The sequence below is a fragment of the Chelonia mydas genome, chromosome 6 (genome assembly GCF_015237465.2).
Source record: "Chelonia mydas isolate rCheMyd1 chromosome 6, rCheMyd1.pri.v2, whole genome shotgun sequence".
NCBI lineage: Eukaryota > Metazoa > Chordata > Testudines > Cheloniidae > Chelonia > Chelonia mydas.
The window spans coordinates 56,149,516-57,302,948 of record NC_051246.2 but is presented as its reverse complement, the minus strand read 5'-3'; the positions used below and the strand labels follow the sequence as shown (position 1 = coordinate 57,302,948).

General features: G+C 41.0%; 1 protein-coding gene and 2 long non-coding RNA genes across 12 annotated transcripts; 2 read left to right on the top strand and 1 right to left on the bottom strand.

The window, feature by feature from the left end:
- Window positions 1-94,089: 94,089 nt before the first annotated feature.
- Window positions 94,090-104,412, top strand: LOC122466411. 2 transcript variants are annotated; one of them, XR_006291858.1, is made up of 3 exons: window positions 94,090-94,232; window positions 100,048-100,303; window positions 102,463-104,412. It is a non-coding gene; the product is annotated as an uncharacterized LOC122466411 (long non-coding RNA). The 2 variants fall into 2 exon arrangements; XR_006291857.1 differs by lacking the exon at window positions 94,090-94,232 and adding an exon at window positions 97,559-98,722 and having other exon boundaries at window positions 102,463-104,087.
- Window positions 104,413-191,395: 86,983 nt separating this feature from the next.
- On the top strand, window positions 191,396-1,113,128 carry LRRC4C (leucine rich repeat containing 4C). Of its 9 annotated transcripts, XM_043548653.1 has the most exons (8): window positions 191,396-191,975; window positions 279,423-281,049; window positions 640,225-640,314; window positions 666,847-666,938; window positions 751,099-751,295; window positions 766,383-766,516; window positions 957,161-957,248; window positions 1,110,465-1,113,128. In XM_043548653.1, the coding sequence occupies exon 8, from the start codon at window positions 1,110,507-1,110,509 to the stop codon at window positions 1,112,418-1,112,420; it is 1,914 nt and encodes a 637-aa protein (XP_043404588.1). In that variant the 5' UTR covers window positions 191,396-191,975; window positions 279,423-281,049; window positions 640,225-640,314; window positions 666,847-666,938; window positions 751,099-751,295; window positions 766,383-766,516; window positions 957,161-957,248; window positions 1,110,465-1,110,506; the 3' UTR covers window positions 1,112,421-1,113,128. The 9 variants fall into 9 exon arrangements, 8 of the variants coding, with proteins under 8 accessions (XP_043404588.1, XP_043404591.1, XP_043404590.1 ...); XM_043548656.1 differs by lacking the exons at window positions 191,396-191,975; window positions 279,423-281,049; window positions 666,847-666,938; window positions 751,099-751,295 and adding an exon at window positions 589,638-589,658; XM_043548655.1 differs by lacking the exons at window positions 191,396-191,975; window positions 279,423-281,049; window positions 666,847-666,938; window positions 751,099-751,295 and adding an exon at window positions 596,429-596,538.
- On the bottom strand, window positions 441,359-442,147 carry LOC122466193. Its single transcript, XR_006291534.1, has 2 exons — window positions 442,075-442,147; window positions 441,359-441,538 (listed from the first exon to the last, which is right to left on the bottom strand). It is a non-coding gene; the product is annotated as an uncharacterized LOC122466193 (long non-coding RNA).
- Window positions 1,113,129-1,153,433: the final 40,305 nt, after the last annotated feature.

Sequence of the window (1,153,433 nt, the reverse complement as noted above, 5' to 3'; positions counted from 1 at the left end):
AAAATAAAATCCCAGTGGAAGTGTACGAGACACTCCAATAGTCTAAGGCTCATTAACCTTCTACACAGTTGTGTTCATAGGCATAGGGATGCTTATGTGAATTAGAAACATTGTGTCTTTAATCAATGGATTATTGATGTGGTCAAGTCAATGAGATTGTATGTATTTAGAAAGTAATGATGTATAATGTACTTATTCAGCTGCATAGGTGCACTAGGTGCTTTGCAGACTAGGAGACTCAATATTTATGTTTTTATAATAAGAATGTTATTTTACATTTACTTGACCGCAACCAAAAAACCTAGATCCAGAGCCCCTCTCAATTTTGGAGAAATTCTGATCTAACTTCAGATTCATGTTTGCAGTTTAGCCCATTTTTAATTCATATAGAGTCTTTCAACCTGAAATACAATTCTGGGACTGGAGAGTAGCAGCTAACCAGTTCACAGCATGTTGCACATGAGTGGGGGAAAGATAATTATTTTGGTAAAGTCACTAGGATAAACTGCTACTCATATGAAAAGTGTGATGAGATCTTTAATGAACAGAAAAGTCCTTGGAGTTTAATGTCTCGTCTGGAAGAGGCCTGTTTCAAAAGGATAATTGTGTGGAGTTTACCAGCTGGTAGCCAGATTCTCAACCCTCTCAATCAAGTTTCATTACCAAGATACAAAGGAGAGAAGGTCAGATAAAGGAAAACCAGACTGAGCCTTTGATCTGCTGTAACTGTACCAACTGTTTGTGAACTTGTAGGTGAGGAAGTGGTACCTAGGAAAGTCTATTCTCTTGCAAACTTTTCAAACTTTTCAGTCCTCCCTGTGATAAATCTTACTTCCTCCCTGGGGAAGGGAAAATGAGGTGGGAGGCTCTTCAAAGATCCAACATCTTTTTAGAATCCTGTACCTTTGCTGGCCTGCAGCTCCTGTTTGGAGATGACTGTGACACAAATTCCACTTTGGGGCTACTCAGAAAGAAGAATCTCAAGTTGGGAGAACTGCAGAAACTTTTTCCTCTATCCCTACTTCCCCAGCATGTCCATTTCTTTTTAGTAGGCTAAAGACTACCTGAATGCAATCTTCACCTGAACTGGACTAGGGAAAATGTCCCTGTGTTTAGCTTTTTTACCTCTTTCATGTACAGTATTAGACATGACATTTTCAGCGAGTGTCAGTCCTAAGTCTCCACGAAGTGGGTAGGAAAGGGGAAAGTGGATAGAATATTTGAGAGACTTAAGCACAAAAGTAGGTAGCTTCACTGAGCATCCAGTTTGGAATGTCTTTCTGCATTTGTGCTCTAGCAGTTTAGTTCAGCAAGGTGATAGCTGACAGGAGTTCAATATCTCACTGTAATAGACAGTCTGTCCTATATTGAATGGATCGATGCTTTGATTAAATGCTGCAGATGCAAGCCAGTTGGGGTGATCAAACCTTTTTGGTACTATTGATGTTCTCCTGAAACCCACTGAACCGTATGGTCCACAAAACAGAGTGGCGTATTATAGAATGATAATTAAAGGCAGGGCATTTGGTAATGGATTCACCCTCTCTTATGCATCCGCAGAAGCTGGCTATGCCATTTTCAAACAGCACAATTGGAATGCTCCACTTCAGTGGCTTCACAAAATCATTTAGGGAGTTCAGGACAATTTGGCTTAACATTTAACACAACAGACCTATTAAAGTGCAGCCACTTGTCTGGCATGGAAACCACTTAGCTGGAGAGATGGTAACCTTTTTGGACAGTGAATTTCTACAGATGTGCAAATGAGGGATAGAGGGACAGTCTCTCTTGCTGCAAACATGTAGGGATTGAAGGTGAAATTGAATTCTCAGGTCAGAGAGGGATGTTAGTGTTGCTTCTACTCCTGAATGTTTGTTAAAGAAAACACTCCAAGATTAAGGGACAACACTCTCCAGAAATAGAAGTAACTTACTAATAATTTGCACATTTCAAAGATCTCTAGTTGCTTTACAGACATTAAGTAAATCTTCCAACACTGCTGTGCATTAGTTATCTGCCATACAGATAGGACATCTGAGGAACAGAAAGGCAAAGTTGCTTGCCCAGGGGCACACTGTGAGTCAAAGGGAGAGCTGGTAATAGAACCTAGGTGCTCTGGCTCCTAGTCCTGTTCTCTAATCAACAGATCATACCCCCTGTCATTTTAACAGCTGTATTCACAAATCAGGGAACTGATAAACACCAGTAAAACTACTTGGCCTTTGGCAACCAGCCTGGCAGTCTAGCAGGAATCCTGTCTATCATTTCAGGAGACAGGAGAGACAAATGTGGGCATAGTAACCAGAGCTGGAAAAGTCTGGGAGTGCCATGGAAGTGCTCAGTGGGGAAAGGATAGGGAAGTAGGAATAATTCTCACAGCTCTGGCCATTTTCAGAGTAGCATTGACAGGATGAAGAGGGGACCATACATACTTCCCCCTTGCAGTATGGACCGTAATAGTGTTTATGTTGGGGAGAACCAGTAAACCATTCTTCTCATAGCCACCGTGCACCAATCAGTCTAGATTTACTTCCATATTCTCAACACTGATTATTTTATAAAGGATTTATGTGGCATTTCAGGAAAGTAATTGGGTTTGGGAATTAATTAACTTCTGTAGCTTCTTTCCATTACCAGAAATATACTTTGATCATGCTTTTGTTTAGTGGAGCTGTCTATGCAGAGATTGTGAGAAACTGAAACAAACCTCCTTCCTACCTATTTAGGACAGCAATGTGGTTTACAGTGACATGGAACTGATAGTCCTATGTGTATGTGTTTATAAGAGCTATTAAATAAATGCCTTGGTTTTTCAAGGCATTAGATTGACAGCTGTGAGGATTTAAACCCTCTATCCACATCATAGAGTGTAGTAAAGGCATGTGGCAGTGCCAGCGCCAGCTTCCCCTCTACTTTACCTTCATTCCTGTCCTGTTTTGGAATGTTCGCATGTAGCGATGAGGTGAAACTAGTGAACAATTAGTCCACTTCACGAATAGTAAGCTACCCACCAAGCATCTATTCCCCTTCCCCCCCATCTCCAATGGCAACATGGATCTGAGAAACAAAAAGGGCTGGTCAAAAATTTTCCGTTAAAACTTTTCTATGGAAATCTGAGTTTTTGGCGACACAGATTTTTAGATTCTAATGTCATAAGGAGCCATTGTGGTGACCTAGTCTGATATCATACAGGCCTTAGAACTTCTCAAAAAGAATTATATGCCCTTTATTTATCATCTAGCCAAGTGAAACATATTTAGTTCTTTCACCCTTTCCTCACCAAAGGTCCTGTATTGCCAATCTGAAGCATTCAAATAACACGTCAGACCTCACAGATCATAACTTGCGTAAATTTCTTTTTTTTTTTTTTACAGATAACTTTTAGGGTTTTTTTTTCTCTGCTTTCTGGTTTTTGAGCTTTTAGGGTGCACTCGCTTCACGTTTGAATTTTTTTTCTCCACAACCCTGAGAGCTAGGAACTGACCTTTTTCTTTAAATGAAAGATACGATTCTCATGCAATCTTCTGATTCCAGCCGCTGTGGCCTGAAGAAAAACATCAAATATCATGAGACACATGATAAAAAAATGTGAGAGCTGGTCATTCTCTGCAGCCCTCTTATCACTTCTCCTGCTGTTTTTGGAATTCTCTTCAACATGTTATCTTCCTGGTATTCCTGTGTTCAAAACTGAACACAGTGTCCTACGTGTGGGCTTACAGAGCCACACTGAGATGGGCAATTGTGAAGAAGTAGGAATTTTCTATAATATTTTTATGAATGATATGCATGGCAGTGACTCACTTGACTGGGGATTTCTACCCAGTATGTGCAAAGGGGTTAAAAAGCTGCTTTTTTTTAGGAAAGACTGTGTGGGGTGGCATGTGCATTGAGAGGAGACAGGAGGCTAGGATAAGAGCTGGCCTTTCCAGCTACACAAAGCTGGCTCCTGGTACGGAGAGACAAAGACACAAGTATGGGGCGAGAAAGTGAAAATGGATTCCACAGCATCTTGGCTGGCTAATCAGCACTGGCTTGGCCACTATGGACTATGTGTTAATCTTTGCTTCTCTGTGCCAACCTAAGGGCTTCCTGTTGCTGTGTTCTAGTTGACTAATAAGCTGTGTTTTGAAATGGGTGCCTTGTCCCTGAACAGTGTAAAAGTCTCTGACCAGGAGTCTATCTCAGTAGGACTCATTGAGCAAAGCTCGTGGTATGAAGCAGGAATGCTGGAGCCCAGAGGTTCAGTCTTGGAGGCACTGAGACCCCGAGACCTACCCTTAAGGAACTGTGGGACCCCTTGGGGGTCTTGTATACTCAAGGGGGACCTCCAAGAGTCTGTTTAAAATCTGGGAAATAGCACAAATCCTGTGGATCCATGACTGCAATCTTGTCCTTACTGTCCTTATTCTGCTCCTTGAAGTCTTTAAACTACGGTTTGAGGACTTCAATAGCACAGATATAGGTGTGAGGTTTTTTTTTTTTTGTAGGAGTGGTGGGTGAAATTCTGTGGCCTGCGTTGTGCAGGAGGTCAGACTAGATGATCATAACGGTCCCTTCTGACTTAAATATCTATGTATCTGTGTATGGCAGAAGGCCCACTGGCTTAAAAGCAATGAAAAATCAGTGATGGGGGAGGCTACTGGTATGGAGGAACTAGTATGCTAAAACATTTGGCAGGAATAAATACCGTGGTATGGTGGTCGATGAATTAGCCTAAAACTAGAGATGAAGGATGCTAACCTGGGACTTGGGGAGCTCAGATTTAATTCCTTGTTCCATCACAGACTTTGAGCAAATCACTTAGTCTCTCTCTCTTCCCCCCCATGCCTCAGTTTCCCATCTGTACAGTGGGGCTAATAGCACTTCCCCATTTCATAAGGGTATTGTGTGAGGGTAAATACATTTAAGAGTGTGAGGTGCTCAGATACTATAGTAATGGGGGCCATATCTAAGAAAAACAAAAAACTTTTGGACAACTTCTGTAGGGACTGCTGGATAGTACGACTTGTTTATTTCCCCAGGATTGTGGTATGTTGGGATTACACTCAGATCTTTTGTTTAAAATAGGTCTTGAATTTTGTTGCTATGTATTTTCAGTTTTTAAGAACCATTTTTCTAGTTAAAAATATAGATTTCTAGAGACAAAACTTGTTTGCATGTAGGAATTTTCCACTTCAAGTGCAAACAACTTAGGTATTAAAGGAGGCCTTTAAATGAATAATAATGCTTTTTCAATTTTTTAACTGTCCATAAAATGCAAGATCTGGCTTTTCTTTCTCCCCTGCTTCCCCTCAGCTGATTGTAGTTCTAACTGACAGAAAGCTGAAACACTATAGGATCCTTCATTTCTTCTGGCCAAATGGTATAATCACGGTGTGGGGCCACAGGTCCAAAGGAGCAGAGTCAACACATTTCATATAATGACAGGTTTCAGAGTAACAGCCGTGTTAGTCTGTATTCACAAAAAGAAAAGGAGTACTTGTGGCACCTTAGAGACTAACCAATTTATTTGAGCATAAGCTTTTGTGAGCTATAGCTCACTTCATCGGATGCATACTGTGGAAAGTATAGAAGATCTTTTTATACACACAAAACATGAAAAAATGGGTGTTTACCACTACAAAAGGTTTTCTCTCCCCCCACCCCACTCTCCTGCTGGTAATAGCTTATCTAAAGTGATCACTCTCCTTACAATGTGTATGATAATCAAGTTGGGCCATTTCCAGCACAAATCCAGGTTTTCGCCCCACCCCCCACCCCCGACACAGACCCACTCTCCTGTTGGTAATAGCTTATCTAAAGTGATCACTCTCCTTACAATGTGTATGATAATCAAGGTGGGCCATTTCCAGCACAAATCCAGGGTTTAACAAGAACGTCTGAGGGGCGGGGGGGGGGGGGGGGGGTAGGAGAAAAAAAGGGGAAATAGGTTACCTTGCATAATGACTTAGCCACTCCCAGTCTCTATTCAAGCCTAAGTTAATTGTATCCAATTTGCAAATGAATTCCAATTCAACAGTCTCTCGCTGGAGTCTGGTTTTGAAGTTTTTTTGTTGCAATATCGCAACTTTCATGTCTGTAATCGCGTGACCAGAGAGATTGAAGTGTTCTCCGACTGGTTTATGAATGTTATAATTCTTGACATCTGATTTGTGTCCATTTATTCTTTTACGTAGAGACTGTCCAGTATGACCAATGTACATGGCAGAGGGGCATTGCTGGCACATGATGGCATATATCACATTGGTAGATGTGCAGGTGAACGAGCCTCTGATAGTGTGGCTGATGTTATTAGGCCCTGTGATGGTGTCCCCTGAATAGATATGTGGGCACAGTTGGCAACAGGCTTTGTTGCAAGGATAGGTTCCTGGGTTAGTGGTTCTGTTGTGTGGTATGTGATTGTTGGTGAGTATTTGCTTCAGGTTGGGGGGCTGTCTGTAGGCAAGGACTGGCCTGTCTCCCAAGATTTGTGAGAGTGTTGGGTCATCCTTCAGGATAGGTTGTAGATCCTTAATAATGCATTGGAGGGGTTTTAGTTGGGGGGTGAAGGTGACAGCTAATGGCATTCTGTTATTTTCTTTGTTACGCCTGTCCTGTAGTGGGTGACTTCTGGGAACTCTTCTGGCCTATCAATCTGTTTCTTCACTTCTGCAGGTGGGTATTGTAGTTGTAAGAATGCTTGATAGAGATCTTGTATTGTAAGGAGAGTGATCACTTTAGATAAGCTATTACCAGCAGGAGAGTGGGGTGGGGGGAGAGAAAACCTTTTGTAGTGGTAAACACCCATTTTTTCATGCTTCGTGTGTATAAAAAGATCTTCTATACTTTCCACAGTATGCATCCGATGAAGTGAGCTGTAGCTCACGAAAGCTTATGCTCAAATAAATTGGTTAGTCTCTAAGGTGCCACAAGTACTTCTTTTCTTTTTACATTTCATATAGTGCTTGTATAACTCTCTGGCTGTAGGCAACAAACAATGCTGAAGGAGCAGGTCAAGTCTATGAATCTTGTGAAAGCAGCCCTCTGGGATCACGAAGCAAAAATAGAGAAGTCATTTATTTGACACAGAGTTATTTTTACAGAGCCCCACAAATTCCCATAATGTAAGACTAGTTAACTCTGTCAACAGATAAAAGGAACTAGAGAGAGAAAGAAACACACAGAAAGAGAGAGAGACCTTTCACCCTCCTAGATGTCTAAAAATGACTCTGTGTGCCACAAAAGACTAACGAAGGATTCAGCTACTTCAGTTTAAAAAGACCAGCCCTGTTTAATATATGGTCTTGTGTCAAGCACTTCCCTGAAGTGGTTGGAACTGGCTGGTTAATTAGGAAGCGGAAGACACTGCACATTCTCATTATAGAAATCTATACTTTGTTAAAACGGAGACTGGGGCGGTGGGGAGCGGGGAGTTTCTGGTTCCTATGGGCTGCTTAGAGAATGGAACCCAGCAGAGAAAGCACTAATTGCTTGAGCTTTTTCCCATTCTTCTGTGATGAGTACAGTCTACAATTTATAGTCATTTTTAAACTGAGCTAGGATGTGTGTAAGGACTTCCATGCCACCAGGGACACAACTAACATGTCAGCCTTTCCAAGTGTATTTCCCTATGTTTAGGAATAGGAAACAACTCTGGTACCCGTGTGATTGACAATTTTGGGGCTAGATCCCACTTCCACTTTAGTCAACATAAAACAAAATCCCATTGGCTTCAGTAGGAGCAGGATTGGGCACTTAGTCTTTTTTCAATGGATGCTAATGTAGATATTTCTGTGATACATTGATTTGTAAGTAATGTAGACTTGACACAGTGTCTGCAGCCTGTATCTCCAGATGTAAAATATATTTCACTGTAGTTTCTGGTAAAAAAAAACATTTGTATCTGTTGATGGGGAAATTTAAAAAGGTTCAGGCAAGATAAGCACCCAAAAGTTTTGGATGTTTTTCCAATTCTCTTGGATCTTCAGCATTTGGCTGAACATCTGACATGCAGCAAGGTTTTTTCATGAGATTTTTGGATATTTCCTGCTTCCGACTAAGGAAGTCATGGGTGAAAATAAGGAAAAAATAAGGAAAAAAGTGAATGGAAAGTTTCTGAATTGTTAAAAAGCTTTATTTTGGGATTAGAAATGGAAATGTATAAAAGGTTCAGAGGGCAGATTTTTCTTAACAAGTTCATCTTCCCTGAGATAAATCAATGGCCATATAAAGCCTAGATCCATGTCAATCCAGGTCACAGGGTAGCTGGTCTCTATGTCTTGAATATGCCCAGTTCCCCTGGAGTGGAGCAGGAGAGCCTAATCCAGCTAATTAAAGAGGGCTGGGCTACACCAGGGTCTATGAAGGGCTGCTAGCAGGCAGCTGAGAGGGAGGACTGTGGCAGGCTGAGTCCTGGGAGGCAGGACTGAGACATGCTGAGCCACGAGTAGCAAAAGTTACAGAAAATGGGAGCTAACTCCTGTGGTGAGTCCCTGGAGCCAGGGGAGCAACTTCCTGTGGCTGCTGCCTCAGGAAGGGGAGCAGAGCTGGCTGAGGCTAGAAAGCTTCCAGAGTTGGAATGTGAGAGTCCCCTGGGAGGGGTGGCCCTGAAACCTGGGGGCCAGGTACTGCCTTAAGACTGCATTCTAGCTGTTTGTTTAACCTTTGTCATAAAAGAAGAACCCTCCTTAACTGGGGCTGGGCATGATCGTGCATCTCTTGGAGCTGGGTTGCAGTGGCAGCCATCTTGGTGACAAACGGAAATGCTGAAGAGCTATCCTAGAGGAGCATTCTTATAGCACCCAGTGTACTATGTGCGTCACAGTATAAATAGAGATGTGGTTCCTACCTCAAAGAGTGTACAATCTTATTAGAGATGTGACATAATTAGTGTGGGTAATATCCAGTATGGCGTGAATAGGGTCAGAAGCTTTGTTATAAAATTCTGGCCACTGTAACAAAATCTATACCTTGGAGATTTTGTCAATATTTCATTCTTGGATGATCTAACTAGACTGTTTCAGGTATTTAAATTCTCCAAGATTGATCAGATTTTTGAGAAATGTAGAGATATTTTTCACTTTCTAGACCAAATCAGGCAAGAAAGATGGAAAAAAACTGTTTCCAAATTGAATTTCACACATTCTAGTTTCAAAGCCTGACAAACTATTAAGGGACTGGGTGAAAATACTAGTCTGAGCAAGAGAGACTACCCAATCATACCCACTCCATTGAATCCCAGCTGGTGACCAGTGTAAAAGCTTCTAATCCAGACAAAGCTTTTAGCCATGCAATTAAAATGGTGGTTGCTGACAGATGGTAACTTCTGAGTGAGGATATGAACTTGATGGCTCCTTTTACTGACTGGCCATACATAAATTGCAGCCTAACAAGGCTCCTAGTCTATCTGCAACAACTTTGTCTCTCACTTTGGGACAATCACCAAAAGCTGGCTGCTTTGATTTTTGGATTGTTATACCAGGACTGCAGCATTCCAAAAGTCTTTTGCAGAGCAAAGTTCGTAGCTGTTCCCAAGCCAGGGAAGTGACTGACCGATCCAAAGAGCTACCAACATTTCTTTGCTGTGTTAGCTACAAACTGATGGACAAACTAATCCTAATGCAGATTAATGAGATGGTCTATCCTCAGATGCCTTGCATTCAGGCTAGATTCAGGAGCCAAAATCAGGTACTCCATCCAGCTCAGGATACCAAAACCACACTTGGGTCAGGAAAGAAAGTTGGTGCAGTCCTTATTGATCTGGCTGCAACCTATGACTGTGTGACAAGCTGGACTGACTGCCCAGCTGCTGCAAGTTATTTCTTGTAGTCCGATAATGTGGTTCATTCAAGAAATGATTAGAAATGGAAGTTTTATCCTGCAAGTAAGGGAGAAAATCAGTCTCCTTAAATGTCTCTGCAATGGCCTTTCACAAGAGTCAAGCTGAGCTCCCATTTTGTTCAATATATGCACATATATCCAGAAATGCAGGCCAAGAAGTATGTGCATGCTGATATCTATATTGCTGACACTGGAAACAATTTCCACAGAATTGAAGGGAATCTCAGTGAGGGAATCTCACTAGGTCAGACCACCCATGTCCCAGCTAACACCTGTCCTCTTTGAGTTCTCAAATAATGGTTCTGAGATTGTTTCAGCTAGGATTGTTTCATACTTAGGAATGCTAGGGTGAATTTCATCAGGCCCTGATGACTTGAATACACCTAATATCTATGTGATATATCTAAATAATCTTTTACCTGTTCTTTCCCTATTTTGGCTTGTGTGCTTTACCCCTTGTTGTTAATATTAACTGTCTTGAATATCTGGTCACCATTAACCTTTTTAATGAAGCCTGAAGCAAAATAGGCATTATACACCTCAGCTTTCTTATTGCCATCAGGTTATTCTCCTTCCCCACTAAGTAGAGGAATTACGCTTTCCTTTGTCTTTCTCTTGCTCCTAATGCATTTATTCCCTTTCATGTCCCTTCATAGGTGTAACTCATTTTGTGCCTTAGCCTTTCTGATTTAGTCCCTACATACTTGTGCTATTATTTTGTACTCCCCCTTAGCAATTCATCCATGTTTCCACTTTTTGTAGGAATCCTTTTTGACTTGCAGGCCGTTAAAGAGGTCTTGATGGAGCCATATTGGCCTCTTACTATTCTTTCTGGGTTTTCTTTTTCACAGTGGGAGAGCTTGCAGTTGTGCCTTTATAATTGTCTCCTTTAGAAAATGCCAGATTTCCTTTAAACTCCTTTTTCCCTTATTTTCCCCCACCATGGGACCTTACCTATCAGTTTTCAGTCCTAGTCTGCTTTTTTGACATCCATTGTCCTTATATCTCCTTCCTTTCCTTAGAATCATGACATCTATCATTTCATGATTACTTTCACCTTAATTGCCTTTCACCTTCAGATTTGCTACCAATTCCTCCCTGTTGGTCAAAATCAAGTCTAAAATGGATGCCCCCCTGTTTACTTCTTCCACTTTTGGAAACAAAAAGTTGTCTCCAATTCTCTTTCATGTGCTCCCTAATTACTTGGTCTTCCACTCTCCCGGACACCTCTCTTTCACTGGTGGCTCTAGTTTCATTGGAGTCTCCTGCAGCTAGTTTGTTCCTGAGGACAGCTCTTTTCCTCTTCCTCTCCTGCTCTTATGTACATTGATCATTATATGAAACAGGCTGGATCATTGTCCTTTTCCCACTATTTCTACAGCCCTCCAACCTTTTCTATGTAATGATAAGCCTGTACATTTTTAGATGAAGCTGGAAACAAGGAGAAATAATCAGTATCAGGTGTTTTCCAGCAGGTGCTCCATTGACCACAGTTTGAGATTTACTGGCAGAAGAGTTTGGGGCAGGTTGTGGAGAGAAATCTTTGCAGTTTAGGGCCCAGCTGAAGAGTTTTTAGGGAGATCTAAATTAATTTACTTAAAACAATGCTAGGAATTGTGAACATACATCCTGTTTCACCAATGTAATGTGCTATTCATTAGTGTCCCCTAAAACACTAACATTTCATTCTTATATTGACTTTCGATATTCATGCCATGTTTACGAACATTTGCTGATTTTATGGTGTTTTTCCCCCCTCCTTAGCTTGTTACATGATTATAAATTATTTTGAAAAGTTAAATCACAAAGACTTCCAACCCTTCCCTCCCCAAAAAAGAGAGATTACATGTTTTACTTCACCTCAGTACAGCACCAATAAGCAAGAGGCAGGAACAAGATTCTGCTTAATGTCTATTACTGTGATAAATCCAAATGGGGAACTGTCTTAAAATATAGGTAGATGCCAGTGAAAGTACACAACAGGTCAGGCAATCAATGGCAATATTGATCACATTGTGTCTTTAAAGAACTTGAATCAGAAAGGCTTTTCTATTGACTCATTCATGCTGAGTTAAGTAAGGTTTAAAACAGTGCAGGATTATGAACTGTCTACCTCTAACCTTTCTTTGCTACCTTCTAAAATACTTTAACTCCAAGCTTATATGTGCTGACCCTGGATGATATTTTATTGTATTCTAATAATAGTATTCATTGTGTATGATTGTCTTAGACCTATTGGAAACAATAAGAAGACCAAGACTAGGAATGACAGTGTCTGTGTGAAATGAACTAATTCCAGTCTGCCTATCATAATCTTCTTGTAATTTTAATGGATACCACTGTTGTCTTCACTTCTTCTTCCACTAAACTGTAATATAATATTGTGCTTCAGTAAGCATGTGCATTCCACCACAGAGGTGGCTCCATTCACTGATGGCCTTATCTAAAGCACAGGAGAAAGTGCCATAGTCACTAGGCAACCTCATAGTGTGTCTATCACAAGAGCAGTTCCCTCAGGGCGCTTGCTAGTTCACAGCTGTTATAAAGCATAAATAAAACCAAGTTCTCCTCTTGAATAGAGACTGATAAAGGACCAGTTTTGCAGCTATAAATCCGGATCTGTTTAGTCTTCAGCAAGGGCCTTTGTTTGACAGTGCACAGCAAAACGGAGTTGCCTGAACATGTTGGTCAATGGTTTCTCACTAAGAAGGGCTCATCTTTCCCTTTTGCCTGCGCACTAATCCAGCGGTTCTCAAACTTTTCAGCAACTTGAGGACCCCCATTTTGATTTAAAAATGTCCATGGACCCGTTAGCCTACTGCTGTTCATTTACATTTGAAAAAAAATGCTCATGTTCATGAAAAGCTCTATTATTACTAAAATTACCACTACTACTATTATTTTGTTGTTGTTTATTATTCGACAGAGATCCATAAATATATCTCGGTAAAGAACTATTCTTTATTTAATATAAACAGCTAGAAAACTTCATAAAAAAATCCCCAAGCTGACAAAACATTAATGCAAAGGATGATGTTGTTTTGCTGAAACAAGATCACAAATGTTTGGCTCAAAGGTGGAAAGCTGTATTCTGAGATCTGGTTCCACATTCAGTCAGTTTCTGTATTTTGATTTCACATATAAAAGTGCAGAGAATGCCTGTTCACATGCGTTGTGGGAAACGGCATTAAAAACTTCAACGCTTTGCTTGACAGTTTGGCATAATCAGGTCTCAGACTTAACCAAAAAGTCTGCCAGACTGCACGGATTGCTCCACAAGGCTATTTTCTTCAGATGAAGTTCAATTTTTGGGGGGTGTTGACATCTACATTGAATGGATCCCTGATCCAATTGTTACCAGAATAGGGAAGAGGAAAATAATCCCTGAAGTTGTTCTTCAAAGCCTGCAAATGTTCAATGAGAACGTTTTGTATTTCATCAGAGAGCTCTTCATCAGACATTTCAAGAAAATCATTCAGCGTTGGAAATGATTCATACACACAGTTCTGAAGATGATTTGACCATAAGTCCAACTTTTTTAATCAGCACTTCCACTTCAACTTTTAAATATAGTTACAGGTACTCTTGTAGGCTCAAATTTAGTCCGTTCAAACAGATGAAAATATCGGCTAAGTAGGCTACCATAGCTAACCATGAAAAAGCATTGTAATGCTCGCTCAGTGGAAATGTCGTACCTATGAAAAATATTTGAATTTCATCACGCAACTCAAACAAGCAGTTGAGTACTTTACCACAAGACAACCAGCAACTTCTGAATATAAAAGAAGCTGTTTATGACTGCTAGTTATGTCATCGCAAATGGCATTAAAGATGTGGGAATTTAGTGGACGAGCATTAATAAAGTTGACTGCTTTTACCACCTCATCCAGCATTATCTTTGGTTTTCTTGCCATTTTTCTGGCAGCTAATGATTCTCGGTGTATACAGCAATGATTCCGCGTAACTGTAGTTACGAGATCCTTAACATGAGCATGAGTCCTCTGTACTTTCCTGACACTGCACGAGCCCCATCAGTACTGACTCCTACACATTTTGACCACTTGATTTCATTTGTTATTATGAAATCATTCTGATTATTAAACACAGCTTCAGCAGTAGTATGTGTTGGTAATGCATGGCTAAATAGGAAATCTTTGTTAATTTGACTATCTAATTCATATTGAATGAGTGCCAGCAAATTAGTGTTGCCAGAAACATCTGTACTTTCATCCAGTTGCAGTGATTAATATTGGCTTTTGCGTACCCTTGTAATTAACTGCTCTTTTATATTCACAGACATATCTTCAATTCTACAGGTGACAGTGTCGTTGGATAGTGAGATAAAATTTTCAAATCTTTTGCAGCTTTATCCCCCAGCACTGCATTGGTTATTGCTTTTGCAGCAGGTAGAATTAGTTCCTATGCGATACTGTGAGGTTTCCTTGACTTTGCTATTAGTAGGGATACTTGATAAGAAGCAAACACAGCCTTTTCGTTTTGCAGCCCGTTGAGTTTTTTTCAATCGATTTCTGGCTTGCATGTAGTTCTCACTGTTTGTTTTGGAAAAATTCTACAGATTTCTTCACGTGCTGCTTATGTTTCATTTCTAGATGCCAGCAAAGTTTGATTGGTTTCATGCATTTGTTGGATAATAACTCATAACAGAGAACACATTGTACTTTCTGGCCATCTTCATAGTCAGCACCTGTAAATCCAAACAATATGTATTTGTCACAGTAGTTACATATTTCGTGTTTTAGTTCCTGTGTTTTGAGTAGTTTCGCCTGAGCATGATGCACCTGCACTTGATTCAACATCATCATTTTACATTTTAATCAGCGATCCATAATGCAATACCACAAGGTTAAGAACACAACCTTCAACGCACAAGCACCAGCTTTTAATTTTGAGTACCAGAGAGTGCTCAACCCACGCTCAGACCTAGGACCCACCCCCCACTCCACAGCTGTTCCAGGGCCTGCAGGCAGTGGGAGGAAGGGGGAGGAGTTGATCAGTTATGGCAGCCCCAGCCGTAACTCGCAGACCACCTGAAGCCAGACATGACTTGCAGACCCACTGGCGTACCTTCACGGACCCCAGTTTGAGACCCACTGCACTAATGCATAATGTCACGAATATGTTGGACAATAATTAGGCCCTACCAAATTCACGTCTATGAAAAACGCATCACGGACCGTGAAATCTCGTCTCCCCCCGTGAAATCTGGTCTTCTGTGTGCTTTTACCTTATATACAGATTTCACGGGGGGAGACCAGCGTTTCTGAAATTGGGGGCCCTAACCCAAAAGGGAGTTGCAAGGGGGGTTGCAAGGTTATTTCAGAGGGGTCTCAGTGTTGCCACACTTACTTCTGTACTGCCTTTGGAGCTGGGTGGCTGGAGAGCGGCGGCTGTTGGCGGGGTGGACAGCTCTGAAGGCAATGTCCTGCCAGCAGAAGCGGAGAAGTTAGGGTGGCAATACCATACCATGCCACCCATTACTTCTGCGCTGCTGCTGCTGGCGGTGGCTCTTCCTTCAGAGCTGGACTCCTGGCCAGTAGCCACTGCTCTGCAGCTGCCTAACTCTGAAGGCAGCGCCACTGCCAGCAGCAGCACGGAAGTAGGGGTAGCAGTATTGCAACCCTCTCTACAATAACCTTGCGACCACATCCCCGCACAACTCCTTTTGGGGTCAGGACCCCTCCAATTACAACACCATGACATTTCAGATTGAAATAGCTGAAATCATGACATTTACAACTTTTAAAATCCTATGACTATGACACTGACCAAAATGGACTGTGAATTTGGTAGAGGCCCTAACAATAATATTCACTGGGACTGAGGAGAGAAATACATGTTAGATCATATCTTGCACTGATCTCCGATGGTGAATTATTTCTCTTTTCCTGATGCTTGTTGGGAAAATTGATAAGAAAGTAATGAGCAGAAAACATAACCCTTACCTGTAGTCTGTTGAGAAGCATAGCTTTGCACAAATGGATGCCTAAGTCCACTGCAGAAGTGACTGCACTTCAGTGTCTGGGAGCAGTAGTATGAAGTGAGCTGTAGCTCACGAAAGCTCATGCTCAAATAAATTGGGTAGTCTCTAAGGTGCCACAAGTACTCCTTTTCTTTTTGCGAATACAGACTAACACGGCTGTTACTCTGAAACCTGTAGTATGAAGGATCTATTAGGAAAGTATTACACCACCACTTAAGTCCAAAACTCATGTGGATACAACCTTTATAATATACTATACCATCCTTTATATATCATCTTAAGAGCTAGCACTAAACCAGAATGCAATACCAATTAGCTTCTTTAATACTTAACTTTGGTATACTCTTAGTGCAGGTGAACAGCTCCCAACTTATCCCTCATATTTTTCAAGCTGCAAATTAAGGGCCAGTCCTGACCCAAGGGAGACAATGGAAAAGCTCCCATTGATTTCAATGATCGAATTATAAATACTGAGTTTGAGTAGAGATTGGTGGTACACATTTACCAGATGAGCACCAGAATATTTATTCTTTAGACTTTCCTAGAGGATCAAAAACATGTTGCTGTAATTTGAAAGTCCATCAAGGCAAGAGTTTGAAGAAATAACATAATATTAAATCTTGGTTCTTAAGGGCCGGGATGGGGTTTGTGGCACAATAAACAACAATGATCATGTTGTGCTGTCTTGTCAGAATGTTCTTTTCAAACACATTACTTTGAATTATATTTTAACAACCAAGGCGCAGTGCATAATCTTGTTGACGTCAACCAGGGCTCTATGAATTGAAATTAATATTAGAGTGGGATCATTTCCTAATGGTTTCTCATACAGCAAAACCCTGTTTTTGCTACAGTACAAGTTGTCTTCAGTTCCAATTACTCAGAACATGCTTCCCTGCAGTTCTCATGATGCATTTTGTTAGGAAATACATTTCTCTGGGGGGAAAAATACAGATCTGTCTTTTGGTGATTCCAGATGGCAATTTATCTGAAGGAGGGAAGAAAAAATAAGAGTCTGTTTTCCTACAGTATTCACTATATGAAATTCACTGCTGCGCAGATGGCCAGCACAAGGTCTAGGTAACTACATGTGGGCTCAGGTAGTCTGAGTTCAATTAGTAGCATTGCCACTAACTTTGGGCTAGTCATTTTATTTCACTACGCTTTTGTTCTGTGTCCTCAAAATGGGGATAATATGCTGACTAAAGCTGCTTGAAAATTTTGTGTTGACACTAGTTTTAAATGAAAAATGCCCTGTTGTCCAAAATGAAAAATGTTCATGCAAAAATCAATTTTTCATGGAAAATTTTCCATTTTAGATGAAAATCCAAAAACTGGAGGGGCGGGAGTTCTTAAAAACAGAATGTGTATTTAAAACAAAAGAATTATAATTATTGGATTTCAGCTTTTTTCTTGGGAAAAAAATGGAAAAAAATCACTTTTTTTCCCTGGAAAATACTTACTGTTTTCCTCTCAGCTGTAATACTGACCCATTCTCATAGATCCATTATGAGGATAAATTAATTTATATTTGTGAGGTGCTTGAATGCTGCAGTGGTAGGAGCCTATACACACCTAGATAAATCTGGACTCTGATTTTCAGGGTGTCATTGCTTTTAGACAAACTAGAGAATAGCTGCTCTTCAATCCCCGCAGTCACACAGAGAGCTAAGCAATTTGTCACATGAACTCTCTGTGTATTCTGTCCATGTGGCAGATCCATTCTGTCTTAAAGGAAAGCAGTGTGGTCCAGTGGATATGGTACTAAACTGGAAGGCAGTAAGCCTGGCTCTACAGTCAATTCCTGACTGTGCCATAGACCTAGGGCTATCACCTGGCTGGTATTTGACTGCTCTGGCCAGTTTTTTGGTGGATTCGCCAGTTTCCAGAAAAAATAATTTAATCTGCTCGGGGGGTAGGGGTGGTTATATGGGTCTATATATTTGCACTATTATTACAATACACTGGGATAGCTAATGTTTAAAAGTTTTTGTGTCCAGCTAAAGATGCTATGGCACTGTCATTAAACATAAGAAATTGCTGGAAATGGAAAATACAAATTCAAGAAATAGACTCAATGGATTTTCTTTATGTATAAAGTTCCAAAACATTCACATCCTACTACATATTTAAAATGTAGAATCAATGAAGTGTGAGGGAGGAAAAAATAGAGACAGACACAAACAAGGCAGCTTGGAGAAACACAACCAAGGTAACAAAATTATGTTATCAATCTTATCTATATATGTTAATTCTCTATATACTATAAATGGCTGTTGAAAGGGGTAGGGGTTACAGAGTTGCCTTGTGGTTGGGAGTTGGGGTTGGAGTGGAGTTGCCTTCTGTGTAGGGTAACCCTACACTGACCTACTGACTGATTTTGGGCAAGTTCTTCTCCACTTCTCCATGTCACATGATTTCCACCTCAAAAGCCTGTAATAATGAGACCAGTTAGAGAAAGAAGAGAGGATACATGGTTTAAATATTGTCTGGTCACTCAAGGGTTAAATGGTGGCCCACTGTTGTTACATGGCGGTGGTCAAAAGCTGATTTCCCATCACATGTTTTCCTGATCAGTCTGAACCACTTTTCTGGCAGAAGCAAGCTGTTCTGAGGACTGGCTTGATGTGCTGAGAGCTGCCTTTTTGCAAGCTAATAACGCTTGTTGAGATTACACTGAGCTATAAATCATGTCTCTTTCAGAGAGGAAAGTGGTGTTGAGAAAACTAATGTTAATGTCAGTTTTATGTGACTATTTATATAAACAAGTCTGCTAGAGTCGTTTACATATGTAATGCATTGGTTTAGAATCTTGGCATGTGCACATCCATACAGAGCTGACTGACTAATAACGTAGGCACCAAGCATGTATGTATCACCAGTTTACATGTGCTATGTAATGCATATTCTAAGAACTTTGTGACTGTCCTGGACTTCCTGGTTGTCGTGCTGCACAGCACATCTCACAACTTCACGGAAATAAGATGAAACTCAGACAGCCATTCTTCATAAGAACAGGCCCCTTGTTCTGTCTGATCTGAAGGTGAATCTTCATTAATGGTTAACAACACAGAGCCTATGGCACAGAGAGGAGCAGTCCTGATCTCATCCAATAGAGGGAAGTTGTGCACACTAGGTAATGCCTGACAATATTGGTTTATTTTTCCTGGGTTTCCTGGGTGGTATTGAGCATAACATATTTAAAGCAAACCAATATGAGATAACACAAACCCTTGTGAGTTTCTGAACTAGAAAAGACCGTCATCAGCTAGATGCTTATGCTGGACCCAAGTCCTCTGGTCCCTTCTATATGTGCATTAATTTACAGCTGAAATGAGAAATTGGGATGCTTGATGCTTGGTATTAGTAGAACAGATTCTTCTGAATTTTTAGTACTCTCCAGTTTCCATTTTTGTCATGTTTCCCTCATGTCTTCTCACTCAAATTTGTGACTTGACAGCTTCAGCAGCCCAGCCTGCCCTATGAATCCAAAATCTTGATGGAACGTCCCAGCAGTTCCCTAAAAATCCCATCATGCTCAGGGAAAGTACCTGGCAGTGGTTTGTCACATCACAGGGAAATTTCTTGGAAGCCAGTCCATGAAAAAATGGGAAAGTTTGGTTTCAAAATAAATTTAAAAATAGGGTTAAACACAAATGAAAAGATAGAGAGAGCTACCAGTGACACCTGATTGGATTTCCTCCTTTGTAAATGGAAGTACAGCTGTTTGGAGAGGAGAGACAATTCTGGGTTCTTCTTGCAGTAATTAGGAAGGCAGGGCTGCCAAAAACTGTTTTCCCATCTGCTGCTCAGTTTGCAGGATATTTCTGGAGCCCCTCTCAGATGGCTAGGCATCCAGAGATCCCATTCAGCTGTGAAATTGGACTTGCAAAAACAAACATTGCATCAAGAGAGCCATCCTTAATCTGAAGTTATTGCAATTTTTTTATCTTCTATTTTGAGAAGGGAAAGCTAACTGATACAAAAAAATGAGCCAAAATATCTCAGCCTTGGTAGTTCCCAAGAGTAGTGCACAAATTTATCCTCTCTTATCCAAAGTCACTGGTCATTTGGAAGGCCCTGCTGTAACTTGACCATCTATGCACCTTTCCCTCTCCTCTATTCTGCTCTAGAGCAGAACTGAAGGAACAGAATTTGGGTTTTGTGTTTGGGGAAAGCTCTTCAGTCATTTTTTGATTTTGCAGATCCAGTCTTACTTTCTGCCCCTCCCCAGCGCAATTGTAAGTGCTCATGGCTTTGGATGAAAGGTTCTAATTTTGTCCCATTTCTATGGTGGAGAAAATGGATTGGGTTTGGTTCTGAATAAAGGCAAGTATTCATAAGCAAGAGTCCCTGCCCCAGAGTTCACTCACTCTCAGAAGCGGTATAGGGAGAAGACTTGAACAATGCAAGGGGCCAGACTGCAGCACAGAAGTGGAAAAGATCTCTTGGGTAACCTGATCCATTTTCCTCTGCCAGTACAGGATCGTTGCCTATGGTGTAGCCCCCATTGTTCTGTCCAGTCTGATTTTAAATATCTTCAAAAATGGAGTTTCCCTTGGGAGACCCAAATGGTCTTTCTATATTAGTAGTCATATTGCTATCTATATTTTTCAAGCACATTATGACCATTTAAACGAAAATCCAAGATGAGGGACTTAAACTGCTTCCCTTTAGCATGTGTATAGTACATAGAATGTCCCTGAAGCTGACATGAATTCTTAGCTTTCACAGGCAAATACTAGCAATTAATGTCAGTACTGGAAAAATTGAAACACCGCCTACACAAAATAAATACTTACATATATATTATTACTCATTTTTCCTCATGTTATTTAGGAACATTAGCATTCAATACTGAATTATGTCCTCTACTGGTGAAAGGTTTAGTGGGATGGATGTACAAATATAACAGAATAAGCAAAGTGAATAGGGAGGCATTGTGATCAAGTAGTTATATCAGGTGACTGGGCATCAGGATTTCCAGATTTTGTTCGTGCATTTACCATTGACTCACTATGAGACCTTGGCCATGTCAATTAATCTCTCTGGGCTTTCGTTTCCCTATCTGTAAAATGTGGCTAACAATGCTTTACCCAACAGCGTGTTTTGAGAATTAATCAGAGTTTGTAAAACACTTTTAAATCTTTGAACTGAAGATGCTACATACAGACAAAGTATCGCTGTCCATCGGTGATCATTCTTACAGATATTATATGTTTTTACAAACTTTTTTGGAGCCTATAGAGTGGTACAGTGTTAGAGTATTGTGTGTATAGTAAAAATGAAACTAAGCATAGCTGAATAAATGAGATACACTCTATAGTAAAATGGTTATAACACTTGTCATAATGGATCTATCATAAAAAAATAAAAGTTTACAAAACATTGAAGAAGTAAAATGTTTGCTAAACCTGCAATAACATCATTCCAAAATAAATTTCCACTTGCATAGGAAAAAAATGCAACATAAATATTTGTAGCAGAAAGCAAGTAGCAAGTCAAGATTGGAGTGGAATCTGATTTATGACACAAATAAATGTAAAGGGTATTAGTAAGATTAGTGCATGGGAATGTTAACACAAATCAAAATATACAGCACCAAATTGGATTGCTTGCTGCACAACAAAAGAACAGCAAATCTAATAGACTGGATATAGGATGTCATTAAAAAAAGAACAGAGCAAGGTAGAATCCAAGTATTGAGCAAATATATTCATGTTGTTAATAATGGGGTACCACAGGGTATTAGGCCTGGTCTTATTATATAGTTTCATTAATAATCTGAAAGAGAGGAGTTAAGTGCGTATTAGTGAAATTCACTTATGATGATAAATTGTGAGCAGTTGTGAACATCAGTGAGGAAAAAGAAATAATATAAAGAAACCTGGATAGATTGGTTTTAACTAAGGAAAATACAGCTAGTAGATTCTTAGTCCCTAGGTAGTATGGGTTAGGGGACTTATCTGTACATGTCTAAGGTACTTCTATGTACAAACAGCCGCCGCCTCCTCCTCCAACATCGTGGCAAATCGAAAGTGACATAGGACCCTTTCAGATCGAACACAATTTAGATCTGTCTCTGGCAAGGAGTTACAGGCAGTCTGGCTGCATAGTCAGTTTATGTCTATCACTGGCAATCGTATTGCACCACCGAAGCTTTTGGAGACCACACGATCACCACCAGTAGCATTTGTTGGTACATATGCTCTGGAATTCATTGGTCTTCCATTCTAATTATATGTCCATAACAAGAAAGCTGAGTAATGCAAAACATATACTTCAGTAGGAAGGAAATAAACTGAGAAGCAGGAAAAACTGAAAGCGAGACCAAGGTATGATAATGGAGATAATCGAACATGGATTTGCAAAGCAATGTGGCTGCAGAAAATGTCAATGCAATGCAATTTGAGCCCAGGTATGCAGAGCCATCATGTCACAGAGCAATAAGGTCTCTCTCTGTGGCTCTGGTGGTAGAACCACAGCTGAGGATCAGATCCTCATCAGGCACAGACACCGGTTTCCAATTATCCTAGGGGTGCTCAACCCCTGCTCAGCCCCAGACCCTGCCCCCATTTCACCCCCTCCCCCAATGCCCCACCTCTGCCCTGCCTCTTCCCATCCCTGCTCTGCCCCTGCCCTGCCTCTTTGCCACCTCTTTCCGCCCCTTACCCCAAGTGTACACTGTCTCCACTCCTCCCTCCCCCACCGTCCCAGCACTTCCTGCATGCCGCAGAACAGCTGATCCATGGCGGGTGGGAGGAACTTGGAGGGAGAGTTGATCGGCAGGGCTGCCGGAGGTGGTGGGAGGGAGGGGAAGGCGTTGATGGGCAGGGCCCCCGGTGGGCGGGAGACATGGTGGGGGGGAGCTTGGCTGCTGGTGAGTGCTAAGCACCCACTAATTGTTTTCCGTGGGTGCTCCAGCCCTGGAACCCCTGTGATAGCTTTGTTGAAATCAATGACTTACATCAGCTTATGGTCTGTCCCTTACAATGCTGAGTTAAATTCTGAGTACATAATTACAAGTATGCAAGGTAATTAGTTATAAAGAATTTACAGAACTGCAAAAGAGAATGTGCTGAAGGGAGCAGTCCTGAAAGTTGTGTAAGGACAAAGAGTGGATGCTGTAATGGAATGAGATAGACTCAAATGTTTCCAACTTCTATGATTCTATGAATTATACTTGTGGCTAATGTTTCTTCGTGTGATGGTCACACTGAAAATAAATTAGTGGATTTTTAAGAGTTTCTTTTAATAAACCACACAAACAGTTAGACCTTTAACCTTCATAAAATTAATCAGATGATTAAAACCAAAAATAGCTCATCACAAATATCAGTATAACTGTGTCGATGTTTCTGCCAGAGACAAACAAGGAAAAATCACTGTTAACATTCTATCAGATCCCACTGATTTACTGTTTCTTGAGAACAGTGTTGTTCCCTAGGGTACAAGTTTGTACAAAGTGTATGGTCTCTTCATGGTATATACCCATGCCACCAATAGTTGGTTATGTATATGTATTGGCAAGAATGGACCCCCATGTTCCTGAAAATGATAATAGGTGAGTATAGAATCCCTTGAGAAACACAGGCTGAACTCTTCAAAACAATCTAGTTTGTTGTAATTGCGTTTGTCTAAATCCCCTTCACTGCTTTGAATATTTCAACCATAGCTGATAACAGAGGTGTAAACTGATGAGTCTGGAAGGGCAGTTATGATTACAGAAGTGATTACGTAAAAATAGCCTCCTTTTATGTCACAAAACTGCTCTTCATGTATCTCCAAGTTATATCAACTAATTGGTTGATTAAAAACAAGTTTTGACTCCTGTTAGTTTTGTTTGCTCTTCCTTGTTCATCATCAGGAAGGTAGTCTGCTATTTGTCAGATCTTATTGCAGTGTAGAGCTGGGCAACTTTTCAGAGTGAACAGTTTCTGTTCTTTGTCCTGTTCAGGAATCAGTGATGCAGAGCCTTCCATTTTTATTCATATTTTAATGGTCTGAACATTTTATACAAACCTCCTTTAGCCTATGTGATTTATGTTTGCTGCAACTATGCCACTGATGAACTTCTATTCATGGTGTGTAACTAGCTGCCTGTGGCACATTGTATGGGTTTGGTTCCTGAGTGGAGGAGTGAAACATTTTTGAGAAGAGAGTGAGCACTTCTGGCATTAGTAGTGCAATCTAGTGTTCATGCATGAATGTCAATCCTTGTTAGCATGCAAATAAGTACTCAAATGATTAAACTCAACATTTGGGCAAAACATTTGAACCACTATTAACAGAAAAGTTGACCAGGGGGAGGGGGAGAACTTGGCCAAACCAAAGTGATTCAGAGCTTGTGAAAGTGTTTTTGAATTATTTTCCCAATTATAACCCCAATTCCGTTGCAGAAACTTTGTTGATAGTGAGGATATCTATTGAAGAGTCCAACTGATGTTCCATGGTGCTATGTTCAGAGTTCAACTGCTCTTCAACCACCACAGTCTGGTGCTCACACTAACAGCACCTGCCATAATATTTCAGGTGTGTAAAGTTATAAGAGATACCATGCCTTTGGGTTCAGAGACCTGCAAGTGGCTGGCTGTATCATTAGCCCTGCCTGCTGCACCTGGGAAAAAGAGCTGAAACTCAGTTGGCTGATCCTCATAAAAGAAGGCAGCAGGAAATGGATCTGGAGCCAGCAATATCCTCCAGAAAGCTGAGGGCCCAGTGGCTGTGCACACAAAGGAGTGCTGCAGGAGCAACTGTATTGCTAAGGTTTTGAGGTTAAAGCCAGGAAGTTTGGGTTGATGAGCATACTGGTGTGAGGCACAGACTTGGGAAAGGGACTACTCAGCCTGCACAGACTCTAAGAGAAGAGTCTGAGGTTTTAGATTTGTTTGTTAAAAACATAAAAACGGCCATACTGGGTGAGACCAAAGGTCCATCCAGCCCAGTATCCTGTCTACTGACAGTGGCCAATGCCAGGTGCCCCAGAGGGAATGAATTTAACAGGTAATGATCAAGTGATCTCTCCTGCCATCCATCTCCACCCTCTGACAAACAGAGGCTAGGGACACCATTCCTCGCCCATCCTAGCTAATAGCCATTAATGGACTTAACCTCCATGAATTTATCCAGTTCTCTTTTAAACCCTGTTATAGTCCTAGCCTTCACAACCTCCTCAGGCAAGGAGTTCCACAGGTTGACTGTGCGCTGAGTGAAGAAGAACTTCCTTTTATTATTATTATTCCTGTTTTAAACCTGCTACCCATTAAGTTCATTTGGTGGCCCCTAGTTCTTATATTATGGGAACAAGTAAATAACTTTTCCTTATTCACTTTATCCACACTACTCATGATTTTATATACCTCTATCATATCCCCCTTAGTCTCCTCTTTTCCAAGCTGAAAAGTCCTAGCCTCTTTAATCTCTCCTCATATGGGACCTGTTCCAAATCCCTAATCATTTTAGTTGCCCTTTTCTGAACCTTTTCTAATGCCAGTATATCTTTTTTGAGATGAGGGGACATATCTGTACACAGTATTCAAGATGTGGGCGTACCATGGATTTATATAAGGGCAATAAGATATTCTCCATCTTATTCTCTATCCCTTTTTAAGTGATTCCTAACATCCCATTTGCTTTTTTTGACTGCCACTTTTTTTTTTTTTTTTGACACTGCATGGATGTCTTCAGAGAACTACCACAATGACTCCAAGATCTTTCTCCTGATTAGTTGTAGCTAAATTAGCCCCCATCTTATTGTATGTATAGTTGGGGTTATTTTTTCCAATGTGCATTACTTTACATTTATCCACATTAAATTTCATTTGCCATTTTGTTGCCCAATCACTTAGTTTTGTGAGATTTTTTCGAAGTTCTTCACAGTCTGCTTAATTATCTTGAGCAGTTTAGTATCATCTGCAAACTTTGCCTCCTCACTGTTTACCCCTTTCTTCAGATCATTTATGAATGAGTTGAATATGATTGGTCCTAGAACTGACCCTTGGGGAACACCACTCGTTACCCCTCTCCATTCTGAAAATTTACCATTTATTCCTACCCTTTGTTCCCTTTCTTTTCACCAGTTCTCAGTCCATGAAAGGATCTTCCCTCTTATCCCATGACAACTTAATTTACCTATGAGCCTTTGGTGAGGGACCTTGTCAAAGGCTTTCTTTAAATCTAAGCACACTATGTCCACTGGATCCCCCTTGTCCACGTTGGTTGACCCCCTCAAAGAACTCTAATAGATTAGTAAGATATGATCTCCCTTTACAGAAACCATGTTGACTTTTGCCCAACAATTTATGTTCTTCTATGTGTCTGACAATTTTATTCTTTACTATTGTTTCAACTAATTTGCCTGGTACTGAAGTTACTGACCGATCTGTAATTGCCAGGATCACCTCTAGAGTCCTTTTTAAATATTGGCGTTACATTAGCTATCTTCCAGCCATTGGGTACAGAAGCTGATTTAAAGAACAGGTTACAAACCATAGTTAATAGTTCCGCAATTTCACATTTGAGTTATTTCAGAACTCTTGGGTGAATGCCATCTTGTCCCGGTGACTTGTTACTGTTAAGTTTCTCAATTAATTCCAAAACCACCTCTAGTGACACTTCAATCTGTGACAATTCCTCAGATTTGTCACCTACAAAAGATGGCTCAGGTTTGGGAATCTCCTTAACATCCTCTGCAGTGAAGACTGAAGCAAAGAATTCATTTAGTTTCTCTGCAATGACTTTATCATCTTTAAATGCTTCTTTTGTATCTCGATCATCCTTTGTTATAAAGGAGTAAAATAAAAACAATAATAATAATAAAAAACAATTAACCCTTCTGGAAGCTGCTTGCCTGGATTCCATGAGAAACCCAAGAGGATTATAGACCCAAGAAGGAACGTAAGGTTTGCAAATCTGTTGGAGGAGGAGCACTTGAAATTGCCAGGATATGATCTGGATCAGGTTTTAGTCCAGCCTGTGAAATTGTATGCCCCAGAAAGGAGAGTTCAGTTGGTCTAAATTTGCATTTGGACCTATTGAGCTTGAGGCCTCCTTTGCTGATGCAGTTTAGTACATGATAGGTTATTGTCATGCTCCTCAGAAGTATTTCCAAACTCAATAATATCATCGAGATAGCACTGAACTCCATGTTGATTCTTCAGAATCAATTACATCATTTTTTGGAAGACACTTGGGGCAGATGCGAGACCGTATGGAACACGTTTAAAACAAAATAGTCCCTCGTTAATAAATGCTGTGAGGTCTTTGCTATCTTCATGCAACATAGCCTGATAGTATGAGGTCTGCAAATCAAGAGTAGAAAACATCTTTGCTCCACGGAGTTCTGCAAATACTTCTTGTATGTGAGGAAGAGGATTGCTGTCAATCACAATAGCTTTATGTCATAAATATAAAGGGAAGGGTAAACACCTTTAAAATCCCTCCTGGCCAGAGGAAAAAACCCTTTCACCTATAAGGGGTTAAGAAGCTAGGATAACCTCGCTGGCACCTGACCAAAATGACCAATGACGAGACAAGATACTTTCAAAAGCTGGAGTGGGGAGAAACAAAGGCTCTCTCTGTCTGTGTGATGCTTCTGCTGGGGACAGAACAGGAATGGAGTCTTAGAACTTAGTAAGTAATCTAGCTAGATATGCATTAGATTCTGTTTTCTTTAAATGGCTGAGAAAATAAGCTGTGCTGAATGGAATGTAGATTCCTGTTTTTGTGTCTTTTTGTAACTTAAGGTTTTGCCTAGAGGGATTCTCTATGTTTTGAATCTGATTACCCTGTGAGGTATTTACCATCCTGATTTTACAGAGGTGATTCTTTTTACTTTTTCTTCTATTAAAATTCTTCTTTTAAGAATCTGATTGTTTTTTCATTCTTCTTAAGATTCAAGGGTTTGGGTCTGTGTTCACCTATGCAAATTGGTGAGGATTTTTTATCAAATCTTCCCCAGGAAAGGGCGTGTAGGATTTTGGGAGGATTTTTGCGGGAAAGACATTTCCAAATGGGCTCTTTCCCCTCGTTATATACCTGTTAGACGTTTGGTGGTGGCAGCGATAAAGTACAAGGGCAAAAGGTAAAATAGTTTGTACCTTGGGGAAGTTTTAACCTATGCTGGTAAAAGTAAGCTTAGGAGGTTTTCATGCAGGTCCCCATATCTGTACCCTAAAGTTCAGAGTGGGGAAGGAACCTTGACACTTTATTTGGCTCTTTTAAGTCCACACAAAGGCGAATGCCTCCACCCTTCTTCTGCATCGCTACTATAGGTGAAACCCATTCCAAGGAGTCAATCTCCTCAATAATGTCCTTTTGAACAAGTTTTCTAAGTTCCTCTGAAACAGCTTCCTTGAAAAGGGTAAGCACCATAACTTCTGTCACCATAACTTCTGTCAGGCATCACATTATTCTGCATTTTAACTTTATGTAGAAACCCATAAGCACAGCCGAGTTTCTCCTCAACCTGGTGTTGGGTCCCAGCTGAAACTGGTGTGTGTACCACAAGAGTGCTTTGCTGAGGAAGATCAATTCATCCATTAAATACCCTGAGACTTAAAGCAGCCAATAAATCTCTGCCAAGGATAGGAGTGCCTTTGTGGACAATGTAGAACTCTGCAGTTACACAGCAGTCACCAAAAGTAACTGTTGCTGGCAGGCAGCCATGTACTGGAATATGGTTTTTCAAATAGCACACCAAGTGAAGTTTGGGTTCAGTAAGAGGCACATCTTTAAAGTAATGCAAATAGATGGAATCAGGTAGTATAGATACTGCTGAGCCAGTGTCCAACATTAGCTGAATAGAGTGTGATTTGCCTGAGGGTCTGGCAGAAATGTTTACAGTGCACTTTATTTGTTCTGGAATATGTGCAGTAGTGATTTTGTCCACGCTCAGCACAGTAACATCTGGTATTGTAACTGCTTGTACCTGTTGATTGAACTGGCTGCTGCGACATATTTTAGCAAAATGTCAAATCTTTTTGCAATGATTGCACTTAGCTACTTTTGCCGGACATGCTGCGTAGCTTGCAAGGTGTTGTGGGGATCCACAGCGAAAGTATGCTTTTACTGTATTTTGAATTTGCTGATTCAGTGATTTTTCATTAGTTTTCCTCTTGGAGTCGTTTGTCTGCAGCGATAGTGAACTTTTCTGCAAAGGAGTCACAGCCTGGACTGTGCCTCCTGTATCCATGCTCATTATTTTGGCTTCAGCTATAACTGACTCAATCTGAGTAGCAATGGTTATTGCTTTTTCTAGTGTAAGTTGTGGTTCTAGAAGTAAGCATTCTCTTACATGAAGCATGGTTGTTCTCTCAATGAGCTGGGCTCTAATCATCTCATCTGCCATATTCCCAAAGTCACAAGTTACAATCAGACTCCTCAGGGAAGCAATATACTGCATTATAGTCTCCCCTGTTTTCTGCTCACGCTGGCGAAATCTGTAGCAATTAGCTACTACATTCACTTTTGGCACAAAACAGTTCTTTAGTGCAGTGAGTGCAGTCTCATATTTATCATCTGCAAGGGGAAAAGTGTAAAATATATGCTGCCCTTCTGCTCCAAGGCAGTGGATTAGCAGAGCATGCTTTCTTACTTCAGAAATCTCTGTAGCAGCGATTGCAAGCAGATAAGTTGTAAACATATGGATCCAGGCAGTAAAAGCAATTGGAGGCTCACCTGGGCTTTGCAGAAAGGGTGCAGGTGGGTTCAGAGGCAGAAGATCCATCCTCATTGCCAAAATGTTGTAACAACCAGGCCCGGTACTAACAAACTTCAACAGGACTTTATTTTTAAAGTGGAAACCTCTTTACCAAGCTGCTGCACCATCGGTAGCTCTCACTCCGCCTCCTCAACTTCCTCCCCCTCCTTCCTGTTTCCTGTCATTTCAGACTCCCAACATCCAGTGCTCCCAGTTCTAATAATTACAGAATTACCCCAGGGCATGGCTTGGCAAAAAAAAATCTAGCAGGTAGGAGGAGTGTGTGATAATATAGACCCCAATCCTTTACAAGGGGAAAGAGCGTGTGTCTCTAAGGTGTGATGCACCCAATCAATTAGGGATTGGTAGCAGGTCCTCAAACAATTTTCTGCTCTTTCGCCCCACACCAGACAATTTGGGAACTGTTGGTAGTATAAATGGAGAATAGTAGTAATACTGTCTAGCACTAATTATAACAAATGGTTTTTACTGTGTTAGTAAGGACTGCGTTCTTTAATGATAATGACTAACCTTTGATTAGTGCCTTTCATTTCAAAGTATCCCAAAGAGTTCTTCAAATTTTAAACCTGACCTTTCAGAGCACATGCAAGTCCTTTATCAAGGATGTCTAATAATGACTCGCTCTATTATGCAAAACTATTGATCTATTTTATCTTTATAATATTTAGCTCTTTTGTAGTACTTATCATCCAGAGATCTCACAGCAATTTACAAAGGCAGGTGCTATTATCTGCATTTTACACATGGCAAAATTGAGGCAAAGAGAATAAATGACTCACCAAGGTCATACAAATCTGTGGCAGAGCTGGGACTAGAACCCAGGTATCTAGACTCACTCCAGTGCCCAATATACTTATTTATATATCAAATAAAACTACTGCGGTGTGTAGTATGCATACTAACCTACCTTATTCTTTCCTCTGATCCTGCAATCCTCCAACTTCATACAAACTCTCCTCCATCATATCACATATATCCTAGGTTTTAAACTCCTTGGGGCAGAGACTTTGCCTACTTTCTTTACATAAGTGCCATGCACACATGATATTGTGTACCAGTATTAAATCATAACAATACTCATTGATTTGTCTGAGTCAGGACTTCAGAATTGGGCCCTAAATAATTCAGAAGCACTTCATCCATCACTGAAATGCAGTAATTCCTGAACAGATAACAGCACAAGAGTTCAGGAAAGGAAGTAAAGATGAACATCTTATTCTGCTGAAACCATAGGGGAAGTTTAGGCAGGCAGAATGGAATTAACCAAATTAAAATCTGGCCAGGACATCAGGAAAAAAGTGCCTGGAGGTTTAATGACTTCTAATGGCCAGCACCTCTACTTTCTGCCTCCGCCAAGTTATAGTATTTCCAGAACATCAGTGGGATATTGGCTCACTATGGAATCAGGGAGAAGAATGCCAATTAAGTAAGAGCTATCCTCTCTGCAATGACTGAAGTTTCCTTAGAGGTCTCCATTCCAAGTATGGATGCTCCACATGTCAGAGCAGCAAAACTAAAGCTTGGCTTTGAATAGCTGCATGCTTCTTTGGAACAAGATCTTCCCTGAACTAAGAAATGTGGGAAATTCTAACTACTCTGTGGACTTTATGCCTGCTGTTCCATCAATTTGATATTCTCTGAACATATTTTATGAGTCACAGCTTTGAAATATGGCACAAGGGAGCCTGACTACTGTCTAAACCATTGACTTCAATGGGGTTTAAGCATATGCTTAAAGTTAACTGCTCAAGTGCTTTGCTGAATCTGAGCTTTTGTTGCTCAAGCCCCTCTTTAGTCTTATTGCTTTTCTGGGAGAACCTTTCTGCCTTTCTCAGCGGCAAGCATCAATAAAGAGGCCTGATTACATTCCAAAAATGTCTACCAAATACCACTGAATGCAGACTTTTCAGGTCATCACTGGTGGGAATAGCAAAATGGATTTTACTTTGCAAGGTAAGATTAATTTCTAAATAAATGAGGCTGAAAAATACCCTACACAGCATCTGTGGGCTGCGCTGCTTCCGCGACTGGAGAGAAAAAAAAAACAGAACAGAGCATTTTAAAAGCTTTCAGTTTGAAATATGTTGCAATATCTTTTGTTTATTTTCCCTCATTAAAAAAAAATCCCAACCAGAAAGATTGTACGCAAAAACCATGGGTAATAATTTCTCCTAGTTGCTCTACTTTAAAATAAGAGATTGACATTTCCTCTGACTATAGTCTTATAATGCTCCAACATTGAAGTAAATGAAATATATATAAGAAGGCTGATCAGCCCATTAGAGAGCCAGCTTCCAGTGTTCAATAAGCACCTTTACTTTTAGGAGTGCTGTAACAATACTGAGCAAAGCTTCTGAGACATATTCCAACTAGGGGGAGAAATGCTAGGGATTCACGAGCCATACCTGGCTACCGTCTGTGTGAACAATAACATTTACCTTGTGTATGTTCCACACTGACTTGGTGTGTGTCAGTAATTGCTATTCAATAATAACTATACCATATATCATGCTTTGGTGGATTAGTGTATCACTTCAGCAGCCTGCCACTGATGCCGATTCTATAAAGCATTCTATTACACTAGCCATAAAGTAAAACTGGTCTGCCTCAGGCTAGTAGAACACTTAGAATGGTGGTGACTTAGGCAGTGGACAGGGACTCAAAAAAATCTGGTCCAGTTCCTAACTTTTGCTTGACATTTTGGCAAGTCACTGTGTGCCTCATCTGTAAAATTGGTATAATGCTTCTTCCCTAATTCATAGTGGTGTTGTGAGGCTAAATCCATAAATACCTAGGAGATGCTCAACAACCATGGAGATGGGGGCCAGATGAATACCCCACTAGCTAGCCAGAACACTGCCTGGCCTCCATTGGGAAGAATGCACCCTGGAGCAGAGGGGGCCTAGCTAGCACAAGAAAGTGCATTTATACCCTTTTCCCATCTACAGGCCAGCACCAGTTTCTTTGCGCCATTAACAAATTACTAATCTTCGCACCCCCTCAGTGAGGCATGTAACTACTGTGATCCCCATTTTACAGATGAGCAACTGAAGCCCAGAGAGTTTAAGGGACTTGCCTAAGGTTAGTGTCAAAATTAGGATTAAAACTGCGGTGTCTGTGGCTTCAGTATTGTGCTGACTCTCCACTCAGCATTGCCAACTCTTGTGATTTTTATCACGAGCCTCGCAATATTTAGTATTTTTCATAAAGCCCCAGCTCCTGAAGTTACATGAATATGTGAAACTCTCAGCTTTCATTTAAGGAAAGGATAAGTTTCTAGCCATTGCGGTTGCAGAAAAAAGCTTGACAATGTGACCCAATTGCACCCTAAAACATCAGGAACTAGAAGGCAAAGAAAAAGAAGTCCAATTATACATATATATAAATGATTTTTAAGACAATCTGGTGATATTTTGGGTGCCTGAAATATGAGTTTTGCACTATTGGAATTGGCAGCACTCCTCACTAGCCTCTACTGTGACAGCATGTGTAACCCAAAATCTGTGAAGAGGAGGAGGACAAAACCAGGAGGCAAAGAAATGTGATTCTCCAACTTCCAAAATGTTAGACCCCAGGACCAGTTAATACATTACAATCTACATACGAGGCCACCATCCTTCCAGTTGATCTTGTTTCATTATTCTTTATATATAGGGTTGGAAGGATTAGATTGTTATGGGTAAATGTTGGTATCTCTTATTAGAGTCAATTTCACCGTACACACACAAACTGATGAAAAAGTATTACCATTGATAATAATAAAAATTTACATATAGGCAAAGTTAGAAAAATGCTACTTGAAAACTTATTAGAGTTTGATTTAAGGATATTTACTTTATTTGGACATGACTTTGATCATTTGTGTTTCAGAAAATTAAAGCTTTATAACCGTGTCTCAATGTCTGTCATTAAATAATTATTGTCTGCCCCCACATAATTTCCCATACTTGTGACATTAAAATGGATGAAAACTGGAAAAAAAGCTTAAACATAAATATCACTATTATCTTGATCTTGTCAAAATTATTTAAAAAAAGGAATTGTGCCAAGTCTGTTTATATACTGTATCTCATTTAAATGGTCCTTCATGTTAACAGGGTAAACTTGCTAAATATCAGATAGAAAAATGTAAATACAAACCCTGTTGGGTTTTATTTTTTGCTCCCTGGCAGCATGCAACTCCTACCTAGTCTTAATTGACCGTCTTTTCTATTTTTACACATCTTGATATACTAGGGGGTGTCAGTATTTTCCCAATGATATTAGTGTAATCTGAAATCAACTTGTATTAGCTGGCTGGCTGGCTGGCTTGCAACAAGGGGTTAAATATTTTTGTTCTGTTCAGTAGATATTTTAATGGATTCAGTTACATGCTTTATTGAGCCACTTACACCCATTTAATGACAGAGATGAGCAGGAATAGGAAAGAGCTACCTTTGCTGTTCTCCCCTTCAGAGCCAGAGGAGTGTTCTACCCATTAATCACAGGTGTATACTTTCTAGCATGTCATTACCTGCAGTGATTTGGGCAACAAACAGTTATCTTAACTGCATCTTTGTGTAACTAGATGGAAAATTGGTGAGGAGAAGGATAGTTTTTATTAGGAGAGAGACTGGATGCTAGGGTCCTGAACATGTGATTGGATTTGTGAGGATGGATGTCTGTGCCATACTGCACAGGCATCCATCCATGCATATTCAAGCACAGAATCAGAGCCTAAAAGGAGATCATTTGTTGAAATGAGAATTATTCACTTTCCTGGTGTCCTGTTGCTTTCTTTGTGATGTCAGAACGGAAACCTCCTATTAAGGCTAAATCCATGGGAGTGCAATGTAAAAGCAAGAAAGTTAAACAAAATAAAGTATTTGTGCATATTGTTTCTTGTAAGATGCATGAAAATGGCCTTATGATATTCATTTGGAAAAAGGTCTGCTTTCTGGTTTTTTAACCCTAGGAATGTCACATTCCGGATATCACCCTTATATTTAGGAGAACTTCAGCAAGTTTCTGAAGGACCATACAAAGGAGATTGAAACCTCAGCAACAGCTTGTCCATCTTGGGGGGGCGGGCATGCTGACTAGTAGGGAATGCTATAAAAAAAATTCTTACAGATCCTAACACTGGTGTTGCAGTGGCAGTAGAATGCCACTATAGTAGAATGCTCTGACAGCCATTTTCAGCGCCGCTTTGGTTAACCCTGCTCAGGGCATGCCTAAGTCACATGATGCTGAAAATGGCTGCAAGTGCTGCAGAGCCATCTATAGTGTGGCTCCCAATGTTGTTAATGCTGGTGGGAATGCTTTTGCTAAAAAATTTCTACTGTAAGCAGCATCTTAAGCTGTGTGAGATGTATGATTACTATCAAAGGTATTTGTAATGTAGCAGATACTATCCAGTCAGGTGTTCCGCCTCTAACAGTAGAAAATATTCATTGCTTCAGAGGAAGGAAAATAAATTATATATGCCTGGCCTATTGTGCATGAAACATTCCTCCCTGACCTCTCCTAATCACCCCACAGTCAATGAGCTAATCCCTTCCCTGAAGCATGAGATTTGGCTACTCTTACCACTATTTTACAAATGTTGTTAGCACTCATAAAATTGTTCAGTTCATTTAAAAACCCAACAACAGCAAGTACTCATTTGCAGAACTTTTGATTCTCTAGTGTCTTTCAATCTTTCAAAGTGCTTTATTCTTGTGGTTGAAATGAGTTGGCAAGCTGCAGCCTGGGGTACCAGTACTTTTATGGAGACTTCCTTCTTCTACTCCAGAATCTAGTTTTAAGTTGTTTTGTTTTTAAACAAAATCAAATCTCTAGCTCATGTGATTACATAGAAAATCTTCGGTTTGTGAACCAAGTGTAACCAAGTGCAGCTGTATCTGCCTGTGCCTGCAAATGGCCCGAGACAATAGCTCTGAGAACGAGGAAGTGCCCATACTTGTCTCAGTGGACTGTTAACTTTGAAGCCTAATAAATGATCATTAAAAATTTCTAGATTGTTAATTCTGTAACTGAAACTCAGTTTGTTTTATCATTACCTCAGCCTCCCAACCCACGCTTACCCATGTTGTTTCATCCACCTGGTGTACTCTGTCAGATTGTGAGCTCTCTGGGGCAAGAACTCTCTCTTCTTTGCTAAATGTCTGCAGAGCATCTTGCACAATGGGTCCCTGATCCTTGACTGCGGGGTCCTGGGTACTAAAGTAATATGAATAATAATAATAATGATAAAAAAAGAAAACAATGATCAGCTGATGTCACTAAAAGTAGGCACATAAGGAAAAAAGGGCCATCATGTTAGGAATAACTGCAGTCTAAGGTGAGTGGCATCTCATTTGGGTGTATGAAATGGGTGGGGCCCAGTTCATGGGCAGAGCTTGACAGAACACTACCATTATTTGTCCACCTAAACTCTTGTTTGTCTATCATTTCATTCACCAATGAGCTGTAGCTGCCTCTGAGGTAACACAGTAGTTCTTGACCAATGCAGAGCAACTTTGACAGGGTAAGGTATAGAAGAGAAGAAGATCTCTTTGTCCAATTAACGCTACAGGGAGAAACATCATTCTTGAACTGTGGATATCAGAACTGGATAGAGTATTCCAGAAGCAGTTTCACCAGTGACAAATACAGAGGTAACAGACCGTCTCTACTTCGACTTGGAATTCCCTTGTTTATGGATCCCAGGACTGCATTAGCCCTTTCGGCCACAGGATCACACTGAGAGCTCATGTTCAGCTGATTATCCACCACCACCCCACAAATCTTTTTTCAGAGTCAGTGTTTCCCAGGATAAAGTCCCCAATCTTGATACTTCTTGATTTGCTTTGCTGATAGACACAAACTTTAAAGCTATCACAGTGTAATTTTCTGTCCACCCACCCCGTGTTCTTTTCAAGTTTTTTGTAATTTTTGAGCTTTTTTTCTTCCTATTTCATTCTATCAAAACACCACCTTTTCCCACCTTCTTCCTTCCCCAGCAGGAGATGCACCATAAACCCCTCATTCCTATTTAAAAAGTGCCAGAGGCAGGCATGAGATCTTTTCCCTGCTGACTCATTGGGGTGTGACTTACTCTATGCACCAAAGGTTAACATAAAAACACTAGTTCACCTTGAACAACTGTAGTGGACAGGATTTTGCTATGTTATATAAATCCTTTCACAATTTATATTCATTAAATATTCGGTCAAAATTTATATTCAGGTTATATTGTAAACCTTCCAGGACAGGGACCATGTCTTTCTATTTGCATCACAAAATGCTTAGCACACTTTTGGACTCTGTACAATAATAAAAAATAATTTGGCTTAGAGCTGCCACATTCTATTCAGAGAATAGTCTGGTCTGGACTATTGTCATTTATCTACTTCAGAAAGATGATGGCCTGGACTCATGGTCTATGTGTTAGATGGCTGGTTATTGTCACAAATGCACATACACAGCCATTCAACGCAGGTGATGAGGTTTGCTGCATCTGCTCAGAAGTTGGGAATGAATGACGGGATGGATCACTTGATGATTACCTGTTCCGTTCATTCCTTCTGGGGCACATGGCACTGGCCACTGTCGGTAGACAGGATACTGGACTGGATGGACCTTTGGTCTGACCCAGTATGGCCAATCTTATGTTCTTAAGTGCTCATTTCAAATCCTATGTCTCCCCATTGTGTTTGTCCTCTGCAACATGTGGAGGAGCAGGGCTGAGAACTAAAGACACATTTTTTCTTTCCAGGAATATGCATTCTGGCTCGTTTGCCCTGACCGCAATAAAAATTTATATTATGGCATTCAGCTAGGGGAAGTTTACGTGTTTGTTTTGCTTCAGGTTTAAACAGCTAGGTTTACAATATAAATTGCATACGAGAACAACCAAATTACATTTTAATCCTCCTACCACTTTAAACTTCAGGTACTGGAGACAATAGGAACATTACATATTGCAAACCCTGACTTCCCTCCCCAACGCCCCAAGAGCTGTAAATACAACCCAAGAGTTATGATTCCCCTCTGATTTTCCTCCTAGCCAACAAACTTACCATCCTTTCGTGTGAGTGAGACAAACTTCTTAACACATTTCATTCCTTGTGGAAATAACTAGCAGAACTCACGATTACTGAAGGAGGGGATAGGAAGGGTGGAAAAATGGAACTTTCAGAGAGCTCTCCCAATCGCATTCTCTCCATTCAAATATGCATGAGGTGATGAGGCAGATAAATTGTTCTGCTATTTTACGTCTGTCCCTGCTCCCTCCTCCACGTGTGCATGCAGCAAGCACTTGCTGTCACATTGTGACCTTGTGAAAGTTATTCATTTCCCACTCGAACCAGCTGTAACAAACAATTTGTGCATGTTGCATTTACCGAAGGAAAATTATACCTTTTTTTCCTTTGTATTACTGAGTGATTTTTATTTTGAAAACATTTTTCTATTCCTTGGGTTTTCCTTGCTCTAGATTACAGCTGGGATTTTTTCAAGCAGGAATATGAATAGTGCCTGGAACTGTCACATTCAGGTGTGATGAGACCATCATAGAATCACAGAGGATTAGGGTTGGAAGAGATCTCAGGAGGTCATCTAGTCCAACTCGCTGCTCAAAGCAGGACCAACCCCAATTAAGTCATCGCCGACAGGGCTTTGTCAAGCTGGGCCTTAAAAACCTCTAAGGATAGAGATTCCACCACCTCCCTGGTAACCCATTCCAGTGCTTCACCATCCTCCTAGTGAAATAGTTTTTGCTAATATCCAACCTAGACCTCCCTCACTGCAACTTGAGATCATTGCTCCTTGTTCTGTCATCTGCCACCACTGAGAACAGCATAGCTGCATCCTCTTTGGAACCCCCCTCAGGTAGTTGAAAGCTGCTATCAAATCCCCCCTCACTCTTCTCTTCTGCAAACTAAATAAGCCCAGTTCCCTCAGCCTCTCCTCATAAGTCATGTGCCCTGGCCCCCTAATAATTTTCATTGCCCTCCACTGTGTTCTCTCCAATTTGTCCATATCCTTCTTGTAGTGGGGACCCCAAATCTGGATGCAGCACTCCAGATGTGGCCTCACCAGTGCCGAATAGAGGGGAATAATCACTTCCCTCGATATGCTGGCAAGGCTCCTACTAATGCAGCCCAATATGCTGTTAGCCTTCTTGGCAACAAGGACCCACTGCTGACTCATATCCAGTTTCCCATCCATTGTAATCCCCGGGTCCTTTTCTGAAGAACTGCTGCTTAGCCAGTTGGTCCCCTGCCTGTAGTAGTGCATGGGATTCTTCCGTCCTAAGTGCAGAACTCTGCACTTGTCCTTGTTGAACCTCATCAGATTTCTTTTAGCCCAGTCCTCCAATTTGTGGTTCCAATTCAGCATGTGCTGTTTAGATAGGAGATATTTGTCATGATGCTTGGACACCATGCTGATCTGACACAAAGTGAGCCAGCTATATCCTATACAGCTGGCTTAGAAGAGCACTTTCCTCTAATGAAGAAACATCACTGCAACATAGTGAAGAAGCTGTTTCCCCAAAGGACTGACCCAGAAGAATCACTTGCTCTAGGTATCCATGCTTGGAGCATGGTGAGAAAAGGGCTAGTTGATTTTCCATGCAGCCAATCCAGAAGATGCCAGCTCTTACACAGGGCCATGAGTCTGTGGCACTGGAATTTTCTATGTAATCCATCTCCACATCGTAGTAGAATCTGAGCTTTCTTTTCTTTTTAAATTAAGAATCTGGCCCTTTTGACTGCAAAGAAAAGCTTCCATATGTGAACTAATGCAACATCATATGTCCAAATCTGTAGATGGCATGAACCAGTAGCTCAGCATGGCATATACGTTTTCCGTTCATCTCAATGAAGTGTTAACTCTGATGCCTAAGGACTATAATTTAAATGTTGGCATTGTTAATTCTTTCAAGGTAATCATGTGACCTTTTGTCTTGGGTAAAATGGTTGTAGTCTGAAAGTTTACTCCCTAGCTGTCTTATTTCAAAGCAGAAACCACACAGGCAGCTTCTCAAATTGGCTGCAGTTACCTGGAAATGGAAACACTTGCTGTAAAGTGCTATGTAGTCCCACTAATGATGTTGTGGGATTCCAAGGTCCCATTGCAATCATCTAGTCTGATCTCCAGTGTAACACAGGCCAGAGAACTTCCCCAAAGTAATTCCTAGAGCAGAGCTTTTAGAAAAAAAAACAAACCAATTTTGATTTCAAAATTGACAGTGATGGAGAATCTATCATGACTCTTAGTAAACTGTTCCGATGGTTAATTACTCTCACTGTTAGGAATGTACACCTTATTTCCAGTCTGAATTTGTCTAGCTTCAACTTCCAGCCATTGAATCATGTTGTACCTTTCTCTGCTAGACTGAAGAGCCCATTATTAAATATTTGTTCCCCATGTAGATACTTATAGATGTAACCAAGTCACCCCTTCACCTTCGTTTTGTTAAATGAAATGGATTGAGCTCTTTGAGTCTGTCACTATAAGCCATATTTTCTAATCCTTTAATCATTCTTGTGGCTCTTCTCTGAACCCTCTCCAATTTGTCAACATTCTTCTTGAATTGTGGGCACCAGAACAGGACAACCGCACCAGTGTCAAATACCTACTCCTACTCGAGATTCCCCTGTTTTATGCATCTCAGGATTGCATTAGCTCTTCTGGCCATAATGGAGGGATTAAAGGGATATAGTGAAGTGCAGTCTCTCTTTGAGACTAGAGTGGAGAGACCAGGAGTGTTGAGGAGGAAGCCCAGGGGGAGAGTTGGCCCTGGGATCCTCTCCTGAGTAGGAAAAGACTGGCAAGAGGCCAAGAGAGATTCAGAGCTGTCACTGTTGGTGAGCCCTCATTACAGAACAGGATGTGGAGGACTCCAGAGAGAGAGAGAGAGGCCTTCAAGGTGTTCAACTGGGGAATAGAGGAGGAAGAATGTCAAGTCTAAGGAGGGCAGAAAGGGATTTACATTTGTACTTATGGTTTGGGATTTTATTGGGAGATTCCAGGGGAAAACCCTATGAATCCTGGTCCTCAGAGAAGGGTGAACCTAGAACTGTTGTGGGGAAAAGGCCTGAAAAAGAGGCTACAATAGGAAGAAGTCCAGGGAGTCTGAGCAATAAGTTTGACATAACAGACCTTGACTGCTGCTTATAGGGTCCCTGGACTGGAACCCAGTGTAGAAGGTGAGCCAGGGTTCCCCTACCAACCATTGATAAGGTGGCATGAGGCCCCTGAGAAAGAAGACAAGGATGACTTAAAGCCTTGAGAGAAGGGTGGTCCACAAGGACCAGAGTCAGACTTAAACCCCTTTATAAGGACGTTAGATGGTTATTTGTTGGACTTTGCTACCCCAGCAAAAGTGTGATGAAATGTGACCTGGCCAGAGGGGCAAGTCATGAGAAGAGGTGGAGTGCTACAGGGCTTGAGTGGCCACTGGCAGGTGGCATTAAGCAGAAAAGAGCTGCAACACTAGGCCTTGCCCAGGGTGTGTGTGCCCCTACCAGTAGGTCCACGCTTTTACTGGAAGCCAGCATTTAACTACCTTAATAGGCTGTCCAGAAGTCAATACATATATAATGTTCTATGTGCTGATCTGAACTTACAGATGCACACATGCTTGAAAACCAAACCATAAATATGGTGTCAGTGGGAGTTATGCCCGAGCAAGCATGAAGTAAAGACAGGGCTTAATTTGGATAGAGGTCCTGGGGCTCAAGCAATTAGGTGCTGGTGTTCAAGCAACTTTTTTACATTCATAACTGGTGCATCAAGCCAAGAGGTAGCAGGGATGAGCCCTGGTAAGCTTCGGCACAAATTAAGCACTGAGTCAAGACTATAAATTCCATGGGAGTTTTACATGAGTAAGGCTTGAAACTCAAGAGGAGTAATAGTACAGGGCAAATCCAACTTTATTCCCATTCATTCTGTTTCTGAGAATGCCAGTTGCAGGGCATTTCTTTTGATGGACACCTAACCATAAGGGAATAGACTGAGAGCCACTCAAATCATTTACACAGGACAAGAAGATGGTAACAACTTGCAGTCCCCACTAACCTAGCCCTTAATCTAGCAAAACACCTAAGTACCTGCTTAACTGTAAGCATGTTGGCAGCTCCATTTAATACTTATACATGGATTTGTGCCAGTGACCTACAAGTGAAAGGTTCTATAGTTCATTTTCAAGCCATCAAGTTATCCATTTGACTGCAAGAGTTGGTGGTTGTTCTTATTATTGCTAAAAAAATAAAAATAAAAAAGCCCAGGTTAATCTACCAGGTATGGAGAGATTTTAAATTCCATGTCTGCAAAATGTCAGCTTTAAGTAAGTCATGCAAAAACTCTATTTAAATGAATGAGCCTATCACTGACTATGAGAAACCAAATGGGAAATACTATTTGGTAGTTAGAATAAAATGGTCTGTATGGTGGGGATTAGATTAGGTTGCCTCACAGTCACTGAGCAGAGATAATAGGAGATGATATGAATGTGGAAATAGTAATTTGCGATGGGCCTCATAACACTCGCAGCATGTGTGAACAGGAAGAGCACGGAGGTCTGGTTCTTTCTTTCCTTATTTAATGAAAGCTGAGGCCCAGGCATTTGCCAGGGAGAGCTATGTGCAGCTGACTTCTCCACCCTGATGTGACATGTAGGGAATATTCTTTAAGCATCCGGGCATTGCATTAACTGTAGCAATATCTGGGTTACTGCAGTCAGAGAGCAGGAGTATGTACCCAAAATTCACAAAGTGGCCACTGTTATTGTGGGACCTCTGTTTTGGGGTTTCCTAGTCCTACCTCTATTTTGACGCCCAAAAATGGAGGCCTGCAAAATCAGTGTCCTCCATGGAAACATTCATGTAACATCTAAAGTCATGCAGAGACAGATACATCCTGGAGGTGAATGCCTGGCTGCGAGGATTTTGTCGCCAGGAGGACTTCAGCTTCCTTGACCATGGGATGCTGTTCCAGGAAGAGAGACTGCTAAACAGAGATGGGGTCTACCTATCGAGGAAGGGGAAGAGCATATTTGGCTACAGACTGGCTAACCTAGTGAGGAGGGCTTTAAACTATGTTCAACAGGGGCAGATGACCAAAGCCCTCAGGTAAGTCAAAAATATGGAGACCTGGGAGGAGGATCAGAATCTGGGGGGAGCATGGGCTGTTATAGTAGAAATAAGGGAGAGACAAGACACAGCTGGGGGGTGGGAATCAAATCAGTATCTTAGATGTCTGTATACTAACGCAAGAAGTATGGAGAATAAGCAGGAAGAACTTGAAATGCTAGTAAATAAACACAATTATGACATAGTTGGCATCACGGAGACTTGGTGGGATAATACACATGACTGGAATATTGGTATAGAAGGATACAGCTTGCTCAGGAAGGACCAGAAGGGGAAAAAGTGTGGAGGTGTTGCCTTATATATTAAAAATGTATACGCTTGAACTGAGGTTGAGCTAAAAATAAGAGACAGACTTGTTGAAAGTATCTGGGTAAGGATAAAAAGGGTAAAAAACAAGGGTGATGTCATGATAGGGGTGTACTACAGACCACCAAACCAGGTAGAAGAGATGGATGAGGCTTTTTTTAAACAACTATCAAAATCATCCAAAGCACAGGACTTGGTGGTGATGGGGGACTTCAACCCAGACATCTGTTGGGAAAATAACACAGCAAGTCACAGATTATCCAACAAGTTCTTGGAATGTATTGGAGACAATTTTTTATGTCAGAAGGTGGAGAAAGCGGCTAGGGGGGAGGCTTTTCTAGATTTGATTTTGACAAATAGGGAAGTACTGGTTGAGAATTTGAAAGTGGAAGGCAACTTAGGTGAAGGTAATCAAGAAATGGTAGAGTTCATGATTCTAAGGAATGGTAGCAGTGAGAATAGCACAATAAAGACAATGGATTTCAAGAAGGCAGACTTTAGCAAACTCAGGGAGTTGGTAGGTAAAATCCCATGAGAAGCAAGTCTAAGGGGAAAAACAATTGAAGACAGTTGGCAGTTTTTCAAAGAGACATTATTAAGGGCACAAGAGCAAACTATCCCACTGCGTAGGAAAGATAGGAAGTATGGCAAGAGACCACTCTGGCTTAACCAGGACATCTTCAATGATCTAAAACTCAAAAAAGACTCCTTCAAAAAGTGGAAACTCAGTCAAATTACAAAGGATGAATATAAACAAATAACACAAGTATGTAGGGACAAAATTAGAAAAGCCAAGGCACAAAATACGATCAAACTAGCTAGGGACATAAAAAGAAACAAGAAAACATTCTAAAAATACATTAGAAGCAAGAGGAAGACCAAGGATAGGGTAGGCCCGGTACTCAATGAAGAGGGAAAGACAATAATAGAAAATGTGGAAATGGCAGAAGTGCACTTCTTTGTTTTGGTTTTCACCAAAAAGGTTGGTGGCGATTGGAAGTCTAACATAGTGAATGCCAGTGAAAATGAGGTAGGACCAGAGACTAAAATAGGGAAAGAAGAAGTCAAAAATTACTTAGGCAAGTTAGATGTCTTCAAATCACCAGGGACTGATGAAATGCATCCTAGAATACTCAAGGAGCTGACTAAGGAGATATCTGAGCCATTTGCAATTATCTTTGAAAAGTCATGGAAGATGGGAAACATTTCAGAAGTCTGGAAAAGGGCAAATATAGTGCCCATCTATAAAAGGGAAATAAGGACAATCCAGGGAATTACAGACCAGTCAGCTTAACCTCTGTACCCGGAAAGATAATGGAGCACATAATTAAGCAATCAATTTGTAAACACCGAGAAAATAATAAGGTTATAAATAACAGTCAGCATGGATTTGTTAAGAACAAATCATGTCAAACGAACCTGATAGCTTTCTTTGACAGGGTAAAAAGCCTTGTGGATAGGGGGAAAGCAGTAGATGCGGTATATCTTGACTTTAGTAAGGCTTTTGATACTGTCTTGCATGACCTTCTCATAAACAAACTAGGGAAATACAACCTAGATGGAGCTACTATAAGGTGGGTGCATAACTGGCTGGAAAATTGTTCCCAGAGAGTAGTTATCAGTGGTTCACAGTCATGCTGGAAGGGCATAATGAGTGGGGTCCCGCAGGGATTGGTTCTGGGTCTGGTTCTATTCAATATCTTCATCAATGATTTAGATAATGGCATAAAGAGTACACTTATAAATTTTGCGGACAATACCAAGCTGGGAGGGGTTGCAAGTGCTTTGGAGAATAGGATTAAAATTCAAAATGATCTGGACAAAGTGGAGAAATGGTCTGAATAGGATGAAATTCAGTAAGGACAAATGCAAAGTACTCCACATAGAAAGGAACAATCGGTTGCACACATACGAAATGGGAAATGACTGCCTAGGAAGGAGTTCTGTGGAAAGGGATCTGGGGAATCATAGTGGATCACAAGCTAAATATGAGTCAACAGTGTAATGCTATTGCAAAAAAAGCAAACATCATTCTGGGATGCATTAGCAGGAGTATTGTAAGCAAGACACGAGAAATAATTCTTCCACTCTATTCTGTGCTGATTAGGCCTCCACTGGAGTATTGTGTCCAGATCTGGGTGCCACATTTCAGGAAAGATGTGTACAAACTGGAGAAAGTCCAGAGAAGAGCAACAAAAATGATTAAATGTCTAGAAAACATGACCTATGAGGTAAGATTGAAAAAACTGGGTTTGTTTAGTCTGGAGAAGAGAAGACTGAGAGGGTCCACGATAACAGTTTTCAAGTACATAAAAGGTTGTTACAAGGAGGAGGGAGAAAAATTGTTCTTAACCTCTGAGGATAGGACAAGAAGGAATGGGCTTAAATTGTAGCCAGGGCAGTTTAGGTTGGACATCGGGAAAAACTTCCTGTCAGAGTGGTTAAGCACTGTAAAAAATTGCCTAGGGAGGTTGTTGGAATCTCCATCATTGGGGATTTTTAAGAGCAGGTTGGACAAACACCTGTCAGGGATGGTCTAGATAATACTTAGACCTGCCTTGAGTGCAGGGGACTGGACTAGATGACCTCTCGAGGTCCCTTCCAGTTCTGATTCTATGATTCTATGTGTCCCTGTGGCTGGAAGGTTAAAGTGTAAGGTGACAAGTCAGCTATGTAAATTATATAAGTCAGCAGTGAGAGAAACCCTGACATGTCTGTTTGTTTAGGATAGGGAAGCTGGGTAAAGATGCAGTTTATTCAGTTTATTGCCAGGAGCATGACAAAGAAAGTCAACATGACTGCCAGAACTCAGAGTCCAGATTTTTTTCAATAGACAGTGGCCTAAGCAGCTGTGTTTGGATTCAGGTCCAGATCCAGAGTTTTGGTTTGGCACATTATAGAGATGGGTCAAATTGTAAAGTTTAGCTCCAGATAGAGAACCAAACCTCTCCAGAGATCAGGTCAGAGGGTTGGTTCAGTTTTATATCGAATGCTGAAGTGGCAAAAAAGTTGTCAGTGTCAGAAAATAGTACCATGGCTATTGTGGAGCTGCCACAAAACCCCCTCACTTTTTCAATGGGAGGAGGTTTCGTGCCAATGGTGGCACCCTATAATGATTCTCTGATCAATCATCAGTGCATACAGAGGTGGGTAAGAGAAATGTTATGGCACTGAATTCTCAATGACATCTTGGAAAGGAGTCCTCAGATAGTATTTTGGTCCTTTGTAGTTTAGTATCAACTTTATAAATGTTATCTGTATCTATGTGAACCAGGGATTTTTATTCTGGCTTATCGGGGGAGGGGAAGTTACCGAGCTCACCCCAGGAACCTGTCAGCATGTTGCATTTACTCTGAATGCCTTGATTTGCCACTGCCTAGCAGTTGGATAGGTCATGTACCCTTGTGTAAAGGACACCAAGATGCTATCGGAGGAGAAGGGTAATGTTTCTTACACATTTTGCACTGGTGGGCTGGGCTATCGTGAATCAGGCCCAATTTCTTTTTTAATTTCCTTGCCATTTTTAAGGAACAAACTGTGTTCAAAGTTGCATTAACCCTGGACCTCCTCTCCTTATCATACCGTTTCGGATTTGTTGTTAATTAATATCTGTGCAGTGCTCTGAAAATGTAAAATGTTGTGTAAGTGCCAAGTATTATTACAGTTTCTCGATTTAAAAAGAAAACAAAACAGACAAAAACCATGACCGCTTTATCTGTAAAAGTTAATTAATGACTGACCCATTAAACTAATAAATAATACTAGCAATGAAATACTACGGTTATATGTTACTAAGGCATCCAATTATCCACTTGCCATTCATTAAAATGGAATTTCTCTAGGCCTCACAAATACGAAAGCCTAGCAGCTTCAGTTCCTTTGTGCAGCAGAAGGCCTAGGTTGTGTGTGTTTGTGTACTGAAAGGGAAATATGCCCTGTCAATCTTGCCCACCTGCTCTCCACATTCTGGATCCCCTAATCCCACAAAACAGCCTTCTGTGACGCCAGGTGGAAGCAGGGGACCACTGTTGCATGAGCAACTGAGCCCCATTTTCATGCAGAACACAGAAATCCATGCATAGAATATCCCCTCTGCACATGAATGTCTTTGGTATATTCAGCACCTGTATTATTATGACCATTTTACAGATGTGTAAATTAAGGTACTGTGCTGTTAGTGGCCAAGACTATCAAAAGTGGCTTCAGAATCAAATCAGTGGGAGCTGTGAGTGATGAACACCTCTGATAACCAAGCCCAAGGCATCTCATGTTGGGCACCGAAAATCAGTGGCCACTTTTGAAAACTTGGGTTCAAGGGACTCAACCTAAGTTTAGGAGTGAGTCATATGTAGAGTTGGGAATAGCATTTGACCCCGAGTTCCCTGCTCTAACCATCAGCCCACACTCCCTCATTAGATAGGCAGGCTGTGTATATGTAACACTACTTTGGGCAGCCTTTTAAAAAAAAATGACACCATTTTACTATTAGCAAGCATCACCAAGCTTTCTTCAATGGGATTATGTGTTACAGTACATGAGGAGTGTCAAAAGAACTTTCATCATGATTAATGGGGTGACAGTAAATAACAAAGGAAAAAATAATAGTTTGCCACTTGTTATCAGGTAATTGCTGCTTTCTTTGTACAGAATGCTAATTTGTCAGGAAAAATCCTAGGCAACACTTCTATGGAGATCCGAAAAACATATTCACTCACATGTGAGTGCCAGGCACCATGAGCTTTTCCCCTAGGCCAGACTGTGGCCTGGGCTGTGTACCTGTGCAGAGCATAAAGTGGAGGAAGAAAAGCCCCTTGCTCAAATCTTGTGTCTAGCCACCCACATGTAAGTGGATGTTGCATGCCGGCTCCCCTCCTACTCACACACTAGGGAGTGGGCATTGCCTGTATTGGGGTGAGAGGATTACTACTTTGCTACTGGAATAGGTCAGCAGCAAACTATTGCACCCTCTACCTCCCTGGAGCAATGTGGAGCAGAGAGGGCTTATTAAAGGCTGGATTGTAATTTCCTTGGTACAGGGACAGACTTTTTGGTCAGTTTGCGCAGAATCTAGCACAATACAGACCTGGCCTAGGAATAGGGCTCTGAGGCACTACAGAAGTGCAAATAATAAATAATTGTGCCTTTAGGAACTGCCCTTCCCCCGCCCCCGGAGGAGCCTCAGGGCTTGGAGAATCAAACTTCCTTCTCTGAAGCAAAGGGAGAAATATGGGAGGGGGTAATTTTTTTTATCAGGTGAAGCATAGTCCCCCTGATCACTGTCTGAGTCCCATGGTTTGGTATCTGAGGGGGTGTGGCAGTGGGGCTGCTCTTTAAAAGCCCATGCAACAAAGCAAACCATGCCAGGCATACACAAGGTCTTGGCTTCCTGCTTTGAGCAGGGTGACCAATGCCATAAGCTTGGCATCAGTCTCTTAAACAGTTAAGTAACAAAATAACTCAGAAAGGTGGCTGTCTGCACCTTATAAACAGAGAAACAAAAAGCCTCAAATGCAAGCAAGTTTTTAGTTGCAGCACATCATTTGGGGTAGCTCTAAGGCATACCTGCCCCACCACACTCTCCCCCAGGTCTGCCAGTGAGAAGCAGCAGCCAAAACTTCTTCACTGGCCTGCTGGTTCCAACTGACCAGTGTTTCTCCGGGCCCCTCTAGGCCTTGGGAGGATTGCCTTGTTGGTAGTCTGGTCTGAGTCGGTTTCTTTGAGTGGGGCTGCCAGGGTGCAGATGGCTCCAGTGGAAGGCAGAGAAGATCTGATGGAATCTTGGCTCTGGCCAGCTGTGACAGAGTCTAACAGGTGGACCTGGTGCATGCCCCTGGATCCAAACTGTGCCAAGGACCATGGTGGCGTCCTTTTTCCCCTGACAAGCCAGTTCAACTGCATAAGGGCCAAAAAACATCTGGTCCTAACTAATCAGAATTAAATATTGGAACTATAAGCCTTTTTCCTCTGTGGCATAGATTTAGGAATCTGTGACATACTTCATTTTCACCTACAGATACTGAGTCCTTATATAAGTTTGTTTGATAAAGTTCAGATAAGCTCACTTGATACTAACAAGTTTTGATTCTCTCAGTGGAAGAAATTAGATTTGGGATTTGTTTGCTTCCAAAACGCTCTCTCACCCTTCCTCTCATTGCAGGAAGCAGAATCTTTGTGACAGACACTGTACTTACTTTTTCCTTTGTGAATTTCACAGACTAGCTAAGGAAACTCCTGGCAAATGCAAAGCTCTGACAGTTCTTTCGTGCATAGGAACGCATAGGTCATTAGCATCTTCAGTCTCATTTAATAATACCCTATCCTTTATAAACTTCTAACAATCTCTTACAAGCCTTTCGGCACCATCTTATAACTCTATGGAGAGTCACGCTTGCAGTTTTCATAGAAAAGACCCAACAATAATTTTAGACAAATTTCCAAGAAATCATTTATTGATGCTGTCTTGGCATGACCACAGTCTATAGGAGGGAACCTCCTGGAAACAACCCACAGCTTGTTCAGCCATTTCAAACCCACTGCTGCAGGCAACATAATGAAAGAATGAGCTTATTTGTAAGGAGCAAAAGGGATCCTGTTTAATCATGTATAGTTACACAAAAGATACCTACTTGCACAGCTTACTAGGCTGGTTGCAGATGCCCCACACTGAATTTGTGAGCCCTATCCTAAATGACCCACAGTGAACCCTGGGCCCTCTACTCTGAGGGCTTGGTTTGCTCCCAGGTTTCCACTGTCACAAAGCAATGGAACAAAGATTGTGAGTTCCCAGAGCTGGGAAGTCCACCTGGAGGGGAGGAAAGGGCAGCAGTTCTAGGCACCCACAACACCCATGTTACTTTGTCAGGTGCTTGGAATAAGTCAGCTCCAACCCAATGCTATGCAGTGCAGGTCGAAGAGAGGTCATGGTCAGGGAACTCTGAAGATGCTCTTATTCAGGAAGCCTGTGCTGGCAAAGTTCCTAAGGGGAGCTCTGGATATGTTTGAAAGTTGGCTTCCCCTAGAAAGCTCAATGAGGGAAGGTAATAGTGAATGCAGAGTCAAGGCTTGATTCATCCTTCTGTTATAATCTATCCCTTCTTAGAGTTTCCTGCTTCGGATAAGTAAATTCAATGATGGTGCTTAGTTCTAACTTTTTTTTATTCTCCCTATAATGTTACATGCATGGCTCACTGATTGCATCTATCTGAGAGTTTTACCAACACAGGACCCTAGCTGTTCTAATTGGTACAAGCTCAGTAAGTACCCTTCATCGCACCAAGTAGTGCACTTCATTCCTTTGATATCAGCTACAACTCTGTGCATGTCAGGTAGAATTTTACAGACTTAGATCTGCTAGTGCAGATATCACAGCAATTACTAGAGTATAATTATATCGGGGAACATATGCAAGCATTTATTACAAGTGCAACCAGTGTATGTCTCTGTACTTTTATACTATTCAATGTGTACTCTATGCCAGTTACAATAAAGCATTATTGAAATGCACTCTGTTCTCCAAAGGTGCAGCTAAGTTGTATTCCTATCTGTATGAAAATCTTAGCCTAACCTGCCTGCTCTAGAAATTGCAGTGAACAGGTTGCTCAGGCACTGTCTTCTGACTCTCTGGTTTCACCAAGGTAATAAGGAACATGAAACTGATGTTTCTCAGTGTGTCTCTATCCTTCTGTTTACGGCAATAGCCAAGACCAAGAAATATAAAAAAAGTTAAAATAAATACAAATACATAAAAGGCTGAAGATCTAAGTTGTATTCCCATCTTTCCCCAAGAGTGACTATGTGATGTTAAGTAAGTCACTAAGGCCAACATTTTCATAAGTAGTGGCTGATTTTGGCTTCTCAATTGTTGGGGGGGTTGGGGATCAAGATTAAGGCCTCTGGTGCCTGATTTTCAGGGCTGCTGAGCACTCTCAAACCCAGCTGAAGGCAATGGGAGCTGAAGATGATTATCACTTCTCAAAATCAGATCCTGGGTGTCTCCGATGGGGTACTTTTTGGCTGTCTCAGTTTAAATAAGTGGGTGTGTTTCTTTTTTTAATATTTGGCTGTAAGGGTCTTATCCTACTACCTATTAAATCAATGGGAAGACTGTAAGTAGTCATTGGAAGTTATAGGATGGGAGGTGCCAGAGAGCACCAAAGCATTACCCTGAAATCTAGCCTCTGATATATAGACTACCCTATATTGGTAATAATTCATTGGCTCATGTCAATCGTTCTCCAGCTGTTTTCATGGGAGAGCTGGTGAGCCTCTTCATAATTCAGTCAATCAAAAAAGCATAGCATAAACTGCCATTTCTGAGAAGATATGTCAGTCAAAACAGCTTTCCAGTTGGTTGATATTCCATTGCTTTGGAACACAAAATCCACTAATGAAGGAGCCTAGGGTAGAAGGAATGGGAAGGAAAATAGGAAGGGTCAATTTCCTGTATAACATCTATTCCATTAAGCACTACTATATAACATTTATAGAGGGGCTGGGTTTATAAATCAGGATGCTAGAGGCCTGGTTTATGATTTTTCACTAGCAACGAGTTGAGATGTTGTCAGTTGGTTGTATTATCACACGGTGCCTCCAATTCTCAAGAGGCACTTGAATGCTACTATGAGAACACATTCAATGTAGAGTACAACTCATACAGTGCTCTAAAGGGCCAATGAACCAGTCTGGCTACAGAGCTCTTAAAGCACAATTCTGGGAAGGCTGGAGAGGGGTGGGAGGGTGGAGAGGTTTACTGAGAAAAGGACAAGTAATAAATACTTTAAGCAAACAGGAAATTAGTCAGTTTTTCCCATCAATACTTCCCTCGTTGCCTGACAGCCATGCCCCCAGACTCCTAATTCCTTAAAATGTGCCCCTAGTGGTGTGGTTAGAACTTGCATACACATGTAAGCGGGGGAATAGTCCCACTATTGTGGGGAACTTTCCTGGCTTCTGCACTACCCTGGTGATGTGGGCTAGCGAAAGGATCCGAGTCCTCGCTCCTACTTCCTTTACCCAATGGCCTCCCTACCCTTGAGAACTCCCCTTCCACTCTCCTGTCTGGCAGAGTCCTTGTAACCCCAACAAGGCTGGGCCTAGGATTCCTGGGGAGCTCGACCCTCAACCCTGCTGTGGTCACCTAGGACAGGGGCTAGGGTGTCCCCACGCTGCACTGGGCACTTCTCTGACCCACTGATCATTACATACAATTTAAAGCAAATGCAAATTATTTAATCAACAATTAATTTTAAAAAGAAAAAGGGAAAATGGGAAAGGTTGAAGGAAACACATCACCCCACTCTGTGGCAGGGAACATCACAAACAGTGTCTCTGGAATGTCAGGGCAGTTCACAGTCTGTTCCTTGTAAGTCCCAGGCCTTCTTCTCAGGCCCTGGCTGTGCTGCAGGGATGCTGTGGGTTGGACACTCGTTCCGGTTGCGACCACACGCTCTCAGGCTCTAGGTGGCAGGGCCCTTCTTCCCAGTGTCGCCCCCCACCCTGTCAGGGTTACCAATCCCCCTCCGAGTCTGGCCTGCAGAGACTCCTGGCTGACGCATCTCCCTGTGCTGGGCCCACTGCCCAGGGTCCCCCCTCACTCTCCCCAGCTGCTCACAACACCCGGCTCCAGACTGCTCCAGCCCCAGCTCCACCACTCTGTCTCAGCACGGCTGCTGCTGTGCCTTCAGCTCCCTGGGCTGCTTTTCTGGCCCCTCTGGCCCTGGTTGCTGCAGCTCTGCTCCCAGGGCAAGTCTGCTCTCTCTGGGCTTTGCCTCTAGTTTTGGGGCTGCAGCTCTGCTCCCAGGACAGGGTCTGCTCTCTCTGGGCTGCTTTTCTGGCCCCTCTGGATCTGGTACAGCTCTGCTCCCCAGCTCAGCTCAGGCCCCTGCTTTCTCTTTAGCTCAGCCCCACTCTGTCTGACCCAGGCAATTCCAGCTCACATGGAGGATGGGCCCTCCCTGGCCTCCTGACTCCCTGATTAGCCTGTTCACCCTGTCATTCAGGCTGACCTGGAGCATTGGCCTTTCCCCATTGTTCCTGGGGGCTGTCAATCTCAGGGTCCTGATTCCCCATCGACCCTTCCCCTTTTAGTACTGGGAGCTCGCAATTAAAACACCCCCACTGAATGTTTGTAAGGGGGCAACAGTCCCCTTAGAGACAGCAGTACTGAGGACTCTACTTTTCTTTGAGCCCTGTTCTTCCAGAGGGATGTGGCTGGTAAGTGCAGTGGTAGCTGGGGAACAGTCTTAACCAATAGCAGGAATCCAAGCACAATGGTAACAGCAAATTGAACCCTTCTTATGTAAACACACAGGGCAGTCAGAGATTCTATGCAGAAATGCAGGGCATGTGAGTCCTGTATAAACCAAAGTCCATCACCCTGTGTGTCCTTCCCCTGAGGTTTCCCTGACTAACTAACCAGACAAGGGAGAGGCGTCTTTGCAGATAAGTGGCCTCTAAATGTTTCAGGAATAGGAGACAATTAATTAGTCCACAGCAGACAGTTCTCACTTCAACTCTTCAGAGGAACTAATAATGCTCACTGTCTAAGCAGTGAATTGTCCTGTCAGCATCACTGGGAAAGCTTCCATGAACTGGAACAGTGGATCAGATCTTCGTTGCTTTGATTATAGGACAGGATGGAGGAACAAACTGCAATTGCAACTGTTTCCTCTATCAGTGAACACTTTTGTACTAGTGCAGCAAACTTCCAGCCCTTACTTAAGATCTGACTGTGCAATGCTTGTGGGAGGGGCTGAATATGTTATCTCAGGAACACTCCAAACACCTTGCAGCTTTGTGGGGTGGGAGAGAGGGAAAGAGAGTGGACCTAAGACTAAAACACCACTACGATACAAATCATGCACAGTTCCCAATGCAAAGCTCCATACAAAGAACACTACTGATCTGACTTTGGTGTTAGCAATCACTCCTTCTCTTTGTCTCTGACCCTAACATTTCCTCTCTTGTATGTAGCACTCAGCTGACTAACAATCTTGGAGAAGCAGAAGGTCATACCATGCCAATTTTGTCTAACTAATACAACTAAAGCTTTATTAATAGTCTTACAGTCTAGTGAAATGGCAAGAGCCTGGATGGGAACAGAAGGTGAAAATTGCCATGCCAGTAAAGCCTGCGTGAAATGACACACACGTTCATCCATGAGGTGGTGTCAGTATATCCTAGGTCAGTGTTTCTCAACTGCTGGAGTTGACCTTCTGGGGAAAGGGGGAATTGTGAAGAGTTGACAATTTTATTACAATCTAAACCAAATAAAATCTCAATTTCCCCACTCGCTGAACATCCTTACCCTTCAAAGTCAAGTATGGATTGCCAAAGTACACACACACAAACTATAAAGGTTTATCATTATCACAGATACATTTTTAGGGTTACAGTAAATCTAAGGGGCCTGTGAAATATTTTTACTTTAGATAAGGGGTTGCCAACCTAAAAAGGTTGAGAAATACTGACCTAGGATCATACCTATCTCTATCTATTGGCCCTGATCATAAAGGGTCAATATGCAACACCCAAGAAGCGCAGGGAGCCTCTCTCAGCATATGTAAAATCCTGGCACATTTAGACTTTTCTGGTCTTGCCAGATGAGTATAATTGTATAACACTGAATGCCTGTAAAACAAACAAATAAACAAACAAGCAAAATCGCTGCTTTCCTGTAAGATTTAGTTGACACGGAGCTCAACCCGGTGTGTATGGACTAACAGCACCTGGGAATAAAATAAGGTCCTAAGGCCAAGTGCACAGGCAATAGATGAGCCGAGATCTTCCTTGATTATATTTTGGCTCCGTCATAACATAGCAGGTTAACTTTATAACTGTTGATGTTGCAAATAAATTCAGGGTTGGGGTCAGGTGAGTACATGCTGACAAATCTCTTCTTGCTTGTCCGAACCAAAGCATCTCAATATAAATTTATTCCTCCAATTTGCTCACTAGTGTAATTAACTCTGCTTAGCTCTAGATCCAGGAATAGCTGTTTTACAACTGCTGCAAATCAAACTGCTGTGCCAGTGAGGTAATCACTTGCCAGGAGACTGTGACACTTCATTCATTAAATGGTTGATGTTTGAAAACAGCCCCCTTTTCTTTGTCCCTATGAGAGTGTCGCACTAAATGGACATCCTCTATATAGTTGTACTGAGGATGGGAGTTGAATCAGCAACATTCTTATAATGCTTAACCTCTATTATTCTACATCCAGGAGCACTAACATTTGCATGGCTTAGCAAGTTGCAAGCTGTAACAACAGCATTTAGAATGGGCAGCAGCAGGACTGAGATCCAATGAATGTAGAAGGTATAGCCCAATTTCAGAATTCACCTTACAGAGATATGCAGAGCTGTTCAGCACATGGCTAATGGTCCCTAATTCATTTGGTATTCATTGTAAGAGACTATTATTCATGCTACAGCTATTTGCTTTTAACATGGATGTAATGTACAATGCTATCAAAAATTCCAAGTAATCCAGCTATTACATTTTCAATAGCTTCTACTTCTCTGCTGTGCTTTGTCCACTTTGAAGGTAAGAGAAAAATGTACTGCTGACTGTGTAACTACATATGGAACAAAAGCATTTATTTCCCCTGCAATTTCATTCTACACGTAGTATATGCCAAATATATATATACACACAAAAATGTCTATCTCTAGTTAAATATCTTTAAATCACTCTCCAGTTAAATATCACTATCATATGGATAAACATAAATGGTGAAATACATAATATGTAACTTATGTAAAATACACATGGGATGAGATACAATGATGCTGAAATAAGGCTGTCTTGGATCTGTCTCAGATTTTTACAAGCTGTGAGCTACATATTTGATGCTAATGTTTTGTACTGATATACTTGTAGCACCTTTCATCCTAGAATCTCAAGTCACGTAACATAGTTTATCCACATCTTTGAGATGGGTAAGTATTGATATGCTTGTTTTACAGATGGCTAAATTACATTCAAGAGCTTAATCCTGCAAACCCTTACTTGCATCAGTAGTCCCACTGAATTCAAGGACTATTGATAAGGTAAGAATTTGCAGTACCAGATGTATCAGATGTCTTATTTGGAGCCGCACAATAAGTCAGTGTCACAATGAGGAAAGAAGGAAATAATTGAGGAAATAAAATCTGAATGGGGCAGTGCCATGAAAACCAAAATCCAGAGTGATGTATGTCATAGTTCATGGCAATTGCACCTGTATTTTCCCCCTCATGATCCAGCAATGGAATCCACTCCAGGCTCTTGGCTTCTCAGGTGTCACCTCTCTTGGGTGGAAACCCACATCTCTTTCCCTCCTAACCAGGGTTTTTGTAGTCTGCATTATTCCCTGCCTCTACTGTGAGTTTCCTAGCAATACAAATTGCCTAAGCCTGTGTGTTTTGCTTTCTCTTCAGAGGACACATACAGTGTAATTATTTACAGTTGTAAGTTACCACACCACCCTTTCTAAGCAAACACATTTATTTTTAAAGTGAAAGCATTGTAGAAAAAACATTAAAAACAACAAAGGACATACATGCATGCTAATAAGCTTAGCAGAGATCACCAACTCCAACAAGAGTTATGGCAGATGATCAGAACCCCACCAAGGTTTTTTCTTCTGTGATTACAAGGCCAAAACAGCTATTATGTCAGAACAGTCACACCCACAAATCGTTCAGTCTTTCCTATATATGGTTTGGGCCTTTGAGCTTGTCCTCACATAGCAGGTGATCAGCAGACAAAGGTCCACTCCTCAGGATGAAGCTTCAAAAGTTCAAGTTCTTGCATAACCAAAGGCAGTATGTTTGCTTTATATATAGCTTATAAATAGTCCTTTGAAGTTCATAACACTACTCAGGGTTTACATTGGTCACATCTCCCCCGATAGAAGTTACATACACATTCACAATAATACATCAACTTTGCATTTTTAAAACAATGGATTCCAAAGCTACTTAAAGTTTAATTCAGTAAGGTTTTTTCAAGGATATAGTAGGAAACTGTCATATCTTAAGTATGCATGGACGAAGAGGGGAGTTAAACCACTTCCACATGCCTGGACTTCAGGTCTCAGAGTGTAAGGGGAAAGCCTGCACTGCGCATCTGGTACCTGCCTCCTGCCATGGCCCAGTTGAGCAGAGAATGGATAGAACATTAGCTCTGCTGACCATCACAACTTAGTTAGCACAGTGTGGTATGGGTCACTAGCAGATTATTACCCGCCAGGCACAAGGAGGAGGAGGAAGGAATTGTGCCTATGCGGGGTTGCATTGCTTTGCTCTGCCTCTTATACAGTCAAGATTGCATAGCCACAAACTTGCCGCAAGGGAGGACAAGATTTTGAGAAACAGGGCATTGTCAGAAGTGTGAAAGACAGAAGTGGGGGTCTAGAGGGATGAGGACTAAATAAAGACCATGAGATCTGGCCGTGAGGAGGACAGTGGATACCTTGGTGAGAGCAATTTCAGTGGAGGTGGGAGAGAGTGGACGCCAAACTGGTGACTTTATGGGAGAGTTCCTTTTTTCTAATTAATTTTTTATATCTTTAGCAGCAAAAGCAATAAGAGGACATAAAGAAAAATATGATTCCATTGTAACTGGTGGCTTTCTTAATACCTTTCACTCTGTTAAATTGTCCAGCAGATAGTTAAGATTCTTTTCCCCAGATCTTTACAGGAGAAAGGTCAATTAATTACCAGTTAGATAGCATGCACAGTCTGGCAAAAATAAACCAGTGCCCTAGTTAATAAAATGAAATGCTGCTTTGTTAATATAAATTGTGTCCTCCAGCGGAAGAAAGCAAATAATTTCAGTTTATCAGCATCTGGAATGCACCCAAATGTTGTTCTCTGGCTAAAGCATTTATCACATTGAAAGGACAATTCAAAACAAGAACTCTAAACATTCCCAGGTTGGGTTTGCATTGACCTGACCATTGTTTATTATTAGGAATTGTAATAAATTCTTATACATTAGATTATATATACACAATAAGAAAAAAAACCTTATAAATGGATTAGGAAACAATCTGGGTGACTGAAAAAAACTTATAATAAATAATTAATAATAAAAAGTACTGTTTCTGTGTAATAAATTACAGGAAGTTGATGTGTAATTGTACAGCTTTATAGCTATTGGGTTGAATTTAAAATTATATGTACTGGAAATTTAGTGACTGTTGACATTTGAACAGGGTTACACTAATTAATAAATTGGCAGTTGCAGTTCTGATTACCAGTTGTGATTGTGATTAATAGCAGGTATTGATTAATCCCCCAATAATTCTGACACAGTTTATGTCCAGAATAAGATGCATATCACGGGATGCAGGAAGCATGATTAACAAAACCAATAATAAAATCACTTCATTCTCATTACAGAACTGTCTTTGGGGACAAGATTTGTGAAGCTGGGAAACATGGATAGACTCTCTGTAGGTGGAAGCCAAGGTAAAACATTTTGCCAAAAAATGCCTCAATAAAAGAGATTTATCGGAAGACTGGGTATATTTATATAATGATAAAGCTGCATCATGTTTACATTCATTACACCCCCCTACTACACAAGTCTGTTTCCACTTCAGTGGTGTTTTCATTTCACATTGTTCCTGACTGCTGCCTTTTTAGTTCTATGGAAAAATATATGTGTTCTTTCCAAAATGCCACATGAGGTGGTTCATTCTCAACTCCTTTTGCAAAGAATCACGAACTGAAGGTCACAAGGTGATGAAATATATTCATGCTAACTAGAGCTGACTGGAGGATGAAACTGAAAAACAAGAAGGCAGATTAAAAGAAACCAAACTTAATTGTTTTATTGTTGTTGTTTTTAATCTCATGATTTTTAAGTCCATCTCATGATTTCTGAGAGCCTGACTCATGATCTCTGAACACTTGTGGCTGATACTACAGTTCAGTTAACTATTTTACTGGACTAAGGCACTGATCCTTAAATCCAATGTGTATGGAAAGTCCCTTAATTATGTGTGGAGCCCCTCTGACTTCAATGTAATGCATGCACAAGGATCCCACTCACGTGGCCCCAAACGATGGACCAAGACTAGTCAGGCTGGTTCCCTGTCCTGAAGCTTTCCTAGATAATTCAGTGCCAGCATTCTCAAAACAATTTCAGACTGTGAAGTCTGACTGACTATCAGTGTAGGTTAAAAAAAAAAAAAAAAGATGGGCCTAACCGTCAAAGTTCTCCTCTGCATCTGAGCTTCCCTGAAGTTCAGTGGGTTTTGGTCCAAAGTCTGGGTTTGGGCCTGCTTCTCTTAAAGAAAATGCACTAAGATTAAAAAAAGCAATTAAAAAACAAACAAGGAAAACCAATGACTATAAATATGAAGGGAATCTGATCAGATGTATCAAAATGTTCGTAACAGCGCATCCAAATCACAAGCCTTCTAAAGCTTTGATATACTTTATGTGTCTCTGGTGAGAAAGAAAGCCACAGGGTAAGAATTAAGATACTTAAGGATACATTTTTAGAGTGATGTCATGTTTACATGAAAGGAATTCGGAGGCTAGGACCAAATTCCGAAAAAAATATGATTCTAAAAATCTAAACAATAGGAAGAATGTTGACTTTTCTTTTTCCCTGACACAAAGAAATATTTTAAATATCACATTTAAATGAAACATGAGTGAAAGATTTCACTGTGTAGAAGCTATCACAGTTTAAGGTAGCTGCATGTGTATTTCCCATCCCTGCACGCTAGCTGAGGTCCACTCCAGGAGTGCACAGTCCGGTCTCTGGCCTCCAGCCATCATCTGTCTCTGGGCAGGTATCCCTGTCCCACTCTTTTCTGACCAGGTGGTTTTAAGGCATACATACATTACCAGTGATTCAAGGGATAGATTAAAAAGGAGGGGTAGGAGGGGGCAGCCCTTTTGTATCTCTCTTTCTAGCTGAAATGTGAGGGAAATAATTCCATTAGTTAATACTGAAGTGAGGGGAGAGTTGTAGAATACGCTGACCCAATTCAGGAATATTGATCCAAATCCAATTTTTTTTTTAGGACAGCCATTGAATAAGGCCATTCAACCCTATCAAAGGCCCTTTCTGCATCTGAGCTTGCTAGATCAAGTGAGTGATTTTTCTGGTGTTATCAGCAACCAATCATCCTATAATAAAACAAACCTGATCTGTGTGTATAACTGATTGCATGATGGTGTTCCGTCATATCGCTAAAATGTTTGCAATTATTTTGCAATCTATGTTCAATAGAGATATGGGGTAGAAGCCACCACATTTGTGATCATCTTTGTTCTTCTTTAATATTAAAGTAATTAAAACAGTTCTCACGTAATCAGAAATGGTCCCTTTTTAAAATGTTTCAGCAAATACCTTTGAAAGAATAGAAGATAGCTGATTACAAAATGTTTTGTACATATCTACTGGAAAGCCGTCCGTCTGAGGGCCCTTGCCAGAACTCATACTTTTTATAGCCTGTTCAATCTCTTTGTTGAGAAGCTTTGTCCATAAACAACACTCCTTTTGAAAAGTTAGGGTATTAAAAGACAGGCCTTCAATGAAATGATTGAATTTATTAGAGTCAAATTGGTTGTCTGATTTATGTAAAGCTTGATAAAATTGCTTAAATTGATTATTCATCTTTATTAGTTTAAAGATGGCACTCCCAATTTCTTGTTATAAGAAAGAAATATTGTTTGTTGACTAGCTCCATCCTAAGTCTTGTGGCAAGAGGCTTACCCGCTTTATGTCGCCATTCATAATATTCGTATTTGACACTGTTCAGTGTAAATGCAGCTTGGCTGGATAAGCATTCATTATATTTATATTTGTCATTGATTAGAGAGTGCAGGAGGTTTTCATTTTTTTGGGTCACTCTTGTGTGTTCTTGCCAAAGCATCTATTTCCTTGGCCAGAGAGTCTAGTATCTCTCTCTCCTTTCAGAAGGCGTACTTTATTCATTCACCCCTTACAGTCGCTTTCAGAGCTTCCCAAAAGATGGGATCTATGCTGAGTGCTTATTTTCTCATAAGAAATTAGAGATGATTGAATCACCTGTGCAATGAAAGTTTGCATCTTTTAGTAGCAGAGTGTTAAGCCACTGCCTAGAAGACTTTAATAAGTTGTAATCAGAGTCTATGGTAAGTATAATTGCAGCATGATCTGAAATGAATATATTATCAATAGTTGCTTCCAGATATGCTGGAATCAGGTCTGAAGACACAAGAAAAAAAATCAATTCCCAAATAAGATGAATGTACTGTAGAGAAATATGTATAGTCATGCACCTTGGGGTGTCTCTGTCTCCATATATCTTTTAATTGAAGTTCATTCATTAATGAGGGTTGCCTCTTATGCTTTGAGAGCTGGGTCTCATGTAATTGGATTTGCCCAGGTGTCTATCTGGTGTAGTATTCCAATTGCCTCCCAGTATTACCAGAATGTCTTTTTTTATTAGAAAGAATGTCTACAATGTCTTTGAAAAATTCAGAATTATCTTGACTTGGATTGTAAATGATTCTTAGAACAGAATAAACTTTTTGAGTTGAAACAGCCTTCAAGAAGGATGTATCTTCCTTCAGGATCAGACCAGGACTGTAGACGTTGAAAAATTATACTTTTATGAATTAAGATGGATGTGCCTCTCCTTTTAGAATTCAGTGATGAATGATACTCAACACCTACCCACATCTTCTTGATTCTATTGCATCTATTTCTGCTAGATGAGTTTCCTGCAGTAAAGCTACTTGGCTCTTTTTTGATCTCAGGGTTTTAATTTTTTTTAAGGTTGATTAAGTCCCTCACATTCCAGGAGCATAGTCTAAAAAAAAATTCATGTCAGAGTCTTAAAAAGATATATTCAGAAATATAACCTTATTCTAAAGATACATATTTCCCCATTTATATTGTCTGTATTTATACATATTAGATACTGTTTAGTTTTGAATGAATTTGTCTTCAGTTGATCTTCTAAGGGTGTCAGATACAAATATACATTATATTTAACTATAGAGCCTTTTGTGTAACAGAAAACAAACAATTAACAGCTTTAAAACAAGCCATTGTGGGCATGTTCAGATCCCTGTGGGTTTATGCTCCTCCCTTCCCTACATTATCTAATAATATTCTAAACATCTCTAAAGGCAAATTTATTTAAGTCAAATATTACCCTGTAAGTGCCAGTAGGTTTTCTAAGAACATGTATAATATATTCAGATGTACAGAAGTTGATATGTATGCAAACATACACATATGTATGTACGTACATATTTAGACTCATCACATGTAAATTTACAATTGCTTTGGCAAATCAACACAAATCAGGACCCTCTAAATATGAAAAATACTATATATATATTTATATATTAAATATATATTAAAATTATATTCATAATCTGTCCAATGCCCTGATGAAATTGAGTAACTAGTGCTATTTAAAGTTTAGATGATAGTCTAGTTTACATGCCAGAAGTATTAATTGCTCCAAGGGTCTTGTGGTTACCATAACATGGTCCATCAGAGGCAGAATTAGATGAGATTCTGAATATCTGTGCAAGTTATGATTAGTGTGGCTAATGCTTCACTCAGTAGATGGTGCTCTATCCACCAGCTTAGTGCTAAACTGTTTCTCTACACATTGCAGTCATATTCAGTTGTTGTTATTGCTCTGTACAAAAGAAAATCAATAGAAGAGTTCAGCCTAGCTGGTTATCTGCTAGGAGCCGGAAGATTATATAAGAGAATATTACCATATCTATAAGGACACATATTAAAACAAACCAATTTTTAAACTTCTTGAGATATGGGTGGAAATAAACATTATGCTATTTTTGCTCAAATCTGTTCTCAGTCTTTGAAATGTCTGTTAAGTGTCAGAGGGGTTTTGCAAGATCTTGTGGAGCCTGCTAAATCCATAGTGAAGGTGAATGGGTACCTGATGTTGTATCTGATGTTAGTTTCCCACAGGATCTGCTTTATGCCATTGAATACAGCCCTCTTTTTGTTAAGCTCAGCTGAGAATTCAGGAAAAGAAATCTTGTGGCATTTGTACATAAGGGATCTAGTTTTTCTGGCAGCATTCATTAACATTACAGCATCATTGACCTTCAGCAGCTTGAAGATGCTGGGTCTGGGCTTCTCAGACTCTTACCTTCCAGTATCAGGAATTTGATGAGCCCTTTCAATATCTAACAGGGGTACTTGGGAGTCCAATTTAATAGTCAGGGAGCAGCTTCTGAAGAAATATGATATTATCCTTCTCTAAACATTCACCAATGCCCAAGAGATTAAGGTTGTTTCTTCAAGATCTGTTTTCTAAGTCATCCTGTTTTTCCTCCAGTTGATCTAGTTTAAGCTTTAGGAAGGCAGTTTCTTCTTTAATTTCATTGGTTTCAATGGCAGCCTTTTGTAGCTTGTTTTCCAAGTGAGGCATTCAGGATTTTACATCACATACACCTTTAGAGAGGCCAGGGATACCTCTGGAGATTGACTCCAATCTTTCAGTGAAGAATTCTTTCAATACCGCCCTATCCTGGGCTAGGTTCGGCTGTGGCCTTGCGGTCTCCCACTTTAGCTACGTAGGTGATTCAGGCCTAGGTCTTTTGCTACCTCTCATTTTTTCATTTGAATCCATATTCAACAGTTTGGTATTTATTCAGGAGATTAAACTTTTATGACAAACTTATTGCCAATTTGCTAAGAAAGTAAATTATTAGAGACTAATTAATATGTGAGGAGAGACGAAGTCTGGGACTAGACAGTCATATTTCTCCTGGGTACCACATGACCCCACAGTTCTGTCTGTTTGCTGGATCAGAAAGAAGGCCCCAAGTCAGTTTAAACACAGTGTTTGGTTGTTGTTTTTTTAATCAAAAGCCCTTTTTTTTTATATTCATCTCCAGAAAACTCAGTTGGAAGCAGTACATGCAAGCCTCCCTAGGGGGTCATGCCTCTCTGGTATTTATAACCTAAATGATCTTAATTGCCCCTCACTGTTTTTGGTTCATGGAGGAGCTGTGGTAACTCTCCCCCCCTTCAAGTTGCTTACGATCCCTGGTCCACCGTGATATCTAAACTATTCATAAACTTAATATAATGTGATCCCCAAAGATATTTCATGGGGAATAGAAGCCATCATTCTATCCCTGTAACCCAGTAATTTGATGAAACTGCTGCCTTTTTGGTCTATGGGGCCAGTCATGTCCTCATCCCTGCTCCTCTTGATTAGTGAGTAATTTTTAAAATGTATTAAGGAGTCTTTTGAGCTTTAAAAAGCATTGTTTTTAAGTTGGATGCCATTGTTTGGCTGCAAGCCAGAGACAGCAAATAAGAGTAATGATGACCTGAATAACTTCGTTCTGCAAATGTAAGTAGCTTTTCCTAATCTTCTTGGGAGCACAGAAACACTAATGGGCATGTCTATGGAAAGTCATTAGAATTAGCAGCTAATGGGAAGTGATTGTCCTCAACTGAGGGGTCTTGTACACCGCTGGGATCTCCAGAATCAAAATACTGAAGCAGGTGGCCTCCTATCAAAAAGGTGAGAGAAATGCAGGGGCGGGAGAACAGGAGTCGGGTCAGCTAGTTCAATAATAATTAGGTAGAATTAGCTTTTAAAGATGATATAGAAAAGAAGGGCTGTTAAGGCACTTTGCAAAATGCTGAGTTAGATACCCACAATGCAGTGACTAATCCAGGCAAAAATAAAAAGGAGGACTTGTGGCACCTTAGAGACTAACCAATTTATTTGAGCATGAGCTTTCCTGAGCTACAGCTCACTTCATCGGATGCATACTGTGGAAATCGCAGAAGACATTATATACACAGACACCATGAAACAATACCTCCTCCCACCCCACTCTCCTGCTGGTAATAGCTTATCTAAAGTGATCATCAAGTTGGGCCATTTCCAGCACAAATCCAGGTTTTCTCACCCTCCGCCCTCCCACAAACAAACTCACTCTCTTGCTGGTAATAGCCCATCCAAAGTGACCACTGTCTTCACAATGCGTATGATAATCAAGGTGGGCCATTTCCTGCAGAAATCCAGGTTCTCTCACCCCCTCACCCCCCTCCAAAAACCACACACCCAAACTCACTCTCCTGCTGGTAATGTCAAAAATGTCACTCTATGTCCTGGGCAGTAGCTCACATGGAGCCTTGGACCGGTTTTGTTCACTCCCCCACATGCTAGTCTTGTCTTCACTGGAGAGTTAACTCAATTCATAACTCATTTGTCCCCTAACTTGAGTCCTGTCCACACACAAAACATCTTTACTCAAGTGCAGTGGTGCTTTGAGCTTGTGTTGGCTGGCCAGTTGGGGAATAGGCTAAAGTCTAAGTGAGCACGACTCATCAGCTGCTAACACAACCACTCTGCATAGCTTTAGTGATATTCCAGTGTGGCACACTCACCACAGCTAGGCTACCTCTGCAGTGAATTCAAGCACTCAGTGCAAGGTAGGCCCTGTACAGCCATTATTCCAGTCACTGGGTCACAATAGTTGCTGTAAACTGTGCTCTGCCTTCCTTTGTGTAGATGATTGTGGCACCTGCTGCCAAATAAGTGCTATGCTGGGAGTTTTCTGGGGCTCCAGAATCCTCTGACTGAATTGTACCTATTCTAGGTTGTTTGAGTTCTTCTTGTGACTCACTGTGACATACCAGGGTACAATCCAGACTAATGCACCTTTTCCTGTAATCTGGGGTGCCCTTTATAATGCCTTGCTGTTGCAGCCTCCAACCTGGACTGCTCACAAAAGGCCTAGCATGTAAGTCACTCCCAGTTATGTCTGTGTGCTGCAGCCAGCCAGCCATACACTGGCTCTTACCAGTCTTGGTTATGCTGCAGGGTGACCCCCAATATTGCTAGTCCCAGATTCCCCCCCCCCACCCCAGAATTGTGTCCTGTACTGCCCAGCCCTCTCCTGGACAGTACAAATACCTTAAGTCCGTTATTCCTTTAAGAGAATAATGCACACACAACTTGTTACACCAAATGGAGTTACCCAGACACTTCAACTTGAACACACTGGATTAGATAAAACAATAAAACCAGTTTATTATTGACTAAAAGCTAGACTTTAAGCGAGTGCAAATAATGATGCATAAAAGTCAGAAATGATTACAAGAAAAATAAGATACAACACTTACTGTTGCCAAACTTAACAAACTACATCAGATTCAAAGCAAAGCTTTCTCACCATGTGCTTTCAGTAGTCTTACTGACCAAACTGTTTAGGTCAGAACCCCTCCCCAGAGTCCAGTGGCTGCTTCCTTGACTCTTTAGATGCAGTGAATTCAATGGTTGAATGGGGGTGCCTTGGGGTGTTTGTCCCTCTTTTTAATAGTTTTAGTCCCCCTCTTGAAAAACATTTCCAGCTGAGATCCAGGAGACAGAAAATCTATGTGGAAGGCTATTCCCTGCTGGTTTTCTCCCCCGGTGTGAACTTCCTTTGTTTTCCCTCCCTGCTTGATGACTATGTTTACTACTTAAATGCAATTAAGGCAAGCATACATGCTTTCCTTTGTTTAGGACAAACCTGAATTCTGCCTGTGCAGGGCTGTGGGGTTTGGAACATGTATTAAGAACTTCATAAAGGGGAGTCTGATAACTTCACACACAATTTTGCAACACATATTTTATCAGGACAATACTGACCAGCAAATTATGAGTTCTCAAATGATACCTTACAAGGCATACTTTGTACAAAGATTATTACAATAGTATGTAGTATAGTGTGTAACGGTATTATTACAATAATATGTGACTAGAGGGGTGTTTTCCGTCAAACTCACCCAAAAAGATGGTATAGGAACCCTGCAACAATTGAACTCTGCTGACTCACTGTAACAGGTGCAGCCCATCCTTAGTATAAGGAAGGTGGGAGTGGTTCTTCTGATCATAGTGCTCTTAAGAGAGGAACTGTAGTCCCAGCCAAGCCTGCGGAGAACACTTGTACTGGAGTTTATGCTGCATGTTTTGTATTAATTTGTTAATAAAACTAAACCCAAAGAAGAGTGTGAGCTTTGGAACCTAAGCAGTGCTTTGATTGTTGGAATAGAGTGGAAATATCACCCATTTAATATACTCATATCAAGAAACATTGTTGGAGTGAGTAAAGGCACACTGGTGACTGATACAGTTTAGGTATCACCACAAATAATCATAGACCTGGAGGGCTAAGAGGGATCTCAACATGTCAATTCTGTGCTGAGGCAAGATTTAGACTATCCTTGAGAGGTGTTTGCCTAACCTATTCTTTAAAACCTCCAATGACGTGAATTTCAGAACCTCCCTTGTTAACTTGTTCCAGTGTTTAACTATCTATATAGTTAGAAAGCTTTTCCTAATATCTAAGCTGAATCCCCCTTGCTGCAAACTAAGCCAGTTACTTCTTGGACTACCCTCGCTGGACATGCAGAACAATTGATCATCATCCTTTTCATAATGACCTATTATATATTTGAAGACTGCTATCATGTCCCCCTACAGCCTTCTCTAAACTAAACATGGCCAGTTCTTCCAACCTTACATCACAGGTCATGTTTTCCAAACCTCTTACCATTTTTGTTGCTCTTATCTGGACTCCCTCCAGTTTGTTCATGTCTTTCTCAAAGTGTGGCACCCAGAGCTGGACACAACTGAGGCCTCACCAGTTAATATATCCCAGAATTCCAGTTACCTTTTTTGCCATTGCACTGTTGACTCATATTCAATTTATGATCCACTATAACCCCAAGATTTGTTTTTGCAGTACTGTTGCCTAGTTATTCCCTATGTGCTACATAAGCTGATAGGAGAGTGGGAAATCAAGAAATCCAGCTAAGTTCATCTCTAGGTTTATTTACTTACTAATACTTTTCCTTCAGATAGTTAACTATTTCTTATTGGAGCCTTTCGTGGCTTGCTGTACTCATTTTATGTTCTGTAGCATTGTTTGTACTACCAACATGAATTACCTTATGCAAGAATGAGTTATCAACTATGTAGAGCCAAAATATGGGCCCCAGGCACAGTGGGAGTACCCACAAAAATGACCAGACTCTGTACATCCCTGCATTTGAAACATAAATTAGATAATTGGCCACATACCCATTCTCAGGCGGTTTCCAGTCGGAGAACACTTCAATCTCTCTGGTCACGTGATTACAGACATGAAAGTTGCGATATTACAATAAAAAAACTTCAAAACCAGACTCCAGCGAGAGACTGTTGAATTGGAATTCATTTGCAAATTGGATACAATTAACTTAGGCTTGAATAGAGACTGGGAGTGGCTAAGTCATTATGCAAGGTAACCTATTTCCCCTTGTTTTTTCCTACCCCCCCTCCTCCTCAGACGTTCTTGTTTAACCCTGGATTTGTGCTGGAAATGGCCCACCTTGATTATCATACACATTGTAAGGAGAGTGATCACTTTAGATAAGCTATTACCAACAGGAGAGTGGATTTGTGGGGGGGTGGGGGGGGAGAAAACCTGGATTTGTGCTGGAAATGGCCCAACTTGATTATCATACACATTGTAAGGAGAGTGATCACTTTAGATAAGCTATTACCAGCAGGAGAGTGGGGTGGGGGGAGAGAAAACCTTTTGTAGTGGTAAACACCTATTTTTTCATGCTTTGTGTGTATAAAAAGATTTTCTATACTTTCCACAGTATGCATCCGATGAAGTGAGCTGTAGCTCACGAAAGCTTATGCTCAAATAAATTGGTTAGTCTCTAAGGTGCCACAAGTACTCCTTTTCTTATTACCAGCTCTGACTCTGGTCTGCTGCGTAAACTTGAACAAGTCACTTCACCTGTCTGTGCCTCAATGTCCCTATCTGTAAAATGGGATTATAATACTTATGCTTCCTTGTAAAGCTTTTCAAGACCTATGTCTAAACAATGCTATAGAAGAGCTAAGTATTGTCATGACATGCACAAAATTATGGGGATTATCACTGCAACACACTTTTTGGAAGGGAATCCAGGATAGTAGTTTGGTCCAGTAATGTAAATTAGTGTCAAGGGTACAGATCGTTGAGAGTATTCATGAGAATGAACATGCTCGCATTTTCTGTGTTTAGGCCACGTATAGAGGAAAGGTTGTGTTTAATAGTATCATTTGCTTTAAGTTTGTCAGAGAAGTACATTCCAAAAGTACACAGGATCTTGAGGCCACATAGCTTCTGGAAGAGGTATTAAAGTGTGCATATCTTCAAGCCAGAGTCACTAATGATCATTGCAACCAGTAGGTTTCCTTTAAATTTAATCTAAATCACCTTGAGTAACTTCTGCTGCTCTTGGAAAGGATAAGTAAGAGGATGAATTTCCATAGGAGCAAATTTCCATTCTGAAGGTCCTCTGGAATCATTTCCCTTTTATCTGAGAGATTTTCATATCTGTTTCCATATTGGTTCCATACATCTTGCACTGAAGCAAGAGGGAAAAGGATGTTCGCTTCTGTATCAGATAAATGCCACAAAGCAGCTAAACTTGGCCAAAATTGTAAATGCCTTCCCTCAGCAGAACAATTTTCACTCCCCTGTAACAGGTGGAATCAATCACTATGCCCGTTCATATGCTAATATCTGTAGCTTCTCCACTTCTCCAGTGGAGACTTGGGCACAAGACTCTTACACACAGCAAAGGGGAGAACAGAACAGATTAGGAGGAATTACTAGATCTGAAAAACGTATTGTTTAATGAATAATTATACAGTTACCCAGTGGCTGCCAATAAGCATTCTAGGCTGTGCTGTGGTTTACCAGGCCTCCGAGACCTTGCTGTCTAATTAGTATGGCATCCAGAAAAAAATCGATCAGCATGTTTCCTAGCAAGTCTGTTTCCCCTGTCGTCAGCTGGTGGTAGTTTTATTAGTCAAATGGGCTGAGTCATACTGTGTGGGGTTTATTTATCCAAATGAGGCTGTAGGAGACATACCAAGCTGAAATGTCTTTTGGTTTTGTGCTGAGAGAGCTGGCTGTGGACAAATACATGATAGTTCCTCGGCAGGCAATTGTAAGGAGGCAGGCACCATGTATACCAGGGATGGCAGTTAATTCAGAAGTAGCCCTGCTGGACTTGATGGAGTGATATTAATTTAAAATGAATGTAATAGGAATCATGCACACAATTACTTATGGCAACAGCCAAGTTTTTTGTTTTTCATTCAGCCTGTTTCTAACAGGTGGCTAGACCTCTGTCTGATGGCACCTGCTGAATTAATTGTGTAGTGAAGAATCAGAAAGCACCCACTTTGAGTTTCTTAGCAAAATGCCAGTAATACACAGCCTCCAAAGAATGAGAAAGGAAAACATCAGTTTAACTAGCACCCTTTTCTACACAACTCCATTTCCTGGGTGAGTAAATACGGATGCAACGTAGAACATTAATTGCAGCAGTACATCATCTTTTGTCTTTTCCACTGTAGCCAACAGGAATGCATTAACTCACAGTGACTACAGTATAGGGCATGTGTATGCACAATGAGATAGTTAATTTAGTTACCCAAGTAAAATATTGTATAAAACATGTATCTTATACTAGTGAACATGCTGTATGTAATCACTTGTGGGAAATTGCAGGCATGTGGATGATGATGGATTCATTAGGATATGCATACATTTCAAGTTGCCATTTATAACCCAGGATCAAGTGACTTGTGGCAATATTTTGTCTCCATTAAGAACACATGTGGTTTGGAGATAGAAGCAAAACTTCTTATTTTAAACACTGATTTGAAGCAAAATGAACCTCCAAACCTTCTGAGCTTTTTCCAGCCCTTGTGCTCATTAGCTCGGAAAAGATCAAGAACAGACCAAAACTTGAACACAGGTTCTGGAGGCAGCTATAGAGAATAGCACTGCCAGGAAGCTAGGGTGAGGGCAGGGAACCTGCACAAACACAGGGTCTCCATCCATATAGCTTTGGCCTCATGGGAACCATGAGTTTTGGGGATGGCTCTGCTTCATGGTCATTTCCTTGGGGAAGGGCAAATCATGCTCCTCTGACGGATGACAGGGGGAGACATTCATAAAGAGTTCTTTGTGCAGATTTCCTGTCTAGGAATCTTTTACATGGGTTCCCCTCCCCCGCCCCCATACATGGGATGATCTAGGTCTCTGGCCATCACTTTTGCCATCTCTACAATGTAGATAACAATGCTTCTGTGTCCCGCAGGAGGTGGTTGGAGGATAAAGTTACTACTGCATTTGAGGTGTTCAGATACAATAGGGATGCATGCCATAAAGAAGCTTATATATGCAGTATATATAAAGAATGGTTTGGATTCTATTGCTCGCTCCACCATGTCTTACTGACTGGGCCTGCGAGTCACTTATCCTCTTTGCCTTGTTCTTCAGGTAAACAGATGCAATATTTAACAATGTGAACTGATAAGTATTTATAAAGCACTCTGAAATGCTAGTATGAAAGGTGCAGTAGAAGCAACAAAGCATTTTTATTATTTGATATTTTACATGTATAATGACCCCAGTGCTGCCCACTGAAAAGCAACAGAAGTTTGCAGACATCCAACAGGATTCTCATTCATTGTCCACAGGAAACCAACAGAACCTGAGAGACTCATGAACATTTCCTCACAAGATCCTGCTGTCTTTCAGCAGATGACACTGTAGGTAAAAGTGTAATAAGAATACAATTTATTTTTATGGTCCTATCCAGTGAAACCTTCTAGATGCCTCACAAAAATCCACCATGCAGTTAAAATATTACATTAAAAGTATCTAAATCACTTAAAGTAATATGTGACCAAAAAGAAGACCGGCACATACAAAAAAGAAAAAAAAAAGAGGACTTCAGCCTTTTTTCAGAAGAAAATGATTATGTGACACTTCTACACGGTATTTTAATTACTATGATTATGACTTACATTACATTTATATGGTGCCTTTTATCTCCAGGGATGTGAAAGTGCTTTACAAACTTTCCATAGACAAGAATCACTTCCTCTGCTGAAAATCAACCACCCTCTATGATGGAACATGGCAGCTGCTTAAATACCATTTAGAACAAGAAATGCAAAATGATTCTTTGATGTGCAGTCCCTTTAAATCTTTGAGCACTCTCCCATCTCCACCTCACTTTCATGTTGGTTTTGATTTTGCTGCCAGAACAATAAAGCTACCACCACAGCAGACAGCTGTGTTTCTCTCAGCTCCCTCTGTGCCCATCTCCTCTGCGGGAGACAAATATAACTGATCCTGATTCCAACTGAAATGGTACAGAGGGAAATTTGGGATGCAGATTGGAATGATCCATCTTGGAATTTGGGCTGGGCACTGGTTTTAAAACATAGGTCCTAAAGCTATTGCAAAAATCTCACCCTCCACCCCACCCCCCGGGAAAAATCACAAGAGGCCCTCGGTTCTGTTCTTTCTTCCTATGCCAATCACTGTAACACCTCCAGAACCAGGTTGCCCTGAATGTCATGCCAAAATTTTGTCTGAGTGCTTGCAATGAAGAGTGATACCTGCTGAATCATTAACATCCCATCCTTCATCCTAGATTTACCAAACATAACATCCATGGAAACTGTGGGGAAAAAAAGGAACTGCCCTATCTTTACTCCTGTCATAAATTCAAGCCTTACTTAAGTTACATCCAAGTACATGTCATATCCATTTAATATCTTCCAATCTACTGTCTAATTAGAGGCTTCTTTCTTGAGTGAGGCAGTCAGACAAAGATATGTGTCAATGTTTAACTCTCCATGACATTGAATGAGCTTGATGTATTGTATCTTGCCAGGGTACTGAAGTGTGTCACAGTGTATAAAAAAACCCAAATGATGGTCCACAGATGGTAATTAAAATCCTGCTTTTCCTGGAATCTAATTCTTGACATTTTCCCCTCTCCTCCAAAAAATAAAAGCTACTGAGAAATGGTGTTTTTCTTTGGAAACTTTTGTTTCTTGTTTGTTTCGCACTTGCAAAGTCCTTAGTGTCACCAATTAGGTTCCCTAGTCCAGGCCCATTCCAACACGATTTCCCCAATCACTGTAGGATGTTTCCAGAGCTTTCCCCAGTACAATTTTAAGTCACTCAAGCAATGGGGCTTCAGTCCTTTCCCTTGGAACATTATTCATTTTTCTAATACCTCCCACAGTTAGGAGGATTTTCTAGTTATCAGTCGTGAAGTTTCCTTTATTCAAATTCATCCCCTGGGAACATCTTAAATAATCACTCTCCCATCTTTGTGTGACCTTTGAAATATGTGTAAAATGTTACCATATTTACTACCCCAACATACCCCAATTTTAAGTTAGGTGAACTCTATGGGGAGAAAAGGGAGACATTAGGGATACGGTTACAGCTCCCTGATTCTCAAGCCCCAAGCCTATGGGACCATACATTATCTGAGAACTGGAATAGTGGAGTGCAGTTCTGCTGTGTGCTACTCTCAACACTCCCCTGTGGTACTTGGCATAAGAGCCAGATATGTTGCTTTATACTATCTCTGACAAAGGAATTCCCAACAGGCCAGTTGCAGCCAGATTACATCCCCTTTGTCCCATTCCAATGTCAACTAGGGCTGAGAATTTGGTTCAATATATTTAGTTCTTTTAATAATCTTTCCTCAGAAATTTGATCCTCCTGCTCCTTAAAGTCATTGCTCTTCTTTATTGCTCCTAACTCTCCAGTTGGCCATGTATTTCTAATCTTGAGAAAACCACATTGAAACAGTATTCCAACTTTCTCACTAGTGATATATATAGTAGATCCTGTAGTGCCAAAATAAAACCTAAATTCAGCAGGATATCAGGGAAAGCATTTCCACTAATGCAATAATTTACTTCAGAAGATAATCGTAGAAATCTAAGGCTAACAGGAACCTTAAGAGGTCATTTGGACCAGTGGTTCTCAGACTTATTTGATCACACATCCCTTCTTTGTGCCTGTAGTATACGCTCCTCCTGCCCACCACCCCAATACATATACTGATTAAAAAAACAACACACAACTCTCACTAAATATAAAAAAACAGTAAGGCATTGATTCAAACAGAGCTATTTAATTATATAGTATATAGCTCTCCAGCTGCCCAGATCTGAAGGCAGCGCCACCACCACCAGCAGCAGAAAAATAAGGGTGGCAATACCATATCATGTCACCATGACTTCTGTGCTGCTGCTGGTGGCCTTCAGAGCTGGGTGCCTGGCCAGCAGCCACTACTCTCCGCTTTGCCTTCTCACCCCCCCACCACCCCAGAATACATTCTGCACTCTGCTGGAGAGTGCACCCCCCCAATTTGAGAACCTCTGATCTAGACCATCTCTCACACTGATGCAGGATTAAGTATACCTAGACTATCACTGACAGATCTTTTTCTAACCTATTCTTAAAATCTTCCAGTGATGGGGATTCCACAACCCCTTTTTGTAACCTGTCCCAGTGCTTAATTATCCTTATAGTTAGAAATGTTTTCCTAATATTTAACTTAAATCTGCTATTACTTCTTGTCCTACCCTCGGAGGAGATGGAGAACAATTGATCACCATCTTCTTCATAACAATCTTTCACATATTTGGAAACTGTCATCATAATTCTGTCTCAAGCTTCAGCGATGTTGACAAAAAAGCTATGTAATAATATGTAATAGCGCTAAGCCAACAATGCAAATAATTTTCTACAAATATTCTTTCAAGTTTTTAATTAATTCAAATTTTTTATGTGCTACCCCTTTTGAGCTCATTTTCCACACATATTGATGTGATTGAGCTGTAGTGGCAAAATGTGAATTTCAAAGTCATGTAAATGAGAATTTGCAGACAGAACATTGCATTCACATTGTGCGTATTAGCTGCAGAGATACTTATAAACTGATCCAGTCAGGGAACAGAAACAGTGCCATGTGACAAAGATCTACAAGAATACCCATGTTTTGCACATGAATGAGTGTTTGCATTAAGTACATCCATTATCTTATCTAATCTAATCTTCTTTTATTGACATCCTTGTTCATGGGAAATTGAATTTGCATGACTTATTTGCATGAAGGAAAGCCATTGCTCAGCTCTCTCTTCTTGTGTTTTGACAAATATTCACAAAAAAGTGATCAAGAAGAGATGCAGCTATGGATGGATAGGAAAGTGAGCTGATATCTTCAAAGATGTTTACAAATAATTTCTCTAACAGTTGACCCATCTCTGGTCTGTACAGAAGAGATCAAACAAAGACCCCTGAAGGAGTCATGTTTGAGGGATTGTCTACATGGGAAACCTTGCCGGTATACTTATACCGATATAATTAAACCACTATCGTTATACCGATATAATTCTCTGTGTGAACACTGTTTTTCTGGGATAAAAGTTGCTTGTTCTGGTTTAGATTAAACCTCTTCCAAAGTGACAAACTAAATTGGAAAAAGGCACTTATACTGGAATAAGTGTCCCCACAGTTATAGTGGTTATGACTGAATGCACCCCTATATTCATACCCTACACATTCTTGTAATAATATTTGTACAAAATATGCCTTGTGAGTTACCATTTAAAAACTAGTAACTTTCTGGTCAATGATATCGTCATAAAATACTTGTATATATATAAAAATGTGAACATAAACTGAAATTAGATCTGAAATGTGTTTACCTGACAAGTCTGGTCAAAGACAAAGGACAAGCTGACATCACTAGCCAAGTGTCATCAAAGTTGAGGGGCAATCACCTGTCAAATGGCCATTCTGTGGCAAGGATGGGGGACAGGAACAAGGTCCTCATTTTAACAAACAACAGCATTGAACTTCTTTCACCATAAAACTTTGTCTCTGTCTAAGGGTAAACTTTAAGAAAATACATTTCAGAGGGTGACTGAGTTATAAAAGTGAGGAGCAAACAAGGTATCTTTCCCTATCCATCTCTCTCTCCTTCACCTAAGAAGGCAAAAGAAACAGCCTTTGTACTGTGGGAGCAGATCATGGCCTGAGAATTTGGTCAACAATGTTACTGGAAACGTGGTAAGGGACTTCACCTAAAGCCAAGTCTAGTTTATTGAGTTTTAATACTAGGGAACATTTTATCTTTATTTCTCTTGTAACCATTGCTGACTTTAATGCCTTATACTTGTATTCACTTAAAATCTCTCTCTTTGTAGTTAAATAAACTTGTTTTGTTCTTTAATTGTTGGGTAACTCCATTTAGGGTAGCAAACTGTTGTATATTGATCCCCTTAGAGGAATAACAGTCCTAATATATCTGAACTGTCCAGGAGAGGGCTGGGCAGTGCCTAACACATGTTTGGGAGGAAATCCAGGACTGGGCGTGTTTTGGGATCACCCTGCAAGTAGTAAGCAAGGCTGGTGGAAGCTGGAATGTGACTAATGTGTGGCGGGCAGGCTACAGCTATGCACAGACACTCAGGGTGTTACCTGCATGCTGATAGGCAACATCAGCAAAGTATTGTGAGGTACCTGAGTTTATAGGGCAGGGGTGACAGAGCCTCTCACTGGTCTGGATTGCACCCTAGAATATCACAGTTCTAAAACTATAGTACTTTAAATTGACACCCAACCTTATACTGGTATAATTTCCCATGTAGACAAGCCTTGGCTCCTGAAGATGACAAAGAGGTTTCCTCTGCAAGGATTTATTGCCATGCAGAACACTATTGCTTGGCTTGTCATTAACATCACAGAAAAGGATCCCAGTAAACACACATGGAGCTTCCTGTGGGGCTTTTTACATTTTTATATGAACAATTTATTTAATGATGTCACACAGCAATGTTAAGTAATTTCATTTTTAAATTAGTTTCTGGAATTAAAAGGGTTATATTTAGAACTTATTTAATTAAAAATGGATAAACTATATTTCCCGTGCATAATACAAATATTCTCAGAACTTTCTACCATTTGCTATTTCACAGATATAATTAACAGGAAGGGTTTTAGTGCATTTCCAAGAACAAAGGGCAAAAATTTCTTTTTTCTTTCTAATGATAACAAGCAGCCCCAATCCTCTGGACTCTGTAAGTGGATAGGAAGGGAATGTTTATTATTCAATGCAATCTGCTATGCTGACATTTCTTATCATTTTAGCATAACAGGGCCAGAGGGTCTGTAAATAGTATTTGCCTCCTGGCAATTTTACACAATGATAATATCTTTTGATGTCAGGGCTTTGCCCAATGGACATGGACCCTGAGGCTATCTCTGTACTTCCCAAAGTTGATAAACCTTTTTCTGCAGCTTAAAAAATCAAAACAAAAAAGCAACAATGTCAGGGTTCCCTCCCCACTCTGAACTCTGGGGTACAGATGTGGGGACCCACATGAAAGACCCTCTAAGCTTATTTCTACCAGCTTAGGTTAAAAACTTCCCCAAGGCACAAATCCTTTCTTCTCCTTGGATGGTACTGCTGCCACCACCAAGTGAGTTAGACAAAGATTCAAGAAAAGGACCACTTGAAGTTCCTGTTTCCACAAAATATCCCCCCAAGCCCCTTCACCCCCTTTCCTGGGGAGGCTTGAGAATAATATACCAACCAAGTAGGTAAATAAGGTGAGCACAGACCAGACCCTTGCGTTTTTAGGATATTTAAAACCAATGCGGTTCTTAAAAGCAGAACTTTATAATAAAGAAAAAAGTAAAAGAAGCACCTCTGTAAAATCAGGATTGAAGGTAATTTTACATGGTAATAAGATTTAAAACACAGAGGATTCCCCTCTAGGCAAAACTTCAAAGTTACAAAAAACAGGAAATAACCTCCCTCTTAGCATAGGGAAAATTCACAAGCTAAAACAAAAGATAATCTAACTCACATCCTTGCTATTACCTACAATATCTATCATATTAGATGTATCATTTCAGTAGAAGCTGGATTACTTGCTTGGTCTCTCTCTTTGTCTCGAGAGGGAACACACAGAGAGCACAAAACAAAACCTCCCGCTCCTCCCCCGATTTGAAAGTATCTTCTTTCCCCATTGGTCCTTCTGGTCAGGTGCCAACTAGGTTAATGGAACTGATTAACCCCTTACAAGTAAGTGATTCTGTACCTCTGGCCAGGAGGGATTTGATGTTACTGCATATATAAAGGTTGTTACCCTTCCCTTTATATTTATGACAAACAACAGAAAAATTGCATTCAATAATTACTGAATTTATTTTTCCACAACAGAGGCAGGAACAACAAGCTTGACGGTTACTGGACAAATTCTAAATGGAGAAGAGGGTCCCTCAGAAATTTGTTCTGAGCATGCATTGTTCCACGTACATACAGAGTATTTACCATTCTGTAACATAAATGGAGAGCTTTTTAAAATTTAGGAATCGTTAACACCATATAGAGCCTGAGTTTCACAACTGTTGAATCCCCACAGCTCTCTCTAAAGTAATTTGGAGTTATGGGTGCTCAACACCTCTATGAATCAGTCTAGATCTCTTGTCATGTACAGGAGGGTTAGCAGGAATCTTTTCAAAAGTCTATTGTAGGTGACTCCAGCAGCATTATTATTATTTTTTTATTTATCATCAGTTTCTGGGAATGCTGTATTAGGTGCTTTTCAAATACAAAAGTAGGCATGATAACAGCCCCAGGGCATTTCAATCTAAAGGCCTGATCCAATGTCTATTGAAGTCAATTGAAAGACTTCAGTAGAGTTTGGATTAGTCACTAAGGATGAAATCCTGACCCCACTGAAGTTAATTGAAAAACTCCATTGATTTCAAAAGGGCCAGGATTTCACCTGTTTGTATAATAACAATCTCTCGTTATAGACACTGATATATTTCTGTGGTAGGTGATGTGATTCCTGGAAATATATCAATATCTATAACAAGAGAGATTATTATTATACAAATACGATTTGTACTGAAATGGAATGGGAATTCAAAATACAATACACAGAGAAAGGGTGAATTTCACCCAGGAGCGCTTACATGGGACTTGCATGGTACATAGACCTTGTGAGGGGTGAATTGCCCTGTAGCGAATGTGATGCTGATGTGTCTTATATGGAGGAGTTTGGAATGGTGAAGTGACAAGTGAGTTTTGCTGGTCATCCCAAATGAATGGAATTGGTATTACAGGGAAATTGACACTAATTGTAATGCTGCATGTGACAGATATGACAATATCCTGGACAAACTTTATGGAATTAAGTTAAACACTGTTGAATTGGGGTTAGGTGCTTAAGAACTCATTGTATTAAAAATACAATGTTTATGTGTTATTGTGGGATTGTATATAAGCTTTAAAAGTACTTTAGGGGACAAAACCTGTGAAGTGGATTTCCTAGGAAACGCTTTGGATGCGGGAAATGCAAACGGCCCCCCCTCCAAATCCACCCTTTTGAAGCTGTGACTTGAGCAGAAAATCTGTCTGGCTGAGTAGGTAATCAAAGTCTCTTCCAAGGCCCAAACTGGATAACTGAGTGACTCTCAGGCTGTGGCTACACTATAAGGCTTTTAGCAACACGGCTGTGCCGCTACAGCTGTGTCACTAAAAGGCACGCAGTGTAGCTGCTGTTTGTCGGCAGAAGAGAGCTCTCCTGCCGACAAAAAACTTCCACTTCCCGTGAGCGGCAGCAGCTTTGTCAGCAGGAGAACGCTCCTGTTCGCACCAGTGCTTTTCGTCGGCAAAACTTTTGTCGTTGGGGGGTATGTGTTTTTTTTTAACACCCCTGAATGACAAAAGTTTTGCCAACTAAGTGCCAGTGTAGACAAAGCCACAGCATCATGAGAGTTCTTGTTCTGGGCAAAGGGTGTTATGAAGTTTAAAACACAGGGAACACCCTGTGTGAGTGTGCAAAGGACTGCTTACATGGTGATCTCTGGTAATCTTGTAAGCATGTAAATAGATTCTTCTATTGTTTTTACTATGTTTTTCTTTGTAATACTTTATATCTGGGAGGGAAAAGTGCTTGCTTAGAAAAAATGGTTTGGTAACTTAAAACTGATGGCAATTGCTCTGCTAGTTTCTGAAGAGATACCTAAGGACTGATGCTGGACTTTTAGATAGTCTGCATTTCTGGGGAATATCACAGTATAGTCAGGGAACTGTTCAACCTGGAAATACCTCAGTCAGAAGAGAAAGAGATGCATATCTCCACCCAAAAGAGGGAACACCTGGGGAATCAGAAGACGAGGGTGGGTGCCTGCCTTTGCTGGACCACAGATGGGGGATACACAGTGCAGCTGTCCTGAAATGTGACACTTCAGTTACCATATTTAATGTTAGAAACATTTTCAGTATTTTAAAAAATAATTTACATTTCCCCCCAATTGGCTTGTGCTCTGCCCTTTTGGATCACTTTTCCATTAACAGACTTGGCATTTTAACCCTCCTTCCCTCCCCTCCCGCCCCCCATACATGTACTGACAAGTGGCTGCTCTTCAGACAAATATCCATAGTCACATATAAGCCAGGGTGTTCCTGTGGATCATTTAAAATTAAAATATGCAATTTTGTAGAACATGGAATTCTCTGCATGTTTTCCCTGTGCTTCCACCCCAATGAATATTAAACCGTCTCTTCTCTTTAAACAGAGGATCAAATCAATGTCATGTCTTCATTTTTTGTCTTTGCATTTGTGGCTATGGCAGGCCTAAAAGTGCCTTTTGGGGCAGCCTCAAGATTATTTTTCACTCAGAGAAAAAGTGTGCAAGACAAAAAAATGCCTTTGAGATTTAGAGTAACAACCGTGTTAGTCTGTATTCGCAAAAAGAAAAGGAGTACTTGTGGCACCTTAGAGACTAACCAATTTATTTGAGCATGAGCTTTCATGAGCTACAGCTCACTTCATCGGATGCATACTGTGGAAACTGCAGAAGACATTATATACACAGAGACCATGAAACAATACCTCCTCCCACCCCACTCTCCTGCTGGTAATAGCTTATCTAAAGTGATCATCAAGTTGGGCCATTTCCAGCACAAATCCAGGTTTTCTCACCCTCCGCCCTCCCCCACACAAACTCACTCTCCTGCTGGTAATAGCCCATCTAAAGTGACCACTCTCTTCACAATGTGTATGATAATCAAGGTGGGCCATTTCCAGCACAAATCCAGGTTCTCTCACCCCCCTCCAAAAACCACACACACAAACTCACTCTCCTGCTGGTAATAGCCTATCCAAAGTGACCACTCTCCTTACAACGTGCATGAAAATCAAGGTGGGCCATTTCCAGCACAAATCCAGGTTTTCTCACCCCCCCACCCCCATACACACACAAACTCACTCTCCTGCTGGTAATAGCAGCAGGAGAGTGAGTTTGTGTGTGTATGGGGTTGGGGAGGTGAGAAAACCTGGATTTGTGCTGGAAATGGCCCACCTTGATTATCATACACATTGTGAAGAGAGTGGTCACTTTGGATGTGCTATTACCAGCGGGAGAGTGAGTTTGGGGGGGGGAGTGGGGGGGGGGGCGGAGGGTGAGAAAACCTGGATTTTTGCTGGAAATGGCCCAACTTGATGATCACTTTAGATAAGCTATTACCAGCAGGAGAGTGGGGTGGGAGGAGGTATTGTTTCATGGTCTCTGTGTATATAATGTCTTCTGCAGTTTCCACAGTATGCATCCGATGAAGTGAGCTGTAGCTCACGAAAGCTCATGCTCAAATAAATTGGTTAGTCTCTAAGGTGCCACAAGTACTCCTTTTCTTTTTTCTTTGAGATTTAATTATCTTTCTTTAGATAATGCACTAGAAGTATGCACAGATTTCTGTACTAGCTGCTCTTTTTGTTGTCAGTGGCAATATCTTTTAAAATGAATGACACCACCTTCCTTTCTTTTCCCCTTCCTATTTTTCTCTTGCTCTCACTGTTTCTTTTGTGTGCATAGATGGGCATAGGAAGTGGTGGAAATAGGGAAAAAATACTATTGGAACTCACCATATTTGCGTGGCAAGAGTTGGTGAGTTTACTGCTGACCCATAGCTATTTCGCCTACAGGATCTGGGGTGGGTTGTGGAAGATCTTCCCATGTCTCTTGATCAATACTGCTCCCTTCACTGAGGAAGAGAAACCTCTTCCTTCTCACTCTGCCAGCTTATTTCCACTTCGAATTCAGCAAAAAAAAAACAAACAAACAAAAAAAAAACCACAGGGACTTTTTTTTATTGTCTGAAATGTCAGCCCAGCTTTGCTTAGGACAAGCAAGCAGGAAAAAAAGTCCTTTCATTTTCTGGTTTCATTTTCTGTGTACTTGCCTGAGCCTCCTCACGAAGAGATCTGTCAGAGGAACTGTTTAGAATAAGCTATATCCTAAATCTATAGACGACACTATTGAGTGGTTTCTAGCCTGAAGTCAAACGCCTCCCCCCACCATATCCTGGTGCTTTTTTTTTTCTTTTAACTAAACTGGCATGTCTAGATTACCCACAATTCCTGAAGGGTGAATTCCTGGGTGTTCAGGCTTTATATAAGCAGAATGTGGAGCAGTTGGGTGAAATCTACCCTCAGCCCATCATCAAGGTATGAGGCCCTTGTGCAGCCGCCTTCAATCCCCCTCCTGTTGCTATGCCATTCAGCAAAAGACGAGCTCTGTGGAAGATCAAAAGTTTACCTCTCACGAACAGAAGTTGGCCCAATAAAAGATATTGCCTCCCCCACTTTGTCTCTCTATAGTTTTTTCTCTGTCAGCTGAGGCCTTTGAGGCGTCTGGATCTGCAGCTTCTCTCAGGCCCCAACCCTGACTGTACCTTTCTAAACTATATTATACACGACCAGTGCAGAGACCCTATTCATGGGGAGTGCACAGGTACCCCATGTGATCATTACACCAGCAGTTCATCAATGCAACTCCTATACAAGGGTTAAGTGATGCAGAGCGGCTTGCCCTGACCCTCCACATGATCATCATCATGACTCACCTGTCACAAGGACATTATCAGGTTATCACAACTCTTCTCTCCAACACTTTTACAAATAGAATACTTGTTTTTTCCCACTGGTTTGTGGAGACAGTAGCTGACTTTAGATACATATGTGGTCTCTTTAAAATATTTCACCGTTGTTTAGGGCTAGCACAGGTAATCTCATACAACTTATTAAAGTCATAGGCAACTCTGTCCATTGTGAAAACTAAGCAACTACCAGCACAATTCTTCTACATCACTGATTTCATCACTTAGCACTATGTTTCTGACCAGGACTTTGGCCCAACCAAAGTAGAGACAACATCTAAATTAGTGCTGTGCATTTTTTCTTGCTTACTTTTGGCACCTACATTTTTTCCATGCTTGCTTTATTGGACCTATGATTTTATATGTACAAAAAACAAGATGAGGGGCCTTGGTACAGCATCTTCATGTGATCATGTCATAACCCTGAAAGGTGTGTGACTAAGAGGAGTGAAAACCAAGGATGCATGTTATAGGCATTTCTTGACTATTGCCTCTAACCATCCCAAGGCACTTTTCCTAAGAGATCTTGTCCTTGAGGCAATTTATATACCCCTAGTTGTTGTATAGCTTTGCTATTTGTTGGATGATTTCTGCATTTCTCCAAGAAGTAGCTGAATAATACTGGTCTGTAAAGTGAATTGAATCCTTTGGAGAATATAACATTATTAGTATTATGATATATCTAGACTTCACTTTCAAGAAAGGAATTTTGCCCTAACATTTATTAGGGTTTTGCACTTCAGTGCTGAGTTTTCATTAATTAATGACAGGATCCCAGTGATGTGGAACACAATAATAAGATTTACTGAGCTATTTTTATCTATAGATTTGAAAGCTGCTTAAATATACTTTCCCTTTGTACCAAACAGGGAAATCGAGGCATGGAACAGTTAAGAGGCTTCCAGAAGTTAATTCAGGAAGACTGCTGGAAAGCAGGTGTAGATCCAGGTCTTCTGAATTCAACTTCTATCCTCTAGCCAGTGGGCCACACTGCTGCCTCAAGCATATACCTTGGTTATATGCATTTTACAATGTAACATGTTTTAAACCATGTTGTGTTATGACTGAGGTTAGCACAAGGGTGATCATGTCAGATTGTTCTACCATTGCTTGATCCAGTGCAAAATCCTTGATGACATCTACTGTCAAGGGGAAAAGAATCCATTCCCACTAACAGTTGGTTTTGAGTGATTTTATTTTTTAAGACAAAAAAACCCCTATTTTTTCAGCCATAATACTTTTCAAGGTTCACAATACAACCTTGTGTAACTTGCTGATTTTTTTAAAAGCCTATTTAAGCAATACATAAAGATAAATGATCCATTTGCAGCTCAGGTACTTTTACCTTTATCCATATAGACGCTTACTGTATAATGTCAGACTTACTGTATAATGTCAGATTTTGTCCTCCTGAGGCAAGTTAACTTTGCCTCAGGAGGACGAAATCTGACATTATACAGTAAGTCTGACATTATACAGTAAGCATCAATTTGCAAAATGTGCCGTCTGCCTTTCTCCAGGAGGAATGAAGAAAAGAGCGGATGCTAAAAGAGAGGCGTAATGTCCTAGCGTTTGCCTTAGACGTAAAGCTAAACAAACAATGGGCCAATTGATTGAATTGTAAATGAAGCAAGGAAGGAAAAAGCAACTCACAAAGAACTACATTTCTACTGCATCCTACTCCCTCCACATTTTCCCCAGAGAAGAAAAGCAGACAGCTGACATTGATTTAAAAACTCTTGCCACAGGGAATGGCATTTGGTGACAGAACAGAGGAGCTGCACGTGTTTAACAGGGAGACTGTGGGCCTGATCTAAATCCGATTCCACTCAATGGGAATCTATCAACTTCTGTTGCCTTTTGGGTCAGGTCCCATACGTAATGTGAAGGGAGAACAACTTGATGCTGGGAGGAATTGATTCATGAGGAAAGATAAAAGAAGGATTGAGAAAGAAATGGGTTGGCTAAAAAAAATGATGGGGGGCTATCTATCTACAAGTGAATGAAAGGAGTTGGCTAATGTGGGCTACTGAGGTTTAGCCAGAAGCAATGGAGGGAAATTGAGGGTAAAAATCTAGGCTGGATATCAAGAAAACTTCCCAAAGCACAAGGGCTTTTTAGCCTGTGGAAAAGTCTTCCAAAGGATCTATCACTGGTATCATTTAAATTAGATAGCTCTAAAATGATACCTCAGGATACAATTCTGCACTGGCCGGGGGATGGACCAGATGGTCTCATGAGACTTTTTCATTATGATTTCTAGGATAATAAATCTCAGCACTTTGTTTTCAACTGGGTCATCAACAAGGTGTATTTTTTTTTATGTTTTATTACTTGTTTCCTTCAACTGCATTATGCTTTAGATTGCTCTTTTCTGCTGATAGCTCCCTTAATATCAAACCAGAACAGATGTGCTTTACGAATGTATAGTTACACATCTTGATTGCTTTTCAGTGTTGAGAATAAAAAGAGGGTTTGATGCTGAGAGAGCAAGAGAGTTTGAGGGGGAAGGTATAAAATTTGAGTTCTCTAGGTGTGATGAACTGCACATTACATTCAAAGCTGCTGGTTTGAAAGAAGAGTCATGTTTGGGTATGTGGGGAAGAGGTGGAAATGTTTTTCTTTCATTGGGGTGCATGTTGACTGTTGCTCTTCTTGAAGCCATCCATGCCATTTGCATAGAATTGATGTCACAGGATCACATTACCCTTGTAATTCCATGATAGGATTGTGAAATAATCTCTTTCTATTTAAGGCACACTTCCTGATTCATATATTTGGGAGATTCTAGTCAAACAAATTACTGCCTAGAATTACTCCTTTCTTGAAAGGCCATAACAAAGTTTATTTCCTGTTAGGCACAATCAAATGTCCATTCTCTTGTTTGCTAGTGGTGATCATTTATTCTGAATCTTTGTTTTTATATCTGACCTTCTGAGAGTGTACTCAGAGAGAAAGTTACTCAGATGACTTGCTCAAAGTCTAGAAGTACCTACATGGATAGAAGATTTTTGCTAGTAGAGGGAAGGCTTTTCAATCTGACAACTACACAGAAAGATCAAATGCTGGAAGCTGAAGCTACACACATTCAAATTCGAAATAAGGTGCACATTTTTTACAATAACCAACAGAACAACATATCTAGGGATGCAGTGGATCGTCTATCACTTGAAGTCTTAAATTCCAACTGGATATTTTTCTAAAAGATCTGCTCTAGCGTAACCAGAAATTATGGGCTTGCTGCAGGAACCACTTAGTGAAACTCTAGGTCCTATATTATGCAGAAAATTAGACTGGAAAATCATAATAGTCCCTTCTTACCTTAAAACCTATAATCTATTAAACCTTCTACTTCAAGTTTCATTTGGTTACTGAACTGTGAGAATCAAATATTTACTCCAGAGCTATGGGAGAGTCAGCTGGATTGTTTTCTCTTACATCATTAGCAAAATTGTCCACTCAGTTTTGCTGCTCTTGCTTTATTATGGGTGATTTGGTAAGAGGCAGAAAGAACCAAGAGACCAGGTGGAATTTGCAGGTCTGTCAGTTACAACAGCAACAACATCATCTTTTGACTTCTAAACTCAATCAAATTAACAGGAAATCAGTGAGAGGGAATGAACACAGAACCTCGGGATGTTATTTTTACTGACTCACTTTTCTGACTAGAATCATACTTTGAAGTATACAGAGTATATAGTACATAAGATACTTGAAAGCACTAACTTTTTCAGGAACTGCCTGCCCCAAGTTAAACCTAATTTAAACAATTCTGGCTTTAGCATCACATCATTTTAAATTGACATAATTAAGCACTCTTCAAAGGAAAATAGACACTGATGCCTCCAATATTATTAAATATTTAAATCACACATCATTGCTGTAAATTTCTTGATGGAGAATAATTTTACCGAAGTAGATCAAATGAGAACATCACATCCCCTTGTAGTAAGTGTATCCAGCTCCTTGAATTATTCACCACCATATAGCTATATACATAAAATATACATGCAGTAACTGTACAAAATAAAGTCTGGGTTAGTCCATGAAAGCATGTCTAGAATATGTTTTGCAATACCCTAAATCTCAGTTTAAGCAGAAAGCACATTTAGCTCTGTGTGCTCCACAGGAAGTATTTCCCCCAAAGTGACTGATTGCTCCAAGTTGTGGTTGGGGAGAATTATAATTATATTGTGTATATCAGTGGTTCTCAACTAGGAGTACGTGTACCCCTGGGCTCTTCCAGGAGGTCTTCCAGGAGGTATACCAACTCATCTAGATATTTGCCTAGTTTTACAACAGGCTACATTAAAAAGCACCAGTAAAGTCAGTACAAACTAAATTTTCATGCAATGACTTGTTTGTACTGCTCTATATAGTATACACTGAAATATAAGTACAATATTTATATTCCAATTGATTTATTTTATAATTATATGATACAATTCAGAAAGTAAGCAATATTTCAGTAATAGTGTGGCTGTGCCACTTTTGTATTTTTATGTCTGATTTTGTAAGTAAGTAGCTTTTAAGTGAGGTGAAACTTGGGGGTACACAAGACAAATCAGACTCCTGAAAGGAGTACAGTAGTCTGGAAAGGTTGAGAGCCACTGGTGTATATGATTGTGTTTCTTGGGGAGTTGTTCTCCATTTCACCTAATCAGGAAAGAGCTTGGGAATATTGTTCATTGCTAAACTACTTTAATGTGATGCCAAAATTTTGCCATGGAAGAAATGGAACTCAATTAAAATGGTTAAACAATCAGTTAGTGGAACCAGCATACTTTGTGGCACTGGAAGGCGGGTAGCATCATTGATAGTAACAGGCAAGCTGGATGAACTGAAATAATAAACTTCTTACACTTTCACCTCAAACATTAATTTTTATTTGTCTCATGTGTCGGCCTATGCAACATGAGTGCAGTGTGTCATTTTCTTGACCCCTCCCCCTTTCATCAAAGACCATCATTGCCCTTTTCCCTCTTGCTTGATTACTGCATCTTCCTTCCTATGGCTTTTCAAGTAACTGCTCTTAAAACTCCAACACGTGCCAAACGTTGTTGCATGCTAGCTTCACTTATGACAAAAAAGCCTGACTCCTTCTGCCTCCTCTCTCCACAAGTAGAGTGGTGAGACTATTTCCACCAGCGTTTCCCTACAGAGAAGGGAAAGAGGAGGAGAAAGAAAAGAACCATACCCAAACAAAACAATGTGAACATGGAGCAAAAGAGTGCAGTGCCTTTATGGAAAAATGTTATTGTGATCTCAGACTTGTATTTAACACCTAGATAATACAGTGTAGAGCTCTAAATCTCCTCTGAGGATAGGAAGGATAACTTTGTGGGGGGATCAGTTTCCTGTGTGATCTTGAGCAAGCATCTCATCTATCTATCTGTCTCAGTTCCCCAGCTACAAAATGGGGAGAATCAGCATTGTGTGTCTTCACCAGATGTGCTGCAGTGGTGCAGCTTAATTGGTACATCTGCGCTGCTGCAGCACTGTATGTGTGGACGTGGCCTAATTCAAACTCAAACTACAGGATTCGTTTGTATGGAATATTATTGTTCTTGCCTTTGCAGACTTAACAAATCCAATGCCTAAAAAGAGGACAGATAGTTTATATAAAATTTTGTAAACAGGTCTGAGTTACACAGATGTTAAATGCTTTTTGAAAGCTACATAACTCTTGGATGTATGGAATTCCAGGCAGATAGGTACAATAGCATGCTCCAGCAACTGTGTCAACAGAACTAGCGATGCTGCCGTCAAGAAGCAATAAAACCAGAATAAGAAGCTTGCTGGGGGAAAGAAGCATGAGCGAGTCAGTTCATTAGTGAGTCTTCCATGATGTTATGAAGCTACAAAGTACTGTATTAGCCTTCTTTTAATTTCTTGACTTTTGAGTTTGCATTTGTGAAAAGAAAGTATTTAGGTCATACGGTGAACTTACATATTATGGAAGGTAGAAAGGAAAGGGTATGTGGAGGCATTTTCTCAAGCAGAGAGGAAGGGGCTTTGTGTATGGAGTGACGGAGTGGGAAATGTAGGCCAAGGAACCAAAATATGGAGCTGAGTCTAACTGTGGTAGCACCTGTGTGCAAATCCAGAACTGACTTCAGTGGGGTTAGTCTGGGTTTGCACTGGTGCTACTGAAATCAGAATCAGATCCAATTAAAAAGCAATCTGCTGCAGTCCCAGACACCTGAGACCTACAAAGATAAGACCATTTAATCACATGGCTGCCTGGGTGGATGAACATCCTACTTTGTATCATCAGTGTATAGGGAACACTGGTAGGAATCTGGTAATTGCCAAAATCTTATTACTTCCAGAACTGAATATTGGTTATCTGCAGGCTTACTCATGATGTTGGGAGCCCAGAGTGTGGGAATTCCAAAGAAAAATCAGTACAGGCTCATAGCCTTCTAAATCTAGTCTATTAATTCTGATGCAGCAGGCTTAGGGTCTAGCTGTGTCTGTTTGCCTGCAGAATCTATCACACTGGGTTATCTGCAGGGCTTCCTAGTGTCTCCATTGTGGATAATTCAGACTAACCTACATCTTAGGTAACATATATTCATTGACAACATGACAATTTGTGAAAGGTAATGTTATAACTTGGCAGCTATTAGCGTTGTCGCTGATAACAGTTAAGCCAAATTGGATAGGCTGTGCATTGTAGTCATCAGTCCCTGCCCAAGATTGCTTCATCTGAGAGAGGGAATCTGTAGTTCAGGCCTTATTTATTTGTTTGATTATTTAATGAACCCAGTCTCCCCTTTTTAGTGGGGATCAGAGGATGGGAACTCAAATTTTCCCATAACTAGCCTGTCCTAACCCCCTACTATAAACAAACAAGAGGCTAGAGAGAAGAAAATTGATTCATGAAGGCTCACTGTCACTGATACCTATTTCTCCCTCTATCATACATCGGACCAGGGTCCTAGCTAAGGTAGGTGTGGGACAACTAAATGCAGATGACATCTCACACCATCCCACTCAAGATAGGCAGGTACTGTATGTCACCTTCACTTTCCCTAACACAAGGAGACAATATCATGGGAAGTGTCAGTGAAGATTTATAGCCCTTTGAGATCTTTCCCCCCTTTCCCAAGAACTAATGTGAGCAATAAAGTACACAAGCACATGAAACCGCATAACTCTTTCTGTCAGCCATGTCACTTGGATTCAATATATCCTGGTACAAGATGACAACAGTATCTGCTATTGTGTAGTGAATGTCCTAAAAAAATGTAATTCTCCCCCTTCCTTTACCCACACAACAAAAACCGGAATCAAAATCCTTGCACATGAGCAGGTCTGTCTAGCATTAATCTATTTGTCTCATTTATCCCCTGATTTTGGAGCGCCTTTCTTTTTTTTGTAGCTTCTGTCACTTTTTCTTTCATTCAATCTTTTTTCTTTCATTTTTGTTTTTCATTCTTTGGATACAGAAGTAGCAGAATGCTATCAAATCATCAATAATTCTTGACAACTTACTCCTGTTAGGTCAAAACTGTAGCCATCTAAGCATTGTTAAGGCAAGGAGTATTTTTTCTCCTCCCCAGATAGCAGAGATAAAGGTCCAAAAGAGATTTGTCACCTTCCAGAAATGAAAACTTGCAGTGAGTGATTATGTAACTTTAGGTTGAACTTCTCAGCATTTTTAAAATTTGTATTTTGTCAGCACTATTGCTAGTTGAAACAACCTTTTAAGAATCTGCAAATGGATGGCAGGGCTGTGCATGTGACACCACTGGGGACATGTAAATGTAAGCTGGACAAAGCACAGCAAAATATATTGGAAGGAACTGACAAATGTATATGTGTATCAGTGCTCTGTCTTGGCTGGAACTGGAACTGCTCTGCTGTGTGTTTATAGGCCTTTTATTACTAATAACTGAAAGGGATTCTCCTTTTGTTGAGGGACAGTTTTAGAGGAGGAGAAGCATGTTATAGGAGGCAATGTGGGCAGCTATTAGCAGAGGCAGATTATGATTTTGTGGGGCCCTGGCCAAAGCAAGTGGGGACTCCTCCACACCCCTTCCGCCTGCAGTCAGAAGGGCTGCCCCGCGTCTCGGGCAGCGCAGCTTCGTGGCCTTAGTCTTTAATACAACTCTTGCTCTCAGAGTAGTGTGGTCTACTGGCCAGAGTCAGTACTACAGCCCTTGCTGTCGGGGCAGTGAGGTCCAGTGGCCAGAGTCCGTAATACTGGTGAGTGGGGCCACCATCCCAGGGTGGGTGGTGGCCAGGATAGGGGGACCCAGGCCCATCCTCTCCACAGGGTCCCAACCCAGGGCCCTATCAGTTGCCTGCCACCAGCTCGTCGGGGCTCCAACCAAAACACGCCGAGCCTCGGTCCGGTTCTGTAACCGTTTCCCTGCAAAGCTTCCCTGGGTTACTTCCTACCCAAGTCTCTAAGGTTCTCCATCTCTGGGATTCTCCAATCTCTCCCCTCTCCGCGATGTCTTATGCCAGCGTGTCGGGGTCCGTCTCCAACTGGCAGGCCACTGCATCTTGGAATACAGGAGCTGCCATCAGGAGCTGGCAACACACCTCCTTCCCCACCAGCAGTCAGCCCTGACTGAGCTGCTCTGTTGGCTTTTATATTCTGTTTCCAGCTGGAGCATGCCTAGCAGAGCCGGGGGTGTGTGGCCTCCTCAGCTAAGAGAGAAAGGTTAACCCCTGCTGTGCAGGGCTGATACACCCCATCACAGCCCCCCAGTTGGCCTGGGCCCCAGGGCACGGGCCCCATTGGCCCAATGGCTAATCTACCACTGGCTCTTAGCATTGCCACTGATAACAGGGGAGCCAAACTGGATAGGCTCCCTGACTGCTACAGTGAAGTGTAAAAAAAAATGGTGTCCTCTGCACAGCCTGACCTCGCATGCATGGTGTGTGGGAGGTCACATTGTGCAGAGGACACCATTTTGCAAACAAAATGGCTTTCTCTGTGTGGCAAAAGTGTCAGAATATTGTTCAAGTGTGGCTCAAGAATGTATCCATCCAGAACCCATAGCAGACCCCAGGTGGTTTAGAGGAAATAAAGAAGTTTTCCTTTGTCTCATTAGTATCAGTAAGAGCCATTGTGAAATATGAAATGTTTGAAAAATTAGTTAAAATAGTTTGCATTTATACAGAAAATATTAGATGATTTTTTTCTTGAGGGAGCTCATTCACTAAATTGAAGAGTGGTTATATCGCAGCACCAGTGAGCCATTTTAGTAGATTCCACACTTACTAACACTGTCCTGCTGTTTTGGCTTAAGTGTTGAGTCCTCTGCTATATCACACTGGAATAACTGGAAGCATCTTATCTTGTGGTCAGTCCATATGGTGTCTAATGCTGAACTATAGGCAGAACAAGTACCATCTCAGGGCTGTGTGAGATTAAAGAAATACACTGTTCTTCTCAAGGTGGTCCCTTTAAATTTAACTCTGGGCTCACTACTCTCCATTCACTTTTTTCCTCTGAATGTAGCTTGGGTGAAATATCCAGTTTAACAGAAAAAGAAAATGAAGTCTTTTTTTAAATCTGGGCAAGGTGCTGTGCCATCGTCTCTCTGAATGTCCTGCCAATGTGCCTCAGTCCCAAATTGGAGGGACCATTTCTTGGCGTAAGAGGAGAGCGTAGTCTCTGTGGTCCATTAAATCATTGGCACTTCTGCTGAGGTGTGTGTGTGTGTGTGTGTGTGTGTGTGTGTGTGTGTGTGTGTGTGTGTGTGTGTGTGTGTGTGTGTGTGTTTTTAAGGTATTTGGATTGAAACCAACAAGTCATTTCATGTAGCCCACCAAAAAGCTTCCAGGTGATATTTACTTTTGCTCAGATGTACTACCATCAGTCTGGAGAGTGTTCAAACTGGTAATCTACAGGTGAAATGTTTCATATCCCAATCCATTACCAGTGCTAGGAACCATCCACTTGAATGCATGGATCACTCAAGGGCAAAGTTCTTATCTGTTGTATATAGATCATTTATGGACTTCTCCCCATTGTGAAGACATCAAAATAAATGGAATCCTAAAACAAGGCCCAGATTCACACTATAGTGTACCTGGCAGAGGTACCATTTGTATGTCACTGGCAGGCCCTCAGGAAGAAAGCATGGCACAAAAAGTAGATGGGCCTGACTATCAACAGTGGATGGGCAAGGAGGCCAATGGGATGTGCTATGGCACCAAGGCTTCTGTGAAATCCTGACCCCTAACTTAAAACGGTTTCCTGGTGAAGGAAACCCTGAAGGAAAGGGAGGCAGTGGTAAAATCATTTGCTATCCCTTTAGTAACTCCCCCCTGTAAAAGTGAGGGGTATCTGCTGGCACAGGGCAGAATTTGCTTGTCCTTGCACCAAATTAGATTTTCTTAGCTTCAGGAGTTTGATAAGAAGGATGATGAGACACCTCCAGGCTGTCTTCTCCCTAACTCCAGTCTTCAGAAGACTGGAGAGCACATTCAAGAAGGCACGTCTGCTGCACAGGTCCAGTGAGCCGCTCCCAACTAACAGAAGCTCTTCTAAAGTACATTCAGATGGCAACAGCTATTGCATACACCCTTACACTCTAGCACATTTCCAGGCTCTTAGCTGCGGCTCATTACCTTCCTGGCCCTGAGGCAAGATTGGCATTTTAGCAAGGGCAGAAATGTGGGATTTTGAGATAATGAAATCTGTGTCCAAAAAAATTTAAACAACTTTAAAGGGTTTAAATTAGAAAAATTAATGTACTGTGTGCTTAGCTAATTATGTCTAGGGGTTTTTCTACTTTTTTGTGTAGCCAGAGTAAAGGGTGGAAAGCTGCAAGCTGTTTCTTATTTTGCTGTCTCCATTTAGCAGTTAGAGGGAAGGAAATTACAGTTATAATTTTGCTTTAATTTTATTGTTTTTGTGCTTTGTACTCATAATTAATATCGTGTTCTGCACTACAGAAGGATGAAATTATATGATCATTATGGAATTAATTAAAGTCAGATTAAGTCAATTGATTCCCCTACTCTGTCTAGACTTTTTGCCTTGTGTGGCCTTTTGGCAGTAACTAGGATAGCATCTCTCCTCTCTGATTCCTTTGCAACTCTGGTGGATTCTTCTGCTTCCAACAAAAGTCAGAAGAAATAGAATTGCTCTTCTGTTCTTTGGGTTTTGTTATATGCCCTGTAGAGGGGTGGCTGCCCCACTCCTGGAGAACAGGGGTTAAAAGCAGCCAAGCTAGGCTGATTGGGGAAGCAGCCACAGCTGGGGCCACACCCAATCAGGCCCAGCTGGCCCTGATAAGAGGGCTTGGGGCCAGGAGCTGGGGGAGTCTCACTCTAGCCCTGGAGTGAAAAAGGCCTAGCTGCCTGGGAGCAAGGTACCTGAGGCAAAGCAGTGCTGGGGAAGGGCAAAAGGAGCTCCAGCCCGGTAAACCCCCAGGCTGCAGGTCTTGTTGGAGGCCTATAAAAGGTACTGGGGCTGCAGAGGGACAGCCTGGGGATTGGCAAAGGTCCTACCACCTTGCTAATGATGAGTGGTTTACAGACTGCACTCTGCCCCAGTGAAAGAGGGCTAGATGATGACTGGCAGTAGCCACTGAGGAAGGTGGGTTTAGAGGGTTGGGGGTTCCCCTGGGAGGGGAGATCCAGAGCATAGACCCAGAGTAAGGGGGTACTGCTGGGGGCAGAACCCAGAGGTAAAGAGGCACCAGGGTCCAGGAGGGACATGGGGCCTGAGGCAGGTTAGACACGGGCCAGCAGAGGGGGCTCTGGAGCTGAGCTAATTCCCAAGAGGACCAGCAGGAGGTGCTGCACTGGTGCATCTTGATCTCAGTACAAGCCCTCATTATGCTCATCCTATACATGTCCAAGTACGTTGTGTGTCAACCTGAGAACAAATCTCATTCTTCTTTGTCCTTTCACTTCACAAAATTCCTTTGTCTCCTCCATGAATTTAAAGTAGCTGGAGTAACCTCTGGACAGTGGTTCCACAATTGTTCCCCATGAAGCATAAAGGCCTTAAAAGCCTAAACATTCCCCATGGGTATGCTAAAAGAATTGTCAAGGAAGACTCCCAAAAAGCTTTGTAAGTAATGCTAAGAGAAAGGTAATAGGAGTTTATTAACAGATATCATTTAAACTGTTTTCAAGAGTAAAAGATCATAATATAATTTTGCAATCCATTTTAAGACACTTTCTGCTATACTAACCTGTAGCTGAAATTGCAAGAAATGGTACGCTGGTTAAGACAGTTAAGAAAATGTAGCTCACCATGCAGGTATATGGAAAACTTGTTTTTGCTTGTGCTAAAGTTATATAGAAGCTATTAAAAATAGAGATGTTACAGCTCAGAGGAATTACATTGGTATTTCTGCTCTGTGGCCCAGCAAGGGCACCCACTCTAGGCTCCATGCTCACCAGCTGTCACTGCTTTTTGGTGGAGACAAACAGGGTGTTTCCACGCTGCACAGTTCACGAACTATGATATGATATCCCCACCAAAAGAAAAACTGAGTAAGCAGGCCTGTACTGCTTTCTTACACAGTATAATTGCCACAAGTATAAGTTACCACACAGCTCTTTATAAGTATGGCGGGGTAGGTACACCCCCTCATGGGGTGTCAGGTCACATAGGGATAAATGGAAGGGCGGAGGCGATTCTGCAGCTGGTTAGGTCCTATGCTGATGACCCTTACTGTAACATGGGGTAGTGTTCCTTAGTGACTAGAGTCACTAAGCAGCCCTTCCTATCAGGGTAGTGTGGTCCAATGGCCAGAGTCAGTGAAGAAACCCACCTCTGTGAAATTGCATGGCTGGTTGGCCCATTGAGGGAGTGGGGTGCCACTCGGGGGGTGTGGCACACCAGGTAAGGGGGCTCGGGCCCTCCTTGCTCCTCTGAGCCTCAGCCCAGGTCCCTGATGGTGGTGGGGGTGCTCACCACCGAGTCAGCAGAGATCTTCCTGAAACACGCTGACCGGCGAAGAGTTCAAGTCCCTTGGGCTGCTTCTTACCCTTTCCCTCTCATTGAAACCCCTAGGGTCTCTAGGCCACGCTCCCCTGGTGTCATCCTTTCTCTGGACTCGTCATGCAGCCTGGAGTTTGCAGTCAGAAGAGCCATAGTCGGGGTTTGTAGCAACTCCCTACAGGGCACTTGCAGTCTGCATCCTTGCGCATCAGCAGCCTTCTGAGTTGGGCTGCTACCTTTTATATGCTTCCTCCATGCTGCACATACCTAGCAGGGTCGGAGAGATGGGGCTTCCTTAGCCTGCCAAGCAGAGTTAACCCTTTCAGGGCTGGTGCAGGGTAGGTACACCCCATCACAATAAGCAATCACATTTATTTGTAAGGTAAAAGCAATACAGAGAAAAACATAGGAATGGCCATCCTGGGTAAGAACAATGGTCCATCTAGCCCGGTATCCTGTTTTTCAACAGTGGCCAGTGCCAGATGCCTCCAATTGGATGGACAGAATAGGGCAATTTTCAAGAGATCTGTCCCCTGTTGTCCAGTCCTAGCTTCTAGCAGTCAGTTATTCGGGAGTTGCTGAAGATTCTGGCTAACACCCATTGATAGATACATTCATGGAGGATAGGTCCAATTCTTTTTTGAACCCAGTTATACTTTTGGCCTTCACAACATCTCCTGGCAAAGAGTTCCACAGGCTGATGACTGCATTTTGTGAAGAAGTAACTCCTTATGTTTAATTTAAACATGCTGCCTATTAATTTCATTGGGTTCCCTGGTTCTTATGCTATTTAAAGGGGTATATCATAATTCCCTATTTACTTTCTCCACACCATTCATAATTTTATAGACCTCTATCATATCCCCCCTCAGTTGTCTCTTTTCTGAGAAGAAAAGTCTTTTCACCTCTCTTCATATGGAAGCTCCATACCCCTAATCGTTTTTGTTGTCCTTCTCTGTATTTTTTCCAATTCTAATATATCTTTTTTGAGATGGAGCAACCAGAACAGCATGTAGTTTTGAAGTTATGTGGCCTACTATGGAGTTATAGTGGCAAGAAATATATTTTCTATCTTATCTACCCTTTTCTTAATGGTTCCTAACATTGGTAGCTTTTTTAACTTCCACAACACATTGGGCAGATGTTTTCAGAGGACTATCCACAATGACTCCAAGATCTTTCTTGAGTGATAACGGCTAATTTAGACCCCATCATTTTGTATGTGTATTGTTACGAATTACACCTGGTAGGACACGCACACAAATGCTACGAATTACACCTGGTAGGACACGCACAGTTCGAATCTAGGCTGAGGCACATAAACAAAGTCCACAACTGCAGAGCTCCCAAAAGACACTAAGTTTATTACGCTCAAGCGTGGTGCCCCCCTGCTAGCCAGGAGGGGACTCTCAATACAGATTATACAAAGGTTATATACTTTTTAACAAAGCATGTTGCCCTCGTGCATCGGAAACCTTAGCCAATAAACAAACCCGTGTCTTATCTACCACCTATCCCTGCTTGGTGCATTCCTCGTGCTATACCAGTATGTTAATTACACAGCATGGTCCTAAAGCCATGCATCAGTAACCTTTATTATCAGGATGGGAGGCCTCATATCAAGGCCAAGAGGCAGGGAGTTAGAGATTGACAAAAACCAGATACTGGGAGTCAAGGCAGGCTGGAGACAAGGAGGAGGATTTTCACAGGGATTCAGTATCTAAGGATCATTCCTCCTGGTGTATGATGTGCTGGCATTTAAACAATGGTGGGCCCCAAACCAAAATGGAGTCACATGTGCTAACTTTTCCTTAACAGTATCTGGGATTATATTTTCCAATGTGCATTACTTTGCATTTATTAACAGTAAATTTCATCTGCCATTTTTTTGCCCAGTCACCCTTTAAGCCCAGAGGGGGCCAGATTTCCACATCCCCAAAATGTGGTTATAAAAAAGGCCTAAAGTGGCTGAAACTGGAACAGAAGAAAGAAGGTGCTCCCACAGGATTAATGGTTAGGGCAAAACCTTATCTCTTTAAGGACCTGGGACCAAGAGCCCTTTAGTGTAGAGAGACAGGAGTCCTGTCTCTAAGTCAACTGGGATGAGGAAAATATATATATGCTTCCTTCTCCTTCTTAACAGGTGTTAGCAGAAGGAGGAAGCCTACTAGGAAAAGGGATTGAGTAGAAAATAGGGACCAACGGGAGAGAAGTGGCCAGTTGGCAGGAATTGCAACCCAGTTTTGGGAGGAGGCCTGTGGATTCCTGATCTCAAGAAGGAAAGACTTCCTGTATTTTATCCAGCCCTGGGAGGTGGGCTATAAACTCCTTATCCAAGGAGGTGTGGAGGAAGAGAAACTGCTTTACTCTAACCCAGCCCTAGGACAAGTGCTGTAGATTACTGATCCAAAGAGGGAAACTGCGTCTATCTTAACCCTGCTCTGAGAGGGGACTGTGGACTCCTGATGCAAGAGGAAAGAGGCTGATTGAATTGTGACTCTTCCTCAAGAGGAAGGCTGTGGACCCCTGACCCTAAAAGAGGGAATTATTGGAATTGGTACCCACCCCACCCCCTGGAAGGAAGGCTTTAGACTCTTGGTTCCCAAAGAGTGAGACGAGAGTTACAACCCATCAAGGAAGCCTACCCAAACCTTCACACCAACCCCAGAGGGCATTGGACCAAAACAAAGCTGAAGAAGATGGAAATTGAGACAGGGTGCCTGCTGAACTACCTCGGGACACAAGAAGATGTACTGGAGGTGGTAACCCTACAATACCCACCCTAATAGCCTGATTTTCAGAGGTGCTGTGAATCTACAGCTCCTGTTGACTTTGGTGGCAGTTAAGAATGTTCAGATGCTATGAAAATAAGGCCACTGATGACTTGCACAACATCACATAGCAAATCAGTATCCGAGGCAAGAACAAGAAACCAGTTCTTCAGTGATTACCAGTGAGACTAAATGCATCCCTGCATTCACATCCTACACACTATTGTAAGAATCTTTGTACAAAGTATGCCTTGTCAAGTATCATTTGAAAACTAATAACTTGCTGGTCAATAATATGATGTGTGCAGCAATATTCTATGTAAAGCTATAAACATAAACTGAAATTAGGTCTGAAATGTGTTTACCAGACAAGTCTGAGGTCGCTAGCAGGTGTCCTTAAAGTTGATGGGCAATCACCTGTCAAGTGGCCACTCTTTGGCAAGGAACGGGGACAGGAACAAAGTGATCTGAATTTTAACAAACAACAGCATTGAACTTCTTTCATTGCAAAACTTTGTCTCTGTCCTGAGAGTGGAAATTACCTTTATCTAGGAGTAGACCTTAGGAAAATACATTTCAGAGGGTGACTGAATTATAAAAGGGAGGGGCAAAAACACCCAAGGTAACTGTCCCTATCCATCTCTAGCTTTCACCTAAGAACATAATGCCTTTGGACTTCGGGAGCAGAATTTGGTCAGCAATGTTACTGGAAACATGTGGTAAGGGACTTCACCTTGAACCAAGTCTAGTTTGTTGAGTTTTAGTAGTAGAAAGAATTGTATTTTAATTTCTCTTGTAGCCATTTCTGACTTCATTGCTCTATACTTGTACTCAAAATCTATCTTCATAGTTAAATAAACTTGTTTTTTCTTTAATCAAAATTAATCCAGTATTGTGAATTGTTGGAGTAACTCCATTTAGGGTAGTAAACTGTTGAATATTGTTCCCTTAGATGGACAATTGACCTAAAATACCTGAACTGTCCAGGAGAGGGCTGGGCAGTGCAGAACAAACGTTTTTGGGGAGGGAAATCTGGGACTGTGTTGGGGTCATCCTGCAAGTAGTAACCAAGGCTGCTGAAAGCTAGAGTGTGGCTGGTATGGTGTGGACTAGCTAATGGGGTCAGAGTTGCTGGACCAGGGCTGTGACGTGCATGCTGGCAAGATGATTGTGAGTGACCCAAGTTGGAAGTTACAACAGCAAAGCAACGTGAGGCACCTAAGGTTGCAGGGCAGGAGTGACATGGCCCCTCAGTGGTTTGGATTGCACCCCAGAATGTCATTATAATTCTCTTGCTATAACCACTAGACAGTTGCTCCCTGAATCAATACAACACAATGAAAATTCAGTATCACAGCGGAAAGTCAGTGTACCACAGTGGGGAAAAAATCAGTACAACACAGTGAACACGTATGTAAAATAAAGAGCAGAAGTAAATTTCCATATTAAAGTATGGAGTTGAATAGAAGTATCAAACAAAGTGCTGCTGATGTATTTCAGTGTGGGCACATTTTCTTTAATTAGTAGGTGTCTATTTGCTACTCTAACAGAAAAGAAACCTCAACAAAATAGGAAGAGCCACATGACTCCCTTGGCAAATGCAAAGGAAAATTACATTCCCATTAAAAAGAATAGAAAGATCAGCACAAAGAAAGGAAAGGAGAGACAAGAAGCATAAGAAATGCATCCTCAACAAAGTCTGGAGACAAGCTACAAGATGGATGTTGCACACACAAAATCATTTGAAAATGAAGGGACCTCTTGTGGATAATTCACTCCAACAGCGTTCCAAATGTCAAGTGTTAGGTAAGTTTCAAGTCAGGTGGTGCTTCCTTTGTTAAATAATACTTGCCCATATTTTTGTGTTTAGTACCTGGATTTCTTTTTAAGGAAAAAGAATTCTTTGAAATGATTGGAAGGGAAAACACTTTGCTTGCTGTACGAAGGAGGGATTAGCTTGGATCAAGTGATTAGGAGTCCGAAGTCTTGGTTTATTATCCCTGCTCTCACTAACTTGGTATGTGACTTAGAGTACTATTACCTAAGATGGAGATCTAAAATTAGACAAGTAAATCCATATTTATGCACTTAAATAAATGTTCTGAATTTCAAAGACACACAGCTCCCATAGACTACATCTCAATATGAATGTAGCTCCCTAACCTTAGGCATCCAAGTTTGAAAATTTTGGCCTCGCTATCTCTGTGTGTCGGTTTGCCAGTACTTACTAATTGTTTGTGGAGTGATTTGATATCCTTGGAAGAAGGCAGCAACATAAGTTCAAAGCAACATTATACTTAAAAACACCTTCTAAGGCCAGATCCTCAACCCCTGCCATGATCTTTCCCCACAGTGCTATACTGGCTGTACACTACCTGCATATAGAGGGGAATCCTCAACTTCTCCTTTAGGGCAGCTTTCTGGCTGCTTTGCCTGCTGAGGAAGCACAAAATAATTTGGGCCAAGGATCTGCTTCTTTATTCTCTTTAAAAAGAAAAGGAGTACTTGTGGCACCTTAGAGACTAACAAATAGTTTCTAAGGTGCCACAAGTGTTCCTTTCCTTTTTGTGGATACAGACTAACACAGCTGCTACTCTGAAACCTGTCTTTATTCTCTTTATGGCTCAAATATATTTTTCTGAGAATCAGAGAAGTGGCTCAGTAACCGAGGGAAACCGAAAATTTCCCCACAGAGCATTAACGGAGACTGCAATTGTAGGCAGTCCCTGTGGCAGAAAAGTTCTTATCAGAGCTGGGTGGGAACTAGATTTTTCTATTTCATTATTTCAAACTTTTTTCCATTACAAAACTAAAAATCAAGTAATTTTGAAATTACCCATGAAACAAAATTCCATAAACATATTTTTGGGTTGATAGTGATTTCATTTTGCTAAAAATCAAAACAGTTTGTTCTAATTTTGACATTTAAAAATTGATGCTTTTTTCAAAAATCACTTGAAAACAAAACAAAAAAATCAGTTCCAGAAATGCCAAAATGGGACATTATGAGATTACAGAAATATTTTATTCATGTTTTTTTTCAAAATGAGATTTCGGTAAAATCAGCACAGTTTTCTAAATGTTTTGATTTAGATGAAAATGGCATTTTTCCTTTTTTTTTTAAATCCAACTAGCTCTACTCTGATCGTAGAAAGGATATGATCCAATTATTTTCACTTGTCTATCTTAGATACTTATGACTCCCGTTATCATACGGGGTGAAAACCTCAGTCTTTAATGTATTTATCCTCACAACAGCCCTGAGAGGTAGGAAAGTTATCACCATTTTACAGATGTGAAACTAAGGCACAGAGTGACAAAGTGACTTGGCTAAGGTCATACAAAAGTCAGAGCTGGTCTCCCAAATCCTAGGATAGTGCCCTGATCTCCTTCCTCACTTCACTGTCTTCCACCCATATACATGGATTGCAGTCAGAATTTCTATTAACACTAACTGGATTGCCAAGTAATTTTATCCCATCTCACTACAGCACATTTTATGAATGTGCATCATGCTCCAGACCCAACAAATCGACAAGTTACATGCTGAGCAATTCTTCTTTTACTGACCAGTCTAAATCTAGTTGGTAACATTCCCTTTGCAGTAGGGGGGCAGTGTGCATCTTCCCCCCGGCTAGATAAGCAATACATTTCACTGTGAATATTACAGCATCCTACTGTTACTAGGCCAAAAAACCCTGACTCTGCAAACAACGATCTGGCAAGACTGTGCAAGTGAAAGAAATAACCCCATGTCAGCAACCCTTTGCACTGTAGAAAGAAAGCAAAATATAGCACTGACAAGGCACAAAAGTCTGTTACCTAGTCTTCTGAAGTTACGAATTAAGAGAGATTTATATTCTCCTCTGATGTTGGTAGAAACGACTCTGACAGTGCTGCTCCCTATTTGTTCAGGTGATTTTGATGAATGTAACTAATTGTTTTATTGCTGTTATCTGTTGCAGGTTGCTTAATAAGTCTTCATAAAATGCCTTAGGGAGGCCATTACCCTTCTAGTCTTTGAAAGGACACTATAAAATGGAACTATTAGACTATTCCTTTGAGGTTCCACACTGAAGACTGATAACTGGCAAGTCAAGAGTCTAGGCCAAATATATTTTATTAGGTGAAAGTAGTAATAGAGCTTCTACCAGGAATGGCACAGACCCTCAAGGGGGGAAGAAAGAGGCACTGTTGTGGATCTTTTATTTTTCTCCTTGAATAAAAGAATGAGCTCCCTAGAACGAGGAGAGAAAAATCTTGCTAGCACCAACCAATATTCCTGGACAAATTTTCTAATCCCAGAACACTGAGAGAGCCAGCCAGGTGCTTTGGGGCAGGAAGTGTCACTTATATTTGCACAGTGCCCAGCACAATGGAGCCCCCAATCTTGATTGGGGTCTTTGGAAGCTACCGTAATATAAATCTTCTGTGACATGGAAGATCTACAACAGAGAAGGTGGTCTGAAGTTTAATACTGTAACCCATTCTCTCTGCCATGGGTGGCCTCTGGGTGCTTGGCAGAAGTACCCCAGGTTAGAGTATGGCATTGGCCTCACTCCACAGCAAGATCTCGGGATGGATCAGGAGAAGTGCAGATGTGCACTAAGAAGACTTCCATTCCATCCACCTCCATGGAAGGAAGGATGTTCGCTTCAGTGTGGGGTGTTGACGAAAGAAAGAATAAGGAGACTCTCCCTTCAGAAAATCTGCTGTCCCTGCTCCCTAAGAGACTTATAATATTGCTTTGCACATCTATAGCCTCTGTCCTTCAAGGATCTCAAAGCAAGTAGGAATCAAGCCACTCACACACTTGTGAGATGGGTTAATATTATCCTCATTTTATAGATGAGGAAATTGAGGCACAAACAATCAAGTGACTTCCCCAAGGCCTCCGAGTCCATGGCAGAATTCAAAAGACTGAGTCCCTGACCGAGTGCCTATTCAACCATTAGATCTCACTCCTTTGAGAAGGCAACTGAGGATGACATGCAGATGTTATCAAATTCATTTCAATAAGAAGGGGATATAAGAGTGTAAGGCTTGCCATTTATGGCTCCAACTGTCAGGTAGCTCAATCAATACTTCCATTATCTAAAAGGGAAAATAAAACCAGGACTGAACCATTTTCCATCATTCCGAGTTACTCTTTTGTGCTATTGACCCTGGAGCACCTGCTTTGGAGGTTCAGTATTTGGGAAAAGGAACAAACAACTTTTGTAAAGCTGTAGCTGTAGTTGTTCAAAACTTCAAATTATTATATGAAGTTCTACGTGGGACCCCTCAATGGTCTCTGCAATAAAGTACTGACCTGTACTTTTTTCAAATCTGAATTTGCTCTTTGTATATCATTACTTCCAGGAGGTATAAGTGAAAAGAAATGCAGTGGAATAACATGCACTGAATTAATTGCCTTCTTTCTGGCAGTCTTAGGAGATAGACGGAGACAGAGGTCGTCTGTCAGGGTTAGGTCACGTTGTCAGGGAGTCATGCATGTGTGAAGCTTGACCTACTGCTATCCAAGCTGTAACACTCACTGGGTAAATAAAGAACATCAAACCTAATTTGGAGCTATCACTCTATCACTTTTCAACAGCACTAAAATTTACTTTAAACAAACATGCCCATTAAGCAAAGGTCATTTAAGTTTGTCAGACATTTGACAAATGGCCAATAACTCATAGTCCTTTTTCTATGTGATATTTAATGGCAAAAAGCATTAATTAAGCTAATGACCTTATCAGATCTTTGGCAGTTTTGAATTAAATTCAAGTATTAGGTCTGTAGAAAACTTGTTCCAGGGCAGTGCCTGCTGCTTTCTGATGATCCCCAGACATGAAGACAGTCATTTTCAAAAAGTGGTCACAGATTTTGGGTGCTTCAGTTTTTGCATGCTTAAGTTTGGCCTGACTTTCAACTCCTGAAAGCATCAGCTGGAGTTGTGGTGTTCAGTTCTTATATATTCCAGACTCAGGCTCAGACTTTAAAGAGTGCAAACACTTAGACTTGGTCTACATTACACCACAGGTCAATGTATGCTGACTTATGTCGACCAAGCTGTGGAAGTGTCTTTACTTAAATTTGGCTGACATAAGTGCCTCTCTACGTCGACTTAATAACACCACCTCCTTGAGTGGCGTAGAGTCAGGGTCAATGTAATTAGGTCAGTGCAATGTCAGTGTAGATAGTGCATGGCTTACACTGACTTTTATTGGCTTTCAAGAGCCCTCCCACAATAACCCATACTGACAATACAATCAACACAGGTGCGTGAGGACATGCACCGCTGATACAAGGGGCCAAGTGTTCACACACACAAGTGATTTAATAACTGTGGTGGCTGTATGCTGACGTAAATTCAGCTGACATAATTTTATAGAGTAGACATGGCATGACTCTCTAGAATCAGCAGGATTTGACTTCAAGTGTCACTACTCACCTGTGTAAGGTTCTGCATGTGTATAGGTGACTGCAGTTTGTTGCCCATCAATGCTCTTCATGCTTATGGAAGTTGAGAGGAGTAAAAGAGCTTCTCTTAGAGTGCAGTAAACTAAGCCAGAAAGCCCACCTTTTCACTGCTCTGATCCTGCTGCTGCTCTGTGCTGGTCAGTCTCCCTGTACTTTGTTAGAGTGGTCTGAGGGTGGCCATGGTCATAGACTAGTGAAAGTGCAGTCAAGGTTTGGTGTACAGCAGGAACATCTATTCCATGCACTCATTCTCCTGCCACATCCTCTTTGCCCTACTACGCAGGCTGCAGGGTGTGGAGTAGCTTATAAGTCCCTGTGACCTCTACACAACCAGAAGTTCACTTTTACATGGGGATGGTCCTCTACAGGCTGGTGCAGATAGCTTCACAGATACCTTATGCCAACAATGTGGCACAAAGTGGCTGAATTGTGCTGGAGGATCTGGCCCTATGTCAACAATAAGGTGACAACAGCAAATTCCAGTATACGGTAACCAAATGTAATACAACTCAGGTCACACCTACAGTATTTTTCTTTCATTAAAATGAGCATCTTGCTGAAGTTACTTTGCTACTGTCTGTGTTTTGTCAGAATTAATCATTGACTTGCTGTCAATGTGGCCAGCTTGCCATGCTAATGAAATCTCTGCATACTTTTAAGGGATCAGGTTCATTTTTATATTCCTATGAAAGAGTTTGAGAATTCAGCTGCCAGAACTAAGGGTCTATACTGTGTTTGAGCTGATCTCCTATCAGCACAGGCTTGCACAAGGGTAATGGCAATTTGCTAGGAGACTGAGGCCACACTAACTATGTATATATTTACATAAAATTTGTTACAAAAAATGAATGCACACAGCAGTCCCATTTACCCGCACTTACGTCTTCCTTGGTACATAAATAAATATGTTCTGAGATTTGTCTACCTATACCACACTCATCCTCATGATTCCTGATGTAAATGTAGTCCTTGCCCAGAAGTTACAGGAAGAGCGTAGCTAGAATTTAGAACTTCCTGGCTCCAATATGGTCATCAGTTTATCCTCTCATAATGTAAAAAAGCTTCATGAATATCAGGTATCCTTCAATCAAAGCAACAGTATGCCTAGTATGTGGTAAATTTTAAAAGCACGATGTGGACTGTTAGGCCTAGGTCTATTTATGAAGATCCCAAATTAAACCCTTCGGATCTTCCTTTTCTACATATATTTTGTAAAATTTCTTTCCTAAGGCAGAAGTATTGCAAGTCACCATAAGGAGGCCAAGGCCTTGTTACAGACATTGTGGGAAGACTTTGATATATCACAAATATTATCAATATATAATCTAGACACACAAGAAATAGAGAGAAACTGTAACACATCAGTGCAATTCAATCTAAGCTGAGATAGAACAGAAAGGCCGATGTAACAAATGCAGATACTGGCACTGTTAAGAAGCAAAAAGGCTCCAAGTGCCACCTGCTGGTCAAATGTCTCAACATGCCCATATGTCATTGGAGCTCCCTAGCAGAGACATTTTTCATCCCTGGAAAAAATAGATACTACTCTATTCCAGGCTGTAACTTTAATTCTCTTGCCAGGAAGAGCAATGGAGCCATCAAGAGACAAAATGACATTTCCCCCACCCAAGGTTTTGAACAAGCTGGCTAACTGCAATCCCAGAGTTTATGTTCCATCATACAATACCAGTCATTAAAGGTTTAGGCAGGTTAATTGGCATGGTAAATCTGCAGCCAGGGAAATCTAAATGCAACAACAAATACTACTCCCTAAAGCTGCTGTACTTGACTGAGATAAAAACCAATTGGTAATTGTTAGTTTCTTGCCTTTTCGCTCTCCCTTGGTGGAATGGGAGAGGGGTATCCTAGGCATTTAGATAAGTCTCTTTCTTCTAACCTCTTTTATCCTCATCACTCAGAGCCTTCTGTGGGTGTGTGACCATCTCTAGTAGCTTCAACATATTGGAGAATAACCATTTTATAACTGTCCCATGCATCCCAACAAGCTCTCTGAGGGCCAGAGCAGAGACAATGAGACAAGACAGGCCCCTTCTCAGCAGAGTTCAGCCAGTGGGAGGTTTTGCTAAGGTTTTCTCTACACTGAAAGCTTACACCAGCATAGCTACCATCTCTCAGGTCTGTGAAAAATCCAGACCCCTGAGAGACATAACTATACCAACCTAATCCCCAGTATAGACAGTGCTAGGTCGATCGAACAATTCTTCTGTTGACCTTTCAGGAAGGTGGATTAGCTACAGTGACTGGAAAACCCTTCCTGTCACTATAGTGAACCCTGGTCCACACTAAGAAATTAGGTCAGTATAACGATGTTGCTCAGGGGTATGAAAAATGCACACACGCACACAGACCCCGGAGCAACACAGTTAAGATGACCTAACCCTCCCTAAAATGGGAGAATTCTCCTGTCAACCTAGCTACTGCCTTTCAGGGAGGTGAAGTACCGATGCTGATGGGAAAACCCCTCCCGGTGGCATAAGTAGTGTCTTCACTGAAGTGCTACAGCAGCACATCTTCATTGCTGCAGCTGTGCCACTGTGCATTTTAAGTGTAGCCGTAGCTTAAGACAAATCCACACAGACATCAGCACTATTGTCTGCCTCGTGGCCCATGTTTTGCTTGAACCAGACATCACCTTCATGACAGAGGCAGAATAGAGTGCAGCTAATCAATCTTCTCTAATCCATAATTTAATAATCCTAACAGCCCCATGTGAAGCAAATAAGTATTGCTCTCCTGATTATTCAAATGGACACACCAAAATACAGAGATTAGGAACAGGCAGATTAAGAGTGGCCCATGTTTGGGGGGTGGTGAGGGGGCAGTCAGTGCATGAGGAACCAAATGTCATATCATGATGTTACTGCTGCATGGCACTGATTTCTGCACTGCAGTGACCAGACATTAACATGATGCCAACACCATGCTCCCTGCTGCCCAAGCAGGTGGGATTTTCTGTTTATTCTCAGTGGGTGAAAAACTGTGCCAACTCCTGCCCTATAAGGACCTGGTCAACAGTTGTACTGCAGGTCCAAGCTCAATGTTGAGTTCTGGCATTATGTGAAGAGAAACTTGGTCTATGCTATATTATTAATTACTATTCTGAGTTTTATTTTATTTTATTTTATTTTTTTTCTTGCTGGAATTTGAAGACTTATCTCTTAACTATGCCGAGCGCAGCTCTATTGCCCAGGGCTTGCAGTTTCTTCCCAGAGTATGGGGCCAGCACAGATAACACTAACTCACAATGGCCAAGCAAGCAAAGCATAATAACCACTATTCAGCCAGGCAATGCAGCCACATTCTTCGCTCAATTAATGGTTTCCTCCTTTTGTGACCTTTGTTCAACTGCTGACAACTTCTCGGCTTTCTCATTAATTTCTCAATTCTATAGTGTGGGCTGAAATCCCATTTCTGGGATGAGTAGGCTCTTCCTTGCATGACGCTTCGAGCTTTGGAGCCTCTATCACCTCATTTAGTGTTTGCAAGAGCACGCTTCACTCCCATTCACTGCACTTTAAAAAAGCCTCCCTTCTTCTCCCCAGCTCAGTATAACAAGTTCCCATCCTGACTATAGCGCATTAAGATTTTCAACTAATGCCTTAAATTTGCATTGCTCTTGAGTTCACAAAGACAATTGCTAAATAGTAGTTACATATGAAATGATGATTAAACACTTTGTCATGGTGCTGCTTACACCCTTTTTTCATTCCCCTGAATAGAGCCTTTTCGAGCATCAGGCCCAAGCCCCCTTCCTCTTTGGGATGGGGCCCCAAAGCACAGCCACTCCTGGACTGGGTCTCTGGATTGCACTCTCCTGGTAACCAGGTGTAATACCTACCACTTCTAATGGATTTAGCACTTGTCAGACTTTTCCTTTTGGAGCCTAGGGACAGGGTTAGTATGCAGTGACAGACAAGCAGCTCTCCAAAACAAAGTAAGATTTATTTGCCTATAAAATAGACAGTGCTTAGAGAAGTGGATTTAAAATAACAGAGGCATATTGTCTTACCTACACTCAGCATTCATTTTGAGCCCTTAGGTGGACATGATTTAGCCTTGGCATCCCCCGTTCTCTGGGGGACTGAGTTGTAGCCTGCTTGCTGCAGACCCTGGATCTCAATCAATCTGGGTCGGTCTGAACCATGCATTCTCTGCATCAAGTTCCAACAGAGCTGATCACTTCCCTCCTCCTTTTTGAACAGGGACATCTTTTAACAGCTCGGTGTCTTCTGACTCTCTCTTCTCAACCTTGACAAACAAAGATGTTACTGTGGTCGCATCTGAGGAGTTCCTGTTCACGGCTGAAAACCTGGCTATTGTGTTTGAGAAGAGCTCATTGTTTTACCTTTCCTGCCTGGTTACTTCTAAGGATCCTTTTTGCTCTAGCTGTGCCTTCAAGCAGTGTAATATCACACAGATACACTGAAGGGTATATGATAGTTATAAAAAATAATCAAAATATTTCCCAGGTTTCCACACAGTAACACAACCATTTTGTCTGTATATATCCAAGGAAAAGTTAATCTTCAATATTTTGCCTCAATGAGATGATTTAATTGGGCCAAAATCTTCAGTCATTCATCAAACAAACTCCCATTGATCTCAAAGGGAGTTTTTCTCAAGTCAGAAATGCAAGACTTGGTTGAGTGGCCAAAAAGAGTCAAAAATAAGTCATAAATCCCTATTTATGCATCTAAATTTGGGATTTAGGAGTTAAGTCTCATTACTGTATTGGTAATTAACAACTGGAACAATCTACCAAGGGTTGTGGTGGATTCTTCATCACTGATAATTTTAAAATCAAGATTGGACATTTTTCTAAAAGATATGCTCTGGGAATTATTTTGGAGGTCTATGGCCTATTCTGGAGGTCAGACTATGATCCTTTCTGGCCTTGGACTTCATAAATTTTCAATCCCTTCCTTAAGATGCTTAACGAGTGGCCTAATTTTCAAAAGCACTGAGCTCCCAGCCGTTTCCACTGAAGTCAGGGAGGGTGTTGACCACTTTTGGAAATGAGGCCAGTTATTTAGGAGCCTAAATATGGTTTTAGGCACTTATCTTTACACCCCTATTTTTCAAAATCTTGGCCTAAGTGACTTCCGCAAGGTCACATGGGGGTGTCAGGGCTGCTCAGGTTTGGCACCATGGCCCCTCTATCATGACCCTTGTGCACCAGGTCTCAATGCCACTCACTCAGTTTTGGTCCCACTATCCCCTCCCTCCTATCATGACAGAGGGGCTGTTGGGCCAAACCTATGGTGTGCTGATACCCCCATGTGCAGGTCACAATGCACAATGCACCACTCATTCAGTCTGAGAGGTCCGTGGGTCCAAACTTGAGTGTACAGTGTAGTTGCCAGTGCTGCTACTCCTTGTCAGTGCCGTGAGACCAGCTCCTGCACCAGTACTCCTCCCCAGAGGCCTACCCAGTGTCACCCTGCTGCCAGAAGCTCATGTCCCCTCTGCTCTGCCTGCAGGACTCACTCAGCAACAGCCTCAGGACCTGCAACAAGTACAGGAATTTGTGGCAAGTGCCTGCACAGAGAAGTCATCCAGGAGAGCGGCAGAGGTGAGCCCTGGGGAGGAGGGTGCTGACACGCGGGGGGTTTGCCTCGTGTAAGATAAAATAATATATGTGTACATGTTACATTACGATAAAGTGTGAGTGGCTCAGTTATGTGTACCATGTGAAAGATTTCGGGAGTAACCTGGTTGTACTTTGAATTAACAAGCCTTGATTTGTGTGCCTAGTAGCTTAGGGGTGAATTTTAGAAGGGCCCTTCTTCCCCATCAGCACTTACTAGCCAGGAAGATCCAAGGTTCTGTAAATGTTTACATTCTTTGGTGACATGGTATTGGGCTATGTCCTGCAGATAATAGTAAAATCTATAAAGCCTGATCCGAAGCCCAGTGAAATCAATGGGATTCTTTCCATTGACTTTAATGGGCTTTGGATGAAGCTTTGTATGTACACAGCCCCTTTCATCCCAAGGGATGCCAAACTGCCTTACAGACTGCAATTCCTTCATTCGCCACTGAAGTTTAGCCTCCTCTGATGTGGAATGTAGCTGCTATCTAACAGCGCCCAAAAATCCTACATAACAGTTTTGCAAAAAGTGAAGAATACCTTATTCAGTTAAAACCCACAGGTATTTGGATTAGATAGATGGATTGTAACTCCCCAAAATGGATTCTGGCTTGGAGCCTGAGGGTAGCACTTCTGACTCCTACTCTTGTCAAAAACTCCATGGGATCTTTAAAAAAGGAGTACTAGTGGCACCTTAGAGACTAACCAATTTATTTGAGCATAAGCTTTCGTGAGCTACAGCTCACTTCATCGGATCACTAAAGCTTATGCTCAAATACATTGGTTAGTCTCTAAGGTGCCACAAGTACTCCTTTTCTTTTTGCGAATACAGACTAACACGGCTGCTACTCTGAAACATGGGATCTTTAGTGATCACAAATGATTAGGACTTTTGTTTTATGTTTAAAAAACGAAAAGAGCACCTCTAGGAGCCAGTATCAGCACTGTACTAGGACATTAGTTCAGTACAAAGAAAGAAGGCTTTTCTATGCTAACTCATTTTGATGCTGTGATCCCCAGCGTGCATGTATTCTCACATACATACCTAGTACTTCTTCCAGCTCATTGGCATCGAGGCTCTCTTTTTGTTCTGTGTTTGTACAGCATCTAGCTAAATTGAGTCCTGATCCAAGACTGGAGTTCCTAGGCACTACTGCAATAGAGAAGGGCAACAAAGGTGTGACAAGATTATGACTATCAACAGATGGCTTAGGCAGTGGTGCTATAAGGAGGGCTTTGGGATGTATGGCCACTGGGAGGCATTCATGGACAGAGGACAGTTCTCTCAGGATGGACTTCATCTGAGTAGGGAAGGAAATAGACTTCTAGGATGGAGGCTGGCACAACTGATTAAGAGAGCTTTAAACTAGGAATTTGGGGGAGATGGTTGGGAGATGTCCAGGTAATCTCCACGCCGGATTTTAGCATTGAGAGGGAAGAAAACAAAGTAAGAAAGGATACAGCCGTGGGTAGGAGAATGGATATAAAAGGAGGAAGGGCAGTGTGGATACCAGTCTGATATGTTATACTGATTGTAGAATGACCGTGCCTCATTGGGTACAGAATGTGAGCAAGGCCAAACAGCAAAAATTAAGATTTTTGTACACCAATGCGAGGAGCATAGGTAACAAAATGGAGGAACTAGAGCTACTGGTGCAGGAAGTGAAACCAGATATTATAGGGACAACAGAAACATGGTGGAATAGTAGTCATGACTGGACTACAGGTATGTGCTGTTTAGGAAAGACCGAAATAAAGGTAAAGGTGATGGAGTAGCATTGTATATCAATGATGAGGTAGAATGTAAAGAAATAAGAAGCGATGGAATGGATAAGACAGAGTCCGTCTAGGCAAAAATTACATTGGGGAAGAAAACTATTAGAGCCTCCCCTGGGATAGTGCTTGGGGTGTGCTATAGACCTCCGGGATCTAATTTGGATATGGATAGAGCCCTGTTTAATGTTTTTAATGAAGTAAATACTAATGGAAACTGTGTGATCATGGGAGACTTTAACTTCCCAGATATAGACTGGAGGACGAGTGCTAGTAATAATAATAGGGCTCAGATTTTCCTAGATGCGATAGCTGATGGATTCCTTCATCAAGTAGTTGCTGAACCGACTAGAGGGGATGCCATTTTAGATTTGGGTTTGGTGAGTAGTGAGGACCTCATAGAAGAAATGGTTGTAGGGGATAATCTTGGTTCGAGTGATCATGAGCTAATTCAGTTCAAACTGAACAGAAGGATTAACAAAAATAAATCTGCAACTAGGGTTTTTGATTTCAAAAGGGCTGACTTTCAAAAATTAAGGAAATTAGTTAGGGAAGTGGATTGGAGTGAAGAATGTATGGATCTAAAGGCAGAGGAGGCCTGGGATTACTTTAAATCAAAGCTGCAGAAGCTATCAGAAGCCTGCATCCCAAGAAAGGGGAAAAAATTCATAGGCAGGAGTTGTAGACCAAGCGGGATGAGCAAGCATCTCAGAGAGGTGATTAAGAAAGAGCAGAAAGCATACAGGGAGTGGAAGATGGGAGGGATCAGCAAGGAAAGCTACCTTATTGAGGTCAGAACAGGTGGGATAAAGTGAGACAGGCTAAAAGTAAAGTAGCGTTGGACCTTGCAAAGGGAATTAAAACCAATAGTAAAAGGTTCTATAGCCATATAAATAAGAAGAAAACAAAGAAAGAAAAGTGGGACCACTGAACACTGAGGATGGAGTGGAGGTTAAGGATAATCTAGGCAGGGCCCAATATCTAAACAAATACTTTGCCTCAGTCTTTAATAAGGCTAAAGAGGATCTTAGGGATAATGGTAGCATGACAAATGAGAATGAGGATATGGAGGTAGATATTACCATATCCGAGGTAGAAGCGAAACTCGAACAGCTTAATGGGACTAAATCGGGTGGCCCAGTAATCTTCATCCAAGACCATTAAAGGAATTGGCACACGAAATTGCAAGCCCATTAGCAAGAATTTTTAATGAATCTGTAAACTCAGGGGTTGTACCGTATGATTGGAGAATTGCTAACATAGTTCCTATTTTTAAGAAAGGGAAAAAAAGTGATCCGGGTAACTACAGGCCTGTTAGTTTGACATCTGTAGTATGCAAGGTCTTGGAAAAAATTTTGAAGGAGAAAGTAGTTAAGGACACTGAAGTCAATGGTAAATGGGACAAAATACAACATGGTTTTACAAAAGGTAGATCATGCCAAACCAACCTGATCGCCTTCTTTGAGAAAGGAACAGATTTTTTAGACAAAGGAAACGCAGTGGATCTAATTTACCTAGATTTCAGTAAGGCGTTTGATACCATGCCATATGGGGAATTATTAGTTAAATTGGAAAAGATGGGCATCAATATGAAAATTGAAAGGTGGATAAGGAATTCGTTAAAGGGGAGACTACAACGGGTCCTACTGAAAGGTGAACTGTCAGGCTGGAGGGAGGTTACCAGTGGAGTTCCTCAAGGATCAGTTTTGGGACCAATCTTATTTAATCTTTTTCTTACTGATCTCGGCACAAAAAGTGGGAGTGTGCTAATAAAGTTTGCGGATGATACAAAGCTGGGAGGTATTGCCAATTTAGAGAAGGACCGGGATATCATACAGGAGGATTTGGATGGCCTTGTAAACTGGAGTAATAGTAATAGGATGAAATTTAATAGTGAGAAGTGTAAGGTCATGCATTTAGGGATTAATAACAAGAATTTTAGTTATAAGCTGGGGACGCATCAATTAGAAGTAATGGAGGAGGAGAAGGACCTTGGAGTATTGGTTGATCATAGGATGACTATGAGCTGTCAATGTGATATGGTAGTGAAAAAAGCTAATGCGGTCTTGGGATGCATCAGGAGAGGTATTTCCAGTAGAGATAAGGAGGTTTTAGTACCGTTATACAAGGCACTGGTGAGACCTCACCTGGAATACTGTGTGCAGTTCTGGTCTCCCATGTTTAAGAAGGATGAATTCAAACTGGAACAGATACAGAGAAGGGCTACTAGGATGATCCGAGGAATAGAAAATTTGTCTTATGAAAGGAGACTCAAGGAGCTTGGCTTGTTTAGCCTAACTAAAAGAAGGTTGAGGGGAGATATGATTGCTCTCTATAAATATATCAGAGGGATAAATACCGGAGAGGGAGAGGAATTATTGAAGCTCAGTACCAATGTGGACATAAGAACAAATGGATATAAACTGGTCATTGGGAAGTTTAGACTTGAAATTAGATGAAGGTTTCTAACCATCAGAGGAGTGAAGTTTTGGAATAGCCTTCCAAGGGAAGCAGAAAGACCTATCTGGCTTTAAGATTAAACTCGATAAGTTTATGGAGGAGATGGTATGATGGGATAACATGATTTTGGTAATTAATTGATCTTTAAATATTCATGGTAAATAGGCCTAATGGCCTGTGATGGGATGTTAGATGGGGTGGGATCTGAGTTACTTGCCTCAGAGAATTCTTTCCTGGGCATCTGGTTGGTGAATCTGGCCCATATGCTCAGGGTTTAGCTGATCGCCATATTTGGGGTTGGGAAGGAATTTTCTTCCAGGGCAGATTGGAAGAGGCCCTGGAGGTTTTTCGCCTTCCTCTGTAGCATGGGGCACGGGTCACTTGCTGGAGGATTCTCTGCTCCTTGAAGTCTTTAAACCACGATTTGAGGACTTCAATAGCTCAGACATATGTGAGAGGTTTTTCACAGGAGTGAGTGGGTGAGATTCTGTGGCCTGCGTTGTGCAGGAGGTCGGACTAGATGATCATAATGGTCCCTTCTGACCTTAGTATCTATGAATCTATGAATACAGATAAGTAAATAATATTAATATTCAGGATTTCACCATCATGATTGCACTTGCTCAGAAGAAAACTTAGCACCATTGCTAAATCCTGGTCCTTATGCACCATTGTAGGACCATCAGCTACAAGTACTGAACCTGCAACAGTACAAATGGTGCTCCCTGTGCTATCCCTCCGTGCTGCTTCTCCATGTTTACTGACAGGCAACAGAGACGCTGCTTTTGTTCTTTCTTGATGGTTTACCTTAATCTAAGATAGTCACTTTTGTGTGTGGAAATATATTACTATTAATTATCTTTTAAAATCTTGGCCATTAAAAATGCTCTCATCAGTACTGGATGTGCTATGAGGAAGTAAAATTTCATCTGCTTTCTATTCAAACCCAGGCTTTATTAAACCATGTGTTTTCCACAGTCAAAGAAGCCATGTGTAGAATGCTCAAGACACACAATTCCACCCAGTGGCATAACACCTTTTTCAGAGTAGTTTGCTCTTTTCTTGGCTTAATTAGTCTTTGACAGGGACTGAAGCTTTTCTGTGTTATGTAGCAATGCAGTAAGTGATGTGGAGAATCTCTTGAGCTCTCGTCATGAAAAGCCTGTGCCATGAGCTCTCAACATGATCTCCTCAGTAATGAGCTGTTTCTAACTTTATCCACAACATCACAGACTGTCAGTACATTATGGATTTGAACACTTCCACCCAATAGCTGGCATCCCAGAGCAAGTCAGGATGCCAAAAGACTATTATGTGTAATCCTTGATTTCCTCTAAAATGTACTTCAGGATTATCAAGCTAGCAAAGAGACAAACTTTGGTTTGTTTTCCTTCAGCATAACTCCAGATGATCTGACATCTGACAGAACTTGCACAGCATTTGTGCATTTTAATCAGGAAGGGAAAAAAATCCCCCAAACAACCCCAAATTAGCTGTAGAACAGAAGAAAAAACTCCATGAATTATTCACAAAGTAACATATGCTCCCACCCATCTTGTCTCCACATGGGACTTGTCAAACCTCTGTTGGGATACTTAGAAGCCTGAAAGCAAAGAGTGATGGTGTGTGCGTGTGCATGCATGTTTCTATCACAATATTGGTGTTGTATAGTAAAACTCAGGTAAGGCATTTATCAGCAAGACAAGGTCCCAGCTGCCATAACTCAGTTGGGACCGATTAAAAAACACTTTGCAAATCCTCAATCCTACAACTGGATCTATGTGAGTGGATACCATCTGAGCTAAGTGCATTGTGAAGGGGTTGATTTACCGGTGGCTTATCCTTGTGGCAGGCAGTGCATAGCAGCTCTCCCCCCGCAGGATGTCTCCTGCCAACAGCTACTCTGCCTCTGTGGTGACCTGTTTCTTTCAATGACTCAGCCGTCTGGGCAGGTCACTTTGAAGTCTCTCCCCTTCTGGGTTTGTCCATGAACAAAAAGCAAGAGAATCAATACAAATAACTGAGTTAATAAGAAATAGAGGGGACTGGTTCCCTATCAGGGTGTGTCAGGATCTGGCCCTCCCTTCCCTCAGGCCTGGTCTACACTACGAGTTTATGTCGGATTTAGCAGCATTAAATCTGAATTAACCCTGCACCCATCCACACAGCGAAGCCCTTTTTTCTATATAAAGGGCTCTTAAAACCGATTTCTGTACTCCTCCCCAATGAGAGGATTAGCGCTAACATTGACGTCGCCGTTTCGAATTAGGGTTAGTGTGGAAGCAATTCGAAGGTATTGGCCTCCAGGAGCTATCCCACAGTGCACCATTGTGACCGCTCTGGACAGCACTCTGAACTCGGATGCACTGGCTAGGTGTACAGGAAAAGCCCTGGGAACTTTTGAATCTCATTTCCTGATTGGCCAGGCGAGCTCATCAGCATAGGTAACTATGCAGTCCCTGAATCGAAAAAGAGCTCCAGCATGGACCGAACGGGAGGTACTGGATCTGATCTCTGTATGGGGAGAGGAATCCGTGCTATCAGAACTACGTTCCAAAGACGAAATGCGAAAACATTTCAAAAAATCACAGAGGCCATGAGGGACAGAGGCTACATCAGGGATGCAACACAGTGCCGCTTGAAACTAAAGGATCTCAGATAAGCATACCAGAAAACCAAAGAATCAAACGGACGCTCCGGGACAGAGCCCCAGACATGCCGCTTGTACGCTGAGCTGCATGCAATTCCGGGGGGGGGGGGGCACCAGCACTACCCCACCCCTGTCTGTGGACTCCGATGATGGGGTACTCTCCGCCATGCCTGAGGATTTTGCAGATGGGGAAGATGAGGAGGAGGAGAATGAGCTTGGGAAGAGCACACAGTACACCATTCTCCGTGACAGCCAGGGTCTTTTTATCACCCTGACTGAAATAACCTCCCAACTCAACGAAGCCAGAGAAGGGACCTCTGATGAGTGTACCTTTTAAAATATAATACATGTTATAAAAGCAAGCATTTTTTAATGATTAAGTAGCCCTAAGGACTTGGGATGCATTCGTGGCCAGTACTGCTACTGGAAAAGTCTGCTAACATGTCTGGGGATGGAGCGGAAATCCTCCAGGGACATCTCCATGAAGCTCTCCTGGAGGTACTCTAAAAGCCTTTGCAGAAGAGGGAGAGCAGCCTTATTCCGTCCTCCATGGTAGGACACTTTACCACACCATGCTAGTAGCAAGTATCTGGTATCATTGCATGACAAAGCCTGGCAGCGTATGGTCCCGGTGTTTGCTGGCATTCAAGCAACATCCATTCTTTATCTCTCTGTTATCATCCTCAGGAGAGTGATATCGTTCATGGTAACCTGGTTGAAATAGGGGAATTTAATTAAGGGGACATTCAGAGGTGCCCGTTCCTACTGGGCTGTTTGCCTGTGACTGAAAAGAAATCCTCCCCGCAGTTAACCACGTGGTGGTGGTGGGGGGGGGCATTGGTGCTGAGCTGTTCGCATTTGGCTAGCAGGGATCTTCCCTGATACCAGCCAGGCTGTGGAGGGAGGGGAAAAGCGATCAACCCAGAGAATTGGATGCGGGGAGGGGATTAGTTTGTTTTCTGGTGATGCACGTTAACAGGAAAACCAGAGCACTAAATGGCCAACTCAACAGGCGTTGCTTGGTATGGGAAAGGAGGGTGCTGCTGTTATGAAGGTTGAAGAAGCCGAAAGACTATGGCTTACCATGGCTGCTTGCAAGCCGAATTCGTTTGCCCGGCACTGCGTGTGTGATCTCTAACACCAAAGCCACAGGCACTCAATATAAGATGCAAAATGCGACCTTGTACCAAAATCTCATGTGCTATGTAATGTAAATAGTGTCGTTCACCGTGAAAGAGTATAGCCATTGTTCTGTAAAATGTATCTTTTTAAATACTTCACTCCCTTTTTTCCTCCAGCAGCTGCAAATGTTTCAAGCCTCCCTCCTCCGTTCCAAAGGCTCTCTCAGATAAGGTGGTGAAAAAAAACGCATGCACGATGACATGTTCTCTGAGCTCATTCAGTCATCCGGCACTGACAGAGCTGTGTGGAGGGACACAATAACAGAGTACAGGACAGTGGCCCATGAACGTGCAGAGAGGTGGTGGCAGGAAGATCAGAGGAGGCATGAGGCAACGCTGGAGCTACTGCGGGATCAAATGGACATGCTCCGGCGTCTGGTGGAGGTTCATGAACGGCAGAAGGATCACAGACTGCTGCTGCAGCCCCTGCTTAACCGCCCTCCCTCCTCACCAAGTTCCATAGCCTCCTCACCCAGACGCCCAAGAATGCGGGGGGCGGGGGAGGCTCCGGGCACCCAACCACTCCACCCCAGTGGACAGCCCAAGCAACAGAAGGCTGTCATTCAAGAAGTTTTAAAGTGACCTTTTCCTTCCCTCCTACCCTCCTCCCACACCTCACCCAGGCTACCTTGTGAGTTATCTCCCTATTTTTATAATCAATTAATAAAGAATACATGTTTTTTAAATGATAGTGATTTTATTTCCTTTGCAAGCAAGCTGTGATCGAAGGGGGAAGGCGGGTGGCTTGCAGGGAATATAGAGGCAACCAAAGGGGCGGGTTTTCATCAAGGAGAAACAAACAGAAGTATCACACCATAGCCTGGCCAGTCATGAAATTGGTTTTCAAAGCTTCTCTGATGCACAGCACTTCCTGCTGTGCTCTTCTAACTGCCCTGGTGTCTGGCTGCATGTATTCAACTGCTGGTAGGACTGAATCGCCATGAGACGAAACTTAAAAGGGAAATGACCTGGCTGAGTCACTCCCATGTTTGCCCAGGCGCCCCGACCTCATCGAGGTCAGTTAAAAGAGCACCCAGGACTGCGTCGATGACGGCTACCAGTCATACTGCACTGTCTGCTGCCAAAAGACAATAAACTGCTGCTGTGTAGTAATGCCGTACCGTGTCTGCTAGCACCCAGGAGACATACGGTGACGGTTACCTGAGCGGGATCCATGCTTGCCGTGGTATGGCGTCTGCACAGGTAACTCAAGAAAAAAGGGGCAAAATGATTGTCTGCCCTTGCTTTCATGGGGAAAGGGGGGCCTGACGATATGTACCCAGAATCACCCGCGACAATGTTTTAGCCCCATCAGGCACTGGGATTTCTACCCAGAATTCAAATGGGTGGCGGAGACTGCAGGAACTGTGGGATAGCTACCCACAGTGCAATGCTCCGGAAGTCGACTGTTGCCTCGGTACTGTGGACACACTCCGCTGACTACATGCACTTAGAGTATTCGTGTGGGGACACACACAATCAACTGTATAAAAACGCTTTCTACAAAACCGACTTCTATAAATTCAACCTAATTTCATAGTGTAGACATACCCTAAGCAATCTAACTCTCATTGCTTTCCAGTGAGATTTAGGGGGAGATTTTTGAAGCAAAAAGGGGAAGTTCGGCCTCCTTGTGCCTTTGAAAATCTCCATAAATTACCTTTGAAATGGGACTTTAATCTCCTAAGCCATTTAGGTGCTTTTGAAAAAAATTATCTTAATCACTTGTACTTTAGCTTCTCCATCTGTAAAACAGAAATGTGAGTAATAATACAGTCCAGTATGTACTTTGGTTAACTCCTCTTTGATATATACGTTCAAACTGTTGTAACAATGGGAAGTATTATTAAGAGAGAGAGAGAGACTATGTTGCCAGACTTTCCTCTAGCAGGTTTTTCCATAGCTGCCAGTGACATTTTAATATCTTTCCAATAGTCCTGTTATGTGTTGCCTCTCCAGTTTTTTCTTCTTTTTTCCCTGTAGGCTTTGGTCTGTGCCAGTAACTATAGTTATGCTCACTAGCAGTGGCAGCCTTGTGCATGTCACCCCAGAGTTTTCTGAAGTTGCACTCTGCCAATAGCTATTGCAGCACAAGTGGCATGTGTTGGCTTTCCCTAGTGAAATGTCATTCAATATTCTTCCCTGTTATTTACCATTCACCTCCTCCTCATATACCCCGAAACTTGGAATTGACGTGACCAACCCTGTTAGTTGCCTGAGCTTGATTTTAGCTGAAGGGTACCACAACAGGTATCAATTTGAGTTTCAAATTCTCTCTTTCCTTGGTGACCACCTAGCCCACCTGTTCATTGTAGTCTGCAAGTGGCTTGGGAAAGGCTGGTTATGGTTGGTTTTGGTTTTCAGTCACTGCCATTCATCCTGATGCTTGCATCTGACTACTGAGACTTGAAGATCCCTGTCCACTCCATTGGTAACCATTTGATGTGATAAAAGTTTTGACATATTGCAATATGAGGCAAATTGCAGTGTCAAATTAAAGACAAAATCCCTGAGCCAAATGTGTTTGTGGGAGGTAGTCAAGTGGGGAAAACACTTTGTGACATCTTAGTAGTTTCCATCCCATTTTGAAGTAGGCCTAAGGTTTTGTTGCAGGGCATACCTTTCCTATAACCATCTGTAATCATTTGGCAATTTAGTAGAATTTATTTCCAAATACCATGGGGCAACATACATTGCATTTATATGCTTCTGTGGATCACTGCATAGTTACACATAGCAGATCAAAAAGCAATTACCATGCAACCAGCACTGCAGTTTAGCAGACAGAAACTTACAAGAAGATTGTAATGACTATGTAATTACTGCATGATAATTAATTACTATGTAATTCAAGGGTAAGCGGTTACCATATAAAATAAGAAAACATACTTATTTCAATGTAAAGTGTGGTCTTTCATTTTATAAAGCTGTATTTTTCTAAACTGATTTACACAGTACATCTTGTGCACGTGTATGCACAGAGTTATGATACCTCATTGTACTGGTACAACTGACAATGTCAATACTTTAATGACTGTACTTAATGCAAGTTTAAAATTGTTAACCATTGAAAAACGAACCCATGAATAATACCTTCTAGTTCTATAGTGTCTTCTATCTGAAGAGCTCATAGAATTTTACATAAAGTCATGAAATGAGCCCCACAGTATCCCTTTGTCCATATTATTATCCTTGTTTTACAGCTGGGGAATCTGAGAAGCAGAATGATACAGGAAAATTTTCTCAAAACTAGCCATTGATTTTGGCTGCTTCTATTTTAGGTTGCCCAACTTTGGGCATGATTTTCAGAAGTGCTGAGCACTGGCCACTTCAACAGACTTCACTTGGGATTGTGGGAACTCAACACTTCGGAAAATCCAGCTCTAAGTGTTCCAAGGTACCAGAAACCAGAGGCCCCCCCACATCACTGAGCATTTACAAAAAAAAAAAAAAAATTGGATCAAGTGATTTGGTCAAAGAAGCTTGTCTCAGAGCTGGGAATGGAACCCCAGTCTCCTGACTCCTAGCCCTATACTTTATATCTATCCTTCCTCCGTCTGTCTCCCTAAATGTTTTCAGCAATCTGTAAGTCAAGAAACAACTGAAGACCAAGGTCCATCATGGGCTGCACCTTCCAAGTGCACGGAATTGATTGTGTGGACATGAATCAGGTGTATGTTTCCCTATCAGCAATCCACATAATTGTAAACATTGTTCCCAAATCCCTTTTAATATGCACTATGCAAAACTCCTTCCTGGGCCCAAATTTGGTGAATGCTTCTGTTTCCCATACATAAAGAGCAACTGTGTACTTTCAGTCTAAATTGTGTTTACTTTAGATCAAGGAGAACCAACAAAACAAGCAAGGTAAAAAGTAATGCCACCATGAGACAGAACAGTGCATGTGTTGTCTCTGTAACAGTCTACAACATAACTGAACACAAAATGGCAGATGTCTTCAGGATAGAGCACATGGCTGGGGATTTAAATGTGCAATATCCACAGAAATAAAATCATAATGGTTACGTAGCTTACGTGCATGTACAGTTCATGTGATGGAGAAAGCCCCATGAGTATATTAAGGATCTGGTAAATAGAAAGTTTGATTCCAAGAACATGTGGATTTGGTACAGCCTGCAAGATGGCTGAAAAATCTCACCATGCTTGCAACACTGAGCAGAAAACTGATAGCAGAATTCAGCCCATCCAACAGAATTTAGTTTAAATTCTTCCAGTAATAAAGACATGCATTGGATGGCTCCAATCCAGCCTGCTGTGACCATGTGCATTTCTTCTGGGCAGAACCTTAAAGGGAATTTAGCAATATTTGATGTCAGATAAATCTTCAAATGTTGCGGAACACAGTTTTATGTCAGTCAGCAATCCAGAAATGGATTAGATTTGTCTGTCTAAACAAGGGGCTTAAAATGAAAGTGCTAATCATGCATCTTGTTGGGTAAGCACCTCTCTCCACTGTTTGCTTTGTGAACAGTGAGAGACAACTGCAACAAGCATAACTAAAAAACTCTCAATTATATTAGTGCAACTGAAATTACCTCTAGATGTGTCTCCTTTCTCTGCCCCAAGGGCTCATTCCGAGCATCTCAAACTGACACATGAAAACAAGGCAGTGGAGGTGGGCAGCACAAGTGGAAGATGCTCTCTTTGGAAAGGACAGTGGGGAGCTGATGCAGTGGGTGGAATTATTGGTGTGAGGGCAGATGTGAGGTATCCACTAAAGACTGGATCCTGGGTGCTAAATTAACACTTACTTCATTCTGATACCCTTCCACTTTTTCTGGGGTAAAGAGCAACCGGACTCTGGATCTCCAACAACAGACACTGCCACTTCATAAATATAGGTCTCTCTTTTAGCTTCATACCCATTTGCTTAACAGCTCTGTTGACTTGATTCACATTTCTCTTTTCACCACCAATTCTTCTGGCTGGACAGCCTTGCGTTATATTACTAAGGATTATATCTGTTCTCATTTGAGTTAGAGTTACTTTCTCTGTCTGCCACATAATTGTGTATGAATGCAGCCAGTGAAGTCTGGAGAATAGCTATTCATCCTCATTCCTCTTATACCTCACCCTTATGTTTATCATCTGTATTGGTGTTTCTCACTCAAGGAGAAAAGAGCAACCCAAGTGAGACTCATGCCCAGCCAGCCTCTGGTTGCTGAAGTTGGGATGTTTCATGGAGGTGATACGTGGGGCTCTAGCAATAAGCGTTGTAATGGTGCTATGTTCTCGGAGTTTTCTGTTGTCTTATTTGTGGTAGGATTGATGGCAGCCATCTTGAAAGGGAAGAGAGGTAGCGTACCTTTCCCATGGTGCACACCGAACCTGGGGGTAGAAGGAGTCTCCTGGTGAAACCACAGAATGAGCAAGGTGATAGAAAACTGAGAACCATGTCCATGTCAGTCATCTGTTTGACTGACTGAACTGAGTCACAGAGTGATACAGGGGCAATTCAAAAATAAAAATAATGATAGTGTCCATAGTAGGAATTTGGACAAATAAAGAGTGGAAACAGGAGAGAATTCCAGGATTCTATAGCAATGTATGAATCCTTTTAAAAATCATTGTGAACTCATATATTGGGCCATTGGCAAGCTGGCTTTCCTTCCAGAGATAGATAGTCATTTTTCTTATGGATTGTTCCAACTATATGGGAAAATTTAAGTGTACAACAGAAGAAATACCATGGAGATTAGTAAAATTAACTTGCAATGCATGTGTTTTATTGCAAAGACATCTCTGACAAGAGGCCTGTGCTTTGACTGTAGTCTTGAGGAATAGGTTGCCCTGGTACTGTTCTTCTGTACTGTTCAGTTGACTCATTTATTATTTATTAATTATTATTATTATTCAATATGTGTATAACAGTGGTGCCCAGATGTTTCAATTAATATCAGGGCCTCCCATTGTATTAGGTGCTGTACAAACACACAGGCATGGCCCCTGCCCAGAAGAGCTTATGATCTTTTCAGAAAATAAAAATGATAGGATTCCAACCTAGCTAACAGAAACCAGAGCATTTCTAGTGAGAAATGAAGCTCTGTCCCTTCCCTCAGGCCATTGCATTGCATTCTGCCCACATCCAACACACACACACACACACACACACACACACAAATTGTGCGAGTTTGGGGTGGACTTCAGCCTGAGAGATGCACTTCCTAGTTTAAGTGCACACTAGTCTGAGGTGACACATTTGTATGTGGATGGACAATAGGTTGGCTGGTTCACGCTATAGTCTCACGCTTGCTATTATCTATGTATTTCATAATGGAAACAGAAGGGATTTCTTCAACACAAATCCTGTGCCTCAGTCCCTTCTGCTCACTTGCCATGCACCAAAGAACAGTTAGGGAATGAATGGAGTGTAAGGAAAACCAGACAAGGTATCCTGTCATCAGCAGGTGTTACTGTGAGTAGAACATCATGCTAGAAAGAGTCTGTGTCTGAGGCAATAAGCACCAATTTTGATTCTATAAAATGCACTTCCATGTCCTTTAGAAGAGATTGAAGTAATGCTGAGGAGGCTGCTCTGACAGATATGGCTGGTGCCACAATAGTGTTTGACAGCTTGTTATGAAGGAGTCAGATTGAGCCTGATAGTCTAGTATATGGGAGCCAAATGTTGCAAACCATGGGGAAAGCACTGACATATTTGGTTTCTTCTCCTTCCTTGATAGTAGTTTACAAACAGCTACTTAATGTATAATGCACATTACTCTTCAACATTGTTACCGAAATCAATCCATGACTCTCAGAAGGAGGATAAGATAGACCTATATAACTGTTGATAAGCAAAAAAATCAAGATTCAGATATTGTATCTGGTGAAAAAGTTAAGTAAGCTGCAGTTTCTTACCATACAGCTGATTGTACAACTGTTTAGGAGTGTTATTTCTAGTATCTGTGCAATGATAAGAAATGTACAATGCTGTGGTTGTTAAGAATACTACCCAACAGGTAGGCAAGAAGGACAAAAACTTGAATCCAGCAGTTAGGGAACAAGAAAGTAGAATTATGCACAGAACAGAAGCTCAATTTCACAAAGGATTTTGAAATTGTTTTGTTCCAATAAGGAATGAAACACAAACCAAAAAAAATTAAATTCTCCATAAAGGAGAAGTCTGAACAAATACAGTTTTTGGAGGAAGGGGGTTCATTCAAAATGTTTCATTTTGACAAAAGCAATTCATTTTGTTTCAATTTTGACTTTTTTATTTTGTATTATATAATGCATGATATTGAAACATATAACACAAAGAAGTTTAAAACAAACAAGTAATTTCCAGTAGAAAAATCAAAATGTTTTGTTCCAAAAATGCTGAAATAGAATGTCTCAACATTGCTGGAACTTGTTTCCCCAATGTTTCTCCAGAACGTAATTCTGGCAAAATCAACCTGATTTCATGAGTTGTTTACATTTTGACAGAACTACATATTCCAATGGAATATAGTTACATCACAATTTCTCTGATCAGCTCTGCAAGAAACTATCGAAGCTCAGACAGTACAGCAAAGAAAACCGTATAAGTATCTAGACAGACACTGCAAAAAATCAGAGAAAACCATCTTTCTACTGACTTTGGTGCACAATACATATGTGACGCATTTGGCTGGACAATGGAGTTGGTGGATGTGGTGTGGACAATGGAGGAATTCCTACTTTGTCCAGTTGGATGAATGTTCCAGAGAAGGCCTAACTGATGGAGAAAGCTTTGTTTAGTTGTCAGAAAAGATGAGCTCAAGATACATAATTTGGATTCAGATAGAGATTTAGAGTCCCAAAGTTCTCAGGTGTTTGGGTTAAAAAAAAAAGTTTCATCCACACCTCAGGCTTCCTGAAAAAATTGGTCAGTTTTCTGCAACAGGCAGGAAGGGAATTTTTATTTTTCTGGCCTACTTTCTAAATAGGTCTGGCCAGCATTTGAACACGAAACCAGGATTTTGTGTGCACAGTCCTTTGAGTTTTCAGCAAATTTGAATAGATTAACTGACATGAAAAAAGTGGGGTTTTGGAAACATGAACTATTCTGTAATTTTTGAAATAGTGTTTGAAAGTCTGGCTCTAGATCTGACCTTGAGACCAATAGCATTAGCTGGATTCAGTTAAAAGGAGGGGGGAAAAAAGCTAATAATCTCTGGCCAATTTCTGATCTCACATGAGTATAAAATGAAAAGTCAATGGTGTAAAATTGGTGTAAGAGACACCAGAATCAGGCTCTGGGTCTGCTAACCATACCCATTTTGTCTTACACTAATATATATATAAGGTATTTTCTTTCTGATCTTTAATTTAATACAATGATTTCCCTTTGCAAACCCAGGGTATGAGAAGAAAAAAAAAGTCCATCACAATCTGTCCCTCCAAAATAAATATTAAATATACTGGAGTGCGAATAAACTTTAAAATTAACATAAAATTGATGGATTGTTTCAGATTTAATTTAAAAAAAACCTGAAAGAATCTTTGCCTTTATTTAATTTCTTTCACCTTCATTGAAGTTGGATACTTTTAGTTGTTTTTGCAATTTTAATTTTTATTTACTTTCAGGGCAAATGCTAACATGAATTCTTAGGTCTGCCAGCTCAGAATGCAACTTTGATGGAGATTATAAAATTCAGTTCACTTACCAAAGGCAGCTCTTTTCTTCAGCACATCCAATTAAGTTTTCATCCTAAAGCAAAGTCTTTACAGTTGATGCTGGAAACAAACATATAAGGGGGCTGGCTTTGACTGTTAATCATGACTTCTCTCAATCTACCCCACGTACTGTGGGTTTAACTGTGACATTCAAAATACTATAAAAGAACTGCAAGCTGCATTTTTAAAATAGTATTGTTTTAAAAGTATGTGATGAAGCCTGCATTCATCTGGTACAATGTAAATACAGCTTTCTGAATTCCTAAGTTCAGAAGGTTTCTCTATAAAGAAACAAGTGTCAGGGAGCATTATGTACATGCACTTATTTATAGAGAGAAGTATTATGTAATGGTTTAAACAAAGTTTTGTTTCTTGTAAAGAAATCTATCATGTTTTAACAAAGCAGTGGAAGAGCAATGGGATAATTCTGTGACTTCCCACCATCTTTCAAGCAACCCTGCAAATATGGAAGGAAGCTTTAACCTGTTACTACAGTTCAGAACACCTATGCTTTACTCATAAGCCAGGGTGACTGAATGGTAATAAATGCCTGTGTTATGACAATTCACATGGGTCATGAGAAGAGTTTGATGTTCTGATCACGAGCACTACAGCACAGATCTCTCCCATTTCAATCAATGTGTATTTGATTCTAGCAGGTGTGACAATGTGTAGTAGGCATTTGCTGCCCCCTACCCAGAGGCCCCACCGCCTTGGAATACCTCTCTCTAAGAGCATGTCTATGCTATGAAATTAGGTCGAATTTATTTAAGTCGACACTTAGCATCCGATTTTACAAAGTCGATACTGCATGTCCCCACTATGCACATTCTGTCAGCGGAGTGCATCCTCACTACCATAGCTAGCATCGACTCACGTAGCGATGCACTGTGGGCAGCTATCCCACCGTTCCTGCTTCCGACTGGAATTCTGGGTTAGGCTCCCAATGCCTGATGGGACAAAAACATTTTTGTGAGTTGTTTTGGGTACATATCATCAGCCTCCCATGATGCACTTGCCTCCTCCCTCCCTTCCTGAAAGCAACGACAAACAATAATTTCCGTGCCTAAGCCTGGGTTACTCGTGCAGACACTATAGCATGGACCCCGCTCAGCTGTACACTGTTGTTGTGAGCATCGCAAATACCTTGCATATTGTCCTGCAGTATTTGGAGAGCCTAGCCAGGAGCCACCACATGGAAGAATGTGATGCCACGCAAATAGCCACGCTGAAAACCATAGAATGGAGCAATTTGCACATGCTGGTGGCGGCAGCCGGGCTTGTTGACATGATGGAACATCGCTTCTGGGCCTGGGAATCAAGCACAGACTGATGGGACTGCATAGTTATGCAGGTATGGGATGAGGAGCAGTGGCTGCATAACTTTCAAATGCATAAGGCCACTTTCATGGAACTTTGTGAATTGCTTTCCCCAGGCTTGAAGCGCATAAATACCAAAATGAGACCTGCTTTGACAGTTGAGAAGCGAGTGGCGATAGCCCTGTGGAAGCTTGCAATGCTAGATTGCTACTGGTCAGTCGGGACTCAGTTTGGAGTGGGTAAATCTACAGTGGGGGCTGCTGTGATCCAAGTAGCCAGGGCAATCTGCTAAGAAGGGTAGTGACTCTGGGCAATGTTCAGGATATAGTGGATGGCTTTGCCGCGATGGGGTTCCCTAACTGTGGTGGGGCGATAGACAGAATACACCTCCCTATCTTGGCACCAGACCACCTTGCCAACCAGTACATAAACCGAAAGGGGTACTTCTCAATGGTGTTGCAAGCACTAGTAGATCACAAGGGCTGTTTCACTGATATCAACGTCAGATGGTTGGGAAAGGTACATGATGCGTGCATCTTTAGGAACTCCGGTCTCTTCAGAAAGAAGAAACTTTCTTCCCAGACTGGAAAATTACCATTGGGGATGTTGAAATGCCGATAGTTATCCTTGGAGATCCAGCCTACCCCTTGCTCCCATGCCTCATGAAGCTGTACACAGGCAGCCTGGACAGCAGTAAGGAGCAGTTCAGCCGTAGGCTGAGCAAGTTCAGAATGGTGGTAGAATGTGCCTTTGGACATCTAAAGCAGAGCGCTGAGCAGCAGATTTTGGTTTGCAGGCAGGCATGGTAAGCACACAAGAAAGGATAGGTGGTGTCAGGACACACCCAGGGACATTTTTTGATGGGGAATTCTTGGCACATAAACAGGCTTTTCCAGGGAGCACCCTTTGCATAGCTGGACTGGCTGCCACTGAATCTCGTTTACTTCAGATTAAACATTAATCACAATTGCATTTAACCCCTGTAGTGTGATTGCAAGTGTGCACTCACCAGAGGTGCCTTCGCCGCCATCACAGTCCCGCACTGGTGGGTCCTGGGCGGGGATTGGCTCCAGAGTTAGAAAAAGGTCCTGGCTGTTGGGGAGAATGGATCCTCCGCTTACCTGCTGCACATTCTGCTCCTCCTCTTCTTCCTCAACAACAATGTCCTCCCCATTGTTGCCTGTGGCCACCTGGGGCCCCTGGGAGGTATCCACGGAAAGTGTTGGGGTAATCGTGGGGTTCCCGCCTAGAATCACATGCAGCCACTCACAGAAGCAGCATGTCTGTGTCTCAGAACCAGAGCAACTGTTTTCCTCCCTTGTCTTCTGGTACGCTTGCCTGAGCTCCTTTATTTTCACACGGCACTGCTGTGTGTCCCTGGTGTAGCCTTTGTCCCCCATGCCCTGTGCGATTTTGGCATAGATGTCAGCATTTCCTCTGCTGGTTTGGAGCTCTGCCTGCACAGACTCTTTTCTGCACACAGAAATGAGATCCGGTGTCTCCTGTATGCTCCATGCTGGAGTGTGTTTGTGGCCCTTGGCAGGCACGGTCAGCTGTGGTGGTGAGCTCTCCATACTGATCAAAAGGAAATGAAATTCCAAAGTTCCCGGGGCTTTTCCTGTTTACCTGGCTGAAGTGCAGTGGAATTGAAAGTGCTGTCCAGAGCAGTTACATTGGAGGACTCTGGGACACCTCCCAGAGGCCAAACCTGTCAAATTACACAATGTTGTGTCTACACCATCCCTAATTCGACCTGGGAAGGTCAACTCTAACACTACTCCCCTCGCCGAGGTGGAGTACAGGCACTGATTTTACAAGCCCTTTAGGTCAGTGGAAAGGGCTCGGTAGTGTAGACAGGCACATTATAAATTTGACCTAACATGGCATATGTCAATCTAACGCCGTAGTGTAGACCAGGCCTAAGAAAGTGTAATTCTGAAAGGGAAGAACAATGAGTTCAGACCTCCAGGGATGCCTAGAAAGGCTTCCCATGATCAGCTGCATGCAGAACAGAACCAGTGAGTGTTGATTCTCAGACACATAGAAGGGCCAGAAGCAGGCAGAGGTCAATCAGAGCTCAAGGCAGGCAAGATAAAAAGGGCTGGCAGCTTCTACTACAGGCCAGTTCTGGGAAGGAAGGATCTCCCTGCCTTAACCCAAATAACCTGGCCCAGTCAGGGGTTAACCTTGACAATCTTAGCCTTGGACCTTTATGAAAAACTAGTCTTTATATTATGGACTTTAATGCCCAGGAGATTATTCTGAGTTCATATTTAATTATTTTTCAGTTAACCCTGGAAGGGGAGTGGACTGAGAGCTGACCTGCCTGGAAGGCAAAGCCACGAGGCAGCACACCATTGTGTATCCAGGACACAAGTGAGACGGCGAAGGTGCTAGAGAGGAATGCTATGTCCTCCTGTGTGGGGGTGCTCTGGCAGTGAATGCATGCTATTACAATAGATACCAGAAGTGGGCTGTTATCCTCATGGACATGCCACTAGAGAAGAATGCAATGCATACTTTACTAGCTAATTAGGAAGCTTTCCTCTTTCCTCTTGTATGAAGAGTTGACCAGGGGGTCCGAGTCAGGTGTTCCTTGCAAAGCTGAATTTTTGTAACTCACTATACCTGCAGTTGACGTTGGTAGCCACTTATTGTCCAGCTTATGTAGAAGGTGGCAGCATGTCTCCTCAACACATGTAGCTTCCAAAAGCACAGTTCCCCTCTGTTCTGCACCCTCCACTGATTCTCAGTTCACATCTGAGGCTAATTTAAAGCCTTAGTCCTGATGTTTAAAAACAACAACAGATCAGGACTCAGCAATATCAGACACCATGACTTATCCATACAACTGTGATTTCTTGGGATGTACTGGGGAGACCTGGAGATAAAATGTCCTTGATCGAAGACACAGTGGTAGGTGAGCAGAAGGAGAAAGGAGAGAGAAATGCAAGGGAGTAGGTTATTAATATTGTTTATTTTTGGTAGCATAGTTTGTTCTCAAATATAAAAGAAGGTACAATACATGCTTTTAGATCCTCAAGTCCAGTCCAGTTCTGCACTAAACCACCTTTATAGCTCCAAAATCTGAACACAGGATAGGCACTGATTTGGCTTCTCGTACAATTTACAACTAATTTGTGCCTGGCTGGAAGATCACCAAGGCCGCCGGGGATCACTGGAACACAACAGCAGTTCAGTCATGTCTCTTCTTGTAGCCATGTCCCAGCCATACCATATATGGTAGGGATAGCACAATGGATGGTATATGGTCAGATATATTGTGTCTATCTTGCCTGAGGTTCTCTTTACATGAGATGTCCTGAGCTGCCCATTACATCCGCCTTTTAAGTCTGTCCTGTGCCAATGGAGCAGCATAAATCAGTCTAAGTGGGGCTGAGAAATTGTGTCTCACCGGAGGAGTGTCTATAACCATTGGCAAAAGGCACACCTTGCCATCTATACAACAAAATTAAACTAAGGATGAAATTTCTAAAGAAACCTCAGCACATCTGGTAAATATGTCCATCTGATGCATGCAAATGACATACGCAGGCACAGATCTGAGTTTCAAGGTGTACAATTTAGAGGTCACTTTGAGAAATGGGAACATTGTTTTATTTCAGTGGACAATAATGATTCAAACCATATGCAAAATTGTAGGTTTACTTCAGCAGAAGCTGGTGACCTCTGAAATTGGATAGCCAAACTTGGTGTATAAAAGTACAGGTTCAGAGCCACTCACAGCAAAAGGTAGATGATATGATGTATCTGATTCACAGCAGCGCAGGTACTGCTCAAACTGCCTAGGGTAAGAAGTTTCACATACAAACTTTTAAAATTCTTGTACATTTTTCTGTCATAATGTCCCCACATGGCAATACATACCCAATACGAATATATATAAATGTTATGTTGTTGCAAAACCCAGGCATGATAGCACAATGTTTACAATTCACTAATAACCTGGAATAATGAACATACTCTGCTAGAGTTTGGTTTTTCAAGGTAATTACATAGGTAAACTTTATTCAGATTCTGCAAGGAGAAGAGTCCACATTCTTAAGCAAATTATCAAACTTTAATGTACACAGAGGATCTTCAGGATACTTCTAGCATGGGTACAAATGACTAGCCAGGTTTTTCATGAAGCTAATAACTGGCTGATGTCATTTCTAAATTCACAAAAGGGCAAAATCTGACTGTTTTAAGGTTGCCCATTGTCTTTTTTTTTTTGGTGGGAGGGGAGGTTGTTGTTTAAGCAAAAACAAGCCTCTCTCTCTCTCTCTCTCTCTCTCTCTCTCTCTCTCTCGTCATTTCTGCCAAAATGCAGGAATGCTGCTGTTTTCATTTTCTTGGAAACATGTTTTATTCATCTCTTTCACAATTGATTTCACATCTACTTGCCTAAAATGCTCTGTATGGTAGTACAGCATGTCTTGTGTGTATTTACCATAACATTTCTCCCTGTATGTCAGCTAACTTTTGCCCTCCAATCTGCCACAGGCAGTATTTTGATAGCATCTGAATTTAACCCATGTGTGCTTGGTACTTTTTTTAAGGTGGGTGGAGGGGAATCAAATTGTATAAAGTACACTAGCCATGGTGACTGGCTTTTGTGTTCTTGTCAGACCTACTGGGGAACTGTGCATTTTTGAACAAGGTGCTTGACTGATCATTTGTTTTGTTACTTGCTGATGCTAATTATCTAATGTGCTCAATGGCTTCTTAACAATGGGTGTTGTTGGATTTCACAGTGCCCCATTTGGTGTATTACAATTAAAAATCATTTGCTGCTGGTCAGGTAAATCACTTTTAATTATATTGTTTCTAGCAAGGAGCAGTGTAGCTTGATATATAACCAGGCATATAAAACATGCAGAAACATGAAACTGTCCTTTTCTCATTTGTCTTTGGCACTGGGCTGCAGGCTGGAGTCATCAGCTACCATCCTAACATTCGATTATTAATAGAACCCACTCTTGGAACATTTCAATTTATTTTTTAAAGTGCATTTAATGCTGCAGAACAGTGCCAAAATGACAGATCTAAAAACTGACAACAGATACACTGCAAATAGCAGTTGTGTAGGATTCCACCCCTCCACCCACCATGTGTGCCTCAGCCTGGATGTGGAGGGACCACTTCTTGGATGAGAGGGGAAGTTAATAGCCCTACATCACTCACTGAGTCCTTTAGCCTATCTGCTCAGACTGATAAATAAGGGTGCCAACTACGGTCATTCAGGAAGGTATCTTTTCTTCAACAAACACCCTTCCATTTGGAACAGGTCCAAAACCCAGCGACAGTTTTTTTTTCAGCTAGGTAGTCAATGATAACACACTTTTGACAGGAGTATGTTCCACACAAATATTTAGAAAATTTGTTTATTTTATTTTATTTATTTTTTGGGTAGAAAATCAGCAAAATATCTGGGTTTTTTTAAATCATTTTTTCCCTTTCTACATCCAAGCTATTTCAATGTTCAACTTTCAATGTTATTTCAATGTTCAATGTTCAGGTTCAACTTTTCACAGCCTGGCTCAACCAAAACTGAAATAAAAAGTTTTTTTAAAATTATTTTGTCAGCTCTATTAATTTAACTTAAATAAACAAATAAAAGAGGTCTCTGTGTCTGTAGGTAATGTCTTCTGTTTGAAGGTGTGCTAAATGAGGAGACAGGTCCTATCTACACAATCAAAAAGTAAGCAAAACATGTAGGTGGTTAAAACAAACCTAAACCATCATTCAAACCCTGTAAAAGTGAAAACTGAGTCTGCAACTTGCAGCCAGAGGAACTGCAAACTAAAGATGCAAAAGACAAAAAAAATATATTTTTTAAAAAAATTCAGAAACATGAACAGCCCCAAATGAATGAATTGCTGCATTGTCATTTCCATTGTTATTTATGTCTGGAAACCACTTGGTGGCAGAAAAGAATGCAATAATTTATAAGGTAAGTACTGTCAAATGCTTTTGGGTCTACACTGGTGAAACTCGTCCCCGTTTTGTTCTGGAACCTGATGACAACAAGAAAATCCCATTATGGCCCATCAGTCATAATAAGATGCATTATACTGACATGATGTAAAAGCATGACTGAAAATACAATAGCTACAGAAAATTGAGATATCATCTGCCTGCATAGAAACCCTTATTCTGCCTCACCAACACCCATGTTAATGAAAATAGATTTCAGAGGTGAGACATTTATTATGGCAGCAAGTTAACAAAAAAGACTTGTCAGTTTGATGGAAGAGGTTATTTGTGCAACAAAACCAGAGCATGATGAAATTTTCAGAAAAAAAACTATGCCTCAAGAAAGGCCAACCCCCTTTCCTTCAGGCTTGTACATGGGACATTGCATCTTGCCGACAGATGATAGCATGAACTGGGACTGGATAATTCAGGAAATTGGGCTGTGGAGCATTTGCGTTCTAAAGCACAGTTTCAAATACATCCTAATATGTTGAGAAATAGAGCTGGTCAAAGAGTTTCAGAAGAAAATACTTTTGGATGAAAAAGTGACTTGTTCCTAAATGTCATTTTTGCGTGGAATATGTTATAGTTTTCCAGTTTTTAAAACAACAACAACATTGTTTAGATTTTGCCGGAATGTTTTGGTAGGCATCCTGAATGCATCTTTAGTGTATGGGAGTGAAAGAGATCTGGTCGTCTAACAGCACCCCCTTGGGGTTTAAAGGGGTTGTGTACTCAATCCAGCACTGCTAACTCACATGAGGATGCTCAGTAGGAGTGTGATGGGGACAGAGTTTCAGCCCTTTGGCTAAGTCCTTCTGGGTGTTTACTTCTTTCAGGTTTCCAGGAGAACAAACAAATAGGTGTAGTAGGAAGAGAGCCTGAGATGTAAGCCTCTGTATCAGAGGCCTGGTATGAGGTAGGACCTGCTCACAGAATTTGGCAAGAACAGGGCTGATATTACAGAAATACACATTCCTAAGAAGTGCTAGTCACAGAGTGCTCATGCAAACACATCCCAATATCAAGTGGTACCAGACCATCCCGATATCAAGGATGGTACAAAAACATTACCCAAGGATAGCAGGAATCCACTGGCCCCTCCTAAAAGATAAGGTCACGATGACAGTATGTAATAGAGATGTTTTGATAAAAACCAACATGTACAAGATGATGGGTGATAACCAGTGATGTCAGGGGGCAGTAACCAATTATGTCAAAGGGGCAGTACTAGCTTGTTTGTATCAGGGTATAAAGATGTATCTCAGAGGGATTATCTTTGTCTGGCCTTGGGAGGAATGGAAAGTCCCACCGTTCAGTGAGCTGGTCCGTTGTTATGGGCATACGTGTATTAGTGGTTCGGTAGAGTCTGCGGGATACTAGTACCATGCTTCGTCGACAATAAACCTGGCTGGGTGTCTTCAGCCCTTAATGGATCTTGTGATCATTGGGCAGTTCGCAAAAGGTCTGCCGTGCCAGCTGTCTGTGCAGGGCTGGGGTGGCACACAGAGGGAACACACATATGCAGCCAAACATCTATCAACATCTAACCACAATAGGAACAGGAAAATAAACAAAGGGAACCAAAGTAGTCACTCTGAGCTGAGCTGTCAACCTCTCTTCCATCAGAGGGGCCTTGGCCAGACCTGAGTTTGGCTCAGAGTCTGGTAAGCTGGGAATGGATGACTGGGGGAGTGGGGGATTACTCAAAGATTGCCTGTTGTGTTCATTCCCTCTGAAGCACCTGGCATTGGCCACTGTCGGGAGACAGGATTCTGGGCTAGATGGACCATTAGTCTGACTCAGTATGGCCATTCTTATGGTTTTTCATCAGAAGAAATAGGTCCAGCCACCTTTTGTCTCAGGGAGTTTATTCTTTCATTAAGTGAGGTAGCAGGTTCTGCCCTCTCTTGGGTCTTTTTCTGTGAGCTGGGGGAACCAGCAGTATACTCTCCTCCCAAAGCTGCCTGCTACTGAATGTACTACCCCCTCCTGCCCAGTGTCCATTTCTGACAGGACTTGCGGGTGGGATGGGGCAGGGCCACTCTATTGTTGGTCCTTCACTGAGTACATCTATAGCCTAGAACAGGGCTACTCCCAAATAATGTTCTTGATTTAATGGTTTAAGGGAGCTAGTCAAAGTATTTTGCCCCTATAAAATATTAATGTGTGTGTGATGGTGATGGTGGGGGTGTGGGGGGCAGGAGGTAATCAATTCAATTTCTACTGATTTCCATAGAGCTGGGGATCTGATTACCTTCAGCAGGAGGGCCCTATATTAATGAAGAGACAAGCTGAGATGGAACATGGTACAAAGGATTAAGTGTTATAAAGAGAACTCCTGTATCTGTGCTATATTTTTTCCTAAGTCAATCAGAAGAGTTATAAGTTGGATTCAAAATTTTAATACAGTCATAAAAGTTTAATATCTAACTTGCCAGGCACCTTCAATCACTGAAAAGAGGAAAATCTCTCCATTCCTATGCAGGAAATGGTATCTAACTCTAACACAGAACTTGTTCTGTAAGTAACTAGTAATAAGTATCAATCAGCATAACTTCCATGACTACAGAACCATTGGGCTGAGATATATTGTCCAGTGAATTTTGAATTCTCTGCCAACTTGTAGCTGCAAGTTTAGCTTTGACATGTCCTTTCACTGCTGCTTTTCAAAAGGCAATAAAAACCTCAAGTGTGGAGGAAAAATTAACATCTCTTTCTAAATTATATACTCTCTGTGACTGTATCCTATTCTCATTCCACATAGGAGGTCTTTCAATAACTGTGCAGCTAGGGAAGTTAGAGCCAGAAGACAGAAGAGACCTCAAGAGGCTAACAAGTCCTGCCTCCCTGAACTTAATGCAGGTTCCTCCATCTATACTACATTGATTGTGCTGTCTAATGAAGGAAGCAGTGCTACATTATCACTCCTGCCCCCGCACTCCACCACCTTCTCCCCACAACCATCCAATAAAAATGGTCATGACAGATGGCATAGAAGTCAAGGCCCAAAGGAATGTCGATAAAAAACCATGAAGTTGCTCTCAGGCAATTTCTTCCTTCATTCTCTTGGTCCTAGCAAAATGCACAACTAGAGGCAGAATATGAAATCAAGGCTAATTGTGTGATGTCCCTTGGGAACCTGGAATAATCTCACAACTTGCTCCAAAGCCCATAGAAAATAATGTAAAGACTCAGGCCTTAAGACTCAGTATTCATGTAAGGAGCTATCAGCCTTCTCAATCATACCCACTCTGGTTGGACATCTACATTATGCTAACTAAAACTCTGAGGATCTGATTCTCATTTAAGATGCCCTAATTTCAAGGTAATTGCCCCTGTATTCCCCCTCCATGGTCCATCAAGGGCACTCACTTAAGGTAGAGACTCACTTCTCTCTCCTGTTTCACTGGGGATTTTAACGCTGCACAACCCACGCCCATCCCCAGCAAGCCAAAGGCCAGCTTCTGGGCATTGTTTTTTCTCAGAGGACAAAAGCCTTACAGAGTAAACATACACAAAACAATAAACAACCAGAAATCATTCATCTGCCACAAAGGAAGTCTGATAGGCCAATGTCCTTTCCAACCCATCAGTAAGGGTTGGGGCCTCTGCTTGGACAGAGTGTCATGTCGATTTGCTGTATCAAAATGAAGGCCACAAGTGATTTCAAGCTCATCCTTTTATACCAAAAGCTCTTTCTTTGTTTCCCCGTCTGAACTAGTATATGCAAACTATCCCAGAGCGTGGAACATAGCAAGTGGAACTTCTCTAGAGTTGTTTAGTCTCGGTGACTCTCCTGAATCACACCCCACCATTTTTTAGTTCCTGTAGGAACAGTGGTAACCCTTCCTCATGGAGTATAACACAACCATTCATAAACCATTCATAAATTAAATACAATGGTCCCCAAAGTTACTGCACGGGGTTGCAATATTTGTCACACCCTGAGGCTACTTTTTGCTGGTCCCACAGTGTAACAGAGACTTAAAATTTGTGTGAATGTAATTCATGTCCATACGGTAAATGGAAATCAGGCCCTGAAAGTCCTGTCCCACAAGGCGGTATATAAAAACATGGTATAGGTTTTATAAATGCAGCTTCATCTTCCATCATTACAAAGTTTTGGTGGGACAGTAACATGGACAGTAGAATAAAATCAGGCTCAGGATATTAGCTATTGAATGATACTGAGACACCATGAAATGAGTCCAAGTAATTTGTGATTTGGATAAAAAATAATTTCTCTTCTAGAAAAAACTGATGGGCGGCAACTGGTGGGAAGGTAGACACCGTGTGGCTAAAAAAACAACAACAACCCGCATCTACTATGTACCCCATCTGTAGGAAAACAACTTGACAGAAAGGAAAAAAACATCTTAGCAAAATTTCCATAATGTTCTTGAAATTTCACTTAGTTTTTGTCGTCAGTGGTGCCCCAGACCTCACCCCAGCCTTGTACCTCACTCTGGCACACATGATGATTTATATAAATCTGATCATGGTTATCAGCATCTGAAAAGCCCATATGTACAAACTTCTGGTTTATTTTGCATCGGGGGGAGGGGAGGATAGTAAGCTACAGGAAGCCTCTTCCACCACTGGAACACTCATACATGAGCAAGGCAGCTTGCAGACCTAAATTGTCCCAAGGGACTGGTAATTAGGCAACAGTCTCTCACCTCTAGATTGTTGTGTCACACCTGATGCGGGACAGTAGTGATGGAAAGTGGCCTCAGTATGTAAAATTAATTGGTGGCCACAGTTACTGTCAAGTGCCTAGTTGATAGGAGTCCTCACTATAAAAACAACCATAACAATAGGAGAAGGGTGAAAGCTGAACCCAACTCTCTCCCCCTAGTTTTGGAATTTGAGATAAAATGGCAACCTCCCAACAGCAATCTTGTGCAAAAGCAAAACCACCTTGATTTTTGCCCATCTCTAATCGTGACTGGTGGTCTCAGCCAAAAAGTCTAGCAATGAATGTACATGAAGACTGAACTCCCCATCTTGTCTTTAGTACCTCCCTAGAGCAGAGAGGTAATGGACGAGAAGTTGGTCTCGCCTGTTCTATGGCTAGAAACAGAGGATGTCAATCTCTGGGGCAGTCAACCTAGCTCTTTTCACCAGCACAAAATTTACTACAAACATAAAGGTATGAAGTGGTGTACAAGAGAAATCAAATACATGCTCTCTGAATACCCATCTCATGCAAGCAGTGAAGATATGTTAAATATAAAATGAAGATAAATTCATGAAGGGGTAGGAAGTTACATGAACATTTCTGGTAAAAGAACGATAACAGCTGTAACAGATTATGGCTAAGACACATGGGAAAGGCAACTGACTTTTTGATAAAACATCAATAGAATTATTACTGAGCAGGAAAGGGTTGCTGATATAAATATGCCTGTGCCACTTTACTTGAGCATGTCACACTGAGAAGGGTTGGTGTGTTCTGTGAGCTGTATCTAAAGATACTTAAAAGCTTTTCACTGCTCTATGTTAAAGGAAAGGGTAATAAATAATTTAAGAGAACAAAATTTTAGCCCTTTTTTCCCCTCTGTGTCCCCCCCGCCTCCCTTAACTTGCCTCCTAAACTAGGTGAAAAGTGAAATAAATAAATAAAACAATGACGACGGCAACAACAAACAATCATGTGAAATCAGGACAAGTTCACCGAGATCAAGAAAAAAAAGTTTTCACTGTCTATTCTGTCATAGCCACCAAAACCAAAGCCATATCAATGAGTTGGGAAAACTTCTGTCTGTCTCTTAGAAAACCAATAACCATGAGCACCCAAGAATACAAAGATTGCGTTGGCCCTTGGATGTGAGATTTCTAAGGAGGGGAAAAACAAAAACAAAATCAAACAGTAACTACAGGCAGTGTTGCTGGAACTAGGTTGGGTTTCACTAAGAGTATGTCTACACTATGAAATTAGGTCAATTTTATAGAAGTCGATTTTTAGAAATCGATTTTATACAGTCGATTGCGTATGTCCCCACTAAGCGCATTAAGTTGGTGGAGTGCATCCTCACTACTGTGGCTAGCATCAATTTACGGAGCGGTGCACTGTGGGTAGCTATCCCACAGTTCCCGCAATCTCCGCCACCAATTGGAATTCTAGGTTAAGCTCCCAATGCCCGATGGGACAAAAACATTGTCGAGGATGGTTTTGGATACATGTCATCAGTCATCCCTCCCTTCGTAAAAGCAATGGCAGACAATCGTTTTGTGCCTTTTTTCCGTGCAGACGCCATACCACGGCTGGAATGGAGCCCGCTCAGCTCAGCTCACCATCACTGCTGCTGTTGTGTCCTGGGTGCTGCTGTCAGCAGGTGGTACAGTAGGACTGCTAACCGTCATCATCCACCGTTTCCACTGCAACTCTGCTCTCCTGGTGCCATGAATCCACCTCGCAGGTCCTCTCATCGTTCTCTATAAATATCTATTCTCGTGGCAGCTGTCGTCATCAACTACTTCTGCTGCAACTCTGCTCTCCTGCAAACGCCATACCATGGCAAGCATGGAGCCCACTCAGCTCACCGCTGCTGTTGTGAGCATTGTAAACACCTCATGCATTATCCTGCAGTATGTGCAGAACCTGCAAAAGCAGGCGAGGAGGCAACGACAGCGCAATCGTGATAGTGATGAGGACATGGACACAGACTTCTCTCAAAGCATGGATCCTGGCAATTTGGACACCATGGTGGTAATGGGGCAGGTTCCTGTCGTGGAACACTGATTCCGGGCCCAGGAAACAAGCACAGACTGGTGGGACTGCATAGTGTTGCAGGTCTGGGATGATTCCCAGTGGCTGCGAAACTTTTGCATGTGTAAGAGCATGCAACTTCATGGAACTTTGACTTGCTTTCCCCTGCCCTGAAGCGCAAGAATACCAAGATGAGAGCAGCCCTCACAGTTGAGAAGCGAGTGGCGATAGCCCTATGGAAGCTTGCAATGCCAGACAGCTACCGTTCAGTCGGTAATCAATTTGGAGTGGGTAAATCTACTGTGGGGGCTGCTGTGATCCAAGTAGCCAACGCAATCATTGAGCTGCTGCAATCAAAGGTAGTGACTCTGGGAAATGTGCAGGTCATAGTGGATGGCTTTGCTGCAATGGGGTTCCCTAACTGTGGTGGGACGATAGATGGAATACATATCCCTATCCTGGGACCAGACCACCTTGGCAGCTGGTACATAAACCACAAGGGGTAATTTTCAATGGTGCTGCAAGCACTGGTGGAACACAAGGGATGTTTCACCAACATCAACGTGGGATGGCCGGGAAAGGTGCATGATGCTCGCATCTTCAGGAACTGTGGTCTGTTTGAACAGCTGCATGAAGGAACTTACTTCCCAGACCAGAAAATTACTGTTGGGGATGTTGAAATGCCTCGTTATCCTTGGGGACCCAGCCTACCCCTTACTGCCATGGCTCATGAAGCCATACACAGGCACCTGGAGAGTAGTATGGAGCAGTTCAACTATAGGCTGAGCAAGTGCAGAATGGTGGTAGAATGTGCATTTGGATGTTTAAAAGCTTGCTGGCATGGTTTACTGACTAGGTAAAACAGGAAACGCTGGCCAAACAGGAAATGAAATTGGAAAGTTCCCGGGGCTTTTCCTGTCTACCTGGCCAGTGTATCTGAGTTGAGAGTGCTGTCCAGAGCGGTCACAATGGAGCACTCCGGGATAGCTCCTGGAGGCCAATACTGTCGAATTACATCTGCACTACCCCAAATTCGACCCAACGACGTAGATTTTAGCACTAAACCCCTCGCCTGGGAGGAGTACAGAAATCAATTTTAAGAGCCCTTTAAGTCAACAAAACAGGCTTGGTCATGTGAACGAGTGCAGGGTTAAATCAACCTAACACTGCTAAATTCGACCTAAACTCATAGTCTAGACCAGGGCTAAGTTGTGACCTTCCCTCAAAGTCAGTGCTGTACCCTTGCCCAAGTGTGACTTCAGATGGACTGAACTTCAGATGAAATGTTAAACAGAAACTTTGATTACTCGTGGTTATTAATGATTCCTTACCACTTTTCACAAGTTTAAGGAAGTGGTGTTAGCATGAGGATCTCAGGTCAAATTCCAAATTTGGGCACCTACATCCTACCTCCAAAAAATTCTGGTATCTCCATTCCATGCACCAGAGCTCAAAACCTTGATTCCAATTCTTTTCAAATCCATGAAATTGTCCTGTTTTAAATTTCGAACAAAAACAAAGTATAAAGCAAAGAAAACAACTTGACAGCAAAGAAATTTTGCTTCTCTCTCTTAATCACTGAGAGTTCTCCCTTTTATTCCACACAACAGTTTGATATGAGCAGGATGGAGATACCACATGTAGTGGTGCAAAGACCGATGGATTGTCCTCAGCAGATGAGTGGAAATCAATCATCATCCCTAAATATTATAGATCAACTTGCTTCAGGCACACATACCAGGTTTGTTATAAATGGGTTCTCCTCTAAATGGATTTGACAGCATGTGTTTTATAACACTGCACAGTGGATGCTTTACACTGTGTTTGAATTCTGTGAATGCTGGGTTGGAGAAACGCACTTACTGTGCTTACTGACAAGTTAATGTCAAGCCAGTATTAAGCTTTGGAGCCTGTAGTCAGCATTCTAGTCTACGACTGCTTAGTTCAGGTTAGGATTTACTGGAGACACTAGATATCAAAGCTATTCGTCAATCAAGAGCTATAGGACCAGAGAGAACTGTGGGGTTTATCTGAACTCAACAGCCTCAGTCAAATCTTTTAAATTATATTAATCTGGGATGAGGTGCCTGCCCCCACACTACCAGGAAAAAGGTTAACCAGAGCTAGAAAGCTCAGCTAATGTGTCTGGCCACATCTGGACAGCCACAATTACAAATGAATTTTATCTGGGGAAGGAGCTGGAGGTTAGTATACAGAGAGGAAATTTATAGCAGAAATGGGACTGCAGGGAGAGAGGTAGGAACATGGCAGTCACTGTCTGGCCTCAGAGAATGGAAAGAGCCCTGGGAGGTGTTCAACTGAGGACCAAGAGAGAGTCAAGCCCAAGGAAGGCAAAAGGGATTTTAAGTTTATACCTTTATCTGAGGATTTATTGGGGATTCCAGGGTAGAGCCCTGTGAATCCTAGCCCTGCAAGAAGAATAAGCTTAGAGAGGCTGTGCAGAAGCCTACTGGCAGGCTCAGGTAGGAAGAAGTCAATGAGGTAGCAGGATTGGGTCGGAATATAAACAGACCTTGCATGTTAACTACAGGGTCCCTGGGCTGGGAACCAGAAGAGTGGGGGGTTGGGGGCGGTGAGGGTCTGTAGTCTCCTACTAGCTGCTGGGAACTCCCCCTGAGAGAGGGGGATAAGGCTGACTGAGTCATGAGAGAAGGATGAGAGGATCACAGGGCCCAGAGCCAAGGCTAGAAAACATGATGTAAGGACTTACTTTCTGTTACCCTGTAAGATGTGGACTTAAATGTGAACTGACCAGAGGGATGAATCAGAAGAGCTGGAGCACCATAGGACTGGAGCGATGGTTCGCCAGCGTTGGTAGACAGAAATGAGGTGCTATGCTATGCGCATCCATGCCGAGGTGCACCGGCGGTGAGTCCACTCTTTTACATAATCTCAGTGAAGTCTTCTGTTGCAATTACAAATGATACAGATGGGTGTCAATAGATGCAATCAGAAAACAAGCTTTTTCTAACCATATCCATCTCCTGTCAAGTACTATGATTTAAGCCAAATAAGCCAAAAAATTACATTTAAACAGTGGCACCCAATATACAACATAGTAGACTCTAATTACGTGACATTCCACTGTCTGAACTTCTCAGCACGGCTGACTATTGTAATGTATTTGGACTCATAACTATCTGATCTCTCAATTAAACATGTGTAGGCATCCCTGGAGTAATTTGGTTTCCTATTTTCTAATGGAAAAACTTATGTTTTGGAAAATGGAAAACCACTTATTGTTCTTTGCCCATCTTTAAGGAATGGCCCTCATAGGTATGTGTGCATGGGAGGGGAGGGCATTAGTGAGAAGAGGTAATACTGTAGTCGGAGATCTGGATGAATTCTAGCTGTGTCAGCTACATTTTCTCCTGGGACTCAGGGGAAGCACAAGTTATATAGAGAGCTCTGCCATACATAGAAAGGGTCCAGAATGTCATTCCCATGCATTGGCTTAACTGACTGACATAATGGCATTTGGTAAGGAGGTGCTAACAGCCATGGCCCCAGCCTCACAGCATACCCTATAAAGTGGCTAGTGTCTCCACTTGCCTGAAACAGACCTTGCACCCAGTGTGTGCAGGGGCGGTAACATGGACTGGGTGGAAAAAGGTAGATTACCATCCCACACACAGCCATGCAGGGCAAGCTACAGTCTGGCCCTTTGTCTTTCAAAACAGTGAGGTTAACTTCCTCTCCTCTGCACTTTCAGGCTCCAACTTGGAGTGGACAATAGAAGGGCCCAAGTAGATGGCTTTCTTGCAAGGACTCTGAAACATTCACTTCTGGCTACTGGTGGAGATATAACATGAGGCTGCCTTTTTTGTTGCATTCTGACACTTCCAGTTGTAATTCCAGTGGGACAGGGAACGTGGTGCAGTGAGAGGGAGAAGCTCATCACTTCCAGACCTTGAGAATGTTCTGGACGTGAACCTGGCAAAGCTCTGTTGGTTCTTCTATCAGAACTGGTTAAACCATCCCTGATGCAGTCTAGGCCACGATTCTAAGTGCTCTGGCATATGCAAGTGAATCCCAGCTATACTTCTACAAATTCTGGCTGGGCAACTAATGTAAAAATTGAGTTCCAGTCATAAAATTTGGTGGCGGATTTGGAATAGCCCAAAAGTGAAGAGGTGTTTAACTCCACAGTTTTGGTTTACATTTAACTTTACTATGCCAGGGGAGAGATGGTGATCTAAAGCTACATTACAGTTACATCTTAACATACCTCAGAGAGGATAGAGAGCAATGATGTTAGTGGAAATTACAGAATAACGTGCACCAGAGCACGTTTAAAATTAAACTCTCAACTTGTCATGTTATGTAAAGGGGGGGAAGGGGAGAGGCAGGGGGAGCAAGGAGGAGGATCAAAAATAGTCACTGTTAGAAAAACAGATGTGTCCTAGGAGGTCTTTCATACATCAAGGTCTGTAGTTGAGCTGCTTTCTGGATCCAAAAGATGCCTTGTGTTTTCTTACTGGCAAGTTCTGTACACACTGCCTCAGGTGTTACTGTTTACCCTATGCAGAGAAGCTAGCAGCTGACTGCTGCAGCATTAGGAAGTCAGAGATTTACCCACACTGCCACCTACAGCATGTTAAGCAGATCAGCAAGTAAGCGGAGGCGATTAAGCCAAACAGATGCTCCAGTTCCTTTTTTTGTTAGAATATGTAGCACTTGTCCAATCACTCACATTCTTCATAGCTTCATTATGGTACATTGCAATGCCGCACTCACTTACATTCTTCCCAGGTTCACTGGAGAGCAGCACTGCAGCTCACTGCATCTTTTCCAGGTTCACTGTACAGCTACATTTTGCTCACTGCATGTTTCTATTGCTGCTCACCTGGTAGAGAAACTATCTGTGGATCATAAGGACCCCTGTTTGAGTCTTGGCTATGGTAACATAGTACCAACATATGTGGTCAATCCATCCACCATATGTAGAACTCTAATATCTGGTTAAGTGCCACTCTAGTGTCAAGTCACCAGCTGGCAGACTTAGCTCGACTGCCACTCTGTTCATGACCAAGTCAGCATTTAGAGAAGAAGGAAAAGCCCCAGGCTGTTTCTTTTTCACTCATAAGACTCCACAGGGGAAGTAATAGCAACAGGTGCAGTCTCATCAGCAATCCTTGGCAGTTACAAAGGGATAAAGAAGGCTGAAGAGTCTCATCAGTGTTCAAGAAGTCTCTAAATATACTAGAAAAATACTCTACTTGTCATTCTTAATGACTCTCTGCTGCCACTTATGGTGATTGGCGCTCCATTTACAGTTTTTTCAATTGAAACCATCTCAATCTTAGAGCAAATTGAACAGATCAGAGAGTCCACATTTCAAAGTGCTGAATGGAAACTTCGCCACTCTGGATATACACACATTTAAAAAACCAAACCAAACCCTCCTTTTCTCTGCCAAGCTCCTTCTAACCCATATAAAACTCAATATAGTTTGTATAGAAATCATTTCTTTCTAGTGAATGAATGGGTGTCAGCTGTGTAAGAGCTGCTGTATTCTCATCTGAATGCTCCATGCTTATCCAACAACAGGAAATAACATCATAATGTAGAAAGTCTCACAAAGCCAGTCAGTTCTGGGGGCAGAATACTGGGAGGGAATTTTGACCCTTGGCATTCATAACATTGAAATATAATGGGATTTCATATGAACTGAATATGTTTGTTAAACCTTCAGGATTTGGTGGAGGAGTGTAAAGAAGACAAAAGGTTATCAGGGGAGAGAAAGATGAAAATAAACATTTTAAATAATTCTTCTAGAAAGCTTTTACTTTTGAGAATTTAAAATCCATCCTCCCTAGAATAGTTCAGATGCCACTTTACAAATATGGGAAGTTTTAACTCAATTTGGTTCTATCAATCTAGCCTGATCTTTTGAAAAGCAGCAAGATTTATTTATTTTTCCCCTCAAGAAGAAATAACAGGAATAGAAATAAAATCCTTCCTGACTTTCTGTCTCTTTCTTTTGAGGCATTAAGCAGCAGTCATGTTTTGATGCATGGTTTATTGTTGACTTATTTTGGAGGCAGAGGAGGTTGTTCCCCTGATAATATTAATAGCCACATTTGCAACAAATACAACTCCCTCACATTCAGAGTCTAACAAACTAACTTCTCAGAGGGGGCCTGCTCCAAAGCTCATTGACATCTATGGCCCATTAACTTCAGTGGGCTTTAGATGAGGATCAAGAAGGGTGATGAACCTCCTTGGACTTGGCAAAGTATCTTGGATAATAAGAACTGGCCTGAAAATAACACCAAAACTCAATTTTTTAAAATTACATTTGAGAAGGTTTCATTTTTCTTTTTCCACATTTTCCTGTTGCCTTTGTACCTTCCTGGTTTCTTTTCAAAGCCCTGGGATAAACTACGAGAAGAAGCCATTCCTGTGATGTTTCCAACACCTGAAACATTTGAACCTCCCTAATGGATTGCCTATTAGAACACAAGAAGCATTTCTTTCTCATAGGCATCCTGACCAGGGCTCTTAGAGTTTGAGGTCTGGTGAGCCATTTAGGATATATCTACAGAGCAAAAATAACCCTATGGCAATGAGTCTCTAAGTCCAGGTCAACTGACTTGGGTTTGTGCTGTGGGGCTAAACCAAAAAGCAGCATAGACATTTGGGCTTGGGCTGGATCCTGGGCTCCAAGACCTGCCCCCAATGCTGTGTTCAGAGCCCAGGCTCCAGCTCACACCCAAATATCTACACGGCTATTTTGAGCCCTACAGCAAGAGCCCTATAAACCTAATCACTTGACCCAAGCTCAGAGACTCTGCCACAGGGCTTTTTTGTGCTAGACATACCCTTAGGATCACAAGGCAGATCCTCAGCTCCTGTAAATCAGCCTAGCTCCTTTAAATAAAATAAAGATAAGTTGATTGACATCAGCTGAAGATCTAGCCCCATGTTTCAGGGAACAGCATACAAATATGTCTCCATATACTCACAGGTCTGAAACAGAGCTGCCTTAGAGCGTTCCTATCAAGTTTTTCACCAGGGATTAGATCTCTGCAAACAAGATCACTAATGTTCTAGGGCCAAATTCAGGCCTGGTGTAAGTGCAGTTGCACCTGCCTAAGTTATAGTACCTAAGTTTGCCCCCCACCCAGATTTTAGAAACTTTAGGACTGCTTCTTGAAAACTCTTTGCAGTGCTGTTCTCCAGTTCTGAAGTGCCAAGTCTTACAGTGTTTGGCTTGGAAAATGGTAATGCTTCTTTGTGTTTAGATAGCAACTTGTGTTTGGGACTCTCAAAATACTTCATAATACAAACAGTAATGAATTAATAGGCAGTCATGCTTATCATTTATCAGATGTATAAACCCAGATACAAAAACTTGCTCAAGGCATCATTTATGGATCTGGGTATTAAAAAAAAACTTTTGCTTCTCTGTCACCTGCTCTAATTACTACACTACACTTCCCTGTTGGATTGCCATGCTAAGAAAGTACAGTTTTTTCATGCCATTTATATGTCATCCAACATCAACGAAGCATCACATCAGCTAGTTACACTGAAAGATGCTAGATAGCATTCTGAATTCATTTATTCCTTCCTTGAGGGTATTCATTGACTTAAATACCCTTTTGTGGTTTCTTAGGGTCCAGATATGCAGTGCATCTCCTTAAGAAACAAACTATAAATGAACAAGACTGGTCTTTTTAGAAAACTGTAAAACTGGGTTTTTAATTCCTAGTTTTGCTGTTCCACCCATCACTAGAAGCTTAAATGTCTACTAAGGACCATTATGCTTCTCTCATAACTTAAGGAAGGAGCTGTCTCTTACAGAAAGTAATCCCAGATGACACTGGAGTAAAACTACACACCTGCCTGATGGACTCACTCACCAGGCTGGGGAAATAATTGGCTACACCCCAATCAGTTCTGTAGGGCCTCCCATCTGTTTACGGTCCTCTACAGAACCACCTCAGCCTTGACTGTAGTTACAGGAGTGTTCCCCTACCTCTCTCCTGGTCACAGGCACTCTAATTGAGCTGGGGCCCTCATCTGTATCTCCTAACCAGTAATCATCAAACCCAGTCACCTGATGCTGTCCAGATGGATCTAATGATTCCCAGCACAGACTTGATGGTCTCTTCCCTGGAATAGGGCTGGCCAGTCCACAGGCCCACTGCTCCTTAAAGGGATAGACTTCCCTGTTGTGTGATGGTTTAGTAGTAAAGAGAATGTGTAGGTAGGAGTATAGGAATTAAGAGCTTCACTGCCCAATTCAATAAACTGCTCTTTCTCAAGGTAAAGAATCAAATGGTTTTATTTGTAAGGATTTGCAGTCCTAGCCCTATATCAGTACTTCCCAAGATAAACCAAAGGGATTAGAGCTATTTTGAAAAAAACTCACTCCTCTAGCAAACATGGAAGAAAGAAGATTTTTTTTTTCTTAAATGGCATCTTAAATTTTCCCACATAGCTGAAATGCAGGTTTTCAATGGTAAGAAAAAAGATAAATTTCTCTGCTGACCAAAAACTGTTTGCTGAGAAAATTGTGAATTTCTACCCTGGACAAACTCAGTGGCGCCGGTGGTTTCTTTTATCCAAAAAAGTGACACATGAAACCGATGGTCACTAGGAAAACAAGCACCATTTTCCACTAGGTCCAGTTTGCAAGTGCTTGTGAAAGTTTTAGCAGTACTGTACACCATGAATAGCTCTGATGATTTCAGCTGGATAGTTTGTGGACTTTCGATGATGACCCTCTGTGCTGGGGTCTGGTGCACCAACACTGCTGTTTGTCTCCAGTGCAGTCTGATGATTCTTGGGCTGCTCTAAACCCCAGCATCACTTACAAAAATCAATTATGCATTCGAGCATCACAAATGAATGGGAGGCAGCAGGCACTGATTGCTACAGCTGGCAAACCAGTACAGGTTCCCAAAAAGTTGGGAACCAAAGTACAACTTGCCTTCAGTCTCTTATCCATCCTCTCTTCCTGGATAGACTACAGGATACAAATGTCAGGCAGGAAGAGTTTCATCTTCATTAGCTTGTCCAGGTTCTTTGTTTTACCCAGTCTCTTTAAGACCAGATGCTGAGAGAAGCTTTATTAAAAGTGCGGGGAGATTTTTTTCTTACTTTTCTTCTGACCTTAATAAGCCACTGAGAAACTTAGATGAGATAGAGAAATCTTTTAAAAAGCCATTTTAAGTATATTTTCCTCCTCCTCCTTTCCCTTGATGATTCAGACCTATGCTGTCTCTTCAGAACCAGCCTTCTTGTGAAGGAAAAGGAAGCAAACCTAGAGCATACCAGTGGCACTTTGATAAGAGCATGCAAAATGGAAATATTGGCTTGTCCCTGATACTTCTTTTAAATGCTTTTCTCTTTTCTGCAGTGGAGCAGATACAGTTCACAGATATTACTGTAAAGCAATAAGGGATGGCACTTTATTGGCTGAACATTCCACAGCTCAGAGAAACTGTTTGGAAAGAGAGGGTAGAATGCACTCAAACATGGAAGGGCTTCTTGTAGGGGAGTCATCTTTAATCTAGTACTCTATGGTACCTTCAGGAGCCTTACAAATTATAACAGAGAATCGCAAAACACAGCCGCTGCTACTCTAAAGATGGTCACTCTTTCCCTGAAACTGCAGTGCACAAGCACATCTTCATTACTGTTTAACTCAGTAAGAGCTGCTGGACTATGTCCTTAAGAAGTCCTGAGTAAAAGGTGGTGCAGAAGTTACACTACCCCAGGAGAATCCTGAGGAGGCATTGTGCTCAGGGACATTCCTAGGAAACACAATTCCCTCCCTACTTCCCCTGTGCCCAGGGTTGAGGAAGGGGCAGTATTAATTTGGTGTGGGAAATTATGAGATACCCTGCACTAGCTCAGTGAAAGTGGCTAGTGCATTGTGGGAATGATTGTGGTTGGTTCCCTCCTGGTCCAGGAGTAAAGAATGAGCAGGCACACAGAACCCACTTACTCCTGTGTGTCCAGTCTCAAGGCATAGATAACCTCCTTACATTCTTGTGTGAGATATTACTGCCCCTTGCTTCCTTCTATGGACTGGTAGTCCAGATCACAATCTAGCCCTAAAAAGCAAACTCTCTCCCTATAGCAGGGAATATACAATTACAAGCCAGTATTTTTGTGTGGGCATTCACTATTTCATCTTTCTAGTTGACTGCAAGCCAGATGTGGGCCTTGCGCTCCTGGCAAATTTCCAGTACAGTCATTGGTGTCACAGAGCCCAGATACTCTTGTATGAGATGACTAGTTATAAATGTCATAGAGAGCATGGCGATAGGGGGAATTCCAATCTATGCAAAAAGAAAAGGAGTACTTGTGGCACCTTAGAGACTAACCAGTTTATTTGAGCATGAGCTTTCGTGAGCTACAGCTCACTTCATCGGATGCATAGCATATCGTGGAAACTGCAGAAGACATTATATACACACAGAGACCATGAAACAAAACTTCCTCCCACCCCACTCTCCTGCTGGTAACAGCTTATCTAAAGTGATCATCAAGTAGAGCCATTTCCAGCACAAATCCAGGTTTTTTCACCCTTCCCCCCCCTCAAACTCACTCTCCTGCTGGCAATAGCTCATCTTACAATGTGCACAGCAATAATCCAACTATTGCTGTGCACATTGTAAGATGAGCTATTGCCAGCAGGAGAGTGAGTTTGTGTGTGTGGTTTTTGGAGGGGTGTGTGTGGGGGGGGGGTGAGAAAACCTGGATTAGTGCTGGAAATGACCCACCTTGATTATCATGCGCATTATAAAGAGAGGTTTCAAAGAGGGATGGGCTATTACCAGCAGGAGAGTGAGTTTGTGTGTGTGTGGCGGGGGGGGGAAGGGTGAGAAAACCTGGATTTGTGCTGGAAATGGCTCTACTTGATGATCACTTTAGATAAGCTGTTACCAGCAGGAGAGTGGGGTGGGAGGAAGTTTTGTTTCATGGTCTCTGTGTGTATATAATGTCTTCTGCAGTTTCCACGATATGCTATGCATCCGATGAAGTGAGCTGTAGCTCACGAAAGCTCATGCTCAAATAAACTGGTTAGTCTCTAAGGTGCCACAAGTACTCCTTTTCTTTTTACGAATACAGACTAACATGGCTGTTACTCTGAAATCTATGCAAAGTGAGCTTTCTTTGGTTTCAGTAACCAGCAGTTATCAGTAATCAGCACTTTATATCAAGTGTCCTCCTTCACTCTGCACTTCATTTAGACCTAATAAGATAGTGATTGAATGTTAAGTAAATATCAAACAAGTATTAAGAACATCAATTTTTTAAAGTATCACAATTATGCAGCACAGAGATGAGTCATTTTTGTCTAATTTGAAAAGTGCTGCAAAAAACCAAAATAAACAAAAAAACAAACAAAACCCCACATATGTTTGCTCATTGCTAATCTGTTGAACTTTTTCACATGCTCTCCCAGTGTTAGAGAATTGTTCACATCACATAAGGGGTGCAAAAAACTGCCTTGCAGCTGTGAGCCGCTCAGCTAGGGAGAGGATCATTTTTGGCTCACATTACAAAGCTACTGGCTATGGAAAGTGAAGGTTCTAGTAAGGATGTCAGTTTAGTGAGATCAGACTCAGTTCCCACTGGGCCAGATACCAGTTCCCATTAAGTCCTCTTGGTGCCACCCCAGCTTCTCTTCTGGGGAATGTGGCAATGACAGGTGTGAGGAGTTGAAAGGGATTAAACCCAGGGTTGTGAGTTCAATCCTTGAGGGAGCCATTTAGGGATCTGGGGCAAAAAAAATTGGGGATTGGTCCTGCTTTGAGCAGGGGGTTGGACTAGATGATCTCCTGAAGTCCCTTCCAACCCTGATATTCTATGATAAGTGCTGCAGAGATACAGAGGGGATATCAGAAGTCCCATTCATGCTCCATTTACTTCAGTGGTTGCACCTAGCCTGTCTCATCTGTAGCTGTTAATCACCTGCTGGTGTTAAACAACAATCAGCTGCTCCCTTTACAGCAGTCCCCTTCCCATTTTTCTTTCCAAAACAATATGCCCATATTATTGAATCCTTTGCCTGTGGACTTACTGGTTAATAGCAGATACATGTCAAGCTGTGCAGTGTTTTGAACTGGGGCTTTGGTTTCTCTATATGCAGTTCTATCTATAAGACCATTACTGCAGTACCTGAGTACCACAAGCACATTAATGCATTGTCTCACAATACCTCTGTGAGGTAGGAAAATAAGATCCCCAATTTGCAGATGGGGAAACTGTGAGACAGAAAGTTGAAGTGATGGTCACACAGAAAGTTTGCAGCAGAAACAGGAACGAAAGCCAGTTCCTCAGATTCCCAGTCCTGTAGCATACCCACAAAACCATCTTTCCTCCCATCAGCCTTTTATAAACAGAATGTATGTCTGCAAAACATTTCAAACACTCCCATAGGCAGGCTATTTGGAACCTGGGTTTTAGCTCAGGGCCACCTATTGTTAATACAACCCTTCTGATACACTTTGTTAGGGATGCTAAGTATTGAACAAGACCAATAGCATTGATTACCATTAATCCTATGATTGTGTTAACAGGTTTTTCACTCAGAAATCAGCATATATTTAATCTATCATTTTAAACACACACTGTTGACAATGTGTTGTCTTCATTTGGAAAATTAATCTGTCTCTTATTACCTTTTCATAAAATCCTGCAGCCTCAGATAAGGCAATACCCTCTTGACTTCTCTCTTTGAATTCTCTGAAAATCACAGGGAGTCAGATGCACAGGACTGGCTGATGCAGAGGCCTAGCTAAGTAGGAGCTCACACACAGCTGCACACAAGGCCAGTCAGGGTGTTTGCTCTAGTTCATTGAGGGGAGAGGGGTAGGAATGATTGGTGTTCCAGAGAATTCTTTGAAGCTCTGTGGAGTGTTAGTGCCAACGTCTTTTGAATGAAACATGATTTCTCATGGCTGTTAAATATTGTTATTATTTATGTAAGGCTAACAGTCTGCTAGGTGCTTTAACCATTATTCCCATTTTACAGATGCACAAACTAACTTTCAGATAAATTAATTATTTTTACATCTTTTCACTCAGCAAAGCAGTGTAAGAACCAGGATTAAACTCTGGGGGCTTCATTCTGTGCTGTGCCTCTCAGGAAGTGCAGGCCAGGAGGAAGATTTAAGTTATATGTTTGTCTCTTGAATGCTTTCAGGGCCATATGACAACCAGTTTGAGTTAGGACTGTTCCGTAGTCTGCTCTAATTTATGTCCACCTTCATTCCAGAATGACTGAGCACCCTCTACCAGGGACTGCAAGGGTTGGGAGACGTGCAGAACTCTGTAAACTAGTTCTACACACCTTCTGTGTCACGGAAATCTCAGTAGCTCAGGAACTATCAGGTCTAAAGCTAGGTTCTCTGTATCTCATCTGAAAGCTGGAAATCTCCCCTCAAAGAGTACAAAGTTCCTATTTCTAGCCCTGCAAAGTCATAGGCGAGCAGACTGTAAACCTTTTTCTGGTCTTTCTCTCTCATGGGCCTCTCACAATTTTAATCTGTGTGCTGCAAATCTTTTTTTTTTTTTTTTTTGAGATTGGTGGTGGAGAGAAGCAAACATTTCTCTGGAAGGTCTTTTGGCTTTTTTAAAGCTTCTCAGGAGGTTTGGAATGTCAGTAGTAGACCTAACAGAGACGAATTAGTGAGCAGAGTTCAGGTGAGGTGTGAATGGTAGATGGTGAATGCAATTTATCACAGGGCTATCACCATCACATTTGTGGTATGGTGATAGCTGGCAGAGAGATATGTAACCCAGATAAGGAAGCCTTATATAATAAAGAGTAAAATAAGAACTGATACAAACAGCAATTACAGAAACGTGTAACCCTTCTGCCAGGTGCTAAGGCAGCAATAAGGGCATGTGTCAATGTGTCTAGGAGTCCTTATCTAAAAGAAATAAAACTATGGCTCAAGTACCCATCCAAAGTCATACTCTTTGTAATGCTGCCTATAGTGACTCAAGAGTGTGAATACCAACCTCAGGGCAGACTGTTAAGAACCAGGGCACAAATGACAGATTGGTTGTGAATTCTATCAGTTATCAAGTGTGAACTCCTTAAGCACTATAACAACCTTAACATGGAGTCACAGACACTGCCCTTGAGTTATCTGATCTATCTTGCTACCCAGGTCACCTTACCTTTGTGATTAATGGTCCCTTACACCAAGAATCACTGAAATATCCAGGTTACTCCAAGGCCCAAAGGGCCAGTCACTTACCCCTGGTCAATTGTACCTTAGATTTCACACTAAGGACAATGCTTGTAACCAATCCTATAATAAATGGTATAAAGGTTTATTAAATAGGAAAAGGAAACAAGAGAGTTATTTACAAGGTTAAAGCAGGTTGAACATATATACACAAATGAGTTATAATCTTAAATTTCAAAAAGTAATAGAAGTTTCTATAATAAGCAAGCTCTACATGTCATTTAGGGTTAAGCACCTGGGGATCTTTTGCTTATGCCTAGAAAACCTTGCCCCAAGAGTCCAAGCAACAGAGAGATCCATTTCCTTCTTGTTAGGGGTTTTTAACCCCCTCCTCCCTTGTGCCCTGAGCTGCAAGTTCAGATGATGGAGGAATCCACTGCCATGACTCATCTTCACAGGGAGGGGGGAAAAACAAATGTATTGTGTCCTTTTTAATTTCCCACAATAGTCGGTCTGGTGTTGATGGACCTTACCTGTTGGGCAGGATGTAGCGTCTTCTGTAGGAGATCAGCACTTCACACTAGTTAATCTCTCTCTCCTGTCTGGTAATTTGCACAGTCACAGAGACTCACAATACAATGGGTGAAATATTACATTGCAATGCGGGATACAGAGGTTAGAGGTGAGATAAATGCATGCAGCACTCACAGGTATTCAATAAAGTCTAAACACGAAGCACATTCTTATTATTTTAATACCTACTTTAACAATTCTAAGCCATACGTGAGCCACACTGACTCCAGCTATGTATTTGTTAGTATTCAATTGAGATGTGAGCTGGCACTTAGTCTGCCAGCATCACAACCCTATTTCTAAATCTGGGAAATAAAAATATAATCTCCCTTGTCACCTTTCTAGTAGGTTCTTCTTTACTCACAAGCACTCAGAGTCTTTGGGAGCATGGCTCTACAAGTATATTTTATTTGGGGAGCAAAGGAAAAACCAAACAAAAGAAACATATTAATCACATATATATTTACATACAGCTAGTAGCTGAAAGCCTGTGCCGTTGCATGAATGTAAAGTCACATGTGTAAAAAAGCTTAAAATGGCAGAGAACTTAATAGTGGATGGTAATTGTGACACTGCACCCCATATTCTTCATAGTGGTCTGATTATGATATGATTATGACATAATTATGTTGCGTCTTGTACAAGATATGTCTTGTCAGGCGTCTACGAAAAAGTTAAGATTTGCTGAATATGATTATCCTAGTTGTATGTATGTATCATTTTTTGTATTTGAAGTTATGAATATTCATTAGGTATCTGTATTTCATAGAATCATAGAATATCAGGGTTGGAAGGGACCCAGGAGGTCATCTAGTCCAACCCCCTGCTCAAAGCAGGACCGATCCCCAATTAAATCATCCCAGCCAGGGCTTTGTCAAGCCTAACCTTAAAAACTTCTAAGGAAGGAGATTCCACCACCTCCCTAGGTAACGCATTCCAGTGTTTCACCACCCTCCTAGTGAAAAAGTTTTTCCTAATATCCAACCTAAATCTCCCCCACTGCAACTTGAGACCATGACTCCTTGTCCTGTCATCCGCTACCACTGAGAATAGTCTAGATCCATCCTCTTTGGAACCACCTTTCAGGTAGTTGAAAGCAGCTATCAAATCTCCCCTCATTCTTCTCTTCTGTAGACTAAACAATCCCAGTTCCCTCAGCCTCTCCTCGTAAGTCATGTGTTCCAGTCTCTTAATCATTTTTGTTGCCCTCCGCTGGACTCTCTCCAATTTTTCCACATCCTTCTTGTAGTGGACACAGTACTCCAGATGAGGCCTCACCAATGTCGAATAGAGGGGAATGATCACATCCCTCGATCTGCTGGCAATGCCCCTACTTATACATCCCAAAATGCCATTGGCCTTCTTGGCTACAAGGGCACACTGTTGACTCATATCCAGCTTCTTATCCACTGTAACCCCTAGGTCCTTTTCTGTAGAACTGCTGCCTAGCCATTCGGTCCCTTGTCTGTACTTACCCACAGCTAGCCTTTCAGGTACGACAATGAGGAAGCTAAACAGTGCTGATGGCCCATCAGCAAAGACAGTAGACTACGGAAGAGTTTTGCCTTCCTGTAAACATTTCAGCTGGCCTGTAAGTAATGGCTGCTATGTGCTATGTGACCAGACCACATGATACTGAACTTTCCACAAACTGGGCTTGGAACTGAGTTTGGAACAAAGGGTTCGTGCCATATGTTAAAGCTATATAAGGTGGGGTGTGACATCATCTAAGGGCCTCCCTGGCCACACAAGAGAACTCCTGGAAACACTTGAGGAACAAAGACTGAACTGGAGGTAGTACTGGTCCTAGACTAAAGGGATTTCTGTCCTGTGTATGGAAACTTGGTGGACTGCTTGTAACATCAGTAACAGTGAGAAATTACTAATTCAAATTCTATCTAGTATGTTAGGCTTGGTTCACTTTTTTGTTTATTTACTAGGTAATCTGCTTTGATCGGTTTGCTATAACTTATTATCACTTAAAATCTATCTTTTTGTAGTTAATAAACTTGTTTTGTGTGTCATCTAAACCAGTCTGCCTTTGAGGGAAGTGATTGGGGAAAAATCTCAGCTTGGTTAACATAAGCTAGTTGTGCATATCTTTCCCACATTGAGGGGAAACAAAACATACTAATGAGCTTACTTTTTACAGATCCCTGTGCAGTGTAAGACAGTATAATTCTGGATTTACACTCCAGCAAGGGTGCAAGGCGGAGGAGCTGGTAAATTGGCTGTTGTCTCCTGGCTGTCTTTGAATGGCTGAGGTAAAGCACTCAGGCAGCTCAGTTGGGTGTGTGGAGCTACCTGCCTTCGTATTGGGTGATACAGCCAGCTTCACCAGACCCTGTTATCTCCAGCAAAGCAGTGTGAGCAGAGCCCGCCTAGCTGGGTGGTTAGAGGAGCGCAGCTGTTCCCATGGTTCCCAAAATGCACCACGAAGGTGGAAACCGTCACAGTAATAAACTGTGAATCCTTACGGTGGTTGAACCTGCTGATATTCTAAACAAAAGGAGCTCTCAACAATGCTTGTAGCTGTTTCCATTGCTTCACGCTCACTCAACAGACATCCTAGACTACAGAATGACAATCCTGGAATCTTGTTCTATAAATAAATAAATAAAAAAACAATTAGTCTATCAGAAGTGTGGCCAACACCACAGTTATAATATATTAACTCTCCATTTTGTTGAAGTCCAGAAGTCAGTCAGACAATATTCCTCACTCACCTAAAACCCTACTCACAGGTAGGGTCCAATTAGACTCTGTGATGGGGTATTCAGGGTGTCTATCCTCTGTCTATCTGCTCCAGTCCAGAGAAGTATGCATCAGCACATTCTGCTCCAATATACAGCTAACTGATCCAGTTCTGTGTTGTCCACTCTGCCACTACTAATCTTGTAAGGCCCTGTCCTGAAGTTCATCTCTGTGCTGCTGTGTAGTCAGCTCTATGCTGCTACTGCTGGTCTGGTCAAGACTCACTGCAAAGTCAGCTCTATGCTGTCTCTGCCATGTCCAATCCCAAAATATCACTTCACACAAGTTCCAGAATCTCGAAGTGGGGAACACAGAGAAAAATTCTCCTGGTCTCTGACAGCTTTCTGTTCTCTTATGGAACTTCAATCCTGTTCCCAAACCAAAGTCCACACTACCTGTGAGTTCAGGGTGATTCACACATTCCAGGACATGTCTTGCACAGTGTCAATGCTCTTTCATGTGTACAGTTACAGTATCAATCTATTATTTATACAATCAGAAAACAAGAAAATTTCAGCTAAAGCAACAAAATACAGTATGTGGAACTGTGGGTAAGCAACATTATAATTCACCTAAAAGAGACTGGCCAGAGTTGGCTTTTCCGATATAGAAGCAGCTTACAAATATACATATCTAGCTAATAAATGTCTGTAGTTGGATGTGGGATTCTTCACTTCCTGTCATAAATTGCTCCTATGTAATGCAGTGTTGTGCTGTGTTCTGTTAAAAAACTGCTGCCTTTCACCCCAAAGAAAGCTGCATTCACTTGGGGGAGTGAAATAATCCCTGCACACAGCTTGGTCAGAGGTCTGGGACCCATCAGGATAAAAGGCAAGCAAGTCAAGAGACAAAGCACTTTAAGAGCTGCTAAGTCTCTGGCTGCCATCAGTTAGTGACAAATTTGGCCATGTACCTATGAACAGCCTTAGGCTGCAACTCCAGACCACTAAAGCTTTTCACACACAATACTGGAGGCATGAGTTCATGAACAGCATTTCTAATGGACCTTTGAGTGCACTGCTTTCGGGCCGAAAAGTGCTGAAACAAAGGAAAACTAATGCCTAGGCAGCACTACTGATTCCCTGTGGCATGGCACTCACTAATAGACCAGAATGGGTGGGTTGAGTGGAGTAAGGAGGTTGTGGAGAGGCACACTGCTTTATTAAAGATGACTGCTTCTGCTAGAAGAGAAGAGAGAGCAGGGAGAGATTAGCAGAGCTGCTGACTGTGCACAGGGAGAACAGATGTTCATGGTTAATGGAGCATTAGGAAAAGAAAAAAAAATCAAAGTCTCCTAATACCTGGCATGGTTATTGGAGTCACAAGATTCTTTTCAGAGATACACAAGGTTTATTCTCAGTTGGGAGTTTAGAGTAAGGCACTGCATGGTATTGTTTAGCATAATGGCTTTTCATAGATATATATTGAGCTCTGACGTTGCCCTACATGAGTTTGTTGCATCAGAAGCATTATCTGTTATCAGGCTTTCCCAAGTGTAATAGTGGCACCACCCCAAGCAAAAAGAAAAAAAAATGTTTGGGAACCTCCCCTATGCAGTGATTTTATGTAATAAGATGACAAAGCACAGGATCAGAGATAGACATACACATTTGAGATATTTATGTATTGTTATTCTTCATTGACCAGGAGTTCTGACAACAAAAATTTTGGTGCCCTCAGAGTGCAGCCACCAACTCTTGCTGGTGACTGCTCTGACAAATTTTCCTAAAATACTTAATTAACTTAGGAAAAACAACTAAATATGCACATATACATGTCCAAATCATTGTAATGTATTTTTGTAGGTTTTTTTTTTACAAACTCGATAATAAAAATAATGTACAGTTATATTTTGGTGACTCTGCTGCCTCCCCTTCCCCTGCATCCATTCCCTCCCCCATCATCCTCCCGGGCCCTGATGCTTCCCCCCTCCCATTGCCCTCAGCTCCCTTCCGCAGTCTTGCACCACAGGCTCACCCCGTTCCTTGCCTCTTGACCATAGCACCTCATAAGGCCAGCCCTACTGAATCTCTGTAGCTCTGGGATGAACCAGGGGGGAAGGGGGCTTGAGCTTGTCCCTGGAGTTCCATGGCTGAAGCTTCAGGCAGTGTGGCTGAAGGCTGAAGTCTGCCTCTGTCTGAACCAGGGGAAGGGGTAGAAGCCCACTGCTGGAGCCTCTGGCTGAATCAGGGGTGGGGGACTGAAGCCCACCCCTGCAGTCCCATGGCTGAAGCCAGGCGGGGGAAGCTGATGTCCGCTCCTGGAGTACAGCAGCTAAAGGTGGGGAAGAGGAGGGGGGCTTAAGCTCTCCTCTGGAGCCCCTGGGCACTGCAGGGAGGGGCTGCTATTTTTCCCCCTCCCTCATCTCTGTCCAGGAGGCTGTCAGGGCTGTAGGAAAACCCCCTGATGACCACATTTGAAAAATGCTGCTTTGGAGTACAGAAAGAAAGTAGTTCATTTACAAACCATATAGATTAAAAGATGTTTACCATTTTAGCACAGATAAACTACAGTGCTGGGAGCTTTCAAAATGCAGAATTTGTACAAATATTTTTTATAATAATAAGGAACCTCTTATGCCATAAAAATATAACTTCAAACCATACGGTTTTCTCTTCACTTGGTACAGACAGCAACTATCCTAAGCCATTAGACTAGGCAAGCATATTTCAAGAAAACCACCATGTGGATTTCATTGCCGGTTAAAGAATTGCTGTACTGACAGATTTGGAGACGAAACCATCTGCTTATCAAAAGAAGCACAGCACAGGCTGTAGCAATGTAAGTTTCCCTCAGACTGCCTGTCAAGGTGTGGGATGCAGTCCAGACCAGTGAGGTATTGTGTCATCACCTGCCTTGTAATCCTGCTGTTATTGCTCCCTTGTCTGGACGCTCCCAGAGAGCATACGGGCATGCAGTGAGTGTCTGTGTGATAAACAACTCTGGATCAGCAACTCTGGCTCCAGCAGCCTTCTGGTTAAACCACAGCCACATTCTGGTCTCCATCAGCCATGTGTACATCTGGCAAGCTGACCCCAACACCCCCGAATTGTCCCAAAACCATCTGCTCTGCAATGTCCACCCTTTCCTGGCCCATTCAGACGAATAATAAGGTTTGTTTACTCATCTGAGGAGACAACACACAGAGCTTATCTCTTTAATTGGAGTTAATAATCACTTTAGTGAAAGTGTGACCCTGGGTTGGTTTAGATTAAAAGAAAGACAATTTTTTTAACGAAAGGAAATAGGATTTTAAGTGAGTTTGAGTATAAAGGATAGTGTTAGAAATGGTTACAACAAATAAAAGTGAAAAATATGTTACAGAGACTAAGACTTAACAAAACTAGTCTTAGTTCAAGACTACACTACTTTCCACCAAGACGACTGACAACCCCCTTGGTCAGGATCTCCCACAAAGTCCAAAGTGCTTGGTTCCTTTGTCTTCTTAGATGAAAGATAACTTTCAGTTTTTTGCCCCTCTCTTTATAGTCCAGTGAACCTTTGAAATGGATTGTTCTGAAGATTATCCACCAAAGTAAAATTCATTCAAGCTGTGAGGAAGGCAACATGGAACCTGGTGATGAAGAAAGTCACATTCTGGTTTCTTTTCCCACTGGTGTTTGCTAAAATGCAAATTGATCTGCTCTTGCAATCTCCGCTCCTGCCGTGGTGTAGAGTGGTCATCTCCTCCCCTTGTTAGCTTTATGGTTTTGTTTACATTTTATGTAAATAGAATACCAGTATCTCTTAATGTATCCTGGAAGTATTTTCAAGGTGGAGGAACCACATTCCTTTGTCTAGGGTGGGTAAGTTCAGCCCTGCCTGGCAGACATACTTTAAGAACATATTTTCCAATATATTTGTAATTTTGCATTTTTCCTCCACACATACATCACACAGTAATATTAATGATCAGTTTCTGTTAGCTTTCTATTGATACCTTTTAGATACAGGTTATGGCATTATGAGTTGGGGTACAACTAACTGGTCAAGCCAGTTGAAACTCACTACCAAATGCCAGTGTGCCCCCAGACCTCTTGCACTGGGGTGCTGTTTGGGTCACACTGCCCCTAAGCAATGTGCCTCAAGTCCAACGTAGAGGGACCATCTCTAAGGAAAATGGCCATGTCTCCTGGTTTTTCATATGATGCCCACTTGTCCCAGGAACTGCTGGCATATGCTAGTTTCCACTTCACTAATCAAGATGTTTTGTTTTATAACTACAAAATGTCTGTTCAAGGTGTATTGCTGTATCTAATACAATTTCCTCTGTGTTGACCAGGAACAAGCAGTCCATTGGAATAACTATCTAATGTGGAGAAGAGTGTTTGGGGTGAAGAGAAAGTCAAACAAGCATAGACACTTTATAAGCTGTTGTTTTGCTCCAGGCACTTAAATTACTGGTGAAAATCCTGCACTCAGAGAAACATGCATCTGTCACTGTTGAGTGAGAAGCTGGCAGTAGTCACACTGGTTCATTTTTTTTTAAAGGTTACTTTTGTATGAGTATTGTATGACCATGAAAATGGCAGCACAAAAATGATTTTTGATATTGAAAATATGGTCATTCTATCTGCACAGAAAAATTCAGTCTCTGTGGCTGATCAGATACTACTGTTGTGGACTCTGTGGAGAACGTTAAGATATGTATTGTGTTGATATTATTTTAGGTATGAGGGTTGTGGGAGATAAAACATGAGGATGGAAGTAAGAGAGTTGTTTGAAACCCAAGGGGTCTGTGAGGACCCATTGCGTTGCTAGGAGTCACCCCGGAGTATTGTTCCAAAGTCATCAGTAGGAGGAGGACTATTGAAGCAGTGAGTGTGGAAACTAGCCAGCTGGAGGTGGTTTTGTCCAGGCTTGTTGAGGTTGCCAAGAAAGGTCTCTCCAGACTCCAGAGACTGGTTCATCATAGATGACAGAAGTCTGGACTACCGAGAGGATAACAGTGAGACCACATTGAGAGAACATCAGATCCTAGGGCTTATGAAAAGGAAGCCTTAGGTGAGGTATGAAATAAGACTTTCTGGGGGCTTGAAATGGAAAGTGGGCTCTGCCAGATTATCAGTATTAGAATTCATGCAGAGTTCATAAATGATAAATTATAAGTTGCTAAATCAGTCGGAGTGGAGCTGCGGTGAATGGGGATTTTTGGAGTGGCCTTTCAAAGAACACCTGCCACAACTATCACAGGACTCCCCCACACTCCTGGGAACAGGATACTTGTAAAAAAGGAGCAGAGGGAGGGGATATCCGAGTTAAAATGTCCATGTGAGAAGCATCGTGGTGGAAGCAGGTAACCAAGATGGTTGCGATGAGCTCAGTTTAAAATAGATAGATTCAGTCCTTTGTCTCTCTCCTGAGACTATAAAGATACCAGTCGTGTTGGTGGTTTTGTGATGTAGATACCTGCCCTATTCACTGGGATAGAAACCAAGACCATCAGATTAATTCCACAGAGGACACTGACAGAATGTTTACTCTTCTTCTCTGGCAGAGAAACCTGCTGCACATTTTTGGGGAGATTGGCTCATCTAATTTTACATCCAGTTCATTTGGATTGAAGCTCTGTGGGAAAAGGGACAGAGTGAAATAAGTTTGGGCTTCCATTCAGAATCACCTCTCATGGATGTGCTCCAGCCTATATCACAATTCATGTCTGTCTCTCTAGCCACTAGCCCCTCCCTTTGCACCCACTTGTAATCAATCCCCGACCTTCTCCCTTGTCACCCCCCACAATCTTGCTGCTGATGGTGAAAGAACCTGTTCTATTCTTTCTTCTGTGGTGTTCACTACTGTGCTACCAGATGTTTTCTGATGTCTGGATCAGTGTTCCTGCATCTCTGCATCTCACTGGCTCACCAGTTCTTTTTTAAATCTCAGCTGAAAACAAATAGGGACAGATCCTCAGTTGGTGACTTCAGTGAAGCTCTGCTGATTTATACCCACTTAGGATCTCTTTCCTATCTTTTAATTTATTATTCCCTCTGCCATTATTATTTAAGTTTCTCGCTATATTATTTAACTGTATCAAGCATGTGGGGGATACAGTCTGCAAGAAAAAGGCTATAAACGATGAAGCTGACATGTATAGCACTGTAATCACCTCATCTGCCTATATATAACAAGGCTAAAAATCTGAACATCAATCTAAACATCCTATATTGCTAGTGAATTTGTCTCATCATTGGAGAAGCTCCCAGATGTTGTCCCTTTTTTACTTCTGACATTCTTCTTCTGTTTCTTCCAAACAGCAGTTTTCCAACTTGCTGGCTCAGGTATGTCTGCGTAAGCATGTTCACCCCCTAACTAATGTTAAATCAAGCCCTTTAAAAAAATGGAAGAGAATTTTTTTTTGTTTACAAATTATTTTTTGAACTGAACCCATTCCCTTCCCATTATTCAGCGGACACATTTGTATCATTCCTTTAAATTCACACCCTGATGCAATGCATCGGAAAAATTACTTACTTGCAATATAAACCCTCAACTAAATAGTGATGTGTTGTAGCATAATAGTCTCCACGTATTTCAAGGGTATACACACCAAGGAAGAAGATGAGCTATGAGTGATCTGAATGGGTGTAAGTACCGTTAATAAGACGAAGCTGAGCAAAGGAAAATCTAAGATGAATAGCTGCAGAAATTTCTCAAAAGAGAGGTGTTCTAGACTGTGAAGAGAAGTGGTGGAAATCTTACATCATGGGGCATTAAAATTTGCGGATAACACAAAGTTCGGATGTGTTGCCAAAATGGAGGAGGAGTGGAATATCATACAAGAAGATCTAGATGACTTTGTAAACTGGATTAATAACAATGGGATGAAATGTAATAGTGCAAAGTGCAAGGTCATGCATGTAGGGACTAACAAAAATAATTTTTGCTATAATCTGGGGATTTATCAGTTGGAAGCGACAGAGGAGGAGAAAGACCTGGGTGTATTGGTTGATCAGAAGATGACTATGAGCTGTCAATGTGATGTGGCTATGAAAAAGGCCAATGCAATCCTAGGATGCATCAGGAGAGGTATTTCCAGTGGAGACAGGGAAGTGTTAGTACAATATTCAAGGCACTGATGAGACCTCACCTGGAATATCGTGTGCAATTCTGGTCTCCCATATTTAAAAAAGATTAATTCAAACTGGAACAGGTGCAGAGAAGGGCTACTAGGATGATCCAAGGAATCAAAAACCTACCTTATGAGAGGAGACTCAACGAGCTTGGCTTGATTAGCCTCACCAAAAGAAGACTGAGGGGAGATATGATTGCTCTCTTTAAATACATCAGCAGAATAAATACAAGGGAGGGAGAGGAGTTATTTAAGTTAAGCGCCAATGTGGCCACAAGAACAAATGGCTATAAACTGACCATCAACAAGTTTAGGCTCAAAATTACATGAAGGTTTCTAACCAACTGAGGAGTGAAGTTCTGAAACAGCCTTCCAAAGGGAGCAGTGGGGGCAAAAAACCTAACTGGCTTCAAGACTGAGCTTGATAAGCTTATGGAGGGGCTGGTATGATGGGACTGCCTACGATGGTATGTGGTCCATTGGTGACTGCCAGAAGCAAAAATCCCCAACTGCTGAAGACGGGAAGGACTCTGAGTTACTACAGAGAATTGTTTTCCGGGTATCTGCCTCATGGGTCTTGCCTCCATGCTTAGGGTCTAACTGATTGCCATATTTGGGGTCAGGAAGGAATTTTTCCCCAAGTCATATTGGCTGAGACTCTGGGGGGTTTCCACCTTCCTCTTCAGCATGGGTCATGGGTCACTAGCAGGTTTAAACTAGTGTAAACGGTGAATTCTCTGTAACTTGAAAATCTTTAAACCATGATTTGAGGACTTCAGTAACTCATCTACAGGTTAGGGGTCTATTTCAGAAACGGATGAGGTTCTGTGCTCTGTAGTGTGCAGGAGGGCAGACTAAATTATCATGATGGTCCCTTCTGAACTTAAAGTCTATGAGTCTATTAAAAATGGACTAGATAAACCATTCAAAAATCTACTCTTGTAAACAAAATGTATCTCATAAGGTTATCATAATGAGGAAACACTTTAGAGAATAAACTTGTAGTAGCCAGGATGATAAATAAGATGATCTATGGATCTTTTTCAATTCTATTTTTGGCAGTCTTTTACTGACAGGCAGTACACCAGTCTGAATGTTACCCAGTCCTTTATGTAAAAGCAATTTTCATGTTTTGCTGCCATGTCCTCTATGCTAAGAATATAGGAATTGTCAAACAGACTAATGGTCTACTCGTCCAGTCTCTCCAGTGGCCCGTGCTGGATCCTTCGGCAGCACATGTAATGCCCCGTAACATCCCCACAGTAACTGCGCAGTACTGTACTATGTAGAGTAATCTTTTTTTGCCTCCAGCTGGGCATGAAGTTCGAGGATTGATAAAGCTTGTGATTTTCATTCTGTTAATTGTAACTGCTTATGTTATTCATCTAAATCAGTGCTGAGTCGAAAATTTTGGGCAGTTCAGAACTAAAAATCAAATTTTGTGTACTGCTCTAATAGAATAGTTAACCTTTTGCTAAATCTTATCCACTTCATTTGCCCCAATAGTACCGTGCACCTATGCGTTTCCAAAGGTCAGTGATACGTTGCGGGAAAGGATGTCCTTTGGTCCATTTTATAAATGTTCACTTTTTGTTTCTTTTATGATGGGGTAAATTAATGATCAATTAATATATTTCCACAAAGGGATAAGAACCCAGTACTTCAGAACTACCACAATTGCTTTAATTGATCTAAAAATTCTTTAACTATTAGGGGGTTGAGAAACTATTTTTTTTCTGTTTTCAAACCCAAATAACAGCCTCCAGCACAAGCCAGAAGTAAGCAGTGAAGGTAAAAAACTAACGAGGAAAGGATATAAATTATAGAGTCTCTGTTTTATTCCTACAAAATGTCATTTGAATGCAGACTCTGTGTTCCCAGTTTTCATCAGCTATAGAAATGCTGAGCAGCTCACAGTCTGCATATAAAAAATATCACTGACTGGTCAGACAAGTTGATCCCGGTTGTATAAAATTCCCTAAGGCATAGAATCTCTCTCTCTCTGTGTTTTATAACATTTCTTCGACAACAAAGTGAGAAGACGGTTTGCAAACTAAACTGTATCCCCTAGTGTTGTGGTAACCATGCAGAGGTATTGTATCTGAAATACTGCAGTATTTCACTATATTTGTAAAGGGAATAACCTAAATCATCTTCCTATTTATCTAAGCATTTACACCACATTCATCACGGTAGCCATAATGATGGTATCTGAATAGTACCAATATCTGTAGGTAAATACTGCCATTTTTATGAGCACTGTGCTTTATTAATTTCAGAAAGGATCAAAGTTTCTTTGTAAATGGATCCCACAGAGTCATCACCTACGCAGCCGTTTTCATTTCTATTATTCTACAGGAGAAATAAAACTAAGCTCCTGACTACATGGGACCTTTAAGGACAATAGGGCATTTTCTGCAGAATTACTTTGTAATTAGAATTGCATCAGGGATGATAGGGATAACTACATTCTGCTTACATAATTTTTTCCCTACATTTCAGTGGAATATGGTATTCTTCTTCACTTCCAGTCCTAAATTGTTATGCAGTGAGCTATTGAACAGCACCTGTTTTCTACCTAATAGGTGGCTGAATTTCAGTAGTGGAGGAAGTGATTCATGTGTGAAAGAGAGGGAGAGAGATAGATGTGTAATTTTCAGAAGCGCCAAACCTTCACAGCTCCAAACTGAAATCTATATAGTCTTCTTTAGTGCATTTGGGCTTTCCAGCAGGATGAAAAACGTTATATAAATGAGAGAGAGATTAATTTATTATCACATTCCTTCAAGAAGCAAAAGAGAATTATCAGCTGGCTTGGGGCACAGAACTGGCTGGCTTGGGGCACAGAACTGCACAGAAGGAGGCACTGCAACATAAGGAGGAGTTCTCCATCTCCCTCTTGATTTGAAATGACTTCTTAGGTAAAACCTGCAGATTCAGGAAAAAAGTTTAAACTGTTTGTTAGTTTTCTCCTATGAGCATATACATCAACTCTGATGGAACGGAGCTGACCTGGTGGAGTGTATCATTGGAAGTGCCTTTCTCATATACCTTACTCCTCCTGTATGCGTAGCTGATTTCCCACCTTGCACTGGAAAATCTCCAGGATAGGAACGATTACTGAGAAAAAGCTGCTCATGGTGGGGAAAAGGAAGATACAGTGCTGTGCTAGTCCCAGATTTGCTATGCAATTTTGTTTTTTGATGGGGCAATAGAAAATGACAACAGAAGATAGTTAAATACCAAGATACATAAGATACATAAAAGACAAAAAGTGACTTCAAAGAGTGGGGTGGGTTGAGAAAGTGCTGTAAGGCTAATATTGATCTCAAACTGCCTATGTATCTTATTTGCACATCCTTGTCACAAAAGTTTTTGAGAGAACATCGCTACATGTGGAATGGGCATGTCTATTTCTAATTAAGACCAAATTCTACTCAGTTACTTTGTTGTAGCTGCACTTTAGTCACTGGGATAATACTGGTGAGAGCACATTTGGACCAATTTTTTTACATACTTATATACCCATTTTTTTCCTCTCAATTATACTGATACAAGGCCATTGAGTTCCGTGCAATTGGATGTAATAAGAGCCGAATTTGTCTGAATGAAAAACAAACACAAACCTGTTGTATCAACAAAATAGACAGCCGACACTGACTCTTCACACTAATTACCACTTAAGTCCAGAATACTAGGAGGGGGGTGATAAGGCACTCACCTAGGATATGGGTGACCCATGGTTCAAGTCCCTACTCTTCCTTATTCAGAGACTCACTCTTTCTTGTGGTTTTTCATGAACAATTTCTAAAGATCTCAGTTTTGTGCCGATGTGGAACAAAACCAAATTTCAAAACCTTGACATTTTTCATGGAATCAAAATTGTTTTTCAGCCAATCCTAAAAACATTATGATACAGCTGACCTGTTGTGATATGCTCAGCACAATTTAGCTCGTATGGATCTTAGAAACACTAATCCAAGTTCACAGAAAACATGCTAGAAGTGTCACCCAGCCCTCCTATGGCAAGATGTTACTAAATATACTAAATGCCTTTAGGAAAAGTAGTACAATAAAGGGAGCTGGAGAGGTCATCTCAGTTCACATAGACAAAGTGAATCGCACAAAGGCCATTTTAACAGGATCCAGTCCCTTCAGATCAGAGCTGTATAAATTATTACCCAGTCCAACTACGTTTTTCAATTCTGCTCGTCTCACCACGCAGTCATCGGTGTCTGTATGAGTGTCACTTAAGGAGTGTGTGTGTGTGGTGGCCTTACACAGTGTGCTATCCATTTCAGCAGTGCACAAACTATAGAGCAGTCAATAAAGAGGTGCTGCTTGAGAGCCTTAACCTGGCCTTGACCTTTAGCCAGGTCTCTGACGTGACTAACTTTGGAGTAGCACATGAGCACTCTTTGCCCTTTCTGCAAATACTGTTTGGGGACTGTGATACAGGAGGGCCAGGAAGCAGTGGGAGAGTGCTAGATATATAAGATCAAGGCTAATTAAGGCGTGTTTCCCTGTAGACTAGGGAAGGTGGCTGCAGATTAATTGGAGCACCTGCAGTCAATTAAGGCCCTGTTAGGAACCTGATAAAACCCCCTGCGTCAGGCAGATAGAGGAGGAGGAGAAAGGACTAGAGCTTGGAGGTGTGTTGGGAGAGTTGGAAGACCTGAGAATTGGAATAAGGGAGACTGCCTTCTCCCTAGCAACTAAGGACTGAGGTTAACCCCACCTAAGGGGGATGAGGGTAAGAAACCTACAGGGGTTGAGAGGGTCTGGGACTCAGAGTGAGGAGCAGACCCCTCCCCTGCTTCCTTCCTCTAGCACCTTCCTGGGCCAGTAGTGGGGCCCATGGCACCCAAGAGCAGGGGCAAAGGGTGGCATCTTAGCTCCCTACCAAGAAAAACACAGTACCCACTAAACTAAAATCTGGTTTCAGAGTAGCAGCTGTGTTAGTCTATATCCACCAAAAGAAAAGGAGGACTTGTGGCACCTTAGAGACTAACCAATTTATTTGAGCATAAGCTTTCGTGAGCTACAGCTCACTTCATTGGATGCATTTAGTGGAAAATACAGTGGGGAGATTTATAGACACAGAGAACATGAAACAATGTGTTACCATACACACTGTAAGGAGAGTGATCAGGTAAGGTGAGCTATTACCAGCGGGGGGGAACCTTTTGTAGTGACAATCAAGGTGGGCCATTTCCAGCAGTTGACAAGAATGTCTGAGGAACAAAATGGGGGGGGGGGTTTGGAAATCTGCTGTCTTGCCACAGGACCCACAGCCTCTCCTCAGATATTGTGCTTGCTGGGCCAAGCTTTTGTGTGTTTTGGCTTTGATGACTACTGCTGACTGATACAGTGTGAGTAAAAGCTCTGAATGCATGAGAACACTAGAAGATGCTCAGGGGCAGAGTCAGAAGAGGAGAATAAGATGGAGCTGTCCATAATATCAAAAATGGATTCTTTATTCAAGCAAACTCTCAAAACTGTGCAATGATACAAGTTTGTTTGTTCTCCCTTTCCCATTCCACCTGTCTTCTCTAAGCTCCTGCTAGGGCTGGCCAGTATGAACTGAAGCTACTCACTTCTGCATGAGCAATTAGCAATATATACAGTGACATAATTTGCTGGCTGCCTCACTGTGTTATACTCTTCTTTTGTAAGATGAAACCAGGGAAGCTTTATAGGTCACATCACTTTATTTTTTAAATATAACCTAAGCAACATACTAGTTTGTACATCAAAACACAGCTCTAATGGCATTAAACCAAAATAAGGCTTTTGGGGAGAATGGAGATAATCAGGGGTAGAAAACAAAAGATGGTCTCTACAGCTCTGCCTTTAATTATGAAACACTAATATAAAATCATTCATAACAGGTGCAATAAGGAAGCCCACAAGGGGCAGCAAGTGTCAGTGTCCGTTTAAAAGCTGCAACATCCACACACTAAACTGTTTGGTTTTGGGGAGGGAAATTAAAATCCCTGTTCTCAATTGGATTCCCAAGTGGGGAAATTAACAAGTAACACACACACTCATGCACAGCACCAACACTTTACAATGAAGAAGGCTAACAGCTCTCTCACTGAGCTGGCCATCTTAAATTTACAGGTAACACAGGCTAATAATTCCGCTGTTGCTGCTATCCAGTTAAATTAAAATCCCAGGATAAGAAAGGGGGAAATAATCTCACATACATAGCAGTGAAATGGAATGTAAGTTAATTCTCATTTTTAATGAATGTTTTCAGTAGCTTGTTCCCTAGCAAAAGTAATATGTGAATGATTTTATACAAACAGAAAAATTGCTTCTCTCGTGTGTTGTGACGTGCAAGCAGAAGGGCCTTGGACATAATAGCAGCAAGCTTGGCTTGAGAAATGTTATAATGGAAATGCTGTGTTGTAACTTTAATTACTGTAAAAAGTGGCATTTGGGATCCCCTAGAATGCCCACCTGATCTTTGTCCTCTCTTTTATATGATGGTTTATCAGCAGTTTGGACCAATCAGGAGCTGGATATTGCTCAATCCTCCACCTGCAAAGAGGTAATTTACGGAGAGTGTGTGGGCTACAGCTCTCTTGACTTTCTAGAGAGGAGGCTGCTCACAGCCTTTGTCACTTCAGAGACTGAGTGAGCAACATTAGGGTCATTCTAGTTCCTTTTTCCTGTCAAACTATTCCAGGAGTGGCAGTTGGGACAGGCAAAGTAACTCACCCCTACTCTGGAGCAGGGACTATGGAGGCAACTTGCATCTCCCCAGTTCTAGGGCTACAAAGGCTAGTTTGTCCCTGATGTAGATGGGTACATCCCAGCTGACAAGCCCTCTACGTGTCTATCAGTAGATGGGGAATAGCCAGGGTGCAGGACTGCTCTGGCTATGCCTTTTACTGACTCTGACATGACTCCTCCTGGCCCCCATGCTGCTCGGGGAACAAACCCTGTGACAGTGGCTCCTGTGCCTGCTGGTTGTTCTTTGGGGTGGGGATGGGGATTGGGGCATGGGATGCCGTGTGTGGCTTAAACTGTCACAACCACAAAACTGCAGTAAAATGGCAGTGAGGAATTCATTCTGGGGTGTTCAGGAGGGATCAAGCATTTCCCTCCAGAGTTTAGAAGCTCTGTTTGCTGGGACTTACTGAAACTTTTCTACTTCTGTAATGACGTTGGGCAATCTTTGGCATTGGCTAGTAAACATAAAATAGCCTGGCTTTTGAAGCTTGAAGGGTAAGGAAGGCTGAGTTGATCCACTCCCAGCTGCTAGTCCTCTGTTCCAGGCTATGGCTTCATTACCGCTTATGTCACTCATGTAACATGCCACTCAGGGGTGTGAATAAGCCATCCCCTGAGCAACATAAGTTACACTGACCTAAGCGCTGATGTGGAGAGCTCCTGCCGCCATTGCTGCCACCACTTGTTGCAGGTGGATTAATTAAGTCCAACGGGCAAGCTCTCTCCCACCAGCTTAGAGCACTTTACATTAGAAAGTTTACAGTGGCACCGCGGTACCAATGCAGCTACACCACTATAAGTTCTCTAATGTAGCTATAGCCCCACATGCTGATTCCCAGTGATGTGAAGGGTCATTTATCCAGTGGTGTCTGAATGCTCCCAATTCTTTTTATGACCTCAACAGACACTGAAAACTTTTCTGAACAAGTAGACGTGAAAAGAGAGGAGGGAATGGAAGTTATTCTGCTTAGTCTGGCTCCTTCCCAAATGTGTCTGTTACAAGGAGTTTTACTTTGTATTTCACATACGCATGCTAAGAGATTCTCAGAAGCATTTTCAAATGTAATCAAGTGCAAGTGGGCTGGTATTCTTATTTTACAGATGGTGAAACTGAGGCACAGAATGGCAACACTGTTGCAATGCCAAGAACAGAACCTTTGGAGACCTGACTCTCATTCTCCTGACTCTAACCACTAGAACATGCCACCATAAGGAAAATTATTTTCTGGGAAAGCAAGTCACTTTTCCATAAATATCCTCCCATTTTTAATTATCTCCTGAGGTTAGAGTTTCTCAACCAGAAATATTGTGAATTTAGCTGTACTACAATGGGGTAGCACAGAGTATAAATTACAGTGGAAAATGGCCTCTAGAGAGCAACATAAATTATACTAAAGTCTAATAAATAGACCCAGGGTAGAGAAAATAAAACAGTAAACAGACACTGAATCGTGTCATGGGAGGGAACTAGCTTCTATAGATGGGCCGAGAGAGTTCTCTTCTATATCTACCTTCTGTGAAAAATGCAGATGGTGACAAGGTGACATTTTTTCAGTTGCTTTCCTGACCCAGACATGACCTAAACATTCAGCAGCTATTCATAGAGCTTGTGCTTCTCTTCAGGCTCCCAGCTGTCTCCCTTAATGTTTGTCCCCTTTCTCCTTCCTTTGCTCTCACTTCCTATAGGCAAAGCTGATGTCCTGTTCATCCTCAGATGCTCCTCTCTTACATATCAGGCTCAGAAAGATGAAGCTTGGCTATTTCTTCCATCTCTCTCTCTCTCTCTCTCTCGGTGGCATCTGGCTTCTTGGCAGAGGTCTTCGGGCAGCTGTGTGACAGCTCCAGACAACACTCAGGGCATTTGGTTAGGGCCACTGACTGGGCCATCTGAGGTGCTTTGACCTCTCCAAATGACATTTTCTTTAACTCACCTTTTGGTTCAGTCACGTTTTTACACAGCTTTTTTATTTTAATCTCAGTGTCTGAAACAGCCTCAGATGTGGACAAATGAGAGGAACGAAAGAACAGCCTAGAGATCTCTTCAGTTCCTAAATAGGAAAAGCCTTTTATGTAAGAAACCTTTATTTTGGAACAATGGGGCATTTTGTTCCCAGCCTGGATGACAAACAAGTCAGCAGCTATTCAAACAGCTTCTGCACCTGGAAAGAGGAGGTTGTGCACCAAATGACCTTACTGAAGTTGATAGCAAAGAGTATTTTCAGTTAGATTTGCAAATGGAGCAATTCCAGGAGAACATAACAGCTATATTGGGTCAGACCAAAGGTCCATCTAGCCCAGTGTCCTGTCTTCCAACAGTGGCCAATGCCAGGTTCCACAGAGGGAATGAGCAGAACAGGTAATCAAGTGATCCATCCCCTCTTGCTCATTCCCAGCTTCTGGAAACGGAGGCTAGGGACATTATCTCTTCCCATCCTGGCTAACAGCCATTGAGAAGCTAGATTTAATACCCAGATGATGCTGAAAACTTTAGAGCGGGGAATGTTTAACAAATGAAAGCTTCTGTTACTAAGGGTAAGTAACATTCACTTGTTCACTGTACCTGACTATTGACATAGCCTCATCTGCTAGTCTCCATGACACTCATGTCACCTTCTCCATTCCATACATAGTGCAACTACCAAGATCTTTCTTACCAGCCCCCTCTCTGTATCTTCCATCCCTATCTGTATTTTGCTTTGCACCTTTGGCACTTGCCATGGAGCCAAGCAATCTTCTTAACTCCACTCCAATTTTTTTTATAAGCATCCCACAGCAAGGCTGGTATCTCTGCAACCCTAACATAGCAAAAGGGGGTGGGGTGTACTCTCCGGTGTGGACGTACAGACCACTACTCAAGGAGGTTGTGATTTACAAAGCTGCCTAAGGGATTTGAACACCCAACTCCCATTAAACATAATGGCATTTGAATGCCTAAATCCCTTATACTCCTTTGAAAATCCCAACCTGAGATACTGGCCCATTAGTGCATTGTTTAATTGCTAAAAGCCCAGCGTCACACATACAGTGCATCCAAAGGGTTAGTAGTGAATGTAATTGTGGGGAAAAACATGCTGATCTGCTCATCCATTCAACCATAGATATTCAGGGGACTGACAAAAATACAATTCCAAAGAAGCTAAAATGCCCCTGAGCTTCTGATGTTATCTTGTCAGCGATAAGGAAACCTCTCCAAAGAAAATATTGGAGTCTTTGCAAAGCCCAGGTGGTGCAGAAACAGAACGATAACAAAGGCAGCAAAATGTTACTTGAAGATTGAAGCAGAGGCACGGATTAAAACTAGAAAGAAAGAGCCCTCCTATAATAAACCTTAGTAGTAACTTTACTAAACAGTGGAAGCTGCTGCTCTCCCACTGTTACTTTAAGGACAATGAAAACTCAGGGCTCCTAATTATATACAGGGAGGAGAATGTTGCTATACAGGCAGCCCTCCACATTTTTGTGCATTCTTCCATGTGCACTCACACAGAGCAGAGCCAAGAATTTACATTAAACACAGGGCAACCAAAAAGGCCCCTTGCAGAAAGAACTTCATGGAGTCGCCAGTCTGAGAGTAATTGTTTTTTTTACACTGAAAATAATCTTCCTAAACTCATGCCGGAATAAAATCTCTCCACTTCTGATGGCAAATGCAGCTTTTTAGTAGCAAATGGGGCAAAATTATTTCCCATCAACCCTGGGAAAACCATGCTTTAAAAAATGTGGTTGGTGCTTCTCCGTACAGATAAAATGGCAAGCTTCTTATCCTGAAGAGTTTATAATCTTAACCCCTGATCCTGCACCATGTTGGGGGCGGGGCGGTGTGCATGGGTCTGCTAGTACATGGGTGTGCATGGGTCTCCGAGTGGCCGTGGTTCGCTGTGATCGGCCGAACCTGCGGACGTGGCAGGTAAACAAACCGTCCTGGCCTGCCAGGGGCTTTCCCCGCACAAGCGGCGGAACAAGTTTGGGAACCACTGCCTTAGGGACAGGTTTTGTATTTCCTTTTATTTCAAGCACTCTGCACACTTGAATTACTCTAGAAATTATGGTTATCCCACTGGCAGCTACTGATTTACCAACTAAAAAAACTCCTTTTTTAGGGAGTCAGTATTGTTCCATTTCACAAAATGGGCTTTTTTTCTTCCCTCACCTCATTGGTAAGTGAGGCCAGAGTATTTTTTGCTGCCTGCTCAAGTAACCTGTAGTTAGGACCAAACAGATAATTTGCAGTAAATACTTACCGGACATACATAGCCTCCTTCTTCTGCATGCAGAATATCTGCAAAGAGATCACCAGCTCATTGCATTTGAATTTGCTCAGGTTATTTTTTGCTAGTTTTTGTACTCTTAACAGTTGATCTCAAACCATTAGTTATAAGTAGTCAATACACTTTCTGAAATTCAAGCAGCTTATTTGCACCGGCTCACATATGGTATGTTCCTTCTGCTCTCCAAGTGGATGAGTTTCCTGAGAACTCTGGTTCCAGGACAGTCTGCCTGGTTGTCCACCCTTGTTTAACTCGCCCACTTAGAGAATCAAAAGGTTCATATTATAGTCTAATCTACTGAGGCTGTAAATCTTTCAGGGAAAGAGTGTAGATAAACCAGATTTTATACATTTTTTTCCCTTCTGAGTGGATCTTGCAACAGGCATTGCCCCTAGTAAAACCAGGGGACTGTAAACTTAATTTATTGGCATGTTGCAGAGCGTAATATAACCTCCATTAACCACACACACAGTAACTGTGTGGGCAGGAAAGTTCTGAGCTGCGTAGGTTGTGGTCAAATCCTCATCTGGCCAATTTAATTACTTCTGTGCAAGGCCTCTGGTGAGGGGTTTTGAGGAACCCCGCTATCAAGCGATGACCCACAACATGTGAGTTTAGACTTTTGCAATTCAAGGTGTGCAAGCTTAAAACATGCTTTCTGTGAACAGCAATTACTTAGCCATATATGGATTGTGCACACAGAAGAGGTTGTGAGTACCACTAGAGGGAATTCATTTTTGTTCTGCAACATTGTTACAGCTTTGTCTGTTATGATACCTAACTACACAGAGGCAGTGCTACACCCCATAATCATTAGTGGACCAGACACATATAACATGGGAGACAGAACACTAGACTTTGTGCTCCAGAAACTCAGGCCTCTACTGTCTGAGCTAAAGAAGAACTTCCATCCACTGTCAACAATATTAGTTTGCATCCTCTTTGCCAGCCTCAAGCCACTAGACAGACAGTCACATGCACTTGAACACAACTGATTTCACGCCGTAGATGCCAGAGCTGGATTTAAAACAAACAAACAAAAACAAAAACCCAGAAGCCAGCACCATTGAAACTTACCTCTAGGTAGGCATCCTCTAGCATATAAACTCAGCTTTTCTTAGATGGTACTGGTGCTGCTGCATTTTAGACAAGAATGTCTGACTTTCCTTCAAAATGCTGCTAAACATCAGCAGTATTCACAATGTCAAAGCTGGCATGATGGAGTTGAAGAAGAACTAGTTAACCCAGGGCAAAGCTATGGTAGCTAATGCAACAGACTTTTCTCTTAAAGATCTGGAGACAGACTATTGTCTCTATCATCTTCCTGTGGATGCTCTCAGGAATTATTTTACACAGAAATGTTTAGGAATCATTGCTGGGGGCGGGGGGGGGGGAAGGTGTTTATTGACTGAAAAATAAAGAGAACATTTAAAATTCAGGTTCCAGAGCTATCTAAGGACCACATCAGGCTGGGAGAAATCACTTCTTAGGAGGTTGGGGGGGTCGGGGGGAGAGTTCATTCACCTTAATCATTTAATTCTTGGTTACAGTGCTGAGACTGCTAATAAAGGAACCCAGTAGTGCCAATTGTGAAGGTGATTTGTATGACGTGGTACTTACCTAGTCCCTCTTACTGTTATCTATTTCTGAGAAATGAAAACCATGATCCTAATTGTAAGTTGCCACTGAAGTCAATGGATACTGAGCCTGTCCTATGTGAGACATATTCACATTTGTAACTCTGACCCAATTCAGGAAACCAAGGCCAGGTGAAATTCTGTCTCTGACCACCACTCCTGTGTGTCATGCTTTTATGGTGTGGCAGCAGGAAAAAAACTTCCTCTCTGCAGAGGAGGAAATAAAGCTGTCTAGATCCCTCAATCTGGAACAGAAACTGGCACAGAAGTGGAGGCAATTTAAAATTTTTCTGGGAGCAACTGGTATTACAGAAAAATCAGACAGTGAAATCTTCTGCAATGATGTATGTACCAGGCCCAGAGGCATTACTGGTTTACAATACATTCCAGAAGGGACAGACGGATGCTGCAAAATGCCAGGCAATAACTTTCAAAAATAAGAAGAATATTGTGCTCCAGGGAAGAATGTCATTGTGAAAGACACATTTCCTTTAGAAAAAGCAAGCTGCCCAGGTAAGACAATTGATTAGAGCTGGGGGGGGGGAAATCCATGAAATATTTTTTCATCTGAATTTGCCAGTTGGTCAAAATCAAAATGTTCCTTGAGACACTGGATTTTGATGAACAACTGTCAGAAACTATACAGGATTTTGATAGAAACCCTGCCTGGTTTCCAGCCAGGTGACCTGCGTGGCTCCTTGGAAGCCCTTGTGGTGGGCTAACATGGAGCTGAAAGACTTGAAGCAGTGGGAGCCCTATCTCCTAAGCTCCTGAACGGCCCAGGCTCTTAGAGCTTCCAGGCACTCTGGCTCAAGGGTAGCCCAACAGGCAGACTGTCCTGGAGCCAGAGCTCTCAGGAAACTAAACCTAATCAGAATGGAACCAAATTTTGAAATTTCAAAATCCTCCGCAAAACAGAATTCTCCACCCAGCTCTACAATTGATCCTTGTGTAACAGACTTCAATAATAAAGCTAAGTTACGTGAATTGGAACAGTTAGTAGATGGAATTAATTAGAAAAGAAATTGTTTGTAGTATGTCTGATATCATTTCAAAGCAAGGTCACATCAACAAATTGATATAACAATGAAAACACTGGGGGTATTTGTAGGATTAATGAAAACTGTCCTTCCCAAATGAAAGCATTAGCAGGCAGTGAAATAACAACAATGCATCTAATTAAAAGTGCATACCTAGGTGTAAATATAGAAGCTCAGAGCCTCAAAGGTATTTTTAGACATCTAACTCCCATTGATTCTGAGCCAGAATGCTCAAATTGCAGATTCCAGATTTGTTTGCATTACACAAGGAGGCAATCAGAATATAATGCAAAATGTCCAGCATAAAGAGTGTAGTGTCATACATGTAATAAAAGCAACCAGGGATGGGTTGCTCTCAGTACAAATTACAAAAGAGATTTAAAGGCAAAGTTCATTCCAGAACAGAGAGCTGGATGATAAAGCTGTGATGCTGATAGAGTTTGGTCTTCTAATAAATTTAGAAAGCAAGATTTTACAGCAAATTTGGCTTGTGATATTGAAATTAAGTGAGATGCACCTGATTATAGCAGGTATATTTTTAGCACCTTTTTTTAAAAATTTTTTTAAGAAATTAAAATTTTTAAGCCAAAGGAGAAGCCTACTTGCTTTTCCAGAAAGGTCACATTACCAACAAGCAAAATGTTTTAAAAGTGATGCTTATTCCTTGATGTGACCATTGCTGAAGGGTTTTGCTTTTTTGTCTGGGCTGCTGTTTTTAGTGCTTGGTGTTTATGTGCAGGCAATTTAGATTCCCCCCCCCCCCCATTTACATCCAAGTACTGTATCAGGATGCTTCATCAATATGAAAACCCAGTTGGAGGAAGCTTAATCAAACAGTCAGTCAATTTTTAAATTAAAAACCCCCACCTCTAGCTTTAAAAATTACTTCCATTAATCAGCACAAGCAAGGGCAGCAAGTAATAAATGAACTAGTATCACCTCTTGCAAACTAAGACATTCATGGCTCAGTACAGAGAAGATCTGGTGTGGAACAGACCTGGACTGGACCTACATGCAGAATATTAGGGGCAAGAATTACCATCATCAGTATTTTCCTACCCATATCAAAAACAAAATGAGTTTCAAAAGCTAGTACCTTCTAAGTGGAAAATTGCAGACCAGTTGGAGTTAATTAATTTGCAATTAAAGATTGCCACAAACCAAACAAATATAATTAACTCCTTTGCAAGATTATGCTTAGGTACAAAACTGACCTGCCAGTTCTAAGGTGTTCCTAAAGCACATAATAGTTATGGAAACTGGTGGAGGTTTGAAGAATCAGATAAGTGCCTTTAAATTCAGATGTTATAGCACACTATCTCAATTTCCTTAATCTACAAATCTAGGCTGGACACTTTTTGTAACAGATAGAAACTTCTGGTGTTTTGGCACCTCTATCCCTGCTGTCAGCTGCAGTTTAGATATGAAGAAGATGAAGGGGGGAAAAAACAGGCTAACCATTGAAAAGCTACAACATGGTTACATGATTGCAGAATCAGGTAAAGGCTTCACTGGGATTATTTGTTTTCCAGCTGCACTTCTAACAGACTACTGTATTTTAGGCTGGGAATACTGGGAGTTTATGCTCTCACATGAGATTCTTGCTGGTCTTGATTTGACTCTGAATTACCTCAAAACAATCTTTCTTACTGTATTGGTGCATAGACTGTTGTCTATTGATTAGCGAATGGGACTCAAAGTCAGGACTCCTGGGCTCTGCTATTGAATATGCCACGGTTTTGAGCTCTTAATTGTGTGTGAGCCCACTGACATTCCAGTGCTATGTTTGAATGCAGCCTTCAATAAGGCTACCACCGTGAATAAGGGCTATGAAGACCTGAACAAGACTCTTCCCCTAATTTTGCCTCAGTTAGTAATGGGGATAATGATTCACAGGGGTGTTGTGAGGAATTCATGTTTGTAAAGCACTTTATGATCTTGACACTGAAAGTGTTATAAGCAATATACCTCCTAAAGACGAACTCTGGAAATGTGTCTCTAGGAGCTAGCCCAGGGGTCGTCAACCTTTCAGAAGTGGTGTGCCGAGTCTTCATTTATTCACTTTAAGGTTTTGCGTGCCAGTAATACATTTTAACATTTTTTAGAAGGTCTCTCTCTATAAGTCTATACATTGTATAACTAAACTATTGTCGTATGTAAAGTAAAGATTATCAAAATGTTTAAGAAGCTTCATTTTAAATTAAATTAAAATGCTGATCTTCTGCCGCAGGCCTGCTGCCAGCCTGGGGTTCTGTTCACCTAGGCTTGCAGCAGGCTGAGCGGGGCCTGCAGCCGGGACCCTGGCTGGCAAGGGGCCAGCAGCCAGAACCCCAGACTGGCAGCAGACTGACCGGGGCGAGTGGTCAGGACCCCAGACTGGCAGTGGGTTGAGCGGCTCAGCCTGCTGCTACTCAACCAGCTGCTGGTCTGGGGTTCAGTCCGCCGGCTCCTGCCAGCCAGGGTTCTGGCTGCAGGCCCCACTCAGCCCGCTGCCAGTCTGGGATCCTGGCCCTGCCCACATAGAGTGGGTACCTACCTTCTCCCTGGTTCTAGCCCATTCTCTTCCTCTCTCTCTCTGCACTGAGCGGAGGGTGGGAGTGCACTGAGCACAGGTCTGGGGGTGAAGGAGCAGGCTGGGGGTTGGGGTGCAGGGTCTGGCCAGGAGCTAGAATGAGGGTTGGGGCAAGAGGTTTGGTTGTGGAGTGCTTACCTGGGCATCTCCCATTTGGTGTGAGGGGGGGCAGGTGGGAATGTGGGGGGGGGGGTGTGAGGGTGCTGGGGTTGTGGGGGCATGCTGAGGTTAGGGCAGAGGGCTGGGGTCGTGGGGGTGCTCCCAACCCCCTGCCCAGATCGGCTCATGGCAGGGGACTGCAGGGGATATGCCCTGATTCCATCCCCCTTCCCCAAGGCCCTGTCCCCACGTCTTCTCCGCCTCCTCCCCGGAGCAGCGAGCCCGCTGCAGCTCTGCTTCTCCCCCTCCCTCGCAAGGGCCATCAGCTGGTCGGCGGCAGGGAGGGAGAGAAGGAGGGGCAGGAACCCAGCATGCTGGGGGAAGAGGTGGGGGAGGGGGACCTTGTCTGCTCTGTAGCAGCAGCTGGCAGGACCAAGCTTCTTCATCCTTCTGGCTGGGGGGGGGGGACGCAGAGAAGAGCAGGCCAGGCAGGATTTTTAATGGCATGCTGCAGCCTGCCGGTGTCCCAGCCTGGGTTCGGCAACAGGCTGAGCGGGGCCGGCGGCTAGGACCCGGCAGGCAGCAGTGTGCCATTAAAAAATCGGCTCGTGTGCCATCTTTGGCACGCGTGCCATCAGTTGCTGACCCCTGAGCTAGCAAAAAGCAGGGCTTAGTCTGTTCCTCCTTCGAGGGAAGGAGCTCCAGGAACTTCCTCTCCCCCACAGCCCATGCTTTGGCCACCACTGTCATCACTTCCACAACTGATGTTAGCTTGCTTACTTACACTCCCACCCAGAGAAAGTGTAACCTATACCTGCTTGGTCTGGTGCTCTGTCCCCATCTAATGGCAACTAACCCAGCTAGAAATTGATGAGTCTGCTATAGAACTAAGAGCTATGTGGCTTGTAGCTCATGTAGTGGAGGCTCATGTGCTAACCTTCAGAGTTCCCAGGATTGATCTGGTCTGTCGGCATGATGGGAGACTGTCAGCATTACAGGAGCAATGGTAAGGTAGCCCCTCGCACTTGCAGATGGGCATTCCTGTAAAGGTGTATATGCTAAAAAATGTCCACTGTCTCATGTCTACCAGTCCAGAATCCCAGTACAAACCACCCTGCTGGCTCTCTGCGCAATGAGAGAGGCCCTGCTGTGCTTTTAAAATCTGGGGACTCCTAGAAAATTGGGAAGCAAAAAGACCCTGAAGAGAACTGGTCATCAGATACCTGCCATCCCAGCTTCAAGTCCCAAGGATAAGTGGAAAAGGAGGACATCACAGACAAAGGTCTTGTAATGTGCATTCTTGACATTTCTTGCATCACAAAATCACCAAGAATTCCTGGTCCACCACTTCTTGGAAAGAAGATCCTGACCCTAAGATATTGACTAATCATTTGAGTAGAAATGCATATACTTAGTCAATACAGCCCTGCACTATATCTAACATTGTTCTTTAAGAGCAATAGATAGGTAAGGCCCTTTTGCCTTAACCATTAATTTTTTGCCATCTTCTAATAAGCCCATCCCGACCCCTAATATATTGAATATAAGCTGTCAAGGCAGCAGTGCAAGACTTACTGATGAAGAATCATCAAACATTTTTTGAGTGAGGGTAAAACCACCTGGAAATTGGAATTCCCTATATAAAAACTGTTTTTGTAAGACTTCCCCCAGGAGAGGTATACAAAAAACCAACAATTGTTGAGCACTTGAATTCACACAACCCTATTCACAGAGAACTAGAAAAAAATAACCCAGAGGGGACTGATGTTATTAGGAGTTGCAGGTCCTTAGCATCTCACAGAAATCCAGCACAAGCTGTCTCAAGTGAAGCATCCCAAACTGAGGTGCACAAACTTAGTGACTGTTTTGGGAAATGCATATCTTACCTCTATTTTAATATTAGGGGATCTCAGGTTTAACTTCTCTGCCTATCTCACAGTGATGTATACATATACTAGAATGCAGAGCACAGTTTAAATGACTGGATGGGAATCAGTTACCATTTGAAGATAAAAAACTCTGTATTATTTGCTAAGTATTCTTTATTATACCGATATCTAGCAGCATTTGAGAAAGCACTGTCTTAGGATTTCAGATAGAACATACTGTAAGAAGCAGGCACAAAACTTTGGATAGCTCCTTCTACATGATGTTCTCAAAGCACTTCACAGCATTTATTAATTAATCTTCATCTTACCCTTATGAAATGGGTACAGTAGGTATATATATCCCCATTTTACAAGGGGGAAAACTGAGGCAGAGACATGACATGCATTTTCCAGAGTTATATCACAAGTCAGTGGCAGGCAGTTATAGAAGCCAAGGTGAAATCAAAGCCCCAGTTGAAGTCAATAGGAGATCCCCAGTTCAAGAGCCCCCGCTGACTGATGAAGAGAAGGGATTTGCACAGTGATCTGCCACCTCTGAGGAGAATGTTCTAACCATCAAACTATGCACTATTCTGATGTGGGGCTCCCTCAACCTCTCCTGTTGAAGTTGTTCCACTTTAATTAAACATTGATTGGACAAGAGTGAGAATTACTCTGTTGCACCGCCTCTCACCTGGTTACCTTCTCTAATGCCAATCTGCTTACAGGTTTTGATGGACACGTTTGGGTTCTTCTGGATCCTGCCACCCACTCAGCAGGGTGTATCTTCTTTATTTTGTGGTGCCTCCACCCCCCTCGCTCCTTCCTGGCAGGGTCACCAGAGCAGCTTGGGAGGAAAACTCTAACCACAGGGTAATCCCCACTTACTTGCCAGATAGTTGGAGACTTCTAAGAAACAACACAAAACACACAAAATATATTCAACATAATTATATTAAACAGGAGAAAAATATAACATAACAGGGTAAAACACTATTTTTAGGGTCACGGCTGCCCATACTGATAATACCCATGACTTTCCCCAGTCATGGGACCTGATGTAGCAAATGTAAGATTAGTGTCCCATTGGTACGTGTACTTTGTTGGGGCCCTTGATCATCTATGAACACAAAATTCTTCTCTGCAGTAGTTTAGCAGTGTGCCTGACTGGGTTCAGTACAGCCCAAAGGACTCACAAGTGGGAGAAAGTGGTAAATCCCTCCACAGGTTTAATATGCAGCAGGTTATAAAATCCCCAAAACCTTACTCCCTGGCTTGAGGACACCGTTTAGAGAGTAGGGGTCCCCAAAACAAATTCACTGACTAACTAAAAGATGATGCACTCACAAACTCCATGAATGATCCTCAGGTTCAGAGATGACTTTGGACTCCTCAGTCACTGCAGAAGGCAGGGATCCTGTTCAGGCAGGAATCAGACTGCTTCAGTCCCAGGATTTCCCCTCACCACAAAGGGGAGGAGAGCTCAAGGTATAGATTACACAACTGTACTAAAATCTAAACTGTAGTCTCCTAGCCCAGCTTCCACACACACACACACAGCAGGCAGCATCCCTGGACTAGCAGACAGAGCAGAGCTGACCATGTGGTGACTGGTCTCAGCTAGGGAGCCGGAGGGCGAACTCATCCTGGCTGGGGAAGTTTCCCAGCAAAACTCTACAAACTGGGAATCATCAGTGGAGAAGGAAAAGCCCAGCTGGAGGATCTTGCTTTCCCTAGATGCCTGTTTTCAGAGGGAACCCTGCATGCGGGCCTGGGACTTACCAGCTCCCCACACAGCCATTCCTGCCCTTGCCCTAGCTGGCTCCAGACTGACTCAGAAATGGCTTCTCCCCTTTCCTGAACTTCCTGGGAAGGGCATCTCACTCCTTATTTGTTGTCGGGCAGACTCTGAGCCTGCCTTGGCTCCCCCTCCCTACCAGGAACAATGTGCCTCTCCCTGAGCTGCCAGCAGACAGAGCCCCAGGAATCCAGGTAATCTCCTTGGGGGTTACAATTCTATAGCCCAGTAGTTAGGGCACACACCTGGGCTAAAGGGTATACGAGAGCGGCTTCTCCTTCTTCTCATCCCCCTACCTCATTTTATGTACAACTAGGTGGCCTCTAAGCGCACATACTGGATCATGCCCCACACTCAAGATAGTCATTCACCCACCTGCATTATCCTGCTTTGTGGATTGCAAGTGGAGATACCCAGTCCCTCCAGCCAGGATTTAGGCACCTTCTCCATAAGAGGTGTGGGACTTAGAACTCACCCCTTTTGTCAGCATCTCATATTGGCTATCTTAGGCAGCTCCCTGCTTAGTGTGTTGTTGTTTGTGGATTGCATTTTATCAGCGCCAAAGCATCTAACCCAGTCTCTGTGCATCACATTGTTCCTGTGATTTTATGGCACTTAAAAGTCAGGCAACATCTACGTCCCTGACAGTTCATGATCTACTGACTTCTTCTGGGGTGACCTTTAAACAATCATGCCATCAGACTGGTTAAAAGCCATCATTGAAGTGAGAGGGGAGGGGAGCAAACGCTTTCTGAACTATGTCTATCTTCATACTACTGTTAGAGTACAGAACACGTGCTTATCCCTGCTCCCTGAAGGCTTGGGGAAATATTTGGCCAATATGAACCCTTTAACAATGGCAGGGGAGCTTTGCTTCTATCAAGCCTTAATCGGTTCTCCAAGCTGTTTGTTTGAGCTGATTAAAATGCAGAATCTCATCAAGTTCAGTTCCCTCATTTCCTCTTGCAGTCTCATATCTAGCTTCTTGCCAATGCTCTCTGCCTGGCAGCCAGTCATGAAATGATGATCAGTGTACAGTGAAACAAGCCGTTCCTTTTAGTCCTATTCCTGAGCTTTCCTTGTTTAAACTCCCTGAAGAGGAATGGGAGGACTTGGGTGATTCTGTTAAGAAATTACAGGCTGGTGAAGGAATATGTTTGCACCCAGAGAAATGCAATGTTCTGCTGTTTTTTCTCATGAGCTTTTTTTTTTTTGCTGCTCTTAAAGAGGATTGAGCTAATTATTTTCTGTTCTAAATAAAGCACAAATCAGGCTCAGATCTACCTTGTGTCAGGCATCTCATGTGGCACTCGTTAATTTTGTAGCTCTGCCACACCTGCCCACTTCTCAGGTAAAATGTCCTGAGGGGTAGGGTAGGATGTGGAGGTTGGTACTATTCAGCCTTCCTTCAAATCCCTTCTAAACCCCACTTTTTACATGATGGCTATATAGACTGTCACTGGGTTTTTTTGTTTTTTTGTTTTTCCCCCCATACAAAAAGAAACCTCTTTTGCAATGCCCCAGATTTCAGCTGCTGCTCAGCCAAAAGTGCAACATTATTTGCTGTTACTAGCAGGAGAGTGGGGTGGGGGGAGAGAAAACCTTTTGTAGTGATAAACACCCATTTTTTCATGATTTGTGTTTATAAAAACAAACATCTTCTGTATTTTCCACAGTATGCATCCGATGAAGTGAGCTGTAGCTCACGAAAGCTTATGCTCAAATAAATTGGTTAGTCTTTAAGGTGCCACAAGTACTCCTTTTCTTTTTGCAAATACAGACTAACACGGCTGTTACTCTGAAACCTGTCATTATTTGTTTTGTTGTAGAGCTCTGGAGATCCCAGTCAAGGATTAGGACCCCATTGTGCTAGCACTGTACACAAATATAGTGAAAAGATGGCTCTTTCCTAAAGAGCTTGCAACCGTATACGGGAGACAATGGATGGAAACAACAATTGAATGGGAAGAGGAGAAGGCAGGAATGAGTACGGCTGCAATTCTTTCCTGGAGATCGTGGAAGTCATGGATTCTGTAACTACCCGAGACCTCTGTGACTTCCGCAATGGCTGGTGCAGCTAACTTCAGGGCCGCCTGAGTGGCTGGCCCCAAGGCCAGCTGCTTGGGAACCCCATGGCCAGCTGCACCACACACTGCTGGAGCAACCCCGGGCCAGCTACTCCAGAGGTCTCCAGGGCCAGCCACACCAGCTGTTTCTTGGGAGGAGCAGTGGCAGTTCAGCTGGTCCTGGGGACTGCCCAAGCACCCGTCCTGGGGGCAGGCCCCAGGGAGCATCTGAGCAGCGGTCCTGGGGTCTGCCCCTGGGACCAGCCGCACTGGCTGCTGCTTGGGTGACCCCAGGCAGCTAGTTCTGGGGACTGCTGAAACAGCGGCAGGGGTGGCTGGCTGCAGGAAGCACCTGAGCAGCAGCCCTGGGGGTGACCTGGGGACCACCCAAGCAGCAGCGGTCCAGGGGCGAAGTGGCTGTGGGGTAGTCAGCCTCCAGCACTGGAGCGGGGTCCCAGAAATAGAGATTTAGTCACAAGTATTTTTGTTAGAAGTCATGGACAGGTCACCAAAAATACCCATGACTAAAACTTAGCCTTAAGAATGAGACAGTTAGTTCATTAGTGTAATAAACATTGGTCCCAGCTGTACACCATTTTACCTTTGCTCTGGAAATTAAGAGTTTATTCAGTTCAGTTCCATGCCCAACTACAGTGTGAAAATAATGTTTATATATGGCCCAACGTTTTGTTTTTCATAATATCTATTTCAGTGTTAGCCCCAGTTCTGGTAAACCATCTGTGAGCTGATTCTGATCTACAAATGATGAAAACATTCAAAGAGTGTCATGCACTGAATAGTTTCAGTAAATAATTTTGAGTCAATGGTTCGTTCTGACCAAACATTTCAGCTGGTTTTTTGTGTTCTGTGACTCGTCATCTAAATGACATAGTATTGTATCTACTCCTTGACTGGATGATTCCAATTTTTGAACAGGTGAAAAACAGATAATAAATAACCAACTTCCAGAACTAAATTTTGGATAACTAAACATTCTTGCTAAAATTAATGAAGAGTTCAGATTCCATGTCCATTTTCACAAATACTTGTAAATAATGGATAACGTGACCCCATAATTCATAGTGACCTGTTCTTATCGCTTTAATTTGTGAAGATACGTGTAATCTGGATTTAAACAAAAAACACTTTTTTGATCAGCTCTACTGAGATTGGAAACTGAAGCCAGTCTTCTCCTGAATTAATAAGTCACTGATTTGATAGGCAAAAGCTCCCATGAAGCAAAAAACACCTGTTCACCAAATAACCATGTTGAACCAGACTGTTGATTGTAGAGAGAGAAAGAGATGACACACAGATAATGTGACTAGGGGCCAGGAACTCTAGCGTAGCTTAAATCACTGGCTTGGTCTTCTATTGAAGTTAGTGGGATTTGTACGTACGTAGGGTTTTCAGGTTTTGGCATCCTTACCTGAGCTTTCTTAATTACAAATGTTAATAAGCATAGAATGACTCAGCCTATAAACTCAGCCCCAATCTATGACTCAGCACCTTCCTGTGACAGTGCATTCTAGGGGCTACAAGAAGCAGTACCGGTATATTTTTCCTAGCATTAAAAATTCTGCTGATCCTTTAATTTTATCAAGTGATTGTTTTGTTTTCACTTCATAGGACTATTCCTAGTATGGTTCCAGTTTAGCAGGTACCTAAAGTTAAACATATACTTAAATGCTTTGTTGTACAGTGGTGGATTGCTGCATTGGCACCTGTACCCTTCATAATTTGAAACCTTCCACTTCAAGTATATTTCGCAAGTTTGCCTTCTGCAGCACTATGAAGAAAAGGAGACTTTGATGTCAATGAATATATCTTACTTTCTACGTGCACTAAATAATTTTTAACTGGGGGTATAATATAACGAGTATTATGGGGAAAATGAACAGCTACTCCAGTTTATCTCCTTAAGGAAATAAGAGAAAAATAACAATTAAGTAGATCTAGTCAGGAAACGCCTTTCCAATCCTGTGAGAATTTTCAAAATTTCTAGGTTTTTTTCCCCCATCCCATATCATGACAAAAATTTGAAATCTGTTTTTTTTCACAAACTGAAAATCTAAAAAAATTCAAATCAATCAAAACATGTTTCGATTTTGACCATTTTAATTTTTAAACTTTTTTTTTTACTATAATTTCTCTCTTTGTTTCAAAAATAAATTCAACCCCAGAACTGAACATGTTCACTTAAAAAAATCTTGAAATCTGACATTTTGACAATTAAAAAACAAAACAAAAACCCAACAACCTTGAAACAGAAGTGCTTGTATTTGCCTCTTGCAGAGATTTCATTGATGTTTAAAGGAAGAGGGAGGGATGCCTAATAGTGTTTTCAGAAGAGATGATGGAGTATGTGGAACTGCAGCTATGCCACCCTCTGTAATACAAACTGTAAGCTACAGATAACAGTAGTCCATGCTGAGCTCAGTCAGTCAGCTTTGTTTTTTTTCCCCATCAGTCATTTGGATTTTTCATGTTACCCATCAGGAACAAACTCAGACATGGTAAATCCTTGTTGCTCAGAGCACAAGCTGGGGGTACTCACTCATTTTGGTGCTTCAGTTTTCAGTTTCAAATGAAAAAAAAATTTAGTTTTGCTCCCTTTTGCCTCAGACTGAACAATTCACATACATATAAATATATATTTGTTCCTGGCAGATTGCAGCTGGGTCATTTCTAGAATATCATTCAAGTGATGCACAACAACAAAAAAATGATTGAATCCGTAAGTTTTGTATTGCTATTATGCTTGCTGAACTGGCCCTGAGTATGGTTAGAACTGAGTTAAAGGCACTCAAGCATCTCAGGTTACGCTTATTACAAATGTTTCATCATTAGATATTTCTGTGTAAGTTAAAAATGTGGGTTTGTTTCGTCAACTGAGGGACTAGGTGAATCAGGTTGGAATTTCATAAATCAACAAGAAGTTTGGTCAGAAAGAGAGCGTTGTGTAGAGGTGAACACAGGACTGGGACTTGAGTTCTGCGTTCTTTCTCTTGCTTCGACATTGACTTTCTGTGTGATCTTTGGCAACTCAATTAATCATTATTCTCTAGGTGTATCCCAGCAATGACATGGCTGATTGTCCACTTTTTCTCCGTAACAGTTTAGCACATCCACACAAAGCATGCTTTAAAACTGAACCTGTGTCCCAGTGCTGGCAACACTTCCTGCAACACTTATCCATAGTATCCAGCACAGTTCCTGAGGCCAGGGCTTTTACCAAACACAGGCTAACAATCTTCTTCCATGTGTTAAGGTGTACTGTGATTATGTGTTCACCCCCACACCAGCATGGAAGGGGTTAAGGTGGCCTAATTAACCGTCACAGATGCACCAGGAGGGAGGATCAGGAATTTATAAATCACTAATTGCTGATGAAGTTTAGCTGGGGGAGGAGCTCAGAGAGGCATAAACAGAAGCGATGGGGGATGAAAAAAGGCTGTAGTGAGGAAACCTGTAGTTATTCTCTGGGAACCAGATAGAAAGGAGGAAATCTAGTGGGAGAGTAGAAACCCTGGGGATCCAGTTCCTGTAGGAAGGGTTTATCCAGAAGGGTGGTGGAGCAGAAGCCTGAGAGAGGCAGAGTAGGAAAAGGCTCAGGGAAATAGCAGCAAGGTAGGACATTGCAGACCTTGACTGCTGATTAGAGGGTCTCTGAGTTGGAACCTAGAATAGAAGGTGGGCCTGGTTTCTCCTACTAGCTATGGAGGCGAAGTCTGGGCAGTGAATTGGAAAACTGCCTGATCAAGTTCAGATGAAGATCCTTTGACGCTCGGAAAGGAGGAAAACACATAGTGACCTGGCCAGAGGACTAAGCCCTGAAGAGGGAGCAACCAACTCATGAAATGGAAGTGTACAGAGTCCCAAAGAACACAAGGAGAGAATGGAGTGATGGAAGGGGGAATCATCCCTTGAAGGATCGCAGAGCAGTCAGATGGAGGTGTCCCAGTAGTGAGTGAACCCTGTTACAGGTACACAGACAATGTTGGTTTAACCGCTGGGATGGCTGTTGCATGTAAACATCCAACATAATATGGATGTTGCAATTTCAAAGTGTTCTAATCAACTCTTTGTGGCTGTAATTTTTTGCTTCTTGTAGACAAAGCCTCATTGCCTCAGTTTCCCTAAGTCTGAAGTGAGGATCACAGTTCCTGCCTCACAGGAATTCATTAATATTTGCAAAGTGTTTTAAGATCCTTAGGCAGAAGGTGTTATAGAAGTACAAAGTACTGTATTAGAGTAGCTGGATTAAATGAGAAACTCAAGTGGCCACTTTTGTTGTGAGTATTTAGATGGTATATTCTGGTTGTAATAGCGAATCAGAGATTTGTGTTTTCCAGAATTACTACAAGCAATTGAGTCAAGGACTGTACAGTTCACCTTTGCTCTAATTGGATAAAATCAAGAGCATTTGCCATGTTATATTCTCTATAGCGGAATACATCTAATAGCAAACACATGAACTACTTTCATTTGAGTTTCTTATGAATAAAAACTAAAGAAAACGTCAAACGAATGAAAAAAGTGCTTTTGTTTAAAAAAACAAAAAACCCCCTCACATTTATCTGGTAGATAACTTATGCTGTCTGTATAATTTGTGATGGAAAAATCATAAGAGCATGCCTGGAGTTGGCAATCCTGGGTTCTATTCACAGCACAGCAACTGGCTTGCTGTGTGATCACGAGCAAGTCACTTGACCTATGTACTGCTTAGATTTCCCAGCTATAAAATGAGTGATCCATTCCAACCTGTAAAGCTGTCTGGAGTGGCTCAGGAATGTGAGTGCCAATCTCAAGGCAGACTGTCAAGAAGCAAACTGGTTGTGTGTTCGGTACTTAGATTTCACCACCCTAGCAATACATGTTAACTCCTAAAGCACTATAACAGCGTCACACGCTAGCCTCTGAGGTATTCCAGTCTATCTTGCCCCCGGCAAGCTGGGCTTTGTGGTAGATGGTCATGTTAACCTAAATATTATTTTATAATTTTTCATGTATTCCCAGTCCTAAAGGACCACCACCTTACCCCAGCTCAATTGTACTGAGATCTCAAATCAAAGAATACTTGTAGCCAGTCCTGTAATAAACTAACTAAAGACTTATTAATTAAGAAAAAGAAATGAGTTTTTTACAAGCTTAAATAGGTAAGCATATACACAAATGAGTTACAGTCAGGTTTCAAAACATAATAGAAGCTACTATTGTAAGCAAACTGAATATCCCTTAGGGCTAACCTAGGTAAAACAGCTGGGGACTCCTTGCTTATACTTAGAAACCTCACCCCTCAGAGTTCAAGCAGCATAAGCATAATGATTTCTCCTTAACAGGCATTTTTATTTCCTTCCCCCAGCACTGAAGCTGGGATGGGACCAGAGCTTGTGCATATACAAGGAATAAGTGTACCCCATGGGTACACAGAGGTCTTCTGGGGCGTACATCAACTCATCTGAATATTTGCCTAGTTTTAGAACAGGCTAATGAAATCAGTAGAAACTAAAATTTCATACAGACAATGACTTCCTTATACTGCTCTCTCTATATACCATACATTAAATGTAAGTACAATATTTATATTCCAGTTAACTTCATTTATAATGTAAAAATGAGAAAGTAAGCAATTTTTCAGTAATACTGTTCTGTGACACTTTTGGGTGGGTATTTTTATGCCTGATTTTGTTAGCAAGTAGTTTTTTAGTGAGGTAAAACTTGTGGGGTATGCAAGAAGAATCAGATTCCTGAAAGGGGCACAGGAGTCTGGAAAGGTTGAGAGCCACTGATATAAACAAATGTGTGGAGAATTTGTCTTTAATTACTGTAGGAATTAAATGTTTTGAAGCATAATTTAATAAGATGGATTGCTTTGAGTGAGATGACTTTTGAATTGTAGTTTGAAGGATTTTTTGTTTTTTGTTTTTTTTCCCTCAGCCCGCAGAAGCCAGTATATTTACAGTACTACAGAGATGCTGCATAAAGCAGCATGGTTTTTATTCTCTATTCTATTTAGAAGTGGAAGTAAATTTTTGTGTGCTTTCACACAAATTTTTGTGTTCTATATGTTGCCCTTCAGAGTAGACCTGATCGGGATTGCCCTGGGAATCGGCTTCATCCCAATCAGTACTCCATACTAGTCATGGAGAAATGGTAGCAAATGTAATCTAGGGGATTTGGGACTATGTGCACAGAGGTATCACAAATGAGATGGTTCTCTGTATGGGATCAGTCTAATTCCTATTAGAGTCAATGGAAAGACACCATTGAGTTCATTGTGGTTGGATCAACCCTATAAGCCTTTGGTGAAAACACACCTGGAATACAGTACATTCCAATTCCATAGGAAGTCCAATAACTCTAAATAGTTTGTGATTAGTACTTTGTGTGTTTTATAGACTTTATTTTTGTCTCACTGGGTCCTCTAAAGTTCTGAAACAATAATACTTTGCACTTGCCATCCTAAGATCTCAAAGGGCTGAGAAGACCAAACTGAAGACACTAGGTGCTGCAGGTACTGTGCATCTTTTGAAAAATCAGCTGATGGATTTAGATGCCTAAATATGGATTTATGTCTAAACATTGGTACCTGATGTTCATATCTGGGGCGTAAATAGCTTTAGCTTAGTTCAATGGTAAGTAATGGGACACATAAGAATCTACTGATCCTTGAACAGTGTAAACACACTGAGATCACTGTTTTAGTGTGGTATATGCAGGTCTAAATAGAGATAGTAGGATGAAGTTATGAAAACCTAGCATTTAAACGGAGTATCAGGAAAGGTTTCTTAATGGTGAAAACAGTCAGGGGAAATAGTGAAACTCCCATTACTCAAGACATTTAAACAGATAATATGCCCCAGTAAAGCTGGTAGAAAATTATTCATCTTATTTTTTATGACAGAAAAGAGCTCTTCAGTGAAACTAATGCACTAAATCACCTAGTAAGTTCTTTACCATTTCTAACCAGTACACTTCCATCACTGTAGTATCTGAGCACCTCAGGACATACTGCAAAGGCCATGTAGATGGGGCATGCTGAGGCTGCTGAAGGAGGGGGCTGAGGTGCTAAGTGTGGGGTCACTGTTGAGAACTGGAGGGTTGGGAAGTTTAGGTTTGCTGGCTATATGGTGGGTAGGATTTGCTGCTGGTCTTGTTCTTTGGCTATGGACTGTATTTTTAACTGATGGTGAGAGACCTAGATAGGCATCTTTAGGGGAGGAGGGTTTGTCTTTTGATCAGCTGATGAGAAGTGCTACATAATAAGATAATAGATACCTACCTCTTACATATCAATTTTCATTAGTAGAACTCACAGCATTTTTCAAAGGAGCTAATATAAGAGCTAGGAAATATTATAATATAGTGTGTCTCATCAGCAGATCAGAAGATAAATCTTCCTCCCCCAAAGATGCCTATCCCAATCTTAATCAAAAGGGTTGGAAAAAATCTCAGCCTTCTTGTTTAAGAAGCAAAACATAATGAATTGGACCTGACTTTATTTTGTAGAGGTGGATATAAATTAGGTAACTGTACAGAGTGTGATTTCTGGAGCCTTCATATAATATATTGAAATAGCTTTTCTTTTTTTGTCAGTCTCACAAGGAAATGTTTGTTCTTATCCTTCTATTCTGTATCTCTCCGAGAAATAGAAAAGATTGCATCTCCTTTATTGCTGGAATAGATCATCTTTAATGCTCCTGGAATTTCTCCTAGGTGTCTCAAATCAGCAGAATTTAGGAGCCATAATGAGAAATAGCATGGTGAGATTTAAAGGGAAATGCTTCAGAAACAGACATATGTAAGACTGCCAAAAGCTTTCCATTTCCTGAACAGCAGTGCCACACTGACAGTGAACATGTAACTGCACTGCCTGGAAAATGAACCCTAGAAAGTTTTGAGTAGGACTATAGAACCTTTTCAGAAAATGAGACCAGGGTAAAAATAGAAAAGGCGGGGGCGGGGGGTGAGAAATGAGTTGCCTGTGCCACACAGGTAGGTATGAGAAATAAGGCCATGTGAGACTAACTGAGAAGCAGGAGAAAAGAGATGTTCATTTGTTGCATCTCCGTCTTTTGAAGGAATGAATAGTATAACAGATATAAGTGAGCTGCGTTGAGCTCTTCTTCCATTTTCAGATGGGATGTCAATGCTGTGCATTTCTATTGTATTTATAATAGACCTGGGCTCTGCACTCAGTTTGACATATAAACTAATTGAATAATTGGTGCTACTCCACTGAAGATTCAGTGAGGACTGGTGGAGGAAGTGGAAGATATGGATTCCAATCAAGTGTGGGTGGAGGGTTCACTAGATTCCTCTTTAAGTGTGATAAAGGTATTGGGCCATGTCAGGGTTCCTTCCCCACTCTGGGGTATAGATGTGGGGACCCGCATGCAAGACCCCCTACGCTTATTTTTCCCAGCTTAGGTTTAAAACTTTCCCAAGGCACAAATTCCAACTTGTCCTTGAACAGTATGCTGCCACCACCAAGTGATTTAGACAAAGAATCAGGGAAGGGAACACTTGGAGTTCCTGTTCCCGCAAAATATCCACCCAAGCCCTTACACCCCCTTTCCTGGGGAGGCTCGAGAATAATATCCTAACCAATTAGTTACAAAGTGAACACAGATCCAAATCCCTGGATCTTTGGACACTGGAAAAAAAAATCAATCGGTTCTTAAAAGAAGAATTTTATTTTTAAAAAAAGAAAAGGTAAAAATCCCCTCTGTAAAATCAGGTTGGAAGATAACTTTACAGGGTAACAAAAGATGCACAAAACACAGAGGAACCCCCGCTAGCCTTAGTTTCAAAGTTACAACAAAACAGGGATAAACCTCCCTCCAGCAAAGGAAAAATTCACAGGTTGAGAAAACAAAGATAAACTAATACACCTTGCCTGGCTGTACTTAAAATTTCTGTAATATGAGAGACTGGTTCAGGTTTGGAGGACATGGATTGATGTCCCAAGAGTGAACGAACACAGAAACAAAGAACCCAAACAAAGCCTCTCTCCCCTCCCCCAGATTTGAAAGTATCTTTTGTCCCCATTGGTTCCTTTGGTCAGGTGCCAACCAGGTTATTTGAGCTTCTTAACCCCTTACAGGTGAGGAGGAATTTAGGCTACCCTTATGGTTATGACAGGCCAGATGCTGCCCTAAGGCAGGGGAGTATTGCACCATTCTGTTCGCACAAAATTGTCAAAAAGCTGGCCCAGCTGGCCTGGAAGGTGTACCTCGATGCAGGGAAGAACCGCTAGTGGTGGAGAGCTGTTGTAGTGGCTCCTACGCTGCCACCACCTTTAGGGCTGGTTCAGAGACAGTACCAACATCCTGAGTCCCAGGGATCACCAACTGCTGTATCAATAACTTAAGGCAGGGATAATCACTTATTTTTGTCAGGGTTCAAATTTCTCTGTCAAGGGAAAAAACCCTGAGAAAATAATCACCAATAAATAAGTAAAGAGATTTGGGGGTCTGAGTTTGGCCCACAGTCTGCCTACTGATTACCACTGACTTAGGGCCATTGACAGCCAGCACGACTTGGGGCACTTTGAAGGGTGCCCCAACTCGCACTGGAAGTCCACATAGGCTTGAGTAGCCCTCAGGTTCCGGGAGTACAGAAGTAGCTTAAACCAAAACACCATTAGTATTGCCAATCCTAATCTCAAGAAAGAATATGTCCACATACTGTTGCATGCTATTTAAATTATCTCCTTGGGTGGGAAGTAAGGTGTCATGACTGCAAGGCTAGGAGTGTGATACTTCGACTCTAGGAAAGCACTGGGGGGGGGGGGGAGGGACTGGAAGATGGGTGAGATTGATTAGAGAGCAATAGGGGGAAAGTGCATGCTTAATTTCCCCAGTGTGAGATGTGTATTATTGTTGAAGGATTACAAATATATATGGTCCTTTCCTGTTGCTGGTTGGCTATCGAGTGTAAGATACCCATTGTATTGTCTAGATTCAGTCCTCAGCCTGGACAGCCAACAATCCAGCACAGACAAAAAATCAGGATGCCAGTTCAGGTAAAGGGAGGATGTGTAATGATTATCAATGAAGAGACCAATGTAGGAAGATTAATTAGGAATAATGGATTGAAATTGAGAGAAAGGGAAATTTAGTTCTATGTCAGCAAAAAAAACTTTTAGTGACGTTTTATTAGACTGTGGATTAGCTTTGTAAGGAAAGTAGCAGTAGAAGAAATATTACTAGGGACATCTCCAATGCTTTGTCCAGCCTACTTGTAAAACAGACTGTGGGGAGCAATTCTCCATTGTCAGGGAGATGAGCAAGATGACCTGATATCTTTCCCCATCTCTCACTTCTGTGATTGCCTTTAGTAGTTCCCTGGAGCTAGGGGCTTACACAAAGTCCCACATTATCCATTCTATTCTGTATGTACAGAGGAGTAGATGGCTTCAGTATTTTATATTAATGTTGACGCTAGCAGCCCCTTTGTATCCCATTGTTCCTGAATTGTTGGCTCATTGTTTTTAACTGCTGGCCATTTGCCATTACAATTGGTCCTCTAAACTGCTGATCTCAGCAGGCAGCAAGCATTTCTGAGGGGCTAATCATGCTTCCCACCTAGCCCAGCTCAGTAGGTGTCAGGCTAGCACCTTTCCGGCTGCCTGCACAGAATATGGAAGAAACATGGACCTCTTGATTTTATGTTGCCTTTTTTTCTTTACACTTGTTTTGACACACCATCTTTGTCCACATGTCAGATGCAAATACATGAAAACAAAAGTGACTTATGTTTAATTAAAATGTTTTCTAAAGTGTTACTGAGCATAAAAGCTTTTGTAAAAGTACAGGCCTTGAGTAAGGACTCTAGAGAACCATCTATAGAAAGGGATTAAAAAACCCCCACAATACAATTACTTAGCAACCCGAAGTCCCAATTTAATAATTCATGCCATTTCTACTTGCTGTTACGCAAAGGAATGACAGGGAGAGGTCTGCAGAAACATATTACAAGGCACATTCTGAGTTTCCATCACATTACAACTTTGCACGTGGCCAACAGAATTGGTGACTACGGCCACATCCCAGAAATATATCTTCCGACCTTAAACTGTTCAGGATAACTCTTTGGCGCACGCACACACAGTCAAAGAAAAGGCCGCCTTTTTTTCTGTAACAGTTTGTGTGTGTTGGGGGGGGGGGTGGAGGGGGTAAGTAGCACTCTTCATCTCAGTTTATGTACATGCTGCACACACAATACTTACGCTTCACAATCCCTCACTGAGGAAAAGATCTATTATCCCCTTATGGGTGGGTGAAATGAGCTATTGAAAGTCTGTCATTTGCCCAAGTTCAGAGAGCAAGTCTAGCTGATCTGGGAATGTAGGCCAGGAATCCTGACTCCAGTTTCCATGCTTTGACTTCAAAACAATACCACTTCCCTTCTAGTACGAAAACACAATGCCATGCTGTGTTGCCAACTCTGGTGATTTTTCTTTTTTAAATCACAAGCATCATGGTATCTTAAAGTCCCAGTTTTTGAATCTGTGTTATTAGAGAAGAATTTTCTTAAAACTTAATTTTGTTACTAGACCACATAGCTGCAGAGAAAAGTTTTAAAATGTGAGATAAGTGTGACCTAAAAGCTCAGAAACCAGAAAGTGCGGGGGAGGGAAACTGCACCAAAATGTTAGATTTTTAAATCCAGGGTTTGGAGGGCCTGATTCATGATTTTTGAATGCTAGGGGATAGCAGTACTGTGCTCCTGACTGTAAATTTACCAGCATTTATTTAGGAGCTCAGAAACGTGTTTGCCTCAAGTGAGTAAGACCACTGGTCTTTCAAATCTGATATCTTGCTACTGGAGACAGGATGCATCAGTTAAGACTGACTGACTCCCTTGCTTCTCATAATGCATATGGTCAATTGTGTGCTGCCATGGAAGGGGGCAAAGGAGAAGAGTGGGTTCTTTCTTCCTCTTTGTCCTGTACTGTGACACTTCTCCTTGAAACCATCCTTTGAAACAGACCTCGATAGAGACGTTTGGAGGACAGGGTGGGAAAACAGTTAAAACTGGTTATAAATATATGCGGGATGTGGCCCTCCCACACAGGAATAATGGCCTTATAAAATAAGAATATAATAGTTAGCAGTATAGTGTCCATCTCCTCTGCCCACAAAGAGAATTCACAAGAAGAGGGGAAAATCTAATTGTTTGGGTATTGTAAATTGCTTTCAAATTAAACTGCACTTGGATTATAGACATTGAACATACTATGGAAGTATTTTAAACTATCCGGACTTTTTATTTTTAAACGGTCACTTTAATTTGGATTCTATGAAGTTATGAAAGGACACAAAGACAGAAGCATGTACCCAATTTTACTTTGCAAAGTCTGCCTATACTATGAGCTAAGGGTGTGATTTCCACTGTTTACTTACACACGCTAGCTTGATGCAGCAGTGGAGGCATGGTTTAGCCATGCTGACTATAAACACACCGGAAACTAGTGGGTATGTATGTGGCACAGCTGAGCTATGCCTCAGTTGCCCTTACCTGTTCTACCATGGCTACACTGCTATTTATACTCACTTACACTGTGAGTATGTATCCCTGAGCAGGGGAAATCGCAATCCTAGCTCTCCGTGTAGACGTAGCCAAAGGCGGATGTACTGTGGGTCATTGGTTAGCACAGCGATGCTAGGTATTTAAGTCAAAAACAGGAATCCTTACTAAATACATCCTCTAGCTGGATGCCTGCATTTATCATCTTGAGACTTATTGAAAATGTGCTCATTCATGAAATGATGATAAAAATCCATACTAACTGGACCACTATTAGCAAATAGCTGTCAAAGCTATTGTGTCCCACTCTTCCCTATCCTCCAAACTAGAGGCCAGCAAAAACCAAGTTGTCAGATTTCTGCTTTGGTGAACCAAGATGTATTCCAGAAGTGAGGTTCCTTTACTGAGCTTGCTCTGCCAACAGTCCCTTCCCATTTAATACAGGAGGTTGTTATCAGGAGCTAACATGCCTCAGTTGATTGTAGTTGTTGTGAATGTCTAATGGTGAGAGAAACTTTTGCAGTAGCCAGAACTTAGACAGTGATCATGTCCCAGCATAGATTATGTGTATGTCCCAGAATAGAATCAGTGGTAGTTGTTCCAAAATCAGGAATGCAGAGGGGATCTAATAGTTACCAAGTACTTCCTCGTGTAATCGCCTCCCACACTCTGGCCCTGAGTCTCTTCTTCCATATACTTTTCATGAGACAACATAAAAGTCCATGTTCTTAAGAGAAAGCTGGTTGCTCTTCCAGGTGTTCAGCCTTCTCCTACCTTCCATCATCTAAGGAGTAGGCTCTGTGACCTACACATCAGTTTCAAGATTTGCCTCACTTTGTGGCTGAACACCAAACTCACTTTACTTTTTTCTAGATTTGTCCAAAAGCCTGACTGGGATCTTAAATGCCCTTTATATTAAAAGTTTTTTACATTCATCTTTATTTTTTCAAACTTCATTTGCAGTAACTGATTTTACCATATTCATTTAAAAGAGAATTTGCTTTAGCGGGAAAGAGAAAATTAAATATATTCTGGCACATATTGCATTTATTCTTAACAATTTTATTTAGAAGACATTTTGTCTAAATGGGCTTCAATGTATTATTGATTCTCTATCACACTGCATTTCCTAAAATATAGAATTTTTTTCAATTTTGTCTCATCACCTCCTCTTGTGTTATAGCTCTCTCATAAATTAAAATTACATTATATTGTATATTTTCATACTCTCATATTGCTGTCCTAGCATATTGCTTTCCATCTACAGAAGAGGTCTCCAACCTTTTGGCTATTACTGAGCCACATAAATATATATCTGTTCCAGGACTCAAAAGAGCCAAGCATCAGGATGCAAATGAATCACATGGCAGAGAGGTGCGGGGAAGAGATAAAAAAAGGGGAAAATTGTAGGGAACAAGACTCAGTAAACAAAGGGTTAAACAAAGTAAAGGGACAGCATGGTTTAGTGGTTAGAGCCAGGAACTGGAATCATGTCTTTGGGGTTCTATTTCCTACGCTACTACTGATTTACTGGGTGAACTTCCTAAAACTTAGAGGTAGGGAAAAGAAGACTTGTTCTGTACTGCAACTCCCTTCCAGAGCACGGCTGTCATCAAATGATGAGGCTTTTATTTCATCTGCGAAATTATTTTTTTAAACATATATAAAAATAAAATGTTTTCCCCTGTATCTGGCCTAAATTTCTCCTTTCTAAGTTCATTTATCAACCTCTAATCTATTTATAAAGGCACCTATTGCCTTTCAGGGTATGTTTACACAGTGACTAGACATCTGCGACTGGCCCATGACAGCAAACTTGGGCTCTGGGACCCTGCAAGGCCTAAGGCCTTCTCAACACGATGAAAATGACCTATATCTGATAATAGGTGTCAACACTGGTAGTAGATCTGGTGTATAACCTAGCTTAACAAAAATAACTGCATTTGGTACTAAAGCAAGTTTCTGAAACACTGCCGAACACAGTTTGTCCTTGTCTGTGTTTGGGTGCTGAATAGGATTAAACAGTAATCGGCTGCACTCGTTGGCAACACTAGTCAGCAAGATGAACTTTTTTTAAAGTGTAGATAAGGCTTAAGTAATTTTCATTTGCAACTATTAAACACTTATTGATGAATTTTGTATCCCTGTAGCTATTGTGTGGCCAAGCTGCACATACTTAGTTCTTGACATTTTTTTTCCCCTTGTGCTGTATGTCAATTCCTCCAGACTCTTAATCATTTTTGTTTGTTTTTTTTTCTCTGAGTTGCCTCCAAACTAAAACATATCAACATTACCCAATCCAGTTAAAAGAAAATAGATGACAAAGTCTTATCCAGAAGTGTACAGGAACGTGGGGAATGAAGGATGAGTTCCCGTTCTTCCAAACAGCTTATGTAAGGATAGGCATCTTCATTAATTCTGCTTTGTGTGCAAAAGCTTTCGTGCTGCTTCAGGGCACAGCACCACCTGTAGGGCTCCAGCAGAAGCAGATCCAACAACTAGGTGAAAAACCAAAGCCGGGGATGGCACCTGGCTATAATTTAATTTGCCTTGATATTTGAAATTCTGCAATTCTTGGCTCAAGTCTCTTCCACTAAACATTCTGGGTGATGTAGTGTTCCCCTCAGCACTGCAGTATCAGCATTATCTGCAAGCCTATGAATACTGTTGACTTTGACTGGTATGGACATTCTCTGCCCAAAATCTAAGCTGGCAAAAAGCAAACCAATGATGTAGATAAATATTTTATAATCCAGCTCTTCTCTTTGACATTGCCAGCTGCTGAGAGAATGTGTAATATTTAATTTACATAGGGAAAGAACTGTCTTTAAGAAACAAATTTACAAACTGTATCTAAAAGATTCAAAGATACTGGTTCTTGTAATGTGTCAATGGTCTAGTGAAATAGGGTAGCTGACCCTGTGCTTTCTTTTTGAGTGCTTTTTCTGAACGATGTCATTGTGGTATTCAGTATTTATGCTGGATCTGCCTGTTGGGCCTGCAATAATAGGTTTTAACAACTGGAAGAGTTGGTAATTAATCAGAATCACTTAAATGGAAACTGCATAACTTGAGTAGCAATAACAATTGTCTGAAGCCTGGAGGTCTTCGGGACAAGTACAGTCATTATTACCAGCCATACAAGATCTCCCTATATGCACGGTGAGCCAAATTCTCATCTCACATTTGCTAGTGTGATTCTAGGGTAATTTCATTGGGCCAGATTCTGCTCTGTGCACAAAGATTAAAGAAGAAAGGAAAAGGAACAAAGGGTTTTTTGTTTGTGTTTGTTTTTTAAAAAAAGCATCTAATGGACAAGTGACAATAATCAACCATCACTTATAAGCTTCTTGCTGGAGCCATGGCTGTATTCCGTTGAGTAGGCAGATTGCCTGGTTCATCTGAGATCAGGTTGCAGAAGATATTGTCCTATTGCTACATTGTTTCCCCTCCTCTCCCAGTGACAGGAGCCAGTATCAAATGAGCAGGTAAAACTAAATATAGCAGTGTCCATGGTATTTTGATATAATCCAAAACCTATGTTCTGAGATTTCATACACATACTTTGGAGGGGGGGTATAAAGAAAAGAGCCAGGCACAAAGCAACATGAAGATCTACTTGTCCCCTCCATTTTCTAAGTGATTCTGGAAAATTACAAGTTTGCTCGTAAGTCTTCCCAGGGTGTTCCAATAGTCCTTCTAGCCCAAACAACCTTTATTTAGAAAACAGGAGATTTTGGGGCCATTTAAAAACATATCAGCAAGAGTCTTTGGTTCTCAAAATAAAGTTAAAAGAAGGCTCCAGCATGCAACAGAGGGTTTTTATTAAATGTTTAGAAGACCTTCTCTCAAATTTCTAAGGTGGTAATTTGCAGGCTTTAATTCCATAAAACACTCTCCTGGAGTAGGTCGTGGTGGCTGGTATATCACCATGACAAAGCTTCCATTGAACCTGGACCTACTTACATCAAGGTTGCATTTGACTCGGTTCACTTAAAGGCTTTTCTTTAATAATTTGGATCATACATATGAATGAAAGTGATTTTAAAAAAAGTCTGTTTTTTTCCATTGTTAATCCCATGCATATCCCTCATCCACAGATGTAAAAGCTGCTGTTAAGGCTCTTTAGGGTTTGTAAAACCCATTTCTATGGTGGGAGTCATTCCTGAAGTTAGATATACTAATTTTTGTTGTGGTGGTGGTGGCTTTTTTTTTTTTAAAAGCCGGTATCCCCCTATTATAGTTGCTTTGCTGATTCATACTACTACTCCCAGCTTTCTAGAGAACAACTTGGGAGAAGCTTATAAAATGTGCGTTGATTTGTGAAATAAGTTTAGTGTTCAGGGCATTCCCTTTCTCTATCAATGTCAGTGATTTATTAGCCCAAGATGTATTGCAGTGTTTACTCCCCCACCCTCCTGCTTCACTACTGAAAACCATCACAGGTGTCTCTGTTTACATGAGCAATGCCAGCTCCTCTGTTGGTAACTCACATAATGCACAGTTCTGGATAAGCTTTGTTATGGCATTTTAGCCACTGTTCCAAAGAAAATGTTCTCATTTTTTTGCCAGACTATTAATTTTGGCCTCTTTCAGCTCTCCCAAAATAAGCAGATGTGTTAAGCATGATGCAAAAATATGTTTAGTGCCTTAACTTGTACATATTAGCAGTGCCAAACCCTGCAGTCATTAAAGCCTCTCACTGTGATGCTGGGGTAATAAAGGCTAATGTGATCCTTGGGTATATAAATAGGGCCCTACCAAATTCATGGCCATGAAAAATGCATCACGGCCTGTGTGAATTCTGGTCTCTCTGATGAAATCTGATCCGTGTGTGTGTGTGAGAGAGTGTGGTGGTACAGAATTGCCACACTTCAGCACTGCTGCTGTTGGCAGTACTGCCTTCAGAGCTGGGCGGATGGCGAGCGATGTCTGCTGGCGGGGAGCCCAGCTATGAAGGCAGCGCGGCCGCCACCAGCAGCAGCACAGAAGTGAGTGTGGCATGGTATGGTACTGCCACCCTTGCTTCTGCACCACTGCCACCAGCAGCTTCATGCAGCCAGGGGAGGTTCCTGGGGTGGGAGCCTGGAACTGGGCACACAGTATAAGCCCTTGGCTGGGGTGCTTCCAGCACTGCCCCATCCTGGCTCCAGGTCCACAGCTTAGGTGGTAAAGGGGCCTTGGGCTGGTTGTGTGTGTGTGTGAGAATGTGGGCCTAAGCATGTTGCTAAATCTGTAATACCAGAAGGACCACTGAAGGGCTGCTTTTTAACCAAGTATCACCTAGTAAATTAAAATACAAGTGGCCTTGCAATAGCTGCAATAACCTCAGTAAAAACACTAATTTTTATGCTAACCTTTATAAAGGCAGCTATGCCCAATTACTCAAACTGTCAAGGCCAAAATGTACCCAGTGTATAACAACTGATTTCCATCTTCTAAAACCTTAAGCAACTTCTTTGGTTACCTTTGTATTATTCAACCTGCTTTTCCCTATTAGTACCACAAAGGACTCTCAATCTCAGATTATCGGAAACCAAAATTTAACAGTTTTACTTTAGTTTAACAGGCTTATCTTAAAACAGCCTAAAACTAAATACAAGGCAATGACTTGGTCCTGCTTTCTCTGAAGTCAATAGCAAAACTTTGACTACAAAGAAGGAATGTTTAGATTGCAAATACCAGTAGTCCTTTCCCCCAGAGAATAGTTGGTTACAGCAGGACTGAATGTGCAAATATGTTATAAGGGGTCTCATCTAATGAGAAACCTGCTACTGTATTTTATATTGCTATTGAATTCTGAAGAGAATAAAAATGGGATCAGTTTCTATAAGAGAGGACCATATTGCAAGTTCTTGGGTATGTTAGTGCTAAAAAGTCTTTGAGTTCTCCTGTCCTCCTGCTTCTCTCTTTAGTCAAGCACAGCCATACCATCACTGGTGATTATTATTATTATTATTTTTTTGCAACACTTTCTACCATCTACCACTTCTTCTTCTTCTTATTTTTTTTACCAATTGGCCTTATTATGTAGCTATTGTAATTTGCAATTAGAGACTGTAAAAGTTTCTGTATCACTCTGGCTGAATTTCCAAATGAACATATATACATTAATACTGGTTTTGGTTACAGCTGTATGTCTACACTGGATTCTTTCCTTCTCAAATGTTATCAGCAAATCATAGTACAATGAAAATTCATTGTAAACTATTGGTTTTTTAAGTCATGATCCTGATTTTAATTAAGAGTTTGTGTGTGTGTGTGACATCTTGGCTTTGTTGGTTGCAGCACAAGCCTTTGTTCCGGCTGTTGTGTTGCTGATTGCACGCACAACAAGAACAGGGCAAGGACTGCCTTGTCAGTGACTTAATTATTTTCTCATCTATACTTGTTTTTGAAGCTTATCAGAGCAAAGTCTTGTAGGCAGCCCAGCTGTCACTGTTATCATTGTAGTTCTGAATGTTGTAGTGCTGATTTTCATTGTAATGCAATTAATCTTCTGCTGTGCACTAATGGATGAACAAGCATATTTACTATAGCATAAAATCCTAATTATTTTTGAACAGATGCATAAAGGGAATTTAAATTGATGGCAAGTGACAAATATGATAAATGTGGACTATATCTTTAAATACTAACATGGTTGCAATACAGACTCTTTTTACTCATGGTGGCCAAGTGCTCCTTTACAGCAAGCACTTATCCTTCTAATGAGATGTGAATATCTGTGTGAAGTACTTTCCCAGGCCGAAGTTACAGGTGCACTGTAGCTCAACAAGCATGGTGAGGAATATCAGAACCTTTGGGATTGCAGACACCCATTAGCTCCATGCAAGTTTGCCAGGAACCTATCACAATCCACAACAAATGCTCAGGTACTTCTACCAGTGCTGGGGCACCAACATCAACCTTTCAAAAGTCAAGATTCAGCCCCTCTGCTCCCCAACCTAATGAGACTGGCTTAAAATCATGGAATGAGTCTTTCAGAAAATAACTGAGGCAGTCTCTTCTATTTGCTTTTCTGGGTTTTGAGCCTTTAGGGTTATTCTGGGTTGCATTTTCAAGCTTTTCTCTGCCCCACAAGAGCCCATAGCTAGATAGCTTCAAAAATGAAAGCTGAGATTCTTAAATTAATTACATTGCTCCAAGTTCTGGGAGCATCAAGAAAAACACTGAGCCTCACAATAAAATCATGAGCAGTGGTAACACTGCAGCAGCACTTCCTTAGCTAGAAGAAACTTACAAAATGCAGTGTAGCCTTTCCCCTGTGGGGCAGAGGTTTAAGGGAAAAAGTTGGCCTGGTTATGAATAAACTTGTATTCTAAATGCAGGGAAAATAAGTTAGTTTAAAAGAGAAATATGTTTGAAAAATTAGATGTTATACTTTTAGCAAAGATGCTTACATGTACTTTCACTCTTGCATGGCTAGGATTTGTCGCATCCATGTGGAATCTCGCGTACTATGTTAATGGTGGACATATAAGAACCTAAGATCAACGGGCAAATAGCGGGGTGTATGCGCGCGTGCGTCTCTAAATCTTTCAAGGGTCAGATTTCAAATACTGTGTTGTAGCCTCCCATTCCTGGCCTGCCTGATAAAACACCCTCCATTTTATGTATCCCTATTGTCTGTTGTTCTTTTTAAGTGACAGAGAGCTTGTATTTGACCATTACACCACTTTACTACAACAGGCTGCAGTCAACATTAGGCCTTGAAGTCCTGAATGCTGCCTTACAAAATGGAGGATGAGCTTTGATCCTTGCGTCTACACCTGCACTCTTAGAAAACAATAGCTGCTGCTCCACACTGTATTTGCTCTGCATTTACTCATATCTCCTCCATTCAGTTTCTTCCCTTCATTCACACAAACCATACCTCATTTGACCCAAACCAATCCTTGGGATGAGTGCGGCCTCATGGCACCATACAATTCTCCCAGCAAAGAAAAAGTGCAGAAATGCAGGGAAAAAACAAAGCAAGATGCCTGTAAAAATAAGTAGGATAAAACACTAATTGATAAAACATTCAGCTGACAAAAAGCCCATTTTATCACTTCCAAACCATTTATGCTTTTACCCATTAGTGATTGGCTTCTTCCCTTAAGTATGAAGGCTCACATCCTTGTATGTTTATATCCTATGTAATATAACTGGGATGTTCTCATAACTCATGTAAGTACCTGATGATTTTTTCAAATGCTACTTAATCTCTTGGCAATGAGTTCCACAGGTTAGTTATGCAGTGTGTTTTTTTTAAAAAAGCATTTCCTTGTTATCTTTACATTTGAAGTCTAGACAATCCTTCATTATAACCTATTAGAATTCATGTATTTTTCCTATAACCCGTCTGGCTGGTTCTCCAAAACTGGATATTTTTTGTTTGTTTGTTTCATGAGGAGATAAGTTTGACAGGTCATCCATTTTGAGTGTAGAAAGCTGTTCTATTTTAAACTCATTCCATGACCTCAGTGTCACCTGACAGAATGCTTCCAAGTGCATTCTACTTGAGGAACAGAATTTATTTATCCTACTGTAATGTTGTGACTTCTTGGCCCCTTGCGCGCGCATGTGTGTCTGTGTGTGTGAATGAATTCAGTCAAATTATTGTGCTTATTGACAATGTTCATCTTGTGCAAATCCATCCTACATAGGCTGGACTTTCAAAGCACAGGTAGAATGACAGAAATACAGGGCCCCAGAAAACATTATTGACATTCCCACCAAGCTTAGTTGCTACAAATACAGTCACTCTGTGCAAATGTATTGTTCTGGCTCGATTTGAAAGCCTTACAAAAATCCACTGATAGTCCATTTATGAGGCAGAGACCAACAAAGGCTTTTCTGGCATTAACACTGGAATGTGTGGTTATTTCTTTTATCGAGTCACTAACTGACACCTAATGTACAGGAAATAAATTTTCTAGGCATGGGAACTTAATCTACCAAAATTGACTCACTTTCTAGTCATCTGCTTATGTATCTGTCTGCCTTCCTCCTCCCTATTGTTTAGGACATATTGGAAGAAACCCCCTGAGAAGACGGTGTAGGGAACTGCTTTGGCAGGACAAGCTGATTTAGTAGCTCTTCACCCATTGCCATGATGCTGTGGACTTTTTCCACAGATAATCTATCCATGTCCCTTTATATTACCGTACCTTGTGCTCTTGAAACACAGGTGTGGTCAGAAAAATGGCACCTTATTCCTTAACAGATGTGTACTCAGAGTAGAGACTAAGGTAAAGCGGCGTGTGTGTGTGTGTGGTTTTTGTTTTGTTTTGTTTAAGTATTGTTAGCTATACAGAGCCCACACTGCTATGGAAGAGTGTGACAGATTCTCTTCGGGCTTGTTCATCCTCAATAAAAATATCCTTTACTACAAGTTCAAATTTCAGGGCCAGGCTAAATTCAGTTAGACTCGTGTAATCCAATGAAGAATCTAGGTCTGCACTGTGTGGCATCTTTATCACTGATGATACAGGAAGCAGAAGGAACACAGTCTGACTCTTACCTAAGGCACTTGTAGCACACCCACTACTGTGGTATATAGGCAACTTTCTGTAACAGCCAACACTGAGTTTGCTGGACTGTCAGTTAGAAAAATGTTTCTTTGGGTTTGATTTGTGCCTTGTTAGCCCAACCCATTGTAAGGGGTGGCATAGAGCTGTACTATCCCAAAAGGAGCAATGAGAAGAATGAGTCCCCAGCCACACACATGCTCCACTGCATGCCTTTTAATGTGCGTCATACTAACCCCCTCACTCCCCCAGCCCCATAGCTAATGACTAAAAGGATCCTCCTCTCCATGAAGCCCCATCTCTTTTTGGGACACTGTGTACCCTCAGAGCAGTTCATAGCATAAGGCCAACACCCCCCGAGGTAGGTTGTTGGCATTAGGGATCAAACCTGGGATGTCTGGTTCTTAATGCATGAATCTCTACTGCAGAAGCTAAAAGACACATCTCTTTGCCAAGTCTGTAGCAGGCCCAGCAGTCCCTAGGTGGCCTCTGTCCTCCTCTGGTGGGGGTGAGTCATATACCAAGTGGACATGGCTTACAAGAGGGAACAGTAAGGAGAATAAGTTCTTGTGCCCGTCCCCACCATTCTGCACACTCTAAGGAGCAGATAGACTCCCTCCTTTACTTGCAAATTGAACCCATTTGAGCTGGAGCCATAAAGACAGCAAGTATGGAGCCACACAAGGCTGTTTATCAGTCACATTTTAGAGCAGAATTGCATTTCAGTTCTCCAGACCTGTCATTCTCTTCTCTGCGTTTTGTTGATTTTTAGGGCTGGTGAAATGTGCAAGAATTTAGAAAAACTGTAAAACTGAGCTGACAAAATGCACAAATCCATTGTTCTGACATCCGTTCAATGGACTGTGTTTTATTCTATCCCAGTGATGGATTTGTGGGTATATTTTAAAAACATGTCTTGCTGTGCAACCATTCCCATAGACTGTGAGTAAAGTTATCCAAGCAAAAATACAATAAAGATTAGAAAAAATCTTCTGAGACACTGAAAATAGGTGACCTTCTCCCTTATCCCCCTAATCTGTATATTTATAGCATGAATTGGGATGGGAATTGGCTGTGATCAGCAGGCTGTGAAATGTCATCAGCAACAGCTAAATGACTAATGGGAAGAACCTTCATAAGTAGTTATTTGAGCTGAAATCCTGGAAAAATAAGGATTATGCCCCCTAATTTCTTTTTGATAGCTCTTAATAGTAAATGCTTTAGTAAATCCCCTCTAGTAAACTAATAATGAATTTAGCACATTTATGTTTATCTCTAGAACTCAAAGTACTTTACAAAAGTGGCTACACACTTATCCTTATTTTACATTTGGGGAAACTTAGGCACAGGGAAGTCAACTGTCTTGCCAAAAGTCACCTGGTGAGTAAATGGCAGAGCTAGGAAGAGGGCCCAGTTCGCTGGACTGCTATCCTGGTATCTTTTCTACTGAACCTTGTGGTGTCCTGAAGGTCCTGCTCCTCCATTTCTTGCACACTTAGGATTTCCTGTTCTCAGTTGGGAGTTTTGGATGAGCAAGAAATACGTCAAAGGGTCAGAAAAGTAACTCCATAAAATATGAGGTCATTAAATCAAAGTCTGAGGCATTGGGGATGTTCCAGTTGGAATAAGAAAAGGAGTACTAGTGGCACCTTAGAGACTAACCAATTTATTTATGCATAAGCGTAAGCATCCGATGAAGTGAGCTGTAGCTCACGAAAGCTTATGCTCAAATTGGTTAGTCTCTAAGGTGCCACTAGTACTCCTTTTTTCTTTTTGCGAATGCAGACTAACACGGCTGCTACTCTGAAACCAGTTGGAATAGAAATTGATGGAGTCTGGTATTTTCTTTAATGTAAACTTGTTTATTTACAAAGAATGTACAAAGTCATTTCTGTCTGAATACAGAAGAAACCAAAACAAAAAGGAACTGTTTTTAGCCAAACCTCTTTAGCCAAGAGACAGAAAAGCTTTTTCCAGGGTGATACTTGTGTAGGTCTTGACATGAGTACCTTAATGTGGGAGAAGCCTTAGTTTTTGGAAGGCTGGATTAGGGAGGTAATAGATCAGCAGGCTGAAAACAAAATGTATGTGCTAAGATAAGCAAATGGGGCAATAAAGTAACAAAAATGTCTGAGCTAGCTAAAATATGAGGAGCAACACCCAGGAAACCATTTACTAAGAACCAAACAAGGGATAAGAAAAGTCAGGAATATAAAGATGAGGTAAACAAAAAGTTGCACATGAACAGTGCTTGGCCAGAGCAAGCTGTAAGGGATTGGTTCCTACAAAGTAACCAAGCCAATCCCAAAATGTGTAATGCAATGTCATGTAAAAAGAGTATCTAAAGGAAGAGGTTTACCATGTAACACTGAATGTGTTGTACATCCTATATCTACTCTTATGTTTTAGGCTGATAAAGTCAGCATAACTTTGCTACATGCCTGTCACATTGTGGGGCTCAATCTAGACCACTGAGGGGTTGTCACTGTGATGGTCTATAGTGTTGTGGTCACTACTTTTATAAGACTGATAAATTCTGTACAAAGTATGCTTTGTGAGCTATCATTTGAAAAGTCACAATCTGCTGAATATCATTGTCTCGGTAAAATATGTGTATCGACATTGTATATAAAGTTATAAGTTTCTCCTGTATGATTGTTACTGAAATATGTTGTAATTCTGGGTAACGCCCACAAACCAGTTTCTTAGAGACAGACATCATAGCACCCCAGACAGGTGATAAAGGGCCATCTCCTACTAAAGCTTGGGGAAATACAAATACAACTTTTACTTAACCCAGAAGACAGAAAGGCACTTTTAATTCTCAGAGGGGTAACCGTGTTAGTCTGTATCCACAAAAACAATGAGGAGTCCAGTGGCACTTTGAAGACAGACAGATTTATTTGGGCATAAGCTTTTTCTGGGGGCAGGAAATGGGGCACATCTGTTTTTTACCCAGGAAAGCTTATGCCCAAATAAATCTTAGTCTTTAAGGTGCCACCAGACTCCTCATTACTTTTAACTCTGTTTAACTAAAGTCAGAGTCACTGCACTGTAATAGGCACAACACATCATCAGACAAAGATTAGAACTCTTCAGGAACCAGGATTTCCATTTTGCAGGATAGCCCATGATTTTGAAGTTTTTGTTTGTTTCAGTTTCAAACTGGAGCAAAACTGAATTTCTAAATTTCTTGTAAAACAGTTTCTGAAAAAAAAATTCATTTTGAGGTCAGTGTTTTGTTTTAGATTTGGACCTTTTTTCTAGTTTAACAAATTTCAACTATAGGAACGTGAGCTAGATTCTATTTTGCTTCACGTATTTTCAAAATGAAAAATCAAAACATCCTGTTCTGAAATTGTCAGAATGTTTGTTTCAAAAGCGGTGAAATCCTTCCCCTTCTCTCCCCATTTCCCCCCCTTCCCCCCCCCCCCCACTTTCCGGGGGAAATCTTTGGTTTTTACAAAATGTACTTTTCTGACAACTTTCAGCCAGTTCTAATACGGAGTCTATGTTGGGACTTGGATGAGAATTTTGATAATACGTGAAGCAAAATAGAATCTAGCTCACGTTCCTATAGTTGTTCTGGCTCTGCAGGGCTAATGAGTGGAAACTTGTTCTGTCATTAAATGGAGGGAGGGGGTCACATGAAGAGTATTCTGGAGTGTGGGTAAGGGTGGGAGGGATCCTCTATGCCATAGCAGAAATTAGAGAAGACCCCTGACTTTTCTCTAATTTCCTTTGGGGCTGGACAGCTGAGCATCAGGGCTGCTAGCTCTTTATGGCTGCCACTCCACTATGTCCAACTGCAGCTAAGACATAGTGGAGAATCAGAGCCTAAGACTCAGTGACATTGAGTGATTCAGTTTAAAGATCTCCAACACATTCTACAGTACTTTTTTTTTTTTTTCTTTCTGGCTTCAGAGACTGGGATGATGGAAACTATGTACTGACTGTTCAATATTAGCCCTAATTGTCATTTGAATTCACCTGCTCTATGATGATACAAAAGAAAATAAGTCATTCATGTCAAAAGATGATTGCACTTGACAAGCAAACTTCATAGCTTATTAATATTTCAAAATGATTTCAGTGTTCTGTTACTGATGGAATATTTAATTGCTTGTTCGGTCAATACCAATGTGCCATTTATTATTCATTAAAGGTAAATACTGTGTAATGCCTCTGGACTGAAATGTGTTACACAGAGATTATTAAGAGCACCCAGAGTTGATTTATTATTTAGAAATCGATTAAACTTTTGTACGGACTTTAATGACTTAAATAACCCCTCACCTCTTTAAAGTTAAAGTTTTTTTGTTTGTTTTTGTTTAAAGAATGGGTGTGAGCATACATATAAGACAAAGGAGATTTACAACCTTGAGGTCAGAAAGAAGTTCTAAGCTTAACAATTATATTGAGGTCTTAGGCCTGATACTGTGTTTCTTTCTTGTTCACACATCCACACACATGATTTCTTCACTTTCTAATGTGAGTGTGTCAGCCGCCTGCTTTTAGCACATGCTGTGCTCGGTCATAACTCTGCCACACTTCATTCCAGTGCTCCATGGAATCAGAATATCCGCCCCCCCCCCCCGCTTCCAAGTTGAGTTAGTTGAAGGGCCTCATGTATAATTCATAAAGACTACTCTCCTCTAATTCTTCTTCGGTTTCCCTAAGTGAGGCCAAAGCTCAGAAATGGAGAAATCCATTTCCTTTGACTTCTGTCCCTAGTCTCTCACTGTATCTGAAAAGCAAAGAGAGAAATGATGCTTTCTTCTCTATCCCAACTGGTCAGTCAGTCTAGCAGTGAAAGGCCTACTGAGTTCCTACTAATGAGGCTTGCCATATATATTGGTAATGTCCTGAACATGCAGGTGGGTGGGGGTATGCACACAGCTCTCCTCTAACTGAGTGAAATCCAGAAATGCTCAAGAATGTGATTTTTACTGCTGTTTACTCAGGGGACGCTCACTTAGAGAAAAACAGTTAATGAAAATTCTACTTTAGCATACTGGGGGCAGATCATAGGTTCTTGACCCCATGTGGCATCTTAGCGGTGTGACTGTAACATCTGTCTTATGGAGTGAATACTGAAGCTAAGATTTCCCCTAAAAACTAAGATTTCCCCCTCATCTTCCTTCCTGTATCTGGACCATACTACCTCAAATCTTCAAGGGAAAGTTGGGTACATGTGTTTTTATAGAGTGAACAACAAATCAAGGTGAAGTACTAGCAACCCCCCCCCCCCCCCCACACACACACACACTCTATCCCCTTTGAGACTATTAAGGCCCTGAGTGTGCTGTATCTTTCTCCTAGGTTAGAAAGAAACTGCTGTTTTCATTGTGTGGAGTTTTTCCTACTTATTCTTCCCTTTTGAATATGGGAGCTTGTTGTCCCCCTGCCCCTAAAGGAGAAGCTTGCAGTCCTGATACCCTGAATCATGGATCCTAGAGAGTTACAGGGGTCAAGGACCATTCACAGATGCCCCCTGACTCGTTCTGTCTGGAAAGCATACCTTCTGTGGGAACTATACCTCCTGGGTAGCTATGCATGCTAGACTCAGATACTACTGTGATAGGCATAATCTAGGGAAAAAACCTAGGTGGACGAAAGCATCCCCAACTCACCCATCCCACCTCCCAAAACACAATAGGTGCTAGCTTCCTGTGTTAGTGCAATGTGGGGAAGGTCTGCACCTGGCTCTTCTGCTGTCACTACACCCTGGGGGCCAGCTGGCAGAGGGATGTGGTGATAGAGCAGCTGGAGTGGGAGGTCTTGGAGCTGGAGAGGCACCTGGCCACTAGCCCTGGGGATCCCTCTCTACAGAGAGTGCCAGGAAAAGTTGGAGGAGCTTCAGACCTTCAAAGGATTCAGGGCACCTTTGTTCAATCCTGCATCTACCTCCTTCGGGAGATGGGTTGCAGCTCCCACTTCTATGCCCCGGAGAAAAAGAATGTGGGAGGGGAAGAGGTGGGAGCAGGAAGCACCTCACCTGCCTTCTGGCTGGAGACGGCACTCCCCATCATGGATCCAGTGGAGATGTGTGGGAGGGCCAGGGCCTCTTCTCCCCAGATTCAACTGACACCTATGCCTGGTGGGTGCTCTGGGATGGACTCTGAATAGTCAGCGTAGGGGACCAGAACCGGCTGGAGTTACCTCTCACTCTGGCTGAGTTCTTGGAAGTCCTCCATCTGATTCCCTCTAATAAATCTCCAGGCATGGATGGGCTGACCATGGAGTTCAACCATGCATTCTGGGATGTCCTCGACCTGGAACTTGTCATCGTATGGGCTGAGTCCTTAGGGAGCAGAGTGCTCCCCTGTCATGCAAGCGAGCCTTGCTACTTAACAAGGAGGACCTCTGTGACCTTCTATCTGGCATCCCATCTCAGTCCTCAGCATGGACTGCAAGATCGTAGCAAAGGCCATCTCACTGTGACTGGAGTCTGCTGGTCGACATGGTCCACCTCGACCAGACTTACACTGTCGCAGGCTGTACCGTCTTTTTGATTGTTTATTTGGTCCGGGTCCTCCTTGGGTGTAGGGATGGTCTGTCATTCACCATCCTGTCCCTGGACAAGGAGACTGGACCACTGGTATCTGCTGGGCACTCTGTGGGCATTTGGGCACCAGTTTATGGGCTTTTTCTGGGTGTTATTCCCTGGAGGCAGGGAATATTTGGTCAAGCTCAACTGGCCGCTGAAAGTTGGCTTTATCTGAGAGGTGCATCAAGGCTGTCTGCTGTCAGTCCAGCTGTACACTCTGGCCATTGAGCCCTTCCTCGGTCTTCTCCACAGGAGGTTGATGGATTGGTGCTATGTGAGCCACAGTTGCAGGTGGTCCTGTCAGCGTATGCCAATGATGTGCTCCTCTTGGTAGGACCAAGGTGATCTGGCACACATGGATGACTCATGGGAGGGACAGAAAGGGACGCACCAGCTAGCAAGGGAGCATGTGACCTCCCTACATGATTCACCACATGACCCCCCCCCCACGTGACTCCTCCCCACCCCATCTCCAGCCTGGGCCCCTGTGCTGTCCCTGTCCCCTCCCCGTTCCACATTAGCTGTGGGGGGCGGGGGGGGCTCTGTCCTCCCGCTGCACCGGATACCAATTTCAGTCAAACAGAGTGGCCCCATGCCAGCAGCTCCTCTGACATGGCTGTACTGCTCCCTGCGCTTCCACACAACTGCATCTGCTGGGGCCTGTACAGCCCCATTGCAGGACAGGGCTGGGGGTGGTACCAGTATAGCCGCACTGGAGGAGCTACTGGTATGGGGCACTGGGTCCTGGGAGTGGCGGCCCCACGTTCTGCTCCTTTTGCCCCTGTGGTTCACCTGGGAACCCTTGTTACATAATCCCCAGCTCAGTGTGCAGATGGTGGAGTCCCCATTGTGCCAGAGGTTGGTCCTGGCAGGTGCCACTAGGATCAAAGACATCCTGGACTATGACTGGGGGGACTGGTTGGATCCCCTGGCACTCTCATCCCCTCCTAAGACCCGGTGCATAGTGCGGGCTGCCTGCCTCTAGGGTCTTTCTTGAGCAGGATGGTGCTCTCCGCCTGCCCTTCACCTCCTTCCCTCCAGACCTTGTTATCAGGCCCCTGTTCCATGAGCGCCCCCCCTCCCCCCCCCCGGCCGCCACCTCTGTGTATCCCTAACCAGCTGCGTGATCTGCAGCCAGTTCATTTCTGAACCACACCTTGGACACAGCTGTACATGCTTGTGCTCCACACATTTCATTGCCTCACCCTTGTGTCCCACCCCGACACCAAGTGATGGGACTTCCTACCACTCATGGAGGATGAGGAGCCCTGGTAGGCCAGTCTGTATTCTACCTTGGTCCCCACCAGAGATATCAGTTGTCTCTGTGAAGGCGCTGCCATGAGCACAGGCATGTACTTGGCACAGTTCACCCCTGCTCCCTTTCTGATACTTGTCCCTTCTGCACCCTAAGGGAGACTGCAGCCTGGCCCACTTAAGATAAATGTGCGCTATCTTAAGTGGGCCAGGCTGCAGTCCCTTTTCCAGCTCCTTCAGAACCTTCTCCTTAGGTTCTGGCTGCACTCTTCCCCACACCACCTGATTTACACACAACCCATCTGTGGCCACCCACAGTCTTGAGACCTCTTCATCAACTTCCTCCTGGTGCTGGCCAACATGGCCACCCACCATACGAGGTGGAGGTTGTTGGACAGGGAGGCATTCTGTGACTGTGGGGCCTATTTCTGCTCCTCCCGTCAATTACACATCCTGGCGTAGTTCCTCTGTGCTGTGTCCTTTGGCTCCCTGGGTGCCTGTGAGGAGCAGTGGACACTGTCTAGAGTTCTCTGCTTGGTGTTCCCTTCTGCCTCCCTGTAACCCTCAAACCCATTCATGTTTTATCATTTGTTGTCCACCAACTTTATTTGAACCCTGGGTTTAGTGGTTTTTTGCATTAGGTTGGGGGAGGAGCCTTCAGATGTGGGCAGGCATGCACCCACCCACCTCCCAGTACTTCAACAGGGGCTAGCTTCCAGCACTCTATCACAAGTTGGTTTAACAGTTCAGAAGGAGAAACTGTTAAACTTGTGCTGGTTTCTACCATATTTCTGGGATGGAAAGAAACAAGAGGCATTGAGCCAGCTCCTACCCTCCCCTCTCCTGATACTGGCCAGGGCCTCTGGTTCATCAAGGTTGCAGGGAACAAGCAACACATCACATGGGTAGACTTTCCCCCTTTCTGCAGCACGTGCTCTCCTCCTTACATGGCCATGACGGGAGGGGGGAAGGGGAGCCTGGTGCCTCTTGTCTTTTCTGTGCATATACTTGGTACAGGTCTGTGTTTCACTTCATATTTGTACCACACTAGCATTAGGACTCTCCATGAATAATCTTCATCACAGGAAGTTGGTCTAGAAGCAGGTTTTTAGAGTAATCTTTGTGCGCGCGCGCACACACACACACTCACACCAGGTTAGTTTGTGCATGCAAACAAACTACCACACTCCCTAAATCCCATGCACAGGCAGACATCTTAGACATGAAGAAATTTACTTAGCACAGTGTCAATCACAGCCAGAATTGCACATAACTCTAGAGCTGTCAGGAGTGATGGGGTAGCTTCATTACAGGAAGACTAGGTAAGGGGGTAGGGGAATAAGAAGGAATTTCAGTGCTGAAGAAAATGTAGCCTTTGGCTGCATTCTAACAAATTGGATAATTTACAGTGGGTGGCCTGCCACTGGAGAGAGAGAGAGTACCGCCTTCTAAGCTGTCATATGAGTCTGGAGATGTCCACAGAGAATTGTCACAAACTTTACCCTCAAATCATCTTGTCATTAAAAGTAAAGGGAGAAAGGAGTGTAAATATCACCACCTTTGTGTAGCTTCACCTGATGTTGGCACTACTGAATCACAGCTCTGCTTTTCTTTCGATTCAGTCTCCCATAGAATGGAGGGTTGTGAGCTAGGTGATTCTGCCTTGCTTAGCTAAGAGGGATTTGTAACCAGGACTGAAGACCATATGGTGGCTCTGAATAGGAAATGTGATTGGTGGTGGATGGAGAGTGAATCTGCTGAAATAAACAGGTGTTTATTGGAAACAACTTGCTAATTTTTATAAATCTAAAATATGTATTGGCATATTTTTAAACCCATTAAAATCAACTTGATATTATACATGCCACATTCTTACAATTAACCTATGCAATAATTATATAAACTAAAAGAATGAAATTGAGTGATTGAATTCTCGTAAACATAAGCAATCATATTAAAAAGACGTTGTTGGTTAATTCAGGACCAAACCTCAGTTTTGAGTAAAGTAAAGGGGTTTAATAGAACCCAACATTAACTCCTTATTGACAAAATTATTTCAGAAAGCACAAAAAACATTTAAGCAGTTTCTGATGTGGTGGATCAGAAGTAAAGGGACTTACTGAAAAATTACTGAACTTTGTAACTTTTAAGCTTGGCATCCAACTAGTTTTCACTGAAGAATATATGTCAGGATAAGCTTAAAGAAAAGAGGGTTTAAAATAAAGCTATGAATATCTAAACCTGTGGAATGTATGTGCAGTAATAACTCTTAGTAGAGTGCAAGCTACATGTTTAAAGGGACCAAACTTAACTTAACGTGCTTTTGTCTTAAAATGATTTCAGTGTCGCTCCATATGAGCAGACTTACAGGAACTAGGATCGGGGCCTCTGATTGCAGAGCCAAAAAAAAAAAAAAATTGCCATGGGACTCACTTTCATGACTACACCTGATTTTAATTTCCTTTAAAAAATACAATAAAATATTGGCACATTTAAATTTAAATGTGTTCCTTTAAAGATAGATGTGATGTGCATGTGTGTGCAGCTAGTAGGTTAAAAGATGTTACCAGCTCCACTGGAAAGACCAGGAGAGCATTTAAACTTGACAAGCTGCATAGTTTAGATTTTTTTTTTTTCAAAAATGAGGAGGGGTATATGTGAAATTATCATAATAGAACAGAGAAAATAAAGACAATGGTGTGTGTGTGTGTGTGTGTGTAATATATATTGAGAAATGCAACTGGAAACAAAATCCTTGTATTAACAATGGCAAAGACATGGAAATTTTTAAGGTTCTAGCAACAGCCCTGATTCCAGCTGCTTCACCAAAATACTCTGTTTTCAACTCGTTTTTGTTTTTCTTGTTAAATCTGTAGCCTGACAAATTATGATTTATCAATGTGTGTTTAAAAATTCAGAACGTGTAATATGAGCTGATTAAATATTGCTTGATTTTAGGCCTGTGCACAAGTGTGATACAGTCCATATAATGTACTTGGACTTTCAGAAAGCCTTTGACAAATTCCCAAACCAAAGGCTCTTAAGCAAAGTAAGCAGTCATGGTGGGATAAGAAGGAAGTTTCTCTCGTGGATGAGTAAATGATAGGAAACAAAGGGGGAAATAAATGGTGAGTTTCCACAATGAAAAGTGGTAAAAAATCTCCCAATGATCTGTACTGGCACCTGTGTTCAATATATTCATAAATGATCTGGAGAAAGAGCTAAACACTGAGGTGGCAAAGTTTGCATATAATACAAAATTTCTCAGAATAGCTAAGTCCAAAGCTGGCAGAAAATAACTACAAATGGGTCTCACTAAACTGGGTGACTGGGTAACAGCATGGCAAATGAAATTCAATGCTGAAAAGTGCACAAAGTAATGCATATGGGAAAACATCATCCCAACTATACATACAAAATGAGGGTTCTAAATTAGCTGTTATCACTCAAGACAGAGATCTTGTAGTCATCGTAGATAGTTCTCTGAAAACATCTGCTCAATGTGCAGCACCAGTCAAGGAAGCTGAAGATCCTAGGAACCTTTAGGAAAAAAGATAATACAGAAAATATAATAATGCTGCTATATAAATCCCTGATACACCCTTACAGTTGCGGTTGCAGGTCCACAGGGCTTCAGCACAGTGCTTCAGGCAGACTCCATTCTGAGTGACAACAGTGCCCAGCAAGCCAGCACTGTCTCTGGTACTGCATTAGTTCATCCCTCTGTGGTGCCTGTGAGCACACCTAGGGCTGCTGCCAGGGAGGGAGGTAGGGAATAAGTGAGGGAGGAGGGGGAAGGGGTACAGAGGAGGGAGCCAGCCATTGGACACGGAGCAGCCTGCACACCCAGCTGTCCCACTCCTCCAATAACTGATTTGTCAATTCTCAGGGTGCCCAGGACTGAGAGTCATCTTGTTACCGCCTTGCCTCCAGTGAGAGATTAGTTTGTGCTTAGCTGAATGTCTCTTGACCTCTCCAGTCTGTTAGCCCAGAGGAGAGTGCTTGGATGGCTATGCAGCCTTTAATTTGCCTTGCAGGATAATGATAGGTGTAAGCCAGTCCCTGAGCCCCTTTGAAGCATTCCCTTGTAGTGTCCAGTCCTTAACCCCTGAGCACTCACCAGGTCTGCTGTCCCCAAGGGAACAGAGCACACATCTGCTTGAATGATTCAGCTCAGGATTAGCTACTGGTATAATATCACAGTATTGAGCTATAATCCTAGTGAAAACAATCATAAATTTATTATCAAATACAAAGATTTAAGACCTAGTATCAGAGGGGTAGCCGTGTTAGTCTGTGTCCACAAAAACAATGAGGAGTCCAGTGGCACTTTAAAGACTAACAGATTTATTTGGGCATAAGCTTTCATGGGTAAAACTCCCCACTTCTTCAGATGCATGGAGTGAAAATTACAGATACAGGCAAGGCACAGTGAGTAAGGATGATGGAAACGGAATGATTACAAATAAAATCATAACATGATTCCTAGAGACTAAACTTGATGGGCTAACCTCCACTCTAAATAAGTTTCTCACCTCAAATGTCTTCTGCACCATTTTCAAGCAAGCCTGGTTGTAATCCTGTTTTTTGTTTTTGGGTTTTTTTTGTGAATGTAATTGTACTGCCCGATTACTTCCTATGTGCAGGATAAAGGGTTGTCTTCTTTGCCTTTTACTTACATTGGGAACAGCAACCCTGGCCACTGGGAGCTGCGGAGAGCCATGCCTGTGGACTATCAATGTTCACAAAATGTCTTGCGGCCTGCAATCGGAGTACCCTGATGGGCCGCAGGTTGCCCACCACTGTCCGAATGCCTTGACAGTGCACTTCTCTCCCTAGTCACTAGCAATTAGGTTCTTCTAAAGTACTCACTAATTTTATTTAAACTTGAATGTCCGAGGCTGGGAGCTGGTGGTAGAGCACTGTGAGTGCAGATTCCTCCCAGCAGATCCAGTGGGTCTTAATCTCCATAGTGCTGTGCAAAGCCCCTCTACCCATGCAGGCTTTTGACTCTCCCATAGTAGCAGTGGTGGGATTTTTGTTTATAGTATTGCTAAAGTAGTGGGTTGGATTTTAACCTTGTTTCTATGTTGTTATAGCAGGGGGTAGCTGTAAATTTAAGGGCCTTTCTTTTGCAGTCTGCTGTTAACAGTGTGATGTTAAATGGTGTTTAATTTGTAATATAAATTCACCCAGAGTCTGAAGCAGTGAGAGTATTTGCTTGTTTTTTGTTTCTGTAACTCAAAATCCCACCTTTTTTGGCAAAGAATAATTAGAACAGAGAACAGTCTCTTCCTGCAATTGTAACTTGCACCAAAAAAAGGTTTTTTGAACCGAGAGCATTCCACAGTACTGTAATTGATCTAATTTTGGATCAGCAAAATACTTCTGCTCTTGCAAGATATTTATTCTATTGACCTATATTTAGCTTCCTTTATATAGGGCCCAATTCTACACTGCCACCAGTTTTATACTGGTGTTACCAGCTTCCCTGGTGCTGCTTTTAAACCTTTCTTCTCCCTCTGTGGGGCAACAACCCCACCACAGGCTCTGTAAGGTGAGCCAGGCTGAGCCTTGCTTGTAAACAGACAGCTATCCCCCTTCCCCTGAATGTGATATGGAGACAATTATAATGATGGACCACAGCTGTTGGGGATGGAATCCGAGAGGGCTACATAAACAAAGTGCAGAAATACCCAGGAGAAAGGAGGTAGGAAATTCTTTTTTTCTGGGAAGTACCTGTGGAAGGCAAACTGAAGAAGGTCACAGGGACAGAATTAATTCCTTGGGTGGGCCCTAGAAAGGAGGCAAGGCACAGAGACAGTCCTAGCAGGTTAGTGTTCCAACAGAGAAAGAAGGTGTGAGGACCTAGGGAGAAGCTAGAGGCCTGAGAAGCTGAGGAGAGTGAGTTAAGCACAGGCTCCAGGGGAATAGCATGAGGTGCTCAGTAGCAAGAACTGGGGCAGGGAAGCAGCTGAGTGTCTGAAGAAGCAGCCCTAGCTGCTCAACAAGTGTCCCTGTGCTGGAATCCAGAGCAGAGGATGGACCTGGGTCCCCCTACAATCCCTGAGGAAGAGGGGTACAAGCCTGACTGGGGCTAAAGGATGGGCTGGAGAATAACCCAAGAGAGGGCAGAAGGCTCTTTTGCATTGGTTTGGTTTGGGATGTACTTCTGCCACCTAATAAGGGGTCCAGACTAGACAAGATTTAGTCTGAGCGCTGAGTCACAACAGAATCAGACCATCACCAGGCCAGAAAGGTGACCAAGAGGGGGTGCTAGTGACAAAGACCCCCTATTGCTCCCTGACCTGATGCCATGAGACACTACAGTGGTAAGTGCAGCTGCTTACACACAGGCACCCCGGATGTTTGGTATTGCTATTAAACACACCTACTGACGACAGCACCATTACTGTGTATTTAAGATGCTGAAATGGTTCCCATTCAAATCAATGTTTTTTACTATTGCTATTAACTTCAATGAGAGTATGAGTCAATGAGATCTCGGAGGGCAAGGTCTGACAAGTATTCAATTCTTTGGAACATAAAAGAAATATGGCAGGGGTTTTTTGTTGTGGTTTTTTTTTTTAAAAAAAAAATGCCAGAAGTCAGGCTTTCTGGTTACTGGAGGAAACCTGTATTAGACAGAGCAACCAAACCATATAATCATAGTCAGATTCCTGTCTGTTCAATACAGGGCTTTATTCTCCACTGTCCGGCACCTTATGTAGTCACTTACACCTGTGTAGACTGAGAGCAAAAGACTGCCATTCTAATTTGGTGGCATTTAAAACCCACTGTGCACAGATGTAAATGACTATAGAAAAGGGAAGGAAGCAGAGAATCTGGCCCAAATACCTTACCATGCTCACTCTGAGAATGAGAGAGATGGTGGACATTCTTGTAAACAGCCGGATATACATTTGGGTTTTCCTAAACAAATTCCCAAGAATTATAGGAAGGGTTTATGGGATTCTAATGAGGTGCAGAATAGGGTGGTTGTCAGTCTCCCACTTTGCTGACTATTAACTCTAATTATAGTTTGGTAGAGATGTTTCATCCTCTCAAAACCAAAATGTCTCCAAGGTTCAATCCAGAAACAGCTTAAAGCTGCTGGGTGAATCTACTCAATATTAGAGCTAGGTTATTTGGTTTGCTCTGTTATGAACTTGATTCAATCATAAACAGGATAACTATCATGCTGGAATTCACTGCCTGTGACAATTACAGGAGCTCAGTCTGTCTCCAGTTATGATTACAATAGTTCATAAGTAATTGTAAGGGCTGATCATTCAGTTATAGCTAATTATACAGCATCCTGAGATGCTATCCTGAAGGATGTTTGGCACATGAAGACAAGTTGTTGCCAATGTCAGGCAACCACTCAAATAGTTCCACTATATCCACTGCTTCTGAGAGGCTAAAATGATGAAATAAATGAATTTGACGTATTAAGGGGAAGAAAGAGAACCTCAAAGGGTTACTACTTCTTGGTTGTCTACTGCATTCTGTCTTTCACCATCTGTCTTCTAGATTGTAAACGGAGGCAGAGGTTGTATTCGTATCTGGTCCTGTACAGTTATGAGTTCACCATCACTTAATCAACAAATAATAATAAAGTCATAGAGTTTAGAGCCGGAAGGGCTCATTAGATCATCTAGTCTGACTTAATGTATATTACAGGCAATTCAGTTTCACTCTTGAACCCAATAACTTGTGTTTGGCCAAAGTGTATCTTTCAGAAAGGCATCCAGTCTTGATCTGAAGACATAAAGACATGGAGAATCCACATTTCCTTTGGTAGTTTAGTTCAGTGGTTAACCATCACAGTTAGACACAATCTTTTTTAACTTATATTTTGAGTTTGTCTGGTTTCAGTTTCCAGCCATTGGCTCTTAATTAAAGAGCTCTTTAGTACCTGGTATTCACCACCAGGACAATACATGTACACTGTAATCAAATCACTTCTCAGTAGTCTTTTTTGATAAATTAGACTGAGCTTTAAGTTACTCACTGCAAGGCATTTTCTCTAGCACTTGTGGGTCTTTTCTGCAGCCTCTTCAATTTTTCAATATTTTTAAAATGTGAACACCACAACTGTGTGCAGTTTTTCAGGATTTGTCTCTCCAATGTCATATACAGAGGTAAAATCACCTCCCTAGTCCTACTTGGTACTCCCCTCTTTATGCATCCAATGTTCCAAATAGCCTTTTTTGCCACAGTCTTGCGCTGGGAGCTCATGTTAAATTGCTTGTCCTCCAGGACACTGTCCCCCATTATGTAGGTATTGCCTACTTTCCTTGTTCTTAGATGTATACCTTTTTGCATTTGACTGCATTAAAATGCATTTTGTTTGAATAGATACAGCTTATCAAGTGAAGTACATAGCTCTGTGTGATTGGGTTGTCCTCTTCATCATTAATTACCATGCCACCAACCTGTGTCATCTGGAAGTTTTATGAACAGTGGGTTTATATTTACTTCAAGATAATCTGATGAAAATGTTGAATAGCATTGGGTTTAGTATCAAGCCTTCGAGAAAGTTCCCTAAAGGCACCCCTATTTGATGATGATTCCTCATTGTGTCAATTCTTAATCAGTTTCACCTGTGCTTCATTAATATTGCATAGTGCTAACTTTTTAATCAGGAAGTTGTGGGGTATTCAGTCCAAAGCCTTACAAAAGTATAGGTATTACATTATCATGGATCTTATGTGGCATACTCATCGGGCTCTCTGTCCTATACTATGGAGTGTCCTCATAATGTGACAGAACCGCCTCCTGACTCCACTTTGTGAAGCACAATCCATTCCCTGTAAGTCATGTGGCTCTTGTAAGGTTATGCTATGAGGCAGATGCTGGAGATGTTGAAGACAGTCCTGGGATTCCTTGCATAAGACAACATATTTCTCTTCACCTCTGCTAGCTGTGAGTTCTTCCTTTCCAGCGCTGCTGATATATGCTCTCCTCCTTAACAAGTGCCTATCTACGAGAAATGGGGAACATTGTTCAGTATTTAGCGATGGACTATAGAATGATAATATGTGACTTAAGTGACCAATTACATGGCTCAAATTGCTAATATTCATGACTCATGGTGAACTGCTTGTGGACAAGCTGAAGACCAAGAGTTATTTTTCAGAAATTCTGCCTAATAATTTTGAGTAATAAATAATAATCATCTGCTTGGGGGCAATTTGCAAAGAGGAAAAAATGTGAAACTTGTCAAATTATCCATTTGCTCAGCTCAACATATTGTCTTGGAGACAAGCTGGTGATGTTCAATAGGTCATAATTAATCTTGCAACTGAACTGTATAAAAGCCACTTATAACTTTCCATCAAATAACCTCCTTGGCATAGAGTATATTATTCAGTTTCAGTGAATAAGAGAAGAAAGAGGAATTCAAGCACATGAAATTGACATTTCATAAGACTTCCCCTCCCCCCCATCCATTATAATTGAAACCAAGTTTGAACAAAGCCCGCTTCATCAAGGAACAAAGCCTTTAAAGCTCATTGTCTACAGTGTACAACTGCATTTTTTAATAAGTTAAAATGTTTGTGTGTACTATAACCAAGAAATCCGACCACCTCTCAGTAAGGGGAAGCAAAGAGAAAAGAAAAGGGGAGCAAGGCTTTGTCTACACTAGGCTTTGTCTACCCTAGCACTTTTGTTGACAAAACTTGTTAGTCAGGAGTGTGAAAAAACACACCTCTGATTGACATAAATTTCACTGCTAAAAATGCCAGTGTGGACAGCGAGAGCATCTCCCACTGACATAGCTTCTGCCACTTGTTGGGGCTGGTTTAATTATTCCAACAGGAGAGCTCTCTCACGCCAGCATCAAGGTGCTACACAGCTGCACCAGTACAGATGCACTGCTGTGAGGGCCGTAGTGTAGACATAGCCTGAGTCACAGATCTGGAGTACGCTTCCATAAACACTGGAGGGAAAGGGGAAAAAAATCTAAAATATTTGTTTATATATGCAGTGTGGGCCAGTCTCCACCCCTGATCTGGCCCATACGTGTCCTCTGAGAGGTTGGAATCTGCCTGCAGCTGTCAAGTTGAGAATTCTCTTAGCAGACATGAATTTTAAACTGACATAAAGCTAATGGAGCTGGATCCTGCACCAGCTGCCACCCATTCTCTGGTGTAAGGAGCATGTTGGGAATGGAGAGGTGGGGAGAGTATGGGACAGAGATTAGTCTCTCTGGAGCCACAGCTAACTAAGTCAGAACAGCCCCTAGATTGCTGTACCTCATGCGAGGGCTGGGAAAACTTGAGAATAAAAGAGCCATAAACAGCTCCCTGGTAGGCTTCTCTCTCTCGCCCTCTCTCCTTCATTTAATTTACATATTTAAGGCCTAACCACACAAATGGTGAATAATGAACAGGCAAAGAAAATAACTTGCCAACAACCCAAAGGTAGAAAATATTGCATAAAGAGTGCATGGAATTACAAATGTGGAGGGGAATTAAAAATCAAGGTGCATTGATCAATGACTTGTAAACAGAAAAAAGGGCAAAATTCACTGAATACATTTGCAATGAATTCTTCAGTTCCTTCTAATCCTGAGTCCTGTTCCAGACTTTGCTGGTGAAATGCAAATTTCACTCTCTTGAGGCTGACTGACTTGCCAGAGGTTACTTAGTGAGTCCGTGGCAGAGCCAGGAATAGACGGAATGAATACTGACCCAGCCTCCAGTTCTAATCAACGTGTTCTAGTCATGGGCTCCTAACACACCTGCCAAGGAACCATTTTTATGTCTTGTTGGAAATATGTTTTATAACCCTGAGTTGCTTTCTCACCAGAACCTGGCCTGGTATTTAAACAGAGGATTCTGGACATCTCTCATATAATTCCAGCTTTCCCACTTACTCACATATCCATGACCAAGTCACTTAAATGCTTTTTTACATATTTTATGTCATTTAGCACCCACTGAAAAGTTGGCAACTATATAAGATAATACGGAATTGGTGGAGATTTGGAAGGAAATGGACACAACAAACTTGGTAAGGAGCTACATATGGTAATTTGGGTTAGAAAAGGAAACAGTGTTTCATTTCAGTCCCATGTATCAGAATTTAAATGAAAAGGAGTACTTGTGGCACCTTAGAGACTAACCAGTTTATTTGAGCATGAGCTTTCGTGAGCTACAGCTCACTTCATCGGATGCATAGCATATCGTGGAAACTGCAGAAGACATTATATACACACAGAGACCATGAAACAAAACTTCCTCCCACCCCACTCCCCCGCTGGCAACAGCTTATCTAAAGTGATCATCAAGTAGAGCCATTTCCAGCACAAATCCAGGTTTTCTCACCCTTCCCCCCCCCCCCCCACACACATACAAACTCACTCTCCTGCTGGCAACAGCCCATCCCCCTTTGAAACCCCTCTTTATAATGCGCATGATAATCAAGGTGGGTCACCTCCAGCACTAATCCAGGTTTTCACACCCCCCCCCCCTCCAAAAACCACACACACAAACTCATTCTCCTGCTGGCAACAGCTCATCTTACAATGTGCACAGCAATAATCCAAGTTTAACCAGAACGTCTTGGGGGGGGGGGGGGGGGTTTGCAGGAAAAAAACAAGGGGAGACAGGCTACCTTGCATAATGACTTAGCCACTCCCAGTCTCTATTCAAGCCCAAATTAATAGTATCCAATTTGCAAATGAATTCCAATTCAGCAGTTTCTCGCTGGAGTCTGGATTTGAAGTTTTTTTGCTTTAAGATAGCGACCCTCATGTCTGTGATTGCGTGACCAGAGAGATTGAAGTGTTCTCCGACTGGTTTATGAATGTTATAATTCTTGAGATCTGATTTGTGTCCATTTATTCTTTTACGTAGAGACTGTCCAGTTTGGCCAATGTACATGGCAGAGGGTTATTGCTGGCACATGATGGCATATATCACATTGGTGGATGTGCAGGTGAACGAGCCTCTGATAGTGTGGCTGATGTTGTTAGGCCCTGTGATGGTGTCCCCTGAATAGATATGTGGGCACAGTTGGCAAAGGGCTTTGTTGCAAGGATAGGTTCCTGGGCTAGTGGTTCTGTTGTGTGGTATGTGGTTGTTGGTGAGTATTCGCTTCAGGTTGGGGGGCTGTCTGTAGGCAAGGACTGGCCTTTCTCCCAAGATTTGTGAGAGTGTTGGGTCATCCTTCAGGATAGGTTGTAGATCCTTAATAATGCGTTGGAGGGGTTTTAGTTGGGGGCTGAAGGTGACGGCTAGTGGCGTTCTGTTATTTTCTTTGTTAGGCCTGTCCTGTAGTAGGTGACTTCTGGGAACTCTTCTGGCTCTATCAATCTGTTTCTTCACTTCCGCAGGTGGGTATTGTAGTTGTAAGAATGCTTGATAGAGATCTTGTAGGTGTTTGTCTCTGTCTGAGGGGTTGGAGCAAATGCGGTTGTATCGCAGAGCTTGGCTGTAGACGATGGATCGTGTGGTTTGGTCAGGGTGAAAGCTGGAGGCATGTAGGTAGGAATAGCGGTCAGTAGGTTTCCGGTATAGGGTGGTGTTGATGTGACCATCGTTTATTAGCACTGTAGTGTCCAGGAAGTGGATCTCTTGTGTGGACTGGACCAGGCTGAGGTTGATGGTGGGATGGAAATTGTTGAAATCATGGTGGAATTCCTCAAGGGCTTCTTTTCCATGGGTCCAGATGATGAAGATGTCATCAATATAGCGCAAGTAAAGTAGGGGCGTTAGGGGACGAGAGCTGAGGAAGCGTTGTTCTAAATCAGCCATAAAAATGTTGGCATACTGTGGGGCCATGCGGGTACCCATAGCAGTGCCGCTGATCTGAAGGTATACATTGTCCCCAAATGTAAAATAGTTATGGGTAAGGACAAAGTCACAAAGTTCAGCCACCAGGTTAGCCGTGACATTATCGGGGATAGTGTTCTTGATGGCTTGTAGTCCATCTTTGTGTGGAATGTTGGTGTAGAGGGCTTCTACATCCATAGTGGCCAGGATGGTGTTATCAGGAAGATCACCAATGGATTGTAGTTTCCTCAGGAAGTCAGTGGTGTCTCGAAGGTAGCTGGGAATGCTGGTAGCGTAGGGCCTGAGGAGTGAGTCTACATAGCCGGACAATCCTGCTGTCAGGGTGCCAATGCCTGAGATGATGGGGCGCCCAGGATTTCCAGGTTTATGGATCTTGGGTAGTAGATAGAATATCCCAGGTCGGGGTTCCAGGGGTGTGTCTGTGCGGATTTGATCTTGTGCTTTTTCAGGAAGTTTCTTGAGCAAATGCTGTAGATGCTTTTGGTAACTCTCAGTGGGATCAGAGGGTAATGGCTTGTAGAAAGTGGTGTTGGAGAGCTGCCGAGCAGCCTCTTGTTCATATTCCGACCTATTCATGATGACAACAGCACCTCCTTTGTCAGCCTTTTTGATTATGATGTCAGAGTTGTTTCTGAGGCTTTGGATGGCATTGTGTTCTGCACGGCTGAGGTTATGGGGCAAGTGATGCTGCTTTTCCACAATTTCAGCCCGTGCACGTCGGCGGAAGCACTCTATGTAGAAGTCCAGTCTGCTGTTTCGACCTTCAGGAGGAGTCCACCTAGAATCCTTCTTTTTGTAATGTTGGTAGGCAGGCCTCTGTGGATCATTATGTTGTTCAGAGGTATTTTGGAAATATTCCTGGAGTCGGAGACGTCGAAAATAGGATTCTAGGTCACCACAGAACTGTATCATGTTCGAGGGGGTGGAGGGGCAGAAGGAGAGACCCCGAGATAGGACAGCTGCTTCTGCTGGGCTGAGAGTATAGTTGGATAGATTAACAATATTGCTGGGTGGGTTGAGGGAACCATTGCTGTGGCCCCTTGTAGCCTGTAGTAGTTTAGAAAGTTTAGTGTCCTTTTTCTTTTGTAGAGAAGTAAAGTGTGCGTTGTAAATGGCTTGTCTAGTTTTAGTAAAATCCAGCCATGAGGAAGTTTGTGTGGAAGGTTGGTTTTTTATGAGCTCATTCTTAATCTTCCCCTGTTTGCTGTAGAGGATGTTGATCAGGTGATTCCGCAGTTTCTTTGAGAGCGTGTGGCACAAGCTGTCAGCATAGTCTGTGTGGTATGTAGATTGTAATGGATTTTTTACCTTCAGTCCTTTTGGTACGATGTCCATCTGTTTGCATTTGGAAAGGAAGATGATGTCTGTCTGTATCTGTACAAGTTTTTTCATGCAGTTGATAGTTTTCCACTCCATGCGGCTAAATGCAGTGCCTTGCATAATGACAGGTTTCAGAGTAACAGCCGTGTTAGTCTGTATTCGTAAAAAGAAAAGGAGTACTTGTGGCACCTTAGAGACTAACCAGTTTATTTGAGCATGAGCTTTCGTGAGCTACAGCTCACTTCATCGGATGCATAGCATATCGTGGAAACTGCAGAAGACATTATATACACACAGAGACCATGAAACAAAACTTCCTCCCACCCCACTCCCCCGCTGGCAACAGCTTATCTAAAGTGATCATCAAGTAGAGCCATTTCCAGCACAAATCCAGGTTTTCTCACCCTTCCCCCCCCCGCCACACACATACAAACTCACTCTCCTGCTGGCAACAGCCCATCCCCCTTTGAAACCCCTCTTTATAATGCGCATGATAATCAAGGTGGGTCACCTCCAGCACTAATCCAGGTTTTCTCACCCCCCCACCCCCCCCCTTTTTTTTTCCAAAAACCACACACACAAACTCATTCTCCTGCTGGCAACAGCTCATCTTACAATGTGCACAGCAATAATCCAAGTTTAACCAGAACGTCTTGGGGGGGGGTTTTGCAGGAAAAAAACAAGGGGAGACAGGCTACCTTGCATAATGACTTAGCCACTCCCAGTCTCTATTCAAGCCCAAATTAATAGTATCCAATTTGCAAATGAATTCCAATTCAGCAGTTTCTCGCTGGAGTCTGGATTTGAAGTTTTTTTGCTTTAAGATAGCGACCCTCATGTCTGTGATTGCGTGACCAGAGAGATTGAAGTGTTCTCCGACTGGTTTATGAATGTTATAAATCTTGACATCTGATTTGTGTCCATTTATTCTTTTACGTAGAGACTGTCCAGTTTGGGGATGTAGAAGCCCTCTACACCAACATTCCACACAAAGATGGACTACAAGCCATCAAGAACACTATCCCCGATAATGTCACGGCTAACCTGGTGGCTGAACTTTGTGACTTTGTCCTTACCCATAACTATTTTACATTTGGGGACAATGTATACCTTCAGATCAGCGGCACTGCTATGGGTACCCGCATGGCCCCACAGTATGCCAACATTTTTATGGCTGATTTAGAACAACACTTCCTCAGCTCTCGTCCCCTAACGCCCCTACTTTACTTGCGCTATATTGATGACATCTTCATCATCTGGACCCATGGAAAAGAAGCCCTTGAGGAATTCCACCATGATTTCAACAATTTCCATCCCACCATCAACCTCAGCCTGGTCCAGTCCACACAAGAGATCCACTTCCTGGACACTACAGTGCTAATAAACGATGGTCACATCAACACCACCCTATACCGGAAACCTACTGCCCGCTATTCCTACCTACATGCCTCCAGCTTTCACCCTGACCACACCACACGATCCATCGTCTACAGCCAAGCTCTGCGATACAACCGCATTTGCTCCAACCCCTCAGACAGAGACAAACACCTACAAGATCTCTATCAAGCATTCTTACAACTACAATACCCACCTGCGGAAGTGAAGAAACAGATTGATAGAGCCAGAAGAGTTCCCAGAAGTCACCTACTACAGGACAGGCCTAACAAAGAAAATAACAGAACGCCACTAGCCGTCACCTTCAGCCCCCAACTAAAACCCCTCCAACGCATTATTAAGGATCTACAACCTATCCTGAAGGATGACCCAACACTCTCACAAATCTTGGGAGAAAGGCCAGTCCTTGCCTACAGACAGCCCCCCAACCTGAAGCGAATACTCACCAACAACCACATACCACACAACAGAACCACTAGCCCAGGAACCTATCCTTGCAACAAAGCCCGTTGCCAACTGTGCCCACATATCTATTCAGGGGACACCATCACAGGGCCTAACAACATCAGCCACACTATCAGAGGCTCGTTCACCTGCACATCCACCAATGTGATATATGCCATCATGTGCCAGCAATGCCCCTCTGCCATGTACATTGGCCAAACTGGACAGTCTCTACGTAAAAGAATAAATGGACACAAATCAGATCTCAAGAATTATAACATTCATAAACCAGTCGGAGAACACTTCAATCTCTCTGGTCACACAATCACAGACATGAGGGTCGCTATCTTAAAGCAAAAAAACTTCAAATCCAGACTCCAGCGAGAAACTGCTGAATTGGAATTCATTTGCAAATTGGATACTATTAATTTGGGCTTGAATAGAGACTGGGAGTGGCTAAGTCATTATGCAAGGTAGCCTGTCTCCCCTTGTTTTTTTCCTGCAAACCCCCCCCCCCCCCAAGACGTTCTGGTTAAACTTGGATTATTGCTGTGCACATTGTAAGATGAGCTGTTGCCAGCAGGAGAATGAGTTTGTGTGTGTGGTTTTTGGAGGGGGGGGTGTGTGGGGGGGGGTGAGAAAACCTGGATTAGTGCTGGAGGTGACCCACCTTGATTATCATGCGCATTATAAAGAGGGGTTTCAAAGGGGGATGGGCTGTTGCCAGCAGGAGAGTGAGTTTGTGTGTGTGTGGGGGGGGGGGGGGGGAAGGGTGAGAAAACCTGGATTTGTGCTGGAAATGGCTCTACTTGATGATCACTTTAGATAAGCTGTTGCCAGCGGGGGAGTGGGGTGGGAGGAAGTTTTGTTTCATGGTCTCTGTGTGTATATAATGTCTTCTGCAGTTTCCACGATATGCTATGCATCCGATGAAGTGAGCTGTAGCTCACGAAAGCTCATGCTCAGATAAACTGGTTAGTCTCTAAGGTGCCACAAGTACTCCTTTTCTTTTTACGAATACAGACTAACACGGCTGTTACTCTGAAACCAGAATTTAAATGAAAAGTCTTCCCATTAATTTTCTCACCTGTCGTTCACTTTGTAAACAATAGCTTTTGAGGGCATATTTTAGGTATAAGATTGTGATCTTCTGTAATATCATGTAAAGTGCTGGACAGAGTAGTATTTATCAGATTATAATGGTGTTGGCCTAAAAAAAAGAAAACAAAAGGAACCTAAAAGCTCTCTTGCTATAGAAAGCTAATGGGATATTTCTTTAGGTCTAGTCAGTGGCCTTTGTACAGGAGGTTATGACCTGAATTCTACACCTATTGTATATAGAATAAGACTAACGACCATTGTGGTTGGTTATATTTGGGGCATGAATTTGGGCAGCTGTTCTCCCCCCCACCCCCCCCACCCCTTTTTTTTTTTTTTTTTTCAGGACATGTAAACTGAGCTGACATTCTTTAACAGAACGTGCTGTTGTCTTCACTTTCATTGAGGCTCCAGGCGTGCGCATGTTTGCCTGCGTGCGCGTTCTCTCCCTCTAAAAATAAATAAAACAATTTGGAACACACTGTACTTTTTCCCCCTTGCAAATTAGTACCATATGCAATAGCTTGACATCAGCCTTCATGTTGCTGAAGAAAACGGTTTTCTAAAGGTGCTTATAAACCCATCAGTATGTGCAGTGGTGAAGATGACAGTTTAATTTAAATACCACATCTGACAGGTTTGGATCTAAAAGGACACATTCCCTGGCTGAACACGTGTTTTGATACTGTCAGCTTGCCTTTGCCATCTCTCCAAGGAGATCTGCTTCTGTGCCTTGTGTTTTCCTAGCCACTGCTCCAAGAAAGAGCTGGGAGACAATCAATGGTAACTAATGCAGTGTTGGCTGTGATGTGGAGCTGAAAGTTATACATGATTGAGCCACATTCTAACAGACAGCCTCATTATGAGGAGCCCATTCCTCATCTAACTCAATCAAGCTTTCCTTTCACGGATTGTGGAAAGATAAAATGTTGCCTTAGCTCCTGGTTACAAAATCACATCCTCACTTGGTGCCCCTGGCTAAAGATCTGGCAAGACTCAAAATGGGGGAGACATTAGGTTTGTAGAAACACATTTCCGACTTTGGTAGTGTATGTGATGGCCTTGCCTGAGCAATAAGCCACCAATTGCAGTGATGGCACACCACAGGGAACTTGGCAATTGATTTTAAGAATTCTCTCATTCCAAAAAGCTGCAAGGGATGCTAACAAAAAGTTGAGGAACTGACTTGCTAAGGGCCTTTCTTGATGGTAGGAACAAGAGATCTTGGTTTAGTTCCTCAGCTGCTGAAAATCAGCATAGCTCTGTTCAAGTCAGTAGAACTACATCAGTTTATGCCAATTGTGGGTCTGGCCTGGCATATCTGAAGCAAAGCTGGAGACAACTTATGTGTTTTTTATGGGTTTTATATGAGGAAAAAAAAAAAGGCAGTCTGAAGGCCATAAGAAAGCAAAATAAGAACTAGATAGCAAGGATCCCCCTTCTTCCCCGTTTGAGCCCATGCACGGAGCCCAGACATAAACCTAGTCCTTGAATTCAAGGAACCCAAGGACTGCATGTGTGCCTCAAAAGGGGGATGTGGAGGAATAGAAGTAGTCCTAAACAGGGGCAGAGTGTGATGCATCTGTAGAAGTGTATCACAGAGTTCTTGCAGACCTACAAGTCCCCTGGAGAATTGTGTCCTGGGAATTAAAATGATTAAAAGAGGCTGGAGGATTTAAGGAGTGGAACTAAGTAATTTTATGTGCATGAATCCCGAAACTCAAGTCTCATTGAAACTAGTGGGGCCTCTGCCACTAAGTTTAATTAGGGGCCTTTGAAAATCCCATCCTAGATTGTCATTGATTTATTGTATTTTCATAGTAAAGAAAACAAAACTACAGGAGTGGATGAGAGTTGGGTACTGATCAGTGTCAGAAAGAGCTTGGCTGTAGGCTTATCCTGCCTTTTGAAAAGGATTGATTTATAAGAAGAGAGATATCAGACTAGCTTGGCTGAATAATTACTATGAGCATACAGGACAAATATCTACAAAGGTTTGAAGAATATGAAAACCAAGGAGGGAGATGAATTGTTTAGAGTATAATTAGGACTAATAGGAAGAAATTGTGCCTATGAAAATGTAGTGGGAATAGCAAGGAACCGTTCTTACAGGGAACAGGCCTAATCCTGTTCCCATTTACTTCAACTGGAGCAGAATCTGGTCTGAAACTTATTACTGTGAATAGTTTCCTAAAGGAATTGGGTGCTTGGACTGTACCTGATCTGTGGATAAACAGTAATCTTTACCCTCCAAGAGCTGTCAATTTGGGCCCTTTCACCTTTGACTTTAAGAAATCCAGCATTTCACCCCAAGAGTCATGGTTGAAGCTGGGCAAAACATTTTCACCAAAAAAATCAGATTCAGGCTGACTGAAACATTTTGTGAATTTGTCAAATTCACTAAATTGTTTTGCCCCCCCTCCCCCCTAAATGAAACCAAACCAAAACAAAAAAAGCCTAAAAAAAATCAAAATGGTTGGTGTGACACTTCCAAATTAAACATTTTGATATTTTTTTCCAATTCAAAGTGACTTTTCACTTCAAATTTAACTACCCTTTAAAAAATGGGGCGGGGGGGGGGACATAAACAAAATGCTTTCTTGAGCCTGGAATTAAAGTGACGTGGGTGGGGGGTTATTTTTTGTGGGGTTTTTTTCACTAAAACACTCACTTTTTTGTGTGAGGGTGTGGGGGGAGGGGGAAGGGAAGTCAACAAAAACCACCAATTTATTTCAGTTCAACCACCGAACCAAAACCTCAGTTATTTCCACAGCTCTTGTCATAATTCTTATCCCTTGATCAAAGAACAAGAAAATGCTCTCTCCCGATCATTGTGGGCCCATTGATCCCTGAAGTTTGTGAATCTGTGGGATGGAGTTATAACAGGGGTGAACTAATTCCAACATGTTTAAATCTAAGGCTATGTCTATTTTACAGACCTTACAGCAGCACAGCGGTACTGCTGCAGCTGTGCCACTATAAGGTCTCCTTGTAGCTGCTCTATGCTGGTGGGAGACAGCTCTCCCACCAGCATAATTAAACCACACCTAACAAGCAGCGGTAGCTATGTTGGTGGGAGATGCTCTCCCACTGACATAGCGCTGTCCACACTGGCGCTTTTGTCCGTCAGGGCAGTGTCCATCTTCTTGCTACTCTGGTGGTTGAATCAGTTTCCATCCGAAGCACATTGCCAATCCAGTGCCTCCTGGCAATGATGGTGCTCGTATTCTCTGGGCTGCACTGTGTCATTAGATATTGGTTTGAGATTGTTCTGGGCCAAAAGATATGGAGAATTTTTCTAAGGCAGGTTGTATGGAATGAAGACAGTTTGGATATGCCATACTTTCTCATTCCCCAGCATTCTGCTCTATAAAGTAGTGTTGAAAGTATGCAGCTCTGATAAAGCTTGAGTTTGGTTTTGGTGTTGTGTTTTGATGATGTCCAGACTGTATTTAAGCTCCTGAAGGTGTTCCTAGCTTTACAGATTTTGTTCCAGGTGTCCTGGCTTGTTCTACCATCCTGGCTGATGGTGCTGCCTAAGTATGTGAATGTTCTACATTGGTGAGAACATAATCCTCTATCTGTATTCGTGGTGATAAGGCAATATTAAAGGTCATGGTATGTATCTTATTGTGGTTGATTTTTCAGTCCAATTTGCTGGCTGAATGCTTTGAGTCGAGTTTTTTCTTGTATATGGTGTTGGATATGTGATAGGAGAGTGAGATCATCTGCGAAGTCCAGGTCTTCAAGAGATGAGAAGCGTGTCCATTTAATGCCGTTTGGCATGTCTTCTGTTGTACACTGCATTACCCAGTCGATAGCAATATTGAAGAGGATTGCAGACCTGACACACCCTTGACATACTCCTGTTTTGACTTCAAAACTGAGCTCACTGTAATCAACGCTTCATGTAAAGTTGAAGTAGCTTTTGATGTTGATTATATGGAGAGGGATTCCATATGCCTGCAGAATGCACCATCGGCTGGTCCTGTAACTACTATCAAAAGCCTTCTCAAATTCTATGAAGTTTATGTAGAGTTGCCGTTGCCATTCTAAGAATTGTTCTATTATGTTTCATACAGTGAAGATCTAGTCTGTACATCCACACCCTTTCCGAAAACTGGCTTTCTCTTTTCTAGGAACACTATCAACTGTCTCTGATACACACTGGACTATGATCTTGCACAATGCTTTGCTTGGCACAGATAAAAGTGTGATACCAAACCAGTTATTACAATCACTGAGAGTTTCCTTTCTTTGGTATCTTCACTAACCCCATTAGTCCGTTCACCTGGCACTTTTTCCCTTTCCCAGAATGATGTAAATAGAGGGGTCAGGATAGATGCTGCTAACTCAGGATTTACCTTGAACAATTCTGCATTCAAGTTGTCCTTACCAGGAGCTTTCCTATTTTTAAGGATTGATGGCTTGAATGATTTCTTCCTTAGTTGGGGTGTCTGTGTTGACATCACAATCATCTTCTGCCTCCTGGATGTTTGCTTCCTCTTTAGGTGACTCCCTGTTCAGCAATTCTTTGAAATGCTCTGTCCAGTGCATTTCTAGTTATTTTTCTGTTAGTAGGTGGTCTTGTTTGTCCCTGATGAAAGTTTGTTGTGGGGAGGGGCCAGACAAAACAGACACCCTGGTCCTCCAGGTTAGGCACAGGGCTAACAGCCTTGTCCCATAAAAAACAAAATATGTTACGGAAACAGCGATGGAGAAATCGACCATTACTGTGTGCGATGGCCTTCAGAAGTCAGTGACCTGTATCAATAGTCCATCTGGCTTATATACAGAACTGTAGATGGTGGTGTTTGCACGTGGAAAAAAGACAGTCAGTTTCTAAGGATATAAGTGCCTGACTAACAACAAAATTCCTTTCCAGTTTTCAAGCTCTGATTCATAATCAAGGTAATGTTCCTTGTGTATATATTAGACCAAAATGAGCTCTCATTTCCTATGGTGGTTAGCTGCCTGAAAACAAGCCTGTCTAGATTAATGTAAAAAAATCCTCTACATATAACATAATAGGCATAATTTAATTATGAACACTGTGCCTTTTAAGCTGCAAGTGGAAAAACAGCTATTAAAATAGTCACAGTGACAGAACTATCCTAGATGCTTTGAGTGCCAAACTGTGCATACAAGCACAAGAATAGATGAGTTGGAGAGTGGGTAGGCCTGAATCAGGTAGCAAGAAGAGAGGGGTGATGGTAAAATAGCAGTCTAACGTATGTAAACTCCAAGGTGGGAAAGGGAGTACTTATGATTTTCCAAGCCATAAATTAGGATCAATAAGAAAATGAAAACTGAGGCTGAATGTTACAGATTACCTCCTAATTTTGAAATCTAGTAATAAACTATGGAATGGTCTTGCAAGGGAAGTCTTGTTGTAGTTGAGTGGGAAGAGATGGGCAGGAAGATATAGGTGAGAGAAATGGGAAAGACCTAGAATATGATGCCATGGAAAGCCAAACTATCCTGATGTAAAATTGAATCTAAGAGGAGAAGGCAATGGAAAAACAAGTGGGATTACTGGAATACCACACTCTGAAGTCAGTGGAGTTGAAGTAGTGTAACTGGCTAGAGACTTTGGCCCTAACATTTAATACAGAGGCTCTTAGTTCCACTTAATGAAAGAAGAAATGACGTGAGGAATACATGGGTTACATGTGTACAGTAATGCTGAGTAAAATAATTTGCTGGGGTTTGTACAAACACTTCGTTAGGAGGGGGGACTCTTCTTCTTGATGAAGTCCAGCTAGCATTTGTCAGACCCAATGGACCACAGTTACTACATGGAGGGATGCAAAATGATCATAACACTCTTCAGATCATGACAGAGCAAAAGCCTTTTCAGAGAAACCTGTGCTAAAAGCTTTGACTATCTGCTCGCTGTTTGTCTGAGGAATGGAGGGCTGGTCAGGGTGTGATACTGTTATCCAAGATGACTTCTTGTTTCCATTGGCCATGTTATCATGGCTGAACTTATTGGCCCCACCATAATCCTGCAAAGATGTTCGATTGGACTGTGTAACATCTGTCCACCCTCTCCTTCACCATCCTGCTTACTAGGATATACATGAAGTAAAGGTTGTCTGAGAGACACAGACCCTAGCTGGACTGGAGTTCCCTTTCCACTCCTCTGGAGGTCTCAACGTGGTATGTATGGTGTGGCATAAGGTTGAATGAAGATGATATTCCCCCAGTAAGGGAAATTCTGACAACTTGATCAGGTGGCAAAATGCAGTTCTCCTAAAAGTGTTGCCTTGGGTAAAATACAGTAAGTCAGAGATCAATGTACAGAAGGCTGTCTAAACTAGAATATCTGTGTGTGCCTTAATTTCTGTAGGTTTCAGAGTAGCAGCCGTGTTAGTCTGTATCCGCAAAAAGAAAAGGAGGACTTGTGGCACCTTAGACTAACAAATTTATTTGAGCATAAGCACAGCTCACTTCATCCGATGCAATTTCTGTACTCCTTGATTGGACTAACAGAGAAAGGAGTCTGACAAAAGCTTCCACTTAAGGTTTTTTTGTTTTTTTGTTTTTGTAATGGGAAATGTCTGCACTGGGGCACAAATGTATTTCTCTTCAGTGGGGGCTATTTCCTTTTCATATTTCATCTTTATACTCCCTGCTGCACCAACACTAGAGCTGTTCAGAATATCATTGGAAGAATTTTTCATAATTGGTAAATTGCGCTTATTTTTCACACTCCTACTCAAACAGCTGAACTGTTCCTTCTCAGACTTTCTAAATGTATCTGACTATAATCACAATGAAGCAGATGCTAAGCCAGGAAAATTTCAGCCGCAAATGAGAATAAATTGGAAAGCTGTGAGTGGCTCAAAATATGGAGTTAGAATAGAAACATTCTGTGACCTTAATTGTGGCTGTCATTACTGCTCCTGTTATAATATATTTATATATCAATCATACAGAAATTTCTTTAGAGTACAAATCTGATTTATAGGTCTGAGACATCTTAATAAATGTACCTGTCACTTTCTCAGAATGAATAGCCTGTTTGGGACCATTCCTTGTAGTGCCAGTCTAATGATGGCTCACAGCTCTGTCTGTGTGCAAACCCAACCACCTTAACATTAAATTTTAATCATGATCAAATTACTTTTTTTGTGCCTGGGACTCCCATCATATATGTCCTGGAATTGAACAGAAAGATAAGTTAGGACTGAATGTGGGGGTCTGGATCATCAGTGGAAGAGACGCAAAACCAAGGTCACATCTGCATCTAGAACTGGGGCTGGATTAAATAAGTGAGAAGGATTTCAATTTCATCCTCATTTGGCGTGCTTTATATTATTTTTTCTATTACTGAAAGAGGACCGAGCCTTTGAGTAAAAAAATAAAATAAAAGCTCTCTATACTTGCATGTACATTCATAATTAAGTTTAAATAATTTAGCAACAGCCTAATCCTTTTCATTTTTAAATACATCACGTTAATCAATTCGTAAGATATCATTATTTCTAGTTCTTCTCTGAGACAGAATAGATGAGCTGAATCTTGCAGGGTCTTCATAAACAGAAAGGTGACTTTTTTTTTTTATGAACCACTAGAAGTGTGATGCCTGATTTCTCTAAGGCTCCTGGGAGCTGAGATTGTTTTCCGTAAGATCAGGCCTTCACTTTCTATTTTCAAGCAGGGGGGAATAACCAAGAGCAGGAATCCCCCTGATACAAAGTTTGATCCAGCTCCCATCGAAGTCAATGGGAATTTTGCTATCCACTTCAGTGGATGCAAGAATGAGCCCTCAACTGAGTAGTATGTTTGGGAATTGTCCGTGTTCACTGGTGCTGTCTGTCATATGCTATCATTATTGTCTGAGAGGAGAAGTTGGCACAGGGATGAGGAAGATCCTAGCTCTGTAGGAACAAGAGATGCTTGTGATCTATAAGGAAGGAGATGGGATTATAATGGTATATATATTGGATGTATAAATGAGGATATTGAAAATGAATTGAACCCCGTTAATAACAAAAGGACTGCAATTGACCTATGCTCACTTAACCCTATAACATTTGCCTCTAGGCTGCAGTTCCACTACCAAAAAAATGGATTATTTTTCTTTTCTTTTGTCAATTACCAAATTTTACCAAAGTTTGCAAACAATAGAAAATTACTCCAGGTAGTTAAATCTGAATCAGACTGCAAAGAGTTACGAAGGGATTTCACAAAACTGGGTGACTGGGCAACGAAATGTCAGGTGCCATTCAGTGTTGATAAATGCAAAGTAATGCATACTGGAAAACTTAATCCCAACTATACATACAAAATGATGAGGTCTAAATTAGCTGTTACCACTCAAGAAAGAGATCTTGAGTCATTGTGGATAGTTCTCTGAAAACATCCACTCAAATGTGCAGTGGCAGTCAAAAAAGCTAACAAACGTTAGGAAGGATTAGCAAAGAGATTGAGAATAAAACAGAAAATATCATAATGCCTCTATATAAATCTGTGGCACACCTACATCTTGAATACTATGTGCAGATCTGGTCACCCCATCTCAAAAAAAAGATGTACTGGAATTGGAAAAGGAACAGAGAAGGGGAACAAAAATGATTCTGTATGAGGAAAGATTAAAAAGACAGACTCTTCAGCTTGGAAAAGAGATGACGAAGATATGTAACAGATATCTAAAATTTTGAATGGTGTAGAGAAAGTGAATAAGGAAATATTATTAACTCCTTCACATAACACACAAGCTAGGGTTCACCCCTAATGAAATTAATAAGCAGAAGGTTTAAAACAAACAAAAGGAAGCACTTCTTCACACAACGCACAGTCAACCTGTGGAACTCATTGCCTGGGATGTTGTGAAGGCCAAAACTATAACAGGGTTTAAAAAAAGAACTAGATAGGTTAATGGAAGATAGATCCATCAATGGCTATGAGCCAGAATGGGCAGGGATACAAGCCCATGCTCTTAGTGTCCCTAACCTCTGTTTGCCAGAAGTTGGGAGTGGACAGTGGGGTGGATCACTTGATGGATCACTGTTCCGTTCATTCCGTATGAAGTACCTGACATTGGCCACTGTTGGAAGACCGGATACTGGGATAGATGGACCATTGATCTGACCTAGTATGGCCATTCTTAAATTCTTATGTATCTAAAGAGAAAAAGGTTGGTGACTGTTAAAATCTCTGATATTTATACCTTTCTGCCATCGTTTTAACAGGTAGGAAAGGGAGTATGAGTGGGATATGGGAAAACATTCACTAGTTGCAATATCTGCCCCATGATGATGGAATAATTTGCATTTAGAGTCACTTTTTACATCAACTTACATTCTATAGCTCCTTTCACCCAAAGGTGTTTGTCTCAAGTGTCATTGAGATTTACCAGATGGATATATAAACTCAAGGGTGAACTGCAACAGCTGGTGTTTTTTCAATAGCGCAGAGCAACACACTACACAACTCACTTGTGGCTGATAATTAGGTAGTGCCTACAATGTGTCCATCATGCTGTCTGGAGTGGTTCACAACCATGAGTGTTTTTTGACCATCTGCCCTGAGGTTGGCAGGGCAGGCATCCCAACTGGTCATATAATCTATAATTAGATTTCACCAATCTAGTTAAAAATGTGAACTTCTGAAGCACTATAACAGTCTTACCAAGGAGTCACAGAGACTGGAGTACCCAAGGAGCTATCTTGCCACCCGGAAAAGTTGGACGAAGTGATAAATGGTCACTTACATCAAAGATCACACAAGATTCAGGTTGCTTCCAGTCTCAAGAGACCAGTCACTTATCCCAGGTCAATTTGTACCTCAGATGGCATACCAAAGACAATGTTTGTAGCCAATCCTATAGTAAACTAACTAAGGATTTCTTAACTAGGAAAAAGAAATTAGTTATTTACAGGTTAAAGCAGGCAACATATATACAGAAATGAGTTACAATCAATGGTTCCAAAAGATGTTATAGTAACGTGTCATCTCTGAATGTCTTTTAGGACTAACCTAGGTTGACCCTGGGTATCTCTGCTTTTGTTTCCTAGCTCTAGCCCTGTTGAGAGTCCAAACAGAAAAGAGACAAAGAATTTTCATGTCAGCTATCTTTATTTCTTTCTTCCAGAATTCAAACTGATGGGATAATCAGTTCCTTGCATGTGACACCTTCATGGGTGTAAGAGGGCCATCAACACTCACATACAGCCCTACAGTGGCACAGCTGCACCAGTGTAGCTGCACAGCTGAAACCCTTTAGTGAAGATGCTACTATGCCAACAGGAGAGCTTCTCCCACTGGTGTAGTTAACCCACCCCTGAGTGATATAGTTATACCAGTATAGGTCTGTAGTGTAGACCTGGCCCCAGTCTTTGTATCAGAATAGCCCATTTAGTTCTGATGATCTTTCTTGATGCATAGGAGAACCACTCCTGCCTGGGCTCGCTAGTTCAGAGTAGGCATTTGTACTGGCGCAGCTGCTGTGCTGCTGCAGCGCCGCGATTGTGAGGCATAACCAAATGGCAGATGATGTTGGATTTGGCTTAGCCAGGGGCGACTGGAAGCCAGCATTCTGTGCTATTTGCAACCTCAGCAGTCAAGAGGTAGTCACTACAAATGGCATCCTGAATGACGTCCAAGGCCATCCATATAAATCGGATTATGCCATCTGTCACGCTCGGTGGAACATGGATCCTGAACCATCCCCCAGGTGCCACTTGTTCAGAGCTGGATGATACGGCAGTCACTGCTGCGCTTCCAGATCCAGACATTTATACTGATGCACCAACATTGGATGAAGTGAAGTGTGCCATCTCTAAACTGAAAAATGGACATGCAGCCAGTGCTGATGGCATCCCCTCAGAGTGGCTAAAATGTGCTATTGATCCTGTAGCAGAATCACTTCTGGCCATCTTTCATCTGTTGTGGAGAACTGAAACCCTGCCAGTCACCTGGAAGGACGGTATTGTGATCTCACCCTATGAGAGTAAGGGACCGTGCAGTGAATGTAAGAGCTACAGACCCATCACCTTGCTGTCTATTCCAGGGAAGGTATTTGCGCATGTTTTTCTGGCACGTCTGGAGACTTTGTTACATCAGAAGCGTGGTCCCCAACAGTCAGGCTTTACGAGAAACAGGTCCACATTTGATGCCATTTTGGCCCTTTGCTTGTTGTCGGAGATACATCGTGAGTTCAGGAAGCCCCTGCACATAACATATGTTGATCTTAAGGCTGCATTTGATTCAGTAGACCATGTCACGTTATGGAAGGCCTTAAAGGGCGTAGGTGTCCCTACCACTCTGCTGGACATGATTAGAGAGCTGCATAATGGAACCACTGCTCATGTTTGTCTGGGGAACCAGATGTCAGCCCTTTTTAAAACAATATCTGGTGTTGGGCAGGGTTGTGTTCTGGCCCCTGCACTTTTTTGTCGGGCAATGGATTTCATCATGCAGCATTCCATCAGGTCCATAGTCACTGAGATTGGTGATCTCTCGCTCACAGACCTTGCCTACGCTGATGACATTGTTCTTTTAGTACAGAGCCCTGACAGGTTTTGTGAGGCACGCCAGCTTATGGAAGAGGAGTCAGCTAAGATTGGTCTCCATGTTCATAGTCAAAGACAAAACTGCAAAATCTAGGACCACATCCACCTGCGACTCCAATCTCTTTGAACAACTAAACTGTTGAATCAGTTTCCAGCTTTTGCTATCTGGGTTCCATACTTATCAGCTCCTCCAATTCTCACACGGAGGTTCTCCATTGGATTGGCATCCCAGCATCTGCCATGGGATGCCAGCGGATATGGAATCATCATCATCTTAGTATGACAATCAAGTTCAGGATTTATTCAAGCTATATTCTTCCCATACCATTCTACGGCTGCAAAACATGAACACTACACCGCGCAGATTGGAAAAAGCTGGAAGCTTTCCACACAAAATGTCAATGTCGTATATTGGGCATAAAGTGGAATGACTTCATCTGTAATGCAAATGTTTATGGTCGCTCGAATCTACAGACTACTGGGGCCATTGTCCATAGGTGACGCCTTACGCTTTTTGGACATGTAGCAAGGATACCACAAGACATTCCAGTGAACGCCATTCTCTGGGTGGCTTGTAACATCTGAGATAAAACTCCACCAACCGAAGAGTGGAGGCAGCCCAGAGGCAGACCCCCTATTACATGGGTTCATCAAGGCTGTTCTGATGTTGGACTTGCAGGCCGTCAAGCCTTTGCAGTTGAGCAGGAATGGACGAAATGCTGAACGATCGCTGTGGCCGACTGTCTGGCTAAGCACTGAAGAAGAGAAGCTGTGCTGCTGTAGCACTGTATGTGAAGGCGCTACTACGCTGATGGGAGCGTTTCTCCCCTCCACATAGTTAATCTGCTGCCCCAAGAGGCAGTAGTTATGTCAATAGGAGAAGCTCTCCCACCAACATAGCACTGTCCACACTGGTGGGGTTAGGTCAGTATAACTACATGGCTCAGGGGTGTGGATTTTTCACACCCCGAGCCATGTAGTTATATCAGTATAAGTCAGCAGTGTAGACCTGGCCTTACATATTACTTTATCGCATGGGATAGAGACATTACAAGTCAGATTAATGCATGGAGCAATTTACAAGCATTTTATAGCACAAAAGTACTAAAACACAAGTCTACAAGTCTAACACCACTTGAACAATAGAAACATACAGGTGAACTGCTCTGGTTTCTAGCTATGAATTTTAGTGCTCAGAGGATACCTATAGCCTGGGCAAGAGCTGGCATCTGGCCTACCAGCATCACAGTGCCTGGTGCTGTTTACACACACACAGGAAGATACACTGTGGGCCAAGTTCTTTGCTGATAAAACTTAATTGACCTCAGCGGAGTGCAAGAATGTCAATGGATTGACACCAATAGAGAATTTCACCTGCAGTCCCCAGAGCAACACAGAAGACGGGCTGATGAGGGAGTAGAGTTGTTATTGAGACAAAAATAAGCAATGATTTGATCAGATGTTCAAATGAAAAAGTGACTTAATGACAAAGGCCGTCTGTCTGTGTGTTCTGGTGCATTAAATGGCCATCAAATAGGTCAGCAAGGAATTGTACATGCTATGTTGCAGACTGCATGCTTCCTCTGTTGCATTTTCTCCCACCTTCCTCTGAAGCATCCAGTATATGCTAGGATGCCAGACAAGGTGGTCCAATTGTCTATTCCATTACAACAATGCCTTGCAGAACTTAGTTATTGTATTTACTTTGGATGTTCTCAGACCTAGAGCGCTGAGGGTTATCAATACTGTATCTGCAACCCATTTTGTTTTCTACATGTATACGGCATTATTGAAAAAATGTGAATATATAACCTGTAATTCTCCTCAGCAGTTAGTTATACAGTGTGTTTTATTGCATAATGGTTGAATCCATCACAGAATATACTTTTACCCATTTATAAATGTAACTGTAGCATGGCAACTGGATTACTTGGAGGACTGAGCATGGGATGTAGTTCAGAGCTGCACCAGCCACAGGAGGGTTCAGGGAGACCTCAAGGGCAGAAATCCTTTGGAGAACTATTCTTTCTCCACCACACCCCCACAAAAAAAAATTATTCTTTCTTTAATGTTTTGAGTGAAAAATACGGAGAGGGGAGAAACTCAGCTTTTTGGATGTTGTTTCAGCCTTTCTATTCCCAACGAGAAATGTCAGAAATCATCTCAAAAGTTACCTGCATTTTGTAAAATCTCAGAGGCTCAGGCTGGTTATTATCTTAACTACATCAGTTCTCTATACCCAAGGGCCATATTCTGCCACTTTTCTGTACTTTTCTCCAAGAACAGTCACATATAAAGGAGGGAAATGGGATGAGATTTAAAGAGAAATAGAATTGGATGAAAAGACTGCTTCTTTGGGAAGCACAGGAGGGCAAGAGAACAGGACAGCTGAATGTAAGTAGTTTTGAATAACCAAGAGTTCCCATTTATCTTTTCAAATTAAGATATATTTATTCCTTGATGAGCTCTGCACTACAGAGCAATATATACAGAAACTGTGGCTAATTTAGTTTTCAGATGTACGCTAAGGGCTCTAAATAAAGTCAATGGGATGTACATATTCACTTGTCCTTTCACTTATTTATGTTTTTACATCTACACATAATCTATTTGGGTAAGATTAAGATGCTGTCTTTCATGTGCTTTAGTTGCCTCCATCCCTTTCATAGATAGCAGATTCATTGCTGTCACAGACATAATGTAATAATGTTATGAATACTGAAATGTAACAATTGTCTGAACATTGTATGTGTTGTGCCAGGGAAGTATGCAGTGTAGTTATAGCTGTGTTGGTCCCAAATTATTTGAGAGACAAGGTGGGTGAGGTAATATCTTTCTCTAGCCAAAAGCATTTGGTTTGAGACAAATTTTTGAGCCACGTAAGTTTTTATTCAGGTCTGGGAAAGCCTGAGGTACTCTGAATGTCACACCTATCAGCTTCAAGGACCTTGCATCCTGTTGCCTTGGAAGATGTAAGCTTGTCTTGCCATGTTGGGAACTTGGAGATCAAAAGGATACTGAACAGTTTTAAAGTCTTCTGAGAAGAGGAAGGGTATCACTTGTCAGAAACTCTCTAGGGAGACAGAGATCCACTCTGCAGATGGAGTTTAAAGAAATTGGACCTTCCCAGATCGAGGGAATGATAAGCTCTGGGGAAAAGCTAGCTATGTATATTGTTGGTTTTTAAAATATTTTCTTTGAAATGTTTTTCTTCTAGAGAAGTGATACTCTGCTTTAAGGAGGCTGCTTGGTTACTGATTATCACTGTAATTGCCCCAGAGGGAATAGAATAGCAGTGTTTGGATATGAGTCAGACCTGCAGAGGTAAATCTGCAGAAGACTGAAATCTGAGGCCTAGTCCAAGAGTGGGAGAATCGTGTGATTCCACCCCAAGAGACATGTGACCGCTAGAGACTTGAGACCTTGAAGGGGTGCACTCAGAGATACCAAAAGGGATCAGATGAGCAGTTTGGCCCGTAACTTTCAGAAAGAATTACTTCTGACCCATTGCAGCTTTGTTCTCTATTAAGTTATAGAAGTCCCCCCGGCTCCCCCGACCTTTCCTTCTGTTTTAGACACTTATTTCACCTTGTAAAAAGCCAGTCAGTTTTATCTGGATGTTTGGGAAAATCATACATGTTACTGTACGTGACAATTGCCGTTTACTGGCATGGGGTCCTGAACTTGCTAGAAGAATGACAGGTGTGCTGGAAAGAAATGGCTAGCCAATTTTCCTGTGAAAATCCCTGGAGAGAGCCCTGCTGAAAGCATTAAGCTAGTCTGGGTTTTCAGACTTTGGAGTTTTTTGTGTGTATTTAGTTTTTTCTAGGAGAGCATCCAAAGAAACAGGAGTTTCTTTAAACCTCTGGATGAGTATTTCTTAGCTACCAAAGATGAAACATTTTCTTTAAAGAAAACAGTGGAGGTTTGTTTACATCAAAATGGTGCCTGGGTGCTTATGCAGCATTGAGAGTTATTGAGCTGTTTTTTCCTCTAGACATCGATGTTCAAATCCTGTTAAAGTCACAACTAAATGTGACTGTGTTAAGCTTGCAACTGGTCAAGATTTGGGGGCATTAGAAGATCTTGTCACAGTTCAGGGCAACTGAACCTGTATTCCCCCCTCTGTGGTCCACCAAGGGCAACCACTCTAGGCTCCTGGCTCCTCAACAGTCCTCTCTTTTTTCACAAGAGACCCATGTCTGTGTGTCTCTCTTGAGCAGGGGTTTTCCAGGCTTTACAGTTCCTGGCCTATGCTGTAATTTTTCTAGCAAGCCAGACTGCCTAAATAGGCCAACATCTTCACTTTGCTTTCTCTTTGAAGGCTGTAATTATGATACAGAATTTGCTTGCTGAGAAAGAGCTATCTTAGGATGGAAGCATTACAGAGAAAACATTTAAAAAAACAAAACAAAACAAAAATCCTACACACATCCTGATAAGTTTATCAGAGATCACTCCCCCCATCCCAGAAAGGGCTCTGGTAGGAGTCAGTCCTTCAGACCCCACAAAGGGGTTTGAAGTGTTCACAAGTTCATAACTGCCTTGGCTCAGATATGAATAGTTCAGTCTTTCCTTTCCTTGGGCCTTTCATCTTGAGACTTTGGGAACAGGTAATCAGTGGACAATGGTCCTCTCCTCAAGGTGTAGCTTTAGAAGGCTGGGTTTTTGCAATTAAAGTTCACCTCCTCATAGGTATTTTCCCAGGAAATCTGCTTCACATGTGTTATCCCAGAAGTCCATTCTTGTTTGGCATGCTGTTCAATATAAATCTTTGATCAGTCACACCTCACATCAAATCTCCCCGCTAGACAGGCTATATACAACCCTGGCCGCACAATAATCCATAAATTTTTACATTTAGTACAACAGATCCACAAAGATATTTAAATGTAAGTTTTTTTTTTTTTTTCCAAAAGGATTGCAGTAAATCACCAATCTGTCACAGAGCTATGTTGGGGAAGGCTTGCACATACAGCACCTACCTACATGATTTGTGGCTGTAAATCAATGTTCTCAAACTCTGACCACTAAAACTCATGCCAAAGTGCTTCAGCACTTATCACCACATTTGCATTTAGGATAAAGGGAAAATTGTGTGTGTAGAAACTGCTGTGAGTATTTGTGTGTGTGAATTTAAACCCCATTTCCTTTCTCTATCTTAAATAATCTACATTGACAGAGACCCCTATAGGAACTCATGCCATTGTATTTATATCCAACATTATAATTCTCATATGGAAAAGTATAGCATTCAATAGCAGTTGAGTGAAAAGAAAGAGATGAGAATACGGCAGCTCCTCTCATACAATAGTCGGAGCAATTGATTTCTTTTTAGCAGTAAGAACAGGTGGTCTCCACAGACCCGCAACTTCCATTTTCATATTCCTGACCAAAACTTTGGAAAAGCACAAGGCGAATATCCATAGAGAATAGTCTCCAGGATTTTACATTGGGCCCATTGTACACAGAGACAAAACTTTTGGAATTTAAGGCTTGATCCAAAATAAAGGAAAGACTCCAAAGGCATTCAGTGGGTTTTGGATCAAGACTTTAAGTGCTGTGTGAACAATCAACCAGTCCAGACATGATCAGTAAAATGTGGGGCACAGCATGGATTCTCTTTCTCAATATGCTTTGCCATAGTAAAAACATGTCAACTTTTTTCTGAGGATGATTGATCTCAGGCCTCTCTCCTTTCCCCTCAGAATATAACAAACTACTCAAGATATGATATTGTCCAACATGATCCATTGCGTCATAGCTGTTAAAAGGGACAGACTAAGTCTCTGGGAAAAACATCTATGTTCATAAAAAGTATTCCGTAGCAATGGTCCAAAATGCTACAAGTCATGCTAGTATGGCAGAATTCTGGGCTATTACTAGACCTGGTCAAGAAACTTTTTGCTTTTGTTTTTTGTTAATTTGCAAAAAATGTTGACAATTATATTCCATGGGCTCTTGAACTCGATCAACTTTGAGATTTTTTTGTTGATTTGTATATTTTTTTCAAAACCCTAAATATTCCAAAATGCATTTTCTTTTGAAAATGTTCAATTTTTGAAAAAAACCCAATCGTGACTAAATTGACCAATTAAAAATGGCAAAACAACTGAAAATGTTCAATGATACTGAAAACCACACACAAAAACAAACTGCCAACAATTCTGGAGAAATTGAAAAATGAGAATCAAAACAGGTTTGCAAAATATTTCTTTTAAAAATGACAATTTTTTTTAAAAGAGACAAATTAAAAATTCCAGCTACCTGTAAGTAACTAAAAATCTTTATTTTTGAGTTATAAAATGTCTCCTAATGACTAATTTAGTGGAGATTCTACCGTTGGAGAAATAGAACAACATCTTCACCCTGCTTCCTTTAGAAAATATAAGCCTTAATCTAATACCTTAGATTTTAAAATGAAGGTCTTTAGCAGGCTGGGCAGATCTGCCCATTTTCAGAAGGGATCTACTTCCCACTTAGCCAAACACTGCACAATCGGAGACAGCAGGACAACATAACCTGCTACCAATACTACTGCTGCTGTGAGGAGCCACCTACTTGGAGCCCTAGTGAGGATGGGGGAAGGGAAAGAAAGCATACTGCAAAAAGAACGTTAGTGAGCCTGGAGGAGGAGAAGGAGGTGTGGGCAAGTTCCTTAACAGACTAATAGATTTAGGGGTGGGAAGAGTGTGAAATTAATGGGCATGGTATTTTTGGGGGGGGAAGGGGGAAGAGTATGGAATTGATGGCTTTGTCTGTTTTTGGTGTTTGGGGGAACAGTATTTTGCCCAAGTAATGGTACATGCTAATATTTTGGTAGCACAACACTGAGAATAAAATGGTTTTGTGATTAAAGGGCTTGTCTAGCACTTGAGATCTGGGTTCTCCTGATTCTGTGATAGATGGCAGGTGAGCGAGAGACACACACACAATAACCAAGTAACTTAGGTGGCTTGAGCTCAGTGCCCATAAATTAAGGTGCCTCAGGTTCATAGCCAATTGTGAAAATTCAGACCCTAAATGTCAAGTTAAGTGTCCAAATTAGTGTATGCTTTTTAGAATGTAGGTGAATGAACATCTCTGGACCTGAATTCTTCCATGTGTAAAATGGGGCTAATATGATTTCTCTACTTCAGAGGGAGTTGGGAGGATACATTCATTAACACCCATGCAGTGCACAGACACTATAATGATGAGTGCTATAGAAAGGTCTGTAAATTAAATACCCTTCCCGCCTGACCTTGGCTAGAGCTATCTGTGAGAGAAGGAGAGTGCCAAATAACTATGAGAAGTGGGTAATGTATTCAGTACTCTGAGATTCATTTTTGCTCCTGGCTTTAACATTCTCTTCAAGCTCCCAACATACACACGGCATGTCCTGAGGCTAGACCATGAATACCAGTGCAATCCTATTCTCTTTCAGCCAAGCCACTTATCTACCTAACTAAACACATGAGCAGCAATTCTAATGTTTCTGACATATGCTTTTCTTCATAGCCAGAGACTTTGCTTCCCATTCACAACTTAAAGCACTGGATTTTATATTCAAATAACTTCTGCTGCTGCAGCTTCTCTCCCCCTCTGCTGGGAATCTGTAGAATTGCAGGTGTTTGCATAATATTTTTCCAGCAGCAATTTTTCCATCTTTATCCTGAAAACCACACATTTTTGCCCATCCTGTTTCATGTTTCACACACTCTACTCTATGCTAGCTATGCTTCCTTTCTAGTCATGCTGCTCTAAAAGTAGCTTTGAAAACTAAAAATTATTAGAGTATTTTTATTTTTAGTAAATTAAACCAGGTAGAAAAGCTCAATGTAATGTAACCAAAATGGAACTAATACTGATAATTAGGTTATATAAAGTTATTCTAAAACCCGATAGAAGATAATAGAGAATGATTTGTCTTTTTTCAGAAAAGCTATTTTATAGAGGTCTATAACAGATCTATAGAGAAGGTAAATGGCGTGTCCAAAGTCACATAGCAAGTTAGTGACAGAATCAAGCATAGAGCTCCCATGTCCTGGTTTTCTGCTCTTGCCACTGGTCAACAGTGCTTCCTTTTGAGATCAATTAGTACTCTGATACATGGGTATTAAATTTAAAGCAGAAAGCATAACTGTGTCAGAATAAAGTACAGACTTCACTCTCCTCAGGGTAAGAAACAAATGTTTGTCAAACTAACAGCTTTCAAACAATGGCCTTAACTAAGAGAGAAGGTCAGTGACTGGTCCTCCTCTGAGGCTTTTCTCTCCCACCTTAAAGGCACTCCCAATCCTGAAGTCCCTGCTTTCAACTGCTGGGAATGGGCAGGTGTTCTCCTTTCCCTTGCTGTTCTGTAATGCTCCCTCAGCTGTCAATCTCTGCAAAACAGAATGGAAAAGCAGTTTGAAAGGAGTAAAGTGCCTGCTATAGTGAAGTTCTACTGTACGATTCTGTGATCAAAATGCAGTGCATTAGATATCTCTGATAATAGTATTTATACTTCCACATAGGTGCTGGAACTAGGAGTGTTGGGGGTGCTGCAGCACCCCCTGGTTTGAAGTGGTTTTCTTTACATACAGGGTTTACAGTTTGGTTCAATGGCTCTCAGTATTCCCTTTATCCAAATTGTTCCAGCACCCCTGTATTCCCATGCATTAACTGTATCTAAGCTATCAGGTTGTCTAAAGTGTCTGTTGTTGTAGGACCACATTTTAAGCTCATGTAAATCATCCCACGTAAACTTGCTGAGTATCTGGCCTGTAATATCTAGACACTGATTCAACATTCCTGCACGTGGATTTTCAATAACTAGAATTCCCCTTGATACACTGTCATTGCAACACTATGGGCCTGATCCAGCCCCATTAAACTCAACGGGACTCTGCCACGGACTTCAGAGTGTAGAATTAAATCTTCAAGGGAAAAACAAAAGTATTTGTAGTACATAGAAAATAATAACTTAGGACTTGTGTAACATAACACTTTGCATGGTAGCTAAACAAACTCTGCTGGAAAGCAGCACTCTGATGATATGCATTCAGTGGACTGGATTTCAAACAGTGGCTGATATAAAGAAAATGCTTTGAAGCTGAATTCCAAAATGCTATGTGTTAAATAATTTGCTTCTGTGATTCTCATTATTCCCATGCAAATACACAATTTGCATGTGTGGTTGCAGCAAGTGTGGATTAAAATAACATTTGGGGGGAGGGAAAGAGCTGGAGGCAGATGTAGAATCTTTTAACTTCTTCAACTTTCTCAAATAAGGAAGCAGTGATGAATTCCACTTAGGGGCAGCAAATAATGGAAGAGATCCCATAAGGAATCAGGTAGGAATCTGTTGCCAGAGAGATTGGGTTTAAACTGAACATCAGAAAGGATTTATTCAGCTGGAAATTATATGAAATAATATGACAGCTATACAACTTTGTTTCGTATAGTATCTTGCACAAAAACAGTATCCCTAAATTCTTTGTCATGTTAAGCAATCAAGTTTATTTGCAAAGTGAAACTGCAATTACCATATTATAGACAAAACCCAGGGTTAAATTCCGTGAAAAAATCCTTTTTAAGCCAGAGTGCATGTAATTGTGTAGTAAACTGGATTTATAGCCTGTGGAACGGCCTCTGGTGTTTGTGGAGCTTTGATGTGTCCTAGAAAAATCTCTGCAGCACCTTCATTTAATTGTTAGAAATTATTTTAATGAGTTAAATGTGAGAGTCAGTATGGCCAGAACAGTGGCCTCTGATAAGTATGTTGATATTTAATTCAGTTGACTTTTCAATGTGACTCTGAGTTATGTTTTATGACAACACAGATCTGCACTGTAGAAGTGGTTAGAGAAAACAGGAGACTTTGGCAGCTGGGGGCAAGTGGGGCTTCTGGAACTTCGGGAAGTGGGAGGCCAATTAGAATTGTGAGAAAAGAACAGTGGATGGATATTTCTGCTTAAATGATCAGTGGAGAAATAATTAGTCATCTTTTGTGCTATCGGCACATCTCTCAGAGCCGTAGTGTTTGGTTCTCTGCAGATTCAGAAAGCCTACATTCTGCAGCATGATTCTATGGTGAGGGGAAAAACAATTGTAAAATATACATAGCCCTGATTATAACATCTTGCATGCAGTTACTATAACTTTCTCAACTAAAAATTGGCTAAAACTTTTCAGGGTTGGTCTCTTCTTGGAAAGCTTGAATAATAATGATTCATCTCTCTTAGAGTGAAAGGAATAAAATAGTGTTAGGCTGGGTGGCTTGAGGATGTGTGTCTTTGATTTATAGGCAGGCACAAAACTTATTAAAACTGGTGGGTATGATAGCCTCTTTCCATTCAGGTTCAATGAGGGAACACTTAAGTGCCTCTCCATTTAGCTATAGCTGAAACAATAGAACCCACTGTCCACGTCGGAGATCAGCATGACAAGGCTGGAGGAGGGTTGAACCACGCAGTCTGAGGGCTTTTACCTGGGGTCTAAATGCAAATGCCGTGGTTGGGTATTGTTTTAGTGGAGCTAAGTATAGAAATAAAAGTGTGGCTCAGAGAGCTTTTTGGTCAGTGCTGGCTGGAAAGAGGCTTGGAATTGTCAGCAAAGAAACTTCCCTGAGTTGTTTGATTCTACCTGTGTTCAGGAAAACAGGACTTTGTGTACATTCTTTGTAAATAAATGGGATTGCATCAAAGAAATACCTGACATAGTCAATTTCTCCCAATGGAAACAATCTGCAAGACCCCAAATATTGATTAACCTTTAAAAGGGGGTAACAATAGTTTTCCCATTGTAGAATAATTCTAGTGGCCTTTCTTTTTCTTTTTAAAAAAAAAAAAGACTCTATTGCCTAGAATAAACCTAACTGAAGTTATTACTTGTTTTTTTTGTGGCACCAAGTGTTCTAGATACTTTCCAAATAAAAAAGTAAGTAAAATCTACACCAGCCAAAGGAGTGGCAGAGATTACTTTCCCACTTTTGAGCAGGAGGAAACCAGACATTAGTATGACTGAGTCAAGATCTGGCTCCTGCCCTGCTCCTGGGGCAATGCAACTGTGTACTGTCTTTTACTTGTTTTAGATTTTAAATTTATAATCCACCCCTATATAAGAAGAGTGTATTACGAGGAATGTGACTATGTAGCTAATACTTGGTAGGCTTTTTTAAAAAAAAATAGATATATATTTATTCCCAGTTACTCTTCACACTTCTCAATATGTCAGTTTCACCATAGGCAACATGTATATTGTGAGGTTTCAGAGTAGCAGCCGTGTTAGTCTGTATTCGCAAAAAGAAAAGGAGTACTTGTGGCACCTTAGAGACTAGCCAATTTATTTGAGCATAAGCTTTCGTGAGCTGTAGCTCACTTCATCGGATGCATGTGAACTGCTTCTGTTGGTCTGTCTGAGTTATGAGATTTAGAAAAGTAACTCTTCCCAAATGTAATGGATGTGTTCTCCAGCATTTTTTATCCTATAGTGTTTCTTAAAATCATGAGATGATAAAACCTTATTTTGAGGTGAATAAATATTTACCCAGTATTTATATCAATATTAGAGTAGCTTTTGGATAATGCAAAGTAAATTGTCAAGATATCAAAATGTTTGGTGAGTAGCAGACAGTATTTATCATCTACTAACATAACTGCTATATTTCCTGTGTTGGTCAATGCTGACATACATAGAAAAGGCAATAGATTCTAGTCCTTGTGTGTGCTTTTATTCTCTTTCGTGGTGATGCAAACTCATTCTTTGATATGTAATATGAAACGTCAGTAACAAACTACGAGAAACAAATCATTTCGTAACATTTTTGTACTTGAAGAGCTTTAAAAACTAGTAGGCCCGGATCCAAAGTTAATAGGAGCCTTTCCATATAATGAATTAAGTCTCACAGTATCACTGTGGAGTAAAATGTCCACCATGTTACAGGTGGGAAAACTCAAGGCACAGGGGAAAAAAAATCTCCTGAAATCACATATGATGGATGAATAAAAGAGCTTGGAACAGAACCCAGGAGGAGTTCTGTCAGTCATCTGATCATTAGCATATGACTCAGTCACATATTGGCAGTCATTAATGATAATCATGCTAAATCGATGACATACATGTATCTAGACATCAATAACTATTCCTGGATATATCCGAAGAGAAGATGTGCCTGGTGCTGGGAGGTAGTGGGTGGGTGGGTTTGTGTGTGTGAGAGAGAGAGACATTCCAAGAGAAATAGCAAAAGCCCCAACACTTAAACAAAATGAGTCCTGTCAGTTTTTATTGACTAACGTGCAGAAGAAAAATCACTACTCATCTTAGAGAAATTACATTCAATAATTTAAAAAATATACTTAGAGATATCCATGAAACATTAAGGGTAGTCTGAAATAAGAGCTTTCATGTTCATCATCCACATGGACTTTATCTGGTCCAGCTGTCATAAATTTAAAATAATGACTTAAAAAAACCCATATTTTGTTCAATTTATAATTTCCTCTTTTCTAACTGCTTAAACATAATTTATTGCTAATAGTTTAGTATCCTGCATCACAAAAAGTTCCTAAGCTCCTATAAAATGTAACTGATTACAAACCATGGTCCTCATCTTACAAATCTTTACACATGTAAATAACTATGCATGTGAGTTGTTTGAAAACCACTGCCCTGGAGTACAATTGACCAAGGGTCCGGGGCTCATTGGGGGCCCATGAGCAGGAGGTCCACCAAGCAGGGCTAGCATTAGACTTGCTGGGGCCCAGGGCAGAAAGCTGAAGCCCACCTTCTGGATCTGAAGTCAGGGGCTCCAAGCTCTGCCACCCAGGTGTGAGGCCCTGGGCAATTGCCCTGCTTGCTACCCCCTAACACTGGCCCTGGCTTTTATATGGAGAAAAACAGTTGTTGTGGCACAGATGGGCTGTGGAGTTTTTATAGCATGTTGGGGTTCCTCAGAAAGAAAAAGGTTGAGAACCCCTGCTCCAAGGGACTACTTATGTACAGGAAATTACTATGTACTTAGCCTCTGGAAGAACTGGGCTGTACATATATTATATACAGGACATTTCATGAACAACTGTAATGCAGTCTATTCTAGGGTGGTGGACTGTACAAAGCAGCGGTGTAAGTGTACAGTGGTGATGTAGCGTTAGTAAGTGAAGAATACTCTCTACACTTTATTGGGTGAGGCGGTTAGCACAAGAGAGCTAGGCAAGTGGATTAATAACTACTCAAACTGGAATTTGAACTGGTAATATCTGTAGTCTGAGATGTGCTGTAGGATGTTTTTGGAGTGCCAGTGGTCAGAATCTAAGTTTTAGGGCACTGATTAATTTCTGCAGCATTGATTTAGAGGCTTACTAGGGCACTGATTGGGAGGAGATGGTTACGTGAGTGCTGGAAGGTATCTGGGATGTTGGGGAGATGGTGCTAGAGGGAATCTGGAATTCCTGATGGTGTCTGGGGGTTCTGGAATGGGTGGGTATGGGGTGTAGCTGGGTGGGAATCTGGAGAGTGGGTAGAGGGATAGTGGGAGTAAAGCTGAATGCCCCTGAGAAAGCTGGGGAAGCTGGTGGCCCGTTAGCAGGGGGCTGGGTGTTTAGCAGGGGATCGATTTCCAGTATTTAACTTAGGGGTTGAGGAAGGCTGTCTGGTGTGAGCTGGATGTTGTTTAGGTGCCTGGTGCATACACTGGGGGTTGTGGGTGCTTTCTAGGTGTCTGGAAGGGAGGGAAATCTGCAGCACGAGGAAGAAAGCAAGAGGGTAAACAAATGCTGCTTGACTACAGCAGGTATTACATCAACCCTTAACCCTTAATAGCCAACAGCAGCAAGTGCCACTTATTATGGAAGCCCAGGGGGATGCTGGATGTAGTCCAGCCAGATTACTACATCTAAGCTGGGCTGTGATCATGCAAAAGGGCCTGTCAGGCAACTCAGCAGTCCTATTTAAGCCACATTTACACCATTCTGATTCCAGCTTCCTTCAGGGGCCAAAACAGCCCCAGGTATAATTGGAGCTCCTGGGGGATGTTCCAAGTTATAGAAGCCTGTGATTTCTAATGCAAACCATTGCCTGTGATTTCTAATGCAAACTAAAATTGCTGCCGTGGTGTGGCCTACGGCTCCACCCCGGCACACCGACTGTCCTTACAGGTGTGGCCTCCTACAGCGGTCTACTGCAGCAGCTGCATTGGCAGAATTCTCACTGGCACGTAGATGCTTCTCCAGCAGCGTACAGGGCCTCTGCACCTCAAAGTCTTTAAACCACAATTTGAGGACTTCAATAGCTCTGACATAGATTAGAGCTTTGTTACAGGAGTTGGGTGGGTGAGATTCTGTGGCCTGTGTTGTGCAGGAGGTCAGACTAGATGATCATAATGGTCCCTTCTGACCTTAAAGTCGATTATTCTGTGATTCTATGGAGCAGGGACAGAATCCCATCCAGAGCAAAGCGTCGTGCTGAAACGGAAACACAATGTCCATTGACTTGGATGGGAGCAGAGCTAGATCCCTAAAGAATGGTGTGTAGGTGATGTCCTTTATTTTATCTTTACATTGCCACAGAAGCAGCATCCCATCCATTTAATGCACATGTATTTTTCCTGAAAACAAAGTGTCATGTTTTGCTCCTCTAACAAAGAGCCTCACAGATACTATGGCCTGAAGAAGAGTTTGAAAGCATATCTTTTTCACCAATGGAAATTGGTCCAATGAAAGATATTACCTCCCCATCCTTGTCTCTCTAATATCTTGGGATCACCGCGGCTACACCAACACTCTATCACAACAAGTTGTTCTCAGCTTATCACCCCAGTCTCAGTAGCATGTTCTTGGTGCATGCTCCAGTCAGAAAGGCAGGGCTTCCCCGGATCCTGGCTCATAGGAGGGGGGAGGGGCTCAGACCCCACTAGAAAGGCAAGCCCTTTCCAGAACCCAGATCACATGAAAGTGAGGAGGGGCAGGTGGTTCAGACCCCATAGATGGACAGGGACCTCTTAGATCCTGGCACAAACACAGGGGTGAGGTAGGGAATGGGGTTCAGGTACCCCTATGTGGGCAGGGACCCCTGGATTACAAGGGGAGTAGGGAGTGGGACACAGACGGCTCAGAACATGGCTCACATGAGGGGATCAGGGAGGAGGGTAAGACCCCCCCCATAAATGGGCAGGAGCCTCCAGATACTAGAATGGACATACAGTGGGGCAGAGAACCGGGGTTCAGAACCCCCTAGAGATGCTCAGACCTCCTGATCTTGGTGCAAATGCACATAGAAGGGGAGCGTATGGGACTGACAAGAGCCCCGCCCCTATTTTGCCCCAGTAACTTTGCCACTCAACCCATGTCCCCTTCCCAACGTCAGTCCCCATAATCCCCCTTCCCCTTGATGCAGCCCTCAACCCCTCCACCCCCTAAAAAGCCCTTCCCCTGCCAGAAAGCATTTGCGTGTCTAATTTTTGGTTTTGTTACAAAAAATACTTAGAAAACATTTCTCTAAACTAAACCCCACCCCATAGAAACCGATTTTAGCTGGGGGATCAGGTTCAAAGGACTACAGCTTATCCTGATATTTAAATCAAGTGGTATGAATGGGAAAAGTTTAAACTTGTCAAAAACAATTGCTTGAAATTGTTTTAAATGTTGTACACCAATTTCCTTGGATTTATAAAGAAGGGCATCCTGATAATAGCCGATAACTTCTAAAATATGGATACTTGAGATGTCCCTAAAGAATATAGACTCAGGGCTGGCCTACACTTAGGACGACATAGCTGTGTCAATCAAAGTGTGGAAAATACACACCCCGAGTGCTGTACCCATGACAACCCCAATCTACCGGTACAGATGCAGCCATGTCAAAGGAAGAATGCTACCATCACGCAGGGAGGAGGTGTTTCTACACCAATGGCAGGAGAAAATAAACCCTTCTGTCAGTGTAGGCTTATCATTGCTATGGGGTTAGGCCAACAAAACTAGAGACCTAGCTATGCCGGTATAGGCTCCACAGCATAGCCATTACCTCAATAAAGTAACCTTCAGTTATCTATATTAAAGAACAGGGGAAATACAATCTTTGAAATGAAATTTCAGCACTTTTTCTTATCTCAGTAACATTGGACTGGGGAACAGTACTTTCCACACAGCTGGTCTGGGAGTTGGTTACACGGTGGGATTCTGCAGTCAACTCCCACAAGATTTCAGAAGTTTATATATCCAGTGGCAGCTCTGCCTAGCTGAGGAGGGAACAGAAATTGCTGGAAACCCAAGAGAAACTAGAAATGTCAGCCAGGCTGAGGAGACCACTGTGCCTACCGCTCTTGTATGAAGCCTATTGCCACCCTTCAACCTCAAGGATTCTATGAGGGAAGAGGAGCCAATATGACTAATATGCATATGCATATTATGTGTATGAATATAAAGAATGTATATTTGCCTTATTTGAGGGGCTTCACCTATTTATCATAAATTCATGCACTTGTGGTGCTTGTACTTGTCATTTGCCTTTCAACTAACACTATTAATCTTTTTATATTTGGATTGAAATCCTGTAGGGCAGGAACTTTGTCCTCCTAGCCATCTATACAGCACCTAGTACCCGACTGACACTATATGAATAGAGAGGAGGGATAATCTTGAGGATAAGAAATTGGATTGGGATTTAGGAAATCTGGGTACTATTCTTGGCTCCCATACAAATGTCCTCTGTGACCTGGGCAAGTCACTTAACCTCTCGGTCTCAGTTTCTCATCTGTAAAATAAGGCTAATAATACTTACTTCTCAGATACTGAGAAGATAAATTCCTCAATGTTTGTGAGCCTTCAATTTGATTGAGATAAGGGCCAGAAAAATACACAGATATATAATTAATTAACAATGTATATTTTCTTCAGCTATTTCATGCAATTGCCTGTCTAGTTTATTTGCATTTAGTATCTGTTTTCCCCCCTGAATAGGCAGAGAAACAGCTAAAGCATTTAGTTGGGGTAATGTACAATTTCTTGGGGTAGTGTAAAATAAAGATCCTTTTTCATGGTTATCTGAGTGTCTTTGTCCCTATAATAGAAATAGAAATCCCTCTACACAACCCCCTCATTTTCCACAACCACAGCTCCAAATCAAAAGTAAATCTCTTTGGAATTTCCTTTTTTTTTAACTGTCATTTCTATTTCATAATAGCAGGGGGAGAGCACATTTTCATGGAATATCACTGCTCTTTTGGGGTGATTAAAGGCACGAGTCTGCTTAAAATCTCACTTGAGCTAAACAATAATCCCCCAGGAAAACACTGGTTCTCTTGAGCTTTATTGCTTAAAGTGAAGTTTTAGTCAGTAAAAATGACCTTGTGAGCTCCCCTATTTCATTCTCTCCCAATGACTCCAGAGCACATTGCTCAGAAGATGATTTTTGTAACAAACTCCACTTGGGATCTAAAAATCTCAGGTCCGGCTGGCATCATCACAAAACTAATCAAGATGCTGCAACTAGGAATTTTTAGCAGGCAATTTTTTCAGATAATGATGTGTGAGGCAGAATAGAATCTAGCTCAGTCTCTCCTAACTGGATTGGCTTTGCAAGGCTGTGAAAAGTAAACATGTTTCTGTCAGAAAAGCCAATAGTTATGACTCAGACATGCACAGGGATGAGTTTGTTGAGTAAGAAGGCACATATATATTAAATAAGATAGATGATTATTTTTAAAAAAGCAACACAATATATTCCGAAAAGAGCTGTCCTAATCAATCCTGTTTCAAAGAATATATTACCTGGAACAGTGGAGTCACCACATTGTCCGGGTGAGGAATGGTGTAAGAGAGTCTACTCTATTTGTATGAAATACATACAAACAGTAACAAAAACAAGGAGCCTGACTGGCTCATGAATTGATAATGGAATATGGAACCTGTCACATCTCTCTATAGACTTTGATAGACAGTGATACCCTTTCTACAGAGACTTGAACCATCTTCTAGAATTTTAGAGAATTTCATTACAGAATCATATTCCTGCTATAGAATTCAATAGGGTGCTTCAAAATACAGTTGAGAGATCATTCTCTAGTATGAGCTAAATCTTCATTGGCATAGATCAGAGAAGATGAGGAAGGTAGCTGTAAGCAGTATATTGCTGATTCTGAATTTGTATGGGGACCTTTTAAGACACATCTAGCTGCTGCAGGAAGTGGCACTGGTGACTTGTGAATGGATGCACTTCTCTGAATCAGTACTAAACCAATTCTTAGAATGCTGTTTGTGGGAAGTATGTTGTTGGAGGTGCCATCTCTTGGGTGAAAGGTAAATCTTGAGTCCGGGACCTCTTGTGAGTTTTAAAGACTCCTTTTAATTTTTTTGAAAGAGAAGAACGTTAGTTCTGTGAACAAGGCCACATTACAGTTCAGGCAATTATATTCTTCCTCCCAAGATTTTCTCTTTAGTTTAATATTCTTCTTCATTCGCTTTCCTAAATTGCTGTATAGGCTGTCTTCACTGCAGAAATAGGTGTTTGTTTACATGGAAATAACTCTGAGTACAGCCCTGGTGGAGTGCAGTAGTTTTGTTCCTCAATGTAGTTCGTCTAAGTAAATCCCAGGTGGGAAGTACAGGATTGACTGTGACTAGCTACACTGAGGTAAAAATTACCTGTGCCTGGCCTCTGCTGGGACTTAACATCAACATAGCTATCTTGATGTAAAAATACACCTATTTTTTGCAGGATAGACATAGCTATAGTGTTGCTGGGGGCTGTTAATCAGCTGTAACATTCCTTTCTAGAGGTGGCTGCCCTTTAGTGTTAGGTAAAGTGAACCTTAACCTACCTCACACAGGTGCTGTTCATGCTCACTGGTTAAAGTTCTTCGAGATCTAAGGATGAAGGGCAACGTGCTATTATGTATGTGTGAGGCAACAGCTTGTTGAAATGCCTGTTAGAAGCCTGAGGTAAAATACTTATAACCTGTATTTTTGTTCTATGAAATGACAAGCGTATTTCTTTTATTAATGAGAAGAGCAATCTTTCTGAAGTTGAACACTATCATCCAGCTGTGCAGTTTATTCCATTGTTCAGTTATTCCACTTATTCAACAGCACTAGGGACTCTTTTCCCCACCCCCTTCAGAACATGTAACAATTAGTAAACATTATTGCTTTGGCTGCTGACTGTCAAAAGTAATGTTGGTCAGGGTCATTCTTCAGTAATGTCCATTGGTCTGTGAAGTTAGAAATGTGTTCCTCTGTAATAACAATAGAAACCCCTAACTACTGCAGATCTTCCAAATTGCAGTGATTTCTATGCCTACATTTTGTTAAGGACACCGTCTTTGCAAGGGGACTAATGCAACCTAAGGACTGATGTGGTGCCCTGTGGCTAAAGCTCTCACTATTGCACAGGAAACTGAGACTTCATGTCTTATTTCTCTGAGCTGGCTGACTTTGGGGGCACAGTGTTAAAAGCCTCTTGAGCATTAACTGGGAGGAATGATGGGTGGAGCACCTAATGTTGCTCTGCAGTCATGGCAAAGGCTGATCTGGAGAATTCCACACAGAATTCCACTGCTTTAATTTAAGGAATTATTTTAAACTGATTGAGGTGTGGTCTATACTAGGAATTGACATCTCTCAGGGGTGTGAAAAATCCACATATCCTGAGCATAGGCGCCGACTCCATGGGTGCTCCAGGGCTGGAGCACACCGGGGGAAAAAAACTGGTGGGTGCTGAGCACCCACTGGCAGCCTCCTTATCAAAGCCTCTCCCTCCCCCCAGCGCCTCCTGCCCACCAGTGGGCCCCACAGATCAGCCCCTCCCTCGCCCTACCCATGTCTCCTGCCCACCATGAATCAGCTGTTTTGAGGCATCAGAAGGCGCTGGGGGAAAAGGAGGATGAGCAAGGGCACAGTACGCTCAGGGGAGGGAGCATAACTGGGCAGGGAAGAGGAAGGGCAGGGCAGGAAGAGGCGGAATGGGGATACCGGAGAAAGGGGTAGAGTGTGGCCGGGGCCTGGGGGTAGCCAGGGGGAGGAGCATCCTCTGGCAGATTAGAAACTCAGCACCTATGCTCCTGAGAGATGTAGCCATACTGATGTAGCCCCCATCACTACATTGATGGAAGAATTCTTCCACTGACCTAGCTACCACTTCTCGGGGAGGTTGATTACTTATGCTTATGGAAGAATCCCTCCATCAGTGTCAATAGTCTCTACACTGAAGCGCTACAGTAATGCAGCTACAACAGCCCAACTGTGTACCACTGTTGCATTTTAGGTGTAGACAAGTCCTTATGTAAATAGGTGTAGAAGATTGTGTGGATGCTCTTGTTTCAATTTAGTTTAAACAAATTGGGGAACAGATTTAAAACTAATCCAAAATCAGACATGAATGGAATGGGAGTCTCTACACAGGGGTTTGAACTTTCTTAATTCAATTAGTTAAAGGGCTTGTCTACACACCGTTTTTGTTCTGCTGTAAATATAATGAGTTAGAATCTGATATAGTTCAGTGGTGCAATAGAGTAGTGTGGACCAAGTTATACTGGAATAAAAGTGTTTATATCATTATAGTTTTATAGGAATAATCAATAAAAGTACCTTTTTAGTAATATAACTTCATTCACACTAGGGGGGTTGTACTACTTTAAGTATATTGGCATCTACAAAGTTATAGCAATATAGAAACTGTCTATAACAGCCCTAAATAAACCTGTGTGTGTTTGTTTGTAGACAAGGTTGAGGGACTACTCAGAGATTCTTTTTAAGGGAGTCTTTTGTTGTCAAAGAAATGTCATGGGACAAAGGATATACAAAGAAGGATGGGGAGGTGCCTGTCTTTATTCATGGAAGACTGGCCACTTACATTGGAGGATCACAAAGTGTTTTAGAAATACAAATAAACAAATCCTCACAATACCTTCAGAAAGTAGGCAGGTAAGATTAGCTCTATTATACCTATAGGGAAACTTCTGGACAGAGAGGTTTAACTAGCTTCCCAAGGTCACACAGGAGGTCTGTGGCAGAGCTGTGAATAGAAATCATAACTTTCCAGACTCTGGGCTGCTCTGGGTGCTGGTGTGACACCTGATGTGGATTAGAGCAGCTCTGTGAACTGCTCTAACTTGTAGCAGCCTTACCCAGCTGTCTATAAGTTGTGCTCCAGCAACTCCCACTCCGACCCTGAAACACCTCCTTCTGGTCTTGCCAATGGCATTCCTTTACATTGGGGGGTTCCAGGGAGCATAGGGCTGTTTGTTTGTTTATATATATATATATATATATATAATTTTTTTTTCCATAGGAAAACTCAATGATGATCAATGCTCACTAAACGGGAAGCTATAAATGGCTTGTTTTATCCTCTTGTTCAAAGTATAGCTCTAGGCCTTATTTACTGCACACTATTCAAAGACTGCAGTAAAGAGAGAATTATTAATTTTTTTTTTCACAGGCTTTTCTATGGTGCTCATCACTGGAGTAGGAGTGTTTCACAAACATTAATGTATTTATTTACACAACAGCCCTAGCATGGGAAAAGATTGTCTCCTTAGTCCAGGGCCAGTGTTGGGCACCACAGCAGCCCAGAGCAGCAATTGCAAAAGAAAGTCCTACTTAGTCCCTGGACTACAACATGGTTATTGTCAACAAAATCTTCAGACTGTGCTTGCCAAACTCTAGCACGTCTCTACTGAGCCTATGTGAACTGAGATTTTCAGGGTCTCATTACAGGTCTGAATCTGGGTGATTTTTCACAGAAGCATCAAAAGGAACACCCCTGATTCTCCCTCCCTCTGCCACATTTCAAGTCCCTGCTCTAAAGCATGGAGGCACTAGAACTTCTTAAGAAAGCAGTTGTAAGATTTTATTTTTTGTAACTTGGGGAAAACCATGTATTTTCCCTGATCCCATTCTCAGAAATGCCTGAACTATTTTTGCTGAAACTTTCCAAAAACTTGAGGAAGACACAGAATGGAAAATTTCAGCCCAATAGTTGATGTTTACCAAAGTTAGAAGCAATTGGGAACAGCCTTAGTAAGAGAAGTGTCAGGCAATCTTAGCTCAAGTTGGTGCTACTAGCTCTGTCTAGAATAGTTTGTCATAGAATGTTATCATTTACAAAGGAGAGCAGAGCTGAACACATTTTTCCTGTTCATGTATTCCCAGTGTTTCACACAGTAATGAAATCCTGATATCTGTATTCTGTATCTTCATGTTGTGTTCCACTTTCCTTTTTGTTTTTCCCTGCAGGATTATAAATGCTAGAGATGGAAAACACCTGCTGCATTAGGTCACCTACCACCTCTCCCTGCCAATAGCAAGATTGTTCCCTATTGTGCATTTACTACTGTGTAACCCTTCTGCCCATCAGAGTTGGCAGCAACAAGGGCCGGGTTCAATATCTAGGGGATCCATTCCAATAACACAATGCAAACCGGCTCGAGCCCCCACCCAGTGACCTGGGACAAATATATACCACCCCCGCTGGGCGCCTCCAAGAGGCAATACTTCCCCTCTCGCAAGCACATAGTCTGAGTGTAGCAAAAAGCCTTTTAATAACAGAGAGAAACAATGTGGCATTATGTTGGGGAAACACCACCAACAGGATTCATAACACAACCCATGAGCAAAAAAACCCACCCCAAGCAAATTGGGGCATGCCCCTTTCCCTCGGGTTCTTGAGTCCCAGCACCCAAACGTCTCTTGAGTCCAGCAATCCACAAATCACCCAAAGTCCAAAAAGTCCAGCCCCAGAGTTCAAAAGTTCATCTGCATAGTGTTACTCCCCCAGTCTGGCTAAAATGTGCCTGTGTGTGGGGGAAAGGGGTAAGGGGCACCTTACGTGTCCTGAAGCTGACTGCCCCACAGGGCTCTGCTCTGCTACGCTGTCTCACGAACGGCTCCGCTCCACCACGACCGGCTCCGCTCTGCGCAGCTCGCCGTCTCACGAACAGCTCTGCTCAGCTCGCCGTCTCACGAACACACCGCTGTCTCACGGACGGCTCCGCTCCACCACGACCGGCTCCACTCCGCACAGCTCGCCGTCTCACGAACACGCCGCTGTCTCACGAACGGCTCCGCTCCACCACGACCGGCTCTGCTCTGCACAGCTTGCCGTCTCACGAACAGCTCTGCTCAGCTCGCTGTCTCACGAACGGCTCCGCTCTGCACAGCTTGCCGTCTCACGAACAGCTCTGCTCAGCTCGCCGTCTCCCAAACACACCGCTGTCTCATGGACGGCTCCGCTCCACCACGACCGGCTCTGCTCGGCACAGCTCGCTGTCTCACAAACAGCTCTGCTCAGCTCGCTGTCTCACGAACAGCACCACTGCACTCTAGATCTTCCGGCTCCCCACTACTTGACACAGTGCTCAGTGATTTCAGCTCATAGTAGTGGGGGCCTTAGTGCTGGTGCACCATAAGGCCAAAGTGAATGCAGCACAGTACCTGTAGCAAGACTCTTAATAGACCCAAAATTATCTCTGACATTCCACAGTGGAGAGAGACAGAGGTGCAATTGGTGCTTCAGGCCCTCACAAAGGGGCCCACACCACCAGGTACTAATACCTGTCTCAAGTCTCTCTCCATTCACACAGTTTTGGAACCCATGACCCTTGCCTAGCGAGTGCTACTTAGTTGATGGTGAGTCCCTCCATCATAGCAAAAGGCCAAGTACAGTTCCAAGCACAGTTCCCATAATCAGGGTAATAACAATTTATTCTTCCTGCCCCAATAACAGAGACACTGGGGATCCCACAGCAGCCGAAGTGACCATTTGGGCAGCTATGGCCTCAGTCTAGGCGGGGTGGGTGTGCCTATGCAAATGAGATCGGCCCCTGAAGTTTTTTTTTCCACAACTTGCCACACCTCACCACCAGATGTCAGGGTGGAGCTCATCCTGACACTGCTTACAACTGTTTTGTCCAGTCTCATTTTAAATAGTTTAAGTCAATGGGCTTTCACCATTTCTTTAATTACTATTCTACAGCCTAGTACATTGCATCACACAGGTTGTCTGATATCCAAGCTAAATATTTACTTACCTTAATTTCTTCTCACTATTACTAACCTCTTTATGACACAAAATTATTCCTATTCCTCCTTAAAGAAGACCCCAGTTGAAAGTTAACCTATTGTTCTCTTGTCCCTATACTGGATACATTTAATTTTTAGGGCAGAATTTTTGTCTGGTGTAGTAAATTGGTTCAGCTTCATTGAAGTTATCTGGTTTACACTAGCTGAGGTTCTGGCCCTTTCTTCCTAAATCACTTTATAGCCATAAACAAGGCTTTCAGGGTGTTTTTTTGGTTTTATTTTGGTTTTGTACAATGACTCCCTAAATCCCTCATTGTACTTCATTTCCTTGCTTAATCTCCCTTACCTCTGTACTTTCCTTGTTAATACAAAACCTGGTTGGATTTTAGTTAGTCTCGCAAACTCTTTCTACCTTTTTTCTGCAGCAGATTTTCTGCACATTTTCTCACTCCAATCAATATTCCTAGGGGCATTTCACGTTCCCTCAAAGTCAGCTTTTCTGCTCCCGACATTCGTAGAGGAGATACTTAACTTTTTCTCTCCAGGTGTTTCCTTAGCTTTTCTATCTCTCTGATCTCCTATTGAGCTCACCAGGAGATAGGATACACCCATCACTTTAGGATCTACTGGAGACAGTTTACCTTCTGCATTCTTTTTAACCTTCATTCCATCTCCAAAATATGCCTGAGGAAATCTCTGTAGTGTTTCATTGCAGTGCACAGCATCATAGTTCTGAGTGCACTTGCTGAAAGTATGAAGTTTATTAAGGTGGGAATGATGCTATGGTTTGTAGCCAATTAGTTTTATTTTTATTATTTAATTGTGTTAGCTACTGTCATGGTTAACTCATTATTTCATATTTAATCAATGTGTGATGAATAGATTTAAGTATATAAGGTAAAGATATAAGTAGGACAGGGTCATAGGAGTATAAGATCAACGGTTATTTATGAGTGATGAGAATGTGGGTGGTATATAAGTAAAGTAAAATTTCAGCTTAGTCATACTAAGCCTCGGCCCTGACATAAGTAGGTAACCCAGGAATAATTCAGTACCAGTAAAATTGCAAGATTATCGTAAAGAATGTGCCAGTAGGTGGTGATCATGAAAATATGCCACAATGTACCTGTTTAGACACATCATTGTAACATCATGGAAAATTTTGCTCTCACCACAGGTTACCATGGGAAAAACGTTTACATAGCTACAAATAAGATGCTAGTGAGACTAAGGGGAACTAAGAGAACACCTCTGAGAAGAAGGATATGGCAAAATGTATGGGGTGTGGAAGTTCAGATTAAAAAAAAGGCTGTTGGAACCCTCATGCATATGAATAAGGTGGTAGATGTGGTCAGAACACAGGACAAAAAAGGGTTCCCTGGTATGGGAAGGGTGGTTCCTCATCAGGACCCACCTCTCTGTTGACCACCTGTTGCAAGATCCACCCAACTTGATGATATGGCAGTATGAATACAGTATTAGCTATTGTATGGGCTCCCTCAGGTTTTGTATGCATGCTTGTGATTGTAACCTTGATTATCTGCTTAGTTAAATTTATATTACAGACATAGTCATAATACTTGTGACTTTTTGCGATCGCTGTATTTGTTCTATGTTTACTCCTAATGATTCTCCTAGGTTGGGAGACTCTAAGGGTGATTCTCACCCTATTGATCTTAAAACCAGTGCAACACAGGTCCTGGACTCTCTCATTCATGAGGGACACTGTGGTTTAACACACAACTATTGATTATTTTATCCATTAAGTTTAATTAGAGGGTAGAGGCTCAGTGTGTTAGTAATACTACACAGAAACTTTTCCCTCTGGATCATCCAGCCCAGATAGATACTGACCAGAAAGTGCTGGCAAACAATGGTTGCTCACTGGTGTCAGTTGGGATTATCAAAGGAGCTTCAAGGAAATAGGCTGCACGCCCAGATCTCACTGAATTTGAAATGTATTTGATCATCTAACTCCCATGGATGCTTTTGAAAATCCTTAACCCAGTATCCAGATTCAGCCTCACAAGAACATTCCCCTTTAGTGGCACTTGTAGCAGAGTAACCAAGGAAGGAGTGGACGATGGTCCTCTCTCACCTTCAGAGGAGGTTTGTCTGAATGAGGGTTGAGGCCCAGTCCTGCAAGCTGACCCATGCAGCCAGACCATTGTTGAGACCCACTAACCTCACCCCCACCCTTGAAGGATTGTCAGTAATTGATAGTGTCGCTAATACCATTTGTAGTAACTGCTCAATAACTAATGAGGCATACGCATCTGTGCATAGTTTCATGTAGTGGAGCAATGTCGTGGGTATTTTTATATTTGTACTAGGAATAGCTGAACTGGTTCGGACAAAATAAAAACCAGCCTGCATTTGAGGTCAGAACTGAACTGATGGGCTCTAACTTTTCTTTTTCCTTTTAAAGATTTAAAAAAGTTTAGCACCAGGAAAACTGCTGACCATGGTGATGTGCAGGTGTTGTTAGCAAGGGTCAAGAAAAGACAGGTTGAGAAATTCCTTGTTTTATATCATGGACAAGGCTGTAGCAAATTGGGAAAAAATATTAAACAGCTGTTTATACCCATAATAGCCTAGCCTCATTATGTATGAGGCCCCCCAGCCCTGCTCCATCAACAGATCTATTTCTGAGATAATACAGCCTAGTACATATACTTACAGTAGCTCTTTACAAACATTAACTGTATTTGAGGTCTATTAGGCAGTAGAACAGTCTCCTAAGGAAAGTGCATGGGAAAACTTAAAATTAGACTGGACAAAGGCCTGGTAAATGCACATTAGGGAGCAATCCTGTGCTGACTGGGAGATGGACTCGATGTAATAAGTCTTTTCCGTCTCTAACTTTTATGAAATAATTATGGGGATTGCAGTCGAATGCAGTTACTTCATCAACCTAGGCATATAACTAGATTCTCTCCTTTAGAATCCCTCTCATAATCATGGCTACTGCTGCTTTAGCAAGAATACTGCCCCTTTTAAAAAACTTGCAAGTGCAGCTGTAATGTGTAAAAATTCTGATTTGCCTCTATTTCAACAGGGAGTCTTGGGCAGTCAATTTGCCTAGTTTAAGGAAAACATGCAAATTAGTTTCTCTTATATAGTTTCTGCTTGATAGAAAAACATCTGAATAGTCCAGATGAAAAAGAGACTGGGTTGGTCCCATAGAGAAAAGGATTCATGTGTTCTTCGTCTTTCCACATTCACCCAACTGATCATACAAGTGAAACCTCAGAAGTTTTAGTGGTCCCACAGACAAATGACATGTTTATTTCAGACCCAGCCTGGAGTAAGGTTAGAAGACCCATTCAGCTTTTGTTCAAAATGTCTTTAGTATGGTAAGAAGCAGAATCTCCCTATCTCAAAACCCTTCCTCCCAGGAACACAATTACCAGCTAGAACCCTTTTACCTTCCTGTTGAATATGGGAAAAGGGAATCTTAGCCCAGTACAGTCCTTTACACACCCCACTCCCTAGCCTATCCACTTGCAATTTATGTATAATAATAAAAACCCTTAGTACTTCTGCATTTTCAAAACATAATACAAACACGTTTGAGAAATAACTTTCTCTGAGAGGTCATTACTGTCTTTCAGATTCTCTAGGCTGCATAAGGAATAGAATCACTAAAGAGGCTGTGTTCTGTTCAGATAAGCATCTGAACTACACTGAATTTCTGAACTCTTTTGGAGAGTCTCTCTTAGCCACACCTGCAGTGTAAAGATGAGTACAAAGCTTGCTTGCTGAATTCCTTTTCACGCAAGTGGGACTCAGAAGGAAAGTCAGACACAGCTGCTGAGAAAATGAAAATGTCTGAAGGGTTGAAATGTTGATGAAACTATCCCATTCACCCTATCTTTATTGACAGTCAATAAAACTGGAACCAGTGTAAATATCAGAATCATGTTCATAGACAAAGAAAGGACAAAGTTGAGGTGCAGTTGAACAACTAAAGGTTCCAGGGAGTTTAACAAATGTACTGAATCTTCAGTGATCCAAGAGACACATGTAATAGTTATGGTTTATAGCTTTAAAATATTTTTCCTGTGTCTAGTTAAAGATCATTAAATGGGACTGTGACCTTCTAAAAAGTAAATTAAAAATAATCTGTTACTAATAATCTCTTAGAGAGCTAAAATACAACAGATTGTAAAACTCTGATTTGACCATCGATGCTTTTACTCGCTGACTGTGGTGAACCTACACTGGTCGGTCTTGTTTTAGATTAGTAAATTTTGCTCTGTTTCTCAAACAATAGCACAACATAGCGAAGGTGCCCTGTATGTCTTATCAACCAAGTTGTTTTCACTACAAAGACAAATGCCTGAAAGAAAGATGCAGACCTGTGGTTTGAAGAAGTCAAATTTTGATAATTGACCCGTCCACTCCCCTCCCCCTAACAAAAGAAAGAAAAGGCATAACATCAAAGATGACTGCAAGAGCCTATGTCAAATCAATCTTTCAACAGGGGGAAAAGTATCAATTTTATTGATGTTGATAGGAGTCAGATATCACCTCTATAATTATGTTGGTTTTTTAGGAGGGCGCAAGAGGAGTTTGGGTTTTTTTCTTCAAAAACACACTTTCCATCACTCCCTTTTTCTTAAAAGAAAAAAAATCTAACATTTTAGATCTTAAATTACTGGACTAGGCCTTTAAGAATGTTTTAACCGTGAAATGAACTGTTTGTTTATTTCAAAATTATTTTGTTTTTGAAACACTTCCTCCCTCTAATCTTTGTGTGTGTGTGTGTGTCACAGATAGGTGTTAGTCATCCAACTCTCACTGTTTTTTTTTTTTATTAAAATTGGGTGCCTAACTCTCCTAGGTCCCTTTTAAATACCCCAGCCTTAAAAAATAACAGCAAAAGAGCACAAATCAAAACCAGAGCAAGAGCATGCTGGAATACAAAACATAATCAACCAGAAATTATGGGCTTGATTTAGGAATTACTGAGTGAAATTCTATAACCTGTGCTATGCAGGAAGTCAGACTAGATTATCAGAATGGACCCTTCTGGGTTTAACATTTGCAGATGAATAATATTTAGTATTCCAAAAGAAAATGGAAAAAAAAATACTCAGACATTCACAAAGTCTCTATGAAGGGTAGATGGCCATACTTTGGGGGTGTTTAATGTTTTAGTGCAGTACCGGGATGCACTCATTGCATGGCACAGTGAAGAACTCTGTGTGAGGCTGCACTTTTTTTTTTTTTTTTTTTTTCCGGGCAAAGGGCTTATGGACAAGCCAAGTCATTGGGATTGGGAGTTCCCATTTGTGGAGAGTTGACAGGATCAAGCCCATTGTGGATAGCTTCCTTTCTTTTGTAGAGGAGAGGTTTAGAGAAGACATTTATTATGATAAACTTGTACCATATTGGTAGGTTGTGGTCACATTGTACTAAGCACTGTACTATCTATCTATCTATCTATGTTCATCACAAGTGTATACAATGCACATTTCTATTTGTTTTGGGCTTTCAGTTACTAATGCTGTGATTCTCTTTTTTGGGCAATAGATCCTCCTGTGGGTTCACCTTCCCTTCCAGGCCCACAATCTCCCACTTCTGTCTTCCGAACATCTATATGTAGTGTTTATTCAGCATTCAGAAGACAGGTTGATTGAAGAGCAATAAAAACACTTCTGCTAACCACATAGCTGAGTCTGCATAGCCTTCTAGGAACAGCTGCTTCACACTGGGCATGCTCACAGGCTTCAACACAGTTATTAGCATGTCATTGCTTATACCACATATGCGGTGTTGTTGTAGCCATGTCCATCCCAGGACATTAAAAAGACCAGAGGGGAGAAGTAATATTGTTTATTGGACTAACTTCTGTTGATGAGAGAGACAAGCTTTGGAGCTACACAGAGCTCTTCTTCAAGTCTGGGAAAGGTACTCATACCATTATTTAGTCTCATTTACAGAATAAGTTATATAGATAGTTCAGTACCTGTGTTGAGGCCATACAGCCATGATGCTTCCTGACTCAGTGATACTCCTTGTGAAGGCCCTGCCAAACCAGAGTGGCATGTGTTTATTTGTAGCTAAATCCCAGCAGGTGTTTTCAAAGAGACACTCCCTGTTGATAAGTGACTGGTCCAAGTGAGCTTAGGTAAGAGTTAGAACCTAAGAGGAAGATCAGCTATATTCAGGGAGAGGAAGGTGTAGGCTAGAAATTAAGAGAAGGAGCTCTAGAGACACCACATCTGTCTGAGCGGCAAAGAGTCCTGTGGTACCTTATAGACTAACAGACGTATTGGAGCATAAGCTTTCTTGGGCGAATGTATTCATCCAACGAAGTGGATATTCACCCACAAAAGTTTATGCTCCAATACATCTGTTAGTCTATAAGGTGCCACAGGACTCTTTGCCACTTTTACAGATCCAGACTAACACGGCTACCCTTCTGATACGTGACACATCTGTCTGGTTTGTATTTTTTGTAGATGGCTCTAGTTTTTGTCATTTGGTTGTCTAAACTGCATAAACTGAATGTGATCAGAGGCTCTGATGGGATCTTAGTGGTGGTTTTGATTGCATAGGAATCCTGTAAAAGTAACTTGAGACTCCAGAAGATATTTTGTCCCAATTGCAAATTAGCATGGCATGATCACTTGTGGCAGGGGGCAAAACTGACATAGAATCATAGGACTGGAAGAGATCTTGAGAGGTGTTCTAGTCCAGTCCCCTGCATTTGAGGTGGTACTAAGTATTATTTAGACCATCCCTGACAGGTGTTTTTCTAACCTGCTCTTAAAAATCCCCAATAATGGAGATTTCATAGCCTCCCTAGGCAATTTATTCCAGTGCTTGACCAACCTGACACAATGTTTTTCCTAATGTCCAACCTAAATTGCCCTGGGTGCAATTTAAGTCCATTGCTTCTTATCTTATCTGCAGAGACATCTATTCTTATAATGTGGACCTCTTCAGAGACTGAATGAGACTGGTGGCCAAGTGGCTATAGTTTGAGAATTGCTGCTAACTATCATTTATTGTAGAGCATCCTTTATTAAAGTCCATTCTTTCATATGCAGTTAATTTGAGGCAGAAATAATAAATTATAATGGAAAGTCTCTTTCATATAGAACCTCTTATTCAGAAGGATCCCAGAATTTTTAAGTATGAGGTGTGAATTCATCAAACCATCTTGGTGGTTACAGTTGTTTGATAACACACACCACAACAATGCTTGGGACAGGAAGTATACAATGCTTTAGTCAGCTGTAACTAGACCAGAGGTGGGCAAACTACAGCCCACAGGCCATATCCGGCCTGCGGGACCATCCAACCCAGCCCCTGAGCTCCTGGCCCCTGCCCCCTCTCCCGCTGTTCCCCCTCCCCCGCAGCATTGCCACCACGCAGGCAGCGGGGATGCAAGCTCCTGCCGCTCTGAGCAGCATGGTAAGTGCGGGGTGGTGGCGCGCGCGTGGCAGTTGGGGGGTTGGATAGTGGGTCCTGGGGAGCAGTCAGGGGATGGGGAGCAGGGCCGGTTAGGGGTGAAGGATCCTGGGGGGCAGACAGAGGACGGGGCGGTTGGATGGGGCGGAGGTTCTGGGGCGGTCAGGGGTCCGGGAACAGGGGGGTTGGATAGGGCGTGGGAGTCCTGGGGAGCCTGTCAGGGGGTATGGCTAGGTCGGGGCAGTCAGGGTACAAAGAGCAGGGGGGGTTGGATAGGGGATGAGATCCTGGGGGGACAGTTTGGGATGGGGGGTCCCAGAAGGGAGCAGTCGGGGGGGCGGGAAGTGGGAGGGGGCGAATAGGGGATGAGGGCCAGGCTGTTTGGGGACGCACAGCCTTCCCTACCCGGCCCTCCATACAGTTTTGCACCCTGATGTGGCCCTCGGGCCAAAAAGTTTGCCCATCCCTGAACTAAACAGATAACTTTAGTGTGGCAGATTGTGATTGTCCACACTGGAACTTGACCAGGACACTGGTGCTTCCTTACAAGAAATTCTATGGGATATTTAATGACCACAAGTGGCAAACCTAGCTTCTTGAGAATCATTGAGCCTACTAATACCATGGTGGAGTATTGGTTTGGTCCTTATTTGAAAAGAAGAGCATCTGTGGTTCCCATTGTTTGGTTAGTGTCATTGATGTTTGTGGCTTAGGAAAATTATCTTCCTTAAGGAGTTTACAGACCGTGATGGTAGTAATTGTGGGTGGTGTGGAGGGGAAAGAATTGAAACATAAAAACAAAGGGAGTTGGAACAGTTATGCTAAACACATCTTATTCTGAGATTTTTTTTATATAAATCATTTTATGTTAAAATTGGAGCGTGAGCTAAATTAGGGTTGGTTGGTCAGTGGTAGAAGGCTATCTTTTCAATCTTCTGAATCAGTTCCTTATAGCATCTTCTGTTTTCCCATCCAAATGCAAAACAGATCCAGCCCCATTTAAGTTGAATGATCTGGTGAGCCCACAGTCTACAGTTTCATGGTTGTAGGGTTCAGTTACCAACAGTGCATCTTTATTCAGTACTTACTGTATTCCCACTGATTATATGGGTTTCTGATAGGTGTGGAATTCTTTGCCCTGAACATTATTCTGATCAGTAATAGCAGTGCCAGAGGCAGTTTCCCCATGCTGCCCAACCAAAAAGGTCTGAACCCTGTCCAGGAAGGACCAGTTAAAACAGTGGGAAGATAATTCCATCTCTGTGCCCATTCAGTCACCATTTATTTTTCAGTCCTTGACCCAATGCTACCAATAAAGGGTTTGACTAAAGCTAATTGTGAAGGTTCTATTTGTGATATGGGCAAGTGTATGCTGAGATTACAAAACTCATTTCACATGTATCATTGACCAGCTATCGCTATCTCTATCTGGTATTGATAGCATTTACTGCTGGTCCATGTTGGATTCAAACCCTTAATTTGGAAGGCTCGATATCTCATTACCACTCCTCTGAGCCATCCAGTCTAAACACAGTCATAACATTAAAAAATATACACCTCTCTTTAAAAGTTTTTTTTTCTTTTGTTTGTAGGTTTCCCTTCCTCTGGTTCCTGAATTGAGTAATATATAGTGTAATCTGCTGGAAAAGACTGGGATTATAAATAATAAGAGATTACCTGCAGAACATCGCTCGAATGCTGAACCTAAACAGAAGAACCCAGTAAAACATCACTGACTGAGCAGAGTCTTCCAAGAGAGCGACCATAATGTGGATGGTGCTCCGCAGCTAGGATTTGTACACCCCGGATGCTCAAAGGCTAATGCACCGATGAAGGGCCACTACTTAACCAATATACTACAATTCCATTCTGTTGGCTGCATAGCATCATATTATTGAAGTACACTGTGCTGATAACTCCTAACTCATTTCACATCACTGAAATATTTCTGTAGAAGAATAGATCTCATTGAGAAACAGAGAATTATAAAGCACTGCTGGAACCATAATGTCTTATGTCTATCAATTCAAACCCTGCTTGACTCACTAATGTTTTTTCACCTAATCAAAAATCTGTCTCTTTTTATACCAGTAATCACTCATCTTTGAATATTTGTTTGCCATCTCAAGATTGATAGGAAGGGGCTGCTTTTAAAAATCTTGTATATGTAGTGTAGCGGTGGATTTAAAATATTGCCTAGGTCCCTTTGAGCCTTTTTACTAACCTAATGCATCTCTCTCTGAACATTGTTTCTCTCACAACTGCCAGGCCATGGCCCCAGGCTTCTAAAGCATTTAGCACCCTCCTTTTATCCTAAATAAAATAAGATCTCTGGCTCTGATATTCCTTGAAAGTAATAATCCAGATTAATTCAGGCTTCTGTAGCAGTGTGGAAACAGTTTCCCATTCGACCTGCAACTAAATCTAGAGACTTCCCCACAGAAAATACACACACACATACACACCACACACACAGAGTACATAGAATGCCTTGAAGAAACTGTAGCTAACCACCTTATTAGTATTCCTCCCTCCTCTGTGTTTCACTTGCAGCAACAGAGGGCTGAGCAAAATGCAGTAGAACAGGGACAGAGACAGAGCTGGCAATCATCTCAATGCAGGCTGCTGAATGTAGGGGGTGGGGGGATGCAGCAAAGCAAGATTAATAACCTTGCCATAATCCTGTGCACTCTGGAAGGAGATACCTCTGGTGACGGAGCCATTCTTGTCTGATTAATTGGACTGAGTGAGTGACTGACTGGCAATCCACCTGGTTTGGAGGGGACCCCGGGTTTTGCTGTTCTTTGAATCCTCTACCCATCTGAGAAGGTAACAGTGAGACCTACCATCTGCAGCACACACAGCAGCTATTGGAGGCTACTACTGACAGTTTGCACTACAGTTTTTGGTGAGCAAGAAGCCAGGTATAGTGTACAGTGGAGATTAATATACCCAGGCCACTCAATTTCACAGTCTGGTCCCCCAGCCACCTCCCCCACCAAACACCCCTTCCCAATTGCCTTTGAGTTCCGGGCTCACTTTTGACATAGTCTTTTGGACACATTTTGCTGGGGATGGAAGATCAGTAAATGGAACCTTTGAAAACTAATCATTTTGCTCCTATGTGACTTGAAAAAATAAACAGAAAAGAAGAATCCAAGTTCATCTGGAGGAATTTTTAATTTCCTTTGGAGAAGTTTTAGGAGGGACATCCAAAAGGTAAGTCCAGGGGCTTGCCTGCCCCTTCTTCCTCCTTCTGTTGTTTATGCTTGATTTGTTTAATCTAGAAAGAAGCTAAAAGATGAGTACGGAGCACCTATAGTGCATGGTGACACTGTGTCGGTGTGTTGTGGACTCTGTGCTTGTCATTTGCACCCCCCCACCTCTATTTGCTTACCTTTTTGATTTACCTAGTATTTGCAAAGCTAAAGTACCTGTAAAATAATGATCCAGAGTGTTGAGAAATGTTGGTAAAATAGCATTTGAAAGCTTTTTTTGGTCTGAGTCCAAAGGAGTTCTCTCTCACACACTCGCAAAAAGCCCACGCAATAACTTCAGTGGGAGTCTCTGTATTTTCACAAATCATGTTTTTTTTCCCCCCTCTATGCATTTCAGTCTGCTCTGAAGTGATGAATATGCGAGTACAGAAAGCTGCTCCTGCTGCTGTTAGCTGGAGCAGATGACAGAATGGAAATTGTTGAGGATTTGTGGACCACTCTGTTACGTGGAGTTTCTCTGCTGTTGCTTCTCATTAACCTATTGAATGCATCTTGCACTGTTTTAAGGCTACAGCATTTGTGAAATATTTGGGGCCATAGCTCTAATCCTTCCAAATCAGACTGAAGTGCCAATCGCAAATGGTTTCTTATTGCCTCTCGTTTATTTGGATGGGAGGGGGGACATAAGAGGGAGGTTTAAGGTAGCATCAAGCATACAGGTGTTCTAAGTAACTGCCTTGTCCAGCATGTTTTATTGTAGGTTAATGTTTCCCAGGATCTATTAAATCACATGTCTTTTGAAATATTCAAGGTCTGAACCTAGATCTTCCCACAGGTGCTTTTCTTCAGAAATGCTGAGACTCTTGTAGCCATTCCCATCTTCCAATTATTTAATGAAAGTAAAATACTATTGTATCGCAATAACATCAGGGATCCTGCACTTGAAGACGTTTTATTGCTGCATTGACAGCACTTAGCTTTCCCAAAGAGGTGAGAGATCCATTTGTAAATACATTTCTGAGATGCCTGGTTCCCCAAGTGGAATTGCTAGGGACTTATTCCTTCTCAATTATATGAATATGAAGGACTAATATTGAAAGACGTGGTATCTATTTGATAGAATTATGTACAGCTGGTCTAGAAGGGCACAGGTATAAATGTGACAATACTGAATAGGCAGAAATAGAGGGGTGTTGAAGTGTGTGTATAATGTATGTTACAATGCATCAGACCTCTGAAGGCACATCCTATTTGATGTGGCCTTTTTATTTGCTCCATTATGTATGAATAAATGTAATGAGGCTTTTTTTGATTGGGTGTTGCATTGTAAAACTAAACACTTAATGAACAGGCCTCTGCTACAAAGTAATTGAATAATCTCATATTATTACATCTTTCCTGTCAGTCAGTCTCTCTGGCTGTGTTTGTGGCTGTTCTCTTATACCAGCTTGACAGAGGGATTAAACAAGGAAAGCTGGTTATAGCTGTGTTTCCCCTTGTTTTCTGCAAGTGATATTCCATCCCACAACAATGTTACTGTATAGGAATATGACAGGCAAATCTGTCTCCGGTCAAGGTATAATTTACCTTTTTTTTTTTTTTTTTTTTTTTTTTTTTTTTGTTCCACTATGCTTCTCTTCGACCCTCCTCATCTTCTCATGAGGCATATGTATTGTGATTGCTTTTACATTTACATTGTCTCAGGGGGAGGATTTTAAATAAAATCTTATGGGCATCTCCAGGACTCTTTTTTCTTTTGAAGAGATAACTAAGCTAAAAAAGACTTCAGATAAAAAGAAAGTTAGGGGGTGGATAACATACAAACTGGAAATGAAAAACTTTCATATTCTGGGAGGATGGAGGACACACAAGATCCCCTGGCCCAATCCGGTCAGGTGCAAATTATCCTCAACTCAGTGGGACAACAGTGGGAATTGAAGGATTGTCATTACTTCAGTTGATTGGACTGTAATGATGCAGCCTAACCATAGCTAAATCCATAGAGAAAAGGCCACACTTCTCTTTGGTTTGGATGATCTCTGTGTTTGTGTGCATGAGGCCAATGTTTTCTGTTTTTTGTTTGTTTGTTTGTTTTTTGTTGGATGATTAAGCAGCAAAGATCATCTGTAGCCAACAAACTAATTTAAAAGTTATTCTTGAAGTGGGTAGATTAGCAAAGTTATTTAGGGAGAATGACAGGTTTCAGAGTAGCAGCCGTGTTAGTCTGTCTTCACAAAAAGAAAAGGAGTACTTGTGGCACCTTAGAGACTAACAAATTTATTTGAGCATAAGCTTTCGTGAGCTACAGCTCGCTTCATCAGGAATGCATCTCTAAGGTGCCACAAGTACTCCTTTTCTTTTTAGGGAGAATGCTTCATTTTACTTCTTGACCAACTGTTTCTCAATTTAGATTCCTACATGGTTCCCTGAAACTAACCTTTCGTGGACTTGATTACTAATTTCCTAAATGTAATGTTCCATAGGCATTTTCTTCTGTGTTGTAAGTCTGATAACTCTATAGGATGGATGTTAAAGTTACTGAAACAGTATTAATTATCCTTATGGCATGGAGGAAGCAGATAAAATTCAGTATTGCCAGATTTCATGACAAGCTAGTTTATCTAGGAACCGATTTAAGCATCAGCTTGGAGTGTGTGGGAAATTGGAATATAAAAATGTACAATTAAAACAACTGTTTAAATGAAAATATTAAATGTCTCACTTGTATGAGGTTCCTATTTTATCCCAATTCATGGCTGGGTTTGGAGATACAATTTTTTGCATTGCAGAAATATAGAGAATTCTGTAGTTAATACTGTTTTCCATGTATTGTTTGAGGGATTATAAAAGCTCACCGTTCTGCATACTGTATGTATCAGCATGTTGCTATAGGAAGGTCCGTAAGAGTCCTTAAACCAAATGAATGTAGTGCCTCAGTAGAAGCTTCCCAGCAGAAATGTAGGTACAGTGAGATTATCAAAGACTGAATTGCCTAAATATTATTTTAAGAATATGTGGAAGATAAAAGGAACATTCAAATTTCTTCCCTATTTAGTTCCAGTCAGTTGAGCAGTTCCTCTCTCTCTTTCTCTCTCATTGCTGAAGTCAGCCAACCAGGCACAATGATCCTCCAGCACATGTTTCTATGTTTTTAAGACCCTGGGTGCTTTACACATGAATTCTTCCCTTCCTCAGAAACAAGCTGAGCTGACAACTGGCAAGTGAGCTTAGGCACTCTGTACAGGCCAAAAAGGAAGAAAAAAGAAAAGAAACAAAATCCTTCCAGCAATGCAGGACTTGAACCAAAAGTAAAAGCTCTGCAGGTTGACAATGCATAGTTTTGATTGTTGAGTCACCGTATTAGTCTGGAATATTATGTTGCATTAAAGTGCTAACATTGGGACCAGTTTTGAAATAAATGGGTACAGTAGTTTAGTATAGAGTAGAGTAGTTTAGCAGTAAACATGTACCCTGGATTGAAGAAAATGCACTTTCCTAGTGGCAGATGATTTTGCAGGTACCCTGTGACTGTTTACCGCTTTAGAAATAACCCTATGCCTAGAGCCAAAGGTGGACTGTAAAATTAGAATGAGGAGGAGGGTAAGAGGGGATATGGGGTTACTTGGTCTTGACTGGAGCACCTAGTAATAAAAGACCAACCAGGAGTTTCAACTGCTGTAACAAGTTAGCCATCTGAAACTTTTTGTTTAATATAAATATTACTCATAAATTAAATGTACCATGCACTCAACACTGCTTAAAAACAAAAAACATAGAGGAAACTGCAAGCTCTGCTCTACAGCCTGCAGTTTCAGTGCGGTCACATTACCAGTCTCTCTCTTCCCTTCAGCAGATGCCCAAACTAAAGTTTATTAGGGAGGCTGAACAATCTGTTCGTCCCTAGAGAGGACAGTTCTTTCAGGCCGCCATCCAGGTTACCTGGGAGGCAGCCGATGTGCAATGTCTTATATGTCTCCTGGAAGAAGGCTTTATTTCTTGACATTATGAACTATCTTAGGTTCATTTTTAGTCAAGGTGAAATAAAAACACACTGACATAATCCATTTAAAAAAATGCTACTGTGGCCCAGAATCACTGCTGTACCAGTACACAGGATAGAATTTGCTGCATCTGTGACTGCATGTGGCCTGCTCAACAGTGTCATCTATTGGCATGTGACATTTTTATTTTCTGGAGACAGCTTTCATTGTTCTGCATTACTAACACAATTTTCTTATATTTGTAGTTTCACCAGCTATGTCATTGATCATATTTTGTGTGAGAGCACATCTACCTTGCCAGTTGGGAGGAATGGAACATCTGGTGTCTGTGACAAATCATGACCTGTTCCTTTAGCTTGTTCAGTTTGTATCTAAAAAGTTTTCATGTTAGTAGCACAGCCTCTTGGTGAGTTGTTGTTGTTTGTGAGGATTGGATCTGGAACATTTGATCTGAGCTAAAAGATGCAGCTCTGTTACCTTAAGGCTATATAGTCTCAACTTCTGAATGGGTCAGCCTCTAGAGAAGGACAGAAAGCCACACTGTAAGCATGGTTTACACTTACATATTTACCCACTAATGTCTTTAGATCTTAGTTAAGAGATAATTTAGAGAACTGCTGCAGGGGAAGTTACAAGATATAGCACTGGGGCTTCATGTTTGTTATTTCACTGTAGCATTTCCCTTTATATATACCCACTGCAGTTTAAAATATAATCAAGGTTGTGAAAGTGAGATTAGATAACTCCTGGAGATTAGTGACACAAGACAAGATGAAACAACCTTACAAAGGGATTTGAAGGAATGGAAAGCTTGCCCGGTGAACAGGAGAAAGGAGCCTGTTCCAGACATAGCAGTCAGCTTGCTAAAGCTGCAGAGATGTGAGGACGGAAGACATGGGGGAGCACTTAGAGAAAGGTGAGGAAAGTGCAGAGGATGAATATTGTGGAAGACAGTGGGTTGGAGAAGGTGTGGGGATTACTCCAATTAGAGGGGTTGGGACATGAGAGAAGGAAGATATGATAGGGAGTAAGGCAGTGAGGAGGTCAGTCTAGTAAGCAAAGGCAGAGCCCTGCAGGACTGTGAAGGTAAGAAGTCTGAATTTAAGTTAGGAGGATTGGGAGGAAGATAGAGTTATGGGTGTCAGAACAGCAGCTAGAGACAATGGAATATGGATACAGTGGAGCTTGGAGAAGCAGTCCCCAGGATGGCACTAACGTAGGTGGAATAGATGGAACCTTTCACATTTAAGTGTTGACCTGAGTGTCCAAACGCTATATCTGGAAGTCCTGTTCGGACTGACACTTTGAAATCTGCCTCACAGAAGAAATATGGAGACCCTTCTATAAAAGCAAGGAACTCATGTCAGTGGGTATTTTAGTTCATTTTTAAAAACCCAGCCATTGTGATACTCTAATCTCTCAAGCAGTTTGTGTGACTGAAGTAACCCCCAGGGCATTTGGGTTCTACAATGGCTTTTATGCAATCACACACCCATCTCTGAGCGAAGACTGAAGCCAAAGCTAAAAGCTGTAAGGGCTTCTTTGAGTGCTGGTAGCGAAAGGCACCCATAAATGTGCCATGTATTATCTTTCCCGATATATATAAAGAAACCTTGCTATTTGTCAGTTGGACTAATTAATACAGACTTTGGAAGCCAAACAGAAAATACTGTGTGTTCTTTTCCAATTCTGCATGGTTTATATTGAGCTGATCTGAAGGCATGTTTTTTTCTTTTTTCTTTTTTTTTTTTATGCTACTGAAATTTCAAGACTGTTCTACTTTTTCTGCAGAAGCCTTTGGCCAGAATTGCCTAATCTTCGCAGTGCTTTTCAGATGCAGCTCTTGTTCTTGTGTATCATACAGAAGATATAGTGTCTGTCAGTGGAGTTTAATGGAGAACAAAAGGGTCTCAGCATAGCAGGAATTGCCTTAGTCCTACCATACTCGGTCCTGTTATATAACCACCACATGTCTTGGCACTAAGACAAGTGCCAAGCACTAAGTGAGAGGGGGGACAGAGTGTTTATCTTGCCAGGCTTTTCCTTTCCTCTTTTGTCATAGATATTTTGTGGATCGCTGCGGTAACCTGGTGCCCTTATTCTGCAGGAGGTCACAGCCTTTCCAAACTGTAAAAAGATCTCTAAAAATCGGAATTCCCTGACAATCAGCTTTGTAGTATAAGCAGCTTTACCCAATCCTGAGAACAGTGACAGGGCAGAGAGGTAAATGAGAAGCTTCTCATAATAAAAATACTTGGCTTGGCAATGCCTCCTTAAGAGTCTTAGACTGTCTAAAAGAGTCTCTTAATCTGTGCTTTAATTCTTACATCCTTGTTCCTGAGGTGGGCAAGGAGGTAGGATCTCTCTCTTTGTCCGTTTAACTTAACACAGAGGTTCCACACTTACCTTCAAACCTCTGGAGTCTTTTGAGATGCCTCTGTTTTCCATGAAGTTCATCTGGGATAAGTTTTTCCTTTCATTGAATCATTGGAAGTCTTGGATCTTTCCATAACCTTGGAGACCAACTATCTTTCCTTTTCTACATAGAGAGAAACATTTTGGCTCCTAAGTGGGTCTACATAGTTTCTGTAAAGGAGATTGAAGACCAAGCAAGTAAACATTCCCTGTGTTGAAGTCTGCATGTGAGATACTCATTTAATGCAGGAGATCTCTATGTCCCTATAGAATATAGGTGATAGAACTAGGGGTGCTGGGGGTGCTGCCGCACCTCCTGGCTTGACATAGTTTGCATCGCATACAGGGTTTACAGTTTGGTTCAATGGCTTTCAGCACCCTTACTATAAAGTTGTTGCAGCACCACTGCTGTAGAGAACTCATTGTACAGAGAAGAACTTGAGGAATAGAAAGCAGACACCTTATTTCCACATGGAATTTAGTCAAACTCACCCTGTAGTACTTCTCCAGCTCCACAGTTTTTGTTCTTTACAGTTCTACCTCCCAACACAAATACTAGCTACAATGTGAACCTCATAAGGTTCAGAGATTGTTCAGAATTTTAATTGAATCTTTTGGTCAGCAAACTTGGACTGGACTTCTCCACTGCCAGACTTGTGTGACTATCCTGCACATGTCCATAGGCACGATTTGAAATAGCCCTTATTGTCCATGGGCAACGGCTCCACCAGGTGAGCCAGGCAGAGGTTGCTGCTGGTTATCCCCAGAAAATGTGGTGAAACTGTCTTGCCAGGATGTCACTCTTTGTTCCTTGTTACAGTGGGAGATAGAGGGCGGAAGATTTAGGAATAGAATTTTATAATCAAAATGATAGCTTTGAGAATCCAGAGCTATTGGAAACAGGTAAGAATACTATTCTGTGATGGGCACTGATGTAGTTCCCATTGCGGGGAATTATTTCTGTGTCTTGTAGTGAGGGAGAGAAGAGACTGGCTCATCATAGATAGAAAGTCAGGATTGCTGCAAAGCCAGTGATATTAATTAGCAAAATGCCATGTCATCTTGGATGGATTTTAAGCAGTAATTCCTCTTCCAGGGATTTTGTCTGGATGGAATTCATATGTTTAAAAATAAGAATATCCTTCCTTTTATCACAAATTACACCTTACATTACTAAGACTGAAATACTTTTGAAAATCTAATTTGCTTCCGAACACTAATGCCGTTTTGTTTTTCCTTTTTGGTTTCATTCACCTCAGACACTGAGACTACACTGGCGACTCCCTGGGCTGGATCCTCAGGTAATGTAAATAGGCATGTAGTTCCATTGGAGCCATGGCAGTTTGCACTAGCTGAGGATCTGCCTCCCAGTGTGTAGCCAGTTTTAATTATGATCTTATTTGTATTGCAAAGCACTGTCTGGAACAGTGAATTGACACAGCACTCGACAAATATAGGGGCAATCTTGCAAACTCTTACTATCTGACTTGGGCCCATTGATGTTAATGAATTAAGCCTGGTAGTTAGCAGTACAACCAGTAGTAAAGACAAGGTCTTTGGGGCAAAGAACATTTTAAATCTAAGGCTCTGATTTTACATTTGACTTAAATGGGACTGCACAGATGCCCAGACCCATAAGGAACTGTTTAGGATAATAGTCCTAAAGGTCAGAATTTACTGCCGCTGAAATCATGAGCTTTTTCTTTTTTTTTCTTTTTTCTTTCGTTCTTTTTTTGCCATTGATGACAATGGAATTGGGACTTGTGTAGCGCAATGCTCTTACGTTTGAATTTCTAAGACTACAGGGGAAGCTTTAAAATAGGGGGATGGTGGAATACTTTCACTGGTTTATTTTCTTAAAGCAAAATTGAGAACTTGTCTATTCGTACATTAGGGTATGTGTCCAAGCTTTTTTTTAAGGATAGATATCTTATGTTTTGGGACCTAAGCTCTGATTTTCTGCATTGTCCTTTTAATGTTCCCATTTTCTTTCTATGGTCTGGGATAGCTGGTGAATGTGGAGCTCAAAGGGAAGAGTGAAGTGATATATGTAGGGACGAATATATGAAGCCACACCTCCCTCCCATGCCCCAGATTGGAGGTCTGTTAAAATTCATTGTCTCTTTATGCTCCTGTGACTCTTCTTGTCTTCCCCAAAAGCCTCTGTGAAAGTAACTCTCATCAGTCTTTTGTCCCTCTCCTTCACATCGGCAAACCTTTCCCTACCCCACTCGTGTCCTGAGAAACAAGATCTATACTGCTTCCAATAAATATGAATCTCCTTTAATTCTAGTATGAGGGGCCTGTGCTTTTGAAGTAGGAGGATCTATTTTTTGTCTCTGCTGCTCCCATGAAGATGCAAGTAGCCATGTTGTGAAGCCACAGCTAGCCATGGATTTAATACAGTATGATTATGCACATACCCTGTAGTTCCCTCATCTGTTTCATGTGTTGTATAGTGTAGTATAGTAAGGAACTTATTGATATGTCCAGGATGCAGACTACTTAGTCAAGATATTATATAGCTTCCCTCCCCCCACCCCACCCCAAAGCAAGTCAATGGCTCCTGCTACACACAGCTAGCTAGTCCAGGACATAAGTGGCAAAAATTTGCTTTTTTTTTTTTTTAATTTCCCCACTCTTAAAAGTCATGCTAGTTCTGATTAATTTATTTTCTCTTCATTATTGGAACAAACGGCTTTAATGACATTTCATTATGCATATAATGCTTTGAGTACTTTATACAATGAAAAACTGTTTTTCTTGCTAGGGCTTTGAATTTCTACTTGCAGGAGTTCTGCAAGCTGTAATCATTTTTGAATTTGTTCTTGAATAGCTTTTAACATTTATTCTTTTGTGAAACAAAACAGTACTTCTGGCCTGAGATCATGCTGTCAACCTGGCAGAGTCAAAACAGGGGAAGGAGCACCATAAGGCCAACACATTTCTCTCTTTGCTGGCAGGAAAGGGTCAGGGATTCAGGCAGTATCTCAATCTAAGGTTTATTAAATGGCTTATGCTTAAACCATTCTCTTCTTTTCAGTCCCATTCCCCACAACCTTCTCCCAAGACCCCCTTTTCCCCTTGATAAGAACTCTGCTCTTTTCACCAGGTCTCAGCTCCCTCTCTTCTTCTGGATGCTTAGCTCAGTTTGCTTCTCAGCTTTCTCACATCCCCTCCCCATCCATCCTGTTCACATCTGCCCCTCTTACCCTGCCCACTCAAATATGCATGTTCAAATATGCTTTGTTATGGGTAGTCGCCCCTTTAATATCTGAGGCCTGGTGCCACCATTTCAGTTCTTGGATGATAGCATAATGGCCAGCTCCAGGAGCGCGAGGACTGAAATTGCAAAGGGCGCTATTGAGGCGTAACATCAAAGTGCATTGGCATAACTGGTTGGGATTCCAGCTCCGCAGTAGTTATTTCAGGTCAGGAACAAGGTGTGGTGGCAGAGCTATGTGTGTAATACAGTACTGTATAGGACAGTAGCAGCTAGTGCTGATGCCTCTCATTCCTGATGCATGGTACTTTGCCAGAGCAATGAGGGGGAAGCTCCTCTGCACCTGCCCTGCATAATTCAAGCCTGATCTATTAATCTCTCTTCACTTTATTTAATTCCAAATAATTAAATTAAACTATCATTAAATGTTTATCCTGGGCTCTAGGCATCCTTGTGATCAGTGACCAATACTAAGACCATTACAGAACAAAACAGTGTCTTATTCCTCTGCCGCACAGCCATCACAGCATACAGCTGCAAGTCAACAAGAAACCCCTTCTATACCAAAAGGGGTCCCATCTCCAACTGCCTCAGCTGCCCCAGTGCCTGTTCATAGGGGTGAGCTTTGCAGTGTTCCCAGAAGGTCGCCAAATCTGGATTATTTCAGACTAAAGGTGAGAGGGGAGTGAATTACACAGCTGAGGGACCCTTGAGGAAAATACCTTACTGGCAACTCCATTTCTTGTATATCAAGGGTGATCCAGCTCAGGTGCCTCTACTGACCTCCGCTAGGGCAGTACAGCCTGGGGAAAAAGGGGGTGGTCATTCAGGTAGGCCCCAGACTACTTTTGCCTCTATAAGTGAAAGGCAACATACTAAACTCCACCTAGACACCTATAGGCAGCCAGTGCAGATTATAGAGCATGGACATTGTGTTCCTACTGAGATATTCCCACTAATCGACAAATTGATACGTTACACACTAGCTTCACTTGTGAATGGATTTAAGAGAGCACCCATAAGTGCGCATGCTTTGTGGAAAAGTGCTACCAAATTTAATTTCACAAAGCCATAATTTTCTATTTTTAGACTACCCTACAGAACTTAATAGATAATTATATTGCTCTTATATAAGATTCTATTGGATGGCTCATCAAACCCTATAGAAAGATAATGTTCCATTACATTCCAACAGCTTTAAGAGCCCTATTACATATTCCAAATTTCATCCATATTAAATGCTATAGGATTCTTATTAAGGGACATACATCCCTCTAAATCTGAGAGCAAAGAATCAAATACTGGAGCTGCATTTTCTTCAAAGTTCTTGCCAGAGGGCTTACTTCACTGACAACTGCAAATTCAGTTCTGCTGAGGATAGTTGGCCGAAATTCTGTAGGATCTGCGAGCCCTAGTGCTCATCTGACCTGAACTCCAAACCTTTCAACCTTTGCCTGCCACTGCTCTCAAAATGCTGTCAGTCTCCAGTTTCCACTGTACAGCTGCACAAAGATTCAGACAGCAGAGCACCTGCCTGGACTCCATAATATTCATCTGAGTTTCTCAAACTGATAACACAGTTCTGTTTTGTTGTTGCTTCTTCCCTACAATGAAACACTATCAACCCTGTGACCCCAGAAGACAGAGTATTGTAATGTGATGTATTAATGCAGACTACAGCACAGATTATGGCAGGAGCTCCACACCCACTAGTAACAAAAGGCTAAGTAAAAGCGACATTTTAAGTGAGCTGTAGTCACCAGCCATGTGAGTCGAAGCTTCACAATGGGTTCGGTGACTCAGCTCCTGCTTAATGCTCCTCAAAGTATTCTTAGATTAGCTGGTGTGGAAAAACAAAATTAGAAGTCACTTGTGTATTTATCTCCATCTGTCCTGATATAGGATGAACAAGCACATGAGTGAAATAAAAGGAATTGTTACAAGATGGCAGCAACATTAAAAAAAGACCTTGCTAATATTTCCCCACCGCTACCACCCACTTCCAAACAACTTGTATGTGGTTGTAGTGTCCACTACTTTGACATGCTGACTTTATCCAGTTTTGTCAGTATTTCATTTAGAAGACACAGTCGAGGGGCTACTGAGGATGGATCAGAGTGAGTCATCTGGAAGTGGATCATGCAATCATGATCTATTGCTTTATCACGTCTACACTGGACTAACACAGTTCTCTTGGGTGGAGGAGTATGCACATCTCTAATGACTGTGTCAACACACTAACCCAATATCTAACACATCCTTCATTCTGGTACAGTGCTCACCATTTGCCAGTATAGACATTACTGTTGTATCTGGGATATCTGCCATACTGGGTAGAGGGATTACCACAGTAACACTAATCGGTAGAAAAAGGAAGATTGTAAAGATTTTATTGATGACCGCTGTATCTGGAACAAATGATTTGAACTTTTGCTAATGTTGGTAAACTCATTAGAACCGGAGTACAGCTTGTACTCAAGTGGATTGTGTGTCCAATATGATCAGTTGCATCTCTAATGCACATGCAGAAGCTGGAACGCTCCTTTAGACCTCTCAGGTTGATCAGACTGGACTGGAGAGCTTTGGAATAGGCTTTCTCAGGAGAGGTTATGGGTGTTTCCTCTCTCTCTCTAAGGCAGATGTTCTCTCACACTATCCAAACCCTTCTGGGAAAACCGGAAAGCAAAGAGTCACAGGGAAGTGAACATAATAATGGGGAATGGGGCAGGGGGAGGCACGGGAGGGGGCAAAGGAATTTGAGTTTTGGGAAAAAGTTCAGATGTGTTGCTGGTTTTCTAAAGTGGTTTACCCATCCCTATTTTACACCTCTATCCACCTCACACAGGTAGATGCTAAACCCTCTGAACACTGCCTACATTCAGTGAAATATGAATGTAGAATTGGTCAGAAAACTTGGGTGGAATCACTTTCTGTCAATAAATGCAGTTCCACCAAAGTCTAAATGCTTTGTAAGATCATATCATTTTCTCCAAAATAAAATTTTGGCATAAAAAAGCATTATGACAATGTCAGAATGTCCTGTTTTGATGTTTTTTGGATGAAGTGTTCTGATTTTTTGTGTTGAAATGATTGTTTAGAAATTTAACAATTTGTATTATATAAAATAGATGAAATTTGAAACAATTTTTCCACCATTTTCTTTCATAGATAATTTCAAAATGCATGATTTCATCCCAAATTGGAATGAAGGTAACTGTTGAAATCTCAAATTCCTTCACAAACCAACTTCTGTCCTCTGCACAGTTCTAACTATAACTTTAATTTTACATTATTTATGTATTTAATATTATATGTTGTTTTGACGCCATCAAAATGAAATATTGTAGTAAGGTTGTTTTGATGTATCTGACTTGAAATATTTCAGAATATGTTGTTCTGCAGAAGATTTTTGTCCTGATTTGGGACAAAAACAAATTTTGAAATGTAGGTATTCCTTGGAACAGAAATTCAATTTTCTGATCTGCTGTATGTGAACGTATATGGCTCTCTTCCCATCTTGCAGAACAATAAGTTTTCCAGACTCAAGTCAGGAATGGAACAGACTGTCTGGAATCTTGCACCTCTTTCCAGTGCCTGTGAATAAGGAGGATATGGATGAATAGATATTTAATATGTAGTGCAGGTTCTTTCTTCACACTCTCTCACTTCTGCTGGAATCAATAGCAGATCTATTATACAAAGAGGAAGACTCCTGTATTTCTGACCATAACAAGTACCAGAATTCTTTTTTAAAAAAATGTAATCTAATTAGCTTTGCAAAACAAAAAGGAGGAACAAATTTCATAACTTCCAACCAGCTTCTGCATGTGCATTAGAGATGCAACTGATTACATTGGGCACACAATCCACTGGAGAGCAAGCTGTACTCTGGTTCTAATGAGTTTACCAACATTAGCAAAAGTTCAAATCATTTGTCCCAGATACCAGATGTTCCAATCTCAGCATACACATGCCAGGCATGTTGAATTTCATGCTTCTCTGATTTGTCATTCCATTGCGGGCACAAAACGCCCATCTATCTTTTTTTTTTTTTTTTTTTTTTTTTTTTTTTTTTTTTAAAGTTCAAGTCCATATCCAGACTTTTCAAATATCTGTTTTGGTGATGTGTGGATCCAGATCCCAACTCTGCCATTACTTCTTTAAATCTTCTGAGGCTTCCCCCGCTCACAACTTTGTCTGGACTCTTTACTGAACTTTCTCATGTGGCCCTAATCTATTAAATGTTTTTAAATCCCCCACTTTTTTGTCTTATTTTTTTTCATGCCTTCGAACCCAACCATACATAGCTTTAATTTAGCATGATCTTTCAATCCAATTTATCATGGTGCACTATAAGCCTTGGGAGCACTAAGTTACCAGCAGTGCTCATGAAGCACCAGTTCAGCATGATTTCTCTCACCTAATTACAACTTCAAAAAGCACACAGCCAGTAAGAGGCCCTGGGGGTAATTACAAGTGGAATTTCTAAGGACTACAGTCTTGCCATGTGTCCTAACGAGCACTAGGTGTTGCTGTGGATCTGTGTTATATCAGGTCCAGAAGCATCCCCACAGGAGAAGCAATTTTTGCTTCTTAAAGATGGTCCACCTAACTCAGAATGTTTTACCTTATTAAAACAGATTTCCTCTAAGCAAACATAAGGTAGTTGTTCAAACAGCTAATTATTTAAATAGCTGCATGTGCTAATGTGTCTTAATATACTTAAAGGTGAGTACATCAATCCAATAAAGATCAAGGGAAAACTTGTCACTTACCTCATATACCTTTTTCTGCTCTACTCACAATGATGATCATAGAAAACTCAACTTTAAAATTATTTCCTTTAAAAAAATCATTGTTGTTCCCAAATTGTGGAACTCATTATTAATCTTTCCTATGCTGAAGTGCAGCTGCAAATGTAGCACAGCTGCTTGGCTTTTTATTTTCTTGGTTTGCTTTGCTCAGCATGGCTTGTTCCAAGACAGGCCACATTTGTCTGACATGGATTCTTCGCAGGGAACAGCTGGGCCAGAGTGTCAGAAAGTATATCTCAAATCCATACAGTGTTTATCATCCTGGAGATCCCAAAGTGGCTTCTGAACTGTAGGAGCATAGAATTTGCAGTAAAGAATTGGACCATTGGTTCATTAAATTTGGTCTCCTGCATCCAGCAGGGCCAATACCCAATGCTTCAGAGAAAGGTGAACATGTCCCATATTGCATCTAGTGAGTTGTTCAGCATAATTATCATAGCATCAGGCTAAGAATGCCTTCTTGACCATAATATTGGGAGAATGTTGAAATCAGATGGGAAAGCAGTTCAAACTATTTTACTATTCTGCATATCTTAAAAAGCTATACGTAATATGTATTAATTTACAAATTATATTATTTTACATTTAACTCTTGATTTTGAAACTTTATAAACCACTTTATGATGAATGTGGAGCTATCACTGAAAGGAAGACACTTTTGGGGATGACTGTGGCAGTTGTTTTGTATCTCACTGCAGCAATACATGGATGTTTTAGGATAGGAAGTGAAAAAGAATATAAAAACTCAAAGCCCTAAGTGTACACCATACCAACTTGGACCTAAATTCTGGAGCAGACTCTCCAGATTCTCTTACATTCTGGAAATTTTATGATACTTTCAGCTAAATTTTTTTAAATTGAGGATTTTATTGAACACAGTGAATATTGCAATTGGTATAATAACTGCTGCACAATTTATTTGGATATTTATTTTGTGCTGTCTCGGCATTTCACTTTCCAATATGCAGTAGACTTTTGCACTGATATTACCTAACTGCATCCTAGAAATTGAGAGAGGAGAAATAGAAGACTGGTAGCAGGAGAGGGATGGGAAATGACTTGGGATTTTGGGATAAGTATACTAGCTGAGAGTTTTTTGCTAAAATAATCAACAGTGAAGTAGCTAACAATATTAGTCTGTGTTTGTCATCTTTTGGTTTCAGAGCCAACGGTCCATTGGTATGGATATGACAACATCTCACCTCTGGGTTATTTCAAGATGTATGGAGACTCAAAAGTACATTGCATTGGGTTACACGCAGGTCATGTTTTCAAAGTTACATTGAAACTGAGGCCTAGAAACAGAGTTGCTATTTAGAAAGAAAGCTTAGATCCTGGAGCACCGTTCTGCTGCAAGGAGTGAATTCACTGGCAAATTCCACAAAACGATGGAATAAATGAACATTTAATTATACCCAGATGAAATTGGCTAGGTCTAAAAGTAAATTATATTTTCACAGTGGATCAGAACATTAGTCTATCAAGCCTGTATCTCATTTTCATTAATACCCAGTTCCTTACGGATCTGAAGAAGATGACACACCCTTATACTGCACCTTGCAAATTGTGTAACAATGTATGTGACTGTGTAAGGGAAGAATGTTGTCCCCACTTCTGTGGTAGTCAACCTAATCCATGAAGCATGATGAGTGACTATCCTTATCCTAGCATGTAGAACTATTCTTACAATAGGGGATTCCCTAGGGTGACTTAGAGATGGATTAGATGATCTAAATCAGTGATAGTCAGACCTTAGTGGTTCAGGAGCCAAATTAGCAATCAGCATTACCCAAAAGACCTATAGTAGTGTGAATTCATTGTTTCATTTTCTCTTTCTCATTTTATATAATAAAAATATGTATATATAAATTCTCACAGCAAAATAACTGAGCAAGTACTCTACAATTGGTTAATAACATAGTAAAAGCGTCCTGATTGGTTAATAATTAAATCACACGGTGTTTTAATATCATGTGCTGCAGAGAGCTGCAGGAGACGCATTAAAGAGCCACTTGCAGCTCCTGAGCCTCAGTCTGAGTACTACTGATCTAAACAGTCTCTAATGTCTATGATTCAGGCAGTGTGAAGGAGCATTGCCTTTTACTTGTTTTAACCTGAGCACCATTAATTTTAGACTTACAGTGGAAATATCACCTGTCACACTCCTCTTGTTTCCCTTGTTGAAAAACAAAGCATGTGAAAAAATTTTCATGGAGGTTTCCATGGAGCTTTTACCACTTGTAGAAAAGTGCTGGGTAAAACCTAGAAGAGCTGGAGAAGCATCTTGAAAGCTCAGATTCTTCTCTCAGGTTCTATTTAACTTCTCAGAGCCTCTGTGGCTTGGAGCTGATACACAATCAGTCTTTGTTCTTCTGGAGGGAGCAGAAAGCTGTATTATTCCCTGTGCTGCCTGTTTAAGTTTCAACTGATGCCTGTGCTTTCTGGATAGTTAAGAGGCTGAGGTGTAAATCAATACCATATACACAAAGGAACATAACATATCTGTTTTTCCCCCCAGTAATTAGATGCATTAAAATGAAACCATCACATTTCTAATACATTCAGGGAAATAGGGGCAAGTCAGGTACTCACAATAAGAATTTTTTGGCACATATGTATTGTAGCAATTTACATATTTAAAGCTCTTTACAAGTATTAGAAAAAAATCTCCTGGTCACCTTGTGACGTAGATAAGTACAGTGCATCTTTATTTTAGAGACCTAGAAATTGAAGTTGAGAGTTTGGCATTCATGTGGGTGATGGGATTAGCACTCAGCTCCTTGGTACCAACCCAGTGCTAAATCCATAACATTCTCATTAGAGAATGGAGTTCAGAGGTACATGATCACCTGCTGAGAGGTGATACGGGCTAGAAACCCAGCATAAATAAGTATATCATACACTGCAATAGAACCAGGTATTGTAAATTCAATTTAGGAAAAATCCTGCTGCATATTTATATTGTATACATAGTGGATCTGTAACAAAATGTCCCATAATTTGCCTATGTGCAACTATGTAAAATACATTCCTTGTTTTATTTTTGCTAACAAGACTCTTAAAGACCAGTTTACAGCTAGTCCTGAGGATAGAGTCCAGTTCTGAATAGCTCTTTGTTGAAGTAGTAGAGCAAAGCAACACACCATTTTATGGCACAGAAACCATCAACACTCTCTCTCTCTCTCTCTCTCTCTGAATTTTTGTGTTTTAATTTTAAAAAGAGTAATTTCAGCATCAGTGTAAATCAGTGTCCCACAGATGCAGATTCAACATCTATAATTGATCTCTCCACCGTTTAAAACAAGGCCCAGTTGATGATTAGTAATTCATGTTGATGTTTTACAGACAGCTGAAACTGCAAGTAACCCTTTTTTCCTCTTTTTTTCATCTGCATAAACTTTGTATTTTGTATTTTCCTTTCCCTTAAGAAATCTCACATGACATTTAACAAGGGACATTTGTAAGAATGTCAGATTGATAAGAGCTGTTAGCTGAAGTCTTACTATATTTATTCAGCTGAACAATATCCATTGTTAAGAGCCATAATTACCATGAAAGTGTTTAAAGGACAAGCTTATTGCTGTACTTTGGCAACATGCTTTTGAGCTGCTGGTTACACAATAGTAATAGTTGGCACATATATTGCTTTTCACTTCAAAGTACTTTACAAATAGTGTATAATGCAATTAATTAGTCAATATCTGTTGGCCCCTTGTTTTGTGGGAGGGCAGTTAATAATTGTGCTTATTCATTTATATAGCACAGTTCCTGAACATCCTAGTTTTTAACAAAATGCAATGGACAGGCAAAATAACATACACAATGAAAGATAAAGTACAACTACTAGGAAATGGAAAGGAAGTTTTAATGATACTTTTTAAGAAGTGAAACTGAATTGTTTGCTTCTCTGCTTTAATGATTTTGATTGCCATGGTCTGACCCATCGAATCCATGTACTTATAGCACACCTAGCCCTCTGGTTTCTGGGTTCTGTCCACATTATTACCGTTCAAATTCAGTTCCAATGGCTCTCTCCTCTACCTCTCTATCATATTGTGTTTGAGTGAACATGGAATTGGGGTGGGTGTTCGGTTTTTTTGTTGTTTCATTTCAGTTTCTTATGTCCAAGGAAACGTACACAGGGCTGAGGTTCTAATATTGTTGGCAGAAAGATTGTACTAAGTGATGAGACTTACATTTTGCTTTAAGGTCGCCATACCGCATCTCATTCTAACTTCCGACAGAATGGAATTCTGTAGCTGAGAAAGCCCTTCAGACTGCATGTTACTAGCATGGGCATGGTGTGACTATGCAAATGAGCTGACATAATGTTAGTAGCGAGGTGGCTTGCCAAAGCCTCTCGGAACATGCTCTCAATGAACTAAATTTCCCAGAAGCCTCAGCAAATTCAGACAGAAATTGAGTGTTTGATTAGTTAATAAAAATGCAGAGTATTCTCTCCAAGCAGCCTGACCCTGGAGATTTTACTGAACCTTTTACTCTTGAGACCTCTGCCCTGGACCTCTGTCAATAATAGAGTTCCAGATGATGGCAGTTGTGGAGGGAAAAGTGGTAGTAAAGGCTCATCCTAGTGAGCTCTAAATAGAATCACAGAAATGTTGGACAGAAAGGCACCTTGATGGGTCATCTAGTCTAGTCCCCTGCACTGAGGCAGGACTAAGTATTACCTAGACCATCCCTGACAGGTGTTTGTCTAACCTGTTTTTAAAAACCTCCAATGAGGGAGATTAACTTTTGTTGTGTTTAGCAATTTTCAAAGGATCAGGGGCAGGACTGGGAATGGGGAATACTGAGTGGTAAACTCTCTAAGGGAATTAAGAAAATTTTGAGAAGGGAGTTGAATGAGAATTGAATGACAAGAATGAGACATCAGGCGTATAAGAGAGGGCACCTATCCTGTGAAAGAAGGTGATGTACTGAATGTGTGGCATGACCACCATCTACTTGGAGAGGTTTGTAAACTAGGACAAGAGAAATTGATAGGGAACAAGGCCAAGGTTCCAGAAATGTATGGTAGTTGGTTGATCTGGGCTGACAGTCGATGAGTGATGAACTGACTAGCCTTCACTGCTTTATTACACTGAGATGGCATGGCTGTATATTGTTAGCCAAACAAAAATGGGCCTTTGGGCAAGAAATAAGTTCACACCTAATAAAAATTAGCAATAGCATTGTTCCACCTAGCTGTTCAATTTAGCTAAAGTATTCTACACTTCTTGTGCTGTGTTGCTGTCAACTGTGAGATGGGTTGTCTTGTTTTACTTCAGAGGTAGCCACATTTCACTGTTGGGTTGCAGTTATTCCTGCAGTTTGTAAAGCGCACTGGAACAGAAATTGCTTTGTAAATACAATACCATTATAGTGAGCTCTGTTCCTGTGAGCAGCCCTGAATCCATACACTTCTATGATCTTCACCCCTTTGTCACCAGTTGGACTTAATTATCTGATACAACGACAGCTGGTTCCTAGTTTTCATGAAGCAGATCAAATTCAGAGTAGGGACTGCTTTCCAACCTCTATCACTGGAGAGTGCTTCCCTTCATTTTGTGGACAGCACTTAGCACATGAGTAATCAAATGATGAACCTGACTCTGGGCTCTAATAAGCAATTTGTGCAGTTTGATAAAATGATTTGCTGAATGGCAGCACGGGAACCTAAATACATAATTGGGTCACATCTTGGAAGAGGTGCACATCTGGCCCATTGACTTGCTATTTCAAACGTGTCTCTTTTCTTTTTAAGACAAATGTGGAAAGGTCTTGATTTCATTCCACGTTAGAATGGAAATCAGTGTTGAAACCTCAGTTTTTCTTGAAACCAGGTTCTTGTTTTCCAATCAGTTCTAGTGCACACGACCCGCAGTGGGAGCCATATTCTTACAAGAACTCAGATCTCATTTGGGCATCTAAAGAAGGCCATACTGTAACAATTATGATTGCATTTTGAAAGGGGTTTGACACATGGTGAGCTCTCCCAAAAATCTGGCCTTTATTTTAGTACCGAAATGGGAGCTGAGCTCTTGGACATTTGGGCAGGCAAGTCTGAAGAACCTCAAAGATGACAACACAAGTGTGTAATTACACTTAGATTACAAGTAAGAGGTAAGTGTGGTGCAGAGTTCAGAACAGATTATTAGGAGTCAGGTTCCTGGGTTCTATTCCTGACTCTGCCATTGACTCATTGAAGTGGCTGGGAACTACAGTTAATCAGCAAGGGTCAGGCTTAGGCCTTCAGTACAGAGTATCTTTTCCTCCATATTCAGCAGCACTGGAACATAAGCAATAAACACTTCATTCATAGCCCTGAAGACCTATACCCTGTGATCCCAGAGTAAGGAGTTCCCTCTGAAGATGTAGGTTTGGCAGGATTATCTGAACTGGCCCTGGCTCCTGTGGTTACCTTTACTCTGAGTCAACAACTTCAGGGAGGTGTATTCCCTAAGCATTAAAGGAAGACTGTAAACATAAATATATAAATCAAGCTTTCTGCTGCTCTTGCCATTATTTTTTCCAGTTATCTTTTTGGTGTCACTTTATCACTCAGAGAACAGAGTACAAGGCACAGTTCAGATTTTTTTTTTCATTCACTTGATATGAAATGGAGCATGAGTAAGTTGGATCCCAGTCTCTGAGGACCTAGGAAGCAGTTGCAATGACTCAGCCACATCAGAAAATCTCCATCAGTTGTTCTCCTTCACATGAACGAAACAAGCTGTCATTGAGAAATCCACTGTGGTGGTGAGCATTGCAAATACTAGTGATAATATTGATGTTGTGCGCACACACACCCCAACCCAGTATGCACCTGGTGATTTCACAGATGATTATACTTCCTTAATTAGTGTGGGAAATTCTAGGAGAGAGTCATTAAGACTGTTCTGGGTCTGGGGAATATCAGTGTGCATATTAAAGGGGTGACAGGGCCTCTTGAGAAACGTCATTGGGATGTTTCCTTCAGCAATATTGCTGCAGAGGCAGCAGATGTTTTCTGTGTGTGGGGTTTGGAGGTGCGGGAAACAGTTTAATAAGGATGTTCACATAAAAAAACTTGTCTTTTGGTTTAGTATTTTGACTGCTCCTTCTGCTTATTTTCCATCTGAAGTCAATACATCATCATCTCTAGCAACTGAGTGTGATTTAATACATGGAACATAATAGGCTTGATGCATTCCCATGTGAGAGGGAATGGGGTAGTATGCCCAGATGGGGTAGGGGTGGGGAGAAGATATATATATATATACAAGTGGCACCATCCTTGTCAAGGGAAGGCAATTTTAAATTCCAGGGAAGCTGCCTGGGAGGTGCACTGAATCAGCACATATCTTGGGAGACTTTGTCCTCAGCCAACCCCTTTGGTCAGCTCTGCCCATTTTTGGGGCTGCATCACTTTATGGAGCAGGAGGTTTGTGGGTGGAGGAGAAGATTGTGAGTGTTTTGTGCAGCTATGCCTGCCTTCCAGGTAGATTTTCTGGCTCTCAGAGCCTGCTGCCTAGGTTTGCTCTCACATCCAGTGCCGTGAATCTAGCCTGGTCATTTCTGGAGGGAGAATAAACAGGAAGAGTGTAGGAATTCCTAAGGAGAGCTGGGCAAGAAACAGTTTCCCCATCTTGTGAGAAAAAAAATCAGATTTTCAAACTTTTCCCCATCCTGAATCAGGACCAAAAGGTCAAAATCCCAGATTTTTTCATGACACCTCATCCCATCCCCTCCCAACCTCCCAAAAAATTCAGATCCTGTCTATCAAAACATTTCAGTCATTTAAAAATGTATCATTTTTTATTTCAACCTTTTAAACTTTAAAATATTTTTGCTATAAATTAACTTAATTTTGAGTTGAAAAAGGTTTCAAAATGAAAAATAAACATTTCAAAAAAATTGACTATTTCAAAACTTTTTTTCAAAATGGGAAGTTTGTCAAAAACTTTGAAAAGTTTTGATTTCAACAAATCAGCATTTTCCAATGAAAAAAACATCTTGTCAAAAATATTCCCAACCACCTCAACTTTTTAGGCAATCAAAGGGAACCTTACCCGTGCACCAAAACTTCCTTGGAGGCATTGGTGGCTCTTTAAATGGACACTGACATCCCTGGCCCAGAATAATTTTCATAAACACCAGCTTTTCCTCCAGTGCAAATGAGCTGCAATGGGGCCATGAACCTTTTCCAGTGAATACCTCTATAGCAAGAAGCCAGTTCTATGCTCAGCTGTGCAAGACAGCTGGATTCTAAATTGGGGCAGTTGTCAGGTTTTCCCTAGCCTGTGCTGGGGGTCAGACCAGCCTGTGGAGTCCGAAGATGGGCTGCAGTTCCTTTTTTTTCAGGCTTCTGACCTGTGTAAATCTTGCTCTTTGTTTGCTTCCCCCTTTGTCTATTCAGTCAGACTTGGGCAGCCTTCCTCTTTTCTCTCTTACACATTTTATATTTATAATCTCTCCCTAATGTAGCTGTACTTTTTTAATCTATTTTTTCCTAAACTTCCTGTTTCTTCATGCTGCGCCTTTTTCAGGAACTTACACTCAGCAACTGTGTACCTGAGTTGTCCATACCTCTTGACAGTGAAGGAAGAAGTGCAGTCTAATGGTCAGAGCATGGCGTTGGCAGCCAGGACTCCTGGGTTTTAATACTTGACCAGCGACTAGCCCTGTGTCAATGATCTGTGCATCAGTTTCTACATAAAACAGAGTTTACATTATTTACCAACCTCCTAGGGGTGTTTTGAGAATTAGTGACTTTAGATATCCTGGAACAGAGGGGCAAAACATTTTGCCATTGTATATGTGTCTTCATGTGTGCTTTGTGGCTGATTTCCTGCTCATCCGTATTTCTGATTGATACCCCACTGTGGGACTCCTTCCCATCTGGTTCCCAGCTGATAGGCCTCCTTCCTGCATGATTTCTGTAGGAAATTTTAAAAATAAAGCTTTAAATGTTTCCTTATTTCCCCGTGCTTTTAGTCTTATTGTTGATTATGCCATGCAGCTCTTTGATACAATGCCTGTGAAAGGTGCCTATTAAATTAATCATGCAGTAGGGAAAAATCTATTTTATAGGAGTCAAAATGTCTCTAAGTAGTGTCCTGTGCCCCTTTCCAAGAGGCATATTTAAGCTGCATCACCTGAACTGATCTCACACTCAGATTGTTGAAGAGTTTGTTTTGAAAGTAAGTGCATAGTGAGTTTACAGAAGATGAAAGAGGAAGGTCTTAAGTTGCTACTTATTGTCTTAATTAACTACGCAAACCCTCTTCACCTTGATGTTCTGCTTTTCAAAGCCGAATTACTGTTGTGGACTTTGCACAACTTTCAAATCTCGCTTGTAGCTTTCTCCCCAATGCTGGCCTGATTGGCTGCCTTGCTGTTGCTATTCGGCTTGCTCTGCGGCAGTCCTCTTTAAGAGGCGCTCTCTTCGGTAAGCCTGTCAATTGTCAAGATGCTGAAGGGAGTCTGAAAAGAGCTCTGGAGTCCCTAGTGGTGACAGAGGGGAAACAAGCGGCTCTTTCTTCCCCGTTCATTCCAAGCAATGAGTGAGAAAGAGAAGACCGCAGCAGCACCGCAGTGAATGCTAACAAGTGGTTGGTAGGGCACTGAGAGCTTTTTGATGCTGTTTACTGATTTTTGACATGGTGGTTTTGCCACTTAAGACTTCTGGCTGCTGCTTTGTGTCACATTTGGAATAAGTCTCCTTAGCCGGACCTTGTTTTCCTCAGGTTTCTTCATTTTAAAGGAAACAGCTTGACTTAGGAACAATATGGATAAAAAGGTTACTTTCCAGAGCTTGCTTGTTTTCTTTGCCCTGAGGTCAAATTCTTCATAGTGCAAAGCCGGAATAATTGTTTCCCCCAGCAGAATCTGTTTGTGTGTGTGAGATAACCCACTTTTTCTGCTAGTGTGTTTAGTGTTTGTATAATCCAAGGAAAAAGCTGTGTTAATCTATTTAGAGTGATAACGTTCTCCTTGACATTTATTTTTCCTTGTGAAATGTTGTGGTTGTAGTTGAACGTTCATGATGATAGTGAGGGACTTTGACTCAGTACAGTATATTGTGGGCAGAAGATACATAAACTTCCAACATTCAACTACGGTATCTCTAGATATTCTAGTTTAGACCCCCTCTGCTGAAGCACCTCAATCCTCACCTGCAGTACTCTCTGCTCATCCATTCTTGAGCTCCCCCCACTTAATATAGGTTTGCTGGTGCCCAGTGCATCTGACCTACAACAGTTTGCTATGCCATGTCTGGATCTTCCTAGAGACTCTCATTTGTTATACATGGTGCAATGTTTTTATGATATGGAATTGGATAATGATAATGATTTATTATTTGGGTTACTGAGTGCTATGACAATACAAGTCAATATTGGAGCTCCATTATACTGGGCATTTAGCAAACACACAGTAAAAATATACCCTGAACTGTTTACAGTCTAAATAAAGAGAGGACTTAACAGATGGGCATAACACACAATAGAGGAGGAGTAGTGTGATTTACATGGGACTTCTGCCCAGGTCTCCTGATCCTCTCCATTCTTGACACTGGGAAAGTCCCACAATCCATAGACCCCTTTGTCCCATTCCTGTCTCCTTGTTGGTACCATAAATACAGTGTGACTAACACTTGGGATTTATATGGCATATACAGTATTTTAACTATTTTCTTCTCCTTAATGGAAGAAAACTGGAGTGACCACTATCCTTGAGCTTTAAATAAGATTTCACCTGTGCTGCCGGGATGGAGGGCCATTGTTGTTAGTTGTTGCTGCAGGAAGCCTGGATTGTTCCAGCAGGACTCATCATTCAGGGGCATGGCATTTCCTTGCAGTTTGAAGGCTCCAGGAATGTACTGGGAGGACAAAAAAAAAGGCTGGGATGTGAGCGGGTGGGTTTGTTTTTTGACGTTCCACTTTTTCTTGCAGTTTCTCTCTAACTAGGAAGCAGCTGAATTGGTGCCAGTGGAATTTTGCAGGCTTTAAAGAAAAGTGACGTGACCCATAAAATTTGTTTTTAAGTTGAAAAAGTGTTTTCTGAGCTGCCACCATGCGAGGCGATGACCCATCTGCGTTCTCTTGTGAACTGAGATGGCAGCAAAGCTGAGCTATTGACTGGCATCTTGTACAAACAGGCCACCTGCCAATGTCCAATAGAGTTCACTCTGCCTGTACTGAGGCAAGAGGCTGTGTGTCTGTTCATGCACGTGCTAGGGAGAATATGATGAACTGGCAGGTAGATACAGTGTCTCTGTTGGCATGGATAACTGCATGTGCTGGGGCAAGTATGTATCTAGTAGGTGTGGTTATGATGGAGTGGGTATGGCACGTGTTGGGGCAGCCATGACTAGCTTAATTGTGGGTTGCAATAGGCATATATAATATATGTGAGGGTCAGTTCTGTACATAAAAAGTGCCTACACCATTTTCTTACTTCACAAATCAACATACAAACATATTTCTGAGCCCCAGCTGTATTCCCTTCCTAGGGAAATAACTGAAGTCACCTTCCAACAAACCTAGTTTAAGATGGAACACAGCTAGTAGAAGGTGCTAAATTACGACCAGTAGAAAACATTTAGTAGGTAGATATTTCAGATTCAGTCTCTCTCATGGGCTTGATGCACCTTCAATGAACACAGTGAAATGAACAAAAATAGGGTGACTTTGAAACCCTGAAAGAGAACATGGCTAGAGCACAGTTTTCTCTTATTGACCAATTATCTTCTTTTACTGTCCCCAAGACCTGCTGCAGTGTCACATGAAAAGGTACACTCTGTCTCTCTGATACCATCCCTTCAGTGCCTGGACTGCCCTCTTGGTAGTTCCATCAATATTGCCTTGCAGTGCCACAGAATACAGGATGGAGTCTGTGCTGAGTTAGAATACAGTTCATCACAATATCAATAATGTTATTGATGCTATCTGCACTGCTGCTTGACAGAATTGCGCAAACCCAAACAACACGGTAATCAATTGTAGCTGAAAAGGTACTTAGCTGGGAGAGAGGGCTTGTAAAAAAGCCAATATGATCTTTCAAAATCATCACTCTATTTAGTACAATTAATGAGAAGGCTCCCATCTTGGGCTGACTTACCAAGGAATCCTCCGTTTTGGGGATTGTCTTTTAGGAGCCCAGAGTGAGCAAGGCTTGTGATGGGGAAATGGAATATAATGAAACAGGCAGCCCTGGCGAGTGTCTCAGGTATGCTCTGTTTTGCTAACACCCTGTCAGATTATTGAAATTAATGTTGGTGTCACTGTTTACGTCACCACAACATGTCTTCTGACACCTTTGGCAATTTACCTCTCAACTGTGTATCATTTTTCATCTTCACTATGCGCCAGGAATCTTTTATCACCACCGCAGAGCTGCTGCGTGCGCGTGCATAGCTCTGCTTGGAAGGAAACATTTTTACAATGGGTTAGGAACTCAGACAACCATAATTTCCTTTTCAGCAATGCTCCATTTGATCCATTTTTACAGATCAAATAAATGCACCCAGGGTCAAGGAAAGGGCACTAAATCGAACAGCTTAAAAACCCACCATGCCAGTTAACTCCTGTATTTTATATAAACACTGGCACTCGATCCCCCTTTATTTAAAAAAAAAATCCAAGTCCTTGCCAAAATCCAAAGCCTGCCCAGTTTGTATTTCATCACTTGTTTGTCACTGTCTGGCATATCTTGCGTGAATGGTTATTATACATTAATTCTTCTTTGTTGCTTTCTGTTGTTTTGCTGAAGCAAGAATGTCACTGAAACATTGCCTCTCACAAAAGGGGATCTTAGTGAATCATTTCAAACCTGTTTTTTTGGCTCTGTCACAATGATTTTGTGTATGTGTAGGAAGTACAATAGAGCCGGTCAACTGTTGTATCCATCTCTCTCATTGTCTTCAAGGACTAGTTACAACCTCGGTTTCTTCAGAGAAACACACACAGCTGCATGGTATTTATTCAGTCCTCTCCTAGTAGCTATTTCCTGGCAGGAACAGAGTGGAGTGAATTTAGAAATCATTTAGCGAAAGACTAAAACAGCTCATATGTCGGAGAATGGCCTGATACTATTGTTTAGGTGGTTTTTAAGAGTTTATTGAATTTAAAGTTTCAGAATGATAGATTGGGTTGGGGAGAGGGAAGAAATACTTACTGCAATGAAATATGTGTGCAGACTCCGTGATCATCTGTTAAGACCAGATAGTGTATATTGTACCATCCATTTCCTGTAAGTGTGTAGCGCAGCGGTTCTCAAACTTTAGCAACCTGTGGACCCCCATTTTTTTATTAACATTTTTTGCGGACCCCCTAAGCCGGTTTCTAATTTTCCCTGGGGTGCTCAACCTCTGCTCAGCCCCACGCCCCGCCACCACTCCCCCCCTCCTCCCACAAGGCCCCGCCCACCTTTCCCCGCCCCTGCTCTACCCCTGCCCCTCCTCTTCCCCATCGCTTTCCAACACCTCCCTTGAGTGTGCCTCATCCCCTCTCCTCCCCCTCCCTCCCAGCACCTCCTGAACACTGCTGAACAGCTGTTCCTTGGCATACAGGAGGGACTGTTAGGGAGGGAGAGGAGTTGATCAGTGGGGCCGGACATGACACATGGACCCCCTGGAATACCTTGGTGGACCCCCAGGGGGCCGCAGACCCCAGTGTGAGAACCACTGGAGTGGAGTATACAGGCATGGGGAAAACTCAAGCTGCCTTCTGCAATTTCTGTGCGTATGTCTACACAGAAAAAGTTGTGCATGAACTAGCTTGAATCCAGCTAATGCAGGTAGCAATAGCAGTGATGACCGTGCAGCTTGGTCTTCAGCACATGTAGTACAAGCCTGGCTGGCATGGCCCTGTGTACATACTTGATTCACTAGCCCACTCTGAAGCACATGCTATGCTACCTTTGCTGCTATTGTTACCCACGCTAGCTGGATTCAAGCTAGCTTTGGTAGGCTAGCCCGTGCACAGGTTTTGCTTTGTAGACATACTGGATGATACAATGGTGACCAGTATTAACATGATGACTAGCCTGTGCAATTTTTAAGATTTCTCATAAGATCTCCCTCTAAAGAGAGACAGGACAGAAATAACTTTCCGGGATCAGAGTCACCGGTCACAAACCATACATATTTACTGTTTAATTTTCGGTTTATTTAAAAAGTGCCCATTTAGGACTTTGGGAACTGTAAAATCACTATGAACCAGGAAACTCAGCAGGTCAGAATCACCATAAAATAAAACTTCTCCACTCACCAAACCAACCTGCTCTCTTTCCATCCATCCTAAATTCCTAGTCAATGTGTATTTGGCCTCGCTCTACAGATTCCTTTATGGAGACTGGAAATGCTTTCCAGAGTTGAGTGCCAATCAAGAAGGTTGTCTGGGAGGTTCTTGCAGTGGCTGTCTTTAAAATCTTTTCAGTTGCCTTTGTAACAAATTACAGTGTTACTGAAGTACTCACGGTATTCCTTATTCCAGGGGTTCTCAAACTTCATTGCACTGCGGCCCCCTTCTGACAACAAAAATTACTACACAACCCCAGCAAAGTCTGAGTCCGCCTGATTCCCACTGCCCCAGGTAGGGGGGCCAAAGCCAGAGCCCCACTGCCCTGGGCAGGAAAGGGGTCAAAGCCAAAGCCCAAGGGCTTCAGCCTCAGCCAGAGGGCCTATAACCTGAGCCCTGCCGCCCAGGACTGAAGCCCTCAGGCTTCAGCTTTGGCCACAGGAGGTGGGGCTCAGGCTTCAGCCCTGAGCCCAGCAAATCTAAGCCAGCCCTGGTGACCCCATTAAAATGGGGTCATGACCCACTCAGGGGTCCAGACTCACAGTTTGAGAACTGCTGCCCTATTCTACAAATGGAGAAAATTGGAAAGTGTTCAAGAGCAACCACTGTAGCTTCATCACTCCTGGATGAACATACTAATCATAGCTGCCTCGGTATGAGGAGGAAGGTCTGAACTAAAGCTGGGTGAATTTTTTTTTCTGTGAATAATTTGTGCCAAAAAATCCAGTTTCAGTCAACCTGAAACTATTCATGAATTCATGTCTAGTTCACTGAATAGTTTTGACAAAGCCAGTAATGGTAAAACAAAATGTTTTGGTTTTGACCTGATCTAAATTCTTCATTTCAATTTCTGGCATTTTCAGAAAAGCGAAAACTAGATTCACAAAATGTTGAAGGGAGGTGTCCCTTATAACCGCTACCTCATTGGTTAGCGTACTCACTTGGGATGTGGAAGACTGGGGAGAAGGGATTTGAACTTGGGTCAGAAAATATCCTGATGCCACTATATAAAGCCATGGTGTGCTCATACCTTGAATATTGTGTCCAGTTCTGGTTGTCCCATCTCAAAAAGATTATAGTGGAACTGGAAAAGGTTCAGAGACGAGCAACAAAGATGAACAAGGGTATGGAATTGGTTACATATGAGGAAATAGTAAAAAGATTAGGGCTGTTCAGCTTAGAAAAGAGATAATTAAGGGGGGATATGATGGAGATCTATGCAATCATGAATGATGTGGAAAAAGTGAATAGAGAAGTGTTATTTTCCCTTTCCCACAATTCAAAAACCAGGGGTCATCCAATGAAATTAATGTAGGCATCAAGTTTAATACAAAGAAAAGAAAGCACTTTTTCACAAGATGCACAATTAATATGTGGAACTCATTGCCTTGGGATGTGTGGTGATGGCCAAAACTATAACTGGGTTCAAAAACAAACTGGATAAGTTAATGGAATATAGGTCTATCAATGGCAGTTAGCCAAGACGGTCAGGGATGTAACCCCATGCTTGGGGCAACCCTAAACCGCTGACTACCAGAAGACAGGAAGGGAAAATGAGGGGTGGGATCCCACAAATTGCCCTGTTCTGGACACTCTCACTGAAGCTCTGATATTGGCCAATGACAGAGAGAGGATAGTGGTCTAGAAGGACCATTGGTCTCTTCCAGCATGGTGATTGTTATATCTCTTATATTGCAAGTGAGTGTCCTAGCCACTGGGCTGTGGGATTTTCTGGTATGGGGATCTCTGTTTATCTAGTTGGAACTGTTCCTGAATGAATACATAATTAGCCATTGGGGCAAGGACTTTAACTTGGGTCTCCCACATCTTAGGTGAGTGCCCTAACCACTACTCTACAATCCTTCTTGCTACTTTCTTGGCCCAATACCTATTTATTGCCATTCGTAATGGCAATTCACAGTCATTCATAATAACAATTGGGCCAGGGAAAGAGCGATAGATAGAGTTGTTATAATAATTTTGATGGGAAATGGATTAGATTCTTATCTAATACATACCAGTTTAAGATATGCTATTGAGCTCCCAGGACTCCCGATCTCTAGGTGAGTTTCCCGCGGCATGGAAGCTGAGTAAATAGAATGTGAAGGCTTGCAGTACCTTGGGTATAGCCTACACATTGCTTCTTGAACACCCACAAGCCCACCACTACCTGTCCAATCAGGTTCTGTTAGCTGATGGTTAGTAATAGAACCAGGGACGGGGATTCCTAAATTTGAGGGCTGAGGCTCTGTGGTTTAGCATCATTTGACCTTTGCCTCTGTCCACCCACAAGGATACTGAAAACCTACCTGAAAAATTAGGTAGTATATGAGTTTTCCTAGGGAGATTAAATATAGCAAGGAGCCTCTGTACAGACTGGTATGCTCCCCTCTGTTTCTCCTCACCTGCAAATATTATCCTGGATTGTCTCACTCAGATTTCTCTCTACTTGGTCATATTTGGCACTGCATGTGTCCTCATTGCCTTTAATCAAGCCCAACATTTGTGACAGGTAGTGGAGTATATGTAACAGCTCTCCCTGTTTTCCCATGCTGTCTTGGACTCTAAAGAGTCCCCATTTGTTTAATTGTGTCTTTGTTGCTTTTCAGTTCCCCCTGACCAGTGGAATGTAAAAAAGGGGGCCATTTCCCCCCATACAGCTTGTATCAAACAGCAATGCTTTGGCTGATGCAAAAATTAGTCATTCAGCATCAGCCATCTGTTCCTCTAATCTAAATGCCATATCAGATTGGCAGGGACCCTTAGATTTTAAGGGAAAAAAAGCCCTTCGAGTGAGAAAATGACATTAAAGTTTTATGTCTTCTCGTGGCCTAATAAACAATATTAATGACAAAGCACACAAAGGATTAATATATCCTTCCTTCAGGGCCCCAGTTATATAATCTGGAAGAATTCTGCCTGCTAAAATATGAGTCCTACAGTATCTCTGCGGGCATAAATTATTTGGCTTCTCTTCTCCTTGAAGGATAACCTGTCACTCTGAAGGCAATTTTTCTTTCTGATTTCTATGTACTGTAATTTTCATGCACTCATTCCAGTGCATACACCCCCACACAGCATGTTGCTTCCACATCTACATTAATGTGGGTGCTTTAACAAAGAAATAAGTTTCTAAGATCCTATGTGGATGGCTGCTTGCTGGTAGCAAGTCAATTACTCTGGCTAACGTGAAATAGGACAGCAGCAGAACCACGGGGTTGTTGGGCAGTGAGTTCTCAGAACCAGACTCCAGAGAGCCACATGTATACCTGGTGTCTATGGGCAAACCCCATAAGGATGGATTTGGATGAAGAGCTGATTGGGGAATTGTCTGACAAAATGCTTTTTGCTGCAAAATACTGATTAGTCAAAACTGACTTTTTTTTTTGTGGAAATGTGTATCTTAATGATGCTTTCATTGGGCAGCTTCCTGAAGTGCAGATGGAATCTCTGGGGGAGGGAGGTGAGAGGAGAGGAAGAAAGAGAGAGACCCATGCCAGAATAGCCAATCAGCTGCTGGCTAGATCACCCACCTTGATCTCCCTCAGCCTAGGTGAATGCCCTAATCCCTGGGCTATAGATCAGCTGCTCTTTCTTTATGTCCCAATGAATATTTAATTTATATAAAGTGGAACAGCTTCAAGAGGAGAAACACACTGGCTCTGTACCTCAATAGTAAGGGCACTTGCCTGGGATATAGAAAACCCAGGTACAAGTTCCTGCTCTCAATCAGACTGACTCGAACCTAGGTCTTCTACATCCCAGGTGAGTGTTCTAACCACCAGGTGATTGGCTATTCTTGGGTGAACATGCTCTGTATCTCTGCCATTTTCATGAAAATGTAAAGAGGTCATGGTTTTGCTCTGATCCAGAATGAAGTACTTCGATGATTGCCTGCCTAAAGCACACTCCTTCAATGTGGATTTGATGACCAGACAAAAGGCTGTGGACCTATTCCTTGACTGGGACTACAATTAAATGTCCAAAAGTCCACATTAACTCCAGTCCAACATCTGGAGTTCAAAGGAGCCTACCTAAATGCAGTAGCAGCCAGAGAATTCCTTCCCTCACACAGGATTAACACTCTAGTCAATTTAGTCTCTACAGTACAACTCAGCCTTCAAACATTGGCCAGAAACTGTCTCCAGCTACTGGGACACATGGTAGCAGGCATATTTGTAATAAATCACGTCAGATTTCACATGCACTGCCTTCAAGAACAGTTTATTTACCAAACAAACACAGCTTAAACAAACTTCTCTTGAAGCTCTTGATAGTCAAAAAAATCCCTCAAATATTGGAAAAACCCTCACAATGTCTGCACACCCCCAACCAGGCCCTCTCAGAGGTCCAGAGTGGCCCGGGCCGTAATAAAAATTAAAAAATGATGATGCATGAAAACAAAATAAGACACCAAAAAAAGAGTAAGACATAACTTTATTTTTTTATTTAACAAATGCCTTTCTAGCCTTTTTCTGTGCAAATGCACTAATTATCGAGGAAAAATCTAGCTTTCATGCTATGTCACAGTTAATATTAAGCATGGCGAGCCCATTCAAATGGTCTTGTCCCTTAGTTGAATGGTGATAGTTCTTTACCTGCTTTAACACATTGAAGGTGTGTTCACCTGAAGCCACTGATGCTGGCAAACTCACAAAAATATGCAATGCAAGTGTCTAAATTTGAGGACCCCGTTGAGCTTGAGGCCCAGGGCAAATGTCCCTCCTGACCCCACCTCTAACTGGCCTTTACCACAACATTAATATTAACTATGGATGTATCCCTGTTGGGATGGGGAGCCCACTTGAACACCCAAGCTGTTCAAGGCAGGTGGTCTCCACTCAAGTACACTCCATATATCAACTTGCTGGAACTCAGAGCAGTCAGAAATTCCTGTACACATTGCCTCTCGCTGATCGGGGCAAGCACATAATAATCATGATGGACAACATCTCATGTATATTTTACATAAACCATCAGGGAGGAGTGATATCACCTTCCCTTTGTGCTGAAGCAGTGAACTCTGGAATTGATGCATTCACCATCACGTCAACATCTCAGCTGCTTATCTCCTGGATATACAAAACACTATGGTGGATGCTCTCAATGGACAATTTCAGCAGACACTTCTCCCCAGGACCACGAATGGGAAATGGACCCCTCCATTCTTGACTGCATATTTCTATGCTGGGGAGTCCCAAAGACTTATTCACCACAGTCAAAAACAAGAAATGCTCCCAGTTCTGCTCCAGGGCCAGTCAGGGTCATCACTCTCTTGAAGATGCCTTTCTCCTACAATGGAACAGAGATCTCTTGTATGCCTGTTCATCTATTCCTGTAATATAATCTCCTGTTCGTAACAAAGAAAGAGCGAGCCAGGGTTATACATGTAATTCCCACATGGCCAAGACAAACATGGCTTCCCTACCTTATTCACTTCACAGTTTACCAACCAATCCAGACCTCCCTTTGAACCCTTGGCCACCTGTTCCCTTCTACACCTGTCTATGAAGATCACATTCCTAGTGGCTATCACTTGCTCAAAGAATGGGAGAGATAGGGGCTTTAATGGCCTACCCCCAGCTTTACAATATTTTTTGTAGTCAAGGTCACCCTACGACTGCATCCAAAGTTCCTCTCAAGAATATCTTTGAACTTCCACATAAACCAACTTTCAACTTCCCAGTTTTCTTTCCACAAATGCACCAGGACAAAAGGAATGTGACATTGCACCCTCTTGATGTCAGGAGAGCACTAGCCTTTTATTTAGATAGGATTAAGCCCTTCAGGAAATCTCCCAGACTTTCTCTCCATTGCGGACAGATCTAAGGGATCCTCAATCTCTAAACAAAGACTCTATAGGTGGATATTGACTTGCATTTCCTACTGCTATTGGTCGTATGATCTTCAGCTTCTTTCTAGAGTACAAACTCACTCCATGAGATGTCTCTCCACTTCCATATCCTTCCTCAAAAATGTTCTGGTCACCGAAATATGTAGACCTGCGACTTGGACTTTTGCTCATACATTTGCTGAACATTTGCAATCACCCACAACTCATCATCTGATACCATGTCTTATCCTCAGTTCTAGACTTGACTCTGATGCTCCACCCTCCCTTAGGGATACTGTTGCAGAATCATCTAGAAAGGAGCAACCATAGGGATACTTCTACTCGAAGAAGAGAAGATTACTTGTCATGTGCAGTAACTATGGTTCTTCAAGATGCATGTCTTTATGGGTGTTCCACTACCTACCCTCCTCTCCTCTGCTTCAGAGTTCTTTCCAATGAGCTCTGAGGTAGAGAAGGAACTGAGGGTGTCCATTAAGCCCCAGCAGCACTATATAGCGCAGTGCAGGGCACCAGACAGGGAGAGTGCATGCATGTGCCTAATGTATACTGCTACCTAAAATCTCCAATCTGAGATGCTGGGGGTGCAAGTGCACCCAGAATAGAACACCCATGGGGATACATATCTCGAAGAATTATAGTTACTGCACAGGCTGAGGAACCTTCTCATCACAGGTTGAGGTTTAAAGTTCTGCCATGAATTAGAAAATTAGAAACTGGTTGAGAGAGCGAGAGAGAGAAGTTTAGGAATAAATGGTCACTTTTTTCCATATGAAAGGAGGTTAACAGCATGGTGCCCCAAGGATCTTTATGGCAGTGCAGGACAGATGTGGGTTTTTGATTGTTGTAAATGATTTTTTTTTGTGATTTTTTTTTTTTTAAATTGAGTTTTCATAGAAATAACAAAAAAACAAACAAAAAAAAAACCTGGTATTGTTGCCAAAAACTGAAAGATACTTTTGTTTTTTAATGAACCCCCTCTCCCTCCCTCATCTCTGCGGAAAATAAATAAAAAGTATTGAAAAAAATTCAACACTTTTTCAGAGGAAAACAAATCATTTCCTGCTCTGCTCTATTCAATAATGATCTGAAAGAAGGGATGAAGAGTGAGGTGGAAACAATTTGGAGGATGAAATACCATTGTTAGGTTTGTCAGTTCTAAAGTAGTTTATGGAGAGTTTTAAAAGGATCTTACAAAGTTAATCCAATGCAGAAAAGTGCAAAGTAATGGAGATTACAAAGAAGAGTTTGAAATGTTCAGACACATTGATGGGTTATAAATTAACTGCAGCTACTCAAAAAAAAAATCCAGGGTATCATTATGAACAGCTCACTGTAAACATCTACTCAATATGCAGCAGTAGTCATAAAAAAAAGAAAAGAAAATATTAGCCTATAGTAAGAATGGATAGAAAATAAGATACAAAATATTGCCAAATACAAGGTTTGTTTTGGTCTTTCCATCTCTGAATAGAAAGAGTAGAAAATATCCAGAAAAAAGCAGCAAAAATAGGGCTTGATCTTACACTAATTGAAATCAATATTAAGCTCACTTTGACTTTAATGGTGCAGGATCTGGACTGTTTTAGGTTATAAATTGGGTAAAACTTCCATATGGAGAGGAATTATTTACTCAACAGTCCTAATTTTCAAAGGAAACTAATAAGACCTGACAAGATAGACAAACAAAATGATGAATAGCATGCAGAAATAAATTGGGAGCTTTCAGATAATTAGAGCTGGTTTACACTTTTTGAATGAAAAAAGTCAAAAATGGCCATTTAAAAAAAAATCTGAGAGAAATCATTTTTGTACTTTAAAAAAAAGTCTTTGAAACCTGATAATGAAGTAAATTGGGGGTTTCCAGTTTCTCTTCTCCTTCATCCAATCCCTTTCTACTCATTCCCTCCACTCCTACTCGTCTTTTTTAGCCCCCCCCAAAAAAGGTGGGAGGGGGGATCTGAACATCTTCAATATGTTCTTTGCCATAATAATAATAAATAATAAAAATATGAAATAAATAAATTGTTCCTTTTCAAAAAATGACATTGAAACTTTTTGCAGAACAGCTTTACAAATAATACCAGAATAAGAGAGAATATTAGATTAAAACACAACAAATTTAGAACAAATGGATATTTTTTATAAGATGCTGCAAATTAGCCTGTGGAACTTGCTGCCACAAGGTATTACTAAAGGGAAGAGCTTAGTAACTTTCAGAAAAGACTCGTCAGCTTATAAGGAAAATAAGAATATGAATGCTTACACTATCCAAGAAAAATATTTATATTTCATGGCATATCAATCCTCATGCTTTAGCATAAACAAACCAGTAACTGTGTGGGATTGGGAAGAAATTTCCCTCATAGGCATGTTACTGCTTTATTTTCTATTATTGGGGATTAGAAGAGGAAATTTTACATTTTCTTATAAAGCACTTAGTATCTCCATGGTTGTAGAGAAAATACCAAATGGAGCTGTGCAAATAACTGATTTGTCATTTTGCTGGCAGTTCTGAAAAATAAATAATAAAAAAATCATTTGGGGTCAACCCAAAACTGAATTATTTTAGAATTTTCTCTCCCCTCTCTAGTGAATGCCCTAACCACCAGGCCATAGAGTGTGTTTGGGGGGGAGGGGGGAAGAGGTGTCCTCTCATTCTCCTCTGTTAAAGCTGTCCCTTTTTGTGTGAAATACTTATTCATTGGTTTAACAAGAAAGTAACAATGACTCTATGTCCTGCTGGTTAGGGCCCTTACCTGGGAGATGGGGAAACTTGAGTTCAAAGTGGGGATTTGAAACTAGGACTCCTACAGCCGAAGTGAGTACCCTGGGCTATTGGGTGTAAGAGGCCATCACTGCCACCATTTCTTTGATTTTGTGAAGGTACCCAAGTCCTCTTGTGCATCTAGTTCAAAAAACCAGATATGCCTCATGTCAAAGTGAATTGTTTTGACATTTTAGGGGGAGAAAAATGGAAACAATTTGAAACACACATGAATTCACTAACTGTTTCAGTCAAGCTAAATCTACATTTTTTTCTTGAAAAAAGGTTACAGACAAAAGTACATCCATCTTTAATACTGAACTCAGTAGCCCATCATGAGTCTGATTTGGTATGGTAATTCCTCTATTTCTACTTTTCAGTGCGGTTTGGGTCCTATGTACCTTAAAGTGCATCTTTCCCTCCATGCATTACACTATCATTGCTATCATCTCGAATGCTTTGAGCCAAAGTCTCCTAGGTGTGGTCATCTGTGTCTGGGGGCAAGGCCTAATTGGTGACAGGCCTGTGGCTCTGCAATCCACTCCCCCTTTGGTTTGAAAAGAGCAAGAGTGTATTGACTGTCAGAGCATATGTTGGAGGCCTTCTGTTTACTCAGGCCTGGTGCAAGAGTGAGCTGGTGTGAAGTTGCAGTGTACTTTTGTAATCTAATATTGTTTGGCTTGTGTATTGCTTTTATTGTAAATGTGGCTAGAGCTTGACAAAAGGTCCATCTTACAAATGGAACTGTTTAAATAAACAAAACAAAAACACCTGCAAGGGAAGGAACATAGCAAAACATGTGGCCAGCTCAGAATTACCATGGGCAGATGGGAGTTAGACTATAAAGTGGGATGAAATGTTTTCTTTAAATGTGTTAATGTAACATACTGTGGTGTTTAGATGCTGCTTAGTAATTATTAGAACTGGGAGCACTGGCTGTTGGGAGTCTGAAAGGCCGGGGGGGTGGGGCCTGAGGAGGCTGAGTGAGAGCTACCGACAGTGCAGCAGTAGCTTGGTAAAGAGGTTTTCCACTTTAAGAACAAAGGCCTGTTGAAGTTTGTTAGTACCATGCCTGGTAGTTACAACATTTTGGCGACGAGGGTGGATCTTCTGCCTCTGAACCCACCTGCACCCTTTCTGCAAAGCCCAGGTGAGCCTCCAGTTGCTTTTATTGCCTGGATCCATATGTTTGAGACTTATCTGCTTGCAATCACTGCTACAGAGATTTCTGAAGTAAGAAAGCGTGCTCTGCTAATGCACTGCCTTGGAGCAGAAGGGCAGCGTATATTTTACACTTTTCCCCTTGCAGATGATAAATATGAGACTGCACTCACTGCATTAAAGAACTTTTTTGTGCCAAAAGTGAATGTAGTAGCTAATCACTACAGATTTCGCCAGCGTGAGCAATATAATGCAGTATATTTCTTCCCTGAGGAGTCTGATTGTAACTTGTGACTTTGGGAATATGGCAGATGAGATGATTAGAGACCAGCTCATTGAGAAAACAACCATGCTTCATGTAAGAGAACGCTTACTTCTAGAAGCACAACTTACACTAGAAAAAGCAATAACCATTGCTACTCAGATTGAGTCAGCTACAGCTGAAGCCATACTAATGAGCATGGATACAGGAGGCACAGTCCAGGCTGTGACTCCTTTGCAGAAAAGTTCACTATCGCTGCAGACAAACGACTCCAAGAGGAAAACTAATGAAAAACCACTGAATCAGCAAATTCAAAATACAGTAAAAGCATGCTTTCGCTGTGGATCCCCACAACACCTTGCAAGCTACACAAGATGTCTGGCAAAAGTAGCTCAGTGCAATCATTGCAAAAAGATTTGACATTTTGCTAAAATATGTCACAGCAGTCAGTTCAATCAATAGGTGCATGTAGTTACAATACCAGATGTTACTGTGCTCAGCATGGACAAAATCACTACTGCACATATTCCAGAACAAATAAAGTACACTGTAAACATTTCTGCCAGACCCTCAGGCAAATCACACTCTATTCAGCTAATGTTGGACACTGGCTCAGCAGTATCTATACTACCTGATTCCATCTGTTTGCATTACTTTAAAGATGTGCCTCTTACTGAACCCAAACTTCACTTGGTGTGCTACTTGAAAAACCATATTCCAGTACATGGCTGCCTGCCAGCAACAGTTACTTTTGGTGATTGCTGTGTAACTGCAGAGTTCTACATTGTCCACAAAGGCACTCCTATCCTTGGCAGAGATTTATTGACTGCTTTAAGTCTCAGGGTAGTTAATGGATGAATTGATCTTCCTCAGCAAAGCACTCTTGCGGTACACACACCAGTTTCAGCTGGGATCCAACACCAGAAACTCGAGGAGAAACTCGGCTGTGCTGATGGGTTTCTGCATAAAGTTAAAATGCGAAATAATGTAATGCCTGTATGACAGAAGTTATGGCGCTTACCCTTTTCATTCAAAGAAGCTGTTTCAGAGGAACTTAGAAAACTTGTTCAAAAGGACATTATTGAGGAGATTGACTCCTTGGAATGGTTTTCACCTATAGTAGTGACGCAGAAGAAGGGTGGAGGCATTCGTCTTTGTGTGGACTTAAGGGAGCCAAATAAAGCTATTGTGATTGACAGCCATCTTCTTCCTCACCTAGGAGAAGTATTTGAAGAACTCCATGGAGCAAAGATGTTTTCTGCTCTTGATTTGCAGACCTCATACTACCAGGTTAAGTTGCATGAAGATAGCAGAGACCTCACGGCATTTATTACACACAAGAGACTATTTTGTTTTAAATGTGTTCCATACGGTCTTGCATCTGCCCCAAGTGCCTTCCAAAACATGATGTCATTGATTCTGAAGAATCAACATGGAGTTTAGTGCTATTTAGAGGATATTTTCGTGTTTGGAAATACTTCTGAGGAGCATGACAATAACCTGAAGTCTGTACTAAACTGCATCAGCAAAGCAGGTCTCAAGCTCAGTAGGTCCAAATGCAAATTTAGACCAACTGAACTCTCCTTCCTGGGGCATACAATTTCGCAGGCTGGACTAAAATCTGATCCAGATCATATCCTGGCACTTTCAAATGCTTCTCCTCCAACAGATTTGTAAACCTTACTTTCCTTCTTGGGTCTTACCTCCTGGTATGCAAAATTCATTCCCAATTATGCTTCTGTCATTGAACTGTTACGACAATTACTAGGGGGAAGTTCAACCTTAATGTGGACAACGGATGCACAAGCTAGTTTTGAAACGGTGAAATACTTAATTGTACATAGTCTAGTACTGGCACTATTCAGTCCTGCATTGCCCACAATTGTAACTACTGGTGCTTCTGAGTATGGACTTGAGGCTGTCTTCACATAGCTTCATGAGGACAACACAGACAGGTCTGTTGCATTTGCTTCAAGGACACTAAGTAATGCTGAGAGAAAATATTTTACAGTCGAAAAAGAAGCACTTGCTTGTGTCTGGGCTATTGAAAAATGGAGAACTTACCTGTGGGGCTGCATGTTCAAGTTGCACACAGACCACAGCCCTTTGACGTTGCTCACCACGAAAGGACTGGGAAGAGCAGGATATCATATTGCTAGATGGTCTGCAAGACTACTCTCTTTCAATTATGAACTGCAATATAAGCCTGGAAACAAAAATATGGTAGCTGATTGCCTTTCTCAACTGCCTTTGCCTTCACCAGATGCTCCACCGGAGGATGAGGATGTAGTAGTTGCGCTTATTGCAAGCATTCTTACTGCAGTTACAAGAGAACAATTTCAAGCTCCTTGTTCAGCGTGTCCAATTCAACAAAAACTACGGGAATTTCTGACAAAGAGATGGCCCAGTCACCCTAAAAACCTTGACCGAGTTTTGCTACCTTATTTTGGAGTTCGGGATGAACTTTCTTTGCTTGATGGCTGTGTGCTACGAGGTACACACCGGCTGCTTGTGCCAGAAGAATTACAGTCAAAACTCATACACCTGGCACACGATACTCATCAAGGAATTGTCAGAACGAAACAATGACTACAGGATCTGTATTGGTTGCCAGGGATGGACTCTCAAACTGAAGCACTTATAAAATCATGTGTCACTTGCCAAATGCATGATAAGACAGCAGTGACATGTACCCCTCCATTACACCCTGTTCCTCTTCCTGAATCTGCATGGGAAAAAGTGGTGATTGACATTGTAGGACCCTTTGATACTGCTCCAAGTGACTGCCGTTATGCCATCTCTTTAATAGACTATTTCAGTAAATGGCCTGAGGTAGCATTTACATCACAAATCTCTTCTGCTACAGTAATTAAGTTCCTTTCTTCAGTTTTTAGCAGGGAAGGTAATCCCAAAGAACTGGTTTCAGATAATGGTAGTCAATTTACTTCCCTGGAGTTGGAAACTTTTCTAGCAGAGAGGAACATTTTACACAGAAGGTCATCCCTATAGACCCTCAAGCCAATGGGGAAATCAAACGGTTTAACAGACGTTTGAAAGAGTTTGCAAACGGCTAAATTGGAAGGGCATTTGCAAACAGCTAAACTGGAAGGGCAATTGTGGATAACCTTCACTACTGATTTCTTGCAAGCATACTGGGCTACATGCCATGCCACAACGCAAAGATCACCCGCAGAGTTACTGCATGGGAAATAGATGAATACTAAACTGAACATTGTTGGATTGTTACAGGCACAACCTGATGCCCCAGCCAAGGATGATGTGAGAAAAACAGTTGAACAGAACCAAGCAAAGTATAAGGCTTTCAGAGACAAGGGGCGGGGTGGTAATGAACCAAAGTTTGAGTGTGGTTCCTATGTTAGAATACGAAAACCTAGAATTTTACGAAAAGGGGATGATAAATTCACAGCTCCTTTTAAAATCATAGAGAAGAAGGGACCTTACACCTATCGACTTTCTGATGGGCAGGTATGGAATGCTGCTTATATTGCACTTGCCTATGCACCAAGAGGAGATTATGCCAACACACGGTCTGCACTGGATGACTTCACCGTAGTATCAACACAACAAGACATTGCACTGGAACCGGGTGCAATATATTGAGAGAGGGCCTGTCAGACCCAGACGACCACCTGTCTGGACTAGACTGTTATGTAGTATCTACAATGTTTTCAGTGTCATATTTCTTCCAACAGTATAGTGTCTTGTTTCATATTTGTTCCTGTGGTTAGAACAACAATGTTTATTTTAATAGGGAGAGTTTCTTAAGAGAGAAAGTGGTGTTTAGATGCTGCTTGTAATTAGGAGAACTGGGAGCACTGGCTGTTGGGAGTCTGAAAGAACAGGAAACAGGAACGGAGGGGACTTGAGGAGGCTGAGTGACAGCTACTGAGGGTGCAGCAACAGCTTGGTAAAGAGGTTTCCACTTTAAGAATAAAGGCCTGTTGAAGTTTGGTAGTACCTTGCCTGGTTGTTACAACACATACTCTTAAAATATGCATAAATTATGGCTTCAGTTACATTTCAGGGCATTGGTGACACAACTCCTGTGGTTTATGATATGAACTGCCTAGGGTGATGGAATTAGAACTGTATTGTGCCCCATTGTGGGTATGTTATTCCTTATAATAAATTAGCACACAACAGGAATGAGTGCTTTTTATTTGCTAAGCCTGCAGTCTTCTTGGTACCAAATTGATACATGCAAAGAGAGGGAATTTCAGTTTCATACTTTATGCACACTAGCATTACTGAAAGCATGCTGTGTCCCTGATATAAATGTGTGATACAGTATTTCATAAATATAAAATGAGAGAGTATTTAATGTTTTGGGTCTGCAACATATTGGCATGTTTTCAATGACTTCATATTGTGACAGGGTTGGGCCAGATGGCTACAGGAGAGTGATAGAAGGCAGATATATTAGCACCAGGTTAAGCAGGTCCCTTTTCCCTGGGTAAGGTAACAGGGGCAGTTCCAGAACAATCAGGAACTTGCTGGAACCAATTAAGGCAGACAGGCTAATTAGGACACCTGGAGCCAAATAAGAAGCTGCTAGAATCAATTAAGGCAGGCTAATCAGGGCACCTGGTTTAAAAAGGACCTCACTTCAGTCAGTGAGGGGCGCGCAAGGAGCTGAGAGTGAGAGGGTGTGCTGCTGGAAGACTGAGGAGTACAAACGCTATCTGGCATCAAGAGGGAAGGTCCTGTGGTGAGGATACAGAAGGTGTTGGGAGGAGGCCATGGGGAACTAGCCCAGGGAGTTGTAGCTATCACACAGTTGTTACACGAAACACTATAGACAGCTGTGATCCACAGGGCCCTGGGCTGGATCCCAGAGTAGAGGGTGGGTCCGGGTTCCCCCCAACTCCCCATTGGATACAGGAGTTGTTGACTTGGACTGTGGGTCCCACCAAAGGGGAAGGTCCCTGGCCTGTCCCCCGACCCACTAGGTGGACCAGCAGAGACTGTGGGGATTGTTCTCCTTCCTTTTCTCCATGCTGGCCAGTGATGAGGTTAGTTGAGTGAAAAGCAGGTTTGAGCCACAAGCAAAAGTGGCCAAACTGAGGGCTGCGGTGAATCTCTGAGGCAAGCAAATCCACCAGTAAGCACAGGACCCACCAAGGCAGAGGAGGAACTTTGTCACAATATACGTTCATTACTTCACAAAGCAGTCTTGGGCCAGCAGCATGCATCCTGTCTCCTTAATTGACTAATCTTGCTACTATGTCCAATAATGCACATTTCAGACCCTTGACCCTTGCACATTTAATTTTTCTCTGAGAAAGTATTCGGGTTTTTTTTAAGTTAGTGCTGGTGAAAAGTGCTACGTTGACAGCCCTTGAGCCTGAGGTCCTGCTTTTGTTTACAGAACATGTTCTACTAAAACAGCAGCAGATCAAACATCGAAATTCACATTGTATTGTCCAAGTGCCTTAAAATTGCCCTGGAGGAACTCCCTATAGGACTGAAGTGGGAACTTCATTCTTCACACTCATACAGTGCTTGGCCTTTCTCTTGAGATTTCCAGGTGTGATGGTAGTTCTCCTTCTATGGACACTCTTTTCTTCATCACTAGATTGAGACCACTAACTAATAAGCGTTGAAAGAGTCATCAGCTAGTAATGATTTTTGACCAACATCAACCTACACTCTTTTGTCAGGAAATGGATTTCATAATGCAGCATTCCATCAGATCCACAGGCATTAAGATCGGTGATCTTTCGCTCTCAGACCTTGACTATCTGGATGATGATGTTCTTCTAGTACAGAGCCCTAACAGATATTGCAAGGCACGCCAGCAAGTGGAGGAAGAGTTGGCAAAGGTTCGCCGCCATGTTTCATGGACAAAGACAAAGCTGCAATATCTAGTATGAGGTCCACCCGAAGCACCAATTTCTTTCAATAATGAAACTGGCGAAGCAGTCTCCATCTTCTGCTGTTTGGGTTTTATACTCACCAGTTCCTCCAGCTCTCACATTGAGGATCTCCACTGGCTTGGAGCATTTTCCCTGGGTCATTTACAGTGAACATGGAATCAGCATCATCTTGGAATTACAACCAAGTTCAGGGTCTATTCGAGCTGTATCCTCTCCATAGTACTGTACAGTTGCAAAACATGGGCACTATGCCACTCATACTGGACAAAGCTGGAAGCTTTCTACACAAAATGCCAATGTTGTATATTGGACATAAAGTGGAATGACTTCATTTGTAATACAGATATTTATGGTCACTCTGGTCTACAGATTGCTGGGGCCATTGTCCTCAGATGGCATCTTATGCTTTCTGGACATGTTGTGAGAATGCCACAAGAAGTTCCAGTGAATGTCATTCTCCAGGTGCCTTCTAACATCTAGGATAAAATTCCACCAACTGAGGGGTGGAGGTGGCCCAGAAGCAGACCCCCTATTACATGAGTGCATCAAGTCTGTTCCGACGTTGGACTCTCGGCATAGGCGATCAAATGGTGATCGATGGCTACTTAGCCATTTGGCTAAGCATTGAAGAAGAACCTCCACTGAATTCACATCAGTGACTTAATGGGGAATTCTATCATCCATCCTTCCTGAAAGTATCTTATGTATTCTATTACCCTAACAGTTTTTGTTCAAAGATCCTAATTCTCCAAGGAAATAAAATGGTTATTGCCCAAAGAACACCATGTAGAGAATCTGATATTACCAGCAGGATCGTGTTAACAAGAAACACTTCTTCTTTTCAAACAATTTGGGTAATATCTGATGTTTTCAGCTTTCAGAGGATACTGGATTATTATTTATATACCCAACAAAATACTAATGGTAAATTACAGACATGCTGACCTAAGATTTTTTTTATGCCCATTGGTATTACATTTTGGATCCTCATCTCACATTATTAAAATTAAACTTATGGTAAAGAATTATGGACCAAGGGACAAGGGTTAGCAGATTTATTTTTGTGCTTCAAAGAAGGATATCTAGATGTCTCCAGCCTCATGAGTTTAGATACCCATGGCACAATGGGCATAAAAATTTACGTGGGGTAGGAATAATGCTAATACTTCCACATTAACTTTGAGATTTACAGTAGAACCTCAGAGTTATGGACACCAGTGTTATGAACTGCCAGTTAACCACAGACCTTATCTGGAACCAGAAGTATGCAATCAGACAATAGCAGAGACGAATTTTTTTTTAAAAGCAAATACAGTATAGTGCTATGTTAAACTTAAACTACTAAAATAAAGGGAAAGTTTTTTTTTTTTAAAGATTTGACAAGGTAAGGGAACTGTTTCTGTGCTTGTTTCATTTAAATTAAGATGGTTAAAACCAGCATTTTTCTTCTGCATAGTAAAGTTTCAAATCTGTATTAAGTCAATGTTCAATTGTAAACTTTTGAAAGAACAACCATGTTTTGTTCAGATTTTAGAGTTACAAACAGCCTCCATTCCTGAGGTTCTACTGTATTTCAGATATTACTCTGGAAAAGATTTGGGGGTGATGGTGGATAATCAGGTGAACGTGAGTTTCCAGTGTGATGCTGTGGCCAAAAAAGCTAATGCAATCGAGGTGGATAGAAATCAATGATTTTTAAAAATAAAATTAAAAAAATCTGATTTTTTTATTTAAATAGATTTTTTCCTCAGAAAGCATTTTATCAAAAAAATCCAATCTAAAGATAGTTTCAATTAAGATACACTATAGCTCAAAGATGTCTCATCATGGATTATAAATTCTCATTCTATAGTATGAAACAATATATTTATGTAATGTTTAAGAAAAGTTTTGTAAATGAGTTCCAATAGTTCATGGATTAGGGACCCAGTCTTATGGGGTTCCAGGGGCTTCTGTATAGACTATTTAGGTTAATCTTTCTATCTACCCAATGGGACTCAGTCTAGAAGATACCATCAGAGATGCTTAGTTCTGCAGTTCTCAAACTGTGGATTTGTGTCTCCAGAGATGATAAGCTTGTTAACAGCAAAAATGTTTTAAAATAAATAAATAATATATAGAGGTGAGAAATAACAGACCTCAACCCTATTGTCCCTCTGCAAATTTGTGTACACAGAGTCAATCCCTTTCCTCTCTCTAAAAGTGCAAAGTTTAAAAAAGTTCCATGAATAGAAGATCGTTGGGGGCAGAATAGATCTGGACAAAGAGAAGAAGTCTGGAGATAAATGTGAGAAGGGAGGGACAGGCAGTAGAAACAAAAGTAAAACTGTTTGAGCAGCATATTCCAGAAGTCTTGAGGTCTTTCTGAGTGTAGCCTTCATTGATTTGAGACCTACCATATCATTCTCTCACTAGAAGGGAAAACCTATAATGGCAGCATGCCATAAAAGAGACCCAGGTTGTGAATATTTTAATGAAGTTCCTCTACCTGTGGGTGAGACCAGCATGCATGCAAAATGCAAACAGTGCAACAAAGAAATGCAAGGCCTGGTTGCCCGAATGAAACAACATCATGAGAAATGTTCCTTCTCAGGAGGAAGCTGCATTGAAGATGATGAAAGGAAGATGTCTGAAGATGCAGGATCTTCAGGGTGGTAAACTTTATTTCATACTTCTTTCTTAAGAACTGCCTGTCTTCCTTTTGGACTATTCTTGAATTCTCATGTTTGAGCACAAAATATAGTTGTTACTCTATGGTACAATCATTTTAGATGCAGTTGTGATAAAAAAAAAATAGCTGAAATAGGCAGAGCTTCCTTTTACAATTTCTCCTTTAAAGTAGTATTGAGTGTAAGTGAATGCAATAAGTAATACTAAATAAGCAGTATGGTAATAATAATTAAGTAACTGCATTGACTTATTTTGTTTAGGAGAATCCATCCTCAACATACAGGATTCTGAAGAGTATCCACCTTCAAGATCACCATCATTTTCTATAGTTTCAGAGTTATCTGCCAATGATAGTGTTTCAGTCACATCATGTAGGTCACATAGCCACAGTATATCACCAGTAGCAAAAAGAAAAAACAATTTCCGTCATCCAGAAACAACCATAGATAAGTTTGTGATAAGAACCAGCAGATTACAAAAAGAGATAATTGATGAAAAAATTGCCCTGTTGGTTTATGCAACAAACTCTCCTTTCTGTATGATTTGAGAACCCACACTTCATTAACATGGTCCAGTCATTAAGACCAGGACACAATCCACCCAACAGAGCAGATGTCGCAGGCAAATTGCTAGATGAAGTGTAGGAAAGTGAAATTGAACAGTGTGCAAAAGGTCTAGAGGGTGAAATTGTTAACTTGAGTCTTGATGGGTGGAGTAATGTCCACAATGATCCTGTTTTATGTGCTTGTGTGACAACAGAAGAAGGGAATGTCTTCCTTACAGAAACAATTGATACATCAGGAAATGCATACACAGCAGAATACTTCCAAGAAGTAGCAGTAAAAGCTATAACAAACTGTGGAAAAAAATTCAAATGTCTAGTACACAGCTTGGTCACAGACAATGCTGCAAATGTATCCAAGATGAGAAGAAATTCTTTAGAAGAGAGTGAAGAGAGTCCCAAGCTAATAACATACGGTTGCAGTGCTCATTTGATGCACCTCCTAGCCAAAGACTTCAGTGTTCCAGAAATAAAGGCTAATGTTGAAATTGCAAAATACTTCCATAACAACCACTTTGTGGCAGCTGCTCTGAAAAAAGTGGGAAGAATCAAGCAAAGTCTCCCACAAGACATGCAATGGAACTCAGCAGTGGACTGTTTTGAGCACTATATCATAAACTGGCCTAATCTGATGACAGTTTGTGAACAAAATCGTGAAAAAATAGATGGCACTGTCACAGCCAAAGTTTTCAACATTGGGCTTAAGAGAAATGCTGAACACATGCTGAGTTCCCTGAAGCCTATTTCCGTAGCCTTGAACAAAATTCAGAGAAATAACTGTTTTATTGCTGATGCTGTTGAAATTTGGAAGGAACTGAGTGAGATCTTAAAAAGAGAAATATGCAATGACAGAGTTAAATTAGAAGTATTTTAAAAAAACAAATGGGACAAGCACTATCTCTAGCTCATTTTCTTGCAAATATTCTCAATACTTGGTACTAGAGTCAAACCTTAACTGCTGAAGGAGTTGGCTATGACATGGACATCCAGCAATCATCCCTCCATAATCCCAACTATAATAAACTTCAGCGCTAAGGGTGAACCATTCAAGAAATATATGTTTGCTGACGATGTTTTAAAGAAAGTCACATCAGTGAACTGGTGCAAGTCATGTAAGCACTTGGATTCAGAGACTGTTGAAGTGATGATCTCACTTTTAACAGCAGTAGCTTCTTCTGCCAGGCTAGAAGTAATATTTTCTTCCTTTGGACTAATTCATTCCAAATTGAGAAATCGTTTGGGACCTGAAAAAGCAGGAAAACTTGTTTTTCTTTTCCAGATTATGAACACACAGGAAAATGAACATGAAGACGACTGAGTTAGCTGCAGAAGCCAATATTTTAAGTTTTTTCATGTTGACCTGACTGATCTAGTCAATTTAATTTTTGTTTTTTTTAAATATTTCATTTAACTTTTTAGTTAAAAACAATTTTAACAAAAACAAACCTGATTTTAAAAAACTTGAATGTTTAACTAAATTCAAAAATTCATATGCTTGTTTTGTTGAAATGTTATATGTTTGCTGTTGAAGAAAAAGATCCAGAATACATAACATTGTTTTAGTTAAATAAAACAATTTAAATGTCTATCTGGTGGTGATCTCCTCCTAATACAGCATGGCAAGAAAATCCTCCAAATGTTAATGATTAACCTGTTGAATTGAAGATAGTTCACCTCCCAGTGACTTCATAAATATCCGCTTCAATTACCTTTGGTAAATGAAATAACCAAACAATCATTCATTTTCTGATATAGCTGTAAAACTAGTCTGAAAAGTTTTCAAAATAAATCACTTAAAAATGTACAGTGTGTACTTCTAAAAATGAGACCTACATCTATCTCTGAGTTGTGAAGAATATGTATTAAGATTATAACCACCAACAAGAATGCACTTTTATGTAGAAATCCATGATTAAATCAAGTCTTCCTGACTAGTGATTTAAATCAAATTGACCCTGAATGCATAAACAGGGGAATTTCAAATATGAGCATAAAGGTTATTCTGCCTCTGCGTTTAGTACTGGTGTGTCTGCTGCTTGGAACACTGTTGAGGTCTGGTGCCCACAATTTGAGAAGGATGTTAATAAACTGAAGAGGTTTTAGCTTAATAAAGAAAAGGTTAAGGGATGTGATCACAGTATATGTATCTACATGGGGAATAAATATTTAATAATGGGCTCTTCAATCTGGCAGAGAAGTGTAACACGACCCAGTGGCTGAAAATTAAAGATAGACAAATTCGGTCTGGAAATAAGGCATAATTTTTTTCAGGTGAGGATAATTGACCATTAGAACAATTTACCAATGGTCGTGGTGGACTCTCCGTCACTGATATACTGTATTTTAAATAGAAATTGGAAGTTTTTGTAAACGCTCTGCACTAGGAATTATTTTGGGGAAGTTCTATGGCCTCTTACTCTGGAGGTCAGACTAAATGATCAGAGTGGTTCCTTCTGGCCTTGGAATCTATGAATCTATAGGCCTTTTTTCTCTACTTCGGGTCACTCATCTGGCACTTGCGTCTTCTCTGTCCAGCTATACAGTCACTCATACTGTCAGTTTAAGTGTCTTCTCCTCTTCATCTACAGCTGTCTACAACAGACTTACCGTGTATCTCCACCACTATTGGGAAATGTTGTGAAACTCTGAAACAAGAACAGAGAATACTGAAGGATGCCCAATAGCATAGGATGATAGTCACATAGCATGGAGCATCTCTAAACACTCGGGATCCTTTATAGATCTATTATTGCATATTTACAAAAATGATTGATGCACTTACAAAATAAATAAACTCTTGTGCATGTGGAGGAAAAAAAGAGAGCTGCTTTGTTTGTTATGCCTGCATGTATCCAGAAACTCAGTAGTACACAGACATACCTTCAAGTGCTCTTTCTTATTAACATAATGCAACCCATTACAATTCCTTAAGCATTTTAATTTTTTGAATACATGCCAGTTGACTAAAATATTCATGTCTACGGTTCGCACAATTAGGGATGTTTACAACATCATTCAATGTTAATTGTAGTAGTGTGGTAAACTAGTGCTCCAATTAGCCAGGCCTCTGCATACATGGTTATAGCACGTCTGATCAAGGTCCAATATCCTGATCCCGATATTACTTCAACATCAGTAATTGTTGGGGAAAATGGGAATATATGTTACATTGATTTTCCACAGTATGTTTGTGTTTGTGTTGACTGCTTCACAGCTGGGCTTCTACTCCAGTTCTTCTGATGCTGCAATTCTATTGATTTTTTTTCCCCCATTGAAGCTAGTGAAATGTTGATCCTACATGTAGATGCACTTTGCTTTATGATTAGTGTGTGTGTGTGTGTGTGTGTGATTGCACATATGCATATGGGGGAGAGAAAATATGTATTTAATATACATAGAGACCATGTATGATATTGATAAAGTCTGTGTACCCATGGGTTTCATTAACAGCCTCAGGAAGGATCTGCTAGTGCTATGGCTTGAAAGGGGAAGACTCTCAATGAAACCACTTCAACAAAGCCTGTTGCCTTGGGGTTCACCTGCAACTGTAATTGGGTATGATACAGTATAAGGCAGAAGAGACACAGAAAGGTTTAAGGCCATAATGGATGGAATTGCCATTGTTTTTCCATAATTTACATCCTATCATGTGCTGAGCCCAAAAAAGCAGAAGACTAGCAAATATATTTTTCCCAAATATTTCATGAATATGGAATGAGTCTATCTATCCCAATAGCTCTCAATAGTCTTTTGTTTGATCTTTGCTCTAGCATCACAATTACAGAATTCTTTGTGGAGGCTTCTCTATTTTAGATCACACAAGCTTATCTCAGCCAACATTTTTTCCCCACAAAAAAGCTACTGATCTCCAGGGAATGCTGTATAGTATAAAGGTGCTTTAGAGTCATGTGGCTTTGTCTGAACTAAATCAGGTTTTTGGCAATCCAGTGATGACTTAGGGCATGGCTACACTTGCAGATGTAGAGCGCTTTGAGTTAAACCTGCCTTCGGAAAGCGCAGTAGCGAAAGCACTGCAGTCTGTCCACACTGACAGGAACAAGCGCACTGGCATGGCCACATTTGCAGCACTTGCAGTGGCATTGGGAGAAGTGCATTATGGGCAGTTATCCCACAGAGCACCTCTTCCCATTCTGGCACTGTGGCTTGTGGAAAGGGGGCAGGGAGTGCGGGGCATTCTGGGTCCTGTCCCAACGCCCCGTGATGCATCGGTTCGCATCCCAGCAATCCCTGTGCTTCTGTCCACATTTGGCACCATCTTTCAACGTTTTTTGTACTGCACGCTCTGTCTTCCCTTTTGGTCTGCGAGAATGGAGCCTGAACTGCTGAGGAGTATGCTGACGAGTCTCGCCAGCACGTCACGTTTGGCAGTCGACTTATTCCTTATGATCCAAAGTGACAGTGAGAGCTCCGATGATGATATAGACTCAATTAACGTATATGACATGAGTTTGCTTGTGGCATTCATGAACATGTTCACCACCGTGGAACGCCATATTTGGGCTCAGGAAACAAGCACTGTGTGGTGGGATCACATCGTCATGCAAGTCTGGGATGATGAGCAGTGGCTCCAGAACTTTTGGATGAGAAAAGCCACTTTCATGGGACTTTGTGAGGAGCTAGCCCCACCCTGCGGTGCAAGGACACGATATTGAGAGCTGCCCTGACAGTGGAAGCTGACAACTCCAGACAGCTATTGATCGGTTGCTAACCAGTTTGGAGTGGGGAAGTCGACCGTTGGAATTGTGTTGATACAAGTTTGCAGGGCCATTAATCACATCCTATTCAGAAGAACTGTGACTCCGGGCAACACGCATGACATTGTGGATGGCTTTGCACAAATGGGTTTCCCTAACTGCAGAGGGACGATAGATGGCGCACATATTCCAATTCTGGCACCAGCCCACCGAGCCTCTGAGTATGTTAATCAGATGGGGTATTTCTCTATGGTTCTCCAGGCGGTTGTGGATCACATTGGGCTTTTCCTTGACATTACTGCAGGCTGGTCCGCACGCATCTTTCAGAACACTGGCCTGTTCAGGAAGCTGCAAGCCAGGACTTTTTTCCCAGACCAGAAGATCACCATAGGGGAAGTCGATATGCCCATTGTGATCTTGGAGACCCTGCTTACCATTTAATGCCATGGCTCATGAAACCCTACACAGGGAACCTTGACAGCAGCAAGGAGCCATTCAACAACAGGCTGAGCTGGTGCAAAATGCCTGTGGAGTGTGCTTTTGGCAGTTTAAAGGGCCGCTGGTGCTCTCTGTATGGGAAGCTGGACCTGGCCGATGACAGCATCCCCATGGTTATATCCACGTGCTGTACCCTCCATAACATTTGTGAAGGGAAGGGTGAACAATTCACTCAAGCGTGGAACTTGGAGGTTCAACACCTGGAGGCTGAATTTGAACAGCCAGAGAGCAGGGCTATTAGAGGGGCCCAGCGTGGGGCTGCAAGGATTAGGGATGCCTTGAGGGAGCAATCTGAGGCTGAAAGCCACCAGTAATGTCTGGTGCCCTGCATGGGAGTGAAGTGCAGTGGTACCAATATAGGAATCTGTATTTGCTACGCTGACTTGCAGTGCCTGTTTCTTTCCTGAGCTAAGGTATCTTTTACTTCTTGCAATAATAAAGAATGTTTTCAAAGCCAAAAAATCAATTTGTTGAAAAGAAACAAAACTGCTTGAAAAACAGAAATGGCAAGGGGCTGGTGTGGGGAATGGTACAATCTTGATATTTGCCCGAAGGTATCGTAATTCCTACGGCTGGAGCGCAGCTGAGACTGGACAGCTTCCTCCTCCCAAACACTGATGAGGTCCAGCACCTCGCCATTGCTCCATATTGGGGATCGCATGGAGGCCTGGTCACCCGGAAAGATTTGCTGAGAGTACTCCACACCTGGCTGAGCAAACAGGAAGAGGATTTTCAAAATTCCCAGAGAATTTAAAGGTCTGACGGCTGGTCACCTGAGGGCAGGGCAGTAGAGTTCAAAGTGATGAACAGAGTTGCTAGCACTGGCATTGTGGGACACTTCTGGAAGCCGATCAGAGAGCACTATAGGACCAGGGCATCCATGCTGGCGCCGCGGTGCTCCAGCAGTGGCGCAGCAAATGTTATTCCACTTACCGAGGTGGAGTACCAGCACCGCTGTAGCCGTGGAGTCAAAGCGCTCTATGTGCTTTGCCAGTGTGGACGGGTAGTGAGCTAGTGCGCCCTGGGCTCCTTTATCACGCTGTAACTCACAAGTGTAGCCAAGCCCTTACCTATATCTTTCGTAGATGTTTCATAAGAAACTCTATTTTAGCATAAAGAAAGGAGACTGGCACATATAGTAAAATATATTTTTATTGGTGCATCATAACATTTGCTCAGTTAGGAATCTGACACAAAAATGTGCCATGCCAGAGTTGTCCCAGAAAATGATTGAGACTCACAATGTAAAGTAAAATACATGAATGCAATTTTTTTTCTTTCTTTCATAGAGTTGGTGCTGGGGAGATATGGTTATTGTCCTCAGCTATTATCCAGTTATCCAAGTGCAGTGTGGGTCAGAACATTTTCTTCTTTATACAACTATACCTAACCTTATTTGACTTGACTCTGAATAAAGCTTTACAAGTAAAATCAAACTGTCAGATGGCAAGGAACTAATTCCTTTACTTCCAGAGCTACACTACACCTGCCATGCTGTCATTTTCCTCTACTGACTTTGTATTTAAATCATACTTGGCTGTCTAAGCTTATCTAAGGTTTGATTCTACCTTGCTGGGCATAACTGGTACATACAACACAACAGCAGGAGCCTTTCCTGTGGTACATTTTGTAGTACAGCATTGGCTCTCTACCTCAGTTATACTTTGTTCAGCAGCAGTCAAGAAGACTTTTCATGCTAAGTGAAGTCTGTAAAATGTGTGGGTAAGTGCTGGATAAAACTAAAATTCCTCCAAAATTTTGGTAAATTAAAAAGAGAATTTCAGTGGAATCTGGTTAAAATATTTGTGACTTATTATTTCCCCCAACTGTTACAACTACCCAGAGGTGAACTCCTTTTCAGATATCCCAATTATTTTCTCTATTTATGGAGGTGGAAAAAAACCCCAAACAAACTGCTAAGATTGTACCACATATCAAATTGTCAGTTTGAAGCTGAGGCAGATTAAAGAACAAATCAGAGTTGTGTTGTACAGAGTCCTCTATCTGTAAAGTGTCGAAAAGAACAGCAAAACTGTGTGAAGTCCCTTCCCCACTGCCGATTTTAGGTAAAGACATTTAAATGATCTGTCATTTTTCATGTTTTACTAATGTATAGGAGAAATGATAATGAATTGAACCTCATAAAAAACAACCCTAGGAAATCAATGCAAAAATAATATGAACCAATATGCTTTTTGTCAATTATTTCCTTGGAGCCAAAATGCTGCGGCAAGAACTAACCATGTAGAGTGTGTGTGTGTGTGTGTGTGTGTGTGTGTGGAGGGAGGGGGAGGCTAAGCTGAAATGAAAGTAAATTAGTTTGCTGTATGTTTTCATACAACCTTCCAGGAGACAAAATTGAGTCACTGCCTTTTAGGGGGAGAGAGTAGTTTGTTGGAGTAGAAGCCAGAGTTAAGATTCCTGATTTCTGTTCCTGGTTCAGCCGCAGCCTTGCAGTGGGATTTCAAAGAAGTGACTTGAACCTTGTGTGCCTCAGTTTCCCATCTGTACAAGGAGGATGATAATAGTAATCTACCTGAAATAGATTGTGGTCTAATTAGTGTTTGTAAAACATGCCCCCATGAACTATGCTATGCAAATGCAAAATATCAAGTCCTGGGGAAAAACACACCCCTATTCACTCATTAGTAGAGGTCAGTGGCAAAAATATTATCTACTGTGTTCCCATGCACAAAGAACATTCTTACCCACCAGGGAAAAGGGATATAGACTACAGAATAGTTGTACTGAGCTTTACTGTGAGAGTAAGAGAAAGATCTATGGGCAATCAACTGGGAACAGCTCATGCCAGAAGAGCTGCAATTACTTACTAAATGTGTCCTGCTTATCCTAAAGAGATGGATTAGCTATCTAGCCATTTGAAATGCCATCACTACTCCATGGTAGATAGGAATTAAAAGTGCCTGCTCATTTATTTAAAGGTGCCTAAGAAGATAAGCACCTGTGTGTCTGTGCAATAGTCTAGGAAGCTGGACAGATTGGACTCTTGGCATGCTATATTGAAGTCACTTAAAAATAATTGTATCAAATTGAAGTGTTATGGGAAATGAATATATATTGCTGTAACAGTTAATATTATTGTCCTGAATAAATAGTTACACTCAACAATTATACTGTATATTCACATGAGGTTCCATCATATTTTACACTTACCTATACATAATAGTATATAAATTAATGCATATCTATTTTCTGTGTGTGCTCTACTGCATAAAGGAAGAGAGACACTTCCAAATTCTCTTCTGGCCTAACTCTGTTAAAATCCATGGAGCTATGTCAGCAGAGAATTTGGTCCACAATGTATGTCGGGAGGGGATACGGGATTTGGATACAGATGTATTTCAGGCATAAGATTGGTATTAATGTAGCATTACAACTCAGAAAAATCAAAGCACTACGAAAGCTAGGAAATACATAGGTAAGGTTGAAAGCTCATCCTTATCTTTATCCACTGGTGCTGACTTTCATTTTTCTGGGTAGATGCTCCACCCTGGCTTTGCCCTGATGCCTGGCCCCTACTCTGCCCCTTCCCCTGCCGCCCCGCCCTCGCTGTACCTCTTCCGTTATGGTGCTTCATTGCTGTATCTGTGTTCCCTGCAAAGCAAATATTGCATGAGAAAGTTGACTTGTTGCACATTGGTTTATTGCGACAAACTCTTTTCAGATACGTGCTTTAGACCCTTACATAATTCATGGCAGCTCACCTCTTTTGTCGCTGCATAAAGGTATCCTTCCGTTCGGTGAACCACTGAATGAGGGAGAGAGACATGGAAGGGTGACTGCTGCCTTCATGTTTTTCTCTGCTTGAATGAAGGAAGCCCAGCTGCTTTTAGACAGCAAGACTAAGAGAACCAGATTACATACTGAGAATAATTAGGAGGCAATGGCTCTCATTTAATTATTTCAGGGCATTATTCAAACTATTGCACAGGAACTGCTGTGCCCTACTGCCTTCTGGTTCCCATGAATGCAAAATGGCCTAATTTAAAAATCACCAGGGTCAGGAAAACGAGAGGGAAAAATGTTAGCACCCCCGCCCCCCAATCTTTCTGGTTGATCCAAATAACTTCCCATTTGGAACATGAAACACCCTGAGATCATCTATAAAATAAGTCATGTGCCTCATCTCCTTTCTCCCCAGGTGGCTTTGGGAGCCTCCCCTTTATCCTTCTTCCCTAATACTTGAAGTTCAGTGCTCTTTTAGAACGTGCAGCACCATCTCTTCTGGGTGGGGAGGGGAGAGAGCAATAGAGAGAAGGGACACTTGGATTTTGCAACTGTGAGTGTGAGGGGGAAGATGAGTACGCATGTGCGCGCACTCACAAACAGAAATAATCCAAAGGAAGAGCTGGTAACCATGGCAACACTGAGGGCATGTTCTGCATAAATGTAAAATCCCAGCTGCTTAGGACCATATGCAGGCTATATTTAACCACTGCTCAGTGGTAAGTGAGTTTGGAGTTAACTCTTCCCAAAGGCAGTGAGCCCTGCACTTTTAATATTTGCTAATGTTCCCCTTGCCTTAGTGCCTTGTAGTTTATCACTTCAGCAACACAGTGGATGTGAATATGTGCAGGGAAAAAGCACTGATGTACCTGATCACAAAATTGATTCAAGTGCTCAGATGTCCTGCTTTTTACCTAATGCTTCAACAAATGGAGTGGTAATTTTGAAAAATTAAAGTGCAAAATAGAGCTGATTAGGTGGTATAATTAATGGCATACAGTTCTCTTCCTCCTATTCCCACTTCTGTTTCTCATAAAACAATAATAAAAATTTTCACTTTCAGTCTGAGTGACTTTCCTTCCAAATTAAGGAAATCAATCAAGAAAAAAACTGATAAATTTCCAGGTGGGGGAGAGACCAGATGTAAGTTACTCTGTAACAGGTTCCTTGACTGACTTGTAACACTCCCTTGCCACCTCATAGTTTAAGGTGCAATACACACAAAACAGGTGTGTATATATATGAAAAGCCTTATGATTGGATCTGTGTATACATCAAGCTCCCATCTTCCTGACAGGCTTCCTTTAAGATTTTCTGCAGTAGGGCTAGATTCATGCTGGCCATTGAGCTCTATTCAGCCCCATAGATGCCTCACCTGCAGGAAATAGAAGCCCTTGGATACACTCTCCCTGAGACTGGAGAGCAATATTACCCTATTAGGATCATGCTGCAGCTTATATCTGCTGCCATATACCAGTGCTCTACAAATCCATCAAAGGCGTGCAGGTCACGATCCTGATAGAAAAGATTCCTATTGTAAGGCCCTGTTTTCAGTTACTTATAACTTTGCCTAATTTTAACCACTGGAGCTGAAATGGTCCATGCCAGGTGTTAGCTTTGGGCTGATTTTATTTCAGTCAAAATTATTCATCTGTTTGTCAGAATGAGGCTAGCGGGAAATCTGTTATTTTGCCCTTGATAAAAAGTCCTTGCCATTGTTTCACTGAGAAGCTTTAGTGACCCCAGGCTTTGGAGCAGGTATTTGAAATTTGGCAGTAGGGTCACCGTATTGTCAGGGATATGACTCTTTACCATGAGTGATGATCCACCCAAATTTGGCCAAGTTACGAGCCTCTGAAATTCTGTTTACAAATGCTCAGTAGAGACTTGTTAGAGTTTGACAACTAAATTCTCTAATTTCACCTTCACTAAATGAGCTCCATCCCCACTCTCCTCCACCATGCTCTCTGATCTGTATTTGCACCATCACCTCTGAACAAATGAGCGTGCTCCATCTTGGAGCTGGAGAGGCAGAAGAGGACTTTCTCTGCAATTGTTCCACCTGTTAGTTGGAGGCTACAGTGGCTCTGGGTGCCAAAACTGAGAGCAGGGAGACTCACTCTCTCCTGTGGTTTCAATGTCTTCTGTTCTGACCAGGAGCAAGGAAGAAGGAACCACATGTGAGCAGGCTGGAGCAAGTAAGCCTGGGGTGCTAGTGAGGGATGTAACATGGAGAAGGGGGCAGGGATGAGGAGCCCCAGGAGGCTGGGACTAGAAGTGGGATGAGGTCCAGATGGAAGTACTAGGCATAGAAGGGGTCATACTTGAAAGAAGGAGGCAAAAGGATCTGTGACCACTGACCTCTGCCACTTGAGCTAATAGCATAACTGACAGTAGCAGGATGCTATGCTCTGTGAGTCATCCACTACAGGCAGATAAGGACCCATTTTCTGTGGATTTTTCACAGTATTATCAGTATTCCCCCCACGTGCTGCAAATACCTTTAACACACTGGAAATACTTACGATGCCACCATAATGTCAATTACATTCTAATGGCAAATGTCAACATTTTAATGGTATCTGCTGTAGGCTGAACAGTTTCCATTTGTTCAGCAAAGTACACTTGCAGCTACATCTGTATCGCAAAAAGGACGCATGTTGTGTTTCTACAGGTTAGATACAGAAATATGGTTCCAGGTTTAAAATAAGCCCAGGTGCACATTGCAGCCTGTCGGTATCAGGCCCCTCAGTCTGGTGAACTGGTACTACCCACTTGGTATTAATCTGCAAGCTACATCCCTCAGAGTGCTCAAGGCTCTAATGTGAAGTAGTAGCCACACAGTGTTTTCCTATTTAAGTGCACCCTGCCCACTCTCAGTGCGTTAGAAAGTATGCCAGCAGACAATTGCTATCTTGAACTCTTGTATTAAATTAAAACTGGGCTAATATTAAGGTTCCCTGTTAACGTTTAATTGCACATTAGCTTTGCAAAAAAAGAATCAAACACATTTCAAGGAAGGGAAAACAATTGCTTAACTTTGCTCCCTCTCTGAGCTACAGGCATGCATCTAATTAAACGGAAGCAATTTGGGTTAAAATGAGACTAAGGAGACTAGCAAAAACAACAAGGAAATAGTAGGGCAATAGGGGAGATGCACAGAGGTACCATTAATCCAAATGGTACAGATGCAGCCCACTACACTGAGCACAAGAGAAATCTCTCTGATTGTACTTCAGCATTCATGATTCTTCAATAGAAGCACTGAGAGACAATAGGAACAGTAAAATCTGATAGCCCTCCTGAGGGAGGCCAAACCTGAGTGGTGTTGTGACCCCCCTAGGCATCAGGTCACTAACAATATTGCTCACTCAGTTTTGGCCCAACTGCCCTCTTGTCACAACTAAGAGCTGGCAGGGCAAACCTGAGCAGGCAGCAGGGTGGTCAACACTGCTCCTCCGCACCACTGTCAATGGTACGTAATACATAGGAACTCTGGCAGAGGCAGGGCTAGAATCCAATTGTCCGGAGCAGTATTCATCTGTCTTGACCATAAGTCCCCCACCTCATTCATTATACACATTCCAATGTCTTTTAACAAATGAGGTCTGTAGAAACCGCACAACACCCTCATTGACCATACAACCCCAATAACTCCCCAAGTACCTTCTTTTCTGTGCACTGAATGAGGCGGGTCTTGTGGAAAGAATAGTAGTTGATCATGTAATTAAAGATTGTATCATAATGCATATACACAAGGAGGCCAAATCAAGGTTTCAAAGGCAACTGAAATTCTCCCATTTTCTAATCTTGGAGTACCTGTATTTGCAACCTTACCATTACTTTAATGTAGTTTGTGTGTAATTTTCTAGTTTTTTTTTAAAAAAGGCAAACTGAAAAAACAAATTCCACCCTGTGGCATCATCCTGACACTCATATGGTTCATCATCAAAGACAGCCCGAGAGCTGACTGAAAAGCAGAATTTCTATCCCACAGAAAATGTCAAGGTTTCAAAAGAAAAAAATCATCCCACTTTGGGGCAAAAAGTAAAAATCTTGAAATTTTTCACGGGACAGATATTTAAAAAAAATATCAATTTTGGGACAAACAAAAGTGACTTTTCCCCCCCCAGCTTGCAGGCAAAAAGAAAATTGTTCCTTCCAGGTGGGCTAATGGAAGCTGAATGCCCCAGTTCTCATCCTCCTGGCCTCTCCGGCAGCATAGCTGCCAGAGAGGCAGCTAACTATGGGGCAGGCAGAAAGCTGGGAAGCTGAGCCTTTTCACCTCCTCACAAGCCTTGTGGTGGGAGAGGCAGCCAGAGAGGGGCAGAGAGGAGGAGGACAGCCAGGGCACTCAGCCTCCAGTAGCCAGCCTGGAGTACTCCTGTCAATTTCCTGATGAAAATTTTGATTTTGTGAAAACAGCTTTTGACATTAGAGAATCATTCTCAACCAGAGAAAATTCCCAATCAGCTCTGGTTAGAAGTTGAACCTCTGGATCTATCTCACAGACCTCTGCTCATTTGACATTTCTGATGGGAAGTGCCAACATTTTAAGGGTAAATCCTATAGCTCTAAACTAGCAACATATACATTTCTTTTCCAGTTTGCATTTTCTTCAATGATTCCATTATTCATAAAGGAATGACTGCCTCCTCTTATAGAAAAGCTCAATAGAATTTAGTAAGGTGTAAAATGATAGGGTTCTGCAGAAATTGCTGTTTAATGAAAAAGGAGGGGTGGGGAGAGAATATAGAGAATTTAATGAAGAATTTTGTAGTTCTATGATTTATAATGCTCTGTTAAATTATATAATCCTTGCCATTGAGTTTTATAAACTAGTTTACAAATTATATAAAAAAGTTATTATCTATTAAATTCTGTATGACTTTTCCCATAAGGTTTATTAGTATTTAAGCTTTTAAAAAGTATATAGATGTAAATATTACTCTAAAAGACTTAACTCCCTGGTTAGGTAATTTAGACTGCTGCAGATATCATACATTTCTTTCAGGTGTCATTCCAAGTGGTTATTCCTTTAAGAGTAGGCTTGAATCAAAACCTTAGACCCAAACTTTGGGTTATTTGAGGAATGGATCTGAGTTACGCACTTGAACCCGTTAAAGTCCTACCCCAAATCTGATTGTTGCTCAAAGAGCTATACAACTCTTCCATTAGTTTGCAACCCTCATCTTTGGTGGAAAGAACTCAGCATGAATCCTGGTATCATGAGTCATGTTGGAGCTCCTTGCATCAGTGTGTCCCTTTTGAAGGACTCAGGCCAGGTCAGAAATCCACCCCCCTGAGAGTTGTAGTTATACTGACCTAGCCTCGCCATGTAGACAGGTGCTATGTCAGTGGGCGAGCTTCTCCCATCAACATAGCTACTGCCTTTCGGGGAGGTGAATTAACTCTCCTGACGGTGTAGGAGGATCTTCACTAAAGCACTACAGCAGTGCAGCTGCACTGATGCAGTTGCACCACTGTAGCGCTGTACATGAAGACAAGCCTTCAGGGCCCCTTCAGTGGTAGTTCTCAACTGGCTGAATGCTTCTAACTCCTAGCCCACAGGTGAAGCAAGGTGCTTTGTATTATGGTGTAAGACAAAGGGACTGGTGTGAGCTGCAGAGTATGGAAGCGCCCACATCTATGGGGTTAAGTCCAGCTCATCTCTAAAGAAAAACAAATGCTAACTCTTTCAGTCATTTTTATGAGTGAAATTAATATTTTTACTTGTCAGAAGATATAAATTTAAATAAAATGAATTCCCTGATCTTTTATCAAAGTTTTATTCATTTGTCCAAGTCGCTTTATTCAAACTTGTTACATCAGAATATATCCCTCGGCTTTGTGTCACAGGTCTGCAGCCAGACATCTGATCTGTTTACAAGGCCAGATTTAACTCCTGTAGAGACAATCTCAGAGGAGCATAGACGCTTACATTATAAATCTTTCATTTTGTAAGGCTTATTAACTTGTCGTAAAAAACACTTATTGCCAAACTGAATTTATTATTACAAGACCCTATTAATTTTCACTGATATAAGCCTCTCCATTTTTGTTTTTGGAGAAAGACAAATTGTGTGTAGTGCTTTTTTGTGTATGTCAATTTCAGACACTTTTAACCTCTGAGTAAAAAAGTTAGTTTTAGAAAATATAACTTTTCAGGAGGGTGTCCTTATGAACACTACGCCACATTATGTATGTCAAATCCAGTATAAAAATGGAATGGAAAGGGCTGTGCTAGCGAGGTTAAGAAAGCAGCTACTTTTCACATAGGGATTCTGTGGAAGTGAGCCTGCCTGGGACTTGAAAACAGGTAAGTAAAAATCAGATGGAATATATTTGTTCCTCTAAAATTAGTTTTGACTTGACTAGCCTGCAGCCACATCGCTGTGCTGTTGCCAGAAACCCTCACACACTAAGCAAAATCTGGTAAATACCGTGCAAAATGTTGTGTATTTGTAACCATGCCTCAGTGGGTCACAACTGAGGATGCCAAATTAAGGACAAACTGCTGAGAAATAGGGCAAACACAATCCCAAACTGGTGGTTATTCTTTCATAAGATATACCAAACCATCCACAAAAGTAAACTCCTGTTCCACCACACTGTGAAGTCATAAAAGCAATTTCCACACTGTGAAGTCATAAAAGCAATTTCCTTTGGCATTCCAGTCTTTGTATCACCACCAAAAACACTGGATTCAGAGATGAGTGGTTCTTTACAACCAGTCTCATCAAATGAAAGGTTCTTCTGATCCCAAAGGACCAGCCACACACCCAGGTCAATATATAACTTAGATCTTCCCCCAAAATCACGCTGATGTCAAACCTTTAGTATCTAAAATCTAAAGGTTTATTCATAGAAAGAAAGAAAGAAAGATAGAAAGGTGAGAGTTAAAATTGGTTAAAGGAATCAAATACATACAATAATTGAGAAGTTCTTGGTTCAGGCTTGTAGCAGTGACGGAATAAACTGCTGGCTTAAGCCTCTGCTTGCGTCCAAATTATTGAAAGGACCTCAGTCCATTGTTAGAATGCTCTCATTAGTATAGTCCAGTGGTTTGGGCAAGAAAGAGGCTGGAGCAGGATAGAGGCAAAATGAAGGGGTTTCCAGAGCCATTTATATCCTCTGCCATGTGGAGGGAAACCCATTGTTTCAAACAAAAACCCCAGCACAGCTAGTGGAGAATCACAGGTGATCAGACAGCATTTGGAGTCACATGGGCAAATCACATGTCCGTGCCCAGTTTCGCTCAGTCATTGCAGGAAGCCATTACCTATATTCCAGACAGCACGTTTATCGGACAGTCCACTCAGTATAGATGGGAGTCTCCCATGGTCCACTGTGACTTAAGTGTCCTTTTGATGGACCACTCAATTTCAATAGTCCCTCCAAAATGTGCTGGCTAACTACTTCGTGGGCATTACCCAAGGAGCAAACATTTGAAATACAGGTATAGAGTCAATATTCATAACTTCAAATATAAAAATGATACATGCATACAGATAGCATAATCATAACCAGCAAATCATAACCTTTTCATAAATATTTTACATGCCACATTTTGTACAAGATTCATTGTAAATATATAATAATGGTTCAACAATTATCTATATTGTCATATTTTAATCAGATAATGCCACAGATTTGTACAGTTTTTTTCATACTAATCATAGCCCCAGCATGTTTTTCAGGGTTAAGAAATGTGATTGCAGAGTTAAAATGTAGAGAGAGATTAAAGCAGCTAATGAAAGTAAAAGGTATTATTGGCTAGGGAGATGTTCTCAGTTAACATTTGTAAGGAGGCAGGAAGTTGATGAATCAGACTGATACAGGGAAGCTGCTGTAGGGGGAAGGGGCTGCAGATGAGAAGACACTTACATAAGGACCAGCAAGACTGAATCGAAGGGCAAGGAGAAGAGTGAAGTTGAAGGACTGTAAAAAGGAGGGCTGTTGTGAATTAGAACCTGGAATGGGTGGTATTGATGGGAGGGGAGGGTCATTGCTTGGCGGGGGTGGTGGTGGGGTAACTGACAGGAAACGCTTATTGTGTTGAAGGAAGTGGTATTGATAATCCAAGAGAGGTGATCCTTTTCCCTCTGAGTCCCACTGAAGCTGGGTTCTGGCATGGTTTAAAACTTATCACTCCTGTTTATTGGCGTGAAAGGCATAATCAACAGAACAAGATGTTGCTATTAAAAATCCCATGGCACTTTGGTATAGAGAGAGTTAACCTCAGTGTTCTAGCCCAAATCCAACTTGGGTAACTTAATTTTGCCACCCTAAATTTCCCCATGTAGTTTCAGTTGTATATGGCATTCTTTATCATTCCTTACAAACGTGTGTATTATTGCTGTGTGCTAGATATTTGCCATATTTCTCCCAAGAAGTGGCTGCATTTCAGAGCTTGGTGAAGTGATCACTTTCTTTAGTTGGGTTTATCAGTTTAAATTTGTAAATAACTTTGGGAACTTTAGGTTGAAATGACTATTAATGTAATATGATGGTATTGTGTTTGAAACTGAGACCTTTGTCTAGATGTCAGAGGGATGTAAGGAAACAGATGTAATAGACACCTACAATGTTTTTGGTTGGATTGATTTATAGTTCAATTCTATGTACTGATTTATACATACAACATTTTTCTTCAGGAGGCAGAATGATCCAGTGGATAATGGGCTAGACTCAGAGTCAGGACATGTGGCTTTTACTCCTGGCTCATCTTCTGTGTGACCTTGAGCAAGTTATTTCAACTCTGTGCTTCAATTTCCCCAACTGCAAATGGGACTAATGATACTTTTCTGGGTAATGCTAAATATTAATTATTAGGGCTGTCAAGAATTAAAAAAATAATTGTGATTAATTGCACAATTAAAAAAATTAATTGTGATTAATCATGCGATTAATCACACTGTTAAACTACAATAGAATACCATTTATTTAAATATTTTTGATGTTTTCTACATTTTCAAATATATTGTGTTCAGTTACAACACAGAATACAAAGTGCACAGTGCTCACTTTATTTTTTATTACCAATATTTGTGCTGTAAAAAACCAAAAGAAATAGTTTTTTTAATTCACCTTATACAAGTACTGTAATTCAACCTCTTTATCATGAAAGTTGAACTTACAAATGTACAAAATTAACTGCATTCAAAAATAAAACAATGTAAAACTTTAGAGCCTTCTCGTTTACAATGTCACCTGAAAGTGAGAACAGACGTTTGCATGGCACTGTTGTAGCTGGCGTTGCAAGATATTTATGTGCCAGATGTGCTAAAGATTCATATGTCCCTTCATCTTCAACCATCATTCCAGAGGACATGCATCCATGCTGATGACGGGTTCTGCTCGATAATGATCTAAAGCAGTGCAGACCAAATGCATGTTCACTTTCATCTTTTGAGTCAGATGCCACCAGCAGAAGGTTGATTTTCTTTTTTGATGGTTCGGGTGCTGTAGTTTCCGCATTGGAGTGTTGCTTTTTTAAGACTTCTGAAAGCACGTTCCACACCTCTTCCTTCTCAGATTTTGGAAGGCACTTCAGATTCTTAAACCTTGGGTTGAGTGTTGTAGCTATCTTTAGAAATCTCACATTGATACCTTTTTTGCGTTTTGTCAAATCTGCAGTGAAAGTGTTCTTAAAATGAACAACATGTGCTGGGTCATCATCTGAGACTGCTATAACATGAAATACGTGGCAGAATGCAGGTAAAACAGAGCGGGAGACATACTATTTTCCCCCAAGGAGTTCAGGCAAAATTTAATTAACACATTATTTTTTTAACTAGCGTCGTGAGCATGGAAGCATCTCCTCTGAAATGGTGGCCGAAGCATGAAGGGGCATACAAATACCTTGCAATGCCGGCTACAAAAGTGCCATTTGAACGCCTGTTCTCACTTTCAGGTGACGTAAATAAGAAGCCGGCAGCATTAGCTCCCGTAAATGTAAACAGACTTGTTTCTCTTAGCAATTGTCTGAATAAGAAGCAGGACTGATGGACTTTTAGGTGCTAAAGTTTTACATTGTTTTGCTTTTGAGTGCAGTTATATAATTAAAAAATCTAAATTTGTAATTGCACTTTCACGATAAAGAGATTGCACTACAGTACTTGTATGAGGTGAATTGAAAAATACTATTTCTTTTGTTTATCATATTTATAGTGCAAATATTTGTAATAAAATAATAATATAAAGTGAGCACTGTACAGTTGTTATTCTGTGCTGCAATAGAAATCAATATATTTGAAAATGTAGAAAAACATCCAAAAATATTTAATACATTTTAATTGGTATTCTATTGTTTAACAGTGTGATTAGAACTGTGATGAATCGTGATTAATTTTTTTAATCACAATTAATTTTTGAGTTAATCTTATGAGTTAACTGCAATTAATTGACAGCCCTATTAATTATTAATCATAATAGTTAATTTCTACAAAGTTTCCCCCACCAGGTTGTTCAGGGCATTGTGCCTATAAATAATCATTTCTAAAAATACAGGAAAACATCATTTATCACTTCTGGAACATTTTTGCATCTTGTTACAGGTATTAATGGGCATATATACATATATTGTTGATGGCGAAAAACTGCGTTAAGGTTGCTTGGTGGTATGTCGTGCCCTTGTGGAACGTTGAATTGAGCAAAACTCAAACCGCTGAAAACCAGGAAATAAACTGTTAAGGTGGCCTAAGCAACCTTAACTCTGCCTTCTTTTGCAATGCCCCAGCACTCCTCATTAACATGAATTCACCTTTACTCTGCCAACCCCACAGTTGCTGGAATGTACAAGCTCTTTACATCCTTTCACTACCTATTCACTTTCACTCATAAGATTCCTTTTAATACTATTAAGGAGGGGACAGGGAGGGAAGGTTGTCCATGCCACCTTCCCTCTACTCTTTTTGAGGAATGCCTCAATATGCACATACTCACACTGGTCCCTGATACTATAAGATTTGGGCAGTTCCATATCCTGGCATACACTCAAGCACTCTGCCAAGTCCCCAGAAAGAATAGCACACATGTACGCCTGAAGAATCAGTTTACAGCTTTTTACAACTCCCTTACTCTTTCACTTAACTGTCATAAAAACCTCTCAGATTCTGCCTCCCTGCTGACAATATCCCATGTCATAAAATTCTTATGTCCAGCTACAGACACAACTTATGCACTTCTGCAGAGAAACAATGCATACTGCATTGTGAAGGTACACACGCATCTTTTCCCTTTCCTCGCACAAATCAGGGTGTAAAGCACAGATCTCTTCCTATCACAATCAAGCTCTGCCAACTACCTCAAAGTAGTCTTCAGATTTCACAAATATACTTCCATAAGCAGAGGTAATTACTGCCTCCACCGTTCAGTATAGCTTTCCCTTCAGTATAGCTAATCACAGTTTACCTGGAGTGCAATCAGATCATAAATGCTTAGACTGCTCACATATCCCTACTTGCTACTGACAATACCCTTTGTAATAAACCCCTGTGCTCTGCTAATTGTATAACATACAGAATTCTGCACTGAAGTGATGCATACTGGATCTTGAAGCTACACACATGTTTCTTCCCTTCGCTCACACACTTTGGAGGGTGCAAAACATAGATTTGCTCGTATCATCATCATAGCTGTGTCACACATCTCAAAGTAATCCACATGTCTTTATAACCCAAACACACCTTTACCAGGCCCAACTACTGCCTCCACTATTTAGTGTAGGTACACCTAACAGACTAACTGCACCTGGAGTATATCTAAATAATTCCCATTAATAGTGATAGGTGGAATCCTGTGTGAGAGTGAATAGGTTGTAAAAGGAGGTGAAGTGCTTGTGCATTTCAGCAACTGTGGGGTTGGCAGAATAAAGGTGTGTGTGTTAATGGGGCTTATTGGAGCATTGCTAAAAGAGGACAGAGTTCAGGTTGCATGGGCAACCTTAACTCAGCATATCCAGATTTTCAGACGTTTGAGTGTGGCTCCTCAATCTACTTCAAAGGGATGACATACCACCAAGCAACCATAACTCAACACTACATTAACAATTTTTTGCCATTGAATTTCCTAGGCTTTTTTGGCTTGGAAACGATAAGTTGTTGGTAGGAGTTAGTAGTCATTTAGGCAGTTGCACATTGTTGTCCCAAAATTTGCATACCAACCGAGCCCTCCCCCTGCCATCCATCACCTAGGACCCTCCAAAAACGGCTCTGGCACACTTCCCCAGCTATGCTACTGTCCCATTTGCTGTGTTCCCCCTCCAACCTGGCCCCCTCCCTCCTACTGTACCCAGGCCCCTCCACTGCAAGCGGGAAACATATATCCTTAAGTCCTCACTCCCTGGTTCATGTCTATTGCCATTATGCCACACACCCCAGCCCAACTCACGTGCAATGCCTGGACTAATGGACAATGATGGTACAGAGGAATGGTGTTTCTGATTGTGTTTCAGAATGGTCGGAAGGTGGAGTATGTGGCAGGGACAGCAAGAGAAATCACAGACAGGTTTTCTGTTCCAAAATACAGATCATTTTACATTTTTTACTGTGGTGTTGTGTCTGTGTTGGTCCCTGGCTATTAGAGAGACAAGGTGGGGAGGTAACATCTGTTATTTGATCAACTTCTGCTGGTGAGAGAGACAAGCTTTTGAGCTACACCAAACCCCTCTTCAGGTCTGGGAAAGGTACTCAGGGTGTCACAGCTAAATACAAGGTGGAACAGATTGCTTAGCATAAGTAGTTGACACATGTTGTAAGAGCCCATTCAAGGTGAAGTGGTCTGTTACCACCTCTCTGGTCATCAGACAAAAAGGAATTTTAGTGGGTTCAGATTGTTGGAATAGGCTATAAATCCAGTGTTTGACAGAGAGATCCTCTGATCCCTGTCCAGTAGATGTACCCCATCTCTGACAACTTGTCTTTGCCTACAGTGCGACTGTCGTGATTTAGTGAAGATGCTACTACACCGATGGGAAAGCTTCTCCAGTCAGCATGGTGTAATTCACCTCCCGGAGAAGGGGTACCTATGTTGACGGGAGAAGCTCTCCTGTTGACATAGTACTGTCTACATGAGGGGTTAGATTGGTATTACTATATCTCTAGTTATACTGATATAGGTCTGTAGTGTAGACACCTCCAAAGAAATCCTCTACAGTTTTTTCCCCTTTGTTGGTGAAAACACATGGTAATCCTTCCTGACTGCATGTTTACACAAGCAAAGAAGTTGACATGTTCTTAAATGACATTCACATGTTGAGTCCCCCAAAGACTTAGTGGATACCATGTACTACTAATTGACTGATAGGCTATTTTGACCCACATCACCACAATAATTTAATCTCTAGATCTGTTCAGGAAATAAATAAAACAACAAACAACCCTACCAACCGAGATTTTTTTTTACCTACTTTTTTTCTGGGGACTTATGTCTTCAGACCCCTGGCTCAAATAGCTCCAACTTTGGGTCACAAATTGACTTAGCACTCCCATGGGGCACAGCAAATTTCAAGAAAATGTGTGCAAATGTGAATTTTTTAGCACTTTTAAGAATCTTCCATTAAACAGGAAGACTATAGTGAGACAAATGGAGGAAAAAGGCTCCTCTACACATTCATCTACACCTGCTACTGTAAGTAACAGTAAAAAGTACTGCCTGTGACTGTTGACCAGAGTTGACAGCTACAGCTGGCTCCCTCTGGAACGTCTTCTCTGGTGGACCCAGTGGTCAAGAAGATATGATTATCTCCCTGGCTGTAAGGGTGGATGGTAAGAACTGTGTGGACAGCCTAGGACATTAGCACTTAGGAGGGTGCTGAGGGAGTTGACTGATGTGATTGCAGAGCCATTGGCCATTATCTTTGAAAACTTGTGGTAATCCGGGAGGTCCCAAATGCTTGGAAAAAGGCAAATACAGTGCCCATCTTTTAAAAAGGGAAGAAGGAGAATCCGGGGAACTACAGACTGGTCAGCCCCACCTCAGTCCCTGAAAAAATCATGGATCAGGTCCTCAAAGAATCAATTTTGAAACATTTGGAGGAGAGGAATGTAATCAGAAACAGTCAACATGGATTCACCAAGGGCAAGTCATCCCTGACCAAAATGGTTGCCTTCTATGATGAGATAACTGACTCTGTGGATATGGGGAAAGCGGTGGACATGATATATCTTGACTTTAGCAAAACTTTTGATATGGTCTCCCACAATATTCTTGCCAGCAAGATAAAAATGTATGGATTGGAGGAAAGGACAATAATGTGGATAGAAAGCTGGCTAGATTGTCTGGCTCAATGGGTAGTGATCTACGTCTCAATGTCTAGTTGGCATCGGTATCAAGCAGAGTGCCCCAGAGGTCAGTCCAGAGGCCGGTTTTGTTCAACATCTTCATTACTGATCTGGATGATGGGATGGATTGCACCTTCAGCAAGTTTGCAGATGACACTAAGTTGTGGGGAGAGGTAGATATGCTGGAGGGTAGGAATAGGGTCCAGAGTGACTGAGACAAATTGGAGGATTGGGCCAAAAGAAATCTGATGAGGTTCAGCAGGGACAAGTGCGGCCCTTAGTGAAACTCGCCTAACTGAAAAAGGACAACTTACTGTAAAAGGCTAGCTATACCTTCTTCTGGAGTGGCCATAGTAAAGAAGAGCAACATGTAGCTGGTGTTGGGTTTGCCATCAAAACACTGCTAGTTAACAAGCTTATGAATTTCTCAAAGGGTATGAATGATAGACTCAGGCTAATGGGACTCCCACTGTTTGGTAAAAGATAAGCAGCTATAATCAGCACCTATGCATCCATCATGACCAACTCATATGTGATCAAGGACAAATTTTATGAAGACCTGTGGTCTAGGGTGACCAGATGTCCTGATTTTATAGGGACAGTCCTGATTTTGGGGGATTTTTTCTTATATAGGCACCTATTACCCCACCACCACCACCCCAATTTTTTATACTTGCAGAAGTGCCAAAGGCAGGCAAGATCATCATCCTTGGTGACTTCAGTGGTAGAATTGGTGCAGCTTGACAGGCCTTGGGAAAGGAAACAGAAACAAGCTCCTCCTCCTGAGGAAATGCACCTAACACTACACCTCATCAACAACACAGTCTTCCACCTGTGATGCTGCAACAAGATGTCTTGAATGCATCCACGCTCCAAGCACTGGCATTTCATTGACTATGTCATCATCAGTAGAAGAGACAAACAGGATGTTAGAATGACAAAGACTATGAGAAATGCAGAATGCTGGATTGATCACAAGCGTATAGTCTGCAAACTGAATATCTAGATAAATCCTAGTAAATGACCACAAGGTAAAAAAACACCCCCAAAAGCTTAATGTCTCTAAATTGAAACAGGAGAGTGTGAAACAGGCTTTGTTGAAGAACTGCACAGCCAGACTTGTAACAATTGATACAAACTCTAATAACATAGAGGAAAGTTAGGCATCCTTTAGAGATTCTGTGTACTTGGCTGCATCTAATACAGTTGCCTCACACGTAAACATCAAGATTGGTTTGATGAAAAGTATATTGACATAGGAAGACTATTGAATGAGAAACATCAGCTCCATAAGGCCTATTTAGAAGACAGCACTTCAACATGTAGGAAGGCAGCTTTCAAAAACATCAAGAGGACTGTCCAGCACAAACTTAGAGAAATGCCAAACTACTGGCTGAGAAACAAGGCAGATGAGATTCAGTCCCATGCAAACAGGAATGATATGAAGAACTTCTGTGATGCTCTGAGGACAATCTATGGGTGAGGGGTATCAGGAACATCTCCAATACTGAGTGCTGATGGCACCACACTACTTTCTGACAAAGAAAAGATACTGCAAAGGTGGGCAGAACACATTAACAACATCCTCAATCAACAATCATCTATTAGTGAGGAGACAACTGGTCGACTGCTCAAGACTGTTGATCCCCCAATGCTGACTGAAAGTGCGAAAGTGATTGACCTGCTGTCAAAGGGCAAAGTACCTAGACTTCTGCTGGTATAACAGCTACTTCACAAGGTCAGAGTCTCGCACATGGATCTGAAACTGACTGACTGTCTGACATTTTCTAGTCAATATGGACTCAAGGAACTATACCCCAGGAGTATAAGAATGCATCTATTGTCCGTCTATACAAGCAGAAAGTAACAGACAACCCCGCAACAGCTATTGAGGCATCTCCTTGTTGTTAATAGCCAGCAAAATTCTCACCAAAATTCTGCTGAATCACCTTGTGCAACACATTGAACAAGGACTCCTGCCTGAGAGTCACTATGGCTACAGGAAGGACGCAGGACCATAATGTTTGCAGCTCATCAACTTCAGGAAAAATGCCAGGAACAGAACTCCAACCTGAATATGACTTTCTTTGACCTGACAAAAAGCATTTGATACAGTCAGTCAGAAGAGCCTTTGGAAGATCATGACAAAATTCAGTTGCTCAGAGAAATTCATTGCAATGGTTTGGCAATTCCGTGATGGCATGCTCTCTTGCCTTATGGATGGTGGTGAGTCATCTGAACCATTCCCAATCACCAATGGAATCAAACAGGGCTGTGTGTTGGCCCCAACTCTTTTCAGTCTTGTGTTTTCTGCCATGCTTACAGATGCTTTTCATGACACTGACACTGAGATTGGCATCAGATACCAGACTGATGGCAAGATTTTCAGTCTGAGGAGACTACAAGCAAAGACAAAGGTACAGGAAGTGACTATTTGTGATCTTCTGTCTGTGGATGGCTGTACCCTGAATGCCAGATCTGAGTCTGACATGCGGTGGAGTATGGACTATTTCTCCTCAGCTTGTGCCAGCTTTGGTCTCACAACATCAAGACGACAGAAGTGATGTACCAGCCTGCATCAGGAAAGCCTTATGTAAAGTCTATTATCAAACTGTATGGCCAAACCCACGAGGCAGTGGACAAGTTCACCTACCTTGGCAGTACACCGCCACATTCAGTTCACATTGATGATGAAATCAATGCCAAAATTGCCAAAGCAAGTGTGGCTTTTGGCAGACTATGTGCCAATGCATGGGAGCATAGAGGCATTAGTCAACAAACAAAACTGAAGGTCTACAAAGCCATTGTGTTGCCAACTGTGATGTGTACATGCAAAACATGGATGGTGTACAGATCCCATGCTCTGAAGCTGAATCACTTTTACATGGGCTGTCTGAGGAAACTGATGAGGATAAGATGGCAAGACAAGGTTCCAGACACTGAGGTTCTCATACAGGCAGGCAATCTGAGCATCCACACTCTGTTGATGAAATCACAGATGAGAACTACAGGCCACGTCACCAGAATGTCAGATGAGCAACTGCCAAAGAAGATGTTTTACACAGAGCTAAAGGAGGAAAAGCGCTCTCAGGGAGGCAAGAAGAAATGGTTCAAGGACTCTCTCAAGTTATCCTTGAGGAATTTCAACATTGATCCAGAGTTTTGGGAAGATCTCACTCATGATTGTTCTACCTGGAGAAGCCTCATCCATACTAAAGCTACAGCCTATGAACACTGGAGAACTGCCGAGGAAGAGCAGAAGCACCAGCAGTGTAAATCTTGCAACAGAAGCATGTTCACTGTTAGTCAAGTAAACCATCGCAGAATTTCCTGTTCAGTGTGCCACAGACAGTTCAAAGCTCAAAGTGGCCTGATCAGTCACTCACGTGTTCACAGAAACCAAACCAACCTGTGATGCCAGGGTCATTTTTTAACTTGAAGGACCAACAACATTCTTCTGTAGCTGAGGAGGCTCTGAAAGATGTGAATAATCCCATTCATCTCAATGTGTTGTTCTCAGCTGAACAAGACAATTCAATGGAGGTGAAGACCAACTGAAATGACTCCAAATGGAGGAGAAGACTTGAATGACTCCAAATTTGATTCACTAACCCTACCCTGTACCTTCTAAAGCAAGGTAGTCAATTTTTTTTTCAAGGTCCAAATTTCTTGGTCAAGATATAGTCAAGGTCCAGACTCCAGTGAAAATAATTTTTAAAAAGCAGCAATAATAAGTAAATAAAGAGATTTTAGGGTCTGTGCAAAAGAATCTGGCAGTCCGGATTTGGCTTGCGGTCCTCCCACCTTGCTCCACCTACCACATTTCAAAGAAATCTAAGGACATAGAAAAGTTCACCTTTAGACAGATGATGTGATGCAACCTTATTGATAGCGGTGCTGCCGTGCCACTATAATTAATAAGGTGAACACCAAGGTAACTGCAGAATTGGTTAGTCTCTAAGGTGCCACAAATACTCCTTTTCTTTTTGCAGAATGGACACTTAATCCTAGTAAAACTGGTGGCTTTCTTAGGCATCTTGTTCTTTTCCATTGGATGTATGAACTTGAAGAGCCTATGTGGATACGCTTATCTGAGTAATGTTGTTTTCCCATGCCATTTTTTTCTTTGTGCAAGAATAAAAATATTCCCAGTGTTTTAGCCACGCACCCATTCTCTAACTAGAGTGGAGTGCTGAGTTTGTATTTCAGGGAGCAACGTGGCATAACTTTTCTTATGTTAATATGTTGTAAACAGCCAGCCTTGGGCTTGTCTAAAAGGGTCTTTGAAAAGCTGTACGTGTTCACCAGCTCTGTTAAGGCTTGATATGCTTATCCAGTTTATTTTCTCTCATAAATATTTTATAGCTATTCATGCTTGAGTGGTTTTGAAAAGTCCTTCCATACTAGATTCTTTGCCTTAATGATGCAAACTGAAGGAAATTCTCTGCTGCAATATTAAAGGGGAGCACAGGACTTCAGGAATGGGACCCACAGAGGACAGATCCCTGACTGAGTGCTAACAGCAGGCCTGCCCTTGCATTCTCATGCAATTCTCAAGGCTTCAATGTTCAATTAAATTAGAAATGGACTTAATTCCCACTGTATGACGATGCCGTCTGATCTCTGTGCTCTGACTTTCTGGGTCCTTTTGGTTCTCCTTATAGCTAAAAACATCAGCTGTGTAGATTGTTAGGTTTTCTTTGCATTAACCTATATTTCCTGCTCTTCATTCTTTCTCTTCTTCCCTCCTTTATCTTCTAGCTCAGAAATGTCCTATGTGCCAACTATTGAGCCTGATTGACTGTGGTGGTAGGAACTAATTAGCTCAGATCGGTAATCCACCTGTCTCCTTTCCACACCCCAATCTTTCTATTTAGGGGGTCACAAGAGGAATTTTTGCTGATTTGTTTTACTCATCTCACCCACTAATACCCAGTTTGGATTATATGGACACCCAACCAGCCAGTTAGCTATAATATCCCTGTTAGTAGCTGTTCTCTACTTGCTTTACCTGTAAGGGATTTTAAAAAGCCCATATGTAAAAGGAAGGGAGTGGGCACCTGACCAAAAGAGCCAATCGGAGGGCTAGACGTTTTTAAAGTTGGGAAAAAACTTTCCCTTTGTTTTTCTGTTGTTGTTCTCTGGAGAGAGGAGACACAGAGCAGGAACAGGGCTGAACTATGCTGTAGGAAGTTTTAAGCCAGGTATGAAAAACCATCTGATCATACCTAGAGACTGTTTATTTGAAAACCCCAGATATGTAAGTAGATCAGGGAATGTCTAGGAAGACGTGATTAGGTTTATCTCTTTTTTTCCCCCTTACTGGCTTGTGGACTCCTCTGTGCTAACCATCAAATGCTTTTGTTTTGCTTGTAACCATTAAGCTGGACCTCAGAAAGAACATTCTTGATGCTTAATTATTATATTTGCTCCTTTCAAATCTAGTAAGAACGTAAGTTCCAGATGTATTTTCTTTCTTTTTGTTTTTAATAAAATCTACCTTTTTAAAGAACAGGATTAGGGTTTTTTGTGTCCTAAGAGGTTTGTACATATGTTGTTTAATTAGCTGGTGGCAACAGCTGATTTCCTTTGTTTTTTCTTTCTCAGCTCTTCCCTGGAGGGGGTGAAAGGGCTTGAGGGTACCCCACAGGGAGAAATTCCCAAGTGTGCCTACTTGGGTGGTGGCAGCATAGACCCATCCAAGGTCAGATAGAAGCTGATCCAGATTTGTCTTCCAACCCCACCTCAATGTTCAGGGTTGTTTGGATCCAGGGGTTTGGTTCAGGCCCAGCTCTGCTTGGATAAATAATGATCTCTGAGCTGTATTCCCCCTAAAATCTGTTTCCTCTCGTACTGCTCATAAGTGCAATTGCATAAGAGCAGAAAGTGCTCTAAATTCTCCCTCAGAAGAGCAGGTATTTAAGCAGAATGTTGCTTAAACTTAGTGATACAGTCTGTCTAAATGAGGAGGAGAGTTCATTCCAGATACTGCTTCAAAATTTGCAACACTAGTACTCATAGTCCAGCTGATTTAAGTCCTAGGTTTTTTGACAAGTCTTCCTCAGCTAATGGGAGTACTGTACACTGTCACGTGACAGGTCTTGGTTGAATACCTGATTCGTCTCTCTCGCTCATTGGGATGGGAATGCTAACTAAGCAGTGGCTGGAACATGGTCATATGCTACAGTGATGAGCATGGTATCAAAACTTATATAGAATAGAGCTGCCTTGCTGGATTGGAAGATGCACCTACTTACCTCTAGGAAGTCCTGGCAGCTGAAGGAGGTCATGACTCTGTGCTGGACAGTGTGATGATAGTTAAAGATGGGTGAACTGGTAGAGATGGGGAAAAATCTGGAGCATCTGATTGAATCCCAAACTATGACTCCTGCTGGACATCCTTTATTTAATGATATCAGCAGGCTTTCTACTGTTACTTTGCAGAAATCCTTCTTAGCATCTCAGCAGGTCTTGCAAGAACTTTTGGTCATCCTCGTGATCTCTTTAAATCTTGTAAATTCTGGGTGCAGGAGAATCAGAAACTTCAGATACATTTTGGAGGCTCATCAGAACCCCCAAACTTTGGGAGATTCACAGAATATCAGGGTTGGAAGGGACCTCAGGAGGTCATCTAGCCAATCAGCCATCTCTAACGATTCAGTGTGATATTTATGAAAGGCAGGGTGCTGTTACTCTTACATTTTGAACCACTGAGCAACCTGGGTTGGGAGAAGAAGATGAATTCCCTCCCCTCATTAGGACCGCCTCAGGATTGTATGTGTCCTTCTCAACACTTTGTTTAGTTAGGAGCATAGATGGACCCATCCCACACAGCCTTCCTCTAATGAAATAGAATGAATTGGTAAAAGAAACTCCCCAGCTTACCCTTTCCCCTGCTTTGTGAGCCATGGAGATAGGGTCAAGAACCACATACCATTGTTTTCATTTAAACCATTGCCTGGAAACACAGTAACACTGTGCTGTGACTGCATAGTCCAGAATTAGGGCGTCTATCCTGCTATATAAAGGTATCACCACAATGCTCCTTTTACAAACTGAATTTTTCAGCAACTGTCACTGGCATGCTAGGATATTAGATACCATTAACACAAACATCAAAAATAAATTGCCCAGGGAGGTTGTGGAATCTCCATCTTTGGAGATTTTTAAGAGCCAGTTAGACAAAAACCTGTCAGGGATGATCTAGATAATACTTGAGTGCAGGGGACTGGACTAGAAGACCTCTTGAAGTCCCTTCCAGTGCTACGATCCTGTGATTAGTGTGCACCTGTAAGCTGGGACTTAATAATCATTAATAATATCTAAATTATATCACCATGTATGTATATGGCCCTTTACAGGTAAATACTTTTCCACTGGGTTTACAGTCTAAAGCTAGACTGAAACCAAGAACAAGGACAGCAGATCGTATAAGATGGGGATGACTGAGAGAGATACCAAAGTATAAAGGGTGTACCCTTTGAGAGCAGAATTTCTCAGAAAATATGGGACTAGTCACTTAAATTTCATATTTCTCGTTTGTTATTTTTTTTACACAAATATAGAGAGAGTTGGACTCCAGTTGGTGTAAACTGGCATAACTTTTTTGAAGTCAATGGAGCTATGTCAAGTTGCACCAAATGAGCATCTGACCCATTTTTTAAAATGTATTTATTTTGTAAAAAAAGACAAAATGAATGATTTTCTGATGGTGGATTTCCTTGATGGACCTTTCTCTGTATTGGGACTTCAGGAAATACAAGGCTAACAGCTAACCAGTCACCCCATATAATGAATGAAGGGGGGAGGGATCCTACTCTGGTAGACTGAAAGCAGCCAAGGACACTTGACATCACTGAGCAAGAAACTTTAGCAGCTGAGCATTAATTGGAGAGCTGCGTTCCTTGTTCTCATATGACTGAGCGGAGTACAGCCATGGCCATTTGTTTGTAAGAGAATGATTTTGAGAGAGAAATGCCAGGGCTTTTGTGTAAAGCATTCTCCTTTCACATCCTTCTCCTTTCTTTCTTAGGGTAGGTCTATACTTGACATGATGCATCAGTGCAGCTGCGCCACGGTTGTGCTTCAGTGAAGACTCTGCTGTGCTGATGGGAGAGCTTCTCCTGTTGGCATAGTTAATCCACCTCCGTGAGAGGCAGTAGCTACGTTGATGGGAGAAGTCCACATAAGGCTGTATACACTGGGGGCTTAGGTCGGTATAACTATGTCGCTCAAGGCTGTGGATTTTTCGCATCCCTGAGCAATGTAGTTACAGCAGTGTAACCTGGCCTTACACTTTTTTTACAGTCTCTTGTTCTCCTGGAGGGACTTCTTTTTGGATGACACAATTTTCACAGGTACATACAAAAACTAATGGCTTTTCAGACTTGAAGTGACATCTGGCATTTTGGCTGACTCTTTCCAAATGAAACCAGTATTTACTATATAGCTTTATATCTCTAGGGCTGAGATAGCATTTGCATAGCACCTGCATGTTACAAATAGCAACACACGTCTTCCCAGCAGCAGGTCTGCAAGAACAAATATTTAAAGGGACACTGTCAAATTATTTCAACTCAAACAAATGCCGAAACATAACACAGAACATTCATCGTTGAAAGTAAAATAGATTTCTAAACCTTTCATGTTTAATGCTAAGTGTATATAGTTTATAGACTTATATATATATATCCATCCAATTATATATATATGTGTGCATGTGTGTTATATATATATATATATATATATATATATATATATATATATATATATATATATATATATATATAAATGTGTCTGTGTACAGGGAGGAGAAGATATTCCACAGTAAAACCTTTATAACATTACAAAACAAGTATTATTGCTTGTTGAAAATATATGCTTAGAAATAAAATTCAATGACTATGCTTGGAGCTACAAAGGGAGATGAAGGAGAGACCTTCCAAAAAATCCTTTAAATACTCTGGAACATCAGGGCCCGAGTGAGAATACAACCAAAAGAGATTTTTAATATCGACTCCCCTCTCCTTTCTTGGACTCTTTGAGTCTGGAAGAATTTTGGCAATCCTGTGATGTCACAGATTATTTGGGCACAAGATCTTCTCTTGTGCCCATATATTTGTGTGACTCTTTGAACCAAGGGTTCTCTGGCCCAGAGATGAGATAGCAGCCATGTGTTTGCTACTCTGCATTAGAAATATTGATTGATTGTACTCTTTAATCTGACTACTAATACTGCTCCAATAACATTTTCAACCCCAAAGACGTCAAAACATTCAACAACCTGAGTGAAACCTCATAACATGTCCTATGAATCAATCTAATTTATTGCCTTGTTTTGCATATGACTAAACTGAGGCACAGAGTGATCTGAAACCTGACCAAGGTCACACACAGTCAGTGGCAAAGCTGAGAATAGAACTCAGCTCTCCTGACTTCCAGTTCTGTGTACTAACTACCAGACCATGCTGTTTTTCTAATTTCCCTTCTGCCCTCTAATATGAGTGACCAATAAATGACCCATGTTGGTTAATGTTGGAAACATATTTGTCTGATTTAACTTGATTTAATCTTCTCTGTTTAAGCATTTAGTTTCACCTTCGATTGGATAACATTACAGCAGTGCTGTGTGGGAGCCTGAGCAACAGAGAGGGAAGTACAGCTCAAGACAGTTGGAAACTATTGGGCTCGCTCCGGGTTCTACAGGTGCAGGGGAAGATATTGCATGTGAGTGAGTGAGTGAGTGAGCAAGCAATCAAACAAACATCCTTCCCTTCCTTGGCACTTTGTCAGAACCTATTTGGCAAGCTTACTTTGGCTTCAGGTTGTCTTCTGATACAAAGAAGGCTGCCTCAGAAGACCCTTGCTTAGACAGGTACTTACGCACTTAGACTGATTTAGGTTCTGGGCCTGACTATCCTGAGAAGAGAGATCCCTGCCAGAAGCCGATCAGACACTATCTTGAATAGTGGTTCCTGCTCACTCCAGTGGAGTTCCATTATAACTACATCATGAGCGCCTGAGCTTTATTCAGGATGACCACTATTACATCAGCGGGCAAATTAGTTTCTAAAGCACATGTGCTGGTGCGTAATCTCTGGCTGCCTTCTGCCTGCTTTTATTAATGTTGATATTTAAACTTAATTTTCACATCTATGAAGGAGACACCATTGCAAAACTGAGTGCAGCATCCTGGTTGTTTGAATTTCTGTTGAATCAGTTTCAAACATTAGGATGTCTTCATCTGGATTCAGGGAAAGATAATAACTAGTGCAAAGCATCAATATTGCCTGGGATATGCATCCACAATACTGAGTTGAGAAAATCTTTTTTGGGGGGTGATATTCACCGAGAAAGATAATAAAATGAAACAAACTAATTACAAGGAATGAACTAGTGAATTATGAAAATGTTTTAGATTAATGGAAGATGGGATTTAAGAGATTTGTTACTCGGAGATGGTGACCTTAAATCTAACGTAGGTTGGTAGTGATTGAACGTCATTATTGCCTGAAGGCTGAAGGCTGGTTTATGTGAAATCAGCTGGTGATCTTCGTCCGGCATCCACATGGCATGAAAACTAGAGCTGGCTGGAGAACAACTATTCTGTTTGTGACAATTTTTACAGTTTCAAAGAGTTTTGCAAAATGGAATTGTCAAAGGTCAGGTTTTCAATTCAGCTCTCTCGCTTTCTCTCTGTAAGCAAGCAGATAGTCTGGCTGCACCTCAGAAGCCTTCCTGTCAAAAATGTCATTGAAATCGATACGTCATCACAGAACATTTCAGCTTCCACAAAACAACATTTATGGACTAAGACCCTCCCTGCACAAACAAACAAACAAAAAGTCTCACCAACATTTATTTGAAAATGTTCCCACCAGCTCTGATGAGAATCTCAGGCACAATATTAGCTGTTTGTGCAGAGAGACCCAGGACTGAATGGGCACATAGACAAAACTCTCCTTTCACCTTCAGGCTTCCTCCAGCTCATGGTGAAAGTACACAGGGCGAAGGAACCTTGAACCTGCCATGTCCCTGCTGTGCCATTCTACAAAAAGAGAAGAATCTCCAGCTAGGCCAATCTTTCCCATTGTGTATAGTCAATTGCAAGTCAAGCAGTAGAGGTTTCTTGTCACACAGACCCTTTTAAAAGGGATGCCCAGTAACTGAGGTTAAATAAGAGAATATAATCTCAGTTTTAGCTGGACAGTGTACACTGTTTATAAGGAAAAGCCACTCTTTGCTGGAAGACTCATTTCTGTGTACTTGCTGTGCTGTTTTAGTTCAAAGTTCTATGCGTTGGTAGGGCTCCCCTTGGCTGTTAATGGCTGGAGTCAGAATTCAGAACAGCCTAGCATGCTCTCTGGCTTTGTGCTTTAAAAGGAGTAGTCTGGAGATCGACTGATGGCGGACTGATAGTTCTGGGATCTAGACGAATACATGGGGCAGATATCAAAAGAGGGAACTTGGAGGCCCCCATATGAAAGAAGGAATGACCCATCCTAAGGGAGCCCACCACAAAATAAAAAGGCATTATGGTCTCTGAAGAAAAGAGGGCTGTGTTAGGGATTTAGGGAGCCTTAAACAGGAAAGAATGTGATGGGGAAACTTCAAAAGTTTGTTTTCAGATAAACCCTAATGCTTATATATGGCACACAAGGGCTGCCACTTTCACATGTGCAGGCTTTCTCATAGAATCTCAGCACATCTGCTACCTGGACCCAATTAAAAAAAAAATAGCTGAACTGGTTTGAGAAACTTCCAAAATATTCCCTTAGGCAAAAGTTTGCTTCAGTGTTCACTGTAACTGAATCTGTTTGCCCATATTTAGTGGTAAGCAGACCTTCATGTGATAGTGTAGTGAATGTCTCCTGGATATGGTTGATTACTCTGAGCTTTTTTAAAAAAAATCTTATTTAGTGTTTGGAGCAATCTAAAGACAAACAAAATGATAAATTCTTCTTCAGACCCTTCTTGACACTGGTAACTAACTTATATCATAAAGTTTTATTTCACTTGAATTCTCTTACTGCTCTTAGTCAATCACCATCTTAAATGGATTTCTGTCCTCGCTGAGCTTTGTTTTTGTTGTTATCGCTGTTGTAAAACTACTTGTTCGTTTATTTTATTGTACATATTTTAAAGAGAATTTAGAGCTTAAGAGAGGTGCTCAATTTCAGAGCTTTGGGGAGTGAAGTTCTGTTTTTATTTTTTAAAAAAAAAGCAAAAAAACCCAAAAAAAACCTACAGCCAGAGGAAGTGGAAACTTCTCCTTGGCTGCCCCTTTCTAGTTTAGTTCAATCATGAGTTAGAGGAGCACCTTCTAAGAATACGGAAAGGAGTCAGTGTCTGTGGCCTTTCTGTCTTTAGTCTCTCTTCCGTGGCTGCCAATGACAGTGCTGCAAATTTATGATGGTGGTGTGGTTTGTATGCTACTGACCCATATTCATTAGGAACAAGATTGAGACCCACAAAATCCATTTCAAGCAGGTTAGTAGGCAGTTTAATTCCCCCTCCATGGTCTACCAAGGGAACCCCCTCTAGCTTCCCAGTTCCTTAGCCATCATCATTGTTGGGCAGAAACCCATGTCTCTCTCCCTCCTCACCGTGTTTTTCCCCCCAGGTTGTGATATTCCCAGGAAGACAGACTGTCTAGACAAGCCAGCATTTAGGCTTTGCTTTCTCTTGAGAGGCTACGAACAACATAATTGTCCACAACTGCAAGTTACCATACAGTCCTTTTCAAACAAGCAAATTTATTCTTAAGGTAAAAGCCTTACATAGAAAACATAGTAAGAATAAGAGAACCTACACACATGCTAAAAAGCTTATCAGAGATCACCCCAACCTCAGGCTCCAGTGGGTCTCAGATTCAGACCCAGAACTGAGACTGAGCAGATTAGCCAGTTTCTTTATACAGCTCGGGCACTTAATCATGGCTTCTGGTAACAAAGACGCTCTCCTCAGAGCAGAGCTTCATCAGGCTGGTGTCACATGACTGGAACATGGACTGTTGTGCCTGCTGGTCAGAGCAAGAGTCAGTAGCTTGGAACTGGCATCCAGACTTTGAACAGGAGTCATAGGCCAGAGATGAGGGTCAGAGTCAAAATGAGGAATTGGAGCTGAGGGTCAGAGCCAGGTTACCTGGAGTGAGGCAAGGCTGGGAACAAGGCAGGAGCTATTGTAGCCATGGACAAATGCTTCAGGAAGCCACTAAACTAGTGTGCCTACTGCTGCTGGGCTTAAGAACTGTTCTGCTGACTCTTCCAACCTATCAGGAAGACTGTTACAGGCCAGCTGCACTTGTTAGGTTGCCTGGAGCCTGGCTCTGCTGCATGCCCTGATTCCTGATAGCGTTTTGGTTTTGCATATCCGGAGTTGGGTAATTTGCATTAAACTCTCCCTAGGGAATCCCCAGGAAATCCACTTAATACTTATTGTCCCAAAAGTCCATTCTTATCTGGCACATTTTCAATATAGTACTATGAACTCCGAGACCTCACATTACATCCCTTCTCTAGGGATGTTATGTACGACCCAAGCCGACAATAGTACATAAACTTCACATTTAATACAATGGATCCCAAATATACTTAGATTAATTCAGTAAGGTCTCCCAAAGATATGCAGGAAATATGTATATTGCAATATATGTCACTAACAGCTTTCAGTCATTGCCAGCCTGGAATGGATTAGAACCAGCAACATAGAGGTAAAAGGCTTTATAGCTTATTAATAACCCCTTGAGCCATGCCATTCGTGACATAGAAACTTGTAGAACAGATCACTCACCTAGATGCTTAGTTAACATGCTAACAGCTAGTCTTTGCCAGAACTGCATACCAATGAGCATTAGGGTTGCCAATTTTGATTGGCCGTATTCCTGGATGTTTCATCACATGATATCTTTAATTAAAGATTAATCTTTAATTCCTGGAAACTCCAGGACAATCCTGGAGGGTTGGCAACTCTAGTGCATCACGTTTGATTCTCTTGTACTGGCATAGGGGAATACAGTTTGCAATCCTTGTACCAATGGAGTTAGCTGTGCCTGAGGGCATAGGAGCAGACTTCCCCCTAACCAGGGGGTGCCCTGCTCCACCCCAGGCCCTGCCCCTCCTCCGCCCCTTCCTCCAAGTCCCCACCCCCCTCTTCCAGCGCCCACTCAGCCACGTCCCACCTCTTGCATGCCTCCTCCCACAAGCGTGGCCCGTCCCCACTCCTCCCTCTCCCTCCCAGACCTTCCTACATGCCGCAAAACAGCTGTTTTTGGTGGGTGGGAGGCGCTGGGAGGGAGGAGGAGGAATTGGTCAGTGGGGCCACCGGCAGGTGAGAGGTGCTGGGGAGCAGGGGGAGCTTGGCTGCCAGTGATGCTGCTGAACAACACCAGCCATTTTTTCTCTGTGGGTTCTCCAGTTCTGGAACTCCCACGGAGTCGGTGCCTATGCCTGAGGGGGCTATCGTTGAGGCCACCTGAGGGTAATTCTGCCACAGGACGACTGTTTTAAGTATGGCTTAGCCTTCTTAGGAGGCCAAGAATGGAGGCAGCCCTGGGGCTCTGCCAAATCAGCATGTTTATTGGGCATCCAGGCCACAACCCTTCCATATCCAGTGCTACTTATTTGTTCTCCCCGGGCTTTCAGTTACACCCCCACCCCTCATCAATGCACTTCACAGTCCAGATTCTACTGGTAAAAGCTATGACACTTTGAGCTGTGATATTGTATTACAGAAGATTGAGCCTGGTCAGTACTTTTGTGACAAACCTCCCAAGAGAACACTGGCAGAAATGCCTGAATAGCACAAAAGTGTCTGCTCTCATATTCAAAGATGCAGGTGGTTCACATCAGCTACAGAAAAACACTCAGATATATGGATGTTTATCTAAACCTTACCCTTTTAAGGTTCACATTTTTTAAAAAAAATATCCAGCCTGGTTAAATGCCTTATACAGCCTAAGAAAGCATTTTTGATATAATATGATGTTTTATTAATTAGTGTAAAAGATCAAAGAACCTGGAGAGACATCTGGGAATTCCTGGGGTTAGCAAGATAACAGCAGCACATCATATACATCCTGATTTTTATCCCTGACACAGCCACCAGTGAAAAGGCCCTAGTTCAGTTATTTCTCAACACTCCCTTGCATTTTTAATATAGACTTAGGTGTCTTTGTTCTTTCATAGCCCCATCTCAAACAGCCAAGATGACTGCATTATTGTGGAAGGGATTTCACCAAGGAAGGGAACATGGAAAATTAAAGCAAAGGAAAGATCAGAAATAAACTGGATTCTAATTGGATATTGGAACAGCTGCCCAGTTGAATTAAATCTTGCAATGGACAGCGTCCAAGAGCCTGTGCTATTTGACCCTGGAGAATTAAATAGATTCCATCCAAAGTTTCAGATTGGGATGAAAGCCAAAACACCTTGTAACCTGAGCCAGCAAGGCAGTTTATCTCTGAACGTGAAACTCCTGTACTGATTGCATTTGGCTGCCTACTGCTCACAAAGTCAAATCTGATGGGCTAAAGGATCTCGGGCTCCCTCAGTGAAAGGGGTGCTTCTCTTCATGCAGATGGTATTAAATCCCTTCCAAATCGATACCATTTGCTCTAACTCCTTGATCACAAAGCTGGGTTATCCTAGTCCTTGGAGATTAACTCTCAAGAAATATCTCTCCAAAGCTTCTACTTCCTCTAATGAGACGGTTTTGTAAGTGTAGCATGGTTGGTCTGTTAGGAGGGACTGAGGAAGAGAGAAAGTACCAGTGAGAATCCAAAGTAGATATGACGTTGACATTTTCTGTCTCTCTATTAGTAAATCAGTGTTACTTGGATTATTTAACCCATTTTCTGAGCTAATACATTTCTAGTGTTTTAAAAGATGCTAACACAAGTGACTATCTGCCATTTGCATTTGCTCATATTCTGTCAAGCATTTGTGATTAACTTTCCTATTCTGCTCTGAAATACATCAACTGCTAAGCATGGGTCTATTACAGTAAAACAATTTGCAGCCATGTTATCCCAGGCTATAATCCCATCTGAGTTTTCAAGATAATCAACGTCAGGCTTGGTTGGTATTCGCATGCTTGGTTATAAGGAAATTCTAGTAGGTGCCATTCTTCCCTCTGAGAAAGCATTGAACCAAACCCTCAGCATGATGTTAGGAGGCAGTGTTGTGTTGGAGGGTTTATCTTTTAGAAAAACCAAGGTGCTCACTTCTTGTCATTGTAAATTCCCCCTGGGATTTTCTTGCAAGAGTTAGGGGTGTTATCTCCTGCGTCCTGACAAGTTCTATTTTGGGTAATTAGATTTTTCTTATTTAAAATCCCCCCTGTTGTTGAGTTCTTTATTTTGTAAAGTAGACTGTGGTATTGCGGTGCACATTTCCACACCAGAGGTGTCTGCATTACAGTCACAGGTGAAGTAACTCCAGAAGATAGAATTATGGCCTTGATTGGGATGAAAGGAAAATTCAGCAGCAAGGAAGCATGGTTCAGTGGTTAGAATGCTGACTTGGGGGACTTGGATTCAAATTCTTGCTCCCCCTTGCATATTTCACTTAGGAAAGCGAGGTACTGACAGGATATGTGTAAAACAGGGATAATAGCACTTCCATACCTTACAGGGGTATTGTGAGGATAAAATACAATAAAGATTTTAAAGTGTTCAAATTTTATAATTATATGGAGCCATATAAGTAAGTACATTAGATGGAAATATATCCTTTATCATTCACCTACAGACAGAAAGTAAGACAGATGGGATATACCACCTTCTGGGCTGAAATAAGAACAAACAGTAAGGAAAAAGAAATCTCTCTGTGCTGGATAGTATTATTCAATAAGATTTATCTCCATGGAGAGGTCCTTCTGTGTATGACATTTTCAGTGGTCTTGCGAGTGAGAAACACATGCAGTAATTTCAGAGGACTCACTGAAGCCCCCTGCAAGTGCAGCCTCCTCTCGTATTTTGGTAATGACAAGTGCTTTGTGCAGAACTGTTCGAAAGTGCTACCTTTCCACTCTTTGGAGTTGGTTCCTGAGCAGCTAACCTAGGCATGTCAGAGGATAGGAGGAGGGCAGATGAGGGTCTGAGGCAGGGAGAATGGAGATGCTAAATGAGTGTTGCTGCTGATTTACACAAGAGTCTCGTAGCTGTGCAACTGCTGGGGCAATGATAGCTGCATCACCCCCGGAGGTCTGCAGGCTTCTAAGCCCAAATCAGGGTAGTCACTTTAATGGTTTGTATCTGCCATGTTTGCAAAGAAGCCTCAAAACATGGGCATGAGGAAGGCTTCCATAAACACAGCTCCACTGCACTGTGTGATGAGGCCCATCTTTGTTTGAGGTTTGAGCACTGTATCTTATTGCCTTGTGTAGTGTTGTTATGTCCTGATCCTGCAAGCTGCTGTGAATGGGCAAACCCTTGCATCCATATAGAGCTCTATTAAAATCAATGGCGCTTTCTGAGGATTGAGCTCAAGGAACAGCTTGTAGGATCAGGACCTTTGGACATTATAAAATTTGGAAACATTTTCTTTTTTCCTCGCTTTTGCTTTATTTTTCTCTCTTTGGGAACCCCTTTTAACCAATCTGTAAAGCCTTATTTTACCATTGTTTTATTGCTGCTCACAGTCCTCATTGGATTCAAAATGCTCGCAAAGTTAATGATCAAAAAGGTGGGTATGGGTGACGCTTATGCAAACCTTATGAAGACTTGCAAATCCTTGAGCATCTGCAAAATTTCTCTTGAAATATCATGGGGACAAAATATATTACTGTATTTTGGCACTTCCTTTTCCGGTCCCAGCCAGAACACAAACATAGTCTAAGCAAAAATGAAAAATAATAATGAAAAATATAATTTGACAGTTTCTGAGGGGTGGCTTCTAAAAAGGTCAGTTAACATTTTGGGTTAGTTCATGCATTATCCAATCTTAATTTCAATTGGCCATTCCTGATTTTGGCTTATCTATGTGAAGAAACCTTCAAAGAAAGACAGTGTGAGGAAATGTTTTTACCAAAATAATCTTTTGAGTCATTTAAAGATTTTCTCTATCTGCAGGAGTAGGACTCAGATTATACCTCTTTAGATAGCTTCCATGATTGTTAGTATTAGTTTTCCAAATGACATTGGAAGCTTGTTTCACCAATAATTTCCACTTAAGTGCTATTTCCATAAATAGCGTTACATTTATACTTCTTTGTATAGTGACCAACAGACTTTAAATTCTGTGCCAAAATTTAGACACCTAAATCCATGTGGGTGCTCAGCACCTTTGAAAAATCAGGTCATTTTGATTAAGGTGCCTAAAATGGATTTAGGTGCCTAGCTCTTGTTTGAAAACATTGGTGGCTGTAAGTTAAGACACCCCCTTATATATATTTATTACAGCATCCCTGGTATAGCATCAGATGGTTGAGGTCCGAGGTGTTATATCAGGGCTGAGCATGGCCATAGATGTCTATTTCAATGAGGATACAGTTATCTTAAATTAAATTAGTATTTCATTCAAATTAGAGCTGAGTAAATAATTGAGGTTTGTGGTTCAGTAGCTAACTGTGGGGGCGGGGACAGAGGGGATGGATCATTTTGAGCAAAACTGATTCCCCACCCTCCCATTTTCTTGCTGACATAAAAAACCAAAAAAAAAAAAAAAAATGTTGAGGTTGATTCAAATTGTCCTTTTGGAAATGGTTCATTTGAAAAGGGCCGAACTGAACCATTTTGACTTTTTTGAAAAAACAAAACAATTGTTCCTCTTTTTTTCTTTTAATTCAGCAGAAAGGCCAAATTGTTTCATTTTTCCTGAAACTGCATTGTTCACCAAAATGTACTATTCATCGGGGCGGGGGGGGGGGGGGAGGGGTGAATGTTACCCAGCTCTAATTCCAGTACGTCTGCTTCTGTTATACAGAATGAATTATGTGGATTTCATAATTTGGCCTGATACATCCAAATGCTGTCAAAATAGGGTTGGTTCAATGCACACCGTAGGGTGGCCATGATCAAGCAGGAGCATGTGTGACACAATAGTGAAATGATCTGGCTTTCGTTTGCACCATTGCCACATACTGAATAGAGTCACAATCACTGAGCTGTGTGGTTTTGGCACTACACTGCTAATTGAGGCTCTCCACTAGCTCAAGTATTAGACGCCAGGAACTTTTGTACAGGAGGACCTGAGTTCTCTTCCTGCTGTGGTGAAGTTCCAGATGGCCAGAGTATGTACTGCAGTGACAAATGTGAGGTTTCCAGGGTGTCCCAGATTTGTTATATGGGGGCTATATAGAATACAGGAATAGACTTTTAGTTGGTGGCATGGGAGATTTATATTCATATTAAATGAAGTGCACCAACCTGAATGAAGTAGGGGTTGCTCTGCTGGGGGTTGCTCTGCTGCACCAGAGAATTTCAAGTTATGTTTCTGTGCTATGCTGTGTACCGCCGGGTCTGTCATTGTTGGAGTCAAGGGTAACAACATGTATGAATCACAGTTCTTTCCACAGTCCTCCTCAGTTGGGGTTGAATACTGCTTGGCCTTCTATGTGGTCTTTTCCATGCTTTCTGTGTCAGAGATACTGAATACAGTTTGCTCCCATCTACATCAAAAGCCAGACTATATTTAATCCCAGCTGAAGGAGGAGACAGGGAGGCTGTGATTGATACCCATTCTCACCTAGGTTTCCAGATCGTAGTTCTGGTACAGCTTTTTACCTGCTGTCAAGGGAAGATTCTGATCATCCAAGGACACTTTTCTAGGAAGCATCCATCAGAGTTTCCATATTTAGCTAAAGGAGATGACAAATTGAAACATCACTTTGAAGAGTAAATACGCCATGGTATTACCCCTGTGCTGACCAGCTAAAGTCTGACAGCTTAAAGAACAGACTTGTTGGTGAGCTCAGCAAACTGAAAACCAGCTTATTTTGACAAACCTGGTTCTTTAAAATGATGTTACCTTTATGAATGGCTGTATTTTTGACACCTCCCCCCAGTGCAATGCATACACCACAGCTCTGCACACACAGCCACAGAGATTGTTCACTGGGATTTTAGGTGGACTTAACTGTGCCTCAGTACATGGCTGTCTGAGGGGAAGGGTGCATTTATATGCTGGCTCCCTTCTTTCCCCTCAAATTATTAGTGTCAAAAAGAGAGAGAATTAAAAGGTTGAAGATGAATGGCCTAATCCTCTGCCTTGAATTCTTTCATTTTTCTGCATTATTCATATTTCTTGGCTGGGTTCAGGGAGCTTAGGCTGAATACTAATGCTTGTGCCACTTGCTGGCTGCTCGCTGCCACCATATTTCTTTCCAGGAGGATCTCTCCAGTGAGTAGCTATTCTTAAATTCATGATTTTTGGAAGTGTCACAGCGTTGAGTGTCTGGCATTCTTTTAATCCTATCCTATCCCCCTGCTTTATTCATACAACATAAGAGTTTTCTAACTAGGAAGGAACACAGGCAGTGCCTGGAGAATGTAAGCATCCAGGAAGGAGATAATTTTGTGTGTCTGTCTGTGTCTTTCTCTGGTAGGTGGTTACCCTATGGCATGTTTTCTTTTTCTCCGGCTGTTCTGTTTTCCCCTCTTCTTGCCTTCTGAAACTGTGCCTGTTCCCTTGTATGAGATGGAGTTCCCACCTATCTTATGTTACTGAACAAAGCCCCATATTTTCACCCCTGCCCCACTACTTCCCGGCATAGGACCAGCTGATGCATTGTTTTGAAATGTTGCTGTCTGTGCAATAAGCAAGGCCCAGCTTCCAGCTTGCATAAGTATAAATCCATCTGAGATACAGCTCCAGGAGGAGGACCTTTATAGCTGTCCTTGTAAATCTGATATCTATGAGGGTCTGAATTCAACTTCTAGCGGAAGCTGTGTGCAAATCACACAGTCAGCAAGATGGGATTGTGGATGATGTCAACTCTGTTCATAGATTAAAGGTGAAAATCAGTGGGAGTTGTGCTCCTAACTCACTTAGCGTGGAATTTTAATCACTTCAGGTAACTGGCCTTCACCTGAGAGGCTATTCCTGTTAAACCCTTGTGGATGTGAGGTAGAGTATCCACAGGTAGATGCATGGGAGAAGAATTTCATTTGCCCATTTTCTCTCTCTCTTTATTTTTTTTTTTTATTTTTAATGTGAATGGGTGGAAAGGTATCTGGGGAGCTATCCTAGTGTAATGACATAGTGGAATTCACATAACCACAGAGATTGTTTTGGACGCTCTACTACTTAAACTTCTGTGGCTAGGTTTTCACCGGCACAGATGAATGACAACTAAAAGTTATCACAGCTGTTCAATGAAGTGAGTTTGTGCTATCAGTCCACTTCTATTGAAAAGACATTCAATCTACATCCCCAAAATCATCACACTTTGAAATACTTGGCACCTTTGCTGGCACACAGCAAGGGAGGCCAAAAACTGAATGAACCACAGACACTAAACTATAGAGGTTGGCAGGAGATAGATTTTCTGTTTTGTGGGAGAGCTTGTAATTTTTATTTTTATTTTCCATTCTGAAATGGGATAAAAACAAATTTGAAATTTCCCACAAAATGAAATCCTGGAAAAAATTGCTTCAGGTGGACTGAAATGTTTCATTCTGATTTCAACTTTATAAATTGGGGCGGGGGGAGGAATGAAATGCAAAGTCATTTAGAAATGGAAAATTGAAACTTCCTGTTCCAAAAAAGTCACACTGGGATGTTTCAACCTTATTATAATGCTCTATTGCAAGCTTTTTCTAAATAAAATTTCACTGAAATCAGAGTTTATCTGCAGAAAATTTTCGGATTGGAAAAATGTTAGCAGGAAAATTTCTGGCCTGCTCTACTGGATTATCAATTCGTGCTGGGGTGAGCCCCTCCAGGTCAGGCTGGAAGCACATTTGTGGGATAAAAAGTTATAGGATCCTTTAATGATCAAGTCTCATCCTGGAAGGACACCTCCGGGACAGCATGCTGTAATGCCACAGGGGGACATTCGGTTCAGTACTGGGGCAGCACCTCCAAGTGAAGTAACTCTTCCTGCAGCACCTGGATTTGTCTTAGAGACCTTCTATCCAAGTACTTACAAGGACCAACACTGTTCAGCTTGCAGTGCTCTATGTGCATTCATTTTGTGGTCTCACGGCAAAAACGAACACAGATGGCTATTGTACCAGCTGTTATGGTTTTATAGTAATGTGGGTGACTATCTGTGAGAGAGTATGCTCAAGTTTCCAGCTCATGTCAAGACACTTGAAAGACATATAAAACTGAATTCTAACTAGGACTCTGTTGAAAGGTTTTCTGCTATGCTATAATCTTTCTCCATGCATCCCCACTTCACCTCTCTGAGAGTCTCTCTGTGGGCTTGGTTCCAAGTGGGGAAAGATCAATGGCAGATATTGCTATGACCAGCTTCATTGCAGGCTGAGATACTAGACCCATCCAGCAAATGTATGATTCTGGAGCCACCAACAGCACCAGCCCTTCCAATTAGAGCTGTTTCTGGGCACAGAGCTATTGCAGCAGCAGTCAAGGGGTTAATAAGTGAAACCCAGGAGTGGTAACTCACAGCTCACCTAGGATGACCTCAACTCTGTGAGACAACAAATTAGCATCTTACTGCCTGGAAAGCTGAATCCTGATTGTACGTCTGCTTATCTGAGCCATGTGTCAGTCTGACCAGAGTCAGTGTGAACAGAATGCCAATTAATGCTCAAGTAATACCAGTGCATGCATAGCCAAACAATGCCTGAGGCACAAGGTATTCCCTAGGAACAGTGACTGGCTAGGAGGAGCTGCATCTCATCCCTGGGCAATGCTCTGAGCTAAGGCTCTACATGCAATTAGAATCTGAATCTAAAAATACGTCAGCAGGTATGTGGGAGGACTTTAGTGCAGTCAGGCGTCTGGATCCTCACTCCCTTCTTCCCAGTGGAAATAGGAATAAAAAGAGAAAATATCCCCTTTTCTATGGAGCAGTGATTGAGAAAACAGGCATTTGTTTGAGGACCGAAAGCAGACCTGCCTGAGGAGCCCTGGTGCTGCTTGAGAAATGATAGTTGAGGGCTCCTTCACTGATAATGACATGAGTGAAGAGTGGCCACACCATGGGTAGGGCAAGGTAGTGTAGAATTTGCCCTTGAAACTTGAAATACTGGTCTAGATTGATTCAAGCATCCTTGTTTTTTACTCTGTCTCTAGGCATTTTGCTTACTCCTTCTTGCTGTGATATTTGGGCTCCTAGAAAGACTCCAGTAACTCATGCTATTTGCCCGGGGTGCTGTAAATATTTTGCCTGAGCATGAGAAGCTTTGCTTTCCCTTGTGTGTTGGTCTCCTCCCCTTGCACTGGCAGTTTCAGGTCACCCCATGGACTGGTTCTTCCTGATTCCATGGCAGTTTTGGGTTCCCCCCACGTGTTGGTCCCCCTTCCCTTACACTGGAAATTGCAGATATGCCCACTGTGCTGGGTTTTTTCCCAAGTGCTGGATCATCTCCTCATGCACTAGCAGGTTCAAGTATCCCCCATGTGCTGATTCCTCCCAAGAAATGGCAATGTCAGGAATCCCCCAGGCCCTGGTTCCCCTCTATATGCACTAGAAATTTCAAAAAAAATGCCCACACACTCCTTCATTTCCACATTGTGGCAGGTTCAGGTTTTCCCCACACACTTATTCTGCACCATGTACTGTCAGTTGCTCCATGTGTTTAGATTATCAAATTTCTGCCTGGCACTCTTAAGAACTTGCTGTTGTGGGACTCTTTGCAGGCAGCTTTCTGGAATATTTCCCCCTGTTTTTTTATTATCATTATTCCATTTACTGAATGAATAGAATGTGGTGGAGCCGGAGATTAGGTGGGTCTTTCCCTCCTCCTCCCCGCTTCACTTTTTTGTGATAAGGAGCATTGCTGTCTCCAGCACATAAAATATTAATGACCCTCATTGCAATTTCTCTCTTTAATGTGCTTATTTTGGTACCAGTCCGAGCTGTGGAGATGAACCCCACTCTCCCTCCCTCGGGACCTGATGTAGAATATAATTTGCTCTGCAGTTTTGGCTGTAAACATGATAATAAATTAGAGGATGCGATGAATATTCATTGAAGCATGCAAGGTTCCTTCTCTTCCCCCCCCACCCCCACTCCATCTCTACCCGTCAATTCCCCCCGCCACCTCAACCCTGATAAAAGAGCCTTTCATGGATGCTGGCAGCCAGTGACTTGATGTGTTCACTGCATTATAGACAAGATATCTGCCTTGGGAAAAATATTTACGATAAAAAAGGTCAGAGGTGTCTTGTTCTTACAAAACCCACTGCAGAATCCCCAGGTCCCCGAACTTCTGTTTAATGTAGGTTAGCAAATTGCAGGCCATAACAAGCATTTCTTGATGTGGGTACAGCACCATTAACTTAAATGGGGCTATGCCTGCTTATACCGTAGTTGAATTTGGCTCCTTGACTGCAGTGAGATCCATGTCTGCAGCCCATGGCTTTTCAGGTGTACTTCTATCAGGTCTTGCTTCTCAGCACGGTCACCCCAGGTCAGTTCACAGTGAACTTGGTTACAGTAAAATTCAGTTTATAGAATAGGGAAAGAAATGTCCCAGGTTGCTACAGTAACATTACATTGCATTTTCAGCCCATTATAGTAAAATTTTACTCCGCTCATAGTGACATTTCACTGTACTACAATAGTACCCTTGAGATTATAACTTGGAAACTGTCACTACCTTATGGGGAGAGGGGAGGAGGAATCCTTGGCTTCTGAATTATTTATTCTGTGGAATTGCTGCCATCAGATATGATTGAATCATCAAATACTGTGGCTGGATTTTCAAAAAGGGCTGAATCAACTGATGACCAGTGATATTTGTATTCTGCAGACTTGAAATAACGGCAGTGAAATACTGGGCTTCAGAGAAGAAGCTGATCACTTAAAGGGTTGGGAAATATTTTTTTCCTATGCATAGCATTGAATTGGTAAAACATATTATAGTAAGTTTTCACTTTCCACAGGAAGGAGATTAGACTTGTGGTCCCCTTTAGAACTGGTTGGTGTAAAGATATCTTTATGAAAGATTGTGATTTGGATATACTCCCTCACAAAGGACACTGCTGTGAGTGTGAGAATTTGGAAATGTGTCCTGGAGACAAGGGTTGGGAACAGTGCATGGCTGTGTGCAGCAGTTCACCAGAGATGCTCTCCAGTATTTTTAATTAAAGTTTTATTCCTTTCTCATTCACTGGGTTGTTATTTAATGAACTCGAAGATAGTTACAGTTGGAACATTTCTGAATATAAGAATGGTATGACACAATATGCCAATGATTTATCTAGCCCAGAATCCTGTCATCAGGCAGTGGCCAGTGCCAGATGCTTCAGAGGGAATGAACAGAACAGGGCAATGTATTTAGTGATCTATACCTTGTCGTCCAGTCCCTTAATATGGCAGTCAGAGGCTTCGGGACACCTGAGCATGGGATTGCATCCCTGACCATCTTGGCTAATAGTCATTGATGGACCTATTCTCCACGAACTTGTCTAATTATTTTTTTAATCCGGTTTAACTTTTGGCCTTCACATCCCCTGGCAACGAGTTCCAGAGGTTGACTCTGTGTTGTGTGGAAAAAGTACTTCCTTTTGTTGGTTTTAAATCTGCTGCTGTTAATTTTCATTGGGTGACCACTGGTTTTTGTGTTACAGGGAAGGGTAAATAACACTTCCTTATTCACTTTCTCTGCACCATTCATAACTTTATAGATCTTTGTCATACCCCCCCCCCCCTTACTTGTCTCTTTTTCAAGCTGAACAGTCTATCTTTTTAATCTCTCCTCATTTGGAAACAGTTCCATAAGCCTAATCATTTTTGTTGCCTTTCTCTGTACTTTTCCAAATTCTAATGTCTTTTTGAGATGGGGCGTATGGTCACAACATGGATTTATACAGTGGATATATATAATGGATATATATGATATTTACGTTCTTATTAGATATCTCTTTCTTAATGGTTCCTTACAATCTGTTAGGTTTTTTTGATTGCCACTGCACATTGAGCAGATGTTTTCAGAGAACTATCCACAATGACTCCAAGATCTCCTTTTTGAGTGGTAACAGCTAATTTAAACCCCATTCTTTTGTATGGATAGTTAGGATTATATTTTCCAATGTTCATTACTTTGCATTTATCAATGATATATTTAGTCTGCCATTTTGTTACCCAATCACCCGGTTTTGTGAGATCCCCCTGTACTGCTCTTCACAGTCTGCTTTGGATTTTACTATCTTGAGTAATTTTGTATCATCTGCAAACTTTGCCACCTCAAGGTTTACCCCCTTTTCCAGATCATTTATGAATATGTTGAATTACACCAATTCCAGTACAGATCCACTATTTACCTCTCTTGATTCTGAAATTTGACAATGTATTCTTACCCTTTATTTCCTGTCTTTTAATCAGTTACTGATCCATGAGAGAAAGCTCCTTTTTATCCCATGACTTCTTACTTTGCTTAAGAGCCTTTGTTCAAAACCTTTCTGAAAGTCTAAGTACACTAGGTCCACTGGATCACATGTTTGTCGACCCCCTCAAAGGATTCTCCTAGATTGGTGAGGCATGATTTCCCTTTACAAAAGCCATGTTTACTCTTCCCCAATAAATTCTATTCCTCTTTGTGTCTGATAATTCTGTTTCTTTATTGTAGTTTCAACCAATTTGCCTGGTATGGAAGTTAGGATTACTGGCCTCTAATTGTTAGGATTTCCTCTGGACCTTTTTTTAAAAAAAAAATGGCATTACATTAGCTAACCTGCAGTCATCTGGTATAGAGTCTGATTTAGGTGATAGGTTACATACAACAGTTACTAGCTCTGCAGTTTCATATTTGAGTTCCTGCAGAACACTTGGGTGAATACCACCTGGTCCTGGAGACTTATCACTGTTTAGTTTATCAGTTTGTTTTAAAATGTCCTCTATTGACAGCTCAATCTGGGACAGTTCCTCAGATATATCACCTAAAAAGAATGGCTCAAATGTGGGAATCTCCCTCACATCATCTGTAATGAAGACCAATGCAAAGAATGCATTTAGTTTCTCCACAATGGCCTGATCATCCTTTAGTGCCCCTTTAATAATTTGATTATCCAATGGCCCCACTGTTTGTTTTTCAGGCTTCCTACTTCTGAGTACTTAAAAATATTGTTAGTTTTTGAGTCTTTTGCTAGTTGCTCTTCACATTGTTTTTTGGCCTGCCAAAATACACTTTTACACTTGACTTGCCAGAATTTATGCTCCTTTCTATTTTCCTCAAAAGGATTTGACTTCCAATTTTTAAAGGATGCCTTTTTGTCTTTAATCAGCTCTTTTACTCTTATGTTTAATCATAGTAGCATTTTTTTTTTGGTCCTCTTACTTTTTGTTTTTTTCTGGTGCAACTTAATTTTGCTGAAGCTGAAACATTTTGAATAGGCATATTGACCTATTGGTTTTCATTGAGAACACTTTTAGGGAGACAGAGACTGACTCTCTTAAACTATAATCAGCTGATTAGGGCACTAGTTAGGGATGTAGGAAACTGCAGTTAAAATCCCTGTTCAAATTGGAGTGACCTTAGATGAAAAATGTGCTCTTATTCAGGCAGAGAAAGGACTAGAACTTGGCTACATCCCATGCCAATGCCGTAAACCACTAGGATATAGAGTGAGAGTCAGTTTCTCTTGACAGAAGTGACCAGAGTGCCCTGGACGAAGAATCCTTCCTGAATCAAAAATTTCTGAAAACAGACATTTCCATACAATTTTATTTTCACCAAATAGCTTTGAAATATTTCATTTTTGTTCCTCAGTGGAACAAAAACAAAATACGAAGCCCCCAAATGGCCAGGAAATGGAATCATGATCCTCGAGACAGCTGTAGTCTCATTCACTGTAGCAAAATCTGCATTCCTGATTTTTGCAGTTGCTTCTTAAGATACTTCACAAAGAGAAGACTCAGATGCAATGAAATACTGTTTTACATACATATAATTACCTTGTGAAACTTGCCACAAGAACAGGATGTTCTGAGTTTGGAAAATGGATTAGACATACATAAATAGGAATATTAGCTGTAGTGACAATAGTGTAAGGGACCAGAGCATAGGTTGTCTGACTTGAGTGAAGTAGTGACCCCACCAGGGATGGTAGTCATCAGGTAGGAGTTGGAGGAATAGCAAAAACTAGGTTCCATAAGCAAGAGTCATGGTCAGAGTGAGGCCAAGGTTGGAGACCAGAGATCAGAGGTAGTACCAGGCTGGAATCAGGAGGCAAGAGGGTCAGGGCCAGGGTCAGAGTCAGGCTGGAGTCAGAGACAGGAGATGAAGCAAAGTCTGGCATTGCAGCAGGCTGAAGTCTGTACAGTTGCCCAAACAACTTCCTGGGGCAACCCTTCAGGTTTAATAGGATGCTTGGCCAATCAGAGGGCCACAGGGTACTATCACTCTGGGTCTCTTGGGCAGTACTTCCTGTGTCACTTACTCTCCACAGTGCTCTTTGGCTGTGCTTCTGCATGGCCTTCTGGTTGTACTGTGGGAATATCTACTGTCCTGAGTGCTGTACACCTGGGTTTAAGTCCTTATAAATAGCTATGACAAAAATGTTAATAGTTATCAATGTTTGAGCTTTGTAGTATATCCTGAAGGCCAGTTAAAGTTGGGAAGAAATTTCCTCCAATAATAAAATAATGAACAGTTAGACACATCATGAAGATTTTATGCCTTCCTGTATGGCATCTGGCATTGATTTTATGTGTGAATCACACAAAATACCAGATTTAGAATGACCATACATCTATCATGACTTGGCATTTCATAAGAAATCTGGCTCCCATTAGTCTAAGGAATCAAAGTGGTTTATTCGCTCATCAATATGTCATTAATGTAGTGTAACTCCACTGTCGGGTTTTGTAGTCCCCCAAAATACCCCCTTGCTGTAACACTGGGTAAAGTATACACCTCCTGCCTCAGTATTGTTAGTTCATGACCTGCTTGTAATCTCAGAGATTTGGATTGGCCTTGACTTCAATACATCTTGCTTTATACATACTTTGTGTGTCAAACAATTAACTACGTAACTGCTGGTCCCTAAAGGGCATGGTGGGGAGAACTCATGTTAAGAAAAAGACTTATTTATTTATATTTTAAACATACAAACCTTAGAGAGCCTATGTCAGGCTCTGCATGCCATAGACAAATAATAAAAAAATGAAACCCTACAAAGACACAGGCAGCAGCGGCAAACTAACAATCTTCCTTTGCACAAAGTCACGAAACTGAAATTTTCCAACCTTCAGCTCCTAGTAATCTGATTTCCCCTCTAGTAAGTCCTAAAGGTCTAAACATGTGACCTACTTCAGACCAAGGTGTGCATGGAGGGGGAGGGATGAAATTCAAAGTGAAAGGTCCCTTCACGGACAATGCCCTGACAGAAGCAACCCCTTTTATTTACCAAGATAATTTCAGCTTGAGTACCTCTGCATTCAGTTGGGACATTACGGCACAGAGAAAGAAGAGGTCCCTTGTGTAGACAGTTGTGATGCTTCTCAGGGGCACCAAGGGTTGTGAGGCACTCACCACCACCTGCCCTTATCTTGAGGAAGCCATGTTTGTGTCTGCTGTGGATCAGCTCCCTGAAACCAGTAGCCTCTGGTAGCACACACACTAACTTCCAGGCCTTGCTTGCTCTGTACAGGTAGCAACAGACACACATCAATCCCCGAGTCCTCAGAGTGTTCCCTATAGGGTCCAGCCCCTTATCCACCGGACACGCACAGAATTACCAGGCCTGCTGTTCCCAAAGTACACACCAGTTTGACAGCTTAAATTTAGGATCACTACTTTGCTTAATACCACAGCACCATAGGCACCGATTCTGTGGGTGCTCCGGGGCTGCGCGAGGGCGGTGCAGGGGCGGAGCTGGTCGAGCACCCACCGGGAACAGTGGAAATCAGTGCCTATGCACAGCACTTAGAGATATTTATAGTGAAGATCAGAATAAATGTATTATCTGAGATCCGAGATTCAAGTGAGTAAGCATATTGGAAACTAATAGTTACATAGAAAATTTATAACGTGCTTTCTAGAGACTAAACTTAACTAACAGGTTAACCTCCTGTCTAAAAAAGCTTATCTCACCCAAATTGCTCTCTGTTGTTTTCAATCAAGGCTGGTTGAGACCCTTCTTTCATGAAGAAAAGGTACTGTCCATTTGCTTTCTAGGTGAAGGATGATACGGTGTCTTCTTTGCAGGGGCAATGCTAGAATAATTAGTTCAGGGGAAAGAAGGGGTTGCAAAGATTGGGGGAGCAAGGATTTTGCTACACATACTTTATAGAATGGGGATAAGTAATGTTGGTAACATTTTATTTACCTTATTGAAGCTGGCTACACCTATTGTGAGCAGTAGAAAAGCTGTCAACAAATCTCTTCAGATCAAGAGACATTGACAACTTTTTTTAATAGCCATGACAGCAAAGTCCCATAATTGGTCACGTGTCATGCAGTTCCTCAGGTAATCTTTCACCCGCTGAAGGCACGAAAATGTTCTTTCACATGCAGCACTTGATGGAGGAATATTAACACCAATCATACATAATTTATGCAGTTTGTGGAAGTCAAGTTTATATTTATCCAAGAAAATTAGCAGCTGCAGCAAACTGTCAATCCTGGACTTCTGTTATTCTTCATAACATTCAGTTACTATTGGTGAGAGTTTTACCTTGGTCTTCACAATGTTAATATCATATTCATAATGTTCGTCAAGTGGCTTACATTTTAGAAAGTCAAAAAAGTTCTCATACTTTGAGTTAAGGTAATAGACACCATCAAGAACAGATTTTCAGAAAATCTTCTTTGAGGTTCTCTTGTTATTTGATCAGGCACTTGCAAAAAGGTGCATTTCCTGAAGTCTCCTTTATCTCAAAGGGGCTGTTCTGCACTTGACACTTCTTCAGTCAAAATGTTTTCCTGAAATTTTAAGGCACTTTCATACACGGCTGTGTATTCCCCAAACTTCACAGGGCTTCAAATAATTTTCTGAAGCTATGTTAACAGCTTACATAAGCATATCCATATTAGGTCAGACAATGGTTCATCTTGCCCAGAATCCCATCTTCTGATAGTGGAAAGTATCAGATACTTCAGAGGGAATGAACAGAACAAAGCAATTTATCAAGTGATCCATCCCCTGTCATCCAGTCCTAGCATCTGGGAGTCAGACGTTTAGGGACGCCCAGAGCATGGGGTTGCATTGCAGGCCATCTTGGCTAATAGCCATTGATGGACCCATCCCCCACAAACTTATATAATTATTTTTTGAAGCCAGTTATACTTTTGCCTTCACAACATCCCCTGGCAACCAGTTCCAGAGTTTGACCCTGTGTTGTGGGAAGAAGTACTTTCTTACATTTTTTTAAACCTGCTGCCGATTAATTTCATTGGGTGACCCCTGCGTCTTGTGTTATGTGAAGGGGTAAATAACACTTCCTTTTTCCCTTTCACATTGATGAGTTTATAGATCTCTATCATATCTCCCCTTAGTCATCTCTTTTCTAAGCTGAACAGTTCCAGTCTTTGTAATCTCTCATCATATGGAATCTTTTCCATATCCTGAATCATTTTGTTGCCCTGTTCTGTACTTCACTCCATATTTTATCAAATGTCCCTTCCAAATCTCTCATTTTCAGAAATTCACTGATTAATATGTCAAGAGATATGTATGCCTGAGACAGGTCACACTCAACTGCTTGCAAGTAGTCATGTATAACTTTAAGCAGTCAAAGAATTTTTGTGAACATGCAAAGGAGGATAATTAATTTAGTCCTGAACTAAAACCTCTTGCACCCAGTTCCCTGTCTCTTCTTGACATATCTTGAGGTAGTACGGTGAGTGTCACAAGCATGGATGAAATTGTCTTTTTTACAACATTACAAGCAGAAACTTCAATTCCAAGACTTTATTTTTGGGTTGTACTTTTTTTTGGAATGGCTATGAATTTTGCATGTATAGCTGATCTGGAGAGAAACATGTACAATTTCTCCAGGATAGTGGAAAAAATCATTTCCTGTTTGTTGCCTTTGCATACATCAACAATACCTAAATTGAGCCTGTGACAGAAACAGTGAACATGCTATGATTGCGGTACTTCTTCCCATAAGAGAGCTTGCACACCATTAAAATTTTTCATTGAACACTGGCATCTGAGCAATACAGTTCTGTACATCAATACCACACCATGTCAGTGTGTTCTTCATGTGCTGAAGGAAAGAAATCAAGTGACTTGGCAGGATAGAAACCAAAAAATCTTCCCCATGCAATGCCATGCAAATAATATCTCAACATGACTGACACTTGTTCTACACTGTAATGTCTTTAGTTTCATCAACCATTATATAGAAACATTACCTGCTTTCATTTCTTGGCTTAGGCATTCAAGTACCATTTCTGACATAACGGGAATGATTTCATTTTGTATTCATGAATGGGTGTATTTTGATTGCATGTTCCACTTTAAATTTTCTTTCTTACCATATCATGGCATTTGGCTATTAGAGTCAGGTGCTCTAGGAAGTTGCCTTCCTGGTCGAGTCCATTCAGAGGGAAAGAACGGAGTCCTGCTTGCTGGGGTGGGGGACAGAGAGGGAGGGTGTGTGTGTGTGTGTCACTGTGACAGTTCATTGCAGTCACATAACCTTTGAGGATATTCCCCAAAGAAGCAAAGACAAAGGATGGTCATGAGTGTGAATCTCACTTCCGCGGGTGTGTGTCCTGTAGGCTGTGCATTGCAGCAGAAATCTCCCTGCTCCTTGAGGTAAGGAACTACTTGCTTGTATTTCACTAATCACTTCTACAGTCACAGCTCACACACCATAGTAAGGGAACAAACGGCCTCTGCTGCTTATTCAAGTGGAGTAGCGGAGAGGATAGTAGGATGTATTTTGGGTGGGGGAGGAGCGGAGGAGAGACCAGCATTTCTCAAATTGGGGGTCCTGACCCAAAAGGGGGCCACAAGGTTATTTTAGTGAGGGTCGCGGTATTGCCACCTTTACTTTTGTGCTGCCTTTAGGGTTGGGTTGATGGAGAGCAGCAGCTGTTGGCCGGGTGCCCAGGTCTGAAGGCAGCTAGCAGCAGGGCAGAAGTAAGGGTGGCAATACCATACCATGCTATCCTTAGTTCTGCACTGCTGCTGATGGCAGATCTGCATTCAAAGTTGGGCTCCCGGCCAGCAGCAGCTGCTTTGCCAGCTGCCCAGCTCTGAAGGCAGTACCACCGCCAGAAGCAGCACAGAAGTAGGCCTAGCAACCTTCCCTACAACAATCTTGCAACACCCTCACAACTCCTTTACGGGTCAGGACCCCTACAATTACAACACAGTTAAATAGCTGAGGTAATGAAATTTACAATTTTAAAAATCCTCTGACCATAAAATTGACCAAAATGGACCATGAATTTGGTAGGACCCTATACATAACTCCTTTCACAACAATCACATATGAGTTTCACGATGATATTGATTACTTCTGTGACACCCAGCTTTTATTTCAGATTTCCCATGACACTCTTTGCTGAACTAGAATGTATTTGCCAGACCCAAGAGATACCCATAATCTCTCCGGTTGGCAATCAGAGGTTCTTGGGTCACAACAATACCCAAGTCATTTATGGCTTTATAGATTAGAACAAACCTGAGTCATGCTCACATGCTACTTGAGGAGAGAGCTAACCCTTTCTGTGTCAGCTTTAGTTTTCAAATTGATTTTAACATGGAGCTCCATGTGTAGCATATTGCAAGGGTCTAATCTTGAAGTGACAAAGGCATGGATGACAGTTGCAAGGTCCTTACTGAAGAAAAATGTCATAAATTAAATAAATTTACATCTTGATCACTTTTATCTCAGCAACCATCAATTTTTAGTTCAGTGATCAATTCATATTAATTAATCAGAATAAATCCTAATATAGCATTACCCTCCAGTTGGCTGCAAGACGTTTTGTGTTACAAAGTTATAATCTATAATTTTTAGAAGCACCAAGGATGATTTCCTAGTGGAAGCATGAGACCCCCAGCATGTGCCCCCAGATAGAAGTTCCCCAGGATAATGTAGTTTCTCTTTCTACACATTATAGATATTTAAGGAGCTGCTCATTCTGTTCCCTTGTCTGATTTGGTGGGTTGTAAGAGACCCCCACATGTTCCTTATTTTGGGGGTTATCAGTTAGAACATTGATCCTTAAACATCCCAGCCTTCTACATCCTGTCCTTTTGAATTGTTAGTAACTCTAAAGTAGGTAATGGTATCTTTCATATAGGTCCTCCTCAACGCACCACCTCCTCCCATTCTATCTTTCCTATATAGGCTGTATTCAGTGATTTTTACCATTTGAGTCATGTAACTCATCCTATCATTCCCGTTCTGATCACTGGACAATGCAGCCAATAACCTCAACTAGTGTATGGGAATCTGACCTTCTGCCTTCCAAACTGCTTTCAAATAAGAACTGGCTCACCCCATAGGCCTTGAGGTCAGGGATTTCTTGACAGCCACAGCTAATGAAGATCACATTAGCAGTCATTTTCTGTAAACCTTGACTCTCAACCCCACCGGATTACAACTTTAACAACTCACTTCATTATTAACAACATGAAGTAAGAGAGCTGCTTTTCCCTGCCTCTTGAAATGTACTTATCAATAGTAATGCAATGCATCAGGCTATTAAGCGAGAGGAGATAGCATGACCTTTGAGGAAATATGGGATTTACTGCAACCTCATGAATTGTGTCAGCTGCCTTGCTCACATGGCCTGAGTGAGTGGAAATAAGATTGATGTTTCAATGGAGGCATTACTGTGGGCAGACTCCAAGGGTCCAGAGGCATCTCACCACAGTGCTAGGTGAGAGAGAGGAGTTTCAAGTCCATGCCAAGGCTGTAGCTGCAAACAGTGCCAGGCTTCTGAGGGTTCTATTATGGCAGCACTCCCTCGCAAGTGGGACCCCAGCCCATTCTTGCCCTGATGAAAGGTGCCTTGATCCCTCATGCAAGTGCTGGAACCCCCCCGCCCACACACACACCCTGCTAACAAACACCCAATCCCCCTCCCAGCTAACAAAACCTTCCAGACCTATGACTGTCAAAGACTGTAGCACAGCACATGGCATATTATGAACAACAGTCCTCGTGCATTCCTTCCTATACCCCCCTGCACATCCTAGGGTCAGCACTGGCTATTCAGCCTCTGGGAGCTAGAAAACCTTTTTTTTTTTTTGCTCTCTGTCTCTCCCTACTCAGATGAATCAAAATCAACATTAGCAGGCTCCTGGGGGGATGATGGTTGCAACATTTCTTTGATGAGAATGGGTCAGTCTTAAGTGGAGCCCTGGATAGGGAAAGGAGAGAAATAAAGGGAAAACATGAGCAGATCCTGAAGTGCCCTTCTCCCACTCAAAAACAAAAACTCTGTGAGATCTAGAGACAGAACTGAGCTATGAGGTTCCTCTCCTGAGGGTATTCCATTCTAAGGCTGTACGCTGGGTGACTCTCTAGTGAAAGCCAGGTTCTGAGAGCTGTTCTGCACTATTCTTGAAGGTGGGAATTCTATTTTAGAAACTATTTCTCAATGTTTAAAATGCATCAAGTGATGTATATTAAATTATCTTCAAAGTAGCTGTGTCATTAAAAATAGATCTTCACAGTCACTATCTGCTGTTAGATCTTCCTTCTTCTTTCATTTCTCTAGCTAATCCATTATAAGGCCACACGTGTGCCTCTCACCTAAAAGCCTTTCATTATCAGGGCAAGGATGTAGGCAGCCAGGCCTAGAGATCAGCGTCGGGCAAAGGACTGGATCCCATTGCTAGGGTTCAGAACCAGGAGATCAGAAACCAAGAGTCAGATACCAGGAATCAGGTCAAGTCAAGACTCAGGATGTTAGGACAGTCCAAAGCAGGGTGGAGCCCAGTTCTACAGATAGCTTCTGTTCCTCAGTTTCTCTAAGATAAGGGGAATGAGCCAATTAGGAGCTCTGGTGTTCTCCCAGTCAGAGCCCAGGGGTTGACTCATCTATCTATGATGAGCTTCAAGAAATTCTGGTTCTAGCTGATGCCAGTGAGCCATTGGATGGAGGATTGGAGCATAATGACCCCCAAGAAAGCTGTGGACTTGGGTTTAAGACCCAGGGTTCATGATGCTCATACAGGGTACATCATCTTACACAACACAGAGCCTTATGCCCACTCTGATAATATACAACATGGTCCCAAAAGAAAAGACAATTTTTAGTTCAGGAGACAAAATCATGTTGTTTTCACTAAAGAAAGTCATAAAATGAAATACATGGCCCTTCCCTTTGATCTTAAAGCATTTTGCAAATGCCACTACGAGGTAAAGAAGTTGCACCATTTAAAAACATATTAGCAGAGGGATCCAGTGGCAGTGATTTACTTAAGGACACAAAGCGAGTAATAGAAGAGCTGGAGGCAGAACTGTACCATTAAGATCCTCTTCTTCAAGTATTAGACCGTGCTCCCCATTTGAAACGAGAGTGGGTAACCTAGTGGTGGTAGTCTGCATTATTAGGATGAAAGTCTACTATGAATTCTAAAAAGAGACATGGAGTACACCCAGGGAATTTTGTGTGGTGGAGAAAAAATAATTAAGACAATGCCCAGGAAGAAGCTTAAATTGTAAATGACTGCACTTCTGATTGAGTTCACCTCTTCTACACAGAGATGCAGCATGTCATGACTTCTTCTGTCATATGATGATAATAGAACAATGAAAGCAATGGCATGATTACAGTTGGAACTTAAGGTCTATTATCCAGCCCAGCAGAAGGAGTAGCCATGTGAATGGCTGCAACATGTCCAGGACGAGCATAGATTGGGCAACTGTCTGTGACGTATCCAAAAGTGTGCACCATGTCACAGTCGCAGTTCGGCAATTCCCACACTTTCCATTTATGGAGTAAGAATGCGTATCTTCCATGTCAGCAGATATAGTTTAGAGCTGTCCATATGCACCGTGGGGAGAAGTCCAGAACTTGCACAGTGAGGTCATTGATTAGATTTTTTTTGGAATGTCGGCAGCCGCCCAGGCTTCAGACCATCTTCTGTGAACATCCTTATCTTCCACAAAGAGGGCTGTGGCACAATGCCATGACTAACCTGAAAGAACAAAGAACTATATAAAATCATAGATGAATTACTCTGTAACATTCTGGCTCAGATATCCCACTTGCCTTTATAGGATAGAATCTATATTAGATCTTCTCTTATCTTAGTTCCTATTGATCTGGTCCTCTGATGACTGGAGAAGTGGAAACGAGGCAATAAACTGTTACAGCTACCAACAGGTAATGGAATGAATTTCAGCTCAGTGTTAGATGCATGTGGGGTCATTTTCAGATAACTATGATCTCTTTGTACTGTGAGTGTGCAATAATTAGTTTGCTAATAGCATATGGTTTTCAGACATCAGATACTTTACTAGTATACACAATATTTGACTTGAACTTAATATTGTGGGAGATACAGGCAAATGAAAGTGAACTTAATGTCAGTACCCAAATAATCTCAAATATCAGTATCATGACTTTTTTTTTTTACCAAATATTTAGACTTAGGAGGGGAGAACTGGTATAGTGAGCTCCATCTATCATAACATTTTCATTTAAAATATCACATCTATAAATTATGACGATGATAAATAAACATCTCCAAAGTGCTTTACAGAAATGGATTAACTAAACCTCACAACACTCAGTTGTGTGTATGTAACCTCCTCCTTTTACAGACAAGAACACAGAGGTGCAGAGTGGCAAAGTGACTTGCCTAAAGTCACACACAACATCGGGGCACAGCTAATAGTGGAACCCAGGATTGACTCCCCACAAGTCTGTTCCAACCAGTAGCCAGCACTAGCTAGTGTGTATAATACATCCATCCACAGCTCACATATGAAACGGCTTTGATTGAAGTTACATTTAGCTAGCAACTCTCGGAGGACACAGATTTATCAGAATGATTCAGCTGAGCTGAAATTTCTGGTAAGCTTTAAAATCCCTAGTATGTTCAATTAAAAGTGGGGAGGGGGGAAAGGAAGAAAAGAAAAGAGAGCTGTTTTTCTGGTTTGTGTTTTATATACGCTCCACCCAAAAAAGTAATGAGGGAACTCCAGGGTGTGTGTGGTTATCACGAGATAAAGTCAGCTCGGAAGGATTAGGTATACTTGACTGATCCTCATTCCTTATCACCTTCTTTTTAGGGGTATAATAGTCTTCTGATAACTGCACCTCTTTTTTTGTGTCATTAGCGTTGCAGCAATTTTCTGTCAAATCCTGTGGTTAGGAAACTCAGGAATGGGAGTTGTGTAGGCAGGAATAGAATGCTTGATATAACGATAAATAATATTCCAGGAGAATTACAGATGAAATTAATAAAGGGAAAAAAACCAAGACAAAAATTCAAAACCACAAAAATGTTCATGGGAAGGGATTAAAAAAAATCTGTCTCAGAAGAATTGAAACAGAATTTTGCAGCTTCCCAGCCACTTGCCCAGAAGGTTCTTATCAATTTCAATTTCTGCCTGCAGGAGTGCTCTGCCTCTCCACCCACAGTCCTGCAGGGGTCAGGAGGCTGAGTGGCCAGGCTCTCTGCCTTGCATACCCCAGAGCTGGGAGGGAGGCCGAGTGTACTGACTCTCTGCCTGTTTGGTCCCAGAGTTGGGGGGGAAGTGGGAAGGCAGGTGGGGGTATAGACACTGACTTCTGCTGGCGCCGGTGGGTGCTCGACCCCCTCCTACGCCAGGTCCCACCCTGACCCCGCTCCCTCTCGCCCCTGCCCTGCCCTCATTCCAACCCCTTCCCCAAAGGCCTGCCCCAACTCTGCTCCCTCCCTTCCCCTATTCCAACCCGTTCCCCAAATCCCCTCCCCGGCCCCGCCTCTTCCCCGCCTCCTCCCCTGAGGGCGCCACATTCCTGCTCCTTCCCCCTCCCTCCCAGAGCTTGTTACACTGCAAAACAGCTGGTTTGTTGCAGCAAGCCCTGGGAGGAGGCGGAGGTGGAGGTGAGGTGAGGTGGGGCAGGGAGCTTGGCTTGCTGCCGGTGAGTGCAGAGCATCCACCAATTTTTCCCCGTGGGTGCTCCAGCCCCAGAGCACCCACAGAGTCAGTGCCTATAGCGGGTGGAAGAGAACTGGGTTCTCAGTCCAGCCATTCTGGAAGATTTTTGTCATTTTTAGTTTCGGCCTGCAGAATTGCAAGAGCCGTCCAGGTGGGCAGCTGTCATTTCAGTCTTTTGCCTCAGAATTAATGGGGGGAGGAAATTATTTTTTTTCAGCAGTGAATGTTGATTTTGCAAAAAGGGTATTTTCTGTCAGCATATTCCAAATGAGCTTTAATGACAATATTGATGGGCTTTTTCACTGGATATATTTTCCAGTTTGCTCATTGCCACAGATTGACAAATGAAACAGACATTTCCAATTAGCATTTGCAAACTATTGTGTAACACCAGCCAAAGGAAAGTAGATTAATGTTGATCTGTAAAAACAAATTATGCTGCAAAGTACAAAATGTAAATTGCTGCCTTTTTATTTCTGATGCAGTGAGGGCCAGGGTCAATTCATCGTTTGAAATGCCATGAAAAATCCTTTTCTCTCTTTCATTAACTGATTCACTGCTGCTGAATTTGTTAGGCACGTGTCTTCAATGCTGCTGAAAAGAAGCTGTTGGAGAGGGAATGGATGCAAAGACTTTCTGCCATTAAAACCTAGCCAACTCTGGTCACTCAGCCACCACTGAATCGGTAGTTCCTTCACTGATGAATTGTTCAGCATGGAGAAAATATTGCAGCCAAGGAAACAAATGCTGTGAAGGCTGGTCAGGGCTCCCATAGATTCTCCACAGCGGTGGTTTGAAGGGGAGCCAACCTCTTGATGAGGTTGGCTCTGCTGAGAGGTAGGTGCATGGAGATGGTCATAGGAGAGAACAGAAGAATAGGCATAAAGTGGGGGAGAGTTGCGGAGAGGCCCAGGAGAGACAGACATTTTTTGCATTATTTAAATGTGTGACCTTAACTTTATACTAGCATACGTGGATTTTTTTGGTTTTTTTTCATGTACATTATAATTTGACCCAAGCACACAGTTTCAGTATGAATGTCCCCAAAGTTCAGGGCTGACTGTTGTGTTATATGTTGCTGTATACTTACAGCAAAAAAGAGGTCATTCTGTTTTCTTTGTACTGCTTCATTAAAAGTAGTAAAGTAAAAGTCTCCCTTTCTGCTGTGGCTGGTTCCCATTTGCTGCATTCAAATCAGATGTAGATTTGCTTTCTCTGGGCTTGCTTGCTTTCTCTCATGGAGATTTCATATTATTCTTTTTTTTTTCTTTGTATTTTCCATAATCTGAAACAGTTAATATAGACTGAAAATAAGGAGCTTGGATCCAAAGTTTAAATGCTGAGTTTGGATTTGGATCAGACTCTATTTATATTAAATGTCCTTTCCTATTTTAATATAATACTTTAGTTTATTTAAACTGACTAATTATTATTAATAGTTACTTATATTAAGATGTTGTGCATACACACTAGTCAGGATCAGGTACAATTTTGCTGGGTGCTGAAAAAACCTTAGAGACGTATAGATTTTAAGGCAAGAAGGGGCATCGTAATCATCTAATCTGAGCTCCTGCATATCTCAGGCCACAGAATCTCACCCAGCCAATCTTAGAATACAGCCCACCCATAACCTGTTGCTGAAGTCCTCAAATAATGATTTAAAGACTTCAGCATAGGAAGAGATGGTCCCAAAATTCTTATAGTCCAGCTCAAATGTGTATTTTGTTCACTTTGTACTTCTCCCAGTGAAACTGAGGTTGGTCAGTTTCACTTCCTGATTACTGTGCACTAGTGAATACTATTGTGTTTGGGTTGCCAAAAATGCAAAGGAATATTTACATTTTGAAAGAGGAACAGAAGGCTAAACCCTGTTTTCCATGTAACTTTTAAAATTCATAAGAACACTTTTGATTTGTTTTGGTGAAAAGAATTATTTTCTCTCAAACCCTACACTTTTAGCCTAAGTTAATTGGTATATTCTGCTATACACATAGTCTCATTTTCTCATCCTACCCCGTCCTCTACTGCAGAATGAATGGAGACATGAGCAAAGGAAATCCATTTATGATTGTTATGATTAAAAATTGCATTGGTATTTTGAACCAACTTTTCCTAGTCAGGAATGATCTTTTCAGGGGAGCAATCTGTTTGTCAATTATATGAAAATAATAATAATGAAAAAATAGCCATGAAACAACTGTGAAAGAGAAATTCCACACTGAGAAAAGTCAATGTAGAATTACCTTGTGATTACAGACACGTAAACTCATCCTGGTATCTGACAGTGCTGTTGTTTTTTTTTTTTTTTCCTGGCTCATGCCTCTCCATGAATAAAGATTATGCAAGTCTGATTCTATCTTCAGTTAGCCTTTTGCAACTCCCATTGCCTTCTGTGGGGTTATAATTGAGGGCAGAACTTGAACGTGCAAACTGAACTTCATTAACTATCTCCTTTGAAGATGCAGGAGCCAGAATAGAATCCAGCTCACTTGCCTGGCTCTGCAGAGCTAACAGTGAAAAGCAGGAAAAGCTATAATTGCTCAAGTCATCAGAAAGAAAAGCAGATCATGCTGAGTAAGACTGTCATTTTTTTTTTACATTAAAAACAAATCTTGGCATTTTGAATTAATGGAAAGATTGGGTCAAAAAATAATAGTTAGCACTTACAGTACCTTTCCCATTACAAACATTATCTAACACCTATGAGGAGCTGAGGGACCTCTTGTCTTTGTGCTTTGCCGGAGAGGATAGTGAGATGCTTTCCATGTTGCTTGTTCTGTCAATTCCTTTTTTTTACTAATAGGGTTGGGGGGGGGGAGTTTAGCCTCCAACATCCCCCTCTTCTCCAACTCACCACTTGATCTTCCTCTTCCCTCTCCCTTGGCAGTGAGATCAATAGGCCATTTGAGTCTTGGCTTTCCTATTTTGGCTGTGGGAGGAAAGGGGGTGCCTTTTCTTTTTTTGCGGGGGTGGGGAGGGTATGAAAACTTTTTTTATATATACACAGTTCCTCCTTCTGGAAGCCTGGACTTAGGGATAGGCTCTTGGCTTTTGGCATCCGCACAATAGCTTTGCCATTCAGTGCTCTCTGAATAGTAAGGCCATCCCTGATTTAAAGAGACAGTACCTCTGTCTTGTTTGTTGGAATTACAGATCCAACGGAGATTATTGTGCAATTAATCTCAATTAGCAGATTAGTTTATGTAAAAACAATTTGTCTCCTTCCTATTCGCTTCCCTATTCCTCATGCTGTCCCTCTCCTTATTTGTTTCCAGTGTTGGCTGGTTAGTGCAGCAGTTCTTCGGGAGGTAACTTTAAATTACTATAGCTGGTCATTAAAAATGTATTGTGTTTTTCAGTTAACACACACAAAAGAAATAACACCCTCCCCCCACTGCTTCCTCAGTTGTTCAATTGGAGACAATAAAACTGAAGTGGCCTAATTGCCAACGTGAGTGTTTGAGAGAGGGGTGGGAGGAAATTTGCCTGTAGAGGAGAAAATATTCAACAGCAGCTTTAATATGGCATGAATATTTCACAAGAAACAAGACATAAAATCTTCTGTTTACAGCAAAAGTAAACAAACAAACAAACAAATAAAAGCCTATTCCTGTGAAGTGCTGAGTGCATTGTGAAAGTGTTGTGTAGTATGCCCTCAGCTCCTTCTGAAATCAATGAGAACTGAAGACTCTTCCAGGATTTGGCCTTAAGCATCTTCAAGTGACCTATACACTTTTTTCAGGACAGAACTGGGATGCTGGACGTAGAGTTGAACTAAATGTGGGATCATATTATTGCTACCGTCACCCTTCCTCTCTCTCACTCTCTCTCTCTCTCTCTCTCCCCCACTTTTCTTGCCCGTCTGTTATTTCTGTTTGTTCTGTTGGATATGAATTCAGATTTTAAGCTCTTTAGGGAAGGAATGATTTCTATTCTTGTTTGTATGAAACATCTAGTACTGTTTGAGGTGCTCACACATGACATATAACAAGGACAGTAAAGAATATGACTTATCTCAGAACATGTCTACACTACAAAATTACGTCGCCGTAACTTACATCAGCATACAGCCACCACCGTTGTTAAATCACTTGTGTGTGCACACTTGGCTCTTTGTGTCCGTGCTGCATGTCCTCACCAAGAGTGCTTGTATCGATTGTATTGGCATTGTGGGATGGCTCCTGAAAGCCATTAACAGTCAATGTAAGCAATGCAGTGTCTACAGTGACACAGCATTGACCTAATTACATTGACTGTGGCTCTACACCACTCAGAGAGATGGCATTATTTAAGCTATATCTACACTGCATATCTTAAAATGGCACAGCTGTGCAACCGCAGCATTATAAGGTAAGCAGAGGAGCCTCTCTTTGTCAGTAGGAGAGAGCTCGCCAGACAAAAAAAATTAAACCACCCCCAGTGAGGGGCAGTAGCTTTGTCGCTGGGAGAGCGTCTTCCGCCGACAAAGCGCTGTCCACACCGGTGCTTTTCATCGTTAAAACTTTTGTAGTTCAGGGGGGTGTTTTTTGACAAAACGTTAACAACAAAAGTGCATAGCCTAATTACATAGCCTAAATCAGTATAGAGAGGCATTTAGGTTTGTTGGAGCCAAATTTAAGTGAAGACACTTCCACAGCTATGTCAATGCAACTAACACTGCAGGGTAGACCAGCCCTCAGACTCTTAGATACGGTAGTGATCACAGTGTAAAATGGTTGGATAGTCTGGCAGAAGAACGCAATGTAAATTCAGAAAACATTGTACTAGTGCACTAGGAACCTAAAGTAGAATAGATTAGAAACAAGAGCTGATTGAAAAATCTGTTTTTAAAAAAACAAACTCCAAAAATTTGGTGTTTTCTTTCCCCAGTTGTTTTTTTTTAATTAAATTTCGAAGTTTTGCTGAAATTTTCACGCTGAAAATTTTCAACCAGCTCTACTAGAAACACTCTTGAGATTGCCCTCTCTAGTTTCTCTGTCCAACATTGGTAGGAAATTGTAGATGCTTATGTAACTCGTACAAAATAATGACACTGTTTTTCTCTTGTACTATTATTTTACATTTGCATTTCACCCACCTTGGACAGAGAACCTAGAGGGGTCAGGTTTACTTTGGCACTAGTCAGTTTCATTTTCATTTTCTATTTCTAATTTTCTATCATCAATCCAGTCATCCACACTGAATGGATCTTAGTCTAATTCTACAAGACTATTGTGTTTAGTGTCCCATGTTAATGTAGATGATTATCCAGAAAAATGACAATGGAGAGGCTGAAAATTTTGAATAATAAACATGTAATTGACATCAAAATTGATGGCATTGGTAAAACTAGGGGGCTGACAGGGGAATTGCAGAACAGGACTGAGGTGCATTGGCACTGCTATGTATGTTGGCAGGACCAGGACCTGAATAGTGGAGGGAAAAGCTGGAAGGGTGGAAGAGGGGACAGCACATCAAGACTGAGCTGCACTAGTAAAACTGTGCAGTTGTCCAAGATTGGGATCACAGAGGGTCTGCAGCTCAGCATTAAAATACATTAAGATACATTAAGCTGTGAGGGTATACAGAGTGTATTGCACAGTCTTTGCCTGCATATGGTTATCTCTTGAGAGTAACTGCATCCAGGCTCTCACTTTTATAAGTATTACATTCACTCACGGAAGAATAAAAGTTAGTTAATTGATATTTCAGCTGTAAGGAAAAGAGGAATAGCTGGTCTTTATTTCAGTGTGAATAAAACCAGGATGAACAGATCCAGCTTCCTTTCCTTTACTGTACAGATGACAAGGGGCTTAACTTCCCATTATTGAATTTCATATTACCCGCGTACCATATAGCAATGAAACATCTGTCCATCATTTCTGCTGAAGTCAGGTACCATTCTTCCAGGGAACAGTGAATAGGAACTATCTGTCAGACAAGCAGCCAGGCAGGCATCTAAACAACAGGTGCATTGTGTACTTGGAAAGCGAAGAAAGATTAGCCCTAACGTTTTAAATTAAAATAGTTATGATGCATGGACCATGAAGGAGGCAGATCTCATTCTCCCCAAACACTCTTTCATAAAGAAAAGAGAAGAGAGTGAGAGGATTTAATGAGGTCTGTTGCTTTTGACCAGATAAAGTACTCAGTCTACTTCATCTCTTTCTGCTCTTGGCCTCTGCTGCTCGTAAATAGTCCTTGGGATCTGCACACTGACAAGGCCACTGTAGGCAATAGGTTTCTTGCCCTTGCTAGGTATTATGATTGACAGTGTAATCTGTGAAAATGTTGTGGTGCCATGCCTGTAGTGATATATATGAAATTTCTATATTGGCTACTGGGCTTTTTCTTAATTGTGATGGAGCACAGAGCTGGATTTATTGATATGCAAAATATGGGCAGGCTAACCAGATTTCCAGTTTAACCTTCACAGATCTTCAGTCTTATTTCTCCGAGTGCCTAGGCACAGCAAGATCTTGCAAATAACTTCAATGCAAAAGCGTGCACCTTTCAAATGGATATTTTTTGTGTTAATTTTATATAGCTTATAAGCATTCTAGTAACAAATCCAAGTGCTTAGACAGACACAAGTGCTAAATAAATCATACTCACACACGATTTAGGGAGCTGGGACTAAATTCCTGGTCCTTCACCTTAAGAAAACACAGGCTTTCATCACTTGAACTAAAGGAGAACTTGATTATACTAGAAGTAGGTACCATATCCCCTCGATGGGCTAACTTCCAGAGGACAAAATCACTCATTCACCCATAAGCATAGTATTAGTATAGTATATACTATATACTATATATATATAGAGAGAGAGAACTCTTTGTAGATCCAGCCATTGAAATGAAGGCAAATGCTCTCTCGACCTGAACCTATGCTGTGCTTTTTTGTTTTTGCACAAGTTTGACACAGAGCTTTTGTACTCCAACCACTCACATGTGTATTGACTGGTAAACACACTATGAGATACAAGTAAGACTCTCCCTTTTTAATATTTCAGTTGCCCTGAGGTTGCTGATAAAATACAACAGAGAACAGAAAACTAGCTCAAGTCTGCCCAGTAATTTCTTCCCACAGCTTTAAGGAGGCTGTAGGGTCAAACGGTGTGTCAAAGCTTCTTTTCAATTCCTAGTTCAGCCAAAATGGAACATGAATGGAATACACTTGATAATAATCCCAGGAAGGCACAAATTCCACATTTAATAGTCTAAACATTCTGAGGCACCTTCAGTTTCATTTTGACTCACCTTAGAATGCTGGCCACAGTACTGGTTCCAGATCTTGCCCATCTACGCAGGTGACAAACTGATTAAAGTAGATAATACTAGTTGCAATAGTCCATAATGAAAATACAGTGCATCTGATTTAATTGCAAGGGAATTGTATGGTCATAGTGGTTAGCCTCCAGGTTGCCGAATTGCTGGTTTTTATTCATGGCTCTGCTACTGTGTGACTTTGGGGAAATCACTTAACCTTGCTGTGCTTTGGTTTCCCCATCGGTGCCAAGATACAAACTAGTAAAACTGAGGTTTACTCATTTATAATCTGTGAATGAAGGGTCATATTCTCAGGTGGTGTAAATTGTCCTTGTTCAATGGAGCTATGACAGTTTCACCAGCTGAACATCTGCCCCAAACAGTTTCAAAGTCAGATTATATGTAATATAGTAAATTGCACTGGACCAAAGCTAGTACTGGATTCTCCTTTGTCTCCAGAACTAAGCAAACAGCTTGTTGGCATGTGTTTATTTTATGAGATCTATTCTGCCCTCATTGTGCACACACATACCGCCCCTGAATCTTAATGGGAGTCACACCTTTGAAGGCATTTAGTAGAGAATATGTCCCTTTAAGTATATGCTTTTGCTTCCAGCCAAATTGTGCCTTCAGATATGAGCCACTGTGGGGTGGGAGGGTCCGAGAGCCAGGGCTCCAGCCTGAGCCCAGAAGTCTATCCAGAAATGAAACAGCTCTGTGAGCCCAAGTTGGCCATGGGTTTTTCTTTTCCGTGTAAACATACTCTGTCACAGTAGCATGGATGGTGTCTCAGGCTAGCCACTGGAACACAAACCTGACCAGATGCCCTGGACATGCATCCATATGGCTGGCCCAAGCCACCATCCATGCTACTGTGAGCTACACTGACATTTTTAGCTCACTAGCTAAAGCAGAATTAACCCCATCTGTCTACCCATACTGGAAGCATTGTCCTGGCTGCAGTGTAAATGTACCCACAGAGAAGGAACTTACTCTAGCAATAGGAATTTTACCAGGGAAGGGACCCAATTTACTGTAAACATTTACACACATGCTTAACTACTGCAAGTAGTCCCTTTGATTTAAAAGGTACTGCTCATGGTAATAAAGTTAAGTATATGTTGAGGTATCTGCAGGATCAATTCTGCTGGGTGCTATAGAAATTTATCAGTAAATATACAAGTGAGATTCAAAGTCATATGGGAGCAGATACTTCAAATAAGAAGGGCCAATTCTTTCAGTCATTGACAGTAGCCACCTTTTCAAAGGCCTCAGGTGACCCCTGTGGTGCTAAGAGATACTACAGTGTATTGGCCTATGAACTCAGATCTTTGTTTCAGAAGAAAAGGAATAGAAAATAAAACAATGATTTCTTTGCAAAAATCCAGCTTTGTAAAGTCCAGCTTTGTAAATGATGCGAAGTGTCTGGCAGAACCTAACCTGTCTGACGTACTTAGCACAAGTTGCTAATGGCTGACTTTATTTCTACCCTGTGAAGTCACTTGCTATTTCGGCTGGAATGATCCTTATGGTCTCTCTTCACAGCCCGACAAGGACAAATTCTGGAATATGATTTCAAACACATACAAAAAATGTGGTGGAGAATTTTGATATACAGTGGTTGCTACTTTTCAATGATTAAAGTAACCTCCTGTTATCTCTCCTGAATAACAATAGCCTTTACTGTAAGCAACAATGACAGGCCCATTATGGTGGGAACACAACCAAGGTTAATTATGGTGGGTCATGGGAAATATAAAGAATTATGGAGTTACAACATTAAACAAATACTCCTCTCCCAAAAGATTAATATAGTTGGTTGCACTGTAATTCACATGTAACTGGGAAAAATAAGTCAGAAGAATGGATTCTTATAGTGTATTTCTACCTTGCAGCTGTGAATGTGGCAATGCTGATGTAACAGTTCCTCACGTGGGTCATGGGCAGGGTTTGATCCTAGGCTTTCAGTACCACAGCACACATCTCTGCTACCTGTCAGTTGGGAGCACTCGTAGGATGTCATTCTCTGTGTGTATTAGCGAGAGAGAACCAGCACATGCTTTGTCAGTCTTACGTAGATCCCCTTGTTTGTCATAGTTCACCTATATGTTATAATGGTAGGGCATATTCTAAATATCTGATAGGGAAGGCTAAAGCTGGCCTTTGAAGCAAACTCATTAGAGAGGGCCGGTGACTGAATGGTCAAAGAGATTGAATTCCCTGTTCACACACCTAGAGATTGTCCCATCAGACAGGGCTAGATACATTGATGCAGGGAGGAGGGGAAATAACTGTGTGCTGGAAACTTGCACTATTTCTGTTCCATGTTGTCTCCTTTCTTTAGCTGAAAGGGGACATAATTCTCCTGGGCATGTCACTATGGGCATGTCACTACTTTTCACCCACAGTTTTTCTATCTTTAAAACAACATGTAGTTTCTAAGGTGATGATGGCTGAGGGCTGGGAGCGGGTTGAATTGATGCTTTGGTCTCATCTCCTGTCTGTAGATGAGATCTCAAACCACTTTATAAACATTAATTAAGTCTCACGGTTCCCCTGTTTGACACAGCAGTGTCAATAGTCCATATAACAGACAAGAAGACTTAAGAGACAAAGACCAGTAAAAATCACACACACACACACACACACACACACACAAGGTCTGTTTTACATCATTGAACAAAAACAGTGTTGAAATTTTGATTTTTTTCTTGAAAATCTGTTTTAATTTTCTGACCAGCTGTACTAGTGATTTGGGAGCTGACATTTTAAAGACGCCTGACTTCTGGAAAGTGCTAAGGCACTCCAAATGACTAGTCAGTTTTTAAAATTTGGGTCACAGCTTTAAGGCCATGTCTGTACTGCCACTTATGTTGGCAAAACGTATGTTGCTCAGGGGTACGAAAAAACATACCTCAAGCAACATAAGTTTCGCAGGCCTAAGAGCTCGTGTGCACAGCGCTATGTCGGAGCCAGAGTTTCTCCCGCCAACATAACTACCACGACTCATTGAGAAGGTTTTATTATGCCGATGGGAGAGCTCTCTCCCGTTGGTGTAGAGCGGCTACATGATCAATCTTACAGTGGCACAGCTGCATTGGTACAGCTGTGCTGCTGTAAGTTCGCTAGTTTAGACATGGCCTAAGTTTATACCTGGGTTTAGGGTCTCTTTGTTGGATGCAGCTTGCTTTTCCCTGTGCAGCCAGCCAGCTATGCTCACTGATGAGTGTGTGTGTATGTATGTAACACTAAGACTCTGCCTACTGCCCCTCTCCCCGCCTCCACTTTGTATGCGAGGTATCCCCTGGGAAGTAGGCACTGAGCCTCTGCACTCATCAGACAGTAGGGGCTGTAGTTCTGCCAGGTACATACATGGCTTGTGCAAGTGAAGGGAAAGTCTTGAGGGCGCTGTTTTACAAGATAAAGACGAGACAGAATTAGGCCTTTTCTTTGTAAACAGTATCCCAGGGTTACATAATATGTGACAGCAGGTTGTAGATGGTCCAATCTATAGCAAATGGTGGCGTAAGAGCATTGCCTAGTAAATTAATCAGAGCATTCAGTCATAAGGCCCAAAGTAGAAGGAAAGAGAAAACAAGAGGGTTAGGTAAGGGAGACATTTTCCGTTGAAATTTGAAAACAGATACATTATCAGTGAGGCAGAGAGATGCAGGAAGGCTGCCCCAGACAACAGGAGAATGCTCATGCAGCCACAGTAAGCCACTTGCTAACAGAAGAATAGCTTCTAAAATAAAAATATTTTCCCAGCAGTGTCACCGAGGCAGTGGCAGCTTTTCTACTGTCTGCTTTTCTATTACTTTTTGGTTTCAGGATGCATTGGTGCTATACTCCACTGCAGAAGGCAAAAGTCAGTATTGTCTAAGGATTACTACAGAGGACCAAGAGTCACAATGCATGGGTTTTGATCCAGCTTTTGCAGCTAACTTGCTGTGTGATCTCTTTTCCTGCCTCAGTTTCTTCATCTGTAAATATACTCCCATGGCGGGGGGGGGGGGTTATGAGTGTTAATTAACTTCTGTAAAGTGATTTTAGATCCTCAGAAGAAGGGCCAGTGTAGATCCACAGTGGTAATATGATGGTGAAAGAGGAGCAAATTCAGCAAGGGCAGTAAAATCTCAATTCTCTGAGATGTTTCTCCATTACACATTCTATCCAACTTAATCATTTTTTTAAATAAAAGGATGAGGGAAAAATCCATCTTTTATTGGGTCCTGCTGTCCTCCTAAACTTCATTAAAGAGACACACACAGTCTATCAATAATGAGATTCTCCATCTCAGCCAGCTTCATTGTCTATTCATTTTTCTTTCCCACCTGCACTCACAATAGTGGCTGTTTGCTCCCACATACATTCAACAAGGCATCATTTGTAAGCTGGCCCTCATTCATTTCATTCCTGTTTGAAAGGCCTGACAGAAAGCCCTGTTTAAAAGCCTTTCAATGCAAATGCCACTTTAATGACTTGGTTCATTCAGCAGAGGCGAATCTGCAATAACTTGACTTCTTCCCGCCGCAAATACAAGAAAATGTTTTCATAAAGCCCTTAACGTGTCCCGATTTTTAATGAAATGCCTCTAGTTTAAAAACAGAAACCTGCAACTGGAGTTTTCAGTTAATAAAATCTCAGAGTCCTGCTAATATCTCACCCCAAATATGTGGGTATGTGTCCATCTGTCTATCTCTCTGTCCATCCCCTGCTTTGGAAAAATCGGGAGCTTTCTAAGGCTTTAATTTGATTCATTTCCTTAGCAGAATGGCATTTCCCCTTGGGGATTAAACCCTTGTTTGATTGGTTCTTTCTGAGCATGCTTAAATATCAAATTATTGGAGAATTACATGTGTAGTTACCCTTGTTAAAGCCAAAGGACAAACAGACTTAGTCTGTTTCAACAGCTTGGTTTGGAGTTTGGTTTCAGGACAAATATTATTTTTCTTAAATTAATTTCCTTTTATTTTTTAAATCTTTTGTTTACTTACTACACAGAGAAAAAGGAAAATCAATCCTATGGTAATGTAACAGTGAGACCCTCTCATCAGCTTGTGCATGTATGGTAGAGACTTGAGTATATGATTATGGCAGTAGTATCGTAAAAAGAAATAAACACAATATCTGAGTTGTGTTTAAATTTAGAAGGGACAAATTAGTTTGATTTATGGGGAAGTTCTATGAAACTGAATGAGGATGAAACCATCAGAACTTATATAGAAATATAAAAAATACTATAGAAATGAATCTTGCAGAATTTAACGGAGAATGATCTCCTTTCTGAGCCAGTTTTTTAATGCAAGGGATGCCACTGAATTCAACAGGATGATTTGAATAGGATAACAGAGTGTGAAGCAATAGCACAAGTTTCCCATAACTGCTCAACCAAGACACCTAAACTTTAACTCAAGAGAACCATCTCTAATGCATTGTTCACTTTCCAGGTCCATTCAAGCCTTGATCTTTCTAAAGCAACACTGAAAACAGGTGGCAGTTTGGATGGTGGCTTTTGAGATATGGATCCCTATCTTATGTTTGGAACTGACAGAGAAGCTTTCAAATAAATAATAGAGCACAACATACCAGCTGCAGGTCAGCAGCTCTTACCTTGTTTTTCGACAAAGAAACAGACTGAAGATGGCTTTTGTTGTCCCATAGCTTTAAAGTGATACTGTTAATGTGGACCCATTTTCCTGTGCAAAGTCGTGCAGTGCATTTGTTTCATTTTCAAAGACTGAAGCTGAACTCTGGTTAAGCTGAACAAGTGAAACTTCATTAAATTCTGTGCACTGCTCCATCCATGTGGCTGAGTTATTTCCTGCCTAACTGCCTGCCTGTTTCATTAGTGCCCCCCCCACCCCCCACCCCCCGTAACAGTCCTTCAGGAGAAAAGGGCTCCTCTGACTCCAGTTCCACTGATCATGATGCATCTTTCCTATTTTACAAATAGTTTAATATAAACATTAAAACAAATAATTGATGCCCAGACTCCACCCCATGTCCTTTCAGCAAGCGGTTGCTTGCACATAGCGAAGTTTGAGTCTTGTCTTTACCACAGACTCAGCTGGTTTCATAGTCTTTGAGACAGTTTGGTGTTAGCAGGTGCCAACACTGGGAGTGACCCATCTTTGTCTCCTTGTGACCTGTCTCCAAGTCTAACAAACTATTTCTCTGTGGATGATCCCTCTTCCCTGTGAGATTGGCCTCTGGCTGGCCCTCTGTCTCTCTGTTCTGTGATGTTCTCAGTCGGCTCGCTCAGGCTGTTGTCTACTAGCTCATTAGTGCCTCCTGTTCCCTCAGGTCACTTTTCCTTCTTGTGTGGTCACCTCAAATAACTAACAGTATCTCCAGGAACATGGGCCCTCTGACTCTAGTTCCCCTGGTCGTGGTACATCCCTAGTATAAGACCAAGAGCACATTAGGAATCAAAAGCAAAAAATGGTTTAAATTAGGCCATGGAACTGCTAATAGATAGCAGTAACATTTTGTCACTACTGATCTAAGCCAGGTGCAAAGCAATGCCCCTTGTGGAAGCTCCTTTGCTTGTGTATTTTGAAACTGGACTGGACAAATATAATGTAAGGAAACATTCTGCGCTGAGAGTGGGAAGGAAAATGAGGGGGAATGTAGTGGTACGTAATACACTGTTGCTACATCTGTCTTCTTAAAAGATGAAAGGTTTCACTTCTTATTACCAATCCCCTGAGCAATCCACTTCCCGAACACAATTTTAAATGCAATAAAAACCAAACTACTTTTGGCAGTATATAGTGAGACACATTTTCCAGATATCGTAATACTTAGCAATTATGCAAAGCTTTTCATCTTCAAAGAGCTTCACAAATATTTGTTAGTTAATTAATCCTCACAACAGCTGGTGATGTTGGGAAGTCTCATCCCCATTTTACAGACAGGGAAAGTGAAGCAGAGAGGTTAAGCCATTTGAATAAGGCCACAGCGAGAGTCAGCATAAGAGCCAGGATTAGAATTCTGCTGTTCCTGCTCCTATATCTAGAACTGTTGGACGTGTTAGGTTGTTTTTTGTTTTTTTTAAATCCTCAGTGAGTTTTTGCCATTTTATTTCCTTCTCTTTGTGCGCAGAATTTCTAAGTGTAGAAACTCTTTTAAAAAGCCACAACAGCATACATGATTAAAAACACTTTTTCACCTCATACACAGCATGTATTGCAGCTCAATTACCCTCACCCTTGTTAATTCGCTTTTGTGCTGCAATAATTTTATTAGGCTGCATTATGAAACATGTACCAACATAAATAGCCATGGATCATGTCATGTTTTTGTGTAGTGTTGGTTGCTCCTGAAACATAAAAGCAAATGAAAAACAAAACATTATGCAGTCTTTACCATTAGAGAAGACGGAGGAGAAGATGTTACACAGTAATTCATTTTATTAAAATAATAACGAAAGCATTTTGCAGGGTGTGATTCAGATAAATGAAAAAAAACTGATCCGAAGAAGCAGCAGAGTATATTAATTGTATTGTTAGTATCTAAATAATTCAATTAATCCATTATCTATACATCTATAAACCTCTCTGCCTTGTCACATTTATGCACACACTCCCACACAGTTTATCCCACTTAGGCAAAAGATTCTGTCTCTCCATACACCTAGGTCTTATATGTCCCCTACCACTGTAATATCTGTTTTTTGTTGCACATTTTTGGATCAGATTTTCATTATTCTTCTTTATTTGTATTGTGGTAGCAGCTAGAGGCTCCAACAAAGATCACAGTAAAATATAGTCCCTACCCTGAAGCATGTACAGTTTATGGGTGGGAGGGGAAAGAGAGGCCCCCGTGACTTGCCCAAGGTCACATAGTCAGTCAGTTGAATAATCACAAATAGAAACCAGGTATCCTGACTCCCAGTCAGGTGCCATCTGCTAGCCCCAGCTGTCTTCATTGATCTCAATGTATGCAGAGTATCTTTAGGTAGTCATGGAAGTGAATGACATATATTTAAAACTAAATGCATCATTTAGAGTTCCTGGAATCTGTACGCTGGTTTGGATTGCCCATGCTTTTGTTTTATCCTCCATTCATGTGGAATCTTCTCCATTCACTCTCCTTGATGTTTTCAATTTCCAGAGGGGTCCCAGGATTATCCCATGGGATCTCTGATTTTTCTATGGAACTGCACTATCTGATGGAAAATACTCCATCAAAGATTTTCCATCCAAGGCCAGTCTTTATCCTCCCTGATGTCCATGCTGCCCTGTGCATCACTACAAAGAGCACTTAAGAGTTATGTTTGGATCTGTTAGCTGAATGACAGTTGTGAGTCTGACCCTTTCGTGACTTTTTTCTTTATTAACTTTTTTTTCTTTGTGATTGAAGCTCTCTGGAATACTTTCTTGACACCTCTGCTACTCTGTGTAGAAAAGAGATCACAATGACTGACCCACTGGTTTCCTTATACTACATTATGACACAGCAACACAAGATATGAGAGGGAGCTGGGATCGTAACTGGTACCTGCCTCATCCACTTGCAAGCAAGCTATCCAGAAATCATGGCAGAGAGGGCGGGAGATTGAAAGAGTGTGTGTGACCTTATACTCCCGTAGAAAAGATGGGCACATCGCCCTATATACCCGCTTAATGAATTTAAAGCCAAAATAAGTTTCTGAGAATTTCCTTTCAGCATATTCTTTTTAGCAATAAAAGTACTGTAACCCACGGGAAAAATTAGTTTCAGTGTCTGTATGATATTTTTCATTAAATGGGAATTGTAAAGTTATCTACCTTTCCGGACTAATTTCGGAGATTCTCCTGCTACAGCTCAGCAGGTGACATTAACTGACACTCAAAGAATTGGAGGCAGCTGAATTCTATGTGTCTTTAAGTGTTTCCAGTATAACTCTCTGGGGATCGCTGTGATGATAATTATTGAAAGAAAGACAGAAAACCCTGAAATGTATTAATTACTTCCAGAAAGTTTGAGATAATATTATGCACTTACCACACACAGCATTTTTTCCATTTCAACCTCTAAAAGCACTAGACAAATCTATCTATCATCTGCTGTATACCACTGCAGTTATAGAGGAAGTCTGGGGCACGAGCCGGGAACTGAACCCAGCACTTCTAAGGTTCAGTCTAGTGTCTTGGCCACCGAAACTTATGTACTCAGGTAGTCCAGGGTGGTGGTTTCTTTACTTCCCCCCCGCCCGTATAGTCAGTTTCACTTTCTCATTCTCAGTTGCTGATATGAACATAAGACTCTTAGTTTTTGAGTTTTCAGTGTGAGGAAGGATATTTAAATATCAATCATTTTAATTGATTTTGCTTTTAAAAATCACAATGCTATTGTTATTCATGTATGATTTTGTAAAACACTTTCCCATCTCCTCCAACCCTCCTCCCCAATTACTACTTTTTTTTTCCCCAACAAACCTTTCTTTATGGGTTTAAGTCCTGGAGTGTAGTTGAAAGTAAACACATATAAACAGGGTGTACCCACTTCTCACTTGAGGACCGTGGAATTTAGTTAGGTTACCTGCTCCTTTTTTTACCACTACTCCACAGCATCTAACCCCACTTTATACTGCCCGTTAAATATATTAAAATAACCCCATTGCATTTAGTACCTTTATGTTTGTTTGTATTTTTAAAGCAATGGTGCTATGAAATTTATCAGTCTCCCATTAGTGAATTGTTTTACTTACAAGGCTTATGCTTGTTTCTTAAGCCACATAGCCTAAAGACTTGGATCATCCCTCAGAGAGAAGTGGTTTGAAAATCATGTACATGAAGTGAGCCAGGGAATGAATGGCAGTCTGTTGAGCAGTGAAACTCTTGGGATGGAGCAGGGGAAGGGAGGTGCTGGGTTTCAATAGACCAAAGAAAAGAAAAAGGGAAAACAAATTCCTATAGCCAATCAAAAGAAGAGTGAAGTTTGACTACTACAGATGTAGCCCTGCCACCTGCTTTCAGGCATGGCTGCATTGATTTATGCATTTCAGGTTATTTTATCATTTATTTAAAAAATAGAGAGAGTTAAATTTTTGTGTGTGTGGATATACTGCTTATGAAAGATGCCAGATTGGCTGCTGTGTCTGCTCTTTTTCCACAGAGTATATACTTTGCAGGCAACAACAAAGCAAACTTCCCCTCTGCCCCCTGTGAGGTAGCTCACCCTGACCTGGTAGTACCTCCAGGTACCTCCACACCAGTTGAGTCTGTGGCCTTTCAGCTGAGACTGCCAGCGAGAATTCTAACTGTGCTGGTGGCTGTGTGCAATGTCCACGTGTCCCCTAGGAAATGCACTGAGACCACTAAAGGAAGCCATTGATTGGTAACTATGTTAAATCCCTTCTGTCTTGAGTCAAATTTGAACCAGCATTCTAGAGATTTGATCTCGTTCCCATTCCCTGTCCCTTGGACTATCTAGTCCCCAAATGTGTCTCACTTACATACACAAACATATAATATGCTGCTTCAAGAAACAGGCTATAATGCCATGGTGGGGAGATATTTCAGACTATCCTTACAGGTTTGCTTCTCAAGGTGTGCATTGTCTGTGTCTGAGAGGGAAAAATTGAGAACATTTGACTATGCCCCGTATGTGGATTGTGGACAAGGCTACTTTCTGGAGTGGCCTTAGTGCCATTTTTAAATCTCAGTGATGACATCTCTCATTATTTTGTAGTCTCATTATTTTTTATGTTTTCTTGTTTGAGCCCCAACTCCTGTATTCAGCTGATTAGGTGAGAATCTCCACTTTTCAATGTATTTACGTATTTAATTACTGAGCAAGTTTTAGCCCTTATAGTTGCAGAGAAAAGCTTTAAAATGTGACCTGAGTTCACCCTAAAGGCTCAGAAACGGAAATTGAATAAAATGGCCCCCAAATTATTATTATTTTTAAAAACTGTAATGATTTTAAGCCATGCTCACATTTGTTTGGGCCTCACTGATCATTCTGGAACATTTTGGGTCAGCAATACTGAAATCTGCCGAGGATAGTAACCTCTAGAGACCCATTGACTTTTTAGATCTCTTCTAAAACACTTAGGAACCTAGGTCTCTTAATGTTGTTTCCTTGTTATATAGAGATTTTTGTGTAAAGAAAAGCAAAGTGATATGCTTACAGCTGCAGAGAATAGCTCTGGATGAAGAAAACCAAGAGCCTGACATGAACACTGCTGGAACAAGTGATCAAGATAGGTATGAAAAATGATGGTTTCAGTGTGTAACAACCAGTCCCTGCTCCATTTCACTGCCAAAATGTGAGACTGCTCTAGCTTTAACAAAATGGCTTCTATGGGCTCAAAGATTTTTGACAACTGTCACTGTTCAAATGTCTAGGAAAACATTCAGGTTTCAGACCAACAGTCATGACCTGGAGACCCAAAACCTGCAGGCCCAGAAGGGAAAAGGATTATCCCAAACATTACTGGGGAGGACAGATGTGGAAGTATGGCCCTGCAAGGAGAGTTGGTTCTTAGGATAATGGGTTTTCTTCAGGCCTACTGTAGATTGGATTTTTGTCAATAGTTTCTTGCACAAGGAAGGGTAAGAGAGAATGAGAGGTGTGATTTAGGTCTCAGAAATAAAGTAAAAAAAATCTCCTTTTCTTACCAGCCCAATGCACATATTTTTTTTACGTTTCAGTTGTATTCTGGCCTCCAAATCATTCCACGTATTTGCTTCTGTTCTCTCAGAAAAGAAAATGCTGTGCATATCAGATGTGTCTAGAGATATATAGCTGAGCAGTCCCACAGGCTTCTACAAGAGTTTTAAATTTTACCCTATGTTGTGCCAGCAGTCTCTTTCTATTTCTGTCGGTGTTGAAATTATGCCAATTGAAAGGGAGAGAATATGTGCCCAAGAATAAAAAATGGTGCAGAGGAGATAGTCTATGCGGGGAGCAAACCAAAATCTGCAACAACAACAAAAACAATTCCCAAGGTATCTGTTCTTTTCTTCTTTCCTATGCTGACCAAAGAAAATAAGGAACATTGACTATTATTTCCTGTAATCACACCTAAGTTTCCTGCAAGGTCATAGTTGGAAAACTCTGTATATCCAGTAGGCACAGTCCTTATTATGACAAACAGAGGATGTGGAAGGTAGAGATTTCCGGGCAGAACTACAGCAGGATATAACTTTTTAATATTAAAGAATTTTGGTGTAAAGGGTCTGATCCTGTATCCACTGACTTCAGTGGGCACAGAATCAGGCCTCAACTGCTTCACAGTAATGATGATACCAGTATCTGCCATTATGTCATCTACCAGGCACAGATCCTAAGCTGCTGCAAAACTTTATAAAATTAACTTTATATAGGGAGTCCTCTACCTGCTACTGAAATTCAGCCACATCTGGGATAGGGTGTGGCCACATTTAAACTACATTCAGCACTATTACAAAAAACATTCGAGATGTACAGTCTTCTTTACTTGAAAATGGAGAAAAAATGTGGGCGGAATGCAATTACCCAACTGGAATTTGGCCAGGACACCTTATTCTTTCAAAAAGTACCCAAAGGTGTGCAATGACCACAAGTGTTTAAATCTAACTTTTTACATTTCATCCAGAAGTCCAGTACGTACTAATTCTGTGCTAGGGCATTGGTTCAGTGATGACGCAGAAGGAAGAACACACCTTATTGAAGCACCAACACCTCTTTACACCTCCACCAGCATCTTCCCGAGGGGTCCCTTATGGAAATGCCAGCTGGCTCACTTATGGAAGGAACCTGGCTTAATTTATGAGGCTGTTGAGATTATAGTGTGAGGTGTGGAATGCCTGATTTGACTTTTAAGGGCTGGGTTTATAGCCAGTCTCCTTCCCTAATCCTGCAAAGAAAGTTTAATGTCAGCTCCATCGCTGCCATTGAGTAGAACCACGGATCTATCCACAGGTCAGTTGCTGGTATGCTGTATGAGAAATTAACAGGGGAAGTTAATCTGTCTAGGGAGAGGACAGTGGAAGACAAGTGCCTCAGTGGAATTTGTGGTTTGGTAACATCTTTGGGTTGCAGCTGTGGCAGTTAGTGATATGGTGTCAGCAGAGGCTAGTGACATTTAACAGGCCTGATGATTATATCGTTTTTTTCAGGTATTTACATCCACTAAGGTTTCCCGATGACCAAAGACATCAATTTCAGTGATTGCTTCCTCTCAATATCTTGTTTTCAGTAGCATAGGGAATTTTCTGTCCAAAATGCTGCTGAAAAACTATTTCCTGTTCCTTCATCCCTATGACAATGGACCTTAATGTTCTCAGCAATGGGACTCTCTATACCTAGGCCCCATGAGTTCACACTTTGCAGCCATCCCTCGACTAGGCCTGGATCTGAGGATCCATAGATAAACCCTAGGTGTCAGGAACCAATGTCTGATTAATGGCCAATAGTATTTAACTGTCATTTTCTCTTTCCATCAAGAAAAGGCTTACTTGACAAGGTAATAAATTCACCACTGTCACTAACTGACATGGATAATATCTCTTCAATTGTGATGCATTGCAATGTCATTTATTGCCTCCAAAGCACCCTTTTCATGAAGGATCACAAAAGGCTTTCCTGTTGGTGGCTGAATGGAGAGTCCTGGGCTGTGTAATGGCTTCTAAATGAGCTACCAGAATGGAGGTATCTCTGGACTGAGACTGGAGTTTGGTATCCTTTGTAAGCTAAATAGGAAAAGAACTCAGAAGGAAGTACAGATGCAGGTAGATGGGACAGTATTAGTGGATGAATCATTCCCAGCTGTGGAGTGGGGAGAGCTGTATGAGGAAGAGTCAGAGAAATAAGACTGAGTAAATCCATCAGAATGCAGGAGTTTTCAGGAAAGACCAGGAATTTTATGCATATAATTTTTTTATTAGATCTTACTCAGCAATTTGCCATATTACTACCCAGTGGCAGTGAGTTCCATAGGCCAAATGTTTTTGTATAGCATTTGCTGTCTTTGAATGTCAAGGATGCCTCCTTCTTCTTGCTTTAGCAAAAAGGATAACTAGGAGGGCCTGATATGGTAGAGACAAGGTCATACTCCTCTAATTCTCCTTTGCATGCTAATTACATCTGTTTAAAAAAAGCTTTTTACGTCCATTGCCTTTTCATCAAGACATTCCCTATTTCTGTCTATACTGAATGTAGTATTCAATACAAAAGCAGCTGGCTGCATTTCAATAATGACACAATTATCTATCCCTTCTTATTACTCCCTCAAATCTTTTTTATCCTATGGCTGGCACTGAACACTAAGCAGATATCTTCCCTGAGTTGTCAAATGAGCAATCTCAGTCTGATAGGTTACAGCTAGAGCATGGAGGGAATCAGCTTTCTCCTCCAATGAAACTTCTTGAGATTTAATTTTTTGTTCTCATTTTAAATTGGGACAAAACCTAGACCTTTCAGGTTTTTTCATGAAAAACCAGAGGAAGAGATCTCTGCTCCAGAATAGCCAATAGCCCTGTGGTTAATCACAGTCATCTAGAGGCATGAGCGACTCAGGTTCCACTCCCTGGTCTGAATCAGACAGACCTGGCACTTGAATTAGGGGCTCCCCAATGAGTGCCCTAACCACTGGGCTAGAGATTCAGTTCTGGCCTAATGAATATTTACTTATTTATACAAAGTGCAACAGCTCAAACAGGCGGAATTGAGAGAGATCCAGCCCAGAGTCATGGATCCTGTGACTTTTCATGCTCTCTGTGACTTCTGCAGTGGCTGATCCCAGGGCTGCCCAAGCAGCTGGCTCTGGGGCCAGCTGCTCAGGTGGCTCCGGGGACAGCCACACCAGCCACTGCTGGAGCAGCTTTGCAGCCAGCCACTTGGGTGATCCCCAGGGCCACACTAGCTGCTGCTCAGGCAACCCCGGGGTCCACCTGAGCAGCAGCCAACTCGACGGCCCGTGGCAGCGGTCCCTGGACAGCCAGAGCAGCCGCTGTTGGTGACCTCCGGTAGCAGTCCCTGGGCAGCCAGAGCAGCCATGGTTGGCGGCCCCTGGCAGCAGGCTCGGGGTGGCTGGAGCAGCCGCAGTCGGCGACCTTTGGCAGCTGGTGCCACTGGCCCCACCCCCACCCCCAAGTAGCACACATCCAGACACCATCCACAGCAGTCCCCCCCCTCAGATGCCTTCCCCAGAAGTGTCCCCCAGCAGTGACGCCCACAAGATTTAGTCAGGGGTATTTATAGTAAAAGTCATGAACAGGTCACGGGCCATGAATTTTTGTTTATTGCCCTTGACCTGTCCATGACTTTTACTAAAAATACCCCTGACTAAACCGTAGCCTTATTTATAACTAAATCAAGATACAGCCTCATAGGGACAAACTGTTAAAATCTTTCCTCCTAATGTTCATTATCTTCCTCTTGAAATTCAAACTAGAGTCATCTACCACGTCTGTTGCCCAGTTACAAGGTTTTTTTAGGCCTTTCTGTGTTCTTCACAATCTTCTCACATCTTGATAGACCTAATTTATTCTGTGCCTTCAGCAAATTTTGCCACTTTGTTCTTTCCCCCCCACTTCCATGTGCCTAATGAACATGGGATCAAGACATGTTCAAGAGCTCAGGAAAGCGTATATTCTTCCCTTCTCATAGGTTTGATTTGCTGCACAGCATAAAGACAACTGTACAATAGATATTAGTAATATCCGTATGTTTGATGGTTTATCCAACCACTAACTGTCTGGGGTTAGGAAGAAATATCCTCCATAGGCATGTTATTGAATAGCAGTCTATTATGAGCAGTATACCCTCACTTTGAAACATCTGCTATTGATCCCAGAGATGGAATATCATGCGATAACATTTCCCAATCTTTTGACATCTAAGTCTCACTTCAGGAAAATAAAACTAAGGCTACGTCTACACTGGCAAATGAACAACAAAACTTTTGTCTTTCAGAGGTGTTAACCCTCCCCCCGCCCTAAAAGACAAAAGTTTTGCCGCGACAAATGCCAGTGCGAACAGCACGTTGTCGGCAGGAGCGCTCCGCTGCTGACAACGCAAACACCGCTCTTTGGGGCTGGACGTTTTTGTTGGCAGGAGAGCCAACAAACAGCGGTTACACTGCACAACATTTAGCAGCATGGCTGTAGTAGCACAGCCATGTTGCTAAAAGCTGTGTAGTGTAGACACGGCCTTAGTACATCACCCCCACAACCCAGCATGTGCTGGCAAAAGGTCTGCACTTCTTAATAGACATACATCTTCCATACCCCCAGATATTACCTTTGTAATCTGATACTCCCTCTCCTTTACAGGCCTTGCTGATGAGTGAAAGAGTCAACAATGCTGACATTTAAAGTATCTCCATTGGCATCTAAGTTAGCCCCCATTCAAATAAATCAGGCCGTTCACCCCTCATAAAGATTGTTTGAGGCGTTCTGCAAACTCAGGCAGATGTCTCTGTATCGGTCACACCTGCTTCATGCTTTGAAGTTTTTCTTTGCAGCCATAACAGCCACGAAGCTTTTAATTGTTTTTAAAGTGAGTCTCTGATGAAACACTGTCCCTCTCCCCCACATGTTAAGCATTTATGTTTCCGATAGTGGGTGCACCCACACTCTGGGAAACTGCTGTACTGGCAAACCATTGGCAAGCTGTTAAGCACCTTAGCTATACTGGGTGAGCTGGATCTAAGCTATTAGCATCTATGCTGAGCGGCTGGTCATACTTCAAGTCACCGTTTGCCTAGTTTACCACAGCCCTAGACTTTGTTTTCAGGACTCAATCACCCCATTTTTTTCGTGTCTTCACTGACATGTCAAGTGTATCATTTTCAAGACGTGCCTGTAGCTCTATGTCATGTTCTGCCCGTTCCTAGCAAAAAGATGGGGAAGCTGTATGGTCTATTTCCAGATCTGCCATGAATATTTATATATTGTCTGCATCTTTACAAATTAGAAAGCAGCAAGATGAATGAGAGTAGTGAATCAGAGAAGACACACAGTGTAATGCTGGCAGAAATTTACTATCTCATTTTTATTTAAAACCTGATGACTCAGAAGGAGGCAGTCCACGTCCATTTCAGTACATTCTTTAATGCTCTCAGACATGGAGGTTTGAATTTCATTGCTTGGTGGGGGCTATTTGATTTATTCCCAGAAAGAACCAATAGATTTAAAAAAACCCAACATTTTAAAGACAGCCCCAATAATTCTAGTTTAGCTAATCTCTAACTTGTCTCCTTTTTCAACACTCAGAAGCCATAGCCTCTGGCAGTAAACTGTGCACACATCACTCTTCACAGGTTGTTTGTGCACATATGATATGTGGCCTTGTTTTGCAAGTAAAATCTGAATTGGCACGTAGATACCCTGGTGACTCTGTTACCTCATTGGCCTGTGCTTGTGCTATGCAACAAATTCAAACTTTGTGTCCTTGTTCTCAAGGATTTATCTAACTCAGCAACATTTGCATCTTTGGTCTGGCTTCTCTTTGCATCCCTCTTATGTGCTCTGTGCTCCACCAATTATGCCAGCCCAAATACGTCTCTTCCATCCTCCTTTCACAGCTGTGTCCTCAGCCCCTTCTTTGTTGGCTCTTATGCTTGGAACCTCTTTGTCAAGTCACCACCTTTGCCATATTCAGACACCTCCGAGAAAATAGTTTCTGCCATTAAGCCCATAAAAAAGCTAGAGGGAGGTAAAGAAGATAACAACAAAGTAAAAGAACCTTCAAGATGTGTCCATGCCTTACTGAGTAGCCCTCTTGCTAGTGTCCTACTCATCATCCTCTTCCCTTCCCACCATCCTGTCTTTTTATGACCCTCCCTCATTGTGTCATGTAAAATCAGGGTTATGTGTTCATTTTATGAGCTGTCTGGAATGTCACTGATTGCTAGAGAAATACTAATGCGTAAAGTCAATAATATAAATAAATGAAAATATTGTGTTATCTCAGAGGTCAGAGAGCAATAACTGGGAAAAATAAAAGCTAATGTGATGGTGGTATAAAATTAATATCTGCGATAAAAATTAACAGAGAGTCCTAAGCAGCATGTAGTAAAATTGAATTGTAATACTAGATACTAACCAAAACATTTTGTTCTTGGTAGTAGTGTTGCTTGCAAAATGAAAATATGACTTTTATTATAGAATTCTTCACCAACAGTGAAACAGTGGGCTGAAAATATCCAGCACATTCTATAACTGGAAGAAGCCTGCTACCAAAAAGAGGTCAAGGTATTGACTTAGGTCACATTTGACTCCCTTTTATTGGTCTCATGAATGAAAACTACCAATCCTCGAACTGAAGTCAGCCATGACCTACCATTATCAGTGCAAACATGGGAATACTGACTACATAAACAGCTCAGTGGACATTAATGATGATAATTATTCCAGAGAAACATGGGGCCAACTCTTCAGCTGCTGTAAATCTTCATAGCTCCAGTGAAGTCCGTGGCATGACATTTATTTACACCAATAGAGGATCTCGACTAGGTAGTGCAAAATGCTCACGACATACACGCCAAATTTGCTGTTTGATTATTTTTATTATAATGGTTGATTTTAATTGTGTTATGTTTAAATTCACAGAAGTAAGACATGAAATTTCCCTTTGAATACTTTTTGCTGGGAGGTGAAATGTCTGTTTTGGAAGTACAGTGAGAAATGTACAATGTTTTCACTCTTTGACTCTTGCTTGACATCACCCGTCTACATCATTGTCAGTTGTATTGGTCAAAAAAGGTGTTGAAAAGTTGATATAATGTGAATCTGAATATTTTCTGGCACAAAGGCAGTATTTGAGAGCTTCTCATGTACTTGTGGGTTCACTTTTAGAAGATGGGAAGGTGGATGTTGAGAAGGGGAAATTATATCTGCTTATTTGTTGTTTGATGAGCTCAGGTGGAGGATATTGCATACTAGCAAAGGACCATAGTGAGCCTGAATGATTTGTTGTTTCCAACCACTCAGTGGGAGCTGGATAAGTGGTTCCTGCAGCCAGCTGATAGCACTTTATTTCATACCAGCCTCTTCCTTCAAGGCCAGATATTTCATCTTAATGCATTCCATGGTATAAATCCATTGGCCCCTGCTTTGTTCTCTTTAGGGGAGGTAAGACCCAGGTAATAGTAATATACTGTATTTGATAAAAAAGGGTAATCTTTATTTTTCACACGGAGGAAGGAATGTAGCAGCTGTTCTTATTTTGCAGGGGAGGAAGAGTCTTCATTTGTAAACCAAGTAACCGTAGTGTCATTATTTTCCAATGGTGCCTTCAAAAATGCTCTCATCTCAATGTATATCAATGGAGTTAGCAGGTGTACCTTGCCCCCCGCCCCTCCTCACATTGTCCCTATTTGTAGCTTTCAGATGTTGGCAGGTACGTATGTGTTAGTAAACTGCCAAAAATGAAATCTGCAAGGGAATGTTAATCAGCTCTATGGAAAATATGCTATGTTGACACTTACTGGCTGGATCTTTATAGAGAAGCCAGGTTTATTTATTTATAGGCATTTCTGGTGTTCTCATAACTATAGTATCCGGTGACCTCACTACATTAATATATTGCAGTAGGAAAGCAATAGTCCCCGCAAGTTATAGATATGAATCTGAGGCCAGGGAGATTAAGGGAGTGATTTTCAAAAACACAAAGGGTGATGTGTGCCTTTGAAAATCTCCCATGTGACTTAACTAAGGTCACAGAGGAAGTCTGTGGCAAAGGCAGGATTTGAACCAACATCTCTTGAGTACTGGTCCTGTGCTTTAACCACAAGGTCATCCTATCCTTCCTTGTTGCTAATAATCAAATATTTGTAAAGAACAGATTTCTTTACCTTTGTTATGAATAACCCTGAAAAATATAAATCCAAAAGAATTGTTACATTGCAATGCACTTTTCTCCTCCATTTATTATGTTACTGGGAGTTATTTTTTGCAACCCACTTTGCTTGAGCGCAGGTGGAGGATATTACTTGGTAAGTGAAAAAAATGGACTCATCAAACTCCTGTCTCTAGTCAATTTCACTTTCTGGCTTTCATATGCTAGTGCAATGCTGCAATGCTTCAGTGGCAAACGGTGCATGGGAATGTTCATATTCCCCTTCTAGCCCCCATCCCCCCAAAAAAGTAGTTTAATCCTTTTTTAAAAATGGTGTACATTTTCAAAAGTGACTCGTGATTTGGGAGTGCCCCAATTTCTACTTGAGACTTGACACCTGAAAAGCACCTGATTTTCAGGGGTGGGGTGCTTACTACCTGAAATTGGGTGTCCCAAAACTGAAGCAACTTAAAATGCTAGTAGCTCCTAAAAATGTAGGCCTATGAAATTAGGTTAATATTTGATTTGGTGAAGCATTTTTTTTTTTTACCAAACTAAAATATTGGTCCTAAGCTACCTCCCAGAATATGCTTAATGGTAGCTTCCACATTTTATTATCTTGCAATTGATATTATCCTTGATACTTCTGGCTACGATTGAACTCATTAACTCATGGAGTATAAATGGAATATACCTGATAAAAACTTAGTAAGGTTGACAATATAATCAGGGCTGGCCATTAGGTACAATTTAAGCAAACATCTAGGCCATACATTTCTGGGAATCCTGCTATCTAACCATACTTTGCAACTCCTGGGTTAACAGTCTGGGAGGGTGACCAAAGAAGGGAAAATTCCTGACAGTGAGCTGTTACTCATTCATTTCCCTACTAGTATCTTTCTGTCTAAATTCCCATGGAGCTTTTTTTTTTTTTTTTTTGCTTATATGTTATATGCTCCTTGACTTGCCAAGGATTCTTCTCAGGGGGATTGTAAGCACTGGCCCCACTTCCCACTTAACTTTATTTTTTCTAATGTAAGAGTCATTATTTTAAGGTGCTCTGCTGCTGCTGAATATTAATACAGCAATTGCTCAAACTTAGAGGGTCGTCCCTTTCCATGTTTTCTCTTGGAAAGAGATTGCAGCTTCCTGAGCAAGTTGCGGGGTATGGTCACACATCATGAATGACCAATGATAATTTGGGGGGCAATGCAAATATACCTTTAGAAAGGCCCATGCACACGGGCTAGTTCTGCAGTCTATTCCCCTGCTATTGAAGATATGGGTCAAGTTTAGACCCAGTTTTAATCAGGTCAGGAATTTGCAAGCAATTATATAGAGCATGGAATTTCACATGAACAAAGCTCCATAACCTCTTTGTCAGGCCGTGTAGCTACACTTATGGTCAACAGGAATGTAACCTAGATAGAGAGGGTATGTTAAAATGTATGAGCAAGGTTGTGATTTTCCCTTATTTGGGTGCATGGCAGGGGTGAAAAGTGCCCCACAAGGAGCCTATGGGAGGCGTACAGGTGCCACACAAGAGCAAATCACAATAGCAGTCACTGTAATGCTTGGGTCTTGCTCCATCTAGGGAGTAAATCATCCAGAAAGAGGCAAAGAGGAGGCAAGGCCATGGCTTCACTTCCTCTGGCTCTACATGCTGATATGGAGGGAGAAGTTAATGTTTACAAAACAGAGTAACAGAATCCCCCATAAATGCCCTGTGGTTTCAGGAACACATTTCTAATGTGACATAAAATAGCAACAAGCAGTGCATTCACAGGACAGCTGGTGGATGCTCTTGTCAGCTTCAGCTTTCATTCCAGAGGAAGTATCCTATAAAACTTTCCCTTAATTCAATTGACTGTCCTTCACTGAGTCCACATGTTCCCAGAGTGAACACTTTGGATCATACTTTTACTTCATTCTGAAAAGGTTTAAAGAGATGTTGCATATTGCTGTTAGATAACTTTCCATAACATTAAGAAGGAGGGTAGTGCTGGATCCCTTCTGCCCAGAGCATTAATGAAATTTACCCATGTGAAACACAAACATCTGCACAAGCTATTTTGGGTTAATATGTCTCTATTATATTTCATTTGTTGCTTTCAGTAGAATGATGGGAGATGAATAAATTTAAAGGTTTTGAGGATGTTTGGTTCAGATGAGCAAAGTGGAACCTTATCTAAACTGTCATCACCTCCCAAGATTGGAAAATCTGGGCTGGAAATCTCATAAAGAACAATAGTCGATTGTGAGATTTCTGGTGCTTGTCATCTGCCTGGCTGCTCAAGACCATTTAATTTCAATTCACTTCCTGGGAAGCTGTGCTTATTTGAAAATATTTTCAGCATATCAGATCGTTTTGTCTAAACACAATAAAATTTTCCCATTTACTATCTATTAACAAGAAATGATTTTCCTTCCAATGTCAATTGGAAAACCATTTTCCTGATCTAAACATTGTCAGTAGAAGAACGAAATGTGATCAGTGTCACAAAATTCAAAGGGGTAACATGGCTACAGTTTTTTCTAGACTTGTGAAATTGCTTTGTATTTAATCAGAAATCTCAAAACCCAATCAGGTACAGCAAATGAGCACCACTGAAATGTATGTTTTGGACAAGTTATGAGAGTACAGCTTTTCATCTGTCTATAAATCTTAAAACAGAACTAACTGAATGGGCTTGTGCACTAATTGTATTGTATGAGGATTTTTACTATATTCCTGTGACAGGGTTCATTAAAATGTATTAGGTTATATTCAGTTTAAAGGGCCAAATTCCTGTGGTCCTTGCTTGGTGTTTATAGGCAAACTTCTATTGAAATCAGTCAGAGTTTCTTTGAATGACTGAGTTGGGTGTTCCGCATGGTATATTTAACACAGCTGGTAAATGAGAACAAGAAGTGCTTAGATACAGTGGTAATTGGCCGTTATAGAAACCCCATGATAGAGCGAGATAAGGTCTGACCTAGATGTATATCATGGCCTTTTCCTGTCCTTATTTCTCTCCAGTTCTTTACGTGCATTATTTCTCTTGTATTGCATGCAGATTCTGCTGCCAGAGCAAATTGATTGACTCTTTTGAATGATAATTTACCAGAGACATGTTTGTGCTTTCATTTCTATATAAATTCCACTTTTAAGAACCTTTTTCACTTGCCTTCCTTTGCCTTGACCCCTAAAACAAAGTCACTGACTTTTTGGTCTTGACTGCTTTGGACTTGTGTGCCCATGTGTGTGTTCAGCCCATGGGTAAGATAGTTTAGAGCAAGGATTGAAAGAGCCACAGCGCTTGTGGAAAAGAATACACCTCTTCCAAATATACTTGCTATGCTGTCCTTACAGTGGTCATCTGTTTCTATCTGAGCATTTAATCTCTCCCATTTCTATTTTTCTTGTTAGGAGATTGTAATGTGGACTCTGGGTACAATGAATTTGCAAAATTACTTTTGTCTGAATCTCTTTTAATATTGTTTTCTCTCTTGCCTTTAAGTTATTATTACACTTCAGACACTGTGGGTACAGATTACTATCAAGCTGCCTTGCTAATATTTAGATAATTGCTTTTGCTTTAGGAAAGAACAGGATAGGATTTATAATCCTGACCCGGTCCTTGTATTGTGGTTATACCATGTCAGATAATGGTTGCCTCAGGAAGAGGTATTTGGTGCACATTCTCCTAGTTTTTATTACATTTCTTTAAGTACATTCATTCATTGGACAGATGCACCAAGGAAAGTAAAATGCTATTGAATGAGCAATAGACTGAGGGATGAATTCACCTAATAAATCTAATGTAAACCATAAGAGGTTACAGTACATGTATGCTTTAAATAATAATAATAATTAATAATAAATAGATAAATAACTCACCCACCACTCAATCTGCCTTCCGAAAGTTAATCAAGTCATGCTAGAAAATACTGAGTATTTTCTGTTTTTAGAGCGTTGCATCTTTAAACAACTTTATAAACATAAATGAATGCCTCCCAACGCTCCTTAGAAGTGGGTAAATACATTCATCCCCATCTGAGACATCAAGAAGTTCTGATTTGCCCAAGCCTCCAGAGGGCTCCAGTGGCAGAACCAAGATTAGAACACATGATTTCCTGACTCCCCATAAGTTGATACTTGTTTTATTTACAGAAGATCACTGTGTGATGTTACGCTGTATAATAGTTAATTAACATCACAAATTGTGTAATTTCCAATTTAATCATTGTATTCATCTCTGAGAGATAATCTAGTGTGATGTGTGTTGTAGATATGCTTATAAAGCAATGTTTGTAGTTTTGTTTTATTGATGTTTTTGCTTCTAAAGCTCTGCTGGAATAGCTTTGAGAGTATTTTAACATTTTAAATGAGAAATGTGTCTTGCTTGTCTAACTTTGATATCCAAAATAAGTTTGGCACTTATATCATGCATCCTCCAAACACAAACCAGTGGATTCCTCAAGTCCCTCGTCTCCATGGCTCATTCCCTTGAGGATGGTAGTTCATCACCACTAATGGAATTGACACTGATTGTTTATATGCTCCCATAGAACTCTCAACCATTACTGCATTTATCCTCACAATACCCCTGTGAGGTGAAGAAGTATCATCCCCATTTTACAAACAGGGAAACAGTGGCTCAGGGAGTTTATGATTTACCCAAAACCAGACAGGGTGCATATGGCAGAACTGGGAACTGAACCCAGGTCTCTTGAGTCTGATCCATGGTTTTAAACACAAGGTCAGCCTTCCTACATGTTTCAGAGTAGCAGCCGTGTTAGTCTCTATCCGCAAAAAGAACAGGAGTACTTGTGGCACCTTAGAGACTAACAAATTTATTTGAGCATAAGCTTTCGTGCGCTACAGCCCACATAATCAGATGCATGCAGTGGAAAATACAGTGGGGAGATTTTATATACACAGAGAACATGAAACAATGGGTGTTACCATACACACTATAACGAGAGTTGTCATAAATATAAAGGGAAGGCTAACCACCTTTAAATCCCTCCTGGCCAGAGGAAAAAACCCTTTCACCTGTAAAGGGTTAAGAAGCTAAGATAACTGCGCTGGCACCTGACCAAAATGACCAATGAGGAGACAAGATACTTTCAAAGCTGGTGAGGGAGGGGGGGAAACAAAGGGTTCTCTCTGTCTGTGTGTTGCTTTTGCTGGGACCAGAGCAGGAATGCAGGTCAGAACTCCTGTAAAGGGCTAATAAGCAATCTAGTTAGATATGAGTTAGATTCTGTTTTGTTTAAATGGCTGATAAAATAAGTTGTGCTGAATGGAATGTATATTCCTGTTTTTGTGTCTTTTTGTAACTTAAGGTTTTGCCTAGAGGGATTCTCTATGTTTTGAATCTGATTACCCTGTAAGGTATTTACCATCCTGATTTTACAGAGGTGATTCGTTTACTTTTTCTTCAATGAAAATTCTTCTTTTAAGAACCTGATTGCTTTTTCCTTGTTCTTAAGATCCAAGGGTTTGGGTCTGTGTTCACCTGTGCAAATTGGTGAGGATTTTTATCAAGCCTTCCCCAGGAAAGGGGGTGTAGGGTTTGGGAGGATTTTGTGGGGAAAGACGTTTCCAAGTGGGCTCTTTCCCTGTTATATATTTGTTAGACGCTTGGTGGTGGCAGCAATAAAGTCCAGGGGCAAAAGGTAAAATACTGTGTACCTTGGGGAAGTTTTAACCTAAGCTGGTAAAAATAAGCTTAGAGGGGTTTTCATGCAGGTCCCCACATCTTTACCCTAGAGTTCAGAGTGGGGAAGGAAACTTGAAAAGAGTGATCAGGTAAGATGAGCTATTACCAGCAGGAGAGGGGGGGGGGAAACACCTTTTGTGGTGATAATCAAGATAGGCCATTTCCAGCAATTGACAAGAACGAGTGAGGAACAGTAGGGGGAAAAAATAAACATGGGGAAATAGTTTTACTTTGTGTAATGACACATCCACTGCCAGTCTTTATTCAAGCCTAAGTTAATGGTGTCCAGTTCGCAAAATTAATTCCAATTCAGCAGTCTCTCGTTGGAGTCTGTTTTTGAAGTTTTTGTTGTTGTAATATTGCGACTTTTAGGTCTGTAATGGAGTGACCAGAGAGATTGAAGTGTTCTCCATCTGGTTTTTGAATGTTATAATTCTTGACGTGTGATTTGTTTCCATTTATTCTTTTGCGTAGAGACTGTCTGGTTTGGCCAATGCACATGGCAGAGGGGCATTGCTGGCACATGATGGCATATATCACAACGAGCCTCGTGTGGCTGATGTGATGAGGTCCTATGATGGTGTCCCCTGAATAGATATGTGGACACAATTGGCATCGGGCTTTGTTGTTCCTGGGTTAGTGTTTTTGTTGTGTGGTGTGTGGTTGCTGGAGAGTATTTGCTTCAGTTTGGGGGGCTGTCTGTAAGCAAGGACTGGCCTGTCTCCCAATATCTGTGAGAGTGATGGGTCGTCCTTCAGGGTAGGTTGTGGATCCTTGATGATGCGCTGGCGAGGTTTTAGTTGGGGTCTGAAGGTGACGGCTAGTGGCATTCTGTTAATTTCTTTGTTGGGCCTGTCCTGTAGTAGGTGACTTCTGGGTACTCTTCTGGCTCTGTCAATCTATTTCTTCACTTCAGCAGGTGGGTATTGTAGTTGTAAGAATGGTTGATAGAGATCTTGTAGGAGTTTATCTCTGTCTGAGGGGTTGGAGCAAATGCAATTGTATTGTAGAGCTTAGCTACTGAGGAATGAACTGAGACTACCAGTTCACATCAGACAGGCAGTAAAATAATCACTAATGGCAATGGCAAGATTTGACCCTGTGAGCTAGGAAATGAAAAGCTCTATATTTGTTTTCCAATTGTCTGAGCTCTCCAGATACCCCCTATTTTTTTCTTGTTTTGTTTTGCTTTGGTGTCTCCCACCCATCTCTGTCTTTTGTTAGAGCTCTCAAAGCCTGCACTTACTGTGAATGTGTTTATTAAAAAAAAATCTTTAATCATGCATTCTAACTAGATCAAAATTAAAATGACCTGACCCTTGAAGAGGTGAGTCAGGTTCTATTGCGGCAGATTGGTGGGTTAATAACAAAAGACAGCTCCACACTCAGTATGTCTAATGTGGTTTCAAGCAGTGTTAATTTATAAGTAGTGGTTACTATTAGACATTGGTACAAAATAGCAGAGGTTAGAGACTGACTCTAATTGCGTAAATATTTGATACAGTATAGGGAATATGATCAGGAGATTTATACTGGGATATATAGAGCCTTTCACTCCTATACCAATTGTTTAACTCCAGCCCATAGGGCAGAGAATGAGTTGCTGGTCCTACCCATATTTAAAATAAAACACAATAATATTTCAGGTTATACAGTCCTGAATTTACGAGTGCATATTTATTTGTATTACAGTTTGGTGCAAAGACTCAGTTGAGACTTGAGATTCTATTGTGCTGGGTGCTGTACAAACCCAAAGGAAGACATTGTCCCTGCCCTGCAGAGCTTAAAATTGAAATAGACGAACAAAGAATGAGAGAAAAAGGAGAAGTGAAATAATTTGCCTGAAGTCTCCTGACTCCCAGTTCAGTGCTGGGATTAGAATCTAGGTCTCCTGACTCCCAGTCTAATGCTGCATGCACTGTGATGTAGAGTTACTCTGTAGTAACTCTGTTTGTAAACTATGACCATTACTGTAGATAATTCATTTTCTTCTAAAGGGTGGTCTCTCCACGTCAAGGTAGAGGCATATAGTTGAATGTGGTCAATTGGGTTGTCTTTCGCTGCTACTGGCCACGTTGCACTTGCTGTATGAATAACTAGGGCTTTAGTCTTTGGCATGTCAGTCTGGCACCTTTCCCTAGTCCCCAAATTTACTCTAGGAAAACATGACAAAATATAGATTTTCATATCATGTAGCAGTGAGATATCACTGCAAAAGATTCACCTGTCAAGTTGTGTATTAATATAAGGGAGATGGCAAATACAGAGAAACAGACAGATTTGTAATATATTCTGCCTGATTGCTATGGGGATATATGTGTTAAAAAGCAAAGGATTTACTTTTCTTTTTTTTGCTATGCATGTGTCAGACAGGGAGAGATTGAAATTACCTGATGCTTATTTTTAAATGAGGATGGAAGTTCTCTGCTGTCCTTCTGTCAGTGTAGCTGATGAAATGCCAGAAGGAAAAGAAGGTGATGCCCAATCAGTTTTCATCCTGATGAATTCCAACCCTTTTTTTAAAATTTATTCTGCCACTTTTCTATTTCATGAAGAATATGAGACAATTCAAGTTTGGATATTTTTCATAACTTTGTTTTGCCAAATTTATCAGGTCTGACAAATTAATCTATATATTTCTGAAATGTAGAAGTTTCATAAAAAGATGTTTCTTTAAGCTTATGACAGTAGCAACCATCAGAGCATGAGAAACATTGGATAGTATATGAAATACTGAAGACAAAATCGGATAATGTTACGCTTCTAACTTGAAGTTGATAAAGGCCAGGCACGTAGAGATGAGACAAAACTAAGCCTCTGATCTGTTCTGCTGTGATCTGGAAAAACAGGGCTGTCTGAATGTGGTTAAACTGTCACAGATGCTGCAAGGCCTGGGCACCAGGAGTGGACTAGGGATTGACAATGGTGTTTGTTAGCCTCTGCATCTCTTAGCGTTAAGTTGACACAATTGACAACACAACTTGGTGTTAATTGACAACACAATTGCAATATGAACTTTTTTTTGGACACTGGAATTTGTTTTATGAGGAGTGGAATTGTGGGGAAGCTTGGGCCAGAACAGCTTGTGATAGGATCTTTTAATTTAAATTTGTGTAGCCACCAGAAGCCTTTGTGAAAACCTTTTCTGAAAGACTGTGTCTCCAGCAGTGCAGCCTGTTCCTACCACCTCAGGAAGATGCCTCCAGTGTTAGTACTGGGTATAAAGTCAAAGGCTGGTATAGGACTCTGAGCCATAACCTGCTGGTTCAGAGGTAAGTACTGATAACTGAGCCACACTGAGACAGTATCCTTGCAGTATGATGTTTTGGAAAGCTTCTGGTACCCAGGAAACAAATATGTGTCCTAACAAAATGTCTGCCATTCTAAGAGGATTTCAAGCAAAAATTACTCTGGGAGATGACATTGGATAAATTGTATTGTTCACTGTGATATGCCTGCTTTGGAGACCTAATTAGTATAGGGGACTAGTATGTCCTCCAGGGCAAGTTTTCACTGTGCAAAATCCAACATGACTATCAACACTAATATCCTTCTGAACAATCTCAGTGGAGAATGAGACCTTCCTTACCCTCTTTCAGTTGTATGGATGGCTCCTCTGTGGAACTGTTTAGACACACAGAGACTGCACTTGAATGTTGCTTATGAAGAACCCATTCTGTAAATAACTAGAGATCATCTCTTTCCAGGGCTATTAGTCTACTACTTTCCATGAACAATATTTTTTTCTTAAATCTCCCTAAACTCTATGGCAGTCAAACATCAAAAGTCAGTTGAACAGGAGAGGAGTTGTGTTAGGGGCTTCGCCCTCACCCCTTCCCCTGCTTCTTGTCACGTAGAGAGAAAGCAGAAGACCAGAAGTCCGAAGTGCAGGCAAAGTGATGTTTATTGGGGTTAGTTTCAGGCAAGCATATCCATAGCTGTACACGCCGACAGAGACTGTTTCCCAGTGGTCCCTTCCAAGCTCTGACGCTGCAGAGCATTTGCCCTGTGTCCCCCTTCCCAGATCTGATGGTGCAGAGCCTTGCCTGTGTCTCCGTTCCCTACTCCGCCCTCCTCCTTCTTAGCAGGCCGAAATATACCTGCCATGCATGCCCCTAGTCCCACCCCTTACAATTTATGGTCATGTTCCGTTTTGGAGGGTTGTGAGCGTGGGGTCTTTGTCCCACCTCTTTTGTATCCTATGGGAGGAGTAAGGAGTGAGGTTGTGTACTGGCCAAGGCCAGGCTTTTCTTCGGCTTTTGTGTGTCGTATGCCTCCCTTCCAACCCCCCTTTCACTCCTAACTGGTTGCCTGACCTTGGCTTGAGAGAGGAGCAAGGCAGTCTTCCAATGTATGCTCATATATTACACTCCCACCATACCCTGTAACACTTTTAGCGCTATCCCTGGTCTTTTCTCATTGTACTTAAAACTCCATCTGGTTGTGGGAAATGTAGCACACAGTGTCTTTGTTCATTGTTCTTCACATAGATTAGTAAGGATACAAGAGTATCAAAAGTCAAATCCAAAATTCTATCTCAGGCTGACAAACAAACCTATGTACTAACAAGTTGTAGTGGGGGAGTTGCAAAGCTAAACAAAAACAGCATTGTCATTTTATTCCAAAGCATTCCAATTTTTTTGAGGAATCTTAAACTGTTGCTGGTTCTCTGTATATTATTTTCCTTTTCTTTTTTTCTTTTCCCCAGTCAATGAAAGCTAGTTGTTCTTATCACCAGTTTAGCAACCTGGGACATGTGAGTGCCGTAATTTATGGATATTTTATTAACTCCATGGACTAGACTCAATAGAACAGTGATATATTTGAAGCTCAGGAACACCAAATTTCACATTTCCCATGCAAGTGTTTGCATATTTCCGACACAAGGCCTTTGAAGATGTTATCTCTTCTGTCCCTGGTTTCAGGCAATATTCACCCAGTGTTAGTCATTGCTCTTCCGCTACATTAAGAAGTAATTTGTTTGAGTTTGGCTTCTGTCTGTATCTATATGTAACCAGTATCCCTAACTCTTAATTTTCACAAATGAACAGTTCACTACACTTAATTTCAAGGACAGAGTACCTGGGCTCCTGCTTAGCAATTTGCTACTTGGTTAATCAGTCCAAGGGTATCTAAAGGGCAACTCAGCTTACACACAAAACCATTACATTAAAAAAGCCAGACTCTCTCCCTCTTTCTTCTTCTTCTTGAAATAACAATATCTGCTGGGCAAATTCTTGCTGAGAGGAGCTGCAGACAAAAATAGCATCCACAAATAGGAATCACTGGTATTAAATTAGACAAGCAGCATACAAGGAAATGAACTTTATTTTCTAAAGTGTCTTTACACAGGGAATGTGGTCCAGTGTTACAGCTGGTGGCTAAGACCTCAGACTAGAGAGTTGCCGTCCTTGCTCTGGTACTGACTTATTGTGTGACTTTAGGCAAAGACTTACTAACTTTTATGGATGGGATTTTCAAAATCATCCAAGCAAGTTAGCAGCACATACGATTGACTTTCAATGGGACGGATGCACTTAACTTTCTTAGGTGCTTTTGTGGGATCCACCTGCAGTGGGTCCCTTTATTGACCTGTCAAATGGGGTAATACTTTATGGGATAAAACTTCTTAGAGAGTGAGAGCTGCCATACCATGTCTGGTGATGAGAAGGCGTCAGGTGGTGAGCTGACCTTTCACAGTACTGTAAGTGCATTGGAAGCATATTCTGTGAATGGAAAATAATTCCAAAAGGATTTTATGTATGCACATGTAACTACCGGGAACTGTCAGGACTCAGACCCTGCATCTGTATTGTCTCGGTAGTCCTGACACCCTCACAAGTCAGCAAGGCTGCCTGACATACCACCCTGCCTGCTTGGCTGAAGAAACCAGCAGATTGGCTTTTAAGCCCAGCAGCAGCAGTAGCTCGCTGGCTGCTCAGTGCACACGACCATGGACTCTCTGCCTCCCTGTGCTCATCTCTTGCCAAGCCCTGCTCCTGATTTACTCCTCCATGGCTCCAGTCTAGCTCCTGCCCTGCACTCAGTCTTGTTCTAGTCCTGCCCCAGCCTTGCTCCTGCCTCAGAACCAACCCTGTTCCTGCCTTCCCCGGCTCCTAGTAATCTGGTTCTGACCCTTTGTTATGATTCCTGACTCCAACTCTGTCTCGACCCTTAGCTGTAACATTCAAGCAGTGACTTCAGCTCTGACTTTTGGTTCTGGTTCTTGGTTTTGACCCTGTCTCGACTCTTGGCTCTGGCGTTTGGACTCCAGGCACTAGGCCAGACTCTTGCTCTGACCACTAGGCCTCACTCCTTCTTCAACCTGGTCCCCTGACAGGAATACTATCGTGGCAAGAATCTGTTTTAAATGAGGGGAGATCAAAGTGCTGTTGTCCAGAGTTGAAGTATGTATTTTAAATACTGCAGGGTATCTAGATTGTACATCATGGAGTATTAAAGAAATGCCTAAAGTAAATTATCAAAGCCCTTGTTTTTAGCCTTTTGAAAGACCTTTCCGGTTGCTTTAAAATATTTTCTGTATCTCCCTCATTCAGCTGGCTTCAGGTGCCTCATAGAACAACTCTCTAAAGAAGGGTTGCATTGACAATAGTATTTATGCATATACAATGCTTACTGTAACATGTCTCCAGAACATCTGCTCATTATGATTTAGGTCTGTTAGAAGCCCTTGTTGAATATAAATTCACACAATTTTGACTTTCTAGCTGAAGGAACCTAATCCAATGGTAGAATTTTAATTCTTGGTCACGCTGGCTATAAAACTGTAGAAAGACTAAAATTCAAACCACATCTGGTGTGGCCAAAACAGGTTCTTGGTTGTGAAGCCAAGAAAGGTTTAGTGTCTGCAGCATCTAATTGGTTTGCCCATACCTGGGTGGAAAAAGAAATGTTTGTCTAAAATAACCAAGTCAAAATGATTTATCAAAATACCCACTGGATAGCCTTTCCATCTTAACAAAAGAGTTAGTACACTTTGTGTGTGCATTTGCAGATGTTGTTTCAGGAATGAGAGGTGAAAAATAGCACAAAAAGAGGCTGATTAAGTGTCATTTTTGTTTTGTTCTGTCCTATTTCCCCTGTAGTAGTCAGTCTTCTAAGATAACCTGTTCTTGGGAGATTTCAGCTGAAATTTTGAAAGCCGTCTTTCATAGTTTTACAGAGTTTAGAGCCATAAGGGACTATTACTTCATCTAGTCAGACCTCCCATATATCACAGGCTTTTAAATTTCACCCCTGAGTTGAGTCTTATTTCCATTCAGTTTTATTTTGGATGTCTAAAATGGCAAAGGGGTGTCTGAATTCTTTAGGTGGCTTTGAAATTCTCAAACTTCCAGCACAGCTTTTGTAGACTTAAAAAAATGTGGTTTGAAGAAACATCAGAATGTTAAAACCAAGATTATGTACCTCATGGTGTACATAACTTGACTCAACTCCTGCTTGGAATCCTTTGCTCTGTCACTCCCATGTTCCAGCCATGTAGAGCTCATTATCACTGGGGCAAGGACCACGGAACCTCTGGCTAGTTTAAATCCAAGCCAGTCATATATTTGGAAGAGCTAGGCCCCCAGTTTCAAAGTTTAGAGACATGTCTCTAAGCTTTAGTGGAGCAGATTATCCCATATCTGCCTCCTTTGGGGTTTTAACACCTTCCTCCTAAAGCATTTAGTTCTGGTCACTGCAAGAGACGATGGATGCTGGATCTGCTTCAGTATGGCAGTTCCTATGTGACTTTACCCAAAAAATCAGTGGTGTTAGGAATCAGATTTTTGGCTTGGACCTGTCACTAATATTAAGAGATGTTACTAATTTTATTTATTCATTTTTGTAATCCATTTAGTTGTGTCACTGTGAAGCTCTCTGTTTTATTTCGTACAAGGACTTCCTCTACCTAGAGAGACTGCCCGTATCACAATCTATTTGATAGATGGGCTTCCACAAATATTGCCCATCCAGCACTTGTTTGGGGGCTTCATGGCCCCTTGAAGGGCATTTAGCTGATGTAGCTGAATGTTAAGAGCAAACCTCAAAAGCTTATTTGCTGCTGGCTATTGGAACACTAATGACAGAGGTGCAGGGGGGGTGTTTCCTGGGTTTTAATGGGATGAGTAGATGGCTTATGGCAAAGTTTTGGGCCATTAACTATGCACAATGACTCATTAAACCCCATGAAATGTACTGTTAGGATCATTATTGCTATTATAACCTAAATATCTTTTGAAATCAGTTTACACTGGTACCTTTTTAGGTGTATTTTTCCTTGAATTTCCCATTCTTTGTGCACGACTCCATTGATGATGTTGATGCTGTTAAGCAGCAATAACGTGTTCAGCTTTGATTCATCTCATACTTTATGGAGTGTTGATCCCTATTTATCACCAGTCCTTCCTCCAATCTCCTTTCAAAGACCTGCTTTCAGGTGGAATTTGACACCAAAGTCAGTTATTGTATAAATAAGCTTTCACAACCATAACACTAATAGAATTTTTTTTTAAATAGCTGTTTTGTTTTTTTAAAATAAACCTTCCAACACTACTCCTGGAATAAGCTGCTATTCAACATACATACATAAAGTTAGAATGCTGGACATTATGGTTTTCATGATTTATATAGCACTATAAAGGAACATGACCGTCACAATTAGAGCGGGCTGAAACTCAGGATTTCTGGTTTGCAAGAACTTTTGGAATCTTGAAATTTGGTTTCATTCTGATTTGGAACAAAACCAGTTTTTTTCAAAAATTCGCACGCACCAGAAATCTCTGCGCCCCCCACCCCCCCCCAAAAATGGTTTTAGAAACACTGACACGTGGTCCCTGGTACCAGCAGCTGCTGTATGAAATTGACATTTCCCAAGAGGAAGGATGGCCCAGCAGTTTGGGGCACTAGCACAGGACTTGGGAGACTAACATTCAATCCCCTGCTCTGCCAGTATGTATGACCATGGGCAATTCCTGTATGACCATGGGCAATTCATTTAGCCTCTTTGTGCCTCAGTTGCCTATCAGCAAAATGGGGATGATATTTACCTCCTAGGGTACTGTGAGGAAAAAGACAGTGAATAGCTTTGAGATCTACTGCCTGAAAAATGTTGTATATGAGTTACATATTATTGTTATTTCCAGGATCCCTGCTGTGGAATTGAGAGCCTAGACTCAGCATTCTAGTGAGAGTTGTTCTCCCAGGGTTGCCCCAGAGCCATGGACCCTAGAAGCATGGGGTCACTGACCTTAGGCTATGCTGGAGCTGTCAACCCTAGAAACCCAGGATCCCGGGCTCCAGGGCAGGCCATATGGCAGGGCTCCCCAACAGCCCACTAGTCAAGCTAGCAGGGAATCAGGAAGATTTCTAACAGAAAACACTGCCCATGGTTCAGTGAAAGTGTTTCAAGCCTAACTCACTTTCATGTGAAATTTCAGGTTCAATGGACTACCATTTTCTGATGCCACAGAGGAAATTTCCAACCAGCTCTACTTGCAACCTGCAAAACCAAAGCATCCCAAACATTTCCTACCTGAAGTTGTCGCAGTTGTCTTAATCTGATGAACTGAGATATCTTACTGCTTTTAAAACTAGATCTTATATCCCTAGGCTTTTTCATTGGATGCCATCTCCTGCTGTCCAACCTTCTCTGATCTAATAGACATCTGTAAAGTTCATGTTTGTTTTCCACGGCTCTGACCATGTCCAATTTTTCCTTCTGTCTTTACTCTAATTCCCTGTCTTTTCCCCCCATGCCCATGACATTCAAATTTCCCACTGAGTTCTGTCCTTATTCCCCTCCTATACCTTCCTTTGCTCCCTGCATTTCATCCATGTCTCCCCTTTGTCCTGACTGCTCCCTTTGGGCCTGTCTGCTGTACAAATACATCAAAGCGAGGGGTATTGTATTACAATGTGGCATCATTGAAACATATTTGTAATGTATAATGTAGATGAGTCCTTTATTGTGTTCCATAACTAGGCTAACACCTCTTTCCCTTTGATAGCACAATGCTATACCTTTTGGTTTTGTACCTTTCACTCTGTTCATGATGGGGAAACATGCAAGGGTGTTTGCAGGCTTGTGGTTTCTGTTTTTAGTGAGTGTCTGTTGATAGTTTAAAAGAACATAATTTGCTACTGGTGAGTCATTCTGCTACAGAATTCAAGATGAACATGAAAGAAACACTTGATTTTTTTGTTTGTGTGTACACTCTCCCTTTAGAAATGTCATAAAATCTCTCACAATTCAGGATATTGCACCTAGGGTTTCAAACTTCCATACGGCAAGGATCCCCAGAACTTCATGTTTTGAATTTATTTTACATGAAACAAAATTTCCCCTCTTAGGACCAGAGCCTCCACTGGTATAAACTGACATAGCTTCCTTGACTTCAGTGGAGCTAAGCCAATTTACATCAGCTGAGGATCTGATCCTCAGTGTTGTCATGTATAATACAGCTGGCCAGAAACAAACAATTCCATTTTGTGAAAAATATAGAGATTTGAATTTTTTTTTGTTGTGATCCAGCACAAAATCAAGACTTTTGATTATTATTATTTTCCTTTTGCCAAAAATACATGAGAGACAGACACCTCTTTTCCAGAATAGCCAATAGCCTGGTGGGAAGGGCACTTGTCTGGAAAGTGGGAGGCTCTAATTCAAGTTTGTGCTCTGTGTGATTCAGAGAAGGATCTTGAACCCAGACCTCCTAGGTGAGTACCCTGATCACCAGACTATTAGCTCTTTTCATGTGGCAGTTGGTCTCTAAATTCCATTCTGGACCTGAGAAAACTGATACAATTTTCATCATGACAAATATACTTGCACAAAACATTTCAGTGTTGATAAAACTGCATTTTTAGCTGTAAAAAAGTTCATCAAAAAAGTTTTGATCATCTCTCATTATACCATACAGAACATAAGAATGGCTATACTGGGTCAGACCAATGGTCCATCTAGTCCAGTATCCTGCCTTCCAACAGTGGCCTCTGCCAGATGCTTCACTGGGAGCGAGCAGGGTATTATGTTGAGTGATCCATCCTCTGTCATCCACTCCCAGCTTCTCGCAATCAGAGGCTTAGAGACACCCAGAGCCTGGAGTTGCATACCAGACCATCTTGGCTATTAGTCATTGATGAGCCAAGCATTGATGAGCCTTCATGCATTTATCTGATTCTTTTTTTAACCCAGTTATACTTTTGGCCTTGACAACATCCACTGGCCACAAGTTCCACAGATTGACTGTGTGTTGTGTTAAGAAATACTTCCTTATATTTGTTTTAAAACTGCTGCCTATTAATTTCATTGGGTAACCCCTAGTTCTTGTGTTACATGAAGGAGTAAATACCAGTTTCTTATTCACTTCACACTATTCATGATTTTATAGATCTCTATCATATCACCCCTTAACTGTTTCTTTTCTAACCTGAACAGCCCTAATCTTTTTAATCTCTCCTCATATGGAAGGTGTTCCATGCCCCTAATAATTTTTGTTGCCCTTCTCTGTACGTTTTTCTGATTCTAATATATCTTTTTTTGAGATGGGAAGACCAGAACTGCACATGATATTCAAGCATGGGTGTACCATGGATTTATATAGTGTCATTATGATATTTTGTCTTTTTATCTATCCCTTTTCTAATGGCTCCTAACATTAGCTTTTTTGACTGTTGCTGCACATTGAGCAGGCGTTTTCTCCCTCCAATGACTCCAAGATCTTTCTTGAGTGGTAGCAGTTAACTTAGACCCCATCATTTTGTATGTATATATTTAGGAATGTATTCCAGTATGCATTATTTTGCATTAATCAACATTGAATTTTATCTGCCATGTTGTTGCTCAGTCACCTAGTTTTGTGTTACACTTTGTAACTCTTTATAGTCTGCTTTGGACTTAACTATCTTGAGTAACTTTGTATAATCTGAAAACTCTGCCACCTCACTGTTTACTTATTTTTCCACATCATTTACGAATATGTTGAATAGCACTGGTCCCAGTGCAGATCTTTGGGTGACACTGCTATTTACCTCTTTCCATTCTGAAAACTGACCACTTAGTCCTACACTTTGTTTGTGATCTTTAACAAGTTACGGATCTATGAGAGGACCCTTCCCTTTTATTCCATGACTGCTTAGTTTGCTTAAGAACCTTTGGTGAGGAACCATGGCAAAGGCTTTCTGAAGGAGAAAGTAGTTAAGGACATTGAGGTCAATGGTAAATGGGACAAAATACAACATGGTTTTACAAAAGGTAGATCGTGTCAAACCAACCTGATCTCTTTCTTTGAGAAGGTAACAGATTTTTTAGACAAAGGAAATGCAGTGGCTCTAATTTACCTCGATTTCAGTAAGGCATTTGATATGGTTCCACATGGGAAATTATTAGCTAAATTGGAAAAGATGGGGATCAACATGAAAATTGAAAGGTGGATAAGGAACTGGTTAAAGGGGAGACTACAACAGGTCACACTGAAAGGTGAACTGTCAGGCTGGAAGGAGGTTACTTGTGGAGTTCCTCAGGGATCAGTTTTTAAATCTTTTTATTACTGACCTTGACACAGAAAGCGGGAATGTGCTAATAAAGTTTGCGGATGACACAAAACTGGGAGGTATTGCCAATACAGAGAAGGACTGGGATATCCTACAGGAAGATCTGGATGACCTTCTAAACTGGAGTAACAGTAATAGGATGACAGGTTTCAGAGTGGTAGCCGTGTTAGTCTGTATCAGCAAAAAGAACGAGGAGTACTTGTGGCACATTAGGGACTAAGCAATTTATTTGAGCATAAGCTTTCCTGGGCTAATACCCACTTCATCGGATGTATTCAGTGGAAAATACAATAGGAAGATACATATATACACAGAGAACATGAAAAATATGGGTGTTGCCATACCAAGAGTAATCAGTTAAGGTGAGCTATTATCAGCAGAAAAAAAAAAACTTTTGTAGTGATAATCAGGATGGCCCATTTCCAACAGTTGACATACAAACACATCATACATAGGTGTTTGAGTAATAGTAGAGGGAAAAAATAAGCATGGAGAAATAGTTTTACTTTGTGTAATGACCCATCCACTCCCAGTCTTTATTCAAGCCTAATTTAATGGTGTCTAGTTTGCAAATTAATTCCAATTCAGCAGTTTCTCGTTGGAGTCTGTTTTTGAAGTTTTTTTGTTGTAGTATTGCGTCTTTTAGGTCTGTAATCGAGTGACCAGGGAGATTGAAGTGTTCTCCAACTGGTTTTTGAATGTTGTAATTCTTGACGTGTGATTTGTGTCCATTTATTCTTTTACGTAGAGACTGTCCGGTTTGGCCAATGTACATGGCAGAGGGGCATTCCTGGCACATGATGGCATATATCACAACGAGCCTCTGATAGTGTGGCTGATGTGATGAGGTCCTATGATGGTGTCCCCTGAATAGGTATGTGGACAGAGTTACCAACGGGCTTTGTTGCAAGGATAGGTTCCTGGGTTAGTGTTTAACCCCCTCAAAGAATTCTCATAGATTGATGAGGCATGAATTTCCTTTACAAAAGCCATGTTGACTCTTCCCCCAACAAATCATGTTCCTCTATGTGTCTGATAATTCTGTTCTTTTCTATAGCTTCAACCAGTTTGCCTCGTACTGAAATTAGGAATACTGGCCTTTAATTGTCAGGATCAACTCTGGAGCCTTTTTTTTTTTTAAAACAAATCAGCATTACATTACCTATCCACCAGTCATCTGCTACAGAGGCTGATAGTGGTGACTATTTGACTGCTACTGTCCTACAACAACAGTGCTACTTTTGTTTGGTTGATCATGAACCTTTCTGGGAGACATGAACTTTGTCTCAAAGTAACACCTTCTCGTGTTCCTTTTGCCTTCCCCATGCTGCATTCTATCACCACAAAATGACACAGTGGTACATTGTCATGTGAGCTTCCCGTCAGATACTTCTACCAGTGATGATATAACTCTATATCTGGTGCCTGCTAGCTCTGTGCACAATTTATATTACTATATGTAAAATACTTTAGTACTTGTGAAGCATATTACTGAAGAGGAAGAAACAATAACAAGAAGTGGTCAGATTATAATGCTTATGAGTTGCAACAGTCTGGGTTTTGTCTGCACTGAAAACGTTTTCAAACTCAATAGTAGTAATTAGCAATCTTCTTTTCTGGCCAAATTCATTGTTAGTATACTAGGTAGTGGCATAATGGAATCTGACCGACCTCAGAGTCTCCCACTTCCTGTTGTCTAGAAAGGCAGCACAGTTCATTAGTGAGCGTATCTAAAAAGTGACACTAAAGAGCTGTGCAGTATATTAAGATAATGGGATGGAAAAGCAATCAAAGAAGAAAGCTGCTGATGGAATTCACACAGTGGCCTGGTCCCAGAGGAATACATGATAAATTCTGCAGAATCGCAATGTGGTTTTCTATGTAAACCCTGACTGAATTTTTTTGCAGTGACTACTAGACCTAAATGGTTGTTATAGGGGTAAAATCTGTAGCAGGAGTATGGTAAGCATAGAGAGCTATGCCATATTTATCCATCTCTATAAACTTTGCCACTTCAGTCCCATTCTATTCTAGTCATATTTGATTCTGCTTTGGTGTAGAATTTAATCATTACTGTTTGTAGGAAGGCACTTGACAATAACCTTTAGGGAAACTTTTTGTTTCCCTTGTTGTTTCACTATATTTTGTTAAGTAAATCTTAGTGCAGAGAAGATGTTTAATTGGCCAGTAGTTGTGGAGGTCATTTGCCTTCCTGATTCAGAAAAGGGACTTTAACCTAGGTTTCCCACCTCCAGATAACTGCTCTGATCACTAGCCTAAAGAGTCAGTCTTCTCTCTCTCTCTCTCTGAATTAATATGTATTTATACAAAATAGAACAGTTCCAACAGGAAAGCTTGAACCTGCTCAAAATTTGGCAGAGCTTCAAATTGAACCTGGTTTCCTGCATCCTACCTGAGTGCCCTGACGACTAGGCTATTCTGTGGCAGGTCAGTCTGTCTGTCTCAATCTTAAATATTATCCTAGAAGTAAGAAAATTTCATAGAAACAGATATGTTTCTATGAATTGGCATTTTCTGACAAAACATTTGGTCAAAAAATTCCTGACCAGCTCTAGTATGTACTTTTTGTAGATGCTTGGACAAATGTTTGTATTTCTGGATAGTATTTATTACAGTAAATTCAATTGCTTTCTGACCCTCAGGTTAGGATTAAATTGTGTTTGTATGATAATTCTGAGTTGTAGACATATAGCAGGGCTTTATCGGTTGCAAATTAATTTGTTGGAGACTACATTTCTCTTTTGTGCTTCTGTATCTATACACATGCCCCAATTCAGCAAAGTATTTAAGCATACTCTTAAATGTAATCATGTGAGTAGTTTGACTGAAATGAATAGGACTACTCATGCTGAAGTTAAGCAGAGTCTTAAGTACTTTCAAGAATCAGGGCCAAAGTGAACACCCTTAAAACACTTGCCAGTTTCCATTTTTACTACGATTTGCACTGTTCCATATATTTAGGAGAGGATCACAAATGTCATTGTATCTGTATGATCAGATAAATGTGATATAAACAAAGCTTTTTAAGGGCACCTTCTTAAGCAGTGATTTGATTGGCAGGCTGGAAATTGCCAATTTTCTAACTGCCAGGGTTTTAACTCATAAATGTAATTGTCTGTTTTAGGTGATCTGAATATAGCTGGGAATATGGGGGCTGTCATATGTAAAACCAACAGTAATGTAGCCCTGCCTAATAGTTTTCTGATGCAGGATGACTATTAGAAACACAAAAAGCAACCATTTAAAAAAAATCCCTGATCTTTATTCATTACCCAAATTTATTTAACATATTTTCCATTCTGTTATTTCTAGCCGAGTAGCACAGATGGAATGTTTGGGGTAACGATAAGCCCTGTTGCTGCTAGATAGTTGTGATGGTTGAGTAAACACAGCAATCCTCATTTAGTCACTGGATGGGTTCACCTACTTGGAAAGGCTTGGGAAACTAAAAGCTATGGCTTGAAGATTTCTCAAGGATGGAGATGTGTTGGAGGCAGCTTGCTCAAAGTTGCAAAAATGTGGATCATTCAACTGTATATTAGGTCTCTGGAACCTGCTGTTTCCAAGACATGCAAGAACAGTGGCATTGGCCCACTTTCTGTGGAAGATGGAAACACTTTATCTAAAGACTGTACCAGTCAATGTCAAACTGTTCAAATCAAGCTACTTTTTCCTAAACTGTCATTCACTATGAACATGCACTCATATAATAATTAATTGCCGCTTAAGTGGGTTAAGATTCTATCTTTGCTCCAGTTGGTTCAATAGATTCATAGAGTTTAAGATCAGATGGATGACTGGATCATCTAGTCTGACCTCTTGCATATCACAAGCCATTACATTATACCTTGTTACCCTTGAGCCCAATAACTTATGTTTAGCTAAAGCATATCTTCCAGAAAGGCATATAGTCTTGATTTGAAGACTTCAAGTGATAGAAGAGACATCGCTTCACTTGGTAGTTTGTTTCAATGGGTAATCACGCTTACTGTTTTTAAAAAAATGTGCCTTATTTCTAGAAGCTGTGATTTCCTTTATAAATAAGAGATTCAGACACAGTCCACTAACATATCTGTGTGCCGTGACTGAGGTAGTCACCCTGGTAGGGGGAGATGAGTAAAATGCTGTGGCTAATTTAGATTCATACTGTACATTTACCATATGGTTCAGTGGATATGATTCTTCCCTTTTGAACAACAAAACTAATTAACTTCCTACCAGGACTTGGACAGATACCTTAGTGTGGCTGATACCACGATCCAGAAAAAGAACACTGCACAGTTGGGGAGGTGTGTTCCTTCACAGGAAACAGTATGCTGAGTTTCCATCTGTCTATTTTCAGCAGTTAACCAGTGTATAAAAAATCTCACAAGAGGAAAGTAAAAGGGGCAATAACTTCAGCATCCCAGCTAATGATCCATCAGTGAATCTACCCCTCATGCTGAAATCTGCCGCCCTCTCCTTTTGGATGTACAATATTGTTCAATGCAGTAAAACAAATGAAGAGAAGAGACCAGGAGACTAAAAGGCCAATGGATTATCTGTTAAGCAGCCCAATCTCAATATGCCTCAATTTGTCTAATGCTTGATTTATTGCCTTCTGTGCAAAGGTCAGAATCTGCCATACTTTCCCTTGTGGTCCACCTCTCTTTTTACCAGCTCCATCTGGTTTGGGTAGATCCAAGCCATGACCACTGTGGACCACTTTATCAATTGACGGTTACTCTTTGGAAATGACTTTTAATCAGCAGAGAGCTTTGACAATGGAGACAAGGAGAGGAATGTTTTGAAGGTTAAAGGCAAATGACTTGGGAAAAGCTAATCTGGTTAGCAGAGGACTAAGAGCCATCTGTAGTGTGCTCAATACATGGGGCAGATAGCCAAGTTTTCTCTCCAGCCGTAGCCTGTTAGGAGGGGGAGGAAGAAAAAAAAAAAGCAAAGGCTGTAGAGTTTCTGTGGAGCCTCTATTCCACCCCCCCCCCCCAACATTTGGAAAGTCTGCTCAGTTCCAATGGGTTAAGGCAAATATAGCACTATACATTAATAAAAAGCTGTTAAAAGCAAGTCTGTAACACCAACATGACTCTGTCCCTCCTCCTCCTCATTAAACATTATGATTCAAGTGGATCCTTATGCAAGTGATGCCTTTTATTTTTCATTAAAATAATGTAATTACTAGTAATAAAAGTGACTATGAAATAATATGCATTGCCTGCTAATTTGTTCTATAATTCTTGGCTTTTGATAGGCTTATAAAAGGCAGACCACCAGCCTCCTGGTTGTATCTTAACAAGGGTTCCTTAAATACAGTCAAGACAGTCCAAAGAAAATTAAAACATTCCCCATCTGCAGTTTATTCACTCTTCATGCATACATTGGCCCCCCAGTCCCCAACCCAGTACAATGTTTCTGTCCCTTTAGTTGGGGGTTTCCTACTGACCTTTGCCAAAGCTGGGCACAGTTCAAAGTCTCTTCAAGGACTTGTCTTTCACACCCTCTGTTTTCTGAGCATCCCCAGTGTACTGCACTCACCTGCTGCTCTTTATAGGGAATCGGCTTGTCTCCCACAGGTGTGCATCCTTTAGTAATGAGTGTTGGCTAGCCCCAGGCCTTCTAGCCATTAATGGGCAAACAACCCACTGATGTAGGAATATAGGCCTTTTTTAGCCAAGAGTTTCAGTGGGCTTTATTGTGTACTCCATTTGTAGACTACATTGGAAAACCTACACTGTAATATTAGAAAAAGATCTATAAAATATGTGGTTTCTGCAAAATTTTTGCAGAAATGAATTCATTTTTCCACCAGGGAAAATCAAAATGAATTTTTAGTTTGGGATAGCGTCAATGTGAATTGAAACTTCTGGGTTTGTATAACTGAATCAAAATGTTTTAATTCAGGGTCAGTTAGATGTTCCCCAACTGAAGAAAGAATCCGAACCTCCCTGCCCCATAATTCCTCCTTTCTGGAAGGAGGTCTTGTGATCTCACTTCTCATATCCAATTGTCATGGGGTCATCAACGCCCTTGCCAGCCAAGCAGTGGCACTCATTGCTTTATTTTCCTTTGGGGGTGGATCTTCAGACATTGGTCTGTTCTGCTGATGTGGTTTAGCCCTATGGCCAAGTCTCAAACTTACTTAACGCCTTCTGGGGTATCAAAAGCCCAACTAAAGGATCCCAGCAACCAAAAGTTTCCTTTGCATTTTGGAACTTCTCTCTGCCTATCCTCGGGACCTTGTTCCCAGCTCCTTTCTGGGCTATCTTTGAGAATCTTTCTAGCTCTGGGATAGAGCACCCAGACTACTTCCCTGGAATACTGTTCTCAGTCTCTGCTGGTCTCTGTTCCTTTTGTCTTTCCCCACTCATTATGGGGCATTGGGTACTGAGCATCCTGCAAATACAAGCCCAGGGCCTTTCACAGGAGCCTGCTCACTCATTGTGGTTCTGCTCCAGACTATGCACTCTCAACGTTTTTATAAGGCCTGTGTGTCCATTAAACGGTTTGCTGATCCCCTTAGCCCTACCCCCTGAGGCTGGGAGGAAACTAATTAAATCTGTCACAGGTGGGTCTGGCCCCAACTCTCCTGAAAGGTAGAGGGTGCCTCATGTCTGCTTTTTCTTCTTTGACTGGGCTCACTGGTTGGATGCGTATTTCCCAGTTCAACTGCTGTGGTACATTAGGGGAGATGTGATTGCAGAGCCTGACCCATAGAAGAGAATGGAAGCATGGGGGCACCTGAGCTAAAATTTCTCTGTAGCACCACAGTGCCTCTGAAGTTCTGGTAGTTCCAGGTATGGGTGAAATGAAACTTATGTTCAGAAGTCTCTAGAGAGTACTTGGTTTGGAGGCCCTTTTCAATCTCTTAGAGATCTAACTGAACCCTAATATGTTCTCCAATACATTTACTTATTTATATTCTTAATGGAAATGTAAAATTGCACTTTTCCCCTTTTTTTGCATTAGCTAGTCATATTGAACCAGCTGGGATGACACAAAGGTGGCAGCAAATGCCATGAGAGAAACTAAAAAAAACACCTCCTAAATATCTTCAGCCTCCGTTTGTGCACAAAAACATGATAGGAGAATACACAGAGCAAGAACGATAAGAGCAGAGGAAAGAGCTGGAGAGGAGCAGGAGGTTATTTACTGTGTCTTGGGTAACAGGTAGAAAATGCATATAACAGGCAGTTGACTGTACAATAAATTAGACGCTGTTAAGATCTAGGCATGAGTTGTGCCAGATCTGTATGTGGCCCTGTTTGTTATGTCTGGCAGAATGAAATCTGCATGAGGGCCATGTCGCACATCTCTCAAGTTCTGAATATGAAAATGGCAAGACGTCAAGCCCCACCCACCATAAAAGATAATTCTGAAACAAACGTGCAGAATCGCAGATAGCATATTCTAATCTGCAAGGTAGTGGGTTTTGGTGAGGACCCTGCCTTATATTAAAAAACTTGGCCACCTAATGAAAAAATCAATTAAAAGGATCTATCGCTGTCAGACAAGGTAAGCTAGGCGAGTCGTATAACATTTAAAAGAACTCACTGAACTGTGAAGACTGACGTTTGAGTCATAAAACCAGACTTTGTTTAACAAAGTTAATACATTTTAAGCTTGTTCTGTCTTAAGATTTAATAAAACTGGAGCAATGAGTGATTGCAGAATTGAAAACAGATTGGCTTGCATTTCAGACCACATCAGGTTTAATTTAACAGAGATATTAATTTTGATTTTTTACATTAATAGTTATGGAAGGCGATTGTGAACAATCTGTCAGTTTTACCATTCATATGCACTGCACAGAAGGTCTTTAAACTACCTTGAGATGCCAAGTAATTAGTTTCATATGCTTCTTGGTACCTGTAGTTGACGCTTGTTGCAGAAAAAATGTTGGAAGCCTGAACTTTTCCCTCCTCTCTCCACAAAAACAATTAATTACAAAAATATGTTGTTGCTACTAAGAAACTCAGAGCAGGATTTGTACCTGAAATGCCAGGTGCACTGGAAACATTGGCAATGTTGGGATGTCACATTCTAACTACTTTCCTCCCACTAGTCCATCCAGCTTAGCAAGAACACGTCCCATACCTTGACTGTACTTCATCCTCTTCTGCAGTGATCCGTAAAATTTCACATGCCAACCAAGCGTAAGTGGGTTCTGTGCTTGGACAGAAGATTTCAGAATAACTATTTAGAGGCTGCAGGAGGTTGTGCCGGTGATTCAGTAGTTGCCATTCTTTGTTGGGACTGTTGAACTGATACCTCAGCATGGTGCTAGAGGGTGCTGTACTGCTTGAGTGATACCACCTTTCAGAGGAGAAGTAAATCATTAGGGCCAAAATGCTCAAAAGTGACCACTGATTTTGGTTGTCCTATTTCTTGGATGCTCGGTCTGAGAAACCTAGGAACTGATCTTTTGTAAGGGCTCAGCAACCATAACTCTATTTGAAGTCATTGGGAGCTGCAGGTGTGGAGCTTGTCTGAAAATCAGACTCAAAGTTTGACAGCTGGGGCACCCAAAGTCAGTGGCCACATCTAAAAATATGGACCAAAATATCACCAGTTTGGCTTCTTTTGGGGGGAAGGAGGTTTGATGAGGATGAAGGGTGTTAGCCCATGAATTAGACACAATCTACCTGGGTAATTCTAGAGTTGGTTAAATAATGGAGACAATATGTTAATTTATTTGCAGGTTGATGACAAATATCAAATAATGTATATGAGGAATATTAATCTGAATAATAAACCAATTTATTCATAAATAATTTATTCATCGGTTGATCGGGAAAATGTATTGTATGAAATAGTCTTGACTTCCATGGCTGAGTGAAATATTCTTGACTGCTGTTCAACCAAATTACATTCTGCATGGTGTCTGTATTGCCTCTGTAGTTTCAATGGGATACAGTGCTACTTAAAAAGGTGAATTGCAAAACACTTTCCAACAAATATTCAGACAGTTTTTTAATGAAGTTGTTTTGACTCTTTTTTTTTAATGCTCTTTTTAAAATTTTCTTTCTATGGACATTATAAAAACATTATTGCTTGTAACTCAATATTAACTCCAGTTCAGGAAAACAGCCCTGTTTCAGAAGAGGGCTTAATCACATGCTTAAGACCTGCATCAATCAATGGAACTTGAGTACATACTTCAGTGTTTCCAGATTTGGGTCCTTTTAACTTAATATTGGAGTAGAATTGTGGAATGTGAATTTTGAGCTTGTACTCAAAATATTAACACTGGAAACCTAATTCTAATATTTACACTTATCCAGTTGGGAAGTGAAATAATACCATGTGACCTCTGTGTCCAATCAGACTAATAAAATTTATCTTTTGGTTACTACTTGCAAAAGATTTATTTTGAACAAACTACAGAACAAGAACTGTTTACCAACGTTATTCATCAAATGAGTAGTTGGTGTTTTCATCTTGCTCCAAATAAAGTCTACATGTGTTGTAGAAGGTTAAACTTTTCCCCTCCGTACAGTTTGTCTTTTTATTATTTCAGAAATTAATAACATAAACTTAACCCTAAACTTTTTCTGTGGTGCTGGTTGTTGTAGGATATCTCTGACCTTAGTTTCCTCTTTCTAGATCCACCTTTCTCATTTCCTGGTGGAGTTCAGGAGCTGCACTAGCCACAATGAGTAAGCAAAATTTAATCACCAAGTTGATGATGCAGGGTTCTAACTCTGGCCAACAGGTGGAGTACGAGAAAAGACCTGCATTCCTGTGTGGTTGTATATCGTATTTAATGGGATGTTGTTGCTATTCCTGTTAGGAAAAGTTATGGTAATCTATGTGTATACAATATAGATTGCAATGTCCTGGCTCCAGTGTTTGCCACTGCCCTCTGCTGGATATAATCAGAACAGATTAACTGTGTACCTCAAGTGCTATAGTGCCAACAGCTAGAAGAAAATTTCCTTTATCTTAAGTGGCAGGCATTAAGAATCCAGCTGTTGTCATGAGTGGCTGTGTTCTGCTTACTGTCAATTCCTTCGATGTTTATGGATATGTTAGCTTTTAAAAGAATCGTGTGTCTGTTCCAGCAATCTTGCAAGATGACTAATATCAGGACTAGGAATCTCTTTAAATAATTCCTCAGAGGTGTTCCTGAGCACTGGCTTGATCATTTGGATTCTGTCTACACTAATCTACATTAGCTGCTATGGTACTGATGACAACAAGCGGTGTGAGCCTCAGAAAAATAAGAATCATTCAGAAACTTCAGTCCGGTAGCTGGAAGAATATTTAGAAATACAGAATACAACCCACCACTGGAGTGACATTTTATCTCCTGCCTAAAATAAACATAGAGTGACTGTTCACCTTGGGGATCCAATATTTGTTCTTCCTAATACCAGGTTTGGGTCCAGTGCATCGGAAAAATGCAGATTGTGTCTAACATGACCTTAGAACAAGCATGTCATATAATTTATGCTAAGAATTAAATTCTTTAGCTAACTTATTCTCAATCACTTTTCTTTATGCAGTGTCCTCTAGTGGCTGTGTCACATTCTGGGGTGCAATCCACACCAGTGAGGGGTTGTGTCATCACCTTCCCTGTAACACTGGGTGCCTTAATTGCTCTGTTGCTGTGACTCGCAGCTCAGACACCAACAACCAGCAGACAAGCATGCAGTATCCCAAGTGTTTGAGTGCTGTGCAGCCCTGGTTCAATGCTTTGACTCCAGAAACCTTCCTATAATACGACAGCCCCACTCTGGTTTCCACCAGCTTTGGTTACACCTGACAAGATCACCCCAACACTCCCCAATCCCAAATTTTCCCCAAATTGTGTGCTCTGCAAGGTCCATTTCCTGGACCATTCAGAGGAATGATCAGGTTTGTTTGCTCCTTTAAAGACACAACATACAGCAGTTTGCCACATTATCTGGAGTTAACACTTACTTCCATTCAAATACAGCACTGGTTTGGTTTAGATTAAAAATAAAACCAGTTTATTAACAAAATAATATAGGTTAAGTGATGGCAAGTGGAAGGAATAAAGTTAGAAAGGGTTACAAATAAACAAGAATAAAAATATACTTTTTAGTGGGTAAAACTTAACTCAACAAGCTAAGGCCTTGGCTCGAGGTACATTTCTACCCAATCTTTGGTTCCCAGCACCTTCAGCTCCCTTAATTCAAGCCCCCTTAATTGCTCCGCTTGCAAGAGCTCTAGCCCCTTTATGTCTGTCCAGTGATGGATGCCAAGATGGCTTCTGCTTCTCCTTATATTGTCTTTCCAAACTCACTGTGTTATCCCCAGACTTAGGATGACCTCACACTGTTCTTCCTTTCCTGAAGACTTTCTGTCCACTTGCTGATTTGTATGTAAATAGAGCTTCCATTGTTTTTGGTCACACCTTGCTTAAATTCATTGGAGACAGGTAGATATCTGTGAGAGAATCAGTTTCTTGGTATGTTTTGGTCACAGACTTTAAAACAAAATATCATTAAGTATCCATATTTTTATATAGTGTTAATACATACATATCACAATGATATTAATCACTAGGTTGCCATTAGCTTTCAGAAAAGACCTGACCTGACACACTTCTATTATACAATAATATTGTATATAATCAGTTGATTCAATTAATTTCATTTGATGGTCAGATTTCCCCTCAAGAGGCAACCTCCCCCCTAATAAGTGTGATGTCTTTGTTTACCTTTTATGTAAATGTGCTTTCATTGTCGCTGCTTGATGACAAGCAAATACACATTCCTTTGTCTAAAGCAGATTGGGTTTATGCACTGCTTGCCAAACACATTTTAAGAATATAATTTCAGCACATACTCATAAGTCTCTATACACACCCTGTAAATACACCATGCAAGAATAGTAATGATCAGCAAATTTGTAGTTTTCCAGTGATATCATACATGACACGGAGTAATGCACCACCAATGGGCCTGTGTGTCATAGGCTGAACAAATACAATGAAGACATGCTCCATGCTCTGTGGAGCTCACTATCCTCTGCGCTTAAGTTCTGAACTCCTACAGTAGTTAATATTCTAAACGCCATTTGAAAACTGGGATTACAAGCACACTGAAGCTGTACAGCATATTGTCTAGCTCTCGTAAGTCTTGACTAACACACTGAAATGCGGTAGATTTCTCTTGTTGCAACAGGATATAAAATTTAACTGATCCTTTTGTTTCATGAGAAATGGGGCCTCAAAATGGTCACCGGTCCCTCTGACCGAAGTGCCATTTGGGCATTGCTCCAAAAATTAATTCAGTAAGCTCTGCTCCTTGGACCAGTGACATTTTCAGTCTCTAGTTTTGTATTATTTTCTTTATTTAATTAAATGTAGTTATATCATGCTTGCTGCAAAGAAAGTGAGAAGTAGACTGAGAATAAGTAAAGCAAAGATATCAGAGCTGTTGAAACCTAACAATTATTTATTGATTCACGTAGCATCTTTCCTAGGGCTCATGTACACTGACATAATTGTTGCTTGCTGTATGCTATAGATACATAGTCCATTTCACCCAACACCAAAATTGAGAGGCAAGCTGCAACCATTATAATGGCACTTGAATGCTACCTAACAATTTAGGGGCTACAGGGGGGAAAAAAAGATACTTACAATTAAATCAGTAGGGAATTTTAGGCAGAGAGAGTGTAATTTCCATACTGTAATTCAGCTAGGACTTTGGGGCACAAATCTTCCAAAAACTGCATGGGATCTTTAAAGACTAGGAATATAGTCAGGACCTTGGTTTTATATTTCATCCAAAAGACAGCACCAGCAATAGCATGATGTCCTCTAGCATGATCTTGACAGAGAAGAGCACTCAATTGCCAACATCATTTCCTGTAGTATCTTGCTTTTTCTTCTCATGCAGCTACCAACCTGGCTCAACCCTGCTTAGTTTGTAAACTGTAACAAGAGGGCAGCCTGAGATGGCATGGCTGCAGTTACTCAACTCTCTCAGGCTAAACTTTCCTGCCACCTCACCACTTTAAGACAAGAACATTGTTTAGGTCCCTACCTTGCAGTGAGCTGGGACAGAATCTCGGTGTTCTTCTTTCCATTTCAGACCAATGACCGGTTTTTCAGTAACTTCCTTTTCTTCATAGCAGATGCCAACTTGGCACGATGCAAGCTTCCTCTGAACTAGATGCCACTACTGTTTCCTAGACTGGTAAACAGGGAGTTCTTATGTGAGTAAATGCAGCTGGAATCCTCTTCTCCCCCCACCCTCTCTGGGTCTAGAGAATATTACCTCTTTGACACACCGCAGGCTGCTGAACCGTGGAGCAAGAACACAGAATCTCCTGCCAAAAGTGAGCCTTGTGCACAGCAGTGCAATCTTCCACAACTAAAATCCTGAGCTAACTTGGAACTACCACTTGATTCAATTAGATTAGTATCTGATGCTCAATTCTGCATAGTAGCTATGCATGTAATTTGGTTGAAATGATGCATGACATACAGCACTGCCACCCGTCTCTCTTCCAGTTTGATTTCCTTTTGTAGTTGATTGAAATGACTTCCCTGATCTAAAAAAAGAACATTACGATTTCTCCTCTCCCTCCTCCCCCTTTTTTAAACTTTTACTGTTGCTTCTGAGACAATTAAGATAATTCAGCCATTTAGGAAGCAACAGTCACAGTGGTCTTAGAACCATTTACATTTTTAGTGTTAAAATGCAATAAAAAGCCACTATTGCCTACTGGAGTGTTAATGTTCTCTTATTGTGTTTGGTCTGTAAAGAATGGCTGTGTTACGTCTCTGTGTGTATAAGGAAACTTGTTGCTAAGACCAAAGAGGAATGAAAAAAATTGTGTGTCATTTGCCCCAAAATGGTTAAATTTTTTAGGTTTCCAAAGAGTCATTTTCTTGAGAAGGAAGTTTAGTTGTGCATTAATAATAACATTTAAATAGTGTATTTCAACAGTAGATCCTCAGCTGCTTTACAGGTGTGGGCAAGCATTAATATCCCTATTTTACAGATGGAGAAACTAAGGCACAGAGAGATGAAATAACTTGCCCAAGTCAGTTGCAGAGCCTTGAACAGAACCCAGGTTTCCCTGACTCTGACTCTAGTCCCTATGCACCTGCTCATCTTGGCTAAACATGATGTTGAACTTTCTGTCACCTTTTCCTAGTTATCCTTTCCTTTATTCTCTGAATCCCCTTATTCTTTTCTTTTCCTTCCCATGCCCTCAGTCATTGAAGAAATATTTAGTTTCATTAAAGCCTTCTTCTGCACCCACTGAGGCCAATGTGAATTTTGCACTGACTTCAGTAAAAGCAGGTTCAGACTCTACAATAGAAATATTCTGCAATATCTTAAAAGAAACCCAACTAAATAAATGTAATTCACATGTTATAAATATATATTTCTAATCCAATATTTAAATCACTGTGAAGCTTTTTATAATGTTTTACAGTAATGGTTCAGTGCTCTACTCATGTGAATAACATAAAATATGAAAGAAACCTATGGTTAAGAACATAAGAATGGCCATACTGGGTCAGACTAAAGGTCCATCTAGCCCAGCATCCTGTCTTCCAACAGTGGCCAATGCCAGGTGCCCCAGAGGAATGAACAGAACAGGTAATCATCAAGCAATCCATCCCGTCACCCATTCCCAGCTTCTGGTTATTTTTGACTAATTCTTTGCCAGAGATTGCTTTTGTACAGGTGTCTGATAACTCTTATTATGCATCTCCCCCACTGTCCACCTCCTCATCACCCCAACCCAACTGCAGTGTGGGGAGAGGGAAGTGATTAGCATTTGGGAGAAGTCTGGGTTGGTTGTTAGGAATGAATTAGGGTCTGCAGAACCAGAAGAGATAGCACAGCTAATCTAAAACCCAGGTACTGCCTTGTAAATGTGACTGTACTAAAGGAATTTTGATTAAATTCATAACCTACTGGAAACAGAGACGGACTGATCCTTGCATTTGCATTATGGCACAAATGTGGGCATGTCTATATAGCAAATTAAGGTGTGATGATTGTGTGCATAGGCATACCATCGCTAACTTTAATTTGTCTAGCACACATAACAAACCCGTGAAGACATGGGGGCATCGGCTTCAGCACTGGCTAGCCACCCCAGAACAAGCCAGCTGGGAACCCTATGCACATTGTGCTGCTAGCCTTTGCTGATGCCCATGCCGCTACATCTTCACTGCTATTGTTACCTGTCCTAGCTACATTAAAGCCAGTTTGTGTACGACTACCTGCACTACAATTATCCTTTGCGGTGTAGACATACCCCCCTAAGTAGCCTTATATCCTCAAAGAGCAAGCAACATACTGGAAAAAAACTACTGCACCCTGCTTGTCAATTAGAGCATACTGCATCGGACTTGTTCACTCTGTCCTCCATCTCACTGGGGACTGACTTACTTGTAATGTTCTAAGTGTCTGGAATTTAACTGAAAGATCATACTTAGGGCAGGCTTTTCTACACACACAAGTTGTAGTTACAGTGGTACACAATATAGTTAAAGACTATAGAGTGTAGACACAGCTATATTGCTATAAAAGTGCTTGTGTGTAGAGCTTATTCCGGCACCGGAAGGGGACTACGCTATATTGATAAAAAAAATAACGAGGAGTCCAGTGGCACCTTGAAGGCTAACAGATTTATTTGGACATAAGCTTTCGTGGGTAAAAAACCCCACTTCTTCAGATGCATGGAGTGAAAATTACAGATGCAGGCATAAACATACTGGCACATGAAGAGAAGGGAGTTACCTTACAAGTGGAGAACCAGTGCTGACAAGGCCAATTCAGTCAGGGTGGAAGTGATCCACTCCCAATAATTGATGAGGATACAAAGCACTTTTAGCTGGGTACAACAGCATTTACACTAGGGCTTCTACTGGTATAACTATTTCTATAAAACAAATTACACCCTTAACTGAAATAGTTATGCTAGTATAAAAACTGATCTCAATAATGGCCATCATCGACTTGAAGAATTAACTGGATTTGCTAGCCTTCTCAGGGCCTGTTAGAGATGCTGCTAAAGGGATTCCTAATGGACAGGTTCTGACAAACAAGCAGAGTTCTAGCTCATCTGATTGTTCCTGTGTTGTTTTCTTTTTCTCCTGTGTGTTGGTCTCTCATCCTTCCAGAATCCATTGTTGTTATGGGTTTGGAAGAAGGGAAGGTTCACTTTAATTATTTTTTTTAAAAAACAAATGCATATTTGTGTTTTTAATTTCACTTACCAAACCAGTTCCCCCACCCCCATCAAAATGATCAGTGTTCAGAGTAAATTGAAACACCACAATGACAGCCAAACTTGTTTCCCAGTAAAAATCTAGCCTATTCGCTCGACAAACATTATAGAAGTGGAAAGTATTATTATTATTATTAGATGTTCTGTGTCTCAGAGACAGGAGTGTGAGGTGGCAGTTGCTACGGAAACTAGTACAAAATTGTTATTAACAGCAAATCTCCTTGTAAGACAGCTGTCACTTCTGACACATAGATTAGGTCTATCCTCATTTGTGAGGCTCTTTTAGAATAAATACAAAGTTCTTGTGTTTTCCATATTTATGATGGGAATTTTCCTTTGTCAGTGTAACTTTGTCACCCATAGGAGCTGTGTAGCCTTAATGGAGTTTATATAGTTTGACATAAGTTCCTTCCTGTACTGGAGTGATGTTTTCTCTCCCAAGCTGGTGCTGCAGAAAAAGATTTTCAGTTTCACAAGTACTGGAGATAATGACACCACATCATAGAACGCTGAAGGCTTTTGTTGCCACAGTGGCAGAATTCTAGGTCCCTAGTCTCCAAGGTTTGATGGATTCCCGTCAGCAGAGGTGAATATCTCAGCCTCATAGATTATGGGTATTTCATAGTTATGCTAGGACTGCTGCCTTAGACTTGTGGATCTTTTTGCTATTCCAGTAGCTCCTGAAACATGTAATATATGGAGTTGCCATTGTAATTATCTTCTGTTAGATGATGTCCTCAGCCATTTGTAATTTAGCATGACCAGACTTGAGGCTGTCTAGGTCCTTCAAATATCAGACAGAATGTCCACCGTTTTTCCATTGTCTCCCTGTCATATTTTCACTTCTCATATAGAAATTTCTTTACATTTCATTAATGCTGAGCCCATGCTTTGGGTCTGTCTAGTGTCACATTCCTTTGCTTCTCAAAGCCCTTCTTCCTGAGCCTCATGACCTGGAAGATGAGAGAAGCAGATACAGAGAAGAAAGCTTTCACCGTCAAGGTTGTGAACATATTGACCAAATAGCCTCAATCAAGAAACTTAATCATGGGTGTAAATAACTTTTTATAACTGGTGCCGTAAAGGTGTATCACACCCTCGAGTTGTTCCTTACAAGAAGTCTGTTTGTTTTAGCCAGGTCTGATAGGGTACAGAAGATTTCTTCACTTCATTCTCTCTCCCATCAGAAATCCAGTGGCCCATCACTTCCTGAGCTCATCCCTCCCTATTTTTTAAAGCCCTCTCCTTAAGGAGAGCAGTTTTCGGAACCATACCCCCTTGATGTGATCTGTGGTGGATATACATGAAAATTTTCCTTACACCCATTAACTGTGGGGATTAAGTTTTCTGATTTAACTCCCATTCTTAGTTTTTGGCAACAAACTTTTTTCCATCTGCCTCGGGAAATTTCTCCTTATGTAGTTTTGGGCTTCCATGTGAATGAGCATTTGTGCCCACTGATTCTCTATCCAAATACCTTATTTCCCTCTCCCTCCTCTCTATTTTTACCCTGGTAAAATATGCCATAACATTGATTGTCTGGAATTTTCCTCAGGATGGGAGAAAAGGAATCTGAATTACAGTGATTACAGTGTATAAGTATCTTCATGGGGAGAAAATGTGGGGTACTAAAGGACTCTTAAATCTAGCAGAGAAAGGCATAACAAGAAACAATGGATGGAACCTGAAGCCAGACACATTCAAATTAGAAATAAGCACCATTTTTATTATAGTGATTAACCATAAAAAGCATGAAGGGAAGTGTGAGTTCTGATCTCTTGATGTTGTCAGATTAATACTGGATGTCTTTCCGGAAGATAACCTTGCATTTGGCTAAAATATTTGGGCTCAGTACAGGGGTAACTGAGTGAAATGTAATGGCTTGTCATATAGAAGAGGTCAGCCTCCAGGCTAGTCAATTATTTCTTGTCAAGGTCCAAATTTCTTGATAAAAGTCCAGACTCCAGAGAAACATTTTTCACACCACAATAACAATAATGATAATAAGTACATCAAATATTTTGTGATCCGTTCAAAAGCATCTGGTGGTCTGGATTTGACCCGCTGTCTGCTTGTTGACTAGCCCGGTCTAGACACTTGTGCAGAAGGAAAACACTAATTAATCAGTTAATGGTAGAGATTATGTAATAGGATGAAATCAGTTCAGCAGCACAGATGCCCATTAGAGGTTTGCATTTAATGACTAGATAAACATGAAAACAATCATTTAATTATATTCAGAGGTGAAAGACAGTATTTTGTTTTGATTTAAGGCAGAACTTTTCATATGACTGACAAGGCAGTCAGCTCAGATTCTTCTGTTTCTGATACCGGTGACTGGCATAAACATTGATAATTAATATCATTTGCATTATTAGAAGTTTATTTCAGTGACATTATGGTTCTATCTTGAAGTGGAAAAGAGAGGTTTGGGATTTGAGAGGCAGCTGCCAGTTGCATGCACTGCATTTTGTTTTCTGCTTGGTGTGCTTGGTTGGTTGTTTTTTTTTAAACTATTCAAATTTGAGACCAGAAGATGTCAAATATCTTGCTCCCAGGAGGTGTGTGGTGCCAGGGTTAGAAATCTGTGCGTGATTGCAACACATCTCTGACTTTAGCTTTAGCAGAGTGTGCACAACTAGGGAGAACAGCACTGAGGGAATTTAGTGAGAAAACAGTGTGACACTTTGGAGTTCAACCCAGACCAGTAAGGGGTTGTGTCACCACCTGCCCTGCAGCTCTGGTTCCTTAAATGCTATCCTCTGACACCAACATCCAGCATACAAGGTCACTTCCTGAAGGTCATTTCCTGGCATCTACCAGCCACTTACTTTTTGCAGGGTGACACAGTAAAAACAAATTCCCAATGTTCATGGCAGAGGGGCCAAACTGGACAGTCTCTACGCAAAAAAATAAATGGACACAAATCTGACATCAGGAACCATAACATTCAAAAACCGGTAGGAGAACACTTCAACCTCTCTGGTCACTCAGTAACAGACTTAAAAGTGGCAATTTTGCAACAGAAAAGCTTCAAAAACAGACTCCAACGAGAAACTGCTGAGCTTGAATTAATATGCAAACTAGGTACCATTAACTTGTGTTTGAATAGAGACTGGGAGTGGCTGGGTCATTACACATATTGAATCTATTTCCTTATGTTAAGTATCCTGACACCTTCTTGTCAACTGTCTAAATGGCCAACTTGATTATCACTACAAAATTTTTTTTTCTCCTGCTGATAATAGCTCATCTTAATTAATTAGCCTCTTACAGTTGGTATGGCTACTTCCACTTTTTCATGTTCTGTGTATGTGTGTGTGTATATATGTGTGTGTGTATGTATATATATATATATATATATATATATATATATATATATATATATATATATATATATCCTTACTATATGTTCCATTCTATGCATCTGATGAAGTGGGCTGTAGCCCACGAAAGCTTATGCTCAAATAAATTTGTTAGTCTCTAAGGTGCCACAAGTACTCCTGTTCTTATTCCTAGTAAATAATATATTTGAATATAGCCCTTGTTCTATTCAGGAATTATCCACAGACATTGATTTTACTGATTTATTTACTTGCATGTGTATTTGTGGGACTTTCACTTTCTGTGAACAGTCTTGTGAACAAAAGAGTCACTCATACTAACATTCGCTGAAAATAAATAAAAAGGATTATGAATGCAGGCAAAGTGAATTCCCTGCTTTCATTGAAACGAATGCTCATGAATATTTCTTGCAGTATTTTCTCAGCTGTTGTGAAGACAGATTTCACTGTAATAGATTTAACCATTGATTGATGAACCTGAATATGTTCTGAGATTCAGTTCCAAATGATTGTAACTTCTTGGATCTGCAAAATTGGGCTAGAAATCTTGTGAGAACAGCCTTTTGTCTACCCCATGCTTCCAATGAGTCCCATAAAGTGTTTAGAAGAGACTATATTGAAGTATCAGAGGAAGGCTGGTCTTGTGAATTAGGCATTGGTCTGTGGTTTGGGAGATTTACATTTGGTTCCTACTCTGCTACAGATGCCCTATGGGAAGTCACTTACGCTGGGATTTTCAAAGAAGCCTAACGGAGGTAAGTACCCAAATCCCATTGGAATTCTGTAGAAGCTGGGTCCCTAACTCTCTTAGTGTATGTCTACACTACCCGCCGGATCGGTGGGCAGCGATCAATCCAGCGGGGATCGATTTATTGCGTCTAGTCTAGATGAGATAAATCAACCCCCGAGCGCTCTCCCGTCGACTCCTGTACTCCACCGCCACGAGAGGTGCAGGTGGAATCAACGGGGGCGTGGCAGCAGTCGACTCACCGCAGTGAAGACACCATGGTAAGTGGATCTAAGTACGTCGACTTCAGCTACATTATTCACGTAGCTGAAGTGCGTAACTTAGATCAATCTCACCCTCCCCCCCACCCCCAGTGTAGACCAGGGCTTAGACTCGCTTGAAAATCCTAGTCATGGTTTCTCTGTGCTTGATGTATTGTCACTTCCTCTTCCACTCCTGGTAAGAATCCAGGCATACAGGCAAATAAAAAATAGGGAAAATCAGTTAAGGTAAATATGTATTTTATCTGAACTGGCTTGGCCAGCCTACATTTTTAATCCTTTAAACACCTTAGAATATGGCCAAGAATGGGATTGCTGTGAGCCCTTGTGACCTGGTATCTTTCCCCATAGTCTGGAGAAGCTGGGACTAAGCAAACCTGATTACAAAATGAGCACCACATGAGGGGAATCAGGCAGTTCCCCATAAAGAGCAGAAAGGGGCTGCAATAAAGAGGGAAAGCAGGTTTTAGTGGTGACAAAGGGTAGCTGGAGAAAGAGCTAGAATGAGATCCAGGAGGGAAGCTCAGAGCCAGAATAAAAGCCCTCCATGCAGGGAGGCCTGGGAGAGACCCTGGCAAAACAGAGAAGAGAAGGAAAATCTCCCTAGCAGGGAGGCATAAGAGAGAACCTGATTAAGCAGGGAAGAGACTGGGGGTCCCAGAGGGGAACTTAAGAAGCTGGGTAGAAAGTGACCCAAGGAAAATTGTAGCTTGATTGAAGGAGCAGACCTAGTCTGTGGGCCCTGTGCCTACTCAGGCACTGTGCTGAGTAGAGGGTGGGACTGGATTTCCCTAGTGGCCCCTGGAATGGAGGCATACAAACTCATTGTGGGGATTATTGAGCCCAGCACAGGGGCTGAAGGCTAAGCGCTAAAGACAGGCTGAGGAATAGCCATGGAGAGGGTAGAAGGATTTTGGTTGTGTTACAGGCTTTTGAGGACTTTTGTTTGGACATTTGTGACCCCAGAAAGGGTGGACTTAAGATGGTGACCTGGCCAGAGGGCCAAATCATTGGAAAAGAAGTCACCACAGAACTGGAGCAGCTGTTGGCAGAGGGTGCCAGAGAAGTGAGAGCTGCTACAGCATGTATTGCCATGAGGGGGCACTTGCTGGTGAGTGAACTCATTTATAACCCTAGAGATTTCCATTATACACTGGGTATTTTGTGTTATTTTTAAAGACAGTCTGTCTAGACATAGAAGGAGGCATGATTCAGGAAGGTTTAAATAAAATTGCAGCCGGGCAAACCCCTTCATAGCATAGCACTTAGTTATCTTGCCTCAGTTTCCCTCCTGGGTTTTCCAATAGCTGACAGCCAAGAGTAATTAAAATGGTATTTCCTGTCTCAGGGTTTAATGTGTAAAGTCCTTTATAAACTCAGTTCTTGTGGCCCTTTCAATTTCCAAATCTTTTCATTTCTGGGGCTTTAAACCTTGGATCTCTTGGCTCCCAATTCCCTCCAAGCAACAGAACTCAGCTGGTCCCACTCATTCCCCTGGCTTCTCTGGAGAGTCTCTTTCCTCAGGTCTATTCTCAGCCCCAATACTGGGTTTAAATTTCTTCTCCTTTGGGACAGGATAAACCCCATCGCTCTCTCTGGGGATTTCCTGTACTCCTAGGAGATCCCAGTTTCCAGGTTCTCCTTATGGTGAATTCTGGGCCTCTGAGAGTTCTTTCTCCAAGGTCTTATCCTTGCCTCAATCCAGGACTCAAACCTCTTCTCTGCTGGGACAAGGTAACTGCAGTCGTCGTCCTTGAAACAGTGCTTCACTTCTGGTAGGCTTCCTCATCCCACGAGGATTCAGTTTTGCTCAATCCCTGGGATATCCCTTCAAGTAGGTAATTCTAGGCTCCCACTTAACTGAGCTCAGGGCAGGGCTTTATAATGCTCAGGAGATAGTCACCTGATTCTAGAATCAGATGACTATCACTAGAAAATGGGCCAGAATAGCTGTCATGTCTCTCTCTAGAGGTAGCCGTGTTTCACTGGTGGAAGGGTGGTGTGTATACTGAAAAGAACAAAAACATTCTGGCTTCCCATTCAACATTCTTCTGTTCTTTTCAGGTTCTACACTCATCACCAGAGTATCTGAGCACCTTCCAGTAGCGTATTAAGCAAAATGACTACATGTCTGTTCCACATCTTTCCATGTAAACTGATGTTTTCAGTGTGTGACACTGGTTACTCTGGAAACACATTGACTTGAGGTTTTGTGGGTTAGGGAGGGCTGAATGAGTGGAAGGGCAGAAGGAGAGAGAATTGTATATTACATGGGCTACATTTGGGGGCATTGGACCCATTTTATATTGTTCATACTGTGAAATATTAATACTTTTTTCTGATTCAGATTACATCAAGGGAAGGGTTCTACCCAAAATTTGGGTTTTGATTTTAACTTCAGGTTTTGGTAGTACTGGGGTCCAAGACTTTTGTTAGTCCCTATTTTTTATGATGGACCAATCTTCAAATTTCAGACTCAAAAAATCCCAAAGTTCAGCCCCAATTCTAACTCTGTCTGAGTAGATTCTTAGGCCACTTCCCATGTTTGTGGTATCTGAGCACCTCAACAGTTCTATTGATAAATTGAGAGCCCATCTTGGTAAGTATATCTTGCACATCCAGGACCAGCTCAGAATATGTCTGGAATTACCCAGGGAGATAATTCACCACTTGCATGATTTAATTTGTATCTGGATTACTTCAAGCAAGACAAATAGTACTGCCACAGAGAGAATAATGAACAAAGGCAGCTCATTATTGTAACCACTGTCTATTAATAACCAATGTACAGTATGGATAAGATGTCTGCATTTAAAATGTTTATATCTTATGATTTACAATTGCTTTCATGAAACTTCGCTCTATAACTCAAATGCTTTTTAATGCCTCGTCTGAATCATGGAAAGGCTTGAGAGAGGATGTGCTTGCACAATAGTTTAGCTGTGATCACCTATAAATACAAACCTGATCAATCCAGCTCTCATCCTAGTGAGATTTGCCTATCATAGGGATTATTGGTGATGGGTTGCTTTTTTGTGGTTGTGGTGTGTGTTTGTGGATGGTTTTTTTTGTTTGTTTTTTTAATTTTTGCTGTAGAATAAATTATGCATGACTTCAATAAATTCCCTAACTTTTTTGTACAGCTGAAAAAGTGCGGATTGAATCCCTCTATATGGGCTTGATCATGCCAGATGCTGAAAAACCTCTGAAGTGCAGAGCCTCCTCAAGTTGCACTGAATGATGAACCCTCTATCTTGAAACTAGCATGTTGGGCTCTAGCCGTTCAATCTTCCCTTCCACTGCACTATCCCCCTGAGAGCGTCCTTCAGCTGTGGTCTGGAGTGGGTATGCTTGCATGTGAAAGATTATTTCAATTTGCTGAAGCTGCAACTAAGGTAGCAATAGTGATTTTGTGACTCTGAACATCACTTAATGGCTGACATGCCCTGAAGAATAGAGATTTATATCCCATGTATTAACTCCTTCTAGCCGTAGATGTTGAAATTAGCCATGTAAATGATTTTTTAAAAATCCTTCTTAAACCTCTTGGCTCAAATGACCTCTAGAGACAATGGATTCAGGTGGATAAATATACATGTTAAAATGTTGTCTTCTTTGTCCCAGTTTAGGAATGACAAGCTCTGTACTTTTGGTATTTCAGGTAAAATTTCCAAAATTTTCCAAGTGACTTAGGAGCCTAAGTATCTTTTGAAAATGGCACTTAGGCTTTTAACTTGTTTAGGCATTCTTGAAGATATGACCTTCAGTCTCTTCCATACTTCCTTTTCCCCCAGCCAACCCCTCCATATGCTGGCACCATCAAGTATGTTGTTGTAGGAAGTAATAGGTGGAGCTCAAGTTAAAATATTAACTCTCTTATCATGTCTGTGGATGAAGACAGAGGGAAAAGATGGTCTCATGGTTAATATAAAAATATAAGGGGTACTGTGACCTGTTGGATTAAATGGAAACTTAGTGTCAATACAGTTTGGTTCAAATCCTAGCTCTATACAGACTTCTTTGTACATGGGATCATCGTTCTGTGTCTTTGTCTCTATTTTCCCCTCCCCTACTTCTTTATCACTCCATGTGATGATACCCATAGTGTTTACAACAATACCAATCAGGTATGTTGGTGGTGTTGGCCCATTTAACACTGAGAAGTAGATAGAAGTTCAGGTGGGAAAACCACTTGGCAGTAAATGCAGTTGGCCTGCCTAAGTCGTTCTCTGCCAGTATACTATTGTCTGCTAAACTTATCATTAAAAATGTAGCCAATTATGGAAATTATTAAATGAGTTTGTTAGACAGTCAACCAGCTCAAATCATTAACTAAAAAAGTCTTAAATGGTGGTAATGGCCAATTTCTTGGGGATTATTGCTTCATTAATTATCCCATCTTGGCACTTCTATCTTATTAGAATTAAAATGTGGAAGTGTTTTTCTGCAGGCAGGCACTGATTATGTTAGTGTATGCAATGAGCTCTTTGCATGGCCTTGTTTTTAAAGCATGGGGCTGGGAATCAGAAGATCTGCATTCTGTTCCTAGCTTTGCCACTGTCTTGCTGAGTGAACTTGAGCAAACTATTCTCCTTGCAATGCCTCTGTTTCTTTTCTCTAAAATGAGAATATGAATACATGTCTACTATCTACATAAATAATTGGAACTAACATGCAGTTACCCATTGCTCTGTTTCATTCCTTTCCCTTGCCTTTCCTCCGTCTTGTCTATTTAGACTACATGCTTTTAAAACAGGGTGGTTTTTTCATATTACGTTTGTGTTAAGTGCTGTACAATAGGGCTTTCACTGCTGACTTCAGCAGTGTCAGTTGCTGCAGCTTACACAATAATGACGACAATAAATGCAATCTTTCTTTCGAATGGCAGCCATGTTATAATTACAGAATTTCAGGACAAGATTAATAGGCTCTAAGGCCTGACCTCCTGCTTAGCCCAAACTGTAGAATTTCACACAGGGATTCCTGCCTCTAGATCTGCACCTTAGGGCTGAGGCAGAGCATATATTTTTGAAATTTTGATTTAAAAATTTAGTGATGGAGAACATACTGCTTCCCTTGGTCATCTGCCTCAATGGCTAATTACACTCATTGTTAACAATTTGAATCTTTTCTACCATTTAAACGTTGCTGACTTCATCTCCCAGCCATTGGCTCTTGTCATAGCTTTATTTACTAGATTAAAAAGCCCTGTGGTATCAGGTACCAGATATCTTCTGCTTTTTTAAATCACTACAGACTAATCAAGTTGCCTGATCTTCCTCTCCCTCCCCCACCTCCCGAAAAAAAGAAAAGGCTCTTTGAAGATGGTCATGGACCTGGCCCCAGGAGGTGCTCTGAGTTGGGAACCTTTCCACTCCTTCTATTCTGAGGAAGAAACCGAACCACATGCCCTCCAGACCACTACCAGCCTAAGAAGTCTCAATGCCTCTCTGAACCTGGTACAACTGCACAGAAGGGGCATTAAGCCATCAGAAATGAGCCTGAGGCTGGCCATTACATGGCTGAACAGATATAATCTTAAAACTACTATGCTCTAAACAGGAGACCCAAGCACTGGTATGTGCATGTTCTATTTGTGATATGCATTGATTAGTGCTGAGATCAATGGTGACACTCTTCTCCCTTCTCCCCCCTCCACCCCCCCGGAATAGTATTACTTTTGTGGTCAGTCCATCTGGTGTGTGTGCATGTGTATGTACTCCTACATCAGCAGTAAGGACGAGTGTCCGATATAAGATGAGAATGTAGCACAACAGAGATCATAGGAGTTGAGAGACAATGAGTATGCATCCACTGTATGCATTCCAGTTCTAGAGATATGGTTCCAGCAATGTTTCCCATTTTTAGGTATAGATAATATTGCTGGAATCAGTAATGCACTTTTTATGTAGGTTCACTGTATTTTAGACTATTTCAGTCATTTTGCTTTTTTAAAGCAGTATTTCCCGCTTGCTCACTCTGTCCTCAGAGTTCAATTCTTAACCTAATACATGCAGTAAATGGGGTAGTGGGGGAGTTGTTTTTTCGTATCCACGTTTCCATAGTGAGTATTTGTTGTTTTGCAACAATATTGATGGTGTATAGTGAAATGCATTGATTAGCTGCAGTCATCAGGATGCTAAAGCTCAGGACACTGGGATGCATGACAAGTTTAACTGCAAAATTCTGCAAACAAAGGAGCTCAGGTGGTGTAATTTCTCTGCAAACACTCAACAGATTCATCGCGTTTGTGTTTAGGCCCTGGTAAGACGTAGTCTATGCTATTTGGGGGAAAAAATCTTTAAAAAGCGTAAAGCCAGCACTTGAATAAAATTTTCATACATTGGGATGTTAGAAAAAGAAAAGTAGCCTATACCTTCATCAAAAACTGAAGCAAGTACTACTTCCGAGCAAGGAGTTTGTCTCCTTTCCCTTGTTCCATTAGTTTTCATTATTATTGACTCAAACCTCAGATCTACCTTGGACCAGAAGTGAAAGACAAACTTGGGGCTTGTCTACATAGTGTGTCCGTACTCATTAGAGGAGTGTAAACTGTAGCGCATTCTAAAGTATTGCACTCTAACTGCCTTGTGTAGACCCTGCTGGGTGCATTGATGTAGTCTTGTTTGAAACATTACTGTACGCTAGGAACCTTTTAGAACATATCAGCTGGAGCTACACAGGGCAGTTAGACCACACCATCTTCAGAGCTCTGTAGTGTGCATTGTCACACTTTGTAGACAAAACCTTGGACAGTATGCTCCCACGGTTGTAAAGAGAACTGGAGATATGACACATAGCATATATGGCTATAAGATTCTCCTCAAATGGATATCTTATGGCTGGTTGAAATATAAATTGCAGATTTAGCCCTTTATTTTTCTGTTTGAAGAATTTTGTGAACCAGTCCTAGTTGCTGTGATTTTTCTCAAGTTCTTTGTGAGTGTTCGGATAATTCATGCAAATAAATTCCAGCGAACAGGTTATCAATAACTGTTAACTTTGAATATTAGCAAATTCATTATGATCTGTGACAGAACACCTAACTCACCTGCTGTTTCTGATCCCTGACTGAATGTTGGAAAAAGGAGGCAAACAAATGGGTAATGATATAATTTCCGGTACAAACTTTCAGGTGAATAAATATTTGTGCTAAAAAATCATGAAACTTTTGGAATTGGGGTGCTCATAATTACCAGGAAGCCATCCAGATACTTGCAAACTACAAATAGTATGATCCTGAAGTAATGATGAACTGAATTTCCTTCTTTTAGTCACATAATAGTCATAGATCACTTTTTTGTGTCTTTTGACTAGTTCCAGATTATCATTAGCTGTATTAAAGTTGTGTTCCAAATGTGCGAGTCTCTACATGGAGATATAGTGAAGACATAGGGTAAAAATTTCAAAGGCACCTTTGTAATCTAGGAGCGTGCAACCCATTTTCCAAAAGGCTGTAATATTTTGGTCTCCTTTCATTTGTCTGGTTTTGTTAGTGGGTGATGGTGCTGGGTGAGGGTGGTGTTGGGCTTGACATACAAGAGATCAGCTCAGATGATCTAGTGGTCACTTCTGGCCTTAAGCTATATGAATAGGGGTCAGATTTACATAGGTGTTTAAGCATCAAAAGTGCTTAGTGGAATTTACAACATTTAATGGGTAAGTCAGTTAATTGTAAGGGAAAGTCAATGGAAGTTAGGTATCTACGAGTATTTACAAAGGCACCTAGTTGAGTTAAGTGCCTAAAGATGTAGATAAATACCTTTGTAAATCTGGTCCTTGTATTCAGGAGCCTAAATCTCATTAGAAATAAATTAGTTAGGTTTTTCCATAACTTGGGCATCTTTACCCACAGCCCCAACCCAAAGAGTCTATATATGTAGAGGGGGTGGGAAAGCACTTTGTACCAAACAATCATAGTAGTACAAGTATCAAGTTCAAATGAGGCATAGTGTGTAGAAAGTCCAGAAAACTACTCTGAACTTGAGAATGTGCAAGAAAGATTTTTATCTCAGGCAATTCAACTGTTCTCATTTCGGTTCATGCGGGATATTTGTCACACAGCTGCAATGGATTTAAAAATATGAGTGAAGCTCTTGGAAAGAAACCATATTCTTTCTAATAGCCACTTAAAGGGTTAAAAGAACAAGTACTTGTGGCACCTTAGAGACTAACAAATTAGGTTAGTGTGCAGCTACCACTAGGTGTCATGATGGGATCATCTATTGAAGCAGGACTGACTGGGGAAAGTGCTGAATGAGGGGATGGGACCTCTGTGCTGATAGGTTAGTTTCTGTCACTATTTATCTTCATTCCCACTGAAGCTGTTCCAAACAGGCTAATTTTGCAGGCTGTAATCACAGTGGTCATGTCCAGTGTGTCAGGTATATTTGTGAGAAGCCATAATCATTCATACATGTATCGCTGAATTAGAAATGATCAGAGAAGAAATTCCATACACCAAGCAACACACTCACTGTCTTCTAGGAGCTGTATTTATTCTCTTGCCTTTTGAAAGGTGCGGGGGGGGAGGAGAGGAGTTCTGAGACATCCACAAGCCAGAATGGCCTTTTCCTAAAACAAAAAATGTGCTTCAACTCCCTGGAGAGAGAGTTGTGATATATTTTTAAAAATAAACTTGTCCTTGCCTGATGACGCAAACTTGCAAGGATTTTTTTAAAACTCCTAATTTACTCTTCTTAACTTATACGATACTTGGGAGAGGAATTATCTCTTATACAGCCCGGAGCACATTGTCAAATAACTATTACTGTTCTATCCATCTAAGTATTTTAATTGCCAATCACTACTGGATTTAGGTCTCCAGAGCCAGTAGGTGGGCATAAATCTTGGACTTATCTCTGCTTATGCCATGTCCTGCTTGCACTTCAGTCTTCCTGGATAATGAAACTCCTCAGTTTCAGTGGGTTTGTAATGTTTGTTACAACACTTTACATCTTAAAAACACACTGAAGTGCCAAGCATTATAATGAGTTAAACTTTGTGATTCTCATAATAGAACAATGATCTTCTGTTTTGCAGGGAAATGTTTTGATTTTAAAAAGAAGAAAGTCATGCTATATTGAATTAAACAAAAAACCCTATCGTATTATCGTATTATTATTGAAATGTTTGTATCTATGTTAAACTAATGTTTTGGCTCAAACTTTAATCCATCTTAAAGTATTCAAACACAGTGGATTGTCCTTCCTTATTTTTAAACTTTGTTACTAACCCTTCATGCCCTGACATTTTCCATGTTGCAAATCAAATAATTACTATGGATTATCTAAAATGGCCCTTTCATGGTACTTTCTTTGGGGTCAAGCTTGTGAACAGCAAGCACAGAGATGCAACAATAGTTTAAACAGGCAAGCAAGCAAAAAGTCTACTCCATTCCCCTAAACTGCAGGAAATGTTCAAATTTGGTTTTGTTGTGGCTAAGCCCTTACTTTTTACCTGAACTGGTTCACCCTTTCAACAGCCACCTAGCAAAGACAAGTAAATTGGACATCCTTTTACTATTGGTTGTAAGTAATTATATTTGTACAGTGTATAGTACATTTCCTGTTCTTGAACCCAAAGTAGTTTACAGAATGAAGAAAATAGGGATCATTCCACTTACCACCGATAGGCATTTATTTCTGAGGTGGAACATGGCAACTGTTGAACAGTGTGCCTCCACATTACCCAGGAGTTTAGGACAGGAAGTAAAGACCTTATGTATTTGAAAATGCAGGGAATATTTCTGATAGTGAAAGGTAATTACACAAATTGGAATCCAAACAGGACATCAGGGTACGTGTATCCATTCCTGAGGGAAGTGTCATGGGATCTGCATTGACTGCAAGTGGGCTAATCTCAATCTTCTGTTCCATCTGAAAGATAGATCATTAGCATTTTGGGTTTATGTGGTTAATCCAACTACTACATTAATGAAGAACTGCTGCAAACATATATAATAATTGTGTGACAAAGATTTTGAAAAATAAAAGCATTAGGTTCACTTCTAACTCAATGTTTAGGCACCTAAATAATTGGTCTGGCTTTCAAAAGAACTCCCAACAGCTCCTTTTAGTTGATGGATATTGCTGCGTACGTGGTACTTTTGAAAAGCCAGCCATTTATTCATGTGCCTTGAATATAGATTTAGGAGCAAGCTCTATTTATTTACACAGCACCTCCACCCCTACCACTTCAGAGTAAAATTAGAAAAGAACTAGTGACCTTCAGGGCGGGAGAGGGGAATCTAGTTCTAATCCTGTTGATCACCATGCAGAGAGAATGAGTTGAACAGAACAGGTCTGATGTAGAGTTAAATATTGTACCACAGATCTATGATTGAATGGGAGAAAAATAAGCTGAGCAATATGTTCTGCCTAGCTTAATGAAGGCATAGACAGACTGAGGAATGGTTCACTTGGCCAATTTTCTAGCCAGCAGTCATTGCAAAGTCTCCATTTGATCACACTTGAGTTTCTTGTGCTTTACCTTAGCACACTAGAAACAAGCTCTTGAGACCAAGGCAAGTCATCTCTCAGTGAAGGGAGGGACAGAGTTTCAGAAACTCTTTTTAAAACTTTTAGGCAAGAATGGCAGGACTTAGTTTCTGCCCTCCAGTTTGCTACATATTCTTTGTCATGATGCTAATGAAAAGAATCCGGCTGTTTCCATGATTGTGGTCAATCTTCTGTTTCGTAGAGCATAAGCAGGGCAATCCATTCTTTTCCAGCCCTGCCCTTCCAGTATGTCTCAACCCTGAGCTGGAGGGACCACTTCTGTGGGGGACTTATTAAAACTGCTTTGCAAAAGAAAAATAGATGGGGAAAGGTGCACAGGAAATGTAATATTTAGCACTTCTGTGGAACCTCCCACCTAAGCAGCTCAGAGTGCTTTATGCTTCAACAAACTCCCCCCTAGACAAAACACTCCTGTGACAGATGCAAGAGTTATCCCTTTTTAATGGAAACTGAGGCACAGAAGTTAAATAACCTCAGATCACACAGCAAATCGCTGTTAGTCTCAGTCCTGTGCTCTAGCTATTAGACAATACTCCCTCCCCTGCCTTTAAAGAGCTATTTGGGATGCTATAGGAAGAGATGAGCAGTGTCTTGGTATGATATGAGGGATATTCCCTGTTGCTTAATAGTTGGTTCCAGCCCTGCTCTTACTTTACTCTTTGCCTAATCATAAATGTCTGATAACTGCAATTTTAGTCAATTTCATTATTTCAGCTCCCACCATCCTGCTAAAAGTATTCCATTTTAATTTCATTTTTTAGCCTCACTGAAGTTCCTTTCCTATTAGCAGCATAGCAGAGCTTCTCAGCTTCACCTGAGAACAGCAGCGAAAGCCTGCAGCCATACCTTGAAGGAATTGACTTCATTGCAAAAGTATGCCCTAATCCTGTAAGAAGTTCTACACATGCTTACATTTACTGTTAATTGATTTCAACATGTAAGTCTTTGCAGGATCAAGGCCTGAGTTACTTGTCATACATTCAGTGAGAAACATAATAGAAATGGGAGGGAGGGAGAGGTAAAAGCCACTTGGGTGCCTTAGTAGAACACAAGAACAAGGAAGTACTTGATCAAATAGTAGGCAATAGATTTGAAACTGAAACATGTATATTCTAGTAATGTTAGGTGCTTTCAATCTTCACATCACAGGGAGTAAATTAATTGTTTGCATATGTCAGGAAAAAATTCCTACCACTGATTATTACTCCCACTACCATAGCTATTTGGACACTTATCGGAAAGAGCTTATCTTCATGCAAAAATTGTGTTGCTTTAACTATGCTAGTAAAGCTAATGTGGTATAACTCCCCTAGTCTGGATGCTGTTACACTGATAGTCATAAAAATTTAAGGCTAGAAGGGACCAGCAGATTGTCTAGTCTGACCTCCTGTATAACACGGGCCCTCAACACCACGCAGCATCCACTGATCCCATTTCACTTGTTGGGTTTAAAGTATTATGCCCCTTAGAAAATTATGATATGCTACAGACAGACAATAGGAAAATCCGAGGTGGAGCAGTGCCTAACACCTCCCACAATGGCAGGGAACAGATTAAGTGAGATGTACCCAGATAATCCTGGCAAATGACCAGGAAAAACCCTCAACCTCGCTGCCAATATGATCTGGGGGAACATTCCTTCCAAACTCCACACATGAAGATCACTTAGACAATGAGTATGTGAGTGACAATCAGCCAGCAAGGCACCTGAGCGAAAGACTGCTTGGTGCCACCTCAGAGCCCTGGCCCTCCCTATTTGCTATCCCAATGGTTGCCATCTCTGAAGCTTCAGAAGGAGGAGACCCAACCCCTCTCTCCCCTGCCTCCCAAAAATGGTGTGTGTAGAGGGAGGGGAAATCTCTTCCAGACCCTTGCAAGGGATGGGTTAAAACCCTGAAGCAGGAACCTTTAGGAACGTAAGACATACACTGAAAGTGAGCCCCAGGGCTGCTGAGCCCTGCCCCCTTCCATCACAAGTACCCCTGTAATACAATCACACTTATGAATTGGTCCAGCTCTCTCTCAGAACTAAATAAGTTGTTTTCCCCCACAACTCCTATTGAGAGGCTGTTCCAGAACTGCGTTCTTCTGATGGTTGGAGACCTTCTAATTTCCAGCCTGAACTTGTTCATGGCCACTTTATATCCATTTGTTCTTTTGAGAACATTGTCCTTTTGCTTAAATAGCTCTTTACCCTCCCAGGTGTTTACTTTTTTGAGGTATTTATAGAGAGGGGCTTATATTTGCACAGCTAATTCCTGTAAAGGAAAGGGAATAACCTGTGGTGCTATAAGCACCTTTATACCATTATAATTGCATCCACACTAGCTGTTGTAATGGTATAATTTCTGTAAACAAACAATACTGCATGCTTAAAGGAATTAGTTATGCCAATAGAAAAACTGCACGTAGACGTGAATTTGCTGTGGAGAGGTATTTGTCAACTTCCCTCTCTCTGAATTTCTTTTTTTTTTTTTAAACAAACATACATACATGCAACACCATTATGGGTCAACTCCCGGCCTTATTGATGATGATAGGAGTTTTGCTATTGACTTGAGTGGGGCCAGGATTTCACCCCAGATGTTTATTTTCACCATCATACCTTTTCCCCACTCCCCATGAAAGATGAAACAGGTTTACTACAATGGATGACTCCCCTATTGTTGGGGAATGCTGTGGTGCTTTATGTGGAGGGTGTTGTATGAGAGAGGTTGTGGGACCATACAACTGCTTGTCTGATGTATTCCTTCTTTCCTTTATGCTTTGTCTTTTTAGACTACACGCCTTCAGGCCAGAGGCTCTGTTACTCTGTGTTTTGAAAGAGCCCAGCACATCTTGAGAGCTATTAAAATATAATTAATAGTAATTCAAGAAAATGGAGGCCATTGTGTTCCTATTATGCCTTGCTAAAGCATAAGAATTCCTGCTATTCAGGCAACAAATTGTAGAACGGAGTGATCCATTTAAACAGGAGAGACCCTCCTCCCAAGAGGTCCAGAATATAGTTTTGAATAAGCCTTTGGGAAACATTGAACTTTTGTATACTTCGCTGAACCTAATTTGAACCTTCACACCTTTAGAAATTTACTTTTTTGCTAGTTATTTAATCAGCCAAAAGGGTCAAAAGTCAAATGTTTGTCTTTCCTTAAGAGATTTGTATGGAATCTTTGTGTATATGTTACAGTGAGCCTCTACTCTTCCCTCTGCTGAATGGAATCCTAACTGATAAATTGTGTCATAGGCTATATACTGTTAAAACTTGCTGGGGATTCTCTAATAGCAATTGGTGTGTGTGAGGGGAAATACCTTATTTCAGCCCCCTTATGAGTATGCATTATGATATACTCTTTAATTACATGACAACATACTGTATTTTCCACAGGAACCCTGCTTCATTCAGTACACGGAATGGATGATGCTTATTACTCAGTAGCTATTCAATATGTTGTTTTCTCCTTTTTTGTTCAATGTGTGGCCAAATGCCTTATTTACTGCACACAATTCAAACCCTGCTATGAATACAGATTTATTTATTTCTTAATGGGCTTTTTTATGTGATCACATAATTAAAGACTGTGTCATAATTAAAGCTAGTCAGGGATTTTCTAGTAGAATAATTTTCCAAAAATATACCTTTGTAAAATTGAAATTGTCCAGTTCAAGACTGATCTTTTTTCCTAAAAATTTTTTTTTAATGGGAATGAATTTCCATTTTCTGGCCAGCTATAATCATAATGCATATGTACAAGGAGGCCGAATTAAGGTTGCACAGGAAACCTTAACTAACATGTCCTGAGTAATTGCCTTCACAACTTTAATGTTCTCTTAACATAAGTTTTTTGTGTGTGATTGCCTAGGTTTTTTTTCTTAAATGGAAACTGGTAAAAGAGAAATTCTATCATGGTATCCTGTTAACTCAGTCAATCAGCAACATTGGCTCGCAAATTCACCACATAGAGCATTGACATTTGAGCAAATGGAATAACTGATAGCAATAGTGGGCTGTTATCCCCTATGTGGACCAGCACTAGAAGGGGATGAGACACACTTTGGCAGAGGGGTTATAGATATTTGCTGACAGCAGAGGAATAGTGAGACTCAGATCTTTTTGGTTCTATTCCAGATGCTGGAGGAAAGTATGTTCGAGGGAGCACAGACTTTTCTTCTGCCCATCTACCCCCCCCCCCCAACTTTATCACCTTCTGCCCCATCTCTGACTCTCCTTACCTACCTTGACCCTATCTCAACTCCTGGGGGTTCTCATTTCAGTCTTAGTCTCCTTACCCACCTAGTCTCAGTTCCTTCATCTCAGCTCACTGTCCAAGCTGTCTCTTCCCTCCCCACCCCAGGGGCTACAAGTACCAGTCTCCCTTCCCAGGCTTCTCATTCAATCTCAGCCTTCCTCCAACCCTCTATCTTGGGGTTTTTGTCCCAATCTCTTTCTAATGTTTTGTTTGACCTGAACCATTTCCCCCCCCCCCGCCCCCGCAAACCACCAGTGATCCAAAAAAAGCAGTACCTGCACAGCTCTCGTGGTGTCAGAAGAGATTGCCCCTAGGCTGTTTGAGGTTGTGGTCCAGAAAGAAACATACTATGGAGGAGTAGGTGACACTTCCAAATTCCAGAAGGGAGGTGATAAGGGGCACTGAGTTGGCTGTCTTGCCTGAGAAGGTCTCAGAAAGACAACCACAACAGGTTGAGACAGCTAAGCAGAACCAGAACTAATGGACTTACTACTGCCTGACAACAATGGTGCTGATGTCTCAGGGGAGACCCACATGTCCCCACAATAGTGATGGGCAACTCAGAACCTGATTGAACATAATTTGTTTAGGTAGTAAATTGGCTATAGTGTTTGAAATTCTGTGTTCTATTGATGTTGATTGACAATGGTTTGGCTGCGGAAGGATGATGTGGGGAACTGTATCTTTAAGTGGCTCTAGCAAGGGCCAGTTGGTATGTTATGCATGCTTATCAGTTAGAACTTGAACACTGAATGATGCAGAGCTCAGTGAGACTTCTTGGTTCTGAGTGATCATTGAACACCACACTGGCCTGGAGCAGCCATTACAAGTAAAGCATGGCTTCACTCCTGTAGCTCTGGGCTGGAGGGACCATGTTCAGATGCTTTGTGGGGATGGTGCCTGGGCAGTCCTGTCATGTAGGAACTAAGAAGGGATGGAATGTGCTCAATTGCTCTGTAGGGATGGCACATACAGAATCTGGCCACAGGTAGGAACTGTGAGGGGACAGAGCATATTCAGTGAGGATGGAGTCTTCAGAGATTTTAGCTGCTAAGTCTAAGACGTCTCTACTGAGTAGATGTGAACTGTGATAGCAAAAGGCACCTCTCAGAAACAATGGTCACTCCCTTTACCAAACTTCAAGTCCCTGCTCCAAAGCGGCTACAGCTTACTACAGCTGTTCAAAACCAAAAAGTCACCATATTTTTTAACATGGGGAAAACAACTTATTTTCCCTAAAGCTTGTTCTTGGAAATGGCTGAAGTAACTTTGCTGAAATTTTCCGTAATAATTCAGCCTGAAGCAGACATCCAGCATGGCATGGAGAAATTCAATGCAAATTATTAAAATTTGGCAACATTATACGTTTCTGATATCTAGGGTCTTATAATAGGAAGCACTGGGCTACCTTAATAATAGTCAGTGCTACCAGCCCTGCCTATAATAATATTTCAAGTGAAGACTTGAATTGGAATGATAGGTTTTCAGCTATATGCCTGCCTGACTCTGACACACAGTGGGATAGTACAGTAGAGTCTCAGGTATGAACATCATGGGAATGGCGGTTGTTCGTAACTCTCAACAAAACATTATTCTTTCAAAGGTTTACAGCTGAACATTGACTTAATACAGCTTTGAAACTTTACTATGGAGAAGAAAAATTCTGCGTTTATCCATCTTAATTTAAACGAAACAAGCACAGAAACAGTTTCCTTACCTTGTTGAATCTTTTTTTTTAAACTTTCCCTTTATTTTTAGTCGTTTACATTTAACACAGTACTGTACAGTATTTGCTTCTTTGTTTTATCTCTGCTGCTGCCTGATTGCATACTTCTGGTTCCAAATGAGGTGTGTGGTTGCCTGGTCAGTTCATAACTCTGAAGTTCTACTGTATGTTCATTGTTGATTGAACCTTAACAGTAGGTTCAGCACTGTAAAGAACAAGATGTCTAAATAACATTTACTACCTTGTGTCATTCCTCTAGGAACAATTTTATTTTTATTTTATATTGGCATGACATAATTATCTCAAACTAAGCAGTCTGTCTCATCAATAACAGCTCAGTTTTCTCTTGCATCCTGAGCATTGAGGCCTACAGAGAGGAAATGGCCCCGGCTAATTATAATATGAAAGAGGGAAGATGAGAAATTCTCACTTCTGTGTCCTGTTTCCTTTTACAGAACACACAAACTGCCCACATAGCACCAAAAGTTTGGTTTGGCATTATGAAATGCCACATACTATTAAGGAGAATGATGACAATTCTGCTGGTGGTCCTTCTCATGCTGCCACTAAGCAAATGACATACTCGGTGTCTTGTGCTATGGTGGAAGACAGAGAATGGGCAAATCATCGCTTACCTCCAAGCACATGCTTAACTCCAACAGTACCCGTCATTTGGTTTGCACTCATCAAAAAAAAGTGCTCATTATCGGACTGTGGTTTTGTGTACATGTTAAAGTTTCAAAACACTTAGCTCATTGCATAAATCAAGGTCTTGGACAGCAGAATGTTGAGCGGCAGCAGGTGCAATTCTCTCTAGCTTTTATACGTGCTGTGGATGGAGGGTAACCCACATGACCCCAGTGTACTGTCAGGACAAGTGTTTCTGTTACGGATAAAGCCCCGCAGCAGCTGTAGTAGCATGATATGCACCAAACTCCTGGTTGCTGCTCTTTACTTGTTTTCTTCTACTATCTTGTAATCACTGATGATATGGGTGGTGCTGGTTGACAGCACTGGCTGCATAGTGAAGGATGTCAGCACCTTACCAAAGAATACGCTCATGCACACACAGGATTTTGAGCTTGTAGGAATGAGCAGTATTCTTTCAATTTGCAGCTCATGATTTGTACATGGCCTGTGCTGTCAGGGACAGGCTGTAAGAAATCGGATTGAAAGTTTTCGCTTAGTTACAGTTTTAGGTACGTAGGACTGGAAGGGATCTCCTGGGCCACAGAGTCCAGTCCTCCGCTATCATAAGAACTTAGTCATCTAACCCTGTTCATAAATGTAAGTTTAACTTGTTTGGTTGCTTGCTCACACTGCTCCTTTTGGGAGACTATTTTAGAACCTCACCTCGCTGGTGATTAGACAACCTGTCTATCATTTCCAGCCTAAATGTATTCATGTCCAGTTTATACCCCTTTGTTCTTGTGCCAACATTGTCCACTAGTTTAAATAGTTCTTCTCCCTCCCTGCTGTTTACCCTGATGTATTTATAGAGGTGTTCATATTGCCCCTCAGCCATCAATATTTTGGAATTTAAGCCTGTGTAGGCTTATAAGAAAATAGACGATATAATAACAGTCCATACAGAATTAATGCATTATCACCTGCATGAATATTGCATGCCTGTTTTGACACCCCTAACCCAATTCCAACACAATTAAAGGTATGTCAACACTGCAGTCAGAGGTGTGACTGAAGCATGCGCCAACATACAGGAGCTACCTTTGCTCTAGCTAGCTCAGATAAGAGCAGCATGGAAACCTTGGCAGCATGAGCCTGTGTGGGACCTTGGGTATGTACTTGAAGAGGCAGCCTATGCTGTGCTGCTGCAGTTGTACTGCTATTGTAATCTGAGCTAGCCAAATCAAAGCTTGTGGGTAGGTCCACACGTGCTGCAGTCACACACCTCTGACTGCAGTGTATACATAACGTACAAGTACACAACACTACAATGCATCTGCCTCTCCTGCAGCAAACTCCAAAAAGAGAGGACATAAAGACTGAAACCAAGCTGGGCTTGTCAGACGCCTGTGTTGAGGAATATAGGCTCATAGGAAGGAAATAAGGACATATAGTAAATGTACAGAGTGGATGGCAGAAATAAAAATGAAGGGATCGCTGTAAAGGTGCCCGGAGAGGATATGCTGCTGTTAACGGCAACCCTTCATTGTTTTATTGGAAGACCATATCCCCCACAAGGGAGTGACTCTCTCTTTTGCAGCTATATACATGGAGAACACTACACATGGAAGCATCTGTAACTTCTGTATGTTTTAGAGTGTGGAAGAATGTTATGGATTATTTATATAGCACTGAATGTGTTTGGTGCTTTACAGACAAGCAAGAAGATGAGGTCTGTCTGGAAAAGCTTAAGTTCTGAACAGATAAAATACTGATGAAGGGGAAAGGAAAAGGGATGAGACAAAATTACAGACAAGATGTGGTGGTGATGGCACATGTCTTGTTCCCTTCAATTTTTGTGCTTGAGATTCAGATTTAAGACAATGAAGTCTGATTCTCATTTGAGGCAGCATCACTTGTGCCTTCTGTATTTGGATTATCCAATACTTTACCAGTTCCTGAGTGCTTCCAAGGGATGCACTGTAATGGGAAGTGGTGATATTTGTTGAAAGTATTTTTCTGTAGCCTTGATTGTTCAGGGAACAGCGGGGGAAGGCAATTCGAAATCGATATGCGTGCACAAGAAATGTTACAATGCAGGTGTATTCCTACTCCATTCTGAGCGGTAGTACTCTAAAGCTTCCTGTATGTCGCTATCTTACGCTGTGCCCCTTTGCGCATATAAGTGTGCAAGAAGACATGGGCTAAAGCATTTTCCTCATCTTACTAATGGGGCACTTAGCTATGTTCTCACCTTGTACACCTCCCTCTTCCTACTAGACAAGAGCAAGTTGGCACCATTCATTTATGCTCTTATTTCATGCAGGATTGGGTTGCCCTGCTCATGTCTCAAAGTATTTCTTGTAAGCACAACATTTCACACCTGCATTGGGCAGCATCAAGACTTCCAAATCTATTTGTATGTGATAATTTCATCATAATAGAATAATTCTATTTTTAAAGCATGCTTCAATTTTTGTTGGGGGGTTTTCAGTTCAGAAGATGGGAAGCAACCATGACCTTTATATTATCATTGTGTTATAAAACAAAAATAATGTAACATTTTTCATGAAGACCTTTTATTGCCACTTTTTTAAATTAAAAAACAAATATTCAGGTTTTTTTTCTTGCTGTCCAACATCTTGAACTCAAGAAGAACGGGTGGTGGTGGTGGGGGGAATTAATCAAAGCCACCAAATTAAGCACCAGTTGGTTGGCTCTCTTTAAAGTCTTGCTTAATGCACTTGACCGAAATTCAACCTCTTTCCCTTACATTTTGATGCTATTTCTTGCTATTATACGCTATCCAGAATTCAATGCTTAACCTAAAAACATAGTTCCTTGTACATAATAAATGATGGATGGCTGTGTAAATGTTGGACTGTTCAACAGCAGATGCACGGTGAGTTGTTCACTGAAGCAGCACAGAAAATGGTCCACGTTAGAGATATTTGAGCAAAAGCTTCTTCCCCCACACCCTCCTTCTTTATTTTTCCACATAATGGAAAAGGATTTGGCTGCATTCAAGAACTTCTGCTTGTGTCTTCTCCTTGCATCCTGTCTCTCTTCTCTGACCCCAAATCCTTTTAAAAAGAATGAGCCAGACACTGGAAGGTGAAGAGCTGCCACATCTCCCATTGGAATAGGTGGTATTTGCAGGCTCTGGGACCAAGATGGTGGTAATAATAAATAGTAAAAGTACTTTCTAAGGTCCAGATCCTGTTATACTCACTGACATGTTCGTTCTCCAAGCATGGTGGTCATCATTAAAATATCTCAACTCTGCACCATAGATACCTAACAATGCCCTACCACCATTATTTCCTGTGCTGAGGAAATGGAATACAGTGGCATACTAGGAACTGCTTGGTGATAAATGTGGGTATACACTGGATTTTTAATGTTTTTGATCCACTTGAAAGTAGGAGAAATGCTGAAATCTTTAAGTCTATTCTTGAGGAATTGCTTGTCCAACTTTGCAGATGCAGGAGGTCAGGATGATTTGAAGGTATGTATCATCTATCTACAGATGCTTTCAACTGGGCTGCGTAAATTGTGCTAACCTGTAAATACTGAGAGAAGTGTGTGTGTTTCTGGGGGTCTGAGGAAAAAATGTAACCTGATGGAGCTTATTGTAAAATGAGTCTTAACGTTAATACTTCAAGAAACCCTTAGCTGTGATAGCACATAGCAGAGACAGCTTAGCTTTTCATTGCTAAAGTATGCAACATTCTATTATTAAAGTAGAGTAAAATATAGGACTGCAGACTATATTAATTTGCATAACCTTATGATAAAGTATCTATGTGAGAAAAATCTCTATTCCAAAAGTAAGTAATTACTAGAGCTGGTTGAAAAATTTTGTTCAAAAAGATTGGTCAAAAAAGTCAGTGAAGATTCAGGAGTGGAGAAAGGGATGTTGATTACTTAATCTGAAATGATTCACCTATCCTAATTCTCATTCTGTTAGTTAGTTTGACAGAGTCTTGTCCAGACTTGGGGGGAAAAAACTCTTTTTCCTGGATATTTTCACCCTTCCCCCTAACTGGAAAGAAATGTTCTGCTGTCATTGGCTGAAGACAGTGGCCTTTGGAAGAGTTATCTATGTATTTGATATTGAGAGCTGAACTATCACTTTTCCAAAAGAGAGATCTAAATGTTGGAGGAGGAGAGATCCTCTTTTATAATTGCTTGTCACATTGAGGAATGGAGGGACTGCTGAATGGTAAGCCTTTGCTTTTCTTTTTTTTTTTTTTTTTTTTTTTTTTTTTTACCAGAAAGCCTTTGCCTTTTTTTATGATCCAACCTATTCTTATCCTGTCAGTGCTCCTCTGGAATTTTCCATTGGGACTTAATTGGCAGGAAATCCCACTTTATGCATCATGGAACCTTCAGCTGAGCCATCCTGAGTAAAGTGAGTGTGTGTCTGTGTGAGAGAGAGAGTGCATGTGTAAGTGAGAGTAAGTGATGTTTGTTTGTAAGTACTAAGGTTTGCATATCTTGTTCCATAGTTACCACTTAACTGCTGGTATTTTTCATGCTGCCTGTGCCTGTGTTAATCATAAGAATACTCTAAATGGAAGTTATTTATTGAGAAGTGTTCCTAAATTTTAGGGATCTCCCCATCTGGATGGCTGGTTTCGAATGTCCTAAGTGCAGATTCAATCTAGCAGCGTTATCCCAACTCTGTTTCTGACATCCAAACTTTCTGACAACCGTGAAAGAATATAAACTTTAAAATACATATATGTGCTGAATCCCAAAGAGAAAAGGGGATAACCCTGTTGAAGGCTAAATGGGTCTGAGCATTAACTGTTTTACTGGCGATCATTGTTGACTTGAGCACTCATTCTGAAAAGTAGCATTACTGCTGTTATTTTAGTTGCACTGGTAACTACTACAGCAGTGCTAGACTTTGAAACAACTGTCCTGATCCTTGGACCCTTAAAGAAGAAAGAGGAAAAGATGGGCAACTCTCAGAAAAATAAAATGTGGGATTTTCCTGGTCCGGATCACTGGTGGTCAGAAATTTTCCATCAACTTTTTTCAATGAAAAATGGCGCTACACCTTTGAGAAATTTGGATTGTGCAATAAGAACATAAGAATGGCCACACTGGGTCAGACCAATAATCCATCTATCCTAGTATCCTGTCTTTTGACAGTGGAAAGTGCCCGGTGCTTCAGAAGGCCTGAACAGAAAAGGGCTATTATTAATCCCTCCATCCCTGTCATCCAGTCCCAGTTTCTGGCAATCAGAGGCTTATGGACACCCAGAGCATGGGGTTGCATAAAGTCCTCTTTAGGCATTCCAGTTCTTGGCTTACATCCAGAAAACCAAGTCTGATAAAGTGAGAGATTACTGAAAACCCATTTCACCATATGTGAGGTTCTTACTAATCCCAAAGGATCAGACCCCTAGTCCAGGTCAATATGTATTTCAGATCGTACCCAAATATCACACTGTCAGCCAATCCTTAGTAAACTAACTAAGGATTTATGAATAAAAGTAAAGAATAGTGTTATAAATGATTAATGGATCATACACATACAAATAATTGTGAAGTCCTTAGATCTGGTTTGTAGCAGTGATGGAATAGACGGCTAGCTTGCAAAAGTCTCTCTGGTAACTTCCAAAAGTTTGAAAGTGCATAATGCAAGATGCTCCTTTTAGTTGTAAATCCACAGTCCAGAGAATTAGGGCAGGAAAGCGGCAAAATAGAGGTGTCTCAGAGGTCTTTTATATCCTTTGTTGTATGCATGAAAGTTTACTGTCCCAAACAAAGCCCACAGCCCAGGTGTATGGAAAGTTACTGGCCCAACATGGAGTCCAGGGTCACATGTCCTTATCACATGTGCTTGCATGCTTTGCTGACTCAGAGGGTCGGCCATTGCCCATATTATTTCTGAGGTGTCCACAAGAAAGGCTTACTGGGCAGGATGAATTTATTCAGTGACTCATTTTGAGCCGAGTGTCCTTAATGGGCCATCAACACATAGATTTACATCAGAGCTAGACTGCTATCTGGGGTGTGTCATCCAGGAATACAAAACATGTTTAAGATACAAGTACACAGGCAATATTCTTAACTTCAGATACAAAGATACATGCATATAACCAAGATAATCATACTTAGCAAATCATAACTTTTCTATTGTTACCTTATATGACACAATTTGTATAAGACTTATGGAAAATGTGTAATAGTGGTAACAACAGTGATATAAATGGTCACCTTTCTTATATACAGCATCACAGTTACGTGCCACAGTGAATACTTCTGCAATTTCATATGAGTTCCTTCCAAACTCTTGGGTGAATAACATCTGGTCCTGGTGACTTAGGCCTGGTCTACAGTATGCGGTTATTTCGGAATTAGCTGAGTTAATTCAAAATAAAACTGATTCCATCCATACAACCAAAATGTTTTTTTTCAATTTAAAGGGCTCTTTAATCCAATTTCTATACTCCACCTCGGCAAGTGGAGTAGCGCTAAAATCGAGATCGCAGTTCCCGGTTACAGGTACTGTGGACGTTATTCGACATTATTGGCCTCCGGAGCTATCCCAGAATGCTCCCTTGTGCCTGCTCTGGACAACACTCTCAACTCCAATGCACTAGCCAGGTAGGCAGAAAAAGCCCTGGGAACTTTTGAATTTCATTTTCTGTTTGGTCACCATCAGCACAGTCCACCATCACAGGCGACCATGCAGAGTCCACCATCACAAGAGACCACACAGTCCCGGATTCACAGATGAGCTCCAGCATGGTCCAAACAGAAGGTACTGGATCTCATCGCATGTTGAGGAGATGAATCTGTTATGGCAGAACTACATTCCAAAACAAGAAATGCAAATACGTACGCTAACGTCTCCAGGGCCATGATGGAAAGAGGCTACTCCAGGGACACAGAGCACAAAATGATTTTCATCGTACAAAAATCAAGGAGCTCAGGCAAATGTACCAAAAAGCCAGGGAGGCGAACGGGTGCTCTGGGTCACAACCCCATACATGCCGCTTCTACTGTGAGCTGCATGCAATTATGGGGATTGTTGCCACCACTACCCCACCACTGTCTGTGGACACCTGCGAGTGGGGAGTTGCACAGAGGGAGGAGGATGAGTTATTGGAGGATGAAGAGGAGGAGGAGGAGGAGGACAGTGCACAGGTGGCAAGTGGGGAATCTGTTTTCCCCCCTAACCAGGAACTATTCTTAATACTGGACCCAATAGCCTCCCCCCACTCCCAGTGCGGGTTCCCAGCCCGTGACCCTGGAGAAGGCACTTCTGGTGAGTGAGAGCCTTATCGGAGCCATGTGGTCGGGGGTGGGGGAAAACCCAGCCGCGCTGGGCTGTTCGCGTTTAGATTAAAGGGCTCGTCCCTGCTCAGAGCCTCATCGAAGCCACAAGGTGTGTGTGTGTGGGGGGGGGGGGGGCGGTGTTGTGTGAAGTGATCATCCCAGAGAGCACGCAGGCCCTCCTTTTTATATGGCAAACCCACCAGGCATTGCTTGCTATGGGAAAGGGGGCCTGGCAGTTTGAAGGCACTGAAATTAATGCGGAAGAAGCAGAACGCTGCATGTCCCTAGGGCTTACCATGGCTGCTGCAAGCTGAATTCTGTTGTCCGGCTGCGTGTGATGGCTTACTCACACCCAAGTGGCAGGCGCTTTCAGTATAAGAGGCAAAATGTGACCTTGTACAAAAAGAACATATGCTGTGTACTATGAATTGCCTGTTTCACTGAGAAAGAGTGTTCCCTTGGTTTTCTAAAATGTATCTTTTAAAATACTACCCTCCCTTTTTCTCCTCCCGCAGGTGCAAACGCAGCCCCTATCTACTCCGTCCCAGGGGCTGGTTCAGATTAGAAGGTGGAAAAAACGAACTCTGGACGACATGTTTGCCGAGCTGATGCAGTCCTCCCACACTGATAGGGCCCAGCTGAATGCATGGAGGCAAACAATTGCGGAGTTGCGTAAAGCGTTGCATGAATACGAAGAGAGGAGGGACGCAAGCAATGAGAGCAGGCTCAATGCTATGGTCAAGCTCATGGGGGAGCAAACTGACATGGTCCGCTGGATGGTGGATCTAATGCAGGAAAGGCAGCAAGACCACAGACTGCTGCTGCAGCCCCTTTGTAACCGCCCTCCCTCCTCCTCAAGTTCCATAGCCTCCTCAACCAGATGCCCAAGAACACGGGGCGGGGGTGGGGAAGGCTACGGGGACCCACACACTCAACCCCAGAGGATTGCACAAGCAGCAGAAACCTGGCATATCCAAAATTTTGATTTGGTTTCTGGACTTGTCCTTCCCTCCTCCTCCATCCTCATCCCCCTGTACCCCCCCATCTACCTTCTGATTTCTCTCAATGTGCTCTGCAACAAATAATAAAGAACATTTTTTAAACAATTGTGACTTTATTTCCTTTCTCGTGTGTGTGTGTGTGTGTATGTATGCATATATATATATATATATATATATATATATATATATATATATATATATATATATATATATATATATATAATGTGTATATATATAGGGGCCGGGTAACTTCAAGAGAAACAAACACAACTGCGACACCGTACCCTGGCCAGTCATGAAACTGGCTTTCAGAGCTTCTCTGATGCGCAGCGCACCCTGCTGCGCTCTTCTAATCGCCCTGTTGTCTGGCTGTGCGAAACTGGCCATCAGGCGAGTTGCCTCAACCTCCCACCCCCCCATAAATGTCTTCCCTCTTACTTTCACAGATATTGTGGAGCACACAACAAGCAGCAATTACAATTGGAATATTGGTTGTGCTGAGATCTAACCGAGTCAGTAAACTGCACCAGCGCGCTTTCAAACATCCAAAGCACATTCTACCACCATTCTGCACTTGCTCAGCCTATAGCTGAACTGCTCCTTACTACTGTCCAGGGTGCCTGTGTATGGCTTATAAGCCGTGGCATTAAGGGGTAGGTTGGGTCTCCGAGGATAACTATAAGCATTTCAACATCTCCCAACAGTAATTTTCTAGTCTGGGAAGTAAGCCCCTTCCTGCAGCTGTTCAAACAGAGCAGAGTTCCTGAAGATGTGAGCGTCATGCACCTTTCCCGGCCACCCCATGTTGATGTCAGTGAAATGTCCATTGTGATCCACCAGTGCTTGCAGCACCAGGGAAAAGTACCCCTTGCGGTTTACGTACTGGCCCGCCCGGTGTTCCAGGGCCAAGATAGGGATATGCGTTCCGTCTATCACTCTGCTGCAGCTAGGGAACCCCAGCGATTAAAGCCATCCACAATGGTCTGCACATTTCCCAAAGTTACTACCCTTGATAGCAGCTGGTCAATGATTGAGTTGGCTATCACAGTAGATTTGCCCACTCCAAACTGACTCCCGACTGACCGGTAGCTGTTGGGCATTACAAGCTTCCACAGGTCTATGGCCACTCGCTTCTCAACTGTGAGGGCTCCTCTCATTTTGGTGTCTTTGTGCTTCAGGGAAGGGGACAGCAAGTCATAAAGTTCCATGAAAGTGGCCCTATGCACATAAAAGTTTTGCAGTCACTGGGAATCATCCCATACTCGCAACATTATGTGTTCCCACCAGTCTGTGCTTGTTTCCTGGGCCCAGAATCGGCATTCCATGGCATGAACCTGGCCCAACGCCACCATGATCTCCCAATCGCCACAGGCTGTGCTTCTAGGAATGTCTGTGTCCATGTCCTCATCACTATCATAATCGCGCTGTCGTCATTTCCTCATAGTAGTGCACATACTGCTGGATAATGCGTGAGGTATTTACAACGGTCAAAACTGCAGAGGAGATCTGAGCGGGCTCTATGCTTGCCGTGCTATGGCGCCTGCATGGGTAATCCTGGAAAAAGGGCGTGAAACATAGGAGAGCAGAGTGGCAGTGGAAGAGGTGCTGTTCGGTTCATGATAGTCGAAAAAAGGCCGGGAAATGGTTGTCTTCTGAAGCTTTCACGGAGATGGGAGCCCAGGACAGACAACATGGAGAAGCTCGGTAGCGTGGCAAGAGTGGGAGAGCAGAGTTGGCTGTGGAAGCTGTGCTGCTCGGTTCACGATGGCTGAGCAGATTTGGCAGCGGAAGCGGTCGATGAGGAAGAGAAAGAGTAGATACTTATAGAGATTACATAGAAAGACGAGAGGAAATGTGAATTGGATTCGTAGTACCAGGAGAGAAGCAGTGCACTGTACTGCACCGTCTGCTGAAAGCAGTATGGTGTCTGCATGCTAAAAAGGCACAAAATGATTGTCTGCTGTATCTTTCACGGCGGGAGGAGCGACTGACGACACACACCCAGAAACACTCGCAAGAATGTTTTTGCCCCATTGTGCACTGGGAGCTTAACCCAGAATTCCAATGAGCAGTGGGGACTGCAGGAACTGTGGGATAGCTACCCACAGTGCACTGCTCCGACATTCGATGCTAGCCTCAGTACTGTGGATGCACGCCGCCAAATTCACATGCTTTAGCGGGGACATGCAAGACCGAATGTGTAAAATCACTTCCAAAAATTTGAATAGAATAATTTCGAAATAATTTCATACTATAGATGTACCCTTATTATTGTTTCTTTAATCAGTTTGTTCCCAAACCTCCTCTTTTGACACCTCAATTTGGGTCAGTTCCTCAGATTTGTCACCTAAAAAGAATGGTTCAAGTGTGGGAATCTCCTTCCCATCCTCATAGTTCCCACTAAGATAAATAGGTACTTGGAGTGCTCAGCACTACTGAAAAATCAGGCCATCTACATAGTGCCCAGGCTACCCAGTACAAGGCTACCTGGTACCCAGCCAGTGAGGATTGGACAGAAGAGACTGCCAATTGTTACAGGCAAAGCTGAGCCTGATCCCCTTAAAGGGCTAGCCCATCTGTGACAGGCACAGCTTTACCTGTTACAATTGGCAGTCTCTCCTGTCCAATCCTCATTGGCTGGGTACCAGGTAGCCTTGGATAATGATTGGACCCAGCTGAGAGTGTGAAGGTTTGCACAAACAGCTGAAAGAGCCCAATTACGGCCTGGTTGCAGCTGGAGGGAGTGACAGGCCCAATTAAAGGTGAGCCCTACTGGGAGTGGAGTTAGGCAGTTACTGTGGGCTTCATCTCTTCATAGTAGAAAGAGGCTTGTGGGGAGAGAGGGGAAAGAACTTTGTAGTGCCTCTCTTGGCAGTAGAGAATGTGGCTCTGAGAGATACAGAGAAGCCACCAGGGAAGCTCTGGCGGTGAGTCCTGATAAAAGGGCAGGATTCAGACCTCCAGGGAAGAAGCCCAAAGAGTTGTTCAACTGCAGAACGGCATGCAGAGTGAACTTAAGTGGTATGAAAGTTCAAGCCAGTGGAGGGCAGGAGTATTTTAATTTGGGATTTGTTGAAGGACTCCAGGCAGGAGCCCTGTGAGCCTCTGCACTGAAAGAGGGGCAAACCTAGGGATGCTATGCAACCAGGAAACACAGTAGTCATGAAGCCCCGAAGTAAAGTGTGTCAGAACCACTGGGCTTGAAGTCAGGCAGAAGAACTGATGCAAAGTCTTTGAATTATTCATTGGACTCTGTTAGCGCAGAAGGGAGTGGAGGGAGAGATCTATAAGTGGTCTGGCTGAAGGGCCAAGTTATAAGAAGCAGACCATGTTAATGCCAAAGAGGCTATTTACAGGAGGCACTGGATTGGAAAAGCCTGTTAAGTACCACTGTGACATGAGAGGGCATGCTACCAGAGAATCCACACAGCTGCACTGCCCCTCTGAATAAGGAGGTTTTCCTGAGCCTATGTTTATGTCATGCTGTTTGCCTTTATCCACAGTCTTAGACTTTTTTTCATTTCTAATTCCTCTCCTTCAGGAACTTCCCAAATCACCATGGGGGGGAAAAATCAATTATCTTACTCACAGTGAGTGATGAATGGGGCTACTTGAGTGAGATACCATGCAACACCAGTAAGAGTGTCAGAATCTGGTCCTTGTTTTGGCAGGGAGGAAAAGTAAAGTTAATATACCATACAGCATCTTATACAATGCAACTTAGGGGGGGGGAAATGCAGTGGGTATGGGATGGAAACAGCAGATTTAATAACAAGTGAATTATGTTAATGATATTTCTCAGTGTTTGATAAACCCCCACTTACTATCTGACTTTTAGCTTCTTTCTCTTTTCCTATGAAACGATAGTTATTGAATTTATTTATAACCAAAGGTTCCTAACTGTTGCCTTTTCAAGGTTATTGTCTAGCTCAGGAGTTTACAGAAGATGGATGGCTGCAAATAGATCTTCACACTACAATAGAAGTGGTTCCCCCCCTTTAAAAATAGTTTAGCAGACAGTCCTTTGGATCATTGTTGGAGCTGTTTCCCAAATAGCCTTACAGATAGAATAATGTAAAACATTAAAGGAAAGAATTAGAGAGAACCAGAGCCAGACGTTACACCCGAGCATTTAAGTAGAGGAAAACCAAAGTCTAAAATGACCCCTGACACACTTCATTTTTTGTAATTCTAAATTGTGGGACCTGAGCGTTCATTATGATGATCTAATCTGACCTCCTGGAAAAATACAGACCAAAGAACCTTACCTAGTAACTTCTGCATCATGCCTATAACTTGTCTTTGAGCTACAGCATGTCTCTTAACACTTCAAAATGTTTATTTTTAAATTAAACACGCACTTGTTTGTACTACTAAACATGGAATCTCTGTTTGTTCCTATATAGATAGCTATCATCACTATATCTGTTAATCTCTGACTACCAAAGAATTTTCAAACTCAGTGGGTTGATATTGGTGAAGTGAATCTTTCATGACAAGATTATAAATTGAAGTCTACCCCTAAGGATATAATTCCATTCTCAGATTTTAGCAGTTCTCAACTCTGCTGTTCTGATCTGGAAGGATTTAATTTATCTATATGGATAAATCATATGTGATCACCAAAAACTAAAGGTCAACAATGATTGCTCTCTCCCACTCCATTTGTTATTATTTATTTACTATATCATTGTAGTGCCTAGGAACCCTTGTCATAGACCAGGACCACATTGTGCTAGGCACTGTACAAACAGAAACAAAGACAGCCCCTGCCCCAAAGAACTTATAGTCTAAGAATCAAACAAGATAACAAATGGATACAGGCAGACAGACATGGGAGTAGAAGGAAGCAAGGAGAATATTGGTGAGCATGATCAGCAGTAGTATCAGCATATCAGTGGCCTAACTATTGTCAATATTTTTTTTGTAGGCATCATGGCAAAGAAGATTCTTAAGGAGGATAATGGATAGTTTTTGGATACAGGAAGCTCCTCCCAAGTGTGAAGGGCAGCATGGGAGAAAGGAAGAATGTGCTTCTAAGGAAATTTAATAAGTGGGGTTATATTTAGACTGACATTTGCAGGTGGGAGTTGACATCTTAATAATGAAAGAGAGATAAGTAGGGTAGGGTTAGGCTGTGAAGGGCCTTCAAAGTAAAGACAAGCCCCTTATGTTAGAGATGCTAGGAAAGGGAAAGACAATGTAGAGATTAAAAGAGAAGGGTGACGTGATCAAAGCAATATGGAGAAGAATTATCTTTTGCAACACCATGTTAAGTGAACATGTGTGGGACAAGATTGTATTTGTCAAGTCTGGAGAAAAAGATGATGACGTAGTACTAAGGATGAGAGACAAGTTTTAGCTACGAAAGGCTGTATCTTAGGGATCTTGTACAGAAAGAATTTGCAAGACATGGATATAGCCTGGATGTGAGCAAAGTAGCAACATTGTGGTCTGAGGAAATTGATTTGAGTCAACAGTCATGATAGAAGTGGGATCTTTGCTTTGGCTGTCAGTACAGAACCTAATTTTGGTGGTGTTTTTTGTTTGTTACTAACTGGACCAACACCCACTTCTTTCACAGAAGCAAACAAACTTTCTCAGTAACCTCAACCACTATAAAAGCAAGGATAAATCCTGAATGGCCCCTGCCAGAGGATAGGTTTAACTTTAAATGTATTTCAGAATATAAATTAGACAGACTTGAGAAGAAAACGTAAGGTTTAGTATACCCAGAAGCAAATGTTGTCTTTAATCTTGTGAGATATCTAGATATCTGCTGTGAGTGTGGGCATTGCAAAAATAAATGCCAATTTTAGATAAACAATTTCATGCATTATTCCTTACACTGTTTTTCTTTACACTGTTTTTTTTTAAATAAATGTTTGCTGGGAGAATGGAGGGAAGAAGTGCATTGCACAGAGTATGTGTAAAGGAATAAAGAATATTTTATAGCAACTTTACCAGTTTGAATTCAGCACCAAGATGAAGTAGTGACTAAATGTCATTACCTTCTGATGGCTGTTGTTGGGTGGCCTCTGTGAAGTGATTTAGGGTCCCATACAAACCACTAAAGACACCTTCATAATTCTTATTCTTCTTCATAGTCTTGAAAGAATGTCCAAGAAATGGGCTGTCAATAGTGCTTCAGGCTCATGGGCAAGACAGACAGGACTAGTGTTGGGAGCTTGAAAGTCAGGAACTGAAGCCATGAGAAAGAGCCAGTATCAGGGTCAAGTGCAGAAATAAGTGAGAGTCAGGAATCAGGCAGAGGGTCAATGCTAGGTATCAGAGTCTGTGTTGGGGTTCCAGAGGTTGATGGGGAGTCAGAATCCAAGTCAATAGTGGGAGTTCAGAAATGGTGCTACTTCTCTATCATGATAGCTAGCTAGGGATCCACATTGTTGCTTGGACGCTTCCGATTCGCCCTATGGGCTTGTATGGGATCAAGGATCCAATAAGGCATTGCTAAGACAACTGTCAATCAGATCACTCAAGACAGAACTTCCCATGGTGTGCAACCTTTGCAGATTGTGGATGTCAAGGAGCAGCCAGGCTACTGCTGCAGCCAGGCGGCAATGTGGGGATGTTGTCCTGCTGGGCAACCTAGATTCAGGTACCACTGATCCTTACATAGTGGCCTACCATCTCACATCATGGTGGGCCCTTTCTAGGTCAGCATTGAGACACGTTGGTGGAGCAGCACATGGGGAAGCTTGCCCTGAGGTTGCCCATGCTGTACTTGTTCAGAGGCTTTCAGTCCTGGGCTTTCAGTCTGGCATCTCTTCACCAGGAGCAAGATCACTCTAGGACATTCTTAGGACACTCTAGGCCATTCCCCCAAAACTCTAATGTAGAACTGGATTTCTATTTTCTAATGCTTAACCTTATTTTATATTTTTACTTAAATTTGACAGAATAAAATCCACAGGTGTAGTCACACACTGTTTATTCAGATTATCCTAGCACTTATCCTGTTATCACTAACAGCAGTAACCTTCCAATGAAGAGCAGTGTGTCTGCCCATCCGATCCACTAACCTGGATTGATTGGGTTTCTTTTGCAGGGGGCGATGACTGGTAGCATTTGTATTATTCTTTCTTACATATATGAAGGCCCCAGGCCAGTTTGTACAGCCCAATGAGAAACTCCTAATCTGTTTCCTGGGATAGGTGGCAAATGGGATAATAGGCCACAGAGCGAATTAAAGCTAAGCTGTAACAAGTTTTGACATTCACATTCTGGTGAATGAGACCATCCAAGCTGGTGAGCTCTGGAAGTTCTTCACCCCCTGTTCATTCAGGCTTTCATCCATCAGCATTAATATCTGATCTTGGTATACCTGCATGTAACATCACAGTTAGTCATAACTGCATACAACCTTGCTATGCAATGAACTTCTGCTGTGGGGACCCAGCTGCTGTGCACCAAAAAGTTGTGTAGTGTGCTTTGACATTTCAAATGGCAGTACGTAAAGTGCACTACAAAACTTTGGGCAAGGGAGTTGACTTCCTACATGTTTGTAAAACACTTTCAGTAAGTGGTGCTATATAAATTACAAATGATTCATTGTCATGTTGCTGAAGAGCAGAAAAATTTCATTCTTAAGCTTTCCCATGAACAGCCCTAAATATAGCCCTGTCCAGCTAATGGAGGGGAATGGAAGGGGTGAACCATAAAAACAGAGAGATAGGACAGCTATGTTTTCCATGTGAGGGTTTCTTTATTTGATTTTCCTTTTTATGTGTTGAAGTTGCAAGGTCAGGTTCATGAAAGGATTACAAGGTATTGTGCAAGATTATCAGGAACTCTTCAGAGTGCCTCCAATTTGGGAATGGGGCTTATTGATTGAGGGTGGGGAGAAAAGATGAGGAGAATGGTGGATCAAGACATGTGGATGAGGAAGAGCTTCATGGAAGAGAAAAGACAGGGAACATCCATATCAGCCACAGGAGAAAAGGCAGATACAATATCTTAGTAAAGAGGAGAAGGGGATGCCTGACTCGGTGTGTTTGGTGGTTGGGGGGAGGGGGGGAGGAAGAGGGAGGGGTGAGAAATTGAGTTTCTGCTGTCTCCTGTCATTTTTCCCGTTAAAGGAATCTGTAATATTCTGGCCACAGGGGGAGGATTATTTTTTGGGAGAGAGGGGGGTTAGAGACATTAAGGACTGGATCTTCAACTGTTGTAAGTCAGTGTAGTTCCATTTATTTCAGTGTAGTTCCTGTGACGCTATGTTGATTTACTCCATTTGAGAACGTGGTTCTAAGGCATTCATGGCAATGTTTTTATGAGGAGGTTATCCTCAATACAGTAGTGAAGGAAAAGGGAATTTCACCAGCTGGATGGTATCATTCGCAGCAGAGATGTCTGCATTTTCACTGTGTATGTAGTTTATGAAGCATATTGGGATCCTTTGGGATGAAATGTGGTACCTGAAGGTAGAATACCATTGTTGTTGTTCCCAGTTCTAACTTTTGACTGCTCCAAATGAAAATCCACAGCAGTGAATGTTCTTGCCTTAATTAAAATAAATTAAAAGTTTAATTTAACAGTACCACAGCACTAAAATAATCCAGTTGTGTTTTATCTGACCCCTCCAAATACTTCAGGCAAAGGAGTGTGATATAAATGTCTGGGTAAAGAAATAGCATTATTGTCTGGCTGCTTTGCATTTCATAACTGAATCCAAAATGCTAAGCGTGTTCATCCCTAACTCCCCAAAGGATGAGGCTGGGTAGTTAGTCAACAGGAATAACACACTCCTTTGATCATTACAGACTCACGGGTATTTGAACTGAGGTCGGACCATCATTATTTCTTCCAGCCATTCTGTTTATCAAGCTGGAAACAGATTATTGCTTCATTTTGCATCACTTTGCAATTTATAGCAGTAAATGTTTTCTAATGGCAGCCATAGATGTCAGGCCATAATAATAAAGCAGCAATATAATGAATCCCAGCCTGCTCTGCAGAGCTCATAAGGTAAGGCAAAAATAGATAGATTTAGATGCCCTGCCAATAAGGTCTCTCTCTCCTCCCTCTCAGACCCTATAATAAAGCAGTTTGGACCCACCAGCAGACATTTCCTTGATTGCAATTTAACAGTGCTAGACAGCTATTTATTTTTAAACAAAAACATGAACCTTCATTTATCTCTGATTATTATGATCAGAATTTTGTCTGCATGAAACTGCCAAATCTAAAGCCAACTTAATTTTGACATTCAGATCAGGATCTAAATCTGTATCTGGTCCCTGTCCTGTTTCAGAACAACCTGTAAGAATGAGTCTCATTAACTAATTCAATTATTAATTCATGTGTTTAAACTGCCAACATGAGTGCCAGTCGTGGGGTGGACAGCTGTCCAAAAGGAGCTAGTCTTAACACCAACAACTTAATTCATACAAGTCACTAAGCGGGACAGTTAGTCCTCCTGTCTTTCAGCTACTCAGCCTGTGCCGCTTCTAGCAGCTCCCATTGGCCTGGAGCAGCGAACCGCGGCCACTGGGAGCCACGATCGGCCGAACCTGCGGACGTGGCAGGTAAACAAACTGGCCCGGCCCGACAAGGGCTTTCCCTGCACAAGCAGTGGAACAAGTTTGGGAACCACTGCTCTAAATGATAATTACCATACCCATTTAAAAATGAAAATTCCCGAAATAAACCTTGTTGACAACTCCACTAAATTTCTTGGCCACCAAGGCTCGCAAACACGTGGTCATGTTTGACTCCTCTCTCTCTTCCTTATCTATCTCATAGGTGGTTCTTCTGCTGTCTAACCATATTGGCATTGGTCATTGTCGGAAAACTGGATACTGGCTAGATGGAACATTGGTCGACCCAGTATGGCCATTCTTATGTTCTCGTGTACGCTCAAGCCTTTGTTAATGGCTTAGCCCGATTTCACTTTTCTCGGCAAATTTTGAGACAGCATGCATTGCAGTAGCTTCAGTGGAATTATGCAGATTTATACAACTGCAGATCTGGTCCTTGGTCTGTGAATGCTCTGCACTTCACCTCACCCTCCTTCAGTCCACTCAGTAAACTGCTGCTGCAATCCTCTTTCTATCTTTTCTCTTCCTTTTTTGGTTTTCCCTCTTACAATCACCATCATTTTCAAACTTCTAGTCCTCACCTTCAAGGGCCTTCCAAAACAATCTCCTCCTTCTTGGTGTGTTTGCACTCATTTCCTTCTAAGCCCCCTCTCACAAGCTCCATTCTGAAGCATCTTTCATAACCACAAAATTTTTCTTTTCCACACTTGCCCCTCATGCTTGGAATTGTCTTTTTGTGCACCAACCTCCACCTTGTGCTTTAGATCATTCCTCAAACTAAAATCCTTCTGCAAAGCCATTGAGAAATGACCTCCCCAAGATTCAACCTTAAACTCTCATTGACAATTCAGTTTGTGCTATTTAGTCTATACTGGAGTGTAAGCTTCCTGGCACAAAGACCTTGCTTCACTGTAAGTTGGGAGAGTATAGTGAACACTGTCGGCACCCAGTAAATAGCTATTTACAATCACTCTGTTTATTATTTTTGTCTGTCTGTTAATCTAGGTTCTCCTAGGATCATCAAACACCCTGTTTTGGGTGTTTGCTTGTTTAAAGACATTCCTCGTGAGATCTGATCAACTGACAAAAAAGGTAATTCCAAAGTAATAGTGCATGAAACCAACTTAAGCCGCCTTCACAGGCCTGACTACTCCTAGGGTTCCCTTTCTGAGGGTTTCTCTTCCAAACTCTAGTTCTGAGTTCTATTCCTATCTCTCTCATCTCTGGGTGAGGTTATGATCCAACTGCTCCCATAAGTCAGTAAAACCTTTTAACCTTTTCCCATTTAGACCAATATTTACTAACTGGGGTGTTTCAAGCAAATGCTGCTAGCCTATTACACTCCACCCATTGCTATGGTATCTGTGAACCTCTATGGTATGTGAAAGGGAGACACCATGTATTATAACATCTCTGTCTGAATTGACACTGAATTGGCATTATCCAGTGCCCTGATTCAGAATGTCAGGTATTCTTTTGCTTTTATCCTCACAGTGTCCAATCAGCCAGAAAAATGTTTCTTTAGTTAATGGAGCAGGAACAAAGGAAATAGGAATAACAAATAGCTGAACAATTGTTCAAATAAAATATCTTCATTTTTCCCCTTCGTGTGTAAGTCTCTCTAGTTTAAGAGAAATAAAGTAGCCTTCTCATGCAGGTAACAACAATAAAAACAAAATGGTTGCCAGATGAAGGTGTAAAAAGAAATGTGTAAGTGGATGAGTGAAGCTCTGAAAAACATACTTCAAGGATCAGTCTCCTATAGAACATGTGTAGGGAGGGGAGTGAATGACATACTAGAACTCTAAATCTCCAGCTAATTTGAACATGTGTTTATCCTTCCTCAAAAATATGTTTTCAAGATCATATTTGATGTCCAGTATTGCTTGGATGCTGCAGACCTCTATTGACCACTCACAGCTCCAGCTCATGTCAATGGGAGTTGCAGATGTTCACTATCCGTGAAATCAGGTCCTGAGCTTTAGAACATGAGTTTGAAATTCTACATGGAGATCAAAACCCCCTATATTGTTCAGATGATAACAAAATGAGTAAGGGGTGTAGCCAAATCATCTTAATCCTTTAGGGGGAAACTACCTGTAAAATTCAGATCACAAAATTGTTAATTCAGATTAGTTGGTGGTGCATGCTTTGAAGTTGTCCATGAATGAACACATGGCATGTGATCTAAAACCTTCTGTTAGTGGAAAGCAGTCGTTTCAGATTAAGGCTGTAGTTCATCAGTACAGGAAGACAATCTGTTCTCTCAATAATGGGACATCTCAGCAATAGGCTTGATCAGAAAGATTAATTAAACAAGAGAAGGTACAAAAAGAGTGTTCTGTTGGTGCTAATTATATACTGGTGTGTATGGTCTAGTAATTTCAGAAGGGGAGTAGAAATCCAATCTCTTTAGTGTTCTATTCATGAGTCTGCCTTTGGAAAGTTATTTGTGTTTCACTGTGTCTTTATCTCTGATACTTCTTAAGGATGTCATGAGACTTCATTAATACTTCTGAAACACTTTTTTTAGATATTTAGGTACAAAGCACTGTGTAAATGCTGTATATTGTTGCTAGAGAAAGTAAACAACAATAAAGTTAAAAATTAAGTGTATCGTAGAAAACAGAAATTTGATAGCAGCATTATAAGCAATCTGAGTACTCTGTCTTTGTAATGGATTAAGATGACACAATTATGCCAGGAAAACAAAATCTTTCACTTTTTGTACGGGGAAGATATAATCAAGCAAAAATACAACTAGATGACCCATTTCTGCAAGACCGTACTCAAGGGTGTAGCCAAGGCTCATAGGAGCAGTACCTGTCCCATCAAAGACGATGTAAATATGCAAGTGAGTAAGGATTAGGACAGTGGGACCCTCATTATATCGAGCATTTCTCATACCAACTCTATCCCCAAAGACTTCAAGGTGCTACCTAATAATAGGGTGAGTGAAGAGTTAAGTAGGATAGCCATAATGCGGGGAGTGAGGAAGAAGCAATGAGAGGGATAGAGGATTCTGATGAAATTTGAAAAGAGATGAGTGATAGAGAAATACAGGGGAAAGGGCTACAAATGGCAGGAAGCACATCATGGGCAATGGAATTACAACTGCCTCAGTACTGCCCTTTCATTGTTCCTTCACCATGCCCTGAGGGGGATGAGTGTAGGAACGGGAGAGAATAGGTCATTCTCCAGTTCCCATTCAGTCCTTATTGTCCGTGGTGAAATTGTAAAGGAGAGAATCCATTATGAGGTGGTAGCTTTTGTGAGGACCGCTGTCCACTAAGAACTGGACGGAAATCATCTCTGAGATTTTTTTTTAATGAATTGTAAAAGTGCCATGCAGTAACTGACAATCTTTGGCTATCAACAAGCTTTGATTATTCTTCCTCTGGGGGAGAGAACTCCATATCAATTATGTATAAGTACCAAGAAGCAGAGAGAGAGGGAAAAGAACTTTTGATCTTTTACACATTTCTGCTGAACTTACTTGCACTCAGTGTAGTGTTCAGTTCCAGGGCTCTTCTCCTTTAACCATCAAGAAGAAATCCACAGTCTGCTGCTAGTTTTAATTCAGAGGTGAGGCTGGGGAGCAGCCACTGCTAAGAACTTTTGGTGGGTGAGAAAACACACAGAGAGAGGCTGTGAGGCAAATCCTCAGATGGTATAAATCAGCATAGTGTATTAGCTAAGATAACATGATGAGCATTTTCAGTTCCTATGCCCTGTACATAAAAATCACTATCTGGAATCCGGAAAAAAAATCACCATTCTGTGGCATATTAGCACTTGGTTTGGTGCATTAGTAGGGTTTAAAATTCCTTTGAGCATCTGGTGTTGGCCAGATATTCTGACATAAGATGTTGAAATTAGATGGATCTTTGTTCTGTTTTGGAATGACAAGGGCTGACAAAAGGAGAAACTATCAGAGCACCACTTCATATCCTTCATATGATTGTGAGAACTAATTCATTTTCAGTCCTGTATGTATGAAGAGGCCCCTGAGAACTGGAACTCCCTCTTGGTTAGGTGGTAGTCTTCAGAGACCAAGGGCTGGTCCTGGATAGGACAATGTTTTTGTTCCCATTAAGTGTACATTCTATTCACAGCTGCTTGAATAATCCTGTCACATACCCCAAAGCCTCATGTGGAGTGAAATTATTCAGTGACATTTTAAATATATGTCCTTGTCTCTCTATTTGTGTTTCCTAAGTCTAGTGGATATATTAGTAGTGAGGGAAGTTTCACTTTTTTTTTTTTAAAGCCTGCTGGAAAGTTGTTAGATCAGCTTAAAAGTTGCATTGATTTGAAACAAATAATTAAAGTTAATTTCATAACAAATTGATTTGAGCTGAACAGCCGTCGAACTTCTAGGAATTCAATAAACAAAGTGAGGACTCAAATGAGTTCAGCTATCAAGCCTTTGTCATCCATCAACAAGCTAATCGGAGTCATCCTCGCTTACAAAGTAATAATTGCTCTTGTTCATCCTTTGTGCTACCGTTATTGTTTTGCTGTTTGCTTTTTTGGTAAATCAATTTCATCAAGAAAGATGGCCAATTTGTGTGTGTTTAAAATTTGCCTTAGAGCAACTCGGAGGCAATGCTATGGCATAGCAAATAATGTCATCCTTGATTAGCAGGGTGTTCCGTGTAAGACTGTGCTAGAGTTGGAATGAACTACTTGTCCATTCCAGCATGCACACTATTATCAAAGTACTGCTTGGTCCAAAGCTTGAGAACTGGTTTCTTTGCTCTGCTGGGGATAGAGAATGGCTCACCTAAAGTTTTGTTCATAGTACATTCTGTTTCTTTGAGGCATGAAGTACAAAAGAACATAGTAATTGCTATTGTGGGCCAGACCTGTGGCCCATCTAGTTCAGTGTCCTGTCTCTCACAGCAGCCAGCACCGCTCGCTTCAAGTGAAATTGCAAAAATTTCATATAATGTAAAAATATAATGTATCTATAGAGGATGTTTCTTCCTTCCCCCAGTCAATTAGTGGTTTTTGACCTGAACCAAGAAGGTTTATATTCTTATTTAGGTTTATTTTTCTAATCCTGTCCAACATAACTGTAGATTTTCTCATATTAAACCTATTTATTTTTTGTCTCAATTATATCTCGAGGTAATGAGTTCCCTGGGTTAAATACACATTTAAAAAAAAAAATCATTCCACAATTATCAGCTTTTCATTTGTGGGCTGATACAGTGCTTGCTTGATAGAAAGCCTCCCACTGATGTCAGTGGGCTTTGGGTGAGGTCCTTGTTTTTGTACTGAGGGGTATATAGCACCTTGTGTACTTGTTTTGTACTTCTGGATTCCTTACATCTCCTCTTAAGCCTTGTCTGCATTCTCTTTTCTTTCCTAAAAATTCCCACAATTGTTACTATTGGTGCAGCACCATCCGTCATAGCAACAATGGGATCTGTAGTGTATACAAGTTGCCAGTAATCAATCTACATGAGTGCTACCCACGAATGCCATGGTGGAAACATTTTCGGGGAGCGGGGGAAATGCTCGTGGTAATGCACCTTATTCATCTTCCTTCTAAATGAAAGAATGTTAATCTTTTCATTCTCCATTCATGTACAAGTATTTCCATGTCTCAAATCACTTTTGAGACATGGACTCTTGACTCCTTCTATTGAATTTATGTTGATTTTTGCTTTGACACTTTAAATTACAGTGCACAACCATCATGTAGCTATTCTTTAATTACATGGTACTTAACTCCTTTTATTGTTGTTTTCTGCTGCATCTTTGGCATTACAGTGAATTAAGATGGCATTTCTTTAAGTGACAACAATCAGTGGAATGTTGGCCCTTGAGTGGAGATATACTTGATACCATAGTGTAGACCTAGAAACTTTCTCCTGTATACTGGTGCCTAGAGGTAGCTCTGAGGTGGCTAAGAGGTTTTGCCCCCAAACGTCAAATAATGAAACAGTATTTATGGGCTTTAGTGGATAGCAGTGTAATTATGCTTAATGGAGCAAAAATTAACTAGTATGAAATCTGCGCTTGTTTAAAAACAGTAGGTAACTTGCCACGTTCCCACTGATGTGGCATTTATCATGCCATCCTCAGTCACTGTATGTCAGTTACTGTGTTTGCAGTTAACATGTTAATAATGAGTAGGATATGAGAAGTGGCATTAGTAATTCAGTACTGTCGGGTGTACTTTCTCTTCTGTCAGCAGAACTGAACTGATTTCCCATCATGGTACAAGGCAGCACCATGCTGTAGGAAGTACCCCTTCTCTGAGATGTACAACCAACAACCTCTGACTTCTGGCCATTAAAAGTCCCATGGCACTTTTTTCAAGTGTCTTTTTTTCATGGTGTCCTGTTTAACATCCAGTCTGGATAACTATATTCTTCCTCCCTACATTCTCCCTAAATTTTCTGTGTAGGTATTTTGTATTGTCCCATCAAAGTAATACGTGAGCACCTCTGAAACATTTATGGACTTATCTTTGTGATAACCCTGTGAGAGAAGGAAGTATCCTTATCCCCATTTTGCAGGTAGGGGACTAAGGCACAGAGAGATTAAGTGTATTGAAATTATCACACAGACCATCCCATGACACAGCTGGGAAATTAACCCTTGCGACCCAGTCCATTATCTTAACTAGAACTGGTTGGAAAATTTATGTTGAAACAGTTTTCCTTCAGGAAAGGTCTTTGTTGAAACTAAAATTTTTCATGAAATCATATGAATTTTGACAATTTCATTTAAAAATGAGAATAAAACAGGACACTGCAACATGTTTAGAACTAGAAGTTTGATTTTTAAAAGGATCAATATTGAAATGATTTATTTATCAAATTTATCAAAATGTAACATGTTGATTGACCCAAAACATTTTTTTAATGTTACTTTGCCAAAAAAATTGAAAATTTTGGCTTTGTCACAATTCAGGACAAAAAAAATCTATTTTTTTCCCCCACAGGACAGAAAATCCATTTTCTAACTAGCTATAATTTTCACCACAAGACTATCCTTCCTTTTAGCTATAGTATTTCCCCCCCCGGCTTGTCCTAAACTGTTGTGTAGTGTTGCTGTATTGTGTGCTATTGGAGAGCTGCTATGTTCCATCCCGTCGGTGACTTCCTTTTGGTGATGACTCCTGTATATGTAAAATGCCAGATTCCACACTAAAAAATTAAGATTTGATATATGATGTTGTGTAAAATTACAGGGTGTTCTAAGTGCAGTATATTCTAAAATGTGCCCCAATCCAAAATGGTAAGTCACTGTTTCTCTAAATCTTTTGCCTTAGTTCAGAGGATTCCTTTTCTTAGTCAGTTATGTTTCAGCTGCTGTGATGTAAAATGAAATGGTTGCCACAGTCCTATCCCAACATCTCATGTTAACACTAGCATGCAAACAAACAAGCCTTGTTTTCCCAAAGCCACCAGTACAGCAGCTGCCAATGACTTGTAAGATTCTGTGCTTCTGATTTAGCCTTCTGTTTGCTTCCTTTACATTCATGCTATATAATGAAGGGGTCAGGGTAGTACCACATCTTTTTAAAGCAAACAGTTTTTTCCTTGATCACTTGAGATATGCCTCATTAATAGCATGTTGTATTCAGCTATGTAAATGCCTTTTGGTTTTTAGCCACTGCAGCTCTTAATCTTTGTGAAACCTTTTGTCTACAGAGACAGGTAGTCATTTTGAGAGGCAGAGCTGCTGCAGCCAGTTAACAGAGGAGAGAGACATTGTTTTCTTTTATGCAGCCTTCACCTTTTTTGTCTTGGTTTATTTTATTTAATCTAAAATAAAAATATTCTTACTGGTGTTTTCATATACCATGTGCTTGGTAATACCCTGAAAGGACTCCATATTTCTAAAACTAAATTGGCTCTTTATTAAGAGAACTATTTACAGAGGTGCTGCACTAGCAGCTAGCATTCCAGTCATGTGCATACAGACTGACTTTCTGGTGTCTCCTCCAACCTCTTCCCTTTTGTAATCTGTGCTCCACGTTCCACGCAGATTGCTACAGCTGGAAGTGTCTGCTCTTTCTGTATAGAGAAACATAAGATAGTCCTGGAAAGTGATGCCCCTCTCCCCCGCCGCATGATAAAACTGATTTACCAAGTGCAGCAACTACACATGTTTTCCACACACTACCCTGAAAAAAGAGTTTGAATTGTGACCGAGAGGGACCCTCTCTAGAAAGGATGCTCTGACTTCATGTCTAGTCGTACCTTTCCTGACTCCATTGTTGGGACAAGTGCATCAGCTGTGATGTTGGTTTTTGTGATATGGATTCCTTTTGACTGAAGTCACCCATTTTGCACTTAGATATTTCTAGGGTGACTAGTAGTACCATGAACTGATGGGAGAGGGTGTACAAAAGTATAATTGTGGCCCACTGAACAGCAATCTGATCATGTTTGATCATTGTCAATTTGAACACAGCGATGACTACAGGACTCTATTGCCATTCAGCTGTGCACCCTTGTTACATACTTAGCATGTCTTACATTGTGTGCTGGTGTAAGGGTTTTCAATGGTACCTAAAAGTTGAACTTCAGTGAGAGTTGGGTGCCTACTTCATTAGGTTCCTTTGCTAATCCCAGCCATTCACAGTAAGGATGAAGGCATAGGGCATTTGTAAGGGATTCCAGATACAGGAGGCATTGCTGGCTAGAGGTTCAGCACTTGAGTGTCATTAATTCCCAGGGAATGTCCTGCACTGGATTATTGCTATTATAAATTGAATTTAATCACCAAAGTTTTTTTTGTTATGGAAGCTGCAGTTTCAGCCTTCACACAGGCAGTATTACGTGACAAAACTGACCATTCAAATTCTGTGAATGTCTCTGAATTCCATTCATCTTCTAATTGGCATTTATTTTTTTATTGCATTAGGCAAACGTGCTGCAGGATAGCAACAACTCCATAGCCATATTGATTGAATATGCTTTTAGTATTGTTAAGTAAAGATTGTGATTTGAACGAGAACTCTACCAAAGTTGAGAGCTATTTGAGTTCTTGCCAAAACAGAATCCCCTCCTCCCCCTCACCACTTTCTTCTGATGATGATGATTAAGCTCGAAATACTTGAGGGGAGAAATGATCTTTTAGAACAATATAAAGCTGTCCAAAGGCACCTTTCTTTCAGACTCCAGGACTGAGTGGGCCCATAACTCCAGTGCACCACAATCAGTGACTCATATCAGACACCTTGGGAAATTGTAGTGATCCCATCTTGAATGGCTATGTAAAAATCCTAGCCTGAACTTTAAAAATAACCTCCAATAAAAAGAAATGCAGGGAAGGGTCAGCCTGGGTTGCGAGGGTATTAGCTGTTTGCACACATAACAGAAGCTCCTGTCCTTACACATGCTGAAAAATGTGTGACTTCTGACTGCAGATACAGTTCACAGAAACTGCTGTTGTAAATATGCTTTGCATCAAGCATCACAAAGCACTTTACAGAGAGGGACTCAGTCAGAAGTTAGAGGCACTGCCTGGTCAAGAATGTTGTTATAAAAGTTTTTCTTTCTTGTCGTGTAGCTAATAACATTGTGTACTCTGGAAACTGAACACATTAAAATCCTATATTTTTTTCCAAGCATTCAATGATGATTATTTTAATTTCAGTTAGCTTAGATAATTAAATTAGACTGGTCAATTTCAAATTCAGTGTAGTGCCTTTTGTGTTCACTTCTGTTTATCTCAGAACTTAGTTGTCCTCCACTGTGGTATCTTAGGACAAAGTTTAAAGCAAACAAGTTTACTGGAAAGAATCAAAGAAACAGAAATTTTTAAGTAAATATTGAGGAATTGCAGAAAGTGTTTGAGCATTAGTGTGTATACTAGGTTTCTATACCCTTAGAAACCTGCTAAGGGTTCCAGGAACAATTCCACGTAGCCTTTGTGCACAATCAAAACAAACTATGACAGCTTAAATATAATACACGTAATACTCACAGTGAACTGTTCCTGTCTGATTTGTAGGCCAAGAATTTATTCAGAAATGTTATGTACAGATAAAGGCCTGAAAAATATACAATCTAAAAGATACATACAAACAATGGGATGCCATGAAGACTGAGGGAGATGGTTTTTGTTCATATAAAGTCCTTGTGAGCCTTGCAGAAAGCAGAGAGTTGAAGAGAGACTAGAATATAAGAAGGAGATGGCTTTTGAAATTGTTTCAAATAACAAATGTAAGAAAAGCCTGTTGTAAACAGACAATGAGGCAAAAATAATCAAATAAAAAAATTGCTGACTTATTTTCCCAGCTCGAGTATTTCGTTCCTAGTGCAAATGTTTTTGGTAGATCTGATTGTAATTTTTTGCATCTAAAAGGGGTTTTTTGTGAAAAAACAATCTCTTTATAGAAAACTTCCAACATTTTCAAAATATTTTTCTCACAAAATAATCCATTATTTAATCAATATTTTAGTCAACTGAAAACACAATTTTATTAAAAATGTTCAATAAAAACATCATTTAAAATGTTACTGATTTTTTCACAAAAAATATGGAATGGGTCCATTTCAAGCCCTGTAAAATAAAAACAATTTCAAAATTTAGCACAAAACTGTTCCTCCCACCACAAGCTCTACCTGCTGGGGAGTATTTAGGGACCAAACACAAAAACTATTTCACTGGATGTTTTATTTAATGTACAAATATTTATATCAATGTTCATTTTATAAAGTTTGAGCCTTCCATATCCAAAAGTTGAACCTAAATCAAACTGGCAGTGCACCTCTTAAGGGGAAGAGGACACTTTAGAGATAAGACTTGTAGAGAGGAAGTGAGAGAATTCAAGACACCTGGGGTATCACAGATGAAAGATTCATCTACCCAGATGCCAACTCCATGTGGAGTGTCACCAGGTCAAGGCTGGAGAAACAAAAGTAGGTGTCATGGGACTAGTTCCCTGGGGAGTTGTGCAGTCTACACAGGTTTTTTTATTATTATTTATTATTATTTTAAATGGATTCTGACCTGGGCTATGTTTGTTTACTTCATTATCGGTTGTTTTGGTAGAAATGGCTATAATGACATGAATTCAGCATGGTCTCATGCAGCAGGGTCAGGAAGGATGAGAGAACAGAGTGGAGCAGAACAAAGCGTTACTTATTTTTAAATAACAATGAATAACAAACACATTAGGAAAATGAACTGGAATTTGTTTAAAGTAGAATATGCTTTGAAACTTTCCCTAGTGTATGAGTTATCCTTTTACCACATAAATAATACTAGTTAGCATTCATGTAGTAATTTTTTTTTCACAGCCAGAGATCTTCACACAGCTAATTATTCCTCACACTAACTCTGTGTTCACAAGGATGGGGAAGCAGAGGCAGACCTGTTACCCAATCACTGTGCAGTAACATTTACCAAAGGCAGAATTAGAATTCGGGCATTTCTGATTTCTACTTGATTGATAGCCTACCTAAACTACTAGCCCAGGCCACTTTCTCTGAGAACATCCTAAGTTTGGCCTGGAAATATCTAAGCACCTTTGTGATTCATAGACTGACTGACTTATACCAGCTGATGACCCAATTTTGAATTAAATGGAACTAAACAAGAAAAGAAGTTGTCCCAGAGTTTCACTTCTAAACTGGGAAAGTTGGCATAGGAAGAAAATTCATGGGCCAGAAAAGTGCCCAAGTAGCTCCATTGATGTCAGTGAAGTTAGTTTCCCCCCCATTTTTTATCATAGCTTTTTATCAGTACTGAAATTCCCTCTTCCCACCCTCCAAAAAGGTCCAAAGGATAACAAAGAGATCATAAGTTCCTTGTTATACACATGGAAAATTGTGATACTGAATTCATTTTTAAAGCAAAAGTTATTTTGCTTTCACACAGTCATATCCCTTCTCGTCCCGTGTATCTTCATGGAGTTAGAATGCACTGCTGTGTGTTTTCTCTCTAAATATCCCTGTTTGTAGATTTTGGACCATCAGGTTGATTGTCAGTTAGAACGTAGGCAACACATGCCTGAATACACTGAATCCACCATATACCTACTATGATCACCTTTTGACTGATGTGGTTTGTTTTTTAAAGATATTTGAGTTAATTTCATTAAACCAGGGCTCATTCAATCAGTCCCACACAATTCTAGTTAATAAAACAGAAAATCTTCCTGCACAGTGCTGAAATTCTCCCTCTGACTCGGAGATCTCCTTTCCTTCCCCCATCTTGGTGAGTCATCCTGCAGATTGTTTTTTTTTTATTATTATTATTATTTTAATAGCAAATTAGTTTGGATTCCCTTAAATGTGTATAGTGAGGAAGTACAGATTGTGTGGATGGGTGAGACTTGCCTATAGAAGATCTGATTATGAAGGCTAATATTCTCTTCACATATATAAAGTTACACATTAAATATATTTGAGCAAATATAGGGTCTGATCCTGCATAAGCTTACTCACATAAGCAATCTCATTGACTCCAATGGGACTAGCCATGAGAGAAAATACTACTCACAAGAGTAATGACTGTATTTGTTCCATATTCCCTTAATCCTGCCCCAGACACAACTGTAATTTGTATCTGATTTCAAGGAATTTTATACATAAATTTGCTTCCATACCACACAGACCTGGCATTATCTCACTGTTTCGTACAGTGAATCTTTGGTGTCAGAAGTGTTCTATCATGAAACCCAGGTTCTAGAAAAATGGAGACTGGTTAAAGAAGTGAATCTGCACTACTTCTCAGATTTCTTCTTCCCTTTCTTTCCCCCTTTCCCTTTTTGCACTTCCAGTCAGATTTTTAAAAAAAGAGAGAGCGAGAGAGAAGGAAAATGAGCAGGAAAAGGTGAGAGAAGAGTCAGAAAACAAAATAAAATATGGGGTATTTGGTTTTTTTTAATGGAAAAAAATCAACTATGTTTAGTCAAAAAGCCATTTTCCATCATTACCATAAAAGATACAACTTTTCAACCAGCTCTACATCATAGTTAGTGTCTCTTCAAATAGCATTATTCTCAATAAAGTTCTGAAAAGAATCGGCTTCCATAAATATGGCATCTGTAGGAATGGAGTTTTGTCATATAATGGGGCAATCTTTGTCCTCCCTGGTGACAGTAATGTTGGCTTGAGCACATCCCACTGCGGGGTCTTCTGGTCAATACCATGAGCTCAGCTAATCCCCGTGTCTTGCATGCTGTCTTCATGCTGAATGTTGTGATATTCTGAATACCCCAGAAGTCACTAGATATCACTGTAACAGGCTGAGATTCATTATTTAAGTAACACCCGCAATTCTTAGAGTTACATTGTTCTGTAAGGCCCAAAACAAGCTGTATGGGCCGTTTGTGTAGGTAACAATGTGAGAATGACAGGTGCCATTTAAATGTCCAGTTTCTGTTCAAAATGAATTGAAAACACTTAAACTACATAAATTGGCTGACATCCCAAATCATTAATTGATGCAAGGCAGATTAAAAGATTACAAATGAAAGTGAACAAAGAGCAGTGTCAATCTTTGTTCTAATTTTCCTCCACCCACACCCTCAGCAGTCTTGTCTAGACGAAGGATTTAAAGTGTGATACTAGCATGTGTTAACCAACACATGAAAACTAGCACATTTTAAAAGTTAGTGTGGCCATTTCCTTCAACATCTGCTAAACTGGTCAAGTTACGCTTAGAGGGAGCCTAGGCTATAACCGGAAAGTAACACCTGAACTTTAGGTCAGTTAAGATTCTGATTCAGATCTGAGTATCATGGGGAAGCCCTTAACATGGGTAAATTGAAACTACAGTTCCTGGCAATTTGGGGTCCTAGGCGCACTCTGCATTGCCCCATCCTCATGCCATGGACCCACTCTGCTTGGTTTGATAGTGACCTGGTGGGGGTTTCTTCCTACAAAGGCAGGGACAGTAGCATGAAGTCCCCTTTGTCCTCCCAGGAGTAGAAGCAGGATCTCTTCCTCCAGGAGTATCAGGAATGGTAGCAGGGGTCCTATCTCCCATCACCAGAGATGCAGAGAGTGGCAGCCTGGTGAGCCCCCCAGTACTTTCCCCAGCTGCTGGGGCATCTGGTGTACCTGAGGGATAGGCTGGTCCTGCCGTACTCTTCTTTTCTTGCCACATACACACGGAGGTAGGGTTGGGTTGTAGGGTTGCCAAATTTCTAATTGCACAAAACCAAACACCCCTGCCCTACCCCTTCCCGAGGCCTCACCACTTCTCTGACAAGGAGACTGTCTAGAGGTAGGAGGCAGTCCTGGCTGAGCAGAGCCTGGCACAAGTTAATGACCCGGCACCTCTTCAAACCCTGCAGTAATCAGGCTTGTGGTGTCTGGTGGATCAAGCGGATTTTCCAGTTGAAAACTGGGCACCTGGCAACCCTAAATGTCACCCAGAAACAGAAGCCAAAAAACATACTATCTGGTTAAACCCTGGACAGGCAGCAACCCTACCTGATGATGGTGGCAGGAGCCCCCAGAGGCATGCTTCTTGACATTAATGTGGCAGGGTACACATACCAGAGCTGCAATTTTAGGCTCTTGGTAGATCAGTTCACAATTTTAAGCTTTTTCTTTGTACTCATGAGGACTAGAAACATTTTCCCCCCTAAGTGAAAGCGTAGATTCTGCTTTAATCACATGATTTCAGGAGCTGGGACCCCAGGCAAGGACCTTTAGGGTATGCAATCTGATGCCCTTGGTTGGCCCATGCCATCTCAGTGGAGCTTGCAATGCTCAGGCTGTGGGGCTGTTTAACTGCAGTGTAGATTTCTGGGCTTGGGCTGGGACCCCTCCCATCTCACAGGTCCTAGAGGTCAGGCCCCAGCCCAAACTTCGAAGTCTACATTGCAGTTAAACAGCCCCACAGACTGAGGCCCACGAATCCTACTCAGTTGACACTGGCCAGCCATAGGTGTCTGATTGCAGTGTAGACATACCCTTAGTGCTTATGCTTTAATTTGAGCCTTCTGACTCCTCAAACTTGGGAGATGCTTGCATCTGACTCCGGAGCCAAAATCCATGGATTGGGCACGGTTAATAACTGATGTAAATGTACCCATTTTAAGCATTAACTCTGGAATTTGTGGCGGGTGTTTGTTGGTCCATAGAAGAAATGGCTGTGGCTATGACAGGCTCTTGAGGCCTGCATAATTTTCAGTCTCCAAAATCACATTTTTGTGATTGTTTTCAAGCAGCTGTTTCTTTACTTCTTTCCCCTTTTCTTTTTTCAACCAGAAGAATAGTGAGTGGGACAGATTGGAATTGCTGGGTTGTCTGAGTGCTTCTACAATCTGTGTGGGAAGATTTTGTTTTATTTGTAATTGCCTCTGCTAAGAAAGGAAGAGCCTTGGATGAGCAAAACACTTTGTGTGTGTGTGTGTGTGTTTCCTTCTCTCTTTTAAACCTACCATTCTTCCTATTTGGTTTTCCATTTTCATTCATTTCTTCTGATTCAGGAGACTTTTGTCTCTTACAAGTTTGCCTGTTTATTTAATCTACAAGCAATTGCAAACAGGGTTCCAAATCACTCCTCTGCTCCCTCTTCCATTTGCACTCTGGCCCCTATAGGTTGAACTTTGTCTCCCTAAGTATTTTCCCCATGTGAGATAATCTTTTTTTCATCTCAAGAAAATCTTATGCTGCAGTAACGGCATCCTTGGAAACTGGTAATACAGTGCCCTAGCTAACAGTAATTTTATTCCCAACTGAAAACTGTGGAAGTAGCTATTATGTTGTTAAGTTGCAAGCAGTGCAGTTTACCTTCAAGAAACTCTGCAACCTGCTTGAAACAAAATTTAGGATGAGAAATTATTATTGGTAGCCAGTATTCTTTAGTGTATTAAGCTTAGTTTGCGTCTTTTATTTGCTCAGTAATCTGCTTTGTTCTGTTTGCTATCTCTTATAGTCACTTAAAATGTACCTTTTTGTAGTTAATAACCTTGTTCTTTGTTTATTCCAAAACCCAGTTTGTGTAATTCATAACTGTGTGTGTGTGTGTGTGCAAAAAGCTGTTCATATCGTCCTCCACATTGAGGGAGGAGGCGTATTTCATGAGCTTACACTGTATAAATTTCTATATAGTGCAAGACAATATAATTTTGGGTTTACACTCTAGAGGGGGTGTGCACCAAAGTGCTGGGCAATTCCCTGAGCTGAGTCCTCCCACACACAGCTGGTTGCAGACTCTGTGTGATTCTACAGCTGGGCATGTCCCTACCTGTGTGTGTGCTGAAGAGCCTGACACAGCAACACAGAGTGCAGGGGGTGGATGGGAACCAAGGCTGGTGGGACAGGTGGGCTCAGTAGGACCCCAGCACAGATGGCACCCCAGAACGGGGATCCAACCCGTCACAAAGTCCGTGCAGTATGATGAACAGCACTCACTGGGAGACAAGTCAGGGGCAAATCTAGCAATTTCTGAAAAGCATGGATATGTCATAATTCTACTGTTCACATGGGCATGCCACAGAGGTGGTCTCCATGTCTCCTGTGTGCCACCATGCATTGCACTGTGGAAGTGATCTCAGCAGTATGTAGATGGCATAGGAGAGGTTGTGGCTGGAGGTTAGAAGAAGGGTAAGTATAAAGCCAGTGGATTCAAAAAGCTGAGCATACACCCTCAGCATAATGGTTTAATTGAGGGTCACAGCTACTCTTACATTAGCAAGGTCAGATGCTCCTTGCTCCAAGTGGGATTTATTTGTAGCTCCCTGTGAAAGAGAGTAAACAGGTTAGCCTGCACTCTGATCACGCAGATGCTAATTAGCTGCCCAGAGGAACTGATTGGAGTAATAATCTGGTCAGGCTGTCTGGCTGGGATAAGAACCCAATTAGCCCATCAGCCCAAGTCTGATAAAGAGGCCCAGGAAGGAAATGCTCAGAGAGAACTACCTGAGCTCAGTAACACAAAAGCCTCAGGAGAACAGGACCTCTCTTTCCCTCAGGTGTTGAGGAGAGAAATTTAAAATGAAAAGGTGCTGTGAGTGCCCAACCACTTCATTCTGTGTAGTTTCTGCTGGGATGAAGCAAAATAACACCACATTATGCTCCCATGTAGTGTGGTGTCTTGTTTTTTGTTTTTTGTTTTTTTTGCATTAGGCTTGTTTGCTCCAGCAGCATAGGCAAGGCTTGCTCCAGGATAAGCTTGTTGATTGTTTGGTATTACATTATTGGCCGGTAGGTGACTGTGCTGAAATATCTTTTTTGCATTGTGCTTTTGCATTTGTCCAATGAAGTGAGCTGCAGCTCACGAAAGCTTATGCTCAAATAAATTGGTTAGTCTCTAAGGTGCCACAAGTACTCCTTTTCTTTTTGTGAATATAGACTAACATGGTTGCTACTCTGAAACCTTTTGAAAAGAGTCACTTTTCTCATTGGTTTTTCCTCTTCTCAAGATTCTGATATTCATGACTGACAATACTGTTTATTTGGTGTTTCTTCTACTAGGAAACTATTGCTTTTCTCTTAACTGCTGTTCCTTTCTACTTCCCAGAGTTGTGGTTGTGTGAATAAGTAAATTTCTCCTTTTCTGGGGGATCTTGATGGAATATTATTCAGTTATATGGTGCTCAGTGAAAACTTTTTGGGCTCCTCTTTTATTTTGTTCCATTGATGTTTCTGGGCAACTTTTCTGGTAGATTGGTTGTTCTTAAACTTTCCAAACCACAAACCCATGCTGCAACAGAAAAAAGGTTTCAGAACACATCTCCTGTCTAGCCAAATGGAAAAGGAAGGTGGCGGTAACCCCCTGAAGCTCTTTATGACCCAAGCAAAGGTTATGACCCCAGGTACATAAACCTTGTTACTAGATCATTCTTTCTCTGCTGTCTGGTTGGTGGATCTTGCCCACATGCTCAGTGTCTAATTTATCACCATATTTGGGATTGGAAAGGAATTTTCCCTGGGTTAGATTGGCAGAGATGCTGGGGTTGGTTTCTTTTGCCTTCCTCTGCAACATGGGGCATGGGTCACTTGCAGCTTTAAACTAGCGTAAATGGTGGATTCTATGTAACTTCAAGTCTTTAAATCATGATTTGAGGACTTCAGTAACTCCTCTAGAGGATAGAGGTCTATTACAGGAGTGGGAGAGTAAGGGACCCCACCTTGATTATCACTACAAAAGGTCTCTCTTCTCTCCCTCCCCCTCCCCCCCCAGCTCTCCTGCTGGAAATAACTCACCTTTCCTGATCACTCTTGTTACAGCCTATATGGTAACACTCATTGTTTCATGTTCTCTGTGTATATAAAATCTCCCCACTATATTTTCCACTGAATGCATGTGATGAAGTGAGCTGTAGCTCACGAAAGCTTATGCTGTAATAAATTGGTTAGTCTCTAAGGTGCCACAAGTACTCCTTTTCTTTTTATGGATACAGACTAACATGGCTGCTACTCTGAAATGTGAAATCCACTGTGCAGAATAAAATGGTCTTGTATTTTAAATGCCTTCTCTCTCTCTCCTGCTACCAACTGCTCAGACGCATCCAAAGATCGAATGTGTTCCTTTGTTAGGAAGCTCTGTGTAGTCCAGGAGAGTAAAGTAGCTAGGATGGTTATGTGATTGTGAAAAGAGGTGGAGCAAAGCCAGTTATAGCTTTTAAGATCGCTAGTACTTTCATGGCTTATTTAGAAATTACATTAAAAGATTATGTGTGAGAGAGGGGGACTTTCTGTAGGCTTTGAAATAATCTCTTTGGTGCATTAGGACAAGAAAAAGTCTGAGGCTTTAAGCAAGCTCTTTTCTGGGGGCGGAGAGACTCCAACTTAGTTCTTTGTTCAAAAGGAAAGTCAGAAGTCAAAAGTGTTTGCTAAACCTTCCACAGCTATTAGGAGAGAGAAGTGTTCTCAGAGCTTTAAAAGGCTCTCTTAAAAGTCCTTTGTTTCAGTTTCAAAGGAAGTTTAATTACAAAGGAAAGCTTGAATTCTCCCTTGAGGGGATAGTATTTTTTATAGCTATAATAATCTTTTTAATGTATCAATCCTCTTGAAAATAAGAAAGCTTCCTGGTTTTGGAGCACATGGATACTTATTGAAATGTGCACCCACTCCCACTGGGCTATTCATGAATGAAGATTGATATATTCATGAGGCCTGACATCTGTTACAATTGTATATTGAGTTTTGGCTTTCAATACTTGTCCTCGTGATACTGGAGAATACTGACATAGTCTTTATACCAGTAGTGGATGGATGGAGAATTTTTTTCTTCTTCTAGGCAATTACCTGTTACATCCATCAGAAACCCAAGAGCAAAATGATAGTTGTTCTAAGAGTGAAATGGTTCATCCTGAATACTTTGCTTCAGCTATTTCTCTCACTGTACTACCTAATGCTCATCACACATTGAACTGTATCCAACACTTCTCTGGAAATGCTCGGACTATCTGATTATGATGTGGGAATGACTGATTCTACTGAATGCTTCAAATTATGGTGTTACCGTTTTCAGAACCAAGTGGAAATGTTAATCATCCTTCCAAGGCCAAATCTCATGTGAGTTAACATCAGGAGCAATGTATAGTCACTAGTTGCTTATCTCATATGCAATAGGATTTAGCAATTATTTTTTTGCCTAATTGCCACCTTTTACATGATATCTAGCTTATCAATTCTGGCATGTCAGTTTCAGAACTTGGGACAAGCATCCGGAATTCAGACACTTCTCTGAACATCTGTGCTCTAGAAAACAGAATTGAAATTTCTCAAAACCTGTCAGTCTTGTAAGATTCTTTAGTCTCAGCTGGGTTGAAAGTACATCTCCCTTGAAGACAATGGGGGGGGGGGGAGCTTTTGCTCTGCTGTACAACCCCTTCTGTAGTCACGTACGGTGAGTGCAATGTAGAAGTAAAATGATGCCATTCTGAAATGGTAGCACATCACACTCTGCACAGATTAAAATGACGACTACCAAAGTACAAGTTAGTGGAGAATTTAGCCCTGGGAGTTAAGGGAGCTAAACATCACACAAGATCAGACCACATTATGGTGTTGTCTGGACTAGGTGTTAGATGTGGTTTTCATTGAGTTAAACTAATTTGACTGAGAGAACTTGACTGGAAAAAAAGCAGCTTTTAATAAGACCTTATGAGAACATACCCAGTGTACCATGGAGAAAGTAGAGTATTCCCATTTCCTAGCCGGTCCTGAAAAATGTCACAAAAGGGTATACGATCCACAACAAATGTTCAGATTTTAGGAAGAGGCCTTCAATGATTGGGGAAAAGATGTGGCCTTATTTTTATAACAAACAGCTTCAGCCTTCTCTCATTTCATGGCCTCCCCCTTAAATCCATTTTAATCTTTAAAGCTGAAGCTATGCAGCTACCTTGACGACAACAAAAAAGGGAAAATGTAATTAAAAAATGAAAGTGCTGGGATTGCTCTAGCAATAAAGTTCCTGGCTGCAAGCCTTGTTCTTCTGTGCACACTTGTAAATTTGTAACTTTTTATTAAATTTTGTGCATGGGTGCCATGCCTTTATGCCAAGCACTCTCAGAAGTTTATAACTTTTTTTTTTCATCAGCTTCTCAATTGTGGAATTTATCTTCAAAGGAGCTTCCAAAACTGTCTCCACAAAGTGTGTGTGTTAGCTCTTCATTAGTACATGTAAACAGATACTTATGAATATAACTGTTATATTGTACTCAATGGTTTTGCACACATTAGGCATTTCACTTTAAAAGGTTAAACTTCTCTGAACCTTCTAATCATCCATAGAACTAATAGAATATGGGCAGCAGCACTGATTGGTTCTTCAAGACCTGATTAGAGCAGGTTGGATCATTTCTGGAGAAATTTCATTTAGCCAAAATATGCTGGTTTGTCAAAGCCAAATTGTTTCTCCCCCACCCCTGCCCAATGAAAGAGATAGGCTTCCAGGAAACGGAGAGAAAGCTGTGTCACCATTTGTAGCTTGATGGTTAGGGTATGGGCCTAGAAAGTGGGAGATCCAGATTCAAGTCCCTGCTCTGCCTGATCCTGAGCAAACCTGGGTCTCCCACATCCTGGCTAGGCTCTAAAACCTCATTTCTCCTCCCCACCCCCACTTCCTGAATTGAAAGGCTGAGGTTTCACTCTGAAAAAGGAAATCTTCACTAAAATAGAATTGTCAGTGTTTAAAAGGTTTTATTTTAATTCCAGTGCATAATGAAAACAAATTTTGAAGCATCAAAAATTGACAGAAAACAGAATTGTCATCCACCAGTTAGCTCTAGACATGTCTCAAGGCTGAATGACTTTAGGGTTATGAGATGGTAGTCTTGTCTCTGGGCCCAATGCTAAGTCTGACATTTAGAGTAAATTATAAAACTGGCTTTTGTGATATGGTCACCTGTCTACTAAGAACTAGGATTTGGAGACATCAACTCATTTCACATACACTGCTAAACAGCCACCAATGAGTTTAAAACAGACTCAGTGAGATTTAGATTTTGGAGACTTTTAATGTATGGTGGTGGTAAGTCATCATCCCATATGATATTTGCTTTCATCCATAACTAAAGCTGCCAATTCTTCAGGAAGGGTGTTTTAACCACCTTTTCATCTCTGATCTATGAATAACAAATGCACCTGTTATTTTGTGACATGGAGTGTAAGCCCATTGAGACCCAGGGTGCCCTCAGTGCCAACACCACACCATGAGTCCTATCAGGTCTAGCACCATTGCCCCAACATACTGTTGTCATAACTTGTCCAAAAGGTGTCATGTAAGAGATTATATGCAAACTGGTAACCTGCTGGCCATTAATATTATTGCGTGTGTATGGATGGTGCATAAAGAATTAAAGATGTGTGATGGAAATATGTGCTTAAAAAGTGTTATGCACTGCTTGCAAAAGCTGAACCTTTCCTAGACAAAGGGATGCTGTTTAGCCTGTTTTCCTATGTCTCCAATGTAAATTGAGCCAGATATACTTTGCATTGTCCTCTGAGGTTATTTACGTACAAGATAAACTAAGTAATCATGCTATACGAGCAGGAGGTGGGGATTGGACTGCTTATTGATCATGGCAGGATCTGACAGACAATAGACTTTGGGATATACAAGCAAAGGCAGAAAACCATTTTCGCATCCATCACCGAGGGGAGGATAGGGTACAGCAGCCTTTGAAAGCTGGGTCCTCTTATTCTGGAAGGCAAAATTTGCTGGAGACTTAGGACTTGTCTACACTTACCAGGGGATCAATGCATCAGCGGCCGATTTTAGTGGGTCTAATGGTGGAAGCCAGGGTAAGGCTACTGTGCTTTGAGCAGGCTGCTGGTGTCAGGGCTCTAAGCCAAAGCTGCACAGCACAGAAGCACCCAGAGTTATGGGCCAGGAGGTGACATAACCCATTAGTGATCTGAGTGAACCCCCAAAGCTTCACACCCATATGGTGAATAAATGCATTTCCTTTTGTTCACCCCTCCTTAATCAAAGAGGGCCTTTGATTTTCAGTTTAAAGCTGGATGAGAAAGCAAATAGTGTAGATGAATTTATCCTTTGTATATACTGAAAGCTGATGAATAGGACAATACTTTGATAATAGTGAACAAGGAATGGCCTCGGGTTGCAATGTGTAGTGTATGTTAAACCAGATTTTCAGGCTGCTTTTCCACAAGTGTCTTAATATTTCTAAGGATTTTTAGATGTTTTTTCAAGCTTATTTTCTGGAAGTTAGTATTGTTTATCTGTACTTATCCACTGTATAGTACATGGTAATTATGATGGCTAAGTTTTTAATGTAGATGTCTTAAATTTGATTTCCAAAGTAGCTTTTTTTGGCAGAAAGTTTTCACTAGTCAGCAAGACATTTAGCATTGTATTTAGTGCATAACATGTGCAGATGTGAGACTGGTACAGAAATTGTGCACCCTGTCTCCTGGGGAATAGAAATGTAAATGAAATGCTAAATGAACAGAAGGGGTGAAGGAAGGGTGGGTGTCCATAGGAGAAAGAGTAAGAGCAGAAAGGCATTTTTAGATAAAAAGAACAGGGGAAGGAGAGGGCATGAGAAGAGAGGCAACTACTGTAGTTGTGGAAGGGCAGACAGAGAAATGAGGCTGGCGGAAGTGTGGCAGAGATAAGTAGGCAGCTTAGAAGTGAAGTAAAAGTTGGAGCAGGAGTGCAGCTCTATGAAGAATGGGGGAGTGGGCACAACAATGTGAAACCCCAGCTAACTGAAATGTTCTTAGCACACAGCCAAAAACAAACCGAAGTCCTCATCTGCTATTAAGTTAAAACCGGACCCAAGAATTAGGGGCAAGTCAGCTGTTAATGGAAACCAAGCACATGGCCTTTTCAGTCTACAGCAATGCAGACGTCTGAATTTGGCAGCAGTAGAGATTTGTGACCCCAGAAAATTGGGGCCAGTGACCTGCCAGGCACCCTGAAAGTGAAGGTGTGCGCTCCTTTTTCACTCCATATCTCTACATCATCTCCCTTTAGTTGCTCCCTCATGCTACCAATTTAGGCCATGTCTCACACTCCATGTTCATTTAGGCGGTCTCCCTGGATGCTAAATTACACCAGTGTATTTCAAAAAAAGCTGTGTTTCCAGTAATTCTAATGGGGGGGGGGGGGAAGCATGTTTCAGGAATTCATTACCATACTGAATTCTTTTCACAAAAGACAGTGAAAATCAATTACCACAGAGGGGTATGATAAGGGAAAGAACCTTAAGCCTGGATGAAAACCTAATGCTTTAAAGGTGAACATTATGAATCAAACTCCAAAATAATGGAGTTCTCCAAATCCCTGTACAAAGGGAGACATTGTTCAACTGACAGTGTTGCTGATCTGGCATCGTATGTGCAGTGGAATAAGGTTTGCTTTTTCTTGTGGCTCACCAGTAAAATGTAGCACTGGAGGGAAGTTTAGGCCCTATCCAAAGTCCTCTGAAGTCAATGGTAAAAAAAATTCTGCTGACTTCAGGGGCTTTGGATCAGGGCCTAATTTTGCTCAGGTATAAAATATTACTTTTTTCCTTCACTAATAAAATAAAATATGCCTAAAATACACTGTTTTCACAAATGTTCTCGACAGTAAGCTCATTTAACGGAATATAGAATGGAAACAAAACCAAAGGGGATGTGAACAAAAAATGTGTGGTGTTTTTTTTTTTTTTTTTTTTTTATTTAATTTGCTTTGATTGCCCAGCTCTACTGATGACTAGCTCTGGTGATACACCCGTCAGTGTTGCTAGAATATTTAGTTGAATTGCATGAGCATATAGAAACCCCATGAACAGAAGTCCTACTGTGGTATGCATAGTGGAAACCTAGATTAGAAGCTCTTTGAGGCAGAGACCTTTTAATAAGTATAAGACAACAGTACATTTGGATAAAACAAACAGATGGGGTGCATAGTATGTTAGGCAATGACTTCAGTATAATAGCACAACATAATGTTTCTGGAACCTCTAAAACTAATAGGATCATAATGTCATTTTAGATTTTTCACTTTTCTTGAGCCTGATGTTGTTCTCCTACCCACACTCGCTGATAAAGTAAGAGGAAGCAGTAAGGGGAGTTTACCTACATTAGCGTGATGACATCTTATGGGACACTTTGCAGTTTTTTTTTTTAAACTTTCTAAATCCTAGAGGGGAAACTATAGAGCATTCTAGAAATGTGTGTAATAGCTGCTGCTAAGTAGAGAGAAGTTGTTTGTGTGCAAACTCTAAAGTTATCCTCCCAGTAGGGCTCTTGTGGGAAAGAGGTTCCATCCTGAGACTATGATCAGTGTTGGTTGTTTTGGGACTATATTATTCTTCTGTTTTTTTCCTAGATATTAGCTCTAGGGTTTTTTCCTCAGCTGATATTTTTTCAGTAGGCAAATCCCAGTGTTGTCCTTTCCAACAGAACAAACAGTGTTTCTGGCAGGGCTGCCAAGTTGGACAATGAAGCCTGTGCTCCTTTTACTGGAACTAGTGCAATGCCATCCAACAAGAGGACATCTGTCTAGGTAGTGACCCAGTTATCAGCTCTCACACTCACTTCATTCTCTGTCATGTTACTTTCTCGCATTCCTGTGGGTAACTGTGATGGAGTGTATAGACCTTGTGCTGCAAGAGTCGCAATGGGGTTAATGGACAAAACAGTCACTTACCCACCTGCAGCTAATTATTTAACCCGCAACAGCTGGAGCCAACGGCTGCAGCTCAGGCAGAGAGGAGCTACTGCCAGTCAGCCTGAGGAGCACTTAGCAGTGACTGCAAACTGTGAGAAAGCCGTGCAAGAAGTCAAACCTCTAAGGAAAAAACACTAGAATCAGCTGCTCTTTGAGGCAGATAAAGGTTGGAAATATCCCAAGGAAGCAGCTGTGAGTCTGAGGGAGAAGACCTTAGTTGCTTACTACAGGGTCACTTGAGCTGGGATTCAAAGCAGGAGGAGGGTCTGGCTTTCCACAATTTACCATCAAGGAAGGGAATGAAAAACTCTCCTGGTGCAAGGCCTGTTTGAGCTCACAGTGTGGCTGAAAACCTGGCAAAAGGTCACTGGACTATTTGATTCTGTTACTGCAGAAGGAGTAAGTGACATGGCTGTAGGGATGAGTTGGGACAAGGGGTAAACCAGTTGCGCTTTACAATGGGTTCTTCAATCTAAAAGACTGATATAACACACCTGGCTGGTGAGTGAACCTTCTACAGTAACATACCATCAGCTTAATTAGCTGTTCAGCTTTCCAAGGAAGACAGGTTGCTATGTAAATGTTTTTTGGGGTTTTTTTTGTTTTTGTTTTTCCAAAGGAGACTTCACATTTGTTATGTATCAATATTAAACATCCACTGATGCTTTCTATAAAAGTTGGAATTTTTTGACTGGAATTTTGTACTTTCAGCACTGCTGTGTAAAATCATTATGTTGTAGCTGGTTGCAGCCCTCAATCCCAGAGGTGACTCTGTTTTTTTGAGTTTTTGTTTATTTGTGTAGTATTATGCATAAATAAAATGCATTATTGGGAACATACAATTTCATACAGTAACATAGGGTGAGACCCCCCACCCTGCTAAGCTAAAGAACTGAGGAAGAATGAGAGGTTTCTTGGTATATGGGAGGGCAGTATTGTTCCTTGAGTCTCACTGGAGGGCATGATCTCCAGTCCTCAAATCGTTCTTGTGGTTCTTCTCTGAACCCTCTCCAATTTCTCATCAGACTTTCAAAAAGGAGATAGGAAAAATTTAGGGAAGGTTCAGAGAAGAGCCATAAGAACGATTTGAGGACTGGAAAACCTGCCTTAAAGTCAGGTCAATCTGTTTAGCTTATCAAAGAGAAGGTTAAAAGGTGACTTGATCATGGTCTAAATGTACCTACAGAAGGAGAAGACTTCCAGATTAAGGCGCAACAATATTCAGTGCCTGAAAGCTGAAACTAGACAAACTCAGACTAAAAATAACTCTTATTTTTTTTATAGTGAGGGTAATTAACCATTGTAACAATTTACCAAAGGATATTGGAGCTTCTCCATCACTTGAAATCTTTAAATTGAGATACGCTGCTGTAGCTCAATCAGAAATTGTCAGGCTTGATGCAAGAATCACTGGGTGAAATTCTATGTCTCTGTTGTGTAGACTGGATAATGACAGTGGTCTCTTTGGACTTAATGCCTACGAAGCTGAAAAGCAAAGCTGTTGACGTAAGTAAGGGGAAAAAAGTAAATGGAAGGAGGAGACAAAGCATTAAGGAGGGAGGATTACATAAATGTTATGTTTCTCTTCCATGAATGTTCTCTCTCGCTCCTACTAATATGCAGTACACACCTTACATATCCTATTATTCATACACAGCGATTCATCATATCTCATACACATAGATTTCCGGCTAAGATTTAGAAGCTTTATGATTCTTCTTGACAAGGTTGTTTGAGGGGAGCTTAAATCCCAAAGCCACTAGGCCCTGAATATTTGTCTGCATTCTCTAGCAGAATGTCTGTAGTTATTGCTTCTTTCTGAAGTTACATATATTTTTCTTCTCCTTAAATTGCATGATCAATGCTGCTCATTATTCTGACATTGGGCTTTTGTGTTGTCATTCCCTTAATCTGGGACAGAGCAACAATGACTTCTTTTTTTTGGTTTGAAGAAAGCATTAACTTTATTTCAATCAGACGCAATCAATTAAACATAATTTCCAGGAAGTGGCTTGTAATCTGCATAAAATCTAGAGTTAAACTGGATGTTATCAGATAAATGCAAGACACTGTTTAAGGTTTCCAGTGGCACCTTAAAAAATAACAGATTTATTTGGGCATAAGCTTTCGTGGGTACAAAATCTGAAGTTTTTTTTTACCCACAAAAGCTTATGCCCAAATAAATCTGTTAGTCTTTAAGGTGCCACCAGACTCCTTGTTGTTTTTGTGAATACAGACTAACACGGCTACCCCCTGATACTTGTTTAAGGTTTGCTAATAGTGTCCATTTCATAAAGGGAAACTAGTGATGTGTGCTTCTAATGCCATAAAGATGTATCATTTTGGGAGATAAAGAAAATGTTGATTGTCACTATCATCTTTACACTTTTAAGGAAACCATTTAAATGAAGCGTTTAAACAAACATTTTATGATCCTAGGATTGGGGTTTTGATGACCTGCAGTATCAAATATAACAGACTTTCAAAACCCTTATGCTTTTAGGGTAACATTTATCCTTGTGCAGTGGGCTACCACGGGGCATATGAAACATTTTAGTTCTATTTATGTTCTATTCTGAAGATTTAAGTGGGATTTAATTAATGCTATACAGACCTTTTTACTGGCCTTCTGCAACATGGTGAATTTAATCTTACTCCTCAGGGCACTGAGCAGTTTCTAGGGTGGATGACATCTGAATTCTAGATTTCCCTCCCCCCCCCCCCCGGGGGGGGGCGGGGCTAGGGTTGCTGGTCAAGCAAAATGTGCTAACCCTGGAGTCAGGGACGATTTACAGCATCTTGGAGGCAGGCTTAGTCAGGGATCTTTCCTCCTTGCTAAACACTCAGGTGCTTGGTACTGTACATGCATTGTACAGCATATGATTCTATTCAGAGGAGCTTATCGCCTCAAAGCTATAAATAGATGAGACTAGTCCCATTAAAAAGTCTGAGGAACATGACAACTTCTGTTTTTTTTTTTTTTTGTTTGTTTGTTTTTAAATCTTAAAAATGTTGGGATGGAGAGGGCAATTGGCCAAGGTTAGTGTCTTTAGATGGAATCAAATAAGTGGGTCGCTTCAGGAAGGAATTGAATGAGGAGGAGGCTGGTGCTTTACAGCCTGGGCTTGGGGCGGTGTTTTCTACAGGAGGGCGGCATGGAAGAAGGAACAAAGGCATGTGGGGGATGGGGATGGAGGGTTATCATTACTGTGAGAGTGAATGGGAGAGGAAGGGCAAACCTGTTAGGAGTAGAGATCTGAGATGTAGGCCAAGGTGGGGATAAGAAGTTTGAACTTGATATGGATGAGGATGAACCAGTGCATGGACTCAAGGAGGGAAGAGTAACATGGTCTGACTGGCAGACAAGGAAGTTTTGGAAAAAGGGAGTCCCAACTTGCTTTGTCTCCCTACTGTTAGAAACCATCCTTGATCTCTTGGTTATTCAATCCCAGCTGTTTGGTAAGATAAAGTGAATATCTGGGGAGACAGTGGCACTGCAGGAAGAGTCAGGCTGGTATAAAATTACTCTCAGGAAATTACAGAAGAGCAAAGTAGCTAGGAGGGAGTTTGAGCTCTTGTCAGGCCTGATCAGTGGTTTGGAATGGTATGGGTGGCTTCAATTTCCTATATTCTAGTCTGCGTAGTTTCAGAGTGGTAGCTGTGTTAGTCTGTATCAGCAAAAATAACGAGGAGTCCTTTTGGCACCTTAGAGACTAACACATTTATTTGGGCATAAACTTTCATGGGTTAGAACCATTTTCATCAGATGCATGGACTGAAAATACAGGAGCAGATATAAATACATAAAAGGATGGGCGTTGCTTTACCAAGTGTCAGGTCAGTCTAACAAGATAAATCAATTAACAGCAGGATACCAAGGGAGGAAAAATAACTTTTGAAGTGGTAAGAGCATGGCCCATTACAGACAGTTGACAAGAAGGTGTGAGTAACAGTAGGGAGAAATTTAGTATTGGGGAAATTAAGTTTAGGTTTTGTAATGACCCAACTACTCCCAGTCTCTATTCAGGCCTAATCTAATGGTTTCCAGTTCTGCAGCTTCATGCTGGAGTCTGTTTTTGAAGTTTTTGTTGTTGTTGAAGAATTGCCACTTTTAGGTCTGTTACTGAGTGACCAGAGAGATTGAAGTATTCTCCTATGGGTTTTTGAATGTTATGATTCCTGATGTCAGTGCAATGTAGGTTTAACCACTACAGTGGATTGGGTTTTAATTGGTGAATGTACCTAGAAGCACTAATGTATTTCATGCAAATGGCTGGGTGCTAGCCCCCCCAACTCCACCTTCACTTGCATTTTGATTTGAGACAATGTTAAAAGGAAAAAAGCAGAACAAAAAAGAACTTGTGAGCAACACGGAAGAAGCTCCTTATTTTATAAGCTTGAGATACAACAATACTGTAAAAGAGGCATGCACAATGTATTTTCAAGACACTTTGTTGGATGATGAATTGCCCTGGCCATAATAAGATGGCAGACTTCTTTTGAACTGAGTCTTTGGTGTGACTTGAAAATTAATAGTGTGTGTGGGGGAGAGTAAATAGTTTGTAATTTTGTAGAATTATATTAAGTATTTTCCTGCCCCCTTTAGAATATTAGTTTTTACAGTGGGAGGAAAAAATATAGACATTGAACGCTCATAGTTTCTATTGAACTCCCCAGCTGCTCTAAACTGTCAGCAGCCCACAGAGCTTTACAAACTGTTTCCCCTTCATCTCATTTGGCATGAACCAGTGCTAACTGTACTTCAAAAGTTGGAAGTACGGAAGGCCTTGTTCCACCCCTCTCCCATCCCCCTCAAATAAATAAATAGAAGTTATTTTATGGGACAGTCATTTAGGATATCAGTCCATAATTATGGACTAAGAGGCACGACTTGTTTTCCAGTTGCTGTAATGATGCTAAAAGCAAGACGGGGGGGCATTTCTTAGGGACTGTGAGAGGAGTGTGGGGAGGTGGGCTCCTGTGAACCTAGGCACCCCTATTTTCACATCCCACACAGTACTGCAATAATATTTGTACACAATATGCCTTATCATATGAAAGCTAACGTGCTGGTTATTAATATATTATAAATGCATGTGTTGTAGAAAGCACCAGCATGGAAGAAACTCTATAAGATTGCATGGTGCCTTTTCTTACAGCAAGGGCACTGGGCCTTGAGAAGTATACATTCCAAAGGTTCACTGGACTATAAAAGAGGGGCAAGGAACTCCAAGTTTTCACCTAAAAACACAAAGGAATCAAGTAGTTTGTACTTCATGGGAGATCCTGACAAATGGAGTGGTCAGCCATCATAAATAAACTCTCTTACTTTTATTCTAAATCAACCTAGTGCTGTGTTTGATGTGAAGTGATTGATTCCAGTTAAAGCAACAAGCTGCTGTGCTTTTGCTCCTTTAAGGGACCAACAGACCTTATTAGTCCTCTGAATGTCCCAGAAGAGGGCTGAACATTTCAGGGCAGAAGGTCTTGGAGAAATTCAGGACTGAGGGTGTGCTGGGGTCACTTGGATAGCAGAAACCGAGGCAGGTGGAGACTGGGGTATGAATGTGTGGTGTAACAAGCAGGCTGCTAGAGTCAGTTGCTGAACCAGGGCTGCTGCACATGCGCACAACCCCTACCTCTTGAGCTACTGCACCAGAGCAGTTTGAGGAATTCAAGGTTAAGGACAAGAGGGACCCAGCCTCTCACTGGTCTGAATTCCACCACCAGAGCATGAAATCTCCTTAAGGGCCATCTCCCCTTTCCAAAGACAAATGAACATATGACCCTTTACATTTGGTACTTTATCCTCCAAATGGAGCCTAGCCTTATGCTGACTGATCCAGTCGGCATGTGAGAACTAATTTTACACAGTCCTCCAGGCCCAACGCTGGGAAGCTACACTAGGGGGCCTGAGGAGGGATCTCTAACACAGCTGTTAATAGGGAGCATGGGCTGTAACTGTACTTGTGAATTTTCCTTAACTTTTAATGCCTTCTGAAAGCACTGACGTGCTATATTCAAGCAGCTTGCTGTACTGATCTGTTACCAACTGCTCCTGGATCGGAATGGTGCTAAACAGCAATGGCAGGGAAATGTGCAAGTTACAATTTCTCCCCTGAATAATAATCATGTTGAGTTATACGTGCTGTAAATAATAAAAAATGTAGATTAATCTTCTGTTATGCTGATTCATAAGTGCCTCTCAGAAGCAGCTCTTCCTGGGGCACAGTGTAGTCAAAGCCATTATCCTACCATACAGTGCAATAATGACAGAACACACGCAGTGTAATGTAAACTTACAACCCAGTTCTAGGCAGACATGATTAGTCTGTCATCTTTTCCAGCAGCAGCAATGAAATAAATATAAATAACCTTATTCATATTTATTAGATAGCTTTGCATTAGCTGAAGAAAGGGAAGCCTTGTGCAGACTTTTTTTGGTTTGGTCTGATTTTTCTTGTCTCGCTAGCTGGGGTTCAGATAAACCCAATTCACACAATCTTGAGAATGTGATCTTCAGGAGGATTTTTTCCTCCTACTTCTGAGCATGCATGAGAGAGTTTTTCTGTTGAAACATTTTCTTTTTTTGGTGGGGAGGGACAAGGAGAAAGACCTGGAGAAACAATTTTTTAGCGAATGAAGTTTCCCACAGTAAAGATTGGTCCACTCATAAAGGCTACATAAGCCCTTTGTGTGGGTTCAAATCCAGGTCCTGTCAAAGACTGTCTATTTTAGATACTTACATGCCCTTCATTACCACAGTAACTGAGGACTTCCCAATCTTCAGTGTATTTAATCTCTCAACTCCCCTCTGAGGAAGGGAAGACTTTACATATCACAGCATTACTTGCTTATGGTTACACTGGAAACCTGTAGCAGAACAGGGAATTGATCCACTGGGTCATCTTATTCTTCAGTTTCCCTGCTCCCATTGACTTCCTGGAGACCAGGTTATGGTGCTAAAAACTGAAATGATGGGCAGGCCTTTGTCTAGGCCTTTATCTCTGGTGTGAATTTCTCCTGTAGAGCTTCACATTCCCTTTGCCTGAAAATTTGTTGTTTAATTATATAATCACATTGCCACTCTGTCTGTTTCTGTGTGTTCATTGAGTTTGTGTGTGTACTATCTAAATTGACAGCTATGGAAAGTGAAGCTCTCTGCTCACAGGATACAGACAAGAGGACAAAACACTTCCCAAATTATGGCAAAGAGTCCTGTGGCACCTTATAGACTAACACGGCTACTCCTCCGATACTTCCCAAATTATATGCCTTAACCAGGGGGAGGTGGGAAAGGAGAGAGGGAAGACTCCTTTAGGCATGAGAAGTGAGTTCAGTCTCCAGGGGTTGGTACAGTACTAGGTCTGTCTGCTGAGACTGCCAATCCATATGCCTAAGAAATGCTGTTTGCCAGGGTTCCCCCCCCTGCCCCACCAGGTGGTGGAGAACTTCTCTCACTAAGAACTGGGTCAGACAAGTAAGTCACTCCACCCAAGCCCCAGAACATATGATGGTTTGATACATGGATCCATTGTCATCACATTTTCTCTTATCCCACATCATGACACCATGGATTATTCATACCACCTTCCTTGCCTGAAGCAGCCTGCTTCCTCCCCTACACCATGAAACGTTTTATTTTTTTTCCTTCAAATCCTTTCTCGAAACTCCCATTGTTTGGCTGGCTTCCCATTACCAATCTCTACTTCAGGGCACTCTACTGCTTCTTTTAGACTTGACCATGCAAACAAAAAATACATAAAAAATCAATATGTGAAACAGACACTTGTATGATTTGCTTTCCTGTTAAAATAGAGCTGCCCTATACGTGAGTTTCCTTCCTTTTGGTTGCTGTGTTCTTTTCCTCTTCCCTATACTCCTATGTGTGTGTTTCTCCTGGAATTTCTGTATAGGCAAACTCCTGAGCATAGGGACTTGCCTTATTAGATGTATATAAAGCACCAAACACAGCACTGTAAACAAATAATCCAGCCATGGCCCTGGATTATGATATCCATAAAATGTCTTTCTGCCTAGGTTCCCAAGATGCACAGAGAATAGAGCGCACGGGAGATATCCCCATCAAATTATTGCAGAGGTGGACATGCTTATAGTCACCTGTGCACAGTTATTCACTGTTTCTTACATACCAATTAGATATGTACAAGTCCAAATTTAAAAAGAACTTTCTGTGTGTAGTCCTACTCTTTGGAAGGCAGTTTTGTGTAGGTCCTATAGAAGCTACAAAATCTGCCATTTCGTGCCCTAGAAATGTCTTCCTCTTCAAGTAGAAGCATGTTACTTAGAGAGATTGTCTTAAGATGACCTATCACATGGTGCTAATGTACTGACGTATCTTTGTATTTGGCCTTTATTTTGAACATTTATATTAGAGTTTGGCCTCAATTATGATTATTAGTTCTTTAAATTGCCCACAATTATTAGTTCTTTAAATTGCCCACAAGGACTTCCCAGATCCTTATGAATATGCAATCCCGGTAGAGCAAGGAATACAGTCTAAAAATCAGATCAAAATTTCCTCTGTTCATGAAGTGTTTAGATCTGTGAGTTTGGTTTGACTTGGCTCATCATATGGATAAGAGCCAGCCCCAAAGTTCAGATGAGGAGCTTTGGGTCAGGCCTTTCTCTAGTTTACAGTAAAGTTCTTTTACTTATGTGTGCAATCAGTTAGCAAGGAAAGTGAAGCCCCTTAAATAAAATCTCCTCAACTAACAGGTAAAATGGAATGATTTGTCGTTGCTTCGCTGCTTGAGGTTATATTCCTTTGTGGGAAAGAACTGTTAGAATGTTCAGCCAACTGAGTGATCCGATGGGCTGAACGGTTTTAGGTGCTTTACAATATGCATTAATCAGGTACTAAGTCTTCCAAATTGAAGACAAACACATGGGGGGGGGGAGGAGGGGCACAAACAAATTAGCATTGCCAAGAAAGGATTGTGAAGCCCTCAGGATTTATCTCCAGCCATGAACAGTTTTCCCAGTAGAGGGGAGGAAGCAGAACATTTTTAAAAAAGAAGAAAAGGAGTACTTGTGGCACCTTAGAGACTAACAAATTTATTTGAGCATAAGCTTTCATGAGCTTTCTTTTTCCGAATACAGGCTAACACGGCTGCTACTCTGAAACCATTTTTAAACAAGGAAATTCTCAATTTGGCAAAGAGACAGGAAGAAGTTCCAAGATTTTATCCAGAAACACTGCTGGAGAAAAGGGAAATGTTTTGTTATAAAACACTCACTGCCAAATGACTGTTCGATATTGCCCATGTTCAGAAGAGATGGGCCAGGATAAGAACTTCCCATCTGAGCCCCCTTTGAATTTCAGGCGGAGTTTCTCAAATCTTTGGGACAGAAGCCATCCTTTACAGTTTTTGTGCCAAAATGGGGGTGATATTCTGATTCTAATTTGGACACTTCTGAAATTTTGCCAGATTTTACAAGGTTTTTGCTATTTGAGAGTGGTTGGCCTTGTTCAATTTCCACCACTTTGTATCAAAATCTGATGAAAATTATGGTGGTTGTGAGATTACCTGCTATCAGATCCATACCCAAACTTTCACCTTTACTCCAAATCCTTGTCTAAATCTAATATGGCGGTACGTCCAAAACTTGTCTCCTTTCCTCCGCCTTTGTGGTGTATGTAGCTGTGATTCTGTGTTTTTACTTCATTTTTAAATGTAGGATTCCTGCCTGCTGTTCATGGGAGAAAAGGAGAAAGAGGAGGGATCTGTGAGACATGTTGAGATTAGAGGCTCTTACACAGTGAGAGACTCACTCAGCTTTCCCTGTCATGGGGAGTTTATTTTTGTTGTTTTCCTTAATCTGAAACAGTCTGGATGGAAAGTATGTATTTAGCTCTGCATTCCCGTGAAATGACACAGTAACTACTTCTGAGTTACTTGAGTATGCCAGAAGCATGGTTTGGAATCATAGGAGCATAACACAACACCTAGTTGATCAACCAGCCCATCTCCTGGCCAGGGCAGATTATGACTTTTCAATAAAAGAAATAGAAGCTGCTGCTTCTATTTCCTCCTGTCATTGTGCCTGGATAAAACAGAATAATTCTACTGTCATGTCCCTGAGGGCTGAACTATTTTTGTGATGCCAATAGATGTGTGGCTGTTATGACTCCTGAACCTTTAACTCTAAAGATTCTGCTGTCTGCAGCAAAAGGCAGCCATTTTGTGTTAGGTCCAGTTCAGATTGTTAAATAGGGGTTGTGTATTGTCTGCTGTCTCCTGTGGACAAAACAAATATGAACAAAGTAAAGTCTAACTCCCACTGAATTTCTGTGAGTAAAAACATCTGTTTATTCTTTGACTTGGTAGAAACATAAGTCTGACTAGTAACATTAGTAGTTCTGCAGGTTAAGTTGGGACATCCAAATGATCTCTTCTTATCAACTCCACCTCCTTTTAAATACATCCAATGCATCTACCAGTATGTTGTCTGCCTTGTAGACCATACCTGTGCATGCACTATATCTTCGTGTCCACAGCTGAGCACACTGTAAGCATTTAAGTAATGAATAAAAATTATAGAAATTTTGACAAGAATTCATAAGTTTAGTCGTGGTGTAAAATGTTGCACAGGCCTACCTGAGTGCTCATGATGAAAAATGGTAAATCCCCCACTGAAATAAATGATTGTTTCTGTAACATAACTACAGTTTGTGCTCTTGTCTCCCTTTTGTGGCTAGTCTGTATCAGAAAAGTGTTTACTGCAGCTGCTATCTAGAGACATTACTCTGTAGGCTCAAGTAGAAGTTTCTACTTTTAGTGCTAAAAGTCCCAGGCTCAAACCCCACTGATGGTTAGGGGAGTGTTTAAAAGTATAAATTTGCTGCATAATAGGGAGAATAAATACAATGCTGCATAACGGAAAACGGAGAGTAAGAAATAAGATGGGGGAAAAAAACACACAGTGCCAAGTCATTTGAGATCATTTCACATCATTGCTGCTACCAATAAAGAGTTTGTCTACAAAATGTCTGCTATAATAATATGTGGCCTTTCATAGAGGATCCAAAAGTGCTTTAAAAATGTGATATCATTAAGCCCCATAATGTTGCTGTGTGTCAGGTTTGCCCCCATTCATCACAAGGATACATAAGTCCCTATTTAACTCAGGCAAAAAACAACAAATAATATACACTAACCACTAGAAAATAGTGTTTTATAGCATTTCTGGCACATCTGTTTTTCTTTCTTTGGAGGAAGATAGTAATAATTTCTCTCCTCTCTCTCTCTTTCTCTCTCTCTCTCTGGTCGAACAGGGAAAGCTAAAGATAAACAAGGCTGAGAAATGGCTCAATTGTCTGTAATGAAACAAATGCCCTCAGTGGACACTTTCATTTTACAGCTATTACCCTTAGGACCCTCCTTATTCTCTGAACTAGCTTTTGCTGATGATTAAAGTCTTGACTGATGATTATTCTCTGGGTTGCTGTGGCAGGATTTATGGCTTTGAAGTGGCCACCTTATTTGCTGCTAAACTATTTCGCTCCTCTTTTCCCACCCCACCACCTCCTCCAACCAAAAGGGGCAGGCTGGGCTGGAGCTTTATTGAAATTTGAATCATAGCAGCTTTGCCAGTGTAAATGTCCTGAGACCCAATTTAGTACAAAGACAAGCTGGAAAAAACAGGTTTGCCATGTTTTAGATGATGATTATTCCTGGGGAAGGTTTAATGATGTAATTTGTGAAAGTCTTTTTCTATGTTTTACATTATTATTGAAGTGAATAGGAGATTTGAACAGATTTACAATGGAAGTTATATTTGTTTTATGTGGACACAACATAAGTAAAGATTTATTTTTTTTCAGTAGGCTTCTGGCTCTTTTCTTCTTAGTATTAATAAAGAGTGAAATTGAGCATGCTACTTAGAGCATATTAAATAACTTTAATGACTTGAGTTGCAATGAACACCAAAGAAAGTTCTAGGATGCTGATAGTGAGGATCTTCTTTTTGATATATTAGTGGGAAATGACACAACTCGGTTAAACCCAAAGGACTCAGAAGTGAACTCTCATAAGTCAGAGCCAAAAGGAGGGGAAACTAAGTCAGTTCTAACTGTCGATAACCAAAATACCTGATGGATATGGGGAAACTGAGGCACAGATAAACGGTGATGTGATTCCAGCTCCCACTGGGAGAAGGGAAAATTAATGTTGGTAAAAGTACTGCCAATGTTATGATATGTGCTGGAGACTCAGATAAGTGTAGCAACTGCTTGGGGAACACAAGGAAAATGGAGATGGAAAATTTTCCCTCAGTCTACAACTTCAGGTTGGTTAGTAAAGGTGTAACTGAACCTGAGAGGGGTGAGGGAGCATGCAACAGCCCACGTCTCCTCAGCAGATAGAAAGGAGAAGAGGATTTGGCTTAAAGGGAAGTGGGGAGATTCTAGCTCACCAAGGGTCAGGGACCTCTTAGCTGCCCAAAGTAGAGTGCTAAGACCCATTCTGAAAGGGGTCAACCCTAGTGTGGCTTCTCTTCCCAATTACAAGTACTAGGGTCATAAGAGTATGTGGGGACCCATGAACTCTGCCCCTATTTACTCCTTCCCAGGGGGTAATGAGGGAGAAGATTTGCATGATGTAGATGGGAAACCTATAATGATTTTCAAGAAACTGTATATTGGTCTAATCATTAGACTCTTGCTGTATGAATGTATAATGTTTCACTCAATAACAGTAATGGCAGATGTTCCCTCTCAAAGAGGGGTCTAAGAACTTTCCCCTAAGAGCAGAGTCTACCTGCACCAACAAAAGCTTAAGAACGCATGGGTACAATGGGTGAGTATCCAAAGGGGGGCTCTGACACTAGGCAATGGGACTGGGATTGGCTTGGCAAGGAGCCAGGGTCTGGGAGATGAGTACAGAAATGGGGGAGAGGGAAGTGAGAGCAGTATGTAGAAGGGAGGCTGAGATGTGATGTAGAACCAGGGAGGAGACTGGAACTGCCTGGACAAGGAGACGGGGCAAGGATCCCCACTGAGAAGGAGGAAGGACAGACACTGATATTAGACGATGTATCTGGGAAGGTTATTGGGACAGGGGAAATGAGAGGGAGGGGTACTGGAGGCCAGGCTGCAGAAGAATGACAGACTGGATGATGACCCAGGAAGGAATGTACTGGGACTGGCTGGACAAGGAGACTGGGGACAAGGAGCTTGCAGGGTTATGGGGAACTGGAAACAGCTGGGGAAGGAGACTGACGCTGCAAGGGGACACTGGGATAAGGAGTTTGAAGGAGTGAGACTAGGACATTTTAGACAAGGAGTCTGGAACTGGAATTAAAAGCCTGAAGAGTGGACATTGGCTAAGTGGGGAGACTAGGACAAAGTCAGGGATAAGGAAGAAACAAACCTGGGACAGGGGAAAGTTTTAGAGGATGGGTTAAAAGGAGTCATACTCAGGGGGAATGGACATAAGAGTCTGTTTTCACTAGAGTCCACTGGAATGGAATCAATATTCCTGAGTGATACCATTCCTCTGCTCTTGGCAAATCTGTCTGGTTCTGGTCCACACAATCTACTATTGCTATCAGTTCATTAGTTCAAGTGGCAGAGGTCTTAGTGGTGGATCTAAGGATTCCAACCCTGCTGATGACCTATGTGGGCATCTATATGATGTCACATGATAGAATTTCTGATTTTTTGTTTGTTTGTTTTTTCTAAAAACCTAGGTTTTTGTGTGTAATTTTTTCCTATGCTAAAACAAACTTATTAGGGTTGCAAAGTCAAGCGTTCAAAAGATAGGAAATTGAGAATTAAAGTTTCCTATACAATCATACAAAAGAGATACAGCGGGGCACCGGCAAGTTTCTTCTACCCAGCAGTTACCACCCACATCCCCCTCCACGTGACAAATCTACAGGGGGTCCTCTGGGTAGGTCAGTTAATCTTCATGTGCATCCAGTTCTCTTCATCCCCACTGAAACTGCCAGTGAGGGTACGTTTTTTGACAGGTGTGGTGGCCAGAGCTGGTCAAGAATTTTTTAATGAGACATGTAACATCAGAAAATGTCCATTTGTCAAACCAAACACTGTGGGAAAGGGTTGCTTTTGACAAATTTCCCTTTTGGAAAAAAAGAAGGCAAATGACTTGTTCTGACACATTTAAAAGGAAAAGGTTCTGTTTTGTGAAGATCAAAATGGTTTTTGTTTGAAATTTAAGGTAATTCACAAGTTGTTTTGTTTTGTTTTTAAGTTAAAACTCATAGATTCTATGGCCAGAAGGGACCATTATGATCTTCTAGTCTGACCTCCTCCTGTAAAACACAGGCCATACAACTTCCCCCAAATAATTCCTTGAAAATATATTTTTAGAAAAACATTAAAATATTAAAAAAAAAAACCCAACAATTTTTTTGACCCAGTCCATAATTTTGGAGGGGATTTTTTATTTGCAAAACTTTTGATATTTAAACTTTATTCTCATTTGGGATTGGAATTTTTTTTTTAAACCCATTCCCTGCTCAGTTTCTTTGCTGTCATTTTCTGTGAGCAGGATTACCTGTTTCACTAGCAAATGTTCTGAGGTTCCCAGTTCATTTCCCTTAGGCCACAGCAACTTGTCAGATGAACAGTATTTCCCTCATGCTATTCACCTGGGCTAGGACTGCTTGATGAAAAGCTCTGTTTTACCCACATTCCCTTGAGGTATTCAGCCCACACCTCTAAAGCTTCCAGTTTATGTGAGGATTCTTGCAACTCAGCAGAACTGCTGCCTCTGGTGCTCCTCATTATTTGCTTTTGTCAAGCATTTAAATATGTAACAAAATTCCATTAGAGGAACTTAAATTGAAAAAGAAAATCACTGCTGACTCTCCCACCTCTCTAAACCTATTAGTTTCTGTGATCCAGAGTGGATGATGAAAGCTCCAGATCAGTACCCTGCCCTGGCATGAAGGTCTGAGCGCCACTGATTAGCCTTGTTATGTGCTTTCCTCTGGATATGATGTCCGCGGTTAACATTTTTACCATTAAGTGGCAGGGTTCAAGGACAGAGGAGCTGCAGTGAATGCAGGCTGTGAATTTCAATCCTGTGTGTTTACTCTGTGCCCTTGGAGAGATTACTTTTCGGCTATTGTCTGACACCCGCTGTGCATAGGGACATTCCTGAACCGTAATGCCAGATTCTCATTCTCCCTCAGTTAACAACCCTGCATACCTTCTCTCCCCCCTCCCTTTAAAAATAATTGCACAGATATTTTCCTTTCTTTCTCCCACATACCTCACCAAGCATCCCTGGAAAAACTGGCTGAGATGCTGTTGCAGTATTGACAAGAAATGTATGAAGGAATGAAAGACGAAATGCACATGTGAAAGGTAGCTAATTGACGCCAGCACAGAGCATGGTCCCTCCAGGTGCAAGATGAGACAAAAGGGAGGTGAATTTGGTGGCACTATAGAAAGACCTTTTCATAGTACAAATGTACTAGAGTTTGTATTACAGATACAGCTAACAGCATTACACACATCTTATGACAGAAGATTACTACAGCAGTGAGCCTCTAAAATATGGCTGTTACATTACTTGGAATTAATGGCTGGATTGTAAATTAATGTCCCAGGGCAAAGCAGAGAGTCATTTGTGTTCTAACTAACCAGTCATTAACCATGGTAATAGCCATTTTTGGGAGAGGATTATTGCTGTTATAACCATAACCAACATCACACAATAGCAATGCCTGCTACTTTATTTCATCTGTTTGTTTGCTTTTCTGGACTGTTGCTAACCAATGTGTCTGCTTTGGAAAATTCCTCATTTCTCGCAAGATAATTATCAATTTTTCAACAAATCGATAAAAATAATACAAATTACAAATACAAATTATTTTGCTGTAAAGAATCATCCATTGTCTTGACATGTACTGCAATGTGTGAGGAAGAATTTTGTGATGGGGTCTGGCTGTCTCGGAAATATTAATATACCTTTCATCACATCCCTCTAGAAACTTGATTTCAAATGAGTTTTGGTGGTGTGGCAAGGCACCTCTTTTTCTCTCGCCAGCCTTAGCGTTTCTCCCCTCTGGCGATGGTGGGCCTGGGGTAATCGGTCCCACTCAGGCAGGGTTTGCCTTCCCCCTTCGGTGCTCCCTTGATTGTGTCTTCAGGGTGGGCCTGAGGTGTGGGTGTGGAGCTGCTGCTGACAGGCCCAGGGCTCCTTTGCTTCAGCTTCTTGTTTGGGCCAGACTGGTCCCGCCCCCGATGTTGCCGGCCGGTGGACTCCCTGGTTGCTGCTTCCCCTTGGGGGTGGGGTGGAGTGCTGCTGGCCTGCTCCCCGGAGGCGGAATGAGGGACTGTGCCCCTGCTGTTGCCGCTGCCACCACCTGAGGGGTCTCTTCCGCCTGGTTGCCAGACTGCCTGCTGGTGCTGCTGCCTCTGCTGCTGGGGGAGCATGCAGGAACCCTGCAGGACACTGTGGAGGAGGCCTCCTGAAGGACTGAGTAACTTTCCAACTTGGCTCTTGTGGTGGGGGTCTTGACTGTTGTTGAGGAAAGATGGGGTGAGGTGTAGCATGAAGCCTGTCCCCTGGTCCATCTGTCCTCCTTACCCCCACCTCCACCGTTGCCCCCTCCACCACCCTCACTTACCATCTTCCCCCGCTCCTTCGTCCAGGACTCAACTACTTGCCTTGCCCCTTTTCCACCTCTTGAGCCTGTAGCAGCAGCAAACATGGACTGGGCTTTTGCAAGCGCACGTGGGCACATGTGCCTATTTCCTCCCCTTAAACTGGCCCTCACCAGTCCTGCTGCTTTTGGCTGGTGGGCTTTCCCATCCTCTGTCTTGCCCACCAGTCTCTCTGCAGCAGTTTGCCCCCCTTTCACCTTGCTACCTATTTCTCCCTCCCCCCCCAGCTTTTTTTTCCCCCTGGCCTCCAGTAGCTTCAGTTTGCCTGCCTCGCCCCAGCCCCTGAAGCTAGTCCTTTCCGTTTGCCTGTGCTGCCCACAGCCTACTTCCGGCCTGTCTGTTTCTCCCCTCCCCACCCGCTCTGGTTTGCCCCCTTGCTCCGTGCACCCACATCTCTCCCCCCCCCCCGCCTCTCCCCCTTTTACATTGAATCTTAGTATTCACTGCACTCCCCAATGACTTTATAGTGCTTCTCCCTCCCCTAGTGCAGCCCGAGGACCCAGTAATCCCTTCTTGTGTCGGTGACCGTGTAATACCGACAGACCCTGGTCACCAGCAGGTGGGATCGAACTTGGGACCTCTGGCGTTTAGTGCATGAGCCTCTACAGCATGAGCTAAAAGCCAACTAGCTGTTAGCTAACACTGTAGATCAGACTCATTTTAGCTCTATCTCTAAGTGGTCTCGGTGCAACTTGATGGGTCTGAACACCACACGCAGGAGGTGTGAGTTACAACTGCACCCCTTCTTCCCTGCCTTGATAGGTGCCCCATACTCCCTCCTCTTCTAGCACCCTCCTCCTTCGCCTGCAGCCTAGTGGGGATGAGTGGTCAACCTTCAACTCTGGCTTCTCTCCCACACCCCCCGGTGTTAGTCTCACGTCCCTGCTGACTATGGCGGGGGATAATGCGGATGGGCTCCCTCAGGCGGAACCTGCTATCCCCCTGTTCCATCTGTGGCTACCACCTCAACCGCCGCTGCCAAACTGCCTATCATTACCCCCGCAGGGGCACCGGTGGCGGTGGGAACTGGGGCGGACTGCATTGCTGCCATGCCCCTTGTCCCCCCCCGACTCTGGGGGAGTCCCCCCCCCCAGTCAGCAGGAAGCGCCAGTGGAATAAGAAGGGCCATTGGCCACGACATCCCTTCCCCCTCTCCCTGTTATCCCCACCCCCCAGCTCTGGGGCTGTCATTCTGCCGGCCACCACGGCATACGCCCAGGTGGTGGTAGCCCCCTTGCCCGCTGCCATGTCATCTCTCCTGGCCACCATCTCCGGTTCCAACTCTGGCGGCCACAGCCCCTTCCCCACCTTGGCCAGGAAGTATGGTGTCCGCTGCCTCCTGGTGCTCACCTTGCCCCACATGGAGACCTACGTGTGAGCATTGGCAAGAGTGGTGGGGCCTATGGCTATGGTGGCGGCCTGCAAGATGTATGGGAAAGTGGTCTTCTTCCTGACATCAGAGGCTGCCACCCAGGAGGTGGTGGACAAGGGCCTGGCGGTGGGGGGCGTGTATGTCTCTCTCCAGCCACTGGATGACCTGGGTGTACAGGTGGTTCTGACCTCTGTCCTGCCCTTCCTCCCTAATGCCGCCCTCTTGCCTTCCCTTTCCACCTTGGGGAAACGGCTCTCTGTCATTAGCCCTCTCCCACTGGGCTGTAAGGACCCCGCCTCCGTCACATCCTCTCATTCTGCCTGCAGGTGCAGCTTCAAGTGTCGCTGCAGGACGTGATGGAGAGGCGCTCGAGGGGTCCTTTTTGGTCCCCAACAGGGGACCCAATACCGAGCGCATTATTCCTTGGGGGTGGCCCAGTGCTACCTCTGCTGGATGATGGGGCATTTCTGGAGGGACTTCCGCCTGGCCCACCATGGAGTAGTGTCCGGGACACCTGAGCCCCGGCAGGGCACTGGCCTTGTCACTGCTGGTGATCCTGGTTGCCCGGCATCCATAGTTGCCCCTCCTCTTTCCCAGCCTACCACCGCTCCACTTGGGCCTTGGGTGTAGCCTCCCCAGCACACCCATATGAATGGGCAGGCCCTGCCTCCACTATGTGCAGTATGGTGGGGTCTGTGGAGGAGGGTGCGGCGGGGTTACCATTGGGTGTGGTTGGGGGCTGCCCATGGGGGAGATTTCCCTTCCCCATGCTGCCCACCTACTACCCCCCCCCCAAAACCCCACACCATCTCCCTTGTCCCCTGGCCCCACCCCTGCTAGCCAGCCCCCTGATAGCACCTCAGGGCTGGGCCCTTGTTGGGGGAAGCGGGCTAAGCGGAAGGTGCAGTCTCAGCTCCTCCCCGCCGATGCGGAGGGACCAGAGGCCCCCTGTAAGACCAGGAAGGGGGTCGCTGGGGCTGAGCCTTCTGCCTTGCCCCCAGATAAGCTCCAACCACTGGAGCTATCTGGGGAAGTCATGGCAGCAACGAGGGACAGTACGGCCCCTCTTCTGGAGTCCCTTCTCATGGGGGCCTCTGATGGAGCCCCCCCTCACGCCCTTGCCATCCGCGTACCCCGTCGGCACTGAGGCGAGTGTTGCCTTGGATGCCGGCGGGGAAGCCCCCAGGGTAGTGGGTGGAGACTTCTCCATTTTTGAGGAGACTGAGGCCCTGAGTCTGACCCCAGTCACCCAGCGGGAGGACGACCCTCCATCAGCAGGCCTTGATCTGGGCAGCTTCACACCTCCCCCTCTTCCCTTCCCCCAGCCGCTGCTCCCACGCTCACTCCCGGGGAGCTCTTGGAATTATCCACCTGCTCGGCTGTGGCCGGCATGCCACTAGTGGCCGCCAAGCCCACTGCGGCGATGGCCAGTGCCATGTGGGCGGGCCCTGAGCACTCTCCATTGGAGTGGGGTGACCATTTTCCATCCCAGATGGGGGCCCCACTGTTGAACTTCCATCTCCTGATGCCATAGCTGCGGGCATGAAATCTGCTCTGGTGCCCGAGCCCGGCATCACCGAGGGGCCCCCTTCTGCTCCTGTTCCCCTCACCCCTGGGCCCGTCCAAGAGATGCCACAACCCAGTAGCTTGGCTGCTGGGACCCGCAATCCCGGGTTTGAACCCCTCCCCGATCCTGCCCCTGATCCCAGTCCCATTCCTGTTCCCGATGCTGCTCCCATCTCCCCCCGATCACTTCCTGTGCTGATGCTGCCCCTGGAGTCATCTCATTCCCTTTCCCATCAGAGGACCCTCGGGGTGGCCTTTGTGTTCCCCTGTCCCAACCCCTTAGGGGTTGCTGTTTTCCCTCCGCTGCCCCCTCCTGAGATGGGGTGTGAGACAGCCTGTGCGGCGCAAGTACAATGGGTGCCGCTCTGAGGGTCTGCCCCTGGCCTGTCTTAGTAGGCCATGGGGCTGTCATGGGGACCCCACTGGAAGACAGCCAGGGGCCAGTGACCCCATCCCCTGAAACACTGAAAGATGAGCTGTGCATTTTTCTCTGGGATATCTGTGGGTTCCAGAATAAGGTGCAGCTCGCTCTCCAGCACTGGGGGGATTTCCGTCCAGTCCTCCGGGCCATGAGGGCCAGTTTGGGGGAGTTCCAAGCAGCCATTAGGGACAGCAAAGTCACAATTACAGAATCCTGTGTGGTAAAAGTTTTGCTATAATTTTGGCAAAATATTATAGGTAAAAAACAACATTGGATTAAGTTAAACTAGAACTGGTAGAAATGATTAACAGGTCTCCAATTTTCTTAAAATGATATGATCTCTGCAGCCCATGTGTGAGTTTGTTGGTCTTCCTCTACCTAAGTATTTGTATGGCCCCCATCATTGTAATTTTAGAGCAACTCACATAATAATGAATTTATCACCACAATATGCCATGGATGTATTTATATACATTAACGTACAGATGGCATTTCCCTTACAGCTGTGTTTGTTTATTGTCCAAATTGTCCTAAATGTTAAACTTAATGACCACATTACTGAAAGAGTTGCTGCACTGCCTCACTAATGCAGGGAGAGATCTGAGATGGTTGCAAGATAAAATCCCATTATACTTTTAAAATGGTCATTAGAATGGATTAGGTGTTGTAACATTTGCTGCTCACATTTATGGTTATGATCACAGAGATGGATTTAAGTTGTACAGTTTCCTGTTCTTGTGGAATGTAAAATTGGAATTTGAACGGTCTTCAAAAGAGGGTTGTAAATTATACAGCTCTGTGATCCTTTTAATGTGATGATTTGGATATTCTGACTTCCTTGCATGGTTTGGTAGGACCAGTAGAAGACTAGCATTCTCCCCCCATTGACAACATCCATCATCTGTAAAGAAAAGGGAACATGTGGTCAACCAGTACAGATGCAAAATATTTAAGTATTAGTATTATGTTATAGTGTAAAAAAAAAAAAAAAAAAAAGCTAGATTCCTCCCAGTACAAGTAAGCCATGGTCTCTGTCTCGAAGTCTGTTATAAAAGAGTGGATTTAGGAGGTTGCATACATCTGACATTTCTGTTAACACATTGTATAGTATGGCGGAGTACGATACAAACTGGTAGAACTCTGGTGATTATATAGATCACCAAATTGGCTAGCACATGTTTAATGATGTTTCTGTAGCACTTTTCATTCAAATATCTCAAAGGGCCTGATTCATTCCAGTTGTCATTAATGGAAACTGCAGATGCTCAGCAACTTTTGAAAATAGGCCCTACATAACCATACAAACAAGAATCACTTCCTCTCTGATAACCTCCACCTACTCTAGCCTCTTTTCACACAAGCACTCACAGCTAGAGCCAAACTGTGCACACATTTGCCCGAATGTAAATCTGGAATAACTGAGTTGAAGTCACTATGAGTCTGGTTTTACACCATGTAAATGAACTCTAATTTGGCTCCTGCTGAGTGTGCTTGTGAGGAGAGTTCAGGAATGGAGTTTTCTTGCTAAACCAAAAGGGAGGGTTGAGAGCCCTGCCAAATTCACGGTCCATTTTGGTCAATTTCACGGTCATAGGATTTTAAAAATCATGAATATCATGATTTCAGCTATTTCAATCTGAAATTTCACAGTGTTTTAATTGTAGGGGTCCTTACCCAAAAAGACATTGGGTGGGGGTCACAGTACTGCTACCCTTACTCGTGCGGTGGCGCTGCTTTCAGAGCTGGGCAGCTGGAGAGCGGTGGCTGCTGGCCGGGAGCCCAGCTCTGATGGCAGATCAGCCGCCAGCAGTAGCGCAGAAGTAACGATGACATGGTGTGACTTTACCACCCTTACTTCTGTGCTGCTGCTGGCAGGGCGCTGCCTTCAGAGCTGGGTGCCCGGCCAACAGCCGCTGCTCTCTGGCACCCCATCTCTGAAGGAAGCACAGAAGTATGGGTGGCAATATCGCGACCCCCCCCCCCCCAAAAAAAAAACAAAACAATTTTGCAACACCCCTGCAAGTCCCTTTTGGGACAAGACCCCCCAATTTGAAAAATGCTGGTCTCCCCTGTGAAATCTGTATAGTATAGAGTAAAAGCACACAAAAGACCGGATTTCAAGTGCAGAGACCAGATTTCACAGTCATGACATGTTTTTCATGGGTGTGAATTTGGTAAGGTCCTACACTTGTGTGTTGGTGTGGCACTTTGTGGTTGCGGGTTTGGCAGCATTATCTGAACTGTCTGTGAAGCCCTATTGGCAATGAGATCCTCATCGAGGATTTCAAATCTGCTCCTCTGCCAACATTTCAAAGCTGCTTATTTTGTAGTGGAATTTTATGACAGCAGGACTAATAATTATAAAGAGAGACCTCCCTCGCTCCCCTTAGTATCACAGGTCACTCAATTTTCAAGTCATTAAAACAATTTCTACTATTGGCATGCAAATATATTAAAAAACGCTCTCTCATCACAGCCTTTTAGTCTTCACTGGCTAAAACAGAAAAATCTTCTGAAAGGAGCTCCCAAGTAACCGCAGATTTGTTCACAATAAGCCTGGCAGGACCTATTTTGCCACCTCTTCAGGTATGGCCTAGAGCACTAGCGGAGTGGAACATGTGCGCTTCAGCAGTTCACAAACCCAGCCTGATGGTGAAAGCCACACTGAGCTAGGGAGATGACACCACAGCTGGTAGCTAGAGTGCAAGGAAACACTCAAGTGAAAGAAAGCATCTGGGCACTCCGCCCCCAGCACTGATTATATGGGAATAACTTTTCAAATAGCCAGTAGGCAAACCCCAATCTGCGCACACCCTCTCTCTCTCTCTCTCTCAGATGCAGATGTGGGGAAAAAAATAAACATGACGAGAGACAGTGATAACTGCATGAAAACCAGGAAGCTGCTCTGTGATACTAAATTGGCTGGAGTGCTGTGGTAAAGAAAAAGCAGGCAGTGCTTCCTGCACAGTGCTGTCTCTATTAGCTTTTAGACAGGCTGCTCATTAACTTTGCCAAGAGCAGCATGTTGGCTCAGGCCCCTGAGTTTTGTTTTGAGCCTGTTCTTAGAAGGAACCTTGAAATGGGCGAGTTTCCCATTGTTTTGCATTTATTCCAGAGGTCTCTTATGAACTTTCCACCGCCTGAAGTGCTGTAAAGGATCTTGACTATCCTGCTGATCCTCTACCGCTTGTTGTTGTATTTACAGGTGGAGCTGAGTCACAGATCTCAGTATCTGGATTGGGGATTTGAGTTCATATACATTTTTTTGTGTTCCTGGCCAGTTTTAACACGTTAATCAGCAGGTTATTTGGTTCCCTGGAGTGTGTCGTTGTGTGTGTGTGTGTACACATAAGTACAAATAAGTGATTTTTTTTTCTATTTTCTGTCAATTAAACAAAGTTTTGGGTCAACTTGAAAACAAAACTTTTTTCAATATTTTGGAGAATATAAAAGTAAAGAAAAAAACAAACCAATTTTAGGAAGAACTGTTTTGTTTGACCACACACTATAGGTCTGTCTACACAGCAAAGAAAATCCCGCAGCTGGCCCGTACCAGCAGGCTCAGGCTCGGGCTGCGGGACTGTTTCATTGCAGTATAGACTTCCAGATTTGTCCTGGAGCCTGGGCTCTGGGACCCTCCCACCTCGCAGGAACATCAAACCAGGTGAAATCATCTCATGAAACATTGTGACCAGGTGAGAAGGGGTTTTTGTGGCAAACATTTCACACAGATTTGTTTTTAGTAAGGTGTCTGAGATGAGTTTAATTAACATGTTTCAACATGGGCTTCAGCCGCACTAATTTTCCACTGCTCCTATGTCTTGTGCTGGCCTCTTAGCTAGAGACTGCACATCAGCTGCACCTATAATAGCCAGCATTTAGGTCAGAGCATAAGATCAAGTGATCATTTATATTCAACACACTGGAAGCAACTCACTAATGTGTTAGCTCCCAAATGAGATCTGGGCATTGTTTGTTTTTGTTTTTGTGTTTTGTTTTGTGTATTTCCTCTAAATTATAAAGCGCACGCAAAGCAGCCTTCTGTCAAGGAAGCCTGAATATACAGTATAAATAACTAAAATATTGCCCCAAATAGTCATAAATAACACTTTGCTTTTAATGTATAATTAACACTGAGTAGTAGCTACTAACACAGTTGAATAATAATGCCACATTTTAAGGCTATTTTTTTGCCTACTTCAGCCACACAGTCAAGCCGTTAAAATATGTCCAAATCTTCCGAGTCTGGCACAGTAATTTTGAGTTACAAATTCCCAGTGAGCTCTTTAAAAATCTAATTAGTAACAACCATTAGTGTTGGCTTATTCCTCTGCATTAGACAGTAAATTAGCAGCATGTGTTTGCAAAGTAAACTCCTCTTAATGCATTCTGAATACTAACCACAGTGGTTCCTGCCCCCCTAACCCCCTCAAGTCCCTCTGGTTTATCTGCTGGACTGAACAGTTCAGTAGGTTGGAATTTCACACACAATCCCTTTCAGTACACAAGCGCACACACAGTTCCTTCTCTTGCTACCTTTCATTTTGATTTCGGCTCCCACCAGCAGCCCTTTTCTGTGTGCACACACAGGGGAGCGTCTTCACTCACAGAACTGCTGCATGGCAGCTCTTCAGTCTTTTACCATGTTTGTACAGTAGCTAACGTAATGGTGTCCTGATCCTGATTGGAGCCTATGGGTGTTACCTGAAAGCCAATAATAAAACTGCATGCTGGAAGTTAGCTTATTATTTTTAGGCAGTCAGGGACAGGAGGAGAGCTGCTTCATCCCCACTCCCCTCTCTCTTTTCTTGGTTAGAGGGTATCAAAGCAGATGGATATTATGTTTAACTTTGTTTCAATAACTGCAATTGCTGAGATGTGGAAGACAGCCCCATGCATGATAATCCTAAATAATCTACATTTCTAAAGCAATCACCACTTTGGCTTACATGTGCTATACTTATGTTAGAGAACACAGTCTAGCAACTTCCTCTCTGGTTCTTTGGCTCAATCATTGGCCTCTGCCTCGGTGCTTTATTTAACACTCCTCCACATTCAGGGGGTAACGTTGCACCCCATGAGCATATCTGTTGTGATAATTCATGAACGAGTGGCCCTCCAACTGTGCTGGTTTTGGGCATTGTCTCTTAGGCACATGCACATAATTCAGCAGGGAAAAAAATAGCAAGACACAACATTTTTCTGTATCAAAAAATATGTGGGGTACAAACGTACCCCAAACATGCTGCATCAAGTATTTGTAGCAGTTCTATGTCCATGTTTGCTTCTAGTGAGAGTATCTTGTATTGTAATAGGTAGCATATGCTAACTGATAATGAATTGCAGTGACAGTGGTTGTGGCCTACAATCATCCGAAGGTAGAAGGTATTCCAGGAAGGCTTGTTCCTTCCAATCCGGGCTTGTTAGGTATCCTTAACAGAGTAGGCGGATGCTGGCTCTCTTTGCCTAACACTTTTTGAGGGGATTTTCTGTGGAGGTATTGTGCTCCAAACACTGCCAACTCAGGAGACTCTCTTGAGGGGATTTTCTGTGTTGCGGAATTCAGGATGGTGAACAAACAGGCACAATATTCTGCTTCTGACCTTATACAAATGATTTGAAACTCTGAAAGTGAGTTGTCATCAGATGTCAACGTATTAGATTATACTGACTTCGTGCCAGATCATGTTAAGAGCTGCTCTGAGAAGGAAGACCATGTTTCCCTTGATGGTTCATCTTTAGACAGTGGGGAGCTCGTGTTTAGCCCTGGTATAAGACAGGAAGATATGTAGGTGGAGATAGCTTCTTCATTAGTATTCACTTACTTAGGATTTACTCAATGAAAATTTTACCTATGTTGGAACAATGTATTGAAACAAATTAGATATAGCCAGTGAGATACATTCACATCACAGCAGAGAGAAATTATAATCAGGGGTTGCTAAGTCACTCTCACCTTGGTTTCCATTGTTCCAAAGAAAGCATTATTACTGACTTGCCAATCGATGTATCACAATGAGGTTGTAGAAGGAGACAAAAAGAAACTTCAGATAATTCTCCACTATAATGACACTAAAAATGGACCATTTTGCAAGAATGAACTCCTGCAGGTGCAAAATAAAAAGGTGGCCAATAATTCTTTTCTTCAATGTGCTTGATGTTTCTGGCATTGCAAGTTTCATCACTGCAACAATCCTGTTTGGCACCACACCCTGACAAAACAAATTCCTCTTCTGTCTCGGAGAATGAGCCCTATATACACATATAAAGAGATGAATCCTAGATACCCATCATCTGACCATGCCCTTCAAAGCAGCACTCTCGTCACTGGGCTCCCATTGAAAACCAGTCACCATGTTGGGTAGTCAAGTAGTAGAGCTCTTTCTCCAAAACAGGTGGTTTAGAGTGCACATGGGCAACTGCTGTAGCTCTTGGAAGTGTCAGATCAACATCCTTCCTCAAGGCTCAGTTCTTTCACCAGTACTGTTCAATGTGTACTTCAGCAACCTCTCGCAGAAGTTTATCTATGCTGACAACATCTGACCTTGGTAGCTGCAGCAGTCCTCAGAAACTGACAAGCTCTTGAATGGCAGACTATTGTAGTCGATGGAGCCTGCAGCTGAGCTTTTCCAAAAACATTTCTAGTGCGTTTCATCTCCATAATGCAGGTGCAAACCATGCCTGTGGCATGATCCAAACGCAGTTTACTTTCTACCTTCCTTTGGGAACTTACAGTGGCATCATCCATGCAGATCAGACAAGCGTATATACTACATGATAGATTACCTACAGTTGTATGGTGTGGACAGGTATTTGCTTCTTTTTAAACAGAGAACAGCAACAAAGCTCCTCTCTTGGGAGATCTTGATGCCTCTGTCAGAAAGAGGAAAAGTTCAGTTGGAGGAGTTGTTTGTGAACATTGAATTGCCCTGCCCAGTTTCTAATCTGAGTCAAGGAATTTGTGCTAGTAACCTGTACAAAATCTTATCTGATTCCTCCATACAAATGACTTCTAGTCTCTGAGGTAGGTATGACATAACTGGCAGAGAACATGCTGGGTCAGAGAGAGAGAGAGAGAGAGCCTTTAAAGCTATTTTATATTGTTAATGTACTGAATTCCCTATTACCCTGGTTACATGGGGAATTCAGCACGTATATCTAGAGCTCTTTAATTTACACTAAAATAGCTTCGCAGGTCACCTTTAAGGAGCTCAGCTGGCAGTTGCTATGGAACACACACACACTTCTCCCTAATAGGGGCCATACTATATTATAGACGGCACATTTTCCACACTCTTCCGCAGACCATGCTTAGAACTCCCGTGAACATTACAGAGGCACGTTGCAGAATTTTTGCTACTTTAAAGTATGTCTACACTGAAATTAAACACCTCCAGGTGGCCTGTCAGCTGATTTGGGCTCGGGCTGTAGGGCTGTAAAATTTGCAGTGAAGATGTTTGGGCTTTACACCACTAGCATATGGTTGTCCCTCAGGGACCTTACACCAGTGGAAGATTCATTGCTGTTCCATTCCCCCATGCCTCCTCCCGTTCCCCTCCCTGTCCTGACCACACAACCTGCCCCCTCCTTGCCTTTATGCTGGGGTTCCTGGAACAGCTGGCATAAAAGGAGGCACAACTGCCTCCTCTACTCTACATGTATGCCAGTGGAGAGCTCTGTTGTGCCAGGAAATGTTCTTCTGTCCTCTCCAACCATTTTAAGGTCCCTTTGCAGTGAAAAGTGGCCTTAGCAGACTGGAAAATCTGGCTTGTGCTGCTACTACCATCGTTGCTAGTGAAATACTTTCACAACACCAGAGAAAAGACTGTCTAGAGATTGCATTGTTGTAGGGGACACAAGAGCCTTACACTTTGTTCTTTTCAAATGTGTAATTTGGTACAGATGTGTCAGTAGATCAGTAATTATTATTGTAGAGCTGTGAGCCTTGTGGTCTTGACATGCCAAAAAAAAAGAAAGTTGCCTTGAGGCATAGAAACGCTATGTTCCAATGGGATTTGATTACTTTGCACAGCAGAAGAAGGGAGTTAACTGGAAACCAGCCAGTTGCCAAAGTGGGAAATAATAATTCTGCTATCTATCTGAAGATCTAAAAAGTCCTTTATAAATGTAAATTAATTAAGCCTCCGAACACCCTGTGATATAGATGGGAAGAAACCAAGATATGATTAACCAAAGTGGGCAATAGGACCTACACCCCCTATCTCCCAGTCTTGTGCCTTCACGACTACACCATCCTTCCTGCAAAGGGAAATTATTTGAAGTGCTCTGGCTCTGTTGAACCTGCACTACATGTTAGAACATGTGGTGGCTGGTGGGTTAGGTGAGAGCTCAAAACATCTTCTCCACTATTGCTCTGCTTATAGAACCTTTGAACAGTCCCTACATTAGATTTATTTGTCATGGGTGAAATTCAAAATTCCTGCATAGAGGGCTAAAACAAGGACTATACACAACTTAGTGCTCAGAGGGTAAGTATCACCTAGGACACATCAAAAGGTAGGTTAACCTTGCATCCGATGAAGTGAGCTGTAGCTCACGAAAGCTCATGCTCAAATAAATTGGTTAGTCTCTAAGGTGCCACAAGTACTCCTTTTCTTTTTATCAAAAGGTAGTTATGTTGGGAAACCAATAAATGAGAACACAAATAGTACTGCACTGCAAGAATGTATTAACATCTTACAGTCATTCTCAATATCTGCTGTTTGCAGAGTACTTTCAGAAATCCTCTTGTTGGCCCCCTAATGTCTCCGTCTTTGACAGTCCTCACAATTTTTTCTATCATTTTGTTTGTCCGATGGACTCAGGATTCTTGCATCATAGTTTGGTGTATGCATTATTCATAAGGATACAGCAGTGAAGATCCCAGAAATTACTTTTTTAAGTATAGGGGAGTGATTGCTGTGGGAAAAGACATTGGGTGCCATCTCCTACAGCTGTCACTATTGGCTTCATATCCTATTTTAATTGTACCAGAGAGAAGAAGGTCAGAGAACAGAGAGAGGAAAGCCTGAGGCAAATAAAACTTATTGTAGCTAAAACTATGACACCCTTTTGAAATGATCTCCTCCTCCTCCTCCTTCTCAACAATATCTACATGAGATTTGATTTTTAAGTCTTTCTATTATAAAAGGAGATCTTAGATTTTGAAATATTCAAAGTCTCTTACCTTACCTAGAACTGGGCAAACTATTCATAAAAAATTTTAGTGAGAGAATTTAGCCCCCCTCCCCAAAATAACTGTGAGCAGACTCTGATTTTTTCTTATATAATATATTACTAATCCACGCATTGTTCAAAATGCTTCAACAAAGACTTTTACAGACTTTATTTAAACCTCTGGGAGGTTCAACCTATTTATTCTGAAGATATCTTCAATTGGTTGCTGTTTGAGCCACCTAAATCACATGGTGGTGTTTCTACTTCCTAATTGAACGACTGACATTTGTTATGAAGAGGAGGGAAAACAAAGATCTTACAAGGTGGTGGCATGCAAATGGTCCCACAAATGTTTATTAATGTAAATATTTGTGAGACTTTTTTTTCCCTCTCCTCAAGCATTTTTTGGGGGGAAAATAGTACACAAATGCCAACTGACAATGAATAAAAGGGTTGTAAGTATCATTGAAGTGAATCCAGTGGTATTTTGCAATGGATTTTTTCTTCTTTTTTTCCACTGACCCAGCTCTATTTTTCACCAAGAATGGACTAATTGTTTGAGTTCCACTTCTTAAATAACAATCTGTCCCATCTTTCTGTTCACTTATAAACTTTTTTTTATTTTATCTAACACAAACTCTATCTGACAGATATGTCTGTCCCATCCACATTTTCTAATGAGGGCTGTGTTTTAGGGACAAGCCTGAGGTTTGTAGTGAAATCTAAGAGTTTTGAAGGACTTAAGATGAACTTCAATTGTAATCATAAACTGCCATCACAAATTTCAGAGTAGCAGCCGTGTTAGTCTGTATCCGCAAAAAGAAAAGGAGTACTTGTGGCACCTCAGAGACTAACAAATTTATTTGAGCATAAGCTTTCGCGGGCTACAGCTCACTTCATCGGATCATCAGATGAAGTGAGCTGTAGCTCACGAAAGCTTATGCTCAAATGAATTTGTTAGTCGCTAAGGTGCCACAAGTACTCCTTTTCTTTTTGCCATCACAAAGTATGCCAGAGATGTCCGTCACCCCACCCCTGGTCTATGTCCATAACTCTTATAGGCCATTTGCTGTAAGGGCTGATTATTTTGTCAAGTCATCTGAACTTGAAGAAAGACACTCTATTGTGCCTGTATAATATCTATCCTACATAGCCAAAGGCCTGGAGTTAAGCACAGGGAAATGCAAAGTGAAATATCTTGTTTACTTCAAAAACAAAGAGCAGCCAATTTAAGACACTTGACTTCAGAACATAATGCTATGTAGAGTTAACGTTGACTGGATGTTAATTGTCAGTAAGAATTAATCCTGTGCAATATAACTAATGACTATATCAGTCAATAGATTGTCATGGTTAACAGGACTAATTGCACCTATGTCTCCTTTCTGGTCTCTGAGTGCACTCATTGAGATTTCAGGCCTTATGTCTTTACTAGTCCTGGGGTGCAATTCCACAGTTAGTCCACACTTAGATCAGGCCCTGGGCTACAGCACTTTGTGTCTCAACCATGCATACCCAGCAGGACTGAGTTCTGCAACCTGTGTTTCTTCCCATCAGAATTGCGACCACTGATATACAGTGATCGGATAGCCTTCCTAAGACCAAAATATTGTTCGTTTTTAACAGCAGAAACAAACATTTATAGAGAAAAGGATTTTTAAACCATCTACGCTCATGTCTATCTTACTTAAAGGCTTACCAGCCCCTGACGGGAAGCTAGACGGGAAGCCTAACTTCTTCACATACCCCACCAAGTGCCTGTCTCAGTCTTGTTCCCCCAAACTACTCCCCTGAAAAAATACACCTCTCCCATGAGAGAGTCCCTTTTTAAACTGCTGTTGGCCTTTTGATGTCTGGTGTGTGCAGGCCTTTTCATTTAGTAGCGTTGCTTAGCAACCCTCAAATGTTTGCAGAAACATGGCCTTTTCTTGAGCTGTTCTGTTTCTTTCCTGCTTGTTTTTCCTTACATCCTGCTATTTAACTAAACGGATACATATTCATACAATAAACCTTGAATAACCAGGTCAACATATGGTATTCATAAATAACTACAAAGCACCTCCAACTCCATTACACGCATTAGAGTATATATGTGCATAGATATGACTGAAACTGCCAGTCAGTGGGCTGTTGAGTATAAAATAGTGTGAAACGTTCATTGAACTCCCAAATACTGACATGACTGACTTATTTTGATTTGGGGATAAGAAGGAGGTTATGGATTTTTAGGAAAGCTGTGAGGTGTGTATTTCAGTATTTAGATGGGTATATTTAAGGGTATAGAGATAATTGTGTATGTATTGCACGTGCGCATGCTCATAGCTCTACTTTCTACCAGACTGAAGCAGAAGTACCCATGTGCCCGATGTTGGTAATAGCTAGTGGATATATTTCTTTAGCTCCCAAAAGGTCAGAGGCCTGTGCTGTTGAAGCAGAGGGTCTGAGTTCTATCCTTGCTGTTGGCGTTGCATTTCAGAATAACTGTGGTGTGCAGCATAACAGTATTTTGGTTACGAGTAGATCTGGTCATCTACTCGTAACCAAAATACTGTTATGCTGCACACCACAGCTATTTTTAAATGCAGCTGAGGTAGATCTATCAAAATGCTCTTGCCAAAAAATATGGTCTCTGCAAAACTGCTAGTTTTTTAATTCAGTTTTCACCAGGAAAAATTGAAATGAAATATTTTATTTTGGGTCAGGGTGACCCAAATTGAAACATTTTGGTTTGTCAACCCCCTTTTTTTTTTAATAGGACTTAAAATTCAACATTGATTACATATTTGGAGATAATCACTGCCGTTTTTGATCCATTTACTTGACATTTAAAAGTCAGACGATAAGATTCATATTTGTATTTCTCTTTTTGAATTTTTTGTCAGTATTACCAGTTCTATTTGGTTGCTAAGATGATTTGCTGTGTATAAAGATCCAAACCCTTTGCCAAAAGGAGTTATAGTTTTCTGATTTATGTTAGGGCAACAGTTCTGAAGAAATAATGGGCTATTCTGATGGCTAACAATGGCTAATCATGGACTGTTTGTCAAATGGAATATAGCCCAGAATGAAGTTAAGCCAGGGAGAAAGCATTGTGTTGTGGTTACAAGGCCAGGTCTTGACATAATAGTCTGAAGCCAGAAGGGACTAGTAGATCATTTAATCTGACCTCCTGTGGAACACAGGCCGTGAAATGTCATCTAGTTACTGTTGTGTTGAGCCAAGTAACTTGTGTATGACTAAAACGTACCTTCCAAAATGGCATCCAATTTTGATTTGAAGACTTCAAGAGAGGGAAAATCCACCACTTCCCTCAGTTGTTGTTTCAAGGATTAATCACTTCTATTGGTTCATGTTTGCCTTTCTCGACTAGGTTAAAGAGCCCTTTCGTGCCTGGTATTTTTACCCCATTAAGGTACTTATACAGTGCAATCAAGTCCCAATCTTCTTTTTGATGAACTAAACAGATTGAGCTCTTAAAGTCTCCTAGTGCAGGATATTTTGTAGAGTCCTTGATTTTTTTTTCTGAACCCTTTCCAATAGAGTGGACACCAGAACTAGATTTAGTATTCCAGTACTGGTCTCAACAATGCCGTATACAGAGGTATAATCCTCTCCCTACTTCTACTCATTATTCCCCTCTTTATACATCCAAGGATCACATTAGGCCTTTTCCCCCACAGCATCTCGTTCTCAGTTAAGGAGAACTGGATTTTATTTTTTAGCTCTGTCTTTCCCTGGGCAAATCAATGAGTTTAAAATGTTCAACCTGGGCTGCCTACACCTAGGCACCCACGTGCGTATTTAGGCACCTAAAGGTGGCCTGATTTTCAGAGATGCTAAACGCTTAGGGGATGTCAACACTGCAATTAAACACCCATGGCTGGCTTGTGTCAGCTGCATACTGAACTGTCTAAAATGGGGTTTATGTTTAATATTTGCATTTTGCCACTAGATTATGAAGTAGCTGGTTATTATGTTGGTACTATACATACTTGTTTGTTATTAGCTTACTCCACATTGAGCTTGCAAATTGCCTAGCCACAGAATGCAGTACAGGGCTACAGATAATGACTGACATTGCAGTTCTGGAAAATAGGAGGTATTTCATATGCTTGTTCATTTTATTTACAAATGAAATTATTTGGCACAGCCAAAAAGTGGAGTATAAAAACAGCTATCAGTACTAATCAAAAGTGATGCACTCTCAAGGATACTTGGAAGGTCTTCTCCCCTACCCCACCCTCACTTTCCTGTTCAGATTATCTCTGATCCTTAACTGATCAGCTGTTTGCCACAATAGTTTGATGAATCTTTTCAATAAAGTAGAATAATTGTAAGGTTTTGCTGCCACTGAGTTAACGTTATTTTAAATATTTAATTTTCAAGACTTTAGTATGTCTCCGTTGATCCCCCTTTTCATACTAGTGTACATGATTCAAAAGTGGTTCCCTTGGACTCTATTTCCCCCCTTCTGTATATTACAATCATTATTTTATGTTGCCCCACAAGATCCAAAGTTAAAAAGTACTTACAGAGTCTTAGACTAGCAATGGGCTATTTAACTGATATACACAACCAGAGAACAAAAACTGAATTAGTCCTCAAAGAAGAACAGCAGCTAGAAAACTGCTGAGCTCATTGGAACATAACTTTGAAAACAAAATGTCAATGAAAAATGAAAACACAACAAAACAAACAAAATCCTGCTTTCCAGTTATCTCTGACTTTTATGTTGATTTGAATTTACATTTATGTTCATACCATGTCCTTGTCTATGGTCATAAATTGTGTCTCTTGTCCCTTGTCTAAGTCTTGAGAATGAGGGTTGCTTTTCCTTTATAGATTCAGCTCATAGGCTACCTGCTAGTCAGTCTGTGGGAAGTTCTTTGTATTAAAAAATCAGATCTATCCTCCATTCATCAGATGAACCTGGGACTTCATTTCCTGTCAAAGCACAGCCTCCACTCAGCCCATTTTAAATGAATTCCCTTTTCCCTCAGGAAAAATATTAAAATGTGCATTTCATGTGTTTTCTTGCCAGCCACCTCCTCTCCGTTCTTGGCATTTACTCCTTTCAGTCACTTGCAGTCAGTTAGCATGGCTTACCCCTAGACTGGCCAATCTTACAAATATGTAGTTCTTTAAATCTTTGCTTATTGGACAGTCCCTTGCACCTTCTAATCCTGTCTACTCTGCAATATGAGCTGAATTGCTTTGTGATTCAAGAAGGGGAAAGCTGGGAAGGGACAGCAATTGCTGTCAGTTTAATCTCTGAGCATAGATTTTGACCTTTCGCTCCAAGCCCAGTAACCCCTCAACCCTCAGAAACCCTCCTCCTAAAATGAACTGGCAAAATACAGTATTCTGAATGCCAGTAAACATGATTTGCTGACACTGCTGGTGCTTGCTCCTGTGGGGTTCCTCCTGCTCAGATGTGGAATTCAACATTCCTTTCTTTTGGAAGAGCAATTTCTGAGGCAGAAATTGAGAAGTCAAGGTTTCATGCCCCTGTTTTTAAAACTATGCTCCCCTTTCCCCATGTCACCCTTCCCTCTTGGCATGTAAGATGCATCTGAATGTTACCCTTGCTTTCCCTTGATTGAGCCAGCAAGTAAGCTTGTCACTGCATGCTAACACAGCTAAAGCAAAGGACAACATGTTTGCCTGAATTATTGTCTGATCTGCTGGTTCTCAGATTGTCTAGCTGGGAGTTCTCATTTTTTTCCCTGTGTCTCTTAATTCCATCTCTTAATCTCTTTATAGTACACTTTGTCCTTTCCCTGGCTTTGTTTATCCAGGCAGGTGATGGGAGTCACTCCAGCAGGGACACTGCAGACATAATGGTTCATTGCAGAGAGAGCTGAAGGCAATGGCCTTGAAAGGCATCCACCTCACTTCTATTCCCTACTACGGTCAGAATAATTTTTCCTGTAGTAAGAGTCTGTTTGCTGATACAGTCCAGTGACTAAGATTTCTGGCCTGCATGTATCCCTTGTGTAAATCACTTATTTGTCTGCAGTGGAGTTATATCAGGGATGAATTTAGTTCTCTCTCTCTTTAAATAAAATTCTTTCCTATTCCTTGGTTTTCTGATTTTCCCACAATATGAAGTACTGAAGCACTGCCTTGGATCAGCTTTTTATTTTCAGTGTGATATCTGCAAAGAATTGTTTCCAAATGTTGAGATAAACTGCAGGTAGCAATAGGATGAACTGCATTAAAATGTGTATTGAGGTTGTGAGTTCCTCTGGTACTTTGTGGAAGGAGCTGAACATGAGAGCTGCCTGCAGTGCAAATCAAGGCTTTTGAACAGTTGCTGAAGGGAAAGCCTCAGGTAGAAGAGGTGGGAGGAATCCAGTTTTGTCCATCCAGCTTCATCTTTTTGACTGTGTGAGGGGAAACAGAAATCCCAAAAGTCAGCAGGGACATACAAGCCAGTTGCATGGTCATTATTCATTACCCAGATGACTTTGGAAGGACCTGAATGTGAGAAACAATAAATGATGTAGCTAGTCCTGGTACCATCAGTATCTAAACCCACACAAAATGGCCAGTGGGGGAAGGTGGGTTGAGGACTCTTATGACCGTTAGCCCACTGGGTAGGGCACTCAGTGGTGATGTGGAAGACCTGGGTTCAGTTCCTCTCTCTGCCTGAGGTGGAGGTAGGGACTTGAACTTGCATTATCCACCTCTCAAGTGAGTGCCCTAACCACTAAAACAGCTTATTCTCCTGGAGAGGGTTCCAAGCTGTGAATCCCAAGTAGAGATATGTGCCTTCTTCTGGTCCAGACTTCAGTGCCTAAGTCAATGAGAGGAACCAGGGTTAGGTCACATACCTCTCTTCAGGATTTCCTATTGGCTACAGTAGGTGGCTCTCTGATCAGAGTGCTTGTTGTGAATCCCAGTGTTAGGCACCTAACTCTCCCCATGTATTGTAAAGGGAGTCTAAGGGCATGGCTGCACTTGCAGATGTAGAGCGCTTTGAGTTAAACCAGTCTTTGTAGAGCACAGTATGGAAAGCACTGCACTCTGATAGCTTCAAGCGCACTGCTGTGGCCACATTTGCAGCACTTGCAGCGGCATTGGGCGTGGTGCATTATGGGCAGCTATCCCAGCATGCAGGTGACTGCAACATGCTTTTCAAATTGGGGTGGAGTGTGACAGGGAGTGTGTTGTGTGTATGTGGGGGGAGAGAGAGTGGGTTTTTTGGGGGCTGAGATCATGTCAGCATGCTGTCCTGTAAGTTCAGACAGCAGCAGACCCCCCCACCTCCCCTCCCCGCCTCTCTCTCTCTCTCACACACACACAGCATTCCACACTAATGGTTGCTTTGTCTCGGAGCAGATAAGCAGCCGGCTGTCAGAAACAGAGCTTTCAAAGGGCATAGCTGCATTCCTACAGCGATTCAAAAACAATGACAAGAGTGGCCACTTGACTTATGGGGATTATGGGACATTTCAGGAGGCTGATCAGAGCACAGTAATGCAACACCCAATCCACACTGGCGCCATGGTGTTCCAGCGAGGGTGCAGCAAACGTTATTCCACTCACCGAGGTGGAGTACCAGCAGCGCTGTAGCTGCGGAGTCAGAGCGCTCTATCTGCCTTGCCAGTGTGGACGGGCAGTGAACTACTGCACCCGGGGCTCCTATATTGCGCTGTAACTCACAAGTATAGCCAAGCCCTAGGTGCCTAACTTGGGCTGTGGATTCCATTGTATGGGAAAGTTCATAAAGTTAAGCCTTGTGATATCGAAGTCCCTTTGAGGATCTAGTCCTAACTAACTGTATTGGTATCCAAGATATATTCTATAATGAAAATTAATCAGTCTGCAAAGTTTTAAGCTATAAAAGTATGTCTCAGACTAAGTGATTAATTTGCATTTGTTTGACTGAAATAGATGGTTCAAAGAACAGAGAAGATACAGAGCCCTTAGCCTCAGGTTGGTAGTCACTAAAAATCATTATCTGATGGCTGGTGTCATATGGAAATTTAGCCAAAGATTGAATGGACCATGGAGTCTACACTACCTTCATACTACGAGAGGAAGGTCTGTCCAAGCCATTACTGAAGCACACTGGTCGGATGGGGACATGAGCTGGGGTTGGCGTGTGTTACTGGTCCTGTGAATAAACTTCATTTTGGGCTCCAGGGCTTTAAATCCATCGTCTGTCACCAGGACCAAATTAATTTAGTAAATAAAACAATCTAAAATATGTTCTCCTGGGGACACATTGATGTTTCTTTGACCTGATATTAGGGGAGGAAGGCTGAATACTGGGGATGTGAACTCAATAAAGGCTTGGGAACTTGGGTGTGGAGGCGAAACATATTTTGGAGAGTGTTGATTTGGCCTGTTGAAGACACACACAGACTGTGCCATTCTGATGGCCATCATTGCTAACTATTCTGTTCCCATATGCACTGAAGAATAATTTTTTTTCTTTCTTTTGCTTTGGCTAAACGCTAGGCATTACAGTGAGTGGCTTCAAGGTATATGGAGAATTTAAGGGTTCAGCAAGAAATTATACATATGGAGGGAGTCAGGAATAAAATGAAGCTATAGAGCTAGATTCAGTAAGGAGATCTGCCATTATACATTCTTATTAAGGGGATGAATCGCAGAGTTCAGCTCCAGACTTTCCCAAGCTTCAGGAATGTTAGATTTTAAGATCTTTTTCGGGGGGGGGGGGGGGGTGAGGCTTCTACAGCACAGTATTAGGATCTGGAGATCACGATTCTTCTCCTTACTCTATTACAGTTATGAAGCACGACCCTAGGCACTTGACTTCTACCCATAAACTGGGGATAAAAATACTTCATAGATGTGTTGGAAGGCTTGATTCCTTGTCCGTAAAGCTATGATGCTCTGATGGAGGATGTTACATACATGCAAACTATAATGCACAGGAGACAGCACTTGCAGTTTGTATTGCTATATGTCCCATTTCACAGAAGCGGAAACTGAATCACAGAGTTAAGTAGCTTGCCCAAGGTCACTCATAGTTGTGATTAAAACTGAGAAGCACCTATCTTCCTGTCTCAAGCTTGTTCAATTAAACTCTCTGCCTCTTTCAATCATGTGTAGCCTTTCTTTGGGCCAGATTCTGACCAGCTTGCTCATGCTGAGTAACCACATTAAAACTAATGACGCTATTCACAGAGTAAGGTATGATTCAGTATGAATAAGGATGGCAGGATCTAGCCCTTTCTTACCTTTGGCAATTTTCCTGTGTAAAAGAGGCTAGGCACCTATAACAATTTGTTCTATATTAAACTGATTTCACAAGGCCTTCTTAGAAATTGCAGTATTTTAACCCAATGTGCCAGTGTACCATCTGCACTGGGTAACTGGATCTATATATTCTTTCTTTTACACCTTGTTCTTGTTCACCCCCTAGGTCTCCCCATCATGCTGTGAGACAACTTCTTTGAAGTGCTCAGCACCATGGGAAGTAGGGCAAGGGATGAACAGGATACAATCTTTAGCAGGCAACCACTAAGTTCTGCCCATCTAGGAAGGAGGAGCAGTGACAAAACAGCTAAGCTTTTCCCACCACGGGGGTTTGATTCAACACTCAGTTAATTTTCCTCAGGGTTAAGGACAACAACCTGCTGTGCTGAATGAACACTGGGGGGAGAGAGTGCTCTCTTTGATAGCTAAAGCATGTGCCTGAACTAAGGAATGGATGAATCAATCTGAATAAAACAAAAAAACAATGTGGATTTTAGCAGAACCTTTCCGTGTTCTGTCGATCCCCTCTATAGATAGAATTCCCCCTTCTCTGATGAAATCTGTACCCTTTCCTCCTTAAAACACACTGATTCTGAGATGTCTGTAAACCCTAGACAAACAACTATTCTTGCTTCCTCCTTGCCCCTTCCTGGTTGGAAATTAAGCACTGGATTAAGAATTCTTCTATTGCTTTCATCTAGTTTTTCAGGCCCAGGAAGTCCAGATGCTTGGGATAAAGTTAATTATAGTCCCACCCGGTCAAATTATTCATTGCAAATAACGTGCATTGTGAATGTCACCCCATTTTCTGTAAGTCAATCTTTTTGCTACAAGATCCCAATTTCTGTGAATTTGTCTGTCATTTGTAAATGCTTGCCGAATACTTCTAACAAATAATTCCCAGCCTGTGGACTTGAAACAAACTGTTGAATGTGAACAAGCTGTTTGTTTCAGTTTCTCTCTGTGCATTACTTGTGGTATTGTTTGTCATCCTGGCACGGCACAGAAACTCTTTAAGCATAAGAATCCTCTCCAGCTGCTAAACCACATTCAATACTTTCTTAATTTTAATTCTCCCCATACGCAATTGTTATAGTCATGGTAGGGACATTGTTTAGTGGGTGGGTAAGTGATCTGTATAGTCACAAAGAGGGGAGGAGGCAGTGCGGAGGTTCGGGAATGGAAGAAAGTATGTATGACTGTGTGATAATCTTCCTATTGAGATATAATGCAAACCATGAAAAGATGTGAAAAACTCTGTCTGATGGTTCTCAGGGCACACAGGACTATGAGTCCCCTAGTTGCTCACTCTCTGTAGCAAGAGTGAGACTTGCCATGGGGCTGGATGTCAGCTCCCTATCACCACCAGCCTTTCAGTCACTCAAGTACTCTCCTCCAAGTTATGCCAGCCCTTTCTTGGCCTTTCAGGCTAATCAGAGTTACACACAGTCCTTGAGCCCTCTTGAAGCATTACCCTGCGATACCCATTCCCTGGTACTGGCTACTCACAGAAATCCCACATCCTCTGCTCCTAAGGAAACATTGGATCCCAGCTTACCAGTTTTACCTTAAATAACAGCTCCTGTATAGACCCACAGCACTTGTGAGTACTGATAATAAAACAAAAGTAGGTTTATTTAAGAAAGAATAGTGATTCAACTAGAAACTAGAGTGTGTGATAGAAGCAAATTGTTATAATACAAAACAAAATAATAAAACACAAACTAGGGCCTACACTTACGAATAGTTACCTTTCCTATCTCATAATCTAGGTTCCTCTCCCCGTCATTTCAATCTGTTGTAGAGGTGGTTAGTTTCACAGAATACAGGATCCAAATGTTCTGTTCCACAAGGGGTTTCCTCAGCACTAGGATTTAGAGAACCTCTCCCACCTCTGTGTTATACTGAAACAATATTTTGTCTTTATTCATACACAGGGCCATCCCCTGTCTGTTATAGTGATCCTTTTTACCTCTAAGGGGTTTTGATTATAGTTTCTTTGAGGGTTTTCCATTGACTTCTCTGTGTGTTATAATAGTGGACAATTGAGCAGCACATTACATATTCAGCTAGTTAGGGAGGGGGACAACTCCCTCTCGCTTGAATGGGTCATCACCAAGTCCTATAATTTCCTGATGGCTCACTTTCGCTCCAAGATAATAAGGGCATAATTTGAATATAGGTACATTATTTCTTAAATATCACCCATGCATACATCTCACAATGACTGTGAGAATTGATAAGTGACAAGCTTTTGGTAGAAACCTCACATGCTACCCTTTATGCATAAATCCCATGAAGGTGGTATATTTGATGTAGTGAGTTTGTCAGATCTGAGATGAGTTATATGCAAAGAATGGAGCCCTTTTACCAATGGGCCATTGTGTCACACCCTGTTTACACTATGGGCAGTTGAATAACTGGCTTTGTAATCCAAAAGTAGTAGAAGTTCTTAAACTATCAGGTAAGTCATAGAGAGCATCTTTTTTTTTTTATTTTCCCTTTATTTCTTCCTCATTTCCTTTTTCCCTTCTGCTCCCCCTTCCTCTCAAGCTCCTTTTTAACAGATATCCACCATGAGGGAAAGAGTTAGATTTATTCAATATGTCAGTTCTACATGACTCATGCTCTGTCTATGTGTTATTTATATGTGACATACTGTCACAGTGCAGGGCAACTGTACCCATACAGTATTTCCTCTCAGTGGTCCAGCAAGGGCATGCACACTTAGGCTTCCACCTCTCCAGCTGTGGCCTGTTTTGGATGGAGACCTGTGTCTCTCTCCCTTCTGACTCAGTTATTTCTGGGCTGGACAGTTCCCTGCCTTCACTGTGTAATTCCCAGCAATGACAGTCTACTTAAACAGACCTACTTGCATTCTCTTCAGAGACTGGTAACAGTGTAATTGATACAGATATAAGTTACCACACAATTCTTTCTAAGTAAACCTACTTCCTTCTTAAGGTAAAATTCTCTGCATTGCAGAGAAAACACATTAAAAACCACGAAAGAACCTACACTCAAGCTAATAAATTTACCAGAGTTTGTCCAAAGCCTCACATGGGTAATGGTAAGATCAGTCTTTCAACACCCGATCCTAGGGGGCTTCCTTGTGGTTACGAGTTCATCAGATCTTTCAGCTCAGAACAAGCATGCAGTCTTATGAGGGCGGACTGATCTGCAGCTGTTAATTTGTATCTATCTATTTATCTATTTTAGGTACTTATGTGGCCCCCATTACTGCAGTATCTGAGTGTCTCACAATCTTTAATGTTTTTAACCTCACAACACCCCAATGAGGGAGGAAAGAATTACTTGTCCCATTTTACAGATGGGGAGACTCAGGCACAGAAAGACAAAGTGACAAAGTAACTTGCCATTTCAAACAGCAGTTGATCAAAGCACACTACAAAACTGTTAGTGCGCAGCAGCAGGGTCCATGCAGCTTCTTAGTTTGTGGCAGGATAGTGTGCTGTAACTTTACACCACAGAGGTCATTAACTATGTGGCTGATTAGACAAGCCCTAAGAAACATCCATTGTTAAAATAAGAATAATAAATAATAGTGCACTTCATCCAGAAAGAGAAGTTGTAATTAGAGCTTACATTCCTGTATGGAGGTTCTGTGTGGACTCAGATTCAGATGTTTGGCTTCAGAAGAGGAAAACTGTATTAATAGATGTGATATGAGATTTGCCACTTACTCTGTTGAGCCATTCCCTGCAGAAACCATGAGCCTGAGGCTAGTCCAGAAGTGAATTTCCACATATCTATCCAAGAGAAGACCCAGAGTTCCCTCGCCTCCTGGTAGATCTAAGGGCAGATGTTAGCTCACAATAGTAGCTGTGAGCCTTCGATCGCTTGTTCAGCCAGACATTTTCATGCTACCCACAGTCAGAAAACGAGAGGGAAGAAAACCACTGGATCAAACAGAAAACTTGATGTTAAAAGGAAGGATTATTCCCCTGCCATGCTTTTCTCTTCCTACTGCAGCCTTTGTGCTGTGCTTCCTCATCCATTGTGCAATGAGAACTCAGAAAGCATTGGCAAGAGATTATTGGAATACAAAGGTGCAAACCTTGCTTGGTGTTTTGTTTTTTGTTTTTAATTTTCATTAAGAAATTGTATCATATCTCAGAGACAGGCAAGCCAATTAACACTAGATTATTTTTTTAAAATGGGTAAGATCTAAAAGACAGCTGTTAAATTTATTACTGTGTGTGTGCACGCATGCACAATTGTATGCCACATATTTTCTCTGCTTCGTCTTTTCTCCACGGTAAAAACACACACACAGAAATAATGAAGGTGCAGAGTGACACACATTAAAATATGAAATATGGATCAGCATGCAATTACTGGTATTATTGTATTGTCCATTAGCAAACGGCAGGCTTCATTTATACACTGAAAAACACAAAGACAAACGATGTGAATAAGTTGCACAGAAATATTAGAGTGAAGTGATGGAAGGGTACGTCTGGGGAGAGGTGCGGTGAGGAAATATGCATTAGACAATAAATGATGCCTCAATTTTCATCTTTCCACCTACACTCCTTATGGCCCCGCCATGTGGTTCTTTTTATCTTTTTTTCTTGTCTGTCTTTGTAGTTGAACAGCTTCAAAAACTTTTGAAAGGATGAATAACTTTGAGATATAAATATCTGAAGAAAAACAACTTTGTCAGGCTCTGCCCAACAAGCTGCATTTGTGGTTCTGGCAAACGCTGAGGACATAAGGATCATTATCAGTTGTTCCTCCATTGTGAGCTTTTGCATGTTCATTTTAAAGACATATTTGGAGTTACGAGTAGGCTAGCCTCTTGTGCTCCTTCCCGGGTGCGCTTGAACACAAACTGCGGCAAAGGAGCAAAAAGCATGTGGAAATGGAATGTAAGTAAAGCGGGGAATCCGTTTTTACCAGACATCTCCCCAGCATAAAGATTCTGAGTGAATTCTTGGTAAATTGAAGTCAGTGGCACCAGGATTTCACCCTTTCTTTTCCTTGTATGAATGCACAAGTAGGTATCCCTTCACCACATCCTTGTGCACCTGTTCAGGAGTCAGATGGCATCCTGGTGCTTACAGTGCAGCACTATGCATCCCAAGTGGTATGGCTGGGTGGGGTTGTAGCCAGGTCCCTGTCTCCCCCAAACAAATGCCAGCACTGGTGGAATACTTATGATTCTGCTGTTAGTCTATAATCCCATCCCCAACACAGTGTGTCTTTAAAAGCCCCAGTGTGGACATCTGTGTTCAGCACAAGCACATGGGGGGTGGGGAGAGAACAAAGAGGAAAAGGCAGAGAGAGGTAGAAGAAAAATTAGCAACCTCATAGAAAGAAAGGAATGCAGTGAAAGGAAAATGAGAGCAGGAGTGAGGGAGGGGAAAGGAGTCTTGAGAGAGAAGGAAGACCCAGGAATGGGACAGATGAGAGTTACAGAAAAGAAAACAATACTCTTGACTGATTAGAACCCCTGCTGAAATAGGTAGGTATGTTTTATTTTCTAGACTTATTTTTCTCTACCAAGAAAAGGGGAGATGTGATTTGGAGAGGCTATGCTGGCATGCCTCCTTTCTTCTTTTTAATCTCCAGCTGCTGATTCCTTCTCTCCCCATCTTCCCTCAGAGGTGAATGGACTGTGACTTCTGAGGGTACATCTACACAGCAATTAAAAATCCGCGGTTGGTCTGGGTCAGCTGACTTAGGCTTGCAGAATTTGGGCAGTAGGGCTGTAAAATTGCAGTGTAGCCGTTCAGTCTCGGGCTGCAATCCCATGAGAGAGGAGGGTCCCAGAGCTTGGGATTCAGCCCAAGTCCGAACATCTGACTCTACACTTCTTCCCTGTGTGTGTGTATATATATGTGTGTGTATGTATATATCTATACACACACATCTTCCTACTGTGATTTCCACTCCATGCGTCTGACGAAGTGGGTTTTAGTCCATGAAAGCTTATGCCCAGATAAATTTGTTATTCTGTAAGGTGCCACAAGTACTCCTTGTTCTTTTTGCTGATACAGACTAACATTCTGAAACCTGACTCTACATGGGAATTTTCATCCCTGCAGCCCGAGCACCTGGAGCCCAAGTCACTTGACCCAGTCAGCAAGCTCTCAGTGTTTTTGCTCAGCTCTATGCCATAAAAAGGCATGTTACTTATGTTTTGGTGAAGCTTTTGAGACACTGCTTTAAGGTGGTGATGGTACAGCTGCAGAACTCACATCTAGATTTCAAACCTCGAAGTCAGACCTATTCACACCTGGATTACAGAGGCTAAGGGAAAGCCAGATATGAAGTTTAGATATGGATTTGGATGTGGATGCTGAATCATCCCCAAATTCAGAGATCAGGGCTCTGGTTTGGGCCCATCTTTACTAGAAACCAATGACAGAGATGAACATTTAACAGTGGCAGGAAAAGTTGACCACTTCTCATCACCCTGGCTTGATTGACTTTCTCCCTTTCCTGTAGAAGCCTCACTGTACTTTCAAATTGGCTTTGAAGGGAGTTAAAAGGCACTCAGCAACTTGCATCATGGAGCCCAAAATACACAGTCAAGTGGGAGTTTTAAGGCATTTTTTTTTCTGTTTCTTAGAATACTGATCTCTTTTAGGTAAGGTGCCCTGAAGGTTTTGGGCATGTGCACTGTGATGCTCATTATAGCTCCTATACATTAACATTTATATTAACTGTTATTATTTTGACAGCTAAAAGAACTAATTCTTGACCTGCATTAATACAAACAAAACCTGATAATTAGAGAAGGAAAACAATTTCATTTAAAACATTACCAGAATCAATGTTTCCTGTATTAAATCATGTTATTCCCATCTACAGATTTTTTTTAAAGTAATATTTTTTCATACTGAATAAATTGTAGTGAATCCAGCTGTGTGTGTCTATACTACTGCCCTCTACAGGATGAAAGCATAACTTGTTCCGCAGTGTTTCATAGGCCTTATACTCCTAACAAGTACTGTACAGCAAGTATCTCTTTTAATTCAAGTTGAAGGGAGCAGTGGTTTTGGAGCAGGAGGATTTGAGTTCTATTCCAGCTGTGGTCATAAGGTTTGCTTTCAATATAGTGGTAAGTACCTACCTTGCCATTCTCTTGTTATGTGTACTGAGTACATAGATAAAAATATGAACGTCAGTTCCTTCAGTGGCTTGCTTTCTTGCTCTTCATTGCATAAGGGCAGCAGTAGTAATGAGACATGCTCCATCAGTGTCAATGTCACCATTCGTTTCCTTAAATACTTTAATAATATAATCAATTCTCCTTGATTCTGTTGCATTAAGACAAAACTGCTTTCACCTTGTCAACTAGACAATGCAATCTAACTCACTAGCCGACACCACAGTATTTTCTAGCTAGAATTACAGGGACATAGGGAGGAAAAATGAAGTGGAAATGAGCTGAAACTCTAAGGGAAATACCTTACCTAGAAGAGCCAGAATCTGCTGGGAAATTAACATACAGAAGGTAAATCAATCTAGAAACATGAAGCAGGACTAGCAGTTGAGGTTTAGAAATAAAGGGGAAGGTAGCTAACAAGGGATTTTTTTAAAAAGACATTGGCAGTCATTTCTTCATTTTGGTGATACCACTCATTCAAAAATCTCAGTGCTCACACACATTTTATTCATTCCCCTTTTGTCCTAAACAGTATAAAAATTAATTTAATGGCATTGTTATACCAAATTTTATATGAAGTGTTAATTTGATCTTTATTGTGTCATTTTCAGTGTTAATGTTCATAATGTCTGGCTAAACTCCAATCTAGGTAATTACATTCTGCTATTCTAAACTCTCCTGGGAGTTTCAGGCAGAGTATTCTTCTTCCCTTTCTTCTGTGCAGCATGACTGACCACTGTTAACACTGTTATACCCCAGAAGCGACTTCATTATAATGGTATGGAGGCACATGGTTCAAGGTACAGTGTAATGCAGTGGTTCTCAAACTTCTGTACAGGTGACCCCTTTCACAAGCCTCTGAGTGCGACCCCCCCCCCCGCCCTTATAAATTAAAAACACTTTTTAAAATATATTTATGCCATTATAAATGCTGGAGGCAAAGCAAGGTCTGGGGTGGAGGCTGCCAGCTCGCGACCCCCCCGTAATAACCTTGTGACCCCCTAAGGGGTCCCGACCCCCAGTTTGAGAACCACTGGTATAATGCGTTGTTGTGGAGACCGAGCATCTCTTTCAGCCTCAATTCTGAAATAACCTAATTGATGGACAAAACATCAACCACATTCAACAGTAACTTGCTCTAAGTTTCACTTGTCGAGTCTGGGAATTCCTGCTGCTCAGCTAACAAGCGGTTCAGGCCCGTAATTAATCAGCTGGGCCCTGATCCTGCAAACATGTACATGGGTGCTTAATTTACTACCATCAGAAGGCCCGCTGTTTTCAGTGGTGCTACTCACAGTAGTAAAATTAAACATATGCATAAATGTTTGCAGGATTAGGGATTTTAGTTAGTGAGAGGGAAATCTCTTTAAGCCTTTAAAATTAGAAAATCTCATTTCACAGTATAGAAACTGCAGATTACTTGTTTAGCATCATCCAGCTACCAAAGATCTTTAAACCCCAAAGGAAGTATAAGGCATATGTTGTTGTGTTTGTGTGTATAGGATAGGGAGGAGAGTATTTTTATATCATTGTATTTTTATTGCTAAACACATTTATGCAACGTGTCAGGCCAAACGAAATAAAGGTCCATATTTTTGGAGTTTTCCAGAAGTAAACCTTCAAGTTTTCCCCTAAAAGGGTTTTCCTTATTCAGTCTATGCCACAAAGTCTTTCAAACCAAAAGTCCAATGTTTCTCTGGTCCTGCTTAAGATGGAAGTTCAGTCCACTTCCCTATGTTCTGACTTCTAGTTTTGGTTTGCCCTTTTATGAAAGCCTTCCCTGCCAGCTTTCTTAGTGGTTGCTCCTTTAAATTTGCAAATGACATAGCTGTGTTCAAGTTTCCTCTAGCTGCTTCAGGCCGCAACTTCTTCCTTTTTGGCTAAATAATTATTATGCTTCAGGGAAAGTTGGAAACACTCCATAATGGAGAGTTATACATTTCCCTCACCAATCCCAGGCAGTTAGTGCATGGTTTACATCCGATAGCAAGAGGGTTTATCCATTTTGTCAATTTTATATTACTCTCTATATTATCTCCATTTTACAGATGCATAACTGAGGAATGTAATACATGGATAATTTATTCTGAACAGCACCATTTTTGTGATCATATAATACATGCCTACCAGATGAGTACAGCCTAGGCATAAGAGTAAATATAATTAATATTATTTATTTGCAGAGCACTTGCATTATTGTGCTCAGTAGCGCAAAGAGGTCCTTGCCCTGAGGAATTTATGTTTTAAGACCAATCTAAACCACTCACAAAACATATAAGTGCTGGTGGTCACTGTGACAGACTGACAATATCCTATAGTATCCTGAACAAACCTTATGGAGTTAAAATAAATGTTATTGAATTAAGCTAAACCTTTTTGAATGTTGTTGAATTGGGGTTAATACCTTAGGGATACATGGTATTTAAATACAACTGTGTATGTGTTATTGTGACATTGTATGTATCTTGGTAGTGAAGGGGGATGCTAACGGACTCCCTCAGTTACCAGCCTTTGAAGCCACCCCCATACTAGTTCAAATTGGATACTTCGGACACCAACAGACAAAGAAAAGACTTTTGGATAAAAGCCTGGCTTTTAAACTGACTCAGGGTTTTAAATCTTCCTGATCCAGCAAACTGAAGTGAACCCTGGTCCATGGAGGACCCCAGGCCTTAGGAGAGGATTGGAGAGATTTGGTCTACTGAGGCCCCCATAGGACTATGTGCTTGTTCTGAGCTGAAGCTCTGATGAACTTGCAACCACAATGAAATCTCTAGCATGGGGTGATGCCTGGTAAGCATACTGCATGTAAGTAGGTTCTTTTATTGTTTTTAATATGATTTCTCTGTAATGATTTTTACCTTAAGAATAAAGTTGGTTTGCTTAGAAAGAACTGTATGGAAACGTATAGCTGTAGCGATTACACTGTTGTCTTCTCTTCTCTGAAGAGAAAGTAAGCAGTTATGTTTAGGCAAAGACTGTCTTTGATGGGAAATGTACAGTGAAGGCAAGGAACTGTGCAGCCTGGGAATATTCTGGTCAGAAGGGAGAGAGACAGGTCTCTTCCCAGAAAGGGAGCAGCTGCGGAGCTGGAAGTGTGGGTACCCTTGCTGGGCCACTGAGAGGAAACACAGTTGCAGTTATCCTGCAAGAACCATGGTGAGAACTCTGTGTTTTTTAAAAGAACTTTTTTTGTTTTGTTAATGAATCATAGCTCTTCTGGGGGGAGGAAGTGGGTGTGGGGAGGGGAGATTTACACTGCTAGTCTTCTAGTAAATTTGCTGCAGTATGTGAGTTTCTCTTTAATGCCTTAACATTGGGGGTGGGGGGAATCATCAAGGTTGCTTAAACAAATTCTGTAGTACCTTTGATGAAGTCAATGCATTGTAATGGAGATTTCAGTCTCCTGTGTTGCATTAACTGCAGCATGACAGCTGTTTTAAGCAGCCTTAGTCAGCTCTAAGTACTGATAAGGGAGAAGGAAGGCAAGTGGATAATTTATTAAATAAACAAGATTTGGATAAACAGTGTTGAGGGAGGGAATCATATTCACATCAAACTGTGAACTACATGTGAACATGAATTCACTCCTGTCTCATTACTTAAGGTATAATGTAAGGGGATTTTAGATTTTCCAATAGGGTCTTCATAGCAACAGCGATGAAATGTAGTTTTTGTTTTTGATTTTTTTGGACAGCATGCTGTAATATGGGCTATAGAGAATGTAATCCAGGATTCCCCTGAGCATGCATAACAGTAGGAAAAGTGATAGAAAGATATGGGCTATTTATACAATTCAACTGACAACGAGTTAAATTCTCTTAAGATTAAATTCACCTGTGTACAGGACTAGCAACAATGCATCACATAAGCCTTCAAAATAGGATTTAAGTGGTTCATAGTACAGTGTTCCTACCTCTCATGATTTTTATTGCGTCATCATATTTGGTGTTTTTCCTAAAGCACCAGCTCCTGGATTTATGTGATTACATAAGAATCTCAGCTTTAATTTAAAAATAAAAAGGGACGTTTGTAGCTGTGATGGTTGCAGAGATTGGCTTGAAAACATGAAGTGAGTGCACCCTATGAGCTAAATTTAAAAAAAAAAAACCCTCAAAAATTACCCCAAAATTACTATTTTAAAAATATCATGATTTTTAAGCCAATCTCATAATTTTTGGGAGCCTGATTCAAAATTTTTGTACCCTTGGTGTTTACAGTACTGTGAAAGTCGTCTTCTGGCTTGTGCAGGCCTGCTGCACAGGGATGAATTTTACCCCATAAAAGAGCATACTTTTGACTACCTTTCAGTTGAAACATTTCAGAACTCGAAGGGAAACCCTCCTGTATCTTGAGGCCTTGTGCAAATACAAGCAGCAAAAAGAGAGGTTGAATCTAGCCACTAATTCCAAGGTGGTGATGGTGACGGTACAAGAGACATCATGCCAGATGTGTTCATTTAAAAAAAATTACAAACAAAGCAACCTCAAGAAATTATCAGCATAATATTTATGGAGGCACAGCTGCTCTCCTTAACACCTTTCTGCTCCATCTGTATTATGACCTTCTTATAGCTTCCAATTGCTGTGAGTGTACAAGAGCTTATTATTTCACAACCTTCCAAGTACAGAATTTTGGATTGTTTTTTTAATTAGCATTTTAATTGCTCATCAAAGTAATTGAAGACAGTGTTGGAAAAATGGAACATTTGCTAATCCCTTTGGTAACAGTCAACACTAAGCTTTTCCCAAGGTCAAGTGTTGTTCAGTTGTGATAGAGGGAGCTGTCTTTGCTGCTCCCTTACTGGCTCATAGCATCCTAACCTGATTCCAGTGACTTGGTAGGGGGATATGTATTGATTATGCCCTGCAGACTGCCTATAGGGTACTTGTGAAGGGATAAAGGAAGAGGAGTCACCCCGTGCATAGCCACCTAGACAAAATTTGCTTTGAGAAGACATATTACTCTTAAGAACATAAGAACGGCCATATTGTTTGTACCAATGGTCCATCTAGCCCTGTATCCTGTCTTCTGATAGTGGCCAAGGCTGGATGCTTCAGAGGGAATGAACAGAATAGGGCAATTTATTGAGTGATCCATGTCGTCGAATCACAGATTCTGGTAGTCAAAGGTTTAGAGAGACCCAGAGTACAGGGTTGTGTCCCTGACCAGCATGGCTAACAGCCACTGATGGACCTATCCTCCGTGAATTTATCTAATTCATTTTTGGACCCAGTTATACTTTTGACCTTCACAACATTCCTTGGCAATGAGTTCCACAGGTTGACTGTGCATTATGTGAAGAAATATTTCCTTGTGTTTGTTTTGAACCTGCTGCCTATAAATTTAATAGGATGACCCCTAGTTTTTGTGTAATATGAAAGGTTAAATAACACTTCCCTATTCACTTTCTCTATAGCATTCATGATTTTGTAGGCCTCTATCATATCCCCCCTTAGTTGTCTCTGTGATGGGTTGGGTCACAGAGACCCCCTTGGGACTGCCACCTGATGTGCTGAAACTACCTCTGAGTCCATTTTTCCTGGCAGCTTTGGGACTTCAGTACCCTGTCTTGTTGAGCCAGATATGCTAGCCTGCTACAAACACAGACCCAGGTCTGAACCACATCCCTGACAACTGCAGACATAACTGAAAACAGCTTAAGAAATGCTCCTGTCTCCAGCAGCCAGATACCTATGTCCCAGTGGGGTCCAAACACCAAATAAATCTGTTTTACTCTGTATAAAGCTTATACAGGATAAACTCATAAATTGTTCACCCTCTATAACACTGATCGAGAGATATGCATGGCTGTTTGCTCCCCAGGTATTAATTACTTGCTCTGGGTTACTTAATAAGTAAAAAGTGATTTTATTAAATATAAAAAGTAGGATTTAAGTGGTTCCAAGTAATAACAGACAGAACAAAGTAAATTACTAAGCAAAATAAAACCAAAACACTCAAGTCTAAGCCTAATACAATAGGAAGCTAAATGCAGGTAAATCTCACTCTCAGAGATGTTCCAATGAGCTTCTTTCAAAGTGACTATCCTTCAACAAAAAAAAATTCGAAAACAGACCCAACAAGAGACTGCTGAATTGGAATTAATTTGCAAATTGGATACAATTAATTTAGGCTTGAATAGAGACTGGGTATGGTTGAGTCATTATAAAAAATAACCTATTTCCCCTTGCTTATTCCTTTCCCCCCCCCCCCCCCCCCCACTGTTCCTCAGACGTTCTTGTTAAACCCTGGATTTGTGCTGGAAATGGCCCACCTTGATTATCATACACATTGTAAGGAGAGTGATCACTTTAGATAAGCTATTACCAACAGGAGAGTGTGTTTGTTGCAGGGGGGCGAAAACCTGGATTTGTGCTGGAAATGGCCCACCTTGATTATCATACACATTGTAAGGAGAGTGATCACTTTAGATAAGCTATTACCAGCGGGGGGGGGGGGGGGGAGGAGAGAAAACCTTTTGTAGTGATAAACACCCATTTTTTCATGGTTTGTGTGTATAAAAACATCTTCTGTATTTTCCACAGTATGCATCCGATGAAATGAGCTGTAGCTCACGAAAGCTTATGCTCAAATAAATTGGTTAGGTGCCACAAGTACTCCTTTTCTTTTTGCGAATACAGACTAACATGGCTGTTACTCTGAAACCTTTCACAGACTAGACTCCTTCCCAGCAATCACTCACACCTCCGTAGTTACTGTCCTTTGTTCCAGTTTCTTTCAGGCATCTCTTTGGGGTGGAGAGGCTATCTTCTGAACCAGCTGAAGACAAAATGGAGGGGTTTCCAGGGCCTTTTTATATTCTCTCTCTTGTGGATGGAAACCCCTTTGTTCTCCTGTGCAAAATCACAGCAACAAGATGGAGTCTGTAACCACCTGGGCAAGTCATATGTCTATGAATGATTCAGCTTTTTGCAGGCCGACGGCATTGTTTACTAGTTAGTTTGAATGTTCCCAGGAAAGCTCAGATGTGGATTGGCATCTCCCAAAGTCCATTGTCAGTTAAGTGTTTCTTGATTAGGCACTTACTGAGAATAGTCCTTTCTCAAGAAGCTGACCAAATGCTTCACTGAGGCGACGTAGAATCAAACAAATACATAGCCAATATTCATAACTTCACATACAAAAATGATACACGCATACAGACAGCATAATCATAACCAGCAAACTACTACCTTTCCATAGACTTCCCACTTGGCCTCCTCTGTACAAGAACTGGTGCAACAATGATCTATACAGTCACAGTTTATGTCAATAACATCACAATCTCTTTTCTAAGCTAAACTTTCCCCATCTTTTTAATCTCTCCTTGTATGGAACCTGTTATATACTCTTAAACATTTTGTTGCCTTTCTCTGATTCCATTTCTAATACATCTTTTTTTGGGATGGGGTGACCAGAACTGCACTCAGTATTAAAGGTGTGGATGTACCATGGATTTATGTCTTATGTTATGATATTTTGTGTCTTCTTACTAGCGCTTTCTTAATGGTTCCTAACATTGTTAGTTTTTTTGACTGCCACTGCACACTGAGCAGATGTTTTCAGAGAACTATCCACAATGACTCCAAGATCTCTCTCTTGAGAGGTAACAATTAATTTAGACCCCATAATTTTGTATGTATACTTTGGATTATGTTTTCCAATGTGCATTATTTTGTACTTAACAATATTGAATTTCATCTGCCATTTTGTTGCCCAGTCACCCAGTTTTGTGAAATCCCTTTCTAACTCTTCACAGTCAGCTTTGGACTGAATTAGTTTGAGTAATTTTGTATCACCTGCAAATTTTGCAATCTCACTGTTTATCCCCTTTTCCAGATCATTTACGAATATGTTGAACAGCACTGGTCCCAGTACAGATCCTTGTGGTGGTGGTGGTGGTGGTGGTGGGGCTCTCTGCTATTTATCTGTCTCCATTGTGAAAACTATTTATTCCTACCTTTTGTTTCTTATCCTTTAACCAGTTACTGATCCATCAGAGGATCTTCCCTCTTATCCAATGACTGCTTAATTTGCTTAATAGCCTTTGGTGAGGATCCTTTTCAAAGGCTTTCTGAAACTTCAGGTACACTGTATCAACTGGATCACCCTTGTTCACAAGGTCTATGTCTGTCATAGCCAGAGCTCCCTTATTGCAAATGTGGGAGATAAATGTTAGGAGGCTAAGACTGGTTGGGCAGTTGCTTTAATTTATGCACTACTCTTGGACAGTGAGTGAGCTCCAATGGAGCGATTCCCAGGACTACCATTTAACTTTATATATCAGTAGAAACTAAACGAAGGCTCAATACTGTCCTGTCTAGGAAGAGTGACTAGAGGGCATTGAATAGGCAAATATTCAAATAGGCTGGGTCACATGGAGCTGCAAACTTTGGGGGAAGGGGAAAGGAGGAAAGGCCTATGAGGCTAGTGGTTGGGGCATTATAAATATACGTTAAAAGAAAAGCAGTACTTGTGGCACCTTAGAGACTAACACATTTATTAGAGCATAAGCTTTCGTGAGTAGTCTCTAAGGTGCCTTTTCTTTTTATGGATACAGACTAACACGGCTGCTACTCTGAAACCTATACATATACGTTAACAAGCTCACTGAGCCTTCAGAATTTTCTATGAAACTCCATCACTATATAGTGAAAGATCTCAATCTCCTTTGAGGCCACTTTCTAAATTCTTGTTAACAGTTCTTCTCCATCTCTAATTTTTATGATTCATCTCGTGATTAACTTCTTAACCACACTTGTGCTATAAGATCGACTTTGGAAAAAGTTAAGCTGCCTCTCAAGAGAGATCACTGACCTCTAAGAGCACTGAAATATTACTTTCTCCCTTTCCATTTTAAATGTACAATCCTCTGTAACTGAAGCAGCCAAGGGATTTCTTTTCCTACTGCAGTGGAAGTAACTTCCGCTCATACCAATGCGAGGTGAAATCAACATGAAATGGTGGGGGGAGGAAATTGGGCCCTGAAAATGTGGACAATTTATACACAAACCCATTTTAAAATTGCTCTTTTCCAGAGCACTAAATAAATTTATTTTTAAGACTAAGGGTATGCCCTTGTTCTCATTAATGCCAGTGGCAAAATGTCCAGTGACTTCAACGGGAACAGGATTGGGCCCTCCCCAAGTTAGATATTATACTAACCATATTCATGCAGCATTGTGGAATGGAAGTCACAGCCTTCTGCTTCAAAAAATGTAGGCCTCTAGCTGTGTGAACTAAAGAATCCCTATTACCTGTTATTACTGGTACAGCTTTTTCGGCCCATTGTTTCTAAAATTGGCCATGGTTTTTGGGTATTTCAAATTTTGAATGCCTATTTTGAGAGTCCTTGGGCCTCATTTTCAAAAGTGCTGAGCCTCCACGGCTGCCATTGAAGTCAGTGAGAATTGCAGGTGACCTCTGAAAATGGGGTCCAAGGTGCTTCATGTTATGTACCCCATAAAACAGTGTCCATTTTTTTAAATGTAGGCCTCAGAGTCTTTAGTTACCCATTTGCCAGACGGAAATTGATCAATACAAGGCAATTCATTGCACTAGCTCTGGTGAACCCTAAACAGCCATACCAGCTGTAATAATGGTCACAGATTCTCAGAGGGTTAAGGAAAAACATATTGCTTGAAGACGCTTTACATTTTTCTTCTGATCGTTCCTTGGTAAAGGAGGGTTAATATCTCGCTGAGCTTTTTATTCCCATGAAATGAAATTTTGCCAGCCATCACTGAGTAGACTTAAGAGACAAAGCTGCCTGGCTAGTTGATTTGAAAGTTACAAATGCAGTCTGCCATGTTTGAAATAATAAAAACAGCCAGAGTCTGACCCACTAAAATACCTCATACTTTTCACTGCCAATGGGGGATCCTCAGTGAGGCAGAGGAAATTTAATTATTGACAGAGCACAAAGAAAACATGTTTGTTTGCCCTGTTGTAATGGGGACAGCTCAGCAGGCTTGGACCTTTGTGTGCTAGATCCTGAATGAGACGCAGGCTGATATGCTGCAGAGTTGGCAGGGGGTCTGAACCATTTAATTTTAGGGATTTATTTTACTTGTGTTAACATCAGATTTTTTTATTAAAGTTCAGAGACTAGAATATTTAACCAGCACTTTATATCTTCAAAGCACTTTACACCCATTAAACAGTTAGCTGATACCCCTGACAGGGCAGCTTGAGTTTAAAACACAACCATACTTGAGTGAGCTTTCGGGAATAGGGTTGGGGGCAACACTTGCATAAGAACCTAAGTTAACTTTGTAGTGAAGACATGCTTTTGTGACTTTCCCAGTGTCACACAGGGAATATTTAGCACAGTCTCTTTGGGGTTTCAGTACTGCACCCTAACCACTGGACCATCCTTCCTCTCTAGTACTTGGCATTCCTGGTAAATTCTGCCTTGTAAGTGATCCTCTCAATACCTATGTATGCTGTTTATTTAAATTAAGCTGATATTAATTTATACACAAAGGAACCTGGCTTCTCTTCCTCTTGCATTCACCTGGAATAATAACGGAAACCTAGAAGACCCATAGATTTTAACAGTCACAGACTGTGCATCTGCGAAATGCAAATACCAGTAATGTCAGTTGGAGAAAATACTTTTAGAACTGTTCTGTTTTTAAAAGCCTGAAACAAGACAGGGTGATGTGTTCTGTTTCTAGCTTTGATTTTTAAAAAAAAATAAATAAATAAATTGGGGTCTTTTTAAAGTGTTATTCAGCCTGTAAAAAAGTGTGTGTTCGATTATTAGGGTGTCATTTGTTAACCTACATTTCAAAGTATTTAAAATCCATAAACCATTTCCAAATGGGTACAAAGCATGTAAGATCATTTTCCTTATTTACCTACAAAATGTTATTGAGTCTTATTATCACTATGTCCAAATTTGGATTTGGAGCAGAAGAGTAGTGGGCTCTCCATTGAAAAATGAACTTTGAATCCCTGAATTTAAACAGCCGTTTTGGGGTTTTTTTTGCATGTGATATAAACCAGACTGCAAAATGTAACCCTTGATCTAAGGAATTTTTGAATGGAATTATTTCTTAAACAACTTCTGAATTAAGTAGAAATGTTTATTTTATCATTTCTTCTTGCAGGAATAACAATTATTGAACTATTTATCTGAAACAATCCACCTCGCTAGTGGAGAAAGTATTAAGTGGGTTTTGCTGAATGAGGCCAATGACTTTTTACCCCACTGCATATAATGAAAGTGAGAGTTATTCTCTAGGAGAGAGATGCTCTAGGACGTGTCTTTGCAGTTGACCTTTGTTACCTTATTGTTAATATCTTTACTAATACAGCTAAACTTCAGCACAGGGGATGAGTTTGGAGTTTGCATTGTGTGTCGACTGTGGATGTAGAGCAGGTTGGGGAAAAAATACCTGCTCAGATACACCATGTGTTCTGCATGCATTTATTAGAATTTAGGAGAGCAGAGACTCTAAAACATCTTGGAAAAGACTTTTTTTTCTTATGGCTGATATCTTAGAATCTAGGGAGTTCTGATGACTCATGAAAAATCATGGAGCAGGTCCTCAAGGAATCAATTCTGAAGCACTTAGATGAGAGGAAAGTGATCAGGAACAGTCAGCATGGATTCACCAAGGGCAAGTCATGTCTGACTAATCTAATTGCTTTCTATGACAAGATAACTAGTTCTGTGGATGAAGGGAAAGCAGTGGACGTGGTGTTCCTTGACTTTAGCAAAGCTTTTGACACTGTCTCCCACAGTATTCTTGTCAGCAAGTTAAAGAAGTATGGGCTGGATGAATGCACTATAAGGTGGGTAGAAATTTGGCTAGATTGTTGGGCTCAACAGGTAGTGATCAATGGCTCCATGTCTAGTTGGCAGCCAGTATCAAGTGGAGTGTCCTAAGGGTCGGTCCTGGGGCCAGTTTTGTTCGATATCTTCATTAATGATCTGGAGGATGGTGTGGATTGTACCCTCAGCAAGTTTGCAGACAACACTAAACTGGGAGGAGTGGTAGATACGCTGGAGGGTAGGGATAGGATACAAAGGGACCTAGACAAATTGGAGGATTGGGCCAAAAGAAATCTGATGAGGTTCAACAAGGACAAGTGCAGAGTCCTGCACTTAGGATGGAAGAATCCAATGCACTGCTACAGAATAGGGACCGAATGGCTAGGCAGCAGTTCTGCAGAAAAGGACCCAGGGGTTACAGTGGACGAGAAGCTGGATATGAGTCAACAGTGTGCCCTTGTAGCCAAGAAGGCCAATGTCATTTTGGGATATATAAGTAGGGGCGTTGCCAGCAGATCGAGGGACGTGATTGTTCCCCTCTATTCGACATTGGTGAAGCCTCATCTGGAGTACTGTGTCCAGTTTTGGGCCCCACACTACAAGAAGGATGTGGAAAAATTGGAGAGAGTCCAGCGGAGGGCAACAAAAATGATTAGGGGACTGGAACACATGACTTACGAGGAGAGGCTGAGGGAACTGGGATTGTTTAGTCTACAGAAGAGAAGAATGAGGGGAGATTTGATAGCTGCTTTCAACTACCTGAAAGGGGGTTCCAAAGGGGATGAATCTAGATTATTCTCAGTGGTAGCGGATGACAGGACAAGGAGTCATGGTCTCAAGTTGCAGTGGGGGAGATTTAGGTTGGATATTAGGAAAAACTTTTTCACTAGGAGGTTGGTGAAACACTGGAATGCGTTACCTAGGGAGGTGGTGGAATCTCCTTCCTTAGAAGTTTTTAAGGTCAGGCTTGACAAAGCCCTGGCTGGGATGATTTAATTGGGGATCGGTCCTGCTTTGAGCAGGGGGTTGGACTAGATGTCCTCCTGAGGTCCCTTCCAACCCTGATGTTCTATGATTCTATGATATATGAATTTTAAATAGAATAAGAGAAGGGACCACATGTCCCAAGAGGGTGGTAGTCTGTTGAAACCCACTCAGTTAGGTAACGTAAAGATTGATGATTTGAGTCAATCTACTAATTGCTGTCTCTCTCACCATGATATATATTTGAGTCCCCACACTGTAAATGAAAGGAGACTTGTGGCCAGGCATTCTCCCTGAGGATGCCTCAGCTTTGAAACTTGCTGTCCCTCAGCTGCTGAACCCTGGATTTGTTAACTTCCCTGGCATACTCTGAAGAACATGTTTTCTTTCTCTTTTCCCTCAGGTTATTGAGGAGGAACTATATTGTGGGTAGGAGCAGTTATATTAATGGACAGGCCTTTTGTATTAGTTTGTGTGTTTTCACCTATGATTGGCGTCCAAAGCATAGGGTGGGTGCTTACTGCCACATTAAAAATAAAAAGGCATAACAAAATCAACTATCCAAGGATGAACTAACTTGTAAAGAATCTAGGGAGTTCTGATGATTCATGGCAGATTTGCCATGACCTTTCACCACGAGGGTACCTGTTTGGACTTGTCCCAGTCATTATCATCACTCATCTGTTTGAACTATGTGGAATGACCTGGTCATCTCAGCCTAAGGGACAGATGTCCACATCACAAAAATGACGGTCATAAATGACATTATGTAGTGTTGTTGTAGCAGTGTTTGTCCTAGGATATTAAAGAGACAAGGTCGGGGAAGTCATATCTTTTACTGGAACATCTTTTGTTGGCGAAAGAGACAAGCTTTCGAGGTACACAGAGCTCTGTTGAAAGCTTGTCTCTGTCACAATAAAAGATATTATCTCACCCACCTTATCTGTCATAAATGACATTGTTGGCAAACTTAGCAGAGAGGCAAAGTATTGACTGTGGGCCATGTAGACTCAGAGTTGTTTCGTTCAGGTCAGACACATGGCTCATTAGGAGGAACAATACTGGGGGAAGTGTCAATTGCTGCTGCCCGTGCTACACCTGCTCATCACATAGATGACTTAAGTCTACATTACTTGTATCATTAGTACTTAAACTCATTCTCTCCACCACTACCCCCAGCCCAGACCCCCCCCCCCCAAAAAAAAAAAAAAAAAAAAAAAAGGATTAATTCTCTGTATTCCCTTTTGCTGCTTTTGGACCGGTGTTTTGTTTTTGTTTGTTCGGAGACTCTCTTGTATTCCTTCTAGTAAATTATAGTTTTAAGGATAAGCATTGAAATGATTATTTAAAAAAATCAATTAACACTTCTTTTCATAAGCAACATCTTGTGATCTGATGAGTGCACAAAATGTTTTTAACTATAAGGAAATGACTAATTCCCCTTCCCCATCCATGTTTTAGTGTAACGATGCCCTGGTCAGGTTGTGGCAAGGACTGAATCCAGAACCTCTTCAAAAAGAATGAGTGACTTGAGCTGAAGGACCAGGTCAGTTGTTTCAGAGCTAGTAGTGGACTCATAAACCTCTATATGGACACTAGAAGGACACTGAAAACTAGAAGGAAACAAAGAGCCGCTGTGTTAAATGTACACTTGATCAGGAATTTCCCAGCAAACATGTTTTTATTTGAAAGTGTCGAAACCACAAGGTTTCACAGAAACATTTTGGTTTTGACAAACTTCCACAAAACATAGGTGCAGGGTTCACCTGGAGGGTTGCAGCAGACCCCAGCGCTTCCAAGGTCTGCTGCTCTGGGGCAGCTCTGCCATGGCAACTCTTCCATGAAGTTGAGGACCTCAAGGCTTCCAGGTTCCCTGCTGCAGAGCTGGGGGGAGCCTTGAATCTGAGCTTGAGATGGGGCTCTCAGGGTTTCTAGGCTCCTCATTGTGCATTGGAGGACTCTCCTGACCCCAAGGGACTCCCCATGTAGCCCTACCTCATGAAGTCAGGCCACCTGGGAAGTCATGCGGAGTTGGGGCAGTGAGAGGAGTTCTCTGGGAGTCAGGGCAGCTGGCTGCTGTTTTGCTTCAAAAAACCAGCTCAGACTGAAACATTTTGATTTTTTCCCAAGTGATTTTTGGGGGATCTCTGTTGCATTGGAAATTATGTATGCAGCGTAATTCTAGCTGCATCAGTCCCAGGATATTAGACTCGCTTTATTATTGGAAATTTTGAATGTCTTGTTTTTTCTTGTCTGATTCAGAACAAAATCTTTTTGGAAATATCAGAATTTCCTGTGGAATAGAAATGCCTAGTTTCAGCCCTATCTAGTTAAATATGGGTTGCATCAGTAAAAGTATTGGCTAAGGTAACATGTTCCTCAGTCTGTTTGATTCAAGTCAAGCATAATGATTCTGTAGAAATGTATGGAAAAACATTACATCTTCAGCAAATTCAATTTAAAAAAAAATCTTTGTTCTTGTGTTGGGTGTACAACAGGAGGTTCTTTGAGGTAAAAAATGGTTTTAACTCCTCTATATCCAGAAACAATTGAAATTTTTTGGTGTTCCTTTTTATTTGTTTTTTTTCTTGGAAGAAATTTAATGATTTGGACTTGTGCGAAATTGGTGAATGTTGTTTTGCCAAACATCAGGAATTTTGCCGAACATCAGGAACATGCCAATTTGTTTTGCATGTTTCTGCACGCCTCGATTGGTTGCTCTCTTATGATTCCCCCCCCACACACACACACCCATCCATACCAAAAGCTACTGCAGCTTGAAATATTACAGGTGTTTTCTGTCTGAAGTAAAAGGGGGATCTAGGGAAATGGATGTATATTTGTGCACTTAAGGAGGATTCATTCCTGAATATCTCAGTACTGATTGAATGTTTACGTGGCCAAAACTGATTTCCTTCCAAACTGTCTCTACTCTCTCTATTCTCTGTTACTGTTGACAATATCATCCTCCCTGTGACACATACCTGTAACCTGGGAGTCATCTTCCACTCCTCCATTTCCCTTGCTCCTTATATTAGGCCAGGTTCAAATCTTGCCCCTTCTTTGCAAAACATCTTAAAGATCTGAGCTTTTTTTCTGTCCAGGCAGCTAAAACTCTTCTCCATGCCCTTATCAGCTTGAAGCTTGATAATAGTAACCTCTCCTCACTGACTTCCTTAATATACACTGTAGCCCACTATAGTTCATATGAAGTGCAGCCGCTAAGATCAGTTTGCTGGACTGTCGTTGTAACCATATCAGCCTACCCCCATCTCCTTGAATTCCTCCACTATCAGGGCCAAACGTAACTATCCTCTCTACTTACTGTCCTTGTCCTTTAGCACATTTTCCCATTTCTTACGCTCTGCTTCACCAGTGTGGTCAGCCTCAATGCTTTATTTGTCCATTTTTTCACAACCATCTCCTTGGTGAGTAACTATGTTTTCTTGATGTTACCTTTGTCTGTTACCCTCCTCATCACGTACTATCTAATACTGATTTGTAGCTCCTTGTCCAGGGACCTTGTATTTTTTTCTGTACTGCTGAGTGCTCAAATACACTGTAAAGAATAATAAGTAATAATATAAGCAGTATGCCTCGGTGGATTAAGACCAGAGCTATAATCTGGGAGATCTGTGTTCTTCTGACACTACCTTAGGCAAGCCTCTGAACTTGTGCCTCAGTTTCCCTGTTTGTAAAATAGGAATACTATTAACCTACATTAGAAAAGACTTTCTGAGGCTTTGCTACACCATATTGGTAAAATGCCAGATAAGTGTAAGAAGAAGCAGGACTAGGACCTGGGTCTGTGGATTGCCCTGGAGGCAACCACTCCATGCCACCACCTAACAGCTGTGGCAGCAGAAACACTTGGCAAGTCATGAGCCTCAGGGGCCCAACCACCACAGGATGTGCCAAATGACAGGATATTTGTGACTGGCCCAGACATACTATTTTAGTTGGGGGAGGATACAGGAAATTTATCTGTGCAATTTATCCAAGCAGATCCCCAGCTATCTGCTGCTACAGTCCCTGCTTTCTTGCACTGCTCTTGATCCCTGGGTCTTGATCTTTGCCTTACCTTCTGGCTCCAGTACCCAGTTTCTGACTTGGCCTTGTCTCCTGTGTATGACTTCTCGTTTCTAATCTCAGCCTTACCTCCGAGCACCAACTCTCCTGACTTAACCTTGATGCCTGACTCTGGCCCCAGGTTTCTGACCCCCTGATCAATCCATGACTCCAATTCCTGACAGCTGACTCTGACTCTAGCCCCTATGCTGATTGCCCATGACCCAGTCTTCACAGTATGTGCTAAGTATTGTTAAAGTTAGTCAGTTGTAGAGCCTGGCTTCAAATTTAGCCCTGTGTTCAATCTAATATACAGGTACACATGGAAAAAAATTCTGATGTGTCATGGAGGTTTCATGAGCTTTAGATAGGTCAATTTTGTCAACAATACCACAAACCTTTTGCAATTAACATTTATCTTTTCCTGGGGTTAATCTGAACCTCCCATTTCCTCTTTGCCTGCTGCTACTTACTGCTCCATGGACGGACATTTGGCACTCATCCAGCAAAGTGGCACTGCAGTGGTCTGATACCTGCTTTAAAAAAAAAGAAGAAGAAAAGAATCATCCTCATTAAATTAGATGACCTAGCATTTGCCATGGACAAATCTTTTTGGCCCTGGTGTGAACGCTGCATGCGACCCTCAAAGTTCATTGGATTAGATGTGCCCGTGAAAGGATCTGTGTCCGGTTAACCACTGCCCTCTGCTGGATAGGATCTGACCTATTTAAGTGTTTATTATGTCACCCTCTAGTTCTGGGAGGCAGGCCAGATACCACGATACCACCACAATAAGCACGATACCACCGCTACCAAATAATGGCAATTTGAGTGAGATAGTAGATGCCTGAATTGTTATACCAATGGGCTCTGAACTCTCTAATACCTTCTAGATATGCCTGGTTTAAGTAGTAGAAATCATGCTATCTGTATGTTTGTGTGTGTGTTGGTTATAGATTGGTGTCTGAACAGACATCTTAAACTTAGTTCAGACCATGTGAAATGTAATCTGAAAGGAACAGTTCAGGCGAAGATGCTCTGTTACCGACTCTTCTGAATTTATCATAAGTCTCGCAATATTTGGTGTTATTTTTAAGACCCCAGCTCTTGGAAACATATTATGTGAGAATTCCAGCCTTCATTTTAAAAGAAAAAGTTTCTCGATATCCTGGTTGCAGAGAAAAGTTTGAAAACATGAATCAGAAAGCAATTAAATAAATAAATAAATAAACCCTCAAAGGTCATTTTTATTTATTTATTTTTTGAAAATCTCATTATTTTTAATCCAATATCATGATATTTTGGAGCCTGACTCATGACTTCCAGATACATGTGATTGGCAATAATGCAATATCTTTTCCTCCTCCACATGAAGCCCTTTGCATGTGAGGAACCAATCATAAGTTATACATCTCAGCTATGTCAAGGGAAATAGAAATACCCCCCGACCAGGGTCAGTCAGCAGGCTTAAAACATGATCCAGGCCTTCTTGGAGTGTAGGCCACCCCCATACTGAGTCATCATCTCCAATATTATTCTAGTGAGCTAAGAGCATATTGCAGTGTTTGTGAAACAGAACAGTAGCTTACATCCTTGGCAAGGAAAAATAGGGGGCCACTGAAGCAAACAAACCTCTTGTTTGTTGTTTCAGAAGTGCAACAGCAAAGGAGGAATATCTATTTATAGCCAGATGAGAAAAGGGAGAGGGCTAGAGGAGAAACAGTAAGCAGACACTATTTATTAGTGTTACAGGAGAAGTGTCGTCAGCCCCACTTTTCTCCTTTTCTGGAGGGATTTTCAGTTACAAATTGTCTGATATATATATATATTTCTTTCATATAATTTATTTTTCCTTTTAAAACTTTTTTTGCAAACGAGTTTCAAAGGAGCTTTGATTTCCACCCTTCCACCTCCATTCCAGAGATTGTGTCTGTACCTGAGTGACTGATTGGGAAGGTAAAAAGAAAATTCCATTTCCAAAGTTAAAGTTGGCTGGAACTACACGTCAGCTGTCTTCACAAAGTTTTGACCTGAAGAGGGGGATAATTGATTATTATTTTTAGCTAGAGGCCTTTACCTGTTGGGATCATGTAAAGACAATAAAAAGTAAAATGAAGGATATGCTTAGAGACATTACCAACTGTTAGTTTATTTTCGGAGCTCATTTCCCCAAGGCTTCCCCTTGCCTCCCAATATACAAAGAATAAGAAAACATCCTTGTGTATTTAGGCATTCAGTAAATATTTGATACATACAATGTGTGATGGTCAGCCAAATGTTCCTTATCCGTTATCAATAGTAATACTCCACAACAATGAGGAATAAGTGTTGCTGCAATGTCCTTGGATTCTCTGACACTCTAATGGATATTGTGAAGTGATGCATTAAATAAATTGAGATTTTTATTGAACAACTCTGTAGCAGAGAGTTATCCAATCGGCTGTGGGCTTGTCTGCTGCCTCAGTTTCTCCTTCTTCCCCAGATAATCACAGAGGGCTTAGTCCCAATAATCTTCACTTCTGGGGAGTCTGCTTTATTAACTTAAAGATCAAACCAGCACTGATTTCCCACCTAAGCAAGATCACTACCCTTAGTGCAGGGTTCTAACATCCTGTACCTACTGAGACTTTCCTCTAGCATGATCAACTTCCCTGCAGATCTTTCTCCCAAGCCTTCTTCAAAGGAGATCTACTCAAGTTAGGCCTCTTCACTAGCCCTTTTTTCCCCAATAGTCTTTAACAAAACACTCACTCTCAGAGCTGCTGTACCTGGAGTCTCCCTCATTGAATGCGGGCTGTTCTTCATATCTCCCAGCAGGCCTGGTTCTGAGTCACATGCTTCCATCATGTGATCCCTGGACTCCATTCTCTTTACTTAGGAGTTGGGCCACACCTGATACAAGTGAGGCTGAGTTCCAACCTCCTTGAAGAGCCAGTTCACCATGTGACAAACACAATCAATATGCTAAGTGCTGTGTAATGAATTTTTATATTAAATTCAGTTTATTGTATGTCATTCCCACATTTTTTGCTTTCAGGATGATGTGAATTTTTGTAATGGCACTACCAAACTGCATCGTAGAAATTGTCAGAGGAAAGCTAGAGGCTTTGGCAGCGAAGTAGGGCAGTTGGTACCAGAGAGGCACTGGAGGCCATTTGGAATTGTGGTATAATCATATTAGCTGAATATTGCTTCCAAAATGATCAGCAGTTAAATAATTAATAATGTTGTTATTTCAGAAAACATATTTAGATCTCAAAGTTAACAGATCATTGTGATGAATGGGGCTGTTCACACTTCTCAATATTGTTCCACACTGTTTGGAGACTCAGGAAGTCAACAGTACATCAGTTTACATTTTAGTCTTGTTTTCACGATTATTTTTTTCAATCATGAGGTCTGGAAACCCATGGCTAGACTCTTAAAGATGCTCAGCACCCACAACTAGGGTCAGAGTTTCAAAAGTACTTAGCTCTCATTTAAGAGGCATAAATGAAGTCGTCAGATTTTCAGAAATTTTAGCAATCAGAAACAAGAAGAAGAATAGGAGCTGCTCAGAACTACTGAGATTTTTCTGAAAAAAAATGGAAGCTGTGGCTCCGCAGCTCTTTTAAAAACATGACCATTTAAATTCAACATTGTTAAATATTTCTCTGCAGATCATTTTAGCACCAAGATTATTTTTTTTAAATGGTAGCTCAGATCCTGGAGGTGAATTCTGCAGCAATGGAAATTCATGGGTATAGAATGGCAGAACACATGGTGCCTTGTTAGAGGGTATACATACTTATGAGAGCTACCTTCTTCCTACCCTATTCCTTTCCTATCTCACCATGGCTTCCAGGCTTCAGCGAGAGAAAGACTGTGGTAAACCCAAATCTGCATGTCTGTTGTATGTGTTACAATATTAAATGGTACTGTTTAAACTACAAACAGCTTGAATCTTAAGCACCAGGATTTTCTTTGGCTCTTTTCTCTCTCTAACACGTTGCAGTATCTTGTCAATTCAGCTCCAAGGTTCTGATTGCTTAGGAACAAATTTCTTCCTGAAAATTTATAAACACTCAAAAATTGAATGTAAATATGTGCATAGTATGTTTTTCTAAATAATAATTTACAAATAATTCATTGTTTAAATTGAAATGTGAATTCCAGTAATACATGGATAAAGCAAGCAAATAAACAAACAAAACACGACCTTTTTAATAACCTTTTTTTCCCCAACAGCCTTGCATAATATGTTATATAAGGCCTGTCTTCATACTCTGATTTTTTTCTGTGGGGGGGTGATTTGAGCTGGCCTCTCTCCACACACACACACACACCACTTCTCCCCCTGCCTTTGGTGGGTCTCTTTCATTTCCTTTGTCTTTTTATTTTTCTTATGTGTGTATCCATAGCATCTAGGAGCCCTAGCTCTGGACCAGAACCCCATTGTGCTAGGCACTATACAAAAACAGAACAAAACAAACATATCTTCCCCAAAGAGCTTTACCTTGGAATAAACTCACAGCTGTTGTAAGAGGATGCCATTCCATTGACTTCAGAGCATTTCCATACATGTATTCTGGAGACTGAATTTGGTCCATAGGGTTAGTTTGGTTATAATCTGTCCACTTTATAATTTATTAGAGACAAAGCCAGTATGATTCTATAGGAGTTATTTTCAGAAAATGTATAGAATTTACTCCTTTCTGTGAGTTTATTGAACCATTCAACATTGGACGACCACCATTTCTTTTTTCAATACTACTAAATGGTTCATAAATCCTTGAAATTATATGATTTTCTATTGAATTCTGCATGACTTTTTTCATGAGAGAGAGAGAAAAAAACAAAGTAAGTAGCTGATACAAGCACTACAAGGTAGTTATACAATGAGCAAAATTTAGCAAATAGTCAGTAGACGGCATTCAGGAAACCACTTAGTACTGCAGCTTTAAATTTCCTTTTTCACTGTTGGCAGAGTGACTGCTATTGAATATCACTGAGTTCCTGTTTAAGAAAAATATCTATGTGGTTAGATTGGATTATTATATGTTAGGGTTTTTGTTTTGGTACCTTAGAATTTAATAGAGATGAAAGTAATAGGATTCTGTAGGCATTATTTTAAAAACCTTACATAATGTACTTCTTTTTCTGAGTTTTTTGAACCATCCTGTGGAATTTTATAACACAGATATAATTCTTTAATTTTATCACAAATTCCTGGGACCTTAAAATTCAATCTGACACACAGAATACTCCCTTTCAGCAGGTCAAGTTGAATTTTAAGGCTTCCAAACTGTACCTGTTGCACAAGGTAAGCATCCCATCTCTGAGGTTCATCTGCAGTCAAACATTCAGAGTTTGGGAGAGGGGGAGGGAATTAGAGAGAAGAGTCTCAAGAAGAGCAGTTATAAGGAGCTTGCTCTAAACTCCATCAGTTTGGGACCTGCAGCAACCCTCTGTTGTTTGGGTGGTGGAAAGCCTCACTCCACTTCTTCCTGGGCCGTACCTTCTGCACTGCAACTCCTAAGAGCTGCCACACACGATCTTGTGCAGTAACAATTTGTTGTGGAAAACACATAAGACAAATACGTTAAATAGGTAGAAAGGTGGTTGGTGTCAAGTACAGGAAAAGTGAAGCACAATTTAGGATCACTGTTTGGTAGCAATGAAGCGAGCTCCCTCAGAGATATGGGTCCCGTTGCCTATAGCAACAGATAACTGCATTAAGTGCTTTACCAGTAAACAACCACACTGTGTACACAGTTACTGTAGGAACTGTGGGTAACAATAGTTCTCCCAGAAGTGCATTTTAAAATAGCAATGTAATTAAATTTAATAACAATAACTGAACATTCCCTTTCCTCCTCCCCTTGCCCAAAAAGAGGAAGATACAGAGTAGTTTAACAGGAATATAGCCTATTTAATTCATTTATGTTCTGTGGTAGGGGATTATACTGTAATGACTTTATTAATCACTTACAAATGAAGGGTTACAAAACAACAGATTGTCTTTTCTACATTGAAGTCACTGGAAAGACTCCCATTGACTTTAGTGGACCTTGGATCAGAGCCTTAGTGATTATGAAAGGTAACAGATTGACAGCCCTGGAAATTTAAATTTTTTATCCACAGAACAGGTATTATACAGGCATAAGCAGTGCAAGCATCACCATACAGACCAACTCTAATGCACCTCAACCATGATTTGAAAGAGAACCCAGTCAAGAGAGTTTATATTGTCACTGCATAATTCTAAGGATATATTTCCCCGCACACAGCTGTAATTATGGCATAGATTTTAAATTTATCTTCACTCAATTTTAGCCAACTGTGTAACCCACACGGAGTATACATATGATATATTTCTGTTTTTATGGGATACATTCAAGAGTGGCCCCTTTCATTGGACAATGTGCTATGCTAGTGATAAAGGAAATTTAGGACTCATGTTTAGGTTTCTTTGTTAGCATTACAGATGCGGTTAGGATTGATTTTGCTTTTATTCATATGTCTTACATATAGATATTAAATCTGATGTAGTTCCATTATTCTATGAGAAAAGCAGAAAAAATGTGAGTTAGAATAGTTGATTGACTTCTCAAATAATTAACATTAATATGGGAGTTCAGTTATGTCACTTAAAATATGTATAAGGTGAATAAGCAGCCTAGGGTAGGGACAAATGGAAAAATATCATACACTTCTTTCCCAGGCAAAAGCAGTCAGACATTCAATTAATTTCAGTTAGTGAGAACACTGTATACTGAAGTGCAATTATACTCCAAATAGCAACCTGTAAAAATTATTCTTATTCACTGTTTGTGGCTACTATGTTTCTTTACAAGCCAAAAGAGATTTTCTAACTTTCCAGTACTTCAAAGCCCACCAGGGATCTCAAGCTTCTTATTTCTTTCTGCCTCTTACAGTGTAGCATGCGCTATGTTTCTGGTTTTATGGGATAAATTCCCTTCCTCTTGGAAAATGTGCTATACTCATTTTTAAAAGATGTAGGAAAAGTACAGTACTTTAGTTTTCCTTGCTTTTCACGCTGAAAGCATGATTGCTTTCAGCGTCATGCTTACTTTTATACTTTCATTGTGTGTACAGATATTAAATGTAATGAAATGGAGTAATTCTACCTGGAAAGGTGAGACAGCATTGTTTAGTGCTTAGAGCAGGGGAACCCTTAATCATGATAGTGGTAATTGATATCAGGAGAACTAAATGATCATTGACTTTGTTCCTGACTTCTAAACTGTTGGGCAAGTTTGTTTTCTCATTTGTTAAATTAAGACAATAATACTTTCTCCCTTTTTTCTAATATTGTCTGAGATCTCAAGATTGCTCCTGCTATATGTTGCAGATGTATAATAGTTATTTTAAGTTGTTATCATTAATAAACTTTCTGCAATGAAATCTCCAGTCATATTTTCTTTTTAAGGCAGAACAAGCATCCAGCTCTGTCCTTAGTGGCATTGGTTCTGCATGGCTAATACTAGGAAACACTTGACATTATTAATAATGTGATCAAAAGTGACTTAGGCACATTTACTTCAATGAGGCTCTGCCCAAGTGCAGTAGTGGGCCTGCACATAGTGAATTGGTGGAGGAGGGCCTTAATGGATATGTCTACACAGCAGCTGGGAGTGTGGTTCCCAGTGCGTGTAGACAGACCTTCACTAGCTCTGCATGAGTAGCACACTAAAAATAGCAGTGTGGCTGTTGCAGCACTGCCCCAGTCCTAGCCTGCCTGATCCCCTGCGTCTAGCTTGGGTAGCTAGCCAGAGCCATTGCCAGTGCCGCGATTTCCATAGTGCTCTTTTTAGCTTTGTTCCTCAAGCTGAGATAATGCAAGTTTGCCTACCCGCATTGGGAATCCTAGCTGCAGTGTAGATATACCCAATGATGCACAAGGGAGCAGAAATGTGTTAATACACTGGCAGAGCGTAGGTCATGTTATCCTTTAGGATCTCATCCACTAGAGCAGAGGTGGGCAGACTACAGCCTGCAGGCCACATCTGGCCCACGGGACCGTCCTGCCTGGTCCCTGAGCTCCAAGCCAGGGAGGCTAGTCCCCGGTCCCTCCCCCGCTGTTCCCCCTCCCTCGCGGCCTCAGCGCACTGCGCCGCCAGCCCTCTGGCCCGCCACTCCTACCGGACAGCACGGCAACATGGCTGGATCCGGCATGATAAGGGTGCGGGGAGCAGGAGAACCCGGGGGGCAGTCAGGGGACAGGGAACAGGGGGCGGTTGGATGGGGCGAGGTTCTGGGGGCGGGGCAGTCAGGGAATGGGGATGGGAAGGAGGGCTGGATAGGTGTGGGAGACCCGGGAGGCCTGTCAGGGGTAGGGAGCGGGGGGTGGTTGGATGGAGCAGATGTTTGGGGGGGCCATCGGGGAACAGGGGGGTTGGATAGGAGTGGGAGTCCCAGGGGGCCTGTCAGGGGGTGGGGCAGTTGGAGAGGGGGTGGGGTCCAATGGGGGCGGTCAGGGGACAAGGAGCAGGGTGGGTTGGATGGGTCGGAGGTTCTGAGGGGGGCAGTCAGAGGGCGGGAAATGGGAAGGAGCAGATAGGGGGTGGGGACCAGGCTGGTTGGGGAGAAACAGCCTTCCCTATCCAGCCCTCCATATAGTTTTGCAACCCCGATGTGGCCCTCAGGCTGAAAAGTTTGCCCACCCCTGCTCTAGAGGATGATAACCTCTCGATTCTATGCAGAGGAAGGATGGGCCAGTGGTTAGCTTGCTGGCCTGGGGACTCAGGATTCCTGTGCTGAATTTCCCGTTCTGCCACAGACTTGGTCACTTAGTCTCTGAAGTGAATGGGAGCCTTACTGTAGATTGCAGAGGGCACAGGATCAAGGTCTTAGTCTCTGTGGGTCTACATCTCCACTGCAATACCACACTTGTGACTCAGGATTGCGGGGCTCGGGCTGCAGGGCTATACAGTTGCAGTGTAGATATTCAGGCTCACTCTGTAGCATGGCCCCTGGGACCCTGTGGAGGAGGGAAGGCATCTCAGAGTGCAGGCTCCAGCTCAGGTCAACACTACAGTTTTATAGTCCCACAGCCTGAGCCCCAGAAGCTGACCCAGTGGCGGGTGTTTTATTGCAGTGTAGTCGTGAACCCTCTGTGTCTCAGTTCCCATATGTACAATAGCGATAATAGTACTTTCCTACCTCACAGTGATAGTGTGAGGATTCAGACATGTATTAATGCTTGTGAGACACTACAATAATGAAGACCATATAAGTATCTTAGATGGACAAGATAGTTAAAAGCTAATGGAGAATGTCTTTAGCTCTAGTGGTCTGTGGTGCAGAGCTGAAAGTCTTGGTTTCAAATGCTGCAGATTATTCATGCAGGGAAACATTACATTACAAAAGGAGCCCTATTTCCTTAGCTTCTTATTTAGTGAGGGTTCAAGGTCAAAAGTTTTGGTGAAGCTTCGTAAGTTACCTTAGATGCACAAGCACTTGTGAAAGTGCACTGCTGTAGCTGCCAGGTTATTCAGTGTAGTCCTGCTTTTGAGCTGCCTTCTGGAACATGCACTATACTCCATAGGCACTTGTCCGCAGATCCTTCATATGGCAGAGCTGTGAATGGCGCATAGAATTGGGACCAATCATTTTACTCTGGCTTTGCTTTCTTATTTTTATGAATGTACCAGAGCTTTATCTGCCTCACTGACAGAACCACCACCAGATAGATTATTTATTATATCACCCTTTGTGACGTGTTTCATAGCAACTGAAAAATGATCTCTTGAATGAGTCCCTGAATTTAATATGCACATCTAATGAAAGATTTTGGAACAGCTTCTTCTATGATCATTGATTAAGAACTTATTATTAAATGTCTTTTAACTGAAAGTTTCATAAAGATCTATTAAATGATGTAGCTGAATGCTGTTTTCTGAAGGCATAAACTTCAGTTTGGCTTTCTTGCAGGGTCTCTGAGCGTTTCATTATATGCTGAGGCCTCTTGTAGTGACAAGGTAAGTATACAAAAAGTAGTATGTAATTACAAAATAACTGCATGTTGTGTCTTCCAAAACACTGAGCAGGCTACATTATAATTACTTTTGGAGCGACTAAATGAAAATACACAGCAGTATCCAGAAACATGTAATTACTCATAGGATTTGCTTATTAAATCTCTAGCTTTTGTGAAAATATTAGTTCTTTTCACTTGTACAGTACCTTCTACTGGATGACTTCAAAGCCCTTTACAAATTTTGCTAAATGTATCCCCCCCATATAACTCCATTCACCTTAATGTTATAACACTAGAGGTTAAGCCTGGCCCATTAATTAAGCCTCACCACAGTCCTATGCAGTATTATACTAATTTTTCAGATGGGGATATTGAAGCACAGAGAAGTTAAGCAATTTGGACACAGCAAATCAGTGGTAGAGATGAAGTCCTCACTCTAAGCCCCTTGCCTTAATCACCAGTCAACATTCACTTCTAATATGTAAATGATAGATAGCAGTAGTAAGTTATTTATGCATTGCAAAATATGGCAATATTAAACACCCACTCAAACAATTTACAAGTGGAACTTGCACTGTACAGTGTGATGTCCCTTTTCTATTTATCAAGGCTTATATCCATTTCTCACATGCCTTCGTGTAATACAGCTGTTCATTAAGGGTCCACAATTCTGCGCACTTTCTTTTTGAAGAAAGAAAATCACAGCCTCAAAGTAGGCCATTTTCTCGCTGAAGGACAAATACATCTGTAGGGATTTCAGATGCTGTGCAGCACGTCTTCTAGGAGGAATTCAGTCATTTAGACATTTTCAACATGTAGACAGTAGTGAGCTGTACAAATACCAATATACAACCAAGTAATTCATTTGCATATTAAGACTTAGTTTCAATAGTGGCAGGTCCCATCTCATTCACTTTTTTCTTTTTTGGTAAGATTTATGTTACAAAATACAGTTCAATCACCTGTAGAAGCTACAAGGATGAAAATGAACTGAAAGTACTGGATGTGCCTAATAATTTATAGTGGTCAGGGAAGAGCATACATTATTGACACAAGTCACAAAACACTGAGACAATTACATTTTACACTTTGTGTTGTAATGTTTCAAAAGATTGGTTTAATAGTTGATCTGCTCTGATGTCTTAAAAGAGAGAGGATCTACTATGCCGAATAGTTAACTGAGACATTAGGCTGGCAAATTTTAAAGGCACTCGTGCAATGGGGGGGTTTGTTGAGAGGGCAACTGTACCTAAGGATGTGAGGTTTAAAAGTAGCCTAAATCAATGTCCCAGATTTAGCAGATGGAAAAGTAGCTGGAGCTCACATCACACAGGATTGCATTTTCAGTAGGTGATGCCCTGGGCACTCAGTACTCCAAAGAGCATGGTCAGCTGTGCATATTCAGCACTAAAAGAAATTCACTGAAACTTGTTCGCACAACTAGCTCTTCAGCACAAACCTCCATGAAATTATCTGTATGTGGGAACTGTCCTCACGCCTTTCTACAAATTTGTTCCATGTACAATATGTTGTCGTTCCAGGCACCTTTGCCAGGTGTTGGCAGAGAAAAATGGTGGGTTTGAAGTAGAAGTGGGGGAAATGCCAATGCACCCAGATGAAAATCAGGTACTCAAAAGAGGGGAGACTTGAAATGTGAATGGCTTTAAATGAGACCATTTTAACCAGGCATCCTCTGAAGATGCCTACTACTAGTAAAGTAGCAGACACTGCCTGAGTCAGTGGCAATGTCTGAATGAGTGGCAATTGGATTAAGAATGACAAATTGTGGTAAAGTGAGTGGGAAGATTGATTAGTGAGCTAATGCCACACCTCTGTTCACTTGCAGTGGGCACCCCAGGGGCAATTGCTTTCATACACTTCAGTGGTGTCTATATGCTTCAGCAATGTTGCTGAGCAGGTCTTTACCACTGTACCATACAGCGGGCCTGAGAATGTGGATACGGAATATGTATATTAGTCCACATTATGTCCTTTATTTCAATTTTGGATAAGACCTCAGACTGAATAATAATGGCAGACTGTTTAAGGGGAAAAAATTGTGATACATATTCATCATGGAAGGGGAAAGTCCAAGGCCTTAAACTGATTCCAGGCTCCAGGAATAGGGACTTGTGAACTGTTTCCAGTGAGAACTTCATGTCTACAAAAAGCAGGGGTTCTCCCTTTACTTGCCATTGCCTTCAGATTGCTACACTGCTGGAAGGCAAGTAAATAGGACACAGGAGGTACACACCTCTTCTTGAGAGTTGATAAATACTTTTGTAAAAGTAACTGGACTTATAGTCAAAGAAACAAGATTCTTTTCATTGGCCCCTGGATGTTATTTTTTGAGCATTAACAGTATGGTTGGTGGTGTATAATATGTAGGGGCAGATGCCATCTCTGCCCCAATCTGGCAGGTGAATATAATTCTATTCACTAGGGCAACAGTACATAACTCATGGGCCAATGGCAGATGGTCTGGATAATCTAACAGGTATTTTCCATCTCCAGCATTTGGTATCAGAAATTGCATGAGACCTTGCAGGTGATGTACTAACTGGGGTTCAAGTTTTATAGCAAGGTTCATGACTTTGTTTGTTCCCTTGGCTGGCAGTATTACACTGCATGCTGAAGAAGAAAATTTGAGATGCTTTGCCACTCAGGGAGGATGGGATATTGCTGCAATTCTTAGTATACTTCAGCTGTTCCGTAAGTGCCTTTTTAATTCCTTGAGCAACTAGGTAAGCAATGTGTAATTTCATTGAGAGGCAGGGATCTTTGTTCACCAGGAAATCTCTATTGTTCTGTGCACCGTATTCTTGACAGACTTGGGGCCATGCATGAATGTACAGTGAGTTAGGATCTCCTAAATTTGGATGTGGCTTAAATTCTGGTGGAGAAGAAAATTTCCAAGAGACAGGCTGTAGCAACGCAAAGAAACTTCCAGGCAGCAGTGAGGGCTAAAGCAGCCCTAAATGTGAATGGCACTGGCTGTGTTGGGGGCATAGTTCTGGCATTAGGGAGGAGGTATTTATCTGAGCTGGAAGTAGGCCAGGACACTATGTTTAACCCTTCCGTTTCTTATTCAAAGTGCCACTTCAATGACTCCCCTTTTTACATTTCACCCTGTGCATAGAATGGTGGAAAGGTGAGTAAATCATCAAGAAACCTGTCCTTAATGTGCTGACTTAGCTATAATTCTTGCAGCTCACTGTATGGTGACAGGTGCTTGATAGAGCAGGCAGCACAGAGGTAGATGAAAGCCGCACTACATCTAGCACTGTCTGCTAACTGTCTTCTATTTATGAAACTGACCTCCTATGAGGCTTTTCCTAATTTTAGCAGGAGCTGCTCAGTTGAAGCTTACAAACTTCAGGCAGAGATACAATAGCAAGATGGATAATGTGTAATCAAAGAGTAGCACTTAGGGGGAACCTCATGCCAGCATAATCACCTTGTGTTTATTAAAATAAATATCCCCAAGCAAGGCACTGCCAAGAAGTTTAACAACAGAAATATTTTCCCCATCTTCCTGCTGGTGAGTGAGCTTAGTCTAAAGGTGTCATCTTCAATTGAGAGCAGCCTATGTGCTCATAACGGTTAAAGTTAATTTAGTTGTATATGATAAATAACTGCAGGTTGGAAAGTGGTGGTTTAAAGCAAAATTGAGAAATTCTCCAGCTGTCTGAGAAAAGGTAGCAAAGTCCCCTGCATTATTACAACCAGTGATGATGATAAAAATGTTATAATGTAAAAATGAGCCAAGGCAGTTGCAAGCCTTACCCTGGTTTATGGGTGCATAGGTTATTCCAGTGATGCACTTATATCGCAGTCTAAAATGTCTCTAGGTCCAGTAGGAATATGAACCATGCAAAAATGCCAGACTGATTATGTGAGAACTGATGTCACTAAACCAGGAGTAATCTAAGCACCTGAGGGTCAGAATCCATTTACCTACTCTTAATACTAGAGCTGGTGGGAAATGTTTAATCACAATGATTTTACTGACAGGGGAAAAAAGGCCCTTTTCACAAAACTACAGTTTCCTATAGTAAAATTTCAGTTTTGCCAAACATTTTCAGGACTGTTGAAATGATGATGGCTCCCTGACTGCCCGCTTGGATGCTTTTTTGTCAATTTAACTTTGGCCTGCAGCCAGGACATGAAATTGGCAAAAGCTTTCCCTCAGGGCTGCCCAGGCTGAGTGCCCTGATGCTCTACCTTTCAGTATCCCCTGCCTCTCGGCAGCTCTGAGGCTGGAGAGGCAGAGATCCCACTCTCCTCCCCAGCTCTTTGCCCCTCTGAGTCCCAGAACTGGACAGGGAAGGCTAAGTACTGAGGCTCTATGCCTCTCCAGCCACAGAGCTATTGAGGAGGCTGACTGATCAGACGCTGTGCCTCTACAGTGTCTGAGATCTGGTCTATACTAGGAATTTACTTCAGTATAGCTACGTGTCTTAGGGTTGTGAAAAATCCGCACTCTGAGCAACACAGTTAAACTGACCTAACCCTCAGTGCTAGGTCAACAGAAGAATTCTTCCATCAACCTAGCTTCTTCCTCTTGGGGAGGTGGATTACCTATGCCAATGGGAGAAGTCATCCTTTTGGCATAGGTAGTATCTATACTGAAGCACTACATTTTAAGTGTAGACATACCCTGAGTGCCTCACAGTCATTAACAAACATATCCTTACAACACCCCTGCAAGGGAAGGGAGTATTATCCTCTCTTCATAGTGGGGAACTGGAAGTTTAGAGAGGTGTAGTGACTTGCCCAAGTTCACAAAGGAATTCTGTTGGCAGAGGTTGGAAATAAATCCAGATCTTCTGAGTTCCAATCCAGTCCTTTAATCTCAAGGCTTTCTTTCCCTGACCATAAAGGATCCATGTTCTATATAGAAGCCAGCCAAGTTAAGAATTGGTTAAATTATCCGATCAATAAGCAAAGTCTTTCCAGGAAACCAATTTCATTTGATTAATATGGCAGGTCAGGTAAGGGCTTTATTGAAATTCAACACATATTTGTATTGCAAAAGCATTTTTTAATTGCAAACAGTCCTTAGTATGTAACTCAGTCAGTGAAAGACTTTATAGAAGAACAGGTGCTAGACAGAGCTCAATTGCAATCTGACAGTGACCCTGATTGCCTTGTGATCTATTACAGCAACCTGCCAAGGATGCAAAGACTTAGCTGATTAGCACCATATGCATTCAGATTTCCATATGACATTAAAAGGTTAATTAAGCCAGAGAGTGAAAGAAAGGAATGTGATGAATGGGCCTTGAAGTGGAACTTTGGATATGGAGCATAAATCCTGTTTCTTCCAAAGACAAATCAGAGAGGAAAGTGAGCATTGTGAGATGGGTTTTACTAAAATGGGAAGAAAACAAAGCTGACTGTTAATGTGCAATGATTGCCATAAAAATGTCAGCATTTACTCAGAGCTGGCTGTTAGGTGGCTTATAAATTTAAATCAGAGATTTAAAGAATATCATTTGCTTGATAAAAAATCAAAAGTGGGAGAGAAACCAGCATTGCATCAATACCAGACAGCATGGTTTCTATACCCAGCAGGGGAAACGAAATTTTATCTGGGGATACACATCAGAAGAATACATTTTGAAGGTTTACAGAACTATAAAGAGAGGAGAAGAGAACCTCTAAGTTATTCTTCACCTGAGGAGAAAAAGAAACCCAGCTTTTGGGCTCTGTGTTGGATCCTGGTGAAGAACCATCCAGCCATGCTGGAAGAATCACTATGGTGAAGAAACTTTGAACTAAAGACACTGATTTGTAAAGCTGAGTTTTGGTTTTGGTAGCATGTTTTCATTTTTGTTTGTTTGTAACCATTTCCTACCCCTATTACTTCTACGTGGTATTACTGAAATCTATGTCCTTCTGTCAATAAACTTGTTTTACTTTTACTGTAAACCAACTCAGTGCTGTGATTGAAGAGAATGATGTGTTATTTCAGTTAAGTTAATGAGTTGCTGGACATTGACTCTTTAAATGAGCAGCAAACTTCATACAGTTTTGGGGGTGTTACAGCAAGAGGGGCTGGGCACTGCAAAAAAATGTTTGTAGGGCCGGAAGGATTGTTGAGGTCCCCCTGCAAGCAGTTCCCCTGGGAGCCACAGCTGCAGACCATTTAAAACACCCAGAGTTGCAATACAGGTGGTGACTGAATACCTTACTGGCCTGGATGAACTTCAAAGTGTCTCAATGACATCCAGTAATTGAAATCTGAAGCCAGACAAAGTCAGAGTAGAAATAAGGCTCAATTGTTAAGTGAGGGTAATTGACCACCGGAACAACTTACTGAGGGGTTTTATGGATTCTCCATCAATTGAAGGTTTAAATTAAGGCTGGCTGTCTTTCAGAAAGATATGCTGTTGCTCAACCAGAGATTATGGGCTTAAGAACACATGGGCTTGATGCAGAAATGAGTGGGTGAGGTTCTTTACTCTGTGTTATGCAGGAGGTCAAACTATATTAACAAAAGGGTCCCTTCAGACCTTAAAATCTATGACTGCATGATCATGCACAAATGTGGGGTGGATGGTTTCCCCCTAAAATATCACAACAAATCTGCATTTATTTAGTTAAAATCTCAGTTTTATGATCCCATTTGGAACCTGACTCCCCAAGAGCTTTGGACACCTGAGTTTGTCAGTACTGTCCTTAGCTGCATAAAAAGTAGGAAATAAACCCTGAAAGACAGCTTGAGCTGCCAAACTTAGAAGAGAAGAGCTGACAGCTGCGGCTTATTGAGCTGCTGGGAGGCAGAACTGACAGCTGTGCCTCCTAAGCAAAATAAACTGAGAAGAGAGAGAAGTTGCTCTTTGCCCAACCTAGGAGTCTCCAAAGCCAGACCACAGGTAAGGGAAAGGAGTAGTTGGGAATTCTTTGCTTTGTTTCTTCTGAGGACGACTATATTGGTGTGCAAAGAGTAATATTTACTTTTGTTTTCTCAACCTAGAACATTGGCTTAATGAAACAGCCTTGTGTGGTTTGCAGACAGTGGGAGTAAATAGAAAGAAAACACCATGCTTAGCTTGTTTCACTTGTACCGGTCTGTGATTATTTTATTTTCTCTGGCGGTGGGACCTGACTTATAGGGGACTCTGTGGAAAGCTAGAGATCCTACTCCATGATCCCTTCTTAAATATCTTTTTAGATAGTGCCTTTCCCACAGGATCCCTAATTACCTGTCCCTATCCTTGTGCCCACACATGTACAAGCATTGTCTTATAAAACACTGAAATTGAGCAATCCCTTGGGTGAATCATGGTAGCTCTTTAACAGTGTACAGCAACACTACGCAGAAGTCTAGGATAGGAAAATAAAAGTAATATATATCTGATTGCAGATTCCTCTGCAGCATTGAGAACAGAATACAACTGAGAATGTGGACAAGTGCAATTAAGTACTAAAATTAAAAATTCTAACATTACCCATAAAAGACATTACCCATAAAATGACAGTCCTTTTTGAGAGTTACGGAGTGACCAGAAAACTCCACTACAGTGTATTCTCCATATGGAATATCTTCCAAAGGGGGATGGTTTGGGAGCAAGAGCAAGATGGAAGCATTCTAGTCTTCTAAATCTAGTGGATCATTGAGGAAGGACATATCATCATCCATGGACACAGGATCCGTCCTTCACAAACTGCTCCTTCTCCGTGTTGCTTCAGGGATCAGAGTCCTGGATATGCCTCCTTTGGTTTTGTGCTGTGGTTGCTTTTTCCTGTGGCTGCTTATATACCACAGGAGTCAAGGGTGTTTCAAGAAGGATTGCCGGTATTACAGCTAAGCTGCCATTTGGTCAGCAACAGACTGCTGTGTTGGACTCAACCTTTGGATCCCTTATGTTTTTAAGCCTAGTGGGTCTCAGCAGCATCCAGGCACTGTCTCTACAGCTATACTTACACTACAGCCTAGGGGTGTGGCTTCATCTGCTTGCATAAACATAGTCGTGAATATAAACAGTACTGTAGCTATGATATCATGGATAGCAGCAGTGGAGGTGTGGCTTAGCCATGCATCATATGTGCCCATCAGTTTCAGATGGGTTGTTAGACCCTCTGCTAGGTGTAAGGATTCTTCCCAATACCACCTGAGTGTCCTGACCAAGAGGAAGGCTATGATGCAAAAGTGATGGGTGCAAAACAGTTTACAATCAAAATAGCATTCACCACACAGAACAGAGTTTGCAGATTGGTTATAGGCTTTTTACAGATGTACTAAATACTCACACAGGGAATATAGAATGGCACCATGGAAGTGGCTCTTCTGTCCCCACCGTTATATGCCAATGAAAAGTTCATCCTCATTAGGTTGCTTTTTCTTATGGAAGTCAAGGGGACCATCTGAGCCCAGGTCATGCCAGTCTCCTATCTGTGGTATGTTAGTGCCAAATTTACTAATTTTAGATTGCTACTTTCAAAGACAGTGAAAACATTGTAATCTCTTTGAGCATGTGACTTTTAGTCCTTGCTGCCCATCTACCTCTTCAGCTGCTATGCAGCTGTTTGAAATGCAGACCATTTAATCAGGACAAAATCTTTTTGTGAACACTAAGTTGGAATGACTGATAATACTGGGGATTTTATTCTGTAACAACAGCCAAGTGCCTAGACACTTTTATTGATGTGTTATCATGATGTGGAGTGAACAAACCTCAGCAGGAGAGGCAAGGACATGTTCCTTGTGTTTTATTGATCTGCAGTCTCCTATGTAAAATACCACATTTCTGAATTTCTTGAGTGGTGTTATTGATGTAACTTCTGCCAGCATAAGATCTGAACAGCAGCAACAAAATTGATTTGTCTTGTCAGATTTGAAACTCCAATCTCCTCCACAAAAATAAATAAGCATATAAAATAAAAGTAAATAAAATAAATAAAATTGAAAGGTTTGTGCAATATCTCAATGCCCCATTCAGGTCTTGCTACTACTGTGAAGAGCTGAAAGAAAACAAATATCCAGGCAGCCAGCCAGTTGGCCCTGAATGCACTTAGAAAGCGTGGCGCATATACTCAGTACAACATATGATTATGTTGTATAATGGAATCCTACATGGGAGCTCAGAAGATGGTTGTTTATCATCATTACCTGGCCATCCTGCCAAGGGTAGAGCTGTCATCCAAAATGATCACCAAACTGCCACAGGAACTTCACAAAGGGCCAAAGTAATGTCATTCCCCAAAACATAAGGAGGTAACTCTCTTTAGACAGGTTTCAGAGGGGTAGCCGTGTTAGTCTGTATCAGTAAAAACAACGAGGAGTCCTTGTGGCACCTTAGAGACTAACAAATGTATTTGGGCATAAGCTTTCGTGGGATATAACCCACTTCATCTGCATCTGATGAAGTGGGTTATATCCCATGAAAGCTTATGCCCAAAGAAATTTGTTACTCTAAAGTGCTACAAGGATTCCTCGTTGTTTCTCTTTAGACAGTGTGAATGACTGATTCAACCAAACAGGCCAACAATGGTTTCTTTCTGGAGTTATCCCAGGTACCTTTTTGTTTTTGAGGGTGTTGTTTTGTCTTATTGTAACAAAGAGTCTGTATTAGTGCCCTTTTGTTTGCTTTACATGGACATGCTCAGAAATGCATCTTGAAAGGAGCATGTACAGTTACAGTGAATTTTAAGCAAATATTAAAAAATATTCACAGAAAGCTTTTAACTTATAAATATGAGTATTGTACCCAACACTTGAGTGGGAAGCTATAACTTCTAATCAGGGATTTGAAACAGTCATGTTTTCTATGTGTGCATTCCAATGTATTGAGTGTGCTAACACTTGAATGTTTCACCCACAACATCCTTTTAGCCCCAGTGGCGTTTGTGGGTATAAATTCTAGCACTTGCATGCCTTTGGGAGTTAGATGTCTCAAAGAGCTCTCAGGTAACTGTTAGCAGGAATTTGCACTTGCGAAGTGTAGGCACAAGCTATGGCAAACACAAGTAGAAGCTGAAGGCTGGAAATATCTCCCCTTTTGCCATATAGTAGCTGTTAAATCAATGGAAATATGAAAAATGTTTCTCTTGCTGTTTCTTTGGAACAAAATTGTGCTTAGCTCTTTGGTTCATGGAAGAATAACCTCATTCCAATACTTGTGAGATTTCTATAACATTTGCTGGATGGTTACCAAACGGATGTGTTCTTAGCTGCTAATTTGCAATGCAGATCAAAGAGCACTTCAGCAGCAAGACTTCAGTGTTTTGCCAATAGCTTAAATGTTAATTTAAAACAATGTTTAAGAAGTGTTCAGAAGAGAAGAGAACATAACAGAACTCATTAAGGGGGAACATCAGTGTAATATACAAGATATTCTAATCACCGCAACTAATTACAAAGAAGAATAAATATGTAAAAAATGTTTTCAGAAGTGTCTTAAATATATTGAAGTAGGATTAACAATAAAACAAGATGACGACTATTTGATAGATGTAAAAAATGTCTCAGTGAATGGCGTCACCACTAGAAAGCATTTGAAATGGAAAAACTTTACAACAAATTTTGAATTTCTCCATTCCAATCTCTCCTCAGACTGTAAGGTTGGAGACCCCACTTAAAGATATGAGTCCTATAGACTAATGGAAATACTGAAACAGTGATAATCATTTCTTAAGATTCACTATTTTAATGCATATTTTTATTATAAAAGAATATTTTTGCCACTACATTGTCTATGATCCCTGCAGTCTCCCATTATAATCCCACAAAGGAATTTACAAATTCTTATGATTGTCACTGTCTCTTTCCAACATCACTTGTTCCTATTCATTTTCCTGCCTGCTGTATTGTTAGTACAAGTAAAGATGGACTCAAATCTAAATTGTCAAAATCTGGACTTAAGTTTTCAAATCCAGGTCCAGAGCCAAACACTCCCAAATTTCCCTATGCTCAGTCTGTTTTAGAAAGATTTCAGTTAGAAACTACCATCTGAATCTGTTATCATGAACCAACCTGAGGTCCAAGCCCATCTCTGAATAAAATAGTTTTGCCAACTCTTCAAATATTTTGTGTAGAGGAATATTCATAATATTTTTTAAATTATTCTAGTCCTTGTGGTTTCAGATAAAACTTGTAAATGTGACCCAGGTGTGACTGAAAAGCTCAAAAAACAGAAGAAAAAGAACACAACATTAAAAAAAAATCTAATTTTTGATGTTTTGGTTTGGCAATGTTGGTAAGAGCTTCCCCCTCCCCCTTAATTCATGGCTTGATCCTACAACCATTTGCTACTTAGTTTAGTGCTTATTAACATGAGTAATTGTGTTAGTCTACTCACAATAATAAGCCCCACTGGTGGTAATAAGCATTTGCTTCTTTGGACTCCTTGTCCCAAAAGGAGTCATCTTTAGTGAAACATAGTGTAAAACGGTTACTCTTTAAATTAAATTTCATGCTGACCAGAATAATTTTTGCTTTCTTTATTAAATGCATTTAAATAAAAATATTCAGTAAATAACAATGTACTTGGAAGGGGTTGAAATACTCTTCCTACTCCAGCCAAACAAACCGATTTGAAAATGGAAACAAAATAGCGAGGAGACAGCAATGAAACCATAACATTGTTATGTCAGGAAATCTTTGCCTGTGCAGACAGGCCCTTTGCATACAGTGTTAGGGGCTTGTCCATCATTCCACACCAATGATTTTCAGAAGCATTAAACATACTCAAGTGGATGCTTTTCTTCAAGCAGTTTCACTTCAACCTGATACCTAATTTGATGATTTTGACATAAAAAGATTGTTAAAGATGAACTGGAAAGCTTTATTTTATGTAAATAAATTGTTTAAGGTCCCAAATCAATACCAAATACATGAGTAGGTCTGAAAAAGTAACAAGGGATTACGTTTTAAAACAAGAGGGTTGAAAATCCTGCCACAGCAGCAGTTGATGGTACAGCATTGTAATGGCTCCAGTTGTTCCTCTTCTGCAGAACTTGTTCATGTTGGGTAAAAGTTCCTGCTCTATGAAGGCCCTCAACTGCAGGGTCCCAACCATCAACACTTCTCCTCAAGATCTACATGAGAACACTGGGAGAGACAGTGAGATGCCATTGGCTTGGCTGCCAACACATAGTACGCCAGTGACACGAACTATATGATTCATTCTCAACTGACGCAACCATTGCCACTACTAAAATATCAAACTGTGTCTAGGAAATGAACTCTTGGATGGAGAGCAGCTGGCTCAAGCTGAACCCAGGCAAGACTGAAGTGATGATGGTGGAAAAGGGGAAACATTTCAAAGAACTGGACATGAGGCTGTTTTTGCCTCCCATCAGATGTATACAGTTCCCATTCATCACAGGGGAGCAAAGCCTCAGAGTCCTCTTGGTAGCTCATATTTCCAAAAATGTCATCTTTCACCTCCAGCTGGTTAGGAAACGTCATCCCTTCCTCCTGGAGCAGGACCTAGCCACGATAACCTATGGATTTGTTACCTCCAGGCTGGATCACTGAAGCTGAATGTGGAGATGACACAAAGGCTCCAACTGCTACAGAATACAGCTGCCCACCATCTACATGGCTCAAAAGTAAATGGATCAATCCATAGCTACATCAAAGACCAAATTTTGTTGTATGAACCATGACAACAGATACAGACTTCTGAGACAATCAGACCACTGGAGGAAACTTGAGAGCTGAGGACAAACCTTTATCTGTCAAGGGGATCTAGATATGTTAACAATCTTCCAGAGAACTTCAGGCAAATCCAGAATCTGACTATCTTTAAGAAATGCTGTAAAGCCCTTCCCTTTGAGAAAACCTTTCCACCATAAGTGATGCTCACTATTCCAACATCCCTTTTTATTACTGACTCTCTCCCAATGCCTTCACACACCCCTCCCAAGAAAAAACCTATCTGAAACAGAATTGATCCAAGAAGGAGAAGACTTCATGAAATCCACAAGGGGCTTCATTATTGCTATTGATTTTACAGGGAAAGCACTCAGATATTACGATGATGGATGGGCCATACAAAATTCTGAAGGAAGTTAATAAAGAGAGAAAACTCGTTTGTACTTTAGTTGATTGATTGACTTTTTGCCTTGGTTTTGCATGAGAAATACAGAATTCTGAACATAAATTTTGGGACTTTAAAAACATAAATTCTACAGAAATTGGCCAGATTATTGTCGTGATACTATATTTATATGACACCTTTATACCCTGCTGCAGGCAGAATCCAGGGAAGTCAACTATGACATTGAGTCACTGAGAGAAAATACATGTAGATTCTTACAATGTGGATTCTTTATATTTTTGGGGGACTGTCTCCTTACTGGAGTGTGGTGTGAATAGTGACACTCTGAAAGTGGCCTACCAGGGTTCTGATGTTCTCTCTCCATGATTCAAAATCAAATTTGTCAATTTTTAAAATATATCTCCTATTGATTTTTTTTTTTTTCAGAGCTGCAAAACTCCTACTTTGGTTTGGAGAATTGGGATTAATTCTTTGCTTCTCGTGGATCATCGCCACCAATAATACAGAGGATATAGGCAAAATCATGCTTATTACATTCTTCTATTATGCCCTCATTTACAAGTGTGCAACTCCATTATGCTTCATTGGTGTGGCACAGGATATAAATGAGAGACTAACTTGCACTTCATAGGAAGAGGAAATAATCCACCTTGACTTTCAGATTCTCAGTAGAATTTGCAGGGCTGGAAGTTAGAAAAACATCTTCAACTTTTAAATGGTGAGAACACGGTATTAGTGAGGACACTGTAAACCCCATGATGCCATTTTTACGTAAGCACCAGTCTCTCTAAAATGAATTCTTCCTTATTAACCTGAAGTCTGCTCATGCAGAGGCACGAAGAAGGGTCTTAAGACATATCAGAGATTTAGCTCTTTTGGAGCTAAATGCCTGGGGAAGGGCTAGAATTGAAATAATACTGAAAATCACATGAGGAAATGTGAAGTTTTGCTGGGAAAGGAGATACCTGGCTAATTTAAATGAATAAGAATTAATAATCTCTGGTTTGCTTATGAAATTCCTCTTCTAACTCTACTTGGAGAGACTTTGATTCAATCTCCAGTTCTTATGGGACCCATTGTTCCTCATTAAAGTAATAAGAATTACTGGAGTAAGGAACTGACTTGGCAGCTTGCCTCTTCCCAGCAGTCTTGATGGGAGTTCTCAGAATGGGAGAATGCAATAAAGGATAACAGAAAAGATCCATAGTCCTCTCTACTGGAAATATGACCATGTGGTACAATCTTTTTTAAGGGTTAAGACTTTTAGTGCAAGGTAAATTGGATCAAAATCTTTATTTACTCAAAGACTCCTCAGCAAACATGCATTTTACCATGATCCAACCAGTTACTGTAATTTCATCCATAAAAGCTGCAAGTCTAATTAAACATAATCCAGCAAATTGACTTTTATGCTGTTCCAGGTTCTCTTCTTTTTATGACAAGTTGTTGACATCTAGGAGAGGAAGCCTAGTCCATGTTGAAAGTTAAGAGTCTGCCAAATGCAGGCTATGAGAAAAGAGAGCAGAAAACACATCTTTGTTACCACAGCAACAATAAGGAACTTCCCGCACTCCTATTAACTTAAAAAAACACACTCTCTCTCCCTTCTTCTCTTGCCACCATTTCTGCAATAAATTAGATATAAAACATTAGCCTTAAAAAATTCTCCCGTCTTGACTGAACTGACTAGTGCCTTTATGAAAGTAGAACAACAACAAAAAGTGTGTTAACCCAAGGGTATCATAATGATGTTTTTAATGATCCTCAACCCCATTTTAATTTAAATCTAAATTATCAGGATTTTATTGGAAAAAAAAAAAATCAAAACTCCAATAATTTTAACTTTTTTTTTTCTTTTTCTTAACCTCATTCTTTTTTTAAAAGGAACTAAACCTAAATCCTGCACAGCTGGAGCAGTGTTAATGAGTGTCAGGTCCAGATCAGAGGCACATTTCATTGCCATCTGAGGAACATCAGTTGTCATGGCGATTCTTTATTGCAGTCATTGCCTTTAAATACAACAGCCTTTCTTGATTCTGCTTTTCCGCAATGATCTCTTTCTGGCAAGGAGAGAGCCAGTGGCTTGCTGACTGCACTGAAGTTTACCACAGGTTATGTGAAGGACCCCATACTACCCTTTATTTGCATGCAATCTGTACTACTCTTTATCTGCATGCAAAGCTTCTTTTAGTTTGTGTAGGAGTAGCATGCACAGACTGAGGGACTGTCTAGGGTTGTAGACTGTTTTCTTGTTTTAACTGGTATTAAAAATGAAGAGGCTTGCAACCATATTAAAATACATGAAAATTGCAAGCCTTCAAGTGCAAACAGAGTGAAACTCATTCCAGTGCAAATGGCTGATCCAAGATCTATGCAAAGCTTAAGACTCTCTGGTTTCTGTGTGAGCTAAATTGCATCCATCTTTACTGATCCTCTGCGCAGGGCTGAAACTCACCTGGAAGGACTATGAATAGGGCACATTAGACCATACATTGCATGTCTCCAGATCATTTTGAATCAATCACTGCAAATATAATCCATATTAATACTGTACAGACAATCTAGCAAAACTATTTTGATTAAATCTGTAGCTAGATCACTAGAGTGTACAATATATCCAAGATTAATAATGTTTCACCTAAAGACTCTATTTTTTAAAAGAAATCCCTTAGCTGCCTCACTTAATTTGTCTGCCAGCTGTGTTTTTGTTTCTAACATATGTCTAAAAAATATCAGATTTAGTGGACACAATTGAATTTGTAAAATCATCTCTGTTCCCCCCGATTGTTTCCTCCCTCTAATTTTTATGGTATACGTGAATTGCTTAGTGTACCAGTTAAAACAAGATAAAATATCTATTGGCCCTGGCAGCACAGTCCATCATCTAGAAATCCAGTCGTGTTCTTTCTGCTTTTAGATATTATCACCAGTCATCACTGAACAATAAAATCTTGGAATGGAACTAAATTGGCCAAATGGAATGCAGTTCTGCTTTGCCCTGGTTACATTGGCTTGGTAGTGCTGATTGCAATAAAAAGGTATTTTTGTCAGTAAACTAAGCAGCTATTATGCAGAAGGGAGGTGGGGCCATCCACTACAGTTGATATGTAATAAAGTGCTATTTTTTTTTTTTTTTTACAGATTCAGTTTTCTAGCCATAAGTGTTTTATGTACCGCATGATGGGTAATAACATGAAGAGGATTCTATGCTTGTAAAACTCTCTTTATTAAGAGAACTATTTACAGAGATACTGCAGCTAGCATTCCAGACATTTGAATACACACTGATGCCTGATGCCTCCTACAGACTCCTCCCTCCATCTTCCATGCAGGCTGCTATCTTAATCGTATTTGATTTGTGTGTTTTTTTTCCCCTCATACCACATAGACTTTACAGTTATGAACATTTGACTTGCCACACCAGAACAGACTAAAGCTCCGTTTAGTGTGATAATAACTCCAGCAGTGTCATGACAATTACACAGGGCCAGTTTTCCAATGGTGCCTATGAGAAAAGAAAAATTGTGGAATAGTGTAACGTACCGGATGTATGTGCACCACTGAACTTCACTAGATGGAATATCAGAGGTGTACATGACTTCTGATCCAGTGACTACAGTCTAGAGAAGATGTAAGATATACTACTACTACATAACAAATGTTATTCTTTAGCTCAAATGATAAACAAGTGGTCTCTTGAACAAAAGGGCCTCCTGAATTAGAACAGAAGAATGGCCATACTGGGTCAGACCAAAGGTCAATCAAGTTAGTATCCTATCCTCTGACAGTGGCCAATGGCAGGTGCCCCAAAGGGAATGAACAGATAGGTTATCATCAAGTGATCCATGCCCTGTCACCCAAACCTAGCTTCTGGCAAACAGAGGCTAGGGACACCATTCCTGACCTAGTTAATCCTGGCTAATAGCCATTGATGGACCTATCTAGCTCCCTTTTGAACCCCGTTATAGTATTGGCCTTCACAACACCCTCTGGCAAGGAGTTCCAGAGGTTGACAGTGTGTTGCATGAAAAATACTTTCTTGTGTTTTGTTTTAAGCCTGCTGCCTATTAATTTCATTTGGTGGCCCCTTGTTCTTGTATTATGAGAAGGAGTAAATAACACTTCCTTATTTACTTTCTCTATACCACTCATGATTTTATAAACCTCTGTCATATCCCCCCTTAGTCGCCTCTTTTCCAAGCCAAAAAGTCCCAGTCTTATTAATCTCTCCTCATATGGAATCCGTTCTATACCCCTAATCATTTTTATTGCCCTTTTCTGAACCTTTTCCAATTCCAATATATCTTTTTTTGAGATGGGGCGACCACATCTGCACGCAGTATTCAAGGTGTGGGTGTACCATGGATTTACATAGAGGCAATATGATATTTTCTGTCTTAAATTCTATCCTTGTTGGTACCTGATTGGTATGCAGTCATGGTATGCAGAATAGCTGATGTCCATGACGTGCTGTTTAGGCATGGTGCCACTACAGTAACTAGATTGGTTATACATTTTCTTAGCCATTTCCTACACCCTCAGTTTGATAAGCTGCGTCTGTTTGAATACTGGTGCTGAGAGGAACAATGTTTTTTTGGTTAAGGGTCTGGACTTGATCTTAAGAGAGCTGGGTTCAGGTTCTGGATCTGCCACAACTTTCTAGGTGATCACATAATCTCTCTGTACCTCCAATTGCTATCTGTAAAATGGAGAATATAAAACTTTGTGTTTATATTGCAAGTTGTTTGGGGAGGTACCTCAGTTTATTATGTCTTTTGTACAATTCATAGCACCACAGATCCCTGATTTCAGCTGGGGAGCTTTGAGCACTGTCAGAACCCATATAATGGTCTTAAACAAGAAATCTTGGGGTGGGGAGAGGGGCACCAAGTCAGTGGGAAGTTCCCAACTAATGGGACATTCATTTAAATAACATTGTTAAGACTCAAAGTCCAGTGACACCTTGTGCTAGCATACAGCTTTGTGCTGACTGACAGCAGTGTGGAAAAGTAACTAGATTCTCCTGAGGGTAAAAGAGAACACACCAGCTCAGCACACACTCCCTACCAGCCTCCTACTCCGCATCAGGCATTTGTGGTACAGGGAGGAGGTCAGATAGAAAGACATGCACTGAATCTTGGTCTTCCTTGCCAGGGTCTCAAATGAAAAGCCTCACAGAATTCCCCAGATCTGCCGGAACAGGCACTATTGAGAAGTTGATTTTTTAATGAATTCCCAGGTTACCCTTAGCACACATTTATCTCCTCCCCCAAAAATAGTGGAAGGGGGCTTTTCTTCCCTCTGGACAGAAATAGGGCTGGTCAGGAAAGTTCACATTGCATTTTGACTTTGACCAACTTTTGCAAAAACAGGCAAGTTTCCATCAGAAGCTTGGTGGGCTGCTGGGGAGACTGGGTTTCCATAGTTCCTGGCTCAGGGGCAGTCCCACTATGCAGGCTGTCCCAAAGCTGGGGACCCTGGGTTCAATGACTGTTCCACATGACGGTTTCAGTTCTATATATTTTTTCCAAATGAAACTGACTCCTTGGGCTCCTCCTGTCTCTGGCGGACTTCCTGGGCTATTCCTGGTGAGGTAGTGGTAGCCTATGAAATCCTCCAGAGTGAGGGGAGTCCCACACCAGTAGGGACCCTAGAAGCCTTAAGTGTTCTGACTCCAGCTGGGGCTCTTGGTGCTTCTAGGCTCCCTTCTGGGGAGCTAGGTCCTAGACCCTGAAGCCCCAGATTGACTCATGGCTTTCAAGTTTCCTGCCACAGAACTGGGCAGCCAAACAAATTGGAAACTGAAACTGTTAGATTTTGCTGATTTTTTTTTTTTTTTTTTGGTAATTTTATATTTTGTGGGAAATCTTGAAATCTCTAGTTTTTGTTCTGAGTAGCGTTGTGGATTTTTTTTTTTCCTTAGTAGTGTTAGAACTTCCTAGGGATAATTCTGAGTTGCAACCAGCTCTACTCTCAGACACAACTCTTACAACACATTATGTTTATCTAGGGCAGAATGGATTCTCATATGTTAGGAACAAAGTATCACACTGGCACTGAAAACTTCATAAAAGTAGCACTTGGAGCTCAATAGTTTGGTGAGGTAACAGGATATATAGAACTAAATGTAAAAATAAATGCATCCTAATGTATTTCGAAGCTAAAGGGGAGATGACACTGTCTGGTTCTACTATATCTCTGTGTCAGGGGGCTCGGAGGGCTAGGCAGCCTAGGAGTCAGCACACCTTCTTGCCCTTCTCAGGGCAGCAGCAAAATCTGTTCTTGACCTTAAGCCAGGAATCTTCCACCTGCTTCTGGGCATCAGCGCTTGAGAGGGTGCAGTAGTGGGGGCCAGGGCACACTCCTTCCACCAGGTCCCCACCCAGGGCCCTGTAGGAAGCAACATCGGCAGGCTCCCACCTGAAGTAAGGCCAAGTTTGTCTCCCTGGGTTACTTCCTACCAAGAGGTCTCTTCAGTCTGGGGCATGGTATCTGTAGTCCGGTCAGTCAGTCTCTCAAGAAAAAAAGAGTCCAAAGAAGCAGTGCTCTGCAAGTTCTCAAAGGGGATGGTAGTTAGAGAATGCCCTGCCTGTAGTCCACTCTCAGGCTCAATCTTCTATCTAACTTCCTAGAGAAGGTTTCCTCTCTACTGCAGCTTATTTACCACCCTTTGCTTGGGCTTCTGAGCTCCTTTTAATGCATTCCCCCAGCTGAAGCACGCTTGGCAGTCCTGGAGTGGTGGGCTACTTGGGCCCTGTATGGTCTCTTAATCCCTCTGACCCTGTGCAACATTTGTATACTCCACCACAATCTCTTTATATCTAAGCTTTACAGTATCTAGATTTTGCTAATGAAGAGGGATACAAATGATGTACTGAATATAAAAAAAAAAAATCCTCACTTTTTTTTATTCTTATAGCACCATTTTGTGACTTAAATTGCAAAAGTTTTAAAAATGGAATGTACTTTGGCTTAAATGCGCCTTTTCTTCACTTTTTTTCCTATCACGTATCTTGGATAATAAAATTAGATGGGACAATGTCACTTTCTGAGTTTGAGTCTCCACTGTCTATGCCAGGTTTATAGTGGGGTGAATCCATTAACTACAATGGATTTACCCTACCATAAAATCAGAGTAATGCACCGTTCAATATGTCCTCATTTCTAGTCAATTTCACTTTCTGGTTCTAATGTACAAGCCTGATGATGATGATTGAGTTCACAACACCGTGGGAAATAGATAATTACAGAAAGGAAAATTTAAAACAACAACCCATCAAAAAATATTTCTGTTCACATAGGGTTTAGTTAATATTGGATCTTTGTTCATATTCATTGGAATTATTTCCCCCCTTGATAGTTATTAAAAGTGGAAGGAAAATATCCTTCAACCAACCTATATTTGGCAGTTGCAGCCAAAGAAAGAAACCTTCTTTCAGTATTACCCGTTCTAATAAAAAGAATATTTCAATTCAATGAGCACATAGTTCTGAAAGACATAAGAATACATTTGTCTTTTACTTGAACTTGTTTCGATGGATTTTTTTTGTTGGAGGAGTTTGTTTCAGTTAAACCGGAGGGCTGCAGATACTAGGGTTTTAGAAGAATATACTGTACCCAGATGTTTCCTTTCTGTGTACCATCATCAAACTTCTGCTGCTGCTTCTTTCTCTGTCTCCTGAACCAGATTGCCTTACGTGGATATGATGTCTTTACAGTCACTGGGAAACAGCTTGACTTTTGCAGTTTGTTTTCCTAAGTCCATTTCATATCTCTTGGGAAATGGTTTATAAATGTGAAACACCGTTAAATATTACACATGAGCAAAATGTACATACAGTTAGAATATTCACTCTGTAGAATGACTAAAAATGAAAATAGTTCTTGTAGCCTCAGAGGTGGGGGATGTGGTTTTTTGTTGTTTCTCTTAATAATAGTAATAATAATAATAATAATAATAAAAAAGTGAAGGAAACAGGAAGGCAAATCGCCAGTCAAGCTGTGATTTAATCACGTCTCAGTTTCAGAAGCTAGCTGTGGTTCCTCAGCTGGGGTATTTTAGGTAGTCAGAATAAAAATACTCTGCCTCAGTGCCCTAGAGTAATTTTTAGTTTAACATTCCTTCTCTTACACAAAATTCACCCATCACTAAGGTCTTCCTATTGACTCAAATTGAGGCCATCTAATTTGAGCATCTGACAAAGGTGGATGTTCCACAGCTTCCGGAGATTCATCTCCTATTGCCTTCATAGATGTCTAGGATAGAACTTGTTAGAACAACTTTGATGGACCAGTTTTCTTTTTAAAATGCTGTTCTGTCAAAATCTAAACACTTTGCAAAATTATGTCTTTCACTGCAATTTCATTTTGTGTTTAAAAAAAGTGTTTGAAAACATTCTATTTCAACATTTTCAAAATGAAATATTTCAATTTCCCACCTCACACCTTTTTCCTAACATTTTGGAAAATGCATAAGTAACTTAGGAGTCTCTCATTGAAAACTAATGAGACTTAGGATCCTCAGTCACTTAGGACATATTGTCCATTACTCACACTAATATCCCTCTTAAGATTCCTAAATTTAACTCTATGTTTCAGGGGTAATCTGAAAACTTTGCAAAACAGTATCTTTAAATTTACAATAGTCTAAAGCATCTTCAATAGGCATTCCACTGAATACATTTTGAGCTTTACCAGTAATTTCACAATCAGGGTAGGAATTCTCTTATCATCTGGGATTTCATGTATTACAGCGCAGCCTTTCAAAGGTAGTCAGATATTCAGCAATATCATCGTCCTCACTGTATGCGGGACATAAGTGTTCCCACTTGTGGATTTTTTGGAGTGATGGGAGTCATTGGGGTCAGTGGGTTCTGGATCTGCTACTCTAAGCGGTCCAGTTGGTATTTTCACTCTCTCTTTCAATTGCAATAATCTCTGGTGCTCCCGCTCCTTTTCTGTAACCTGCAGCCTAAAAAGCTCCAACTTCACAATCACTCACTGCTTCCACTCATTTTCCTACTTTTCTGTCCCTATTTCCCTTTCCCCAAATAAGCAAACAGAAAATAAACACGTCTGTGACCTCCTGACTATTCTTAGGCACTGCATTTAAAACTCACTTAAAATCACAAATATCAGTGCTTAAAGTGTGAACTTCACTAGGAGTAACAAGCCATACATACATATACAACTGTAGAACTAAATGGACACATGTGACTGGTTGGATGGAAAAAGCACAGATTGGGTGAGTCTTTCAGCAGATGAACTCAGATGTATTATGGGAGACTAGATAACTAGCCATCCTTTCCATAGAAATGATCCCTTCCATCTCTAGCTCCAATGTGTCGTATTCATTGTATCTTAATTATTTCTGTAGCACTTGTCACCTATGTATCTAAAAACCCCCAAACATTACAGGTGACTGATGGATGATGTGGACTTCCCAGATACTGCTGTGAAGTGAGTGGTCAAATTTACTGTCCTAATTTTGGTATGCCCCCAAATTAGAAATACTGGGAGAACCACATATAACATGGAGTAATACAGCTCATGGACCCGATTCTCCTGTCACAGGATATTAGTATTTCCCACTGGGAAATATAAAACCATGGAATAGGGCCTCAAGATTTTTAAAGATATCCACTGCAGGTAAATTGTATTACCTCATTTCACATCTGAAGAAACAAAGGGAGCAAAAGATAGAGATTTGCACAAGACGGAAAGAGTGTGCAGCTCTTCTGATCCCCAGATTTGTGTCTTAGTCACTTTTCTAACTAATACTTTAATATATATAATAAAGATAACCCTGTGGTTCTCTTTAAAACTGAGTTCATAAATCTATTCTGTAGTTCATCTCCCTTAATTATTCCATAACAATTTACCCAAGTTACAAGTCAAGAGAAGATTTGCTTTTTGTTGCTTTTTTCAAATGATCAGTTCTGTGAACTCCGCCTAGAATTTACACATGCTGTTTGTTTCATTCATGAAGAGTGATGCTGAATGCAGGTTAAACTGACCCAGGTGGAATTTTATTAAACTCTGTGCACTGCTCTACCCACAGGCTGGAAGCAGCTTAGCCACAACTCCCTGTGTTCTCTGTTCCATGGGTGTCCCAGGAATAACAGTCACTCTAAGGAACATGGACCCTCTGACTCCAGGATATTTTCCCTGTTTTATAATCATTTAATCATAAACATTACAAACAGATAAGTGATGCCCAGGCCTCTGCCTCCATTCCTTCAGCCAGAGGTTGCTAACACAAAGCTGAGTTGGAGTCTCATCTTTACAACAGACACCGTAAATAGTTTGCTCTCCTCAGCAAGCGACCACACTGGGAGTGACCTGTCTCTTTCTCCTTGTCATCTGTCTCTAGCAAACTATTCCTCTATGGAGTCACCTCCTCCCTGTGGGATTGGCGTCCAAATGGTTGTCTGTCGGCTTTCTCTGGGTGTTGTCTGCTGGCTCATTAAGTGCCTCCAGATCACTTCTCTCTCTTGTGTAATCAACTCGGATGACTCCTTTAGTTCACTCCTTCTGGTGTCTCTCTAACAGATAGGCAGTCCTGTAAGGATCTATCTCCAGGGTAGGTAGGTCCTTGGCTGACCTGTCATACTCCTGTGCCTGCTTTGTCTGATTGTTGGTGGTGATGTCCTCTCCATGGTGTCCCCATTCTTCTGGATGTAATACGTCTTCTCTCATTGGTAACAGGGTTTTGGTCCTTCATCCCATCAGCACCTGAGCTGAACTATTTTGGCACCCCATGATGGGATATTCCCATCTGCTGAAAATGCTAATAAGGGGTCTGATCCAGAAGAAACAGCCTTGTGTGAATTTCTTAGCTGTTTTCACAGCTGATTTCACCTTACCATTACTCTGTGGATATACTGGGGAGGAGGTGTAATGGTCAAGTTCCCGTTTATCTGCAAATTCCTTGAATTCTTCTGAGGCAAATTGGGAGATGTAGTTGGTGAATGCAGTGTCTGGAATACCATCTCTCACAAGATGGGCCTTCAATTTGCCAATCACTAATTGCTTCTTTTATCAGACAGGGTACGGACCTCCCAGAATTTGAATATTAGTCCACTGTAGTAAAGTACTGTTTTTCACTGAAAGTAAAAAAGTCGTCTCCCACCTTTTTCCTATGGTTGAAGGGGAAGCTCACGCGTTAAATCTCTTTTTGCTGCCAGTGATGGAAAATCCACTAAGACCCTTGGTAAATTGTCCCAGTGGTTAATTAGTCTAATTTAATTTCAGAAATAATTTTCTGCCCCTACTGGTACTTGACTTTTGTCTTCTGGCCACCATGCTAATATCCCTTTCTTGATTCTCTGCCACTGGATGTACTTTTTCCATAGCCTCTTTGATTTCTATCAGCCTTGCTGTTGAAACTGGAAGACAGTGGAGCATGTAAATGGATTCAGTGTCCTGATCCCCTTCCCCATACTCGTTGATGCAGGATATATATGCCCTGCTCAGGGTCCTGGATAATACCTGATCTCTAACTGGTCTCACTGGAGGCACATGAAATGCGCCAATGTCTGTAGAGCACTAAGAAAGGCTTTGTTATGACTGTGTCTAGGTTTGAAGTGTGATTGAATTATTACTGGGTGGCAAATACTATAGCCAGAAGCTCTCTCCCTCACCCCTGGCATTTGGGCATATCCCTTATCAGTCTCTGACAAGGCTCAGCTGGCATAAGCAACCAGCTGCTCCTGCAAAAGGGTGACTTCCAGTCCTTCTTCCAGTGCATCTCACTGGAGTGTCAGTGGCTCTTCTGGCTGGTCGTACTTCAGGACAGGGGCATCTATTTGTTTAAGCATATCAAATTCTTGCTGTTGGGCACCTGCCCGGTCCCACTTAGCATTCTGCCTCATGAACTGGTTCTCCTGCTTCAGCCAGGTGTGGGCACAGCTTGGACAGAAATTTTGTCATTCCTATGAAGTGCTGTCCCCCTTTCACATCCAATAGAATGGACACATGTGAGTGCCTTGATCCTGTTGAGATTCTGCTTTCAGTCCCTGTGCTATGAGCAGATGTTCAATGTATGCCATCTCACATCGTTTAAGTCACATTTTTCTGGGTCGAGATTTATGTTCTTGTTCCTGCATCACTATAGAGAAGCTTGTAGTTTTCTGCCATGCTCTTGTAGTATTCTCCCTTCACCTATAACAAGGATATCTTCTGCAATTATTTTCACCTAGGGTGAATCTTTTCTGGAACGCCTCTAGTGCTGGGCTTATGGCCATTGATGTGTAGATCCATCTTTAGTGACCAAATGGTGTTGCAAAGGTTACCAGCATTCTGGATTCATTTTCCATGTTTATGTGCCAATACCCATTTTTCAAATCACAGACCATAAAGATTCTGGCTTTGGAAAGTCCTGGCAAGATGTTATCAATTGTGGACAGTGTATAGTGGCGTTTTTCCAATACCCACTTCAGTGGCTTTAGGTTTATGCAGACATGTAATTTGCCTGATGGCTTCTCTACCACCACAATGCTGCTTACCCAGGCTGTACTGGCGTCTACAGGTGCTATGATAACACTGTTCTGCAGACTTTCAAGCTTCTTGAGTGCTGGATTATATAGTGCCACTGGAATTTTCCTTTGCGGTAAGCGCACAGTTCCATTGTTGTTGTTCTGCATGGCTAGGTCTATGTACAACTAAAATTCCTCCTTCTATTGGGTCCATTGCTGAGCTGGGTTTATTTCTGCAAAATGTGCAGCTCTGTGGGCTTCAGACCAAGTTCCCTGGCTTATGTTGACACCTTCTGAACTTCAGACACCTCACAGCTCAGATGCTGCTGTGATGGGTTCAGTCACAGAGGCCACCTTGGGACTGTCACCTGACGTGCTGGAATTACTTCTGAGCCCGTTTTCCACTGCCGGCGTGGGACTCCAGAACTCTGCCTTGTTGAGCCAGACACGCTAGTCTGCTGCAACACAGACCCAGGCCTGGTCCATGCCGCCAAAGCTGTAGTTTTTAACCAAAAACTTCTCAGCAAGTCACCTATCTCCAGCACCCAGACACCCAGTTCCCACTGGGATCCAAACCCCAAATAAATCCATTTTACTCTGTATAAAGCTTATACAGGGTAACCTCATAAATTGTCTGTCCTCTATAACACTGATAGAGAGATATGCACAGCTGTTTGCTCCCCCAGGTATTAATCACTTACTCTGGGTTAATTAATAAACAAAAGTGATTTTATTAAGTATAAGTATAAAAAGTAGGATTTAAGTGGTTTCAAGTAATAACACAAAGTCCTGGAGACATTTCCTCTCTGTTTCATTACACCATTTTCTCGCTCTACACTTCAAGGAGGGCCTTCATATTCCCTTGCTTGAAATTTTCTTGGAAGACACTCTTAAAGCTGTAGTATGTCACTATGTCACTCTGCTACTAACATAGACATTTGGCGTTATGTTGTGTTCATTGTAAGGTGTATATTTTCATTGGGATTAGTTTCCAGTTTTTTACCTTTGTAATGTTGACAAGCACCTGAATGGGATAGTGAAAGCTGTTTCTGCTTCAATTAATCTTTGCATTCTGAGGTAAAATAAAACCAGTTACTGTTTTTTTTTTTTTTTTTTTTTTAAACTTCAAAGTGAGATTACAGGAACACTTGTCAATTTACAGTATCGCTGTATCTTGATAAGATATTGCTGCTAGGATCATCTGATTCATGTGTAATTAAGCCATCAGAATCTTCTCTCTTGTGTCAAAATGTTTAGGGCAGCTAGAGGACATAATGTACTGTACTTTCTTCTTTCAGAATGTATGTGATACATTTTTATAGAAAGAAAAAAACAAATGGTCAATTGCAGATCCCAGAAAAATATTTACAATAGGTAGAGTTATTAAACTGCTGAATAGTGGAGGAGCATTGGATACTATACTGTAGGGGACAGTCTTACACTGGGGAGATGGGAGGATAGACGGCTTCACAGAAGATGAACGAATACGTCTTTCTGGTGTACAAATTCTGATCATAATATGGTGACAGCTGCATTATAAGGCCACCTGAGTTGGCTGATAGCAGGCACAGTATGGTTTTTTGCATACAAGAAAAGTTTTTCAAATCAGTTTTCAATATCCTTGTGTTAATCTAGAATCATTTCCCCAAGATATTGAAAACAGCTGCTCCTCTAATTAGTACTAATTATACTGACGTATATCTTTGCTATATAAAATTATCAAACTGTCAGACTGTTTCATTAAAACACAAATATGACATACATTGATCAAGAAAAAAATATAGGATGTTTCAATCACTACTAAGGAGCACCGGTCCCTAATGATTCTTAAAACAATATTAATTGAGAATTTTGATGATGTCATAGTATGACAAGTCAGATGTAGTACTGCATGATATGACATATTGCACTACTACTGACATGTAATGAAACAATGTAAAAAGAATAAGAGTAATATAAAAGAAAAAAAAAATTTTTGAAACAAAAAAAATCATTTTGAAAATTTAAAAAAATGTTCTGAAATGATTTTTTCCCCAGATTTTTGTTTCAGAATTTCCATGTCACAGGAAATTATGAAAATATATATTTTTGTTACAATTTGGAATTAAAGTAAATTGATAAATTTCCCAGAAAATGGAAATTCTGAGTTTCAGCCAATTCTAGAAGTAAGCCCCTTTTATTGAAAAGTAGGAGCTTTCTCTGTCTCTTTTGTCTTCTTCCCAAGCATGTACAGGGAACATTCATTGTACTACTGAGCCTGTATCCTTCTCATATGTGTTGGGTATCCTCTTGCTGGGCTGAAGAAAGTGAGTGCCTGCTGTAAGTAGGTAAGAGGACTGCTCTGCCCTTATGATCACTTTGAGGTTTTTAATGCTTGCTCAGCAGACCATCTTTGGCAGCCTGGGACTGAACTGACATTTCCTTGACTAGAGGCAGTGCATGCGAAGAGACACTTGGCAAATAATATTCAAAAGCAAGTGAGTCCTCAAACAGCACAGATATGCCCTTTTTATTAACCACAAACTCTGTGCTTGGAGCGTTCATCAATTTTCCATACAGTTGTCTGGGATTTCAAATAACATCTCCATCTTAAAAGAGATTCTTTTTAAAACACTACAATGTAAGATGCTCTGGATATGTGGATTAAAAAAAATACATTCTGAGTCTTTGTAATGGGAGATAAGATACTGAACTCTTAAGTTTCATGGACTGGAATGGGGGGTAGACACAAATGTCACAAAAGCGTGACATTTCTATGTTTAGAAAAAGCTGGCACTTCACTTGGAGTGAATCTTAACCATCCTAAGCTTTGGACAGAGGCAAATCCAATATTTGAATGCAGAGGGGAGAAACATTTCCCTTGATGGTGGATTAAAACAAAAATGGTGAAGATCCTCAGGATTTGGGAATGTTAAGTCCCAAAGAGGGAATATGTGATGTGGTCAGTAGTATGTGTTAAATACTTCTATCACATGGATATTGTCTTTCTTGTATGATATAAATGCTAAAAAGGATCTTGGGTACACTTGAGAATTGCTATAGCCATTCCTTGTAAGAGATTTGGAAAAGGAGTCCCATATTTTTCATTCTCCTGTTAAACAAATGGTTATGTGTATAACCCACTCTAGATAAAAAAAAAAAGAGCTATTTTGAGAACTATTGAGATTTGAGAGCTCTGAATTTCCACAGAAGATCTGTAGCAAGTTTCCAATCCCAGGTGTTTCAGTAATTATGGTACACTTGAAATTTCACATTGTTCAATGGCTCTTGGCTCAAGGGTCCTCAGACTCTCATTCACCTGTAATATAGTCTGTCAGTAAACTGCACTGTAAAGAAAGAAATAAGATTATCAGCTGTCTTGAGAGATCCAACACAGATTTCCCCTCTACACTCTGTCTTTATCATCTAGTGTTTTTCTGCTTTGTATGCAAAAAAAGGAACCTTAAAGGGGGAGCAAGATATATGTTATGAGACTAGTTTTGAAACTGGGAGTCCCCTGGTTTTTCAGGTGTATTGACACATAAACTGATGAAAATTTATTACAATCACCTCAAACTGCTTTTCCACTATCAGTCTCAGGTGAACAAACCATTCAAAATGCCATATACTCTTTTAGCCTAGATTAATGCATTGAAGTTTCATTAATATTTGTGTTAGTTCTACTGCAAGATACAAAACTATGGTCCTTGCAAACTTTTTACTGTTAAACTTAGGCTTGCTGTTTACTGGAAGCTATCACGATTCATAATACCAAATTATAATCTCAGTTACACTAGTGTGTATTCATAGATTTCAAGGCCAAAAGGGATGACTGTTCTCATCTAGTCAGACCTCCTGGACTTCTTTGAAATAATCCCTACAACATATGTTTTTGGGGAAAAAAAATCTTGATTTGAAAATGGTCAGTGATGGAGAATCCACCATCACCCTTTGTAAATTGTCCCAGTGGCTAATTACCATCACTAATAACGCATAATTTTTTATTGCCAGTCAAAATTTGTAAAGTTTCAACTTGGATCTTGTTATATCTTTGTCTGCTAGACTGAAGAACTCATTATCAAACATTAGTATCATTATCATACTAAGAAAGCAGGACAAACAGCAAGTTATCTCAAGCGCCTATACACAAATGCAAGAAGCCTGGGAAACAAGCAGGGAGAACTGGAAGTCCTGGCACGGTTAGGAATTATGATGTGATTGGAATAACAGAGACTTGGTGGGATAACTCACATGTCTGGAGTACTGCCATGGATGGATATAAATTGTTCTGGAAGGACAGGCAGGGCAGAAAAGGTGGGGGAGTTGCATTGTATGTAAGAGAGCAGTATGACTGCTCAGAACTCCGGTATGAAACTGCAGAAAAACCTGAGTGTCTCTGGATTAAGTTTAGAAGCGTGAGCAACAAGGGTGATGTCATGGTGGGAGTCTGCTATAGACCACCAGATCAGGGTGATGAGGTGGACGAGGCTTTCTTCTGGCAACTAACGGAAGTTACTAGATCGCAGGCCCTGGTTCTCATGGGAGACTTCAATCACCCTGATATCTGCGGGGAGAGCAATACAGTGATGCACAGACAATCCAGGAAGTTTTTGGAAAGTGTAGGGGACAATTTCCTGGTGCAAGTGCTGGAGGAACCAACGAGGGGCAGAGCTGTTTTTGACCTGCTGCTCACAAACTGGGAAGAATTAGTAGAGGAAGCAAAAGTGATGGGAACCTGGGAGGCAGTGATCATGGGATGGTCGAGTTCAGGATCCTGACACAGGGAAGAAAGGAAAGCAGCAGAATATGGACCCTGGACTTCAGAAAAGCAGACTTTAACTCCCTCAGGGAACTGATGGGCAGGATCCCCTGGGAGAATAACTTGAGGGGGAAAGGAGTCCAGGAGAGCTGGCTGTATTTTAAAGAATCCTTATTGAGGTTACAGGGACAAACCATCCCGATGTATAGAAAGAATAGTAAATATGGCAGGCGACCAGCTTGGCTTAACAGTGAAATCCTTGCTGATTTTAAACACAAAAAAGAAGCTTACAAGAAGTGGAAGATTAGACAAATGACAGGGAAGAGTATAAAAATATTGTTCGGGCATGCAGGAGTGAAATCAGGAAGGCCAAATCACACCTGGAGTTGCAGCTATCAAGAGATGTTAAGAGTAACAAGAAGGGTTTCTTCAGGTATGTTAGCAACAAGAAGAAAGTTAAGGAAAGTGTGGGCCCCTTACTGAATGAGGAAGGCAACCGAGTGACAGAGGATGTGGAAAAAGCTAATGTATTCAAAGCTTTTTTTTGCCTCTGTCTTCACGAACAAGGTCAGCTCCCAGACTGCTGCACTGGGCCACACAGCATAGGGAGGAGGTGACCAGTCCTCTGAGGAGAAAGAAGTGGTTTGGGACCATTTAGAAAAGCTGGACGAGCACAAGTCCATGGGGCCGGATGCGCTGCATCCGAGAGAGCTAAAGGAGTTGGCGGATGTGATTGCAGAGCCATTGGCCATTATCTTTGAAAACTCATGGCTATCGGGGGAAGTCCCGGAAGACTGGGAAAAGGTTAATGTGGTGCCCATCTTTAAAAAAGGGAAGGAGGATGATCCTGGGAACTACAGGCCAGTCAGCCTCACCGCAGTCCCTGGAAAAATCATGGAGTAGGTCCTCAAGGAATCAATTCTGAAGAATTTAGAGGAGAGGAAAGTGACCAGGAACAGTCAGCATGGATTCATCAAGGGCAAGTCATGCCTGACTAATCTAATTGCCTTCTATGACGAGATAACTGGCTCTATGGATGAGGGGAAAGCAGTGGACATGTTGTTCCTTGATTTTAGCAAAGCTTTGACATGGTCTCCCACAGTATTCTTGCCAGTAAGTTAAAGAAATATGGGCTGGATGAATGGACGATAAGGTGGATAGAAAGCTGGCTAGATTGTCGGGCTCAATGGCTCCATGTCTAGTTGGCAGCCGGTATCAAGTCGAGTGCCTCAAGGGTCGGTCCTGGGGCCAGTTTTGTTCAATATCTTCCTTAGTGATCTGGAAGATGGTGTGGATTGCACCCTCAGCAAGTTTGAAGATGACACTAAACTGGGAGGAGAGGTAGATATGCTGGAGGGTAGGGATAGGATACAGAGGGACCTAGACAAATTGGAGGATTGGACCAAAAGAAATCTGATGAGGTTCAACAAGGACAAGTGCAGAGTGCTGCACTTAGGACGGAAGAATCCCATGCACCGCTACAGGCTGGGGACCGAATGGCTCAGCAGCAGTTCGGCAGAAAAGGACCTGGGGTTACAGTGGACGAGAAGCTGGATATGAGTCAACAGTATGCCCTTGTTACCAAGAGGGCCAATGGCACATTGGGATGTATAAGTAGAGGCATTGCCAGCAGATCGAGGGATGTGATCTTCCCCTCTATTCGACATTGGTAAGGCCTCATCTGGAGTACTGTGTCCAGTTTTGGGACCCACACTAAAAGAAGGATGTGGAAACATTGGAAAACATCCATCAGAGGGCAACAAAAATGATTAGGAGACTGGAACACATGACTTATGAGGAGAGGCTGAGGGAACTGGGATTGTTTAGTCTGCGGAAGAGAAGAATGAGGGGGTATTTGATAGCTGCTTTCAACTACATGAAAGGGGGTTCCAAAGAGGATGGCTCTAGACTGTTCTCAGTGGTTTCAAGTTGCAGTGGGGGAGGTTTAGGTTGAATATTAGGAAAAACTTTTTCACTAGGAGGGTGGTGAAACACTGGAATCCGTTACCTAGGGAGGTGGTGGAATCTTCTTCCTTAGAAGTTTTTAAGGTCAGGCTTGACAAAGCCCTGGCTGGGATGATTTGCTTGGGGATTGGTCCTGCTTTGAGCAGGGGGTTGGACTAGATGACCTCCTGAGGTCCCTTCCAACCCTGATATTCTATGATTTGTTCCTCCTGTAGTTAGTTACTGCCAATGATCAAATCATTCCTTAACATTCTCTTTAAACTAAATAAAGTAAGCTCCTTGAGTCTATCAGTATAAGACAGGTTGGTTGATCCTTTTAAAGCATTTTCATGGCTCTTCTCTGAACCGTCTCCAGTTTATCAATATTCTTGTTGAATTGTGGAGACCAGAACTGGATAAAGTATTCCAGCAGTGGTTGCACCAATGCCACATATAGAGGTAATATAACCTCTCTTCTACTACTTGAGATTCCCTTGTTTTTGCATCCAAGGATCACATTAGCCCTTTTGGCAACAGCATCACACTGGAAACTCATGTGCAGCTGATCATCCACTGTGACCCCCAAGTCACCACTTCCTAAGATTGAGTCTCCCATCCTGTAAATGTGGTCTACATTCCTTGTTCCTAGATATATACACCTACATTTAGCTGTATTAAAAACCATATTATCTGCTTGTACTCAACTTACCAAGCGATTCAGGTTGCTCTCTATTGGTGATCTGTGATCTTCATTATTTACCATTCCCCAATCTCTGTCATTTGCAGTCTTCAGTGATTATTTTGTTTTCTTGTAGGTCATAGATAAAAATGTTATAGTGTAGGGCCAACAATTCTGTAGGACCCCACTAGAAACACACTTGCTCAATGATGATTCCCTGTTTACAATTACATCAGTTAGCCAGTTTTAATCCATTTAATGTGTGCCAGGCTAATTTTCTATCATTCTAGGTTTTTAAAATCAAAATGTCATGTGATACCAAATAAAACGCCATACAGAAGTCTAAGTATATTACGTTACAAGTTTCATAAATGTGTTAATATCATTTTTTTTAAAAAAAAGACACCAGGATCTATTGACAGGATCTATTTTCCACAAACCTATGTTAATTGGTATTAATTATATTAGTCTCCTTTAATTCTTTATTAATAGCTTCCCACATGAGCCACTCCATTATTTTGCCAAGGATCAATGTCAGACTGACAGGCCCATAGCTACACTGGTCATCCCATTTACCTTTTTAAAATATTGACACAACATTAGCTTTCCTCTAGTCTTGTGGAACTTCCCCAGTGTTCCAACACTTATTGAAAATCAATATTAATGGTCCAGTAAGCAACTCAGCCAGTTCTTTTAAAACACCTGGATGTAATTTACAGGGCCCTGCACATTTAAAAATGTTTAACTTCATTAACTGCTCTTTAACATCCTCATGAGTTACCACAGGAATGAAAAGTATCATCTGTTTTTTTTCCAAAGTATAGAATGGAAATATATATAGAATGCTTCTGCCTTTTCCACATTATCATTTATAATTCTACCCTTTCCTTCTTGTAATGGATCAATAACATTGTTAGGATTCTTTTTGTTCATCATATCTATTTTAACTATATCTCCTTGTGTCCCTTTACTTCCCTTATCAGTTTTCTGCAGTTCCATGCTTCTGATTTATAATCATTACTATTGACTTTCCCTTTTGTCTGTTTTTTATATATGTGTATAAAAATAGCTGCCTTCACTTCCCCTCTAATCCAGGTCATTTTTTTAAAATAAATATGGTCTTCTTCCTTGATTCTGTTTTTTGGGTCATCTGGTCAAGTATTCTTTAAAGAATTCCAAGTTATCCTTTTCCTTTTTTGATTAAATTCTTCCTCATAGTTAACATGGCTTACAATTATTTTCAGCTTTATGAAAGAGGCCCTTTGAGAGCACCATATATGTATCCCTGGTTTGGACTTTATTCTGTTTTGCACATGACAAATGTGACCAAGTCATGATCACTTGTAGACTAAACTACCACTAATTTTTTATTTCTCTTATCAATTTTGTGTGTGTCAAGACAAGGTCTAATGTAGAATTTCTTCATGTTGGAAACAACAGTTTTTGAGATTGGAATTTCTAAATATTATAGATGAAAGTTTCCTATGACGTTTTATTACTGGCAGTGTGAGATCTCCTGTATATGTCACTCAGATTGAAGTCCCCCGTGATTACACAGATCTTTTCCCCTTTCGTTATAGATAGGTGTGTAACAAGCCAGTCATCCTGTTCTCTAGTGTAATTAGACGGTCTGTAGCAGACACCAACTAATACCCCATATTGTGCTTTTCTGTTAGGACATTGAACCATAACGATTTAAGATTGTTTTCTTCCGAGTTGTCAGTGACTCAAACAGGTAATGACATTTCTGACACAGAGTTCTGCTCCCTCTCCCCTCTTGCCCACTCAATCTTTTCTAAATAGGTTATAATAATTGATTTTAACATTCAAGTCATGTGAATCATCCCACCAGGTTTCAGTAATACCAATTAGACTGAATTTATGCTCATAAATGAACTATTCCAATTCCTTTGTTTTGTTACTCAAGCTCCTAACATTGGTATATAGGCAATTAAAGAATTTCTTCTCTTCACCTCTTTTGTTTACTTGATTAATTTTGTTCTAAATGTCTCAATTTTGTGTTACATAAGGGCTCATTTCTTCCCTCTTTTCACTCTTCCCTTTTGTCATTAATGTAATGCCCTCCTGACTACTCTAGCCCACTTGTCCCAGAGAAGCATGGTTTCCCTTCTACTTAAATGGGGGCCATCTGAAGTATACAGCCCCCTTTGTCCTCGTAGAAGGTGGAACAATGTTCCACAAAACTAAAATCCTTTACTCTACACCACTTACCCAGTCACCAGTTCACTTCCAGAATCATCTGCATTCTTTCATCCTTCGCTCAAGGGAGAGAAAGTATCTCTGAGAAGATTACTTGGATGTTCCTCTTCAGTACTTTTCTGAGTTCCCTGAAATCATTATGCAGTGTCATTAGTATCTCTATGAACCATCATCAACCAACACTTGGCCACTGACTTCAGAAGCCTATCTTATTGTAGAGTGATGTTTGTGTACTGGCTCTGAAAAGACAGCACACCATCCTGTTTTCTGCCTTTCTCTTGCAGAATGTTCCTTCAGTTCTTTTTAGTGTAGAATCACCAACAAGGATCATCTGTCTCTCTTTCTTTTTTTAACTGGTTAGAGATCTTTGCAGGCAAGCTTGATTTTCTTACAGCCTGGGCCAAGCAGCCATCTTCAGGTGTTTCCTGTGCATCTCTCCATTCCCCTAGACCACCTGGATCTTCAGAGAGCTCTTCCACAGTTTCCAGACTGAGGATGCAGTATGGATCGGAAACTTCTAGCTTTGTGAAATTCTTCTTGGTCCTCTTCTCTCTCTCTGGTGGCCACGCACAGCCTGCTCATCCTCATCTGTCTCTAGTCGAATAGAATGCTGCCTTGATCTCTTGCCTCTAGTGTATATGAACTTCCAAACCTCTTCTCTAAGTTCCTCTCTCTCCAAATCCTTTGTGGCCAGTTCTGTTCTTCCTTGAACCTGGGGTACTCATGTTTCCTGAAGCTGGTTGTCTAGGAAAGTCTCAGATTCTTTCATTCTCCATAGATTCTCTCTTGCCTTTCCAGTCCAAGAATCTTTTCTTCCAGCACAGTCACCAGCTTGCTGTCCATTAACAGGAAGTATCTTCTGGCTTCAAGCAAGAAAGCAAACATGGCACTTCCATTGCAGATCACCATTACGCTTCCATCATTGGCCAGCCTAGAATTAAACATAGACCTTGAAGGAAAGCCTCTCACTCCCTCTCCAAACTCTTTCTGAAACTCTCCTGTTAGCTGTTCATGGTTCCTGACTTTTTATACCAAGTATCTCTACTAAGCTCAGTTCAGCTCTGCTCCTCACCATCAGGGAATGATTAACCACTCAGAGACTTTGGCCAGTGGAGTTACTCCTGATTTACATAGGTGTAACAGAGCTCAAAATTTACAGGTAGAAAAGTTGCATTACATTGTTTAGTCAACCTCTTTAGCAAAATAGGATTGGTCCCTGTTAAACATGGCCTTTGTCCATATCCAACACCAATCTCTATGGTACCACAATTGATGACTCCTGCCAACTCAAATTGTCATTTATCATTTTATTTGTTTTTAAATGCAGGCCAAGTTAATGTAGATTACTTTAGAGAATAAGATTTCATGAGACAGTGTACCAAATTATTTTCTAATATCTTGTTATTTTACAGCCACTGCTTTCTCTCCAGTCGCTAATTTAGTACTTCTATTAAAGAAGAAATCAATCAAGTTTTTTCTAGTAAAATCTATTCTGTAATAAACCTCAGTGCTGCCTATTGTTTGTTTCTGTTATGCTCTAGAAATTGTGATTTGTTTTCTCTTACTATTTGTTCCAATATTTTTTCTAAAGATAGATGTTAGATTTATGAGGTGGTGTTGGCTGTCATAATGCAGCCACTAGCCTTACAAGAAAGAGAGCCTGCAGAAACTATTTACATTTGCATTGCTTAGTCAGCAATATTTTTTGCAAAGGCTGAAGCCAAATAAACAACTGGGGATACAGATGGGGGAAAAAAAAATAGGTATGTTCAGAATGAGGTCAAGATGCAGGAAAGGTAACAAAGCCACATTAACTATTGTGCTACAGCATGTGAGATGGGGGGGCTGTGACTGAGCGTTAAAATTGCATTTTTTAACACGTCTGAATTGCGTAAAGGGTGTCTAATGGAATGACAAATGAGTGTTGATTGAAACTCAGAACAGCGCCTTTCCATGCTCTTCTGGCTCCCAGTAAACTGTTGCCCAGCCAGAACATGCACAAATAAATAGTCGACTTTCAGAAAGACCTTGGATGGTGGTAGCACGTTGGAAGACCGTGGAGGCAGTCTCTCAGGAATACATCAGTGGAGCTATTAAGCCTGCTGCTAAAGTTGTCTCCCTTTACTAAAGTTCTGATCACATCACCCCAAACCTACCGACTCAAATCTCTTCTGACATCCTACCTTTTTATCATATTAAGTTCAAGCTGTTTTCCCTCACCTTCAGAGCTCTTCACAATTCCTCTAATGCCCTTTTCATCTCACAAACTATTTCTTCTTAGTCTGAGGACATGGCTACACTTGCAGATATAGAGCTTTGAGTTAAACCAGCCGTTGTAGAGCACAGTAGGGAAAGTGCTGCAATCTGTCCCCACTGACAGGTACAAGCGCACTGGTGTGGCCACATTAGCAGCTCTTGCAATGGCCACAGAGAGCAATGCATTGTGGTAGCTATCCCAGCATGCAAGTGGCTACCACATGCTTTTCAAATGGGAGGGGTTGTGGAGTGTGACAGGGAGTGTGTTTGTGTGTATGTGGGGGGAGAGAGAGTGGGTTTTGGGGGGGGCTGAGAACATGTCAGCATGCTATCTTGTAAGTTCAGACAGCAACAGACTCCCCTTTCCCCCGCCTCACCCCCCCCCCCAGCATTCCACACTAATGGTTGCTTTATCTCGGAGCAGATAAGCAGCCGGCTGTCAGAAACAAAGCTTTCAAAGGGCATATCCATATTCCTGTAGTGATTCCAAAACAATGAGAAGAGTGGCCATTTGACTTAAGGGGATTATGGGACATTTCAGGAGGCTGATCAGAGAACAGTAATGCAACACCTCGTTCACACTGATGCCGTGACGTTTCAGTGAAGGTGCAACAAGTGTTAATCTTCTCACCTGGGTGGAGTACCAGGAGTGCTCTAGCCGTGGAGTCAGAGCACTCTAAGTGCATTGCCAGTGTGGACGGGTAGTGAGCTAAGGCACCCGGGGCTGCTTTAGTGCGCTCTAACTCGCAAATGTAGCCAAGCCCTTACTCTTTACAGTCCTCTATCTATTGTTTCCATTCACTTTAAGCTTTGCAACTTCTTTCATGCCTCCCCTGATGCTTGGAGTGAACTCCCACTTGTTGTGTTCAAAGTGTCCTTCCTCTCTCTGACCTTTCAAATTCTTCTTTAAGCACAGGGGTTGTTGTTGGTTTTTTTTTTTGCAAAGACTTTCATCATTTTTTGCCCTCTAACCAAATTGTTTAACAAGGAAAAAAGTGTCTATCCTGAACTTTTTAGATACTTTTGACACAATATTAAAAGGGTACAATGACATAAATACACCAGTAGGTTTCCACAAATGATAATATGTCTGGAATTCACAAAAAGAAAAGGAGTACTTGTGGCACCTTGGAGAATAACAAATGTATTTGAGCATAAGCTTTCGTGAGCTTTGTAGCTCACGAAAGCTTATGCTCAAATAAATTTGTTATTCTGTAAGGTGCCACAAGTACTCCTTTTCTTTTTGTGAATACAGACTAACACGGCTGCTACTTTGAAACATGTCTGGAATTGTTACTGTCTTTACTATTTATCAGTCTTGATTAGATTATAAATTTCTTGGGGCACAGCACATGCCTTTTTATATTGTCATGCTTTTTCATAGTGCTCAGTAATTAATATAATGATAATATACTGTGGCTCCTAAAAGATGGAGCGAATAACTTTGGGGGAACAACTTGGTTAAAAAATTTAGCTGGATGAACAAATTGTGAAACCCTCAAATGTATCTGATGTTTGAAATTTTAGTGAATTTCATTAATCCATAACTGCTTGTCTATAGATCAAGAAAAGGAGTACTTGTGGCACCTTAGAGACTAATCAATTTATTTGAGCATAAGCTTTCGTGAGCTACAGCTCAGAAGTGAGCTGTAGCTCACGAAAGCTTATGCTCAAATAAATTGGTTAGTCTCTAAGGTGCCACAAGTACTCCTTTTCTTTTTGCGAATACAGACTAACACGGCTGTTACTCTGAAACCTGTCTATAGATCATTCATTAAAAAAAATCTTGGTTCATAGTTATATTTAATTTAGCGTTGGTCAATTATATCAGCGACATGGCATTGTTTTTCTTTGTTGAATGACTCTTGACTAACCAATACTAGTGCAAATTTTGAATTGAATATTTGAATATATTTTGCACTTTACATAGTTGGCTTACTGTGCAATTTGAAATTTGCTGTTTGTGAACATTCGGTGTCTAATATTTGCCTTTTTGTGCATGCTTGTAAGGCTCATTCACTAGAATACTCACGTAAAGCAAACTGCAAAAGGATAGCAACGTGGTCAGAGCAAATCTGTTTAAAAATTCAAATGACTATTTGCAGAAAGTGATTGTTAGTATATTCCCAGCTCTACTTGATCCCATGCTTTGGTTGTTATCTTCCATAAATGCTGGCATACAGCAAAGGGTTACCTCAAGTCAGATGAGCACCACCATTCAAAATACTACTGTGAATCTGTTTTCTTTCTACCTATGGTCATGATTCATGAAAGCACTTAAACACATGTTCTTAAGTTGAGGAATGTGTTTAAGTCACATTGACTTCAGTGGGATTTAGTCACATATTTAACGCTAAGTGTGTGCTTAAATGCTGTCCTGAATAAGTGTACTTTCTTGAATTGAGGTGTAAGTATTTGGCACTCATCATCATAGTGCCTGAGAACCCCAGCTAATATGCAAGGTTGTTTATATAGCCGAACCAAATGATTGCAAGTATATTTGTTCAGCAGACTTCCAGGAAATGTGAACAATCAATCACATGAGTATTGCAAATCACTAGGTGTAATTTCAGAAAGCATCTGTCTCAGGCACTGGCAGGGACTTTTGAAAACAATCTGTACTTTATCTTGGTGTTTAACAAAAATCACACAGCAACCAATACACCATCAAAGCCACAAGAAGAAATGAATGAGTGGCCTACTGTTGCCTAGTTTTTTGATAATTGGCAATAGAGCTAATATAGTTACATGCAATTCATAGTTATTTCATTGTAATTATCATATGGATGTTCCTTATCCTAGACAAACCCCATCACTCATATCAAATGCTGAGTGACACAGAGTCCCTCTGACATCTCTTGATGTTGCTAAGTGGTCTACTCTTTACTAATTGTAGTCACAATTTGCTCTCAAGTCATTATTTCCCCTCATTTTAAAGAAATAATAATTTTGAGAATGCAGGGAGAATAAAGCAAACATTATAGAAGCCTCACAGTACCTCTGTGAAGTACGCAAATATTAGATTACCCACTTGTAAATCGGAAATAAAATGAAAAGAGGTGGGAGATATGAGAAGTTGCTTAAGGTTAAACAGTGACTCAGTGGCAGAACTAGAAATATAAACCAGGGTTTTGTCTCCCATTCTCTTCTAACCACTCCATGGAGTTTGTCATCCTTGGTCTGCTTTTGAAAGCCTGAAATTGGGGGAGGTTTCAAATAACGCTCAATTTGGTGGAATTTTGCCCTATTCTCAGAACAGAATTTCAGAAGCAGGGTTTGAAGAATGGCATCAATCAAAGTCCAGAACCTATTCTTCTGAAGATAGACCTGCATATACTGTCTGTTTTTATATATTTCACTCATTTATATGTACAACTCTATCTTTCCTCAATGACAAATGGGAAAATTAGATGACATGACAAGGTTGATAAGAGAGATCAAAAATAAGAGGTCCTATCTTGGGAGTTGCTGAGTGCTGCTTTTGTGGTGCTGAGCATCCCCTACTCCCTTTGACTTCAGGTGGCACTCAATTGCTTGAAGGATTAGGTCCTAAATGCACCGTTTTGTTATCCTTGTTTATTTCCAATGGCACGCACAGACTCATCCTGTGTTTTTTTTTTTTTAAATAGATTAACATTCAGAAGGGCCCAGTAAATTATGTGAATAAAATGGAAAAAAGACTAAATAGCATATATATTAGAAAAGAGTACTCTGTGTATAGCTAGAATGTACCACATTGAAACAAACACCACACAGCAGTTCTTGTTTTGTACTCTCCGAAGAGCTTCTGAAGTCTTTTCAGTCCATGGTGATAAATTTTGGAAGTAGGCACGATAAACTAGAAATTCTGTCTCGTCAGGGAAGTGTCTCACATTGTTGAATGCATTTTGGCGGGGGGAAGAGGGCAAAGGAGAGAGTGAAAGGATAGTGATTTGACAAAAGAACCAACTCATGAACTTTTGTATCTCACTTGTGAGAGAGATTACTGGCTATAAACCCAAATCAGTGCTTCCCAACATCATTACTATACCCGTCTGCATAGAACTTTGTACATTAAGTTAAGTCAACTCTCACAACCTCCTCTACTCACGTAGAAGCTTAAAGTGGTCCATTGTTCAGCTGGAGGATTGGGCCACAAGAAATGTAATGAAGTTCAACAAGGACAAGGGCAGAGTTCTGCACTTAGGAAGGAAGAATCCCATGCAGCGCTACAAGCTGTGGACCGACTGGCTAAGCAGCAGTTCTGCAGACAAAGACCTGGGGATTACAGTGGATGAGAAGCTGGATATGAGTCAGCCATGTGCCCTTGTTGCCAAGAAGGCCAATGGCACATTGGGCTGTGTTAGTAGGAATATTGTCAGCAGCTTGAGGGAAGTGATTATTCCCCTCTATCCGGCACTGGTTAGGCCACATCTGGAGTACTGCGTCCAGTTTTGGGTCCCCTACTACAGAAAGGATGTGGACAAATTGGAGAGAGTCCACCAGCGGGCAATAAAAATGATTAGGGGGCTGGTGAACGTAACTTATGAGGCAACTGACCTTATTTAGTCTGCAGAAGAGAAGAGTGAGGGGATTTGATAGCAGCCTTCAACTATCTGAAGGGGGTTTCTCAAAGAGGATGGAGCTAGGTGTTCTCAGTGGTGGCAGATGACAGCAATGGTCTCAAGTTGCAGGGGGGGAGGTCTAGGTTGGATATTAGGAAACACTATTTCACTAGGAGGGTGGTGAAGCACGGGAATGGGTTACCTAGTGAGGTGGTGGAATCTCCATCCTTAGAGGTTTTTAAGGTCAGGCTTAACAAAACCTTGCCTGGGATGGTTTAGTTGGTGCTGGTCCTGCTTTGAGCAGGGGATTGGACTAGATGACCTCCTGAGGTCTCTTCCAACCCTCATATTCTATGATTCTGCTTAGCCGTACTCTGCTTAGTATTCACTGACTGTTCCTTAAGCTGGTGTTGTAAGATGGGAGAAAGATATAAAACAAATTGTGTTGGTGAATCATTAAGTCCTACTGTTCCTTTGTAATGCAGTGGTGAACCAGTGCCTTAGAAAGGTGCAGTCTTGTTTTTTGGATGATATATAAAACCAAGTTCCTGACTATTTATAGTAATTAAACATTTATTAGACTCCTTCTGTAGGAGTAGAGGTCTCAACCAAAATATCAGTTCCAGCAGTTACATTCTGCCTTGGACAACATCTGAAATTGCAATTGGGAAAAAAAAAGTATTCTTTGCTTCCTATCCTAAACCATTGTATCACATTGCTGTGTGAATTTAAACTGCTGCCTTTTATTCCAGAAGTATTTGAACAGTGGGCGAAGTGACTAGAGGTGGCCAGGAAACCAAAGTGTTGTTGCATGAAAGCAAGTTTTCAGAAATATTTTTCTTCCTGAGTTGGGATGAAAAGCTAAAACAACATTTTCGAGGAACAAAAATCATATAATTTAGTTTGGAAACAAGTTCCCAAGTTAACAAGAGTCTGGTCAATTTCACCGCTGCTATTCAGGGCTGGGCAGCAGTGAAACTGATGTTAGTTTCAGTCAGCAGCTGCTAGGGCTTCTAGGGTCTATGGCTCCATGACAACCAGCCTGGTACGCTGCTGGGGACCCAGGGAGCCTGGAAGCCCTGGCTCCCAAGCCTTCAGGCTCCCAGATCAGCCAATGCTACCATTGTGCCTGTTTTGCAAAACTGTCTGATTTCAACAACTCTGCAATCTCCATTCACAAAGTGTTTAATCTGAATTCTTCTGACCAGATCTAAAGGGGACTCCTCTGTGTAGTTTGTATGGCACTTTGTAATATAGTTTAATACAGTATAAATGTGTAGGGGACTTGATTTAGATAGCTCAGTTGATGTTTATTAGTCAAAGATGGATCAGTACAAACAGAAAGGTAAATACATACCAAACCCTGGGAAACAGCCCTGCAGTTCAAATCTGTTCAAAGTTGGTCACAGATCTGTGGGCTTTTATAGCCTCCGTGTTTATTTCTCTCTACATTCTGTGATTAGTTGTATAGCATTTATTCTTTCCCTGCAGTCAATACATCCTGTACAGGTACTATGATTAATTTCTCAATACATTTTGTTCCATATGTAATAAAGTTCATCTGCTAGTAATTCTCCATTATTTTCGTATAACTATGCAAAGCTTTGTGGGAGACTGGTTCAGGTTTAGTACCAAACTCAGTGCCTCCAGTTTTTAATATGTGATTATGCAGTTAAACCATCCAACACAGCTGCAAAAATAGGTTGTGGAAATGGATCGCGCCCTAGATATATTCTCCTTCCTTTCAGGGCACATCCTATGTAAGTTCAGTATGCTCATAGTCAAGTATACCTTTAGTTCCCCTTGACATAACCATGAGGGATGCTGGGAGCTCTAGGCCTATATGGGAACACATGTAAGATCAATATCCTATGAAATCCAAGCAGATTAGTCCATTTTTAGATGGACCTTGAATATACTACTGAGTGTGTCACAAATTCTTAGTTGGCCCTTCTCTCTTTCTGGAACGGTTTAGGTCAAGGGCTAATCCATGGTGTTAATAGAGGAATCTCTGGAGAAGAAATGTTGTCACAGCTTTTTTTCTTAACATTGTCCCATCCTGTCATAAATATAAAGAGAAGGGTAACCACCTTTCTGTATACAGTGCTATAAAATCCCTCCTGGCCAGAGGCAAAACCCTTTCACCTGTAAACGGTTAAGAAGCTACGGTAACCTAGCTGGCACCTGACCCAAAATGACCAATGAGAGGACAAGATACTTTCAGATCTGGATGGGGGGGAACAAAGGGTCTGTCTGTGTGATGCTTTCGCTGGGAACAGATCAGGAATGTAGCCTCAACTCTATTAGTAAGTAATCTAGCTAGAAATGCGTTAGATTTCCTTTTGTTTAATGGCTGGTTAAAAAAAAAAGTTGTGCTGAATGGAACGTATATTCCTGCTTTTGTGTCTTTTTGTAACTTAAGGGTTTGTCTAGAGGGATTCTCTATGTTTTGAATCTGATTATGCTGTAAGGTATTTACCATCCTGATTTTACAGAGCTGATTCTTTTACCTTTTCTTTAATTAAAATTCTTCTTTTAAGAACCTGATTGATTTTTCATAGTTCTTAAGATCCAAGGGTTTGGGTCTGTGTTCACCTGTACAAATTGGTGAGGATTCTTATCAAGCCATCTCCAGGAAAGGGGGTGTAGGGCTTGGGGGGATATTTTGGGGGAAGATGTCTCCAAGTGGGCTCATTTCCTGGTCTTTGTGTAAGACGTTTGGTGGTGGCAGCATAGGGTTCAAGGACAAGACAAAGTTTGTACCGTGGGGAAGTTTTTAACCTAAGCTGGTAAGAATAAGCTTAGGGGGTCTTTCATGCAGGTCCCCACATCTGTACCCTAGAGTTCAGAGTGGGGAAGGAATCTTGATACACCCCTCTCTACACACACATTCCCTCTTTGTCTATAGCTTCATTTGTTATTATTTAAAACTGTTTGAAGCCTGGATTCCTGTTGTATTACAGACTACAGTGCATTCTCATGGGTACAGGATTATAGATAGTTACACTTGAACCCTACCACAAAGGGTCACAGAACTCACAGAAATCAGTTAAAACAAACAAAAAAAACCTCTGTCTTTAGCAGAGGAAAAAAATGCTCAGACATGCCACAGAATTCCAGATGCTCCAATGTCAGCTTAGAGATACCAAAACAGAACTAGTTAGGATCACAGACAAACTGATTTGAGCCTTTGCCAAAAGTTCACTTTGAATCCAAATTTTTGAAGTTCAAAAAAAAAAGTGTTTTGTTCACTTGTTTCTTAGGGGGACGGGTGTGCACAAACAAGGAATTTACTGCTTAACTCTGGGAACTGGAAGTTGGGGATTTCAAGTTCTATTCCCAGCTCCGTCACAGACATGCTGTCTGACTTTGGGAGAGTCACTTGACTCCTTTTGGGCCTCAGTTTCCCCTTTCATCAAATGAAGAAATTGACTTTACTCACAAGGGAGTGTTATTAGGATTAATTGTAAAATGCCTTCATATTCTCAAATGGAAAAGTCTTCCTAGCAAAGCCCTGGATTTTTAAAATATCGCTTCTCCTTCAGGAACTGCTTTATTTACAGGAACTCATCGCTGTTCAATAGACTACAGCCTACAGGATAATAGGTACTTTAAGAGGGAAAGGAATGAGTAATACTATTCCCATGATATTTCTCATGAACTCAATATATCTTACAGATCTTACTAGATTTCCAAACTATTTGCTTTCTCAACAAAAATGCCAAACTCTTTTCTGTTTCACACATCACTAAGTACTTCAGCCTTCATTAATCTATGTTGGGATTTCATGATATTTTGTAAAATGTGCTAAACTCAGTGCAACAGTTAAAAAGAACTATAGAAAACTATTCTTTTGCTGTGATGGTTATTTTTAGATTCTCACTTTGTGTTTTTTTAATTAATGTAGCTGAATGTTTACTAGCACTAAATCCATCAGATACTGTTTTTCACCATGAGGAATACTTCCCGAGGCAAATCCTCAGCCTCACATTCTCCTCAAGGGTTGATAACAATACTAATATGTCATGCAATTTTCCATCCCTTTCTGAAGTCTCCCTCTTCCCTGCCCCCTTTCAGTTCTCATAAAACCTACCCCCTTCTTAATTTCTTACCAGGGCGTCTTAACTTTTTGTTTCCCTGTCTGCAAGGCTTTTGGATAAACTGTGCATTTGGGAGAAGGGAAGGTAGTGGGATTGTACCAGTGACAATGACCCCTCCACTGGCTGGTGACATCACTTGACATGACCCATCTCCAGTGACCAAGCTAGATATCCCCACCAGCTTCCTCAGTCCCTTCTCCCAAGAAACCCCAGTTCTCTTATCCTCTTTTCCATCTCCCTCCTGCAGGCCTACCACTCCCTCCACATTTCCAGCCCCTTCCCCAATATCCATCAACTGACTCCAGAGCCTCTATTGCTGTGACAAGGGTGCTCCAGAGCTCTACATCTCCACCTAACTCCTGAGCCTCCATCTCCTCTGCACAGACGAGACAATTTATTGCCCAACTCTGTACATGAGGGGACGGGTCATGGAAGAAAAAAGGGGGAAACAATCTGGGGTCCCCAGCTCCAGGGAATCCCCTTTACTTGAGCTAGTACCCTCTCCTCCCCTGATAGCTCACCTTCTCCCCCTTCAAAGCTCCTCTTTATGATAGGGGCTGTGGGGGAAGCCACTCATCAAGAGCAGGAGATGCAGCTGCCTGGTCCTGTGATAGATGGGGAAAACAACACTGGGGGAATAACCACTAGCTAAAGGCTCAAAGAGAGCAACCGGGAGGAGATGAAGCTCCTCCCTACCCACCAGGCATCTGGTGCCACTATTGGGGGTCTACTGGGATAGCTCACCCAACTCCCACCCTTCTTGTTACTTATTTAGCATCAAATCATCCTCATCTCTCCCTCCAGCAATCTTTCCCTCTCAGGGTCACTGGAGTTTTGCTCCTCTACTTCCCTTCTCAGCTGCCTCCTCCCCAGTCCTACAGGAGGCTCTTTATTCCCGCACAATACTGCTGTCCTCTACCCACCTTCGGTCTCTCCTGATATGCATGTACCAAGTTCCCATGTTTTCCCTCCCTTTGCAACTATTGTCTCCTGCCTTAACCAGGCCTCAACTGATTGGAACTGTATTGTTTCTAAAGAGAATTGTGACTTTATTTATGACTGGTACAGTTAAAGAAGCATGCTGCTAAGCCTTTTTACCACAAACCTTCCCATAGTGCTTCCAAAAGCTCTCCCTCAGATTATTATTGTGAAAACCGAGGTCCATCTCTCACCGCTGGCTGCTGAATTGCCTTTACAAAGTCCAAAGACACAAACCTCTGCCTTTTAAAATAACAATCTCTGTTAAAACATCTCTCTGGCATTGGTGGTATTAGGGAAATATATAGCAAACAAAATACGTCCCTCTTCACCCATCTCCAGCTATCTGACCCTGTACTCTCACCCCAGTTCCATTCCTCCCTCCTTCCCTGACTGCTGACCACTATTCCTGTCACTCATTTGCATCAATATCTTTACACAAGGTGCCTCCGGCCCCACATCATCCCCTTAGTAATGGGAAACCTGGTGTCTGAGTGCACCCCAATGGTGGTTAGTGTCCTCTTCCACACTAATGGCCTCAACTCCTGAGAAGACCCAGGCAGTTCCTTGTGCTGCTGTTGAGTCTGTACTACATTGACATCTGAAGCTGTCCCAGAGAGCCCAAGCAGTAAAATTCCACTTCTCATATTTGTCTCCTCAGGTTTATTTAATTTTATTTTTTTAATGATTCTTTCCCTGCTACTTGGGAAATGCTTGTTCCCTAATCAAGGAGATTAGCCTCTATTTGATCATCTCCAACCCCCCCCCCTTCCTCCTCCACTTCTATTTGTACTCTAGTTCATCCCAACCCCCACACTTTCCTCTGCCCCATGTGCACCTCTATTGGGCACAGCCCTCAAACCAAGCTCTGTTTGAGTAATAATTTCCTTCACCACTAGCCTCATTCCTCTGGCACTGTGAGCCAGTCTCCTCCACCCACTACTTCTTCTGTCCTCTGCATCAGCTGCTATTGCCAGATCTCATGACTCAATTCCCACCACTGGGGGGGGGGGAAGGTGAGCAAGGGGCTTAACTTGTGCCCCTGTCCTCTTTCAACACCCCCTGCTTTTGTTGCTGCTCCTGTTCTACTATGAAATTTGCTGCAACCACCCTGCCTAATGATGCCTGTTCTTCTACCCCAAGTCCTGTAGCCGTTACTGCAGTACAGCCCTTCACCTTCTCCTGGGTCTCCTTCCCCAACCTCTCCAAACTACTAGTCCTCCTGCACCCCCTGTGACCTGGTCACAGGAGCCTTCTGGTTTACTGGTTGCAAGAACTAACCCTGATGGAGTAGGCTTACCAGGGAAGCCCTTCTTCCACTCCCAGACTTGCAATACAAGCCCCTTCTCCACTGCCCTAAACTGTTCTCCAATACCTCTTTCTACCCTCCAACTCTCTTTTCTTCTACATCCTTCTTTTTCCCCTCTCCTTGAATGAAAGCCTTATAAAAGACAATTGGACCTTCCCTCAGGTGTCTCTCCTGTAGAGCTGAAGGGCAGCCACAGGCCCTCCTGACTTAGTAACCATCTCGTACTTTTCATCTAAAACTGATGGGATAAGGCACCCAGTCTACCTGTGATAGATTCTGCTAAGGAGAATGAGCTGCTCCTTTGAGTAGTTAATTACCTAGGTAACTGAAGAGCAGTCAATTAGCTAAGGGCAACATGGGCCTCATAGAGGGTTATGAGGGCTCAGTCAGCAAATTCTTAGACACAGGAAGCTCCTAAGGAGATGTATTTCTTATGGGAGCTGGGTAGGGAGCTTGTAAGAAAAGGAAATCTATGAAGGGCACTTCTGAAGGGAAGAGGTTCTGAAAGGGGAGAAAGCTGAGAATGCTAAGCACCTAGGAGAGACCTGACTTGAGCAGAAAGACTTTTTAGCAGGTGGATCAGATTGCAGAGGCAATACATGCTGCTCTGTAAACAAGTTGCAGTAGTTTGACCTAAGTGGGGATCCTGTGTTCAGCAAAGGAGCCCTTCATCTGGTGATGGCAAGAGACTTGACTCCGGAAAGGGGTCTCTGGTCAAAAGGACTTTACTAATAAGGAGCTTGGAAGGAGCAGACAAATGGACTCAGGTGTGGTAGACAGACTAAAGATTTACTTGCCCCCCTTTTTCCACACTCTTTTCCCACCAGCTAGATACTGGGGTTAAGTCTTGCTTGTGTACCAGGTCTGGCCTTTGGCTAAATAAAGTAGATTCATAGAGGGGGCACTATTCACTACAGAAAAAGTTCATTGAACTTACTGAAAGCTCTTTAGGGGAAACTGAAGTTGTTCCATAGTGGGTTGGCAGAAGGTGTGAAGGATAACAGGCTAGCCTTCACACAATGGGTCCCTCCAGGGCTGAGTGCCCTCTGTAACACCAATATCATTAGCTCACTTCAGTTGGAGCGCAGGTTCATATATCTGAATTGTTAATATTGTAACAGGGCCAAGTTTTGCTCTCAAACTGCTTAAAGCCAGTCTGCATCTCTTAATAATTACACAGATCTAATATGTCATAATCATAGCTCCATGGAGGGCTGACAAAATTGTAGAGCTGTATCACACTACCTGCTTCCACTCCATGAGTATCCAATGGCAACACTGATCTCTTTGTATTTCAATCGTAGACTTTAGAGATGACAGGCCTATTTGATTATCCAGTGCATTGTCTTCAACAGTGTATTCTTTCTATGATATTGTTCAGTTTGAAGTTACTAAAGTCTTCTAAGCAGTGAAGCCTATACCACATTATATTTGGAAAGCTATCCGATTTTGCCAGTGGAGTGACCAAAAAGGAACTCTGCCTAAAACTGAGAACTGTCACTTCCACTGCAGGGTTATTTTCTATGGGTGGGATTTTTCAAAAGCTCTTAACACTGCTCTAACTTTACTCCCATTCAAGTTAATGGTAAAGCTACCTTTGCCTTCAGTCGGAGCAGTTAGGCCAATGCTGATCCCTCTAGAAAATCCTATTGCACATACATACTTACTAGTGCCTTGTCCAGTATAGTTGAAGTGGTCAGGCTTACACCATTTCCCCAGGGAGACCATTCCAAAGTGAATTAGATTTCACTGGTAGAAGTTTGGCTTGCTACTCCACTCAAATTTCCCTCTTCTTCGTTTGTTCCTATTGGTAGCCATTACAAAAGTGTAGAAACAGGTGTTATTCTGGAGTACCACTCAAACAAATTGCTCCAAATCCTTCTGTCCATATTGACCAAGGTGAAATGTCCTCATTTTCATCGGGAAACAACCTTTTAGTGACAATAATGGCACAGATTCATGGCCCTCAGCAAACCTGTAAAATGGAGGTGTTTTGCCACAATAGAAAATACACTCGTTTTTTCTAGTAAAGCATAATCTTTTTCTCATGGGAGAAAAAAAAAACCAACCAAACAAAAACTGCTCACAGTCAAAATTCCTTGTTTTCTACATATGAAAAAAAAATGGTGTCAATTTTGAGGTACAAGTGCTGCAATAATAAAACCCTACTCTCTTTGTTACATTGTGATTTCCTCCCTACTCCCCCATAGATGTGTCAATTGGGAAGGTTTTGTTTTTCAGTGCTTGTCACTTATGTGCAATCTTCAATAGTCTAACTTAATGTCTTTTTTTTTTATTTGTCTTCTCCAGAAATGAATTTCTCTCTTGCAAGAATTCAAGATAGTTTAGTGATGTGGGAGCCAAACAAGCTGACATTCGATTGGATAGTCTGAACATCATGTAAGTTCAATGGGTTTATGTTAGTGATGATAGCATATGAGTTTAGGCTAACGGGTGTGACTGGTTTCACCCAAAGAGCTAATGGTTAGAGATTTCAAAAAAAAAGCATTTGGGTAATAGCAGCACCCAAAATAATATGAGAAATTCTGTCAGATGTCAGGCCTTTCTGTTTCCTTTAGTGTAATTTTGCCTTATACCTTATGGTACACAGTCTCTTCTAGGTGAGATAAGCAAGTGAAAGCCCCAATTTTCCTTTAAAAGGAATTAAATTTAAAAGGTCTATCTGCAAGATAAACTCGCTTTGGAATCCTCCTTAATTATTCATTTTCTGTCTTCAGACTTAATTGACGTCAATGGGAATTGTTTTTCCTCAAGAATCAGCCCCGTAGGTAAGCTGTATTAGGGAACACATGGAGGCAGCAAGCCATGAAACTAGCCCTCCTCTTCTGGACCTCTGTCAGTGCTGCTGACTTGTGTGTCAACTGAAACATGAATGTAAGGCCATAACATACTAGATTCATGGTGATCAGTGGGAATTCTGTCTCTGCTGAGGATGCTGTCTCTTAGCCTCACTCATAAACATTAGTCTTCATCACATGCTACTATGCAATAGATAACCTCAGCTCAGGGAGAATCCATGACAACACAGGCCAGGATTTATGATAATTCATAAAACTAAGCACTAGAGAAAATTATACAGAGCCTGCCTGGTCAAAGTCTAGATAGACCTCGCTATTAATTCTCTTGCCCAAAAATAGCATCATCTTGACCTTTATGTAGCAGGAATGCTACAAACTAAGCTACAGAGCGGCAGCCAGTGATGTAAACTTTGATTAAACTTTTCAGCTCTGAGAAGATCCTAAGTAATATTAATGACCTTCTCAGGTTTAATGTACTAATACACCAGGGAAGGACAAAAGGCCATTTATTCCAAGTCTCATTGCAATATGCACTAAGCACGGTCAGTCTGGAATAGCCAAATCATCTCTGATATTGCTGTTGGTGGGATTGTAATTCTTGATTTTTTTTTTTCCCTATATTTGTTGGACGTCCCTGCCTAGAGCCCTTTTGGTCTGATATAGGTCCAGTGTAAGATTCCGGTGCAAAAAGATTCTGCAAAAAGTTTGTCTGTGAAATTTCATTTGAATTTTGAATAGTGGCTTGGTTCTACTATGTTCATACTCTTGTTTACCTCCCTCCTGCCCCCGTTCCCATCAACAGTATTCATAAACATTTGTGAGAACAGGTTTTGCTCACCCAAATACTTGGGAACTGGATGTTTGTCCTGTTTATAATACCCAAATTATCATGACTGCAAAGCATTTTGTGCATAATCAAAAAGATTCACTGTTGTTTGATAGTTGCTGTTCACTGCTTATAATTCTTTTAGTTATTCTTGTGCTTTAAAAGCTCCAGTGAGAGAGTAGAAATGATACTATGTGACTTAAATGACCAGTTACTATTCCAGAATAGTGAGTAGCCAAATTGTAAAGTTTGTAAACAACCAATATGCTAAAATTTGTTCACAAACACATTTCAAACAATTATGAGTAGTAAATTAATTAGTACAAGTTGGTCTGTTCACAGATGACTTATGAAAAGAAATAAGGGCTAAATTCATTGAAGTTCTTTTGCAACCAGTCATTCAACTATCTGTCTGTGGTATCCAGATTCGTCCCTTTAAGTAGAATATTGACGATATTTATAGTTTCATTCATGATAAATGCAAGATTAGATTGCAGAGGAAAACAAATATTTTCATGAGTCTGATCTGTACATCAAAATGTTTCTGTTCAAAAATGTGTTTAAAAGATCAGTGGTAATGTGGTTTAAGTTCAAAATGTTAATTGTTTTGGAGAGAAAATAGATTTTCAAAACTTAGTTTGTTCACTAAAAATGTCCTTACCATTTATTTTAAAAGTTAATGTTTTAAAAACTGACTACAGTGCTGATGTCTCAAACCCAATACACTCTTGTTCTAGAATGAGTAAAACTGACCATAGAGCAATTTAAAAATAAAAATGAAACTACTGACTACAGGATCTTGGGGTGGAGGGTTGAACAAGAAGCGTCGCAATCCCCTTGCATAGCTGCATGCAGTAGCAGTCCATTCATCCTCTGCCCTCTGGGCTGCAGAGGGATTACTTGCTCCTGCTCCCCTTTGAGGAACAGAAGAACAAGAGGGATGCAGAGATAAAGAGGGGCATGCCCCACTTCTGTATCAGAATACACAGCAGAGCCAGGGCACCAGTGGAAGCAAGTGTAATGGGTGGAGCACATTGTTCACACCCTATACGCAAAATTTCTGCCTCTGGCGGCACATGTGCATGTACTTGTGGTAGCTGTAATCTAGCTAGTTCAACAAAAATAGATGTGAGGATGCAGAGGCATGGGTTTCAGCACAGGCTGACCAGCATGTGTGTATCCAGAGGGGTCAGGCAGGATCGTGCAGTCTAGGCTGAAGCCTGTGTCACTGTGTCCTCGTGTCTTTTTTTTTCGTGAGCTACCTAGAGTACAGCTAATGTGGATATGTCTATACAAACTGCAATGTAGACAAACTGTAAGTGAAGTCCCCAAAAAATGAACAAGATAATTAAACATACCCCAGTGTTGGGATTTTCAAAATCTTTATTCCCAGCTAAATAAATGTTAAAACTTCCACTGACTTTCGGCAATGGCCTAACCCTGCTGCCATTGAGCATTTTAAAAATACTTTCAGTTTCAACAATTTGGGTGGTGCTAGTGGGAACCCATATAAGGAATATCTTCAAATGGGTTTTTATATTGACAGTGCCATTTTAAATTGAATGCATTGAGAAGTGATGGCAGGAGGCTGTAAGAGAAATGGCTTCTAATTAAAAACATCACATTCTGTATCGGTACATGAATCACTACTGTTTTCAATTTTAATATAAAATGGGCACAACACAAAGCACAGAAATGAGCAACAATATGTTTAAGGGGACCCATGCAAAAATAATCTCTGTTTACTGAGGCTCCAGCTTGCATGCGGAAATACAATTTAGCTGTGATAATAGAAATTACACTTCAATCAATAGGCTCTTTGCTATTAGTCCATTTTTTCCCCTTTTCCTCTGAAGAGCCCTTAATAATATGTTAGACAAATCATACTATTTAAAAAGTCATTTGAAACAGAAGTGCCTTTGAATTCTTGCGATTCAGGCACATGTTTTGCAGGAATAATAATATGGTCTCTTGCTGTTAATATATGGATTCATACTCCTATATGTGCATTAGCATCCTTTTTTTTTTTTTTTGGTCTGGTTATTATTGTAAGCAATTGTTGCTGAAGATACAGCATGAAACACTTCATCCACTTGCCCCCTCCACAATCACACTTCCTAAATATCAGAGATATAGCCAAGAAGCAAAGGCTCTGGAGTTGAACTTCCCCTCTGATTGTTTGGACAGAATGCTTTTGGTTAGAGTGAGAGGATAATCAAGGAGTTTGATACAACTTTTAAATTATCCCAAAATTCCAGAGTGCTCAGATCCCAGGAACTTAGTTTGTCTTCGTCTAAATACAAACAACCAAAGAATCCTACCTCTCTTGTACATTCCTTACTGAGGAAGGAAAGAGGCCATAATTTATATCTTTCCTGTTGTGTATGTATCTCTTGTGACTTGTTTTCTGTCTACTATACTTTTTACTATAGTAAATGGAGAGAAGCAGCTGATATTTTGTGTTCTGATACATCCAGCTACACCAGAAACACACACCAGCTCCCACAGAGAGTTTGCTTTTCCTCTCTTTTCTTTCTTATTTTCTTTAATTCTCACTTAGACTGAGGTTATATTGGCAGCTGTTACCATATTACCACTGAGTTACAGTTTGCATCCAGCCATCTCAAAGTACTATGTAAACAATTACTCTCCTCGCCCTCCTGAGGTAGATATTATTATTATTTGAGATACTTCCATATCCCTTTGCCTGTAAAGTCAGATGTCTTGTCAACCTCAAATCCAACTGTAAAGATCTCACCGTGTGTGTGTGATTGCAGGGAGTAAACAAGCTGGATTTGGAATGCTAGAGTAAATCCTGGGGAGATGGAGTAGTGATTAGGTGATGTAGTCATAAATATACGATAAAGAGCATTGGCATTTGATAAATAAATTGAAGCATGCAACTGATTGCACAGGCATGTAGTAAATATATTACAAGTTTCTTCAGTTAATCTAATTGAAACCACCTCCATAAACAGGGTGGATGGGCTTGTATATACACATAGCTGTATCTATATCTATAGAGAGTGAGTGTTCTGAATGGAAGCAGGAACTATGTGAAATGTCATGAGATCTCCAACCAAATATTGCAGAATTAAGTGATTGGGGTAGTTCAGATAAACACTGCAGTTTCAGACACTTAGCAGAATGCTCACTCTGCATGAGATTTGCCAATGTTTGCAATAATGAACTCCGTATCTGTAGTGTTTGTGCTTCTGAATTCCTGGCCGGGCTTGCCATTAGCTTTGACTTATGCTGTAACTTCTATCAAACACTGTAAAGACGAATGTAGCTGTTGTCACACTAAAGACATTTGAGATTAATCAAACCAGCTATGTGGCTTCAGATGTTCTCACTGTTGCACAAAAAGAACCTGACAATGGATCACTTCCATTTGCTGAAATGTGTCTAAACCAATTTGGACAAGAGAATCATAGAGCTGCCACAAGCTGTCTCAGGGCAATAGTCGTAAAATACTTCAAATATCTCCTTGGCTAAGACTGGAAGTAGCTGATCTCAACATACCAGTAGTTTCTATTTAATCTGCAGCAAACTGTTTCAGTCAGGACACTGAGCTTCAGTTTGAGTGAACCAAGTATCAAAGTAGTCACAAAAGGCATTTTTACGTTGCCTTTACATTCAGAGTTTTTAAGCATGTGGGGCTGAATGAACCATGAAGAAAGAAAGTAGGCCTGGCCAGAAAACAAGAATTCCAATCTCTGGAAAACGTTGTGGTTTGATTATTTGTTTTCATTCCAGTGAGGAATGAAACTCAGACCATTTAAATGGTTGGGGGGAGGGGAAAAACATAAGGGGACGGGAGGAAGAAAAAGATATGGGGTGGGGGCAGAAAGAGAGACCCACCTATTTCAGAATAGCCAATAGCTCCATGGGTAGGCCCTCATCTGGCAAGTGGAAGACCCAGGTTCAGGCAGAGCCTGGGAGTCTCTCATTTCAGGTGAACACCTACCACATAGCTATTATGTGAGGGGGTCTCTCCCTTCTGGACCTGAGAAATTTTTATCAGAAGTGACACATTTCCACAAAAAGTTTCAGTTTTGACAAATTGATATTTTCTGACCCCAGCAAGCTCTGTTCAAAAATTCCCTACTGGCTTTGGAAAAAACAAGGCAGGGGAGGTAGTTTCTGAAGTCTTAAGATTCTAAACAATCAGACTTCATTTAAAAGTTTGGGTACCTATGTGTCGCCTGTTTTATACCCCTCATTCCACTTTAGATACCTGTTCTGGGGTGTGTACCCCACACAGGCCCTAAAGGAGTTAAAGTGGGCCTGAGGCCAATTAACATACCTGGCAGTACCTGCGAGACAGAGAGAGCCAGGTGTAATGGATAACTAAGTCCAGCTGTGGAGGGGCTAGGTAGTGGTTATAAAGCCACAAAGTCTGTAGCAGAAAGGGGGCTGCACAGAGAAAAAGAGATTGTGTGTGCACACGTTAGAGTAAGTCAGTCGGTCTGCAGTCATTATCGGGGGGCAGAGTAGTGCACCTGAGAGACATCAAAGAGTCTGAGGGAGCAAATCTTTGATGCCGGCTACAGGGTCCCTGGGCTGGAACCTACAGTAGAGGGTGGGCCTGGGTTCCCCTACCAGCCACCAAGGAAGGGGAGAGGAAACCGTCTGAAAAGATATAAAGATAATGGAGCCCAGAGGCTGATAGAAGACTTCCTGTAAGGTCATTGAACTATAGCTGGGTTGGACTCTGTTACGCCAGAAGGGGTGGATTAACGTGTGACCTGGCTGAAGGGTCAAGCTGTGGGAAGAGAGATCACAGCAGTGACGGAACAGCCATCAGTAGGGGAAGCTATATGAGGATACAGCTGCTATGCTATGCCTGGCCATGAGGAGGCTCTCCTGCAGTGAGTGGACCCCTCTACGCTACCAAAATGGTAGTGTGACTATATCAGGTAGGTCAATGCCAAATATAGGAACTAAACCTAGGAATCCTGTTTTGGTGCTCTGCAGGATTGATGCTCTCCAAATGCCTGATTTTCACACAGGCGTCAGAAGCTCTCCAAGACCTTTTAAAAAAAAATACAACACTTGTACAGTTGAAAATATGGTATAGATCATACAGGCTGGCCACAGCAAAATACACATTTTGTCCAATAGAGAGTGCAGGTAGTCTTTTCTGCTTGTTTTGAGGGTGATTTTTGTGCCTGTCTTTCATTGTAGGAAGTTCAGTCACAAACTGAAATGAATCTTAGATTAATAAAGCAACTTGCCTAGGACCAGATGTTCATCTTGTGTAAACCAGCGTAGTTGCAATCACTTCCATGGAACTATGGCAGTTTACATCAGTTGAGGATCTGGTCCTAAACATTGCTACTTTTTTGTGGGGAATCTTGCTGGGAACTATGAGAAGAACTCTCTGCTTGGTTTACGATATGCAGATGTCTTCAAGTGGTGTATCATCTTAATGCTATGAGGCATAGTACTAGCTTTGTTGTCTGTGGTATAAGTTAGGTCCTGCTAAGGTTCATCACAATGAACTTGTGTGAAAAGCACTGTCCAAATCTGGGTGCTCGCTTCAGCTGTGTGAATGGAAGCAAAGGGATAGCTGAATAAAGAAGTTACTGTCTAAGAACAGTCCTGCACTGCTGGAGGCCAGCCCTGAGCGCAGAAGAAAGAGAAGGCTGTTCCTCATTGGTCTGCCATTCACTGCTGCACTCCCTGGGTAATGTGCTCGAGGGCTGTGGGTGGTGTAGTGGATTCATGTTTGATGTAAGTTTGTGGTTGGTTCCAGAGTCTGCATATCTTATGTTCCCCTATCCAGTGCTTGTTCCTCAGTATTACACGGTTGTTACGACACTGACTGGACTGAGTCAGTGGCTCCGGGTTCTACTCTCAAATCTTTCACTGACTCATTGTGTGACCTTGGATAAATCAGTGTGTCTTAGTTTCCAGGTCCATAAAAGGTGGGTAATAACCAGTATGAGACCTACAAATGAGAGAAGTGATATGTAAGTGCTAACGATTATAATTTACTTTATGATTATTGGACAGAATGGTAAGGAGGGGAAAATGTCTTGTTTAAAAACAAAACACAAACTCTTTCCGCTTCCCCACTCACTATAATATATTCAAAGTTATCTATCACCTTATCATGTTTGCACTTTCATGTCTAAAATTAAAGCATTCAGCTAGTGTATGCTAGAAGGAGTCAAAAATATAAACAGCAGGTCTGGATTTCCTACACAAACAGATGCCCTTATTAGCTGCCAAGCCAGGAGAGCTGTGCCTTTGCAAGTGTGTCCACATAGTGTTGTGAACGGGAAGCGACATGGAGGGCAGACATAGACAAACTTCTTTCTGGCTATACCATATTTATTATTAACTCATTTAATTCCCAGTGTCCACATAACTCCCCAGGCATCTAAAAACACAGTGCAAGATAGCTTTGGGTGATATACTTGATTGCTCCTGACATGAGGTCTTCCTCCTCTACAAACTGCCACAGAGTTTGGACATGATTCTTCTGTTTTGCTTTACAGTCTTGTCACCTGATATCTGAATCATTCGCAATGCGCAATGTCCTTTAATTTCAATAGACATAACCAAGAGGCTCATAAACATACATACATAAAGCACCTGAGAGAGTTCATCTAGTCAAGTTTATGTGGTGGGTTGACCACTGTGTAGTTTAAGATGCTAGTTGGTACAACCCCAGCTGGAGGGTGCTGCATTTGCACTGTTTAGATGAGGAAGACAGTTTGGTGTTCCAACTGTGATGTTTTGTTTTACTTAAAAAAATAAATACATGAAAAATAGAATCTTGAAAATTATTATGGATTTTTTAAAAATCCATAACTATGTTTTTTAGTGTCTTAGCCCCTGAGCCTGATGGCATTTTCTTTGTTACGGGGAGCATGTGCTCACAGCTGACATGAAACATTTCATATTATAATGTATTCATCAAACAGCAGTGGGCTTGGCACTTTTCAGACAATTGAAACCTTATGGTTCCTACCCAAGGGTCTTACAGTCTTATGTCATGGTCTGTTTGATTCTGTCCAAATTGCCCAAGTGGCTGTTATCAACATTGGAGCAGAAGAAGTAACTGCTGTCAGGTGGAGTAAGCAATGTTCTGTGTCCGTTCATATATCCTCTCAGACCACAGGATATAGTGTTTGGGGTCTGATTCCTCTAGCATCTGCTTGAGATCACATATCAGTTCATAGTATAAAGTGCTGCCATTAAGTCAAATGGGGTCATTACAGAACAGTGTTCTGCTTAAAGGTCCAAGGTTGGGGAAGGCTGCTTCCTGAACCTTCTGACTGCTGCAGACAGCCAATGCATCAGCCCATCCTCATGCTCAGTTCTCTGGGCAAAAGAGAGCTGTGTAGCTGCCCTGAGCATTTGCTCGTGTGCAGTGTTTGAGGAACAACCTCAAATCTAATAATGTTCATGTTTGGCTCATCTGTAAAGTGCCTTATCATGCAAACAACATTCTAAGGCGCTGAACACTTTGAAAAGGATTATACATGAGCTCAGCTAAATGCAATCTTAAAAAGAGAGAGTCTTCATCTTACCTTTTAAAAACATGGTAGCAAGTGAACATCACTGACTGTGAGGAGTTCAGGCTGCTTTGCAGATAAAAAGAGCAACCTGTGCAAAAAGCCTCATTTACCGGTTGAACAACAAAAGTAGAGCTCTGGAATAGCAAGTGACTGAGAACCCAAGGGAACTGTAACCATCATAAGTTTAGGGTAGGAAGCCTGTGAAATAGGACAATGCAAGATCAATGGAGATATTTCTGGGTAAGAATTAAGATTATACGATCAATATTTTGGCAAACTATCACTGTAGCTCATTCAAAAAACACATACACCAGAAAAATGATATGACCAGATGATGGATTAATGGACAGGAGCATGCCTGGCATGATTGTCCCCTATGTTGGAGGTACAGAACTAGAACCATTTAAAGGGGGCTTCTAAACATACTCTGAGCTGACAAATAAGACAGTGAGGAAGTGGAGAATAATTTGCATGGAAATACAGCACAAACAACATTGTAAGAGTCGGGCTCTGGGCTCTCAGAGTGAGGCTTGTAGAGTGGGGCTCTTTTACCCAGGAGACAGGAGATTGCTTTTCAAAATTAGAAGTTGATGGGGTAGGGCATGACTGGCATGTTTCTTCCCATGCTCAGGTTTGTTGGTACAAGACTTTTTCACAGGAGGAAGAGTCTTGGTTTTTTGGGTTTTGTTTTTTTTGTTTTGTTTTGAAAGTAGTGGCCTGATCTTCATAGGGCAGAAGCCAGGCCTGGCTTCATAGGAGACAAGAAAGGCAAGTGCAGTTATTCTGGCTTTCTTGAGTGTCCCACCACCCCGCCCCCGGGGGTTTCATTCCTAGGATTTTATATGGTTTCTGAATGAAATAGAGTGGACATTTTTAGTGGAGAAGATAAACATTCCAGGAAACTTTCCTGGCATTTTTTTGTCATGAATAATGTCAATTCCAAGAGAGGTTACTGAAAACTAGAAAACCTGACCTAAAAAGTAGGAAACTGGGGTCCGGATAGAATTTTACACATAATTGTTTTACTTTTGAAAAATATAAATACAAGAAAAGAGAGAGGGATTCAAAGGCATGCTGTTTTAATTGAATTTTTTTTAGTGTTTATTTTTAGGAAATATTTGGTTAATTTCTATTCATTTTTTTTTATTTTGGAAAGAAGAAAGTGGGTTTTTTTTTTGTTTGTTTGTTTTATTTAAATCTATGGTTATGATTTTCCTCCTTGAATTATATAATAAAAATTGGCCTTCCAAAGGCTTGCACTCCCAGATTTCTTCAAGCATTTTTTAACATTGCAAACAAAATATAAGATATTACGGGTGTATGTTTTCTTAAAAAACAAACAAACAAAAAAAACCCCAACAACCCTCACATGTTTGCTTTACCTGGGATTTCAAGGAAAAGGTTGGATCAGTTCAAACTGAATTTCTGAAATGAACAAGGAATGAATGGAAGGTAAATGGTTACTGAAGTTTTAAAAATTATCAATGAGCTTAAGAATTGGAAGAGTTTCTAAACTGATAATCACAGGGAAGGAAACCAGCCAATTGAAATAACTTTAGGAAAGCAGGAGACTTGCTGGGGCCACAGTCATTCTCTGGTTTTACAAAGTTCTCATTGTTGTCCATGACACTTGACCATGATGCTGGGTTTCACTTTCTCTCCATTGATTAGGCTATTGGTATAAATGCAATAGGGAGGGCAGTATATTTAGTGGTTAGAACAGGAGCCGAGAGTTAGAATTTTTTTCCTATACTTGTTGTACTACTGACTTGCTGTGTGACCATTTAACCTCTACTGTTCCTTGTTTTATCCTTTTATAACATGGAAATAGTCATATAAATGTTGCAGAGCTGTTGTGAGAAAGGTTTGTAAAATGCTTAGATTTCCTTAGATGAAAGGTGCTATAGCAGGGATCGGCAACCTTTGGCACGTGGCCTGTCAGGGAAATCCACTGGCGGGCCGGGACGGTTTGTTTACCTGCTGCCTCCGCAAGTTCGGCCGATCGTAGTTCCCACTAGCCGCGGTTCGCTTTTCCAGGCCAATGGGGGCTGCGGGAAGCGGCATAGGCCGAGGGATTTGCTGGCCAGAGAAGCATTTTATAGTGGTCCTTTTGGACTTTGTAACCCCTGAACGGGTGGACTAGATGGAGCTCTGATCAGAGGGCCAAGTTACTAGGAGAGACTATTGTAGAGCGAGCAGAAGGGGGCAATCAATGCCATGAGGCACCTTTCCAAATCTAAACACAAGGAGGTGCAGTAGCAGTGAATGAGAACCCTGTAACAGGGCCCCATAAGACTGATCGGTGACTTCTTGTAAGGTTTTAGCCTGCATACAGGAACTTTTATTATATTTTTTTTCTGAAATGCTTTTACCTTAAGAATAAATTTGCTTACTTAGAAAGAGCTGCGTGGTAACTGATAACTGCTGGCAATACACTGGTCATGTGCTCTTGGTGAGAAAATAAACTACAGGCAGAGTGGCTTGCTGGGGATATTGCAATGTAAGGCAGGGAACTGTACAGCCTTAAAACCCTTGGTCAAGAAGTAGAGAGGTACAGGTCTCTACTCAAGAGAGGTGACAGATCGGAGCTGGAAACCTTCAGTTGTTCCTTTGAGGGACCATGAAGCAGGAATACAGGTGCAGTTATCCTGAAACTGTGACAACTAGAGCATGCAACCTAGTTACAATATTCATGAATTAAGACACATTCCCTGCAGTGAATATTAGCCAACATTTTAGACCTGGAATGGTGCCAGCAATGATGAGACATATATGTATGGTATGTTACAGTAACTCATTAGCAAATGGTGTTAATAACAAGCCTATTACCTTTGCAAGTACTCAGTCACCTTTACAGCATGTCAACCAGTGACACGATTTTAAAATAAACTGTTTCTAACAGTGGAAAAACTGCTTGACATGCTGTCAATATGCTGTGCACAAAACATTCTGAAACAAGAAGGGAAAGGAGCATGTTCCATTCTAGAGATGGGTTAATACAGCAAAAAGTATTCACAGGAACAGCAGCTGATGGCAGGACTCAGGAGAATATTTTGTCAGTTTGCTAATTGTGTGCTTGTTTGCTTTTTTTGGTACTTAAAGGTTTAGTATTTGTGAGGAAAATATTGGCAATTATTTTTTGCATCTAGTCTCCAGTTAGCATTTAATACCTCAGTGTGAATAGTTGCTCACAAATTCTGTATTTGCTGATTTTTATATTTATAGCTATTTATCATATGATTAATCTAGTGAGCAGGAGATTTAAGATACTTGAAAACAAACAACTCTTCTGTAGTTCAGTTCCCCGAGTGGTACAAAATGGTTTCAGATATAAACATCACAAGCTTATTGTACCAGCAGCTCAGAGACTGTATCCAGCATTGTTCTATGGGATACATAACTGGACCCACAGAAAGGCCTTTATTTATTTTGTGCATGAAGAAATGTGTAAAAGGATAATTAGGGATCTAATTAAATGGACATTTGTACATGCATATCTGTTATGCATGCAAAGGCTAGACTATGCATGACCGAGTACTAGGATTCAGATATAAATTATTTCTTGGCCCTGCCATAGATTTCATAATGGCCTTGTGAAAATCCCTTAACCACGTCATTACTCAGTTTCCTCAAATGTAAAATGGGGATGATATTTACCTCAAAGTGGGGCTGTTGGGACACATTCATGAATGTTTTTCGATGCTTGGGGAGCATCAGAAGGAAAGTGCTATGGAAGCACAAAATGGTGTGGTGGTGTTAGTGAAGTGTTATAGATACTACTACAAGTAGCTGTCATTTTAGGGGTGTGCATGCCCCTGCTGGCTCTTGTTTGGATATTTTTGGTAGCAGTGCCCACAGAGTCTTGCATCCTAATCTTCCTCATGCTCTAATACAAGGACATATAGGGGAAAGCTGACCACTGCTCCAGTTCCTTCTCAACTACCTGCAGCTAGAGGTGGAGTTTTCCAACCGCCATTAGCGTCAAGCATAGCTAGCTTACTTATTTTTATCTTTTTTATTTTATTTCAATTTAATTTTATTTATTGTTTTATTAATTCTTTGCACATAGTATGTGTGCTTTGGGGGCTTGAGAGACAAAGGCATCCTTGAGCAAAGGTTCCCCATTCTTTGCAAACAACTCTTATCTCAAACCTGAGAAATTCACTATATTAAATAAATTGCTTATAGGGTATTTGTCCATAAAGAGTAACATGTAAGGTCTCTATTGAAAGCTTGCAGCTTACTGATGTTCATAATCATGGCATGCTGTGTGTATGGGTAGTATTTAACTATATGTTAATGTAACTATATTGAAATGTATGCCCTTGTCATCTAAATGTTAAAAGGAGTCACCTAGGAGTGATATTACTTGATGATGGCCTATTCATACAGGGGAGAGTTGCCACTCATCCCTCGTTAGCTGGTAATGTAACGCAAGACTCAATTGTCTACCTTTGCCCCATCACAGAACAGTCAATGGAAAATCATAAAAGACAACTGCAAACAACTGAAACCACTTGGAGGTAAAAAAAAAAAAAAAGAAACATAATCCATAGTCTGTTATAAAGGCAAGAGACTGATTCAGAATATCATAGTGGAGAAAGACACTCTTTATCCATTCAATGAGGAGACATGTTGTGGAACGGTGGTGTGTTTTCCTAAACATTTGGATCCTGGCTCCTGTGAAGTCAGCCAGCTCTGCAACAAACTGAACTCTTGACTGAAAACTATTTTAAGGAAAGGTAACTTGATAAATGTAGGCCCTAGTTTGTATCTTGTGATTTTTGTTTTATGTTATAGCTATTTGTTCACATCACTCTCTGTTTCTAGTGGAGTTTTTCATAATCATTTTTTTTTTTGTTTTATTGTAAGTGCTCTCAAGTGCTGTGTATTATACAGGAGTGGTGACTTCAGGTTAAACCAGGATACGCTGTTCCTCTGGGAGCAGGGAATCCATAATTTCTATGAGTAGCCTCTGTCAGAGCTAGATATCAGAGAGGAGTACTTCAAAGAAACTTGGGAACTGGGGTGCACCTTGGGTTAACTTGTAAAGCAAAAATCAGGGCTGACATCGCCAGTGGCAGAATGATTGATCGAGTGGCTGTCAGGCTGGTGATATTAACACAAACTAGACTCCATCTAAATGGAAGCAGGAAATAATAAGGTGACTCTCACTCCAGTGTACCCTGAGAACTGTCAAAGGGGACAGCGGTCCCTCCCACTTTTTTGTTTTTGTGTTTGTGACTCCCTCACATCTGACCTGGGCTGCTTCTCTTTGCCTGTGGCCTTCTGTCTTAGGGGGTATGCCCCAAACTACAGACTTCAAGCCCTGCCAAATCTGAAGTAGTTCTTTTTCCCACAGATTTGGACATTCCAGCTGCTTCTGCTCTCTTGGAGAGTACCACATTCTATCTAAGTGCAAAGACTGCATTGGCTTTAAGAGCAGATCCAGGAAGCTGAGGAAAGGCTCAAATTCCTCCTTATGGAATGTTGTTGTTTTGAAACCTGCTACCACTTTGTGGCCCAATTTCTTCCCCTATTTCCTCCACCCTGGTACGTCACCCTCCATCCACCTGTGTGCCTGGGCAACTTCCATTTCTCCAGCTTCATTGAGGAGAAACCTGGGGCCACCTTCAGACATTCTGAAATCTTCTAAGAAGAACAGAACTAGATCCCACAATAGAGGGACTAAGAAGAGGTAGAAGTTGCCCCCCAACCAAAGAAGCAGAGACCTGGCATCTGGTACAAGTACTGGCAAGGCTTCTGCCTCTTCTGATACTGAGATCTCTGTACTGGCAAAGGCAGCCTCCAGTGTGCTGCACACTGAGGTTTCTCAACAAAAGCCCCCTTCTGCACCAACTTTGGTACCCGTCTCGGAGTCCTCCAAATGCAGGAATTCCTCAGAGAAACCACATGCAACCCTGACCCCGGCACCTACTTCTTCAGGTTATGGTGGAAGGAGCCCCACTATGTTTGCCGGGGAATTCTGTGCCCCCCGCCCCCCGGCAAAGATCACCACCACAGATGTCTCCTTAGCAGGCAGGGTAGCTCACCTTCGGAACCTCACAGTACAAGGCACATGGGGTCTCAGTAGTTTCCTCTTTAAATCAATCTACTTGAGCTCAGAACAGTTCACTAAATATGCAGCCACTTTTTCTACCCAAGATCAAGGGTAACACAGGCAGAGTCCCATTAGACAACAAAGCAACTGCCAAGGAGGAGCAAGATTCAAATCCTTGTGTGCAAAGGCAATAAAACTTTGGAACTGGAGCATAACCTACTGAATCAACATCTTGGCAGTATGTCTACCAGGTCTGTAAACCACCGTAGCAGACACAGTGAGCAAACATTTCTGTCTGGATCATGAATTAGAGCTGAATGATCCTATTCTATGGAAGATTTTTCTCACTTTGGGCTTCCCTGGGATAGACCTTTTTGTGACATCGTCCAACACAAAATATTGTTGATTTAAGTGTGAGGAGAAGACATGGTTGCAACTCTTCAGGAGATGCCTTCCTTGTTTCCTTGGCCTCAAACTCTGGTATATGCATATTCAGTGGGGTCCTGCAGGGATCAGTTCTGGGTCTGGTTCTCCAATATCTTCATCAATGATTTAGATAATGGCATAGAGAGTACACTTATAAAGTTTGTGGATGATACTAAGCTGGGAGGGGTTGCAAGTTCTTTGGAGGATAGGATTAAAATTGAAAACGATCTGGACAAAGTGGAGAAATGGTCAGAAGGAAATAGGATGAAATTCAGTAAGGACAAATGCAAAGTACTCCACTTAGGAAGGAACAATCAGTTGCACACATACAAAATGGTAAATGACTGCATAGGAAGGAGTACTGCAGAAAGGGATCTGGGGGTTATAGTGGATCACAAGCTAAATATGAGTCAACAGTGTAATGCGGTTGCAAAAAAAGCAAACATTCTGGGATGTATTAGCAGGAGTATTGTAAGCAAGACACGAGAAGTAATTGTTCTGTTCTACTCCGCACTGATTAGGCCTCAGCTGGAGTATTGTGTCCAGTTTTGAGTACCACATTTCAGGAAAGATGTGGACAAATTGGAGAAAGTCCAGAGAAGAGCAACAAAAATCATTAAATGTCTAGAAAACATGACCTATGAAGGAAGATTGAAAAAATTGGGTTTGTTTAGTCTGGAAAAGAGAAGACTGAATGGGGACATAAGTTTTCAAATACATAAAAGGCTGTTACAAGGAGGAGGGATAAGAATTGTTCTTAACCTCTGAGGATAGGACAAGAAGCAATGGACTTACATTTCAGCAAAGGAGGTTTAGGTTGGACATTATGAAAAATTTCTGTCAGGGTGGTTAAGCACTGGAATAAATGGCCTAGGGAGATTGTAGAATCTCCATCGTTGGAGATTTTTAAGAGTAGGTTAGACAATCACTTATCAGAAATGGTCTAGATAATAGTCCTGCCATGAGTGCAGGGGACTGGCCTAGATCAGTGGTTCTCAAGGCTGGTCCGCTGCTTGTTCAGGGAAAGCCCGTGGTGCGCCGGACCAGTTTGTTTACCTGCCGTGGTTCACTGCTCCAGGCAAATAGGGGCTGCGGGAAGCGGCGCGGGCCAAGGGACGTGGTGGCCACCCTTCCCGCAGCCCCCATTGGGCTAGAGCGGTGAACCACGGACAGTGGGAGCCGCGATTGGACGAACCTGTGGATGCGGCAGGTAAACAAACCGATCCGGCGTGCCAGGGGCTTTCCCTAAACAAGCGGCGGACCGGCTTTGAGAACCACTGGACTATATGACCTCTTGATGTGCCTTCCAGTCCTATGATTATATAATAGAACATGAAATATAAGTCAAAAGGGGAACAAAATAATTTGATCAACCTGAAATGTTTTTAATTTTGTTTCCTGGGAGATTGTTGGAAAAAAAAAATCTTTGTTCTGTGGGGAAATCAAAATGGTGGAGTTTCCTGCAAAACAGAAAATCAAGTATTCTCCAGTTACTAATCTTGTGATTTGCTAATCTTAAATCTAAAGATTTAAAAATAAATGTGTGTGATGTCCTAAAACAGCAGCTGAATAGACTTCTAAATCTCAGTTGACTTCAGTGCTTGCTGCTAGGAACTCATCACTTGAGTTACCTACTTTTGAAAGTCTTGGGCTGGGTGACTAAATATTTCTTCCTTGAACCGTTGCCTTCTCGCTTTGCCTACTTTTGATGTTCACTTTGACTCCATTACACAGGACATGATCAATCATAATTTTAATGGGATGTTTTTATATTGTTCTCCCCAGTCTCCCCTCACAATCCTGCTGCCTTGAGTTTGACAGCTGCTCCCTTGATACCTCCCCAAACTGGTCAGACCTTATGAGTAAATGATGACAGGCAAACTGAGACACAGTGCGGGATTTGCCTCTTCACCCAGCTATCTTTCATGCTGACAATCATTTTTCATTCCCAGAAGAGACTGTCAGTTTCTTGGCTGACCGCTCAGGCTTGCTGCATTGCAGCTGCATTTGTTTTTATTTTTGAGAAGTTCAGGAGATAGAAATGTGAAATGAATGACCCTCTTCATTCTTCACTTTGAAGAAGAATGAAATTGACAAACTTATGTCACTTTCAGAGTTAGTTCAGCATTTTTTGTTTTTCCTCCTTTGATCTAGAAAAAATTTTTTTCATTGTGCCATATTCGAAATGGGAAAGTGCAGCACAAAAAGTATTCGTGATATTCTAGCAAATACAGGCTGTCAGTTTGCTACACTCGCATTCTTAATCTTGTCAATTAAGAACTCTTGCAAAAATGAGGAAAAAATATATATAAAAAACAAAAATTAACATCCTGTTAATGAATATTTATATACTGAAATATCCTGTTAACGAATAATTTATATACTGAAAACTGAATTATTCCTGTTTTTTGATTGGATGACTTACGAGCAATACCATGCGAATTATGTGACCAATTACATGCAAGAATAAAAAAAAAAAACCTCAATCTTTAATATCAAATATTAAGTAAGTTAGCCATAAGTTAAATCATATTTTTCCAGTAATTATCAGTAATGGACAAATCAGTAAAAAAAAAAAATCATGATCTCTGAATATTTTGGAAAAAGGGAAAAATACCACCACCACTAGAATCAGGAAATTCCTTACATGAGCTTGGAGCCTGCTCTCATAAGGAACACATCCCACTTTTTGCAGACCCAAAAGTTAAGGATATTCAGAATCCAGATATTAGGCTTATCTGAAAGAAGAAATTCACATTGAGGGATTTCCTATTGCTACTTTGATGGCACATTTATGGTATATATGTGACAGCTTCTAGTCCACAGACATACATAGCAATCTGTTTCAATGGTGAGATATTGACGGTGTCATTTTGGTCATCCTACTGGAAGCATGATAGAATTTCAACTTTCTCACAAAGGAAGGTGGCCCCAACATCCCTCACAAAAGGCCTATACCTCAGAAACCAGAATGTGCTGTGGTGCAAATGAATGTCCACTGAAAAGAGGCGGGGGAGATTGGAGCCAAATGGGTGGAGCTGGCAGAAGAGAAAAAAACTGGTAGCAGTTGGGGCAAATATCAGAAGGGGCAACCCAAAACAAAACCCTATCACCAGGGGCAACCCAAGGCCCCACCTATATCCCAAGGAAAACCCCAGACACCTTATCGTCCCACCACACCATTCTCCAGCAACCCACCTCACCCCAGTGACCAGTCAACTGGGCGATGTTTTAAATGTAAAAAGCTGGGGCATGTGAAGGCCAACTGCCCCAAGAACCCCAATAGATTACAGTTCATTGCACTGGGGTCACACCAAAGGTCCTCAGGCCTAGATGCCTCCCAGATACCCTTAGAGCAAAGGGAACCTGTGAGTGTGGGCAGGAAGAAGGTTACAGTATGGAGGGACACTGGAGCACAGGTGACAGCTATCCATCAATCCTTAGTGGAGCCCAACTTAATCAACCCAGAGGCCCAAGTGATGATTCAACTCTTCAAGTCCAACTCTTAGATTTTCTTACAGCCAAGTTGCCTGTCCAGTACAAGGGCTGGTCAGGAATGTGGACTTATGATGATTATCCCATTCCCATGCTGCTGGGGGAAGACTTGGTCAACCAGGTAAAGCTGGCCAAGAGGGTGGGAATGGTCACCCGCAGCCAGACTAAGCAAGCTTCCACACCTATCCCTGTTCCTGAGCCTTCCACCTGGGCCCCATCTGTGTTACCAGAGACCCAGATGGAGGTGGTGGAACAGGATCCCCTGCCAACAACTGCAACAGCCGTAGTAGATCCAGTCCCAGAGACCCAGCCAAAGCCAGTCCCCGAACTGAAACTGGTGAAGCAACCAGCACCAGAACCATTGCCAGCACTGAGTCCAGCGCTTGCAACACCGTCTACAGCTCCAACACCAGAGGGCATCACCAAGCCTGAACTGGCAGCAGCAGCAGATGACCCTACACCAGAGGCTCAGCCAGAGCCTGAAATAACCCATAGCACACCAGTGGAGAGTGGTTCACCATCAACGGAAACAGCCCCATCACCTGTATCGCTTCCAGAGGGACCAAGCTCAGGTCCACAATCCATTGAGGAACTGATGTCTCCAGCATCAAAGGAACAATTCCAGGCCAAACAGGAAGCAGATGAAAGCCTCCAGAAAGCTTGGACGGAGGCATGGAGCAACCCACCACCTCTCAACTCCTCTAATCGATCCCGGTTTGTTGTAGAAAGAGGACTTTTATACAAGGAAACTCTTTCTGGTGACACCAGGAAGACTGGCATCCTCAAAGACAGTTGGTAGTTCCAACTAAGTACGAGGAAAAGCTCTTGAGCTTAGCCCACAATCATCCTAGTGGCCATGCTGGGGTGAACAGGACCAAAGACCTTTTGGAGAGGTCATTCCACTGGGAGAGAATGGGCAAGGATGTTTCTGCCTATGTCCCATCTTGTGAGGTATACCAAAGAGTGGGAAAATCCCAGGACCAGGTCAAAGCTCCTCTCCAGCCACTCCCCCATCATTGAGGTTCCATTTCAGTGAGCGGCTGTGGATATTCTGGGTCCTTTTCCGAAAAAGACACCCAGAGGGAAGCAGTACATACTGACTTTCATGGATTTGGCCACCCGATGGCCGGAAGCAGTAGCTCTAAGCAACACCAGGGCTAAAAGTGTGTGTCAGGCACTAATAGACATTTTTACCAGGGTAGGTTGGCCCTCCAATATCCTTACAGATGCAGGAACTAATTTCCTGGCAGGAACTATGGAAAGCCTTTGGGAAGCTCATGGGGTGAATCACTTGGTTGCCACCCCTTACCATCATCAAACAAATGGCCTGGTGGAGAAGTTTAATGGAACTTTGGGGGCCATGATAAGTAAATTCGTAAATGAGCACTTCAGTGATTGGGACCTAGTGTTGCAGCAGTTGCTCTTTGCCTACAGAGCTGTACCACATCCCAGTTTAGGGTTTTCACCATTTGAACTTGTATATGGCCACGAGGTTAAGAGGCCATTACAGTTGGTGAAGCAGCAATGGGAGGGGTTTACAATGGGAGGGGTTTCCTTCTCCAGGAACTAACATTCTGGACTTTGTAACCAAAACACCCTCTGAACCTCTTTAGTCCTTGCTAAAGAAAACCTACAGGATGCTCAAAAAGAGCAAAAAGCCTGGTATGATAAACATGCCAGAGAGCGTTCCTTCAAAGTAGGGGACCAGGTCATGGTCTTAAAGGCGCTCCAGGCCCATAAAATGGAAGCGTCGTGGGAAGGGCCATTCACGGTCCAGGAGCGCCTGGGAGCTGTTAATTATCTCATAGCATTCCCCACCTCAAACCAAAAGCCTAAGGTGTACCATATTAATTCTCTAAAGCCCTTTTATTCCAGAGAATTAAAGGTTTGTCAGTTTACAGCCCAAGGAGGAGATGACGCTGAGTGTCCTGAAGGTGTCTACTACGAAGGGTGAAGTGATGGTGGCATGAAAGAGGTGAACCTCTCCATGACCCTTGGGCGTATGCAGCAATAGCCAATCAAGGAGCTGTACACTAGCTATGCACTGACGTTCTCAGCCACCCCAGGACTGACTGAACGGGTATACCACTCCATTGACACAGGTAACGCTCACCCAATTAGAGCCCAAACTTACCCGATGTCTCCTCAAGCTAAAACTGCTATAGAACGGGAGATCCAGGATATACTAGAGGTGGGTATAATCCACCCCTCCAGCAGTGCCTGGGCATCTCCAGTGGTTCTAGTTCCCAAACGAGATGGGGAGATACGTTTTTGCATGGACTATAGTAAGCTAAATACTGTAACTCGTCCAGACAATTATTCAATGCCATGCACAGATGAACTATTGGAGAAACTGGGACGGGCCCAATTCATCTCTACCTTGGACTTAACCAAGGGGTACTGGCAGGTACTGCTAGATGAATCCTCCAAGGAAAGGTCAGCCTTCATCACACACGTCGGGCTGTATATATTTAGTGTGCTCCCTTTCGGGCTGCAGAATGCACACGCCACCTTCCCAAAACTTGTAGATGGTCTTTTAGTAGGATTGGGAGAATATGCAGTCGCCTGCCTTGACGATGTGGCCATATTTTCAGATTCCTGGGCAGAACACCTGGAACATCTACAAAAAGTCTTTGAGCGCATAAGGGAGGCAGGACTAACTGTTAAGGCTAAGAAGTGTCAAATAGGCCTAAACAGAGTGACTTACCTTGGACACCAGTTGGGTCAAGGAACTATCAACCCCCTACAGGCCAAAGTGGATGCTATCCAAAAGTGGCCTGTCCCAAAGTCAAAGAAACAGGTTCAATCCTTCTTAGGTTTGGCCGGATATTACAGGTGATTTGTACCGCGATACAGCCAAATTGCCGCCCCACTGACAGACCTAACCAGAAAGAAACAGCCAAATGCAGTTCAGTGGACTGAAGAGTGTCAGAAGGTCTTTAACCAGCTTAAAATGACACTCATGTCAGACCCTTGCTAAGGACTCCAGACTTTGACAAACCATTCCTAGTAACCACAGATGCGTCGGAGCATGGTGTGGGAGCAGTGTTAATGCAGGAAGAACCGAATCAAGAGTTCCATCCTGTCGTGTTTCTCAGCAAGAAGCTGTCTGAGAGGGAAAGCCACTCATCAATCAGTGAAAAGGAATCTTCCACCATTGTCTACGCTCTGGAAAAGCTACGCCCATACATTTGGGGACGGCATTTCCACCTGCAAACCGACCATGCTGCGCTACAGTGGCTTCATAACGCCAAGAGAAATAACAAAAAACTTATTCGGTGGAGTTTAGCTCTCCAAGATTTTGATTTCAACATCCATCACATCTCAGGAGCTTCTAACAAAGTGGCTGATGCACTCTCCCGTGAAAGTTTCCCAGAATCAACTGGTCCAAATCGTCCTTAAGATGTGGGAAATATTGTTAGACTACCAACTGTATGACGACTATTTAGAGATGCATGTCTCTAATTAACTCTGTTTTCTCCTAGAGCTCCAGGAAGAAATCACAGCCAGTGTTTCACCCTATCTGTGATTTGGGCGGGAGGGCGTGTCATAAATATAAAGGGAAGGCTAACCACCTTTCTGTATACAGTGCTATAAAATCCCTCCTGGCCAGAGGCAACATCCTGTTACCTGTAAAGAGTTAAGAAGCTCAGCTAACCTGGCTGGCACCTGACCCAAAGGACCAATAAGGAGACAAGATACTTTCACATCTTGGTGGGGGGAAAGGGGGGAAGGCTTTTGTTTGTGCTCTTTTTTTTTTTAAGTGGTTGTTCTCTCTTGGGACTGAGAGAGGCTAGACAGAAATCCATCTTCTCCAACCCATCCTAATCCAAGTCTCCAATATTGCAAACAGTACAGGTAAGCCAGGCAAGGCAGATTAGTTTATCTTTTGTTTTATGTGAATTTTCCTTGTGTTAAGAGGGAGGTTTATTCCTGTTTTCTGTAACTTTAAGATTTTGCCCAGAGGGGGATCCTCTGTGTTTTGAATCTGAATACCCTGTAAAGTATTTTCCATCCTAATTTTACAGAGATGATTTTTACCTTTCTTTTTTTTTTTTTAATAAAATCCTTCTTTTAAAAAACCTGACTGATTTTTCCATTGTTCCAAGATCCAGGGGCTTGGGTCTTTGATGATTTTGTAACCAATTGATTAGGATATTATTCTCAATCCTCCCCAGGAAGGGGTGTGTGTAGGGCTTGGCAGGGATATTGTGGGGGGGGGGGGAGACGTCTCCAAGTGGTCTCTTTCCCTGTTCTTTGTTTAAAACACTTGGTGGTGGCAGCATACTGTTCAAGGACAAGGCAAAGTTTGTACCTTGGGGAAGTTTTTAACCTAAGCTGGTAAAAATAAGCTTAGGGGGTCTTTCATGTGGGTTCCCACATTTTTACCCTAGAGTTCAGAGTAGGGAAGGAACCTTGACAGTGCATCTGTGTGATCATAAGATAATATTGAAGGTAAGGCTTCAGAAAATGATTACGCATTTGTAGGGGTAATGAGCACATACACAATTATATTAAATACAAAAAAAGTGTAAGGAATGTGAGACCTTGTACTTCAGAGTATAAACCAACCCCTAGCAGCCTAGATGATGGGAAGAAACTTTCCATCAGCAAGTTATTCAGTAACTGTGCACTTTCCACTGAAATCCAGGAGTGTACACTGTGGGGACAGAATAATGGATCACCTCTGATCTGATATGGCATTCCCAATATAGTGCAGTTACACAGGCACTGTCTAATGCTGAGAATAGGAGGTGGGAGAGGACATAAATGGAAGGAGAGGAAAGAGAAAGCTAGAAAGAGAAATAGCATTCAACAGTGTGAACTGTGAAGGTGTTCAGTTGATGGATATCTTTTTGTCTTTGCATCACTGAGACTCATTCTGCATTCAGATAGTCACAATACAATTTTTATAGCTTACAATTATCTTTTTATTGTAGGGATAAGCAACCATTCATTAAGCTAAATGGAAGATAGTGGTTATGCACAGTAAAACAACCTGTCAATTCATACATACCCTGTACAGTTTCAGCAAAATATTAAATGCTTGTTTCTAGATGTTTCTTCTGTCCCTTTTAGGTGTAACTGCATAATATTTGAGTCTGTTCTCATTCAACAGGTCTAAAGAGCTAAGAGAAGTATTTTGGGGTGCAGAGAATCTGTATTTAATTGGCAAATAAGTTAAAACTCTACAACTGGCATTTTTCCTTGCTGCAGCATTGCAAAAATAAATAAATAATCCCCAAAGCTTAGTGGGAATGAGGCTGTGCTCCATTGGGGCAATTACTTTATTGAGGAGGAAAACTGAGAAATACTGACATTATTTATCTGTATTGCACTATCTCTGTATTCAGAAATAAAGTTAGATACTTGGAGTGTTGGGATGTCAGCAGAACGGAATATCTCTGTCTCATAGTCTTGCAAGTGTTACTAGGTGCACATCAAACAAATACTGTCTCTTCAGTCAAGCTGGCTCCTAAATATAGTTATTAATCAATTTTTCCTAGCAAGCACATATGCAATTAAAACCAACCACATGCAGCTATAACAAAAGGTCATGGTTTTAAATGTATTTCAATTTCAAAAGCAGTTTAGTTCTTATTCACTAATAATTCTACACAATCTCTTTTTAGCATTACTTTTTGGCAGAACTTTATGGGTGCTCTTTAGCATAGCCATAATAAATGCTTAGGATTTAGGCCTTCATATGCCAACAGTTGGAATTGGGGAAAACTTGTACAGAGAGCTGTACAAAGACATGTAAAGAGAACCTCAACTCCAGAAAGCTGACACCCTTAACAGATAAAGGGTTGGAGACATGGAAATCCTTCTTAATCTTTCCCTGTTTGCTGTATAGGATGTTAATCAGGTGGTTTCGCAATTTCTTTGAGAGTGTGTGGCACAATCTCTCAGCATAGTCTGTGTGATATGTAGATTGTAATGGGTTTGTTACCTTTGGTCATTTTGGTATGATGTCCATCTGTTTGCATTTGGAAAGGAAGATAATGTTTGTCTGTATCTGTACGAGTTTTTTCATGAAGTTGATGGATTTCCATTCCATATGGCTAAATTTCATGCAAGACCTGGAAATGGCATATAAGCAAATTAACACAGAGGTGAGCTGCACAGTTACATGTTAATTATGTTTTACTGTTTTGTTTCTAAATTGGAGGAAGAAGTAGGGAAAAAGACAGAGATGTGACATCTTAGATAACCCTTACATTAGATAATGTAAAAGGAATATCTAAAGCCTCACCAGCTTAAAATATATGTTCTTCACCATGTGGAAAAAGAATCCCTTCTGGTCAATTATTGTTTGTTTCACACTAGCTTCCAGAAGCCCCAGTTAAGATAAAAGTCCATTTGTGTCGGGCAGAAGAGTTAAAATCTTTCTGGATGGAACAGTTTTCAGTTTAAAAAAAAAAGTTTCATCAATTTTTGTGTGAACATGTTGACTTTTGTCAACATTTTTGTGTGAACGTGTTGATGTGTGTCAAAATATTTAATAGTATGAAAGTTAAAACAAAGTGCTGACTTCCTTACCTTTTTTAATAAGGTCAAAACATCTCTAATTTCAGACAGTGGTGTTTTCACTCTACTGTTTTGATTGATTTTATTCTGACATATTAAAATATTATTTCAATAATATACATTTCTATCAAAATAAAATGATTAGACATTTTGTTTCAATAACGTGTCAATAGACCCGAAAGAAGAAATTTCATAATTATTGTTCCTTGGGAAATTTTGGCATTTTTGCTCTGATTAATAACATTGTGTAGAAGGGAAGTCTTCAAATGGACTTTTTGTTGACCGTGTCCTTTAAGTTGATTTGTGCGTGTCTTTGTCTGCATGTATGTAAATATACATGTATAAAAGTTGGAATTTCCTGAGTAATAGAGATTCATGTTCCCAGCAAGCTCTTGTGCTGCATAATGAGAAAATGCATATTAAAGGACAGCTTCTGTACCAAAGATGTAACAGGTGAATTTAGCAGATGACTGTATGTGTTGGTAAAGGTTGGTGATGGGCAATGGCAGTGACACTGAGTAGGCTTGGATGGTGGTTAAAGCACTGCTGACTGACCCTGATGGTTTTATCACCAATAAGAAGCAAATTCATTTCAGTAAGAAATCATGTCTCTTTTTCTGTTTCTCTTTCTAAGATGTCATTGGATGTTAAATGTAGAGATGGAATAAAAATTCCATTAAAAATATAACCAAGCTTAACTGAAAATATACCTCTCCAGTCAAGAGATTCAACTGTCAATGAGATAAACAAAATATTAAAATATCATCTCAATGTGAGGCATTTGTACGTCTCTGTGTATCTACTCTGTAGCTGTTGTTTGTAGTTGGCTCAACTACATTACTTTTTTTTTTTTTTTTTTTTTGCTCTGCACAGTATGTGAATCCCTTTAGCCAGTTGTTAAGCAGATACCTTAGGGTTTTAGCTGCTCCTAATGATAATGTTTAAAACTGATAAAATGTATTCTAAGCACACTGGCCTGTGTTGTAACTGGGGATGAATCTCAAAAGGATCAGAGTCCAAAAATGTGAATACTGATCAAAACTCCTTTAGAGCTCAATCCTGTTCCCATCCAAATAATTAGCAAATGAATAATTGTCCTTGATGCAAATGAAAACAAATTATATAAAGTAAAAAATAATATTTTGGGTTTTTTTAAGAAAAGTTTTCCATGAGGCATCAGTAACTTTTTAAATGGTGTCACTGATTCTCTGTCCTATGTCATTTGAATGCTGTTGAAAGGATGCCTATTAATATTTCTGGAGACCCTACAACCATCCCAGAAAAAGGAAACTTGCCTTCAGCAGTGGATTTGACTATAGAAGCATGAAAAGGTATTGTGACTTCTGTTTTATTTATGTGCATCTCATTTTTCAGTTGTAGATTAGTTAACACTAATCGCCTTTGAAAGGGTCAGCAAATATTTGTCTCATCTGGTGGTGCAAAAAATATAAATACTAAAAGCGGGGAGGGGAATGGAGTGGGGAAACAAATGAAGCTGGAGTGCTAATGGAAATCCGATGAGGCAAAGCTGTTTAATTATCCTCCAGGTGGAAAGGACTGACTATTTTTGTTTGACTAATCTTAGTCGCCATGAATTCGATGTGACAAAAATGTGCAAAGTAAGATTTTAAGCCTACTGGGGAAAACTGTCCTAATTCTACTAAGCCAGGGAATAATCTCCCAATGGAAGATGATTCTCTCAAGGAATCTAGTGGAACTGCTTCTGTTTGGCTCTTGTAAATTTAAACTGGACAAAGTACTCGAGAATATACCATAGGGACCTGAGGATAGACTAAGGACCTGGTTCTCCAGTGCCCTTCATCTAGTGTAATAATTTACATATATGCAAATTGGTAATAAAAGGCTGACACCAAAAGTAAGTCGGTGGAAACTTCATGATTGGGTAGCATTGTATGTCTGCTTTGCTCAGGCTGTGGAGAATCTGGCGCCAGGTGACCTGATAAGCTGCTGTTCTTGAGGAACTAGTTCATCATAACAACAGGAAAAAAAAATCTGTAAAATGAAACAATCCTGGGTTAAGATTGTGGAAGACAGTGAAGAAACTTTTCCTTCTCACAGTCCATTCCGAGTGACAAATAATTATCTAGATGTGGTTCTTGTATGAGGGCAGCGATTTGTGTTCACTTGGTTAAGTAGACTGACTGCCTGGTATGGGGATTTTTTTTTAAAGTAAGTACAAAGTGAAGGGGAAGAGAGAATACATTCACAAAGTCATAAGTTTAATTAAGAAACCGTCTTATACTTCTATGGTAGTTCCAGGCCCTTTAATACTGGTCAAAGTAGATATATTACCTTTTTTTAGTAAAGCAAAGCTAGCCAGTAAAGAGAACGATCTTTGGGGACTGAATTTATGTCCTGTAGAGTCCTAAATTGTCTTGCTCTTCTGTCAAAGTCTGATGGTGAATTTCTTGTTCTTCGGGCCTTGCGACCAGAGGACAATAAGTTGCTGAATCATTGCAAGATCCTGAGGCTCCATGAATTGCTTGTAGAGACTAGAAACTATCAATAAGGTTTTTACATTAAACACATGAATAGCATGTCTGAACAAACGTGTTTTTGAGTAGCTGAAAGTATTGGATTAATCAAAATGGTAATAGATAGATATTTGGTTTATTGTTACTAAATACACAGTATTTCTGATGCCACGGACTTCTGATTTTCAGTATCTTATTTTTAAATCCATTTTCAAAGTAAAGCTTGCAATTATAATACAGTTTAAATAGCACATCCAAACATGAGACATCACAAATTAATAAGGAGTACTCCTGTAAGTAAATTAAAAGTATTGGACCCAAGAATACCCAATCAAAAAATGTGGTGGGTTAAACTTTTAAATCTCATCACTTAGTTCTATATAGAATGCTCAGTTCAACACACAGGTCCTCAAAAACTCAGTTTAGGTGACTAAGTGCCACCCACAATTGCTTGATACTATAATCTAGGATCTGAAGAGCCAAAATCATTCTGAAAAGGAACAGATTAATTCTGAATTGCCAAATTCTAGACACTGCTTATTTACTTCCTTGCCCACATACCTTACTTTCCACTTCATGGGAAAGGGAGGAAATATTCAGCGTGTAAAACTGTTACTTTATTTGCAGTGAAGAAGAAACACTGTTAGTAGTACCCACTGCTGTATTCCACGTCATAGACAGTTCATTCCACTGGGCTTTGTCAACCCGGGCCTTAAAAACCTCTAAGGATGGAGGTTCCACCACCTCCCTAGGTAACCCATTCCAGTGCTTCACAACCCTCCTAGTGAAATAGTTTTTCCTAATATCCAACCTAGACATCTCCCACAGCAACTTGAAAGCATTGATCCTTGTTCTCTCATCTGTCACCACTGAGAACAACCTAGCTCCATCCTCTTTGGAATCCCCATTCAGGTATTTGAAGGCTGCTGTCAAATCCCCCCTCAATCTTCTCTTCTGCAGACTAAATAAGCCCAGTTCCCCCAGCCTCTTCTCATAAGTCATGTGCCCCAGCCCCCTGATCATTTTTGTTGCCCTCCGATGGACTCAGCTCCTTCCTACTTTCTCCTGGGTCTCTGCAGGTCACATCATCCCTGTCTGGGTGGCTCTTTAGTAGCTTGCTGGCAGGAGCTCCTTTCTCCAGCATTCTCACTTCCCTAGTAGCCACCCCACCCCTCTGCTTCCCAGCCCTTTTATTCTGCCAGCTGCTGAGAGGCTTCCAGTCTTCAGTAGCTGGTCATGCCTTTAACTCTTTGGTTGCTGGGCCACCGTGAGGTATGTAAACCCCATGACAGCTTGTCACACAAGCTGGCTCTGTGCTATACAATTAAATATTTCCTTTTGTTTGTTTTAGAGTTTCTGCTATATTTTTAGACCCTTAGACCCGTTGTTGTATTATGGGGCAGCATGAAAAGGAATTATTCACTTTCCACCATAGAACCTTCATTATTTTAAATACAGGGTAACTCCGATCAACCAAACGCTCAAGAAGACTGAATAATCAGGGCACTTTTCAAGCACAAACTTTTGTGAATAAGCACATTGTTCTGCTGGCAGACTAGGTGCCAGCTCATGCCAAGGCCTCCAGGATTCACTGAACGCTGACAAATGTACAGCTGGAACCAGTCCGGCTCACCTGTGTATTAGCATTGTTAAAATAGAGGTTAAATTGATAAAAAATGTGTTTAGCATTTAGACTTCATGAAATGCTTGTAGGATTCTGTATATGTTAATCTGATTTATAACATCTATAGCTATAGGAGCCGACTCCGAGGGTGCTCTGGGGCTGGAGCACCCCTGGGGAAAATTGGTGGGTGTTCTGCACCCACCGACAGCTCCCCGCCCCAGCTCACCTCCACTCCACCTCCACCTCCTCCCATGAGCGTGCCGTATCCCCACTTCTCCCCCTAGCTCCCAGCGCTCGCTGCCACGAAACAGCTGTTTCACAGCAGCAAGCACTGGGAGGGATGGGGGAAGAAGGGGAATGCGGCGTGCTTGAGGAAGAGGTGGGGCCGAGGCGGGGATTTGGGGAAGGAGTCCAATAGGGGCAGGGAAGGGGTGGAGTTGGGGCAGGGACTTTGAGGAAGGGGTTAGAATGGGGGCGGGGCAGGGGCAGGAGAGGGCAGGGCAGGGGTGGAGTCAGGGTGGGGCTGGGAGGGCGAGCACCCACTGGCACCAGGAAAAGATGGCGCCTATGTCTGTAGCCCATGGTGTAAAGCATTGAGTGTTTGCGTGGAAAACTTCTGTAATTGGGTAGCTCACCAAACAGGAAAGAAGCATTAATTAGTGTAAAATGCTGGCTTCTTACACAAGGTATTAAGTCTTGAGCACAAGAAGGCCCATTGAAACCAAATGAGTCGCTATGAAACATTGAAGGGAAAAGATTTTGTTGATTGCTCCCACCCACACTCATGAAGAGGGGACCTGTGTGTAAATTCATCCCATCAGCTTGAACTCTGTTATTCTCTTCCCACAATGTCCAACCAGAAGGAACTATATCACTATTTTACTTGGAATTTGGAGAGGGTAAGATTTCTAAGTCTGAACAAGGGATCCCCAAGCTTCTTAGTTTGGGTTAGCCCTAAAGGACATATATAGCAGCTACTATCACCTTTTGGAACCTAAGACTGTAATTCAGTTGTGTGTGTATGTTTACTTTTATGCTTTAACCTTGTAGATAACTATCTTTTTGCTAGTTAACAAACCTTTTAGTTAATTTATTATAGGATTGGCTCCAAGCATTGTCTTTGTTTTGAGATCTTAGGTGCAATTGGCCTGGGGTAAGTGACTGGCCCTTTTGGACTGGGAGTAACCTGAATATTGGTGTGATTTTTGGTGTAAGGGACCATCTGTCACAGAGGCAAGCTTACCACGGTGGAAAGATAGACCAGAATACTCAATGGGACAGTTGTGACTCCATGTTAAGGCTGTTGTAGTGCTTGGAGTGTTCACACTTGATACTTGGGTGCTGAAATCGAAGTATAAAACACACAACCAATTTGGGGTTTCTTCTGTGTTTCTTCAGCCTGCCCTGATGTTAGTGTAACGCACACACCTCCTCGGTGTGGTGTGCTGTCCCATCTAGTGGCACCGAGACCACTTAGAGAGAAAAGAGATTGAGTTTGTTCTACAGTCTTAGCTAAAAGTCATATGGCGTTTAGCTCATGCAGTAGCGGCTCATGTACTAAGCTCCAGAGGTCCCAGGTTTGATCCCACCCACCGACAACCAGGGTCTGTTGGTATTACATTAGTACCCATGGTCATGAGCCACTCTAGACAGCTTGAGACACACACACGCGTGCACGCGCACACACACACACACACATATCTTCCCAGTTATAGAAATTCATCTAAATTCCCCAAGACTCTCCAGCTTTTTAGCTTCACTCCTGCTTAGGAACTTGGTAGAAATGTCATTTTAGTCACATATTGCACGGAGGGGGAAGGATAGATTTTTATTTTTATTTATTTATTTTTAAGATCAATATTGTATTTATTAGGTACCCATCATGATGGTATCTGGTTGCCTCACAAGGCTCATGTTGGTACATTGAGTTAGGCATGTTTAATCCTATTTGTTCAGGAAGCAATTTCCAGAAGCACAGACCCTGCTACCTGGAAAGCTTGAATAACAAAGAGGGGTTTTTGTTTCATTTTCTCTTCTTTTGTTTTCTGATTTGGATGATACTTTCATCAAATCCACTTTATAGCATGAGACATATATTTTACTATTTTAGTCAAATCCTTCCCAAGCTAAATAATCTTAGTTTTATCACCACAGATAACAACATAAATACCTATGACATGTAACCTACATTGATGAAGGTTAACACAGTATTAAGTTTTAGAAATTAATCTGATCACCTGTGTAATGCTTCACAGTTGGCATTTTTGCTTTTCTCTGAATTATGTATAATATTGGCTCCAGAAGCAGAATATTGGATGAGACAGACCAATAGTATCTTTCGCTTGAAAGCCAAACATTCTCTATGCTGCTTTAAAATACTGCTGAGGTTATATCAAAAGAAGCAGTAGTGACCTCAGGAGACCAAAAAAAAAAATACCCTTATTTTATAACTACTGATTCAGCTATGGATGAAAACCGTTTAGAGCTTTAAAAATATGAAGGTGTGGATGCTCATCAGAGTTGGAGAAGATTGGATTAGGCAATTAAAGGAAGAGAGGGATTTTAAAAAAAAAGAGACTTTGTTTTCTTTAAGTGACAGTCTCATTTTTATTTTTGGTTGCAAAGGAAAGGTCAATTTCAGCCCATGTTTAACTCCTCTTCAGTTCGTGGACTTATGCATCGATTGCATTTGACCTTGAAGTTTCGTCCACTCTTTGTAGTGTAAAAGTGCATCCCATATCACAAGTACAACTCCAGAGCCATAGCTTTGCTAACATAGTGGACTCATCAAAGATTGCTCGATCCTGCACCATGGCAGCAGCGGACCCCCAGCACTGCAGCTGTGGGCTGTCATTTTAATTTTCAGATTTCTGATGAGTAACACTCCATGCAACATCTGTGGCTTTTAAAGTGACTGCCACCTTTGGGAGGGTGTGTGAGTGGATGAAGGGGATAGGTGCTGCATGAATGGCAATTCAGCCACATTAAGGATTATGCTTGGGGGAGCACATGGAGGCGTAATCACTATACTTTTTACAAGAGTAAAGAATATTCTTCTATGCTAGCAGGGCATAGTGACAGGGAAGGAAGATGCTCTTTGGGCTCTCTAGCATGAGGATGCTGCAGAAGCTCTTGTCTTCACAAATTGCAAACTGTGCACAAGGCATTATATGGACTCCCTGCACCCTTTTCTCCTACCCAACCTAGGGGACCCAATTGTAGCTTTGTTTTTATGTTCACAGCTTACAAACAGAAGTTAGAATTAAAAAAAATAAACCACATAAATACTCTTGATGGAAGGTTCCAACATAACACTACTTTATTTCTGAGAATTCAGAATGTTTTTGGATTCTCTTGTGTTATCAAAGGGAGAGAAGAATGAGACACAGTTCACCCGCAACTCGCTTTAAACGGGATCTCCCCAGACTGCACCTGCTTGTACATTTTGCTGCAGAGCCCTGTAGTCTGCAAGCAGGACTAGGGAACCCCCTGCCCACCCTACTGTACTCTTAAAGCCATAGCTTGCAATTGCAAGACAGTCCTCAATACACCACACTTTTTCATTTGAAAAACCTGGGCAGTATCTGTGCCATATCACACGTGCTCTAATAAGCTTTTTCAGGAAAAAAATTGAAATGTTTAGAACAATTGAAAGCATCTGCATTTATTTTCTCCTGTGAGGAACAGATCCCACATGGTGGCTGGGATTTGGCAGTTAACTTAGGACCCTTCAGACCCCCATATCTTGTTCTATTGGGTCTGTGTAAATTTCAAGGGATGGCCACTGTACCGTTTACATTACATAATACACAATATGCATGTGGGGCATAGATACGCATCAGGCGCTGAATCTTGGCAGGCCTCTGAAAGATTACATTTAGATTCTAGCTTGCAAATTGGGCATGCCTGTCAAATCTAAATCTGGTTTCCATTTCAGCTGTTGCCATTCCCGCTGTAGTACTGTATGAAGCCTGACTTGAAGCTGTTAACAAAATGATGAAATTATGAATTATGAAATTATGAAGCTGAGGGATCCAGAAAAACCTATTAACAAATTTGAGAATGGGATTTCTATGGCATTTGATAAGCTTTATTCTTCTTTCATCACAACGGCAATATCTGTTGGAGAATAGATCTGCTTGTTCTCTTAATGGGTGTAGTGTTTGTGAGAGGTGTACCATTAACAGCCCTGGAGTCAGGCATGGCATCCACAGTGCAAGCTTTCCTGTGCTGTTGCCTGCTACAATAATGTAATGATTGTAATGATACCTTTACTTTAATTCAAAAACAGATACCTCTAACTCAGAGTTAAAGTTCACTCATGTGTCTATTCAGGTCTTGGCCTCTGTGCTTAGAGTTGGGGGGGAAGTGGAAATGTATACTACTTTTTTCCCCATATGGATACCTGTCTGCCCTGAATTTGGCTATGACTATGAAATGCATTCCACTCAGGCATCTGAAAAGCCATAATAATTTTTGCTTGTTGTTAACCTGGGCTGAAAGGTTTCAGAGCAGCAGCTCAGACAGTTGAGCCTTCATATTGCATGACACTTTGAATTATCCAGTCTGTTTGTGCTTAGGTTGTAACCTGCTTGAGTGTAAGATTCAGTTTTCGGCCAACTTTCACATTTTTGGTAGGTAAAGCTTTTACTTTATAACTGTGATGAAGTTTGGTTACAGAGACCCCCTTGAGATGGTCACCTGTTGTGCTGAAACTGCCTCTGAGCCCATTTTCCATCAGCTTGGGACTCCAGAACCCAGTCTTGCTGAGCCAGACACGCAAGCCTGCTGCAACACAGACCCAGGGTCTAAACCACATCCTCAAAGCTGGAGGCTTTAACCGAAAACCACTCAGCAGGTACTCCTGTCTCCAGCACCCAGACACCCCGCTCCCAATTGGATCCAAACCCCAAATAAATCCGTTTTATTCTTATAAAATGTATACAGGTTAAACTCATAAATTGTCCACTCTCTATAACACTGATAGAGATGTACAGCTGTTTGCTTCCCCAGGTATTAATCACTCACTCTGGGTTTAATAATAAACAAAAGTGATTTTATTAAGAATAAAAAGTAGGATTTAAGTGGTTTCAAGTAATAACAGACAGAACAAAGTAAGTTACCAAGAAAAATAAAACAAAACATGCAAGTCTAAGCCTAATACATTAAAGAAACTGAATACAGGTAAATCTCACCCTCAGAGATGTTCCAATAAGATTCTTTCACAGACTAGACTCCTTCTTAGTCTGGGCCCAGTCCTTTCCCCTTGTATAGTCCTTGTTCCAGCTCAAGTGGTAACACGGGGATTTCTCGTGACTGGCAACCCCCTTTGTTCTGTTCTACCCCCTTTTATAGCTTTGGCACAAGGTGGGAATATTTTGTCTCTCTGGGTCCCCACCCCTCCTTCTAAATGGAAAAGCACCAGGTTTAAGATGGATTCCAGTACCAAGTGACATGATCACATGTCACTGTAAGACCTCATTCTCCATTCTTCCATGGCCTGCATGGACCCAGGAAGGTATGCGAGTAAACGGAGCTATGCACACCAGTTGTCCTAGTTAATGGGAGCCATCAAGATTCCGAGCCACCATTAATGGCCCACATTTTGCATAATTACAATAGCACTTCAGAGTAATACGTCATATTTCTAGCTTCAGATACAAGAATGATACATTCATAAAAATAGGATGAATGCCCTCAGTAGATTATAAACTTTGTAATGATACCTTACGAGAGACCTTTTGCATAAAGTATATTCCAGTAACATTATATTTACCCTCATAAGCATATTTCCATAAACATATGGAGTGCAACGTCACAATAACATCATACAGTTGTCAAGGGTTATTTCAAAAAGTAGCCAGGTTTTGTAAATATTGGCAAAACTAGTGTGCTCTGCTGATTTTTCTGTTTCACCATATTTAATCCTCTTTCATTTTACAATAAACTCACTGTCCCAATAGTGAATTTTGATGTAAGAAAACAAGATATAAAACTATGGGGTGAATTTTTTTAAAGAGATACTGCCAACCTGAAGATTATTTGTAACTAGTAAGTACAACGTTTTCAGGTGGAAATGTAAACTCTAAAAATGTTGACTGAAATATTAAATATTAAAAATCTTTTTGGTTTACATTTTACAGTTGATAGCACTTTATAGGTAATCAGTTTGTTTTGTTGATGAGCTGTACTCTTCCCCAGGACCTGTGAGAGTCTTTCCCAATAGCAGCAGCAGCAAATCTGAAACTGAAGAGGCAGCAGTCAGAAGTGTGCATAGAGAGAGGAGTGGGGAGAAGGATTTATATCTAAGTACCATGCAGTGTTGCTCATGGGTCTGCTGAAAAGGTTCTGCTAAACATCAACAGGGAACAGAACCCTCCCTCCCCCCCTTTTATAGCAACTTTAAAGAGTAATTACAAACCATCAATATATGCTATCTAAAGGTTCTATATCATAAAACTTGTTTATTTCTTCAGACAGTTAAATAAAATAAAGTTGACAGTATTCCTTTAAACTCATCAGCCTGGAAAAAAAATACATCTTAAAAAATCCCAGCCAAATTTTGTATTAGCTTTAAGGACACAACCCAACTCCTTTGAAGTAATTGGAGTCTTTTTAAAGATTTTAATGGTTGTTGAATTGTGTTCTTGGTGCAAATCTTTTCCTACAATTCTAACACAGATCTGCTCCAATGAATCTGGCTTAGATAATAGCAGATAACGTATCTAACCTAATAATGACACGTATATTCATTAACTGTCATGTCATCGTTCGTCACTTGCTGATAAGTTATGCAAAAGTGATGTTACTGAATGAATAATGAAAGAGCAATTTAATATATGCACAAGTACACCATCCTGACCAAGAATACAGGCTGTTAAAAATGCATGATCTCTGGATAGTTCATGTGAAGCATTTAAGCATCTACAACTTAGATTTTTGTTAATGATATCTTGTTTTATTTTTTATTCATCATTTGGTGTGAATCTACTGAACAATCTAATTGCTGCCCTCCATTCCCTTCCCTCTCATCCGCTTATAAATTTCCATGTGATGTCTTAAGTTAGGTCCTGATTCTGCAGACTCTTACTCAGTAGTTCTTACTCACATGGTTAATGCAGTGGAAATCCCATGAAAACATTTGTTGCTATGTAATAATGGTAGTTATTTTATCTGTGGTGTCTCCATGCATTTTCCTTTATAAGCTCCCTCCAAGATTCTTTTCTTTTAACTCCCATTATGTTTTTTGTTCAAATTCTACAAACCGCTCCTTGCCTTATCCATTTCGCTTTCCTTTCCCCAGTCCCAAAAATCCTAATAGGAAATTATCCCTTGTCTCTACTAAATTCTTTGTATTTTGAGTGAAAGATGCTCTTCTCTTTCAATTTTTCCTATTTTTTTTTCTTGCACTAGCCAAATTTTTTAAAAACCAGTGGAAAGGAAATGCTACAAAAACGAATAAAAGCAGCTTCTTTCCAAGGATTGCTTATACTGAAAATATCAAAAACACAATAGGGACCAACTATGAAAGTGTTTATCCTGATCATACGAAAAGATCATGTAAAGTTCCTAGTAGACAGACAATGGCCAAAGCTAAATAGGCGTACAACGTTCTGTGCTTCAGCTAATGAGCCTTAATTTGAAAAGAGAATGTGATGAAGCCAATGGAACAGAACAAGATGTATTGGATTATCTCTCTCTATTTTTTATTTGGTTGAGGCTGCATCCTGAAATTCACTTCATTTGCTGGTTTGTGCTCTTAATACCAAGGATATTTACACTTGAGTTTAGTATTAGAGAGACAAATGATAAAGGTTGTTATAATGAGTTAATACTAGTAAATTGTCTTTCATCTCAGAGGCTCTCAAAGAATTTTATAAACTATGCCAATGGATGTATGTTTGTTTGTTTGTTTTTTTTAAAATCAACATGCAGCAATTGCTTTTTCTATTATTACATTTCCTTAAGGAAATATGGCAACTTTTCAGTAGTGCGTATGAACTCTGTCATGGTTCCAGGGCAAGCTGCACTTTAGACCCTGTTTATCAACTATGTTAAACAAGCAGGCCCAACTGTGTTTGGCACAACTTAGCCTTTTTTCTTCAAGAGTCTGTGACAATGGCTGATTATGGTGACTTGAAAACAGTTTATTCAAAGCCAAGCATTATTTATCCATTCACTGACAGGTACACAGCAGGCAGAGCAAAGGGTTTTAAAAAAAGTCTACATAAACATTTCTCCTCAACCTAAACCTTAATTTTTCCTTGCAAACTTTAGTAAATTCCATTCAGCCCATTTATGTCCTTCTCCAGGTTGGCAGACAGCCTCCTTTCTCTGTATGTCTTTCTCTCTGTCAGTGTCTCCTCTGTGGGAAGCTGCTGATAACCCAATCAACACCCTTTCTTCCCTAAACTAACGTATTTAAAGTTTGAGTGTCTTTTTTTTATTCTAAGCTCACACATGGGAAGAATAAATTTTTGCCAGCCTGGCTAGAATCAGGAAGAATATTCCCCAATTAATAGCTTCCCCATTGTTTCCTCAAGGAGCCTTGATATTCTCTAGATTACACCATATTTCTGTAATTGTTTTGTTTCACTCCATCAGCTTCCTTTAATTTAACTCTTTGTAGCCAGAAAGGGTAATATCACACCAGTGCTAATATCAAACTGAGGTGCATGTGATATTTATTTAAAAAAATACATACCTCTCTCATTGTCTACAAATACTATACAACAGGAAAGGAATAATAGGACATGAAATGAATAATATTGTCACCAAATGGGAATATATAATGGGAAAATAATTTAATAGCAATGCTTTCATTTCTGATGCCTTCCATCCATGGCAGCTTTTGATAAGTACTAACAAATGACCACTCACAACATCCTCCTTAGATAAAATTGCATTATCCATATTTTATATTTGGGGAAATGGAGATACAGGAAATCAGTGGCAAAGTAAGGAACTAAAAAACAGATCCTCTTCATCCTGTTCTTTAGTCACAAGAGTATCCTTCTTTCTGCACAAGGTACTAGTGTCAAGCTTTCTGGAGTGGCTCAAGCATGTGAATACCAACATCAGTGCAGACTATTACACAGCAAGGCACCAATCCCAAACTGTTCTATACTTAGATTTCACCAACCAAGCATGAAGTGTGAACCCCTCAGGCACTACAACAGCCTTAACATGGAGTCACAGACAGTCTCCTTGAGAACTAGGTCTATCTTGCCAGCTAATCACATCAATATTCAGGTCACTGCCAGTTGGAAAAGACCAGTCACTTACCCCAGGTCAGTTGCACCTTAGATCCTACACCAAAGACAATGCTTGTAGCCAATCCTATAATAAATTAACTAAAGATCTATTAAGTAAGAAAAAAGAAATGAGTTTTTACAAGGTTGAAGCAAGTAATCATACAGTTGCAAGCTCTATATATCATCTCAGGCTAACCTAGTCTAAGCAGCTGGGGATCCCTTGCTTGTGCTTAGCAATCTTGCCCTCTCCAAGTCCAAGGACCTTAGAGATGCAGTTTCTTCCTGTCAGGGATTTTTATTCCCTTTTCTCAGAGTACAAGCTGATCCGACAAGCCCCATGCATATCATCTCTTCATGGATGTGAGGGGAGCAATTAACAAAGACTTTTGTCCTCTCATGTTCCACAATGGTTTGTCTGCTGTTTCTGGGCTTCTTTTGTTGGGCAGGAAACAACAACACCTGTGGTAAACCAGTATTTCACATTTGGTAATGCATCTCTACTGACGGCAGGGTTTAGAGTTTCAGATTAAACACTTTTTTATACAATTACTATGCAAACATTTAAATATTACCTTACAACATGAGATACAGATATTATAAGTGAGATTTTCATAAACATAATACCTTTTTTAACAATTCTAACACATAGGTGAGCCAGACTGGTTTCCAGCTATTTGTCAGTGTTCACTTAAAGCTTTGGGGCTTTGGCATGAGCTGGCACCTGGTCTGCCAGCATAACAACTAGCATTCAACCTGCTAAAGTAATGTCACCTGAATCATACCTCAAATTCCTAGTGTACTCCTCAGGACAGAATTGTGATGATGACTCATACTATGAATTCTCAGGTTTATTAGGAACCATACTGGATCAGTCCAATGGACAATTGAGACTGATATCCTGTGACTAACGCTGCCTAACACCAGAAGCTTCAGAACAAGAAATCCTGAAGTGTGCAACTATGGAATAACCTGCCCGTAAGAAAGTATGTCATTTGTGAGCAGTAAAATGGCAGCTTTACTTTGTTATGGGCTGATTTTGGTTCAGCATTTGTAAAAGACATGAATGTTTATCGGAAGGCAGATGTAACATTTTGAAGTACTATCTCAGTTTCCCTTATCTACAATGGCTGCCATTTAGAAAGTGGTTACTTAGCCTGGGAAATAATTAAGTTATCACAGATAACCCTACACAAATTATAACCTTTTAATGGTGACTTTTAGTTCCCTACTTCCAGTGTAGCTGTCTCAGGATTAGTAGTAATAATGGTGTGGTCAATTTTGTATAATACTACTTCAGGTCTATATACTTCTGATATTGAACATGAGGATCAGGGTTTTTCCATCCCAACTGGACATCAAAACAAATTTCAAGGGTAGAGTGTAGTCCCATCCAGGCTGCTAAAATTGACTAAAATTAGTTAAAAAGAAATAAAAGCTCAACTTGTTGCAGGAATTTCATATAGTATTAAAGAACTGAATTAAGGAAAAGCCTGTATAAGCCCTTTTCCTTGCAGTATGGAAGTTGCAGCTAGGGTGACCAGACACCCAAGTACAAAAAATTGGGACTGGGGGGAATAGCCGCCTATATAAGAAAAAGCCCCAAATATTGGGACTGTCCCTATAAAATTAGGATATCTGGTCACCCTAGTTGCTGCTGTAGATAATATTAGTTAAGAGTCCCAGCTTCCAGAGCACATCAACTACCTGACATTTTAAATGTTTAGGTGGATGAAGTGGTTAGGAGAAAAGATACCTAATTCTTTGCCCACAATTCAAATACTATCTTTCCTTCAGGTTCAAAGCAGTCTGGTTGACTTACTTTTAACAAACCTCTGGAGTTCTGGGCTACAGTCCAATACAAAATTGCTGAAATAGTTTGAGATTGGCCCTACATGTGAAATTTAGATCTGGTTCCAAGTGCCGTCTAGATTTAGATCCAGTGTTTTGGTTTAGCCTATCTCAGAGATGGCAAAATTGAGACTGGCTCCAAACTCAATCAAATTTAATATCCTGGACTTTCATCTCTAGAGAGAATCTGCTGTGGTAGTTCAAGCCCAACTGGAAATACCAGAGCTATCAGGAGGGAACCCCTTTTCCTGACCTTTTCAGCTCAGTTGTAAAGACCAGAGAACATTAGCTGCTCATGTGAATCATCTTGACATATGGGTACATCTGTGAACACAACATAGGAATCTTTGACATTCCCTTGTTAATTATTCACCTCATAATGTTTTGCTCTCTTTCTTTCACACTATATTGGGTCTTTTATGTTCAGCAGGTCTTCCACTGAAAAACATTTGAATTCTTGCCAAAAATAAACAATCCCCCTCTTCCCCCTCCCCCCGCAAAAAAACATTGCCTTCTTCAACGATGAGAGAATTTTAAAGGGCCAAAATTGTATATACCAAAAGATTTAAACTCTTCCCTCCCCCACCCCACCCACCCACCCACCCCCCCCCCCCGCAAAAAAAAAGGGAGGTTCTGCCTTATTCATGATTCGTATACTTCAGCTGATCATGAAATCTGCAGAAAGTGCACTGGGAAAGAATTGAAGTATCTTCAAAACAATACTGTTACACTCTTTAAAAACTATTCTCCTTCTTCACTAGGGAAAGACTGAAACCCAGAGAGTCCTTTTGTGTTCTATAGGTGTTTCAGATGAAAAGGTTTTCTTAGTAAATATATAATTCATAAGGGGAAGGGTGAAAAAGCTCTATTTTTGAAATTCCACCAAATTGTATCCTGCTGCAGATACTGGAATTTGCAGAATGTAATAACGTATATGGGAACAAATGGCCTCGTTTGTGAATAGACCTGAAAGGGACACCCCTTGGTGCCTCTCCTCACCATATACATCATTCTATTTTCTCCTTTACCCTGTGTTAAGTACTTAATTTATTTTCTCTCTCATTCTCTTAAACATCTGTGCTGGTGAAAGTTTATTCACTGACAGCCCTAGAGACTAACAGCTTTTAATTATCTACAGAGCAAGTACGGCATAGGCAACTATTGTGCACGTTTCCTACAGATTGCCAGCATGTCTCAAACCTGACCTGGAGAAATTTCCTCTGGATGGCAAAGACGTTTCAGTCTCTATGGCCACTTTGCTAGATGGCTCATGATGAGGACATTTGCTAGGAAGTATACTAAGTAGAGCTAGTCAGAAACCAGATTTTTCTGTCCTGTGAAAATTTTGTGTGTTGTTTTAGTGGCGGCGGGGGAGAGGAGGAATCTTGAATCAGGATGAATAATGAAAATGTTTATTTGTATTTATTTTTTTTTTTTTGCCAAACAAAATTCGGGCGGGGGGACAGGATATCAGATCAATCAAAATGTTTAGTTTCTATACAGTCAAAGCATTTTTGTTTCAATTTCAACTATTCTTTTTATTTTTTACATGAAATACATTTTGAAATAAAAAATTGAAACTTTCCATTCCAAAAGTACCAAAACTGGGTACTCTGACATTTACAAAACTCTTCCCCCCCCCCTATTTTTTAAACTAAAATTTCATTGAAATCAATATAGTTTCATAACACAAAATCTGTTTAGGAGAAAGAGCATTTTTTGAGAAAAATCTGGTGTTACTAAATTTTTTTGACCAGCTATAATACTGACACCAACCGCCGCGTTTCACTGAAGAGGAACCTTCAGAAACTCATTGGATACTAAAAACTTGCTTGGTCACTACAGGGAACTTAGAGGTAAAAAGCCCAGCATCTGACTGAGAGTCCCTAGAACGAGGCAGGCCTTTTATGTGCTTTTTATTTCTACTGTGTTAGATTATTTACATCTGGTCTTTTCGGGGGCTGGATTTGAGCTGACACTTACTTTTAAAGTTGGAATAATTATAAAGTAGAATTTATTTAATAGGAAAATCTCATCTGCATTTCCAGTATGGTACATACATTAAAAATTACATATGGTTTCTGCCGTGAGTAATCTGCCCTGGGAGTTCTGGATTTGATTCAAATTACATGTACAATATTTGGAGCTCTTCTTGGATTTTTTTTTAACGAGGCATTAGATTCTAAGCCTAAGAAGTTAAAACTTGCCAAACAGAACTTGTAAAAAAAAAATAGTAGCTTCATTTTTAAAAAAAGGACACATTTTTTCTTTTTCTTTAACTTTCCGTAACTTTTGCCATTTTTTAATATTCAGTACAAATATTGAAAACAGCAAATTTTCTGAAATTTTTCCTTTACCTAAAACTAGGATTTTCTGTGAATAAAAAATTCCAGTAACAATTTTCTAATAATTTTGATAGCAATGCTGGGAAAGAAAATATTGAGAGATGGCACTTTGTTTGCCAGTCACCATCAATGCTGACTTTTGAAGGCAGTATTTCAACAAAAACTGTTGACCAGCAGCATTGCTCTGTAATCCTGTTGGTCCACCATGACAGTAAGGGATACTGTTACCCACTTTGCCCATTACTTTGGGGTATGCTCATTTATTAGGGTTACTTTTCTGGGGAGGGGTCTGTACTTCTATCGACGTTCTGCTTGTGTCACTTGTGTTCTCATATGGAGCTCTTCTTCTCCCTGTTGCACGTTCCCTCCCAATGGAGCTATCTTCCAGCCCCAGAATCAGATGAACAGACACACTAGCAGAGCGTGACTGAAAGGACCAGGTTAATCAGCACTCCCAAGCTGACCCTTTATATGTCCCTGGACTCAGCAGGGCTGGGTCGAACAGCACCCCCAAGCTGCCACCCTCATATGCCAGGGATACCGCACCAGAAGAGAGCACTCCTGAGCAGGCTGGGTCAATCAGCACTTTCAATTTGCCACCCTCCTATGCCTCTGGACTCAGCTGACTGGGTCGAGCAGCACTTCCAAGCTGCCACCCTCATGCGTCCCAGGTTCAGCATGTCTTTATCGCTACTTTCACATTACAATTGTTCTGGTAGTAACCTGCTAGATGAGCAAACCCCACAGGATTTTTGGGCGCTGCAGGGATCTTTTAGCTTAGGTATGAGGAGCGTTGCTGAAGAGCAAATGGGGAAACCAAAAAACACCCATGAGGGGAAGGGGGGGGGGAGAGAGAGAGAGAGAGAAGCATCCAGATTAATCATGAAAATTATTTATTGCCAGGTAATAGCCATAGGGCAACCAAACAAACAAAACAGTTATGACATTAAATCTAACTTAAACTTGATTATAAAAGTCATGTTTAGAAAACTATAACCGATCAGACAAGTCAGGGTCGGAAGTTTATGCTTATAAAGAGAGAGGGCTGGGTTTTCTCCACTCCATGAAGCTTGAATCGATTGGGGGTCCCAGGTAGTGGTGGTTGCTGGGTATCCGGAGTGCTGGAGACAGGCAGATACCACACCATGATCAGTCAAGAGGAGATGAAGTCCCAATGGAACTGATGCAGATTTTGGTTCTAGGCATCAGAACACTTAATTGAGCATAGGTAGAGCATAGGTTTTTGTAGAGAAACAACAACGGTTCAAAGGAGAACACTGGCTTTGTTTATGTATTAACAAGGGAGTATACCAAAGTTGTTTTGTTCAGGCTAGACAACAGGAGCTGATCATTCCTGAATATGGGCAGTGTTCCTTGGAGGGAGCTCACAATGCAATTCGGGAGCTTCACTATTTTGGATACTAACAAAGGATTTATGAATAGAATTCGACTGATAACTACTGAGCTGGGTGTGTGCAGGCGTGGGTTCATTAACATCTGAGGCAGAGATCCCCCATCATGCAGTTCTTCTCTGCTTTTCTTGTCCCAGAGTTCCAAGCGGTTCTTGCCTTGGAATCTCTGTTCTCCATTCTGTATGCTAATGGAGATGCCTCCTTGTCCCATCTCCAATGCAAATGAGGCTAGGGGAGTTTCCTTAATCGTGTCACCTTTGTCCCAGGGGTTTAGGTGTGTCTCTCCCTGCCTTTTCATTGCTTTTTGTAAGTCTTTCTTCTAATTGGTTTTGATTCAAGCAGCGGCTTGGGGTGGGGATTGGGAGGAAAAGTCTTTCATGAGTCAGACAGGCTGGGTACTGTGTCCTGGTTCCCAAGAACACAAAGCTGCTAAGTAATATTGCTATACAGTTAGAATATGACCTTTCTCAGGGGAAGTAACACAAAGGCCAAGACTCCTTGGTTGGGAGCCAGTCCTATGCTTATTTACAAGTATCTCCATTGATATCAGTATAACTACCCATGTGAGCCAGGACTGCTCATATGGATAAAGGTTTGCAAAATGGAGCTCACAGTTTTAATTATTATAGCACTTCTAGGCTTGTGAAAGAATTTATTCAGAAAGTAGCATTTTGTTTATTTCCTGGAATTAGCATATTGAAAGTTGGGGGGCAAGGAGAGAAAATCATGAAGGTTAATCCGTGTAAGGCATTAAACTGTCTTTAAAAGAAATAAAACGTTGGAAAGAGTCCACAGATTAACTATTACAAAAGGCCAAATGGTGATATTTCTAGACAAAAAAAATTAGGCAAAAATAATTTCTGTTGTAGGAGTAATTTTAATGGGATTTTATTGGAACCAATGGGAAAAAATATGAAATGGTTACTATGACTAAAAGACAAAACAAAACATATTTCCATTAGGATCTATTTAGTTCTTGGATAAATTCCTTTTAGTACTGAGTCAGAGTAAGTAATTGGAACAAGTATATTTTATCCTCTAGTTCTAGCATACTTCTTCAATGTTTCTTTCTTGGGGGTTGGGTGTGTATGAGAGAGAGACTTTTAAGGTGGTGGTGGCGGCGGCGGGGGTGTGTGTGTATAATACACTTCTAAGCCGTTTGAGACAGGAACTGTCATTTTGTTCTGTGTTTGTATAGTGCTTAGCACAAATGGGTCCTGGTCCAGGGATGGACCTCCTTCATGGTACTACAATACACATTGTTTTTGAGTGGTGTGTGGTTTTGCTCTCTTGTATCACCTGCTCCACTTCAAACTTAACCTGAATTGGATAGTAGAGGGCATAGAATGTTTATCATTCACTGGAGGGAAAAATCACTGTTTTGAATCTAAGTTACATGTTGGCTCATTTCTCCCTGAAGCCAACCTGCTACAAATACCAGCCCCAAAACTCTCGTCGCTTGGTACTGTTTAGTATTGTCGGAGGCAAGGACCGAGGGTGGCATACATTTAATCACGATGCTACTGAAGCACACGTACCTGATGCACAGATGAAGGCTATGTTTATTGTACAACCTATATGAGAATTAATAATTTTTTGCACATAAAGGGGCCTGTCTAAAGATCTCAATGTTGTTTATAAAGGTGGCTAAGCATTATTAACGGCGTCTCATTTTCAGATCAGGAAACCAAGACATAGAAGTTCACTGACTTGACAAATGTCACACAGTGGGTCAGCAGAGTTAGAGCACTGGACTAACAACCTGACATCAAATAAAACCCTGTGCTGACTCATTCATGTACTAGATAAGTCTGTGCAAAGCCTTTGTCATTTGGGTATAGATAAAATGTATTTGAAAACCAGCCTGAAAATGCCTTCACTTTTTTTAATTTAAATATGTAAAATCAAATCCATCCATTCGTTTAGAAGTGGAACACACTATATTCTCAGACATTTTAAAAAAATCTATAATTTTAAACAGTTTTCTTTTCAACAATTGTTTTAATAAAATTGATTTAAAATTTTTAATTTCAACACAAATTTTAGCCCATGGCAAATTTTTTAAGGCTCATCTATAAATCATTCAAAATTGGGTTAGAAAGATAGTAGGTTGAATAAACTCCTGAATGTATACAAACCTTGTGACACTTTTTGAATAAAATTTTCACCATTTTTTTATTATTATTCATCCAGTTCTAGGCTATAAAGAATGTGCAAACGTGACTGTCAAATGCAGCAGTATGACTGAAACCACTGAATTACATCATTTATTATATATGTAGAATGGCTTCTTTGTTGCCTGTTTCTCTCTGATATTACAAAGCTTACAGGAAGATAAGTCTTGGGGAGATTGTATCTTCCTCTGTGTTTGCACAAAGGCCCTTCTGATGTGGGCGTTGGTCACTTTCTCAATACAAGAGATGTTAAAATAATAGACTCTTGATCTAGTTGGTGAATACCAAATGCTAGGAGCACTCAAACAGCTATTCAAAGGTAAATGCTTTCTATACCCCCAAGGGGATATAAGTAGAGAAGTTCTTCATATGTTGTAAAACACTAGCAAAAAATTGATGTATAAACACATGCTTGAAGCTTTCTTCAATAAAGCTATTCATTGGGTATTTTGCTCCATTAAATGACACATATTTTTGTTTTAAAGCAGTTATCAGAGGATTCGGTAGAGTAGAAGAATCACATCTAGGATTTAGAAGGCAGTTTAGCCTTCTTGCTGATATTTCATTTAACGTTTATATTATGATAACACATAATGCCCACAACCAGCTTGGATGCCATTGTGCTTGGTACTATACAAACATCATAGGCAGCACTCATGTCCTATTCATTTTTGGGTCTGTCCACTGAGGAAGCTGACAGGAGCCCAAATAAAGCCAACTTTGCTTGCGCTTTTTGTGCCGTAGATTTGTGAAGTGTTACCATTTGCCCTGTTTCGTATAGGAAAAGCCATAAGAAGGTAACAACCAGAAATGGGCCTGAGTCACAAAACCTAGATCAAGAATCAAATTTTAATCGTAATGTATCTAAAGTTTGCAATGTATATGAAGGTAGTGGTTTGAAATAGTAAACCTCCGGTTCTGAATCCCTTGAACTGTGATGAAATTCATATCCCAATCTGGATTTGGGAGTTTGGGCCTGCCTCCACCAGATAGAAACCCCCCACATCGCCTTTGGCATTCCTAGTTTTGTTCCCCAATATTAGGTCTGTTTTGTTAGAAAATATACACTGATCACATGTTTCAAAAGTGACTTGTGAATTTTGACGCCTCAATTTTTGGGTGACTATCTAGACACATTTTAATGAAGGCTGATTTTCAAAACTTTTTAAGTCATCTTAAGTAATATATGCAACAATGGAGGTAACAAAAATCACTAGTAACATGACCCAGTAACCATAGCAGGAGTCTAGGAAAAGCTAGAAGATAAATCTGAATAACACAGTTGGAGGACACAGGAAATGATGATGATCTCAAGACACTGTAGAATATGAATTTGATTCAGATCATAACTTGGAACAGGAAAATAAAAGTGTAAGCTATTAAAAAAGAATTAACTCGGAAATGGTACTCACAACATTAACTTCGGACATCTTTTTCCTTTCACTGACATAAGTAAAGTTAGGCTCTGTCTTTTGAGAACATAGCCCAATCTGACTTCAGGGGTATGTAATTCTGACACACAAGATGGATAAAAGTCATTTTGCTAGTGCTAGGAATTCTAACCAGTCAATCTAATTTAAACAATGAAGTGCTTCCCTAAGCAAATTTGTTCTGCCTCATTAGTTAAATGAACTTGATATTTGATAAAGTAAATAACATTTTGTTCTTCTATAATGCCTTTTATCCAAGTGTCTCAAAGCATTTTGCAAACGTTGTGTTACAGTACCCCTACAGCAGAGGTTCTGAAACTGTGGTCCGTGAGCACCATTTAAGTGGTCCGCAGATAGTTCCCTCTAAGGTGCGTGCCTGGGCAGCCGCACACAAGAGAATGAAGGGCCACCCACCAAATTAGTGGAGCCGTGCAGGCATGGTGGAAGCGGGGAGTGGGGTGAGAAGAGGGGGTGGGGGGGATTTGGGATGTACAGGATTGCAGCAGCCGGAGAAAGAGGTGGTTTTTCCCAGCTCCAGGGCTGCGGCTGCATAGGAGAGACGGCCCTCCTTCCCAGCCCCAGCTCTGTGGCTCCTGTGGCAGAGGAGAAACTCTTCTCCTTCCCAGCCACAGCTCAGGGGCTGCCGTGGCAGGGGAGAGAGGGCACATCCATCGCATTAGAAAGGTAAGACTACTGATATTAAAATATGAGTTGTGTGCTATGTTAATTATTTTAAAGTTTTATTTATATATATAGCACTTTGATCTAAAGCCCTGTATAATAGTTAGCTACCAGTACAAACATTTGGAAAGTTCATTAAGTGGTCTGCCGAGACCCTCAGCAATTTTCAAGTGGTCTGTGGAAAAAAAAAACATCTGAGAACCACTGCCTACAGGATGGATATTAGCTCTAATTAACAGATGGGGAAACTGAGGCATGGGTAAGAGACCTGAACAGCAGCTGCATCTGTAATGGAACACAGCTGTATAGGAGTTACACAAACAAGGGGGTTCCCAGTGTCTTTGGCAGCTCTCTAGAATGTTACATACTTACTGTTTCTCAACTGGTTTAGTCTGGAGGCCGCAGTTGTTTTCTGGTGATCCTTCTTACCAAGATTCAAGAATTACAAGCAACCAGCTTCCCTGCCTCTTTCACAGCAACTTACTCATTTATCACTACATAATTGTTCCTTTCTTACAAGCAGGCGAGCTCTGGACTTGGCTCCCAGAGTTCTAGAGCTTTGCCCTTTAAAAGCAATTCTTGTACTATAATAACTCATCTTGGTGGTTTGACAGTGCTTCCAGCTGCAGTTAAGGGGGTAAAAAAGGTCACCATTGGATTCTACTGCAGCTTTCTTCAATGTCCAATATATTTTAATTGAGGTTATTTATTTATTTAGACTTACACAAAGTAAGAAGTGTCTATCCTTTGTGCCGGGAGTTCCTTGACAATGCTTAAATATACAGCTGTAAAAAACTATTCCCTTGTTTTATGGGAGTCTCTTCAATGGTAAAACTTCATATTACTAAATCCATCTCTCCTGTCCCTCTGAATATGTATCTTATCACATACTTTATTCTAATACACAACAATCAAAGTGTGCAGCTGTTACATTACTTACCGAGACCAATATAAAATTGCTGTTTCCTGAATTTAATGTGCCTAAGGCAAAAGCTGGTTGAATTCATCTGGTATAAAGTAGACTGCTTCCCCTCCTTCCCCCACAGGCAATCTCGTGTTTATAATCGGCTAGCACTGTTGCTAGATTCTTTTTTACTGAGGTGACCATCCACTTGAATTATCACTATGGCTGAGATTGGTGCTGAGATGGCTGAGATTTTATGTTTGGCAGAGAAACTGTACTTTGTCATTGGTTCTCTTGACATTGCTGACAGTGGGATAGGACACAGGCAAACAGACCTGCTGAAATTAGACAGGGGAGCAGGAGTGACTGAGAAAGCAAAATAAAATACAACACTGCTTCATTTGGCATAGTTTCTTTCATAAAAACTTAATTCCAATATTATCTACCAAGTTTAAAAGTGGCAGAAATTAAGAGGCTTAGGCGAGCCTTTTTCAGACATATTTCAAAAAAAGAGATGGAGAAACTTGCTGCTGCAAAATCGGCAGGAGCTGCAGCAGAGAAGGTTGTTGTACCAACCGCAGCTCAATTATTATTATTAATTTTATTTGTATTGATTTTGGAGACACAGATGAGGGCTGATTTTTAACAGAGTTGGGACAGTGTTTTAAAAAGAACAGAGACAGTAGGTCTGCAGGAGAAAATGCAGCCTAGTATATAGTCAGATCTAAAAAGGAGATCAGTATTGAAAAGGGATTTTAAACAAAATATAAATCCTGTGGAGATTGTTGAACATGTATGCATTTTGGTAGAACTCCTTTTCCTATGCAACGGACGCAGAGAAGAAGGGCTAGATAGTTTAAAAAGCAAATTCCACCATCAGCTTTTCCAGGATATTAAAAATAAAATTCTGGGTAAATAGAAACTACTAATATATATTTTCTCCATCCCCCACTCGAAGATAGACTGCATGGCTGCACAATGGGACTCCAGTGCCTCTCTAACATTTGTCATCTTCAGATTAGCAATGTTTAGCTCTTAAACTATCACAAAATGGCAAAATATTAATTGTGTTTCCTGTAATAGCTACAATCCATTTTAGACTGTCTTTGAAGAATGATTAAATTCAAATGTTAGTCCTTGTGGCTATATTTAAATATATCTTCACTCTGGATCTGCTCAGTTTTGACCGATGATGCCAGTTTACAAGCTAATGCTTGTAACATCTGTCATCCAGCGACAAATACCTGTACAATAGTAATCTGTTCCGACTAATATGACACTGTACCTGGCTAATTATAATGCAAAAGAGGATGCTGATGACTTGATTTGTCAAGGACACTTTTTTTAAACAGATTGCCAATGGAATTCTTGATTTATAATCGAGACAAGTATACTTTAAAATGTACTTAGAAATACAGAGTGCTTAAGCTTCAGATTGGATAAACCCACTTGGAAAGTGATTCCTAGGTAACATTAAAAAAAATCTATAAGAAGTAACATTGGCTTTGGGATCTTATGAAGTTCAATGGGTTAGGCGAGCCTGGGTCAGTACCTGAATGGGAGACCTCTGTGGAAGGACCCAGATGCTACATATGTTGACTTAATATGTGGTGGTCTATGTTGCTAAACCAGTATTCAATCCAGTTTCCCACATGGTGATGTGCTTCTGCAGATACCATATTTCTAGTGAGTTAAAATGATGATCCTGAACACTTGTTATCATAAAGATTCCACTGTACTTTTTTTTTGTAAGAATAGGGAATGGTTAGTTTTGATCTCTTAGTAAAACTGCAATTTTACTAATACTAGTCGAACTGTCTAAATGCACCCTGTAACTTTACATGAATAAGGGTTCTGTTCTAAAGGGCTGGCAGAGTTCCTGAGTGCTGTTAAACAATTGCTGTGCTCCAGAGTTGGTTGCATTCTCGTAGTGAATGAAATGGCTCAATTTATTATCTAGTTTGTTAAATTCTTAAGGTGGCTGTCAGAGTGTATGATGCCTTACCTCAACATCATCTGCCCCTAAAACAAAGAAAGAAATTAAAATAATTGGCATACATGTTGTTAATGGGTTGACACTTCCATGAGCATTATTATTTATTTACATTATCATATTAGAGAAACACACGTTCTGAGAAAGAACTGATATATGCAGGATCCTCTTGCCAATTTCTTAGGAGCACACTGTAGAGGTCTGAACTCAGGAAAAACAAACTCATATTATATGGCATGATCTTGTTCCCTCTCTAAATGTTGGGCAGGTGGAGAATTTACATGGCATTGTATGCATTTGCACTGAAATTCCCATTTCTAGAGCACACCGATTGTAAGAGGAATTTCAGAAATGCTCTCTCCTTTTCTTTACAGATAAGTAGAGGTGTTTTCAGCAATATATTCCCCACGCAACACCAGAAAGCAAAAAATAACTCTTAGTGTCCAGCATGTAGTGCTTGAATGCAAAACCTTAACAGTGATCTCAGCACTGTTAAGGCAGAATAACTTCCCAACTGTGTGGACTATGTGATTGTCAGATGTCCTGATCCATTACAACTGATCTTAAAGCTTAAGGGGTCACTATTAAGGTTTTGCATTAGAGTGAAAGTAGGGTATGTATTACTTCTTTCTCTAACAGAGACAAAAAAGTAACAGCCTTATGTGGAGCACTGGAGTGTGTTCCTGATAGCATTGTAGCCAATGTGGAGCGGGAAAGGCGTACACAAGTGTTTCTCCTTAACTACTTATTTCTGTGTTTTTAAAGTTTTAGGTAGATGGAGTGCATCCTGCCACAATCTTAACTGCCACTAAACCTAGTTTTTGTTTGTAAATAGATATAGCAATAAAGGAATAAAATAAAGCTACCAACATTTTAGGCTGATAATCAGGACAATTTTCCAGGAAGTGACCTTGAAACAATTTCCCAGGGGATTTCGTGGAAGCCCCATCAATTCAGTTATTCAAAGGGGACTGGATAAAAGGCTGGAGAATATCCTGTATTGGCAGCAGGATGGAGTAAACAGTGAAGTCCTAATAGAACTTCACTGTCTTTAATTTCTGTAGTTCTGTGAACACTGTCAAGAGGGGACAGAGGGTAAAATGGTGAAGATCTTAAATTTCAAACTGCAGGCAAAGAGACAACATCCAAAACCGAAATAACTAAAACAAAATGATTCAAGAAATAGATGTAAAAGGACACTTAGGGAGCAACAGTCAGGTCTTCCCCACCCCACCCAGCCTTTCACTGTTATTTTATATTAAACAGTTGGCACCTTTGAAACTGAAAACTACTTCAATACTGAAACAATCCAAAAGCATTTGCTAGGCAAACCTGGGCAGCCAGAGATGTTGGAATATGGTCTTGACTACAAAAAAGTGCTGGAAAAGGATTGCATTGTTTCCTGTTGTAGAAAAACCAAGGGCAGAGATAAACCACCAGATGGTAAACAGATTAACGTTGCTTCTAATGATGTTTGTTATAGTCAACTCTATGTTGTTTGCAATTTTATGGCATTTGGCTTTCAAACAACTATTTCATTCATGTGAAGAATCCATTATGAGCCTATATAAAATACTTCTTTTGATGTTAAGTCATAGCAGTGAGAATTTACAGGAGTTGCAAAAAGAAGGCTTGCATTTAAGGTACAAAGAGTTTGAAGGACCTTCTGTGATGTATTTATAGGAGAACTTGTTCTATGGCTGCTAGTGATTTATGCTACAGGTGAATTGATGGGGCAGAATTTGGGGAAGATCAGAGTGTAGTTGTTTTTTGGATGGAGGACTTTAATTTCCAGGATTGTAGATGTCTATCACTTTTCACCAGTACTAACATTTGTAAAACAAACAAAGTAATAATAATAATAATTAATAAAAGAATGTGCTGTTTTAAGTAGGTTAAGAAACTCCAGCAGAGTTGCAGTCAGATGGCATATGTTGTATTTCCAAACATCCAGTCTCTTTCTGCATTACATCGCTCCAATATGCAGCATGTTGGGAAAGAAACGCATCGGCTTTTCTGAACAGCAGATCTAGAAATTATGATTCATGTTGGTGGCACGGCTAAGTTGCATCAGGGACTAAGAGGAGAAGCAACATCAGTTGTGTTTGAATAAATAGAATCCAGGTGGTATCATCTCCAAATATTGGCTGCTACAGGGAACGTACATTTTTCATGATCCCAGTGGAGGACAGTCTAAGAGATGAAACATTTGCGTCAAGGTTGCAAATATTGAAAAGTTAAATGCAATGCCAAGTAAATTTTCAGCAGTTGTTTCAATTAGCAAAAGCCATCTGAAAAATCTCTTAACAAATGCAGAAAGAAAAGCACATGCACACCCTTCCCCCTGCCTCTGTCTGAAATGTTCCCTTTTCTGTCTATGCCATTGTAAGTCCTGAGGGATCCTGATTATGAAGGGATTTGAATGCCATATAAAAGTAAAAGTCACAGTTCAATTGCAACACTGAGAATAGTACAGAAAAACAAGGACCCTTCTGGCTATAAAGCCCTAAAGTATCCATACTGATTTGTGATTTTTTTGATTTTTAAAAATTTGTTGGTACACAGTGTCTCTTCAGAACAACAAAGGGCAATTGAGCGAATAGCCTGGGTGTTCTGGGAGCCTGTTTCCTTGACACCTGGGTCAAGAATCTGATCTTAATGTAAATTGGGAGTAACCCCACTGAACAGATTTACATGCGTGTAAGTAAGATCAGAATCTGAACTCTGTAGTCTGCCTGGATTTGGGGATCCTTGATATTCTCAAAAGTCGTCTCAGCCATTATTTTGGCTTTACTTGAGGAAACCTGTTCCTCACTTGTCCTTCACAAGAACAAACCTCCAGAAAAAACCCCATAGCTACTCACAGGCTAAAAACTAGCTTACATTGTACTGACGCAAACATATACTCAATTTAACGGCAAATCTTTAATGCAGAGCTGCTGAGTGGGCTTGGGCAGGTTCACCCCTTAACACTGCTAGTGTCTCCCACTAACCCTAGTATGTACTATGCATTGAAAGGAGCAAAGAGGCCATTATTTGTTAGGAAGTGATAGGAAAATTATGTGGGATAATTCATAGAATCATAGGACTGGAACTCCCTGGCAGGCAGGACTAATGTATGGCAGGACTAAGTATTATCTAGAACATCCCTGACAGGTGTTTGTCTAACCTGCTCTTAAAAATCTCCAATAATGGAGATTCCACAACCTCCCTAGACAATTTATTCCAGTGCTTAATCACCCTGACAGGAACTTTTTCCTAATGTCCAACCTAAACCGCCCTTGCTGCAGTTTAAGCCCATTGTTTCTTGTCCTATCCTCAGAGGTTAATGAGAACAATTTACTTCCCTCCTCCTTGTAACAACCTTTTATGAACTTGAAAACTGTTATCGTGTCCCCCCTCAGTCTTCTCTTCTCCAGACTAAACAAACCCATTTTTTTTCAACCTTCACTCATAGGTCATGTTTTCTAGACCTTTAATCGAGACTTTATTGTGATTATTAAAATCTGAGCTACCAAAAAGAAGAGCAGATTTTTTTAAATTAAATCTCCTAACAGTACATTTGATATACCTGTAATGGATTAAATTCACCAGTGGCATAAATGCAGCCAGAACGTCTTATGTCACTTTATGCTGACATAAACAACAGCAGAGGGGAGTAGACTTCACTGTCAGAAAGTGGCCATGTTGGCTTTATAGAGTGTGGAGCCATAAACAGTCAGTTCAACAGCAAACTTAGGTGGAGTTTTGTGATGAAAGGGAGATCAGCCAGAATGTCCATGATGCAGTGACCCTGGCTGGCACACTGACAATGGAGTGCCTAGTGCAAGTCAAAGCTGCCTATCTATAAACCCAGGTAGGACACAGATCAGAATTATGGTCTGCTAGAAATATAGGAATTCTAGGATAATCATTTGATTGGGGAAATAAGATGCTGAAGTTCTCAACAAATCACATTGACAAAAAACTCTTTAATCAGCTTTACTGCCCATCTCCTACAAAGATTATCTGGACCCTGCTACCATGGGCTTTGCTCAAGTGGGATGAACAAGAGGTTAGCTATACCAGTAGCTCTCAACCTTTCCACGCTACTGTACCCCTTTCAGGAGCCTGATTTGTTTTGTGTACCCCCAATTTTCACCTCACGTAAAAAACTACTGGCTTACAAAATCATACGTTCACACTACTGAACAATTACTTTCTCATTTTTGCCATATAATTATAAAATACATCAATTGGAATATAAATATTGTACTAACATTTCAGTGTATAGTATATAGAGCAGAATAAAAAAGTCATTGTCTGTATAAAATTTTAGTTTGTACTGACCTCACTAGTACTTTTTATGGAGCTTGTTGTTAAACTAGGCAAATGAGTTGGTATACTTCTGGGAAGACCTCCGCCTACCCCCAGCAGTACACATACTCCTGGTTGAGAACCACTGAGCTATACAACTCCCTGCACCAGTATTGCTGAATTTGGTCCATCAGACATTTTATTTGAAAAGAATTAGCCATGTTCAAAAGCATATTTCTACAGAGACATTTCTGTGATTATATGTGGATCTGCTGCATTTTATATTTTACACTTTGGCATATTTCAACAAAGGTACATTTTTTAAACCTGTAGGCTGCCTTTATGTGTTTGACATTTATTGACTCACGTCCCAACCCTGCAAACACTTACCCCTAGTTTAATTTTACAGGTCAGTCACCTCGTTGATTTAAATGGAGCTGCACAAATTATTAAAGTGTGTGTGTGTGTGTTTGTGTTTTTTCAAGCTTGGGGTCTTAGTTGTTTTCTTGGCTGAGTTTGGTAATCAGTAAATCACTTGAGTAGCTCCACCCTATATAGATGGACATGGACAGAGGTCTCCAAGTTCAAGTAAAAAGGAAAGGCCCTCCAGTGTGCAGATGATCTTAAATGTTCATATTCTTCCTTAATTTGAGCAAGGATCTGCAAACTCATGCCCACCAGGAGTTGTAGAAATTGGATCATTTTTTTCCTCCTCAGCAATGCCCTTTCTAAGGAAGTGGCCTTTGAATATAAAGCTTAAAATTTATCAAGATTTGGAATCCAAATATCAAAGTATCCGTTTACAGCATGCATCTGTCATGAAGCTTCTTTAGCAATAAATAATTATTTGCTTTCTTTTATTTCCTCATTTAACTCCCTCCCCTCATTAATTGTTACTTGTTTAATTGGTATCACAGTGTCCCTTCTCCCCCCACAAAAAAAGCCTAGTAAAGAGAAGTTCATAACCATAACTACGTGTGTATGTGTTGAGCTATTTAGGATCACATATTAAGACTTCTGTTGAGAGTTGTCTCATACTTGGGTCGATCTAGTCAGGTGAGTACAGTAACAAAATTACTGCAAAGGGACCAAGAGAGACTGGTCACTTAATAATTCTGGACCTAATTTTCTTCCGGCATAGCTCTAAGGAGCTCCAGGGGTTTCAGTAGAAGAGAACTTGACCCTCTGAATCTAACACTTAAAACTGGGGCAGGACCTATGTCTTCTTATGTATTTGTAGAATACCTAACACAGTCAAGGAACTGTTACAAATGGGGAGTTTGGGCACTACTACATTATAAATAATATTTTATTTTGACATTTATTAATTGTAAAGTCAACTTAATGCTGAGGGGAGGGAGCTGCTTATATATGTCAGAAGTGATGAGGATACGATAAATATCCAGTACAGATTTTGGTTTTTGATTCCTCCAAAAGACACAGATTTAGTGGATCAATTTGTATGCAACTCAGCTTCTATACAAGTACAGCATGTATGATGTGCAGAGAGAGAATATATCATCTAAGTAATCTACAGTGTATCTTAGATTAAATTCCACAATTTTTTGTCCTGTGCAGGTATAAAACAAAAGAATGTTCAGGTCATCTGGCAGACAGCACTAAAAACAAAACTAACAAAAAAAGCAATCCATAATTATTACAAATCATATATTTTTCTATAGTTTTTAGAAATACCTTTTACTGTTTCACTGTCTCTATAGATGTGAATGTTCTCTCAGGAGCGGCTATTGCTGTTCTGAATCTTCCCAACTGGGACCGTAGTCTGACTATGTAGAATGCAGGGATGCTGCTCCCATTTTGAATGCATACTGTTGCAGAGGTAGAAGTCACTCAAATTATAAATTCTCTTAAATATTCCACATTGTTAAAGCAATAATCCTGTATTGGAAGGCAGAGGGACTAGGTGACACAAATAGCCTTTTCCTTTTCTAGCTTGTATGATTCTATGATGATTAATTGAGCAGTTATTAACAATTTATTACAGATGTATAGATCTTACAGTACATTTGAAAGGCCTTTGGCATTTGTAGTGAATTAAAATACAAGATCCGTTCCTGTACGTCTTTCTGAGAACTATCAGATTATCAGAATGATAGCATCATATCTGATTACTGTTCCATCTTTATTATATGGACCAGATCTAGAGCTGTGCTGATTTATACCAGTGGATAGTTATTTTTTTCAAATCCAGGTTTATAAATGTAGTATTGGTTAAGTTATAAGAATGGAGAATGAAGTAATCTTTTTAGCCACAGGTGAGATATGTACAGGTAACAGCAGTAGAAGCTGCTTCACAATGCCACCTGCCCAAAGAGGCTGTATATGTGGGTACCACTGCCTTTGACTAGGTACAGTCAGAACTGTGCATCTGTGTGTCATATGCTCTGTACTGTTGATAACTAATGGGAGATTGTTCTTGAGAGGCTTGTATATTTGAAGCAGCAGAATCTGTATTCTGTCTGGACTGACACCATGAAAGTCCTAGATGACCATAGTTTTTCTACTATTTTTACTACCTGAGAATTCTCCTTTTATGGAAGAAATGGCAGTGTTGCTGGTGAAATGGAAAAGATGTGCAGTCAAAATGTGGTGATTCCCGGCTCATAGCACATATTGTACTTGCTTGACATAGATGGGTTCAGTGACCCAACTGAAACTTGTAGCAGGTGTTTGAAAAGTAATGTTGTGTGATTTCCTACTGTTATACTGTTGTCTTTACTGTCAAAACTACAAGATAGACCAATCACCTGAATGACATTAAGAGAATCTGTTCTTTTTGTTGCTCTGCCTGATGGTTTAGCAGATGAATTGTGGCAAACATTATTGCATTGACTGGAATGAGTTTTAGGGTCATTGAAAGGGTCAAGTTTTTCTTTGACTGAATGTGCAACATTGCTTTCAGATCACTCCAGATAGCCCAACACCTCTCTTCCTTATTACTTGCAGTAAAGCATCTTTGACTGGGAATGCAATCTGATCTGCATTTGCAAAGGACGCACTAAAGATGTGCCCTTCTGTTGGATCTCTATATTTGTGAAGAAGCTGCTGATGTCCCTAAGTAGCCTGAATAATGCACCTCTCTGCACTCTTCCAGGCAAAACTGTTACCTGATTAATTTGCTTGGTGCTTTACCATACCATGAATTAGTGGTAGGTGCACCTCAAAGTGAGCAGTAGCTCACGAAAGCTTATGCTCAAATAAATTTGTTAGTCTCTAAGGTGCCACAAGTACTCCTTTTCTTTTTGCGAATACAGAATAACACGGCTGCTACTCTGAAACCACTCAAAAACTTTTGGTTTAGATTGCCTAAATAGCTTATAAACATGCACAGGAAGAAGCCTGATTGCTTATTAACTTACTGAGTTCCTTGGATCTGTGACTTGGAAATCTCAAGAGAACGGTAGCTCTCACGAGTTACTTGAGTACTTCATACCTCTAGTCTATCTAGTATTTTGGCACTTGCGTTTTCAGTCTTGGATGGATCCCCAGAAGGACATGAAAATAAAGAATAATGTGGGAGAGGTTGTAGGAGAAGGAGTCAAGTTAACGATCACTAAAGTTTTTATAATATACAATGAAAAATATGGATCATTGGAGATTTTCAGTGAACTTAGTCCATGGCATTGGGGTGGGTGTTTTGAGACCATGGATTTGGACTTCATTTCTTTGTGAGAATAGACTCTCAAAAGCTTTAATTGAATCTTTAACATCATATCAATCAAAGATTATATGTACTCTTTTGCAGCTCACATAGCTCCCTAAAGCCAGTGTACTATTCTGAAAACAAGTCCAGCAAGTTCTGCAAATTTAGTTGCATCTCTTTGCCTAACTATTTGCATAACAGCTATGCCATTCACTATCCAAGCTGTGGGCATGTTGGATGCTGACAGTTGATACACTGATTTTGTGTTTTTTTTCTAATTTAGGCAATAGCTTACTTTCGCAGTTTTGTTCCGGATAGCATCGGAGTAGAGCATATGGAACTGTGGGAAGCTCATATGTGAAAACTTCCTTCAGACCAATCTCTTGTTTTTGCAGCTACTACAAGATTGCCAAACAACTCCATGTCTGCTCATATAGTCAGTATCTTATCAATATTACCTTTAGGTTTAATCATCTTGCTTAGAGATGCAAATGTCGTGATCTTGAACTTGTGCTGTTGATCAAAGAATCTAGTGGTATTTTGAATGTATGTATTTATGTCTGTGATGCTGACAGTTGATACATTGACTCTGTGTCTTTTTCTAATTTAGGCAATAGCTTACTCTTTGCAGTTTTGTTCTGGGTAGCATCAGAGTGTGCCAGACCACTTGCCAGCTTAAGCTAAAGCCTCCAGGCCTCAAATGAACACTGACAAATGCATAGCTGGAACCAGTCTGGCTCACCAGTGTGTCAGTATGGTTAAATTAGGTATTAGAGTGATAAAAATGTGCTTAGTGTTTAGACTTTATGGAGTGCTATTAAGTCGCTGCAGGCATTAATCTCACTTGTTATATCTGGGTCCCATGTTATGAGGCAATATTTAAGTGTTTGCTCTGTAACTGTAAATCACCAGACAGGAGAGGAACATTAACAAGTGTAAAATATTAGGTTTCAGAGTAGCAGCCGTTTTAGTCTGTATTCGCAAAAAGAAAAGGAGTACTTGTGGCGCCTTAGAGACTAACAAATTTATTTGATCATAAGCTTTCATGAGCTACAGCTCACTTAGCTCAAATAAATTTGTTAGTCTCTAAGGTGCCACAAGTACTCCTTTTCTTTTTGTAAAATATTAGTTTGGTAGAGGAGGTGGTATCTCCTGCCTAATAAAAAAAAAAAGGCCCATCAACACCAGACGAATCATTGTGGAACATCAGAGGACAAAGACTTTGTTCACCCTCCCTGATCCTCCCCTCTACATGAAGAGGAGACTTGCAACTGAATTTCTCCCAACAGCTGAACTTGCAACTCAGAGTAGAAAGAGGGAAGGAATAAAAATCCCTAACAATAAGCATCTTTTATGGTGCTTGGAACTGAGGGGCAAGATTTGCTTCGCATAAGCAAAGATCCCCAGTGCTTGGCCTGGGTTAGCCAGAAAGGAGACAGAGAGCTTGCTTATTATAGAAGCTTCGATTAATATTTGAAATTTAAGAGTGGAACTCATTTGTGAGTATATGTGTTTATCTGCTTTAACCTTGTAAAAAGCTCTTATTTCCTTTTATAGTTAGTTTATTATAGGACTGGCTATCAGTGTTTTCTTTAGTATGAGATCTAAGGTCAAATTGACCTGGGGTGAGTGACTGGTCCTTTGGGACTGGGAGTAACGAGAACATTGTTGTGATTTTTGGTGTAAGGGACCATATATCTGTGACACTACACCCCCTATTCTTCATAGAAATATTGTTATAGTAGGAGTATGGCATAATTATGATGTATTTTGTGCAAGATAAGGCATTGAGATATAATTGAAAAGGTTATGATTTACTGAATATGATTATCATATTTGTATGCATGCATCATTTTTGTATCCAAAGTTAGGAATATTGTCTATTCACCTATTACAAATAGGTTTACAACTGGGGAACACCCATTAGACAGAATGGAAACAGTCTAGATTGCTTGCTGGAAAGAGCCATTAGGAAGAACAATAGGTCTTAGAAGGTGCTAATCTTTCATCTGGAAAGTCTTCCTGGGGATGGTGCAAACAGACTCTGAGTTATGGCTGCAGGGTCATGTAATCAAGTCACTTTAAACTGGACACCATGATAATATTTTTATTTTTCCACTGGCCGGGGTGGGAATCACACTGGAAGACAAAGGATTCCTGACATACATAAAACCTATTTAAAGCAGGGGAGTTACATAATCAGGGTTCTTCTCTGCATCCCTGACCAAGGTGACTGCTGTAAACATATAAGAAACAAAGACTGAACGAGGGGAGAAAGTTCTCTCGCCTTGAATGAAATATCTGATGGTTTAAGCTTGTGGCAAGTGCAGCTGGTTTTCAAGAATCTCTGAAATCTTCCTGAAACATTTAGGGTAATAAATTACTACTTGTAACCAGTTTCTTTAATATCTTAAGCTTAGATTGTGTTTTTGTTTTATTTGCTGGGTAATCTGCTTTGATCTGTTTACTATCCCTTATAATCACTTAAAATGTATCTTTTTATTTAATAAATTTGTTTTTGTTTTATCTAAAACCCAGTGTGTGGAATTCATAACCGGGGGGAAAAAACACTGTTGCATGTCTCTCTCCACATTGAGGGAGGGTGCAAATTTCATGAGCTTACGCTGTAAGTTCTCTGTGAAGTTCTCTGTGCAGCACAAGATGGTACAATTTTGGGTCTACCCTCTAGAGGGGGACGTGCACTTGAGTACTGATCTGAGTCTTCCCGTGCAGAACTGATCTCAGTATCTGTGTGTGTAAAGCTGCAGCTGGGTATGTCTCTACCTGTATGTGAGCTGGTAAAGTGCAGTCTGAAGCCTGAGGGAGGGCTTGGCTGGCTTGCCTCAGCAATACAATGTGAAGAGAGCCCAGGCTGGTGGGTCAGGCAGGTTCAGTGGTAACCCAGTTCCAACTGGCACCCGGAGGTGGGGGAACCCATCACACTATCTCAAAGGCAAACTTGTCAAGATGACCAGATAGATTGGAGCACCCAAGGGACAGTCTGTGATTTCCTGTTTAGGTTGATATAGTGCCTGAGGAGTTCACACTTGATAGTTGGTTGGTGAAATCTAAGTATAGAACTCACAACCAATTTGGGATTCATGGCCTACTTCTTAACAGTCTCCCTGAGGTTGGCACTCATGATCATGAGCCACTGCAGGACAGCTTGGCAGTGTCTTCCACAAACTGTTTCATTGTTTTGATTCCTGTATTATTTTCAGTAACAAGCTTGGTAGAAACCTCTGGGGGTGAAACAATACCAGTTGCAATGTTGAGTGAGTGCTATCAAGTCAGCATTCAAATCAAATGGTTTTGTCATAGGGTTTGTAGTGGCATAAACAAACTCATTTACATTTCCTTCATCAAGTTCCTTCATCAAGTGATGTGATGCATCTCCTTGTGTTTTCCTTGTGAAACAGCTGAGTCTACCTTATCACACGTTGCCTTAATGGAAGTGATGAGACATCTAGCCAAGGCTTCTGGTTTCAAAGTGAAACCCACTAGTACTCATTTTTACTTTACTGTCACAGTGTACTATTTGGTCAAGTGCCATGTCTCCACAGACTTTGCTGAAGTTTTAACTCGACTGAGCCACAGCATGGTTTCCTTGCACAAACTGCTCATGAATTTCAGGGGCATAATTTGGCAGAAGCTTCATATCGCTCGTGTGCACAGATATCCAGCAGGCATAACTGATGCAGAGAAAGGCAAAAAATAGCAGTAGTATCTGTGCAAACACTGCAAGATGCAGGTTCTAGTTGCTTTCATGTTCTGCTCTAATGAAACGCATTAGGATGCTAACCATTTCTATGTAAGTAACCCAGGAGGCAAAGGTTTGGGAAGTTGCTGTTCCAGTGCGGAATCTATGTGATACATCCTGTACTTTCTGGAAGGAATCACTGAGCTGGGAAAGTGTTGCCATTAGACTTGTTGTATCATTGTTAGAAACTGCATTTTGACATTCCTGGAGCTTTCTGTTGGTGAGGTCTACAGCACAGTCAACCTCATTTTCTTGTACCCATTTACAAAATGCTTGCCACTGCAGCCTGGCCAGTGTCTCCATTACCAGCCTGTGGGCTCTCATTCCATGGCTGGATTATTTGCCTTGAAGTAGAGTGCTTTCTGTGTTTCTACCAAACATCTGTGATTCTATGAGGCTGTCTTCCAGACCACTGTCTTCACAGTGCTTTCCAATTACTGCCAGAAATGTCTGTACTATTTTGAAACCACCCATTCTGTAGATTCCCCCTCACCCCCCTGAAATTCCTCTGTTCACCTCCACTGAATCTCTTTAACCTTAAAATAGATAGCCTCATCAAATATCAAGACACTGTGATCTCGTCCAAGTGTCCTAGACATCTTGCTGACGTTCTTCATTACAGGGAAAACTGTACTCCTTTCAGTGGGTGATGCAGCAGCACTAGGTAGTAGACATTACTGTTGGTACGGCAGATGAAATCATCACATTAAAAGCTGGCCATCCTACTACCTGCTGAGCATTCACCTTTTCAAACTCAACCTCAAGGAAAGTGGTTGGGCAGCATCTTAGAATTATCGATTGCAGACGAAGGTTGGCAGTTTGTTGGCAAGCCTCAATATTAGTATACAAGTTACTTTTTACTTTTCTCACAAAGTTAGGTATAGGGTGTGTCTCTAGCTAGTATGAAGACACCCTTGTCCACGTTCTATTGCTATTAAAATATGCTGAAAATAAGCTGTTATTTTCTTAGAAATTACATTTGTAAGTAGATCATAAATTACATATATAGACAAAACAACAAGCAGAGAACATATTTAAAGTTGCATTTGCCATCATGAAATCAATATAGTATGAAATCAATGTATAATTGCACACACATTAAAAAAGAGTAATTACTTTGACTTTTTCAAGAAATTCATGAAGGCAACTTGACATGCTTTACAAAAGTACCCATAATTCTCAAAGTTAACACTGCATAATGCCACATAATGGCAAAGCCCTCGCTGGGATGATTTAGTTGGGGATTGGTCCTGCTTTGAGCAGGGGGTTGGACTAGATGACCTCCTGAGGTCCCTTCCAACCCTGATATTCTATGATTCTATCCCTCCATAAAATCAATCTTGGGGGTTACTCCCTTCATAAAAAAGTCTTAAAGCTTTTCTGAAAGGGAGGTGCTATGAATTTCAAATTTAGGCCTGGTTATCCATTTGGGCCCCCAGACATAGTTTCTAGGCTCCAGGTCTTCTCCCAGTCCAGCACCTCTCATGTAGAGCTTTTAAATCCTGCAAATTGCTCCCTGAATAATGGTCCTGCCAACTATGTCGGGTTTCTGATCTCCCCAGAGGTCCCCCATTCTGGCTTGTTTTACAGCCGTGTGGAATTTCTGTGGTTCATTTCCTTCCCTTTTCCCAGTATCTCTGTGCTTAGGAATGCTGACCCCACCCAAGAAAATAATCTTACCCAATTATCTTTGTAATTGGATACTTGAATGGCAAAAATACTGGGATACAGAAATAACAGTTCAATGGAATGTTGGAAGAATTGCTTCTACACTGGATTTGTTTTGAGGCTTCAGTAGCTCTTTAATAATTTGAGCATGAGAAAATTAAGCTCTGTAGAAATCCCAATACTAAACTCCTTCAACCTGATTGTTTTGCTGCTTTAAAGAGGCTCTTCCTCACTTCCCAGAATAATACCACAGGATGTTAGTGAAGTAGCAGCAGGGTTCCGCTTCAGAACAAATCCACATTTGCAAGGCTCTTTGGTGTTCATGTGAATTTACATGCTGAAATCTGAATGCCCAGCTGATGAAGTCTGGGAGTTCAGTGACAAATCCAAATGGTTAGCTTGTTCCATTTACCGCCACAACACATAGGCAGCATCTTTAGTTTCTTCTGAGGTTTCAAACCAGGAAACTCTGTGGGTTTTCATCTCCCCACATGTTTAAAGCAGGAGCCATATTCTCAAAAGAGGCACTGCCTGCTAATTTCATAGCATCAGCTGAGAAGGGGTGCTGTACAGCTAGTCTGTAGAGAACCAGCTGGTCCCATGCTGTCTCCTATTCCTTGTTTCCAGCTACTGAATCACACATTAAAAGGACAGTTTTACACAACATTATTTCTTAATCTTTACTTTTCCACGTAAGGAAATGTTGTAGGTGCTACAGAGATTGAATGCAATCACAAATAGGAGAAGAGGTGGGGCATACATGATTATGTAGAGGAGAGGAGGTGTCCGTAACACCATTTGCCTATTAAGGTGTGGTCATACCATCAAACAGTTTAAGAATCTCTGATTTAAGCTACCTTATTATTATTTTCCCCTAAGAAAACTTCAGAATGTGTCCTTTCCTAATGCTAAAGCCCTCCCACTTTAACTACTGTGGCATCCTTATTCCTTTTCTCCCTCAGTCTCTTATCACTCCCAGCAAATCTTTCCAACATGCTGCAGCTAAATAGCCCTCTATGTACCTCCCACCCTTTTGAATCCTTTTAGTAGTTCCTGATCTTCTCCTTTAGCGTTATATTGAAACTACTCATCTTTATACTTCTAGTCCTGATTATGTCTTGTTTCTCATCAACCTATTAGTATTGTAACTTGTAAAGAATGCAAAACCACTATACCAGGCTGTCTTCTTCTAGTGGCAATGCCTGTTCTATGGAGACCATAACTCAGAGATGGAAGAGAATTACTCAAGGTTCTGTTGTTGTTGTTCTTAATCTTTTTTCTGCTTAGAAGCATGACAGCAGGAGGTTAAGCAGCTGATGCTTCGTAATGTGCTGAGATGTTGCCTGTAATGGCCCCCTGAAATGAATGTATTATTGTAACCTGCCAAAATAAAATAAATAGTAACGTTCAAAGTAAAAAAGAAAAGAGAAGAAGGGGGACATAAAGGAACAGCAATAAAAAAGTACATAAATTGAAAAGGTCACAAAATTCATTTTGCTCATGTAAAAAAGCAGCTACGTCTTGTCAATTTTCAAACACATTGTAGAAAGTATTAGTAGGTAGAAAAATTGTGCGTTCTTTCCATGAGCAGTCTTGCCTATGAGCAAGAAATCCTCGTGTGAGAGATTTAAATCCTAAGGCTACAAAGTCTGAAGTGCAGGACACCGCAAGGATGTTGGAATAAAGTTCTCACCAGGGCTTTTTTTTTTTTTTTTTTTTTGATAGTTGCTCTGGTGAAGGTGAAAGAGCCTCATGGGACTTCACAAATGAATAAACAGGATGTTGCCAGCATGCTGACCAACATTTCCTCTGACACTATAAAGAGGCACGAATTACCAAAGTTGCATTAAATAATGGGTGTGTAGATGCTCCACCAATTCATCCTAACTCCTCATACTACAGGAAACCTTGAGTGTGAAAGATGGCTTCTGACAGAAATTCGTAGTTTAGAAACCAAGACGCTGGACTGTTCTTTTGGTAAAGCCATTAACCCCTTTCAGCAGCAAGAGGGTTGAGATTCTCCAACTGGCCTGAGCTTGATGATCAAATGTTTGAATGGAATGATGAATGAAAGAAAAAGAATTGTTTGAAAGAAATTTGACATTTTCATTTATTTTAATACCTTAAATTTCAGTGGCTAAGGGCCAGGTCATGGCTGACCCACATAGGTGGAAGCCATGGAGAGGAATGCAAGCCTCACCCTTCAGAGAGGTGGCAGTGACCAGGGTTCTGCGTTGCCTGTGCCTGATGTATACACTGACCCCAAACTGATCAATCTGTGCATTTTACTATAGGAAGGAGCTGCACAAAACCCTGGGTGAGGCCATCCCAGAACTTTGGGGAAGTTTGGATTTTGATCCAGATCGCAATCTGAACTTTACAACCAGTCCTTCTCTCTGCACTGTAACTCCAGATCCAAACCTTACCACCCCAACCCCCCTTGAAATTTGGTAAAGTTCACATCCAGATTTTAATTGTAGCATGTAACTTCCCCAAACCCTGACCTCACGATGTTGTAGAGGTTGGTCTGTCTGTGGACACTACAGGAGACACTTTGGTCTCTTTTGTGCTGTCTTCTGACACATGTTTTGCTTCTTCTGTGTATAGCTGAGGCCGCCCTTAGTTTGTTGACTGCTTTGGGATGCTTTTGCTATTGGTTTAATTCACCTCTGTGCAGAGGACCAACATAAGGCATTTAGGGCTTAAGTGGAACTAAAAGCTTCACGGGCCTTGAGCTGACCCCCTATTAGGGATGAATGTCACTGTTTATAAATGTAAGATACATTTATTTATTTATTTATTTATTTAATGTTATAATTTTATTAATTCTTAAAAATCTGGTTTTGTTTTTTGTTTTTACTCCTGTGATACAGAAATCAAACACTGACTCAGGGTATTATTGTACCTCCTTTGAAATCATCAGTGGAGCAGCGAGAGCTCTCTTCCCTGACAAGTGGGGAATGGCAGGACCAGCAGGGAACGATACAGCCAGTCACATCTCATACCCGTCTCATCTGATGGCTGTGTGCAAGGACTAATTTTAATGCTCATGTCAGCTTGACATAAATGTGGATTACTGCATAGCTCTGTGCAAGTGCAAGTAAAAACTGGAGCCCTGCTAAAACTGCAGAATCCCAAACCCCATTCTCCTACACTACATCACAGAGTTGTATGCGGTGGAAAAGTTAATGGCATTATTTTCTACCTTATTTTATTTATGGAGAGGCTTAATGGGGTAGGGGGGAGGGAAGGGGAGAGAAAACAACTTGGAAAAAGGGAAGTAGAAGAAGCAAGTAGGTATCTCCCCCGCAGTCTGCTTAACAGCTCAAGAATCCCTTTTCTATCTATCACTAAGACTTCTCCTCATCCAGATAAATATTGTGTCATCTTGCCACAGCTACAGACATACTAGCAGGTATGTTTGCCAAACAAGACAAGAAGATTATCAGGTTTGTAGTTAACTATCACCTGACTGATACCCTTTCAAACGTACACATGGTTCTGCCAAAAATGAGAGCTGAGGAGGATATAGTGTGAGAGGCCCTGTTTAACAATCTAGCACAATAGGAGAAAGATAAGTTTTTCTATCTATCTGTATATATATAGCAGAATCTCTCTAACTTACACTTACTATTTGAGAGATGAGTTGTAAATTGCTGAATTTTACAAATTAGCAGGCTTAATAGGATGTACAGCACTTACACAGTGCCTTACATGTCAAAAAGACTTTCCAACCAATAACTAATTAATCCCCTCAACACTGATAAGAGCTATGTAAGTAAGCACTGTTATTCCCATTTAACAGATGGTGAAACAGAGAGGCTACGTGATAGCACTGGAGCCAGGACTATAAATCTCAGGTCGCCTGGATCCCAGTCCTGTGCATACACTTCTAGGCCATGCTGCCTCTTGAACAATTCACTAAAATAAGAGAGGCTACTGCATCAGAAAGTTTGCCTTGATCATTTATTTGAAGAAGTGTAGTTCAGTTTTAATTTACCATAGGGTTGCCATGTGTCGGGTTTTCGACCGGAATGCCCATCGAACAGGGACCCTGGTGGCTTTGGACAGCACGGCCGACCGGGCCGTTAAAAGTCCAGATGGTGGTCCTGCAGGTCTAAGGCAGGCTAGTCCCTACCTGTCACGGCACTTGGCTCGGGGTTTCCTCGCGCGGCTCCCAGTCAGCGGCTCAGCGGGGCTAAGATAAGCTCCCTGCCTGTCCTGGCACCACCTCGGAAGCAACCACTGGCTCCTAGGTAGGGAGACCACTGGGCTCTGTGTGCTGTCCCCACCCCAAGCACCAGTTCTGCACTCCCATTGGCTGGGATGTTTAGTCCTGGCCCCACCACCTAGGAGCCGGACCTGCTGGCTGCTTCTGGGGTGCAGCGCGATGCCAGGACAGGCAGCGATCTTGCCTTAGCCCCGCTGCACCACTGACCGGGAGCTGCCCGAGGTAACCCTGAGCAGCAACCCCTTGCCCCAGCCCTGAGCCCCTCCAAACTGGGAGCCTTCTCCTGCACCCCAACCCCTTGGAGGGAGAATGTAGTGAGCAGGACGGGGCCTCGGGGAAGAGGTGGGGCAGGGATCGGGCCTTCAGGAAGGGGTACGGCTAGGCTATTGTGTTCAGTTTTGTGCAATTAGTAAATTGGCCACCCTAATTTACCATCCTACTTCATCGCATAATAGTAAATATTCGGTAGTGTATCTTGAGTATTACTGATATGAGGTTTCACTACAGCACTGTCTTAGCTATTTAATTTATGCTGAGAAGTGAGGAAAAAATGCCTTGGTGTTCTTGTGTGGGAGAGCTATGGACTGTGTGAATAAGCAATGTTCTATTATATCTCCTTTCATGTATATAGAATTATATTGGTAATAACAAAGGCACAGCAGCTGACTGTGTAGACTCTGTTTTCTAATCTGATTCTTTCAGAGATGATCTGCTAAAACACTCTTGCATCCCATCAGTTAAAATAATTTCACACAATTCACTTTGATATGCAAGTGTTTCCTGGAATCTGCTGCAAGTATTTGACAGGGCAGCTGTTTATAGTTTGCCTATCTTCCTGTGGGCATATTGTAAGACGTTCTTGTCTTTTGCAGTTGGCTTGATACCATCAATGCCATCCATGCGTTCATTTGTTACATGAACTCTCAATTTGGAATCCCACTGACCTTTTGGTCTCCTTGAGCAGCACTACCATAAGAATGAAACTATTTGCTTGCTGGAAAGAAAACTGCCATCTCTCAGACTGGGAGATTTAAGGTGAAATGTGTGCCAGAGACATCAATTGATTTTTTGCTTTCAGTTATTTCTCAAGTAGTTTATGTAATAAAGAGATACAAATAAGCACACGGAACTACCAATATATGTGTAAGTTTTTTATCTGATCACTAGGAGTATAAAAAACTGTGTATTCCTTCCTCCCCTCCACACATCTGAGGTTTAGTGTTTTGTTTCTTGGTTTGGTTGCTTCAGATTTTGTTTACTTTCAGGCTGTAAGCTCCTTGGGGCATAGACTGATTTTTTTTCTGTGTTTGGAAATTCCTTGGCACTCTATGGACAATAAATACGACAATATCAAGAATAAATAATCACCCAAATTTTCAAATTTAGGACAAGATTTTTAAAGTGGGTACCTAAATTTACATTCTGAAAATCTTTATTTAAATGTCTAGGGTTTGTGTTTTTTTTTTTAAGTACTAAGCATTAACATAATTAGGAAATTTTTGAAAATCCAGACACTTTTGAAAATTTGGGCCGGAAGTGCCGAAAGGTAGACTCTTAGATCCATATTTAGACACCTAAAGATCCATAGCTACAAAAGGATCTCACAATACTGGGTAGCTGAGCAACAAAATGGCAGATGAAATTCAATGTTGGTAAATGCAAAGTAATGCACATTGGAAAACATAATCCCAACTAAACATATAAAATGATAGAGTCTTAAATTAGCTGTTACCATTCAAGAATGAGATCTTGCAGACATTGTGGATAGTTCTCTGAAAACATCCACTCAATGTGCAGTGGCAGTCAAAAAAGTGAACAGAATGTTGGAAATCATTCAGAAAGGGATAGATAATAAGACATAAAATAACATATTGCCTTTTTATAAATCCATGGTATGCCCACATATTGAGTTATGCGTGCAGACATGGTCACACTATCTCAAAAAAGATATATTGGAATTGGAAAAGGTTCGGAAAAGGGCAACAAAAACTATTACGTGTATGGAACGGCTTCCATATGAGGAGACTTTTCAGCTTGGAAAAGAGAAGACTACATATTATAGAGGTCTATAAAATCATAACTGGGTGGAGAAAGTAAATAAGGCAGTTTTATTTATTCCTTCTGATGATTTCATTTGGTGACTCCTAGTTCTTGTGTTAATAGGCAGCAGGTTTAAAACAAACAAAGGGAAGTATTTTTTCACACAACACATGGTCAACCTGTGGAACTCTTTGCCAGTGTATATTGTGAAGGCCAAAACTATAACGGGTTTCAAAAAAGAACTAGATAAGTTCATGGAGGATAGGTCCATCAATGGCTATTAGCCAGGATGGGCAGGGATGGCGTCCCTAGACTCTGTTTGCCAGAAGCTGGGAATGGCAATAGGGGATGAATCACTTGATGGTTACCTGTTCTGTTCATTCCCTCTGGGGCACCTAGCATTGGCCACTGTCAGAAGACAGGATACTGGGCTAAATGGATCTTTGGTCTGACCCAGTATGACCGTTCTTATGTTATGCTCTTATTTAGACACCTAAATAAAAGTGACCTGATTCTCAGATGTGCTGAGCACCTGTGGCTCCTATTGACACGAATGGAAGCTGAAAATTCCCAGCACTTCTGAAAATATATCTTGATCATAGTAAGGGTTTTAACACAGTCCCACATTACATTCTCAAAAGCAAACTAGAGAAATGCGGTCTAGAGAAAATTACTATAAGGTGGGTGCACAACTGGTTAAAAGGTCATACTGAAAGGGTAATTATCAATAATTTTCTGTCAAACTTGTAGGGTGTGTCTAGTGGTGTCCCACAGGAGTCATTCCTGTGTCCAATACTAGACAATAATTTTATTAATGACTTGGATAATGGAGTGGAGAGTGTGTTTTTATAAAATTTGCAGAAGATGCCAACCTGGGAGGGGTTGCGAGGACATTAGAGGATAGTATTAGAATTCAAAATGATCTTGGTAAATTGAAGAATTGGTCTGAATTCAACGAGATGAAATTCAATAAAAACAAGAACAAAGTACTTCACTTAGGAAGGAAAAATTAAATGTGCAACAATAAAATAACTGGGTAGGTGGTAGTACTGCTGAAAAGGATCTGAGGATTATAGTGGATCACAAATTGAATACGAGTCAACAAAGTGATGCAGTTCTGAAAAAGGGTAATAATATCATCCTGGGGTGTATTAGCAGGAGTTTTGTATGTAAGATGCAGGAGGTAATTGTCCTGCTCCACTCGGCACTGGTGAGACCTCAGCTGGAGTATTGTGTTCAATTCTTGGAGCCACACTGCAGGAAAAAATGTGAACAAATTGGAGAGAGTCCAAAGGAAACCACCAAAAATTATAACAGGTTTAGAAAACCTGACTTGTGAGGAAAGGTTAAAAAAACTGGGAATGATTAGTCTTCAGCAAAGGAGACTGAGATGGGGACCTGATAATCTTTAAATATGTTAAGAGCAAGAAGAGGATGGTGATCAATTGTTCTCCATGTCCATTGAAGGTGGAATGAGAAGTACTGTACTTAACCTGCAGCAAAGAAGATTTAGGTTACATAATAGGAAAAACTTTTTGACTATAAGGGTACTTAAGCGCTGAAAGAGGCTTCCAAGAGAGGTTGTGGCATTTCCCACATTGGCAGTTTTTAAAAACAGGTTGCACAAACACTTGTCGGGGATGGTCTAGGTTAACTTGGTTCTGCCTCAGCTCAGGGGCTGGGCTAGATGACCTCTCTAGGGCACTTCCAGTCCTTACATGTCTGTGATTCTGTAAACATCAGGCCAATTTTATTAAGGTGACAAAGTATAGATTTTAAGGGCCTAAATGTAGGCACCCGGGTTTGAAAAGGTTACCTTTTAATAATAAGTAGTTAGCATCTAAATACTTCCATTTTCCAGCCCTTAAAATCTCTGCAGAATTTCATTCAATAATTATGACTAGTTGGGGGGTGGGGAGCAGCTTGTTCTATTAGGCAGGCTATTTAATTAATATGTTCACAGCTGGGATGTGAGAATGTAGGTCATGTCTCTGTTAGAACATACCTAATCAAATAGTTCAGATAAAAGTGTTCCTTTTTATAACATGCTCACTTTCTTGATGTTAATCTGACAGTTTGTTGGGCTAGAGTTAAAGAATAAGGTGCAGGTCAACCAGTGCACTGGGGTGATGCTTTTCCCATTGAAGCCAGGCACAGTCGAAGCAACAGGAGTCAGTTTTAATGAGACTGATGCTGCCTGGGACAGACATGGACCATAAATTAACAGCACGGGAAAGAAGAGACATAAAGGGGTCCAGAGAGGAAATAAAGCACGCTTGGTTGACCAAATAAGGTGGCCTCTTACTGAGGGCAATCACAGGCCTTCCAAATGAAAAGATTGTGGCAGTGGAGCTATTGTCACCAAGATAGGGTTTTTTGACATGAATTATAGTATATTTGTAGGGGCGTGTGTGATGGGGAGGCAGAGTGAGGGGATTTTCTGGGTTCTTGGTGTACTGTCTCCCAGCCCACCCAAATAGCTTGGATTGTATCGAGGTTTGAGTCACCTCATTGTGTTGTTGTCACCACACAGCATAAAGGAATGCTTGCCTTGAAAGTGCCCGGCTTTTGAATCTTCACTGAAAAGCTTTAATGTGGACTCATGGAGGTTAGTAATTAAAATTGAGCATTTTGAACGCAGCTCCACTCAAGAGAAATAGGCTCCCCTCTCATGGTGGCCTGGCACTCCCTTTCACCTTTCATGTGCTCTCTTTCGTCATGAACATTTGTAAAGAACAGGATCTGCAGACGTGTTGCAAAACAAATAGATAATTAAAAGCTCCCTGTGCCCTTTGGTGCCTTAATCTTTGATTATTCTAATGTTGGTAATCATAGGTTTTCATTATCCACAGAAGCTGCTTTTATGATGAGAGAAAATTAAATTGTGTGCTGGGATGCTTGCCATTGGAGCCTTAGCCACGAGTTTCTATAACCTACATGTATTTGTCCTTTCTCAGGAGAACAGTGGTGATATTTATTTTAGGGACATATTTTTGGTAAAAGAAAAATAGACATCAGCTGGCATCTCTCTTTTCTTTCCTTGTTTAAGCGTAACACTGGGCCTGATTAGAACAATATCAACAACCCAGACTTAAACCAAAATCTATTCTCATTCATTAGTTTTCCTGGTAGCCTGATTTTGAAAAGGTTTGGTAGGCTAGTAGGTATCAACATAGCATTTGCTTGCCTCAAAAACATTAATGAACTTATCCTCGCAGCAACCCTATGAGTCAGGGAAATGTTATTACCCACATTTTATTGCTGAATAACTGAAGCACAGTGAGACTAAGGGCCAGATTTCAAATGTGATTAGCATCCACAATGGGGGCCTGATATGGAAAAGGGCTCAGCACTCACCATCTCCCTTTGTTCTAGCTGCTGTGCGTTTAGCTCATTTGCCAATCTGATCACTTGCTTAGGTGCTGAACTGTTGTGAAATTAAAACAGACAGACGGAATAATAAAATCCTGGTCCTATGGAAATCAGTTGTAGTTTTGCCATTTGCTTAACGGAGCTACATTTCATCCGAGGCTCCGTGAGACTAAGTGTCTTGTCCAAAGTCACACATTAAGTCTGCAGAAGAACTGAAAATTGAACATGCCAGTGTCTCAACCATGATACCATGCTTCTTCCTAATGCAGTTTGACTTCTTCTTCAGAAGGAATTATTTCATTATTCAGAGATATCTAGTTGCTGGTTTGGTTTTTTTTAGTATCACTCTTGCTCAGAAGAGAACTCGCTTGTTCATATAGTATAAAAATGACACATCATTTTCATATAGTCTTCAAATTGTGTTGAAACAGTCTGAAGTTGGCAGCCATCTGTGGTATAGTTTGGTTATTTTTTAGCAGTGGTGCTGATCCCAAATTGGCCAAAATCATGAGTCAGATCCCCAAAATCATGAGATTGGCTTAAAAATTATGATAATTGTAAATAATACATTTTAAGTTATTTGTCTTTGTTTCTGTTTACTGAAACTTTAGAGTATATTTCGGTCATTTTCAAGTTTTCACCGCAACCATGGGGCTAGAAACTTCCTTTTCTTTTTTAAAATGAAAGCTTAGACAATCCTGAAATAAAATGACTCCAGGACCTGGGGCTTTAAGAAAAACGAACACAGATCTTGAGACTTGTGATAATAAAATGAGCGTTGGCATTACTTATTAGTGATTTGAGACTGATGATTTATTCAAAAAATCTACTTTCTACAAGAAAGGTCTGTAAATACCAGAATCTTATACATCATTGATACTGTGACATTGCACTACCTATGATTTTATGAAAATATGGTAATGAGTGTGAATATAATGTAACTGGAATATGCTTCATGCAAAAGGTCTCCTGTAAGATATCATTACAAAGTTTATAATCTACTGAGGGTTTTCATCCAATTTATAAGAATGTATCGTTCTTGTATCTGCAACTAGGAATATAAAATATAACTCTGAGGTCCTATTATAGTTATGCAAAGTGTGGACCATTAATGGTAGTTTAGAATCTTGATGGCTCCCATCAGCTAGGACAATTGACTCTAGATGGCTCTGTTTACTTGCAAGCCTTCCTGTGATTCAGGCTGGGAAGAATGAAGGCTTGGGGTCTCACAGTACATGTCGCCATGTCACCTGGTACTGGAATCCATCTTAAACCTAGGGCTTTTCCATTTAGAAGGAGGGGTGGGGACCCAGAGACACAAAAGATTCCTGCCTCATGCCAAAGCTATATAAGGGTGTGGAACAGAACAAAGGGGGCTGCAGTCATGAGAAATCCCCTAGCTACCACCTGAGCTGGAATAAGAACTGTACCAGGGGAAAGGACTGGGCCCAGACTAGAAAGGAGTCTAGTCTGTGAAAGAAGATTATTGGAACATCTCTGAGGGTGAGATTTTATCTGTATTCAGTTTCCTACTATATTAGGCTTAGACTTGTGTGTTTTTGTTTTATTTTGCTTGGTAACTTACTTTGTTCTGTCTGTTATTACTTGGAACCACTTAAATCCTACTTTTTATATTTAATAAAATCTCTTTTTACTTATTAATTAATCCACAGCAAGTAATTAATACCTGAGGGATCAAACAGCCATGCATATCTCTCTATCAGTGTTATAGTGGGCAGACAATCTATGAGTTTACCTTATTTTAGCTTTAGACAGAGTAAAACGGATTTATTTGGGGTTTGGATCCCATTGTGAACTGGGTATCTGTGTGCTAGAGACAGGAGCACTTCTTAAGCTGTTTTCGGTTAAGTCTGCAGCTTGTGGGGGACGTGGTTCAAACCTGGGTCTGTGTTTGCAGCAGGCTAGCATGTCTGGCTCAACAAGACAGGGTACTGAAGTCCCAAGCTGCCAGGGAAAACAGGCTTAGAGGTAGTCTCAGCATATCAGGTGGCAGTCCCAAGGGGGTTTCTGTGACCCAACTCGTCACAGATACTATGATTGAAATAAATCAGATGTTTATTTTATACATTGTAAAGTGTGCGTGTGTGTGTGTGTGCACGCGTGCATGCTCAAAATTTTTTCTTAAACTGTTGGACAGCATGACAGCATATCAATAACAGCATGAGACAATTTCTCAGAGTTTGGTGGCAAAGATGACAGGGGTGGCAAAGACAATCAAACATTTCAGTTTCATTCTCCTGTTCTGTGACACTTATGTGACAGTATATGAAACCCTGCCTTGGCCCCTCCTGGTTATCACCACAGATACAGAATGCGATCAACAATCTTTTTAAGAATGCACCCCCCCCCCCCGACACACACACACAAAATCCCTAGTACTCTTTAATTTATTTATTCCATTCTCTCACTCACTGAGTTGATAGGGGTCTAAGGGGAGATAACTCCAGCCTGGACCTTGTTGTGCTATGAACAAATAAATTGTATATTTCCAAGATCTCCTTTGACAAGGCAAGAGTCTTGAGCATTTCTCCCCACACCCCCCAGTCTGCTGAATAATTAAACTTTCATGCTCTAAAAAGAAACAGAGCTGTCTTCCTGAAGAAGTAAATATCGCCAAACTGCTTAAAACATTTTAGGGTAGGTAATTTCCCTTATATTTTGTTTTAATCCCTAGTTACCTGATACTGCCTTATATACACATTAATTTAACCCTGAAATCCCAGTTTTAAGAGACTATGAGAGCAGGGTCTAAGAGACTGTGGTAATCCAAAGCTCACAATGGCACTGTGCCATCCGTAAGCAAACACAGCTCTATATGTCTTCTTGGCGTTGCAGATCCATAAATGTCTCTGCTTCCCAGAGTTCTAGGGCCCTGTGTAAATGTGCAACACTGCTTTGTTTACTCATTGCCAGTCTTACAAGGTGGGTCTTACAAGATGCTTAACAGATGTGGAATAAGTTTTAATGACAGTTTCTGGAATGGAGTTGAACATAATTTTTTTTCTGGCTATTTTTGCAGTGAAATTATATTCAACACCAGTTCAGCTAAGCCTGAAAATTTCACCCATCCTGAGCCACAGGTAACATCTGTAAGGTAGACAAGCCATGGGTTCTGCGAATCTTATGGATTTCCTGTTCTTAGGCTTCCTGGAATGTGAAAACATGCTCCCTGCATGCCTCTAAAATTATTAACAATGCTACCATTTAAAGTGTGTTACAGTTTTCAAAGTTAACTGAAATTGAGATGAATGAGGAGAGGGGGGGTCACACTTATCTTACAGTGATTGTTTCAGGCTGTCCTGCAGCAGACGGAGTGCAGCATCAGTTTATACGCCGTTCATGTTCAAAAGGTTTTCTTAACAATCATAAGGGCTTGAAATGTGTTTTGTTTCTTTTTTTCTTTAATTAAAGCTCAGATTGTCCAGATACTGATCATCCTCAGTGAAGTCAGCATGCATTTTCTCCCTCCTCCCCAGCCCCCCGGCCAATTCCCCCATGCCCACAGCAGTATTCCTAAGAGGACACACAATTTGCTGTATGCAGAGAATCTGCCGTTAACAGATAAAGTAAGATCACCATGGAGTGTATTTTCTGCCAAATACAGAGATGAGAGCTGACTGATAATTTTTTGTTTTAATTTACGCAGATTATTTATTTTAAAGAAACCAATTTAAGCCAAGCCCTTTTTTTTTAAAGTGTATACTCTATCCTAAACTACAGTTTGTTTGGTGATGCCACCACTAAATCTTGCCTTTTATAGTATTATATTTTACTGCATTACATCTTTCAGAATTAAATTATTGGGTGGGTTCATGACATGTAGTTGAAAAAGTCATCGTGTTTGGCCACACTTGCACTACTTAATAATGTTTGGATCCCAGAATTCTTTATGGTTACTCTAATCATAGCTTTTGGAAGTTAAAACCGGAGGTGGTTTCATTCTATGGCCTGTGAAGGATTGCTTTCCTCCTATGGCCACCATGGAAACCCCTTGTGCCAAGTACTGCTACTTGATGCAGGGTAGTAGGAGAGTGGTGAGAGAAGGAGAATTTGAATTGGGGAAGAGATGCACAGAAAATACCATACAGTATCCTCAGAGTTGTTGCTTAATTATAGTATTTGTAAGCATTTTCCATGCAATGGCTGTGTCTATGTTGATACACCAACCATTGCACCTTTCAGAACAGATACTGAAGTTATGGCCTGACCATGAGAACACTTATTACTGATCTTTCTGACATGACTTCAGTAGACGTGTGCTTGGTAGTAAATGCTTAATGAGACCTTTATGCTATAAACCATGCAGGGCAAAGGATTCTGGTTGAGATTTTCAAAGTACTGTAACAAATTTATCTTCCTTAATTTTAATAGGCTGTTTGTTTAAATTCAGTCAAGATGGCTGTGAAGATCTCAGTCTGTCTTTTTGTGATGTGTAAACAAATATTTACATTTATGGTGCTATATAAATAAATTAAATAATCAACATAGTAATTAATAATGTAAATGATTTATTTTCATCTGTTCATGAAGGTAGAGCACAACGGATGGTCGTATATTTTAAAAACATTCCATTTTTTTCTTTTTACTTTATTTAAAAGTATTTCAGTAATGATAACAACAGAGTTTTGCATCCCAGATCACTCTGAATCAGACAGATTTACACATGGATTGGTCTCCCCATGCCAATGTCATACCACAGGCAATAGGGCCTGCCTCGCTCCCTTTCCTTCCTTCCCTGCCTCTTCCCTCTCTCCAGATGTGACCAAAAAGCCCTGGAGCCAAAACATCTTCCTGACGAAAGCTACACTGGAAATGTTTTGACTTTGGTGAAACAACGTGTTTCAACAAAATTTCATTTAGTCAAAAATTTTCTGACAAGATCTACCAGTCAGGCTGCTTCAGTCACCTCTCACTGTTCCCATCAATTTATAATAATAATTTTTGCTCAGGTTTTCATTGGCCTGAACAGTGTTGGCCTTTATTTTGTTTCCTCACTAACTGCACTGTATTCATAATATTATTTATCATAGGGTATCTAAATATATGCATTTTCACAGCAAAACAGACAACATAGTCTACTAATGGGAAAAAATAGTTACAACTTTGTGGAAGGGGAAAAATACAGAAGTATTTGGAAGGATTTTGTTTTAATCCCCATACAAAGTTTCCAAGGTTACAATTTTATTTCTCATATGAGAGAGAGAGAGAGAGATTCCTCTTTTTCAAACAAAATATATTGGTTTCTTAGGTATGTTGTATATTTTTCAACTCTGACTTTCCGAAAGTGTTGACAAGTGGATCAAACATAGAGGTAGTTTTGGCAGACATTGTGATAGGGACATTAAACTTTATTAATATCTAGATTGAAACTCAACAAAATCATCCATATGTTATGTGTTTCTGTATATATAGAATTCTTTAAAAATATTATAGTTAATGTTGAAAGTCAGTTTCAGGGGAGTCCTGACAACACCACAAAACCCCAACCCCATTCCACTTTTTTTTTTTTTACAAAAATTCTGCTTTTATAAAACTCAAACGGTTAGAATGTCTAGAGATGAACAACTAATGTATCCAGTCTGCTCCCCTGTGTATTTGAAGAAACCTTGCTATGAGAGGATAATAGATATAATTAGGTGTCTGGAAGAACTAACTTATGGGGAAAGAGATTAAAAGAGCTAAAAATGATTGGCTTGGCTAAGCATGATTCAAGAATGTCATATCAGTTTAAATATGTTTGAAGAATATGTACAACAAGGAGGGGAGAGTATTACTTAAGACAGTATATATGGATATAGCTAGGAGTAATGAGACAAAATGAAGAAATGGAAAAATATAACATGGATATCAGGAAAAGCTTCCTGACAGTGCAATCCCTTTGGCTGTGGAATAAGGACATTGGAGGAATCCTCATCGTTTGGGACATTTAAAACTAGACAGGACATAGCGCTAGAAAATGTCCTGCTCTAGCAGTGTGAGGATCATAATTAGGTCTATAGAAGAAACATCTGACCCTAAATATTCTAAATTCTCTTAAATATAAAGCATTGAAGGCTTCAAGAGAGGTTCTGAAATGCCTCTACTCCAATTGAAGTTACTCAGAGAACTCAATAATTCACAAGATTGGGTTCTTAAAGAACAAGGAGAGAGTATGTGTGTGTGGTGTTTTTGTTTTTTAACTTATGCAGGCAAACAAGCCTAAAATATGATTACACTACCACCTCCCACACAATGTAAAAAACCCTAGCACATCCCATAAATAGATAATTTCAGATTTATTTGTTTTCTAGCGAGTACAATTCGAACCTTGCTCTGCAGTCTGGTACATAAGTTGTAAAACTGACTTCACACCAGTGAATGCTCCTTTCCTGGGCTTTGTCAGCAGAGCAGGGACAGTGGTATGTAGCAAATGTGCTGCTCTGTGCTGGAGTTAGCACCACGGAGGGAAGAGAAGATGCAATCTTGTTGTTTTTCCTCTAGTACTGAAATTCTTCAGTAAGCACCAAGAAAATAGCAGCAGCAGTCTAAAGGGCTGGTTTGTCTCTATGAGTTAGTCCTGTATCATTGCTCCCTGCAGCAAACAGTATACTTTTAATATAAATCCCCTGGATGTTGAGATGAACAGGACCGTGTACTCTAGTGTTCAGTATCTATCGCCCACATACACTGATTAGGTACTTCACTTGTTTTATACCCTGCTTCTCACACAAACTGTGTATTAATGAAACTGAAACAAGCTCTGTGTGTACTCAAATCACATGCTATGGCTGGATTTTAAAAGTCTGGGAGGATTCATGACCCACAATAGCATTTATAGCTATCCAAGTCAAATTATGAGTGATCAAATAATGGAGTACAGATACTAATCCACCTGTAACAGATATCTTCATGTGGTAGAATATAACACAATTGACTGTGGGCTAGATTTTCAAAAACTTCAGGTGCCTAAAAATACAGAGGGATTTCAATGGGAGTAAGGTCCTGAACTGCTTAGGTTCTTTTGAAAATCCCACTAAGTGGTGCTCTGCACTTTTAGGTGTGAAATAAAACATTTGGAAACAGCTACTACACAGGGCCTAATCCCGAATAAGCTGGACCAATGGTCTCATCCACTATGTCAAGTCCTATGTTATCTTGAAATGTTTTTGTAAATATCTGACGTTAACAAAGCTGAATCACGACTGACATTGCCTCTCTTTGTGCACCACTACGGAAGGTGGAGGGATGGGAGGTGCAAGTGTAAAGCCTGCAGACCTCGGTTGTCGGCAGGCGGGATCGAACCTGGGACTTCTGGAGCTAAAAGCCATATGCCTGTTAGCTAAGGCTGTAGAGCAGACTCATTAATCTCTCTCTAAGTGGTCTCAGTGCCACTAGATGGGATAGAAAACCACACCCAAGAGATATGTGCATCACACAAGGGCTGTATTTTGCATGTCTCATATGCTACTAGTGACAATGGTAGAGCATGCGAGAGGGCTTTTCCTCCTCCTAATAGTGGCTGTGGCCATATCAATAGCAGGAACAACCTGCAGCTCAGCCTCAGCAGGGGCTGCCAAAGTTAACATGTCATGCCAGCTTTTGCATTTTTAGGTGAACCTTCCAAATAGTCCCACCCATCCCATATTTAAGTTAACGTTGTTTGCCAAGATTACCACTGTACTCAGGGCTGCCTTAAAGATGCGGGGGTATGGCCTAGCAAGATGACTCTTTGGGGTGTGTCCCAAATTTAACTGACCCATTTTACGTACAAAATGAGCGAGTATTTGATGGGGATGCTCATTGTCTGCCCTTTCTTTAGAAGTGCAGCCCAGTTGCTTGTTCTTTTCCGTTTGTCATTTTATGTGTTCAAGGCTTTTCACAAGGAAAAGGGATAGAACGTTTTTTGTTTTGTTTTGTTTTTCTCCCTAGCGGAAGATGAGGCAGTTCTTCATGGTCTGGTTCTGTTAACTAGGGAGGGGTTATGTAAGTCTCCTTCATCTCCTCAGTGAGTCTGATGCACCTTCCTCTTAGGTCAGTTGCATACCTCTCATTAATGTCAATGTACCAGGTTTAGTTCATTTTTCATGTACAATAGGAAATAGTAATGTATTCATGGGCTAAAATGGATCTAGATAGTTTGCAGGAAATCAGATAGACCCATTACCTCTGTAATGTACTAGCTCTGTGTGAATGCCTGTATAATGATCTTCTTCTGACTCTGCCCACCCTGAGGATAAGATCTACTATTAGGAAAAGCTACAGACATTTTTTACCTCAGGTGGTTGGTGCCTGTAATTCTGAAACTGAAACACCAAGGTTTTAGCAGTAGCTTCCCTGAATGCGTGAATTCTTTTTAATAATTGTGCCTATTGGCTGTACTGCATAACTTAACTATATCTCACACTTTATCCAAATATACTATACTTTGAAAATGAATCACGTGCTGTAAAGTAACAGGAATGGCCTTTCCATGGGCATGGAAAACAACAGTATGTGAGCACCATGAATCAATAAGCTTTTCAGGTGGTGCTTACAACCAAGATATCAATCCATCTCTGGGTAATGGCCATATGGCTGACACAGAGTACTGAGCAGTGAACCTTCTGAGCCCTGCTTCTCTGCCAAGGTTGTGCTGAGAAACAATACTGTCAATAACAAAGGCCTTCTTGCAGTGTTGTATTCTCATTAGGATGATTGGTACTATAATTAACCACCAGGGAAAATAAAATTAAAACAAAAAAATTCCATTATAATTAATTTTCACAGAATGTCTTGGAAATCTTACAGGGGACATTATTAGCCAACATCGTGTCTGTTTATAATTAGCATATCACAAACACTAATGGATTTCCCCAACAGAGACAGTGAATGGAAAATTGTTGTTGCTGGGGTGTCTGAATGGATTCACTCTCTTAATGTGTGTCCCTTTAAGATATAAAGATTGATGTCCAGATGGGGTAAGTTCAATACCATGCCTTCCATCTCAGCCAGAGGGGGAGACATCTCCTTGTCTCATGTGACAGAGCTGCTGCATGTGGACCATAGGTTTCTGCGTTGAGCCTCATCTGCAAATGCATGTCGGACACAGAGCAAGCCTAACCGCTGGAGAGGGGAATTCTGCTCTTGCTTAAGTTCATTTTAATAATTGATGTTATATAGGTGGTAAAGACAACAGAGATGAATTATCCATAGTTCACTGCCATTTACCCACAAATATGAGCAACAGTGGGATGGGAGCACAGAATCCCAGTTCCACAACACTTTCTTCTCAGTCTTGCAAAGTGATGAGCACTTTGTCCCTAATCCAGTAAAACACTTACACACTTGCTTAACTTGAAGATCAGTGACACTTTCACACGTACACACTTAAAGGTAAAAAGAACAGGAGTACGTGTGGCACCTTAGAGACTAACAAATTTATGTGAGCATGAGCTTTCGTGAGCTACAGCTCACTTCATTGGATGCATTCAGTGGAAACAGCTCACGAAAGCTTATGCTCAAATAAATTTGTTAGTCTCTAAGGTGCCACAAGTACTCCTGTTCTTTTTGCGAATACAGAGTAACACGGCTGCTACTCAGAAACTTAAAGGTAAGTACATGATAAAGTGCTTTACTAGATCATGTCCAGAAAGCTCAGCATTTTGCAGGATGGAGCTTTTAGTAACGATTTTAGAATTCAGCACATCTTTTAATTTAGACTTCATGGGCCAATCATAATATGTTAAATACCCAGAGGTGGAGCTTGCAGTCTTCCACATCCACTTAGTGCCGCATGTAGCGCGAAATGGAGGATGACGATTCCATTTCATAACAACGTTCAATGTTTTGAAAATTTGGTTTTCTTCCACTAAACAAAACCTTTTTGCAAAAGTTAAATCGTGTTCCCATGTCCATTTTCAGACCAAACCTGAGTTTTTCAGTTTGAGGAAGAGAGTTTGTCCTAACACCAGGCTATAGAGTATACTGATACATCTCTACAAAATATTTCAATTTCAATAAAACAGCATATTTTGGTGAAATTTCATTTAGCTGAAGGTGTTCCAACCAACTCTAGCTGCATCATCTTATGAAGACAGCATGGCCACTTCCTCTGCCAGCAGTCCCCTGCCTCCTTGTACAAACGAGTTGAAGGGGGCATGAAAGAGTGGGGGGAAGGGGGAGGGAAAGGTATGGCAAAACTGAGTGCTGCTACACCTGATGATCCCTTGCAGTTTTAACTTATGCCAGGGTTGGGATGATCAGCACTGGGAAGCTGCAACTGGCTTCATTGTGGTTATCCTGTCACTGCAACCAAATATCACTGGCCACTGTTTATTATCTTAAATATATTTATTGGCATTCATTTATCTTACACATCAGTTTTCTTTCCATATAAATATGGTGGGGGGTTGTTTGTTTGTTTTTTAATCAATTGGTATTGGAAAAAATATACAAGTGTAATTCTGTTCCTATTAAATGTAACTACTTAGAATTAAAAAGAGATCAGTATGCTACTAAAGCAATTGCAATTGATGACTAAACAGACGGTTACTGTGACTTAACTAATAGTTGAGCAAAACATGTACTTTACTTGATTAATTTATTTAATTAATTTGGCTTCTCTCTTTTTCTTGGTAGGGTATCTTTGAACACATAATAACTGAATCAGTTAGTATTTCTGACTTTCTCACTCTTTGGATTAGTCACAAATATTTGAAATTCAGGTTGTGTGCCAGGATTGAGAATGGTTCAATTAGTGATATTATTTCTGTTAGCTGATTAGATGAGGTCATGAGCATTTCTTGTAACCTGCATCAGACTATGGCTCCTTTCTAATACTTCAGAGACAGCTAAAAGAGGGTTCCTGTGTGACAACATCTTCGCCACACATGATGTTTAATCAGTTGTATCTATGCATCACTGTATGTGAACTGAAAAAAGCCGATTGAGGTTTGCAGATAATCAGTATGGGTCCTGAAGTGTGAGATTTGATCACGCTTATAGTTTGTTCTCTAGCTTTACAGAGTAGCAAATAGGAATAGTAGTCGGACAGTTATCCAGTCTTTTTATATTCCAGATATTGTATTTATCTCAGTCTCTTATGAAAGCCACAGAATGATACACATGTATGCTTTTGAAAAAATACTATTTCATACAGTGCATCCTGCCAGATTAATTCAATAGCTCAATAAATCCCATATCCTTACGGTTTTGTTTCAAGTTAACTAGCCCTTTGTTTCAAGTGCTCATTTCTCGCTGCATTCTAATGAGAGAGGTTAAAAGGAAACACTTTAAAAATAAACTTAGTACAAGAATATAAATTAAATCAGAAAACCGTAAAACAAACAGGAGTCCGGCAGTTCTCATCTAATTCAAATCAGATCATAAGTAGCCTGGCTATTATCAGTCCAAGTACTGTAGCTCACCAAGATGTACAATCAAGGAGAAACCAAACATTGTGGACTCTATCAGGAAGCTATATTACCAAACCATTAGCATTATTATTTAAAAACACAATATTATATCCTGTGTAGGCATAAAGTTCATAGAAGGAATGAAGGAGAGATTATAGAGGGAGAACAACTTAAACTGTCTGAACATCTAAAATTGCTTGGTAATTTACAAACACTTCTCTTCATGGATGCTGAAGAAATTGCAGCAATACTGTTAGCGCTTGAACAAGAATCAATTAAAATATGACAAACAGTCTTGAAAAAAAACTTTCCAAACCTTTTTAGCACAGAAAAAGAAACTAATCTATTCCATATAGTTATGAGTTATTTACACTATTAACTGTGGCGGAGAGAGAATGTATTCACTGATACAAATAAGACCTGCAATATACCCTTTAATTTTATCACTTGAAACAAAATTTAAATAGAATTGTTAAATGGTTTATGGCTGTTCCATTTAACATGTCTAACAGCTGTAAGGCTAAGAGTTTAAAAAATGAAGTATATATTATTATGATAGTTTATTATATTGCAGTAATTTCTTGAGGCCCTAATCAGGGCTTTGGATCTCACTGTGTGAAGTGGTGTACAGCCATATTCTTGCCTACCGAGCTTACAATCTTGGTTAATGACAGGAGGCAACAGGCAGATGAAACAAAAAACTTGGTTGGAAGACAGGGAAGGAGTAGGAAGAAGAGTTGGTAATGATTCATGAAAAATAAAGGGAAAAGCCCATGTCTAAATTTACACTCTGAGGTTTATTGTCAATCCGAAACCTCAAGGAACAGTAGCTGGGCTTTTTTAGTGAATTGTAAGATTTCAGACACTCTGTTATCTTATATACGGTATTCGTTCAGCTAATCCATTTACAGGGGCCTGTTGTGAGCCCGCCAATTGCTGTGCAAACAAACAAAGCATTAACCACGAAAAACACAAAACCCTAACTAGCCCAAATACAGAGCCAAACAGCATAAAGAAAAACCTGGCACAAGGGCAAACTGAATTTCCATCAGGCAAACTACCTATCTCACAAAGAGATCATTTCTCAACTAAGGTAAATCATTGGGGGGAAAGGAAATAAAAGATGCAAAAACAAGGTGGGAATCAAGAATAAGTTGACTGAAATGGATAGGACTTACAACATGCCCTATTGAAAGACACTAAGGGATTCCTCTGGAACTCATATGGGGGTGAGTTCCACAAGCAAAGACCTTCAGCTAAGAAAACACTTATCCCAGCCCAGTACCAGTGGAACCTAGGAACCAAGTACAGATTTCTCTCCTCAGCTGCAACTGTTGGGCAATTAAATAGGGCTTTTAAAGAAAATACACCAAAATGGTACAGCTCTAGGAGAAATAATAAAATTCTGAGTGTGCTTTCATGGAGAGTCACAGGATTGCACATTACTATAGGTTTGTTGTCAGAAAACTCAGCTTTAAAGGAAGTGCTATTTTTTATATTTCCATATATTGAGCAGTGTGAATGCAACAACTTTAATCAGAGTTTTGACCTACACATGGGTAGTAGTCCACTTTTGGCCGCTAAACTCAGTTTATTGCCATTTGTGCACATTCAGTACCTGATTTTAAAATTCACAAGAAAATAGGCAGTATAATCTTGTTTTTAAATGAAGTCCCTTATCTCAAAATATCCACCCTCCTCCCAGTATTTTGTAAATTGAAATCATTTCGCTCACCAAAGATATACAACCACCTTTGAGGTGAAACATGACATCCGGTTAGTATGTACAGAATTGCTTCAGTAAGGACACGGTCCTGCACAAACTTTGTACTTAGAATGGGGTGACAAAACAATTGTAAATGCTCTGAGAGTTTTCGGGAGAGAGAAAGTAATTACCAAAAGTGGATTTGACCAGGCCATGGAACCTAACAAGATTCAGCAAATCTTCTCGCTCAAAAAATGTTAAGGAGGAATGTTTTAGAACTGTCTAAATTGCCCATTCTGATAATGTCAAAATGAAAAGTTTAGGATTTTCACTTCAAAATAACTTTTTGTTTTTAAATTAATTTTATTTACACTAAATGAATGGGAAAAGGTTGAAAATGGAACAAAAAGTTTTGAAAATATCAAAATAAAACATTTTGATTGATCTGAACTGATTTAAGATTTTGGTATGCAATTTTTTTTTGTTTGTTTTTTTAAGATATCAACTTTCCATCCAGATTTGAGATGGGATTTATTTATATATTGAAAATATTAATGGGACAAGGAAACGGTTTCCCACTCAGCTGTAATGAATAGACTCATTTAAGTCAGTAGGACTCATATGCTTAAAGTTAAGCTCATGTGTAAATGCTTCACTGATTGAAGCCAGAATGCTCAATACCTTGCAGGTTAACAAATAAGAGTAGTTAAAAAGTATCAGTGTTTAATATAATGGCTAATCTGTGTGCATACTACTAACATCTACTAGGCCTGTTCAAACCCTACTACCACTGTAGGTAAAGGTGATTCTTCTTTAGCTCTAGTGTTTGAGGTCTAGGCTTCTGAAGATTTGGAGGCATGCTCTAGACTACAGAGTTAGGTTGATGTAAGGCAGCTTACGCTGACATTACTCCGTAAGCGCTTACACTAAAGTGTAGCTCCCACTGATGTAACTCGCTGACTTAACTCCATCTCCGCAAGAGGCGAAGTAGTTAGGTCGATGCAGTGTCAGGGTAGACACTGTACTGCTTACATTGACTGTTCCTGCCTTTCAGAAGGCGTCCCACAGTGCCCGCGCTGACCGTTAAATTGGTGTAAGCACTTCTGGTGAGGATGTGCCCCGCTGACACAAGGAGTGTAGTGTGGACATGCAAAAGCAATATAATTACTGCAGTGGCTATATGTCGATGTAACATAGCTGGGCTTAATTTTGTAGTGTAGGCTTGCCCTGAGTTCTATTCCAATGTATGGCTATATTTGAGTTGCCATGGGTTTGTTACAGGCCCAAGAAAGGAAAGGGAAAATCTGGCTATGAATCACTCAGTCTAAATGTGAGTATAGAAGAATTGTATGCAGAAGTCTGCATAAATGTTGCCATGTAAACTAAAAAGCTGTGTTGGGGCGGAAATAAGTTTTAAGGACTATTCTGACTTAAACAAGGAAGGCAGCAAAATGTTGCTGTGGTGAGGTGAGATGTTGCTGAAAGCAAATCTGCAAAAGGATAATTAGGGCAAATGAAAGTCCTAATTAGTGAAATACATTGAGAAGCTGACTAGAAAGAAAGTGGTTCAAAACGTATTGCTGTTTGGAAGTGAAATCAGCAAGACTCATTTTGACGGAGAAAAAATGTTTAAGCATTCATTGTCATCTTGAAATTAAATTAAAGCAAAGGATTGCAAATCAGTAGCACAATAAAAGGTGCACGGAGCTAATGGAACCTTTGTTTCAAATTGTAAATGACATTTTTGAAATTCCACAGTAAACCATAAGTGATGGCTCTATTAATTACAAAGTAGAAGCTCTGCCATTTCCCTTCCACAGCTGTACTCACCCAGCTGCCCTGCTGCTTTGATCTGTGACTCTCTTTACAATGCCTTTCAGGGATGGGGAAATGGGAACTCATCACTGAAAGACCCTCAGTGATTTTGATGATAGATTTACAGTATCGCTCCCTGATCCCTGAGACTTGGAGTCTTCTTTAAATGAGGAAGTTAAGTGAAACCTAAGAGAGTGTTGTCTATGTTGCTGTTTCACAAGGCAGTGAAACTATTAATTGAGTGCATGAGCATATCTGTTTATAGTCACTTCAATGTGGCAGAGTAGGGCAAGTGCTCTCTTTGGTAACGTAGGAATAGCCAAAAAGATCAGTAATATCTAGTGTAGTCTCCTGCCTCTATCTCTATTTTAGACTATGTCTACACCATTTACCTTACAATGGTGCAGCTATGCTGCTGCAGTCGCACTGTTTTAAGTTAAGCAGCGTAACCGCTCTTTGTCGAAAGGAGAGCGGCTCCCACCGACAGAGCACTGGCACTTTTCGTCATTAAAACTTTTGTCGTACAGGGGAATGTTTTTTTCACACCTCTGAGCGACAAACGTTTTAACAACAAAGTGCCAGTGTAGACAAAACCTTATAATTTTCTGAACCCCTTATCTCTGATGTGTAAAATATGAGGTATATCAAAACTGATCATAGTATTGAAGATGAGGTAGCCCAAGAAAATATACCATATGGGAAAAGCTGATACTATTAGGGGAGGAAGGTGTCCTATTAGTTCTTTTCGATAATTGTTTTGAGTCTATGCTCATTGATTTATGTAATGCATTTCTGATATTTTCTGTAGTATTCTCCCTCTTCTTAACCACTTTGGTACCTCCAAATTTACTGGGGGTATAGGTGAAAATGCCTCCACCAGTGTTGCCTTATGTACTTCATGCATCTCCTCTGGACTATCAGCATCCCAATGGAATGTATCTGAATCTTGCAGGTAGCAAGATCACTGTAAATAGAACAGCAAGTAGGTGGAATAGTGCACCAACCTTTCATATCTGATGTCCTGCTCATGAGGGGCTTGCCAGACTCTGAAGAACAAGATAATAGTTTGTAAACTCACCAATATCCATTGCTTAGGCTTTCTTCCAAGAAAGAGACTATTACTGCTGGTGGCAATGAGTGCTCTGGTTTGTATCCCAACTCCTTCTCAAAGATAAAACTGGTCAAAAATGGTAGGTATCTTTTCTGAAAAAAAATTCATTTTCTCAAAAGATTTCACAAAAATATCAACATTTTCATCAAAAACTGAAAATGCTTTTTTGCTTTTTTTCCCAGTTATTCTCTTATTTTCATTTTTCTTCCTTTTTCCTTCCCCCCGTCCAGGCTTTTTTTGGTCTTTGTTTTTGTGGTAAAATCAGAAATTTAAAAAAAAAAATCTGGGAACATTTCGTCTTCCAATGTAGCCAATTTTTCATTTTGTTTAAAAAAATGTAAGCATTGGAAGCAGCATTGAAATAGTGATAAGTTGTGATGAGTGGGAGTCTTTCTGATGGTACCAATGATTTGGTTTGTGACTTAGGATCCGATTCTGCTTCCTGCAAATTTCATGGCAAAACTCCTGTCGACTTCACTGGAATAGGATCGAGTCCTTAACTTCTCTGTACCAATTTCCCATTCTGTAAATTTTTGGATAATTCATCCCACTTAATAAATGCTTTGAGGTGTTCAAATGAAAGTTGGTATATAAGAACAAAATGTAATTAATTCACAATCCTTTAATCAAATAGATATTCCAAATTGATCTACATCTAGCAATCAGCAAAGAAAGACTTTCCCAAATAACTGAGATGATGATGATTTGAATTTACTCAGGAGTGTTTTGCATTTAATAGGTAGTTTGTTCATTGTGTTGAAAATGTGAAGTACTATGCACTTGATCCTGTACCAATGAAGTCAACGGGAGTTTTGTCATTAATTTCAATGGGAGAAGGATCAGTCCCAATAAAAGTGTTAACTCATATTACTATTACATCTATAGGGAACAAGACAAAGAATTATATCATGTTTAGAACATGGGACTTGGAGTCAAGAGTTAAGGGTTTTCTTCCCTTAACTCCCTTTTACTTCTGTACCTTAATTTTCTAATTTGTAAAATGGAGATAATAAAATGTTCTAATTAGTGTTTTTAAGTGTGGTGAATTTCTCAGATAGAAATTGCTCTAGAAATGGAAAATATTGTTTTATCATTATCATGTTAGCTTAGTTCTGTGATACTAATCTTCATTCATTGAGAGAGATATCATAAATCACTCAATGTCTTGTGCATTATTTCTCTCCCTTTTGAGAAGTATGTCACATCAGCAACAAACTACCATGTGTTTTGTATATATGTACAGTATATTCCTATGATATGTGAGAGAATAAGTGTTTCTGATTTTGCTGAATATAATTAATGTTCATTGATTGCAGTGACTCCATTATTCCGAGTGCCATGTTCTGTTTTTACCACATCTTTTTTTAAACTCTGTTCAGTATTTTGACTGCACAGTTGTCTTTTGTGAATCCAGCAGACTGTGCTATTGGGAAGTGAGGCTCCAACTGATACTGTGGCAGCTGAATTAATTAGCATTGTGGCAGTTCTGATATACAATACGTAAGTTGTTGAGTTGTATGTGTGGTGAAGGCACGTAATTTATTTAAGAAGTGTATAGGTATAATAATGTCATTCCACATCATGATTCTAACTACATTAATGTATATCATACATTAGGGGACGTACAGTACTTTACCTTAAAGTTAGAGGTTATTTACCACTGTCAAGGTGCCCAATACATTAATTTTCTGGAATAAACTAGAAGAGATACCATGTATGATTAACGGGGAGTAACCAGATGGCACGCTTACAGTTGATTTTACAAGTTCTGTTTGACTGTATGGGGAGATTGTGGGGCAAATATTTTGTGTTAGTGGTTGTGCAATTCCTCTGTGTGTATTTTCTTAACAGTGCCAAAAGACAAGTCAAGTCCATTTTGCTTTAGTCTCTTTGAGAGAATAATTTCCTAGATGAAGAAATGGTGCCTACAAGTTATTCTGATGCAAGGAATAAGAAATATTAAATGATGCCAAATCAATACATGTAACTTATAGACATATTGTGGAAGTGCAAGAGTTTCACTGGATCAAGTAGAATATTTGTGAATTACTGAATTTTCAGGGAGTAAAACTGTGTAAATTAGTATTAATGTTAAGGCTACATTAAATTGTTTACAAACTTTATGCTATATTAACTAATTTGCATCTGTTCTTTACACATGCAGAGGTCATTATTAATAACTGATAGATAGACACTAATCATGTAAATCATTAGTTTACATACACAATGTCAATGATATTCACTCTGTTTTTTTCTACAATGCAATGAACATTCATACAAATATTGCATAATGTACACTCACGGAACATTTCTTTAAAGACTTCACTTCCAAAGCCAAGCCCCTCTTTTAAGTCAGCATTTTAATGTATACCTAGTATTTCCAGTAAAAATTTGCTTGATCACTAGTCAAAGGTGAGGGGCCTGATCCTACTATCATACTAAGAGTACAGGAATGATTCTACTGAAGTCAATGAATTTACATGGATATAAAACTAATGTAACTTACACCAGAATCAGACACTGGGTCTATTAGATGGCATAACTTTGCTGGTTCCTTGGGAGATTGTTTTATTCAAAACAGGGTTTGCTGTGTATAGGGTTGTGATTTGAGCTAGGTGAAATTTTTCAGCTGAAACTTTTTTTCAGCAAAAAATGCAGATTCGGTGGCACCGAAACATTGTGAGAATTCATGTGAGTTTGGCCAAATTATTTGTTGGAGGCAAAATAAACCCTAACCAAGATTTAAAAAATAAAAATAAAAACAATCTAAATGTTGTGTTTCAATATTTTCTAAATGAAATGTTTCAGTTTTTTTTCAAAATGACTTTTTGGTTCAAATTTCCTTTGATTTTTATATAAAGAAAAATCTAAACAAAAATCCAATCAAAAACATTTAAAAATTATCTCAAATTGAAATTTCGTGTTTCTAGTTTGTCTAAACAAAATGTTTCATTCAGTCCAAAGTGCATTTCAAGAAATATTTTGATTCACCAAAAAATTAGAAAAAATGTTTTTGGTTTGACCTGATGTGGTGTGTCCCCCCCCCCCTGCAATTATTTGGAGTTGCCAGTGAACCAACAATGTATTATTATTAACACAACACTAGTTGTGGTTGTATGGACATGTTATTGCCGTGCAAGGGGTATTCTTGCGTAAAGAGTATAAAGAGCCCATAAAGAATAATTCCTTGACCTTTCTTGAGTTTCTGTGGAAAAGATGCACCATAGGATGAAAGTAATAATTCAGGTGACCATATCTGCGTGCGTGCAGGTGTGCATTTGAGAACTGCTGGAAGGTAAAGTTTGGTTCCTGATGTGAAGTTTTCCAAATTATAAGGACTTGATTCTGTATTGCCCTTCACCTTGTGTAGTCAGATAAGTGCAAAGTGACTGAAAAGTGGGTGTAAAATGTCAAAAAGTAGCATATTACACACACTTTTCACTAGTGTGAGTGCCAACCACAGGTGGAAGGCGAGAGAATAATGTCCTCAGAAACAGTATATAACACTGGTGTGTGTGCATATACACACACACACCTATGCACACCTGCTTACCTTTAGTACTTCAGTTTTTTTCTGAGTGTGTGAAGGAACACATTTGCCAGCATTACATTTTGAAATAAAATGTGCAAGTTAATGCAAATGTCTTTAACTCTATTAATGTTAAAATTTGATCTAGAGTGGATGTGTTGCAAACTGTTTAACCTCCAGTAAAGAAGTTGTTGCCCCAATCAGACTAATTTCATTTATGGCACAAGCAAACGGAAGTGATTCATCCCTGACAACTCGAATGTTTTCATTAACTTTAGTACATAATGAGAAAAAGGGTAACTTCGTGTAACATTATGACTAATGCAGAATACTTAATTTGGAAGATAACATTTCTAATCACAAAACAAGACTTTAGCTTGTTAATACATTTTGATCTGAGCAGGATTATTTTCTACTAATGGAAACAATGAGACTGTAATACTGTAATGTTTTGCAGATGCATCAATTTTTTCTTCTGATGGGGACTGCAAATACTAAACTGCCCTACACTACGTGTGTGAGGTATGTAAGGGACACACTGCAGAGAGAGGCTTAATCAAGATGTCAGAGACTTTTGCTGAACTCCTGGTTTTATTGACATCAATAGGAGTTTTGCAGTTGACATCAGTGAAGCCAGGACTTCACCCCTCAAATCTTGATTTCCTTCTCTAGATCTGAGTTGACCAGAATTGGAAACCACACAGGTGCACTGAAGATTTGATTTGTTTGTTTGTATCTGTGGATCCTTTCACTTAATTACTCAGCCTCTTTGAGGAGAAAGTTGATTGTGTAAGCAATTTTTTCTACTTTTGCAATAAATTATGAGAACAATTAGTTTCTTTTCAAATAGTTTACATGAATAGTTCAGAATTGTTGGCTTCCCACAGTTTTTCCTCACCATTTGCTTCCCGGTGAGGGATTTTTATAGGATAATAGCAATGCAAATCTAGTCCACGGCTTACTTCTGTTTTGTGTATGACTCTTTTTCATGTTTGCAAGGTACTTGATTGATTTTGAAAGAACCTACATAAAAGGGAACACATCAGCCTTTGCAAGCTTCTATCAATATCTAGTGGTGAGTTGTGTCTAATGAAACAAAGATCTATTCAGAAGGTAATGAAGGTCCTTTTATTCAATAAAAGGAAGTGATTTATTTTAGTTAAATGTGGTCTGCTAAGGAGATTTAATTTTCTTTGCTGGTGTTGAAGCTTGTTGTGACCCACAATAATTTTATTTTTCTTTTGAGGCTGCTCTGTGTTTAGCACATCGTTTAAGGATGAAAGACAATTTTGACACCAACCAATAGACTTTATGTAGGAAATGGCCAACTCATTTTGCCAAGCTTTGAATACTACTGTAAGATTGCAGGCTTGACCCATATTCAAATGGTGTTTGGTTTTCATTCTGTTTGAGAGATACAGTAGGAAAAGAAATGGTAAGAAAATATCCAATGGGGGGAAAAATTGGGAAATAGAGAAGAAAGAAAATCTGAAAATAAGGAGAAGAGAGAAAACATATACTGAAGACAGAGGGTGGAAAATACAGCAGAGCACAGGGCAGATTGAAAATGTATTTCAGAGAGAAAGTGAAAAAGGAGAAGATGAGATGGAAGAAAAATTGTAATATAAAATAAATACAGTTGGTCAGTTCCTTCATTACATTACAGTCCAGTGGCATAAAGGGAATGAAAAGCTAGGGTTGGACATTGATTGGATATAATAAATCAAATACCAAAATAATAAAAAGCCTATGAGAACACATCAGAGTAGCAAAATCTTGAGTTTGTATTGTACTGCCAACATGGGAGTGTGCACCTAGGTAGTAATGATCAGAAGTGAATTAACACTGACATGCTATATGTGTAATGAGATGTTTCCCTCAAGCTTTGGTCGTGTTTTGAGATAGAAAATCTAATGAGAGAGCTTGTGAGCATCTAGCTGTGGTCAAATTCATCTGAGTACATCAGTTAAGATAGTCATGGTACTATTTTGAAGAATGTTAATATAGGAAGCATAGCTTCTATAAGTGATACAGTACCTCTGAGAGTGATGTTATTGTGACAGATGTCCATTTCCTGCAATATCCTGAATAAACTTTATTGAATTAAATTTAATATCTTTGAGGTCCATTGTATTAAAAACACAATGTTTTTGTGTTATTGTGGGATTGTATATAACTTTTTTTTAGGGACATGACTAATGTAAATGTTAGGAACTTAAAAAAAAAAAAAACCTGTTTGGGACAACATATGTAAGATGGGTTTCCTCGGAGGAACTTGAGAGGCTGCCGCCTTGATCAAGCAAATGGACAGAACATCTGGTCCATGGAAGGCCCCAATCTTTAGGTAAGGCTTGGAAGGACTTGGCCTACTGAGGCCTGATAAGACTGCGTGCTAGTTCTGAGGAAGGCTGTTATGAACTTTTGGCTACAAAAGAGACCCCTTTGTGGGTGAGGGAAAGGAGATCTTGGTTGGGCAGGGTGGTTGGAAGACTTACCTGACAGAACCCATATTGCAGACAGTTGGGGTGGTCTCTTGTAATCTCATTAGCATGTGTGTAGGTTCTTTTATTGTTTTTAATATGTTTACTCTGTAATGTTTTTACCTTAAGAATAAAGTAGGCTTGTATAGGAAGTGCTATGTGGTAATTTGTAATGTAGCAATTCAACTGTGCATTGTCTCTGAGGGGAGAAGTGAAGTAGTCCTGCTTAGGCAGACTGTCTTTTGCTGAGAATAAACAATGAAGGCAGGGGACTATTCTGCCTGGAAATACCTTGTTCAGGAGGGAAGGACAGGGATGTGGATCTCCACCCGAGAAAGTCAATAGTAGATGGCCAGACACCTAAGAGTGGGTACCCTTGAGGGCCCACTAAAGGGAAATATATGTGCAGCTTCCCTAAACTGCAACAGTCACCATGTTGTCCAGAGCAGTTGACCTTGCTGATGACCATCAGTTTTGTTAGATGAACAGGGCTTATGATGCTTTGGTTCAAAATGGTGATGAGCAAGCTGTTACAAAGGGCATACCATGCAGTTAAACATGTCTGCATTGGAGGGAGGACTCGACGATAGATGGCAGTGGGAAAACAAACTGTTAGTTCATTCACTCCCTCTTTCTTTGGCCAGAACAGGATGGTTCCCTACAGATCTATTTTCTTGTGCTTTGTCTAGGCTACTTGTAAATGCCTCAAACTTCCACCATATTCCTTTGGAGACTGTTCTGCTGTTTAATACATCTTCACCTTTTTTTTCTAACATGCAGCCTATCCTTTTCTTTTCTTAAAGTTCCAACACATTATTTCTAAAATTATACCCCTTATAACATGTTGACTGATTATTCTTGTGCTTGCAGAACCTTATGGCTACCTATGTTCATCATTATATAGCCAAGCTATATGTATATAATTATTTTAGTTCCCATTAAGTCAATCCCTCCATCCTTTTAATTATGTTTTTTTTCCCTCTGAACTCCCTTCCAATTTTCTTGAAGTTTCATCAGTTTTGGAGAGGCCATCCCAGGGAGTGACCAGTTACTTTATGATTTGGGGAGTACTCACCAGAAGTGTAACTAAGCAGCTCACCTTCCATGTCAGTGTCCTTGTCTAGTAGCAGGTTCTGTGAAGTTAAACACATTAATTTAAAATTAAATGAATCCCAGTTGAATCATGCCGGTATATCACCCATGAAAATACAATTATGTTGCTTTGACTCGTGGAAAGCTCTTCATCACCATGTTAAAGTACTTTCCCCCATTCATGAATAAATCATGTTCCTCAGGCTTTGTGAAGAGGATATATTATTGGTGGGGGGAGGGATGCAGGGACAAGGGAATGTAGATATATAATTGTAGAGATAAGGGGAAGTATATTGGATGAGTCTAGCCTCTTAGGACTTCCCCAGAGGTTCTTGAAGGGTGGAGAACATAACTGAAGGATATTTTATACATTGGGCTTGTTAGGTCCTTAACCAGAGGTGCTGGTCAGCAAGATATCCCACTGACTTGAGTGGGGGTTGAAAGTGCTCAACACCTCTCAAGATTAAGCCCTTAATGGAGGTGACTATAGAATAATCATGAGCCTAAATTGTACTACACCAGAAGATCCTTTTAGAGGTTAGAGGGACATGTGTCCAGATATGAACAGAGAGTGTCATTTGGGAGCGTGGTAATAGTGTGTGTATAATGGGGGTCAAACAGGTCCCTGCTTTTGACTGATGTATTTTGATGCATTCCATGCATTAAGTATATGAGATGTCCATTGACATATGTGCTTCACCATCCCTTTTGATATATAAAGGTTCTACTGTATAATACAGTATTAGACCACAAAAAATAAAAATAGGATTCCTACAGTAGTGTAAAAATATCATTCCTATATATCTAACCCAGTGGTTCCCAAACTTGTTCCACTGCTTGTGCAGGGAAAGCCCCTGGTGGGCCGGGCCGGTTTGTTTACCTGCCGCATCTGCAGGTTCAGCCGATCGCGGCTCCCAGTGGCCGTGGTTCGCTGCTCCAGGCCAATGGGAGCTGCTGGAAGCGGCGGACAGTACGTCCCTCAGCCCACGCTGCTTCCCGCAGCTCCCATTGGCCTGGAGCAGCGAACCACGGCCACTGGGAGCCGCGATCGGCCGAACCTGCAGGCATGGCAGGTAAACAAACCAGCACAGCCCGGCCCGCCAGGGGCTTTCCCTGCATGAGCAGCAAAACAAGTTTGGGAACTACTGATCTAACCTATCCAAACTTTTTTTTTTTTTTTGCCTATTTGCCTCTGTCAAATACCTTCATATTACACCTAGTTGTAGCTTATTTTCACTCCGAGTAAATTCTATCTTGCAGTAGCACAAACTCATTCTGGGATCTGAAAATCCAGGTGTATTTTTGTTCTCTCTCACATGATCACCATTCAAAAGTGAACTTTCATACAGTAGTGTCTGAGATACTTCATTTATTTCTGGACTTGGTCGACACCACTTAAAAGTTTCAATGAAAATTTTATTTTTCCCCAACAAAAATCTATTTTTGACAAAAAAGTCATCACATATTCATAATTGGAGAAATGTGGACCAGCTTTATTGTTAGCTGAAAAAAATCCAGCCAGCCAAGAAACAAACACACAAACAAACAAAAAATTAATGAAATTTTTCAAGTCTTTTTCCCTGCCAAAAATTGTTTTTTGTTTTTTTGTTAAAAAATTTCACTGAAAATTTGAAGTTCAGAAAATGTTGAACAACTCCAGCCAACTTTTCAGTGGCTATTTCCACTTTTACTTTTTGATAATGGAGCCAGTTGTCACTTTGGAACGATCATCACAAACCGTAATAAAGTTTCTGTTTTCAGAACTTAGCTGATAGCATTATTGATGGTTCTTAAGAGTTTGTGCAAGATTATGCATAGTAGAACACACCCTACTCCCTTGCAAATGTGTGTACCCTGCAGGGCTCAAAGGAGCACAAAGTTATGATCAGGGAAAGTCAGCAGATAATGGCTCAAAGCTGCACAGGGGCCAGATATGCTGAGTGCCATTTTTTAATAGTTACTCTTCTGAATATGACAGCACTTTAAATTAATGCCAAATTTTGTCTGCTACTGAGTAATGCACCTAAACTGCCCCTTCATCTTCTCTTGTAAGAAGACCTGACCTAAATATGTTTTCAGTAATCCTTTCCAGAGCTATGGTCTAGCATTGCCATTAAGTACTTTTCCCCCTGCCTTTTAATGATGATGATTACATGCTCACAGTTTACAAAGTATTGTACTTATTTCAGCTGAAAATTGTGAGCCTTTATCTTTTGACAGCAGAAGGGAATTACTGCACATTTAAATAGCCTTCGTATTTTGTTCAAATAAATTATTCGTACTTCTGATTTCATGATGTCTTTTGTTGATTTCTTTGAATGTGATCACCAGCATGTGAAACACAGAGAAATTCACATTTTGAAAATGTTATAAAATTATATGTTTTCGTGGATGAAAGATACTATCAGATATAGTTCTTTAATCCTTTTTTGTTCCTTCTGGATGTTGTTACTCTAGCACTTCAGGCAAAGAAGAAAGAATAAACAAGGGAGTAGTAGGTCAGGAGGAGTAAGTCAATGTTTGGGGTACTTTTTAAATTATTATTCATGTATGTCTGTTGTAATGCCATGCTAATAACGGCTCAAATCCTGAAGTGCCTACTTAGTCCTTGGGTGCAAAACTTCCCTTGCCTTCAGATCAGGACTTGGTCCACATTAAGTAATTAATACCATTGTTGTTTATTTGTATTCTAGTACCATTTGGGGGACCCTTTGTACTAGGCACTGTAAATACACGTCCATAGTAATAGACAGGCCCTGTCCCTACGAGCTTTTAGTTGAGATAGACAAGACAGACAAAGAATAGGAGGGGAGATAGGTACAGAGAGGTGAAATGACTTGTTCAAGCTCTCAGAGCTGGGATTAGGACTTAGGGGTGAAATCAATAGGGCCAGGATTTCATCCCAGATCTCCAGATTCTTCTCCCGGAGACCTGGAGCTCACTGCCTTTATTAAATCTATATATTTCTTATTAGTAATAAATACTAAGTTCACACCAGAATTCCACACCACAGTGATGGTAGTGGTGATGATGACGCTAAGGGTTTTGGGAATGTCTAGAATGCAATTAGACACCCATGGCTGGCCCATGCCAGCTGACTCAGGCTCACAGGAATCAAGCTGAGGGGCTGTTTAATTGTGGTGTAGACGTTTTGACTTTGCCCAAGCTCTCGTATCCTCCCACCTCACAGGGTTCTAGAGCCCAGGCTGAGCCCAGACTTCTACGCTGCGATTAAATGGCCCCTTACCTGCAGCCCTGCAAGCCTGAGTTAGCTGGCATGGGCCAGCCATGGGTTTTCAATTGACGTGCAGATATACCCTTAGTTTTTAAAGGTAGTTGCAAGGAATATCCTTAAAAATGTATGGGTATCTGATAATCCTTGCATTTCTGGATGCACATTAGCCAATCACCTGATGACAAGATGACACCTACTTGATTTCCTAAATTCCCAATTTCATGTGTAAATATGAGATTCCATAAGTGCATTAGCTGCCACAAGCTTTAAATAAAGGGGGAAGGGTATCCACGTGAAAGTTGGTAAATAAATGGAAAATTAAATTACAATAATAATGCACTAAAATTTTCCCTGAGCTAAATAAAGATGCGTGAGAGATGTAGGCTGAAATGAAAGGCCTCTTTTCAACATGATTACAGGTGTTCTTCACATTTGAGTTCCTGAGCAGTGTGATAGTAGGATTGCCATGTAGAGCAGCTATCCATCCTTCCCCTTGTTATAATTTTTTAGGCTTCAATTCCGAGTATGTCATCCATTGGCATGTCTCCAAGATCACTCATGCCACCTTGCACATCGTTCTGCATTTTAGAAAGAATGCCTCAAATAACCTCATATGTAGCAGGAGGCCAGATAAGAAAGGTCTGGGAGACAGAGCAATTTAACAACATAGTTTGTAGGTAGTTCCAAAACTTTTTATTAAATCTCTCATTCAACCGTGACCTGCTTGGTGCAATGTGTAGTGCTTTCTTTTCTTATGTGCTGACTCCAGTGTAGCTATAGAGGGGGAAAAAATGCTGGCAGCACTGATCTTGGATCCAGTTTTATTTCTCCCATAACTTGTAACAAACAGCTCTCAGGACTCCAAGAGTCCCTAAATATATACAACAGTGTGTGCTCATCACACATGCAGCAAGCTTCAATGGTGTGCTTGGACAACAATTTTAGTGAAGTCCAATCCACAACTGTATGGAAAAGTGTTAAGGTCCACAGACACGTTGTTCTGCTTTCTGTCAGGGAGGAAAGAGAAACAGTAAAATGTCTCTGATTTATGCTTAATTGATCGGGTGATCTTAAATGGCCATTCATGGCTGTAGAAAGCACAGTGGAGATGGCCAGACTCACATTTCTTCACATGCCTTACACTGTGCTGAGATGAAGTGTCTGAATGTTAGGAGTTGTAGCACATTTCACCGTACCTTGATTGTAGGCAGATGAATGAACAAACCTCCCTAACCTCAAGATTTTAGCCTAAGAAGCAAGTTTTTTGTGGAATTCCTAAATCAGTCAGGTCTGACTTCAACATTTTGGAAGTTTTGATTGTACAAACAGCCATTAAAGTGATGCTGAACTGAAGGGGAAATAGAGGGGCTAGGGAGAATGTAAAGTAGTTTAAAATTAGTATAGGGGACAGAAAAAGGGACACATTTCCATCTTTTAATGTGTGTGTTTGAGGGCAACAAATCAACTCGTGTGTGTGTGTGTGTGTGTGTGTAATTATTTGTACCTAACAGTACATTTAATGTTCGAAATACTTTACAAACATGAGGCCAGATTCTCAGCTGATGTAAATCTATGTAGGCATGCCAGTTTACAGCAGCTGAAGATCAGTCCATTGTCTATGGTAATTAATTCTCTGTGATGTAGACAAGTAAATTATTTCTATTTTATAGATGAGATCTTGAGTAGGAGTAGAAAGGCTTTTACCTCTACATTTGGCACTGATGTAACTGCTGCTAGAATACTCAGTTTTCTTCTTGTGTCCACAATTCAAGAAGCATGTTGATAAATTTGAGAGGGTTCAGAGAAGAGCCATGAGAATGATTAAAGATTTAGAATACCTGCAGTATAGTGATAGACTCAAGGAGCTCAAGCCATTTAGCTTAACAATGAGGAGGTTATGAGGTGACCTGATCATTCTGTTTAGTACCTACGTGGGGAACGAATTTTTAATAACTGACTCTTCAATCTAGCTGCCAAAGTATAACAACATGATCCAATGTCTGGCCATGGACAAGTAGAGACTGGAAATAAGGCATGCATTTTTAACAATGAGGGTAATTAACCACTGGAACAACTTACCAAGGGGTTTTGGTGAATTCTTCAGCACTAAGATTTTTTTAAATAAGATTGGATGTTTTTCTAAAAACTCTACTCTAGGAATTGTTTTGGGGAAGTTCTATGCCCTGTGCTGTGCAGGAGATCAGAGAGATGATCACAGTGGTCCCTTCCGGCCTTGGAATCTATGAATGTATGAGCTGAGGGAGAGAGATGAAATGATTTTTGCACAACCAGAGAGAGAGAGAGTCTGATTAGAGCCCGGATTATAACTGAGGACTTCCAGAGCTTGTGCTTTGCATCACAGACCTCACCATTCTCTCACTTTCTGTAGTAAACTGTTGTGATGCACCTTTTATCAGATGCAATGTTCCATCAAAAACCTTGAGGACATGCTACGGATTATGGAACAAAGGATGATTGTGATGGATGGGGAATCACGAGTTCGGGGTGGGAGATAAAATGGGGAGAAAAGGAAGAAGAAAGGGACATATTATAGAACTGATCAACAGAAATACTTTTTTACACAGTATGTAATTGAACTGTAGAACTTGAACTATAGAACTCATTGCCACAGAAAATCATTGAGGCCAAGGATTTAACAAGATTCAAAATGAAATTGGATTTTATATGGATATCAAGAATATCCAAAATCACCATTATTAATGGCAACAAAAAAGTTTGGAAGGGATATTAAACCTTGTGCTTCAAGGCTTCAGCCAATCTCTAACTGAAGAGATTAGGATGGCACCTAATGTAGGGAACTGATTAACCTACCTCTGTCTACTGCAGGGTCTGCTTTTGAAACTTCTGGTACTGGCCTCTCCCATCTACAGGATAGTGGAATAGATGGACTTGAGTCTGGTCCAATATAGCAATTCCTATATTCCCATATGGGCAGGCCAGGGCTGCCATGGATATCCTCCTGTTGCTAGTTATCCATCAATTCCCGTATTGATGTACTCTAACTCCTCCCAAGTAGCCTTCCTTTTTACCCAGCATACCTGTTATTTCTACGAATTCACCCCTTCTCTTATATACTGTCTTCCCTCTTCATTGCTCCCCGCATCTCCCTATTCAGTCTTCTTCAACAGAGCTGAGGAATTCTGGTGCTGTGCGACTCCATCAGGAGACTCCTTCACTCCACCCCATGAATATTAGGACTGTTTATGGGAAGAGGACATGTCAGGCAGGTAGCAACGAAAAGGAGATTCATATTCTCCCTCCTCCCATATTACTACTCTCCTCCCTTACCCACCAATCCTTGCTGTCACCCCAACATTTCCCAGAATCCAGATCCCTAACCTCTATAATCTCCCAAAGTATATTGTGATGGTCATCCTTATCCTTCAACTATATCCCTCCCCACATAATGGTTTCCCAATAATACTGATCCCCTAGAATCATCTGCATCCTAGTGTGGGTAATAAGTGACAACTATTTGAATGGTTCCTTGAAATATGTGTTAACAAATTATGCTAGAACAATCGGTTACACCTTGTATTTAGCTGTGATACTCTGAGAATGTTTCCCAGACCTGAAGAAGAACTCTGTGTAAGCACAAAAGCTTTTCTCTGTCACCAACAGAAGTTGGTCCAGTAAAAAATATTACCTCAATCATCTTATCACTCTAGTAACTATATTGGTAAAATCCTTTAGGCTTAAATGAATCATATATATGTATAGTTGTCACCAATGAAAAGTCAATGATTGCCAACAAATATTATTACCAAAGTTATTTCATCTGATATAGGGACATTCTGCAGAATCGCAAGGACCAGAATGTAGAAACCATTGGCAAATTTTGGACTTCTTAGTGATGATTAGTAAATATATTTTACTTTGGTTATTCTCTGAAGATGCCTTTCTTGACCATTTGGCATGTTATAACACTCTTCCATGAATATTTCTTCTTCTTGAGACTAAACATTTTAAGGTAGGGGGAAAAGGTAAGTGAATCTTTCAGACTCTTCTGAGCTTTACTTTTAATGGTGTGACATATTAATGCTGCCCTACAGGAAAAGAATCAAAGGACTTTAATTTAATACTGTGGTTCAGAAAGGAAACATGACAGTCGTACATTACCGCAAATTGAATTTAATGAGCTTCTTAGTGCTACGTGAGTGATTCTTTGAAACAGAAGCTATTCAATTTAGATAATTTTGATTATAATTAAATCATTTTACATTTACCACGGGCAAATTTAATCTTAATTAATTAGACACTTGTACAAAAAGGTGATGCCATTTCATCTCTCCATATATTTGTTTAATCAACTATTAACGTGCTCACAATATCTAAAATTTTATATTTAAATTTAATGTCATTTTATTTTATTTTAATTATATTTTATATATTTAATAAGAAAATAAAGACATAAATGGCAGGACTTCCTCTAGTGGAGGTTTATGTACCAGGGCACTTCCTGTTTCTGAACTGGGAGTACAGTTGATATCCATGGAAATGTCTACATACCCACAATTTCCACACAGTGGCATCTGAAATATCAAAGCACTTATCTACCCAGACCAATATTTTCTTCCTTGGTCCAGCCACTAGAGGGGAAAAAAGCCAGGCACTGTCAGGATGGGTTACACTGATACTTAGAATAGTTAATAGCTGTGATTAGACCTTGGGTATCTGTAGACACATGTCAACTTTTATTAATGGCGACTCTTGTACACCAATGTAAAAAGCATAAAGAGTCAGTAAAGAAATAATCTATTTCTGTAATTGGAATTTTTTTATCTATTATATGCCATGCAGTGGTTTCTCTTGTAACTAATTTGTCACTATTTATTAAAATTAGTAACTGTTATTTCTTATTTTCATTTGCCGCTAATGTCATTATTCTTCATAATGTTTGAATGAATATAATTTTAAAAGCCCTTACCCTGAACTGGAGTCTAACATGTTCCCATGCTTGGCAAGGCTTATAGGGTGTCACCTTCCCTCTCACTCTTCACATGTCCCTGACAGGTTTTTGCTCTGCAGGAATGGGCAGAGACCTGAACAATTGCTCTGTCTCTCCCATAATGAAGCTCTTTAGCAGCACCCTCCTGGCACCTTTCTCCACACAGAAAGAAAAGGAGTTTGTTCCCCACCTTCTTTTCTGTTGGGCATTTAAAGGTCCAGACAGGTTAAAGCGGAGAGCCTACCACCTGATGGCTTTTATCCTTGCAGAACTGTCCCAGGCAGTCCTCAGGGTGCAAAAGGAAGGGAGCTGCTGAGAACCCCATCCCCCAGGACTTGGAAATAAAGTCTGCAGGTGTATTGTGGGAGGGGAGACACTGGCACATTAAATCACTTTGTTGCAGGTGGCTGGGGATGCAAGAGGGGTAAAAGACCTTGACTAGGGTGAGACACAGGATGGCTGTACGTAAGTTGTGGCAGTAAAGTTTATATGGTGTTCTTTGTACGGGAAGAAGTCTAAGCTAAGGGTACAGATTGTACATTTGACTGTGATTGTGAGAAATAAGGTATGTGTACTGTTGTTGGTTATATATTGGAAATGAAAAGGAGTTGTTGTATCCGTAATTGTATTTGTATTAGGATGTTGGAGTAGTAACACATCAGTTGTGGTCAATACGCATGGGATTGTGACCTACATTAAGGGGTGTGTGTGTGTGCATGTGTGTGTGAAAAATATGTCCTCTTATTTAATTTAAGCAAATATTTTCAAATATTAAAAAATAAGCTCTAAAGTTAAGTGTTTTGTGGAGGATATTTTTGATTGCAGTCTGGGCTGTTGATTCACATTCTGACATAACATAAGCCATGTCGAGGCCTATTAGAAATGAGAACTTTTGCATTTTGTTTTGTTTTTGTTTCTTTAAACAAAAGAATTAATTCTTTAAACTTTAACTTTGAATTAATTTGGGCTGTTTTTTGTTTTGTGTTTGTAGGGGAGGGGTGATTTGATGGTAAATTATTATTAGTCACTGGGCATGAGGTCAGAATTCATGCAAAGCTACTTCTTCTGCCAGGAAGCACAGTCACCTCTCGCACATGGCAACATTATTATAATTTATTTATCATTTGACTTACTGTGGTACCTAGGACCCATGGTTATGGACCAGGACCACATTGTGCTAGATGTTGTACAAACACAGAACAATAAATTAATCCTTATCCCAAAGAGCTTACAATTGAAGTATAACACAAGAATCAACACATGGCTGCAGCCAGACAGATAAGTACAAGAAAAAAATGAGAAAATATTGGTAGGCAGTGATCTTAATACACCAATGGCCTAACCATGATCTAGGTTATTGTAGGCATTGTGGAAAAGGAGAGATTTGAAGGAGGATAATGAGGTAATATTGCGGTTGTTTATGGGGCGCTCCTCACAAGCATGAGGAGGAGCAGCATGGGAGAAAGCGTGAAGATGCTTGTTTGAAAATGTAACAATTGGGAATGGAGACTGGTATCATGGGCCAATCAGAGGCAATCATGACACTGCAATAGTGAATGAGAGATGACAGCTATGGGGGAGAATAGGTCATGAAGGGCCTTGAAAGTGAAGACAAATAGCTTATTTTAGATACCATAGAGAAAGCGGATCCGATGTAAAGAGAAGGGTGACATGGTCAAAAAGATCCTTGCAGTAGCATTCAAAATGGATATGAGTGAGGCAAGATTGTATTTGTGAAGGCCAGAGAAAATGATAGTGCAGTAATGAAGATGCAAGATGATGACAGCCTGCGTTAGAGTTTTAGCTCTGTGGATAGATGAGAAAGTCCATATCTTAGATATGTTATGCAGAAAGAATTGGCAAGATTTAGATATAGCCTTGATGTGAGGACTTAGAGACGTGCGAGTCAAAGATTATACCCAGATTACTGGCCAGAATTACAGGCAGTAGCTGGTGTTAACCACATTGATCAAGAAAGCAGGTATTGGGGATGGCTTGGCAGGAAATGTAAGAGCTCTGGTTTGCTTAAGCCAGACATCCATGAAGAGATGTCAGAGAATCAGGCTGAGGGTTTAGCTTGGACAGTAGAAGACAAATCTGGAGTTGTCAGCTGAATTTGTTTGTGGACAAGGATACTGAGAGAGAAGATGTGGAAGGAGAAGAGAAGGGAACCAAGGACAAAGCCCTGTAGAACCTGCACTTCACCTTTATATGTGTGTCCTAAATGTACTGCTTAAACAATACATGTTTTATAGGGCAGGCCACTAACACATGCCTCGTTAGTTGAGACAAGTGGGCAATGAATTTTTAGATCATAAACTTGAGTTAAAGAAAAAAAGAATTCAGGTGAACACTGAAAGAAGATGGGCTAGATTCAAGGCAGAGATATCATTCTGGAAATATAAGTTTGGAGTATACATGGAATCAAAAGAAACTTGGCACACAGCATTTCCTACCACTGAATTTGAATCTTTTCCGTCAGATTTGGGGCTAACTGATTTATTTATTTTTTCAGAATGCTGGCTTAATTCTCTTTTGTACAATATTCACAACTGATGAGGTGGAAACTCTGGACCTGAATCCAAAGGGATCTCACGAAACTGGGTGACTGGGTGACAAAATGGCAGATGAAATTCAGTGTTGATAAATGCAAAGTAATGGACATTGGAAATCATAATTCCAACTGTAAATAAAAAATTAGCTATTACAACTCAAGAAAGAGATATTGGAGTAGTTGTGGATAGTTCTCGGAAAACATCCAGTCAATGTGCAGCGGCAGCCAAAAAAGCTAACAGAATGTTGGGAATCGTTAAGAAAGGGATACCTAATAAGACAAAAAATATCATATTGCCTCTATATAAATCTACGGAATGCTCACTTGAATACTGCATGCAGATGTGGTCACCCATTCTCCAAAAAAGATATATTGGAATTTGAAAAGGTACAGAAAAGGGAAACAAAAGTGTTTAGGGCTTCCATATGAAAACTGATTAATAAGATTGGAACTTTTCAGCTTGGAAGAGATGATTAAAGGGAGATATGGTAGAGGTCTATAAAATCATGACTGATGTGGAGAAACTAAATAAGGAAGTGTTGTGAAGGTGAAGACTATGACAGCATTTAAAAAATAATAAGATAAATTCATGGAGGATAGGATTATGGCTATTAGCCCTATGGGGAGGGATGGTGTCCCTAGCCTCTGTTTGCCAGAAGCTGGGAATTGGCAACAGGGGATGTATCACTTGATGATTACCTGTTCTGTTCATTTCCTCTGAAGCACCTGGCATTGGCCTCTGTCAGAAAACAGGATACTTTGGTCTGACTCAATATGGCCGTTTTGATGTTCTGAGTCTGATTTCACTTACTCTGCTTTTACACATGGGTAACCCCACTGATCTCAGTGGAGTTACTCATGATTTACACAAGTATAACTGAGATCAGAATTATGCCCACAGTAGCATATTTGCCTCAGACTTATCTAACATAGAATATAGGAACAAAAAATGTAGGCCATACTTAGAGGATGGGGGACTCTATCCTGGGAAGCAGTGATTCTGAAATAAAATTGGGAGTTTTCGGGGCCAATCAGCTGAACATTAGCTCCCAGTGCAATGCAGTGGCCAAAAAGGGCTAAAGTGGTATCCTTGAATTGATAAACTGGGGAATCGCAAGTAGTAGAGGTTATTTTAACTGTATGTTTGGTACTGATGTGACTACTGTGGAATATTGTGTCCATTCTGGTGCCAACAATTCAAGAAAGATGTTGATAAATTGGAGAAGGTTCAGAGAAGAGCCATGAGAATAATATAAAGGATTAGAAAACCTGCATTATAGGGATAGACTCAAAATGCTCATGCTGTTTAATTTAACAAAGAGAAGATTGAGTGGCTTGATTAGTCTGTAAGTACATACGTGGGGAACAAATATTTGATAATAGGATCTTCAGTATAAGAGACAAAGTATAACATCATCCCATGGCTGGAAACTGAGACTGGAAATGAGTAAACTTTTAATAGTGAGGGTAATTAACAATTGGAACAATTTGCCAAGAGTTATGGTGGATTCTCCATTGCTGGAAATTTTTAAATCAAAACTGGATGTATTTTTCTAAAAGATATGCTCTAGGAATTATTTTAGGGAAGTTCTATGGTTTGTCTTATACAAGAGGTCAATGGTCCTGTCATCTTTTTATTTTGAATTTTAATTGAATATAATGTTGGTGAAAGATGCTGTGTTGACAGATCTGGAAAACAAAACTTTCTGTTCCCAGAATGGACATAATTCAGAAAGGGGTAATGCAAATTTCTCCCTGCAAATGCTTCCACCTTGTTATGGAAGGACAGCTTCCTCATGGTGAGCAGTTATTTTAGGGTTCACCTTTCTGGGAAGTCTCAGCAGAAACATGAAAGATTTAAGCCCATATTTTCAAAAATGGCTGTTAATTTGGGGTTCCTTAATTTTGAGGTGCCTGATCCAAAACACCCAGGGTCTCATTTTCAGAGTAGCTAAGTACCAACTATTTCATTTTGAGACAATGTAAGATGCTGGTGCTCATCGCTGAAAATTAGGTTCCAGGTATCTGAGTTTGGGCTCCCAAACAGTAAGTCGTCCAAAATCTTCAGTCACGTTTGAAAATGTTGGCACTTAACATTCTGGAAATTGAATAAGCCTCTTATCTTTAACAATGGTACCTCTATATCCAGGTGGGTGGTGTGGTTAAAGGAGGCCTGTAGTACAGCTACTCATGGTGTCTCTATTCTGTGACTGAATAGAGGACTTCATCTCCATGGCTGTCAATGCAGCATGAAATTCAGATATTTTTACAATTATTATTTTAGCTCTGTGAATCATTCTATGATGTGTCAGGAGATGTGCAATAGATAGATAATGGGTGATGTATAGCTAAAGTGTTGAGGTGTGATACTTGAGATACATTGCTGACACTCTGTGCCTCTGTATCATTTTGTACAGATATTTCTGGTCATATGAAAAACAACGATTCAAACCTGGGCAACAATTTTTCAAACTCAACTTTCTGGTGGTAAACTTCAAGACCGACAGAAAATACAGTACAAAACATGTTATTGCCATATCAGATCAGATGATTGACTCCCTCAATTCAGTATTCTGTCTCGACTGATGACCAATATCTGATAGCTCAAAAGAAGGTGAATGTCCATTTATACCTCCTCTCCCTGCAACTCCTCAAACTGACAGACAAACTAATCCAAGGCCCATAATGCTATTTAGGAAAGAGGGAGCTGGTGACGGCAATTGTTTTCCTGACCCCAGCGGAAATCAGTTTTCACCAAGGTTGGGATTGAGAAATGCTGGGAGGAGGGAATTGCATGGCTGCCTCATGTGCTGTATTTTTTCCATGCAGAGAAGACTAATTGGCAGTATACGGTTGATTCATTAAGAGCACATCTCAGAAAAGGGTATATTACCTCTTTTATGAACAGGAATCACTCTTTTTATCAATTCTATACTAATCACAGTCACATCCATGAGAAGAACATAATTTATTACAATTTCAGTACTATATATTGTATTAAGTCAGTAAGAGGAAGTAATGTGAATGAATGCAGCAAATAGTTACTTGAGAAAGTTAAAAGGTACAAATCTCCCACCAGGGTTTATAAAGTGCCTCTTCAATGCTAGAATCTCTTATTTCCTACTGCCAGGTGGCTGAAACTAAAATTCCTGATGATCAGCTGTCCTTTCCTTTCCAGCAGTGTTGTTTATTCTTCAGAAAAGCATGTAGCTGTTAAAGGTTTTATTTATTTATTTTTGAAATGTCAAGATTTCTTATTTAATAAATTTAAGCTGTATAGGTTCATTTTACCTTTAATTCCTTGACTAGTAAATGTGTTCATTTTTGTTGTTTTCCTCCAGTTGTAAAATGACTAGATAGCAGCAGCCTGCACCCCACAGTACAAATTACGACCAAGCACAAAGTGTTTAGAATTGTTCCATTGGCACCAATAGCAGAACTGTAATGAGACAGCCAACCCTCACGCAATGGGCTTTTTGGCTTTTAACCCCGTACCCTCGATTCCTTGGTGGTGTGCAGATTCCGTCATCTTGTAATATCATCTCACCTACTCACTTTCCCTTTCTTTCTATGATCTGGAGAAATTGCTCTTCAGACAGCTTAACCTCTCTTATTCTAATTCTTACAGTATTAAGTTACAGAAACTCTTGGGAAACTCTTATATCACTTGGGAGGCAGCCTAGGATAAACCTTTTCAATGATCTATTTCCTGAGGGCTGATTACTAGTCTGGTGTACACCAATCATCAGAGTGGCTATCTCGATATATTTAATCAATGAAGAAGGGGCATGTACCATATGGGTCAAGAGGATGGGGTTGGGGGAGGGACACATGTCAGTGTGCCTACAGGGTTTCTTTTTTTCATAGAGTTTAGTTCTTCAGAAACCAGTGGTATTTCCTAAAAACATGTTAAAGAACCATTCCAGGAGATCCTCAGGGAAGGAAATTTGTGAATGTCAAGCCAACTGTAACAGGCAAATTTAAGAAGGTTTACAGGTTCTATCTGGATAATCAAACACAGGTTTGGATACTTACCTGAGCTCTTTAAACTAGGAATTTGGGGGAGGTGGTTTGGAGATGCTCGTGTAATCTCCATGACTGTTTCTAACATTGAGTGTGAGGAAAATCAAGTGAGGGAGGTTACAGCAAAGGAGAAAGGAACAACAGAGAGTAGGTGAATGGACTTCAAGAGGAAAGATAGTGGCAGTACAAATAACATTAACAGCCGGTAGGTGATACCGGCAGTAGAATGACTGTACATAATAGGGTGAGGAACCAGAGTGAAGCCAAGGAGAAACAACTAAGATATATGTATACCAGTGAGATGAGCCTGAAAGAAAATGGAGGAATTAGAACTACTGGTACAGGAAGTGAAACCAGGTATTACAGGGATAACAGAAACATGGTGGAATAGTAGTAATAACTGGAGCACAGGTATTAAAGGTTATGTGTTGTTCAGGAAAGACAGAAATAAAGGTAAAGGTGGTGGAGTAGCATTGTATCTTAATGATGACTCACACTGTCAAGAAATTAGAAGTGATGGAATGAATAAAACAGAATTTATTTGGGTCAAAATCATTTTGAGGAAGAAAGGTAACAAGGGTTCCACTGGTATAGTGGTTGGGGTCTGCTACAGACCTCCAGGATCCAGGTTAGACATGGATAGAAATCTCTCCAATATTATTAAGGAAATAAATATTACTTGGAACTATGTGATTATGGGAGACTTTACTGTGCAAGATATAGTTTGGAGGACAAGTGTTACTAATAACGGTAGGGCCCAGATGTTTCTGGATGTGATAACTGATATATATCTTCACCAAATAGCTACTGAACCAACACAAGGAGTTATCATTTTAGATTTAGTATTAGTAAGTAGCAAGGACCTCACAGAAGAACTGGTTGTAGAGGACAGTCTTGGTTCAAGCGATCGTGAGCTAATTCAGTTTCAACTAAATTGAATGAAAAACAACAGTAGGTCTACAACTAAGGTCCTTGCTTGCAAAAGGGTAAAGCTTAAAACATGAAGGGAATTAGTTAGGAAGCTGATTGGATTGGACTGAAGAGTTCAAGGATTTGAATGTGGAACAGGCTTGGAGTTATTTCAAGTCAAAGTTGCAGAAGCCATCTGAAACCTGCATGACAAGCAAGGGGAAAAAGCATACAGAAGGGTTGCAGGCCAAACTGGATGAGCAAGCATCTCAAACTGCTTATTAAGAGAAAGCAGAAAGCCTTCAAGGAATGGAAGATGGGAGGATCAGCAAGGAAAGCTATCTCTTGGAGGTCAAAAAGTGTAGGGAAAAATTAAGAACTGCCAAAAGCCAAGGGGAGTTGGACTTTGCAAAAGAAATTTAAAACCAATAGTAAAAGGTTCTATAGCCATTTTAATAAAAAGAAAACAAGGAAAGAAGTGGAACCGCAAAGCATGGAAGTTGGGGTGGAGAGTAAAGATAACCTAGGCATGGCTTAACATCTAACCAAATACTTTTGCTGAGATTGTAATAAGAGTAATGAGAATCTTATGAGTAGTGGCAGGGTGGCTAATGGAAATAAGGATATGGACGTAGAAATTACCACATCCGAGGTAGAAGTCAAACTCAAACAGTTTAATGGAACCAAATCATGGGGCCTGGATAATCTCTATCCAAGAATATTAAAGTAATTGGCACATGAAATTGCAAGCCCAATAGTAGAGTTTTTAATGAGAATCCATAAACATACCCTATAACTGAAAAATTGCTAATATACTACCTTTTTTTAAGAAAGGGAAAAGAGTGATCTGGGAAACTACAGGACCATTAGTTTGACCTGAGTTGTATGCAAGGTCTTGGAATAAATTTTGAAAGAGAAAGTAGTTAAGGACATAGAGGTAAACAATAATTGGTTTTACAAAAAGTAGATTGTGCCAGCCCACTCGGATCTTTCTTTGAGAAAATAACTGTTTTCTTTTAAAAAAAAATGAATTGCAGTAGATCTAATCTAACTGGATTTCAGTAAAGCATTTGAAGTCTTTAAATCATGATTGAGAACTTCAGTAACTCAGCCAGAGCTTATGAGCCTACTACAGGAGGGGGCGGGAGAAGTTGTGTCTCCTGCAATGTGCAGGATATCAGACTTGATGATCACGATGGTCCCTTCTGGCTTTAAAGTCTGTGTGTGTTAGAGCTGCCAAAATATTACAAAATCATGTTCAGAAATAATCATTTAAATACTTAATGGCTGTTCAATATTTGAAGACATTATTCAAACGTGTCTTTTCCACACACATATTTGAAGACATATTTTTGTCTTCATTCAGACAAAACCCCACATTTGTGGGTAACCAGGGGGATTAGTTTACTAACAAGGTTATTGACATTTGTTTCTCACTATTCATTATTCTTCTTAGAAAGTATGTCATCAGTGCTAGATTAAGGTGTTCGGGGCCCTAAGAAAATGATGACATAGGCCCTCCTGGCTCTGCCCTCAGACTGTGATCCTGTTCTCCTTTGAGTGGGCATGGGTCTACCTCTCCTCCTAGAGAGGTAGATTCAGTGACATGGGACATCTTCTCTACCTTTATAGATTAGGAGCCTTCTCCCTTCAGGATCAGTAGTGGTGGTCCCCAACGCACTTACCCCAGAAATCAGAGCATTTCTGTTGAGGTAGGTGGGTTAGCCTGCTGCATTTTTCTTCTCTTGCCATGTGCACAATCTCCTCCTAGGGTGAGGTTAATGGGGCTCCCCTGATCAGTAAAGTTTTGAGTTAACACCACACTGAGATGCACTGGACAGTTTATGCTCCTCAGACACATATTCTTTACTGCTTTCTGCAGACTCAGGCAGACATCATTCCAAAAGGTACACTTTGGTCATGTCATTTGACTTAGGAAGCAAGTCAGACACCACAAATAATGACTAGCGACAGCAGTTTATGAACAAGCCATAAGCTGAAAAAGGTTTGGCTGAATATTTTGGTGACTATTTCTAAATAATAAAGATCGTCACAGAAATCAGGATTGGTTTGTGAACAATTCACAAATTTATTGTATTTTATACAATGGTTGAACAATAGCAATTAATAATTCATCTGGACCTACAAACTATTCAAACCCATATATACATTTTCAAAACTGAGGTAGATGTCACACACACAAAAATATTTTTCTTATAAGATTCCTGAAATGGCCAGCTGATGGCCAGGCTGGAAATAGCAAGGCCAATGCTGCTGTTATGATCATTGTAATTTCAGAATGTAATCATTCCCATATTCATAATTTATGCATAGCTCCAAGGTATCAACAGCCATTTAATCTGGGTATCTTTAATGGATTTTAGAAAAATTACCACTCCTATAGAGCCTCACAATGTTAAGTAGTTAACTCTCAAAACACACCATTATGGAAAAGAATAGAATATACTGATACACATTGTTAGGCTCTAAATTAGCTGTATTCATCAGAAGGAAGACCTAGGGCATCACTGTGGACAGCTCTTTGAGTATGGATGCTTGATGTGCAGCAGCATTAACAAAAGTAAATAATGCTAGCCCAGAAGAGCCCATGCTTTGGGGCCTGACTCTGGAGGATAGTCAACAGACAGTGGTCAGCCAAGAAAAGCCCTTATCTTTGGATTTGCAACCCTAGAACTCAGGGAGAATAAAAGAACTAGATGCTTCCCTTGGTTGGTTCTCTGTTGCCAACCACAACTTCATGAATGAGCTTCCAGAGCACAAGACTTTCTACCAACCATCCATCCCCTGTCAACCACACTCTGGGTAGGAGCTCCCAGATCAGAGGCACTTATAAGAGTAACTACCATGAAGCAGCCCTTCTTTGCCAAGAACTGATTGTTGTCCTGCGACCTGCTCTATGGGAACAGGTTGAAAGAGCACAAAGGTAGCCAAGTGACAAAACTGATTTATCAGTGCAGCATGGAACAAATATGGTAACTGCATAAAACACTTTGGGCTGAGTATATCTCCTTTCATGGCTGCTAAAAGTTTGAATCCAAATGATTTCAGTTTTGTGCTAAAAAGTTCAGTTCCTAGGCTGAAGAAAGAGCGGTGATACTCAACTTTGTCCTTTATTCTGCCTGCTCTTTTCCCCCCTTTGGTCATATTTTTTGCCTCCCTCCCTCCCCAGTTCTCTCAAAAACTGTGCTTTGTTTTTAACTGTAAGTTTGGAATGTATGAATGTAGAGGAGCTACATGAAATTCACAGGTTGGGCCTATTTTACCTCTTCAAGGCCAATAAGGTTGCACCAGGGATAAATTTGGCCCCTGAACCCAATAATAATTTGCAACCACAATTAAATCCAATCATATTAAGAGCTAGGGGATGACCCAAATGAATATTAAATCATTGCAATGAGCTATTGAGCACTTTGGCATAGAAAGACTATCCTCCCCATTTTTATCCCCAGCCAATGAGGGAAACATTTTCACATTACGTGAGATTGGATGTTGTGACCAGAAGGGAAAACGAGTTGCTGTGTTCACAACTGACATACCAGCCTTGTTCTGAGGCCATCTGGCCCATCTGCATGTCCAAAGGATGATAGCAGTGGTGGAGAGAGGTGAAGGAGAGGCTGGGGTGGGGGGAGTCCTCGATAGAGACATGACTTTTACTTTCTTTTTCTCTCTTTGTTTCTCCACTCAGTGCAGAGATTGTCAACAAAACTATTATTCCACTCATTGGTCAATATATGTTCATTTTCTGCTGACTGCCTGGGGAATCGATGCATTGTATGCTGATCTTTTTCTCGAGTTCATTTTCCCAGGGACAGTAATGTCTAATCCTCAGTTCATCTGCATCATGCAAACATCCTGATTATAAGGTTTTCAGAATGCTGAACTAATTATTCACCTCTGTGGTGACTCAAGGACAAAAGGGGCTGATGTGCTTTTCTCAGTGCCTTTCTTAAAGGAAACTGCTGGGGGTTTTTTATCCTTACATTTTCCCCCTCCTCTATTTCATTTTTTTTTTTTTTTTAAGGAAAGCAGATTTGTGGTTTGACACTCTGAATGGAACTTTAAGTGAAACAAAGATAAGGGAGAGCAAATAACTAACTTGAAGTGTTGCTCTGTACTTTTTAACCCACGCCACACTTTCTAAAGGGATGCTGTGACATTAATGTAAAAAAAGAATGTCCACTCCGTTAAACAGCTGTGCTCTCTGGTATTATTTCTTGTAGACTTTCTTTGCCAGGTCATTATATGTAAATCAGCCTATGTTTTCAACACCAATGGACCAGGTTCTAGACCCAGCTCAAGAGGGATATATGAGTGATGTGTCTGATATTTGCTGTGTATGGATTAATTACACTAGGAAATATGTAGGAAAAAATTAAAAGTAGTAAAACTACTTATGCCAACAGGAGAAAATTGAACAGTGCTGGAAGAGTTCAAGTTGCTTAGTTAATACCCGACATATCTAAGTTATATGGGCAGCATGATGAGATTCCATCTGACCTAGCCAATAGCAAGTATCTATCTTATATTAAGAGAAGTGCACAAGCTAGTATTGGTCTGTCCAATAACAGGGTCTAGCACAGAATAGTATGATGAGGAATTAAGGCTTGTCCACATGCAAATTTGCTCTGAAATGACCAATTCAGTTGTAATGCATGCCTTCAGTCATTTGTGTACACTTATATTTCAGAATAAAAGTACCATGTTTTGACTTAGCTTGTCAGTACAAAAATAACTTAATCTAAATCAGTATAGGGTGCCCTGAAACCAGGGGTGAAAGTAACATAAATTTCTTACTGGTTCCAGAGGCTGGCTCCGGCCCCCAGAAGGGGCGGAGCTAGGGGTCAGCCTCCCCCAGCCAGCCCATCCACGCTGCCTGGCCCCCGCCACCTGTGGCTCTGGCGACTATTTAAAAGGGCTCGGGGATCCAGCTGGTGCCGCAGTAGCAGCGGTGGCTGGGAGCCCCGAGCCCTTTAAAATTGCTGTCCCTGGGTCAGCTGCTCCTTTTGCCCCCCACTGTCAGCAGCCCAGTGGGGGAAAAGGGACAATGACATTAAAGTGCTGCCGTGGCAAAGGACCCTCTTTTAACGTCGCTGCCCCTTTTGCCTCCCCTGTCGGGGGCCCTGCTGGTAGGGCTGGGGGGAAGGGGCAGCGACGTTAAAGCGCGGCCACAGCCGCGCTTTAAAGAGGGTCCTTTGCTGCAGCCGCGCTTTAACCTCGGTGCTTCCACCTCCCTTGTCAGTGGCCCTACCGGCAGGGCCACAGATGGGAGAGGCAAAAGGGGCGGCCGTGCTTTAATGTGGGCTGCGTATGGGCCAGTACCGGCTTCTTACCAGTACGCCATATCGGCCCACTTTCACCCCTGCCTGAAACTGAAATAAGAATGTCCACACACAGACTTGCACTGAAATAACAGAAAGTGTGAAGGACAACTGAATTAGTTATTTCAGGGCAAATGCATGCTTCAACCTTTTCTTAAAGGCTTTCCTACCAATATTCAGCTACATTGCATTCTATTGATTTCCATTCTGTCTTGCTACCCAACATGTCAGGCTGTAATTGTCACCTTTTTGTGGCTAAGGGGAATGGGACTAGTCATCGTTTGAACGGGAAATCTCCAAGGAAACCCATTCTGCTGCAGAGAATATAAATATATTAAAGCCTACTCTCTATCTAGACTGCGTCACTTGCCGTTTAGGGGGATGCTCCACTGCTGGTGTTGTCTTTTGGCTAAGATGTGAAGATAAGACCCTTACCACTTACCATAATTGAATATGGCACTCTTCACACTGCCTTTCAATATAAGTAATCATTATACATGTGTAAACTGGGTTTAAAATGCTCCCATTCTGATGTGGTAGCATTATACATCTACATTGTATTCACTTTGCACAGGTATTACTGACTACACAAGGTGATGGGCAGCAGAGAATCAGACCCTAGATGAATGCATCAGTGGTAAAAACAAAATTAACTACTGTTGTGTTGCCGATTGCTTCATTTTTGAAAGGGATGGGGGAATAGAAAGAAAAATATGCCAGAAAGTTATCAGGAGTGAATGGCAATATCAGGCAGCATAGAGGCCCGGGAAAATAAATAAATAAATTTCAAAGCAATTGTAAAAAAAGGTATTTTAATAGAATAATGGTAATGAGGAAGCAGCCATACTATGCACCATTCAAAAAAACATAGTTTATAAGCCTGCCTTTGAGTCAGTTAATCTGTTCTCTATAGGGTGACCAGATAGCAAGTGTGAAAAATTGGGACATGCGTTGGGGAGTAATAGGTGCCTATGTAAGAAAAAACCCCGAATATCAGGACTGTCCCTATAAAATCGGTCACCGTAATTCTCTAGTTGTCCACTTCACTGAAGACTTTTGGAAACTGTAAATTTAAAACCCACATATTGCTCCCCATAAATACATCAAGGGGCTAAACACCAGAGAAGAAGAAGAGGGTTTAAGCTAAATGACAATATTGGCAGAAAAATAAATTGCTATAAACTGGCTATAAATAAATTTATGCTGGAACTAAGAAAGAATCTAACCATTAGAGTGGTGAGGTTCTGGAACAATCTCCCAATAGAAGTAGTGGGGGGCAAACAACAGAACTAGTTTTAAGATGGAGATTGATAATTTTATAAGTATGATTATTTGACAGAGTTGCTGAGGTAGCAGGGGACTGGGCTTCATGGCCCAGGAGGTCCCTTCCAGTCCTGTGTCCTGTATTCCTATGCTGTACTTATATGAGACAATTTTTATATTGTCGGTGTGCATTCCAGATTTGCATGATTTTCACATTCTACTCCACCATAGGTGTTTATCAAATGTTTAAAGAACATCTTTAGTAAGCACACAAATGAACTCTCATACCACTATCTTTGCAATTGGTATGGTATGGAGAGCATGAAATGTTATGTTTGCAGGCATGAAGATGAAATAAGAAGAAGCTTGTCTCCTCTGAGGGCTATTTTTATGTGTAGGTCCATAACTTCAACAGAAACTCCTAACAAGGGACAGCTGCTATTACGTGCCAAGATGACATCCTGAGATCTGGTTCTAGGTGGGATGAATGCCCCCATTGGCCAGGATATGGGTTTGATGCTCTAGTCGATCTTTCCAGTCTCTAACTTTTATGATTTTATTATTTGAAATGGAAAGATGAAAAGAGTGAGTTTCAAGGGTTTTCTTTTGCCTTTTTTTTTCTCTCTGTTTTGCAGGTTATCTTTTTTTTTTTAAAGTTACTGTGACTAATCAATATAAATAGAAAAGGGATCAAAAAGGGAAACACTCAACATTAAACAGAATAAAAGAGAGCTTACAGCTGAAACTAATTGATTGAATTTGCATGGATGATTATGCTAAATGCCCTTGTCAAAGTTTGAGTGCTAAGAAACAAGTTTAATCCTTTTTCCATGTCTAGAAAAGAGAAAGAAGTGTGTATTTAATGCAAGTTTTATAACTGTGACAATTCCAGAAGGTTGCATGAGCTGGTAGTAAGACCAAGAGAGTAATACTTATAAGAATCATGGGTTTGAATCCCACTGAGTCTACTACAACTTGTTTGAATTTGACCTTGTGTCTGCTGAACTTAACTTGAAAAAAAAATTACCTAATTTCCTAAAACAAGCAAGACCTTAGTGAAAATCAGATGCCCTGTATTAGATGAATGCTCATGGGTAATATAGTGCCATATATATATGTTCTGGAAAAGTTCATAAAAAATTATATATTGTTTGTTGCTTTATTTTATTTTATTTATTAGTGTTTTGGATAATTCACATTTGTAATTTCACACACATGCACAATTCTGGATTTTCCATGTCTCTAACTCAAATTTAAAATTCCATTAATCAGAGAACATAATACAATGGAGTTTCTCTCAGTTTACACCAGGGTGACCCAAAAGCAAAATGTGGCTGAGTATTTCTGTAGGGAATATGAAGGTACAGCTATTGCCTCTTACTCTATTTAAATATAAAACAGGGAAAGATGAATACTTCAGCCTTTCCAAACAGCGTAATCTCTGTGGCAGCGCTGGTTAAAAGATGAGTCCAAGTGAGATTCATATTGAGACATCAATGTTTATAAAGCAGAAAACAGAAGCTGGTGATGGATCACATCCTCTTGTCAAACTGCCAGAAAGCATGGCCCAATCAGAATCTGAAATGCAAGGGCCACAAAGTGAGCTGAAGTGATTTGGACGGCAGGTTTGGATTGAAATACAGTGGAGAGTGGTATGTGTTATAAACCCCCTCCCATTAAAAAAAAAATAAGAAACCGGGTGTGTGCTGCTGATGGATGAAAGGTCAGTCTTTCCTCAAAGACTGCTACACTTGACCAGCTGGAAAAGCAGGATCAGGAGCTGAGTTTCTGGGAATGCAACAGAAGGAGAAATGAGCCATGAAGTATCTGTTTTGAGGTTAAGGATATTTAAGTGCTCACTTTAATAGCACCAAGTGTAATATAGGTGACATTGAAAGCCAGTTTCAGAAAATTTGCTATAGAGACTTTAAATTCAATTGTATTTTCTCTATGTATCTCAAAATAAGTTTGTCTGACAATTAAAAGGGGATATAAACAACAATGGAAACTGGCTTTGTGATTTTCTTGAGGCTGAAAACATTTCTAAAGTAAACAGAACAGGAAGTATGAGCAAGAGATTGAAACCCAGAATGCACAATACCTTTCTTAAGAATAACATTCTATCTTTAATCACTGAAACTGGAAAGAAAGTATGGAATAATCTGGTTTTCAAAGCAAGACAATTGGGTATAGAGTCCCTTCCCTTCCTATAAAAGGAAGTACATGGTCCCTGTCATACCCTGGAAAGCCTCAGGTGTTCCAACCCTGCCCTGCAGAATATGAAATGTTATCCCCCTTCTACATAATCAAGGCTACCCCCACCCTACAAATCAAGATAGTTTTGAGGTTATGTTTTTTATTCCTGAATATAAAATGCATACAGGCTGCAATCGATTATCTAGCTACAGTTAGTCAGTCCAATTTAAAATTACTATTATCTGAGCTATTCTTACCCGTAACCCGATAGTTTGGAAGTCTGGTTAGTGTTCTTGTAGTATTAGGATCACTGTGTAGTATTTTCAGATGTTTTTGAAGATTGATATTGAATTTGGATTTTACTCATTCCCTGAAAGAAGGTCCCATATACTCTTCACAAATATGAAATGTAGTAAAGCAAGAAACCCCCGTCACAAAAACTAGATTTGATCTTGATTTGTTTTTTAAAATAGGCATATGTTTACACGTGGCCATTAAAAAGTCAGCAATTCCCACTTGCTGGTAATCTTCACTGCCTGGGTTTAGTAATCCTTTACTAATAGTTCAAATTATCTAGTAAATGAACTTGCAGCTATACACCATTGCTGAGTGCTTAGTTACATGTGCTAAGTTACATTGATCAAGTAATACTCGAGTAACCGTAAGAAGGATTTGTTGTGGTGGTGGTGGTGGTGGTGTCGTCTAGAGGCCACTGTTGTGCCAGGCATTTTACAAATCCATTGTAACACACAGGCCCTACCCCAAAGCGTTTACAGTCTAAATGCAGAAGTTGGACAACGGATGGGTGAAAGGAAGTATTACTATTCCCATTTTACAGGTGTTGAACTGAAGCATAAAAAAACTAAGCAACTTTCCCAAAGTCACATAGGAAATCAGTGACAAAACTAGGAACTGAACACAGATTTTCTGAGTCCCAGCACAGTCCCTTAACCACTAGACCATCCCTCCTCTTAATTTTTGGGCAAAGGCACGATAACTGTGGATAAACGATGACTTAATAGTGACCACTATACACATGAAGTATAAAAAATAATGAAAAGCTTATCATAATGTCACAATAGCTCAACTAACTTGAGTTCATGTTACAAAGTTATCATGATTATTTAACATATTGTTAACTCCAAAATGTTAGGTGCTATTTATCTTGGTGATATGCATTAATTAAGAGATTGAGGACAGGAATTGTTTTACTGGAGACCAGACCTGAAAATCTCAAACTAAAAGAAGGTTTCTTTGTTTTCATTCAAGCAAAGAAAGTATCATCTCCCCATCACTTTGGCATTCTTAATATCAAGGGACAATGATGAATATCTTTATACCAGGATTTAATATCTTACTCTAGGAAAGAAAAATCTGTGATTTTGTTTGGAAGTCAGGACTGCATCTGATCTATTTCTATCCTTCATTTGTGTGCATTTGTCAGAGATGCTGTGTAACATCCTTGCGGGAGATGAAATACTGATGGCAGATACATGTAATAAAAGATTTGAAATTCATTTATGCTTTAATAAAACAATATTGAAAGATGAAATATACCTTCCTGTTCCCTGCTGGAAGGTTGGCTCTCGTAATTTTCTATTAAACATAATATATGTTACAGGATCATTTTCTAATAACCTTTCCTTGGCTTCACTTTTTGCTTTGGTTTCAAATGTAAGTGGAATGTTTGAAATGTTAATACTAACATGGGACCAAATCTTGGTCCATGTGCAGAGCCTGGGTAAACTGGTTGTCTGTAGGGGCAGTTTTTGGGAGGATCTTGTCCCCCAAGCCTTAGAACGTCAGTAAACTTTGCAGCAGCTGCTCTGTATATATGGGTAGGATAGGGTAGCATGTGGTGTGGCCTATGAATTGTTGTAATCATGGATACACTTGGACATACCCCCTTCCTCACTGAGCTGTTTCCCCACCATAAATCTTCCTTGTTTTTTATGGCGGATGATTTCTCCCATTGTGACTAGAAGAGTGGCTGCCCAAGTAGGCAACTGAGTAAATTTAACAAGTAACATATTTTTAAGCTATACCTTAGTGAAAATGCCTGTTGCAAATAATAAACTGGTTCCTGTGAGTTCCATTTAGCAACCAGGTTTTAGAGCAATGGGTACAGGGGATACAGCTCTTCCAGTAGAAACTACAAAGTGTCAGTAGCAATCAACAATGAATAGAGGAAACTGAATGAAGAATTCTAATAGAGTTCATAAATATTTCCACTAGAGCAAGCTATGATAATAAGGTCAGTCAATGATCAAACCTGATTCTCCATGATATAAACTGATGATCTGTAGAAAAGAGGGTTGTTAGTGTGATCAGAAAATATTTTTTCCATGTTAAGCCTTGCACATTAGGTAGATGCATTTTCTGCTTCCCTGCAAATACTCGGTATTGGCATTGTTTGAGATGTGATATGCCAGTAATGAGAACCAGCATGGCAATTTTTATCTTTCCAAGGAAAACAAAGCAAATATAGAGTATTTTGGATAATATGAACAGATCTAGGTTAAATGTGGTCTCATAGACTTTACGGTCAGAAAGGACCATCGTGATCCTCTAGGCCCATTGCAGGCCACAGAACTTTACCCACCCCACTGCTGAAATAGACCCCTAGCCTCTGGCTGAGTTACTGAAGTCCTCAAATCATGGTTTAAAGACTTCAAGTTACAGAGAATTCACCACTGACATTAGTTTAAACCTGCAAATGAAGGTGACGCCCCCACCCAGGGTCTCTGCCAATCTGATGTAGGGAAAAATTCCTTCCCATCCCCAAATATGGTGATCAATTAGACCCTGCGCATGTGGGCAAGACCTATCAGGCAGATACCCAGGAGCAAATTATCTGTAGTAACTCAGAGCTCTTCTCATCTAGTGTCCTGTATCCAGCCGTTGGGGTAGTGCAAAGGCTGCCCTAGAGAAAAGCTGATCTGGTCAGTTCAACTGTAGTTTCTCTGGAATTTCTCATTCTTAGGCAAAAAACAACAACAATCAAACACTTTGAAAAAATTAGGGTAGGGGGTGGGAATATGCTATAGACCTGTACTTTATACACTGTCAATAGAATGAAGAAGTCTGTTCTTTAAGTCTCTTTTTGCAGCTGTATTGTATGACGTATCTGATATGATTTCCTGCCAAAAATACACACATGTGTAAGAGCCACCTGCCATTGCCAAGTGCATAGCCCTTCTTGCCAAGCTCCATACAGCACAAGTGTGTCACCTTTTAAGCAGTAGCAGATTATGCAATGGACTGACGGGGCTCATTCCCAGGAGCCTTGGAAAAACTGGCACCCCGACCACAGCTGAAATCTGCTGCAAAGTGGCAGAAGCCTGGAGTCCTGCCAGAAGCGCTGGGCAGGGCGGGGGAAGCCCCCGCTCTCTGGCAGAAGTGTGAGGGTGGTGCAGGAAGCCCCAATGCCTGGACATCGGCTGTGGCTCTGAGATTTGAGGAGTTCTCGCTCCCTGCCTGATCTCAGGGCTGGGGAAGCTTTCCCCGCTGTGGCCCTGGGGCTGTGGTGGGGGGACAGAGTTTCTCCAGTCTTGGGGCCATAGTAGGGGCGGAGGGGCAGAAAGGAGCAAACGGGTTGCTGGGCCACAATGTGGAGAGGAATGTGGGTGGACCATGGATGGAACAGGGGTGGGACTGCAGGCGGGGGGTGGGGGGGGGTGCAGGAAACCTTGATCCAGCTCTGCTTTTAAGAAAACTAATCAATAAACATAAAAACTGTACTTCAAATTGAAGGAGTTATTTTTCATTTCCTGTCCTAAAAAAAAGTTAGATACAGCTGATGTCAAAGTAATCTTGCTGATTTCATTCCAGAGGCATCTGCATTTCAGTAGTGGGTTAGGAGATTTTCACACTTACAGATTGTAAAGTGTTCTGGGGTCCATCAGGATGAAAAGCTCTGTATACATAAAGTGCAATTCTTATTTATTTTTATTATCCCCTTTTTCACACAGGTCACCAGGGGAGCAGGAATGGACCGCGAAATTCGTTGCTAGGAAATATCCTAACAACATGACATGCCAATGAGAAAGGAAGTGGAATCCACTTTGGCAAAGAAGAGAATTATCCAATGAATGATCGACTACAGGTAAACTGAAAGTCGTCGTCTTTCATATACCCTTAAGATGTACTGATGTTGTATGTTTAATTAGATCTGACATCTCCATCCCTCACATCACTGTGTTTACCTAAAGTTTTGATCACTGCAACCATATTTTTTTCTTATTTTCAAGAAGTGAAACATGATGGTGGTGTTGATGATTTATTCCTGTGATGGGTGTCCAATTGACCCTCAATGTGATATTTTTAAGCACCTCACTGGGAGCTGAAACAACAAGAGGTTGAAGTGCTTAGGATTCATCTGCATAAATCTTGCAAATGTGCTCTGTTTTGCTGACAGCATTCTGTGTTCTGTGTCTGGGTGCCAATTGTATCATTACCATAGAACAAAGTGTTTTGGAAAGTCATCTTTTTTTTTTTTGAGAGAGGCTGGCTTTGGCAGCTCAGTGCTGCAGTGAAATGAAGATGTTTTCTGTTAGGCTGACATAGAGGTTGCTGCATTCTAATCAAGATGGGGAGGTAATTCAAAGTCATATGTGGCGTTTTCAAATCACATGACTTCCTCTGAGATCTGTAGTGACCTCAGAAACATGCACTCATATATGCTGTGTCGAGAGAAATAACACACACATCCCTGTAGACTACAGGAGTCTACAAACTAGAATTTCTCAACTTTGTTTCGTGCTAGATCTGTCATAACCAACATTACCCATCGCTAATGAGAATGGTTTTCAGTTTGGTCCCAACCAGAGTTCTTCATTCAGTAAATATGAATATTATTCAACAGAATTCATGCAAACTTGTATGTAGTTTTTGGGTAGGGTGTGGGGCATGGTATCAGAACAAACATAATATGATGATTTTAGGACACTCTGCTGTTCTGGGTTTGTATAGCATCTAGAATAATGGGGTCATGGTCCATGACTAGGGTTTCTAGGTGCTATGGTAATACAAATAAATAAAAATAATATAGTAGATGTTTCATCCTTTGACTACAGAAACCTCTTAAAGACAGTATACCTGACACTTCACTGTCTAGCCCAGTGGTTCCCAGACTTGTTCCGCCGCTTGTGCAGGGAAAGGCCCTGGTGGGCCGGGCTCATTTATTTACCTGCCGCATCCGCAGGTTCGGCTGATTGCGGCTCCCAGTGGCCGTGGTTCACTGCTCCAGGCCAATGGGAGCTTCTGGAAGCGGCGCAGGCTGAAGGATGTACTGGCCGCCGCTTCCGGCAGCTCCCATTGGCCTGGAGCAGCGAACCGTGGCCACTGGGAGCCGCCATCAGCCGAACCTGCGGATGCGGCAGGTAAACAAACCAGCCCGGCCCGCCAGGGGCTTTCCCTGCACAAGTGGCGGAACAAGTTTGGGAACCACTCATCTAGCAGCTTGTATAATCTCTTACACTGCACCCACTTTTCACAGCTGTAACACCAGGTCAGAATAGTAGCAATTTATATTTACTTTGCACAGAGATAAATGACTATTCAAACTTTAAGGCAGGGGAGGATCAGGCACAATTATTGTTTGCTTTTATTAGAGGGAGCCCTCAGTGCTTATGAGTTTGTTTTGTGTGTGTGTTCACTAAGCAAGACGAAGGAGCCTGAGATAGTGAGCTCCACAGTCCTCACCCTTAACTAAAGGATTTCAGAAACATGTGGGAATAAATAGAAATAAAGAGACTAATGGAGAAATATTTTAAAGTAATTAATGAAAAGTAAGGAGTCACTATAAACCATGACAGAGCACTATTGGCAACAGGCTAGTAAAGGAATACTTTGAAATAAACGACCACCACCACCACCCTGTTTGGAATCAGTTTTATGTCCCATAGGTTTCTTAAATAAAGTTCTGCCATCCACATATATACACACCTCACATCATAGGCGCATAATTACATAGCAATGAAGCTGAGAGCAAAGGAAGATAAGTTGTTTAGTTACGGAGCATGCAATGCTGTTGAATGTTTATACATTATATTTCTGGCAGAGTATCCCACTGAGTACAATAGTGACTCTCACATATTTCCGACTGTGGTAAGAGACTCTTTGGAAACATCAATTAGTGTTTTAACACAATGAAATCAAGGACTTCTTCCCTGCATGAGCTATTTTTTTGTGGGTAACACACTCCGGCTGTAAAATATAAAGAATGGGAAATCAGTGGCCTTGACCTCACCATGAAAATTTCTATGCTAACCTCAACATATCATGGAACTGCGTGGCTGTTGGAGGGTGATGAGCACCTCTAAGGGTGGAACCCCTCAGACTTTTAATGGCTTTTAATAAGTCCATGATTCCAAGGCAATATTTCTTGAGGTGCCTAAGGAAGTTAAGATTCCTAAGGGAGGTGTGTTGTATATTGCTAACATTAAGGGAGATTCTTCTTCAGCTCAGGTAGTAGGGTCCTAAGCTTTTAGAAAAGGAACATCATAACCTATCCCTCAACCACTAAGAAGTTTTGAGGGGCCATAGTAACAACTGTAACAACAACTGGTGACAACAAAATGGTGACAACAAACTGGTTGCACTTACGATATTTAAGATAGAAAGAAATAAACACTCTTATAATGAAGCCATTGTTCCATGGACCATCATCGCTCTAAATGAAGTTCCCCATATCCTTATTCATTCTAAGCAGGTTCCACTGTAATTACGAAGAAAACTTGGACTAGTAACACATTTTAATTTTAAAGAAATACAACTATGAACTGATGTTTACATCCATCAGTTAGTGCTACTCCAGTATGGTTTTAAACGCATTCCTTCATAACACTTTTCACACACACACACAAGGTATTATCCTCCTTATGTGGGCTATCCTAGGGGAAATAAAAGTTTTAAAACTCCCTTTCTAGAGAATGTTCATATCTTTTGAAAAGAAAAGCAAGGCCATTATAAGTTCCCCTAAAAAATGAATCAACAAACTCTTCCTTTTAAGAATTGGCCCACCTACCAGTCACTTGGCAAGATTTCCTCCATCTCAGAAATGTTTGAGAGAGCCCTTAGGGTGAGTTGTATCAGTCTGTTCCATCATCTCAGAAGATGAAGCGGTGTGCTGTAGGCATTTTTCTCTGAGGGGTCGTATTTAGCATTGACTCTCAAAAGTCTGGGTAAATTACCTTTCTCCAGGGAAGAAAGGGCTAAAACTCCAAATACTCTTTCTCACTCTCTCACACACACACACACACTCCCTTGTACAATGTATCAATACATTTAATTTTCAATACATTTTATGTCATGCCTGGAAAATTAATTGAACCTACTCTGCCCAAGTTCTAAAGATGTTACCATATTTCACCCTCTCTTTACTTAGGCAAAATTGCAGTGAATTTGTTTGAGAATTTTGAGTGAGTAAGGATCTGAGGATTAGGCTCCGTGTGAGTATTGCATTGTGAGACAAGCAGAACTTATGCCAGTAGTTTCAGGTATACTACATATGCTAATTGTTAGTTCAAACTAATTATTCTCTATTTATTGGCACTGTAACCCAGCTAATATAGCCCCAAAATCTTCAATGAAACACTGAAAAAAAGAATTACAGATACTCTCTAAGAAACACATTGATCACATTGCTGAATTAATTTACTTTGGATGGCCTAGGGATTCATCTGTTAGATTATTCTAAATTGGTTCTGGAACTATTTGTCTTTATCCATTAGGAATTCATTACCCCGAGCAGAATATACTCTGAATAGGGAAACTTACCTGGCCATGAATATAAGGCCCTTTCCAGCCAGTGGAGTTAAGAAGACTATTTTAGCAACAGCTCCCAGTTCTCAGAGCTAGTGTAAACCTCTTTATTTTTTTATGGTGCCTCAGTGGTTACTGAATTGTAGATGTCTGAGACAGAAAAAGCCATAGTACTATTGACTTTGAAGGAAGAAAAAGGTAAAGCGAAAACAGGAAGTAGGAGGTTGAGAGTCTAAATGCTTGAAACCAAAATCTGCTCATAATTTATACTAGTATAACTTAATTCCAGATCAACATTCAACTCTCTAGCTCAGTGAAGTTATTCTTTATATAATCAGTGTAAATGAAAGCAGAAATTCAGCTTTATTTTTGGGATAAATTCTCAATACATATTCCAAGCTAAACTCAATCAGTGTCACTTTGAAAGTCAGCACTTTAAATTTCAAGGGAGATTGTGCAAACATTCTTTAGTGTGAGTTCTCTTGAGCTCACATCTTTTGAGTTTCTTTTGGAGGCATTTGATTCAAACATTATCAAACAAATCCAAAGTGTTGCCAGAGCCATCATGTTTTCCCTAGTTTCACCTGGAACCATAACTGCCTCCCTTGCATCCTCTTTCCTGGGAGAGAGATCATTCAGTAATGAGACCATGTTCACCTATATAGTTGGAAAACCTCTGGCAAACCTTGCCTAAGTTTTGGGTTCATAATTAATCTTGACAACAGTTGAGCTTTTCATGTTTTTTTTGTTACAGATCTTTCTTTCTTTCTTTAAATTCTGAACTCTTATTTAACTCTCAAATTCAGATTATGGCTGAAAAAAATGAAATATCCTGAGGATGCTTCAGATGTCCCTCAGTTATGTCACATCAGAAGTCTTACTTTAAGAAATATCTAAAGTAATCCTTTTGCTGACAAAATATCCACAAGAGCAGTATCCCAATAGAGATATATTCTGTCTTTTTTTTAACCTTGCCGTGTGCCCTCTTCAAATAAACTAGATTTTTTTAATGTCATGAAGGTGAGATTTTCATAGTACAATACAAATTAATGGACTCTGTGAGTCTAAAACTCCTGGGTGGCTTTGAAAACAACAGCCTAAATCTGTGTGCATGTGTGTCCTTATTGTAATATAGAAGGTGCATGGATACATTTTAGTGGTTTCAGTTCTAAGACATGGCATGAATGTACCTTTAATAGCTAATAATTAGGAACATCAATAGGACTCACCATAAAAGGGAAATTGTAAAGAAGACATAATATGGGTGCTGAGCTCTGTAACCCCAAAATAACTTAAACTGAAATTTACTTTTCTGTGTGGCTTGGCAAACATCACAATATAGTGACACACTGAGAATTTCTTACAGCGGCAATCCAGCCTGTGATGCAAAATATTTTCATGGTGGCGTACTGTGGGATGGATGTTTTCCAGTTTGCACAGAACAGGAGAAACCTCATAACTGCAGGAAGCCATTTACTAACATATTTGATAAAGGGATGAAATGGTGAACGCTCTTAATAGTCAGCAAGAGGACTTTGTTTTGTTTTGTTTTTGTTTGTTAGCTAGTTAGTTAGTTAGCTAGTTAGCCCACCAGCCACATGGAAGAAGAAAATCATAGACTGTTAAGGTAAACCAAGTAATAATTATTCACTTTTACTTTTGTAACATTAGAAAATAAATACTATTAATTAAAAATATATAAATACATGAAAGCTCCTCTGGATTCTTCCAGCTATTCTTCCCACTTTCATTCCCATTCTGAGGTTCTGTCCTCTAAAGTTGTTGCTTTTCTTCTGTCTGCCTTGGTATTTTCCAAACCATGGTGGCATGTTGCAGTAATCTTTGATATTTTTGGTTTTGTGTTGGAAAAGGCAGCCTTAGTATGATTGGATGAAATTCCACTGAAGTCTATGCCATGCCTGAGTAGTTCAGTGGTGGGCTTAATGTGTTTCCAAGTCATCACAGTAGACACTGCATGATGCAACTAGCAACTTTCACAGTAACTAAGATATTTCTGTCCCTGAGTGTTTGCCATTAACAGGTGACAATAATTATTTAAAATTGATATTGCAGTAGGATCTGGGATCACTGTCTGGGCTCCAGAGTGTTAGATGATGTACAAACATATATGAAGACACAGTCTTTGCACCAAAGAGATTACTACTCAGAACTGTTGTCACTGTACAAGAGGTAAGAAGAAAATTTCAAATATTGTGAACAGAAAAAATAGTTACTAATGCCTTCCATTTTTGTTTCTGGGAGACTCAAACTCTATTTCATCTAGATTGCACACACACACAATATTAGCATCTAAAAACCAGTTGTGCAGGTCACTTCAAACAAGTGTCACTTCAAGCTTCATACGACACCACACAACTCCTATAGTCTGTGTGCCACATTCTACAGCAAAACTATTTTTATAAATATTTTTGAGCATTATTTGTTTGTTCATTCATTTGTTGTGACTACCTTTCATATGTGGCTGCCTACAGGTTGCCTTTGTTACAATGAGTGCAAGTGTACAGGCCCTGGAGGGAGAGGGAAATTCTAATTCACTTGTTTTATAATCCTCTAAAAATAACTGGAAATAGATTATCTATTCAGGTGCAATATCTTGGGCCTACCCAGGGATATAGAGAGCAAATGTGTTCAGCTGAAGGAAGGAATCTCCTCTTCCCCACATTTCTAGCTCTGCAGAGTTATGGGATGTAAATCTCCTGAATACACGATTGCTGATTTCCAAGCTAGGACCTTGGATAGCTATAAGGTTAGGGAGAAATTCCACAATTAAGGGGAAGAGCATGAAACGTTTTCTGGCATGTTGTTTTAAAATACAATGGTTTGAGGCTACTCAGAAGGTTAGTAGTAGACACTGTAAAGAGAGATTACTGGGCAAAGTGTAGGTGAGGGGTTTAAAGGTGCATGATAAATGCACTTTATCATGTAAAAATGACCACATATTATCTATGCTGTTGTGAGGGTGGGAAGGGCCTTTCTGGAAGATTACTTTAACTGGCTTGGTTGCTATATTTGATTTAATAAATGTGGTTTAGATTTTTTTTTAATTTACAGATATTACTGATCTAAATTATCTAATACATATTATATTTTTGAACACTGAAGTTAGGCTTGAGGAAATTTATTGTAAAGAAAATAAGAAACAAAACCCCATATAAATACAAGCTATACCATTCTCACTTAATATTGGAGGTCTGTGATGAATTGCACGACCTGTATAAGGCAGACCTCTGAGCAAGACTGACATATGAATGGTAATATCCTGTGGGGAAATGTACAGTGTAGCCAGGTAATAATATCCCTACCTGGGAAGTAAAGGTCACATACAATAGCAAATGCCAAGAAATAATCACGGATTTTTTTAGAGCCTCGTCGGTCAGTAAAACCTTGGTAGACTTAGGTATTTCTTGAGCTTTGCAAGAGTGTGGGACAGGGAATATAAGGAATTGAAGGTAAAGTGCAAACAAATGTTTTTCTGGCCTGAGCTAATATAGCTTGGTCTTCTAGGAGGATGTTTTTGGTTAGGAAGTTCAGTTTTATCACTGGTTTTTCTTTGTAATTTCAGAGTAATTGGCCTGATTTGCAGAGGTGCTGATCATCCACAAATACAGCTATGGTCAACAGGAGCTGTAGGTGCTCAGTACCTTTTGAAAATCCATTCTTATGTTATATGCTATTTTAGGGACATATGTTTTAAACTGGCCATGTATTTAAAATTGTTCTGAGGCACTGGATTGCCCAAGGGAAAAGTATGGATACAGAAACTTTTCCCATTCGGTCACCGTATTGCCTCCAGCAAAATAGTAATAAAAGTAAGTGGCACTGACAGTTATTCAGTGACCTTTGTTAAAGAGTTAGTGGGGCTCGCTCCAGTTTCAGATGAGTGGATGTTCACATCACAAAAATAACCACCATACATAATTGGCACTAGTTTGGCCCTTGCTGCTAGTCTCATCAGAGAGGCCAAATGGAGGAATGGATAGTGAGGTAATATCTTCTTCCCAGTGTTCGTGCTTACACATAAGTGATGAGCCATATTGGCACAAGAGAAATTAGCAGTGCCGTTGCCTATGCTGTGCTTGGATAAATAGAGAATTTCAGTGACCAAGGCTGTCAATCCAGCACCTTTCATGATAACTATAAATAGCCCAGCTACCCTAATTGCTCTTGTAAACATATTGATTGACATATATACCATTACTTTTATACAGAAATATGTGAATGCTTCTGTTTGTTTGTGTGTATGCAAAACATATCATTACTATCAGAAAACCATTAACCTCTGCTTTCAGTTTTGATGACCAAATGCTTTTTCAATCTGAAATTTCAGTTTGTCAAGGGTTCATCTAAATCTAACCAATATCTTTACATTCTCCTTTATAGAAATCTTTTCTAAAGTATTTGTGCCTTGATTTTGAGCAGAATTTCCTTGCTCTCAAAAACCTGACCTACCGTGGAACGTTGTTTGTTTGTTTGTTTTTTCTCCTCCAGGTCATGAGATGATGGCTGGATAACATCTCTAAGATAACAACCTTTCCTATCCGCTTCCATCCAGACTGTCTTCATGTCAATCTCCATTACTGCAACATCCTTCTCTCTGGCCTTGAAAAATGCAATATTGTCCCATTCATATCCATTCAGAATGCTGCTGCAAAGATCATTTCTCTAGCTTGTTGCTTTGACCATGTCACCCCCGTCTTTGAATCCCTCCACTTGCACCCTCTATTGCGTCAAACATAATCTACTTGTCTTCACTTTCAAGGCCCTTCATGGTCCACAGCCGACCTACCATCATGTCTCATTTATTAACTCCCACCTCTTAACCATTGGAACAATTTACTAAGGGTTGTGCTGGATTCTCAGATTTTTTTAAAGCTATGCTCTAGGAATTATTTTGGGGAACTTCTATGGTCTGTGTTATAAAGGAGGTCAGTCTAGATGATCACAGGAGTGCCTTTTGACCTTGGAATCTATAAATCTGTTATTGGCTCATGATGCTGTACCATCCACTTGTTAAATTTTCAAACAAGCACCTTTGTGATTTCCCCCAGGCTGCTCCTTGTGCTTGGGAGGAGCTCCACATAAACCTCTGCAAAGCTACCTCATTATCCTCCTTAAAACTCTCTTTTGCTGTGATGTCTACAAAAAAAACTTGACAATGATTAGGCCACTGGTGTGTTGAGAACACCGACCATTATTGTTTTCTCGTGCTCGCCTCCTGACAGTATCCAGCTGCTCTCTCTTTTCTTATAATTAGTTGTAAGCTCTTCGGGGCAAGGACAGTCTTTTTGTACTGTTTGTACAGAGCCTAGCACAATAGGGTCCTGAGCCATGATTAGCACTCGTAGGCATCATGGTAATACAAATAGTAGTAGTAGTAGTAGTAACAATAATAACAATAATGGCAGACATGTCTTATTTGTTGTTTTCTGATAGGATGTGAAGATTGCCTATGTTTTGGGGATACAATTAAATGCAGATAGCTTATCTTAGAGGAAAGTACCTCCAATGTAAATCACAAAAAGAAAACCCAGGCAGTCAATTAAAGCTCTTTGATATTCCAAAAGAATCTTCTGAACCATCTAGACAAAAAAAAAAAAGTATCATCTGTCAAACTAAACTATGTCTAAATGCTGGAGGGGGATGAAATATCTGTTGGTACATACCATAAAGTTGTATCTCAATCTGTCAATATAGGAATCAGAAAGCTTGGAATTTTGATAGATATGATCTTTACTGGACCATCTAATGGAACAGTAGTAACAAATTATTGTTAGCAAGGGCTTTCAGGGCCTTATCTAACTCCCACTGAAGTCAATGGAAGTCTTTCTGTAAAATTATATCTGACTATCCTTTCAGTCATTTCTCTGTTTTAGGGTTTTGTATAGTACAAATACCCAACTTAAACCCTTAGGTTTAATCTGTGTATTTCTATATTACTTGTGTTTGTGAAGCACTGACAAAGTCATTGCCAATTTCATACTACTATATAAATAGAATTTTATATTTTACTTTATTACGTTAACCTATATTGTTCATCCTGTCTCTTGACCAATGAAGGGAGTTTCTTCTAACTCACTGTATTTAAGACTCCTTGTTAAAAATAGTTGGTTGCTATTATACAATTCTGTGGTTCTTTAGAGGCTCTATTAATGAGTGTTCAGAATTTCTCAGGTGCTGAGCATCTTATAGGATTTGGCCATAAGATACTTTTGCTTACAGGTGTGCTAAAGCAGATAAAGCAATTAAAGCTGATCTTGTATAATATATTTTTGGTATACTGTCAATGCTATTGGATGATATCTATGTGACACTGAAGATCACTCGTGAGATTGATTCAGTAACCATAGTATTGGAATAATACTACTAAGTCTCATACTTTAAACTTCTAAACTATGACAAAGAAACAGATTCTTGGGGGGGGAGGGGAATGATTCTCTTCCTTTACCCCTAGTCAAATGCAGCACTGTGTGTATTTGCATGTGATGCTCTGGCATCCAAAAAGTTGTAATTCTGTTTCTTCATTATCAGTTGTTGTTTGTGTGACATATAGCTGACCTAGCAATATCTTGTGGGCTCAATTTAGATCTTGATGTGCAGGCTTTTCCCTGGGGCAGGTAGTGTCTGCTAGTAGCATTTGTAACACCTATTCTAGAAAGAAAAGGGGTACTTGTGGCACCTTAGAGACTAACCAATTTATCTGAGCATAAGTTTTCGTGAGCTACAGCTCACTTCATCGGATGCAACATTGGGTGCATCCAATGAAGTGAGCTGTAGCTCACGAAAGCATATGCTCAAATAAATTGGTTAGTCTCTAAGGTGCCACAAGTACTCCTTTTCTTTTTGCGAATACAGACTAACACGCTGCTACTCTGAATCCTATTCTAGAAGTACTTTCCTCTCTTGGTGTTCCCCAGTATGTCTTGGTTTAATAGTTTATCCATCAAAAGTTACTATGGCTTCCCAATATTACTTTTTTTCTTCTGTAGAATCCTACATGTTGACACTAATGCAATAATGGAAGCTGTTCTTTACTAGAACATCTTTGAACCTTTGACTTTCCTTTGATCTTTTAATCACAAGACTTTCTTTGGGAATCTGGGGTCCTCCAAATAAAGTCCTCAGAGGCTTTTATAGCAACATTTTGCTTTTTATTTGAACAGTTCAATGCACTTTCCGTAGTTTAAATAATTAAACCTTTAAACGCACATTTTCAAAGGGTAAGCATTATAATCCTCATTTTAGAAATAGAGAAATGTGAAATGATTTCCAAATGTTAAATAGTAAGTCACACAGTTGATATGGCAGAGGTGAGGATAGAACCCATCTCATATCTCCCAGTACTATAATTTTGTCAGTAGTCCATATATTCTCTAATGGGAACCTACATTTCTTAGGAGATCGGTAATGGGTCATGAAGCTTTTTACTTGTTCACATCCAGCCTGTAATGAAATGAGGAGTCCCTTTTCTGACTTCTTAAACCAGAACTTAGGGAGACAGGCTGTATGGTTAGACTGAGAAATGCAGAGCCTTAGAAGAATTACAGAATTCATGTTTATCTAATAGTTTAAAACAAGACTCATAGATATTAAGGTCAGAAGGGACCATTATGAGCATCTAGTCTGACCTCCTGCACAATGCAGGCCACAGAATCTCACCCATCCACTCCTGCGAAAAACTTCTCACCTATGTCTGAGCTATTGAAGTCCTCAAATCATGGTTTAAAGACTTCAAGGTGCAGAGAATCCTCCAGCAAGTGACCTGTGCCCCATGCTGCAGAGAAAGGCAAAAAAACCCCAGGGCCTTTGCCAATCTGCCCTGGAGGAAAATTCCTTCCCGACCCCAAATATGGCGATCAGCTGAACCCTGAGCATGTGGGCAAGATTCACCAGCCAGATACCCAGGAAAGAATTCTCTGTAGTAACTCAGATCCCACCCCATCTAACATCCCATCACAGGCCACTGGACCTATTTACCATGAATATTTAAAGATCAATTAATTGCCAAAATCATGTTATCCCATCATACCATCTCCTCCATAAACTTATCAAGTTTAATCTTGAAGCCAGATAGGTCTTTTGCCCCCACTGCTTCCCTTGGAAGGCTATTCCAGAACTTCACTCCTCTGATGGTTAGAAACCTTCGTCTAATTTCAAGTCTAAACTTCCTGATGGCCAGTAATACACATTACAACTGATTGCTTCCTGTCTTTTCTGTACCACGAACGATGCTACACATTCCAACTTGTGACTGACGCAGTCATTACACTCTGCTGGATATTTAGTGGCTTATGTGAAATGAGTCCCTGGTCTCACTCCAGTTTCTAATGGACACATGTCCACATCGCAGGTGACACTAAGTGGGACCCTCATTGGAGGACTCATCAAAGAAGCCTTGGGATAAATAGGATATGGAAGCTGAACCACTTTTTCATCCTTAGCGGGGTTCCCTGTAGACGAGGGTTGAGATGCGCTCACAGGATGTTGCACTGTCCTTGCAATTGCTGTCTCTTATGAATGGAGCAAAAGCTTATATTGTTTGGCTGTTAAAAACTTTAAATTTAAGTAAACCAAAGATGAGCTTTGTGACCCAGGTATGCACTGAGCTATCTTGCACCAGACACCTTGCTAAGGCTGAGATCTCATTCACTGCATTGTTAGCCTATAGAAATCTAGAACACAAGTGCTATGTAAAATGTAAGGTTTTATTATTCGATAGGTTGTTTTTACAAAGATATTTATACCATAGAAATAGTGTGCTAAGTGCTGATCAGATGTGTATGGAGATAAGATCTGTGCCTTGAAAAGCTTACAGTGACGATAGACAGTGTACACACCTCAACTGCTAGAAGAGGGCCTCATCGTCCCTAATTGAACTAACCTCGTTACCCCTAGCCTGATTCTTGCTTGCATATTTATACCTGCCTCTGGAAATTTCCACTAGATGCATCCGACGAAGTGGGTATTCACCCACGAAAGCTTATGCTCCAATACGTCTGTTAGTCTATAAGGTGCCACAGGACTTTGCCGAGTGTACAGTGAGAGGATGGACAGTGGGGCTAAAGAGAAAAAATTAGCCTGTCTTAGTGCCATGATTTTTGTGGAGTAGAGGCATAGTGATTAAAGATTTTCCACTGCTTATCTTGGTCAACACAAGATATTAGTTTCAAGAATCCACTTAAGAAAACAAATCAAACCACTCCACCTGATTGCAGGGGGTGCTCTTGCAACATTTTCCCCCCTCAGTGGTTTAGCAGGGTAAATCCATGGCTTGTTTTAGACCATGTGCCGATTGCATGCATGCTCACATTGCATTTCATTGAGTCCTCTGCACAGCCTGAGGCTTGTTAAAACTCAGTCAGCTCTAGCCCATCTTGAGCAGAGCAGAGAGGAGTAGGAGGAGGAAATATATAGCATAAGATTCTGCAAGAGATATTTCAGCTCCTTTCTGGAAGAGAGTTTGCAGCATTAGCAGCGTGCTCCCGTCACTGTGGAGTTTCACTTGAGGGATTGCACAGGCAGATTAGAGAACCAAGCGTCTTTTCCGCTATTCTCCAGATGGAGTCAAGTCAGGGTTGGTTAGTTGGCTGTTTGTTTTATTATCATTTTAGTGCTTTGAGGAATTGCTCTTTCATTGAAACAGAATGCCTTCAATTATCTAGGATCCGTTGATTCGAGGAAGTAAGGAACCCACTGTGAAATTGAGTGTAGTCACAGGGGTGTGTGTGTGAGAGAGAGAATCAGATTTTTAATTTCAAAACTCCCATTCAGTAAAGCAAGCAGGTATGCTGGGAAGGAAGGGACAAGAGAATGCCATTCAGGCTCTGAACCTCCCAGCTCTTGCCCAGTGCAAGTGGAGGCATAGTGTGGGTATCAGAAAGGTACGGCACTAGGTGTGTCCTTTGCTTAGTGTTAGTACGTCTCATACCTACTCCCTTTGTGCACAAGAATACAGGATAAAACGGGGCAAGGTTTAGGTGTAAAATTGGCTTGAATGGGGAGACATGGATTTAGATGTAATCCTTGTAGTAATAAGGTATCTAGTCACCCTCCTAGCTCTCTCGCCTGCTACTAGGCAGCTGCAACTTGATACCACACAGCAGCAGTCCCATTAATGCAGGATCTTAGATCCCTTCACTGCCACCATTGCTCATCATTTTTTACTTGACTTTTATTCATGCAGGCAGCACTTTGCACCCGATCTGGACAGGATCAAGTCCTCACTGCCTGTTCGTGCTACTCACTGACACTGAAGGGTCCTGGGCACTGGAATAAATAGTAGTTTGTGATACAAATTACTTGACATTCTAATGTTGCAAAGAGTGATGAAATCCCAAAGCAAAAGCCGAAGCAAAAAGGGAAAAAAACAAAACGGTGTGCAAGCTGGATCATTGTACAGACTGCAGTAATGACTTCTAGGTATCATACTATCAAACTGGCTCTGAATGTAAGGAAGAGGCAGACAAGAGCAGCATCTTGTCTTGAGCTGATCAGTCTGTCTGTTTAATATGGTTTTTGCCTACGGTATCCTCAGCCCCACTTGTCATTCTGGAGAGAGCTGGAGGCTGGCTCCTCTCTGCCTCTGTCTGCTGATGGAAACTGTTTTTGACTTGGTGTCATCACTGTGTAGATGCCGAAAAATGAATGATGAGGTGTGTCTTGAAAACTCTCAAATCTACAAACAAGAAAAAAAAATTCTTTCTTTGTTTCAGATCCCATGCATGAAGAGATGGGAGGGTTACTGGCGCCGAGGAGAATGATTTGTTTTTGATTAATCCCAAACTGCAAAGGGTTTGAACTTCACTAAACTTTTTACTTGTATGCTTGACCCTTCATTGCACCTTGAAGCATGTGGAAATAACATTCCACAAGGCTTTCCCCGCTTGGAACCCTCCCTCACCTCCATATCCAAGAAAGGCCCAGATGCAGTATAAGTACTGCTCTGGTATTTTGTGGAGGGAAAAAATATATATATTGTCTGTATAGAATGTATGTGTGTGGAAGTCACTTTTTCTGCGCTTTCACAAATTTGCCTCTCTCCATATAGCACAACATGGAGAATATGTGGGCCAATTGCTTCCCACTTGTTCTAACACCAGCCTTGCCTGGAACTAGCCATGAGAAGCTGCCATTGCATGCAAGTGGCTGCTTCTGGTTCTATTGACCCAGGAAAAACCCTATGTGGAAAAGAGAAGCTAAGGTTTAGTTTGACTGTGGATAAGATATCCTGCGGATAAGACACTGAATGTTCTGTATTCCGTATAACTATATATACACAAAGACATGATTTAATTCTGTTTGTTTACTTGCCCATTTATTTATTTATTTAAGAAAAATATCATGACACATTTCAAAAATAGATAGGGCCATACCCTTATCTGGTGTAAATTGGCATAGCTCCACTGAAGACAGTGAAGGAACACCAACTTATATGCAGGTTTTGAGCCATGTACTTTTTAAAGTGAAATTATTTGTAAGGAAACATGCTAGATTGATAACCCTTTCAGTGCACAGAACAGGACAATATGGTACCGAACTTCCAAGCATACTGCCCCTTCAGGTAATATATCGCAAGTTTGATCTGTAGGGGCCAAATCTATGTAATTTGGCCAAAAGTAATAATAATTAAAATAGTCTCCATGACTGTCAATCTGTGGCTTCTGGTAGGAGTGCAAGCAATGGTGCCAGTGTAATTCTAGTGGCTGTGCTGGTGATTATGAACACCTGTTTGCCAAGAACTGGGCTAAGATCTATCAAACTTATTTCAAATAACAAGTGAGGAAAAAATCCACCATTCTTAATATAAGGTTTGTACTCAGATCAAAGCTGTCAGACAGTTTCTATGATCTCAACATCTATACTGATTCCTGCTTACAGAATAAATGAGTCATCAGCTAAAACAGCATTGAAGAGCAACTGGTGAAGATCATGCCCATATGTATATCAGCCCTTAGAACAGAGATATATATTCAGAGCTACATTTGTTTAAATTACTGGTTTAGCAGACTCAAAAGGGCTAATTTAGTTCAAGGATTAACTTTATAAAACCTTGACAATGAAAATACAAATGTTAAACAGATCCCTTACCAAATTGCTTCCTGTTGTAATTTCAGGCTGTATAAAAGGACAAGCCATTTCCCCTTCCTACTTCCAGAGCACTGAGTCACTCAGCTTCTGAAAACACAGCTTGCTTTTTTAATTTTTTTTTCTTTTCAGCAGACAACACACAGAGGCATTAGATTTTGTGTGCAGTGTGAGGTATATTAGATAGGTAGTACCCAGTACAGATTAGCTGAGTTGGTTCAGCAAATCTGACACCTCCAAACACATGTATGTATTGGTTGAGTGTTAAATCAGAGTATATTGGAATATGAAGATGAAAGAGGCTGGATATGGCTGGAAGAAATGGAGACAGACTAGACATAAGACAAGTAACCTAGCTGAGGATGTCCGGGATGGGGGTGGTGGATGGTGAGAGATGTGGAAAAGTGAGAGGTCAGCGTAGTATAAGAACTGGGTAGACATAGCCACTGTTCCCTGTAAGCTGTGCGTGTGTGCGCACGCACACAAATCCTAAACTCCATGCACACCGCGAAACACCATGCGCACAGAAATTTTCACAGAAGCACAACAATTTGCACAGAAGAAATTTTTTTGCGCACACAGCCTGTCAAAAATTAGAGGGAACATTGGACATAGCTATTGGAGATTATCCAGTAATAAGGTTGGAAATATATATGTAGATCTCATCAGGGCTAGGTAGACATGGCCAGTGGAATCTGAGGCATATAGCTAGCAGTGGCCAATGGGAGCCAAGAAATAGGACTGGACGCAGCTGGGGGATGTTCAAAGACACACACTATGGCAGATACATCTGTGAAATCTGATGTCTCATGCATATAATCATTCTTATAGGATGAGTGGATGGATGGAAACTAATAGATCTAGTGGGTGAGGAGAAGAAGAAATTCAAGTGGCTGATTAATCTGCCTTGGCATTTTCTGAAAAACAAAACAAAACTGGGTAACTGGGCAACAAAATGGCAGCTGAAACGCAGTGCTGATAAACACAAAATAATACATATTGGAAAACATAATCCCAACTATATATACAAAGAGATGGGGTCTAAATTAGCTATTGCCACTCAAGAAAGAGATCTTGAAGTCATTGTGGAGAGTTCTCTGAAAACATCTGATCAATGTGCAGTGGCAGTCTAAAAAGCTACCATTGTTGGAAACATTAGGAAAGGGATAGATAAGACAGAAAAAATATCATAATGCCACTATATAAATCCAAGGTATGCCCACAACTTGAATACTGCATGCAGCTCAGTCACCCCATCTCAAAAAAGATGCATTAGAAATGGAAAAAGTATAGAGAAGGGCAACAAAAATTATTAAGGGCATGGAACAGCTTCCATATGAGGAGAAATAAAGGTTTGGGAGTGTTCATCTTGGAAAACAAATGACTCAGGGGGGATATTCATGAATTTATAGACCTCTATCATGTGGAGAAAGTGAATAAGGAAGTGTTATTTACCCCTTCACCTAACACAAGAACCAGGAGTCACCCAATGAAATTAATAGGAAGCAAGGTCTCTTTTAAAAAAAGAAAGCACTTCTTCAGACAATGCGCATTCAGTCTGTGGAACGCATTGCCAGGGGATGTTGTGGGTGCCAGGGGATGTATAACTGGGTGCAAAAAAGAATTAGATAAATTCGTGGAGATTAGGTCCATCAATGGCTGTTAGCCAAGATGGCCAGGGATGCAACCCCCATGCTCTGAGTGTCCCTAAACCTCTGAATGCTAGCAGCTGAGACTGGGCAACACAGAATGAATCACTTGATAATTACCCTGTTCTGTTCATTCCCTTTGAAGCATTTGGCAATGGTCACAGTCAGAAGAGAGGATACTGGATTAGATGAACTGTTGGTCTGACCTAGTATGACCATTCTTATGTTATGTTATGAATGGTTAACTCTTTATCTTTATTTATAGCTGCAGAGACAGAGTGGGGTGGGGAGCAGAGGGGGATTGACAAGGTGAGGTTTACTGTGCCAATATTAAATGTCAAGAAATTGAAAACATCACAAGAGTTTGTGTTCTCCACTTTCTCTCTTAGGAAAGTGGATCTACGCAGTCCTAAAAGCATTGCCTACACATACAAGTTTGTATCTGAAACCACCATGTACAACTCTTGCAGGCCAACTATGCAGAATTTATTTAGCAGAATAAACAGTTGTCCATCCAATAAAAACACATCTTGCTCCAATACACAAGGGCACTTGTATTCTGGAGTGCAGGAGCAACAGCATTTCCTGGCATGCACTTTGACAAGAGTTTGTGTCTGTGTCTATCTCTTCTTTCCAGGAGCCAGCATAATAAATCCAAACTAGGATTAAGAATTCAAACCCACCCAGCTAAAACCTCTTATTTGAAGTATTACTGCCTGCCTTCCCTTGGGTTGTGCAATTCAGGAAAGCATGATAATGGCTTTCATACAGCAGTGGCACATTTTCAGACTGTGCCTCTTCTGAGCTCTTGGGTAATTTGTCACGCCAGCAGTTTGTGGTCAAAGTAAGTCACATCAAGTTGCTAATGGTGTCATGTTATTAGCTAACCATGTCACCTCATTATCAGGTTCGGACTCCTCATAACTGGGCGTTCAAAGCACTACCTCAAGGTGATGTCATGTGATAGAAAGCTAAATCTACCCTCATTACACTGTGACTATAGCTGGAATATTATTTAACAAACTTGGCATTTTTTTCAAATTATTTGACAAAACTTTTATTTCATGGTTCACATAGGGTGAAATTCTAACTCCACTGAAGTCAATGACAAAATTCTCATTATTTCAGTGGGGGTCAGATTTCACTCCTATTATAGCCAGATGGTGAAATAATTTGCTGATGAGTTATGCAAATAACTTGTTCAACTAATGTTATGAAAATTTTCAAATAAAATAGTCAATTAATATTTTTCTCCCTGGTATGTTCACCTCTAAAGGCAGCCAAACATTCCTACTCAGGAAGGAGGGAATAAGAAAGGAAAATATTTTTGGATGGTCATGCCATTGTGAGCAAAAAACTCAAATGCAATACCTATCTGATAACCTAGAGGTCATTGTGGCCAGTATAACACATCATATATATCATGCATGGGATTTTCAAAAGCACTCAGTATTGGCCTAACTGCTCCTATTGGTGCTAGGCCAACTGTTAGTGCTGTTGAAAATACCAAACCATATTGTTGGGGGCTGAGTGAGTCCCACAGGATATGGTGTTCGTGGTACATTTAGGGAGGCAGTGTGACCTCATGGTTAGCAGAGAACGCCTGGGGGTCAGGAGACTTGTGTTCTAGTGCCAGCTCTTGTCAGATGGCAGCTCTTTAAGCTCTCTGGGCCAGATTCACAAGGGGGACTTAGCCTGTTCATTACAAAACCTAACCTTTAGGCACCCTGCCACTAGTGAAAGTCACAACCCCAAGTTATGCACACAGGATTCATATATGTTGCTGGGGAGATTTAGGTGCTTCAAAAAGGGATCCACAGAAGCCAGATGCTGAGTGGAGAGTTGCCTAAGTTATCCAGAAGGAAATGCCAAGAGAAGGTGTGGCCTAAGCCCCACCTCCCAAAGGGAGTTAGTTGCGTAAGTCTGGTGCCTCCCTCCACTCAGTATTTACAGCGGTGAACCCTCTCCTGGAGGTAAGTGCTGAAGGCCCATCTTTTTTTGAGAAAAGTCAAGGAGGTGGTGGTGGCCTCCTTTTACTCAATCACCCAGTGGTTACAGCATTCACACAGGCCATGCGAGACAGGTTCACATCCTCACTTTGTCTGATGTGGAGCAGGGCCTTGAACCCAATTCTCCTAGTTTCCAGGTGAGTTCTCCGTCAATCTCTCTTGTTAAAGCTGTTCCATTTGTTATACAATATTTCAATATTTAGTAAGCATGGGAGTTACTCTTTAGCCCAGTGATTAGGGCATTTACCTGGGATGTGGGAGACCAAGGTTCCAGTTTTTGCTACAGTGATCATGTCAATGTGATCAGGTGAAATAGATAGGGGAGAGCAGGGCTAAGATGTGAATTAGTCGGTGAGTTGCTCGGTATTGTCAGGACTGAGGCAGCTGTGCTTATATCCCTCAAGGAGAAATTTTGGCATCTAGAGAACTTCATCAATGAAAATGTAGGCACCAGCAGGGTTAGGTGGCACCTCAGCAGGGATTTTGAGGATCTACATTTTGGACTCGGATGCCTAAAGTAGCAATCAGGTACCTAGATCACCCTTGTGAATCTAGCCCTCAGTTCTACGGCTGTAAAATTCAAATAATTATATTGTCAACCCTTTTGTGAAGCACACTGGGAATTTTCAGATGGAAAAACGTTATAAGTGGAAGGTACTATTTATAATTTATTACTGTTGTTTTATTTTATTAATGCTACCACATGGACCAAACACTGGGCCAAATTGTTCCCTCGTGTAAACATAGCAAGTCAAAGAATTTACATTAAATTGACCCAGTGACATTATCTGATCTCTACCCAATTCCTATGTGAATGGGCAGGGGATAATGGAGAGTCAGGAGCACAGTTTGTGGACCATGTTCTCAGCTACCGTAAGTCAATAAATTAGTGTTGCTCCATTGAAGTCCGTGCCCATTACACCAGCTGAGAATCCTACCTGTGTCATTAAAACTGCATTTGTATTGCATTCTACTGTAAAGCTCCTGGGACTTGATTTCCAGGAAAGCTGAGCACTCACATATCCAAGTAAAGTAAAGGATAATGAGGGTTCATCAGCAATCTCTGAAAATCAGGTCTTTGACTTCTAATAGGTGAGTGCTGTGTATAAACATTGGGTTAAATTCTGCTCTGACTCTCTCTGCAACCCCACTGTACCCACTGGGGTTTTGTGACTGGATGGTATATCCAGGAATAATGTGGTTTATAGTCTGAGTAAATCCCATTTGTTTTCCAGGTTTATTCCGAAGACGTTTGTTTTGTTCTCAGATAAAATTTGTACATTTCAGTCTATCACATCCTTTTGTATTCCCTGGGCTTGAACCTATTTTTGTGACAGGCTGTGTCTGGAGAAGGAAGACAGGGTTCAGTAGAAAGGGATTGGCTAATGACTTTGAAGAGTTTGGGGGGGACTGAATAAGATGTTTGCTGCGGGGGGGGGGGGGGGGGGGGAGCAGTGGAGTTTGAATGCCAATTCCCTTGCACTGGAAGCAGACAAACTATTTCGGAGCTTGGCCTCTTTCTAGTGCAGAGAAGTAGCATTAACAAACGTCAAGTCCAACTGAATTTTGCCCATGCTATAATCTATCCATCCCCTGGACACATATTGTGCACGAGGGTAACAGAGAAATGATTGCTTTCTCCAACTGCAAGGAGTTTTTACATAAGCATTGGGGATTCTGCTGATTCCCTCCATTGATTATTGCTAAAAAAAAAAAAAAAAAAAAAAGTGTTATACTAAGGCCAGTTTGCCGGGCCTGTTACTCTGGATATATGGGTGGTGGGAGAAAGGAATCTCATGGGGCAGAAGTCAAAAACCCGAAGTAATGTAAACTTCTGTTACACTTGACATTTGAGCTTTTCCAGTGAGCTCTTTGTCTTCAAGTCCATTCCTGGGCATTACTGTCACTTCTGCTTTCACTATGGAACATTAACTCTGTTTTTGTTGCTCACATCTAGAAATATTAGATGGAGCGTGGCATATCCAGGCTGATAACCTAGCATTTTCTTTCTTTTTAAACAAACACACACACGCACATGCACATATACCCTCCCTCTGCTTTTGCTGAGATTCTGGTTTCCATGTAGAAGAGAAAGAAAGGAACAAGACATAAATACATGCACAGCCTCTTCACTCATGGGGATTTTCTGCTGGGGCATTAGGGATTTATTGTGTGCGATGCTGAGCATCATCTAGCTAGCTATTTATCATTATGTGACCCCTATCACTCTCAACTCCATTTCACAGGACAGAGTGAATTGTTCTGAGGATAAAAGGAGTTATTCACTATTAACAACATGGGCTGTAATAGGATGGATGTGTCTCAATATTCTAATGGTTCTAAATGGAGGGTGGTTAGAAAAAAAGTATCCTAGGGAACTAGGAGTGATGCAGTGAGTTAGCACAATGACCTTTGACCTCTAGAGACCTGATTCTGGTCTGGGACACTTGTGAAACCTCAACGTAACACACTGTTTGTACACATCAGCAACTGCTGCACTATTTAGCATGGTTGCCAGTCACCTATCTCTGTTTAAGAAAAAACCAGGAGTTGCAGCTGGAGATTAAGGCACATTGACAGAGCAGTCTACCTGGTTGGAATTGAGTGGGCCGGGACAGGATTGGATTGAGTTGGCAGAGCAGTGTGGGCCTGGGATGTTCTAGGTCTGGTTTGGGATGAATCAGAGTTGGTTTTGGAGGTGAGTGCTAAAACCTACAAAGTTGAGTGTGTGTTGTGCCTTGATCTGTTCAAGGTTACCAATGCCTGACTTTTATGCCAACTGGCTTATTAATAAGTTTAAATGAGTGAAGTTGGTCCAGGAGGCTAGAGCAGAGCATTTGATGTGAGGGTTTAGGAATCTTGGTCTCTCTTTCTGGCTCCTTTACTGACTCCGTGGTTCCAAATAAACTGCTTAATGTGGCCATGCCGCTGTTTACCTATCTGTAGTGTGGGTATAATAGAATTTTCTACCTCACAGGTACATTCTCCTCACAGGTGGTTTTGTGAGTCATGAATAATGTTTGTAGCATGTTTTAAGATCTTTGGAGGACAAGATTTGTGCTTAAACTGGAAAGAGGAGAGTGAGGGCACTTGTGTAGTATAGCAGCCTGTTAGGCATGGCTCAAAATAGAGCTTGGGGAGGGGATTTGTAAGAGTGAACATGGACAGACAGGGCCATTCTGAATCTGCAGATTAATTTCTACATTTCTATCCACCCTTTTCCCCACCATAGTCTTAAAAGGGAGACTGGCCAAGGATAGATAGTCCATAAAATTGATCTATTCTAGGTAAGAGTTAAGTTTAGTGCGCCTATCACCCTGGTTGGATGACTGGATACCATGGTGATAGGCACACTGGAACACTATGTATTAGGTAAAGCAACGTGGAGGAAGTTTGCACTCATCCTGTCAGTATTGTAAGTCTTCTGTTGAGCATTGGATGTGGTTTGGCTTTGAATAAAAAAGTCTCCGGTTTTGCTACAATTCTATGTATGTCTCCTATGCCTGAAATCACTAATACACTAGGACTTCCTTATGTCCACAAGAGGGTCATTCATTTTGTGAATTGCTAATTCTTCACATAGAACTATAAGCACTTTGAGATTTTAGAGGCAGCCAAGTGTGTATGAGCTTCGCTAATTTCCATGACTGTCTTGAAAATTATCCAAAATATTTTGCATTAAAATTTGAGTTTCATATCTGCACACCTTCCATATACCACTGCTGAAAATTAAACTCACTTGTACACTAGGAATGGAGCCAATGCAATCACAGTAGAAGGCTGAAGTGCCGGAATGATGTCTGGCTTTAAGCTAGCTCTTTTGTTGCCTGTGTTGGCACATTTTCAGCACCCCACTTTCACTCAAGCATCACTCCCCAAATTAGTAAGCCTCCTGAGAGTCATCAGAATATATTACTAGGATGATTTGTGGGGTGAGGAGAATGGGAAGCACACACCGGGAAGTTAATTTGATATTATGGTAGGACTTTCAAACTGTGCATTTGCCAGTCATGGAGAATGTGTTCTTATGTATGCACATTGTGTAACTCAAAATAGAGGGACAAGCTAATGACTCCTCCTTCACAAATGTCACAGGGGTCTGTTCCTTATTAGGACATCTGACATCTAGTAGAGCAGACCTTCCTATTTTTTTCAGCTATTGGACCAAAAACATCAAGTTTATTGGTTCACACGGATGTAATCTGTGTCAGAGCCATACCACTCAAGTTACTAATTCAACAAAAAAATTACATATTTTTGTGTCCATTAAAGTATTTTGTACAGCTGGTTAATTTTTAAGACCTTCCTTCTGGCTTTTTAGACATTTTACATTTTTTGAAAGTTTTCATTTAATTAAGTTTAAGAATTTGTGTAATTTTTCATTTATTGATCAGTAAATGAAAAATCTATGTAGTGATTTTATAGCATTTCAATTAAAAATTCACAACTAATTTTGAAAGAACAAAAAATAAGTCAGTTTCAAAAACTGCAAAATGAAAACACTGAAATTCCAATTTTTTTCCCCACTTGTTTTTTTTTTTTTCCATTTTTTGACCAAGCCTAAAATTATGTGTGCTTAAAAGCAGATTTCCTTCACTAACGGTTTCAGTATAAATATGTCCTCGTCCTCAAAAGAAATCTGCAAAACACCTTCAAAAGTTGAGCTTGGGTACTTAAATTAATAACTCTGTTAGACACTAAAAACAGTGGACTTAAGAGAAACACTGGTTTTATGGCTCATTACAACCCCACTCTACTGGGATACTGACCTTAATTGCCCACTTCATTTTAAGTGGTATCCTACAGCATGTGTGAACCCTTTATGCTTTACAACCTATTCCACCTTGTATTTAGCTTAGATAGTCTGCTTACCTTCCCCAGAGTTGAAGAAGAGCTCTGTGACGCTCGAAAGCTTCTTCAGTCCACCAACAGAATTTGGACCAATAAGATATTCTCTCCTACGTTGTTTCTCTGGTGATGGATTAAGTCATTCCTGTCTCTCCCTCCCCCCCCCGCCCCCCCGTTTGTGCGGGCCTAGCACAATGGGGTCCTGTTTTATGTCTAGGATTCCTAGGTGCTACTGCAATATAAATAAAAATTAATAATATAGGACTCAAATGATGGCTCTTTGAGTGAGAAACGCACTGATGATGCGGGGAAAAACAATTGATGCTCTACCTGAACTGAGATGGATGGAGGCATTATGCTAGTACAAGCAGAAGGAAGAATATTACAGGGACACTGGGGATAATTAGCATATTGCTTTGAGTTACTATACTTTTTGCAGAGTGTAGACTGTGTACTTCTCACTATTGCCCCAATGGTATGCAGAGTAGGCAAGGTCACAGAGAAGCTCTCCAACCATAAGATCCTATTATCGTTAATAAATGGGCATCAAAAATTTGGGTTCTCACCTTTATCTCAAAACCTATAAAATCATTTTGACCCTCTTTTCATTAATCTGTTTTATATACCATAATGAAAAGCTTGGATCAGGAAGCTGAGTGCATTAAAAAGTGGGGTACAGAGGGCAATGGAGTTCAATTGTCTGAGCTTTGGGCTGGAGTCTTCTCATTATTTGCGTGGCATAAGCCCATCATAAAACTCATTAGTTGCATTAATTTGCAGTGCAAAGTCGTACCACATAATGTATTGTTAAAGCCACAGCAATATATCCATGTGTCTACTCTGTCTTTCGACCTAGTAGCTTCCATACCAGATCAGACCAAAGCTCTGTCTAGTCCTGTACACTTTGCTTCTGTCAGTGCCCCAGTACCTGATGGTTCAGAGGAAGGTCAACCCTATTTCCCTCATAATGTAACTAGGCTGTTGAGCAGTGGTGGGGCATAAAGAGAAGAAAAAATGTTTCTCCCCCTGGTATGTCTGTCTTGAAACATGAATCTTTTGTTCCCTAAGCAGAAGCTGCTGATCTCACCTTTGCATGCACAGAAAAATCAAATCTTGTTTTGCGTTATGCCAGTCTATTGGCTTCTGTGTTTAGCATATCTGTGGATCACGTCTGTGTATTGTACCCACACATATTGTAATATTGCACAAGGAGACATCTGTTCAGTAATGGGCAAATCCCGCTTCTGTGCTCAGTGTCTGTAGCACAACCAATCTGGTTCTTCTGGGCTGAGGGAGCAGAACACCTGGAGCCCACACATGGTGTGTATGCTCGTATGCCATACCATCATATAGGACAGGGTTTGTGGAAGTGTGGGGCAGAACCCTACAATTCATTATTCCAAGGATCCATTGGTCAGTCCTCCACCTGTAAAGCAACAGTGGTGCAGCTCCAGGGCAAAAGATTTGCTCCTTATCCTATGCCATGCCCGTGTTGGTGGTGGTTTTGTCCATGGACTCTCTTAACAAAAAGAATATGTTTTACAAGGAGATTAAGCTCTCTTAGTGAAATATCTATCTCGACAAGGGTTACTTAAACTAGGGTATGCATGTACATTCTCTTACCCAAGAGCCAAGTCAATTTCTTTCAATTCAGAAACATGGCTACATACTCCAGATAATAGGCAATTGTACATGTATTGAATGTGTACCTAGATTCAGACAGAGCAGAGAAATAGGGCCAGTTTTGTTACGTGGTCCATCCACCTTCCCCTAGTGCACAATTGTCTCCTTCAATGTATCTGCAATGTATCCTTCAATGTATCTCCTTCAGTGTATCCCGAGCCACTGAAGGAATGTGTTAATCCATCCTTGGGAAAGATCTGAATGAATAGAGACAAAGGGCATTTTTTCCTTGTCTATTTTATTCATTCTGACTGAAATTCAACCCATGCACAGTGCCAGCATGAGGAATAGGAATGTGAACCAATTAAGCACTCAAAGGTTCCTTCCTTTATCCTAAATAAGGGCAGCAAAAAGAGCTGTGAAACTTCACAGAAGTAATTCCACTCTCATAATCTCTATCTCTGAACATTTTGTCCAGCACCCATTGCCCCCAGTCGGTATGAATACTAATACTTCTGACAAAGGTACACTGTTTAACATTTGCATATTCAAGTGTTAGCAACTGTTGTGCCTGCAAAGTATAAGCACAATTTTGTGCACACACAGGTAGAAACTGAAAGTCGCAAACGTGCCTCTGTATATCTGACATTCATATCTCTTAGCCCCCATCCTCAAATACATGTCTCCTCTCAAAGGGAGGAAAGCATTCTACCATGATAGGTATCAAATCAGGCAGCTATTGGTCATGTCTACTGCTTGGCAACCCCTAATGCTGACGCATAATAGCATGTTGTTTATTTTCCACAAATGAACTGCTAGCCTACAGCTGGACCACATTGAGTTGTGTTATCTTAAGTTCCTATAAGCTAATAAGCAGCACCTGGGCTGCTCTAGACATGACCCTAGTGAAACCTAGTGGAGGCAGGTGAGGAGAGGGGGAAGCTTGTAATGCTATTGTAAGTTGCTAGTACCTCTTCGATGAAGGAGGGATGGATGGATAGACAAAGGAATTCAATCACAAGTGGAGAAATTCTCTTATGTGGCACATGTTTGTCAGGAGTAGCTTACATCCACTTTAAGAAGAGAGAAGAATGTGAGTGTCCATACAGATTTCCTCCCACGTAGACTCATAGATTTTAAGGTCAGAAGGGACCATTCTGAACACCTAGTCTGCCCTCCTGCACATTATAGGCCACAGAACCTTTCCCACTCCTGTAGTAGGCCCATAACCTCTACTTGAGTTACTGAAGTCCTCAAATAATTGTCTAAAGACTTCAAGCGACAGAGAATTCACCACTGACAGTAGTTTAAAACTGTAAGTGACCCATGCTCCAAAGGAAGGTGAAAAAACCCCAGGGTCTCTGCCAATCTGACCCAGGGGAAAATTCCTTCCCGACCCCAAATATGGTGATCAGTTAGATCCTGAGCATGTGGGCAAGACCCACCAGGCAGATACCTAGGAAAGAATTCTCTGTAGTAACTGAGAGCCCTCCCTGACTAGTGTCCCGTCTCCAGCCATTGGGGATTTTTGAATTTACAGTCACCAATGGGCCACAGGTCATCAAGGCAATCTCATCATCTCCTCCCCTCCATAAATTTATCAAGCTCAGTCTTGAAGACAGTTCAGGTTTTTTCCCCCCACTGCTCCCCTTGGAAGGCTGTTCCAGAACTTCAATCCTCTGATGGTTAGGAAACCTCGGTCTAATTTCGAGCCTAAACTTGTTGATAGCCAGTTGATGCCCATTAGTTCTTGTGTCCACATTGGCGCTTAACTTAAGTAACTCCTCTCCCTCCCTGGTATTTACCCCCTTGATATATTTACAGAGAGCATTGCTGTAGGAAGTGTCTGGACCAGGGATAGGCAACCTATGGCACGCAAGCTGATTTTCAGTGGCACTCACACTGCCCGGGTCCTGGGCACCGGTCCCAGGGGCTCTGCTGCTGGCCTGGGGTACCGGCCGCTGGCCCCCTGCCAGCCAGGGTTCTGTCCGCCAGCTCTGCTCAGCCATTGCTGGCCCCGGGTCTTGGCCGCTGGTCTGGGGGGCTCTGCTGCCAGCCTGGGGCTCTGCAGCCACCCCCAGCTGTGGCCCACTGGCCCCAGCCTGGGGGAGTGAGGGGTGCAGACAGGGGCAAGAGGGGGCACAGCTCAGCACCCTTAAAATTGTTCCCGCGCCACTGTACTGGGATATTTTTAATTCCTGATTTGCTGCTTACATTACTATCATGCCACGTGGAACAGCGCACTGCGTTTGACGTTGAGATTAGAATGTACATGCAAGAACTGGAATCAGAATTTTCTGACAGATTTCAAGATTTCCAGTGATTTGGCCCAATGCTTTCTTTTCTAATTAAACCTGAAAAGTTCAACAAAAGCGACTTAGATTTGTCTGTATTTCAGTGGATGGGTGTTGAAGATTTCAAAGTGCAGCTCATTCAGTTAAAAAGCTCAGTATTGTGGGCATCAAAGTTCGGAGATCTGCGGAGTGCACTTGAAGCTACCGAGAGAGATCATAGGGCCTCTATTTTGGCCTGCTGGACATCTCTGCCAGTGAAATTTAACTGAAGAAAATTGTGTTTGCAATGCTTTCAGCATTTGGATCTACATATCTGTGTGAACAGGTATTTTCATACATGAAATCTGTCCTCTGTCCCTCTTGGAGCCAGTTAACAATTGATCACTCAGAAGCCTGTGTGCAGCTTAAAGTATCCAAATACGTTCCAGCCATTGGAAAACTCAGCAAGGAAAAGCAAGGGCAAGGATCACGCTAAACTGATAAGATCAGCATTTTAATTTAATTTTAAATGAAGCTTCTTAAACATTTTGAAAACCTTATTTACTTTACATACAACAATAGTTTAGTTATATACTATAGACTTTTATGGAAAAAGACCTTCTAAAAACTTTAAAATGTATTACTGGCATGCGAAACCTTAAAGTAGAGTGAATAAATGAAGACTCGGCACACCACTTCTGAAAGGTTGCCAACCCCGGTCTAGACTATAGAGCTACAGTGGCACAGCTTTGGTGCCATAGCTATGCCACTATAGTGCTTACAGCATAGACATGTCCTAAAGAAGCTTGATCTGAGTGGGAGTTGTGCTGGGTACTTACATAAGGCATCGCCAAGAGACAGGGGAATTAGAGAGGGCCATTTTCTCAGGCCTAGCTGATTGGTGTCTGGCATAGCTTGAGTTGGTATGTAGCATTTCTAAGCTTTGGCAACTTTAAGGGGCATAGGCAACTAATTTCCACTTTAGACACCTAAGTCCAGAACCTGTGGTCACCTGCTGCTTAACCCTGTAGATACCTAACATCACTAGCATCTTAATTTCCACCAGTGAAGTCTCAGTGGGACTCTAATTTCTGCCTCTGGGTGTGTGTACAGCTACTTCAATTCTGACATCACTGAGCACCTCAGCACCTAACTCATGCCTAAGCTCCATTGAGATTCACAAACAAGGCATTCCCCCAACTACCTCACCTGCAGGGCCTGATCTTGTAGACAAACTCAGAGGCCAATTCAGAGCATATCAGATCAATCCCCCATAAAACAGGTGGTCATGCCAGTGCCACCCTTACACCCAATAGTTAGAGCACTCACCCCACATGTGGGAGAGTTGGGCTCAAATCCCCACTCAACCTGATGTGGAGTAGGGTCTGTAACCCAGCTCCCCTACCACCCATGTGAGAACCCTAACCACTGCACTAGAGGTATTCTGGAGTGGATCTCTCTCAATCTCTCCTGTTGAAGCTGGTCCACTTTGTATAGAATACTTAAATAACCATTAGGGCAGAAACTTTAACTTGGGTCTCCTAAGGATGTGCCCTAACCATTGGGATATAGAGTTTCTTTCTCTGTTGCAATGATACCCCAAAAGCCCAGTGGTTTTGGCACATAATTGGGAGACAGAAGACCTATGTTCAAATCTCTGCTCCCCACCAGGCAGAGGAGGGATTTGAAGTTGTCTCCCACAGCCTAAGAGAGAGATCTAACTAGTGGGCTATTATTATAAGGGGTGGCACCACCACCTGCTCTCAGGATTTCTTGAAAAAGGGCTCAACTGGCTTAGATTCCAGACTCCAGGAGCGGGTTCACTGCTGTGAATCACAACTAGAGCAAGGCACCTAGTTCCTTCTGAATGGTGCTACTTAGGCCACACCCCTCTCCTTTGCATTTCCTATTAGCTAATGAAAGCCACTCCCCACTTAGCACTCTGTCTTCTGTGAATCCCCTTTTTAGGCACCTACATCTTCCCAACATAGTATTGTGATCCTGGGCACCTAACTTGGGGGTTATGAATTCCATTTGGCAGGAGGATGGATAAAAGTTAGGTACTACAGTGCTCAGCCTAAGTCCCCCTTGTGAATCTAGCCCATAGTAATTGTGGCTTGTCTCATGTCAGTGGCAAATGGGGAACAGAATCTACAAATCCTACTGCTAATCAGCTATTATAACAACTATCCTGCTCTTTCCCGCTCCTGTGTTAATCATACAGTGAGCAGTCTTAATAGAAGGCTGAGAGATTAAAACAACCCTCCAAAATGAGCTGCAATTAACTAATATACATTACCATCAAACAGAGTCCACTCCTGACTTCATTATAGCTGAGGGAGCAGAGGGAAATGCAGCTCCTCTTTCTTTGTCATTTAGCTTAACCCGCAATTCCAGCACTAGTAGGTTAAACTCTTTCTATGTCACACGTTTCCTTGGTCTTATTTTTCATTCTTTATCTCTCTTTTTCACTACCTTCCCCTCCTCCATTTTACTCATGCAGATTAATGCACCCCAGAGGAAACCTGACTGTTCCTTCCTTTGAGTTGGTCCGATTCAGTTTCAAATCCCAGCTTCCCTGGGCGTCCTCTGATTTACACTCCCAGCCACTACAGCTGTTGGATGATCAATTTGGCTCCAGCACCTATTGAGACATGTGCAAAACCTAATTTTACTTGTGATTTATGCCATTTGGGACAGATAAACAACTGATAATCTTCCGGAGAGTAGACCAGCTGTATTCTTACTCCAGTGAATGATGGCAGTTCAAGATTTATTCCCATTTCTTGCTCTTTTTTTTCACTTTTCTTTTTGGTTTTGCTGCCCATTATGGGAAATCTCATATCTCCTATATATTGTAGGAAGCAGTCCATATGAAAGCTTGTGCCTGCTAGTGCATCCAGAGTGAGTGATCATTGATTCCTTTACAGATCCCTGTAGTGCACGTGGGGATGATATATAATTCTCACGGGCTTGTAACTTGACTAAGTGTATGTGAGCCCCGGCATGCAACCTTTATAATTACTTACTAGTACAGTGTTTTCAAAGGTCTTCAACTAATGTCATGGTTGTTTAATATATCAAGCAGAGAACCACAAAAATATTTTTATTATTGCTATAGCTATCTCTTCTAGATATATAGCTTTCCATCTATATATATAATGCACAATAAATTATGAATATATAATTTATAGAATTGTAAATTATTAAACATTTTGTCTATGTACTCTTGTAGCTTAAAAGTCAGCTCTCTTCTTTTTAGTGGCATTTCAAAGTTGTTCGCCCAATTCCTTAAAAAATGAAGAAAGAACAAAACAATTGAATGGCATAATTTTCAGGGTTTAAAGGCTGCTAACACATATGTGCCTAGGACTTTTTTGAAATAGTATTGACCCGGATGTCTTGGAGGTAATTTCATTGTGCCTCCCACAAATCCCCATCCAGTTTCAGTTAGGTAAAGTATTCTGCTTAATTTTCAGTCCCAAAGTATTTTGTAGGATTGCTGTGCATTTTTAGGACCTGTTTCTACTCCAACTGAAATAAAAGGGATTTTACTATTAAATTTAATTAGGGCATTATCAAACCCTTAATCAGCTACTGCATTTTGCCATAAAGGTGGCAGCATTTCAGTGGTGGATAAAGTAATTCCTGTAAAGTACTTTGGGATCCCTCCAAAGAAAAGACGTGCTACATAGGTGTATATTAATTATCACCATAAAGCATTTTTATTTCACATTCTAAACTACATAATGGAAAGATGATTTGCAAATGTTCTGTAGCTGTTAATACACTTCCCCCAGCTTTTCAGACTCATTACTAGACTTGCTGTGAATGCATTCATATTAAAATCAGTAGAGCTGTAGACCTAATTCATCTGTTGGCTGTGTCTGCAGTTGGAGCTAGGGGTGTGATTCTGAGCTCACCTAGACATACCTGTGTTCGCTCTCATCAAGCTAGTGTGCTAAAGTAGTAGTGTAGCAGTGATAGCACAGATACTGGTGAACCGGAGCTTGGGCTAGCTGTCCCAGGAGGGCCAGCACGTTTGCACGTGGTGGCTAGCCCATACCACCACTCAGTACTGCCCATGATTACTGTGGCTACATTACTATTTTTAGTATACTACCTTGACGACAGCTAGGATGAATATGTCTCTAAGAGCTGAGAATCACACCCTTAATTCCTAGTGCAGATGTAGCCTAAGGCTGGACAGCTCCATTGATCTGGTATTGGGTGAGAATAAGGTCAGTATTTCATTGCTTATCAATGGCACAACTTCTTATCCTTTTTTTAAAGACTTAAAGCACATCCTTCTCTATTCCATATGCAATTAAACCTGAAAAAGGTATGTTTTCATAGTACTGAAGTGATCTGCACAGTTGTAATTCAAGTCTTTCCATAACTAGTCTTTCACCAACCCATCTACTGCTGTCAAACTTCAACCCTTTCAACACTGCATTTTTCATTCTTCTAGCACAAGAAATGCTTATGACTCATGAGTTAACGCTGCATGGTGAAGAATGTCATATACATATAAATAACGACATACAATGATATCAGTAAGCATTAGGAGCTACTAGTAAGTGGTATACACGTGGATGTAGCTAGTACAGTTAGTAGTTCAGCAGCTGGACAAACATAGCTCACTAAAGAAAAGGAGTACTTGTGGCACCTTAGAGACTAACCACAGGAAACTCACGAAAGCTTATGCTCAAATAAATTGGTTAGTCTCTAAGGTGCCACAAGTACTCCTTTTCTTTTTGCAAATACAGACTAACACGGCTGTTACTCTGAAATAGCTCACTAAAAAACACAGCAGGTATACTTGTGTCCTGGTACATTCAGTAGCATAATAGCCTTGTTCTGCCTGGATACATCTGCTATTCAGGACCACACTAAGTGCATTCTACCTTTAGGTTGGATATTAGGAAAAACTTTTTCACTAGGAGGGTGGTGAAACATTGGAATGCGTTACCTAAGGAGGTGGTAGAATCTCCTTCCTTAGAAGTTTTTAAGGTCAGGCTTGACAAAGCCCTGGCTGGGATGATTTAATTGGGGATTGGTCCTGCTTTGAGCAGGGGGTTGGACTAGATGACCTCCTGAGGTCCCTTCCAACCCTGATATTCTATGATTCTATGATACCTGGAAATACTTGGTATATACAGCTGTTGTGTTCTGCATGACTGTATATGATACATCCAGTACCACTTGCTCTACCTAATATAACAGTTAGAAAGAGGATAGCTGTAATGGGAGTTATTTGTACACCCATCCATAGGTAAATATACTGTTTAGAATGTGGCTTACGTCCAGAAAATGAAGGAAATTAAAACTTAAGGATGATACTTTAAACTTTACCATTGTTCTTGAATATCTCCCCGGTTTCTAAGCATTAAGTGATATCACCTGCAATATACAGGGATAAGGGGAGATGTCAAAGATTGAATTTCTGTTCTTTAATGAATTTAAGTCAATAACCTGGCTAATACCAATACAAATGAACATAGTTCTTTATTGTTTTAACAAATGTAGGAGCAAAAATCTTGTCCCAGTGAAGTCAGTGAAAGTTTGTGTCAGTGAAAGGGGGGAGAGATAGCTCAGTGGTTTGAGCATTGGCCTGCTAAACCCAGGATTGTGAGCTCAATCCTTGAGGGGGCCATTTGGGATTTGGGGCAAAAATTGGGGATTGATCCTGCTTTGAGCAGGGGGTTGGACTAGATGACCTCCTGAGGTCCCTTCCAACCCTGGTATTCTGTGACTTCAGTGGGACCAGGAGATGACCTGAAGTTATTTGTGAAAGAAATGTTGTTTTGCTGGGTGATGGCTGGCATGGTTGTCCAATCTTTATCTTGGATTTAACCAATGAGTGGATTCTCCTTGTCCCATAGACCCACTGTCAGTGAGTTTGCATGCAGCTGGGACTGGATCCATAGTCCACCATGTGAGAAATGAACCTCCCTCCTGGCCCAGTCTGTTGGAGCTGTACTGAACTAGACTAAACATGCACCTCTGTGCTTATTTTTAAGTAATTCTTACAGTTCAGGGTAAATCTTGTAGTTCCTTATGCATTTAGTATGTTCCTCTGCCAGCATTAAACCATCATGTAAATAATGTGGGCTTGTTTGGGACATGAGGTATGGGATATTTCAAATTATTTTTTCAGCTTCATGATCATTAATTAATATTCACCCATCTGTCTTTTTGCAATTCCAGCTTCTCTACTTATGCAAATAAGACTATCAATTAATCTAGAGGCTGGCAGACCAATAAGGGGCCTTTTATACAAATGTGTTGCAAACGCACACTTTTTATTTCCTTAGTTAGAAGGCTCCTACATGGCTTAACACTGAGTATGAAAACATAAATAACATCTAACATCAGTTCTTCGGAATGATCTATATCAAAGGTTTATGTGAAATGTGCCAGGAATGTATCAGGTGTATTGCTGCAAGGGTTTGGATCAGTGAAATAAGACGAGGAGCTCATTATAAAGCAGACCACGGAGGCTGTTGATGGGGTTAACACAGGATCAAGGCCACTCTGTTATGGTACCTTGCAATCACATCCAGACATAGGCAGGTTTATCTGATAGCTTCTTAAATTCAAGCACTTTACGCTTCCCTGATCCGAATGCCCTTGTTGAGGATTATAAGCCTTTCTGTTTTGTAGGTGGGGAAGTACATGAGAGGAGAGAGAGTGACAAGGGAGTCAGGACATGCTTCACTTGAGTCCTAATCCAAGCCCTGATTTGTTGTGACTGAATGTTAGGTATTTATATGCCCCTTATTGCCATAATACTTCAGTGCTTCACAACCTTTAATGTATTTAAAATACTTGTGAGATAGTAAAGTGTTATCCCCATTTTACAGATAGGGAGCTGAGGCAAAGCAAGAATAAGTGACTTGCCCAACATCTGTGGCAGAGTAGGGACATAAACCTAGGTATCCCAAGTCCAAGGCTAGCACCCTGAGCACTGGACAATCCTTTCTCCAAAACCTAAACCAAGTAACTTTGCCTGGCCAGTATCTCAATTTCTCCATAGGTCAAATGGAGTTAATAATGCCCACTTATTTCAGAAGAAGTGCTATGAGGCTTTATTAATGCTCATAAAGCATTTTGAGAGATCCTTGGATGACTTAAATGTGCTGTACAAGTGTAAAGGAGAATTATTCCCCCTTCTAGGGTTTGTCTTTGTCTGTGCTACTGTAACTTCAGATTTCATGTTCAGCAAGAACCTAAGAACCTGTATTTCTATTTCCAACAAACAGGCTAAATCATGAGTTCTCCTTATTTTTCTGTATCTGTATGTGTAATCAAATACACATGCTGTCTGCATATTCTCTGTGCCCCTGTTACATCTACATAGCATTGATTTCTAGTACCAATTAAAAATTTCTCCTCACCATGACTTTTTCTCTTATATAACGTTAATATATATATAAAAAGGCATATTATGGATGGATTTTTGCATAGGGTTCATAGAATCATAGAAGATTAGGGTTGGAAGAGACCACAGGAGATCATCTAGCCCAATCCCCTGCTCAACTAAATCATCCCAGCCAGGGCTTTGTCAAGCTGGGCCTTAAAAACCTCTAAGGATGGAGATTCCACAACCTCCCTCGGCAACCCATTCCACTGCTTCACAACCCTCCTAGTGAAATAGTTTTTCCTAATATCCAACCTAGACATCTCCCACTGCAACTTGAAACCATTGCTCCTTGTACTGTCATCCACCACCACCACCACCTAGCTCCATCCTCTTTGGAACCCCCCTTCAGGTAGTTAACGGCTGTTATCAAATCCCCCCTCACTCTTGTCTTCTGCAGACTAAATAAGACCAGTTCCCTCATCCAATCCTCATAAGTCTTGTGCCCCAACCCCCTAATCATTTTTGTTTCCCTCCACTGGACTCTGTCCAATTTGTCCACATCCTTTCTGTAGTGGGGGGCCCAAAACTGGATGCAATACTCTAGATGTAGCCTCAGCAGTGCTGAATAGAGAAGAATAATCACTTCCCTCGATCTGCTGACAATGCTCCTACTAATGCAGCCCAACATGACATTAGTCTTCTTAGCAACAGGGCACACTGCTGACTCATATCCAGCTTTTTGTCTACTGTAAAACCTAGATCCTTTTCTGCAGAACTGTCGCTTAGCCAGTCGGTCCCCAGTCTGTAGTGCTACATGGGATTCTTCCATCTTCAGTGCAGGACTCTGCACTTGTCCTTGTTGAACCACAGCAAATTTTTTTTGGCCCAACCCTCCAATTTGTCTAGATCACTCTAGACCATATCCCTACCCTCCAGCTTATCTACCTCTCCCCCCAGCTTAGTTTAATCAGTGAACTTGCTGAGAGTGCAATCCATCCAATCTTCCAGATCATTAATGAAGTTGTTGAACAAAACCGGCCCCAGGACCGACCCCTGGGGCACTCCACTTTATATTGGCTGCCCACTAGACATCGAGCTGTTGATCACTCCCTGTTGAGCCCGACGATCTAGCCAGGTTTCTATCCACCTTATAGTCATCCATTCATCCAATCCATACTTCTTTAACTGGCTGGCACGAATATTGTGGGAGATCGTATCAAAAGTTTTGCTAAAGTCAAGATATATCACGTCGACCGCTTTCCCCATATCCACAGAGCCAGTTATCTCATCCTAGAAGGCAATCAGGTTGATCAGGCATGACTTGCCCTTGGTGAATCCATGCTGACTGTTCCTGATCACCTTCCTCTCCTCCAAGTGCTTCAAAATGGATCCCTTGAGGACCCGCTTCATGATTTTTCCAGGGACTGAGGAGAGGCTGACCAGTCTGTAGTTTCCCAGATTCTCCTTCTTACTTTTTTAAAGATGGGTACTATATTTGCCTTTCTCCAGTCATCCAGTTTAGAAATCAGTGGGTTCAGTCACAACAAATCAGGGCTTGGATTAGGACTCATGTGTTTATATGGGTGTTTAGACATAACAGAAAAATTACCAGAGGAACACAGGAATTTCCAAACTGGATCAGACCTATTATCAGTCTGGTCCAGTAACCTGTCTCCAATAGTGCCCAGTATCAGCTACTTCAGAGGAAGGTGCAAGAATCTCTGAGGTGGACACTTATGAAAAACAAACCAAAACTTATTGTTATCCTCCATCAGTTAGTGGCTGGTTTATGCCCAGAGGTATGAGAGTTTAAATCCCTCTTTTAAAAAATTACCCTACTTCATGTAACTGTTAATGTTCTCATTTAATACATACATGTCTAATCTTTTTTAGACTATTACTAACCTCTTGGCCTCACTTATCTCGTGTAGCAGTGAGTTCCACAGATTTAATTTAAATACAATGCCTCTTCAAAAAAAGGTTTCGTCAATTTAAAACGTGTTGCCTTTCCATTTATAATTGAACGTGTCCCTGGTCTTATACTACTAGAAAGGTAAATATGAACATACACTTTGCCTTCTTTGTACCACTTTTTTATTTTGTATAGCTGCACCATGAGGGGATGGTTCCATGGTTTAAATATCATGTATGAACTACCTAAACATCCCGTGGCAAAAGCCCAGGGAAAGTGAATATTCTGCACCTTCTCTTTGAATTGTGCAGTCTGATCCCCCAACATTCTTCACCAGCTCGTTGACCTTGTGTAGAAGGAGAAGCAGGGCCAATGGCCCTTGATCTCTTCTTTGAAGTGGTTTGCACTAGTATGGAGATGATTCAGTGAGGAGCATTCTATCCTGGAGCTCCCCCTGGTGGGTGCATATGTGGCTCACCTCTGACATGTGCCATTGTCCAATGGCACCATCTAGTCCCGAAACAGTCAATGCTATAGCCCTCAAGATAAAACTCCTAATGAAGTCAAAAGAGGGTTATCCTAAGTAAGTACTGAAGACACTACCCTTCATTAGAGTGAATAAAATTAGTGGTTAAGATAAATTACACATCTGGAAGTGTTGGGGTGAGAAACACACTCAGAGGAAAGACAGTTATCTGTCTGCTCATCAGAATGAGATAATCAAGCTGTGGGGAGGGTGCGGGGAGAAAGAGAGAGAGAGAACACCTGCCTGACAGTATATTGAGTAATATACATATTAGATGAGATTGTTATTCAGATGGAACATATGTACAAAAATCCAAAGTTCAGGGGTGGTGTGTGTGTGTTTTGTACTTATCACTTTTATTTTTAGTAGCTGAAACGGTCTCTTAGGCAACATCAGAGGAAGGCAGATGAGAATGTTAAGGTCAGAATATGAGTAGTAAAATAATGGTGGGCATTTCAGAACTCTCATAGCTCCAATCTGTGATCTAATTACAGTTGTGTCAGCAGTTTAAAACATTCGTATTCGATTCAGTTGGTAATAAGAATCACTAAAATAATACCTTTCTTTTTTTCCCTCCCCTCCTTTTTCATCCCCACATAAGTTGGTATGGAGAACTCTTCCAGCACCTTATGCAGCATTCTTCAGCAAAGATTTTAGAGAAATTAACAGATTGTCTGCGGCTCCTTCATACAAAATGAAAAACCCAAGGGGACTGAATTGCAAAGTAATTCATTAATGCAGTGATCGCTTAACACAAAGAGTCACTTGCTGATGTGTCCCCTGAGGAGAAGGGCATTTGTTGAAAAAGGGGCTCAGAAGAAATATCCAGACCAGTGGGCATTCTCATCTCAGAAGAATATTTAAATAATAATAAACCAATTCCAAAGGAAAAAAATGCTGGCGTGAAGGGCAGCTGAGGACATTTGCAACAAGGAGAAATTCAGTTAGTAGAACTTACACTTAGAAATTAGTAACACACTTTATACAGTTGGTGCTCAGGGAGCACCACTTCTAAACAAACAGCCCGATTCTGCAAATACTTACCTCCAGAGATAGATTAGACCTGTTTTGGTCACAGCTGTGCCACAGGGGCCCTAAATCTGCCTTAACGAGACAGCTCTGGAGTGGGAGAATTCCCTGCCAGTGTAGAGCTGATAGGGAGTTTTACCCTGTCACCACTTGGTCTTCCTCCATTCTCAGTGTAGCAGGTATTTGGGGAGGTGCCAGGGGAAATGGCATAGCCCCTATAGATCCAATACCAACTGATGTAATACCAGCTCCCTGCATTGAGCTGTAAGGAAAGGGATCTGGCAGAGGCTTAGACAGCACACACGAAAGTTACCATGCTCAGAAAAATGAGCATGTTAAATAGTGTGGAGTGACAGTTAGAGACAGGGAATAACTATATTTCAGGGGGAGCCTTTGGACCTGTGTATGAGGCAATGGTCTCAATGGACATAGGCTCTAAAAAAAGTGTATTCTTGCCACTCTGTGACCTGCTGTCCCGGTACTGCCACTGCCAGAGGCAGTTCCAGATTGTCCCACCATAAAGGATAACTGGAAAGACTTTTTGGGAACTGCTTCTTCCTATGGACAGTCAAAAGGACCGCGCAGCAGTTTATTTTAGGTATTCAAGACAATATATTCGTTTTGTGCTCTTGTGGTGGACTTTAATGTAATAACTGAAACATGAGAAACTTATTTTTTTCTTTAAAGAAACTGGCATTCCTTCTCTATGTATAAAATGTGCGCTATCAATGTTATATTTTTATTCAGTATATTTATTATATCATTTAGCTCATCATTTTATTAATCACAAAGGCATTGGAAGGATTTGTTCCATAGCTGAGGCAATAGCTTGTTCAGATAGTATTTGAACCCAGCAGGGGATGTGTACAACAACCTGCACCTGCACTATTTAAGGTAACAGCCATGAGGAACTAGCCCCTAGTACTTCTGGGCATTATTCTGAGTGCAGTGGTGAGTTTGAGCTGTGTTTGTCACACCACCCCAAGCCCTGCACTGAATGTAGCTTGGTTGGACTCAAGGATCAGGTCCACTGGTTTCAGGGGGACTGCTTATAGTAGCAACACCATCTCTGCTGTGACTTATGGTTTATACTGAAAATTTTATCAAAACAGTTTTGTTTTTGATGAATCTGCATATTCCAATGAAAAACCATTTGGTCAAAAATTTTCTAACCAGATCCATACACAACACATGAACAACTTAGGATCTGTTTGTACTAGCCAGCTCTTGTATACATGAAGCCAATGAATTGTGTGTTATATGTATGTGTAGTGCTTGCAGGATCTGGAATGGTTCTCAGCTACCATCAGGTCACCTTGGACTTGATTAAATATTTAAACAAGGCCATATTACTGACAACACATCAATGACTCTCTACCTGTTAAAACCAAGATCTGTGTTGATTGTGTCAAACAAAAAAGCACTTGAAACATGAGACTGACAGGCTGTGAGAGGGTAAAGATGCAAAGACTTGACAGACTTAGGTGGATCAGCTTTCTTAAGGGGTTTTTTGATTGTTCTTTTGAAAGTAAGAACTGCCAGGGCTACAATAATAATCTGACATCTAATAAATTCAGTCCTGGAGGGTGGAGAAATGGGGTAGAGTGAAAGGAAATTTGTTTTTCATATCTTATCCTATTATAATTGCTTATTTGCTGTCAGTAGGTTACAGTGCAAACAATTACAGGATAAAGATGCTTGCACTCACACCTAGGAGTATATGGATGCTCCCTGCCTACTGAAGGGAAAAGCCTGTTCCATACACGAATCTCCATTTCCAGTTACAACACTGAGCTGGTATAAGTATATATGCTCCTGAGATGACAAATCTTACATTAAACGTTCAAACTAGCATTTGAGGCCAAGAGAAAGAATGGAAATGTTCACACTTGAAATGGAGAAAAGAAATGGGAAGATAAAATAAAGCAAGAGATGGAAATCACAGGTGTGTAGTGATGGATCAGAGAGGGAGCAACCCTACTACCAGTTTGAATGGGATTAGGAATCAGCAGATCTGTGTTCTGTTCCTAGTTCCCTGTGAAAACTAAGGGCAAGTCTCTGCACCTCACTTTTCCCAGTGGGGATAATATAACTTCCCCATCTTTTAAAAACACATTATTATCCTTAGATAAAAGCACAAAGCATTATTGTTGTTTCCAATGTTAGGTCCAAAGGTTTTCAGTAGAGCTAAGTCAAATCAGCTTCTAAGGCTATTTTATTTATCCCAGCCAGTACACTGATACATTTATACTTTGTTCCAAGGTACAAAGATGGTTGCTAAGAGATTTTTTCATTGATTGAATGAGGGTCACCTAATCTTTGGTGGCTATATCTCTGCAGTCTCTGTTGGGTAAGTTCTCGGCATCAGTGTAGGTGGCAACACTGCTAAGGACTTATGTTGTCTCTGTCTATTGTCTGCTCTATCTGACTTTAATAGGACTAGCATGCTTAAGGTTTGGCTTGGAGTTACAGACCTTCTGAATAATGGTTGTAAACTTCCTATATCCTCATACAGCATGTCACCTTATATGTTTTCACAGTGCCTAGCACAATGGGATGCTTAGGTGCTGCTGAAATATACATATTAATTATAGGATTTTGCCTAAGAAGGCACTGAGATGCTATGGTCTTGTTTACAACAACAAAAAGCTAAACAGATTCCTAGAAATTCAAAGCATATGAGAATATATGGCAGAGAGACAATTGTGTTGGCCACGGTGGCAGAGAGGATTGAGTGGACTTCATTACCTAATAAGTCTTTTCCACCTCTTGTTTCTAGGTTTCTCTGACCAAATCATTTTCACATTTTGAATTTACTTTCAGATTTGATATGTTAAGATTCATAGAAGTGCAGCTTTTATGGACACTGTACTTTTAAAAATCACATAAAGAAAAAAATCTGGAAAAAATGCTTGGTTTCTAATCATCTGAAAATTTTTTCTGAGTTGTTGGAACTTGACTCTAGGTGGGCGAATTGAACATATCATTTTGTTGCATGTATGTATTTATTTTATGCCTTAAGAGTAGGTAGTCACATATGGTTGTGGTTGGTTGCAATCCTGAAATTGGATTTAAGTGATCAAGAGCCACATTAGCAGAATGAGTTGTTCATTTCTTCTAATGAATCAACTGATAGACTATTTCCATGGCAGTATACTTTATTCACACCAGAGCTTTCCTCCAAACATTGGAACTCAACACTGTGAAGCCTGACTTCATTAGATTGGCTTTACCTCTGAATCCAAAGGACTTTTTACTTAGTACTTGCTATACATTAAAAAAATAGCAAAAGGACCTTGCGGTTTTTGACAATGCCTTAAGCCTCACAGGCCTCTCTTTCTAAATTAAATCAAACATGAAGTGCAAACGTGTTTTGTCATTCTCCACTCTGTGATGCCTCTTAGCATTTCATTACAGTAAGCATGATTAGGTTAGTATATTGGTTTTCCCATAAGAACTTGTTGTGCATAAGAAAAAACGGAATTGTTCTGTGCCTGGGAATATTGTCTTATTTTCTCTCCATGGAATTACATTAACATTGACAATTATAAATATATGATAATCTCACATGCCCGGTATTATAATAGTAATTCTGATCATATCATGTATGGGGAATATCAGTGGGTGTATCCCATTAGCTCATTTCTAAAGTTACTAATGTCATGGGCACAATATGAAAATCTGAATAGAATAGAACTTGTAATAACTCTCACCCAAATGGCTGCATGTCATCCAGATGGATACTTTGAAAAGTGTAAGGAAAGGTGAAAGTCTCTGTGAAGTACCCTTCCTGGCACTTCTTCCTTTTTCTTTCAGCAGGGTGGTGGTGGCGATAGGAATTGCCTCTTGAAAAAAGCAACACCATCCTGCATCATTAGGGTTTGAACCTAACTGGCAGCAATGTTATCTGTAAATTTATCAACTAGACAGGGGTAATGTAACATAGAACCAATGGGGTAACATAGAACCAATTGGGTACATGCTCCTCCTGACATCAGGTGCTCGCAGAAGAATGATGACCGTGTGGTTAAGCCACTGGTCTGCTACTTAGGAGATCAGGGTTATTTCCCCAACTCTGCCACAAGCTTCCTGTTTGACCTTGAGCAAATCACTCAATTCCCCATCTATACAATAGGTATATAATACAGGTTTTCTTCCATCTTTTGTCTATTTGATTTTAAACTTTTCTTGGCAAAAGCTGTCTTTTTCTATGTGCAATACTTAGCACATTTGTGTCCTAGTCTAATTTGGGGGACTGTAAATGCTAGTGTAATATAAGTAATAACAAAAGGGCTACCAGAATTCAGGCATTAATTTTTCAAAGATTCTCACCTGTCTGGAATGGTATGAACCGAAAACTTTCAGCACCATAGAACAAATCTCTACAAGTGAGCTAAAGGAATCTTTCCCTTGGCTAGCAGCAGTAGTAGGCTGTTATTCTCTGTGGCATATTCAGAAGACAGGACCATGGACTTCTGAATCACAAAACAGTGGAGGAATAGCAGAACTGCAGGGCAGAAGGAAAATTGGGAAGATCCTTCAAAAAATCACCCTTGATACGGAGGGTGAGTAGGCTGCAATGAACGTAATAGAATATAGCAAGAATGTGACAGAGTGGTAAGGGAACTATGATGATTTCTGCAGTGGCCTTGTGGATGGACTAGAGCTAAGTGAAGAGAGAAGCAGAGAAGAGGACTTTGAGACAGATGAGGTAGGAGAAGATCAAAGTTTGGAAACAGGTTTCAGAAGTAAGGATAAATAGAAAACAATGCATCTGAAAGACGCTGCAGAGAAACAATTGACTGAAGTCAGCAACATCCTAGATGTGGGATGTGCGAACAAGGAAAACAACAGACAGGAGATAATGTGACATTGAGATTGCATTGCCTGGTTATAGGGAGGATACTGCAATTATCGACTGTGGTGAAGAAGAGAAAGAGGGAGAAAGGGTCTTGAGGAAAGACAGAGATAATTATCCATGTGTAGCTATAGAAATGACTACAAATATCCATAAAACAAATGGTCGGCTGCTGTCACAATAAAATCTGCAGCAAACGATTTCCAGCTTTGCATAACGCCTACTGAGTCCATCTAGGTGCAGGCTCCTTTGGCTCACTTGGCAGAGCTGCTTTTTCCCTTCCTCAAGTGTCCTGGTTCAAGTCTCAGTTGAGAAAATGTTCAAGGTGAACATACCTGCAGCATGACCCATGGATGGAGGTTTGGCTGATTGCTCCCACCTACTGTGGTGTTTGCCCTCCTGTTTGCAGACTGTAAGTGTTATTGGCTACTTAGCCTCTACAAAGCACACCAATATTTTTCCTTCCTTTCCCACCCCTCCACCCCAATGTAGTCACGCAGGTAAGTCAACCATGAAAGGTGAACCAGTTCATTGAACTCAGCAAAAAGCTCAAGTTAGTAAATGCATGGCCTCAGGCAGCACTCCTGATAGCTTTTTCTTCTCTGTTGTTGTTGGTAGTTTTTTTTTAAACTCACTTGCTTTTTTGTGTCTGTGATGGATGATGTGACACAAGGATTCTAACAAATTGTGAATACAAAATGCATAGTGGGGGCCATCCCACCTTTGGCTAGCATTGGGAGCTGAGTGCATGGATGTGCTTGCACTGAGGTTTACATTCTTCAGGGGGGCTTTTTCATGTCTCAAAAGGCACTTATGTAGAAGCTAAAAAACATGGTTCTTGTTACCTTGTGGTATTTCAGTTTATGAACAGTGGGAACACCATGACTGAAGAATAGATCTCAATTCATTTTAGTCCTTACAAATGGCTGTCTGGGGCAAGAAAAGCCAGTGGGAAAACATGCAAACATATAATTGCAGTAATTCAGCGCTACACAATTATTGAGAAATGAGGATTTATTTAGGGTCTCAACAAGAATTCATAGCCACCCCTTTTCCACCCGCAAACAGTTACAAATAATTGTGAGTTGAAAACATTCATGAAAATACTTTATACCTATATCTGCCATCTAAGATATAGCACTCTACAAACAATTAAGCCTCAAAACATCCCCTGAGGTAAGTAAATGTTGTTATCCCCATTTTAAACCAAAACTAAACACAAAGAGGAGAAATCACTTGGAGTCAATTTTGGCATAGACAGCAATAGAATCCTTGAGTATGGATTATTAGTACCCTTCTCTAAAGACTCATACCACAGCTGCCCTCCCTAAAACATCAAATTAGAGCAATTTGGTCTAGATGAAATTACTATAAGATGGGTGCATAACAGGTTAAAAAACTGTATTCAAAGAGTACTTATCAATGGTTCTCTGTCAAACTTGGGAGCACATATCTGATGGGATCCCACAGGGGTCAGTCCTGGTACTATTAAATATTTTCATTTATGACTTGGATAATGGAGTGGAGAGTATGCTTATAAAATTTATGGATGACACCAAGCTTTGGGGGGGGAGGCGGTTTGCAAGAACGTTGGAGGACAGCATTGGAATTCAAAACAGCCTTGAAAAATTGGAGAAATGGTCTGAAATCAACAAGATGAAATCAGTAGAAGCAAGTGCAGAGTACTACACATAGGAAAGAAAAATCAAATGCACAACTACAAAATGGGGGATAACTGGTAGTACTGCTGAAAAGGATCTGGGGGTTATAATAGATCACAGATTGAATATGAGCCAACAATGTGATGCAGTTGTGAAAATGACTAATATCTTTTGGGGATGTATGTACAAGAATGTTGTATGTAAGACACAAGAGGTAATGATCCTGCTCCACTCAGCACTGTTGAGGCCTCAGTTTGAGTATTCTGTCCAGTTTTGGGTGCCACACTTTAGGAAAGATGTGGACAAACTGGAGGGGAGAACAACAACAATATTAAATAGGTTAGAGAACGTGACCTATTAGGAAAGTTTAAAAAAACTGTACATGTTTTTTGAGAAACGAAGACTCATGGAGACCTGATAAGTCTTAAAGTACATTAAGGGCTGTTAGAAAGAGAATGGTGATCAATTGTTTTCCTCTTCCAGTGAAGGTAGGACAAGAAGCAATGAGCTTAATCTTCAGCAAGGGAAATTTAGGTTATATATTAGGAAAAAAAACTTCCTAATGATAAGGATAGATAAGCACTGGAATAGGCTTCCAAAGGAGGTTGTGGAATCTCGATCATTGAAGGAAGAACATATTAGACAAATACATGTCATGGATGGTCTAGGTATACTAGCTCCTGCCTCAGTGTAGAAGGCTCGACTTTATAACCTCTTGAAGTCCCTTTGAGTTCTACATTTCTATTAACAACATTTTTTTAAAAGATTGCAGTTACCATTTGCAAACATTAACCTTCCAAAACAAAGTATTTTTAATAGAGTTTGAGGGACAATGTTCCGTGAGTGAATTAAACACCCTATGGGCCATCACATCAAAGGCTTGGTAACAAGACCCTCTAGAAGGCAGGTAGTGTCCAAACATAGGTATCCATCAAGATAAAGGACCATGACCTTGGACCTGGAATATACTTTGTCCTTGCTCATTGTTGTCTGAAAATTCCAACACAATAGTCTTCACAGTCAATGTGGCTCTTTGGAAGCAGCCAGGATATGAGTACGATGCAAGAGTCAGCAGACCATCACTGGTCATTGTAGTAATCAAATTCTTTACCTTTCAGCACAGAGACTGAGGGGTCAGAGATAATGGCTCCACTCGAAAAGATGGGTAGATAATGATAGAAGGATATTTGGGAGTGGGGAGCATTGCTATTTTCTCACTTTGGTTTCATTCCTTTTATAGCTGCTTCTCCTACTTTACCATTTTTCACTTTGTGGCATTATTTTAACTTTCCTTCATTCCCTTGGAAATTCGCCTCACTTCTCTTCAGTCACCCCTCCTATTTTTTCCCTCTCTTCCTGCGTAGAACCCCCTACAGTCTTCCCCAGTCAATTTCAGTGTCCCACATACACAATATGTTTCTTTCCCTCTGCATTTCCCTCCACTTCTCACACAGTCTCTCTCCACAGTCATGTCCTCTCCTTGTGGTTTATTTCTCCAACATGCAATTCTTCTTTCATTCTACCATTTGCCTTACTTCCTTGGAAGTCCTCTTTACTCCTGACATGGACATCCTCTTTGCTTCTCAACAGTGCCCCTTTATCATAGGACTCCTCACCTTTTCACAGCATCCTGTCCCCCAAATCCTTCTCTTTGCCTCTCCAATGTTTTCATCAGTCCTCTCTTCTCCTCACACCACAGTTCTGTACTCTCCTGTGTATCCTTTCCCCATTAACTCTCATGCTACAATGACCTTCCTCCATTTCTCTTCTCTTTCACTAGTATGATGAATGCTGCTGATCCCAAGGGATTGATGTGTGGGAAGGTTCTGACTGAGATCTAGTGACTGTTGCACAAAGAATCTGAATATTTCAATTCCCTCCTTGCCTGATGATAAATCATAATCTCTCCCCTATGCCCACCACTATGCCCCAGAACAAAAATTGCTTTCCACTTACAGCAAAATGTGAAGGAATTTCACTGGGCAACAAGTGACATTTTTCACTGGATTTCACAACCGGGGTGAATAGGAACATTTACTCATTGTTTTCTATGCCTTAATCTGGAGTTTTGATTATTTTTTTTTTGCACTTACCTCCTCACATTTGTATCGGAGCCACCAGTGCAATGCAAAGGGCACTGGGGGCTGGGGCAGAGAAGAAACTCTGTTTCTGAGCATTAGTCTGCTAGTATTTGCACAACAATCCCTGCCTAATAAAACATCTGGCTGAGTGCTGCTGCAGTGTTGTAGGCTTGCAAACCTTAGAGTCCCAGGTGGAATGAACAGGTGGAGTTCTCAGGGATTTCAACTGACTCCAAGGCAACTGATGTGATTCAGGCCTGTCACTGTGTGTGTGTGAGGAAGGGAAGCAAGTTAATGGCTCTGTAGCAATAAGTACCGGTACTACTTTGTGTATCAGGTATAAATAGCATGGCACCATAGTAAAATAAATCACAATGGTCTAGTTAGAGCAGGAGACCAGTAAATCCTTTCCCATGTGCTGCCACTGACTCACTGTGTGAATCTGGGACCATTTTCCTGAGTTTTTCCATCTTAAAAAGACAATGATAACACTGAATTTCTCACAGGGTACTGTGATGTTCATAAAGAGCTTTAATATCTTCAGACAAAAGTGGCTATATAACTGTAGTTATATTTGTGTTTTGTTGTTGCCACTTTTGTTTTTCAGCTTCTTGCACCTGGGTTTCCATGCCCTCCTAACCCAGTCTGAGGATAAAAGATTGAGGGCCTTCCTCCATGGTACAGTTGACAAAGCAGTATATTGATTGTAAATACAAAATTTATATAGTCCAGGGACAGAATTTGATAAAGGAGGAGGTAAAACTTCTGGATGGTGTCATTTTTGGAGTTTGGCTCATTGTATTAGTGAAAAATTCATTTAAATTATGTTCCAGCTTCCTGGACTGGAGACCCCATGGAGATGCAGTAACTCACAGATCAGTTCAGTCTCCATCTCCACTGCTAGAAAGGCAGTCCAGAGGGGGAAAAACTGCTCTGTGGAGCTGAATTGGAAGAGTAGGAGGCTACTGGAGGGGAAGACAACTTTCTACTAGATCTCTCCCCACCTCCAACAGTGTTGCTAAGGGGGAAGAGAACTTGTAGTCTACTTCTCTCCTTGCATACTTCCATGTGTTTGAAGTTTCAATCTTGCGAAAATCCTGTTGATCTAAGTGACACATATGGCTTCTTTAAGAAGCCAGCAAATGGTGCAGCTAGAGAACCCTGAGCAGCAGCATTTCAGGACTGTCATCCTTCCGGGATTTACCAAGATAGCCTCTGAGTGGCCCAGTGACCTGTTAAATTCAAGACTTTTTTGTTATCCAAAAAATACATTCTTCTTATAATGCAGAATACTTTTCAACCACATAAATAACTTAACATCTTGTATCCTTTCATTATTGATGATGAACCTAAAGTGAGCATGGCAAGAGGTTTTTTTTTTCTATTTACTTTTCCAGTGTCTCGCTTTTCCCCGCTCTTTTCTTTTCCCCCTGCAGTCAGCAGTTCTTTTTTTCTTCCTGTCTAGTCAGCTTCAACATAGCATCATCTATTTTACAATTGCAAAAGTTCCATTAGGTTATCTTCTCCATCCCTAAAGAGCCAGTGCAGGATTTTTTCCTTCTAGTTTATACTTGAATCATAGAATCATAGAATATCAGGGTTGGAAGGGACCTCAGGAGGTCATCTAGTCCAACCCCCTGCTCAAAGCAGGACCAATCGCCAATTAAATCACAGCCAGGGCTTTGTCAAGCCTGACCTTAAAAACTTCTAAGGAAGGAGATTCCACCACCTCCCTAGGTAACGCATTCCAGTGTTTCACCACCCTCCTAGTGAAAACGTTATTCCTAATATCCAACCTAAATCTCCCCCCACTGCAACTTGAGACCATTACTCCTTGTTCTGTCATCAGCTACCACTGAGAACAGTCTAGAGCCATCCTCTTTGGAACCCCCTTTCAGGTAGTTGAAAGCAGCTATCAAATCCCCCCTCATTCTTCTCTTCCGCAGACTAAACAATCCCAGTTCCCTCAGCCTCTCCTCATAAGTCAGGTGTTCCAGTCCCCTAATCATTTTTTTGCCCTCCGCTGGACTCTTTCCAATTTTTCCACATCCTTCTTGTAGTGTGGGGCCCAAAACTGGACACAGTACTCCAGATGAGGCCTCACCAATGTCAAATAGAGGGGAACGATCACGTCCCTCGATCTGCTGGCAATGCCCCTACTTATACATCCCAAAATGCCATTGGCCTTCTTGGCAACAAGGGCACACTGTTGACTCGTATCCAGCTTCTCGTCCACTGTAACCCCTAGGTCCTTTTCTGCAGAACTGCTGCCGAGCCATTCGGTCCCAAGTGTGTAGCGGTGCATGGGATTCTTCCGTCCTAAGTGCAGGACTCTGCACTTGTCCTTATTGAACCTCATCAGATTTCTTTTGGCCCAATCCTCCAATTTGTCTAGGGCCCTCTGTATCCTATCCCGACCCTCCAGCGTATCTACCTCTCCTTCCAGTTTAGTGTCATCTGCAAACTTGCTGAGAGTGCAATCCACACCATCCTCCAGATCATTTATGAAGATATTGAACAAAACCGGCCCCAGGACTGACCCTTGGGGCACTCCACTTGATACCGGCTGCCAACTAGACATGGAGCCATTGATCACTACCCGTTGAGCCCGACAATCTAGCCAGCTTTCTATCCACCTTATAGTCCATTCATCCAGCCCATACTTCTTTAACTTGCTGGCAAGAATACTGTGGGAGACCGTGTCAAAAACTTTGCTAAAGTCAAGGAACAACACATCCACCACTTTCCCCTCATCCACAGAGCCAGTTATCTCATCATAGAAGGCAATTAGATTAGTCAGGCATGACTTGCCCTTGGTGAATCCATGCTGACTGTTCCTGATCACTTTCCTCTCCTCTAAGTGCTTCAGAACTGATTCCTTGAGGACCTGCTCCATAATTGTTCCAGGGACTGAGGTGAGGCTGACTGGCCTGTAGTTCCCAGGATCCTCCTTCTTCCCTTTTTTAAAGATGGACACTATATTAGCCTTTTTCCCTTCGTCCGGGACTTCCCCCAATTGCCATGAGTTTTCAAAGATAATGGCCAATGGCTCTGCAATCACATCTGCCAACTCCTTTAGCACTCTCGGATGCAACGCATCCGGCCCCATGGACTTGTGCTCGTCCAGCTTTTCTAAATAGTTTAGGGAGGGGCACTTTTTTGGGATAATTCAAATAAGAATTCATATGCAATTTCAGGAACATTTTCAGATGTTCTTCTCATTACATATAAGCAAACAAATCCACCCCACAGAAATAGTGTACCTACTGTATGCACATTGTCCTTACTCCAAAGTATTCTGCTTTCTCACCAATGTAAATCAGGAGTAATTCCACTGAAATCAGTAAGGTTACCCTGGTGTAAAATCTATGTGAGATCACATTCAAGTCTTTTGTCTTTAGAAAGTCTCAGTGATATTCAGAGGTGCTGAGCACCAGTAACTCCCAATAACTCAGCACCTCTGAATGTCAGACCTATACTGTGCTTATCTGCAGCCTTTTCAAGCAAACAGATCCCTAACCGGTCTGCAAACTTGTGAATTCACCTTACCCCTCTACTTAGTTTTCTTTTCTTTGCTATAATTTAGCAGCAGCCAGCAGGAAATTCTATGCTTGTGCATAGGGAACTGCACTTTTTTTTTATGTCACCTTTTTTCCAGCTATGAATAAATAAACTGTGAAAAGAAAGAAAAGAAGGAGAAGGTTCTATTCTGACATACTAATTAAATCTTACAAGACAAGCTTATGCACTGCAGGACTCAGATAAAACAAAATACCACATAGAAAGTAACTGTAGTTTTGTTTTCAGAATATAAAATATTAATGCACTATCCTCAAAGTACATTCAAAGGTGTGATGGACTTCATAAAAAATGTAATCAGATCCATCTTAAGCACTAGGCACCCTTGGAGACCTATTTACATGCAGAAAACTGTGGTGTTTTTAGCGTTGAGAGGATTTGTGTTTCTGCTGAGAAAAGAATAACTGGCACGTTTGTAGAATGCCATCACTGTCTTTGACTGAGATACTCTCTTTTTTAAACAATGGTTGTTAATTTTTTATTTTAGCTTCCCTGTATAAATCGAAACCTGTGACTGTATTTATGGTTTCCCCGGTCAGTTGAGGCATTTTTCCTTTCGCATTCATGGGTTGTTTTATTTTCTTTCCTCCTTATGATTTGAGGCTATCCAAAATTAACAAAGCTGCAACCACAATGTCTACAGCATTAAATAAAAAGAAAAGGAGTACTTGTGGTACCTTGGAGACTAACAAATTTATTAGAGCATAAGCTTTCGCGAGCAACAGCTCACTTCATCAGATGCATACAGTGGAAAATATAGTGCGGAGATTTTATATACACAGAGAACATGAAACAATGGGTGTTACCATACAGACTGTAACAAGAGTGATCAGGAAAGGTGAGCTATTACCAGCAGGAGAGCCGGGCAGGGGGGACGGGGGACCATTTGTAGTGATAATCAAGGTGGGCCATTTCCAGCACTTTATAAGAACAGTAGGAGGGGAAATAGTTTTACTTTGTGTAATGACACATCCACTCCCAGTCTCTATTCAAGCCTAAGTTAATTGTATCCAGTTTGCAAATTAATTCCAATTCAGCAGTCTCTCCTTGGAGTCTGTTTTTGAAGTTTTTTTTTGTTGCCTGGCTCTCCTGCTGGTAATAGCTCACCGTTCCTGATCACTCTTGTTACAGTCTGTATGGTAACACCCATTGTTTCATGTTCCTTGTGTATATAAAATCTCCGCACTATATTTTCCACTGAATGCATCCAATCGAGTGAGCTGTAGCTCACGAAAGCTTATGCTCTAATAAATTGGTTAATCTCTAAGGTGCCACACGTACTCCTTTTCTTTTTACGGATACAGACTAACACGGCTGCTACTCTGAAACCTAGCATTAAATATATATCCCCTTTTTGTACCAAGATATCTTTGTTTATGTACCTGTATCAATGATTTGATCACAGTCCGGAAAAGAATGCTGCCAGTTCATAAGAAAATCTCAAATAATTTAGGCCCCCAAATTAGGTAGCTGTATTTTTATTTTTGTAGCTTTTTTTTTCTTTGGGGGGCGTGGGGGAGGTTAGTGGGGAAGGGAAGGATTTACAAAATGTGAGATCATGAGAAATATTTTCAGGTTTCTGGGTTGTGTTCTTGTTTTACTTTGATCTCAGTGAAGGGGTGGAGTGTGTATGTGAACATGCATGCTTGTGTGTGTGTGTGAAAGAGAGAAACATTTTCCTACTGAGTTGGACTCTCATATCTTGCAGCATTTTGCACCGACATTGAAAGTGAAACTGACTACTATTAATATTTTTTTTAAATTTAATTTATTTTGCAACGATCGCCATGGGATATGGGCAAGGCTTAAGATGGAAGAATTTTTGATATCTCTTTATGAGACACCAAACACTTTCTGTCTGATTATTTATGTATTTAAACTATTCTCATCATTGTAGAATTTACATTAGAAGCTCTTTAAAGAAAGGACCATGTGACACTTATCTGTACTGTGAGATATCTAGCAAACTTTTAGGAACTGTAAAATAATAAAATGTGAAGATCTAGAATAGATCATGGCTTTATGATTCATTTCATCTATGAAAGCTTCCACTCCCTTTCATAGATCCTGTAGGTATCCATATAGATTACAGAGGATGGTGAGACGTGACCAAAAGAAAAGAAGATGACCTGGGCTGGATGTATATCATTTTCCTTGCTCCCTGCATAATTTTCCCCTTAAATTTAATACAGACAGGGGCTGTCCCTCCACAATGGCCCTCTCTCCCCTTTTAATGCAGGTTTGGAGATAGCCACATCCATGGAAGTCACTGATAACTTTTAAACATTCTCTATCTCCTGTTGAAAAAACAGTATCATAATAGAGCTTAACTGAAACTGGCAAAAGCTAAGGAACTTTCATCTAGGGTTCTTAAGCACAGGAAAAGGTTGCGCAAGGACTCAAAGAGCAAAGCAGCAGTAGATGATGCTATAAGAGCATGTGCAGGGCCAGAAGAGCATTGGACGAACTGTGGACAAGAATATTGGAGTGTTGGTGTGGAACAGATGCACAAGAGAGCAAGAACAAAATAAATGAGAATTCTGTAAATAAAAGCCTATGCACATCCTCTATTAGGACTGATGGTGCAAGCAAGTTCTTAACGTACTGTGTGGGGTGGGTATTCACAAGAATATTTATCTGAGACTAGTAGAAAGGTCAGTACAATACTTCGGTTACAGTAATTTATGAAAAGAACAAAAGAGAATGCAATTTACCTGGATAACTTGGAGCTGTGAGGTTATATATGCTGGAAGGGGTTTGTTTGGCATCCTTGTACCCATCAAATTAATGCTCATATGGTTGGTGGTGTTATGTGTATAAGTCTTAGTTGCAGCTCAGCTTTGCAATGGCATGTGTGTGTGTATGTGTCTGTATCTTATTCACATGACAAGAAGTGTCAATGAAAAGGTCTTGCTGTGTTTTTAGAATAAAAATGCTTTTATGTATTCCAGATGCATGTATTACACCTGCAGGCAGGTTGCCGCAACAGATAAATGATCTCTCAAGAAGTTTAAAAGCAAATTATGACTAACTCAATGATAAGGTTGATTGCAAAAGACACATAGGGATAGCAAAGTTGCTCTTTTTCCTCTGACTGTCTCCTGCCTCTGGTACAATGAAAATGAGATGTAAACAGTAAACATTCTGCTATCAGACCCAGAAGATCACTGGCATTTTTGTAAACCAGTCTCTGCAGGTTTGGAGAGATACAGCTTCTGGCATAAAACAGAATTTCAAACAATTTATTGAGCTTACGTAGGGACAGCTGTGTGTGTGTGCTCCTGTCTCTCTCTCTCTAATGAAATCTGAGTGCACTACTGAGGCAATGGCCTTTCACTTCTGATCCTGGTGCAAACAGCACAGGGAAGAGCATTAAAGTCTGTGTGCTGGGTTAACATTTCTGTGGGTTTAGAAATACTTTGTGCCAAGGCAAACAAAACAAATTAAACTACTGCAAACCAATGGTGGAAAATAAATACTGCTCTGTTTGGTTCCTCATCTAATTGGGTCTTAAGTGAGCTGCCCTATTGGCTGGTCAAAGGGCAAAAAAACCAAACACACACCAAAACTGTCAGCACAGCTAAAAAAGTGGGAAGAAAATATATTAAGGAAGGATTAATATCATGGGAGCCCCCCACATTTCTTTCATTTGTAGAGTGCTTCAACAAGACGCTCCTGCTGTAGTGTAGTGGGTTGGCTCATAGTGCCCAATTAGTTCATATATACAACTTTCAGTGATGGATCTCAAGGCTACTTAGTTTCACACTTCCTTGGGGTAGATGATAATGTTATTGCACTTTTACACCTGGATAAAGTTAGGCATGGAAAGTTACATCAGAGGTCTCAAACTTGTGGCCTGTGGGCCATCTGTGGCCCAAGAACCTCCCCAATGTGGCCTGTGGGGCTCCAGCAATTTAAAATGGCCCAGGGCCCCACTCACCACCGGCTTCTGCCTGCTCGCTCCACGTGTCTGACAGCCCCTTCCTGCAACCCCGGGGCGGGGCTGTGCCTCCGCATGCTGCCCCCACCCCGAGCACCCCTCCAGCCAATGGGAAGCCATGGGGGCAGCAGCCTGCGGAGGTCCCCCGACCTGCCCCACCTTGGAGCCCCAGGTAAGTGCCACATCCCCCAACCCCCTCCCAGAGCCTGCAACCCCTCCCCTTTCCCACACAGCCCCCCTGCCCCCAAACGCTCTTCCAGAGCCTGCAACCCCACCCCCTCCTCCTGCACCCTCACCCCCTGCCCCAGCGCAGAGCCTGCACCCAGCATCCAAACTCCATCCCAGAGTCTGCACCCCAGACTCCCTCCCAGAGCCCAACCTCTCACCCCTTCTGCGCCCAAACTCCCTCCCAGAGCCTGCACCCAATCCCCTACCCCAGACTTCCTTCCCCACCCAAACTCCCTCCCAGGGTAGGGTGACCAGGTAGCAACTGTGAAAAAATGGGACAGGGAGTGGCAGGTAATTGGCGCCTATATAAGCCAAAGTCCAGAAAAACGGGACTGTCCCCTATAAAAATGGGACATCTGGTCACCCTATCCCAGAGTCTTAGTCAGGTGGGGGGCGGAGTTTTGGGGGGCGGGTTCTGGGCAGCATGAGTGACGTTATTGGCCCACTGGGAGGATTTGAGGACTGGCACTGGCCCTAAGGTAAATTGAGTTTGAGACCCCTGGGTTACATGATTTGATCCACATTTCTGTCGGTCACCTGCAGAAATGGGAGTAGTAAGAACCAAGGAGGTCTTGACTTCCTGTTGAAATTAAATGAATCTCCTATAGGATAGAGGATGACTGATTAAAGGTGACTGACTGACTGACCTCTTGATGGATCACTGATTCTTTGTATTCATAAACTTTATCTCTTCATATATACCATTGTCCTCTAAAGTTGCTCTTTTTGCTCTCTAAGTAGATACCTGTGGGTTTTGGGTCCCAGACATACTCCTGAGCTTTAGTTCTGGTGTTTCACATTTGTGGCTGGTCGCAGCCAACAGTTTCTGTGCAGGTATTGGACCATGGTTTTGCATTTTATGAAGGAGCTGGATTTTGCAGGGAGGAATTGGGGAAGGGGTGCTAGAGAATTGGTGTGCTTCCAGAGCTGAGAAAGTGGTTCTTAATTGAGAGAGGCTGTGTCTGGATATTCTTTTGAGTCAAGTTACTTTAGGTTCCTCATTTAGTTTGGATGAGCAACTGTACTATTTTGCTTGAAACATATTAGAGCTGAAAAATATTAGTGATGAGCCCTTTTGTACCACTGGCCTATGCTGGCTTCATCAAATATAATGGACTCCATATGTTAGACATCCCATGGTGTTTTTTCCCCTAAGCTTCAGTAGGCTGATAAAGTATTATTTATAACTTCATAACTATTGTGTGATACTGTTATGCAGCTGCTGTGGTCCACCCCAGTGGTGGGAGAAGTGCTTAAATGTTATGTCAGTCTTGAAAAGCAGCTGTGGATTCCTTCAGGATGAAAAGACACAATATTAGTGTTAAGAGAGTATCACTGTTGTTAGTACCGAAGCTAACAGTGTTGATTTTAGATCTTAGAAGCACAGCCTGGTTATGGGTCATGAATATGAATTTGGCTGCCTCCTAGAGAATAATAATAATTCCATAGCACTGTAATAATTTTATAGCACTATCACTGTCATAGAGCTTTCCATAGAGGGTAAATATTATTATTCCCTTTGATGCACAGAGAGGTTACGCTGCTTGCCCAAGATCTCATAGAGAGACCGTGGCAGAGCTGGGTGGAAACAATGTCACAGTTATCAGGGGAAATTCACCTCTGATCCCTCCTAGCCTCACTGAATGCACCCTTCTCTTAGGTCTCAGGCCACCAGCTGTAACTTGGCTCCCACTCTCAGCCCAGGCCCCAGGTTGTAGTCTGTCAATGCTAAAACTGATTTACCTCAACAGGTCTGAGGTAGGTCTGGACCCTGCAATTCTGAACCCTCTGGGTCAATTAGACCAAAAAGCCTCTTTCAAGCAAAGTATCATTTATTCAACAAAATAATTGAACAGAAAAATATCTTAAGAACAATAAACCAGCCTATAAGTATGTCTACTTTCCAGGTGTTTAACTGTCTTCCACGTGGGGACCCTGGAAGCACTAACTGCCTACAGACTCTTCCACAGAGCATCACTCTATGTGTCAGTTTGTCTCCTCATCAGAACTCACTGACAACTCCCTGGCCAGCCCTTGGCAACTAACCCCCCTTCACAGAAATCAAATCACCTTTTAACTGCTTACAGACCTTTGATTTGATAACTCCCAGCTCTGGCAAAACAAGGTTTGCTTCTTTGATGGAGACAAGATCTTTGAATATAGTAGCTTGGCCATTGACTTTCAAATGCATGCTGGGTGTTCATATCAGAAAGCCATTGTGTTGTTTCCCTATCCTTCCCAGGCCCCCCAGTATAAGTTAGATCAGTACAGTTACACAGGAAATTCTTATACAATAACTTCCCCTCCCTGACCCATTCACATACAATGTTCATAAAATTGTTACATCTCAGCATTCATAACATTATTACATATCACCTCAACTTCTGCGGCAAATTAGACCAATGATCTCTTAACTTCACCACACCACATTGCCTCCCAATTAATCTATGGCTAGTTGAATAGCTACCACAGTTTGTATATCATACGATATTAATCTCAGAATGAATACTGCATTTCAAACAGACCTTTGCTCTGTGGATGAAGCAGGAAGACAATGGTTAATGTTGTCACTGGCCATATTCCTTCTGGCTGCTGGAAACACGCAAATACTCTAGACTCAAGCAACTTGCTGCCTCTGATTGCTTACAGTTGTTTTCCTTAGTGGGTGTTTCAGTAATCAGTAGGAATTTACTTTGAGTGAAATGGGCTAATTCAGTTATGTAAAACATAGAGTTATTCAACCTGTCTTCGTCTTTTCTTGTTTTAAGATTAAACACCAATGAAAGTCAGAATGATTCACATAACCTGGGTGCTCCCGGCAGCTAGACAGTTCCATAGTAAACCTGTACTTAACAAGGAATCTTAAGCTATGTCTACACTGCACTTTTGTCAGTCAAGGGTGCGAAAAAAACACACCCCCAACCGACAAAAGTTTTACCGATGAAAAGCACTGGTGCGGACAGTGCTTTGTTGGCAGGAGACACTCTCCCGCCAACAAAGCTACCAGCCCTCATTGGGGGTGCTTTATTTTGTCAGCAGGAGAGCTTTCTTGCTGACAAAGAGCGGCTATATTGCATACCTTACAGCGGCACAGCTGTACTGGCACAGCTGTGCCGCTGTACGGTTCGCAGTGTAGACATAGCCTTAATCTACATAGGTAAAACATTTCCTCAAAATGGCTTTCAGAGTAGCTTGGAAGAAGGTAATGGGTGCCCCAGGGACCTGGAATAAGAGTATAAATTCATAGATATAATTCAAGAATTCATGATGATTGTCTAGTCTGACTTCCTGGAAATGAAGCCTTTCACTTCTTAATCACCAGTTCAAGTCCATCCCAGAGTAATTACCCACTATATTATGTTTGTTGTCCAGTGGGAAATGAATATGATGGTCTTAGTCAATTTTCTAATGGGCAAAGATCCACACAACACTGTTAGGATATAGATATGCAGTCCTGCCTGTAAAGGCCTATACTTTAAGAATTTAGGGATATGTTTATCATTTAGCTCATTATAGAGATATAAAAGAAAGAATCAAAATTACTGTCTGTCTAAGGTCCTTCTCTCACTGTGACAGTCTGAGGCCCTGTTCTTAAGCTAAGGCCTTTGGCTAAGCAGCAGAGGCAGCCATAAACTGGGAAGCGACCGGTCACATCCTCACATTCCAAACTAGTCACATTGAAATAAGGTGTTATTGGGCTGTTAGGAATACAGTCCTGTCCTGATTATGCCTGTCACCACCAGAGAAAGATGGTTAAAGAAAACTTACTTTGATAGCATCCTGTCTGGCAAGAAATGACTTATCAATGGTTGTGGTTGTGAAACTCTCATTTCTGTATGTTTTATCTTTATGGCCCCCACTTTTCTGTTGTTAATCTGTCTGGTTTTCTAATTGTTTCTGTCTGCTGTATAATTAATTTTGCTGGGTGTAAGTTAATTAGGGTAGTGGGATATAATTGGTTAGAGAATTATGTTATAATATGTTAGGATTGGTTAGGTAAATTTCAGTAAAATGATTGGTTAAGGTATAGCTAAGCAGAACTCAAGTTTTACTGTATAGTCTGCAGTCAATCAGAAAGTAAGTGGGGGGGGGGCGGGAAATGGAATCATGTTTTGCTAAGGGGGGAAATGGGAACAGGGACACAGGCAAGGCTCTATGGCATCAGAGCTGGGAAGGGGGACACTGAGGAAGGAAATTGGAATCATTGCTTTCTGGAAGTTCACCCCAATAAACACTGAATTGCTTGCACCGTTGGACTTCGGGTATTGTTGCTCTCTGTTCATGTAAGAAGGACCAGGGAAGTGAGAGGGTAAAGGAATAAGCCCTCTAACGAACACATACCACCATCACATTTTACACTAATTGTCAGCCTCAGTAAAGAAGCCAAGAAATCAGTGGGTCATGGAGACTAAGCTATCCTTTTATTCCTAGAAAGGCATTCACCATCTGATTAAGGTCAAGATGCAGAGTAGGAGAAGTTTTCAGAGCTTCTTTCTGTAGAGCACTACTGCCATGAAAGGGGCAAGGGGGGTAATATATGAGAACAAATAGCCCAGAAGTAATATATATTACATCACATAATATATGAGCTAATTTGCTTTTCCTCAAGCCTGAGGCTCCAACCGATTTATTTTGAACTAACAGGCATGGAAGTCCACTGAAGTCAATGGAGTTGCAGCCACTTGTACCTAGTTCTTATTTTCCCAGACTCTTTAAAATAATTTGATGGCACATCTAATTACTCTGTTAAATGATATTTCATTAACAAGGGTTGTGAGTAAATTTTGTACTATTAAATTAGCTGGCCTTGAATTTGGGGGGGAGAGAAGCAATCTCTTGCATCTGACAAGTGAAGCAGGTACCTGTTACAGCGTTGACAAACATTAATAACTGCCTTTGATAATTATTTAAATAACATGCAATGATTCAGATTTAATCACACACTGAAATGCACAGTTAGGACTATTTTAAAATGTCAACTACAAAATCTTCTAATTTGTTATTCCAACTGCACCACCTGCTACTCACCTTGAGGTTTCTGAAGCTGCCTCTTCTAGCCATAGGGCACTTTATGGCAACAGTTACACGCATATACTGTAGTATTATTTTCCTCGTGATGACACCTAGCTACAAGAGCTGAAGTGACTCACTGATGGTCATCAAATAAATGAAGGCTGAGGAGGGAATAGAATGCCTGACTCACTGTCCCCTGATTCTAACCATAATCTCACTCTCTCCCAGTGCTGGAAAGGGAACTCAGGAGTCTTGGCTTCTAATTTTACAGAGGCACAGTCAATCCTTTTCAAATCCTCTGCTGGGAGGAAGTAATTAACCATAAATTCCCTTCACAAAAATAATTTGTTTCTTCATTAATCTAATGGACCAGTTAAAAATCTGTTCAATGCCTGGTTCTTTGTGCTGCCCCACAGGCAACCTGAGTTCAGTTTTTTGTCTTCATAGATTACAGGTATATCTGGGTATTGGTTGACCCCCCATATCTTAGTGGTAAACATATCTCTTGGTGCACCTGTATCACTGATATTAACAGAACCCTGCAAGTGTTGTTCGAATCGAAGGAAAATTAGGCACCAAAATTAGGACATTTAGAGGGAAAAAGAGAATTTACAAAAACCGATGTAAAGTAAATAGACATATTTTTGTTTTGTGTTCTCACTTTACTTTCAATGAAAACTAACCTGGGTGTGATTTCTTTTATCTTTAGGTGTATGTAGCCGTCTCAGGCTTTATAGTCTAGTATTTAAAGTTCTGTACAGCCATTCCAGGGCCTTGGTAATTCCTTGTCCCACTCCTTAGGATCAACTAGATCTAAGTTTAGAAGCACCTGGCTGCTGCCCTGTATCACCTAGTTAAGCCAGGTAGTTAGTACCTCTGTATTTAAGAGATCTTGCTGCAGTTCGGAATGGAGACCATTGGGATTGAAACCACTGGTAGATGCAAAAATAAAACATGCCACTCCATTTCTTCCACTGTGTAGTACAAAATATTCCAAGAGCATTTTTTTTCCTGGTGTTCTGGAGGCCAATTTGAGACATTGTCTCAGTTGCATCAGGAGCTTTGACAGGTTACTTCTCTCGACAGTAAAGCCAAAAGGCACTTTTCACCTAACTATTGTCAGATTCTGCATCAAATGTATATTGCCTCTGCTGGGGCCTGACTTCTCATTTTCCCCCTTTCTTTCCAGGAGGGAGACTCCAGTGCCAAGCTTGCATAAAAATAGCTTATGGTGTGAGTGGTTTACATCTTAACTCTGTGCTAGCAGGTGTCATGATTTCCCATTGCTGAGTTTCAAGCCAAGAATGAGGGAGAGTCTAATATCTGGTGCTTCACTAGTTGGCAAACTGAAATCACACTACATGCAGCCAGTTGTACAATGCTGCTATTTATTTTGTCTAAGCCAGTTTGTGCTTCCCCAGTTATATTCTCCGTTCAGTGTTCAGAGGGTGGTGTGTGTGTGTGTATGTATGTATGTATGTATGTATGTGGAAATTTTCCTCCATTAAACCTGTACTTGCAAGATTTCTTTTTAGCATGCACATCTTGCCTTTCCTCGTGCTCCCACAAAGTCAGATGATGTGTCACTGCCTTACACTGCAAGCTTCTCTGATCAGAGACCATGCTGTTTCTATGTCTTGTAGAGATCAGAGTTCAGTCAGTGTTTTACCTATCTTTCCCATGCACATCATTTTGGTGTCTAAGCACCTAAATTTTCCTGTTGCCATTACAGATGGCAAATCTGTTGCATTATGGTACGGTGATGTTTGGGAAGTTTTGGTGCTTCTCCATGAAGATGTTTCAAGATTTAGACTTGAGTATACCCAATGGTGTCAGGATTGTCCCTTGGATAATGGATAATCTTTTTACACTTGCCCCAAAGCTTCCCTTTTTCAGAAGAACCTACAGATGGGAGAAAATAATATAATAAGGCATGAGGTTCACTTCCTGCATTTGAACATTCTCACTGTCAAGGAAATGGGGTTTTGGCCTTCCAGACGGTAGACGTCTGTAAATCTTGTGGGACTTAAGATATCTTGGTGGATGGTCTTCTTTCCACCCTACTCTCTGGGGTATCTTCCTCCCAGGCAGCAACGTTTTCTTATGAGTAAATGTAGAGTTAGTTCCTCATCTGGTAGAAGTCAGCATAGCTCCACGGAAGTCACTGGAACAATATTAGTTAGCTCCGTTGACTTCCAGTTTATACCAGATGAGAACCGGTAAAATCAAGTGTGTATGTGTATACCAAAAAGGAATTTGGGTTCCCCTTGAGAAGAGGTGAGAGGATAAACAAAGGGCACTGGGAAACTAGTAACAGCCAATACCTTTCCAGAGGAAAAAGTACTGTGCCAACAGAATAGGTCTAGCTCTGGCTGTGCTAAGGGATAAATATTAGTTATTCCAAAATTTACCAAGGTGCTAAAAGATATGCCATGTGACACCCTGTAACTTATTTTGTAGCCTTTTATTTAAAGTGAATTTAGTAATGGTGTATTATACCACCATGTGTTTGGCTTTGATGGCTTCAGTTTCAAGTTCAGAGTGAAAGTTTCCTCTGCTACTTGCTTCAGATTTAGTGCCTATAGGAACACATGTAGATCAATGATAGTGACCACACATGCATTCACAAGTACTAGACCTAGTCTCTTTTACAAGATTTATTAAAGTTGCAATTAAGGTTATGATTACCATGCATATCGAAATCCTATAAAGACCTATGCACAAGTAACCAATATAGTTATACTCACATTCTTAACAATATTCTTAGGGTCTGATGGATGTCTTGCCAATTGATCATCAGTAGAGGGATGGTGCCTGCTGGAGTTTCCCGTCGGTAGCCCATTTTACCCCATCCAGGAGCCCTCTTTTGTCTTGTGATTCTAACTACACCTAACACTCTGTGCATGTGTATGAAGTTTTCCTTATCTGTATTGCACCCCGTAAGAATATGCACCATTTTTCATAGGTTGTTTATAGTTCCTTTTATTCTCATTAGCATCTACGTATAACATGTACCCTGTGATGAGGACACATTAGAAAAAGCCATTACAGCAAAGTATCTCATGATTTTTGAATGGTATATTGCAATCCGTTTTTCATATCACCACCCATTAGCACATCTTTCTCATGATCTTGTGGCATAGGGTCATTCTTTGGCCATTTACTTATGTCAAGCATTTCTTAAGCCTATGGCCTAGTATAGCTAAGCTGATGTTTTACAGGCCTCAGCCTGTAGGCTTTGCTTTTCAGCCCTGCTTTTACTTAGATACCTAATGCATACTTATCACTTCTAAATAGTTATTCATTTTATACTTCTTGAATCTATTTAGCATACAATGATTATATATGGGCATAGCATATGAGTTAATCATAACATCACACAATATACAATAAATTAATGATAAAATGAACCCATTGGCTACATTACTGCGAAACGTTCAGGCATCAGGTGCTCATTATACCGTAGCATCACTGATACATTCAGTTTGCCTTGTTGACTGAATAAAATGATAACTACAATAACATGAAGGAGGACAGTGGTAGACAATAGTAAAACTAATGGTAGAGGCTGCTGCTAAAGTTGCCATTGTTAATGGCTCTGTCGGTATTTTCATTATAAGTTCCCCCACCCTGCAGTTTTCAAGGTTTATAACTAAGCCATGAAAATTCCCTGAGGGTGAAAGTTGACATCCAATATCTCAACTCAGGAACAATTTTAAAAATCATCTTTTGTTTTGCAATTTTTAACTTGATAAAATATTTAAAGCCTTTTCTGATCCTTCCCAGAAAACTTTTGAGAACCATTGTACTCAGAAACAGCTCGTGCCTATGTGGTATATTCTCCCCCTCTCTTTTGTTTAATGGGTACCTGCATAGAAACAGGATTTTTGCTTTCAAGACCTGAAGAAGAGCTCTGTGTAGCTCAAAAGCTTGTCTTTCACTAACAGAAGTTGGTCCAGTACAATAGATTACCTCAGCCACCTTTTGTCTCTAATATCCTGAGACCAGTGTGACTACAAAAATACTGAATATGGAAGATCATTCTGTTAGTAAAAAGAACAGGAGTACTTGTGGCACCTTAGAGAATAACAAATGTATTTGAGCTCAAATAAATCTGTTAGTTTCTAAGGTGCCACAAGTACTCCTGTTCTTTTTGCAGATACAGACTAACATGGCTGCTACTCTGAAACCTGTCATTCTGTTAGTGATTTCAGTCCTTTCTACTGCATTCAGCAAGGGAAATTACAAACAGAGGACTCTGATTTCAGGAGTGGGAATCAGCAGCAGCACAAGGTATGTTCTTGGAAACAAAGATCCTGGAATACATTCTCTCTTGTCCTGTGCCATAGACAAAGCAAGCAAGGAAAGAGGAGAGGTAGAGAAAAAAGCTGAACACTACTTCAAACTATGGACATTCAGGAATGTGCTTCAGTTCACTGTAATTGACTAAACTATCAGGTGACTACCTTCACTGGCTTTCTGTGATTCAGGGGCAGAACAGAATACTTACAAGAAATTAGCTCTTGGATGAAGAGCAGCTGGCTCAGGCTGAACCTAGGCAAGAACAAAGTGATGCTGATCAAAAAGAAGAAACTCTTCAAAGAATTGTCCAAGATATTGTCCTCTTCTCCCATTGAAGGCATATAGTCCCTATTTGTCCAAGTTTCAGAATCCTGTTCGACTCCTCACTAAGCTTGAGTGACCAGGTAGCATCAGTTTCAAAAATGCCTTCTTTCAGCTCTGGACAAGAACAATCCATGTGTTTTTGCCCCTGGGCTGGATTACTGTAACTCACTGTATCTGAATCTGAAGACAATACACATACTCCAGCTGATACAGAATGCCCATCTTCTCAGTGGCTTAGGCCACTGGGAGCGTATCAGGCCTATGCTCTAAGCCCTGGTGGGGTGGGATGTCAGTGTGACAGCACCCTCCTCTGGCCAAGCATGGTGTAACCCATGGGCTCACATAGCCCAGTAGGGCTCTCTGTCTATTCTCGGTCCCAGGAGTCTGAAAACTCTTTCTCGAAAGTCCATCAGGGGGTTGGTGGAGGAACCCAGGCCCACCGACTCCACTGGTTTCCAGCTCTGGGCCCTCAAGTTAGGTAAGCAGGATCAGGGTTCTTCAACTCTGACAGCGCCCTGAGTTTCTTCCTACCTTCCCCTGGATTTGTGCAGGCTCTCCAGCCTATTGGTAAGTTCATCTCTTCCTGGGCTGTTGCCGCTGGGCGGCTCTTTAAGTAGTTTGCTGGCAGGAGCTCCTTTCTGTAGCCTTCTTTTTCCTCTGGTAGCCAGCCCATCCCTCTGCTTCTCAGCCTTTTTATTCTCCCAGATGCTATGAGGCATTCTATCAGCAGTGGCTGGCCATGTCTGTATTTAACCCTTTGTACTGTGTGCCAGTGTGGGGTACATACCCCGCAGACAGCCCTCCACTGCCTCCTGGGCAGCTTCTGATGCCTGTTTAAGGTCTTAGTACTAATTTAAAAGCAATTAATGGTCCATGTCATAGCTACATCAAAGACCAAGTTTCAATATATGAATAACTGCAACAGCTCCATTCCTCTGAGACAATGAATATCACAAAGCCCAGTATAAACTTCAGTCTATGAAAGTAAGTGTGTGTGAGTGCTGGGGGAAAAATGTTCTCAGTTCCACGGCTGGATCCCCTTAATCTTCCTGAGGAAAACAGCTGAATCTAGAATCGTAACTTTTGTAAGGATGGTCAAAACCTGAGAAATGAGAGAGTCTTTCCACCAGAACTTTCATAGTATAAATACCCTTTCTATTCCCAAACCCTAATGACCCCTGTTATTGTCTGGAGTGCAATCCAGACAGTGAGGGGTTGTCACACTGCCTACCCTGTAATCTTGGGTGCCTCACAATGCTTTGTTGTTTTAGCTCCCAGCTGGACAACTCACAACCAGACTACCAGCATTCAGATTGCACCCTGAGTGTCTGTGTGCTCGGCAGTCCTGGTTCAGCAGCTCCGATCCCAGCCACCCATCTGCAGCTCCACAGCCCAACTCTGGGTTGTACCAGTCTTGACACTATTTGCAGAGTGACCCCCCAACACGCTCCCAGTCCCAGATTTTCCCAAACCCTTCTGCTCTGCAATGTTCAGCCATCTCCTGGGCAGTTCAGAGAAATAATATGGTTCATTTGCTCCTTTACGGAGACAATACATAACAATTTATCACATTAACTGAAGCTGACATACAGTTTACAGCAAACAGCCCTGTTGGTTTAGATTAACAGTCAAACAAGTTTATTGGCCACAACCCTCCCCTCTCCCTTTGGTTCTTGGCTCGAAGCTCTGTAACATTTTTGTTAATGACCTGGAAGAAAAAATAAAGTCTTCTCTGATGAAGTTTGCAGATGACGCAAAAATTGTGGGAGTGGTAAAAAACGAAGAGTACAGGTCACTAGTACAGCGTGACCTGGATTGCTTGGTAAACAGGATGAAAGCAAACAATATACTTTTTAATATGGCTAGATATAAATGTATAATCCAAGAACAAAGAATGTAGGCCAGATTTACAGGATGGGGGTCTCTATCCTAGAAAGCAGTAACTGCAAAAGATTTGGGGGTCATGATAGATAATCAGCTGAACATGAGCTCCCAGAGCAGTGTTGTGGCTAAAAGGGCTAATGCAATCCTTGAATGCATAAATAGGGGAATCTTGAGTAGGAGTAAAGAGGTTATTTTACCTCTATATTTGGCACTGGTGTGACTGCTGCTGGAATACTGTGTCCATTTCTGGGGTCCACAATTCAGGAAGGATGTTGATAAATTGGAGAGGGTGCAGAACAGAGCCATTAGAGTGATGGGTAGCAGTATAAAACCCTAAGATAGATAGAACAGAATAGGGACATGCCCCAGGGAAAGTAAATGTGTTACACTTATTCATCAGCTTTCTGTCCAGTGCTCTTCTAAAATGGCAGAAGTCCTACATGTGTGGGGTGCAATTCACCCAGCATGAGGTCTATATGCCACCTAAGTACCCAAATAGTACTTAAGTGCAATTTAAATGGTGCATATAGGCATGGTATTAGCCTTTTGTACATGGGTACTTTTTCACCAGGAATAAGCATCACTTAGTTCAGCTCTACACTGGAATAAGTCAGCATGGACAGTGCCAGGCCACCTGTGCCTCCCTGCCAGCCAGCAAGGACATTGGCAAGAGAAGGTGAATCATGGATTTGTCTCTCCTGTCTCCACTGGAATTCTGGGAATCTGCCACTACTGGGCCAAAGCATAGTGTTTCATATGCACCTGTATTGTAACAGAAGAGATTTGAGTGGTTTGTTTCCATGCAGATATTTATCCCTAGTATAATAGAAATATAGGACCAGATTTTTGCCAACCTTAGTTACAATGACTAGTACCCTAGTCTTCAAGTAATCACATTGATTTCAATGGAACTACTCAAAAAGTGAGGTACCACTCCTCATGAATAAAATTGGCAAAATCTGACCTATAAAATATTGAGACAATGAGATACATAATTGGAAATATGATGTTCTATTTCCTGTTCCTAGCCAGTTTTACTTTTTGTAGCTCATACACTAGGTTCCCAACGCTAATTAAATCAGGGAACATATTTTCAATCTTAAAAAACCCTGACATTTATGTTAGTTTACATTTGGGTCCTGAACTTCTTGATTCTTTTTTTACAGATTGCCTAAGGGCGTTTTTACCTACTGGACCATATGGCTCAAAGTGAGCACTGCTATCAGTGAGAGGAGTTACATTTTAACTATAGCTCTGAAATTTCTCTGCATCTATTGATGTTAGTGAGACCTTGAACATTATTTGAGCTTAGTTTATAATTATTTTTGTATGGTTTCAATAATTAAAAGGTTTTAATCATATTCACTGTGGGCCTGATCCAAAGCCCAATGAAATTGGTTGGTGTACTTCTGCTTACTTTACTGGGCTTAGGATCAAACCCCATATTGGTTTAGTTTTGCTCACAAAGTTATTTACTATATAAGTTAATAAAAACAGTGTGTCACAACCTGGCCTGGGCACTCTGTACAGTGGTCAGTCTATTACAAATGGACCCAGTCGTTGGATCCCACATGCTTTCAAGCCAACTAGGTGTGGATAAAGTCTAGTCACTGTATCTGGCTTTGGGGCTTTAGGGAACACTCCCAGGTTCAGATCTCTTTTACTGATGCCTTTCCTTGGGATGTCAGGTGCCACTTCCCAGCCTAGACCCTGAAAACCGATGTCTGAGTCCTCACAAGCCCCCCGGTTGCTTACACATGCTTCACCACATCTCCAATTTGCCCTTCTAGTTTAACCTCTGATGGGGACAATGTGTCAGGAAAGAAAGGAACACAGATTTAGCAAAGGAATTTCTTAACCATACTGACTTTCTTTTTTAAGTGCTTGAGAGTTATAGATCTTTGAAAACAACAAAATTCTTGAGATGCGCCCTCTTCATGACTGATCTCACCTCTTCTATGAGTCAGAGATTTGTCAGAATTGCAGACTGGGCAGTGTGCCTCCTACGCTCTCTCTTTTGCATGTCCTCCTTATGTGTGGCAATGGTTGGTCTCTTCTCAGAGCAGCACCAGGCTCTTTAAGTAGTCTCTCTCTTTTGCCATGTTCTCAGGGCTGGTTCAATGCATAGACAAAGGAGGCACGTGTCCAGGGCCAAATTTGTGGGAGGACCCTACATTTTCATTGTATCTATTTTTACTGATGTGGGAAACAATTCCACTCACTGGTGTGAATGGCACTGCAATCTGGTACATAGGGTTTCAATGCCACTCAAATTTGCCCAGCACACCCCTCCCTAATGATGTAAGGGTAGCTGGGCCAAATGTAAGAGGTGCTGTGATCTTATGTGCCAGATTGCAATGCCACTCACTCGATGAGTGAAGTTCTTTCAGTTTTTGTGTAAATTCACACCAGTGGATAAAAGGGCAGAGGTAGTCCTCAGACCCAGCTGAGACTCACTTTGCCATTCCCAGCAGAGCCACTGATAGAGGAGGACATTGAGTAAAGAAACCACTTTCTTCTCCAACAGCAGTAAGAGAACAGGCTGGGATGGGAATTTGCTGCAGTGACAAGTATGGGAGGAACATAACTGAAATGCATTTTCCCCCATCTTTCCTTCCATCTATCCTCCTTCAAATTAGAGGATAGGGACCAATAGGTGTATGTTTGCCAGTGATGGGTTAATCCAGCTCTTCATGTGCTCCATCCAGATGTTCTGGCTCCTCTGTAGAGAAAAAAATGGTTCCATGAGGTTGCCAGTAACTGAGAGACAATCAAAGTCGATGACCCAAGATTGCAATCTCGATGGCTTTTCCGGTACAGTCTTTTGAGGAGATTTTAAGCGCCTTTCCCAGGTAAGGCAACTCTCTGGAACGCAATGCAATAAACTGTCCTCAGGCAAGTTTAGTCATGTGTTCAACACATACTGCAAAATGGAGTTCATAATTTCATACAGACAAATCCACTCAGAGATAAGATATTGGTTCAGTAAGGTTTGCTTGTGTGTGCCTGTGAAACAGGAGTCATAGAGCTGCTGCTGTGCAGTGAACTCATTATTTTGCTTTTTGCCCTTCATTTGTGTAATCTGTCTCCTGAAACACACTCAGCACTGAAACACACTCAGTACTATTTCCAGATTGAAGTGCATTTATATATATGTAACGTAATATATATATATATAATGTATATTTGTAACGTAATATGAAGCGTTCATGGGGGCAGGATGAAGTCTGCTTCATTCTTCTCTTAAATAAATAAATAAATAAATAAATAAATTGAAAGTCTCAGCAAGCCTGGAATAAACTTCACCCCAGTTGTCGGATTCCGCAGTGGAACTGATGAAGCGCACCCTGGGTGCAGATGATTTCACCTGAGATTCTGCAAACATGGTCTATTTCTGTAAACACTGTAGAGGGAGAAGGAGCTGGTGAGGTAATAGAAGAAAACCTAGTTTGGGGGAAAAAGGGGGGATAATAATGTTCAGCATTAGCCATGTAGAATGTCTGAGACCGTAATGCAGAATGAGGATAGAAAGGGGGATGTGTGGCACACATACATCAGAAAAGGAGGTCAGGCTACAGGTTGTCCCAGAGACAATTGCAATTGCATTAGCAGTGCTGAGCTTGACATTAAATGTCATGTTCAATTGCAGCTTATTTAAGGTGATGCCTGTGGCTGTAGGAGTGGTGAAAAGGCAGATGAATGTTTTATCTAATAATAACCGGGAGATCAATGGGAGTTTGGCCAAACACTGCTGAAAGGGAGAGAGAAAAATGTATCCACAACTTTGTGTTACCAAGCTGCATTTTCCTGACTTGAATCTTTGATCTAGTTTGAATCTCTCTCTCTCTCTCTTTCTTTTTTCCTATTAGAAAAGAAATTCAAAAGTGTTCGGGTAAACAAAACACTTTAAAATATACACCAGGGAACAATCCTGTGTTTTCAGGGAAATGGACTGCATGATCAAATAGCTCTTCTCCATAGCTAATGTCTGCAGTGATATAATACAATACAAGGAAACTACAATTTGCTTTTTCCAGTCAAAGTAGGATCTTGCTGCATCCATTTGATCAGAACTCATTTTGGGCTCTAGCCACCACACGCCACACACAAGGGGATGTAAACTTGAAAGATTTCATCATCCTTTTGCACCCACAATGCAGTGGCTCTGCACCATTTTAGTCCCTGTTATGTCTGCCACTCAGCATCACCACAACCTTTAGCCACTCCAAAGAGTGCTGGGAGGATAAGGTGCAATAGCACCATCCTAGAGCTGAATATCAGAATTGGCTGCATGTGCGGGGGAGCACATTCTGTACCATTCGATGGGATAGAATGGTGAACATGCTCTGGGGGCATGCTAGGGAGCTCTGAAACAATCTTGATTGTCTGGGGTGGAGCAGTTCCTCATCATTCCAAGAGTGGGGTAGTTGAGCCCTTTGGATACATTTTTAGTGGCTGGTTCTCCTCACTGCTCCAGTTTCTTTCTTTGATCCTTGTGATGATGTTGAATAAGTTCGGGGACTATTTATTTAATCCTTCCTTGCAAGCAGTCTCTAGATTCCATGCTGGAGATTACTGCAATTTCTTCATATCTCAACTCTCAGCACCTGTTTCAGAGTTTGCATCTTTGGTAATGCTGGCATCAAGCAGAATTAATTATTACATTTAATTGCCTCCCATCTGGAAGCACTATGATTTGTTTTTTATTGACAAATCTTATAAAGGATCACCTAAGCAGTGAAGGCACCTAGCCTAAGAGACTAAATGTATAAGAACATAGGAATGGCCATACTTGGTCATCTAGCCCAGTATCCTCTCATCCACAGTGGCCCATGCCAGATGGTTCAGACGTAGTGAATGGAACAGGGCAATTATGGAGTGATCCAACCTCTGTTGTCCAGTCCTACCTTCTGGCAGTCAGAGGCTTAGGGACACCGTGGACATAGGGTTGCATCCCTGATCATCTTGGCTAATAGCCACAAATGGACTTATTCTCCATAAGTTGACTGTGTATTGTGTGACAAAGTACTTCCTTATGTTTGTTTTAAACCTGCTCCCTATTAATTTCATTGGGTGACCCCAGGTTCATGTGTTATGTGAATGAGTAAATAATATTTCCTTATTCACTTTCTCCACACTTTTCATGATTATAAATACATTATGATGAATTAAGCATTAAGTTCTTATTCACAACTATTTTAGAAGAGCCATTATTATTATTTCTATTGCAATACTGACTAAAAATCCCAATTAGGGATCAGGGCCCCATTGTACTGGTTACCATACAAATAACACAAAAACAGTCCCTGCACCAGAGAACTCATAATCTAAGATTTAGGCAAAACACGGTAGGTGAATAAACAGACAAACAAGTGGATAGGAAAGAGGAGAAGAAATTATAATAGTGAGAGGAGTATATTCATAAATTACTCATAACAATGATCTCAATAGGCACAGGCGGCACCAGCCTAGGCAGTGCCAGATGGTAGTGATCTATAGGCACCATGCCAGACAGAGGTGGGTTTTAAAGAGGGATTTAAAAGAGGATAAGGTGGTGGCTTTGTGAATTCTGAGAGGGAGTTTTTCCCAAGTATAAAGGGTGAATTGGGAAAAAGCATGAAGGTGTTTGTGGGAAAGGTGTGATCAAAGCCAGCATGATTGGGGGAGCAAAATCAGGTGCTGACATTGTGATAAGAAGTTATATTTGAAAGACAGGGAGGGCTTTATGGTGGTGGGGAGCGCTAAAATGTGAGAATGAGGAGCTTGCGCTTGATGCAGTGTAAAATCAGGTGACAGTGGAGATACACTAAGGCTGGAGGAATGAAGTAGTCAAAACAAAAAGCCAGGGAGTTGATTCTTGAAGGAATACATTTTGAGTGGACTTAGTGGCAAGGTTGGAAGCATCCAGACCAGAAAGGAAGAGGTTACTGCAATCGAGGTATGAGATAAGGGCCTAGATAAAAGCGTTAATAGCCCATATAGACACAAACAGCCAGATCTTTGAGATGCTGTAGAGGAAGAAGCAGCAAGATATAGATACAGTCTGATATCCAGGGGTGAGGGCTACAGCCAGTGAAAACATTTTTGACAAAATGAAATTTTGCCAGCGTATGCTGTTTCATTGAAACTGAAATGGGAAGATTTTGAGAAAGGTAAGGAGAGGGAGACATTATAGCTAGGTAGCTAGCGTACTGTGTGGGAGGTGGGAGAGACAGCTGCAAGCCCCTGATTTGGAGTCATCTAGGATGGAAGCACTGCTCTTAATCAGATAGAACAGGAACTTTGAATGTGGGTCTTCCATATCCCAGACCAGTATCTTAACTGCCAGGCTATAGAGTGACGTGTACACGTATTTCCTTTTTCATGAAAACATTCTAAAAGTTTTGATTTAACTCCAGTTGCAGCGAAGCAGAATTGTATGCAGTGCTGTTGTAGCCATGTTGGTCCCAGAATATTGGAGAGACAAGGTGGAAGAGGTACTATCTTTAATAAAAGATATTTAATAAAGATGCCTTGAATAAAGATATTCCCTCACCCACCTTGTCTTTCTACGAAACAGAATTGTCATCCTCCAGTCAGCTATCGAGAGGGCTGAGTCAATGATAACATCCAGATGATGAGCCTGAGTGACAGACCGTTTCCTGGTATCCTTCGTTCACATCGGATTTTCCCCAAACAGCCAGTCGTGTATTGTGATGTAGATTAGGGATAGGTAAAATGGTTCCAAAGAAACAACAACCTTCTTTCCACTAGAAACTTTGCCCATTTCAATATCTGAACACTGAAACAGGCTCTAAAGTATAGAGTAAACGTTTCCCCACTGTTGCTTATTCTCCTACTCTTCTGCACTTCTGGGCTCTGATCAGGGTAAGAGCAGCTGAAACACCATAGCAGGGGCTGGACACCTGGTATTTACAGCCCAGTCAGAAGCAAGATAAGCAGAAAGTACTGTAAATTTCACAGGATGTGATTTCCAGACTAGATCTAGTGCTGTAGATTACATGCTTTAGATACCTCTGCAATTTCCTTCATGGTAAAGCAAATCAGTTGAAAGTCCAGATCTTCATTTTTTTTCTTTGCAGTGTCTAGGATTCTCTGCTTTCCCTTTAACAGGTTTATGTCATCACTTATTACTTAAGGCACTATAAAGGATACACTTCCCTTGCCCTGATTTTCAGTGTTGCTTATTTATAACAGCTGTTAGAGGGGAAACACATAACCACAAACTCAGACCATAACAAATAGAAAATTTTTCACTTCACCATTAAGGCCTGATTTTTCAGAAACAAGCTTTAATTATTGTGGTTGCAACTTCGTACCAAAAATTAACTGAAGGTGCAAATGCTAGCATTTAGACATCTTAACTACCTGATTTCAATTATAATTCAGGGAGTTATGTATTTAATTGTCATCAAACATGTACTATGTTATAAGTGGTATTATTTGTGGATGTAGAATCAGACACAAAAATATGGTCTTTTTAAACATAAGTCTTTCAGTTCCTAGTGATGAATAGATGACCTGTGTACATATCTCTAGTTACAGTACAAAGCAGCAACAACAAGACCACAAGATGTATTTCTAAAGCATTTCTAAAGCCTCTTTTCTGCTTCACATCTTTAACTGTAAAATTCCAACCGTGCTTGCTGAGAGCACCATGCAAAATATGTCTTTAGCTCTCAGCGGAAGTGAAATGTATTGTTTAATAAGGATTTTAACCTGTCAGGGTCTTATATTACTGTGGCACTTGGTAACATTGTTATGATTAAGATATTTTGTTAATTGCCAACCATCTATCTCTTATAAAATGTTTATCATAGGAGGCAGAGATGGGGAAGATTTGTAAGTAGAGCTGGCCAGAAAATGGAAATCCCTTCCTGTGGGAAAAAAAATCCATTTTAAATTTTTCTTTTCTTTCCTGAATTGGGGAAAAAAGTCTCAAATGTGTCTGTCCCTCCTCCTTCCTGCACCCCCGAATGGATTTCCATAAACATTCTATTTTAGGAGAATCAAAACAGTATTTTTCAAGTTGCTGGCTGCCCTCCTGGAAGGTTTTTGTCAGTTTTACTTTCTCCCTGCAGAAAGATAGTTGTGCACCTAGGCTTCCCTCCTCCTGCCCAGCCCAGCTGCTGAAGAAGCAGCTGGGTTGCAGAGCAGGCAGAGAGCCGGGGTGCTCAGCCTGCCCAGCTCCCAGTCCTGCAGCCCAGCTGCAGCTCTTTGGCTTCCTGCCTGGGTAGCTCTTGTCAATTCCACTTCCAGTTTTCCGATGGAAAACTCTAATTTTGCAAAAAGGACATTTTCTGTTGAAAAATTCTAGACTCACTGTACTTATAAGGCAATTTATCTTCCTGTTAGGACAGGATTTCTCCATAGAAATACACATCTTCCAGCACTTTGCCCAGTCTCCTTCTAAATCACACAAATAATAGGAATTATGACTTGGGAAACTATTCCACATTCTAATTAGATTGAACTACACCTGATATTCCTCTCCTTTAACTTCATTTTAACTCCATTGATGTCAGTTGAATTACTGCTGATTTACACCATTATTTTTGCCCATTATTTGGAATTTTTCCTGATATTCAGCATAAACTTCCCTGATATGGAAGCTTGGGATGAAATCCTGGACATACTGAAATCAATGCGAGTTTTACCATTGACTTCAATGTGGCCAAGATTTCACCCTATTTTATTTTTCTGAGTTTCATCCTCTTATTCTTAAAAGAGTTCAGGTGATGCCAAAACTCTTACCCTGGCCTGCGATTCATCCCAGTATGGCTTGTGACTCTCATCACTTTTGAAATAGTTACCACAATCAGATTATCTTTTCACTTACACGGTGGTGCAAACCAAGAGTAACTCCACAGAAGTCCATAGAGCTACACCAGTATAAAACCAGTGTAAGTGACAACAGAATGAAACCCTTTGATACATGATATAAAGTTAAATGCAAAGAAATTTCTCTTTACTGTACCGAGACATTAATTTGATCATATTTTGAAGCAAGGTTTAAATTTTAAAAAATGAAAATCTATTGTTATATTTACACTAAGCAGTGATTGAAAAGTTTCTATTTGCTGAATAAATTGCAGAACATACTTCTGTCTATACCGTGAAAAACTAGCATACTGGTTGATTCTAAGAATGGCTTAATAAGGGCACCAGTACTTACATGATGAAGAATAGTAGCAAGGTAAATATGGAAAAAGCTCCTTCGCCACAAATGCAGCATGTCTCATTCCCATTGATTGTAGCACTTTGCCTGTAGATGCAATTCCTCCAAAAATGGTGGTGATAAGACGACTTGCTGTATTTTAGGACATAGCATTAGCCAACACAGAGAGGAGAGTGAAAAGAGAATGAGAAGCTTCATGACTCATCTGACATGTTTAAAATAATGTCCATTCATGCCTATGTACCATAGCATCAGCCTTCTGCTGAATCACTAAACTTAAGGATATAAGATACTCTGACTTTCTTTGTAAGCTTCCAGTCACGTGTATCTCTATAAAACTTTGTAGTCAGGCAGGGAATACTGGATGTCCTGCTTCACATCCCTGAAATTCTCAGAAACCACAAATCTTATTGAAGTTCATGGGAGCACAAGTCTTCAGCACCTCTGGAAATCAGACTACTTTCACCCTACTGTGCAAGGTGCTGTACAAGGGTAATAAAGTGATGGTCCCTGCCTTGAAGAGGTTATCTAAGTACAAAGATAACTTTAATTTTCCCACATTGTGCACAGCTTTTCACTAGGGTAAGTTGTTACATCTCAAACCCTTGCCAAATTCCAATTTAGGTAAAACATTCTGCCTACCTACATTCCTTCCATAGTTTTTAGATGAATACAGCATTCTTCTGCATTTATTTCTTAAAAGTTTTCTGTCAGGTTGCTATGTACTACCACTTTCCACCTCCACTCAGTCTGCACTTCATAGGCAGCTAATATCTGTATGTGAATTTAGGCAAGGATTTGGGATGTATCAGCTTATTCTAGTGAAAAGTTTCCATTAAGGAGTCGGGAAATTCAAAAAGTAAGGCTCCTGGGATGATGATGATGATTATGTATTATTTGTATTGCAGAAGCATGTAGCATCTTCAACTCCATTGTGCAAGGTGCTGTCCAAGCATACCAAACTGATGGTCTCTGCCCTAAAGAGGTAATCTAAGTGTACAGATATCTTTAAGTTGCCCACAGTGCACATATGGGGAGATTTTCAAAAGCACCTAAAGAATTTAGGTTTACAAATTCTACTGACTTTCAATGGGATTTTTGCTCCTAACTCCCTAGGGTGCTTTTGAAAATCATCCTCCATATGAAATATTTTGAAAGACAGTGGGCTCAATTTTGCCTTCAAATATGGACACATTTTCCACTGACTTCAAAGGGAGTTTCAATTATCATTATTTATTTATTTATTTATTTATTATTATTACAGTAGCATATAACTGTCCCAAACAGGGATCGGATGTGTCAAGGACTTAATTGTAGTTATCTATCTATCCACCCATACATGCACAGAAACACAGTACACTGCTACACACTCTACTTCAATGCCTGATTTTAGTTAATGTCTCTAGTTTTCTCCAAATTACACCTAAAAAGAGTAAGCAGGGTAACATTTTGTGGTAAACTGGAGAAAAGACTTAACAGCTTGATAGGAGCATAAAGAGTAATGGGAACAACAAAGAAATCAGAGGGCACAAGTGTGCCAATGTAATACATGTGACTAGATCTCACTCTACAAAAGAGCATGCAGCTGAGTTTGAAACCATCCTTCCCTAACTAATTTCACACAGGAGAGACACTAGCTCCTTTATGGAAGTTCTGGGTCGGAGGTGAATATGGAAGTGGCTAGTTTTCAGTGAAGCTATGTGGAACATTCTGTATCTGTAGCTGTGCAGGTAAAATTCAACCTCGTTCATGTTCTTAATGTACACCAGAATCTTAATGTAGCACTATCCATCTTAGAGGCCTAGGTGAGTCAAGAATTTTAAAGCCACAAAGGGTCTAAACTGTGTCATGTTTTCAGTAGCAATGGTGGTTTTGATTAAATAAGGATTTACCTAATCTTTCTGAGGTTGGAAAATTTTCAATTTTAAAAACATTTATGTGTCATTTTTATGCATCTTTGGGTGTCTGGGTTCCCAATGCAGAGAGGCCTCTATCCTGTCTGTATGAGAATTTCAGCCTAGCCTTGTAGTCACAAAATTGGACCTTGGACACATTAGTATTTTTCTTAAAATTTCCCACACAGCATCTTTATTCCTAGTGCAGCCATGTGCCAGCTACATTTGTGCATCTATAGCTAACATACTACCTCAATTTGTTTGAATATGCTCTGGAAGAACCGAGCAGGTTTCTCATAGTGCCTCAATGAAGTGATCAGAGGACATGTACTCTGACCCCAATCCAACAAAGCACTTAAGCACATGATTAAAATTATGTACATGATTAGAACCTTTGAAGTCAATATGAGTACTCACAAGCTTAAAGTTAAGCACATACTTAAGTGCTTTTCTCGTTCAGAGCCACAAACTGGTATATGCATCCTGTGGGGCATTTTGAAATGTCCTGCTGCACTGGAAGAAGAAAAAGTAAAAGGTATTGTTCTAGGGTTTTGTCTACTTTGTTGTTTATTTGGGTGTTTTTGTTTTTAAAGCACTGTGCCAAACCATTTATATACCTTGCTATGCTAATAGCATTGGTAAAACATTTTTACCCACTATGGATACTAGCTACAGGTAAACTATGTATTTACAGACTAACACGTTAACTGTGTACGTAGAAACAAAGGTTTAGACTTGCCTATATTGCTAGCTGGTTACAAACTCAGTCAAATATAATGTTGTTTGGAGGGTCTTTGTAACTTTTTAATTCTCTCTCCTCTTTTGGCATTTACCTCTCAACCTTTTTTCTACTTTCCCCATTTTTTTGATTTCTGTTTTCACTCCACTTTCGTTCACGCTCCTGATCTTATCTACACCAAAAACTAATTAAATAAATAAACCATGCAGATTAAAACAGTTAAAAACTAAAACAAAACCCACTCCTCTTTGTATTTTTTTTTAAAGAGTAACATAGAAAAGAACTGCTAGGAAATCTCTCCTACTCTGTATCCAAGGAAAGCAGCCAGCTGTAATTACACTCTGACTGCTAGTTGCCTGGGGACAGACACATTCAGTGATTTTGATGGAGTCCACACTTTTGGCTGTGGTTTCTGGTTGGCACAAGTATAGCCTCGGTGGGGTTCTCTGTAGGACATATTCTGTATCTGAAATTAGGATAACAGTTAGTGGAAACTGATTCAGAGTGGCCTGTATTCAGGGTATAGCCATAAGAACATTGTGAACCGAATGTGAGGACTGTCAACACAACATCAGCCTCATCACACAGCACTGTCAGCCTGTTAGCTCCCATGTTCAAGGGAATGTGGTAGGGCAGCAGAAAATGTCTAGGAAGGTTTTAGGAGTGCAGGGCTCTTCTTTACAACTTGTTTCTCCATGAGCCCACTCCTTGCCTGCTGTAGTAAGTCCATCGGTTTTAAAAGGCAGTAAAGCTGGAAGCCCAACTCTGCTGCCCCATCTCACTGTTCCAGTCTATGAAGGTTCAGGCTACATAATGTGCAATAAGTTCAGCAAAATTACCCAAAGCTATGTTACATAGCCTTGACTTTCCTTATAACCCCTAAACCACTTACCAGAGGCATCAAGTGTTCCACATGCTTTTGGCTGGTGAGAGCAAAAAACATCAGCAACAAGCAAAGGCTTAGCAATCAAAGCATCAGACGGGAAACCTCAGGGTGAAATTCTGCACTGTGACTCCAAGCTCAGAAGGAAGTTGAGAGGAGGGAGGCAGCACTCATGTAGCTCTTTAATCCATCTGTGTGTCCTCCAGATGCTGGTCTGCTCCAGGGCCCCCAGCAGAATTTACACAGCTCTGGGGACCTGTCTAAGGTATAGCACTTATCTCTAGCTTCCTTTGATGTCAGTCATTTCCCTGTGAAAGATCTGTCCCTGTATCTAGCAGTCCATGGTCCCAGAATCTCTGCAGTGCTGTGTTTGTGACTGTAACCTAAGCTCTGTCTCTGCTATGTCCCCTTTACATCCGGGCTTGCAAGGTGGGTCCTCAGAAATCGGGGTGGGGAATCCTCCTTCACCTTGATTCCAGGTCTTTTAGAGCCCCTTTTCACCACTGTGGCCTTTTAACCTGACATAAAGGAGGCCAGAGCAGCGTGAGGATCTCACCCCTAGATTCTGTATAACCACAGGTTCAAATCTAGGTGGAGCAGACTCAGCTTTTCATTCTCCTGAGGTAGATAATCCAAATTCTACGCAGAGTGTGGGTATTTCTGATGAGAAGTGGCAAAATGAAGTTCTGTCTTCTCTACAGGGGCGTTAAAGTTGTCTTGGCATTTTTTGTAAACATAAAGGATAATATTCTCTTTCTCCCTAGTCTTATACTGTGTGCGATGTAATGGATACTTGTAAAGGTGCAGTTACACTGGGGGTGTTGGTGAGTGGAAGGATGGCTAAAGAGTGAAAATGAATCCTGCAGCATCACAGAGGGATTTCAGTTTCAGTAGGATAGTAAGAAATTGGTGGGATGTGGTTCCCTCATTTGCCTAAATGTATGAATCCATGGTTAGTCACTGCCTTCCAACCCATAATTGGCTATATTTCAGTGATGCTGTATACCTAGTACACCATTTTCTAAATGCTTTGGTTCCTTTGGAGTGAAGAATTCTATTTATATAAAAAAATCTCTCTAATAGTAAACTATGTGGGTCTTTCGCCTCGTACAAGGTATATGCATGTGACGGATTGGATGCCCTTTCGGGGTACCACCTGATGTACTGGGGTCCCACTAAGTCCGCCCGTTACACCAGCCTTGGCTCCCTCACCTTGTCCCGCTGTACACACACACACACACACACACAGAGGTACGGACACACCCAGCTATAGAATCACACAGAGTCTGCAATCAGCTCTGTGTGGGAAAACTCAGCTCAGGGAATTTCCCAGCACTCAGGTGCACACACCCTCTGGAGTGTAAACCCAAAATTATATTGTCTTCCTCTGTATAGAGATATACAGCATAAGCTCATGAAATTCACTCCCTCCCTCAATGTGGAGGAAGATGTGCACAGTTCCCCACACAAACACACACCCCAGTTATGAATTGCGCAAACTGGGTTTTGGAATAAACAAAAAATAAGTTTATTAACTACAACAGGTAGATTTTAAGTGATTATAAGGGATAGCAAACAGATTAAAGCAGATTACTGAGCAAACAAACACAAACTAGGCTTAATACATTAAAGAAATTGGCTACAAATAGTAATTTCTCACTGTAAATGTTGTTTTATGCAGGTTGCAGAGTTTCTTGAAGGTAAACTGTACTGCTTGCAGCTGAAATCTCCAGGGATATCCTTCACAGGCTGACACTCAGCCCCTGTCCCCTTCCCCCCAGCTTAGTTCCTTTGTTTTTTCAGGTGTTTTCAGCAGTCTTCCCTCTTGAGCAGGGAGGCAGTAAGAAGAGCCAAGATTAAGGGTATGTCTTCACTACCAACGTTAAAGCGCTGCCCCGACAGTGTTTTAACGTGGCTGTGTAGTCGTGGCACCAGCACTGGGAGAGAGCTCTCCCAGTGCTGTAAAAAACCCACCCCCATGAGGGGAGTAGCTCCCAGCACTGTTGCACTGTCTACACTGCCACTTTACAGCGCTCAAACGTGCATCACTCGGGGGGGTGTTTTTTCACACCCCTGAGCAAGAAAGTTTCGGTGCTGTAAAGTAGCATTGTATGCAAGGCTTAACTCACTTCTCAGCCTTCAATAGGATTTGCAGATGGTGGGAATCCTTTGTTTCATAGTTTGACCGTCACCCCCTCTTAATGGAAAAACACTAAACATCCAAGATGGGGTCTAGTACCAGGTGACACAATCACCTGACCCTGCAGTGTCCAAGCAGAATCCCAGGAAACTTCTCAGGAAGGAGGGAGATTAGTATCTTCAAAGTCCTATTGTTCTTCGTCATGGCCCATTGCAGGCTGATTGCCTACTGTCTGGTGGGTGTTCCCCAGGTGAAAACACAGTTGTAATTATTACATAGTCAATATTTCTAACTTCAGATACAGAAATGATTCATGCATATAAATTGGATAATCACATACAGTAAATCATAACCTTTTCAATGATACCTCGCATGCCCCATCTTGCATAAAACATATCTTAGTTATGCCATATTCATATCTAAGCATATCTCTCTGAAGAATATGGGACATAGGGTCACAATGTGCACCACTCCCTCCTACTGACTACATAAGTGAGTTTCATTGTACCACTTTTAATGGGTATAGATTACAGAGGGTGCTAATGCTACAAACTGAATGTTAATCACAGAATCATAGAATATCAGGGTTGGAAGGAACTCAGGAGGTCATCTAGTCCAACCCCCTGCTCAAAGCAGGACCAATCTCCAACTAAATCATCCCAGCCAGGGCTTTGTCAGGCCTCACCTTGAAAACCTCTAAGGAAGGAGATTCCACCACCTCCCTAGGTAACCCATTCCAGTGCTTCACCACCCTCCTAGTGGAAAGGTTTTTCCTAACATCCAACCTAAACCTCCTCCACTGCAACTTGAGTCCATTACTACTTGTTCTGTCATCTGGTACTACTAGATCCATCCTCTAGATCGGGTCACTTGCTGGAGGATTCTCTGCATCTTTAAGTCTTGAAACTATCATTTGAGGACTTCAGTAGCTCAGACATAAGTCAGGGGTTGTTACAGGAGTTGGTGGGTGAGATTCCGTGGCCTGCAATGTGCAGGAGGTCAGACTAGATGATGATAACGGTCCATTCTGACCTTAAAGTCTATGATTCTATGATTCTTTGGAACCCCCCTTCAGGTAGTTGAAAGCAGCTATCAAATCCTCCCTCATTCTTCTGCAGACTAAACAATCCCAGTTCCCTCAGCCTCTCCTCATAAGTCACGTGCTCCAGCCCCCTAATCATTTTTGTTGCCCTCCACTGGACTCTTTCCAATTTTTCCACATCATTCTTGTAGTATGGGGCCCAAAACTGGACACAGTACTCCAGATGAGGCCTCACCAATGTCGAATAGAGGGGAATGATCACGTCCCTCGATCTGCTGGCAATGCCCCTACTTATACAGCCCAAAGTGCCGTTAGCCATCTTGGCAACAAGGTCCCACTGTTGACTCATATCCAGCTTCTCGTCCACTGTAACCTCTAGATCCTTTTAAGAAGAACTGCTGCCTAGCCATTCAATCCCTAGCAATGTTCTCTCTAATTTTTGACAAGCCGTGTGCGCAAAAAATTTCTTCTGTGCAAATTGTTTTGCTTCTGTGCAAATTTTTGTGTATGCGGAGTTTTGCCGTGTGCGCGGGGTTTAGGATCTGTGTGTGTGTGCGCACAGCTTAGAGGGAACAGCGGTCCCTAGTCTGTAGCAGTACATGGGATTCTTCCTTCCTAAGTGCAGGACTCTGCGCTTGTCCTTGCTGAACATCATCAGATTTCTTTTGGCCCAATCCTCTAATTTGTCTCGGTTCCTCTGTGTCCTATCCCTGCCCTCCAGTGTATCTACCACTCCTCCCAGTTTAGTGTCATCTGCAGACTTGCTGAGGGTGCAATCCATGCCATCCTCCAGATAATTAATGAAGATATTGAACAAAACCAGCCCCAGGACCGACCCTTGGGGCACTCCACTTGATACTGGCTGCCAACTAGACATGGAGCCATTGCTCACTACCCATTGAGTCCAAAAATCTAGCCAGCTTTCTATCCACCTTATAGTCCATTCATCCAGCCCATACTTCTTTAGCTTGTTGGCAAGAATACTGAGGGAGACAGTATCAAAAGCTTTGCTAAAGCCAAGGAATAAAACATCCACTGCTTTCCCCTCATCCACAGAGCCAGTTATCTCATCATATATTTACCAGATTGCTAGTTAATTAATATTGTATAAAAGGGGTATATATAAAGAATTAGAAGACAAACAGGCAAAGTAAAAGATAAAAGGAACACTACAGTAATGTTTAACTGGAAAATGTACTGTCGTATTTACCATCCGATGTATCTAGTAAGACTATATAAATATTGGTGTCTAGATACTACAGTAATTGGTGTATTAAAAATGCCTGCAGTAAATAGAGAGCAAGAACTGAGAATCTAGTATGAGAAGTCAGACAATGATGGTTTAGAAGTTGGGTATGGCTTTTCTAAAATAGTGCAGAGTTGAAGGTAGCTGATCAGCTGGAGATTGACAGAAAGACTGGCAGTTAGTCACCTGATCAAAAACCAGTCCCAGTTGTAAGCAATAAAAGCAGGCTGTGAGGGATACAACCTCCACCGTAACAGTTATAAATAGGTGTCAAATAAAGTGAACTTTCACTTCTGTGTGTTGAAGTCTGTGCCAATCCTTTCAAATTGAAGAAGAAATGAAATAGTACAGAAACTGATGGAATGAAGCTAGCAAAAAGAGCACCAGAATTAATATATCTAAGACCAGAACCATAGGCTTGTGATTAGATGAGACTGCAACAACAATAGTAATAAATTAATCACAGGTCACATATTTTCTGGGGTGAGTGTTTTTTGGCTGCATCAAGGCAACATTACTTTTTACTTGACCATTCAAGCAGGTACCTCAATGTTACTATTCTCCCAATCCTTATCTTTCCGTCCCTTTTTTAAACAGAACCTGTCCAACTACATGATACGGCAGCCTATCCTGTTGTCCTGGTAATCTATACCATAATACAATGGGTTGAGGTCCCATGTTACATAAAAATTACCCCTCTAAAGTAACATTTCTGCCACATAACTTACTACAAAGGATTAGGGAACACTGAAGTGGTCAATAGTACTCCTTTTCCCTCTGGTTACCTGTGACTCCAGTGCCTTTATGCAGGTTTCCTTCAACAGCTGGGCACGTGAGATCACATTTACCATATATGGTTAAACATTACAAATCATTTTTGTTCCCCAGTGTCCATTCTGATACCTGGTTGGTATAATTCTTGTGTCTTGGGTGCGACATCTTGTATGATTACAGTAGTGTCATTAGTCCAGCCTGTGAAGTTCATGAACTCATTTGTATGGATGATCTCCTGCAGGTAACATTCTTTGGGGTGCATCTCCAGGCCATAATGTCGTTATACCTAGGCCCCTCCCAAATTCACAGTCTATTTTCATAAATTTCACTGTCATAGCATTTTACAAATTTTGAATTTCATGTTTTCAGATATTGAAATCTTAAATTTCATGGTGTTGTAATAAACATGAATATATATTTTAAGATGGCAAAATATAAACATATAAAGCCTTTAAGACTTAGGATTTCTCAAACTGGGGGTCCTGACCCAAAAAGGGGGTTCCAAGGCTATTGTCGGGGGGGACATGGTATTGCCACCCTTACTTCTGTGCTGCCTCCAGAGCTGGGTGGCCAGAGAGCAGCAGCTGCTGGCTAGGTGTCCAGCTCTGAAAGCAGCACTGCCGCCAGCAGCAGCAGCAGCACAGGATGGCAAGGAGAGTGGTCACTTTAGATAAGCTATTACCAGCAGGAGAGTGGGTTTGTGTGTGTGTGTGTGGGGGGGGGGAAGCGGGGGTGAGAAAACCTGGATTTGTGCTGGAAAGGGCCCAACTTGATTATCATACACATTGTAAGGAGAGTGATCACTTTAGATAAGCTATTACCAGCAGGAGAGTGGGGTTTGGGGGGGTATTGTTTCATGCTTTGTGTGTATAAAAAGATCTTCTGTACTTTCCACAGTATGCATCCGATGAAGTGAGCTGTAGCTCACGAAAGCTTATCCTCAAATAAATTGGTTAGTCTCTAAGGTGCCACAAGTACTCCTTTTCTTTTTGCGAATACAGACTAACATGGCTGTTACTCTGAAACCTGTCATTATGCAAAAGAAGCCTCCACATGATTTCTGCATATGGACATTATGTCTTTTGAACAGAGTAAGCTGATTGGCATAATAGATTTTATCAACCTCTTTATTTCTCATAATTCTAATGTTATACACTGATGAGCTCGGTTTAGCCCTGATATAGCATGGACCAAGCTATTTGTGACATAAGTTATGCTCTGATACAGCATATGACAGAAGCATGACCTGGTCTCCTACCTTCCAATATTTTTTTTTCAGTGACAGCATTAAGTTGGGCAGATAATCACTCCAATTCATGATAGTCTTGTGGAATCAGTGACTTGGGGTAGGGAGGAGGAAGTGTATGAGCTGGCTATGGGTAGCAAGGAGGGTTAGAGAATGATAGTGGTCCTTTGCCAGACCAACCAAAATGTTGCCCTCTATTTGAGCCATAATTGAAAAATCCTTGTCTTCTACCATAGCCTGGAAGTTTTTATTTTGACAGCTATATTTCTCCCAGCTGGGAAATGCCTGCCATCTTGATGTTCCCCCAGGACTTTCAAGTGTAACCGCAGCAGCAGCTGCCACTACCTTTTTTCTTTCTACTTTGGCCTTTCCTGCTATTATGCTGTGATATGTCTAAGTCATTAATTCCAAAACATCATTTACTTTGAAATCCAGTCAAAACAAAGGCTCCACCCAGTTCTTTGTGGCAGTAATTAAATTCTTTACTAACAGGATAATATAGTGAATATCATTTGCTCTATTGTCCATACCATTTCTTTTCCACACTGAAGCTGACCATTCATGATAACTCACGGGGACTTCTCCTGGCTTTTGTTTGAGCTTGTCCACTAAGGTAATGCATACGTGTCCAGACTGCAATATGTTTTGGAGCTGAGATATGGTGCCACTAAAACTCATCTCTGTTATTTTGTAGACATGAGGAAGAGCATTCCATGTGGTTTTGTCTCTTGTCATCTGCACTACCTTAACGAAGTCTGGATCCTCTAAATCAAACAGCTGTGCCTGTTGAGCAGTCCTAGTCCTGTGCACTGCCATTAGATCACCCTTTTTATTATCCTCGCCTTCTTTGCTACTAAACCCAACTTCTTTATATCAGTGGATGCAAGTGTATCTCCCTGTTCTTGTTCCTTATCTGGGGTAAAGTCAGGTTTTTTTTGGAGGGGAGTCCTCGTCATCCAAGTCAGTGCTATTCCTATCATCCGCTCCTGGATTTTCAGTACCCCTCCTGGCATGTAGTTCCCTCCTCTTTTCTCTGCCTCACTTATTGCTGCCCTTTGCCTCCTATTTAATGGAGCTACGGGAATTTTAACCTTTTTTTCCTCTTTTTTGTTTGGCTCTTTATTATCTAACCAGGGTTCATCCTATTCATAGACATGTTCCTTGTCATCCTCATAAGGAGAATTTGGGTAAGGAGGCATGGAAGGTCATGTATTTTCAAGCTTCAGTGCCACCATCTGTCTCTTGAATGCATGAGACTCCTCTTTTATAATCTTCTCTTCCTTTCTACATGGTGTATGCAGTGATTTGCCTTGTTCAACTCCTCCCTGGCGACCAGGTAAGCCCCTTTGTACTCTTCTGCTTGCTTCTGCCAGGTCAATCTCTGTCTGTTCTCTTTGCTGTATCAGATCTGGCTCCTTTATTTTCTTTACTATTTTCTTCTTTAAAACTATGTGCTAGAGATGCATTTAACCCACATGCATTTTCAAACTGTAATTTTAATTCCACATTCTATCCTTTCTCCCTTTCTCGGTTCTCTTTTATTTCCTTGAGACCCTTTTCCATATCTGTAACTGTATAATCTAAGGCTTCACAGGCAATAAACGAACATTGGACAGTCATACCTTTTATCTTTGTCCTTGACTTTTGTCCTACCTTGGATGCAAACAATAAACACACATGACTCCACGGGACAGATCCTTGGACCGTGACCAGCACAATTGAACCCCTTCTTTGTTCAACTGTATATTTACAAACAATTCAATACTCTCTTTATTATTATTATTGTTTATTTATTTATTAGTATTACTCCTATTAGCTAGGAATTTATTCTTTATGGTGTTTAGTCTAATTAGCATTTCAGTTTATTATATTTTTTCTTATATTACTTATTCAGTAGTATTTTTCTCTTTGTTCTTGCATTTCTTATTCAAGTTTTCTTTTTTAGCATTCTTATTTTCCAGCTCTCCCCCACGCTGCAAGGGCTCTGTGGTGCTTTATACATCTGAATTGTCCCAGCCAGAGTCCAGACCTCTACACTGTTAGCTTTTTCCCCTGATAGGTAGATTGTAACCCTGCTCTGTCAGGTTTCAGTCAATAGCATGGATATGAGGCCCACTAAGGGTGCCTATGTTTTACCAGTTCAGGTTTAATCTTGTTTCATGATTAAGGAGACCTCCGATACCTATGCTTGTATGATATTTATTAATCAATTATTAGTACAGCACATAACAGAAAGGTATATACGTTACCAAGTCTGTGGAAACAAAACTTGTAGACAATGGCAAAGATGACAGACTGATCTCAGTTCTGTCTAGTTCAGCTGCTTGCATATTTCTTGGACTTCTTATAGCTTGCTTGTTTACAATTTACAACTTCCTCTTTCCTGTCATAAGAATAAAAATATATGTATGTCTGGTATATTTCATAAATTTCCAAGTTCGTGATCACACATCTGTTGCTTAATCATAATCTTTACCATTAGTGTATTAGTTGTGCATTTCTGTTTGTTTTTATTGATTAGTACATTCCTTGCAAAATCATTTTGTAACTCAAACAACAGGGTACTGGACTAAAGGTTTCACAATCTGGCATTTCCACATCTTACAGCAATCAACAGCCTTCTTAAAAACATCTTGGGAGTTTGGTTCACCAGTAGGCTTTATGACTACTACAAATCTGACCTATGGGTCAACATTACACATATATAGTATCTTTTCTGCACTGACTTTGAAATGCTTAATTAAGACTCAGAATATCCCTGCAAAATAGATGGTATTATCCCCATTTTGCATATAGGCAAACTTAGTAATGGAGAAAAAACAATGAGGAGTCCTTGTGGCACCGTAGAGACTAATAAATTTATTTGGGTATAAGCTTTCGTGGGCTAGAACCCTCAAGTTGCTAAAGTCATCACCCTGAATTTTGGTAGAACGAGGAATAGGACTCACTCCCAGACTTCTGCCATAACCACTAGACCACTCTTTCTTCCTATCTCAAATGGTTATTCTGGGCCTAAATCTCTGTCCACTTCACCGTGTGTTGTCATCTAAACATAGCAAGGTGAGTGCAGACTGGGTGTAAAATGCTACCAATCCAAAATTCTCTACTCACTTGCACCAGTAGTAGGGATTTGCACCTATTTTGCACTCACAATTACTCCATATCTTAGTATAATACTATAAGTAAAGTTAGACTAGCATAAAACTGATATAACGGAGTGGAGGATAAGATATTTTGTGTCCAATTACAAATGACTCTACATAATGCAAGGCAATGGAGAACAAGGCCTACTGGGTGGAGAGGTACTTTAAGGACTTACAGATTCCCGAAGATCATTATGTCAATGGTGTGTAATCAGGTGTGATGATTCTTTCTAGACTACAGACAACAGTATTGAATCAAAAGGAATGTATGTGGGTGTCTGTAGACTATTGATACTCCTTAGATGTATGCTAATTGAATTCACACTGTAAATAGGATGTTTGGAAGGTGGCTGCCATGCACGTTCAAGTCCCATCCCAACTCTAACAGAAGTTCAGAACACTGAAATGAAGAATGTTAAATGTTACCAAAGCATTAAGTAGGACCAAATATTTAAGAAACCCACAGTCAGACCATCTATGTAATGGAAAAGCCTTCACACCAAATACATACACAAGAGAAGTGCCAGAATGGGGGGGAGGGGGTGTTTAGAAATTTGTTCTCCCTTTCTAGCATATTCAGAGGAGACGGGCTCCCCAGCTAACAAGCCAGGATCTTTAGTCAGGTTCTCTGAATGTTAACTTGATCCCGAATAAGTAATGTATGCAAGATGTAGTTTGTTAACATTTGATTATAACTTTGCCTTAAAAAAAAAAAAGAGGTTAGAAAGAAAAGGAAGAAAGTCCAACCCCACCTCCTAGCTGATACCAAATAGAGACTGAAAAACAATGCATTATAACCAAACTATTAGCTTTGGAGTCTGATATCATAAACACAAAATACTGACATTAAAGGAAGCTACTGTAGTAATAGAGTTATGATGTGTCATGCCATCCGAGTTTCTGGTCTTGAATGGGATACCCCCAGTGATGAGCTGCCAAAATCTTAACAACCGGTTCCCTATAAAAAGCTCTGATTTAAGGGATGTGCCCCAGTATGTATTTTTTGTACCAACAGGGTTACCATATGTCCGTATTTTCCCGGACGGCGATTTAAGAACCCAAAAGCCTGACCTGTCTGGGAAAATATGGATGTATGTTAATCCTGCCTAAAGTTCTTTTTTAAAAAGATGGGCCTGAACTAGAAATGAGCTCCGTTTCACATGTGTGGGTCCCCGCCACTCCCTGGGGGTGTGTTCAGGTGATCAGATGTCCCGATTTTATAGGGACAGTCCGGATTTTGCGGTCTTTTTCTTATATAGGCTCCTATTACCCCCCACCCCGTGTCCTGATTTTTCACATTTGCTGTCTGGTCACCCTAGGGTGTGCACATGTGTGGGTCCCAGCTGCTCCATGCCCCCCCCCCCCATTGAAGCAGGTGTGCAGGATTAATGCCTTGGGAACTGCAAGGCACCAGAGGACGTGGGGCCAGCTGCAGCCAGGGGAGCGGGGCAGGGCTAGCTGGAGACAGGGGCTGGCAGCAGGCAGGGGTGCAGGGGGTGGCTGGAGACGGGCTGGAGACAGGGGCTGGTGCGGGCAGGTGGTGCGGGGGTGGCTGGAGGCAGGGGCTGGTGCGGGCAGGGCAGGGGGTGCGTTAGGGGCTGGCTGCAGGCATGCGGTGCAGGGGGGCTGGAGGCAGGGGCTGGCTGCAGGCAGGGCAGGGGGTGCTCATGGGGAGAACAGCTCGGAGCAGCCCGAGCAGCAGGACGCAGCCCAGGCCCAGCAGAGCAGCCGGGGACTCACCAGGCAGCAGCGGGATCCCCAGGGCCAGGGGTCGGGGAGCAGCAGCAGCACCAGCACCAGGGCTCGTGCTCAGGGCCAGGCGGCAGCCCACATGGCTCCCGCAGCGCAGCGCCCCCGGCGGCCGGAGGAGGAATTACATCACTTCCCGGCCGTAGCTCATCAAAGCCTCAGCGCCCCCTGCAGGGAAGCGGGTTAACAACCGGTTCTAAAACTGCTTCAAAAGTTAAAAACAACCGGTTCACCACTGGTTACGTGCTACTGCCCCCCCTCATTTCTGCAAGCGCAGAGCTGCCCAGCTGCATCTGGGCTCTGCTGACTCTGCAGCTGACTCTGAACAACACCTCCTGGGTCCTAGTGCCGGTCGTGTTCCCCTTCTGTGTGCTGGGAGCCTTCCTGTTTTTGGTGCAACAGTGAGTGTCCACGGTGGGGCGGGGGGCAGAGGAAATGAAGGAGGTGGGATGGGATGGGGAAGAGGCAGTCGGGAAGGAAGGGGGTGGCATAGGGCAGGGGGAGGGGAATGTGGGAGTGAGGGGAGTGGGATGGAGAAGAAAAGGGGACAAGGGAATTGTGGGGGAAGTGGGAGCCCGGCATGCAGCATCCCCTCGGCAGCCCTTAAGCAGGCCCATCAAACCCTCACCCTGAGAGACTGTACCCATCTACACTTGGACCTCTCTGATGAGCCCTCCACACCCAGACCCCCACCCTACTGATCCCCAACCAGCTCCACCTGTATCCTTGACCCATCAAGCCCCACTCCCCCAGCACCCAGACAACCCAGACCCACCCCTGCTGAGCCCCAACCACCTTCATCTGGATCCCCTGAAGAGTCCCACTGCCCCTACATCCAGATCTCCCACTGAGCTGTCTGCACCCAGATTGCCCCACACAGAAACCTCTCACCCCATACCTGGATCCCCCAACACTAAACCCCTCCATACTTGGATCCTGATGGGCTGAGCCTGCCCACCCACATCTGGTGCACTTGGTACAGAGGGGCAGGGCCCCAGGGTGTTTCTGGGGCAGGACCAGCCTGTGTCAGGGTCAGGTGCAGCCTCATTGCCAAGTCCCTGTACCTGGTGAGGTGGGGGGCTTCATGGTGATCTCCTACCTCAATGCAGTCAGTGGCCTGTGCTCACCACTACAATGCTGGAGCCACATTTGTTTATTTACAAATAAAATTTGCAGAATTTTAAAATATTGTACACATAATTTTTATTTTTTGGTGCAGAATTCCCTCAGGAGCATCTAAATACATCACTATATAGTACCTTTCTTTGGTTTACCCTGTAGCTTTGTCCCTTGTCCAGAATCCAGTGGCATGGAACTCTAGCTCAGAGGTGGTAATAATCACAAGTGCATACTACTCACAGTGGATAGGACATAATGTTATACTGAGAACTGGGATCTGAAAGAGCTAATCATTGTAGTTAGATTCTTTGTTATGAGGGTTCTCTGAGCCTGACTCTCATCACACTATGGAACTCATCACGTCTTCTACATAGCCATTGTTCTTCATCTATTTTCTCATTCTTTTCCATTTAGAATAAGCTTTTAGAAGCAGTTAAAGTGGAAATAAGGATGGTTTCTAAGATTATTATAATTATTTATTGTTTTTATATTGTGGTAATAACTAGGATCCCCAGTCACAAAAGTACAGTGTCTGTATCAGGTAATGTGATACAACAAAATTAAGAAAACGTGTTTTTCATTTTAGGGTTCTTTGTCATTAGAGCATGACCCAGCAATTGAACACCTCTTCTATAACTTTTTTCTTAAAGGATCTTTTCTGGAGAAAGCCACGTGTTCAAAACCTCATGGCTTAACTTCTGTCACTGTATATTTAGAATCCATTTCAATCCTTTAATCACTTTAAATCATAAAAATGTAACAATTGAAATCCCCCAAATAAACACTTCTATTTATGGCCTGTCCTTACCTATGAGTCATAGTCAAACAACCAAAAAGATGTGCCTCATGACAAACTCTGAAAATAAACAAATTGATTCTGATGACTCTGATGAGGCTCACAGTCAGGGACATTCCACTAAATATTTCAGAGCACATTTCTAATTAGTAAAAAAAATTCCTCACTCTATCTCTGTAACAGGAAGAGTGATAGTCACTAATGTAGTTACGTCTTTCCATGTGGCTTTATATATTAAAACCATCACCTTCAATTTCAACTTAATGTCATATGGGAAGCCAATGTACTTTTTGAAATATAGGTATAAAGGTATGTAAGCAAAGGGGTTTGTAGGATAAATGCTCAAAGGTAGGGAATGGGCTATATGGAGATTTTTACTTACGTGCACTAGTTCAAATCTCATCCAGGTGTAGAGTAACCAAAAAGCATCATTTGATAGCCGACTCATGTCATACAGTATGTGTAGTGATTTGGTGATTGCAGTTCAGTTTGTAGTGGACTGGTATCCACGTTGCAAAATTAAAACAAAACAAAAAAACAACACTTACACTATATGCACACACAATCATACATTTCAGTCATAACTGGCACCCTTCTTGTCATTATCATTAGAAAGACCTGGATTGATTGATCCATGGACAATGAATAAACTTTCTTGTCCCGAAAGGAGGCACTGTAACTGCCTGTACTGTATCCGTACAAGATAAACAGGAGGTCTTCAGTTTGTCCAGCCTATAGCTTTCTTGTGCTAAGTTAAAAACAAAACTGTGGTGGTCATTTGTGTTCACCTTGTATTCTGCCAGGTATATACACAACTGTATACTTAGACTACCTACCAGTAAATCAAAAATAAACTTGTTGCTCTAATTTTCACTGCAAAGCTCTAATATGTTTGGATTTAGATTTTGTTTCCCCTGAAAGATTTCTATTGTTTTAATGATGTTGGAATAGAGAGAATTGGAGCAAAGTCTTGATACTCAAGGACCTGTGTGGGAAAGAGAATGAGCCTTAGAAACTAGCAGAGATGTAGCCAGCTACTAAATAGCACAAGAAAGCTGCTGAATTATTAATAGGCCCTATTATTACTCTGGCATCCCCACAGGAGTAAAGCAGGAGAATTTTTTTTCAGCTTATCCCTCCTTTATCTTGATACCTTAGTGTAAATGTTGGTCTCCTTTCTACTGAGTTTGGTTATCTAACAGACCTCAACACTGAGCAGCCAGTTATGCTCCAGTTTCTTTGATAGGGAGCTAAGGGGGAGTTTCCTGAAGGAAAGGAAGCTAAAGTTCTCATAACATTTTTCCCCTCTTAGATTTCCTTCCTCTCCTTCACCCTCTGCTAACTGGAGGGATAACCTCACTGCATAGCAATGTTGCGGTAGGTCAAAGCGTCTCTTCAGTGGGTGCTCATGGCATTCTTGTACTGTCTGTCTAGAAAAGGATTTGAATCTAAGGAGCAGCCAAGACCTTTTATCAGGATGTCATCTTCTTTACTCCAAAGGTTATTGCCCTTTTCTTTGATGTCAATGCTAAATTGAAGGCAGGAAGAACATTTCAAATCAATTGGCTCAGCAGGACATTCTAGGATTCAGATGAAAATCATATGTTAATGCAAGTCATCCATCATTACTGTGCTTCTTTTAAGTAGAAAGCTATGCCTTCTTCCTCCTTTTTCAGTTAATCCTGGTCAATGTGGAAGTGACACATTCTTTTGCATGTATATAATATTCAATTCATGCACTTGTGACATTTTTTCTTTTGTACCTTCTTATTTTGGCTCTGCATCTTAACAAGTCCCTGTTTGGCCTCTATTACCCCCCCAAAATAAGTGAGCCTATTTCATACACATGGAGACTGAGCTACTATTGAATCCATAATGCTATTGATTGCTGAATCTTAAAGGTTCATAAACATTTTCATTCCAAGGCATCAAGTTCAACCACTTACAATCAGCTCCTCCTCAGAGTGACCTCAGAACTCTTACCATTAGTTCTTGCAGTATTTCCTAGGAGTCTTTTGTAGGACCTGGTGATTTGATATATAAGGAGATAAGTTATTCTGAGGATGACTGTGTCAAGTGGCTCAGCAAGACCACTTCAACAGCATATCAGAGACAAGGGTATTGGATCTGGCTGGGAATCCCTCAGATAAATAGTGGTGACTCTGGGATGCTTTACTCCACAGATTAAGAACTGTTTAAAGTATGCTAGACAAGCGTGTATCACCCCCAAAATATTGTACAAAATATCCTATTTATGGGCTTTTATTGAGGCTCAGGGAAGACAGAGGATATATCCTGGAGGAAATTATATACAAGTCTAGAAACTATAAATCCAGAATTATTTATGTTATTTTTCCAGCATCTTTAAAATCAGAGTAATTCCAGTATCCCATTGCAGGATAGTAGTGAGTTGTGTAGCTTTTTGATGATTCTTTGTAATGGTATTGGTGAACTAATGATAGTCAGGTGTTTTATATGTTATTAAAGAACAGCTTCCACTTGGTCAGACTCAGGGCATTCTCTTGTGTTGGAAATGTTGTTGAAAACAAGTATGTAATAAAAAGAAGGGAAAATTGCTTTTTGATGAGGAAGCCCATTTTGGTTTGAAACTTGTTCCTCCCCCCCCCCCCCCCCCCCCCCCCCGCCCCATCTAGCATATCTAGTTCAAATCTGAAAGACCAAATTAAAGACATATACAGATTAACTCCGTTTCAATAAATTCAATACAAGCCAAACTGAGTAAATAGTCAAAAACTGGAGGTTGTGAAGGAAGGTTGTGAACAACACATTGCTTTGTCCATGCTGTTCCTCCACCTTTTTGATGCTAAAAGAATGGAGCCAAGTAAAATATGGTTATTGTTAAAAAAATGTAAAAATGAAACTTTCTTTGCTCAACTAAACTGTTCCAAGTGCATCTTGAAGTCATCTCTATTTGTCAGCATTTTACTGATGCAAGTGTTCATTCTTGCTCGTTCTGCATAGCAAATAGTTATTTGACAGTGAACCGGGCTCTATTCTATCTGATGTACTAAGAAAAGTGTCCATTAAATTCATATTGCAGAATATTTGGTACCAGGGAAGTAGTAAGTAGTAGAAAGAACACAGGTGAACACAGGTTTTCAGATCGTAGGTGGGATTTGTAATAATTACAGATAGAGAAATCATCTTCCCACTTGAAAACTGAGCAGACTTTTTAGTGGGATTCATTGGGAGAGAATATTTATAATATAGAAGCTCACAGTGGGTTTGATTGAGCTCCTATTGAAAGCTTTCCATTGACTCCATTGGGAATTGGATCAGACTCAAAGTCATTTTTATGGACTATGACCATGCTTTAAAAGTTGTCTTGTCCTCTTCTCTTAGCTTCACTGAGGCATTGGGGAAACAAAGACCATTTTTAGTTCCTGACTCCTCATGCCCTGCCCCTTCCATTCATGTTTTACCTTCCTTTAGCTGCAACAGGATTTAGATTCCTACAATTGAGAACAAAGTTGTGTTCAAAGTTAGATTATATTAATGGTTTCCATTTTTCTATTCTTCTCTTATCTAATTGGCCTAGGTGCTATTACTTGTGTTGGCAAAGTCTCAATTGTAACTTAGATATCCTTGCTCAAAAATGACAATATCCTGGTTTCCCACCAGCTCCGATACTATATTTTTCAAGAGGGCAAATATGACGTCTCAGTCTCCTTCTCACTCTTATCTACTCTGTCATCTCTGCTCTCTCCTACTCCTCAAAGCTCATCTTGTACAATCTTAACCCTATGACCTCTCTAAGAGGTCCCCGAGTCTTCAATGTCTTCAAAAACATTCACTTAGCTGTTCAGGCAGGAAAATGTTGTTCTGTAGAAATAATAATAATTTAAAAAAATCAAGTTAATCATGATACCAGAGAGGGACTGCTACAAAATCAGGCACCTAAGCACCATGCTATTTCACATCCAGGATCACAACTTTTTTTTTTTAAAAGGAACAGTGCATATGGTATATTCCTCAAAGCATGCAAGAGGTTAAATAGTGAACTGAGAGCCATAAGACATATTCCACCTCTTCCTTCCTCCCCCTTCTCCCTCGCCCCAAAAAAAGACAGAAGAATGTTGCAGGTTTCCTTATAAGAAGTGGAATAATTTCCTTTTTAGAAAACCCTGTGACCTTAATCGGTTAATTACTTGATGCACATATTGATCAGTAGATCGGACACAGCTTTCATGTGTGTATGCATGCCGCATTCTATCCTGGCATAAATGTGGCAGCAATCGGGCAGCATATGTTGCTGATCTGCTGCCTGGCTACAGTGAAGTTGTCCATTAATGTGCTGCATAAATAAAGCTGGCTGGTGATTGATGGGCCTTGACATTTTGTTACAACATATGGTGTTGGATTGCCAGGTATTCAGATTTTAATTATTTATATTTTAACCAGAAAATTAGTTCTGATTGAGCCCTTCCTTCAAGCATATGAGATTCTGTGGAAGATTCATGATATTAAGCAGGTTTGATTCATATTTGATGCTCTGGAATGTTAAATTACATGACTAAAAATAAATATTCTGTGGTTTTATGAAACAGTTTCTCTTTTAAATATTAGTAAATGTGTGTCTTCTGGATGAGACATAAAACCAAGCCCTTGAACCACCATCTGAGCACATTAAAGATTCTATGGCATTTTTAATAATGTTAGTCCCACTGTCCTGGCCAAATTCCATTTTGGTTAATAGTTATATTCTGACATCCTAAAAAAATTTCTTCTGTGTTTTCCAGTGGGAAACCTACGTGGCTTCATTTTAGGTCCTTCATTGTTCTGTAGTGTTGCTGTGTGCTGTTCACCCAAGTTTGGCCTGTATTTCAACTTTGGTGAAATATGGCTGTGAAGGAGTGGGAGGGCTTCTGGCACCACTTAGTGATTAGGCAAGGAAGTGTAAGGTGCTCTTCAGTGTTAATGCCACCAGTTGACAGTCATCCCTGCCCTGCAGTGGTCCCATTTTCTGTGACTCAGCCCTCCAGCTGAGCCACAAGTTGCATCAACCCATTCAAGGGTACCCAAAGAATCCAACCAAGGCTAGTTCCATTTCAGGCCTCACCTGGCCAAAGTTCCAATGTCAGGACTCTCTGTGATATGGGGTCTTCCTAGACCTGGGTCTCTGATATCAGGTATAGGCTTTTCACCGTATCAGGAGGTAGGTAGGGGAACCTAGGCCCACCCTCTCCACCAGGTTCCAATCCAGGGCCCAAAGGGTAGGCAGCTAAGTCCTGTACCTTGGAGTGCTATGCAGCTGTCTCCCTAGATCACTTCCTACCACCTGCCCCATACAAGAAAGTACAGCAAAGGCATGTAAACAAAATAAATCAAAGAATGAGTCTTCAGCCTTGCAGAAGTCCAGAGTGTTTTTCCCTGAGCAGGTCTGGTAGATTATCAATAAACAGGGCCCCGAATTTGGGCCTCCCATAGTGCTCTTTTTGCAGAGCTTTAGAGCATAAATCTGATCATCTCTACTGGCTGCCTACAAATGAACTACTCTGTTCCCCTATTAAGCTCCTCTCCAGCCTGTGCATGTATTGCAGACATGGCAGGACAGAATTGCCTGAGCCCAGAGCAGCTCCTCAATCCTTGCCTCTCCAGAGGGGGTTCTGCATACCCTATTCTCTATTGGGCTACACTTTTTGTAATCCTTTCTACCAGTGTAAAATGAATTGTTGTTTGTCCTTCGAGTTTGAAGATGACCATGGCATCACGGGTTGGTTTGGTTTCTGTGAACACATGAGTGGCTGATCAGGACAATTTGAGCTTTGACCTGTCGGTGGCACACTAAACAAGAGATGCTGGTACGGGTTACTTGATTAACAGCAGACATGCTGTTGTGAGGTTTACGCCGCTGGCGCTGCTCCACGACTTTGACAGTTCTTCAATGCTCATAAATTGTAGTTCCAGTATGGATAAGGCTTCACCAGGTAGAACGATCATTAATGAGATCTTCCCAACACTCTAGGTCAATGTTGAAATGCCTCAAGGATAACTTGAGGGAGTCATTGAAATGTTTCTTCTGACTTCCCTGAGAGCGCTTTCCCTCCTTTAGCTCACCCTAAAAGAACTTCTTTGGCAGGTGCTTATCTGTCATTCTGGTGACATGGCCTGCCCATCTTATCTGTGATTTCATCAACAGAGTGTGGATGCTCAGATTGCCTGCCCATATGAGAATCTCAGTGTCTGGAACCTTGTCTTGCCATCTTGTCCTCTTCAGTTTCCTCAGACAGCCCATGTGAAAGTGATTCAGCTTCATAACCTGGCGTCTGTATGCCGTCCATGTTTTGCATGCATACATCAGAGTTGGCAACACAATGGCTTTGTAGACCTTCAGTTTTGTTGATGACTAATGCCTCTACTCTCCCACACATTTGCACATAGTCTGCCAAAGGCCACGCTTGCTTTGGCAATTCTGGTGTTGGTTTCATCACTATCAGTTCATCATTACCATTACCAGTTGGTTACCAGTGAAGTTCCTCAGGGATCGGTTTTGGGACCAATCTTATTTAATCTTTTTATTACTGACCTCGGCACAAAAAGTGGAAGTGTGCTAATAAAGTTTGCAGATGATACAAAGCTGGGAGGTATTGCCAATTTAGAGAAGGACCGGGATATCATACAGGAGGATTTGGATGACCTTGTAAACTGGAGTAATAGGATGAAATTTAATAGTGAGAAGAGTAAGGTCATGCATTTAGGGGTTAATAACAAGAATTTTAGTTATAAGCTGGGGACGCATCAATTAGAAGTAACAGAGGAGGAGAAGGACCTTGGAGTATTGGTTGACCACAGGATGACTATGAGCTGCCAATGTGATATGCCCGTGAAAAAAGCTAATGTGGTCTTGGGATGCATCAGGTGAGGTATTTCCAGTAGAGATAAGGAGGTGTTAGTACCATTATACAAGGCACTGGTGAAACCTCATCTGGAATAGTGTGTGCAGTTCTGGTCTCCCATGTTTAAGAAGGATGAATTCAAACTGGAAGAGGTACAGAGAAGGGCTACTAGGATGATCCGAGGAATGGAAAAGAGATTGGAAGGAGATTCAAGGAGCTTGGCTTGTTTAGCCTAACCAAAAGATTGCTCTCTATAAGTATATCAGAGGGATAAATACCGGAGAGGGAGAGGAATTATTTAAACTCAGTACCAACGTGGACACAAGAACAAATGGGATATAAATTGGCCATCGGGAAGTTTAGACTTGAAATTAGATGAAGGTTTCTAACCATCAGAGTAGTGAAGTTCTGGAATAGCCTTCCAAGGGAAGCAGTGGGGGCAAAAGACCTATCTGACTTCAAGATTAAACTCGATAAGTTTATGGAGGAGATGGTATGATGGGATAACATGATTTTGGTAATTAATTGATCTTTAACTATTCATGGTAAATAGGCCCAATGGCCTGTGATGGGATGTTAGACGGGGTGGGATCTGAGTTACTACAGAGAATTCTTTCCTGGGTGTCTGGCTGGTGAATCTTGCCCACATGCATAGGGTTCAGCTGATAGCCATATTTGAGGTCGAGAAGGAATTTTCCTCCAGGGCAGATTGGCAAAGGCCCTGGGGTTTTTTCGCCTTCCTCTGTAGCATGGGGCACGGGTCACTTGCTGGAGGCTTCTCTGCACCTTGAAGTCTTTAAACCATGATTTGAGGACTTCAATAGCTCAGACATAGGTGAAAGGTTTATTGCAGAAGTGGGTGGGTGAGATTCTGTGGCCTGAATTGTGCAGGAGGTCAGACTAGATGATCATAATGGTCCCTTCTGACCTTAATATCTATGATTCTATGAATCATTGATGTGAACTGAATGTGACAGTGTACTGCTGAGGTAGGTGAACTTGTTCACTGCTTGCAGGGTTTGACCATACACTGTGACAGTAGGCTCTACGCAAAGTTTTCCTGGTGCAGGCTGATACATCACTTCTGTCACCTTGATGTTAATTGTGAGACCAAAGTTGTCACAAACTGAAGAGAAATAGTCCATACTCTGCTGCCCGTCAGACTCAGGTAACAGTCATCAGCAAACAGAAGATCATGAACAGTCACTTTCCATGCCTTTGTCTTTGCCTGTAGTCGCCTCAAATTGAAGAGCTGGCCATCAGTCTGGTATCTGATGCCAATCTTGGTGTCACAGGAAAAAAAAAAGGCATCTGTAAGCATGGCGAAGAACATCATACTGAAGAGGGTTGGGGGCAACACAGAGCCCAGGAAATTAAAGTAGAAGTAAAACACTATCAAATCATAATGCCCTGTAGTGTCTGTAGTACATGGGCGATATAAGCCCTAGAACTATGATAGCTAGTGACTGGTGTTATGGTGAATGTCCTTTAGCTCAAGTGCTTTTGATCCTGGGCCAAAAGATCCTGATTTCTATCCCCACTGATGATCATGTATGCAGCTATGAACTCATTACTAATATGAGGGTGGTATGAGAGTGAGATTTTGGAGGAAGGATACACTTTTTACTAAAATATAATAAACCACCTTTGAATTTTCAAACATTATTTTTTTAACAAAAAAGGAATTCCTGGGGGGAACACACCACAGTAATAGCCCCAACAATTTTTGGAAAGGCAAAGCACGGTCTCCACCTGGATGTGTGTGTGGGGGGTTAAGTCACAGGGGTGGTAGCTGGAAGCAGGAACCATGCACTCCAACAAGATTCTGATAGTCTTGATTAGGAGATTGGGTGAATATCCATTATTTTGGTGCAATGGCCAAAAGTAAATATAATAACAATAATCTTGGGTCACCCTGAAATTATTTTTTTAATTTATTGTCAAACTGGTAAAAAGTTTTTAAAAACTTTTGAGTTGAACAAAACATTTTGTTCAAACCGAAGCAAAACTTTTAATTTTGTTTTTGATATTTTTACATTTTTTTAAAATAAAACGAGTAAAATTCTAAACAAAAAAGTGAACTGGAAAGTCAAAGCATTTACTTTTGAAAAATCAAAATAAAACATTTCAGTTGTCCTGGATTATGTATAAAAGCATAAAAATTATTGGTGAATTTGCCCTGAAGTCGCAAATCGTTTCAAACAACCTGTATTTTCATTTTTGGCAGAAAAAAAGTTTTTACTGAAAAATTTCACACAGCTCTACATGTGTGATTAGACAAAAAGGGCTCCTTGTTCACTGGTGCAAGGATTAGCCAAAATCTGTTGCTTGGCCCTTTCTTTAAGAATAATGCTAATCTGGGAGCTCAGTGGCCCACTCACTGATCCCCAGGAAATACCCTGCTTTCTGATGTTTATCTCTTTTACAAGGATGATAAACAGAATTATAGATTATTTTTATGGATGACACAAATTCAGACTGGTGTGTAAAAGGAATTGCTGGAAGCTGAATGCCCAGTACATTAGCTATTTCAGCTATTTCCTATTATTACTACTGTTACCTGTGTGAGCTCTCAGTAGTCCATCCAGCTGGTCTTGGGGCATATATTGCAATATTGCTTTATTCCTTCTTGAAAAATATGTGGTGATACCAAAACCCTATGCCATCGTGTGATCCATTGTCAGGGCTCAAGCTCAAGCAAAGCAAGTTTTCTTGAAATGTTAAGGGAAGACTGATAAGTAGCCACATTAATCACTTTTCTCATTTTCACAATATCCTAGGCCTTTTGCTTTGAGGGTATATCTTTACTTTTTACAGCAGAAACAGACCAAAGCCCAGGCTCAGATAATACTGCACTGCACTCCCAGGGTCATCAGTAGCTGTGCAGTGGGGAGAGCTGCTTCTGTGATTGCACTATGCCCCTTTCATGTGGTTAGGGCTCTGGCTGGCAATCTGGGGGCTGTACACTGTACCACCTAGGGCTGAGGAAGGGTACACCTTCCATGACTCTTGAGTCAGAATCTTACCTGGTGGTCAGCTGCTGGGCCAGTGGCCACACTCATGAGGCTCATGGCAAACCCACAACTGAGCCTTAATTTTCTAGGTATATAGCTAATAATTATCCTTTGCATTTAGATAGCTTGTTTCATGTGAGAACCTCAAAGCACTTCTACATTAAAGGAGGAAACTTCACCACAGCCCAGAGAGGTAATTATTTACACCTGATTTGCACACAGATCAAATGTGTCACAATGGGTGAAATTCACACACAAGTATCCACACAAGCCCTATGCACCACTCAAACTCACAACTGGGACTTAAGTGGAATGAGTTTCTTATGTTTGCCCTCTTCACAGGGCTGAATTTTCCCCCAGAAGAGATTGAAGTCCAGATTTTCAAAAGTGCCCAGGCACACTTATTTGCAGAGTTGGTGAGCACCCACAACTCTAGCTAGAGTCATGGGAGTGGCAGATGCTCTGCATTTGAGAAAAACAGGTGCAAAGTATATCCAATTAACCCCCCTTCCCCCCCCATATTACTATTTTAAAATGATTTTTTTAAAATAATCTTTGAAACCTCCTTTGCTTTCCCCTAAACAGCACCCCTTATATTAGAACAATCTTATGCTCACAGTCAAGCTGTGAAATTTCTCCTCCCAAAGTGTAGGGATGACTCCGCTTTATGCTAATGTGGTTTCTGCCAGCATGCCCACAGGACAATACATCTCCGTCTGATATGAAAGCTTCTGTCATGCTCAGCATGTAAGATAAAAAGGAGGTGTCTGTTTCATGTAATTGCTCCTTTACGGTTATTTTTGGGGCAAAATTGTGAGGAAAGACTAGCACAGATGGTCAGTATCCTTTCAGGTTACTTTGATAGCACTTCATGTCCTTTACAGAAGGTGGAAAAAAATGAATAAACCAAATAATACTGCTATCATCCAGCTGCCTTTTGTTTTCACACCACCTTGAAAAATAGTAAGAACCATAATGGCATGCTGAGTATGTCTGGCAATAAACAAGGCCCTGAAATGCTGAAAACCACAAGTCAACTTGGCTATTGACTATGGTACAGAAGCCAAATAGCAAAAAAGACGGGTTTGTCCATTATATTCCACAGAACTTCTTATTGGTACATATAATAATGTAATTATTGCTGTGGATAATAATATCACTATAGCACTCTTACTCTGAGTGACTTGGCAGACTCCGGCCCTGAACCTTGGCTGAGGCCAAGGAGGCTATGGCATTGGAGAGGAAGGTGCGTCCAGGGTTAAACTGCTGGGGTCTGAGGGCTTAAAAGACCCAAATTCAATTCTGTGCTCTGCCAAAAGCTTCTTGTATGACCTTGGGTGAATCACTTAGTCTTTCTGTGGGTCACTTCTATAAAATATGGATAACGATATTGCCTATCTCACAGGGAAGTTATGAGAATAAATACATTTAAGACTGAGGCTTTCACATATTATAGTTATGGGGGATGTCTACACAACAAGCATCAGCCCATGTCAGAGAGTCTGATTTCTAGCCCAAACCCAAATGTCTACACAGCTATTATTAGTGCCAGAGCACAAGCCCAGGACTTCAGATCCCAGGCTCTGAGACTCGCTGCTGTGGGCTTCTGTTTGCTGTATAGAGGTACTCATGGTGGCCAAGACAAACACAGAGCATAATCCAGGTGACTAGGGATCATGCAAAGTTTAGGCACTAGCTTGATCCTAGATTGGCTGTGCACTGGACCGGTCTGCCAGTATAAATTAATGCAACCTTGAGGGTGCCTTATTTTGTACTGGCTGTCAAAGGCCCCAGTGGGTTTTTATAGCAACAGAAGAACCCAGGGATATGGGGAATGGCCTGGTATTGCCTCAAAAGTTGTGATCCTCCCATAGCCATTTGGGTTCAGGGCCAATTTGTTGGTATTGAGCTGTGCGAAATGGCCAGACCATAGCAAGGAGCAGGACCTCAACTATTTCTGCTGGGCACAGTAAAACAAATTCCACATTCCACTAACTACATAACAAGGTTTAGGAAGGGAAGTGAATAACGTCTCCAGCTGAAAAAAAAAATTGAAGGGGATGGAAAGAATATAGGTTATCAAAATATATCCATCCATTCTAGAAACCGGTGAGGACATTAGTTGCTGTGCTTTGCCAAAGGCACTGTGGAATTTGATAAAAACTACTAATTGTCAGGATTTGGGTTTTACAGCTTGTCCAAAGAACAAATGTGGAAAAAACCTGGAGGACGAACTATGTAGCTTTTTATATTTATGTGAAATGTATACATTATATTGTGCTACATTCCAACAGTGCATTCACAAAGACATAGACAACCCCGATATTTTTTACATTAATTTGTATGGCATATATCCTCGCCAATGTGAGACTTAGACAAGTTGTCTTTTGTTTGTCTGTCTGTTTTTTGTTTGTTTTTTGTTTTAAATTTAATAGAAATCAGCTGATATGTTGGGTTTGACAGTAGTGTGGTGGTCCGTGATCAGGTTCAGATTACCAAAACGGGACAAAAAGAAAATAAATAGACTTATTCACCAAATCTCTCCAGTGATGCTCTCCCTAACATCTGTAGGTGGCATCATACTACCTTTCTCACAGAAACCACCAAGAACTAAATGGGCCATGGATACTGAAAGATCTTTTCACTTTCTAAATGTCATACATGTAATGCAGGGCTGAGGCATGACAGAAGCTCACTATATGGTTAACCATGTTGTACCCGTTCATTTCACCAAATCTATTATTACTATTAGTCTGCTTAGTATTATTTTTTTCAGTTTTATTATTTTTATTTGTGTAGCACCAGTGCAGTTCTAGACACTTTGCAGACTTTTATGAAGACCAAGTCCCTGTTCTGAGGGTCTTTCAGTCAAAATCCTATCTTTTTAAGAGCATTAAATGCATTTTAAAACACAACTAGAGCTGACCAGGAAATGTTTTTTCTGTCACATGAAAAGTATTGAGATTTCAGTTTTATTCACTATTCCACAATGGGACGAAACCAAGCCCTTTCAGAATTTTTTGTGAAGAAAACAGAGAGAGAGAGAGACCTACCATAGATTAGTCAAAAGCTACTAGGGCACTCACCTGGGATGTTGAGACCCAGTTTCAAGTCTCTTCTTTGCCTGATTTGAAGTAGGGACTTGAAACCAGGTCTTCTGTATCCCAGATGTGGGTCCTAACTACCAGGCTACAAAGTCAGTGTCTCTTGCCTAATGAATGTTTAATTAATTATACAAAGTGGATCAACTCCAACAGGAGACATTGAGAGAGACTGACTGCACAGCCTCTTGGCTGGGGCACTCACCAGGGATATGAGAGACCAGGGTTCAAGTGCCTGCTCCAAATCAGACAAAGCAACAACTTGAACCTGAATCTTCTTTATCCCCACTGAGTATCCTGACCACCAGGCTCTTCTGGAGTGAGTCTTTAACAAAAGACATTTTTAACAAAAACAAATTGTTGAAAAATTCCCAACCAGCTCTAAGTCTAATCATGATGAAAGAGAGCCTGCTGTCAGATAACCAAGTCAGCAAGTTTTCTAGGTTTATCATAGTGAATTGAGTATTATGTGGAGTGTCTACATAGAACAGTAATATTACCATGAAGATGTGATTTTTTTTCTACCAGACCAGGTCTTCTAAATCTGATTTCAGCTTGGCTGCCATCTTCATATTTGCCAAAAAACCCAAGTCCAATTAGCAATGACTGAATGGAAGCAGAAATTATTTTTACTTCATATCTTGGATTTCAGGAGAAAGACTCTAAATATTCAATGTTTGCAGACATATTGAAATATCTGACATTACTCGTGAAAAAATACATGGCAGGTGAGGAGAGAGGTGTGCGCTGCGGGGCTTCTGCTTGTCTGGTTGCCAAGCGTATCCAGTTGCAATTCACTTGAAGTGAAGTTATGTTAACTGTGTCAGTGCTTGATGCTGCTGCTGTATTTGGAAGGACAAATTACAGAATATTTCCTTATCAAGGGATTATTAGTGGTTCATTAAAGGACCGTTCTGCCAAATAAGGAACAGAGGGTGACAGACATTTACTTAAACATTTGTGAACATGGGAGGTTGCAGGTTTGTAGCTTAGCCACTTAGAAACAAAGAGGGAGTGGGAACCATGTGTCACAAAAATGAGAGCATCACTCCCCACTCCTTAAAACCTTTACTTAGAAAGAGTAGCAGGGACCTTGGGAGTCTTACACTAGCACCACCAACCCCAGAAACTTTGGATCCCCCACCATCCCCATGAGCTTCTCAAATCTGTCTTATTAAGGTGAAGTTTAGTGTGCATCTAACATGATAAAATAATTTCTCTTTGATAACTATTGCAGAAACATGAGGAGACAGAGCCTTGGTACATTGTAGCTTATTGTTTTGACAGTAGAGCCAGGATACCTATCCTGAAGTAATAGAAAATACTATGGCATAGCAGGAAATTCCCTGTCCTCTTTCAGTAAAGCATATCCAACAAACTTTAAATACATACTCTACATTCTGTGTCAGGATTCATATTTGTTTGTTATTACAATTAACATAGCCTCCGTGGGGTTTCCAGTGCTTTACTGATCAATAGGCAAGAACTTGTGATGTGGGTCAAACTAAGCTAGACCCAACCAAAAGAGGGGACATGTAGGCTGTGAGGAGCAATTATAGACTTTGAGTAAATCCTGGCTGTGAAAAGTCCAACTTTTGAATCTTGGGGGGGAAATTTCAGAAGTACCTAAGTTACATAGAAGCTTAAGTTGTTTTCAGAAGTGACTTAGGCCCAGAGTTACATAAATATTGAGAGGCCTAAAGATGCACATAGGTTCCTAGTAGGGTTTGCAAAAACATCAGTTAAGCACCTAACTCCCATTGACTTTCAATGGGAGTTAGGTGCCTAACCTTCTTTGGAGCTTTTGATCCCACTAAGTGCCTATTTGCATCTTTATAAATCTGGCCCTTAGTCATAAATAAATTCATAAATCTGGCCCTTAGTCATAAATAATTCATAAATCTGGCCCTTAGTCACTTAGTTCAGCCCAAGTCTTACTGAAAATCAATGGGTCTTAGGCTCCTAAGTGTCTACGTCAGTTTTGAAAATAGGACGCATGCTCCTAAGTCACTTAAGCACTTTTGAAATGTTTATCTCTTGTCTGCAAGAAGTCCTTTGGCTTGAGCTCTGGGTGTAGGCAGTCCCGTTTCCTTAGGTTACTGGAACTCTAAATCTTCGAAGATTGTTCTTAACCTTAATTGTCATGGCTTGTAAAGGCATAAATTTTTAATACATTTTCACCAAAAATAGAGTCCTGCGGACAATTCCCATGCGATACTGAAGATTTACTTTACTGCATTCATCAAATGATTGCTTAGAAGAACATGATGATGATTCTTCTCTTTTTATTCTCAGGGTTTTTTTTCCCCCAAAAGAGAAAATAGACTATATTAATTAGGATTGAATGTTTTAAAATTCAGACTGTTTAATGTACTCAGAAATAATCATTTCTTTCTGATTTAAAGTCAAAACCATGATTTGAACTCTTATTCCCATTTCAATCAAGTTGAAGTGCAAGAAGTTTACCCCTGGCAAGTATAGAGTTTAGCTTTCGGAGTGTCTTCTATTGTTGCTACCTAACTCTTAAAGTCAGCTAAATGAATGCAGGATTTTTTTTATTTGCATTATAGTAATACCTAGTGGCTTCAATTAAAGATCAGGAACTCCTTGTGCTACACACTATACAAACAAGTAATAGAAAATGAGTCCCTGCATCAGAGAGTTCATAGACCAGGTTTATGGCAAGATGCACCAGAACAGACAAACTTCAGGTTAGGGGTGGGAGGACAAAGTTATGGTACAATGCAGATGTTTCATGTAAAAAGCAGTATTCTCAATTCTCAACCTGCCTAAGCATTGTTCACTATGTAGCTAAGGAATGTAAAGAAACTGGAGAGTGCTGCTCTGAATTGGGTGTAGTGATGGCATTAACTGTTGTAGGGGAAACAAAGACTTGTGAGTTCAAGACTTGGGCATGATCTTGATCTGTTTTGCTTTAAAATGTATTTATTTCCAGTATTTAAAAAGACACTATTGTCTTTATGTAAGTCAGTAGTTACAGTTAAGTGATTTTACACTTGTCTCCAAGTTTTCTGGACAAATTTTGTGGTTTTACAGCCACATTCTCCTGTCTTTCTTTTCCCTGTAAAAAAAATCCATATAAACAAGGGGGAAACTCACCAACCAACTGACATATGGGTGGTAGGGGGGAAGGGAAGTGAAACTGACAACACAAAAAAGCACGATCAAATATGTAAATTAAGCAAGCTAAAAAGGAAAGCAAATTGTCTTTTTTTTTAAATGCCTTAGTCTAAATAATTTTAGGTTTACTAATAATAGTTGCACAGAGATGTGATTTTTAATCTGGTGTCCTTTTAAAGGTGATTACAAAGTTTGCAAAATAAAGTAAAATGAAATATAAATAATTTTATAAATAAATAAAATGAAATAATTGGATTGCAAGATTGCAGAGGGAACTTTACCTAGATATTTTATTTGTATAATCTATTATTGCTTAATTCTGGAAAATGCTGAGTACCCTCAACTCCCAGTCCCTCAGAGTATTTTCTAGTTTATATTTTCAAGCAATTTTTCAAACAACTTTCCAGTGTTGGGGTTTTTTGATTGTTTATTTTCTTTCTCTCTGTTCAAACAATGTAAAAGGGAAAGAACCCACCTTCCTGTGTACCATCATTGCATCCAGATCCTTTTAGTCATTTGGTATGGTGGCGTATTTGTGAGTTTTCTAGCTATTCTACAAAGTCTTCCTTTTCTGATCAAAGATGGGTTACTTGATTAGAGGTCTAAGTAATAGAAGGTGATGGCAATCGTTAGCTTGTTTGGCTCTAATGAGGTAGATAGAAATAGGGTAGAAAGGTGACTCTGACCAGGGGACATTCTTAACTTTTCCTCCTTTTATATTTTTATTTAATGGTTTGACATTCTATGATAATTATCATTGTTTCTGCCCATTTTTTCCATCTGAAATAGTTCTCACACAGATCAGTGCATCTCAGTATCCATTTTTTTTAAATACAGCAGCAATGTTAGACACTGACAGCTGGAAATCTTAATTGGTCTGATAACAGAAAACGTAATGACTATTCATAGAGTCATTTATTCTTTCTGACCTTGCCATTCAATCAAAAGTTAAATGCTCATTTTTATTTGGGAATATTAAGGATGCTGAGAGAGGGAGATGGAAAAATCACTCTTGTGAAAAAAGACATTGTTAAAAAGGCCAAATAAAAAATTGAGCCTCAGTTATGGCCTGGAGGAGCCACCTCTCAGGGACCTCACGACCATTTCAGTGATAGCCCTGCCTTCTAACACTGCCCATAAGAACATAAGGATGGCCATATTCGGTCAGACCAAAGGTCCATTCAGCCCAGTATCCTGTCTACCGACAGTAGCCAATGCCAGGTGCCCTAGAGGCGCGAACCTAACAGGTAATGATCAAGCGATCTCTCGCCTGCGATCCATCTCCACCCGCTGACAAACAGAGGCTAGGAACACCATTCCTTACCCATCCTGGCTAATAGCCATTAATTAACTTAACCTCCGTGAATTTATCCAGTTCTCTTTTAAACCCTGTTATAGTCCCAGCCTTCACAACCTCCTCAGGCAAGGAGTTCCACAGGTTGACTGTGCGCTGAGTGAAGAAGAGGTTCCTTTTATTTGTTTTAAACCTGCTACCCATTAATTTCATTTGGTGGCCCCTAGTTCTTACATTATGGGAACTAGTAAATAACTTTTCCTTATTCACTTTCTCCACAACACTCATGATTTTATGTACCTCTATCATATGCCCCTTAGTCTTCTCTTTTCCTAGTCTCTTTAATTTCTCCTCATATGGAACCTGTTCCAAACCCCTGATCAATTTAGTTGCCCTTTTCTGAACCTTTTCTAATGCCAGTCAATATTTTTTGAGATGAGGGGACCACATCTGTATGCAGTATTCAAGATGTGGGCATACCATGGATTTATATAAGGGCAATAAGATATTCTCCATCCCTTTTTTAATTATTCCTAACATCCTGTTTGCTGTTTTGACTGCCGCTGCATGCTGCGTGGACGTCTTCAGAGAACTATCCATGATAACTCCAAGATCTTTCTCTGATTAGTTGTACCTAAATTAGCCCCCATCATATTGTATGTATAGTTGGGGTTATTTTTTTCCATTGTGCATTACTTTACATTTATCCACATTAAATTTCATTTGCCATTTTGTTGCCCAATTACTTAGTTTTGTGAGATCTTTTTGAAGTTCTTCACAGTCTGCTTTCGTCTTAACTATCTTGAGCAGTTTAGTATCATCTGCAAACTTTGCCACCTCACTGTTTACCCCTTTCTCCAGAGCATTTATGAATAAGTTGAATAGGATTGGTCCTAGAACTGACCGTTGGGGAACACCACTTGTTACCCCTCTCCATTCTGAAAATTTACCATTTATTCCTACCCTTTGTTCCCTGTATTTTAACCAGTTCTCAATCCATGAAAGAATCTTCCCTCTTATCCCATGACAACTTAATTTACGTAAGAGCCTTTGGTGAGGGACGTTGTCAAAGGCTTCTGGAAATGTAAGCACACTATGTCCACTGGATCCCCCTTGACATGTTTGTTGACCCCCTCAAGGAACTCTAATAGATTAGTAAGACATGATCTCCCTTTACAGAAACCATGTTGACTTTTGTGCAAAAATTTAAGTTCTTCTATGTGTCTGACAACTTTATTCTTTACTATTGTTTCATCTAATTTGCCTGGTACTGACGTTAGACTTACTGGTCTGTAATTGCCGGGATCACCTCTAGAGCCCTTCTTAAATATTGGCGTTATATTAACTATCTTCCAGTCATTGGGTACAGTAGCTGATTTAAAGGACAGGTTACAAACCAAAGCTGATAGTTCCGCAATTTCACATTTGAATTCTTTCAGAACTCTTTGGTGAATGCCATCTGGTCCTGGTGACTTGTTACTGTTAACTTTCTCAATTCCCAAACCACCTCTAGTGACACTTCAGTCTGTGACAATTCCTCAGATTTGTCACCTACAAAAGACGGTTCAGGTTTGGCAATTTCCCTAACATCCTCAGCCGTGAAGACTGAAGCAAAGAATTCCTTTAGTTTCTCTGCGATGACTTTATCATCTTTAAGTGCTCCTTTTATATCTCAATTGTCCAGGGGCCCGACTGGTTGTTTAGCAGGCTTCCTGCTTTTGATGTACTTAAAAATTTGTTATTACGTTTTGAATTTTTGGCTAGCTGTTCTTCAAACTCCTTTTTGGCTTTTCTTATTACATTTAATTTGGCAGTGTTTATGCTCCTTTCTATTTACCTCACTAGGATTTGACTTCCACTTTTTAAAAGATGCCTTTTTATCTCTGACTGCTTCTTTTACATGGTTGTTAAGCCATGGTGGCTCTTTTTTAGTCCTTTTACTGTGTTTTTTAATTTGGGGTATACATTTAACTTGAGCCTCTATTATGGTGTCTTTGAAAAGTGTCCATGCAGCTTGCCGGGATTTCACTCTAGTCACTGTGCCTTTTAATTTCTGTTTAACTAACCTCCTCATTTTTGCATAGTTCCCCTTTCTGAAATTAAATGCCACAGTGTTGGGCTGTTCTTCCTACCACAGGAATGTTAAATGTTGTTATATTATGGTCACTATTTCCAAGCGGTCCTCTTATAGTTACCTCTTGAACCATAAGAGTGCTGGATGTCTTGTGGATGCTTGCTAAGATGCAACTGGATTAAAACCATTAACTGATTTAATAAAAAAAACCATAAACATAAGAATGACCATACTGGGTCAGACCAGTGGTCCATTAGCCGAATATCCTGTCTTCCGACAGTGACCAATGCCAGGTACTTCAGAGGGAATGAACAGAACAGGCAATCATGTCATCCAACCCCTGTTGTCCACTCATAGCTTCTAGCAATCAGTTGCTAGGGACACCTAGAGCATGGGGTTGTAGCCCTGCCATCTTGGCTAATAGCCATTTATGGACCTATCCTCAATGAACTTATCTAGTTCTTTTTTAACCCTGTTATCGTTTTGGCCCTCACAACATCACCTGGCAATGAGTTCCACAGGTTGTCTGTGCTTTGTGTGAAGAAGTACTTCCTTTTGTTTCTTTAACACCTGCTGCCTATTAATTTCATTGGGTGACCTCTGGTTCTTTTGTCATGGGAAGGAGTAAATAACACTTCCTTATTAACTTTCTCCATACCAGTCACGATTTTATAGATCTCTATCATATACCCTCTTAATCATCTCTTTTCCAAGCTGAAAAGTCCCAGTCTTTTTAATCTCTCCTCATACAGAAGCTGTTCCATAACCTTAATCATTTTGTTGCCCTTCTGTGTACCTTTTCCAATTATAATATATCTTTTTTTGAGATGGAGTGATCAGAATTATATGCAGCACTCAAGGTATGGGTGTACCATGGACTTATATAGTGGCATTATGATGGTTTTCGTCTTCTTATTTATCCCTTTCCTAATAGTTCCTAACATTTTGTTTGCTTTTTTTTACTGCCACTGCACATTTTCAAACAATTATCCACAATGACTCCCAGCTCTCTTTCTTGAGGAATTTAGACTGCTTCATTTTGTATATATAGTCGGGATTATGTTTTCCAATGTGCATTACTTTGCATTTATCAGCATTGAATTTCATCTGCCATTTTGTTGCCCACTCACCCAGTTTTGTGAGCTCCTTTTGCAACTCTTCGCAGTCAGCTTTGGACTTAACTTATCTTGATTAATTTTGTATCATCTGCAAATTTTGACACCTCACTATTTATCCCTTTTCCAGATTGTTCATTAATATGTTGAATACTGGTCCCAATACAGATCCATGGGGAACACCACTATTTACCTCTCTCCATTCTGAAAACTGACCATTTATTCCATCCTTTATTTTCGGTCTTCTAACCAGTTACTGATTCATAAGAGGACCTCCCCTTTTATCCCATAATTGTTTAGTTTGCTTAAGAGCCTTTGGTGTGGGACTTTGTTCAAGTGCACTATATACACTGGATCACTCTTGCCCATGCTTGTTAATAACCTTAAAGAATTCTAATAGATTGCTGAGGCATGATTTCCCTTTACAAAAACGGTGTTGACTCTTCCCCAACATATAATGTTCATCTATGTTTCTGATAATTCTGTTCTTTACTATAGTTTCAACTGTTTTGCCTGGTACTTATGCTAGGCTTACTGGACTGTAATTTCTAGGATTGCTCCTGGAGCCTTTTTTTAAAAAAAATGGTGTCACATTAGCTATCCTCCAGTTATCTGATACAGAAGCTAGTTTTTATGATAGGTTACATACTCCAGTTAGTATTTCTGCAATTTCATATTTGAGTTTGTTCAGAAATCTTGGATGAATATCATCTGGTTCTGGTGACTTATTACTGTTTATTTATTTGTTCCAAAACCACCTCTATTGACATATCAATCTGAGACAGTTCCTCAGATTAATCAGTTTATGTCCTGAAACATGAGTTAAAAATATAAGAATGGCCATTTTGGGTCAGATCTATCGTCCATCTAGCCGAGTATCCAGTCTTCCAACAGTGGCCAGAAGATCCTTATCACTATCTTCATTAGTATGGCTACAGGCATATGAAAAGTCTTTAAATTATCTGTTTCTTTTAAACATTCCATTCAGAATCCTTGTTTGGTAGATCTGTTTCAGGAGACTGAATTCTGCAGGGCAACTACAAATTGTGTCTCTAAATATAGCCTTTTTATTGTTGCTATACTTACAGATTTTGCAATGAAATTAAACAAAAACAAAACAAACATGCAGTGACTATTTTTTTATTATATTCCCAATGTTAAATCAATCTCTAAGGATCTGGGTACTGCTGACCAGTAGCAGCATTTCATGCCTTATCTGAATTTCTTTGGGCACTACTATGTAGATGCATTCCAGTAATGAAAAGAACGAATTCTTGTGTGTATTTATGCTGGTGTGTGTATTAATTTATGTAGATGTATGTACAGTAAGTGTAGTGCAGGCTTTCACCTCATCCATTACTCTTTCTCTGGGTAAAAGATCCTATCTTCCAGCCCATCAATATTCACGTCATAGCTTCTCTTGATCAAACACTGTCCTCTGTGTCAATGGGGCTGGTTTTATTAGTGGAAGGTACAGGTCTTGTTTTGTGTCGGAATTTTCACAACTGTCCGTGTTTGCTCATTTGCCAAAGGAAAGTCAGAGAGAGAGTGGGAGAAAAAAATCAGTGAGTCACCCATTAGATATTAACATGGAATATGTAAGTGTTGATATTTGGTGCTAAGGATGGGAGTTGCTCTGTTTGGAATCTAAGCTGAGATACAAAATGAAAATATATTGGACTCTGTGGAGGGCAGACCCTTGGCAAAAGCATCCCATGCTCTTTAGTACTGTTGACAAGCTTGGAAGCATAGCTTTCATTAATTCAGCCTGTGCAGGGCACTTTCCTTTTAACTCGCCTAATTGAGCTGTTGCCTACAGCTTCCTGAGTGAGCCTTGGCTACAGAAACCTGGAGGACAAGCACGTGTTGACTTGGATTAGAAGGGGTTCCGCTAAGTAGTAAAGTCTGATCTAGTTTTGACAGATGCATTATTATACTGAGTTGTAACAATTTCTTCATCTGCAAGAAGGATTTGTTGCACCTCTGGATAACTTTTGTTGGAAATGGTGTATTTTTGATTATTTGGCAATCTGTTTTTCATTCAGACTTCTGGAGCTATAAAAAGAAAACACATTGCTTTCTTATACACCAGGCCTAATCTCTCAAGCAATATAAGCACAAGCCTGAACAATTCTTGGATGGGAGATTTCCAGGGAACCCAGGTTGTTAGAAGATATAGTAATGGTAATGTCGTAGGTAACATTTTTCCTTTTGAATCTGTATGAACCAACTCACCAACATATTGGTAGAGGGTGATGTGCAGCTGGAAATGAAGACAGAGACAGTCTTGACAACTTGCGGTCATTACAGATCCACTGGTGCTATATGGTGCTTTATAGCACCATAAGATGCCTTAGTGTACTGGCCAAATTTGAACTGGCTAATTACATTCCGCTGCTCTAAATTGCCCTGCTCTTTCCACTGTATATAGTGAGCCTGATTCTCTGTTGCCCTGCACTTTGTGTAGTCATTTACACAGTGCAAAATGAATGTGGAAATGCTACTAAATCAGAAGAGTAGTGTTTTATCATTGCATTGGCGTAAGTGACTACGTTAGGTGCAGGGTAATGAAGAATCAGATCTACATTTTCTATCCTAAGTGCTGTCTGATGTGAAGTGTTAAACAGTTTCCATGTTCTACCCCAGAGGCAGCTGAAACAATTCCTGAAAATCGAATGAGCTGAAGTGTGGCTACCCATGTGCAGATGCTCCAGCGGGGGAAAGGATACAGATGGCTGCTTTTCCCCACATATAGCATACCCATACACGAGGCAGCCAATATACTGTCTTATAGCATCTCTGAGTTGCAAGGCATCTCCAGAGGAGTAGAGAGTGCATGCTACAGCCTCCTAAGGAGTGGTACACTAATATGCTCCCGCTATGTGCTGAGCAGTTATTGGAGGCGCTCTGAGCTACAATGAATCCCATCCTTCTCTCAAAAGATGGTGTCGTTTCACCTCCAATATGGGCCTTTGCCTAATAGGATGATTAGGACTTAAAGGTTTATTAGAGAGCAATAGTTTGTCTCCCTAACATATTCTCCCTGCACAGTCAAAATATCTCTGACTCCTTCAGTTCACTCTCTACATTCTGTCTTATGCACCTCCGGCTGTGAAAGAGAATGTGGCCGTGGTTTGAAACACACTTTGAAATCCTTCGGGAAGCAAAGAGCTATATAACTGTGAGATGTCATTATTATTACAGTATGTCAATTCATTTTCCTGTGCAGATGAGTTTCTTTGTTTTACACTTGCTCCTAAAAAGGCTGAACAAAATCTATTTCCTGAAATCCAAGGGAATAGCTAATTCTCTAGGGGAGCAGAAAGAAGAACCTTTCACTGACTCTTCTTTCTGAAATGCATCACTGATGTGCAGTGGGGGGGAACAAGTAGTAAATTTAATTAATAATGGATTTTTGCACCTCTCAGCTTCCAAAATAGAATGTTTCTCCCATTTTATAGGGTTTTATTTTATTAGCCACAAAAAGAGAAATAATGGTTCATTTAACTATGTCAAAGACAATCTAAACTCTCTGCTATTTACTTTCCTTTGTATAAATTTTAATGCATTTTTAATTCCACCCCACTGGTTGGTAAACCAAGCATTGAAGTCATTGCTGCCCTGTAATGTATTTCAGTCATTTCTAATAAACCTGGACTTTAAGATGATGTATTATTATCTCTGTAAGCTATGAAAATGTATCCACTGCGTGCACTCGAGTAGGAGCTGCAGCCCTTTCATTACTTAGAGCAGATTTTAGTGAAACTGAACCAAACAAAAATGACCAAGTGTAATACAGTCAGTTTTTAACTTTGCAGCTTTCTTTGATGAAGGAACACAATTCTATCTGATTCAGTCACACTATAAAATAGTACAGTCCTAAAATATAGGTTTTGTGGAGTAACAGAATGAAAGGCAATGGGGTTATATAGTCTAATATCAATACTTTTTTCATATTTTTTTTTTAATTTCAAAGATTTTTTTTTCTATTTGAACTTTACCCCTCCAGCAGTTTGTAGTCTCTTTCTCCTGGACCTAGTGGTTTTTTTTTTCCCCCGGTAGTGCTCAAATATCCTTTGTGACTAAAATCAGAGAAGGAATCCTACACCTTAAATCTGAACTTTAATAATTGGAAAAGTGTAGAAAGTAAAAATAATCAAATAAAATTACAAAGTTCTACACTAAAATATGTTATCACGAGTTGCACAATTTTTCTGTAGAGATAATCTTCCCTGATTGGCACTTGTACCATAACCATAATTCACTCAGTTCTTAATTTCCTGAAACCATATTGGAATTATTTATTACTATTGTTGGTTTGTTTGTTTTTGTCAGGGCTTTGGAGCTGTGCTCCAGCTCTACTCCAGCTCAGGGCAAAAACCTGCAGCTCCACGGCTCCGGGCTCCACTCCAAAGCCCTGTTTTTTGTGTTTACTACAGTAATGCCTAGGAACCATTGGAGAATGGGTCCCCATTGTGCTTGTCACTACACAAATGGAGAATAGTAGCTACTCCAGTCCTTGCTGCTGCAATTCACAGCTTCCTAAGAGTTTCCTCTGTTTCTTTTACAACATGCTTGCATCTAGAATCTTCCAGTTCCTGAAATTGGCAGCTTTTTGTATCTCCAAACACGTATTATAATCTCTGTGTGCAAATAATTGGCTACTCAGCTGGTGATTTTGACTGGCATCTCGACAATTTTCTTTCAAGAAATCTTTCTCAATTCATCCTGAGTTTCCCTCACTTTCAGATTGCTCAGGTGCATTAGCAAGGTAATGTGGACAAGCTTATGCAGACATTGTTCCTGCTGTTAGTCTTTCACTTTCCACCAGCACTAAGTATATCTTATCAGGGAAGTTCTGTCTTAAAAGAACTAAAGGGTTCATTTATTCAAGCCTTTGAAATGCCTTTGACCATAATTTCTAGAGATGAGCTATTCAAGTAGATAAGTGATTTCTTATGAAATTTCCCTTAAACCTTTGTTATAACTCTTTCTGTCTGTATATGGCAAAATACATACATTTGTATTAAGCAGCTGCTCTGTCTGACCTGTTTACTGGAATCTGCCTAATTCAAAGTTTTCATCATTCAAATTTGTATTGCAATTCAGTGGAGCAGCTACTCATAAGAGGGCTTTCCCTCCATCCTCTTCTCCCCAAGCTAAGTTAAGGTACACCAAGGGACCATCCTATGAACAGCTAGCCCAGGCTAAGATGGGTGGGTGTGTGCAAAGACTTCCTTTTTAGGGTACCACTCCCATATTAAGCTGAGTTGTATGCTCTTTTTGCTGGAAGATATGGGCATCATATGGGGAATTGAAGGCTATGGCAACCAACTCTGTTTCTTTTTTTGTTGTGAAACAAATAACTTCACCTCTCTGGGACTCAGTTTACGTTTGTCTGTTTTTTAAAAGGTAGGTAATGACAGTGTCAGAATGGTGCTGTGAGGATTATTTTATATTAATTGGACTAACAATATTCTGGATGCTGTTCAAATATAAGTTGAAACACATCCCCTGCTCTGAGTAGCTCACAACCTAAAAAAGATTAATTAGTTAATGTTTAAAAAGCATGTTGGAGTGCTAACTATTATGATTCATTCAAATGACTACCAAATACCATTTCATGATATTCCACAATTACTACTCTGTATTTTACAGACACAAGCCAGATCACTGGTGGAAGGAACCTGGCACACATTTTATTGATACCTGTCAGCTACAGTCAGTTGGCTTTTCATAACACTAATAAAAAGTAAATGACTGGCTATTTATTTTTTATTGCAGACCACAAACCTCATGAATGGTTATTGACTATTTTGATTCTAATCTTTACTGTACTGCTAATACCATTAAGATCTCCTTGTTCATGACCTGAGGTGTTGTTTCCGCTATCAGATTGCAGTTGGGGTGGAAAATCGGCATTTCTGCTTCCCAGATTCATGTCAAGTATACATCCTCAGATTTGTGACATACATTTCCATTTGCTGAATTTGTTCAGGATGAGACCTGAAAATCTATGAGATGGTGGGGGCAGATAATAAAAAGTATGTAATAGGTGGATAGGAGCAGCAAGAATGATTAGGGACTGCAGGGAATGATTTATGAGCAAAGATTAAAAGAGCTAAATATATACTGTATAGTTTATCTTAATGATGGATTGAGTTAGGGAGAAGGAATCTAAGGGAGAGACATTATCATCATCTGCACTTCACCAAGGGCTGAAATGTGCCAGATAGTTGCAGCCCTGATTTGGGCCAGAGCTGGGAATAAGCCACAGTGCAACATTCCTTGGGAAACCCTAGAGTGTTGTAACCTGCTCTCCCTGGCATGCTGGACAAGCTTCATGGGTTGGTGTGGAATCGAGTAGGGACATGATCCCCCATCCTTGACCCCTTTGCGATGATTTGTGTCTCAAGAGGCAAAGAGAGAGAGAGCGAGAGAGAGAGCGCATTTCCTGCCCTCCCCTGAATGCAAGGACTCTGATTGTCCCTGGTTCTTGTATAGGGTATGGAAATAAGGAGCAGTGAGAGGTATTTTGTGCTAACCCTCCCCCCACACCACCATGACCAAAAACACATACACACCCATGCAAGGCTCTGGACAGTCAGGCCCAAAGTACCAGGCAAAACATCTTAACGGTGAGATCTACCATTTTCTGCCATAGTCTCCCTATTGGTTGGAACATTAAACATTAGAAAATAAATGGCAGGGAGTAGTCTCATAATGACTCAGAGATGGACTGAATTATTTATTTGATCCTTTCTAAAGTTAGAAGTGGATCCTGGGATCTGAGCCCCATAGAACATAAGGGAATTTAGGACCCAAATTTGGATCCAGACTGTGCGTGTAGAGCACATATTCACAATAAACTGGAGCCTGAGATACAGACACCCTGAAACTTAATCTGAACTTCTGAGCTCCAGCCCTTCCCCATGTCTGACATCTCTAATCCTGTGAACAGTTGCCACTGCTATAGCACCATTCCTCTGAGCATCTTAAAGAAGGTGACTAACCTGAACGAATTAAGCCTCATAACACATGTGAATAAAATATCTCAGACTTGCAAATAGATGAAATGTGGCATAAGTGATATACCTCAGGCCTGCAGATCAATTCAGTGGTAAACATGGGATTAAAATCCACTATTGCCAACTGTCATCTCCATACTCTGACCACAAGTAAATACAACTACTGAGCTTCCCTATTTAGCAGATCTTCCACAGTAATTCTAAAGGTCGTTGCAAGTCCATTGCTTCTTTATTTCTGTTGGCAGTATTGTGCATTGTTTCTACTGCTGGATATTGGCTCATCTAACTGAATGCTGATTAGAAACTTACATCTTGCTTTGCAAACATCCATGCTGAATCACAGATTTAACCTGAGACATTGGCTGCAGGAAGTTCATTGCAGCATTTCCTGAAGACTTGACTTTTAATTCTGCATGTTGTGAGCCGCAGGTTTATGTTGTTAATGGTTTTCACTGTTAATGGCTTTCATCTCTGAATCTTAGGCATAATTGTTTCAAACATTAATTGACACCCCCCTCACACACACACACATACACACACTTTAGAACTCCTGTTGAGCTTCAGCTATAAGCTTAGTTTTTGCAATGACATTTATATTTGGTTTGGGTAATAGGCTGGTCTCTTACACTAAATGAATTCTTTATACTGATTGAATTTGCTTGCTGGATTTGTTTAAATGGCTTATCCATATTTCAAGGTTAAATACCAAAAGTATTTCTGACGATTAATTCTTTCTTTGAATGATGTGCGTAGTTTGATCTGGTACTAGCGATTAAATTAATTTCTACCACTAGTTTAGCCCTGCCTTCTTTTCCCCTTCCCCCTTTTTGTTATGAATCTATGGCACTCCTGCTCATTTTGATAGGAATGAAGCAAACTCAAAAATAAACTAGTCCTCATTAAATTGATGAGTTTTGCAGGCCTCCGTTGATCCAGTATATTGAAATATTACATTCCTGAAGAATGCGTTTAGCTATAAGAAATTCAGAAATGAATACAGTGCACCCAAATCAATCAAAAGAACTTAAATATCTCAAGGGCAACTGGAAATGAAAATCGATAGGCTTTTTCCAGATGATGACAAACAGGAAGATCAATATGACAAGCCTGGGGTTTGCCTCCACTAAAAGCCTAGGTCATATCTCAGGTAGCATATGTCTTTAGAAATCACTGTAGTTTCCTGATTCTGCAAATCTAGATACTTGGAATCATGTAAGATTCCTTCCAGCTTGTTCCGCTTTCTGAGTTTGTTTTTTAGCCTTGACTGAAATTCACATTGGACTCGGGAGTTCATAGCATCAGACAAGCCTAACTGACAATGGCTATTTCTGTCTCCAGAGTGGATGTTTCTGTTTTGAAAGTATCTGTATCAAAGATATACACAAATCATTAGGACACTTAAAAACTCAGGTGACAGCTGGGATAAATAATCTGTTGCAAATGAGCAATGAGGGAATAAATTCATCCCACATCTATCATCTTCAGTGTATATCTTGTGTGACAAAGTTCCTCCTCTGTCTTGGTGGGTCCTGCGCTTATTGGCGGATTTGCTCGCCTCAGAGGTTCACGACAGCCCTCAGTTTGGCCACTTTCGTGGCTCAAATCTGCCATTCACTCAGCTAACCTCATCACCGGCCAGCATGGGGAAAAGGAAGAAGAACAATCCCCGCAGTCTCTGCTGATCCACTTAGTGGATCGGGGAACAGGCCGGAGACCTTCCCCTCTGTTGGAACCCACAGTCCAGGTCAGCTCCTCCGGTATCAAGTAGGGAGTTGGGAAGATGGAGGGAACCCAGGCCCGCCCTCTACTCCGGGTTCTAGCCCACGGCCCCGTGGATTGCAGCTGTCTACAGTGGCTCCTGTAACAGCTGCGTGACAGCTACAACTCCCTGGGCTACTTCCCCATGGCCTCCTCCCAACACCTTCTTTATTCTCACCACAGGACATTCCTCCTGATGTCTGATAATGCTTGTACTTCTCAGTCTTCCAGGAGTACGCCTTCTCACTCTCAGCTTCTTGCGCCTCTTGCTCCCAGCTCCTCACATGCACACCACAAACTGAAGTGAGCTCCTTTTTAAACCCTGGTGCCCTGATTAGCCTGCCTGTCTTAATTGATTCTAGCAGCTTCTTGATTGGCTGCAGGTGTTCTAATCAGCCTGTCTGCCTTAATTGTTTCCAGAAAGTTCCTGATTGTTCTGGAACCTTCCCTGTTACCTTACCCAGAAAAGGGACCTACTTAACCTGGGGCTAATATAGCTGCCTTCTATCACTCTCCTGTAACCTTCTTATTTATGCACTCCCTATCCGTGGCCGCACAAAGTCACGGGACCTCCGGGTCAACCTCCTCCTTGCCCTGGCTAAAATGGCCATCTATAAAACCAGAGTGAGGAGGTTGGCCGATGGAGTCTCCTGTGACTGTGGGGCCTATTTCTGATCCTCCATCCATTCACATATCCAGGCAGAGTTCCTCTGGGTGGCGTCCACCGACTCCCTTGACGCCTTTGAGGAGCAGTGGGCGCTGTCCAGGGTTCTCTGCTCGGTGTCCCCATCTGGTTCCCTTTGTTTGACCCTTTGACCACACTACTGTCCCTGTTATTTCATTAGTTGTCCCCCGTATTTATTTGGTGTCCAGGTCCTGTAGATCCCCCTCTTAGGCTGGGGGAGGAAATCCTTTAGTTTCACCCACTCACTTCCCAGATCCCAATAGGATCACTCTCCTGTAGCCATCTGGCGTGACCCCATCATACTTGTTACACATACACACACTTTGCCTGGAGTGAGAAAAACAACTAACATTGATCCCTTTCATCTATCTAGGGGTATAAGTCCAAAATTTGTCAATTACAATATTTCATGTCCTAATGTTACCAGCATCTGCACAACATTTGGATTAATTAAAGCAGCAAAGTGCCTCCTTGGTAATAATGTATGGTTCTCATCCAGACTCAGAAAACAATATGAATGTATTAAGTCCTCTAAACTACTCTCTGGGCAAAGAGATTATCTTGGTTTGGTTTGGTTTTTAAAGGTTTTGCTTTTCCAAGTGTGTTGTGAATTCTCTTTGGTTTGAAAGACCAAATAAATTCTTTCTGTATCTGATGTATCAGATGTGTGGCTGTCTAGCAGTAGAATTGAAATTCCTTTTCACATAGACTAATTTGTGTCATTTGAGACTTCTGAAAGCCCCTTAAAGCTCTCCAATTTGTAGAATGTGCCAAGATCTGATTGTGTCATAGTCTATTGCCTTACAATATCTTAAATCATTGTAGATGTAGAGCTTGATTTTCCAGATGTCAGAAGTCCTTGGATGTTAATGGTGAAATACACACACCTATGTGTAGTTCCCAGAAGTTCACGTACGTAATGTTTGAGTAAAGATGCCTGGCTCGATATCTGTGCATACAAGTACCTGAGTTGTGAAGCTGGTCACAAAATTAAAAGGGTAGAGGGGGAGGGAAGGAAAAAAAATAAAATATTTTCCTTTTGTATTTTTTCTAGTTTTGAAATTTTGCTGAAATATCAACATTTGAAAAAATTCAGCCAGCTGTACTGATTTGTGTCTGTGCAATGGAGATAGTTATAAATAACAATATTGCAAAATATTCCTGATGATCTAATAGGTCTTTTCCCATACCTACTCTCTCTGACTGTATGAACTGTTCATTTATTCCAGGTGCATCATTGCATGGATGATTTTACTGGAAACCCTGGGCTTCTGCTCCATTTACTAGATTCTCTATTTACTAGAGCTAGCATTTGCACTAGTGATTATGATCCAACAAACTCCATGCTTAAATTTAAGGACATGAATAGTCCCATTGAACGTAATGAGATTACTCATTTTCTTGAGTGCTTTGCCAGGTTGGGACCAGTATTATGATAAAGTAGAATGAAAATTGGTGTAAGTCCCATCACTGTTAATCTCAGTTAAACTAAACACTGACATCAGTTACATTTTGCATAACTGTCATTCAAAACTCTGTGTGTTTCATTCAAATAATTTTAGACAAAATTGTGTTTTTAGGCTTTTTTTTTTCCAGTTTTGATCGCTATATGTTTGCACCCCATAAGCTTCCTTGGAGTCTGGGGTTCAGACAAATGCATATTAAAATGAAAACTCCGCCAAAACTACTGAGCCTCATCTAGTTTATAAAAGAACCATACATTGGATCTACCTTTGTATGAAACTGGGCCCAGTTTTACTCAGACGTTTCACAAAACTTTTGAAAAAGCAGGGCTGAGTTTCAGGTTTGCAGAGAAATGTGAAGCCAGTGAAGTTTCATACTGTTGCATACGACAATTTTTTCCCAGCTTAATTCATAATTGGAAAATCCAGATTCATGTGATGGAGAAAATATTGATACTTTCAATCCTTACCGTGTACTTCTTCATGATGAGCTAATTTATGTTTTGCCCTTTTAGTTTTCTCTTTCAATTGTAATGGGCAGATAGAATGTGATTACAAGAGCTGGGTAAATAATTCATAGGAAATTATTCAGCAAACTTCACCTCTTTTTCTTTCTACCTGTAGGCTGCAAGTAGGTTTGTATTTTCTTGAACATATTGATTTGAAATTATTTGCAGACTAATTTTTGCTTAATTTGGATTGGGCTCAGAGGTCACATGGAATTGTTTCTGTTCCTTGATTGGATAAGTATTACTACTGGAATCATGTTTCCAGTGTGAATATGCACAGTAGATGAATTAAAAATTTCTTATTGCAAATGTTTTCCAATATTTTCTCTTTCAGCACAGATTTCAGCCAGAAACTCATTTGCTATAATATTTGCTTGCTGAATTAAAGGGAATCACCATCTTACCCTGAAGCATGTAGTATCACTATAACAGAGGCACAGTATAGCACCACATAGACCACTTGTCTAGCTTGCTGTGCGGAATAATATCTTTACAATCTTTAGTACAGTAAGTAAAACTTTAAAAAAACCCACAAAGTTAATTTCTTTGGTGTTTACATCATGAAAGGCTTCCTTTCTCTGTTTCTACTTTATGCGGAGAGGATGTGGAAAAGAGAATGATGTTTCTCGGAATGTCTGCTCTTCTTGAAAGAAGGGAGCCATATGTCAGGGCCCTGGCATTATTGAATATAGTATCTATGAAGACTACCCCTCTGAGCAAGAAGCTTGTATCTAAGGGTATGTCTACAGTGGCAGAGTTACAGCACCGGGAGTTACAGTGCCACTCATCGAGCACCGAAGGGAAACCGCTGTTGTGTGTTCACACTGTCAGCTGCCTGCGCAATAGCATGTTCACACTTGAGGCACTTGCAGCGGTATTCGGAGCGGTGCACTCTGGGCAGCTATCCCACAGAGCATCTCTTCCTCTTCTGCTGCTAAGAGTTGTGGGAAGGCAGAGGGGGTCGCGGAGCACCCTGGGTCCTGTCCCAATGCCCCGTGATGCATTGCTTCACATCCAGCAATCCCTGTGCTTCCGTCTGCATTTGGTGCCATCTTTCAACAATTTGTGTATTGCGCGCCCTGCCTCTTCAGTCTTCAGGAATGGATCTCAAACTGTTGACCAGTATGCTGCTTGCTTTGACTAACACATCACGAGTGGCAGTGGAGTTATTCCTTAAAATACAAGGGCAAGAGGAATGCGACTTTGGTCTTACCATGCATAGAAGCTATGACATGAGATTGCTTGTGGCATTCACGGAGGTGCCAGTGGAATGCTGCTTTTGGACTCGAGAGACAAGCACTGAGTGGTGGGATCACATCATCATGCATGTATGGGATAAACTTTAGGATGAGGAAAGCCACATTCATGGGACATGTGATGAGCTCGCCCCAGCCCTGCGGTGCAAGGACACAAGAATGACAGCTGCCCTGCCATTGGACAAGCGCATGGCGATTGCAGTATGGAATCTGGCTATTCCACACTGCTACCAATCGGTTGCTAACCAGTTTGGAGTGGGAAAGTTGACTGTTGGACTTGTGTTGACAGAAGTGTGTAGACCATTAATCGCATCCTGCTCTGAAAGACTGTGACTCTGGGCAACGTGCGTGACATTGTGGATGGCTTTGCACAAATGGGCTTCCCTAACTGTGGAGGGGCAATAGATGGCACGCATATTCCAATTCTGGCACCAGACCACCTAGCCACTGAGTACATTAATTGGAAGGGTATTTCTCTATGGTTCTCCAGGTGCTTGTGGATACCGTGGGCGTTTCATGGACATTAACGCAGGTGGTCTGGAAAGGTGCATGACGCATGCATCTTTCGGAATACTGGTCTGTTCAGGAAGCTGCAAGCAGGGACTTTCTTTCCGGAGCAGTAGATCACCAGAGGGGAAGTTGAAATGCCCATTGTGATCCTGGGAGACTCCGCCTACCCCATAATGCCATGGCTTATGAAGCCATACACAGCAAGGAGCAGTTCAACAACAGACTGAGCAAGTGCAGAATGACTGTTGAGTGTGCTTTTTGCTGTTTAAAGGCCCTCTGGTGCTGCCTATATAGGAAGCTGGACCTGGCCGATGACAATATTCCTATGCTTATAGCCACGTGCTGTACACTTCATAATATTTGTGAAGGGAAGGGTGAAAGCTTCATTCAGGGCTGGACCACTGAAGCTCAGCACCTGGAGGCTGAATTTGAACGGCCAGAGACCAGGGCTATTAGAGGGGCACAGCGCAGGGCCATAAGGATCAGGAATGCCTTGAGGCAGCAATTTGAAGCTGAAAGCCTCTAATATTTATTGCTATCCTTGGGAGTGCAGTCCTTGTAATGCTAGGAGGTGATTGTGATAGGTGCAGACGATGCAATATAAAGGTTTAAGATAATTGTCTGTTGCTTTGCAGGGCTATGTTTGCTTTCAATTAATAGAAGAAAGATTGCTTTCAAACCAGAACAATTCTTTTATTAAAAAAACAATATCCAGAGGAGAGAGACAGAAAAAACAAAACACATCAGCACTGAGAGGACTGGGGGAAGCGAAGGTCCCAGAAGGAGGTGGGGTCCCAGGACGGTTAAAGATTTGTGTATGTCCAGGAATCATATTCAACCTTCTCCTTTGGAGTACAGTGCAGCGGGTACTGTACTTCAACAGGGCTAAACTTCAGAGGAATGGGTGTTGAGTGCAGTGGGTACTGGGAGTCTGCTGTGATGGGGGAGGAGTGGAATGCCGCAGGTACATACTGGAGCCAGGAGGTTGATAAGAGTGCGTTGGCGGTGTCGGGGGGGGGGGGGGGCACATGGAAAAGTGTTTTGCGGCAGCAGCTGCCGGGGGGGTGGACGCAGAGCTGCCCAGTTTGCAGTGCTAATATCCTCTTGGCGCTCCATAATGTTTAAGAGCTGCTTCATAGCTTCATTCTGGCACGCCACATTCTCCTTTAGGTCCCTCTTCTCGCTGTCCCGTCACTTCTTCAATTCCTGTTTTTCAGCCGCGGAGTGCATCCTAACCTCATGCAAAAAGTCCTCTTTAGTTCTTTGTGGCCACTTTCTAATTCTGCGCAGATGATCAGCTGGCGATAACAAAGAGGGAGGCAGGGCTCCCAAGGTCATCTCTGTGAAGCCAAAATGCAACATTTTATGGAAGCAGTATTGTTTGCAACATACAGAACACTGATTCAGTGTTTTAAAACACAGTCACTATTCACATACCTGTCACTAACTGGCAGACCCCAGGCAAACACACATGAGCCACAAGACCCCCAAAGTGGTGAGTAGCCACAGAGTCAAGGTAAATCAGTGTTCCTGGACCCTACTGTAGAGTGGGCACATGGCTCTTGGGGAGAGCCAGCACTGTATGGTGGGCCTGATAATCATTCTTGTCCCCACGTTTTCCACAGGCTGTGTTCATTATGGAAGATATCTCGCTGCTGAGGGTGAGCAGGGAATCAAGGGAAGGTCTTCTCCCAGACTGCGGCTTAAACGGATTGCCTGTGTGCAGCAACGGTGTGTCTGTCCCCCGTCCATGTTCCTCCCCCACCCTCCCCTGGATGTCAGAGTGGCTCAGGAAAGTTAGCGGTAATGGGGCAAGAAACAAAGCAGCTCTGCTAAAGAACCCAGAGATCTCTGAGGCAGATTCCCATGAAGTGAGGGAGTCAATCAACAGCCTGTTCCACCATTCAGATTAGGCATGTGGTGGTACGTACATAATGCAGACACAAGCCTGCTTTCTGCAGCCCTCCTGCCCCCAACAACTCACTTCAGCGATTGCCAAAATCAAATCCACTTATCAAATCAAAATCAAATCCAATCCTCTCCTGTTTGTGCTTCTCCAGGATCCAACAGTAGTGACTGGCTAGCCTCTTCCGGGGTAGAAAAGAGCTCCTGCCTGCATGCATCTCTGACCTCCGAGTCGTCCTCTGCCTCTGGGATCCACCTCCCACTCCACATCCTCGTCCAAGATTTCCTCCTCCTGGCTCGGTCCTCTCTCGACTGGCACACGAGCTACCAAAGTATTGACAGTAGCCCTCTCAGTTGAGGTAGGGTCGCCACAGACTATTGCATCCAGCTCTTTGTAGAACCGGCAGCTTGTGGGCGCAGCGCTGGATTGGCGGTTTGCCTCTCGTGCCTCGTGGTAGGCGTTCCGCAGCTCCTTCACTTTGACCCTGCACTGCAATGTGTCCCAGTCATGGCCCCTTTCTGTCATGCATAGTGAAATCTGTCCGTAGGTATCATAATTCCTACAGCTGGAGTGCAGCTGGGACTGGACAGCTTCCTCTCCCCAAATGCTGATGAGGTCCAGTAGCTCGGCATTGCTCCAAGCGGGGCATCACCTGGTGCGTGGAGCAGGCATGGCCACCCGGAAAGATGCACTGAGACCACTGCACACATCACCAAGCAAACAGGAAGGGGACTTTCAAAATTCAAAAGGAATTTATGGGGTGGGGATGACGGTTGGTCACCTGAGGGCAGGGCAGTAGAGTTCACACCGATGACCAGAGAGGCAAGAATAGGCATTGGTGAGACACCTCCGGGAGAGCAATTGCAGCGCTGTAATTGATCAGGGTGTCTACACTGGCTGTAGCTCTTGCGCAGAAAACCGTACGCCTCTCTTTTTAGAGTGTTTTTTTACAGCGTTGCAGCTGCGCAGTTTCTGCATGCCATGCGACTTGTCCATGTGTACACCTCAGGAGTTACGCCGCAGAAAGCTGTTTTGCTGCGCCGAAACTTGCCAGTGTAGACAAGGCGTCAGAATGATAATAAAGTTGATGAATGGCCTTCACGTGCTGTCTTTGGAACTGGTTTTGCCAAGTCTGAGACATTCCAGGAGGCAAGCACTCTCACTGCTTCATATAGCAGGCCCATTTAAGCAACATGCTAAGTGATTGAATTCAGTTCAAACTGAGGTAGGAAAAAAAATACAAAACACCGTGAAAGCAAACTTTGCCAAGTAATAGAGTGCCAACATCCTTTTGTTGGAAGGATAACGTTTCATATGAATAATTGGAGCAACTGATTGCTCTGCATTTAGTGAGCTTGTTATTCAATTTATTAGGGATGGAAGCACAACAGCAAATGATAATAAATCCCTGGAGGAGAGGAAGGTGTAGGCAACTCTGGGAATATTTAAATTCTCTTTTGGCTCACAATCCACACTTTCTAACGTGCTCAATTCTGTTTAATGACAATGTTCATTTCTCCCCAACATGAATAGTGTTGCATTTTATTGCTTTCCAACAAGGTCGATCAATGTCTCTACTCAGTCAGATGTGTTTGCAGGAAACAGTGTTCTTTTTAAGGTGTTTTGTGGGAGATGGGTGTGGGGAGGGCGAGATTTAACCGCTGTTTCCAGGGCTGAGAAATGAATTTGATTTTTTCAAATCACATCTCTTTGGCCGGCGAGGCTCAGCCAATGATGACAGCAAGATCTATTAGGATGTGAAATCGTTTCATGAAAGAAGTGGTGGAATCTATCACAGTCTCCAGAATTGAAGTCAGTAGGTGGGGACATGGGATTCTTCCAGGGGGAAAAAATGGATTCTGTAGCAAGTGGTATGGGTGATTTAGTAGATGACATTTTTCTTTCTAAGTCAGAATGGAACCAGAGCCTTGGCCCTCGGGAAGGTGCTGTGCATCTTCATGTGCCACCTTTCACACAAAGTGTAAATCTGAACCTAATGTGTTGACCAGATTCTAACTCTGATAATTATATTCTGTTCATTTAGAATCCCCTTGCTGTTTCAACAGAATTACTCTTCTTCACCTCCTTTTTCCTTAACTGTTGCAATGTGACTAGTGTCATCATTCTAGCTGCTGTATCCCACAGGTTCCATTTCAATGCAAGGTGAAGTGGTCTCTGCACATTCCAGGACCCTTAAAATGTCAATGTCCTTCAGCAAAGGGAGAGCATCTTTATTACAGGCCCTCAGTGTTATTCAGTGGAATGCACTCTGCATGGAAGATAAAATGTTAAAGTTCCAGGATTGGGTGTATATTGATAATTTTGTAAAGCACCCTGGTATTTGCAAAACTGCCCTCTATACCAAAAAATATTTAACACTTATCCCAGCACTTGATCTGCTGGACAATACTCCAATACCCAGAAGCATTCAGATTATGAAAGGGTCACCCACAGTCTTGTCTCATGTCATCCTCTTATCTTGTCTTGTTACTAGAGGGATATATTGGGAAGCAGTGAACTAATCCCATCAAGATGGAATACTGCCAGTCAGCTAGAATGGGCTGCCCATCTTCCTTCAAATTTTATGAGCTGAATATTTTTGATAGTTTCATTTCTATTTCATTACCGTGCAAACAAAACAAATTGACAGAGAAAGCAATCAGCACATGATGCATCCTCCGGAACCTCTAATGTAAAATGTTGGCTGCTTCTGCAAACACTGCCAATTATCAGAGGAACTGAAAATGGAAGCAATAGCCTTTTGCAAAATAAGCAGCAGGGCATTATGGACCACAGCCCACATACCTATTACTGTGTGGAGAGTGGGCATAATATGTTGGAATATTTTATAAATCAATCATTCTGGACATGAATCACATTCATACCACATAATAGCAAGAATACATGCTGGTGGACATACTGTATGGAAGATTGCAACATTTACACTAAATTTTAATGAAATGCATGTTTGTTTTTATCAGTCTGTCCCCTCACTCTGTTCCTTTCAACTCTTTTTCCATTCTGTTTTGCACATATGGTAGTTTTCCTGTTAGTTTGTCTTACTGATAGGTCTGGAGTAAAAATATGAAAGAGTCCAGAACTGAATGAGAGAAAACAGCAATGGACTGTATTAATAAAGACTCAATGAACTGATATCAACTGAAAATGCATGAGCATGAGACAGTCTCCTTCATTGTAATAAGGGACAGATTTCATTTGTCCTAAAAAATTCTTCCCACCAAGAGTTCCCAGCAGGATATCCTATTATAAGAAGCCTCAGAACTAGCTCTCAGTGGTTGATCATACCCAAGAACATGACGCATGCAACTTCAGAGAGCTGCTTTTACTAATTTAATGTTTTTTTTTTTAAAAAATGTGTTCTAGTTCAAACAGGAATTAATTCAGGGAATTCCTATGGCTCGTGTTAAACAGGAGGTCAGACTAGATGATCATAGCAGTTCTTCCTGGTCTCAGAATCTATGAAATTAACCATTTCATGTGTGTTTTATACATTCTGGTGAGAATCAACAGTTTCCAACTGAAAGAGTGGATATAATATACCCAGACTTTAGCAATGCTTTTGAGACAGTCTCACATGACATTTTCATAAGTAAATTAATGGGCGGAGAGTGACCCCTGCATTTGGGGAGGCTGAGCATGAGCACCTTCGAAGCTCCTTAGAAGCTGGGGGGGCCACCAGTGCCCAGACCGTGGCCCCACCCCATGGTCTGCCTTGAGCCCTGCCCTCACTCAGCCTCCTCCCCTCCGAGGCCCTGCCCATGCTCCACCCCACTATGCCCAAGGCCCCACTCCTGCTCGGCCCCTTCCCCTGCCTTCACCTCTCTGCTCCCTCTCCTGACATCCCCCGCCTGCTGCTCATGCCTCTTCTCTCCCTCCCCCGAGGGGCCCCCCACCAGCTGCTTGCACCTCTTCACACACCCCCTTGAGTACCCCACCCCCGATGCCCATGAGTAAACTGGAGAAATGCAGGTTCATTAGAACTACCATTAAGTGCATACCTAATTGGTTAAACAATTGCAAACAAAGAGTAACTATTAATGGAATGATATTGGATTGGAAGGAGGTCTTAAGTGGGGTTCCACAGGGATCTGTTCTGGGTCTGGTGTTATTTAACATCTTTATTCATGATTTGGATGTAGGAATAAAGAGAATTTTCGATGATACAAATATCTGGGACGGGAGTTGCAAACACTTTGGATGATAGAGCTAAAATTCAAAGGGATCTTGATAACTTGAAATGTGCTAGAGACAACAAAATGAAAGACAAATGTAAGGCGCTACTCTTAGGGAAGAAAAACCAAATGCATAAATACAGAATGGGGGATAACTGGCTCAGCAGCAGCACTGCTGAAATGATCTGGGAATTGCGGTGGATCACAACCTCAACATAAGTCAGCAATGTGATACTGTTTCAAAAACAGCAAATGCTATTTTTGGGTTGCATTAACAGAGGTATAGCATGCAAGGTATGGAAGGTGGTAGGTAAGGCTGCGAGTCTGTCATGGAGGTTGTGGAAGTCACGGATTCTGTGACTTCCACAGCTGCAGCAATCAGGGCAGCTGACACCAGGGCGGTCCCAGGGGTAGCCTGAGCACTAGCCGGTGGGCAGGCCCAGAGGCCTCGGAGCAGCAGACAGCCAGAGTCAGTTACACCACAGGGCATCAGCACCATGGGGCCCCTAAGAGCAGTGGTGCCCTAGGAGCAGGTAAGATTTAGTAAGGGGGATTTATAGTAAATGTCATGGACAGGTCATGGCCGTGAATTTTGTTTTTTGTTGCCCATGACCTGTCCATGACTTTTACTGAAAATACCCATGACTAAATTGTAGCCTTAATGATAAAACCACTCTATTTAGTGCTGGTTATGCCTCAGATGGGGTACTGTATCCAGTTTTGGTCACCAGTGCATATAAAGGATTTAGAGAAAATGGAAAGGATCCAGATACAAGCAACAAAGATGATCAAAGGGATGGAATGGAAGCTATATGAGCAAAGGCTGAAGGCATTGGGTATGTTTAGTTTGGAAAAGAGGAGATTACGAGGTATATAATAATGATTTTCAAATACTTAAAAGGCTGCCATAAAAAGATGGAGAAAAAAAATCTCTCTTGCCATGGAAGGCAGGAGACGAGGCAATGGGTTCAAACTTCAGCATAGCAGATTTAGATTAAATCTCAGGAAAAACTTCTTAAATTAAGAACACTAAGACAATGGAATAAACTGCCTAGGGAAGTCATGGGAGCTCCTTCACTGGAGGTTTTCAAAAAGAAGCTGCATAGCCATCTATCTTGGATGGTTTAGACACAATAAATCCTGCATCTTGGCAGGGGTTAGACTAGATGACCCTTGTGGTCCCTCGTAACCCCACGTATTGTTAGCCCCGTTTTACAGAGAGCCAGAGGGAGATTGAATAACTTGTCCAAGGTCACACAGGATGTGAATGTCAGAGTTGGAAACTGAACCTTTCTCTTCAATCCCAGCCTGATTCATTAACAGCAGAACCATTCACTTGTCGTGAAAAATAGAGGGACTCCTCACAGATTCTATAAAACCTTGTCAGAAATCAAGAAAACCTGTGGTATAAGAAGACATTCTTTCCTGAAACTAAGGATGGCCTGAAATTATTATAAAGCACCTATTAGGTCTCCAATTTGGAGAATTGGTGTCTGTGACATGGGAACATAATAATTGCCTTGGAGACACTTCAAGCTAACTGTTCGGAAGCTTTATGATGAGCTCTTTATTAAGTAAGAAACAATGTGCAGGGCAATTTTTAGCATTCAAAAATCTGGAGATTTATTCAGTCTTAGGGATGAGAAGCCTCTGAAACACATCAGGAAAAAAAATCCTCATTTCCTAACTGTGCAATATCTTTAGCACTGCCAGGTATTATCATGCTATGGAGTGGGCAGCATCTGGTGCTTTGTTATTACTGGACAGTATCTCTGCTCTTCAGCATCATTTCAGACTCTGGTATTTACTAATTCTACATTTTCTGTTCACTTGCTGTGGACGGGGTACTGCAGCTATCCAGTATCTTGATTTGTAATCACAGATGGAAAATTATCATTTTTAATAACCCATCTGCATCATCACTGGCATGCCCCCTTTTTCTTTGTTTTTAATAGCTAGTTTAACTTACATTGTTTAAAAAACTGTGGTACAACATTTTGTACAGAACCTTCCAACCAGAAGAGCCCCAAAGTGCTTCACATACAGATGGATTGGAGATGTATTGTTGGAAATGGATCCTCAAATATGAACTCCTCCTTTGGATTGCTGAGAAATATAGACTCATATCCCTGGACTTGAACGCTGATTACAAACCCCTGATATGGATTTGAACGCTGCCTCCTTAAGCTATAACTAATTATATTTATCAATCATTTCATCTACAAATGAAATGCAACTATTTCTATATTGGAATGTTGCTGGTTTTTTGGTAGAGGGCATTAATACCAAGTTGGGCTGTTGGGTTAGTGCTGGCTGAGAGATTACACCACGTGCAGCAATGCCCTGGGGTTTCTCTGGAGGTCTCTTATCCAAGTATTAGCCAGACACAGCCTGCTTAATTTGTGGGATCTGAGGAGCTCAGAGCCCAAGGTTGTATCACTGCAATCTCTTCAATGTGAAGATAGTGCTGTCTGCAGTTAATGTATTTATGAAGTTTCACATTCTGGGGTGCAGTTCAGTGAACAGTTGTGTCACTGCTTGTCCTTAAAATGCTCTGCTGTTGCAACTCCCTGTCTGGATGCTCCCAGCCAGCATACACACATGTACTCAATGTCTGTGTGTTGAGCAGCCCTGGTTCAGCAACTGTGAGTTCAGCAGCCTGTTGTTATACCTCAGTCACACTCTGGTCTCCACCAGCCTTGGTTACTGCTAGCCAAGTTACCGTAACACACCCCCAGACCCAAGTTGCCCCCAAACCATCTGCCTTGAAATGTACAGCCCTCTGCTGGAACATTCAGAGGAATAACAAGGTCTGTTGCTCCTTTAAAGAGTGGAAAGCACAGCAGTGTGTTGCTTTAACTGGAGTTAATTACTTCAAGCCAAACACAGCAGTGGGTTGATTTCGAAAAAAATAAAACAAGTTTATTTAATCAAAAAGAGAGAGGTTTTAAGTGAGATCCAGTATAAGTGATAAAATCTGAAATGTTGGTTTCAAACAAATAAAAGTGAAAAACACTTCCTAGTGACTAAGACTTGACAAAACTATAGTCTTGGTTCAAGGTAAGATTCTTAACACACCTCCTTGCAACAAGGTGCCTGGCCACCCTCTTGCTCATGATCTCCCTCAAAGTACAAAGTGTTTGGATCCTTTGTTTTCTTAGGTGAAAGGTAACTTGGGGTTCTTTTCCCCTCTATTTTATAGACCTGTCAACTTTTGCAATACAGTAAAAGCTTTGTTATCCAATATGTTGGAGGAATTGGCGGTGCCGGTTAATCAAAAATTCCAGTTACCTAAGAGTTATACTTACCAATGGAGGGAAGGAGTTTGGGAGTGGGAGGGGGCTCGGGGCACGGGAGGAGGTGCGGGATGCAGGTTCTGTGGGGGAGTTTGGGTGTGGGAGGGGCTCAGGGCTGAGAGTTGGGGCACGGGAGGGGGTGCTGGGTGCTCCCTGCAACTGGCGACATGTCCCTGCTGCTCCTAGACGGAGGCACGGCCAAGAAGCTCTACACACTGTCTTCGCCCGCAGGTGCTGCCCCTGCAGTTCCCATTGGCCATAGTCCCCAGCCAATGGGAGCTGCGTAACCAGCGCTCGGGGTGGGATGGGGGCAGCACACGGAGCCCTTGGCCATTCCTCTGCCTAGGAGCAGTAGGGACATGTTACCGCTTGTGGGGAGCCGCTCAGATCCAGCACTCCGAAATGCCGGTTTCTAGCGCTTTCCAGTTGGTAATGTACCAGATGATACAGCTTTTACTATATATCCTTCTCAAAGTTCAAAGCTCCTGCAGTGAGGAAGGGTACCATGGAGTCTGATGGAAAAGTTTGAATTCTGGTTTCTTTTCCTGTGCTGCTTTCTACAATGCAAATTGATTTGTCCCTGCCACCCCTCATATGCCAATGAATGGCTGCTTGACTGTGATTGCCTATTGTCTGTGATTGTGTTTGGATGGAAACAGCCTTTCCTTTGTCTGGGGAAAAAAAAACTGTTTACCCTCTCCCCAGATCTTTCTGATTCAATCACATTTTATTAACATCTGACAGAGGGAAATCATAACTTCACTTATAATGCTAACACATGCATTTTACAATGACATTAATAACCAATGTATTATTAGCTTTCATGTGATAACTCACACGGTGTATATTGTACAAATATTACTGCAGCAGTGTGTAAGGTGTGAATGCAGGAGTCCCTAGGGTCATATGAACTTATTCAGATTTCAAGTCCCATCCCAAACCAAGAGTATTAATGCACTATATCTAATTCTCTGTCCTTATGTCTTCCTCCGAATACTTATAACATATTGATTTAGCCCAGTTAGTCTGTAGAAGTTCCTTTTTCAGCTGTTCAGTGCTGTTTCCTAGACATGGAGCCCAGTGAATTTGTTTAAATCACAGTGTTTCCTGTGTTAAGTTTTTGACACAAAGAGCTTTATCCCTCTCTTCATTTCCCAGGCTTTTTCAAACATAGTAGCGGATTTCTACAAGGCACAGACATCCCCATGTGACAGTGGGCAGTGTCAGGAGTGTTCAGATTTGGAAGCTGTTTTACAGCCTCCGCTTCATGTTATTTAAAATGGAAATTAGTTTATTAAAAATAACTTGGTTTGCTTCAGTGCATCTATTTCTATGCAACAGCAAAGGTACCCGTGTTCTATTAATATTTGCATTATACAGCACGTTTGGAAATGTTATAACTCAGGTGGAATACCCTTACAGGAACTACATGTATTGTTCCTACCTCAGCTCTCATTCTCAGTAGATGTTCAATTGTTAAATGATCTTCAGGTTTCCCCAACATGTTTGCATCCAGAATCCTTAAATAGGGATTACTCAGGCAAATAATGGAGAAACTGGTTCTATCACCTCACTACCTCTTCTGAACTGTTCCATTCTTTTAGAATATCATTTAACTACATCTGCTCATCATGAGCTTTGTCCTCTGCCCAGGTATAACTAGCAGTAGCTTTGGGGCTATTTTGATCTGGATTAATTATTTGTAAACATAATATTGAAGATTGTGGTGGTATTTTTTTTAAAGTAGGTTGGATTATTGTGTGGCCATAGCAACAGTGTAGTTATAGTACACAGGCTAATGGAAGATGATAAAATCTGATGTTTCCTCTGATTCCCACAAAGGTAATGAAGGAATCTATTCCCCCCTCCTCATCCAGCTCCCCATAAAACCAATGGCATAACTCCCATTTTCATCAGCAGTGCAGGATGGGCCCAAAGAACACTGCTTCACTAGCTAAGTGCACTGTGGAACTTTTTCACCTCCTGCTCCTGCATCTTCAGTTTCAGACACTGCCAGATTTAGGATATTGGATGTGATGGACCAGTGCTCCAATATGTTTTGGCAAATCTTGTGTTCTGCTATGCATGTACTGGCTGTCCTCCTGGTTAATAAGAATAGCTCTGGTTCCCATATCCCTAGGCTGACTGAATCTAACATGCATCTCTGCACAAAATGTTTAAGTCAAAGATATTTTGCCGTATTTTAATTTCCATTCATTCAGAATAACATTTCCCTTGGTCACCACAACACTGTTCTCCAGCCAATATTTTTACAGGAGAATGACTTCGACTAAACAGGCTTTACTGAGGCAAACTTATACAACAGAGGAGCCTGCAGCAGTTGGAATAATGGTTGTCCAAACCAGGAGTATCTGATTTGTTAGTAAACACTCAAGTAACCATTCTGATCAGTGACCTAATAATTATGTTTCTTTACTCACCTTTACCAGACCAAATCTCACATGCACTAGGACACGTAGGCCATAAAAGGCCTTATGGCAGCCTTATCATGCCGATATTTCATGTGTTTGAACACAAGCATGGGCGTCTGTCCCTCTGCAGCCATGACATTTATTTCCCATGTTCTGATGGGGGTGTTAAGACAATATATGGCAGCTACTGCAAAAAAAGTGCAGTGTTTTCCAACTGATTTCCCTAGGTCCCTGAGGAAGAATATGGAAAAGGATATTGTGTTGTTCCATTGCCTTTTTACAGACTCTTTGAGTCCCAGACTCCACAGTATTTCCTTGGCCTCATACAGATTAACACAAGGAAGATTTCTTTTGTTTACCATTCACTTGGATATCAATGTAATTTTTCAAAAACAAAGTTGAGTGACATAAAATACCTCCAAGGACTAGTAATGAGATAAAAATCATTTCCTACCCATCGCAGATTAGCAGTGACTCAGTTGATATGAGATGCGTTGGTGATATCGTTATTTACATAGTGTAGTGTAATAGGAAGAAGAAGACAAAGAGCCCTTGAGGAGTTTACAATGTAAATTACCATCACACTAATTTGGCACCTTGCTGACAATCTCACCAGACCAGGATGAAAGGACTCATGGCCTCTCCTCCCTAGAGATGCTCCCTCTATGTTAGGGTTGAGGCATATCCACAGGGTTGTTTGTAGGATGCTCATTCGATCGCTGCTTTTGCAGTGAAGAAAGTATTTCAGTCTCCAGGGCTGGCTATTTCACCAGCATTAAATTCACTAACACAGATTAGTTTGTTTTCCAAAGTTAGAGTGCATGTGAACTATTTTCCTTTTTGGTTTTTTTTTAAAACCATCATGACTCTTGACTCATTCACCCTGGGCCTGTTTGAAATGTAAACCAATGTTATCTTTGAGATGATGATTTCTCTGCATCATTCTTGAATTGATATCCAGATGTCAAGTGTCTGCATGGAGCCAATAACTCAGTTCTGTTTCCCGTGCTTTGCCATAGAAGCCCTAAAAAAATTCTGACAACTTGTTCTGTTCTGTGGATTTTGGGACAGGAGGTACAGCCCTGATCCCATGTGAGTGAAACAGTTTGTGACAGGTACAGTGTATGATTTATTGAAAGGCCATGTTATCCTGTCAAATTAATCATTGTATCATATCCACTTCCATCATGGCTGTGACTTTGCTCTTTCTCCCCCATCTTATCCTTTTGGTTTAGAGGTACATCTTTAATAGTCTAAATTCCTCAAACAAACAAGGTCATTTGTTTCCTTCTTTGACTTAGAGAAACAAAAATAAATTGTTGTTTCTGTAAAGAAAAACACTTTATAATGTCTCAGGTGTTGTTTATATAACTGTTCATCTAACCTTAAATAGGAAATTAAATAATTATAAGGTTTATAAAGGAAGAAGACAGTGTATTTTGTACATGAGTACAATAATTTTAAGGTCCTCTTTATGCATTCTTAATATCCCATAGAAAACCTCCATAGCTATGTGTGAGATTGCAAAGAGATAATCATGAACCATCTATCTGAATCAATTGCATGGATAATTAATTAATCAGATTGGCAGACCCCTGAAATTTGCATGTCAGTGGTCAGCCTCTGTATGCAAGTCATTCCCATCTCCACCCTAACTCTTCAACATGCAGTGATTAGTTGAAGAGAGGGGGGTAAAGTGTGATGATATCTAAATGACAGTCAGTCTCACTTGGCAATGTTTAAATACTTTTGGCCCATTCCAATAAGGCGCCACCTACCAGTAGACTTCCAGTGGATTCAATGAAATGGGAAGGATGAGGGTCTTCAGTATTTCAGCAGATGCCTAGCATCATGCAGGATTGATCCCTTTGGTGCTTAAATGGGGAGGGATTTTATTGGTGGGGGTGGTGATAGTATTCACAGAATTTTTTTTTAATATATGTCAGGTTTTTAGTCCAGTTATTTTTTCTCAATATAACCTTGTTATACTCAGCTAAACTAGTTGGTTTCCAACAGAAAGCTTGCCAATATTTTGGTTTCCACTCTTCCAATTTTTTTTGCAGTTTTCCTGATTTCATGGGAATGATCCTTCAAGCTTGTGGGGCATCACAGAGTCCTGAATGACATCTGATTCTGCCATATAACACTGTGTTGTGATGTGCTGATATAACACTATGATTTAGCTATTTCATCTGTATCTAATTTATCTTTAATCTAGGTTTATCTAATCTATCTCTCTAACCTATCTCTGAATTTCACTGATAATCTTCATAGTCACTGAGTATCATGGCAAAGTTACATGAAGATTATCCTGCAGTATGAAACCGTTAGAGATGTGAACTCTCCTCATCTGCAATGCTGTTACGTAGAGAAGGTCAGTTGTTAGAAGAGTACTACTTTGTAGCACTTGGAGGAGAAATCTCCCAAGGATTGACTTAAATATAGGACATACCAGCTGTCAGAGTTTATCCAGAAGATTATTACAGCAGAGCTCAGAAATGTGAGTTAAAAAGAGCAACTTCCCAAAGCCGAGACAGTAGCTATTGCTATTGTGTTCATTCAGCTGGTCGTACTTTAGAATGCAGTTGAAGTGTATTTGTATATATTATGAACCTAATAATGTCAGGACAATAGATCAGGACATAATTTGCCTTGAAAAAGTGAAGTCATGTCCCAATGGATGCATAAGAGTGACTAACAGATTAATAGATATGTGACCTTATTATTATTGACTCAGACCAAGTTGATCATTCATTTCCTGTTGTAAATGGCAAAATAATTTCAAACAAATGTATTTACTGCTCCATTTCTGAATGAAGGTTAAACAGGTTGGAAGACATGTAATAAATAAAATGAAGACACATTCTGCTACTTTTCTCATATATAATGTAGATTTAAAATAAATAAATAAAAATAGATATGGAATAAGAGGGAAAAAGCCTTATAGACCACTGTATTTCATTGACAAGCCATTCATTCCACAGAGAAGACCAAGCACAGGAGGTCAAATAAGATGTAAAGTTTTTAAAGCAAAGGGAAATATCTGTGGAAATAAGTTTTATTTCACACGTTTTTTGTTTTGTTATTTTACTACAGTACTACACACCCAATAAGTCATCTTACAAAATAACTTAAAATCTATGACAACATACCTAGCTCGAACTCAAGATAATTTGAAAGTGATATGGAAAGGATGGGAAGGAGCATGGAAGGAAAGAATTGCTACTGCTGTGATTATTACTGTCACCTCTAGTAAAGTCATGACTAATTTGCTTCCTCTGACTTTCATTTGATCCTTGCTGTGGTGGTGTACATCCCCATCCCAACCAGGAAAAGGCTAATGAGCTCCTCTGGGCTCATTTGCTACCAAACAGACACCTACAGAGGCTGCTCCAGCTGGAGGAAGCAAGCTTGAAAAGGAGAACTAGTCACAGAAGGGATGGCAACCGGGAGAAAATCTGCTGCACCTTGGAAGGCGCTAACACTTGCTACAGAGGAGCTGAGAGGGTGTGATCCTAACAGCATCCCAGTGCAAGAGAGCCAGGGGTTCATGGGTATCTGGTACAGTTTCTGCTGGCCTGACCAGTTCAGTGTACCCCAGCTCATTAATACCTTAATCTGTATCTAAAAGGTGCCATGTAAGATATCAAGAGAAAGCTAATAACTACTGATCATTATTGTGTGGCATATATATGGAGGACAAATTCAAAATTACAAACGTAGTGGAAATTATCAAAGTGTGTCTTCCAGGCAGGCTACTCCACCCTAGACACAGGAATGTGGTTCAGCCACCTGCAAGTCATCTCCAAGGTACCTTAAAAAACAACAGGAATGCAAATCACTTAGAAGGTAAACAGGACTATCAAGACGGCAGTGGGAGGAGAATGTAGGAAACAGATCAGTTTACATTTTGGCAAACGCCAAGTGGGGGAAGAAACTAGCATGGAACTTCCTGCACCAGGAGATTCCATCTCACCTTCCTCACAACTTGAATAAACTTTACTTTGTGGAGTAATCTTCAGAAGAATCCATTTCAGTGGCTCACTGGTCTATAACGAGAGGGGCAGAGAACCCCAATTTGTCTTTCACCCAGGAAGACAAACTAACCAAGCACTTTGGACTATGTAGGAGATCCTGACCAGAGGCATTGGTCAGCTGTCTTGCTGCAAGGTAGATTGGTAAACAAACTACCTTGAACAATGGCTTTAGCTTAGCCTCTAGAAAACATTTTTTACTTTTATTTGCTTGTAACCATTTCTAACTCACCTACAATCTTATCTTTTGTTAATAAACTTGCATTACTTTTAATGTAAACCAATGCAGTGCTGTGTTTGATTTAAAGTGAATGTTAACTCCAATTAACATGGCAAGCTGCTGGGCATTGTACCTCTAAAGAAACAAACAAACTATAATAGCTCTCTGAAGGGTCCAAAAGAGGGCTGGATATTGCAGAGCATGTGGTTTTGGGAGTGAATGTGTGGTGGGGTCATCTTGCTTGGTGTAACCAGAGTGTGGCTGTGGTGTACCAAACAGAATTGCTGAATCAGAGCTGCTTAACCTACAGACACTCAGCACAGTCTTCTATGCTGGCTGGGAGCTTCCAGACAAGAGAACCACAGCAGCAGAGCCTTTTGAAGCACATAGGGTTACAGGGCAGGCAGTAACACAATCCCTCACTGCTCTGGATTGCAGCCCAGAATGTGACAGGTAAAAATATCTGACATACCTCCATTGCCTACAAAGACTCACCAAAAACCAGAAAGGCCTTTGAAAGGGGAAAGGGCTCAGAAACCACCTGAGTGTGATCCCTGAGAAAGGCCCTGCCTATCACACTTGCAAGGAACAATATTGCAGTGGAATGCTATGAGGTATGGGGGGTAAGTGTGTGGTGCCTGCAGAACTTCATAGCCATGAATTTCTTTTCTCTCTTTCTGTCTCAGTCTTGGGCCCTGTTTCTCTATAGCTCCCCACGTCATTCCTTTAAAAAAATGTGAAAATGAACTAAATAGATTTTTTTAATAGGCCGTTTGATATTTCTTCCAACAAAGGCTATCAATGGAGCCTTGGTACTGAGCACGAAGCATATATTACTGCTCTTACTTTTATCTGAAGGTCCATAAGGGCCTCATCTAATGCTTATTGAAGTCAGTGGAAAGGCTCCTGTTTGAACAGATTCTAATTTTCCAGTGGCTATCAAATGAAAGAAGAAACTTGAATAACTGAAGGATTCAGTCTCCCTTTCCTTTGTCTTACCCTCTCCCCAATATATGGAGGCCTAGGTGACCCAGGGTGGCATTAAAAAGACACGTGGCTTTTTCTAGGTCTGTAGTAGAAATCTACACATGGATCACTAGTGACCAAAAGATTTTACCTTCTCGCACTGTTCGGTGGCTGCTATTGACCTGGTGGAGTCCAGGTCCCACTGGACAAGTTTTTTTCCACGCTATTTAAATCATCACTGTTGCCACCAGTGGTTGCCTCAGCCAAAAGTATAAGGATTGAGTGGTTATGGAGAACGAATTATCTGTTGGCATCAAGAGGTGGTTCCTGTATGTTGGGGTTTAGTCATATTGACTAGATAGCGTAGGGAAGATTTTGCTGTTTCTGCCTGTGCTGCACTTGTTTTGATAAAAAGAACATCAGAAAGCAGATGTATAAGAGTGTATGTCCAAAGCTAGGGCGGTGAGAGAAAATGTTGCAACTTCAATTTTAGATAGTGGGAATCATATATATAAATCCTCACATGGTGCTTAATAATGTATCAATAAAAAGATGAGCGTTCTAGTCTGGTATTGAATATACCCAGTGCAGGTTATACACCAGTCCCTTGAATCTTATATGTAACTGAAGGGAATACTACTTGCTGTGGATCCCCTGGGTGCTGCAGGTCAGGACTGAGATGTAGCAGCAAAGAAGTGTGTGTAAAAATTGCTCAGCTCCTGTTCCCCACAATTGTTCAGCTTGTCTCTCACCTTCATAAGCACTAAGTGCTTCATGACTTAGGAGCCTAAGGGCTTGTTTACATGGTGCATTAGCCTGCACCAAAGGCATGTAAATTCTAGGGTGCAGTAGCAAGTTGCACACTTACTGTCCCATGTGGACCTTGCTGGAATGCACAAAAAGTTTCCTAGTGTGTGTTAATGTAGTCCTGTTTCAAACAACATACTAGTGTGTACTAGACTTTACACCTCTGTAGTATGGACTAATGCACCATGTAGACAAACCTTAAGTCCCATATTCAGAAGTAATTTAGGCACTTAGAATCCTAAGTCCCATTGACTTTCAAATGGGCTAGATTCACAAAGCAGACTTAGAGTCAGCATTGCAATGCCTAATGTTTAAGTGCCCCGCTGCCTAGTATAATTCTCAGCCCTGAATTAGGCACCCAGACTCCTTATAAAATGCATGGAGAGAGTTATGCACCTAAGAATGGGATCAATGAAAGCCAGCATGCTGAGTGGGCAACTGCCTAAACTAGACAAATGGAAATACAAAGGAGAGGGGTGTGGCCTAAGTCCTGCCCCTCAAAGGTATGTAGACACCTAACTCCAGCCTAGAGGGAGTAACTTTCCTCTGCTCGGGATTCATGCTATGAACTAGCTTCCCAAGTTAGGTTCCTAAGCCAGGTCAGACAGACCTTTCCTATCCAAGATGTGTAAGACACAGCTTCATATACCCAGTCTGCCTGATGCTGAGTAGGGATTTGAACCCCGGGTCTCCTACTTGTTTGGTGCATTCCCTAATTCCATTGGTTTTTCTGAGGCAGGTCTCACTGTTTCTACTGTTGAAGCTGTCCTATTGTATGTAACTATTTAAATATTAATTGGGCCAGAGAGAGTTAGGATGACTGTATAGCCATACCGCAACGTGGAAGTTAGGCACCTAAATCCTTTTGTGAATCTAGCCCTAATTGCCTAAGGTATTTTTTGAAAATGGGACTTCTGAATCATTTAGGTGCTTTAAAAACATTTACCTTAACATTGTACACAAGTTTTACAGACTTGTGTATGAATAACATTTTTTATAGAATTTCCTGCCATCAGCCATTGTCTCTGAGATAAGGTTGTTTAATGATCTGTAGTTAGTTTTATGCATGAAAATGACAGAGACGTAAATGAACTGCATACAAAAAGTATTAGAAATAAATCTCACAACTTCACATTTAATGAAAACATCAGCACTTCTACCCAGCAAACTAAAGGAGCAGTTCCTCTGGGTCCACTAATAGAGTAAATTGATACAGACAGTGTTTTTGTTATGGAATATATTTGGCTTGCTGACAAATACCTAAGATCACCAGTCAACCTAAATAACCTCACTTAGTTTCTATATTTTGAGTTTTGTTATAAGGGTTATCTTGTACATCACCATCTTTTTAATCTTATGTTTGGTTCACGTAAAGGGGAGGGAGTAGGGCAGTACCAATAACAATGGAATCACTAAATACACACCCATAGTTGTTTGTTTATAGTGACAGTCTGATTAGTAACAAAGGGTTGGGGAGGGGTTTTTTTGTTGTTGTTTTTTAAGTTTTCTTGCTGGTTTTAGAGAGCCTTGTTCTACCCTTGGATTTCTCCCTCAGTGGTAAAAGACAGAACTTTCAGATGTCACCACCACCAAACAGCAGGAATGAACATCTGCTCCCCTCATAAACTTATATTAGAAACCTTCCTGTATAGAAGCATCCTAGGCCCCTGAGTATAAGCTTGAGTGTGGCCATATAACTATATTATACTGAAGTATTGTCTGGGCCAGATGGTTTAATTAAATGTATTTATTTATATCACACTGCCAAATTTTTTAAACATACATGAAATGATCCATAAAAATACAGTCTGAAAAAAGGAAAGAGCCATGGTTACATTAATTTAGGGGCACTTGACACTACAACAGTTTAGGGCTGTCAAAAATGTACCCAGTAGTGTAAATCTAAGTGCAATGCCCATGAAGTTTCATTGTTTCTGGAAAACGCAATGTGCTCACAAGTGATGGGCTTCTGATTTGCTGACAATTCACAAAAGGTACGTAGGATAGATCCAGAGTGAATTGGTTGAGGACACTTGCCTTACAAAACAACAGAAATTAGAGATGGAAAAGATCTGTTAGATCATCTAGTCTATTCCCTGTCTGGGTCAAGATTCTTCCCTACAGTATATTCTCAAGTACTTTGGCCATTACAGTGATTCGGGGTCTACCAAAGCCCTGGAGAGATTATGCCACCATCTGATAGGGTTTTTTTTTTCTCAGTTTAATCTCATTATGTCTCATTAAAAACACCAATGAGAAAACATCAATGGAAAAGCAGCAAGTGGGGCAGAAAGTGGAAGTTCACCTCCTCAGCAATATGGGCTATGAAGAGTACATTGTATCTGTATACTGATCAATTTACTAGCTGGTTCCTTGTTGAAAACTAGATCAAGTTTTTCAATGTCCATAATGGAGAGGATCCATTGATACCTAAAGAACTGCGTTACTCTTTGATAACAGTATATACATTGCAGTGGCTGAGTGGAAGTATTTGTCATAGCACAGAGAAGGAGAATGGAAAGGAAACTTTAAATATGTTGAGTAGATCACGTTTTTGTTTGTTTTTGTTTTTTACCCAGGAAGGTACTCAGATACAGCAGTGATGGCTGCATTATGAGAGCCTTTTTAGAACCAAATAGAATTATTATACCCTTAATTTCATCTTCAAAATCTAGCTTTAGCAACACTGTCAAGACTCAAGGTAATCACAATGAATGGACTGAACCTTACCTTAAATGATATAACAAATCCAAATTCATTTTCTGATGGTTGAAAAAAATAATCACACCTCTTCTCTTGGTTTCTTCTAGGATAAGAAGCAGAAATAGAGAAATTACATTATCTTTATATTTGGCCCAAGTAAACACTGCAAATCTGTTGGGGAAAAAAGCATATTTTTAGGAACCATTGAGCCTCATTTATAGAGAAAGAGCTTCAGAATAGTTAAGCAATAATTCAGTTCACTGGAAATTTGTTGATCAAGAGTGAAAACTTTTTTTTTTTAAAACCAGTCTAGTTTCTTGCTGGTCAAAATAATTTCAAGTGGTATAGTATAGGATTTTAAAACAAAAAATACAAAATCAAACTGGCTGAATACCAATCAGATATGTATAACAGTAATTCTCTTAATCCATCATATTATAAATGAGGATAATAACTGCAATATCAGCACAATACGTGGTTTATATTTAGTACTGATTGAACCTGAAAAGCCCTCATGTCTATATGCACCCTCATATATATATAATATGAAAGTACAGCTGTTTATCAAAACACACCCTTTGGTTTATGTAGTAATGTAACTCTGATTGTTGCAATTTTCAGTAAACTGTTAATAGGCTACATCCAAAGGCATTTCTTGTGAGTTAGTCCAAATTGGTTGATGGTATAGTGAGTAACACGTATTATGCTCTCTCTCTCTCTCTGTTTGTTTATTTGTATTTAATTAAGCCAACATTTCAATGATACATTAATATACTGCATCACACATTGCTTATTCAGAATCAGGTTAATATTCAAAGAACCTGGCTAAAGATGCTCCTCCTCTTAGTACTTTTTAAATTTGTTGTTCCCTTTAACATTAAAGTCATTCATACTGCAAATTCATGACAAACCTTTGTCCTTAGAAAAAAAAACAAAGCACATCAAGTCTCTTCAGTGTAGAATCTGGGCTGGAAATCTTGTTCCTGAGAAATGTATACTACTCTTGTAATCATATTAAAATAACACTGTGGGACACACCTACTAGATTTTAATAGATTATCTCTGCTCATTGCATCAAAAGAAGGGGGAAAAGTTTCCTACCAATATTCCCTGAGGTAAAATTCCTTCCTAAACCAAATTTAGTTAGTGGTTCAATCTTGATCCATGGAAAAGATTATAATTCACAAGAAGAAAACCTGAAAGACATTTTACAACAGTAATGCTTTTTTTCCATTCCTACTTAAAATAAGGATTAAAATGTGGATTTGGTCAGAAAAATGACAATGTAAAAATTGCACCTTGAACCACTTTACTCCACATTTGTGATCCCATGTGAGCCTTTAAGTCTTATCTGTTGACTTCACTGAAGGGAAAAAATGTTATTTTTCAGCTCTGGGTTGGAATTTGTGGTATTAGAAGTTAGAAACAAATCATCCTTTGATTTGTAAATTTGAGCTAATTTTCTATGGAAGTGATTGAGAAGGGATACATATGGAGTAACATAAGAGTGCTGTAAGTATTTTGACTATAAGACACTTCAAGCTTCTGTTCATAGATCCTGGAACTAGGAGTGATTTCCATTATAGACAAGGTTTAGAGTTTGATTCAATGGCTCTCAGCACCCTGACTATATAAATTGTCCCAGCACCCCTGCTCCTCTTTACATGGAAAGGATAGAGTACTGTGATATTCCACAGGGTACAACCTGAAACACTGAACTGCTGTGTCACCTTAATTCTCCAGATCAGGATGTCTCTTACACTGCTCTGCTAGTGAAGAACAGTTTTTCCAGGCCCTCCTCAGACAGCCATTAACATGTAAAGACATAACCAGCAAAGTCACATGAACGCTCTCCCAGCCACTCATGAACAGGGCAACACCAGCATATCCCTCAAACCCAGCATATCCCTCAATCCCTTGCACCCCATAAATGTGCATTTTACACTGTTCTGGGCCTATCCCCTTGCCCCAAACAGTGCAAGATCATTAAAAGTTCTTCATTCCAACAAGGGTAATGAATATGTGACAGCCTTTGTTAACCTGAGTAAAGATTCCCCAGCCACTTCAACCAAAACCACACTGGTTTGGATAAACAATTAAACAAGTTTATTAACTAGAGAAAGACAGATTTTAAGTGATTATAAATGTATACAAGTAAGAATTGGTTACAAAAGAAAATAAAAGCATAAAACCACAATCTAATTCCTAGACTTCACCAAGCTAAATAGGATTTGAAAGCAAATGGTATCTGTCACCCAGAAAGTTTCAGCAGTCCACACTAACTGGAAAGCCTACGAGTTAGGATCAATCCTCCTAGTTCAGTGATGGTTCTTTGTCTTTCAAACGATCTTGCTATCATGCGTAGAGATAGGGGAGGAGAGGTAAATTGTGTGTTCTCCATTCTTATACACTCCTCCAGTCTTTGAGGATTACTCCCACCCTCCGCTGGGGCTTAGACAAAGCAGTCCCCTGTGTACAAGTGTCTTTCAGGTGAATTGCAAATTTCTTGTTCACACCTTCTGCGTACATGATGTTTGAGACTTCTCCGGGATGTTATGCAAATCTTTTGTTTACCATCCCCCCCAATGGCAAATGATTGCTTCAGTAGCTAATAGTTTTAGAACATCAGTGGTCAAGCCTTTATTGTCACTGAGGAGCTAGCCTGTGAGCTTTCCCCAGAATTACATGTTTCAGTCACAAACATATAGCAAAATCTCATAACTCCATATGCAATGTTCAGACACACCTTTCAACAGAACAATGATGCTCAGCAGATTGAGTTTTCAAATGATATCCCACAAGGCATACTTTGTACAAAATATATCATAACCATACAAAAGTGGTGAACATGGGGTACAAAGTATCATATGGGGTATATCGTGTCACAGGTACACACTCTCTAAAAGAAAAATTATGAGTAAAAGTTTGTCAAATGACCGATCTGTAAGAATACTCCAAATATCTTCCTCCAGAGGGCCTGTGGAGAGAAAGAACCCTCTCAGTTTTATAGGTAAAGCCAAGATTCCCAGGTGAAGACTGCTTTGACATTCAATAAGGAAGTCTTAAGTTTAGAACTTAAATAACCTCTCTGATAAATACAGATAACATGGTGATTAGAACTGTCTTGATCCTCCCACCTCTGCCCCCTTGATTTGAATATGATGGTGTGACAACCAGAAACTGTAGATCCAAGCATGCAGTGCTGCATCTTGATCTGAATGAAAGTTTGCTTGGATCAAGATGCAGGGCCCTGTAGTTGTCTTACGGCATGCATCCCTGTTCACGAAATAGGATAAAGAAAATTATTTTTGAGGGAACAAGATTAATGGGGAAGACTTAATTTCTTCTCTCTTCATAACAGTCTGAGAGACTTACCTTCTTTTGATGTTTATTTCAACTCTTCAAAGAAATGTGCCCTGTATTGGGTTGGTTTGTGTCTTCTTTATCTAAGATTTCAAACTGTGTTTTAATTCAATACCAATTATCCCTGCTTAGGAGGTTTAGTCCCTATTTCAATAGTCAAATAAATAAAATTAAATTACTATTACACTGTCATTTCAGAAATTTCTCTCTAGCACTTGTTTTAATTGAACTGGAATGTGTGCCATTATTTTTATCTCCAAACTTTTAGATTTAGGCAAATACAAAATGGATCAGTTGACCATCTGATAGGTTCAGTCAAGCTGCCAGAGTCACAGGCTCAACTTGCTGACACCAACTGTTATAAAGTGAAGTTAGGAGAACTGATTAAAAAACAGGTTTCAGAGTACCAGCCGTGTTAGTCTGTATTCGCAAAAAGAAAAGGAGTGCTTGTGGCACCTTAGAGACTAACAAATTTATCTGAGCATGCTCAAATAAATTTGTTAGTCTCTAAGGTGCCACAAGTACACTGATTAAAAAACAAAGATCTAATCTGATTTTCTTGACTCCTTAACCTTTTCAGTGAGTTCCACTCCTGAATTCCAACCAGCCTGAAGAAAGGCAAGTAATTGCATTGTGATAAGGAGAGGTGCACAGAAGGATTTGCCTGAGGCTTAGAAGACTGAATGTCCAATAAAACCCAAAAATGTCCATGAGCCCCAGAAGGCCACTGAGGCTGGATCTACTGCAGGCTAATGAGCTTAGGGGAAAGGTCAGCCAGTTATGGAAGTGCAAATAGCAGACCCTGCCTCTCATCTCAGCAGTTGAAAGAGTCTAGCATCCAAATGGGAGGGATTGGTATAAGTGTTTCCCCTGTTGCTCTAGGGTTTTATTTTACTGTCTTCTATTTTACCCTGCCTATTCCCTAGTCACCTTAGTAGGTGGCTGTGCTCCAAGTGGACATAAATGGACTCTAATGTGAGCCTCCTGCACAATTGCTATGAGATAGGAAAAGCTAGGAGTGCCAGGTCCATTCATCACCTCTACATTTTCTCTCTCTCTCTCTCTCTCTCTCTCTCTCTTTTTAATCATTACTTTACTGAGCTTCCCTCTTTCATTTTAATATAAACACCCAGTACAGAAAAGTCATCCTGCCCTTTTCACTCACTGATGTGAGGGGTGTTTCCAGAGTAGACAGGGGCATGGATGGGGATCTCTTATGCCCCAGCAATCCCCTAGTCTCAGCATGTCCTGTTGGCAGGCACCAACATTTAAAGAAGCCCTCAGCTTTAACTTAGGACTGGAACCAGATCATCATCTCCATAGCTTCAATCAGGAAAGCACAATGGTAGCTTCAAAGCACTGTTATTGACCATCACCCCCACCTCATTCCCATCTAAGGTGTTCCATGAACTTTGGCTGCATTCCAGGATCTTGGCCATGGGATTCTTTAACAGTCCTTCAGCAGTGAGTTCCACAGGTGGTGATTACACAGAGTGTAGTTTTCCCTTTCATTTCTTATAAATGTGGCAGCCATTCATTTAGGTGAACATGCCGGCTGTTGATTATGGAAGTAGGGTAATAGGAGAGACTAATGAGATGTAATGCAACAAAAAAATCATTTATCCATTTGGTACACGTTTCTATTTCATGATCTCTCTTTATGATCGGAGTATTTTCTTTCCCCCAAGATCTGGCTGTGTCAATCCCTAAAGTGTTGCAGTATTTTCACCAAGGGACTAATTCTTCTTTCAAATCAATTCACTGATTCAGGCTTGTTAGAATGTTCTTGTGGTCTAAAATTATATTCATCCTCATAGCCATTGGATTAAATACATATTACACAATCAGCTGTTACAGAAAGATACTCAGAGGATGCTTATGTGGTTGTCAAGGAAACTATATAAGAATTCTCTGAGTAGCAGTATTTCAACCATGTGGAGAGTGGGGGGTTTCTATTAATACCAAACTAAATGCCATTTAGCTCATAAATATTTTTTTTCATGGATGAAAGTCAGAAAGAGGAGCTCTCTGTACTACTATTAATTATACTTTCAATGTCATCAGCAAATCCACACCCTTTCCCGCACTTCTTTATATATATATTTTTCTAAATGACCAATTTGTATGAGTTGGTGCTAGATTGGCAGCACTGGAAAATGAAGTCCTGCTTATCCACAAAACAGATAACAAGCTTTTTTCCTCTGCCAAAGTACTTCAGTCTTGGCTGGAGAGATCACCTATAGGGATGAGCTGTGACCTGATAAGTCAAATTAAGTCAACATTTAGTGATAACTGTGATGGTGGCCATTTTGTGATGGACAAATGAGACCAGCACTTTCTCTCACAAATGGCTGCCACTAGATGGTAATGATTTTCAGACAATAATTATAGATCCAAACTGGTGACTTTCTCTAGGAAATGTCCATGAATTCAGCACTTTTATTTGGGTTGGTGACACAAATCTCTGCACTTTTCACATTCACTATTCACCGTTCCCTAGCTTTGTTCTTACTGATGGAGTTTGAGGGAGGTCAGTGTTTGAGGTTGTTTGTTTTGTTATTTTCTTGTTTTTAAGTAAAGACAGCTGTCATTAACAGTTAAAATAATGTCAAGGTCAAAATTTCTGCTCCTAGTTCTCCCTGAGTAAACTCATTAGTTCTTATGGAGTTTTATGGGGGTAAATGAAGGCAGAGTTTGGATGCATAATTGTAGTGCAGCATGGTAAAGTTGCCACTTCAGCCCACCCTCTCCTGACTGGAGAGTATTGTAGTGCCCTTTTGCCCCAGTTTCCCTCACTTTCCTTTGGCCAACTCCAGTTGTGAGAGTGTCGTGGCCCTCCACCCAGACCAGTTTGCCCCTTCTAAAGCCGGCGAGTTCTTTACCAAAGTCCAACAGAAACATATACAAAACTAAGCCTTCAGACCAGCTGAGCTCAGCTGGTAGCCACCTCATCGCAAGTGTTCCTCCGCTGTACTAGATCACCCTCATGTCTAACCACGGGCTTCTGGGCCTCTGTCAACAGCATGGTCCAGAAGTTGACACACTCCTCCCTGCACTCAGGGGTTCAGGCACGCTACAGATCCTCAGGATGCCCATCTCCAGTGAAGTGGAAGCCTGACCCCTGAAGAAACCTCTCTGCTCTGCTTCTCAGACTTCTTTCAGGCTGCCTGAGAAAGAAAACTCTCTATCTCCTCTCCTCTGGGTTTCCCTCCCGCAACTGTGCTCACCCACCTCTTAGGATGGGGATGTGGAAACTAGCTCTCCCACAGCTGAGCTTTGTCTCTAATTAGGCCTGGACCACCATCCAGGTGTACCCAATGTGGGTAATTTGCCTCTCAGGACCTTATTAACCCTTTCCTGGTGTGTGTGTGAGGTAAACACCCTATCATACATGAGTATCAGTGATTTGCTGTCAATATTTTAACAGAATATATTTAAACCCATGTGCTGTGTTGCTTGTGCTTGCAGAAAGGAGAGAGTCTAAGGGATCTGCTCACTACTTTCCCCATTTCCTCACAGGTGTAACACCGGTCAAGGGAAACACCATTTGGAAAAGAAAGTTGTTAAACTGTGGTAGAAATGAACTGTGTCCATCTTCAGACTAGATCCTCAGCCTCAGTTCTGACTTCATTGCACTGGCTAGGAAAGCCAGCTTATCCAGCAGGCCTTGGAAATCTCTAAATGACAGAGAGTAGGCATAGCTGGCTCCTACATCGCCCTGCTTCTGTCATAGAGAGACTCCTGGGTGTGTGGTCAGGAGGAAGGGGGCCTAGCCAGAGCTCTACTGTGCTCCAGTGATCCCCAGTGGGCTATAATCAGCTGGTACTGTTTAGAGCAGCTCTGAGGTTGCTCCCTTGTGTGCCACTCAGCCGTGACGAGTGAGCACTAGCTGTAGCTGTGGACGTTAGCCCACAAAAATGATTTTGGATGGTGTGTAAAATGATTTTGGATGGGAAACACAGGCATCTCCTTGGGGGTATCTCCACTGGCCAGCGTGGAAGCCCATGAGCCCGCCTCTTCCTTTAGGGTGGCTACTGTTGTCAGACAGAAATAGCCCTTGGTCTCAAAGGAGAGCAAAGACTGCAATTGTGCCCAGCCTCTCTTCTTGGGGAGGTTCCTTGCACCTTTCTGTTTCATGCCCAGGCAAGCAGGATCTGACTGTAAAGGCCGAAACAAAACAATGCAGATGGTGATGTGGATGATCAAAGGGAGACTACAAGGAGGTTGTTTTCCTGTTTTAAATAGGAACACAAAATCTCTTGTAACTGCTGGGTTAACACTGTGTGTAGTTTTGCCATAAGGAGTATGTTTGGAGCCAGATTTGAACAAGGAGAGGGTGGTTGCCTTGAACACAAGAGGTGCTTCATTATAGTAACACAATTGTCATCAAAACCACCTGTGGCCATTGTTTGGCATCTGTTGTCACCGTTGCCCACTAGTGACTTCTCTCACCACTAGCATTGCATGCCAGGCACTTGAGGATACTCTCATCTTTCTGTGTACAGCAAAGAATTATTACTCAAGCAGTCAGGTGCCTTGAAATGGCTTCTTCTGAGAGTGAATGTCTGTGGCAGTGCTAAAAGCTCTCTTCCTAACAGAGACAAACACTGTGAAAATACGCACAAGCACATTTTTAGAGCTGGTGAAAAGAGCCAAACAGGATACTGAAGTCCTCTGTTTATCCACAGCACAGTCACAACACAGGCAGAAGCAGTACAAGCGTCCCACTTGCACTGAATCCTTTTAGTGGTGCCTCCACCTTGTTCCAGAGGGAACACATCTAGGTTTAGACTGTTATTTGTGCTCCTTGGTCTCTACAGTCCTTGGCCTCACCTCTGAGAATGCCAGTCAAGGTTCAAATGATGTTGCTTCTTGTGACTTGGGCCATCCTTGTCTGAGAATTGAAATTAGCCGTTGACTTATTTCACATAGGCCACCACATGGTAAAAAAAAATTCAAGCCTGATCCAGATTCGAATCACTGACTTTCAAGTGGAAAGCTTTGTATCCTAGTACCACTTCTGCAACAAATCTAGTATCTCACCCATTGCCTCTTACACCTTTTCCGAGTACACAAAAGAGTGTGGTGGCACATGGCAGCCAGCCTTTTTAGCGTATTGCAAACAATTTGAGACAAAAACAGCAGTGTTGTTGTAATCAGAAGAAAAGAAACCACACTTCAACCACAGTAGTGTAGGTGAGGTGTAGGAAAATGATGGCATAATGGCCAGGTGTCTGCCTGCAGGATATTTTGGGTTTGCTAAAGGGGTTGGAAATGTCTCCCCAGGTGCAATTTTTGTTGAGGCATTTTAGAATTAAATTCAGCATAGCTGGACAAGGAAGGCAACAGTGCTTAACAAATATAGTTTAGATTTTCAAACCCACCTCTAGGGCTATGTCTACACTGGCAATTGAATGACAAAACTTTTGTCTTTCAGAGGTATTGAAAAACATCCCCCCTGAAAGAGAAAAGTTTTGGTGACAAGAAGTGCCAGTATGCACAGCGCATTGTCGGCAGGAGTGCTCTCCTGCCAACAATGCAAATGCCACTCGTTGGGGGTAGAAGTTTTTTGTCAGCAGGAGAGCTGACAAACAGCAGCTACACTGCGCAACTTTTAGCGGCAAGGCTGCAGTGGCACAGCTGTGTTGGTGAAAGCTGTGTAGAGTAGACATAGTTTAGGAAACTTTGAAAATCTCAAATTCTAGCTGATTTAGCTGAAATGCCTCACCTATAAAAGTAAGAAAAACTACATTTTTATCACGTTGATTGTTGAGCACAGAAGTGAGGAGATTGTGCCTCTATCCCTGGGGTAGGGTATTTGATTAATAATTAGAGCTGGGTGGAGAAAGGTAATTCCTTTCTGGAGGATTTTGGTATTTTGAAATTTGGTGTCATTCCAATTTGGAATTAAAACCAGAAATTTCAAACTTCTCCTAAAATGTTAATGGAACTCTGTATGTAAGGAAGTTTGGCAAGTGGGTGACCTGGAGTCATGCATCCTAGAAGTCCTGGGATCCCCAACTCCAGAACTGTCTAGTAGGCAGGCTGCTGCTGAACTGGACAGGCAATCTGACAGGAAACTAGGCAGGAGCTTTCTCACAATTGAACTGTCTCCACAAAACATTTCAGTTTTGACAAATTCAAATGAAAAAAAAAAATCCTCAGGTTTTTTTTTCCCAGCCAGCTCTATCCAGAGCTGTAAGCCAAGCTACAGGAATATGAGAGAGCCTTCACATCAATATGTTCCTTTCTACAAAAAAAATCATGGTTGAAGAACGGAAAATAAAAGGGTGACCTTTGAGGGAAAAAAAGGGACTGATGCTGCCTTCCTCCAGTCACATGTCAGAATTTTGAAAAAAAAAAAGTTCATCTTCCTGATTAGACAACGCATAGGCCTGATTCTGAGGTTGGCTGCACTCGTGCCAATCTGGAATAACTCCACTGAAGTCTTTGGGGTTAACACCTGTGTAAGCAAATTCAGAATCTGGGTCACACAGTCCAAAGGTGAAGGCCCCACATGTTTTATTTCTGTGTTTCACTATAAATATGAGCAAACATAAAAAAGCCTCTTAGTATCTCTAAGCCATATCTTACTCAGAGAGACAAGGTGGGTGAGAGAGTATTTTTTATGGCACCAACTTCTATTGCTGAAAGAGACAAGCTATTGAGCTTACACAGAGCTCTTCTTCAGGCCTGGGAAAGGTACACAGAGTGTCACAACTAAATACAAGATGGAATTGATTGTTTAGCACAAGTAGTTAACACACATTCTAAGAATCTAGAATCTATGACGTTTGCAATCTCTCCTGTTCACTTCAAAGTTGGTAACTTTATCAACTCCACATATGCCAAATATTGCTCTGCAGCATCTGGCTGTTAAGATGTTTCATCTCCTGAGAGTATCTTGGTTTAAATCCATGACTAATAACCATATACAAATATACAAAAATCATATACAGACTAACACGACTGTTATTCTGAAACCTATCATATACAAATATGTCCGAGCCAGATGTCTTTCAACTTTCATAGCTTTTGATATTGGGGTGTGTACTCTAGTTACTCAAGTTTTCAGAAGATGCTCCAAGCAAACCATTCTTTCTCTTTTTTTTTCCTGAAATTTCTATAGGAAGGACTTTTGCAAACTAAACCTATACATTTTTAATTGGTTCCTTGACTTTAAAGGTTAGATAGCTTGAGGATGTTTCCTACATCTCCACTTTTGTCTTGAGAGAGTTGATTCAAAGGGTTAAGATCATTGGTTATTCTGTAGTTTGGGGTTGATGCTCTTGTGATACTGTGGGTTGCGGAGCCTTTAAGATCTGACATGCCACGTTAGAGGATAAATTATTAAAAAAACAGAGAAAAAAGCTAACTGTGCTTGTAGATGAATAAGAGATGTTTTAAGAGTGAGCACCTGTACAAACAAGAACAGAAACAATCCCTGCCCTGAATTATTCCTTCTGTCTCTGTAGGGGGAAATTCTCAGAAGAGCTTTAGAGTAGGAACTTTTAACTTTCTTATATCTTGTTTACTCTGTAAGATATCACTTTAGTTTTTTAAGCTTAATAAAATATGTTTACATAATTTAATCAAATCTTTTAAAGGGTGGACTTGTATCTTTTTGAGTTTGGCCAGGAAATTTGCTTAAGTGTTCCACATAACCAGTTAATTCTCATTTAAAATACATATATAAAGCTGATTGGAAATAAAATTAAAAAGAAAGTTCAAAAAAGAAAATAAAAGGAAAAGGGGTAGAAAAAAGACAATTAGGGTAAACAAGAAAAAGGAAATAAAAAACTTAACAAAAGAAAATGGAAAAAGGAATATCCATTAATTTAGTTGCACATCACCATTGTGTGGTAGGTTAAGATATTTATAGCTGGTCAAAAAACCTGGGCAAATGCCCTTTCAAATTTTTTCTATGGGAAAATTCAAGAATAGGGAGAGTATTTTTTCCTCCATGCTTTTCCATACATACTTCATTAGTAAGAAAGAGTGAAAAAATGAGAAGAAAAACATTTCTCACTTTTAAAAGTTACACTCACTTTCAGCTGCTAAAATTCTACTTTCTCTCTAACTTTCAATATTTATTACAGTTTTCTAAAAAGCAAACATTGAAAAAGAATAACAAAGGGTTTTTCCCCAATTTCTTACATTATTTGATTTTTTTCCAATTTCCAAAAGTTGGAAAACAATCAAGTGGGAAAGCCCCACAATTTTGAAACGAATAACACTTATCAATTCACCAAATATTAGTTTTAACTAAATTTTAAAAATGGAAACTTGTTCATATTTTTTCCATCTAAAAAAAAATCAGAAGACTGAAAATGTTGAAAATATTTTTTTTTCTTTGAAAAGAAAATGTTTTTGGAGAAAGCCTATTTTCTGCACAGTAGTAATAAAATCATAGGAGAGTCTTCAGATCGAATTATCCCCATTTTTCAAATGTGGAAACCAAAGTTCAGAGAGATTACTTGATATACCCGGGGTCACACACACATTTTGTGGGAGAACTGAGAACATAAGCCAGGAGTGGGTGGGTGTAATTCTACAGCTTGCAATGTGCAGGATCAGTCTAGTCTAGATGATCATGATGGTCCCTTCTGGCCTAAAATTCTGAGTCCAAGTGTCTTTTCAGCCTGGCTTTTCTTGCTTTGGTAACTAACTTGTAATTATTTGGACCATTTGTGTTTGTGTGTGTGTGTAAAAATTCAGTAGTGGGTAAATAACATTGTGTGCGTGTAAAAGACAGTGGGGCCTACGAAAGTTGTGTGTCCTTAAAGTGAATTGGGAAATGTCATATAATCCCAGCCCACAGTCTGAACCACATGCTAAACGGTCACTAAATGTTTTAATGCCTTTGGTGATTCCTATTCATCAATTAGCACAGAACCAGCATTGAGGGCTCTCTCTCCTTCTTATTAAGATGTAATAAATAAACTCATTCTATTGGATGAAAATACAGCTATAATTATTCTCCAGCAGATTCAGTTGAAAAGGAAGTATGAAAAAGACCATATCCAGTTGAAATTATAGAAAGGTTTTGGGCAGTCACAATGTAATTACATAAAGGGAATTTGGCTGCACCCCACCCTTAGTCTTGTTTAAGGGATTATGGCCTCAGCTGTACATCACACTGAGAGAGAGGCACCTTTAACATTGGCACAGCATTGATTCAGGGGCAGGTATGCAAATTAATAAGGTAAATTTTTCAAAGGGCTAAGGCCTGTAAAATTTGCACTCACACATGTGCCTGCAAAAATCTATCAATGATGATTGTGTGTGTTCAGTCTTTGCCTGGGGTGTGGGGTGGTGGGTGAATGAACAACAAAAAACAGTTCCTGGGGTATCAGCAAATTCTGTGTCAGGCTCCATTTCAAGCCCTAAAAGGCATGTGTCTGAAGATATCACACACTAAAGCAGATTAGAATCATAGGGTTAGAAGTTCCACCAGGGTCATGCAGTCTAACCCCCTGCCAACATGCATGATTTGTTGTGTCTAAACCATCCAAGACAGATGGCTATTTGCCCTCTTTTTGAAAACCTCCAGTGAAGGAGCTTCCACAATCTCTCTATACAGTCTGTTCCGTTGTCCTACTGTTCTTACAGTTAGGAAGTTTTTTCTGAGATTTAGTCATACTGTAGTTTGAATCCATTCCTCTTGTCTTACCCTGTATAGCAAGAGAAAACAACTTTTCTCCATCTTTTTTATGGCAGCCTTTCAAGTATTTGAAGACTGTTACCATATCCGCCCCTTAATCTCCTCTTTTCCAAACGAAACATACCCAGTTCCTTCAGTCTTTGCTCATATGGCTTGCGTTCCATCCATTTAATCATCCTTGTTGCTCACCTCTGGATCCTTTCCAGTTTCTCTACATCTCTTCTATGGGTCGGTGACCAAAATTGGACACAGTACTCCAGTAGAGCAGTACTATCACCTTCCATGACTTGCATACTCTGCCTTTGTTAAAGCAACCTAAAATTGCCTTTGCTTTTTTTGCAATAGCATGACACTGCTGACTCATACTGAGGTTGTGATCCTCCACAACTCCCAGATCCGTCTCAGAAGTTCTGCTGCCATGCCAGTTATCCCCCATTTTGTATTTGTGCATATGGGTTTTTCTTCCCTTACAGTACCACATTACATTTGTCTTTGTTGGATTTCATTTTATTGTCTATAGCCCAGTTGTCCAATTTATCCAGATGCCTTTGAATTTTAGCTCTACCCTGCAAAGTGTTGGCACCCCCTCCTGCCACCCAGCTTTGTCTCATCTCCAAATTCGATCAGGATGCTCTCTATTCCTAAATTCAGGTAATTAATAAAGATGTTAAACAATACTGGACCCAGAACAGATCCCTGTAGAATCCCACTTGAGATCTTGCCTACTATTTCTCTGAATCAGTTGAAATCTGCCTTTCTGAAGTCCAGTGTCCTTGTTTTGCTCTTCTCATGTTCTCCTTTCCATAGGATCTTGAATTCTATCAGATTATGATCACTTCCTCCCAAGTTCCCAATCGTCTTCACTTTTCCAACTAATTCATCCCTGTTGGTCAAAACCAGATCCAAAATGGATGACCCCGTAGTTGTTTCCTCAACTTTCTGAATCACAACGCTGTCCCCTATACACGCTAAGAATTTGCAGGACATATTATGTTTTGCTCTAATAGTCTTCCAACAAATATCTGGGATGTTGAAATTTCCCATTAACACTAGTTCATCCTGTTACCAGCTTGTAGAATGACTCATCCACTTCCTCTTCCTGATTTGGAGGTCTGTAATAGACCTCCACCATAGCATTGCCACCCAGAGACTGAGTAGGTCTATTGCTTGCTTCCTCTTGGACCTTGAGGCAAGTGTATACATTTTGGATATACAGTGCAACACCTCCTCCTTTTTCTCATACCTATTCTTTTGGAACAAGCTATATCCCTCAATGCTGGTACTCCATTATTACAGCTGCCCAACACTTCCCACCTATTTTTTTAATTAAAACGTCCTTTTGTTTTAACAAAATATTTATTTATTTATTTATTTATTTATTTATTTATTGCAACTTCTGACAAAAATATTCCAAAACAAAATTTAACATTTTTCAATTTTGGGGTGTTCAGTTATTGTCCCTCAGCTCTGTTTTCCCAGCCCCTGTTAAGCAGCAAAATGGAAAAAGGATGTAAAAAAGCAGGGAAGAAAACATATTTAAAAATATTTGGTTTTGGTTTCAAAAACATTTTTGTTTGGGGGTTTTGTCCAAAAAAAAAAAATCAGAACAAGTTGAAATTCTCCGCAGCAATTCTTTACAGAAATTTCAAAACAAAATTGTTTTGAAACTTTTTATGGAATATACTTGCACTTAATCACTAGCTGTAATTCTTATGTATTGTCTGAACACCAATGCATAGTTTAACTTCGTGTTAGAATCACCAACTCTCAAAGAAGTGAATAATTCAGCCTCCAAGTGTATGTACAATGAATTATTTCTTGTTCATATACTAAAAAAAATTATCTAACCTTTGTTCTACAAAACATTTTCTTCATTGATTGCTTACTAAAAATGACACCATTTTCCTTGCCTCTCACTATAGCTAAGGCTGTAATCTTTTCCTCCCTACCTCACATTTGATATAGGTGTTTGTGTGGCTGATCCTTGATTTTAGTTTTATACAGGACTTATGAGACTCATCAGTTTTGTCTAGCCTATTATTATTATTATTATTATTATTTTATTATTTACATTGATAAAATCTGACTAATTTCCTCTCTATTGCCCCATCAGCCGAGCTTCCTACTCTACTCCTGAGGGAATTCTGTTTTAAAAACTTAAAATTCTATGCACAATATTTTAAAATTCTGCAAATTTTCTTTGTCAATAAATAAATGTGAAGGCTCCACAATGGCAGTGGGGAGCACAGGCCATTGGTTGCATGGAGGTGGGAGATCACCCTGCAGCCCCTCTGCACCTCTTCCAGGGACATGGACTCAGCAGTGAGGTTGCATCAGACTCTCACACAGGGCAAGGGCTGGGCCTGCCCCAGAAACACCATGGGGCCCTGCTCCCTGTGCCACATGCACCAGGTGTGGGCAGGCAGACTCAGCCCTGCAGGATCCAAGTGTGGAGGGGCTTAGTATGGGGGAATCCAGGTTTGGGTGAGAAATTTCTGTGTGGGGCAATCTGGGTGTGGGCAGCGCAGTGGGATGGTACGGTGGATCTGGATGCACAGGGGCTCGTTGCGGGGTTCGGAGCGCAGGGGCTATGGGACTCTCCAGAGGGGTCCAGATGAATGTGGTTGGGGCTGAGAAGGGGTGGTTGGATATGGGGGAATGAGGCTCGGCAGAGGGGTCTGGGTACAGGGGGGCTCCAGATACAGGGGGTGAGGCTCGACAGGGTGGGGTTTGGGTGCGGGCGATTTGGTGGTGTTGGGGTTCTAGGTGCAGGGGGTGAGGCTCAGTGGGGGGTCGGGGTTTGGGGGTTCCAGATGCAAGGGGATGGGTGGATGGAGGAGCATCTCCCCATATAGTGACTCCTTCCCCAATGGCTGAGGAGTGATAGGAGCAGGAAATGGTGAGGAGCTTTCAGCAGCCAGTGGAGGTTTCTGGGGGAGGAGGTGAGGAGCTTCCTCCAGCCCTGGCTACTCCTTGCAAGGGAAGAGGAAGTTCCATCATGCCCAGCCCAGCTGGAACTAGCTGCTGAGCGCGGAGCAGGGTGGGAGTTACCAGCCAGGGCATTCCCAGCCTCCCTCCATGCTGTTCTACCTCTTCAATGGCTACTCTGGGTGCCTGAAACAATACGCCCAGGCTGCTGGGGAGATTCGTGTGACCACTCTTGTGGCTTCCCTTTGCTTTCCCATCAGAAAGTCATTTTTTCTGCAGGGAAGCAATAAATCTGCAGGGGGACATGAATTCTGCATGCATGCAGTGGTGCAGAATTCCCCCAGGAATACTACTCATATCATATTTGTCTAGCTAAGTTTAATGATTGTCCTAACTCATTAGCTGGCCTTTTGCAAGATGTTTTGAAAGATTGCAACCAGTTGAAAATTCATTTCTCAGCAAAGCCAAGAGTCCATCGCCATATGTATCCAGTTCTTCATGAGCCCTGTAACCATCCTATGCACCCAAGTATCAATTGCATGTTTCTTAAATTAACTATTAATAGATGAAACAGGGTAGGTGAGGTAATATATTTTATCTATCTAATATCCTCAGAACTGATATGGCTATACTGCATATTAATTTTGCAAAGTTTAGCGTTAACTACTTAATCATAGTCCATCCATCCAGTTACTAGTCAGGATTGGTGGCTTTTTTTTTAATCTTTACCCTCAGTAGGTTCTTTCTATGCCTATTAAATATAAGAAGAAAACACTTTAGCATAGTTTTAAGTAAATGTAAGATCATAATGCAGATTGAAAATAGAATTGTCCTGCCTTTTGTTCTATTATAAAACATCTAAAGTTAATTACTGATGTGGAAAATGATCTTTTGAGTTTTGTTTGTTGTTTTGTGTTAACAGCCATTAGCACTGCAATAGAATAAGAGAATGTCAATATATCTCACTAAAGAGCTCTGAAGTTGGTATCAGATACTTCAGAAGATAGGTGCCCCTGATGCTAACCAAATTCTTGATTCCATTATGTGAAACTTTTGTATGTCGTCTCAGGTATTTCATAGTGAAATTCCTCCAAATTGTTGTTAAAGTAAAGCAGTATTATAGGCTTGAATCTTCCTATTATTTTTACAGACAAGAATGTTTCACATCTTAATGTCAGCATTGGACAGAATGTAGTATTTCTTTTTAACCTGTGGTTCTGAGAGGCAAATTCTCTTAGTTGTGTAGAGAGAATTAAGTATGTATCTCAAGTAAAAAATAAAAGGATGATTAACTCCACATTCATCCCTTCAGCTCTGAAGTTCTCGGTGCATGCTTTGTGTACTGATGGGTGAACTTCAGAAGGTTTGGAGGTTGAAATGATTCTAACTGGATGTGGCTTCTTTCACTTTGAGCTAAACCCACAAGACCTAGCTACTAGGCTTCTTGATACCCAGTGGAATCCTCCACCAGGAGCTAGGTGCCCTGGCTCCCTATACAATGCATGAGGAGAGTTAGGTGCCAGGGATGGAATTCACAGAGGCCAGTATGCTGAGTGGGGAGCCATCTAAAATAGATAGCAGGAAATTCCAAGGAGAGGGGCAACCCTCAAAAGGAGTTAGGCATCTAACTCCATTCTGGATTCACAACCATGAACCATCTCCTGAAGTTAGGCACCTAAGCCAAATCAGGTCAGCCTTTTCTCATAAAAAACCAGAGAGGAGAAACCCACCACATTATACCCAATACCCCAGTGATTATAACACTCACCTTGGATGTAGAATGCTGAGTTTCAAGTGGCCTGTCTGCCTGATTTGGACCAGGGACTTCAACCTCGGTCTCCAGTCACCTGATCACTGAACAATTGGGTATTCTGAGATGGATCTCTCTCAAGCCTACTGTTGAAGGTGTTCCACTTTGTATAAATAAATAAATATTCATTCAAGCATGAATGACTGGACCTGATTCTCCAGTATCCCACTTGCGTTCCCTAGACGCCAGGCTATAGAGTCAACCTCTCTCTTTCTCTCTCTGGCCCAGTTCACTTCACTACTTGATTCTTTTTCCATTGTACATGGAGTCCGAGGTGCTCATGATTCTTCACCACTCCTTCTGATCTATGGTATGGGTTCATAGATCATGGAGTTAGTCTTTTTCACTTCAAACTTCTATTGATTGAGTCTTTCCATCATATCCTTGAGTCCTTCCACATCCTTTCTTGCTGTTCTCTTCCTCTCGTGCTTTCTTGGCTGATTATTTTTCTTCCATTATTATCACATGTCCAGTCCACCTCAAACATTCACTCTCCAGACTATCAACCACTTAGAGTCCCAAGTTCATCTTCCCCCTAATTTTGTTCATGCACAGTCTACCTACCCTCCTCATGCCTGCAATTCTCCTCACCATATTATTTTCTACTACCTGTATCTTCTTTTCTTCCATCTCCATAAGACTTATGGTTTCCAAACCATAGACCAGGCAAGGACCAAAACTTTTCTGTTCAGTCTATTAGTTAATTGCTTGTCCCACAATACTCCTGCCACCTTTTTCACTACCACCAATGAACACTGGGGTCTTCTTTACAGTTCTCCAGATCTCTCTCTAAGTGTAGTTCCCAAGTACACGATTTGTTTCTTCTGAATCAGCTTCTGTTCTGCAACTTTAATCAAGGACTATTTACCTTCTCTTTATGCATTACTTCAGTTGTCTTTGTGTTTACCTTCCAACTATAATCTTCAAATACAGATGCACTCTGATATCATATTTACCAATTCCTCTTTGCTGTCAGCCAAAAGGGCCAGATCATCAGCATACATTATTCTTCTCTCATTAGCTCTCCAGAGGTTCAGTTCTCCTACTAGTTAACTCCATAATTAGAGTGAAGAAAAGTGGACTCAGCACACTGCCTTGTCTCAATCCCACCGTCACCTCAAAACTTTCTGAAATTCCATGTTACCACTTTAGCTCCTCTATCATCTCCACTTCTTATGCTCCCCTGTCATCCATCTCAATATATAGACAACTCCCACAGAACCAAGTCATATGCTTTATCTTTCAAACTTCTGTCTCATTGTAAATATTTTATGTGTGGTATGCCTTCCATGTTGCTCCTCTCATATTTTTCTCAACCTTGCCATCATTCAAGATTTTATTTTTGCCTCTGTAGCACCTAGTTTCCTGCGGACATATTATCTGCACTTTCCTTCTAGCCATTGCCTCAATCACCGCTCCTGACATTCCTGTAAGTGGACCTACATTCTAAGCTGCAATTTCTAGGTCTTTGCCAGTTTCACACTGTTGCCCAGAAGAATATGCATTGGTTATCCCAACACAGTAGTATGTTTTAAGTGACTCAGGCTTGAAGAATCCATGATATACAAAGGACTTGGGTGCTAAGTAGCCCTCTGGCACTGTCCCACTTTGCTGACCCTGTGATGGCTTTCATTTGTAGTTTACCTTCTCTTAGATTATCTGGCATCCAAAGCTTTCAAGAGCCAAGTTTCCAAAAGCTTTCTGAGAGCCATTTTCTGCTCTCAGGGCAAAAGCTGCTGTTCCCTACACACTCATCTGCCCAATTAGCTTTTGGCAATTTTGGGGGTTGGTCACTTATACCTGCAAACACTCACACCTCAAAGATGTATTTGCTATTCAATGAGCGTTATGACCCTCTACCATGTGTTGGGATTTTCCGTTTGCTTCTCTTTCTCTCTCTGGCCCAATTAATATTTAATTATTTATACAAAGTGCAACAGCTCCAACAGGAGAGATTGAGAAAGAGAGACTGACACTATAGCCTGGTGATTAGGGCACACATTTTGGATAGTGGAGACCTAGATTCAAGTCCTTGCTCCAAATCAGCCTAAGTGAAGAAAATAGGTTTCTCACATCACAGATGAATGCCCTAACACTATTGGGTTTTCTGGGGGACACACATATGCATGCATGCATTCCCAGTCTGGTCACCCCAGCTTTCTTTTGGGAGAGGCCTGATCTGGTAGGTGTGCTCTGAGCATGCCTATCAAGTCCTGCCCACAGGTGAGATGGGTGAGGATAACGCCTAGCTGGTGAATCTTACTGGGGCTCTGACCTGACCTAGGACACCAAGGAGCCTGGGGGCATCAGGACTTAAGTGGTGGAAGTTTTGGCACCCAGGGGACTTTACTGGCAGAAAGTTAGTCACCTAGGGAATTTAGGCAGCTACAGAGTTCGGTGGCAGCTGAGTAGTAGGGGATTGAAAGATCTCAGTGGGGCCTAAGTCTCTTTCTGGCTCTAGCCCGTTGTGACTTAAACTGCTGCAGTGTTGTGTGCTGTTTAACAGCTGCCGTATCCCATTACAAAGCCGATTGCATTTTAGGCTATGTCTACAGTATGAGTAAGAGGCATGATTCCAGCTTATGCAGAGAGATTTGTGCTAGCTCCCATAGAGGTAGCATGCTAAAAATAGCAGTGTAGCACAGGCAGCAGGAAGCAATGCAGGCTAGCTGTGCCAAGTCCACATCCACAGAGTCTGTATTCAGGGCAGCTAACCCAGGTCACCATTTGCCAGCTCACAGTTACCCCAGCCAGGCTACTATTTTTAGCATGCTAGATCAATGAGAGCTAGCACTAATATATATATATGTGAGCTGTGAATCATGCTCCTTGCTCACAATGTAGCCCTCGTGGTGGGTATTTCTACCTGCTTATATTGTATGACACACTGCCAACATCTTTGAGATTCATCTCAATGAAAGGAACTAATAAATATAAGATCAGAAACTCACCCAGGAAATTAGATGCTTAGAAGGGCTCTCCAATCTTCTTAAGTATGCAAACATGGGCTGGAAATCTTGTAGAATAAGTATATTATGCCACGAACATAAAAGGAGTAATTCCACTTTTTGTCTTGGTTGTAACCAGGAAGGGCCTGATTTTGGAAAGTCTGAGTACCCACAGCTCTCATGGCTATAAGCAGGGGTTACAAGTGCTTAACAGATCTCACAGTCAGGGTGCTATTAAGGCTATTTAACGTTGGTATACAAACAGGATTGAAACTTTTCACCATCACTAGTTATTAAAAGTGATAGTGGTCATTCGGATGGAGGCAATACTCAGTATACAGCTCAGTTTCTGTCCTGCACACAGAAAAAGCTGCTTATTTTTATAGGGTGAAATGTTACCCAGTGCAGAAGACTCATGTAAGGTATTATGTTAATTCTGACAGAATAAAATGAGCTCAGAGAGTCAAAAGTGTTAACATGACCTTGTTATTGTACAACATTAGACCATTAAACATGGTTTGGGATTTTGGCCTATGGACCACAGATGACTTGAAAATAGATCTTAAATGATATGCAAGTGTCCCTAGGCCTTGTATTGGCCCACAGAACAGGGATGAATTCTAAACAGTTTACTGATTGACATGACACATTGACAAGCATAGTAAAAGACCATAATAATATTGAAAGACTGCTTTGTACAGAGTTTCTGGGACATGCATTATGCACACAGTTTGAAAATATGTTGTCCTCACTGCTTTGGTGTCTGAAGAGCAAATGAGGGACCCTAAAATGAAAGGAAGCTAGTTTCAGTATAGATTTTCTTAGCACTTTGGATCCTGAAAATGCTTTGCAATATGATTAATAGTTTCTATGCTTAGAATCTGGGTGGTTGGTGGGGGCGGGGCAGTAGGGAATTCACATCTAATACGAACACTTCCCCTTGATATCTTTCTGAATCTGAAGCCGGCCTGCTATGCACATAAATAAGTGTCTCAGTGTGAGGGCTATATTTGAACTCAATGCTTCAAAAAATGAATGTACAGTTGCAATTAAATATGACTCACACAGCATTAAAACTCTGCAGAGGACTAGTTTAATTGTATATAAAAAAAGAGAAAAAGGTAAAACGCAAAATAAATTTTCTCATAATAAAAGAAAATCTCTTTTTTCCCCGCAAGAAAAAGGTATTCTATCCATCCATCTATCCATCCATCTATCCCAAGTGCCATATTCCAGATAGTGGTCAGGATTTAGCCAAAGCCTCTAGGTCCCCATCACTGGTGTGATAGGTCAGGATGCTTTTCAGAATGAGAATGAGGACAGTCAAGACCAGTGGCATCACGGTGGATTCTGAGGTTCCCGAAAATGGTGGGAATGGCAGCCATGATTGTAGAGCTCGCTCCTTTTAGTCCCATATCTACACTCTGTTGATTTCCTTCCCCCCTCCAAGTCTCTATTTTAAGGTCCCCAAAAGGGGATGATGCACAATCCCCACTCATCCTATCATCTCTCATTTAATACTAAGTTGTTGATGCTCACCTGCAGTCATCACATAATGCCAGCCTCCACCGTCCACTTATTAAATTTTCAAACATCTTTTCATTTTCACCCATGCTGTCACACATGCTTGAGAGGGTTTCCCCATAAACCTCTGCAAAGCTTCCTCATTGTCCATTTTCAAATTTGTCCTCAAAACTTGCCTTTACCATGATGCCTAAAAAAAACCTTGACAATGGTTAGGCAGAAACCATTGCCTGTCATGCTGACCAGTATTGTCTCATTGTTTACTTGTACTCCTCATCTGTCTGTGTCCATATATTGTCTCACATCTTATAGCTAGTTTATAAGGTCCTTGGGGCGGGGAACATCTTTTTGTTTTGAGTTGTACAGTTTCTAGCACAGTGAGGTTTTGGGTCATAAGTATGGCATATGGGTACTATGGTAATAACTAATTTTTAATAGTCAATTAATAATACTATTAGCCCAATTTTACAGATTAGGAACTGAGATACAGACATATTAAGTGACTTGCCAGAGGAATGCTGTGGCTGTATACAGAATTGAACCCAGGTTTCCTGAATTGCACGCTAGCACCTTAATCAAGTATCATCTCTTAAAATAAAAATCAAATTACACTTTGTTTGGGAATTAAATTTTTGTATGCTTTACACTTCTAATTGCAAACTATCAGGAGGAAAAGAGAAACACTTTTGAGGAACTTGTTAATATTCTAGCTGTAAGAAGTTGAGGAAAAGATTGTAACCACTCAAACTGTTGTTTGGTCAGCATGGTACAGCTAACATGCCACCTCTTTTGAAAAGTGCATGGAACATAACATTTTTCAGAGTAGCAGCCGTGTTAGTCTGTATTCGCAAAAAGAAAAGGAGTACTTGTGGCACCTTAGAGACTAACCAATTTATTTGAGCATAAGCTTTCATGAGCTACAGCTCACTTCATCGGCTGCATAAAAGTGGAAAATGCAGTGAGGATGTTTTTATACACACAGACCATGAAAAAATGGGTGTTTATCACTTCAAAAGGTTTTCTCCCCCCACCCCACTCTCCTGCTGGTAATAGCTTATCTAAAGTGATCACTCTCCTTACAATGTGTATGATAATCAAGGTGGGCCATTTCCAGCACAAATCCAGGTTTTCTCTCCCCCCACCCCACTCTCCTGCTGGTAATAGCTTATCTAAAGTGATCACTCTCCTTACAATGTGTATGATAATCAAGGTGGGCCATTTCCAGCACAAATCCAGTGTCTAACAAGAACGTCTGAGGAAGGCGGGGGGGAGGGGGAGGAAAAAACAAGGGGAAATAGGTTACCTTGCCTAATGACTTAGCCACTTCCAGTCTCTATTCAAGCCTAAGTTAATTGTATCCAATTTGCAAATGAATTCCAATTCAGCAGTCTCTTGCTGGACTCTGGTTTTGAAGTTTTTCTGTTGTAATATCGCAACTTTTATGTCTGTAATCGCGTGACCAGAGAGATTGAAGTGTTCTCCGACTGGTTTATGAATGTTATAATTCTTGACATCTGATTTGTGTCCATTTATTCTTTTACGTAGAAACTGTCCAGTTTGACCAATGTACATGGCAGAGGGGCATTGCTTGCACATAATGGCATATGCTTTCCAGGAGCCTATTCTTCCTTCCCTCACCTCTTTAATAATATACCTCTCATCCACGAAATGGGGATGTCAGAAGTCTCCAGTGTCTGCTTGGGGCATCCTGGAGTGCGTTGGGTTTAGAGCTGTGATATTGCACTCCATATGTTTATGGAAATATGCTTAGGAGTGTAAATATAATGTAACTGGAATATGCTTTATGCAAAAGGTTTCTTGTAAGGAATCATTACAAATCTTATAATCTACTGAGGGTCTTCATCCTATTTGTATGAATGTATCATTCTTGTAGCTGAAGCTAAAAATATGAAGTATTACTCTAAAGTCCTATTGTAACTATGCAAAGTGTGGACCATTAATAATGGCTTGCAATCTTGATGGTTCCCATTAACCAGGACAATTGGTTGTAAATGGCTGTGTTTACTCACAAACCTTCCTGAGTACGTGCAGGCCAACCCTGAAAGAATGGAGAATGAGGTCTTACAATGACATGTGATCGTGTCACCTGGTACTGGAATCCATCTTAAACCTGGTTTTCCATTTAGAAGAAAGGGTGGGAACCCAGAGAGAGACAAAGGATTCCCGCCTTGTGCCAAAGCTATAAAAGGGAGTGGAACATAACAAAGGGGGCTGCAGTCATGACAAATCCCCTAGTTACCACCTGAGCTGGAACTAAAAAGAACTGAGACAGGGGACAGGATTGGGCCCACACTAAGAAGGAGACTAGTCTGTGAAAAAAGCTTATTGGAACATCTCCGAGGGTGAGATTTACCTGTACTCAGTTTCTTAATGTATTAGGCTTAGACTTGAGTGTTTTTGTTTTATTTTATTTACTGACTTACTTTGTTCTGTCTGTTATTACTTGAAACCACTTAAATTCTACTTTTTATACTTAATAAAATCACTTTTGTTTATTAATTAACCCAGAGTAAGTGATTAATACCTGGGGGAGCAAACAGCTGTGCATATCTCTCTATCAGTGTTATAGAAGGCAGACAGTTTATGAGTTTACCCTATATAAGCTTTTATAGAGAGTAAAATGGGTTTATTTGGGGTTTGGATCCCATTGGGAGCTAGGTGTCTGGGTGCTGGAGACAGAAATACCTGCTGAGTGGTTTTCAGTTAAAGTCTGCAGCTTTGGGGGCATGGTTCAGACCCTGGGTCTGTGTTGCAACACAGTAGCATGTCTGGCTCAACAAGACAGGGTTCTGGAGTCCCAAGCTGGCAGTGGAAAATGGGCTCAGAGGTAGTTTCAGTGCGGCAGGTGACTGTCCCAACGGGGCCTCTGTGACCGAACCCATCACAATAGCTATATATTTCTTTATATATTTCTCTTCACTAACCTATTTGAAAAGGTCAACAAACAATATTGGAATAGAGTTCAGGATTTAATCCAGTATTGGTATGGTAACATGACATCATCTTCACTTTATATCATTATCACCTAACTGTGGGCCGAATTTATCATTGCCCTAAATGGTAATTTACCATTGCAAAATGGGTGTAAAAAGTGGCTGCCTTCTGTTCTGACCAGTAGTGTTTTGCACCCATTTCATTCTCACGCTGCACAGATGTAAAAGATAACACAAGGTACAGGGCACCAGTAAACTGGACCCTTTGTATTTTCAGTGAAGTATCCAAAGACATTCCAGCTAATAAAGCTTATTTCTATGGATTGCCTTCCCCTTTAACCTACTTTTATACATTCCTAGTAGGGCTCAATGCACAGGGTTTAGGATTAAAGCATTCATTTGGTCTGACTGGTGGGAAGAAGCTTTGCCTCTTAGGATGACTTTCAGCACTAATAGCTTTATTAATCCAATGAAAAACTGATATAGATTTTTTTCTTATAAAACCCACACAAGTACTTTTGATGACAAAGAAAAGAGATTGTAGGAAGCAACGATTATTTGTGCCTCATCATGTATCAACAATGGCACTTTTCAAATGTAGCATGAAGAGCTGACTGTCACAGTCTGAGTCATGTACAGTGACATTTTACCTCATCTTCACTTCTTGATGTAAAATTGCCCATGTTTCCCTTCCCCCCTCCCACTTTGCTACCCCAAAATATAACCATTAAGGGAGCTGGGACACCTCGAACAAATTAGTGAGGTGTCTGGTGTAAATAGTCACGTTTCTTGGGGTACATGGTCTTTTCCTGCCACTAAAATATAGGATTCTATATAAGTCTAAGGAGGAAAAAGATGAAACCAGACCAACGAAAATTTAGACTGGCAACAAAATTCTTAATGGTGTGATCTGTTCCACTGCAGAATAGTCACCCAAGAGAAGTGATGGAAGCCACATTGCTCAAGTTATTTGATGCTGATTTTGTATCAGGGAATATAAGTATCAAGGACTATAACATAAGGAATATTCCTGCAGTGACGAAGAAGACAGACAAAAAGGGCCACATTTTCAAAAAGTGGCTTCTAAACTTGCATTTGCACAAGTTTTCATGACTGAGTTCTTGTACATGTACAAACTGCATGTACCCTGCCTGTAAATTGGGTTGTCAGATTGATGAACTGGTTTACACGGGCACCTGAAGTTTATGTGAGCATTGCCATAATTCTGATATACAAAAAAACTTAAGCATGGAAACATTAGTACAAAAATACCTATGGAGGTTGTAGAGGCAAGATAAAGCGTTTTTGACAATGCAGCCCCACAGACTTCTGTAATCTCTAATTTCTGACTATTTCCTTTTGTATCATTGCCTTGCACACAATTTTCAAGGAAGTTTTAAGGTGTAAGCCTATTGTGAATTTTTAAAATTCTAAATAGACTTATTTATACTGCATTGCATGATCCTCAAATCTCTCCCTTTAAAATAATAATAATAATTAATAATAAATAATACATGATTTATTTTTATAGACTCTCCTCATGTATTCTCACAATGTAAAACCCCAATGGTTTTCTTGCAGACTGCAACAGACTGACTTGTTTTTCTTAAACAGAAGCCATAATAGGATGAATTAATTAAACCAGTGTTTTAAGCCAACGATGATCACTTGCAAGAGAGAAATAAACTGTTTACGGTCATGTGGGAAGCAATCCATGAGTATGAGGTGCAGAAATAACACAAACTCACTCTGAGCCAGATATCCAGAGCTTTTGGTAACAGAAATGAAATTATTTTCTCTGACATTTATTTTATACTGACCATTAGTAGGTGGTGCATCCAAGAAGTAGGTGGCTGTATGTGAGACAGAGCTATTTCTCTAACCCTAAAGACAGGGAGGCTATTGCTGAGATCAATAAATTCAAAGCTAGATTATTGTTTTGCTCAAAGATAAACAATTGCACATTTATGAGATATCCGTTATGTGTGTTTTTCCCCTCAGCACCACATCTTGTTCACTTGGGTGGCAACTGAAGTGTGCAGTAATATGCTGAATTAAGTGAAGGGCTAAATGAAGCAATTAATTCCGTTCTCTCCAAGACAACAAAGGTACCATGCAGAATATAGAGTAGCTGTATTTTGACACTTCCTGCTATTTGAGTGAGAGCGAGAGAATCAAATGTGATCATACAATGTTTATCCAGGATCCATTCCCCTATCTGTCTTTGCTTGTTTTCTACCAGCTATTTGAAGCTGCATGTGAAGTAGTTGGGCTGTACATTGGGGAGCTCTACAGGAGCTAGGAAGGAATCAGTCCTCCCTGCCAGGCCATGGTGCCACATCACATCTTCTTCTGGGATGCAGTAGCCCTCATGGCCACTGCACTCCCCTTCATACCATGAAGACTAGCTCGTGAACACTTGAAGACCCCTATGCACAGTGTACTGTAATACAGGGCCACTATCACTCCACAGACACACAAAGCAGAGCTTTGCATTGAGAGGGAAAGTCACATAACTATACAGAGTGCCCAAACCCTGCTCCTTTTCCAAAATAGAACTACATTGGCTTTCCATCTGTGAAGGAGGGGACAGGATTTATTCATTTATTCATACTTTCTCAGTGATTCTGAGAGCAAACATAGCTCAGGCATGACAGCAGTCCAGCCCATGGAATTCTACAAAGCAGTCCTCATTTGCAATATAGTAGTGCAGGCCCTGGGGACTGCAGGTCCCAGTATGTAATACTCAGCTCTAATCCAAGAGGAAGGTTGCTCAGCATGGTATGCTGAGAGCTGGAGTCCTTAAAGGCCTCAGGGCCATACTGAAAGTAAGGATGCTTGCAATCTGTTTCACTGGATGCAAACAGGACCTGGCTCTCAAGCCCTGAGGCAAAATGACAGTGCAGCCTTTAGCAGCTTCCCTGATCTGATGCTTTGTGCTCACTCTTTGAATTTGTGGAAGGGCCCTTTGTGATTTTTCTTCAGCTAGCTCTGTGCTTTTCTAGCCAAATAATTCAAAGATGAATTGGTTCAGACATTTCAGATTTAGAACCTAAGACTGAAGTGAAAGTATTATCAGGGGAAACACACACACAATATGTTTGGGGACATTCAGAGCTCATGTTTTGGTAATTGAAACAATGGGACTCAAACTTTCTCAGCGCTGTGGCTGTCCAGATCTAGGATTTTGATTCAAGATCATTTCAAAAATTTTGTTACCATCTGATGACTCTTGGGTAGCTTAGGTTATCTTAACCTACTTCCCAGTCCACATCCTATAAACTATCACTATAGTTGCCACTAATTTAGCAACATTATAGAGGCCCCAGATTTGAATGGACTACAGAGAATGAACTCCTGAACTTCTCTCCTCACTCCTACAGGGTGGTCTTTAGAGTCAGGGATGATGGACTTTAGAATGAAAATCAGTGTGGAAGTGGGTAAGGAGAATGAATGCCTGTGGAGACCGGCATTAATTCAGGCAATTAGCAAAGCAGTGGAGGTAGGGAAGTTTGCATTGTCACTGTGCTTGCTACACTTGGTTTTGATTCAACAGAGAACTTAAGTCTTAAGGCAGGTTACAGAGTAGCAGCCGTGTTAGTCTGTATTCGCGAAAAGAAAAGGAGGACTTGTGGCACCTTAGAAACTAACCAATTTATTTGAGCATAAGCTTTCGTGAGCTACAGCTCACTTCATCGGATGCATTCAGTGGAATGACTCATCGGATGCACGCTGTGGAATGCATCCACTGAATGCATCCGATGAAGTGAGCTGTAGCTCACGAAAGCTTATGCTCAAACAAATTGGTTAGTCTCTAAGGTGCTACAAGTGCTCCTTTTCTTTAAGTCTTAAGAGTTATCAATATAACACCTACCATCCATACTAATTTACTACATTTACTTTGAAGAATAAAGATTACGTATTATTTGGTTTAATTTTCTTGGGGTGGGGGAGTAATGAATATGAAATGGAAAATCTGAGGTTGATGTACTGTACTAATCAAGCTTTTCTATTCATTCCAATCATTTCCATTTACAGGGGAAAATAATGTGGGAAATAAAACGAAATTCAAAATTTAAGTGAATCGCTCCTTCCTATATTTCCTTCATTTTCATCTTTGCTTGCAATGACAAGTTCACTTCTAGCTGAGACCACAGCATTCTAACCCTGAGTCCCAAAGACAAGGTGAGAAACTGTAACACAACAACAAAAACTTCCCATACCAACCTGGACCAGCATACTGCCAAAAGGTCAGGTATGATTCACAAAAGTCTTCTCTGTGAAACAGTAGTATAAAGACAGGTTTAAGAGTAGTAGCCTTAGTCTGTATCCGCAAAAAGAAAAGGAGTACTTATGGCACCTTAGAGACTAACCAATTTATTTGAGCATAAGCTTTTTTGAGCTACAGCTCACTTCATTGGATGCATGCAGTGGAAGATACAGTGGGGAGATTTATATACATGAAACAATGGGTGTTACCATACACACTGTAACAAGAGTGATCAGCTAAGGTGAGCTATTACCAGCAGGAGAGCCGGGGGGGGAGGAGGAAACCTTTTGTAGTGATAATCAAGGTGGGCCATTTCCAGCAGTTGACAAGAACGTGTGAGGAACAGTGTGTGTGTGTGTGGGGGGGGGGAAATAAACATGGGGAAATAGTTTTACTTTGTGTAATGACACATCCACTCCCAGTCTTTATTCAAGCCTAAGTTAATTGTATCCAGTTTGCAAATTAATTCCAATTCAGCAGTCTCTCATTGGAGTCTATTTTTGAAGTTTTTTTGTTGAAGAATTGCCACTTTTAGGTCTGTAATCGAGTGACCAAAGAGATTGAAGTGTTCTCCGACTGGTTTTTGAATGTTATAATTCTTGACGTCCGATTTGTGTCCATTTATTCTTTTACAGAGACTGTCCAGTTTGGTCAATGTACATCGCAGAGGGGCATTGCTGGCACATGGTGGCATATATCACATTGGTAGATGTGCAGGTGAATGAGCCTCTGATAGTGTGGCTGATGTGATTAGGCCCTAAGATGGTATCCCCTGAATAGATATGTGGACACAGTTGGCAACGGGCTTTGTTGCAAGGATAGGTTCCTGGGTTAGTGTTTTTGCTGTGTGGTGTGTGGTTGCTGGTGAATATTTGCTTCAGGTTGGGAGGCTGTCTGTAAGCAAGGACTGGCCTGTCTCCCAAGTTCTGTGAGAGTGAGGGATCGTCCTTCAGGATAGGTTGTAGATCCTTGATGATGTGTTGGAGAGGTTTTAGTTGGGGGCTGAAGGTGATAGCTAGTGGCGTTCTGTTATTTTCTTTGTTGGGCCTGTCCTGTAGTAGGTGACTTCTGGGTACTCTTCTGGCTATGTCAATCTGTTTCTTCACTTCAGCAGGTGGGTATTGTAGTTGTAAGAATGCTTGATAGATATCTTGTAGGTGTTTGTCTCTGTCTGAGGGGCTGGAGCAAATGCAGTTGTATCGTAGAGCTTGGCTGTAGACAATGGATCATGTGGTGTGGTCTGGATGAAAGCTGGAGGCATTTAGGTAAGCATAGTGGTCAGTAGGTTTCCGGTATAGGGTGGTATTTATGTGACCGCTGCTTATTAGCACCGTAGTGTCCAGGAAGTGGATCTCTTGTGTGGACTGGTCCAGGCTGAGGTTGATGGTGGGATGGAAATTGTTGAAATCATGGTGGAATTCCTCAGGGCTTCTTTTCCATGGGTCCAGATGATGAAGATGTCATCAATGTAGCACAAGTAGAGTAGGGGCATTAGGGGACGAGAGCTGAGGAAGCGTTGTTCTAAGTCAGCCATAAAAATGTTGGCATACCGTGGGGCCATGCGGGTACTCATAGCAGTGCTGCTGATTTGAAGGTATACATTGTCCCCAAATGTGAAATAGTTATGGGTGAGGACAAAGTCACAAAGTTCAGCCACCAGGTTTGCCGTGATATTATCGGGGATACTGTTCCTGACGGCTTATAGTCCATCTTTGTGTGCAATGTTGGTGTAAAGGGCATCTACATCCATAGTGGCTAAGATGGTGTTTTCAGGAAGATCACCGATGGATTGTAGTTTTCTCAGGAAGTCAGTGGTGTCTCTTACAGACCTAAAAGTGGCAATTCTTCAACAAAAACACTTCAAAAACAGACTCCAACGAGAGACTGCTGAATTGGAATTAATTTGCAAACTGGATACAATTAACTTAGGCTTGAATAAAGACTGGGAGTGGATGTGTCATTACACAACGTAAAACTATTTCCCTATGTTTATTCCCCCCCACTGTTCCTCACACGTTTTTGTCAACTGCTGGAAATGGCCCACCTTGATTATCACTACAAAAGGTCCCTCCTACCTTCCACCCCCGCTCTCCTACTGGTAATAGCTCACCTTAGCTGATCACTCTTGTTACAGTGTGTATAGTAACACTCATTGTTTCATGTTGTCTGTGTATATAAATCTCCCCACTGTATTTTCCACTGCATGCATCCGATGAAGTGAGCTGTAGCTCACGAAAGCTTATGCTCAAATAAATTTGTTAGTCTCTGAGGTGCCACAAGTACTCCTTTTTTTTAGTAGTATAAAGATTACTCCTGCTAGCATTTCTACCATATCTACCATTATGTAATGAAGAATGTTTGCTATATTAGGAATCTGTTGAAACAGAGTCTCTCTCTCTCTCTCTCTTTTTCCTTCCCCCCACATTTTGCAAGATTGTATCCAAATAGTCTAGTTGATGAGCTAGATTTGTTTATAACAAGTCAGTTTCTGATCTTGCTAGATTTTATAAGTCAAGGAGTGTGGAATCTATTCTATTTGGGGACGGAAATCTTCAAGGCAGTGAAATACCAGGTCCTGAGTCAGTTTTGATCCAATATTCATTGTATTGGGGCTTGTCATGCTGTTGAGTATTGTGTTTTAGGGAGGTTCAAAAGCTTAGGTCCAGAACTAACTGAACCTCTGTGCACTGTTTGCAAGAGTTGGAGTTTTAACCCATGTGTTCTAGCCAAATTCCAATATGGGTAATTACATTTTGCCTGTCTAACTCCTTCCTTCCCTGCCCCCCAAATTTTCGGGTGTATAAAGAGTTTATTTTTATTTTTTCCCTTTTTATCCTTAACTGTTGTGTAGTTTTGTTTATAATAATAAACAGCTGCCACATTCTAGTTCAGAGGTGGCTGTGTTGCAGTGGTAAGGAAATGGGATTCCCACCTGTAATTTGTAAAGCAATTAGGAGTCTTTAGGACTATTAGTCTAACTTGTTCTCATTAATCTTCCTGTGCACAACCAGGTCTGAAGGGGGGTGGGGTTGATTTAAAACTTGTGCGGGGGAGTTAAGTTCACTATATATATTTTCCTTTAATTCTTTTGTTTTGGTTTGGTTTTTAAGATTTCATGTGACAATTAAGTACAGTTCCACTGAGGTGGGCTTTTTTTTGAGAGAGAGAGAGAGAGAGAGAGAGCTGAAAGCAAAGCACCCTAACACTGTTAATAAACAGTTCAGCGTAAATCATGCACAATCCAGTGGACATAAGTAAAAATAGCACTTTACATTCTCACAGCTGCTCTTCCATTGGCTTGTGGCCATGCCTTATACATTTGAAAAGAACAGGGTAGATGTAAACAAAAGTGTACACTGCTATATTATCCATCAGTGTCTTTTGCACTGAAGCCTATACAGAGAGAGCTCCTTGATGAGATAGCATAAAATAACAGGTCCTTTAGGAGGCTTTTACAATCCACAGTTGTTCTTGCAAATGGGTGATAAAGAAGAAAAAAATCCAGTTCCCCTTTACTCTGCTTTTCTCATGAGTTGGGTTCTATTTCATCTGTCCTTAGTATTATGGTAGTGCTGGCAGACATCTTTGGAAAGAGAGTATCAATGTTCTGAGACATCGCTGTATTGCTTGTCTGATTATTGGCACAAGGCTCACAGCTGTTGGTAAATACCTGGATTTATGTGCTGATCCCTAATAGGGCTTCCATGTCCTTTGATTATTTCCTTTCTATGTCCTTTTGTAATTTCCTCATATCTCATACAGAACCTTTTCAGTTTTACTAGTGATGTCTCAAACTTAATTTCTCTGAGTTAATATTTATCACCAAAATTCCAGAGGACAAATTTCATTCTGCCTTTAAAAATTCAGAGGTCTGTAAATACACATATGCATGTGCATAAACGAGAAATAATTGCAAATGTAAGTACCCACAGCATAATATAAAGGGTCAAATCCTGCTTACCTTACTCTTGCAATTCCACTGAAGTCTCTGGGTCTACTTATAGGAGTAAGGGCAAGCAAAATTTGCTCAGTAATATTAAAGAAGAGAACTGAGAATCATACTTTGATACCTCTGCCCTCCCACTGCAACTAATCTACACTGTACTAAACCAGACCCAAGGATCTGGTTTATTTTTTCTAGTACTAACTGGAAGAAAAATATTTTAATATCAGCAGTAACTATATATTCCCTAATATATCAGTATTCTAATGTTACCTTTGTCTTTGTGTATCTTGCAATTTCTGCCATTTTATTTGGATTGAATCTTGGATTTTCCTCTAATAAAAAGAAACTCACCTTCTTTCTTAACTACCAATATATGAAAGAAACTTTTAAGATATCTGCATCAAGAAAGAGAAAATGTTGCAGTACTTATTTCAGAAACCTTCTTCTTTTGACCCTGACTACTTCTAATTTGGAAACCTTTCTTCTTGAGACACACTTAAATGTAAGCCAGAAAAAACCTATCTACATAAACCATAAATAAGAGCATACATTTAGAGAACAGTTTCATCCAGAAGGATCCAAAAGCAATGCTGTATTTTGAAATGCAGCCACCTCTCAGGTGGAAAAGCAGTCGCCATTTTGTGCTAGTCATGCTGCACAACATACTGTATTTTAAGGTTGAGAGGAACTTCTGTAGTTGAAAATGTGGCCATAACACCAGAAAACCATCTGTACCTGCATGATTTCAGTAAGGCTCATAGATAATGTTCAGATACCTTACAACACCTGGCTAATAATTTTACAGATATTATCACTGCTGTCAGTCACTCTTGTGTTAACAAGATCTTATTGGAATGAAGAATTTATGTTGTTCATTTCTAATCCCTGTCTGAGTCACCTCTGCCATATTTTCTGTCTAGATGAATGGGTGATAGAGCATTTCCCTCGTAAAACACCCCTACTATATGGATTAGCACAGTTAATGCTGCTTTTCCCTGAAAAAAATGTGCCAGACTCCTAGAGTACACAACTTCAATCCCCTCCTTACAATGGTAAATCCAGCACCAAGGACAGCAAGGAACAGCTCCCACAGTGCTGAGCATCCATGGAACATCACTGACTGTCTCACAGCTCACCCACTTCATGCTGTTTTGCCCCTCGCAGAGATTAAGAAGAATGAATAAATCAGATACTACAGCAGGAGCACCACATACTGGGATAACATCATCCCTCTCAGGTTACTTTTATTTAAGCTGCTAGTCAACAATGCAGCTGCCTTCTGCTGTCATGTGACATCATGGCATGGCCAGTCTACACTCAGATTGAAGCAGGTTTAATTAAACGTTGACATTCTAACAGTCTCTGTGTAGGATTAACTGTTATTTTGGTTTTCCCTGTGCCATTAGCAGAATATGCAATGAGTTACAGTGAGGTGTGGAAATAGTCCTGCTCATGAGATAAAACATTCTATTATTCACCCACGGCTTCAACAAACAGAGAATTTCTCTATTCTTCCCATTGGGCCCATGGCGTCTTTCCTATAGGCACAAACATACAGTGAACACTGTCTCACAGTCATGGAAGTTACGTACAGCTCCAGCTGAAAGATGAGAAATGGCCTAACAATGATTATTTATTTACTCTATCTATAAAAACAAGTGTTTAGAAGTACATAACAAGGAAGTATTTTTCTCCCCATAATGTGCCCATTCCCACTCTCATTCAAAGGGTAACAATGTTGAATTTTATGAAGAATTATATACTGAATAGAATATTAAGGGTAAATTCAAGTAATTTGATGTGTTAGTTTCCAGGATGTTAGTTTTTCAAGAGTGCCTTAAAATTTCCAAATAAAGTTCATCCTGTACCTCTTTGCCAGCTGCAACACTGCCTCTAATTGTGCTCTTGTCGCCACTCACAAGCTAAGTAGGGTCAGATGTGGTTGGTACTTAAATGAGACACTGCCTAGGAAAACTAAAGGTGATGGAATAGTAAAGGGTTCTCTTTCTTCTCCTGAGGGAATTCTGCACCAAAAAATAAAAATTCTGAACACAATATTTTAAAAATTGCAAAATTCTGCAATTTTTATTTGTTAATAAATAAATGTGGAGGCGCCAACATGACAGTGGGGAGCAGAGACCACTGGCTGCATGCAGGTGTGAGATCACCCTGCAGCCCCCAGTCCTGGGACATGGACTCAGCACTGAGGCTGCACCCAACTCTGACACAACGCAAGGGCCTGTCCTGTCCCAGAAACAGCCTGGGGCTCTGCCCCTCCATATCAGGTGCACCATATGTGGGCAGGCAGGATCAGTTCAGCAGGATCAAAGTGTTGAGGGGCTTAGTGTGGGGATATCCAGATGTGGGTTGAGAGGGTTCTGTGTGGGACAGTCTGGGTACAGGCAGTTCAGTGGGGGGCCATGTGTGTCGGGGGGATCAGGATGCAGAGGGGCTCAATGAGGGGTTCTGGATATAGGGGCAATTGGCCTATACAGGAGGGTCCAGCTGAAAGTGGTTGGGGCTCAGCAAGGGGTTCTGGCTGTGGAGGGATGGGGCTCAGCAGGGGGGTCAGGGTGCAGGGGGACTCTCGATGCAAGGGGTGAGGCTCGGCAGGAGCGTCTGGGTGAGGGGAAGTCCAGATGCACAGGGTTTGGGCAGATGATGGGAGCAGCATCCCATATAGTGACCCCTCCCCCTGTGGCTGAAGGACTAGCAACTGAGCCCAGTGCATGATAGGAGCCACTGACTGAGGCTTCCCCATACCTACTTCCTATCCCCCACACTGATTTACCACTCTGCTGGCTGCTCCAGACACCTGAAACAATACACCCCACATTGCTGGGCAGGGGTGCATGCCCATTCTTGCAGCTTCCCTTCGCTTTCCCATCAGAAAGTCATTTTTCTTCAGGGAAGCAAATAATTCTGCAAGGATAATGAATTTTGTGTGTGAGTAGTGGTGCAGAATTCCCCCAGGAATATCTTTCCTGTGAGTCAGTGTGGACCCAGAGTCCTAACATGTTGAGAGGGGAGCATGTTGTGCTGCTTGGAATGTTATATTCCAGATTAAAGATGGTTGGGAATTTACTGACAAAATGATCTTTCGTTTGGAAAATGCTGATTTGCCAAAACCAGAATGTTTCATAGAAACATTTTTGTTATGACTAACTTCTGCCAAAATACAGGCAGGGTTCCAATGAAACAATGCCTACTTGGGCTTACCTTGGAAACCTGCCTGACTTCATGCCAGCTTACTTGGTGGGCTGCTGAGAAGCTCAGGCTTGCAGGGTCTACAGTTCAAGCGCAGCCTATGTCATCTGAACTACTTCAGAGTTGGGGATCCTAGAGCTCTCTGATCTGGAGCTTGGAGCCTGGCAGCCCTGAAAGCCTTAGTTCTTGATCAAGGTTTTCAGGGCTTCTGGAGTCCCTGCTTTGTGTGGGGGACTTTCCGGGGAGTCAGGGCCATCTAGGACATCCACTGGAGTTGGGGGAGTCCCTGGGAGTTGGGCAGCATGAGGGATCCTCAGGAAATGGCTGCTCAGTTTCATTCTGGAAAAAAATAAGGAAAATATTTTGACTTTCCAAAATGAAAAAAAAAAGGGATTTCCATAAGAAATATTAACATTTCAAGTTTTTGTTCTTTTTCAAAATGTCAGAATTTCCCACAGAATGGACATTCTGAGTTTTCGCCATCCATGTGGTCATTAAAGATTCCAGAGCATGTTTTTCTTTTTCAAGAGTTACTTAGCTGGTGATCTGGCCAAATTCTAGTTTTTATAATTATGTTTTGCAAAATTTCCATGCAGATAGACCTGCGGACAACATTCTTTGCTTCCTGTACAAAAGTGCTGCATGTTGTCAGCCGTTAAGCAAAAGTTGTGTTCCTCCGCCACTGCTGGATATGTTTGTTGTTGGCAAAGTGATTCCTATGTAATGATTTTGGATGTATTGTAATGAAAAGTACTATATGAATACAACTTCTTCTGGTTTTTTATTGTTATAATATTTTTAAAAACATATAGATTCTTTCATATTATAATGCCAATAACAAATGAATGAGTGATCTAAGGGAATAATGGTCATTAGTTCATATCAGCCAGTCATTAGTCCCCCAAGAAATTATCTGGACTCCATCATTGTTGCTTATATGTTACTCTAATAGGGATAATTACAATGGGATTTAATGTAATTTCCATTGAAGCTGGTTATCCATAGTATTTTAAAAGAATCATTTTAGGGTGGCTGAAGTGTAGATGTGACTAGAAAACTTTGGCACCAACTGCTAGAGAGAAGAAACCTTCACTGAGGGCAGGTTGAACTAACTTTAGAATAGTGCCTCCCTGACCTGCTAATTGTGTTTTAGAATCATTTCCTCATGCTGACTTTTATTTCCCCCCTTCTTAACTTCATATCAGAAGATTAGAAATACATAGTAGATACCCTAGTCATGAACTGAAGCTATTTATGGGAAAGGAAGGAATGAAAAAGCAGGAAAGGTAAAGCAGATGCTACCAACGGTCACCCTGTGAAAACAACAGTCTCTGATGCTGTATGGTCTAGAACAGTGGTTCTCAAACTTTTGTACTGGTGACCCCTTTCACACAGCAAGCCTCTGTGTGCGACCCCCCCCCTTATAAATTAAAAACACTTTTTTTACATATTTAACACCATTATAAATGCTGAAGGCAAAGCAGGGTTTGAGGTGGAGACTGACAGCTTGCAACCCCCCACCCCATATAATAACTTCATGACCACCTGAGGGGTCCCGACCCCCAGTTTGAGAACCCCTGGTCTAGAAGCTAGGCCAAATATTTAATTGCATTCATGTTTGGCCTAGCAGTTAAAGCAGTGACCTCGTTGGGTTCAGGAATAAACTTTGGGGTTATGTTGGAAATTTTGAAAATGAGATACTAGGCAAATCAACTATTGTCACTGAACCTCAGTTTGTGCATGTACAAAATGAGTACAGCAAGTGGAAAATGGGGGATGACATATTTGAGAAAATTGCTTTCCCTGTTTTTCATCAAAAATTCAAAATTTCAACAAAAATGTGTTGACATTTTGAATTTTGTCAACCAGCTATCAAAATGAACTTAATATTTTGCCAGTCTGAACACTCAGGAGATATGCCATTCAGGTATAGATTAAGTGCACATCTCAAAACATTTCCCCCAAATATTTTTTTCTCTTGAATTGAGGGAGGCTAAATGAGTTTATCCTTTTGCATTCACTTATTTATAATATCCTAGCAAATGAATTGTAATAGAAACAGCAGATAGGAGACTGATAAGAGAGAATGTTCTTAGAAAATACATTTCAAATTTGTGTGAGTTTTTATTTATTACTTTTGTCATACCAGAAACCTGAGTTTTCTCCTGGTTTCAAAAAAATCATAAGCTGCCATAACCAGACTAAATTCATCTAATAGAATTAACCACTATGAATGATTCATTTAGCTCTTCTCCACATCAGTTTTGAGGCACTCTTGAAAGGGAAAGGGACAAATGGGTGTTGGAAGTTTGTATGGCTGTTGTGTGTCCTCTGCCCATTCCTTGGGTGAAGAGTGATGGGCAGTCTCCAGAACTCTAAATCCAGCACCTTTCACCAGTACTAAAATTGTGTATTTTTTTAAAGTAGAGATATTAAAACTCTTTGTGCAGTCCTTATTGTGTTGATAATCCATTCCAAATTGGCAAGAAATTGTGAACATATAGTTTTTAATATTTCAGGCTGCATTTCTCAATAGTTAATTAATTGTGAACTTAGAGCTTGAAATGTTGCACTGATGATTGGGCAATTTTAAAGATGAAACTTGCGCAACAAAATCTGGGAATTCTTGTTCCAGCACTTGGAAAGTCCTCCTGATCAACGACCTCTTTATTTCTGACTTCCTTCTCCCTGAGAATACCTGGTTCTCCTCATTGGACTTGTCAGCTGTTATTGCCATCTCATTTAGTAACCTCTCCTCTCACTTCCTGCTCCTATGGCCTCAGTGGCAGCTTTGGATTTCTCCTCTTCCCCTCTGACTGTTTTCAGACCCTTCCCTTTCCCCCCTCTTCATTTCAGTCTTCACCTTTCCTCTCCCTCCAACTAGCTACTACCTCTTTTCTATTTTTTTAAAAAATCTGACTGTGATGGCTGGCTCTCTTTTTGTCTCTCATCCTAATCCTATATATACATCCTGAGAGATTTAAATTTCCATAGTCATGTCTTTGATTTTTCCCTCTGAGGTCACCTCTCATTAACCTCCTCACCAGACATGCCAAACCCATGGAAAAAACACAGAAATTGAGCTTGTTTTTGGCTTAATTGGCTTGTGAGTTGCTTGTTTTTGGCTTGTAGCTTGTTGCTTCTTTTTTTTTTTGATTGGCTCCCAGAAATCAGGGGCGGGGGAGGGACAAGCAGGGGCAAGGGGGGAGAGAGTCCGGGGTGCACAGTGGGCCCACCACAGTCCCAGACTGCATGCCGGGGGAATCTAGTCACATAGAGTGTTGGGGTTCTTAGGGATGGGCTCGTTTTGGCCTTGTTTTGAAATAGGATTAGCTTGATTTTTGGCTTCTTGTGAAAGTCGGGGTGCTTATTTACCACGTGAAAGTTGTCAACTGTGCTCCTCACTCAGTCTCCAGCTTTGGGCTGATTCCCCTACTAACTGTCGTGGTCACTCTCTTAAAGTGCTAGTTGTTCAGTTTCTATTAATTCTATAAATTCTAGACCTGGTAGAATAGTAGTCAGTGAATTCTAAACTTGTTGAATTGTGACCCTTTTTCAATTCATGAAGCCTTCGCAGGCCAATCTTGATTAATAATTTATGTATTTATTTCCGTGGCTGTTAGTACCCTGACTCACATTACTAGATGCTTTACACAAACACAGCAGTGAATCCAGGGCCTGGAGGGTGACAGAAGCATTTCCAACCAAGAGACCTGCCTTCACTTTCAAGGCTTCTCATTGTTTGTGTGCTCTGCACTGTGCTTTATGACAGTTGCTCTGAGTAACCCTCACACAATGAATAATAATGTGTCATAGCTGCATCTCATCAGACCTTTACTCTCACTCCTACTTCTGTGTCTAACAGACTCCTCTACTCCCACACTGTTGTGAGACAAAGGGCCAACATATATTTACATTCAACCAAAACATGGAATCCCTGTCCCATATCACTTACAATCCACAGGCCTCATCCCATGAGTTACAGGGTAACTATCCTATAACAGTGGAAATGGAGGGTGCTCAGCAGTGCTTTTCAGAATCAGGACCCCAAAGGTATGGGTGGGGACAGTACAGAACAAACAATCCAGAACAAGCAGAGTGGTTGTGAGTTCACTGCACTTAGGATGCATAATGAAACAGGTGTTTGAAGATTTTATTAAAATGGAGAGGGAGAGTGCTTAAAATCTTACGTTTTCTCCATCCCAAAATAGCTGCATGTTCTTCCAAGTAAATTTGAATCATCTAGTGCATTGTCAAAGGCACAATCCTGCTGCACATTCCTCCCATACTGAATTATTTTGCTGACCAGAAACTTTAACTACTGAAGAATAATCCCTCTGTGCACAGCCTCCCAGCTCATACTGCATGCTGATAACAGACTAATTATCTTCTGCTCAAAGGAAATAAGCTTAACACCTTCAAATGACAAGAAAGAAGCTGGGGCAGGGGGAGAGGAAAGAACCACCATTGTCCTGATATCATTAAGATGACTTGAAAGATACTGATTATCTTTCAGAAACCCCAGGATAGGCTTGGGAAAGCCCCAAAAGCTTAAGCACTCAGCATATATTCTACTTTCTGTGGATATATTAACAAAACAAAAGCATTCTTGTTTGAGGGTGTCTCCAAGATTCACCAACGTTAAGTCAAAGAGAATTAAGTGCCTAACTCAGTTATGCTGATCTGCACATGTAGGCACCTACATACCTTTATAAATCTGGTCCAAAGGCTTCATTTACAGAATAAAGTTAACAGAGGTAATAGGTGAGTTTCATATCTGATATATCTCAGATTTGAAAGAAACAAATCTTTGGAATTTATTAGCCAAAAAAGAAACCCCATTTAAAATGTTGCTCAGTATAGCCCTGAATTTCAAAAGGGCCACCTGTTACATAAAATTATGTGCATATATGTTTGTAGGATCTATATATGTCTAGAGATTGGAAGAGAAGATTGCAGTGGTAGGTTCAAGGCCTGGCCCACAACTACTGTGGCTCTAGTCTTTTCATTATTGATCAAATATTTTTTTAAAAGATCTGTGTTCGGTGATTATGGCAAGTCAAAAATTACTTAAGGGAATGGATTTTTTTTTAAAGAACACCAGATGTTTGGAATGTTCTTTTATAAAAATAGATCTCCTCATGCAATTGTATTGCTCCTAACATATCTTGTAAATAAAGATTACATAAAATGATGCAAATGTTTAAGGCAAGCATTCTAGAGATAGTCATGCACATATACACAATACATATAAACAAACAAATAAATAATACACAATAAAGAAAGAACCAAACCAAATCTTGGCTCTAAAGCTGTGCAGGGGGAACTGGAATCTCTGTTCACCAGAAATACTGCAATTTCTAAATTTGTTTTCATTCCAAATTGGAAATAAATTTGGAGAGAGCATGATTTCAAAATGAAAATCAAAACATTCTGTTCTGAAATTGTTGAAATGGGATGTTTCAATCTTATCCAAATGGTTTTCTTCATTTTTTTTTTAAAACAAAGATTCATTAAAGTTCACACGTTCCTCTAGAACAATGGTGGGAAACCTGCAGCCCGTTGTCTGCACTCGGCCCATCAGGGTAATCAGCTGCCGGGCTGCGAGACAGTTTGTTTACATTGACCGTCCTCAGGCACTGTCACCCACGTGCCGGTCACCGCGTGCTGGCCACCACTTCCCACAGCTCCCATTGGCCAGGAATGGCGAACTGCAGCCACTGGGAGCTACAGGCGACCGTGCCTGCAGACGGTCGATGTAAACAAGCTGTCTTGCGGCCCGTCAGCAGATTACCCTGACAGGCCGAATGTTGCCAACACCTGCTCTAGAAAGTTTTGATTTTAATGAAATTGTATTTTCCCATGAAAAGATATTCTGATGGAGATTTTTCAACCAGTTCTACATCCTAGGCTTTGGGAAAGGTCACACTGGATCTGAACTTTGAGTGTAGCTACTATCTCTACAATGAGTTGAAGAGAAGATTGGATTCAAATTCACCTGAAATTTTGGAAAGTTCTGACCTGGAATGAGACATGAACGTTGCAGTCCAGAGTTATTTCTATTGTGCAGACTCATGGAAAGAGGAGACCTATTCCAATCTGCGACACTTCCTGTTTCCAATACCATACACCTCTTGAAGCAGTATAGAACTTCTGATAGAGTTTATATATATATATTTGTATAGCTCCTGCTTCTTGGCCAAATGCTAGCGATGATATAACTTCCTCTAGAAGTCTCAGAAAAGGTTTTCAAAAGTGATGAGTGGTTTTGGATGCCAACTTAAGACTTTAAATGGGCCTTATTTTCAGAAAGTGCTGAGTTTCTGGAAATCAGGCCCCTTTAAAATGTCTCAATTAAATGTCCCTTTAAAATGTCTTTAGGCCCGCTAAAATTGGAGGCACCCAAAATCACTAGTCACTTTTGAAAATTTTGGCCAAGGTGTTTAGTTTCCTGAGAAGCAAAAGATTGCTTCCCCTTACAGTAGCATTCCTATCTACTGTCAAAAGACTGTCAGTGTTGTAATATATGGTATTTGCCAATGCATTCTAATCTACTACATGGCAGCTAAGTTTATCAGCATTGTAAAAGGAATTCCACACTACTGAAGCAATGACGTGGAAGCCATATGTAATAGTGAGGAAACTCAATTACAGCATAAACTAGTGGAGAAGGAAGGGGATTATTACAGAAAATGACAAAGAAAAAACAATTCCTGCAGGTAGTGAGAGATGCCCAAATTCCTACTTATATGGACCAAGCCCAGACTTTCTCGTATCACAGACTGCACTTTCTTGCATTGTTGTGTAACCAACATGTGCAAACTTGTAATATCTGTGTGTCTTTCCTTGCAGGTGTTGATGCCCTCTTCATCACCAGAAATCATCCTCTTACAAAGCAGCTCTTCCCTAGATCTTGAAGATCAGATCAGAATTTGTTAAGGTAGGACTGTATGTTATGTTGCACCAGGCAAAGTGAGAAGGAAAGATGGAGACAGGGAAGAAAGAACCAGAAAGATCTATGTATTAAAAATAATGACCTAACACATTAAAACCCTATATATTCTTATCATTTTCACAAACCTGAACTGAAGAGGCTTCCCATCTTATTATCCTGAGACCTAATGGACAAACAGAATAGAATGAGAACAGTTCACAACAGCCAGTTCCTATTATACCTTTTTAGAGAACCCTGTCTTAGTAGTATCTATATATATACGCTTATATCAAGTATATTCCCCTTGCTCATTCCAGAGTATATGTTCATATTTTTCCCCATATAATCCTCAGTGTGTTTGTATTGCACATGCTAAAGAAAATCAAGATGTATATTGCTCGGATAACAATCCAATATTCTGGCATATCACGAGCAGCTATATATCACTTATATATATAATCTATCCGTCTGTCTGTCTATCTAAAATATGACTCAGGAACCTTCCTGTAACCTCTGTGAAGCCCAGATGATTTAAATACATAGTAGTTCCAGGAGTATATTTCAACACCGTAAGGCTAATTTGATTTCTGAACACTAGAAAACCATGCTGCATATATTTGAAGAAAGGAAGATAGAGAAAATAAAATAATGCATTGTGAAAATTTGGATACAAAGCACAATTTTAATAAGAGTGAAAGAATAGGAAAGTGAAAGAATAGGGAGCTGGCCACTGTGTGGCCAGCTCCCTATTCAAGGTTAAGGCTGTTCTTTTAACTATATTTTAATACATTTGTGTGCATATATGCAGAGCCTCACATCTCTCTTCATTGTGGGCTAAATCCTAAGGCCTGTACTCAGTTTTTAATTGGCGATTACTCAGGCAAACACCTGTTAAAGTACAGGCATGTTATATAGCATACACAGATCTCAAAGCATTTAACAAAATCAAGGGTTGGTCTATTCTGGGAATTTACATCAGCATTGCTATGTGTCTTGAGGGTGTGAAAAATCCAGTCTAGTGTCCTATTCACTCGACCACACTGCCTCAAGAATTGGCTATTAGAAAATAGTGTACAGTGCATGAACATTACACTTAGGCTTGACAGAATTTGATTATTTTTATAATTTTTTACAGATAATATTGATATTTAGTTTTAAGCATTTAAAATAAATTTTCAGAGTTGTGTAAAATTATGGAGTTTTAGCATTTTGTATTTATTTAAATAAATAATTAAGTCAGACAGTTATTTAATGACAGTCAATATTGAAATTCAAAAAGTGAAAGGACAAATTGTCAACATCACATGTCAAAATATACAAATTATTTATCCTTAAATCAACAAATCAGACATGTTTTTGCAATTCATTTGCTAGTCCATTTGTAACAAGCCTAATTCAAAAGTCTAAATCACTAGATTTTGACACAAATGTTTCCAGGCATTTTTTTTTCTTACTTTATCTGTAAATGTTGATTATTATTGATGGAAATATTTTTATCAGTTTGTGTGTGTACAGTGAAATGGATATTTACCAACATTTATCATTAAAAATATAAACTTTCCAAGCATAAAAACACTATTTTCAAATCTTAAAACTTGAACATGTCTAAACAAAGTTTCGTCTCACATGCCAAAGGCACTTTTGCTTGTTGAGGATGAAGTATATGCTAGGTATGACAATTTTAAAGAGGAGACTTCTTTAATTTATATAGACAGAAAAAAAGTCTCTGAAAATGTCTTAAATGTTGGGAAAATACCACTTATTTTATGTTGAGAAATCTCAAAAAAAGGCCAGATAGAATTTTGTCTGATCTCCAAAAATTATGATCATATTTTGGGCTTAGAACATGTTGATAAAATTTCAATCCAGAGGTTAATTTATTTAGAAAGTTATAGCACTTGAAAATAGAGGCTTAAAATGAAAGTATCTCCTAAACTACTGTGAAGTCTAACAACTTTCAGCTGTGAGTACTTGAAAAGAATACAGGAAACTTCACCTAGAGCAGATGTGTAAGACATAGTTATTATATACTTATGCCATGAACATTTTTCCTCTTGGCAGGGATCTTCTCTATCTCTGGCAAGTTATTCAGATACAGACCATTCCTGTTTCCTCACTTTATACCTTTCTTCGAGGGCTTGCATTGATGCCTGCAAAGCATTACCCCTCTGGATGATGGGGACTTTGGAACCAGCTATTGTTCCTTCATCCTTGCCTCAGAGTTCTCTGTTAAACAATGTGAGGCCCTTTTCCTCCTCAGAACACATCATTCTGAACCTGTGCTGAGCAAGGAAACAAGACAGCAGAACTTAGACCTATATATCTCCTGCTTGGCACTGCAGAGCAACATGGCTGCTTGGTTGTCTTCTCATGAGTATTTTTAGGCACATACAGTTAAGATTCGAGTCTCAAGTAAATAAGAATTGTATTTTTCAGTCACAATAATTTCTTAGGAGAAAAAATTAAGATGTCTGAAACATCCCCTTTGATGTCAATGCGTCATATTCTTGCGACTTTAAAAACATAGGGGAAAAATTGCTGTCACTTTTTAAGTAAAAGTGATAATTCCTAAAGTACTCTATCATTCATGTCCATGTCTTGTTGTCTTAGGGTTTGCAATCTTATGAATGCAATTTAGTAGCAACAGAGAGCTATTCTTCCTTTTCACTCTACTGACATTTACAAAAGCAGCTACATATATGTAGAGGATGGTGCATGAACCATTAAGGGCCAAAATATATTCCCATGTACACCAAAAGAAATCTGGAGTGACTTCACTGTATTCAAAAAAGTTACTCCTCACTTACACCAGTGTAAATGAAATCAGATTCTGACCTCAGTGGGGCTCCATCTTGGTGTAGGAGTCCACTGCTGTGTGCTTCATACTGAAGGATCAGGACTTGAGGCTGCAAAAGTGTCAAAACTTTGAAGTGGGAAATTTTGAATGAAAACATTTGGCATTTGGTTACAAGCCATTTCGTGAATCAGAACTTCTGTGGATTTATGTGGAAAATAGGGTCATTTATGAGCAGGGCTGGCTCCAGTCACCAGCTTTCCAAGCAGGTGGTTGGGGCGGCAATTAGAATGGGGTGGCAGTCCGTGTCCTGGGCAGCAATTCGGTGGCAGCTCAGCCACTTTCCCCACCATGGCGGCAATTCGGCGGCCGCTCCACCGCTGCTGTGGCGGCAGCAATTCGGTGGCGGCTGCTTGGGGCAGCAAAATTGCTAGAGCCGACCCTGAATATGAGAGCAAATTCATCAATGTTCACTCAGAAAATTGTCCAAAAATGACATATTATAGGAAATTTGCAAAATGTGGCCATTTTCAAAAATTCAGAATGAAATGGAAAACCCTTTTGTTCTTAATTTTTTTTCTTCAGGGTGTGTGTGTGCATGTACACAATTCTCATTGTTTGCTATGACTACCACTGTGAAGGCACATTTTGTCTGCCACTACGCCTTTGACTTTTGGAATGACTTTACAATTTGGAGAGCCCCAGATTGCCATGGTGGTGGGAATCAAGCTATGTATTTCTTCTGTATCTACTCTCATTGCTGTAGGGGCAAATTAAACCAATTTGTGATATGAATTTAGTAAAGGACAGAGAGTCCCAAGATGTCATTTGTGTAATTTGTACCTAATGCCTGTCCAATTTAGTACATACTGCTTTGCCCGCTCTTTCAGCACCCCACGTTGTTGCGGGGGACACCTATCCTGCTTATGCCTAACTAGTCGAGGTGAGTAAAGGACTGACTCTGAATCACCTTTGTTTTTTTTCATTTACGACATAGCCTTTGTCCGTTGTGATAACTGTAGCAGTAAAGTTGGAGCAGAAGTTATTAAAAGAGAATATTCTGAACAAAGATTTCAACACAGAGAAAGAACATATGGAGATCGGACACAACTCAAAGTCACATGAGAGGTAGATATTTTGGATGAAATTCTGGCCTCATTGAAGTCAGTGGGAGTTTTGCCATTGATTTCCATAGAGCCAGAATTTCACTCATTGAGTATTAAGAAGACATTTTTACAGCCAATTTTCTGATTATATTCATACCATAAAGTTTTACAGACCTGACCCTTTAAATGTCTGAGCAACTTCCAATCCCATTAAACTCAATAGGGCTTGAAGGTGCTTAGCACCCTTTCAGGGTTGAGCTCTTATGCCTTAAATTCATAGGGACCTAAATTTATTTTAGTAAAACCCTGGACACTAGACCTCCCAATTTGGTAATATTACAGCCCAAAGAGATGCTTAGAAACAAATTGACTCTCTGTATTTCTTATAACTTTGTCTGTTTATACCCTTTCATTAATGCAGTTTTTCTTCACTTAAATATTAAGGACATATTTCTCCTCACAGATCCACAGTGCTCATCTTTGTTGCTCATTCTGTTCTCATTCTATGTGCAGTCCTCTCAGGTGAAAAAGAGAACCTCACTGCAGATTAGAAAGGAGAATTTTGCCCCAAGAGTAGAGGGCTTTTTACTTTCTTTCACAAAACTTTCAGTCACTAAATGTTAGGCCCCTGTTTCAAAGAAGCTTGGATGCCACTGAATTCCTTTTCACAGATCAGCTGATCTTTCTATGCAGCAATTTGTGTCCCATTGAAGAATAGTGCACATTAAAACCCAGACATTTTTAACTGCCGATTGTGATATTTGTGTCTGCAGCTGTCCAGTTGGATTAGCAACACAAGATTCAAAAAAACATTCTGAGAATTTCACTGTGTGAAGTGGAATCAAGTTTACAAGGAAGATATTTACAAATGGAAGATGCAGCATCTGGTATTTTCCTTCCAAGCAAATATTTTATGGATTCATAGGTTAATAGCGTTTAAGGACAGAGGAGACCAACAGACCATTTAGTCTGATCTCCTGAGTATTTCAGGCCATTAAATTTCACTCTGTTATTCCTGTATTAAGCCAAGTGACTTGTGTTTGACTTCTCTTAACCCACCCCTGTGTTCCAACAACTGTATAGCTGTGAAACCGAATTTCACATTTGGGAACTGTGAATAGGATGAGATTAAATCTCAAATGAGCTGGGGGATCCTTATATATACAAAACAGTATCTCTGAACTCCTAATGTTGAAGGCTTTGGAGCTGAATTTGGTATTACTCACACTGGAGTAAACCAGTGATAATCAGTGGAATTGTATATGTGTAACATTAGTGTGAGTCAGATCAAAGTCAAGCTTTGATTTTCTTACTGTATCACAATCTCCCTAAAATATACTGTTGGATTCTCACCATCCCTTAGTTCCTGAGACAAGCTGTTAAGTTAATTAGAGTAGAAAGGGCCTAATGCAAAGCCCATTGAAGACAATGAAAAGTTTCCCACTGACTTGACAGATTTTGGATCAGATTCAGGCAGTTTTCTTTCTTATTAAAAGTATCAGACTGAAAAGAACCAAAATGACAGTGATGTTTCCATGCACAAATAACTTCCTGTCAGCAATGTTTTATAAGGAAGGAGGATTATTTTCCAGAGTTGCTTTTGTGACTATATACAAGGAAGGTGAAATGTAATTGTATCAGAGCAGATAGATAGCTCTGAAACTGCCTCTCACTGTCCTTTTTATTAGCAACGTTGTTTAATTTTCCTTTTTCACTCCTCTCCCTATACTTCACCAGTTTTTACACTATTTCTTTCCCCCTCTTCAGGCTTTTCTGACTGTGCAGTTGATGTCTATCTCACCCTCTTTATCCGCAGGTCTGCATTATATTAGAATATTTGCTTTCCCAGGGACTAAAGATATTTCTCTTCCACCAAATGATTGACAACTTTGAGTATCCAGTCTTTTACCTTTAACCATTCTCAATGCCACTCCGACATAGAAGTTCAGTTCTTTAGCCCCAATTTCCTGCCAATAAGGAACAATTGTGTTATTGCAACCTGCTGTTATGTTGCCAGTCACATCAACATTTGCTGCACATGCCAGTAAGCACTGATATTCTCCCTTACCTAGGATTGGGGAGATCTGTTCAGTTGATGAGAAATAAATGTGAGTTGTTTTAATCCATTTGTCAGAATGTTACTACTTATCTTCACTAATCAACTTCTTGGTCCATAATCCTCTTGGTCCTTAAATGGAACTGGAAGTCATTGAGACTATGATTGTGGCCTTTGACCATGTGCATCACCAGCTGCAGCATAATGGACTTTAGCTGCCCTGTTGCAGGAGGGGTCTCTGGATCCCTATGAGCAGCCAGAACTGCTAGTTGTCCAGGGGCTGCATCTCCAAAGCATCCATTTAGGCCACAATGTGCGCCTTCATCATTCAGACAGCTGCTACCCTCCTTCAGACCTTCCTTCTGCCTAAATGGAGCAAAGGTGAATGACCATGTAAAGATGAAACCAGAGTACATATATCCCTAGCCACTTCCTTCCCCACTTGGCCTTGTCTGTGTCAGTATTTGTGCTTTGTAAGTGTGTGGATGGATGGCTAGGTGTTATTCTGTTCCTTCCACATGATCCAAGATATCTCCCATGGTACTTCCATGTGAAATGTAGAGCTATTGTAGAAGTGGATTTTGCAAATTGATCTGCAGGGAGTTGTTGGCTCCTGAAAGTTCCATGCAAAGAGAAAGATTGAAGACTCAAAACCAGCATAAAACAAACTTGAGAAAACAATTAGTATAAAGTGTCGGGGGAAAAAATATTTCACCCAACCAAATTTGACCAACTTGTAACCATTTACTTGCCTGATGGATATATGCATTGATGAATGATTAAATGTGCTGATAGTTCTTAAAAATATGTTTTAAAGATATTTGGCACCTAGCTGACTAACAAGCCTGGAAACCTGACAATTTAATTCCAGATTGCTTTGAGGTTATGTTGTGAGTGACTAGTCATTTTATTGTCTTTGTTTTATTTGTTGATAAACTATAGTTAACATATTAAAAATAGAAATTTTAAAAGAGGAAACCATAGTTTTAGTCTACATGAGAATGGCTATACTGGGTCAGATCAATTGTCCATCAAGCCCAGTATCCTGTCTTGTGAAAATAGCCGGTGCCAGACGTCTTAGAGAGAGTCCCCAGAACAGGGAAAATTATTAAGTGATCCATCCTCTGTCATCCAGTCCTAGCTTCTAGAAGTCAGAGGTTTCAAGACACCCAGAGCATGGTGTTGCTTCCCAGACCATCTTGACTAATGGCCATTGATGGACCTACCCTCCATAAATTAATCTAATTCTTTTTTTGATTCAGTTATTTTTTGCCTTTCTCAACATCCCCAGGCAATGAGTTCCACAGGTTGACTGTGTGTTGTATGAAAAAGTACTTCTGTATATTTGTTTTAAACCTGCTGCCTTTTAATTTCATTGCATGACTCCTGGTTTTTGTATTATGCAAATAGGTAAATAACACTTACTCACTTATTGACTTTCTCCACAACATTCATGATTTTATAGACCTCTATCATATCCTCCCCTCATTCATCTCTTTTTCAATCTGAACTTTTCCAGGTCTTTTCCAGCTCTTTTCCAGTCTTTTAAATCTCTCCTTGTATTTAGTCTCTCCATACTCCTAATAAATTTTGTTGCCCTTCTCTGTACTTTTTCCCATTCTATTATATCTTTTTTTGAGATGGGGTGGCCAGAACTGCACTCAGTATTCAAGGTGAGGGCATACTGTAGATTTATAGAGTCACATCATGATATTTACAGTCCTTTATCTATCCCTTTCCTAATAGTTCCTAACATTCTGTCAGCTTTTTTGAGTGCCTCTGCCATTTGAGCAGATGGTTTCAGAGAACTAGCCACAATAACTGCAAGATCTCTTTCTTGAGCCGTAACAGCTAATTTAGACCCCATCATTTTGTATGTATAGTTGGAATTGTTTTCCAGCATGCATTACTTTGCATGTATCAGCATTGAATTTCATCTGTCATTTTGTTGCCCACTTACCCATTTTGTAAGATCGCTTTGTAAATCTTTACAAACTTTGGATTTAACAATCGTGAGTAATTTTGTATCATCTGCAAAATTTGCTACCTCATTGTTTACCCCTTTTCCCATATAATTTATGAATATGTTGAACAGCACTGGTCCCAGTACAGATCCTTGGAGGATCCTACTATTTACCTCTTTCCATTGTGATAACTGACCATTTATTCCTATCCTTTGTTTCCTATCTTTTAATCAGTTACTGATCCATGGGAGGACCTTCCCTCTTATCCCATGACGTCTTACTTTGCTTACAAGCCTTTGGAGAGGGACCTTGTCAAAGCCTTTCTGAAAGCCCAAATACTATATCCACTGGATCAGCCTTGTTCACATGTTTGTTGACAACCTCTGAGAATTCTAATGGTGAATTTTCCCTTTACAAAAGCCATGTTGCCTGTTCCCCAACATATCACGTTCATCCATAAGTCTGATAATTCTGTTCTTTACTATTGTTTCAACCAATTTGCCTGATATTCAAGTTAGGCATACTGGCCTGTAGTTGCCAGAATCATGTCTGGAGACTTTTTAAAAAAATTGATGTCACATTAGCTGTCTGCCAGTAATCTGGTACAGAGGCTGGTTTAAATGATGGGTTACAGACCACAGTTAGTAGTTCTGCAAATTCATCTTTGAGTTCCTTCAGAACTCTTGGGTGAATACCATCTGGTCCTGGTGACTTATTACTGTTTAATTTATCAATTTCTTCCCAAAGCACTTCAGTCTGGGATAGTTCCTCAGATCCGTCAACTAAAAAGAATCGCTCAGGTGTGGGAATCTCCCTCACATCCTCTGCAGTGAAGACCAATGTAAAGAATTTATTTAGCTTCTCCACAATGGCCTTGTCTTCTCTGAATGCTCTTTTAGCACCTTGATTGCCCAATGGCTCCACTGATTGTTTGACAGGCTTCTTGCTTCTAATGTATTTTAGAAAAATTCCGTTAGTTTTTGTGTCTTTTGCTAGTTGCTCCTCAAATTCATTTTGGGCCTGCCTAATTATGCTTTTATACTTGACTTGCCAGAGTTTATGCTCCTTTCTATTTTCCTCAGTAGAATTTGACTTCAAATTTTTAAAGGATGCCTTTTTGCTTCTAACCACCTCTTTTACGCTGTTGTTTAGCCATGGTTGTTTTTGTTTGTTTGTTTGTTTGTTTTTTTGGTGGTATTACTGTTTTTGTTATTGGGATATACATACTGTTTGAGCCTCTGTTATGATGTTTTTTAAAAAGTATCCATGCAGCTTGTAGGCATTTCACTCTTGAAACTGTTCCTTTTAATATCCATATAACTAGCTTCCTCATTTTTGTGTAGTTACTCTTTTTGAAGTGAAATGCTGCTATGTTGGGTTTCTTTGGTATTTCCCTCCTGTAAGGATGGTAAATTTAATTACTTTATTGTCACTATTACCTAGTGGTTCAGCTATATTCACCTCTGGGACCAGATCCTGTGCTCCACTTACGACTAAATCAAAGATTGCCTTTCCATTTGCCGGTTCCAGGACCAGCTGCTCCAAGAAGCAGTCATTAATGGTGTCTAGAAATTTTATCTCTGCATCTGGTCCTGGTTCCTAGTAAATATGGGTACCTAGATTCTATGGTACTGTTTCATTCATTTAAGATTTTTACTCTATTTGACTTTGCTTTTATTCACATATAATGCCACTCCTGCACCAGCATGACCAACTCTGTCATTCCTATATATTTTATACCCTGGTACTCCCGTGTCCCATTTATTATCATCATTCCACCAAGTTTCTGTGATGCATATTATATCAATATCATTGAATACCAGGCACTCAATTTCATCTGTCTTAGCATTTAGATTTCTTTCATTTGTATAAAAGCACTTTATAAAATTTCTCAGTATTTATTTGTATTCCTTTGTGATGTAATTCAATGGGACTCTCTTTCATTTGACTATTTCTCTTCAGTTCCTACCTGTACTTTATCAGCATATTACTGCCCTGATACTATTTGTTTAGCTAAATCATGTCTACTTTAGCTAATATATTATCTCTATATATGTATCATATAAATACTAGTACCATTTAACAATTCACATTTTAATGCCATTTGGAATGACATCAAAGCTGCATAAAGTGCTAATTTCTTGTGAAAGGGTAAATGAATATTAGTCTGTGTCCAAATAACTGATGTATCTACTGCAGAAGATTGCATTTGAGAATCAGATTAGATCTGCAACAGCTAAGCATAACCACTTACAAAGACCATTTATTTGATTTTAACAAACAAACAAAAAACTTCAGATTTGTTCACAGACTCTTAGCTTTAGTAGGCAACTGTTAAAGGCACCTTTAATAACAAAGTCAAAAATTTTAGCCAGGTTCTTTGAATATTAACCTGATCTTGAATAAGTAATGAGTAGTGTACAATGTAGTATGTAGTATGTTAATGTTTAGTTGTAACTTTGCTGTAGTAAAAAGTAATTTAAAAAAAGGTTGATGGAAATATTTATTGGGATGTGATATTTTTGCACTTCTGAAAAAAAATGTTTGTTTTGATATTTATTTAGATGAAGATAGTAAAAAGATAAAAGTGCTTATACAAAGCTCTAGGAGTCCTAATGCTTGATAAATATCACAACATAAGTTCAGTAGCGTCAAACAGACGGATAGGTAGGAACTTGAACAGCCAGCTACCAAAAAATGTTCCCTTCTATCCCTTCATCATTTCTGGTGCATACCCTCAGCTACCTTCACAAAACCCTATTGAACAGAATGCAGCATGCCTGGAAAACCACCAAATTTGGGTTGCTTGTTATTGATCCAGGTCCTGATCCTTTACCCATTTAAGTCAATGTGTATTTGCCACTGACTTCAATGAAAGCAAATCAAAAGCCCTAAAATATATGATTGATTAAAAGCCAGAGGATGATTCCCTTATTCGCACTAATGTGAATGTTACTTCACAAGTTCTGTCACTGAGTCACTACAACTAGAAGTAATGTACAACTGGAGACTGAGCTCCATGGTCTTTGCTATTGATCCAGTAAATTTGTTACTGAACTGAAATTAACCAGAAAATATACTCTACAATTAAATAAATATTTATATAGCTACATGTTCAAGTCCCATACTTGTAACCGTGACACTTCCATTCTCTCTTCTCATTTTCACTTTTGCCGAGATCATATCAGAGAGCTAGATTAAGTAAGGATAATGTGTGTGTGTGTGTGTGTGTGTGTGTGTGTGTGTGTGTGTTACTATTGTGGAAAGCAGAGTGAAGGTGTAGCTGTGTTATTGCATGCTAAAAATAACTGGAAGCAACTGTTTGATTTATGGAATCCACTATAATTACCATCAAAGAGCTTGGCTCATTTTTTGGGGGTGGGGTGTGCATGTGGCGGAGTTGGATCTATACATTCTTTCTTTCTCATTATGAGAGCAACAAATGCAGGAGTAGAGTGTATCATCCATACTCTGCTTGCTTGCCTTGCTCCTATAAACATTTCCACATATAACTTTCCACATGTGAGAACTTCCACTGAGTTTAGGTCCCAATCCTGCACACACTTATGAACATGCTTAACAGTGAGCATGTGAATAGCAATTCAATTGACATCAAATTAAACACATCCATAAGCATTTTCAAGATCACAGGCTTAGTTTGTAAACTTGAACGGAACATTGCATTACAATTCCAGTTCCTCTTCCCTCTCCCCCACTTCTGAAAAATCCTAGGTCAGATTCATTTCAATGGAGTTACATCAGAAAATCTGTGAGTCTAGTAATTGGGCTGGTCTGCACTGAAAACTTAGATTGGCGTAGCTACTGCACTCAGGGGAGTGAAAAATCCACTCCCCTGAGCTCTGTAGCTATGCTGACCTAATCCCCAGGGTAGTCACAGTTAGGTTGATGGAAGAATGCTTCTGTCAACCTAGTGACTGTCACTCGGGGAGGTGGAGTTTCTACAGAGATGGGGGAAAAAAACCCTTCATTGCTATAGTCTGTGTCTACATTATGGGTAGGCTTGGAAGGATTCAATTTCTATTTGTAAATGTCAGTAAATGTCGATTTCACCAAACACACACAAACTGACAAAAAAAAAATTTCCATCAATAATAATAAAAATAAAGATAGGCAAAATAAGAAAAATAATGCTTGTGAACTTATTAGGGTTTGTTTTCAGGCTATTTCCTTTGTATATTCTGACATGTGGTGTTGACACTTGTGTTGTAATTGTTATAAAGCTTTTACCTTTTTAATCTCAATGTCTACAGGCATTAAATAATTATTGTCAGATCTCCCATAATTTCCCTCAATTGTGAACATTTAAATAAATAAAAATAAAAAAATGCTTAAAGAATATCATTTTGCACTACTGTGAAACTTTAAATTGTTAAAAAATTTTAAAATGCTGAAAAATAAACATTGAATTTTGCCGTACCCAATTATGAGATTACAGAAACATATCTATGGCATTGTAGCTCTGCTGCTGTAATGCTCGTACTGTAAACATGGCCATTATATTGTGATCCTGCCACCTAACTGCTCACAAATCTCCTGAAACCACAAGGCACTTTAAAGATCTTCCAGTCTGTTAATTAATGTGCAGGTGTTTTGTACTGAGTGAGACTTGGGTTTCTTCAAATTATGGAGATAAATGGTTTAAATGTGTATTAATGTGTGTTTGGGTGTGTGTAATGTAAACATGTATATATGTAAAGGTATATATGGACGTCGTGTTCACAATTACATGCCTAGCCACAAAAGGTGAGAGAAAGTTACTGAGTAAAATGAAATATAACAGATTTCTAAGGAGTGATTTTATAGAAAATCATTAACTTTCCCTATCCTTCTGTGGCTAGGCATGTACCTGTGAGCACAGTTGAGCTGCCACAATCAGGCAGGCTTTTAAGAAAATGAGTTTTGACATTCCTTTTCTCAAGACGAGCCTTTGTTTTTCAATTACTCCTTCCTCACTTGGAGGTTTCTTGAGGTAACAGTGAGCCTGTTCCCAGACTGTCCGCCAGGTGGCAGCAGTGCCCTATCACAAGAGCTCCTGTACGCTTTTCCTTGACATCAAGTGTTAATGCAATTGACCAATCAGTGCTAAGATGATGGGAGGTAATTGGGTAATTGTATTTTACTGATCACAAGCAGAGAAAAGGGGGGGGGGGGAGGAGAGAGAATTGAAGACGGGAGAAGGGACGAGTGTAGGCAGAAAGACTGATCCTGGGACCTTTGGAAATACTGAGGTGCCATTGCAAAGGTGCGGGGGGGGGGGGGATGAGAGAGAGAGAGAGAGCAAAGCTACTCCCCGCAGCAGCTGACTGGAACTGGATATATGTAAATACATATACATACACACATATAAATATATGTAGGGAGAGTTCGAGCTGAAGCTGATGGCAGGGAGGAAAGGTTTCTGCGGTGCAAAGGGCTGTGCATTTCTGGGATAAGGCATGAAAGAAGCGGATGCGCTCCTGGGAATGTGTCATCTTGGAGAGGAGGGAGGAAGGGAGAAGGTAACTGGAATGTGGAAGAAGATGGGAGCCTAAGCCACTGCTGTGCAGAAGGGGATACCAACTTGTAGATCTGAAATATACCAGCCTGATCTTGGCAATGAGATCAGAGCTGCAATTGCAATAGATAGGGGGAGGAAAAGGGAGGCAGAGATTGGAGGGCTCTGTGTGTGTGTGTTTCTCTCTCTCTCCCAAGAAGAAATAGAAGTTTATCCGTCTCGGTACTGCTGGATCTTTATTCCTGCTGGACAAAAGATGGAGAGGAAGCAGAAATGAAGAGAAAGGGGAGCCCCCTGCTTGTGAAATTCAGAGTTAGGAGGACAAATCACGCCTCCCCAGGGAGCTTTTGTGCCCCATCGGGGGAGTTTTAACGTCAGGAAGATTTTGAGAAGTGGGGGCAAAGAGAAGAGGGAGAGTCAAAAATACCCACCCCTCGTGTGTAAAAAAAATTAAATAAGGGATGGATTTATTATTGACAGCTGGTGGGAACCTTGAATTTTCCTCCACTCTCCCCCACCCCATTTCCATTTAATGTGAGATGATGAAAATGCAGAGGAGTTGGAGGGAAGGCAAAAGGAGATAACGTGGAGTTTGAAGAGAGGAGAATGGTGATGATGCTGTGAATAGCTGGCTTCTTTCTGAAATCAAAAATCCAATTGCGCACTGGGTTGTGATTGGAAATCTAATCAGATCTTTGGAGAGGGGGGAGAGAGAGACCAAAAGTTTATTGTTTTAACATTCTAAATGTAAGAAGACACTCTGGTGAAGGTGTGCGTAGAGGAAAATAGGGAAAACAGAAGAATGGGAACCCCCTATCTAACGTGGAAACACATGTATTGGATAATTGATAGTGCAGCAAAGAAGGGGGGAGAAGAAAATTGCCTGGAAAGACCTGGATCTTAACAGTCACAACAAAAAATGCATTAAAAGCAAACGGCCTCACTTCAGATAGAGGGTTGTTTAAAATAAAGAAACCCCTCTCTACCCTCCAAAGGAAGAAGAAAAAAAAAAAGTTGGCAATGGAGAACAGAGGAGCCAGAAAGGCAAAAACCCTCAAAGAAAGGAAACTAGGAAAAGGATCCACACTGGAATGAAAAGTTTCAGAAAGGAGAAGGACCATTCTTGCTCTGAGGGATTTTTTAAATGTTTAGTTTTTTAAAAAAACCTCCCCCAAGAAGACAGGAATTTAATGATACAGCTACGACCATTTTAAGCAGAAAAGTTAAGAGCGACGGAAAAAAAAAGGGGGGGGGGGGAGTGGAAAAGAAGAAGAATCTGGTGAGGAAGAAAAAAACAGCAGGTTGGGCTGGATTGGAGCCTGTGTGGACTGAAATTGATCGAAAATTGAAGTTGGATATTTTATTTTTAATTTAATTCCTTATTTTTAATTTTCGCTTCGCTGCTGCAATGAAATAGTTTGCCACCTCCTGCCTTTTTTCCCCTTCCCCCCCTTAAACACTCGGATTTCCATCTGGATAGTCTTCTGTGCAATCTGAAATACAGTGAGTGCCTTTGATATTTTCTTATTCTTATTTCTTGGGAAAGAAATCATGCCCCTCGCTTTCTTCCCTTCGGATACAATCTTGGTGAATTGTACGAACTGATTTGGTGGGGCGGGGGGTATAACTGATAATTTACGGTAGATCCAGTGTTATGGTTAGTAAAATTCAAGCCCCGGGAGGATGTTGCAGATGCCTGCATCTGCAGGGTTTGTACATGTTCACTAGGAAAGAAATCTCCCAAGGAAGCCCCTGCAGTGTGTGGTGGTGTGCTGCTTGATTGCCCAAACTGTGCAAGCGCGGCAAGTTGCACGGCAGCCTCAGGAGTTTGATGCACAACGATCCCCCCCCCCCCCCCCCCCCCCCCCCCCCCTTTTGACCATTGGAAATCGAAGGGATCCAATTTAATTTTTATTATGCAACCAGACCGTGCAGCTCAACATGGTGTATTAACATGGAAAATGATAATAAGGAAGGCGGGTGAAGGGTGGATGGCTTTTGGGGGGCGGGAGACGCGGGGGGAGGCAGTCCAGGGAGAAACGTTACATTGTGCACGGAGTGATTAAGGACGGTTATCAGCAGCGAATGGGGATGGGTATTCACTATTGAAGGAGAGTTTATGATACTTGCCACAGATGTGCTCCAGATCTCTTAGGCAATTTGTTGTGGTTTGGTGGTAAATCCCTCTCGCTCCCAGAGGGCTTTCACAGCAGTTGTAGATTTACTGTTGATAAACAGATAGTATTCTGCAGCGTTAGGAGTTAACTTTAAAAAAAAAAAAAAAAAAAAGGGGGGCGGGGGGGAGAGAGCGAGTCTGTCTCTGGTAGGGTTTACTGATTAGGAGAGATGGGTACATAATGGGCCGAGCTAGTATCCACTAATTATGTCGGTCCTTGCCTACAGAAACGGAGATTGGGGGAATAAAAGCGGGATAATGGTATTTGAAATAACTGGGGGTCCCTGTGTGCTAGCGGGGAACAGTGCCGCTTTCCTTCTCGCTTTTCTGCTGGCAAAGCTGCTGGCTTATTAGATATTCCCTTTCCCTGCCCCCAACCCTGGCCTCCATGTCCAGGGACTCAGATTGAAGGTCTTTACTGGAATAGACTGGATGTAGTGAAGAAGGAAGTTGGAGGGGGACCCCAAACACATAAATAAATGACCCATAATGGGCAGATAATGGCAATTTTTGCCAGGCAATGTGCAGAATTAGCATCACCACTAATTTCCTCCCCCCGCCCCTCCCTCTAGCTGCAATCTAATAGGGGAAGGGGAGAGATCTTGATTAGAACTCCTTACTTGCTGACAATCTTTCCCTCTTTCTCAGGCTTTCTGTCTCAGAAACCACAAGTTCAACATAGCTAGAACTTCTGGCAATAAAATAATAATAATAATAAAATAAAGGTAAAAAAACCCCAAAAAACTTGCCCTATTTATTTGATAGAAACCTTCCTGACCTTACTGGTTTAATGGAAATTAGAGTTTCTGCCGTTAAAAAATATCTCATTCTTCTGCTCCTCAGAGGTCATGTCCCTTAAAGTAAACGTTGGTTACTTGGGAAGGATAAAAGATGTTGGGGGCAATCCTGCTCCCAGAGAGGTCCAAGGGATTTTTGTTTGCCATGGGCACAGAATCAGGCATTTTATTCTGCTGGGTTTAAAACAAGAAGCAAGTTGGCACAATTAAAAAAAAAATCCCTTACATCCACATCTATTCTTACCCTTCTCTTAAGTCCTTAATTAAGCATGTTTAATATGGAATGTTTTCAGTCTCGTTTATTTTTCTGGAAAGGTGTTTCCTGTGGGGACACTGAGTGGGCAATAAATTTGTTAGTCTGTGAAAACAATTGCATTGTTTTCCTCAACCCTGTGTAAGGTCCTGAATATCTTATCATAATTCTGGGCCCTATTGGGGCTACACTGACATCACCAGTTGCAGTAATAGAGCAGTTAAATGTGTGTTTAAACTGTTGCTCAGTAATTACTGAAAGAGAGAGAAGCTGGCCAAGTGAGGTGGGAAAAAATCTTCAAGCTTTTCACTGGATTGTTGCGAAGTGAGCCCATAAATAGAAAACCTCTAGGGAAAGCCAGTCTAGTCTTTGACAATAGGACGCCTGATTCATTTTTTACAGTAAATAGCACGAGGGGTTTTTTTATGTGCTGAAGAAAACGTAGATACAAATCTGGGCTATGAAACAGGCAAAGCTTGTCAACATTAGAAATATGAAGATGTGTCTCATCTTCTAAAGATGCAATAGTTGTACACTTCCATGAATCACTCACTTGGTAAAGTAGCCAAAGACACATGGAATGTAACTCTTTCAGTGATGTAACAGAAGAGTGTTTTGCGTTCAAATAATTTGCACTCTGATGTTGTCTAGATCTTAAGGTGCTGGGAAAGACAAAAATGGTAAAAATATGATAGATAACAAAATGAGATGAAAAGTGAGGATTTCAGAAGAACCTGAGTAGAAATGATTTTGCTATTTCCATCTCTCGTGTCAGAACGCCAGTGTAGCATTCAGCAATATATGATATGCAAGCTGCCTTCATTTTCAGAGTATTGGGTAAACCATCTGTTAATTACCTAGGCAGGTAGGAAACTGGTATGAATAGTGTGTGTGAAGAGAAAGTACAGTGTGAATAGTGAGCAGTTATGTGAATAGTAACATGTCAAATGCCAATGCAGAAGAAATTAGAATACTGTGTATGAGGGCCCTATTTTATTTGTTGTATTTGCTCCCCTGGGGCCAAAAGATCACTTAATCTAAAAATGCAACCTCTCTTAGTAATCTGTGGTTGTGATGCATAAGTTATTGCTGATATAAAACCAAGGCAATCCAGGTCTTTTCACACTTCAGAAAGGTCTTTCACTGAAGTATAGTGGGCCCCAGATCAGTTTTTATTGCTGAAGTAGCCTCCGGATCACTGTGACTAGGATTGTAATCTTGGTGGAAAAGAAGACTTGTAAAGGCAGTTAAATAGAATGTCAACCTATTTATATGCTATATAGACATAGATTTATAAACTCATATTTTGCTCCTTCAGTGTAAGCTAAAGGTTGTGGAAGAGATTATCAAAATATTAAGAGTTTAAGATAAGGTGTGAGTATCTTTAAAAACTAATTCTATTGCACAGGGTTAGCCAGTGTCATTCTCGCAGTAGCTACATCAATCAGCAGTATGAAAATGGAGACCCTTTATAGCAAGACATACCAGTAAGTATGTGGGGTTTCAGGAGGGTTAAAAACAGTGACTTGCGTTTTCATTAAGATTTGTTTCCCCTTATTTAAAATGTAGAGGAAATTTGATGCTGGTGAAAAGCACCTGTTTGACAGCCCTGGGGCTGAAGTCCCTAGTATATACTGTGGGGGTGGTGGGGAGGGAGTACATCACAACTAACTGCAGTGTAAACTTCACTCCCAATCCTTTCAATGTGTTTCCACCTTGAACTGGAGAGATCCCTTGGCCTCTCTGATGAGATTTACAAAAAAGGGGGCAATTAGCTCCAATTGCAATATGGACACCTGTCCACAAATAAGAGGACTGGAGATTCACCAACCTATTTCTAGAGCATCCAAATCTCTGCCAAGCAGTAGTGGCTTAGATCACTGCCTACCTGGAGCCTGATCCTGCATATCCTAACTCATGTCACCAGCCTCAAGGAAATGAACAAACCCTCCTGCTTTAAAAGGTGATTGATTACTCATGTGATTAAAGCTTGGCAAGAAAGGTTGGAACTAACCAGCCTTGTACAATTCCATTCACCTCAGCAAATAACTTCTTGAAAACTGTCTTTAGGAGGGTCCCCCACACACATCTCCTCAATATCAGCATCATGGAGTAAAGGACAGGAAAGTAGCTTTTTTTGCCATCACTGGTAAATTTTTTAAGGAATTCTGCAAGACTGCCTTTATCCCATGACCAAAAGATGAAGGGCTCCATGTTTCATTGTACAGCTCCAGAGCTATTCATTCCCTCTCTCCTTCAGAGATTTTTGTTGTCTACTGTGTGTTCCCTCCCCCTCTTTTAATTGCAGATATACAAGCTGTGATATGTCTGGATGAATTAAGAAAAAGTGATCGGGGTGGGGGAGAGCAGGAATATTCTTATATACATTAGAGAGAAAAGCCAAAGTCAGGCACGCATACGCACAAAAAGAGGGAGTGAAGATTTACATTTGGTATCCAAGGAAGCAAGAACAGAATCCTGCAGGGTTTTCTGTTCATTGTTTAAATGTTGCCATGGCAATATCTTGGGGCACAAGTTACATGTTTTTCATTTCTCTAGTTGAGCTTTTCTTAACAACAACAAATATTCCCATTGAACTTGGCACAACAATAGGCAAAAGAGTGAGATGGCCTCATTGTCTGTCCCTGGCCTTCTGCAGTTCTACCCGCAGATCTGTTAATGTACAAGAGACCTAATTAAGATAGAATTGCTGGATGGAAGTGGAGTGTGAGGCTGCTTCTTGTTGTGAGGACACCGAGCATATTACAATATTTTGTGTAGTGGTGATATGTTAATTGGATAGCTGCAGGCAAGTGAAGTGTAGCAGTCGCTGACAATTAGAAAGAACAATGAACTTGCTAGGACTCAATCTATTCCACTAATCACTGGGTGGATTAAAATGCATTGCAGGCATATGCTGGAGTTTCTGTAGATTTGAACACCACAATGCTACAAGCTCTGTATATTCTGCTTTCATAAAGCAAGGATCAGATTTATCTTGCTGTCTGCAAAAGAGAGAGAGAGAGGCAGCACTGGATCCCTGAGCAAAGTCTCTGTTTGCAATTGCTGCAGAACACGTCCTGCCATGCAGGAGTGTTTGTGTGCAATGTACCACTGAAATCAGTGCATTTTTTAACATAACACTGATGTTGGCCCCATGTCGAATTAGTTAAAACCAGCTCAAGAGAGTCACTGCAAAAGAAAGGCTTTTGTCTTGAAAGACATGAGAGATTCAGGACATTGGAGATGCCCTTTGTGTGGAGGGATCTCCCTTTGATTATTTTTTGCAGCAGCTGGATCCATGAAGCCTGATGCAACAAAATAACTCATGGAAACAAGGATATGTTTTTCTGTCACGCTCACGTGGCCAATTTAATGTGAAATTGACTTCTGAAGAGCCTCAATAGTTAGTACTTTTTTACCGCTATATGTGTAAGAATAATTCTCGGATGCTTTGAAGGTCATACCCAATCCTGAGAGCCTAGTACTGTATTAAATTTTTAAAAAGGTATTTAGTGTAGTTCGGGTCTTCTCATTTAGTACTAGTGGAATGTAGTCATCTATTTATCCACAAGATTAAGTACAGCACTCACATTAGCTGTCTGAATGCCTCAGTCATAACCCTAAGGTAAGGTTCACCTTCAGAACTGGGACAGGCTCTAAAACAGTTTCCCTAATTTGAGCAATCCTTGGCATCTCTGAGATGGTCAATAAAGTTTGCTAATTTTGATTTGGACTGAGGTCATCAATTCACTTCATATACCTAGGCAACTGACTAGTCATCAGATGGTTAAACACGTTCAGATGCTGCTGACTTGAATAGAATTTGAAGTAGTGACCTAGAGATGAAAGTTTCTTCCTCCATATTCAGTTCTCAGAGCCATGCAGTATTATGTGTTTTGATCTACAGGGTAATTTATTGTTGGGAAGGGGTAACTGACACGGTGAAGTGTTTATACAGTGTCATTAACGTTAATAAAATCATGTACAATGACAAAATTATTATTTTGATTTTACTTATTTGACATTTATCTGTTCAGTCTCTGATGCACTCACCACTATAGGGTCAAGGTGCTGGCCCATTGTGCCGTAATGCCTAAAAGCAACCACGTGGTTTCATTTCATTTATGTATTTGTTCCTCTTTTCTCCTTTAATCTGCAATTCCAAGCTCTTGTCTCCCACTGATCTCAATGAGAGTTTTCTCAGTGACTTCCAGAAGGGCAGGATTGATTCTCTGGTTTATTTTTTGTTTGTCTTCTTTCCCTGCCCCTCCCACCCCTGAAATGTGAAACCTGTTTAAGTTTCCAAATCAATAACAGGTTAAAAGTTTAGGCTTATATAAAAATAAGTATTATCAAAGTTATATGCTGAATCACAACATTTTGAAAAGTTTCATAAGCTCACAAAAGCTTATGCTCTAATAAATTTGTTAGTCTTTAAGGTGCCACAAGTACTCCTAACATTTTGAAAGTCCACGTCCTTATCTATCGTATTTGCCAAGTGGTCTGTGTTACCTTTGCCATTCTTGATGTCATCCCAAGCAGTTAGAAAGAGGAAGGAACATTTCTCTCTCTTTGCCGTTCAGAATGTTAGTGATCAGTGCTATTTCACCAAATCTTCATCTGTTACTGCAGAAGCACAAGTCCAGTGAACGTGAAGGATAGATACATTTTCAACTCTTTTGTTTATAAAATCTCAATGCTTCATACTTTAAGGCTGAGATTCTCAAAGGATCCTAAATTAGGTGCCCATATCCTTAAAGAGTACATGCACAGAACATTCTGTTACATTGATGTAACCTAGTTATTTTATTTAAAGCTTTGTCATTAACCTTTTAATGACTACAGAGGTGATCTGGAAGGTGGAACAATGGTGCAGAGAGAGAAAGGGGTTAACTTAACACTCTCCCTCTCTCATTGCATGAGAGTTTGAAATGGGAAGTGAAGAAATATATTAAATTCTCTAACCTTATTTGCCAAAGGGCATACGTGGTATGCTCGGTTCTTTCCTTGCTGTTTGGTGTTTCAAGACTTTACTGTGACTGTAAAGCTGATTGTGAATCCTTATTTGAAGGGAAGGCTCTTAGACAAGGGGTAATATATTATTTGTCTGGAGGCAAGCTTTTATTTTCAATACATCCTTAGGAGAGCTGAGTTTCATTTCAATTGGGACTCTTTACTTCATAGCAACCAAGGAGTTTTGATAGCCTCGTTAGCCTTTCAGGCTGCTCACATGTAGTGCCTGCTCCCTTCAGTCAGATGCAGGTAGAACTTTCTTTGAAGCCCATGTGAGGTTTGTATGACGTATGGAATTATGACCAGAATGGTTTTCTCTTTTGCACTGGAAAAAGTGCGGAGACACTCATCTTTGAATATTGTTCTTTTTGATATTTTTCTTTCTCTAGTGTGAATCTCATGAAGGGGAAAGCCACTGGCTTGACGGCCTTGGAGACGAGAGTCCTCAGTATGCTCACTACAGAGTCCTGGAGACAGTACTCTTGGGGGTCTCAGACAGACAAACATGCACTCACAAAACCCCACACAGAACAAGATGAGTTGTTCCTTCAACACCTGTCTGTAATACGTGGAAAGAAAAACTATTTTGATTTGGAGAAATTCGGTTTGGGAGATGTATGCTAGTGGTCTCATGCAGCCAGCATTAAAACAGTAGAGTTCCTATTTTATTTAAGGTAATTTTCTAACACAAAAGGTCTGGTACCCAACATGAGGTCAGGCTATTTTGGCCCTCATAATGATGGCTAACAATGAATTTAATCATTCAAATGGCACTTGTTGGTTGCCTAGGTTGTGCCAGATTTACAATGACACCAGTGGCTCCATGGAGCCGGGCCCATGCTCAGAAGGGCCTGCTGACTCCCCGCCGCCCACCACTTGCTCCTCAAGCCGAGGGCTCCTCTTCACCCCTCTGCCCCCACCCCCTTGCTCCTCTCAGGCCCCTGGTTGGACCCAGTGCATCTCCGGCTCCAGGCAGTCTCTGCTTCACATCACCTGTGGGGCCCCATCTGTCTCCCTGGACCTGAGCTACCTGGGACTGGTGCAGAAGCCTGGCCAGTCTCAGCCAGGTGTGGGGGGCAGGTGACAGTGTGTGAGGTTTGCCTGGGCCCCTCCAGGCAACTGCGTCTTGAGAGAGCCCAGCCAGGGTAGGCCCCGGCCTGGCTGATCATGTGATTCCCGGCCCTGGGACCAGCTCTGGCTGCGCTGCTGGATCAGCCCAGCAACCAAAGTCACCTCCCAGCAAGGCCGGTGAGTGCAGCCAGAAGGCAGGGGGTGGGGAGTGGGTCTCTGGGGGGTGCTGGGTTGTGAGGTGGCAGGGAAGATCTGTGTGTGTTGAGGCACTAGGGAGTGGAGGTTCTGTGGGGGGTGCTGGGCAGTTGTGGTGGTGTTGTGGGCAGGGGGGCGCTGGGCAAGGGTGGTGTTGTGCAGGGTGCTGTGCATATGTGGGGGGATGCTGGCCATAGCAGGTCCAGGGGGCCTCTGGTCACAGGGAATCGGGGGGCGGGGAGGGCTATGTGGCATGACATGGGCCCGTACCCGAGGGGAAGGGGCATGCTGACAGCACAGGGACAGCTGGGCCACTGTGCGTCTGGCAACTGCTGGTTTGTAAATAGTGCCCTCGCACTGGGCTGGGCAGAGTGGAGCTGCTCCGGCCATGCCATGCCCCATTGCCTCTGGCTGGCCCCTTGCTCTGGGGACTGACGTCCCCGCAACATGGTCCACTGCCTCATGGGGGCCCACAAATATATTTGGTGCCAGGCCCACAAAAGGTTAATCTGACCCTGTGCCTAGGGAGCAGTGATCATGACCTGATTACATTCAAGATGACCAAACAGTGGAAACTCCCAAACAGTAAAGTATATAGTTGGTACTTCAAAAGGGCAAATTTCCTGAAGCTGAGATAAATTGTTATCAAAATTGATTGGGAGGATAAATTTAGACAGAAAAATGTGAATAAAAATTGGGAATTATTAAGAGTGTATTATATGGCCAAAATCCCACAATTCCCTAATCAAGAAAGAGGACAACTTTGGTTAATAGCCCATTCTGATTCAGTGGCAAAACAAAGGCAGCAAATAGAAATTTAGAAAAATGTAGCAAATGGGAAAGGAAACAATAGAGAGAAATTGATATAAATTAGAAGTTATGAAATGTATAACATTGATAAGGGAAGTTAAAGACATCAAGAAAAAAAACAGTGGCTGGCAGAGTTAGGGACAATAAGACAAAGTTTAAAGTATATTAGGAACAAAAGAAATCCTAACAATGGTATAGGCACATTAGATAGTAGATAGTAAAACCATTAATAATGACATGGAAAAGAAACAAGTCTTCACTAAATATTTTTTCTCTATTTGGAAAGAAGTAGAAGAATGTACTTGTATCATATGAGGATGATGAAGTACTTTCCTGTGCATTAGTAACTGAGGAGGATGTTAGATAACAATCTGCTAGTATTAAACATTTTTAAATCAGCAGGCCCAAATAATTTGCACCTGAGATTCCTAAAAGAGTTGGCTGAGGAGATTTCTGGCCACATGTTAACTTTTAATAAATCATGGCATGCTGCGGAAATATCAGATGACTGGAGCATGCCAATATTCAGAAAAGGCAACCCAGATGACCTGGTGACCTATAAACTGGTTAGCCTGATATAAATCCCAGGCAAAATAATTGATAAACTGATATGGGATTAAACCAATGAAGAATTAAAGGTTATGCCAATGAGCATGATTTTATGGAAAATAGGTCTTTTCAAAGAAACCTGATTTAATTATTTGGTGAAAATAGAAGTTTGGTTCATAAAGGTAACTACTGCATAGATGTAGTAGATTGTTGTAAGGCATTTGGCTTAGATTGCATACATTATGCTTAAAAATAGCACTATATAATATCTATAGAGTACACATTACATGAATGAAGAAATGACTCACTAGCAGATATCAAAGTAATTGTGAATGAGGCATCATCACTAAATAGGGACATTTCTAGTGGGATTTCACAGGGGTGGGTATTCAACACTTCCATCAATGATCTGAAAGTAAATATAAAATCTCTGCCAATAAATGTTCTGGGCGACACAAAGATTGGCAGTGGGAAATAGTGATGAGGACAGGGCAGTCATACAGTGATCTGAATTATTTGGTGACCTGGGCCCATTCAACAAAATGTGTTTTAATACTGCCAAATTCAAAGTTATACATCCAGTAACAAGGAATGTAGGCAATACCTACAGAATAGAGGACTGTATCATGGAAAAGAGTGACTCTGAAGAGGATTTACAAGCCATAGTGGACAAGCAATTGCACGAGCTCCCATTGTGATGGCAGAATGGGCTAATACGATCCTTGTATGTATATAGAAGGGGGTAAGGCATAGGAGTTGGGAGGTTATTTTACCTCTGTATACAGCAGTGGTGAGACCAGTACTGAAATGTTGTGTCCAGATCTGTTGTCCACATTTGAAAAAAGCTGTTCAAAAATTAGAGAGGGTGCAGAAAAGAACCACAAAAATTATGTTAGAACTGAAGAAAATGTCTTATAGTGAGAAATTTCAATAGCTCAATCTGTGTAATTTATCAAAAAGAAGATTTAGATGTGACTTGATTACCACATAGAAGTACCTCCATGGGGAGGGACTACCAGCTACTAAAGGGCTCTTCAGTCTAGCAGAGAAAGGCATAAAAAGAAACAATGGCTGGAAACTGAAGCCAGGTAAATTCCAAATAGGACCAGAACCAAATTTTGAAGTATCAAAATCCTACATGAAACAGAATTCCCTTTCTCTGCCCACTCTGCTTATTTCATACAGATCACTAAACAATTCTGAGATGATCTGTACAATAATGGTGTCTACCTCTTTCTTCTCAACCTTTAGTAAAAATAGATGATTAGTTTGTTTTTTTGTTTGTTTGTTTGCTGTTTTACTTTTGTTCATATATGTGGGGGTGGTGGTGTATGATATGTGTATAATGAAATTTGTGGGGGGAAACTAAGTCAAAGACATGTTCTGTATTTAGTGGTGAGATCTGTGGTCATTCTTCCCTCTTATAGGAGAGAGTTCTGTAGTCTAAATCTAGTTTCTGTCTCCTAAATTCAATATTCTCCCTTAGTGGTTGTCTTTTTCATTGTTCCAGTTGCATGTAGTTATCATGAGAGGTCATGGGCACAGAGAGAGAAGCAACCTTTCAGGTATCAAGGGCAATCCATTGGAGGTAACTATATTCAGTCACTACTGACTGTGAATTGTTAGCAGGTTCCATATCCTGAGACATCCAGTTTCTGTATCTACCTCCTTTTAGAAAATACTTGCCAAATTTGCAAGTCTAAGGAGATCCCAACATAAAGTTTCCAGTATACTTTCTCTGCCAGTGATGCTGCAGCAGTACGAAAGTGGAAGGAGGTATATCACAAAGTGACAGGGGTTGCTTTCCTTTTCATATCACCTTCTTACTCCGACTCACCACTCTCTATCCAAGCAGTATAAATCTACCTTAATTAATACACAAATGTAATTAAATATGTAAATAAAATAGTATCCTCTGTGGACGCTAAATGTAATACTCTCCTCTTTACCGTTCTTCAGACAGGGAGTGAAGAGGATAATGGGATATATTCCTCTTGCAATTTGCCTTCAGGAAATGCTATTGGGGGTACTGAGTCAGTGCATCAGGAGGAGAAATGGCTACATGGTGGGGTAATGCACCCTGTGCGGGGTTTATTGTTAAAGTGCACTAATATGCTGCACATTAATGGGTCCAGATGGACCCTGCTGGTGTGCACTAGAGGCTCCCTTTGGCTCTTTAATGTAATTCTATTTCAAACGGTGCAGAATTAAAAGTGCACCAGGGAACATTTAGTGCACACAAGCAGGGTCTACATGGAACAGCTAATATGCAACACAATAGTACACCTCAGAGATCACACCCTATTAGCATGCATTGCTGCTCTGTGTAGACAATGCCTTAATGGGCCTGATTCTCCACTGCTTTCTGTCATCATTTACACCTGTACAAAGAGGGTGTCAGATGCTACCAAACCCAAGCAGTAGAATTTTTCACTCATTTGGCACAGGTGGGAATGACTCTATGCAAAGTAGAGGACAATCAAGTGCTTTGTAAGGAAATCAGATTCCCCAGCAGTTCTGCAGGCACTGCTGGTCTTGGCCAAATCAGGAATATTTTGAAGTGCAAGCACCTAGGTAGAGAAAACATCATGCCTCCAACAAAATTAATGTCTCACAATAGTTTTACCTATTTATTTTTCTGTTCTTGTCATTTGGTGGCCTTGAGAAATTGTGTGTAATTTTTTAAGTTGTCATTTTTTCTGTGATTATTTGTTTTACTTTTACTCTCTCCACTCCATTCTAAACTTCCTACCATAGCCCAATGTCATTCTCAGATATATCATTTTCATTTTTTAAAAATATTTTGTTTAGTGGTTTTGGAGGAACACTCTCATATCTCCTTAGGGGAAGGAAGGATGGATCTAAAGCCTTCTAGTGGGGATTTTCATAGGGGACTAAGAGAGTTAGGTGCCCAGATCTCACAGGCCTAACCCAAATCAATGGTCTAACTCCCCTAGGGTCTTGGAAATCCTATTAGCATCTGCATCTAGGATTTTTCTGATTCTCTTTTCATTCCCACCCCCTAAGAATCCATTACCTATTTATAGTTTTCTTTGTGATTGCATATTGTATTGTATTTCCTTCTTTGTATACTCCCTTCATTTTATCACAGATTCTTCTGGCTTTCTTCCACTCATTAGACTGTGAATATAATAGGGGAATTAATTGTAGCTGAATATTTGTTTCATGTTTCTCGTAACTTGTTATTGTCAGTGCCCATTTGAATGTCAAAAATGAAGCCCTAGTCTATCAGCGGAGACTCGACCAGAACACTTTACCTCCACCCATATCTTCTTGTCTTCCCACCCTAGATAGCTATCCAATCTCTCTCAGAACCATTCATCCATCTGGGAAGCAGCCAAATGACTGAAGCAGCTTCCAATAAGAATTTAGTTTGATTGACAAAACTACCTTTAGTCATTCCACTCCTCAGACCCAGAGCTGAGTTCCTCCTGGATGATGGTTGTCTGTGATGTCCCATCACTGGTTCCACAGTTGACATCGTAGAGTAGCAAGTGTGTGTTTTCTAAGGCAGGAGTAATTTTAGAATACAGATGTCCCAAAGAACCCAAGAACCTAGTAGTATGCTTGTATCTAGACTCCATATCCAGCCTTCCTACAGCATGGTCAACGGATATTGACTGTAAAGCCATCTGTTGAATCTAATTTGTTGTTCTTGATTGATCTCATGATAACCAGAAGCAAAAGATACATGCATTTCCATTTGTCACATTTTTTGTTCTTACTTAGTTCTCAGTCTTGCAAGCTGAATGAATGTGTTAGGCTACAGAACTCATGTGGAGCCATATTGACTTTGATGGGTCTCTACAAAGGGTTAAGGGTCTGCCATTGGCAATCACTTTGTAGGATCAGTGCTTGAGGTAGCTCAGATTTCTGACATTTTTCAAATCAAGTACATTAAAAGCTCTCGCTTTCCTGTTGCATCTTAATGTATATCTGAAATCCTAAATGTGAAAGAAAATGAACCACTGCAAACATGTATGTAATCAATACACTATATAAAATATCTAGATAAGTTTTTCCAAAAAATATTGCAAGATTTATGTATTTGTTTGTTTTTAAAATCCTTTAAAAACTTATTTTTTCCTACTCTGTTTCCTATCTAATAGTGTGGTTACTCACAACTGTAAAGTTAACACTTAACCAGGTGTGTGCCATAAACTGTAAGGCCTTAGAGGTAAAGCCCTGCTATCAGTATATCTGTTAAGCACCATTCATATAGAAGGTGACATGTAATAATAGCATCAAAATCCCTATGAGAACAAAAAAAAATCAAATATTCCATTATCCTGCTTCTCTAACAATAGGATCATTGTCGTTCTTGCTGCATGATGCACACTAGGGAACAGATAAAACAGTCAAGTAGCTGCTCTTTTCCATATTGTCACAGCCCAAGGGGAGATGCAGGAAGAGAAATACAGATTTTCTTAAGTGTGTTTCTATCCGTTTCTGAATCTGCGTATCATGAAAAGCTTTTGCACGATCCAGTAATCCAAAATGCATCAGTACTTGTCTTTACAGACACAGTTTATTAAAATGCTACTGTCCTTAACAGGAAAATTTGGAGTTTATGTTTCGTACTGACATAAAAAAAATACAAATATATTTATTTAACTGGATATGCTGTATATATACATATCATTTTGAACTAAACCTTTTGGAAGAGGATATATAGTATGTAAGAAGTGGAATTACATTAGCAGCTGAATTAGTTTGAGAAAGCAGGCTGCAGCTTCCCAAATGCTGCATTCATTTTCTGTAATGATCTATAATAAAGCAAAGAGATAAAAGAGATGCATGTAACCGTTTTAATCGAGATAATATGCTCAGCAACCTAGGAACTAGGAATTCCTAAATTCTAATCCTGGCTCCTCCACTGACTTGCTACATGACCTTGGGCAATTCCTAGCCCCGGGATCTCAAGCATTTTTGTTTTCTTCTGTAAAATGGGGATACTATTTCTCTATTTCACAGGGCTGCTGTGATGATTAATTAGTTAACGTCTGTAGATTTTTTGAAAACATACAGTGTACTGCCATATCTCTTTGTAGTTAGGAAGGGTAGTCTTGTTGGTAAGGCACAAAAGTTTCAAGACGGTCAGAAGGTCTGAGCTCAGTTCCTGCCTCTGCTACAGAGTGTTCTGTTGGATCTTGGGCAAATCATATAGGCCCAAATTTAATAACCAGGGACTTTGAGTGCCTCCATTTTTGACTGCTAGAGATCACATGCATCAGCTAGATAATAATGAAATCCAAACCAGTGATATAGAGATTTAAAGTGGCCAATTTCACAAAACTGAAAACAATTATGAGCCAAATCAGCTGGGAGGAGGAAGTTACTAGATGCCCCAAAAGCCACAATCATGGAAGGAGGCCATATTGGTTTTTAAAAACCACACTGGTTTACAGGCAAGTGAAGGCAGCTATAAAAATAATATATAACAAATGAAGAAAGGGGAAGTGGTAAGTGATGAATATAAATCAGATGCTAAGAATTGTAGAAAATCTTTAAGGGAAGCAAAGGATGCAAGAAGAAATCTATGGCCAGCAGAGTTAAGGACAATAAGTAGAAGGTTTTAAAAGTTATATTAGGCACAAAAATAATCCTAAAAATGGTATTGGTCCATTACTAAATAGAAATGTTGAAATTTCAATAATAATGCAGAAAAAGCCAGAAGTGTTCAATAAACACATTTGTTCTGTATTTAGGAAAAAAACAGATGCAGTAGTCAGAGCTTATGATAACACTCTTTCCATTCCACCAATATGTCAGGAGGATGTTAAACAGCAGCTACTACAATCAGACATTTTAAAATAATCAGTTCTGGATAGCTTGCATCAAAGCGTTTTAAAAGAGCTGGCTGAGGAGCTTGCTGGACAATTAATGTTAAATTTCAATACGTTTTGGAATATTGGGGAATTTCCAGAAGACTGGAAGAAAACTAATGTTGTGTCAATATTTAAAAGGGTAAATGGGATAACCCAGGTAGTTATAGGCCTGTCAGTCTCACATCAGTCCCAGGCAAAATAATGGACTGGATGATATGGGACTTGACTAATAAAGAATTAAAGGAGTGCATCACCAGACCCTTCTCCCTGATTCCAAAGCATGTGCTGCCACATCCAGTCCTTTCAAGGAGGTCTGTTTCTTTAACAGAGGTTATCAAACAGAAAATAGTCTTAACTCAGTTCTTCAGGGCCACCTCTCCTACGGGTATCTGGCACTCCAGCTCCTGGCAGTCTCTCAGCTGCGGTCAGCTTTGCTCTCCTCCTAGAGCTTCTCTGAGTACCTAGCTCCTTACTCCAGGGACCCACAACAGGAGTTGTCTCTATTCCAGTGTGATTTTCCTTCCCAGGGCTCAGCCTATCTCAGTCTTTCCTAGCTGCCTACTAGCAGCCCTTTTATAGGCCCAGGTGTAGCTCCAGCCCTCTTTGGTTTGATTCAATTGCTCTGATCCAGGGGAACTGGGCTCAGTGTATCCACAGGGACTAGCTACCCTGTGACAGAGGGTAATATATTCAATGCACATCAACATGAGTTTTGTGGAAAATAGATCCTGTCAAACTAACTTGATTTTTTTTAATGAGATTACAAGTTTAATTGATAAAGGTAATAGTATTGATGTCATATACTTAGACTTCTGTAAAGAGTTTTATTTGGTACTGCAAGAGATTCTGATTAAGAAAGCTAGAATGATATAAAATCAACATGGCGTACATTAAATGGATTAAAATCTGGCTGATCTCAAAATGTAACTGTAAATGAGGAATCACCACTGAACAGGTGTCTTTCTAGTGTGATCCTGCAGGGATCAGTAGTAGGCCCTATGCTATTTAAAAAAATTTATTAATGACCTGGAACAAAACTCAAAATCCACTGATAAAGTTTGCAGATGAGACAAAAGTTGGGGAAATGGTAAATAATGAAGAGGACAGGTCACTGATTCAAAGTGATCTGGATTGCTTGATAAACTAGGGGCAAGCAAACGATATGCATTTTAAAATGGCTAAATGTAAATGCATACTTCTAGGAACAAAGAATGTCTCCCTCTCTTGGTCTGCAGAAGCAACTGTAGTCAACGGTATTTCTCAGTTTTGTGTATATTTGTAGCTGTTATGATACTGGTGCACAGAGGGGACAAATGAGAAAACGGCATCTGTGCTGACTTTTTTATGCCAAACAAACTAAAAATACTCAAATAGTGAAATACAATGACCGTTAATATAATGAAGGCAAAAGGGGACCAAAACTGGTAAGGAGGTGAATTAGGTCTGTAAAAAGAGGATGATAGAATCAGAATGAAGTAAAAACAGCCCTATGAGAAGGGCAGCTGAGTGAGTCATTTAAGTATTTCCCTGACTTTCTCTGGCTAAGCTTAACATTACTCAGCTAGAGTTCTTGGTGAAGGGTTAAAACTTTCAAAATATGGCCCTATTCCTGCCAAATTTCCAAGGAGGTGGATTCCTGAGTTGGTATGGAGTCTCATGGAAGACAATGGGACTCTATACTGGCCAAAAGCTCCACCCAGAAAGCTCAACTTTGAGTGGTTTCAATAGCTTCAATGGGATTACGAATGAGAGTAAAGTTATGCATATGCTAAGTGTTTGCAAGATCAGAGCCTATAAATATAATGGGCTGCACATTTGGGAAGAGGAAAATAGTGTGTATTTGTTTAAAGTATCTACTGCATTTTTCCAATGTGGAATGTGTTTCTTTTTGCTTTATAAATTGCTTTTAAAGGGAATCAGATAGTGCCTCTATGGACAGGATATCTCCACTGTAGGAAAACAGCAGGGAGGTATTCCTTTTGATTTATCTGCCAAAGCACCAGATTCCATAAACCTCTTTGTGGGGGAGGGGAATAGAAGTCTCCACATTTTACTCAGCTGGTTCTCTCTGGCATTTGAAGCATTGGGTAATACTGTAGCTAGCTGCAGCGAAAACTGTTATTCAAAGGAAATCTGTTTTAAAATGAATGACTTTTTTTTCTTGATTTGTTTTGTTTTTTCCCCAGTGTAGCACTTTCATTTTTTTTCAGAAGAAAATATGCATCAGTGATTATGTTTTTCCTGTTTCAATTTTTTTATTTTAAAGGGTAAATGATAAAAGGAAAATTATAGGGATCCATTAGGCTGGGGGGAACAGTGCTAGAGTGCTAATCACAGAGGATTGAGAGTCAGGACTCATAGGATTTTTTCCAAGTTTGGCCTGTGATTCATTGCATGGTCTTGAACAAGTCATTTAACCTCTTTTGTACCTCAGTTTATCTCTTTGTAATGTGAAAATAATCATATTTATAAACCCAGGGCCAGATCCTGCACACCTTACACAACCAAACCTCCTCTTGAAGTGCAGGTGTTCATGAAGGGTTGGGAAGCTTAGTTAATTTATGATTGCATGGTACTTTGCAATCCTAGAATGAAATATAAGTGCAATAATTACATTCACTAATACCATATATAATACATAACACTTCAACATGGAGTAATAGAGACAAAAGAGCATGCATATTCTATGCACTGAAACATTTTATTAGTTATACAGTTCTAGAATCAGAGACCATTTCTTCCTTCTTATGCCTCCATCCTAGCAATTTCCTTTTTTCTAAATTTGCCAGCATTTTTGTCCTACCCCTAACCACTTCTCAATATTCAGACTTTTAACAAGTGGATTTTGTTTTCATGACTTATTTTGCCTGAGGCATAAACTGAATTAAAAAAAAATCTAGGTAACAAGCTGAGTTCTTACTCATAAGAATAAGTGCTTACACACATGAGCATGGAGTCCTTACTTACGTACGCAGTGCATTGATTTCCATGGATCGCCTAGGTGAGTAAGAAGTATTTGCATGCATTAAGAGTTTGTAGGATCAGGCCCCTGCATTTTCTGGGCTGGATGTAATATTGATTTATTTTTATTTTGTACAATGGAATGATTAAAAAGACAATGCCTTAACTCTGTTTTCATTGGACAATGTGGAATTTTTAATTATATTCCTAAATGCTGCAGTCGCTTGTGAGCTTTAAAAGTGACTAGTTCATTTTGCCATAATCTACAACTTTGGTGTTTCTGTGGGGGGCATGATTAGTTGTTGTATTCAGTCCATGCACCACTGCCGGATGGAAGAATTTTAAATCACCCCATGACTATATAGATTTCCTCTGTTGGCTGAATGAGTGGAACTGATCACTTTAGCTCACTTTAGGAGAAGGTCATAAGTGATTGATCGTTGATGATGCAGACAGCTGACTCATGAATGGTGGTGTCTCTCTGTAAGTGGCTCTGGAGGGTTTAGCTACATTAATGACCAGGGACCTGATCCTGCAAATCTTTCCTCACATAGTACTCATATTATTCTGGGGGGTTGACTATTCCTGATATTTGTCTCTTTGCATTATTTAATGCTGCTTTGAAAGTCTAGGGTGAAATTCATCCCTGCTTAGAGGGTCAAATCAAGGCACAGGCATCACTCAAACCTCACTATGCCGAATGTTAAGGATTTAAGTGGTATGGAGGGCCCTCTGCAGTTAACCGAATAATAAAGAAGAAGTTGTTCACACACTGAGTTCATCTGTCACGTTCCAGACTGTAAATAGTTGTGGTGAGTTTTGCAGTCAGCTACTCCCACTGGGACATATTTATCTGGCGAACGTGTGTTAGACAAAGAAATATCTGTAAAATCTCCAGTTGATGGAGAGAACAAGATATTGGAGGGTTTTAGGTAACATATTTACCTCATATAAAATTCCTCAAACATGTCACAGCCCATGTTTTGCCATTTTACACACCCTCATTACCAGTGCAAATACCAATAAGATGTTTATCTCTTCTAGAACCATGGAGTCATTTCAATTCCCTGGAGATATTATGTGTTCAGTGGCAGGCCAATGTGGCAGTAATGTTTTAGATTCTCCCACCCACCCAGGGTATATGAAAATAATCACACTGCAATGCTGTGAAATCAATGTCCTACCACTTCTCCAAAAATCTGCCCATTGAAATAACATGTAACTCGTGTCCCACTGATTTGTAATATTGTGGCCAAAAGAATTGCATCCAATGAAGTGAGCTGTAGCTCACGAAAGCTTACGCTCAAATAAATTTGTTAGTCTCTAAGGTGCCACAAGTACTCCTTTTCTCTTTGGAACAAGGGCTCCCAAGCAGTATGCAAACTAATGGAAAGTGGCTTCGCTAATTAAATGAAACATCACTGTATTTAAGTGTGATTGGCAGAAACAACAAATAGTCTGCTGCATCTGTCTTCTGTATGTGAAAGTGGGTTTCTCTTGTGAGAGGGAAAATAATATAGCACGGTGTTTCGGAACATATCTTTAAAAGGTCAGTGCCAAAATAATAATCCTACATTTTAAAAATGCGCTCAGCTGTGGTACAGTCAACACCTGAGATTAAAACTGAAAGAATTTTAAAAATCTTATTTTTCACAGAAAAAAAAAAAAAGCACTTTGCTCAACACGAACAATAAAACTAGACTGGTCAGTTTAAGTCATATCTAGTTAGTTTCACTTTCTGGTTTTGAAGCACTATAAAGAGGTTATAATCCAGCATGAGGATGTTAATTCCAGGAGAAAATATTGTCTCTGAAATTTAAAAATACCATGAAAACTTTTCTGTTCATCGTAGGTTCAGATAAACACTTAAATATAAATAAATAACAAATCTTACAGTTTTGGCATCACCTGGGTTGCTTGCATCCCATTCAATTGCATTCCAGCTGTTTGTTATGATGGATTTAAAAGTCTGACCTCTAGTAGTAGTAACCTAATCTTTGTGTGTTTGAGAATAAGCAGCTGACCAGTTTGATTCAGAGTCCATTGCTTGTAAAATTGTCGTCCAGAAGTCTAGATTTTCATTGTAAATCTGTTGGGGTAGGCTGAGGGGGATTCTAGCCCTTTCAATTGCAAAGGAAACCTTGGAAAAAATGCACCAAATATAAACAATGTTTTCCAGAGGCTGCAGACAGCTTGAAAAATAGCTGTTTGAGATGTGATTTGTCCATTTCATTTCAATGAGATATTGACTCTGAATGCTAATGATGAGAATTAAACCTAATTATAGTTGACTATCACACTGCTAATCATTTTGGCAGAAACCTCCAGCTAATGTGCATATCTCACCATTCCAAACCACCTCCCAGGCCTTTTCAAGTGTCAAATGCCCAACCTAAATATTTCTGTATAGTTTGTTTATTATCCATACAGAGATGATTGGTATTAAGTACTGAAAATATAGGAGTGGTGTAAAATAAAATAGATTTTTTTTTTAAAAATGGACACAGGACACTGATTGCCTTATTCAATTTCTTTTTTATTTACTTTTAAAAATAAATCTAGATTTTAATTTAAATTAAACCACATAATTTCCATTCTGCCATAGCAGAACATCAAAGAACCCAGGAAATTTGCAGCAGAATTTAGACCCAACTTGACATGGAGCCTCAGTTATAATCAGTGGCTATGCTATAGGCAGCTGTAACTAAGATGGAAAGTTCAAGAGAGGAATGCACATGTGAAAAAGGGAAGGTGAATTAGAAATAGAAGAAATCAGAAAAGCAGAGAAATCTTTCCCAGCTGCTTGGCCTCTGTGGTGATGTAATTCACTCCTCAGCAAGAATACAATGTTCAGAACCCTTTTCCTGTGCTTCGGAGTCTCTGTTATCTAAAGAGATTACTATCTAGCGAAGGCATGTGCTCTCTAGAATGTCCCATGAGTTGGTTTCAGCAAGTCCCAATGGCTTTTACCCTCTCAGGTACAAAAAGAGGGTTCAGTTATACCCAACAGCTATACGTTACAACTTAAATAGGGTTCATTGAGAGTGATGTTTGGGGGCGGGGAAAGAGGAGGGAATTTTTTCACTACACAAATTGTAGATTTTGAGGTGATTGAGAGAGAACATGATCAAGAAAACAAACAAGAATCCCAGCTGATTCTATATAATTAATTATCAGCTGTCTGTCAGAGTATTTCTGATCCAACAGAACAAGGTTTGTAACAAGACCAGAGGTGACACAACCAGTCTGGTCATTCAGAGGCATTTTTCAGTTTTGTATTTATTTTTCCATAAAGCTAAGTTATAGAAACCATTTTCTTAAAAGCCCAAACTGTGGTTCACCAAGCAAAGCACAATTGTACAGCAGAATCTGTATGGGAGTGGGGATGGGGATGAATAATCCTACCCCAGCTCAGCTGGTGGACCTCTGTCCCACATAGTCACATACCCACATAGTTTCTCTGCCCATGGGATGTAGCAGAAGCTGTGGTCCATGAGTCCCTGCACAAACCTTTGGACATGGATATGTGTAATCCATGCGCAGAGCCACTGGCCATATCTTTGCCTGCCTGTGAGACCCAAGAAAGAGCCACTCTGCAGTATGAGTATTGGAGTTCTGTACATTCCCTCTGCAATCTGGCACTTCACCACCGGCAGCAGAATAGCCCTGATTCTGCTGCACTTCAGGACTTGTGTTCTCAGCAGCATTTGGCTGATACAGAGTTTAGCACTCATGAAACATGCTGCATTGACAATGCTGAAGACTCTTTGTCCATAGTACATATGCAGCACAAGCAATAATGAGGCTGTGCCTTGTGTGCTATGCCTCCAAAGAACCATGGCATAGAATCAGACTGCAAGAGTTTCTGTGACATCAGATGGGGCATCCTGCAAACTTTAGCCAAGCTAATGTCAATTAATATGGGAGAAATTCTTATGTATCCTGATCAAGAACAAAAAGCAAGGTCTCAAAAGGAGTGAGTATATCTGAAATGGGGGGATTGAACTCCAAAGATACTATATTAGTGCACTGGGGCCAATATAATTGATTCTAACTTTGGAGAGTTTTGATTAGTAGTTTCTTTACCTCAGTTACTCCCCATTCATTATAGAATGCCATAATCGAATGCCCTTATGTGTGATAGCCGAGGACATAGGCTAAAATATTCAAACTTGGATGATTCATATTAGACAGCTAAATCCATATATAAGTAACTAAACAAAAAAGGCCTGGTTTTTCAAAGGTGTTGAGCACCTGCAGCTCTCATTGATTTCAGTTGACTTCAACTTTAGGGACCACATTTAAAAATCTTGGCCTCTAACATAATGCAAAGCACCTATTTCATTAGACCTGTCTCTCTCTCAAAAAAAATTACTGTATTTTAGTTTTACATTTGCCTTTTAAAATATTATATTGCTAGATTATATGTCAGTGTGCTGGAATAGATTCGAAGATGGATGATTGCTTTTCAGTTTTGTGATACAGGCTGTACTTATGAACACTTAAATCAATCAATAAAAGTGGTTTAGCTGAGTCGCACAAGTCCATGTATTACTAGATATATTCTATATAGGCAATACATATATCACATCTAAATCCAAACCTGATACAAAACAATATATTAAAGTGACATGCACAATGTTTGTGTGGTACAATTTATCTTTATTCTTCTTATAGCTTATTCCTTTAGAAAAACCACTTTGTGTCCCTAAATGGAAAGTGTATTATGGAGGGTATATAAAGCAATGAGTTATGAGTGCTGCTGTCTATCTACTTTCATGATCACTGTGCAAAATATAATTAGGTTTAACATCAAATATGTAATCAGGAGGCAGATAGATCTCTTAGCAATAGCCCATGGCTGGCCAAGAAAATTAAATGTGAACCAATTCTGTAATTTGACACCCTTCTCCTGTGTGTGCTTTTGCTCTCATGTGTGTCCTAACAGGTGACCCTGTTGCAACAAAAGAATTAGAAAAAAATAATTTAATAAATGTATAAGGCAATGTCAATGCTCAGAAAAGGCTTGATATTTTCTGTACTTATTTTTTTTCTATAGCACCCATTCCTAGCATGGGTGAATGGATGGCTAGAAAGTAGGGCACCATATAGCATTGGTTAGAATTACGCATATCACAAGTACACACTGTGCATGCTTCCAAACATGGCAGCAGAAGCATTACAAAATTCCATATTGTGAATACATATATAGTCAATTATTGCATACAATTATTTGTCTATGATCATATCTGCCAAGTAATTACAAAGGGTAAAACAAAGGAGAAACTGACTTCATTAGGTGCAAAATATATTTAATTAAAAATATAATAAAAAACTTGGACAGTCTTGTAAAATGGAAAATATCGTGTGTACAAAAATAACCCTCTCCATGTAAAATGTATTGCACAGTTAGGACGTGACTGGGAAACCCATACTTATGTGAATATTCCCACTTGCTTTAATACATGAAATTCAAATTATTGTATTGGGTATGAGTTAGCAATACAGATGGCACTAAATTAAGAGATAGACTGAGCAGTTGCTCAAAGCCCTGCATAAGGCAAAGAATTTAACTACACTATCCAGGAGGAAGTCTGGGGAAAGGAATCATGACTCAATCACAATTCCTACCCTTCTCCTGCCTTGATCCATGGGGGAAATAATTTATTGCGGTGCACTGAAGGGTTCTTACTTCCCTCTTTGCACCGGCTCAGCTCTGCTTACTTGTGTGTTGGAGGGAGGAGCCAAGGTCCTGCCCACTCCACCTCTTTCAGTCTCCTCACCTGAAAATGGGTGCAGGAGAAGTGAAGCCACAGTCTGCTTTCCCCACATACCTATAGTTTGTGATCTGCTTGGGTAGGACTGTGGGACCTTCAGGAATCAGGGCTGTGCTACAGAGTAACTCCTGCAGGAAGTGTAGAGATGCCACACTTTTACACTCTAGATGCAGTCTTTGGTTTGCTAGACTGGACATACTTCCTATTTGGGCAGAAACAAAGACAACAAGGAAAGGGGAGTTGCATGCTACAGCTACACAGTGTGGTTTTGTTACCTCCTTTCTATATATAGTCCCTGTGTATAATAAGGGTTTATCTTGACCGGGGTGGGCAATAATTTTCACAGGGTGGGGGCACTCCATGAATTTTGGTAAGTCATCACAGGCCTCACATTTCTACTATATTAATGGAGGAGGTGTGGGGTCTGGGAGGGAGTTTGGATGCAGGAGGGGGTTCTGACCTGGGCCAGGAGATTGAAGTGCAGGAGAGGGTACGAGGTGCAGGCTCTGTCCAGAAAGTACTTACTATAGGCAGCTCCTGGCTGGCGGCACAGCAGGACTCAGGCAGCCTGCCTATATGCTGTGGCCCCCATGCCACTCCCAGAAGTGGCTGTGGCCGGCTGCTGCTGGCACGTCTCTGCGCGCCCCTTAGGGGAGGGGTGGGCAGCAGGTCTCCGTGCACTGCCCATGCCCGAAATGAGATGGTTGAGTTCAGGATCCTGACACAAGGAAGAAAGGAGAGCAGCAGAATACGGACCCTGGACTTCAGAAAAGCAGACCTTGACTCCCTCAGGGAACTGATGGGCAGGATCACCTGGGAGAACAACATGAAGGGGAAAGGAGTCCAGGAGAGCTGGCTGTATTTTAAAGAATCCTTATTGAGGTTACAGGGACAAACCATCCCAATGTGTAGAAAGACTAGTAAATATGGCAGGCGACCAGCTTGGCTTAACAGTGAAATCCTTGCTGACCTTAAACACAAAAAAGAAGCTTACAAGAAATGGAAGATTGGACAAATGACCAGGGAGGACTATAAAAATATTGCTCAGGCATGCAGGAGTGAAATCAGGAAGGTCAAATCACACTTGGAGTTGCAGCTAGCAAGGGATGTTAAGAATAACAAGAAGGGTTTATTCAGGTATGTTAGCAACAAGAAGGTGGTCAAAGAAAGTGTGGTTCCTTATTGAATAAGGGAGGCAACCTAGTAACAGGGGATGTGGAAAAAGCTAATGTACTCAATGTTTTTTTTTGCCTCTGTTTTCACGAACAAGGTCAGCTCCCAGACTACTGCACTGGGCAGCACGGTATGGGGAGGAGGTGACCAACCCTCTGTGGAGAAAGAAGTGGTTCAGGACTATTTAGAAAAGCTGGATGAGCACAAGTCCATGGGGCCGGATGCACTGCATCCCAGGGTGCTAAAGGAGTTGGCGGATGTGATTGCAGAGCCATTGGCCATTATCTTTGAAAACTCATGGCAATTGGGGGAGGTCCCCGATGACTGGAAAAAGGCTAATGTAGTGCCTATCTTTAAAAAAGGGAAGAAGGAGGATCCTGGGAACTACAGGCCAGTCAGCCTCACCTCAGTCCCTGGAAAAATCATGGAGCAGGTCCTCAAGGAATCAATTCTGAATCACTTAGAGGAGAGGAAAGTGATCAGGAACAGTCAGCATGGATTTGCCAAGGGCAAATCATGACTGACTAATCTAATTGCCTTCTGTGATGAGATAACTGGCTCTGTGGATGAGGGGAAAGCACTGGATATGTTATTCCTTGACTTTAGCAAAGCTTTTGATATGGTCTCCCACAGTATTCTTGCCAGCAAGTTAAAAAGTATGGGTTGGATATATGGTCTATAAGGTGGATAGAAAGTTGGCTAGATCATCGGGCTCAATGAGTAGTAATCAATGGCTCCATGTCTAGTTGGCAGCCGGTATCAAGCGGAGTGCCCCAAGGGTCGGCCCTGGGGTCAGTTTTGTTCAATATCTTCATTAATGATGTGGATGATGGGATGGATTGCACCCTCAGCAAGTTTGCAGATGACACTAAACTGGGAGGAGTGGTAGATATGCTGGAGGGTAGGGATAGGATGCAGAGGGACCTAGACAAATTAGAGGATTGGACCAAAAGAAATCTGATGAGGTTCAACAAGGACAAATGCAGAATCCTGCACTTAAGACAGACCAATCCCTTGCACTGCTATAGACTAGGGACCTAGTGGCTAGCCAGCAGTTCTGCAGAAAAGGACCTGGGGGTTACAGTGGATGAGAAGCTGGAGGGGAAGAAAAATGATTAGGGAGCTGGAGCACATGACTTATGAGGAGAGGCTGAGGGAACTGGGATTATTTAGTCTGCTGAAGAAAAGAATTAGGGGGGATTTGTTAGCTGCTTTCAATGACCTGAAAGGGGGTTTCAAAGAGGATGGATTTAGACTGTTCTCAGTGGTAGCAGATGACAGAACAAGGACTAATGGTCTCAAGTTGCAGTTGGAGAGATTTAGGTTGGATATTAGGAAAAACTTTTTCCTTAGGAGGGTGGTGAAGCACTGGAATGCGTTATCTAGGGTGGTGGTGGAATCTCCTTCCTTAGAGGTTTTTAAGGTCAGTCTTGACAAAGCCCCGGCTGGGATGATTTAGTTGAGGATTGGTCCTGCTTTGAGCAGGAGGTTGGACTAGAGGACCTCCTGAGGGCCCTTCCAACCCTGATATTCTATGATATTCTAAGCACCACCCCCACAGCTCCCATTGGCTGATTTCCAGCCAATGGGAGCTGTGAGGACGGTGCTGGGGGTGGGAGCAATGCGCGGAGCCACCTCCTCCCCGCCAGGGGCACACAGAGATGTGCCAGCAGCAGCCGGACGCTTCCAAGAGCAGCATGGGGCCACAATAGGCAGGCAGCCTGCCTGAGCTCCCCGCTGCACCGTGGGACTTTTAGCAGCCCGGACTCGGAGATCGCAAGGGGCAGAGGAAGCCGGACAGAAATGTTAGTCATGGTGGGCCAGACAGAAATGTTAGACAGGCTGGATCCGGCCTTCAGGTTGTATGTTGCCCACCCCTGATCTTGACAATGGTCTGCTCATCAGTGAGATACTGCCTGATACTGGACATGAAACATACAGCATGCTGGAAGACCCAGTGAGAGAAGTAGCATGGCAATGGCTGCCTATGTCTGAGAAGCAGGGGAAATGCTAAATGTGTCTGAAAATGGTTCAAAGAGCAATTTGAGCTATGGATGAAAGACCCAGTGGCAAATAAACTGAAGAATTGCAAAAAGATTGTTTTGCTGTTAACAATGACAAGCTCAGAAGCCCGAGATGTATACTATGCATTCCATACAAATGGTGGTAGGGAAAGAGAACAAAGCTTTGCAGAAATAATGATAATGTATGAGAATCATTCTGTCCCTAAAAAAATACTTAAGACGATTTATGTTCAGGATGTGAACACAGTACAAAGAGAACGAAGTTCTGTGAATATGGAATATTAAACTCTTATTAAGGACCAGATTGTCCCAGGGTTTAACCATGAAAAAAGGACATAAATGGTTACTAAGGGAGATGGATCTGACACTAAAAAAGGCTATATATATATATATATATATATATATATATATATATATATATATATATATATATATATATATATATATATATGCCAAGCAGCAGAAAAAACAGAAACATAAACAAAAAGCCTAGAGAAAGGCACAGAGCATGTCTGTGAGTACTGTAGTTAAATCAGCAAGGGAAAAGTTACTTGAAATTAAATTGGCCAAGGACAGAAACATAGAAAGCAGGAAACAATGCCAGCCATGTGGTAACCCACATGATTATAGGAAATGGCCAACATTCAGGCAAATGTGTAGAAACGATAATAAACCCAAATGTTGTGAAGAGCTGTTCCTAAACACAGTACTGGAAGAGGCTGAAATATCCAAAAATATTAATTAAAATGTGCACAAAGGGTTTTTATCTAACATGCAAGATGGATACAGGCTCAGAAGTAAGTGTAACAACAGAAACTGAAATAGAGAAATATAAGGAGCACATATAAAAGTGGAAGAGTCAAAAGTGAAAGACTATCCTGGAAAAACCATTCCAGTGATGGGTGAGTGCACAGTTGGCAACGGGCTTTGTTACAAGGATAGGTTCCTGGGTTAGTGGTTCTGTTGTGTGGTATGTGGTTGCTGGTGAGTAACAAAGCCTCCAGCTTTCACCCTGACCACACCACACGATCCATTGTCTACAGCCAAGCTCTGCGATACAACCGCATTTGCTCCAACCCCTCAGACAGAGACAAACACCTACAAGATCTCTATCAAGCATTCTTACAACTACAATACCCCTTCAACGCATTATCAAGGATCTACAACCTATCCTGAAGGATGACCCAACACTCTCACAAATCTTGGGAGACAGGCCAGTCTTTGCCTACAGACAGCCCCCCAACCTGAAGCGAATACTCACCAGCAACCACATACCACACAACAGAACCACTAACCCAGGAACCTATCCTTGCAACAAAGCCCGTTGCCAACTGTGCCCACATATCTATTCAGGGGACACCATCACAGGGCCTAATAACATCAGCCACACTATCAGAGGCTCGTTCACCTGCACATCCACCAATGTGATATTTGCCATCATGTGCCAGCAATGCCCTTCTGCCATGTACATTGGTCAAACTGGACAGTCTCTACGTAAAAGAATAAGTGGACACAAATCAGATGTCAAGAATTATAACATTCATAAACCAGTCGGAGAACACTTCAATCTCTCTGGTCACGCGATTACAGATATGAAAGTTGCGATATTACAACAGAAAAACTTCAAATCCAGACTCCAGCGAGAGACTGCTGAATTGGAATTCATTTGCAAATTGGATAAAATTAACTTAGGCTTGAATAGAGACTGGGAGAGGCTAAGTCATTAGGCAAGTATGCATCCAATGAAGTGAGCTGTAGCTCACGAAAGCTTATGCTCAAATAAATTGGTTAGTCTCTAAGGTGCCACAAGTACTCCTTTTCTATATATGAAAGTGTTATAACATCATATGAAGATGTATGCACAGGAAATGGGTGCTTCTGGTAACATACAAGAGACAGTTAAGAGACGATGTAGAAGCTGTGGTCACATACCGTAAGAAAGAGATTAGAAAAAAAGCGGCAAAATATGACAGCAAATGGTATCATTCAGAAACTAGAGGAACCAACCAATTGGGTCCACTCGTTAGTAATTGTAAAGAAAAGGGATGGAGACAACAGCTGCGGATAGACCCAAAATTGCTGAATAGAAACATAAAAAGAGACCTTTTCCATTTGCCCACAAGAAGTGAACTGTTATTTGAGATGGTATGAGCCAAATTTTTCAGCAAATTAGATGCATCAGTGTGATTTTGGCAGATCCCCTTGGACAGTGAGAGCTGCAAGATCTGCACTTTCAACACACCATTTGGCAGATATTGCTTCTTAAGACGATATTTCAGAATATGTTCAGCTCCAGAAATATTTTACTGTACAATGAGCCATACGCTAGAGGGTCTAGCAGTCACGAAAGTGTACATTGATGACATAATAATTTGGGGCAGCACTGACATTAAATGATCAAGAACGATTGAGGAGACTACTGGTAGTTGCAAGAGCTAATAATCTTAAACTGAATAAGGCCAAATGTTAATTTCAAACAGCAAAAAGAAAATACTTGGGAGAGAGATTGACTTCCAAAGGAATCTTGCCTGATGAATTAACTATTCAAGCAGTAGTGTACATGCCAATACTAAAGTTAAAAAAGGAATTTAAAGGCTGCTAGGCATGTTGACTTATGTCTGCAAATTCATACCTAACTGTACACAACTCACCTAAGACATTTTCTCCACAAGGTCACTGAATGGCCCTGAATGCCAGAGCATGAAAGCGTTCAGTGATTTAAAGCACTTTTTGACATCAGCTCCAGCATTGCAATTTTTTGACCCACCAAAAGGTATCAAATTCTCCACAGATGCTTTGAAAGGAAGTCTGGGAAGTAAGGCTATTACAGATGCAGAGAAAATGTACATACAGATTGAAAAAAAAAAGACACTAGATCTAGCAGACATAGTTCTGGTACAAGATTTCATGACTTTAGTTTCTGCTTGAAAGCTAAAACCATAAAGAATCACAAATCACTGATGGAAATACACAAAAAGGAACTTGGAGAACACCACCAAGGAAATAGTGATTACTTTTGAAATTACAGAACTACGAACTCACCCTGGAGTTCCAATGTGGATGCCACTTAGGAATGGCAGACACACACTCAAGAGTGTGTGCTCCATCTGACATTACATGGCCCGATGATCTGGAACAAGCAGTAAACATACACTGTAACATGATAATAGTGTCACATGCTATATCCCCAGGCATATCGGATGAATTAGTGACAGAAACAGCTAAAGATGAAATTCTGAAAACAGTGATACATGCAATAAATAAAGGAAGGGGGAAATAACATTTCTCAGCTGCATATTCCCACTATAAAAATGAGCTTTCAGTGATCTCAGTTCTCTTGAAGGGAACACAGATCATGGTTCTCACAGTTTGATGAGAAGGAAAATATTGGAATGAATACATGAAGGGAACCTGGGAATGACCAAATCACAGAGCAGAGCAGGAGAAACTGTATTCTGGCCACAGATGAATAGTGACATTTATGAAATGGTGAGCAGGTTTGGAACATGTCAGAAGTAGAGATTCCCAGCAGAAAGCACCAATAACTAGCAATTCCATGGGACAAAACTGGGATTGATATGTTCAGTTTAGGAAGACACGAACCTGTTTATAATGGACTACTTTACCAATTTCCCAGAAACTTGAACACTTGAAGACACCACAGCAGCAACAGAATCAGGCACATTAAATCTGTATTTGCAAGTCATGGACTTCCAAAGACAGTAATAGCTGACAATGGACCACAGTTCAAGAATAAGGAATTCCTGGACTTTGCTAAAACATATTACTTTCATCATGAGACATCTAGTCCCAGATATCCTCAAACTCGTGGATTAGCTGAATGTGCTGTATGTATAGTGAAGCCATGGATACAAGAGAAGATCCATATTTAGCAATTCTCAACTATACTGCTACTGCTGTATTCCTCTACAACAGACATATAAATACTCAATTACTAGATATGCATCAGAATGCTTCCCGCAGCTCCCATTGGCCGGGAACAGCGAACTGCGGCCACTGAGAACTGTGGGCAGCCTTGCAAACGTAAACAAACTGTCTGGCAGTCCACCAATGGATTACCCTGATGGGCTGCGTATGGCCCGCAGGCCACAGGTTGCCCACCACTGCACTAAATGATCATGTTATTGACCAATAGACTGAAGAGTCTGTTTCAGACAAGGATTTGACTAACGAGTGTTTGCAATACAGCAGATTGGGAAGACTGCTGAAATGCTCTAAGAGACTGATTCAGACAAGTTTAAGCAACCTGAAGAGTTGTCAGTTATTGTACTTGTAATAGTTTGATAGTTTATTTTAATAGTGTTTCAGTTAAGTAAGGATATTTTTAAAAGAGATCTGCAAAAGGGAAATGTACTATAGAATAAGTGTTCCAGGAAGTACAGAGGTGCCATACTTTGTGTGCATGCTAATCTTTGGTTTGCTGGGACACACTTTCTGCTTGGATAGAAACAAAGAAGGCCAGATCAGGGCAGTCACAAGCTGCAGCTACACAGAGCAATAGAAAGTTCTGTTGCCTCATTTCTGTACATAGTCCCTGTTCATAATAAAGGGTTTATCTTGCCAATTCTCTGTTTGTCAGTAAGATATTACAAGGGCAGGCAGGTAGTGTTGGAGGCTTTGCACCTCCTCACTCTCCTTTATGGATTCATTAGGGCCAACCACAGCCTGAAATTAAAGACCCAGTCCAACAAAGCTCAACTGGATCTGGGCTCTGCATCTGGCAGGATTGAGACCTGTATCAGAAATATAAATTGAAGTAATTACTCAAGTGTCCAATTGGATCATGAAATCATTGTAGGCTATAGTTTTTCAGAGCCTTTCAGGATCAAAGATTATTAAACAAACAAGAATGATTTTAGATCACAGGCACTGTGTGCATTGGAACTTGGGTTCATTATATTTTCACATAAAAAAACCCTCTTGCACATATTTTTGGAGTATATAACGTATACAATTTAGTTTATCGAACATATAAAAGCAGATTATTGTATATGTAAAAACATTATTGAATGTATAAAAATAATGTTGCAGATCATTTTTGTGTTCAAAAGTTGGATGTTTAGATCAGTGATTCTCAACCTGTGGCCAGGGTCCAGAGACTATGTCTAAGGGGTCCACAAAAGACTTAGACTGAACAAAACACACACACACACAATAGATTTCCAAGGGTTCCGCACCTCCATTCGAAAGTTTGTAGGGGTCTTCAAATGAAAAAAAAAATTGAGAACCATGGTTTAGATGAAACTGAAATTTATTTTCCTGTTTTGAAATATATTTTAGGTATTTTTTTCAAACCTGGGTACCTAAAGTTAGGGGACTTAAATAAAAGTATCTTGATTTTCAAAGTTACTAAGCACATTTTTGCACATATTTACTTGTGTTTTGTATTTAATTATTGAATACATAGTGTATTGTACTGGAAAATGTGTGAATGCATTCCTCTCCCTACAGAATGGAATCAGAACTGCATAACTGTGTCATAGGAAGGATGGTCTAGGGGTTAGGGTGCTGACTTTAGATTCAGGAGACCTGATTCCTACTCCACTGCAAATTTCTCTGTGACTTTGGGCAAGTTTTCTCTCTCTGCCCCTGTCCCTCCTTCCTCCTGCGCCTCGTAAAATAAGGACAATAATACTTCCCTATATCAAGGAAGACAAATGCATTAAAGATTGTGAGATGCTTAGATGTTATTGTAATGGGAACCATACAAGTACTACTTCTGAGGGCATTCTGCACCAAAAAAGTGAAAAAATCTGTGCACAATATTTTAAAATTCTGCAAATGTTATTTTCTCAAAATAACACTACATAATCATGCCAGTTTACATTATTTTCGTTTTGTTTTTTTCAAAATACCTGTCAGCAAGTATGTCTGTAACAATACAGACAGACACACACACAAAAATTCCCCCGAAAGTGGAGAGTTAAAGAAACCTCTATGACAACCCAGTTCCAAGTTCTTTGTCCCCTTACACCCCTAGAGCCCAGCTCGGGGGGAGGGGGCAGACACCCACAACACCTCCCCCCCAGAGCTCACCTATGCCCCCCCATCAATACACCTGAACTCCCTCCTCCCCAGAGCCCAACCACAAGGGGGTCCCCAGCCCAGATACCAGCACCCCATCCCCTCCCCCACCCCGAACCCAGCCATGGGGGTCCCCCTTGCCCAGACAGACACTCACACCTCCTCCCCCCCAAGTCCAGGCATCCAGAGGGAGAAACACCCTGGTGCTCTGTCCCAGACGTGCAGAGTTTCCTGTGCACCACCCTTTCCTTCCCTCAGGGCCTGCTGGGAACTGCCGCTGCCACGAACCCTCTAGCTCCCTCTCCCTCCCCCCAGCAGTGTCTTCTATGTGGGAGTTGGGCTCTGCTGGGTCCAGTGGCCCCTCGTGGCAGCTAGTAGCACTGCAGCTCTTTTCTGTGGGGGGCAGGGAAGAAAATTCTGTGCACACTGTTAATTTCTGCAAAATTGTGCAGTGGCACAGAATTCCCCCAGGAGTAAAGTATCAAGAAAACATAGGTTACTAAGAGGTAATTGAGATTCCTCTTTAGTTCATGTAGTCGGTAGGGGTCTGGGTTATGGGAGGAGGATTGGAGCTCTATCTTCTCTGCTGTTGTGAAGTTCTGACAAATTACACTATTGAATATAGTGTCTCCTCTGTGTTTCATGTGCCAGCAAATAACATGAAAGGACTCCATGCTTCTAAAACTAAACTTGCTCTTTAGTGAGAAGAAAACTATTACAGAGATGCTGCAGTTGCCACCAGCATTCCAGCCATGTAAATATAAGACTGTATTCATGGTGCTACATCCAAACCCTTTCCTCCTGCAGCCTATGCTCCTTCATCGACATTCCATGCATATTGCTACACCATGAAGGATCAGCTGGCCAAAGGTTTGTAACAATATGAATGTACTTGTCACTCTGCCTAAGTAGGTCACAGCTGAGAGTACCAAATTCAGGAAAAAACCCTCAGAAATAAGGCACCCCAAACTGATGGTTATTCTACCATTAGATATACCAATCCAATAACAAAAGTAAACTTCTGTCTTGCCACACTGGTTAACAAGAAATCAAAAATGCAGTCTCCTTAGGCATTCCAGTACTTATTTCACCATCCAGACATGAGACTTTATGATTAGTGGTTATTGAAAACCAATTTCATTAAAAAAAAAAAAAAGAAGAAAAAAGTTCTTCTGATCCCAAGAGATCAGCCACACAGCCAGGTCAATATATAACTCAGATTTTATCCAACAATTATGCTGTTGCCAATCCTTTAGTAAATAAAATCTAAAGGTTTATTTATAAAGAAAATGAGAGTTAAAATGGTTAAGGAAATCATACAGATAAAGTAATTGCAAAGTTTTTATATCAGATTTGAAGCAGTGATGGAATAAACTGGAAGTTTGGAAAAGTCTCTCTAGAAATTACCCAAACAGCTTGGAGGTCATCAGTCCTTGTTTAGAGCTTCCTTGTTAGAAATTCAGTCCAGAGAAGTGAAGCAAGAAGTGGAGACTGTTCCCGGGTCTTTTATACCTTCTCCGATATGGATGGAATTTTACTGTCCAAAACAGCACCCACAGTACAATTTGTGGAAAAGTACAGGCACAAGATGGAGAGTCCAGGGTCACATGAGCAAATCACATGCCCTTACATGGCTTGCTGACTCACAGGGACAAGCCACTGGCTGCTTGAAAGCTAAGGTGTCTGCAGGAAGAGCTATCTGGGTGTAATGAGTTTCTTCCATGATCCATTGTGAGAGTCAATTGCCTTTGATGGGCCAACAACACAAAGCTGTGTGGCATCAATGTGATTTTTCTTGGTGCATTACCCAAGAAACAGACACATTTGAAATACAGGTACATAATCAATATTCATAACTTTAGATACAAAGATTATACATGCATATAAACAGGATAATCATATTTGATAGATTGATACCCTACATAACATACTTTGTATAAGATTTGTTGCAATTGTATAACAGTGGTAGCAACAATGATATACATGGTCATATTTCAGTCATACAGCATCACAGTACTGCATTTCTAACATCCTAATATCCTGTTCCTTCTCCCCCAACGTGCAAACACTGACAAATTGCAACTCATTTCTAGATATGCAAAACCCCTACTATTCCATTCTTGAGGGCTTCTTGAGTGGAGTCTGCCAATTGTCAGTTTTCACCGGATTAAGCTATATTTTAGATCAGTTTAGCAAACAGAAAAAGAGAGAGAAAAAGTAACTCCCCCCCATGCCTGGTTAGAAATGGTCACATAATCTGTCAATCAAGAATCATTATATGCCTGGTGCTGAAAGGGAAGGGGTAAGAGTTTCTTGAGAGTTTAAGAGGATATTTAAATTATGTCTAAAAATTAGAGTTTGTTTTTGCAAAAATGATTTTATTACTTTTTTAAAAAACCCTTATCCTGCAAACACTGAACATCCCCTTAGTAAATTCTCATATGTAAATATTCCACTGAACTTGCACGAGCAGAAGGGAGTGGAAGCCCCAAAGGTAAAACCGACCAGTCTTGTTGACCTAGCTGAGTAAAGTGCAGAAGGAAAGCAAACTGAATAACCAGTAAAGACTAAATTTGATTTTCAAATCATTTCCTAATTATTTTATTTTTTAATGGGACTCAAGCACTTGTGCTTGGCTGAATAGGGATGATCATAAGCACATGCTTAAAGTTAAGCACATGCTTAAATCCTTTGTTCAATCAGGGCCCATGTGCCTTACACTGCTACTTAGATATAATAATGAAAATGTGTAGAAAACTGAGATTTAGGATTCTTGTATTTCGGAACACTCATTGCAAAAGAATCATAAAAGCACATAGTGATTTTTGTTTTGAAAAGGTAACAGTCTAAGTGGTTCATGTTAGTTTCAAGAGGAAGATACCCTTATTTGAGGCTGATGATATGAGCATCTGTTGAAGGAAAAGGTAATATCAGGATGCCTGCAACTATTGCTGGATTATATATTTTTTTTCTTCCTTTGCCTTTGACATTTCAAAATGTATTTGCACTTTATTTTTAATATGAATATGACTTTTCAAATTAAAATCTAGAAAACCACCAAGCTTTTTTTTTAAAAAAAACTAGAGACTTCTCAGAACACTGAAGCTCAGAAAGATTTACAGATACCGGGTATTTCTTATCAAGTATTTGAAATGCAATTTCCCAGTAAAGGTCAGGATATTTTTATTGTTTTTAAAAACATGCAGTGATAACTATTTATTTGCCTGTGATATCAAAAGCTTTTAGGTCCTGTTTTCTATAGTTGCATGGAATCTTCTATATCACGTACTTACAGTTTTGTAGACTTTTTCGCTCACGTTTTAGAAAGCTTTTGACTTTTGGTCTTTTGTATTTTAAAGAAAAGTGTACGTGCGTGTTGGGGGATGGAAGACAGTCATGGCATTTAGCATTTTTTCTGCCCAAGCCTTTCTTCACCCATCTATCTATCTAGATTTTTATAAGGTCACTAAGATACCACGGTGATGGGTGACCTTATAAAAAAAAAAACAGATGAGTGCAGAGGGGCTCCATTTTGCAGGAAAAATGCTAAATGCCATGGCCAGTGGCTGCATAAAAGAGGTTTTCAGAGATAGAAAATGAGTCAAGTCTGAAAACATTAGGATAAATACAGTGATGATATAAGCTCTTTATTTAAAGTAGAAGGAAAGATAAGAGAAACAAGGTCACAAAATTATATGTTTTCATGGCTTCTGTAAGAATGCTGAAACGCAGTGATGTTCAAAAACAGTTGACTAGAGGGAACATTCTCACAGAAATTAGAGATCTAAATAAAGACGTATTTAAATAATCTAGTACACATCTACTGGGGTGTTGGGGACAGTGCATGATTGTTTCTTTCTGTCTTGTGCTTTATCTACTCTACTTTCAACAGTTCCAAGCAATAGGTCTAACACTACTCCCCTCAAAAGATTATTTCACAGCCTGACAGATCTTACTCTTAAGAAAGTTTTCTTAATATTCAGCCTACATTTTTCCTTCTTTATTTCATCCATTTGCTCCTAGTTTTTTTTTAAAAATTCTCACCTTCTTTATATCACACTAAATAATTCCTCTCTCTTTTTGATGTTTATACCCGTCCCTTTTGTATAAATGATAATGTTCCCTCTCAGTTATCAGTGAGCATGCTAGACTTATTTAACTCTTCCAGTCTTTCCTCATAGGTCAGTACCTCCAGTTTCCTGATCATTGCTGTAGCTCTTTTATTAATTTCTTCTGTTTGGTAATGAGGTATCCAGAATTAATGCAAAAAGAAAAGGAGTACTTGTGGCACCTTAGAGACTAACCAGGTTATTTGAGCATGAGCTTTCGTGAGCTACAGCTCACTTCATCGGATGCATCCGATGAAGTGAGCTGTAGCTCACGAAAGCTCATGCTCAAATAAACTGGTTAGTCTCTAAGGTGCCACAAGTACTCCTTTTCTTTTTACGAATACAGACTAACACGGCTGTTACTCTGAAACCAGAATTAATGCAATTTTCCAGGCACAGCTACCACAGACCCATGTCAAGAGACTATTGCTTTTCTGCTTCATTATGTGATGCTGCTGGATTTGGCTAATGTGGAACATGTATCTGAAATAGCTGATTCAGCATTTTCAGCTACCTCTTTCAACCTTCTTCAAATACAAGTGATACACCCCTCCATAGCCATATCAAAAGAGTTTTCATCTCAACTCCAGTGATAGCCACTTCTTGTCATGGATGGGGGTAGGGTGTGCAGTGAGTAGCTGGCACTGTTGTTGTCCAGGATGGTATTTGCTCGGTGGCAGAGAACTTTAATCCCCAGCATCTTTCACCCATATAAATGGCTGAGTTTGGGGGGAAAGTTTTATCTCTGCCAAAAACCTTCTAAACATTATTCTAAAGGGTCCATTCTCCCCTCAGCATGATTCCCATGAGAACTTATGGGAGCAGTAGATCTGCATCAAGGATACAGCTAAAGATCTATCTATTAATTTTTGAATAATTCAAATAGAAAGTAACAATAATATGCAACAATATAATAATACTTAGCCTTTCTATAGGCTCTACTGTCTGAGGATCCCAAAGTGTTTGACAGATGTTAACTAATTAAGCCTATAACTCCTATGAAGTAGGTAAAAATTGTTATTTCCATGTTAAAGATGGGAAACTGAGGCACAGTGAGGTTAAAGCTCATATTTTCAAAAGTGTCATCTAAGTTTGTGGTCCTTGGTCAGTGGATAACCAACTTTAGACACCTACAAGGCCTGAATTTCAAAAGTGCTGAGCACATATTACTCTTATGGAAATCAGTGGGAGCTCAGCACCACTGAAATGCAGGCCTCTATGTTTCCAAGGGTGGACACACAAAACCCAAGGCCCCCAGAATTAGAGGTTCCTTTTGAAAATGTGTCTCTAAATGACATACTCCAAAGAATCAGGAATTCTGTGGAAGAGCCTTGAGTATAACCCAGATTTCCTGGCTCTCATACCTTACAAGACCATTCTTTCTATTATATGCACAAAGTCAGGAATAAATATATTAGACTATTACAAGCCTGCTCAATAATAGTTTGTAGACTATAAGCAGTAACCTCAAAATTCAGATGCAGAGGTGTATTAATTTGAGAACATCTGTCATAGGTTGCTGCATTATTTACATCCAGAAGTGTTCATATTATGCTAGATGCTTTCCAAACAGGAAAGCAGACAGCTCCTGCCCCCAGGAACTCATAATCTACTTACTACCTATTCAGTTTGTTGTAGAAGGAAGGAAAACCATTATGACTCTCTTAATATTTTGTGTAATAGTAAGAGAGGAGACAAATATAATAATAGTTGTGTTAAATGGATGGGTCTTGCCTGCATGTCATCCTGCACATATATGTTCCATTATAGTTTCTTCAGTTGTATACACAGACATTGAATAACATATTGTCTACTGGTCATTTTGAGTACTATTGCATAATATGGATATGACTCAAATTTCAGTTTGCCTGTGTGTACAGTACTTAAGCAATGACACTAGGTCAGGCCTTTCATGGCAGCTAATGACTGACTGCAGCCCTTGAGGAATCTTAACCCAGCTGGTTACTAACTGAAGAATGGCCAACCTAGAGGCCATTACTGCTATTATAAACTATGACAGTATAGCAATGTAAAGGGGGAAAGAATACCCTGTTTTCAGTCTACTGTGTCAATGTTTTTATCTGCTGCTGGTGGTACAGTTGCATTGTCTATATGCTTCTTAGAAAAAGACAAAGTAGCCATCTAGAAAATGGGATTTTATGCTCCAGGCTGCATTAAGTTTATAATGAGGTAAAGTAGTAATATTGCATGAAGTCCCAGGTGAAAGGTTGTTAATACAATAGCAACACAAGTCCCATAATTGTTCTATTGATTTTATACTTGGTCTGAAGAAACCACAGTGGAAATTGGTGGTGACCAGTGAGTGAGTCACTATTGTCACAAAAAGCTTTTAAAAACCCCTGTTTCTGCACAGCAAAGAAGCTTTTGTGAACTAGATTTCTCTTATTGTAGAAAAAAGGTGCTCAATTTATTGATTATTAATATAGGCTAACATTGTTCTTCTCTTTTAGTTGGATTATTTTTTGGCCTGGAATGGGGAGATTTAAGTTCTATTCCTGGCTCTGCCCTAGATATCCTGTCGGCCCTTGGACATGTCACTTCACATCTCTGTGCCTCAGCTTCTTCATCTGAAAGATGGAGTAGTAATATTTTTCTGCCTCAGAAGAGTGTTATATAGCAAAACCTACTCTTGCATTTTTTGTTTAAGACTATGGAGAAGCTCTTGGCAGAGCAACTCTGAGTATCTAAGTGTTTCATCTCTCCTGTATCAAGCTGGGTATAAACCTGTGTACCTCACAGAATCTTCACTGGTTGCTTCTTTTGATGATAGATAAAGTTTAGCTGTCAATGCTTATTCTGTTAGATCTATTATCTGCCTTCATGCCCTAATGGGAGTAGATAAGGATGACTTTTGGTGGCTTCATTCCTTTTGCTGGTGGTTTGAGGATTTGGGGCTGGGAATATTTAGTGTTGTTTGCTTATAGTTATGTTCTGTTGTGTTAATTTGAGTTAATATGGGGTCCCCACTTGCTCCCTTTGGAGTCACTGGGAGTATTTGGATTGACTTTCATAAGAACGGATTAGGAATGATGTCTAGTAGTTTTGGTGTGGGCAGCATGGGTGTCATCCTCTTATGGTGTCTTATTTAATTTATCTATTAAATATTTTTGCATTCCTGAGTACATTGAAAGTGCCCTTCTGCCATCGTGATAGATGTTGCATATATCATATATATAATATTTATATAAAAAATAAGGCACATTCTTTTAACAGTGAGGGTAATTAACCATTGGCACAATTTACCAAGACTTGTGGTGGATTCCCCATCTCTTGAAGCCTTTAAATCAAGAATGGATGTCTTTTTGAAACATGTGCCCTAGCTGCAGAAGTTATGGACTTGATGTGGATGTGAATGAGTGAGATTCTATAGCTTGTGTTATGTAGGAGATCAGGCTAGATGATCACAATGGTCCTAAATTCTATGAATACATCTAATTTTGCATCCATCATTTTCAAAGCACTTTACAAAGGAAGGTAAATATCATTAGCCTTATTTTTTACAAGTACAGATTGAGACAGGAAGAGTGAAGTGATTTCCCCAAGGATAGAGGCAGAACTGAGAATAGAAACCAGATTCTCTGACTTCCAGTCTAATCTGTTGGACTGCCCAGCCTGCCAGCCATGGTGATAGATATAATATCTATTGTATTAGTCTAGGGCCCTTTTGTTATTTAAATCACATCTGTTCTTGCCACTATGGTTGAAAAAAGTGGCTCATTGTTTGATCCTGCTGGGTTTAGCGGGAGGTGAAGGTGCTCAGCACCTCACAGGATTGAGCCCTGAGTCAGCACAGTTATTAAGGGCCCGATTCTACAATACGCTGAATGCCCTTCAGTCCCACTGAAACCAGTGGAAGGTTGCTAGGCATCTTCCAGTGTTAGTGGATATCATAGCTTGCTTAACACATGTCAGCGTATATAACGTCATTTGCAGTATTTGATTAACATGACATTTCTTTGCCCTCACCATGGACTTTTCCTGGGATTACAAGCTTACAAGAAGTGGAAACTTGGACAAATGACTAGGGAGGAGTATAAAAATATTGCTTAGGCATGCAAGGGTGTAATCAGGACGGCCAAGGCACAATTGGAGTTGCAGCTATCAAGGGAAGCGAACGGTAACAAGAAGGGTTTCTACAGGTATGTTAGCAACAAGAAGAAGGTCAGGGAAAGTGTGGTATCCTTACTGAATGAGGTAGGCAACCCAGTAACAGATGATGTGGAAAAGCTGAAGTATTCAATGCTTTTTTTGCCTCCGTGTTCACAGACAAGAGCAGCTCCCAGAGTGCTGCACTGGGCAGCACAGTATGGGGAGAAGGTAAGCGGACTTCAGTGGTGAAAGAACAGGTGCAGGACTATTTAGAAAAGCTGGACATGCACAAATCTCTGGGTCCAGATCTAATGAATCCAAGGGTGCTGAGGGAGTTGGCGGATGTGATTTTTAAAATTATATTTATATTTTTTTACAATCATTCCAAATACAACAAATATATCAAAATTCCAGATTGATCATAATATACAAAGTAAGTAAAGAGGGTTAGGATAAAGGGAGAGGAGGGGAAGTGACATACCTATCTTCAGGGTCTACACTAATCAGAGATTTCTAAAATGTAAGCCCAGTTCTTTTACATGAAAACTGAGATTCTCCCCTAATCACTTTCCAGGAGCAGGGGCTTGAAGAAAATCACCTGTTGTTGTGAGACTCATGGTAAAATCATGAGCTTTCAGAATGACTCAGATAATTTATAGATAACTGGATGTTTTATAAATCACTCCCTGGTCACATGTGGGATATGGTTAATATCATTACAGATTATGGGTATGAGCCTGACAGGTACTGTTCTTTTATAACTCTTCTGCTGGGAGTTCCAGGGTCTCAGCCACTCCCAGGGTCAAGCCCAATGTCTGTTGCAGGGAGAGTTTTTACAATGTCTTAACAGGAATCTCAATAATCAAAACTACATTTTAAACAAATATGTGCTAGTTCCATCATAGTTCAGGTTTATGTCTGCATTTCCACTTCTAAACTGCTGTCGTTAGCATCATTTGGGATTCTTCTTTTATAATTACTTAGTCATGATGAATATCTGTTCCAAGCTGAAATTTGGCACCATGATGCAAGGTTTCTGCCAAAGAATTATTATTTTTGTACAGAACTTGAAGAGAAAAAAATCTATTTTTATTTGTTATTGAATTTATAGGAGTGTCTTTAAAACAAAAAATGTTGAAAAGGTTTCAGGTACTTTTTAAAAAATGTGCTGATACCTTAAAAATGGCTCTTGTGCTGAAATTTTACTACTGATTACTAGGGCCCTACCAAATTCACCATCCATTCTGGTCAATTTCTTGGCCAGAAGGTTTTAAAATTGGTCAATATCATGATTTCAAATGTTTATATCTGAAATTTCAAGTTGTTGTAACTGTGGGGGTCCTGACCCAAAATGGGATCATGGGGAGGGGGTTGGCAAAGTTGTTGTAGGGATTGCCACCCTCACCTCTGTGCTTCCTTGAGAGCTCGGCTCTGAATACAGCACCGTCCCAGCTTCCTGAAGTTAGAGGAGGTTCTCGGAGGTGGAGATGGGTAGGATCTCCCACATGCTGCTGGGAGTGCCCCAGCTGGAGACTCCTAGCTGCTAATCCATGGTAGGGACAGATTAAGGTAGCACCCCCCGCCAATTTGGGTCCTCCCTCCCCCAGGAAAAATGGGTGTCTCAGCCCCTGAAGAAGCACCAGGGCAGAAGCCCCTACCAGGTCACCCTGAGCCCCAGCAGCAGCCACAGGGGAAGAAGCCTCGAGCCCAGACTGCCCCAAACCCAGGCTGTAGTGGCGGGGGACAGAAGACCTGAGCCCATGCTGGGTGGAGGGCAGAAGCCCTGAGCCCACACTGCCCCGGCTGGAGCAGCAGAGGAAGCCCCCAATCCCGAGCTCCCCTGAGCTCGCCAACCAGAGCTGCAGCAGGCTGTGTGTGTGTGTGTGTGTGCGTGCCACCCTCATTTCTGCACTGCCTCTGGAGGTGGGTCTGATCTCTCCAGCAAGAGCAGCCATGCAGGAGAAGGACAACTCCTGTCCCTCGCAAGTGCGGCCGGGCTAGGAGCTCCAGGCTCCCAGCAGCAGGGGAGATCAGATTTCACGAGGGAGGGCTGATTTCATGGTCCGTGGCAAGTTTTTCACGGCCGTGAAATTGGTAGGGCCCTAGCCATTACTCCTTAATTTGGATGAGTGTTTTGGAAAAAATTCCAATGTTTCCAGTTGTTTGAAGCAGCAGCTTTATTGGTAAACAATATATACAACTTGTCTAAATACCTATTTCTCAGGGATTGTACATAAGAGTATCACATCAGGCCATAGTCTAGTTTCTGTTACACTGTTTTAAATCTGGAGCAACTTCATTGATTTGGTGGAGCTACACTCTATTTATGCAATTGAAAGTGAGAGCAGAATCTGGCCCAGTGTTTTCTTCCATTTTGTCCTGTGCCTCATTTCCTAATTTTTCAGGGTATTTGAACCTCTTTTCCCTTAGAACATAAGAACGGCAATACTGTAATATAAACATAAGAACATAAGAACGGCTATACTGGGTCAGACCAAAGGTCCATCAAGCCCAGTATCCTGTCCTCTGACAGTGGCCAATGGCAGGTGCCCCAAAGGGAATGAATAGACAGGTTATCATCAAGTGGTCCATGCCCTGTCACCCAATCCCAACTTCTGGAAAACAGAGGTTAGGGACACCATTTCTGCCCATCCTGGCTAATAGCCATTGATGGACCTATCTTCCATGAGTCTATCTAGCTCCCTTTTGAACTCTGTTATAGTATTGGCCTTCACAACACTCTCTGGCAAAGAGTTCCAGAGGTTGACAGTGCGTTGCATGAAAAAATACTTTCTTGTGTTTGTTTTAAACCTGCTACCTATTAATTTCATTTGGTGGCCCCTTGTTCTTGTATTATGAGAAGGAATAAATAATACTTCCTTATTTACATTCTCTATATCACTCATGATTTTATAGACCTCTATCATATCCCCCCTTAGCTGCCTCTTTTCCAAGCTGAAAAGTCCCAGTCTTATTAATCTCTCCTCATACAGAAGCTGTTCTATACCCCTAATCATCTTTGTTGCCCTTTTCTGAACCTTTTTCCAATTCCAATATGTCTTTTTTGAGATGGGGAGACCACATCTGTACGCAGTATTCAAGGTGTGGGTGTACCATGGATTTATATAGAGGCAATATGATATTTCTGTCTTATTATCTATCCCTTTCTTGATGATTCCCAACATTCTGTTCACTTTTTTGCACATTGAGTATATGTTTTCAGAGAACTCTCTATGATGACTCCAAGATCTCTTTCTTGAGTGGTAACAGCTAATTTAGACCCCATCATTGTGTATGTATAGTTAGGATTATGTTTTCCAATGTATAGTTATGATTATGTTTTCCAATGTTTCCCTTGCAGATCCTAGACTAGTCTAAGTGGTTCCAAGGCTACTGGTTTCACAACAGAGCTAGCAGGACTTGCTTCCCCAGTCCTTTGCTTGGGCAGGCCCTGAACTTCATCCACAATGAATCACTCTATTGTTTCCTCTTGGGGCAAAGGCAACTCCCAGGAAATTTTGTACTTAAAAGAGCAGGTAGGAATTAGGTTATATGCTTTATAATGAGCTCTATAGCCATTTATATAGCACTTATTACAGGTGTGTCTTTGCAAGGATGTAAAATGTAGGAAAGTTTGCATGAATCAATGAGATCTTCATCCTCCTCGAGTTGCGATAAGGTCCCTACTAAGAACAAGATGTCAGTTTTCTGTTCCACACCAGGTTTAATCTTGCACTGTTATTTTTGAGAACCATTGAGTTTTCTTCTGATGTGGTTCTTCAAAGAATGCTATGGCAGTGATGGCAGAGATGGGACGCATCTGGGCCCCTTTAAGATGGTGTTCTTGTGAAGAGGTTATTCCTTTTGTTCTCTTTAGACTATATATGGGTACTGATGAGTGTGTTTTGTCCAATGCTCATAGCTAGCTTGGAAGTTTCTGAAAATAATGAAATTTAGAAAGTAGTGTTATTATTTAACATTGGTATGTAGCTATTTATTTGCTCTGTAAAGCATTATGCACCCCGAAAGACAAGAAGGGCTATCTTTGCTATATTGAAATTAGTGGGAGTTTTGCCATCTTTGTGCCACTTTTTGTTGGTTTGTTTCATTAATATTCAAACACTGATTTATGAGCATACAAATACATGTTGGGGAGACATCACCCATGAATGTGATTTTGTGAGTTCATACACAGTTAGGGATGTTCACGTGCAATTGATATTATTCACATTAGAAGTGTCAGTGTGACAAGAACAAAGCAAATGTTAAGTCTGCTACCAGTGTCTCTTTGCCCCTCACTAAGGGAACACAGCTGATTTTAAATCTGATGTCCATGTACTCAGCCAAAATACTATTTCTTGAGGACAGGAACATATCTGAATTGTCCTAAAGTTCCCTAGGTCTGCAATCTCTCTTTCCCTCTACCAAAGGGAATCAAAGCCCCAGAGACTTATCTTGGTGTGCTTTTGATCTGCAAAGCATAGTTCATCCACTCAGGGAACAGAAATGGTACCATGTGATTTAGGTAACCAATCACACACAATAAATAATAATGGATTTATGAAGTGCCATTATTATTATTATTTATTAATGCTTTGTAAAAAATAGTCATTACAAGTAAGAAATAAAATAAGAAAATTGGCAATTGTTGCATGAACAGTTAGCAAACAGGATAAAGGACTAATTTCAATGAATAAACAATTTATGATTACTTTGGTCTACTCTAGTGGAGCAAAACGAAGCAGTTCAGATACTTCTGAGAAATAATCTTTCAATCTAGAGTGTCCAGGGGATTTTAATGGTGGCGTGCATAACATGCTCTGGCTCTGGCTCCTTTTTTCTGTAGAAACCTATTCCAGCCTTTGCATAAAATATTTTGCAGCATTTACCTGAAACTCAAAGTCCTTGGACTTCAGTTCAGAATATTGCAGAGAAAATTAGTTATACGCTACCTCCTGCTTCCACTGAAGTCTCCACCTCTTTTTATATAAACCAATTATTTAAATTACTAATGACATGTTACTGATGCCCTTTTCACTGCTCTTGCTTGGCAGATTTGGTTTTAACGTAAAACTGCTTATTAGAAAAAAAAAGTTAACTGGTTCTGTTTTTTTTTTTATTGGACCAACTTCTGTTGATGGGAGAGACAAGCTTTCAAGCTTACATAGACTTATTTTTCAGCTCTGTATACTCTCGAAAGCTTGTCTCTCTCACCGACAGAAGTTGGTCCAATAAAAGATATTACCTCACCCACCTTGTCTCTTTAATATCCTAGGACCGACACAGCTACAACAACACTGCATGTAACCAATTTGACAGATGACAGAAACCGAGTTAGGAATTTTTAACTTTTTAAAACATGGCAATTAGTTTATACCCTATGATCTATGAACAGAATATTGTGCGTATTAACCCAAAGGGGTTGATCTTCCTGTTGGTTATGATGATACGTTGGTAATGTGGTAAACTGCCAGAAAGGTTGAAAATGAGACTTCAGTTCCATTAGACCCAACTCAGATTTTTATTGAGACCCAACAGCTGTGCAATTTAATACTCAAGGTTAATATCATTAAATGGAATCTAGCACTTAATTAAAATAATTATTATTAAAACTAATTTATATTGCAGCATAAATTTGCATAGTGCTTTACAAACACAGAGTAAGGCATACTCCCTTCATGGATGTTGAAAATGTTTAAGACAATGTCTTAAAAGCAAAATGTGTTTCTGTTATATTCTAAGATAATCATTTAATCAGTCCAGAGGGAATTGCACTGAATGAGTTAGTGTGTGCTTTGTAATTAAATGTATAGTTGTGCAGTTGCACCCCTTCCCTCTGTTGGATAGAATCAGTACTGCTCAACTGTGGTCATAAACCCTATGCAGCTAATAACCGATGGAGATCCTTGTTTCCTTTTGGAACACAACAATCTGAGTTCTACCCCATCACCACTGTGAATTTCTGAGCGGCCAGAGTGTGCAGTATAATGATTATCATGAAGTTCCTAGATGGCCAAATGATTTGTTAAGTATATCTAAATTAAACAAAAAGTCATGGGTTGAAGCTGTGTTATTCATTAATAAGTAGGATTGTGCTAGCTAATTCTAGTTAGCAAAAACATGGATATTGAGCTATTTGTCTACAGAATGTAAGGATGAATGCTATTTATTATTTCTATTTTGTTTTAAGAGTGTCATTTTTAGGACTTCTATGAACTCCAAGGGGGCTTCCTCCTTCCTGAAGTTATAGGCACATTTACAACAATACTCCGTAGACATGGGCATATAATACAGAAGAAAACATGTTCTTCATATCTTCATGAAGGAGGACTGGCATTTTGTAACTAGAGGGGGATCTTCAAAAGGGTTTGTTCTCACTAACCACAAGGAAGCATTCCCTTCTGAGTGACAAAAACAGATAGTGTTGCCTCCAGTGCTTCTCATGTATTGGCCTGGGAGAGTGTGGGGCAGAAGATGGACTAGACAATCTGGTAGGTCTCTTCCATCTCTGATTTCTTTGAAACTCCTTGATATTGTTACTAGCACTAGCTAGATTAAAGCTAATTTGGATATGTCTATGCATGCTGTCGTCATACTTTTGATTGCAGTGTAGACATACCCTAAGTGTCTGGTAAGACTTTGAGCAAGTTGACTTCTCAGAACCTCATCTTCCTCTTCTATAAAGTGGGGATAATGCTCCAACAGATGGCTATGAGAGGCTTCATATGTGAGGCAGATACCTCAGATGGCTATGTGAGGCTTCATCTATACAGGTTTGTGAAATGGGCTAGGAACCTTGGCTGGAAGATGCTAGAGGAAGGCAAAAAACTATTATCATTAATACTGAAGAGTGGAAGAATACCAGGTCTACCATCAGGGATAGCGGTCTAAAATGACACAGCGAGTGCCAGGGTACAGTTCAACAGAATACACTCTAGAGCGGCTGAGGTTGTGGAGACTGGTCTCTTCATCCATGGTTTACTTTGCAATGTGTCTATCCCACCCTTCCTCTCTCATTTTAGTCACTCCAGACTTAGCGGTTGGTGAAGATAGCACTAATTTATCTCTCTCACTGCATTTAAAATGCTAGACAGCACTATTGAATACTCCTCACTTCTAATCTCTTTTCTTCTTTGTGAATGTCACACTGTGTTGTACAAACACACCAGGGATGAAAGCTAACACAAATACATATTTGTATCTACAGCACATAAATGTGTATTTATAGATGCACAAACCAAGGGAAATCTTTTATAAGCAGAACAGTGTTAAACAGCTATTTGTCAGAGGAGTATTTGGAAAACAGTATTTGCTAGAAGAGCTGGTCAGAAAATAGGGGGAGGAAATGGGGGGAAATAAGCAAAACATTTTAAAAGTGTATCTTTTTTGGTCAAAATTTCATTTTTCCATTTCTAATCATCTTCATGGTTTACTAATTTGTAAAGTGCTTACTCCATTTCACACTGTACTTACGTGCACACCTGTTGAAATCAATGAAAGTTTGTAGTAATGAGTGAGAATGCAGTAAAACCTTAGTATTTGACCCCAAAACAAAAAAAGGCAGTCAATGGTTAGTAAATTAAATTCCCCATTGTATATAAAAGAACCTCATCCATCAGGTTTAGGTAGGCTTTCTCCTACATTAGACGGGAAGAGATGGCATATACAAATGACAAGTCTCTTATTAATTATGGACCTGAAGTGTGAGGGGGAGCAGATGTAAAAGAAAGGGATCCTTTGCAATGCTGTGTCCTAGAAATTTCAATGTGAACTATAGTTTGGATTGGTAATGATTAAAATGGTCTGATGCCTTTGTGATTCTCTCTGTGAAATTATATCATGTGATATTATTAAAGGTTCATGTATAGTGCACGTAGGTGTCATCGTGCTTCACAGTGTAAGGAAAGACATGGAGTCTTCCCCAAAGAACAAATTGATGATGAACGAGGCCTGGGTACTCAGGGAATTAATTACAGGCAAGGAGGGAGGCCAGGAGGAATACCCAGAATAGGGTTAAATGAACACCTATGCTTAGGTGGGTAATATGCAGCATATAATTTTCTAGCTCTCTGCTTGTTTTTGTTTTGAGTTGGGAAGTATCAACTCAATTTCTAGTAGACGGATACATCCACAACTGAAAACTTTTCCCTCCATCAGAAATCATGGAGTTGGATGGGCATGAAGACCGAACAAACTTCTACATCAGCAATCTGAGGCTCATTCATAGTAGGTGAATTACACTGTCACTGCCTAGGCTATACCTGTTCATGGATATAGTATTGTTAGTTATTTAACATTTATATTGGAGGTAATGCCTGAAGGCCACAACCAGGTTGGTGCCCATTGTGCTAGGTGCTGTACAAACATAAAATACATGACTATCCCTGAGCCAAAAACTTACATTTTATTCTCTAGGGCTGTCAATCTGTCATTTTCCATAAATTCTAATTTCACTTTACATCATGACAGTTTGTGGTATTATCTCTAAAACCATATATAGCAGACTATAACCCCTTTTGATTTCACTACACACTCTACTCTAGCACTTAAAGTAGTACTGACCAGGAGAAATTAAAATGGTCAAAGGCAGTGTTCCACATCATCAGGAAACCCATGGTAGCTGGATATTGTGAAATCACTCAGGATTCATTCACAGGATGAGAATTCAGGTTGCCATCATCATATCCACAGCTAGTAATAATATATGGCTGTAAAGAGAATATCTCTGTATGCAACTGTACAGAGCAGCTTTTTCCTCTGTATCTGGAAGGACTGTTAAATGGTTTATATGGGCAGATAACATTGTGACTTTCACATTTTAATAACTTTGTCCTCACTGTGTCTACTAAAATATAGATGTAAACACCCAAAGCACATTTATTTTTCCTGACAATATGTCTCATCTCTTGCTTTATAATGTAGGTAGATTCTCAAATGCTGTACGTTTCCTTAAAATAGTGGATTTGTTGGTATTGGTTATGTTTGGTTCTATGTATTTTTTATTTATTATGTCATTACTACAGTACTTATAAAGTTTTTATGTAAGTACCTCTCACCAAACTTACTTTGATCACAACTTTCTTTTTATAGATATCTTTTTGTTCAGGTAACTGTATTTTGAGCATTTAACAGTGCCTGAATAGAGCATTTTGTAACTTCAGGGATTTCATGTCTCGTATTTTTCCAATGTGTTTATAGCTGATATTTAAAGAATTGGGGCAAATTCTGATCTCAGTTACACTGCTATATGTCTGGAGTAACATCAGGGTAATGGGGATCAGGATTTGACCACAACAGGAATAATGTGTCCTGTTGTTAAGAGCTGACCGGGGTGGAGAGGAGGTAGCCGGCCAAAGGGACAGTTTGTCCCAGGCTCCCACTTCATGACTTGGCACATGGGGTCACAGCACCACTCGGGTTTGGCCCAGTCATCTTTCTGTCATGAAAGAGGAGGCCGAGCCAATCCTGAATGGTACTGCAGCCCTGGCTGCCAGATCACAACTCCTGGAGCATGGAGCTGAGCACAGCCCCTCAGGACAGTAACGCTGCTGTGGGGCTAGTGTAGGGCTGGTTTGCGCTCCAAGACCCACGCATGGCCTCCTCTCAGTGGTAATGTTTTTGGAAGGATGCAGGGAGGGGACTCAGTTTCAGGTTTTGCCCTGGACCCTCAAAAACCTCTGTGCAGACCTGCTTGCAGTCTTCCTTGATTAATTAGGCTGACCCATGTTTTAATCATTTATCTATAGTTTGTGCAGTGCTGGCACATTTCTTGATAATACTTTTGCCTTGCATCACCTTCATGCTTTATTTCTTCGCCATCTTTGCGTCTCTTTTTGCTGCTTGTGTGTGGGGACCCTGATGCACTTCATATTTAGGGAGAGATCATAAATTGCAAACCAACCCAGTCTGCAACTCTCTTTCCTAGGAGGGTGAAGTGAACTCCCGGCTCTACTAATTTTTTTAAGATAAAAACCAAGGCAGTTGGGGTTTTCCTTCTTTAAAATCTACTTTCAATCTTCAGAAATTAGGATGTGACCTTCTTCTAATATCCTTTTCCAATAACCTGTACAGCCTTCTTTTTTCTCCAGAGTCTGTTTTGGTGCTAATCGCACTTTCTTCATTATACAGTCAAATCCATTTATTAGAATATTTGATAAAAGAATAAAAGTGTGTGCATGCTTATTTTTGATTGTCCATTTCCATGATTTCAGCTTGGCTTTGAAGTTGATCCCTCACCTGGGTGAATGTGATGGTAGACTTACGAGTTTGTATGTCTGCTGCTGTTTATTTGAAGATGGTTCTCTGAAAGGTTGGGTTCACAAGCAGCAGCACGAGATCTTACATTTATTCCTTGCAAGAGGAAAGAGCCAGCAACTTGATTTTTGTTTTAAACTGAATGCTGATTGTGATAGATATGAGACCTGGGAAGTATAAGGAGTTTGAATGACTATATTGAAATGTGCCAGACAGGCGTGGACTTTTGGAACAATTACGTGTGTTTCCTGAGGAATCCCTAGGTAGTGATTAATGCAAATGTCACAAACCTGGTTATGCGAAAATTCAGCCTTTTGAAACCTATGCTATGTCCTGTGAAGATAAACATTGACTAGTGATCTCCTGTTCCTGGAGATTAGATCAAAGGCTCCAGCTGTATAAAGAAACAATTGAACTGTCCAGCTGGAGCCTGGTTCCTGATCTAAAAACTGCCATGAACTTGCAATCAAGGGGGAAAACCCAGGTGGGGCGTGTAAGACGGGAATTTACCAGAGCTCTATATTGGAATTGGGGATGTCCTCTAGTAAACTTTTAGCATGCATGTAGGTTTTCTTTTATTGTTTATATGTGTTTTCTCTGTAATGCTTTTGCCCTAGGAATAAATGTGGTTTGCTTTGTGAAGGCTGGTTTGTAACTCGTGTACACTGTTAGAGCTTCTGGAAAAAGATTAACCACAGATGCTGGACCCAGGTCATAGCTGCTAGGAAGTCACAGTAAGGTGCAGAATAACTGCAATCCTAAACCCCCAGTCTGAAGGGAGAGAGAGATGGATATTCAACCCAAGAGATAGGTTTCCAAGTGGTAGCTGTGTTAGTCTGTATCAGCAAAAATAACGAGGAGTCCTTGTGGCACGTTAGAGACTAACAAATTTATTTGGGCATAAGCTTTCATGGTTTAGAACCCACTTCATCAGATACATGGAGTGAAAATACAGGAGCCAGTATAAAGACATGAAAGGATGGGGGTTGCTTTACCAAGTGTGAGGTCAGTCTAACGAGATAAATCAATTAACAGCAGCATACCAAGGGAGGAAAAATAACTTTTGAAGTGGTAAAAAAGTGGCCCATTACAGACAGTTGACGAGGGGTATCTACAGCCAAGGTCTAAGATACAACCGCATTTGCTCCGATCCCTCAGACAGAGACAAACACCTACAGAATCTCTATCAAGCGTTCTTAAAACTGCAATACCCACCTGGTGAAGTGAAGAAACAGACTGACAGAGCCAGAAGGGTACTGAGAAGTCACCTACTACAAGACAGACCCAAAACAGAAAGTAACAGAACGCCACTAGCCGTCACCTACAGCCCTCAACTAAAACCTCTCCAGCGCATCATCAACGATCTACAACCTATCCTGAAGGACGATCCCTCACTCTCACAGATCTTGGGAGACAGGCCAGTCCCTGCTTACAGTCAGCCCCACAAAGCAAATACTCACCAGCAACTACACACCACACAACAAAAACACCAACCCAGGAACCAAACCCTGCTACAAACCCCATTGCCAACCCTGTCCACATATCTATTCAGGGGACACCATCATAGGACCTAACCACATTAGTCACACCATCAAAGGCTCGTTCACCTGCACATCTACCAATGTGATATATGTCATCATGTGCCAGCAATACCCCTCTGCCATATACATTAGCCAAACCAGACAGTCTCTACACAAAAGAATAAATGGATACAAATCTGACATCAGGAATCATCACATTCAAAAACTAGTCGGAAAACACTTCAGTCTCTCTGGTCACTCAATAACAGACCTAAAAGTGGCAATTCTTCAACAAAAAAAACTTCAAAAACAGACTCCAACGTGAAGCTGCAGAACTGGAATTAATTTGCAAACTGGACACCGTCAGATGAGGCCTGAATAGAGACTGGGAATGGTTGGTTAATTACAAAACCTAAACTTAATTTCCCCAATACTAATTTCTCCCTATTGTTACTCATACCTTCTTGTCAACTGTCTGTAATGGGCCACTCTCTTACCACTTCAAAAGTTATTTTTCCTCCCTTGGTATCCTGTTGTTAATTGATTTATCTCGTTAGACTAACCTCACACTTGGTAAAGCAACCCCTATCCTTTCATGTATTTATACCTGCTCCTGTATTTTCACTCCATGTATCTGATGAAGTGAGTTTTAACCCACAAAAGCTTATGCCCAAATAAATTTGTTAGTCTCTAAGGTGCCACAAGGACTCCTCGTTATTTCAACGCAAGAGAGGTGATGGCCAGGAAACCTAAAACCTTAAGGAAGATTTGCCGGGGGTCAAAGGTGCAGTTAACCATGGAACTGCAGCACTGATTCTCAGTGGAAAGTGGACGTAAAACAAATTGCATATAATTAGAGGTGATCAAATATTTAATTTTGAATAATATTTATTATTATGTCTGTGTATTATGGTAGCAGCCAGAAGTCACAATTGAGATAAGGGTCTAATTGTGCTAGGCACTGTGCATACATTTGGTAAGAGATGGTCTCTGTCCCGAAGAGTTGACAGCAGGAGGATAAATAGAGGCACAGGGAGATGAAACAATACTACCTGTCAGTGGCAGAACCAGGAACAGAATTTAGGTCTCCTAACTTGCAGACCAGTGACCTCTGCTTGCCTAACTTAGTCCCCTTTTCAGACAACGAACAGTCTGCAGATCTATTCTATTTTCTGTGAATATCTTCATTATTCATAAGTATCCATAAATAAATAAAACTTTGGAAGCCTGTGGCTGGTCTATGAATGATTTTCAAACTCTTGTTTGTTTGTTTGATTGGTCACTTAAGTCATCTGATATTGTTTCTGCTTTCTGATTGGATAATGGGAAATTTTTCAATTGAGAATAACAGATAGCAAATACCTCATTTCCCAGTACAAAATTTTGGCAGAATAAACATTTGTGCTTAAATGCAGGCAAATACTGAGATTCACAAACATCTTTACACCAAAATGGTTTGCATGAATAATATCAACTTGAGAATCATAGCAAAACAAGGCAGGCACTTGTATTGGTGTTTTTTGTTTGTTTGTTTGTTTGTTTTTTAAATAAGGTGGTTTTTGTTGTTATTGTCTTTGTTAACTATTTACCCAGCCCTACGTGTTAAGGAGATCTGGGTTCAGTTAAATTACTCCACCTCTTCATGCCTCGATTTTTCTATCTGTAAAACAAGGTTAATAATATTGACCTACCCCATTGTGGGGCAGGATGAAGTATTGATCCAGTGATATCTGTAAAGCCCTGGTTGAAGTGACAAGAGAAGTATGAGTCTTACTTAGCAGTGGGGAGGAGGTGTTCTGTGCAGCCATCAATACACGGCTATGTCTACACTTGGAACAGGGGTTGTGATTCCCAGCTTGTGTAGATGTATCTGTGCTAGCTCTGCTCGAGCTAGACTGCTAAAAATAGCAATGTAATCAGGTTAGTGCAGGTGCTGGCTTGGGCTAGCTGCCCGACTATGTACCTAGAGGGTCCAGGTGGGTACGTACCTGGAGTGGCTAGTTCAAGCCACTGCCCATATTATCCCAGCTACACTGCTATTTTTGGCATGCTAGTGTGAGCAGAGCTAGGGCGGATATGGCTACGTGAGCAGGGAATCATGCCCCCTGCTCCAAGTGTAGATGTAACCAAAGAGCAATAGAACCTAATAATCAACCATAGTAATTCTTGATAAAATGGGGAAGAGAGTCAATCAGAACAAGACTGAGGAGATAACCCCACTCCAGGAAAAGCAGAAGGAAGCTATCTTTCCTGTCCCTAGCTTGATAGAGCAGCACGTATCCATAACTCCCCCCTCCTCAATGGCTGGTGCAGTGAGACATTCCCCCACCACCTACTTTAACCACAGCCCCTTCCAAACCCGCATGCCTTGAAGAGCAGACCCAGTGAGAGATTGCAGAGTTTTAAACCTTGTTTCCTTCCATGGCATGGATGCTGTAGCAGGGGTGTGCTAGTGAGTCAGTATTGCAGTAGTGAAGCATGTGCATATTATTCAGGAACTCCATGGCTACTGGCAAGCAGGAGGCTTACACAACACTTGATATTCCAGGGTGAAAAGGCTTATGCAGACTCAACCAACACAATTAAAGAGGCTGAAAAAGAGCAGTGCCCGTTACTGCCGGGAGCCACTGGAAGGGTTCCAAAGTCTACCTGCCTTAATGAAAAGTAGGGCTTTTTCAATTTCCCAGCAAATCCAGGGTGTGGTGGTGGGTTATTGGATCAGTGACAGCTGTGTTCCTCAGTGAGGTGGGGTGCCTTGGGTCTGTCGTTTGATAGAGAGAACAAACAGCTCTTTGTTTTCCTATCCTCCTTATATGACATTCCAATAAATAAAGAAATGAAAACCCTCCAGAATCAGTATAGACTAAGAAAGCTCTGTTGAGGTTGCTAGGCAGCAGAGGCCAAAGGCATAGAAAGCAGGCAGGGCTTTGAAAACAAAATCTGTGACTTATGGGTTATCTGAAATAACCACTTATTGTGTCATCTTTGTTATAAATAAGTGAATATGGAATTTGTTTGTTTATTTCTTGGGTAGATGAGCAGCATCTTTAAGAAATTTGAAATGAAAGACCTATTTTTGTATCTCATTCCCTTTAGGCTTTTGGGATTATACATATAACTATTATTTATAATGGTACTGATTGATTTAATTGAGATTTTTGACTCTGCAGGTCCTGACTTGTGCCTATATTCTAGAAGCAGTTTGGGGCAGCAGGTTGGTTTGTTTGTTTAATTGTTGCTTATGTTTGATTTTATATCACTGTGTGTATGTATGTATATATATGTAAGAAAGACCCAACCTCCAAGGGTCAGAGCACCACTTGAGATGTGCTTGCCTCTTATTGATATCAGTGGGAGATGAGGCACCTCAACACCTTGTAGGATCAGTCCCTATAACGAGATCCCTCACTGTCAAACTGTTGCACTAACACAAGGCTTTTCCTATCACCACTACCCATATTACAAGGCAATAGCACTCCCAATAGCCAGGGAATTCAGACGCAAGGTTAAAATTTTGGGCCACTTGATCTCCTTGACATCCATGTTTAAATAAGTGAATTCTGGTTTCTCTGGAGTGGACTGTCTCCTCAGGGTCAGCATGTGTATGTTTATGGAAGGGTCCAGCCACCTCTGTGGCACTGTCTTTTACACCCCTAGTACTCCAAGGGCCCGGCAAGATGAGGAAGTCCTCGGGTGGTTTGGGAGTGGACGACAAGCATCATCTCCCCCTGCTGGTAAAACCACAGAAAAGGTAATGCAGTGCCTGACCTTGTATACAGTCTGCTTGCTGAGCTCTGGAATACATCCTTTAGGGTGGGGTTCTGGGAACATCCACCACAGGAGAAGACCTGGCATTATGTTGGAGGGGGAAGGGAACACAAAGCTTCAGAAATATGGAGGCCCAAGTCCTCTCCATGGTTTGTCCTGTACCTTCTGAAGAACTCCCAGCGTCCTCAGGATTTAGGGTCCCAATCCCCTTCTTTTGCGTGTGAGGCAAAACTTGCCTCGTCCCATGGGATAGTTCAGAGGAGAAACCTTCTAGGTTTTTTTATGTGTGTTTGATTTTTAGACCCTCTGATGGCCCTGTTAGGAATTGCGTCTCGCAGGTTTCCAATGGTAATCCATACAGTACTGTCCGCTCCTGATAATACAACCATATCAGCTGTATAACGGTCTTGAACAATAGGAGCATGTACTGGGGAATGGGGAGGACTGAAAATATAAATATTTTTCTGTAATTCTCTTTCTTGGTGTGTGATTTCCTTTTTTAAACCACTCTTGTTGATGTTAATTGTCAAAGCTTTGAGACTCCAGAGAATGTACGGACTGCAGGTCCATAGTCTCACAGCATCAGGGTGAAGAACATCACCAGGTGACCCAATACATTTGTAAGCAAGGTAATATTGTCATCCTTATTGCATCCCAATCAAACTGAGCCATGGTATCCCAAATGAAATAAACCATTGTATTTTTCCATTGGCCCAAATAATCAGTCACCTGGTGTGAATCTGCCACTTAGTTCTGAGCGCTCTTAGCTTGCAGTGGTATCTTCACTACATACGTATTTAGTGGTTCTCAGCAAAAATTAGGTTTGCTGAGCAAATAGATTTTGTGCAGTCATCCTAAACAGATTATTCCCAGGATGCTTTAGGAAAAATCTGACAAGATGACTCATTCCTTTCATTTATTGTGCTATAATACCTGTGCAGGGCGAGAAAATGTAGACAATGGAAAATCATACTAATTAGACAATGCAAACTGAAATGGAATTTCTGATGGAAAAGTTACATTAGTAGTGTCTTTCCACTTCTGACTCGGGGCAGGGGAAGCTAGATAGAAGGTTATCTCAGCTAGGGAAGCTTTTGCCTCTGCTCAGCTCTTAGTGACGTAGATAGGCTTGGCTGGTTGAGTAATAGGCTGGGCTTTCAAAAGTCTCAGGGAACCACCTTCCTTTTTTCTTGCTGGTGAGCTCCCTCCACCTCCCAGGCATCTGTTAATTAAAGCCATTCAGAGTTACCACTGCTGCAATTCACAAATCGCTTCCATGCTTTGCCAACCTTGGCAGCCTCAAGACAACAGACCAATCTGCAATCATAATCTTGCTGCGAGTTTCATTTCTACATGGCCTGCAGCCCTGGCAGAGTGTGAGATCATGAGGCCTCCATATCTAAAGACAGGTTTCAGAGTAGCAGCCATGTTAGTCTGTATTCGCAAAAAGAAAAGGAGTACTTGTGGCACCTTAGAGACTAACCAATTTATTTGAGCATAAGCTTTCGTGAGCTACAGCTCACTTCGTCGGATGCATTCAGTGGAATGACTCATCGGATGCACTCAGTGGAATGCATCCACTGAATGCATCCTATGAAGTGAGCTGTAGCTCACGAAAGCTTATGCTCAGATAAATTGGTTAGTCTCTAAGGTGCCACAAGTACTCCTTTTCTTTTTGCATATCTAAAGAGAGCAGCTACCTTTATTGTGTTTGACTGAGAGGAGCTGATAGATACATTCCCAGAGGAGAGGGAGGGTAGGTGGCTGGGGGGTTGTGGGAAAGGCAGGGGGATAGGGTGGATCTTACATTTGCCAATGTTCAGATCATTCATTTTATTCCCCCACACTCCATGGATGTATAGAATTTTGCTTTTCTCCCTGTTCCACCTTCCCCTGCAGTTTTGAATATTGGCCTCAAAATTTTCAGCAAATGTAGCATTGTTTATTTTATTTTGTTTGAAAATGTCCAAAGAGTCTGCAGAAATTGGTTTCTTAAAAGCTGGCACCAGCAAAGGGAAGGAATAATGTGCTTGTAGTTAAGGAACTGGGCTGGGACTCAGGTGATCTGCATGCACTTCTTAGCTCTGTCTCAGATGTCCTCAGTGACTCTGGGCAATCTATCTATGCCTCTATTTTCCACCTGTAAAATGGGGCTAACAATACTTCCTTACTGCACAGAAGTTTTGTGAGGATACCTTCATTAATGTCTGATAGCTACTTTGATAGACTGTGATTAGGACTTTGAAAGTACCTAGATAGATAATCCTGGTGCTGCTGGTGTCAGTTATGATTGTGGGCTTTGTAGTCAATGGGAAAAATTATTTCCTCACACTAAGGACATAGCTAAAAATATGTGTGAGAGAAAAGTGTCTGAAGTTAGACCAGCTGGAGTTAAGATCTTCAACTGCACATACTAACTAGTGTCAGCACTTAACCTTAAGGGGGAGGGTGGGGGAACAGGGTGCTGCAGGGAGTGGGGTTAATGTCTTAACAGAGAGTGCTCTTCAATATGATTCACCACAGAGTCAATGCCCTAGGTGGAGCAAGGGGGGCACTGTGTCGTTGGAAGTGTTGTGTGGCGGGGCGGTGAGATATAAAACTGAGCTCTTGATTGTAACTGATTGTTTAAGACTTGGCTCCAATATTTAATGAAAGAAGATTTTGTTTTAGCTGAATTCTAACTTTGGACATTTAAGTAGAGCCTCCTCTTGCACCTTCAGTTGAATATGGTACTCTCCCTCACTTCTTACCAAATTTTGCATCCAGTTAAACATGTTTAAATTTAATATAAATCCAACGGAGTCACTCAAGTTTCACATTGGTGCAAGTGTGGACAGAATTTGGCTCTTCCTCTCCTCAGCTCCTGTATAATATTTCTGTGCACTATTAAACAGCTGCCCCATTCAACCCCAGAGGTGGCTGCATTTCACTGTTAATTTTTTTGACTAAATAATTTGTTCGGGTTTCTTAAAGATGAAAGGTTTCAGAGTAGCAGCTGTGTTAGTCTGTATTGACAGAACCAGAAGAGTAACCAGAAGTCACCTACTACAGGACAGGCCCAACAAAGAAAATAACAGAACACCACTAGCCATCACCTTCAGCCCCCAACTAAAACCTCTCCAACGCATCATCAAGGATCTGCAACCTATCCTGAAGGACGATCCCTCACTCTCACAGATCTTGGGAGACAGGCCAGTCCTTGCTTACAGACAGCCCCCCAACCTGAAGCAAATACTCACCAGCAACCCGACATCACACAACAAAAACACTCACCCAGGAACCTATCCTTGCAACAAAGCCCATTGCCAACTCTGTCCACATATCTATTCAAGGGACACCATCATAGGGCCTAATCACATCAGCCACACTATCAGAGGCTCGTTCACCTGCACATCTACCAATGTGATATATGCCATCATGTGCCGGCAATGTCCCTCTGGCATGTACATTGGCCAAACCAGACAGTCTCTACGTAAAAGAATAAATGGACACAAATCAGATGTCAAGAATTGTAACATTCAAAAACCAGTCGGAGAACACTTCAATCTCTCTGATCACTCGATTACAGATCTAAAAGTCACAATATTACAACAAAAAAACTTCAAAAAGAGACTCCAAAGAGAGACTGCTGAATTGGAATTAATTTGCAAACTGGACACCATTAACTTAGGCTTGAATAAAGACTGGGAGTGGATTGGTCATTACACAAAGTAAAACTATTTCCCCATGTTTATTTTTCCCCGTACTGTTCCTCAGACGTTCTTGTTAACTGCTGGAAATGGCCCAACTTGATTATCACTACAAAAGGTTTTTCTTTTCTCTCCTGCTGGTAATACCTCACCTTACCTGATCACTCTCAGTTACAATGTGTATGGTAACATCCATTGTTTCATGTTCTCTGTGTATATAAAATCTCCCTCCTGTATTTTCCACTGCATGCATCTGATGAAGTGAGCTGTAGCTCACGAAAGCTTATGCTCAAATAAATTTGTTAGTCTCTAAGGTACCACAAGTACTCCTGTTCTTTTTAAAGATGAAAGATGCTAACTGTTAGATATATGGGATCACAGTCTCACCTGGTGTATATCTGAATAGCTCTGTGAAAGTCACGGCTCTATGCTGAACTATACCAGCTGAGCAATTTGCCTGTTGTTTTTATTCCTGTGGTTTATGGTAAAGTGTAATCACTTTGTGGCACCTTATAAGAGAGTTTGATGTCCATCTTGAAAAAATGGCAGTTACATGACATGCAGCAAGTGTTAGAATGTTTGTTATAAATGTTGAGTTATCACAGTAGGCATTGTGAAAAACCTGTTGGACCCTAATTGATTAAGTCCCATGTGCAGATTAAGTAAGAAGTATAAAAAAGAGTGATTCAACTAATAGTTTTCAGAGTAGCAGCCGAGTTAGTCTGTATTCACAAAAAGAAAAGGAGTACTTGTGGCACCTTAGAGACTAACCAATTTATTTGAGCATAAGCTTTCGTGAGCTACAGCTCACTTCATCAGATGCATGAAGTGGAAAGTACAGTGAGTATGTTTTATACACACAGACCATGAAAAAATGGGTGTTTATCACTTCAAAAGGTTTTCTCTTCCCCCACCCCAGTCTCCTGCTGGTAATAGCTTATCTAAAGTGATCACTCTCCTTACAATGTGTATGATAATCAAGGTGGGCCATTTCCAGCACAAATCCAGGGTTTAACAAGAACGTCTGAGGAACAGTGTGTGTGGGGGGCGGGGGAGAGATAGGGGTAGGAAAAAACAAGGGGAAAAAAACTGGGAGTGGCTAAGTCATTATGCAAGGTAACCTATTTCCCCTTGTTTTTTCCTACCCTCTCCCCCCCCCCCCCCCCCCCCCCCCCCCCCCCCCCCGTTCCTCAGACGTTCTTGTTAAACCCTGGATTTGTGCTGGAAATGGCCCACCTTGATTATCATACACATTGTAAGGAGAGTGATCACTTTAGATAAGCTATTACCAGCAGGAGACTGGGGTGGGGGGAGAGAAAACCTTTTGAAGTGATAAACACCCATTTTTTCATGGTCTGTGTGTATAAAACATCCTCACTATATTTTCCACTTCATGCATCCGATGAAGTGAGCTATAGCTCACGAAAGCTTATGCTCAAATAAATTGATTAGTCTCTAAGGTGCCACAAGTAGTCCTTTTCTTCAAGTAATAGTGAGGGCTCACTTCTTTCCACCTTCCCCCGTCCCCCAACAAATGCACATACCCACATATAGACCTATGCATGCCAGATGTATTCTCAATGGCTACAGAGTTTAACCTGCATATACACGACTATTTCTGGACAAGCAGAAAGCAGTTGGGAGTTGACAGGACGACAGTCATTATCAGGCAGTTGTAATTTTTCATGTAAAATTATGTGGGCAGCTTCCATTGCTACCAGGCAAATTTAGACAAATAAAATGATCAAATGAGTAATTTTTGATATTCTGTATATGTATAAATGAAAGCTGGTAAGCCTCTGTTCACTCAGTTTTACTACTACTATTATCTGTGGGGATTTATTTTAGAAGAAAGGACCCTTAGATGGAACCAAAGTCAATAACCCTCAAGAGACAAATGGAGGCAGGAGAACTTAGTAGCAATTCCTTTTTATATTTCAGGGTGGAATAGAAATAGTTATATGACATGAGTAGATCATTTTGGATCTCCTTGGGATAAACTGAAAAATGAAATGTAAAAGGAACAAGCTTAGCCTGGTGAAAATTACAAGTCCAGTCATGCAGTCCTTACTCACCTGCCATACATGTTACCCTTTTGCTTTCCAAAGCACGATGTTGTTGCTAGAAGCAGCTTACCCATTGTATATCATAAATTTTAAACGTTCATGGCATTCGGGTGAAATTCTGTCCCGATTAAAATTAATGGCAAAACCCCCATTGACTTCTGTGGGGTAAGAATTTCACCCAGTGTCTCAATTATCTTTTGTTTTTCATTCTTGAGACCTTTTTTCAGTATGTTTTTTTTCTTTCTGTGCTTCTGCCACTATCTTTTAAAAATCATCACTCTTTTCCCTCTTTCATCCTTCCTATGCTATTCTCTTTCCACTGTTATGTCTCTTCCTTCCATTTCTCACCCACCATGGTCCTCTCCTCCATTTCACATCCCATCCTTCCCATCCCTCAAGTGCCTCCCAAGTTCTCTTAGGATGGGGGGTGGAATATGGATTTCCCTCACCCTCCAAATGCAGGCAATGAGCGTGTCATGGAAGATGATTGTGTGGGAGAATGAATGTGCATGTTTTACCCTCCAAATGTGGGTAAGACAGCTCTGCCCCATGGAATTCAATGGTACAATTAGACTGCAATTAAAAATCTATGGTTGGCACATGTCAGCGGACCCAGACTTGCAGGGCTTGGGCTACGCAGCTGTAAAATTATGGTGAAGAGGTTTGAGCTGTGTCTGGAGACCGGGCTATAGGAATCTATCCCCATGTAGGATTCCAGAGCCTGGGCTCCAGCCTGTGCTTGAATGTCTACACCAGAGTTTTAGAGCCCTCACAGCCCCAAGAACCCAAGTCAGCTAACATGGGTCAGCTACAGGTGTTTAATTGGAGTCTGGACATACCCTTAGAGACTACAGGTACACACCCTAAATCATTTGAAATCTCTCTACACAGCAGGCTAGTTTCAAATAGTAAGTTCAAGAGGCTCTTCTAAGGAGAAGTTTAATAGTCAATACCCCTGTTTTTCTTCTAGACACCCACCTGCATAGTGACCTACTCATGTTGTTAATGGAGTCTTGCTACATTTTTGAATTCTGATAACTGCAGATTTACTTGTACAGATTTTCGGATTAACCTCCAAACCAAAAGCCATTAAAAACAAACAAATAGCCCTGCATTTCATTCCATAAAGCAAGCAAGCTCAAACAAACCCTTAGTACATGGGATGCAAAATATAACAGCTAAACACCTATGTGCAATTAGCTAAAGGTAGCTTTTTAAAAAAATGATTCTACAAAATGTTTCATGTGAGTATATTTTCAATATACAAAAAACTTTTATTCCATATTGTACAAATAGTCTGTTTACAGTGCCATAGGGGCACACTATATTTTGCTGACATATACCATAACAATGAATCAGGAAGCTTTCTTTAATTCTATTGATGTATAGGCTTTTTTATGTTGCTTATAACCAGAGTATCTGAATGCTTCAGAAACTGTAATTAATTTAGATTTATAAAATAAGAGAGACCTTTCTGAACAGTCTAGCTACATCTGACCAATACTTAAAACTACAGTAAATGAAAAAAGGAAACAGCAACCTATGACTTACAAGTGTACTAAATAATCAGACCACAGAAATAATCAAAATTCCTAAATATTGCATCTATGTGCTTGTGTCGGAGTCCTTCTTAAAAGATGTCCCATGTAGTATACTCTAAATATTAGTAGATCAGTGGCATTATTTTTGTGCACACACTCCGTGAACATTATAATTGTCCCATTTTACAGATGGGTAAACTGAGGCACAGAGATTAGGGACCTGACTGAAAGCCCATTGAAGGCAATCAAATGATTCACAGTGACTCCATTAGGCTTTGGACTGTGCCCTAAATTACTTGCTCAAAGTCAAGCAGGAGGCCCATGGCAGAGTTTAGAATAGAACCCAGATCTCCTAATACTGATTAAACAAAACAAAACAAAATGGCATCTTGTACTTTATGGCTCCAGTCCAGCAATTTGATCTTCTAATGTGAACCCTTTTTCCTGTGCAGAGCCCTGATGGGGCTAGCAAGAATCCCTCCTTCCTAGTGAGACATACAACACTTGTTTGTAGCCCTTGAAGGTTCTATTGCATCAGACTTCAAGTCTGTGACATGTTCAGGTAAAAAAAATGCTTATTGTAGGTCATTTTTGGAGGTGGTTATAGAAATGTTTATATCGATCGCTTCCCCTTCCAATTCCTGTACACTCTTTTAAGGGTGGGAAAATTTGAAGCTCATGAAAGCAAAGAGCTAATAGCTAAAAGCAAGCCTAGTAAAGACTTGCTGCTGTGCAAATTTCCCCCATGTTGTTCTGCTAAGAGAGTTAAAGTGCCAATGCTGCTCAGTCAGTGTGTTTTGAGTCCTGATCTACAGCTCCTCCTACTATTCTAGTCCTGAGCTGCTTCTAAGCAGGCACTGATTGTCGCAGCTGATTGCATGGTTGTTTAGTAATGCTGGCAAATGTTCACTAGCTATAGAGTTGAGCCCCACCAAACTCATTTCATTCTTTTACACCAATTAAGCATTAAATTGAACCCATATTTCCATAGATGAAAAATTTAAGCGGTTCTTTTAGAAAAGGAAGAGAATTTGAGACCCAGCTGGTTACTTGCAAATGAAGTTTCAACCTGATATGTGGCCAAGCAATATACCTCTGAGAAATTGGGCTTATAATATCTACCAAATGAACCTGAATTGTGTCAGCAATAATGAATGAAAGCCACATCAAGCCTTTGTGCTCCATGCAAGGTCTCAGAGTGAAAGTCCCCAGTTTCTCGCTGGTTTAAATCTTAGTTCTAATTAGTATGATTAAGGATATATTTTTTTTTAAAGTGCAATGTGTTTATAAAGTCATGTCATCCAAGTGATGGTCTCTACCCCAATATACCCAGCATACCAGCTGTATGAGAGACAAGCAATTGGCTAAGAATTGCCACTTGAGCTTTCTCCTGAACTCAAACCTTAGCCTGAAACATTTCTGAGCTGACAGAAAATTTGGCAAACCTTTTTTTAATATGCATATGCCTTGAAGTTTCCCAGAGTAAGAGGTGCCAGAATACTGTCGGAAATGCTCTTCTGATGAGATTTCCAGCATCCTGGTTTTCAGCTTGATGAGGTTCATGAAATTAAGGACAATGGCATTTTTCTTTTCTTTGTTTGGTGTTTGATTGTTTTTGTTTTATTTCAACCTGAACTATAGATAAAATAATGCAAAAATACTGTTGTTTTGGGAGGTGAAAAGTGAATCCCAACTTTATTTGTTTGCGATTTAATCTGGTATCATGGTGTTATAAACTGAGTTTCACAGTTATTTAGGTGTATTAGTAGAACACATTGATGTACATCATCAGTTGCATCTTCAGTGAATGTTTCTATCAGCTACCTTTGTTCAGGGATCTGGATGTGATGGAGAAGGGAAGATCCATGTTTCCATGGCTTATCTCAGTGGTTCTCAAGCAGGGGTCTGGGGCCCCGTCGGGGGCTGTGAGCAGGTTTCAGGGGGGCCACAAAATAAGGCCAGCATTAGACTTGCTGGGGCCCAGGGCACAAAGCTGAAGTCCCAGAGCATGGGGCTGAAGTCTGGGGTCCTGAGCCCTGCCACCTGGGGCTGAAGCCAAAGCCTAAGCAATGTAGTTTTTGTAGGGTGCCCTGTGGTGTGGGGCTCTGGGCAGTTGCCCTGCTAGCTACCCCCTAACGTTGGCCTTGGCTTTTATATGCAGAAAAACAGTTGTTGTGGTACAGGTGGGCCGTGGAGTTTTTATAGCATGTACTGGGGGCCTCAGAAAGAAAAAGGTTGAGAACCCCTGGCTTATCTGTCTGGCAAAAAGGTTCAAAGCTTTTGGGGCCAAGGAAACAGGAAGCGGAGTTCCAATTGTTCTTTATTCTGTCATGCTCAGAAGTAACTCACTGAGAGAAGTAAACTTCTTTGGCCTGGTCTACACTAGGAAAATAAGTCGGTATTCCCACTCCCGAGCGACACAATTAAACGGACATAATCCCTGGCGTAGACAGTGCTGTGTCAACAGGAGAGTTCTCCTGTCAATCTAACACTGCCTCTCATGGAGGTGGAGTTCCTACACTAATGGGAGAACCTGCCCCATCAACGTAGAGAGTGTCTTCAGTGAAGCGCTACAGTGGCACAGCTGCAGTGTTGCAATGCGCTTTTGTACTCTCTTGCTATATCACCCGCACACTGGGCAGAGAAATGTCAAGTTAAAAGTAGTTAAAACCAGGGAACAGGTAATAATTAAATCGCGGATCATCCAATTTCCAAGGTTACATTAGCAACCTAACCTGTTTTTATCTCTCTGAAATGAACCTCCAAATGTTTTCAGAGTCATTCATCACGCCTAAATTCTGGAGTCTTCAGAGGAGGCAAGAGGGAAATGAGACAAAACGCAAACCTTCTCAGGAACATGGGACTTGCCCTACGCAGGGCATGATCTGAGACCCGTTAATGCTGATGGAAAGACTCCTTTTGACTTTGCAGGGCTTTCGGCCAGCCCTGCGGAACAGACTGTTAGTGATTTGGGAAGATGTGTGAAGTATTTCCTTGAATTTGATTTATTCTCCTTATTCTCACATTTTCCCCTCACGACTACTAATGAAAAACTCTTGTGTGTGTGTGTTAATTCCAATTTCACCCTCACATTTTAGTCTCATTTTCATAATGCTCAAGATCAGAATAATCTCCAAAGTATGAGAAATGTCTAAAAGGATGGGAAAAAGCACTCATTAGACCTAAAGGGAACATTATTACTATTATTATTATCTATTAATTAGTCATTCAAGACTTATATTCAAGGAAACATAAAAAGTATGATTCTGAAAAATGCTGAACATTCCCAACCCTTGCTGAAGTCAATGGAAATCCATGATCGATGGGGGTGCTAAGAACCTCCCGCATCAGGCCCAGATTGTCATAAATGTACACAGAGCTTTATAAATGAATAGAGGAACATTCACTCCAATAAATATATATAATATTCTCTTTCTGATGTGGTTGCCTATCTGCCAGTTATAATCTTAACTCATTTCTTAACTAATATAATCTTAATTGTAGTCTTACCTCATGAACATGCTAGTAGGAAAGAAATCAAACTGATAGATTTTTTTTCTGTAAACAGCAAAAAATATCCTGTATGTTAAAATAAAGCAAAACCAACGTGGGATGCAGTTAGAAAGCTTGACAGTATGTAAATCATTTTGAACTTTATGTTTATCCATTAGATTCATGATTTTAACCTCTATTACTCCTAATGACAGAGGTATTTGTGCTTATCTTACTCGTGTTATATAGTAGTCACCACTGTAATTAAAGGTGGAGTGTAGCATCCATTATAAACCCCATTTTCTCTGTTGCTTATAACTGTCTTCAATAAATCCGATTGGGGTGGAATTTTACCCTGCTTCTTCTCAACACAGTAGTAGACATTATTTTATTTATTCATTCATTTATTTAATTTCAGCAAAATCTATTCACCATTGTGAGTTTTGTCCATATTAAAAACTGAACATTTGTCCCCTACTGTCTAATCAAACATTCTGTGCTCATAATTGTTAGTGGCAGAACTTGATTTGTCCCTTAGATCTCTTTGATTTCTTGACATTTCAATGTGAGATTTTGCAGTAGTAACATTGTATTGAGCCTAAATCTTCACCATGGAATTTATCTTTGTGGGTATCCCCATGCTAAGAAAAAAGGTGTTTTCATATCTCATGTTAAGTGGGTAAAATCCTAAAGAAGACAAGGCAGTTTGTCATTTTTACCTCTGTTAGCATGTTGAGAGAGGAGGGAGAGCCGAGGGTGCAACCTGACGTGCTAACATGCATTAAAACTACAACTTTCTTGTCTTCTGTAGGATTTCACCTCATGTTATTTAGCACATTACCCAACATGTGGTTAAAAAAAAATCACCTTTTCTTTGTAGTAAAAACAAGGTGTGTATGCACGTGCACGCACTGGTATCAACCCTTATTTAGAGTGCCTAACATTTTCCATTTAAAATATCCTTGGGGCTTTCCTTGAGAAACTCTTAACACCTCCATTGCTTGCAGTAGGCCTTTAAAATTTGGCACAGCCTTCAAAAAGAAGAGTGAAGTGCCTTTTCTGTACTGCATGAAATTCCATTCAGGTTTGACTGAGTTATAAACTGTTAAAAAATAGTCATTTCTCTTGCTTTGGAAGAGAACATTTTGGCAGCATGCCAAAATAATAACAAAACCAAACGTTCTAAAGAACTAGGCCCATGCCAACACCAAAGCATCAGCAGCCCTGGGAATGCCTGGGAGCTGACTTAGTAGTGAGTGCGGGGGTGGAGGAGGAGGAAGGTCAGGTCAAGATAGGCTCCTCCTTCTCCTCGCTGAGCACACCTCCCCAGACCTGGAACAGGTTCCAACATCCCATCCCCCTTTCTGGCGGCAGCAGATGAGGCAAGAGCCCACTCACTGCCTGGAGCATGTGGGAAGGAAAGAAAACCAGGCTAAACTGGGTTTCTCCCACCCATCTCCTGGATCCAGCACATGGTGCCAACAGTCCATCACCCTTTGGGATAACAGTCTTTTCTTGCTGTCAGCTCATATAGTTAGTCACAGAGGTCAAGTTGTAGACATCTGTACTACATTCCTGAATGTTCAGGGTTCAGACCCTGCTGATGTTGCCTGACGGAGGGATTATTACAGTTATATGTGACAGAATTTGCTTTTACGTTTTTCTGGGAGGACACCCTATGAAATTACCTAAAAAAATCCTACAAGGCAGGGTTATTAAAAATGTTATTTTAATTGCAAAAAGTCAAATACTTGAAAGGTCGGAATTCCCATATTTGTCATTCTCTTGATGTACGTGATCACACAAACTATTTGTTTTTGTTTCTGTTTTCTACTGGACCCTACCTCATTCAGTGCACAGTTGCATAAGGGAAAAGAATTATGGTTGCAGGAGCCATCTTAAATCTGGCATTTCCCAACTTTGAAGTGTTTGACTTTGCAACCTAAATAACATTTTTTAACTAAAAACTTCAACTTTCATCTCATACCCACGTTGCAGATTCTTAATCAGGTAAGTAATTCCTAAATCCACTCCCTGTTCAGACACAAAACTGCCCACCCCCCAACTCCCAGTGAAATAAATGGGAGATCCGGGCATCTAGAGACAGTAAAATATTGCACTGAGCTCTGGAATGATGCTCAAAGTGGAACATTTTGCCCCACATCTGTATTTCCTCAGGTTGTGGGTACTGTGAGTTTAAAGGGATGGTGAGAGTGAAACAAACCATGTGCCTGAAGACTGAAGTTAATTGCTTACCTTGTATTCCTTCAATCTCTCTTCCCAGAAGACACATGTATGTACTTTTCCTATAATAGAATTTACCTCCTCTATTTAAACCTGCTATTATTTGTGAAAGTTAAAAGGAGAATTGATTAACCTTCCAATTGCTTCCCCCCGTCCAAAGTCTGAAGAGATGCTCTTGATGTTTTTGGTGTTTATTTGATTGTTGAGTCATAGCTAAGGCTACATTTTAATCATGGGTATTTTTAGTAAAAGTCATGGACAGTTTACGGGCAGTAAACAAAAATTCACAGTGTGTGACCTGCCCATGACTTGTACTATATACCCCTGACTAAATCTGGGGGTGCTGCGGATCCTCAGGGGGGTGGCCTGGGGGACACCGCGGATGTTGGGGGGTGAGACACCAGCTGGTGCAGGGGGGGCAGGGGGGTTAGGGGGGCTGGCAGACTCCCTACCCAGCTCCATGCCTTCTGGGAAGCGGCAACATCCCTCAGCTCCTAGGCAGAGGCGGAGGTGCAGCCACGCAGCTCTGTGCGCTGCCTGCCCCTTGAGCACTGGCTCTGCAGCTCCCATTGGCTGGGAACCATAGCCAACGGGAGCTGCAGGAGTGGTGCCTGCAGACTGATGCAGCACGCAGAATGCCCTGGCCACGCTTCCCCCAGGAGCTGAGGGAGCCCCCCGAGGTAAGTGCTGCCCAGAGGCATCACCCCCTCTCGTGCCCCAATCCCCAGCCCTGAGCTCCCCACCCAAACTCCTGCTGCTGTTGTGGGGGGCAGGCGCAGAGGGCCGGTGCCTCAAGACTGCCCCAGCAGTGGCCGGTGCAGCTGGCCGCTGCAGAAGTCATGGAGGTCACAGAAAGTCATGGAATTTGTGACCTGTGTGACAAACTCACAGCCTTAGTCATAGCATATATTCATATGATACGTACTCCATGAATCCATTAGGGTCTTTGCTATTGATTTTCTGTGCATGGTGCTGAGATACTTTAGTACTCGGGAGCAGAATAAAGCTGTAAGATAGACATACCTAGCTCTTAAATAGCACTTTTAATCAGAAGATCTCAAAGGAGGTAAGCATAATCATTCCCTATTTTACAGATGGAGAAACTGAGGCACTGAGCAGTGAAGTTACTTGCCCAAGGTCACCCAGCCAGGTGGAGGCAGAGCCAGAAATTAAACATAGTCTCTTGTGTCTGAGTCCAGTATCCTATTTGCCTGTCATGTCTGCAAGGCAACCTACAACCCTAAAGTATCCCCAAACCTACTAAGTACAATTCTTGTTTAGTTCCAGTAAGCAACTAAAATTTATCAGCCACTTTAGCGCTCACATAAGACAGTTTTTATTGCACTTATTTTTACTAATAAGATAGGTCTGATTCTTGAAGGGTCTGAACATCCTCATCTCCCATTGGAGCTGATGTGATTTTAGGGTATTCAGTACCTCTCAGCATCAGGTACTGTAATGCTCTACATCACAGATGTCTGTTGGCTTACACTCGTTCTATTATCCAAATGCACTTTATCATGAAAGTGAGAGAGCAGACAAGCTTTGAAATAGAAGTTGTTGAAAATATCATTTATGTTAAAGTAATTGATTCCTGATCATTTTAACCTCTCTGCCCTCTTCTTGTTCTGGTGCCCATCATATTGTGTGTTCCTGACACATCTGGACCTTGGCTTAATGGATTTGTTAATCGATAATGCCCCTTTTGTCGTGACTCTGCCAGTCAAAGAACTGGCTGTGATGGGAATTACATCTCTTATGCCAAAGGCATATAGCAGATGTCAAGGTCAATTATCAGGTAGAAGAGTTTGTATTGAAAAGGAGCTAAAATAGTGCTACTGGGCTTTGCATTTATGCACCACTGAGAAAATACTAAAATGTTTGCTGTGCTTGACTTGAATACCAGGGTTTTGCTATTGGCACTCATGTTTCTGTGTGGGTCTTTAGAGATCAAAGGATTCAGGACCAGGAGTGTGTAGAAATTACCACCAGAGCCCTATGCACAGAACTGACAGGCAAGCGGTGATGACTGGATATGTAGATTAAGGTGGATTGGGACAGATCACAGACGGGAAAAGAGTAAGATGCTTCATAAAGAGCCCTATGAAAGCTAGAGCTGTCCCTGAGCTTAGATTTTGAGAATTGTAAATTCCTATTTGCTTGTCTACTTGAAGCATTCAGTCAATAAAATTGTATGTGCAGTTGCAGCAAATGCATGTGCAGTTCACTAACTTTTAAACACACAACTGTGCATGCAAATTAGATGCACAAATACATCTGCACAATTCTGAAAATTTGAATCATCATGCTTCCTGATCACATTACACGGAGAACAGTGTTAAAAGGAAACAGGCTGATTCTGATGAAACTTGAGCCCTCCAATTTGCCTAACTATTTGAAAGTGAGTTTGACTGGCTGCTGTACTGATGACATTTTCTAATTCAATTTAATGATTCCAGCATTTTCCCAAGCTGCTACAGAAATCTCCCATCGACTGCTACCCATGTCATCTTTTCATCTGCTTGGTTTTTTTATTTCTGTTATAATCTCCTACTCATTTTGCACCGTCTGATCAGATGGATCTCCAGCAAATGCCTTCTATCAACTTAATCCCAATATTGCCTACAATTTCCCATAATGATTCTACCCCACCTCTAGTTCACGTTAGGTCTTCTCTCTCTCAGTTACTAACTAAATCTTGCTTCATAGAAAAAGACTACTAATTTCCCCTCCGTTCCTTTCAGTCTCCAACTATTTCCTTACTCCTCCCTGAGCTTTGATTCCCTACAATGTTTTATTTTAAAACCATGATGGTCAAAATCCTTTCTGCATGTACAGAATATATTTGCATTTTTCCATATTCTTCACTTTGTTTTTTGAAATATATATTTTACAGACAATAGTCAGTGCTGTCTAGTTGTCAGAGTACCAGGATTCTTGTTCAGCTACTGACTCACTATGTGCCCTTAGGCAAGTCACTTAAATTATCTGTGCCTCAGTTACCCAATCTATAAAATGGATGCCATAATATCTAATTCAGAGGGTGTTTATGTCTAATTAATGAACTATATGAAAAGTGCTTTGAAATGTTAATTTGAAAGGTGCTGTATAAGTACACAATAATAATTTCCTTTAATTTCATGGGTTTCATCTCTGTTTCCTGAGGGTTTATTTTTCTCTCCCACACACACACTGCTTCATTTTTCTAGGTCATACTTATGTTATTTCACATCTTAATTTTGCCACCAAATAATGACTGGGTATTGTGTATACATATATCAAAGAGGATTTTAAGGATTAATTATTCATGTTCCATATGAACCACTGGAGTCTTAAATGATAAAATAAGCCTTTTGAAAAATGTAGTTTATTTTCTTTTCACATTTGTCTATGTTTTGGAGGCATACGGTGATAATAACAATATCATAAATTAGGCTGTACGATATTACAGTGATGGAGAACTTAGAAAGATACTGCCATTTAAATTTTCAAGAGTGAAAACTGTGATTTTGACCTTCTCAGTTTGTGGATGCCCAACTTGAAACATCTTTTAAAAAGCCTAATTTTCAGAGAGTGAATGCCCAGCACTTTCTCCAAATGACGGTTCTTTAAAGTGTCTCAAATTGGGCATCAGAATCACTAGTCACATTTGAACTTTTATGCCTTTGCCTCTTATAGGAAAGGTTTTACAAACTCTTAGCTATACCCTGTAATTTCTGAAATGGAACCACAGTTAGAGTGTAATATGAAAGCTGTTTAACACAACAACACTACGCAAAATTCATGACAGGAAGTGAAGAAGAATATTGAATACAATTGAAACTGTAGTTGGAATATTAGACTGGCAGCTTATGGATTGGGGCAGGACTCTGAAGTTAAAGGTGCTATTACTCAGGTGAAAGATGCTGTGGGATATTTAAAGATCACAAGTTGTGAATAATCAATTTTCAGTTTTCTATCTCATCCTAGAGACCTGGCTTTATTTTATGTACGTGAAGAGCCAAATACCAGAAACATTCGTGTAAATAAATTTATTCAAAAAACAGGCAATTGCAGGATTAGGACCCAAGACTGGCATCCTCTTTGTATCTAGTAGCAAATGGCTCCATTTTTTATTTATGGCATATATTATATAATTATATAATATAATTTTTCCTTCATTTCAAATTATTCCATAAGCAAGACCATGGGAGTGAAGAAACAGGACAATTTCAAAGCTAAAGTGCTTTTCAGCAAATTATACAAGTTACTGGCATCATTCACAATTTGCTCAGCACCATTATACTTAATGTAAGATGACTAGCTTCAATAAAGCTGAAATATTAACTCGTGTGAGAGATGGCCAACTATAGACTAGCAATGACTCCATCCTCAATTGTTGCTTAGTCATTTGTAATCATCAGGCAAAAATGCCTTCTCCAGAATAAAGAAAAATATGTATTTATGGATATAAAAATAGTTGCCAACAATTACTGTGTAGCTGACAAAAGTAAAAGAACATCAGAGATTTGGAAAAGATTTTAGCACAGCTAAGATTAAATTAGAATTATGTGAGGATAGATAGTAAAATGGAAAAAATGTTAGGGAAAGAAATAAGAGGACAATTGTTATGATATCAAGATAATTATACTTTGCACTTCTGCAGCATCTTCCCTTCAGTACATTTACAACTATTAATTAACCCTCACAGCGCCCCTGTGAGTTAAGTATTTTTAGTCCCATTTTACAGACAAGACACACAGAGATGAAGTGACTTGCCCATTATCACAAAACCAGATGCTGGCGCGGCCTTGCATAGAATTTAGAAATTCTGCCTACAAATTCCTTGTGGTAACCTCTAAAATATACCCTCTCTTTATTATTTATTATATTATCTATATTTGAACTTGCAGAAGAAGTTCAAATATTTATTTTTGTATTTATAATAATCACTGACTTTAAATGTTACAGAAAACTCAGACACCTACCTGCTTGTGTTCCCTATGAAAATAACTAGCTGTACAGCAAACTGATTCTTATATTTAGCATATAACAAAAATTTATTAAGAATAAGACCACATTTTCAAATGTGGCCACCTACCTTTCAGTTACATAGTTTGTTATCACAAATAACAATGCAGGTTTTCTATGAGCAAATGAACAATTAACATAGAAGTACAATATGCTAGATTTGCATGCACACGTACCTGCTTTCACATACAAACACTGGCTTTGAGTGTACAAGCCATGTTACAGCTACATTTCCAAGGACCACTTTGAAACTTCTTCTGGTATATGGCTTCTCATGGCACAAACAATGAATTAGGTATTGGATAAATGATGTAGCTATAGCAGCAGCATCTGGAGACATGAAGCATAGCAATCCACCATCAAGATGATAAAGAAGTCAGTCCGTAACCAGATGGCACACTGTTCATGAACTCCACAGGGGCAGAAAAGGAGCACAAGAAACCCCAAAGTTACAGGTCTGAGTTAAACTGCCCATGACATATCCAGTTGTAACTAAAAAGAATCTTTCGTTTCATATGATTGTTCTGAGGGACTTGCAAGAGCTGAACCGGAGACACTAGGACATGCAGATCTGAGTTGTCAATCTGCCAAGAAATGTGCCACTGATCCAAAATGCTGCCCCACACCATCTATTGCCACACTTCCTTAGGAAGGTTGTGTCTGATGTACAGTCTGACAGGCTCAACTATTTCAGGAAAAGGACATCTTGACTTAAACTGGTGTTTTTGATGTAGCTTTGAAATAAATTTGTGAAGTAAGCTATCTTGACAGTTGGCTGCATGCAGTAATGCAGCAAAGACCCTGATTCGACACCTAATCACTGGGAGAGCAATGCCAGCCAGGACTGGAAAGTTGGACACCTTATATATGTATATACAAAAGAGCATCAGCATGAGTACAGATCCCTGGGGATATCTTGTTCATATGATGTGGGTGAGATGATTCATATCATTCGGCTATTTGAACTGTCTCCACACTTGGCAATCATTGTTCTGTTAGAAATCATCTGGATAGTAAACTGTACAAGTTCTTCTCTGGGACCATAGACTAGTCCACGGTGCCACACTCTAAAAGTCAGCAGAAAAAGCACCGACCTTCTGTCCTGCCTCAAAGGCATCCTCAATTAAAAAAATCAGTCTAATCACTTGATCCTTAGCACTATGGCCGAGTTGGAACCCTGCCTGGTAATGAGGTAACTGGAAGTCAATTAAAGGCAACAGTCGTTTATATACCAGTCTCTCAAGCAGCTTAAAAGTGATGCTGATCAGAGTGGTAGTTCTTCTGGTCATCTGCCTTCCTTCCAGGCTTAAGAAGAGGCACGATGTGTGACCTTCACCAGGGCTTTTGAACTGTACAACATTCCAGGCAAGTATTATAGAGCCCTAGTAGAAAGTTGCAACAGGATGAGCTCATGGGATGCAGGAACTCCCCATGGATGTTGTCAAGCCCAGGAGTCTTGAAGATTTAAAAAAAAGAAATAGCTGATTCCAGTTTCTCCTTAATGAATGACTGGGATAAGCTGGAGTCAGCTGTGGGGGTTAACAAATCCTTGTGAGAGTCGACAATACTTCCAATCATGATCTCTGTTTGTGATTCCTGGTCAGCTGTTGGCCACAAGATGGACTGCTACAGCATTTGCTGAGACACATGCAGGGCATTTAGGGGTCTCCTCTGCCTGAATGTGAGGAAGGAGGCCCCACACTGCATGGCTCGAGTGCTGGATGGCTTGAGTACCTGAAGTCAGCACTTTCAATTCATGCCACCTTTCCAGCCTCTTAACACTAAGATGTTCCATTAACATATTAGCTGCTTGTTTGTCCCCTCAGGTGAAGCAGACTGTGTGACTTTTTGAAAGAGGTTGTCACAGACCTCATCCCAGCAGGGGATAAATGCCCTATGAAAACCACATGGAATGAACTTTCTAGCTGCACTTAACAAAGTCTCACAGAAGACCATGTAAGCAAAGTTCACATCATCAGCCACATGCTGTGATTTCCTGACTGTGAGGAATTTGAATATTTTCCTTCAATAGTATCCTGTAGTTTGGGAAACAAAAGAATTAAAGATGCCCTGATAAACGGCCTGATTTCCTAAAGGGCTGAAAACCAATGGTAACCTTTGGAGTTAGTGACTTATGAGCCTAAATTTAGGCACTCATTTCTGAAAATCTTTTTCCATGGAAGTCTGTAGGGATCTGATATAAGCAATTTATTGCTTATTGATATAAACAATATTATAGTAAGGACTCAGTCTTTTAAATTTCCTTTTTTCCAGCATTCAGAGTAGTAGCCATGTTAGTCTGTATCAGCAAAAAGAAAAGGAGTACTTGTGGCACCTTAGAGACTAACACATTTATTTGAGCGTAAGCTTTCGTGAGCTACAGCTCACTGGTGATGACTACTGGTGATGATGAGGATGATGATGATGATGTGAATGATGACTAATACTTTGGGTTTTTACATGAGGAATGGTCTGCGTATACAAATGAACTAGATCCCAAACATCTGGACCATTCTGTATTACTTCTATCTACTTTGCTGGGTTAGAGTCTGTGAGATTTTCCTAATTGTGCTAACAAAATTATTGCAAATTTAAAAGGCCGTTCCTAAGTGTGAGTGTCTCTTGCACATCAGGCTTCTCAACTAATAACTCTGGTTCTGATCTTGAGACAAGACCCTGCAAAACCACTGAAAGTTAAGCTGTAGCTCACGAAAGCTTATGCTCAAATAAATTTGTTAGTCTCTAAGGTGCCACAAGTACTCCTTTTCTTTTTTTCCAGCAGTGATAAGAACAACTATTATGCAAAGGAATGATTTTTTTAAAAAAAAATAGGTAAAATACAGTTGTGAGAAACATATTTTATTTTAAAAACGAGAATCAGAAAATGAGAGTGATTGTTTAATTCCAAAATCTTTTTTGTTCTGTTTTTATTATTTTCTGTAGTAAAATATTAATAGAGATGGTTTCTCTTAACCAAAGTCATTTGTATCATCTGACTAACCTACATGGAATTAAAGAAGAATGAACTTCAGCTCTTTAAGAGAGCAGCAGATAACAATGCAGCATGACAGAGAAATAATTGAATTTGCCAGCAGTATTTGTGCAATGCTTGCTAATTTACAAGGGCATTTTCAAGTGTTTCTGTGGCTGGCAATCCTCAGGGGCAGCTCACTTGGGCACTGAAACTGAATCAACGTTTAAACAATTTTGTTTTTAGAGTGGTTTAAAAAAATCCAAAGTAAATAGATGTTTTCATAATTAATACAGTAACTGCAAACCATGCAAGGACCATTTGCCTTTGAGGGAGAGAGAGAAATACACTCTCATTTGGCTGGGTCTTGTGCACTGTGTGTGTAGAAGTACAAAGAGGAAAACACAGGTTGCTGGGTTAAGATCACTCAGTGGTTCACCAAAACTGGTCTCTATCTAGTGCTTCTCCTTTTATAGATAATGCATTGCTAGTGGAGGCCCTGTGGTCTGGTGGATAGGGTACAACATTGAAAATCAGGGAACCTGGATTTCCTTCCCTGTTCTGCCATTGACATGCTGGATGACCTTGGGCAAATCACTTCATGCCTCTGTGCTTTGTTTTCCAGATAAGTAAAATAGGACCGGTAATGCTCTATTATAAAATATTGCCCAAGGGTTAAGCATTAATATTATGCGTTATTATTTTGGTTCACACAAAGCCCTATACAGGCAGAAGTATTTCCACTTTACAGAGGACATCTATTCATCATATCGCTGGTTTGTGCTGTGCTAGTTATGTGGGGTAATGTATCATTATAGTCTTGCTGAAAGTGGCAACATTCTAAGGGGTCAGTATGAGGGAAGCTTGCATTACTTTTGCCCCTGCTGTATTTTCTCTGGGCATTTATGGAGGGTTGTTGTAGCTGTGTTGGTCCCAGGATGTGAAAGAGACAAGATGGATGAGGTAATAACTTTTATTACACCAACTTCTGTTGGTGAGAGAGACAAGCTTTCAAGCTCACATAGAGTTTTCTTCAGGTCAGTTGGTGTCATTCTTCACACTTGAGAGCAGCATCAATTTAAATCAGCTGAAGATCTGTCCCCAGAGCTGAAGTAAACTTGTTGGGCACCTCACAGCTGGGCTGCAATCCTGCAAGGTGATTTCTGAATTCCACAGCTATGTTTGAATTTGTGTAACGGGGTAACTCCTGTCTCTAAATTAACACTTCTCTTTGTTAGGCTAAGATCAATAGAAAACAGCTGGGAGACCAATTATTTTGACACACTGAACAGATGTGTTTGTTTATTTAATTTAACTCCAGATAGCAGCTGTCAAGTTCAATTATTCTTAAAAAGTATCTTAGCTGAAGTACTATGCCCAGTTTTAAGAAAGATGTGGACAAATTGGAGAGAGTCCAGAGAAGAGCAAAAAAATAATGAGAGGGTTAGAAAACCTGACTTATGAGGAAAGGTTGAAAGAACTGGACATGTCTAGTCTAGACTAGAGAAGAGAAGGCTGAGGGGGGACCTGGTAACAGTCTTCCAATATGTAAAAATCATTATAAAGAGGATGCTGATCAATTGTTCTTCATGTCCACTGAGGGTAGGACAAGAAGTAATCCGTTTAGTTTACAGCAAGGGAACTTTAAGTTAGTTATTAGGAAAACTTTCTATGTATAAAGATAGTTAAGAAAGAAAGTAAGAAATCAGTGTATCCATCAGGGATTGAGTGGCATTGAAGATTAATGTCCTGGAATGTGGCCTGTGAAAACTATAGGTCAAATGTGAAATTTGTTTGGTAATGCAAGTTTTACAGCTCAATTCTGTCACACACACACACACACACACACACACACACAAGTTCTGAAATTTTAGCTACTATTTTAAATACTGTGTTGTAATAAATTGTTTGATGGAAATTTCTGATTTAAAAGAGTGATACTGTGGTTATCAGAGTCTGTAATAAAATCTCTACAATTTCTTCTCCAAGTGTCCTAAAATTTCCCAGTAGCAAAGGTCTATGTTGTTACATTATTGGAATACTTCCGGTCTAGTAAATGACTCTGAGTTTGAGATGACTTTTCCGACAAAGTGGGTATTCACCCACGAAAGCTCATGCTTCAATACGTCTGTTAGTTTATAAGGTGCCACAGGACCCTGCCGCTTTTACAGATCCAGACTAACAAAGCTACCGCTCTGAAGCTTGAGTTTGAGAGGAGACATAACCAGTTAGCAGAGTCCAATCTGGTGCTTGGACTTGCTATTGGTGCTCCCGTCAGCTGAGACTCTCACTAGAGCCGTTGTGGCTGTCTCTGAGCGAAAGGGAACCTGGTAGTAACTATGCTGAGCTAATCTCAGTGTGAAGTTCTCTAAAAATAACAGAAGCTTATTTATAAACTTATCACAGGGGGAAGGTCCAGATTCACTGCAAACTTTGTGCAGGGTAGTATAGATCCATTTTTTTTATCTCCGTTCCTGTTTTCACAGCAAAGCATAAAGCAAATATCCTTTGAGTCTCACTTTGGACCCATCAATTTTGAATGGGCTAGAAATTAGGCAAAATAAATTGCCTTATCACTATTGACTGATTATGGGAGAGAGCTATGAGGCCTGTTCTTCTGTATCCATTATTTGGAAGTACTTGGGCACAATTGTCCACTGGATGTCGCTGTTGCTGTACAGACAAGTGACTGCAAGCCCATTTCACTGGCTGAAGATAAGCTCTTTGGTTTTCTCTTATTGCTGCATGTCTTTCATAGCTCATCAGCTGTCCAAAGACAGTGAAGCACTCAAGGGATATGAGGTGAAGGGGTGTAATGATGAATATAGGTTAGGAAAAAGTGGAATGAAACCATGACAGGCTACAGAGCAGTTTAAACATTGAGGCAATGCACAGTTGTTCTCTAACCAGGAACGATACTACGTTTGCGAGCTCTCTCTCCATCATTAATTAACTGGAATATTGTCCAGGGGTTAGATCAGGAAACTGAGTGCCAGTGGTTTCTGTTTCTGTGCTTGCCCCTGATTTTTTGGATGGCATTGAGCAAGTCTCTTCAATTCTTTGTGCCTCAATTTCCCCACCTATAAAATGAGTTTTTAACCTACTGCAGGCACAACTGTGGCCTCCAGCTGCTACTGCAATGCAAATACTACTACCACTACTAACCATTAATAATTTAAAGTGTTTGACTCATTCTTGCATGAGTTATGCTATAGTGTAAAATATGTATTATTGTTCATATTAATGCATTAGCTTCACTTCAGTGAGTCAAGCATGTGGCTGTTCAGATGTCCCCTACAAAACTATGCTATTCCTGGCTGTGACCAGCATTATTAATCACTGATTTCTAAATCCATTCCCAAATAATAAAACACTTTTCATGAAATTATGTTTTGCTTTATAATTTTGAGTGAAGGAAAATGTGTATATGTTCTGTTATGGTAGGAATAGCTTAATCCCCGTTTTCCCTCCTTTAGCTGTAATCCAAGACATTAACAGACAGTAAAGTATAGCATCTGGAAGGTGGTAGAGAAGAATGATGGGTTTAGGGTAAAAAGAACAAGAGGTACTTGTGGCACCTTAGAGACTAACAAATTTATTTGAGCATAAGCTTTCGTGGGCTAAAACCCACTTCATCAGATGCATACAGTGGAAAATACAGTAAAAAGATATATATATATATACACACACAGAGAAACATGAAAAAATGGGTGTTGCCATACACACTATAACGAGAGAGATCAATTAATGTGAGCTATTACCAGCAGGAAAAAAAACCTTTTATAGTGATAATCAGGATGCCCCATTTCCAACAGTTGACAAGAAGGTGTGACTAACAGTAGGGGGCGAAAAATAAGCATGGGGAAATAGTTTTTCTTTGTGTAATGACCCATCCACTCCCAATCTTTATTCAAGGCTAATTTAATGGTGTCCAGATTGCAAATTAATTCCAGTTCAGCAGTCTCTCTTTGGAATCTGTTTTTGAAGGTTTTTTTGTTGTAATATTGCAACTTTTAGGTCTGTAATCCAGTGACCAGGGAGATTGAAGTGTTCTCCAACTGGTTTTTGAATGTTATAATTCTTGATGTCTGATTTGTGTCCATTTATTCTTTTACGTAGAGACTGTCCAGTTTGCCCAATGTACATGGCAGAGGGGCATTGCTGGCACATGATGGCATATATCACATTGGTAGATGTGCAGGTGAACGAGCCTCTGATAGTGTGGCTGATGTGATTAGGCCCTATGATGGTGTCCTCTGAATAGATATGTGGACAGAGTTGGCAACGGGCTTTGTTGCAAGGATAGGTTCCTGGGTGAGTGTTTTTGTTGTGTGCTGTGTGGTTGCTGGTGAGTATTTGCTTCAGGTTGGGGGCTATCTGTAAGCAAGGACTGGCCTGTCTCCCAAGATCTGTGAGAGTGAGGGATCATCCTTCAGGATAGGTTATAGATCCTTGAGGATGCATTGGAGAGGTTTTAGTTGGGAGCTGAAGGTGATAGCTAATGGTGTTCTGTTATTTTCTTTGTTAGGCCTGTCCTGTAGTAGGTGACTTCTGGGTACTCTTCTGGCTCTGTCAATTTGTTTCTTCATTTTAGCAGGTGGGTATTGTAGTTTTAAGAATGCTTGATAGAGATCTTGTAGGTGTTTGTCTCTGTCTGAGGGGTTGGAGCAAATGTGGTTGTGTCTTAGAGCTTGGCTGTAGACAATGGATCATGTGGTGTGGTCTGGATGAAAGCTGGAGGCATATAGGTAAGTATAGCGGTCAGTAGGTTTCCGGTATAGGGGGTTGTTTATGCGACCATTGCTTATTAGCACTGTAGTGTCCAGGAAGTGGATCTCTTGTGTGGACTGGTCCAGGCTGAGGTTGATGGTGGAATGGAAATTGTTGAAATCATGGTGGAATTCCTCAAGGGCTTATTTTCCGTGGGTCCAGATGATGAAGATGTCATTAATGTAGCGCAAGTAGAGTAGGGGCGCAAGATGAGAGCTGAGGAAGTGTTGTTCTAAGTCAGCCATAAAAATGTTGGCATACTGTGGGGCCATGCAGGTACCCATAGCAGTGCCGCTGACTTGAAAGTATACATTGTCCCCAAATGTGAAATAGTTATGGGTTAGGACAAAGTCACAAAGAGTAGTTATTCATATCCAATAGCAGCAACAGTTCATTGCTCTTAAGCAGTAGGGAGAAGTGGTTTTAATTTCTTGGAGACATTGTTATCCAAGTTCCTGATTTATGGAACAACCAAGGAGACTGCCCACTCAGAGAATCCTCCCCAGATTTGATTTTGCACAGGACCTTGTGTATGCTGAGAAGTCTTTGGAGGTGTGTGTGTGTGTGTGGGGGGGGTGTTAATGAGTACAGTGTGAACACTCATGCATTCTAGATATTATCAATAGAGCTCATAAATATAATAAGCATAATGGCTTTAGATTAACATATGAGTTTAAGAGATATATGTACTCACTCTCCTCTTTCAGGCTCCCTTGAAAATTCCAACCATAATGTAAGTAAATAACATATTGAGACTCAGCAGTGGCTTGATTTAATGTGCTCCCAGTCACCTAGGATATGATTACCATTATTTATTTTACAGCAGTGTTTCTTAACAACCAGTCTGTGGACTGGTTCTGGTCCCTGAGCTCTACCTGATGCAGTTTAGGAAGGCAACAAGCCAGTCCTGTATCAAAGAATTGAGAAACACTGTTTTAGAGCACCCTAAAGTGTGCAAGACATCTCCTAATACAGACAAGAAGACATGGTCCCTTCTCTTTAGAGCTCACACTCTGAGAGCAAACATGACACATGAATAAGATTATGGGATTACTCAAGAAAGACTATTGCACACCAGAAAGATATCTGTGTACCAATACCCATACAAATAACATTAAATTACATTGTTGGCTTGTGATAGAAACAGCCTCCTTAAAGAAGCATTTGCGTGAGGAGCACCATGAAGTAATCAACTAAATCTTCATTCCCCTTGATGACTACAATCTCATGCACCTAGCTAAATGATAAACTGTGCTTTTGCACTGTAGCTTTGTTTTGATTAAGCACAGATGCATTTAATTAGCAGTTTGTTCGATCAATTAGAAAATGAACCCTAAAGTTACCTTCTTGCTTAGATCTGCTTTGAGCAAGGATTTTAATCACAGTGACATCTCCTAAAGAAAAGAAAGGGAAACAATATATTTAAACTATTAGCACAAAGAAAAAAACTTTACCTGACTATGCAGAATGGAAATAAAAATATTTTATCTCTAAAATGTAGAGATTACCAAACAAGACCGAAAGGCCAAAAGTTCAATGTATGGGTAATGGGAGTTCTTTTCGCCTCTTTCATCATTAGTTTGGATCTCATCTAGGTCAGTAATGACTACGGATGAAAATTTCAGCAATACTTACCATTCACCTAGCTCTGCTCCTACTTCCATTGATTTTAATGGGAGCCAAGTTAGATCAATGCTGAGTGCTTTTGAAAATCTAAAAAGTCACTATGATCAGACTGTTGTTTGGCCAATGTGACATAAATTTGTATGTCTCACTTCGTACTTAGACTTCTTTGAGAATGTCAGCCCTATTTCCTAGTGGACAAGTGGGGAGGTGTGCTGGACACAACTATGTAGAACCAAAGAATCATAGACTTTAAGGTTAGAAGGGACCATCATGATCGTTGAGTCTGACCTCCTGCACAACGCAGGCCACAGAATCTCATCCACCCACTCCTGTAACAAACCCCGACCTATGTCTGAGCTACTGAAGTCCTCAAATCGTGGTTTAAAGACTTCAAGGTGCAAAGAATCCTCCAGCAAGTGACCCATGCCCCACGCTGCAGAGAAAGGCAAAAAAAACCCAGGGCCCTTGCCAATCTGCCCTGGAGGAAAATTTCTTCCCGACCCCAAATATGACGATCAGCTAAACCCTGAGAATGTGGGCAAGACTCACCAGCCAGACACCCAGGAAAGAATTCTCTGTAGTAACTCAGATCCCACCCCATCTAACATCCCATCACAGACCATTGGACATATTTACCGCTAATAGTCAAAGATCAGTTATTTGCCAAAATTAGGCTATCCCATCATACCATCTCCACCATAAACTTATCAAGCTTAGTCTTGAAGCCAGATAGGTCCTTTGCCTCCACTGCTCCCCTTGGAAGTCTATTCCAGAACTTCACTCCTCTGATGGTTAGAAACCTTTGTCTAATTTCAAGTCTAAACTTCCTGATGGCCAGTTTATATCCATTTGTTCTTGTGTTCACATTGGTACTGAGCTTCAATAATTCTTCTCCCTCTCTGGTATTTATCCCTGTGATATATTTATAAAGAGCAATCATATCTCCCCTCAGCCTTCTTTTGGTTAGGCTAAACAAGCCAAGCTCTTTGATCATCCTAGTAGCCCTTCTCTGTACCTGTTTCAGTTTGAATTCATCCTTCTTAAACATGGGAGACCAGAACTGCACATAATATTCCAGATGAGGTCTCACCAGTGCCTTGTATAACGGTACTAACACCTCCTTATCTCTACTGGAAATACCTCGCCTGATGCATCCCAAGACCACATTAGCTTTTTTCACAGCCATATCACGTTGGCGGATCATAGTCATCCTGTCATCAATCAACACTCTGAGGTCCTTCTCCTTCTCTGTTACTTCCAAGTGATGCGTCCCCAGTTTATAACAAATATTCTTGTTATTAATCCCTAAATGCATGACGTTGCACTTTTCACTATTAAATTTCATCCTATTACTATTACTCCAGTTTACAAGGTCATCCAGATCTTCCTGTATGATCATAGAATATCAGGGTTGGAAGGGACCTCAGGAGGTCATCTAGTCCAACCCCCTGCTCAAAGCAGGACCAAACCCCCATAGTTGCCCCAGATCCCTAAATGGCCCCCTCAAGGATTGAACTCACAACCCTGGGTTTAGCAGGCCAATGCTCAAACCACTATTGGCAATACCTCCCAGCTTTTACCCTCTCATCCGCAAACTTTATTAGCACATTCCCACTTTTTGTGCCAAAGTCAGTAATAAAAAGATTAAATAAAATTGCTCCCAAAACCAATCCCTGAGACAACTCCACTAGTAACCTCCTTCCAGCCTGACAGTTCACCTTTCAGTATGACCTGTTGTAGTCTCCCCTTTAACCAGTTCCTTATTCACCTTTCAATTTTCATATTGATCCCCATCTGTTCCAATTTAGCTAATAATTCCCCATGTGGAACCATATCAAATGCCTTACTGAAATTGAGGTAAATTAGATCCATTGTGTTTCCTTTGTCTAAAAAATTTGTTACCTTCTCAAAGAAGGAGATCAGGTTGGTTTGGCATGATCTACCTTTTGTAAAACCGTGTTGTATTTTGTCCTAATTGCCATTGATCTCAATGTCCTTAACTAGTTTCTCCTTCAAAATTCTTTCCAAGACCTTGCATACTACAGATGTCAAACTAACAGGCCTGTAGTTACCTAGATCACTTTTTTTTTTTCCTTTCTTAAAAATAGGAACTATGTTAGCAATTCTCCAGTCATACGGTACAACCCCTGAGTTTACAGATTCATTAAAAATTCTTGCTAATGGGCTTTCAATTTCATGTGCCAATTCCTTTAATATTCTTGGATGAAGATTATCTGCCCCTCCTCCCCCATTTAGTCCCATTAAGCTGTTCAAGTTTGGCTTCTGCCTCGGATGTGGTAATATCTACCTCCATATCCTCATTCCCATTTGTCATCCTACCATTGTCCCTTAGCTCCTCAATAGCCACATTAAAGACTGCGGCAAAGTATTTGTTTAGATATCGGGCCATGCCTAAATTATCCTTAACCTCCACTCCATCCTCAGTGTTAGCGGTCCCACTTTTTCTTTCTTTGTTTTCTTCTTATTCATATGGCTATAGAACCTTTTACTATTGGTTTTAATTCCCTTTGCAAGGTTCAACTCTACATGGCTTTTGGCCTTTCTCACTTTATCCCTACAAGTTCTGACCTCAGTAAGGTAGCTTTCTTTGCTGATCCCTCCTATCTTCCACTCCTTGTAGGTTTTCTGCTTTTTCTTAATCACCTCTCTGAGATGCTTGCTCATCCAGCTTGGTCTACAACTCCTGCCTATGGATTTTTTTCCCTTTCTTGGGATGCAGGCTTCTGATAGTTTCTGCAACCTTGACCTGAAGTAATTCCAGGCCTCCTCCACCTTTAGATCCACAAGTCCTTCAGTCCAATCCACTTCCCTAACTAATTTCCTTAATTTTTTAAAGTTAGCTCTTTTGAAATCAAAAACCCTAGTCACGGATCTATTTTTATCCTTCCATTTAGTCTGAACTGAATTAGCTCATGATCACTCGAATCGAGGTTGTTCCCTATAACCATGTCTTCTATGAGGTCCTCAATACTCACCAAAACCAAATCTAAAATGGCATCCCCTCTTGTTGGTTCAGCAACTACTTGGTGAAGGACTCCATCAGATATTGCATCCAGGAAAATCTGAGCCCTATTATTATTACTAGCACTCGTCCTCCAGTCTATATCTGGGAAGTTAAAGTCTCCCATGATCACACAATTCCCATTAGTCTTTACTTCATTAAAAACATTAAAGAGGTCTCTATCCATATCCAAACTGGATCCCTATGGTCTATAGCAGTGGTTCTCAAAGCCGGTCCGCCACTTGTTTAGGGAAAGCTCCTGGCGCGCTGGACCGGTTTGTTTACCTGCCACGTCCACAGGTTCAGCCGATCACGGCTCCCACTGGCCACAGTTCACCGCTCCAGGCCAATGACGGCTGTGGGAAGCAGCGCGGGCTGTTTGGCTTCGCTCACATTTTTTACCCGATTAGGCACAGACATTCTACGACCTGTATGACCTATTGGACTGGTATCTACACTACCCTTCCTCTTTATGTCCATTCTCCTATTGGTGGTTGTATCCTTTCTTACTTTGTTTTCTTTCCTCTCAATGTTAACATCCGGTGTGGAGATTACCTGGACATCTCCCAACCATCTCCCCCAAATTACTAGTTTAAAGCTCTCTTAATCAGTTGTGCCAGCCTCCATCCTAGAAGTCTATTTCCCTCCCTACTCAGGTGAAGTCCATCCGAAGAGAACAGTCCTTTGTCCATGAATGCTGCCCAGTGGCCGTACATCCCAAAGCCCTCCTTATAGCACCACTGCCTGAGCTATCTGTTGATCATCATAATCTTGTCACACCTTTGTTGCTCTTCTCTTGGAACAGGCAGAATCCCAGTGAAGATCACCTGAGCCTCGATTTCCTTAAGCATCTTCCCCAGCCTGGCATAGTCTCCCTTGAAACGTTCCAGCGAGGATCTAGCCGTATTATTTGTTCCCACATGAAGGACAATTAGTGGATTCTTTCCCGCTCCTGTTAGGATCCTCTTCAGCCTCAGGTCCACATCCCGTATCTTAGCACCCGACAGACAGTACACCCTTCTGTTCTCTGGATCAGCTCTGGTTACAGGCCTGTCTATTCTTCTCAGTAAGGAGTCTCCAGTCACGTAGACCTGCCTTTTTCCTGGTGATAGTGCAATTCTCCGGTCTATCCCCTGTTCCCTCTGGCTGCATGTCCTCTCAATCCCTGTTGTCCCTTTCAATCCTCTGCAACCCATCCTGTATCCTCTTGGGGCTCATATTTGGTGGTGTTATCTCCATTGACTCTTCTCCTCTTTCTATAGGACTAGCTGCTCTTCTCTTCTTCCATGCCCTCTCACCTTCAGTGACCATCTGCTGTGTCCCTTCTTCATTTTTCAACTCCACAAATCTGTTCCTGAGCTCTATTTCTCCTTCACTAGGCCGTCTTTTCCTCTGCCTGATTCTCTTAGTTACATGCTTCCACTGTCCACTTTCCTCACCCAGCAGTCTCCCCTCAGAGTTCTTTGGTCCTGCTTTCATCTGCATGTCTGAGCTTTTCCCTTCAGCCTCCTCATGTTTTTCCTCCATCATCCACTTGAACCCCCTTCTAAACTCGACCAGAGTTTCCACCTGCATCTCCAATCCTCGGATCTTTTCTTCCATCAGCTCTATCAGGCGGTACTTCATTCAGATAAAACTCTTATCAGTTACCCCCTCCAGGATCATGTACATGCCGCAGCTTCCACATCCAGTCATCTTCATTGTGTCTTCCACTGCTTGTGTCTTCCACTGCTGCCTCTGTATCTGTCATAGCCTTCTCACCTAAATCCTGTTAGTCCAGGAAACACAAACCAAACCAAAGCACTATCCCCCACATCAAAACAAACCTCCAACGAGCACCAAAATGCTGCCAGACCACCACACACCCCCTTCACTAGCCTGTCTGTTCCTCTGCATGGCTCTCTTAGTCTTCCCCCCAAACTCCCCTTGCAAACTCCCACTCAAACTCCACTGTTTACAGCTCTGTTTGCTGGCTCCTGTGACGCTGCAGCTGTCTGTGAAAATGCTTGCAACTAGGATGACCAGATGTCCCGATTTAATAGGGAATGTCCTGCTATTCAGGCCTTTTTCTTATATAGCTGCCTATTATACCCCATCCTCTGTCCCAATTTTTCACACTTGCTATCTGGTCGCTCTACTTGCAACAAACCAGAAAACACACAAAACTCTCCTAGTTTGGGTTTTACTAGGAAGTGAGTAATCTAATCAGGTTTCCAAACCCTCCCAGTAAAGTGAAACTAGGTTTCAGTGGATCTGAGACCAATTAACATTTTGCCAGAGAACCAGGAGAACCTCAGCAATTACAGTGTTTCTCAATGAGTTGTTGAGTGTCAACTCCAAGGGAAACTCCATTCAGGGCATGGAAACAAAGGAAACATACCTATGAACACTTGTGAACAGTGAGGTCCTCACAGCTCTAGTGATGAACTGGCATATTGCAGGAAACCAGAGGCAGTCCTGGGGCATGTAAATGTATCACATGGCAGCTCCTCGGTGACCAAGTTGCAGTGTCTGACACATGGGGGCATAAAGAAAATTATATTATTGTTGTTATTATATATTAATACAAAAATGAGAGAAGGGGTGAGAGTGGTGGGAGTGTTATTGGCAGAACAACTAAGCCTTTGATGGCAGAGGGAAAGAATGCGATTAATGAAGAAACCAGTGGGCTGTTGTTATGTATTATTATTCGTTGATATTAGTGTAGCACCTAGAAGCCCCAACTGAGACTGGAGCCACGTTGCGCTAGCCACTGTATAGATAAATGGTGAGAGATAGTGTGAAATCTACACAAGACACATAAAGGATGGTGGAAGGGAATATGATCTCCATTTTATAGATGAGGAAGTGAGGCGCAGAGATTTAGGCCTTGTTACAAAGGGACAAACATAGTTATTGCAGAATAATCTATTCCTCAATAGCTCCTTTTGTGGAATTCTATTCTGGAATAAAAGTGATTTTATTAATCCTTTTTGTGAGCTGCATAATTATTCTGGGATAAAGTTACTTTTATCCTGGAATAGAGTGGCCACATGGAGAGTTTATTCTGCAATAGCTATACCCATCAATTTCCTGTGTAAACAAGGCCTAAGTTATATGCACAAAGTCATACTGAAGGTCTACAGCAGAGCCATGAGCTGATTCCAGATGTCCTGAGTACTAATCCAGAGCCTTAACAAGATGATCATTCCTCTCTGAATATCCTATTCCTCTGGTGATTCTCACATTTTCTCTGGCAATATGTAAGTCCAGCATAGATGGGAACCCTCTCTCCCCAGAATTGATACACCATTAACTTCAATACTATTGAGTTTTTCTTAGGAAAGGAAAATATCATGTTTTGTGCTGTCTATCTGCATGGCTGGACCTTTGCAGTCCCATCTGTAAAATATTATGTATTAAACTATGTCAACCTATAGAACTCCGTGCCTCCCTGCCTGAGGAGATTGTGAAGTTTAGGACTATAACAGGGTTTAAAAGAGAACTAGATAAATTCAAGAAGGTTAAGTCCATTAATGGCTATTAGCCAGGATGGGTAAGGAATGGTGTCCCTAGCCTCTGTTTGTCAGAGGGTGGAGATGGATGGCAGGAGAGAGATCACTTGATCATTACCTGTTAGGTTCACTCCCTCTGGGGCACCTGGCATTGGCCACTGTCAGCAGACGGGATACTGGGCTCGATGGACCTTTGGTCTGACCCAGTATGGCCATTCTTATGTTCTTACTGAATAAGGCTGAATCGTGCAAGTTGTTCTGCATGAGTAGACCCCAAACTAAAGTTGTTGAGGCTCCATTTAGGCATGGGGGCCTGGTGCAGAGCTTATTGAAGAACTGGGGCCTATGCTCCAAATCCTGCTAAGCTAGTGAGATCTCAAAAGGTCACAATCCAGTGGGAGGACCCTTATATATGCTTTATAGTAAAAATAAACAGTAGGGTTTCTGTGTGAGGAGAAGAAAATACAAATTTTGAAAGACTTAGATTTATACCTACCTTCTTCAAGATTCATATTTTGTTCTGTTTCTATACATCTACAGTGCCATTTCAGCTGTTTGATAATCCAGAGGATGCTTCCACTGGACCCTGCAGCTTGGGACATTAATAAGGGTTTGGACTGAATACAAAGGAAGTTGCTGTGGCAGGCAGCCTGCTTTTTTCTTTTTTTTAAATAGCTACAATTACTAAATCAAATACCAGATTGTCAAGAGAGTAATAGTCTCCTATTGTGCACCCAACTTTAGCCAAATAAATAAGAAAACAGGCTCAGAAGAGAAATCTGAGTTATTTGAAGTAATTTAAGAGGCAGAAACTTAATCCAAATAAAAGTTGGGAATCAAATAATATCAGACTTGTATACATATACTCATCAAAAAATCCTGGTGTCAAATACGCTTCCATCCATTGTGTTTCATGTCACCAAGGTTACTTGGAAGCTTATTTCCTGAAAGAAGACTAACCCCCCTTTCTCACCTTTCTACATACTTTACTATGTGATATTGGTAGGATATGAGCTGTTTAGCAATGGAAAAAGAAAATTGCCTCTGTCACCCCATTGTGACTTAAATATTTCACTCGAATGATAGTAGTGAATGGTGTGATGAGAGGTACAGTTCCACTGGAGACATTTGATTCAATCTCTCTTTCACGGTCCTAACCTCCTATACAACTGGGATTTTTTTTAAAAAAATATCTGTTAATGGAAAACATCAGCACTAATCAAAATCCACCTGAGCTCTCTCTTCCACCTTTGGTGTTTGAATTTAAAAATATAGTTTGTTGTAATAACATTTATAGAGGCACTTCTGAGATAAAAGAAAAAAATAAAAACTATTTGTTAGGAGATTCCTTACATTTGTGTAACAAGTCGGTATTATTTACTTGAAATATCCCACCCAGTTATTGATGCAGGTATTGAAGCAGCTGGAAAAAGGTTAAGAGGGTTCTGCTGATCCTCTTACTCCCAATCCCAATAATTCAAATATCAGGAGTCAACCCCACCAAAATTCTGAGACTTTAAAATATGAATATTTGAGGAGGGGTGTGGGATGCTTATTTTTTTCCATTTTCCTTATGGCTTTTAACCCTTTTACCAACTGTTTGCCCCCACATTTTGTGAGCATTTCAGGGTCAAAATTCAATCTGATATGCAGATGTAAAAATGCAGGCTTCTCCACTGGTTGCTAAGAGTGGACCTCCCTATACCTTCTCCTAGCCATTGGATGGGAGAGCTGCCATTCTATCCCTCTCTGTCCTCCTCCCTTATTGCTACCCTGTCTCCTTCCTGAGCCCACCTGGGCTTCCCACAGTCTCCTGTTCCCAGGCAACCCTCCATAATTCTCTCCCTTTTCCTTTACACTCTTGTATCAGTTGCACTTTCGCTTGCATTCCTGCATCTTACTTGTATGTTTCCCAGCATCTCTTCACAGCTCCTCTTCAGGATGTCTCCTGCTTCCCACATACTCCTGTCTCCTCACAGTTTTCTATCCAGAATATTTACCATAGCACCCAGGAGATGGCCATCTTCCTTGAAGGCTGCCTACTTCACTCTCATTTAAAATAACAAAATTTATCCATCTTTACTAGCAGTCTCCTTTCTACAGTCAGAGCCTACATGAAGTGATGGCTATGCAGGCTGAGGGACATTTGGCTTTCACCCCATTTAAAGCGATGGGTAATGGCAGTCATTTTGAATAAGGGAAATTTCTTTAGGTTTGGACCCAGGAACTGTCCAAATTAAAAAAAAATAATGAGACATGATAAAATCATGAGTTGGCAACTGTGTTCAGAGGCAGGTAGCTATAAGGAAAGTGGGAAGGGTTCTCTGTGGAGAGAGGATCTAGTATGTGGGCTGAGCAGTCCCAAGGAACTATATGTTATATTATGGTACGTTGTTAGTTTCTGATATATAATAAAGCCAAATTCTTTGTACATTGTATGGACTTTGTTTTGGAGCAATCTGGGAAAGATGCCCTGTCATACTGTGTTACTAATAGTACCCTAAGTTATTAAAGCTGTTTACTTTTTAAAAAAAAATAAAATCCTTCTTTTAAGAACCTGACTGATTTCTCTATTGTCCTAAGACCCAGGGGTTTGGGTCTGTGATCACTTTGTAACCAATTGGTTAGGATACTATTCTCAAACCTCCCCAGGAAAGGGGGTGTAAAGGCTTGGGGGGATATGGGGAATAGGAACTCCAAGTGGTCCTTTCCCTGATTCTTTGTTAAATCACTTGGTGGTGGCAATGTACCGTCCAAGGGCAAAGAATTTGTGCCTTGGGGAAGTTTTAACTTAAGCTGGTAGAAATAAGCTTATGGGGTCTTTCATGCGGGTCCCCACATCTGTACCCCAGAGTTCAGCGTGGGGAGGGAACTGTGACAGGCCCAGTGACTCTTTATTTATGCAAAGTGGAGAAGCTTCCACAGGAGAAATTGTGAGAGACCCCCCAAAAAATATCCCATTGCCCAGTAGATAGGAGCCTCTTGTAAGTTTATAGGCCTAGGTTCTGGATTCAAATCTGCTCAAATTGGGCAGAGAGTGGGGTTCTGAATCTGTCTCTCCTACTCCCTAGGTGAATGCTCTAATTACTGAGCTAAAGGGACCACAATCACCACCACCATCATCTTATGCAGGCCTTGATCTGTAAGTGGCCTCTAGAAATATTTGCCAGATTGACCCTCACAGGTGAGATAGGTGAGGCAATGCCTAGTTTGAGGATCCCACTAGGATTTGGGGCATTGGGACTGCAGTGGCTTTGTGCATGCCTAGTGGCAGATTTTTAGGTGCCTAATGGACTTTATTGGTGGAAACTCAGGTGCCTAGGGACTTGAGGCAATTGTAGAGTTAGGTGGCAGCTAATGTGTGTTTTGAGGATCTAAATTTTGCATTTAGGAACTTAAAAGTGTCCGTGAGGTGCCTGTGTCCCTTTGTGGGTCTAGCCCCAAAAGATCAACCTATTTAGCTTATGAAAAAGAAGATTGAGAGGTGACTGGATTACAGTGTACAAGCACCTTCCTGGGGAGAAAATATGAGATATTAAAGGGCTCTTTGATCTAGTGGAGAAAAGCATAACAAGAACGACAGAATTTTAAACAGGCAATTCACATTGAGCATTTGTGGTCTTTGCACTCTGCACTTCACTCAGCTTGGCAAGACTAGTCAGTTTTGCTTCCTATTTCTCATGCACTAGCACAATGTTATTTGGGTTCACAGCACTACAGGGGATTGTTAAAAATGTTTAAAACAACTGTTTGTTTAAATTAAGTTTCTGTTCACAATTAAATCTTGTAAAATTCCCTTCTTTAATACAAAACTTAAATGTAACATGGAATCTAATGACCTTGACAGCCCAATTGAACTTAGCAAGGCCCTCACTCTTCTCAGTGTTTCTAATAAGGCAAACCCATTTGTATTTGTGTATGCAGGCAAAAGGTTAATTTCTATGGGCCTGTCATATTTTCAGAATGAGTCCTCCAGCTACAGATATTTTTATGTGTGCAAGTGATTGGACACACTTTTTGCACACTGTCACTTGTACACATAATAAAATTTACAGGTGCCAAACTGGTTTGTATTTGCAGATCTAGGGTAAATTGGGATTTTGTACCACCTATAGCTGCATACACCAGTGATACTACATAAAAATTGTATGCACACAAGTTGAACCCCCTTGGTTAATTTAGTGATATGGTGTTTGAGAACTGAGCATTGGTTTATAATACAATCAGGCAGTTTGAAACTTTTTTTTTTTTTTAACCAGGCAATGACAAGGAAGGCTGTAGGTATGCTAAATCAGTCAGGGTCACAGATATGGCAAAAATAAATAAATACATAAAAAATAGAGCTCTGAAGTGAATCAGAGACATGATTGGTTTCTGGCAAGAGGCTGATCTGTAGTAATTGGCAAACAAGGAACATATTGTTTACTACTTAAATTCCTTGGTGTTTTACTGAATATTTTGTGCTCTTTTCAAGAAATGATGCTGCTAGAAATGGCTCTAATGTTCTTGTGCATGCTCTGGGAATGAGCTTTGTGTGTATTTCAGTTTGGAAATAAAGGTCATTCGTTTATTTTGAACTAAGCTCCTAGAGGATGGTATCACTGCTGTTTGCCAAGATATTCAGCATCACTTTATACTGTGGTGTTGCCGCTTTGGGTCTATCTCTGTGTATGTGAAGGCAGCCGCTCAGTGTTTGTGATTGGCAAGTTCAGACCATTTCATCAGGGAGTCCTATTCTCTCTCCATTTCCACTCCTTGGCAAGGTACAAGTAACTGTCAGTGAAGTCCATGATCTTTTTTCATATCCTGCTGAGGGAGGTCTCCACTGCACTCTGCAATATCTAGCATTTAAGAGACTCCTTCCCTGCAGAAAGCAGTTGCACTAGAAATGAATAAAACAAGTCCTAAAATTTTGTCTTAGTCTAATGAAATTCCATCATCAACCAACAGAGACCTGGTACTTCTCTGAGACTTTTTTAAAGCTCACATTAAAAAGAAAATTAAATTTAAAATGGGGAAAAAACAACAACAAAATAGCCTTTTTCTTGACAAGAGGTGAGTCCAGGGTGTTGATAGTTCTCCATACAGTGAGCCTAAAGGAGCATAAAGGGCAGTTACCTGCACTATGCTAGGAGGTCAGTGAAGTTATCTCTTATAGCAGTAAAAAACACGGACTCCTGCACTTGTCAGTATTTGATATGCAAGTGAAAGCAGGAACTGATTTTTAAATATTGTATTTGGGCAGGAGCGTTAAATGGAGATTTCAATGAGGGCTTAAAGGCATATATTTCAAGAAGGATCTCAATTCAGAGCCTACTGGAATAGTGACCCCCCTCTCACAGAGAAATGCCCCCCTGCCTTGGAATTGGTTTGTACTCTTATCTTTGAGCCATCTCAGAAGAGAGAGGAATTGTCATACTTGATAAGACTAGTGGTCTGTCTAGTCCAGCTTCCTGTCTCTCAGGATACGTCTTCACTGCAGTCAGGGATGTGACTGCAGTTCGTGTAGACCTACCTGAGCTACCTTTAGTCTAGCTAGCTCAGGTACCAGACCAGTGAACGTGCGGAGTCCAGGCTTGTACACCCCAACTGAAGCCCATAGTGCTGAGGCTTCACTGCTCCGGTAACTAAGCTAGCTAGATGGAAACTATCTTGGCTATGACTACATGAGTTGCAGTCACACCCTAAGAATGGCCAATAGCAGATGCTTCAGAGGAAGGTGGAAAATCCCCATAGCTTGTACCTTCTCTTGGATACAAAGCAGGATTTCAGTCTCCAACATGGGAACTCCAGCCCCTTTGACCAGCACTAAATTCACAAAGAAGAACACACAGAAATATTTCTCTTTGTAATGCTCGTATCCTTGGGTCAGGATCCTGAACAGCTTTTAGGATCAAATGAAAACAACAGTTCTGCTGTGAGAGTCCTTGCCCACCCCAGCATTTCTCTCTCAGCTGCTCAGGCTCTGCGTGTGAGAGTTCAGATGTAATTTTGCATTGGGCACCAAGCCAATCTCTGGAACACTGAGAGAAGTGATAGTTCAGGGCTGCTCTTTTACTTCTTTTCATCACTGCTGAATGTTGTTTTACTTTCTTCATTTCAGAAAGAAACCGATCATCCAGTGTGTGGGCTGTCAGCAGCTCCCTGGGTCTCTCATTTTTCCTGCAGCAGCCCAGAGGGGATTGCCAGCAATTCAAAATGTCTACACATCCTAGCTGATGCATTCCTCCCTTCCCCCCACCCCACCATTGCCTGCAGTGCATACCCATAAATCCCCTAAGGCAGACATGCCATTACACGCAATATGATCACTAAGGCAGCAGCTGCAGTTACATAAAGAGATCTAGCAGTATGTTGCATAGGAGCATAGGTTTTACCATATTGGATCAGATCATGGGACCATTAAGTCCAGTATCTTGCGTCCATGAAATGAAGCTGAAGGCACCACACAGGGTAACTAGGGAATTGTGCTATACTATATGTGTGAGGAACAGAGATTTCTTTCCTGAGTCCCTGATCAATGAGCCAATGACCTGAAATTAAATTATGATTACCCCTAGATCCAAGTAGTCAGAAGTCCCTTTGATGACTGCTGAGTCCATGCTAGGACTTAAGGAGACCCTGTGTGATAATACCAGGCAGCATAGGCTGTGTGCACTGAGTCTGGCAACTATACAGAGAGAGAGCCACAGAGTCTGTGTGTCACCGGCCTCAGTAAAGAATCCCCTTTATATCCATCACAATCAAGTCTCTTCTGTAACAGGAGGAAGTACACATGATGATATTGGTCATGAAATTATCCAGCCTTTTTAAAATCCTACCATGGTGCTTCACTCAATAAACTCCTGAAGCAGCCAGTAAAATCTTACCCCTGCCCCTGATCACAAGGAATGCTGTCTGTACTAGGGTGGTTTTTCCCTTTCAGGGCCAAAGGCCTGGAGCTGGCCACCCTCTCACAATTAGCTCTGCCTGCCACAGAGGTGTGGTATTTAATTAGTGGAATCAACAGTGTATGGGACAGTTCATTCTCCTACAAAAAGCAGTAGGAAGCTGAAGAGTGGAAGGGGAGGCTGGTTCCCCTACTTCCTCTTTCCAGGTATGCCAGGCAGGTTCCCCTACTTCCTCTTTCCAGGTATGCCACTGGCCCTGAAGGGGACAAGCCACCCCATTACACTGCCCCATCCTCTTCAAACCCAGCCACCCACCCTTCCCCCAAAAAATAAACATTCCATGGAATGTACTAAAATATCCTATCTACTCTGAAATACAGTTTTCACCTGGTTTCACTTGCTTTGTTTGTCTTGCTTAAGCTACCATTAACCAAAAGTTTGAGCAAAGCTCTTGATTGGTTTCATAATGTGGTCATTAGCACAGTTCTGCCACGTCACTGAAGCTGCTTTCTGCCCATTACTCCTGGGGGAATTCTGCCCCCAAAATTAAAAATTCTGCACACAATATTTTCAAATTCTCCATATTTTATTTGTCAAAATAACACAATAGAATCACACCAGTTTCACTTATTTTCGATCACTTATTTCAAAATACCTGTCAACAAGTATGTCTGTAACAATACAGACAACAAAAAAGTTTCAGGAGATGTTTTTTCACAAATAAATTCCTTACTAGGCATAGTAATACAGAACTCTGAGTAATAATTTATTTAAACAACAATACAGAATCATATTTCCCGCACCCTTCAGAAGCAGTTCAAAGGCTTGGTCAAGTAAGGGGGTAACAAAGGTTTGAGGGAGAGGGAAGTAATTGCTGGAAAGGAGCCTGGGTGTGAACTTGGAGGGATGTTGGGTATGGATGGGAAAAGTATGGAACAGTTTTTTTGCAGGCTGGGGAGGGATTGTTATGAGGCTTCCACCATGCAGACCCTGGCTGACCCCTAGCCTCTCCCATTCAGTCAGGCACATCTGCCCTTGTCCCCATGTGTCTCTGTGCCCCCACTCAGCCACCTCCTTCCCCCCTGTGGCCCTGTGCCTCCACTCCCAATCAGCCCCTGCCCAAGTCTGTCCTCCCACACTAGCCCTTATGAGCCCCTGTCTGTGACCCCCCACCCAAGCAGCCCCACGCTGTCTGTCTCCCCATAGCCCCTGTCTCCTGACTTGGCCTGACAGGTGCTGTGAAGAAGGCACTACAGGCTCTTTTTCTTCCCTGGTTGACCAGGAACTGCTGTTCTGTTCTATTGCCACAGTGCCCTCTGGTGGGCAAAAGGCAGAACTTCAGTAACTTTCTGGCAGAAGCTTTTTTCTGTGCAAAAAATTAAAAATATGTCTGGCTCATTCATTATGTATGCATGCAGTGGAGCAGAATTCCCCCAGGAGTAGCCCATCCATAAATCACACTGAGGTGCCTGAAGGTCTCTACACAATGTATCTGAGCTATTAGGTATCTTGTCTGCCTCTGCCAATCTTATGTCTCTGGCCTTCCCCAGCATTGAACAGCTTGGCCTTATATTCCCCCCAAATTGTGGGATTTATGAGATTAGTTTCTATGTTGGTGGGAAGCTCTTTGCAGGTAATTTTTCTTGGGTAGGAGTGAAAGGATATCACTTTTTTTAATGAGTCTTTTACGGTAATATTATAGATAATTGCAAAAGGAAAAAAGCACTCTATGCAAAAATTAATGGTTAATTTGCTTTCCAGCCACCTCAGGCAAATCTGATTGTGGTTGTAATCCAGTGTAATGACTGATTTAGGGAGAACTGTCCCATATTGAAATTCCTTTTCTTCTGTAATGTACATCTTTGTTTTCTTCCTAGTTGCTGTCAAATAGTCAGCACAGCCAAGTGATCTTGTGTATCCATCAAATGAAAGCCTGCAGCAGTGTAGTCTCAGAGTGAAGCTTAGGAGGGGGACATAACCTGGGAGAGCTGGAGCCAAGCTGAGCTCTGAGGCAGGCCATGATAGGTGGAAGGCAGTGTTGTCAGGGGACTGCATGTCAAGGCAGCTAGCTTCTGTTCCCAGTTCTGCCACTGAGTTTCTGTGTGATTTTGGACAAGTCATTTAAGCTCTATGTGCCCTTGTTTCAGTATACATCTCTGAAGTCCTCAAATGAAAGGTGTTCTATAAATGCAAGCTATTGCCTTTGTTTATTTAGAATGACAACCAAAGAACTACGTTCTTGAATACTAACTGCACCGATCAGGGGGCAAGGCTACAGTATGCACAACCTTTCAATCAGCAGAGGTGACCAAGGAATCCACTGACAGGCTAGAGGTGCGTAGTCACTGCCACTTTTAGCAGGGCTACAGTATACTCCACTCAGCAACTGGATGAGGTAAATACATATTATACCTACCAGAGCCAGGTTGCAGCAGTATGTGGGTTCTTTACCCTCAGAAAGCAGCATAACTATACAGGAATCTCCAGATTAGATAGAGTACTGCTGCAATGCTGTTGAATGTAGGAGGCAGGCACATCATACAGACCATTGGTTTCAATGAAACATTAACATGGACCATGATATTACGGTGAGTTTAGTGAAGGACAGGCAGACTAATAATTAAAGCCTGAACCTAGTAAGGTAGTGGGGGAATCTTCTTGGACTTCTATTATGAAGGATGAAGTTATAGTTCATTCATTTAAATGACCATTTCTGGAGTCCTGGCTCTTGTGCTAACTTAAGAAATCTTTCTAATTTGGACTCTCTTGTTCCTGTTTCTTTGGAAAGCAGCCTTACTCCTTCACTTCAGGATTCTGAAAGGATAGATGCTTAAGTATATATACATGAACATCTGGGTAAAAAGTCTCTTCTGTAATTAGTGTCTTAGATAATTACACAATTACTTTACTGTGTAGCACCAACAATAAAAACCTTTAATGTTTTTATCAAATCTTAGTTTTAAGAAAATAATTATTTGACTACAATTTTTCACCAAATCAAGAGACCAGCCCACCCTCTAATATATGCAGAGTGGGTGGCTGCTCAGAGGTATGGGAAGACCTTGCTATTGATATACGCATTCTCGCAGTTACTCCTTGCATTCCCCCTCCCCATCCCCTGGCCAATGTGGCCCTTCTGGAAATATCACTTTCCTCCAAAATCTTTCTAGAGCAGAGAAGACAGAGATAGGTAGACAGGGGAATGTTACTACTGCAGCTGATATAAATACAGTCTGGAAAACTCTCCTCTTCCCTGTATCTGTCGTCTGTCCTGGCTAGTACCTATTGGTGGCGGCCTGCCTGGCTCACCATCTTTCCTCCCAACCTAAGGGATGGCATCCTTGAAGACTGTCTTGCTGGAGCACAGCTATCTTTGAACCTATCACACCCAACTATGTTCTGCTTTGGTAATCAGGTCAAGCGATAGAGAGAGGAGAGACAAGATTGCACAAATCTTGATGGAGAGGCAACCCCAGCTGGAATCACCCAGCTACTAAAAGCATCCCTAGACTTCATTGGTTTCTCGTTACTGTATCTATATACAAAATGGAGACACACTAGTCCCTAGATAATTTTACATGATGCCAGATCTCCATTATAAGTTTTATGGGCCAGATTTTCAGATGATATAAAATTACATCAGTAGTAGATCTGCCCTGTATGTATGCAATAATTGTGAGGCAAGTTATGACCTATAACTTACAAATTGATATTAGGGTTGGGATGATGTAAAATTAGTTTGTGTGTGTAGCTTAAAGGCTTAATGGAACAAAGAAAATATAAGCACACATTTTTTTAAGGAACATATTGCCTTCCTGTATTACTGATATTAAAAATGAAATTATTTTTAAAATCATTTTTGGCTTGGAAGCATTGCTGGGTTCTTCACTCTTAAAAATCCGTCACAGTTTGAGGAATGAAAACACAAGTCAGTTTGATTTTGATTTATAGTCAGTTTCACTCTCTGTTCTTTAAGTACTAATGCAATGCTGATGCCTTATGATTGGAAGGGGGATGTTTAAATCTAAACAAGCAAAGGAACAACCAGATTAACTCTGTTTTTATATTTCAAAAGTATTTTGTTTTAGCTATAAAAAATTGTTAACATTATTATATTCTGTATAATATTTGCAATATTGCAAAAACATCACAAAATTTAAAAAATAATAAATGTGGGGTTCTATTAATTTGATTTATCGGTTTTGGACCTTGCGGGGAGCACATTTTCAAGCTTTTCAACTTAATATCTCTTAAATAGAAGCCACAATTTTCACGTAATGACATGACTCTGGAGGTTTGGCCTTTGAGAAAAGTGCAAACGATCACAAGACTTGCAATGAAATCACAAGTGTTGAAAATATTACATTTACAAAATGGAAGAATGGATAGTAAAAAAAACAAATTTCTAGCTACACCATCTGTAAACATAATCCAGATTTTAAGATGGCAGGCTGGAGGAACGAGTTATGAGCCAGACTATTCCACATTTTCTGATGTTTAGTACTTTACTCATTGTTTCATCGTAGATGTGACAGAATCTGGCTCTGCACATATCACTTAAACAACTCATATTCAACAGAAAGAAAATATAGACAAGTTGGCAGTAAGAACTAGAAACTAGCCAAACTTATTGAATTATACTCTGCTCAAACTGGGGCATTGTGCTATTAATGTAGTTTCATTATATTTTATTGCTGATTTCTGGGACACTGGTATAGAACACTGTGTGTTCAGATAAAGCTCATCTAAAGTGCCAATTTATTGAAACAGTGGAACTCTGATAGCAATGTGCAAGTTAAGATAGCTTAATGGGTTATAAAAGCACTGTCCACCCTAAGGCTATTCTTGGAATCTGATAATATTTTCCTCGTTCTAGCGATCGTAAAGTGATTGTGTGTTTTTTTAGAAAATGGTGATCTTCATGGACTTTTTGAGTTGTTTTAATTTTGGTTGAAAAATGTGTGCTAATTATGATTTTGTAACCATATTATCACAAGCTATGATCTCATTAACTAACCAGGATTGAGATGGGTCAGTACATGGGTGGGAGACTAAAATGTAAAATCTTTGGTGCTGTTGGTGTTGACTATTCAATAGGAGGCTGTCATACTTCTTTATAGATTCTAAGACCAGGATCATTGTGATCATCTAGTCTGTATAGTACCGTCATAGAACTTCTCCAAATTAATTCCTAGCACATATCTTTTAGAAAAACATCCAATCTTGTTTTTAAAATTACTAAATGATGGCAAATCCACCACATCCCTTGGAAATTATTCCAGTGTTTAATTACTTTCAGTGTTAAAAATGTATGCCCTATTTCCAAACTGAATTTGTCTAACTTCAACTTCCAGTCATTGGCTTGTGTTATAACTTTCTCTGCTATACTGAAGAGACCATTATTAAATATTTCTTCTGCATGTACTTGTAGACTGTAATCAAATCACCCCGTCACCTTCTCTTTGTTAAGCTAAATACAGTGAGCAACTTGAGTCTGTCACCCGAAAGCATGTTTTCTAATCTTTTAATCATTCTTGTGGCTCTTCTCTGAACCCTCTCCAGTTTATTAACATCCTTCTTGAATTGTGGACACCAGAAGTGGATACAGTATTCCAGCAGTGCATGTAGCAGTGCCAAATACATAGATAAAATAACCTCTCTACTTGTACCTGAAATTCCCCTATTTATTCATCTCAGGATCACATTAGCTCTTTTGGCCACAGTGTCAAACTGGGAGCTCATGTTCAGCTGATTATGAACCACAACCTCCAAATCTTTTTTAGCGTCACTGCTTCCCATGATAGAGTCCCCCATCCCTACATTCTTTGTTCTCAGAGGTATACATTTACATTTAGCTGCATTAAAATGCATGTTGTTTGCTTGTGCCCAGTTTATCAAGCGATATAAATGGTTCTGAACCAGTGACCTGTCCTCTTCATCATTTACCACTTCCCAATCTTTGTTGCATCTGCAAACTCTATCAGTGATGATTTTATGTTTTCTTTATAAGATGTGAAATGTTAAACAGGGCCAATAACCGATTCCTAGAGGAACCCACTGGAAACAGAGCTGCTCAGTGATGATTCCTATTTACAGTTACAATAAGTTTGAGACTTATGAGTTAGTATATACTAAGTATATTACATCACCACTATTATGTTTATCAACCAAATTTGTAATCTCATAAAAAAGGTATCAAATTCACTTGACATAATCTGTCTCTCATAAATTCCTGCTAATTTGTATTAATTACATTACCTTTCATTAGTTCTTTACTACTTGAGTCTCGTACCAGTCCACACAAATTTGTATCCCATCTTGGTGTTAGGGGATGCTATTCTGCTAGAGGTGTCATCTTTCAAATGAGACATGAAACCCAGAATATGATCATTTGTGACCATTGAAGATCCCATGACACATTTCACAAAGAGAGTAATGTCTTACTTTACAAAATGAAGAAAGCCTCTCCAAGTGATTTGATAGTATGAAGGCTGAGAGGAATATTAAAGTGAATGTGCAGAGTCTGGTTTTTTTTTTGGTTGATGGGCCTGTTTTCCAAGGCTACTCAGTCTGAAAGACAAACTGGGATTTGGAGACATTCATTAACTACAGTAACTAAAGGTTTGAGCTAACAGCTTCATTTTGTTAAAACATTTATTTTTCAGTCCCTTAAGAACAAACATTAGACACATTTGATGAGGATTTTGATTGTACCTGGAGACTGAATGGAATTCTCCTTTTCTCTCTGGCTCCGTTCTGATGCAGCACACCACTAATTAGAATTATGTTCGGTTGGTTCACTGTACACAGATTAGCTTAATTTCGGTGAAGGCATAATATTGGGTCCTTGAGTTAAAAATAGGTGCTGCAGATGTTTCTGCAGAGCAAAGCACTTTGAAGTATTTCCCGGGGTGTATAAGGTTCTGTGCATTTGTGCTTAGCAGTGGAGCATAATTAGATTTCAAATTAATGGGTTGCATATGACTACCCTGGAACAAAGCTGAGCTATGGTGACTCAGTAGCTAAGTGCCTTAATTTTTTCCTTTGAGGCCCTAATTCCAGTCGTTGACTCTTTGTGTGTATGTGTGCATATGTGTTTTGTATGTACTCTGTATGTGTGTATTAACCCCTTAAACTGATCACATAATCTGCAATCAGTTGTGCTAATGCCCTCAGCAGGAAGAAACACTGTATGTCAGAAGTCGTGATGTGCTCTCCTGAAAAGTGTGGGAGCTGGAAGAAGTTGCTAAGAACCAACATTAACAAAAGGGGAGTATCTGGCCAAGGTACTCATTCTGTGTCGTAAAACACTGTTCTGGGACCCTCGATCCAAGCTTTGGAAAGAAGCTGTTGCTAACAAGGAGAGCAGCTAATACCAGCAGTTTTCACCTCCTCCAGTATGTATCCATGAAGGGCTCCCTAGGGCAGTTCTGCAGCTTCCCACATCTTTCCAACTGGTGTGCACTGGAGAAGAGAGGAAGGATTGGGGGTAAGAGGGATGCTACTTTGAAAATTACCTATTGGAGGGAAAAAGAGGACTTCACAATCTCTCCAGGAAGTAAGATTAAAAAAAAAAAAAAAAAGGTTTCAGACATTACACCCGTCTCCAGAATGATTTTATCCTTCAGGTTATAAATTACTTCTATTGCCCTCAATATTTGTATTCTCCAAAGAGTCACTCACCCCTTTTTTTCTCTTTGTGGCTGTATATTTAGCTATGAAACAGAGATACAAGGAGGAAGTGGGGTGGGGAGAGGGTATCAGAGAGAGATGGGATCTGTATCTCTGATGAAATCCTCCAGTTTTTCATACAGATGGAAACATCATGGTTCTGTAGAAATTAAACAGGGTTCTACAGAAGTTATTTTAAAAACATACAGGGTCAAATCCTGGTCCTACTGAATCTAGAATTCTTTGAGAGGATCAACAAAAAAGGGGTAAACAGTGAGGTGGCAAAGTTTGCAGATGATACAAAATTATTCAAGATAGTTAAGTCCTAAGCAGACTGCACAGAGTTACAAAGGGATCTCACAAAACTGTGTGACTGGGCAACAAAATGGAAGATGAAATTCAGTGTTGATAAAGGCAAAGTAATGTACATTGAAAAACATAATCCCAACTATCTATGCAAAATGATGGGGTCTAAATTAGCTATTACCACTCAAGACAGAGATCTTGAAGTCATCGTGCATAGTTCTCTGAAAACATCTGCTAAGTGTGCAGCAGCAGTCAAAAAAGCTAACCGAATGTTAGGAACCATTAGAAAAGGGATAGATAAGAAGACAGTAAACATCATAATGCCACCCACACGTTGAATACTGCATGTAGTTCTGGTCACCCCATCTCAAAAAAAGATATATTAGAAGTGGAAAAGGTACAGAGAAGGGCAACAAAAATGATTAAGGTACAGAACAGCTTCCATATGAGAAGAGATTAGAAAGGCTGGTACTACTCAGTTTGGGAAAGAGACAACTAAGGGGGACTGTGATAGAGGTCTATAAAATTATGAATGATGTGGAGAAAATGAATAGGGAAGTGTTATTTACCCCTTCACATAACACAAGAACCAGAGATCACCCAATGAAATTAATAGGCAGCAAGTTTAAAATAAACATAGGGAAGTACTTCTTCACAAAACGTACAGTCAACCTGTGGAACTGGTTGTCAGGGGATGTTGTAAGGCCAAAACTATAGCTGGATTAAAAAAAAGAATTAGATAAATTGGTGGAGGATTGGTCCATCAGGCAATTAGCCAAGATGGTCAAGGATGCAACCCATGATCTAGGTGTTCCTAAGCTTCTGACTGCAAGATGCTGGGATTGCACGACAGGGGATGGATTACCTGATGATTGTCATGTTCTGTTCATTCCCTTTGAAGCATTTGGCACTGTCAGAAGACAGGATACTGGGCTAGATACTGGGCTAGATGGTCCATTAGTCTGACCCAATATGGCCATTCTTATGTTCTTATGAAGCCAGTGACAATTTTGCTTTTGATTTCATTGCGGATCAACATTTCAACCTTACAATTTAATTGGGCATGCTCTTTTCTGTAGCATTGTTGAGCCGCCCTATAGAATTCTATAGCAAATTTATCATTCTCTATTAAAGTCTATGGAATTTTTTTTTAAACTATAGTAACGTTTTCATTTTCTATTAAATACTGTAAGTCTTTCCCCTAGGGGATGTGAAAAGTTTTTCCTGGCCTCTGTCCAGTTTATTATTACCAAAAGTATTGTGTATGTTGCATTACGTTGTATATCAGGCTATAGTTCAATAGGTTTTGTTCATGGTTTTTTTGGAGGGGAGAATGGGATGGAGTAACAAAAAATTCAGAATCAAATAAGTATCAAGAAGACATAACTTATTATCTACCTGCTTTGCTCTTAAATTATAGATAATTCAGGTGAGTCAAAGGGGTAATTAACAGTCAGTCAAAGATTCCACTTCATTCATAATTATGAAAGAGCATCTTTTGAGTGTACTCAGTTGGTGTGGAACCTTTTCAGTTGTGATTTCGCACCACATGAGTCAATGGTACTAATGAGCTGGCTTTGGCTATAGTAATTAACTTTGTAGAGCTGCTTTTTTTTCATCTTCAGCTGACCCTTTATAGAGGAGGACCATTTAACTCCATGATCTAGAGGCAGGAAGTTTCTCTGCTGAGCTTCAAAATCAAATCTGCTTCATCACAGTTTGTGCAATGACCCCCAGCATGTTTCATCAGAAGGGTTTGAATCTGCAGTCTTCATCACTGCCACACAGACTTTCACTACTTGTACTAAAGGAGTAACTCCTTTAGCTGTAGCAAGTAGTAAGTTGTTTTCTCCTCTGTAGAGTTCCCACTAGAGGGTGATGTGACACACACTATTCAGGTGTGTTATGTCTGGGCAAACAGTGGGGAAATTATTCACAACAATGTTTGCAAAATCCAACTCATCATTCCATCCAACCACATTTGTGCGCTATTGTATTTACATTGTAGCAAAAATAAGTTATTTGTTTGTTTGGGGGTGAGATTTTTATCTTTGCAAATCCATGCATGACTGTGCGCAGTTGCATGAGAAGCACTCACTTGAGTTTATCCAGGTGTGGAACAGACACCATACCAGGTGACTGTTGATCAGTCACACATGTGACTGAATGTGATGAATACTTAATATTTAATATCATAGTTATGTGAATAGTGGTGAAAAACTCATAGCCTGAATATGGTTTGTATATTAGAAATAATGAATAAGAAGTTCATTTGGGAAACTCACCATAAGTTTGTAGATAACTTGGAAACAAAAATAGGGTCAAATTCGATACAAACAACTCTAGTTCTGTCCCTTAATAGTGTTTTTAGAGTCTGACTCCTTTTTTTATTCAATATTTGTCCTCTTCTTCAATGCCCTGGATAATTCTCTGCTGCATACATATCTGACTTAATCTCTGCTGGTATCACCTTCTTTCTTAAATGTAAATGTGACCAGACTCATTTGTCCACTTCCCCATAATGAACCTCTTATTTTTCTTCCAAACTACCCATAGCTTTGGAATTTCTCCCATTTGCATTCTTCTTAGCTACTACCCACTACTTCATTTAAATCTCCCTTACACCTGACATCTCCCACAAAGCCTACAAGACATGAGGCAATAATATCTATAGATAGAGATATAGCCTAGGCAATTCAAAGCAGCCTCAGGGAGTTAGCTCTTATGTCCCACTGGAATCCAATGGGAGTTGGACATCTAACCACACTACAAATGTGGGTTGACTCAAGTTACATTGGTGCCAAAGTTTCTATATCACTTGGACACACACATACCTGGTTGCTTGGGTCAGTGTTGCATGTCCTCACCAGAATTATGTTTTCCAGTGCACCACGCAGTGTCTTTTGGGAAATCTTCATAATGTGTTACAGGATAGAAATTACTCTCCCAGAGCTCTCACTGTGCTTGCCAAGGTGGGCAATCAGGAAAAGGCAGGGGATGGCTTCCCATCTCTGTGACCCCAGGACTCTAGAGTTTAAAATAGTGACCACAGTGGTCACTGTCATAGTGAATGGGGCATTGTGGGACAGCTGCTGATGGACTGTTAGCATTGACACAGATCATGGAGTGTCTACACTCGCACTGCGTCAACTTCAGTAGGTTGAGCAGGGCTCCGTACTGTTTGAGGAGGTGGTTTTACTGCATCGCTGTGAAGGGTGCTTACATGGTCAGACAAATCTGAGGGTAGACAAGTGCAAACATAGGTCAATGAAAGGCAACTTATGCTTACCTAACTGTAGGGTAGACCAGGCCTAACTCCCATACGCTCCTTTGAGAATTCCAGCCAAAAAAACATATTTGTATTACTAAAATATCTGCATAGCTATTGAGCAGCTACATGAACTTTTTACTATGTTCATCTTTACCCCATCCCTCCCCTGCAGCTTATTAAACCCATTTATTGCATCACATCTACAATCAGACTGCAGTCTCTTGGGGGGCAAGAACGTCTTCCTTTTACTAGTGCTGCCAAGTGTCTAGCACACACTATAGCAACGATTAATATCTTATATACTAGGAGTAGATATGCAGGGGTGCCTGAAACAAACAGCCACATGGAGCACCAATATGGTAGGGACATTCTACAGCAAGTTCCAGTATGTGGTGCACCTATTCCTTCCATCGACACCACCGTAACTTCTCATAGCCACTGTGCCTGTCTCTGACCAAGGATCTAAACACATTTAATCATATGGAAGCTTTGATTTAGGTTGCCTTCCATATGCAGGCAAGCCAATGGCATTATTAACTTCTCTGTCTGATCAATGTGAGAAGGAGAGAATGGGCTTTTATTAGCATCCATTTCTTCTGAAGTGAAGCAAAAATCTAATCTTTCATTTTGTTAATGAAATCCCCTGCTGCTATAAAAAATCCCTCCCCACACTAATCCCATAAGAGATGTTATCTGCTTTCATTTGTGGCAACGGAGCTATAGCTCACCTTGTGACAGTGCATATTTGGCCAGAACAATTAAAACCATTTATACATAAAATAGGAATTGATTTAGAATATATATGTAGTTTTCATTTCTTTTTTAGGCCTTGCTGAAATTTGTGCAGTGTGCAAGAATTTTTATTATTATTATATAGTCACTTAAGCAATCTGTGAGTTAAAAGATTTTCCTGGCTTTATTTAACAAGGAGGAACCAGAGTGTGGCATTATCAAAAGGTTTGCATAGCTCCGTTAAAAATTTAAAAAGGCCTTATGCAAGCCTCAAGGCTCTTCCCTGCATTTTTTCAGAGAATAGCAGATTGAATAATGGAAACATTTATTTGTGAACAGTTTATTCAATGACCGATGGAAAAAATGTTATAAAATATTCACCTACTATTATGTGATCATCAAAAATATGCTCAAATAATAAAAAAATGCATCGATGCATATTTCTTCCACACTCACTCCTTGTATGCATGCATGTAATCCCAAAGGGTTAAACACCACCGGTTCTTAGAAACAGAAACACTAAACATAGCTGCAGTTGAAAGGAGTAACAGACATAATTATAGCAAAAAAGAAAAAAAAAAGGCGGGGGGGAAGGGGACAAAGAATGTTTTATTTGGACATGTGCCATTTTCCTGTCCAGAAAGCCTAGAACTCTACCCTTTTAAATGAATATGAATCATTTTCCCTCTGCTTACATTTGTGAATGACACCGTAAACTACAGCAAATCATACTTTTAAATATGATTTTTGACAATAAACTGCAGGCCTTCAATCAACCTTAGGTTAATTTCTGAGCTACAGTCTCTTGGCAAAATGCTTTTGTAGTTTCCAGATTTTGCAGCCTGCTGCTTTGAGTAACAGGAAAAATTCTATTAGCTCACACTTGCCTTTGTCTGAATAAGAAAGGAATCAAAACATCAAAGATTGTGGTTACCTTTTTTTAATACAGCCCTGATATTTTGGCACACTTTGTTCTAACTCGTTTGATGTGCAGTCATACCCTATTAAGATCAAACATTCAAGATCATGGAAGACTCCAGTATGTATTGTTAACTCATGTTTAAAACGAATCTGCAACTTTAAACAAGAGTAAAGGTTTCTGTATATCACACAAGAGAATGTGCTATTGGTAAGCAGTATGGCATTGTCTGTAGGCAATATGGTAGGCAGCAGCTTAATAGGAACATGTGGAAGGAGCAATTATAATTTCTGTTCTGGACTCTCCTTAATCGGTCTCTTGATAAATGGCCCATCAATTACCCTTGAGTAAAGTGAGTAGGGAAACAGGAAATAGAATTAGTTCATTTCATTTCAGGACCTCTAAACAACTGAAAAATGTCACACCTGCTTGTGAAAAGTAAACTGCATGATTGGCGTGGTATTTGGTAAGGGTCATGGGTGGTTAGAGGAGAAGACTTGGATTTAGGACCTTTGAGTATTGTTCCTGAGTTTGTCACCTACTCACCAAGCAACTTTGGCAAGCCATAGTGAGAAGAGTGAAGAAAGGAATTCAAATGTCCTGATTCTGAATTTCTTGTTCTAATTGCTTCCACTGGGGAGACAGCACCCTCACCAGTTCCAAAAACCTGGCCCTTTTTGACCTATTCCATAGAACCCCCAAACCTCCTGTTGACGATTCTTGTGATACAAATCCAACAATCTATCCAAAGGGCTATGGAAAAATACCATGGAGGTTTGCAGGATAATTGTGTGGGTCATTCTGTGGTCTGAAGACCAACAATTTTGAGAACGATTGTACTGGATAAGACTATCCCAAATACTAACTGAATACTAGTTAGTTAAGTATTAGGGCGCCTATAACATCGGAGGATTAATTAACATTGATATTTAATAAATAAGGACATTAAACTTGAATGAATAAAAAAGCAGAGGGGAAAAACATAAACAAAACAAAACAAAAAGCCAACAACTCCCAACAATGAGCACTATGAGGCAAAGAAAAGGACAATGGATACTATTTTTTTTAATGTATTTCCAGCTGCTCCCAATTGTCCTTAGTCAGCATATTAATTAAAACACAAGAGGATATGACTGGACAATGTGAGTGAGAGGCTGTCTGAATAGCTATATGAAGCCAGGTCCTCTACCAATATGATCTGGCATAGATCCATTGTCTTCAGTGAAGCTACATTACTTTACACAAGCTGAAGATTTGCCTTATGAGCTGTATATTTGACAGTAACTGTGGCTACAGCAATGTGAGGACTTTTTACAGTCATTGTTCGTATCACAAAGCATTAGACCTACATCCATAGCCCCAACAACGGTCGTGTTGCTTCTTCTATACAGGCACCAGAGGTCTTATAGCTCTATTCTGTTTCAGTTGACTTCAATGGAAAATTCTCATTGAGACAGGGACCAGAAATGTCTCCAAACATTGTAATCCCAAGTGGAGATGGGGGGGGGGGGATACATCATCATATCATCTCATAAAATATATAATACAATCTTCTTTTCTTTTCTATATTCTGAGGGACTAAGGGTCAGATTATCCCATGTGGGGTGGCACAGGAAAGTCTGAACCCAAGGAGTTTCAAGTAACTTATCTGATTAGGGTTTGGCCCACTGTGGAATGGAGAGTGGCATGGCCTCAAACAGTGCATGGAGCATTCCATGGGATCCCTCTGCAAACTCACACAGCTGAGGAGAGAAAGAAGGGATGGGATACTCCATGGACCCCCAGATTACCTAGCACAGATGTCTCTGGAATTTGTGTCCAGATCCATACTGCCCATTCTCAGATAGCTGTGTGTTGGGGGGGGGGGGGAGATTTCTTACTTTTTTCTTGCAGATAGTTCCATGATGGACCAGCATTGTTCCTTTGCAAGTTATGAGGGAGATGATGCAAGACCCCACTCAGAAACCACTGATTCCTAAAGCATAGAGGCTGCTTGAATGGCTTTAGGGGGAGGAGAGTAGTGCAGTTTCCCCACCCTAAACCCTTTTAGAAGTATCAGCCACTGCTTGTGTATTCCCTGTGTGATGATCTGTGCCCAAATTATGTCTCTGAGTGCATGTTACCTTCTTCCTTTACCTCTCAGTAAACCCAAGAAAATGAAGTAGAGGAGTGAAGTGTGATCAAATTCAGCGTAGCAAGCGCCTTTCTCACACTTAATTGCTGTTGGTTTAATTTTTGAAAAATGAAGATGTTGTTACTGTGAGTATGAGGGGGCTTGACAATGAAAAAACATCCCCCCCAAACCATTTAAAAAGCTGTGCTTTTTGCTACTAAGTAATTTTCAAATGACTAAGCAATTTGCCCTGTGTTTGAGAGGAACAAATAAATTGCAACTGAACTGACAACTTGGATGCCAAACTGCAGGGAAATGCATTTTTAAAGGGAATATTTAGTATCCCTTTGAAGAAAAAAACCCAAGGTTTTAGATTAGAAATGCTTGACAAACTCTTAATTAAACTGAAAGGTGCATTGTTGTGCTGCTGTAATATCTTCGGGAGAGACCATTAATATGGCCTCCCTGGCTGCAGGATACTGCAGTCTTGCAGTTTTCAGTGATGGGCTGCAGTCCAGGGTGGCTTCCAGAGGCCAGAGAACTTTGCTATCTTAGACACCATTAAATGGTTAGAGACAAATGTTGCTGTGGTTGTATTCTCTTGTTCTTGTGCCTGCCCAGAGTGAGGAATTTAAATCCCAGTATTTGTCATTGCAGAGATGCTATAGAGTCACCCATTTTCAGCATAGGATGATACAGTAGTTACCATAGGTACCCAAGGAGGTGAATATTGAATTTTAATGGTACCCCCTAGATGACAGTTGATTTCTTACACTGTTTACTCTTCTTCACTTGTATGGAGAGAGAGGATAACAAATGGCTAAACGACAGGTTTCAGAGTAACAGCCGTGTTAGTCTGTATTTGCAAAAAGAAAAGGAGTACTTGTGGCACCTTAGAGACTAACAAATTTATTTGAGCACAAGCTTTCGTGAGCTACAGCTCACTTCATCGGATGCTAAATGGCTAAACAGTTCTCAAATAATCCCTCATATTCTGGATTATGAAGATAGATATCAGAGACTAGCTAGTCCATATCTTTGTAGAGTCTGAGGGATAGACTGGGTACCGATATGTATATGTTACTATTGCTTCCACCAAGTAATGAAATTGTGCTCAGACCCCCTTGGATAGTTAGTTTACTGTGTATCCTAAACTGAGCAACATTGTGTTTGCTCACCACTTTCATGGGAGACATCCAAGGAAACCACAGTGGGTTGCAAGAAATGAATTTGGTGGCAATAGGAGGGAGTCTTTCCCTTTTAGCTAGTCCGGAGACAGTACTCCAATACTGTGCTATTGGAGATACTATCTTTGAAATGAGATATAAGAGAGGTGTCCTCTCCACTGTGGTCATTAAAGCTTCTATTTCACTTTCCACAATGGCAGAGATGTTAATCCTATTGCCTTGGCTGATTTTCAATTTTAATTACATTGTTGTGATGGGTTCGGTCACAGAGACCTCCTTGGGACGGTCATCTGATGTGCTGAGACTTCCTCTGAGCCTGTTTTCTGGGCCAGTTTGGGCCATCAGAACCCTGCCTTGTCGAGCCAGACATGCAAGCCTGCTGCAACACAGACCCAGGGTCTGAACCACGCCAAAGCTGCAGACTTAACTGAAAATAGCTTAGCAAGTACTCCTGTCTCCAGCACCCAGACACACCCAGTTCCCAATGGGGACCAAAACCCAAATAAATCCATTTTACTCTGTATAAAGCTTATACAGGGTAAACTCATAAATTGTCCACCTTCTACAACACTGATAGAGAGAGATGCACAACTGTTTGTTCCCCCAGGTATTAATCACTTATGCTGGGTTTAATAATAAACAAAAGTGATTTTATTAAGTATAAAAAGTAGGATTTAAGTGGTTTCAAGTAATAACAGACAGAACAAAGTAAGTTACCAAGCAAAATAAAATAAAACATGCAAGTCTAAGCCTAATACATTAAGAAACTGATTACAGATAAAATCTCACCCTCAGAGATGTTCCAATAAGCTTTCCTAGTCTGGACCCAATCCTTTCCCCGGTACAGTTTTTGTTAGCTTTAGCTCAGTTGGTAACTAGGGGATTTCTAATGACTGGAACCTCCTTTGTTCAGTTCCACCCCCTTATATAACTTTGGCACAAGGTGGGGATCTTTTCTCTCTCTGGGTCCCCATCCCTCCTTCTAAATGGAAAAGCCCCAGGTTTAAGATGGATTCCAGTACCAGACATAGTCACATGTTCTGTGAGACCCCAAGCCTTCATTCTTTCTGGTCTGACTCACAGGAAGGCTTGCAAGTAAACAGAGCTGTTTATAACCAATTGTCCTAGTTGATGTGAGCCATAAAGATTCCAAACCACCGTTAATGGCCCACACTTTGCATAATTACAATAGGAGCTCAGAGTTATATTTCATATTTCTAGTTTCAGATACAAGAATGATACGTTTATACACATAGAATGACCACACTCAGTGGATTATAAGCTTTGTAATGATACCTTACAAGAGACCTTTTGCATGAAGCATATTCCAGTTACATTATATTCACACTCATTGGCATATTTTTGTAAAATCATATGGAGTGCAACGTCACAATTGTATCTCCCTAATTTCCTTTTGCAGTTTGAATTTAATATGGTATTCTTCATCTCTTCCTGCCATGTTGTGGTACATTGTTATCAGGTGCTATATTTCTCCCCAGAATGGCTGCATTTCAGTGGGGAATAGGGTGTTCTTGGTACAATATGTATGTTGTTTATCAGTGTATTTTTAAAGCCCACAGGGATCCTTCAGGATAAAAGATGCTATATAAATGTAAGCTATTGTTATCTATTAGTCAATTTAAAGCCTCCTAAATCCCTTGCACACCAGACATAACACATTATAAAGGCTGTAGATAAAGACCCCTCTTGATTCATCATAGTGCATGCCTGTCGTATATTATTTTGCAGCTGCCATTGCAAAGAGGCATCAAATGGTAATAAGGAGTGGGAGGAAGGGGATTGCTTATCATTTGAGGAAAAAAAACTAGTTTTCAAAGTTTATTTTTACAAACTAAAAATAAATGCAGCCTTCTGATGTGTTATTATCCCCCTTCCAGCATTTTAGCAATCTGAATGCAGATCTCTTTAATTAACACAATTAAAACAAATGTGTTTATATCATCTTTAACAGTACCAGCCTATTTTTATAAAGGGTGCTTCATATTAGTAATTTGTTATCTAAACTTCTCAGTTTTAATTAAGGATGAGTGATCCCAGTTCAGAAAATAATAAGGGGCCCAAACCTCAGCTGCTGTATATTGGTATAGTTCTATTGACTTCAACGGAGCAGTGTCAATTTCCACCAGCTGAGGAGTGGCCCAGTATTCATAGAATCATAGGGGAAAAGATTCCCTTGCACTTTCTGGAGTGGAAGAGTGGGGAAAAAAAAGAACCAAGTGATTTCTCTGTGACATTCTTCCCAGAACCAGGGGGTGGGTGGGGGAGGGGAGGGAGGGGAAAGGGAGAGGCTCATGTGTAAAGGGTTAATTATTTTTCAGGTTATGCAAGAAAAAAGAGCCTAAAGAATTAGAGCTATAGTCTTACTAGTAAGTCAGGTTCCTATGGCTATGCCTGTTCTGTAACTCTGATACCCAGAAAACCTCCTGCCTTTGCTAATATCCATCTTAGAGATTTAGGTCCCCGTCCAACAGTCAGGTCCGCTATAGACCTCTCCATTGGTTATAGGTACTGTTGGCATATCATGTCAGTTCCTGGGCTTTCTTGGGCTGTGGAGGCATGAGGGAAGCAATACATTGTTGGGAGTAACAAGGAGGAAAAGGCTGTAATTTTGCAAATTTTCTATAACTCAGGCTTTCAGACTGCTCTGTCGGAATGTGGCTGGACACCCATTGCCACTTGCTAATAATCATCACCGTATATGTGTGCACAAGTACATATACCTGGGGATGCCAGGTGCATGGTGAAAAATACCCTAGATTTAAATGAACAAAATTTCGGAGCCATCGAGGATGTGCTGCAAACAGCACCTCCAGTGATGATGATCCATATACCAGGCCCTGTAAAGTGGTGACATTCTATGTATCCAACTGTACAGGCCACAATGGGAAATGAAATATTTCCTTTAGATAATAATATCATATTTTTATGGTCCCATATCTTACAATCTACCAGAACATGAAATAAGTGTCTTATCTCACTGGTAAGGGCATTCATTAGTTCCTAGTCAGATACAATTCTCATTTTTAGTCTTTATAAGTCCCAAGATATTGGACCTTAAACAAGTCCTGGGTCCAAGAGTAAATTTTGCTCTTCCTAAGTCTCACACCATTATTGATTTGGAGTACAATTCTGCATTTGGGAGAAAAAAGGAATCATTTTATTGTCAGACTCTTCTTCTTCTAACAATGCAGTTTGAAGAGCTTTGTAATGATAACAGTAGTCCTTGGAAGAAAGAATAATGGGCAGAATACAGATGATATGATCAAAGTTGCATGATGAATGCAGTAGTCAAATGTCTTTGTCATTTGTCATGCAGATTTAACCATGCTGGGTGGCATAGATTTGAAAAATATTTAGCGAAATCTCTGCCCAGCAGAGTTAAAGACAATAAAAAGGAGGGGTTGTACGTATAGTAGGACCAAAAAAACCCTCTTCAATTGTATTCGTCCATTACTAGATGGAAATGGTAGATGTCGAAAAGACAGAAGTGTTCAATAAATATTTCTATTCTGTATTTAGGAAAACCATTAAACAAACAAAAAAATAGATGATGTAGCCATATCATATCATATATGATTAAACACTTTCCATCACAATAGTAACTCAGGAGGCTGTTAAATATCATCTACCAAACTTAGACGTTTTAAGATCAGCAGCTTGGATAACTTACATCCAAGAATTTTAGAAGAAATTGCTGAGGATGTTGCTGGGTCACTAATGCTGATTTTCATTAAATCTTGGAACACTCGGGAAGTTTCAGAAGACTGGAAGAAAGCAAATGATGCTTCTATTTTTCACTTCCTTGGAGCTATCTGAATAATTACCTGGGCTTCAATCCTCAGCTGAGCCCAATAATTTCTGAGTGCAGTAGATGACATGGTGGAGGATGGTCTCTCTGATCCTGGGGCAAGTTCAGCCTTCTGCTCTAAACAATGTCCATTTAAGGCCATCCATCAGCCAGAGGTTTCTGGAGTTCATTGGCATTCCAGCCACATGCACGCATGCATGTATGCAGACAGACGCAGGGGAATCCTCAGCTAAAGAGATCTGGATGCTCTGTTTTGGAATGACTCAGTATTGAGGTCTGATTAAACAGTAAAGCCCCCAAAACCTCAGTTTTGGCTATCATCCTTATATTTAAATAATTCTGGGATAAAATGTTGGATTATATTCTAAAAATTATTTAAAAAGCCCATTATAGATATAAATAAATTATACACACAAACCTATGTGAAAAGAACATTATTAATGTTTCAAATTCAAACATTCAAAATTTAGGAAATTCCAGGCCCCCTTCTGCATATGTATTATTATTATACAGTCTTTAATTATATGAGCACATGCTATTTTTCCCCCCCACAGGATCCCCTCCATTCAGTGTGCAGAATACACAGGCAACTTTAATTCTGGCATCTCCTGACTTTTGAAAGCTTGACTTAGCAAACCTAATAATGCTCTTTTAGCATTGTTTTTGGTGTTGTTGGGGCTTTGTGTGTGTGTGTGTGTGTGTGTGTGTAATTTCTTAGGTGTTTGAAAACTGAAAAAACAGACATTCCAAATCAGAGCATTTATTGACACCCACATGAATCATCAGCAGGATTGGAATCTCTAGATCCACAACCCAAACTTGTGCCATTTGAGCTAACAGATAGCAGTAGTAGGTTGTCATCCTCTGAGTGGACCAGCACTAGAGGGGACTGAGACACACATTTTGCCACTGAGTTTCACAGATATTTGCTGACAGCAGAGGGATGGTAAGGCTCAAGAATCTGGGGTTTCATTCCAGGCTCTGGAGGGGAATGTTTTCTAGTGGGCACAGACTCACCCATTCCTCCCAAGCTTGATCCTTTTTTGCCCCATCCTCTCCCTGTCTCAGTCCCAGTCATGTCCCTTCTTCACCCCTGGCTCCTCATCCCAGGCCCATTCACCTCACATAGACAGTCCCAGTCTATGGGACAGTCCTATCCTTGTCATTCTCATCCCAGCCCTACTCTCCTTGCCCAACAAGTTCTAATCTCACCCCTCCAAAGCCCCATCCCACTTCCCTCCTACTTCCACTCCATCTCTTTGATTTAACCATTCTCAATCTCCCCTATCCAGCCCAGCTCCTTGTTCCCAGTCTCCTTGCCCAGCCAGCCCAAGCCCCCCTGCCCCAAACCCTCATCTAATCTGTCTCTTTCACCCCCAGCCTGCAGACACCTCCCTGTCCAAGTTCTCTTTACCCATTGGCTCCATTCCCAATCTCTTTCCCCAGGCTCCTTGTCCATTTTTCTTGTCACTTGTCCTAGTCCCTTTGACCATTTCTCCCCTGTACCCTGTTCCCCGTTAGATTTATTTTTATTCCCCCTTTATCTCCTTGCCTCTGCCCACTAGTTCTCAGTCCAAGTTTTCTTGCCCTGCCAATCTCAGTCTCCTCCTACCTACTGGTTCCCGTTTCTCCCAATTCATTCCCTGACCCATGGCTCTAGTCTCCCAACAAATGTTAGTCTTACCCCCACCCCAACTCCCAGTGCTAGTTTCTCATTCCCCCGCTCTTCCAGCCTCCACTTCCAGTCTCCCACCTAATGCTCCTTCTCCCAATTTATTTCCTCCATTCACAGAGGCCAAGCTCTTGTCCTCTCTGCATTTGAATCAAGCATCTTCCTCCACCATGCTGCCTGAGCTATCAGGGGGGTCATTGAGAGCACAGGAAAGACAGGATCTTTGCTTTCAGTTCAAATGTCTGGAACTGGACCTGTCATGGCCCGCAGTACCCCAGAGCTACAATTGCGGGGAAAGTCCTGGTCAGACACAGGATGGAGCATGCCCAGTTTGGATTGAACCTTCTGGGATTTTAGCTACTAAAATCTAAGTCTCTTCTGAGTATGCGGAACTGCAATTTTTCAAAGGCTTATAGTGTGGCTATATTTGGGTGGACTTTCAGGGCGTGAGCAAAGGCACATCTCACAAAGGCCATTCCTTGCCCAAGACCCTGCTCCAAAGCTTGTGCTAGAGCTTCTCAAAGAAAAGGTCACCAGAATTTTTAGCATGGACAAAACAATGTATTTTTTCCCTAGCCTTGTTCTCAGAAAGAGCGGAACTGTTTTGGATGATTTCTTTCAAAAGTCAGACACCTGGCATGGAAAACTTCATCTCAAATAATTAAAGTTTGGCAAAGTTCTAAACAACTGAATATAGGCTCATATAACAAGAAATGTCAGGCAACCTTAATAGTAGGTGATGCTACCAACCCTGCCTTTAATAAAAGTATCTCTATTGATATATAAGTCAGCATGAGTAAAAGAAAGGCTTACTGCAAACAGGAATATTTGTAGGCACTCTAATAACATTAGCCATCAAATTTATACTTCATTGGAAAGATAATTTTCAAGTATGTATTGACCCATAGACTTACTCTGTTCATATAATATATACATTTTAAAGGGCTACAGCTGTCAAGCATAATAGCTTCGAGTCTTTTATTAATATTCAGAATCGTATGTATTAATTTCTTAATAATTGTTAAGTATTAGACCATTTTTACTTCATAGCACTCTTTCATGTATCGCAACTTTATACTTTTAGCTTGGTTGAGTCTTGACTCCCTACCATATTTTGCTAATGATTATATTTTCTGAAAGTTTTAATTAAAATGTTTAAACATTTTCCCCCACTAACTGCATTCTACAAGAATGGTACCAAATCACTGCGGCTTACAGCAATGATATCACTATGGCCCTAAACCTGCGATTGGATCTGCATAACTCAAACCTTATTAAATTTGGGAGTGAAATCCTGGCTCCATTGAAGTCAATGGCAAGACTCCCACTGACTATAGTTGGGCCAGGATTTCACCCCTAGTCTTCCCTTAGTGGACCCAATGGCATGATTGAGGCCTGTATTTAGGTTATGATCTAAGGAAACTGTATTATCATTTGGGCATTCTGAATAAATGATCAGTTGGACACAAAGTCATTCCAGATTGTTGAGAATGTAAGCTAGGAATTTAAGATGTGCTTAACTTGAGGTCAGCAAAGTACTCATGTGCTTAAAGTTGAATACATGCTTAAGAACCTGGCTGAATTGAGATCTCAGTTTCTACCACACGTACCTTCCCTTTGGTCAAATGCAAAATGTTACTACAATTACTTCAATGAGCTATGGGCACTCAAAGTGTAGGCAATAGACCAATAAGTAAACGTATATTTGTAAATTTATGACAATTTCATCAATTTACCAAACATGTTCCTACCATGGGAATATATAAAACAGGTATGCCTTCTCACCCTTACCAAGTGCTGCCACAAAGTAAACTATCAGGTAAAATTGAAGTATCACAGATGCTTGAGATAGAAAGAAACCTAATAGGTCATCTAGATCAGTGGTTCTCAAACTGTGGCTGATGGATCATCAGTTGTCCGTGACATATGAGACAGAAATAATTACATTACATAGTTTACCATGTCAGAAATTGCTGTTGATGAAATAAGGATGGAAATCAAAAATAAGTGGTTATTGTGACTGTGATTAGGCAAGGAGGTTGGGTCCACACTATCATGAATTAGTGGGAAGGTGGCCAGAAGAAAACCTGCCTATTACATGGTCCACACTATGAGAACATTTGAGAACCACTTATCTAGTCCATTTCCTGCTAGTGCAGGATTTTTTTCAAGCAGTATGAGATACTGCTCTCTGTGAGAGAGGTGGCAAGCTTCTTAGGAATGCATTAGAATGATTTAAGTATTTCCTGGAGGGATGCATTGAAAGAGTAGTGATGTGAAACTGCACCTGTGCCACTAGACCTCTCGTTTAGAGGCCCACAGGATCAATTCACTATCTGGTTCTATTCAACATCTATATGCAACCACTAGCTGAACTGGTAGAATGTCATGGGCTCAAATGCCAGCATCAGTATGCAGATGACACACAGCTATACTTATCTTTCACCACATATGAACATACCCAACCACCAAAATGGCCCAGTACTTGGATGAGATCAGTTCACAGATGAAGAACAGCTGACTGAAGCTGAACCCAAGCAAGACAGAGATTACGCTGGTGGGCAAAGGAAGAGTTTGAAGAATTTGCAGCCACAATGCATTCTTCTTTGGTTGAAGGTTCACACTCACAACTAGTCAGTTCAGTCTGTAGCTTAGGAGTTCTCCTAGATTCCTCACTGATGCTAAGCTCTCGTATCCCTGAGTAGCACTTTCTATTATCTCTAGTTGGCTAGAAAAGTCTGTCGCATGTTGGCAGATGGTGGATGGATGATCAGTTACTCACACCTTCATAACCTTTCAGATGGACTACAGCAATGTGATAAACCAGAGCCTGAAACCATCAGCCCTTACAAAACTCCAGCTAGTACAGAACAGTGCAGCACACTCTATTGCGAGCACATTAGATCTGTCCTCTACAGTGGCTTCACATAAACTATTGAGTCAAGTACAAGGTCTTGGCATGTATTTTCAAGGCACTCAATAGGCTGGGCCCAGAATAGCTAAAAAATTGTGTCAGGCTTTGTAATGAATACTCCACTCCTTGAGCACAATAGAACTTTCTACCATTAAGATGAAGCTCATTGGCGTTTTCTCAGGGCCTGGTCCAATAATATGGAATGAACTCCCAGAGGAACTAAGAACTATCACAAATCTCAACATGTTCTGCTCCAAGTGTGAGGCACACTTCTTCAGTCTTGCCTTGTCTGACATAAATGCATAGCAGCATGTATGTACAAAAAAACAACAAATAAGAAACACTACCAAAACAAAACACTCCACAGCATACACAATTCTTCTCTGGGGAGAGGATTAGAGATAGAACAAATTACATCTGACATATTTTAGTCACATCTCTTAATGCACGACTGGAAGGTGCTCAAATGTTACAGTGATGAGGATAGCACAAAAACTTATATAAAATAGAATAGAATACAGTATATTTTCTAATGGTTTTACCAAAGTAATTTTAAATGTCATAAGAAAATGACAGAACTTCACTTCACCTAGAAGATCATTTGACAGCCTAATATGGATGAAGTATGTTCTTGTAGGAGTGAGAATCAGTAGATGTAGGCTATTTTCCCACCTTTTTCACTGACCCCAAGTCATTTTAATCTCTCTGTGCCTCAGTTTCTCCAGCTATAATATTACTTTCCTTCTTTACAGGGGTATTATGAGGCTATATTAAAATATGTTATCTCATTAATGTCCTCTGGTCAAGGGCACTGTGGAATGCAAATCATCATTTTAAGATCTTACCACTGGACAGTTGTTTCTGATACTAAATGCATCCTCCTTTTTGAGCCTTAAACAATTCCTTTCCTGGTGCCTAAGCTTATAATCCTTGTGCAGCCAAAGAGAGTACAGTATCAAGTCAAAGTTTGTTGTTCCCACCCATGAAATACTTGTAGGCAGTTGTATTCCCCCTGAGTCATCCCAGAGCTTCACTCTTAATTTAATTTCACTTGCTGCCTCCTACATTGACTTGAAATGTTTTCTTGGTTGTAATATTCAAACCTGTACAAATATTGTGTGCAGGAGCTCTTGTGACCTATTCATCGGTCAGCCGTGATAGATCTGGTAATAATGTGCTTGCTATTCTAGCTGTGCTGCACTTTACTAACACCAAGGGTTTAACTGAAAATACAGTCTGACCTTGGTTTTGTTCACTGGGCACAGAAAGGATGTAATTGCTATATATCTGCTGAAGGACGCTATTGAGAAATGTCACATTGCTAATTTTGGCTTCTCATCCACCTTCAGAATCTCAGATCCCAGTAAAAAACAATGTGTTGCAGTTGCATAAAACTCCAATAAAACTAGTAATTTTCCAAAAAATTAACTTCTTATTTCTCTGTATCTATTTGTTGTATCCAAAATTCTATCACAGTATGATAATTGCATTGTCCCTAACAGTCTCATATTCCATCATAATTAAATAAACAGCTTGTAAATTGCAGGCCATAAAGTATCTGTGTGCCGTTCTTACCTTAAGGGGTTTCCATAGTTACCAAGGACAAGAAGTTTAACCATCATTTGCTGGACTCCAGGCTATTCACAGCATTAACTTTTTCTCTCTTGTCTCCCTCTTCTCCCTATCTCTTTGTTTATTAACAGAACAAGGGAGTAATTTGGACTCAGTTAGTAACTGCAAATGCAATAATGCAAAATGGACTCTCATGCTTCAATGTCATTTCATTATTAGCTGGATATGTTGCTCCAATAAATGTGGGAAAGAAGTTTTCTCAGAAGAAAACATGCCAGGTGGATGTAGCCTGCAGTCACTATGGTTATGTAATACTGTTATCCATCAACAAGCCAGCTCAACACAGTATACTGAGACCTTGCTATTATAATACAGTGGTGAGGGCCCTATAAGTAGACCTTTTAATTCACGTCCCAAAATGCTGACTTATGCCTATGTTTCAGTAAAGGTTTGATATAAGACCATTGCAGGGAGACCTCATGTTACTAGGCTGTCATTATTTTTTCAAAATGTTCTATTTTGCACATTATCAAATACTCTTCTTGTCAAAGTAAATGATCATCCATATCCCTGAAATGGACTTTCCACCTTAACTTCAGCTGAACCAAGTCTTCTGTCTGGTTAGTCTCAAGACAATGGGAAGAAAGGAAATGGTCTTCCTCCACCATCTCAAAGTTTGGTCAGAACATATCTGATGCATCACATATGTAAGATGCTACTAATTCATGACTGCAATGCATGTTCATCACTCTGAAATATCAGGCCTCAATATTTTTGTCTCCTTCTTAAGTTTATTGTGAACAGGAGCAGGGTTGATATAGTACATTGAGTTCAAGAGCTCAGCAAGGTTCCGAAAAGGATTGGACCTTTATATGGATAGCAAAAATATTCAGAGTTATAATAGTAAATAAATAAATAGTAATTTGGAAAGGACATAATTCCTCATATTTTAGGACATAAGCTAACCTTTAACTTTTGGAGGTAAGGAAGAAGCTTTCTTAAGGGACAGAGTATCCCATAGCTGTCTTCTTTCCCTGGAAATATCTAGAGTGGGCATTGTCACAGATAGGCTACTGGACTAGATGTCTGGCTGGTCTGATCCATTATGGAATTTCCATTGCTCCTGTTTTTCATTTTGTGGGCTTGAGGCATAATGATTGGTTGGGATTTGGTGATATAATTTTGGATTCTATCAGCTATTTGCTTATTAAAAGGTATTACAGTAATGACCCTAAATCCTGTAATATTTCACTACTTTAAGCTGCAGAATTTTGGAAAACTGCTTTAGAATACTACATTATTTCATCAAAAAGTGAGGTTGCCTATATGACTTAAGCTTATATGACTAAATCACAATAGCAATGCATAGTAATGGTCCAAAATGCTCCATTTTAAAATATTCTTATTGCAGGAGTTTGGATAATTACTGTAGTACCTTAAAAGGGATGTTAGACCTTAGATCAGGGTTTCTCAAACCCCTCGTCCCCAAGGGGAATCCAGGTGGTCCGCGGGCCCTGCTGAGAAACTCCTCCCTTCCTCAACTCCTCCCCATCCCTCCCAGGCACGCCTCCAACATGCTGGGAAACAGGCTTTACCTGTCCCAGCTCCCCACTGCTCCCAGAAGCGGCAGGCATGTATCCTGGGGTGGGAAGGCCATGGGGTCTCTACGCCCTGCCCCCGCCCTGGGCGCTGACTCTGCAGCTCCCTTTGGCTGGGGAGCGGTACCTGCAGGTAAGGGAAGCGCACAGAAACCCCTAGACCCCCCCCTCCCCCCCCCCCGCCTAGGAGCTGCATCCAGAGGGATGTGCTGGTCGCTTTCGGGAGCGTCCCAAGGTAAGCAACAGCCCATCACCCTCTCCTGCACCCCAATGCCTGCCCCAGGCCAGAGCCTGGACCCTGCACCCTCTCCCACACCCAAACTCTCTCCCAGAGCCTGCACCCTCTCCCACACTGCAACCCCCTGCCCCAGCACAGAGTCTGCACCCTGCACCCAAACTCCCTCCCAGAGCCCACCCCCTGCACCTCCTCCTGCACCCAAATTCCCTCCCAGAGCCCACACCCCCTCCTGCACCCCAACCCCCTGCCCCAGCCTGGTGAAAGTGAGTGAGAATGGGGGAAAGCGAGTGAAGGAAGGATGGGGGTGGAGTGAGTGGGGGACAGGGCCTCAAAGAAGAGGCTGGGCAGGGGCATGGTCCCAGGGAAGGGGGTGTGGCAAAGGCTGAATGGGAGGGTTTGGGGGTCCCTGAAATTTTAAATCAAAATGGGGGTCCTCAGCTTGCTAAAGTTTGAGAACCGCTGCCTTAGATGACTGTTACTATTCTTAAGTTTAAAGTTCTACAGTGTTCCAAAGTAACATCCCCAACCTCTTAGTAACACTACTGGAATCTGTAATGTTTTGGAACATTGTTTTAGAATACCAGGCCACATTTATTGTGGATTGTTTATGCATTATTTTTTGTTTAGGTTCCCATGTGCCTTCCAACATAGGAACCTACAGATGCGTTTTGGTTATTATTATAAAGCAAATGTCAGCTTAGAAAGCGCCTCTTTAATTTCAGTTTAATCATTATCGGTTGAGAGATTTCTGGCATGAGAGAGTGGCATCCAGAAGGTGCTTATCTGACTTTGATTCATGGTACAGTTAGCATGTGAGGTGAATTAACATGCTAGTGCGAATAATTACAAACTCTATGTAGTCAGGGTTATTACAACAGTATAATTGCTTATTTTGATCTCCCTGCTTCCTTCCTCATAAATATCTTCCATAAGAATATGGAAGATGAAAACAGTAAAAAGCCTTCACAAGAGCCATCAACAGTTACGGAAGTGAGAAAAGCAAGATTGGACTTTAGTAACCCAAGGGATGAGTAATGGGGTGGCAAATCTTTTATTGTTAGGGAACTGGTTGGAATCTTTTCCAGAGCAGTAGAGAATGAAAGTTGCTAATACCTAATACCACCAAATCAGTGCCCTGTGCAAAATTAACTTAGATCAGTTCTTAGTGGACAGATCACAAGTGGCACCAATTAGCCCCACTCTGAACAATCTCAGCAGAGAGGCTAGGAATTGATTGGGTCATACAGTCCTTGCAGTATTCCAGATCAGAGGGGAGCAGATAGGCCAACAAATTCTTCCTCATATACTTCTATATCCGCCAAAATATACTTTGTCTTATGCTCTCCAAAGTTCTCATTCATGACTGAAATCAGCAAATATTAGGAGCAATAGAAAGGAATGCAATGTACAAGTGAAAACTGAGATTAAAAGAGAGTTGCTTTGGAAATAGACACTCGTCAGATGTTCAGCTGTGTGTGTGTTGTCCGTGTGTGCTGTTCCAGCTCTGCACAATAGCTGGCACAGCAGATCTCGAGCGAACCGCCCAATGACCACAACATCCGTTAATGCACGGTAATAGCTCCCCAGACTAATGTCTACAGTTGCACTAGCACATATGTGACCGTGACTATGGATGCAGCTCAGCCAGTGGCGGGACTTTCCACTGCTCCCTCTGCTGGACAAAGGCACTCCCTCTGAGATATATCTTTGTACACCAATGTAAACAAGTTATGTATCACCCTTGATGTATCAGGGTGCCACCGTCTGATGTATTAGGGCGCCACACATTGCCTTATACCTGTAGGTTTGATGAAAACATCTCTATTCATCATGCTGTCATCCTGACCTTATCCTTAAAATGGGTTATCATGTTCCTGTTATCTTTGGGGAATGTATTTATCGGGATGTTCTGGTACCACCCTTCTGGAATATGCTTCCATGAGTATTTTGTGCCTAGCACCTCTTAGGAATATGTGTTTTTGAAATTTCAACTCGATCCTTGCCAAATTCTGTGAGCAGGGTCTGCCTCTTACTTGCTACTTAACTTTGCTTTATATCAGCAAGGTTTTGACTACTTTAGCCCAGGCCTCAGACCTCATACCAGGCCTCTGATACAAGGGCTCATGTCTCAGGCTCTCTTCCTACCACAGACACATGTCAGAGTTCACTAGCATAAAAAGCTTTCCAGTGTCCTAACCTGATATTGCTATCAGAACATGCATGTACTGACTGCCCCACTTGGAAGAATATGTACATGGGCATCATTTGATTTAATTGAGACTGTGAGGGGAAACTACATGAGAAATTAGGAAGATATAAGGGAGAAAACAAGAAACCCTGTTGGAAAAGACAATGAAATAAACCTATTTACTGTGAAATAAACTGAGAAACATGAGGAGAAAGAGAAATCAAACCAAATTCATCCCTAGAGGATTCAGTGGAGATTCAGTAGGGATCAGCTTGCCATCTGAATTTAGATCTTTTAGGGGAGTATCCTACCACAAGTGGCTGGGCTGAGTGCTGGAGATAGGGTAGGGAGAGGAAGGGATTTGTGGAACTGGAGTATTTGCTGTAGTTCCTGTACTCCACGAGAGGCCGTGGTGTCATGCAGCACAGCAGTGGATCTCCATACTTGCTTCTCTCTTACGCCATTCCTGTCCCCTGCATGACAGAGATACCAAAGAACTGTGATCTGAAGCATGCAAGATTTAGATTCCTTGTAGATGACTCCAATGCTGGATTTACTCTTGGGAAAATGAGAAGCGATACGTAAACCACAAAAGTAATGTGGGATCCCCTGATTTCTATTATGAGGGAGAAGGAGTTGTGTGGGACATATGGGGACTGCATCCTCCAGGGATCACAGGGAACATAAATCATCCCAAAGATAGCACCATGGCCCCTCTCCCACATGCGCTGGTTAGTGCTGCTTGGTGAAAACAGGCTGTACTATCAAGAGATGGTATATTGTGTGCACGTCCCTTGCATGCTGTGTCATTCAGGGAATGACTGTGGTTCCTGAAACATAATCTCTTCTCTGAGATCCACCTGAGGCTGAACACTTCCACTTTTCCCTTAACTCAGGGCTAACTCAGGGCTCTGCTTAAATGTAACCCCGTGCTATTTACAGTCCTTGTTTTTAAGGTCTTCAGGTTAAAGAAATTCTGAATATATTTGATACCTTTTGATGGATAGATTTTCAAAAGTGCAAAGGGTAACAAAGTGCCTATTTCCCATGGAAAATCAGCGAGAGTTGGCCCCTAACTCCTCTTTGCACCTTTGAAAATCTGCCAGTGAATTTGTAGCCACAGAGATCATCCTCAGGATGCCCCAGAATGTGCAGAGTTTAATAAATGCTGATACCTTTGGAATGTTTTTTCTTGCTAAGTGCTTCAAGAAGGCTGCGGTGTACATGGATGCATGATGTGAAAAGTGCACTGAAGGGGCCTTTCCCTGATGCATGCATGTTTGGTTAACTTCATATCAAAAGTGAACTTGCATGGCGTTTAGGGAGGGATACTGCCTTTGGAGACATACCTTAATGACTTGATCTCATGCTAACACATAGATAACACAGGATATACAGTTTCTCTACAGCCTGCATGTGAGTAGCAGCTCACATTATCATGTGCTGCTTTTTTGTGTGCCAGGTGCATGGCATCCACCAAAGTGGGCAAGAAGTACACAGTAAATTGTATTAAACAATTACTAAAGATTAAGACCTAGAAACTTGACAACAGCTGAGCTTGAGGAGTGCTCAGCACATCCGAGGAGGTTGGGACATAAATGTGCACTGGGCATGCCCATGCTTTTCACAAGGCTTGTCCCTAGACTCATATGAGAGCAGCCTGCACTTGCTGCTAATGCCCCCACCTGGCAGCTAGGAATCACCGGTGTTGGGGAAATCTCAACTATACCCCCTTGCTTCCTTCATCCTCAGGGGAATGGGGGAAGGGACCTTGAGTGGGGTATAGGGGAACTCCTACCCCACTCGTGCTGGCTGCTAGTGTCAAATGTATGGGTGGAAGCAGACCTTTGACACTTGCAGCCAGGACAAGGAGTGGGGTGGGAGTTCCCCTATACCACTTGAGGTTCCTTCCCCCACTCCAATGAGAATGAGGATCCTTCAAGGCTCTGATTTGCTAGATTCATGGTCATGGTATACTGGGAGAGTTGTACAAAGAAATAAAAGTGCAGCCCAGGATTGGGGCCTAATTATACATCACTGAGTAACAGTGAAACTTTGGCATCTTATAGAGGCCACCTAAATTTATGGTTAAATTACTATTATAGTTAACTGCCTTTTATTAGAGAGACAGGGTGGGTGAGGTAATATATTTTATTGGACCAACTACTATTGGTGAGAAAGACAAGCTTTCAAGCTTACATAGAGCTCTTCTTCAGGCCTGAGAAACTTACTCAGAGTATATTGCATTTGAGATACTGTGTTCTGCATGTGGGTGCAGGTAGATTAGCTTTGCAATTACTGTAACTGCTTCATCCCATGAGTTGCACCTAAGGAAAGCGATGCTGTACATTTCTGCACAGGTACATTAGCTTCATCTTTAATTGCTCCATCCTCTGTTTTGCAACTAGAGAAGGCTGTGCTGGTGCCTCAAAAGAAAACGTAAAGTGCACAGGACCTGACTGAATTATTGACATCAATTCCTCAGGGAGAAGAGTCTATTTCAATAAAGTTCTTCAGAATAATTGGCAATGAAAATAATTTAAACAGTCATGAATGAAACAAAATTTTACAAGGTATGTGTGTATCTAAGACTGCAGAATAAATATTATGGCATTATAATGCATTATTTAACATGTAGCATGTGATCCTATAATTAGAGCAGTATCACAAGTCACATACTCAAGGCACAGAACTGAAGTTATGCATGCAAACTTAATTCAACAATTTCCTGACTGCTGTGGGAGTTAACTGTGTAACAAGAAAATTCTCAGCATTTCAATGGAGTTTTAAATATATACAGCAGAGGGCAGCAGTGTTATTGAATTGACCATAGAGTTTGTACCTTTGTCACTAGGAAAGAGAGACAGAAAACTTAGGTTTCAGAGTAACAGCCGAGTTAGTCTGTATTCACAAAAAGAAAAGGAGTACTTGTGGCACCTTAGAGACTAACCAATTTATTTGAGCATAAGCTTTCGTGAGCTACAGCTCACTTCATCGGATGCATACTGTGGAAAGTATAGAAGATCTTTTATACACACAAGCATGAAAAAATGGGTGTTTACCACTACAAAAGGTTTTCTCTCCCCCCACCCCACTCTCCTGCTGGTAACAGCTTATCTAAAGTGATCACTCTCCTTACAATGTGTATGATAATCAAGTTGGGCCATTTCCAGCACAAATCCAGGTTTTCTTCCCCTCCCCCCAAACCCACTCTCCTGTTGGTAATAGCTTATCTAAAGTGATCACTCTCCTTACAATGTGTATGATAATCAAGGTGGGCCATTTCCAGCACAAATCCAGGGTTTAACAAGAACGTCTGGGGGGAGGGGGGTAGGAAAAAAACAAGGGGAAATAGGTTACCTTGCATAATGATTTAGCCACTCCCAGTCTCTATTCAAGCCTAAGTTAATTGTATCCAATTTGCAAATGAATTCCAATTCAACAGTCTCTTGCTGGAGTCTGGTTTTGAAGTTTTTTTGTTGTAATATCGCAACTTTCATGTCTGTAATCACGTAAAGTGTTCTCCGACTGGTTTATGAATGTTATAATTCTTGACATCTGATTTGTGTCCATTTATTCTTTTACGTAGAGACTGTCCGGTTTGACCAATGTACATCGCAGAGGGGCATTGCTGGCACATGATGGCATATATCACATTGGTGGATGTGCAGGTGAACGAGCCTCTGATAGTGTGGCTGATGTTATTAGGCCCTGTGATGGTGTCCCCTGAATAGATATGTGGGCACAGTTGGCAACGGGCTTTGTTGCAAGGATAGGTTCCTGGGTTAGTGGTTCTGTTGTGTGGTATGTGGTTGCTGGTGAGTATTTGCTTCAGGTTGGGGGGCTGTCTGTAGGCAAGGACTGGCCTGTCTCCCAAGATTTGTGAGAGTGTTGGGTCATCCTTCAGGATAGGTTGTAGATCCTTAATAATGCGTTGGAGGGGTTTTAGTTGGGGGCTGAAGGTGACTGCTAGTGGCGTTCTGTTATTTTCTTTGTTAGGCCTGTCCTGTAGTAGGTGACTTCTGGGAACTCTTCTGGCTCTATCAATCTGTTTCTTCACTTCCGCAGGTGGGTATTGTAGTTGTAAGAATGCTTGATAGAGATCTTGTAGGTGTTTGTCTCTGTCTGAGGGGTTGGAGCAAATGCGGTTGTATCGCAGAGCTTGGCTGTAGACAATGGATCGTGTGGTGTGGTCAGGGTGAAAGCTGGAGGCACGTAGGTATGCCATCATGTGCCAGCAATGCCCCTCTGCCATGTACATTGGTTAAACTGGACAGTCTCTCCGTAAAAGAATAAATGGACACAAATCAGATGTCAAGAATTATAACATTCATAAACCAGTCGGAGAACACTTCAATCTCTCTGGTCACACGATTACAGACATGAAAGTTGCGATATTACAACAAAAAAACTTCAAATCCAGACTCCAGCGACAGACTGTTGAATTGGAATTCATTTGCAAATTGGATACAATTAACTTAGGCTTGAATAGAGACTGGGAGTGGCTAAGTCATTATGCAAGGTAACCTATTTCCCCTTGTTTTTTCCTACCCCGCCCCCCCCCCCCCCAGACGTTCTTGTTAAACCCTGGATTTGTGCTGGAAATGGCCCACCTTGATTATCATACACATTGTAAGAAGAGTGATCACTTTAGATAAGCTATTACCAGCAGGAGAGTGGGGTGGGGGGAGAGAAAACCTTTTGTAGTGGTAAACACCCATTTTTTCATGCTTTGTGTGTATAAAAGATCTTCTATACTTTCCACAGTATGCATCCGATGAGGTGAGCTGTAGCTCACGAAAGCTTATGCTCAAATAAATTGGTTAGTCTCTAAGGTGCCACAAGTACTCCTTTTCTTTTTAGAGAAAACTTAGGGTTTAAAGGGGGATCAAAAAGAATTGGAGAAACTGGTTGACTGTCCACGAATGCTGTTCCTGTCTGGATTTATAAAGTCAAACCTTTATATGTCTCTAGCACAAGTGAGGGAGACACTGAATAGCGAATTGCTAAAATACAAATTTGCAGTTGGATCTTTATGTGAACCCTGTTAAAATTATCACCACAATATTTTTTTAATGCTTTAAATGAATTTTCCACATTTTTTATAGTGCCATATATTTTTCCGTTTCTTATTAAGGTGAAATTGAGCTGGACCTGCACAAAAACTTCCACGCTGCTTAAGTCCTGAGGTGAAGGAGCCACCAGCAAAACAGGGAGGGCCATTTGTAACCCAAGTGCACTGGAGGGGTAGTATTTGTGCTAGCACATAGCCTGGTGCAAAGGCAGCAGACCAGAGGAGATTGCAGATAACCGTGGCTGTTATACAACACACAAGTGTGTTGGCATGACTACAGCTATCCCCTCCTCTCCCTTATTGGCCACAGGGGCTGTTCTGTGGCATCAGACCCCAGTTTGGGGAGACTGTCTTTGACCTTCTCAACCGTCCCACCCCTGTACTTCAGCAGCACAATGCCTGATTAATGACCTTATGCTGATTAAATGAATTTCACCTCACGTATGTGAAAGAGAAAAAATATTGAGTTATATAAACAAGTCCAAAAATAAAATCAAACAGTAGCTACAATAGCTAAGATCCCTTCGCCCCTGAAATAAGATGCTTGTTTATAGATCTTTAACACTCGCATGCTAAAAAAACCCAGAATAGGATCCAGAGATATTCAGAGAGAGAAAGAGACAAAATGAACAAATACCCCTGATATGTGTTAAAACAACTGCACATCTTTCTTCCTCTTTATCCTCTCATTATGGGCAGTTTGCAAAAAGTATCTGGCTTTGAAAAATTATATTTAAAGTACCCAATTAGTTGGCCAAACTATATAGGTGTGCAATTGTGTACATATTTGAAGGGTGCAAAGCAATTGCTGAAGGTGCTATCAGAGAACATGGGCCTGGTGCTTGGGTGTGGATGATATATGTTTGCAACAGGACCCAAGGGGGAAAGGTAAAGATGGCTGCAAGCCTGGGCACTGCCTTGAGCAGGTTTGCATTCAATGAAAATTTGAGCAGTTCTTGGCAGCTCCACATGTGAGGCTTCTTATGAATCAGAGTCTCCAATTCCTTAGTTCCTGAGCAGTGGCTATCCTTCCATATTCACTTGAAATAGATGATGGGAGAGCCCCTAAGCATGCATACAGACCATGTTTATATGGATGATAGAAGAGGCAGCTGGAGGCGATCTTTCCTCTGGCATGGGTGAAAAGGAGAACATGGAGCAGGGTTTTTGGTGAGGAAGGGAAAAGTGTTCTTAGCACAGCTGACTAGGGGAGCATTTGGTGGAATTGGTGGAAAATGCCTTTTGTATTTTGAAGGTCTTGTCTAGGGCAGCTGGGTTCATGATTTAAGATGCCTATGGCAGTTGGGTGTGTGGGAATTAGTGGCAGAGTATACGAAAGTGGGGATAAGAACGTAAGAATGGTCATACTGGGGCAGATCAAAGGTTCATCCAGCCCAGTATCCTGTCTACCAACAATGGCCAATGCCAGATGCCCCAGAGGGAGTGAACCTAACAGGTAATGATCAAGTGATCTCTCTGCTGCCATCCATCTCCACCCTCTGACAAGCAGAGGCTAGGCACACCATTCCTTACCAGTCCTGGCTAATAGCCATGAATGGAGTTAACCTCCATGAATTTATCCAGTTCTCTTTTAAACCCTGTTATAGTCCCAGCCTTCACAACCTCCTCTGGCAAGGAGTTCCACAGGCTGACTGTGCGCTGAGTGAAGAAGAACGTCTTTTATTTGTTTTAAACCTGCTACCCATTAGTTTCATTTGGTGGCCCCTAGTTCTTATATTATGGGAACAAGTAAATAACTTTTTCCTTATTCACTTTCTTCACACCACTCATGATTTTATATACCTCTATCATACCCCCCCTTAGTCTCCTCTTTTCCAAGCTGAAAAGTCCTAGCCTCTTTAATTTCTCCTCATATGGGACCCATTCCAAACCCCTAATCATTTTAGTTGCCCTTCTCTGAATCTTTTCTAATGCCAGTATATCTTTTTTGAGATGAGGAGACCACACCTGTATGCAGTATTCAAGATATGGGTGTACCATGGATATATATCAGGGCAATAAGATATTCTCCATCTTATTCTCTATCCCTTTTTTAATGATTCCTAACATCCTGTTTGCTTTCTTTGACTGCCGCTGCACACTGCGTGGACGTCTTCAGAGAACTATCCACAATCTCTTTCCTGATTAGTTGTAGCTAAATTAGCCCCCATCATATTGTATGTATAGTTGGGGTTATTTTTTCTAACGTGCATTACTTTACATTTATCCACATTAAATTTCATTTACCATTTTGTTGCCCAATCACTTAGTTTTGTGAGATCTTTTTGAAGTTGTTCACAATCTTCTTTGGTCTTAACTATCTTGAGCAGTTTAGTATTATCTGCAAACTTTGCCACCTCAATGTTTACCCCTTTCTCCAGAGCATTTATGAATAAGTTGAAAAGGATTGGTCCTAGGACTGACCCTTGGGGAACACCACGAGTTATCCCTCTCCATTCTGAAAATTTACCATTTATTCCTACCCTTTGTTCCGTGTCTTTTCACCAGTTCTCAACCCATGAAAGGATCTTCCCTCTTATCCCAAGACAATTTAATTTATGTAAGAGCCTTTGGTGAGGGACTTTGTCAAAGTCTTTCTGGAAATCTAAGTACACTATGTCCACTGGATCCCCCTTGTCCACATGTTTGTTGATCCCTTCAAAGAACTCTAATAGATTAGTAAGACATGATCTCCCTTTACAGAAACCATGTTGACTTTTGCCCAACAATTTATGTTCTTCTATGTGTCTGACAATTTTATTCTTTACTATTGTTTCAACTAATTTGCCCAGTACTGATGTTAGACTTATCGGTCTGTAATTGCCGGGATCACTTCTAGAGCCCTTTTTAAATATTAACGTTACATTAGCTATATTTAAAAAGGTTGGCAGTGCCAGTATTCTCTCCCAGCCTTGTCTTGCTCTTGCTGCTCCCTCTTGTAGTACTGTCACTGCCTCCCTGCTCTTGCAAGCTGCCCAAGACTGTGGAGAGAGAGCCGAGTAGCAAAAACAGTGACAAAAAGGCATTTGGCAGCCTGCAGATCAGCTGCTGCACAGTAGGCCTTTGATGGTGACGGAATGAACCACAGAACTATCCCTACAGCTTTTGTGGATGCATGATGGAGCTCCTGACTGCATGTCATGCCAGATCCATAATGACCCTTGAGAGCTCTGATGTTAAATAGAGTTGACCAAGTTCTCTTCTCAGCTACATTGAAGTCCATGGAATTGCACCAAAGCAATTGAGAAAAAAAAATGTTTCTGTGTTTCTTTGTTTTATTGATTGCTGATGTGATTCATTACTGAAGCCAAGATGTTTTGGGATAAGACAATTAAAAAAAAAGTCACAATACTAAAAACACAAACAATAAAAACTTAATAAAATCTTGCCCAGTGTTTCCAAAAAATAATTATAACGTGCAATTCAATGGCAAAATTTATCCAACAATATCAATTCATCTTATAAACAATAATGGCCTGATTCTGGTCTCATACCAGTTTTACACTAGTGTAATCTATCGATTTCATCAGAGTCACTCCTTTTTTTACCACAGTGTAGGAAAGATCAGAATCAGGTCCTGGTTAATTAAACCTTAGCACTTCTCTCTGAGGTTGCTAATATAGAGCTTTGTTTTAAAGTTGAAGAAATTAAGACAGAGAGAGTGAATGGGACATGGAAAAAGAAAAACAAGTGACTTATGCAAGGTTGCAAAACACACTGGTGTTAGTTTAATCAATAGATACTACAGTGATTGGTTTCTATAAATAGCAAAAATAGACTAGATAAAGCAGATAGATACAGCCCAGATCTCCTGATTCCCAGTCCTGTGCTTTAGCCATTGGACTATGATAGTCAAGTTTTAAGAGTGCAAAATTCTGAGATATTGTAATTCTGAGATATTGTTGCAAATTACTACCAAGCATGCATAATTAAATTCATAAATATATATTGTCAGAACACATGATTATAAAAATTGTCTTTCTTTAAATGGACTGCTCTGATGTACAACATATATTTTTTTTTAACTGAGATGGCTTTTTACTACAAAATGAAACAATTTGAGGTTTAAAGTGAAAAACCTTTAGCTGATAGTTTTTTGTTCTGCTGAATGCATGTATTATGCATCAGGGTGCTCAGGGTTGTAAATGTGCTTTGAGCTTGCTGTAATTTATAAGACTTCACTTGTGGCTGATCTATAGGAAATTTCATTAATCTCTACAGTGGAGGGACCTTGCAGGTAGCAGCAGATTGAAAATGTACCCGGGACTGGGGGCTTTAAGAACTACCACAAATGAATCAGCACTGAAATACTTTGAATGGTGATGATCATTTGCAGAGTGTAAAGGTCTTCTCCCCCGTTATACTAAGATCTGAAGGAACATTTTTTGGAGGTAACAGTGAAATTACCAACCCTGCAGCTACCGAGATTTTTTTTTTTAATTTGAACAGCTATTCTTTATTTCTGTGCTCAGCACACATTTACTAATGAGTGTTTCTCTGCTGCTAAACCAGAGAATAGAGGAGAAAATATCATGAAATTGAATGAGCCTGTTTCATGGTGGGGGAGAGCTGATGCTCAGCAGTTCTCATAAAGCTGGGGGTTTTTTCGTTCTGCTTTCCTGAAATAAGCAAAATGTTTTACTAGCATTTTTGTGACCTTCTACATCCAGTAGTAAAAACTTTGCTTGCAATAAGACCCCAGTCTTGTAGTCACATTTGCAGTGGTGTAAGGGTTTACATATGCAGTTCTGATTGTAAAACAGGGAGTTGGGACTTTCGCTTGCACCTGCCAGTGTTTCTTTGTAATGGTTCTTTTATGTAGAATGTGCACAGCAAATTTAAAACCATGCATAATTTGGGGGTTCCTATCCTAACCATTATTACCTGTACTGGCTTTTCAGGTTCTTGTCACTGATACTCTGGGCTTCCCTTCTGTACCTTAAGGATGAGTCTTTCTGCTTAGCACTGTTGTGCTGGTACTGGCTATCTGTCATCCAGTTTTGCACATTATAACCTAAAATGAAGTATGGACTGAGAGTCTAGTTTCTGGAATGGCCCAAGCTCCATTGCAAGTTAGAGCCTTCAGAGTTGCAAACATTAAAATCTGTGCCTAATAGAATAGGTAGAGTGTCACTGAAAAGTGTGGAGATATATTGAGCTGTTGCACTGTAACTTTTAATATTTAGAGTTAATTTAATGTTATTTTTCCCCTCTTCCTTTCTTTCTTTCAGACAATTCAAACTCCAGAAGGACCAACACCAAATAAATTATGAATGTTGAACAAGATGACCTTACATCCACAGCAGATAATGATAGGTCCTAGGTTTAACAGGGCCCTATTTGACCCCCTGCTTGTGGTGCTACTGGCTCTTCAACTTCTTGTGGTGGCTGGTCTAGTCAGGGCTCAAACTTGCCCTTCTGTCTGCTCCTGCAGCAACCAGTTCAGCAAAGTGATCTGTGTGCGGAAGAATCTGAGAGAAGTCCCAGACGGCATCTCCACCAACACACGGTTATTGAATCTCCATGAGAACCAGATCCAAATAATTAAGGTGAATAGTTTCAAACATTTGAGACACCTGGAGATCTTGCAGCTGAGTAGGAATCATATTAGAACCATTGAAATAGGGGCCTTCAATGGTCTGGCCAATCTCAACACTCTGGAACTTTTTGACAATCGTCTTACCACCATCCCTAATGGGGCTTTTGTATACCTGTCAAAACTGAAGGAGCTTTGGTTGAGAAACAACCCTATTGAGAGCATCCCTTCTTATGCTTTTAACAGAATCCCTTCCCTACGTAGGCTGGATTTGGGGGAACTAAAAAGGCTTTCATACATCTCAGAAGGTGCTTTTGAAGGTCTATCCAATTTGAGGTATTTGAACCTTGCTATGTGCAACCTTCGAGAGATCCCTAACCTCACACCACTCGTAAAACTGGATGAGTTAGATCTTTCTGGGAACCATCTGACAGCCATCAGGCCGGGGTCCTTTCAAGGGTTAATGCATCTTCAAAAATTGTGGATGATACAATCCCAGATTCAAGTGATAGAAAGGAATGCCTTCGATAACCTTCAGTCACTGGTGGAAATCAACCTGGCACACAACAACCTAACACTACTGCCTCATGATCTCTTCACACCACTCCACCTAGAAAGGATCCACCTGCACCACAATCCTTGGAACTGCAACTGTGACATTCTTTGGCTCAGCTGGTGGATTAAGGACAAAGCACCCTCCAACACTGCATGCTGTGCTCGCTGCAACACACCTCCCAATTTGAAAGGAAGGTACATCGGTGAGCTGGACCTGAATTATTTCACGTGTTATGCTCCGGTGATAGTGGAGCCACCAGCAGACCTCAACGTCACAGAAGGCATGGCTGCAGAACTGAAATGCCGAGCATCGACCTCCCTGACCTCTGTATCTTGGATTACTCCAAATGGATCAGTTATGACGCATGGGGCATACAGAGTTCGGATTGCTGTGCTCAGTGATGGCACATTAAATTTTACAAAGGTGACCGTGCAAGACACGGGCTTGTATACCTGCATGGTGAGTAACTCTATTGGGAATACCACAGCTTCTGCCACACTGAACGTGACTGCACTGGACAATGGTTACACATACTTTTCAACTGTTACCGTAGAGACTATGGAACCTTCTCAGGATGAGGCCCGGACCACAGAGCAAATTGGGCCCACGCCAGTTATTGACTGGGAGACCACCAATGTGACAACTTCTCTTACTCCACAGAGCACAAGGTCAACAGAAAAAACATTTACCATCCCAGTCACAGATGCAAGCAATGGGATCCCAGGAATAGATGAGGTTATGAAGACTACCAAAATCATAATTGGTTGTTTTGTGGCTATCACTCTCATGGCCGCTGTGATGCTGGTAATTTTCTACAAAATGAGGAAACAGCATCACCGGCAGAACCACCATGCTCCAACACGGACTGTAGAGATCATTAACGTGGATGATGAGCTTACAGGTGATACACCCATAGAGAGTCACTTGCCCATGCCGGCCATAGAGCATGAGCACCTAAATCATTATAACTCTTATAAGTCTCCTTTCAACCACACAACAACAGTTAACACAATAAATTCAATACACAGTTCAGTGCATGAACCGTTATTGATCCGAATGAACTCAAAAGACAATGTACAAGAGACTCAGATCTAAAATATTTACAAAATTGGGGGGAGGGGAAATACAAAAAGGACGGTTTATAAAACAAATGACACAAATGACTGGGCTAAATCTACTGTTTCAAAAAAAAGTGTCTTTACAAAAAAAAGAAATTTATTTATTAAAAATTCTATTGTGATCTAAAGCAGACAAAATTATGTGTATTCCTCAAAACCTCTTTTTGCTGCACTTATTTACCCCACTTCCTCCTTTCTCCCTCCCCTACCTGCCCCAACTGCATTTGCCATATTTTTCATAGGAGATCTTGATTCCCTAAAAGAACTGGTCTAGGAAATTTTGTAAGAATTCTGTCATACTTTGGGAATTTTTATGGTGAACTCTAGTGGTGAGATTCAGTCGATTTTGTCTCTTTTTTCTGTTTTATTTTTTCTTTTCTCATACCCTTCTTGAAACGGTTCTACAGGGAATGGAGCATTAGCAGTAGATTTGTAAGTGAGAACCAAGGAACAAGCAACAACAACAACAAAAAAGCAAAGCCTTTTTTTAAATTTTTCATGTAATAACCTGTTCTGTATTTACCAAGAGGACCATTCTGTGGAAGAAGAAACAAAAATCTAAGAAAATAATTTACTTGTGAACATCTACAAAACCCATGATCTTTTAAACAATTCTAGAACCAGAATTTGTAGTTCAAACACTAAAATAAGATTATAAATAAAATATTGTTGTTTTTTTTCTGTACTCGGATACAGCTTATTTTCAGTGTGGCTTTAAAAAAATTAAAAGTTTGTTAGAAATTTTCAGTATTCTGCTGTGATGGTCTAAAACACAACAGTTTAAGAGTATTACTGCTGCATTTTGGATCATTACTGAAGAATAGCATTGTTTTTATTTTAGGATATATATATAACAGCGTACTAGATAATAAAAATACCTGACTTTTAATGCAAAATTATAATGACTCAGTGTAAGGGAACTTTCAATTATCTCCATTGTATTCCAAGAAGTATTCCGCAGTCTGTGGAAGATGTCTAGACAGTGTTCAGGTACCAAAGGGCTGACTAGACAATGGTGGAAGTTTTGTTCTTATTTTAAAGAAATGTTACTTGTACATGGGGGTGTGTCAAAATTAATAATATTGATTTTAATCTTCAAAGCCAGACATTTTGATTGCTTTGGAAGTTCTCCTAGGTGTAAATATGAAATTTATTTAGATACCCAAGATACATCTCTGAGTCCATATTCCTGATCGTTGCAAAATGAAATCAAGGTGCTTTGAAAGAAGTGGATTAACCCAGAAGAAAAATCAGTCTAACACACCCTTTTGGCCAAATTTACAGATGAGTCCAAGTTGCTGTAACCTGCACCTTCTTTTGGTCCCCTTTACATGTATGTGATGCCATGACTGAAAGGATAAATGCTCTAAGGTAGCATGTGTAATCCTAAAAGATGTAAGTGAATATTACAGCGGAAAGTCTAATCTAAAGAAGAAACTGGAGAGAGGTGACACTGAATCACAATGTGCAGGAAGCGTAAGTATAGTGCAGAGGGAAACCCAAAGTCCTATAATAATCTCAGAAAAATATTTGGAGACATTATCCTTCAATGTATTACATGAAAAATAATATATATTCTAAGGGAATTTTTTAATAGGGGATGAAGAAAGATCTGGATTAGACATACTGAAATACTGGGAAGAAGGTTGTCTTATGGCTACTTTTCTTGCTAGTCCTCCACTTGAAATGCACTGCTCCATTTCAGTAGTGCTCCTGTTGAATTTCATATGAACATTGTGGCATAGTCTATCTAGAAACATTGCAGATGCACTTTGTTCAAGCTAAGGTGTTCAGATAGTCTGGTGATGAGAGTGCTATAAGAACCTATGTAGAACAGAGTATCTAGTCTGTCCAGGAGGTGCATTTTGCCTAAGGTGTCTGCTCCATCCAGTAGCACCGGAGGTGTGTTAAATTTTTGTTTCTTGTACCTTGGTCATCTGGAAGCAGCAGATTGGCTGTTGGGGAGCTTTCCATTACAAAAATGATGTCCACTTTTGTGATTAAAGTGCTGCTGAGCACAATTTTTTTAAAGCATAAAATGTTAATTGAGCTACAGCTTGACCCTACTGCACAATCAAAGATTTTCAATAAATAAATAAAAATGCATAGAAAATTGCAAAATACTCCCCCACACCCCACAAGTGGATATGCTTAGCTGCTCATTATAGGGTTAAAGAAAAGACCCCTATTGGCATTATCTTGGGGAAGGAGAAGAGGAGAGGATGGTAGTTTATGTACATTAATGAAGAAAGGGGTTGGAAAGACTTAGATGGCTCCCCCACACAGAGTTTATTTAAGTTTAAAGTAGCTATGGGATATCTCTGAAGCTTACTTGTATAGAAAAGATGTTACAAAAAGTCTGGCGGTGATGTGCATTAATTTAAAAGAGCCCTGCAATTTCAACTTCTGATGTTTGCATATTGTTGGGAGATGTCCCACAAATGGAAAGGAGACTAACAGAGTACATCTGACTCTGTGGAAAGTGTCCCCCCAATGATTAACAGACACTGTCACCTAGATTAAGGTGCAACATTTTGATCATGCATAGGAAGCAGGAAGTGAAACTAACTGGTCTAATTTTACTTGTCAAATGAAATGCAAAAAAATAAACATCAACAAGCAACAGTAAATCAGTATTTTAAATACTCTTGATCTGAATAAATAAGTTGTTCTTAGTTACATGGTAGGGGATTCTCTCTAACCATGGTTAATTACAGCTGACCAAAAAAATGGCACTTATTTTTCACAGGATTTTGGAGCGGGAAGAGGGGGTTGTTTTTGTTTGTTTGGTTGGTTGGTTTTTATCAAAATGTCCTGAGAGAATGTTTTGGTTTTTCAAAAAAATAACTGTAACCAAAATTGGGGGTCAGGGGGTAGGGAGAAGAAGTTTTCAAAAACAGGTTTTGATCATTATTTTTTTACTGAACATTTTTTGGTTCTGTAAAATTATTTTTTGTGGAAAAAAAAAAATAAATCAGCCAGCTCTACTGATCCATTTGAAACCACACCAATGTTGACACCCATGGGGGGCCTCTGCATCCTTGTTAGACCCCTGAGGATTCCTCTTGTTTTTCCCTACTTCTCTTCTACCAACCTATGGCACTGTCATTGCCTTTCCAACCCAGAATAACTGCACATGGTCCTCCCCAGAGCTAGTCAACCCCACACCTTTAACTGCCAGAGGGGATATGGAATAATGTGAGAGAAGTCACTAGCTGCTGCAGCTCTGCCACTTCAGAGTCAGAAGCTGGGAACAAAGCCTATATGTCCTGTATGGCAGAGCACAGCTACCAGGTTGCTATAATGAATTTGCTCTTATTGGTGACACTCTAGACGAGCAATGAAAATATTATTTCCTGCACAGGAGCAACAAATGTAATCTTGATTATGAAGTGTCATTTTTTTTAGTTTACACTTGGGAAAAGATGAAATAATCTTCAGTTCACCAGATCAAGTTGTACAGAGTTAGCTGCTTTCTTCTACAAATCCAAATTGCAGAGGATTTTTTCCTCAGGAATAGCCTTCAAATGCACAAAAAGAGGTATGATTATAGGACTTGAAGTATGCAGGAGCGTGAGAAAAAGCAAATAGGTTGCATTTCAGTTCCCAACGTAACACGAGAATGTTATGTTACTCTGAAACGTGCTAAGTGTACGAAAATTGTTATGTTGCTGGATTTCTCTTTCTACAGAAAATAGTCTGTGCATTAAAGAATAATGTGGAAGGGTTTCCAGGTTCCCTTTTACATAGATGACACTGTGGGTCAGTTGCAGTATAAGAAAAAGCGGAAAACTAAACGGACATTGCATTTGGAATTTGACATTCTAGATTTGATGTGGTGTGAATATTATGCTTGACTTCTGTTGGAGGCTTCACTGGTGTGAGGTATGAGCATCATTTACCACAGTCCTTTGGACAAGAAGGATGAAGAATTCCATAAAGCTGTTTTCTCCTTCCCTCAAGTGCATATTCCCATATATTCATGTCTTAAGGATAGCATTTTTTATTAATTAATTAAGGCGTGCTGTTCTTTTTGAGATCCAAAAGATAAAGGTCCAGGAAACATTAGAAGCTGAAGGGGCAGAACTTTACAATTTCACTGCAAATAAATAAATAAAACCAAGTTTTAGCCTAGTCTACATGATATAGTGAGAACCACATAGATTACCAGTTGTCTCAGTTCCCCCTCTGTATAAATATGCATGTATGACCAAAGATGCTCTGCATCCACTGGCACACAGCTCTAGCAGCTCCATTTACAGTTGTTCTAGTAGGACAATAACCAGAGGGTGGATGTTTTAATGAGTATTGCGTTCCAGTGATTATAGTCTCTGTATTGGCATTAACTGGCAAATCCCTCCACTTCCGCTGCTATTCAGATAGTCAGAAGTGGTGAGGGGATTATGGGCATGCATAGCTTTGGGCAGATACTGAGGAGCCTACCCAGAGGGGCTGCACTGCCTCCGCACCATGAAGCCGGTCTTTGTGGTGGTTCCCTGTGCACTGCCACACAGCAAGGATCCATCTGGGAACAGTATTGTTGTAGGGGTGCAGTTTTATTGTCTGCTCCCCACCTCGGAGGACAGATGCAGAAGTAGTCAGTACGGACTAAAGTAATGCAGTATCCAGCGCATAGTGACTGGAAACGGAGGGAAAATTTCTTCTTTCCAGTCTCTGGTTAACTCCGCTACACCAAACAGCGCTCCTAAATCTTTAATTCAAGCGATAAGATTTAAGCCTTAGTCAATATGGCTGAATCCCATACATTGACCTACACTGTGAATTTTGCATGAGTGGCAAAGTCATCATATTTTCATAAATGTTGCTCTGGAGTAGTCTGGCCTTGTGGGTCATGCACTAGAGTGGGACTCCGGAGACCTGGGGTCTTTTCCTGCCTCTACTATTGTCCTGCTGGGTGAGCTTGGACAAGTCACTTCAGCTCCCTGTGTTCCAGTCTCCCTAGAGACTAGTCCAGAGTTCCAGAAGCTGAAAAATTCCAAGATGGGGTTACACCTATGAGATTTACATCAAGCAGGATTTGACTTGTGGCAGTCAGCAGCCTACCAGAGCACATGTGTTCTTGCAGTCATTCCTTTATAGCTTACATTTATACGGTATGTTGTATCCTGAAAGCTCCCAAAATGCTTTACAAATGGCTGGGTAAGTAAACCTATCTTGAACTTGAACCCTATCTGAGGTTCACAAATGTTCCAACCCCATTCCAGTACTTTATTTTGGCTGAATGAGGAAACACTGAAGTACCCAGAGAAGTGACTATGGTTATTTCATATAGACAAGGATAGGAAAAAATCTATATTTTTTGCAACTTTGAAGAATTTCATGTTAAAAATATGGTAGAAGATCAGTACATTTTTTCTGACATGAAGAAGGAATTTCTATAGTGATTAAAGCATGTACTGGTAGTCAGGCCTCCTGGATTCTATTCACAGCTCTGCCACCAATGTGTGACCTTAGGCAACTCATGTAACCTTTCTGTGCATTATTTTCCCCATCTGCAAAAAGAGGATGAACCTGATGTCCTTCCCCACAGGTGGCTTGTGAAGCTTAATTAACATTTGAAAAATGGTCAGCTGAGTGCTGCATGCAAAAGTTGCTATGTAAATGCAAACCCTACACATTTAAAAGTCACATATATCACAGTGTCCTGACAGAGACACCTGCTATGGCTTTTAGACCTTTACAACCAGGCTGTGCAGAAAGGGGAGGTTGCTGTAGAGAATAAGTGCCAGCAGAATGCCGCTGGGCATTCTGAGAAAACATATGCCTCATGTCAGCCCTAACGCTCTCTAATATTAATGAAAACATTTCTCCATGCTCAGAGACTGCAAATACAAGGATTCCGGCTGCCCTCTGTCTACTGCTGATGTGTGTGGACTTCCTGGACCTTCTAATTTGCTTGCACACCCATACAGCAGCATCCAGTTGATCTTTCAACTCTGGAATACTCTCCCAGGGAGAACAGACGTGGAAAACCTCTGTTAGGTCATCTAGTTCCTCTCCCCATGTTACTTTCCCCAGCCAGCACAAGTTCACTCCCTGTGATCTCCAGGGATTGCGTGAGTCTAGTTTTAAAGGGCTCAACAATGAAGTTGCCTGCATTTTCTCTGATTCTGTATTTCAGTAACAACATTTTGTTATGTATCCAGGGCTTCAGAAGCTTGTTTTGGATCTGGTTAACAATCAAAAGAGTAAGGGTAAGTTATAGTGGTAGTTTATATATTAATAATTAATTAAATCAGATTATTATTAATACAAATGTACTTGAGGTCCCTGTCAACGTACTTAGATCTACTCACCGCGGTGTCTTTCCTATGGTGAGTTGACTGCTGCTGCTCCCCTGTCGACTCCCCCTGCACCTCTTGTGGCAGTGGAGTACAGGAGTCGACAGGGGAGTGCTCAGGGGTCGATTTATCGCATCTAGACTAGACACAATAAATCAACCCCTGCTGGATCGATCGCTGCCCGCCGATCCGGCAGGTAGTGTAGACATGTCCTCATTCTCTCCTGTTAGAGGTGTTCCATGGCGTATACGTAATTAAATGAATGTTAATTGAGTCAGATATTGACACTGTAGACTGGTGGTTAGGTCACTCACCTGGGAAGTAGGAGAGTCAGATTTAAATCCCTCTTCTGATACAGAGAGAGCAGCGACTTGAATCTGGTGTCACATTTCCTAGGTGTGTACCCTTACCACTAGTCGCTATTCTGTGCTGCCTGTCTCTTTCTGGTTTATTCTAAAAAATATCAAAAGTTATCGGTTTCATCCCATTGCAGACTGGTAAAATATTTGAAATCATGGAAATTTTCACAGCTCTAGTCTTAGGCTTTCTGTGCTTCAGTTTGCTCATCTGTAAGAAACGTGGATAAAAGTATTTTACTCTTCTTTGAGCTCTATAGATGAAGTGGGCTGTAAGTACTAAAAGCTGGAACTCAGATACCTATCAGGTAAGCATATTACTTAGTTGGGAGGACTCTAAGAAGAGGATTTTACCATCCATTGTGTAACTCTGTTCAGGAGTAGTGTTATTTGATCCAGCAGCAGAGGTCACCACAATATGAACAGTGTGTGTTTTGAATAATGGGACTATACTCAGTATTATGTGTTATGCACACAGGAATTCCTCATTATTCCTTCAGTTGAACAAACCAGTTTTATGTTTGGTTTCAGAGCAGCATCCGTGTTAGTCTGTATTCTCAAAAAGAAAAGGAGTACTTGTGGCACCGTAGAGACTAACCAATTTATTTGAGCATAAGCTTTTGTGAGCTACAGCTCACTTCATCAGATGCATTCAGTGGAAAATACAGTGAGGAGATTTATATATACACAGAACATGAAAAAATGGGTGTTATCATACACACTGTAAGGAGAGTGATCACTTAAGATGAGCTATTACCAGCAGGAGAGCGGGGGCGGGGAGAAAACCTTTTGTAGTGATAATCAAGGTGGGCCATTTCCAGCAGTTAAGAAGATCATCTGAGGAACAGTAGGGGGAAAAATAAACATGGGGAAATAGTTTTACTTTGTGTAATGACCAATCCACTCCCAGTTTTTATTCAAGCCTAAGTTAATGGTGTCCAGTTTGCAAATTAATTCCAATTCAGCAGTCTCTCTTTGGAGTCTGTTTTTGAAGCTTTTTAATTGTAATATTGTGACTTTTAGATCTGTAATCGAGTGATCAGAGAGATTGAAGTGTTCTCCGACTGGTTTTTGAATGTTATAATTCTTGACGTCTGATTTGTGTCCATTTATTCTTTTACATAGAGACTGTCCGGTTTGGCCAATGTACATGGCAGAGGGGCATTGCTGGCACATGATGGCATATATCACACTGGTAGATGTGCAGGTGAACGAGCCTCTGATAGTGTGGCTGATGTGATTAGGCCCTATGATGGTGTCCCCTGAATAGATATGTGGACACAGTTGGCAATGGGCTTTGTTGCAAGGATAGGTTCCTGGGTTAGTGGTTCTGTTGTGTGGTGTGTGGTTGCTGGTGAGTATTTGCTTCAGGTTGGGGGGCTGTCTGTAGGCAAGGACTGGCCTGTCTCCCAAGATTTGTGCGAGTGATGGGTCATCCTTCAGGATAGGTTGTAGATCCTTGATGATGCATTGGAGAGGTTTTAGTTGGGGGCTGAGGTGATGGCTAGTGGCATTCTGTTATTTTCTTTGTTGGGCCTGCCCTGTAGTAGGTGACTTCTGGGTACTCTTCCAGCTCTGTCAATTTGTTTCTTCACTTCCACAGGTGGGTATTGTAGTTGTAAGAATGTTGATAGAGATCTTGTAGGTGTTTGTCTCTGTCTGAGGGGTTGGAGCAAATGCGGTTGTATCGCAGAGCTTGGCTGTAGACAATGGATCGTGTGGTGTGGTCAGGGTGAAAGCTGGAGGCATGTAGGTAGGAATAGTGGTCAGTAGGTTTCCGGTATAGGGTGATGTTTATGTGACCATCACTTATTAGCACCATAGTGTCCAGGAAGTGGATCTCTTACGTGGACTGGTCCAGGCTGAGGTTGATGGTGGGATGGAAATTGTTGAAATCATGGTGGAATTCCTCAAGGACTTCTTTTCCATGGGTCCAGATGATGAAGATGTCATCAATGTAGTGCAAGTAGAGTAGGGGCATTAGGGGACGAGAGCTGAGGAAGCGTTATTCTAAGTCAGCCATAAAAATGTTGGCATACTGTGGGGCCATGCGGGTACCCATAGCAGTGCCGCTGATTTGAAGGTATACATTGTCTCCAAATGTGAAATAGTTATGGGTGAGGACACAGTCACGAAGCTCAGCCACCAGGTTTGCCGTGACATTATCGGGGATACTGTTCCTGACGGCTTGTAGTCCATCTTTGTGTGGAATGTTTGTGTAGAGGGCTTCTACATCCATAGTGGCCAGGATGGTGTTTTCAGGAAGATCACTGATGGACTGTAGTTTCCTCAGGAAGTCAGTGGTGTCTTGAAGATAGCCAGGAGTGCTGGTAGCGTAGGGCCTGAGGAGGGAGTCTACGTAGCCAGACAATCCTGCTGTCAGTGTGACAATGCCTGAGATGATGGGGCGTCCAGGATTTCCAGGTTTATGGATCTTGGGTAGCAGATAGAATACCCCAGGTCGCGGTACAGGGGTGTGTCTGTGTGGATTTGTTCTTGTGCTTTTTCAGGGAGTTTCTTAAGCAAATGGTGCAGTTTCTTTTGGTAACCCTCAATGGGATCAGAGGGTAATGGCTTGTAGAAAGTGGTGTTGGAGAGCTGCCTAGCAGCCTCTTGTTCATATTCCGACCTATTCATGATGATGACAGCACCTCCTTTGTCAGCCTTTTTGATTATGATGTCAGAGTTGTTTCTGAGGCTGTGGATGGCATTGTGTTCTGCACAGCTGAGGTTATGGGGCAAGTGATGCTGCTTTTCCACAATTTCAGCCTATGCACATCGGCGGAAGCACTCTATGTAGAAGTCCAGACTGTTGTTTCGACCTTCAGCAGGAGTCCACCTAAAATCCTTCTTTTTGTAGTGTTGGTAGGAAGGTCTCTGTGGATTAGTACGTTGTTCAGAGGTGTATTGGAAATATTCCTTGAGTCGGAGACGTCGAAAATAGGATTCTAGGTTACCACAGAACTGTTTCATGTTCGTGGGGGTGGAGGGGCAGAAGGAGAGGCCCCGAGATAGGACAGATTCTTCTGCTGGGCTAAGAGTATAGTTGGATAGATTAACAATATTGTTGGTTGGGTTAAGGGAACCATTGCTGTGGCCCCTTGTGGCATGTAGTAGTTTAGACAGTTTAGTGTCCTTTTTCTTTTGTAGAGAAGCAAAGTGTGTGTTGTAAATGACTTGTCTAGTTTTTGTAAAGTCCAGCCACGAGGAAGTTTGTGTGGAAGTTTGTTTTTTTATGAGAGTATCCAGTTTTGAGAGCTCATTCTTAATCTTTCCCTGTTTGCTGTAGAGGATGTTGATCCGGTGATTCCGCAGTTTCTTTGAGAGTGTGTGGCACAAGCTGTCAGCATAGTCTGTATGGTATGTAGATTGTAATGGATTTTTTACCTTCAGTCCTTTTGGTACGATGTCCATCTGTTTGCATTTGGAAAGGAAGATGATGTGTATCTGTATCTGTACGAGTTTTTTCATGAAGTTGATAGATTTCCACTCCATACGGCTAAATGCAGTGCCTTGCATAATGACAGGTTTCAGAGTAGCAGCCATGTTAGTCTATATTCGCAAAAAGAAAAGGAGTACTTGTGGCACCTTAGAGACTAACCAATTTATTTGAGCATAAGCTTTCGTGAGCTACAGCTCACTTCATCGGATGCATTCAGTGGAAAATACAGTGAGGAGATTTATATACACCCAGAACATGACTTCTACAATCAGTAGTCACTTTTCTGAGTGCCTCAATTTTGGGGGGCTCAACCTCAGGCATAGAAAAGGGTACAAATTTTGAGAAACCACTGAACTCTTTGAAAATCAGAACCTTTTAAGGCTTCTCAAGTTGGGTAACTCAAAAGTCAAGGAACTTAAAATCACTTGTCTCTGTTAAAAATCTTGGCATATGTCACTTCAGAGCAACTGATCATTTTAAACACCCCAGACATGGGGAGGTTTTATTTTGGATGCCTTTTCATTTTGCCATGGACCTCTCATTTTGGTATGCTACCCCGTTCGGAATCCACATTAACCCAATATGGGTCTTTGACCACTTTTAAAGATGTATCAGCTACTAATGGACCTTATCATTTACGTCAAGCAACAGAAGCAAATGGTTTTAAATCTGGAGGCCCTAGGTTCAGTCCCCACAGACAATCTAATTAGATGCATTGGCTAAAATGTCCAAAAGTACCTAAGTAATTTTTAGAGCTGAAATCCAAGCAATTTAGGCACCTGGGAGTCTAAGACCCATTGGCTTTTATGAGCCCTAGAATGCTAAATGCCTATGTCACTTTTGAAAATGGAACTTAGACATAAGACACTTATGACTAGATCAAAAAGGGATTTAGGCATTAAAACACCTAACTCCTAGGTGTACTGCCACCTAGCATACTCCTTAAGCCTGAGTTAGCTGCCCCAGCTGCTCATACACTGCATGGGGGAAATTAAGCACTTAAGAAAACAGTCCTCATAAACCAGTAAGCTGAATCAGAGCACAAGGGTCGGATTTAGGGCCCAGATTCACAAGGCACTTAGGTGTCTAACTCCCTTTGATCTAAGCCTTAGGCACCACACTGACAGGCTGGAGGGAGGTGCCTATCTCTGTTCAGGATTCTCAGCTGTGAATTCGCTCCTCAAGTTGGGTGTCTAAACCAGGTCACCCTTTCTCACAAAGGGAACGACTGCACAACCTCTGGATGTAAGCCTCCCAGCTGGGATCGACAGACTCAGGCTAGCAGGCCTTGTGCTAGTGCTCTACAAATAGCTGTGTACACAGCAATTTCAAGTTGTGGCTTGGGCTGGAGTTCAGGCGCTGAAGCCTAGGAGCTGGCGGTTGGGGAGTGGGGGGGAGAGAGAGGTTTAAGAACCTGAGTTCCAGCCTGAGTCTCAAGTTCAAAGCACTGTCAACACAGCTATTTTTAGAGCACTAGCACGAGCCCTATTAGCCCATGGCTGTGAAGCCATGGTTTTGAGAATGTCAGTGGCACGTGACAATGTTGGACTTAGGCACTTAGAACCTCTCTGTATCTAGCCCTTAGGCACTTTCAAAATGCTACTCATTGTTACACTTGGGTAACAACCCTTCTCATGTCCTTGCAACTAGTGTCTCCGAGTATTTCTCTGGTACCCTACATGTTTTCGTATTCAAGTCTGCCATTTCTAAACAAATTGGCCTTGAGAGACAAGTTTATGAAACACTGTTTATTTTTTCCAGTGCCACACATCTCTTTCCTTATAATCAAGTGTGCTGTAAAGCCAGGGGTTTGAAAACAAGAATTATATTCTTTGGGCATCTAAAATTTTAAAGTTTGCAAGTCATGTCTAGGCTTATCTTTTAAAAATTGAGCAAATAAAAGTGCTCTAAGGTAGTTCAAAAATAATTGCATGAACAAGTGATGGTTTTTCCCTCACTTTTTCTCCCATCTTTTCTCTTTCCTCAACAGCTGCTTCTCCTTTGACTCTGCATCCAGCTCATCAAGGCCTCTTGTCAAACTGGTATCAAGTCTAAGACTGTCAGTCACCATGGCCTGCATGTAGGGTGTCAGCAGCCTCATAGAGATCTTTTCTTTCATTATAAATTTCATTGCTTAGTTCCAGAGTGTTCAGCACAGAATGGATGTGTGCATTATTGGCAGTCATCTCTTCTTTCTTCTGCCTCGAAAATATTGGCTCCCCTTCTAGATCCCTGCTGATTTCTGACACTGCAATGGGGAGACAATCAATTCTTTACCAAAAGAGGTTAGCTCACCCAGAGCTTTCATTAATGAGACAGAGTGTCTGCCTGCTCAGGCAAAGAAGAATGGAGTAGAAGGTACAGTGGGTGGGGAGAAAAGACAAGGGTGAAATGAGCACTATTGAGAGAGAAGAAGATTATGATGAAGAGAGAAAGGGGATGAAAAGAAGAAGGGAGAGAGAGGGAGGGTAATCCCCCCTTGCATGCCTCTCCTTGTCTTCTCTCATTCATTTTTTTTTGCATTCCATGTTCCTGTCTCCTCATTGATACAAAAAGATCCCACAGTGGTTGGCATATTATAGAGAGATTAAATTGAAAACTGTCAGAAGGACCATTTTAAAAAGGTAATGTAAAACTAACATATAGGATTAGGTACAGGTGTTTAATTGGGTTTGGTTCACACCCATCTCAGATGATTTTTTAGGGTGTTCTGATGTTATACAGCTAAGAGAAATGGGATGACAGTAAGCACATGAAAAATTAGGTTGAATGGTTGGAAAATATTCCAGATTCGAAAACAGCCTCCCAAGGGAAGTAGTGGAAAATTTTATACCAGGGTGGCCAAACCTTGGCTTGTGAGCCACATGTGGCTCATTTACCATTAAAGAGTGGCTTGTGAAGCTCCCACCCCCCCATTCTCTGCCTACCAGACTTGGGGGCATGTGCTTTATTGCATTACCCTTCCGGTGCTTTCTGACTTTACTATTTATATTTTCTTTGTCTCCTTTGCATGTTCCCTTCTTTCCCTGTCCATTTTCCCCAAAAGCACATCCTGTTCACCCAGATATTCACTCTCTGGTGCAGTTGTTGTAAAATTTAAATCCAGGATGCATCTAATTAAACAAAGAAAAAAAACAGAATTTTATTAATGAAACCTAATGTCAGATAACATATCCCTCCAACACATCAAGTTCCAGTTCTGACCTCCTCCAAAGCTCCTGACTCTCAAAGAAGATGGGGATTCCCACAGTAGATATGGTTTCTATAATTGCCTTGTCACCACCAAATTGCATAGATTGGGTACACCCTGTTATAGGATCCTTTCCCAGAATGCTTTTCTTGGTAGCTGCTCCTTTAAATTAGGCAGAGACAAGCAGCTACAGCCTTAAAATGACCCTTGTCCATGTGACTGCTACAGACTACTCCTCCCTGTCTTCCAGCTGGTAAGTATTTTAAACGCCTGTTATGTTATCTTCTGGTGTTCCCTTTTCTCTTAATAGTAAGGAAGTTGCTCTCCTGCTCTTCCATCTTCTCTCTACTCTCCTTCCCATCCTCTTTCTCTTTTGCACTTCCCCCACCCCCATTATTTTCTGCCCACCATTTTCCTCTTGGAATTATACTTGCCTTCTCATCGGTTTTGTTCCTTTCATAAACTTGGTCTGCAGTTCGGGTGTGCACTCTTAAACAGCTATTCTCTTTCACCCCAGGAGAAGGAACTTTTAAATGATAAATGAATCTATCCATGCTTAAAGTTTGCATAACAGTTTATATGAATTTAAAAATGCGTTGGCATCCTTTGGTGCAAATGTGAGGCCATGATTTTTCAGCTCTCTCTCACTGTCTTGCCTCTTTTCTGTGCCCTCCATGACTTTTTCATATTTATTTGTCTTGGGTTTGAATTTCTTTTATCTACCCTGTCTGGCACAATCTGTTCATATTTTGTTTTTAAAATATTATTCTGGTTAGTACTACTAATAAAAATGGTTGGATTAGCAGGCCTGAAGATGGAAGTCTTCTGTCTATACACCCACCACACAGATACAGCATGGCAACTACCAAATTCCTCACACTGCTACACCGATAGAGGGTACTTTGCCTCTGACCTGAAGGGCACACCTGCATGTGTGAAAGAGGAACTTAGGTCTAGATCTTCAAAGGTATTTAGGCATCTAACTCCCATTTATTTCAGTGGGAATTAGGCACCTAAATATCTTTGAGGATGTGGCCTCTAGTTTCCATATCTTCTTTACTGTGAGTGTAATCAAATGTGAAAATTAGTGGGAAATGTGGTGATGGTCTTTTGTATGTGAACACATATTTGCTAAGAACAAACTGAGACCACCAAATTCATTTCAAATAGGTCTGCACATATCCACCAGCTGGTAACAAATTTAATTCTTCATCCCTGTTCGGTTTGATGCATTGATTAAATGTTCTGTATCCAAATACCAATCCAAAGACCCAGTAAGTTCTCAGTATCAGTACAGTTAGAAGGTGTTTGATTTTGAAGGGGATCTCCGACTTCAGCTTCTGAGGGGAAGATATTTAGATAGACCACCATGTATAGGTCAGCCAAATGCAAACCACTCTCTATGCACCTGTGAAGGAACAGAGAAACTGCTGCCTCGCACAGCAGGGGTTAAAGAAAACCTGTGGGTTCAGCTAGCCCCTCCCAGCTATACCTGCAGCCAATGCCAGGCCTGGAGGGGTGGGGGGAAGAAGACAGCCTGGCTCATCAGGTGCTGACTGGCAAGGAGGCAGGAACTTGCTGTTTACCTGCCTGAAGGGACGCAGCAGCAACCTGCCACCCCATGCAGTCACTGGAGACAAGTAAGCCTTCCCCTTGCCAAAGGGAGCCTGCAGATAAGCCCCAACTGCCGGGTAATTAGATTAGTTTGGGACGTGGCTCCTCTAATGAGACTTTAGTAGGACAGTGGTTCCCAAACTTGTTCCGCCGCTTGTGCAGGGAAAGCCCCTGGTGAGCCAGGGCGGTTTGCTTACCTGCCGTGTCCGCAGGTTCGGCCGATCGCGGCTCCCACTGGCCGCGGTTCGCCACTCCAGGCCAATGGGGGCTGCGGGAAGCGACGCGGACCAAGGGATGTACTGGGAGCTGCTGGAAGCAGTGGCCAGTATGTCCCTCGGCCCACGTCGCTTCCCGCAGCCCCCATTGGCCTGGAGCAGTGAACCGCAGCCATTGGGAGCCGCCATCGGCCGAACCTGCGGACGCGGCAGGTAAACAAACCGGCCCGGCCCGCCAGGGGTTTTCCCTGCACAAGCGGCGGAACAAGTTTGGGAACCACTGTAGTAGGAAGGAGACTAGGAAAAGAGCCCACTTAAGACTCTATCACAGCAGTGTTCACTCTAGTCACTTCCTCTCTCTCTCTCTCTCTCTCTCTATTTCTCTGCATTCTTAATTGAGAAGATTACATTTCTTTCTTCCATTTAACCTCTTCCAGTGCTTCAGAGAAATGAGACAGGCATTGGAAAAAAATGCTGGTGACTTTGTTTCAAGGGTATATATCAACTTAACAAATGTTTGCTTGGAGAGCCCAGGCAAGCAGCTATTATAAGAGAGAGATCAACTCAAATGTGAATGCCCCAAAGCAAGTGTAAATTCCTTCCTTTCCTCCATTGTCTTGCTTTAAGTGTAATAGTATTTGGCACATGTATATTGTAAACCAATGGTGACTTACAACTGATAGATAACTGATCCTAGAGATTTAGCCTTCTCTCTGGGAAGCAGCATGATTCAGTAATAGGGCACTGGACTAGGAGACCTTGGCTTTATTCTTGGCACCGCCAGATCTACAGTGTGATCATGGCAAAGTCATTTAATCTCTGTGCCTCAGTTTCCCCATCTGTAAAATGAGGATAATGATAATTTCCCTTATTTGTAAAATGCTTGAGAACTATAGATCCAAAATACAATGCAAGTGCTAAATATTACTGTTGTTGTTCTTGCAGAACTAACAGTTTCTTCAAGTTCACTTTTGGCTCAAAATTATTTAGCACTTTTCTTTGAGAATTTCAAATCTAGGGATTGATGATGAAGAGTTCTGTAAGTACAATCAATGCACTATTAGAATTGTTTTGGGTTACTTGTCAGGTAAATCACATGGTATTGTTTCTGTTTCTGATTGGATGAGCACACAAGTGTTTCTGCCACAGATAATGGCATGTGCAAATTGTGGCTGGTCCTAACACAGCCACATAATGTATGTCTACACAGTATAATAAACCGAGATGTCTGTGAGACCGGGTCTTGTAGACTTGGTTTTTCCAAGCCCATCCTTGGAGCATCCACACTGTGTTATAAGGCTGGGTTTACAATTGCTGGACACAGGTCTCACAGCCATGCTAAGGCATCCATAGTGCACTATGCAAAGCTTCTGACTCTGGTCTGCAGCTTGAACTGTATCCACACTGAGAAATGACAGAGCTTGCACCTGAGTTACAAAGTGAGGCTCTGACCCACTTTCATAGCAGTGTGCTAGGACCTGGATCCTGAGTGCTTGTTGACCCGAGTCAAACTAATTTGTGTGTGGACAGAAGTGGGGCTTGGGCTTAAACCTGAGTCAGAGACCGGTTTTAGTGTGCAGTGTAGACATACCTTTATGCACATAAAGGGAGTAAGATGCTCCTCCCCAAGTCCCTATGTAGCCTCCTCAGACTTTGACTTTCGATGCAGAGGTGTAGCAGACCGCACACAGCTGATAGTCCCTACCCTCAAGCAGGGAGGTGGAGAGAAGCAGTAAGTGGGAAGAACCTTGAGCTGTTCCCCCAAAATACCAGTCAGAAGAGACGAACTAGCATGAGTGAGGGTAATGTGCTACACTTGGTAAGGGGCTGTATCAAATTACACTCACTCATCCCCAAAGCTGAGCTGCTCTTGGGGCAGTGCTGCTTTATGCTATCATTGGCCCTTACACAGGGCACACTCTAACCCTTAATTTTGATTTTAAAATTTGCTGTCTACAAACATTTGTGCAGAGTAAAATGCAGGAAATGTTTGTGGAAAGGAAATACAAGAGGCTGGAGCATCAGTGAAGCAACTGTTTTGAAAAAATAAATGAATATTCATAGATTTTTTTTTTAAATTAAGCATTCAAGAATCCTTCTACAGAACCATTCAATAGGGGGTTTCAAAACCCTTTACAAATATTTATTCAAAGCCTCTTCACACCACTGTGCACTAGGTAAGTATTATGTCCATTTTACAGAGGTATATATAGAGGCACTGAGGAGACCAAGGACTTACACCTGCTGTCTCAGTGGCTGACCCCGAAATAGAACTGTGATTTCCTGACTCTTATTCCTCTGCTCTCAACATAAGGGCATATAGACTTTAGTTTTGAACTCTTCCCTATTGTACATGATAGTCTAATGGAAAGACAATCTGTTTTCTAAGGGAAATTTGCAAGGGTTAATTACCAGTGTGGCTTTTCATGTCTCAGTTCTTGGGATGAAGTCCCCAGATAGTTAGCAATAGAAGCAGCAGGTCTTTCAACCAAATGGGTGAAAACAAAAGGGTTTCATCACCATCTTTTTCTCCCTTATTCCTTCAGTGCATCTTTACGAGGGGTTGAATGCATTTCTTTAAGTGCCCTGTTAATCACTTAAAATAAATCTTTAGTCAGTTTGTTCACTCAGCAGATTATTTGTAACCTTGTACATTTCAGTTGTTGATGCCTCATGCATTGGGATCACTGCCCTAACAATGCAACATCATTTCATCACCATATTGGGGAAAATATAAATGAAGAGAGAGAAACATGATTAACTACTACATTAAGTCAAAATGAGAAAGAAACCATAACTCAGTGAAAATTTGCTGCCAAATTTAGGTTTTGTAAAATTTAAGGTTTTACAAAACCTAAAGAAATAGGAACATGTCCTGTTTTTTGTTGGATTTTTTTTTGATTCAGTGAAAACAAGGAACAGTTTACATTCCCTGTTTGCAGCTCAAACATTGCAGCATTTTTCCAATGTGTAAGAGAGGGAGCATAAACAGACCAGAAGCTGACTAAAAAAGACCAGAAGAAACTCACTAATCTCTTTCCTTCACTTCTTTCCCCCAAGACAGAAAGGCAAAGAATAAACAAACAGCATAAATATTGAAAATTTAATTAGATTTCACTAATGGTTTCATCTTAGATGCTGCTTTAGATAATTAGTAAAAGGAACAATCACTGAGATTCAATCCCAATTAATTGTGATAGCTTCAGCTTTCACTCATGTTCCTTTTATCTGACATCCAATGTGCTCCCCTTCTAGCAAAAATAGAACTATTCTGGAAGAGATCTATGTATGTAAATTTTATAATGTATACAAGATCAAACAATTTTTCTCTGTTTCAATCAGCTGAGTGGTAGGAATGTTGAAAGTGTTATAGTGAGGCCATTGGACAACTTGAATTGTTTGTCTTCTAATAATGACACAGAAGCCTATCTTCTCTAAGTGAATACAAGGCATACTGTCTAGCTCGCAAACTTGTGTCCTGCTTCTGTGCAAAAAAACAAGTGAAAAGGGATGGATTTGGGCTTTGAGGGGAAGGCCACCTTTATCTGTTCCCCACACCCACTTTTTCACATGGCTCTTCTTCCAACACTGGTTAACTTCCACAGGCTGTACATGATTTCATCACTGGGATGACTACCATTTGGTGAGAGATGGTGCCCTGACTGTGTGATGTACGGTGGGTAAATATATTGGGAAAAATTACGAACCAACTTGGATTTTTATCCCAAAACTTGAATTGAACTCCTCAGTGGAATAAATAAATTAAATAAAATAAAAATGTTAAACTAACTTAAATTTAATACTTTTTTCATCCACCTGGCTCAGGCTGGAAATGCTAATACCAAAATTCCAGGAAGGGAGAGATTTATTTCATGGCGTGTCTAGCCAACCTGAACAGCAAGGATTCATATACAAGCAGGAATTACTTTAATGAAATATGACAGAAAAGCCTTTTTTATTAGATTTACAGCCCTGTTTTTCAGACTGTTGATTTGGGTCATTCTAAATTTTGAGATTTTTTTTAGTCACTGTGAACTGAGCCTTCTAATCCAGGGGTTCTTAACCTGGGGATTGTCAGTGGTTGTCATGGGCCATAACCATCTTTCCCTTCTCATATTATTAACTTGAAAAGGAGTCCTGGCTTCATCTTTACTAAATGGGAGCCAGCTCCTTCCTCCTCCCCCCATCCCTACCCGCTGAGGTCTGGGCTGGGGGGAAAGGGAGGGGTTGGTAGGGAAAATGTTGAAAAGCACAGCACTTGAAGTTTTCACCTCTCATTAATTTATAGCACAAAACCACACAGGATGAGATTGTTTAAGTACTAATCTATAAACAGAGATGGGGCTGACCCAAAACCATGGTCCCGCAAAAAACGTGAATATTTGGTGAATTGAGATGCAGATCCTAGCTGGCCCATGTGGACCAAATCAAACTGATCTGAACTCTATGCCTTGGGCCTGTCTCTGCTGTCTATTTGCACGCTATTCTGTGATATAACCACTATCTGTGTTCCGGCCTCCTCCAACTCCTCATTTGTCTGAGGGATTTATAACAGCTTTCTGTATTTCTTAGCATATAACAGTAAATTAATAAGAAAGTCCACAGCTTGAGACTTTAGCTGAAGAAAAAAGGGAGGTGGGGAACACTCTGAAGTTTCCTAACAAAGGGGAAGGATTTCCAAGGCTTTTCTAGGGGATGTTTCATGCTGTTATGTCCTGAATGCGTACAACATAAACACCACAGTTGAATGCTGTTTTCCCAAACAAATATTACATTAGTAGGATTGTCCCCCACCCCATACCTTTAAAAAAAAATCCGGAATTATTGGGGAAATATAGGAGCGCCATACAAATAAAAAGCCAGGTGTTCAAGCAACTGTGACCAAATTTTAAATTGCTTGGTTAGTTCTCTGTAGTGGCTGATTTGTTTTATTGTCTGAAATAATACAATGTTGTTACATTTCATTTCCATCTCTACTCACCACAACAAGAAATTAAACTGCTTTTAAATATGTTCTGGGTTATAATTACCTGAGAGAGCCAACAGGAATTGTGGGGTGGTACAGGATGGAGCTGATATCTGATTCATAAATTGGCAGCCAGTGCCTGGTGGGCACTTAATCCACAAGGATTTTTAATCCTTTTTGTACTGCTCCCCATATACCCTGGACTTTAAAAGGTTGCTGTTTACCTACTGCTTAATGGAAATCAATTGTGTTGTGATGCAAAGGGATGGCTGTAGCTCATCCACCAGAGGTCCCTTCTAACCAACAGGACCTTATGTTGAGTTGGTCTGAAAGCACATGGGTGTGACAGTATTTTGCAAAATTCCGATGAGAATTTTCAGAATAGTCATAATACTCACTATGAGTATGCCTGAGTATTGGTCAGTCTCTAATCCTATTGTGAACAGAAACATCTCAACAATAATCAAGGGTTAAATCTGAGCACCATTTTCATTTTCCATCATTCCATTTTCTATGTACTGCTACCAGTATAATTGTGTTGAGTGCAAGTAGCAGAATTTGAACCTTAAAACTCAACTTATGTTGAGTTGCATTGCAAAGACATACAAGGCCAGCTTCACCCTCAGATGAATCTACTGAATATGACCCATTGAGTGTGCAAAGACAATATTGTATCTTGTCCTCTGTGGGAATGGAGGATCCTCTGGCAGTGGAACCTTTGTTGTTTCACTGCCATGAGCAAAAATGTGGTGATTTGGAGACACATACAGCAGGTATGCACTCTTTGCGTGGTGGAAAGCTGCATCTGGTGGCAGCTTTGCACATGCTGTCAAGAGTGGGGTGGGAGGATCCTCTGCTCTGTGGATCCTCCCATCCTCCCTTGCCACAGAGGGGGTGCATTAGAGACAATTAAGGAGGATATTGCCACCTCAGGATTGCAGTAACAGCTGCAGAGTTGGTCTACTGCTGCTTCATAGTCTCTGGGGGATTACACAACATAAAACTCCCTTTGACGTAGTACCTCCATAGGAATGCATAGAATTGGTCACAAAGACACTTACTAAAGATTAATGGGGGAAGGGGAGATTATCATAGTTGCAGATGGGAATTAGATGCCCAACTCCCACTGGAAGTCAACTGGAGCAGGTGCCCAATTCTTATCTGTACCTTTTGAAAATCTCATCCTTAGACCTTGTCATAAATATAAAGGGAAAGGTAACAACCTTCCTGTATACAGTACTATAAAATCCCTCCTGGCCAGAGACACAAAATCCTTTTACCTGTAAAGAGTTAAGAAGCTCAGGTAACCTGGCTGACACCTGACCAAAAGGACCAATAAGGGGACAAGATACTTTCGAACCTAGGGCCGGGGAGGGGGTGGTGGTGGATGGGGAAAGGTTTTGGTCTCTGTTACGGGGGAGTAGGAACTCCAAGTGGTCCTTTCCCTGAGTTTGTATAAATCACTTGGTGGTGGCAGCGTTACCTAATCCCAGGTACAAGGTAGAGTTTGTGCCTTGGGAAGTTTTTAACCTAAGCTGGTAGAAATAAGCTTAGGGAGTCTCTCATGCAGGTCCCCACGTCTGTACCCTAAAGTTCAGAGTGGGGAGGGAACCCTGACTTGGTGGCAGAGCGGTGGGATCATTTTGAACCAGAAGCACAAACCTTAGGGATTTTTTTTCTTCTTTTAGCTGCTTGGGGAAAGCAGGAGCTGAGACCAGCTGGAGGTTTTTTTTTTCCTTTTCTCTCTCTTTGCCTGGAGGCAGAGGTGTTAGAGTTTTTTTTTAACAAAGGTGTTAACTACAGCCAGGAAATTCACAAGCAGGTTTTTTTTTTTTTCTTTTTAGCTCCCTGGTAAGCCAGGCAAGCAGAAGCTAGGATGGCAAAAAACAAGGTCGAACAGTAACTAGAATTAGCTAAATTTGAAGCTGAAGAGAGACAAAAAGAACATGACAGACAGATAGCCTTAAAACGCTTGGATTTGGAAGCAGAGGAGAGGAATGAGGCGAAACGCTTGGAGGCAGAGAAGCACCGCTTGGAGGCGGAGTTAGCGCTGAAGTGCTTAGATCTGGAAAAGGCTAAGCTGAATTTATCAGCTAACCCTACCAATCCTTCTCTGGGTACCGCTCCCCACTCAAGGAAATTTCCCACCTACAAGGTAGGCGATGATACAGAGAACCTTAGAAAATTTTGAAAGAGCCTGCCTTGGGTACGGCATCTCTACAGATCAGTATATGGTGGAGTTGAGGCCGTAGCTCAGTGGACCCTTAGCAGAGGTGGCAGCTGAAACGGCTAAGGCAACCATGAACAGCTACGAACTTTCTAAAGACAAGGCCAGGATTTGAATGGGGCTAACACCCGAGCAGGCCCATCGGCGTTTCAGAGCCCGAAGGTGGAAACCAGACGTGTCATTTACCTGACATGCCTTACCACGTTGTGAAAAATTGGGATGCCTTCATATCAGGAGCAAGTGTTAAATCTCCGGAAGAGTTGCTCTTCCTAATGCAAATGGAGCAGTTCTTAGAGGGTGTTCCTGAGGAAATAGAAAGGTACATCCTAGATGGGAAGCCCAAAACTGTAATTGAGGCGGGGGAGATTGGAGCCAAATGGGTGGAGGGGGCAGAAAAGAAAAAAACTGGTAGCCGTTGGAGTGAATATCAGAAGGGAGAACCCGAAACAAAACCCTATCACCAGGGGCCACCCAAGGCCCCACCTACATCCCAAGGAAAACCCCACACACCTTATCACCCCACCACACCAGTCTCCAGCAACCAACCTTGCCCCAGGGACCAGTCAGCTGGGCAATGTTTTAAATGTAATGAGGTGGGGCATGTAAAGGCCAACTGCCCCAAGAACGCCAACAGATTGCAGTTCATTACACCACAATCACACCAAAGGTCCCTAGGCCCAGATGCCTCCCAGATACCCTCATAGTGAAGGGAAACCATGAGTGTGGGCAGGAAGAAGGTTTTCATGTGGAGGGACACTGGAGCACAAGTGTCAGCTATCCACCAGTCCTTAGTGGACCCCAAATTCATCAACCCAGAGGCCCAAGTGACAATTCAACCCTTCTTGTCAAACTCTTTAAACTTGCCTACATCCAAGTTGCCTGTCCAGTACAAGGGCTAGTCAGGAATGTGGACTTTTGCAGTCTATGATTATCCCCTTCCCATGCTGCTGGGGGAAGACTTGGCCAGCCACATGAAGCTAGCTAAGAGGGTGGGGATGGTCACCCTCAGTTAGGCTAAGCAAATCTTCACAACTAGCTCCATTCCTGAGCCTTCTACAAGGGCGCAGTCTGTGTTACCAGAGACTCTAACTGAGGTGGTGGAACCGGACCCCATGCCAACGTCTGCAACAGCAGTAGTGGATCCAGTCACAGAGACCCAGCCAGAGCCAGTCCCAGAATCAGAACCGGCAGAGCAACCAGCACCAGAATCATTGCCAGCACTGAATCCAGTGTTTGCAACCCCAACACCAGAGGGCACCACTGAGCCCGCACTGGCAATAGCAGCTAAACCTGCGCAAGAGGCTCAACCAGAGCCTGAACCCCAACATAATTCACCAGCGAAGAGCGGTTCACAGTTAACGGAAACAGCCCCATCCCCTACATCACTTCCAGGGGGACCAAGCCAGAGTCCACAATCCAATGAGGAACTGATGTCTCCAGCCTCAAGGGAACAGTTCCAGGCTGAACAGGAAGCAGATGAAAGCCTCTAGAGAGTTTGGACGGTGGCACAGAGGAACCCACCACCTCTCAGCTCTTCTAATCAATCCAGGTTTGTTGTAGAAAGAGGACTTTTATACAAGGAAACTCTTTCTGGTGACACCAGGAAGACACCTCTGAAGGCATCCTCAAAGACAGTTGGTAGTTCCAACTAAGTACCGGGTAAAGCTCTTGAACTTAGCCCACAATCATCCTAGTGGCCATGCTGGGGTGAACAGAACTAAAGACCATTTGGGGAAGTCCTTCCACTGGGAGGGAATGGGCAAGGATGTTTCTACCTATGTCCAGTCTTGTGAGGTATGCCGAAGAGTGGGAAAACCTCAAGACCAGGTCAAAGCCCCTCTCCAGCCACTCCCCATCATTGAGGTTCCATTTCAGCAAATAGCTGTAGATATTCTGGGTCCTTTTATGAAAAAGACACCCAGAGGAAAGCAGTACATATTGACTTTCATGGATTTTGCCACCCGATGACCGGAAGCAGTAGCTCTAAGCAACACCAGGGCTAAAAGTGTGTGCCAGGGTAGATTGGCCCTCCGACATCCTGACAGATTCGGGAGCTAATTTCATGGCAGAAACCATGGAAAGCCTTTGGGAAGCTCATGGGGTAAATCACTTGGTGGTGGCAGCATTACCTAATCCAACATACAAGGGAAAATTTGTGTCTTGGGGAGTTTTTAACCTAAACTGGTAGAAATAAGCTTAGGGGGTCTTTCATGTGGGTCCCCACGTCTGTACCCTAGAGTTCAGAGTGGGGAGGAAACCCTGAATATTGTTAGTTTTTATATAGTCAGTAGTATATCTAACGGTACATGTGTCTTATTAACTCTGTTTTCTCCTAAAGCTCCAGGAAGAAATCACAGCCAGTGTGGAACCAGCTGTCCAACACTATCTGTGATTTGGGGGGCATCTCATAAATATAAAGGGAAGGGTAACTTCCTGTATATAGTACTATAAAATCCCTCCTGGCCAGAGGCACAAAATCCTTTTACCTGTAAAGGATTAAGAAGCTCAGGTTACCTGGCTCGCACTTGACCAAAAGGACCAATAAGGGGACAAGATACTTTCAGACCTGGGGGCGGGGGGGGGGGGGAGGTTTTGGTCTGTCTGTTCTGTGTGCTTGCCGGACACAGATCAAGGAAGCAAGCAATCCAACTCCATTAGAATCAGTAAGTACTAGCAAGGGAATGTGTTAGCTTATTTTTGTTTTGGCTTGTGATTTTCTCTGTGCTGAGAGGAATGTGTATTCCTGGTTTTCTTTTTGTAACTTTAAAGTTTGGCCCATAGGGAAATCTTCTGTGTTTTTTAATCTGATTGCCCTGTAAGATTATCTTCCATTCTCATTTTACAGAGGTGCTTCTTTTACCTCTTTTCTTTCTAATAAAGTTCTGTTTCTTTTAGAATCTGATTGGGTTGTTTTTTTGTGTGTCCTAAAAAAACCCAAGGTTGGTCTGTGCTCAACTTGTTTATTCTCAAGCCTCCCCAGGAAAGGGAGTGTGGGGACTTGGGGGGATATTAGGAGAGAGTAGGAACTCCAAGTGGTCCTTTCCCTGAGTTTGTATAAATCACTTGGGGGTGGCAGCATTACCTTATACAAGGTACAAGGGAGAATTTGTGCCTTGGGGAGTTTTTAACCAAAGCTGGTAGAAGTAAGTTTAGGGGGTCTCTCATGCAGGTCCCCACATCTGTACCCTAGAGTTCAGAGTGGGGAGGCAACCCTGACAGACCTCTAGGAAGCATCTGCTTTTTGTATCCAATGTGAAGCCTGTTTTGACGTTCCACACAGTTTGCTTTTCAGAATGTGCTCCAGTTCCCTTAGGTTTTTTTTTATTGCAATCACCGTCTAGAAGTGTTTGCTTGCTTTGGGTGGAGTTTTTGTCTGTGACTGTCTCTATTTTCATGAAGCAAATATCACTTGTGAGTGTCTGTGATAAAAAGGTTTGCCCAAATTAGATTGGCACAAGTCACATTTTCCGGTATGTAAAATGGGATAAATGAGGGTGAGAAATATTAAATAGGGAAACAACCTGTCATTGGGAAGTGAGAGCCATATGGAATCAAAGCCCTGCTGCATTCTGATGCTTTTTATGAGCAGATTGTAAATGAAGATTTGAAAAGCAGCTAGTGTGAAAAAACAAGGTGGGTGAGGTAATGTATTTTATTGGACCAACTTCTGTTGGTGAGAGAGACAAGCTTTGCAGCTTACACAGAGCTCTCCTTCAGGAGTGAAAAAGTATTCAAGCAAAAAGTGAATTCCAAAATGGAGCTCAATGCAAAATCATTTGCAACTTCTCCTCCCCTTTTCCTAGAATGAGAAACCAGAAAAAAAAAAAAAAGTAGAGGAGGTGTCAAGATCCATGGAGTGAAATCAATTCAGTAGTCCTACTTCTTCTGAAAAGGAAATGTCTGAGACATTGGCAGGGATGATAAGTGCTTTATTCCATCCACCAATGCCTCATCAACATCGAAATCCTAATCTCTTTGGAGATCCCTGACTAATTGCCATTCAGTTTGTTTCAAAGGAGAGAGGCACCTTATATCTCATTAGGATTGGAAGCGTGACTCCAACAATACTCATTTTCTGTTTAATACAATGTTTTAAAGAATGCTTTGGGAACACTGGCTGTGTAATGAAGAGAAATTATGGAATGATTCTCATTGGAGATAGGTGTTTGCATTTCGGAATATGTGGCTTTTCAAATTCCTTCCAAAGTTTCAAGCTTTGGTTCTTAGTAAAATGTGAGTGAATGAAGCTGACAGTATTAGGTGTTATTACTAAGTAGCACCACCATGAAGGGCACTCACACAGATTACATTTTAATCCGTGTTTTTCCTCTGCTTTTAATTTGGTGCTTCAGATGGTTTTTTGGAGAGGAGAGTGTGTATATATGAAATTGTATTTGTTAATGTCATCAATGAAACCAAATAGCAGCCTTAACAACTTTTCTCTTTCCTTCTCTGTGGCATTTGCAGGCATTTGCAGTTGAGAATTGTTTCCACTTAATAAACTCCTAAAGCTTTCAGGGCAATGCTTGCAGGCCTTAGAAGTCAAGCAATTTCAGGATTTTCAGTGTACATGGAAAAGGACAATTTATTTATTTTTTCTCATTTTTTTTCCTGTGTTAAAACACCTGCTGTGGCTGCCAGCAGTAGCAGCTCTCTCAAATCCCACTATGAAAACAAATTATGGGCCAAAATATTTATGTATTTAGCTGGTTATAAGGGTGGTCTCAAGGGATGAGTCAACACATTCAGAGTGTATAGAATAAGATACCTCTAAATTGTCACACAAAACTCATTCAATTTGATTGTTGCAGCCTCTGGGGTTCAAAAAAGTTAACGAGGGATTTTTAAAAAAACAGCTCTGAATTTTTTTAGTTTGAGATGACAGCAGAAATGCTGAAATATCAAGAGGGAAAAAAAGCTGTTCTTATGGTATTTCCAGCGAGGCCAGGAGGGCATGCAAATGTCACAAGAAAGTACATTCTTGCAGTATTTCCATCCTAGGGCATGATCCTACACTATGGGAGTTTTTTTCCATTGACTTGAATGTGAGCAGGGCAAACCCCTAGTGAATTTCTATAGAGCTTCAGATAATAATCCAATCTCTGAATGTTTTAAGGTTCAAATTCTGCTACTTGCACTCAACACAATTATACTGGTAGCAGTACATAGAAAATGGAATGATGGGAAATGAAAATGGTGCTCAGATTTAACCCTGGATTACTGTTGATGCTTCAGTTCACAATAAGATTTGAGACTGACCAATGCAGGCATACTCATAGTGAGTATTATGCCTATTCTGAAAATTCTCATAGGAATTTTGCAAAATACTGTCACACCCACGTGCTTTCAGACCAGTGAGACTGTGTATTCTGTGTCACACTCCGCAAACTTGAAATTTAGCTAAGGAAAACACTGAGGATGAAATCCAGGCTCCCGTGAAGTTATTAGGAGTTTTTTCATTGATTTCAATAGGGTCTAGAATTTCACCCTGTATATTTTCCCTGTAAATAAAGTATTGTCAGGAATTTGTTCAACACTTCTCCCCCCACCCCCAAGAAATGGCTTTAGATTATATAAGAGCTTCGTTACAATTTAGTAGCAGTGACTTTTTGTGGTTTATGCATGCTGACTTCACCCCTGTCACTGTGTTGGCTTACTGGATGAATTTCATCTCTACAGAATAATCGTAAAAGTAATATCCACATGCCTGCAGTTAAACCTTACACATGTGGTAAGGGGAATAAAACTTAGGACTTCTGCTCTGAAAACAGTCCTCCTTCAATCACTTGTTCTAAAGGAGGTTCTCTGTTAACTGTCAGTAACTTCTACTCAGCCCCAAATCTCTGTGCTTGCTACATATATTTGCCAATGTTTTGGCCAACCTGGGCTGCATTTTGAATAAACTCAGGCAGTGTTATGATTTTGTGTGGAAACCACACAATTGTGAATGTCGTCCCTGGTTTCAACTAAAACCCAAGCAAATGTTGTTTTGCTTTGAGGGAAGACTTGACACTGGAACTCTAAATAAGTACTGGTGTGTGTAAACAAATCCTGTCATGGATTGCACAGCTATTTCTTATAGCCTCTTTGCAAGCCTCCAACCACCATACTCACAAAGGTTTGAGCTGGCCTGATTCCAAATCACAGGACACTGGTGCACATATACAGCGTATGTTACATATTTACACTATTCCCCACTATCCCAAATTGGGCACAGTTGATGTGTGCAGGGTTCACAGAAGTGTGGCTCAACATGTGGTTGCTGATATATTACAAATCTGTTATAAGTACAGACACTAAATGGTGACTAGCTACAAGGGGGGAAAGCTGGAGCTTAAGTAGTAGATTCCTGTATTTTGGGATGAGAACTCCTTGAGTTCTGTTCCTTGACTACCTATATGTGGTTTAGTTGGTGATGCTGGTATCTAAGATCCAGATCCTCAGCAGGGGTAAATCAATATAGCTCAGTTGGATTTAAAGGAGCTATACCAATTTATGTTAGTTGAATATCTGGCCCCAACTATCTAGTACATGACCTCAGATTCATGTAACTCAACAGCCTCTCTCCTGTTAATATTTTGAAGCTTATTCTATTTTTCTAAAATAATGGGAGCAGATCATAGAGCATCATCAAAAGCTGGATACAAATTCATATCTATTCTGAGTACCTGCAATTATACACCTCCAAGAAAGGAGAGTTCTGCATCACAATCCCCTTGGCAACTGCAATCATCCATGCAGCACATAGTTTACATCACTCCCAGATCAGAGTTTTCTAGTCAGGGTCGCATTTAAAGTGCAGCAACACAATTCACATGACAGTCAGGGAGAGGAGACTCCAGGGAATCTAGGTAAATTATTTCCTTTAAAGTAAGTGGAAGAACTTTCTGAAAATGTTGAATTAACATCACTGAAGATTCCAAAGCAGCAACTGAATTAAGAGCATAGATTCAACAAAATCACAAAGGTCTTGACATTTTAAAACATATTTAAAACATATTAGGTCCAGCGTGATCAGGCTTCTCGGGCTTAAAGTTAAATGTGCTGTGAACAGCATGGGAGTATGTTTGCTGGTGGTATTCTCAACTTTTATAGTATAAACATATAATCCTGAACACAAAATTTGGTTATAATACTTAGCACTTATTCAGTGATTAACATAGTTATTACCTGGGTAGCACCAACAGGGCAATGGCCACAGTAGAGATACCAGCAGAACTTTCTCATCTAGTTCTCAGTGGTTCCAGATGTCAAAGAAGTTGAGAACAGACCAGTGAGTCTATTGGCTGATGGGTTCCGGGGTACTGGGTGCTACAAATGAAATGAACATTTCAGCTGGGGAGTTGCTATGATTACAAGTATGAAGGCAAAGTCTCTGTCCCTAAAAAAGCCTATTTTTGAACTAGATAATGTACAAATTGTGTGTCAAAATCAAAACTGTTTGTGGGAACATGTCAGTGTTCATTAAGATTTTTTGTCAGGAACTTTTCTCAGGTTCTGGATGGAATTTCTGATCAAAAGGAAAGACATACCACAGGATAATCAACCCTGTGGTTAGGGTACTCACCTGGGAAGCGGAAGACCTATGTTCAAATCTCTGCTTCAAATCCAGCAGAGCAGGGACTTGAACCTCAGTCTCTGCTATTTTAGTTGACTGTCCTAGTGGATATTTTGGGGTGACCATATTTTTTTTTCATAAGAAGTTCAATGGTTTGTTTCATCCTGTTGTAGAACATAAAAATGTCTGAAATCTCAAAAATTGTTTCTGATCCAGTTTTATTTGAAGAGTAGGATTTCATGAAACGGTGATTAGTTGTGCATGTTGAGCTGAGCAAAAGGAGCTGGAGGAGAGGACCAAAAAGAATGATTATGATGGTCCCTTCTGACCTTAAAGTCTGAGTCTATGAGAAATAAATTGAAAGCGATATATCAAAACCTCTTTGAGGTAGATAGGTTACTAGTTATACATTTTTCCCATTTAACAACTAAGAAGAGTAAGGGAGTGAGATTAAATAACTTGACCATAGCCACACAGTGAGATAATGGGAGTGTCATAAGAGTAAAGATTTGCCGTTGGCCAAAATTTGCAGTATGGCAGTTGATTACTGTTCTCCACTCCACAAATGCTGATGTCCTACTTGGAGTAAAAAGTGAGCCAGGAGTTCAGGAGTTGTGCCATAGTTTACTGTGAACTTCTGGAGTGAAAACCAATTAATAAATATACTCTGTCTCTCTCATATAAAAATAGTATTTTCTCCCAGCACGTGTGAAGATTTAGATATATTTTTTGGGCTTGTCAGCCAGTGACTAAGAAACACTGTTCATAATAGTCCCATGCAAAGCTTATTTCTTATTAGGTACATAATCTTCTGACAACAACGATTATTTAGCAAATTGCTACATTTTGTACTCACGTGGTAATTACTGTAAATTCACTGAGCCTTTGACAAGAAGACTGTTCTTCTGTACACACACAGACAGACAGACACACACACTTTAGAGATGTGATTTGCCCATCAGCCACCAAATACTGAGTGTAAGGGCCATAGATATTTGCATGTATTAACCAAAAACAAAAGTTCATGCCGCAAATTAGCATGCCAGCTCCTAGCTAGCTTGCAAAGCTGTTCCTGTTACCTAGCAACCAACAGGAAGCATGTCAGAGAGCAAGAAGGGGTCTGAATCAATATGGACGTGTTGGCAGCAGCATTATTAGTTTAGGCAAAGTAGACTGGCAGAGGGAGGCAAAGGAGGAAGACTTCCTAACTGTACTGGCTTTTCAGTGTATGCAAATAGTGCGAGGAGCAATAATTTGAATGAGGGTCTGGGGGTGTCTGTGTGTCAGGGGTTGATATACTGATGTGTTCATTATTCCTTCTCCCCAAACCTTTCAATGCTGTTAAAAATAGCAAAGTAAATTGAACTGATTCCCTTAATGAAAACAACAGTGCCCTAGAGCATCAGCGACTTCTTAAGGCATCTATATAAGCAGGCATGTTCTTTGGCACTGTGAATGAGTACAAATGCAATGATTTCAGGTGTTCTGTGGGCTGACGCTGGTAGCTGATATGAGCTCCGCAGAGTGGAAGATTGTGTGCTGACAACACTCCAGGTCTATAGGAGAAGGGTGTAATATGAGCAGATGGGTAGCAAATGCAGAGGAGCAGAATACAGCACTCAGACTGAGATTAAATTGGCTTTTATGAAATATACAAGAAGCTATTATTTTCTTTTTAAAGCCAATATCGTGTATAGTGGAGGAAAAGGTCTTACATTTTAGATGAGCACCAAAAGTATTAAACAAATCTCCCAAGGACTGAGGCTTGTGTTCATTTATTTAAATTCTTTGGATTCTTGAGTCTGCAAAACTAGACTGGAAATTCTATGACAAATAATTTCCCACCAAGATTTCTATTTCTAGTCAGGCCATCTGAATGGCTTTTCAGGGGATATTTCTGCATTTCCTTGAAAGGAAGGATTGTCTGGTGATTCTGTGTAGGAGAACTGTGTTGTATTTAGGAGATCTGGATTAAATTTCTGGTTCTGCCAAAGATTTTAGGCAAAGCAATAAACCGTTTGGTACTTCAGTTCCTCATCTGTAAACTGAGAATAATAATCCTTTATTTCTCCTATCATTTGTCTGCCTTGTCCATTTTAGTTTGTAAACTCTTCAGTGCAGGGACTTTCTCTTATTGTGTTTGTACAGAACCTAGTTCATACAGGCCCCATTCTCAGATGAGATCTCTAGAAACTACCAGTATAACAATTAAAATAAATAATAATAATTAATAAGAGCTAGTCAGAAAATGGTATTTTCCATACAATTTCCTGAGGGGAAAAATATTTTTCATTTAAAAAAACCACAGCAATTTTCTGTTGGGTTTAGTTCCAGTTCCGTTATTGATAAGAGGTCAAATAATCAGGCTCAATCAGCATTTATTAATCAAAGATTAATATAGAAATGAAGGCTATAGACTATAGAAGTGACTGCAGTTCAGTTCACTCCTAATTCCCATGAACTCTGCTCTTAATATGCTGGACAAAGGAAATTCCTTTCCCATAACTTCTATACAAGCAGTTCCTATTATGATATTGCAGAATAACTATTCAATAAGCTAAAGATATTGGTAACCAAGTTCTTGCTATACAAAACACCTGATCATTATCACATCAATTAGGAAATACAATTGCAACAACAAGTATCCTTTATTAATCATAAAAGAGGATTATGAGGTTTTATATACAAAGAATTATGGGATTTGGGGGTTTTATATACAAAGAATTATGGGATTATAAAGAATCCTGTTGAGTCTGCTTCATTTGCTAAAACTTCCAGTTTGTAAAGAAAAACTAAAACTTTTTGTGTTCAAAGTGGGAAAATTTCCTCAGAAAATAAAATTGGAACACACAAATTTTCCACGTAGGAAAAATGGCATTTTTCATGAGGAAAAACAACTTTTGAGAGAAAAATAAAAGGACTCATTCCAGAAATAAGAGCAGCGAGCATTCTTCCAGTTGAGCTCAATGGACTCCTAACTCTGAAGCATAACGATAACAGATGAAATATCGAATCAATAACAAATATCAATATTAATCTTTGAAATATCGAGTGCATTGGGAATACTTGTGATCATTCTATCAGAAACGACAAGTGAATATGAAAATGCATGGGGAGCTTGGGTAGAGTGACAACTACTATTTTCCCTTATCATGAACTAATTGAGTTGAGTCAAAACTGTATCTGCATATTTAAAAGGTAATATGATTTTTAAACCAAGTCACAGCGATAAAATTAACGAGTTTTATGTATATTCTCAATACAAATAAATTTGTACTTAGAAAATATCTTTCATTGAAATATCTCAATGCACTTTACAAGCAGAGGCCATGTTTTCCTCAGTGCATCTGACTGGTAATCAGGGTAACTGGGTTTATTGGTGGCTTTGCAAATAATGTACTATGTGATTTTGTGCAAGTGTCTTTGACTCCTCATGACTGAGCTTCCCCATCTGTCAAATGGTATAATGATACTGACCTTCATTTTAAATGGCTTGGAACTGAATGGATGAAAACTACTATAGAAGACCTAAGTATCAGTATGAAGTCTCGTTATTTTCCTGAGATGTTATTTCCCTTTTACAGATGGGAAACCTGAAGTCTGTTTTACACACACATTTTGTGCTGATATAACTATTTTGGTTAGGGGTGTGATTTTTTTTTCTGTAATATTTATATCAGTATAACCCCTAGTGTGGGTGCAGTTATACCAGTATAACTTGTTTCCCATAGTGGAACAAGTATACTTGTATAACTGCATATGGGAATAGCTTTAATGGTCTAAATGACCTTTATGCCAGTATAGCTGGTCCACACTAGGGGGACTGTATCATTTTAACTATACATTTATAGTTAAAGAGATATAACTTTTGTGTCTGGATGGGGCCTGAAATACACACAGGTGAACTGACTTGCTCAGGACACACAAACTTAGTGGCTGCATTAGGAATAGTCCTGATACCAATTCCCTAATCAAATATTGTCCACAAAACAATATTCCTTCCCATTATCATTCCTGGTATAGCACAGAGACAGACAGCTCTGCACACTGAGTTGAAGATATTACCTCTGAGTCTCTCCATTTCCCCCACCTGTTTTCCCTTCTCCCAACACTTAGAAGTAAAATTTCTCCTCCCTGCTCCAACCTCTCGCAATAGATCCTGCATCTTAAACACTTACAACTTCCATAGTATTAAAGGTTTGACAATTATTTTATGTTATTTAATGAGGTGTCATAAATTAAAGATATAGGTGATCCCCTCTAATCCTGCTCTGTAGCATCCTGCTTAGCCTGCTGCTGTAAAACATTAAAAGCCTTCTTTACCTTGTGTTAATTGGTATAAATGGGGTTAATCTTTGTAAAGCAGAGATTATCTTGCTTTAGGCTGACATACAAGGAAAGACTTAATTAACAAAGAAAGAAAGAGAGAGAGAGAAAGAGATTTACATACTGATGAAGTGCTATATTTCCATTCCCTCTCTGTATTTTGTAGTGATGCTATAGCTGCCTTGTCCATTTCAGGGACCTGATGAATCATTTGTAGGATGTTGACTGGAGTGTCTGTCTCAGGAAAGAGACGTTTGGTTGTTTTTATTTTATTTTAAACAATTCCCTAATCTCAATTAGATGGGATATTATTTTTCCTTTATCTAAGGGGACAGTTCTTGCTGTGATGGGCCTGGTGACCTCCAGCTGAAGGAGAATCCAGATGGAAAACTCTCAGAAAATGGTGAGAATGCTTTGTTATTTTGCTGCAGCATCCAGAAAGCATCACTTTAAGGCAATGAGGTCATGAGGACTAGAGATAAAGGAGTGTAGGAGCATGTTGGGGACATAGCAAGGATGGGAGGGTAACATGCATTATTTAACTACAGCCTTCTTAAGCCAATAGTCCAATGGCAACATAATACAAAACATGAAATGTTACAACATATAATCATCTTATAAAGGAACATCTGCAGGCTGTGAAATGCCAAGGCTTGTTTGGGGTGAGACAAGGAATCATGGGATGTGATTAACCATACTAAAAGATAGACTGACAGAAGTCAGTTCTACAAAAAGAGTTCAGTTGAATGTGGTGTAATCTCTCATGCAAAGCCGTGGAAGACCCATTGCTTCATAACACTTAAAACTGGACTGGATACTTTAGAAGGACTCCTCTCTTTGGGAAAATAAACCACCTTGCACAAAGAGATACAGCTTAAATTGGATAAATATAAAGAACAGGGCCAGTCTAATATTTTGAGGGGCCACATGCAAATTAGCATGTGCATCCAGGTTCCCTCTCAACTTATACCCAACTCCATAGTACCCATCACTACATACCCAGCATACCTTCTGCCTCCTGTTTTCTGTTTCTTCCTGCCTATGTCATCTACCTCCTTTTAAGCCAAGATATTTGCATACCCTCTCTCTCAATCTCTACAGGCTCTGGCGATGGAGCTTAAGACACTGTTGCTTTAAAAAGGTTAGAGCTCTGTCCTATAATCAATCCTACTGAGTCTTCTGCTGAAATTTGCCAAACTTTCCAATGCTACTGATCATTTTCTGAAATAACTCCCCCTCAGTAGTTGTTTGGAGAGGCTAATTGCAAATAAGGGCATTGCTCTGGGGCAAAGGGACTCTTAAATTAAATATAATTATTAGGTCCTTCAGCATCAGGCTTTTATATACTTCTCATGAGCGAGGATTCCAAGTGTTTCGATGTGGAGTAGGTCTTGGGAAACTGAACTTGTCTCAATGTCACTGGGATTCCACATCCTATTGTGTAAACTCCGAGTTTGACAACAGTTATCTTGTCTTCATGTGCTGTCATACACAGAGCTGTTTGAACATTTAAATTGTCCCACCAAAAAAAATCTCTGAAAGAGAATCTATGTTGGATTTATAATTCTAACCAGGGTGCTCCTCTTCATCAATTTCACAAATGTACCCTCCCAGTCCAATAATATTTAACTTTAGGTCACCAATCTGCTCCTTTATAAAATACATTAAAAAAGCCCCTTGTCTCAGGATCACTTGCCTATGCAAGAAAAGGCAAAACACAGAGAGATTATTACAACAAACTTAACGTCCAACCTTGTGAGGTGTTGAGTGCCCTCAAATCCCCACTGACTTTAAAAATCAAGCCTTCATTTATCTTCTGAGATGGTGGTGGAGGGTAATTGCACACATTTCATAATGTTTCTGATTATATCAGTATCTTAAATTAAAGAAAAAAATACAACCCATCAGTCTAAAAATCCTGCATAACAGGCCATTAAAATGGTCAGACGTTGGGTAAAAGCTTGGCCAAACAAATACATTTTACACTTGCAATGCCAAATACTGTCACTGAAGCAGCTCCCTTGTTGTATAGGCAAACTTTTCTTAAACTTTTGCAGAGTGTGGACCTTAGAGCCAGATCCTCAGCTGGTGTAAATCACCAAAACTCCACTGAAATAAATGGAACTATGCAGTCTTTCACCAGCTGAGAATGTGGCCCATAATGTTAATAGAAAAGGAGGACTTGTAGCACCTTAGAGACTAACCAATTTATTTGAGCATGAGCTTTCGTGAGCTACAGCTCACTTCATCGGATGCATACTGTGGAAATCGCAGAAGACATTATATACACAGACACCATGAAACAATACCTCCTCCCACCCCACTCTCCTGCTGGTAATAGCTTATCTAAAGTGATCCTCAAGTAGAGCCATTTCCAGCACAAATCCAGGTTTTCTCACCCTCCGCCCTCCCACAAACAAACTCACTCTCTTGCTGGTAATAGCCCATCCAAAGTGACCACTGTCTTCGCAATGCGTATGATAATCAAGGTGGGCCATTTCCTGCAGAAATCCAGGTTCTCTCACTCCCTCACCCCCCTCCAAAAACCACACACACAAACTCGCTCTCCTGCTGGTAATAGCCTATCCAAAGTGACCACTCTCCTTACAACCTGCATGAAAATCAAAGTGGGCCATTTCCAGCACAAATCCAGGTTTTCTCACTCCCCCACCCCCATACTCACACAAACTCACTCTCCTGCTGGTAATAGCTCATCCGAAGTGACCACTCCCCCTACAATGTGCATGATAATCAAGGTGGGCCATTTCCAGCACAAATCCAGGTTTTCTCACCCCCCCCCTCCACACACACACACAAACTCACTCACCACTCACTATTGCCAGCAGGAGAGTGAGTTTGTGTGTGTGTGGGGGGGGGGTGAGAAAACCTGGATTTGTGCTGGAAATGGCCCACCTTGATTATCATGCACATTGTAGGGGGAGTGGTCACTTCGGATGAGCTATTACCAGCAGGAGAGTGAGTTTGTGTGAGTATGGGGGTGGGGGAGTGAGAAAACCTGGATTTGTGCTGGAAATGGCCCACTTTGATTTTCATGCAGGTTGTAAGGAGAGTGGTCACTTTGGATAGGCTATTACCAGCAGGAGAGCGAGTTTGTGTGTGTGGTTTTTGGAGGGGGGTGAGGAGGTGAGAGAACCTGGATTTCTGCAGGAAATGGCCCACCTTGATTATCATACGCATTGCGAAGACAGTGGTCACTTTGGATGGGCTATTACCAGCAAGAGAGTGAGTTTGTTTGTGGGAGGGCGGAGGGTGAGAAAACCTGGATTTGTGCTGGAAATGGCCCAACTTGATGATCACTTTAGATAAGCTATTACCAGCAGGAGAGTGGGGTGGGAGGAGGTATTGTTTCATGGTGTCTGTGTATATAATGTCTTCTGCGATTTCCACAGTATGCATCCGATGAAGTGAGCTGTAGCTCACGAAAGCTCATGCTCAAATAAATTGGTTAGTCTCTAAGGTGCCACAAGTCCTCCTTTTCTTTTTGCGAATACAGACTAACACGGCTGTTACTCTGAAACCTGTCATAATGTTAATGTCTTACAATTGTACACACCTTTCATGTAGAAAGATCCCAAAGGACTTTGCAAGTTTTATCAAACCAAGTTACAAACTATGGCACTGATCCTACAATCAGAACTGAGTGGGCATCCATGTGAAGCCCCATTGAGGGTTCCTCTATGGGTCATTGCATCCCCTACTGAAATGCATCTACTCCTAAGTTAGGTGTCTGAAAATTGTCTGGCAATGGAATACAGCAGATTCAAAAGAAAGCCTAGAACACAATGTCTATTTGAGCCTTACTGTACAAAGCACACAAGGAGCAACAATGCACTGGACGTCAGAATTCCCTTTGTTTTATCTTCAGAGAACAGAACTAAGAGAACAGAGAGAACACTCAGGATGTCTCTTCTGTAGCAGTCTGCATCTTGTCACAAAATGACAACTGTCTATGCAGCAGAGAGGGGGATGACTCCCCATTTAAAGGAATGGTAGGCAGAAAACAGGCAGAATGATACCAGCAACAATCTCTATATGAACACAATGGTCTTATCCATGTCTAGTTTCCAGTGAAACATACTATACATAAGATACATCCTACTGAGCACTCAGTCCCCTGGCGGTCTGTAATATGCCAGCATTCAAAGGGTTAAATCTGAGGTGGGGGAAAGTAATTTCCATATAAACTGGAGATATTGTGAGTTTTTAAAAAAGTAATACACAGATTTTCCCCCTGAATTTGATATTATCGCTCCAATACATTCACAATATATTTCTCAGTGTGCGTAGTCAAGAAGCCAATTATCATGGTGCTTTTGAATTAATGATAAAAAGCCAGCTGCATTTAAAAAAAAAAAAAGCTAGGAGATATTTTGCCCTTGGAGAATAATTTGTTTCCTGTGCTCTCTGAACAGATGCTGCGTAATTTTAAATACATTAGCCATGTTAAACAATTGTCTCTCTGTTTGTAGTGTACTTACCTGTGTGCGTGTGTAAATATATATAATATATATATGCACACACTCTCGCACACACACCAAATGTAATGTACTTACCATATATGTCTCTGTGTGTGTGTGTGTGTTAGTGCTTTTGAAGAGTGCTGGATTGACAGCTTTGCAATCTGGAATCCTCTGGATTTTCCTTGGAACAGGTACAGCACAGACAGCCACAGGGGAAGCTTCCTCTCATTAAGCCACCAGCCCCCCTCTGTGCATGGGGAGAACATGTACAGAAGATATGATGATCTTTCTCTGTGCCCATTCCCAGTACATGCTCACTGCTGAAGCTGTCCCTGCAGTTGTGGTTTTTATAATGGGGTGTCTGCCCTCTCAGAGTTGGCTTGAGACCCAGCACCTCTTTTCATATAGGACACCAAACAGCCTTCAGATGAAAATGATTTTGATCATGATTCACCTGGGCCAATTTCAAGTCAGTGTCATAGCAGTGAAAGGCTAGTCCCTGGAACTTAACCAAGTCAAATCTATTTGTGATTCAAAACTAACTTACCTTGAAAAATGTGCTCTCTTTTTATGGGCCTGCAATCAAAGAAGAAATTTATACATTTTTGCTAGTGAAATGCTAGAAGAAGATACATTCCAAATAAATAAAATTAAAAAAATTGCCCCTAATGCAGCTCTTCAAAAAACAAGTCCTGTTGGTTATTTACAGACACGGGTGTGTCAAGTAAAATAAAGCTTATGTCCCGTTGTTGAAACCCTCTTGGCAACTATCTGGTAGACCTGGGTGTTATTCAAGCCTCTGAGAACATTAAGTAAGGAGAGGTAAGTTTCTGAAATGATTTCCACTCTCAGAATGAGGCTTGGAAGCACTACCTGACGTGAATTTGTGATTAGCCTTTTAAGAGTCTAGCTTATAAATGTTAGCATTAATTTTCGGAGACTACACACAAGCAGCAAGAAATAGCATAGGACAGTGTTCCCAGAGGTGTGTTGACATGTCCCACTACTTTTTAATATGAACATGTCTATGCTGTTACTTTAATTACTAGAAGTTGAGCTGAAGGCTTTAAAAATGAATAAATCCAAAGAGTTTGTGAATTCAAAACTCAGCCTCAGAATAATATGCTGGCAACTGCAGTTTTACAAATAAGTACATCTTAAAATGGCTTAAGATATGTTCTTTCTTTAACAATTTTAAAAGAGCTAAACTCAGAACTTTGCAGTTCCCCTGTATCATCTAATTGTAGGGTTATATACTGTCATCCACTGCCACTCAAAAGCACATCTGATGATGTTACTAATGTGAATGTAGCAGAAGGAATGCAGCTCCCTATCAAACTATTTACATATATGTCCCTCACAGTATATGAGCACATCACAAACTTTTTAATGTAGTTTGACATCACAATACGTCTGTGTGGTAGGAAAGTGTTGTTCTCTCAATTTTGCAATGAGGAACTGAGACAACAAGAGAGATCAAGTAACTTTCCTGAGGTCACAAAGAGTGTATGACAGAGTCAAAAGCTTCTGAAACACTGTCCTGTGCTTTCACCACAAGACCATCCTTCCCTCATTTACAGCTCAGCTCTGCAAAGGGCAGAAAACATATTGATAGCTGTGGAGTATCCGCAACTTCCTTAACCACTCTCACTGTGCAGTCTGATGGAATTCAGCACAAGAGGAGGCCACTCTCAGGATCAGGCCCTTAATGAGTGAAATCCTGTTCTTATTGAAGTCAATGAGAGTTTTGTGGTTGATTTCAATGAGAGTAGGCTCAGACCTGTTGCTGGTAAACCACAGAGTCTGTAATCTGAGCAGGTACAGAATTTTTCAGTCAGGGCTCAATCCTGAAAAACCTTTATGTACAGAAGTAGCCCTTCATGAAGTGATCAATCTCTATGATGTCAATGGGAATATTTGGGTAACTAAGGATTTGTTAGGGTCATGGTCACAGCATACAAACGGAGATGTTATATTAAAAAAAAACCAACAACCATAAAATACTTTTTCTGGGAGGCTGCAATGTAACACTACTTTATTTCTTTGAAGCCAAGTTTCTAATAAAAGAACCAGAAACAGAAAGAGACAAAGCAGGCTGCTCCATGAGGCAGAACTCACTCCACCTTGCTCTAGACTGACTCTTTACAGACCCAGACCATGAGCTTCTCTACAGAGCCTTCCCTAGCCTGCAAGCAGGACAAGGACAACTCCTGAGAATTTAAACTGATAGCTTAGCATTTCAACTCCATTTTTACCACCTTAATAAGTAAGAGTTATAAGATGGGCCCCCTAACTTTTAAAGCAACAGTAGCT

Excerpts from the sequence above, each read along its gene's own strand:
- LRRC4C (XM_043548653.1), top strand. The coding sequence starts at position 1,110,507 with ATGTTGAACAAGATGACCTTACATCCACAGCAGATAATGATAGGTCCT.